Source organism: Macaca mulatta, chromosome 2 (assembly GCF_049350105.2).
Source record: "Macaca mulatta isolate MMU2019108-1 chromosome 2, T2T-MMU8v2.0, whole genome shotgun sequence".
NCBI classification, from domain to species: domain Eukaryota; kingdom Metazoa; phylum Chordata; class Mammalia; order Primates; family Cercopithecidae; genus Macaca; species Macaca mulatta.
In genome coordinates, this window is record NC_133407.1 from 104,400,764 (window position 1) to 105,421,817 (window position 1,021,054).

The window sequence follows — 1,021,054 nt, forward strand, 5'->3', positions numbered from 1 at the left end:
TGAGTGCTAACACTGTTCATGTAGAAATGGAGTGAGTGTCCAGCTCAAGGGGAGTAGTAGTCCCTGTCACAAGTGCTGTTAGTTCTCTCTCCATGTTCTCTCTCCACTCACAGTCCCCTTAAGGCCAGCAACTTCTTAATGCAAGAAGGGCTCAAGCGATCGTCTTGCCTCAGGCTCTCAAAGTACTGGGATTATAGGTGTGAGCCACTGTGCCTGGCACAAACTATTGATTGACTGACTGGGGTCTTTGTCCTTCAGACCACAGCTTCCCCATCTGTCTACCTGTGACTTCTCTGACCTCAGGGCTGTGTTTGGCCTGTGCTTGGGGCAGGCCAGGGTGCCAGGAAGTTAACACCTGCTTAGTCCATTTGTGTCGCTATAAAGGAATACCTGAGCCTGAGTAATATACAAAGAAAAAAAGTTCATTCAGCTCACCGTTCTGCAGGCTGTACAAGAAGCATGCTGCCGGCATCTACTTCTGGTGAGGGCTTCAGGCTATTTCCACATATGGTGGAAGGCAAAGGGGAGCCGTCATGTGCAGAGATCACATGCTGAGAGAGGGAGAGAGACAGAGAGAGAGAAAGAAGAAGAAGAAGGAGGAGGAGGAGGAAGGGAAGAGGGAGAAGAGGGGGGAGGAGGGAGGAGAAGGAGGTGGAGGAGGAGAAGAGGTGAAGGAGGAGGAGGAAGAGGAGGGAGGGAGGAGGAGGGAGGAAGGAGGAGGCTCTTTAACAACCAGCTCTCACTCCTGGGAGAATGGCCCCAAGTCATTCATGAGGGATCTACCTCCATGACCCAAACACTTCCCACCAGTCCCCACCTCCTACGCTGGGGATCAAATTTTAACATAAGACTTGGCAGAGCCAGACAAACCATATTCAAATCATAACAACACCCTTGGAGCAGCTTCGACCAATAGACAGATGGCAGTTGGGAACTAACTACCCAGCCTCGTTCTCCTTCACTGGGGCTGCTCTATGGCATGCTCTTCAGGGTCTCCCAGAATTCCCTGGGAGGGAGCCCCAGTTGCCCATGGTGATAACCTACTCATTTACCACTCTGCATCAGTTTTTCTCCCCTACCTACCGTACTGGTATCTCCTGAGATCACCTCCCAGATAAATCCTTTTTTTCCTGGTAAAACAAGAATTTATTTTGACACACAAAATAAATAAACCTAAATATATAATTGTGGTTTTCTGGTTTGTTTTTTACAATATTTACTTATTTATTTTTATAATTTTAACTTTTATTTTAGATTCGGGGGTACATGTGCATGCAGGTTTGTTACCTGGGTATATCGCATGATGCTGAAGTTTGAGGTACAATTGATCTCATTACCCAGGTATTAAGTATAGGACCCAATAGTTTTTCAACCTTTGCCTCCTTCCCTCCTCCCTCTAGTAGCCCCCAGTATTTATTTTTCCTATCTGTATGTCCATGAGTACCCATTGTTTAGCTCCTACTTAAAAGCAAGAATATGTGGTATTTGGTTTTCAGTTCCTGCCTTAATTCACTTGGAATAATGGTCTCCAGCTGCATCCATGCTGCTGCAAAGGACATGATTTTGTTCCTTTATACGGCTGCATAGTATACCATGGTATGTATGTACCACATTGTCTTTATCCAATCCACTATTGATGGGCACCTGGGTTGATTCCATGTCTTTGTGATTGTGAATAGTTCTGTGATTAATATGCAAATGCATGTGCCTTCTTAATAGAGAAATTTATCTTCTTTTGGATGAATACCCACTAATGGGATTGCTGAAGTGAATAGTAGCTCTGATTTATGTTCTTTGAGAAATCTTCAAACTGCTTTCCCCAGTGGCTGAACTAATTTATATTCCCACCAACAGTGTTTAAGCATACCCTTTTCTCCGCACCCTCACCAGTATTCATTGGTTTTGACTTTTTAATAATAGCCATTCTGACTGCTGTGAGATGATATTTCATTGTGGTTATGATTTGCATCTTTCTGATGATTAGTAATGTTGAGCATTTTTTCATATGTTTGTTAGCTATTTATATGTCTTCTTTGGAGAATTGTCTGTTTATGTCTTTTCGCCATTTTTTAATGGAGTTCTTTGTTTTTGCTGTCAATTGTTTAAGTTCCTTGTAGATTCTGGATATTAGCCCTTTGTTGGATGCATAGTTTGTGACTGTTTTCTCCCATTTTGTAGGTTTCCATTTACTCTGTGGATAGTTCCTTTTGCTATGCAGAAGCTCTTTATTTATGTCCCATTTGTTAATTCTGTTTTTGTTGCAATTGTTTTGAGGACTTAATCATAAATTCTTTTCCAAGGCTGGTGTCAAAAATGGTGTTTCCTAGGTTTTCCTCTAGGATTATTACAGTTTGAGGTCTACATTTAAATATTTAGTTCATCTTGAGTTAATTTTGGTATATGGTGAAAGGTAAGTGCCCAGTTTTATTCTTTCGCATTTGGCTAGAGAGCTATCACAGCACAATTTGTTGAATAGGGAGTTCTTTCCCCATTGCTTATTTTTGTTGGCTTTGTTGAAGATCAGTTGACTGTAGGTGTGTGGCTTTATTTTTGAGTTCTCTATTCTGTTCCATTGGTCTATGTGTCTGTTTTTGTACCAGTACCATGCTGTTTTGGTTACTGTGGCCTTACAATATAGTTTGAAGTCAGGTAACGTGATGCCTCTGGCTTTGTTCTTTTTGCTTAGGTTTGCTTTGGCTCTTTGGGCTCTTTTTTTTTTTTTTTTTATTCCATATGAATTTCAGGATTTTTTTTTTTCTAGTTCTGTGAAGAATGATGTTGGTATCTTGATAGGAACAGCACTGAATCTGCAGATTGCTTTGGGCAGTATGGTCATTTTAGCAATAATGATTCTTCTAATCCAGGAGCATGGAATGTTTTTACATTTGTTTGTATCATCTATGATTTCTTTCAGCAGTGTTTTGTAGTTTTCCTTGTAGAGATCTTTCACTTTCTTGATTAGATGTATTCCTAGATAACTTTTTTTATGGCTATTGTAAATGGGATTGTGTTCTGGCTTTGACTCTCACCTTGAATGTTATTGGTATATAGAAATGTTACTAGTTTTTGTACATTGATTTTGTATCCTGAAACTTTACTAAATTCATTTATCAGTTCCAGGAGCCTTTTGGCAGAGTCTTTAGGGTTTTCTAGATAGAGAATCATATCACCAGTGAAGAGAGATAGTTTGACTTCTTCCTTTCCTACTTGGAAGCCTTTTTTTCCTTTCTCTTTCCTGATTGCTCTGGCAGGGACTTCCAGTATTATGCTGAATACGAGTAGTGAGAGTGGCCATCGTTATCTTATTCCAGTTTTTGAGGGGAATGCTTTTCGTTTTCACCCTTTCAGTATCAATCCTTGTCTCAGATTCTGTTGCTGGGGATCCCAGCCTAAGGCAGTCCCATTGTTTCTGGAGATCAGGTTCAACTCTGTGCACTGTGTTCATATTGTTCCCAGGAGGGGACTGTCATAGTCTGAGTCTTGCAGCCAAGTCAGAGGGCTTAAAACTGGATACGCCAGCGACGTTTAACTTAGGGGAGAGTTTGAAGAGGTGGGCGAGTTGTCTTCAGATGCTTGGAACATCCCTCAATAAAAAGAGGATGTATTTTCTCTACTCCAGAATGTAGTAGCATTGATATGAACCTTACACAGTAATAATGAGTGATCCCACCAAGGTATTGGCTTCTTTTTTTAAAAACTTTAATTTTAGGTTCAAGGGTACATGTGCAGGTTTGTTATATAGGTAAATTGTGTGTCACAGAGGTTTGGTGTACACATTATTTTACTATCTAGGTAATAAGCATAGACTCTGATAGATAGTTTTCCTATCGTCTCCCTCCTCCCATCCCCTATCCTCAAGTTGGCTCCATTGTCTCTTGTTCCCTTCTCTGTGTCCATGTATACTCAATGTTTAGCTCCCACTTATAAGTGAGAACGTGCAGTATTTGTTTTTCTGTTCGTGTGCAGCTATTGGCTTCTTTAGGTTGGGGTTGAGTTTCAGTCAACTTGCCATCCTCAGTAACCAGCATAGTGGCTGTCAAAAAGCAAAGAATGGTAGGAGGCATTTGGGGGTTCCTGACCAGCATTTATTCCCACCTTCTCTTATCAATGGTGTTCTCATTTTCCTTTAGAGAATTTACCCCTCTTTCATTTCAAGTCTTCTTTTCTTTAAACTTTTATTTTAGGCTCAAGGGTACATGTGCAGGTTTGTTATATAGGTAAATTGTGTGTCACAGAGATTTGGTGTACACATTATTTTACCACCCAGGTAATAAGCATAAAATCTGACAGATAGTTTTCCCATCCTCTCCCTCCTCCCGCCCCCCTACCCTCAAGTTGGCTCCTCAAGCTGTCTCTTGTTCCCTTCTCTGTCTCCATAGCCCATCTCTCTGATTGCAGTTATTGGTTCAGAGATGGGCACATGACCCAGTGTGAGCCAATAAGAGAAAGTCTTAGGCGATGTGAGAGGCGCTAGCAACAGAGTTGCTTAGTTCTCCTGGAGGATGAGGTAAGAGGCCTGGTCTGCAGCAGCCATTTTGCTCACAACCTCATTGAACCAGGAGGGCCAGGAGAGCTCAAAGATGAGTGGAAAAACAACATGGAGGCCAGGCGCGGTGCGCGGTGGCTCACGCCTGTAATCCCAGAACTTTAGGAGGCCGAGGCGGGTGGATCGTCTGAGCTCAGCAGTTCTCTGGCCGACATGACGAAACCCCATTTCTACTAAAAATACTAAAAATGGTGGCGTGTGCCTGTAGTCCCAGCTACTCGGGAGGCTGAGGCAAGAGAATTGCTTGAACCCAGGAGGCAGAGGTTGTAGTGAGCCGAGATCACACCACTGCTCTCCAGCCTGGGTGGCAGAGTGAGACTCCATCTCAAAAACTAAAACTAAAAATAAACAAAAATTTAAAAAAACGTGGAAGACAGAGTGGAAGGAGAGCACCACCTGGTCTTTTGTGGAATTTTTGAACTCTGGAACAAGCCTCACTTGAAGCCATTTTTTTCCTAGTAATACCTTTTATAGGGTAAGTCAATTTGAGTGGGTTTTCTGTCACTTGTAATATTATGTCATAACTAAATCTATGCTCAACACAGGTTTGCTGGTGAATACATTGTATAAAAATGGAGCAGATTTCAGGTAGGTATAAAGAAGGGTTTGTTAAAACTCAGAGCTCTGAAATACAGTACAGAATGCCCTCTGAGGTAATACATTTTATATTTCCAAAGGAAGAAGCACAGGCTGCATCACCATCCTGTCAGGGGTGCTGAAGAAGGAATCCCTGTGGGTGGGAGATGGGTCTGTATGAATAGGAAATAGAACCTTTCCCACTTTTAACATTCTGTCATCATATAAATCTAGCAAGACTCTACAGAAGACAGAAAGCCAGAAAGGATATCTTTAAGAGGAACCACAGTTTGAAGGTGCTAGTATAATATAAAATTATGACTGGAAGTGATTTGGGGCCTAGCTGTTCCCTGTTACTCTACATTCTTGGAATATCCTGGCAGGAGATGGTAGGGTGGAGAATTCTGAGTGTGAACTAGGTGGAATGACAAGGTAGCATCAGAGCTGGGTGACAAGGGGGCCCCATAGTTCCTACAGATAAGCAGGACTCTGCAGAACTGCTGGTCACCGGGGACAAACCCCATTTGAAGGTTTGACTGTAGCTCAAGGACCCAGTCAACCCTTAGATTGCTGGTGGGGGTGTGCAGTAGGCTTTAGAGGGGTCCTGTTCTTACTCTGGCACTTGTGTGAAGAGAAGGGTTTGCCCTAGGGAGTTTGATCACACATTCAAGGGCATATGAAAGAGTAGGCATCCTAAAAACTTGTTGATTTTTTTTCCCTTTCTTTTCAACTAGTTTCTGAATGTATAAATAACTGATAGTGGAATTAGTTGGTTCTTTTTTATTTTGTGGGGGCTTACCAGCTTGCAGCTCTTTACGTGCACACCTGTATGATGCTAAGCCTACAGCCAAGGGCTTAGGAACTCTGGAATCTGCCAGATCCAGGTTTATGTCCAGGCTCTGCCACTAGCCTCCTGTGTGGTTCAGCCACTAGCCTCCTGTGTGGTTATAGGAATCATATTTATCTCTCAGAGCATCACTTTTCTCATCCATTAAATGAGACTCATTGCATGCACCTCACAGAGCCACTGTTAAGATAAAACACAAAAATTATGCAAAAATCTTGGCATACCCTGAGTGCTCAAATAGTGAGAAGCATAAAATGCTTATGTAGGATCTTCAAGTAATTTAAAAAATGTATAACCTGTATAGGGCAAACAAAATGGGAGCCAGGGTTCAGTGTTGTGTGTTCCGCTGGATTGCTGTATTTGCTTTGAAGTCTAGAGGGTGGCCTGTGCTCTCCAAATGCCAAGGCCACATAGCCTCTGTCCCTGCTCTCTGTCCCTTTAGTCTCCATCCATTCTCTCAGACGTCGCAAGGCAAAGACACTGCATAGGCAGGGACATATCTGTCCATGTGTCAACAGCTGATGACATGCTTTGAAAACCATCAAGGGCAAGAGGAATGAGAACAGGCAGTGAGATCAAAGTTTCTGAAACTCCCTCCTCCTCCATGTGCAGACATTCTGGCTCTTTGGAGGCTGAAAGTCAACCTGCTTAAATGCAGTTCATTTCAATTGAATGTTCTAAATGTGAGTCCATGTCAAGCACTAAGCCAGTTCTTTGGGAATTTTTTTTTTTTTTTTATGCCTACTATGGGCTTTGCACAGTTTGGTGTTTCAAATACATTGTCTCATGACAACCTTATGATTTAGAAATTATCCTCTTCACTGTAGAGAAAAAAAGTGCACAAGAGTGGTGTAGCCTTTTACCCATGGTTAACTAACTAGTTTCTGACAAAGCTGGGTTTCAAACCCGAGTCCTTGTTGGCTTCATGCTGCCACTCTTTTCTGGGACACAAACAAGATAAGTGTAAACATTGAAGCATTGCAGTGGTGCTGTGGAGGAAAGAAAGGGAAGTGTCTTTTCCAGCAATTCTCACGCTTCACTGTACACATGGATCACCTGGGGGTCCTGTTAGACTATGGTTCTGAGCGTCTAGACTCTGCCTTCCTAAGAAGTGGCTAGGTGATACCCAGGCTGCTCCTCTGTCTGCCGCAGCTGGAAAAGCAAGGTTCTAGTTATTGATCTCAGACAAGGCCCTCTCAGCCTTTTGTGAAGAGATATTTGATCAAAATGGTGACAAGAAAAGGGTGTGGCTGGTCAGTGTGAATTCATCACTGCTCTTGGCAAAATGATTCCCCTGCTTAGTTACTTCCTGTGAGATCAGAAGAGTGGTACCCAGAGACACACAGTGATGTTGTGATGCCACAGGCATGGGGCATCCAGTAGCATCTTGCTATGATGCAACTCAGGATAGCACCAGATTCAAGACAAGTCAGGTACGCCTCTGTGCCAACTGAATGAGGTAATTTACTGCTGGAAGTCCTAAGGAGCCAAGGATGTGTGGTGGATGCTGATGGTGCCCTACCCAGATCTTCTTCACCAAGGGGTGCCCATCCCCAGCTGCGATGAATGTTGACTAGAGTGCTCACAGCTGACCTGTGCTGAATAAGGCAGTTCAAAGTGTTGGCCTCAGCTAAACGAGAGCTTCCTCTTTCCTCGCTACCCTCCCTACCCACTTAGAGGCAACCTGTAGACAATGATTGCTCTTGGCCTCTAGAAGGGACCAGTCTAAAAGGGTGCAGTTCATGCTCCAGGGCTCCCCATGGCATAGGCTCAAGCAGGCTTAGCAGGACCATTTCTTTGCTTAGTGTATTCTCCCTGCCCCATCTTGTTTTCCTTGTTCTCTTTCTCCGGAGAGCACACCCTCAGTAAACTGCATGCACTTGAATCCCTGTCTCAGGCTCTGCCTCTAGGTTACCTCACCTAAGACAGACTTTCACACAAGTGGCTACTGCTAGGCACCAGGTGCCCTTTGAGCCCTCACAAAGGTAGCTTCTTATCTTAATTTCCCAGGTGAACAAACCGAGGCTTAGGGAGACTTCCCTGGCTAAGTACTCACAGCTGAGAAGTTGTTGGGCCAGGAATGGCATGTGCCCATGCACCCTTCTGCTCAACCGCTTGCCAGAGCCTCTTCACACTCACCTTCACCCTCACATGATGCTGAGGCACATGCCTGAGATTTGCCTTGCAGTGAGACTTGGGTATGAGGAAGAGGTGGAGGTGGGCTTCTCTGCGACCCTGCTCTTGGGCAACCCACACAGGTAAAGTTCTGTGTGCTCAAAGAAAGCCCAAGGCAGAGGACCATGACTATACTCAAACCGATTCTTACACTCAGAGCCGATTCCTTCGAAAGTGTGTGTTTTTAACTTTTATCCAGGTTCCTTTACCCACATTAAATGTTCTCCCCTCTAGTTTTTCCCTGGGCACGTCCTTGCCAGAGTGAATCAGGTCAGGGTTTTTGCTCCATGCTCTAAAGAAAAGTAGAACACTTGGGTGGAACAAGAGACAGGGTCCACAGACACATCTTTGGATGTGTAGCTGCTCACGGTGCCCAAGAACTTTGAGGCCACTGTCCAGTTTGTTCATCTGTGATCGCTGTACACATTTTACAGAGAGTGCTCAGGTCCCTTCATGGTTCTCATGAGGTCAAGATTCCTTGATTTCAGACAGGGGGAGTGGGCTTAGGCTGTGGTAGGAGTGATTCAGTGTAGTAAACATAGCAGAAACACAGGCCCCAGACCCCACGTGAAAGGGAACAGAGACCTTAGCCTAGGAGAGCATCCTATGTCTGAGCTGAAGGGGTTTAAGGAGAGGGGTGGAGAGACTAGAGGTGAGTGATTTGAGAGGCCTAGTGCCCAGCATCAAGATTCCAAAAACAGGATCTTGGCAGGGCTGATGCCAGTTTCCCAGTCTAGATTCCCCCATCAGGGCCCATCCCAGGGACCTAGCTCCTCAGCTAGAAGAGCTGTCAGCGTTGGGGTTTCTTTAGTGAAACCCATAGACTCCAAGCCCTGGCCTTATGGCCGCTTCATTTTCAGTTGCTTATGCTCCCCTGTCCCGTGGCATCCTGCCCTGGGTGGTGGCTTTTCTCAGATGCCAGTGACACAGATGGTTCCCACAGGCTTGCCTGCTCGTCTTCCATTTTCACATCTTAGTGGAGAAATGGTGGGAGACTTCAAGAACAGGACATGCAGAGCTCACCCCAGTTAATATGGTTTATATTGAAAAGGCAGGCAATAACAAATGCTGGTGAGGATGTGGAGAAAAGGGAACCCTGGTGCACTGTTGGTGGGAATGTAAATTAGTACACCCACTGTGGAGAACAGTTTGGAGGTTCCTAAACAAACTAAAAATAGAGCTACCATATGATCCAGCAATCCCACTGCTGGGTATATTCCTGAAAGAAAGGAAATCAGTATAGTGAAGAGATACCTGTACTCCCGTATTTGTTGAGCACTGTTCACAATAAGCAAGATTTGGAAGCAACCTAAGTGTCCATCAACAGAAGAATGAATAAAGAAAATATCATAACTATACACAATGGAGTGCTATTCAGCCATAAGAAAGAATGAGATCTTGTCATTTGCGACAACATGGATGGAACTGGAGGTCATTGTGTTAAGTGAAATAAGCCAGACACAGAAAGACAAACATTGCATATTCTCACTTATTTGCAGGATTTATTAATAAAAATCAAAACAATCAAACTCATGGACATAGAGAATAGAAGGATGGTTACTACAGCCTGGGAAGGGTAATGGGGTACTGTGAAGGGGAGGGGGAATGGTAAATGAGTACAAAAACATTAGTTAGAAATAATGAATAAGACCTAGTATTTTGTAGTACAACCGGGTGACTATAGTCAATAGTAAATTGTAATATGGAGTACGTTTGGAGTACTCAGAGTATACTCCGGAATATAATTGGATTATAACACAAAAGATAAATATTTGAGGGAATGGATACCCCATTTTCCATGATGTAATTATTATGCATTGCATGCCTGTTTCAAAGCATTTTATGTACCCCATAAATACATACAAATATTATGTACCCACAAAAATTAAAAAATTTAAAAACAGTAACTTGCAAAGAGGAAATATATTTCTATCTTCATGTGACTGCTGGAATTAAGAAGAAGGAAAAGAAGAAAGAGTCATTGTCCACTTAATTTAATGATAAGGATACAAGACGATGAGGCAACTACCAAGTTTACCAGGGGAAAATATGTAAACAGACCTTAGGCAAATAATCAGTCAGCAAGCATATATCAAAACTTACATGCCTAGACATATATCACCAATTCCTTTCTTTAAATTGTGATTAAATATACGATTTTAACCATTTTTAAGTGTGCAGTTCTGTGACATTAAGTATAATCACATAGTTGGGCAACCATCATCAACATCCACCTCCCAGAACGTTTTGATCTTCCCAACTGAAACTCTGTGCCCATTAAACACATATTCCACTTGTATAAGGTACCTAGAGAACTCAAATTCATCAATTCCTTTTAAGCAGATGCCACTTTTTACATTTCAGTTCTTACACACTAGGGAAATGAGCACAGGATTGATGTTTGATTTGTTCATTCATTCATTCATTCATTCATTCAAGTTAGCATGCCTAAGTGTGAATAACAGAATTGCTTTCTGTTGCTTGATATGAACTAAAACGAGACAGGAAAAACAGAAAAACGCCTCAGTAACTTCTGAGCTACATTTTTCACAGGACTGTTGGAGAGTTGACAACAAGGAGAAAGGATGTATTTTTGAAAGGATAAAGCCCCCTTATTATAGTATTGCACAAAATTCCTGCTGCTACAGTTTCCTTCAGGAAAACTCCAGGCGCGGCCAGTACCGTATAAAACAATGAAGACATTCTGAAACTGTGTTTTCAAAGCCATGAACAAACTTCAGGAGTGCAAGAAATGTCACCATAGAAGTCTGGGGAGATGGGGGCATCCTGGAGACCACCCTGATTCAGCTTTTATCTGCTCTATTGTTTGATGGCACGCACTGCCTCCACCCAAGTGTGGAAGGGGGAGCCCGGCAAAGGGAAGCATCCCATTTTGCTAGACACTCCTTAAACTCCCAATGGCTGTTTGATGCCATCGGACTGAAAGTGTCAGTCAGGAGTGTATGTGACATTTTTCCATCTATGTGCATGAAGCAGGGAAGCCCATGTCGATCCTTTAGTGTTTTCTCAAGGAAGATGGAGCTCCATGGTACCGGCTTGTTTAAGGTCTAGGGCAGGGTTTCCCAACCTTTGCACCACTGACATTTCAGGCCAGATAATTCTTTGTCGTAGGCAGCTGTTGTCTGCATTGGTGCCTTATAGGATGTTTAGCAGCATGCCTGGCCTCTACCCACTAGATGCTAGTAGCATCCCTGATGAAGTTGTGGTTGTGACGACCAAAGAAGCTTCCAATCATTACCAATTATCTCCTGGGGGTGAGATTGTAAGATTTACAAAAAAATTTTAAAAACAGTTAAAAGCCTAGTTAAATTCAAATTTTAGTCAAGCAAAATAATTCTTTTTAACTCTAAGTATGTCCTATTGTAGTATTTGGGACATACTTATACTGAAAAATTATTCATTGTCTATCTGAAAATCAAACTGAACAGAGTGTCTTCTATTTTATCTGGCAACCCTACCTGAGGGTCAAAATCGCTTGCAGTTGAGAACCACTGATCTAGGGCAACCAACTGTCCCAGTTTGCCAAGGACTTTGCTAGTTTTAGCATTAAAAGTCCAGCATCCTGGGAAACTCCTCAGTCTCAGGCATGCTGGGATGATTGGCCACCCTGGAAGATCTATCCTCAATCGTTTGTGCTGGTGTCAGCTTTCATAGCATAGAATCATAGCAGCCCTTGGGAGATGCTGGTGTATTCAATGGATGGAGAAGCTTCATTGCAAAATTGACAAGTACTGCTCTTTAGTGTGAACTACTAAATGGCCCTATTTTTGCTTGATTGTTGATTCACAAACACAACCAAAACATTACCAATAACGGCTGAAGTCAGTCTTCAAAAAGTCCTATTGATTTTCATGGCCTCAGAGTAGATTATTCTTCCCAGAAAAAAAAATCCATATCCCAGATACATTATTCTAAATAATCCAATACCCAAAGCTAATGGGACTTCTCCACCAGCTTGTAAGACTATAACTACACTTTGGTTTTCTTATAAATCCTCAAGATGGATTTTTTTGTTGGATGTTGCCTTAATTCAGAATTGTATTGACTGGTCTCCCCTTGTTCAGGGCTGTTACTAGGCAACATAATTTCTTTTTTCTGTTATGTTATGTTGGGTAAGATAGCAAAGTGAGGTAGGGGGTGAATGGCGGTGGTACTGTAGAAGATTCTTCTGTGCCAATTTATCTGTTGCTACCCATAGTATTACTCAGTGCAGCCCAGACCACAAGCCTCACTCTTGACAGTAATTTTTAACAGAACTCTATACTTCAGGCAATACAGAAAGGAAATCCATCTTTGGTTCCTTTAGTCACCTTACAACTCTGTTAGTTGACGGTACATGGAGGTAAAAACAAAGTGTTCTCCAAGAATTTGGAAGTGAGGCCATTTTCCAATAATTAAACTGAAAAAGTTCACACACGTGGCTGTGACTAGTTTGGTAAATGTTCTACATAAGTCTGGAACACTCCATAATTCCCATCAAGGCATCTGGGAAGGCTCTGAGAGGCAGGATGCAATGTGACCACAGTGGTATGCTGGAGCCTGCCGGTACCAGCTCTCAAGAGCCATTGATTGTGTGCATCTCTTCCTGCTGGTAGCTTGAAATAGTCTTGGAGGGAGTATTCATACCATGGAACTTGACTTTGCGAATGTTACAAATTAGGGCTTCCCCCAGCCCCCCAGAGAGCCATTTGTTAAACACTTGCTAGTACACCACTGAATTAAATGTGAACATAATGAACACCTAGAGGACTGACCAGTTGACTTACACCATGACTGAAGAAGAACTTTAGGAACAGCCTGGAGCATTTAAATGGGAGCCCCAAGACTCCAAAACTGGCCATTCTCTTACCAGTACCTAGCCAGGAAGAGAAGGACTAGCCCTTCAAGACACATGCCTCCATCCTGGTGTCAAGAATATCCTGTCTGTTAATATCAGGCCCCCTTGGGGACCTTCTGAATATAACTTGGCTTCTTGGCTTCACAGATTTTGAATTCATAATGTTTCCCAGTTCAATTTCTCATTATAAATTAACAGATTGGCATTCCAGGCTTACAAATATACATTGGGAGCACAAATATGCTCCAGTGTAGTAGTTACATGCCCAGGGTTGGAAGGAGACAGACATCCTGGGTTTGAACCCCAGCTCTGCCACTTTCTGGCTGTGTTGGAGCATGTGACTTAACGTCTCTATGTCCTCACCTTTGTTCTTTCTGCTGATTAAGACCCAACTTAGCTTTCTCCATCTCCCACGAAGATTTTACGTACTCTAGCACACACTCATCACGCCCTTCTGTAAACCACTTATTTTGTTTTATTTATAGTCTTGTCTCCACCAACTAAATTTTATGATGCTTGACAACTAGAATGTTTTATATGACTCTTTTATTCTCAGAAAGACCTGTCCCTATGCTGACCATGTAGTAGGTGCCTTATACAGGCTCATTAATAAGTTAGCTAATTAATATAGGATGCTTCAGTTAAAGTACAAGGTATGTTTCACACTAACCCATTAAAAGTAGCCAGCTGCTCCCCTCCCCTAAATGCCGAGTGCACACCCTTCCCTTATTTCTCACCTTAGTGGATATTCCAGTGTCAAAAATGTGGCCCCAGATAGGATCCTTCTGGCTGCAAGGAACAGAGAGTTCCAAATCAAACTGACTTCAACAATGAGCAAGCACAGAGATATTATAATTTGAAGGCAGGTAGAGATCAGCTGCCAGGCAGTGCTGTCCTTAGGGATCCAGGAACCATCCCTCTTGCCATTCAGGCATACTTGATGCTGGCCTCTCTGAGGGATGATAGCAGGATGACACCTCAGCACCAGGCTCTCATGGCAAAGTCCACAGGGAGAAAAGGCACTCTCTCTCTGAGTTCCTTCTTCACAGAACATAAACTTTTCCCAGACTGCCCCCCAACCAACACACACACACACACACACACACACTCTGCAGGTTTTTCCTCATCTCATTGGCCAAGAGTGGATAACATGCCCTTTATTTAACCAATTCCTGTCAAGGAAAATAGGAATTACATGTTCTGCTTAGACCACATGGGGTGGGATGAGATGCACATGGGTGCATCTCAAGGGCCCCCATAGGGTGTCCGCTCAGCCTGTTCATTTGGCCTTTCTATAAGCACAACCCCATCCTTCTGGCTCCACTCACCTGCTCCATCTACACTGCCTAAGAAGCTAACGTTTACATGACAGAAAATTAACTTTCTGTTCCCTCTAAGGGCCCATAGTTGCCTCATGTTCCATTTCCTTCTGAAGGAGTAGGCAAAGATTTGGGCAGAAATCTAGCCAATTCATGACCTCAGACTACGGTGTATGTAGATGGTAACTTCAACCTTGGGATGTCATTGGCCAGGAGTGGATAACGTTCCATTCCCCAATGGAAATTTCCATCTGATATGCAATGCAAAACTCCTATGTTGGCATCCCATCTTTCAGATAATAGTTAATAAGAACGTGTTATCAATGTCAGAGCTTGCTTACATATGCTCCAGGAGCACATAAGAAGGGAGAAAGAGATAAAAGAATTCATAGTTGTGTGATGCCAAATGACAGGATTTTTCCACACAGCTGGTAAAAGATAACTGCAGTCTCATAATCTCTTGTTTGTCAGTTGGGCTTCAAAACGTGGCATCCAGACCCAATTGCTGTCAAAAACATTTGCTATTCAGGAACTTCAGAAAGGGAAAGAATACAAATATTCTGCAATCAAAATTATGCAGGTGCCATTTTCCTCCTCTTCCCACCTCTTGAGAGCCATCATCCCAAAGTGAAGATGGAGAAATACCTAACCTTTTTTTTCCTGCATCATATTTGTAATAGTGGCAACCATTTTCTTCACACACACTATGTCCCTGAGGCCTTTACACGTTTATCTCATTCAATTTCTATCACAGCTTTGTGAAGTTGGCATTAAAAATAATTTTAAAACCATCCATTAAGTGAAGATGAGATGCCAACCTGAGCTTGATCCAAGGTCATTTCACATATTGTCTTACTTTATCCTCATAGTAAGCCTAAAAGGTGGGTTATTATTGCTCCTTACTTTACAGATGAGGAAACTGAGACCCAGAGTAATTAAGTATCTTGATTTAGCTCACTAGGCTGTAAATGGCAGAGCTGGAACCTGAATGCATGGCGATGTGGCTCAGAAGTCTACCTTTTCACTCTACCAGTGTCACCCAAATATCTTATCTTTATTTACCCAAAGTCTCCTCTTTACTCTGAACCCTGTGAAATCCCCAAAGTAACAGGCTGTGGATGGGTCATGCAGGCTGGCACTTTCTGGAGCAATAAATGAGCAGAAGCTTAGCAAATTGGGCTTCAAGCCTTCACTGGAACCAGTTAAATGTCCATGTATACATGAGGTTCTGTCTCCTTGCTTGTGAGCCTTTCCCATTATTGGATGAATCATTTATCTCACTGGAGCAAGGAGGAGGTTTGCCTCTCCTAAGTTGTTAAGAATCAGTTGGAAGTCTGCCCTTAACCCTGGAGCCCAAGTCAGAGAGAAGCCCTAGAACAAGAGTCTGCAAATACAGCCCACGGGCCCAATTCAGCCTACAGCCTGTTTTTGTGTGGCTTGCCAGGTAAAAATAGGTTTTGCATTTTTTAATGAATGGACAAAACCAGAAAAAAAAATGTGACACATGAAAATTATATAAAATTCGATTTCAGCATCCATAAATAAAGTTGTAGTGGAATACAGCCATAAGCATTCTTTACATATTGTCTGTGACCATTTCTTGCTATACCACAGGGGAGCTGAGCAGTTACAACAGAGACAGTAGTACCCCTATAATATTTAGCAGCAAAAAGTTTGACAACTCCTGCCCTAGAAATGCTCTGAGCATCACTTATCCACCCAACAGGACCCACCCCCGCCCCCACAGCAGGACACTTGTAGTATTTCCAGTCCCACACAGAGCCCAAGAAAGCGATTCACAATCAAGCTGAGTCCACTGCTGTGCCTGCCATTTTTCCCTTGCCTACTCTAGCCTTATTCAAGGATGTTTTTTGCTGCAGTCTCTAAGGGCTATAAAGAAGCACCTCCCTACTGCCTTCAGGGTCCACTGCAGTTGCAGACCCCCACTCCCATTGCCAAGGGCACAGCTGCCACTAGCATCATCACTGCAGTCCCCCACCAGAATGACCCCCTTCACCAAACACCTTGCCCTTTTTCCCCAGACCCAGCCCCCTCACTAGCCCCAAATGATCCCACTACCAAACATATTGCCCCTTCAGGTTCTGCTGGCTCATGTGGGCACAACCGTCAAAATGAGAAGACTGGCATACTTTTCCTTCTTCTGATAAAGAAATGCAAAAATTCCTTTGCATTTTAGTGAAAAATAAAACTGTAGTAGATGCTGTCAGTACCCTATTAGTATTGCTTGGATGTTACCATTACAGTATGTAACAATCAACTTCAAACCCCAGTGTATGCATCTCTGTGCCTGAGGCTTTTGCCCCCAGGAAGCAGGCCCAAGTGCCAGGGCATTGTCATTGCAGCTCCCAGCAGTCCTCAACCCATGAGTCTCAGGAGAGGGTGTATAAATACCTCAGCTCCCTCACCTGGCACCTTAGGAAGATAACTCTGAAGTGTGTTCTGTGCTGTTTCGCAGGATTTCCCCAAAGGATTAAGCTCCAGTCATCCCCTGGCTCTGTTCTCCTCTTCCCAACTACTGTTCTCCTCATCTCCCAGAACCCTCATCTCAGGGTGTGCTTCCTGGAAGAATACAAATGAAAACTTCCAGTTAAATCTAACCCTGCCTCCCTATTCTGCATCAGGCATGGGTCATCTATGAGGAGACTGGAAAAATCTGGAGGGCAAACACTGAGTGTGCTCCAAGCATCCCCACCTGCCTATTCCACATGGAAGAGCCAGGCACATGATTGGCCATTCATGCGATTTGGCACCTTTTCTTTCTTCTTGTCCCCAGAATCACACTCCCAGTAGAGGTAGGACTAAAAGCTGAACAAGATGACCTCTCATTTGTAGTTCAGGCTGCAGACTTCCCTTTAATTACCTAAGGAGCCTCATTGTCACATGAATAATAGAAGCTGCTCTTTTATGAACAAAAACACAAGAAGATGGGGAGGTTCAGGGATGGGGCAAAGGGAAGAGGGGAAAGAAGAAAAGGGAAAGACAAAGACTCAGATTTATTATCTAGAAAATATTCCAGTCTTTCTGAAAGGGTTTCAGCTATCTAGGGGAGATGCTGAATTAATGGGTATGGATTAGAGGGAGCAATTTTTTCTTTTTTCTTTTTTTTTTTTTTTTTGATGAAATGGATGTCAATATGACTCTCCTTAAGTTCTGACTCTGTAATTATACTAAAGGATCCAGTGATATTTAACTCAGGCTATTGCTGCCCCTGGCTCCCTGCATCCTCAAGCTTTAGATAACAATAGCCACTCATGGTCACTTCTTCCAGGCCCTAACCCTCCCTGGGTTAATTCTAATACAGACCTAAATTCCTCATCCAAAATCTTGGGGCCAGGTATGTTTCAGAATTCAGAAAATATTTTAGAAAGGCAGTTTGATGCACACACCACCTCATACATTAACACCCCAGTGAGCTCTGGGACACCTCGTAATCAATGACATTAATATTTCTCCAGCAGCATGTATGCATATTCACACCAAATGAGATCAATAAAGGCAACAGATAGCCTCCACTTAGTGCAGGTCAGATACTTCTGGAAAATGAAATTAACCCAGTTAGATTTTGCTACTATGCAGATTATAACCAACTTTGGGCTTTCAGAGCTTTTAGATATTGAGATTATAGACACAGGATTCTGGACTGATAAAGGCATATTTTCACAGCAATATATTAACATTTGAAAGGAAAGTGAATTCTGGGTTTCACCTGGGTGAGACCTCACCAGTTCCCATTTGTGAAAGCCAAGATGGGGCCAGGGCAGGTCCCAGTCCCTCAGTGCCTGAGCTGGACAAAAGGTCTGTGACCAGTTATGTTATTATAGAACCAAGAGGGAGGGGTTGCCTTGTGAAGCCATGAACTGCTGAAACCCAAGCAGTCAGTGGGAGCGGCAACAAGGAGATGGCCAAGGCCGTCCTCAAGAAACCATATCAAGTGTTGCAACTTGGGGACAGGTATGAGGCCAGAATAGTCAAGACTTGTTATGGGAACAAGGCAGGAGTGGGAAGACTTGGGACTGGCCTGTGCACTGGGAGCAGGTCAGCCAGCTTGGATAGATAAGCCCCAGCTAGACTGGACTTGCCTCTGGAAGCCTCTGGTGGAAAGATGCATTCATTGCCTGTATGCAAATGCTCTGGTCCTCCCCCATGTGAAAGGATTAGGTCATCAGATTAGCTGAGGGCAGGCCTGGCCTCCAGGGCAATGGAAAGAGCAGTTTCTTCTGCCTGAACTGTTCTTAGTGGCAGATCCGGAAAGTATGTCTTTGCACATGGTGCAATCTTTTATCCATCAATTATTAAAAGGCAAGTGACTTTGCTCTGAAGCTATTTTCTTTTCCCAGCAGGGTATAATTCAGAAGATGGACAACTTGAGTTTGACTGTTTCACATGCAGATTTCAAACCTTAGTTCTCAAATCCTTGTTCAGGATCCTGGGAAGCAGAGCACAGCAGGGCAGGCCTCTAAAATGGATCAGAGATACTGGCAAGGCTGGCAATCAGGTGGGGCCATGTCCCCTGGCCATCCCCAAACATGGGGGCTGAGAATCTCCTGGCAAAAGAACTTGGACAGTATCAAGAATCAGAGCTTTGACACATAAACAAGGCATGTTTTGTGAGCTGAAGGTAATTCTCATGAGAGTGTTACCCACAGAGCCTGGAGAAGCACCAGGCACATGCGATAGTCACACAAATAATAGCACCAAACACACACATATAGCCTTATTGGGGGCAGGTACTTTTCTAGGTGTTTTACATAAATTAACTCAGTTAGTGGTAACTACTTCATGAGAAAGTGTAGTGTATGTTTTGCGTGCTGTATCATGGCCCCTCGTCCCACTCTTGACTTCGGTCCAGCTGCAAGGAGGAGCTTCTTCCTTGGACAGTATCACTTAGGCATGTGCCCATGGCTTGCTCCTCTCTGCCTTAAAGACTCGCTAAAGCTGCAGAAATCATCTCAGCCCTCTAAAGGTCAGGGTGGGTAACCCCCAACCTCCCACTCCCTGTCCCAAGGCAACTATCTATCAAGGGGGCTAGGAGCTGTGGATAAACGCTCTTGCCTCCCTTCCTTCAGGAGGACAATCCTGGGAGGCTTCTGTGTGCTTCTCAGATGTGCCAATGCACTTGGGCTCCCACTGCCAGCAGCAGTAACCAGTAGCACACCCTCAGGTTACTGTTTTCCTCCTTCCCTGCTCAATCTTCCTGCTCCCTCACTCCTGCTTCCTGGGATCACCTCCCAAATAAAAAGCCTGCAACCAAGCCCTTGTCTCAAGTCCGCTTGCCCGAAGACCCAAACCAAGACAATGAAATATCATTGTTCCTATCCCTGTTTTACAGATAATTGGTGCATAATGAATATTTGATGTTGACCAAATGAATTAATGAATGTGAGATCAGAGTGGGAGGAGAATGATTTGAGTCAGTTATGAAAAAGGAAGGCAAGGTCCTTAAAGGGGAGGAGAAGAGGAAGGATATCACAACCAGCAGTTTTCTGCCCCTGGGCCTGAAGGGTGCTGCTGACATCACTATGCTGATAATCTATGTGGGCCCTAGGACAAAAATGGGTTTAGCTGCTGGAAACAACCAAATTTGGTGTCCCTTTGAAATCTGTAACCTTACTATAGGTGTCTCACAGAGGGGAGCTGAGGGAAGTGAATCCTCCTGTCCCCTGACAGGGCTCAGTAAAGCTCCTTGACGGCCAAGAACATCTGTGACTGGGCTGCAGAGATTGACTCCTGAAGGCCTCTCCTGGGCATGGCCAGTGACCCTGGAGGATCTCAGGTTTGGCTGGCAGTTGTGTCAAACAGGGCAAACTGTGCAGCACAGGTGACTCAGTCTGGGAGAGGGCCAAGGGAGATCTCCATTGTGGCCAAGGGCAGCTACGGGAGAGTGCCCGCCCACCAGTGTTCACACTGGAGTTTCTCAGCCTGGACAGCAGTCCCCACAGTGGGCCTGGGCTAGGCAGAGGAAGGTGACAGCACGGTGGCCTCCAATAACCTGGTCTGACACATGTTCACGCAAGCCATCTTGAAGACTCCTAGAAATACCTTGAGATGGGATTTTTAAAAGACTGGAGTTCATGTGGCATAATTGGAATGACGAGCCCTAGGACAGGTGGTTATAATGCTTTAACTTAAAGAAATACACCTAGAGTTCCTCACTGGCCCTCAATCATGAAAATGTGACCACAGTCTCAGAAGACAGACCGCCTACACCAGAACCTCAGCTCAGCCACCTACTAGGTATGTGCCACAGTCATGTCTACAGTCCAGTTGTCTCCTTTGGAAAATGCGTATAGTATTAGTAATTGCCTGGGAGATTTGTCGGAAGGATTAAATGAGATACTACTTTCAGAATAGTTAGCACGGAGAGTAATCACTCAATACCTGTTAGAGAACATTGCCATCAGTACCCTGACACTGCCCCCAGCTTCTCAATTCTCAACTAAGGCAATGATAATGAATATTTATCATTTTATTTGGCCACCCAATATTTGAACTCCTTTTTCATTTGAGAAGTTCCCACTTCATGAGTCTTCATTGTCTTCAGTGGCTGCTTCCCATTGTAGATGCCAAAAATGCAGAAACTGGCTTTCCCAGAAGTCTTTGCAGCCAGGCACAGGCTGTGCACAGGATCCATCCACCACGTGCCACCCTGGGTTTTGACACCGGAGCTAGACACAGGAAGGGTGGAGTTCTTTCTCTGTCTACTGCAAGTTCAAGCTTGTGCACAGAGGTGACCGTGATGCCAATGGTAGTGCCCAACATTCAGTGGCTAAAGCAGTAGAAGTTTCTCCAGACTCCTTCCACCATGTGATTCTCAGTGCTGCTCCAGGCTGCTTATTCTCCAGCCCCACTGTCGGCGTTCCTACTGATTCTCCAGCCACCCAGTGTTCTTTCCATCAAACTCTCTTCTGCTTCAGTCAGCCAGAGTTGGCTGATGCCTGTAACTAAAAATCATGACTGGTACAGCTACATTGCAATGTAACTGAGTCACAGCCTGCAGCTTACAATGCTTCTACCTATGAGGGTCTCTCTTCAGTGTGAGAGAATGGTACCAAACTCTGCCAGAGTACCCAGAAGGGGCCAAGTGTTTGACAGAGCTAGAAGGAGGCAGGTGTTGATGGCCCCAGATGAGAAACCCAGAGCTCTGGGCCCTCTTCCTGACTTAGTAAGATCCAGCTCTTTTTCTGAGGTTTCCTGAACATGTCCAGCTCTGCCATCCTCAAAGAAATTAGGTTAAACTAGAAAAGAAGGCACCAAAAAACTCCACACAGCAACCTGCAAAGATATGTGTAGAAGAGGCAGATATAGATGTGTAGACTCACTTATGTTCACACTCTGGGCTTTTGTTGTAAAGCAGCTTTGGAGAAAACTGCCTACTCCTCTCTTCAACCCTCTCCTTCCTGCCCATTGCATACTGAGTTATCTGCAGTACAGCCTGGTGGGCTCCCAATGCACATGTCCAGCACTCCAATTTATTTCTACCCCAGGGATCGTTCTACTTCCTGTCCCCCTCTCCCTCCCTCTCCTTCTGAGCTCTTCTATAGGCAATGAAGTGAGAGTGTGCAAAAGTGTAGAATTAGGCAGATTGGGTCCCTCACATAGCAAGTTATCTGTCAGCCTCAACTTATTCATCTGTAAAATGGAACCAATGATCCCTATTTTGCAAAGTTGGTAATGAGATGACCATTCTATTACTCTAAAAGACACCCCATAAATGTTGATCCTTTTCCTTTCTTGACTCTGATCCTGGTAGCCCAGCGCTCAAGGCTCCCAGTATCCAGGGTCATGTTTGGCAGCAGCCCAGGAAGGGTCAGCACTTGTAGGTAAGAGAGGAGGAAGGGAGGAGCCAATGGACCAGTGAGGATGCCAGGAATGAGAAATGATTGAGCTGTTTAACAGCAGAGGATGATTCTCCCAGGGTTGGGGGAAAGGTCCCTGGGCCGCACCTGTCATAAAGCATCAGGAAACCATCAGTCCTCATCAAAGTAGTCAATTCCTCAGTCTCTGAGTGTTTAAATCATAAACACGATCAATACTGAACTCTGAATGTTGCACCAGCCCTTCATCCAGAGGCTCCTGGGGGAAACACAAATAAAACAGGTTACCAGCCAAATCCTGCAGAGCCAGTCAATTCCTGCTGACCCATTCCTGGAGGAGTCCAGCTGCATTCTGGACATCCGGGGCCAAAATTATGCACCCATTAGTGACATCTCCATTTCTGTGGTAATTTTGCATAACAAGATAACAGAATCCAACCAGAGCCATGTGACTCCAGGCAAAAGTAGAACTAGATTTTCACATTTCTTAGGTCAGATTCCTCAGAGGCAGAGCCTGCCAGCTCCCTACAGGTGCTGATAACCTCGATATTTCTAAGATGCATCATAGTTTGTGAAGGTTTGGGCACACTATCTCATCTAAATCTTGCAAATTCATTCTGTGAATTGGGCAGAGCAAGGGTGCTTTTCCTCATTTGGAAAAGTAGAAAACGAGGCCAAGAGAGAGTAGCACCCAGCTGGAACTGTCCAGGCTGGGACTCCAGCCTCCATCTCAGTCAAGACTCCAGGATCAGGTCTCTCCATTTACCTTGCAAATAGTCGATATTTAAATTTTCCACTAATGGAACTGTTAAATACTCCTGTTCTTTCTGACACCTTGCACATGGAATTACCAAAGTTTTCAGCCTATTTGCTTATCAGTCCCACCACCTAGACTTATATTTTATCTTGCTCGTCTTCATAGCTCCAGTGTCTAGCTTAATCCCACTTTCCCAATGTATTCCATTACCTAGAAACAATGGTGTGTGCAGTTGGAGAATGAGCAAAGACAGACCCTGCATGCCCTTGAAGTCCAGGCAAAGGGAATAACAATCCTATACACTGGAGATACACTGTCATGGGCAGGACTATAGCTTAATCCTACCTGCATTATATTACCTGTGTTGGTCTGTATGGGAGATGGCAGAAAGGAGGTTCCTGCCACTGTTTCAAAATATCACATCTTGAACATGAGAGTTTTCGCTGAGGAAATTTTATTATTGCGGAAGAACTTTGAAGGGCAGAGGTTAGATCCAGAGCTCCTTAGCCTAGAATTCAAGACCTTCCATAAATGGTCACCACCCCCATCCCCTCTAGCTTTGTTTACCCTCCTTCTTGTTGTGTATCTCAGTCATTTCAAGTTACTTACAATTCCTGAAAAGGTAATGGTAATTCCAGACACCACACTTCTGCCCATGCTAATTTCTCTGCCTGCAATGCCTTCCATTCTCATCTCCTTGGGAAACTCCTATTCAGTGTTAGTATCTGGGGCAAATTCTAGGTCTCTTCCTACCACTTCCTTCACTCTTTGAGGGGCTATAATGAGGTTGGGTCAGGTTTGAGGACCTTGATTGAGACATGGGGTCTAGAGGTAGAGCTTTTGGTGTCATCAAGGAAGGTCAAAGCTCTAAGCCTTCTAGAAGCCCAGTGGCCAAAAGGGACCAGCAGAGGTCAAACCGGAGATTGTTTAGCACAGAAAGAAAATGAAACAGAGGCTTAAGCAAAGTGTCTGTGGAAGTTAGACAGAAGACAAATATACAGGTAACTCATGTCCCCTCAGTCCTTTTTCTCTCGAATGGGAGCTGGATTTTTCCTGGGAGTTTGTGATATTTCTATCACTGCCTCTCTCTGCTTTTCCTTCATAATCCTCTGGGTCTGCTTCAACATGGTGCTCTTCAGGAAATATCTGGAGCATTTGAGTTAGGACAATAGTCACCACTGAAGCTAGGAGCCTCCCAAAATTTAAACAGAAATGTTTGAGGATTGAAAAGAATGGATAAGGCCTCTGGATCCTTCTCTTTATAAAAAGCTCTCCTTTCCTTATCACCTTAGAAACAATGGGATGGACTATAGTAGGATCAAAGAGAGAGAATAAAATCTCAGAAGGACAAAGTCTGAACTTGGGGTTTTTCCTCTCTCTGCTAATGCATGGACTTTCATTAAATCCAGAATTAAGATAGCCATTTAAATAGCATAAGAAGAGGGTAAATGCTGTCAGTGGACATGGCCCATGAGAAATACCCCTCCTTATCTACCAAGCTGTTTCGACAACCAATGATGCTGTTGAGTCCTCTATTCTAGTTTCCACCCTCAGGCTGCACTGACAGCCTTACCTACAGGTGGTCATATGGGGAATCCATTTGGCTTTCTGTCACAAACCCCATATCCACTAGAAATCGATCACTTCTGGCCTTGCTGAATCACTTTTCCTGATGCTACATAAATGGCTTTAGGTGTTGGTAATCAATCATAGAAAACCAAAAACATCACTGCAACATTTCAGATCATCTAGATTGAAAAACAACAGTCTGTTACTCATCTGTGCCCTAACAAGTATTAGAAACTTCTCGACAAAACTTGGTAGAATGCAGGGAGGCAGATATGTATTAAGCATGTATTGTATGCCAGACATCATCTATTTTATTTTAGTTAGTCCTCCAGTAATGTGCTGAGATAAATGTCATTATTTTCCCTTTGTTGAGATGAGAAAACTGAAGTCAAGGAAGGCTAAATGATTTTTGCAGATTCTTTGGTAAGAGATCGTCACATTTTAGGTATTTTTTTGTTTTGTTTTGTTTTGAGATGGAGTCTCACTCTGTTGCCCAGGCTGGAATGCCATGATGTGATCTTGGCTCACTGCAACCTCCGCCTCCCAGGTTCAAGTGATTCTCCTGCCTCAGCCTCCCAAGTAGCTTGAATTACAGCCACATGCCACCACGCACCACGCCCGGCTAATTTTTGTATTTTTAGTAGAGACAGGGTTTCACCATTGCCCACCCAAGATGGTCACATTTTAAAGTCAGATTTGCCGGATTCTTGAATGAGCCATTGAATCTACTGAGTATCTCAGTGTCCCCAGAATTCTCCAGGACATCCCTGGGAGACTGAAGGCATAGTCAGGCAGAGAAGAAAAAGTGGTACAAGGAGGAATGAGGCAAAGGAGAAGTCAGGGAAAGAACAGGAGAAAACAGAGGACCTCATGGTATTGTGTGGAACTGTGACCAAAATGGTTATTGCAAGCATTTCTCTTGTAATGTTCTGGAGTATCACCTAGCTGCTAAGGGAGACTCAAACTAAGGTGCTGAATGCTCATGGGAAGAAAAATGTCAAGGGTAAGACCCTGCTGTGTTCAACTCTTTGTGCTGTAGTAGGGATGGAATCGTATCTCAGATAGCAGTTCCCCATCCAATGCCTTTCCCCCACAACACACAGAACGGTCAATGGGGGGGACGATAGCCAGAGAGAAACATGCAGGGATTCAGGAGGCTAATAATTTGTCACACCTTCAAACCAATATTCTTTCAATATTAGTTCAATATTTATGTAGAGGAGATGAATACTAAGTGGAGGAAGAACAGAGCTTCCCTCTTTTCTTTAAACCTGTTGCTGAAATGTAACTTACACATGGAAAATTACACATATCATGAGTACTCAGTGACTTTCCACAAACTGAACACACATTGTTACCAGCACCGAGACTTTTAAAAATAATGATAACATTACCAGCATTCCAGAATCCCCCCTCATGTTCCCTTCTTGCCTCCTTCCAAGGATAACCACTATCTTGACATCAAACGGCAGAGATTAACTTTGCCAGTTTTTGTTCTTTTTATGGGTGAAATGATATAGCTTGTTCTTTTTTCTGTCTGACTTCTTTTGCTTGTCATAGAGTGAGATTCATGCACATCGTTATGTGTAGTTGAAGATTGTTCATTCTCTTTGCTGATTGTATTCCAGGATGTAAATATACCACAATCTATTTACCCATCCTACTGGTGTTGTGCACTTGGAAAGTTTCCAGTTCTTGCTACTATGAATAGGGCCGCTATGGGCAATCTAGAAATATCTTTTGGTGAACATATGTAGACATTTCTGTCAGAGAGATAGATATAGACATAGACATAGATAGAAATAGAGAGAGACAAATTGTTTGATCATAGGGAAGACACATGTTTATCATTAGTAGATGCTGCCAAACAGCTGCCCAAAGTGACTGTACTTGGTTACACTCCATCAGCATATCGAAGAGTATTAGTTGCTCTGTATCCTCACCAACAACTGGTGTTTTCTGGGGTTTTTATTTGTTTTTTCACATGCCTTTTAGCAGGTTCACTACTCCTACCCCTGCATCCCTGAACCACTTACGTATGGTTTGCCTTCTAGGAATTAATTCTAGGAACTGCAGTTTTCTTCATTGTGTTACATTTTAGTGGTGCTTTGGTACCCAGCACTCTTTGTATACTGGCATTCTGGGCCAGTGCTCCCAATGGGCCATCCCTGCCTTACCCAGCTCTAGGAAACAAACTCATAGATGTAGCCATATTATGTTCCCATTGGGCTAGTTTCAATTCCCTCCTTTCCTCTGCCTCTCAAGAAAGCACATTAGTGTAAGTGAGTAGGAGTAGGGTTATCATGGGAATTACCATAAATCTGTCCTATTTTTTTAGTAAAGCATTTGCAAGCTTCAGCCCCTTAATAATTACTACTAATAAACTTCTTGGTCATACCTCACTGACAGCACAGGTTTGTCAACACCCGGCCATGTGATCCTGAATAATTTCATTCCCTCAGCAACACCCTCAGATCTGGACAAGTAAGTGGGGTCCTTGCTCCAATCCCTGTGCCTTAGCACCACCTCCACCATCCCCCCACTCCCAGTCCCCTAAGTGTTTCCAGCCCCCAACCTCTATTTTAGAATGCCTTCCTCAAGGCATTCCTAAGCACACTTCAGTGTTTGGAACCAGCCAGGGCCAGCATTACTATTTGAGTGGTGTATCCTGAGCATGGACCAGAGCCATGTGAGCCCCAGTCCCCATTTCTCCTTTTTGGACTGCTCTGTCACCCTCTATTCCATGGATAAGGTTGCCCTGCTATGCTGAGGAGCTCCAGGACTTGTGTTTATGGAATGGTCATAGGGCCACCTGATGCACAGACTGTTCCACTGACTGGTGTGGTATTTCTTTCAAGAAATTTTGGCCAGGCATGGTGGCTCCTGACAGTAATCCCAGAACTTTGGGAGCCCAAGATGGGAGGATTGCTTGAGGTCAAGAGTTCAAGACCAGCCTGGGAAACATGGAGGGACACCGTCTCTACAAAATAAATGCAAAAATCAGCTGGGCGTGATGGTGTGCACCTGTAGTTCCAGCTACTCAGGAAGCTGAGGTGGGAGGATCACTGGGATCCAGGATTTCAAGGTTTCAGTGAGCTATGATTTGTGCCACTGCACTCCAGCCTGAGTGACAGAGCCAGACTCTGTCTCTAAAAAATAAAAATAATAAATAAAATGATAATTTTTTAAAAAAAGAAGATATCTCACAAGATTGGGCTGCCAGATGGTGCTGATATTGCTGATCTGAAGTGACGCTCACTCACATCAGACACAAGACAATGTCAGGGCTCTGGGCCACCAGTAATTCAACACCAGCTCTTGACTTTCAACCTATGCATGGGTTGGCCCATCCACATGCCTATGCCCCTTTGTTGGTTCTCACCCAGTCGTGTTCTGACTACGTTGCTGCCTTCCATCTGTGACATCCAAGGGCAGTAGGAAATTTTACTCTGTACCCCCTAGTTTGGACACCCAGAGCACTCACCATGCCTTCTCTTCAGGCTCTGCTCCTTTTCAGGCCAGGCCTCCAGAGTTGGCTGCACCTATCTTCTCCAACGGCTTTCAAGACTGTTGTTCCACAAAGCCAATGGCCTATTGGATCACCATCCTTCCTTCCCATCAATGTATGTGCTGATACCATGTTCTCTCAGGTCAGTCTTGAGCCACCATGCTTGAGCCTGAGCCTATCTACTGGTGTGAGAGGAAAGGGTGCAGTCAATATTCAAAGCAATAACAGTTCAGGAATATATTGATTACAGCCTAGAGTTCAAGAGAAGACAGGGTTGGAAGACATGTTGCATGTTGTACTACAAAATTCTAAACAGTAAATTTAACATGACCAGAACACACAGCCTCATTCATAGTTTCCAGCATACTCTGGATAAGACTTGCACTTGTAGTTGTGATGGTTAATTTTATGTGCCAACTCAACTAGGCTATAGACCTCAGTTATTCCATTGAACACAAATCTAGGCATTGCAGATGTGCTTAGCATCTACAGGCAGTTGACTTTATGTAAAGGAGATTAGCCTTGATAGTCTGGGTGGGCCTCATCCAATCAATTAAAAGGCCAAAGAACAGAGCTGAGGCTTTACTGAAGAAGAGGAAATTCTGCCTGTGGACAGCAGCTTTAGCTCATGTCCAGAAGTTCCAGGCTGCCCTTCCTGGCAGCCTCCCCTGTGGATTTAAGACTTGCCTAGCCATAGCCAGCCTCCACAATCATGTAAGCCAATTCTTTGCAACAAATCTCATAATATATATACATATCCTACTGGTTCTGTGTCTCTGGTTGGCCCTGACTGATATAGCAGTTATCATCAGTGATGCACAGTAGCAACCTTTGAGAGAGTCCCTGGAAGCCATTGTTCACAAGAGGCATAGTACATGATGCAGTGTCATGAGTAATGATAAAGCCAGCATTAAATACATGGCATTAGGGAAGTGCAGAGGCAAGAAAATCTATTTTGTTTCAGCACAAAGAGATTCCAAAGACCCATGGTATTATGAGTGATGTTACCTTCTTCTCACAGTGGGAGATATGAAATTAACCAGGAATGGTGAATTTCACAATAAAAAACATGAAGGGATGCTTCCTAGACCTACAAAGGGGGAGACAGTGCATGGATACCACAAAAAAATTTCACGTGCACTGATAGGACAATAAACAAATGCTTAAGTACCTCTTCTCTACTCATTACTCTAAATCTTTACTGATAAATCACCATGCCTTAGATGGGACCTTGAATTTTCTAATAAATTTAATATCTAATGGTCTATGTGGACAGGGACCCTGCAAAAAATATTTGCCCAGGGCTCACACACCCTAAGAGTGATCATGCTGTATCTGTTTCCCCATTGGCAATGAAAAATTTGACTGGTTCTTCTTCAGAGTTCCTTCCACCTCTAATATTCTGCTTCTTTCGCTAAGGAATGCAAAGCACCTTTCATCTAGACCTAGAACAAATTTCAGCCCAAAACAAATGGGTGTTTTTACTTGTTTTAAAGTAAATTCTCCCTTCACTTATTCACTCAGAGCCTCTTGCTCCATTCAGAGAGGACTTCACTGCTCCATGCTCAGACCAAGAGCATCCTTCTTGGGACATCTCCCACCTAGACTCTCATGACAGGTATATAGCCCAGGTTGAGTGTAGGTTGGGTCAGAATAGCAGGCTCACATCTTCATGTCTTCATACAAAGACATTCAGCCAGGAGGACTTGCAGGTAAATTATGACCAGCCCTCTTATGATTGCAGAACAGAGTCACATTGCCTAAGCCTGACCTTAAGGCAGTGTAACTGCTGCTGCAGGTATTTCTATACATAGTACTTTGACCCTTCTCTGGCCCACACACTTGTGCATGGATGGATATGTAGTGAAAGGACTGTTGGCCTGGGAGCCAGGTCCTCCAATACCGGCTCTCCTCTTAATTAGCTCTGTGAAACTAGGAAAGCTCCTTTTCTCTCTGGACTCAGTTTCTTCGTCTATAACATGGGTGAGGTGGACTAAGACATTAAAGTTGCTTTCAGCCCTTACATGCTGCATTCTCTTTTAATATGTAAAAGAAATTTGAAAGGAAAGTGCAAGGCGTAATGTAGCACCACTTATATCCTTACTGCTCAGGGTGAATGTATATATGTGTATGTGTGTACTCTTTTAACTTGTATAGATAATATATTTATTCTCCTTTTTAGAAAATGAAGAAATCAAATCAAACATCAATACCTAGGGGACTCTAGGCAGTAGACACTGGCACCTGGCAAGATAAAGTCATCAACACCTAGAAGGACACGTGGGTCAGGAGTTCCCAGATGACAGCCCTTGATCCTGATTGGTTCACAGGAATGAATGGTTTGGCCAACAACGATATTTAAAGGATGAATGTTGATGTCTTTCAATGGAGCATGTCTATGGGGCCTGTTCCATTAGAGCACACCTCTCCCCAACTTCCTATTCACCGCTTCACTCACGTTTACATATCCCACAAGACCACAAAAGGCATTTGATTTTGTGAATATAAATTTATTATGCCTGCCTGAGAACAGAAGTAATAAGAATGTTTTCTACCTTTTCATTTTACCTCCACTGTAGCTCCCAAGAGATATTACATGGGCAAGAAGGGCACAAAGAAGTTTATACTTCCTCCTGTAGATTAATTGTATCCCAATATAACACAAGAAGGACATGGGCTTGAAATGAACAGACTTGGGCCCAGATTCCAGCTCCATCATTTGCTTCTTTATCCAGAGCCTCCAATTCATTTGACTTCCAGAGTTTCTGCAGTGATCAGCAAAACCATCTGGCACAGGGGAGCACAGAGCGGGAACTCAATAAATGCTAATTCCTTCTCTCATCCTGTTGCAGAGTCAGCCCGAACCTCTCTCCAATATCTTCTCCAGGGAAAAGGTCCCTTGGGCTCACCCAGGCTGGGCTGTGGTGTGCAATTCTTCATTAAGAGATATGAAGAGCACAGAAATGGAAAAGCTGGAATAAAGGAACGCAGAGTGGGGCTGCCTCTTTCGTTCCTTTTGCAGTCACACACAAGCATGATGGTGGGGAACAGCACCAGCAACATGTCAAAGATGACAGCAGCACTGGTCAGATGCAAATTGCCCTTCGAAAAATGCCTAAGGCAGCACAGCTTTTGGCAGCCTTTTTTTTTTTTTTTTTCTAATCAAGGCAAAGATTTCTCTTAAAAAGCACATAGTAAAGGAAGCCAAAGGAATGTTAGTGCCTGTCTCTAGAAGCCACATTTATCTATTTTTAGTCCCCAGTAAAGCCCAGTACACTGTAATCAGTATAATAACATACTGTCTTTCATAAAGACAGATGACACAGTTGACCTCCAGTCCCCATCTGGACACAGGACGTGTGCTGTGGGTTGTTTTGTCAGCTGTGGGCTTGAATTATTTGTCTATACCCTCTCATCTAGTTTGGATCAGAACTAGGCATTTGCAGGAAGACTAGAAAAGAGGAGTGTGGGGTCAACTGGACCTCTGAAGAAAGAATTGGTAGATGTGGAGTCTAAAGGCATCATGGGTGGCATTAGTGTGGAATGTCGCTCAAGCCACTTACTTCTGTAAAGATCTGCTGGCCCCTTACACTTTGTGGAATAAAATCTTCACTGTGATCTTTTTCACCCAAGTTGGGAACTCAATGCAGTCTTCCTGCGGGACCACTTCCTAGTCTTGGGACATCAAATATATACTCTCAATCTCCTCGAACACAATAAAACTGCATTCTCTCCATGTAGGAAGCCATGAACACTGCATATTGCACACGGGACCTAAAGACATAGGAGGAAGAAACAGCATCAGGTTGTCTCACATGGTGAAGCTTTCAGAATACCCTCCCTTACAGACAGCACTGTCCATCCACCTGCAACCTTCTATTCCTACTCCCTACGGCAATCTTAACCATCTCTCTGGCTTCAGTCTGCTCTTCTCCCAATCTAGACTGAGTTCATCCCACTAGATGACCTAAGCTTTTCAATATTACATGTAAATGTTATGGTTCTTTTGGTCCCTGCCTACTCTTGAGTCATTGGTCTCCAAACCTCAATGTCATTCTGCTAATCCTGGGAAAAGTACAAAGAAATCTCTTACCAAGCCTCATTTTCCTCACTTGTAATGTACAGATGATTTCTTAGTTCCCTTCCAGTTTGAAATCCTAGTCCCAAGAATGGCTTTTCCAACTGTGAGCAACCTGATATAAGCCTATCATCATTGGATATAATTGGGCTATATACATACAGGTAGAAACAGGTATAAATATACACATAAGACTCATCTTTTATACAAGCCATCACAGCCTACAATTGTATGTAAAGATCTTAGTCATTTATATTGCAGCATTCAACCTTCACAATAAACTTAATAAAGGCAAGGGCAGGTATTACCACTCAAATCCAGATCTTCTGACTTTAGGGCCAGGGCTCTCTTTGTGACCCCACACTGTATCCCAGGTAAGCAGAGGCACTGGGAGCTTATATGCCTCAGAGAGAGTGGGTAATGGAACATTCTCCGCTCTGAGTCTCTGAGCTGGTATAATGCTATAGTTAAGATCAGGCCCTGCATCAGACTGAGCTAAATTGGAATCATAGCTCTGCCATTGAGTAGCTGTGTACTGCTGAGCAAACTATTCAACTTCTCTGAGCCTCAAGTTAGCATTCTGTAAAATGAGGGAATTAATAATATCACAGTGGAGTTATGAGGATTTAATGAGGTAGTCCATGGAAGTGCTTAACACAGATCTAGCACATAGTGCCCCCAAAATAATAATAATTATTTAGATTAATATTGTATATCAACTTGCATTGATTCCCAAAGTATTTCCTGCCCTGTCTGTTCAGAATAGTTTTAATTTTTAAAATCCAGGAGCAATACACTACTCCTCGTGGAGAACTTGAATCCAAGGTGAGATTAGATGAGCAGGTTCAGAAAGGATGTTCGAGAAACTTGATGGCAGAAAAGGTGCCACTTGTAGAACTCTGTGGTCTTTCAGATTGTTGTAATGCCAGTGATTCATTATAGCCACACAGAGCAAATCATTTGTTAATAAACAGAGCGTGTCACAAGGAATGCGAACAGGTCTCTTTAAAGGAGCACCAATCCCATATAAGCCAAAAGTAAGAATAAATAATAGCAAGAAACTTGACATGCAACACAGGACATATTTCCTGCATGGGGCCTGCTCGGAACACTTAAAGGCCCATCTGGAGACAGCACCAGGCAGAAGCGGGGCCTGCAGCCAGATCAAGCCAAGCCACCTTTCACGCTGAGACCTCGACTCTTCTGGAGTTACAAAGTTCAAGGTGAATCCTCTTCCACATCCCAGATAACCAGCTGCCACTCAGGCATTCCTGATAAAAGCTCTTCCAGGCTTAGATTGAATAAAGTATTAGGGAGATAACGAAAAAGTACCCAGGGTCAAATACAATGGAATCCACTTCTCAAACCAGTCCATGACTGTTGAGTGTGCAGTTCCTATATTCTCTAGGAATCCTCTCTCAGATACATCTGGTACTTCCACATCGGTTTCATCTTTTAGGTGTACATGGAACAGTGGAGGTTTAAGTATCTTAGTAGGAAATCTAAGGAGATACAGAATAGAACAAAGTGAAGTGCTCTGGTCCAGACCTGGGGATCCTGGGTTCTGGCTCTGCCTCTGGCTTGTGCAGTATCTGACCCATGGCTTGCAGTTCTGATGGAGGCTGACTCTCCACCTGTGAATATGCTCAGTGGAAATGAAAGCTTCCAAGTTGGAGAGGGCAAGAAGACTCTTAAGACTTTCATGCCCTGAGGTTCTATTTCCCTTCCTTTCTCTGATGCTCAGTTTCTTAATCTGTAAAGCATGGAGCCTAAGCAGGCCTCTCCAGACCATGCATGATATGCTACAGGTCTTCTCGAATCCAAGGGGTCATCAGACATGCTCTTTCTTCAGTCTAGCTCTGGCCTTAAGCCAATTCTTGCCCACCTTTTAAAAAATGTGCCTGTGTCACTGACTACCCTGATGTTCAGCTGTAGAGTTGGAAGTAGGATCTGTCTATAGAAGCATCCTCAGTGGAAGGCATTTACCACATGACATATAGATTAACTCTGGGAAGACATGCTTAGCGCCAATGATACGTTTAGTCTTTCCTGGGCAGAACCTGACAAATCTAACCATTTCTGAAGCAGGACCTTACACTCAGGGTGACCCACTGGTTTATCATCCAAATAGAGATACTTCTGAGAGTGACGCGGTTGCTATTAATAAATACACCAGAACCACAGGACTGTCCCAGGTAACCTAGGACATAAGGTCTTCATACTTAAACATATCAATGGAGGAGAGTCTATGATAATTTCATTGTTAGCCCAAGACAAGAACAGATGCCCCAGTGTGGGCATGCACGGGGTCAGATTTGGTTATTACATAGACCTGAAGACACTGCTGGCATTGAGCTGGCGGGCATCAGGGATGCTAAATGTCCTGCCATGTACAAAATAATCCCAAAATACAACAGAGAATTATCCGGCTCAAAATGGCCAAAATTTCTCTACTGAAAAATACTGATATGGTGGGATAATAATAATTGTAAACAATGATATAAAACTCAGGATGACAACTTCAAATGCCTTCAAGGCCAGTCAGGAATTGAAAGATCTATGCCCCTTCTTGAGGAGTTTAAATTTAAGTCTTTAAAACAATGCCAAACAATTTCCATCCATATGCACTAAATTTGGCTTTTGGCCTCCAAATTGTGGCCTTCCAATAGACATTTACTGATCCGAAATGATGTTTATGTTATATTAAGTAAAAAAGAAAAGCTACAGCATAATCCCATTTTTTTTTTTGTGTGTGTGTGTGTGTGTATGCATTCTCTCTTCATACATATGTATGGAGGGAGAAATTCCTATATGTATGTATGTACATATGTGTATGTACACAAAAATTCTGGAAGAATATAGAATGAAATTTAGCATGACAAAAAGAGTAGATGACCCAAAGTATAGGTGTTTTCCCCTTTAAAGTTTTCTACAGCCATGGAGAAATATGAACATTTTTAGCAGCTATTGGCAACTACTTAGGATGAAGGCCCCCTGGGAATAGTCTATGAAAAGAAACAGCAGCCACAACTCTAGGGTCTGTGCCTGTGATTGTCATCACATCCCAAATGATTTTTCCTAACCCTCAATCAGACTTCTGATGGGCATAAATCCACACCCCTGGGCTCAGCCTGTTGACCCACAGGAATTACAGCAATGTTGAAGGGTGGGGTGCATACTGGTGGGGAATGGGAGGGAACTGGTTGCAAATGAGCAAACCATTCTCCACTCGCATGTTATTCTGTGAGGGAAATACGTGCCCAGGCCACCAATGCAATCATTTCTGGGCTCGAAAACAGGAAGAAATTCACTAAACACTACATCGCTGACACAAAGAGTAGAGAAGGTTTGCCAAGAGTACAGTCCTGTCTTGACCTGGACATCAGCATTAAAGGCAGGACCCACTGCCAAGCTCATGATTTCCGAAGCAAAGGGGCAGCCACTTGCCCTAGGCCTCCTCTGATGGCTCTCAGAAAACCTTAACCTGAGCCTGTAGCTGACAAGGGGTCACTGGGACTGTTTTCCCATTTATGTGGAAGGAGATGCCTTTTCTAAGCCCCTCAACCTCCGTGATTTCCCCCACTCTCATAACAATCCTGTAATGAGCTGGGCCCCTTCCATGTACTAACTCATTTAATCCTAACAATAACCCTATGAGGCAAGCATTACTGTCCCCATTTTACTGATGAAGGAACAGAGACTCAGGGAGGTTAAGTCTCACAGCTAGTCAGTGTCAGGTTTCAAGTCTAGACTTGTCCGTGCCACAGTCTTTAACTTCCTGTTTTCACCCACCACTGCACACCTTCAAAGAGCGGCAGACAGAGCTGAGGTAGGTCCTTCGTGGGCAATGTAACCTTTTGCAGCTGGCGCTACTTGAGGATAATGTCCAAAGACATGAGGGGCTCTGGAACTGGGCCTTTGGAGACAGGACGTGGACTGAACATCCAATGGATCTGCTGTGCCACTGACCCAGAAATCAGGCAGAAATTTCCTCAATAATGCCTGATAAAATTAAATTTGAAGAGCAATGGCAGTGAGAATTGAATGTGGAGAAAGTGATCACTTTCTTTTTTCTTTTTTCTTTTTTTTTTAAACAGAGTTTTGCTTTTGTTGCCCAGGTTGGAGTACAGTGGTATGATCTCAGCTCACTGCAACCTCTGCCTCATGGGTTCAAGCAATTCTCCTGCCTCAGCCTCCAGAGTAGCTGGGATTATAGGTGTGCACCACCACACCCGGTTAATTTGGTGTTTTTAGTAGAGATGGGGTTTCACCATGTTGACCAGGCTGTTCTCAAACTCCTGACCTCAAGTGATTCTCACCCACCTTGGCCTCCCAAAGTGCTGGGATTGCCAGTGCGAGCCACTGCACCCGGCTGGAAGTCATTACTTTCTCTGAGTCTCAGATCCCACTCAACTTTGTGAAATCACATATTACTTATCTATTGCTGTGTAACAAACAACCCCAAAACTAAGCAATCAAAACCCACCACCATTCACTCAATTCATGATTCTGTGTATTGGCAATCTGGGCTGGGCTCAGCTGGGTAGCCCTCTGCTCTCGGCTAGGCTCCCTCGTGTGCCTGCAGGTCAGTTGTCGGTTGACTTTGCTGATATTCACTGTGCTGTCTCACATTTCTCAGGCCTGCCCTGGACAGCTGGGCTGACTTGGCTCTGGTTTACTTCATCTCTCATCATCTAGCAGGCCAGCCTCGGTTTGTTCACATGACTACAGGTTTTGAAGAAAAGTTCACAAAGGCTTCTTGAGGCTTAGACTCAGAATTGACATTGACACTTCTGCCACTGCCTATTGGCTAAAACAAGTCATAAGGCCAACCTGGATTCAAGGAGTAGGGGAATAGACTTCACCTCCTGCTGAGAGGAACTGCAAAGTCATATTGCAAAGAGGCATACTTACAGAGGGGAATAATGGTGGTCTTTTTACAAATAACTGTTATTTATTGGCTTGACATAAGTGTAACTGGTAACCACTTCATGCTTTTCCAAGATGGTCCTCACTACTGCCCTTTCCTATTCAATGCAGATTGTCCTGAAGGAACTTAACGAGGTGGATGCTGACACCCAGTCCCCACCCCATCTCCACCCAATTTCCTGCATATTGTACCCAATAGTCTTCTTCAATTCTTCTAGAAACTATAGCCCAAAAAGATAGCCCCCCTATACACACACTCAATTAGGGTGAGAGAGCCCATTGCCTCACCTTTAGGGGACCTCATCCCAGCTGGATCCCCACCTATTTCTCTACACACTCATTATTTTTTAAAAAAGCATTTATGAGTACCTTTCACCTATCACATATAGAATATGCCTATATAAGGAAAAAACCAGATCTGTTTCTGCCCTCATGGAAGTTACAGACTATTTCTCTAGGGAGAATAGACACAAGTATTATCTTCATTTCACAAATGACACGAGGCCCACCATCACAGAGATGATACGGGACATGACCTGAACTCATGCGGGTTCCCTTCATAGCCCATGTGCCTATTAACCACCATACTTCATAGCAACAGCAGGACCAGCCTTTGTGGGGTAGTTGGGTAAAGGCCAAATCATGAGAGACTAAGGAATATTTGGGAGGTAAGGAGCAGAACTACAGGAATGTCCCTGCACAGTGACAAAGTGTGGGAGATGCAGAGAGAAGGGAAACAGGCAGAGCTCTTCCCACTGCAGACTTGCTCAGAGGGCTACAGAGAAAGTGGAAGCCCATTCCCTGCAGCTGAAACTTGGGCTCACACGGAGGCCTCAACAGGGTCCTGAGAATTGGACATGGTTCCCTTCCTCCTTCCAAAGTCATTCTCTTAGCATTCAAAGTAGTCTTCGAGGGAAATCTTACTGCTTTCCCCAAGTGCCAGGCAATACCAGCTTCTTCAAGACAATAAGGAGGTATGTGTTGGCTCTCTGGAAGTGTTCACCCAATAAGCCAATTTATATTCATTGTGATTCAGCAATTATTTACTGCATTCCCACGGGTGTAGCGCCAGCTGGAGTCAAACTTGGTAATTGTTTCCCACCTTATCCTCAGCAATTACATTCCAGCTGATGGTATGTACACCGATATAAATTGTTCACCAATAAACACGTCTCTTAAGAGCCTTATTTTTCTTATGGAACCTTCATGAAATAATCATACAGATTCATCATGCCATATTCTGCCCATAGACTTTATAGGGGATCCCCCATTAACTTTAATGGGGAAGGTTGTTAGGTGTCTTTTCCCCTTCCCTTGGCATAGATCAAAGTTAGCGCATGGCCAATAAAACACACATTTTTCAAAAGATCTCCTGGGTCGTTCCTGCCCACCTCCTCAGTGACTTCAAGAGTGTCTTCTCTTCTTTCATTTTGCCTTCTCCGCAGTAGATCAACTTCTGCTATAGGCCCAAACTTTGTCCTCAGCCCCTACTTCCCAGTACGTACTGACCTCATGCTGGGAAAATCTTCCTGCCTTAAAACTCCAGTATTCTTTCTCTCCTTCACCCAATGTCTTCCTACTCACTGTTGCCAGTATAAATCTGTCTCCACCTTTCCCACCTAAAATCATGGCCTTCTGTGGGTGCTTCCAGCTACTGGATGCCCATTTTCCTTTGGTTTTCTTCCATTTCGTACTCACCAAAAATTTCTGATCCTGCAGGCTTTTGTCATCAGTTGGAATATGTCACTTTCAACATTCTGATTTTCTGCTGATTGGTTGGTTTGTTTTGGAATTGGCTTTTGTATTAGTGAGAGGAAAGATTAAGCCACTGTAATAAAAAGACTCCCAAAAAGCTTTGACTTCAAAAAGCTTGTATTTTCTCTCTGACGTAACAGTCCTGAGTGGGTGAGCAGATTTGCTCCACGTGGTCATCCCAGAACCTCAGTTCCCTCCACCTCACAGCTCCACAGTCCTCGGCTGTATGATCAAAGCCAAGTTAGAGGCACATCTAGCACCTGTGTTTGAGCTGATGGAGTAAGGAAAGAGGAATTCCAGAAAAATGGCTTTCCTTTCATGTGACAATCACCTGGAATGGACACTTCCACTCACCTCCCCTTGGCTCATGCTTGGTCCCAGAGATGCAGCTAGCTGCCTCATGCCCGGTGCAGACTCTACTATGCATGGGAAAGGGAGAGACTGGGGTTCTGCAGACAGCTAGCACTTTCCCCACAGCTGCATTTGGTTAGCTTCTTCAAACCAAACTGCTCGGAGTCAAACAGGGTGAAAAGAAAGTCTTTGCTCACAATAAGGTTTCTGTAGAAGAATGAAGTATAAGCCAAACACTGCCACCATGCCACAAATTTTCCTAAACTGAAAACACTTTCTTCAAAGTTAATATAGGGGCTGCACATGGTGGCTCATACCTGTAATCCCAGCACTTTGAGAGGGTGAGGTTGGAGAATCACTTGAGCCCTGGAGTTTGACGCTGCAGTGATTTCTGATTGTGCCACTGCACTCCAGCCTGGGTGACAGAGCAATACCCTATCTCTAAATGTATGTGTATATGTATATACGTATAAATGGAAAAGCCTTCACAAAAAGGCATCATCCTTGCCTTCTTTCTGACACACAATCTATCTGATCCATCAGTAAATACTGAGGGTTCTTCCTTGACTATGTATTCAGAATTCATTTCTTACCACATCCACCACCAATCCAAGTCACCATCGATTCTGTTCTGGATTATTTTAATAGCTTTCTAATGATTGAAATTCTGCCTTCCTACCGTTCTATTCCCAACACAGCAGCCAGAGTGATCCCTTTAAAACATAAATCAGAATCTTTTACTTCTCAACTCAAAATTCTTCAATGGCTTCCATCTCAAATCAGGAGGAAAAGCTAGAATACTTACAATGACCTACAAGTGCTAATCTGATCATATCACCTACCAGTCCCCTCCCCTCGTTGCCTCCCATCTCACCTCTTACCCATTTTTTCCTGCATCCTACTGTCTCCAAATCTGCTTCAGTGGCCTCTTTGCTGGTTCTAAAACATGTCAACCACATCCTGCCTCAGGACCTTGCACCAGCTTTTCCCTCTGCCCTCACCCAGACTCCCAGATGGTTCCCTCCCTCACTTCCTGCAGGTCTCTCCCCAGTGTCACCTTCTTGCTCAGATTTTCCCTGACTGACCCACACAAAATAGCAATCCCATATCCAATTATATGCTTGCAAATATTTAAGAACCAGCTGTCCCTGAATGGTAGCATTTTTGTGTGGGATCTAAATACTCCCACTGTGGCCAGTTTCAAGCGACCAAGGTCATTGAACATGAAGCCGGGAAGAGAGGCATACAATTTTCAAGAGCTGATGCAAGCCAACTGCAGCACATCATTTCCCACACCTCCCCAGCATTCTCTGTTCCTTTATCCCATGTTCGTGTTTGTCTCCTTAGCACCTATCACTGCCTGGCTTATACATTCACTTACTTGCTTGTTAATAGTATGTGTCTTCCTGTACAATGAGAGCTGGACAAGGCAGAGCCTGTATCTTCACTGCCATATCTCTACCATTCAGAATATCTTAGGCATTCGGTAACATTTGTTGAAATGAATGAATGAAATGGTAAGGAACATAGACAACTCCCACAAGAGAAAACACATTATAATCAAATGTATGGGAAAAGTTTCTGCACCACTTATACTAATTGTCTAAATCAGTGCCTACCAGTGGGAGAGAAAGCCATGCTGTCTAGAGAGCGTGGAACAGTAATTCCTTAATTGAAACAACTGGACAAGTTGACTAGATTTAAAATGTGCTACATTGAAAGAAGCTGGAAGAAAATCAAATCTGGCAGGGTCCAGGGGAAGGCAGGGGGATTCTAGTTGGGTTTAAGAATCAATGAAAATAAGCAGGACGCAGTGGTTCATGCCTGTAATCTCAACACTTTTGGAGGCCAAGGCAGGCAGATTGTTTGAGGCCAGGAGTTTGAGACCAGTGTGAGCAACATGGCGAAACCTGGTCTCTAAAAAAAAAAAAAAAAAATTAGCTGGGCATGGTGGCGACTGCCTGTAGTCCCAGCCCCAGCTATTGTGGCAGGGAGCTGTGGGGCGCAGGCAGAGCTGAGGCAAGAAAATTGCTTGAGCACAGGAAGTCAGAGCCGTGATTGTGCCACTGCACTCCAGCCTGGGTGACAGAGCAAGACCCTATCTCAAAAAACAAACAAACAAACAAACACCACAGTGAAAATATATTATTCAGATTCAGGATTAAGTTAGTGTTTATGAGGGTGTCCTAGAAAGTTAAGACCAGCAGATGACAGTGAACTGGTAGGTCTTTCTGGCCTAAAGAGTCAGACAGAGGGGAGATACTAATAATTCAAGAAACACAATGGAAGCAGAGGTAGAGTACTATGTTTCAGCTAAAAAGTTAATAATACACATTTTGATGGCAATGGCCAATGTGAGACAAATTGAGAAGGAAATGGTACCATCATACATAGCTGGTAACATGGTATGTGCATTTGGTTTGATCCCTTTGGAAAGTAGTGTGTTAAGAAGAATACAGATGTTCATACTTTCAACCAGTAAGCCAAAGGAAGAATTTAATAGAAGAAATTGACTATAAACACAAACGTTCATACAGCGGTCAGTAGCACGGCCCAAAATAGGAAATAATCCAAATGTGCATTAGTAGGGAATGATTAAATAAATGATGGCATAGTAACTCAATGGAATACACGTCATGAGATCCTAAAAAATAATTACAAAAACCATAGCAATGCCAATGATGCTGTCGAGTGGAAATCCAGACTACGAATTATAGACTATAGATTGCAAATCTTTAGACCTATATTCACAACATGGCCAAGCTAAAGGAGAATATGCAAAAAGAATAGTGTTGGTGAGAAGGGGATTATTTTCTAAACTGACTTTGTTTAATTATTAAAGTTTTAATGTTCAGCCTTTCATAGCAGAAAATTATTTTTACACAAAAATGGAGGGGAAGACTGAGGAATGAAGGGAAGACATCCTTCTCTTGAGGGTGCTCAACTACTAATGTCCCAGGAAGTCCCCCATCGCTGGGATTGCTGAAGAACATGGAGAGACAGGCCTTCTCCTTACAGAGCATCAGGCAGCTTGGCCATGGTGAACAGGTGATCCACCCTACATACCCAGAATGGGACAGAAAATCACAGGGACACTGGGCTTGGGGTCCTCTTAGGGTTTCAGTGGTCGCCACATGAATAACTTGAGACAATGAAATTCATGAGGACACTTCCTGCCTTCCAGGCTAAAAGCTAAGCAGCAGCACTAGGCTCCAAAGCCAGGGCAAGGAAGAACCAGCCTTCCTTGGTTAGCAGCTAAGGAATCTTCTGTCCCTGGAGCTTCTGCTGCCAGAAGCTTGGGGCTTTTAGCAACTATTGAATTGGTTCCTGAGACTGCCAGTACTTTACTCAGAACAACCAGAGTGCAAGAGCAAGAGGGGAATGCTTTCTTCCTTCCACAACATGTCTTTTTTAATAGCTCACTTTTCCAAACTCCTCCACACCCTATGATGAGAGCCATATCACCTCAAAGAGACAATACTTGTACAGGTCAGATCTGACTCTAGGCAAAACTACATTTAAAGTCCTCCATAAAAATAGTTGTCAGCCCTAGCCTGAATCTTATCCACAGAAAAACACTCTCCAACCTTTTGCAGTTCTGCCCATTTGGGAGGCAAAGCTGCGTCCCACAGCTCAACCCTTCTGAAAGTTCTACTAATTTCATCCCTTTCTACATGGCTGCAGTTTTAACATTCTCTTCCTTTTCTTCCTGTCGGCTGACACAGAAAGCAGCGGCACCTCGGAATTATCACCATCACCACCATCGCACTTACTGAGCCTTCATTTATACCCACAACCTGATAAACTGTTTTCATCCCTTAATTTTACAACAATTCTATGTAGTAGATACTGTTATTATCCTCATTTTATAGATGAGGAAACTGAGACAGAACAAAACTAAGGAACCTGCCTAAGGCCACAGGATAAGTGGCAGAATCCAGATTTGAACTATTGCAGTTTGATTCCAGAACCCATCCCTCTCCACTATGTCCCCTGCTCCCCTCCACAGAATTATTGACACTAAAGAAGAGAGGCACAACAATCACAACAGAAATGTTTCCAAAATTCAATTTGCTTTCTAAACGATTTCTGACTTGCTGGGAATTTACTTTAATATAACCATCAATTCACACTGATGACCTAACTTAGGGAAGGTAGAAAGCTTTCAACAATAGCCCAAACCAACAAATGTTTCCTCAAAAACGAGCCTCAAATCTAGATCTGTGCACTGGGAAGAAAGGCATGGTTCTCAAACTACAAAACAAGTTTGATGAAATCTTGTGATACTTCTAGGCCTAAGTAACTCTGCCATGGGCTTGCAGATTTTTTAGACTTTTCTTGTTGATTTAGACACAGCATTGTCTAACGTACTGACTTAGGAATCCTTTCCATATGTTAATAGGATTTGACTCAAGAACTGAAAGGAAAGCAAATAGAGATGGGTGTGAGAGATAAAGATGAGAGAAGGGACAGAACACAAAGAAAGGAGCACCTTCCCTACCTGCAAAAAACAGATGAGCACAGGTGGTCTGAATGAGGGCAGAGAACCTATAGGGGGCAGGGAAGCAAACTTCCAAAGTCCGGAGAGCTGCTGAGTGACCAGGCAGCAAGAGGCCCAGAATTACCGGCAGCAACCGCCCCCACTTTAGGGCCTCCCTAAGATACCATAGTTGAATTGGGGTGCTTAATGGAGGCCGGTGTCCTGCCGTTCAGCAGATGGAAGGGGCATGTAAAATTACAAGAGCAAGACACCAACTTCACTATCACCGCAACTTCATTTATACCTACAGCCTGATAAGGAAGGAAGAAGACCCTGTCCTAGTCCTAAAAAACAAAGCTAATCACAAAGCTTCCTGTTCAAAAACTTCCACAATACCCCAATACTCCTGTAGGTTACTACAGGATAAAGCCCTGACCCCTCCACCTGGCACATGAGGCTGCCTTCCTCTCCAGCCTCAGCTCTCAAGATTATAAGCTTCTGGAGCACAGTCGTCCCTGTTCTTTCCTAAATATGAGGAAGAAACACCAATACGCCACGCCATTGCTGACCTCCGCACCTGTGCCCACACTGCACAGGGAAGATGTGAGCCTTCCCTTTCCCTACCCCTAATACTTATTTTGCAAGGCTTTGCTATACTTCTCTTGCCTTTTACCCTCTTTACTTATCCTTTCCATTGGGAAAGGATACATTACTCGTCCTTTCCTCTGGACTCCAAAGGGCAGTGTTTCCTCTGGGCTCCTTCCCTCTGGGCTCCAAAGTGCAGTGTTCAGCCTTGTTTAAACACCCACTGCATGACGTAATGGTTGGTTATCATACCTGTCTCCCTTACTCTGCTGTGAGCAGCCAGCAGACAACCACACCTCATTCATCTTTATCTCTCACGCCCATTCCTATCAGCTTTCCCTGAGGCTCTTGAGTCATATCCTATTAATATATGGAGAAGATTCTTAAGTCAGTTGGCTATGTAACAGTGTGTCTAAGTCAACAAGTGAAATCTTTAGAAATCCACCTGGTGGTAGATATTTTTGGAAGTGAAGGCCCAGAATGTGGTGTGCTAGATGACACAAGTACAGATGATCCGAGAAATTAACCTGCATAATGTGCCTGGAGTGAAGTGGACATTCAATGAATGTTGGTCAAAACCACATTTTCCATTGGCCTTGGCTTCTCATGTGCCTATAGATAACACTGGGTTTGCACTTGGCACCTCTCCCCAGAAAGACTATACCTGTAAGAATTTCCCTAAATCATTCAGAGGAAACCCCCTTTTAGCATTAAAACCTAGTTTTTTTATCCGAGAAACTGGGAGAATTGAAAAATATTACCTGGCCAGTATGTCCCCCATCACCATGTCCCCATCCTTGCCTGGGCTACTGATTCCCTTCTGCATTCCCTCATTCCCTGGTTCCCTCTCTTTCTCCTCTCTCCAATCCCACCAGCTTCTGTATTCAGAAAGGCCAGCCTCAGGCCCGCTCCTCCTCACCTTCCTCTGTCACAGTTATTTACTAGCCTGTTTGGTTCAACTTCCCTGTCCACATGATAAAGGATAGTGTCCACAGCACCAGCAGTTTCCACGATGCAGGTCACATTACTGAGTCACCTGTCAGTATGTCATCAAGCACACCGAATTCTGAGCACTCACTTCCAAAAGTGTCACTAGCTGTTCTGATTTCTAAAAGTCTCCTCCTGTAGATTTATTGTGGGGTAGATACAGGACTTCCTGGCCTTCCAGCTTAAGAATCTTTTCCATATTTTAACAGGATTTGACATAGAAACCTCAAGAAAAGAGATAGGAATTTGCCTTTTCAGCCTACCCCCAAAAGATTTTTTTCTCTTAATTTGTCCCTGGAAATCAGCCAGAAACTCCTAGGGCAGCATGCTTCAGAAGAGCTGCTCCCTTGGCTTCTAGGGAATGCAGTAGGATTGCTAGAGAACCAGGGCTAGGGGCCCAGGACTAGATTTCCTCCTGCAGGAAAACAGCTTGGGTCTGCTCTGTCAGGCCCGGGAAGCCCTCCAGTACAACTCAGACTCAGGTACAACTCCACAGGCTCTGCCTCCTTCCTGGAACAAGTTCCAACGCGTGGCAGGGGCAAGGTTGTGGCAGAAACAGGGCTTTCATCCTTACCTGGTCTGGCTGCAGGACATAATTCCTCTAGAGAAACAGCAGCATGCCAAGAGCCTGGCCCAGACCCTGAGCTTGGCCCAGGGCCTCAGAACACTCTGCCTACAGCCCCCAAAGCCACTGTTACTGGCCCCAGAACTATACTGCCTCCTAGGGTTCCTGGAATCAGCTGGGCTTCCTGTGGGCATCTGCAGTTCGAGTAGACCCTCCAAGATCTGGTCTGGTCCTTGGAGTGAGAGACAGAGCCTAAGGAGATTTCCTTATCAGTTCTCCAGTGTCCAGTTCTCTAGCACTGTCCAGTTCTATACCTGGATCTATTCTAATTTCTAAGAAGCCAATTGCTCCTCCTTGGAATGCTCCTAGAATAAAACCTCGCTGCAGCCTAGTACTTCGGTGTGGGAAGCAAGTTAGCTCTCTGCTGCACCCCAGGACCCACCAAGGCACAAAGTTGTGTGCCATACCCAGCTTCCCCTGAAGAACCCCAGAGCCACCTGACTGACAGAGTGGTGGCTGAGGAAAATGGGGTGAATGGTAGTATGTGTCAGTCAGATGGGCTAAGAAGTCACAGGGTAAGGCAATCAGAGACAGCCAGGACATTTCAGAAGCAAGATAGCCCAGCAGTGGACCAGCAAGCCTGGAGTCAGGAGCTAAGCCCCAGCTCTCAATCAGCTTTGGCAGCCAGACAACAGTATCTGGGGGCACAGAAAGGGGCAGGCAAGATCAAGGGCAAGGCAGAGCCACACTGGAAGATCTGGGGCACAAGCAGGGGTCCCTCAGCAGCAGGAATGAAAGAGTGGCCAGAGTAGAGCCTGGGGCTCAGGAGAAGCTTCTTAATTCCCTTTAGACTGAGAACAGAATTGTCCTGGACACCTCCTGGGTCTATGAGAATGTAACAAAGAGCCCCCATCCATGAAGAGAAAAGGGCTTCATGTGACTCCAGCTGACAGAGGGGAGAATCAGACCTGCAGAGAAAGAATGACACTCTTTCCTGGGCCCATCTAAAGCCCTTGACCTGAACTAGCCATGAAGGGATCGAGTTATCCAGGAAGCCTGCATAGAGAGAGGTCTTTTCATCCTCAGGAAGAACAGCACCTAGGAAACCCTTCTTGCCACCTGGTCTTTTAAGGGGTAAAAGTACCGGAGACTCTCAGAATTGTGGGGCAAATACCACCCCAAATATGAAATTATTCAAACTGGGATGATACAAGAAAAAGGCTCTCTTGTTTTTAAGATCATAGAACTTCTACACCCAAATGAACTCTGTCACCCAAAAGCTTATCACCAGGGTGTAAGATGTGTGTGGCTTTCCAGAGCAATGCTTTTGGGCAAAAAGCATTTTGGGGCATCCTGGGAATTTAATCGGAAATATATTAATCCCATATATCAGTTTAAAGAGAGTTGACTTTTTTATTGTGTTGAGCAAAAGTAAGTAATGCTTTTGGGCGAAAGCATTACTCTGTAAACCCATATACATCTTACACCCTGATGATGCCATTCCTGGAGATGTTTTGAGACGCCTCCTATGGAGGCCTTCAGAGACCATTTACAAGGCTCCAGAGAACCAGCAGCAGCATCATAAAACCACACCTTGCTTCTGGCCAAGAATGATATTATTATCCACTATATTAGTCAGGAGCAGGACCAGAAAGCCAAACCAAACCAGGTTTCCCATGTCTTTTTCTAAAAGTTTTATAGCTTTACAGTTTACAACTGAGTTTATGATCCATTTTGAGTTAATTTTTATATAAGGTGTGAGACTTAAAGTTATGGTTAATTTGATTAATTATTATTATTTTGCCTATGAATGTCCAGTTGCTCCAGTATTATTTTTTTAAAAGCCTATCTATACTCCATTAAATCGTTTTTATGCCTTGTCAAAAATCAGTTTGCCATATTTGTGTGGGTCCATTTCTGGGTCCTATGTTCTGTTCCACTGATATGGTTTGTTCCACTATTACTATGTCGTCTTGATTAGTGTAGCTATATAGTAAGTCTTATAACTGGATTCTACACAAAATTTATTTGAGGAAATAGAAGTCTTGAATTGGATTCCTCCCACTTTATTCTTCTTTTTCAAAATTATTTTAACTATTTTAGTTCCTTTGCCTTTTCATACACATTTTAGAATAATCTGTATCTACAAAAAAAATCCTGGGATTTTAATAGGAAATCTATTAAACCCCTATATCAGTTTAAGGAAAATTGACAATTTTATTGTGTTGAGTCTTCCGATTCCTGACTGTGGTATGTCTCTCTATTTAGTTAGATTTTATTTGATTTATTTCATTAGTGTTTTGTGGTCTTCAGCATGTAAGTGTTGCATACTTCATTAGCTTTACCTAGTCTGGTATGTTTTTGTTAAACTTATATTTAAGTATTTCACTTTTTTCTGAGCAATTACTAATGGTATTGTACTTTTAATTTCAATGGTCACATGTTTATTGCTAGTGTATAAAAAAATACGATCAATTTTTGTGTATTTATTCTGTATCCTGTGGCCTCAATAAACTTACTTTTTAGTTGTAGGAGGTTTTCTTTTTTTGTATTTTCCTGGGAATGTCATTTGCAAGTAGGAACCATTTCATTTTTTCCTTTTCTACCTGAATGCCTTTTATTGCCTCTTCTTGTTTTATTTTACTGGCTAGAAATTCCAACACAATGTGGAATTAGAGTGGTGAAAGCAGACATACTTACCTTCTTCCTAAATTTAGGGGTAAAACATTCAGTCCATTAGTAAGTATTAGGTTAATTGTGGGGATGTTGTAGGTTCTGTTTCTTGAGTTGAGGAGGTTTCTTCTATTGCTACTTTTAATTTCAAAAAAATTAAAACAGAGGTTTCCTCTATTGCTACTTTTAATTTCAGAAAAGTTTTCTGAGTTGTTTTTAATCATAAATGGATATTAAATTTTGTCAAATGTTTTTTCTGCATTAATTGATATGATTGTGTGATTTACTTCTTTAGCTTACTAATGTGATGATTATATGGAACGATTTTTGAATATTGAATCATCCTTGCATCCTTGGAATAAACTTTATTTTATTCTGGTATAAAATTTTTCTTATATATCACTAAATTCTGTTTGCTAATAACTTGCTAAGGATTTTGCATTTATACTCATGAGATATATTGATCAGTAGTTTTCTTTTTTTAGTAAAGTCTTTGATTTTGGTATCAGGATAATACTAGCCTCATGAATCAGGAAGTATTCTCTCCTCTCCTATTTTCTGGAAGAAATTTGTGTAAAATTGCTTTAAATATTTGGTAGCTTTCTCCGGTGAAAACATCTGGACCTAGAGATTTCTTTTTTGAGAGTTTTTAAATTATGAATCAAATTTTCTTAAGACTTAAAAGGCTGTTCAAATTGGCCTTTTCTCCTAATGTTAAGTGAGTTGTGATAGTTTGTGTTTGTAAAGAGAGGTTCATTTCCTCTAAGTTGTCAAATGTTTGTGTGTAAAGTTACTTATAGTATTCCCTTATTATTTTTTTATATCCTCAGGATCTGTAGTGATATTCCCTGTTTCATTCCTGATATTGTCATTTGTGTCTCCTCTCTTTCTTTTTTGTCAATTTTGCTAGAGGTGTATCAATTTTATTGATTTTTTTCAAAGGATTATCTCTTTGTTTTATTCATTTTTTCTATTGTTTTAAATTTTATTGATTTCTGCTCTATCATTATTATTTTCTTCCTGCAGCTTGCTTTGAGTTTATTTTGCTCTTCTTCTTCTAGGTTCTTGAGATGGGAGCTACATTATTGATTTGAGACTTCTCCTCTTTTCAAATGTATTCATTTAGTGCTGGAAATTTCCTTTTCAGCACTGTTTCAGCTATGTCCCACCATGTTGGTATGTTGTATTTTCATTTTCATTCAGTTCAATGCATTTTTTTTATTTCCCCCTGAGACTTTCTCTTTAACCCATAGGTAATTTAGAAGTGCATTGTTTAGTTTCCTGGTACTTGGAGATTTCTTGGTTATCTTTCTGTTTGCTGATTGCCAGTTTGATTTCAGTGTGGTCAGTGAATACACTCTTTCTGATTTCAGTTCCTTGACATTTGTGGAGGTTTGCTCCAACGGCCCAGGATGGAGTCCATCTTGGTCTGTGTTCCAAGTGCACTTGAAAAGAATGTGTATTCTGCTGTCCAGGTGAAGTGTTCTGTAAATGTCTATTACACCCTACGGGTTGATTATGTTGGCATCTATTGATTGCCTTTTTCATTCAGTTGATATTGTCCTGGTTCTTGGTATTACAGGTGATTTTCTATTGAAACCTGGACTCTTTCTTTCTGTAAGTCTCTATCTCTTATCTAAATCTTCTGTTTTCCCGGGGAGGAAGTTCTCATTACTGTCTGATGGGGGTGAAAGTCCCAGCTCCCTATTTGGCCTTCTCTGACACCACCCTGATGGGCCGTTGAAATGCCTCACTACAGTCTCAAGAAGGTGGAAATCTATGCTCCCCATTCAGCCTTTGCTTGCGTGAGTTGGGATGGGGAGACACGTTTTCTGTGGTGGCTGGAGTAAAGGAGTTATTATCTAAAAATGTGCTGTGTTGATAGTCCGCTTTCTTCCTGGTCGTTTAGCTGAAGAGATGGGGCTTTTGTTGGGGTTTTTTAAAATTTGTACCCATTGGTGTTTCTGGGTTGCCAGCTTCTTCAGCTCGGAGTTCGGTATATATGAGACAAAAAGAACATCCAGAGAACTCACCAACAAATCATTCGTTGGGTCCAGAGGTCTCTAGCTGATCTGCCTGCTTTTCCCCATCTTTCAGAGTCTTCTTGTGTTTGTTTCATATATGCTGTCCAGAGTTTTTACTTTGCTTAGTGGGAGAAAAAGTAAAAGTATTTCTACTGCATCTTTCCAGAGGCAGAAGTCTACTGGAACACCTCATTCATTTTGTCTTTTTTCTATGCATTTTAAAACACTTGAGAACTTTCTGTATATACAATTCTGCTTCTTAAAAACCTACCCTTATAAACATGATTTTAAGGGTTACAGAATATTCTATTACATTGATATCATATAATTTCTTAGCCATTTTCTTCTTAATCATTTGATTTGTTTCCAATATTTAATTGTGTAGTTCTTTAGCCCTTCTCTTATGAACATGTGGCTTGTTTCCAAGGGTCTACCAATGTAAGTATCACTATAATTAACATCTTTGTGCATAAAATTTTATTTCCTTACTTGGGAGTTATTTTTTCAGTATAAATTCCTGTAAATTGAGTTACTAAGTTAAAAGGTAAGGGCATTTATTGCACATTGTATATTTTTAAGGGATGGTTTGGACTGTGTCTAAGAGAAACATTAATGGAAACTTGCCTATAGTATTTGGATTCAAAGGGGCCCAAATTCCCTCACTCCCATTTCACTTTGGGATTGAGAACATCACCAGCCTAACTTAAATAGATGTGACTGCCATAGTCCTTCTGCAGGAGTCCTTTACCAACATGAAGTCAGGAATTAGTTATTAGTGTTTGTCTTAGCATGTTACCGCCAAGGAATGAGCAGCAAATCTTTTGTTACCCCACTACCATGTTTCTTATCTTCACTGTGGTGTATATTCTAGCAATAAATCGTGTTCAAGTATTTATATGTGCTATGGTTAAAGTTCTTATACCTTCCATCAGTCACTGAAAAATAAGGACTATATCTGTGCTGTTCAAATCAGTAGCCACTAGCCACATGCAGCTAAATTTAAATGAATTAAAATTAAAATTTTGAGTTCTTATTTGCACTCCCCAGGCTTCAAGTGCTCAATAGCCACATGTGCCTAGTGGCTAGTGTGTTGGACAGTGTGTGGTTCTATTGGATAGTGCTGCTGAAACAATTCCTCTTTGGCCTCACCTGTCACAGAGAACCTGTGTTTCATAATTACCTTTCCACAACTCAGTTCAGATTTGAAGTGAAGTGCATCCTCCTGCTCATTGAAGACACAAACAGCACCCCACCTGAGGAGGCTGACAGTGACTAGAATCATGTACAGTCACTGAGGACTCACCAGGCACCAGGCACCCCCCTAAACACATCTACCTCCCAACAACTCCCAGGCATGGGTGCTACTTTACACATAATGAGAAATTCTGGGAAGAAAATTCTTCCATTCAATCTAAGTAATTTCTTGGGAAGGAAAGCTTTAATATGCTGCTCAGGAGACGGGATGAGCCTCTGAGATGGTGCCCAAGGAATAACATGCACTCATCAGATTGCTCTATAATCATTTAATTTTCTGAGGTGGGGCAGAGGATAGCAAAAGGTATCTATCAGGGGAATGGAAGCATGAAGCACGTGTGGAGTTCCCCAGTCTCTCTGAAAAGCCTCATGTGATGTAGGAAGGACCCTTGGTTGCTTTTCTCCACACAGACCTACAGGCAGCCGGGCAAGGAAAAAGGAGAGGCATGCGGACTGGTGTCTCCAACTGGAGAGTCAGAAAAACATCAGTTCAATATTGGATTCTATCTCTCACTGGCTGTGAGAGCTCATTCAAGCCTCAGTATTCCAACCTGCAGTGTGGGGAGAATACCACACAACATGGACGCTTGCCCGAGGCCTGAATTGAAGGAGAGAGACAAAGGCTTCATCAATGCTGCCTCCCAAGTCAACTCTGGGCTGCGTGCCCCTGTGACCAGACTGAGACAGGTGGCACTTTCACTCCACGGTCAACTGATACACAGCTACACAGCATTAAGGAGGGGCTTACCTGTGCTCCCTGAGAAGGAAAGGGTGGGCTCCCCTAGCCTAGGGCTGGTGGCTCACCCTGGGCTCCTGGGAGAGGATACAGGTTAAGGTCAGACAGCGCTGTGGGTCCTCCCAGGATCTTGCTGCCAGACCCTCAGAGTGGAGGAGATGATGGAAACTCGTGGCTCTGTGAACTGCTCGATGCTGCCAGGAAGGAGCAAGGTGTAGCATCTTTGCAATTCTGTATGCAGCAGAGTGGGAGCTCCAGCACTCCTTGAGATATTGAGCTTTAAACCTGTCACAGTAAATAGTCAGGAATTAATACACCAACTCCTTGGCTCTGGCAGTGCAATTTGCCATCTAAATTGTTACCTTCACCAGAACGGTGCATAAACAAAGTCAGCAGGTTGCAGGGACTTTTCAGCAGACATGGCGAAACTTGTTCTTCCCTAAAAAGAGAGAGGGAGGAGTAGGGAAAGGGAGTGGGCATGTCACGCATCCCTGTGGTGGGCCAAGCAGGGACCCGGTGCTTAGCAGGCACTGCCTCTTTTATCTTTACAACCCCCTGTGAGGGAGGAATTATCATTCTCATCCTGCCAGTGAGAAAAATGAAGGTCAGAGTCATCTGCCCAAGGTCACAAAGCTGGTAAGTCAAAGAGCCACCCTCAGCCTCAATGGCTGTGACCCAAGATTCATGCTACACTCTGAATCAGCTCTTCAAACAGATCCAGGGGAGAGGAGGCAATATATAGCACGCCAGCTGTTCAGCAGTGAAGTGGAACAGTGGACGGAGCTCTGCGCAGACCCCAAGGACCTTCCTTTTACCCTTTCTGCACACCCTGCCACCAACTGCTGTGTTGCTTCACTTCTAACAGCCACATGTGCCTCTCCCTTAAGAGGACTGACTGTCTAAGGGCTACTGCAGCACTCTGCCCACATGAGCAAAAACCTAGAAGTGCCTGGAGGCCCTTGAACAAAGAATGACTGTTTGGGGATTATGAAAGCGCAGCTCCACTGCCTGCAGTCAGGACACACTCTGAGGTGTGACACTTTCTAGAGCACCCTGTGGGACCAGGTAGAGGCTGGGACTCTGCCTAGGATCACCTCGTGACGTTTCCCACTCTGCCCTGCTTCCCCATCCCTTCGGTTGCTTCTGGATGCACCTCCTTAATAAACCAGTTTCGCATGGATGCCTGTCTCAGGGTCTGCTTCTGGTAAACCTACCCTAAGACAGAGTATTTCCTTACTGAAGGGAACCAATTAGTATATGGGACAGGGTTAACTTAATAACCCAGGCTTCTTCTTCTTCATTAATAAGTTTCTTGAGTCCCGTACTTCTGTTTCAGCATCCATCAAAGTGCTAGCAAATGGATCTCTAACCTACTGATAAAACAGAAATAGTTTTGGAGGTATAATGGGTCAAATTTTGAACCAAAATTCCAAAAGTAGGTATTTAAATCCTCTTCCAGAAAAGTGTTTGTTCTCTACAAAGATATCTTAATATGACTGGCATGATGCATTTAACCAGCTTACGGCACAAACCAGTCATATTCCTTCTATTTTTTAATCACTCAAGTCCTACCTTATCTGGAAATAAAATTCCTCCTTTGGCCTTTCTCTAACCCCATCTCCCAATATTCCTGGGCCTTACTCAGACTTAGGAGGTCAATCCTGCTTCCAAATGCCTGGTAGAGTGAAAACACGAATCTGCTCAGCTCCCACTTCTATTATGGTTTCTGTGGCTGCCACATCGTGTCACCATTAAAAATGGGTTCTGCGGCTGGGTGCAGTGGCTCACACTTGTAATCCCAGCACTTTAGTAGGCCAAGGCAAGAGATTTGCTTGGAGCCAAGAGTTCAAGACCAGCCTGGGCAACATAGTGAGACCCTGTCTCTACAAAAATAAAGAAAAACAAATAGCCAGGCATGGTAGCACACACCTGTATTCCTAGCTACTCAGGAAACTGAGGCAGGAGGATCCCTTGAGCCCAGGAGTGTGAAGCTGCAGTGAGCTATGATCACAGTATTATACTATAGCCTGGATGACTAAGACCCTACCTCTAATAAAAAAAGAAAGAAAAAGAAGAAAGAAAGGAAAGAAGGAAGGAAGGAAGGAAGGAAGAAAGGAAGGAAGGAAGGGAGGGAGGGAGGGAGGGAGGGAGCGAGGGAGGGAGGAAGGAAGGAGAGAAAGAAGAAAGAAAGAAGAAAGAAAGAGAAGAAAGAGAAAGAAAGAAAGAAAGAAAGAAAGAAAGAAAGAAAGAAAGAAAGAAAGAAAGAAAGAGAGTGAGTGAGAGAAAGAAAGAAAGAAAGAAAGAAAGAAAGAAAGAAAGAAAGAAAGAAAGAGAGAGAGGGAGGGAGGGAGGAAGGAAGGAAGGAAGGAGAGAAAGAAGAAAGAAAAGAAAGAAAGAAAGAGAGAGAGAAAGAAAGAAAAAGAAAAAGAAAGAAAGAAAGAGAGAGAGAGAGAGGGAGGGAGGAAGGAAGGAAGGAAGGAAGGAAGGAAGGAAGGAAGGAAGGAAGGAAGGAAGGAAGGAAGGAAGAAAGGAAGGAAGGAGAAAGAAAGAGAACAGGTCCTTCAGACTTGCATGAATGCTCCTCCTCTAGGGTCAGAGCCACAGTGCCCAGCTGGAGCCCAACTCCAGGAGCGCTGTACTAATACAGTCACATGACTGCAGGATACAACCAATGTCATATGCAGCTGGTCCAGCTGTGTGCCGAGACCTTACCTGTACAGGCCTCTACACAGTCTGTATTGCCCCAGCTTGGGATCCAGGGTTGCAGTTCTTTTGATTGACATCCACATGCTCAGCCAGTTCCATACGCATAGCTGGAAGACCATCCAGCCACAGCTCTCCTCCCTACCTTGACCCTAGCCCTTGCCCCACTCCCTGTACCCCCACACACCAGCCTCTAGTCCCCGCTGGTGAGCCTGGGTCACCAGCCCAGGCCTCCTACCTCCCTGGTGTGTTCACCTTTGGGCTTCTTGGCGTCCTCCGGCCAGGGAACCTCAGTCAGGATAGTCCAGTGTGCCAGAGAGGTCCTAATGCCTCAGAACATCAACAGGGGTACCCTACCAGCCACATCACCTCCACCCTCCTCTATTCTTCACTCACTCAACTTCCATCTTCCTCCCTCCCATCCCAGGAAGCCTAATGATATGGGCTGAATAGCGTCCCTGTAAAATTCACATGCTTAAGTCCTAACCCCAGTGCCTCAGAGTGTGACCCTGCTTGGAGATATGACCTTCAAGAAGGTAATTCAGGTAAAATTAGGTCATATGGGTAGGCCCTAATCCAATAGGACTGGTTCCCTTATAAGAAAAGGAGATTAGGACATAGACACGCAGAGAGGCAAGATCGTGTGAAGACACAGGGAGATGAGGATGGCCTCTGCAAGCCAAGGAAAAAGACCTCAGAGGAAACCAACCCTGCTGGCACCCTGATGTTGACCTTGTAGCCTCCATAACTGTGAAAAAAATAATTTCTATGGTTTTAGCCACACAGTCTGTGGTACTTTGGTATGACATCCTGGCAAACTAATACAAAGCCCCTTGCAAACTTCCCCACCATCCCTCCTTCCAGCTCTGCCTCCCAGGGGATATTAGGAAGAGTCAGCTTTGTTCAGGCACAACAGGTGTCCTCCCTTCCCTGAGGGCAGTGGTGGCCTTCTCATCTTACATTTTAATGACAAAAAGGAGCCATTCTCATTTCCAAGGTAACTTCCTACATCCCCCGGCCAGAGAAGACACTGTTGGCTTCTTCTACTACAAGTTTCACCATAATTGAACCCCCCCAGCTACCCGCACTGCAACCCCACTGACTCCCAAATTCAGCTCTGTGAGCTTTTATTCTTGCCTTGCACTGTAAGCAAACGTTGGTCCTCCCAATGCTATGGCATGGTAATGACACCACTTAATTCTCTATTTCACTTTCTAGAATTGGTGAGGGAATATACAGAATGTTATTTTTCAAAAAATTTTAGCTGCCTGGAAGGAAGTCACTGCTCTCATACATAGAAAAGTAACAAGAATATTATCTCCCTCACGTGCAGAGCTACCTTGAGTGCCTAAGGGACTTCCCCAGAGAGATCCAAAGCAACACTGGGTCCCTGAGATGGGAGTCACTGCTAATTTGATTCCCTGGGTCACATAGAAATGGAAGGAGGTGGCATAGGGAGGGGGAGGCTGGTATTTTCTCTCTGCTCACAGGACTGCTGTACACTTTACATTTCCCAAAGGCCATAATTATTTCCCGGAGAAGAAATTCAAATGACCCAGAAGTTAATTCAGTGAGATTGGCCCAGAAAGTATTTACCTAAAAGGCAGTTTTGTCGAAAAGAACGTCACAACATAGTCAGGGCTTGCTCTCATTGCCTGAAAAATGCAGGGGCCAGATCCAAGGCTGAAGCCTAATAATTAGAGAGGACAGGAGGTTCTGGAGTTTGGAAGGCAGAGACAGGAAGGGAGAGTCAGAGAGAGGGAGGCAGAGTGTGAAGGCAGGAGGGAAGGAGAATGAATGAGAGAAACAGAGAGAGATTGTCTTGCCAGCCACTCAACACAATGACCAGCTCAGGGGCTGTCCATGATGCTCCTGGATCCTAGAAGTTCCCTCTGCAAGGAAAAAAGTAGGAAAGCAGAGAAGCTTATCTTTGGTTGCCTCCATCTCCCTTTTCATGCTCATCACTGACCAGCTAGAACCATGCTTCTCTTCCTCCAAGGCCCCAGGTTCTCCTCCCACCATGACTGAGCAGCAGCTTCACATTATCCCCTACTGTTATCCCTCGTCCAAACACTAATTCCCTTAGTATAATACAAAGAGCTCAGCTTTGAGTCAGGAGGGCACTTGCTGGTGGAATTAATTCACACAGATACTGTGTGTCCAGCACCAGGCTCAGGATTAGACACGAACTGATTACATTGCCATTGAACAAATAAGAAAATGGAGTGGCAGGTGCTCTACAGAAGTGTGAAGATCTCAGCACAAGGCATTCCACTGGACATAATAAAAGCAAATACTCATTAAGCAGTTACTACGTGCGAGGAACTGTGCTAAGGCCTTTGCTGGAAATTATTTCATTAAATTCATGTTTAAAAAAAACAGTAAGTATAATTATTATCTCCATGCTATAGATAAGAAAATTAGGAAAAAAGCCAGGACTTGAACCCAGGTTTTAATCACCTGTCATTAATCACCACATTACTAGGCTTCTTTGTGCAGGAAAATGTTGCAACAGATTGTCAAGGTTCTTTTCTCCACCCTCTAATCCCTGTCCAAGGAACAACCCCAGGCAGCTACCAACCAATTGACCTTCAACCCCTGAACTCATGATAGGTCTTTAAGACAGCCAGAGTTGAGTTACGTGGGGTTAGAAAGGGTGTGCTTATGGAGAGTGGCTCTGTTGTTTGTGTAGCTATGGCATGGTTTGCACTATTGGGGAAGGGGCTTTATCTGCTTCATAACCATGACCTCTACCCACCCTGCTCTCTTCCCTGATTGGATGAGGTCGAAAGAAGCTACTGAGAAGTTCTTGTGTCTTTGGGCTCTGGCAGCCTGCAGGAGACCTGCGTTCTTCCCAGCTCCCCAAATGCAGGGTTGGCCCCCACCTGGGGAGGACTGCAATGTTTCAGCAAAGCCTGCTTGGGAGGTAAGTCTGTCTAATCAGAAGTTTGGTATTTTGATATCCACAGTTGCCACATAGCTAACCTTCATTCTCCACCATCAGCTTTGCTGGTGAGGATGCTGATTTTCCATTGTCAATCTAGAGGCTTTCTAGTTCTGCCTCAATGATTCAGAATCCAGGCGGAGAAGAGACATGCTATACACTGGACTCTCTCAAATTCCAACAACAGAAGTTGTTTCATACAGAGCAAGAATGGTGAATGGGCTGAGGAGAACTAAGGGAGCCCTAAAAGAGTTAGACTAGTTCTAGGTGCAAATGTCAGTACATAGTCCAGCCAATGAGAGTTCAGTGACTCAAGATTAAAAAAAAAAAAAAAAAAAAAAAAAACAGGCAAGGCAGTGGCTTACACCTATAATCCCAGTGTTGGGAGGCTGAGGCAGGAGGATTGCTTGAGCCCAAGAGTTAGAGACCTCCCTGAGCAATATAGCAAGACTCCATCTCAACAACAAAACTAGCCAGATATGGTGGCACACACCTGTAGTCCCAGCCATTCAGAAGTCTGAGACAGAAGGATAGCGTGAGCCCAGAAGTTCAAGGCTATAGTGAGCTATGATCACACCACTGCACTTCAGCCTGGGGACAGAGTGAGACCATGTCACCAAATAAACAATAAAAATAAATTAAAAAGCTCATTCTACTGTGCTATTACTTGAGGCACATATTTCTATGCATGCAAACGTATATATAAGTGTTTATCCAAATAGGTACCTATGTCAGGTGGGTAGGCATATAGAAATTGTGAATTTAGTTTCATTTCTTTTCATTTCTTAGGATTTAGAGTCTATTTATGTGATATTTGGAGGATCCTGCTTCCATGGACTGACATTCTTGCAAGTCCAAGCACAGAGCTCACTCTGCCAGCATCTTCTCCAGTTCTACCCCTCCTATGAGAACCCTAAGAGTTAGGGACCACACAGGACAGAAGATCAACCCTCTTTGTGATCCTGGGTATGCCACTCATCACATTCAGCCTGTTTCCTCCTCTGGAAAAGAAAAACAGCAGGACGTCCCTTGCAAGGTATTTTTGAGGACTGATTGATAAGTGCAAACAATTTCTGAATGTTTAGAGTCTTAGTTTGAAGGAATAATACTTAAGTGGAGCTAAAGATAGAGAGAAAAAGACCAATGAGAGAAAAGAGGCTAGAGACCCTGTGGGGATTTAGTGGATTTAGTGCTGCTTGGAGGAAAGTCCCTGGGCAAAACAAGATTAACTTCTACAATCTTCTCCAGATTCTGAGAATGCACCAGATCATGGAGCCTAAGACCAATGTCTTGGTATTTGGCCTGCACCTTGCCACACAATCATGCATTAAAAGCATAGCTCAAGGGTCAAGCGGACCCCATGGTTTCCTGTGTGTCAGTCTGGCCTTCCCAGTCAGAACATAAGCTCCTTGTCTCACACAGGGCGTCTCTTGTGTGCTCCGCAGCCCTGGGTACAGAACAGACACTCAGTAAATATTTGCAGATTGTCTGCTGGGAACGAGGCCTGACTTCTTCCAGCTGCATCACAGACCTTCTGCCACCTCTGGGACCCATGGCTGCCTTTCAGACCTCAGTGATACAGACGAAATGTGATTTCTACCAACTGTGGATAAAATAACCGTTTCCTTATACTCCAAGGGGAGAAAAAGCCAAGGTAGAGTCCCGGAAGGCCGTGGCGTCCACTGCAACAGGGCCCATGTGAATATCACAGACCTTCCACTTCTGTGACATAGGGAAAGGTCAGGTGAAAGCTGACTTTTCTGGCTGGCTGGGGCATTATCAGGGCAGTGCAGCAGGGCCCATAGGAGAAAAAAATGGATGGGAGGACAGGAAGTCACCAAAGAGCCCTGTGTTCTGCAGTGGTGTGGCGCTCTGACCACGCCCAGCCGTCCAGCAGCTCCAGCGAGGAAACAACTTCCTTTTGTGGTCTGACCCTGGCTGGCCGCCAGGGCTTCAACAAGAGCCTTGTGATGTGCACTTTTGAAATGTGTTGGTGGTGCGGAATGGCATGTCTAACTCGTGTTTAATGTCCTTCAGCGTTTACGTCTCTTTCCCACGCCCACTGACGCAGACTGGCTGCATGTGGGGAGCCGGGGTGGCCAGCCAACCCAGTGCCTGACCGTGTGGCCGGGCACTTGGGACATGCTTCCTTTTCCCCTAAACCTGGCCTTTGTCAGGCCAAGGGTACGGCTCCCTGAGAGGACAAAGAGAAGGAAAAAGGAAGCCTAACTGATACTCGCTGCCACACAGGCGTTATGTTGTATTTAATCTTCACGACAATTTTGTGGGGTGTTATGGCCTTCCTTTTACAGGTGGGGAAACTGAGGTTCAGAGAGGTTAAATCTTTTTCTCAGGGTAAACACAATTAGAGCATGGGGAGCAGGGACTCCACCCTAGCCTATCTCCTAGAAATGATCAGACTCTTTCCAGACACCACAACTCCTCTCTTAAGACCCCAGGGTCACTCTCCTTGGGGTCAGAGGCAGCCGCACTCCATGTTTCTATTGCCTGCATCCATATCACAGATCAGAGTTTGAGAAGGGCCAGAATCAGCCAGGTCGGCTCTCTCCATGCCCATACTTTGCTTTAAAGGCTTTTCACTTGATTTGGGTTGTTCATTCTCAAAGTGTGTCCGTCAAAGTGCAAAAGTTACTGTGCTTATTCTTTTTCCCACTGTTTTCTTGTTTTTCTGTTGTTTGTTACCTAAGGTAGCTCCTGCCGATCTCTGTGTATTAGGCAATTCGTGCATTGCTATAAAGAAATACCTGAGACTGGCTAATTTATAAAGAAAAGAGCTTTAATAGACTCACAGTTCTGCAGGCTGTCCAGGAAAGCATGGCAGCGTCTGCTTCTGAGAAGGCTTTTACTCATGGCAGAAGGCGAAGCAAGAGCAGGCACATCACATGGTGAGAGCAGGAGCAAGAGAGAGAGAGTGGTGGGGGAGAAGTCCCACATACTTTTAAACAACCAGATCTCACAAGAGCTCACCCACTATTGTAAAGACTACACCAAGCCGTGAGAGATCCACCCCCGTGACCCAAACACCTCCCGCCAGTCCCACCTCCAGCACTGGGGATTACAACTCAACATGAGATTTGGGTGGGGACAAATATCCAAACTACATCACTGTGGAAACACCAGCAAGTTGTCTGAGTGGTCTCTAGGAAACCCAGACCCCAACCAATGGATGATAAATATCCCCTCATTTGTGAAGTGCTAACATCGTGGTGTCACAGCCCTTCACATCCCCTCCACTCACATGGTCTGGGAGGAGCTGCTCCAACCACATAGCTCCTGTCTTGGGCTAGTACCCTCAGGAGATTAGAGTTTGAGGGCACGTTGTTTATTCGGGAGGTAATCCCAGGAAATTCCAATCAGACAGTAAGGAAAGTGAGACGGGGAAGGAAAGGACAGTACAGGGGGTGCTCCTGATCAGGACACCTCTGTGCACAACTGGGCTCAGTCCCATGACGGCTCTCTGGGAAACTGGACAGGACATGCCCCAGAGTTGTGCCATCCAAGGGACAAGAAAGCTGGGGCATTTGTACACCAGTCATTGGTTTTGGGCTGCTCCCAGGTCAAAGTCCCTAGGCAGAGAGAGACATGTGGCTGCACACTTGTGGTGGCTCGTACCTATAATCATAACAATTTTGGAGGCCAAAGCAGGAGGATCACTTGAGGCCAGGAGATCGAGACCAACCTGGGCAGCATAATGAGACCTCATCACTATAAAAATAATTAAAAATGAAAAACTTAGCATGGCATGGTGGCCTACTCCTGTAGTCCTAGCTACTTGGAAGGCTGAGATGGGAGGATGGATTGGGCCCAGGAGTACAAGGTTACAGTGAGTTATGATCACACCACTGCTCTCCAGTCTGAGTGAGACCCTGTCTCTTAAAAAAGAGATTGCATGCTTGAGGTCAGCAGGTATACGGAAATAAAAGGTGCCATGGGAGACGGGCAGCTGCCAAGAGCACAGCAGGAGCCTCCATGGTGGTGCCATACAGGCTACCAGGAATGCAAGACAAAGTTCTTGCCCTCTTCTCCTCCTCCTCCTTGTTGGTTTAAATGTGGAAGATGCTACATCGAGGGCTGTAGGCTGCCTTGTCTGCCTGCATGCACACTTTCTCAGGGATCTCAAACCAGGGAAGAAGCCATTAGGGGACCCTATCCAGACTGGGGGAGTCTGAGGAGATAAAGATGGGGCACTTGGACTTGTAATCACTCAAAGGCAAACCTTCCAGAGAGCAGAAGAGGACTGACCTAGAGATCCCTTGATGCACCTAGCACATCCACTAAGTGACCATTTGTCAAGCTGAAAGACTGCAGTGAAAGCCTGCAACAATTGTAAGATTTCTAAACTTTTCCCAGGAGTTGTCCGCTAGAAGCAAAGATGACCGCAAAACAAAATCAAGCATGGCTCCTCTTATAAACACGGGGTGGGGTTGGGGCACAGGAAGAAGGAATTATTTGCAGCCTGTGGGAGGGGTGAAGGGGTGCTGTGCCCAATTCCTTTATTATCCAGCAAGGAAACTACTGCCTCCTTTTCCTCCCATCGGCGATCCTCCTCCTTCCTTCTGTTTCTGTTTGTCTGGATTCCCTCTGCTTATCCCTGTGGGCTTCTTATCCCCATCTGGTCTCTCTCTCCTCCTCCCCACTCCCCAACCTCCTCTTTTTGTGTCTCCCGGGGCCACTGGGTCGCAAAGGTGCCACATCATTATCTCCTGTCTCACTGCTCTCTCTTCATTCTCTCTCCACCTCTCCCCCGCCTTTCCCTGAGCTCCCAAAGGCTCCTTCCTCATCCCTTTTTAGAGACTTGTGTGTGCCTCCGTGAAGGGTTTGGAGTTCCAGCAATAAGAGATGCATAAATAATTAGTGGGAGGGAATCAGGCATATGTGTCCCAGTGGCATGTTGCCTGTGTAGGTTGCAAATGGAGGCCTGGCAGCCTCATCCAGTGCCAAGAACTGCTCTGAGCATCAGTCACCAGCAGCCTTCCATTCAACTGCCTCCTTTTAGCCATGATCAACATTTCAAAAGGGAACGCACAAGGCCTACAGTAGGTTCCTATAATTCACCCAAGGGTTGAGACTGCCGCTGGGAGACAAGCTGCATTCTTCTCTCTGAGTGAGCTATTTTTAAGAATGCTCCCCCCTCGTTTCCAGTTCCCATTTCAGCCCAAGCACTGAATTAGATTCTTTCTTCATTTTATAGGCTCCCCCTCTCTGTTATTATATAAAACCATTTCAGCCCTTAAGGAGTTGGCATCTGACATCCAGAGCTTCTGAATCCCCAGAACAGAGAAGAGAAGGAATAAACAGAAGGGAGGGAAAGAAATGTTCTGTTTCCGCTTCAGCAGCATGAATTGTCAGAGAGTTAAATAGCAACAAAGTATTTGGTGTTAATCTTTAATATTCCCAGGAACTTGTCACCTCCTCCTTCAATCCCAGAGCTGCCATTCTCCAAGTGATTCTGGTGCCTCTCACAAGCTATCACACCTTCTATTATGCTCTTTAAAAAGTACCCACCAGAGGGGAGTTCTTAGTGATTGGACTGAAAAAAAAATGTGAAGCTGCTCCTTGTTATTTACAAGGAAATGACTGTAAAGGGGTGAGCCATGGATTCCTTCTCCATCAGTCTTGCCTTTGTTAAGCAGACCCTGCCTGAGCTCAACTTCTGATGTGATCTTTCCCTTCCTCAGGCTCCAGAGTCAAGGGTGGTATTTGACAAATATCAAGGGAAGAAGGCAGCCTGAGAAAGTGGAAATGGAGAGGGGTTGGGTGGCAGCCACCATAGCTGACTCTGCCTCCATTGACAGCAGCTCATTTCCCCTTAGGTGAGGTAAGCCAGTGGCTTACCTTGTCATGCAAATGGCAAGATGCTTCCTTAATGTACACCGTGCATATGTCATCTTAATGTGGATTCCCCCATAGGCAGATCCTGAAGCCAGCATTTCAGTGGGGGTAGTTTATTTGAGGAGATCCTAGGACCACCTGTAGAGGAATCAGAAGTGAGACAGGAGGGAAGGAGCCAATAAGGGTGTGTTGTCAAGCAATGCTGTGGGCAACTGGAACTTAATCCCTCTGGCGAACTCTGGGAGTCAGTACAGAACACACCTCAGAGTTATTACACAAGAAGGGTGAAAGAGCTGGAATTTTGTCTACCAACTCCTGCTAACCCTTGGTGGAGGACTACCAACTCCTGCTAACCCTTGGTGGAGGACTACTGGTAGGAGGGCGTGAACTCTCTGGCTGTTTGGGCTTGTGCACACTGTCTGTGGAGAATGCTTCCAGCAAACAGATGCAAGCACTGGCTGTTGAAAGTACATTGCGATGGTAAGCTAGAGGGGATATGAACATGGCACACACAGCAAACATCAATGATCTATATCATCTGTGTTTGGGGGTTATAGCTTCAAAATAATGGGCAGGAATCTAAATTTGGCATATAAACACTGTCCTCACTACACCAAACCTCTTATCCCTGAGTATCTCTTGAGTTTCCAGGTACCAAGCCACATAAGGTCTAGAAGTCTTTGCCACAACACCATAGCGGTCAGGGACTTTACAGAGGAAGGGTTTCTCCTGTTTGTAGAAAGAGGTTCCTGGATCAAAGTTCTTATCCTCACCACAGATTGCAGGACTTCATGAGGCTGAGCATTCCTTTCTCCCTTCTTCTGGAAGCTGTGGGCTTAGAGTGTGCCTAAGCAAAGCAAGGCAGGAAAGAGGAAGAAGATGAGTTACTCTGTCCCTGCCTGTTCACCTCCGCCATCAGCCTCTTCCCAAAAGATGGATCTTCTGTAGAAACTGTGATTATTATATAATGTGTCTACTGACACTCTCTCCCTCCTGGCTCCATGAGGACCAGGACTGGGTCTTTTCCAGAACTGGACCGTCAGGTGGTAGATACTCAGTAAGCTCTTCTTAAATCAATGAGTGTCATCATTGCCCAACTTAGAACCTCCTTTGGCTCCCCATCACCTATAGGATCAAGTACAAACATCTTGATATGACATTCAAGGCTTTTTCCAATTTTCTACCCATTATCTCCCACCCAAGTCTCATGCCTTGTCGTTCCTCTACGTGGAGCTAGTGACCATTTGTCCAAAATGTCACCTTTTTCCATTCCTTTAAGCATTGCATGTGCTATTAGGTTGATGCAAAAGTAGTTGTGGTTTTTGCCATTACTTTCAAACATAAGAACGGCAATTACTTTTGCACCAACCTAATCTTTCCTCTGCCCGGAATACTCTTCTCCCTTTCTTTTGTCTGAAAGGCTATGTACTCTTGAAAATCCACCTCAATTGGCCCCTCCTCTGTGAAGTTACTGCCCCCGCACCAAATCCTCCAAGAGGCTTAAGATGATCAACAGGCAGACCTAGCGTGTGTTTGGGGCACTAGCAAACACAGACAACCAGCAACACTTTTTTAAAACTTTTGATATTAAGGCAACTAAGCAGCCAATATGGAGAATACTGATAACTAGTTTGGCCTTCCTTGTACATTTTACAATTTAGAGTATTTTTGTTTCATTTTAACTTACCAAGCTTAGAGAAAAAAGCATCATAAACCTTTGGGAGCTTAGAGCCTCTAGATTTTATTATTGCTCTACTTCCAGGGACTAGAATCATTTATTAATTCATTCATTCACTCGTTCAGCACATTACACCAGGCATCATGCAAGACCCAGGGCCTGGGAGATGCAGACATGCATATGCCCCAGGCCCTGCCCTTGAGGCCACACATTCTGGAGGAAGTGACCAGCACATTATAGATCATTAAGACACTGTGTGGTTTCTGACCATTTGAGAGGCCTGCTCTAGCAAAATAAATAATGATAGTAATGGATTATAGCCAAGTGTCCACCCTGATATAAATAAATAATTTAATAAATCAATAAATAACAGAAAAGGAATAGCTCTTCCTTACAGAATTCTAATTAATAGGTGTATGAAGAATAATAGAAATAGAAAATCAGCATTTGAGCTGGGCGCAGTGGCTCATTCCCGTAATCCCAGCACTTTGGGAGGCTGAAGTGGGAGGATCACTTAAACCCAGGAGTTTGAGACTAGCCAGTCAACATGGTGAGACCCTCATCTCTACAGAAAAAAAAAATTTTTAATTAGTCAGGTATGGTGGCACACACCTGTGGTCCCAGCTACTGAGTAGGCTGAGGTGGGAGGATCGCCTTAGCCCAGGCAGTCAAGGCTGCAGTGAGCTATGACTGTACCGTTGCACTCCAGCCTGGGCAACAGAACAAAACTCTGTTTCCAAAACAAAAAAGAAAGAAAGAAAATCACCATTTGGCAATCACTACACTAAGCGTTGTAGGCAATAATGTGAAGCTAATGCTAAATTTAGTGGACAAACGCATGCTGAGAACAGGATATTTACATAATCTTAAATTATCTCCCCACAAGGCAGCTATGAATTACAAAGGGAATAATAGTAACTTTATAGTGAGGAGACCTGACAGACACCACCAAGCCATCAAAGTTAGGATCACTGGCGATAAAACATGCTGACATTACACCTTTCAAACCCATATTAAGAGACATTCTACAAAATGGCAGGCTAACATTTTTTTTTTTTTTTTTTTTTTTTTGAGATGGGGTCTCACTCTGTCGCCCAGGCTGGAGTGCAGTGGTGCAATCTCGGCTCACTGCCACCTCTGCCTCCCAGATTCAAGTGATTCCTGTGTCTCAGCCTTGTGAGTAACTGAGACTATAGGCCCGTACCACCACATCTGGCTAATTTTTGTATTTTTAGTAGAGATGAGGTTTCACCATGTTGGCCAGTCTGGTCTTGAACTCTGGCCTCCCAAAGTGCTGGGATCACAGGCGTGAGCCACTGCACCCAGTCTGGCTAACATTTTTCAAAGGCACCATGGACAAAAGGCAAGGAAAGACTGAGGAACTTTCCCAGATTAAAGGAGACTCAGGAGACACAACAACTAAATGTAATGAGGGATCCTGAATTGAGTCCTGGACGACCAGAAAAAAAGAACATTAGTGGGACAATTGGCAAAATATGAATAAAGTCTGTAGATTGGCTAATAAGGTGTTACAATGTTAACCAATGTTAATTTATTGTGTTACAATGTTACAATGTTAACCAATGTTCATTTATTGTGTTAATTTATGTTAACCAATGTTAATTTATTGTGTTACAATGTTACAGTGTTAACCAATGTTAACCAATGTTAATTTATTGTATTACAATGTTACAGTGTTAACCAATGTTAACCAATGTTAATTTATTGGTTAATTTATTGGTTAACCAATGTTTATTGGTTTTTATCATTGTACCATGGTTATACAAGATGTTAACATTAAGGGAAGTTGAGTGAATAGTACACAAGAATTCTGTGTATGGTTTCAGCAACTTTTTTGGAAATCTGAAATTATTTCAAAATAATAAGTCAAAAATATTGGCAGGGGGGAATGCCTGCACTGTTTCCTCACCTTAATTATCAAAGCATCTAGGGGACAGTTTTGGAATGTTTGTTTCATTTCTTTCTGTTCCTTCCAGGCTGTAAGCCTCTCCATGGACAGCCTAGTTCACTTTGGGATCCCTGTGGTGCTGATGTATAGGAATTTTCATATAATTTGCTCCCCCAACACCCACCCCTTGCATTATGAGGACCATCACTTGGAAGTGAAAAGGGAGCCTATGGAGAAAATTCTGGACTTAGAGAATAGTGCTGCTTGAATATCACCACACCTTTTATAAAAAGAAAGGGCAGTACAGAGATAGCATGATAGACAGATTATTTGCAAAACTGGGCACAATTCCCCCACCTTTTCCTAATCCATGTCCCTTTGCAATGTACCTTTCCAGATCCCTTTATCCCTTCCCCTGGAATCTGTGTTGGACTTGTACACACGTTGACCAACAGGCAGAAGAAGTGATACTGAACCAGTTTTGAGCCTGCTCATTCTCTTTGAACCCTATCCACCCACCTAGTGCAAAAACCTGGGCTAGCTGCTAGAAGATAAGAGGTCACATGATGCAAAGACAAGCCAACAGCCAGCCAACCATGTGAAAGAAATGATATTTGTTGAATGAGCTTGCTAACTGACCACAGGCTCGTGAGTGAGTCCAAACAAGACCAGAAGATCCACTTGGCTGAGCCCAGCCCAAACTGCTGACTCACAACATCACACGCTAAATAATTGGTTGTTGTTTTAAACCACAAAGTCTTGGCATTGTCTGTTACACAGCAATGGATGACTGACATAGGTAGCAAGACTCTTGTAGCTCTATATCCTATATCTCCTGTAGTTCTAAGCTCAGAAACTAATGCTAATTACCCTCTTTTTGCCTCAAATAGACAAATACAAAGACATAGATCCTTGTTTTAAAAAAAGGAAAGCTACAACCAAAATAATCCCAGAGCAGTCTCTCCTCCTAAAAGAGAGAATTTGGACCACTCCTCCCCAAAAGAAAGGAAACCCATGCAAAGTAGTCACACTTGATAAGGAAACAAAACACAGGCAAGGCCAGCTGGGCAACTCCTCAGTAAAAAGATATTTAACATCAGAGGTCTCCTAGGCTAATGGAGGCAGAATGGAAGACTAGTGGGAGAAAGTGACTGAATAATCTCCCTGCACAAATCTTGTCCACACCTTCTCCCTGAGGGATAGCCAGCAGTCTCCTGAGGCTTGAGTTGCAGGGCAGAAGCTGCACTAGGCTGCAGAAAGCCCAGAGGAATCAAACAGGCTGGGCTGAGGTCAGCACACAAAAGTACATCCCAAAAGACTGCCAGAGAGAGAAAGACAGGAGGGGGATGTGTGTGACCACAGTACTAGAAGGGTGAGACAGGAGGGTATATGAGGGCTACAGGGGACACCAGCCATAGGATCCCTTGTGCTTGAGCTAGAGGCCTCCCAGAGGCTAGTAACAAGATGGGCAAAACTCCCAGGAGATGAGATTACTAGCTAACATTCCAGGTAAGCCCCCAGCAAGAGTTGCTTATTTGATTCTTGAGGGCTTCACAGTCCATTCCCATGTGCTTAGGGCCCTCATGGCAGAGCTCAAGGACAAGGCTGAAGGAACTAGGTGAGCACACTACAGAGAAGGATTTATATCTCTGAATGGTGTTGGGTGTCTGTTGTCATAGAATTGGTGGCTATTGCATGCTTTATCTGTTTCCACAAAAGACAGGCTCAGTCACTGCTTCAAGGTACATGCCCAACACCTGCTTGGATGCTATGAGAGACAAGCTCAGTATTTATTCTGTTCTGTCTCCTTGGTCAGGATTCAGCACTGGTCACTGACTGGAATATCCTGTCTTTACTTGCCTGGGGACATAGGTACACTCCGTAAGGTGACAGCTTGTTGTATTCTCACAAAATACCTTCTTGCCCTGGTCACAAAGGAAATGGCCTCTTGTGCCCCTTCCCCAGCTCTGACCCCTCAGCATGAGGACCCTGCTTTTTCCAGGAATTGGCTATCATCTGGCCACTGAGATGAGAAACACACAACACAGCTACACAGATCGCAAGAAAACAATACTCATCAAATATCAGACTGTTCCAATATTTGAACTAAGGAGTCACTTATGGTATGTTCTGCACTGGGAGGAAGAAGCAGGAACAAAGGGAATGAGTTAGGAACAAAATAGTCCAAAGAAATATGGTAGTTGAGATTTCTTATTAGGTGGGCAGTCAACAGACCACACAGGGAGAGGCGCTCATTGACACAGGTCATCTCAGCAGACAGGAATCACCCAACCACATCCCTCACCTGGGACTCCCTCCTGCCCCCTCTCAGCCCTCTTCGGTGCCATCAGCCAAGCTCCCCAGAACGCTGCATGCTACACTTGGCTGGAAGCTAAACTTGGGTCTATTCCAGCTCTGTTTAGCTCTTTCTCTGTATTTCCCCCTCAAGATGTAAGACAGCTATTAAAATAAACAGCAGGGCTCTCAGCCATACATGCTGTTTGTTAATTCTTATGATTAACCCTGAAGGGGCCAATACAGAATAACCTCATACTTAATTATTTACTGATGGTCTCTGCTCCCAAGCCTGAGCTGTCCTGCTCCTTGAGGCCACTGTGAAGGGTTTAATGTGAGCTGGAAAGTCAAGAGCCACAGTCCCTGGGAGCTCCATCTGCCTTCAGGGGCTTGCCAATGGACAGGTGGGCATAGGGGTGCCATGGTTGATACCTGACAGAAGGTGAAGATTTTCTGGGGTGAATCAAATGTGTGCCAAGCATCATCATCACTTGGAATAAGGCCCTTCTGTATATGGTCCAGGCTTCATATGTCCACGGAACAAGCTGTCACCTGCACCTCCCCACATGAGGTCATGTCCTGGCTTTGATCAGAAATACCCATGCAGTACGCCCAAACCTGAAACTCGCTTGCTTCTACAGGGATGGAGCAGGCTTTTTCCATGGAGCTAGAGCTTCTTCAAAGCCACTATTTATAATGCAAATCCCCCCAGAGAAGCTTAGAGGCATCACCTAGTAATTTGGTCAGACATGGGTCCCCAAAAAGGAGACCTTGAGACAAGGATTCAAATGCAAGTCATTTATATTGGAATAAAGAAGAGTGAGGAAGTTACACAAGAAAGGGGGGTATTTTTATACCAACTCCCACAGTCTTTGGTTGAGGGTGAGCAGGGGAACGGGGGAAGAAAGGAGAAGTGTTAATTCCCTGGCATATCCAGCCTCTCACTTGGATAGCTCAAATGGGCTTCAGTGGTCAGAGGAAGCCTTTGGGAAAAGCAGTGCAGGCTGTGGCAGCTGGAAATCAGGCTAGCATGCTCTGGAGTGGTGAGGGCCAGGGGTACTATGGAAAAAGATTAAGTAACAAATAGACCTCCTAGGAATTAAAAACCTGATAGCCAAAATTTTAAATTCAGTAAAAGGGTTGGAAGAAATGAAAACAAAAAGGCCAAGAAATAGATAATAGAAGAGTAAGGATTTAAAAAAAAATTAAGTAGTTTGTGGTGCCATATAAACTTTTTTTTGCCGTGACTCATAGCAATAAATGCATCTCCTATTGCATTGCAACCCACTACACATAAATACTCACACACAATTCTAACACTTGTTATATGATATGCTGTGTTAGTTTTCACTAGAAAAACAGAACCAATAGGATATATGTAGATACGTGAGGGGATTTATTGTCAGAAATGGCTCACCCAACTATGGAGGCTGAGAAGTTCCATTATATCCCATGTACAAGTTGGAGAACCTAGAAAGCTGATGGTATAATTCAGTCCAAGTCCAAAGACCTGAGAATAGAGGGAGCTAATGGTGTAACTTCCAGTCCAAAGCCAAAGATCTGACAACTAGAGGGGTAGCTGGGAGTGGGGGAAGAACACTGGTGTAAGTCCTGGAGTCCAAGGCCTGAGAAGCAGGAGCTCTGATGTCTGAGGGAAGGAAAAGATGGATGTGCCAGCTTAAGAAGAGTGAGAATTTTCCCTTCATTCACCTTTTTGTTCTTTCAGGGCCCTCAATAGATTGGATGATGCTTGTCCATATTGGTGAGGACAGACTGAGTCAAAGGTTAATCTCTTCCAGAAACACCCTCACAGACATACCCAAAAATAACATTTTACTATCTGGACATCCTTCAGCTCATTCAGGTTGACACACAAAATGAACCATCACAAATGCAGAAAATAAAATTTTCTATTTTATTCTATTTCATTTTTTAAAAGTGCTCATTACAACCGACTAAACTGATGTTTTGACTTTCAAATGAGGCACAACCTGACATGTGAACTCTGGTCTAAAAGATGCAACATCTAACTATTTGGAGCTTCAGGAGGAAAAAAGAGAGGGAAAGAAATTAACAAAAAAAAAAATACAACAAAATTTCTAAAAATTAGAGGACTCATGTCTCCTACTGAAAGATTCCACTGTGGACCTCAGAGAATAAATTGGAAAAGATTCATATTAAGGCACTTTATCATCAAATATCAGGACATCAGTGATAAAGAGAGCCTTAAACATTTTCAGAAAGAGGCAGTGGCTCACGCCTATAATCCCAGCACTTTGGGAGGCCAAAGCAGGTAGATCACCTGAAGTCAGGAGTTCGAGACCAGCCTGGTCAACATGGTGAAACCCTATTTCTACTAAAAGTACAAAAATTAGCTAGGCATGGTGGCAGGAACCTGTAATCCCAGCTACTCAGGAGGCTGAGGCAGGAGAATCACTTGAACCCAGGAGGCAGAGGTTGCAGTGAGCCGAGATCATGCCATTATACTCCAACCTGGGTGACAAAAGCGAGACTCCATCTCAAAAAAAAAAAAAAATCCAGGAAGAACAACAACAAAAAAGTCACATACAAAGAATACAAAGATGCAAAGAATTACATCAGACATCTCAGCAGCAATTATGAATGCTAGAAAGCAATGGAGCTACACCTCAATTCTAAGGCAAAATTAATTTCAAACTGACATTCTAAATCTAGACAAACTCTCAATTGAGTATGAGGACAGATTAAAGAGAGTTCACAAACAATGACTCAAAAATTTTACCGCTTATGCATCCTTTTTCAGGAAGCTACTGGTGGATATGTTTTAGCAAATAAAAACATAAACTTAGAAACAGATGAGACAGTGATTAAAAATGTCAGGAAAATACATCTGTACCAGTCCTAGAAAGAAGCCAGAGCAGATGAGGATAGGAAGAAGCCAACATCAATCTGAAAGTCTCTGGGCAGGGAGCTGATTGATTATTTGATATAGTTGAGAGAAATATTAATTTAAAATGGACAAATATATAGAAGTACTGGGCATGAGTTGGGGATGGAGAAAATGCCTTGGAAACAGAAAACTTAGCAATGGAAAAAATGGAATACTTTTTCAAGATTAGGCCGTAATTATACTACACTACTTGATTCAGCAATAAGCAATATTTTTAGGCTTAGAAATATAAACACAGATTTGATTAACCAAAAGTTGTGATGTAACTATATTGAGATTGATGGGGAATCACAGCATCAGTGGTGTTAGGATGCTAATTTAAGAGAAGTTAATAAATTGCATACAAATTGACATATTAAGAAATAGCATAAAATAACAATAAATACACATATGAAAAAGAAAAGCCACAGAAAAGCAGAAAATATTTTTGCTGAATATACATCTTTCATTATGTAAAACTCTTATTAATCAATCTGTTTCTCCCCTCCTGCCCCACGCCTAGATAAACATTGAACAGATTCTTAAGACTACTCATCTAAAGGACTGACAAGACTCACTGATTATCACATTCTGCTTTGGCCAATAAAGGCTAGTTCTGCCCGAAAAGAGAGGGCTGGATTGTAAATAATGATTATAAAGAATTGCGGTTTATTATTGCAGGGAAACTAGACTTTTGTCCGTTCCCCAAATTGCTGTCCCTAACCACCTCATCCCTGGTGCTCCTTGGACTGCCCTCACCTCCTTAGATGTTCCATGGCAGTCCTGGACCCGGAGGGGTCTCGGGGAGCACCTCCACCATTGGGAGCATATCTCCAAAACCAGAGAGACACTGACGCTTTTGTCAAAACTGACTAAAGGAAAAAAATCTCCCTTAAAGTTATTTAAAAGACAAACATGATATTCTTATCCCTGGGAAAATACAAATAATTTTTACAGGCAGACAGCAGTCTCTGTCTGCGATTTTATTATGTGATAAGACAAGAGGCTTTCCTGAATGAAATGAGACAAACTCTGTGTAAGCAAAGAGGCCCTTAAATTTGTGTCTTTCTTTCCCCAGGTATTCAGGTTTCCAACAGGACACCAGGGTAACAAAGGAATGCTGAGTCAGGCAAGCCCCCAGGGGCATGATTCAGCCTCCCCCAGCTCTGACCTGATGAGCAGAGAAGCCCTGGAGTCCATTCCACAGGCTTCCACAAGTTTCCGGGCAGAGTTAAGAGCATATGTATTGCTCTGAAACGTTTCATTCCTCAGGGTGAGAGCCGGAGAAGTTGTACCACAGGGTGGGCACTCACAGCAGGAAAGGTTGATCAAAAGTAGCTTCGTAGCAACCTGAGTCAACAAAGGGCAATGTGCATTCAGAAAGGCATAAAGCTGAAATGAAATTCCCTCCGTCTCCCCAGTTTGGAAATATTACCTCTATCACCTGGTTTTTCCTTTCCTTTTGCTTGGCTGAATTTCAGAACTAAAGTAAAATATGCCTGTGCCTCATCCAATTATTACTGTTAATCATGCTGCTGCTACAACGTGTAATAATACTTCGTATGATTATATTGCTGTACAAATCCCTCTCATGCACATGAATTCACTGGACCCTTAAAACTACCGAGTGAAGTCGGCAGGGCATTTTACAGAAAAATGAGGCACAGAAAAATGAAAGCCTCTCCTGAGAACACCCAGCCAATAATGATTAAAGGAGAGGCCGTGTTATTTCTGCCCAGCCTTTTCCCACAAAGGGAATGAAGTTGATAATAGTAAATGTATATAACAAAACAGTGCAACACACGACAAAATAGGAAAAAGTAGAAATTACGATAGGACATATGGGTTGGGGGGAAAAATTTTTCAGTGGCTTCCTCTGGCCACTAAAGCCCATTCGAGTATATATGGGCTGGAGGAAAAAGTTCCCAAGAAAGTCCTGCACAATTGCTACAATTGAAGACATCCTGGAAGTCTAAGCAAAAATAGGAAACAAGGACCAGGCACGGCGGCTCACACCTGTGATCCCAGCACTTTGGGAGGTCGAGGCAGGTGGATCAGTTGAGGCCAGGAGTTTTGAGACCAACCTGGCCAATATGGAGAAACCCTGTCTCTACTAAAAATACAAAAATTAGCCAGGCATGGTGGTGCACGCCTGTTGTCCCAACTACTCAGGAGGCTGAGGCACGAGAATCACTTGAACCCAGGAGGCAGGGGTTGCAGTGAGCCGAGATCACACCATTACATTCCAGCCTGGGCAACAGAGCAAGACTTTGTCTCAAAAAAAAAAAAAAAAAGGAAACAAAATTAATAACATAGTTCTAGTTATAAATGGTGAGCCCAAGCCAAAATCCAGCATTATAGAAAAAAAACTACCATTGAAAAGACAGGTCCATTTCTCATCCCAAGAAGCATTCTATTTAAATCGGCCTCATTAGGAAACACCTGGGTCCACCAGCTACTAATTCACACTCAGAAATGCACAATCATGTCACTGGTTTGACACAGGGTCTGGGAAAGATTTCAAGCCTCAAAAACAAGATTTCCTTGAGTCTCAAGAAAATAAGATGCATCTTCCACATGGAGTAAGTGCTGCCTATTACCTCAACCTGCTAGACAATAAGTTCCAAAGTCTTAGAGAAGAGTCTAAACCTTATGTTCTCTGGATTACAGTGTCGATCAAGAATTCATCCTCACACCCTGATTGTGTCACTTTGATATCTCAAAGACTCAGGCTCCCCAACTGCAGATACGAAATTATTTCTCCAACCAGTATTCCTAAAACAAGCCAAAAAGGAAACAGTTGTGCAGTTTTAGATGTATCTGGGAAGATCCTCACCGGATATAGTTGGTATATGCTGTTTATGTCTTTTCAGCATCCTTTCTTTTTCTTTATTAATAGAACTGTTTTCCTTTTGGTGTCCTGATGGCTCAAAATACCCCACCACCCCGTCTGCCCAAAACAACTGAGACCATTGAGATTCTTCTGGAAATTATAATTTTGAATGTGGAGACACAGAGCTGAGACAACTGATGGAAGGATCCCAAAGAAGATAGCTCACAAGGTTTTAACTAAGATTCTCATGGCTCCCCTGATTTCCAAAGCCTGGTTGGTCAACTTTTTTTTTATAATACTATCAATTATTCAATATCTTTCCAATAAATTCCTTTTTTAACTAAATTAACAAATGTCAGTTTCTGTTGCTTATTGTCAAAGAATGCTAACAGATACCTACAGAAAGGGGGTAGATGAAGAGGCAAACCTTTTTTGACGTCTCTTATGGGTCAGTGTAGTATAACCAAACCACAGGCGCTTATCAGAGGCACTGGGAGAGCTTCTAAACAATTCCTATAGCATTTAGGAAAAGCTGCCCTGGCAATGCCAGTGCCCATATATGATTAAGAATCCTTCCTCCAGAGGATGAGACAAACTTGAGCTGTAACCCTTGACGTACCCCCATGTGACACACCCATAAAGTGAATGTGGTGACAGAAGATGGTTTCTAATTTCCCTTAAAGAGACAAAAAGAAAGCGGAGGTGATTCTAGAGAACTCCCCACTTAAAGTAAGAAACCACTCTTCATCCCAGTAAATTGTGGCCATGAGGAAAAGAAAGCCTAAACTTGCCAGCCCTTCCAGCTTTCCAAGAGAAGTCAGAATCTTCCAGCTTTCCAAGAGAAGTTCAATTTGCCATAAACAGAAGGTGATCATAATAAAAGTACTTACAAGTAAAACAAAATAGGGTTATTAAATTCCATCCGGAAATGCTGCCTGCTTCAGACCTCGAGCCTGAGGCCTGTCACCTCTTTACTGCAAGAAGAGATTAGAAAGAGGGAGTAAAACACATCATTTTCAGACCAAGACTCTTCTTTGTTACAAGCAGTAAGAGCATTGAAAAAGAAATAACTTTATCATGATGTGATTCTGCGTTATTCAATGCTGGATCCATGGACCTCATGTGCAACTGTCCACCACCTTGGGCACTCTGGGGCCTTTAAACCTCCCTTCATGCCCAAGCTGGATTCCTCACTCACTGGTGAGATTTCTCTGCCTGCTTATCACACAGCCAACCAGGAGGACCTTTGTATGCCATCCAGCCTGGAAAATCACCCTGAGCCAGCATTTTCTGCATCATCTCTCACTCTCTACATCCTTATTTTTTCTGTTTTCTTCCTTCCCTTCTGGATCCTTCCACACACCCCACACGAGGTCCAGTATCTTCCTATCATCCTTTGCCTAAAAGGAGATAGGAGAGAAACAAAATTCCCAGCCAGGACTTCAGGGCCCAGGGTGCCATCACCTCCTCATAGAACATATGTGCTGTTCAAGGGACTGAGGTCACACAGCACATGATCAGCCGAGCCCATGTGCATGAACTCATTCATTCATTCATTCATTTAATATACATTGAGCACATCAATTATATCCTCAAGATTGGAGACAGAGCAGTGAAAAAACCCTGCCCTCCATAAACAGAAAAAAAAGAATGTGAGATATTGTCTGGCAGTGAGAAGTGCTATGATATAACACCAAGCAGGTCTGGAAATGGAGAGTGCCAGGGGTAGTATCTTGGACAGGGTGGTGAGAAACGCCTCTCTGAGAAGGTAATATTTGAGCACAGACTGGAATAAAATGTGCCATGCGGATATCTAGTGGAAAGAATATTCCACATAGAAGGTAAAGAACTCCAAGGAAGGAGGACACTTGGTGTATTTGAAAAGCAGCAAGAAGGCTGGTATGGCTGGAGCAGAATAAGTGAGGGGATGAGGCTTTGGAGATGAAGACGGGGAGGTAGTAAGGAATGAGATCATAAAAGCCAGATCGCAGGCAATCAAAAACTAAGAAGCTGTTGAGCAGCAAAGTGGCATGATCAGGACTTTGAGGAAAATCAGAAACCATTTTCTGTGCCCCTGCTTAGTGCTATTTATAGAAGTCCCTACTGACTCCTTTTCTACCATGGCCACTGAGAAGAGCAGCTCAGGTTGTGCACTTCTCAACACCAGGTCATGAAGACTGTGGTATGAATTCTGCCCCTCGAGTTGTAAAATGTGATGGCTACATTACATCTCCTCCCTGGAGGTTCATTTAGGCCCTAATCTCATCATGGTGTCTATGAAGAAAACCAAGGACTTCTGATTCAAATCCTCCAAAGGACATAGCCTCATACTCGTCACTGGGTTGATGACAAAGTTAATCCAGGGACTGAGCTGCACTTTAATGAAGAAGCTGAGGTGATGAAGAGGCTCATTCTGATCTACAAATACCCTTATCCAGCATATGTTTCCAAAGACCTGGATTTCAGAAGCCAGAGGAGAAGGACATGAGCCAGTGCCACCCCTACCAATGACAAATCTGTGACAAGTTTGGCAGTGACTTTGGACCAGGCACAGCAGCAATGAGACCCCATCCATCCTCCCATCATATCCAGGCCTCCTGTATGTGTCTTGCTACTAACAGGTAGGGAAGGGTAAAGAGGGACCCCTTATGGTCCAAACCATTTCCTTTCCTTACGTGTTACCGTCTTGGTTAAACACATGCACACACACACAAACTGGGGATTAGTCAGGGTCAACTGAGGCACATATCAGCCCAGGATTCATCTTCCTTGTGTCCCAAAAACCTCATGGTGGACCCCTCTCATACCCATTTCTTCCATCCCATGTGCCTGCCTTTTCTAATCACATCTTTTTAACATAGATTTAGGGAGTACAAGTGCAGTTTTGTTACATGGATATATTGTGTACTGGTTAAGTGTAGGCTTTTAGTATAACCTTCACCTGAATAGTGTACATCTTTCAAACAGCAGTTCAAAATTTATCTCCTTTTGCATCACCCTAGTACAGAGAGATGGCAGCTTGAGCAGGTGGTTTGTCTGGATTGATTGCCTGGCACAGCAAGCAACACCTGGTTTTGTGGGGAGGGGATTATTTGTTACCACATCACTGGGATTTGGGTCTGAGATTGTTATAAAGTAGGTAGCATCTCACACAGAAAGCTAATAAAGCTCTTGAATGGGGAAGTGTCATTTTCACAAACCCATATTTAGCAGGCAAGCAGCCAATCAGACAAACTAGCTAATTAGCTGAGCTGTGGAAGGAGCAACATAAAAACATCTTACTGAGAAAGCGAGCAGAGAAAAAAATCATGGGAGGAGAACAACCCTCACTCCCCAGTTCTTTCTGCAGGGGGAACACAGTAGACCAAGAGCCATCCTATCTGCAAGTCACCATAGCTGGCAACTTTTCTGCTACCCTTCACTTATGCAGAGTTGTTCTCAGAATATTCTTAGTATAGCTGGGCAGGTGTGCACATCTCGGCTCAATCTTATGCCTTCTGAGAGAGAAGTCTTCAGGTCAGATCCTGTTTTAGGTATTTATTACTAAGAAACAAACTACTATGGTCTGAATGTTTGTATTGCCTCAAAATTCATGTGTTGAAATCCTAAGCCTTAAGGTGATGGTGTTAGGAAGTGGGGCTGCTGGGGAGGTGATCAGGTCATAAGGATGGCACCCTCATGAATGGGATTAGTGTCCTTCTAAAATAGGCCCAGGGGAGCTCATTCTATCCTTCCACCATGTAAGAACAGTGAGAAGACAGTTTCTATGAACAGAAGAAAACTCTCACCAGAATCAAATCTACTGGCATCTTGATCTTGAACTTCCCAGGCTCCAGAACTGTGAGATATCAATTTCTGTTGTCAGAAGCCTATGGTGTTTTTTTTTTTTTGTTTTTTGTTTTTTTGTTTTTTTGTGCCCCAAACAGACTAAGACACAAACCACCCCAAAACTTAGTGGCTTAAAGCAATTTATTATGGTCTTTTATGATTCTGTGAGTTACTAGGCTCTGATGGATAGATCTCAGTGGCATCTATCATATGGTTATAGTCAGATGGAAACTGGGGCTGAAGTCATTTGAAGGCTCCACTGGGCTGGACGTCTCTCTCAGTTCAGGCTGTTGAATGAAGATTGGGTGCTTAAATAATAGAAATGTATTTCTCACAGTTCTGGAGGCTGGGAAGTCCAAGATCAAGGTGCCAAATGACTCAGTTTACGATGAGGTTTGCAGACAGCCGTCTTCTGATTGTATCCCCACATGGTGGGGAGAGAGAGGAAGCAAGCTTTCTCCTGCATCTCCTGAGGGCACTAATCTCATCATAAGGGCTCCACTCTCAAGACCTAAATCCCTCCAAAAACCCTCATCTCTAAATACTTTCATATTGACGATTAGAATTTCAAAATACTGATATTGAAAGGACACAAATATTGAGTTCATAACAACATCCAAGATGTTTCACTGGCATGGCTGGCAGTAAATGGTGGCTGCAGGTTGGGAGCACAGCTGGGGCTCTTGATGGGGGAGCTACAAGCATCCTCTCCATGTGCCTTGGGATTTTCACCACCTGGAGGCTGAGTTCCAAAAAACAGCATCCTGTGAACCCCAGGTAGAAGCTCCTGGGCATTTATAATCTCTCCTTAGAAGATCTCAGAACATCACTCTGCTGTATTCTACTAGTTAAGCAAGTCACTAAGCTCAGCCCAGGTTCAAGGGAGGGAAATTAGAATCCTCCTCTTAATGTGAGGAACAACATACACGTACAGGGAAGGAAGGAATCAATGGAGGCCACTTTGAGAGACCACACACTTCCCCGGAATCAGGCCTGGAGATGATAATTCACATGCAGGTGATTTATGTAGAAAGCACCTCCAGGAGAAATTGGGTAAGAAAATAGAGGAAGCAGGTCAATAAATAGGAAGAAGTCAAGCAAGAGAGCGAGTCCAGACAAAGTTCCAGTCTCAACCTGAATCCAGAGATGAGCTCTGGCATGTAAACTATGCCTTAGTGTTTGGCCCAACTTGAGGCAAGGGAACTGAGACTTCATTCCAACACCTGTCTGTGATTGACATGTGGCCATAAGGAGAGATCTGGAATGTGTAAACACCCACGCACTTCCCAATCTCCACATGTGGGCAAAGTGGCTCCAGTAGCCAAGGGCAGTCCTCTGAAATGAGTCACCTGTGCTGCTCTGAAAAGTAAAGGACACAGGCTGGGTGCGGTGGCTCACCTGCGATCCCAGCACTTTGGGAGGGCGAGGCGGCTTCCCGAAAGGTCAAGAGATCGAGACCATCCTGGCTAACACGGTGAAACCCCGTCTCTACTAAAAATACAAAAAAAATTAGCCAGGCATGGTGGTGGGCGCCTGTAGTCCCAGCTACTCAGGAGGCTGAGGCAGGAGAATGGTGTGAACCCGGGAGGCGGAGCTTGCAGTGAGCCGAGATCACACCACTGCACTCCAGCCTGGGCAACAGAGCGAGACTCCGTCTCAAAAAAAAAAAAAAAAGAAAGAAAGAAAAGAAAAGAAAAGAAAAGAAAAGAAAAGAAAAGAAAAGAAAAGAAAAGAAAAGGACACACAGTTGGGGAAGGGGGTGCATGGAAATGTAGAAGGGACCCAAACGGATCTACACAGAAAAGCAACTATGTCTACTACAGCTGGCTTGGATGGTTTGGGGAACAGATGGGGAAGTGAGGATTTGTCAATAGCATATTCTCCTGCATTATTTCATTTCCCCCTCTCAGGCACTCCACAAGGTGGGTCCTGGAAACCCACACTAGGAAACATTATGTAGCTTACCCACAGAGAAGGATCTGAGCTCAGAACCATATGGTTCTGAAGTCCACACTCCTTCCTTAAACTACAGTACAGTCACAGAAGACTAGGAAACTCCAGCTAAATACTGCCTCTCACCACAAATCGTGCTTAGGAGGGCCTTTGAGCATGAAAGACTGGGTTTTCCTCCAATATCTCACAAAACCACACCCACAGAATGCTCTGCACTGTTGTGGAAGAAATGGCAAAGTTCTCTACCATTTAAGTCATGTTAGTCTCAGGAGAGATGCTGAGAACTTTGTTCTCCATTTAAAGTAGTGGTTCTTAATGTGGGTGTTGGGTGAGGTTGCCTTCCCAGGGGTATTTAGAAAAGTGTGGAGACATTTTTGGTTGTCACAAGGGACAGGGGAGCGTTGCTACTGGCATCTAGTGAATGAAGCCCAGGAATGCTGCTAAACATTCTATGAGGCACAGGACGGATCTCACAACAGAGAATTCTACCACCCAAAATGTCAATAGTGCTGAGCTTGAGAAACCTAGACTTAAAGGAATGAGTCTGTGGCCAAGTTACACATTCAAGGGAGTGGAGGGGAAAGGAGCAGCAGCTCTGCCTACTTTCATGTGACCCAAAGTCTAATTAATTTTGGAAAGTTGGTTTTTATCCCCAGGAAGTACAACTAGCCTTTTCTTTCTATTTTTGCATGTAGTGGTTGGAGTAGCTGAGTCGTTGTACATTCTAGAATTCCTACAACCCACTGACTTACGACATTCGTATGCCAGAGAAGATAATCCGGCCACCTTCTCAAGGGGAGAGTACAGCAATACTAGGTGACACTTAGCAGCTTTAAAATGAGAAAATGGGTAGCAAGCTGTGCTCCCATAATGCTCTGTGTTCTCCATATTCTAGTCTGTGACTCCCTAAACATCGAAGCTGCTTAACATAAGAGGATGACAGTAATGTGTCTCAGCACTCAGAAATGTGTATGTTCACCTGTGGGTGAATTATGGCCATAATTGCACATGACCAATCATATTAAACCTACTTAAATATCCAAACAAGGGTGTTCTTTCAAAGTAGTCACCTTGGAAGGCTATACACTTGTTTATAACAAATCTTCCATGGCTCACAATATATTCATACTTCATCCTTTGGAATTTCCTTCCAGTTCGGCTTAGAACAACAAAAGAAAAAAAAAAAAACCCTCAGCATCATATACTTATTTATGATCCAAAACAGTATTTCTCACTTTGAAAAACTACTCAAATTTGCCAGACTTATCTCTGAACAAATCTGGGTCATTTCTAGACATCAAATACACTCTCAAAGAACCAAAGTTTACAGATACTTATCTTCAGAACCCAGCTTTATAATGGATTTAGGTTACAGTTTAGAATAAGATTATGGCCAAGGTTAAAGAAAGAATTGAAATATTCAGTGTTGAATTCCATCTTAAGCTATGTTCACACGAGTGACATTAGCCATGCTTTGGTTAACCTTGGTGTTACATGGATATTTTCATTTTGATACCACTTCTGTTCCTGGTATTGAGTTCTAAGTGTAGCATGCCCTGCGCTGGGCAATGGAGATATAAAAAATAAAATAAAACAGGCTGGGCGCAGTGGTTCATACCTGTAATCCCAGCACTTTGGGAGGCCGAGGCGGGCACATTGCCTGAGAGAAGGAGTTCAAGACCAGCCTGGCCAACATGGTGAAACCCCATCCCTACTAAAAATACAAAAAAATTAGCCAGGCATGGTGGCGGGCACCTGTAATCCCAGCTACTTGGGAGACTGAGGCAGGAGAATTGCTTGAACTGGGTAGGCAGAGGTTGCAGTGAGCAGAGATTACGCCATTGCACTCCAGCCTGGGCAACAAGAGTGAAACTCTGTCTCAAAAAACTGAAAAAAAAGATAAATAAATAAACAAATAAATAAAACAGTCCTTGCCTGAAGGCACATTGATCTGGTGAAAGAGGCATATATATGGGCAGATGATTACAATCAGAGGTGATATGCAAAATATTTCACCATCAATAGACCACAGGCCCAGCTGGCCAGCCAGTCAGACAGATTTGGAGCTAAAGAAATTAACCCTTTAGTTGCTGGATTATGGGACTATCCAGAGGTCCCCGGGAGAGGCTGAGGGCTGGCATGGGAGTAGAGTGTGGGATTCTCAGTTCTGTGTTTGAGCAACTGGGGCACATGAGTAGAATGCCAACATTGGTACAAAGCAGGGTGGGAAGTGTCTGGCAGAGGTTTGTCTCACTGAAGGGGTTATTAATTGTGCAGATGCTCGGATACCATCACATCCCACCTGCAATTTCAGCCGCAGCCAGGGCGGACATTTCCACAAGCTTGGACACCCTCCAGCTCACGGTGTCCTCCCTCAAGCTCTATAGTCTCTCCACTTTCTGCCCTAGAGCTACCAACCCAGCCCAGCCCAGCCCAAAAGTGACGGTGCCAATACTTCTGGGGCAGCCCTCTGCCAGTGGGAGCAGGGGCGGGGGCAAGGAGGAGAGGTGCTAGAAAGACACTCTGGCCTCCTCTCTCAGTGGTCACTCCAGGGAGGCCTTCTCGCCTTCTCTGCAGCCCCAGGAGACCCAAGTTCCTGTCACCACAGCCATGATCTCTACAAAGCACCCGCACACCAGCTTTTCCCCTTCTCTACCCTACTCTCTCTGCCCCTCACTCCTGTTTCCAGAAATCACTTCCTGATTCTTTATCTAAAGCTTGGGTCTCGGAGGAAACCAAATCAAGACAAAAGGAATCAGTGAAGGCACCACCGGGAGACAAGGTACAAGCTTTATCATTACCAAAAACCAAAAGAATCCCAGTTTCTTTTGAATTGGCCTGGTCAGTCATTAAGGCTTTTGAAAATATAAGGCCCAGCTCCTCTCCAACACCTCCCCCATTTGGACTAACTAGTATTGATTTCCCTAAACTTGTGTCAGCCTCGAGGGAGCCATGCATCATGCCCAAGGGAAAGAAAAGGCAAGCAAGCGGAGTTTGCAAATCTGATCTAGCTTCCTTAGCTCTGCTTCAAGTTGGTTTGGGATGGAAGTGATTGTAACAGCCTGCTAATGGAATCAAGTTGCCCCACTGTTCCTTTTGGCTTCTCAAAATCAAGAATGGAAAAGAAGTTGTCAATAAACAACAGGGGTCTGCCTCCATTTCCCAGTTCTGCACCAAAGAAGGGAAAGGGTATGACCTGTCCTCAAGTAAACATGGCCTGATCAGCATTCTGAAGTATGACCAATTAGATTAGTGCAATGCTGGGAAAGCTCCACCAGGAAGGCATGTAAGTAGGTGAGAAACTATACCATGAGCACCTTTCTCATCTTAGACGTCTACATTCCCATGCTATTTTGCTTTCATTAGCCATCAGGCTCCATAGCCAGGTCTATTGTCAGTCAAACCTACACTGTCTGTCTCTGGGTAGAAAATCCATAGATTATCAGGGACACCTCTTTCTCCATTCTTGTGGTTCCCATTCAGATACCTTTACCCTAAAAGCAATGCCTCTTTTTTTATAACTCCCAGAAATATCTGAAACAGGTCAAGAAAGGCCGCTTATTTAACTTCAAAGTTCACTACCTGACAATTTGTCCCCATTCTGTATCCCAACTACATCATCCATCATCTCTCATCAGAGAAGGTTATACAAGGAACTCAGCCCAAATCCAGAAAAACAAAAATAAAATTAAGACTCCCCCACCATTATAAAGTTTCCACACAAAAATTACAGTTTTTGGAGAATATAAAAGTTCCAGCCATGCAATCAGTCTTCCATTGTTGCCACAGAGAAAGTAAAATCCTGAAATCAAATCCCTCTCACTTTGCTGCTTAAAGAAATCGATGTTGCAAAATGTCCTTTCCACATTTTTTTCGGTTGTGCAGAATGAAAAAAATGTGGAAAGGACACTTTGCAACATCGATTTCAATCTGAAGATGGCTCTTAGGAATCTGGGGGGAATCTTGGTTTCTTCTTCAATAGTTACAACATGGACTGGCTTGTTGAGACTGGTATGGCTCTTCTGATGTCTTTCAGGAGAGATTTATCCAATGCTAAATCTCCCATGGGTGCCACTGCCTGAAGTTTTAAATTAACAGGCCACGTAAGAGTATCTCAGTTTCAGTCACACACCATGAAACAACCTCTGTCACTCCAGTCACTCCAAAGGCTTATCAGGTAAACACTGCTTTCTTTATTCCCAGAAGTGAGGGAGGAAAAAAAGCACAGCTTTAATCATATTACTTCTACTCAAAACCTGCAATGGCTCTCCATTGCTTAAAGAATAAAATATTATTAAATCTTTCTCCTAGCATTCAAGGATTTCCAGGATCTGGCCAACACTTAATTCTCCACCTCTGCATGCTATTCATACCATTCTGCTTATCTCCCATGCCCTCTCTTTCCTTCCCATTGCCTCTCTAGACTCAATTCACTGAAATTCAGTCCAGGTGCCACCTTTTCCAGGAGGCTTCCCTGGCCATCTACACACGGTGGTTTCTCCCCCTATGCCACCCCACCCATCCCTGAACTCAGGTACCACAACCTGTGCTGCTCACATGCCACTGACCACATAAACGGTCTTGTCTCTGGGCTCCCTAGTAGCAAAAAGCAAAATCATATCCTACGTGGCCTTAGCAAGAGCCCTGCGCAAAAACGTATGCTCCTACCTTGGGAGGGAATTGATTTTGGCAGTCGGAAAGTCTCCCTCTACAAGGATTCAACCTTATGTTAGCCAAGGTTTGGTTGTAAAGAACAAAATCTATTCTAGCCAGGCTAGGCAAGAACAAATTATTACAGGGTATTTAGCACTTATAGGATCACGGGAAGCACTCAACAAACAAGCTGAGCTTTTTAAAATGACTTCCAAAGTCACAGGAATAACTGAGCCACCAAAAGAGCTGCTGCCTCTCCCACAGTCAGGGGGCCACTGTGGATACAGAACCACAACCAGGAGACCATCATATCCACATCATTGAAAGCATGCACCAGCTACATTCGGCCTCTAACATCCTCAGAGATAGTGGCTGGACCCTGGGACGAATATGACTGGCTCCACAAGAGTGCCTGGCAACAGAAAGAGCAGATGGTAGGCATCTGCTCACTTCAGCTTCCCCACACTCACATATGTGCTCCTGAAAGGCCAAATCTAAATTCTCTCCAGAACTCAACCTGCAAGGGAGTCTGGAAAATGTATTTGTTGGCTTTCTAGTCTCTGCAAGAAGGGAAGACACTAGAAGAATGGAATGGCTGTTGAGAGTCAGCCCATCATGTCTACCACAAACTTGCAGGTGTGTTAACCTTGCCTGTCATCTTCACCTCAAACTAACATATATTTGAATTGTCTGTGTTGCCTGATATTTTAGAATTTATTCTGGTGACCACCATTCACCACAACTCTGTGAATGCTTCAGTATACACTAACGACAAAATTCTTAGACTCCCAGTATTTGCCAAGATTGTTTTTATTATAATGTTATTTTAAAAATGTAGAAACATAAAAATAACTATAAAAATCTCATGGTTACAAAATCTTTTTTAAAATACTATAAAAATTAATTTGCAAATTAAACACAAGCTAAACTCTAAAAAGGATGAAAGTCAAACAACTGGCTTTAGGATGATTAATGATGTTGTTTTGCTCACAGTTAATCACCAATGTTGGACGTAAAAGCAGGAAAATTTATTTGCACGTTTTACATTTCACATGTTAATGGATGGATTTTTTAAATTTTGAGTAAGGTGGCCCATTGTTTTAGTCACTGTCAGTATCATTGTCATTATTTTTTTCTTTTTAACAGTGAACTCATTTTTTAGCCACTGATTTTAATGGGCTAATCAATTTAATGGTGCACTCCAAAATAGAGTGCTGAAAATTTTAAAGCACCATGTAATTAAAACTTCTTCAGTGCACAATTACTAATACCTTTATTGTTAATGAAGTATGGAAGTTTGGTTTGCACAAAGTAGTGGTTCGTGCAGCATAGCACTGCTGTGATGGGGGTTCTAACTGCCACAGTGCACGCTTGGTAGAGTTCCATATGACTATCCTACCATGCGCAGAGTGATGACTCAGTCCTCTCACTTCCTTTCTCCATACAAACTACTGGAAATCATTTGTTCCTATGAGTTCATTTGAGCTTTACCTGACACCAACATGCTCATAAACATAAACACAAATAGGAATAATACATGATTAGAACAGTTCCTATGATAAAAGAAACATCCCCCCACTCCGAAATCGACAAGAACATGTCAGTAAATGCAATAGGAGGAAAAATGTGCAAAGAATGTGAACAGGCAATTCAAAGAAGTGGAGGTAGAATCAAGCATGAGAATTGATGCTCACACTGGCACAATTAATTCAATCACTAATTAAAGTAATTATAAGATATCATTTTATGGGCATAAAATTGGCAAATTAAAAAGTCAAATAGAACCATATCTTGATTATAATGAGCAAGCATTTGGGGAAAAAGGAATCTTTGTGCCCCAATGGTGAGAGAGAAGGCTGGGTGCAGCACTACCAGTAGAAACCTACCATCGCTTAGTGAAATTAAGTATGCCTATACCCTACGGCCCAGAAATCCCATTCTGGATATATACCCAAGAAGAGCTCACACTCACATCCATGAAGAAACATATGTGAGGATGTTTTGGCAACTCTTTTTGTTTGTTTGTTTTGGAAAGCAGGGATTTTGTGGTAACTGAGGCATCCAGCATTAGGAGAATGGATTAAAAAAATGTGGTGCTGACCCACTAAGGAACACACGAAGTGAATGGAAGTAATGAATTAGAGGTTCATAGAGCAACACAGATACATATTTTAAAGTACTAAGTAGATTACAAAAGTTAGAATGGGATCTCTATTACAATATCATATTAAAAATGAAAATACTTGCATATGCAAATATCGTGCATTTTTCAAAGATATATACCTATTACAAGACACATACCAAACACATCAGAACGTACTTGTAGAGAAAAGGGATATGGGAATGCACATAAAGAATAAGACAAGAAAACATAAAACATAAAAAGGAAATGAAACAAAATAAAACAAAAACTGTCCCTGCCTGAACTTACAACAATAACAGAGGAATATGATGGACTCTGGTTTCTCTAGAGATCCAAAAAAGAAAAAACAGGAAGATTCAGTGTATAGACATGTAATGTTATCTTGAAAGCAGAATCAATGGGATGTCATAATTTGATTGGATGTGGAGATAAGATAAAGAGAGGCATTAAAAAAATAAACTCTAGCATTCTAGTAATAAAGTGATTTGCTAAGATTAACTTTATGGAAAAAGGGAATGTTGGAGAAGAGTTATATTAGAAGAGGGAGGAAATGAAAATTAAGAGTTCAGTTTTATTGAAGGCCTAAGAGTCATCCTGCTAGAACTGTGGAGTTGAATTTGGATAGGATCTCAGAAGAGAGGTCCGGGCTGGTTTCTCACTTAATTAACAGGCTAAGTTGCAATAATGTAACAAAGAAGCTCCAAATACAGATGCTTAATGAAGTAGAATTTTACTGTGGTATGACTCTGCTCTGTGAGATAATTCAGGGACCCAGGCTCATGCCATCATTTTCCTCCACCATCCTCAGAGTGTGTCCTCATCGGAAATGGCAAAGTTAAGTTACTGCCTTGTCTGTGTCCCAGCCTGTGGGGAAGAAAGAGAGAAAAGTCCAAGGCAAGTGGTTTGTTTTTAAGCTGGAGATCAGCCAAAAGTTGCACCCACTGCTTTTGCTAACATCCCATTGGCTCAAACTTGGCGAACCCTCAAAGCTGGTCACACCTAGTCACAAGGGAGGTGGGAAACGTAGGTCTAGCTGGAAAGCCCAGGTTCTGGACACAGCTCCATTCATAAGAAAGAAGAGGAGAATAGATCTGAGGAGATAACTAGCAGTCTGCCTAAACCGGCAATTAGAGTCATGAACATGCAAGTGAAACTAAAAACCAAGGATGCAGATAAAATAGTGTAAGATGACGGCATAGATAATTAAGAAAACAGAGATGACACCAAGCCCTAAGGCACTCCTGTATTTAATGATGAGTGAGCAGAGCCCAAAAAGTAGACTGAAAACTAATTAAGATGTGTAAGGGAAACCAGCAAAGCGTTGTGTTGCCATCAAAAAATGCCCCCAAGAAGCAACCCTTCCCCAGTGAGAAACAGGAAAGCATAAATAAATACCCCAACTTCCTCCCCACACTCAGGGACTATCTCTCAAGAATCAGCAGTGGGCCTAACATGGTGCCTCACGCTTGTAATCCCAACACTTTGAGAGGCTGAGGCAGGAGGGTTGCTTGAGGCGGGGAGTCTGAGAATAGCCTGAGCAACATAGCAAGACCCCATCTCTAAAAAATAAAAAATAAAGTCTTTAAATTACCTGGGCATGGTGGCACACATCTGTAGTCCTAGCTACTCAGGGGGCAGAGGAGGGAGGATTGCTTGAACCTAGGAGTTCATGAGGCTTCAGTGAGCTATGATTGAGCCACTGCACTCCAGCCTGGGCAACAGAGTGAGACCCTGACTCAAAAAAAAAAAAAAAAGAAGAAGAATCCCCAGTGAACTGAGCCTCAGTTGCCCACAGAGGTGATCTGCTTGTTAATTCACCCTGGACTGGCTTCCTTCCTTCCCCTGTCTTACTTTCCTAAATCCCCATGTGCTTCCTGAGATCTGCTTTAGGGGAACCCCAAACTAAAAGAAGGCCTCAAAATGCACTCTGCAAGTGTTATTGTGACTGTGTTCGTATGACTCCACACTTTTGTTCAGAGCAGGCTAAGGCTGGAGCCTTCCCTCAGGGCCCCAGTCACAGACCAAGGGATTTATTACAAAACTCAGAAGACTATGTCTCCAGGTCACATCATCCCACAATCCTGCCGGCTCTGGCTATGACAGATCAGACTGCACTCTAAATTTAATGCTCCATTGAGCTACAACAACAACAACCAAAAGCAAAAAAAAAAAAGACCTCACCAGACACTCTACTCCCGAGCAAATAAATAACATCTGTGTCTCTGATGGTGAGGTTGGGAGATGTTTTATTTTCACACATTTGCACTGCACCTTCACAAGCCGAGCCCATGAATCCTCTGTCTTTATCTAGACACTATATTAAATGGGAATTAAACTGAGTGATAGTAATAGCTTCTCGCAAGAAGCTCAGAGGGAGAAAGCAGTTGGCAGAGCAGCCCACCAGGGAAGAAGGCAGTTCTCCCAGGAACCCTGGGGATAGCACTTCTGGTTCTTGATGCAAATCCTGCTCAGCACCTACTTGCCTTTATGGTTCCTTAGGAACAGCCAGCCACACAAGGAATGTGACCTTTGACTCATCCCTCCCTCCAGCGTGTGAAGGAAGCGCTGAAACAACATGATTTTGAGAAAAAAATGCTGCTTTGCAGTTGAACTTTAGTGCTTTAATATTGCTGCATTTCTAGAAGTGTAAAAGTGTGGCTTAACATTTGAAGTCTGTATCCGTGTTCTAGGACATGTTTTCCCCCACATATGAAACTGTAGGTGGCTCACACAACTAGGGCATAGAATGGGAAGGGACGAGGTGTGGAAAACAAAACAGGGAGACATTAGTGGCCAGATAAGGAAGTCCTTGTGAGTTACGTTAATACCTTTAAGAGGATGAAGAAGCCACTGAAGGGATTTAAAATAGTGAGTGACATATCAGCTTTATATTGTAGAAAGATCATTTGATTGCAACGTGGAAAATGTTGGAAAGGGTGGAGAGGAAAAATAGGGGTAGGAAGAACAGGTAGAAAGCTATTCCAAGCAAGAGATAACTAAGGGGGTAGTAGTGGGAATGGAAAGATAAGGGTGGGTTCGAGAGAGATGTAGGCAACATTAATGATCAATGACTGACTGGGTAGGGCATGGTGAGGGGGAAAAAGAAGCATCAAGGTTGAGACCCAGGTCTTGCTTGGTCAACTGAGTAGAAGATGGATAAGTCACTAAGATATGCAAAAGAGATGGAGAAAAGGAAGTTTAGCTGGGGACAAGGGTGCTGCTTTGTGCCTACTGGCAGTCAGAAACTTGTAAAATTAATTAGTAAAATGTTTATAAAGGAGTTAGCCTTTCTAACCATAAAACCACGACCCTCAGGCCTGGGAGAGACTTCAGGGAGAATCCAGGCCAATATCTTCATGTCATCTGTGCAAGGCCTTGGGAGGGGAGCACATTTCCACCCACAGAGAGGAGCCAGGTTGTGGAGGGAATCGTCTGAACCAGGGTTCTAGAAAGTTTATCCTAACAGTGGTGTGCTGGATGGACTCAGGAAAAAGGCTGAAGAAAGGGACCTGAGGAAAAAGGGAATTTGAGGCTGCAACAAGAATGACGTTTTCTTTTAAGCTTTGAGAGTCAGACAAACCAGAGACCCAATCCCTAACTGTATGGCCTTCAGCTGGTCAAATTACCACGTATTGTAAATAGAGAGACCTGAACATCTATCCCGGGGCTAAGACTGCATCTCAGTGCCTGGTGCACAGTGGGTACTTCATAAACATTTGTTTCTTTGTGTCTTCCTCAAACTCTGCCTTCCAATGACCTTCTTACTGCAACTGCAACATCAACTTCATTTTCCCAACTCTTTTTTTTGGGGGGGGGTGGGGGGACAGAGTCTTGCTCCCTTGCCAGGCTAGAGTACTGTGGTGCGATCTTGGCTCACTGTAACCTCCAACTCCCCAGTTCAAGCGATTCTCCTGCCTCGGCCTCCCAAGTAGCTGGGATTACAGGCATCCGCCACCACGCCCGGCTAATTTTTGTATTTTTAGTAGAGATGAGATTTCACCATGTTGGTCAGGATGGTCTCGAACTCCTGACCTCATGATCCACCTACCTTGGCCTCCCAAAGTGCTGGGATTACAGGTGTGAGCCACCGTGCAGGCCTTTTTTTTTTTTTTTTTTTTTTTTTTTTTTTAGACAGAGTCTCACTCTGTTGCGCAGGCTGGAGTACAGTGGCGCAATCTCAGCTCACTGCAACCTCTGCCTCCCTGGTTCAAGCGATTCTGCCACTTCAGCCTCCTGGGTAGCTGGGACTACAGGTGCACACCACCACGACCAGCTAATTTACGTATTTTTTTTTAGTAGAGCAGGCACACACGACCATGCCCAGCTAATTTATGTATTTTTTTAGTAGAGATGGGATTTCACCATATTGGCCAGGCTGGTGTCGAACTCTTGACCACCTGCCTCGGCCTCCCAAAGTGCTGGGATTACAGGCGTGAGCCACCGTGCCCGGCCCCATTTCCCCAACTCTTTAAACCCACCCAGTTCAATTCCCAGTTCAGCTACTCAGAACTCTTCCTAACTCCTTTACTTTCCTCCATGGGGCTGGGTCCATCCACAAAGTATATGAATATAAGTGGCTGAGGATGGGGACTTGATTGTCTCACTGGACGTTTTGGCCCGACGTGTAGAAGCCTGTAAGGTTCTGCTTCCCATCCCATTTTTAAGAGAATACACTTGCTCAGATCTGTTAGAAAGACTCCTCTCATGTATTAATTATGCCCCCACTAATTACACAGAAGGGTTCTAGCAGCATTATTGAAAGGGATGGGCACAGAGCAACCAAGGAAAGGAGTGCTGAGCCCCACTGTTGTCTCACGCTTGAGTCCTGTCTGCATTTCGGAAAAGACTTTGACAGCTTTTGTCTTCATGCTGTACACACAAAGCGCGGAATTTTACAGCCCCTGATCTGATGGTGGGCTAGCTGGAGCTGCATGTGTGATGGGGCTGGAGGTGAAGGGGAATAAAAGAGGAACCTTTATACTCCCTAATCCTAGAACTCCCTCAGTGACACGATGCACCATCTATTTAATAACAGGCTTCAAAAAGAGCAAGGGAAATGAACACTCCCATACTCAATGCCCACTTCCCATTTCAGAAACATTAAAATGCAGAACAGGAAGGTATATGTGAAAATTGAGGAAATGTGGTATCTGTTTTGCAAGCACAAAAGGAACGGGAAAGCTAGAGGGTATGGAGGCCCAGAGACTGGGCCCAAACCAAGCTCCCACTCTGCCTGCTTCCCTCTCTTAGGAGTCCCCTCCGTCTGAACTCAGCAGCCCCTTGCACCTCAGAGACCCAGAGCCATCCAGGGACAATCCACCCGCCCCACCTCATGGTATTGGCAACTGCTGCTCAGTCCCTCAGGCAGAGGCAATGGTTCCCATCTGCAGCCCTGGATGAGATACTCCTTGGGAAGAGTAAATCTGTAAAAACTATATGTGGCCCGAAAATATGTGGTGTTTATTTACAGGGCGGTGCTGGTGAATAGCTCGTTTATCCTGAGAAAAGAATGGGCCAACTGAGTGGCTTCAGGGTTTTAGAAACAACCTAGTGGAATCTTTTAATATGATTAATAATATTTTTAATAATCTAAATAGCGCATGTTGGTTATAGAAAAGTCAGAAAAATCAAAATTAAAAACTCATACATAAATCTGTGCTTGTCACAAAGGCACCTGTACAAGGATGTTCATTGCAATATTCTTTGAGATAGCAAATAAACAGAAATTACTTAAAAGCCCAACAATGTGGAAAGGGTTAAGTAAATTAAAGTATACTCTTGCAGCACAGAAAGAGTTAACAATAAAGTATCATGAGGCCGGGCGCAGTGGCTCACGCCTGTAATCCCAACACTTTGGGAGGCCGAGGTGGGCGGATCACGAGGTCAGGAGATCGAGACCATCCTGGCTAACATTGTGAAACCCCGTCTCTACTAAAAATGCAAAACATTAGCCGGGCGTGGCATCGTGAGCCTGTAGTCCCAGCTACTCGGGAGGCTGAGACATGAGAATGGCGTGAACCCGGGGGGCGGAGCTTGCAGTAAGCCAAGATGGCGCCACTGCACTGCAGACTGGATGACTGAGTGAGACTCCGTCTCAAAAAAAAAAAAAAATCATGAAAAACACAGACACAGGAACAGACATGGTATGATTCCATGAATAAAAAATTACTTTTTTTTTTTTTTTTTTTGAGACAGAGTCTCCCTCTGTTGCCCAGGCTGGAGTGCAGTGGCACAATCTCGGCTCACTGCAACCTCCGCCTCCCAGGCTCAAGCCATTCTCCTGCCTCAGCCTCCCAAGTAGCTGGGATTACAGGCACCCGCCACCACGCCTGGCTAATTTTTGTATTTTTAGTAGAGACTAGGTTTCACCATGTTGGCCAGGCTGGTCTTGAACTCCTAACCTCAGGTGATCCACCTGCCTTGGCCTCCCAAAGTGTTGGGATTACAGGTGTGAGCCACCTTACCCAGCCAAAAAATTACTTTTAAAGTTTGCATTTACAACCATAGAAAAGGGTCTGCAAAGAAATATACTAAATTGCTGTGTGTTGCCTCCAAGGAGGGAGTTGAGAGAGGGAAGTGGGGTAGCACCCTTTGTTTTAGCTTATATAGATCTGAATTCTTTGAAATTTTTGACGAGTATTACTTTTCAAACTTAGCATAAGGAAAATGCAGAAATCCACATTAGCATTAAATAAATAAAAGCCACTTACAAGACTAACTCCTGAAAATAAGCCTAGTTGAAGTGTACCCTTCCAGGTTTCATAATGCAAATACGATTGTATTCATAGCTTACATTTGTTTCTAAATAACATATCGGGCACATCTTTCCAAGTCAATAAGCAAACATTATGTTTTCAAGGACTACTTCCAATTTTATTGTATGGATACACTATATTTATTTAAAGAATCTCTTGTTGGTAGACATTTAGATTGTTTTTGGTTTTGTTTTTGTTTTCAAACAAAAATGATGCTGTGGTGAACATTCTTATTGCTAGATTTTTGCATGTAAAGATTTTGGGTGAAAGGGTATATGCATTATAAGATTCTTAATAAATATTGTCAAATTGCTCTCTAGAGAGGTTGACTGCCCCTTATCTACAAAACTCTGAAAACTAAAAATGCTTTCCTAAGTTTAGTATCTAAACTCACGTGATAGCAAACCCTGACCTGAATAAACACGAGGCTATTTACAGTCTTTGTTTATCCCACTTAATTTGAATATTTGTACATTTCACTGCAGACATATAAATGTATTTGATCATGAGGTATTGCCCTCGTTTCTGCAGGGAGTGTTACATAATATACAACTTACACATCACATTGCTTTTCTAAAATCTGAAAAATTCTAAATTCCAAGGGGCAAAACCTGTCAACAGGAGCATGACACTGATGCCTAGACCCATGGCCTGTAAGCTGCCCCAGGTATGCGGAGGCTGATGGCTATGTCTGTCTCATAGAGGCAGCCTTTGAAGCAGAGGCCAGCCTCTGGCTGCTATGTGTAGATCTCCCTCTTCAGCCCAGCCCCTGAGCATGTCACTGAATCTCCCACCGGCTGGGCCAAAGCATTGAGAACACAATCGTGGGGGCTGCCATCAGAGATGCTTCTCAGTGAGTGTGGCTTTGGCCTATGGGAGAGATATCTGAATCCTGATAAAGCCTCTCTCTCAGACCCTAGAAGAACAATTGCAGCCACTTGTGGATAACAGCAGCCAAAAAAAAAGAGTCTTGATGCAGAGTCTTCAAGAGGGTATCTGAGATCACCCATGTCCTCAAACAAACAGTGCTTCAGTTGAGGTATCTGAATGCCCAAGACCAATTAAGCAGGGAAGTGGGTCAAAGAGATTCACAGCTAATATTTCTACACATAGTACATCTCAGTGGCTCCTAATGTGAGTTACTGTTTGGTTTTGAATATCAATAAATTATTTAAATTCTTCTTATATTATTATTTTGAGACAGAGTCTTGCTTTGTCACTCAGGCTGGAGTGCAGTGGCGCCATCTCGGCTCACTGTAACCTCCGCCTCCCAGGTTCAAGCTACTTTCCTGCCTCAGCCTCCCAAGTAGCTGGGACTATAGGCATGTGCCACCACGCCGGGCTAATTTTTGTATTTTTAGTAGAGATGGGTTTTCGCCACGTTAGCCAGACTGGTCTGAACTCCTGACCTCAGGTGATCCAGCCGCCTCAGCCTCCCAAAGTGATGGGATTACAGGCATGGGCCATGGCGCCCAGCCTGAATTTTCTGTACCTAACTTTTCTCATCTGTAGAGCAGGAATTATTATTAAGGTCAAAAGTGATCATACATGTAAAATAAATCACATAAAATAATGCTTGGTATCTGGTAAGTACTTAATAAATGTATGCTATTATTGTTGTTTTTGTTTTATTATTATTTGGGGTGGTTACTTATATCAGATGAAAAATAGGTCTTTAATCATGAGCCTGGATAGTTTATTATAGAAAATAGTAGGGAAAAGAACAATAAAGAATTGTCATTGTCAAGGCTCAAGCTCTAATTGCTAGACCAAAGGGAATCTGTAATTTTTTTCTGGTTAAAAAATGTAAGAAGATATAGTGTAAGAACGTAAGAAGATATAAAAGAAGAGGTGAAGTCTCAAGACAACAAAAAAAGGAACACACAACAACTAGGGGGAGTGCAGGGAAACTCTCTAGAATATGGGTGGCTGGGCAGGTGAGCCCTTGACCTGCAGAGGCAGCCCTGCCTGCAGCTCTCAGGGTGTGCAGGGAAAAGGGGAACTGGCAGTATAAAACAAGCCATTAGAGGGCAAGCTGCTGAGAAAAGGGGGTCCAGGTCAGGCAAGGCAGGTCCATCCTTTTGTTTGTCACTGCCATTGGTGAGATGAGCAGATTAAAAAAAAAAAAAAAAAGTTTGAAAAAAGAATTCCTCTCCAGAATTGTAAACATTAAAGGCATTTTTTAAGAACTCCAAAAACTGAAAAGGATTAAAAGAAGGCAGGGATTTAAGACATCTCTATTTTGAGCTAGAATAGTGTCCAGCACATGAAGTGTGTTTCCAAGAGAATATGTAGGCGGTGTGTGTCTGTCTGTGTGTAGGGTCAGGAGGGGTGGGAGGGGGTGGGCAGTGGGGAGTTAGAATAGATTCAGTGCCCAGGGCATTAACGAAGTGTCACTAGTCACCATAATTTTTGTCTCTCCATGGCCAACCCTGAGCTCCACCCAGAATTTGCCTATGTTGGGAAGGCCAGGCAGAAAGGCAGAGGTGTCCCCCACTTCAGAGAGAAGCAGTCAGACTGGAATAGCAAGGTGGGGAAGGGAAGAGGGGGCAGTAGTGAGTATGGACCAGGAGGGATGCGAGGGCTGTCCAATCGACAAGCACCCACTTGATCAGTTTCAGCTGTTCACTCTCCACTCCCAGTAGCTGGTCTGGGCACTGTGCAGACATCCTTGCCATCCATCCACGTTCCACAAAGTGGGCAGAGAAGACCCGTCGGAGGCCCACTTACCATTTTTAAGAGCTGCAGGACTTGACTTCTTGCTTCACAAATGCCAGTTATGCCTACTCTGGGTAAAATAGGTTAAAAAACATAATACTACAAGGAGGGGGCACAAATTCTGAAAAGTACCAAAAGTGACTTCAAGTCACCAATTTTAGGGAATAAAAGACCTCTTGGAGTTAATAGCATATCATCAGAGTTGTCAAGAACTATTTCAGGATAAAAAATCCCTTCAGGAACTTTCTTAGGGATAAGTCCAAGCTGGAATTCAAAAGTAATATGGTAAAAGGAAAGGAGACACACAACATGACTACTTATTTTCTGTGAGTACATGTGTACGTATGTGTACATGCATACATAAATATCAAAGAGCTAGGGGGAGCAGAGTGAGTATTTGCTGAACATTACTCCAGTCTGATTTACACAACACAAAGAGAAAAAGAACTGGGACCAACTATACCGAAAATATCAATAATGGAATTTTGTGCATGGTGCAACTGTAAGGAATCATTTTCTCTTCTGAACAATTCTCTAGTTTTGAAATTTTCAGGGCTTATGGTTTTGGTTTTGGTTTTTAAAGGATATGTTAGGTCTCAATGTCCTGCCTCTTAGGAGGCTTCTTGACTCTCCCTGTGCCCACTTTGTCCCTAGCCACCTCACGTGAGGGTACATACGAGGAGACATAACAGTTAATCCCTAAAAAAGTCCTGCTTCACCTTTCTCCCACTCTGCTCACAAGACAAAACCGAATTTTTCCATGGTAACCTGCAGCCTCCTCTGTTAGACACAGCAGCTTAACAGAAACAACTTCCAAACAGCAGCTTCTAAGTGGCAGCTTCACGGCCTTCTCCTCTTCATATATAAGACTTGAGGAAAAAAGGCTGAGAAGAGCACACCAAATTGTTAGCTATGGTCATCTGGGTGGTGACAGCAAACGTAGTTGTTCTCATTTTTCTTTATACTCTTGTTATAATCTGAATTTTAAAAATAATAACATTTGCTAGTTATATAGCCATATAAAAATAAACGATTTTTTTTTTTAAGGGAGAAAAAAGTTAAACTTCATTGCCTCTCTATGCCCTCAGGTTAGCATTCAATTTCTGAATGGCTTACAAGGCTTCCCAAGATCTTGTGTCTATTTAGTGATATTTTAAATATTTGGTTGAGATATATGCACCTGCTGTTTTTCTTAGTTAAAATGGTCAGTTATTGGCAAGTTTATATGGCTGAGCCTACCGAGGACTTCATCCTCACCCATGTGCTACTCCTTTGACCTGGAAAACATTTTCTCACCACCCCAGCTTTTCTCTACCTCCCACCCATTCCTTCCTTCTTCACTTCTTCCCTTTCTTTAAGTCGTCCAGTCTCTGTGCCATGTCTTCCAAGCAGCCTTAACTGACCCCTCAATACTGGATTAGAGACCCCTCCTATGGGCTTTCCAAACATTCTATCCATTCACTCATTCATTCACTTAACAAATAATTATTAAACAAGAAGCGCATGCCAGCATTAATCTAGGCAATAGAGACACGGTAATGAAAAGGGCAAAGTCATCTAACCTCTAGGTATAACATAATTTGTTTGGGGTTTTATTTCTATTTATTTATTTATTTTATTTTTTGTTTTAGAGCCAGGATCTTGCCATGTTGCCCAGGCTAGTCTTGAACTCCTAGCCTCAAGTAATCCTCCCACCTCACTCTCCCAAAGTGCTGGAATTATAGGTGTGAGCCACCATGCCTGGCCCGGGTTCTTATTTCTAATTTCCTCTGCTAAACTGTGAATTCCTATAGGTCAAGCTCCATGTCTCACACACCGTTAAACAGTCACAACTCAACGTACCCAGCACACAGTATTCACATGCTCATTGAATAAAAAATAAATGGGCCGGGCGCGGTGGCTCACGCCTGTAATCCCAACACTTTGGGAGTCTGAGGCAGGCGGATCACCTGAGGTCGGGAGTTCAAGACCAGCCTGACCAACATGGAGAAATCCCATCTCTACTAAAAAATAGAAAATTAGCCAGGCCTGGTGGTGCACAGCTGTAATTCCAGCTATTCGGGAGGCTGAGGCAGGAGAATCACTTGAACCTGGGAGGCGGAGTTTGCAGTGAGCCGAGATCCTGCCATTGCACTCCAACCTGAGCAACAAGAGCGAAACTCCATCTCAGATAAATAAACAAACAAACACACAAATAAATAAATAAATGCCTCCATTTCATCAAAGTATTATCTAACTTATTTTTCTTCTGTTACTTTTTTTTTTTTTTTTTTTTTGAGGTTATTGCTCACAATTTATCTTCTAACAGAAGGGAACAGCTGATAAAAGAAGCCCTCCTTTGTTCTACATTTCCTGCCCAGGTCGCTCAAGTTCTGTTTGCTTTGACTGCCTCTGGAGTGCTTGCTGGGTGAGGTCAGGGAAGGGAAGGAGAAAACCCGCCCGCCTGTAGCTGGAGTCACAGGAAACCAACTGCAAGGTTCCCGCTGTGTAAGGGGGTTGGGGGGATGGGCAGAGCAGCAGGATGAGTGATCAGCCTGGACAAACCTCAATCTGAGAAGAAATGTATATTTAAAGCCTATACTCAGCCTCAGGACCTGCCCAGAAAAACAGCCTACATATATATATATATATATATATATATATATATATATATATATATAGTCAGGTCACACAATTCTACCACTGGACAGAGGAGAAAACCAAGAAACCAAGCAGAGTCAGCACTTGCCAAGATAAAAGAGCCAAGTAACAGCATAACTGAACCTCAAACCCTAGCTTGCTACCCCAGAGTCCTTGCTTTTTCCTAGAGAGGCAGAGCTGGGAAAGTCTACAACCCATGACTGTTGGCTTCCACTCAACTTTGGGTGATTAATCCACCCACATTATTTACTGAGCACCTATTATGTTCTAGCACCTGTCTGGGTAGGCGGTAGTGGGGGAGACAAATTCCCACACTTGAAAAATCCCCAGAATGAGAGTGATATGATTTGTGGCATCCATAAAGTTGTGCAACTCACCTGAGTGAATCAGAGTCTAAAGCACTGGAAGCCTCTGTGGGAGGAAGTGGCCTCTTCAGCCTGCCCCTCCCAGAGGCACAGGCTCTGCTCCTGAAGTCCTGCCTCTTGAGATGGAAGCTTTTACTTGTCCTAAGCAGGCAGGAGTCCTGAGAACCAGGCCATTACAAGAAGGAAAGGAAGTACTCCTTGACTGAACACCTATGATGAGCTAGGCCCTGTACTAAAACCTATACACTACGTGCTTTGATCCTCAAAACCATTTTCTACAGATTAAGAGACTGAGGCTTCAAAGAGAGGATTGTGAGAACTGATTTCTAGGGCCTCTGCTGCAAAGCGCCCTCAACCCTGTATTGCTTACTTATATTCGGGGATCCGAAACCACACTTTCCACAGCAACTGGTCAATGAACACTTATAGTTTGTCCATATTGGACAGCACAGATTTTACAGAATATTTCCATCATCACAGACAGGTTCTATTAAACAACACTGAACTAAACCATGAGAGTTGGTAGCTCATAAAAGCACTTTCCACCACCCTGTATTTTTAATCCACCTTCCACTCTCACTTTCTCCAAAAGTGGCCATGCAGTAGGGGATGTTGTAGGTGCTCAAAAAATATTTCCTGAATGGATAAGGAAGATGTGGTCCGAAGATAAGAAGGAGGTGGAAGGAAGCAGAGTTGGAAGTGGGCCTGATTTATTCAAGAAATGTTCAGTAGCTGATTGAGAGCTTGGGCAGACCAAGAAGTCCTTTCTCTGATGTCACCGAACCCCACCCATGAAAACACAGAAATGAATGGTGACATAATTTATGGGAGCAATAAAAGTCATACCTACCCATTACCTCTTCAAATGACTCATGTCTGTATGTGTTCACAGTGAACGTTTTAAACAGACCAGAACAGTGGTTAGTGCCCATGAGGACAAGTGTCTTTTTAAAATAAATTTTTTTGGCCTACTCAAGTCAGAACTTGAGAACTTGGATTCCGGAGTTCCTGTAACCCATTTCCTTTATGGTTCAAGTGGGAAAACTGAGGCCCCTTCCCAGTGACTGGCCCACGGTCACACAGCCAGTTGGAAGCAGTATTGTTCTCCAGCCCACTTGCCACCTAGAATACAGACTAGAATGAGAGCAGATGATCTTTGTCAGAGTGGATGGACCAAGAAATGGGAAGCTTGGGTGCCCAGAGAGCCAAGGGTGAGATCAAGATAATGAGGAAACCAGGAACAAAATAAAACAATAGGTTGGGAACAACCTCAAAGCAATAGAGTCAATCAGGGGTACATTAAGAAGGGGGAAGATACTGTGGTCTGAATATTTGTGTCCTTCCGATATTTATATGTTGAAACCTAATGACCAAGGTAATGGTATTAGGAAGTGGGGCCTTTGGGAGGTGGTTAGTTCACAAGGACAGAGCCTTCAGGAATGAGATCAGTGCCTTTATGAAAGAGGCCTCAGAAAGCTAGCTAGCCTCTTCCACCATGTGAGAACACAACAAAAAGCCACCACCTATGAACCAGCAAGCAGGCCCTCATCAGACACCAAATTTGCCAGCACCTTGATCTTGGGCTTCCCAGCCTCCAGAACTGTGAAGAACAGCTTTTTGTTGTTTGTAAGTCACCTGGTTTATGGTATTTTGTTATAGCAGCCCAAATACACTCAGACAAAAGACAATTAGAAAAAAAAAAGTCTAGTCTGGCAGCAAGAGTTGGCAAGGATGATGAAAATGAGCACTCCTGTACACTACTGGTGGGACTGTGCATTGGTAGGACCCTCAGAGGGCAATTTAGCTGGTAGAATTCAAAATGTGCGTCGCTGTGACCCAGCAATCCCATTACTTCTTAGGAGAAATGCTTGCACACTTGTACACAGAGACGTGTACAGGGCTATTCATTGCAGCTTTGCCTGTGATCACGAGAAACTAAAAACAACTCAAGTGTCCAGTCATGGGGATGGATACATAAAATACATTATACCCACAAAATGGAATACTATGATGTAATGCAACAGAGTGTAAAGGATCCATCTAGGGCCACCACAGTACATATCTTTCTATGAATTAAAATAAGATGATCCCCTCTGGGTGAACCAATTCCAGAAAGGCATCCCTTCCTCCAGGCTAATCTAGTGGAGATGGGCAGAGTTCCAGGCTTCCTCATACCCTCCTGGCTGTGCGACCAGACCAGTGCCTCTGAGTCCAGTCCCACCAACCCGAATGACCACGTCAAATGGAAAAACAAGTTGTGGAACAGTATGTAAAACAGGATGTCTTTAATACATTTAAGTACATATTCTTTATGTTTTCTCTAAGGATAGCAACTCATAACATGCATGTTAATGAGTAGGAAAAGAACTGGAGGAATACACATCTTCCCTGCAATAGGTGTTACCTCTGGGGATGTCAGTGGGTAACAACTCTTGGTCAAAGAGGCCTTTAACTTGATCAGATGTGTTTTGATTTAACTTCTCACAAGAAGAATGTACTTTCCTATAATTTGTATGATTAAAGTTAAATTTTAAACTAAAAACTAAAGAATGGAAAGGTGGGCTTTGGGGACAGAAGGAGAAATTTATGCCATCCTAGGTGACACCCACCATCACTGCCACCACTGCCAGCACCAGATTTAAAGGCATGCTGCTACATGGGCCAAAATTTCACACAAGTCCATTCTGACCTCAATTCTGGGATGAGGTGGAGTGGAAAGTGACAGGGACCTCAGATTAGATGAACAAACCTTTTAGAAATCAGAGAGAAGAAGGCTTGCTGAGACCATATCTCTTCTAGGCACATCTGCTGGCAACCTTGATGACTTTAGCCCCAAGAATCCCAGCTTTGTCCCCAAGGCTGGAAAACAACAGAGAAAATAGGAAGAAGGGGATAGAGCCTCCCCACATCCATTTACTCCTGGAAAGCACTTGCAAGGAGCACCTCTATGCCCAATAGAAAGTGCTGAAAAAGTCAACACACCAACTGAAGCAAGATCAAAGGAAGCACCCAGTGACTTTTGGGGGCTTTATCACAGTGAATAGAGGGTGAGGGAAGTTGACTAGTCTTGAAATTGTCTTTTAATGGTTTGATTTCACGGTCCTCTTGTTACTTAAGTACCATTCATCTTCCTCCAAATCTCCACCAGGAGTTTCATATGACTTGGCAGCTCAATTTCCTCTCAGCCTACTGGATAAGACAAAAGGTCCACCGGTCACTTATCTAGGGAAAGCACATTGTGAGCCATTAGGGTCTCAGCATCCCTCTCTTTTCAAGATATACAGCCCCCACGAGAATGGATTTATATCTCAAAACACTTGCTACTCTTGTCATCTTCATTCAGAAGCAACCCTTGTATTGATTGTTCATGCTTTGGATACTGTTTAATTATCTGTCAGAACAATTGGCCACTTAGTCAAGAAGATTTCACTGAATGACAATGATGTTTGACTTGAATGTGTAACTCCAAAGGAACAATAGTCCTATATCTATTTCCCCATTTCCTGCACATATCTTCTTTCCTTTTGCTTAGACCACCCACTGTCATGCCCACCCACCACAGCCATAATGTGCCGCCAGGGGGCATTTCTCTGTTGTACACTCTCTCCCAGGGTTCTCAGTAGCACGTCCCAAGGCCTACTCCACATGGAGAGAGGTTGGCTCCCATGGCAGGGGTGCTATTTCTCTTCCAATGACTCAAAGAGGATAAAACTGGAATAAAAGGGCAGCATACAGAATGTTTAAAAAAAAAAAAAAAAAAAAAAAAACAAACTAAAAGATTAAATCAGCATCTAGAAACTACACCTGTGGAAGGAAGAAACTCTGGCTCCAGACTGATCCTCCATATGCCCATCAGCATAATCTTGCTATTATTAAACACCATGTATAGACATATCTCACAATGGACTGCAGGCTGGCCAATAGTTTTAGCTCTTGATTCAATCTCTCCATCTCCCCTCACTTGCCTGATACAGTCGAGCCCTCTGTCTTTGTTCATGTTGCTGCTGTTTTTTGGACCATGACTGTCTTAGATGCTTCTCCCCAAAGTAGACATGAGTCAAGGATTCCAGATGCAATTGTTTGGGAGGTGATCTCAGGAAACACTGCTAGGGAAGTGGGGAGGTAAGATGTGGAAAGGAAGGGAAAAGGAGGAAGTCAGTAAAGAATGTGTTATCAAGCATGTAATGACTATGGGAGAGCAAGGCCCAAGCTCCTTGGATACCTCAGAATTCACCTCTAAGTTGTTCCACTTGAGGGGCAAAGAAATCAGGGCATTTATCCTCCAACTCCTACCCACCATTGACTGAGGGCTCCTCCCAGGACTTTACCTCTTCAGCCCTTGCTGCCTGCCCAGCTCACTTTAGAAAGCAAACCTCAGGCTGACAGTCATATGTGCATGCAGTAGGCAGCTGTGAAATGTCCTGGATGGTGAGCCCAACAGATATGGGCAGTAACTCCACAGTAACTGCTGCAACTCTTCATTTCCTTTTTGCTTTGACAAACTCTTGTTTATCTTTTAAGATCCATGTGAAATTCAACCTCCTCTGAGATGTCACCTCCTTCCACACTCCCTCCCCACAAGGAAGAATTAATAGCTTCCTCCTCCAAGCTCTATTAACACTATGCTCACACTTCAATTAAACCAGCAGCTATGTTTTGTTCCACTTTGTTTGACTGTTCTTCTTCCCAAACAAATTGCACAATGAGTATGGAGACCAAGTCTAAGCCATCTAGGTATTTTAGCACATTCACCCAGCCTTCTAATTTGTATTTATGGAACATCTACTCTTTGATAAACATTGTTCCAGGTACAGAGAATACAGAAGTAAAAAATATATATACACACTAAGTCCCTGCTTTTTTTATTTTAACAGTTGTGTGTGTGTGTCTGTGTGTGTGTAGATAACAAATAAAAACAAATGAGTGTAAGTTGTGAGTGGTAAAAAACACAATGAAGAAAAATAGAGCCCGGTATGGAATAGTAACTAAGTATGAGTGGTTTAATCTTTTACATGGGATGCCAGGGGAAGACCTCTCTGATGAAACTGCATTAGAATGTAGATGTTGGATAAAATGAAGGGGTGATCCATAAGAATATTTAAGGGAAGAGAAATCTCGGCAAAAAGAATCATATGTGCAAAGGCCCTGTGTTGAAAGCATGAGGGTGTGCTCTGAAAATAGTAGGAAACACATAGCCCATGCCAAGCTCATGGCTGATTTAATCATGCATTGACTGTAAGATTCACCCACAAGTCCCTTATTTGGCTAAGCTGTCTCTCATCCTATGCACTTCTCTATCATTGCACTTACATATGATACTATAATTAAACGTGCAAAGATATAGGGACTGTGTCTTCTGATCCTTTTTGTGTCCCTGGTGCCAAACTCAGTACCCGTTCTGTTGTAGGTGCTCAAAAATTGTTCCTTAAACTTAAGCCCTTATTATTCCCCATATAAAACTTGGCAAAATAGAGATCAAGTCACAGAAAGGGTCCATTTGAAGTGCACACACATGCTACAGAGCATCTCTGCTTGCAAATTAAGATGAACACAGATGCTGGAAAATAGCTTCAGAATTCTTAAAGGCAGTGGCCATTCTTGGCTGAAACTAGGACTCTTTTGAGAGTTACAGCCCTAAAACGTGTAGCCCTTTCTTTCAGGGGCATTGAATTGTCTCTGGTGGCTGAACACATTTTACAGTCTGATCAGAGTGGATTTTGTGTGCTAAAAACAAGGATGTATTACAACTTTCATGAATGAACACAACCTGCAGTCCTCCAGAAACCCCCAATGTTCAGTCTCTTCCTAGAGCAGAGGGAGTAGCTGCTCAGAACTGACTCAGAGGTGGGCCTGAGTGATTGTGTTTTAAGGTGGTAACAGATGACAGCCTGTTCCAGAAAAAAATGTCATGAGCCTTCACATTAGTAAGGACGTTTAGGGTTGCAAGGACAATAGTGTTTTGTCTATCCAGCACGCTCTGCCCTTCCTTTAGGAAATTATACCTTTCCTACTCCAAACATATGATTGGAGGGAGGGAAGAGCTGGCAATCACAGCTCCCTTGGTTACAGCATCAGTGGTCCCATGAGGTAAGTAGTCTTACTATCCCCATTTTATGAGGGAATAACCTGAGGTTCAGCAAGATGAAGTTTCTGCCCAAATTCACTAAGCTAGAAAGTAATAGGGCCAGTGGCCAAACCCGGTTCTTTGTGATTCCAAGGTTCCTGCACTTCATTGGAAATGATAGGAAACAGGGCAGCAATAGGGCAGAGGGTATACGGACAGGAACTGGAAGCTGACATCAAGGCAACATGGTGCTAGTAAGCTCAGGCCCCAGAGCTCAGGCCAGAGTCAAGGTAAAGGATCTGAGCATGTCCATACTGAAACTAGATTTAGTAACCAGCTAAAGAACAGGATTCAGAAATCCAAGTGGACTTTCAATGGTTAAAATTTCTCATAAAGACACTACCCTGGGGTCGGAGGTTAAGGTGTTATCTATAAAGGCAAAGAGCAGTTCCAGCAAGGTTGGGAACATTTGGAGAGAGATGGGAATGCATTCTCCTTTCCCAAGAAACCTGGAGTCAGAGCATGTCCCAAGTCTGCAGAGACTTGCTTTGCATCTGGGAGGTGACTGGGGACAACCCACAGGGCCCCATTTAAAGAGAATCTTCACATGCCAATTCTAACAGGCTCACCCTGGAAGTACTACCAATTTAAAGTCACCCTTGACCTATAATTTGAATAGCTTCAGAGAGCAGCCAAACCAGGGGGTATTGCCAAGCCTATCAGTGATGACCCTGTATCAACATAGAATCTCAAGGGGCAGAAGGCAGAGTGGGGCCTCTCAGAGGCAGGGCCCTGTATTGGTCAGGAATCATCCAATTGTAAGTGACAGACTCAATTCAAGCTAGCTTCGGCAAAAGAGGCAAATTTTACCATACAAGAACCACATCACAGGCAGGCAAGGTCACCTAGAACGAGGGACTCAACAGCAGCTCATTATCCCTTCTCTTCTCATGTCCTTGCTTTCTGCTAAGAGGCCTCATTTCCTTTCTTGAAGCTGAAATCATGTTTCCCAGAAGCTCTGGACACATATTCTCTCAACTTCGTCATCCGGGAAAGAAAGCTCCAATTAGATATATCTCAGAAAAGGCCCTGATTTGCCCATTTCAAGACCAGTCACTGTTGCCAGGGAGGGAGGCACTATGATTGGTCCTATCAGGTCAAGGATGTGGGGCATCAGGAATGGTAGCCTTTACTGGAACTTCATAGAGCTGTAGGTGTCAGGTGGAGGGCGGGCAGTTCCCCAAAGAGAATGGGAGGATAGCAAGGACATGACTCCACAGGAACTGCTGAGACATGGTCAGCTACACCAGTAGTATCTACTTCAGCTCCAGGACATTTTGCCCTCCTCAGTCCAACCCCATTCCTCCCTGGTGAGAACAAAGGGAGGGAAGGGAGTCCTCAGCCTATTCATTGCAAGAAATAAAGCAGTTAGAGAGTCTGGGCTCTTTCCTAGGTGAATGGGAAAAGGGAGATGGTCTTTGCTATGGAGAAAAGGAACAGAAACAAGACTAATACTTAGTGTTTATTGGGCTCTCATCCTGAAACCCTACATGGAGCAGCTCTAATCCACACAGCAATGTCAATAGTAGTGTCCCATCTTGCAGAGGAGGAAAAAGAGGTTGAGTTCACAAAAGTCATTGCCATGGATCACACAGGGAATAAATGGGGAAAGCTGGTGAATTGAGCCTGCGTTTTCACATTGGTGGCACTTCACAGGTGAGGGTACTTCTTCCAGCCTACAGAGTCTCTCTCCAATAACATTTGCACACTGGCCTGAAGTAAGGTACATGCCCTGAGGGTGAACGTCTTATTTGGCATTTTTCAGGCTTCTCCTCCTACCCACCTGTAGATAACTGTGTAGACTGCCATAGTCTGTCTGACACCCAAACCCATCAGGAGAAATGACCTGAGCCATTGACTAATGAAATCTTCCATCATGACTTTTGGTATAGAGGTGGCAAAACACTTTACAAATCATTGTAACAGGATGTTGACCAGGCCCTACATGAAGATGAAGTAGTGCCAATAATCCCCACATTCTAAAAAGATGACAGGGCTTATTAAGAGGCAGCAGAAATGATCACTCTATAATCGATCACCAGCCCCACCCCTGGACAATACTTAAAGGAAAGCACTGGGAGAAAAAAGGAAGTGGAAATCAGTGGAGAGAGCTACGTGGCTTTATGAGGAGTACAGGGTCTCTGGAGAAAATAAATCTCTTGCCTCCCCACAAAGGATGGAAAGAGAGGGGTGCTTTCTTCTCTTCACTCCAATGGGGAACAGGGTCAGGAAAGTAACATGTAAAGATTGGGGATGTCAACAAGAAGACTTCATCGCTTTCCTAGGTTCTCTAATGCTGGCAACAGGTGGAGAGAAACATGTTCAGAGAATGCTTGGGAGAATGTGTAAATGTCTCCTGAAGGTGAGGAGCACATGTGAACAGCCTCATCTTGCCTGGGGTAGGAAGCTTAGAAGAGACTCAGATGAAGAGTGCCTAGTGAAAAGAAGAAGCGGCACCTCCACCCCAGAAGAAGGAGTGTGAAGGTTAGGAGAGGGAGCAGGAACCACCATTCCCTAAACCAACAGAGGAGATGCTCCTTCAGAAAGGACAGCAGGGACCTGAACTTCTGGTCTGGTTGATAAGAGAAGGGCCACCCCTGAAGAGTCTTCAGCAATGGAAATGGAAAGAAACTGAGCACTATCCCCAAGGAAACCACATCCACTGTCTACACAGAGACAGCCACATCAGAAAAGACCTCAAGCTTCAGATAGCACCAGGTTAAACCAGAGAGAAATCAAGGCCACTGAACCACATGAGAGTCATGTAAGTTGACCCCTGCTTCTCATCTCTCTCTACTTCCCCAGTGTAGGCAAACTAGAGACAGAAGAGGGAGGAAGAAGAAGGGACAGGGAAGCGCAGGCTCTCCCTTCATCCAGTCCTTTGAGCCACAAGTCTAGACAGCAATAGCAACGAATAAGCCATGACATTGCTTAGAGGATTGGTGTTTTTACCAGGACCTGCCTGTGTTTAATCATCAGAAGTGGCCAGAAAGTTATAGAATCTGTCAAGATAATGTAAAGGTTGAGAAAGGCAGACACCACAGTGCACAGCAATGAGTGGGAAAAAAAGTCTCATGTTGGTATCTCTATTGCACTGAGTATTTCCAATGAGTCACTTACCGTTTGGATTCTCTCAATTGACCTATTTTCCCTAATCCTCTTGAGCCATTCAGAGTTCATTTTTATGTGTCCTTTTACGGATGAGAAACAAGACCAGAGCCTTCCTTCTCTTTGCTTTGCCTGTATCTTCTTGACTCATTATTTTGCAAAGCAGACAGGCTTTCTCTGGGTGGCTGAAAACAAGGCCACCACCCTCTCTAACTTCAAATTCTTCCTGATCCATCCCCCAGGTGCAGGGCCCGTCTCCAACTCCAGCTGAAAAAAAAAAATCTCTCAGGGAAAGATTTGATTGGCCTTGCTTGAGTCACATTCCCCCACCAAGGGGTCAGTCTCATGACTGGCACACAGCCCCTTACCATGTGTTTGGAGTTAGGACAAAAGAGGTGCAATGCCCCCAGAACAACGGTGGGCAGCGCTAGAACAGACAAAATACTACAGATGGCCCACATGATACTAACATGCATTTTAAGCACAGTTTTCATTCTGCTGACATCTTGGAATTCTTGTTTATCTACATGGTTTTAAAAGACAGTTTAAATCATGTAGGTCTTATAAAAGCTTCTTTTAACAGAATCAAGTGATGATGAAAGAGAATAAAAGTGATTGATTACAGTTTCCATATTTTAGGTTTCTCTTCCCTAAAAGTTATAAAGGCCCTTTTATAAAAAAAACCTCTCTTTGGCCATCCTTTTTTTTCCCCTCAGGCAACAAAAAGATTAAAAAGTCATGTGGCTAGTGTCTACTGTTTGGACAGCACAGATTATAGTGCATTTCTCTCATTCCAGAAATTTCTGTTGGACGGCACCGATGTGGATGCTTAACAGAGGCCAAAAGCACAAGCAGAACGAGCCAAGAACACGTCGGCGATCAGACGGCGATCAGAGCAATGCATGTACAGAACAAGGAAGGAGCAAACGCCAGAGGGCAAGGTGAGTCAGCAGAGACCAGGGTTCCTAGGGGAATGGCTGGGGGACAAATGTGGTTCCAGGGTTGGGGATGACACCTTAGTTCTCACTGTGCTGGCTCCTTCTCTTCATGCGGGAACCAAAGCCCTTACTGCTAGTTACTAGAAGAGCCCAAGCCAGTGTCAAAACTAGCACTTGTGGACTGGGCACAGTAGCTCATCCCTATAATTCCAGCACTTTGGGTGGCCAAGGCGGGAGGATTGCTTGAGGACAGGCATTCAAGACCAGCTTGGGCAACACAGGGAGACACTGTCTCCCTGTGTCTCCTGCTTACTAGAAGGAAGGTCAGTGGAAGGAGGTAAGCAGGTACAGCTGCCTGGAGTGTGGCACATAGCATAAGGGCAAGAATAGATCTGTTCTGCGCAAGAATAGATTCCTTGCCCAGGGAGAGACCTGACATTTTGGGGTCCAGACTTGTCAGGAATGAAGCAGAAATAAAGAAAACAAAGTAACTTAAGCTATCCTTTCTGGAAAATCTTAACCTCTTTTTCTCTCTAATCCTGCTGATCAAAATGAAGCCAAGAAAATAAAGGTCTAGAAGGAGTTGGGTGGAACATCCAGCCCAGAATATTCCTTTTTATAGATGTACCAGAATTCAAACATTCCCCCATGTGAGGCACTTTTAGGATGTCCTAGTTATCTTTGCTTACCTAGTCCCTGACAGTGTCTGGCACAGAGTTGGTGTTCAGAAAATGTTGTTGAATAAATTAATTAATCCCCTTTCAGTTATATAAGGAAACAGTAGTTGCCCAGGAAAACATTCATCTATTAAATGTGGGTATGAAGGGAATAATGGATATTAAGGTATATCATTTAGGGCAGTGGCTGCTACAACACATCACAAGTGCTGGTTTGGTTTTACTTTTAGAGACAGTCTCTCTCTGTCGGCCAGGATGGAAAGCAGTGACATCATAATTCACTGTACCTTGTACTCCTGGGCTCAAGTGATACTCCCTCAACCTCCTGAGTAGCTAAAAATAGAGGGGCACACCACCATGCTTGGCTCAATTTTTTTTTTTTTTTAAGAGAGACAATGTGTCCCTATGTTGCCCAGGCTGGTCTTGAACTCCTGGCCTTGAGCAATCTCCCTGTCTTAGCCTCTCAAAGCGCTGAAATTACAGGGATGAGCTGCTGTGCCCAGCCCACAAGTACTGGTTCTGACACTGGCTTGGGCTCTTCCAGTAACTAGCTGTATTCCTTGTGCCTCAGTTTCCTTATCTGTGAAATGGGGGTATTGCATTTGATGTGCTCCATGGCCCTGTCCAGCTCTCAAATTCTCTGCAGAGTGACACCTGACCATTCCTTCTTTGACCTAGAACACAGGCTTTCCCCGCATCCCCACCAAAAGCGTATTAAAGAGATTTCTGCTGTCTTTTTGGTGGGGATAAAGGAGTTTACTAAGGGGGGACAGGTATTAACCCTTCCCCCATCAAATGTGAGTTTGGGAGTGTCCCCAGTCCGTCTGGCGCCATCTTACCTGCGCTTTAAATTGTAAAACTATTCATGATTATGTACCTGTCTGTCTGAAACCACAGGGCTGGGGAGAAATCCTCCCTAACCTCAGCAGAAAGCTGGAAGCCAGCTTGTGTGATTGATTTCTGAAAGCAGAGAGAAGAATGTGCAGCTCTGAGAAAAGGTTAATGCAGGAGATCATAAAATTGCAGACAAGAAATTTAAATAAAAAAAAAAATAAAAAGGCCAAGGAAACAGGCACCTTCAGGCAGGTAAGCCAAAAAAAAAAAAAAAAAAACAAAAAAAGACAGGAAATAACATGTAAAACTACCTACAGACTCTGTACTTTATGCATTTCTCACTACTTATGTGCCTCTGGTTTGAGAAAAACAAAGCTAGTGAGTTCAATATCATTATCTTTACTTTACAGAGAGAAAACTGGCCAGGAGAAGTTCTCTGATTAATTTCCGTTACTGAGAGCCTATTAAGTGCCAGGCATAAGTTACACAGCAGTGTATGTGATGGACATGAAACTTACAGCTCACTGACAGTTGTCAGATATTGAAAAACTGATTAGCCAAATAACTATTTAATCATAATGATGTGATATATAAAAGGAAAAGTCTAGGGTACTCACTGGGATGCAGACAAGTAACAGGTGCAACTATGTAACTTGTCGGAGGGGTCAGAGAAGGGCTCTGAGGAAGTAAGCAGGAATCTGAAGGATGGGTGGGAGGTCCCCAGGTGAGGGTGGAGACAGAGTGTGAACACTGTGCATCAGGCAATCTGCTGAAAATCCCCGTGCTAACTGGAGGTCAAATTGTTGCCATTATCTATTTCTCCCTTTTCTCCTGTGGTTCGAGGCCCAGAAAGCACGGCTAGTTACTGGCAGAGCTCAAACCAGTATCAGCACCAGCGCTTGTGATGTGGTGCTGCAGTGGCCGCTGCCTTAAATGATACATCTTAACGTCCGTCATCCCCTTCGTGCCCACGTTTAATAGATAAATGTTCTCCTGGGCAACTACTGTTTCCTTATATAACTGAAAGGGGATTAATTAATTTATTCAACAACATTTTCTGAATACCAACTCTGTGCCAGACACTGTCAGGGACTAGGTAAGCAAAGATAACTAGGACATCCTAAAAGTGCCTCACATGGGGGAATGTTTGAATTCTGGTACATCTATAAAAAGGAATATTCTGGACTGGATGTTCCACCCAACTCCTTCCAGACCTTTATTTTCTTGGCTTCATCCTGATCGAAAAATTTATAAAGAGAGAGAGGAAAAGAAAAAAAATCAACAACCAGTATTGGTCCCAGCCAAATGGAGATCCACAGTCAATGGCCTCAGGAAAATCCTCCACCCACAGCCCCAGCTGTGCTGGGGCCACTGTTACTGCCCTTGTAGAATCTGGGTTTTCTTCCTAGCCCTTAGTTGATTTGCAATTATACATTTATTTTTGTGATTGTTAGATTAATGCCTGTCTTCTGCATTAAGCACAAGGTACGGGAGAGAAGGGACCAGTCCTGCTTTTGGTCTCCACTGCATCCTCAGCACCTAGTCCAGGACTAGGACAGAGAATAGGCCCAATAACCGTTTGTTGAGTGAGTATATGAATGAAGGTGACAAGTGAGAGAAATCTCATAACTGAAGAAAAACAGAGAAATAGTTAATAACAAGAACAACTTGACCACCAGTTAGTACAGGGATTCTTAGTATATTTCCTGACACATGGTGTTTGCGCTCTTAAGTGGCAGTTATTATTTAAGATAATTTTAAATAACCTGAAACTAGAAAAATAGCTGAAGCTTTCCTTCTAACCCTGTAATGATTATCCCTGTTTTGGGGTGACAGAAATGACGCAACTTGCCTATAGCCACAGCACTGGAACTCTCAGCCTGATGCATGTCCTAATAACCGTTATACCTTGACAAGAGTCACATAGTCAAAGAAGAGCCTGCCTTCTTCCTCCCTTTCTCCACAGCATCCCACCTATCATGAGCTCTTATCACCAAACTTTGAAAATCTCTGTAACACCTTCTCAGTTTTTTGTCTGTACCACCTAGACAATCACTTGCTTAATATTTTTCTTTAAACCAACCCAATGGGTTACTTTGAAAAGTTCAATAGAAAAAACAGTATCGCTTTTTCTTAAATATTGGAGAACTGCAATAAACACGATGAAAACAAAAACACCTTGACTAAATTCAGATATTAATGTTTGAGAAAGGATCTTGGCCTGAGAGCTGCTCTCTGCGTTAAATCAGAAGACATACTAAAGGAACTTCTTTACACAGAAGGAAAGGCTCTGAGATGGAAGGAAGGAAGTACAGGAGGAAAAGCAGCACATCTAAAAGGGTAAATATAAAAATTGTTCCCTGTTGAAAGCAAAGAATAACAATAATTTTTGTGTGTGTGTGTGTGTGTATAAAATAGATGACCACAGGACCAAAAGGGCAAGAGCAGAATAAATACATTTAAATTGTAAGGGTCTTGCATTGTTCAGGTTGTAATAAAAGTACTAATTGGAAGTAGACTGCAATAAGTTAAGGATGTATTTTATAATTTCTAGGGTACACAACCACTAGAATGATAGCACAATGCACAACAGAAATACTAACGCAAGAGTTAAAGTGGGCAGGGAAAAAAGGAATTAGCAAAGATGTGTTAATAAGGTCAAAAAGAAAAGATGCCAGTACAAACCCAAGACTTCAGTAGGTCTGAATGAAGCTTGGAAAGAAAATAAACTTCGTGCTTTTGATTCAATATTTTCTAATGCTGCACCCGTGACCCATCTGAAATTCACCTCCTCTTACCCTCAGTAAGTGGATACAGGCTTTGAAGCCTGGTTCACCCAGTGGGTATGGCGAGGAGGCCATTCATTATTAGGACTGGTGCTTGGAATCAAATGTTCATATCCTCCTCACTTTTCCCATGGGACAAATGTCACAGCAGAATTGGACTCTGCATAAGGAACCAGATACCACTTCTAACCAGAGGCCTTCCTTCAAACCAGTGGTCATCACTGGGGATGATTTGTCCACCTAGGGGCATTTGACAATGTCTGGAGACATTTTTGGTTGTCATAACTTGGGGGAGGGGGTCCGCTACTGGCATCTAGATGCCAGGGATACTGCTTAACATCCTACAATATGCAGGACAGCCCCAAACAACAAAGAAGTATGTGGCCCCAAATGCCAATAGTGCCAAGGATGAGAAACTCTGCTTTAGGGCATAACTAATCACAACACCAAACCGAAGTCTTGATTGGAAGCTAAGGGGAAGAGAGTTGGCAACATGAATGCACCTGTCCTGAATTCCCTACTGGTAGAAAAATGTTCAGCCCCACTTTCCTGCACTGGAATCAGATGCTTCATTAACACTGAGACTCTTCTTAGAGAGTGTGGTGACATTCTAGAACACAGAAAAAGCCATGGTTTCACAAAGCTAAGATCCTGGAAATTAGGTAAAGGCTTCTTCTGACATCAAACTCCAGAGATAGAACATTGTGGGAAGAGAATAATACAATGGAGAGATGCTGTTTTGACATGACACGTACACAAGGCTTATGTTGAGTAAATGAGCAGCCTCCTTAAATATAGAAGAGCCCATGGTCAATCTTGTGCCTCAAGCCGTTTCTCAGGGAGGCCTGAGTCACTTTGCCCATCTTACTTTACTTGGTTGTACAAAACACAGCCTGGTGTATTTCTCTCTTTTCTTAGCATCTGTGTATCTCACCAGGCACAGTTGTCACCCTTGCTTCCTCTTTTGCCACAGTGGAGGCTCCTGGAGCCAATGTGCTTTCTCCATAGTAGCGCCAAGCCTCAGGGCATGTTGCCCTCTTGTCTCCTGCTGACAACTGGGGCTCTGCAGAGACTCAGAGGCAAGAAAGCAATGCTCCCTGGAGGCCTCCTGCTCCCTTGAAGGCATCCCCAGGGATTCAGGACAGGCGAAGATTTCTCTCAAGGGCAAAGACTTTACTGCACTCCAGGCTTCCCTCCCACATGATGGTGCCACGTGCAGGGGAGGGGAAGAAGGAGAGAGTGGGGCAGCCATACGCAAGGCCTGGGAAGCAGGAAGGGAGGGCTAACACTCCTCTAAGAACACTAGTCTCCCCAGCTTCTGGCACTGCACAGAATCTCCCTATGGATTCTTCTTGAAGTTCTCCAAAAGCATCAGCTCTTGGAGGTGCAGCCTAGACCCCCAAGAATCCCCAGGATGGGTGGCGCACATCCATGCTGGGATCTGATTTGTTACTCAGATGAGTTAATGTCAGAGCTGTTTCTGTGTTCATGGTAAATTTTCTTTCCCTGGGTGGCCCATCTACAGCTGGTGCTAACCACCATGGTGCAGACCTCATCTACGTCCAACTGTTCACCAAACTCAGTCAATTCTATTCAAATTTCACTTATTTCCCTTCTCATCATTTCTCCCTCTTCATCTCTGTTGCCCTGTCTTGGTCTAGGAGGGTCATCTCTTACGCAAATGACTAATGAGTCTCTCTCACCTTCTGCCTTCTGTCTTTATTGCCCTATACAGACACCAGTAGAGGAGTATATACCCTCTTCCCTTGTGATTTTTCAGAAATATAATTCTGATCATCCTCCTGCTTAAAACCTTTGGAATACTTACCCTGACTTCCAGAAACTTCAAATTCCTTAGGGCTGGGCAGAAGTTCCTATTGGAATCCAGCCCTTCCTTTTCTCTTGAGCTCATCTCCGGCCAGTCAAACCCCCAGGGAGAGTGGTGGTAATTATATGAGTCAATCATAGACAGAAAGCAAAACCTTCTGGCCCTATGGCTTTGTTCATTTTAAAGGCCATCCAGGCTGAGGCAGCCATTCACACCAGGGAGGCCAGTCTGAGTTGAAAGCATGGCTCCTGACTCTGAGGGACAATAGCATCTGCTGCTGGCCCCAAACCCTAGTTTATACCCTCTGCACTCCTCAAGAGTCCATCTTTCAGGATTCTAGCCCCCTGTCAGGCTTATTTCTATCTCCTCCAGCCACATCTGAGTAATGGGGTAATGTCTGACATTCCCTGAGCTCCTACTGCACATTCCAGACACTGTGCTAAGCCCTTCACCTGTCCTGTCTTGTTTAACCTTCACAGCAGTATACGAGGCAGTATAATTATTGTGCCCATTTTGCAGATGACCAAACTGAGACCCAGAGGTCAAGTAACTTGAAGATCACACAGCCAGGAAACGGCAGAGTTGGGATTTCTAATCACAGGCATATCCTAATGTATTGGTCATACATTTCCCAGGTTGAGATGGGGGTACTGAAGCCGCTTCAAAGTTTGGAATGGGGAGGGCACTTTACAGCATGTTACTTATTCTTCTGTGTATATTTTCAGCACATGTTAGCAGCTACCAGTTTGCTATCTCTTTTGAAAAGATACTTTTGCCTTCTTTGAGGACTTCTCATACTGTTTAATAGAAAGGATTCAGAAGTGTCTTAGTGGTAAATTGCAACTTGCCCTACCATTCCTGTAAGAGTCCTGGAAAGCTTGGCCGGATTTGGGGAGAAAGAAGGAAACTCTACTTGTTCACCCTCATCTCAGAGGATGCAGGCAGGGACTCTCAGTTCAGAAAGTGACCTTCCAAAGGCCCAGAAAGGACTGAGTTGCATTGTGAGTTTAAAATAATTGCTAGGGCTCCCCTGGAGACTGGAGGGGGAGTTCTAGCATCTCAGAGACAGTAACTTAGTTATGTGTGCTCTGTTTCCCCTCCAATGTGAAGAAAGCTTCAACACCTCCTACAGAAGAGGGGCCGTGAGACCACAGCCCAAAGGAGCCTGGACAGGGAGGGTCTCAGCCGGGGTTGCATAAGAGGAGTGGCATTACACTTAAAGACCTCAACTTGGGAACACAGAGGAGCTTTCCCAGAGGCAGCTGAATGCTTAAAAAGCGAATCTCTCGGGCTGCCCTGCTTGTCTCTGCAGCTGTTCTTCATCTATTTTGTTTGGGTTTAAAGGTCAGTGAAAATGCACAGCACAGGGTTATTTAGGACCTTCCTCAGAGGACGCGGATGCCTTTTTCAGTGGCCACACGGAATTCAACATGTGTTACTCTCCCCTCCTTTTGCAATATGGGGGAGCTGTGTCTGAGGACTGGCGCTGTCAGGAGGTGAACCTGGCTGGTGGGGGACTGAACTGCATTCCTGGCATTCAGGAGAATACCTCTCCCTCAAGATTTATGGGCTTCGTTTTATGTTTAAATGGTTTCTGTCAAAATTCCAAGAGGCTTTAGTGACTCATGGGAAGCAAGGAAAGGGGAAGAATACTCCAGGTCGTAGAAACAGCACCGACAAAGGCTGTTGATAAGTGAACACACACTTGTGCAGCGAATGTTTACTGAGCATCTACCACACATCTTTGACTGATTGCCAGATAAAAGGGTTTGGGGCCACAGAACTCTGACAGACTCTCTTAAGGCTGTTGCAATCCCTGGCCTCTCAGGGGGAGTAAAGGCCTTCTGTCATTTCTTCCAACCGGGATTGGAGAGCAGCATCTTAGAGGAGCCCAGTTCATACCAACCCCTTCCCAACCAGCAGAGGAGCTTCAGAAAATGGAGCTCAGAAGCCGATCCAAGATGGAAATACAGAGACAAGGAACTGCTCTTTGCTCTTTTTTTAATTCTAAATCTGTCATGCCCTTGAGTCCCTGGCAGAGTCACACCCCATCTAGACATGATTTGGGCCGTGCTGGTGTCTGCACAAACTCACCCCCCTGAGACCAAGGCATGCTCCCCACAGGCCACCTAGAGCCTCTTGCAAAACACCAGGAAGCCCATCTTGTCCGCCGCAGCCTCTTAGCCCATTTTTACCATCTACACTCCAGCCTCTCCTTTGAAATAAATGTATTCAATGCGAAGGTACAAAATGGATGAAACTGTTGCTTTTAAATGCTGATTTCATGCCCCTCCCAAAGGCACTCTTTTGTTCTGTTTAATTTTTACATCAGATTGGTGATAAACTCTAGGGTGGATTCATCAAAGGAAACTGATCATTACCAACTAGTACATTTTATTTTGTTCATTATTTTGTTAACATCTGATTCTGAAAAATACTCTTTATAAATGGGCTGGAAGTTGGCATAAAAATTATTAGCAATAACAAGATGTTTTTGCATAGAAATGGGTTTCTTACCTGCCAGCTGCAGTTAAGTATGTGGGACTTGCTTTGTGGCAGCCAGCAATATCCAGCAAGCTCCATTCCACCTGCCTCCAGGTTAAAAAAAAAAGAAAAAAAAGTTGTGTTAGAACCCAAGAGTGGGGCTGTGTTTTCCTCTGCAGAAAGGTACCCATCTTGTTCCAGCTGGGATTCCTGGTGGGTGGAAAATAGATTACCAGGAAAGTGGAGTCAGAGAGTGAGCCTAGAATAGCACTAAAAAGGGCATCAAGGGGTCGGTGTCCTAAGGATTGGTTGGAGTGAAACACTGGGAGATCCCATAATTGCTAAGAATAGCAGAAAGTATGTGCCCCGGTTGATTCACTCCACATTCATGAACGTGCACAGTCCTCAGTAGAATTCAATGTGTATAAGCAGTGGGTATTGGTTATTTCTGGATGCCGCCCAACATCTTCCCATCTTTGGGGAAGTTCCATGGTTTATGATGCATCCCCATGGTAGAAGCTGGAATCGCTCCTGCCCATCCACTCTCGCTGCTAAGATATAGGCAGGGGACTTAGGATCTACTGATCTGATATACTCACTTGAGGCTTTGACTGGGAAACTAACACCATGAAGTTGGTGCCACAGGGAATTCATTCTGCTGAACATAGCAGCAGATTATTCTAAGAAGCATCCAAGCCCTAGACTCAGGGGAATAAACACAATATTTGTGCCCAGGGGTGTATTCCTGGAAGCAGATCTGTGATGAAATCTGGCCACTGTTCTTGGTCACTACGCTTTCATGTGTGTACCTCTGGCCTTCTCAGAGATTCTGTGAATTATCTAATATTCTTGAACAAATTCCTTTTCCACTTAAACTGCCTGGAATGAGTTCCTGAGGTTTGCAACTGGGAACCCAGACTGTGATCATAGCTTTATGTAAGCTGCAAGTGACAGAAGCCCAAAGGAAATTTGGTGAGTTTTGTAAGCAAAAAAATCCAGTAGGAGTATTCGTGGTTTCAGGTATGGTTAAATCCAGGGGCCAGGATTGACTATATAATTTGCAGGCCCCAATACAAAATGTAAGTGTTGGGTACCTTTTCAAAAATCATTACGAATTTCAAGATAACAATATAAAAGCATTAAACCAAGTACAGGGCCCTTCTAAGTTCAGACCCTTATGTGACTGCACATGTTGCATGCCCATAAATCTAGCCCTGCTGGGGGCTCAAGCAAAGTCACCAAGACTTCACTGTCTTTCTCTCTCTACCTCTTGGCTCTGCTTTTTTCCTGTGTTGACTTCATTCCCAATCAAGTTTTCTCCATATGGTGTTCCCAAGCAGCTCCAAGCTTTAAGTGCAACAGAAAGAGTGGGGGCCCCTTTCCTATAATTTCCAAAAAATAATCCCAGAAGTTGGTCTTATTGGTCAAGCCTGGACCACATACCTCTCACAGAAGGTAGAGTCATCCCCACTGGAGCCATGTGACTTTAGAGTAGAGGAGGGGTAACGCAGTGAACTGTACTAGCAAAAAGCAGAATAGATGGTGGGCAGGCAAAAGCAACAGAGGTGACCACTGTACAAGGTACACCTGCTCTTAAGATGCTTATAAATTAATAGGAAATATGATCTCATAAGAAAATGTAACAGAGAGAGTTAACGTTTATTAACATGTGTTCCACTCATTTCCGGTCTCCCTTCAATTAGGTTAGGACCTGTGCAAGTTCTGGATTGCAAATCAACATAGTTAAGAACTAGTGCCTCTCCTCCATCTTTCTCCTTCTTGTAGGCTACATGTTCCAGAAGCATAGTTAAAAGATAGGGGAAGGTGCTCAATAGGCATTGCATTATATGTAAACAAGAAATAAATCCTTTTGTAATAAACCATTGATATTTCTGACTTTGATTATTATGGCAGCAAAGCATACTTTATTTTAATATAGTACAGTTGAGAAGACAGAAAATAAGACTTTCTTGACTCTTTGTGCCCTCTAACTCTATGTGCTTGCAGCCTAAAGGAGAACCATGGGTTGTTATGTTCAGAAAATGTCTTATGGTAGATGACACTGAACCAAGGTCCTGAAATATAGATAGTATTTGAATAAACAGGGAATAGGGTCATCCTAAGTAGAGATTTGCATGAATAAGTGGTACCCCATGAGCCCCAACACTTATGATGTTACCCTAAGTTTGATTCTTTCATTGATTTAACATGTTGTAAACTGCAGGTTTATCCATGTCTCCACTGGGATGTCCAGGGGCAGGAAAATGTGTGCAGATAACCTCTCCATGCTATTAACCGTCTAGTACATTACTCCAAAGAGTATAGCCTTCAGCTGGACTGGGAAAAAGTAAGATATAGCCAAAAGTGCACTTCCATCTCAGGTCTATGAGGTAGCATCCCCCAAAGGCCAGTCCCAGATGTTGACTGTCATAAAGAGTTTGGAAATCAATTCAGCTCTTTCTTCTGCATATTGGCGTATAAAGGGCTTTGAGAATCTTACAGCTAAGTAACCTAGTTAACTTGGTCCATGTGTTTTCCATTTGACCATCGTACCTATTTTTCCCATAACATCGTCAAGGGATGGTCATAGACACTGCTGCACTGTTGCTACACCATTTTATACACCTGACCTATCTGTTACACAAAGTGTGTGTTGTAAATTTTATAATGAACGTTATAAAATGGCTACGAGTGATAAGTTCCTGGAGTTCAGACCTATTAGTCACTACAAAGCCAGAAAGACAGTTATAGTTAATACTCAGCTAATCTCCTGTTCACAGTGAGCTCAGTCTCAAAGAAGAGAGATACAGTTTTGTTGTAGTCAAAACTCAGCTAATTTCCTGGTCATAGTGAACTCAATCTCAAAGAAAGAGAAGGAAAGAGGAGAGGAGGAGATCTGTGTGTCCATTTGGAATGCTCTTTGCTGCAAGTAGCAGGAACAACAAGAAAAAGACTAACTTATCTTAAACAAATAAAAAACATTTCTTCTCCCATAATAAATCTCAGGGGCAGTGCTTCTGAATTTCCCTTGATCTCCCCCTTGTTGCCATAATACAGCTGCCCAGGTTCCAGACCTCACGTTTGTGTTCAAGGCAGGAGAAAGGGGCAAAGGCATGATACCGACTTTCTCGGTCCCTTTAATCAAGAAAGTAAAAGCTTTTTCGGCTGTCCCCAGCAAATAGTTTCTTCCATCTCACTGGTCCCTGCCACAGCTGAAGGGCAGCTGGAAAAGTGAGTTTGGCCCATCTCAGAGTAGGTGAGGGAGGGAGGAAGGAATCCATCTAAGGTTAGTCAGCAGTGTCTGCCTCATTCTGCTTCCAAGTGTAACCAGAAAGACTCAAAATCTGCACCTTGATATTTTCTTATTTCTGTATGTTAAGATGTAGCTGATACTGCCTTTGTTTTATCTTATTGAAGTGAAACAAACATGGAGAAAAGTACATATATTATAATGTATAGCTTGCTGAATTTTCACAAGGTAAACACACCCGTGAAACAGCACCCAGTTTAAGAAACAGGACATTCCAAGCTCCAAACTTCCCCAGAAGGCCCCTCACATACTCCTCTAGGAGGCAGCCACCTTTATTACTTTCATAGCATAGAGCAGTTTCATCCTTTGTTCACTCTGCAGTTTTGAGTGATAGAGGTTTGGCAACTTCTATTGTGTTTTAGGTGTGTTTTATATCAGTATGGCAATTTTAGATGGTAGATGTTAAAAGGACATGTGTGAAATGTGAGAAATATTGTGGGCTAGATCCTAAAACACCAAATGATCTGCCTGGTCAGTACCATTGCAAATGAGAAATAATTCATCTGTACATTCACATTTGTACTAACCATGTGCCCCCAGGTGTTGGGGAAAACCATTAACTATTGTTAAACAAATAAATCCCTGATGCCACTCATCCTGGAGAGCATTACACAGTTGCCCATGCAAGAAGCAGCTCAACTGCAAATCAACTTCTACCTGTACCTCTATGAGGGGCTCGCAGTAGGAACTGTCATTTATTTTCCGCATCCTGAAATCTTTCTCCATCGGTAGTGTCTCAGACCTCTCATTGTTTCTGTTTTTCCTGCTCTAGAAAGTAATTGTCCCTCTGTATAAAGGGCCCTTGGAATCCCCAAAGTGAATTTTATTCAAGCTATGTATACTATATTTCATTTCAGAGAGAACATATGTTCTAAATTTGGTAAATCAATGAAACTTCAACCAGTTGAAAACTGATGATCATATAAATCACTGACAACCATGTACATTTTTTTAAGTAGAAGAAAACTATAGTAACTATGTACTTATTGGGTGCTTTTTATGTGTTAGATGCTGGATTAAGTGTATTATATTTATTATTTCATTTAATTCTCACAACTACTCAATGAGGTAGAGGCTTTCCTCATCTTACAGATAAGGAAGGAGAGGTTCAGAGAGGTTTGTGAATTGCCCAAGTTCTCACAGCTAATGAGTGTTGAAGGGCAAAACAGAACCTAAGCTGTCTGACTTAGGAAGGCACACTGACATGCTCAGCTGGTAAGAAACCTTACACTGGCTCTGACCATGCAAAGGCCATGAAGTACAAGAGGATATTTTCTGAAGCCAAAACAGTTAGGGTCTCCTAGGGCAGTGGCAGACTCGGTGAAAAGAGTGAGAGGCCAGGAGGATGCTCAGGGGCCTTACCTGGGGCCCAGCTTAGAGTTCGAGTAAGAGTAAATCTTCCTTGAAACCCACACTTTCACACCCGTGCATACAGCAGCCTGAATGGGGGAGGGACGGGGCGGAGTCACTTTCCTTGGGGAGGTAGGACTCAGCCGGAGTCTCCTACCCCTACTCTGGTCAAAGCTGCCCTGGAGCCACAAGCCCAGCCTGAGGAGCTGGGTTTCATAAAGGCCTTTAAGGAAATACAGGAAAAATGACAAATCCTAGCTGATCCCTTACCTGCCCAAGCATTCCAGTGCTCCAGAGAGAAAGGCCTGTCCAGATCCCCACAGCCAGCTGAGATGCACAGACCAGCTGTCCAGGCAGGAATCCTGATCACACTCAACACACTGATTGGCCAGATATGTTGAGTGTGGTCTTAGGTCGAGTTCTCTAAAAGCAGACTCTGAGATAAAGATTGGTGTTCAGATGATTTATAAAGGAAGTGCTACCAGGAAGATCTGTAAGGAAACAGGGGAGGCAAGACAGGAAAGGAGAAGCAGCCAAGCAAGGCTGTGGTCAGAGTCTCTTGCGGGGTGACTTCAGCCTGATCCTACAGGGAGCTCTGGAGTATGAGTTACGCCTCAGGGTTGTCTGGACCCGAGACAAGGGAGATGGCATTTCATCTCTCCCCATCTGCACGCCTTGGTCATCGACTAAGGACCACTCTGCATGTGGGTGGGCACATAATTTCCAGGCACTGCTAGCTCTTCGTGCATGTGGACAAAGTGGGTTCCAATAGACCAAGGATAATCTTCTAAAAAAGAACTGAGGACCAGGCATGATGGCACACATCTCTAGCTCCTCTAGTCTAGTCCCAGGCTGAGGCAGGAACATTACTTGAGTCTAGGAGTTTGAGGTCATGTAATGCATTCATTTCAAAACAGAGAATCTAATTTTTAGATGTGCAACAGATAGGCTAACACTAATTTTTTAAAGTTAGGTAAATAGAACCTCAGAAACACCTGTTATTGAGTAGCCACCGTATTCCAGCCTGGACAACAGAGCGAGATCTCATCTCTAATAATTAATTAATTAAAAGAGACTGAAATAAAAGAATGCACACACTGGCTTATGGAGGTGAACACCAAAGTGGGGAAGGGGTCACAGAATGGTACGGGTGATCTAAGATGTAGGCAGGACACACCCTGCATTCAGCTGCAGCATCCCTCAGAAAATGCTGAAGTATGATGTTCCACTGGGAATGTTCACATGTGATCACTCTAGCCAGTAAATCAGGAAGCACCTGGTGATGGGGAGGTAGTGACGATAAGATAATATGTATTTCTGAGGTTCTATTTACCTAACTTTTAAAAATTAGTGTTAGCCTATCTGTTGCACATCTAAAAATTAGATTCCCTGTTTTGAAATGAATGCATTACATAATAGTGTTTATAAGAACTGTATGAGCTTCTGAGTCTGTCACAGGAACAAACTTTGCACAAATTCTGCTCATATCTTTTGACACTTGTACTTAGTCACAGGTGGCCATGTACTGCTCTTGAGAGATGCATATCCCTCAGATTCATTAAGGATTGGATCCTAGAAAAATAGGATTAATTGTTAACAATAAAATATATGAATAAATTTCATAACAGCTTTATTGAGGTATAATTCACATACCATATAATTTCCCCACTTAAAGTGTACAATTCAATGGTTTTTAATATATTCACAAAGTTTTGCAATGATTCCCACAATCAATTTTACAATATTTCCATCACTCCAAAAAGAAACCTCATACCCACTGACAGTCATTCCTCATTTTCCCCTAAATCCCCAGCCCAAAGCAAAAAGTAGATAGGGCTGGGAGACAATCCCTCTTGCTCCTCATTTCTGGAACCATCCAGAAAGCCTTATGGAAAAGAACAGCTCTGGAAAGTCCCCCATTCTTCACATTTGCTTGACAGAGTCACAACTTTGGAGTGCCTTTGTGATTGCCAGGCTCAGTGACTGGCAAATCAAGAGAAAGAAAGAAAGGGAAAGCCTGTGTCAATTCAATACAGCCGAGCTAATGAATCTGGTCCCTTGTCCCAGACTAAGAGAAATGTGAGCATTTGCATGCCCTGCTATGTGGAGAGCAGCAGCCGCCTCTGGCACATGAGGCAGGGGTGAGGCCTGGTTTCTTCCTGAACACCAAGGGGATGATATCAGGCCACTCCGTCCAGAGGGCTTGATCCCCAAATTCAGACTCAGGGGAAACAGGGCACTCCTTACACAGGAAGCTGGCAGTGCTGGGCGGTACTGGTTGAACCAAGTTACAAATTTCCGTAAAAGCCTCCTTACCTTTTGGGAGAAGAAAAACGAAAGGAGCACCCAAGCCTATTAGAAAATCCTTTGGAAATATAAATTGACAATACCACTAAGGGGTTTATACGTGACCAAACATTTTTCATCTTTCCAACTGAGGAAAGAAGTCCAGAAAAAGTTCCCCATGAGACTCAAGGTTATTAAGTCAATTTAATGTAATAACCTATGCATAATTTTGCTGTATAAATATCTTCGCTAGAGTGTAGCACCACTGGGTTGGATGCATTAGGTAAATACTTATTTGAAGACCTTTTCCACTGAAATATAAGAATAAGGCAGTGAAAAGAATACGTATTCTGAACATCACATCGGCCCCATTAGGAGGGCTCTGTGATCACATTATTATGTGCTTTGTCTTCAGAGACTTCCCCGTCTTTTTCACCCATAAGCAGAAAAAGTCCTCTCCATGCTCATTATCAGGCTTGCGGAGCCCATTCTCTCTGATGTGCCTCCCTCCCTCACTTTGGAGCTCCACTTCCTTGAGATCTGTCATTGTCACCTTTATTATAATGGTCCTTACAATCCCACAGCTAGTGACACCCAGGGGAGGAGTATTCTGATGAGGAAGGTGGGGGTGCCCGAGAGATGTCTGCGATGGAAGTTTCCACAGAGGCTACACTGAAAACTTGCAGAGAGAATGGAGAACTGACAGGGATATGGGCATTAGGCCACCCAGTTTTACTCCTCTGGTCTCATGCAAGAAAAAGTAAGGCCTTTGAAAGTATTTGGAAAAGTCGAACTTACAGTTTATTCCATTTGCAAAAGGCAGGAATATTTTCTTCCCAGGTAATGCAAGCAGAGGCTGGTGCACACAGAGGCAGTTGAGTAAACAGGTAGAGGTAGCAAGCTTTCTTTCTTTTCTTTCTTTCTTTCTTTTTTTTTTTTTTTTTTTTTTGGAGACAGAATTTTGTTCTTGTTGCCCAGGCTGGAGTGCAATGGTGCGATCTAGGCTCACTGCAACCTCCGCCTCCTGGCTTCAAGCAATTCTCCTGCCTCAGCCCCCAGAGTAGCTGGGATTACAGGCATGCACCACCACGCCCAACTAATTTTGTATTTTTAGTAGAGACAGGGTTTCACCACGTTGGTCAGGCTGTTCTCGAACTCCTGACCTCAGGTGATCAACCCATCTCAGCCTCCCAAAGTGCTGGGATTACAGGTGTAAGCATGCTTTCTTTCTCTCACATGTGGGCAAAAGGAGCTTAAAACACCCATGCAAGGAAAGAATTATGGCTGGTTTATTTGTCTCATGTTCAGTAGGGCCTCTGAGTCAATGATAAGACAGTATCAAGCAGGACAATAGAATATGATGGGCTTCTTTCCTTCTTTCTAAGAAGAAACTATGTGTCTGTGAATGCTACTCAACTAGAAAAAAAGTCAAAGATCAGTGAGTATGATTCACCCATATTTGGGGGTAGAATCCGCCCGAGATAGCATTAAAAGGTATCAGAGGCACAAAAACAGTATTTTTAAAAACCACATCTAAGGGATGGCCAAACAGGCAGCAATAAATCAGAAAAGGTTTAATCCTTTCAGTTTGTCTGCTTTGGCCAAAACGACTGAATTTAATCAAGTTCATGCGCACATGTGATTTGTGCAACAGTTTATGATACTCTAGAGATGAATAAAAGTCATGGTTGTCTATCTATCTATCATCTATTTGTATTTTCTATCATCTATCTAAATATCTATTGGTATTTTTTCTCACTAAGAGTAAACAACTATCAATTTAAACTGTACATAGCAGTGTGATAAGTTGCAAAAGCCAGATTTTAAAAACCATTAGGGCCCTCTCAATCTTTTTCATTGGTTTTTGGGCTTGCATTAAAAACATGCTGGCTGGACATGGTGGCTCATGCTTGAAATTCCAGCATTTTGGGAGGCCAAGGCAAAATAATTGCTTAAGCCTAGGAGTTCAAGACCAGCCTGGGCAACATGGCAAGATCCTGCCTCTACAAAAAATAAAATAAATAAATAAACAGGCGTGGTGGCATGCTCCTGTGGTCCCAGCTGCTTGGGAGATTGAGGCAGGAGGATTGCTTGAGCCCAGGAGGTCAAGCTATGTTTGTGCCACTGCACTCCAGCCTGGGCAACGGAGCAACACTCTGTCTCAGAAAAAAAAAAGAAGCAACAGCAGCTGCAACTGCAATTTTAGGAGAGATTGGATCCAATACCGTATGAAAATGGCACACAAATTGCCCTGCCATTTTGTGCAGAATGAAAGAAAAAATGAAGAGCTATGGGAAAGGAAGAAAACGTACACTTTCAGGAAAGATAAGATAAAGACTCACAAAATAAAAAGATACAGAAGAGGCTATTCCAGATAGAGAGATGCTATAGCAGGAAATCCTTCTGCTAATAAGGGTAGTAAAGGCCAGGTCAAGAGGAAAGCCAAGAGACTCATAATCATTTACAAGAGGAAATAGATTCAGGCAGTGAAATACAACATCTTGCTCAAAGTATTCCAAGGGCAGTCTTCACAGTAGTGGGTGATTCTGGGAGAGATTATAGAGCAAAAGAAAAAGAAAATCACAATGAAGATAAAAGTTGGTGACCATCTTCTAAGATAAGTTTCAAATAGATTAAAGATATAAATGTAAAAATAAAAATTAAGTGTTATTAGAAAATATGGAATTATTCTTCTGAAACTTGGAATAAGAAAAGCATTTCTAACTATAACTCAAAATACAGAAGACACAAAAGAAAAGATTGATTAATTTGCCTAGGTAAAAATAAAATCTCCTGAAAAGCAAAAAGAAAAAAGGAGAAAAAGGATGAGGAAGAGGAAGAGAAGAAAGAAGAGGAGGAGGAGATCAAAAAAACCCCATAAAAACGCCATAAACAAAAACAAACAACAAACTGAAAAAATATTTGTATCACAAAGACTGAATCTTCCTACTATAGAGATTTTGTAGAAATTGAAGAGATCAGTAGGCAAAATATATACCCATCAGTTTACAGAAATAGAAAGAACAATATTCAGATGCATGAAAATATGCTCAACCTCATCCAAAAGAGAAATGCACAAATTACACTGAGATGTCATCTATAAAATTCCAAAAGTTTGATGACAAACTAATTAGACTAGGTTCTCCCAAGTATTTTAATCTAAATAGTTAATATGGGAGATGATTTTAGGAAACCCCAGCAGGGAAGTGAGGAGGGGAGAGAGAGAGAGGAGTCCAGAAGGATGTGTTATCAGGATGTGTTACATTTAACACTATGGAGACCTGGAGCTCAGATGGGGAACTCTGGGATACAGTGTAGAACACACTTTAGTGTTACCCTCTCTAGGAATGAGAAAGCAGGGGTCTTTAGTCTTTATCCATCTACTCCCCTATCATTGCTTGATGGCTGCTTGTGGAAAATTAACTCTCAGGCTCTTCTGCCCTATCCCCACACTCACATACAGGTCAAACCTGCTTCCTAAAGCCACAAAAATAAACAAAATGCCCTGGGACAGAGGGTTGCAGCTGTAATACAGAGATGACTTGTCTAGAGGGTGTGGGTGGGGCATAGCCATATCTTCCACACACCCTCCAGTGATGAAACTGCCAGAGAATAGGCATTCTCATACGTTGCTGGTGAGAATGGAAATTGTTACAGAACTGATGATCACTGGGAGTGCCTATTAGATATTGGCAATTTGACAATGTCATACTGATTCTTCCCTCTTGGTGCATGTATTTTTTGACTCAGCAGTCCCACTTCTGGGAATTGATCCTACAGCTAAGATTTGCACATGTAGCAAATGACACATGTGCAAAATCATTATGCAGCATTGTTTGTAATGACAAATGCTTAGAAACAATCTAATGTCCATCAATGGGGAGAGGCTAAATAAATTAAGGTACCAAGGAATGCTATGCAGTTATAAAAACAATGAGGCAGCACTCTGAATACTGATGTGGCAAGATTTCCAAGATATGGTAAGTGACGAAAATGAAGTGCAAGAAAATTATACTATCTTTCATATTTTAAAAAGAGAGGGAAAGTAATACAAATTCATATTTTCATAGAGAAGTGGACAGGATACAGAAGAAATTAATAATGGCATTAATGTAAGAGTGGTGGTGGTGGTGGGAAGTGGTGGACAGGATGAAATTATATATAGAAATATATATTTCTGAATAAATACCTGGAGGATTTTCCAAAGCAAGGACCAGGTTGCCACTTCATGGAGCTGGTGCCTTACGGTCTTTCCACAAACCCATATCTGAGTGTAAAAACAGAACGTTGAGCACGTAGAGTGGTTTAGAAATTATTTTAATAATAAAATGGATGTTCTATAAGAACGTGATATTCAGTTCTCCTGAAGACCATGGAAATTTTTATTTCTAGTGGCTGGAGATGGATATTATAGCTAAATAAAATAATTTTACTACAAAACATATATGTTACAAAAAGAAAAAGGGGAAGGCTATATAACCCAATCAAGCTGAGCTAATGAATCTGGCCTGGTATACCAGTCCAAGAGAGATACACACACAGACACACACACACACGTGAATGCATTATTTAATTTGAAAATTAAATTTAGAAATACTGATGGATATCTGGTGGCATGGCATTATGGGCACTTTTTCACTCTATCACATACATTTTTATTTATTGGAATGCTTTACATGACGCATGTATTACTTTGAAATCTGGAAAAATAGTAGAGGTATAATGACTAAATACAAACTAGGGAGACAGACAATAGTAGAAAATAAAACAGAAGGTTTATCAAACCAGGTGTTGAGTTGCAAGGAATAGAAATGACTCTGACTAATTAAAGCAGAAAAGAAATTGATTGGAAGGATATTGGATAGTTCAAAGAATCACCAGAAAGGGTAGAAGCAATGGGCTTGAAATGCAAGCAGCAACCCAATGGGGCTAGGGAGCAATAACTACAGAACCATCTTATGAGTTACCATTGTACCCACTTGCCCTGGTTGCCTCTGAATCCTTTAGGGGAACAGGATGTCAGACCAGAAGTGTCAACTGAGGCACCAAAATACAATGGTTTTAGATGTCGGAATGAAATGTAAGGTAGATTACCAGGCAGAAAGGTCAAAGCAAATGACCCGGAACTGGGAACAGTGAGCACATTAAAGGCATGTGAGACTAAGATTGGGGAACAATCCTTGAAGAGAAACTTAGAAGGGCTTAGTGGAGTCCCACCATGCTCAAGGGAGAGGGAGTCAGAAGGTTTTGTAGGGGAGCTGCTGATGAACCCATAAAAATGCACACCTTTAGACACTGGCTGGACCCAAAGAGCAAAAGCCAGTTTATGACCGTAACCAGTCTGTTTAGAAATGTTGCATTCCTCTTACCTTTCCACATGGCCCCAACCCCAAAGGGAATCAAAATTGCTGCCAGCCGGTGGGGAGGAGGTGATGGTGAGAGGAAGAAGACAGCTCACCCTCTTCACAGCCCTAGCTGGCAGAGGGAGAATTTTTACCGTTGACTAAAGATAAAAGTGTGGATTAATATACTGGGACTGTGTTTTGCAACTCAGTAACCATAGAACTTATTTGTGACAAAATAAGGGAAAGTCACTCAGAAACACTCTCATGAAGGAGGCTTAAGGGAGTGGACAAAAATAAAGTTGCTTTCAAGATTACCCATCACAATTTCAGTAAAGTGACAGCCACATAGAAACCGAATATTATTGATGCAGTCACTGAAATAATTAAAGCTGCCTCAGCTTCTTTATGTCACCTGTACCAAAGTCCCAAACAGAACCACCTGATTGGGGGAGGGGGGACTTCATGCTCCAGCTACCATGGCTCATGTGGCCCACAATACTCTACCTGGGGAACTCCCCAAGCTTAGGAAAAGGGTTCAGGTGAGCAGGCAAAAACTGATCCATGTGCACTATAATGCGAGGCTTCGCGTTCACTTCTGATGGGTACTGTACTCTGCTAAATGCAGGGCACAGGGGTGTATGGGAGACAGAAGAGAGGACTTCAAGAAGGGTAACACAGACCCTGCTCTCAATGAAGCAGCATTTCCCTACACTCCAACATAAAAGTATTTCACTTTTATCTAGAACTGTAGAGCTCAAACAACTCTTTCATGTCTATTTCATTTGCTCTTGAACACAATGCAGTGAGATAACTCTCCAGTGGCACATGGGGTGACAGGCACATAGTTGGTATTCAGTAAATATTTGTTGAATGAACGAACAAGTAAAGGAATGAATGGGCGAGGAATAATTAAATCCAGTGAAGTACATGCTTTACAGTTGGTCAGCAGAGTTCAGTACTGTCCAGCGGAACTTACAGTGATATTATTTGTCTGTGCTGTGCAACATAGTAGCTGCATATGGCTACTGAGTGCTCAAAATGTGGAGTTTAATTTAATTTAACTTATATTTTAATAGCTACATGTGGCTAATGGCTATTGAACTGAACAGTACAGGTCCAGAGTTCAAATCCCAGCTCTGTGTTTATTTAGCTTATAACTTGAGCAAACTTTGTAATTTCTCTAAGTCTCAGTTTTCAAAATGTAAAACGGGGAAAAGAATGTTTCCCTACCTCACTAGTTGTGATGGTTAAAAGAGGCCTTATATATGAAGAGTGAAGTTCACTGGGTCATGAAGGGCAAAGCTCTTACCTGGTGGTAGGTCACTAAATGGAAGCCACCAATGGGATTATTGTGACTCACTAGCACTGCTGTTACTACTACTACAGCAGTGACGCCAAGATGCAGAGAGAAGCTAAAGAGCCTGTTCAGATCACACGGCTAATGCACATCAGAACGGGATTTGCATCTTCTGTATTCATTAAAGCAGTGGGTTTCTAACTATCAAGTTAAACAAGGCTCCAAGACCCCATTACAATCCCTAAGCAGTGTTCATGCACTGAAAAATGAGTCTTCCACATTTGTTTGCAAATAGTATTCAAATTCAGATGCCACTGAAATTAATAAAACATATATTTGTTTAAAATCAACACTGAATTTGTAGCTTTTTGTCATTATATAGATTCTCAACAAACAGCTGTTAAAAGTACAACCATTATTGAGGTCCTTAGAATCCTCCGACATTGAAAAGGCATACTTCCCTCTCTGTTAATTACTCCTTGTTAAAATAGTGTGTGTGTATGTGTATATCAAGAGAAAATGGTGATGCAAGAAACTCCACGAACCTGTATATACTTTAGGAACACGTGCTAGAAAAATGAATGGCAGTTTTTACCAAAGGGAGTTTATTGAAAGTCAGTTAATAGGAAAGATCAAGGTGTAATTCCCTAAAGGATTCTTCAATAATCAGTTACTATAATAAATCAAGCTCTGGGTTTAGTTTTTAAAAAATGAATTGCACAAATTTGGAATAGGTAAAATAATGCTTTAAAGCTAATTATGGGAAAGATTTGAGAGTTTTAGAACAGTGGTCCTGAATGGTGTGACTATAACCTAGAAGGCACACGAGGATCCACTGAAATGAGGAAATAATGACTATAACCACTATATTTATTTTTTATTTTAAAAAAAGAAATCAAGCTTCACTGATATTTAATATATGTAATTGGCATCTGTACATATATATAATTTTAGTAAATATGTGTCTGGGGGTGCACATACAAAATTATTTTACTAAGAAGACAGTACAATTAAAAATCTTTAGAAATGCTTGTGTCAGAAGATAAGCAGCTCATAACCTGCAGTATGATGTGATTATTTAAAACAAGACAAAATTTGAATTATCTCTGTTCTATTAGTTAGCTTTCCTATGTAACAAACCACCCCAAAACAAATTGGCTTACAACAACTACCCTTTTTTAAATCATTCAGAATCGGCACAATGTCACTTGTACTGACAATCCACGAATAAGGGTTCTGAAAGGTAAGTCATATGAGGAAGGGTTGAAAGAACTGGGATAGGTTTGTATGAAAAGAGAACATTAATTTTAAAGAAAAAGGAATATGTGTGTTAGACATGTACTATCTTTATTTCTTACAGCTTAGTTTCTAATACAATTTATAGTGGACAGAAAAATATCTTGAATGGACAACCCCTTGAAGCAACAGAAATTAAAGTACATTTTTCTTTTCCCAAAATGATTTTATAATTAAAGAACTATATGATTTCAGCGAGTTCCATTTGGTAGAATGACACTGTCAGCTGACATGAAAATTACTAGAAATTCCCAGTGGAGATGTATATATTTCATACTTGTCCACTTTCCTCATTTTTATCAAGGAATTGGCTATTTCTGCCCCTTCTTTTTAAAAGAAAATCACTATGACCTTTGCTTCTTTTTCTTTTTCCCCCTAACTCAAATTCTACAATTGTCAATTCAAAACATAAACAGATTTGAAAACAGATTATGAAGAAAAAGCTTTAGTACAAACAAAAGAAAGATGGAGTAAAATGCATGTCCATCGCTGCATGAGAAATGGTGTGACAAACATGCGGTACCTCTCCACAGAGAATGGTAGTGACTAAGAGCTTTGCCTGTCCAACTAAAAAGAGGATGTGAAATAAAATATATTTTAAAGAAAATCCACGTAAATGCAGTGTCCCTTCTGGGTATAGCTGGAACAGTGTTCTGTTTGAATACTTTTATACCTTCGCTTAGAACTAAAATTCCTCCAAAGTTATACCAAAATGCTGTTAAAATATATGCATTGTATAAGCAACAACTGTATTATAAGATTTAGCATTACATTTTAAGATCATCTAATATAATAAAATTTAACAACCAATAACTTTTAAAATTTGGCCATGATAAAATTTATTTCTTTTGCTTTTTAACAAACAAAAAATTAAGACTGCAATACAAACAAAAATGTCATTTCTTTGGGCAGCATTATTAGGAGAAAAATCAGAAATCACTACATCCTTACCCTAAGAATTTTTTAGACAAGTAGTTAAAAAAAAAAAATTCAATCTGTATGTTCTTCTACTTTTCTAGGTCCAAAGTTATTTTTTGCTGAATGGTACAAAATAGAAAATGGACATTTGCTTCTGGCACTGTGACCTTCTCTAGGCCCTGCCCATGTTACTCTGATACAACATATTTCTGGCACACACTTGTGATACAACCAGCAACCACTCTCCTTAAACACTCAACTTGACAGCAGGTGAAACGGAAGAGAAAATTTTCTTTTGCATCAATAAAGAGTGCTACACTATAAACACACTTTCTTCTTTGATAAGATAGATGATTTTAAAAAATTATTAATTCAGTTAGGTAATTGCTCAACACTTATTTTTTTCCAGCTATACACATGGAAACATGTAATTTTTGTTCTGAAACCAACGAAGCTCATAAATATTATAAACTACTTATATTTTTAAAAATGAAATCTATAGCTTATCCATATGTTTTCCAACTAAGACACAGTATAAAACCTCTATGTTTTAAAATGCCATGGTCTCCATATATACCCACACATACAAATACACATCGATGTAACTCCACACTTACCTATTGATGACTTAACCTTTTAGCATGGATTGGTGAGGGGCAGGGGGAAAAGAACTGGGGAGAATTTTTTTTCAATAGGTATATTTACTAAACAGGACATTTTACTCAGTATTTTGTTTTAGTGTGTGGGGGGAATCATAATTGTATTTAGACTTTATATGGCAAGGGTTACTCAGTTCACAGCAGAAGCACCTGCAGCAAATTAATTTGTTGTAGCACATTAATTATCTCATAGCTTCTACTTAGGCTGCAGCTGTTGCTATTATGTTAATAATATTTTTTATTACCACTGTATACAACAGGTTATGGCAATAATAGAAATATCTTTCTCTCTCTTTTTTTGGCTTCTCCCCCCTCCCGTTGTTTCCATTTTTCTATGTCAGAAGGGGAGAATGAAAGAAATTTAGGCAAATTAAGCCCCAAAGCGCACTATAATTTTCTATTTCTGAACTGATTTGTAAGAGAATGGGTAACTGAAATTAGCAAAGAATCACCCCACACAAAGATGGCGCGTGCAGAATTTGTGAAAGCGAAAAAGAAGACGAAGGAGAAGCAAAGAGGGACGGAATACTGCAGTGCTAGGGTGGTGAGTGTTTGGATGGGGGCGGGGAAAATGCTGCAGTTTTCATGAAATAATAAGGTGGGGGAAAAAAAGGCATACAAAGAGTAGGTTTTTCATTGTTTGTAAAATATAAACACAGATGAATTCTGTCTTTGGTTTGTTCATGCTTTTCACTCTGCACAGCAGGGATGTTCTTAAGAAGTTGCCCTCTGCGAAATTTCACTAAATGGGAACCGTGGACCCTGCATGATGGGATTATAATCACACCAGCCACTCCTTTTACATAATTTTTTGTTTAAGATCCAGTAAGACTCCCTGTTTTTAATACATATAAAGCAATAGACATGTATATGTCGATAAACTGAGGGTTTGCGTCCCTATTGCCTAGTGCAAGCTAAAACAAAAAACCGGTGATATCACATCTACAAATCTCAATGGATTCAAAAACAATATGAAAATTTTTAGCTGACAAGAACATGTCTGCTGCCTGCAGTCCCTGCAATAGCTCACCATGTTGCCTACTAACCAAAAGATCAAAAATTATCGATTTCATGGCGCTGCGAGGTCTGGAAAGAAAAGCTACTTTAAAATTTGCATTGTTTAAGAAATGACTTAAAAGAAAAGAATCATTTTTTTCTGAACACGTTGGAAGGTGAAAATGGCTTGTTTTAATCTTATCCATGATTTACTATAATTCTATTATTTTCAGCAGCTGGAGTCCAGAAATGATTTTTTTCGATGAATTTAGGATTTTGCCGCAGTATACATCTGCAGTCCCAGAATCCTCCGGTAAGTTAATCCTTCTTGCGATGGGAAACGCCTTTAACCTTCTTGTGAATGAAATATCTGCAACCATTTTGAAATTTTTAATAGTGGGTGTGTGTGTGTGTGCACGTGCGTGTGTTGCGGGTGTGTGTCTCCAAAGCATGATTTCTTAGAAATGCAGCGGTACTTGTGTGAGTTCTTAGAAACATTGAGAAACATATATACCTTTATGTTCTTTGAATATCATGGATGATGACTCCATTGCTTCTCCTTCATACTTTGTATGGTAGCCATTAAAATGTACTTCCTTAGTATGGGAAACCAATGAAGGCCTCGAGAACACATAACTTCAAGCATGTAGGGTGTTCCTGACATAACTGAAGTGACCAGGCCATAGCAACCACCATGGCCATTGCCTCCCGCCACCTTCACCGCCCCTCCCTCGCTCTGCAGTATACATCAGCTGCAAGCTTTCCACAGTGGCTTTCCGCCGAACTTGCCCAGTGGGTTCCTAGATTACTTCTGTGTGCGAGAATAGCCAACCATGTAGTCTGACAAGAGGTATTTACAACTACTTAGCCTGTTCAGCTGGAAAGAAATCAAAAGATAACACCGAACCCCGAGATGATGTATTACAAATCAAAAGTCCCAATCCATAAATAGCCCACTTGATGAACTGCTAAATGAAAAGCTGATCCTGATTGTTGTCCAGTGTTTTTACATTGTCCTAAGAAATATTTTTAACAAGCCTTCTTGGAGAGTTGGGATTGTTTTTAAATGCATGGAATATTATTCTTACCTTTCTGCTGGAAGAGGAGCCTTCCGAGGGGATTCGGATGTAGAGTCCAAGGGAGACCACACCCTAGTTTCACAGCTTGTTTTCTACCGTTTCTGCTTCTTTTTAAATAGGGTTAACAGATACAATTTTACATTAATTTAAGAGCCTTAATCACATGGAGCCAGTCATCCATTTCCCTCTCTCTAAGGGAAGCTCATTGTCCTAGGTGCTCAATAAATGTTTAATTAATGGATTTGATAGAGTTAAGTAAAAGTGAACGAACCTTCTTTACAATGCTGGCATATTTCTGTGATTTATATTTCTGTCTGAAGTGTGAAATAATCTGGGCTTTTTTTTTTCTCTTAAAGGTAATCAAAAGCCTCTGTTTTAGGGAAGGGATGCCTTACATTCAGGTTCGATCTACCACTGCTTTATATGCCAGTGGCCTGATAGCGTGAAAAGAAATACCTTCTCTTTTAAACTAGCTGGAGACACTTTTGATTTCTAAGAACACAGCCTAAAAATTAGAACAACTTGTCTGTCGCCATTTTATAAAATTAATTTATGTCAAACCCAGGGTGACTGGCTCTAGAAGGAAAAGGCATAAAACAGATAACCAACTGTTTTTATGAAATGTATTGTCCAAAGTCAATTTAAAAAAATTATTTTACAAAATTACTTATTTTACCAAACTCAGGTATTTTGATAATGTATTTTTCTTTGATTTAATGATAGTGTTTGTCTTCATTACATAGAAGTTATTCATCTCCTATTTTTGATGAGACAACTAGAACAATTTCTGCTTTATGAAACATGCAAATAAAAATTAGGAGCTATGTTAAATTTAACTTGCTTTAATGCTAGTCAACCAGTAATTCTTCAGTACACTTAATATGATGGGAAAAACAGCAAGCTGCGCTGTTGCAAATTTTACATTTTCTTTAATAATATGTATTTGTTTACGGTGCCAATTGGGATTAAAAATCATAATTCTAAATTTAAAGTATTTAAATTATAGAAAAATGATTCCATTATTTTGATAATGGAACAGAGAAATACAAATACAGAAATGTTTTTATCCTTTAGATCTTCTAATGGTGCAGATATTTCTTAACCAATTTCAAGAGTGCCTTATTCAACAACAAAAAAGCTGCACATAGAAAAAGCAAACATGTTTAAAAAAAAAGGCCCTGTAAAAGTGGTTAATTTGTCGTCTGATTTTTAATATATGACTTTAATCAACTGCATATTCCTTAATTCTCCAAATGACCATTAAAATTAGGAATCAGTACCTAAAAACGCCATTTATACTTTTGAGTTTGTATTAGAAACATGGCTTTGATGAAATGCCTTTTTCGGTTCCTTTTTTTTTTTGAATTGTGACCACAACCAATAGCTATACTTAATTCTACAGAATTAGTAGGAAAGATACAAATGAGAAGGTCTTTCTAGACAATGGATCTCATTGAACATCATCTTACTGTGTACACTTTTTCCACTGCAGTGGCCCACATGTGCTATGGTGACAGACAGCAGTTGGCATTACCACTTACATAGTAAAATATCTTTAAGACAAAAATAAGTTATTTAAAGAATATGCTGGCCCTGAAACATGAGCTATGCTTAAACTACACATCCCACCTCCATGAGTGAATGAATAAATGGGTTTTCTGCCTGCATCTATGTATTAAGACCTATTGTTTGCTTGTATTAATTGTAGTCCTGGGATAAAAGCATAGAGGTAACTTTCACTGTTGCTTTTTGTACTCTCTCCAATGTTTTGGAGGAAAAATAAGCACAAACAATAGGCTAGAGAAAGTGAATCGATCATAATTGTTGCAGCTTTGACAAGCGTCTATTTTGCTGGATTACAATGGGAAACATTTTTCAGTTTATTGAAATGAATTACAAAATGCTTTTAAATAGAAAATTAGTTTAAAAAATTAGAGGCTGCCTAATCGATAGCTTTCTCTATAAACATACTTGTATTTCTCAAATAAGTAATACCGTAAAAATCTTTTTCTTCAAAGAAAAATCCCCACAAATAAATCTATTGATACCTAGTGACAAGTGGAACCAGATAAAAATGGAATCTATAAGAATTAACCTAATTGACAGCGCTCTGGAGCTAATCCATTTCCATTAGTTATTTGTTCACAGTAGGTACTCATAAGGACTTGTTGAATTGAGGGCTTGGCGCCCATTCTACGAAGAGTTTACAGCCTTCGTGAGTGGGGATAGAAGGCGGCTCGGCCCGCTTATTCAGGTTGAAATTTAAGCTGAACAGCCTGCTGAGAGGTGGGATCCACCATCCGGGCAGTGGGGGGCTTTGGGGGTGCTGTGAGACTGGTCTGCGACCCAGGTCCAGCAGCGAGTGTGCGGCACAGACCGCAAGGTCGGCGAAGCCCCCTAACCCGCGCCCGGTCAGAGAGCCCGCAGGCCGGCGACCGGGCAGCGGCGGCACCCGGCAGCGCCCAAAGCCGGGCGGGCGCTGACCCCGAGCCCCTACCGCCGCCCTGGCCCCGAACTTCCGCCCTCCCAGGACCTGTCCCGTCCACCCCGCGCGGTCCCCGAAGACTAGGGCCGAGGTGCCACCTTCCGCAGGCCGCGGGAAAGGCGCGCAGAGTCCTGCAGCTGCTCTCCCGGTTCGGGAAACGCGGGGGGCGGGGGTGACGGGCTTGGGACAGGGGAGGATACCGGGGCCACGTTCCCCAACCCAGGCCGCGGGGGCCCGGCCTCCCCGACGCAGACCACGGCGCCCTCAAGAGTTGCCCTCAGGTCCCGCGCTGCGGGCAACCGCCAGCCGTCACCGCGGGGAGCGTCCGTAGCGTGCCCCAGCACCCCGCCCCGGCCCGGGGCGCTCAGACGGCGGCTGACTGCTGGGCGGCGCGGGGACTACTTTCCACCGCCCTGTCGCGCCCCGCCCCTTGTCCTCGCGCGGCGGAACGCTCCGCGCTCCGCGCTGCGTCGGCGGCGGCAGGATACGGCAGCTTTTGGGCGACTTATAAGAGCTCCTTGTGCGGCGCCATTTTAAGCCTCTTGGTCTGTGGCAGCCGTGTTGGCCCGGCCCCGAGAGCGGAGAGCGAGGGGAGGCGGAGACGGAGGAAGGTCCGAGGAGCAGCTTCAGTCCTCGCCGAGCCGCCACCGCAGGTCGAGGACGGTCGGACTCCCGCGACGGGAGGAGCCTGTTCCCCTGAGGTGCTTGGGCGCTCCTTTCCTTATCCTTCCGGGGCTGCTCCAGCTTCCTCTCGGAGCCAAACTTCGTCGCAGGCGCGCGGTCCGGGCGGCGGGCTGGGAGCCGGGCTGGGCGCAGCCGGGAGGCCTGGGGTTGGGAGTGGGGGGCTCAGGTAGGGGACGGTGGGGGCGGGCCGCGCCCGGGGCGCGGAGGGTGGCGGCCGGGCCCGGGTTCCGGTCGTGCTGCCTCTCGGGGGCCCCGGGGGCATCGCTTGCGGGGAGGGGGTGCCGCGGGGGCGCGTCCAGGAGCCCGGATGGCCGGCGGGGTGGGGGTGGGGGTCTGTGGTTTCCGTCCGGGGCTCTGGCCTTGGCCGAGTTTCGGGGAGGGACCCTGTGCCTTGGGATGCGCCGGGGCCGGGGTGGGGGGCGGGGTGGGGACGGGGGGCTCCGCCTTCTCAGCTCCTGCGGCGAGTTGGGGTTCGGGCGCTGAGGCAGGGACGCCACCCTAGGTCCCATCAGTCCTGGGGATCGGACCAGTGGACTTTCTCTTAAGATTTCTTCTTTCGTTCTTAAGAATAGAAGTGTTATTATTTTTTTTAATACCCTAGCTATGTGAGTTTGAATCGAAGCAACTTGAAACGTTAGAGTAACTAAACTCTTAGTGCAGCCGGTGCGATGCGTCAGTAGGGTGTGCACATGAAAAATCCATGTCTTGCACCTATATTTTAGTGTACTGTGCAGGTGAGTGAAAACAGTGGATAATGTACTGAGAGTCTTATGGATTTATGGTAGTGGGCATGAGACCCTGGTGAAATAAGAGGGTGGAGGAAGGCGAAGGTGATGGCTTACTGTTTTTTACCAAGTGAACTGCAGGATTCAGCCTCTGACTCAGAACGCTTCGAGAATTTTGTTCGTAGAAATAATTTAAATTTATTCAAAATTTAGTTTGATGGCAGCTAAAATTGGGTTTTAGAGGATGTTGTTTTTTCAGCGGAGTGAATTTTCCCTTCGCTCCAAAACTGGCCAAATGGAATTCAAGCACTGCAACTTCTTTGAGTGTTTTGTCTGGAGAGAGGACTTTGAACCGAGACTTTTCGAAGTTAAGTTCCTATAGCCTGCTTCTGAATCTGCCAAGCTTGAAAGCTTTGGCAGTTGGGTGTAGTTGTTGCCTTACGTTCTCTTCCCTTTTGGAGGGAGCATTGTCTCATACTTTGTATCTTCCAGACATCTGTGGTCTTCCCCCGTCCCCGGCCCCCCACCCCTCGAGTTTGTGAGTGGTGAATGAAGAGAGACTAGGCTGCTGGTATGCAGAGGTCGGCAAAAGGAAATCGAGGAGTGGTTTTAGTGAAATGGGAGCTTTGTATCTTGAATAATGGTGGCTTAGGCTAGACATCAACTTAAAGAGACGGCAGCATTTCCTTTCATAAAGTCTAGGCTAATGTTTTTCAGATCGCTAAGTTGTAGTTTGTCTGGAATTTAGGTAGCCATTTCAGTATTTGTCACATGGTGAACGAACATTCAGTACCTTCAGATGTCTTCGTATTGACTTGTATTCATCCTAAGAAATATTAAATATAGCCTCAAGTGTTATTTATGTTGTACCGCTGGTTTATCTCCTGCTTAAATTATTAACATACATTTCTACTTTGGAGGCTTTTCGTTTGAACTGAGGCTGTGCGACATTTATTTTACTTTTATATTTAGATCTTTGAAAATCTCTGATTAAAAAAAAAGTACCCTTCAGGGTTTGAGGATGTGCTTTCACACCAGACAAAATGTGGCTAATTTGCGCCCAATATTCATTACTTTGACCTAACCTTTGTTCTGAAGGCCATGTACAAGGACAAGGCCCTGAGATTATTGCAACAGTAACTTGAAAAACTTTCAGAAGTCTATTCTGTAGGATTAAAGGAATACTGAGACTATTCAAGTTTGAAGTCCTGGGGGTGGGGAAAAGTAAAAACCTGTGCTAGAAAGCTTAGTATAGCATGTAACTTTAGAGTCCTGTGGAGTCCTGAGTCTCCCACAGACCAGAACAGTCATTTAAAAGTTTTCGGGAAAAACCGACTTAAAAAAAAAAAAAAAAGGTGGCTAATAAAAAAATGAAGCATTTAACAGTGTTCAGGTTTCAGAGTATTGAAGAGGGTTTTTTTTAAACTGTTATCTGATTATTTCCTTTACTAACATGATATAGAAAAGTGTATTTCCAATATTAAAATTTATCAGACTGAGCTTACTGTTCCCGTTGATGACTGGAATAAAAATTGGCATAAGTGAAGGTCTGTATGCTTGTTTTCATAACACCACCACCAAGATAGAAAACGAGGAGACAAGTTTCTTCAAGGGTATTTTGAAATGTGTTAGCAAAACTCTTGCAGATACTCTTTTTTGTTATAGGATGAGGTGGGGAGAGGCGCATGCTAAGTATTGTTGAAACTAGGGATGTAGAGAATTAAAAGTTTGATATAATTATTTTGTAGTTATAAGTAGCAGTGAAATGAAATCTCCTGCAGTAGACTATGTAAGTATATTTAGCCAAATGAAACTTCAGTGTTATTAAAATGAAATAATACATCTGTCCTGTTATAAGATTATTTTTATTTCTCTTGTGGTTTCCTAGTTGCTGATAATCAATAATTGTAGATGAGTAGGTGGTAAGTTTTAAGTTTGTACTTTGAGCTTAGTCGGAAGCATGCTTGACTGCCAACCCAGGACACAAAGGATGAAGGCTTTTAGAACTGGACAAACTTCTAACAAAAGGTATTTGCAACTCTTTTGTAGTGTGTCATGTTGATTTGTGACATTGTTTTTGAAAATACTGTGTTGACTTAGTTTTGTTGTAGCCCTCTTTTTATTGAAACTGTGGTATCTATTGTTGAAACTGCTTGAGAACATTTTTATACCGTAAAAGTGAATAGTAAACATAGCCCAGGAGCTGCTTCTGGTTTGTCCATCGTATGTAGCCATTGCCTCCTTGTACCCTCATTGAGAAGATACTGATTTGCAGATTCAGTTGTCCTTCTTTAACAGACTATGTAATATTGCAGTTGTGATTGTGATAGGTAAGTGGGCCAATCGGTTAAAATAAATACATACTTCTCAGGTTTCACAAAAGGAATATAATATGATTTGTGTTGATTGAAATGAGTAGGAGTTAACTCCTATAGTTTTTCATCACTTAAACTCGGGGAAAGTTCTTTATTTCCTCTGTTTACTTAAGAATGCTGCTTTTGTGTTTCATGCAAGACTGAGCTTGACTCAGTTTGAAACCTAGGCTCATCTGTTGAGGCCTGAACCCTGCTGTCCTTGAGGTATGCATATAATTTGCTTCCTCCCTAAGGAAAAAGAAGCTCTTGAAAGATAAAGTCAATCACATTAGGAACCCGTTTTTAGGGTTTAGCCACTTTTTTTTTTTTTTTTTTTTTAACTTAGAGGCATCTCTTCTGTTAAGAGACATTCCCCAGTCTCAAAGTTTCCCTCAACTTTGTGAGTAGTGTTCGAGCATGTTTTCATTGCATGCTTGGGTCATGTTGAGTGCCCTCCAGTGGATATAGTATAATGCTTGTGATTTTTTTTTTTTTTTTAATTCCAAACAAGTTTATGTGGAATATATTTATGAATAGTTCTGATGAGGGAGAATCACCTAAGAAACCTTTGATTTTTGAAATCATATTACTGCTAATTAAAATACAGGCTTGAGAAAATGTCTTCTCAGCCAATATTTGCAGTAAAAAAGTTGGGAGGTTTTTTGAGGTCACTTTGAATAGGCAGTTCTGCTTAAATATATCGTAATGATAAACCAGAATCTCATTATAGTACTTTAGGAAGTAAAAGATCATGATGTTTAGCTATATTGATGAATTACAGCAACTGAAATTCTCAGAAAAAAATAATGAAGATGTGAATTGTCAGTTTATCTAAAATCAGTCACAGAGTAAAACATAAGTGCTCAACTTGATTATATTAGGAAATAGAAATGGAGGCAATTGAGCCAGTGTATGTGACCTAAAATATAATGCCCTTAGTTACCATAGGGTTGGTTTCATTTGTACGTAGTGGTGGGCCATGTTGAATTGTAAGTGTTTTGCCCTTTGAATTTTTTCTTAAAGAGCTTTCTCTAGGCTCCTATGTTAAAGTTCATGGTTTTTCTGTTAGTAATATTATTCTCTGAAAATCCATGTTTCAAATCAATCTAATTAGCAACAGGAATGAAGCTTATTCTAAATTGGCTTTTGGAAGTTACACGGTCAGCATATGGAAATATTTCAGGGTTTAGATTAAAAAAAATTTTTTTTTCAGAATATGTTGCTGGAATGAAAATGTTAACATAGGGAGGGAAAATGACAGTTATCAATGATTGCTTTACTTTGCCTATGGAATTCAGTGTCATTTTGTGGAAACTGGTATATGTTTTTTTTTTTTTTTTTACTACTTAAGAAATGTATTATTGCTATATTTAGGGTTTTTTTTAAGGCAAGAATGCTTCAAGTGCTTTATGTGAATGATTATTTCAGGGTGGATTAAATATTCCTCCGTCAGGGACAATACTTGTAAATTAGTGATTTCCAAGTTGGTGCTTAGTATTTCCAACATTTGCTGTCTGTAAGCTTCTGTTCTGATTTTTCAAGAGTTTTCTAAGAAAATGAGAGTAGGCTTCAAAGGTCTTTGAAAAATTATGTACATACAACTTACTGAAAAAAATGGCTACTGGGGACTTAATTTTTCTCCTGAAATGGGTTACTTGCCTTCATTAATGTAGCATACTACAATTTGATGTTCAAGATACGTTACTAAGAATAAGATCGTTTTCACAAGCCTTATATAGGATTGGTCTTACTACATTATAGTGGGAATGGCTACTCAAATGTCTCCAGGGCCAGTTAGGTATTGGGTAAATGGGACCATGTGGACTATTACAAATTGAAGTGCACATGAAGCAGCCAGTCATAAGCAGCTCCAGCCATTGTGTGGGAATACAGTTTATGTTGCCAGATCATCTGATTTCTTTCCCCTAAGTGGGAAATCCAGATAAATGTACATCTCTTGATTTTCAAGTGTCAGTGAACAAAATTCATATTTTAAGATGCTGTATTCAGCACAAATTAAATACACTTATTTGCTGAATACTGCCTGTTTGTCCCTCTGCGGTAGTCCCGTTTGAAGTACAATGTTTTCATGATGATGATTCTGTGAAATAACTGGTTCTGTGAATGTACATAATTGAGCAGATAACATTGTTAAATTATTAGGTTTGTATTTATTTGGGCACTTGGGAAATGCCTTGTGTGACTTGATTATAGATTAGGAACTTAAAAGCAGGATTCATATTATTGACTTATTTTTGAAAACTGGGAAACCAACATTTTTAAAGTTAGGAGTTAAGATGGCCAGGTTCAAGGAAAAGGGGGAGAAGTAACTTTCTCATTACTCGGCCATCTTAAATAGAGTTCTTTAAGTGTATTTTTAAGAGGTCTCAAAACTTAACGTGAAGGCACTTAAAATGCTGGACAAATTCTGTGTATACAACTCACATCAGCCCTAAATTTTACTGGTCTTTAAATCATGTCCTTTTTACCAGAAGTTTGCATTTCTAAGCTAAATTATTACTGTTAGACTACATCCAAAACTTAAAAAACAGTTTAGGTAATTAAAAATTAATTGAATATGTTTTACTTAAATTAATGCCTTATGGCTTTTTGGTCAGTTTATGTAGGCAGTTAAATCGATGTTGGTTAAATCTTTTGCTACTAACAAGGTATTTCCAGAATTTGAGAAGTGGGGTAGCCGGGCGCGGTGACTCACGCCTGTAATCGCAGCAGTTTGGGTGGCTAGGGAGGGTGGATCACCTGAGGTCAGAAGCCCGAGATCAGCCTGGCCGACGTGGTGAAACCCTGTGTCTACTGAAAATACAAAAATTAGCAGGGCATGGTGGCAGGTGCCTGTGATCCCAGCTACTTGGAAGGCTGAAGCATGAGAATTGCTTGAACCGGGGAAGCAGAGGTTGCAGTGAGATGAGATCACACCACTGCACTCCAGCCGGGTCAACAGAGCGAGACTCTGTCTCAAGAAAGAAAAGTGGGGTGTTTAGTCTTCAAACTCCGTGTTTAAGTGACTGGACTGAAAATGTAAATCATAGGCCGGCGTTGGTTTAGAAAGTATCTGAAAATAATGCTATAGTCTGCAATTATTTTTATTACGATATGATGGTGTAAAATACAAGCAGATCAGTGGACCTTTTATGAAACATTAATCCTAGAGGCGTCTCACCCCTGGTCTATCCCACAATCTCCATGAGACTCTTCGTAGAACCACTGTAAAGTTTCTTTTGTAATATCCCAGAAGTTTCCTACCTCTGGTATCTTTTGAGCTTGTTCAAAATGCTTCTCCCCCTCCCCCGCCCTATGATGGTTTGAAGAGTGTGAACATCTGAATGATGCTGGGGTGAAACTGCTTCATAACACTTCCATTTTCTCCCCTATTTATTTCCATCTTTTAATTTTTTCACTAATATCCCCACGGTTTTACCGTGTTTTAGTAATTCACATATTGCTGGACTAATTCTTTTTAACTGACTTGTAACAGATATGTTAAACCGTTTAAAACTTGGGGGGTATTTTTAACCTACTTTAATTTCAAGTTAGTGTACATGGCATATAAACCTTATGATTAATGCTGGTAGCTGAGTTGGAAGCCAAAGATGTACAAAAAATCTGAAGGGTTTGGTTTAGTTTGATAAACCTCTCTTACAGCGTTTTGTAATAGTAGCAATATATATATGTGCATATATATAGCATACCTTATTGGACGTCCATATAAAAATGTGTAAGAAGTTAAATTTACTGCAGAATGTCTTGGGAGTGCAATTTGAAGATGATCTTAAGTGGTGATAGTAATTTGCTACACTGAGGGATAGTTGTTGCAAACTGCTCCCAATTTTCCTTTACTGTGAAGTAAACGAAACAGCTGTAATAGGGATTACTTACTGTACTCTCTCTTTCTTTTTTAAGTATAATTAAGTGGTTTTGGGGTAAGGGTGTAGGGAGTGAGTGTCTTTGAAGTTTGGCATACACTAGATGAATGCCACATGTATAAGGGAGGAACAACGGATTCTTGGAAATATTTTTCAATCCAAGTAACTTTGGAGGCTTCCAAGTGGAGTTCAATTCCCCTGTGTAGGAAAGTGCTGAGGTAGACCCTTAAATTCCTTTCTGAGCCGTTGAATGTCCTCAAACTTCGCTTATACTTTATAGTTCCTTTAGATACAAAAGTTACAAACTAAATTCTATTTAGGAAACATAATACGCTGACATAGCGCTTTAAATAGATTATGAATTTAGTGTATCAATTTGCTGGCATTTTGCTGAATTTTGTTGTTTAGTTTTCAAGCCCAAGTATTTTGTTACTTTGTATATTGTAGTTGTCCTGCATTGATCACTGTTTCCTGCTTTAATTGTGCTGTCATTTTTCCTGGTTCCTGATTCAGAGTGCCAACCATTCTGTTCCCCATAGAATAAGAAATAAGAGGCTAGAAAGTTTAGAGATGAGATATCTAGGAATGCCTGAAGATCAAGGGTCACCCTTGAGGCAGAGTAATTATGGTTAAAATGGTATTGCTGATAAGTGGATGCTGGGAAATATTAAAATTTGATTTTTTAGAAGAATACTTATTTCTCATGCTTGAAGAGCGCCCTTACTATATGCTAAAGGGCCTCAGGTTTTTCCTTATTGCCATTATGCTGCAGATTCTATTACGTTTGTCTGGAAAGATCTAAGACAGAAGGGCCGTTTAATACCTTCCCTTTTCTCCTCAACTTCCCCTGTCTTCCCCATCAGGAGCTAAATAGGAACCCCTTCACCTTGTTACCATCAAACTTCATCAATGGTCTGTCTTTACAATGAAGGAAGTAGTACTGCATACTGGTCAGAGGCCAATCCTGAGGCATGCCTTTTCAAGGACTTGTTACTTTAGTTACACTGGCCCTTCTGTGTTAACTCTTATCCCCCAGACTCTAATCCTGTTGCTTTTTTTGGTCCCCATCTCCCACCTTTCATCATCTGAAATCCATTCATTTTAACTTCTGGAATTCAGTCGTTAGAAAATCCTTTATATTCTCAATCTGTTGTGAATGTTCGTTTCTTATTTCAGCTGTAACCTAGCCTTCTCTGCAAGAATGCTACTTCCCTTACAGCTCTCTCAAGTGATGATTTTTTCCCTTCTTGCACACCTTGTAACACTGAACTAAGGGGTGTGTGGACTAAATGTCTGCTTTTTTCCCTCATTGTCACTTCTTGACCTTTCTTTTCCAAAACTTCAAGCTTTGACTTTCATGTGATCAAATTATACCACCCATTGCCCGTCTTTATTTCAAGCACCTGCAGACCTTGCTGGGTCATTCACATCCTTCCTTGATCACTTTATTAGCTCTTGGCTCATTGTTACTCTCTCTCATTTCTGTCATAATTCTTGATGACATCACTATCCATGTAGAGCAATACTGGTAAAGATGTGGTCTCGTAACTGTTACCTGTATGAATTAAGATAAGGAGTTATGCCAGAATGTAAGTCACCTGTGTCACTAAGTTTACTGTTTAGTTTAGCTTACTTTTTTTTGTAGCAAGATTTTGATGAAGGAAGCAGTATGTTGATTTACAGTCTGGTACAAACTTTGATATAGAAGATGCTTCCAATATCCTGGTCTCTTAGTTCCTTGATTTCTTCTCCTCCAGTAATCTTACTTTCTATCCTAAGTCAACTACACATTCCCATTGTCATATTCTAGACTACTCTGTCTTTTATCAGTAACTGTGCTCTCTTCCCCCAATCTCATTTCAGGCATCCCACTTTCTAATTCCTCTAGTAAATATGTCAACTCCAACAGCCCATCAGTCCCATTGGGACCTACAGTTTATCTATCCAAGCTTTTCCCTGTTCCTCACCCTCACTTCTATACAGCTGAAGTTTCATACTGAATTATAATCACTTTCTTGTATACACGTTCAACAGTCTTGTCCCTCCCTGGCTTCATGCCCAGTGGTCTCTTGTATCTATGACCATGTCTTTTACCTTCTCCTCTGTCACTGGAAGAACTGTAGCCTTCCAATATAAGGCCACCCAGTTCATTTGCACACCAGATTCCATCCCCTCTTGCTCTCAAGAATATTACTGTAGCATCTCTCGTTTCTTGTATCAGTGGTTTTTTCTACCCTACTGGCTCTTTCCATGAGCAAACATGCTATTATCCCATTATAAAAAAATTTTTTTTTTCTCTCCATCTCTCCTTTTACTCTCCACCTCAGTCTCTGTTTCTCTTTCCAGCAAAATCACCTTGAAAAATTGCTTTATGCACTCCCTTTTTCTTTTGAACCCCTACCAGTGACCACCACGTTATAAATTTGTAGTTGTCATCTCACTTAATCTGTTAGTATTTGGCACCATTGCTGCAGTTGCTTGAAATGCCTTTTCATTGGTTTCCAGGCCACCATGTCTGTTAGCAGGTTTTCAGACCTCTTATTTCACTGGCATTTCCGTCTTTGTTTTTTCTGGTATCTTTCTGATCTCTGTTGGAGTGGCTGAAGGTTTAGTCCTTGAATCTCTCCTTTTTTGTTGTGCATATTTACTCCAGTCTCATAGCTTTATACAGATGGTATTTACATCTGTTGCTAATGATTTACAAATTGATATCCTTAAACTGATATCCAGCTACTTTTTGGTCAGCATTTTGGATGTCTAGGAAGCGTCTCAAACTTAGTATGTCTAAAACTGACCTCCCGGTTTTCCCCAAAGCTGCAGTCTTTTCTGAAATGCAATTCTGTCTTTCCAGTTACCTAGCTTAAAACCTTGCAGTTCTTGACTCATCTTTCTCTCATACCCCATATCTAAATTCTCTCTGCAAACCTTGTCTGTTCTCCCTTCAAAATAAAGTCATATGTCATTTTATGATGGGGCTACATTCTGAGAAATGCGTCATTAGGAGATAATCATGGTTGTGTGAACATCAGAGTATACATAGACAAACCTAGATGGTATAGCCTACTCACATCTAGGCTATATGGTGTGGCCAATTACTGTAATGAATACTTTAGGTAATTGTAACATAAAGGTAAGTATTTTTATGTAAACATATCGAAACATAGAAAAAAGTACAGTAAAAATATGGTATCAAAAATAAAAAATGGTACACCTGTATAAGGCGTTTATGATGAATGGAGCTTGCAGGACTAGACATTGGTCTGGGTGAGTCAGCAAGTGACGAGTGAGGGAATGTGAAAGAGCTAGGACATTACTGTACACTACTGTAGACTTTATAAACACTGTACACTTGGGCTATACTACATTTTTTTAAAGATTTTAAAAGACTTTTTTCAATAATAAACCTTAAATTACTGTCACTTTTTTACTGTGTGAATTCTTAATTTTTTAAACGTTTTGACTCTTGTAATAACACTTAGCTTAAAACACAATTGTACAACTGTACAAAAAATTTTCTTTATATCTTTATAAACTTTTTTCTATTTTTAAAAATTTTTACCTTTTAGCTTTTTTGTTAAAAAACTCAGACATGAACACATTAGCCTAGACCTACAGAGGATCGGGATCATCAGTATCACTGTATTTCACCTCTACATCTTGGCCTTCTGGAATGTCTTCAGAGGCAGTAAACATAAATGGTACTGCCACCTCCCATGATAACAGTGCCTTCTGGAATACCTCTTGAAGGACCAACCTGTGGCTGTTTTATAGTTAACTTTTTTTTTTTTTTTTTAAAGAAGTAACAGAAGGAATGCACTCTAAAATAATGATAAAAAGTATAGTAAGTACATAAACCTGTAACAGTCATTATCATTATCAAGTCTTGCATACTGGACATAACTGTATATGCTATACTTTTTTTTTTTTTTTTTTTTTTGAGATGGCATCTCACTCTGTCACCCAGGCTGGAGTACAGTGGCGCTATCATAGCGCACTGTAACCTCAGACTCCTGGGCTCAAGTAATCTTCCTACCTCAGCCTCCTGGGTAGCTGGGACTACACCAGGCACCCCACCATGCCTGGCTAGTTAAAAAAAATTTTTTTTGTAGAGACAGGGTCTCACTCTGTTGCCAGGGCTGGCCTTGAATTCCTGGCATCAAGTAATCCTCCCACTTTGGCCTCCCAAAGTGCTAGGATTATAGGCATGAGCCACCATGTCTGGCCCACTGTACTTTTATACAACTGAAGCACAGTAAACCTACTGTGGGTTCGTTTACACCAGCGTCACCACAAACACCATGAGTAGAGCATTGTGCTGCAATATTATGATAGCTACAATATCACTAGGTGATAGGAATTTTTCAGCTCCATTATAATCTTATGAGACCACTGTTGTATGTGCAGTTCATCATCAACTGAAATGTCCTTATGAGATGCATGTCTGCATATCAGAAATCTTAATCATTTTTCACTGAAGCCATGTCATGCCATGCCATCTTTTGCCTATATTATTATTATTCAGCTTTTATTTTAGATTCAGGGTGTACATATGCAGGTTTGTTACAAGGGTATGTTGTATGATGCTGAAGTTTGGGGTACGGTTGAACCAGTCACCCAGGTAGTGAGCATAGTACTCAATAGATAACTTTCTACCATTACTCCTCCATCCCTCCCTGTTTTTGTCCCTGTCTATTGTATCTTTATGTCCGTGTGTACCAAATGTTTAGCTCACTCTTGTAAGTGAGAACATGTGGCATTTGATTTTCTGTTCCTGTGTTAATTTGCTTACAATAGTCTCCAGTTGCATCCACATTGCTACAAAGGACATGATTTTGTTCTTTTTTACAGGCTGCATCATATTCCATGGTGTATAGGTACTACATTTTTCTTTATCCAGTCTACCGTTCATGGGCATTTGGGTTGATTCTCTCTTTGCTATTATGAATGGCTTTTGCCTATATCATTGGAAAGGCCTTCTAACTGGTGTCCCTGCTTACACCTTTTTCTCCCTTAAATGTGTTTTCGACGTGGTCACCAGAGTAACCCTTTTTATAACGATAAACCATGTAACATTTTTGTTCAGAAACTTCTAGGGGCTTACCATTTCATTCAGTAAAAGCTCAAGCTCCTGTATACTCACATCCTTCATCACCTATTACTTTTCTCCTCTCACTCTTCAGCCTTTTTGTTTTTCTTCAAACTGATGAAGCCTTCATGGCTGATGTCAGATATTTTATCCATTGAGATCTTCCTTGTTGACTCAGTTGCACTTGGTCATATTATTTTCATTTATTTGGTATATCTAATCATAGTCTGAAAGTTTGTCTACTTATTTTTCCCCCTTTGAGGGTCCTTGCCCTGTTTTTATATCCCTGATAGCTGGACAGTATCTGGAACTTACAGGTGTTCAGTAAAGTTTTGTTGAATAAATATTCTGGAATCACCCAACCGTTTTTTTTCCCTCCAGTTATTTTTCTTCTCCCTTTCACTGCCTGAAAGATGTCCTTTGTATATGGTTCCACTTATCACTGTCATCCCAGTTTGTGATATACTGTTCTAATATATTATTATTAATACATTTCCAATGAACTTGCTCTTGCTGTGAGTTCACCACTGGACCTACATGTTGGCCGATCAAATGGATACTTTATAATTTTAGTCTTGATGGACTTCTGCATTTGGCACATTTCTTACCTCTAGCACAGCACTGTCCAGTAATCCACACTTCCTGGGACAGTAGAAATGTTCAGTGTCTGTGCTGTTGAGTTGGTAGCAACTAGCTACATGTGCCTGTTAAACACTTGAAATGTGGCTGTGTGGCTAGTGGCTATTGTATTGGAGAGTGGAGTTTTAGAAACTGCTGTTTTTCTTACATGGCACTAGATTTAGTATTACAATCTAATTGTGCAAGCCCGATAGGTAGGAGTCATCTTTATTCCTCTTAATTTTTCTCATCTACTATATGCAGTTCATCACATCAACAGAACCTGCTGTTTTTACCTCCTAAATATTTCTTTAGTCTAACTACTTCTTGTCCCTAGTGCCACCACCATCTATCAGCTGGAATATTGCTATAGCTGCCTTGCAGGTTTCCCTTCTTTCCTGTTCCCTTCTAGTTTTTTGAATTACAGTTAGCATGAGCTTTTAAAAACTCAAATAAGATTGCATTATTCACCTGCTTAAAACCTTTCATGACTTTCAGTGTCACATAGAATAGAAAACACTTTTCTTACCAAAGGCTAGAGAGCTGTATGTGATCTGGCTATTTTTAATGTTTCATTGCACTCACCTTTTCCTTTATAATCAAACTACTCTGATCTCAAGGGTTCTTGAAAGATGATCATGTTCTTTAATGACTTTGGGTTTTTGCTTGTTATATTCTATTTCTAGAATGTTTCTTCCCTGTTCCTTACATGCTGGCTCTTTTGCATCCTTCTTCAGGTCTCAGCTTACATGTTACCTTCAAGAAGCCTTTGACCACGCTAAGTGGGACCTTCCTTCCACTTCTGCTGTGTAATCCCATTCCCTTCTCCCACTTGTTAATTAGTTACATGCTTTTTTGTAATTGTTTATTTGGTTGTCTGTCTCCCTCCAAAGAATGCAGGGACCATGTCTGCATTCTGCAGTAATCACTACTGCACACCCAGAATCTATTACAGATCCTGGCATGTAGCTGATGCATAAATATTTGTTGAATGAAAGGCTATACATTGTATTTATGCTATTGGTAATGCTATGACCTGAAACTAAAAGGAGTTGTAGGAAAGATTTCTTATGGAACAAAAATATCCCTTTTGATTAATATCACAATCTCGTAAATTGAGAAAACAAAAAAATATATACCAGTGGAGCACTCATGTATAGTTTGAGGTTATGACTCATTTATTGGTGTATTTTTGGACTCACAATAGAACAAAGATTAGGGAATATTCCTTAAAGCTCTGTATTGAAATAATGAAAAGCAGTCACATTTTGATAATAGAAGCTTCCTAGCTTACTCTTTCTGCAGTCTTCTTTTCCTATAAGAGAGCCTCATAATTATGAGGCTTATTACTAGAGTAAGGCAGTCAAAGGCAGCAAAATGTCTTTCTGTTTTAAAGAATAACATAAACTTGACATGTATGGTGGGGGACAGAAGGTTTCAAAAGTTTAAGAATCTGTGTTGTGTTAACGAATAGATGCTTCTCAAGCAGCTTATGCTAGGGTTACTCTGTTTAGTCAGGGTTTTTTCTTCTTTAACTTGGGTTCATTTCCTAATGTCACACATGAAGTTTGGATCATATGGTTTGACTTTAGCTATAGTCCTTAGCTATGGGGAGCAGCATCAGTGACCTGTGACACATAAATTAAAAATACAATGCCAGGGCCCTTCCCCAGCCCCTCTGATAGAGAACCTCTTGGTCATCTGTATTTTTAGATGTTTCAGGTTAGTCTGATTAACACCCTTGGTTAAGAACCATTGGGAGGATCTGGTTGCGAGTTTAAGGGGACCTTCAAACCTGTAGGTCTTTATAGTTTCAAAAAAAAAAAAAAGATTTTAAAAATCATGCAAATGTTGTGGCTGAATTCTGGTTTAGCACATACTGCTTTTAATGGCCTGAAATGTTTTTCCCAAATAAATTGTCTTGTTATAGCTTTCATGTGTGATTTGGTCCAGTTTCTTGTTTTTGAAGATACTTATGGGGAAAAAAACTTTGTAATTTCTCTTAGTAACATATTAACCCACTTAAAACCCTTTCTGTTATAGGTCTTCACATTTAGGCTTAATGTGCTTAATTAAAATGTAAAAACACATCTGCCTTTGTTCTCTGTGAAAGTATTTAATAAATAAATGAGGGATTGGCAAAGTACTGCCCGCCATCTGTTTTTATATGGCCTACGACCTAAGAATTGTTTTTAGATTGCTTAAAAAAAAAAACCCAAAAGGATAATATTTTGTGCCGTGAAAATTACATGAAATTCAAATTTCAGTTTCTGTGAATGAAGTTTTAATGGAACACAGCCATCCATGCTCATAAGTGTGCATATTATCTGGCTGTTTTCACTGCAATAGCAGAGTTGAGTAGTTGTGACAAAGAGTTTATGGCCCACAAAACCTAAAATACTTACTTCCTGATGCTTTACAGAAAAAGTTTCCTGAGTGTTGTTCTGGCTATACATTATTCATAAATGAATCTTTCGTGGTTCTGAAGGCATTTAAGAAATCTCTTAGGTTATAAATTGGCCTGGTGCGGTGGCTCACATCTGTAATCCCAGCACTTTGGGAGGCCGAGGCGGGTGGATCACGAGGTCAGGAGTTCAAGATCAGCCTGGCCAAGATGGTGAAACCCCATCTCTACTAAAAATACACAAAAAAAATTAGCTGGGTGTGGTGGTGGTGGGCCTACAATCCCAGCTACTCGGGAGGTTGAGGCAGAGAATTGCTTAAACCCGCGAGGTGGAGGATGCAGTGAGGCAAGATCGCGCCACCACGCTCCAGCCTGAGCGACAGAGTGAAACTCCATCTCAAAAAAAGAAAAAAAAAAGAAAAAGCTCTTAGGTTATAAATAAGTGTTGTAAGCTCTCCAAGCCTCCATATTACATTTTGTGTGTTCTTCTGTTCACTTTTTGAGCATTTTATTTTTTATTAGCACATTCCATTCATTAAGTATTTAAGAGCTTAATATATGCCAAAGCACTTTAGAAACAGTGAGAAACTGTTTCTAAATGTACAGTCTCAGCCCTCACAGCGTTCACTTCATTGGGCTCTTTAAAATTTCTTTTTTTAAAAGGTCAACGTGCTGGTATAGTAAGGAAGGGAAAGTCTTACAACAAGTGGAGTAGAGGAAGGTTATCATTATGGGATATAATTTGGAGGTCATTGAGTACCTGCCATTAATTCTGCCTGTAGTCTGAATGTAGAGATCAACATCTAGAAACTTTTTTGAAATAAAATCTTCAATTTCTTTGGCATATCTAGTACTGTCTAGCTAGGCATATAGTCAAAGTTTGGTGTATATTTCAAATATTAACAGTTTTTTTGGGGCTGTAGTCACTGTTGAAAGGATATAGTTCTTTACTATTACATGTGATATCTGTATATAAAATTGGCTAATCCCTGTCTTTCATTTATCTGCAACACTGACTGTTACCAGTTGTCTCTAACTTTGGTATGGGGGTGGCAATATGATGAGATTGAAAGGGTACATGACTGAGCCACAGGCAGACCTGGATTTGAATTTTAACTGAACGGTTTATTAGCTAGTCTTACATAAATACTGCTAAGCAGTTTTCTTGTGATAATTTGAGGAATGATGTCTTCTTTATGAGATTCAATGAGATAACATATTAGGCTCAGAACTGAAGTTGCTAGGAATTTAATTATGCTACCTTGTTAAGTATGTCAAAGGCAGAATTCAGTGTTTAGCTGATATCACAAGGCAGTAAGTATCCTAAAATTATGCTGTAAAAGATATAAAGATGCTGTAAGTGACTCAGAAACCTGGTGACTTTGTAATGCAGTTAATTCTTAGAATACTGCCACTTTAACAGAATAGGAGCTAGGAATGGACAAATATTTATTAAATTACTAAAATAGAAAATTTATTGATACATGTAAAGTGACATTTGCCTAAATATGGAAAAATTTGCAGTACTATTTCTTTGCTTTAGAAAACATTGGTTATCACTTTTTTTATTTTTAGCAATTTGTTTTTGCCTTGAGGCAAGATGGTTGACTGAGTAGTTGCCACATTTCTTTTTGTACAAAGTCCATTTCATAGGCCCACCTAGCTTTTATGCTTAGAAAATTTCCTTAACGTTATATTTAAGTATTTGGCTAACCTATATAGGGTTCAATTATACAGGCTAACCTTCTCGGACAAATATTTCTAATAATTAATATATTTGGTTCTGCAAAGGTATACAATCATATATGTAAAAAAGATGCCTTGCATACTTGATATATGTTACTTTTTTTTAGTGTATACCTTTTTCATTCTCTTTAATGACTGTATGGTATTCCACCACCCCCGTCCCCTCACTTGGACAACTGCAGTAACCTAAATGGTCTTTCTACTTTGCTGTTGCCCCTTAACTATCTTTTTTCCCCTTTATAGCTGCTGGAGTCAATTTTAGCAAGTCTAAATCATACATCACATTGCTTCACTGGCTTCCCAGTACACTTTGGATTTTATTTTACATCCTTACTGATCTGATTCTCATCTCTGTCTCTTCATGGTTCCCTGCCTTCTAGTTACACTGGTGACCTTTCGATACCTTTACCACATTAAGCTCATTCCTTCCTTTTCACTTGTTCTCTGCCTGGAGTGTTCTGCCCCATCTTTACATGGCCAGCTGCTGCTCCTCTGATGAAATGTCTCTTCCTCACAGGCCTTCCCTGACCACCCACTAGAGTAGCATACCTTCTACCTTATAAACTTGTTTATTAGCATTTCTCACTCTAAATTTTTTTTTTAATTGCTTAACTCCCTAACAGTAGAATATAAGCTTCACTGTATTTATGACCTTGACTCTCTTATTACTGTAATACCAGTAACATAAAGGGTGTTTAAAATTTGTTCAGTGGGTGAATATATATTCCATTTAATTGATAAATTATTATTTATTCCATCTCCTGTGGATGGACATTTGAATAATTTCATCTTTTTCTCTATGAATGCTTCACTTGGCATGCTTCTGACAGTATTGCCACAGAATACATTTCTGTTACAGAAGTTGAATTTTTAAGTCAAAGGGTAGTTACACTTATGTTTAATGGATAGTGCCAGCTTACTATCAAAAGTTTCTGCTAGTTTCACCATATCCTTATTAGCAGTAGATACTAATCAATCTTTTCAATCTTTGCCAATCTGAGAAGCAAAAAGTAAATGGGTTTAAATATCCTTTGTATATATTCATTGCTCACTTTATGTTTTTCCTTTGCAATGTTGTTTCTTGCTCTTTCCCTGCAGTATAATTCTTTCTTCTTTTTGACTTGTTCCCAGTTTTTCGTGTACTGTGGATATTAGCCTTTATGTTACACATGTTCTAGTATGTCATTTTTTGAATTACTTCAAACGTGGTGATTTGTTGCTCAAATTTTAAAAACTACATACACACACAAATTATCTCATGTTTCCCTTTTTGGTTTCAGTTTCAACTCATGCTTAATCAGTTCATCGATTGGGCATGGTTTTAGTCTTAATATATACCCATATTTTATCTCATTGTTCTATTTTTTACATGTAAATATTTGGTGAATATAGGTTTAATTTTAATGTAAAATAAGGATGAAAAAATGATAGTTGGAATTACAAGCCCATTTCTCCTAATACTTTTAATCAAGTAATCCACTAATTGAAATATTACCTTCTTCATTTATGAAATTGCCACATTATATCTGGGTGTTTTTCTGCCTACTACAGTCTCTTACCCATTTATTTCCTAATAATACAATACTTGAAATTGCTGTGGTTGTTGATTTATAATGTTATCTTAGTGATAACATTTATAAATGTGATGTAACTGGTTCCTTCTTATAGTTCTTCTTAAATCAAGAACAAGACATATCTTCCCATTTACTGTTGTATGTATCTCATTTTACTGTTATGAATGAAATCTCTGTCCTATTTGTGTATAGGAAAATAGTTTTAGTATGTAATTGTGGCCACTTTTATTAAAAATTCAGTTCAACTAAGAGTTGTTTTCTGTTCAGCCTTATCAGACTATAAAATCCACATAAAAGGGGTATAAAAATGTCTCAGGACACTGGGCTCAGATGATTCTCCCACCTCAGCCTCCCAAGTAGCTGGGACTACAGGGGCATGTGCCACCACACCCAGCCATTTTTAAAATAAGTTTTAAAAATACAATTAGTATTTTTAGTAGAGACAGGGTTTCACCATGTTGCCCAGGCTGGTCTTGAACTCCTGGACTCAAGCAATCCACCCGCCTTGGCCTCCCAAAGTGTTGAGATTACAGGTGTGAGCCACCACACCTGGCCGAATTGCAGCCGTCTTTAATACTTTTTTCCATCCTGTTCCCTTTGCTGCTCCCAGGCCTGCTGTATTGATAGCCCACTATAAAGAAGCTAGTGTATATTCTTTGCATACTTTTACTTCATAAACTATATGAAGCATTGTTTTGTTTTTTAACTTAATTGGTATAAAATTATATTTTGGAAATTCAGTATGTTCTGTGAAAATTACTTAGAAAATGTGCCTGTGAGGTAAAGCCTATTCAGGATGTATCTTAAAGGAGATAGCTGTGCTTTAACATATTAGTCTTTTTGGCTACTTATGTTAATGTAAGTTGGAGAAAAACAATCTGCTTTCTGTGATAATTTGTTCTTGGAGATGGAGTGAAAGATTGTTTTAAAACATTGTCTTTTTTTTCCTCCCTGGAGTACCAGTACTATTTATTTTAGGATGTTACCGATCAAAGATGCTGTGTGGAGTTACTCATTGGTGACACTAACAATAAATCACACCTGCAAAGGATGTTACCATAATCTAATGATTTTAAACAGGAAAATTATATTCTAAGACATCCAGTTGGCCTAAATGTGCTATATCAATGACTATTCAAGGGGCTTTTTATGTATAATATATACAAGTACTTCACAAAAATATAAAAGGATGGCAGTGACATCAAAAATCTGGCAAGCCAAAAGGCTACATTATACGTAGCAAATAAATAAGCATATAACTTATCGGAATTTAAAACCTTGTGGGATGGGTGGGTGATGGTATATATGTTAGATGTGTGAACGTATCTATTAAAAGTTGTGTCAGATAACAGCTGATGCTGACAAGCCCTTGGTAAGATGGCAGCATGTTCAGTACGTTCTGTGAAAATTATGTCAGTTTATGATCTGTCAGTATTTTGGAGCTATGCATGAAAGGACTTAAAATTCTTACCCTTTAACTCAGTAATACTATTTCTAGAACTTCTGGTGATATAGGAAATTAAGAGAATTATTTATATGCAAGGTGTTTATTGCGGCATTGTTGGAATAATGACAAAATAGGGAAGAACAAGCTAAGAATGGAGGAGGTAGTTTATAGTATAGACATACAATACAATCCAGATGATAATATTTTATAATAGTCTTCACAAGGGATTTTATATTTTTAAAAATACGTAGCAGTGAGTTTAATATCATTCCAAATATACCAAAATGTCATCATTTACTGTGTGGTGGAGTCATGATGGAGATGATAAATATAAATACTAATTTATACTAGGCATATATTACTTTATGGCTGAGGAAGGAAGACAGTTGTGAAGAAAAGAAGATCTCATTCTGGAAACATACTAATTTTTCCCAGCTATAAAGAGATTCCATTTCTGTTTTTTTTCCATTTACCTTGTTTCCTACCTGAGAAGATTCCATACTTCTAATAGCCATTTGTGTACCTATTTAAAGACAGTACCAAAGGCATACATTTTAGTGTTTGGAGGACGAAGGGTCGTTTGATGTTTCATGCTTATTGACCATTCTAGGATGACAAGACACCTCGAGAACACACACATACAGGCACACACACACACCCCAAAGAAAGCTGTGAAAGAAGAAAGCAGAAAGGAACCTGGAGTGGGTTGTAACTTAAAATGTTAGTGTTGCGTGAAATGTGCTAAAACAGGAAGAGTTGAGGAAACTGCATACATTTTCTAGATGGCAAAGTATTACTGGTGACAGTTAATGAAAATGCATATGCATGTGTTTTTAGATTTGCAGATTTTACTATGAACTTTTAAAAAATCCCTGAAGAGATATCAAAAGTTTATCTTGCTTATGAAATAAAGTAGCACTTTCTAACTTTAAAACAGGGAATAATTCTTTGGATCTTGATTATTGGAAAAGTGAACTATGAATTGCTAGTATAAAACTGTGATTTTAAAATATATCTGCTTTATATTTTTATGTAGCAGATTTACCCGTAGTTAATAATACTCAAACTTCCTGAAAACTAAGGTAATTAAGATAATTCTGTCCTGATGGGAAAATGAAAAATAACTTTAGTGTGAAATCTATTGTATATTATTTGTGGCAAGACTTCTCCCCTTGACTTTGACTGGAGACATTTATAGGGTTAAAATCAGAAATAGCATGGTGAATTTTGAAGTATCCTTTATAAAGTTTGTAGTTGGAAAGAGTATTATGTTCATATTGCCAAAAAAAGATGCATGGATGCATTAGACTGGATGGAAGATACATGAGAAGTTGGCCAGCTCCCCCTTTGTCAAAACATCACTTGGTGGTGATAAAGCTGTCAGAAAACACAGCATTCTAATGTAGTCTGTAGTTTAATGATAACCTGTGTCTTGAAACATTTAGTGTAGTACTTATACAAACCTAGATGGCATAGTGTACTGCATGCCTAGCCTATATGGTATAGCCTGTTGCTCCTAGGTGTAAAGCTGTATAGCATGTTACTGTAGGCAGTTGAAACAGTGGTATTTGTGTATCCTTTTTTTTTTTTTTCTTTCTTCTTTTAAGAGACAGGGTCTTACTCTGTTGCCCAGACTGGATGCGGTGGTGTGATCATAGCTCACTATAACCTTGAACTCTGATCCTCCTTGCCTCAGCCTCCCCAGTGGCTAGGACTATAGGCACATACTACCACACCTGGCTAATTTTTTAAATATTTTTGTAGAGATGGAATTTTGCTGTGCTGTCCAGGCTGGTCTTGGAACTCTTGTGCTACAGCAATCCACCCGCCTCCCGGAGTGTTAGAATTACAAGCCGCTTCTCCTGGCTTGTTTACCTAAACATAGAAAAGATCCAGTAAAAATACAGAATTATAATCTTATGGGGCCACTGTAGCGTATGTAGTCCATCTTGACTGAAATGTCATTATGCAGTGCATGATTGTACTTCATAATTTTTAAGCACTCCTCCCTCTTGATTGGTATTTAGTGGATTTTGTCATTTTTGTTTCTTCATAATTCTTTCTGAAATGCTTACTAGTTGGACCTTTGATCTCCTGAATTGATCGTGATTTCTTCTTTTGTATTTTTTGTCTTTGTCATTTATTTGTACTCTAGGAAGTTTTCTCAGTTTTAGTTTCTATTCAACTTTTTGTTTTTATTTTTTCTCTCCAGTCTTTTATGGAGATACTAAATTGAAGTGTTCTGTTTCTCTTTCCACCCTACCCCTAGTTTTAAATTTTATCTCAGTTTCTATGGAGTCAGTTTTTTTGTTGCTTTAAAAAAAATGTTCCTGAAGTGATTGGTAAGTTTTGGCTAATTGGGAGCACTAGAATTGGGCCCTTAATGGTTGGCAGGGTGTGGTGGAGGAGAGCCAGCCCTTAGCCCGTAAGGCTCAGGCCAGAAACAGAAAGAGGAAGGCTTACCTTTTCCTTTCTGGAGCAGTGTTCTGCCCTAGTTCTTGCTGGGCAGTCTATTTGATTTCTTTAGTGATTAATGCTCAGTTTTTTGGCATATTTGGATCTGCCTCCAGAGCAGGTACAAGGTGAGTGAGTCTATGCTGTTACCTAATTAGATCCCCATTTCTATCCTTCGTTTTTACTTCTCTAACTGCCGATAGATTTTTACCCTCCTTCACCTCATAGGGTTGCGGTGAAGAGCAAGATGAATTTTTATTTATGTTGCATAAATTTTAAAAGCTAAAAAATATATATGTAATGTTGGGAAGTCCTAGTGTACAAATGGCTATTGTAAATTTGGAACATGAACATGCTTTTTTCCATTATAAAAATGAAATCGTTATAAATTGCGGTAAAGTTACTAGGTCAGCCCATACAGAGTTTACCCAGTAATATGCGTAAATGTTTTGCCTTTGCATCAACAACAAAGAAAAACAGTACTATAAAAAAGATGTTCCTGGAAGCCGGATGTATCAAAGCACTTCTTAAATAGCTATATAGTCTATAGACATGACCAGTTGGTTTCTGAGTCTGTTGACATTGGCCAAAGGAGAAGCTCAGTGTAGAACATGTTTTGAGTCTCCTTTTGCAGAAATACGTGGAGGCTGGAGTGGGGAACCAATTTTTCAGAAAGGTGGTGAAGTAGTTAAATAGCCACTCTTTTAAAGACAGTCAAAAGGTAGAAACTAAGGCCAGGCATTGGCTCACATCTGAGATAGGAAAATCACTTGAACCTGGAAGGCGGAGGTTGCAGTGAGCTGAGAGTGCACCTCTGCACTCCAGCCTGGTTTGGCAATAGACCGAAACTCTTGTCTCAAAAAAAAGAAAACATAGTTCACACTTAAATATTTAATCCATATTTTTCCATACCCAATATGTTATTTATAGTTCCAGATGAACTTGTTTGGGACAGATTTTGTAATAAAGGAAATTTTGTTATTAGAAATACCTAGAGGCCATGAACTGTTCAAATTTGCAGGTAGTTCCCTGTGTGATGCAGTGTTTTTTTCTGAATATTGCACAATAAAGGCAAAATACAGACATAAATGAGATGCTAAGATTTGTATATATTAATTTTTAAAATATTGATCAAAATAATATGTATCCATATTGATATTTGTATTTATAATAAATCATTGCTATAAATTTGAACTTAGAAAAATTTTACTAATGAAGGTGCTTTTTGTGTTGCAAACTTTCATTTGAAAAGTAATTTTTCTTTGTACTAAAAAATCTAAAATTCACTATTCTAGTCACCAAAATTTGCTCTATGAAAAATAATTTTTGATGGCACTGTATTATATCAGAAAACAACTAACTTGTTAATGAAAATGTGGAGTTTTTAAAATCCCACTGTACCTCTGTTATCCAAAGGGGATCTGTGAATTTTTCCGTGAAAGGTTAAAAACACGAGAGACCTTTTGGAATTCAGAGAGCAGCTGATTTTTGAATAGTGTTTTCCCCTCCCTGGCTTTTATTATTACAACTCTTTGCTTTCTCATCACCATCCTGATTATCTGTAATTTATATTTCTACTATTAATAAAAAGATGTATTTGGTAAGGAGGAGTTTTCACTGAAGTTCAGCAGTGATGGAGCTGTGGTTGAGGTGTCTGGAGGAGACCATGAGGTCTTGTGTTTCACCAAATAACCTGGTAAAAGAGGATATGGGGTTTTTTTTTGTGGGTGTAATAGTGACATTTAACAGACATCCCAGTGACTTAGGAGTATTAATCAAGCTAAATTTAAATCCTAATGACTTTTGATTAACTTTTTTTAGGGTATTTGAAGTATACCATACAACTGTTTTGAAAATCCAGCGTGGACAATGGCTACTCAAGGTTTGTGTCATAAATCTTTAGTTACTGAATTGGGGCTCTGCTTCGTTGCCATTAAGCCAGTCTGGCTGAGATTCCCCTGCTTTCCTCTCTCCCTGCTTACTTGTCAGGCTACCTTTTGCTCCATTTTCTGCTCACTCCTCCTAATGGCTTGGTGAAATAGCAAACAAGCCACCAGCAGGAATCTAGTCTGGATGACTGCTTCTGGAGCCTGGATGCAGTACCATTCTTCCACTGATTCAGTGAGTAACTGTTAGGTGGTCCCCTAAGGGATTAGGTATTTCATCACTGAGCTAACCCTGGCTATCATTCTGCTTTTCTTGGCTGTCTTTCAGATTTGACTTTATTTCTAAAAATATTTCAATGGGTCATATCACAGATTCTTTTTTTTTTTTTAATTGAAGTAACATTTCCAATCTACTAATGCTAATACTATTTCATATTTATAGCTGATTTGATGGAGTTGGACATGGCCATGGAACCAGACAGAAAAGCGGCTGTTAGTCACTGGCAGCAACAGTCTTACCTGGACTCTGGAATCCATTCTGGTGCCACTACCACAGCTCCTTCTCTGAGTGGTAAAGGCAATCCTGAGGAAGAGGATGTGGATACCTCCCAAGTCCTGTATGAGTGGGAACAGGGATTTTCTCAGTCCTTCACTCAAGAACAAGTAGCTGGTAAGAGTATTTTTCATTGCCTTACTGAAAGTCAGAATGCAGTTTTGAGAACTAAAAAGTTAGTATATAATAGTTGAAATAAAATGTTGTGGTGAAGAAAAGGGAGTAATAGCAATGTCACTTTTACCATTTAGGATAGCAAATACTTAGGTAAATGCTGAACTGTGGATAGTGAGTGTTGATTAACCTTTTCCAGATATTGATGGACAGTATGCAATGACTCGAGCTCAGAGGGTACGAGCTGCTATGTTCCCTGAGACATTAGATGAGGGCATGCAGATCCCATCTACACAGTTTGATGCTGCTCATCCCACTAATGTCCAGCGTTTGGCTGAACCATCACAGATGCTGAAACATGCAGTTGTAAACTTGATTAACTATCAAGATGATGCAGAACTTGCCACACGTGCAATCCCTGAACTGACAAAACTGCTAAATGATGAGGACCAGGTGAGCAATGACATGGCTAGCTTTTTAGTCTGCTTTGAAGTAAATGCTCAAGGGGAGTAGGTTCAGAATGTCTACCCACTACCAGGACTTGAAAACTAATGATGTTTCTGATTCTTGTATTATAGGTGGTGGTTAATAAGGCTGCAGTTATGGTCCATCAGCTTTCTAAAAAGGAAGCTTCCAGACACGCTATCATGCGTTCTCCTCAGATGGTGTCTGCTATTGTACGTACCATGCAGAATACAAATGATGTAGAAACAGCTCGTTGTACCGCTGGGACCTTGCATAACCTTTCCCATCATCGGGAGGGCTTGTTGGCCATCTTTAAGTCTGGAGGCATTCCTGCCCTGGTGAAAATGCTTGGGTAAGAAAACATTGTCAGAATGCTTGAAGCTAAAAAGTAGAAGAGTATAGTCACAATATTTCTGATGAGGCTTTTTTCTTCTTCCCAGTTCACCAGTGGATTCTGTGTTGTTTTATGCCATTACAACTCTCCACAACCTTTTATTACATCAAGAAGGAGCTAAAATGGCAGTGCGTTTAGCTGGCGGGCTACAGAAAATGGTTGCCTTGCTCAACAAAACAAACGTTAAATTCTTGGCTATTACGACAGACTGCCTTCAAATTTTAGCATATGGCAACCAAGAAAGCAAGGTAAGAGAATTCTTCTTTATGTGGTTTTCATGGAGCATCGGACACTTCCAGTGTCATGTCATTCCATGCAGTGTTCCTAACCTTTTTGGCACCAGGGATCAGTTTCGTGGAAAACAGTTTTTCCATGAATGGGTTGTGGGAATGGTTTCTGGATGACACTGTTCCACCTCAGATAGTCAGGCATTAGATTCTCATAGGGAGCGTGCAGCCTAGATCCCTCGCATGTGCAGTCCACACTAGGGTTTCCGCTCCTATGAGGTTCTCATGCTGCAGTTGATCTGACAGGAGGTAGAGCTCAAGCCAGGTAATGCTCGCTCACCTGCCACTTACCTCCTGCTGTGCAGCCCAGTTCATTTCTGTTCTTTTAAATTTTTGAGTTTCCATATGTAAAGCACTATGCAAAGTAATAGGGATATCATAGGCAAGCTTCTCTTCACACTTTTGTAATTAGGTGGGATGTAGATGTTGGGAATAATAACCTAATATTTAATTCATGTAGTGGGAAGAAGTGGGGGCTATGAGAGCACATTACACAAGTGAAACAGACTCTTTATGAGGGTTCAAGGAGGTACCTCTTGGAGGAAGTGATAGTTGAGTTCAGTGTTCAAGGATGAGAAGGGATTCACTAGGTGAAGGTTAGGTGAGAAACAGCATCTTTGAAACGAAGGAAGGAGATGGAAAGTTTTGGGAATTTAAGAAATACTAACAGTAAAGAGGAAGAAAGGTTTGAGGTGAGGCTATTGAGATAGACTCAGCAGATCTCATAGGGCTTTGTACAGCATGTTTAAAAGCACAATGGGAAATTTCAGCAGAAGCATGAAATGATGAAATTTGTTTTTAGAAAATTGGGGCAGTGTTGAAAGGGAAGATACACAGGGGATGAAAGGACAAGAGTGAATGATCATTTTATGGTATCTCTTTTTAAGGTGGATATAATTAGGAAAATTAAAGGGCCAAGTGATAAGGAGTTTTAAGTGCCAGTTCTGGTTCAAATTTTCAGTGAATCAGTTTTGATATAACTTTCATCTTAGGGCATTAATCTTGCCTGCCAACATGGTTTCTAAATTTTTTTCTTCTGCTATGATCAGTATGGGAAGAAGGAAATTGGGCCAAAACTGATACATTCTTGGGAGGACTGGGATGTCTGAATTTGAGTGGAATGCTTTAAAAGGACAAGTTGGATAGGGCCCCAGTATGGGGGTCAGAGTGATGGGGTCCAGGGATACATTTAGGTCCAATGACAAGCTGGCTGAAATTCTTGTATAATAAAATATGTTGGTAATATGGCTCTTCTCAGACATGTGATCAAGATTCCATGACTAACAAGATATGTATATATCTTTCTAGCTGATCATACTGGCTAGTGGTGGACCCCAAGCTTTAGTAAATATAATGAGGACCTATACTTATGAGAAACTACTGTGGACCACAAGCAGAGTGCTGAAGGTGCTATCCGTCTGCTCTAGTAATAAGCCAGCTATTGTAGAAGCTGGTAAGTATATGTATCTATTCTGAGTCTTGTGTACAGCATCTGCAGTTCTAATTAGATTACTTTTCTTAGGAAAAGGTGGTAGAACTTTAACGACTGAAAATAGATGGTCCTATTCAATTTGCAGCCAAGATTACATTCAAGTACCTGTCATCTGGATTGTAGCTAAATATTTAAGGCTAGTTTAGATAGAGTTCTTATTATCCATCAATGATGGCATATATTTTGCTTAATAAAATTTGTTTGTAATTTCAGTTTTGAGTAAACCTAAGATTTGCTAACAGACCTGTGAATTTATAGGAGAAATGACAAATTCTAATACAGTACAGTTTTATGTAATAAAGTGATTGCTTTATTAGTAGATGCTCATGAGCAGTGTTTTTTGTTTTGTTTTAACTTTTAGGTACAGGGTAATGTGCAGGCTTGTTATATAGGTAAATTGCATGTCACAGGGGTTTGGTGTGCAGATTATTTTGTCACTCAGGCAGTAAGTATTGTACTCAATAGGTACTTTTTCAGTTCTTTACCTCCCACCCTTAAGTAGGCCCCAGTGTCTGTTGTTCCCTTCTTTATGCCCAGGGGTACTCAGTGTTTACCTCCCACTTATAAGTGAGAACATGTGGTATTTGGTCTTCTGTTCCTGTGTTAGTTTGCTTAGGATAATGGCCTCCAGCTCCATCCGTGTTGCTGTGGAAGACATCTTGGTCTTTTTTTTATGGCTGCACAGTATTCCATAGTATATATGTACCACATTTTCTTTATCCAGTCTACCATTGATGGGCATTTAGGTTAATTCCGTATCTTTGCTATTGTGAATAATGCTGCAGTGAACATATGCGTGCATGTGTCTTTATGGTAGAAGATTTCTTTTTCTTTGGGCATATACCTAATAATAGGATTGCTGGGTTGAATGGTAATTGTATCTTGAGTTTTTTGAGAAATCACCAAATTGCTTTCCACAATGGCTGAACTAATTTACTTTCCCACCAGCAGGGTATAAGCATTCTCTTTTCTAAGCAACCTCACCAGCATCTGTCATTTTTTTACTTTTTATTAGTAGCCATTCTGACTGGTGTGAGATGGTATCTCATTGTGGTTTTGATTTGCATTTCTCTAATGATCAGTGATGTTGAGCTTTTCTTCATATGATTCTTGGCCACTTGTAGGTCTTCTTTTGAAAAGTGTTCATGTCCTTTGCCCACTTTTAATGGAGTTGTTTGTTTTTTGCTTGTTAATTTAAGTTTATTGTAAAGTCTGGATATTAGACTTTTGTCAGATGCATAGTTTGCCAATACTTTCTCCCATTCTGTAGGTTGTCTGTTTACTCTGTTGATTTCTTTTGCTGTGCAGAAGCTCTTTATACTGTCCCATTTGTCAGTTTTTGTTTTTGTTGCAGTTTCTCTTGGCATCTTCGTCATGAAATCTTTGACAGGTCTTATGTCCTGAATGGTATTTCTTAGGTTATCTTGGCAGAGTTTTTACAGTTTTAAGTTTTATATTTAAGTCTTTAATCCATTTTGAGTTGATTTTTATACATCATGTAAGGATGGGGTGCAGTTTCGATCTTGGATGTGGCTAGCGAGTTATCTCAGCACCATTTATTGAATAGGGAGTCATTTCCCCATTGCTTGTTTTTGTTGACTTCTTAGGTGTGCAGCCTTATTTGTGAGCTCACTATTCTGTTCTATTGGTCGGTGTGTCTGTTTTTATACCAGTACCATGCTGTGACTGTAACCTTGTATTAACAGTATAGCTTGAAGTTAGGTAAAGTGATTCCTCCAGTTTTGTTCTTATTGCCTAGGATTGCCTTGGCTATTCAGGCTCTTTTTTGGGTTCATGTGAATTTTTAAATATATATATATTTTTAATTCTGTGAAGAATGCCATTGGTAGTTTGATAGGAATAGCACTGAATCTGTGAATTGCTTTGGGCAGTATGGCCATTTTAACAATATTGATTCTTCCTATCCATGAAATAGAATGTCTTTTCATTTGTTGGTGTCATCTCTGATTTCTTTGAGCAGAGTTTTGTAATTCTTATTGTAGAGATCTTTCACCTCCCTGGTTAGCTGTATTCCTAGGTATTTTATTCTTTTTGTGGCTTTTGTAAATGGGATTGCAATCTTGATTTGGCTTGTAGCTTGGATGTTGTTAGTGTATAGAAATGTTTCTGACTTCTGTACATTGATTTTTATATCCTGAAACTTTGCTGAAGTTTATTGGATCAAGGAGCTTTTGGGCAGAAATTATGGGGTTTTCTAGGTATAGAATCATATTGTTTGCAAACAGACTTCCTATTTGTATGCATTTTCTTTCTCTTGCCTGATTATGACCAGTGTTTTGCCCTGATATTCTGTATTCTCAGTGAATAGATATCATCTAAGTATGAGAAACAATTTTTTTCTATTCTGAGTATTTTTAAGGAGGCAACTTGTATGTGGTACTTTGTATCTTGTGTATGTTGGCAATTGGGGAAAAGAATAGATGGTTTGTACTAGGGCCTCTTGGAGTGTGTGTGTGTCATGAAAATACTCTTTAGCTACCTAGCATTTTTTCTCCTTTCAGTAACCCGCCTAACAACATTTACCCGGAATTTCAAAGCAAGCTTCAAATCAGTATTGAAAGAGGGAAAAATATAAAGGCATTTAATGGAAGGAAATGTTGGGAGTAAAGTATAGGGCTGGCAACACTTATTTTTCCCACTTATTGAGAGTAATTTTACCTGGGATTTTATGAGAGAGAAAGACATTATGATTGCTCCAGGTAACTGCTGGCAGTGGAGCCATAGGCTTGGGGATAGACAAATGTGGCTGAGTTCATACAGAATGAGGGGATGTAAATTCTGTCAGCTGTTCCAGCAGTAACCTGTAATGTAGGCTAAAAATACAGATTTTGAGATTTATTTAGTCAGAATCCCTGGAGTGTTAATTTTTATATCAAGATCTCATAGTGTTTATTTGAAGTGACAGGGAGGTCTGTAGATAGCTGGACTTGTATGGGACCGGAAGCCTAGGAATTTTTTCTTCCAGGTTATTCTTATATTCATTTGTTTATTCTGAACATAGCATCTAATGTATTTTAAGAAATGGAATAGGCACATGGTATACATTGGGTAACACAACAGTGCTTGTTTTTATAGTCTTGTGAAGGTGACAAAAGTATTTAAAAATATGTGATCATAAATTAGAATGAGTGTTATGGGAGAAGTGAACAGCAAATAGTGATAAGAATTAATGGGGAGGGGAATTGTCTAATTAGATGAGAGGGAAAGGGTCTCCTTGAAAAGGGGATAAGTGGGACTGCAGGATGAGAAGGAACCTTTCTCTTGTCTGTATGAGAAGTGAGGGTTAAATGTTTTCCAGGTAGAGAAAAGGAACACCATGTGCTGTGTCTTTAGAACCAGGGGTATCCAGTCTTTTGGCTCCCCTGGGCCACATTGGAAGAAGAGTAATTGTCTTGGACTACACACCAAATACACTAATGATAGCTGATGAGCTAAAACAAACAAACAAAAAATTGCAAAAGAATCTCATAATGTTTTAAGAAAGTTTACGAATTTGTGTTGGGCTACATTCAGAGCTGTCCTGGGCCACGTGGCCCATGGGCTGCAGGTTGGACAAGCTTGCCTTAGAAGGAAAGAGATTGTGGAGATCCAGGTGCTGAAGAGAAGGTCTGTGTAAACAGAACTTAGTAAGTAATGAGGTGGATGGCCTGGTATGAGGTTGAGGTTAGGTAAGCAGAGCCATAACATGCAGGACTTTCTAGGTTCCTATAAGATGTTTACTACTCATGGAGTTTATTCATGCTTTATTCCAGCTTTGGAGCCATAGATACAGAATACTTGGTCAGTTTGGAAGGCTAGGTGGGATCCAAATTCTAAACGGTTTCTCGGGGTTATACTAAAGTATTGTCTGCTATCTTAAAAGGATGCCGAGACACTTTTGATGGTTGTTGATCAATAGCAAAGCATCACAGTGGTGTGTTTAAAATATTAATAATAGCATTGTTTAGATTAACAGTTTGAATGACCAAAAGGTAGAAGACCAGACTGCTGAGATGTTATAGGCTTTTAGGAATCAAATAGTTTGGTTTTAGAACTAAATAGCTAAGGGCAAATGTCTGAGATGTCTGAAAGAATCACAGAATGTAATAATATAGGAGCTAAGGGAGCAACCAAAAATGGTTTGTGGAGGGGACAGTATTGGTACCATGAAGATAAATGGAACCCTCAGAAGGCATCCTTAATTTTTGAACATAATAATTTAAGAAGCTGACTTAGGCCGGGCGTGGTGGCTCACGCCTGTAATCCCAGCACTTTGGGAGGCTGAGGCAGGTGGATCACCAGGTCAGATCGAGGCATCCTGGCTAACACGGTGAAACCTCGTCTCTACTAAAAATACAAAAAATTAGCCATTTAGCCAGGCATGGTGGTGGGCGCCTGTAGTCCCAGCTACTGGGGAGGCTGAGGCAGGAGAAGGAGAATGGCATGAACCCGGGAGGCGGAGCTTGCAGTGAGCCAAGATCGCGCCACTGCACTCCAGCCTAAGCGACACCATCTCAAAAAAAAAAAAAAAAAAAAACGAAGCTGACTTAAAGTGACTAAAAGGTCAGTAGGTAGCTGGAAATGTAAGGTACTAGAGAATGCAAGAGAGACAGGCTAGAGATTTGGAAGTTTCCCTTTTAGTATATAGGGGTAAGGGCAGCAGGGAACGGGAGATAGAGATGCCACAGAGTCATCTGCATGGGACTTTTTTTACCCTAGAACTGCTGAAACAGAATGTGTGTGTTTTAAAGTCTCTGTAGGCCATTCTGATGGACATCTGGGGTTAAAATCCATTCTCAGAGTTAATAGTTATGTAAAGGGAGGGAATGAAGTCTTAATGAGGGGAAAGAAGGTAGTCATTTCACAAATACTGAGCATCCTGAGTATCAATCTTATGCAGATCCTTCTATTAGTAGCTGGAGCTACTATGAAAAAGGAACCCAATAGAGGTGATCTTTGTCTTGTAGGGAAAGTGGACTAACTTATACTATGAAGGAGAAGTGCAGGGTACCGTAAGAATTACAGCAAATAGACTTCATCTGAGGAAATAAAACAGACCTAAAAGATGAAGGAGACAAGGAAAAGTATCTCTTACTGCATTTAGAAGTGGTTTAAGTTGAAGATGGAGGGGTGAAGTTAATCTAGTATGTGGGCATTGGGTTTCCATTTATACTCCTTTGCCAGAGTAAATGTCCCCCATTTAAGGGTCCTAAAGGATTGGAAGGTCGTGAACCTTGGAACACATGTATTGCAGTCAGTGAACTGTATAAAGTCCCTGGCAGTAAAGTGTTTTCATGCCGACTTTCTGGATTGTTCTTACCCCAGAAATTTACCTAGCTTCTTTAGGTCTTTAGTCAGATGTCACCTTCACAGTGAGGTGACCTAATTACTTAAAATTGCAGCCCCACTCCATTGTTTTTCTCCATAGCCCTTTAATATCATCTGACCTACTGTATGGTTTTAGTTTATTGTATATTTGTTGTCTGCCTCTTCCAACTAGATCATAAGTTCTGAGGGTAGGAACTTTTGAATATTTTTGCTCACTGGTCTATCTCCAGCTCAGAACAGGACCTGATAGTGAATAAATATTTTTGAAATGATTGAATGGATGAAAAGAAATTAATAAGAATATTACCGCTGGGCGTGGTGGCTCTCATGCCTGTAATCTCAGCGCTTTGGGAGGCCAAGGCAGGCGGATCACAAGGTCAGGTGATCGAGACCATCCTGGCTAACATGGTGAAACCCTGTCTCTACTAAAAAATATAAAAAATTAGCCGGGTGCCTGTAGTCCCAGTTGCTCGGGAGGCTGAGGCAGGAGAATGGCATGAACCCGGGAGGCAGAGGTTGCAGGGAGCCGAGATTGTGCCACTGCACTCCAGCCTGGGCGACAGAGCGAGACTCCGTCTCAAAAAAAAATATATTACCTAAGGGGGATAGTGGAGATAACAAAGACTTCTTCGGCTTAGGAAAGGAACAGTAGCTATTTGACAATTTGTCACTAGCGATGTGAACTGGCAAAACGAGGGAAACTGAGCAACATTCTAGAAAATGAGAGGAAAACAAATACTTAGGTAAAAGGAAGTAAACTCTGGAAATAAAGAAGGACACCTTCTAAGACTAGAAAATATATTTAGGATTGATAGCAACTTCTAGCTAATGACTAGGGTCTTACATCCTTTTTAATTTTCTAGGTGGAATGCAAGCTTTAGGACTTCACCTGACAGATCCAAGTCAACGTCTTGTTCAGAACTGTCTTTGGACTCTCAGGAATCTTTCAGATGCTGCAACTAAACAGGTAAATTCTGAGTAAATTGACGCCATGGGAATAGAGTCAAGATGAGTATGTGCTTGTACTGACCATTTGTTTTTATCTTCATAGGAAGGGATGGAAGGTCTCCTTGGGACTCTTGTTCAGCTTCTGGGTTCAGATGATATAAATGTGGTCACCTGTGCAGCTGGAATTCTTTCTAACCTCACTTGCAATAATTATAAGAATAAGATGATGGTCTGCCAAGTGGGTGGTATAGAGGCTCTTGTGCGTACTGTCCTTCGGGCTGGTGACAGGGAAGACATCACTGAGCCTGCCATCTGTGCTCTTCGTCATCTGACCAGCCGACACCAAGAAGCAGAGATGGCCCAGAATGCAGTTCGCCTTCACTATGGACTACCAGTTGTGGTTAAGCTCTTACACCCACCATCCCACTGGCCTCTGATAAAGGTAAATTGTCAAAGTAGAATTTACCTTTGTTGCAGAATTGAAAATGAAGCATCTCTAGCCGTTGGATGGCTAAGCATAGTGATCAATAAATAGGAATTGTATTCCTTAGTAAGTAGGAAGTATGGCTGCGATAGGGGTAGGATTCTGAAATGTTTGTGTAGTCAGAACTACTTTTAGTTGTTCCCAATAGATTTATTGTGGTGGGAATTTTAGGCTAAGAAAATGATTGTGTTGAGTTGTATGCCAATTCTTCCTTCTGTTTTTCAGGCTACTGTTGGATTGATTCGAAATCTTGCCCTTTGTCCAGCAAATCATGCACCTTTGCGTGAGCAGGGTGCCATTCCACGACTAGTTCAGTTGCTTGTTCGTGCACATCAGGATACCCAGCGCCGTACGTCCATGGGTGGGACACAGCAGCAATTTGTGGTGGGTAAATTCTTATAGTGATACCTGGCTGTCTAAAAGGAATGCATAGATCCAAAGATCTGAACTTCTTTGGTCATTTGTTCTCCCCGTCCCTTTTCCTGAAGAGCTGATGACAAAATATGACTGCAGAGAAGATAAGGCATAGTGTGGCCCCAGTGATATTTCCTTGGACACGTCCTTCACATGGTCAGTCTTACAAAGGTTGGGTTAGGCATTTCATGTAGTGTTCTCATTTAATTTACACAAAGGCCCACTTAGGAAGAGGTAGAGTCATAATTTGAGACCAAATCTGTGTAATTTCAGAGCTTCTTACCCTTGCCTCATCATAAATTTTGACAATAAATATTTAGCAGTCCATTTTATTATCTTTTCTGTGAGTTAAACTTTTTTCATGGACCTAAGAATATAGTATAGACATACTTCAAAAATAAGTAGTAGCATTTCTGTACTCTTAACCACAATAGTCTCAACCTGAAGCTTTGATACAAAGTTTGAGTCTTAAAAGTAGCTTCATTAAAAGTATAGTCTGAAGATACTTCTGATTTCTCAGACTTTAAGACCTTATTTAATTAGGTTAGTTTAGAAAACAAAGATGGAGCCTACCAGAACAGATTTTAGGAATCTCATTTTGCTGGTTGCTTTGTGTATGTACTCATACTGGGGCTTTGGCTTGCTTCATTTATTACTGTTGGTATTGGCCCATCTCCATGAGGTGACTTAATAGAATGTTGAGGGAATCTTTTATTTTAAATCTCTTTTCTAGGAAAAAAGGAGTTTTTGTATCCTTGCAAGAATCAAATTATTTATAAAAGCTGCTAAATGTAGCAGAATCATAACCCCTTTTAAAACTCAAATCCAGAAACAGGAGAAACAGATGGTACTTAAATATTGCAAAAGCTAACTTCTCCTATACATGAGACTGTCAGCTGAATAGTCTTGGAAGAGTGAGGAGTGGATTTTTCTGCTGGCAACTCAGTTAGTTTTAGCAGTTGGTGCTAAAACTTGGCAAAGTTTTCACCAAATACATGGAAGATGTACAAAAATAGAGGGGGCATGTAAAGGAAAAACGTTGACATAGTCTGAGCATTACTTTCTCATCTTCTCTTTTTATATACCTTTTACTCAGAATGATTGGTGCCCTTACTGTAGGAAAGTTGTCTTCGGGATTCAGTGCTATGTGGAAGCTCTGTTGCACTGTGTATGGGGAAGGGGTGCTGCCTTGAATTAGTGCTGCCAGGAGGCCTCTTTTCAGTGACATTCAAGTTAATGGAATCCTCCTTCATTCCCAAACGAATTGCAAGTTATGGGGAACTTCGGGTATATAATGTAAATAATTATAGTCTAATAATTATTCCTCAGAATGCAAAGCCTTTCAAGTTCAGAAACTTTACAGAGGAGAATGCCCTATTTGTTAACCATGTTTCTTTTGGCAGGAGGGGGTCCGCATGGAAGAAATAGTTGAAGGTTGTACTGGAGCCCTTCACATCCTAGCTCGGGATGTTCACAACCGAATTGTAATCAGAGGACTAAATACCATTCCATTGTTTGTGCAGGTATGTTGTTTTTAAGTGTTCTAGGTTTTATGTCCCTAAAATTTCCAGATTGTAATGACTAATAAAATTTCAGAAAATTAGGGACCATAATAGGGGCACCAATATTTAATTTTATGAAAATTCCCTTCAGTTTTTTGGTCAGTAGGAGAAATATTGAGACTCGAGAAGAGGGAGGAGATTTCACATTTCACTTTTACGGGTGCCTAGTTTTAGAGGGGAGAGCTGACCTGGGCTGCCAGAGGCGGGACATAGGCCCCCAACCAATTCTGGATTTTCCAAATCTTAGGTCAGTTAGAGTTGCCTCTGAAGAAAGGGTTTATAGCTAAAAAGTATTCTGGAAATCCAATGCTCTAGGGTATTAAACACCCTAGGACATAAAATTCAGAGAATATTATTTACTACAGTGTGAATGCCTCTTGCACTCTGAATTCGGAATGTTTGCACCACAGTGGGGGGCTTGTCATGTTTTAGCTTTAGATTTAATTAGGTTTTGTTTGTGTTTTCTCCCTAGCTGCTTTATTCTCCCATTGAAAACATCCAAAGAGTAGCTGCAGGGGTCCTCTGTGAACTTGCTCAGGACAAGGAAGCTGCAGAAGCGATTGAAGCTGAGGGAGCCACAGCTCCTCTGACAGAGTTACTTCACTCTAGGAATGAAGGTGTGGGTAAGTAAAAAGGAACCAAAGCCTTTAGCAGATGTGTACATTGAAGTCTCAGTTTTTCCTCAAGGGCCTTTTTTTCCTTGTCTCTTAGCGACGTATGCAGCTGCTGTTTTGTTCCGAATGTCTGAGGACAAGCCACAAGATTACAAGAAACGGCTTTCAGTTGAGCTGACCAGCTCTCTCTTCAGAACGGAGCCAATGGCTTGGAATGAGGTAGGGAAATGTGAGCAGTTATTTATCTGGTAGTTTCCTAGAGTGGATAAGGCAGCTTGTTCTTCTCTCAAAACACTTAGTATACATTCATTTGCATTGATGTTTCCCTGGCTTGAGTATTTCTTCTTTATGCTGTCCAGCAACTGCCCTAAGGAAGAACTATAACACAAACTTTAAAGCGCCTGTTCAGAATCATTACAAATAAGTTGTGCTATTTAAAATTATAATTCATAAGGGAGAAAGATGAAAAATGTTACCAGATTAAAGATGATTTTTCAAAAGGATGTAAGGAAAGAGGCAGTGTTAAACACTGTTAGAGGACAGTTTGTCAGTAGTTTTTACTAAACTTTAATAAAACTTTTCTATTTGACTTTCTGCTATGAATTTGTCTTCAGTATTTGTCCTCAGTACAGGTGTCCTTTGAAACATTGTTTCTAATAAAACTAGAACCACCCTGGAAGTTTATTTTATCCACTCTGTAGTGATCACTGATGGTACACAGTCATAACAGTGGATTATATTTGTTGAGCGAATGGAAAGAGAGATTATTAGGTTTAAAACGATGCAGCTCTTGAGGCCAGGAGTTCAAGATCAGCCTGGGCAACATAGTGAAACCCCATCTCTACAAAAAAAATTTAAAAATTAGCTGGGCATGGGGATGGATGCCTATAGTCCTAGCTACTGGGGAGGCTGGGACAGGAGGATTGCTTGAACCCAGGAGTTAACAGACTGCACTCAGCAACAGAGCCAGACTCCAACTCAAAAAAAAAATAAATAAATAAAGGAGAGCAAATTACCAGTGAGTGGTGTGTTACTTGGGTTTTTAATAGGCATCTTATTAACATGTTCCAACTTGAGCCCTTAACTTTCTCCACCTACCCCCTTCCACAAACCTGTTTTGACTGTCTTCTCTGTCTTGATGTCAGCTTTGTCTGTCCAGCTGCTCAGGCTAAAACTTTTCTTTCATACAACACATCCTGTCAGCAGCTCCTGTTTGGGGGTAGGCATTTTGCCTGTTTTTTTTTTTTTTAACTGCTATATCTCTAGCACGTAGAACAGTGCCTGGCAGCACATAGTTGGTGCTTAATATGTATTTGTTGAAAGATCAAGTCAGTGAGTATTTTTAATGTGAGGTGCAAAGAGAAAAAAATGTATCTTTGAGGGGTGGAGTTTTGAAGAACTTCCATTTTCTAAGTATTTGTGTAATGTTGGAGTTACTTGTTTCCTTTGTAATCTGAAAGTATGCTTTAAAAAAATTAGTGTACTTTTAAGTTGAGAATTTTCATTTTGCTTTTTATTCTTTCTTGCCTTGTGCCTGTTTATCTAGACTGCGGATCTTGGACTTGATATTGGTGCCCAGGGAGAACCCCTTGGATATCGCCAGGATGGTATGCGTCTCATATTTCTCGATTAACTCCAGATCAAGCTAAAGTTCTAAAACTTGATCAGAAGAGCTGGTTTGCTCATCTGGGAAACTAGTGTTGGCAGAAAAGTAATGGCTTCAATTAAAAGCAGTTCTTAAATTCCAGTCAGCAACAGTATCTTTAACGGAGCACAGGGAATTCAGAGCCACACAATGAATAGCAATAGGATTACACCACCAACAAATACATGCTACTACTAGGCCTCTGCAGTGTAGGATGTTACAGTTTACCTGGCTTTTTATTCTCTTTTTGGCCAGAGGACTCATAATACCTTTTGTCTACAAGCTACCCAAGGAAGACAGGAAAACTCCTGTCTCTAGGCTCAGATCTGGGGTGGGTTTTTACATAGTTGCATTATCAGGGTTTTCTTGAAAAGCGAATTCACATCTGGGTAATGAACATAGAGGATGGGGTAGACCAGTAACAGTTACAACTGTCTTACATTTATAACCTCATCTGCTTCTACCTAATTATGAAACCACTAAAGCGCAGATTCTTACTGTGACAAATAACATGTCAACCCTAAGATAAAATATGTTGAGGTTTCATTGAAATAGTGCCTTAACTTTCCTTAGTACTTTTGTTGGTGTCACTTGGACTTTTTGTCAAGATAGATTACACCTGCCAGACCTCATTATTGTCTTAATCCTCCTTCCCATGAGTTCTCATTGCCTAGGTGGTCACACAGTAGATTCCTGCTTCTCCTTCTTGGGAACCCCAAGTCTGACAGGGGTAAATGCAGTGTGTTCAGGGTTAGACTAATGATGTGACTAGGCCCTGCTGGTGTGCCTCTCTGATGGAAACAGACGTTATTTGTGTAGTCTCATGGGTGGTCTGGCACTGAGTAATTACTTGGCTAAAAAAAGCTAGAAGTTGAAGAGGCTAGAAAGCATTGTTTTCTGACAAGTTTGCTGCTGAACTTTGGATGCCCTAACCTCAGTGTTAATGTCTATGTCTGTTTCTCTCCTCTCTCTTTTGCCTTCCTTCTTGCCTATTTTGTTCATACCCTGACTCTTCTAGATCCTAGCTATCGTTCTTTTCACTCTGGTGGATATGGCCAGGATGCCTTGGGTATGGACCCCATGATGGAACATGAGATGGGTGGCCACCACCCTGGTGCTGACTATCCAGTTGATGGGCTGCCAGATCTGGGACATGCCCAGGACCTCATGGATGGGCTGCCTCCAGGTGATAGCAATCAGCTGGCCTGGTTTGATACTGACCTGTAAATCATCCTTTAGGTAAGAAGTTTTAAAAAGCCAGTTTGGGTAAAATACTTTTACTCTGCCTACAGAATTTCAGAAAGACTTGGTTGGTAGGGTGGGAGTGATTTAGGCTATTTGTAAATCTGCCACAAAAACAGGTATATACTTTGAAAGGAGATGTCTTGGAACATCGGAATGTTCTCAGATTTCTGGTTGTTATGTGATCATGTGTGGAAGTTATTAACTTTAATGTTTTTTGCCACAGCTTTTGCAACTTAATACTCAAATGAGTAACATTTGCTGTTTTAAACATTAATAGCAGCCTTTCTCTCTTTATACAGCTGTATTGTCTGAACTTGCATTGTGATTGGCCTGTAGAGTTGCTGAGAGGGCTCGAGGGGTGGGCTGGTATCTCAGAAAGTGCCTGACACACTAACCAAGCTGAGTTTCCTATGGGAACAATTGAAGTAAACTTTTTGTTCTGGTCCTTTTTGGTCGAGGAGTAACAATACAAATGGATTTTGGGAGTGACTCAAGAAGTGAAGAATGCACAAGAATGGATCACAAGATGGAATTTATCAAACCCTAGCCTTGCTTGTTAAATTTTTTTTTTTTTTAATATCTGTAATGGTACTGACTTTGCTTGCTTTGAAGTAGCTCTTTAATTTTTTTTTTTTTTTTTTTTTTGCAGTAACTGTTAGTTTAAGTCTCTCGTAGTGTTAAGTTATAGTGAATACTGCTACAGCAATTTCTAATTTTTAAGAATTGAGTAATGGTGTAGAACACTAATTCATAATCACTCTAATAATTGTAATCTGAATAAAGTGTAACATTGTGTAGCCTTTTTGTATAAAATAGACAAATAGAAAATGGTCCAATTAGTTTCCTTTTTAATATGCTTAAAATAAGCAGGTGGATCTATTTCATGTTTTTGATCAAAAACTTTATTTGGGATATGTATGGGTAGGGTAAATCAGTAAGAGGTGTTATTTGGAACCTTGTTTTGGACAGTTTACCAGTTGCCTTTTATCCCAAAGTTGTTGTAACCTGCTGTGATACAATGCTTCAAGAGAAAATGCGGTTATAAAAAATGGTTCAGAATTAAACTTTTAATTCATTCGATTGTGTCACTCTTTTTTTTTCTTGTCATTAAATGGTGAGGGTGGTAAGTTTATCCAACTCAACTTTATACTGAGGAAGATACATAGTGAAGTAATTTGTTATAGCGATAGAGAGGCCCTTCTCTAGATGCAATTTGCCAAGTTTCTTCAGCATTTGGCCCTGGGTTACATTGCACCCCCAAAAACGTGTTTCAGCCTTGCACATTGTGATTAGTTCTGGGCTTTTGTGGGAGAAAGCCAAGCAGACTGTCTATCATCTATCTCTCTCTACCCCAATCTCCCCGATGGTTTGATTCCATTAAGGTAATGAAATATTAACTACCTGGATTTGGATTTGAATCACCTTCACACAAGTGTGACTCATTGGGAGAGGGGAATTCCTTCAACTCTACTTTGAACTAATAATTAAATAGGTTTAAGTGATGATGTTTATCTGAACATAATCAGAACCAGAATGAGCCTTCCACACTATCTATCTGCCAGATGATCCTATCAGTCATCCTGGTGGTAGGTCTTACAAGCTTAGTTCATCTCTTCAGGTAGACCTGTTAAGACTTGTTTTGGTCTTCTTATAAAAAGTGAAAGTGTTTTGTCTTTAGGGAGAGCTGTTTCTGATTTACTGTTTTTATTTTGATTGATTGATAGTGACTATTATGAGAAAAACATACATTCAGTTCTTTTTCATGAAAAATCAGCTTCATCTGGGGAGGCCTTTTTGTGAATGCCCTTGCTTTGCAAAAATAAATTCTTCATTGTGGTCTAAAATGTAATTAGGGTTTGAAAAGAAACATTCACATAGCTGATGAGGTGGTAGGTCTCAGGTTCTGTCTCATGTGTGATAAACCAAACCAGCCAGTATTTCAAGAAGCCTAGGGCTATTGGTAGGTTAACACTGTGAAGATCTTCAGTGAATTCAGCTTTCAACATAAAGAGCCACCGCAGGGTGTTTCATTTACAGAACTTTTTAAAACCAGAAAACGTTTTCAGAGCTTTGCTAATTCATTGTATTTTTGAAGTTTAAAAACTTCTTTTAATGTGGAGAGTTAATCCAGTTCAGCAAGGTGGTTCTGGAAATACCAAGGGTGAATAATAGCCAAGACGCTTAGGAAAAATAGGAGTATTTGCTCTAGCAGCTGTCAAGGCCTAACTAATATAAAGCTAAAGTTAACCCTGTTACAGGAATAGGGATAGAATAACAGGCATTTGAAGACTCTTCAGAGACAGCGTTGGAGATCAGTGTTGGAGGAGAGGGACTTTTTCATAAAGGTGTGAAACAGCCATTGGAATAAAAAATATAGAAAAACATCCATGACCCAACAAAATATCAAGATTTTAAATAAAGGCAGTATTACTGATTGTTTCTTTTGCCTCAAGCATCAGTAAGGCTTGGTGGGCCACAATGTTGACATCCTATCCTGGATGCCCATGTGTCCAACAATCTCTGTTCACACAAGAGACACTGGAGTGAAAAACTACAGCTTCGGTGATGTGGGTATCAGTATAGTATGCATATACTTCACATAATACTGAACAAAAGTCACAGATGCATGCTTTAGAACTCCATTGATCTTCATTGATTCAAAAAAGGGACAAGCTATTTTAAGGAAAATTTCCGCGGATGGAGCAACGAGATGATTAGTTGACTAGAAATCAGAATAATGGTTACCTGGAGAGGGAGGTGCACAGGATGCTGGCAAGGTGCCTAACCTTTCCTGTAAATGGTGGTGAAGAAAGTGAGGTCAGGTTTTCAATACCAGAAATAGTGGTGGGGAGGAAAAGGCCTAAATGAAATGCTGCCCACTTGCATTTTTGGGTACAGGAGGTGAAAATGACAAAGTGAACATGGCCGTTGAGAATAGGAGGGCTTTCCAGTGTAAGTTTTCTTTTTTCAGTTGTACTGTAGTTAATGAGACAGCCTTGAGAGTTAAGACATTTGATTCCATTGCAGCAACCACCATTGAGCCAAAAGAAGGAAGCTTTTCTATGTTGGGGCAGATCTTACAGACATGAAGCTTTGAAATCTGATGATCTGAATCCTTAATAATGAAAGATCTTAAGATAAATACACTCTAACTCTTGGTTGCTATAATAAAAAGATGTGAATTGTGCTGTTTTGTTTGTTTATAAAGCAAAGAATGCTAAATTGATCTGCAGTTCTATTAAGTGAGAACCTGCCTTGCCTTGCCTTAAGCAGATCACCCACTGAAGTGAAATTATGATATCACGGCCTCCTGTGTGGAATTTTGTATAGTATCCATTCTACCACTTGAGACTCCAGTAAACGTAGAAGGAGGTGACAAGTTTCAGAGTTCAGGTTGTGGGGGAAGGTCATAACAGGTATAGGGGTATGCAGGAAGGCAAAGGAGAAACTCCACCCCTATGTATTTCCAAGGTAGGTTTGGGCATGAATGGGGAAAGGTCCGTGTGTCCATAAATGTTATTTCCATGTTAGGTACGACTGAGAGCCACTCTGTGACAAAGCAGTTCTACTCAGAATTATTTGAGGTATACTCCCAAGTATGTACAAGGAATTCATTGCAGCGCTATCAGAGATAGCAACCCAAATAGCTATCAAAAGGGAACCTAACTAGTTAAGCAAATTTCGATGCATCTATTTGGTGGACCACTGCAGTCAAAAGGGGGAAAAACGGCACATAAAGCTGTGTTTTGGTATAAAATGGTCTTCAAAATACATTATTAGGAGAAAAAGCAAGGAGCAGAGTTGACAGCTGCTCACGTATGGGTAAAAAGGTGGGTGCAGAATCTGTGAAGACATGCATAGACCATCCCTGGATGCACACAAAGACCCTGGTGACAGTGGGCACCTTGTAGGAGGAGATAGGGAGAGGACTAACAGTGTGAGGGAGAGACTCTGCTGTCTATCTTTTGGGTGTTTTCACCAGGCTTCATTGGTGCCAGGCTTCTGGATTGGATGTTACCATTCAAATGTAATCATCAAAACAATGCATTTGTCCACCGCCTCAACATCAAGCCTCTGATGGGAGAGGCCAGAGGCTGGACTTTTAAGGGCCAGTTTAAAGCTCCTCATTCTAGGCCCAGCTTCTTGCTCCCACACACCACTTCTCAACCGCACTGAAGCCTGAGGCCAAGACTGCCTAGCTTTGCCTAGTCTCCCCCAACCCCACTCCAGACAGCTCTCCCAGGAGGCCAAGCCTCTTGTAGCTTTCTTGTAGCCATACCACTTGCTACCGTAGCCCCTGTATGTATAAGATTATATTCCACATTGCATTTTTCTGTTGCCAGGGGAAAGAAAAAGGGCATCTTGCTTCAGGTGGAGACAGGAGAGACCTGGTGAGGGAGATCACCTTGTACAAGAGCCTTAGCTACCAGAGCCCCCATTTTCTCAACTATAACACAGGGATGATGGCTGCCCTGTGTTCACAGAACCGACCTGAGAACCTCATTAGCTAACAGGAGAAACTTGAAAAGATAAACTGCAAAGAACCATAAGAGTAAATTCTGTTGCTGCATTCCACTGACTCAGGTGCCACGAGTGATTATCAGCACCTTTCAAGGCACCTGTGACCACAGTTACCCCAAACGGTGCTTCCCAGAGGGACAGCTTAATGGGGATGCACACTCGGCCTAAGTTAAGGCAAGGTCTTGGAACTTTGGGCCTGCTGTTAGTGGAGGGGGAGGAATAGTCCTGTGTGCAGCCACTCACCTGAGCCGCCTCTGTGCCCTATTGCTTGTCACCTCCTTTGCCTCTCACCTCTGTGACTTCAGTGACACCATTCATCCCTGAAGACAGCCAGTGGATTGTAGCTAAATGGCAAATAGCTGACGCTTGGGGATGGAGGGAAGGAGAGGGCTAGGAGGGGTGGGCCCCTTGCCACTGCCAGAATCCTAAGAGCTGAGGGGCCAGCTCTGCTCTCAGAATGGAGCCACTTAGGCATGCCAAATACTAAGGTACAGGCCTGGGGAGGGCAGGGAAGGGTTACTACTACAAGCTGCCCTCTGCCCAACCAGGCTGCTCATATCCCCTACCTCTGAAGTCAAAGGGACCTAGGCTGCTGCTTTCCATAGGCACCTTTCTTCCAGGACACAGCCTCACCAGGGTACAAGGCTTGGCATGGACTAACTTTAGTGACCCGGCACGTTTGGCAGGGCAGTGAGCTCTGCTTGGGACCATCATCTCCTTGTCCTTGCTGATCCAGATAAGCTTTTCCCCAGATAGGCAACACTGGGGCCCAGGGCCAGGAGTGGTCCACTGAACAAAATGGCTCTGGAATAGTAAGAGTTTCCTCTTCTCTGTTAAACAGCAAAGGCTCCTCCTTGCTCAAGTGAAAAGGGGAAAGAAGGAAGAAGAATCTTCCATTGCTCTGAAATACCTTGAGAGGACTCCAGACCCAGAACCCCACGGGCGTTCCCCCACCTAAGAACTAAAGGGAGATGGCAAAGAAAACAAACCTGAGCCTGTTCCTGTATCCAGCAGGCAAAGCCACTGGAGCTGAGAACCAAGCCTCTGGCTGCTCCATCAAGTACTCCCCACTCACTCCCAGAAATGCAGGCAAAACCAGCCAGGCCAGGGCCACATGGGCACACACAGCTGGAGATGAGCACACCGCCCAGGAGGACTTAAATAGTGAAGCCTCCCCACCATGGGCAATAAGTAGGCTATGCGAGGTCAAATGAAGCTGCCTGTTCCTGGGTCATGCTCTTAGGGGGCACACTCTCATATCCCAATTAGTCACAGCCTAAGCTTTGTGTACCCCATTAGGGGATGAACACAGGGTATGGAGCCAGAGTCCTGGGTTCAGCCAAGCTGTGGGGCCTTGGGCAAGTGAAAACGGCTCCTCTGAGTCTGTCTTCTCATCAATGAAATGAAACTAAGGCGGCTTGCTTTGCAGGTTGTGGTGGGGATTACATAAGGTAATTGACATTCCCTTTGATGCAGTTGTGCAGAGAACTGTTTTCATTGTAAAGCAGTGAAACCATATCTGAACTATAACACAGGGATGATGTCTGCCCTGTGTTCACAGAACTGACCCGAGAACCTCATTAAGTAATGAGGTGCTGATGAGGATGCTTCTGGCTGGGCTGCAATGAAATGCTTTACAATGAAAACAACAGTTCTGTGCACAAGTGCATCAAAGGTAATGTCAAATGGAAACTGTCAAACTACCCAGATTACTGTGTCAGAGGGGCTGTTGATGACAGCATGACCAGCTTCCTGAGATGCAGTAGATGGGGCCAACTGTGGGCCAACATGGCCACTGCCTGGGACAGAATCCATCTGGGCAGTGTTAGAAGGCAAATCCCCTAAGCAGCAGCACCAGAGCACTGGAGCTGGGAAAAGGCTTGGCAGCCACTGATTCAGTGTAGCCTTTTCATTTTGCAGATGGGGAAAATGAGGCCCCAGAAAGGTCAAGGCATTACCTCAACTTACCCATCTGGTCGGAGCTGCCCAGGGCCCACCCCTACCTACCCAGTCCAGATTCAGGAGTAAGCCTGCCCAGTACAGCAGTCCCAACATACTTCCACAGTATCCACCAAATATTGCCATGGGCTTGACTGACTCTTACATAGGAGGTTCTAAGGCATACGTGAGAGGGAACATGAGGCAGATACGGGATCAAGTGGCAGAAGTTGGGGGAAATGATTCGACCCTGATGCCATCATCCCATCTAGATGGGAAAACCTTCAAGGAAGCCAGTGTTCTTGAGCATTTTGCATTCCTTTAGGCAAACTTTTCACTATCTGTGCTGGTCAGTGAGTCTTACCTAGTCCTCCCCAGGATTCTTGGAATCAGTTTGCTCCTGAAATGAACAAAAGCCAGGCATGTAAAAGGGGAGAAGACAAGAGGCTCAGAGATTAGCTTCCAAAGGCTTGCTCTGGAGCTGTGGCTGGGAGAGCATTCCTGCCTGGTCCGCCCTTCCGCTCTTCCCTGAGGAGAGGAGAGATGCTCACAGATGCTGGCAGGCTGAGGACTGTGCTTCGCATCCACTGCTTTACTAGCACAGGCAGTGCTAACCTTAGCCCACCTGGCCCACACAGAGAGGGAAAGGACATTCCTGAGAACAGCTAACAACCCTGGGCTTCCCAGATGCATTCCACAGGAACCGAGGAAGTCCATTCTGAGTCAGTTTTCTAGGCCCTGGGGTTAGTGAGCACTTGGGCCACCAGGTTCTGCGTTCAGGTGACTTTATTAGGTCCAAATACAGCTGTGAGGGGATGTGGCAAAGATGTCTGGGAGCTGACCTTGCTTGTGCATCCGAGGGCTGGGGTCACAGGGTAGGCTTGTGCGAAGCACTTTCTTGCCTAGTGTCCAACAGCTTGGAGGATTTCCAGGGCCAAGGGAGCCACCATGCTGTCAGCAAATGAACTGTAAGAAAAACCAAAGTAGGTACACTTAATAGGCATCTTTAAGGTAAAATGCAAGGGGCCAGTCTCTTTTATACCCGACTATCTGATGGACCAGCTGCAGCATCCTCTTGGAAAGAGCTATTTCTGAGCTCCCAGCCCCAGCCACCAGTCACTATCTGAGCCACCTCTGCCAGAAACACTGCCACTGAGCTGTAGGCAGCCAGACTCTACCAGGCCTGGGGCCCTCAGTGGGCCTGCCCGGCTCCTGCCTGGAGCTGACTCATGTGTCCCAGACCCACTCCACACACTGACCCTCCCTGCTCCATTGCCCTTTCCAGCCAATCAGCCAGGAGCTTTCTTACTCTTAGAGGTGTGAATGTGCAATTAAGAGCTTAAAATGGGAACTTTGTTACTGGAGCCAATTGTTTGAGACACATTTAAACCTATGTTTAACAACTGTTAGCAAAGAAAAGACTGAAACCAGTGACCCTTGAAGTGTAAAATTAGCTCGTGGCACACTCTTGACTGCACAGAAATAGAGCTGGTACCAAATAAATGGGTGGGGGCGCTGCATGAAAGATGTGGGTGGCAGTGGGATGGGGCTGTGACCAGGAGACCGTGCCATGCATTCCTGCTCTGCGCATCAAAGCCCCTGTGTGACAGAAGGAATGCGTTTGAACTTGGCCCGCCCCTGGCTGACTCTAGGCTAGACTGGTGGGGCCATGCTGCCCACCCGCACACAGCAGGCCCAGTGAGGCTGGAAAGCACAGAAACGACTGGCAGAGCAGCATCGGAACTGAGAATGCCATCCATTCGTTCTTGGTTGACAAGAAAACCCTTTCTGGTTAGACCATCTGAGCAAAGTCCAAACGAGAACTGTGCAGGAGCAACTTCCCTGCCCAACACAAGATTTGTCTGGTGTAGACGTTTGAGATGCTGGAGTGCTGGGTGTGGGTACAGGACAGACCACCAGCCTCATGGACCACTGAACCTTGTTTTATCACATTTGGTCCAAATTTGGGTCCAGCATGAGGATGTGCTATTTTTGGCTAAAAGGCAGTTGTAGGTCCCTACTATGAGGAGTCCCATAGCGCAGGTGCCTAGAGCGAAGGGGCTCTCCAGAGCTGTCTGTCAAACTCCACTCCTCTGTGGCTTTCTCTGTGCCCTCAGCATAAATCTGTGTAGCTGGCTTCATAATGGCATTTTGCACAAGGTCAGGATCCGATGGCATGTGCTCCTCAAAACGGTCTTACAAGAGGCTTATAGGCCAGTCCAGGGAGTCACTGTTCACACCTTACATGGCAGGGGCTCAGCAAGGTGTGAAGGGGCTTCTTGCAGCAAAGTCAGTCTCTCCTGCCCCTCACCTCACAGAAAACCATGAATAAGAACTTACTTCTATGGTTTATGCTGAAGACAAAAGGGGTAGGGTTAGGCTAAAAAGGATGGTGTCCTCCCCTCTCACCTATCCAGGATTAAATGCAAAAGGCTGATTGGAATTGAACCTTCTCTGCAAATTCACCTTCTTAGCAATGCTTCAGCCACTTATTTTTCTTCAGATTAGTAACAAACCCAAAGCACACCAGGAAGCAGACTTCATAGAAACATGTAGTTCTAAAAACAGAATCTACCAGGAAATGGCAGACAGCATTCCAGGTCCAGTGAAGGTCAGGCACCCCACAGGAGGCGGGTCCTTCTCCCCACGGTGGGGACATGCTCCACTGAGCATCAGCGTCTCTGTGGGGCTGGCTGGGATGCCGGCTCCTTCTGCTTCTACAGCATGTAACGTGCTCCTGGGTGATAGGCCTATCCCCTGTCTGTGGAACTCACTGCTAGGATGTTCTAGACACACTGACTGTACAGCCAAGGACTGGGAGGCTGGCCTAACCCCATGCTGTCAGCTTCTGGGTGTCAAATACGCAGTTGTATGTGGTCCCTCGGAACTTCTGGCTGAGGAAGGTAGCCTGGTGCGGCAGAGCAGACTAAGCTGTCACGTTTGCCCCAGCCCTGCCTGGGCCTTGAGTCCTCCACAAGGTGGTGATGAGGATGCCTCTGCCTGGGCTGCTGATGGGGGCACGTGTGCACAGGCCAGGGGCTGCCTTTCTCATGAGGTTCCTTATATCTCCCACTTGGTCATCCACTCAACCTCCGTGGGTGCGTCAAGGTGGGAATATTGTTTCCCCTGGCATGACTAAGACTTTCTCTCCCCCTGTGGATTCCTGTGCCCCCACCTTCCCCACCATAACTGGGGATTCCCGGTGGGTGGAGTGGTAGAGCTTCCCCTCCCACAGTGGGAAGGATCTCAGTGGACAGTGATGGGCTGGAAGGTGGTGGTCCCTGGTGTGGAGGGAGATGAGCGGGGGGAGTGAAGAAAGGAATGGCTGAGAGTGTGTGCTGATCCGGAGCAGACTCTGCTGATCCTCCCGGCCCCACTTACCTACTCCTGGGGGCCAGCTGCTCCAGAGCCTGCAGGAGGCTGCCCGCATTCTTGAGGCTCTCCAAGTGCTTCTCATTGGAGGTGATCTGCAAGGGCAGGAGGGAGAAGACAGTGGTCAGCTGACCCATCCTGATTCATGCCCTGTTAGATGGGCACCCTGAGTATCAGGCCTGCATGGTGCTGTGGCTGCCTAAGGCACTGGGGAGGGTGTCCCCTGGGCTTGTCTGTAACCCCCATGCCTAACCTCCCCCCCAGAGTACTGCTGACCAAGGGGAAAGAGGCAGGACACTGGTGGTCCTTGGGGGAGGGACAAGGCAGTCCGCTGGGGCAGGAGACGGCCAGTTCAGGGCAGGATGCCTCCTGCAGCTCTCTCAGGAGGGTTTGTGTCTGGGAACCTGAACTTTCCAATTAAAGCAAAACTACGTTTTCTGTGCTGGGATTCAGGAGGCCTGGCTAGCAACTAGAAATCTGTTTTTGGGGCTCTGAGCCCAACATGATCTCTTTCATATGGACAGAAGGATGCCAAGAAGGTGCCTGGGGACCTGGGAGAGAGGCATTAATAACTAAACCCCAGGAAGTGTGCCCATGCTAATCGCCACAGTCCTGTGAGAAAAACACTTGGGCGTGCCTGACTCTGTAGCACCTATTTGCAGAATCATAAACTCTCAGGGCTAGAATAGGCTCAGGTGGGGATTTATCCAGCTCTGGCACCCAGAGACCTTACAATTCAGTCCCTCTATAAAATGAGTCCATGTCCTGAAAGACAGAGAAGAGAAGGCTTTGATTCTACTATTAGACTTGCTTCTCTTAATTTACCATCGCCTCCTATTGTTATCTTTGTTAGTTTAAAATTTCTTGTAATAAACACTTGTATGGCACTTTACATTTCAGAAAGCTGTTTCCTATATGTTTTCTCATTTAATCTTCTCAACAGCCTACCTTACAAGGTAAGTATATATCATGTTTTATTTATGAGGTAACCAAGTGCTACAGGAGTCCACATGGAGCCAGATTCCCCACCATGAGGTTGGAACCAGGATGGCTTCAGCTGACTTTGATCACAGCAACCAAGGCTGGATTATTGTCTCCTTAGTTAAGAGGCTCAACATTTTTTAACCAATCACTCATGATAGGTCACAGGGGTAACTCAACATTAACATGAACTCTGAATTACATACGAATGCATTTGCACCTCCACTGAGATCCTCTCCCACTTCCTGAGTATGCCAGAGAACAGCTGGCAGTTCAACTGCATCAGGTGTGATTTCTGCAAAGATTTGCAACTCGGAAGAGCTGCGTGTCAATTTGTTCTGAAACTGCATCCAACTTGATGTGTTCAAAAGACTATTGCTTAAAAATGTCAGCTGTAGTTCAATTATGTCTGAAGTATGCATAAACTTACACTGAAGGTACACTCAACATCAGGGTCTTCAGTGAGGATTCCCACCTCATTTTTCTCAGAACTGCATCAAACAGGTCAGCTGACTACATCCAGACTCACTGCCCCTGAGCAGCCCTGCCATGAGATGGTGTGCAGAGGCTGTGCTCCCAGGAAATCACCCACAAGTTGCAAATAAATCAGAAGACGACTTTCGTCCACAAGGCTGGTTAGAAGGTGCAAATAGAAATCTACAGTGACAGTTATGTGATCAAAGGAAGATACCAAAATAGTATCATGTGTAGCTGACATAAACGTAGACATAAACAAAGCCAATTGAAAACTATGTGGTTTGGCCATTTACGTGATTCTTATTAATAACATCAGCTGTTGTTCTGTATATAAGGATGAGTTAATTCAAAAATAAAAATTTTAAATTATATCAATCAGAGGTTCCAGTTCTGAGTAAGACAGAGAAAACACATGACACTCTTTCTCTCCCTTTGGATGCAAATCCACAGCGCAGCTATTGGAGAACACTGAAAAGCAAACAGCAACAGGTAAATAGGAGACAACACTGAATTCAAAGCACCACTGAACTGGCAGTGAGTTTACCACTTCTTTCTCAGCCTGGATGCAACAAACCCAAACCCCAAAAGCAGTAGGAGAAATTCAGCTTGAGAAGGGAAATCCCCCAAACCCTAGAGAGTAGATGAAACCCCCTCAAGATTGTTTTGCTCTTTTTTCTCCCTCCTCTTGTGTCCCAGGCCATTCTGTGATGGCAGCAGTGGTAGTGGGGACAGAGGTGGCAGCAACAGTAGCCAGCAAGAGGAGCCTGAAGCCAGAACTCTATTCTTTCTCTGTTCTCCTAGTGTTTGGCCTGGATGTTGCATAATCATGGAACTAGGCAGTTTTAGGCCAGACAGAAAATGGGAAACCCAGGGAACCAGAAAGTACTGGGGAGAGAATGAATCAAGAAGAGCTTAGTAAAGTTACTCCATAAAACTGTTTATGAACTCCTGGCCTCACGCCCAACCTGTGTATGCATGGAACCGATCCCAATAGCATGCCACAGAATTGAAGAACTGAGGTAACAAATATATCCCTGCTCACATCCCAGACTGACCCCTGGGGAGCGACCCACCAGATAGATGCACACAGCACTGCAAAACCTGTGAAACTAATATGACACTGAAATTACAATTCCAACCTGCAGCCTGAACCTAATCAGAATGATTGCTTGCTAAAACAAAAATATCAATATTCTCTGTAGTATTTAACAAGACAGGGTCTTACAATGCAATATTTTAAATGACCAGGATACAATTCAGAATTACTTGGCAAAAGCAACCATAAAATCTCAGCTGACATGAAAAAAAACAATCAACAGAGGACAATAAATAAAATGACACATGTTGGAATTATCTGACAAAGACTTCAAAGTGCTATTATAAAAATGCTAAAAACAATCACTAACACTCTTGAAACAAGTATTACAATAGAATGTATCAGTAAAAAAGGAGAGTATATCAAAGAAGAATCAAATGAGAATTTTCTAACTAAAAACAATAACCAAAAATTTAAAGTCCTCACTGGATGGACTCAATAGCAGAATGGAGACAATAAAAGGAATGAGTCAGTGAACCTGAAGATAGATCAATAGAAATTATCCAATCTCAGCAGCAGAGATTGAAAAAAAAAAAAGATTGAGAACACAAATGAATAGCACCTCAGGGACCTATGAGACAATAACAAAAGGTTTGTGTCATTGGAGTTCCACAATGAGAGGACAGAGAATAAATGAATGAAAAAGTATTTGAAGAAATCATAACTAAAACTATTCCAAAATGTGCTGAAAGAAATAAATCTACAGATTCAAGAAACAATATATCCCAAACAAGGTTAAACCTGAAGAAATCCATATCCAAACTCATCAGAATCAAACTTGCTGATGGATGTTGCATATGGGCAGGAAAAAAAATGATGTATTACCTATAGGGTAAAAATAACTTGAATTATTGTGAATTTCTCATCTGAAGCTACTGAGGCCAGAAGATTTTAAGATGCTAAATGAAATGAACTACCAAACTAGAGTTACATACCTAGAAGATACCATTCAGAAATGATATCATGGTTTCAAAATATTATTTAGAAATGAAGGTGAAATAAACATATTCTCAGATGAATGAAAACTAATAGAAGCAGAGCGGCTATAAAAAATTTACTCCCTCTTCAGAGAGAAAGCAAATAATACCAGAAGGAAACCTGGAACATCAGGAATGAAGGAAGAGCAACAAAAATGGTAAATACAACAGGATGTTATCTTTCTTTAAAAGCTGTTTAATAGTAGAAAACAAAGAATACATATAATATTGTATTGATGGGGTTTTCAATGTATGTAGATGTAACATATAAGACAGCTGGAACATAAGATGGGGGAGAGCAAAGGAACCTATATGGTAGTAAGGCTTTTATGTTCCATTTGAAGTGGTAAAATATTGTCATAAGTTGATTCTGAAAGGTTAAGTATTTTATAACTCCAAAAGCAACAACTTAAAAAATTATACAAAGAGATGTGGTTAAAAAAAAAAAAAAAAAACCCACAATAGATAAATTAAAATTTAATATTTAAAATGTTCAAATAGCTTAAAAGAAAGCAGGAAAAGGAAGAGTGACGAAATAAAAACACTGGACCTAATCAGAAATCAAATGAAAAGGCAAACTAAATTGTAACATACCAAGAATTACATTAAATGTAAATGATCTCAATGCAGCAAGTAAGAAATCTCCTGAATGATTTTTAGAAATGGCCCAACCCTACATTGTCTGTAAGAATGTTAATTCAAATATAATGAGATAGTGGTTTAAAGTAAGAGGATGAAAAAAGATATATCATGCAGACATAAATCAAAAGAAAGCTAGAGTGGCTATAGTAATGTCAGGCAAAGTAGACTTCGGAGCAAAGAAAATTAGCAGGGATATATTTTGATTAAAGGGTTTTGTAACCAAGAAGACATAACAATAAATGTGTATACATCTAACAGTAGAAATTATACATACAGACAGCAAAAACTGATACAACTGAAAAGGAAAACAGATAAATCCACAATCGTAGTTGGAGATTTCAAAATTCCTCTCATGGTAAGAAATAGGATGAGTAGACAAAAATCAGCAAGGATGTAGAAGAACTGAGGAAGCCATCAACCACATGGATCCTATTGACATTTGTAGATCACTGACCCCATCAACAACAGTATTCACATATATTGCAAGAATCCAGGAATATTTACCAATGTATACAGTATTCTGTGTCATAAAATGTATCTTAACACATTAAAAAAATTGAAACCATATATAATATATTCTCTGACCTTATGGAACTAAACTAGCAATTAATAACCAAGGTAACAGGAATATTTCCAATCACTTGGCATTAAACAGCACTCTCCTAAATAATCCAGGGGTTAGAGAGGACATTCCAAGAAAAATTAGAAAATAATCTTAGCTGAATGAAAATGACCTTGATACAACATGTCAACATCTGGAAGGGGGCTGAAGCAATGCTTAGAGGGAAATCTGTAGTACTAAATACTTATTTTAGGAAAGAAGAAATGTCCCAAATCAATAATTTAAGCTTCTACATCAAGAAACTAGGAAAAAAGGGCTGGGCATGGTGGCTCATGCCTGTAATCTCAGCAATTTGGGAGGCTGAGGAGGGTGGATAACTTGAGGTCAAGAGATAGAGATCAGCCTGGCCAACATGGTGAAACCCTGTCTCTACTAAAAATACAAAAGTTAGCCAGGCTGGTGGAGGGTGCTTGTAATCCCAGCTACTCAGGAGGTTGAGGCAGGAGAATTGCTTGAACCCAGGAGGTGCAGGTTATAGTGAGTTGAGATCCGGCCACTGCTCTCCAGCCTGGGCGACAGAGTGAGACTCCGTCTCAAAAAAAAAAAAAAAAAAAAAAAAAAAAAAAAAAAAAACTGAGAAGAAAACAAGAGCAAAAATCAAGAGGAATGTGGTAAATGTATGCCCTAAAATGTCAATACTTACATTAAATGTAGATTTACTAAATGCTCCAAGTAAAAGATTTCAAGCTGTATATAAACAAAATAAAATATATCTCATATATAGAATTATATACATCTACAATATGTAAATTATAGCTACACACACACACGTATTTATATATAGTACTTATAAGAAATATATTTTAAATATAAGGGCACCAAGGCCGGGCATGGTGGCTCATGCCTGTAATCCCAGCGCTTTGGGAGGTCAAGGCAGGTGGATCACTTGAGGTCAGGAGTTCGAGACCAGCCTTGCTAATGTGGTGAAACCCCGTTTCTACTAAAAGTCAAAAAAATTAGCTAGGTATGGTGGCACAAGCCTGTAATCCCAGCTACTTGGGAGGCTGAGGCAGGAGAATCACTTGAACCCGGGAGGTGGAGGTTGCAGTGAGCTGAGATCACACCATTGCACTCCAGCTTGGGCAACAAGAATGAAACTCCATCTCAAAAAAAATGAAAAAAAAAAAAAAAGGGCACCAAACAGTTGAAGGTTAAAGGATGAAAAAGATATGACATGCTAACAGTAACCCAAGAAAGTTGGCACAGCTAATACCAGATAAAGTAGACTTTAAGGCTATAATCATAACTAGAGGTAAGGAGGGACATTTCGTATTTATAAGAAAATAATTGGCCAGGAAGATACAGCAACTCTAAATTTGTATGCTCCTAATCACAGCCTCAAAATACATAAAACAAACAAAAAAGACAGAATCAAAGTGAGAAGTAGATAAATCCACAATCATGGTGACACACTTTTCAATCTCTTGCAGCAATGTGCATACAGAAACCAGAGGGGACACAGAGGTTCTATACAACAAGAGTAACAGAATTGACCTAATTGACATATACTTAAAAATCATCTAAAAACTGCAGAATATATATTCTTTTCAAGTGCATATGGAAAATTTCCAAAATATACCATCTGCTGGGTCTTAAGGCAAGTCCTGACAAATTTCAAAGGTATAAATCTGATAAAATGTATCAGGATCTGTATGATTAAAAACTAAAATGCTGATGAAAGAAAATAAATAAATGGATACACTATATTCAAGGATTGGAAGGCTCACTATAATAAAAATGTCTTCCAAAATATAGGTTTAATGACATTCCTATCAAAATCTCAGCAGGAATCTTTGTAATATAGAATAGCTGAGTCTATTGCTTCTTGGCCTTTTGGCTAAGATCAAGTGAAGAATAACTGACTCTAAATTTGCATGGAAAGGCAAAGGAGCCAGAATAGCTAAAAAAATTTTGAAAAAGCAGAATAAAGTTTAGGCATCATGCTACCCAACTTTAAAAGGCACTACACAATTCCAGCAACCATGACAGTGTGGTATGTGCAGAAGGTCAGACACACAGATAATGCAATAGACAAGAGAGCCCAGAAATAGAACTATACAGATATTGTTAAAATTTTGACAAATGTGCAAAGTTAATTCAAGAAGGGAAGAATAGTGTTTTGAACAAGCAATGCTAGAACAAATGGATGCGCATATGCATAAACATCAATCTAGACACATATTTTACATCTTACATAAAATGCAATTTTAAATGGCTGATGGATCTAAATATAAAATGTAAAAACTATGTAACTTCTAGAAGACAATATAGAAGAAATTCTGTGACCTTGGGTTTGGTGATGAGTTTTTAACATAAAAACATAATCCCTTAAAAAATTATAAATTGGACTTTGTCAATATTAAAAACTTTACTTTTTGAAAACATAAGAGAATGAAAAGATAAGCCACAGACTTGAAGAAAATATTTGCAACTTACATATCTGATAAAGAACTTATATCAAGAACATAAAAGTAACTCTTTAAAAATATATATATATATTTTTTTTTTAGAAAGAGGGTCTCACTCTGTTGCCCAGGCTGGAGTGCGGTGGTGTGATCATAGCTTGCTGTAACCTCATACTCCTGGGCTCAAGCAATCTTCTTGCCTTGGCCTCTCAGTTCTCACCTTGGCTGGGATTACAGATGTAGGCCACCATGACCAGCCAAAAAGAACTCTTCAAATTCAGTAATAAGAGAACGACCAGCCTAGTTTTTAAAATGGGTAGAAAATCTGAATAGACACATCAGCCAAGAAGATATATGGGTGGCAAATAAGAAAAGATAACTCAACATTGTCACTAGGGAAATGCATATTAAAACTGCAGTGCAATACCATTGCATACCTATTAGAATGGTTAAAATTCACAAAACTGACAATAACAATGTTGGTAGGGATGCAGAATAACAGCAATTCTCATTTATTGCGGATGTGAATGCAAAATGGAACAGTGCTTTGGAAGACAATTTGGCAGTTCCTTATAAAACTAAACATACAGGCCATGCACAGTGGCTAATATCTGTAATCCCAACACTTAGGGAGGCTAAGGCAGGTGAATCACTTGAGCCCAGGAGTTCAGGACCAGCCCCAGCAACATAGTGAGACCTTGTCTCTGCAAATAAATAAATAAATAAATAAATAAATAAATAAATAAATAGCTGGGTGTGGTGGTGCACACCTGTGGTCCCAGCTACTTGGGAGGCTGAAGTAGGAGTATCGCTTGAGCCTGGGAGGTCAAGGCTTCAGTGAGCCACGATCAAGCTGCTGCACTCCAGCCTGGATGACAGGGTGAGATCATGTCTCAAAAAAAACAACAAAAACAAAACATTAAACATAGTCCTACCATAGTCCTGGCCAAACAATTGCACTCTTGGATATTTACCCGAGTGAACTGAAAACTTCTGTCCACACAAAAACCTGTATTCAAAATCCTTCACACTTTTATTCATAATCACTAAAATGTAGATGCAACCAAGCTGTCCTTCAACAGTGAAATGGAAAAACAAGGAAGCCGTGCATGCGTCACTTGGAATGCAATCAGACTTACAGAGTCTGATTTGATTTTTAGAATGAGATATTAGTAAAAATAAGTCTGAGTACTTTTTGAAAAAATAAGAGTTTGAATTTACCTTGCTAAGTTATCATATACCATGATACCAAACCATTTTCTATAGCTGGTAATGCCCATGATATGAGGATTTCAAGGGGCTCTGAAATGAATGATCCTTGGGAGTGGACTGTTTCGGTCTCCCAGAGTTGAGTGTCCTCTTAGGCCACTGAAGGTTATAAATTAAGATGGGAACCAGCCCTCTTTCAGAAGCATTAGATTCCACCGTATCTGCTGGACTATGTGGCCTTTAACCTTCTATTTTCTCAGTACTTTTATTTTCCTCAAAAACCAAATTATGGGTCCACTCAAAAGTCATCCCACCTACTCCTCTTTTGAGCTACTTAGGCAGAGAATGTTCTGTGCAAACTGAAACCCACAAAGAAATCTCTTCTCCATTTTGAAGGAAGTAGGAGTAAAAATGACCCCTGTCTACTGTGATGCTGAATTCATGACTAAGAGACTATTGGTGAACTTATCCTGGCTTTGATTACAGACGTCAAGAGAGAGTACTGCAGTGACACTAAGAAAATAATGCAAGAGAACACCAGCGAAGAGTGTAGGCACAACACCTTCTTCCCGAAGTTAACATTTTCATTACTGGCAGTCAGTTAGCCAACACAGGCTAACTCAATTTTATTTTGCAATAATGTACTATAGCAGAGGTTCCTGGACCTGTGAGTCCATGAGTGGATTTCAATATTTCAAAACATCAAATGGCAGGCATCCATTTCCTACAAACAAAGTCATGCCTGCCTCACATTTCTCTGCTTTACGATGAAAATATATCAGCCAAGCCTGGAGCGCCAGCCATTATCTCATGCTGCTAAGACATCTGCCTGGTAGCTAAATGGCAAAAATCAATCAAAATGGAAACATGAATTATACTAAATACATAAAGTTCACCTGGTAGACAGGTAATGAATGCTCAAAACATGGGGTCTTTAAAGGAAAAATCATAAAATAATTGGGAATTTGAGCTTAGAATTAAGATAAACTTGGAAAGGCCGGGCGCAGTGGCTCACGCCTGTAATCCCAGCTCTCAGGGAGGCAGAGGTGGGAGGATAGCTTGAGCCCAGGAGTTCGAAACCTGCCTGGGTAATATAGCGAGACCCTGTTCTCCACAAAAAAAGGAAAAAAAAAAAAAAAAAAGACAAAAAAAAAGATAAACTTGGAAAGACAATTCCTCTACATCTGTTGATTATATATATGCATATATATAGATATATATACACACATATATATAAACTCAGATAACAGACTTGGGATAAACACATAATTTTCTGCAAACTCTGCTATGGTCACTTTAACATGGCACTGTGTCAATCCAGCATTCACCCAAACATTGAAAGGAGATGTTAGTGTCCTACAGAATCATCTTCAAATTCCCCACTAGGCTCATGAATTATAAGGTAGTGGTTTTATACACCACACCCTGCAGTACAGAGTTTGGCTTGGCTCTTCTCCGGATTTCAGCTTCCCCAAATGCAAACTAGCAAGTGGAGCCATCCTATGCCCCCTGAGAATGGCAGAACCCTAAAGTTGGCAGCCTCTTCAGTTTGCAGGAGAGGATGTGAGAACAGAGAAAACAATGGCTTGCCCAAGGCCAAGTGGCCATTGAGGGACAAATCCAAGCCTGGTGCCTATACTGCTCAACTAAGGCCTTAAAAAACATGCAAACCAGAACTTACTTCTATTTTCTATCACCGTGGCACATTAGGAATTTATGCTGACAAATATGACTCACAGCATCCTCCTCCTCCTAAAGCTCGTAAAATGCCCCAGTGCGGCCTTCTGTGTTTGCAAATGTTTTTTGGTGTGGAGAGATGTGTGGCTGTAACTGAGTAAGGTATGGGCAGGCTGTGGTACTTTGCTTATGAGTGTGCAATAATATATGTCTGTATCTGTAGTGATCTTGAATGTGTGTGGCAAAAGGAAGTCCAGTTAACTTTTGCTTTCTAATCATGAGTTCCTCTCAACAGGCCCAGGCAACACTGACAGACTAGAAAAAAAAATATCAGGAGATGAAGCTGACACAGTGAGAGCGGCCCAGGTGCTTCTTGGTGCTTGTTATTACAGACACACACTTCACACAGGGGAGGATTATTTTAATTCTGTGGCCTTCAGATCTCATAAATACAAGTAAAAACAAGCAGGTAACTATGACAACTTTACTTCAGAGAGTCTAAGTTTCAAAAACAAACCTATCCATCCAGCCCCTTCATTTTGTTCTCTTAATGTATACTTTGTCTTCTCTTCAGCTGGGGTTTTCATGCTACTTCAAAGTCATTTCTCCCAACTGCACATGGAGACAGGCCATCCCCTTGCCACCTGACGCCAGGAAGGAATCTGGAGGAGAACCTCTCGTCGGCATGATGCAATCTGGCAGGCCCGCCTTCACTTTCTACCTGGTGTTGCAGTGTGCATTCTGGGTCCTTCCAGAAACATCCTGAGCTGCTGCCAGGGTCTCACCTTTCATATTCAGATTAAAGCAAGTCTATATTAACACATCCTGCTCTGCATCCAGGCCCATATGCTCATCACATCTTTCATGGGATGCTGAGTGCATCTGAGACTGAATGGAGGAATTTTCATGCATGGCCTCCAGCTGCCTCACAGCATCTGTGCCTTCCTTGGAGTCCATTTAGAAACTTTATGTACCTCAGCAAAAGCAAGTGAGGCCCATTCTGTCCATGATTAGTAAGGAGGGGATGATCTGAAAGAGATCTAGAGGTGTCCCTAAGGATTCCCGTCAGTGGATCTGCTGATCACCAAGGGTAAGGGGGTGACAGTTGGAGCTCAAGGGAAGAGGCAGGGTCTTACAGAAGAGGTAGGCCCAGTCACAAAGGCTTGCTCTCCTAGATTTGACCCAGGTCCTCATGAATGCAAGTTCTCTGGAGGGTGACAGAGCTATTGCACTAAATACCTGGAACAGTATTGGAGCATAAGCAGCACCATGTTTCTGTCCAGGAGGACCACTTTGTGAGGCAGTCTTTCACCCTCTGCATGAAGCACAGCTTTGCTTTAGCTCACTGGGAGGCCCCAAGCGTACTGAGGCCTGAGGAAGTGGTGGCATTTGGAATACAGTGATTCCTCAAGGTGAAGGAAGCTGGGAGAGGAGAGGAAGAAAACGGCAGATGACCTCTTGTTCAAGGGCAGAGATAAGTCTCCACGTGGTGTACTCCAGACAAACTGGGTAGGAGAGGGGAGTGAGTGCACAAGGCATGAGTAGATGTGTGGGGGCAAAGTCAACAAAACCCAGATTTCAGGTAGAAACTGTTGGATTCACTTTTACCTATAGGATTAAATAAGTAAAAAGCCTTGCAGTAAAAATGGCTTGGGATTTGTGTCAAGAAAGGAAACTAACATTCCTGAGCACCTACTATATTCAGGAATAGAGTTAACTGCTTTCAAACATACTATTTTCTTTTTGGCAACTTGAAAAACAAGTATTAACTGTGTTCACTTTACAGATGAGGAAATGAAGGCTAGGAGGGCTCGTGTGACTTGCCCAAGGTCAGCCAGCCAGGAAGCAGCGGCACTGAGATTTAACCCAGTCCCCCCACCTTCAAGATCCACACTCTTCCCAGGAGACCATGGTATCTTCACATCTGCCACTAAGTACCTGGCCCAGTTGTTGGCTGACTGGCTGATTAATAAAAGTAAGCAACTGACTAAGCCGTGTTTCTAGCCCTACTGCCTACATGCTATGTGATCTTGTATAAATGGTTTGCACTCTGCACTGCTCTGCCGGCCACCTCTTGTAAATTGCATAGCACCCTTTGCTCCCCTAGTCATTGCTGTTCATCCTCATCATTTCCAGGCAAAGCAGGAACTGCAGAATCTCTCTCCCAGATGGAACTGGAAGTTGCTGCTCTTGACCAAAGGAGTCTGTGGATCCTGTGTACTGTCCAGTAAGCTGTTCCTGATATGGAGAACACCATATTTTTCGCAACTTCTTTCAGGCTTGGCTACCAGAGGCTTTGCACATCTCTCCTGGCACTCTTAGATGGAGGTCCACCTTTGCTGGTGATGAGAAGTGAATCAATAGTTTGCTGGGTAGCCCACTGTGGGCCATTATCTCATGTTCTCTTCACGGTGACCCTATGAAGAAGGTCTTCATGATCACACATTAGAGACAGGGTGAGGCAGTGATCAGTAGTAGAGCTGGGATGGAGGCCCAGATTGGGCCGGCTCTCTCCTGCAGCCCACCCCATTGCTACTCTGCCTTCCCTCCATTGCTTCCTGCCCCAGTCACCATGTTGCCCTTTGCCTCCTCCCATGAAAGGTCTGGCTGTAGGAGCACCTGGCCAGAGACAGGGCCGGTGTCCAACTGGGGAAGCCGGGAGTTGACATTTCCATGAGTAGTGAGGAGGCTGACATTCTGCCATGGGGGTAACTAGTCCCAGCTTTCAGGGGCCCAGGTCCCCAAGGAAATAGCTTGGCCTGTATTTAAGACAGAAGCCTCTCAAGCTGGGGTCAAAGTAAGGAACACTGCTCTTTTCCACTGATATTTCCAGATTTGGAGATGCAGCGTGCAAAGGAGGATGATGGTAAGCTAGCATTTGAATTATCAAAGGGCACACTTTGGTGAGAACAAAGCAGTGCTGAAGGACTTTCTTCTTTCTCTTGACCTTTATTTCCTCCTCCTGGGGTCTGTATGTTCCCTTAACCTAGCCTGACACCTCCATTAACCTCTCTCGCCCAAACACCTCTCTGTACCTGTGGGCACCTGCTAAATCTAGAGGTTACAGAAATCACATGCGGAGGATTTGAATGTTTTTCTTTTTCACCCCATAAGACATGATTATTTTCTAAAAGAAAATTATCCATAGCTACCTCCTCCTTCATTTTAGGCCAGCCAGTTCTCTCAGTTCTCTGCAGGGCAGTAAAAATGCCCTTATTGCTTAGAAACTGTTCATAATTGCATCAGTTTCTGGCCATTAAGTCCCATAAGTCTAAAATGTTGAATATAATATAGCTGCTTTGGGAAGTCGTTTAGGCCTGATCCAACGAACTAACTACAACAGTCAGTCCCAAAATAAGTCAGGAAACAAACAGTTTTAATTGGCAAAAAATTATGATGTGGACTTTTTGTAGATATAAAAATAAACAGGAGGTTGGCCCAAAGTATGTTCTGGTGAAATACAGGATCAGGACATACCATTTTGCCCAGGAGGACCCAAACCAAGCACTTAGGAAAGCATGAGAGCATAGATTTTCAAGGCACTGGCATGAGGATGTCAACTATGGATGTGGCTGGAATTATTTCCTCACAAGAAAAAATACTTAGGGTGGTCACTAAAGTGGGAGAGCTTGGGTCACAAGAAGTGAGGAATAGCGTGAGTATATATCATGCAAACCTAATCCAAGCAAATACTAGCTAGTCCTTAGGAATACTATATGGGGTCATAGTGAGCTGTGTATTTGACAACAGAGTCACTGATTTTGTGTTGTGAGGGTGTTTGTGTGATAGGGAGGGCTCTGGGGTGGGAGAGGGGATGGAGATAAGAGGAGCTTAACAGGGCCTGTTTCCAGTCCCTTCTCTGAACCTCCCACTGGATGAAGGAGAGCAAAGTAGAGCAATGTCAAGTCAACTTGGCTAAAAAAGCCCGCAGCCGCCTTCTTTCCCCAGTTCCTCACTCTACAAGGTAAGGACACTATCAGCCACTAAACCACCCTGCAGTGATTCAGCCACTATACATAGGGACAATCAGGAAAGTTCCCGTAATATAAAGTAAAAAAACACACAGTATAAAAACATGCATGGACCATGACTGCAAGGATATGCAATAAATATCGTACATCCTGACTTTGAGACCTCCAGTGTCATAAGAAAGTGCCACCAAATCCTCACACCCAAGGCCCTCAGTCTAGTCAAAGGTGGGCAGAAAAGCAATCACAATCACACATGAGATGTGTACACATTAAAAGCTCTTTTGGCAACTGTAAAGGATCCTTCAAACATTAGCATGATTCTGTGGTCAATAAGACAGTGTGTATTGAGCACCTACTATGTGTTGGACTCTGTTTAGATTCTGGAGAAATAGCAGGGGGTGGCGGCTGTCAAGTCAGAGCTTCCACCTTGAGAAACACAATTAAAAAGTAAACAAATACAATAATTTGAGATGCTGATAGGTGTCATGGAGAAAGTAAAACAGGGGAGAGAAGAACAATGGTATGAGGTTGTTCAGGACAGTCTCCCTGAGGAGTTGACACGCAAGCCAAGGGTAGAATGATGAGAAAGAACCAGCCATGAGATTATTTGAGGGACTTATATTGTAAAAAGAGGTGATAGCAGCAACCATGAAGGCCTGGGGTAGGAACAGGCAGGGTAGAGATTTTTTAAAGGCTGCAGAAGCAGGGACGAGCTGGAAGCCGGAAGCCAGTTAGGAGGGACTTTGGGAATGGTCCAGGTGAGAGGCAACAGGATGAAGCACAACATCCAGGAACTCACATGCCAACACCAGATCCCTAACCACGCTGACACAGTGCCTCCTCCCCTGCTTTCCAATGATCCTTCAATTGAGCAGAGGTAAGATGCCGCATGGCCCTTTGTCCTCAGTGGCAGAGGCAGTGCCTTGGTGGAGGTGTGAGCCAGCAGGTGGCTGTTGGGGTGGGCATGCCAAAGAAGCCACGCATTGAAGACCCTCTCTTGTAGGGCTAAATGCTGAAACAGTCCCATTCTGAGTGAACAGGAGAAGAGTCTGCCTCACCCACCATATGGAAACAGAACCCTTGAGATTCCTATCAGAAATAAAGTAACTCAAGCACTCTTCAAAGAAGGGGAGAAAGAGTTTCCATTTGAACATGGGCAACATGATTACATATTCTCAGATTTGGAAGGAGATGGATTAATTGACAATTATAAGCAATCTCTTCAACATTATATTAGATGAGCATTTTATTTTTTGGTAAGTTTTAATACATGGTGAAATTTTTACCACTGTGCGTGAAGTCTTCAGCCTCCCTTTGAAACTCATGTTACAACTGGAGGAAAAAGGCAGTCAGTTATGGCCAGCTGTAATTTCTGCCCTTAGTAACATGCTCTACCGAGAAAAACCACCTCTGCCGCAGTGAGTCCACAGTGCGGAAGGGAGCCTTGTGACAGGGCGCAGGGCTGGGGCCTAAGACCTAATCCCCACAGGCCCTCAGAGAAACCACCATAAAGAACTCCAGAGGCATCAAGTTGGGATTTATAAGGCAGGACAGAAGGACTCCGTGACTTTGGGACACAAGAGGTCCAGGTGGCCAGACCTGGAGAGTGGAGGCTGGGCCAGCACTGCAGCATCCTCAGCCTGGGCTGGGCACCGAGCCTCAGTCACGAGGGCAGGTGAGGGACCATCTCAGATCCATGGCCACGGGGGGCCACGGCCAGCCAAAGCGTGAACCCGAGGTGGCCAGCTCTGAGAATGATCTGCATGCTTCTTAGGACTCAGGGCAGCCACGTTCCGGAGATACACCGTCATCTCGGGCCCCTGCTGAGCATGAGTCACAGCCAGGCGGAGTGCGGCGGGGCACCCACTGGAAACGACTGGTAGGGCCACGCGAGCTCACTCATTTGCTCTGCCCTCCAAACTTCACCTCATACTTCTGTGGCTCTCTCATGAAACATAAGGGGCTGCCGCAATTCCTTCAAATCGATAAAATTGGGAGGAAAATAAAAGGGAAAGGAAAATTAAAGCACACTTGGTTTACATTATTAAAGCCGTCAGGCACCAATTAATCAAAATTTAGGCCTGATATTGACTACTGGACAGCTGCAAATTCCCATATGGTGGCTGTTATTTTTGTTGAGGGACTTGATCAAATACCGACTCCATTTGGAATCATTTTATGATGACCGTTTTGAGAAAATGAACAGCCCCATTGAAAGATCTCACCCTTCCCTCCCTAAGGCAGGCCACAGCTTTCAGGACAGTTTTTGCGAAGCCTTTGAGAGTCTGGCTGCAGAAGAAGGGAAGGGAATCGTGAAGTCTGTGGGTTTTTACCCCCAAGAGACAGGTCTACTGTCAGCTGACCTAAAAGCATCCATTCTGCACAGCCTGGTGGTGACAAGTAGCTATGCGTGTGGTAGGGGCTTGGAAGACTCCCAGGAGGCATCTGCTGGCCCACACTCCCCCTGCTCTGGGCGAATCAGAGGACCACACAGGACCCAGCAGAACGTGTATGCACAGGAAATCACTTCCTGGCTAAGTGTCAAATAGGCCTTGAGATAAAATTAACTGAAGCAAGGTCTCCCAGGCCTCCAAGGGCAACATCAAAGAGCCCGGATATTCCTCTCTAAAAGGCTTTGACAGGCTGAGCAGACCAACCTCCCCAGGCCTCTGCTCTTTATACTTGTGGACAGGCCCAGCTGGGGCAGTGGCTGGTGCAGGTGGCAGGCCAGGGTTGGGATCCTGGACTCAAAGGAGTTGTGACCACCACGTAGCCATCACTCCTTCTGGGCAACCCTGGGCACTTGAACAGGAGCAGCAGAACTTTGGTCCAACTGAGTCTCTAATGGGTGAAGCTGATTCTAGAAAAGCCTCAGGCTGGCTGCAGACTCTGTCTGCTTACACATTTTTTGCAGAGTAGAGAAGGATGCATGAAGAGAGGCCTCACAGAGTCAAGGCCCCAGAGCACTGAGACCACGGAGACCAAGAGAGACTCCCTCCCAGTCCAGGTGAGCTACCACGGGGGAATTCTCACGCACAGGCTGTGTGGCTGCAAATAGGCTGGACTTTGTCATTGTTTCTTTGCACTTTTCTTGATGGCTCATAATACAAGGTTAGGTCTCTTGGAAGCCTAAAAATATTATCCAAAAAGGCTGTTTTCAGTGGATTAGAGTATAAATAGCATACAAGTGCTTCATGAACCCCAGTTCAAATTCAAAGGTATTCTTAGAAGGTTTTCATTGAATAAAGGCAGGAAAATAAATTGAGACCAAGGAAATGATTTCAACAGAAGGGTGAAGGGGGAGCTCCTATTCTTCCTTCCCACTGAAGTGCTTCTTCCAAACAGCCTCGTTTACTTCCACGGTCCCTTAAAACCACTTTGCTAGGAGTAGACTTACGTGGAGCAAAGGCAATGCTAATGGAGGGTGCGGCTGCCTCTGTGGCTTCTAAGTGGAAAATATAACCCTCTTGCCAGCTACCTCATGTGCCAGGTGTGTGTGTGAGTAAATCTGTGTTTCTATGAGGGTGGAGGGGGGGTAGGTTAAGGCTTTTTTTATTTTTAATTTTTTTTGCTTTTATTATTATTTTTTTTAATTTTAAAGTTCCGGGATACATGTGCAGTACATGCAGGTTCGTTACATAGGTATACATGTGCCATGGTGGTCTGATGCAGCTATTGACCCATCTTCTAAGCTCCCTCCCCTTCCCCCACACCCTGCAACAGGCCCGGGTGTGTGTTGTTCCCCTCTCTGTGTCCATGTGTTCTCATTGTTCAACTCCCACTTTTAAGTGAGAATATGTGGTGCTTGGTTTTCTGTTCCTGTGTTAGTGTGCTGAGGATGTGGCTTCCAGCTTCATCCATGTCCCTGCAAAGGACATGATCTCATTCCTTTTTATGGCTGCAGAGTACTCCATGGCCTAGATGTACCACATTTTCTTTATCCAGTCTATCACTGGTGGGCATTTGGGTTGCTTCCAAGTCTTTGCTATTGTAAACTGTGCTGCAATAAACATACGTGTGCATGTGTCTTTATAGCAGAATGATTTATATTTCTTTGGGTATATATCTCATAATGGGATTGCTGGATCAAATGATATTTCTGGTTCTAGATCCTTTAAAACTTATCTTAGACAGACTCATTTGCCCTGAAATAGAGGACATGATGGATGCTAAAAAGGCAAAAGTTCTAAATGCCTTACCACTATAAATTCTGCATGACTCTTAGAGCCTAATTTGACATCAGCCACAGTGAAAAGTCCTTTACATGCACTCCGCCTGTCCACACCAGATCAATGAGTCCTGCTGCTACTCTCGTTTACAGATGAGGAAACTGCCACCTCAGGAGGCAAAGTGACTAGCCATGGTCTTCCTGACTTTGAATCCTTGATCTCAACCACCAAAGGACACTGAGAAAGAATGAAGGAGTCAGCAGTTGTAGCTGAGATGTCTACCAGATTGACAGAGCCCATGAAATAGGAGTCCAACTGTTGCTGTGTTTGATTCAGTGGCTTCATGGCACAGCTGACTATTTCACATTCGTGTTCCTCAACTAGGGGTGATTTTGACCCCCAGGAGATATTTGGCAATGTCTGGAAACACTTTTGGTGGTCACAACTGGGGATAAGGGGAGGTGGACTGGCATGTAATGGGTAGAGCCAGAAATGCGGCTATACACTCCATATTGCACAGGACAGTCCCCATGATAAAGAATTATCTGACTCACAACGTCAATAGTGCTGAGGTTGAGAAACCCTAGGCTAGACCATCAGATCCATGCTGAGTCAGACTGTGTTGCCTTCTCATGTTACACCAGGATGTCTTTCTTTGGAAGGTTACTAACCACCCTCCCCACTGGACTACAAACCCTTCTTTTCCTCTCTCCTGAGGTTGGAGTCTTGGACCAGCCTTTCTTCCAACACATAATACTCTTACTTCTGCAGTACTTGGATCAGTGGCTGTCACTTGGTTTATCCTGTCCCAGGGTGAACCTGTGCTTCAAGGTCCTTCTGGGCTGCCCAACGCAGAGAGATTCTGGCAGACTACCCTTAAATGCCTCACACTCGGCCGGGCATGGTGGCTTACACATGTAATCCCAGCACTTTGGGAGGCCGAGGCAGGCAGATCATTTGTGGTCGGGAGTTTGAGACCAGTCTGGCCAACATGACAAAACCCCATCTCTGCTAAAAATACAAAAATTAGCTGGGCATGGTGGTGTGCACCTGTAGTTCCAGCTACTCGGGAGGCTGAGGCAGGAGAATTGCTTGAACCCGGGAGGCGGAGGCTGCAGTGAGCTGAGATTGCACCACTGCACTTCAGCCTGAGTGGCAGAGCAAGACTTCGTCTCCAAAAAAATAAATAAATAAAAATAAAAAAGCCCCACACTCCACCATCTTCCCAGAAAGTAAAGACACAGCTCTTCAGATGAAGGCTTTCCACACGGCTGCTACAGGACCAGCAAGGAGCAGCCTTCAGATGCAGCTCCCAATGGTCAGCCCTCAGCTGCTCCCTGGACCAAGTGCTCACTGGCCACACTGACCCAACCAACTCAGAAGACAGACTGCTGTCTAACTGCCTAACTGGCACACACTTGTCGCCAGGTAGTTCTTTTCCCTATATGACCCACTTGAGTGAGAATTTGAAACAAGCTTTATTACACACCTCTGCAATTAGCTCCGCATGAGTTTTAGAACATATCAGGATTCTGACAAAAAGATGTGTGATGAGCAGGACTATTTTGTATTTAGGGTATAAATCACTCACAAGTATCCCCTGTAAATGGATAATTCCATCCATCCCCACTAACTTCACTACTAATTTCAATGCAAATCCACAAAGGAATAAGGTTCCCAGCTGGTAGGAATGTGACACATCACTCAGCATGTCCTTTTACAGGAAATCCTAGAAGCAGAGACCTGGCCTAGGGTAGATAAATGAGTTTCAGGAATTGATGGTCCCGTATAATAGCACAGTCTTCCAACATCTGGATGGGGTGGCAGAATGCAGCATGATCCAAAGGCTCCCTTAATTGAGGATATTAGGAGGCTACAGTCCATTTCACCCCATTACAAAATGGTGTCATGAGTCAGATGCTACTATGATGAGATACTTTGGTTCATGATAACGAAACATGAGTTAAGCTCATAAGGATTCTAAAGTTGTTTTAATGAAATACAATGTATAAAGATGCAAATTTATGAAAAGCAAATTATTATATAGATTATCTACATAAGAGAAGGACCTTCATAGCATCCCTATAAACAGTACAATCTCAATAGTACAAACTTAAAGTTATCCAAATTGTAAACATTTGGTTTTACCATTTCTTATAAAGTTAAATTACCTAATAAAGAGAAGTGTACAATAAAGTAGTTGCACATGACTAATTAAAGAGGTGCTGGGGGAAATCCTTAACTCTTTGGAGACTCATCTTTTTGCTACCCTTAGCACTCTGTGATGACTGTACCTCTGGTTTGAAGGTGCCATGAAAATACTATCATCAGTATGAACTGATACGTGTGAAAATTATAAATTAGACTGTTTTCTATATAAGTTGGAATATATATGTATCATATTAGGATAAATACATGCACACACAACACAAACAGACATATACAGCCTAAGATAAGGATGAGCAAAGTTGTTAAAATTGGAGGTCATGATATTACTCAGAGAAGAAAAGCAATCTGTCATATGAAATAAAAACTACCTGCTCAAACACGAGGCCCAGAGTCCAGAGAAAAGAGGTGGTGATGTGTCACAGTCAGGTGGGGGAGGATACAAACCCCTAACCAGGAGAGTCTGAGTGCTGGGGCTGGACAGTCACGCTAAGTACTCAATTCATCATTCCCAACCCAGCTGGGGAGCTGTGACCTTGAAGCAAGTCCCTGACTGGCTTCATGTATGTCCACAACTGTCCACTCTTCTCCCCATGGGCCCCAAAAGTTGTCTTGCACATTTGTGGGATCTTGGTCCTTAGAGTCAGGAAGCAGAAACAAATATCTTAAGCCCTTTTCCTGTTTTCTCCATCCCTTTTTTAGTTTTTGTTGTTTTTCTCTGAGTATACAAGCAACAGGGAAGGAATTACCATTTTAAAGTTCAACCTTCTGGATCCAAGGTAGCCTCAGAGGCACATCCTATTAGTAAATGGTAATGGTAAGAGCTAACAAGTATTGAGTGCTTACTGTATGCCAGGTACAGTTCTGGAAATTTAGAAATGAATTAGCTCATTTAAGCTTCTGTTAAATACTACTAATGTCCTCATTTTATATGAGGAGATTGTAGCAGAAAGGTTAAGTTTCTAAAGAAATTATTAAAAACCTTACATGGAGTAATTAAAATTCAAATCCCATAAAATGACAAAGTCTGAGAGTAGAGTACATTTTTTTACTTCTATTTATTCATTCGTTCACTGGCAAAAATTATTACAATAACTTTTTTCCTAAATATAACCATCTTTCTAAACTATTTCTTTAAAGATATACTATTTATATTGTATATTGTTTTTACCTAGTTGTTGCAGGGCTTGTAAAACTGTGTTTTCTATATTTTTCTATGTCCTTTTTCTATGTCTTTCTCACATTCTACTCTGTGTTAAGATACTAATTTTTAACAGGTTTACTGAAGTTTAACTGACATAAACTATACAATTTGCTAAGTTTGAATATACGTATACAATTGTGAAACCAACACCACATCAAGCCAGTGAATATATCCACCATTCCTCATGCCCATTTGTAATCCTTCCCTTCTTCTCCCCACACCCAGCTCCACCTTGTAGGTACCCACTGATTCCCTTTCTGTCGTCATATGCTACTTTGCATATCCTAAAACTTTATATAAATGGAATTATACCAATATATATTCTTCTTTGGCTTCTTTCATAAACCTAATTATTTTGAGATTTATCCACATTATAGCATGTATCAATAATTCTTTTTTTTTTTTTTTTGAGACAAAGTTTCACTCTGTCGTGCAGGCTGGAGTATAGTGGCATGATCTTAGCTCACTGCAACCTCTACCTCCTGGATTCAAGCAATTCTTGTGCCTCAGCCTTCCTCTGAGTAGCTAGGATTACAGGCGCTTGCCACCACACTCAGCTAAGTTTTGTATTTTAGTAGAGACGGGGTTTCACCATGTTGGCCAGGCAGGTCTCAAACTCCTGACCTCAGGTGATCTACCTGCCCCGGCCTCCCAAAGTGCTGGGATTACAGGCATGAGCCACTGGGTCTGGCCTACTTCATTCATTTTTATTGCTGAGTAGTACTCTATTGTATGGATACCTCACAGTTTGTTTGTCTGATCACCTACTGATTGACATATGGATTGTTTCCAGATTTGGGCTATTACAAATAAGGCTACTATGAACCCTCATGGTTTATATTGAGAACATCATGGCTATGTAGTTACCATTTCTGATGCTTCTCATTCCTTTGTGCAGATCCAGATTTTTTATTTTTTACTTTTTTATTTTACTTTTTGAGATGAAGTCTCCCTTTGTTGCCCAGGCTGGAGTGCAGTGGCATGATCTCGGCTCACTGCAACCTCTGCCTCCCAGGTTCAAGTGATTCTTGTGCCTAAGCCTCCGAAGTAGCTGGAATTGCAGGCATGCGCCACGACACCCAGCTAACTTTTGTATTTTTAGTAGAGATGGGGTTTCGCCATGTTGGCCAGGCTGGTCTCGAACAACTGATCTCAAGTGATCCACCCGCCTTGGCCTCCCAAAGTGCTGGGATTACAGGCATAAGCCACTGTGCCTGGCCCCAGATTTTAATTTGGTATCATTTTCCTTCTGCCTGAAGGGCTTTTTGTAGTACCAGTCTGCTGGTAATAAATTATTTTACCTTTTGTATACCTGAAGCTGTCTTTTGTTGCGAAATTTTGTTTTGCTGGAAATAGAATTCTAGGTTGACAGTTCTTTTTTTCCTTTCAATAAAGACGGTGCTTCCTTGTATTCTCACTTGCATTGTTTATAAGAATGTGCCATTAATGCTTTCCTCCTCTGCATGTAATGCTTCCTTTTCCTCTGGCTGCTTTAAAGATTTTCTCTTTACTACTGGTTTTATGCAATTTGATTGTGATATGCCTTGGTGTATTTTTCTTTATGTCTAGTGCTTGAGGTTCATTGAGTATATTGGATCTATGGGTTTATAGTTTTCATGAAATTTAGAAAAATTTCAAGCATTATTCCTTCAAATACATTTGCTACTCTCTTCTATCCTCCCTTTCCCATTGACTCCAATCACACGTTAGGCCACTTAAAGTTATCCAACAGTTATCTTTATTTATTTCTGTGTTTCATTTTGGATAGCTTCTATATGTTCAAACTTAGTAATTTTTCTTCTGCAATGTCTAATCTACTGTTAATGCCATCCCATGTATTTTTCCTCAGATATTATAGTTTTCATTTCTAAAAGTTTTCCTTAGGTCTTTTTTCATATCTTCCATGTCTCTGGCTAAAATTTTTGAACATATGGAATAGAGTTGTAACTTTTAATATCCTTGCCTGCCCATTCTAATGTCTGTGTCACTTCTGGATTGGCTTTGATAGACTGTATTTTTCTGCCTCTTTGCGTGTCTTATAATCTTTGATTATAAAATTATAAAAGTTTATAACATAAAATTTACCTTGTTGGGTACTTGCTATTTTTGTATTCCTAAAAATATTATTGACCTTTGCTTTGAAATACAACTGATTATTAGATTTTTTTTTTTTGAGGTCTTGCTTTTCTGATTTGCTAGGCAAGTCTGAAGTAGTGCTCAATCTAGGGCAAATTATTTCCCTTGTTGAGACAAGACCCTTCTGTGTATTCTACCCTATGCCCCAGGAACTATAAGGTTTTCTAGTTTGCCTGGTGGGAATGGGCATTATTCCTGGCCCTGTACCAGCATGGGGCATTGTTCCCTTTAATCCCTTTGGATGGCTCTTTTCCTGACCTCACATACAGGTGCTGATCAGTACTGCTGAAATACTCAAGGAAAACCATTCATACATTTCCAGGGTTCCTCTCCAGTACTGTGTACTATTGTACACCAGTTGTCTTGGTCCCTCTGGACTCAGCTCTGTCTCCTGAACTTGGAATTGATTGGGCCCTACCTCAGTTCCTCTCTCTTATAGTTTAGATATGATTTGTTTGGTCTCATCAAATCTCATGTTGAAATTTGATCGTTAGAGTGGGGGTATGGGGAGGTGGGCCTAGCGGGAGGTGTTTGGGTAATGAATGGAGTGGATCGCTCATGAATGGCTTGGGGCTATTCTAGCAGTAGTGAGTTCTTGCTTTTGCAAGACTAAATTAGTTCTCACCAGAATAGACTGGTTCCTGTGAAAGTGGGTTGTTATAAAGCCCCTCAGATTTCCCTCTCTTCACATATGTCTGCTTCCTCCTTGACCTTCTATACCATGTTGTGATGCAGCACAAAAGCCCTCACCAGAAGCCAGGCCATGTCCTTGAACTATCTTAGCCTGCAAAACCGTGGGCCAAAAAAACCTCTTTTCTTTATAAATTACCCAGTCTCAGATATTTTTTCTTACAGTAACACAAAACAAACTAAGACACCCTCCATATGCTGTGGCCTGTAAACTCTCAAGGCAGTAAGCTGAGGCAATCATAGGACTCACCTGTTTTGTGGGCCATCTCTCAGAGGTCACTATCTTTCACAGCCTGGTGTCCAGTGTCTCGAAAGCCATTGTTTTATGTATTTTTTTCCTTTTCTTTTGGCTGTTTCAAGGCAGGAGGGTAAATCTGGGCCCTATGACTCCATCTTGACCACATACAGAAATTCTCATGTATTAATTTGTGATGTGTACATGTCCAAAATGTATCTAACCATTTCTCTGTTGTTGGATACCTGCGATATTTCCAGGTTTCATTTTTGTGCATGTGCATTGGTTTGCCATATATTTTAAGGCTGCAGAGTAGCACAGACAGCCACTAATAATTGTTCCCTAATAATTCTGTGTGGGAACGTCTGAGAGGTTTGTGCTGTGCGCTGCCCACTTAATTGGCTCTGATATACATCATTTCAGTCACAGTGGTAATGTTTTCTCTCAAAAAACACAAATTCATCAACTTTTGAAAAAGGTCCAGGGACCGACTCATGGACTTAAAGATGAGTGGCAACTACAGAACCTTAAATTATTCATAAGACTATTTTGTCACAGATGTAGCCCAATTATTGTAGGCCTTGGCCTAGAATACATGGCTATAACTATATTGAACCAGAATAAAATTTTGGTGGGCTTGATTTACCAGTTCCCTTAGATTTCTGATACGCCAAACAACCAAAGCAGTCAATTCTACTCTATGGAGCTGTGTTCCAATTTGATATTGCTCCAATTTGCTGGCATTTCTCTGAGTCTCATATATCTCATGGACTCAAGTACCAAGGCCTTCTATTTATATGGTGGCAGGGAACATAAAAGGTTATGAGAAAAGATGCCGCCATGACAGCTACCCAACTCTGCTAAGCCTTTGGATGCAGTGCACTGTGTACTAATGACTCTATGTGGGAATGCCTGAGACATCTGTGCTCTACACTGCCCACTAAACTGGCTCAGAGGCTAACATTCCAATGGGGCCAAAGTACAGTGAACTGGGTTGTCCCACAATCCTCATGAGAAAGACACAGGCAATCTTGCACAGCCTGTGGTGCTTGGCAAACACCCTAGAAGAAGTGACTTATCTATTACTTCCCATAAAGAATGTTAGGACAGTGACAAAGCAGAGTTACTCATGTGTCATTGCTACTTGGGCTTTGGGGATCCTCTGGGTCAGTGATTCATTGCTATAGAGGAGGCCCAGAAGTTCTCTTTACCTTCTGCCAAGTTAGAAACAATTTGCTGGTTGCAAAGAACAGTTCTACAGCCCTTTGTTAAGGGTTACAGTAGAGCATTGGTATGGGTTTTGCTTTTGAAAGTATTTGTCTTATTTGACCTGATATTTAGGTGATTTTGAGCAAACCATTAAGTACACAGAAACAAAACATTAGATCAAAAGATCAAACTTAAAAAGAATGCCTACAAGATCAAAGCCTCTGTTCATCCTCTCTTCCTGCAGGAGTGTCTAGCAGAGGGAGAAAACATTTCTTTTGAGAAATACCCTTTTCAAAGAAAGATTAGAATCTGGCTTTAAGAGAATGGCCAAAGGGTGGGGAGAGAGGGGGTGGGAAGAAATCAGTAATGGCATTCAGAGCAAACTTTTTCAGCTACCAGTCCTGACAAGTTGGCATATCCGTCAGATGTCTGAATGCTCATGACAGAACAGTCCAGCTGCTGGTGAACTTACTTAGAATCTTTCTAACATTTCCAGAGTTCAAGGGACACCCTCTGCCCAAGAAATGTGCAGCTCTGCCATTCCCTCCAACTAAGATTGACCCAGCTGCTGCTGCCATCAGCCTCCCAGGCAGAACAGGTGGTTAATGATCTATCCTCATTGGGCATGGGCTTTCTCTATGGCTGTATTAAAGAAGGAATATCAACACAGAATGGGACATCCATGATGCAGAAAGGATGAAGAATTAGCTCCTTTGCCAGCTAATTCCAGGATTCCACAATGACAGAATAGGTAACAGACATGACTACTGCTGATCCCCAGGAGTATGGCTTAGCATCTCAGAAGAGAAAATGAGTTAGAGAATATGTGTCTATGAACATCAGACATCTGCCAAGAAATGGCTCATCTCAAACTGTGATGGTTTCAATGCACTGACTAGTTAGTTCTTTCATTCTCCTATAGTTATCTGATGATAGTAAATATGGAACACATTTGGTACCCTTACCCCAACTCCAATTTAACAAAAGACTCCTTTATTCAGAGCTCTGAGGAATCTCTGTCTTCTGGTTACCTTTCGAGACCTTCGAGCTTCCCTCCAGGGCAAACCTTTCACTTCAGATCTTGAAAATCTGTGTTCTCAATGTGTCCCATGACTCAAAGTTTTGGGCTCTTCCTTATTCCTTGGACCAGCCAGGTGAAAGCTCCAGCCCTTGCACCCTTCACTTGGCTAGGAGGGGAGGTCAGAGGATAAAAACAGGTGATAGAAAAAGAATAAAAGCTCAAGACAGATTGACTGAAAGGAAAACCTCAGAGCTCAAATAGCTCTTTGTCTTCAGTCTTTTTAACCAAAGTATATGACAGGAATGTAATACATAAAAATCACATTCTGCAAGGAAACAACTAATTATGAACAGAACAAAAAAGGAAACAAGAAATTGGGAAAATAGTTGTAACATTGATCACAAAGGGCTTGGGTGTTTTCCTAGTAAAGAACTCCTGCAAATCAGTAAGTGTAAGGTCAACCCAAAGAAACTGGGCAAAACATGAAAAGACAGTGAACTACATGAAAGACATTCACCTGACTTTTAGATAGGAATTTGTGCTTAATTTCACAGTAACATACAAATTAAAACAATGCAAGATTAACCAAGAAAAGAAGACAGAAAATCCCAATAACCTCACTAAGAAACAAAATGGGAGATATTACAACTGACACAACTGAAATACAAAAGGCTACTGTGAACACCTTTACACACATAAACTAGAAAACCTAGAAGAGACGGATAAATTCCTGGAAAAATACAACCCTCCTAAATCAGGAAGAACTAGATACCCTGAAAAGACCAATAACCAGCAGCGAGACTGAAATGGTAATTTAAAAATTACCACCAAAAAATGTCCAGGACCAGATGGATTCACAGCAGACTTCTACCAGACATTCAAAGAAGAATTGGTACCAATCCTTTTGACACTATTCCACAAGATAGCAAAAGAAGGAACCCTCTCTAATTCATTCTATGAAGCCAGCATCACCCTAATACCAAAACCAGGAAAGGACATAACCAAAAAAGAAAATTACAGACCAATATCCCTGATAAACATAAATGCTAAAATCCTTAACAAAATACTAGATAACTGAATCCAACAACATATCAAAAAGATAATCCACCATGATCAAGTGGGTTTCATATTAGGGATGGAGGGAGGTTTAACATATGCAAGTCAATAAATGTCAAATACCACATAACAGAATTAAAAACAAAAATCACATGATCATCTCAATAGATGCAGAAAAAGCATTTAACAAAATGCAGCATCCCTTTATGATTAAAACTCAGCAAAATCGGCATAAAAGGGACATACCTCAATGTAATAAAAGCCATCTATGACAAGCCCACAGGTAACATAATACTGAATGGGGAAAAGTTGAAAGCATTTCCTCTGAGAACTGGAACAAGGCAAGGACGCCCACTCTCACCACTCCTCTTCAACATAGTACTGAAATAAAGGGCATCCAAATTGGTAAACAGGAAGTCAAACTGTCACTGTTTGCTGACGATATGATCATTTACCTCAAAAACCCTAGGGGTTTTTGCTTCCAAGATGGCCAAATAGAACAGCTCCGCTCTGCAGCTCCCAGCGAGATTGATGCAGAAGATGGCTGATTTCTCCATTTCCAACTGAGGTACCTGGTTCATCTCACTGGGACTGGTTGGACAGTGGGTGCAGCCCATGGAGAGTGAGCCAAAGCAGGGCAGGGTGCTGCCTCACCTGGGAAGCGCAAGGGGTCGGGGGATTTTCCTTTCCTACCCAAGGGAAGCCGTAACAGTCTGCGCCTGGAAAAACGGGACACTCTCGCCCAAATACTATGCTTTTCCCACAGTTTTAGCAACCAGCAGACCAGGAGCTTCCCTCCCGTGCCTGGCTCGGTGGGTCCCATGCCCACAGAGCCTAGCACACTGCTAGTGCAGCAGTCTGAGATCTACCTTGAGGCTGCAGCCCTGTGGGGGAGGGGCGTTCGTCATTGCTGAGGCTTGAGTAGGTAAACAAAGGGGCCAGGAAGTGTGAACTGGGTGGAGCCCACCACAGCTCAGCAAGACCTACTGCCTCTATAGATTCCACCTCTGTGGGCAGGGCATAGCTGAACAAAAGGCAGCAGACAACTTCTGTAGACTTAAATGTCCCTGTCTGACAGCTCTGAAGAGAACAGTGCTTCTCCCAGCACAGCGTTCGAGCTCTGAGAATGGAGAGACTGCCTCCTCAAGTGGGTCCCTGACCCCTGTGTAGCCTCACTGGGAGACACCTCCCAGTAGGGGCCGACAGACACCTCACACAGGCGGGTGCCCCTCTGGGACGAAGTTTCCATAGAAGGATCAAGTGGCAATATTTACTGTTCTGCAGCCTCCACTGGTGATACCCAGGCAAACAGGATCTGGTGTAGACCTCCAACAAACCCCAACAGACCTGCAGCTGAGGGGCCTGACTGTTAGAAGGAAAACTAACCAACGGAAAAAAATAGCATCAACATCAACAAAAAGGACATCCACACCAAAACCCCATCTGTAGGTCATCAACCTCAAAAACCACAGATAGATAAAACCACAAAGATAGGGAGAAACCAGAGCAGAAAAACTGAAAATTCCAAAAACCAGAGCACCTCTTCTCATCCAAAGGATGGCAGCCCCTTGCCAGCAGTGGAAAAAAACTGGATAGAGAATGAGTTTGACGAGTTGACAGAAGTAGGCTTCAGAAGGTTGGTAATAACAAACTTCTCCGAGCTAAAGGAGCATGTTCTAACCCATTGCAAGGAAGCTAAAAACCTTGAAAAAAGGTTAGATGAATGGCTAACTGGAATAAACAGCGTAGAGAAGAACATAAATGACCTGATGGAGCTGAAAACCACGACATAAGAACTTCATGATGCATGCATGAGTTTCAATAGCCAATTTGATCAAGTGGAAGAAAGGATATCAGTGATTGAAGATCAAATTAATGAAATAAAGCATGAAGAAAAGATTAGAGAAAAAAAACTAAAAAAAAAAAAAAAAAAAAAAAATGAACAAAGCCTCCAAGAAATATGGGACTATGTGAAAAGACCAAATTTACATTTGATTGATGTACCTGAAAGTGATGGGGAGAATTGGAATCAAGTTAGAAAACACTTTTCAGGATATTATCCAGTAGAATTTCCCCAACCTAGCAAGGCAGGCCAACATTCAAATTCAGGAAATACAGAGAACACCACAAAGATACTCCTCAAGAAGAGCAACCCCAAGACACATAATCGTCAGATTCACCAAGGTTGAAATGAAGGAAAAAATGTTAAGCGCAGCCAGAGAGAAAGGTCGGGTTACCCACAAAGGGAAGCCCATCAGACTAGTAATGGATCTCTTGGCAGAAACCCTATAAGCCAGAAGAGAGTGGGGGCCAATATTCAACATTCTTAAAGAAAAGAATTTTCAATCCAGAAATTCATATCCAGCCAAACTAAGCTTCATAAGTGAAGGAGAAATAAAATCCTTTAGAGACAAGCAAATGCTGAGACGTTCTATCACCACCAGGCTACACATAACAATGTTAACCTTAAATGTAAATGGCTAAATGCCCCAATTAAAAGACACAGACTGGCAAATAGGATAAAGAATCAAGACACATCAGTGTGCTTTATTCAGGAGACCCATCTCACGTGCAGAGACATACATAGGCTCAAAATAAAGGGATGGAAGAAGATCTACCAAGCAAATGGAAAGCAAAAAAAAGCAGGGGTTGCAATCCTAGTCTCTGATAAAACAGACTTTAAACCAATAAAGATCAAGAGACAAAGAAAGGCATTGCATAATGGTAAAAGGATCAATGCAACAAGAAGAGCTAACTATCCTAAATGTATATGCACCCAATACAGAAGCACCCAGATTCATAAAGCAAGTCCTTAGAGATCTACAAAGAGACTTAGACTCCCACACAACGATAATGGGAGACTTTAATACCACACTGTCAATATTAGACAGATCAATGAGACAGAAGGTTAACAAGGATATCCAGGAGTTGAACTCAGCTCTGCACCAAGTGGACGTAATAGACATCTACAGAACTCTCCACCACAAATCAACAGAATATACACTCTTCTCAGCACCACATCACACTTATTCTAAAACTGACCACATAATTGGAAGTAAAGCACTCCTCAGCAAATGTACAAGAACAGAAATTACAATAAACTGTCTCTCAGACCACAGTGCAATCAAATTAGAACTCAAGATTAAGAAACTCACTCAAAACCACACAACTACATGGAAACTGAACAACCTACTCCCAAATGACTACTGGGTACGTAACGAAATGAAGGCAGAAATAAAGATGTTCTTTGAAACCAATGAGAACAAAGCCACAAAGTACCAGAATCTCACGGACACATTTAAAGCAGTGTGTAGAGGGAAATTTATAGCACTGAATGTCCACAAGAGAAAGCAGGAGAAATCTAAAATTGACACCCTAACATCACAATTAAAAGAACTAGAGAAGCAAGAGCACACAAATTCAAAAGCTAGCAGGAGGCAAGAAATAACTAAGATCAGAGCAGAACTGAAGGAGATAGAGACACAAAGAACCCTTCAAAAAATCAATGAATCCAGGAGCTGTTTTTTTGAAAAGATCAACAAAATAGACAGACTGCTAGCAAGACTAATAAAGAAGAAAAGAGAGAAAAATCAAATAGATGCAATAAAAAATGATAAAGGGGATATCACCACCGATCCCACAGAAATACAAACTACCATCAGAGAATACATAAACACCTCTATGCAAATAAACTAAAAATTCTAGAAGAAATGGATAAATTCCTGAACACATACACCCTCCCAAGACTAAACCAGGAAGAAGTTGAATCCCTGAACAGACCAATAACAGGTTCTGAAATTGAGGCAATAATAGCCTACCAAACAAAACAAGTCCAGGACCAGATGGATTCACAGCCAAATTCTACCAGTGGTATAGAGAGGAGCCGGTACCATTCCTTCTGAAACTATTCCAATCAATAGAAAAAGAGGGAATCCTCCCTAACTCATTTTATGAGGCCAGCATCTTCCTGATACCAAAGCCTGGCAGAGACACAACAAAAAAAGAAAAATTTGGACCAATATCCCCGATGAACATCAGAAAGCTTATCCACCACGATCAATTCGACTTCATCCCTGGGATGCAAGGCTGGTTCAACATATGCAAATCAATAAACGTAGTCCATCACATAAACAGAACCAACAAGAAAAACCACATGATTATCTTAATAGATGCAGAAAAGCCCTTTGACAAAATTCAACAGCCTTCATGCTAAAAACTCTCAGTAAACTAGGTAGTGATGGAACATATCTCAAAATAGTAAGAGCTATTTATGACAAACCCACAGCCAATATCATACTGAATGGGCAAAAACTGGAAGCATTCCCTTTGAAAACTGGCACAAGACAAGGATGCCCTCTCTCCCCACTCCTATTCAATATAGTGTTGAAAGTTCTGGCCAGGGCAATCAGGCAAGAGAAAGAAATAAAGGGTATTCAATTAGGAAAAGAGGAAGTCAAATTGTCCTGTTTGCAGATGACATGATTGTATATTTAGAAAACCCCATCACCTCAACCCAAAATCTCCTTAAGCTGATAAGCAACTTCAGCAGTCTCAGGATACAAAATCTATGTGCAAAAATCACAAGCATTCCTATACACCAATAACAGACAAACAGACAGCCAAATCATGAGTGAACTCCCATTCACAATTGCTACAAATAGAACAAAATACCTAGGAATACAACTTACAAGGGATGTCAAGGACCTCTTCAAGGAAAACTACAAACCACTGCTCAACAAAATAAAAGAGGACACAAACAAATGAAAGAACATTCCATCTTCATGGATAGGAAGAATCAATATTGTGAAAATGGCCATACTGCCCAAGGTAATTTCTAGATTCAATGTCATCCCCATCAAGCTAACAATGACTTTCACAAAATTGGAAAAAACTACTTTAAAGTTCATATGGAACCAAAAAAGAGCCCGCATTGCCAAGATACTCCTAGGTAAAAAGCACAAAGCTGGAGGCATCACACTACCTGATTTCAAAATACACTACAAGGCTACAGTAACCAAAACAGCATGGTACTGGTATCAAAACAGAGATATAAACCACTGGAACAGAACAGAGCCCTCAGAAATACCACCACACATCTACAACCATCTGATCTTTGACAAACCTGACAGAAACAAGAAATGGGGAAAGGATTCCCTATTTAATAAATGGTGCTGGGAAAACTAGCTAGTCATATGTAGAAAGCTGAAACTGGATCCCTTCCTTACACCTTATACAAAAATTAACTCAAGATGGATTAAAGACTTAAATGTAAGAACTAAAACCATAAAAACCCTTGAAGAAAACCTAGGCAATACCTTTCAGAACATAGGCATGGGCAAAGATTTCATGACTAAAACACCAAAAGCAATGGCAACAAAAGCCAAAATTGACAAATGCTGTCTAATTAAAGAGCTTCTGCACAGCAAAAGAAACTATCCTCAGAGTGAACGGGCATCCTACAGAATGCGAGAAAATTTTTGCAATCTATCTATCTGACAAAGGGCTAATATCCAGAATCTACAAAGAACTTAAATTTACAAGAAAAAACCAACAACCCCATCAAAAAGTGGGCAAAGGATATGAACAGACACTTCTCAAAAGAAGACATTTATGCAGCCAGCAGACACATGAAAAATGCTCATTATCACTGGTCATCAGAGAAATGCGAATCAAAACCACAATGAAATACCATCTCATGCCAGTTAGAATGGTGATCATTAAAAAGTCAGGAAGCAACCGATGCTGGAGAGGATGTGGAGAAATAGGAGTGCTTTTACACTGTTGATGGGAGTGTAAATTAATCAACCATTGTGGAAGACAGCGTGGTGATTCCTCAAGGATCTAGAACTAGAAATACCCAGCTATCCCATTACTGGGTATATACCCAAAGGATTATAAATCATGCTACTATAAAGACACATGCACACATATGTTTATTGCCTCAATATTCACAATAGAAAAGACTTGGAACCAACCCAAATGTCCATCAGTGATAGACTGGATTAAGAAAATGTGGTACATATACATCATGGAATATTATGCAGCCATAAAAAAGGATGAGTTCATGTCCTTTGTAGGGACATGGATGAAGTTGGAAACCATCACTCTCAACAAACTATCACAAGGACAAAACCAAATACCGCATGTTCTCACTCATAGGTGGGAACTGAACAATGAGAACACATGGACACAGGGCAAGGAACATCACAACCAGGGCCTGTTGTGGGGTAGGGGGCTTGACGAAGGATAGCATTAGGAGAAATACCTAATTTAAATGACAAGTTGATGGGTGCAGCGAACCAACATGGCACATGTATACCTATGTAACAAACCTACACGTTGTGCACATGTACCCTAGAACAAACAAACAAACAAAACAAACCCTAAAGACTCATCCAGAAAGTTCCCTGAACCGATAAAAAAAAAAAATTTAGCAAAGTTTCTGGATATAAGAAATACAAAAATCATTAGCTCTTCTATACACCAACAGTGACCAAGCGGAGAATCAAAACAAGAACTCAATCCCTTTTACAATAGCGGCAAAAACAAAACAAAACAAAACAAAACAACAAAAAACAAACCTTAAGAATATACCTAACCAAGGAGCCAAAAAGACCTCTAAAAGGAAAACTACAAAACACTGCTGAAAGAAATCACAGATAACACAAACAAATGGAAACACATCCCATGGTCATGGATGGTGAGAATCCATCCATATGTCAATTTCACAATATTGTGAAAATGACCATACTGCCAAAAGCAAGCTACAAATTCAATGCAATTCTCATCAAAATACCACCATAATTCTTCACAAAATTAGAAAAAACAATTCTAAAATTCATATGGAAACAAACAAGAGCCCGCATAGACAAAGCAAGATTAAGCAAGAAGAACAAATCTGGAAGCATCACACTATCTGATTTCACACTATCCTATAAGGCCATAGTCACCAAAACAGCATGGTACTGGCATAAAAATAGACACATAGACCAATGGAACAGAATAGAGAACCCAGAAATAAACCCAATTACTTGCAGCCAACTGATCTTCAACAAAGCAAACAAAAACATAAAGAGGAGAAAGGATACCCTTTTCAACAAATGGTGCTGGGATTACTGGCTAGCTGCAGGTAAGAGAATGAAACTGGGTCCTCATCTCTCATCTTATATAAAAATCAACTCAAGATAGATTAAGAACTTAAACCTAAGACCTGACACTATAAAAATTCTAGAAGATAACATTAGAAAAAACCCTTTTAGACATTGACTTAGGCAAGGATTTCATGACCAAGAACCCAAAAGCAAATCCAGTAAGAGCAAAGATAAGTAGCTGGGACTTAACTAAACTAAAGAGCTTTTGAATGGCAAAAGGAATGGTGTGCAGAGTAAACAGAAAATTCAGAGTGGGAGAAAATCTTCAAAACCTATACATCTGATAAAGGACCAAATATCCAGAATCTACAACATGCTCAAACAAATCAGTAGGAAAAAAAGAAACAATCCCATAAAAAGTGGGCTAAGGACATGAGTAGACAATTCTCAAAAGAAGATACACAAATGGCCAACAAACATGAAAAAAAAGTTCAACATCACTAATGATCAGGGAAACGCAAATGAAAACCACAATGCAATACCACCTTACTCCTGCAAGAATGGCCATAATCAAAAAATCAAAAAACAGTAGATGTTGGCATAGATGGAGTGATCAGGCATTTCTACCCTGCTAGTGGGAATGTAAACTAGCAGAGCCACTACGGAAAACAATGTGGAGATTCCTTAAAGAACTAAAAGTAGAACTACCATTTGATCCAGCAATCCCTACTACTGGGTATCTACCTAGAGGGAAAGAAGTCATTATATGAAAAAGATACTTGCACATGCATGTTTATAGAAGCACAATTTGCAACTGCAAAATCGTGGAACCAACCCAAATGCCCATCAATCAATGAGTGGACAAAGAAACTGTGGTGTGTGTATGTATGTGTATGTATGTGTGTGTATATATATATATATATATATATATATATATATGATGGAATACTACTCAGCCATAAAAAGGAATGAATTAATGGCATTTGCAGCGACCTGGATGAGACTGGAGACTATTATTCTAAGTGAAGAAACTCAGGAAGGGAAAACCAAACACTGTATATTCTCACTGATACATGGGAGCTAAGCTATGAGGACACAAAGGCATAAGAATGATACAATGGACTTTGGGGACTTGGGGAGAAGGGTGAAGAGGGAGGCGAGTGATAAAAGACTACAAATAGGGTGCGGTGTATACTGCGAGTGATGAGTGCACCAAACTCTCACAAGTCACCACAAAAGAACTTACTAATGTAACTAAATACCACCTGTACCCCAATAACCTATGGAAAAACTAAAAACAAAACAATGGCAAAATACCACTCTTACCTAGTTGATGAGCAAAGATAAAACAACTGAGGAGGATGTGGGAAAGAAAACAAGTTGCAATATGCATAGTAGCTGCTATTTGTGTGAAGCGGGGAGGAGAATGAATAACTTTCTCGCATATGCATTAAGCATCTCTAGGGTAGTATACAAGAAAAGATAATAAAGGCTATCTCTAGGGAGGAGAATTTGGTGGCTAGAGACAGGATCGGATGAGATAGTGTTTATTTTATATTTTTTTATTGATTGAAATTTGAACCAGAGAGTGCCTTAAAACTTTCATCAATATCTAGAGAAAGAATATCTTTTGGGGACCTCATTTTGATGCACATGCTAATAGGCCAGGCTGAATGAGGGGCTCTTTGTATCTTCAGAAATTGATATATAACAATTTCCTTTAATATTATTATGGTGCTTTCTGGTTAGTTTACGAACGTCTTTCATACATTACCTTCTTGAATCTTTGTAATCATCCTCTGAGATGGGCATTGTTTTAATCTCTATTTTTCAGAGGGAGTGAATGGGGCTGAGAGAGACAGCTATTTTTGGCCAGAGAGTAAAGTTCCAGAGCCAGGATTTGGCATTAAGTTAACCTGGTAGCTCCATGAGTTTGCATTTTTAGATATGCCCAGCCTAGGACGGATGTGACAAGCCCACCATATGCCATGGGGGAAAGCAGATGAGGGAGTGGAAGCAGCTGGAAGGCTGCGGCTAGGACAACCAGCAGACGGTGCCCGAGAACTGTCCAGGAGGCCTTCAGGAGGAGGAGGCAGGGCACATGATAAACATAGAAAGAAAAGCTTCTCTGGGGCCCAGCCAACACCCTAAACTGCAGGCACAGCCATGACTAGAGAAAAAGGGAGGTTGGTGCTGGGTGAAGACCCCAGGTTTACCCTCAGGAGTGGCACTGGAACACAGACTTTGGGCATGGCTTCCTGCCGAAACCATAGGGCACCTTCCTTCTAGTCCATGCTCAGACCTTCCCATACTTGGGGCCTCCTCTCTCCATGCACCATTCCTCCCTGCCTCTTGCTGTCAAGGTCACTCTGTAAAACCTTCAGCCTAGGAGAGACAGTTGTCCAGGAAGCAGAGGTTAAACCGTTCTCAAGGGATGTCTGTCATCTGAACTCAACTGCACTTATAGGGACCAGAAGACTACAAGACCTAGAAATTTAGACCATGTCTTTTTGGTGCCATGGTTATATGTTGTAATGTACTGTTCATGCAAACCACCCACCGATTTGACAGAGAGGTGATGCAGAAGGCTGTGAAAGATGCCTGTCAGCAATCCTGGCACATCAAACAGCCTGGCAATAACCCTAGGAGCTTATGGCAGAAACTGGTGAAAATCTCAATGGAAAATGGCAAGATCAGGGTAGGAACTTAATTTTGGGGACAATAAAAAGGTGAGCTAAGAGCAGAGATGGAGAGAGTTACTGGGCAGGCAAGGGGTTCATATAGGCTAAGTGAGTAAAGGAGTTAGGGACTTTTTTCTTCTAAGAAGGAAGAAGAAAGAAACTTTCTGTTTAACTTAGTGGAAGGAAGGAAAATAGGGCTGAGTGTGATATAATTTCCTGCTGGCTCAAGAACTGAAATGATATGAAGAGAAAAAACAACGCAGCTTCCTCTGTTTTCTGCCCCTGGGGTATGGATTTGGCTGTGAATGGAATACGATGCTTATCTTTATATTGATTTTTCTTGGTCCAAAATTCAGAAACAAAATAAGGTCAAATAGGGCCCCCATGGGGTGAAATTTGGTTGTGTAACTTTGCTTTGCAAAGAACAGGACACAGAGTTATGACTGATGGAGGATACATTCTAGTCTCCTTTCACCCCTGGGGCATTAAAACCCTCCGGGAATTTGAGCACTCTTCAAATAGAGACCTGATTTCCCAGCTAGAGATTTGGGTCTCATGGAAGCTGAGATTTCCTTTCAACCAAATACTCACAGTGAGAACTTCACACCCTCCTAGCATGATACTAACATTTGCCAGAGCCCAACACAGGAATGAGAGTCACTATGGAAAGGACCGCACTGAGGCCGAAGTCAGGTTTGTTCATAAACATTTAGCCCAGTTAGTCTTACAGTTCACCAAGGTTATACATGGGGACATTTGAGGACAGGGCGGGCATGGCCTGTTTTCATAAATTAGGTTGAAACTTCTTTGGATCTTGATCCCATGAGCCTGGGTAAATATAATCTGATTGGGTTAAATGTCTTTAGAGTTTCTTTCAGGCTGCTTGAGTCTGAGACAAGTATGAAAAGACACAAAAAGAACACAATGATTTATTTGGTGAGGATGAGAATTACACTAAAATTCAGTTCAAGTCTAGCTATTCTCTGTATATAGTTTTGTGGAAAACCAAGACTAATTTCACAAACAAAAAATTTGAAACACAACAAGTAGTAGACATCTCTGTGACCATTAAAAAAACCCATCTCCCCACTTACCCTTCCTCACAGAAGTCCGATTTTAAGCATCCACTCCTCCTCCACACGGCTCGCTCCCAGGAAGATGAGCCCCACTGAGCACCAGGGCAGTTTCTGACCAGTCTGAGCTAATCCCAGTCAAGTGATTCTCAGGAAGGCACTAACCCTAATCTGGTCAAAGATACTTTAGGAAGTCTGCTGGTGCCTTCTGGACAAGATCTCTTTCTCTAAGCCTTAGGCAGGTTGTCTCAGAGAGCCCTTGGAGGTTACATCTTGGTCTGACTCTTGGTATAATATGTGGAATTGCTGAAAACATCCTGCTATAGTCCAAAAGAGCAGGACACACGAAGAGGATGAAAATTCAAGAAAGAGAAGCCAGGCAGGCTTTGAAACCCCCTGTACCACTGGATTCTTCTAGGAAATACAATTTATATTTACTCACTGCTCAAACCAATGTGACTTGGTGTTTTTGTTATTTGCTGACAATATAACTAGTAACGAATACATAACCCTAAGAATACTTTGAGGGACCTTATACTCCCAGTGTATCAGCACTTGGTGCTCTAGAGAAAGGCCCACTCAAGGACCTGCCCAGTGGCTGTGTAGAGGAAAAACCCTCCTTGAAGTAATTCTTTGAATAGCCAAGGTTTCCAACCTAGTCTAGAAACGTGATGGTCAAAGATGGTACATCTTTGGGTCTCAATCTGTTCAGGTTCAAAGTGGAGCAGGCACGCAGCAGGCCCCACCTCTGTCTGTCGGGGCTCCCCAGTATGGAGCACACAGTGGGCGTGGAAGAGCTCTCTGTCAGAGCACCGTGGGGAGCGGCAGAGCAGCCGGCGACTCCCATGGCTGTCTGCCTTTTTCCCTATTCTTTTTCTATTACAGCTGTGCCTCCTATACATTTTTAAATTTTTAGTTAACCTATTTGAATTAGTTTGTTTTGTTTGTTTTTTATGCTACTGTTATGGCAATTATAAACCACATGCTAAAAATGTTCTTAATTTTGGAATAACATACCATCATGAGAGTGTACTGTACATTTTTAAATTATAGCTATCACTTACTGAGTTTACTGGCTCAGGTGTTGGCAGGAGAGGATGCGGTGCACTGAAAGCACTGGAACACATGATTAAATCTCCAAGGGTGACTCTGTCTACTCTAAATTCTCCATCAGATTTTACAATCAACTGCACCCACTAACGATGATGAATACTGTCACACAGTTCTCTCAGAAATAGAGCATTATTGAAAATATCCACAAAATACAAGGTGGATTTAATATGATTTTGGTGCCTGATAACAAATATTTGACGTTAACAAATGGCCAAGGCTGAGGTGACCTTTCACACAATAAAAGCCTGGGCAGTATCTTAGGACACCCCACAGAACCCTGGGTTGAAGGTGGCCACAGAGCCCATGGTAGACAAAGTGGGAGGAATCTCAGGGCCTTTTCATCCAACCTGTCCTCATTGCACAGAGGACACTTAGTGCTTAGCACTAGAGGGGAGAAGCCCAAGGAAGGCAGCAAGTCAGTCTAATACCAGAAACTGACCCTAACCCTGCATCTTCTTATTAGGTGAACTTAATATTTATTTATTTATTTATGACGGAGTTTTGTTCTTGTTGCCCAGGCTGGAGCGCAATGGCATGATCTCAGCTCACTATAACCACCTCCTGTGTTCAAGAGATTCTACTGTCTCAGCCTCCCAAGTACCTGGGATTACAGGCATGTGCCACCACGCCTGGCTAATTTTGTATTTTTAGGAGAGACAGGGTTCCTCCATGTTGATCAGCCTGTTCTCGAACTCCTGACGTCAGGGGATCTGCCTGCCTCGGCCTCCCAAAGTGCTGGGATTACAGGCGTAAGCCACCATGCCCAGCCCAACTTTATTTTGCTATAAGACTGAGTAAGCTTTCTGTCATAAGATATCACAGGGATGATAATGATGGTGATGACAATGATGCCGCCAGCTAAGTTTACAGAAAGTTTGCTATAAACCAGGCACTTCATGTATATTTATAATCATGCAACAAGTAGATGCAGAAAGTATTATTATTACCTCCCTTTAACAGATGGGGAAATTGAGACACAGGTTAAAAGTCACTTCCACCAACTGGAAAGTAGGAGGAGCTGGGATTTGAACGCTCAGTCTGGCTTCAAAGCCCCTGCTCTTACTCTTTAGGTTATACTGCTTCTCTACTAGGCTTCCATCATCTTCTACTGGCTTCCACCCCTCAATGATCCCTTTTTGGCTCTGTGGTGGTCTGAGTGACTAGCGGCTAGGAGGCAACATTATAAAGTATGTGCCAGGTGTTGACCAGAATTATTTGAACTCCTCTAGGTCATGTGCTTCCTGTGGGAAAGAACTGTGGTACACATATGCTCATAAGCTGAAGATCATCTCTTGATACTCAGGACTGTTCTCACCCTTCTACGTTCCTGCCTGTATGCCGGAATCCTGAAAACTATAATTCCCTGACTCCTATGCCAGCAGTTTCCATTACATTCTGCTGGTGAAATTAATCACATGTCATTTGGAAGGCAGGCAAAGAGAAGCTGTTATTCACTGGAGACAACACAGGCAGTTGCCTGGTAATTAGTAAATGGCTGGTGTGAGGTTTGCTAATGGCTTCTAGGCCTCCTCCTGAGAATTCAGTGGCACAGGCAAATGGGATTTTTTTTTTTTTTTTTTTTTTTTGGTTTGCAGTGATCCTTGCAAGTCCTGACTCCTTGAAAACTTGCAGAAGCTTCTGATTTTCACTCTCTTCAACCTTTCAATCTCCTGTCTTCAATTCCCTCTTGACTGGAATACCTAGAATGACTTCTGTTTTCTTCACTAGACATTGCCTGATATAAAATGTATACAGGGTTATAGTGCTTTTAGTAATTGGAGAGAGAGGGAAAGAGAGAGATAAGTAAAAGAGGAAAGAAAGAGAAAGAAAGAAAGAAAGAAAGAGAGAGAGAAAGGAAGGAAGAGAAAAGAGTGAGCAAGCAAGTGGGAGGGAGGGAAGGAGGAAGGAAGGAAGGAGAAAAGGAAAGAAAAAGAAAAGAAAAGAAAGAGAAGGAAGGTGAAAGAAAAAGGGAAGGAAGGAAGGAAGGAAAGGGAAGGGAGGGGGAGGATGGAAAGGGGGGAGGGGATGGGAGGGGAGGGGGAGGTGAAGGAGAGGAGGAAAGAGGAAGAAAGGAAAGAAAAGGAAAGAAAGAAGGGAAGGAGGGAGGGAAGGAGGGAGGGAAGGAGGGAGGGAAAGAGGAAGGAAGGAAAAAAGAAAGGCAGGGAGAGATGGAGGGAGGGAGGGAGAAAAGAAATATAGCCTAATGTATCCCAAGAGAAGAATGGATAAGCAAACTATGTTATAATCATGTAATAGAACACTACTCAGCAGTTAAAATAAACTAATCTACATGAGTAAACATTGTTAAGCCTCGAAAATATGAAGGGACATGATGGGGCTCCTGGGGTGCTGCAATGCTGTTTGTCAACCTGGGTGCTGCTGGTTGCACAGCTGTATTTTGCTTATGAACATTCATCATGTGGTCACTTGTGATTTTCTCTAGGTATATTATTTATCAAAAAGTTTACAAAGACATAAGAACAACAATGGCAACAACAATAACTACTTCTAAGTGGAAGGCGGAGATTAAATAATTTGTAAAGACAAGTCTTTCAACTCACAGCAACGCTTTGAGAAAGGTATTGTTTTTCCCACTTAACAGAGGCTCAGAAGGATCAAATGACTTGCCAACAATCCCCTGGACTCTTGTTCAAGCCTCTGGGTCCAGTACCTCAGCTTGTAACCATTGCCCTCTACTGAGGGTGGATCACCTGAGGTCAGGAGTTCGAGATCAGACGGGCCAACATGGCAAAACCCAGTCTCTACTAAAAATACAAAAAATTAGCCGGGTGTGGTGGTAGGCATCTGTAATTCCAGCTATTTGGGAGGCTGAGGCAGGGAGAACTGCTTGAACCAGGGAGGTACAGGTTTCAGTAAGCTGAGATCATGCCACTGCATTCCAGCCTGAGTGACAGAGGGAGGCTGTCTCAAAAAAAAAAAAAAAAAAGAAAACAAAAGAAAAAGAAAAAAAGACCAGATGTGGTGGCTCACACCTGTAATCCCAGCACTTTGGGAGGCCAAGGTGGGTGGATCACAAGGTCAGGAGTTTAAGACCAGCCTGGCCAAGATGGCAAACACTGTCTCTACTAAAAATATAAAAATTAGCTGGGTGTGGTGGTGAATGCCTGTAATTCCAGCTACTCGGGAGGCTGAGGCAGGAGAAGTGCTTGAACCTGGGTGGCAGAGGCTGCAGTGAACCAAGATTGCACCACTGTACTCCAGCCTGGGCAACAGAGCAAGACTCCGCCTCAAAAAAAAAAAAATCAGTCAGGTGTAGTGGTGCGTGTCTGTAGCCCCAGTCACTTGGGAGGCTGAGGCAGGAGGATTGCTTGAACTCAGGAGGTGGAGGTTTTGGTGAGTTAGGATGATGTCACTGCACTCCAGACAGAGAGAGGGTCCATCTAAAAAAGAATAGGACTGGTAACCTAAAGAATATAAATAAGGCAGAAATGAATAAAAATAAGACAAGGAAGGTTATCATTTAGATAACCAAGCCAGGAAAAAACTTAAGATTCACAGAAAAACAATGATGGGATTATCAGAAGAAAATAAAAATATGCACACAAACATACATACAAATAAAACGTGAAAAACAAAGCTGGCAGGATTCCATGGAAAGTCAAGGTCTCAGGAGAATGAGATTAAAGTCAGGAAGTGGCAAAGAGAGAAGAATATCATGCTAGTGAAGGTCAGTCCTCCACTCACTCCATAACCCAGTGTTGGGCCAGTCACAGACCTTGAGATATATATGATACAACATTACTCTCAAAGACTTACCATCAAATGGAGAACTAAATTCCCATACAACATGTTACAGGCTATAACATCATAGAGGAATCTCTGAAAGTCATCTAGTGTTAGGAGCCTGAGCTTTGTAGTCTGATACCCTGGGTTCAAATCCTATCTCCACTGTTTCCTGGCAAGATTATTCTCAGCAACATGCAAACTAAACTATTTTTGCCTTGTTTCCTCAATGGTAAAATAATAGTAGCTCACAGAGCTGCTGTGAGGAGTAAATGAGTTAACAATTACACTTGAAACAATGTCTGGCATATAGTAACATATTATCTATTCTTAGCTATTATTCTATAAAGTGCTATGGAGACCTATGGAAATACTAATTTCATCTGCAGTAGGTGCGGAAGGCTTCATGGCAAAGGTGACATTTCATCTTGTGTCTTGAAGGATTAGAGGCAGTTTGAAAGGTGGAGAGAAAGCAAAATGACTCTCAGTAAAGAGAACAGTGTGAACCAACATATGAAGGTGTGGAAGAGTGTGTGAAGTCGGGGCCCAGCCCGGAGGGTGGATGTCACTGGTAAAGTTTGCAATGTAGGGTGCTAAGAGATGAGTGGAGAGATGCTACAGTCTGAGTGTGTCCTCCCAAATACGTGTTGGACAGAATTCTCAGTGCAATAGTGTTAGGAGATGGGGCCTAATGGTAGGCAATGTTTAGGTCATGAGGGCTTTGCCTTCATGAATGGTTTAGTGCTGCTATAAAAAGAGCCTGCAGGAGTGGGTTTGCTCTCTTCTGCCAGGTGGAGACAAAATATTCCTCCCCTCTGGAGGATGCAGCATTCAAGGTGCCATCTTGGAAGCACAGACTGGACTCTCACCAGACAATGAACCTGCTCGTGCCTTGTTCTTGGACTTCCCAGTCTACAGAATTATGATAAATTAATTTGTTATTTATAAATTACCTAGTTTGTGATATTGTTATAGAAACAAATGGACTAAAACAACAGATCATTTGAGACCAGGTGTGACAGGCTTTGTGTACCATGTTAAAGAGTTTGCACTTTTGTTAGTAGGAAAGAATCATGAGTTTTTCTGAAAAAGAAAGTAATCGTATACGTTTTATAAAGATAATGTGACTTCTGGTCAATATGGCTGGCAGTAGTGATATGAAAAGTCCCCCTTTTGTCCAAACACACTGAACCAAAACATAAAACAAATTAGGAGCAAGCCAAAAATGGCCTCTCTCGCCACTCCTTTTCAACATTGTACTAAAAAGTATTAGCTAATGCAATAACAAGAAAAGATCTATATGAGAAAAACTACAAAAATGTGATGAATGAAAAAAAAAAGCCTAAATAAATGGAGAGACATTCCATGTTCTCACTGGATAGGGACACTCAATACCGTCAAGACATCAGCTCTTGTCAACTTGATCTATAGATTCAATGCCATTGCAATCAAAATCCGAGGAGGTTATTTTGTGAATGTTGACAAACTGACTCTAAAAGTTATATGCAGAGATAAAAGACCCAGAATAGCCAATGCAGTATTGAAGAAGAACAAAGTTGGAGGACCGACACTTTCCAACTTCAAGATGTACTAAAAAGTGACAGTAATCAAGACAGTGCGGTACTGGTGAAGGAACAAATAGATCAACGGAATAGAATAGAGAGCCCAGAAACAGACCCACATAAATATAGTCAACTGATCTTTGACAAACAGCAAAGGCAAAACAATGGAGCAAACATAGTTTTTTCAACAAATAGTGTTGGAACAACTGGATATCCACATGTAAAACACGAATGCAGACACAGATGTTTTACTCTCACAAAAATCAACTCAAAATGGATCACAGACCTAAATGTAAAACACAAAACTATAAAACTCCTAAAAGATAACATACGAAAAAAAAAATGTAGATGACCTTGGGTATGACAATGACTTTTCAGATACAACACCAAAGGCATGATCCATGAAAGAAATAATTGATAAGCCGGATTTTGTTAAAATTTAAAACTTCTGCCACAGACTGGGAGAAAATACTTGCAAAAGACATATCTGATAGACTGTTATAAAAAAATACAAGATTTCCTAAAACTGAACAATAAGAACACAGTTGATTAAAAAAAAATTAGCCAAAGACCTTAACAGACACCTCACCAAGGAAGACATATAGATGGCAAATAAGCACACAAAAAGATGCTCCACATCATTTGACATCAAGAAATGTAAATTAAAACAATGAGATACCACTACACACCCTTCAGAATGGCCCAGATCTGGAATACTGACACACCAAACGCTAGCAAGGATGCAGAGCAACAGGAACTCTCACTCATTGCTGGTGAGAATGCAAAATGATCCATCCACTTTGAAAGACGAAGTACGCCCTTACCATACTATCTAGCACTTGTGCTCTCTGGTATTTACTCAAAGTGAAAACTTACGTCTACACAAAAGCTTACCCCACAGAGGTTTATAGTAGCTTTACTCAAAATTGCCAAAATTCGGAAGCAAGCAACGTAGGTGCCATTCAGTAGATGAATGAATAAATAAACTGTGGTATACCCAGACAATGAATTATTACTCAGCGCTCAAAAGAAAGGAGCTATCAAGCCATGAAAAGTGTATGCAATGTACTTTGTAATTTGTCAGTGTAGGTTCACTGTGACAAATACACTGTCTGGTGGGGGATGTTGACAGTGGGGAATGCTGTGCATGTGTAGGGGCAGAAAGTATATGGGAAATCTCTGTACTTTTCTCTGAATTTTTCTGTGAACATAAAACTCCTCTAAAAAATTCAGTTTCTAATTTAAAAAAAAGAAATACATAACTCGGTTTGAAAGAAATAAAAAGGGCTCCTGGAAGGTACTGAAAAGAAGAGTTGGAAGTAGAAAACCTCTGGGGACCTTGGCCAGGGTGTTCACCCAGGGGCAGGTTTTAGCATCAGCATGGTGGGTGCTCGAGGCCACAGGCCCACCAGAGCTGAGTTTCCTGGCTGAGGCCGGGGTCAGGAAGATCTGTCCTGTCTGCAGAACAGGCAAGAAAACTCTGCTCACCAGGTGGCAACTCTGTAGAGAGGCTGCCATGGGTGGAAAAAGAATTATTCCTGAGACATCAGAGCCCTTTGGTGGGAGGTGACATTTAAGATAAGGCCTAAAGGAGAAAGGGAGGCAGCCACACCAGGGGAAGAGCAAATAAGCACAGGGAACTCCAGGCAGAAGCGCTCTAAGATAACAAAGGTACTCATGGCTGGGAGCTGATGAGTGAGGTGAGGGGGTCAATGGCAGACTGCAGAGGGTCTTGAGTCCAGAGGACATCCAGTGGAGTAAGAACAAACAGAACGAGGCCACTGAAGGGAGGGTGGGAGGGAGGGAAGAAGAAACAAGTGAACCTGGAGAGGAAGGGGAGCGGGATGAAAGAAGGCAGAAGTGACAGACGGCAGGAAGAAGAAAGGGGTGGAGGAGGAAGAATCATGTTGAGGAAATGGAAATCAAACACAGGGGTGAGATCTAATCCCATGTTTTCCTGTGCAGGAGCTCATCACACTTTTGCCTTCCACAAATTGAGCCTGAAACGGTAAGAGGGGCTGTGTTGTGCTGCTATGGTACTTGTCCACTGCTGGGAATGTGCTCTCTTTGCTTCACTGAAGCTCATCCATCCTTTAGGGGGCCAATTTCTCTCCCTCCTGCTGCCTGCATGAGCGCCTGCTGTGCATCAGCATCATGGAGGTCCACATCTATTTGCTGTGTATGGGCTTTGTGACCCTGGACTCCTTCTGAAACCCTAGCCCCTGCTTCTCTGCGATCACTGAGCGGGGTTGGAGGGACATGTCTTCTTCCTGCCACAAACGCTTGGAAAGTGGAACACAGGGCATGCCTCAGCCTTCTGAGTTTGAGACTGATGTTCCATGTGAGGATCCCATGAAGCATTCCAACATACTGCACTGGCAAAACAGAGGACAAACTGATGCTGATGCTGAGCCCACTTCAAAGGAGTGGCAGAACCTTTTTTCCTTACCACATGTCTGTCACAAGAGGTCTCAGCCCTGTTATCCTGGAGAGACACCTATAACCACCATGAAACACACAGATTTCCAGGTGCCTCCAGATCCAGCAAATCAGTGTCCTTCTGGAGTTAGGAGCCAATCCTGTTTTTAAAGTCCCATAGATTAAGAGCCACTGAATTCAACTGAGGCCAAAGCAAAATGAATACAATTAGCTGATTTGTTTCCTCCAACACCTGAGATGCTTTCTGATGGCCCACTGCTGATTTCAAAAGTGAACTGCCTTGCCAGACACAAACACTGTGTCCCCATAAGAGGCTGAGGATGGTAAGGCTGTCGGAAGTTTTTGGGTGGGTTAATGCACTATCACACTGCAGAAGAACATAAACATCAGCCCACTGTATCCAAGGTCACAAAGGATGATGCTTTCCTGGCAATGTTACACAAACACTTTAGCACTTATAGGTCAGAGACCTAACAAGTCAATAAGTCCTTAGTCAACAACTAACCAGGCAGCACTTTGCCTCACTGGTTTACAGTAGATAAAAATTGCCCATCATCACTCAGGATATTCCCTCTATCATCTGATTCTGCCAAGAAATGGAAAAATCAGATACCCAAATAATATCATATACCATATACAGAAAATAATATCCAGCTCAAAATGCAATAGATGGAAAATAGTATTTGGCTTATAAGTCTAACACATAAACTCAAACCAGAAGCCTACTGAAATACTTTTAAAAACTGGCTTTTGGTTTTTCTGTTGGATGAACTATTTCAGTTTTTCTGTCAATATGAAGAGATAACATTAGGATGCAAAGGACAAACACATTAGCTTTTTCTAAGAGTTTAAAGATAAAGAGTTTAGGGATCACTGTTCAATTTCAAACTGGTCAGTCTCCAAAAGTCAGTCCCCCAAAACTTCAACACTATTCCACTATTGCCTCTGTCTAATGTTTTCCTGTCGTTAAACTAATATTTTAACTGGAATTTGTGCTATTTGGAAACATTTAAATCTTCCTATTATTGTTTTTTCTCCCTTAAATCAAAAAGAAAATAAGATTCTGACCTAGCTGCAAGAAATACAGATCTCAGCTACCATAATCATGCCCTCTGTTGTTGAAGAGTATTAAGTCACTTAACAACTACACTCTCCAAACTGTGTATGAGGAAAGTGATAACCCTGGGAAGGTTGTGAACTTTCATGCATATTAGGGGATCCTCAAGTCATAGAGAGTCAAACAGAAGAGATACTCAAAATCTTTAAGAAGCTGGTATGGCATTGGGCTGAGCAGTCAGGATGGGCACCATGACCAACCCAAAGGGATACACACTGGCGTGTACTGGTTGAATCTCAGATGTGGGGTAAAGAATCAGATTTGCAATACCTGAGCTCTTTAAAGGGTCATTGAAGGTGAAAAGGAAACTTGACAATTCAGTGAGTCAGAACGACAAATCAGTGAGTTAGGGTTAGCCGGTGAATGCTTGAAGAAATGGCTGCAATTATTCTCCTCCCAGCATCCACGCCTCTGACAATGTGACACTGCAGCTTCCCCATCAAGACCTAGAGTCTATTTCCCATCCTTGAATCTGGGCTGGCCTTGTGATGTGTTGGCCAACAGGATGTGATGGAAGTGATGTTGTGCAGATCCAAGCCTAGAACTCAAGAGGCTTTCCACACTTCAGTTCTCTCCTTTGGGTCTCTCACTATAAGAACAAGCCTGGGCTATCCTGCTGGTGAACGAGAGGCCACATGGGGCAGAACTGGCCCAGTAGTCTCAGGTAAGATCCCAGATATGTGAGACAGGCCAGCTGAGATCAGCAGTGCCACCTGCCCGACCAGCAGCTGACCAAGGATGCATGAGGGAGCGCAGCATTCAACCCCTAACCCTAACTCACTGGACTGTCAACTTTCCTTATAACCTGCAATGATTCTTTAAAGATTCAGCTATTCCAATGCTCACGCTTTATCCCAGGGCTAGGATTCAACCAATACAATCCCATCAAGACAAGCAAAAGGTTTTGTGGCAGTGCCCAGCTTAAATGGCTGACCTGCAGAATGATGAGCTATGTACGTGGCTCTTGTTTTAAGTCAGTAAATTTCAGGGTGATTTGTTAATGCCGCAATATTTAACTGAAAGAGTTGGGGGTCTCCTAAAAATTCAGATGAAGAGATTCTTATGTTCTATGATCCTTCTGCTAAGGAGGAATAACTTAGAATCCCAGTGAGCACATTATTTTTGTTACTTTACTTCTAACCATCACAGCTTATGTATTTTTCCACATTGCCAATTTGTATTTATTATAATAATCACTAATAGCTATAAAATATTCCACTGAAGGAATATAGTAGAGTTTACCTAACCATGCTCATGTTGGTAGACTTTTAGATTGCTTCCAATTTCTGAGAAGTATAAATAAGCTTATACATCTAACATATTCCATGTTTTGGATGATTTCTTTATGAGAGATTCTTAGGAGCAGAATGACCAAGTCAAGGTTATTAACAGCAATATGGCTCTTGAAATAGGCCATTAGATATTTTCTACAGGGACTGAACCAATTTTCACCAACACCAGCAGAAGAAGAGCACCAGTTTCATCACACACTTGCCAGCACTAGATTTATTTTTAGGAGGTACAAATTTAGTAGATGAAAAGTAGAAAAATGAGAGCATTGGTTATATTTCTTTGAATGGATAAGATCCTGGAGCAACCATTTAGCTCTCTGATTTATATATCACTGAATAAATGAGGCTGGTATACAATTTTGAAATTGCAAAGAACTAAGGAAGAGGTCAATGCTACTCAGAAACTTAATACTGGAACATTTACAGCAGCTCTAAATTGTGGAAACTGGTCGGTATTTGCTTTTCTAAAACAAGTTTTAGAGGAAGAACTCTCAGGTGAATATGTGTAAGTTTCCTCTAAATGTATGTTTATAAGGAGCAGTATTAAACATAATCATATTGAAGGGATAACAATAACTCGAAAGCAAATAAACTCTACAGGATTTTGTCTTAAGTTTTCACTGGTTTATGTATTAAAATTATTCTATAGTTGCTAAACAATACCCAAACAATATGACCACACCTGTGTGAACCTTTATCTTAATCAAGGCCTACAATACACGCACAAAGTCACTGCACAGCCTGGTGAGGCTCCTGTACCCTCCTATAGCACCCCCAGATGGTTGTACAAAAGCACCACACAGATCCCAGTTATGAGAACGCTCTGGGGACACCCTCCTAGCCATGATACAAGTGATTTGTGGCTCACAGCAGTTAAAGCACTGAAGTTTACAAAAGAGTTAATTTTCTCTTCTCTTTTATGATTAAATGTTGATCATTTTACAGAATACATGTATATGTTTGGTATCTTGCTGGTCTAGAATGACCAAGACCTAAAGTCACAGCAGGGAAGTAGCTGAATGCAGATTGAGAAGGAGGTTCGTAAAAGACAGTTAGGTGTGACTGAATTCCTCAGGTTCAGGGACTTGTCCAAGGCCTTGCAGCTCATGTGGATGGAGCAGGACTAGGCTCAGAAAGGGTCAAAAGGAGGCTGCTGTATTTCACTACAAAATGAAAAGGCGTGATTTCTGAATCATTTATTGCCTGGGGATCATCCACACTGCCTGCTGCCTTCATTAGTCAAGTCTGAGAGCATAGCGAGATGGGGAAAAATCAATACCCTGCAGGGATGGTGCTGTTGATGCAGAGAATATTATACTAACTAGGTTTTTCCCTCTTAACCAGCTGGCATTTTACTTCATTTAAAAAAGAAATGCTATTCAATCTTTTAAGATTAGGGGAAATGTGCATTTCACTATAACGACAGAATAGAATGGACGGAATCTTCCCAGGACCCAAGATACCTTCTAATTAGCTCTAAGTTATACACTAGGAACTGATATAACACGTGAGCACTAACTTATTTAATGGTATATAGTCAGCTGGAAAGATTTCACACCAATCCTAATTTATTTAACTTTCAACCAGACAATAGCTTAAGCACTGGGTAGAAGGGTTGACCATTATTTTCTACAGAGACCGGCTTTCTGGTGTGCTATGTTTAGAGTATTACAAAGGCATACATCTGAGTAAATGCATTTACTTTAAAGAATTTTAAGTATCTTTATTTTAAATATCTATTAATGCAAATGAAGAAACATGAAAAAACCATAAAATCAACAGGTTGAATTGCCATTTAATGCACATTGCCAGATATGTCATCACTAAAGTATCTCACAATCAAGGTATTCAAGAAAAATAAGTCAGTTATTACTCTTGGGAAGGGACATTCTATTTCTAAGAGTTATTTGATGTTGACTACCTAAAGTAAAACTAACGTTTAAGGTTCTAAAACAATCTTGGCTTTCTGATTAATAAATATATTTATATCAATAAATTTAACATTTTCTACTTAGTAACAGAGGCCCAGGCCTAACTGATACTGAATGGTAAGAGTCAGAACAAGAATATGGGGAAATTACGATTATGCGAAGCACCTGAATGAGGGAGGTAAGCATTTCCCACACTCTCACGGAAAGCTACTTACATAAAAGCACTGTGAAGAATGTTTGGCAAACAAAGAATTGAACAGATATACTGAAAGATGTTGGCTATTAGTTTGAAATGTGCTTAACTTTTCTATCAAAGATAAATTTAAATTTCCTAACTTATTATTGAGTAGAAACAACCATTTGAATCAAGACTTAAGGGAATGGTTTAAGCAAGTTAGCAAGCAGGGCTTTTCGTATGTCTGGAAACCAGGAATAAGAGGGGAAAGGGATGCCAGCAGCCCTGCTTTTAAGTGCCGGCGGGAGAAAGAATACAGAAGAATGGATGGTTGATGGGAATGAGGAGTGACAGATTATTCTCTGAATAATCAAATCTGTGCTCTAAAGAGGCAATTTCATGAAAACTCAGCATGTTGTAATGGGCCATTTATTTAACTATCTGCAAAGTTCTTGAAATATTTACAATATTGCCCAGATGTGGCACAGCTTTATTTACTTTCCAATTACACCAAAAAGTTCAGATTCTAACTTGCAAAACACTGCTTATTTTAAGTGAACAATTTTAAAATAGTAATAATAAAAAGCTCTGATTCCAAATTAAAAATCCACAATGAATGTCTGTTGGGGGACTATGGATAACTGAAAGCATTTCAGTGATCTATGTTAGCAAACTATCTATCGTTGGCTCTATATATGTCAAATTTGAGATAAACATGTTTATTTCAATGTTCAGAAATCAAAATGATCTACTCTGACTAATTCAATGTGGGGGAATTTTATAATATTAAAGAATAAGTAAAATCTTTCTAAAATATAGAATAGACTAAAACAGACTATAGACAAAGACTGGAAGACAGAACTGTGCATTTATGCCAGAAGGAACAAAATACCACATTCAAAAGTCATGAAATGTCAAGCATTCAAATATAAATGAGCAAATGTTATAACTTTTTTAAAGTCATTTTTAAAAATTATAGCACTGCCTCTGATAATAATTATTTGCCTTTTAACTGATTTTGACTCACGCTTTTCTCAGAGTATGGACAAGAAGATTTTCCTATTTTTGAATAACACTTCAAGAACTTCAAACTCAGGAGCCTACACTGGGATATTTTACTCTGTCTAACGTAAGATTAAAATGTTGAAGCTATCATAACAAGAAGTAAAACTCTAGGGAGGCTATTAACAATTTAGTATTTCTAGTTCACGCTAGAGTATTAATGCCACTTCCCAAAGAAAGAGTGGTATTCATTAAAATTAAGATCTTGTGACTGCACACCACATTTATATTAGAGCACGTTAAGAATAACATGCAGCTGTCTCTGTGAATTCAGTGAGGTTAGTGAGGTCTCAGCTTGAGTTTTCCCTATTTCTTTGCATTGGTAAAATACAGACAACCAACTTTTGTATTCACAAATGGAAGTGAGTTTCTGCAGCCATGTCCAGCAGTGTCCTCTGAAATAAGGGGTTTCCTGCACCAGGGAGTAGTGATGATCTTCAAGATCACAGCTGTAAATGCACTTTTTCTGCACTGTGGTTTCCTTCTGACATGCTCAAGTCTGTAATTCAGGGTCACCTTGGGTAGCATGCCCTGGGAATACACCTATGCTGGGAGGTAAGTTGTGCCGGGGGGAAGAGCAGCCTGCAGTAGTATCTGGGATTGAATTTGGGGGCAGTATGGGCGCAAGAGGTTGGCAGAGGGGGCAACCAAAAGGTGTTCAGAGCTCCCCAAGGATTCTTAGAAATATTTGGGAGGGGGCTGGATACATGCCAAGTAGGTGCTATCACTACTGTATTTGGATGCTAAAGAAACAGACAACAGGGCAGGCACGATGGCTCACGCCTGTAATCCCAGCACTTTGGGAGGCCGAGGTGGGCAGATCACTTGAGATCAGGAGTTCGAGACCAGCCATGGTCAACATAGTGAAACCCCATCTCTACTAAAAATACAGAAAATTAGCCAGATGTGGTGGTGGGCACCTGTAATCCCAGCTACTCGGAAGGCTGAGGCAGGAAAATCACTTGAGCCCAGGAGACGGAGGTTGCAATGAGCTGAGATGGAGCCATTACACTCCAGCCTGGACAATAACAGCGAAGCTCTGTCTCAAAAACAAACAAACAAACAGAAAAAAGAAACAGACAACATTTGAAGACTGGAAAATGTGGGGCAACTCAATATGATATGTAAAAGAGTGAAAAATCTGCCTAGTGTATAAGCCATTGAGTATCTCCAAGACAAACATTTAAGAGAAGGCAGTGTAAAAAGAGTCTACGCAGGGACATGTTGACTTAGGAGAAACACAGAAACTGTTAAAACATTGATAAGTGTAACACCTAGGTTCTTAGTTTTTAGATCTCTGCAAGCTGCAGAAATCAACCCTAGTTCATTCAGCAGAGGAAGCCTGGGGGCTCATGATTCTGAACGGGGCTGGAAAACTTGAAGCTAAGCTGCCAGGTGCAAAGCCCATAACCAATCACCACTACTGCTGCAAGACACTCCAGCTGGCACTAGGCCATGAGTAGGAAGGCAGTGATCCTGCAACTATGACTGGCAACAGCCCTGTTTCTGCTCCATAATGCCAGGAAGTCAATCTGGCAAACTAGGATCCTGTCGCTTCTCCAGAGAGTGAACTCATCAACTCTTGCTTCTATTGTCACTAGCTCCTGTGTCAAAGTGTGGAATGAGACAGTCTGAAAGGGAGAGCTGAGACCTCCTGCATTTGGCCCAGCTGCAGGGTAGGGAGGAATAGTGAGAACACAGTATTATCACCAGAGGCTGTCTTTGTTTCCTGCCAAGCATTATGAGGTCGGTAACATTCTCCTAATATAGAGAAGGGTGCACATACTGGGCCACCAAAATGACACATGCTCTGCAGAAAAAAGTTACTATCTGGTTACGTTGCTTAAATGGTGGAGAGAAAAACGAGAAAAGAGACGTGAATAGGAATGAGGACAGAAGCCAGAGCTTGATGGAGATAAAAATAAATGGGTTGCTAACTTGGAAGGTGATTCAAAACTGGAATAGGAGAGTGAGTGAAGGCGCAGAAGCAGAAAAATACTGGGAAAACTCCGCACCCATGCGGCCACTCAGCCTGATTCCACAAGCCACCCGTGGGAATTCATCTCTGTGCTTTGACAGCAGAAAAAGGGCCATGCCTGGAGGAGAAAGATTTAGACCCTAGGGAGGGAAGCTCCAGCCCTTCGTGAAGGTAGGTGCTTTTCTCTTTTAAACTAAGTATGTTAATATTTTTCCTGATGATAAAGATGCATTGTGAGAGACTTCCATTTCAATAATATAACATTAGAGATTGGATAGACTAAAATTTCTCACACTACAAATGTCCTGATAAAATAGAGCCTACATCTCCTTACAAATAAAGCTAAATTAGGCTGGGTGTAATAGCTCATACCTGTAATCCAAGCACTTTAGGAGCAAAGACAGGAGGATTCCATGAGCTCAGGAGTTTGAGACCAGCATGAGCAATACAGTGAGACCCCATCTCTATAAATACGTTCAAAAAATTCAGCTGGGTGTGGTTGCAAGAGCCTGCAGTCCCAGCCACTTGGGAAGCTGATTCAGGAGGATTGCTTGAGCCTAGGAGTTTGAGGTTACAGTGAGCTATGATTGTACCACTGCACTCTAGCCTGGGTGACACAGCAAAACCCCATTCATTCACTCATAACATACATATATACACACACAGTGCTAAAGTGGTAAGGAAATAGGAAAATCTTCAGTGGGAAAACACACAGAAAAAATTAAAACCTGGAGCTGTTGTGGCTGCCTCAGAACATGCCCATTTTGCTAACCAAAAGCTTGAGTTTCCATCGCATTTAAGGGCAGATACAAGAAGAAACGTGAAAACAACACATTCATGCCCTCAGGAACAGAGTAGAGATTATTCCCGCACTGACACAGGGACAGCCGAGGAAGCTTGACTTGCAGGGCCTGAGCACTGAGTCCAAGCTAAATGTCCCTGAAATCAGTAACTATGGTTTGGCTTATATATGGTTTGGTTTACAACTACAGTAGGTCCAGAAAACGTAGTGAAAACACACACGTGCATTTACATGTACACACAGGAGTGTGTCTCTGAGGGTAATACCCTGAGGGTACCTGGAAGAATAAAAAATAAAACAGCGCATGAGGGACAAACCCTCAACACAGCCTGTGCAGCATCCCTACGGACAAAAAGATAACTCTGAAGATAAGCATCTCACAGACTCAAATTACAAACACAAGGGACTTCATGTAACCAAATTATTGAATAAAAACTATAAAAAAAGAATGACTCAGTTGATTACAGGTCTAGAAGAAGGAATCAGAAAAGGAATGATCAGGACATAGATACTGGAAACAGATACTGGAAATAATTGAAAGAAAACTGCATTTAAATACAAAAATTGAAAAAATGTGGTTGCTGAAATTAAAAATTCAAAGACTGGGTTAAGCAGTAGTTAAGCAATAGAGGAAGAGAGAACAAATAAGTTGGAAAATAGATAGAGGTTGAATATTCCTAATCCAAAATCCAAAACCCAAAATGCTCCAAAATCTGAAACTTTTTGAATGCTGACATGATGTTCAAAGGAAATGCTCATTGGAGCATCTCAGATTTCTAGATTAGACATGCTCAAGCCTTACATATATGCAAATATTCTGAATCTAAAACACTTCCGGTCATTTTGGATAAGGGATACGCAACCTGTATGAAGAAGCCATTCAGAACACAAAATAGCTAAAGTGAAGGAGGGTAGAATTATAGAATCCAACATTCATTGAATAAAAGCTTAAGAAACAGCAGTTTATTGCTTTCATAACTTTCATACTTTCTAGAAAACTATCAGTTTTATTGTATGAAAATTATTTTCTAAATAAAATGTCTGAAAGTTATTTTTAAAGTATGAAAGTTGAAAGAAAGCTTACAACTATAAAGCATGAAAGTTATTGATTAATAACTTACACTTTCTAGAAAATTATCAGCTAATACCTCTTAAATATTGCTGCAGGAAGCAATATTTTGCTACAGGAATATTTTGCTACAGGAATATTGCTGCAGGGAGCAACATTTTCTAGATGTTTCATGAAACATCTAGAAACACTATTGTGAAACTGTAGAACAACAAAGATAAAGGGAATATATATGTTTTAAGAGATGGGGTCTCACTATGTTGCCCAGGCTGGAGTGCATTGGTTATTCACAGGTGTGATCATTGCATACTACAATCCCAAATTCCTGGGGTTGAGCAATCCTCCTGCCTCAGCCCTCCCAGTAACTGAGACTGCAGGGACAAGACATTGTGCCTAGCTATGAGATTTTAAAATCAGAGAAAAAAGACTGATTACCTATAAAAAATGACAATTAGACAAAGTAGACTTTTTGACATTTACAATAGAATGGCAGAAGATAGTGGGGCAATGTTCTAAAAGTACTGAAAGACCATTATAGGAAGACTAAATGTTTTAGAACAATTACTTTAGAATATTATAATTTTAGTTATACAATTATGCCAAAAGTCGGTTAAAATAAAGATACTTTTCTAAAAAAACAGGTTTTATCAGTAAAAACCCTTAATGAAAAAATTACCAAATGAGGTATTTTAGAAAGAACAGATTTGAATCCAGAAGGAAAGAAAAAGCTGCACTAAAAAATAATGAATTTTGGTAAATACATGGGTAAATCTAACTAATGCTTTTTAGGAAAAAAATAATAAACATGATACATTTTAGAGGTATATTTACAAATGGGTTTAAGACACTAGATGACAATAACATATAGGCTGGAAAGGGGTAAACAGGACTGAAGGATTTAAAGTAATTGCATTGTTTGGGAGAAGGCTAGAAACCTTAATGAACTTTAGTGCTTTTCAAACCACTGTTGTGAAGGCCCCCAGCTTTTCTTCCAGTCCCTCATGAACTGATCTTTTCTAAAACATACTACAATGAATCACTAGGAAAATGATCATATCCTTAGATACACTGGCAACATCAAATGGATCAAATGTTTCTAAATGCTTCTTCACAATCTCTATACTTCCATATTGTGAATTAATACACAACAGTCCTTAGACTGGTGCCAATCTGTGGGCCACTCTTTGTGCCACATTGTTTTTAAACTTTGTTAAATCAATTATACCAGATACGTTTTTAAGATAATTTCCAAATAAAAGAAACAGACTACCTTTCAAATCAATAGAAGAGGAAAAAAAGGTATATATTTGTTTACCTTATAATCAATTTACTAGAAGGTGGGAGGGTGGGGGAAGGCAGGGTGTGGGGAAAATTAGAAAAATATAGCAAATAAACAACACAAAATAAAACGGAAGAAAAAACTAAATATGATCACAATAAATACAAATAGGATAAACTGACCGAATAAAAAACAGAGATTGTCAGAGCACATAAAAACAACAACAAAATCTAACTTAATGCTATTTACCTGAAATGTATCAAAAGCATAAAAACAGAGAAAGGCTGAAAGTAAGAGGATGGAAAATGAAATAAGTGTAGGGCGAGGTGTGGGCAGTGGCTCACGCCTGTAATCCCAGCACTTTGGGAGGCCGAGGTGGGCAAATGGCTTGAGCCCAGGAGTCGGAGACCAGCATGGGCAACATGGCAAAACTCTGTCTCTACAAAAAATTAAAAAATTAGCCATGTGTGGTGACATGTGCCTGTAATCCCAGCTACTTGGTAGGCTGAGGTGGGAGGATCACTTGAACCTGGGAAGTTGAGGGTGCAGTGAGCCATAATCATGCCACTGCACTCCAGCCTGGGCAACAAAGGGAGACCTTGACTCAAAAAAAAAAAAAAAAAAAAAAAAAAAGATGAAGGAAGGAAGGAAGGAAGGGAGGGAAGAACAAACAAAGTTGTGATGGTTAATTTTATGTGACAACTTGGCTAACCCATAGTACCCAGGTATTTTATCAAATGTTATTCTAGATGTTCAACAAAATAATTAACAAACTCAATTTAATGAACATTGTAATGGTTAATATTGAGTGTCAACTTGATTGGATTGAAGGATGCAAAGTACTGATTAAAGGTGTGTCTCTGAGGATGTTGCCAAAGGAGATTAACATTTGAGTCAGTGGGCTGGGAAAGGCAGACCCACCCTTAATCTGGGTAGGCACCATGTAATCAGCTATGAGCACAGCTAGAGTGTAAAGCAGGCACAAAAGCATGAAAAGACTAGACTGCTCTAGCCTTCCAGCCTACATCTTTCTCCCATGCTGGATGCTTCCTGCCCTCGAACATCGGACTCCAAGTTCTTCAGCTCTGGGACTCAGACAGGCTCTCTTTGCTCCTCAGCTTGCAGACGGCCTACTGTGGGACCTTGTAATTGTGAGAGTTAATACTTAATAACTATTTTGTTTTATTTTATTTCATATTTTTGAGACTGAGTCTCACTCTGTTGTGCAGTGGTGCAATCTCGGCTCACTGCAACCTCCACCTCCCAGGTTTAAGCAATTCTCCTGCCTCAGCCTCTCAAGTAGCTGGGACTACAGGTACGTGCTGCCACACCTGGCTAATTTTTTGAACTTTTAGTAGAGATAGGGTTCACCATGTTAGTCAGGATGGTCTTGATCTCTTGACCTTGTGATCTGCCTGCCTTGGCCTCTCAAAGTCCTGGGATTACAGGTGTGAGCCACCGCGCCTGGCCAAACTCTTCTTTACATATATATCTATCCTATTAGTTCTGTCCCTCTAGAGAACCCTAATACAGACATATATAGAGCATTATACCAATTAGTGGAGGACATATTTCTTCTAACACACACATTGATTATTTGTTTATTTATTTATTTATTTAGCAGTGGGTTCTTACTCTGTTGCTCAGGCTAAAGTGTAGTGGCATGACTACAGCTCACCACAGACTCAAACTCCTGGGCTCCAGCTATCCTCCTGCCTCAGTTTCTTGAGTAGCTGAGATTACAGATGTGAGCCACCATGCTGGGCTGAATATTTATAAAAAATTATCACATACCAGGCCATAAAGCAAGTTTCTTTCTTTTTTTTTTTTGAGACAGAGTCTTGCTTTGTCACCCAGGCTGAAGTGTAGTGGCGCGATCTCTGCTTACTGCAAGCTCCGCCTCCAGGGTTCACACCATTCTCCTGCCTCAGCCTCCCAAGTAGCTGGGACTACAGGTGCCCACCACCACGCCCGGCTAATTTTTTTGTATTTTTATAGTAGAGATGGGGTTTCACCGTATTAGCTAGGATGGTCTTGATCTTCTGACCTCGTGATCCACCCACCTCGGCCTCCCAAAGTGCTGGGATTACAGGCTTGAGTCACTGCGCCCAGCACAAAATTTTTTAAGAATCAGAATCCATTACAGCTAATGTTCTCTGGCAACAATGCAGCTCGATTAGAAGTCAATAACAACAAGCAACCTACAGGTTTTGATATCTAAAATTACATTTTAAAATAACTCATAATTCAAACAAAAAAATTAGAACTGATAATTAAAACACTATATATCAAAACTTGTGGGCCAGGCCTGGTGTCTCAGGTCTATAATCCTAGCACTTTAGGAGTCCAAGGCCGGGGGATGCCTAATGCCAGGAGTTAGAGACCAGTCTGGGCAACATAGGGGGACCTCATCTCCACAGAAACACACACACACACACACACACACACACACACACACACACACACACACACACACAGTAGCACACCTGTAGTCCCAGCTACTTAAGAGGCTGAGGTGGAGGGATTACTTGAGCCCAGGGATTTGAGGTTACAGTGAGCTATGATCATACCACTGCACTCCAGCCTGGGCAACAGAGTGAGACCCTGTCTCAAAAACAAAAACTAATCAACCAAACAAAAAAACCTGTGGAATGCAGTGTAAGTGGCCCCAGGAGGGTTATTTGTAGCCCTAAGTGCTTATATTAGAAAAGAAGAAAGGCTGAAAAGTAATGAGCTCATCATACAAACAAATAAATTAGAAATAGAAAAGCAGAATAAATGCAAAGAAAACAGAAGAAAGGAAATAACTACTGAGCAAAGAGTAATGAAACAGAAACAAACACATGCCTAAAAGTTAACAAAGGCAAGGTTTGAGAAGACAAACCTTTGGAAAGGTTTCTCCAGTGAAAAACAGAAAAGACACAAAACACCATGAGGAATGAAAAGAGGGGAATAAATAGAGACCCAGCAGAGATGAAAAGTAGGAAGGCATTTAGTGGTGATGTGTTTTTCCATGGGCAAGTTATTTAGGGTTGTTGTGAAAATTAAACTAGTTAATGTATGTAATGCACTTAAATCAGTCCATGGCAATAAAAAGTAATAAATTTAGTGTTTACTAAATGTTAGCTCTTATTCCTATTGCTGGTGCTTATTTGTTCCTCTGCTTTTTCTTAGACAGTGGGACTATTAACATTCTCAAAGAACAGCTTTTGGTGTGGATCTTCTTCTCATTTTTCCGTTGTTTTCTATTTCATTAATTTCTGCTCTTATATTTAGCATTTTATTCCACTGTCCTCTTTGGGTTTATTCTATTATTCTTTTACAAGCTTCTTTAGTTGAACATTCAACACATTTATTTTCAACGTTCCTTGTTTTTAAAATTCATCTTTAATGATAAAAATTTATCTCTAGCTAAAGTACTAAAGTGCTGCTTTAGTTAAACCATATAATTTTATTTCTTCAGTTCTATAGTGGTTTTAAAACATACCTGGAAGTTCCTTTATACTCCTGCCATCAAAAATTGAATTTAATTTCCCTCATTTTGAATACAGACCGGGCTTAGGGACTGACCTTGAACAGACACAAGGTATGACGTCTGAAGTTGAGTGACTTCTGAAGCTAGGACATAAAAGGTGACACAGCTTCTGCAGGGCTCTAGAGCTCGTGAGATGGCTTTCCTTACAACCTAGCCACTGCGTCCTAGGGAAGCCCAGGCTACATGAGCAGTCATGCACCAGGGTTCCAGCTTGTGCCAGCAAGTGTTGACTGCCACCTAAGAGTGAGCCTTCAGATGACTCCAACCCCCTAGTCTTTGAGATGTGCCAGCTGATGCCCTGTGGAGCAGAGGAGCACAGACAAGCCGACTTCACTGAGCCCAACCCAAACTACAGATCTGTCAGCAAGATAAATGTTACCTTTTTAGACCACTAGGTTTATTTTAAACATTTTTAAAATTTTTATATATTTAGAGAGTATAAATGTAGATTTCTTACGTGCATATATTGTGTAGTGGTAAAGTCTGGGCTTTTAGTGTAGCTATCACCTGAACAGTAAACACTATACCCAACTGGTCATTTTTCAACCTTCAATCCCTCCTTTCCACCCACCCACCTTTTGGAGTCTCCAATGTCTATTATCCCCCTCTGTATATCCATGTGTACCCATTGTTTAGCTCCCACTTAGGAGTTTGAACATATGATATTTGACTTTCTGTTTGAGTTATTTCACTAAGGATAGTGTAGGCCACTAAGTTTTAGCATGTTTTGTTCTGTGGCAATCTAAAACCAGAACAGTTCTAAATATTTTCTATTTTAGGATTATCAGATTACCTTAATGGCATAAGAATATGTATATTCTGTAGTTTCCAAACAAACAATGGTAGTGGTAATAGTAGTGATGGGGGTGGTATATTTTATTATTCATTTTTAATTTAATTTAACTGTGGTTAGAAATACGGTCTGAGTACATAATTTATTTGAAATTTGTTTAAAAATTTGGTGATGGTCTATAAGTGTAATTGTTTTAAGTGTCCTTCTAAAGAATATATCTTCATTTGGTGCAGTGTGTGTGTGTGTGTGTGTGAAACCACTGATCTAAGGGAGATTATAGATGGGTCTTTATTAGATAAGTGGCTTTCAAACTTTTTGGTCTTAGACCCTTTATATTCTTAAAATTGAGGACCTCAAGGGATTTTGTTTAGGCAGGGTGTATTTATCAGTATTTACTATATTGAAAATTAAAACCAAGACATTTAAAATTACTTATATATTCATTTAAAATAACAATAAAACCATGCAAATTAGCATATGTCTTTTTAATGTATTTTCTAAAACAAGAAAAACTGGGAACAAGAGTGACATTGTTTTACATTTTTGCAAACTCTTTAATGTCTGTCTTACTAGAAAACAGATTCTCATATCTGCTTCTACATTCGATCTGCTGGGATATATTGTTTTGGATGAAGTTTTCTAAAATTCTAAAATTTAGAATTCTCATTTTGGCTTGAAAACTCAAATTTATGGCAACAAGTGCTGTCAGCTGTTTTCCTTGAAGTCACAGACTTTGTTCATTTCTGAGAAAATGCCTGCCAGATACTCAAGCCTAATCATAGTTTGCCTGTCAGTAGTTACTCTTTTGAGTAAAATAGTGTTCCAGGTTTCTGGAATGGTGGCGTGAGGAGCTACAAAGGCCCATTCCCAGAGAAACAAGCATAATTTGTAGAAATTATTTAAAAACCAACCATTTAATGCGTCTGAAATTGTCTTAAGTGCATACAGCAAATGAAGAAATATTTATTCAAGAAAATCTACTAAAACTCAGTAAGAACAGTTGTTAGTCTGTGGCATTTCAACCACAGGCCTCTACATCCCTCTGCCTTCCCCGCTCGGCACTACAGAAACTCTGTTCTAGGCTGGTGTAGCCAAGAACACAGGGCTTAGTCTCCCATCAGTTCCCAGTGGTGGGGAAAAGATCCAAATAAACATTTCCCCAAAGAAGATGTACAAGTGGCCAATAAGCACATGAAAAGATAGATGCTTAATATTATTAGCCATCAGGACAATGCACATCAAACCACAATGAGATGCCACTTCCCACCCATTGGATGGCCACAACCAAAAAGACAAACAGTAGCAAATGTTGGAGATGATAAGGAGATCGAGAAATCAGAACTCTCATACATAGCTGGTGGAACTATAAATGGTCAGCTACTTTAGGAAAGAGTCTGGGAGTTCCCCAAATGATTAAACAGAGTTACCGAATGACCCAGGAATTCCACTCACCGGTATGAACACAAAAAAATGAAAACATATGTGTACACAAAACATGTATACAAATGTTTATGGAAGCATTATTATAACAGCAAAAGGGGGAAAAGCCCAAATGACCATCAACTGATAAATGAATAAACAAAATGTGAGCTATGTCCATACAATCGAATATTATTTGGCAAAAAAAGAGGCGCCGACACATGCTACAAAATAGATAAAATCTGAAAGCATTATACTAAGTGAAAGAGGTCAGACAAAAGAGGCTGACTTTTGGGGTGATAAAAATGTTGAAAAACTGCGGTGATGGCTGCACAACTGCTAATACACTAAAAACCACTGAGTTGTACATTTTAAATGGGTGACTTGCATGATATGTGAATTATGTCTAAATAAAGCTGTTATTTTTTTTTAAAATGGAGAATGAAATCATATCCTTTACAGCAAAATGGATGAAGCTGGAGGCCATAATCCTAAGCAAATTAATACAGGAAGAGAAAATCAAATACCGCATGTTCGCACTTATAAGTGAGAGTTAAACACCGAGCACACATGGGCATAAAGATGGGAACAAAAGACACTGTGGATTACTAGAAGGGGGAGACAGGGAGCAGTGTGGGTTGAAAAACTACCTGCTATGATGCTCACTACCTGGGTGCAATATACTCACCATGTGACAAACCTGCACATGTACCCTCTGTATCTAAAATCAAACTTGAAATTTTAAAAATGGATATATTATTTTCCCTCTTCTCAACTACGGTGCAACTCCATGAAAGCAGCATCTTTTTAGTTGGCTCACCACCATATATGTTGGCATCTAGAACAGTGTCTGGCATATAACAGGCACTGAAATCTTTATTAAGTAAATGAGTTAACATCTTCAAATATTTCCCTCTAGACTTTTGCTCTTTGTTCATATATTTTCTATGCAATTTTAATTTAATATTAGGTATTTTCTAAAAACATTAAGACTCTCCTTATACATACTATTTAATGATTGGAAGTTTTGATGTAAAATAGGCAATTACATGTATTTTTTCAGCAATTCAAACTCATTTTTTCTGGTTTTGAAACATTGTCATTTTACTTTTTTCTTTTAGTCTGTGCACATAATAGATTATTGATAATATTATTGATAATGATTATTGATAACGATAAATGATCTAACACAAGGATGGGTTAAACTTCTATGAAAGAAGAGGAGATGACCCAGGCCAGTTCCAGATGCATGTTCCTCTACCCTCCCACCCATTTACCAAAATGCAACAATCATTTTTCTCTTGGGCAAATAATACATCCCTCTGAACAACAACAAATCACTGATTTTCTTAGAATAATAACTCAAGATAAATAGCTGATGCTGAACAGAATTACAATTTGGAAGGAAAAAATTACCAAAATATTCCAGAAGGTGATTTATCCTGTAGCCCAGTGCTATCCAAACCACAAACCAAGGCTCTGTCGCCACCAGAATACCTTCAAGTGATTACAGACATGAAAGATATACTTTCTGGGCCTGAGGTTGGGAAAGTTGCTGCCAATTCTTCTCCTTTTATATCTTCTTACTGTTAAATCACAAGTGCTGCAGGGTATTAGTCACTTGACCTTCCTCCTCCCTATGGTGCCATTTCATTGACCCTTTAAACTAATCGCTGTATCTAGCACTGTTGTCCCAGGGGTTAAGGTAAATTATTAATGAGTTTAAAGACAAAAGTTGCTCTCAACTCTGTATCTTACCTCTTGAGAAAATCCTAATGGGGGAAATTATAGTCAAAAAATAAGATAGAAAAGAATGACTTTCTTCAGTTCTTCCATTCCATGAATGTTGTGAGAAATAAATAGTAATAGATGGGATTTTATCTAGCATAGAGAGTTAAGAAGATATTTTTTAAAATTAGAGTCTCAAAAAAAATTTCAGTTTGTATGACAAGTTTGATATTTTAACTTTAAGAAGTCCACATTGGTTTGAACTGGGTTGTTAGGTTTGTTTTTAAAAACAATTTTTTGCATATTTTAGTAAAAACGTATAATTAGATTTAGTTTTCAATACTGCGCTTTACCAAGGGTCTTAGCAAACGGCACATGAGGAGATTATATCCCACACCTGGCCGGGAGGGTCCCACGCCCACAGAGCCTCCCTCATTGCTAGCACAGCAGTCTGCGATCTAACTGCAAGGCAGCATCGAGGCTGGGGGAGGGGCGTCTGCCATTGCTGAGGCTTAAGTAGGTAAATAAACCTGCTGGGAAGCTCGAACTGGGTGGAGCCCACAGCAGCTCAAGGAGGTCTGCCTGTCTCTGTAGACTCCACCTCTGGGGACAGGGCACAGCTAAACAAAAAGCAGCAGAACCCTCTGCAGATGCAAACGACCCTGTCTGACAGCTTTGAAGAGAGCAGTGGATCTCCCAACATGGAGGGTGAGATCTGAGAAGGGACAGACTGCCTGCTCAAGTGGGTCCCTGACCCCTGAGTAGCCTAACTGGGAGACATCCCCCACTAGGTGCAGACCGACACCCCACACCTCACACGGCAGGGTACACCCCTGAGACGAAGCTTCCAAAGCAAGAATCAGACAGGTACACTCGCTGTTCAGAAATATTCTATCTTCTGCAGCCTCTGCTGCTGATACCCAGGCAAACAGGGTCTGGAGTGGACCTCAAGCAATCTCCAACAGACCTACAGCTGAGGGTCCTGACTGTTAGAAGGAAAACTAACAGGAAGGACACCCACACCAAAACCCCATCAGTACATCACCATCATCAAAGACCAAAGGCAGATAAAACCACAAAGATAGGGAAAAAGCAGGGTAGAAAAGCTGGAAATTCAAAAAATAAGAGCGCATCTCCCCCTCCAAAGCAACGCAGCTCATCGCCAGCAACGGATCAAAGGTGGACGGAGAATGACTTTGACGAGTTGAGAGAAGAAGGCTTCAGTCCATCAAACTTCTCAGAGCTAAAGGAGGAATTACGTAGCCAGTGCAAAGAAAATAAAAATCTTGAAAAAAGAATGGAAGAATGGATAACTAGAATAATCAATGCAGAGAAGGCCATAAACGAACTGACAGAGATAAAAACCATGACATGAGAAATACGTGACAAATGCACAAGCTTCAGTAACCGACTAGATTTGGTTTTATATTCAGTAAGTAGGTATAGTTGTACCTAGTTTTTGGTTCAAAACTTTAGTTTTCTTAAGTATACTTAACACTTAATTAGTACTGAGAGTCAAAACAAAGATTTGGAAGAAATGCCACACAAAAAAGGTCTGTGTTTTGCACTGCACCTGCCATTATCCTAAAATATTTTAATGAGAATCTTCTCTATAGTTAGAATACTATGCAGAGTGCTGGTACAAAGAAATATCTAGTGCTTGTGGTGTGTCCTGAGGGAAATCCTGATGAGCAGGGTGAGCCAGCTACCTGAGTCATCCTGGAGTGACAGCAGCAGGCGATCAGCAGTGTGTGGTCTGTGAGGTCAGAGCAAATCTAGAAAAACAACTACGATGTGGTTGATCGATATTCTGTATCCATGCAAAGAAAATAGCTGTATTTGGAATGAAGAGGACTTAATCAGTGACGCCTCTTTATAAAACCTGTAAAAGATGACAGATCCATCCAGAAACTCAAATCTATTTCCAGTGCATGTTAATTTGGTTTTAAAAACAACTATGGTATGGAAGAATCAGTAACACTGATTCTATTATGGTAGATTTGGGAAAATAAAAGATTGGGTCTGAAAAGATATAATTAGCTGTAAAACAGGTCTATGAAAATGAGTTTAGGATTTATTGCATGACTTCTAGAAATAGGGTCTTTATTTTACTTACATGTAATATTAAAGGTAGTGCAAGACATTTAAATGGCAGTGTAGAGGCTATGACAACCTTTGGAATGGACTTGCAAGCTGCATTATTCTGCCAGGTGCACCTGGGCATCTTTGTGTTGGGATACTACGAACTAGTACAATGAAGTGCTTGTGATTTGAACTCTTCAACTTATATACTCTTCAATTTACACACAAGATGGTCTCCATCTCAAGAGCTGTTAGGATGCCTTGTTTCTACTGAGTTCTCAATGGCTCAAAAAGGCTAAAAGCACTCTTCATATGTCCATGATTACCTGATTATCATAGTTCATCAATAATTAGCCAAGTGTTTAGGTACTGTCAATTTCAAGAGTCCAGATCAAAAGGGAGAACCTACAGCCCTCTGACTCTGAAAATCTAGGTTTTATTAAATAAGAGGAAGCCTTCACATTAATTGTATTACTGTACTAGACACATCTTGGTACATGGTCAAAGCAGGATGCCATCATGTCCAATCTGCCAAAGCAAAGGCTATCATATCACCATATTCATTTTTTCAACATCTAACATTTATTTGGTGTTTACCATGTGCCTGATACTTTTCTAAATACTTTGTATGTATTAATGTCATGTAATCCTCATAAGAACTACATGAGATAGGTATTACTATTGTGTCCAATTTATAGATCTGGATAATGGAGATTCAAAGAGGTTAAATAACTCTCCCAGAAACATTAAATGAATAAATGGTGGAGCCAGAGTCAGTGAATTAATAAATGGAGAGCCCAAGCCTTCTATTGGGTTATTGACAACAGCCCAATCACTATTCCACCAGCAGTAAAATCAACCGCCATTGATTCCATAGTTTCTTCACGTACAAAACTTTCTCATAACTTAAACCTCAGTAGTGATATAAATATGTTATATTTTAAATATGTTTAAGGGTTTAAACAATAATAAACTTGTGTTTTCTTCAAATTATGGAATATGCTACACATGATTGGAGAATCTGCTGCCTGAATTCTGATTCTAGCTCTGCTGTTTACTGACTATGTGACTTAAAGAAAACTCTTCTAGTGGCTTTGAGCTTCTGTTTCCCCAACTATGAAAGCATAGATTTCTCAGGAGGATGAAGGGTTGGGTATATATGAAGTACTCACCTCTTCCTGGGCACTCAACAAAGGGTAGCCATTATAATTATGAGATAATCTAGGGGAAAGTCCTGTGTAAACCATGCTCTATAACGCAGGGATGTCACTATTACTACCTTGATGGTGATGACAAATGTGATAATACAAGTCAACTGTTACAAGATCATAACCCATTTTTCAATAACAAGGAGAGTGGTTGAATCCCGGGGAGCCTAATAAGTCTAGAATAAATTCCTCCAGTTTTCAGGGGGCTGAGGAAGCCACTGAACTTGCCCAGCCCAAGAACCTAGGCTGGCCACAGGGAACATCTTCTTCCTGCCACTGTCCTGTACAAGCATCCTTCTCAATTTTGAATGTTCTTCTCAAGTGATCCTGAGAGTCCTATCCTTTAAATAAGCCATCTAGGGCTTGGTGCGGTGGCTCACGCCTGTAATTCTAGCACTTTGGGAGTCTGAGGCAGGTGGATTACTTGAGGTCAGCAATTCGAGACCAGCCTGGCCAACATGGTGAAACCCCATCTCTGCTAAAAATACAAAAATTAGCTGGGCATGGTGGTGTGCACTTGTAATCCCAGCTACTCAGAAGGCTGAGGCAGGAGAACCACTTGAACCCGGGAGGTAGAGGTTGCAGTGACCCGAGATCGTACCACTGCACTCCAGCCTGGGTGACAGAGGGACACTGTCTCAAAATAATAAAATAAAATAAAAATAAATAAGCCATGTAGGCTGCTCTGGAACAAGTTTTAAGATGTAGTAATTTAATGCAATGATATCTCACTGCCTTTTTTGTTTTGTTTTGTTTTGTTAAGCCTGGAAACTGTCCATGGATCTTAATTGCCAGGCCTCTCTGGTTCTGGTTCTTACTTTTTCCCTTTATAATGCAGCAAACTTGCACCCTGGGAAGGTGCTTCCTTCCAAGATCTCACATTTCTATTAAAGACCTCAGGGGGCTCCTTTAAAAGAAGACGAGGGGTGTTAATTAGGGTGGCAATAGCCTCAAAAAACCCTTTTCTAGTCCTCAGAAGAATCAGTGCCTGTTGGAAACTCAGCATTAGTGTGAAAAAGAGAGAGAGATATAAAATATTCAACAACTTTTCCGTGTAGAAACCTTGCTTCGCACAACCCTACTGCAATGACTACAGTACCCAGTGGCTGGGTTGTTGTTGTAGGTAAATATTCCACTGCATTCCCTTTGCTCAAAGTTCCTTACTTGTGTTGTTGTGGATGGTGTCCTTTAAAGTGATATATCTGCTATGATTGTGTTACAGTACGTAGTCAGACATGAGCAGGGCAGGAGACTCCCCCACCACCCAGGAATGTGAGGCGACCATCAGGTGATGGTCAGGCAGTTAACTGTCTCTCTAAAACAGTAACTGTTCTCAGCCAGAGCCAGGGAAAGACAGTCAGTCTCCCAATAGATAAAACCTGAAACTAGTGATCAGAAGCTTCCTGATACGATCTCAGGAGTTGGGCGAGTGGGCTCAAGCATGCGCACAAAGAGACAAAATGGTGGAGTTTAACGAGTGTATGACCTTTCTCTAGAACACTTGACTGGCAAGGGAAAAACGCCTCAAGTGAGCATGCGTACCACTTTAGTAAATATCTGCGCATGCAGCCCCTTCCAAGTGCTGGCAGGCCACTGTGCATGCGGATAGCCCACCCCAAGGGAAGAATCAGGGGAGAAGAGATGCGGACCTCCAAAGTATGCCAACCTATAAGACCTCAAGTCAAACCACACGCTTGAATCTCTCAAGTCATCCTCTTGGCCCTCTTCCAATGTACTTTACTTCCTTTCATTCCTGCTCTAAAGCTTTTATTTTATTTATTTTGAGAGAGTCTCACTCTGTCACCTAGGCTGGAGTGCAGTGGCGCAATCGCGGCCCATTGAAACCTCCACCTCCTAGGTTCAAGCAGTTCTTGTGCCTCAGCCTCCTGAGTAGGTGGGATGACAAGTGCGCACCACCACGCCCTGCTCCTTTTTGTGATTTTAGTAGAGATGGGGTTTTGCCATGTTGGCCAGGCTGGTCTGGAACTCCTGGCCTCAAGCAATCCACCTGCCTCAGCCTCCCAAAGTGCTGGGATTACAGGCATGTGCCACAGTGCCTGGCCTCTAAAACTTTTTAATAAACTTTCACTCCTGCTCTAAAACTTGCCTCAGTCTCTCCCTCTGCCTTATACCCCTCAGACAAATTCTTCTGAGGAGGCAAGAATTGAGGTTGCTGCAGACCTGTATGGATTCGCTGCTGCTAACCATTTGACCCACATAAGATAATATCTCTCAAAGTACTAACTGCAGACCACCTGCACTGCATAAAAAGCAGATTACTAGTCCCACCCTAACCTAATGAACCAGAATCTCACCAGGGATCAAGAATCTACATTTCTTCAAAGCTCCCTGGTAAAACCCACAAACACTAATGCTTGAGAGCATATGGAATAAGAAATATGAATGCTTACTTCTTTCCAAGTTATTTAATGCTCAGCAGATATTGGTTGCTAGACTACATCTCAAACATATTAAACTATATCCAAGATTTTTGCTTCGCTCAAACAAAACCAGAAATAAATGTGTGCCAAAGATTTACAGGATGACATTTCAAAAATTATGGTGAGAACAAGGCATATTGTAGAAGGTTATCTTTATGACTAGGGATTAGGGAAAGTCTTAAGCAAGGCTCCATGAGTATATGTAATAGCCGTCTGTGTGTGTGTGTGTGTGTGTGTGTGTGTGTGTGTACCTTTTTTTTTTTTTTTTTGAGATGGAGTTTCGCTCTTGTTGCCCAGGCTGGAGTTCAGTGGCGCAATCTCGGCTCACTGCAACCTCCGCCTCCTGGGTTCAAGCGATTCTGCTGCCTCAGCCTCCCGAGTAGCTGGGATTACAAGCATGTGCCACCATGCCCGGCTAATTTTGTATTTTTAGTAGAGATGAGGTTTCTCCATATTGGTCAGGCTGGTCTTGAACTCCCGACCTCAGGTGATCTGCCTGCCTCGGCCTCCCAAAGTGCTGGGATTACAGGCGTGAGCCACCGTGCCTGGCCATAATTTTAAACTCCTTTCATGTTGCCATACACACATGTCAGATGCGTATTCAAGGACATATATTAAATTCATTAGAGTGGGGGTGGGGGGATGGGAGTAAATATTGAAGAGGGAGGAAAAAAATTAAATCCCGACCCCATCCTGAACAACAATCACACACACACACACACACACCCGCCCCAAAAAAAAAAAAAACACACAGAGGCATGGTACTTCTGTCTAGTAAGAAAAACTTTAAATTTAGCTATACAACAGAGAAATGACCATTTTTGCTAATTAGGGTTTATACTATTGATTAAAGGTCTTCATTGGTCTCAGCACTACTACACCATAGACAGCAAATTCTCCACCAGCTGGCCAGGAGCTGATCCAGGAAACCTACACCCATGCACGAAGCTTTGCCTTCGGTCCCCCACCCCCCTCCCAGTGTCCTGTCCAAATCTCACTCCCACAAGCACTTGCAGATGGAGTAGAAAGCAGACATAGTGTAAGGGGGTTGCATTAAGGGGGTTTTTATTGAGTCAACAAAATGTAACAAGCAAAAACTGCAATTCAGAAGCACCAAGGCATAGAGAGACTTTAGGATTAAAAAAAAAAAAAAAAAAAAGAAAAATAAATAGATTTGAAATGTTTCCCCTTTTTTGTAAATGGCAAAGGTCAGTTACTTCCCTGGATTCTTAAACTGAGAAGGCAGCGAAGCTTGCACCTGGTTATCTTGAGCTTTTTCATGATCCAGCAGCATTTCTGTTATTTCACTTTAAGGGATTATGACTGTCACTGCAGGCACAGCCCAGCAGGAAGCCAGGTCAGCCCAAGCTCAGGGTTCTGAGGTCACAGTTACTTCAGTTGGAGCCTTAGCATCAAGAAGGCAGCCCATTCTCTTCCTTTCAATTCACTGAGCAGGTTCTGAGACTCTGGTGTGCCCAGCCTGTGCTCAGGACCCAAAGGGACATAGAGAAGATGTAGGCCTTGCTCCTAGGAAGGAGACATCCAGTTGTGTCACTATACACCTACTGTGCAAAGGCCATTAATCAGTTGTCTGCAAATAAGAAAGCTAAACTAACTGAGGGGGACCGTTGAACACCTGCTTCCTTTATGAGATCTTTTATCCAATTCACTGCATTTGCTGAGTGTCTACTCTGTGCATACAGTTATACAAATGTCTGTGTACTCTGTGTACACAAAGGCCTATATACTCTATGCACAGAGCTATACAAAGGCACAGAGCTATACAAAGGATCCATGCCTTATTTTGCCAGGAAAAGAAAATATGAAAAGTTAGTAAAAGCTCAAGAATCAGATAAAACTACCATCAGGTAGAGAGGATTCACTGCCAATTAGAGAAGCAAGCACTTAGAGTGCAGAGAAGGGGAGGGGGCTAGCTCAGCTATTCAGAAGGTAGGTGGAAGTGGCCATGGGCCATGAAGGATGGAGGGGGTTTGGGGAAACAAGTGGAAAGCATGATGGGGGAACAATATAAACAAAAGCAAAGGTTTGAGTGGAAGGTCACCTTCTCTCTCTGGGCCTCCACCTGCCAGCATTTTTCTCTCCTTTCATCAAAGGCAATACAATGGCATCTTCCTCCTTCATCTTATACATTGTGATCTTAGGAAAGTCTCCATTGGTTTTCTTGTTTTCCAACCACTGCCTCATGATAAACTATGCACATTTCACTCTTGAGTGGAGGCAGTATATGAAAACATTAAGTTGGAAAAACATAGGCACCACGAGAGTAAAAACAAATGACCGTCTTTCCAAAGAAGGTAACTACCCAGCCAAATGAGATCATCTACACCAGCAGGGAGATAGGGGGAACCAGTAGGGCTTGTTATGGTGGTGAGAATGTTCCCGATTCTTCACCAGTGTAACCTGCAATTTTCTGATGCTTTAAATGATATGTTTTTCATTAAAAGTACAGCTTGACATCACATGCTCAGTCTCTAGTGACTAAAAGATGGGTATAATGGCAATATTCTCCCAGAAATTATAGAGATAACCACCCCTTTTCAAAAAAAAAATGACAATATGAGAGTTTGTTCACTCAGAAAAGAAACCCAGGAGGTGGGGGTATGTGGGGAGCTTGAAAAATGAAAATGAGCTATAAGTAAACTTGAGACAGAAAAAACTTTTTAAAACCTAAATACAAATACTTCATTTGTTTCCTAAAAGAAAGATCAGAGTTGAACTCCAGTTATCAAAAGGAAATCAGATTTCATGCTATTATGTGATAAACACATACTTTTGATGCAAATACTTACCCATTCAGTAAATTCTAGAATATATGTTATTGTTTTGGTGAAAATGGTTTCAAAGAGACTAAAATTGCATGTGAGGAGAAAAGTTTGTGACACTGAAGAGGGTGTTTTTTAATAAAAGGATGGATTTTATTTTATATGAAATATATATAATAGGCAGGGTGCAGTGGCTCATGCCTGTAATCCCAGCACTTTGGGAGGCCGAGGTGGGCAGACTGCCTGAGGTCAGGAGTTCGTGAAAAGTCTGGCCAACATGGTGAAACCCTGTCTCTACTAAAAATACAAAAAAAATTAGCCAGGCGTGGTGGCGTGAGCCTGTAATCCTAGCTACTCAGGAGGCTGAGGCAGGGGAATTGCTTGAACCAGGGAGGTGGAGGTTGCAGTGAGCTGAGATTGCGCCACTGCACTCCAGCCTGGGTGACAGAGCGAGACTCCATCTCAAAATAAATAAATAATATAATAGATATATAGATAGAAATAAATTATATGTATATGAATGCATGTATAAACAAATAGATATGTAATGAATTTTATGTATAAAATAAAATCAGGTCTTTATCATATCCCAGGAAAAATCACTCTACACAATGTTTGGGCTCCTGAACGTCCACTGGCTGGGACCACTGGATTTAGCACAGCATGAGCATAGACGGGGGGACTCCCCAAGAACAGACTGCTGTGATCTTTCTCATTCTCTCTGCAGGCAGCAAATTTACAGCATTCCAATCACGAGTAGTACCATTGTACCTCACAAATCAATACAGACAACTCTTCAAATTCGATTCTTAAATACAAGTTTGCAGCTAATTCCTGCAAGAATTTCATTATTAACTGAAGTGCAATTTAGAATCTTTGCTTGAAATACCTGCCCGCTACAATTCCCAGTTCTCTTTAACTAGATTACCCTACATATATTGAAAAATGTATTAATCTTAAGTTAAAGAGTTATATTTACATGCATATATATACACACACACATACATACAAGAAAACATACATAGAATAATAATATATGTTACCTCCTCTGTTAACAAAGAGTAAAAAGAAAAGTAACAGGTGAAAGGCAGACTTCAGGCAAAAGAAGCTGACAGTCAATAGGGTAGAAGTCTGGGGATTTCTGAATAAAAGAAAAAAGGTTACATGAAATGTATTTTTTGGCAGTCATGTGTAAAGTACATTTTGCATAGTTTTAAGCTGTTTCTAATGATTTCTTCCTCACTCTGACTCACTTTACCTGAATTGGTGAGGACAGATGGTTTGACTATTTCAAGGCCATTGAGAAATGGTCTTCTTTGACAGTGCATGACACTTTCAGAGGGACACAGTAAAAGACACCGAAGACAGGGACACCCATGGGTCAGACTAGCAATCAGACGGACCCCCGACTCAGCAGCCAGATTCCCTTCTCATCCCATTAAGAGCTGGACTTTTAGGACACTGTGGCAATGTTTCATGTGAGGGCTCTCAACTAAATGCAATCTCTTGGTCAACTGGTTTAGGAATAACTATATAAAACAGGTCAGTATCTGGTAACATTGCATTTACATGCTAGGCTCTCTGCCCTACTGTTTCCAAGTTTTCATAAGGTAGATCAGCATAGAATTTTTGCTCTGGGGCTATTTACTTCATTTCTTTTGGTGAAATGGTTTTTGTTTTTGTTTTTGTTTTTTAAAGAGGGTTGGAAATAAATCCCTGGCTTCTGGGAGGGGGAAAAAAGGATGATCTAGAACCTTCTCCATTTACCCTCACATCCTGAGCATTCTATTGGCAGAAGGTGTCTTGTTAGAGGAAGTCCACAGGGCACTTTCAGGAGCAAATTACACCAAATCCCTGGCCTTTTAATTTACCTTATTATATCAAATGCACTTTTAAATCATGCCAAGAAATTGCCTCCATGGTCATTTATGATTTGTCTCTCTCATTTTTTTCCTATAGAGTCTCTACTTCCTCTTGTGTCCTCTTGTCCGTACTCTGGCATCTGGTCACTGGCTACCCACCTTCTCTGTAGTTTCCAGATCCCACACACTTCCAGGACCCACTAAGGGAAGCTGCTTCTGAATTCCTGATTATTAACATAATTAACACCTTTTAATTCTAGAATAGGCCAGCAGTCACCTTTCAACTGCAGCAATTATGGAAATAAGACAGCCAGATGTGTAGTAATTTCATAATAACTATACACCTATGAAGCACCAGAGGAAACTGCAGGTTTCAGACCTGCTTAAGTATGCAGTGATGCTAATTAGGATAAGTTGTATTTATGCGGCGCCATCCTGCCCCAGCAACCCAAACTATAATAGCATCAAGGCATACAATTAACAGTCACATATAAAGAGGTACAACATTCAGAAGACAAGAGGAACCTTTTCAGAAAGGAACACAAGCAGAGGGAAAGCTTAAGACATGTCGGTATTTATTTTCTTGTGGAACAGGCTGTTCCAGTGAGTCAGAGGTGAGACGGCACAAAAATGAAACTCAAACATCTCCCTTCTTCAAGTCGTTTGGAAAGAGGGACTATACTACTGACACAGATGCAGACTGACACAGATGAAGACAGAAGTCAGAGCCTGAGACTGGGAAAAATGGTGGGTATGCCAGATGTCAGACCCCTGCAGGATGCAAAATGATCTGGAGAGTGGAACAGCCAGCCCTAAAAAGATGTAACTGAATGGGATAAATGCAGAGTACAGTGAAAGACAAAAAACCTACTCCTATTCAACATTATGGGGAGTTCTCAGCAGCATGTGCAAAAAGACAATGTCTGGGCACTGTGAGTCCACAGAGTGATATGGCTTCTAGAGATGGCCCTGTGACCCTAGCACCATCAATAGAAAAACCATGTTAGGATTAGCAAGAGGGCCAACTAGCTCTGTTTCCTATTGTCAGACCACAGATGGAGAATCATGTTCACGTCTGACCAATGCATTTTCAGAGGGACGCTGACAAACCAGACAGCAGACAAAAGAGACCAGAGGAGTGGAGAGTGTAGAAACCAGGATGAGAAAAGAACCAGTTCAGAGGAGAAGTGAGAGAGGCAAGAGCAGAGAGAGATGACTGCAACATACTGAGAGTTTCTAGAGTTGTATTAATTCTACGTGATGCCAGTGAGCAAAATTAGATTTCGCTGGTAGAAGTTACAGTGAGAAATTGCAGGCTTCGTAGAAGGCAATATATGTAAATCCAATATAAAGTCTTGAAAGGTGCTGAGCTTCCTGATACGAGATTTGTTTAAATAGAAAGTGGGCAATCCCTTACAGTTTTTGGGATTGAACTGATCTCCCAGGCAGAAGTAAGGGTGAGGCTGGCTCTGGGATTTAGCCAAGGAGAGAAAGTCCCACAGAGTGGGGTGGACACGTGGTGCTGAACAACCAGAAATCCACAGCCATGTTCTTATGTGGGTTCAGACATATGATATTCTTTGGTTCCTTATTCCTTTATTTGGTTTTTTGCTTTTACATTTTTGACTAAATTAACAAACAATAAAATTGATTTTGTTTATAGTTCTATGAATTTTAACATGTTAATCTCATGTTCACCACTGCAATCAAGATAAAAAAACTTTCCATCACTGAAAAAATTCCTTTGTGCTGCTCCTTCTCCCAGACCCTAGTAACCACTGATATCTTCTCTGTCTCCATGGTTTTGTCATGTCGAGAATGTCCTATAAATTCCATTTGAATTACTTAGTATGTAAGCTTTTGATACTGGCTTGTTTCAGTCAGTATAATGCTCTTGAGATTCATTCAAGTTGCTGCAATATATCAATACTTCACATTCTTAAACAGAGTATGATGGGGAACATCAACTGGCTACTCTCTCTGCTTTTTCAGGTTTTCCAAATTTGGCTCAATCTGGGGAGCAGTGACTTCAGTTTAGAGATTATTATAGCATCCACTGCCTCTAGTGATCTCTTTCTTTGTACTGGTGTTGAATTTTACAGGAACTTTAATTCTAGATAAAAAATGCATGCTCATTGAAAAAGGCCAAATGCTTTCAGTTCAATACTTATATACATGGATAAGAGAATAAAAATTTCCCTTTACAACTTACACCATTAATGGTTTGACAACAATTCCTCATAGACTCTTCTGAACTTACTTTATCATGTTTGAAATAAATTTATAAAAAATTGAATCTCACCATAGTTGTATAACCCAATATCATAAACATCTTTTCCTATCAATACATCTAGCTCTACTTCATTGTTTTTAAGAACTGCACAGTATTCCATTATAAAAATGGACCAAAATTTACATAATAGATATCCCATGGACGAACATTTAGATTGTTTCCAAGTTTTCACTAGTACAATGTAACAATAAATACCTTTCTTTATATATCTTAGAGGTTTTAAATCATTTGAATGAAAAAATAAAGCTCTTCATAAGAAAGGGTATTTATTAGAAGAGCATACTAGATTTGAAAAATGGTATTTAGGAAATAAAAACACAAAAACATATGAGATTACTGACCCAAATTAAAATTCCCTAACTTGTACTAACACGAAGATGTTTCAGATTAATATCACATGAATTGACCTTATTCCATAGGCCTAGTGGTTCCCCTCTACACAGTGAAACTTGTTTCTCCCCTGAAGGAAAGAGCTGCTTCCTGCCACAGATTTCATAATCCTGCTGTTGTTGAGCTTTCTGCACTCAGTGGACTGCAGTCAATGCCAGAGATATTAGAATTTGCCAGCACAAGGATGCGCCCTGTCTCTCCAAACCCCTCACTCCTATTTCCTCCTTGTTTCATTCAACCAGCTTCTATCTGCTTATCTCCTCTCCCAAGCTTCTGGGGTCTCACAATACTTTCCTAAGGAAATTAACCCTATGCTGACTGCCTTTTCCAAGTTTTACAAATTATCTGACAATCTGAGCACTTCTGGACATTTTCCAAGGCTGTCCTCTACTCACATCCTATCCCAATTCCTCAGGCAATGCTTACCTAGACATTTCTTATAGGCAAAACCAAAATTAGGTTATGGCTAACTACTCTCCCACTTTTCTGCAAACCTATTTGGGAATGAGGATTCAGGGACACCAAGGGAGCATGGAAATGCAGTTACAAATGCAGTTACGAAAGCCATCAATGATGCTGTAAGAAGCTGTACATCATCCTGGTGAGGGTTGACTGGGTAGTCAGAGGGTCAGAGTCAAGTCATAGGCTGAGAAGCCATGTTTACCCCTAAGTCATCTAAAAATATCCGAAGAATCCTTTGTCCCCAGCACTTTGTGGTTTAAAAGACCTTTTATTACAGTAACACTTAGGCCTCATAGTAGTTCCAGGCAGCAGAGCTAAGGCTCTGAGAATAGTCTAGCCAAGGCCATGGCAGTAGTCTGAGGTTCTGGGTTTTTACAATGTCATGCTGTCATGCTGGTTACAGAGGTCAGCAGAGGTCAGAGAGAAGCAAGGTGAAGAGGTCAAAGGAAGGTGGAAGAGGCCAGGAGAAGTGGCCAATCTCTGCCAGTCTCTACTGGGTGTCATGTGAGATCTGTAGCTTAGCAGGTTCCCAAGACTAAAGGGTCTGCTTATTTAACACATACACACCTCCTGAAAACACCAAAGCAGCTTCAAGGCCACTGCTCTTGAGCTGTTACTAAATTCCCTAGTGAACTCTTTTAGGCACAGCAGCCACTTGGGTGAAAGAAGGGAGTTACCCGCAAGCCGACTTGGATATCTGTTAGCACTAGGTCTGGCGGGCCAGCATTCATTAGGGTTCAAGATCTAGTTAGTCTGACTTGTACCAAGCAGATGTCCAGCTGGGGGCAGGGAGCACTTTGGGCCCACAACTGAGGAAATGGCACAGCAGGGATGCATGTAAGAGACATTAAGAGAGCAGAAATACTGGGCCAAGTCAATTCACACTGGGTGTGTACTCTAAGGTTCTCGACAGCTAATCTACTCCAATTATCTAAAGCAAATGGAGTGTTCTTGGGATAATAATGTGCGTAATTATAGAATAAAACCTGACTGTTTAATATTAATTCCTTGCCTTTAGATCCTTGGTAAAAAGTGAACACAGAAGAAAAATGTCCAAGGTTTTTCCAACGCTCTTTATTTCCTGTCCAATCTCCAATCTCAGGATACCAAAAGTGTCACAATGTCATTTAGGATTCCTCAGTTTTTCATTTTATTCTATATTTATTTACACATTTTCTTAAGTATTTTACAGATTCAAGGTAGAAATAAACCTTTTTTGTGATCCTCTTCCCTCACCACTCACCACCCACCACCATCTTTGCCAAATTCACAGAATCTCTAAAGTTGTTCTGAGACAAACTTCTTAGCACTTAAGTTTTATTCATCTGGATTGTTTAATGAGTGTTCCCTGAAAATTCAATTAATCTCTGTTTAACTGGCTGTCAATTACTTCTGATTCTTCCTTGGTGTCTTATAAACAGCAGGTGATCAATGGATGTTTGTTAATATGGATTAAGTAAATATAAGATCAGAAGGAAATATACCAAAATTTAATAATTTATCTGGGACTATGGTATGATTTTTCTTTTCACCTATCTTCCAAAGGTTTCTATATGCTAAAATAAATAGTTTTTAAAATAAAATGTGAAATTATATAGGTTGTAGAAATACAAGTCATAATTAAATGAAGATCTTGGGATGTCCAGTCTTAAAAGTTCATGACTCTTTCCTTAGTACCCATTGGAAATCTGAGTGTGGCCACTGTGTAGAGTGCAGGATAGGGCTGTTTGCTCTAATAAGCAGAGATTCTCCAGTCAAGAGAAAAAAAGAAAATACAAACCAACAAACCTATGTTTCCATTTCAAAGCTTATCTATTCCAAAAGCACCAATTACAAAGCAGATCTGGGGCTACAATAACATTTGTGAATTCCAATCACACATTCAAATAACTTTAGGAAAGTTCTGGAAAATAGTCAACTCCAAGCATGAATCAACTTGATTTCATCATGGTTATGACACTTTGTGCTACAAAAGGATGGTATTTTCAGCTTCCCACCTTCCCAATGGCAGTCTTGATGGGAAGCCAGAAATCTTAACTGCTCAATGGGTTAAGTCTGTACTGCTTTGCTTGGATGAGCAGATGGCGTGGCAGGCAATGGAAAAGTCACTTGAGATCTTTTATTTAAGAAGGTGAGTACTTATCTTTAAAATCTTTAGACAACTTTAACCAACATTTAAAGAATCTCATTTTTTTGTAATAATTTCCACTTTTATTTTAGATTCAGGGGGTATATGTGCAGGTTTGTTATGTGAACATATTGTGTGATGCTGAGTTTTGGGGTATGATTGATCCTGTCACCCAGGTAGTGAGCACAGTACCCAGTGGTTAGTTTTCTTTTCTTTTCTTTTTTTTTTTTTTTTTTTTTTGAGACGGAGTCTCGCTCTCACCCAGGCTGGAGTGCAGCGGCGCGATCTCGGCTCACTGCAAGCTCCGCCTCCTGGGTTCACGCCATTCTCCTGCCTCAGCCTCCCGAGTAGCTGGGACCACAGGCACCCGCCACCACGCCCGGCTAATTTTTTGTATTTTTAGTAGAGATAGGCTGGTCTCGATCTTCTGACCTTGTGATCCGCCCACCTCTGCCTCCCAAAGTGCTGGGATTACAGGCGTGAGCCACTGCGCCCGGCCCAGTGGTTAGTTTTCAACCCTCTTCCCTGACTCCCTTCCTTCCTCCTCTGGTAGTCCTCCATGTCTATTGTTGCCATCTTTATGTTCATGAGTACCCAATGTTTTGTTCCCACTTATAGGTGAGAACATAGGGTATTTGGTGTTCTGTTTCTGCATTTAACCGACTTTTAAAAATATTTTCTAGTCATCTCATCTGAAACAAAGAACAAATGTTTTTCCAACAAAGCTTTCCACATAGATGATCTAGAGGATGGGATAATACACTTATGGTAACTTATGCAAAGCCATGAAAAACCCCAACAACATGAGAAAGAATCTTTCTTGAAGGTTCCATCTGTATCAGAAGCAGAATAAACTGAGGATTTCATCTATAGGTATTTCAGAGTAAGCACTGAATTGGATCCTGTGGACAAATGTGGCCTAGACAGTTTCAAAATGAAAACCAATGGCCAGTGGGACCGTGGAAGTTAATGTTATGACAGCAAAGCCCAACTTGGCTACCACGCGCAGCCTCAACATGCCTGTCCTCACAAAGAGGACCTGGTGCTTGGCAGTCACTGCTCATTTCTATCTGTGATTGGGATACCTTTTACATTCCTTTCAACAGTAAATTGCTGAAAAATTAGTTCTGAGAAGTTGGATACAAATCAGATTTGGGGGATTTCTACTGGGCATTGGCTTGGGGAAAGAGAACCAAAATTAGCAGATGTTTCTCACCCACCCTGGCCAGCATTACTCTTTCTTTGTCTTGGTGTCTGGTACTTTTTTAGTTCTGAAATCTTGCACTTCTTACCTAAGGGTAAGCAAGGGTAGTGCCATCTTGTGACAAGTTTCATTTTTCTTAGTCTAAAACATTTCTTTTATTCTTTTGTGATCTAGGCAAGAGTTGAACAGAGCTGTTTTACTTTTCACCTGCTTGCTATGCAGGATATATAGACAGGGTTGGGATGCTGGCTGTTCAGGATGGAAATAGTAGAAAATAAACCAATTTGGAAGCACATCAGAATCGGGGGGAACATTAAGAATTCAGAATCCTAAACACCATGATTCAGTGATTCAGGTGGTCTGGACTGTGGCTCAACTGACTCCAAAGCAGCTGGGGCCATGGATTGGTACTGGGGAACTATTAATCTAGGTGAAATAGTGCCAAGTTAATAAAGCTTCCAGACTTGGTTTTCTCATTTTAATAAAGCATCTTATTTATTGTAAGATGTCAAGATTTTGAGAGGAGAATAAAAGTTCACAGGACAGGATAACTAAGAAACACACACAGACTCACATACACACACACACACACACACACACACACACACACACACCGGCAAAACTGAAGGTAGGACAAGGTCACGTTTGCAGAATTGCTTCTTCCCGAATTATTTATTATGATATATGGTTGCTGTGGTGATGGGAAGAGGGATGAACATGGAGGGCTTGTGACAGGGGCTGCAAACTGGCAGGGCTTAACCTATAGAAACCTTGTTGAAATTATCTCTGTGAATTGGGTTGAGAGGCTGCCTCATCTACTTTCCATCAGAGGCCGTTGCATCTCTTCAGGTTCTATTAGTCACTCGTGTTGGTTGTTTCTATCATCCTGAGGGGATCCCAAGCCTCTGCTACAAAGAGAGAATGTCCCACCCGATATCCTAGGATCCTTCCAGCTCTAAATTTATGAACCTACATGATGACTCTGGAGGATTTTTTTATGGGCTATTTTTCTGCACAGGGCTTGTGGGAAAAAAATTGGTACACACACTTTAAAGCATGCCCATAAATATATATAAAAAGTGAGCCACAGGAAGCGACACTCTGGTGTGGCCTGTGCAGGTACTCCTCTCTGCTGGAGCCTGCTGCGTCTCCTCCTCCACTTCCAGGGCTCTCCAAATGGGGCAGCGGGAAGTCCACTTGTGAGGCGACATACCATTAAAACAAAGAGTTTTAGGTCTTTGAAGTGTACTGCCTAAAGAAACATGTCTGAGATGCATATTTTAATACATGAAAACATATTTGAACATTTGTGGAAAAGAATTAACCACAAATAGCAAAGTAAGTTTCATGTTTAATTAACTTCTGTTTTAATTAATCCTTTGAAGAAGTAGAGATAAGGAAAACTCAAAGAGGGAAGGAAGAAGTGAACAGGGTAGAAGCTGCCCCCAATGTCATAGCTAGAGGGGAAGGGACTGCCAAAATGATGGCCCATTTACCAGGGATGATAATTTAAGGCAGGATGAAAACATATGGAGTTGAGGATGAAAGAGAGAAAGATCAACAAAAGTAAACTGCTATTTACACAAATAAGAAAAACAAAACTTTGACAATTCTACACTAATTTTTTAAAGGTGTTTTTAGTAATGACACACAATTCCTTCTTTATAATAGTGTTCTTTGCAAGACAAGTAGAATGGATAATTAAGTCATGAACCAATAGTATTAAGTATCCTCATTAACAGTGAAGGTTTAAATTAGCTTAATTTAAATGAGGCACTGAGCACAGGTCATTTAATGCTGGTTAACTTCACAGTAAAGATGATCTGCTCCTTGTAAAGAATCACATTTCATGGCCTGGAATTTAAAGACTGATGACAGAAATCATCAGCAGCTTAGAATCTCTATTTTCATGTATTTAATAAGTTCCTAACTATTTACGTAAGAATAACTCCATCTTCATATTATCATCAAGTTTAATGGGGTTGGAAATTGGTAAAATATATCTTGGTGGTAACTTATGTTTCTTGGGAACACACTAAGAAATGGAGAAATAGTGAGATAAAGACTTTTTCCCCTTGTAAAAACATCACAATCACTGATGACACAAGATATAAAAAAATTATGGCCTGTGATGTGTGTAAACAGCTATTTTGTTGAAGAACACTGCCTGATGCTAACCTATCCCATGGAAATTGGTAACTACAAAACAGCTGTGTCCTAGAGGCATAAAAAATTTATAGGAGTTAGATGTCAGCAGCATGAGAGCAAAAAAAAAAAAAAAATGTTCTTGGTTTCTGAATATCACGAAAATTCTCATCTCAAATTATTTATTATTTTAGATATTTAAAAGTATATACCCCAAGCCTCTAAGGGAATATGTAAAGGTGGAAAGGAATACATCAACATGAGGTAACCCAAATACAAATGCTCTACATTCTTTTAAAGAAATAGTTAACCTGTGAAAAACAAGAAAAACTGTGCCACAGCCACAAGCCTGTCCTAGACAAAGGCTTTCTGAAAAGTATAGGGATATACAGAGGAAGGAAGGAAGGAAGGAAGGAAGGAAGAAGCTATGACAGCTGAATGCATATGTGATCTTTGCCATGAAGAACTGTGGTAAGCCTGTCCTTGACCTAAACTTACTCCACTCTGGAGACCAGGCTAGGCCAGGAGGGTAAGTGAGAAAATGAGGGCTTAACTCACCATCCCCAGCAACATGTCTGGACTCCCCAACAGGACCCCAGTTCTGCTACCAGGAAAACCATCACAACAATGAAACTATCTCTGGAGAAAAACACTTTCTGTACAAATCAATTAGCAGGAGCTCTGGGAAAATAACATGCAGCAAAGTGTCCTCTATAATCAGTTTAAAGCTTATAAGGAAATGTATCCGCAAATGATGGAGGGAGAACTTCAAGCTCCCTCTGAAACACTCTTCAATGTTACTGGGGTCCAGATTAGGGAAGAAAAAGTGTGTCAGAGGAAGGTCCTATGGACTTCTATTCTGTGTCACTTCTTCTGGACAAGCACAGAAGTCTACTTCTCCTCACCGACTCCCAGGGAGGAGTCAACACACACCTTATGGCATAAGGTGAGTACTTGCTGGTACAGGCAGGCCTGGGGCTGATTCAAAGGCGCAGAAGGAGAAACAACATCTGAAACTCTTATTTTACCCCAAAGCTCATGCCCACCTCCTTTACAAATGCCCGTGGTGTGTGTCTTTGGCCATACCACTAACTCCCTTGGGTAGGTCTCCAGCATTTCCACCCACAAAGCCTGGGATTGGATGATACCTGGAAGGACTGGGTCTCCTGGGCAGTCTGGAAGACTGGCGGTTCAAGTGAATGCTCGCTGTGTATCTGGAGCATATGGGATGCACTGATCAGGAAGCTGTGTGATTATAGCCCATTGTCAGTAACATGGAGGAGCCTAGCCAATCTGGAACCCAGCTCTTTCATCTGTAAAACCAGGGGGATATACTGCAGCTGTGAACCATTCTAAGGATGCTGATGACACTAACTTGATATGAGAAATGCTGTGCAGGTCACATTTTCTCAAATGTCATCTTACTGGATTGTCCCAAAAATACCTCTACTTGGGTCTTAGCTCCATTTTCTAGATGGGGAAACTGAAGCTCAGAAAGAATACATGCCACATCGTGAATCAACAGCAAATTCAGGTCTCAGATTCAGGTCTTATGATTTGAGGTCCTATGTTCTTCAAATTATGATGATTCCATTTTATATTGAATTTTATATTTCTGGCTACAAAGTATTACTTTATAATATATATTATATTTATATAAAAATAATAAGTTTGATAATTTTGGTAAATTAAAATTGACATTGATTTGAAAGACTCCCTGTATGAGGTTGGGATGAGAGAGGAGTGCAGGAATAAGAACTGTCATCTCTGTCATTGCTGCTGTCTGGAAGGACCTGTGTAAGGGCGAGGCCTCCTCACCTCCTCTGTTCTGAGGGGTGAGGATGAAGGGAGGGGGATGACTGGCCGCTGACGGGCCCACCAACACCAACTACATGTGCTAGGATAGGGAAGACAGGAAAAACACATGCATGTGCGGACGTGTATGCACATACACACATACATGTGCACACAAATGCAAGCACATGCATGCACATATACCAAATTCTGAGACTTGGGGCCCACCAACTAAAATTTCACAGAACTTTAGAATTTATTATGCACCCTTCACACAATATGCTGAGGCACTGCTGTCCTCGTTTCATAAGATGGAATTTTCAAAGCCTTTTAGCAGCAGAACCTCAACCACAGACAGAAAATCCAAATTTGATTCCTCTCCCACTGCATGGGCCCTAAATTCAGCCCTCTAGGTTTCCTGTCCTAATAGGAATCCCGGAATCTCAGGCTGCTCTAGGTATGGCAGCCCTTGAAGTTCTGCATCAGGGGATAGGCTGGTATCCACAGACAGACGGACACTGAAAGCCTTTCTGTCTAGCCTCGTCTCTGAAAACCAGAGGGAAAGATGATGAGAGCTAATCAAGTTCCCATGGCCTCATATCCTCTCTTCTCTCAAAAGCAGAGAGTTTTCTCAAATGGAACAAAGCAATTTCTTTGCCAAGAAAGCTTTTATGTTCACCTTCAAAATAGCATTTCTGCTTTGCAAAGAAAGCCTTTCGGAGGAACAACTTCTTTGAAAGGAAATAAATAAGAAGAGAGAAAGTGCCCGCAGCTCCAATTTTTCTCCAATAGGATTGTAGTGCTTTGACATAAGAGTACCTGGCAGCTGGAATTCCAGCTTCCCATTCCCCTCTGTGAAACAGGCATGAGGAGGCTGCTGAAGATGGGGCAGGACAGCCCCTGGAGACTATCTCTTCTGTGTGATCGAGCCCTCGACATTCTAACTAAGAAAAGGGAGAAACCACTGCAGCAGTCCCAAGCTTTATACAGGAATTCTCAGATGCTGGAGCAAACAAACATTAATTTCTGAATTAGGTGCGTTCCTTAGCCAGCCTTACCCATGAGTGGCTCTCTTAATCTGAACACTTTCCTCAGAAGCCTTTCTACAAATTTCCTCTATTGTTAACCCCTCTGCTTTAAAATTCCTAATATGAGGTGATGGAATAAAAGCCATTATTTTAAAAATCCCATTTGCCTGGACATAATTTATCAGGAAGCTCTCCAGTCGCTAGTTAGAGTCCAGGGAAAAGATCCAGTGAACTTTGGAGGGTACAGCAGTGTGTTAGCTAGGGTTCTTCAGAGAAAACTAGTAGGATAATGTGCACATATATATGTATGTGTGTGTGTGTATAATATATATATATCGTATAATATATAAAAAACATATATCTAATTATATATTATATTATATATGATATATATGAGATATACATATCAGATGTTACAGATTCCAGTAAGATCCTGAAGGCCTGAGAACCAGGAATGCCAAGGGCAGAAGATCAAGGGCAGACTGTTATCCCAGCACAAGCAGTCAGGTAAAGAGAGTGAATCCTCCCTTCTTCCACCTTTTTGTTCTATTCAGGCCCTCAATGGATTTTTGAGGCCCACCTGCTCTGGGGAGGGCCACTTGCTTTACTCAGTCTACCAATTCAATGCTCATCTCTTCCAGAAACACCCTTACACATACGCCCAGAAATCATGTTTAATCAGCTATCTGGGCATCTCCCAGCCCTGTCAGGTTGACACATAATTTAGCTACCACAAGCAGAAAGATGGGGCATGCAGCTGTGGGCAGGTGCCAGGGTGAGGCTCTAGTGGACATTGCCAGGGCTTTCCCCAATCCCCTGGGTCTTTTTTCTGTTCTTCACCCCTGTCCATGGGCCTGCACCAGCAGCTTGTGGCAGGACTGTGCTCGGTCTACCGGTTGCTCTGTCTGCACTCCCAGAGAGCTGCCACTACCTGGGGATTTACATCCCACACAATGGCCCTTGCCAATGACTGACTTGAGTGTCATGTGAAAAGCCCAGGACCCTGGCCTCAAGTGGTACAAATTCTAAGGATGAATCCAGCACTCCCTGTGGAATCAGGATGAAGCCACCATTAGCATATCCCTGCTGGGCTCCCACTGTGCTCAGTTTCCTCCCTTCCCCTGCTTCTCCCACCCCATTACAGGTTTCTCCTGGGAGCACTTCCTCAATATACAACTTACTCCCAAATCCTCATCTCAGAGTTGGCTTGTGAAGGACCGTAAGACAGAGTTCCTCGCTGGTGAGGGCCAGGTGGAACGGGGCTTTTCTGATGAGGCAGGAACAAAGCAATCTCATCTGCTTTTCAATTTTTTGCTTTGGGCCACTCTTATACAGTAAAGGTGGGAATTATATTTTAGAATTTCGAATTCTCCATGCAGCTAGAGGAAAAACATCCCTTTCTAGAGACAGCAGCTTTGCTTACCAGCATATTTAATCATATTCATAGCCCAAGACCCATCTATTACTGTTGCCTCACACTGTGGGCAGTAGGTATGGTAATGTCTGCTGTTTTCCTCAACAGTGATTAATATTATTTGCATAAATTTGTAGAGGCGCTTATTACAAAGAAATAAAGTATCCACCTAAGCACTGCATGAAAATCAGCATAATATTAACCAAAAGAGGAAATTAAAAAGGAAAATGTCACCAGAAATTTTAGCTTATCAATCTTCATTCTTCCCCTTTAACACTGTTTCCACTGCTGCTTATATCACATTTGCATAATTAAATTGCTGGAAGCATGTGTTTTAATTTGGATGGAAAGTATATATTATTTCTACTGTGTAAAAATTATTTGATGTTTGATTGGGTTTTTAATGCTCACTCTTCAAATTACTGAAGAGAGCAAAATAGTTTTATTTTTGTCCTTTTTTCCCCCAACCTATTTGACCAAGAGGTGTTCAGATATTGTTAGAAGGTAACAAGTACAAAATTAAGGCCAAACTAATGCAAATACAGGCCTCTAGGAGAGAAGGTGGGAAGCGGGAGGGAGGTGCCCAGGCAAGGTTATCCATGGTTCTGGGGTCTTGTTTTGGCTTTGCCATGCATTGGCTATGTGACCTTGGGTGGGGGTCATTTCTCTTTTGCATGCATTCATTTGTTCATTTGAGAAACATCTGCTCACGTCTACTCTGGGTCAAAAAGGAATTAACTAGATCAGCACTGTCTAATATAGTAGTTACTAGTCACATGTAGCTATTTAAATTTAAGTAAAAATTGATAAAAATTAAAATCCAGTTCCTCAACAGTATGAGACACATCTGGAGTGCTCAATAGCCATTTATGGCCAGGAGCTACTATAATGGACAGGACAGATATGTACATTTTCATCATTGTAGAAAGTTCTGGACAGTACTGAACTGGATGGTCTCTAAAGGTTCTTTCATCTGATGTGCTATGATTTGAAATGATGTGAAAATAAGCCCAGGTTCATAATGGTAACCACTCTCAGTGTTAAGCTGAAGTTTCTGTCACTTTATAAACATTCTCTGACATTCTGTGGGAATCTTACATGGAAATGGATGGGGTTGGGGTGGACACACAGGGGATAAAGGAACGAAGTGTCCGGCTGAAGAGACAAACATATGTACAAACAGGACGTCTGAGGATGGGGGTAAGAGAATGATTCCTAAGCTGGATATACAGCCATCTTCCTCAAATTTCCAAATGGAAGTCCAGCTGTGTGCCATCTCACAGCTGGGAGCATCTCAGGCCAGTGACATAACTGGTATTCCACCTTGATTAAGAGGCTACAATGTTCTCCAATGTGTGAGTTCATAATTGTCCACTAAGCACTGCAGCTATACCATCAAGATGTTAAGACTCTTGCTGTTCATGTTTCAGAATAAACAGCAAGGGAGGAACACACAGATTGATTTACCTTATATAGCCAGGCCCTGTGATGGTATGATAGTTTATATTATTCTCCAACAAATATTCACTTTGGCTTGACCATGTGACTTTTTACTTCAGGGTGGATAAAGATACTTCCTACCTCCTTGATTTTACACTTGACCATGAGACTTGATGTAGCTAATGGGATGTTAGCAGATACAGTGGCAGCAGAGGCTTGGAGTGTATTCGAAGGGTTGGGTTTGGACTTTTGTGCTTCCGCTGCAGCTTTGAAAAGATCTTGCCCTGACTGGCCCACTGGTCTTGAATGATGGAGTAGTGCTAAATCCAACCTGTGGGCTTGTAGGATGCAGCCAACCTATAAAGGTAAAGACCAAGGAAAAAGAACAAGAGAAATGAAGGGCTGGGGGCTGCAGCCTGTAATCAAGAAACCAGGGCAAGTGGCTTGATGGCAGCCACATTTGGTCCTACAGGCTCCAAATCAGAAGGCCCTGCTAAACATCCCCACAGAGACCCCATTCCTACAGCTTACTTTCCTATGAAGGGTGATATTCACCCCTCAGAGAAGCAAGACAAATAGTCAGATGAATGGCAACAGAATTTAGAATTTCTAATATTAAGAAATGAAATGCAACATGAAGCATCTATAAAATGGTCTCATGAAGTCAAAAAGGAGCTTCCTGAACTACTTATAAACAAATTTTACTGTATGAAAAGCCAACGCAGCACATTTCAGCAGATGAATCAATTGAACTGATTTGGGGATGAAAAAATTTTAAATATAGTTTATAATAAGATGCATATAGGTTATGATTTTGGGTGAAAAAATTTTAAATATAGTTTATGATAAAAAGTGGAATAAACAGCCATAATGGTTTAATAAGTTTCCCTCACTCCTTTTAAGTTCTTGGCTGGTGTTGAGTACAGAAGCATATGGGGAGAGTAAATTAATGAGCTGAGGGTTTGGAATTAAACTACTCTATGAGTTTTCATGCATAGCAACAGGAAAACACACCCAGTCACATCAGAAACGCACAGCCATGAGCCACTGCACATTTTCTGGAGAGAGATCAGAATGGAGAGGAAACGGGCTGCCTGGGAGGCTAACAGACTTGCACTACAATCTAAGGCTTCCATCTCGACACTGAGCCCAAAGTTTCTAATCTATTTTTCTTGTCTATGTTACAATCAAAGCTGATTTAGAGGCCTTTCATAATTAGGGTGTTGCTACTGTTATTAGAACTAAAGTCATATAGGAAATACACAAGCAGCTACTGCCTAAATAGACCAATAACGAGTTCTGAAATTGAGGCTGTAATAAATAGCCTGCCAACCACAAAAAGCCCAGGACCAGACAGATTTACAGCTGAATTCTACCAGATGCAAAAGGAAGAGGTGGTACTATTTCTACTGAAACTATTCCAAAAAATTGAAAAGGACAGACTCCTCCCTAACTCATTCTATGAGGCCAGCATCATCCTGATGCCAAAACCTGGCAGAGAGACACAACACAAAAAGAAAACTTTAGGACAATATCCCTGATGAACATTGATGTAAAAATCCTCAATAAAATACTGGCAAACCAAACCCAGCAGCACATCAAACAGCTTATCCACCACGATCAAGTTGGCTTTATCCCCAGGAAGCAAGGTTGGTTCAACATATGCAAATTAATAAATGTGATTCATCACATAAACAGAACTAAAGACAAAAACCACATGATTATCTCAACAGATGCAGAAAAAACCTTTGATTAAATTAAACATCCCTTCATGTTAACAACTCCCAATAAACTAAGTATTGAAGGAACATACCTCAAAATAATAGAAATCACATATGACAAACCCGCAGCCAATATCATACTGAATGGGCAAAAGCTGAAACCATTCCCTCAAAAACCAGCACAAGATAAGGATGCCCTCTCTCACCACTCCTATTCAAGATAGTATTGGAAGTTTTGGCCAGGGCAATCAGGCAAGAGAAGAAAATAAACAGTATTCAAATAGGAAGAGAGAAAGTCAAACTATCTTTGTTCACAGAAGACATGATCCTATATCTAGAAAATGCCATCGTCTCAGCCCAAAAACGTCTTTTTTTTTTTTTTTTCTTTTTTTTTTTTTGAGATGGAATCTTGCTCTGTCGCCCAGGCTGGAGTGCAGTGGCACAATCTTGGCTCACTGCAACCTCTGCCTCCTGGGTTCCAGTGATTCTCCTGCCTCAGTCTCCTGAGTAGCTGAGATTACAGGTGCACACCACCACGCCTGGCTAATTTTTGTATTTTTAGTAGAGACAGGGTTTCGCCATGTTGGCCAGGCTGGTCTTGAACTCCTGACCTCAGGCAATCCGCCCGCCTCAGCCTCCCAAAGTGCTGGGATTACAGATGTGAGCCACCATGCCTGGCCAAATGATACTCCCAAAAACCTTCTTAAGTTGATAAGCAACTTCAGCAAAATCTCCAGATACAAAATCAATGTACAAAAATCGCTAGTATTCCTATACACCAACAACAGGCAAGCCAAGAGCCAAATCATGAGTAAACTCCCATTCACAATGCTACAAAAAGAATAAAATACCCAGGAATACAGCTAACAAGGGAAGTGAAGAACCTCTTCAAGGAGAACTAAAAACCACTGCTCAAATAAATCAATGAGGACATGAACGAATGAAGAAGCATTCCATGCTCAAGTATAGGAAGAATCAATGTTGTGAAAATGGCCATACTCAATGCAATTTCCATTAAATTACCAATGACATTCTTCACAGAATTAGAAGTAACTATTTTAAAATTCAAATGGGACCAAAAAGAACCCAAATAGCCAAGACAATACTAAACCAAAAGAACAAAGCTAGAGGCATCATGCTACCTGACTTCAAACTACACTACAAGGCTGCAGTAACAAAAACAGTGTGGTACTGGTACAAGAACAGATATAGACCAATGGAACAGAATAGAGAACTCAGAAATACGACCACACACCTACAACCATTTGATCTTTGACAAATCTGACAAAAACAAGCAGTGGGGAAAGGATTTCCTATTTAATAAATGGTGCTGGGAGAACTGGCTAGCTACATATGCAGAAAATTAAAACTGGACCTTTTCCTTACACCATATACAAAAATTAACTCAAGATGGATTAAAGACTTAAATGTAAAACCCAAAACTATAAAAACCTTAGAAGAAAATCTAGGCAATACTATGTGGACATAGGCATGGGCAAAGATTTCATCATGAAAACACCAAAAGCAATTGCAACAAAAGCAAAAATTGCCTGGGTGTAGTGGCTCACACCTGTAATCCCAGCACTTTGGAAGGCTGAGGGGGGCAGATCACTTGAGGTCAGGAGTTCGAGACCAGCCTGGCCAAAATGGTGAAACTGTGTCTCTACTAAAAGTACAAAAAATTAGGCAGGTATGGTGGCACACACCTGCAGTCGCAGCTGAGGCATGAGAAATGCTTAAACCTGGGGGGTGAAGGTTGTAGTGAGCCGAGATCATGATATTGCAGTCCATCCTGGGTAACAGAGCAAGACTCTATCTCAAAAAAAAAAAAAAAAAAAATTGATAAATGGGATCTAATTAAAAAGCTTCTGTACAATAAAAGAAACTATAATCAGAGTAAACTGACAACCTACAGAATGGGAAAAATTTTTTTCAATCTATCCATCTGACAAAGGGCTAATATCCAGAGTCTACAAGGAATTTAAGTTTACAAGAAAAAAAACAACTGCATTAAAAAGTGGGCAAAGGACAAGAACAGACACTTTTCAAAAGAACACATACATGCAGCCAAAGAATATGGAAAAAAAAGCCCAACATCATTGATCATTAGAGAAATACAAATCAAAACCACGAGACACCATCTCATGCCAGTCAGAATGGCTATTATTAAAAAGTCAAAAAATAACAGATGCTGATGAGATTGCAGAGAAAAAGGAACACTTTGACACTGTTGGTGGGAGTGTAATTTAGTTCAACCATTGTGGATGACAGCATGGCAATTCCTCAAAGACCTAGAGGCAGAAATACCATTTGACCCAGCAATCCCATTACTGGATATATACCCAAAGGAATATAAATATTCTGTTATAAAGATACATGCATGTGTATGTTCATTGCAGCATATTCATAATAGCAAAGACATGGAATTAACCTAAATATTCATCAATGATAGACTGGATAAAGAAAATGTGGTACATATAAACAATGGAATACTATGCAGCCATAAAAAAGAATGAGATCATGTCCTTTGCAAGGACATGGATGGAGTTGGAAGCCATTATCCTCAGAAAACTAATGCAGGAAGAGAAAACTAAACACCGCATGTTCTTTCTTATAAGTGGGAGCCAAATTATGAGAACATATAGACACATAGTGGGGAACCACACACAGTGGGGCCTGTTAGAGGTTGTGGGTGGGGAGAAGGACAGCATCAGGAAGAATAGCTAATGGATGCTGGGCTTAATACCTTGGTGACAAGATGATCCATTCAGCAAACCACCATGGCACATGTTTACCTATGTAAAAAAACCTATACACCCTGCACATGTACACATGAAAATACAAGTTGAAGAAAAGTAAAATCAATTTAAAGACATACATAATGAAGTCATGAATGCTACAATGGGAGTATCACAGACATTATCTGCCCCCAGTGGGTAAAGGCTATAAACCAAGACTTGCATACAGAGCAGGAATTTGTAGGGGGGAGGTGAGGACAGGGGGTGGTGTTGGGAGATAACGCTGTTTTAGGCAGAGGGAAGAGGCAAAAGGTACAGCCAAGCAGGAAGACTGATAGGGGCAGAACAAGTGGGTGCAGAGTATAAGGACAGGATGCGTGAGAGGCAACAACAGAGAGACAAGCAGAAGTCAAGAAGGACTTCATCAGCCACACTCAAGACTCCCGGCTTCATCTGAGAGCAGGCGGAACCCACTGGTTGGGCTTTAAGCGAGGCAGTACGGAGCTTTCATGAGGTACTCAGTAAACGTTGACTGAGCGGTTCACCTGGTGCACTGAGAATGTGGCAAACGCTCTATGGGGCTGTCTTTTCTTCTCACCTCTTCCACGACCCACCACTCATGCTGCATCACATTGCAACATTCAGGACTTAATTTTACCTGCTTTTTGGCAGTTCCTATTGTCTCCTTGTATTTGTCTCACAAGGAACCCTAGGTTTTCTCTTCAATAATATCAATGCTATCCTTTTTGGCATACTGCCGTTCTTGCTTTCCCTTCTCTGCAGAAAGTGAGCTCGGCACTGGCTCAGTGCTCCCACCAGTGCCCAGACTGGAATGCCTGGAGGGCAAGAGGTAAGTCAGACCAAGGCAGGTATGAGGAGGAAGTGACAGAGGGAGGGAGGCTGAAAGGGGTATGGAGAAAGAATTCTGCCATTTAATTCTTTTAGACTTAGTTTAGTATTTTCAAGTTTTTGGTTTATGTTCATTTTCATTGGGAACTACTTTTCATAATAATTGCACAATCAATAAGACATACATTTGTGTGCTGTGGAACATAAGTCTGAAGTAAAAGTAATTGGAAAAGAAGACAGCAGAGATATTCTATCTTTGAGCTCTCTTTTTCTGAAATAATTCCTTTAAAAATCACTTTCCAAGTATTCTTAAGTATAAAGCATTTAACAAGACAAGAGTATGAGTCAGTCATTTGGATTTGAGTCAGTCACATATAGACTCAGTGCTTTTGCTGATGAGCTTCAAACTTTTCTAATGGCTTAAAAATAATCTACAATACATGGAGTCATTACTCAGGATTTATCTTCAAAGAACTCCAATTACAGAAGTTAGTCACTGGAATCCCCCTTTTTAGACACAGGAACAAATATTCTAGAAAAAAAAACCCCACATAGGATTCACAAGTAAAGATTTATACCTTTTTCTGAATAAAGCAGGCACTAAATAAAAGTGCCGTCACTGCAGCTCTAGCTGAGTTCAAAGGCGCATTGCAGCAGCTTTAAAGTTTATTCCAATAATCAACTCAGTCCAAAGTTAGGCATGTGCTAACTAGACTTGTCATGTGTATATTGCTTTTAAGTCTTTAGCATGCAAAATGTCTCTTCATTTTTGGAAAAAACTCATAAAATAAAGAATTCTTATGTTGGAAATTAAGTTCATAGTCTAAAAAGCAAAACCAGACAGGCTACAGCATTCCAGCAAGTAAACAAGACAGATGTTTTGTGTTCCAGCTCTCAAAAATCATGAGAGAGTCAAGATTCTCCCAGATTAGGTTCAGATTTGTCTTGCCAACTTCATTTCTTCCTCCTCTTCCCTTTCATGCATGCAACACCCTATCTAACACTTCCTTTCCACTCTTATATATATATGGTTCTCCCTTTCCTGCCTCCATACTTATGCTCACGTGGTTCCTCACATCTGGAATGCTCTTCCTGCCACATCTGCATGACCAAATCATGCACACGTTTGCAAACCCATGTCGGATACCACTTTCTCTAAGAAACTCACCAGAGTGTCTCCAGACAAGAGGAGTCTCTCCTTCTGTGCATGGGCTACTTCTTATCCCACATCATGTCATCTACTCTGGGCCCACTGAGGGCAGGGTATCCCTTAATATTGCATGAGCAATAAGGTATTAGGAAGATATAAGCAGGTAGATTTCCTGATTTAATAAGCTTAAGCTTAAAAAGTACATGGACCACTGGGCACATGGCTCATGCCTGTAATCCCAGCACCTTGGGAGCCTGAGGCAGGTGGATCACCTGAGGTCAGGTGTTCGAGACCATCCTGGCCAATATGGTGAAACCCCCATCTCTACTAAAAATACAAAAATTAGGCAGGTATGGTGGCATGCATCTGTAGTCCCAGGGGCTTGGGAGGCTGAGGCAGGAGAATCGCTTGAACCTGGGGGGTGGAGGTTGCAGTGAACTGAGATTGCGCCATTGCACTCCAGCCTAGGCAAAAAAGTAAGACTCTTGTCTCCAAAACAAAACAAAAAAAAACTACATGGACCAAGAGGTGGCAAAAAGAAGAATAAGATTTCAAATGTGAAAGGATGAAGTTTTCACAGAGGTGTAGCATTCACCTCCAGCAAATACAATTCAGCATTTCTGGGTGTCTAGGACAAGGTGTACTAGAGAACGGGGTAAAGGCTGTCATTTAGTGTGTGCCCACCAAGGGCAGAGTTTGTGCAAGGGCTTTATTGACACTGATTTCTTTCTCAAAACAATGCTAGAATGTCCCTATGATTATCCTGGCTTTACAGAGGAGGGATGGGGGCCAGAGAGGATGAGTGAGCTCAGAGAGGCTCAAACAGCTAAAAATTCTTCTGCCTCCAAAGTCCCACACGCTTTATGCTGCCTAAGAACTTTCCAAGAGAGATAAATAAAACCGAGTACATACACTAAACCCCAGTAAACGTGAGTAAATGTAAGACTTCTTTGAGTACAGTTAGTTTTATAGCAGGGAAAATCAAAAGAGGTTGACAGAAGTCCTTTATATCTGCATAACGCATCATCCTCCAAGGAACTTCCATATTTATGAATTTATAGACATATCAGATTTGACATAATCTGATTTAGTAAAAAATGAACAAACAGGGTTTGGCTGCACCTCGCCAGAGTGGGTCAGGATCCTTAGTTCTTAGCCTTCTGGGAGACTCAGAAAGCCCAGAGACTCCAGAGAAGTGAATGTCTTCTGTAATGTCACTTAGAACCAGGTCTCCAAGGGACCCAAGGAACCAAAGCATCCTTATAAAGCTGTGGGTTAAGTGGTTTATTCTTCCCCAAGTCAGCCTCTGAGACACTGGTTCAAACAGAAATGGGTTAGGTGAAGCCCTCCAGTCTGAAGTGATGCATTCTGAGCACACCTGGAAGACCAGAGGATCTCTAGGCTTGGGTCATACTAAAGGTCACATAAGGTAGAAGGCTGAACGCCTACTGAATTCACCATATGCCCCCATTCCCAGTTTATCATTCATAGTGCTGACTTTTCTCACATCACCAATAATCCATCTATCCTTCCATTCATATCTCGTATAACTCCTGGAAGGCAGTCATAGACTCCTGTGATTTGACCAGTAATAGACTCTTGTGATTCAGCATTTCCTGAATAACACATGCTCAGAAACAGCAGGTTTCTAGGGACATCCTTAAGGAAATCTGACAACCTAGGTTGGTTCAGGAGAGCTGGCCTCTAGGTCCATTTGACTTGGAATGACATAAGCCAAACTTCTCTACCCGCTAGTCCTATGCCTGAGTCTTCCTCAGGGACCAGCATAAAACTATTCCATGCACCAATACTCAACATTTTACGGGCAGACACATGGCAGGCACCTTTAGGAGTACAAATGGTAGCAGAACTGCTACTAGTAGTCATAATAAAAAACAGTTTCTAAATCATTGTCCCTCTTGTAGAACTGAACTCTAGAAAAGGCAAAGTAGGGCAAAAATAGTGTCTTTTCCACCCTCAGTCCATTTGTCAAATATAAACATAAAATTCTGATTTCCCCTTGGGGTTCTTGCCACACATACAAGGCATGTAAGTTCCTCTTTGGAGGGGTCTTGCTATATGAAATGCAGAATCCAAGGTATTTTATTCCTACTTTCAATGAAATAACTTAATTTTTATATAGATAATTTTTCCCCTGTAAAGGAAATATCACCATAGCACCACTATGAAGGCCGCACACATCTTTCTGAAAAATAAGATGAAGATTATTTTGTCCATCTTGCCATTATTAATACAAATATAAATTCTCTGTGCTATTTCATTGGCATATTTTCCAGACTCAGAGTATATATTCTATAATTTAATACTACATTATGAAAAATGTGATTTGTGAAACTCATTTATTCACAAACAGACCTTTCCATATTTTATGTAAACTTGCTATTCGTTATATTTAACATTCTCATATTTAACCTAAGAAGATAATAAAAGTGTAAATTGAAAAAATAGTCTTATAAAATCCTAACTTAACTGTCTCTGTCTTCTCAGCAGAGGGGCAGCATGTTCTTGATCTTTTGCTTTTGCTTTTGTTCTTGTTGCATTTTGAGTCATGAGCCTTTTTAAGAGTAGGACAAAAGTTATGGATCCCTTCTCCAGAAAAACATACACAAATAGAAACACAAGGTTTTCATATAACTAATTTTATTTCATTGGAAGTTTATTACCTTAACATAAACAGAAATAATCTTTATAAAGAATATCTTTTGCTATCTTTTTAATGTTTATTATGCATGTAAACCAAAAAGTAATGCTGCTTTAAAAAAACTACAATTTGAGGGCTTGCCTTAGAAGATGAAATTGTGGTTTACTGTTTGACAGCCAGGGGTGTGTGGGTGTGTTTTAATAATAACCAAAGCTACTTGTATCCAGCAACTCCAGAATCATCTAGACTTTGCAGTGAATTCACGGTTTACTCTTAACTGTCTTTCATAAGCGTCACTGTGTTTGGCAAGGTCTGACTCACTGGGGCTGCCTCTGTCAGCAGAGAAGAGATACAGAAATCCAAGTATATGTCCTAACACAGGCACAGGAGTAGCCTTCATAGGAGTCAGCTGGTGTTGCCAGAAACGTGCAGATTTCTTTTTGGAGAGAAATTAACATGGCTTTGTTCTTCTGGAGACCAACCTTCAGGTTCTCTTCTTCCAGCACAGGGAAGTTCACAAGAAAACTGCTTCCACCAACCTCTTCTAGAATGAAAGTACAGGATGTCACAGAAGCATCAATAAAAGGGACTATAGGACCTTGTAATAAAAGATTTCCCTCATTCATGTGGCAGAAATTGAAACAAAACCTCTAAGCATGTCAGGTGATAAACTTCTCCCTGGCAGATTGCTCTGAGAATGGCTTTCCTTTCCACTCCACACTGGAGGACGTAGGACGGAAGATAAGTTAAGTCTTGTAAGAGCCGTTCTCTGGAAAGCCAGCAAACTTCTGGGTAGCACAGAACTTTACATTCCGCAGTATGACTTGATATATCCCTGAACAAGCTGGTGATTCAAGACCTTGGTTCTCCTCAAAGGCAACTCACCACAGAGGGAAATACGACTTCTGTGGGATTGGTAGTGGATGGTTGGGTGTCAGAGCGTGTGAGACAGACATTAATGGTGCTTCCTTCTTCACAAAAAGTTAAACCAGGAGCTCTTTGATGGACCTGATGGACACAACCCATAGGCTGGTTTCTGAGGAATACACCAGGAATTTTACAAAAATGCTGCAGAAGGAAAGTGGCATAATGGCCAGTATCTCCAGAGTACATTTTGAAATACTGAAAATGAGAACCTCCAGGGATTCCACAGTGGTTGGTATTTGAGAGGGCACTGCTTCATCCTTTCTCTTCTCATTCAAGCTACAAATTGTAGCACTCCACCCCTGGCCTCTCCAGAATGCTCTAAGAGTCTCACTGGCTGCTTAAAGATGAGGCTTTCCCCTTGGGACGAATCCAAGTTTCTGCCTTTCCAAATGGAGCCATCTTCTCACAGAGAAGATCCATATGCCTGGTGAGTCTCCAAGCGAGATGGGAAGAAGGTGCTCCTTTTCCCATCTTGTCTGCTGTGTCCAGCATCAGACACCCAAGGGACTACTATGGTCATCCTATCCACAGGGTGGAAGATCTGACCGTCCCCCCTGTCTAGGTCACCTGCCTCTAGGACTGCATTCTCAACAGGGTGATACTGCTTCCCCAGTGGTGAAAACTGGTTCAGCAAGTGAGACTAAAGCTTACATATTACAATGGTTTGTGCCAAAGGACAATATACAAACAGACACAGTCTATATTAAAATTGCCTAGAGAGAGGTAGTCAGGGAAAATAAGTCAAAAAAGGTTCCTTAGGGTGCATGTGAAAAAAAGGTTGAGCACCACTGCTATAATGTATTTGAAGGAGGGACTTGGAGTGTCTCCACCCTGTTCCTATGCTATCTGGCCATGGCCTCGTGCTCTTCACTTGGCTGCAGGCTTCCTCTGACTTGGCTCCTGGTTACCAGCTGGACTAGAGGATGACGGGTGCCCCTTCCTGCTCCTCCATAAATGCTACAACCATCATCGTAGCTACAGAGGAATGGTGAGGGCCACATACTCCTACACTGCCCTTGACAAGAGTGCCCATGGCTTTCCCTTTATCCTTAAGGCACCACTGACTAGTACTTATCACAGAATTTACTGATAGCATCAGAAGGGATTTGCAATTCATAAAAGAAAACTTAAATCTCTGCATCAAGTTCTGATGTTCTAATGGAGGAATTAGCCATATCCCACTGCTGGGGGCCTCCTGTCAACCCACTGCTCTCCTTGTTCCCTTCATATTGCTGGGACCCCTCTCTTTCAGCTATGAGCTGCTTCTCCTCATGCTCTCAGTCCTGTCCCACGATCAGAACTCTGGTCACCAAGAAGCAGCCAAAAATAGCAAACACCATACTAACTTCTCCTCCCAGGACAGTCACCTTTTGATTTGCCCAGCAGAGCAGCTTAGATCCTCTTTGCTTAACTTCCTCCCTTGGACTATGTTACCAGCCTCATCTCTGCAGAGCTCAAAGTCCAAACAGGAGAGTGCTTGGCTTGCAGGAAGGCAGATGATTCAGAGGGCCTAACTAGGTTCTAGTTAACAGGGAAGCATGAACCTTCAAGGTCAAACAAGGCCAATTCACAAAAAAGCAGGGCACATGCATTTTTAAATCTTAAGCAAAAGAGAGCAGTACCATTTTCCACCCAACTGGGTGTCAGAACAGTATCCATGGACCTGAGAATCTGCCTCTTGCTTTCGCCTCCCCAGCTTTTACTCTACTGGACTTGCTTTCAAGGCCAGCTGTATGTGGCAGCCTTCCTTTCTGGACTTGGGAAATCTAAGAAACAATTTGACTTTGACCTATTCCAGGATACTGTCTCCTGCCTACTATGTAGAAATGTTAAGCTTGGTACCCATTGCTCCTGGGTCTCCCCATCTTAGAACCTTCTCTGGAATTCAGATTTCCACAGACTCTTAGAACAAGCAGGACCTGGTTCCACTAAGCATTGACCTACCTTACTGACTACAGACCAGATTAATCTCTATTCAGAGGGCCTGTGATACAGATGCAAATTTGTATTAACATATTTTAACAATCTGGAGCAGTAGAATGTTAACATAAAGCCAATAATGACTAAAGTAGGTTGGGTGTGGTGGCTCATGCCTGTAATTTCAGCATTTTGGGAAGGAAAGGGGAGAGGATTTCTTGAGCCCCGGAGTTCAAGACCAGCCTGGGCAACACAGAGAGAGCCCATTTCTACAAAAATTTTTTTAAAAATTAGCTGAGTGTGGTAGCTCATGTCTGTATTCCCAGCTCCTTGGTAGGATGAGGCAAGAGGATCACTTGAGCCCAGGGGTTCAGGGCTACAGTCAGCTATGATTATGCCACTGCACTCCAGCCTGGGTAATGGAGCAAGACCCTTTCTCTAATAATAATAGCAATAATAATTACAATTACAATTACTATTACTACTACTACTACTACTACTACTACTACTACTACTACTGGTACTACTGCTGCTGCTGCTGCTGCTGCTGCTGCTGCAAAACAAAGAAAGGTTGCTTTACAACTTTCCTGGTCTTACTTCTATAGGGTACACCTACTATACTAGTTAAAATAATGCTAGATGAAGTAACAGATACCTCCCCATCCCTTCCTTCACCCAAATCTCAATGACTAAACACCTTGGAAGTTTATTTCTTGTTTCTTCTCATAGACAATTCAATGCAAATTACAAAGGTGGCCTACTACCTGGTGCCTCAGAGACCCATGCTCCTTCCATTATGGGGCTCCACTGTCCCATGAGGATCCCAGAGCCCTCTGCATGCAGCTGGCAAATAGGCAGAGAGAGGGCTGAGAAGGCACCACTGCCTGCCAAGGAAACTCAACCCAGAAGTCACACATATGCCCTCACACATCATTAGTGGAACCTGAATGCAAGGGAGGCTGGGATGTGCAGTCCAGTGTGAGCCACGTAAGAGGATGACCATCCTTGGTTCATTGTTGGCCGCTCTGTCACTCCCTGCCTTCTCCCCTCAGTTCACAGTGGCTGAGCAGGGGCCATGCTGATATCATGAACTCATGGGGAGGGGCCTTACGAGACCATGGAGTCCAATCTGCTTTTATTGAAGTCTTGAATAACGTGGCAGGGGCTTCTTTCCCAAGTGTCACTGCTCATAATTTCCATAGATTGTATCCACTATAAATCAAGCCTCTCTGGCTGTCTCAGAGATTTCCGTGGAACCTGGTTTTCAAACAGGCTAACTCATTTATGGACACGGTTGCAGAGAGTTCTCATTAAATTACAAACATTGTATGACAACAATGTAAGGTAACACATCTCTTACCTGTTAGACTGGGGATTCTTTGAGGTAAGGACACAGTAGAGAACTCTTTATTATACTTTCTGCTCTTAAGCTGGGGACAAGCAGAAGTTTGACAGTTACAAAAGGGTCCTGGAAGATCAGGAAATGAGGTCCCACTCTGAGATGGGGCAATCAAACTCTGCTAGGTTCAGGCATGCCCACTAAAGCTGTGTTTACAAGATTATAACTTGTTTTTACAAATCTGTATTCATTACAGACACATGTAATTGCAGACGAGCACTTCTGTGCAGTCTTCTCCAAGCTGAACACTTGACCTCTGTTTTATTACAGAAATCTAGAATGGCTTGCTGACCTCACCTCTACCTGTGGATACCCCTCCCTCTAGCAATGGCTATCTTTCCCTTTTCTGAATATGTGCCTCAAAGCGCTGTGAGGTTCCTGTTCATCATTTCTAAAGGGGTTGCTCTCAGCTCTCTACCACATTGGAAAGAAGCTAGAAAACTCCTGTTTGCCAGGAAAATAACTGTGCTAAGGGTAAAGACACTACCTTTTCAAGAGTGTTTGTCTATTAAGGAGTGCTTGTACCCAAAGAAAGATCTCTAGTGGTAAAATTGTAGAAACTAATGATGACTTTCAGTGAAGACCCAAAAGACAGAGATGCTTTGAGGTGGAATGGCACGCCCATACTCTTCAATTACCTTAGAATGGTAGCTTTCCGTCCACCCACATCTAAAGAGATACAATCCTGGGTTGAATCTCAGCCTCCAAACTAAAAAATACTACTGGGCTTGTCAAAAGCCCTACAAAACCTAACTTCTACTTACAGATCAATTATCGTACCCACCTTGAAGACTCGGTGATCTTTTCAAAGAGTAATTCCCTGTATGGACACATTCTTAATAGAGATTTTGGGACAGAAAGTCTTCAGGGCAGTATTCATAATCAACTTTCTTATTGTAAGAGAGCTGACTGTCAAGATTGTTGCTTGAAAAAATATTTTAGAAGGTCTCAAATCAAACTGTATAATCAGCACTCATGTTTTATGCAAATTAGAAGACATATTCTTATACTGCATCATAGGAACTAATCATCCTAGCACATCACTCAGAGAAAGCATCTGCCAACTGAAATTTAGAGCGATAATTCACAGTCCATGGAATAGTGCATCACCACAGATTAGGCTTGTTATAAATTTATAATGATTTCATATAAAAACATTACATTTTAATAGTTTGAAGAAATGACAGGGTAGGGCTGGTATAAATATTTAACTAGCACTGTCTCATATTTTACACTTTGTTTATTTCATTACTGGATATGCTAAAGTGGAAGAGCTAGCTTAAAAATGTCGTCAAATTCAAAACAGAAAACTTGAGAACAAATACTCTACGCAAACCATTTTTCTAGCCTGAAGGATATCCCATAGCCTCTTTCAGATAAGCACCTGGATATCTAACTATCACAAAATTATAACTTCTTTAAATTGTTTATCATTCTGACCTTGGTGAGATGAAATAGGTCATAACCCATGTAATTAAATTTGTTTCCGTATTTGAGGCCACCCCAGAGAAGCCCTGGCCCCTGTGTTCTCCATGCCAACTACTCTTTGGCTCTTCTGTGACTTCACGTGCTTTTCTATAAAGGAAAGAGGATCACTCAAAACATGTTGAGTCCTATTAATATGAGATTGAGATGTGGCAGTCCTTGGGATACGCCAGACACATAGACGAGACCTGAAGCTGCCTTGCAGGAGTACATTTGATTTGTCACTGTCAGGTGTACATCATCTCTTGCTCTTTCTCTTGATAGTCTCTCCTGACTCTAAATTCTCAGTGACTGTTCTTCTCTAATACAATCACTCACAGAGGTCTGAGGATACGGTGGCATCCCAAATCATAGTACAGTATGATTCCCTTTTCCTTTTTTTTTTTTTTTTGAGAAGGAGTCTCACTCTGTCGTCCAGGCTGGAGTGCAGTGGCCGGATCTCAGCTCACTGCAAGCTCCACCTCCCGGATTCACGCCATTCTCCAGCCTCAGCCTCCCGAGTAGCTGGGACTACAGGCGCCCACCACCTCGCCCGGCTAGTTTTTTTTTGTATTTTTTAGTAGAGACGGGGTTTCACCGTGTTAGCCAGGATGGTCATGACTCCCTTTTCTGAGATATGTTTCTTTTTAACATTTTCACTCATTGCTGTAATGCTTTGCTTTCTCTAAAGGTTATATGTTACCTGTACAATCAGAAAATTAAAATAAAGATTTAGTTTTGCTAAGAAAATGGATGTTCTTCTGGTTAGGATGTTTCACAAGGAAGACAGAATCAGAGTGGAAGTTGAAACCAGACAAAGCCCATCAGGGCCAGGTGTCTGGAGAGCAGCTTCAAGGAAGGGAGCAGGAGTGAAGGGAAGAGGGAAGCCTGAGAAGTGGGGTGCAAGGCAGAATGAGGCCTAGCAGTTCAGGCAGCAGGTTGAAAACACCTGCTCCCCACACCTGCCCGTGACATAGGTGAAATAGAGAGGTTCAGGTCCATGCTCTGAGGAAGGCAAAAGGTGTCATAGTGAGTCACAAGCAAGAATTTGGGGTGTGGAATCTAGACTCTAAGCCCCTTCCACTTTTCAGGCATCTTCTGCAACCATTGGAGGGTGTTGGACCCCAGAGTAAAGCAGATGTTTTATTTGGAGATTAAAGGAAATAATCACCCTAGAAACTTGGAATATGTGAGGACATTTGGGTAAACATTTGATCTTTACACTAATCTATGAAGCAGATGTTATAATCTCCAGTTTTTGATAAAGAAAATAAATACTTAAGGAAGTTAAGTAACTTATCCCAGGGTTCCCAGTGTAGAGTGGAGACTTCAACCTAGACTCGACATGAAAATCTTGCCTCCTCATGAAAGATATCGTAGGGAGAATAAGTGACAGCCCAAGTCAGCAGCCTCGATCCAACTGTGAGGGTGTGTCCATGGCATGTGGGGTAGAATGCTCCCCGGAGTGCTGGGCTGGCAGGAACACCCCACAGCCTCAGAGTGGGTGGGAGCCAGAAGAAGCAATTATAGATTGCATGTGGTCTGCTTCCTGCGGTGTCAGTTTCTGAGACTGGGACACCAGGATCTCACAGCTAAACAGGGTGCAGCTGAGAGATCCCTGACATTGGAGACTGTCATCTGTGTTTGCTCATTGCCATTTGTCCCATGCCCAATGCAGAGCCTAGCACAGAGTAGGGCTCAGAACATGTTTGTCGAACACATTCATAAAATGGTAACAGCTCAGGCATAGGTATAGGTCTGCTGCTTGCCAATCTGATGCTGTCCCCTCCTGCTTATGCTGTACCTCCAAAAGGAGACATGTAGATTTGATGTAAGCTCACTTAATTCAACCTACTGTGACAGGAGTCACGGAGGATCCAAAGATGAATAAAAATATTACAACTAACACTTAGCATCTACCATGTGCTGGGCACTGCTCTAACTGCTTTTACAGAAATAACTCATCTAGTCCTCACAATAGCCTCATGTATAAAAAGAGAAAACTATTAGAAGCCCATTCTACAGATGAAGAAATTGGAGGCACAGACAGGTTAAGTAACCTATCTAAGGTCAGAGTGCTAGTAAGTGCTGGAGGCAGGTTCAAACTTGGCAACTTTGGCTCCAGAACGTGTGCTGTTCACCATTACACCAAACTGCCTCTCATGTGATCTCTAGCTATAGGGCACTGGAGGGCAAACACACCACAATGGAGTGGGCTCCACAGAACAGACTGTGGCTCAAGCCCATTCCAGGGAGGAACAGGTACATAGTTTACAAAATCTATACTCATTTATTTAAACAAACCATATCCCTAGTCCAATTATAGGTGCTAGGTATACAGCAGTGAGGATAAGAATGTACGAATTCATTATCTATGTAGTGCCTGTATATCAGAGGGGCAGATAAACAAAGAAAATAAACAAGCAAATAGGCAACACACAGTAAGAAAAGACAATAAGTGTAAAGGGGATAAAGAAAGCTAAATCAGGAGGCAGAGGATGCAGAGGCAGAGAAAGGGGTGCCTGTTCCTGCAGGCTGGTCAGGGAAGGCCTCTCTGACAGGGTGACATATGAGTAAAGACCTGAAGGAAGGAAATGAGGAAGCTACGTAGTTATGTGGAAGCATCTTCCAGAAAGAGAGCAGAGCACATAAAAAGGCCTGGGGGTACAAGTATACTTGGCGTGTCTCAGAAACAGCAAGTGCATCACGATTGGAGTGAGCAGGAAGAAAAGGTGCCAGAGGGGAGGTGAGATGTGTAGGTAGTGGAGGCTGACTGCAAGGGCCTCGAAGATGAGGTAGAACTGGATTTTACTCCGAGATGGAGAGCCAGTCCGCGGCTTGCGTGCCATAAACTTACTTAGGTTTTAAGAGGATGGCTCTGGCTGCTGTGTTGAGAATGAACTGGGATGGGGGTGAGGGGCAATGGTGGAAGCAGGAAGACAATAAGCCATGTATGGGGTGACGGATCGGGTGGGAGCAGTGGAGGTGGTAAAAATGATCAGATTCTTCACATACGTTGAAAGTAGGGCCAACAAAATGGGTTGGTAAATGGGGTGGAGTGTGAGAGAGGGAAGAGTTAGAGATGACTTGTTCCCTCACTCCCTTCAGTCCTCTGCTCAGAGTTCACCCTACTGAAGAAGCATGACTTGCTGATGCAAGGTCTGACTTGGGAAACTTGAAGCTGTCATGACTAAGGCGAACAGGAGTGAGGGAGAAGCAGGCCTGGGGAGGCCATGAGAAGCCCGAGGTGCCAATGAGCCAAGTGGGTGAAGATGTGGAGCATGCGGCTAACTCTGTCAGACTTGAGTTCAGGCTCTGGGTGGGCTGAAGGTACAAATACAGAGGCCTAAGTGTAGAGATGATAGAAAAAGCTAGAAATTGGATGAGCTCCCCTAGGGAGCAAACTCAGATGGAGAGGAGTAGCAGTCTTAGAACCCAATCTTCAGGCAGGCACTGCAACGTTTAGAGACACCAGCCACGGAGACTGAGATGAATGGTCAGTGTAACGGGAGAAGCAAGAGAGTAGGGTGTCCCAGAAACCAAGGGAGAGAGTGTTCCTGAAGGAGGAGTCACCAACTGTGCCAAAGGCCAAGTCAGCCAAGGACTAATAACTGATCATTCGTTAGTCACCAGCAAAAGTAGCAGGTATAGATGCTCAGCTAGCTGGAGACAGTGAGTCTAGACAACTCTCCCAAGGAGTTTTGTTAGCGAGGCAGCTAGGGAAATGGGGGCAGAGTTAGACAGGTATGTGGATCTGGAGAGGCTTTTATTTTCTTTTTTAAAGATGGGTGATATCCATATACAAAAATCAACTCAAGATGGATTAGAGACTTAAATGTAAAACCCCAAACTATAAAAACCCTAGAAGAACATCTAGGCAATACCATTCAGGACATAGGCATGGGTGAAGATTTCATGATGAAAATGCCAAAAGCATTTGCAACAAAAGCAAAAATTGACAAATAAGTTATAATTAAACAAAGAGCTTCTGCAGAGCAAAAGAAACTATCATTAGCGTCAATAGACAACTTACAGAATGGGAGAAAATGTTTTCAATCTATCCATCTGACAAAGGTCTAATACCCAACATCTACAAGGAACTTAAATATTTATAAGAAAAAAGCAACCCCATTAAAAAGTAGGCAAAGGATATGAATAGACACTTCTCAAAAGAAGGCACATATGCAGCCAACAAACATGAAAAAAAGCTCAACATCACTGATCATTAGAGAAATGCAAATCAAAACCACAATGAGATACTATCTCATGCCAGTCAGAATGGCTATTATTAAAAAGTCAAAAAACAACAACGCTGGTGAGGTTGTAGAGAAAAAGGAATGCTTTTATACTGTTGGTGAGAGTGGAAATTAGTTCAACCCATTGTGGAAGACAGTGTGGCAATTCCTCAAAGACCCAGAGGCAGAAATACCATTTGACCCAGCAATCCTATTAGTGGGTATATACCTAAAGGAATAGAAATCATTCTGTTACAAAGATACATGCACATGTATGTTCACTGCAACACCATTCACAACAGCAAAGACACTAACTCAACTTAAATTGCCTATCAATGATAGACTGGATAAAGAGAATATATACCATGTAATACTATGCAGCCATCAAAAGGACTGAGATCATGTCCTTTGCAGGGACATGGATGGAGCTGGAAGCCATGATCCTCAGCAAACTAATGCAGGAACAGAAAACCAAATACCACATGTTCTCACTTATAAGTAGGAGGCTGAACGATGAGAACACATGTACACACGAAGGGGAACAACACACATTGGGGCCTGTCAGAGGCTGAGGGATGGAAGGAGGGAGTGCATCAGACAGAACAGCTAGAGGATGCTGGGCTTAATACCTAGGTGATGGGATGATCTGCGCTGCAGACCACCATGGCACACGTTTACTTATGTAACAAACCTGCACATCTGGCACATGTACCCCTGAACTTAAAAGTTGGAAATCAAAAAAAAAAAAAAAAAAAAAAGGAAGGAAAAAAAAGATGGGTGATATATCAGCATATCATATTCTGATGGGAAAGACCCAGGAAGGGGAGCTTTGATAATGCAGGAGAGAGAAAGGGGAGATCTACTATGGGATGTCCTTGAGCAAGCGGGAAAAGCTAGATCTGGTGCAGAAGCTGAGGGCTCAGCCTCAGGGAGGAGTCAGCTCCTCCAGTAAGAGGGAACAGCAGCCTTGTGGCACAGGTGCAGGCAGCTGGCAGATATCGGGGAGAGAATCTGAGGTGTTCTCTTCTTATCTCTTCTGTTTTCTCAGTGACATATGAAGGTCATCAGCTGAGAGAGAAGATGATGGGCTTAAAAATCTTTTATAAGATTTTAAATAGAAAATGGTAAAGTTAGATCTGATTGAGAAAACTCCAATTTGGTAAGATAAAAGCCAGGAAAAAATACATAAAATTAACAAAAAAATATGAATTCCTTACCCTATTGTTTGAAAAGTGCTCTTGGACACAAATTCATCTTTTCCTAGGATCAGGCCTGATAGCGGGCCATTCTCTGGGGAGGCAGCTGACTAAATCCAGAACTTGCTGGACATACAAATGAAACTGTTTAGAACTTTGAAAGCTATACGGTTAAAAGTACATCATTATTTGGAGATGATTTTATATCACAAACTACTATGAGATAAGTTTTCATATCCTGATGTGATGGACTAGAATCTTTTTTTAAAGCAGCATTTTATTGGGTGGTGGTTACACAAGTCTTTATTATTTTGTTTTCTGCACATGTTTGCATGAGTGTGAAATATTCATAACAATAAAATGCAGCATCTTACTCTAATTTTGATATGATGAATCTTCATTCAGTGTAAGTAAAGTCTTTAAAGATAGACTAGAATTTTGGTATTGTTTCTAGGGAAGTCAGCTATTTTTGTATCTATGTCATTATGAAGTAAGAGCTTCAGCAGGCTTGTAAAACAAGATAATTGAGGCTTTACTTGATGTTCTACTGTTTATAATATCATGTGGGTCACTGTATTTTCAGAAAGGCATTCTAAACAGTTGAACAAAGATTAATTTGTGCAGGGAAGAGTTTTGCTGATAAAGCTTATCTTACTGCACTCTGCTTCCTGAGAGTATCATTGGTCAAATACCTCGATTAACCAGAAGAGCCCACTTTTCAGTTGTGTCAGACAGCACAGGGTTAACTATCGTAAGACAGTCGAGTCTAGCAAGTTTATTTCAGGTGTGAAAAACTACAGGCACAGACTTGTGGCTTAAAGACACAAAAAATGCAACCCCTCCAGTGTACTGACTGGAGCGTTCATCAAGTTACTAGGTATGACAATGCTGTATTATTCTGGAATTTTTTTGAGAAAAGACAATTTTAACAGAAAAGGTAGAATTCATATTTGTGACTGAAATAGAGACTGACATATTGAAGCAATTGATAAAGCAGAGATTGGTTAGAACATTCGAATCAGCAACACAGTCCTAAAAATAGATCCCTAGAGGATTTTGCCAACTCTTCCTTATCTAGCGTATGATACCTAGTATCATATACAGTATACATGTATCATATACAGCATATACTATGATGATGATGGTTAAACTGTTAAGCTAAAATATCTAGGTTCAAATCCTGGCTCCACCACTTACTCATCCAGCCTCTTATGCCTCAGATTTTTTCAACTCTAAAATGGGGTTAGTAATATCTCCTCTCATTAGGTTGTTCCAATATTATCCACATCAATGACTCAGTCAGTGGTCAGCCTAGAGGCAGTAAACACTCAATACATGGGTGAATTTTACATCATTATTAAGACAAAGGTCAAACAGTAACTTTGAAGAAAACTGTTTCCCAGTCGATAGAGTCATCTGATTAACAATTGTTGACAATAACCAGAACATCCCTGGGAGAAGCACTTAGCAACAGAGAACATTCCAGCTTCACAACAGCTTAGGAGCTCAGGAGATCCAGGCACCAAGAGAGCAGAGCCCTGATCTGGCTGCACTGTTCCTGGTAAGTTTCTGTGCAGTGATGCAGTCTCCAGTGTCATTTGCTGCAGCTGAAGCCTTGCCAGCAGGCTGGCTATTCTCCAGTCTTTGTAATGGTAATGGAGGCAGGAGACCTGCAACTTTGCAGTGGACTCTCTGAGCCACACTGCCTGTCCCTACAATGCCCCAGGGTCACTGAAGAGACAATACCAGAGGCTCCAGCTCTCAGTGGCCACACAATTAAGCCTAACAAGGCATAAGGAGCTCCCCGGGGGGCACATAGAGATGCCCGCAGTAATTGGCAATGGTCCTCTGGTTCCCCAGGGGCTGAGGATTATCTGTTGGCAGCAGGGAAGGGTCAAGACTTTGAGGGAGGCCAGATGGGATCACCTATCTTCATGCATAAGTCATGAGCAGCTCTGTTGACTGCTCTGTGCTCTCCTGAATTAGACACAGCAAGGCGGATGCCTGGTTTGGTGAATCAGGAAACAGAGGCTTCCTCTGTGCTGGGAGGCTCTGGCCCAGGATAGCTTCCTACATCTCTCTGTGGCTCCAATAAAGCTGACTTCACAGCTCTGGTTCTTGCTGAGGCAAGCAATAAAAATGTGTGCATTATGCAGTGTACATTCTAGTTCACCCAACACTGAACCCCTCTGCAGAAGGTGTGTACCACTGACAGGAAGGGTGTGCATGATCAAACAGAAATGGACCTTCACTGAAGAAACAGGATGAAAGCTTGTAATATAGTAGGGATAGTCCACACATTTAAGACGACAACTGCCATTACCAAAGTATATACCTGTGGGCATGGCCATGCATGTATGCATTTGTCTTTTCTTGATGGCTTTCTCTGTGCCAAGCACTATGACAAACATTTTGAATATCTATCTGCTGTAATCTTCATAAAAGGGCCCTATCAGGTAAATTACCATTCAGTTTTGAGATGTTAAGTGATGTGTCCAAGGAAGGGGCAGAGTGAAGATGTGAACCCTCCATCCAAATTCTTTTTTTCTGTAGATACAGGGTCTCACTCTGTTGCCCAGGCTGGAGTGCAGTGGTGTGATCTCAGCTCACTGCAGCCTTGACCTCCCCAGTTCAAGCTATCCTCCCACTTTCAGTCTCCTGCGTAGCTAGGACTACAGGCATGTGCCACCACCCTCAGCTAATTTAAAAATATATATTTTTTGTAGAGACAAGGTCTCAATATGTTGCCTAGGCTAGTCTTGAGCTCTTGGGTTCAAGTGATCTTCCTACTTTGGCCTCCCAAAGCGCTGGGATTACAGGTGTGAGCTGCTGCACCCGGCCCAAGCCTCTTCTCTTAATCCAGTCACTGGTGATTAACTATCTGGAAGGGCTCACTCAATACTTCCCACTCTACCTTATGCCCATTTGCTGACCTTTGCTCCTGAACTGATTGATCAGCAACAACATTGGCCCACTTGCCTTCCACCAGGCCCTGTGCTGGGCCCCTTGCATGTTACTACATTATTAAGGCATCAGTATATAAATATTATCATTCTAACAGATAAGAAAACTCTTGTACTGTTTTGGCTAGCCTGTTCCACAGGTTTATTAAATCAGTATTTTTTTCCTGGTATTTCTCTTCTACTGCTGCTCAAAGTCTGTCCATTTGTGAATTCTTTACTAGATAAACGAGACTTTAGAGGCAACAGACCATAAACATATGCCAATGCTGAATGTTATCATTATCATTTAATAAAGAAAAATTAAAGAAATAGAAAGATTTTTCCCAAGTGGATGTTAGCAGGTCTTCTAGAAATAAACACACACACACAAATTGGAGGTCCAGTCCTCTTTCCAGCAAACATAACTGAAAGTATATGGAACTAGAGACAGACTAGATTTGGAAAAGTGAAACCCTCAGATGCAAATCTTTTTTACAGTTTCAATAATCACCCTTCTAGATTGTTCAGGAGCAATCTCTAGAGCAGCATTTCTAAAAAGATATGCATATGAATCATCTGGGGGATCTCATTAAAATGCAGATACTGATTCTGCAGGCAAGGGGTGGGGCCTGAGATTCTGAATTTCAAATAGGCTCCCAAGTAACGAGTTGGCTGCAAATTTTGAATAGCAAGGGGCTAGAGGTCCTGTCATCTCCATCACAAAAACTATCCCAGAGATGGCAGTATTTCAGCATTTTTACTATACTCAGGATTTTGAATCCAGAAGTTCTTTTTGCCAGATAAGCTCAATATCTGGTGTGGAAAATCTGGCTGTCTTACCAGGGCATGCCATGAATGAGTGTTTCTTCACATCACAGTAAACAGTAACACTTGCCTCATTTAAGAAAAAGAAGGGGATAAACAAAATTTGACAATATTTGGTAACCTTCACCATCTTGAAGTTTGATGAAATTTTAATGAAGCAAATTCAAAATAGTCTCAAATAACTAGCAGATATTGTTCATGTCCTAATGTTTTGCAATTCTGTGGGCAAAAACTATTATGTATCTGGAAAATAAGACAACTAATTTTTTTGCTGCAGCCAGAAGATTAATATAACATAGGAATAAAAATGATGATAATGACAACAGCAATTAATAGTTTCAAGCACTTGTGTTCCAGGCACATGCTAAGCACTTTGCTTACACTATATCTCATTTAATCCTTGTAACAATCTTATGGTAGAAATATCATTATGTCTAGTTTTTATGATAGAAAACTGAGACTCACTGAAGATAGGTTACTTGCCCAATTATTTACCAAGTAAAACAGAGACTTGAACCCAAGGCTGCCTAACCCCCAAGCCCCTGCTCTTCACCATTACGTTAAATGAGTGTTTTCATTGCAAATACTGAAGCAGCACCTTGTGAGAATTAAATTAAAGATGAATTAAATTTCATCTACCCCAATGGAAAGACAACTATATCATAAGGCCATATCAAATAAACTACAGGTTTTAAAAAAATAAACTTAAGATTATTGATTTTCTTGATTAAAGACATAAATCAAGTTGGTTAAAATCAAATACTCCAGATTGTAAAGTTAATTGTTCAAAAACCATTTGGACAGATTCACTATCTTCCTCAACAAAGGGTGATCTGTTAATTACACGTACTGAAAGGCTGCACAGGTTAAATGTTCCAATCCAGAAAGACAGGACAGTCTCACAAACCAGGCTAATAATGTCACCATTTCAAAAGCTGGGGATGTCCTCAAAGCAAACAGCAAGTAGCACTCCAGGTGTCCATTCAGCTCCCGGTAGCAGAAAGCCCTGGGCAACACAGAAAGAATCCCAGCCAAATGGCCTCCTGGCTTCACCATAGGGGCAATTCACTTCTTGAGTTCCTCTAAACACTTACTTCAGTGGGAAACCAAGGCAAACACATTTGTAGTGGTTCTCACCAAAGAGGGACAACCACTTAGGTGAAACATGAGGGAAAGTAGGTAAGATGGTCTTTAATTTATATATTATGATATTGGAAATATAATTCCCTAGAAAATACATACTTCTGAGAGTAACAGCATACATTTTATGTTTTAACAGTACAATTTTATTTATTTGATCTAAGTAAATATGTAATAATATCCAGTTCAATTGATTCTACAAATGAAATGCCCCAAACACCTGTCTTTGGAAAATATGGCTACACACACACACCCACACACACACTTTATCTATATACCTATTGTGTATATATACACACATATACACTTATTGTGTGCAGATATACTTATTATATATCTGTATATGTCTACAATTTTCTATACCACTGTATATTATACTATTGTGGATATACACATGAATATATACAATATGCAAATTGCCCTCATGTGGACAATATGGGGGAAATGTCCATACGCCACAGTTAAGTCTTCTTTCTGTCCCTTTTCTCTATGCCGGGAGGGTATTCAATTTCAGTAGATCACCAGACCTGTGGTGCTAATATACATTTCCCACAAAGGGCTTTTGAATTTGTTGGATCTACCTGCCACAGTTCTTAACATTTCTTTTACTCTGTGCTCAGAGAGAACTCTTCAAGGTACTCTTGTAAGTAAGTCACTTGACTTTTGTCAGAGTGTACTGTTATTCAATCCCTCTACCGGGATTTAAAATCTGAAAGTCATATTTTATGGAAATCTTTCAAGTTGTCATGTTTGTACAAATTAGATATTTTTAAAGACTTGTTTCTTACATTATCTTTGTTTTTCCCATGACTATTGGCCTTTGGGATCCCCTGTGGCCACTCTTTGGCTATGGACTTCCTCAAATGCCCAGCAATTCTTCCTTGTCTGTTCATGTTCATAAATGAAGGTCTATGAGTACTGGCAGCCTGATGAGATATCTCAGTAATTTTTAAGATCTCGCTTTGATTTACTTGGGGATCTCCTCCTAAGTAGATGCTGCTGAAAGCTGAAAGCTGTAGGCAGCCTCACCCTGGAGTTAGTGAGAAATGGATGAGAAAAGAATAAAGATACTGATTCAGAGGAGGAACAGTGATGGAAGGTTAAGAGTCTTCTTTGGCGGAGGGTGATGGCTCTGGGGGACCAGGACAATCCAGTCCAGAATTCACTTACTCTTGTGCCACCCACAGGGCACCTTGGGGAATATCCTGTGGTGAGCAGCACCATGGCTGGAGCTGGGGCCCACACTTCGCTCTGCCTCAAAACCCCTGTCCATGAGTCTGGAATTCCTCCAGGACTTTTCCATAAGCCTGTTTCCTGCTTATGGTGGTATGTGGTCTTCTCAATCCTGAACACTCTGTCAAAACAGCTCTGTCTTCTAGAAATTTCTCAAATTAAGGCCGGGCGCGGTGGCTCAAGCCTGTAATCCCAGCACTTTGGGAGGCCGAGACGGGCGGATCACAAGGTCAGGAGATCGAGACCATCCTGGCGAACACGGTGAAACCCCGTCTCTACTAAAAATACATAAAAAACTAGCCGAGCGGGGTGGCAGGCGCCTGTAGTCCCAGCTACTCGGGAGGCTGAGGCAGGAGAATGGCGTGAACCCGGGAGGCGGAGCTTGCAATGAGCTGAGATCCGGCCACTGCACTCCAGCCTGGGCGACAGAGCGAGCCTCTGTCTCAAAAAAAAAAAAAAAAAAAAAAAAAAGAAATTTCTCAAATTAGGCATCTATTATTGATACCTTGCCCTGTTTACAGTGAGATTGTGCATTTTTACTTATTTTCATACTTATTTTGATTACTCCAATGGAATTTTGTGGGAGCCAGCAAAATAAACACATGAACTTTTCACCATTATAATTTATAATCCTAATTCATTTAGAAATATGTTAATATATGTATATGTTTATATGTATGAATGTATATACATATGCATACATATATGTCATGTGTGTGACAAGAAAACAACCAAAATATTGTAACTACGTTAATCTATGCATTATACGTTTAAGGAAGACATTATTTTCTTCTTTGTGCTCATGTATTTTCCAAGTTATCAACCATCACTATATACTCCATTTTGTGTTGTGATTTTTTTTTTTTTTTTTTGAGACAGAGTCTCACTCAGTCGCCCAGGCTGGAGTGCAGTGGCGCGCGATCTCGGCTCACTGCAAGCTCTGCCTCCTGGGTTCACACCATTCTCCTGCCTCAGCCTTCCAAATAGCTGGGACTACGCGCACCCACCACTACACCTGGCTAATTTTTTTGTATGTTTTTAGTAGAGACGGGGTTTCACTGTGTTGGCCAGGGTGATCTCAATCTCCTGACCTCATGATGCACCCGCCCCAGCCTCCCAAAGTGTTGGGATTACAGGCGTGAGCCACCGCGCCCGGCCTGTGTTGTGATTTTTTCAAATAACAAATTCACATACCGTAAAATTCATCATTTTAAAGTATACAAACTCAGTGCTTTCTAGTATATTCACAAAACGTGCAACCATCACCACAATCGATTTTAGAACACCTTCATCATTCCCAAAATAAACTCATGCTCATTAGCAGTCACACCCATTCCCCTCTCTCTCTAGCCTCTAGCAACCACAATCTTTCTGTAGATTTGTAGATTCCACATATCACTAATCTATGTGTCTATTCTGGGTATTTTACTTAAATGTAATCACACATCATGTGGTGCTTTGTGTCTGACTTATTTAACTCAGCATAATGTTTCCAAGGTCCATCCATGTTGTAGCATGTATCAGTACTTCATTCCTTTTCATGGCTGAATAATACTCTATTTTATGGTACACCACATTTTATTTATTCATTCATCAATTGAATTACATTTGGGTTGTCTCTACTTTTTGGCTATTATGAACAATGTTGTTATGAAATTCATGTATAAACTGTATTGCTTTTGTAATTAAAAAAAATACTGCTTAAAAAATTACAAAAACATTTTTTCAAAAATAGTACATCAAACTTTTCATTCATTTATACCTGCTTTGCTCCTACCTAGAGCATACGGTTTTCTTACACTCTTAAAATCTACCTAATACCTGCAAATAACTGGGTAGAATTAATTAAATAAGAATAAACAGACATTCTTGCATAAATTGGTGGTCAATGAATACAACTAATAAAATTTGAAAATTTTCTTTTCAAAATGATGAGAGTACTCTAATGTATGTTAACAACTGCTATGGCATTTACAACTATTATTTCAGAAGTGGGCCTTCCTTTTAAGAATATCATCTTAGAAGCCCTGCACGGTGGCCCCCACCTGTACCAGCACTTTGGGAAGCCGAGGCAGACAGCTTGCTTGAATCCAGGAGTTCGAGACCTGGAGTCAGCATGGCAAAACCTTGACTCCACTAAAAATACAAGAAATTAGCAGGGTATGGTGGCACATGCTTGTGGTACCAGCTACTCAGGAGGCTGAGGTGGGAGGATCACCGGAGCTTGGGAGGTCAAGGCTGCGGTGAGCTGAGATTGCACCACTGCACTCTAATCTGGGCAAATGGAGTGAGACCCTGTCTTTAAAAAAAAAAAAGAAAAAGAAAAAGGGCCAGGTGTGGTGGCTCATGCCTGTAATCCCAGCACTTCGGGAAGCCAAGGAGGGTGGATCACCTGAGGTCAGGAGATCAAGACCATCCTGGCCAACATGGTGAAAACCCGTCTCTACTAAAAAAAATACAAAAATTAGCTGGGCATGGTGACGGCCGCCGGTAAGCCTAGCTACTCGGGAGGCTGAGGCACGAGAATCCCTCAAACCCGGGAAGCAGCGGTTGCAGTGAGCCAAGACCACGCTGCTGCACTCCAGCCTGGGTGACAGAGTGAGACAAAGTCTCAAAAAAAAAAAAAAATCATTTTGAAATATATTTTACTCTGTCACATACAACAGTCAGAAAACAATACTTTGTGTACTGAATTAAAACCTGTCCAGGCCACAAAAAAAGAAAAAAAAAATCTATTTTGCCACCCACTCATAGAGTGCAACCTTTAGAAAGGGATTATTTCCATTGCATTTTCATCAGAGACTGGCAAAGAAAAGTATATCATGTTATTACAGAGCCTGGAAATGTAATGACTTCCAGGTTGCTAAGCAACACCACAACGTTAAAGGCCCCGGTATCTGTGATCTCCAGAGACACTCTCAAATTTCATTAAAACCTGCTCATAACCATTACACAAAAGATCCATGTGGAGTTTATAAACAGGCTTAGTTTCTTGACATGACAATGAAGGAATTAAAAAAAAAAAAACAAGCAAGTAGCATCAAAACTTTTGTGGAACTTAAAACCAAATATTTTGGAGATGCAATTAATGAAATCCATAATGTTTCTAGAAGTGTTTCATAGAAAGAAACCAAGGACTATCACTTCATGGTAAATAAGTGTTTAGTGGGGATTACCAGGCAAGATGGCCAAATAGGAGCAGCTCTGGTCTGCAGCTCCCAGCAAGACCAACACAGAAGGTGGGTGATTTCTACATTTCCAACTGAGGTACCCAGCTCATCTCACTGGGACTGGTTAGACAGTGGGTACAGCCCACAGAGCGTGAGCCAAAGCAGGGTGGGGCATTGGCTCACACGAGAAGTGCAAGGGGTCGGGGAACTTCCTACCCTAGCCAAGGGAAGCCATGAGGGACTATGCCATGAGGGATGGAGCTATTCGGCCCAGATACTACGCTTTTCCCACGGTCTTTGCAACTTGCAGATGAGGAAATTCCCTCAGGTGCCTACAGCACAAAAGCCCTGGGTTTCATGCGCAAAACTGAGCAGCCAAGCTAGCTGTAGGAGGTTTTTTCCAAACCCCAGTGGTGCCTGGAATGCCAGCAAGACAGAACTGTTCACTACCCTGAAAAGGGGGCTGAAGCCAGGGAGCCAAGTGGTCTTGCTCAGTGGATCCCACCCCCATGGAGCCCAGCAAGCTAAGATCCACTGGCTTGAAATTCTCACTGACAGCACAGGAGTCTGAAGTGGATCCTGGATGCTTGAGCTTGGTGGGGGGAGGGGCATCCACTATTACTGAGGCTTTAGTAGGTGGTTTTCCCCTCACAGTGTAAACAAAGCCGCCTGGAAGTTTGAACTGGGTGGAGCCAGAGCCCACTGCAGCTTGGCAAGGCTGCTGTGGCCAGACTGCCTCTCTAGATTCCTCCACTCTGGGCAGGGCATCTCTGAAAGAAAGGCAGCAGCTCCAGTCAGGGTATTATAGATCAAACTCCCATCTCCCTGGGACAGAGCAACTCGGGGAAGGGGCAGCTGTGGGTACAGCTTCAGCAGACTTAAACATTCCTGCTTGCCGGCTCTGAAGAGAGCAGCAGTTCTCCAAAGAGAGCAGCGGTTCTCCCAGCACAGTGCTCAAGCTCTGCTAATGGACGGTCTGCCTCCTCAAGTGGGTCCCTTACCCCCATGCCTCCTGACAGGGAGATACCTCATGGCAGGAGTCAACAGACACCTCACATAGGAGAGCTCCGGCTGACATATGGCAGGTGCCCCTCTGGGAAAAAGTTTCCAGAGCAAGGAGCAGGCAGCAATCTTTGCTGTTCTGCAGCCTCTGCTAGTGATACCCAGGCAAACAGGGTCTGAAGTGAACCCCCAGCAAACTCCTGCAGACGAGCAGAAGAAGGGCCTGTTAAAAGAAAAACTAACAAACAGAAAGCAATAGCATCAACATCAACAAAAAGGATGACCACGCAAACACTCCATCTGAGGGTAACCAATAGCAAAGACCACAGGTAAATAAATCCACAAAGATGAGGAAAAATCAGTGCAAAAAGGATGAAAATTCCAAAAACCAGAATGCCTCTTCTCCAAATGATCACAACTCCTCGACAGTGAGAAAACAAAACTGGATGGAGAATGAGTTTGACGAATTGACAGAAGTAGGCTTCGGAAGGTGGGTAATAATAAACTCCTCCGAGCTAAAGAGCATCTTCTAACCCAATGCAAGGAAGGTGAGAACCTTGATAAAAGGTTGCAGGAATTGCTAACTAAAATAACCAGTTGAGAGAAGAACGTAAATGACCTGATGGAGCTGAAAAACACAGTACAAGAACTTCATGAAGCATACACAAGCATCAATAGCCAAATCAATCAAGCAGAAGAAAGGATATCAGAGATTGAAGATCAACTTAATGAAAAATAAAGCATGAAGACAAGATTAGAAAAAAAAATGAAAAGGAACAAACAAAGCCTCCAAGAAATATGGGACTATGTGAAAAGACCAAACCTACATTTGATTGGTGTACATGAAAGCGATGGAAAGAATGGAACCAAGTTGGAAAACACACTTCAGAATATTATCCAGGAGAACTTCCCCAAAGTAGCAAGACAGGACAACATTCAAATTCAGGAAATTCAAAGAACACTACAAAGATACTTCTCAAGAAGAGCAACCCCAAGAAACACAATAGTCAAATTCACCAAGGTTAAAATGAAGGAAAAAATGTTAAGGGGAGCCAGAGAGAAAGGCTGGGTTACCCACAAAAGGAAGCCCATCAGACTAACAGCGGATATCTCTGCAGAAACCTTACAAGCCAGAAAAGAGTGGGGGCCAATATTCAACATTTTCTTTTTTTTTTTTTTGAGATGGAGTCTCGCTCTGTCGCCCAGGCTGGAGTGCAGTGGCCGGATCTCAGCTCACTGCAAGCTCCGCCTCCCGGGTTTATGCCATTCTCCTGCCTCAGCCTCCCGAGCAGCTGGGACTATAGGTGCCTGCCACCTCGCCCGGCTAGTTTTTTGTATTTTTTAGTAGAGACAGGTTTCACCGGGTTAGCCAGGATGGTCTCGATCTCCTGACCTCGTGATCTGCCCGTCTCGGCCTCCCAAAGTGCTGGGATTATAGGCTTGAGCCACCACGCTCGGCCCAACATTCTTAAAGAAAAGAATTTTCAACCCAGAATTTCATATCCAGTCAAACTAAGCTTCACAAGTGAAGGAGAAATAAAACCCTTTACAGACAAGCAAATGCTGAGGGATTTTGACACCACCAGGCCTGCCTTATAAGAGCTCCTGAAGGAAGCACTAAATATGGAAAGGAAAAACCAGTACTAGCCACTGCAGAAACAAACCAAAATGTAAAGACTACTGACACTATGAAGAAACTTCATCAACTAATGGGCAAAATAATGAGCTAGCATCATAACGACAGGATCAAATTCACACATAAAAATATTAACCTTAAATGTGAACAGGCTAAATGCCCCAATTAAAAGGTGCAGACTGGCAAATTGCATAAAGAGTCAAGACCCATCCGTGTGCTGTATTCTGGAGACCCATCTCATATGCAAAGACACTCATAGGCTCAAAATAAAGGGATGAAGGAAGATTTACCAAGCAAATGGAGAGCAAACAAAAGCAGGGGTTGCAATCCTAGTCTCTGAATAAACAGACTTTAAACCAACAAACATCAAAAAAGACAAAGAAGGGCATTACATAATAGTAAAGGGATCAACACAACAAGAAGAGCTAACTATCCTAAATATATATGCACCCAACACAGGAGCACCCAGATTCATAAAGCAAGTTCTTAGAGACCTATAAGGAGACTTAGATTCCCACACAATAACAGTGGGAGACTTTAACACCCCACTGTCAATATTAGACAGATCAATGAAACAGAAAATTGATAAGGATATTCAGGACTTGAATTCAGCTAGGGACCAAGTGGATCTAATACACATCTACAGAACTTGCCACCGCAAATCAACAGAATACACATTCTTCTCAGCACCACATAGCACTTATTCTAAAATTGACCACATAATTGGAAGTAAAACACTCCTCAGCACATGCAAAAGAATGGAAATCAAGACAAACAGTCTTTCAGACCACAGTGCAATCAAATTAGAACTCAGGATTAAAGAAACTCACTCAAAACCGCACAGCTACATGGAAACTGAACAACATACTACTCAATGACTACTGGGTAAACAGCAAATTTAAGGCAGAAATAAAGAAGTTCTTTGAAACCAATGAGAAGAGAGATACAATGTACCAGAATATCTGGGACACTCCTAAAGCAGTGTTTAGAGGGAAATTAATAGCAATAAATGTCCACAGGAGAAAGCGGGAAAGATCTAAAATCAACAACCTAACATCACAATTAAAAGAAATGGAGAAGCAAGAGCAAACACATTCAAAAGCTAGCGGAAGGCAAGAAATAACTAAGATCAAAGCAAAACTGAAAAAATAGAGACACAAAAAACCTTTCAAAAAATCCATGAATCCAGGAGCTGGTTTTCTAAAAGGATTAACAAAATAGACTGCTAGCCAGACTAATAAAGAAGAAAAGAGAGAAGAATCAAATAGACACAATAAAAAATGACAAAGGGGGTATCACCACGGATCCCACAGAAATACAAACTACCATCAGAGAATACTATAAACACCTCTACGCAAATAAACTAGAAAATCTAGAAGAAATGGATAAATTCCTGGACACACACACCCTCCCAAGACTAAACCAAGAAGAAGTTGAATCCCTGAATAGACCAATAACAAGTTCTGAAATTGAGGCAGTAATTAATAGCCTTCCAAGCAAAAAAAAAAAAGCCCAGGACCAGACAGATTCACAGCTGAATTCTACCAGAGGTGCAAAGAGGAGCTGGTATTACTCCTTCTGAAACTATTCTAAACAATAGAAAAACAGGGACTCCTCCCTACCTCATTTTAAGAGGCCAGCATCATCCTGATACCAAAACCTGGTAGAGACACAACAAAAAAAGAAAATTTCAGGCCAATATCCCTGATGAACATCAATGTGAAAATCCTCAATATAATACTGGCAAATGGAATCCAGCAGCACATCAAAAAGCTTATCCACCATGATCAAGTTGGCTTAATCCCTGGGATGCAAGCCTGCTTCAACATATGCAAGTCAATAAATGTAATCCAAAACATAAAAAGAACCCATGACAAAAACCACATGATTATCTCAATAGAGGCAGAAAAGGCCTTTGACAAAATTCAACACCACTTCACGCTAAAAACACTCAATAAACTAGGTATTGACGGAACATAACTGAAAACAATAAGAGCTATTTATGACAAACCCACAGCCAATATCATACTGAATGGGCAAAAGCTGGAAACATTCCCTTTGAAAACCGGCACAAGACAAGGATACCCTCTCTTACCACTCCTATTCAACATAATATTGGAAGTTCTGAGCAGGTTAATCAGGCAAGAGAAAGAAATAAAGGGTATTCAAATGGGAAGAGAGGAAGTCAAATTATCTCTGTTTGCACATGACATGACTGTATATTTAGAAAACCCCATCGTCTCAGCCCAAAATCTCCTTAAGCTGATAAGCAACTTCAGCAAAGTCTCAGGATACAAAATCAATGTGCAAAAATCACAAGCATTCTTATACACCAGTAATAGACAAACAGAGAGCCAAATCATGAGCAAACTCCCATTCACAACAGCTATAAAGAGAATAAAATACCTAGGAATCCAACTTACAAGGGATGGGAAGGATCTCTTCAAGGAGAACTACAAACCACTGCTCAAGGAAGTAAGAGAGGACACAAACAAATGGAAAAACATTCCATGGTCATGGATAAGAAGAATCAATATTGTGAAAACGGCCATACTGCCCAAAGTAATTTATAGATTCAATGCGATTCCCATCAAGCTACCATTAACTTTCTTCACAGAATTAGAAAAAACTACTTTAAAAGTCTTATGGAACCAAAAAAGAATCTGTATAGCCAAGACAATCCTAAGCAAAAAGAACAAAGCTGGAGGCATCACACTACCGACTTCAAACTATACAAGGCTACAGTAACCAAAACAGCACGATACTGGTACCAAAACAGATATATACACCAATGGAATAGAACAGAGGCCACAGAACTAACACCACACATCTACAACCATCTGATCTTTGACAAATCTGACAAAAACAAGAAATGGGCAAAGGATTCCCTATTTAATAAATGGTGCTGGGAAAACTGGCTAGCCATCATATGCAGAAAACTGAAACTGTACCCTTTCCCTACACATTATACAAAAATTAACTCATGATGAATTAAATATTTAAATGTGAGACCTAAACCCATAAAAACCCTAGAAGAAAACCTAGCCAATACCGTTCAGGACATAGGCATGGGCAAAGACTTCATGAGTAAAACATGAAAAGCAATAGCAACAAAAGCCAAAATTGACAAATGGGATCTAATTAAACTAAAGAGCTACTGCATTGGCAAAGAAACTAGCATCAGAGTGAACAGGCAGCCTACAGAATGGGAGAAAATTTTTGCAATCTATCCATCTGATAAAGGGCTGATATCCAGAATCTACAAGGAACTTAAACAAATTTACAAGAAAAAAACAAACAACCGTATCAAAAAATGGGCGAAGGATATGAACAGACACTTTTCAAATGAAGACATCTATGTGGCCAACAAACATGTGAAAAAAAGCTCATCATCTCTGGTCATTAGAGAAATGCAAATTAAAACCACAATGAGATACCATCATGTGCCAGTTAGAATGGCGATCATTAAAAAGTCAGAAAACAACAGATGCTGGAGAAGATGTGGAGAAATAGGAAATAGAAATAGAAATAGGAAATAAAAATAGGAAATTTTTACACTGTTGATGGGAGTGTAAATTAGTTCAACCATTGTGGAAGACAGTGTGGTAATTCCTCAAGGATCTGGAACTAGAAATACCATTTGACCCAGCAATCCCTTTACTGGGTATATACCCAAAGGATCATAAATCATTCTACTATAAAGACACATGCACACATATGTTTATTGTTTATTGCACCACTATTCACAATAGCAAAGACTTGGAACCAACCCAAATGCCCATCAATGATAGACTGGATAAAGAAAATGTGGCACATTTACACCATGGAATACTACATAGCCATAAAAAGAATGAGTTCAAGTCCTTTGCGGGGACATGAATGAAGCTGGAAACCATCATTCTCAGCAAACTAACGCAGGAACAGAAAACCAAACACCACATGTTCTCACTCATAAGTGGGAGTTGAACAATGAGAGCATACGGGCACAGGGAGGGGAATACCACACACCAGGGCCTGTGGAGGGATGGGAGGCAAGGGGAGGGCTGGCATTAGGAGAAATACCTAATGTAGATGACGAGTTGATGGGTACAACAAACCACCATGGCACATGTATACCTATGTAATAAACCTGCACATTCTGTACATGTATCCCAGAACTTAAAGTATTTATTTTTTAAAAAAAGTGAAACAAGAAAAAAAAAGTGTTCAGTATCCTAAAAAATATATGTACTGTATGGAACTCTGAAACTTTCTTTGAAGAATGGATAAAAATGTTATATGTATACATTGGAAATGGAAGCAGAATAATTTGAAATGAGAGACCTAATCATTACTTGCTTCAAGGAGGGTCATGATAGCAGCATGCTTTCAACTGAAAAAGGAAATCAAGATGCCATGAGAAATAATTCTCAGGAACACTTTCAAAACATTTCCTTTAACAATGGTGTTGGAAAAGACTAATCCCTGAAACAGAAAACGTTAAACAAGCCTCAATAACAATTTCATGGCCATCACTGGGATACCAGTCTAGAAAGTCTGGCACAATTGTCTAAAATGCCAATGAGACCTGATCTGTGACATATGTGTGGGGCACCAACCCTTGCCCAGCCATCTCCTAAATGTTCTGAGCAGAAATACTGGAAGGAGACCATGTGGTTTAGCTCAACCTTACTCATCACCACTAGAAGCCAAAAATATTTTTAAAAAATCAAAGTAAGTGAGCACTGACACAGATCAAAAAGGTCATTTGCTATGATACTTGATTTTAAAGGCAAATTCTTAAATAGAAACTATGTATGCATGTGGGATCATAGGTTTGCTATGCTAAATGGGTAGTGAGAGTGGCAGAGGATACATATTACATATTTATTTTCAATTCCTTAGTTCCCAGGAAGTCTGATTGATTAGGGAAACTCAAGTCTTTAGGGGCATAAACAAGTGCACTGATAAATTGATGAGTAGTTGGCTCTCACGTGGTCACATACTAAAGTGAAGAAGTTAAAATCTTGCAAAAGATGTGAGATTTCATAAAATCAGTGCCAGTGATGATAGAAGAATTACACCAAAGTCTTTGATGAGTGAGGGTCTGACAGATAAACATAAAACTAGATGATTAACAGTTGGAGAAGAGAAAAATCTCTTCAAGGGTGAAAACAAGACAATTCAAAAGACAGGCAATTCAAAACAATGCTAGTTTGAACAGCAAGGGAAAACTGAGGAAGATCTTACATAGTTTTACAATAAGAGACTCATTTTTATGATGGGGCTGGAAAGGTTAAGTATGAAGAATGTTATAACATGCCATTATGCAATTTTGATAATGTAAAAGATGATATACAAGGAAGTTTAGAATCACTGGTAAAGCCCCAAGTGATGGAGCAAAAAGATCCATCTATAGGCCTTCTTACCATACCCTCAGAGTAAGACTGCATCTCTGCTGATTCCCAGGGGCAGGGACATAGGGAACACAGGCCTTCTGGGTGGGGGTCACCTCTGTCCTGGCTGGAGTCAGGAGTTGTCCCAGAACTATTCAGGCTCCAGCAAGGCTCACTCACAGCCTCACCCATCCAGTTGGCCTGGGACAGTCAAGGCCAATCTCATTCCTCATTGTGTCCAAGTTTATGTAGATCGCCATGTAAAGCCCAGGCCCCCCAGGTCAGCCTTATTCCCCTGGGCTCTCATCTCTATGAGGCTCTGTATATTCTATACTCTGATTCTCATCTTCACCCCTCCTCTCGAATCCCTTCTACTCACTGTGCCTTTTGGACAGAGGCACCAGCAAGACCTCCTTTATCCTCAGTCTCTTCCTAGGATGCGCCTTTCACTTTTTTTGCTGTAACTGAAACTGGGCTTTTCCCTCGTGATAGGCTCCTCTTACATGTGTCTTTCATACTCCTGAGCTGCTGGGCCCGGAGAAACCTCCTTGGTTCTCACAGAAGCTTCCTGGTCATTCTCCACCCCTCCTCCATGCATCCCCTGCCCCTCTTCCCCCAGCTTTAAATCTTATGTCACCAGAGAACACCTTCTACTCTTACCTGTGGCAGTTATCTGTGGATTATCAGGTCGCTCACACTCCCATTCCCCAGCTCACTGTCAGTGTCTTCAACACCACCCTTATCAAGTGCTTGGTCATTTCAAAGTCCACAGAGAGGGTCCTTCCAAAACTACTCATTTCTTTGGCTTTCCCTCCAGTGATCTTGTCACTGGATTCTCCACACTTGATTCACTCCCCTTGTTTTAACCTATACCTGGTCATTACCATTAACTGGCAACCTCCGGAATCTACATTCAAGCATTCCACATTCCGATACCATTCTGTTCAAGTCCAGACCTCCCTCTGTTGGAATTCCAGGCCTGAAGAGCCAACTGTCAGCTTGCCATTTCCAGATGGATGTCCAACAGGCATCTTAAATGTAAAATGTTCAACTGAGCTCCTGGTTTTCTCTCTGCCCTCAAATCAGCTCCTTCTGCAGTTTTAGCCATCTCAGTTTTGTCTTAGGCCAAAATTGGAATCATCTTTCAGTATTTCTTTCCTAGTCTCCAACTAATATGTCAGCAAATTCTATTGGTTCTGCTTTCAAGATATATCCAAAATATAACCACTTTTTACTCCCTCCAAGTCATGATCAGGACTCTCCCGATATAGCAGCCTCCTGACATATATCTCTTATCCTTCACCCTCTTCGATGACTACTCTCAATGCAGCAGCCAGACTGTCTATCCCTTCAGCTCGAAACCCTCCAAAGGCTTCCACTTCACTGAGGATAAAGGCCAGTGTTTACAAGGGTTTACAGGGCCTTTGTAACCTCTTTCCTCCACGACACCCTTCCCTGTTGTCTCCCTCACATCCTATGTGTCTCCTTCTTGCTCAGTTTGCTCTGGACACAGGGGCTTCCTTACAGTCCCTAGAACATACGAGGGATATACCTGCCTTGTGGCCTTAGCACTTGCTATTCCCCTGCTCCAAACACTCCCTGGCTGCTTTCTCTACTTCTTTCAGTCTTTACTCAGATGTCATCTCAGGGAGGCCTTCCCTAGTCACATTATCTAAAAGCTGCAAATAGCCTGCTGTCTTTCCTATTTTCCTTTCTCTCTTTATTTTTCTTCTTAGTGCTTTCCCTACGTAAAATACGACATAGTTTACTTCATAAATGTGGCTATCATGTCACTCTCTTAGCAAGCTCCATTAGAGCAGGGTTTTCTGTCTGTCTTGTTCCCTGCTGTATCCCCAACATTGAGAACCGTGGGTGCCACAGAGCAGTCACTCAATATTTACTTGTTGAGTGAGTGGTCACTCTGTCTTACTGAGGACTTTTTCTGTGTGGTACTGAAAAATGCTGAATAACTCATTAGAATGACTTCATAACATTGTTAAAAGACAAATCAAATTCACTTTGATAAATGTTAGTTTCATATTTTGAGATTAAATCCCAATGAAACCTTTTGTCATTATGTACCGTAATTGTTAGATTGCCAGTTTAAATGAATCTACATTAAGTGGTTAGTTTTCCATTATCACTTATTCTGGAACAAAAAGGAACTCCTGTGTTATCAAATAATATACCTAAACCTTGGAGTAGTTCTGTTGACTGAATTCAAGATACTAGTTTACAAAAAAACAAGAGTCATACTTTACATGATATGATTCAATTCAACTCATCTCACAGCTTGAACTTAAAATATTCTCTTGGACACATATTGTAATTATCAACTATTCTCCTTATATTTTTCTGTGATTATTTAAAACCTGATACCAAACTCTGGTTATTTGCTTTATATATAGTGTATCTACCTAGAAACAGTCTTGCTAAGGAAAGAGATATATCCCTACGAACATAATGTGGATATTAGTTATTGTTTATTTCAATTGATGGAATTCATTTCTTACAATTAATATATATTAAAGAAAAATTGTATTTATTTAAAAAACGAAATTTAAAAACATTTAGTGTAGGTATTCATAACAGAAGGTCCCTCAAAAAATTGTCATTGCTGTTTACAACCACAAGGCGGTATTTTTCTTTTTCTTTTTTTTTTCTTTTCTGAGACAGAGTTTCACTGTTGTCGCCCAGGCTGGAGCGCAATGGCGCAATCTCGGGTCACTGCAACCTCCACCTCCTTGGTTCAAGCGATTCTCCTGCCTCAGCCTCCTGAGTAGCTAGGATTACAGGCGCCTGACACCACGCCTGGCTAATTTTTATATTTTAAGCGGAGACAGGTTTTCACCATGTTGGCCAGGTTGGTCTCGAACTCCTGACCTCAGGTGATCCACCTTCCTCGGTCTCCCAAAATGCTGGGATTACAGGCGTGACCCACCATGCCTGGCCTGGAAGTATTTTTCAAACATGTTCATTCTAATACTTAACTTGCTTTAAATGCTCATTGTTCTGAGACTGGTTTTGTTAAGGGCATGACATTAAAGACATCCCAAATTACCAAAGGAATCTGTAGCATTCTGCACAGCAAAAGCTGCACAGTGAAGTTGATGATGGTCAAAATGATTACTATGCATCAGGAAAACACTGTAGGAATTTACAATTACTATTATTTGAACCAGATAATAATTCCCTTTAAATGGAAATATTCAGGGGTTGAATAAATAAATGGTCCCTCACAGTGAGCTTTCTTTTGTGTTTCTCCCACCACTTCCCTTGGTTCTCAGGAGGCTGCAGAGCGCAAAGCACCAGGGACTCTTAGCTTTTTACTTACAGCTTATAGTGGGTAGATTCTCAATGAATTAATATCATAGAAGGAAGCAGTATTCCCGGCAACTCTTCTCCCTTTTTGAGAGTTATTATATCTGTTACCAAGAAAAATAGATTGGTCCTTTCCACATTTTAAATATTTCCCCTCAGGCATTAAAATTAACCATTTTGCTCCATAAATATTATCAAATTTTTATAGTTTTTACCCTTTACTTTAAAAAGTCAATGTGGGAAATAGGAATATTCACACGGTTCCAATGTATCTCTCCAAGCACGCCTTAGTGATTGCAAGGGAAACACACACCTGCATAGTGGAGACATGTGGCAGGTGCCCTCTTAACCAAGCAATTAAACTTAGCATCACTAAAAGTGGAGATGACTGACATCACATGCTTCTCAATATGATACAGTATAAGGGGCCACTATCAACGGGACATTGTGACGCAAAATATCATGAGGAAACAATCATTCTACTTGCAGAGTATGGGATATTCCATAAGACAAGTGACTTAGGCTTTTCAAAAAGTCAATTTCATAAGGAAAAAAAAGAAAAATTCTTCTAGATTAAAAGAGACAAGGAAACAATAATAAATTCAGTATGTGAGCCTTGGTTGGAATGTGGCTTAAAAACAAAAGACTATAATAGTCATTTTTTGACAACTAATAATACTAGCATTTTGGGAGGCTGAGGCAGGCAATCACTTGAGCCCAGTTCAAGACCAGCCTGGACAACATAGTGAAACCCTATTTCTGTTTTTCTGAGATCAGATGAGATTGGGTGCATTCAGGGTGGTATGGCTGTAGAGCCTGTCTCTCTCTATATATATTTTTTTCAAGACAGAGTCTCACTCTGTCGCCCAGGCTGGAGTGCAGTGGCGTGATCTCGGCTCACTGCAACCTCTGCCTCCTAGGTTCAAGCAATTCTCCTGCCTCAGCCTCCTGAGCAGCTGGGAGTACAGGCATCCACCATCACGCCTGGCTACTTTTTGTATTTTCAGTAGAGATTGGGTTTCACCATGTTAGCCAGGTTGGTCTTGAACTCCCGATCTCAGGTGATCTGCCCACCTCAGCCTCCCAAAGTGCTGGGATTACAGGTGTTAGCCACTGCACCCAGCCTTTATCTTTAAAAAAAGAAAATTAGCTGGGCACAGTGGTGCATGCCTGTAGTCCCAGCTACTTGGAAGGCTGAGGTGAGATAATCAACTGAGCCCCTGAGGTCAAGGCTGTAGTCCCCATGAGGGCACCACTGCATTCCTGCCTGAACAACAGAGTGAGACCTTGTCTCAAAAAAAAAAAAAAAAAAAGGATTAAGTAGATATTAATGATATGAAATTGTTAATTTTATTAGTTGTGATAATGGTATTATGGTTAGAGACCAAGTTCCATGATGTCTTCACTTTCACATGATTTAGAAAACACATACACACAACAGAAATATGGTAAAATGATAATTCTTAATTCTTGATTACACAGGTGCTCATCCTATGACTCTCATCTTTTCTTGGATTTTGAGACTTTTTATAATAAAAAGAAGAGTAAAAGTATCACCAATGGCAATAGAAATCTGAAAGAGCAGAAGACGCTATAGAGAGAGCAGGGAAAAAATTTTATGTGCTAGGATTACAGGAAGGGAGTAGGGGACCTGAATCTCTTGAGAAAAGATATCATAACAGAAGGAAAATTATGCTGCACAGGGGCTACAAATGACAGATTGGAAAAAAAAATAGGAAGGGAAGGCAACTAGCCTGGGCAACAGAGTGAAATTATGTCTCTAAAATTAAAAAGAAAATTCATATCACAACTTGGTACACACAGCCACATGTGCAAACAGATGCAGAAAACGGGAAAAAAAAGTTTCACAAAGCAATATCCTATGAACAACACATTAAGATTTGTTATTCTGTTCTATTTCATTTTTATTTAAATAACAAATGCTGCATTGTGAAACTTTAAATTGCTTTCAGTGGATCATGATGTGTAGTTGGAAAAACACAAATCTCAATCAACTTGCTTGCTTTGTCAGTAGTGAAACTTAGAGAGGTTGTGTCTTGTCTATGGCAGTAAAAGTGGTTGACTGAAGAGCTGAGATTGGAACTCAGGGCTATGGGCTCCTAGGCCACATTCTGTCTATTCCACTAAGCTGACTTTCACATTGTTTTATCTTTAAAACACACATGAAACTTTTCAACCTCCTTAACTGACAATATTTTCCAAATCTCGACCCTGGATGCTTATTATTATCCTTTATACCATTTCTGGGAAGAAATATACTGTATTCAGCCATTCAGGTCATAAACTTCATGAGAGCAGAGGGGTTGCCTGTCTTGTTCTTCATGTATTATACCTTCAGCCCTTCCATGTTTGGCTCATAACAGATGCTCAATATACTACTGCTGAACGAATTAATGACTCCACTCTTGTGGATTTAGCTATTATCTCAATATTGATAACTCTTATATACATATTCCTTTTTTTTACAACTAGAATCTAATTTTGCATTTCATTTTGTGGCCTTTCATATTCATCCACCCTAATTTTCAAACACCAGATCACTTTTTCAAGGTGTTATTTGTTATTTTTAACTGAACATGTGTAAAATTAAACTTACCATATTAAATGGGTTTTTCGCTACCTCTACTGAAGGTACTAATTATATTCCAGGTATTTGGATTAGGAATTCCCATGAAGTGGGGTCCACAGACTCCAGTTTTCTCAAAAGTCAGGCAGGAAACAAACGTTTGAATCACTTGAATATAAGAACAGAGGGAGAATTGGAACCACAGCCAAACCAGAGAACCCAGAACCACCTAAAACTTTTGTTGACCCTTTGTGTTCAATTTGTGGTCCACGAATCTAGAGCCACACTTAGCTCACATTCCCCTGCCTCAGAGACCTATACTCAATCAGACCTGGTTGATTTTTTCCTATTCAATGCCTCTTGCAATGGTTCTAGATCATACATCCTTATATGGAATCAAACTGCAGATACTAGGAGGAGAACCCAAGTGAGGAGGAAAGTAGAGAGCTGATGTGTGGGGAAATGAGACATGTTCAGATGGATCTTAAGGAAGCTTTCTCTGTCACATCCTGTGACATGTGATCTTGTCGATACCTATGGGAAAGATCTATATATTTCCTCAACGCTCTGGAGGTGGACTATCATTTTATCATAGTAACACTGAGGTCTGAGTCCTGAGAAGGACTGGCTATAAATGACTCTGTTCCACTAGCCATTTTCTGAATCTGCCTTGCTCAAAATCTCAGGAATATCTCTTCAGGGAATTACGTAAAAATTTTAGGCACTATATTTCTTTTTCTTTAATAGACTTTTTTAAAAATTGGCAAATTATTAGTGTACATATTCATGAGGTACACAGTGATGTTTCAATACATATAATGTATAGTGGTCAGATCAAGGTAATTAGGATATCTATCATTTAAAACATTTATCATTTCTTTGCGTTGAAAATGTTCAGTATCTTTCTCTAGCTCTTTGAAACTGTGTTTTATTATTAACTATAGTCATCCTACAATGGTATAGAGTGCTAGGACTTATTCCTCTTATTTAGCTGTAATTTTGTATCCTTTAACAAATCTCTCCCTATCCTTCCTCCCATCCCCCTTCCCTTCCCTTCCCAGCCTCTAGAATCCTCTGTTTTACTTTTTACTTCTATGAGAGCAACTTTTTTTAGCTTCCACATATGAGTGAAAACATGCGGTGTTTATCTTTCTGTGCCTGGCTTATTTCATTTAACATAATATCATCCAGTGCCATCCATGTTTCTTTTCTTTGTTGGAAAGATACAACAAAATCATTCAAAGAGTTCCCAAATTAACTTGCAAACCCTATGGCAATCAGTGGCAGAGAATGCCTCTCCAGTGGAACTGCAAATGGGTGTGTATGGATTCAATAAAAGATCTCTTTCAGAAACGCTTAAGAGCATCCTCTCAGGGTTTTAGGAAATCTTCTAAAAAACCAGATTTCATAAAATTGATTAAATTTACGTTTAACTCATTTGGGTGCATAGTGTTTCTCTTAGAAATTTTACTGGTTTTACATCAATCCCCATTCTTTTCTCCTTTAAGAATACAAGTCAAGAATAGAAGGTCTTAACCACAAGAAAAATAGGAGGGAGAGAGGTATAATTTCACCTTTTTATTATATCTCAAGGAATATTTCTTTACTTTTCTAGGAGAAACAGTGCCTCTTCTGATTCTAAATTCTACAGCCCAACCTGGCGCTAAAATATTAAAAGAATGGCTGCAGAACTCCTAGTTTTCTCATCTGGTCTCTTTAAAAATGTAATGACTCTGTACATAAAGAAATGCTATATTACACTCATTTTCAGCAACATAACATGCGTGTTCTCATGTGGAATGAGAGGGGCCGGTGACCTATATGAGAATTCAGAAGGAAAATGATAGTGAGCACAGCAAGACTTTCTGAAGACCACAGGATAAAGATTCTTCATGGAACAGGTATTTGTAACAAATCCTTAATACTATTCATCTTTAGAGAGTTATTGCAAATCACACTCCTTCCACCTCTGCTGCACCAGGTAGATGGGTGAGAAGGCAACAGGGAGTTAGTAACATCAGCATATTATAGTCACCCTCCCATGGACTATTTTTCTGCTTTCAGAGAGTAGTTGATAGCATATATTTAAGCCAATTTTAGGCACAGAACAAATCTGTGGTGGTTCGTGTGTAGTCAATATTTTGAGGGTTGGAGTAAGCTAGCTTTAATTAAGAGACAAGTAGCTAATCTACAATCATTGCCCTGGGAAAACTCCCACTGATATCCAGTTTAAGGGAAAGGTAAACTTGGGAGACACTTGAAGGATTTCCATCACATTTTTAAAGCTAAAGCAGAAAGTATAATTATAAAACCTCCCAACTTCCTCTTAAATTACAGCAGATAATTAAATCGTTAGGTTTCTTCAACATTCTCCGGATGTTCTAAATACAGACTAAATAAGAAAGAGCACCCTAGAGGCAAAACACATCCCATCTCTATTAGCAGAAATTAAACATTCTATTTCTTTAATTTGTTAGTGAAAATTATAGTTTTAGAAAGTGACTGTCACAAGATTGGGACTTTAAACAGAAAAGTCAAGAATCCAGGACCCTTGCTGTGATTCACAGGGAGGGATCTGCCACATGATTCCCCAATATGATTCTCTAACAACCATGGTTTACCAGTCACTGACATGCTCATTACCTGTAAATTATGGAGTCAAACGTATCTTGGGCTTGCCCTCTGAATCCATCCAGACTCGCTCAGCTTTGGGCACAGGAGGCCACTCTTCCATCAGGGTTTTAAAAGAGATGACCCCATCAGCTTAGAATACTCTTCTTTTTAGATGTGCTCCTGGTGGGAGTGGGTACTTAATGAATATCCTCTGACTAGGTCCTCAGGGAACTTGTCTTTTCCTCCCCAACTTCTTATGGTCAAGAAAACGCATTTGTCAGGCCTCCTTAATCCAATTACTGGCACCAGGTAATAAATCTAGAATGGCTCTGTATCTCTACGGAATCTGATTCTTCTGCTCCAGTGAGCCGAGCCTGAGAGTTGGGTCTCCCCAAAGTCACAGGAAATTTTTGCATGTGTTCCTTATATCACTCAAGTTCCTGTCCTCTATCCATATGCATATCCAATCTCATGCAGTCTTCAGAAACTTGGCAGGGCTACTGTGGAGAAGACTGAAGCTTCAGACTATGGGATAACTAAATGTATTTTATGGTCCTTCTCAGTCTGACCTAGGTGTGTCTACAAAGTACTAACACGAGCTCCCAATATGGACTGAAGACCAAAAATGAACTGCCAATAACAAAAACGCTGTATTTTATGAACATTCCTTATTCAGCTCAGTAAATGCTAAATACCTATTCTGTGACAGCTACTATGGTAAAGTTTTATTCCACAGTAAGGAAAACTAATTCAATTAAGATGCTGCCAGCAGCCTTTTCTTTCAGAGACCAGAATTTCTTAATTCCATCAACAATGTCTAAACTCTAAATTCTCCTAAAGTTAATGTTCAGTGAAGCTCTGGCTTTTCCTGGCCCATTCTTATGTCTTCCCAATCTGGCTCCATGGATTTCTGGGTCTTTGCTCAGGATGTGCTTCTTCCTGCTCAGTGTGTAGAATACCAACACATTCTTCCATACGCAGTTTAAACATCATGTCTTGCCAACTTCCTCCCCAGAATGATTGTTCCTGTGGAACTTTCTTGGCTCCTCCAGTGTAGCACTGATTGGATCCTGTTTTGTAATGAAGCTGGTTGCTTCTATGTCTCTCTGGCTAGAGATCCCTGAGGGCAGGGAGCAGCAAGATCGTGTCTGTTTCAATATCTCCAGTGCAGTGCTTTGCACACAGTCATAACTCTATCCATTACTTGTTTTTCTATGAATAAAAGAATGAATCTCTCAGGTGCTGTCTGGATCAAAGTTCAGTCAAATTCTGCCTGACAAATGCCTGAGGAATTCAGATCAGTCCTTGGCAAAGCAGCAGCCTGGGGCCAGCTACTTCGAAGGAGAATGGGCTGGGGCAATCCAACCTGGGCTTGATACCAGCTCTATCATTCCCTAGTTGGTGGCCTTGGGAACATTACTTAAGCTCCTTAAGCCTTAAGTTATAACCTATAAAATGGGAATGATCTGGGAACAATCACTGGAGCTGTTCTCCAGGGATGCTGTCAAGATTAAAGGAGATTAATCCACCAAAAATCCTAACACAGAGACTACCACACAGTAGTAACCAACAACTGATGAACATCTTTTACATGTCAGACACCATAACATTCTGAAGATACAACAAATAACAAGACCGACCACATTACCACCCGGGAACAAGGGTAATGTAAAGATAAGAACAGAAAGTAAGCCAACAATTATAAAGCAATGGCTGCCAGAGAATTAAAAACAGAGAACAGAAGGACAAAGAGGAAGGAGGACTAAATCAGTGCAGAAGTATGAGACAGGTGGTATCACACTCCTCTTTGGGTAACCTGCTGCTATTTCTCTTCAAATGTACTAACCTCAGTACAGATGGGGTTTCTTCCCAATAAACCCATTATAATGTAAGTCAAAAATGCATTTAGTATACCTAACCTGCCAAACGTCATGGCCCAGCGTACCTTAAATGTGCTCAGAACACTTACATTAGCCTGCAATTGAGCAAAATCATCTAATACAAAGCCTATTTTGTAACACAGTATTGAGTATCTCATGTAATTTATTGAAGACCATATTGAAAGTAAAAAATAGAACAGTTGTATGGGTACCTGAAATACAGTTTCTGCTAAATGAGCATCAGTTTTGCACCAATGCAAAGTTGAGAAATCCTAATTTGAACCATGGTAAACTGGAGACCATCTGTATTCCATTTAATTAGAACTGAGCTTCAGGATGGGCAAGTTCAAGGCCATAGCTGAGCTGACTGGGGCCCCTAGAATCTCTGATTATATGTTTTATATGACTTGACCCAACATTGACTTACCCAGGGTAAATCAGAAGGTTTTCAGAAGATTTTGAGGCATTTATCACAGATGGCAGGCCTGCAAACATTATGGGCATTCTTGAAAAACTAAAGTAGAGACATCAAAGAGTTAGAGTGACCTTCACAGGTACCCTCCAGAAGAGGGTAGAAAACAGTATCTTGGGACTGTCCAGGCTATTTCTGTTATTGTTGCTAAGCAAACAAACAGTTGTTTTAATCCCAATCCAGAACGTTTTTGCATCTTACTTCCTAAATACCACACAGAAAGGCTCCATAGTTCTTTGGAGAAATGCCTGATTCCAAGGCTGGAGTAGTAATACAATATGAGACTGGAATGTCACATTATGATTGAAAGCACTCCAGAAAAAAAAAAAAAAAAAAAAAGAAGAAGAAGAAGAAGAAGAAGATGGAGAATGTCAAAAGACATAGCAGACATCCGAAAGCCATTTCCATTAGCCAAATCTGGGGCAGCCGTGGATTGTAACCCACTGAAAAATCCATGAGCCAATTCTGATAATAACAGAGATAAGTTTTAAAAAATCAATAAATGGGACAGAAAAGGTGGAACAACACAAATGTCCATCAATAGATCATATATTTTTAAAATGTGGTATACACATAACAATGGATTATTAGCCCTAAAAAGGGAGGAAATTCTAGCATGTGCTACATCATGAATAAACCTTGAAGCCACTACAATAAGTGAAACAAGCCAGACATAAAAGGACAAATATTGTATAATTCCACTTGTACGAGGTACCTAGAGTAGTCAAATTCATAGAAACAAAGTAGAATGGTGGTTACCAGGCACTGGGAGAAGGAGGAGTGGGAAGTTATTGTTTAATAGGCACAGAGTTTCAGTTTGGGAAGATGAAAAAGTTGTGGAGATGGATAATAGTGATGGTTGCACAACAATATGAATATGCTTAATGCCACTGAACCACATACTTAAAAATAATTCAAGTGATAAATGTTATGCTATATACATTTTACCACAATAAAAAGAAAATAGATGAGCAGCACCAGGATCAACTTCTGTTTTTGCATACAAAGGTAAAAATCACTTGGATTCAACTTTTCTTCCACAAAGCAAAATCTACCTGGCCCTATGAGGAAGGTCAGATATTATAAAGAAGCCATTTTAAATAATAAAGCAAACTAAAAGACGGTAGAATCTGTTTATTTCGAACAAGTTGGAGTCTTATTAATTAATCTGTATGATTAATTTGATCAGTGTTTTAGTAAATAACATAACTTACTTCCATAATATCTGCAATTCTAAAATCTAGAGAGCTCTGAAAATCTGAATCTTTTTTCATAAGTTCAAAACACATATTTCATATTGTTCAAAAACACATATGGTAGCAAAACCTGACCTGAACTCACAAGAGCCCATGTTTGGTCTTAATTTACCTCTGCCTGGTGTAAATATTCATACATTTTGCCACAGAAATATTACTGTGCTTATGGTGGCATTGCCTGAGTGCCTCCTATGGGCATCATATAATATACAGTATAAGTACCATGCCAAAAAGATGTGAAAATTCTAAGTTTCAAAAAAAAAAAAATCTGGTCCTGAATTTCAAAGAGACTATAGATCCCTACAAAATTTAACCATATCAGATATCAGACCAATATTTTCCAAGTTTTTGACATTTTCTACCAAATTCACACTTTTGCCATATCTACAGATCACTTGTATTATTATATTCTCTAGTACTTGTCTTCAGATTGACTCACCTTTTTTCTTTAAATAATTTTTTAAAGAAACATCTCCACTGTAAAAGATGAGAGCTTGAGAGGCCTGCTCTGTTAAAAGGGAAATTCTGAAGGATTAGAGAGGTGTTAAAGACACAACAACAAACCGAGGCTTTTGCCTTGAATAACCAGAAAGACCAATAGAAAATGGAAATGAAATAACTGCCTCACTACGTGATTCCACATCATCTAGTGCTAGGCTGGTGCACTGTCTCCAAAACCTACTCTCCTCAGAAGTATTCATCCCACACTTGGGGAACTGGACTAGACCATCATAATCCTGCAACTCAGGTAATGACTCTGCTGAGATTAGTAAGTCTTGTTTTGGGGTTGAGGGGAGTCACATCCACACAGCAGCACAATACAGCAGTGAGGGAGTCAATCTCGTTATCTCCCTTCTAATTCTGTCACCCATCACCTGTCATGCAGGTTCAGCTGGGTCACTCGCAACTGTCTACTTATCAAATTGGTGCAAGTCATTTTAAGTACAACTCTCTGGAACATCCACAGCTTCCACCTGCCAAAGGACACCTCAAGGTACTAGGATCTAGAAGTGAACACGGACTGACAAACCAGAAGATGACAAGTGAACAGAACCCCCATCCTTTATTAACTTCAACACTAGCTACTGTAAATAGTGGCCTTCAAAATCAGCAGAGAAGATTTACTGTAGAAAGAGAATAGGTTTTCAAAACTACTTTCAAATAGACCTCAGCTATATATGCATTTTTAAATAAAATAAGTGAAGCAGAAGGGAAAGTTTTTCCTTACAGTGGAATGCTGGGAATTATAAATGCTGGGGATGAGAAAACATCCATTTTGCAACTACTACAAAATAATAATAACTAACTACACATTGATTAAAACAAGTGATCAAAGTTAACACCACCAGTAAGGGGCAAACAGCCACCAAGAGCCTCTGGATGTGATAGATTGAGAAGGACCAATTTACTTCTAGAGTACTCACAAATCGAATCGTGAATACACATCAAACAGACCCAAACTCAGGGAGATGCTACAAAATACCTGGTCTACACAGGTGGCCAAATGTACCCTCCGACCAGGCCAGACAACAAAAGCTGGTGAAGACGCTGCTGCCATGCACAAGGTGGGCCCAGGAGAGGGCAGTTGGTGGCCAGGTGGGAAGAAAAGCAGAGACACTTCTAAGGAGAGGCTGGTAACTGAAGACCCCTCAGACGCACAGCCTCAACAGAGATGTAGAATGCCTGGGCTCTAGTCAGTTGCAGTGAGCCAAGATCATGCCACTGCACTCCAGCCTGGGCAACAGAGCTAGGCTCTGTCTCAAAAAATAAAAAATAAAAATAAATACATGAAAGGAGAATAGGACTGCATGCTCACTCAAGCCCCTTCCAGCGCTTTGTTCCAGGGGGAGGAGGCCACGCTGACCCCCAAGGCCTCTGAGGGAGGAAAAAAAACCAACAAAACCTGGCCTATAATCTTCAAAAATATCATGAAAGACAAAGACTGAAAGACTATTCCAGATTAAAGACACATGTCTACCAAAATACATAATCCTGGACTGTATCCTATACCAGAAAAAAGCTATGAAAGTTACTGAGACAGCTGACCCAACTAGAATATGGACAGAAGACTGGTAAAGGAATTTTATCAGTGTTAAATTTCCTGATTTTGATTACTTAAGTAACAGAATATCAATTTTATTTTAGGAAATACATACTTAGATGTTAAGAGGTGCGAGGCACAATGTCTCTAACTTACTCCCAAATGGTTCAGAAAAAATATGTATATATGCAGATGAACAGTATATGACAAATGTCAACAACAGGTGATTAAGAAGAAAGGTGACCGGAGTTCTTTACCACTCTTGCAAATTTTCTGGAAATCTGAAATTAGGTACAAGAAATGGCTATTCACTGCCCTTGTGGCTGCCAGCAAAGCCACCCAGTGTCCCCAGTGTCTATGTAAACTCACCATTCTTCTGAGAATCCTTAACAGAAGCTTCTGTTCCTTTGGGTCCTCCTTGGATGTCAGCAAATGAGCAAAAATTTCCACATTTTCAGGAGAGAGGCTGTCTGGGTTTTCCCCTCCGTACAGCTGAACCAGTATAGACAGGCACTTGGATGAAATGTCGAAAATCTCAGGATCTTCATTAGGAAGCTGAAAATTAACAAATAAGACCATTTAAATTTTGTTGAAGATGGTATTAGTACTCAAAAAAACACAGTAAAATTTGGCTTGATGGTGGTGTCAGCCTGAGTAGTCTGCTGAATACTTTTTACTTTTCTTTTCTTTCTTTTCTTTTCTTTCTTTTTTCTTTCTTTTTTTTTTTTTGAGACAGGGTCTCACTCTGTTGCCCAGGCTAGAGTGCAGTGGTATGGTATGATCACACCTCACTCTAGCCTCAACCTCCTGGGCTCAAGTGATCCTCCCGCCTCAGTCTCCTGAGTAGCTGGGAACAAAAGCACACACCACCATCTTGCCCAGCTCATTTTTTTTTTTTTTTTTTTTTTTTGGGTAGAGATATAGCCTCCCTATGTTGCCCAGGCTAGTTTTGAACTCCTGGGTTCAAGGAATTCTCCTTCCTTAGACTCCCAGAGTGCTGGGATTTCAGGCATGAGCCACTGAGCCCAGCCTAAATACTTTTTAAAATACATCTTTTTCAAAGTGTATATAGTTGCTCAAACAAAACTAACAGCACAAAATCAGAAGGTCATATATTCTTCTTTTTAAAAAAGTTTATTATTTTATTTTTATTGGCACATAATTATACATTTTTATGGGGTACAGTGTGAGGTTTCAATACACATATACAATGTATAATAAATTATGGTAATTAACATATCCTTTACCTCATATATATATCCTTTATTTGTGGTGAGAACATTCAAAATCCTCTCTTCCAGCTATTTTGAAATATACATTACATTATTATTAACTATAGTGCAGTGAAACGCTAGACCCGAACTCCTATTTAATTGTAACTGTACCCATTGACCCGCTTCATAGTAACTCTATATTTAACCTTTTGAAGAACTGCCAGACTGTTTTCCAAAGCTGCCACTTGTACCAGCAATGTATGAAAATTCCATTTTCACTAACCCTTGTTATTTTCTGTCTTTTTAGTTAGAGTTATCCTAGTAGGTCTGGAGGGGTAACTCATTGTGGTTTTCCGACGTACTTCCCTGACGGCTAATGATGAGGGGTACCTTTTCATGTGCTGATTGGCCATTTGTGTATCTTCAGAGAAATGTCTGTGCAGACCCTTTGCCCGTTTTAAAAATAGGTCATTTGTCTTTATACAGTTGAGTTCTAAGAGTTCTTTATATATTTTAAATACAAGTTCCTTAACAAATATATAATTTAAAAGTTTGTTTTCCTTTCTGCAAGTTGTCTTTTCACTTTCTTGATATTGTCCGTTGAAGTAAAAAATATTTTTAATTTTGAAAACTCTAACAACAGTTTTTTTAATACTTGGGTATATGTATGATTTCAGTGACATATATCTAAGAATGTTTTCTTTTATTTTTGTTTTTTTGGGAGACAGCATCTCTCTCTGTCACCCAGGCTGGAGTGCAGTAGTACAAACATAGCTTACTGCAGCCTCAACCTCGTGGCTTCAAGCAATCCTCCCACCTCAGCCTCCTGAGTAGCTGGGACCACAGTGGTACACTGTCATACCTGGCTAATTTTTAAATTTTGTGTAGAGACAGGTCTCACCATGTTGCCAAGGCTAGTCTTGAACTCCTGGGCTCAAGCAATCCTCCTGCCTTGTCTTCCCCAAAGTGCTGAGAGTACAGGCAAGAGCCACCACACCCAATCATGCCCAAGTTTTCTTCTAAGAGCTTTATAGCTTTAGCTTTTTACATTGAGGTCTTTGATGCCTTTTGAGTTAATTTTTATATATGGTGTAAGTAGAGGTCCAATTTTATTCTTTTGCATGTGAATTAAACTTTTATTTTGAGATATTTGTAGGTTCACATGCAGTTGTAAGAACCAATACAGAGAGATTCCATATATACTTCACCCAGTTTCCCCAGTGGAAACTTCTTGTATAATAACTATGGCACAGTATCACAGCTTGGACATTAGCCATCAACCTTATTCTGATTTTACTAATTTTACATGTGTGTGCATATGTGTGTTTGTACACACTGTATTTAGCTCTGTGCAACTTAACCACACGTGTAGATTTGGTGACAACCACCACCACGACCACCAAGATAAAGAAGAGTTCCATCACAAGGATTCCATTATAGTAAGAGCCCACTCTCACTCTCCTCCATCCTGAACCACTGGTGACCACAAACTGGTTTGCCATTTTGTCATTTCAAGTATGTTACATAAATGGAATCACACTGTATACATGGTTTTCTTCACTCAGCATAATTTCTTTAAAATCCATCCAAGTTTTTGTGTAACAATAGTTCATTTCTTTTTGAGTACTATTCCATGACATAGATGTACCATAGTTTAACTAACTCACCCATAAAGAAAATGTGAGTTGTTCCCAATTTGGAGCTATTCCAAATAAAACTACTGTGAACATTTGCACAAGTTTTTGTGTGAACATCAGCTTTCATTCCTCTGGGATAAATGCCCAAGAGTACAATGGCTGGGTTGTATGGGAGATTCATATTTAGTTCTTTAAGAAACTGTTAAACTGTTTTCTAAGGCAGCTGTAGCGTTTTACCATTTTACATTCCTAGCATCAATGTACAAAAGATCCAGTTTCTCAGCATCTCCACTAGCACTTAGCGTTTTTTTGTTTTGTTTTGTTTTTTGCCACTCTGATAAACAGGTGGTGGTATCTTGTTGTAGTTTAAATTCACATTTCCCTAATGGCAACTGATAGTGAACATCTTATCACCTATTCATGACTTTTGCCCTTTGTTAACTGGATGTTTGATTCTTTATTCTTGATATTTGAAAGTTCTTTAAATATTCTAGATACGCCTTTCTTAGATATATGGTTTTGCAAATATTTTCTCCCAGTCTGTAGCTTGCCTTTTCATCCATTTTACTGAGTCTTTTGAAGAGAAAAAAAGTTAATTTTGATGAAGTCCAATTACTGGTTTTAGTTCTTAGCAATTGTGCTTGTGGTGGCAAGTACAAAAAACTCTGCCAAAACACATGTCATGAAGACTTTCTGCTATATTTTTTTCTAAAGGTTTTATAGTTTTATATTTTACATTTAATTCACTTAATTTTGGGTTAATTTTTATATAAAACATGAGGTTTAGGTAAAGGATTTTATTGTTGTTTAGTTTTGCCACTGGGTATCCAATTGCTCCAGCACCATTCTTGAAAAGGCTATTGTTGTCCTATGGTATTGCATGTTTAATGAACTGGCAACAAGAGAAAGTTGGTCTAAGAAAGGCAGAAGAACTTTGTCTTATAAGAATTAGAACCAAGGGGCTCCATAATCATCTGACATCAGTTCCATGTTGTATCTATGATGGTTAGAAATGTACATGACAGGAACTCTAGGAATCTTATGGATTCTTCTTTTAGGGTCTCTGGTCAACCATGGCCACAATGTGACACTTAATGCTGGGTTATTCTGTTTTAGGCAGTCTTCTGCATAGGTTCCTCTGTGTGTGCATGGTAACTTTTCAAATCTTGGATCCTTGATGATCCTCAATACTTCCGCCCCAATTTCTCAATTTCAGCCATTATACTATCAGTTATACAAGGGATACAATTGGCATACAGACTGTCCATCACTGACTGCACTAAGTCCAGTTTGGCTTTAATGGAAAAGTTGGTATTGACAAGGATGTGGTAACGTGGGCCCAGCTGTGTGATATATTGGAAAAATAAGCGGAATGGTGTTGAGAAACTTCTCCTTTAGCACACTTTTTAGGTTTTAATCAATCTTTTCTTTAAGCCTTTGATCTGAGACTAAGCATTCACTTCATGATTGCATACTTCCTTGTTTTCTTTTGCTTCTCCATGGTCACGTCATATTCGTGTTTCTTCTGGAATCTATTAATTGTTAGTATACAGAAATGCAATTGATTTTTTACTGAGGTATAATTGATATACAAAAACTTGCACATATTTAATGTATACATTTTGATGAATTTTGTTTATTGATCTTGTATCCTGAAACCTTGTTGAACTCACTTATTAATTCTAGGAGTCTTTTTGAAGATTCTTCGGCATTTTCTACATAGATAATTGTGTCACCTGTAAATACAGATAGGTTTATTTCTTCCTTTCCAATGGGTATTCCTTTTCTTTCTTTCCGTACCCTACTACACTGGCTAGAACCTCCACAAAGACGTTAAATGAGATTAGTGTGAGTAGACACTCTTGCCTTGTACCCAATCTTAGGGAGAAAGGATTTAGTAATTCACTATTAAGTATCATGCTAGCTGTAAATTTTTCATAGATGCCCTTTACCAGGTTGAGAAGATTCCCCCTCTAATCCTAGTTTGATAACTTTTTACCATGAATAAATGCTGGTGGTTTTGTCAATTACTTTTTCTGTATCAATCCATATGATCATGTAATATTTAATATTTAACCTGTTTATATGGTAAAATACATTAATTGATGTTTCAATGTTGAACAAGCCTTGCACATCTGGAATAACTCCTGCTCTGCTCATTCTCTTTATACATTGATGTATTTGATTTGTTAATATTTTGCTGAGGAGTTTTATATCTAAGTTTACAAGAGATACTGATTGTAAGTCTTTTTTGGAGAGGACTTTCTTTGTCTTAGTTTAGTATCAGGGTAATATCACCCCTATAAAATGAGTTGGGAAATGTCCCCTCTTCTATTTATGTCTGTAATCCCAGCACTTTGGGAGGCCAAGGCGGGCAGATCATCTGAGGTCACGAGTTGGAGACCAGCCTGACCAACATGGAGAAACCCCATCTCTACTGAAAATACAAAATTAGCTGGGCGTGGTGGCACATGCCTGTAATCCCAGCTACTCGGGAGGCTGAGGCGGGAGAATCAAATGAACTTGGGAGGCAGAGGTTGTGGTGAGCCGAGATCATGCCACTGCACTCCAGCCTGGGCAACAAGAGTGAAAACTCAGTCTCAAAAAAGAGAAAGAAATTATATAAAATTGATACTTAATTCTTCTTTAACTATTTGGTAAAATTTTCCAGCGAAATCATCTGGGCCCAGAGATTGCTTTTTTAGGAGTATTAAATTATAAATTCAATTTCTTTAATGATTATAGGACTATTCAAGTGTTCATGTTGGTTGAGTTCCAGTAGTTTTGGAAGAATTGGCTCATTTCTTCCAAGTTACAGAATTTATGAACATAAAATTGTTCACAGCTTTCCCTTATTATTCTTTAAATGGCTGATATACACTGATATCTCTTATTTCATCCCTTATATTGATAATTTCTGTCCTCTCTCTTCTTTGTCAGTTGGATAGAGGTTTTTCAATTTTACTGATTTTTTTTCAGGGTCAGCTTTTTGTTTCATTGATTTCTCTGTATTGTTTTCCTGTTTTCAATCTCATTGATTTCTGGTTTGATCTTTATAATTCCTTCCCTTTAGCTTGTTTTGAGTTAGCTTTGCTATTCTTCCAGTTTATGGAGGTGAGAACTTAGATTATTGATTTAAAATCTTTCCCTTTTTCACCTTTTGTCTATAAGCTTTTGGTTTTTTCTCTCAGGACTGCTTTTAGCTGTAGTCTACATATTTGGATGTTTTCATTTTCATTCAGTTCTATGCATTTAAAAAGCTTCTTGTGTGACTTCCTCTTGGACCCATGAGTTATTAGTGTGTTTACTTTTTAAACGTTGGAAATTTTCCTATTGTCCTTCTCTTATTGATTTCTAGTTTGATTCCATTGTTATCAGAGAACAATGCTCTGTACTATTTCAATTCCTTTAATATTTCTTGAAATTTCTTTTATGACCTAGGATACAGTCTATTAGTGGTGAGTGTTCCATGGGCACTGGAAAAAAATGTGCATTCTGTTGTTGTGTGAAGTGCTCTCTATATATCAGTTATATTCTGTTGGTTGAGTGTATTGTTCAATTTTTCTATATTCTTGATTTGTCTAGTTGTTCTATTAATTCGTAAGTGGGAAAGCCCCAACTATCATTGTTAATTTGTCTATTTATCTTTTTAGCCCTATCATTTTTTTTTTTTTTTTGTATTTCATGTATTTTGAGGTCTTGTGGTTTGGAATGAATACATTTAAATTAGTTATGTCATTTCAGTGGCTAGATCTTTTAATCATGAGGTAATGTCCCTTTCTGCCTCTGGTAATTTTCCCTGAAGTTGACTTTATCTGATTTTAATATAACCACTCCTGCTTTTAAAAATACTTTCATGATATACATTTTTCTTCCTTTTACTTTCACCTGCCTATATCATTATATTTGAGGTTTCTTGTAGACAGCATGCTGTTGGATCATGTTTTGTTACTCTGCTATGGTTTGAATGTGTTCCCCAAAAAGCATATGTAGGAAATTTAATCCCCAGTGCAACAGTGTTGGGAGGTGGAACCTTTAAGAGGTGAGTAAGCCATGAGGGTTCCACCCTCATAAATGGATTAATTCTGCCACAAAGGGAGTAGAATCATTATCACAGGATTAGGTTCCTTATAAAAGGACAAGTTTGGGCTCCCTGCTGCGTATGTGCATGTGCTCATGCTCTCTCTCTTGCCCTCTTTGCACTTCCTTCATGTGATGCCTTCTGGCATATTATGACACAGCAAGAAGGCCCTTGACAGATGCCAGCCACCTGATTCAGACTTCCAAGCCTTCAGAACTGTGACTCAATACATTTCTGTTCATTATAAATTGCTTAGCCTCTGGTATTATGTTATAGCAGCACAAAATGGACTAAGAACTCTAATCATCTATATTTTTAAAAAATGATTTCAACTTTTATTTTAGATTCGGGGGTAGATGTGCAGGTTTGTTACCTGGGTATACTGCATGATGCCAAGGTTTGGGGTATAATTGATTCCGTCACCCAGGTACTGAGTATAGTATTCAATAGTTTTCCAACCTTTGCCACCCTCTCTTTCTCCCCCATCTAGCAGTCCCCAGTGTCTATTTTTGCCATCTTTATATCCATGAATACCCAGTGGTTAGCTCCAACTTGTAAGTGAGAACATGAGGCATTTGGTTTTTGTCTCTGTGTTAATTGACTTAGGATAATGGCCTCCAACTCCATCCATGTTGCTGCAAAGGACATAATTTCATTCTTTTTTATGGATGTATAGTATTTTATGCTGTATATGTATCACATTTTCTTTATCCAATCCACTGGTGATGGGCACCTATGTTGATTCCATGTCTTTGCTATTGTGAATAGTGCTGCAATGAACGTACAAGTGCATGTGTCTTTTTGGTAGAACAATTTGTTTTCTTTTGGATATGTATCCAGTAATGGGATTGCTGAGTCAAATGGTAATTCTGCTTTAAGTTGAGAATTCTCCAAATGGCTTTCCATAATGGCTGAACTAATTTACATTACCACCAACAGTGTATAAGCATCCTCTTCTCTCCACAGTCTCACCAGCGTCTGTTTTTTTAACTTTTTAATAACAGCTATTCTGAATGGTGTGAGATGGTATCTCATTGTGGTGTTGATTTGCATTTCTCTGATGACTCATTATGTGGAGCACTTTTTCATATGCTTGCTGGCCGCTTGTATGTCTTGTTTTAAGGAATGTCTGTTCAAGTCTTCTGTCCATTTTTTAATGAGTTTTTTTGTTATGTTTTGTTTTTTGCTTTTTCAATTGTTTAAGTTCTTTATAGATTCTGGATATTAGACCTTCATCAGATACATAGCACGCAAATATTTTCTCTCATTCTCTAGGTTGTCTGTTTCTTTTGCTGTACAGAAGCTCTTTAGTTTAATTAGGTCCTGTTCGTCAATTTTTTTGTGTGTTGCAATTGCTTTTGAGGATGTAGTCCCAAATTATTTTCCAGGGCCTATGTCCAGAGGGGTGTTTCCTAGGTTTTCTTGTAGGATTCTTACAGTTTGAGGTCCTACATTTAAATCTTTCATCCATTTTCAGTTAATTTTTGTATATGGTGAAAGATAGGGGTCAAGTTTCATTCTTTTGCCTATGGCTAGCCAGCTATTCCAGCACCGTTTATTAAATAGGGAATCCTTTTCCTGTTGCTTATTTTTGTTGACTTTGTTGAAGATCAGGTGGCTGTAGGTGTGCAGCTTTATTTCTGGGTTCTGTATTCTGTTTCATTGGTCTATGTGTCTGTTTCTCTAACAGTACCATGCTGTTTTGGTTACTGCAACACTATAGTATAGTTTGAAGTTGGTTAATGTGATACTTCCAGCTTTGTTCTTTTTGCTTAGAATTGCTTTAACTATTTGAGCTCTTTTTGGTTCCATACAAACTTTAGAATGGCTTTTTCTAGTTCTGTGAAAAATGTCGGTAGCTTGATAGGAATAGCATTGAATCTGAAAATTGCTTCGGCAGTTATCTCTGTCCTATAATTGGTGCATTTAGACCATTTACATTTAAGGTAAATACTGGGGGACTAGGGCTTAAGTCTAATATGCAATTTTATTATTTGTCTTCTGTTTCCTGTTTCTCATTCTGCTCATTCTCTTTTTTCTACCTTCCTGTGGGTTACTTGAACATTCTATTTTTCCAGTCATGATGATTAAATTTATTTTACTCCCTGATTTATTATTCGTTTCCCAGGGCTGCCATAGCAAAGTACCACTAACTGGGTGTCATACACAATAGAAATTTACTGTCAAGTAGTCCTGGATGATAGAAGTCTGAAATCAATCTTCCTCAGAAACCCATAGGTGAATCCTTCTTTGCTTCTTCCTAGCTTCTAGTAATTTACTGGCAATTTTTGGTATTCCCTAGCTTGCAGTTACATAATTTCAATAATCTTCCCTCATCATTTCATGGTGTTCTTGTGTGCCTGTGTCTTTACCTGGCCATATTCTTATAAGAACACCAGTCTTATAAGACTGGATTTGGGGCCTACCCTTCTCAACACTGGATTTGGGGCCTACCCTTCTCAACTCTGCCTTTATCTCAACTAGTTACATCTGGAATGACACCAGTTCCAAATAAGGTCACATTCTGAGTTACTGGGAGCTACAACTTCAAAATTATCGTGTGTGTGTGTGTGTGTGGAGGGCACAATTCAACCCATTACACTTCCTATCATCTTTGCTTCTTCTGTGTTCAGCTGTTTTCTTTATTTCCTTGGTCTTTCTGCATCTTGCTGTAGGCTTTCCCAAATGTCTTGTGGTCTTTGGTTTTCTATTTTATGACTGGAAGATTGGGTAGATTATTACAGGCAGCTGGCTTGAACTTCCTATTTGTCTATACCTGTTTCTTTAAGGAATTTCCCCTTTTGCCCACCCCATTTGCATTCTGTGTTTCCCTCAAACTCCCCAATGCTTCTCCCCTAGGCCAACCCCCATGTTAGAAATCACCTCAGATAGACAGTTCACCCTCTCTACAGCGCAGTCACACAAAGCAGAGCAACGTGTATTAGGGGAGGGGTCTGATTGGCCTGTTTTGAATGTTAACCTTCAATTAGGCTGGTAGATGCCTAGGGCCTCTACCAATGTTCTACCTCACTCTGAGGTTATAGATCTTCTGCAGCTGTTCCTACTTTCTGCTTAGTTTTATCCTGTATACATTCTGGGTGATAGGTTTCGCCACCATTTCAATTCAGTTCCATCTGCTTTCTATCATCTAGTAATTGCACAACATTTCGTTTCCATTAACAAAACTTTTTCTGTTCTCCCAGCCCTGTAAGATACATTTAATCCTTCCCTATTTTCAAGAATTTAGATACTTGGTGAGATTGAAACCAGCTTTTATTTCAATTTATTCTAATACGTCTTTATTTTTTAGTTCAAATAACTGGAGGATGTTTATCATAATATTTTAAATGGCAGTTTATTTCCTGGATCCTTGTAGATCTGAAAATGTCTTTTTTTTTGTTTTGTTTTGCTAAAAAAAACAAATATTGTGCAGATATAACATCTTTCTATTTTCCCTGGCACAACAGGGAAGGGTACACCCAACTGCCTGAAACAACAAACTAGCATACAAATGCATGAAGCAATGGTTCTTAAGACAGTAGACATAAGATAATGAAGAACAGTGGTCCCTAAGAGATGGGACACAAATAGGGTGAGAGGTCTCCTGTGGTCCCAGATTAGAGACTTGAGAGAGTTTCCAGGCCTCTGTAAAGGAAGGACAACAGAGGTGGATCCAAGTGGATTCCTTAAGTTGAGGAGACAGAGCAAAAAGTCCTGCAAGACCAAAGCAGCTAGAGTTGATAGGACAAAGTAACAGAGACAACAAATCAGGCCGAGGCTCATTCAGGAAGAAACAGATAACCTGGATAGCACATTTTCCATTAGAGAAAATAAATTTATGGCTAAAAACCATCCTACAAAAGAACAAAAACAACAACAACAACAAACATACTCAAGAGCCAGATGACTTTACTGGTGAATTCTACCAAACATTTAAGGAAAAAGTAATACAAATTCTACCATCTTCCACAAAACTAAGAAAAAGGGAACACTTCTGAACTCATTCTCTGAGGTCAATACTACCTTGATACCCAAACCAGACAAAGATATTACAAAAAACAACAACAATAACAACAAAAACCCACTATAGGCCAATATCCCTTAAGAATATACATGCCAAAACCCTCAACAAAATAGTAGCAAACCAAATCAGCAATATGTGAAAAGTATTATAGACCATTACCAAGTGGGATTTATCCTAGGAATTCAAAATTAGTTTAACATGTGAAAATCTATCAACGTTCTGTGCAACAGCAATAGAATAAAGAACAAAAACTACATGACCCTCTCAAGAGTCACACAAGAAGCATTTCACAGAATTAACTATTAAAAACATTCAACAAATTAGGAACAGAAGGTAACTGTCTTAACTGATAAAGGACATCTACGAAAAACTTATTGCTAACGTACTTACTGGTAAAAGAGTAAACTCCCTTCCCCTAAGATCATGAACAAAGAGAGATGTCCACTCTTCCCATATTCATCATTATAATGGAGGCTCTAGCTAGAAAAATAAAAAGCACTGAAAAAGAAGTAAAACTCTACTTGCAAAAGATATAATCTTATACATAGAAAATCCTAAGGAACCCTTTAAAGAACTTTTAGGACAAATAAACAAGTTCATCAAGGTTGCAGGGTATGAGATCGATATATAAAAATCAATTGTATTTCCATACACTAACAATTAATAACCTAAAGTTGAAATTAAGAAAATAATTTCATTTATAATAGCGTTAAAACAAATGGCATATTTACGAATAAAGGCAGCAAAAAATATAATATATACTGAAAAGTACAAAACATTGTAAAAACATTTTTAAAAATTAGGCTAGGTGCAGTGGCTCACTCCTGTAATCTCAGCACTTTGGGAGGCCAAGGAGGGCAGATCACGAGATCAGGAGATCGAGACCATCCTGGCTAACACGGTGAAACCCCGTCTCTACTAAAAATACAAAAAATTAGCTGGGCGTGGTGGCAGGCGCCTGTAGTCCTAGCTACTCAGGAGGCTGTGGCAGGAGAATGGCGTGAACCCAGGAGGCGGAGCTTGCAGTGAGCCAAGATCGTGCCACTGCACTCCAGCCTGGGTGACAGAGTAAGACTCCATCTAAAAAAAAAAAAAAAAAAAAAAATTAAAGACAGTCTACATAAATGAGAAAATTTTCCATGTTCATGGATCAGAAGACTGAACACTGTTAAGATGGCAACACTCAAAATTGATCTATAGATTCAAAGCATTCTCTATCAAAATTATAGTTTCCTTGTTTGGCAGAAATTGTTAAGTTGATAGTAAAATTCATATGGAAATGCCAGGAACCAAGAATAGCCAAAACAACATTACAAAGGAAGAGCATGGTTGGAGGATTCCTACTTCCTAATTTTAAAATTTACTACAAAGCAACAGTAATCCAACAAATGTGGTACTGGCATAAGATAGATCTAGAGACCAATGAAATAGAATTAGGAACCCAGACAAACCTTTACATATACGTCAATTAGTTTTAACAATGGTGCCAAGACAATTCAATAGGGGGAAAATAGTATTCTCTACAAATGGTGCTGAGACAACTGGACATATAAAAAAATGAAACTGGACCCCACACCACACCATATATAAAAATTAACTTAAGATGGACCAAAACTTAATTAAGAGCTAAATGTGGCTGGGTGCTCTAGTCCCAGCACTTTGGGAGGCAAAGGCAGGTGGATTGCTTGAGCCCAGGAGTTTGACAACAGCCTGGGGAATGCAGCGAAACCCCATCTCTACAAAAAATACAAAAATTAGCCAGACATGGTGGCACACACTTATAGTCCCAACTTCTCAGGAGGCTGAGGTGAGAGGATGGATTGAGTCCAGGAGGTGGAGGCTGCAGTGAATGGAGATCACGCCACTGCACTCCAGACTGGGTAACAGAGTAAGACTCCATCTCATAAATAAATAAATAAATAAATGTATAAAACATATAGATAACACAGGAGCAAGTCTTGTGAACTTACGTTAGACAACAGTTTCTTATGTATGATGCAAATAGCACAAGCAACAAAAGGAAAAAAGAGATAAACTAGACTTCATCAAAATCTAAAACTGATTTGCTATAAAGGATATAACCAAGAAAGTAAAAAGACAGCCCACAAGAGAAATATTTTATAAATCTGATACCTAATAAGGGACTTGTATAGACATGATATATAATATTTCTTACAACTCACTAATTTAAAAAATGATCTGATTTTTTAAAGAGCAAAAGATTTTAACAGATATTTCTCCAAAGAAGGTATGAAAATAGACAAGAAGAACAGGAAAAGATGCTCAATATCATTAGCCATCAAGAAAATGCAAATTAACGGCCGGCCACAGTGGCTCGCACTTGTAATCCCAGCACTCTGGGAGGCCGAGGCAGGCAGATCACCTGAGGTCAGGAGTTTGAGACCAGCCTGGTCAACATGGTGAAACCTTATCTCTACTAAAAATACAAAAATTAGCCGGGCATGGTGGCATGCACCTGTAGTCCCAGCTACTTGGGAGGCTGAGTCAGAAGAATTGTTTGAACCCGGGAGGTGGAGGTTGCAGTGAGCAGAGATCACGCCACTATACTCCAGCCTGGGTGACAGAGTGAGACCCGGTCTCAAAAAAAAAAAGAAAAGAAAAGAAAAGAAAACGCAAATTAAAACCACCATGAGATATCACTTCATACTCCATAGAAGGACTACAATCAAAAACACAGACAGTATCAAGCAGTTGGTCAGTATGTGGAGAACTGAAACCCTCATATACTGCTAGTGGAAATGTTAATGGTGCAGGCACTCTGGAAAACAGTCTGGCAGTTCCTTTAAAGGTTAGACATAGATTTACCATATGACCCAGATCCCAGGTATATACTGAACAAAAGAAAGTCTATGTTTACATAGCAATTTGTACGCAAATGTTCGTAGCAATGTTATTCATAATAGCCAAAAAGTGAAAACAACTGAAATGTCCATCAACTGATGAATGGATACACAAATGCAATACACCTATTTACAATGTGAACTAGGGGTGGAAGGGAACTTCTTGTAAACCAAAAACAAAATCCTAAGGTCCCCCAAACATCTGAATAGTCTTCTCCTCAGCCAGGGCACTCTATAACTGAACCTGAAAGACTGGTTCAGGGAAGTGGGGGGTCTAGACATGCCTTATTATACCCTCCAGCATTAACATCAACACATACCTTTGGTCTGATAAGAAACATTTACAATCTATTCTGTGAAGTCTGCTACTTGGAGGCTTTATCTGCATGATAAAACTTTGTTCTCCACAACCTCTTATCATAACCCAGACATTCCTTTTTTTTTTTTTTCATTTTGAGACAGAGTCTCACTCTGTCGCCCAGGCTGGAGTGCAGTGGCGCTATCTCGGCTCACTGCAACCTCTGCCTCCCGGGTTCAAGCAATTCTCCTGCCTCAGCCTCCCGAGTAGCTGGGATTACAGAGATTACAGGTGCCACTGCGCCCACCTAATTTTTGTATTTTTAGTAGAGACAGGGTTTCACCATGTTGGCCAGGCTGGTCTCAAACTTCTGACCTCAGGTGATCCACCTGCCTCGGCCTCCCCAAGTGCTGTGATTACAGGCATGAGCCACCATGCCTGGCAAACTTTCTATTGATAATAACTCTTTCAACCAATTGCCAATCAGAAAAATTTTAGATCTAGCTATAACTTGGAAGCCTCCTCCACTCCCCTTTTCGTGGACATTCCTCAACCTGATAAAGGTTGTGTAGGAGACTGAATGCTTTCCCCTGAAATTACAAAGACAGACAGCATGTCTCCTCTCACCGCTGTTTGGAAAATTCTGGCCAATGCAATCAGCACACCCCCTACCTGAAGCTCCACCAGATGCATCCAGATTGGAAAAGTAGTAGTACAGTAACTTTACTTGAGTAAGTCTGATCCTGTATGTAGAAAATCAGATGTAATTAACAGACAAGGTACCAGAGTCCATGAGTGAGTTTAACAAAGTTGCAGGATTCAAGAAAAACACACGAAATCAATTGTGATTTTCATCCAAGTAGCAATCAGAAATTGAAATTAAAACAATACCAGTATAATACCGTCAAAAAATTGGAAATGCTTAGGGATAAATCTGACATAGGATGAAGGATATATATATATATGAAAAATACAAAATATTGCTGAAAGTAAAAAGGATTTAAATAAATGGAAAGCTATATCGTGTTCATTAGTCAGATAACTTGATATTGTTCCCAATATTTTCCCCAAATTACTTTATAGATTTAACACAATCTCAATACCAAATCTCACAAGTTTTTTCTGTCAAACCTAACTTTATTGCAAGCATTCTTATTAGCCACCTCAAATGCTTTATTTGGAGAGATGATATATAAAAGAATACACACATACAACTTGGAAATACTTCATAGTAAACTTACATTTGAATTTTAAAACCTGTTCTACAACAATTTAAAATCACAGTTGTGTTGTATTTACTTCCCGTTATCCAATCTACACAATATAATGCATTTCAAAATCTTTCACATTTTATATTCTATTTTAAAAATAATGCCTGGTACAGTGCTTTGTCAAAAAGTATATGAAAATATTTATTTTCAGAGAAGATATTAACTAGCCAAGAAAGAAAAAAAATAATCACTTAATTCTACTTTTTTATACTACCAAAAAGCACTTGAAGAAGAGACTCGTCCATTTTGTTAGGACATCTTTAACAAAAGACTTCCCATTAGGCCATTAATACTGTTCGCTTCACTTTCATGTATCACTCCTGCCCAAACTCAGTTGAAGAGGCAGCAGAAAATATCATTAAGCTGATGAATGGTGGTATTTCCAGATGACAGAGCTCAAGGAAACACTATTTGCCCAGGGCCTTGACACTGTCCCCTTTCTCTTCAGAAGGATACTTGGTCTCCTTCGATCCCAGGTACACCATATTTTTAAATGTGGGAATTTAGAAGGCAGAAAACCTGCCACCATTTTTTTTTTTTACTAATTTAGTTTTAAGTTTACATATCACAAAATAGAGTACCAGGGTGTTAAAAAAGAAACGTAAAAACAAGTTGAAAATCACAGATAGGTAAGCTCAACCTTGCCTTCTGGGCCTCCTGTACTGCCCTAATTAACTTTCCTAAGGCTCTTTCCACGTATATTATGAACAGACAGTTTCATGTCAATAACAAAAGAAGTGGAAAGCATCACTCATTTAAAAAGTCATAACCATCAATACAGGAGATTTAAACAATTCTACTGAAGCAACCAAGTTTCAGAAACCACAGAGGATAAATGTGTTAACAGTGAATGCGAGGATGCTGAGTTCTGTGGAAAAGCTCTGGCCTGATCATGTCTTTTCTGCTCTCCCTACTTTAGACATTCAGGTGGATTCTGCCACCACTGGATGAGTGACATGGGTTTGAGACAGCCACCCAAGAAGTAACCAACGCTCTACTATGCTCCATTGTGCTCCTAAAATCCATTTTCCCCATCTCACCAGCACCCACCTCTGCCCCTTGCACATTAAGCCTAAACACTGGCCTTCCCTCACTCCTCTAAACTTACCAGGCATGGTGCCACTCAGGGTATTTGCATCTGCAATCTCCTCTGCCTGGGTGTTCACTGTCTATTTTCAGAAGGGTGCCTCCACATAAACATGACTCAGTTGAAAGGTCACCTCCTAAGAGAGTTCTTCCCTGGCCTCCTAATATAAAGATCCTCATCTTATTCCCACTCTGCCTCTCCCACCACCTAAGCCATTCTGCAATGCAGGAGCACCTCTTCCTTTTCACTATTCAGACCACTCGTCACTCCTAGAAATGACCACGTCCATTCATTTGTCTTAGCCCTTGGAAGCTGACTCTCCGCCTGTCTTGTGTACCTGGCAGACCGCAGCCAGCAAATAATGTGCCAAATTAAGCGTGCCGACGAAAACACCCCAATGGCAAGTGATCCAGAGCCAAAGAATCGTGAGAAAAGAAATACCCTCAAGTAATGCAAATAATGTGAATTTTTATATGTCAAACATTATTGTTCCAAAGACTTTCATAAAGTAACTCCCCTCTAGGAAAAAATGTGGCTTTATGATCTTTATAAAATCACACTGAAAAGTCACACATTTCTCTGAAAATGACCATTCTGATACTGCAGTAACAATAGGAACACTGTGTTAAATAAACACATAAATAAAAGGATGTGGGTCTAGGACAAGAGCTTCAAGACCTGACAGAGAAGATGTAAACTAGTAGGCCCTGGGACAAATTTGTCACCACAGACTTGTTTTACTTGGTCTGGCATATTTTAAAGATTTAATATCGGTTTCCAACATTTAAAAATTGGAATATTTCACATAAAAACTCATATTTCCTATATTTTTTCTGTAAAATCAGAAGTGACCACCACAGGTCCTCATTACTTTGTGGCAAGCGCTGAGCAGAGCTTAGCCTGGCAGGGACTCTCCTAGGTCCCCGCCCTCCCAATTTCTTCATACCTAGAATGACGCCCTCATGTAACAAAAGGCCTCTTTCAAGTGTTTGATTTTTCATCTGCTGTACCCCTCAAAACAAAACTATTTGCTTCTAGTGGCTCTTCCCTTTGAATACTTTACAACAGAAAAATGATCAAATTTCCAGAGTGACACAGGTAATACTTAGTGATACTACAGAGGTTTACTATAGTGCTGGAAGAAAAAAGAAAAGGAGAAAAGAGATCCACAATAAAATTCTTAGGAAACAGAGCCTAGTAAGGAACTAGGGATGCCTGTGGGAAAGAAAGGGCTGCAACACAGGGCCTGAAATGCCCCATGTGAAACAGGGAAACACGTGACTAATGTACCTACTTTAATTACCCAGGAGGAAAAGGAGGGAGAAAGGGGGACCCAAATTTGTCCAAACGAGACAGCATTTGGGCATGAAAGAGACTAGAGTTAGAATAAGGAATTAAAGCTCTTGCTTAGCTGAAAGTGCACTAAAATGTACATGTGATAGGAACATTACTAAAAGGACGCCATGGCTACAGTCCTTGAGGAGCACCAGGTGAAGACATGGAATGCATTAGAGCTAACAGGAGGCTGCTGGGGGCCAAGGCGCGACCACCTGGAAACCCAGTCTCTTCTGCCTCTATGCACATGAGAGACAGTCAAGAGTGAAGGGTACGTTGAGGCACTGAAGCATTCTGTTCTGCACAGCACTTGTTCCAGGAGAAACTCCAGAGGCATCAGACTTAGATGTGATTCTGGAAGGGAGAAAAAGCTTTCTACTAGTAACTGAGCTAAGATAAGGATGTTAGGGGTCTAGTAAGGAGAGATCATCAGTGAAACTGTCAGGGAAGAGAGCCTGGTAAAGGAATGCGAATATGTCTAGAAGCTCAGGAAAGACAAGGTGACAAAACATAGCTGAAACACCTGAAGGAGGGAGGAAAATGTGACTCAGGTAGCTTCCTGAGGAGAGGTATGGGGTTAGAGGAGGCTGTGACTAGGTATGAAGAGCTCACAAAAGGCCAGGGTTAGCCTAGTGTAGGGGAAAACACGTCTCTGAGCAGTAAGGCTCTCCCTGGGAGAGCTCCAAGAAGGCAGATAACTGACTGTACTTAATGCAGACAGGCTGACTCTGCAAACCCTGGGTGCCTGTTACTTGTTGAGGTACACAGAGGCTTCTCCCATCTAGGCAGCAGGAAGGACAGAAAAGGCAGGTGAGCACACATGCAGTTCTTTTAAGAGCTGATACCAGAAGTGACATACACACATCACTTCTGTTCGCTTCTCACTGGCTTGACTTTGGTCAGTCATATAGTCATGTCAAGGCAAAAGGGAGGCTGGGAAATGTAGTTTTTATTCTGGCTGTTGAAAGAGTTAAAAACATACTAACTACTCTGGTATATTGTCTACTATTTAAGTTAAAGCCATTTAAAAAACAGCAGGTGCAAAAAGATCACTCTGACTTTCGTGCTGTTTTTCAAAAGCAAGAGATGAAATTCCCATGCGAAAGATAACACATTCTTATCGTTAAGGATGAGCAAGTTGAGGCTAAGGGAATTCTGTTCTAACAAGCCTTGTTAAAGTAACCCTTACCTTCCTAGTTACTTCGACACCCAATAATCTACCTTAGTCGATGCTCCTTTGCCTCATCACATTTTCACAACTACAAGTTGACTCTTGAACAACACAGGGTTAGGAGCACTAACCCTGTGCTCCTAACACAGTCCAAAATCTGCATATAACTTTTGACTTCCCCCAAACTTAACTACTAATAGCCTACTGCTGATTGGAGGCCTTACTGATAACATAAACAGTCAATTTACACATAGACTAGTACTGCATGTATCTTATACATTCATGACATACTTTTTTTCTTAATGGGGTGGGTATTTCTAGGCTACACAGTTTGTAAGTTTTTTTCAAACTGTCACAAATCTGCAAAAAGTTTGTAAAAGTCCACATATAAGTGGACCTGCACAGTTCACACCCGTGTTGTTCAAGGGTCAACTATACTACTCTTTGTCCAGTTCAGTATGTAAGTGACTTCTTTAACTATTTCTTCTGGTCTTCATTTCCTAATCTAGTCTTCATTTCCTTATGAGAACTCCTATGCCATGTAAAAACCTATTCTAAAGAAATGTGTATGCTTTTAATCTATCTCATGTCAATTTAATTCTTGGGACCACTCAGGACCCTAAGAGCATGGAGGTAGAGTTTTGCAGTCCCTACAGTACTTATAGGAGAATGGATATTGATGGAGAACTTGAAGTTTCTGACAAATGCACCTACTACAAGTCAGGCATTGTCCTGATGCTAAAGGAACAGGTGGACCACACAGGTGAAGCCCCTCCCTCGTGGAGCTCTCACTCTAGAGGGGCTGGCAGACAGTGCATGAATGGCCACATTATAAAATGTCAGGCCATTTTACATAGAGTTGTTAGAAAAGGGTTCTTTGAGAAGTGTTCTTTGGACAGACAGCTGATGCAAGTGAGGGAAGGAGCCATGTGAATGTTGGAGGAAACAGCCTTAAGAGGTTAGAACACCAAGTTCAAAAGTCCTGTGGCATTACTTTAGAATGCATCAAAAAGTAAGGTGGATTGATAGATAAATGGATACATGATGAAATAAATGTAGAAAACTATTAAACAATGCAGGTGGCAATTATATATGTGCTTACTGTAAGCTGGTCAGTCTGAAATTCTTTCAGCTTTTCTGTTTGAAAACTTTCATAATAAAAATGTTAGGGAGAAAAACAGCCCCGTTGACAGCAGTGTGCTTGGTGTTTCTGAGGACCAGCAGGGAGGCAGCGTGACTCACTGAATGTGCAGAGAGAGGCTAGAAAACGAAGTCAGAGAGGAGAGTAGGATAACATGGAGCCTGCAAAAAGGTCAATCAGATCACCATCCTATGGCTCACACCACCACTGGCTCAGACACTCTCATGGAGGTATTATTTAGGCAACAGATTTATAAGAATGGAATTCAGGGGGCAGGTCATGGCTAAAGATACAAATTTGGAAATCCTCAAAGCACAGACACCAGGGAAAGCAAGCAGCTGAATGACATCACCTGTGGTTAGAGGTGGTAACACCGCCCTGCAGTGGTGGCGGTGGAGCTTGGAAAGTTTCTCCTTAGGGAAACCTCACCATCACTTCTACCACCGGCACTCTGCAGAAAATCAGGACTACTTTACTGTGGGGTACTGTCTGATTTCTGCTCAGCTTCAACTTTGCTGGAGAAAAGTGCTGGCATCACTGTGAAGGCACAGGGGCACGTGCTGGGCTGCTTGGTCTCTGGCATGCAATAACTGAGGAAGGGCGTAAGAGGGATGAAATGGCAGAGATGTTCCTTATAGACTTCTGAAAATGCCGCTTTCCATCTCCTCCTGAGGCCAGGGGTGCTGTGGGGTTTCTGTGGGAAAGCCACTGCCCACCGCCACTGTGACCCCTCACAGGGTGTTTTGGCACTGGGCTTCCTCCGCCCTGTGCCAAAGGCTTCCATATGCCTCCTGTCTCCCAGAAGTAGGTTGAAATCTTAATCTGCCACTGACTTCCTTTTCCGCTTTCCCTTCATTAATGTCAGTTTATTCCTTTTTGAGTTCCTCTATTTTTCTCTAAAGAGGTCCTGTGAGAGACAGGAGATAAATGTAAGGGAAAAAAAGAGTAACAAAACGAGGGCTTTCTGCTCAAAATTTTCTTGGTTAGTCTCTCATATTTATTTTGTAGGATAATTTTTACTACACTTAAAAAAAAGGTTGGTGAGATTATAATTACTTTAATTTCTATTTTAATTTTGGAAGAATTCATATTTTTAATGGTAGTCTTCCCACCATGTACCTGGCACATCTGTGATTTCATTTACATCATATTTTACATCTTCAAATTTTTCCTATAGTTACCATGTACAAGTAATTATGACTTGTATTTTCTTGTTATCTTTATTTTTGGCCATTTTATAGGACGATTTCACACTTTTATGAAAGGGATTTTCCCCCGTTTCCAGTTCTTTCTTTCTTTCCTTTCTTTCTTTCTTTTTCTTTATTTCTTTTTCTTCGTATTTTTTTTTTGAGATGGAGTCTCACTCTGTCGCCCAGGCTGGAGTGCAGTGGCACAATCTCGGCTCACTGCAACCTCCACTTCCTGGGTTCATGCGATTCTCCTGCCTTGGCCTCCCAAGCAACTGGACTACACAGGCACCCTCCACCATGCCTGGCTAATTTTTATATTTTTAGTAGAGATATCACTTCACCATGTTGGCCAAGCTAGTCTCAAACTCCCGACCTCAGGTGATCCGCCTGCCTCGGCCTCCCAAAATGCTGGGATTACAGGTGTAAGCCACCGTGCCCGGCCTGGTTTTTTCAATTTAATGTCAGTATTTAAAAAAAAAAAAAAAAATCCGGCCAGATGTGGTGGCTTGCACCCATAATCTCAACACTTTGTGAAGCTGAGGCAGGCAAATCACTTGAGGTAAGGAGTTTGAGACCGGTCTGGCCAACAAGGCGAGAGTCTGTCTCTACTAAAGATACAAAAATTAGTTGGGCGTGGTGGTGCATGGCTGTAGTCCCAGCTACTCAAGAGGCTGAGGCAGAAGAATCGCTTGAACCTGGGAGGCAGAGTTTGCAGTGAGCTGAGACCACGCCACTGCACTCCAGCTTGGGAAACAAATAAGTGAGACTTCGTCTCAAAAAAAAGAAAGAAAGAAAAGAAAGGCTATTAATTTCTGTGTATTATATAATGCCTGCTTACTAAAATTTGCTGTTTAGGACCAATGAATTTTTTGTTGTAATTTCTTTTTTCTAGGTATAAAAATCTTATTAACTGCAAATAATGATTTCAGACTGCAGATTTATTTCTCTCATCTTACAGCATTACCTATATCATACCACCCCCACACTCCCCATCACTGTTGACTAGTAATGGCATTCTTCTTTTGCAATTTTAATGAAAATGCGTTTAGATTTTCCTTATTTAAAATGTTTACTATTGACTTTAAGAAAATAACCTTCAACATGTTTGGGAGATTCACGCTATCTTAAACGGAGTTCTAAAAAACGAAGAATTGCTAGCTGAATTTTAGCATCAATAATTATAATCATGTTTTTGTTCGCCTTCAATTTCTTAAAATATTAGATGATGTTTTTCTAGTGCTTGAACTATTCCTGAATTCCAGAATCAAATCCTATTTGGTTATATTAAGTAACGTACTGCTGGATTTAATTTGCTTTTTTCGGGGGAAGGAATTTTCTTGCCTATATTCCTAAATGAAAGTTACCTTCAATTGTTCTGTGCTGTTTTAAAGTAGGTTATGATATGAGACTTATTATAGCTTCATGAAAATGAACCAGGGAGCTTTAACTCTCTCTACACTCCAAATCATTTAGATAGCATAGGACTTGTCTACTTCTTGAAAATTTTGAATGCACATATAAAACCTTCTAAGCTTGACAACATTCTATTTAAAGATCTTGTAGATGCAAAATATCAGATCACCATGATCCACTTGCTTGTTGTTTGTTTTTTCATATTAGAAGTTTTTTTTTTCTTTTGGTAAGAACTAATAGAATTCCGGTATTTACCCTTTAAACTGGCAGCCCTTCTAACTGCTTGTGAGAGAAATCTTAGCAGAATAATAAAGAGAAAAATGTTTCCTCTTTCCCTGCAGCTACGGAAAAGCAGATTCTATTCTCTGTCATAAATAGTCCTTGAAAGTGTTATTTCTAATAAAGAAGTCTTGTAAGATACCTAGAAGGCAGAAAGGGTGATCATGTCCTGTGAAATCAACATTTATCTTTTAAAACATAAGAAATTCTGATTGGTTGTCTTACCTAACAATGTTTGCTTTGGTGATACGTAGAGTCTCATCTTTGAATTGCTACAGGCTATAAATACTTGCAAGGTTTCTTTGTTGGATCTTTTCTTTTCTACCTGCTTGTGGTGAAATTACACCTTGCAGATTCCTATTCCTATTTAAATAGAGGTTGAGATGCTTAAATCATTAGATGATCACATTTTAAGAACTCTGAAGTTTGATATTTTTATCTATTCTGATGTCAATTTTGATAATTTATAGTTTTCTGTAAAATCATCTACTTCTCTATATTTCCACATTTAATGCCTTAATGTTATACATATTCATATGCCTGTATTTCCTTTCTCTTTCTTACCGCTATAGCCACGGTCCAAGTTGAAAGTTTGTGATATGTCATTTTTACCTATCAAATGGACAAAAAATTTTTAAGACTCAGGAAATGCAGTGCTGCTGAAGATGTAGTAAAGCAGGTACATTTATACACTGTTTAATTAGAATATAAACTGTTAGAATCTTTTGAGAAGTTATATGGTAATTAGTACTTATAAAATAAAAACGTGTTTATACCTAACGATCTCACTTCTGGAGTTTATCTAATCAAAGGAAATTCAGAAGTGTCACACAAAGATGTGTTTTGTGCTACATTTGTAATAGAAAATAACTAGAAACAATCTGAATGGCCATCCATCAGAAGACATTTGAATCAAATAAACCATTGTACATTCACACTATAAAATACCATGCTATTAAAAAGAATGAGATTGACATGTAAAATAAATAAAAATAAAAGCAAGTTAAAAATATGTATACTATCTTGTTTATGGTCCTATTTTTAGAAATGAAAGTGGAAACCAAAGAAAGATCACTGAGATAAGTGCTTGTGACAGTAAGCAGGGAAAAGGATGCAAGGACACATGCCAAATGTAAACAGGGGTCACACTGGGGGTGGAGTCATGACAGAGGAAGACTTCAGTTTAATTACTTCTACGTTGCTTGAATTGTTATAACATATTTATGGTAGGTTTTCTAATTCAAATGTCTGATATAAATGTCTTTCCTACCACTAAAATTTAAAAAAGGGAAAATTTGCTAGGCACCCTGTGTAATCACCCTCATTTAGTGGTCAAATCCAAGACTTGCTACAACTAATGGAAAAGATGGGAAGGGCTCAGGCTGCCTTTAACAACTCTAATAATAGAGCATCATGGTTTCTATGACCATCAAATGAGGAATAAAGAAACTTGAAAATTTGGCTTTTTGGTTATAAGATTCAAAAGTGTCTTGTGGAGGAGGGGCCAAGATGGTCGAATAGGAACAGCTGCAGTTGGAGGCTCCCACCAAGAAGAATGTAAACAGCAAGTGAACCCTGTACCAGCAACTGAGGTATACAGCTTCTCTCACTGGGACTGACTAGGCGGTTGTCTTGACCCATGGGGAGTGAGGAAAAGTGAGGTGGTACAACAGCACACCTGGGAGCCACACAGGGCAAGGGAGCTCCCATCCCCAGCTAGAGAGGCAGTGAGTGATCATGCTACCCTGCCCAGGAAACCACACTTTTTCCATGGATCTATGCGACCCACAGATCCTGTCATGAGCCCACGCCACCAGGGCCTTGGTTCCCAAGCACAGAGTTGTGCAGATTCTCAGTGGCCACTTGGTTGGAGACAACCTAAGATTACACAGTTCTTGGGGGAAGGGGTGGTCATCACCACTGTGACTGACTGTTGTCTCCGACAACTGAACTGCCTACGTATTTTATTCACTTTGAAGTAATTGTGAATGGGAGTTCACTCATGATTTGGCTGTCTGTCTGTCTGTTATTGGTATATAGGAATGCTTGTGATTTTTGCACATTGATTTTGTATCCTGAGACTTTGCTGAAGTTGCTTATCAGCTTAAGGAGATTTTGGGCTGAGACAATGGGGTTTTCTAAACATACAATCATGTCATCTGCAAAGAGGGACAATTTGACTTCCTCTTTTCCTAATGAATACCCTTTATTTATTTCTCCTGCCTGATTGCCCTGGCCAGAACTTCCAACACTATGTTGAATAGGAGTGGTGAGAGAGGGCATCCCTATCTTGTGCCAGTTTTCAAAGAGAATGCTTCCAGTTTTTGCCCATTCAGTATGATATTGGCTGTGGGTCTGTCACATACAGCTCTTATTATTTTGAGATACATCCCATCAATACCGAATTTATTGAGAGTTTTTAGCATGAAGGGCTGCTGAATTTTGTCAAAGGACTTTTCTGCATCTATTGAGATAATCATGTGGTTTTTGTCTTTGGTTCTGTTTATATGCTGGATTACGTTTATTGATTTGTATAGGTTGAACCAGTCTTGCATCCCAGGGATTAAGCCCACTTGATCATGGTGGATAAGCTTTTTGATGTGCTGCTGGATTCGGTTTGCCAGTATTTTATTGAGGATTTTTGCATTGATATTCATCAGGGATACTGGTCTAAAATTATCTTTTTTGTAGTGTCTATGCCAGGCTGGTATCAGGATGATGTTCGCCTCATAAAATGAGTTAGGGAGGATTCCTTCTTTTTCTATTGACTGGAATAGTTTCAGAAGGAATGGTACCAGCTCCTCCTTGTACCTCTGGTAGAATTCGGCTGTGAATCCGTCTGGTCCTGGACTTTTTTTGGTTGGTAGGCTATTAATTATTGCCTCAATTTCAGAGCCTGCTTTGGTCTATTCAGCGATTCAACTTCTTCCTGGTTTAGTCTTGGGAGGGTGTATGTGTATGTGTCCAGGAATTTATCCATTTCTTCTAGATTTTCTAGTTTATTTGCATAGAGGTGTTTATAGTATTCTCTGATGATAGTTTGTACTTCTGTAGGGTCAGAGGTGATATCCCCTTTATCATTTTTTATTGCATCTATTTGATTCTTCTCTCTTTTTTTCTTTATTAGTCTTGCTAGTGGTCTATCAATTTTGTTGATCTTTTCAAGAAACCAGCTCCTGGACTCATTGATGTTTTTGAAGGGTTTTTTGTGTCTCTAGCTCCTTTGGTTCCGCTCTGATCTTAGTTATTTCTTACCTTCTGCTAGCGTTTGAATGTGTTTGCTCTTGCTTCTCTAGTTCTTTAATTGTGATGTTAGGGTGTCAATTTTAGATCTTTCCTGCTTTCTCTACTCATCTAACAAAGGGCTAATATCCAGAATCTACAAAGAACTCAAACAAATTTACAAAAAAAAACCCAAACAATCCCATCAAAAAGTGGGTGAAGGATATGAACAGACGCTTCTCAAAAGAAGACATTTATGCAACCAACAGACATATGAAAAAATGCTTATCATCACTGGCCATCAGAGAAATGCAAATCAAAATCACATCAGTTAGAATGGCGATCATTAAAAAGTCAGGAAACAACAGGTGCTGGAGAGGATGTGGAGAAATAGGAACACTTTTACACTGTTGGTGGGATTGTAAACTAGTTCAACCATTGTGGAAGACACTGTGGTGATTCCTCAAGGATCTTGAACTGGAAATACCATTTGACCCAGCCATCCCAGTACTGGGTATATACCCAAAGGATTATAAATCATGCTGCTATAAAGACACATGCACATGTATGTTTATTGCAGCACTATTCACAATAGCAAAGACTTGGAACCAACACAAATGTCCATCAATGATAGACTGGATTAAGAAAATGTGGCACATATACACCACGGAATACTATGCAGCCATAAAAAAGGATGAGTTCATGTCCTTTGTAGGGACATGAATGAAACTGGAAACCATCATTCTCAGTAAACTATCGCAAGAACAAAAAACCAAACACTGCATATTCTCACTCATAGGTCGGAATTGAACAATGAAAACACTTGGACACAGGGAGGGGCACATCACACACCGGGGCCTGTTGTGGGGTGGGGGTCGTGGGGAGGGATAGCATTAGGAGATATAACTAATGTAAATCACGAGTTAATGGGTGCAGCACACCAACATGGCACATGTATACATATGTAACAAACCTGCACATTGTGCACATGTACCTTAGAACTTAAAGTATAATTAAAAAAAAAAAAAAAAGAAATGTGACTAGTACAAAATGAGATGTACTGTAAATATTAAGTACACAATGGATTTTTTTTTTTTGGAACAAAGTCTTGCTCAGTCACCCAGGCTGGAGTGTAGCAACATGATCTAGGCTCACTGTAGCCTCAATTTCCGAGGCTCAAGCCATCCATCTCAGCCTCCTGAGTAACTGGGACTACAGGTACATACCACCACACATAGCTAATTTTTTTTTTTTTTTTGAGACAAAGTTTCACTGTGTTACCCAGTCTGCTCTCAAACTCCTAGACTCAAGCAATCCTCCCATCTCAACCTCTCAGAGTGCTGGGATTACAGGTGTGAGCCACCATGCCCAGCCCACACTGGATTTTAAGGACTTAGTATGAAAGAATGTCAATGATCTCATTAAAATGTTTTATATTGATTTCATGTTGAAATAATAATACTTTGGCTATATTAAGTCAAATAAAAATATTACTAAAATAAAAAAGGAAAACAAATAGAAAGCAATAACTACAGCATCAACAGGAAACTCTCCAAAAAAACCCCATCCAAAGGTCAGCAGCCTCAAAGATCATAGCTAGATAATCTCACAAAGATAAGAATTATCCAAAAAAAAAATGCTGAAAACTGAAAAAAACAGTGTCCCTTCTCCTCCAAATGATCACAATACCTCTCCAGCAAGGGCAGAGAACTGGGCAGAGGCTGGGATGGCAGAATTGACAGAAGTAAGCTTCAAAGGTGGGTAATAATGAACTTCACTGAACTAAAGGAGCATGTTGTAACCCAATGCAAAGAAGGTAAGAATCATGATAAAACATTACAGGAGCTGTTAACCAGAAAAACCAGTTTACAGAGGAACATAAATGAACTGATGGAGCTGAAAAACACAAGAACTTCACAATGAAACCACAAGTATCAATAACCAAATAGACCAAGCAGAGGAAAGAATTTCAGAGCTTGAAGACTACCTTACTGAAATAAGACAGGCAGACAAGATTAGAGAAAAAATAAAAAAAAGGAATGAAAAAAAACCTCTGAGAACTATGGAATTATGTAAAAAGACCAAACCTATTACTGATTGGGGTACCTGAAAAGAGACAGGGAGAATGGAACCAAGTTGGAAAACATACTTCCAGATATCATCCAGGAGAACTTCCCCCAACCTAGCCAGATAGGCCAACATTCAAATCCGGGAAATGCAGAGAACCCCAGTAAGATATTCCATGAGATCAACCCCAAGACACATAATCATCAGATTCTCCAAAGTTGAAATGAAGAAAAAAATATTAAGGGCAGGCAGAAAGTCTAGGTCACCTACAAAGGGAAGCCCATCAGACTAATGGCATAACCTCTCAGCAGAAACCCTAAAAGCCAGAAGAGATTGGGGGCCAGTATTCAACATAATTCCCAAAGAAATGAATTTCCAACCCAGAATTTCATATCCGGCCAGACTAAGTTCATAAGGTAAGAAGAAGTAAAATCCTTTTCAGACAAGCAAATGCTGAGGGAATTCATCACCACCAGGCCTGCTGTGCAAGAGCTCCTGAAGGAAGCATTCAATAGGGAAAAGAAAAACCATTCCCAGCCACTGCAAAAACATACTGAAGTACAAAGACCAATGATACTATGAAGCAACTACATTAACAAGTCTGCAAAATAACCAGCTAGCATCATGATGACAGGATCAAATTCACACATAACAGTATCAACCTTAAAAATGTAAAATAGGCTAAATGTCCCAATTAAAATGGCAAGCTGGATAGAGTCAAGATCCATCAGTGTGCTGTATTCAAGAGACCCATCTCACATACAAAGACACACGTAGGCTCAAAATAAAGCGATGGAGGAAAATTTACCAAGCAAATGGTAAGCAGAAAAAATCAAGGGTTGCAATCCTAGTTTGTGACAAAACAGACTTTAAACCAACAAAGATTAAAAAAGACAAAGAAGGGCATTACGTAATAGTAAAGGGGTCAATTCAACAAGAAGAGCTAACTATCCTAAATATATATGCAACCAATACAGGAGAACCCAGATTCATAAAACAAGTTCTTAGAGACCTACAGTGAGACTTAGACTCCCACACAATAATAGTAGGAGACGTTACCCCACTGTCAGTACCACACAGATTGAGACAGAAAATTAACAAGGATATTCAGGACTTGAATTCAGCTCTGAATCAAATGGATTCGATAAATATCTACATAATCCTCCCCAATAAACAACAGAATATATAGTCTTCTTAGTGCCAAATGGCACTTACTCTAAAATTGATCATATAATATGAAGTAAAACACTCCTCAGCAAGTGCAAAAGAACTGAAATTACACCAATCTCTCAGACCACAGTGCAATCAAATTAGAACTTATGATTCAGAAACTCACTCAAAACCCACAACTACATAGAAATTAAACAATCTGCTCCTGAATGACTCTTGGGTGAATAATAAAAATTAAGACAGAAAACAATAAGTTCTTTCAAACCAATGAGAACAAAGAGACAATGCATCAGAATCTCTGGGATGCAGTTAAAGCAGTGTTGAGAGGAAAATTTACAGCACTAAATGCCCATGTCAAAAAACCAGAGAGATCTCAAATCAATACTCTGACATCACAATTATAAAAACTAGAGAATCTAGAGCAAACAAACCCCAAAACTAGTGGAAGACAAGAAATAACCAAGATCAGAGTGGAACTGAAGGAGATAGAGACACAAAAAACCCTTCAAAAAAATCAATGAATCCAGGAGCTGGTTTTTTGAAAAAATTAGTAGATAGACCACCAGCTAGATAAATAAAGAAGAAAATAGAGAAGAATCAAATAGACACAATAAAAAAAGGATAAAGGGGATGTCACCATGGACACCACGAAATATAACCAATCATCAAACAATACTATAAACACCTCTCTTCAAATAAACTAGAGAATCTAGAAGAAATGGATAAATTCCTGGATGCATACATCCTCCCAAGACTGAACCAGGAAGAAACTGAATCCCTGAGTAGACCAATAACAAGTTCTGAAATTGAGGCAGTAATAAATAGCCTAGCAAAGAAAAAAACACCAGGACCAGATGGATTTACAGCTGAATTCTACCAGAGGTACAAAGAGAAGCTAGTACCATTTCTTCCAAACAATTGAAAAGAAGGGACTTCTCCCTAACTCATTTTATGAGGCCAGCATCATCTTGATACCAAAACCTGGCAGAGATACAACAACAATAAAAAAAAAAAGCTTCAGGCCAATATCCCTGATAAACATCGATGCAAAAATCCTCAACAAAATACTGGCAAACCAAATCTAGCAGCACATCAAAAAGCTTATGCACTATAATCAAGTTGGCTTCAAAGATCCCTGGGATGTAAGGCTGGTTCCACATATGTAAATCAATAAACATCATTCATCACAGAAATAAAACTAAAGACAAAAACCACATGATTATCTCAACGGATGCAGAAAAGTCCTTTGATAAAATTCAACATCCCTCCATGCTAAAAACGCTCAATAAATCAGGTATTGTTGGAACATATCTCAAAATAATATGAGCCATTTATGACAAACCCACAGTCAACATCATACTAAATGGGCAAAAGCTGGAAGCATTCCCCTTAAAAACTGGCACAAGACAAGGATGCCCTCTCTCACCACTCCTATTCAACATAGTACTAGAGGTTCTGGCCAGGGCAATCAAGCAAGAGAAATAAAGGGTATTAAAATAGGAAGATAGGAAGTCAAACTGTCTCTGTTTACAGATGACATAATCCTATATCTAGAAAATTCCATCGTCTCAGCCCAAAAGTTTAAGCTGATAAGCAACTTCAGCAGAGCTTCAGGACACAAAAATCAATATGCAAAAATCACAAGCTTCCTATACACAAGCAACAGGCAAGTAGAGAGCCAAATCATGAATGAACTCTCATTCACAATTGTTACAAAGAGAATACAATACCTAGGAATACAGTTAACAAGGGAAGTGAAGGATCTCTTCAAGGAGAACTACAAACCACTGCTCAAGGAAATCAGAGAGGACATAAACAGATGGAAAAACATACCATGCTCATGGATACGAAGACTCAATATTGTGAAAATGGCTATACTGCACAAAGTAATTTACAGATTAAATGCTACTCCCATTAAACTACCACTGACATTGTTCGCAGAATTAGAAAAAAACTACTTTAAAAATCATATAAAACCAAAAAAAAAGAGCCTATATAGCCGAGATAATCCTAAGCAAAAGGAGTAAAGCCGGAAGCATCACGCTACCTGACTTCAAACAATACTACAAGGCTACAGTCACCAAAACAGCATGGTACTGTTACAAAAACAGATACATTGACCAATGTAATAGAATAGAGATCTCAGAAATAAGACCACACCTCTACAACCATCTGATCTTTGACAAACCTGACAAAAACAAGCAATAGGGAAAGAATTATCTACGTAATAAATGGTGCTAGGAAAACTGGCTAGTCATATGGAGAAAACTGAAACTGGACTGCTTCCTTACAATATATACAAAAATCAACTGAAGATAGATTAAAGACTTACATGTAAAATCCAAAACGATACAAAACCTAGGCAATACCATTCAGGACACAGTCATGGGCAAAGATTTTATGACAAAAACGTCAAAAGTTATTGCAACAAAGGAAAATTGACAAATGGGATCTAATTAAACTAAAGAGCTTCTGCACAGCAAAAGAAACTCTCATCAGGGTGAAGAGACAACCTACAGAATGGGAGAAAAATTTTTCAATCTATCCATCAGACAAAGGTCTAATTTTCAGAATCTACAAGGAACTTAAATTTACAAGAAAAAAAAAATCTCATTAAAAAGTGGGCAAAAGACATGAACAGACACTTCTCAAAAGAAGACATATATGCAGCCAACAAACATGAAAAAAAGGTCAACATCACTGATCATTAGAGAAATGGAAATCAAAACCACAGTGAGTTACCATCTCATGCCAGTCAGAATGGCAATTATTAAAAAGTTAAAAAACAACAGATGCTGGAGAGGCTGTAGAGAAAGAGGAATGCTTTTACACTATTGGTGGGAATGTAAATTAGTTCAACCATTGTGGAAGATGGCTTGATGATTCCTTAAAAACCTAGAATCAGAAATAACATTTGACCCATCAATCCTATTACTGGGTATATACTCAGAGGAATATAAATCATTCTGTTATAAAGATACATGCACATGTGTATTCACTGCAGCACTATTCACAATAGCAAAGACATGAAATCAACACAAATGCCCATCAGTGAGACTGGATAAAGAAAATGTGGTACATATACATACTACACAGCCATAAAAAGGAATGAGATCATGTCCTTTGCAGGGACATGGATGGAGCTGGAAGCCATTATCCTCAGCAAACTATTGCAGGAACGAAAAACCAAACACTGCATGTTCTCACTTATAAGTGGGATCTGAACAATGAGAACACATGGATAATGGGAGAGTAACAACATATGCTAGGGCCTGTTGGGGGCGGGGGGCAGCACGTGGGGAGGCAGAGCATCAGGATAAATAGCCAATGCATGCTGGTTGGGTTTAATACCTAGGTGATGGGTTGATAGGTACAGCAAACCACCATGGCCAGGTCACTTACAAAGGGAAGTCCATCAGACTAATGGCATAACCTCTCAGCAGAAACCCTACAACATTTACCTGTTAACAAACCTGCTCATCCCACACATGTATCCCAGATGTAAAATTAAATTAAATTAAAATTCTTTTTAAAAAGTTTATTACAGAATTATATGGCCTAGAAGTCTGTTAAAATTGCTATTTACTAAATCCAATATATTGAAAAATACATGAAATCCTCTTCATACTAAATTCCTTTCTGAAGAGCTCATACTTAAATAATATAAGATTAAGGTAAAGAATACATACTAAATGAAAACGAATAGGAGATAATACATTTATTCTTTAAAAGGGTTTTTCCATTAAAATAATATATACTTTCTAATAAAACTGCAAGGGTAATAAAATAAAAACTACCACTTCCTAACAGTAGAAACTTAAACTAGGCAATTTTTACAACTGAAAGAAGAAAATTCTCTATATAAAATGGCTTAGACATAGTTAAGCCTTTATTATCTAGGCATTTAGCATAAGTTCCGTAAGGTAAAGTTTCAGCTTTATAAACTAATGGTTCATTTATTCAGAGACTGATCCAAAACTAAATTGGAATGGGTTTGTCTACGGTTTTACGCTATAGAACTTGGTTGCCCCAAAGTGCCTTTACTGTGAGCTCTGCTTCGTGTGCCTTCATGATCTGCAAGGCGCCACAGGAGACTCAATCACTGGAGCTGAAGTGGCAGTTTTTGCACCAATAGAGCTGTTAGGGCAGCTAATTTTAGAGCTACAATGAAATTGTTGGAAATACCCCTGGGTACATTATTTCAGCACATTAATGAGGCTGTTCATGAAGAGTTTATTACAATAAGAGATAGATGTTTATTAGATCAGTAATATGATTATAGAACATGCTGCATGGGAAAGGCCTCTGGGAGCCATAGGCAGGATAATTTTGCAGGCATCAAACAAAACAAAAAAGCCAAACATCATTATCAAAACTGCTACATTTACTGTATCACAGTTATGGGTAAATATCCACACTATTAAATATCCACATTATTTTCCTTTCAAAAATGATGCATAGGTATGCTTTCTGAGCTTACATGCGATGAGGTTTGGGGGTGGGGGTGGCAAAAATGAAACAAATCAAACTCAGAATTTACCGTTCATCTTAAATAAGGCCCACTTCTAAAGACACCTAGGAATTGCATATTGTTGACTGTAGCCATAATAGTCTTTCGCTATATGTTATTGTACTACTGAGCAATAAAGATAACAGGCTGGGCACGGTAGCGCATGCCGGTAATCCTAGCACTTTGGGAGGCCAAGGCAGGCGGATCACGAGGTCAAGAGATGAAGACCATCCTGGCCAACATGGTGAAACTTCGACTCTACTGAAAATACAAAAATTAGCTGGGCGTGGTGAGGCACGCCTGTAATCCCAACTACTTAGTAAGCTGAGGCAGGAGAATCGCTTGAACCTGGGAGGCAGAGGTTGCAGTGAACCAAGATCGGGCCACTGCACTCCGGCCTGGCAACACAGCAAGACTCAGTCACCAAAAAAAAAAAAAAAAAAAAAAAAAAGAAAGAAAGATAATAATACCACTACCAATAACAAGACAACAAAGCAATAAAAGCAAACATCCTGGGTTGGGGGTGTTTATCACATGGCAAGTGCTGTGCTAAGAGTTCTTCATGCATTAATCTTTTAGCCTTCTCAACAATCCTGTGAGGTGTTATAATTCCCTCCCCCCCCCTCCTTTTTTCATGTGGAAACAGAGGCTTACTAACTTGCACATGTCATTCATCTGTTAATCAGTAAAGCCTACTCAACCACAGTTAAACAAATGGGTGTTCAGAGGTGACCCAACTGAATAAGAAATGCCCCATATTTCCTGCCAAACAGCCTCATATTGAATGTCAAATTAATTAGATAACGCTGCTTCATTTTCAGTTTTTAAAGATGTGACTATTTTTTTCTTTGTTTTTGTTTTTTGAGATGGAGTCTCGCTCCGTCGCCCAGGCTGGAGTGGAGTGGCGCAACCTTGGCTCACTACAAGCTCCGCCTCCCGAGTTCACGCCATTCTCCTGCCTCAGCCTCCCAAGTATCTGGGACTACAGGTGCCTGCCACCACGCCCGGCTAATTTTTATGTATTGTTTAGTAGAGACGCGGTTTCACTGTGTTAGCCAGGATGGTCTCTATCTCCTGACCTCTCCACCTCGGCCTCCCAAAGGACTATTTCTTTTTTTTAGTGTTGTTACTTGTAAATGCACAGTTGCATGCCATTATGCGATTATCCCTGTTGACAAGGCAACAGCGGCTTCTACAGTTTACAAATGTAGTATACACACATTGGAAGAGGCTGAGATACCAAAGACCAGTAATGACAAGGTAAAATGCAATCAGTATGACCTTGAAATAGAGACTTTAAAGAAATACAAGCATAAACAATTATGTTACCCATTAGCACCTCAATTTTAAATGGAGTTTTCTTCATCACCCTCCACAAAAACGACAAAGTATGTCTTTAGTCTGTTTCTCTGGGATTAACCAATGAAGAAAAGATATATTTCCAGGGGAAAACCAGTCCTGAAAATGCTGCTTTCTCTGGAGGATCACATAATGTAAAAACAAGGCTCTTCTATGTAATCCTTGGGGATGATACCAGAACAACTTTCCCACCTGGAAGCCACTACTAACCCTCTCTTCTGTGGTATAAAATAATCACTATCAATCATCTCCTTTTGTTTAGTTTTATTAGGAAGCAGCACATTAGGTCAAGGAAATGATATTTTCATAGAAGATGCTTTGTTATTTCCCAGGACATACACTACTCCCAATTACTTAATGATTATAGTGCAGAGAATGAATATAACCAATCACATTCAGCCAAAGAAACGATAATTTCTAAGATACACAGATGCCACTCCACTTATTTAACAACTGTGTGGCAAAGGATAACTAGAACCAATGGAACAAAATCTTATCAGTACTTGATGCTTGAAATCTTTTACCAATATACCACTACATAGATGTCTACCTATTCCTTACAATAAAATAATCCTGAACAAATCAAATAAATGTAAAAAATAAAACCATGGAAGTAGTAGAAGAAAATGTGGGTGACTGTATTTATAACCCTGGAGTGGAAAGACATTTTAAAACACAAAACTCAAAAATCTTAAAGATACCGATAAATTTGATTGAACAGAACTATCTTTATAGTGAAAATACCTATAAAAATTAAAAATGCAAGGAGAAACCAAAAAAGTATATTTGTTGTGAAAAAAAGGATGTTTATTAATATACAAAGAGTTCTTACAAATTAATAAAAGAGGTAAATTAAGTAGAAAAACATGAGAAAGGATTACACTAAAGCTTCAGTAATTGTGTAAAAAGACACACAAATGACTAACCTACAAATAATGCTAAACTTCATAAATCATGAAAGAAATGCAAAACATCAAAGACCTATCAGGTTTCATGTATCAGAATGGCAAAATGATGCAATTTCAGAAAACTCAGTATCAGCAAGGAGAAACAGGCAATCTCTTCTTTTGGTGAGAATGAAAACTGGTCCTCTAGCTTTTGAGGAGGGCAGTTTGGCTATCTATATCAAAGCTAAAAATTCACAACCTTTTACCTAGCAATTCTATTTCTAGAAATTTGTCCTATAATTATATAAGCACAAGTAAACATAGTATATTGAACAAAAATTTTCAGTGCAGCTCTCTTTGTCAGAAAAATGTACCCCCTCGACATACACACACCTAGAAGCTTAAACATCCATTAACGGGAAATCTTACTAATTTGATTACGTATGTTCATACAGTACTACAGTCATCCAAAATAGTTACACAGATTGAGCATCTCTAATCCTAAAATCCAAAACCCCAAATGCTCCAAAATCCCAAACTTTTTGAGTGTCAATATGATACCACAAAGGGAAAATTCCACACCTGAATGTGACAGGTCACAATCAAAACACAGACACACAATACAAAGATTATAAGTATCCCTGAAGGAAAAATAAAGTTATCTTCATGCTATATGTACAAGTTGTATATGAAACATAAATGAATTTTGTGTTTAGACTTGGTTCCCTTCCCTAAGATACTTCATTATTTACGGGTAAATATTCCAAAATTCAAAACACTTCTTGTCCCGAGCATTTTGAATAAGGAATACTCAACCTGTATTTATATGTACTGATATGGAAATTTTGTTAAAATATATTGAGAAATGGGAGAGAAAGCAAGTTGCAGACGCACATGTATACTATGATTTCATTGTATTAAAGGGGCATATATACATTTATTTATACATACACATATACATATAATTGTAAAAGAAAACACTATTTGTTGTGACTCTGGATAAGAGAGGAAGATATTTACTTTTCATTTATTAACTCTTCCAAAGAGTTTGAATTATTTTTTCTGGGCATATATAATTATTAGTTTTAAAAGGACACTAACACATAGAACCTATTTGTCAAACATCCAAAATATTTGGAGAAAAAAATATAAGATACTGTCAATCATGCAGGTACATTTAAAACTCAGAAGGGGGCAAATCTTCCCATAATCAGGATGACAAATTCATTTTTCATTTATACTTTTTGGTATTTATGTGAAAAGTCCCAGCATAGAAATAAATTTTTTATTATTGTTTTACGTTACAGTATGTTTGCCTAGTGTTAATGGTAAATGTGTTTTAGTTTGAATTGACTTTTTAAAATAACCTACAGAAAAAAGTTTAGTTCTTAGTCAATTTATTTTTCCCTCGGTGATAAATTAAGGGAAACTGATCACTAGGTTAAACACCGAATTTTCTGTACTTGCAGCGTTTCTGCATGACGAATTTTGTAATTATCTTAGCCTCCACATTCCAAACACCTTTGTGGTTTCATTCACATGAAATGTGAGTTTCCTTTTTTTTGCCTTAACTGAATCTTTAATTATGAGCTAAACCATAATTATTAAAAAAAAAGTTATTAATTGAAAAATTTATTCTTCAAAATTCACACTGACAAACTCAAAGATAGAAATAGCTTAAGCAAACAATTTATACTTAAGTTTACTTCTCTGTAAAGTGGGTGGTTATCTGCTGCATATGAACGCATTCAGTCCAACCAGGCATGCTCCTGATGGTACAAGCATCTGAAGAAATGAGTCTCACCTCTCAAGTCTTCAGTAATATTGTTCTCAAAGATGCTTTAAGCCCAGGACAAACAGAACTGTGGGAACCTAACTACTAATGATCACAGGGGGTCCAATCAAAATGAAAATTAAAATACCTAATAGAAGATACATAAGTTAATGATCCAAAATAACTATATATCTGTTTCTAGGAAGGATGGCTAATGAGATCAAATCAATCAAGGCTGACTGGTTTTACCAGATAATATAGGTGTGGCCCAAAATAACTCAAATTGTTAAATAAGGTTCTATGTGAGAATAAATAGTAACTTTGAACTAAGTGTGCATACAACTACTTTTGGACCCAAGTGATACTTTAATAGTAGAAAAATGGAAAATGCATGTAACCAACTACCTTAAAAAGACAAACAGCCTGGGCGCAGTGGCTCATGCCTGTAATCCTAGCACTTTGGGAGGCTGAGGCAGGTGGATCACAAGAGGTTAGGAGTTCAAGACCAGCCTGACCAACATGGTAAAACCCCCTCTCTACCAAAAATATAAAAATTAGCTTGGCGTGGTGGTGGGTGCCTGTAATCCCAGCTACTCAGGAGGCTGAGGCAGGAGAATCGCTTGAACTCCAGGAGGCAGAGGTTGCAGTGAGCCAAGATTGCACCATTGTACTCTAGCCTGGGCAGCCTGGGCAACAGAGTGAGACTCCGTCTCATTCATTCATAAATAAATAAATAAATAAATAAATAAATAAATAAATAAAATAAAATAAAGAATACAGACAGTCCCCAACTTACGATGGTTTTACTTAAGGTTTTTTGACTTTATGATGGTGGGAAAGTGATACGCATTCAGTGAAAACAGTACTTTGGGTACCTATACAACCACTGTCTTTTACACTTTCAGTATAGTTGTCAATAAATTGCAAGAGATGCTCAACACTTAATTATAAAATAGCTTTGTATTAATATAATTTTGACCAACTAGTGGCTAATTTAAGTGTTCAGAGCACATTTAAGGAAAGCAAGGCTAAGCTATGATGTTTGGTAGGTTAGGGGTATTAAATGTGTTTTCAACTTACAATACCTTCAACTTATGACAGGTTTACCCAAGGCATAACCACATTGCAAGTTGAGGAGCATCTGTATTTTTGGTTGATGCTCTTTAGAAACGCTATACTATATTCTAGTACATAGTTTTATTTGAAACTGAAACCAGGCATTTTTCATTATCTGTTACTATATATTCAATTTTTCATTATCTCTTGGGTGACTTTTTAAATGATTGAGTTTGAAGGGGTCAGTAGTGCTCTTCTAGTCCAACCACAGTCTTGTAGGCAGAAAATTATCATTTTAACTCCCCACATATTTCAAATGAACAGGATGAAAAAGGAGCCTTTATGCACTGTGTCAATCAGCTGTACTGGGTTATTGGACAGAAATATGTTAGGGGCCAACTGCCCAAAATGTCCTGACTCCTTGGGAAGTGGGACCAGGCAGCCATGTTCTTTCATAGTAATTTGGAAGCAGAGTCAAGGGCTGCTGCTGTTGTCAAAAATCAAGGCCCCCATGTCCTCTGCAGCAGAGGTGCACAATCCAGCTCCCTCAGGAAGGGCATCAAGAATTAATTAAGATTAGCAAATGTCACAAGTAATACTTATGAAAAAAATCTCATCTGCTTTCTTGTAAAAGAAAGTGCTATTCTTATCATTTCATGGATATAGCACAAAGTATCAAGACATGAACTTACTGAGTCTGGAAGTGTTAAAGCAATAAACCTAAATTCAAGATAAAGTTTTATGCTCTACTAAGTCATATCTAGCTGCTTATTTTGGATGCAAGAAAATAGCACTACAGATAGTCAATTTATTGCCACAGGAAAGCCAACCAAACTATACTTAGTCTCCACTCAACAGAACAGTATTCTGATCTTTTCTGGCAGAATTAAAGAGTGAACTCTGATGATAACAGCTACTATGAGAAACTCGGAGTTGCAGAGCTGGTGAATATTTATGAAGTTTTCTTACTATACTGGCCCCTTGCAGGGAGGATGGACGGGATGTGTACTTTTGAATGATCTAAGAAGCTTGGAGTTTATCTATCACACTTGACTCTAGGATTTCAAATCCTATATTAAGAGAAAATGATAAAGTATACTAGGAAAAATGCTCAAGATTCTGAAGCTAAAATCACAATTTAGTTATTTATCTCCATCTCGTAGGGAAAATGTTGGGTATCTCTAGTGTGGAAACAGCTGGCAGCGAGCTTCCACCTTGCTCTACTTTTGTGTCTTACACACTATACTCTGGGTAGAGCAAGAGCATATCTTGGTCCCCAGAGATGCAGAGTGAGAGATGCCTCTGAGATCAGGTCCCTTGAGTAAAAGTTTCCAAGGCTGAGGCTGCATGGCACTTGCCCTGCTCCACCTCATGAACACTAAAGACCTTTCTATTTTATCACTCACACCCCAAACTAAAATAAAAGTGATCTGAATGTCATCACTGACTTGCCAGAAATGCATGCACATGAGCAGGTTAACTCGCCTAAGAAAGTAACCCAAGGCTAAGACTTTCATTTTTTAATTCTAATTAAAAGAATTTCAAGTAGCATCATAGAAAGACTTTTTGAAGGGATATAAGGGAGAGATTCTGTTTACACGTCCTTTTGGTCCTTTTAGAGCACCTGAAAATTAGAACATGGAGGAAGAGAAGGCCAGTGAGAAGGGTAACAGAAAATCATGTGCAAAAATGACTTGGTGCTCTGGGGATGGGCAATTGGTGGGAGGAGCTGTGCCTCAACTCAGGAGAGATGAAAGTCAGGACCATAGTTCATTTGTTTACTATTTTCAGAATGAAAATAACTTTATCGTATTCTGGTTTTTAAAAATACATGTTTATTGTAAAAAACAACAACAAAAAAAGCAGGGTCAGGGCAAGGACAGCAAAGAAAGGCATTTTTTAAAATAAAAAAATTATCCAGAAATACACTAGTAAGCCCTTGCTGTTTCTCCAGCCTCAGTTCTTTTTGTACATTTTATATACACATATACAAAGTGTGATATAAATCAGACCATATAATTGTTTTCGTAACCAGATTGTGGCACTTAGTACATCTTATTCATGGATCCAACAATTATTTATTGAGAGCTTGCTATGGTGAGCACTTTAAAATGTGCCAGGGGTAAAGTTGGCAATTATACAAGCACGTGACCTTCCAGTCAAGAAGGTGCGTGAGTTCAAAATGTACACCCCTGCCCCATAGTAACTATAATAATGGAAGCTTTAAAAAATACAGATAGCTGTCCCTGTGGGTCAGCAGTGGAACAAATATACACAGCAGCTTGAAGTTCAAAAATAGTCAGAAATAGCTACCAAGAAATAGGATCTTCAGGATCACTGAGACTAGCATTTTGAGACCAGCCTGGGCAAGACCTCATCTCTACAAAAATTAAAACAAAACAACAAAAAACAAACAAACAAACTTGGCCAGGCATGATGGTGCGTGCATGTAGTCCCAGCCACTTGGGAGACTGAGGTGAGGGGATCGCTTGAGCCCGGCAGTTCGAGGCTCCCATGAGCTATGATCATGCCACCACTGCTCTCTAGCCTGGGCAATGGAGTGAGACCCCGTCTCAAGAAAAGAAGAAGAAAAACCTTCCAGGGGCACATTTATTTGTAAACCATTCCAGAGGATAGAAAGGAGATGTAAAGCTCCCTAATTCATTCCATACGGTTAGCATAATCTTTATAGCAAGCTGCACAAATAAAACACGAGGAAAATTAAAAAAAAAAAAAAGGAAAAATAAATAGGATCTTCAATGTAATTGGACTATCAGTCCAGGTGTGGCAAGACAAAAGCCAGCCAGAGAGTGTGAAATGGGAGTTGGGGTTCCTGTGAACAAAAGGAGACGGAAGAAGCTTTTCCAGCTGTGGGCCTCCTGCTAATAAATGAAGCTATTCTATTGTTGAAACAGCAGCCACAGAACCTGGGCCAAATTCACTGAAGGCTCAGTATCTGGATTTGTGATATACCAAATAATAGTTTGAGATATAAATTTGGGCCTTGCATTTGTTTCTGGATTTGGGGACCCAGGGCAAGGTAACTACAGTACCACTAGATAGGAAGCAGCTAGTTTAGAGAAAAGAAACAAGAGCATCACAAAACACAAATACCTTCCACTCTTGATGAACTTGGATAGGAAGTTAGACTGAAATGGAGAAAGAGAACCACCAAACAAAATGACCGCTAGGTGAATTCACCCAGAAAGAAATAAAAATAATAAAGCATCCAAAAAATGACTTATTTTTAAAAGCTTTCTTGAGTCACAACTGACATGCAATAAAGTATAAAGTGTACAACAATCAAGACAGTGAATATAACCATCACTACTATAATTTTATTTTCACTAATACCTCACTATTTTGATTACAGTAGCTTCATAGTAAGTTTTGAAATCAGAGTGTTAGCCCTTCAACTTTATTCTTTTTCAAAGTTGTTTTGACTATTCTAAGGTCCTTTATATTTCATGTAAATTTTAAAACTAGCTGATTAATCTTTACAAAAAAAAGTCTGCTGGGATTTTGACTGGGACTACATTGAGTTTACACATCAATTTTGGGAGAACTAGCATCTTAACAATATTGAGCCTTCCCGCTCCTGAACCAGGTATATCTCTTCACATATGTAGAAGTCCTTTAAGTTCTCTAAGCAATGTTTTGTGGTGTCCATACCTTTTGTTAGATTTATCCCTAATATTTCATATTTTTATGCTATTGCAAAAAGCATTACTTTTTATTTCAATTTCAAATTGTCCATTGCCAGAAATAAAATAGATTTTTTGCATATTGATTTTGTTTACTGCAATGTGGACAGACTTATTATTTCTAGTAGCTTTTTGTTGATTCCACTGGATTTTCAACACAGACATCATGTCATCTATGGATAAAGACAGTTGTACTATTTCTTTTCCAATCTGGATGACTTTTACTTATTTTTCTTGCTTGATCACACTGGCCAGGACCTCTAATACAATGGCAAAGGGAAGCAGTGAAAGCGAACATCTGTTTGCATTTCAGATCTTAGGTAGAAAGCATTAAGGCTTCCACCATTAAATATAATGCTAACTGTAGATTTCTCATAAATGAGCTTTATCAGGTTTTAGCAGAAATAAATGTTAGATTTTTACCAAGTACATTTCTGTCTCTATTGAAACAATTTAATAGTTTTCCTTTCTTAGCTTGCTAATGTAGTGTATTACTTGATTGATTTTTAAACGTTAAACCAACCCTGCATTACTGAGATAAATCCCACTTGGCCATGGTATATTCATTCTTTTAATACATGGTTAGAGTCAATTTGCTAAAATTTTGTTTAAATTTTTGCATCTATGATCATACAGGAAATTGGTAGTTTTCTTTTCTTGTAATGTCTTTCTTTGGTTTCTGGTATCAGGGTAATGCTAACCTCTAGAATGAGTTGGGAAACAGAACTTCTTCAATTTTCTGGGAAAGATTTTGTAAATTTTATATTATTTCTGAAATATTTCACTGAATTTACCACTGAAGCTATCTGGGACTGGAGGCTTCCTTATGGAAACATTTTAAACTAAAAATTTAATTTATTTAATAGACACAGGGTTATTCAGGTTGTTTTTTTCTTGAGTGAGTTTGATAGTTTGTACCTTTCAAGAAAGTTTTCCATTTCATCTAAGTTCTTTCATTGATTGGCATAAAGCTATTTATAATATTCCCTTATTCCTTTTAATATCTGTAGAATTTTTAGAGATGTCTTTCCATATTCTTCTCTCATTCCTGATACAGGCAATTAGTGTCTTCTTTTTTCCCTGATCAGTATGGCAATGGGTTTTATCAATTTTGTTGACTATCTCAAAGAATTGGGTTTTGATTTTACTTATGTTCTCTACTGTTTTCCTAGTTCCTTATCTTTGATTTGATTTCTGTCATCTTTATTATTCCCTTTCTTCTACTTACATTGAGTTTAATTTGCTCTTCTTTTTCTAGTCTTTTAAGGTAGAAACTAAGGTAATTGATTTGAGACCTTTCCCAAACCTTTCTAAAAGGGGAGTCATGTGCTATAAATCTCCCTCCCGCTAAACACTGTTTCAGGAGCATCCCACAAATTCTGATATGTAGTGCTTTCATTCATTCAGTTCGAAATACTCTTTTTGATTTTTAATTTGACCCATGACTCTTTAGAGAGTGTGTTAGTTTCAAATATTTGGGGATCTTCCAAGTATCTTTTTAAAATTGGCTTTTAATTCCATTATGGTGAGTTCTATATATTTATCAATTTATAATTTCTATATATTACAAAATATATACTTGCATATTTATAAATTGATATATACTTTATGTGACTTGAATACTCTAAAGTTTGAGGCTTTTATCATGTAAAATATGGTATATCTTGGTAAAATGTTCAGCGTGCACTTCCAATAATGTATTTCCTTCTTTTGTTGGGTGCTCTGTGAATGTCAATCAAGTCAAGTTAGGTGGTAGTGTTGCTCAAGTCTACCGTTTCCTTGCTGACGCTGACTTTCTTTCATCTCTTCTATCAATTATTAAGAAACGGGCACTGAAATCTTTTATTTACACTGCATATTCGTCTTTTTACCCCTGTGCTTCTAACAGTTGTTTTGCTTCATGTGGTTCGTTTGGCACTGTTAGGTCTATTTGATTGACTATCGTATCATTAGAACATGACCTTCTTTATCTCTGGCAATAGCTTTGCTCTGAAATCTACTTTGTCTAATATTTTAAAATAGCCACTCCAGCTTTCTTTTGATTAGTGTTACCATGGTGCGTCTTCTTCCATTCTTTTACCTTTAACCTATGTGTGTCTTTATAGCTAAGATATGCTTCTTGTAGGCAGTATACAGTTGGGTCTTGCTTTTTTACCCCCAAAATGAGGGAAAATGGGGGGACAAAGCCCCAAAGTGGACTCTTAGCTGATGGGAAAGGGCTATCACTGATTTATTAGAGGGAGGGTATTAGGGAGCTAGGACAGAACAGAGGAGGTAGAAATTTAATGTCATTGTTTATGCTAAGGAAAAATGAGTAACATAAGATAGAAATGGGGACTTAAAATGTTTTGTGATTATAAAAGTGGTAAAATTTTAAAGGTAGCTTAAAGAAAATCTGAAATATACAGGTGATTTAAAGAAGAAAATAGAAATCACATGTAGTTCTACCACCCCGAGTAAACCACTGCAAGCATTTCAGTATGTTTGTCCTATATTATACAGAAGTAGTCCTTGCTTTACATGGTATTAAAGGACCATAAAAACAACCATGCAAAGTTAAAACATGCAAAATAATCTTAATAATGAATGCAGAAATTAGGATTGCTCCGTGATCTTTAAAGTTTCTTTTCAAAACATTTAAATCCTTATTATTATTATTACTTTTAGAGACAGAGTCTCTGTCACCCAGGCTGGAGTGTAGTGGGGTCACCACAGCTCACTGTGGCTCAAGTGATCCTCTCACCTCAGCCTCCCAAAGCACTGGGACTACAGACATGTACCCCTGCACCTGGTCCTTACTGTTGATTATAAACGTGTACTTACACGTCGGGAAATAAACAACAGTAGACTTAATATTTATTTAGTACTCTTTAATGTGAAACATTAAAAACACAGAGAATTAAAGCATCTTATTTTTTTGTAAAACACTTGTCAAGAGTAGTTTGAATAGTGCTTGTCTTCTTCTCATCATATAATTTATGATATAGAAACAGCACACTTTCCATGACTTGGTGAACTGTCATCCTGCTTTCTAATATGGGTCAACTCTTGACATTTTATCCTTTGTACTTTCAGTGTCATGGATATTTCCCAGGGCTCCTTTAATGTGAAGTTTTTTGCTTGCATCACTTCCTCTGGGACATCTTCATCCTTTTCATCTAAACCACCTTTGTCATTGATGCAGATAAGTTCATTCTCACCAAGTTTCTCTGGCTACATCCCCAGAGCTTCTCAAATGGTAGTAGTTTCAATAATCCTACAGTCAGCTATTTCTTCTGTAACTCCACTTACATTCCTTTCAAATTTCACTTCCCACATTATCATTTTTAGTTTCTTTGCCGCACCTTCATCTTTGCTGGACAATTCCAATTCCTTCTTTCAATTATCAATTTTTGTAAAATGCTACACAGATTTATCACTAGGGGACCAAGAGGCAACCCAACTACATGCTTTGCTGTCTGTGCATAAAATAAATAATGGATGCAGAGTAAGTAAATGCTGACAGACTTTGAATAAATGACATGACTGGTCACTAATGGTGATGTGCAACTGTTATTTACATAGTGATTTCTTGACTGAAGAGCTAATGGCAAAGTTTATACTTTCATGTATTTACTTCCAGTTAACATACCATGGTAACTAAACTTTGGACCATGTTGTTAAGAGGACTGATGTTATTAATATTCAACTGAAATTTGTGCATATCAGAACCATGCAAAGACTGTCTCTTTGCTCTGTGTACATATATTGTGATGTATTTTATAAAATGAACCTAATTTTAAATATATATTTTAAATACATATATTTTTTCAATTATATACACATTTTTAAATACACTTTTAACTAGCATGTTAAGTGATATATTCTAATATTTTATTTAACTTATGTTACAAATATTTTCCCATATGATTAAATATGCTTAGGAAACATGATATTGTGAGTAGCACAGAATCTACCCTAAGAATGGGATTTAATTAATTTCCAATTGAACAACATATAGATTAACAAAGTTTTCAGTACTAAAAATAATGCTGTAAAGTATATCTGTTTATACAAATAATTCTGTACTTCTGATTATTTCCTATGCATACATTTCTATAAGTGGAATGACTACATTAAAATGTATAAGTAATCTTAAGGTTTTTGATACAGACCAATTAACATTTTCATTTACCAATATATAGTCCCACAGCTAGCTTCCAACTTTGAAGATTGGAAAAGTAAAAACTTGCATTTCGTTTCTTCTCACTTAATTTTCCCTTATTAACTAATGAACTTATATGTGTTTGGTGAAATTAACATTGGGCATTTGTATTTTTGCTGTTGTGAATTACCTGCCTAATTCCTTTGACCACTTTTCTCCTGGGGGTATCTATTTCTAAATGATTTAAGTGACTTCATATATATATATACGTGTGTGTGTGTGTGTGTGTGTATAGTCATATCCTTACAGATACTATGTCTCATAATTAATTTGTTATAAGTTGTGGAACTCCAAAACTATCAGTTATTACCACTCTGCCCAATTCTCACATAAGTGAGATGTATAAATATAATGTTATACTAAAATTCTGACGTGTTTTTACCTGGTTCTAATATTTAACCTTCAGATTTGGTTATTAGAGTCTAATTATTAAGACTCATTTTCCTCATTGATGCACATAAAAACTCAACCATTAATTATGCAAAAGTATTCTTATCCTACATTTAAAAATCAAGGCAAGAAAATAAAACGGCCAGGCACAGTGGCTCATGCCTATAATCCCATCACTTTGAAAGACCAAGGCGGATGGATCACAAGGTCAGGAGTTCGAGACCAACCTGGCCAGTAAGGTGAAACCCTGTCTCTACTTAAAAAAAGTACAAAAAAAAATTAGCTGGGCATGGTGGCATGTGCCTGTAATCCCAGCTACTCAGGAGGCTGAGGAAGGAGAATTGCTTGAACCCGGGAGGCGGGGGGTGCAATGAGCCAAGATGGCGCCACTGCACTCCAGCTTGGGTGACAGAGTGAGACTTCGTTTCAAAAAAAAAAGAAAAGAAAAGAAAAGAAAAGAAAATACACCTTTAAAAACCTTTTAATTAGCTAAACTTCGCTTTTGGCATGACCCACGTTTCACAGTTCCACATTCAATTCTTCCTTCCACCCCTCTAGCTCCCATCTCTTGCCTATCTGTCTGTCCCATTGCCCTAGTCTTGTCCTTTCAGCGAAATGTATTCATATTAAAGCATTACTTCTTGAAAGAGAGCTTGAAAAGAAGACAGGAGAATGCTGGAGTATGGATCATCATGGGTGAGAATGAGTTTCTGGAGGAGCTGCTTTCTGGAATGCCTCATATCCCACCACATAAATGCATGTTTTTCTACTCAACCTAGAGCAGGCAGCTTTGGCCAATAACAAAATGCCATTAAAAAACATGTTGCTACATGACAGTCACTCAAGACAAAGGCATAAAATGTAATGGGAGAAAGCTGATCTGCAGTTCCAGAGCCTTTCTTCCCTAAAGCTAGACAAATCTAAACATTGAATGTCAGGGCCCTGGGGACTTTCCTGTTAGAAAAGGGTAATGAAGCTGTGGCATCTATTTTGACTGCTCAGAGGCTTCTGTGCTCACCAATGCTGCTGGGATTCTAGGGCTAGGTTTTTATGCATTGCAGTGGCTATAAGTATAGCAATTTTCCAGAAATACATGGGTCCCTGGTTAAAATCATTTGCCCTTTTGTATCCTTTCTTGTCAATCAAAGATAGGGTTTCGGTTGCTTCAGAAATACAGGCTGCCCAATGAATGTCAGGGCAAACCCTGCTAAGAAGAGGGCAACTTCTAGAGAGAAGTCTAAATGATGCAATTTTAAAGCGAGCGAGGCAAGCCGGTGAGCCATCACCACCACCTCCTCTTACTAGAGACCAGGCAGGATAGCAAGAGTGCTGTGGACAAATTCTCTGAATAAATTTGTATTTGAATCTATGTCTTATCAGACTTAGTCTGTCGTCAGTTACAATGAGAAGATATATTACATTTGCTAGCTCTTTACTTCCTTTCCTACACAGATATAATTAAATCCCTTCTCTGTAACAGGCCCCAAAGTGAAGCAAACAGATATGGCTCCTGCCTTCCTAGGGTTTACAGTTTAGTGGGAGGGACAGAGACACAAACAAGTGTTTTTAGTACCAGGTAACAGGAAGTGTTAGGACAAGGAGGCTGGGGATGCTATGGGAGCTGGGGTCTGAGGCAAGCTAACCCAGTTTTCATGGGTGTGAGCAGCTTCCTAAAATAAGTGACACTGAAGCCAAGACCTCAAAGTCAAGGAAAAGTCAGCAAAATGAAAGGAGAATGAGCTAAGGGAAATCAAGGCATGTTTAAAGAACTGAAAAGAGCTGGTACACAGAACATAGAATATGACAAGGAAAACCTAGAGAAAGTGATAGAAGCATAAGAAAGGGTCCAATTATCTATGATTTTGTAAGCCTGTTCAGAAGTTGGAGTTTATTAAGTCGATGAGTGACAGGATGAGTTTTGCATTTTGGAAAGAACACTATGCCTGTACAATGGAGAAGACAGTAGAGGGAGCAAGAACAGGCAGAGAATCCAGGTGGAAGGCTCCTGTGGTCCCGTAAGGGCAGGAGGATGGTGGTGGCCTTCATGATAGTGCTCATGGCAATAAGGAGAAAATGGCAGTCTGTAACTTGTGATGTGTTTGGGTGGCAGAACTGCCAGGGCTTGATGAGATGGGGCAGTACGGTGAAGGAAACGACAAGAATGATGCCTACCATTCTTGGCTTGGGCAATTGAGTGGAAATTAGTTTCATGTGCTGACAGACAAAGCACAAAAGGAGGAACAGTTTTATTTTTATTATTTTATTTTCTCAAGACGGAGTCTCGCTCTGTCACCCAGGCTGGAGTGCAATGGCACCATTTCGGCTCACTGCAACCTCTGTCTCCTGGTTTCAAGCAATTTTCCTGCCTCAGTCTCCCAAGTAATTGGGATTACAGGCACGTGCCACCATGCTCGGTTAATTTTTATATTTTTAGTAGAGACAGGGTTTCACCATATTGGCCAGACTGGTCTCAAACTCCTGACCTCAAATGATCTGCCCACCTCAACCTCCCAAAGTGCTGGGATTACAGCTGTGAGCCACCGTGCCTGGCCCCAAGTTTTATTTTAAAAAATATTTTAGAGACCAGGTCTCACTACGTTGCCCAGGCTGGTCTTCAACTCCTGGGCTCAAGTGATCCTCCTGCCTTGGCCTTCTAAAGTGGAACAGTTTTGAGGAGGTACTTATTATGAGTTTGTTGAATTCAACCCTGTTGAATCTGAGGTACTTATGGTATATCCACTGGAAATGTCCAGAAGGCAGATGGGCAGTGGCTACTCAGAAAGAGGGGTATCACCTTTAAATGGAGTACTGACTCCTTAGAGGAGCTGCTTAGTACAGAACTAATAAAATCCCCAATCTCTTGGGTTTGACTTCCAAAACGACTACTACTACCCCTGGGCTCCATCACCGTAAACCGTAATCACCATAAAGCATTATCTGTATTTCATGCCACTGACCATGAGGTCAGCAGGAAAGAGAAGGAGAACAGGCAAGTACAAGTCCACCACCATTTGAAAAGAAAAATCTGCTCATATACTTTGTGAAAGGAAGAAATTTAGTAATAAAAATGGAAAACAGAAGTGGACTTTTCCTACATTGTGTTTTATTTTTAATTTATTTTTATGTTAATTTACCTATTTTTAAAACTGGCACAGTGATCTCAGAAACATGAATTGATAAGAATCATTAGATGTTCAGGTGACAGCTTGGTCTCCCAGTTACCTAGCATAGCCACGCTGATACCAGGTGAGGACTGGGTCCTAAATGGACTGTCGAGGAACATCTTTTCAGTGGCCAAAAAAGGCACACATGATTCAGGTGAAATAAACAGAATGATATAAATTAGTCTAAATACTGGCACCTTTGATATATAATAAAGAATATTTTTAAAATAATACCTCCTGTAAATTTGGAAATATCTATTTTAATTGAGGGACAAGCAGGCTGTAGCATAATTTCTTATCATAATTAACTATCTAATTTAAACACTTATCTAGAATATATAGTTTGGCTTCTCATTTTCTTTTTTCCAGTAATAAAACACTTTGGTCAAACAATAACCGTGCTTTATCTTTCCTTCAGGAGACACAGTCAACTTATTATATCCTATATTAGCCATATCTTATACTATGGTTACCAACTGAGGGTTTGAAGTTCCCCCTGAAATTGTGAACTGCGTGCAGAACGCTGCATATAAGCAAGTCTAGGCATTTTTATGGTAAGATAATCAAGAATAATCAGATTGTCAAAACAGACTTAGAATCACCGTCTTATATAAACATTTCACTATGGCTCTCCTACAGTGTATATTATAAATACAGGTCATAAATTATAGGTTGACAGGTTTCATATTCTCTTAAGGATAAGTAGGTTTACTTTCATAGGACCATATCTGGAAAAAAACCTCAAAAGCTAACAAGTTCATTCTGTTGCCTTTAGGCCAAATGCTTCCAAAATTATCCAAGTCAGATGAAAACTGAAAGTATGTTTATTTTTCCCTATGGGAAAGCAATTCCAGCACCTCATTCTGTAACCTATTACATTTTTTAACAACCACTGTAAAATTTATCTTTGGTCTGTATGTGCTCTAGTTTAGGTCCTCAATAGCCTTATTACTATTTTTCTTCACTTTATACACAGCTATAAATGTGTGTTAATCTTGCCCAGAGAAGACATATGGCAGTGTTCTTGTCACAGGCCATTTTTAAACCTAATGGTTCCAATGATAAATGTGTATATATTGTACACAATGCAGCCCACACTCATTAGGCATACGTCTAGTCAATACACTAGAACCTAACTATGATCAAGTTACAAGTGACAGGAGTTCAGTGTCACAAAGAGCTGGGAAAAACCTCTCAGAGGACAATTTTATTCCTTGGGTAATCACCTGCCCTGAACACTGGGTGGCATCACCATCGGGCTGCAGGGCTCTAAGCAGGACAGCGAAAGCTGCAGCTCCAGTAGAACTCCAGGAGAAAGGCGGGAAGACCTCAAAGCAGTGGGTAGTATTCAAGGAAACTGGACCCTCTGCTTTTATATATGTAAATATTTAAGGTAAGAAACCAGAGGACGATCTGGAAAAAAAACAGGGAACAAGAGGGGGCCTTTGGGAGGAACTTCCAAACACAAGGGAGGATGTCTGTAAAGAAGGTTCCAAGAATCATCTTATAAAGAATCCTAAACTGAGCAGAGGGGTAGCATCAGAGGTTTGCTGGGTGAGAGAGACAAAAGGAGCACTTTATGAGGGCGGAAGAGACTATTCCAACAAATCACAGCAAGCAGAGGATAAGGTTAAAAATCAGATATAATATGTGATCAAAGGGGAAATTTTCGAGAAATGACACTTGATCATTTCTCCCAGGTATCATCTCATTTAATCCTCAGGCTCAGAGACAAAGAGTGCCCCATCCAAGATCACACAGCTGGGCAGCAGCAGAGCCAGACATTCACTCTTGGATTTCTGACTCAAAATCCACAGCTCCTGGTAACCTCTGGCCAGAATCGTACAATATTCCAATTCAAGTAATTAGGGGATAGTACCACGTACAAAAAAAGTGCTATATGAATATCAGGAACTATACAGACCAATAAATTGTCATATTCCTAATATAAGGTTGAATCAAATGAAACTGCTACTTTTGTAGGCCCCAAATGGTCGGATATTGGCAATTTTATGTGATTCAATGTAATATCAAGGAATTAAAAATAAAAAGGGAAGGTGTCAGCCTCAATATAGAGCCCAAGGTGGTACCCTCTTGTGTTTAAATTTTATAAAAAGCAGAAGAAGAATAGTGAGAGAAGAATACATAAAGCATGCTAATAAATATTTAAATGCAAAATCCTCAAATACCAACAAAAACCTTCACATTTTATGTTCTATACTCACCTTCCTCCCTGATTACTGGAATTCCGAAAGTCAGCCTTCTGGGGAACCTTCTGATTTTGAACTTGGTAGATACATACTGCCCTATTTAACAGACCTCTGTGGCCTACAGAGAGCCACCTATCTGTTCCAAGTTCCGGGTTCTCTGCTCTTCATCTACTTCAGAACCTCCAGAAAGCTCCCCAGGCAGCACCTAGGCCACTCCAGGGTAGATAATTAAGTCTGCATTTCAAGTTTCAACTACTGCTCCATCCAGGGATTCTTCATTATGGCCTACAGTATTTGGGTTGTTAGATTATCTGGAATAGACACCTGTTCAACAAACAATTCTGAAAGAGGCCGATTCCTCCAGGAGAGGAGATGGGAGTATCTACTCTCTTTCTACTGAGAGTTAAATCCAATCACTCAAACCCAGCAATTAAACAGTGTCATCAGGGCAGCTGTTACAAGGAATATAAGCAAACCCAGGTTCATCAGAGCCATTCTGTGTTGGTGTTCCTCGTATTTTGAAGACATAATCATTTCTATTTCCTAATTAACTCTGCTAATTAGATATAACTACATAAAATAGAAGTGTAAAATATTTTGTGCTTCCTAAACAAAAATGCTTTGTGAAGTCTACAAGCATTTTTGTCCATTTATGTGTTTGTCACAAATGGACAAAAAGGCCATCATCCTTGGGATAAAAAGGCAAAAAGTAGCCTCCATTCAGAACATCTTAAACTATGAAAAATGCATCTGGAAATGACTCCACGTTTGAGCTAGGAATATCTTCCATTCATGAAGACCTCCAAAACCTAAAAACTGCCAAAACAGAATGGCTTTTGAATCAAAACATTGTATTTCAGTGAGACTATTCCCGAATATGGAATAAAGTTAAGAGTTTAACGTGTTTGCAGTTAATCCAGAGGCCAAGGAAAATGGTGGTAGGGAAAATGTAGACATTGAGTTCAGACACCAAGCTCTCTTGTATTTTTATCCTTTCTAACCTTTAGGGTACTTATTGGGAAGGTAAAGATGGGCCTATGTCATAAGGAAAGAAGGGCTAAATAAGATCAAAGGTAAAGCACTAATAGAATCTAGCTCATTGTCAACACTGGTTAACAGTGGTGAAATTGTGTATTTTTAAAATTTTTTAAAATTTAATTTAATTTAATTTAATTTTTTTTTGAGACAGGGTCTCACTGTTTCACTCTTTTGCCCAGGCTACAGTGCAGTGGTGTCATCATTGCTGGCTGTGGCCTCACACTCCTGGGCTCAAGCAATCCTCAAGCCTCAGCCTCCCAAGTAGCTAGAACTACAGGTGTGCACCACCACACCTGGCCAAATTTTAAACATTTTTATAGAGACGGAGTCCTGCTATGTTGCCTAGGCTAGTCTCAAATACCAGGACCCAGTTGATTCTCCCATCTCGACCTCCCAAAGTGCCAAGATTACAGGCATAAGCCATCACACCTGGCCTGTATCAATTTTTATATAGCTATATTTGTTGAGCATATACTATATGCCAGGTACTGTTCATTTAATCCTCAAAATAATTTCATGATCTCATTAGCATTACTAACTTCATTTTATAGATGAAGAAACTGTGGCATCAATAAATTAAGTAACAAATATTGTTACCTAATATTTGTCCAAAGTCACACAGCTGGTAAGTGGCAGAGCTAAGCTGAGCCCATGCCCATGAACTCTGCATGCAATACTGTCTTGCATTATTACTGTTATTGTTCACTCCACTTTATTTCTCATATTTCATCTTCCATGTCGTTTCTAACTTACAATTCCATGGAACATGGATATCATAGAAAAATTCCATTTAAGAAAGGGCAACTAGATGTTCTTAACTAGAAAGATGATAAAATTAGGCTGGGCGTGGTGGCTCACACCTGTAATCCCAGCACTTTGGGAGACCAAGGCGGGCAGATCACTTGAAATCAGGAATTTGAGACCGGCCTGGACAACATGGTGAAACCCCGTCTCTACTAAAAATACAAAAATTAGCCAGGCATGGTGGTGGGTGCCTGTAATCCCAGCTGCTTGGGAGACTGAGGCAGGAGAATTGCTTGAACCTGGTAGGTGGAGGTTGCAGTGAGCTGAGATCATGCCACCTCACTCCAGCCTGGGCAAGAGAGCGAGACTTTGTCTCAAAAAAAAAAAAAAAAATGAAAAAAAATTTTTAAAGATGATAGAATTGGCAAAAATATAAAGTTAAAATTAATTAGGAACAATAATTTGATTTTAAAAGACTGGGAAGTTTTGTAGGCAGTGAAATTATATGTTTAAAACAGTTCTTTAAATTTTTTATTTTTTGAGATGGAGTCTTGCTTTTTCACCCAGGCTGGAGTGAAGTGGCATCATTTTGGCTCACTGCAACCTCTGCCTCCCAGTTTCAAGTGATTCTCCTGTCTCAGTCTCCCGAGTAGCTGGAATTACAGGTGTGCACCACCACGCTGGACTCATTTTTTTTTATTTTTAGTAGAGACGGGGTTTCACCATATTGGCCAGGTTGGACCGACTCAAATGATTCACTCACCTCGGTTTCCCAAAGTGCTAGGCTAAAACTGTTTAATACGTCCAAACTCTGAATTTCTGTTGAGCTCTTTTTGTATATTCAATGGTCTTGTATAGTCTTACCTGTTTTTATTTAATTTTGCTTATCTCATTCCATTTCTATTGAGATTGAGGGGGTGTGCCCTAGGTCTGTGTCTGTGCTTTTGCATTTCTGGGGGAGTCCTGCATGCCAAGTCAAACTCTAAAATATCTTTTTGAAAAGAAATTGATTCCCATAGCAATTTCTTCTTTCTTCTTAGAATTCATTTGTTGAATTTTTTACCTCACATTCATTAAGAAAGTAATTAGATTTGAGATTTTTGAGATTTTGCCTTACCTAAACATCTATTTAAATAAATAAGCCACCTGGTTTTAAAATAAAGTAGAGATTTAGTTTTCCAGGCCAAATAATCTTCTGAAAGTTCTTTTGGCTCTAGTTTTGAAGGGAATGAAAATAACACAGAAACTCAAGGGATCATGAAATTCAAATACAATTACTTCAACTTCAGTAATGCTCCAAAAGACATACGGGTGAGCTCTTACCAGCGGAACGAGCAGGCTCATCAGGTCTGTCAAAGGTTTGCCGAGCAGCAGCAGGTCTTCTGCAGCCTGAGTGTCCTCTCCTGAGCCAGACTTCTGGGCCTGGAACAGGGAGAAGAGAAATGAAAGACAGTCTCGGTGATTAGTCAGCTTGGCTAAAGGAAACAGGACCACTCTGTCTGGCAGACACAAGGGGCTGGGGAAGCATTCTACCTCGGTTCCCAAGGATGGAATAGATGGAGGCCCCAGAAGAGATACTATGCTTTGTTATGACACAAGGAGTGTAGCTATTGCCACTGCCACCAGCTCAGGCTACAGAGGCTGACCTCTGTACAGCACATAGATAAAGCAATTACAATGGTTGCTGCTGCTCAAGGAATAATGGTGATGTCCCATACATTGCAGTGGGGAAGGACTTAATCTTTTTTTTTTTTTTTTTTTTTAGATGGAATCTCGCTCTGTCACCCAGGCTGCAGTGCAGTGGCACGGTCTCAGCTCACTGCAACCCCTGCCTCCTGGGTTCAAGCGATTCTCCTGACTCAGCCTCCCAAGTAGCTAAGATTACAGGCTCTTTCTACCATGCCTCGCTAGTTTTTGTATTTTTAGTAGAGACGGGGTTTTGTCATGTTGGCCAGGCTGGTCTCTAACTCCTGACTTTACATGATCCACCCATCACAGCCTCCCAAAATGCTGGCATTACAGATGTGAACTACCGCGCGCAGCCAAAAGTGCTTTATCTTAACCATCCTGAGACCAGGTGCTGAAGAAAACTGAACTTTAGAGAAGCTGGGTCGTTTGTCTAACATCTCACAGACAATGGATGACAAAGCCAGAGGACCAAACCCAGGCTGACTCCAAGTCACAAATGCTAATCTCCTCTGAGCATATTTATGCACATTATGATACATACCAAGTGCATTCTGCTGTGCTTTCCTTCTCTATATTGCATACATATGCTCAAATAACATCTGGAATATTTGTCCAACATATCACTGCATGAATAGGCTTCAAATACAGGTCTACATTCCTGTGAATGTGTAGACTTAAATGGCAATGAAAATAAACGAGTGAGTGGTTTTTACATTGTGTGTCTTCTCCCAGGGGTTTTATAGAATTGTCTAGTTCCAAAGGAGACTTCTATCACAGAGATGAATAATTTTATATTGAAAAATGGTACGGATTATTTTTTGCATTTGCTATAATACGTATACACTCTTCCTCTCTGTTTTCACCTTTACTCAGAAGAAACAAAACCACTTTTCAATAATGACCTTTGCCAGAGCCTACAGAGCAGGCCAGAGGCTGCCCTGCCTTGAGTCATTAACCTGGACTCCAGGGCCCTTCTCATAAATGCCTCGTTTCCTTCTGCACTTCTGGCCTATGGACGGAATTTCAGTTGCCTGTTTTCTTTGGTTCAGAAGAACTTGACTGAAAATCGGACACCTGTCTTTTAACAACCTGCACATCTCAACAGGTGAGGAGAACAAGGGTCATCATTAGCTTGGAGCTTGCCTCTCACTTCCCTGACTGACTTTATCAGAAGCGGAGAATTTCCTTTCAGGAAACAAATGTGCAGCACTATCCAAGAGGCCCGAACCTTTCCGAATCTTGGCCGTTGATCCCTTGCCCTCTGAAACATTATCTGACATGGAATATTACCACATTACCCCTTAGAGCAGATTGATTTCCTCCTGGGAGAGATAAGGCAGTCTTGCAAATCAGCAATGAGGCAGCAGTGAGGGGTCTGGTGCCTCCTTTCCAAACACATACAAGCAAGCAAATGGGGCCACAGCACAAGAAACACTGTGGGACTTTTTCCACCAGGACGTCCCAGTCCTCCAGATCCTCCAAGATCTACATAGTCATACGTCATAGTCGCCAAGAAACATCGATCCAGCCTACCGGTATTCATGTGGCCACCTCCTTGCAAAGTTGCCAAGAGTTCCAGAAGAAAGAGAATGCTACAGCTTTGCACAACAGAGAGGTGGCACAAAAGAAAGACATTAGAAATTCCACTCTCCCCACAAGAGTACTGGCCCACAAAGGAAGCTCTGTGCAACAAAAGGACATCTGCCTGGATGCAGCCATAAACACTGAAGCCCCCAGAATCAAATGCAAAGGCCTAGGCCCGTCTTGTCTCTCAGCCTCTCTCCAATTCCACAACATCACACTCCCTCATGTCGGCCTCCCAACTCCTGGATTTCCCACCCTTTGTGTGCATCCTGTACAGGGCCGGTGTCCCTGTCACCACATCGTGACTGTCTGTTCCATCCAGGTCCTCTGATTTTGCCTCTGGTCCCACTGACCCCTTTCCAGAACTCACTCCCTTTTGTCATTGCTGTGTGTGAACTTACCCCACTCCTAGCAATCCCCTAGCTGTTATAGCCCAGGCAAGAGAGGAAGCTAGCCTGGGCGAGGGTGGTAGCAACAGGGTTTGAGAGAGGCAATTGGATGGGTTGGATATGTATGGTAAAATCTACATGATTTGGTGACAGATTAGATGTGGGATATAAAAAAGAGGGAAATTTCAAGAATGCCTCCCAGGTTTCTGGTTTGCATGGCAGGGTGAGTGGGGCAGGGCTTGCTGGCAGGGAAATGGATTTGGGGGGTAGATCTTGAGTTTGGCTTTGGTCTATGGGGAATTCTAGTGGTCATATTGAGCAAGCTGCTAGGTATATGAATATTGACTTCAAAGAAGAACTTTAGGTAGAAGTATACATTTAGTAGCCTTAAACATATCAAACTGAAGAAGTGGACATTCCTTTGAAACTTGTCATCCTTTTAGTTAAACTGTGAGATCCTAGAGGGTGGGGACTGAATCATATTCACCTTTGCATCGCGAACGTGCAACATGACGGTGTTTGGGGAGCACAGTGAGTGTCAAATTGATCCGAGCCACACCACTGACAGTTATGCTCCACTGTGTGCTAAAACCTGCTGGAGATATAAGACAGGAACTGGGCTGGGTGTGGTGGCTCATGCTTGCAATTCCAGCACTTTGGGAGGCCAAGGCGGGTGGCCTGTCAATTTCTGAGTCATATTTAACATTAAATAGCAATACAGCATTACCTAAAATGAGATAACAGAAGACAGCTTCCCAGCATCAAAAAAAAAAAAAAGGCCATGTATAATACAATTCTCTTACATCTAGCATTGCTACACGGATCTAGCACACAGAAGTAGATAATCAATAGAGGTCTGCTAAATATACACAGAGGTAAGGCATCTATAAAGAACAAGAGACAGTTAATTCCTCAAGTAGTTCCTGTCTTATTTTATTTATTTTTTTGAGATGGAGTCCTGCTCTGTCGTCCAGGCTGGAGTGCAGTGGCACAATCTCGGCTTACTGCAACCTCTGCCCCCTGGGTTCAAGCAATTCTCGTGCCTCAGTCTCCCACATAGCTGGGATTACGGGTCCCCACCAGCACACCGGGCTAATGTTTGCATTTTTAGTAGAGATGGGGTTTCACCATATTGGCCAGGCTGTTCTCAAACTTCGGACCTCATGATCTGCCTGCCTCAGACTCCCACAGTGCTGGGATTACAGGTGTCAGCCATCACGCCCAGCCTTTATTTTTATTTTTTGAGATGGAGTCTCGCTCTGTCACCCAGGCTGGAGTGCAGTGGCATGATCTCAGTTCACTGAAATCTCCGCCTCCCAGGTTCATCAAGTGATTCTCCTGCTTCAGTCTCCCGAGTAGCTAGGACTACAGGTGTATGCCACCACGCTTGGCTAATTTATTTTTTTATTTTTTTATTTTTAGTAGAGACGAGGTTTCACCATGTTGGCTGGGCTAGTCTTGAACTCCTGACCTCATGTGATCTGCCCACCTGGGCCTCTCCCAAAGGGCTGGAATTATAAGCATGAGTCACCATGCCCAACCCAGTTCCTGTCTTTATATCTCCAGCAGGTTTTAGCACACAGTGGAGCATAACTATCAATGGTGTGGCTCCGATCAATTCAATTCAACACTTACTGTGCTCCCGAAATACCATCACGTTGCACGTCCGCAATGCAAAGATGAATATGATTCAGTCCCTATTCTCTAGGATCTCATGGTTTAACTACAAAGATGACAAGTTCCAAATAACTGTGCTAAGGCAGAATATGAAAACTGCTATAATAGAGGTAGAAATAAAGTTTGGGTGAAGGAGGGAAGTAGGATAATGTCACAACTGACTTCATCACTTGGATGGTGGGGACGGGGTCTACTAGGAGTCATATGGAGTGTAGATATTTCACATGTGGAAATTTCATGAGGAAAGGCACAGGAGTGACAAAGCACAGCATCCATTTACAAGATGGCAGTGCAACTAACTGTCTGGTTGGGGTATGGGGAGCATGGAGGTCAGGCAGATGGGCTGGGAAGGTACCCTGGGGCTCGATTGTATAAGCCTTTGAATGTCTTGGCAAGGAGTTGGAAAGTTATAGATAATGAGGTGTCACTGAAGTTTTCAAAGGAAGGGAGAAACTATCAGGACTATGAGCTATGACAGAAAAATCTCACCCGCATTCAACAACCAGGCAGAGGGTAGCTCATGGTGAAGGCCAACAAGGGGAAGGCCATGAAGGAATCAGATTGGATAATTATAAGAGATGCTAAAAATAGACAGCCCCCAAAATAGCCCCCAATCACGGATAGCCTTTATGTGTATGTGAGAATAAGAAAGACTCAGTAGCCACGTTACGGTCTTTCAACAATACTGATGTATCTGCAAATCAACAGCAGTTTAATGGTCCTACTATCAGGAGGATGATGTAAAAAGCTTCCCCATACCACCTCAGAAAGGATCAACAAGGCCCAGAATGGAAAGTCAGGTGACCTGAATTAGAATAATAAATATTTGTCTTCCCTAGAAAAGCCCTCCCTAATCTCAAAATTGGGCTTGGTCCCCTGCCTCATTATTCATTCTGCAGCATGTAATACCTTTCAATGGCTGCATTTTCACACTTGCAATAAGATGAAGACTTGCTTCATTATTTGTATGTTGACAGTCTTCTCTATTAACCTGTAAACTTCCTGAGAGCTAACACCCTTTCTCCCTAGATTCCCGCTGAAATTACAGGTGCCTAGCCCTATGCTAGGCTCATAAGTACAAAATAACTCATAAGCCTGCTAGGAGTTAGTCTGTAAATATGAACTGAGTGCTCTTCCATGCACCAGGATGTAGAAATGAGAAAGTCATGGCCCACAGGAGGCCCCCTGTAAACAAGAAAGGAAGAACCTTTCTTCTTGTTGCTGTTCATGATACAGTAACCACTTATTGGTCACCTTCACTGGGCCAGGTATATGTATGCCACTTTACATCTATATATAATTACATATATTTTATTCTCCCATTGAAGTCTCACAACCACCCAGCAGAGTGGTGATCACACCTACCTTCCAGATGAGGAACCTGATACTCAGGTGCAGTAACTTGCCCGAGGTCATACAGGTGGTGGTATGTCTGGGATTTGAATCTAAGGCATTCCAACCTGCATGACCCACATGTCCCCACCACACCAGTGAGTCTCAGGCACTTTGTCTCTGTCTCCATAATCTTTCACACATAACATTCAGAGGTGAACAGGGACCAGTTCTAAATCACGGGGAAGGTAGTGGGTAGGGACTGAACTTCTGATGGAGATTCTGACACATGCCTGCCTTTGCTCCCCCATACACATACTTGCATCATACCACTCTCCTCCCTGGAAAAATGCTTTTGTGAATCTAAGCATCATTATAATTTTAAACACTGGCCTCTCTCAATTCTTCTACTTTAAAGAAGCTCCTATTAGAAGTAGACATAGGTTTCAAGTGCAGAAGAATCTCCAGTGTGAGAAGTATGTCTATAAATGGAAGGGGTGACTTAGGGTTTTGGAAAGTACTTATGGCTCAGTGTTTCAAGGCAGATATGTCTTTGATTCACATTCCATTTCTTTTCTCAACTCTTTCACCTAATTCAGCCTCAAGGACGACTCCTCCTTCATATTGACACCAGGTGTCATGGAGATCAAAGTCAGTGGTCAAGGCCAAAAGCAATACATGGCAGATATTATGAGGGATGATTTAGAAAGATGATAGCAGTAAAATGTACAGTGGTGTTGAAGACTATGAAAACAATAAAAAGCAGTGATCTACTGGGAAACTAGCAAATTGGAAATAGAAAATTCAAAAATATTTTGTATTAAGGAGTTTCCTTTTAAAACATCCCTGCATATCTACCTAATCGCTTATAGTAAACAACAGAATTTCTATTGTTCTGAAGATTTTTAACTTCTGATCCTTTTTTTTTCGTCTATAATTTACAAGAAAATATTTTACAGATTATCATCAAAATATCCTGTAAGAGTAACTATCAACTACATCTCAAAGAATTACAAAAAACTACCACTATGGAAACTGAAATAAGAAACCATATTCTCTGAAGAGAAACTTACTAGAACAGAGAGGAAAAGATAGGAGAAATACACAATTAGGGATTATTTAAGTATGTAACAATTATTTACTGTTAATTTGGAGTTCTTATAAATGAGCTAATAAAAGCAGCTAGGTAATTCAAAGGCCATGGCTTTTTAATTAATCTACTGGCTTTACAGTTTGGGTTAAATACTTAGTAACTAATAATATTTGTTGAGGGGATCTTGGATTTATTAAATCACATTAGACAAGCTAAATACTTGACCAGCTTAACTGTGGATAAAAGATACCATTTATCATAATGATGAATAACAGAGGCTATCCTGGGGTCTAGGGATTCATCCTTGGCTCTGCTACTGTGACTTTGGCAAGGTATCAAAACAGTTTGGTTTCAACTTTAGCTTCTGCGTCTATCCAAGCTTGTATGCTACCATTTGATATACATCTTTTGCAATTGTATCAGGATTTTAAATGTAACAATAAATTCACATTGGCCCTGTCACTTGATCTAAATATCAGCTGACTCCATTGGTTAGAGCATTAAATAAAACAGAAATAGGAAAGTACTCTATAAAACCACATCTCCTTCCTGCCTTACAGTATGATGCTAAGTAAATACAGGTTACAGTTTATGGCTAATTGGCTTTTTCCATAGCCACTGAATACACCTCTATTCCTCAAAACCATCTCACAAGTCCATGGTATCAGTCAGAAGGGAAAGCAAGTTGAGCTTATGAGTTACATATGTATATATATGTGTCTACAAACACACATATGCATGTGTATGTACACAAACCCTCAATCCATTATTCCTAGAAAGTTGACCTATCCTGCTAAGGGGGAACTGGAGAGCCACCTCAGTACATGAAAGGCTGCAAACTACTTGGCCAAAATAGGATTGTGCCTAAGGCTAAATGCTCTCCTTGGTCAGGAGTGGTTTCCCAGCTAATGCTTGCTAAGTCTTTGCTTAGTAGTAGGCCTCTCCTTCTTTCCCTGAAGATTTTGATCAAATTCTCTGTTCTTGACATTGGTCACCCAAAGATGACTCTTCGGAAGACACTCTCTATAGAATGACACGTTCTTTTAAATAAGTAAAGACACAATAGAGGAAGATAAGAAAGAAGAGAATGAAAGGGAAGCATGAAATGGAGTAGGGCTGCTCAAGACACAGGAAAACAGATCCTCTACCTGCAAAGCCAGCCGTACGATACCGGAGGTATAGGTCAGCATACTGTGCAAAATATCAAGCAGGGAAAAGAGCAGTGCAGCTGCCATTTCATTGTTGTTTTTACTATCCACATCCAAGCACAGTGTGGCAGTTTCAGTGAGCAGGTTACAGATGTGACTGACAAGTCCTGAGGGCAAAAAAGGAAAAGAAAAAAACCTCATCATTAAGTACACAAATGTGTCATATGAACCAAAAAGAGAGGCATTCTGGCTCGATGTTGCATAAACCCTACGCAATACTTAAACTGTACTCTTATCAGATTCACTAAGGAAAGTTGTTTAAAATGCAGGTTTCCAGGCCTCACTCCCAGAGAGTCTGCTAAGGAGTCAGGGATGGGGCTTAGGAAAATACTTGTTAAAGAAGTTCCCCAAGTGATTTTGATGCAAAGGTTCCAATCCACAGCTTGAGAAACACCATCCTACACAGGCAGGCTTCACAGGGTCTGAGGACTCCCTGACACTGAAGGAAAGCAACTGTCCCCAGATTCTTGTTTGAAGGCAGTTTTCTTTAGTGCATGATCAAGGGCCACAGTGGACCCAGTGGTCTGGTCTGTCTAGCAACTGGGTGGTTTCAATAATGCAGTCCAAAAATGTAAGATTAATTATAAGAAATTTGAAATTTAGAAATTACCAGGCGCCATCCCTTTGTCTCTGCAAACCTCATATTAACAGTGTGGTTGCTCTTTACTGATGTTTAGTTTGATACAGTCTGTTACAATAAATACATTTTCACATTTTGGGGTGTTATTGTTTACATTTAAATTGACAGTTTTATTCTATTATATAGTGTTACCCTTTGAATTCACAAAAATGAAATACAACAAAAGTGAAAATACAACATGAAATAATGTTATAAACCTAAATGATGAATGAGAAATTTGGGACTAGTAGAGCATAAATTCAGATGTTCTTAAAAAAAAAAAAGTGAACATTCTAAGATAAATATTTTACACACACAGATGGGGGAAAAGCATGGCAAGGAAGTTTGATGTGTATTAAAAGCTATATTTTATTGGACCTGCAATCTACTTGTCCCTAATCCAGATGATCAACTGAATGGAAACTCAACTAAGCATAGCCATATAAGTTTTGGCATCTCTTCCATACAGTGCACCTTGTCACTTCCAGCAAAACAATAGTCTTCCTGACAAATGCAAAATTATCACAAAATTATCAGATTACAAAAGTGAACTAATTTTGTCACTAAAGGCAGTGACATAGAATGATAGACGCATCATTCAAAGTTATACTTCCTGTGGCAAAAAAAAAAAAAAAAAAAGGTATAAGTCTCACACAACTGCTAAGACGCTTATAAAAACAAAAACAAAACTGAGTTTCAAGGCTGAAAATAAACACACTTGAAAGTAGAATGAATTACTGTCAGAATTTCCTTATCAAATGACAAGGTCTGATAACCCATATCATCAATGATACATACTGCAGAAAAGCAATTATTACAGCATGTGCACTGCACCAGCAGACATTCCCCTTAGAGTTACAATGCATCATCCATGTATAGGCCATGAATCAGCACTTGGCATCTGTGAGCTGTAGACAGACTAGCAGGGCTTGAAAACACAGTATTTGGTAAATATACACTGCAAGAGAACAGGTTTTTCATTTGGGAGTTCCTGATGACTTTGTGACATGTTACATAGACGGTCAAAGGTAAAAGGGGTGAGTACTGGTGGAGTCCAGCTCTGTGAGCCACAAAGAAGGATACGGTTCTTTAGGAGGCAGAGGTGGGCCCCAGAGCACCCATCTATATACTGCTTACTTCAGAGTAAACAGCAAGTGGGCATCAATGTTCTTCTTGATCTTCATTCAGTCTTCAAGGAAGGAGTGCAAAGAATGAATGCAATCAAATGCCTGCTGGGACAGAAAGTATTTCCAGTCTACTGTGTAAAAAAGAGGCAACAAATGCCAAGCTCTGATTTTACACACTGAAGTCATCAGCTCCCAAGGGAAGGTTCTCAGATAAGATTAGAAATGAAGTATGAGATAAAAATATTTCTTCACAACAGTGATAACGCCAGCAAAACCCATTAATATGATTTTAAGAAGCTGATCTCAGGCATATTTTCAGTGTTCTTCATAGCCAGAACTTTCACTTCAGGGTCAAAATGCATGTTTTTCATGTTTAAATTTTTTATTATGAAAACAAAGTCATGAGACAGTTCAGCAAAATGAACCTTCATCACCCTTTTCAACAATATCAATATTGTGTCTATTTTATCTGTCTTTTCAAAAGCATTTTAAAGCAAATACCAGAAAAAATCTTATTTCTCCTGTAAATACTTCTGTATACTATAACAGATAAAGACTTGTTTTTAACTATAATACCATTGCCACTTATAAAAGTAATGTATTTTTAATATACTCCTCAACTGTCTCTAAACTATCTTTTACAATTAGTTTCTATGAATCAGGATGCAAAGCAGCTCCACAAATTCCATTTGGTCATGGACCTTAAGTCTCCTTTAATGTCTAAAAGTCCTTCCTCTACTTACAATTTTTTATGCCACTTATTTGTCAGATAAATTAGAACAGTTTTCTTGTAGATTTTCTCATGGAATTGTTCCTATATCCCTACATGTCCTGTAAATTGGTAATTGCACCTAGAGACTTGATTTAATTCAGGTTCAATTCCTATGGCAATAATACCTGGGGCTGGGTTCTTTGGATTTCCTGTTGCATCTTATTCGGAAAGATACACCATTTGTCTTAGTGATGCTAAAACTGATCCATGGATTCAAGGGTTCTTATTTTGAAAAGGAAAGGCAAGATAAATGTTTATTCTTTCCTGTCATTTGCCACTTTCAGAACAATGATTTTGGAGTGTTAGCAACTACAAAAGATAAACAAGGTGTGAAGTGGGAAAGGTAGAGGAAGACAGAAACTACAAAAAGTTACTAATGCATTCATTTTGCAGCATTATTGTGAATATACTGAATTTTCAAATAATATATATTATGGGTTTTAATTGATTTCAGTCACTATTCATTTGTATGCTCAATATGTTCTACCTTTGGCTATGAAAAGCTCTTTGAAAGTATCCTTGCTTCTGCTATAATAATGTGCCCTGAGTTCATATTATAGAATTCCTGCCTCTGACTGCGCATTAGATGCTTCTACAAGGAGCCCTGGTTTCGTTCAATGATAATTTGTACTTAGAGACCATGGTCTGAGCACTCGGGGTGTTCATTGCTACTGAGTCACTGATTCAGTAAACAGAGATAGGAAGTATCTATCTCTTTAAGAAAAAAGAGTTCATGCAGATATTTCTAATGCCAGAGTCCAGACACAGACCCACAATTACATGGTCAAATGAATTTCAACAAGGAATTCTTCAGAAAAAAATCCTTTTCAACAAAAGGGTAAGGAAAAGCTAAGTATCCAAACGGGGGGAAAAAGAGAGATCCTTGACCATTACCTTACACAATATACAAAACCTAATTTCAGATGAATGATAGATCTAAACATACAAGCTAAAATTATAAAGGCTCTAGGAGAAAATGTAAGAGAAGATTTTGCAGCTAGGGGATAGGCAAGATTTCTGAGGATCCCAAAATACCCGGTCTTTAAAAAATTGATAAATTAGATACAGACTGGCAAATTGGATAAAGAGTCAAGACCCATCAGTTTGCTGTATTCAGGAGATCCATCTCACATGCAGAGACACACATAGGCTCAAAATAAAGGGATGGAGGAAGATCTACCAAGCAAATGGAAAGCAAAAAAAAAGCAGTGGTTGCAATCCTAGTCTCTGATAAAACACACTTTAAACCATTAAAGATCAAAAGACACAAAGAAGGCCATTACATAAAGGTAAAGGGATTAATTCAACAGGAAGAGCTAACGATCCTAAATATATATGCACCCAGTACAAGAGCACCCAGATTCATAAAGCAAGTCCTTAGAGACTTACAAAGAGACTTAGACTCCCATAAAATAATAATGGGAGACTTGAACACCCCACTATCAACATTAGACAGATCAACGAGACAGAAAGTTAACAAGGATATCCAGGAATTGAACTCAATTCTGCACCAAGCGGACCTAAGAGACATCTACAGAACTCTCCACCCCAAATCAACAGAATATACATTCTTCTCAGCACCACATCACACTTATTCCAAAATTGACCACATAGTTGGAAGTAAAGCACTTCTCAGTAAATGTAAAAGAACAGAAATTATAACAAACTATCTGTCAGACCACAGTACAATCAAACTAGAACTCAGGACTAAGAAAACTCAATCAAAACCACTCAACTACATGGAAACTGAACAATCTGCTCCTGAATGACTACTGGGTACATAACGAAATGAAGGCAGAAATAAAGATGTTCTTTGAAACCAATGAGAACAAAGATACAACATACCAGAATCTCTGGGACACATTTAAAGCAGTGTGTAGAGAGAAATTTATAGCACTGAATGCCCACAAGACAAAGCAGGAGAGATCTAAAATTGACACCCTAACATCACAATTAAAAGAACTAGAGAAGCAAGAGCAAACACATTCAAAAGCTAGCAGAAGGCAAGAAATAACTAAGATCAGAACAGAGCTGAAGGAGATACAGACACAAAAAACCCTCCAAAAAGTCAGTGAAACCAGGAGCTGGTTTTTTGAAAAGATCAACAAAATTGATAGACTGCTAGGAAGACTAATAAAGAAGAAGAGAGAGAAGAATCAAATCGACGCAATTAAAAATGATAAAGGGGATATCACCACCGACCCCACAGAAATACAAACTGCCATCAGAGAATACTATAAACACCTCTACGCAAATAAACTAGAAAACCTAGAAGAAATGGATAATTTCCTGGACATTTACACTCTCCCAAGATTAAACCAGGAAAAAGTTGAATCCCTGAATAAACCAATAATAGGCTCTGAAATTCAGGCAATAATTAATAGCCTACCAACCAAAAAAAGTCCAGGACCAGATGGATTCACAGCTGAATTCTACCAGAGGTACAAGGAGGAGCTGGTACCATTCCTTCTGAAACTATTCCAATCAATAGAAAAAGAGGGAATCCTCCCTAACTCATTTCATGAGGCCAACATCATCCTGACACCAAAGCCTGGCAGAGACACAACAAAAAAAGAGAATTTTAGATGAATATTCCTGATGAACATCGATGCAAAAATCCTCAATAAAATACTGGCAAACCGAATCCAGAAGCACATCAAAAACTTATCCACCATGATCAAGTGGGCTTCATCCCTAGGATGTAAGGCTGGTTCAACACACGTAAATAAATAAATGTAATCCAGCATATAAACAGAATCAAAGACAAGAACCACATGATTAACTCAATAGATGCAGAAAAGGCCTTTGACAAAATTCAACAGCCCTTCATGCTAAAAACTCTCAATAAATTCGGTGCTGATGGAATGTATCTCAAAATAATAAGAGCTATTTATGACAAACCCACAGCCAATATCATACTGAATGGGCAAAAACTGGAAGCATTCCCTTTGAAAACTGGCACAAGACAGGGGATGCCCTCTCTCATCACTCCTATTCAACATAGTGTTGGAAGTTCTGGCTAGGGCAATCAGGCAAGAGAAAGAAATCAAGGGTATTCATTAGGAAAAGAAGAAATCAAATTGTCCCTGTTTGCAGATGACATGATTGTGTATTTAGAAAACCCCATCGTCTCAGCCCAAAATCTCCTTAAGCTGATAAGCAACTTCAGCAAAGTCTCAGGATACAAAATTAATGTGCAAAAATCACAAGCATTCTTATACACCAGTAACAGACAAACAGAGCCAAATCATGAATGAACTCCCATTCACAATTGCTTCAAAGAGAATACAATACCTAGGAATCCAACTTACAAGGGATGTAAAGGACTTCTTCAAGGAGAACTACAAACCACTGCTCAGTGAAATCAAAGAGGACACAAACAAATGGAAGAACATACCATGCTCATGGATAGGAAGAATCAATATTGTGGAAATGGCCATACTGCCCAAGGTAATTTATAGATTCAATGCCATCCCCATTAAGCTACCAATGACTTTCTTCACAGAATTAGAAAAAAACTGCTTTAAAATTCATATGGAACCAAAAAAGACCCCACATTGCCAAGGCAATCCTAAGTGAAAAGAACAAAGCTGGAGGCATCACGCTACCTGACTTCAAACTATACTACAAGGCTGCAGTAACCAAAACAGCATGGTACTGGTACCAAAACAGAGATATAGACCCATGGAACAAAACAGAGTCCTCAGAAATAATACCACACATCTACAGCCATCTAATCTTTGACAAACCTGACAAAAACAAGAAATGGGGAAAGGATTTCCTATTTAATAAATGGTGCTGGGAAAATTGGCTAGCCATAAGTAGAAAGCTGAAACTGGATCCTTTCCTTACTCCTTATACGAAAATTAATTCAAGATGGATTAGAGACTTAAATGTTAGACTTGATACCACAAAAACCCTAGAAGAAAACCTAGGTAATAACATTCAGGACATAGGCATGGGCAAAGACTTCATGTCTAAAACACCAAAAGCAACAGCAACAAAAGCCAAAATTCACAAATGGGATCTAATTAAACTAAAGAGCTTCTGCACAGCAAAAGAAACTACCATCAGAGTGAACAGGCAACCTACAGAATGAGAAAAAATTTTTGCAATCTACTCATCTGACCAAGGGCTAATATCCAGAACCTACAAAGAACTCAAACAAATTTACAAGAAAAAAACAAACAACCCCATCAAAAAGTGGGCAAAGGATATGAACAGACATTTCTCAAAAGAAGACATTCATACAGCCAACAGACACATGAAAAAATGCTCATCATCACTGGCCATCAGAGAAATGCAAATCAAAACCACAATGAGATAACCATCTCACACCAGCTAGAATGGCGATCATTAAAAAGTCAGGAAACAACAGGTGCTGGAGAGGATGTGGAGAAACAGGAACACTTTTACACTGTTGGTGGGACTGTAAACCAGTTCAACCATTGTGGAAAATAGTATGGCGATTCCTCAAGGATCTAGAACTAGAAATACCATTTGACCCAGCCATCCCGTTACTGGGTATATACCCAAAGGATTATAAATTATGCTGCTATAAAGACACATGCACACGTATGTTTATTGCAGCATTATTCACAATAGCAAAGACTTGGAATCAACCCAAATGTCCATCAGTGACAGACTGGATTAAGAAAATTGGCACGTATACACCATGGAATACTATGCAGCCATAAAAAAGGATGAGTTCGTGTCCTTTGTAAGGACATGGATGATGCACCTGGAAACCATCATTCTCAGCAAACTATCACAAGAACAGAAAACCAAACATCACATGTTCTCACTCATAGGTGGGAATTGAACAATGAGATCACTTGGACACGGGAAGGGGAACATCACACACCGGGGCCAAATGTGGGGAGTGGCGAGGGAGGAGGGATGGCATTGGGAGTTATACCTGATGTAAATGACGAGTTGATGGATGCTGACAAGTTAATATGTGCAGCACACCAACATGGCACATGTATACATATGTAACAAACCTGCACATTGTACACATGTACCCTAGAACTTAAAGTATAATAAAAATTTTAAAAAATTGATAAATTAGACTTCATTAAAAATTAAAGCTTTCACAAATCAAAAGGTAGTATTAAAAAATAAATAAGGAAGCCAAAGAACAGGAGAAAACATTCTTCTCTCTCTTTCTCCACGTGTATATATGTATGTGTATATATATGTATGTGTGTGTGTATGTGTATGTCTGTGTCCAAAAACCTGTATCCAGAATATACAAACAATTCCCACAACTCGATAAAAGTACAAATAATGCAAGTTTTAAAAATGGGTAAAATATGTGAAGAGCCAGTTCCCAAAAGGTATAATAGTCAATAAGTACATGAAAAGTGTTCAATATCACTATCATCAGAGAAACGCAAATTAAAATCACAATGGGATATCACCACACATAGATATAAATAATTAAAATCTAAAAAACTAACACAAAATGTTAGTAATGATGTGCAGCAACCAGGGCTCACATATATTACTGATGAAAAAACAGTTGGCATTTTTATTTTAAATAAATTTAAATATACATTTATCATATTATCCAGAAATCCTACTCCAAGGTATTTATCCAAGTAAAATGAACACATATGTCCACATAAAGATTCATTAGAGCTTTATTCAAAACAGCCCCAAACTACAGTGGGGCACTGTGGCTTACACCTGTAATCCCAGCACTTTGGGAGGCCAAGGTGGGCAGATCACTTGAGGCAGGATTTCGAGACCAGCCTGGCCAACATGGTGAAACCCCATCTCTACCAAAAGTACAAAAAATTAGCTGGGTGTGGTGGCACATGCCTATAATCCCAGCGACTCGGGAGGCTGAGGCAGGAGAATCGTTTGAACCCAGGAGGCAGAGGCTCTAGTGAGCTGAGATTGCGCCACTGCACTCCAGCCTGGGTGACAGAGTGCGACTCTGTCACAAACAAACAAAAAAAGCCCCAAGCTAGAAATAGCCCAGGTGTTCATCAACAGGAGACTAAACAAATTAAGATATAATCATACGATAGAATATCACTCAGCAGCTAAAAAAATCAAACACTGAACTTTACAAGAACATAGATGAATCTCAAAAAAAAAAAAAATGCTGAGAGACAGATTCCAAAAAGTAAAGAATTCTATGAAATAAGTTGTATGAACACATTTATTTAAGGTTCTAAAGAAAACTTGACTCTCTTGATTGGGGTCAGAACAGAAGTTATTTCTAGGAGAGGGGAAGATGGAACTTTCTAGGGTGATAGAAATGTTCTATATATTGATGGGTTATTGGTTATAGCAGTGCATACATTTTTCAAAACTAAATATAAGATTCGTACCTTTTACTGCATATATACTTAAATTCAAAAATGCAGGGCTAAGAAAAAACAGGTTGGGACAAACTAGAGAAATGCTTCAGGAAGATAAATGAAGCAGTATGTGCTGTCTTCACTGGGTTAATAAAATTTACTGAGCACTTGCTCTGTTCCTGGCACTATACTCTCACTAGAAGAAATGGGGAAGTGAGTTTCTGGGTAATTTTAAGTTAACTTTTAAGATATGCTGAGTTTGATATAACAAAGGGGCATTCAAAGTGCCAATGTTCAAAGGAGATTAAGCCCTAAAAACTAGGTAACAGTTAAAACTAAAAGACAACAACAACAAAAAGAAGCAAAAGATGATCAGAGAGAACAGAAAATTCCCCAAAGGAGAGTCAAATTTAGAGAGAAACAGAGTCAAAGACTGAGGGTTGAGTAAGTCCCAAACAGGGGCAAGGATTTACAGAGGAAATGAAGGCAAAGGTGCTAATATAATAGAGTAGAAATCATGACAATGTAAAGTAATGGATACCAAGGAATAACTAGAATTAAAAAGAAAATGGGTGTCAAGAATGTCTAGTTGGATGTCGGCAAAGTAGAAGAATAGGAAGTCTTAGGTTTCCCCATGTTCCACAGAAAGTTCTATCAGCAACTATCCAAAGATATGAACACTTTGGTGAAATCCTCCAAAACTGGGAATAAGCCTGAGTCACCTGGGTGGTTTATGGACCTTTTCCACATGAAAAGGTAAGATAAAGGGTCTTATTTTGACTATACCACCCTTCCTCCTCCCAGAGGTTACCATAGTGCCACCAAGAGAGGATTCTCCAGGGACTGGGGTTTCTACAGAGGGAAAAGAGAACCAGAGATGGACAACCGTCTTCTCTAGCATCCTGTAGCACTTTCCAGAAAGCCCACTCCTATCCTCATGGAGAAAACAGGGGAAAATGCTACCACTAGACCAACTGGGATTAGGTAGAAACAAAGCAGGTGTAGTACAAAGCAACCAGGACATAGATATGGTGTTAGCTTTGTGTACCTGTCAGCAGCAGTGCCCAATCAGTGGTACCAGCTAATAGCCCATCCAACTTGAAAAGCTCAGCTAGTCACTCCAGAAGTGATCAAAAGTTCTACCCAGCTTAAATTCCTACACAGTTAGCCTCCAGGACCAGCCTCATACCTTGCCCCAAAGCCTCACATCCAGGGAGCAAGACAATCATCACAGCAAATTTCTACAAAGAGCAGAGGCTCTATCTGACACACCCAGGAGTTTAAACAGCACTCAGTCAAGCTTTGAAGCTCACCTCAAGAGCCTGCCTAGACAGAGAGACAAACATCAACTGTGCATTTTTAATAAGCATAGCAGATGCTCCCAGCCATTCCAATCAGCATCCTGATCTCAGTCCCCTCTCAGGCAACCCTGTTCAACTATGAACTCAAATAGTAAAACTATCTGGCCAGAGAATATACTCCTGTGGCCCGGCTCAATGATGGACCAACTGTATTGCCAGAGATCAACCAGTGGTCTCACCGGATAGAACAGCCCAGCCAGCTGCCTCATCAAAATTGAGAGCAAAGGCAGCAGCCCAGCCATCTAGAGAGCCCAAAACAAGCTCTTCCTTTCCTGCCCATGGCTATTAAAGGTGGCCCATCTACAATAAAAGCTAAACGAAAGAGTGAAGGTCTATCCCTGCCAAAAAAGAAAAACACCTTAAAAGCCTAAAAAGAAGGCTATCTCCTCAACTGCACAAACACCAATGCAAGAACACAAGAATTACAAAGAATCAGGAAATCATGATATCTCCAAAAGAAACTAACAAAGCTGCAAGAACAGACCCTAAAGAAACGGTCAAATTTTATAAACAGAAATACTAGAGACAATACTGAACTGAAAAATGCAAACAGGAAGCTTCAACATCAGGCTCCTTTACACTGAAGAATCAGTGAACTTGAAGATAGAACATCTGAAATTATCCAATCAGAGCTGCAAATAAATAAATATATAAGAGTGACAAAAGCCTATAAGGATTATGGAATACCATGAAGAGACCTAAGAAGAATTCAAGAAAAAATAAAAAAGAAAGAAAGAAAACCAGAAAGCATTTTTAAAGGAACTAATGGCTGAAAACCTCTTTTAATTTAGGGATAGATGCCAACATTCAGGTAGAGGAAGCACAGAGGTCTTCAATCACAGTAAACCAAAAGAAGAGTTCACCAGGACACATAATCAAATTATGAAAAATCAAAGATGAAGAAAATATGCTGAGAGCAACAAGAAACACATTACATCCAAGGGAGTCCCAATACAATGTCAGTAGTAGATTTCTTTACAGAATTCCTGCAGGGCAGGAAAGAGTGGGATGATATATTCAAAGGGCTGAAGGAAAAAATGCTGCCAAACAAGAATACTTTACCCTACAAAATTGTCTTTCCAAAATGAAAAAGGAAAACTTTCCCAAACAAATGCTAAGGGAATTCATCACCACTAGGCCTGCCTTACATGACTGGCTAAAGGGAGTTCTTTAAGTTAGAACAAAAAACCACTAATAACATAAAACACACAAAATCACAAAACTCAATGGTATAAGTAATATAAAGCCATATTCAGGATACTTTAGAACTCTAATGGTGAAATGTAAAGCAGTTTTACTCCTAGTATGAGGGTTCCAAGGAAAAAAACTAATAATAATAACTATAGCTAAAATAAACTGTTAAAAAATGCATATTACAAAATGATGTAAATTCTGATATCAAAAACATAAAATGAAGGGGAATAAAATTGTAAAGCTGTATACAAAGTTAAGTTAGCAGCTTGAAACAGACTGTTATAAGATGTTCTATGTAAGTCTCATGGTAATCACAAAATAAAAATGTATAGTAGCCACACAAAACAAAAATAGAAAAGAGTCAAAGCCTATCACTATAGAAAACCATCAAACTGCAAAGGAAGACAAGAGAGGAAGAAAGAAACAAAACAACCATAAAATAATAAAACAACAGAAGTCTGCTTTTTTCTGTGGCACCTCGGAGGTGTTTAGCTGCTTCAAGATGAAGCTGAACATCTCCTTCCCAGCCACTGGCTGCCAGAAACTCATTGAAGTGGACGATGAACGCAAACTTTGTACTTTTTATGAGAAGCGTATGGCCACAGAAGTTGCTGCTGACGCTCTGGGTAAAGAGTGGAAGGGTTATGTGGTCTGAATCAGTGGTAGGAACAACAAACAAGATTTCCCCATGAAGCAGGGTGTCTTGACCCATGGCCATGTCCGCCTGCTACTGAGTAAGGGGCATTTCTGTTACAGACCAAGGAGAACGGGAGAAAGAAAGAGAAAATCAGTTCATGGTTGCATGGTGGATGCCAATCTGAGTGTTCTCAACTTGGTTATTGTAAAAAAAAAATTAAAAAAAAGGAGAGAAGGATATTTCTGGAGTGACTGATACTACAGTGCCTCACCGCCTGTGCCCCAAAAGAGCTAGCAGAATCCACAAACTTTTCTATCTCTCTAAAGAAGATGATGTCCGCCAGTATGTTGTAAGAAAGCCCTTAAACAAAGAAGGTAAGAAACCTAGGACCAAAGCACCCAAGATTCAGCGTCTTGTTACTCCACATGTCCTGCAGCACAAACAGCGGTGTATTGCTCTGAAGAAGCAGCGTACTAAGAAAAACAAGGAAGAGGTTGCAGAATATGCTAACTTTTGGCCAAGAGAATGAAGGAGGCTAAGGAGAAGCGCCAGGAACAAACTGCAAAGAGACGCAGACTTTCCTGTCTGTGAGCTTCTACTTCTAAGTCTGAATCCAGTCAGAAATAAGATTTTTTGAGTAACAAATAAATAAGATCAGACTCAGAAAAAAAAAAAAAAAAACAGAAGTCCTTACCTATCAATAATCACCTTGAATGTAAACGGATTAAATTCTCCAACAAAAAGACCACAAAACTAGACCTAACTATAAGCCACCTACAAGATACTCACCTCACTTTTAAGGACACACACAAACTGAAAGTGAAGGAATGGAAAAAGATATTCCATGCAAAGGGAAATGAAAAGAGGGCAGGGATTCTTCTATTTATATTAAACAAAACAGACTTTAAACCAAAACTACAGAAAGAAACAAAGAAAGATGTTATATAATGATAAAAGGGTCAATTCAACAAGAGTATATAACAACTGTAAATATATATGCACCCAACATCAGAGCACCTAAATTGTATAAAGCAAATACTAAAGGATCTAAATGGAGAGATAGACTACAATGCAAGAATAGTATGAGACTTACCCCACTTATAGCAATGGACAAATCATCCAGACAGAAATTAATAAGAAAACACTGGACTTGAACAACACTTTAGACCAATGAACTAACAGACATATGCAGAACAAACATCCAACAGCAACAAAACATACAATCTTCTCAAGCACACATGGAACATTCTTCAGGATAGATTACACATGAGGACAAGTCTTGACATGTCTTCACGAGTATTCACAAATTTAAGAAGACTGAAATAATAACATGTACCTTTACCAACTAGAATGGTATTAAACTAAAATCCAACAACAGGAGTAATTTTGGAAAACTGACAAATACATGAAAAACAACACGTTCCTGAACAACCAATGAGTTAATAAAGAAATTAAAAGGGAATTTTTTAAAAAATTGAGACAAATGAAAATGGAGATACAAAGTTCTAAAACTTATGGGATACAGCAAAAACAGTTCTGAGAAAAAAAGTTTATTGGATTAGTGCCTACATCAAAAGAGAAAGGTCTCAAATAAACAACTTAATGTTGTGCCTCTAAAAAAAAAAAAAACACACTAAGCTCAATTTTAGCAGAAAAATAAAAAATATCAGAGCAGAAAACAGAGAAATAGAACTAGAAAAGCAATACTAAAATAAACTGAAACTTGTATTTTTGAAAAAATAAAAATTGAGAAACCTTTAAGGAAAAAAAGAGATGACTCAAACAAATAAAATCAGAAATAAAAGAGAAGACATTAAACAGAAATACAAAAATCCATAAGAGACTATTGTGAACAATTAAATGCCAAAAAAATTGAATAACTGAGAAGAAAGCATGTATTCCTAAACACATATAACCTATTAAGACTAAATCATAAAGAAAAAGAAAACCTGGGCCAGGCAGTATGGCTCATGCCTGTAATCCCAGGACTTTGGGAGGCCAAGGCAGGCAGATCACCCGAGGTCAGGAGTTCAAGACCAGCCTGGCCAATATGGTGAAACCCCATTTCTAATAAAAATACAAAAATTAGCCAGGTGTGGTGGTACATGCCTGTAATGCCAGCTACTCAGGAGGCTGAGGCAAGAGAATCACTTGAACCCAGGAGGCAGAGTTTGCAGTGAGCAGAGATCACATCACAGCACTCCAGCCTGGGTGACAGAGTGAGACTCTGTCAAAAAAAAAAAAAGAAGAAGAAATAGTAAATCTGAACAGATCAACAAGGAGATTGAATAAATAGTAAAAAGTCTTCTGTCAAAGAAAAGTCCAGGACCTAATGGTTTCACTGTTGAATTCTACCAGACTTTTAAAGAAAAACTAATACCAATCCTTCACAAACTCTTCCAAAAAATCAAAGGGGAAATAATACTTCCAAATTCTTTTTATGAGCCCAGCATTACCCTCATACCAAAGCCAGACAAGGATATCACAAGAATAGAAAACTACAGGCCAATGTCTTTGATAAATACAGATGTAAAAATACTCAATAAAATGCTAATAAACTTCATTCACTATGATCAAATGAGATTTATCTCCGGCATGCAAGGATGGTCCAACATATGCAAATCAATAACATATCACATAATGAAGGAAAAAAATTATATAATCAATATATGCATAGAAATAATTTGACAAAATTCAACATACTTTCATGATTTAAAAACTCTCAACAAATCAATGTACCTCAACATAATAAAGGACATAGATGATAAGCACAGCTAACATTATATTTAATGATGAAAAAATAAAACATTTTCCTCTAATATCCGGAAGAACACAAGGATGCCCACTCTTGCCACTTATATTGAACACAGTATTAGAAGACTTTACCAGAGTAATTCGGCAAGAGATAAAAAGAAAAGGCATTCATAAAGGAAGAAGTGGAATTGTTGCTGTTTATCAACAATATGATCTTGTATATGGAAAACCCTAAAGATTCTACCATATAAAACTGCTAGAACTAGTAAATACAGGCTGGGCACACTGGCGCAAGTCTGTAATCCCAGCACTTTGGGAGGCTGAGGCAGGAGGTTCACTTGCAGTCAGGAGTTCAAGACCAGCCTGGTCAACATGGTGAAACCCCGTTTCTAATAAAAATACAAAAATTAGCCAGGTGTGGTGGCACACACCTGTAATCCCAGCTATACAGGAGGCTGAGGTGGGAGAATTGCTTGAACCTGGTAGGCGGAGGTTGCAGTGAGCCAAGATTGCACCACTGCACTCCAGGCTAGGCAACAGAGGGAGATTCTGTCCAAAAAAAAAAAAAAAAGAAGAAGAAGGAGGAGGAGGAGAAGGAGGGGAAAAAGAAGAGAAGAGGAAGTAATAAATACAGTTAAGTTGCAGGATACAATATCAACACACAAAAATCAGTAGCGTTTCTATACACTAACAACAAACTTTCTGGAAAATAAAAAAAAAGTCATTTACAATAGTTGTAAAAAAAATACTTGGGAATAAATTTAAGATGGTGAAAGAATTGTACCCTGAAAACTATAGAAAATTAAAAAGAAAAAGAAAAGAAATTAACAAAGACTTGGATAAATGGAAAGATATCCCATGTTCATGAATTGGAGGAATTAATATTGTTAAAATGTCTGTTCTGCCTAAAGCAATCTACAGATTCAATGCAGCAATCTCTAATAAAATTTCAATAGCATTTTTCATAAAAATAGGCAAAACAATTGTAAAATTCAAATGGTACCACAAAATAAATTCATATGGAGCCCCCAAATGGCCAAGGCAATATTGAAAAAAAAAAAGAACAAAGCTAGAGACGTCACACTTCCTGATTTCAAACTATACTGCAAAGCTATAGTAACTTAAAAAGCATGGTACTGGCATAAAAATAGACACACTGGTCAGTAGAACAGAATAGAGAGCCCAGAAACTAAACATTTGTACCAGCTGACTTTTGACAAAGGTATCAAGAACATATAATAGGGAAAGGACTGTCTCTTTAGTATGTGGTGCTGCATAAATCAGACATCCATATGTAGAAGAATAAAACTGGACTCTTATCCTCATCCTATATATAAAAATCAGTTCAAAACTACATGACACTAGTCTGGGCAATAACTTTTTAGATTTGACCTCAAAAGTGCAGGCAACAAAAGCAAAAATAGAGTTACATCAAAATATAAAGTTTCTGCACAACACAGGGAAAAAACAACAGAGTGAAGAGATAAGCTACAGACTGATAGAAAATATGTGCAAGCCATACATCTGATAAGGGGTTAATATACAAAATACATATGGAACTCAACAGCACTACAGAAGAACAGTTTAATTTAAAAATGAACAAGGAACTTGAATAGACATTTCTCAAAAGAAGACATACAAATGGCCAACAGATACATGAAAAGATGCTCATCACCAGGGAAATAAAAATTAAAACCACAATGAGATATCACCTTACATCTATCAGAATGATTATTATAAAAAGAAAAGCAAAGAAAGAAAAGAAAAGAAGAGAAACCTTGGCAAGAATGTGGAGGAAAGGGAACTCCTGTACACTACTGGTGAAATGTAAATTAGTATGACTATTATGAAAAGCATATGGAGGCTCCTTAAAAAAATTAAAAACAGAATTACCACATGATCCAGAAATCCCACTTCTGGGTATTTACCCATAAGATTTGAAATCAACACACTGAAGAGATATATGCACTCTCATGTCCATTGAAGCACTATTCACAGTAGCCAAGTTATAGAATCAATCTAGGTGTCCATCAGCAGATAAAAGGATAAAGAAAATATGGTACATACACATAATGGAATTTTATTCAACCTTAAAAAAGAAAAAAATTCTGTCATTTGTGACAGCATGGATGGACTTAGAAAGCATTATGCTATGTCAAATAAACCAGACAGAGGAAGACAAATACCGCATGTTCTCATATACATAGCATCTAAAACAATAAAATACAAAGAAGCAGAGAGTAGAATGGTGGTTACCAGAGACTGAGAAGATGGGCAGAATGGGGAGATGATAGTCAAAAAGGTACAAAATCTCAATTAGACAGAAGAAATAAGATTTTTTTCTTTGACATATAATGCACAGCATGGTGAATATAGTAAATAATAATGTATACTTCAAAATCACTAAGAGTATACATTTCAAATATTCTCACCACAAAAAAATAGGTATTTGAGATGATGAACATTTTAACTAGCTTGATTTAATTATTCCACATTATATTCATAAATTACAATATCACTTTGTACCCCATAAATATACAACTATAATTTGTCAGTTTACAATTTAAAAAATTAAAATTAAAAAAAGAATGTTAAACTGAGATAATTCAAAACCTGAGAAAAGTTCACTAATTTGGCAATTTCCAGGCCACTGATAACTATCATTAGTAAAATTTGCTAGGTACTGTGGACTGAAGTCAGACTTCAAGTTACCAGATCTTCCATGTTGCATTTTCCCACATACCATGTAAGTGGTGACATATTTGCTCCCCTACTGTTTCAGAATTTGCCCAAAGAAGAAGTTAGGAAATAGGAAGGGAGGAGAGAAGGAGGGAAGAAAAGAGGAAGGGAAGGAGGGAGGAGGGAGGAAATGAAAGAGGGAAAGAGGGAGGGAGGCATGGGAGGGCAAGAGAGGAGGAGGGAAGAAGGAAGGAAGGGAGGGAGTGAAAGAAGGAGGGAGGGAGGGCAGGCAAGAAGGCTTAAACCTGGGTTTGCATAGGGCTGACACTACCAGTGGTCCATAGTTCCTAAGGGTATGAAGAGAGAGGAAGCAAATGCTGTTAGTCTCCCACCTTACCTAGTGGACTACTAATGTTGGTGAAGTTCTGTAAACAGGCTAATACATGATGCATTTTACTAAGTGAAGAAATAAATCTAAAAAGAAGCAAAGCAAGTCAAGGTAGAAACTTTTGGTACGGAGGGGAGAAAAATTAACACTCCCCTATCTCCCTACTTTTATTCTTCTCCACATATGAGCCATGATCAAGACAAGATATTCCATCTCCAAAGAGGTAGAGTGAAGTTTAAAGATATTGCCAAGTCTGTGTTCTCCAGAGTAAGACTTTCCAAGAGATCAAAATGTCAGTGGAGATGGATGTGTGGCTCTTTCTGTCTTCATCTTCCACTAAGAAGGCTGGTGACAATATGGCATAGCCAGAGGCCTGACCCCTGGGAAACACTAAGCCATTCCTTTTTTTTTTTTTTTTTTCCTCTTTCTTTTCTCTCTCCTCTCTTTCATCTAGAGCCAGTCTACCTGTGGCTTAGATCAGCTCTGCTTTAGACTACTGGGCAAATACATAGCTCTTCATTTATTTATTTATTTATTTATTTATGACTCTTGCCTCTTCTACTGGTTGTAGCTGATACACATCTACTTGAAAGGGTGAGGGAAGCTTTCTTACATGAAAGTATTAACATCCAAGACTGAAGTTTAAACACTGAGGTAAATATACAGGGAAAGCCAAAGCCACCTTTGTCTCCAGACTAGCAGGTAGGTATAGGAAATAGAGAAATGTATACCTCTGCATAATGAAAAGGGCTTCTGTGCTTTGCATGTCTGTTATCTCTCTCAGAGATGCTGTTGGGATGCATCTGGGATAGTATGCTAGTACTTCCCAGTCCTCTGGTCAAATGCTACCACAATAATTTCTTAATATTCCATCCCAACATCTCTAAAAGAAGCCAACATTCATTAATTCAAAGAACCCAAGAATTATTTTGCATTAATTATAACCAACTCCTAAAAAATCCAAGACTTATTTTGTATTAATTATAAGCAAATCCCTAAAGGAGTCTCTCCATAAGTTATTTTTTTCAAGTGTTTAATGTTCTGAGAATATTAATATACATGAACGGTTCCCAACTCCAATCATTGTGTTCTTATTATTAGTTTTTCACAATGTATTAGAGAGCTAATATAAGAATATACTTTGAATTTCCAAGCTTTAGAAAGTGCTTTATATCTTATTTTTAATGATTTGAAAACACAGCACTCTAAATCAAAGGTAACTTTCCTACACAGAGGCTTTCTTCTGGCTAATTTTATATTTACATCATGCAAATATGTGGTCACTTGCACTAGGGTTCGTTAAAATCAACCTAAACACACAATCTTGAAAAGAAGTATGAAAGCATTTGTGAAATTCAATGTGGGGACATAATTTGTTCCCGAACTGATCAATGCTTAACCACTAAAATCAGAAGTCACATTAAATCAGTTAAGTTAAAAAGTCTGTTTTTAAACTGAAGAACTTGGAGGGTGAAAGTGGCAATGCCTGTCTTGGACATACTGACAGGTTATAAATGTAAGTGTCTGTGAACTGTGGGATTCTGAGCCATGGAGCACCCAAGGGCATGCAGCCTCTTCTGGCCAACGGTTAACAAGCAGCCCCTCACATACAGCATGGTCCCACATGACAATATGACCAAACATCTATGAGATTAAACATTTCTGAACCATCTCAGTGTAAGATTTGCCTCTGCTATTTTAGCCCTGCCAAGCACGGGTCTAACACGCTCACTAGGTTGGCATAAGTGCTACATACAAGACCACATAGGTGTCTACATTGTTCTTGTCACCAGGCCAATACCTTTCAAACCAAGCTCTGATCCTCCTCCTGCATTTGTTCTCCCAATTCTGCAGTCCCTTTGGCCAGGAGCTTTGGGTTTGGCTTCTTTACCTGAAATCCTCACCCTCATCCGTGGGTCCAAGATCCAGGGTCCATGGGAGTTTAGCCTTCCCTAGTCAGGGGAAGGACATCAAACACGTTTAGCTCAATGAGTACGATGAGCTAATTCACAATTCTGGGCTTTGCTGAAGTAAAGTACCCCATCAAACTCTATAATCTGAAAGAACTTGATGAATCACATGCTGAGACTTCTCAAATAAGGCAGAAGCTAATGTTTCAACAAAATGTTTTCTTTCAAAAATCTGGAGAGTCTCTGTATTCAGTATATTCCTTTTGAATTACTTTCCTAAGAAAACTTAGTATATGAGAGTATCTTAAACCAGCCCAGCTCCCTTCTGAGCCCACAATGGTCTCAGGATCCTCCTTTGATTAGCAAAGATCATTGTGTTGAATTATTCCAAGCATATAATTTATTCTGGTAGCCTGTCCCAAGGGGCTGCCATGCCCTTTTCTGGTTTAGGCGGAAATCCTGAATTTTTGCAGCATGGCCAAAAAGAAGTCCAAGTTACATACTTGAGAGTGAAAAGTTTCAGACAGGATGAACTCAATTGTAAAATTCCTGAAAGGAGAAGTTTAACACTTAAGGGATTTCTGCACTGAAGATAACACTCATTTTGACTACTCAGAGATAGCTCTAGTGGCTTAGGATTAATTTAAGCAAATATGGCTGGAAGGATTTTTGTGAGAATACAGAAAGTAGGAGTGGCTGGTAATTTCATACTCAAAACTTAAGATACAATGTTATTTATGACTAATTCAAAAACTAAATTCTATTATTAACTCAAAGTTACATAAACTTACTTTCCAATTATGTCCAGGTAATAAGATGGTTAAGGAATGATTGATCATATATTCCAATGCCCAGGAAAGTGCTAGGAAGAGAGAGTAGGGTGGAGATGCAGAGAAGAAAATCCTCTTGGGGTGGGGGTGATCTCTCATCAGCAACACAGCCTGGGGTCTATCCCCAAAAGCCTCAAAGCTTTATCAATTCAATTCCAACTTTAATTCAGCACTTGCTGAATTATAAGAGATTTTTGCAAGCTGGGCAATGAACTGGAGCACATCCTGTAGAGCCCTACACCTCGGAAAATCTTCAGCCATTCTCCTTTTTCTTCCCCTGTCATCTGCTTCTGAGATGGTAAGTAAACATTGAGGAGAAAATCAGCATCACTCTTTCATTCACTGGTTCATTCGCAATACACTAAGCATTTATAATGTAAATTTTACAATGCCGGACTGAAGGAATTACAAAAAAACATAACGAATAGTCCCTTCCCTTCACAGACCACATCAATATATTGGAACATGAACTGGATCACAGGATAAAGCACCAGTTGGTGCTGTTGGTCAAAGATGATGATCAACAGGAAGGCAGGGAAAGCTCTTGTGGGGAAGGAAGGACTTGAAGTGGACTTTGCAGGCCATCCGGATTTAGACAGATAGAATGGAGGAAGAAAGGCAAAATAGGCTTGGTCAGTAAACAATGAGAAAGACTCGCAGTTGGGATTTGAACATGCTGTATTTACGCAATTGTGGGAAGGCTAGGAGCCAGGGCCTATGAAAAACAGCAGTGAGAGGCAGGGCTGAAGAGTAGAGAGATGTGGCGTGCAGATTCCTAAGACTCCTAAAGGACAGGAGACCCTAGATTTTAACCTGTAGGCAATGCAATGTGGCAACAATTTCTCCCATTGCTTTCTTATTATAAAAGCAATATATATTCATTATAGACAAATTCCTATTTTTCATTTTTTCTTATCATACTCTGTAAAAATTCAAATAATACTAATGTGTATATTTGTATATAAAAGTATCTAACAGACAATGAAAAGTTCAAGGGCATCCCATCTCCTCAAAATGTACCAAATGTAAAAGTTTGCTATAGATTCTAAGTATATGAGATATTTGTAAATACAGATATATTACACATGGGATATATTCTATAGCTTACTTTTTTTTCATTGAAGAAGACAGTTGACCCCTGAACAACATGGGTTTGAACTACATCCACTTGAATGCAGATTTTCTTCTGCCTCTGCCCCTCCTGAGACAGCAAAACCAACCTCTCCTCTTCCCTGTCCTCCTCAGTCTACTCAATGTGAAAATAAAAATGAAGGCCTTTACCGTGATACACTTCTACTTAACGAATATATCTTTTCTTCCTTATGATTTTCTTAATAATATTTTTCTCTAATATTGTATTAGAGAGTTTTATTTATTGTATTCTTTAGTTTTTGTATTCTCTAGTTTTATTGTAAGAATATAGTGTATGTATTAGTCCATTCTCACACTGCTAATAAAGACATACCCAAGACTGGGTAATTTATAAAGGAAAGAGGTTTAATTCACTCTAGTTCTACAGGGCCGGGGAGGCCTCAGGAAGCGTTCAATCATGGTGGAAGGGGAAGCAAACATGTCCTTCTTCACATGGCAGCAGCAAGGAGAAGTGCAGAGTGAAGGGGGTAAGGCCTCTTATAAAGCCATCAGATCTCATGAGAACTGACTATCGTGAGAACAGTCTGGAAATAACTGCCCCCATGATTCAATTACCTTCCACCAGGTCCCTCTCACGACATGTGGGGATTATGGGAGCTACAGTTCAAGATGAGATGTGGGTAGGAACACAGCCAAACCGTATCAGTGTATAATACATAAAACATACAAAATGTATGTTAATAAACAGATTTACTTTATCAGTAAGGCTTCCAGTCAACAGTAGGCTATTAGTAGTTAGGTTTTTGGGTGGTCAAAAGTTACATGGAGGCTTTTTACCATGTTGGGGGCTGGCACACCTAACCCCCATGTTGTTCAGGGGTCAGCTATGTATAAGAGATATATTACCACATTTTAAACATATAACTCATTGTTTTAATTTAAACTGCAGTGTCCTGTTGTAAAAATACAAACCCTTAATATTATTAACAATGCCTAGGCAGAGAAACAGTGAAGTTCAGGTGTCGGAGGTGTTTGAACCAGACTGACTCCGTCTTGAATAGGGTAAGATAAGGCTGAAATCTACTGGGCTGCATTCCCAGCAACTTAGGCATCCTTAGCCTCTAGATCTTTACGGTTAAGGGAACAGATTAGTAACATTTACTAAACAGACCTAGACCCAGGAATGTCCTGATATCCCAATGTCTTGAGAACAAAAGAATTCCTAATTTTGCTTTAAAGATAATATTGATTTTTGCAAAATACAGTAATTAAGAAAATTAATCCTTTATCACAAACCCTTGTAGTAGAGCACATGATCCTATGATTTTGTTGTTGTTGTTATGCTATATATAAACAAGCATTGTACCTAGGGTGTGTGTGTTCCTCCGCTTTCTTTTGGGAATGTCCTACTCTGTCTATGGAGTAGCTATTATTTCGCTACTTTACTTAATAAATTTGTTTTCACTTGGCATTGTGGACTCATCCTGAATTCTTTTTTGCGTGAGATCCAAGAACCCTCTTTTGGGGGCTGGATCAGGACCCCTTTCCAGTAACACAGGTACCATCCAGTTACTGTGCAGCAGCCAGCCTGCACAAGGGCACTGGCTCCCAGGCCACAGCCAGCTGTTTCCTTCCCTTGGCACTTCAGAAAAGGGGCAAGGAGAGAGAAAATGGCATCCTTTTGAGAAACATATTTTAACATTTGAAAACTGGGAGTGGCAGTGATGGTGTCTTATTTCAAGGACAGGGGAGCCAGAAGCTGGGTTACAACAATATAAAAAAGAAAGCTATGGCCAGAGAGGAGAAACCTGGGGGCAAGGGGCTTCAGGGGTCAAGTTTAGGCCCTCAGTTCCAGATGTACCTGGGATATAAAAATAGTTCTTGCCTAAATGAAGACAGTCTCCTTTTCACTTGGCTATGGTGAGTTAAGTTTCTAATATGAGCAGATGAGAGTCCTAAGCAACACAATGACTGGAAGTTGTTTTGTTTTTTAAATCTTCTAGATTAGCAGTCTCCAGTTGTCAAAATTCAAGTTACTTTCTTGACCCCATACATTTTCCCTCCCTTTTCCCTTTCTTTCAATCTGTCTGTTCAGAGTCAGAAGTCTTACAGCAGTCCCGGTTACCTTCCTCTCTCTGCAGAGAAGTACTTTCAATTCCTTTTTTAAAAAAATTTAGTTCACAGAGAGCTTTACATAGTTTATTCTGTTGTTCAGATTTTTTAATTTTTTAATTTTTGTGGGTACATAATAGGTGTAAGGTGTATATATTTATAAGTTACATGAGATATTTTGGTACAGGCATCTGATGTGTAATAATCACATCAGGGTAAATGGTGTAGCCATCACCTCAAGCATTTATCCTCTGTGTTACAACTAATCTAATTATATTCTTAGTTATTTTTAAATATACAGTTAAATTAGTATTGACTATAGTCACCCTGTTGTGCTAGCAAATACCAGATCTTATTCATTTCTTCTCTTTTTTTGTACCTGTTAACCATCCCCACTTTAGCCCTACCTCCCACTACCCTTCCCAGTCTCTGGGAATAAGATCATTCCACCATATCTCCATGATTTCAATTGTTTTAATTTTTAGCCCCCACAAATAAGTGAGAACATGTGAAGTTTCACTTATTTTACTTATTTTATTTACCTCCATCTCTTTAAATAACACATTTGCTCTGCTGCTTCCAGATTTTTTGAGTTTTAAGCATTATCTACTGACTTCCTACCATGGAATATGAAGACAGAGCTCTCTTTCCGCATCCCCACCTCATATGCAAACTGTTTCCACCCCCACACCCCCATTTGGTTATCTCTTACTTTTGCTCAGATTGATATTCAGTGATTACATTGCGGTGATTGTATGAACACTATTCCCAAGTAAATAATGTAGAATATAATAATTATCCTTTCCTGGGAAACTTTCTGTTTTCCCTGGAATTAATAGTTTCGAAGACTCAATTCTCACTTAAATGATGTTTTGAGAATCTGGAAAGCTGAATAATGCTCCCCCACCCCACCCAAAGACATCCACATCCTAATCCCTGGACCCTGTGAATATAATCTTACATGGCAAAAGGGACTTCGCAAATGTGATTAAGCTAAGAATCTCGAGGTGGGGGATTTTCCTGTAACATCCAAGTGTGCCCATTATAATCACAAGGATCCTCATCAAAGGGAGGCAGGCGACCAGGCTGAATACTAGGAAACGTATGATACAAGCAAGAAGTTGAAGTGATGCAAGGAAGGGACCAGGAGCCAAAGAATGCAGGGGGCCTCTGAGGCTATTCAGCTTGGTTTTTCAAGGCAAGGAAACAGAAGCCCCCAGAAGGAATGATGTCCCGACAATACCTTGACTTTGGACTTCTGACCTGCAGAAGCTTGTGGCTTTTCTACTATGTCAAAAGGAAACTAATATGAGGAGGGAGCAAACGTAATTTCTTTAGCCTGGTCCATTGTCTTTACCAAGAAGTTTTCAGCCACTGTTCCTAGTAATGAGATGCACTGCTGAGTCTGCATCAGGTGATGGACCAGGAACCTACAGAACCCAATGTGATATTGATAATATCAATAAACATAGGGTGTCTCCAATATTTACCAAATAAATTTATCAAATAAATTTTGGAGACACCCTATATTTAGTACATTGTTTTGTGGGAAAAATTTCATAAATCGGCACATTTTTGCTCTGTCAAAATGGGATGAAAACTATATTGTTTAAATTATAACAGAGAAAACCCCCTGGACTGGGCGCCTGGACACGTACATCCTGGTCTCAGCACTATTACACCTGAGTGACTTTTTTTTGAGACGGAGTCTCGCTCTGTCGCCCAGGCTGGAGTGCAGTGGCGCAATCTCGGCTCTTTGCAAGCTCCGCCTCTCAGGTTCAAGCCATTCTCCTGCCTCAGCCTCCCGAGTAGCTGGGACTACAGGGGCCCGCCACCACGCCCGGCTAATTTTTTGTATTTTTAGTAGAGACGGGGTTTCACCGTCTTAGCCAGGATGGTCTCCATCTCCTGACCTTGTGATCCGCCCGCCTCGGACTCCCAAAGTGCTGGAATTACAGGCATGAGCCACCGCGCCCAGCCTGAGTGACCTTTTTACACAGCCTTAATTTCCTCATTTGAAAATGGAGAACGAGCACCATGTGGTATCTGAGGTTTCTTTCAGCTGATACTTTATGAGTCACATTGTGGTAAATGAATATTATTTATCTCTAAACCTGTTAACACTCTACATAAAATTATTTCCATAAATTTTCAGTAAAGATGTATGATAACAAACTGTAACTATCATTTATAAGTCAATATTTTAAAACTAAAAATCAGACATTGGAATAACCTAGTGTAAAGGAAAGGTAGTAACAGCAAATACCTCCATGGTTCTTTCCATGTGCCAGGTACTATTCTAAGTGCTTTACCATAGCTAATGCATATCCCCTCAACAACTCCATTTCACAGATGATGAAACTGAGACTCAGGAGGTTAGGTAACTTTCCCAATGGTCTGTGCTATTACCGATTTTGCAAGCCTGCTTTCCTGTAACTAAAATGACAGAAAAGGGGAAAAGGAAGAAAATAAGATCGTCTAGCAAGTTTAAAGTGTGACTGCAACAAACAAAACCCAACAAGACCCAGATGTGTTTAAAAAGGTGTAATTGGGAACAGAAAAGCATAAGAAAGGAAAGGGCGAATGCTTCCCATGGCAAGTTGAATCTCTCCCCCAACTACAGAAATATAAAAGGCTGAAAAATAAATAAAGAAGAAGAGACAGAAAATTGTTATGGCAGCAAGAAATTCTACCTTGAAAATAAATCTGCTTTGTTAAAATCTTATTTTGCAGAAGTTATTTTAACATTTGTATACAGCAGGGTGTCTATTATCCCATGACAATCTTTTACATCAGTGGCATCTTTCTGCAATAGTTAATTAACAGCTGCCACTCAGAGTGAGTCCATTCTAGCTGATGTTGCAGGAGGTGCAGAGCAGTATTCGATATTCAACACCAGTGCTGTCAAGTAAATGACAACAATCAGCAGGGAGTGCATTTCATTTTCAGGTTTCTGGTGGAGAAAAAAAATATTAAGATGAATTGATATGCAGCTTTTACATATCAAATCTCTAAAAAAATTGAAGTCACACTGAAATCAATTCAAGTTATAAGGGGACTTCTAAATGCTCACTTAAATATGAATGTAAAAAATGAAGCTGGCAGAAATAGCCATAAAGGAAAATAAATAAGGAAACATGGCTAAAGGCAAAAGAACATAATATTCCTTCTTTATCTCCTTGCACTTCATCTCCAGATGGCTCTAAACGTATCTGACCTTTTGGAAACTGCCGTTCCTTAGTTTGCTGGACACTTCACTCTTCTGGGTTTCCTCCCTGAATATTCCTTTCCAGTTTCCTGGAGCTTTTTTCCCTTTACCCCACAATAAAGCAAGTGCACTTATCTCATAAATATCTGTTTTCCTATTAGGCCATAAATTCCACAGGGGCAGGAATATAAAGGGCTAAAAAATAGGTGCTGGAGAGGATGTGGAGAAATAGGAACACTTTTACACTGTTGGTGGGACGGTAAACCAGTTCAACCATTGTGGAAAACAGTGTGGCGATTCCTCAAGGATCTAGAACTAGAAACACCATTTGACCCAGCCATCCCATTACTGGGTATATACCCAAAGGATTATAAATCATGCTGCTATAAAGACATATGCACATGTATGTTTATAACAGCACTATTCACAATAGCAAAGACTTGGAATCAACCCAAATGTCCATCAGTGACAGACTGGATTAATAAAATGTGGCACATATACACCATAGAATACTATGCAGCCATAAAAAATGATGAGTTCGTGTCCTTTGTAGCGATATGGGTGCAGCTGGAAACCATCATTCTCAGCAAACTGTCGCAAGAACAGAAAACCAAACACCGCATGTTCTCACTCATAGGTGGGAACTGAACAATGAGATCACTTGGACACAGGAAGGGGAACATCACACACCAGGGCCTGTTGTGGGGAGGGGGTGGGGGGAGGGATGGCATTAGGAGATATATCTAATGTAAATGACGAGTTAATGGGTACAGCACACCAACATGGCACATGTATACATATGTAACAAACCTGTACATTGTGCACATGTACCCTAGAACTTAAAGTATAATAAAAATAAATAAAAATTTTTAAAAAGGCTAAAAAATAATTGCAGTAATTGGGTTATTTATTACGACATCACCTAGCCTTGCACAGCCCCTGGCTCATAGTAGGTATTCAAGAAACATATGCGGAATAACTGACATTATAACATGAGCAAAGAAGGCTTCATTCTAGAAATTTGTTGCCTGTGAGTCATTAGAAAACCCATTAATGAACATTAAAGTGTGCAGAAATAAACAAAGGTCACCCAAATGAGAACAAGCAGAGGCTACTCAGAGCTTGTTATGGCAAGAGAGTTGACCATCATTTACATTTGACGGAGACTCAAAGGCAGGCAAGGGAGTGGGAGAGTTTTATCATGAAAAGACTGAAAGGTGTCAGGTATGCACTGAATGGATGTTGTTGGCATGGAGAGGAAGCATGGAGGTAGGTGGCCTAACTAGAAGTGGGGCAACTTGTGCTATTGGTTTGGGGAGCATTTTTGTCTTTCTATAATTGGTCCTGAGTTGGAAGTATGGGCAAAAATCAGAGAAGCTAGTAGTTATTGACCAAGTACTGACCAATTTGGGCCAATTTCTGCAGAGGTTGTGGTTTGGCCTTCTGCACTAATTGCTGCAGAAGTTGTGTATCAGTGTTCTATTTTCATATATGATCTGGCCATTGATCATTTGCATACACAATCTCAAGGGAAACACTAGAAGCATATCCATTAAATTCAGGAAACGAGGATACCTACTCTCCCAATTTTTACTCAGATTTGGTAAGGTAATCTAGCCAAAGCAATAAAGAAAGGAAATAAGCTGACAATACCAAAAACAAATAGCTAAAAGTATCGTCAATTATAGATAATGTGATTGAGAACCCAGGAGAAATGAAAAGAAATTCTTACTAATCAGTATGAAAAGTTTCCTTTAATATCAACAATATCCAGAAAAAATAAATAACTTAAAAATCTCTTCATAACTAAACTACAACTTAAGCTATTTCTTAGGAATCAATTTGATCAGAAATGTGAGACCTATGTAAAGAATAATACAACACATTATGTAAAGATATAAAAGAAAAACTGAATAAACGGAAAGGTACAAGACCTTCAATTAAAAATATCTGTGAAGATAAAATCCAAATTGGCATATAATTAATACTGGTGATCAAAATCTTATTGAGATTTTTGAGGAACATAACAAAGTTATGTTTTAAAGTTCATTTGAAAAGATAAATGCATAAGAACAATGGGATATTTGTGTAAAAAGAGAATTAAGTACTTGCCCTATCAAATATCAAAATATGTTCCAATACTATAATAATTAAAATATTCTGATTCAAATACAGGAATTAAGAGCTATACCAATGGGACAAAACAGAGAGTCTAGATGTAGATAATAGGAATTTGGTGTATGGATATATGAATTCTTGCATAAACAGGGGTTTCAAATTCTATGAGGAGTAAGTAATTATGGCATAACTGCCTAATCATTAACAAAATTAAGGCTAAATTTCTATACTTCATATCATTCATAAAAACAAATCCCAGCCAGAATAAGGCTCTAAATATAAAAACAATCTCTCAGGTGGTAAAGGTTATCAGATGGCATAACAGAAAACATTGATACGTCTGACAATAAAAAAGTTTCTAATTGCTACATGACAAAAGACTCAATAAAGTTAACATATATTTTTAACAAAAGTTATATAACATGTGTAAATATCCCTAATATAAAAATTCTTTTGCTAGTGATTCTTACAAATCACTAAGAAAAAGACAAATACCCCAGTTACTCATGAGCAAAGAATAAGGGACAGCTATTTACCAAAGAAATACAAATGATCAATGATTCTATGAAGAGTGCTCAGCCTAACAAAGATGACTACTTGGAAGGGGAAGGAAATAAGGAGATTGGAAACCATTACAAAAGATGAAGTAGAACTACATGCAAGGTATAGAATTACATCTATGACATAAAATATGGACGACCAAGTTAGAGAACAATACATAGAGAATAATACAATTTTAGTTTCTAGCATATATATTATAGATATTTGAGAGTAACTTTTTAATTGAATATTTCCTATTTTTCAAGCATTGCGATTTTTTACATACAGTATGTTTACACACGTTATCTCATCATTTACGGCCTCTCAGTTATTATTCCCATCACTCTGCAGAGGAGAAAGTGGAAACCATCCAGAGAGTTGGAAATGAGGCATGAACCCAGACAAGCCAACTCCAGACCTGGATTCTTCCTCATTACCTAGTTGTGCTTGGTAAGCTGTACACACACACATAACCCAGATCATCTCTGAGAATGAGTTCACTTTTAACTTCATACGTTTCTGCATTAGTTGAATTTTTATCATGAATATGCATTACTTTTGTGATTGGAAAAGATACAGATATTTAACATCTTGCAAAGAAAAAGAAGAAGGATTGACAGTACTTCAAGCATTTTAAATTGTGGCCTGAAACTTACCAATTTGCTAACAGTGAGTAAGGCTTCTATACAGGGTTCAGTTTCTACCTCTGTAACACCAAGTGAAACTCTTGCTACATTCTGACACTTTTATAAGGTTTGTTCCACTTTGAAGAAAGTTTCAAGTGTCTTAGCTATGAGAAAGCTTGATACCGAGAAAAGTGCCACTTGGCCACTTGTGGGAAATTAAAGTGCTGGCTTTGCTGGCCTAAATGGGATGACTTTGGCACAGGGGCATGATGTGAAAATCAAGGATATAAAAAACAGAGCTGAGAAAATGACACATTCCAGCCATCCTTTCTGCAGGTCTCGGAGTAAGAGGGACTCCTTCCTTCTCAGGAGCCCCTCTTGGTGAGCACCCCTCCCGCTGAGACTCTGTCTCAGCCCCTTCTGCCTCCTCCAAACCCCCATCCCCTGACCCTCAGTTTATCCACTTTCATGTAAGTTTCCTTCAACTCTCCCTTTCATCCCTCTTTTCTCAAATATGCCAATTTCTCAATTCCTAAGGAAAGCTTCAACCAGTGCTCCCTGAAAATGCCATCCTATCCTTCTTTTACTGACAACATAGGCATGTTTTCTATTTTTCTCATTAGAGTCATGATTAGAATTTTCAGAAGATACTTTACTGACAAACACTTCAGCATAAGATCATCTATTCTCTGCACTGGCTTATTTCTCACTGCCCTGCTGGGTTTCCAGTTCCTCATCACTAGCTGACTTGTAATAGAATTCTTTATCAGGTAGAGTGGGATGGTAATGAGGTCCTCAGAAGACTGAAAGTATTCACTAGAGGGCAGGGTGTGACCTAACTCATGCTTTCATTCTCTTGCTTGGCCCCGTGCCTCACGATCCTCAAGTAAGGAAGCCAAATCCTACTAACAGTGCAATGAGTCAAAGAGCAACACCCTCCCCCACCCTGGCACAATCTTTTCTCCTCATGACCCCCACCTCGGTAGGATTAGACGCTTTCTCCCTAAGCTTCATCTGTCCAGGCACTATCTGCAAAGTCCTTTCCTGTATAGGAAATGCAGCTAACTTTGCAATTTTTTCAAGGAAGTCAGCACTAACACACTCTAACATCTAGTAAATACGAGTTCTCCTGTGGACTCAAATCATCCCACTCCAGGAAAACTGCCCCTCAGATGTCACCTCCTACCAGACTTGGCTAGTCAAACTCTAGTTACTAGATTTTATACATTATAAAGCCTAAAACATTACTGTTAATACATACAGGGTATGGCTAGGATTATTCTCACATAGGAATTCTTTCCCAACTATATTTACCTGAATCAGAGGACAGGACTCCCAAACTGACATCTTTAGGAATAGTCAAAAGGCATGATGACCTTTTCTGTCCCTATGATTTGAAAACTTGGTGGCAATGATATCTTCACTCACTCAACCCATAGCTGTTGCTCAGTCCTGACTGTGCCCCTTTTGCTGTGTCTCGGAAATGATTCCATATGTTACAGTTCCTTTCCTGTTCCAGTTCTGATGTTTATCACTACATATGTAACTGGTTTAGCTTTCCAACAGTTCTCTCTGCCTCTGATCTCCATCACACGATTGGGGCAGCCAAATCATGCTTAACATCATTGACGTAATGTTCCTCCACTGACAAGGGGGCCTGAGCACCATGCTATCACTTATCTGACCCAGTCTGAGTCCAGCCCAGCACTCAAGTCCCTCCACACTCCAGCTTCAGCACAGACCCACACTTCCAGCCAGAATGTATGTTCATAGCTGACTGTGGTCTCATCATTCACTCCTGCCTCTGTGCTCTGTTCCCACTGCTCTTTTCAGCTGAAGTGGTCTTGCTTTCTTATATTACCTACAGTCTCTGCTTCCTTCAAGGTACACATTGCTCCACTCACTATTTTCTTCTTTGAGTGCTTCTGTTCATACCATTCATTTTTGCAATATCGTCACATACTTCTTTTTATCCTTTAGCATAAAATGTTTTTCCCCAACTAGACTGCAAGCTCCTCAAAGAATGGAACTCTAATAGAAGGCAAAACACATTTTAAAAATATTGAACATACATTTGAACTAAGCAAGGTGCTTCTTGAGAGTTTTCTACAATGTCTACCATGGTTTGGGAATATTAAAGGTATTCACTGAATACTTTTTGAATGAATCAATCAACAAGTAAATTAACTGGGAGAAGAGAGACTATAATATAAGACTACTGGTGCTTAAGGACATGGACTACATCTTCTGAATCATTATACCCAGAAACCCTCTCAGTAGCTGATACCAATCAATGCTCAATAAATGTCTGTGTAACGAAAACAGACAAAGATGGAACAGTATTTAGGTGCAAGTCACAAAAATCACCGAATTTGTTGCAAAAAGAAAAAAAAAGCTGTGAAAGAGAGTAATAACCATAAAATATGGAATAGAAGATCCCATTTACAATAGCAAGGAAAAGATGAAATCACTGAGAATACATTTAACAAGAACTGTCCAAGGTCTACGTGAAGAGATACTTAAAACACTATTGAGGGACACAGAGGCAGGCAGACTTAAACAAATAAAGAGCCATACCATATTTTTGAATAGGAAAGCTCAATTTCTAAAACATGTCAATTCTTCCTAAATTAATCTATTAATTCAAAGTAACACCATAAAATAAGTAGTTAACATGTTTTTCAATCTGTAGAAACTAATTACAAAGTTGTTTTGGAAAAAATAAAATAGTAAGAAAACTGCCAAAGAAGGTAAAGTAACTGGAAGCAAAAGCGACCACGACCAATATCTAAATATTTAGCACTGGCACATAAGTGGACAAATGACAGGGAAAAAGAAGCCTAAAATCTACACAAAAATATATAGAAATTAAGTACAAAAATATGGCATTTCAGATCAGTGGAGAAAAGATGAAATATTCAGTTAACAGCATCAGTACCACTGAGTAGCCACAAAATAAATCCTACTCCCACAACTTACAACACAATACATTCCAGGTGGCCCAATGATTTAATAATCAAACTGAATCCATAACATTAATAGGAAAAAAGAGAACTTTTAAAACTTTGAGTTGAGAAAGCATCCATAATACAACACAAAAGCCAGAAGCCATAAAAGAGTTATAAGTCATACTTAATAAAACATCATATTTCTGTAGTAAAATACAACATTAACAAAATCAAAAGTCAAACAATAAAGTAGTAAACATTTGTAAAACATATCAAACTTGTAAACATATCAAAAAGAGAAAAAGAGGATAATTTCACGTATTTGTAAAATATACTGACAAACCAATAAGAAAACACTAAAAAGAGTAGAATGAACAAAGAGAAGGAAATATAAATCACTCTTAAATAAATGAATAAATGCTCATCATAAGTAAACTTCAAATTAAAAACACAATGAGGAAGACTGATATACAATTATGGTACAACTAGTACCAAACTAGTCCTATCATAAATGTTGAGCCTAGACAAAATACACGAGGCAACTGTTTTTCAAATGTTAGACAAAAAGCAATATAAGACTCTGACTCCTGGGAGAGGAAAAACACAATGAATGAGCCCCATAACCACCCCGGTATTTTGTCTGGAGGAATTTTCTAGACTAAGGTACACGGTGACAGGGTCCAAGTACAGGGTGGTATCTTACTTTGCTGAAGAGAAGTAAGAGCTTAGAGTTAGAGTTTGCTGAGGAAGCTAGAGTTTTCCTGGGAGAGTAATGAAGAAAGTGGAGCTGCTCAGAAAGGACATCAGAAATCTGCATTATGCTGCCCTAAAGTCTTCAGCTTTAGCATGAAACTCTAGGAAGCATGATAGAGAACAGCCACCTGCAAGCTATGAGTTGAATAGAGATACTTAAGATTGCACAGATCTGGCAGTCAAGGAGTTCTGACAATCCAGAGAGAAAAGATCTCGCTAAACACTCTAGGTATTCAACTGAGATCTAAGAAAAGCAACACCTTACTAATAGACTCACGATTAGAGAAACTAAAATTAAGCCTTGAATAAATCTAGCTGAAGCACCAGTAAATTAAGTAAAACCCAGAAAAACACTCAACCTTCTCTAAAGGAAGACAACAAAATTCAGATTCACAATACAGCCTCCAGAACTGCCACCATGCAATCAAAAATTATTATGCATGCAAAGAAGCAGGGAAATGTAACCCATAACCAAGAAAATATATTAAATAGAAAGAGACACTAAGATGACACAGGTTTTAAAGCAGCTAATGATAATATGTTGAAAGACATAAAAAGAAAATATGGTTATAATGAATTAACAGATCAGAACTCTTTAGGAAATAAAAAACATAAACCAAACGGAAATTTTGAAATGAAAACATACATTATCTGAAATGAAGCATTCACTTGTTAGGATGAAGAAGAGCAGACTAGAATAGCAGGAGAAAAGGTCAGTAAACCTGAAGATAGATCTATAGAAATTGCACAACTTGAAGAAGAAAGAAAAAAAGATTTGATTTTTTTAAAAAATAGAGATTTAATCTGCTGAACGACACCAAACAGACTAATACATATAATATACATATATCTATATACATAATAATTGGGGCTCCATAGGAAAAAGAAAGAATGGGAGAAATAATATTTTTAAGATAATAGCTCATAGTTTGCCAAATTTGGCAAAAACAAAATGTATACTTGCAAATTCAGGGAGCTCAGAAAACCCCAAACAGGAAAATTATAAATATGACCACACCTAGGCAAGTTAAAAGTCAATTTTCTGAAAACCAAATATACTGTACCAGAAATAAATAAGGGCATTCCAGATTGATGATATAAGGGTCAAGTCATCAAGAACACCTAACAATCTTAAATATAAGGGCACTCAGTGACAGAGCTTCAAAATACATAAAGCAGCTGAGTGCAGTAGTACACGTCTGTAGACTCAGCTACTCAAGAGGCTGAGGTGGAGGACTGCTTGAGGTCAGGAGTTCAAGACTGTAGTGTGCTATAATCATGCCTATAAATAGCCACTGCACTTCAGCCTGGGCAACATAGACTCCATCTCTAAAAAAATAATAATATGTAACAACTGATATAACTAATTAGATAGAAAAAAACCCATCATAACTGGACATTTTAACGCTTCTCTCTCAGTGACAGAAACATTGAAAAAAAAGCATATAGAAAATCAGCTATAGAAAATCTGAACAGCATTTTCAAATATCTTGATGTCAATAATTTTTATAGACTCCTATAGCTACAATTCCAGAATACACACTCTTTCCAAGTATACATGAAATCTTCTCTAAGAGAAACTACATGCCAGGTCAAAATAATAAGTTTAGGAATTTTCAAAAAACTGAAATTTTTGAGTGTGTTCATTCAACATAACTGTAAATAAATTAGAAATCAATAACAATAAAGTATCTAGAAAATCCCCAAATGTTTGGAAATTAAGGAACATGCTTCTAAAACACTCATGGGTCAAAGAAAAAAAATCGCAAGGGAAATTAGAAAATATTTCAAAATGAATGATAATGAAAACACAATAGAGCTTAAAAAGAGTTGTGTAGCTTAAATACTGGAAATGAAGAAAGTTTTAAAACCAATTCTATAAATTCTCACCTTAGGAATCCAGGGAAAAAGAACCAATTAAACTCAAAGTAAATAGAAGAAATGAATTAATAAAGTTAAGAACAGAAATCAATGAAATAGAACACAGACAGAGAATTTCTTTTAAAGATTAATATAACTGATAAAATTCCTAGCAAAATTGAAGGAAAAGAAAAAAACACGTATTAAAATACAATATAATACTATTCTTCAATAAAGAGGAACTTTTAAAATACTGATATGCTACAAATGGACAAACCTCAAAAATGCTGTGGTAAGTGAAAAAAAGCCAGAGGCAAACAACTATTATATTATTCCACTTAAATGAAATGTCTAGAAAAGACAAATCTATAGAGAACAAACAAGAACCACAGGTCCACTTCATTCGTTCATTCCCTTGCCAATATTTTTATTGAGCTAGGAACTCTAGAACATTGGTTTTCGAAAGTTTTTTAATTGATGGAAACTCTTTTGCTAGAAAAAGCTCATGGAGAACCCCAATAGACAACAGAGCTTCTTTAGCTCTGCTGAAATGAGTGCGGCTGAGTGCAGTAGTACACGTCTGTACACGTCTGTAGAAGAAAAGAGTGTCTTTCTTGCTTTTGATCTCCCCTGGGCAATCAAGAGTTGACTATATTGAACAGAAAAGTATGTATTAAATATTTGCAAAACCTCCAAAATACGATAGAATCCCAATATCTCCTGGCAAAGTGGCAGCTTCTTTCCTATGTGTAGAGTGTTGAGGGCAGAGCACCTTGGGCAAATTTTTATTGATCGGCACAAAATATGTGGCGAGCTCATAGCCTGGGTATAACCCACTGCAACATGAAAAGGATGGGAGATTAAACCTTCAATTCTACATAAATTAGTTAAAGATTTTTTTGTCCAATTTTACTTTTGACTTTAACTGGCAAATAAATTAATGTAGTAAAATTTGAATTAATGTGTCAATTACACAAAGGCCTGCCAACTTTAAGTTGAACAAAATGGAACATCCCCGCAGCAAAAAGATAACATGCATATGGCACATTGGGGTTAAAAATGAGGTTGTATGTGGCTAGAAACTTTCTGCATAAAAGTCCTTCTTTAATATAAGAGTTTTGATTAGTGACATTTAATAGTGTCTAGGTTTGAATGATGAATTATATTCACCTTAGTTATAAAACAATTCAGACTTTCTACTTCTTGAATAAAGTTTGCTTAAGCTATATTTTTCTAAGTTTCTTCATTTTTCTATGTTTTCAAATTTACTGACATAATATTTCCAGAGTATTCCTTTATTCTTTCTCCAGTCACTGCTCTAGCAGTATTACTTTCTCTTTTTCATTCTTAATACTGTTTATTTGTACCTTCTCTCCTTTTTCTCTTAAGGTTTTCTTGAGTTTTTTCCATTTTATCAGTCATTTCAAAGATCTATCAGTTGGCTTTGTGGATCTTCCCAACTGTATTAATGAACTTTCAGCTTCATTAATTTCTGCTTTTTTATTATTTTCTTCCTTCTACTTCCTTCAGGTTTTTTTTTCTCCTCTTTCTAGCTTACTAAATTGCAAGGCTAGCTCATTAAATTTCATCTTATCTTGTTTTTCTTCCTACTGAAATCATTTAAGGCATTGGTTCTCAACAGCTGAAAACCCTGATATTTAAAAACTATCAATGTCAGGATCCCACTATATAAAAAATCTTTATTTCATTGGTCTAAAGTGGGGCCAGGATAGGAGTGCTTAAGTTAGTTTTTGCTTTCTGTGATGATGAAAGGGAGGAGGGGTAGAGAGGGCAAGGAGAGGCCCACCTGATTAGTGGTAGGCAACCCTTCTTCAGAAGTCAGAGCAGCAGAGAGTCCTCAAATCCCCGGTAGCCTTCTGGCCCAATCCCCTGGATCAAAGCCAAGTTGGGAATTCCCAGAAATGCTGGTGGCTATCCCAGAGACACAGCAACCTCATTTATACATTCACTGGATCCCAAAGAGGCCAAGAGATGGTACCAAGCAAAGCCAGTTCTGGAATGATTTGGAGATTACAGTTGAACCCTGCAATCTCCAAACCCTGGAACTCCGGGCCAGCAGAGAGCGTAGGTTCAAGCCGGTCATCTCATTAACAGTTCTGACCATAACAACCCCTCATTTTATGCATCTGTACTTTTTACTCCCCTTACTATGTGTGACGGCAAATTTTTATTATAAATGTGATCTTGTATGATTTCTGGGTTTTCGTGGATTTTTTACATGTCTTTATTTTTGTTTCTCCAGTAGGCCTTCATTGTTTTTGTGTTCTCCAGTAATTTGAAAGGTTTATACATTGCTTTAAGGTCTACAGTTACTAACTGGCTAATTAGCACAGCTCAACATCAATAGACCTCAGGGCGATACAAATTAAGACCATAATGAGATACTACTACACAGCCACTAGGATGGTTAAAATTAAGTAGATTGACAATTCATAAGTGTTGGTGAGAATGCCAAACAACTGGACTTCACACACCACTGGTGAGAATGTCAAATGGCACAGCCAGTTTGGAAAAACAGGCAGTTTTTAAAAAATTAATGTTTAGGCCAGGTGTGGTGGTTCACACCTGTAATCCCATCACTTTGGGAGGCCGAGATGGGCAGCTCATGAGGTCAGGAGATCAAGACCATCTTGGCTAACACGGTGAAACCCCGTCTCTACTAAAAATACAAAAAAACATTATCCGGGCATGGTGGCAGGCACCTGTGGTCCCAGCTACTTGGGAGGCTGAGGCAGGAGAATGGCGTGAACCCAGGAGGCGGAGCTTGCAGTGAGCTGAGGTTGCACCACTGCACTCCAGCCTGGGTGACCAAGCAAGACTCCATCTCAAAAAAAAAAAAAAAAAATTAATGTTTAAAATTGACAAACAAAAATTGTATCTATTTATAAGGTACAATATTTTTATGCTTTGATACATGTATATATTATGGAATGATTAAATCAAGCTAATTCACATAACCATCACCTCACATACATTTTTATGGCCAGAATAATTACAATCTACTCTCTCGGCAACTTTCAAGTATACAATGCATTATTGTTAACAATAGTCACCATGCTATACAACAGATCTTTGAACTTACTCCTTCTGTCTCACTGAAACTTTGTGTCTTTTGCCTAATATGTCCTCAATTATCCCAATTCCTGCACCTCACCCCTCCCCACTCCAAACCCTGCCAACCACCATAATACCTGGTAACCATCATTCTCCTCTTTGCTTCTATGAGTTTGACTTTTCTGGATTACATATGTAAGTGAGATCATGTGGTATTTCTCTTTCTGTGCCTGTCTTACTTCACTTAGCAGAGTGTCCTGCAGCTTCATCCATGTTGCTACAAATGATAGGATTTCCTTCTTTTTAAAAGCTGAATAGTATTCCACTGTGTACATATTCCATATTTTCTTTATTCATTCATCCATTGATGGACATTTAAATTGATTCTATATCCTAGCTACTGTGAATAATGCTGGAATAAATATGGGAATGCAGATGTATCTTTTGGCATATGAATGTCATTTCCATTGGATATATTTCCAGAAGTAGAATTGCTGGATAATATGGTAATTCAATTTTTAAATTTTTAAGGAACCACTATACTGTTTTCCACAATGGTTGTATTAATTTACATTTCCACTAACAGTGTATAAGCGTTCTCTTTTTTCTACATCTTTGTCAGCACTTATCTTTTATCTTTTAAATAATAGAGAAAGACAGTTTCTTGTAAAGTTAAAAACACATTTACCATATAAGCCAGCAATCTCACCTCTAAGTATTTGCTCAAGAATAATGAAAACAGATGTAAACACAAAGACCTATATGTGAGTGTTCACATTATCTTTATTCACAACAACAATATATAGAAACAACTCAAAAATGTCCACCAGCTGGGAAATCAATAAACAAAATGAAATATAGTCATACAATGGAATACTATTCAAAAGAAAAATACTATTGATACATGTGACAACATGAATGAATCTCAAAAGCATTTTGCATTGTGAAAGAAGGCAGACACAAATGTTTACATATTGTATGATTCCATTTATATAACATTTTTTTCTAAAGGCAAAACTATGTAGGCATAAAAAAATTAGTGGTTCCCAGGAAGTGGGAGGGGGTAAGGGAATTCACTTCAAGGGACACAAGGAAACTGAGATGATAAAAATGTTTCACATCTTGATGATGGTGGTGGCTTCACAAGTATATACTCAGCAAATTAGTGCATTTTATTGTTTAAATTATCTCAACAGACCTGGTTAAACGTACAACTATCCATTAATTGCTGTTGAAAAAAGATGCAATAGCCTTTGACACAGCAATACAACTATTGATAAACTAGTCTAAGGGGGAAAAATGCACTTTAGACTGGATTATCAATAATTACAGAAATTCAAAAAGGTACTGGAATGGTAACCAATCCTCTGGTTGACAAGGAGGTCAGAGAACATATAGCCCCACACAAATGCAAAAAAGAATGCTCCATATCTAAAGGACTAAGTTAGAATTATGAGTAGATGTCAATTAACTTGAACCTCAGTCTTCTAGAAGAAAGTAAGGCTTTTCTCGGCAAACCAACATTTAATTTCAAAACTCTCACAAGAAACCTAGTTACTGCACCAAAACTATCTCAGCAAGCTGGACATCACTTAAGGGCTAACTGGTGACCAGAAGGGCTGTCAGTGGAAGTGTCATGGCTACAAAGAGTGCAAAGACAAACAACAAACTCAACAAGAGACCAAGACTTAGTTGTTGACAAACTCAGGATGTGTAAAACACTTCATGTATTATTTATACAAATAAGCATGACACCAGTTTTTCCTTTATGCTATGGGCACACTACGACCTAAAGTTGACCTAGGAAACAGAAGAAGACAGAGATTTCAGTCTGCAGATGCCAGCTGTGAGCTCTAGCTCTGCAGGGTACCCCACCTTCTTCCAGAACTCCTCACTAACATGGAGAAATCAGATTAAAAGAGTCTAAAGGTCCTGTACACTCTAAATTTCTCTGAGGAAAATTCCTGCTAATGTCAAAGGATATCTAAATTTTTTAGAAATCACTTACGTAGATCAGAATATTGAAAAATATTAAAAACACTGTTCTGAACTGGCTGAAAAACTAAATAATGATGTCCTTTTATATCTTTTCAGATTATACTTAACTTAAAAGTAGAACACATACGTAATAAGCATTTAGTATGTTTTGTCTTTTAAAAAAAGAAGAAATCTGACGATTAACACCTGAAATTTCAATGTCCTAAAATGATATAAAACAATACTCTCTCTTTCTGAAAAAATCTGGATCTTACTCACGTATGTAAATATATTTTAATAGTAAGCAGTTACCTTGAAAAGAGCTAGAACTAGAAATGTTTAACTCTAGAACTTCAACATTTGGAACCAGTCATTTCAATCAATGCTTTGATTTTAGAAATAGAAAAGGCCATCTTGGTTGAATCAAAATACACAAAAACAAAGCAAACAAAACAAAAACAACAAAATCTCCCCATAGAAAGAGAGAAATATTAGAAACTTTTCTTTTGGGTCATTTGATTTCGAATTAAGACTCAAGTATTGAGTTGGTCAGGTAGAGAACGCTTGTCCCTACACATTGGCATGACTCTCCCTCCCTTCCTTCACTTCTCTGCTCAGATATCATCATAAAAAGAGAGGACTTCCCCAATTACCTTGCCTACAACAACCCTCACCTCCCATGTCCTATCTGCTAACTGTTTGTGTCAACATCTGACATACTTTTACCACACAGGTTATTTGCTGTCTCCCTCTCCCAAAACATAAGATAGAGGCCTTTGTTTGTTTTATACATTATTGTGACCAGACCCTAGAATAACAGCTGGAATTAGTTCTCAACAAATATTTAAATAAATGAATATGTGAATGACTAAGGAAATGGAAATAAAAGCCATTTCTGTTATTTTGGACTATAATATGACTTAGGCTTGCAGACTGACATATGCAAATATGGAAGTGTAGAGCATAATTTTGAATTTCATTTTCCATCAATGTCTGTTTACCTACTGATTATACATGACAAGCTACAAAGGGAGAAAAATCATTATTAGATCCCAACCTATCATCTATAACAACCTAAATGCAACTAATCATATGTTTAATTTTATATAATAGCTTTCAGACAGGAAAAAAATCTATAGGCACAATGTCATAAAAAATCTCCAGTGAATTTTGTACTATACCTAAACATATCCACATCAATATATAGTTACACTTAGATCTATAAACTGTAAACATACATTTAGAAATAACATTTCATTTACAGGTAGATCATTTTCAATCTAATGAAGAGTCGTAATTTAAAATTCACTAGAGTTATTGCTTTTTATGCATAAACACACACATTGTCCCCTAAAGGGAAAGAAACAAGCATATTCTCAATGATATCTATACACCAATATTAACTCTCAATGTAGCTAAACGAGCATAATATTATCCCCATTTTAGAGATGAGGAAGTAGTTCAGACATGTGCCTCGGCTGGGTGTGCACGGTCACACTGCTATTATGCAGTAGTGTCAAATAATCCAATCTGAATCTAAGGTACACATATACCAATGGTAAGCTACTATCTGCATATATAAACAGACATTTTCAGAAAACTTTTTACTGATGTGTAGTAGATACAGGAAAAGTGTATATAAGTGTGTAACTAGATGAATTTTCACAAACTGGACAGGCCCACATAAACACCCTGTAGCTCAAAAGCAAGAACATTGCCAACACCCAGAATCCTCGTGCTCCTTCCAGACATTATCCCCTTCCCCGAAAATCATTACTGCCCTGACTGCTAACATCAAAGATTAATTTGCTGCCTGGTTTTGTACGATATATAACCAGAAGCAGATATGAGATCCATCCATACTGCATTAACAGTAGTCGTAATTCATTCATTCTATTATAAATACTATCCTATGAACATCCTAATTTTCAATATGTTTTGTTCATTAGATTTATTCCTAAGTATTTTTATGAATGCTACTATAAATTAAATCATCTTTAAATTTTTTACTAATTTATAATTGGTAGAAACCAAGTCAATTTTTTTATATCAATTGTATAGCAATTAATTTTTTTATATTGACCTTGTGCTTGGGGACCTAGCTAAACTGCTTATTAATTTTAATAGTTCATTGATTCTTTTTAATTTTCTAGGTTCACAATCATGTCATCTGAAAATAAGGGTAGTTTCATTTCTTTCTTTCTACTTTTAATGCATCTATTTCTTTTTCTTAACTTATTGTCCTGGCTAGGACCTCCAATACAACATTTAATAAAAGTGGTCATGGTGGACATCTTTGTCTTGTTCCCAATTTCAGGGTGAAATTTTCAATCTTCTATTAAATATGATATTTGCTTTAGTTTCTTGGTAATCTTATTTATCAAACTAAGGTAATTCCCTTTTAATCTTAGTAAACCAAAAGTTTTAAATTATAAATATGTGTTTGTCAAATGCATTTTCTGTAGTGCTGTTCTTTTAATTGTGTATATAGCAAGAAAAACTAAACTAGAAATGTCTGTTTCACATAAATAGTACTTATATTAATGTAATCATCTTAAACAGATCACAAAGTACATTAACACTTTTTATTAATCTACATTACAGCTTCTTTATTCTACTCTGCTAGCACTCAGATAAATTAGTATGGATGGATAAAGCCAGATGAGAAAACCCTAAGGCCCCAGTACACAGAGGCATAAACCAAAGAGAAGGTGCACCAGGCTATTGCATCTATCTTTCAATCCATCTTTTGGTCCTGGAGACAGTTATTCAAGTGGTCTAATCAAGCTGAAAGGATGGTTAGACAGATTTTCTAAGTGTAGAAATATAGGAATATACACTGGAGGAAGAATAGCAGAAGTTGACAATAATTCATCTAAAATTATTTTCCAAGTTTTGAGCCACACAGTAGAAGCTGTGTAGAAATCCTGGATTGTAGTCATTTTCTTTTTTTTTTTTTTGGGAGACGGAGTCTCGCTCTGTCGCCCAGGCTGGAGTGCAGTGGCCGGATCTCAGCTCACTGCAAGCTCCGCCTCCCGGGTTCATGCCATTCTCCGGCCTCAGCCTCCCGAGTAGCTGGGACTACAGGCACCCACCACCTCGCCCAGCTAATTTTCTTGCCGTTACTGCTGCTGCTGCTGCTTCACTTCCTTTTTGGAGTCTTCTAAGATTTTTCCTTACTTTTCTACAAATTTAACATCAACTTCTCTGCTTATTTTCCTTCTCTGCTCTACATTCCTGATTTTCAACCATCAGTCCTTCACTAAAGAATCACTTTCTTGTCCTCTACTTCTTAAGCAAGTGTTTTGTTATTTTAGACCACAGTTCTCCAAAGCAATACACTGGAGTGTGATTATATATATATATATATATATGAACATGTTTTATAATTATTTTTACCAAAAAGGTAATAACTGAAATTGGTCTTTTCACTGAACACATGCACCCTCCTGCCTAGCAGAATGCGCACTGGCGGGTATCCAGGAGAAAGAGTAGGGGCGGCATGACTCAGGACAGCCAGAGTGAACATCCCATGAGTTTCTGTAAAATTTCAGTATATTGCACATATATATATACACGTACATATGTATATATTTGCCATAAAGCAGTTCATGTACACCTGGTTAAATGGATGTGCCAATTATATTATCTAGTTTCAACTAAATTAACAATAAAAAGGTAGACAAGTACCTTACAGATTCCAGCCCCCAAAAAAAAAAAAATAGAATTATAGATAATGCAAATAACCAGGAGCAAAAAAAAAAAAAAAAAAAAGTCGGTGTGATTCTGCTCCCCAGCTTCCTCAGTCACATTATAATGTTAAAAAAAAATGCCAAGTTAAATACATTTGAAAAACCAGCTAAAAATATTGAAATTATGAAAACTATTACTGTTAAATGAATCTTACTATGTATTTTGCTTGATATTTTAGCAAGAAATACTAGGAAGCCATCACAATTAGCAAGAAAATTTAAAACTAAGTACCCACAAGAGAAAATTAAAATTCTTTATTTCATATGACTCAGTTCAGTACTTCTCAACATTTAAGAAACTAAATGACAAATATTCAGAAGCCCCTGTGAGATTTCATATTTTACAGTAAAAGTCAGAAAACCACAAACCACTGGGGAAAACACTTTTCTCCCCACAGTAAAAACAGCTGAATATATTAAAACCACCACCAAAAAAAAAAATGAAATTTTAATTTTATCAACAAAAGTAACACTGTCAATTTTAGACATATTGCAGAAAAGTTGAAGTAGTAAATGTTAGAACAAATACATCGTGGAGGTTGAATCCCAGTACAGTTATTTCAAAACTGACTCCACTCATGATCCAGATTCTGTTCCTATGAAGAAATATTCAAAAACAAGGTGGCAGGACCAGCTTGCAGCTCCCGCTAGAACAGACGGAAGAGCGTGTGGAGATACGTCATGAACATTTGCTCCAAGAACTACCAGGAAGGCTGAGAGTATCCAGAGACCCTTTGAAGGAACTGGATTGCCACTGCAGGCTTCCTGAGATGCCAAAAACACTGTGAGTTGGCTTGCTTTCTCAGCAGGGAGGCTGGTGGTCCAGGGCAAGTTCTCAGCACTGGTCACTGGCTCCTCTACTAGACTCAGTGCTGTTGGGGGAGCACAGTAGGATTGAGACCGGCCTTTAGGACTGCAGGCTGCATGGGAGTAGGGAGAGGCCTATGACTGCCAGCTTTCTCCCACTTCCCTGGTGACCTGTGTGACTCAGCAGATGCAGCCATAATCCTCTGTAAACAGAACTCCACTGGACTGGGAACCACACCCCCATCCCTCACAGTGGCCACAGCAAGCCCTGCCCAAGGAGAGTCTGAGCTCAGACATGCCTATACCTGCCCCAACCTGGTAGTCTTTCTCTGCCCACCCTGGTTGCTGAAAACAAAGGACATAATCTCTTGAGAGCTCTATGGCCCTGTCCACCACCTGAGAAACCTGAATACTTAACCTGGTGACCCTAAGGCAAATTTGCATCCTCCCTATAGTACCACAGGTAATGCACTTTTGAAAGTGCCACCTCCTGGCTGGAGGTCAACCAACACAAAACCAGTACACTAAACAAAAATACAACCAAGGACCCAAGGACCAAGGCCCACTTCACTCCCCTGCTACCTCCACCAGAACAGGTGCTGGTATTCACAGCCAAAAGACCTAAAGATGGATCACATCACAGGACTCTTTGCAGAGACTCCTCAGTAGCAGTCCTGAGCCCAGTAGCTCTGCTGGGTGGCTAGACCCAGAATAGCAAAAACAATCACCACAGGTTGGCTCTCAGGAAACCCTATCCCTAGGGGAAGGGGGAGAACACCATATCAAGAAAGCACCCTGTGGGACAAAAGAATCTGAACAGCAGCCCTTGAGTCTCAGATCTTCCCTCTGACATAGTCTACCCAAAAGAGAAGGAACCAGAAAAACAATTCTGGTAATATGACAAAACAAGGTAGATTAACACCCCCAAAAGATCACCAGCTCACCAGCAATGGATCCAAACCAAGATCAAATCTCTGAATAGTCAGAAAAAGATTTCAGAAGGTTAATTATTAAGCTAATCAAGGGGGCACCAGAGAAAGGTGAACTCCAAATTAAAGAAATCAAAAACACGATAAAGGGTATGAAAGGAGAAATCTCCAGTGAAATAGATAGCATAAATAAAAAACCATCACAACTTCTGGAAATCAAGGACACACTTAGAGAAATGCAAAATGCACTGGAAAGTCTCAGCAATAGAATCAAACAAGCAGAAGAAAGAATTTCAGAGCTCAAAAACAAGGCTTTCAAATTAATCCAATGCATCAAAGACAAAGAAAAAAGAATTTTTAAAAAATGAACATAGTCTCCAAGAAGTTTGAGACTCTGTTAAGCATCTAAATCTAAGAATAATTGGTGTTCCCGAGGAAGAAGAGACATGTAAAAGTTTGGAAAACACATTTAAGAGAATAGTCGAGGAAAATTTCCCCAGCCTTGCTAGAGATCTAGGCATCCAAATAAAAGAAGCTCAAAGAACAGTGGGTAAACTCATCACAGATAGATCATCACCTTGGCACATAGTCTTCAGGTGATCTAAAGTCAGGACAAAGAAAAGAATCTTAACAGCTGTGAGGCAAAAGCATCAGGAAACCCACGAAGGAAAAACTATTACAGTAACAACAGATTTCTCAACAGAAACCCTACAAGCTAGACAGGATTGCGGTCCTATTTTTAGCTTCCTTAAACAAAATAATTATCAGCCAATAATTTTGTATCTGGTGAAACTAAGCTTCATAAATGAAGGAAAGACACAGTCTTTTCCAGACAAACAAATGCTGAGAGAACTTTGGCACTACCAAGCCGGCATGAGAACTGCTAAAAGGAGCTCTAAATCAAAACAAATCCTTGAAATACACCAAAATAGAACCTCTTTAATGCATAAATTTCACAGGATCTATATAACAATAACAATGAAAAAAAAAAACAAGGTATTCAGGCAACAAATAGCAAGATGAATAGAATAGTACCTCACATCTCAATATTAATGTTGAATGTGAAATGGCCTAAAGGCACCACTTAAAAGACACAGAATGACAGAATGAATAAAAATTCACCAAACAAATTTCTGCTGTCTTCAGGAGACTTACCTAACACATAAGAACTCACATAAACTTCAGATAAATAGGTAGAAAAAGATATTCCATGCAAATGGACACCAAAAGTGAGCAGGAGTAGCTATTCTTATATCAGACAAAACAAATGTTAAAGCAATAGAAGTTTAAAAAGACAAAGAGGGACATTACATAATGATGAGGACTAGTACAACAGGAAAATACCACAATCCTAAATATGTACACACCTAATACTGAAACTCCCAAATTTATAAAACAATTACTGCTAGTCCTAAGAAATGAGACAGATGCCAACACAATAACAGTGGGGGATTTTAATACTCTACTAACAGTGCTAGACAGATCGTCAAGACAGAAGGTCAACAAAGAAGCAATGGACTTAAACTACACCCTAGAAAAAATGGACGTACAAGACATTTACAGAACATTCTACCCAACTCCTGTAGAATATACATTCTATTCATCAGTATATGGAACATTCTCCAAGATGGGCCATATGATAAAGCACAAAATAAGTCTCAGTAAATTGTAAAAAATTGAAATTATATCTGGTATTCTCTCAGGCCACAGTGGAATAAAATTGGAAATCAACACCAAAAGGAACCCTCAAAACCATGCAAATACATGGTCATTAAATAACCTGCTCCTGAATGATCATTGGGTTAACAATGAAATCAAGATGGAAATTTAAAAATTCTTCGAACTGAAAAATAGTGACACAAGCTATCAAAACCTCTGGGATACAGTAAAAGTGGTGCTAAGAGGAAAGTTCATAGCATTAAATGCCTACATCAAAAAGTCTGTAAGAGCAGAAACAGACATTCTAAGGTCACACCTCATGAAACTGGAGAAACAAGAACAATTCAAACCAAAACCCAGCAGAAGAAAAGAAATAACAAAGATCAGAGCAAAACTAAACGAAATTGAAACAAACAAAAAATACAAAAGAGAAAAGAAACAAAAAGCTGGTTCTTTGAAAAGATAAATAAAATTGACAGACCATTAGCGAGATTAACCAAGAAAAGAAGAGAGAAAATCTAAATAAGCTCAACTAGAAATGAAACGGGATATATTTCTACTGATACCACAGAAACACAAAAGATTATTCAAGGCTACTATGAGCACCTTTGGGCACATAAACTAGAAACCTAGAGGAGATGGATAAGTTCCTGGAAATATAAAACCCTCCAACATTAAACCAGTAAGATACAGAAACTCTGAACAGAGAAAAGCAAACAATGAGATTGAAATGATAATTTAAATTGCCAACAACAAAAAAAGGTCCAGCAGCAGACAGATTCACAGCTGAATTCTACCAGACATTCAAAGAAGAACTGGTACCAACCCTAGTGACACTATTCCATAGAATAAAGAGGAAATCTCCCCTAAATCATTCTATAAAGCCAGTATCACCCTAATACCAAAATAGGAAAGGACATAACAAAAAAAGAAAACTACAGGCCAATATCCCTGATGAATATAGATACAAAAACCCTCAACAAAATACCCAATCCAACAGCATATCAAAAAGATAATCCACCATGATCAAGTGGGTTTCATACCAGGGACACAGATGGTTTAACATACCTGAGTCAATAAATGTGATACACCACATAAACAGAAAAAGAAAAATCAGACTATCATTTCAATAGATGCAGAAAAAGCATATGACGAAATCCAGCACACTTTATGATTAAAACCCTCAGCAAAACTGGCATAGAAGGGACATACCTTAAGGTAATAAAAGTCATCTATGAAAAACCCACAGCCGACATTACACTGAACAGGGAAAAGTTGAAAGCATTCCCCCTGAGAACTGGAACAAGACAAGGATCCTCACTTTCATCACTTCTATTCCACATAGTAGAAGTTCTAGCCAGAGCAATCAGACAAGAGAAAGAAAGAAAGGACATCCACATTGGCAAAGAAAAAGTCGAAGTGTTGCTGTTTGCTGATGATATGATCATATACCCACCACAAAGACTCATCCAAAAAACTCCTGGAACAGTTAAATGAATTCAGCAAAGTTGCAGGATATAAAATTAATGTACACTAATCAGTAATTCTGCTATATATCTATAGCGACCAAGCTGAGAATCAAATCAAGAATTCAACCCTTTTTACAATAGCTGTAAAAAATTAAATAAAATACTTAGGAATATACTTTACCAAGGAGGTGAAAGACCTCTACAAGGAAAACTACAAAACACTACTGAAAGAAATAATAGACAACACAAGCAAGTGGAAACATATCCCATGTTCATGAATGGGTAGAATCAATATTGAGAAAATGACCATACTGCCAAAAGCAATCTATAAATTCAATGTAATTCCCACAGAAATACCACAATCACTCTTCACAGAACTAGAAAAAAACACTCCTAAAATTCATGTGGAACCAAATAAAGAACTGCATAGCCAAAGCAAGACTAAGCAAAAAGAACAAATCTGGAGGTATCATATTACCCAACTTCAAACTATACTATAAGGTAATAGTCACCAAAACAGCATGGTACTAGTATAAAAATCGGGACATAGACCAATAAAATATAATAGAGAACCCAGAAATAAAGCCAAATACTTACTGTTAGTAACTTACTAATCAGCTACCTGATTTTTGACAAAGCAAACAAAAAACATAAAATGGGGAAAGGACACCCTATTCAACAAATGATGCTGGGATCATTGGCAAGCCACATGTAGAAGAATGAAACTGAAATCTCATCTCTCATCTTATATAAAAATGAACCAAAGATGGATCAAAGACTTAAATCTAAGGCCTGAAACCATAAAGATTCTAGAAGATAACATCAGAAAAACTCTTCTAGACATTGGCTTAGGCAAAGACTTCATAACCAACAACCCAAAAGCAAATGCAACAAAAACAAAGATAAACAGGTAGGACTTAATTAAACTAAAAAGCTTCTGCACAGCAATAAAAATAATCAGCAGAGTTGGCCAGGTGCAGTGGCTCACGCCTGTAATCCCAGCACTTTGGGAGGCCAAAGAGGGCAGATCACGAGGTCAAGAGATCGAGACCATTCTGGCAACAATGGTGAAGCCCCATCTCTACTAGAAATACAAAAGTTAGTTGGGCGTGGTGGCACATGCCTGTAGTCCCAGCTACTTGGGAGGCTGAGGCAAGAGAATCATTTTAACCCAGGAGGTGGAGGCTGCAGTGAGCCAAGATCCCACCACTGCACTCCAGCCTGGCAACAGAGCAAGAGTCCATCAAAAGAAAAAAAAAAAAAAAAAAAGGGAACAAAATAATGACATTCACAGCAACCTGGATAGAATTGAAGTCTATTATTCTAAGTAAAGTAACTCAGGAGTGGAAAATCAAACATTATATGTTGTGACTCATAATTGGGAGTTAAGCTATGAGGATGCAAAGGCATAAAAATGATACAATGAACTCTGGAGACTCAGGGGAAAAGGTGGGAGGGAGCTGAGGGATAAAAGACTACACACTGGGTACAGTGCACACTGGTTGGGTGATGGATGCATCACAATCTCAAAAATCACCACTAAAGAATGTATTCATGTTACCAAGCACCACTTGTTCCCTAAAAACCTATTGAAATAAAATAAATATTAAGATAAAAAAGAATGCCCTTTTCACAAAACTGGGTTCCAACTGTTTGCTTCAAGAAGTGAAAATTTCTCTTGCATTTCAACTGTAAATTTATCCTGAACTAGATATCTAATAAAATTATTTTTAATAGATTGTTTAAAAAAACTGAAAAGGAAACCATTTTGGAGGAAGAGGTAGATTTTGCCTTGAAAGAGGCACCCTACCAGTTTTAATGATCAAGAACCACATAGAGAACTGAGCCCAGTTAAAGAGTTAATAAAATAAACAGCCTTTTGGGGGGAACAACTTAAAGATTTTAAGATAAAAGTAATAATCTTACTTTTACATAAAATGCAGAGACAGATTTTCTTTTTTCAGGACCAGGTCAAACAAAAGACCTGGAGGGGCTGTGGGAAGCAAAGGACCACAGAGTTCTGAATGCCCACCCTGCTGGGAATAGGATCATGCTTGATCCAAATGACTTCAGGCCCAGCAAAGGACTCAGTTCTGATGAGACCACAGCAATTTCCTGGGTGAATTCCAAGCCACTTCATTAACAAATCAAAGCTTCATGATAGCAACGATATGAAATCGACCTAGGTGTCCATCAGTGAATAAATGGATAAAGAAAATGTGGCATATACACATAATGAAATAATGGCCATAAAAACAATGAAATCATGTCTCTTGCAGCAATGTGAATGAAAGTGGAAGCCATTATCCCGAGTGAAACAAGCCAGGCACAGAAAGACAAACACTGCATGTTCTTACTCATAAGTGGGAGCCAGAAAATGTGCTCATGTGGACGTAGAGAGTGGGATGAGAGATAATGGAGACTCAGAAGGGTGAGGGGGTGGGAGAGAGGATGAGAAATTGGTTAATGGGTGCAATGTATGTTATTCTATTGATGGATAACTTAAAAGCCCTTACTTGACCACTATACAATCTATGCATGTTTACCCCCAAAATTTGTACAAATAAAAAAAAAGAAATATTCAAATAATTATCTTTTCTGTGAGTCGTTAAAGAACAGATATGCTGGCTATGCATGGTGGCTCATGCTTGTCATCCCAGCATGTTGGGAGGCTGAGGGGGGTGGATCACTTGAGGTCAGGAGTTTTTGTGACCAGCCTGGCCAACTTGATGAAACCCTGTCTCTACTAAAAATAAAAAAATTAGCTGTGTATGGTTGCGTACACTTGTAATCCGACCTACTTGGGAGGCTAAGGCGGGAGAATGGCTTGAACTCAGGAGGTGGAGGTGGCAGTGAGCTGAGATCGCACCACTGCCCTCCAGTCTGGGCAACAGAGCAAGCAGCCATCTCAAAAAAAGAAGAAAAAGAAAAGATATGCTGAAGAAATAAACTGTGATATAAACAGATACAGACAGATATGCTAAAGAGACAAACTGTCATATATTCATATAATAGAATACTATATAGTAATTAAAAAAAAACACACACTGATAAAAACGACAATGTGGATGACTCACAGAAAATGCACTGTGAAAACAGCCAGACATATTAAGTAGAGGTATTAGTCTGTTCTCACACTGCTATAAAAAATTGCCCAAGACTGGGTAATTTATGAAGAAAAGAGGTTTAACTGACTCACAGTTCTGCATGTGAGTCACCGCTGGGGAGGCCTCAAAAAACTTCTAATCATGACAGAAGGGGAAACACGTCCTTCTTCACATGGTGGCAGGATAGAGAAGGAGTGCCAGCAGGGGAAATGCCAGATGCTTATAAAAATGTCAGATCTCATGAGACTCACTCATTTTCAGAAGAACAGCAGGAGGGAAAGTGCTCCCATGATCCAATTACTTCCACCTAGTCCCACCCTTGATATGTGGAGATTATTACAATTCAAGGTGAGATTTGGGTGAAGACAGAGACAAATCATATCAGTAGACATACTTTCTAATTCCTTTTATATGACATTCAAGAACAGGCAAAACTAATCAAGGGTGATAGAAATCAGAAGATCGATGAGCACTGTCTGGGAAGGGACTTGAAGTACCTTTCTAGTGTACTAGAAATTTTCTTTAAATCTATGTGTTGTTTTTACATGTGTATACATCTATATAAATTAATTAAGTTGTATGCTTAAAATTAATGTACTGTACTGCACGCATGTTAAACCTCAATAAAAAGTAAATAAAATATAACAAAAAGATTGAAAACAATTTTCACACCTATTTAAACATTTTCTAAGTGAAACTCAATTGGTCATGAATCTATTAGAAATACAACATGTTCTGATTCGTTAGTAAGGATAGGCAACAATTCTGAGAAAATGAAATTTTACTAGACAAATTATTTTTTAAAACCCTTTGTGTAACTGGTGTACTGATTTGAAAATAAGTAAGTATTAATTTGGGAAACAGAGTCAATAGTGTACTTTCTGCACTCACTTCTATGTATTGTTTATGAAGTTTACTTTTTAGCTATTAAAACTAAGTAGCAAAATAAACAAAACTTGAAGAAAATAAAAACAAAGTCACAGACTAGGATAAAATATTTGGAAAACATATCTGATAAAGGACCTGTATCCACTATAGTACTCCACAATGGAGTACTATTCAGCCATAAAAAAGAATGAGATCCAGTCATTTGCAACAACATGGATGGAACTGAACATCATTAGGTTACGTGAAATAAGCCAGGCACAGAAAGGTAAACATCACATGTACTCACTTATTTGTGTGATCTAAAAATCAGAACAATTGAACTCATGAACACATAGAGTAAAAGGATGATTACCAGAGGCTAGGAAGGGCAGTGAGGGGTAGGGGTGGGGGAAGGTGGAGATGGTTAATGAGTACCAAAAAGCAGAATAAATAAGACCTACTATTTGATAGCACAACAGGGTGACTATAGTCAATAATAATTGTTTATTTTTAAATAACTTAAAGTGTGTAATTGGATTGTTTATAACTGAAAGGATAAACACTTGATGGAATGAATACCCCTTCTCCATGTTGTGCTTATTTCACACCACATGCCTGTATCAAATCATCTCATGTACCCCATAAATATATACACCTACTACGTACCCATAAACAATTTTTTTAAAGGACCTGTATCCGAAGTATACAAAGAACTCTTGAAGCTCAAAAATAAGAAAACAAACCACTCAATTAAAAATGGGCAAAAGATCTGAACAGATACCATGTCAAAGAAGATATATAGATGGCAAACTAGCACAGGAAAGGATACTCAATATTATACGTCATTAGGGAATTACAAATTAAAAGAATGAGATACCACCATACACCCATCAGAATGACTAAAATCCAACACACTGATAATATCAAATGCTGGCAAAAATGTGGAGCAATCGTGCTATGATTTGAATCTATCCATCCCTCCCCCAGCACAATTCATATATTGGAACCTAAGACCCAAGTAATAGTATTAAAAGGCAGGGCCTTTAAGAGGTGATTAAGTCGGAGTTCTGCCCTCATACACAGGATCAGGACCCTTATTAAAGGACTTGAGAGAACTAAGGTGGGCCCTTCTGTTTCCTTCTGCCATTGGGAGGACACAGGAAGAGGCACCATCTTGGAAGCAGAGAGCAGCCCTCATCAGATACCAAATCTGCCAGTGCCTTGACCTTGAATTTCTCGGCCTCCAAAACTGTGAGAAGATAAATTTCTGTTCTTTATAAATTACTGTCTCAGCTATTTTGTTATAGCAGCAGGAACAGTCTCTAAAATATATATAGAGAGATATATAGGTAGACATACATCTATATATTTTTTTAAAGAAAGAATACCTAATGGTGCCGTGGCTAAGCACTCACTGTTCTGAAGAGAAAGGGAGGTAATTCAGCCCTCACGTCCCTGCCTCTCAGGGCCATCTCAGCCACTTTCTAGCCGGGGATCCTGGGCAAGTTTCTGCACCTCACCGGCCTAGTTTTTATTATCTGTACAGAGAGGGTTTTGAACAAATTATTTAGGTTGGTGCAAAGGTAATTGTGTAATTAAAAGCAATGGCAAAAACTGCAATTATACTTGCACCAACTTAGTATTAAGAATACTCCCATTCTAAATATTCTATGACTCAAAAAAGATTTGTTGAATGAAATTTAAGGGAACAACCCAAATCAGATTATGTCTAACAGGAAAGGAAATCTTCTGGGTATAATACAGAGTAAAGCTGTTAGGAGGCAGGAGAAGACAAACTATCATATCCAGAAATAATTATGGTGGAAACTGTTAACAGAAGGGGAGGTAAATGGCCTATAATTTATTCACCTATTTATAGCTAGTAACTGGGAGACACCTAGAGAAGAAGACTGGATCAAATCCAGCGTTTGGGGTTTATATAGACTAAAGATCACTTTATTGTTTGCCAATCACTCATCTATATATCTGTAAGTAGAAAGAGTTGATACCTTACATTTCATTTAAAATGTTAATGCTGGATCACTGCTCTTTGGGGACTCATTTTTAAGTGTGCAAAATTCTGCAGGCTTTAACAATAAGATGCACATAAAGACATTTGAAATCTAAGTGATCTCTTGACATTTGACTAAAAGTCAAAGCAGTGGACCACAAGACAAATAGAACACTTCACCCATGAAGGTTGACTATTAGCTTTGTTTCATGATCTGTAAATGAGTTATTAAATGCCTCTATAAAGTTTTATTACTGTTTTAATCCCACTAATAACTGTCCTCACTTTAAATGTCCTACTGTTTGCTGAATACGGCAGTAATGTGCTTCAATAATGCTGCCCGACATTAGATTTTTTTCTCTCTAAAACAAAGGATATAAAAGAGAATGCGTTAGAGATACTATGCAGTACTGGTTCTATCAGTTAAGGGAAAAAAGAGCGAGCCAGATGTTAGCTGTCTGTCTTTGTATGGGTATAACCTGCTTGATTCCACATTTCCATCTTTAGTTCCTGAGTGTCAGCAGCCTAGACATAAGGGAATAAAAGTGAATGTATGTTTCAGCACATTATGAAAGCACTTACAGAGAAAACAATTTACATCTTAATAGCTTTCTTTCATTACATTAACTTCTCTGCTTTTCATCTTGGAGACTGCAGGAATGTTCACAAACATTGGCAAATGTGAGAAAGAATCACAGAATCTTGGAGCTAGAAGGGGCTCTAGAGGCCATAAGCCTGCCTCCCATCCGTGCTGGAATTGCTTCTCTGTTCAGTCTCCCTTTGAGGCTGCTGGGGCACTCACAGTACAGACCATTCACTCACTACGTCCAGAAGCTGGCCTCTACAAAATTCAATCTTCAACTTGTTAGAATGGTCTTTCTTATGTTGAATACAAAGTGGCTGCCCTAGAACTTTCACTAGGATTCGGGGTCCTGCCTTTCGGAGCTTGTCACAGCAAGCACCTCCTCTGTGCCTCACAGGAGAGGCAGACACATATCTGAAGACATCCCTTGGAACTCTGACTAGTCACCCCACCTACAAGCCAAACATCCTAGCATCTTCCACTACTCTTCAGAAGGAGTGGTTCCTACTTGCCTCACTACCATGGGTGCCAAATGATAAGCAGTCTCTAATTTCATTTGCAATATTTCTTTTAAAATGTTCCACTAATAATTAAACTCAACCTTCTTCCTCATACAGAAGAGACATTTGATGTACCACAGTTGGGACACCATACAGTTGTCTCTCCTGAAACACAGTGTGGTAGGGAATTTGAATTTGAAGCACACAGGAACGTGTAGGGAAAACAGGGGCAGGAGAATCAAGGTCAATTAATGAAAGCCTTAAACATCAGACACAGAGCACACACGAATAAAAGAAACACTGTGTACATTTTATTCATTTTGCATTAGCAAAATGGAAACATTAATATATCTTTTACCTGACTCAAGTTTGAGAGGAACTTTTCAGGGTCTTCGGACCCTACAGTTTCAAGGAGTTGCCTCTAAATTGAATTACTATTTTGTAAGTTGCATATATATCAACTTAAATTTGGTCTTTGTAGCCAAAATAGCTGGCTGTTCACAAAATATTCATGCACTTCTTTCCAAACTGTGGAATAATTACTGGGAAATGTTGCTCAATCAAGCACTAAATTACCAAAAGTCTCTGCAAGGCTACCTCTCACCAGTGGAATGTGAACAAAAGACACGTGTCATTTTCAGCTGGGGTTCATTTTTAACTGTGGTAAAATATACATGCCATAAAAAATGTACCATTTTAACTATCGTTTAAGTATATAATTCAGTGGCATTAAGTACATTCACAGTGTTGTGTAACCCTCACCACTATCTCCAGAACATTTTCATCATCTCACACAGAAATCTCTGTACCCATTAAACTGTAACTCCCCATATTCTCCCTCCCCCCAGCCCCTGGTAACCCCTGTTCTACTTTCAGTCTCTATGAATTTGATTTTTCTAGGTACCATACACAAGTAGAATCATAACAATATTTGTTCTTCTGTGTTTGGCTTCTTTCAGTTAATGTAATGTTTTCGAGGCTCTTCGATATTTTCTATCTCAATTTCTTTTTATGGCTGAATAATATTTCACTGTATGCATATACCACATTTGGCTTATCTTTTCATCTGCTGATGGAGACATGAGTTGTTTTCATCTTTCAGCTATTATGAATAATGCTGCAATGCATATTTGTGCATATTTGTATATGTGTTTGAGTCCCTGTTTTTAATTCTTTGGGGAATATTATAAGAGAACTGCTGAATTATATGTAATTCCTCATTTAACATTCTGAGGAACCACCATAAAATTTTCTACAGTGGCGGAACCATTTTACACTTCTACCAGCAATGTGCAAGGATTCCAATTTCTCCACATCCTCACCAACATGCTATTTTCCATTGTTTCAATAATAGCTATACTATACACTAGGTGAAGTGGTATCTCATTGTGGTTTTGATTTGCATTTCCCTAGTCACTAAAGATACTGAGTATCTTTTCAATGCTTAGCAGCCATTTGTATATTGTCTTTGGAGAAATGTCTACTCAAGATCTTTGTCCATTTCTGAACTGGGTTATTTTTCTTTTGTTGAGTTGTAGGAATTCTTTATATATTCAGGATATTAATTCCTGATCAGATATCTGATTTGCAAATATTTCTTCTAGCTAGGATTATTAAGCAGCTGTGCCTTTTCCACTATTTTAATCTTCTGCCTGATGTAGATGATTCTAACACCCTAGGGAATAAGGGAGCCATGAAATGGAAGAAGCCAGGTACCACATGAAAGAAAAACACCCACTGACCAGGAGTGCCGCACATTCTACCGTTACACTACTGATAAACCAACTTTTGTGCTGATACGCTGAAATTTTAGTTTCTTTTTTCTACCAGCTAGCATTACCCAACCTAACAGAGTCCTTTGTCAATAGGTTTCCAGTCCTTCTGATAGTATGATCTGGGAGGTCATGATTTCCATCTCCCAGATCTCATCTTCATTAATATCTCATATATGGTCTCAGGCCTTCACTGATTAGACCTTCTTTTTTTTCAACTTTCAAAAACACAGCATCATCATTTTGTCTAGAGAGATATATGTAGTTCTCAAATTCTTCAATTCCGCTTTTTGAAAATCAGGTATTTCCCACCCTAAAACTCTTAGGCACCTCTGTTTCTTTGTAACAATGGCTCTAAAATCCTATTTGTGGATTTTTCAGTACTCTGCATAAGAATCTATTTGGGTTGGTAAAGTTGAACTCTATTTAAAACAGGTGATATGGTCTTGAAATCTAATCACTATCTTCGATTTCCCTTCAATCATTCTCAAGATCTGCTTATATGGTCCCATGTGAAGATCACCCAGCTATTTTTAGTATTTACTTTTAAATACACTAATTCAGTTATTATACATGACAGAGTTACATGCAATTATCATTTAATCTTCAACACAAACATATAAAATAGGAATCAATATCCCTGGGGAGATTAAGACCCAAAGGATCTCACCAAATAAGTTGTACGTTCTAGATTCAGACGCAGCTATTTCAATTGCCATGCCATGTTACTTTCTTTCATTCACATGCTAACTTGCCAAATTTTCCTAAATAGACTAATATCTTCTTGGAAGACAACTTCAAAAAAGGATCTTTCTGTTGCTCTTTGTGGTTTTTATAAGAGGCACAATTCATTGTATGCTATTCTCTGATACTATCATAAATTTATACATAGTGTTATATGTCCCTCCTTGCTATTTTACACGTTTTAAATCTAACATACTGGTTAAATGTCTTTCTTTCTTTTTTTTTGTTTTTTTGTTTTTGCAGACAGAGTCTCACTCTGAGACACCCAGGCACAGTCTCAGCTCACTGCAGCCCCCGCCTTCTGGGGTTCAATTAATTCTCCTACCTCGGCCTCCCAAGTAGCTGGGATTACAGGCACATGACACCACACTCAGCTACTTTTTGTGTTTTTAGAAGATACGGGGTTTCACCATGTTGGCCAGGCTGGTCTCAAACTCCTGACCTCAGGTGATCCACCGGTCTCAGCCTCCCAAAGTGCTGGGATTACAGGCATGAGCCACCGCATGCCTGGCCAAATGTCGTCTTCTTTTACATTTAAAAAAACACCTTTTCTGATCATTGATAATATGGCTTTGATATTTCAGAATATTTTAGACATCAAGAAACCTAGGCAAACACTAGGCAAAAAGCTTTTGGGATGAGGATTAATAACACAGAGGCCATTCTATCTCAACGAAATATTAAAGAAAAATGGAAAGTTCTCGTTATTAACATCTTATTCTCCATATTTCAAAACTAAGGTCAGATGATATGACAGAACTGAAAATGAAACAACTGCTTGAAAGTTTTTAGGTCACAAAATTGGTCCATTAAGTCCAAATTATGGTCTCAGTCTCTGCCAGTGATTTTCATTGTGTTCCAAAGCAAAAGGATCTGCCCCAGGGAACTCAGCCAGCTGAGTCCCGAGAGTATGCCATTATCACGAGAGGAACTGGGTAAGAACTGGTGAAAAATCAATCAGCAGATCAAGGGTTTTTTTGTTTGTATGTTTTGTTTTGTTTTGTTTTTTCAGACAGAGTCTTGCTCTGTTGCCCAGGCTGGAGTGCAGCGGCACGATCTTGGCTCACTGCAACCTCCACCTCCCAGGTTCAAGCGATTCTCCTGCCTCAGCCTCTTGAGTAGCTGGGACTCCAGGCATTCGCCACCACGCCCACCTAATTTTTGTATTTTTAGTAGAGACGGAGTTTCACCATGTTGGCCAGGCTAGTCACGAACTCCTGGCCTCAGGTGATCCACCTGCCTCGGCCTCCCAAAGTGCTGGGATTACAGGTGTGAGCCACCGTGCCCAGCCCCAGATCAAGTTTTATTCATTTTGGTGGCCCTAAAAGAATCCAGCACATAATGTCTTAGTAGACTATAGATTATATGTAAGACATAATGTCTTACACATATTAGGTTCTCAATAAAGATACATGGAGAGAAGGAAGGTATCACTACTAATAAGGTCAAAAGTGGGACAACACATATGGTACAGGGCATCTGGGACTGAGACTGTGGGCAGAGGGCATTTCTTCTAGAATCTAGAGATGGATGGTGGTAATGGTTGCACAACAATGTGAATGCACTTAATGTCACAGAATTGTAGCATTAAAATGGTTAAAAAGGTAAATTTTATATTTTATTACAATAAAAAATAAATACTTGTATAATACATTTTTATGGATTTTTTAAAAAAAAATCACATGAGATATCACTTCACACCACTAGAATGGCCACAGTTAAAAAGACAGATAATAAGTTTAGGAGAAGGTATGGAGAAACTGGAGTCCGTACACATTGCTGGTGGGAATGTAAAATGATGCATCCACTTCAAAAAACAGTATGGCAATTCTTAAAAAAAATTAATCATAAAGTTACCATATGATCTAGCAATTCCACTCCTAGGTATATATCTAAGACAAATAAAAACATATCAACAAAAAAACTTGTATATGAATGTTTCTAACAGCATTATTCACAACAGCCAAAAAGCAGAAACAACCTATATTCTATCAACTAATGAATGAACAAAATATAGTATATTCATATAATAAAAAAAATTCTGTAATCAAATGAAATGAAGTACCAATACATGCTACAATTTGGATGAACCCTGAAAATGTTATACAAACTGAAAGAAGCTAGCCAAAAAACCCCATGCTGCATGATTCTTTTTATATGACATGTCCAGAATACGCAAATCTATAATGACAAAGTAGCTTAGTGGTTGTCTAGGCAGAGGGGAATTAGGAGGATGCAGTGAGTGACTGCTACAAGCAGAGTTTCTTTTTGAGGCGACAAAAATGTTCTAAAATTTATTGTGTCATGAATATACTAAAAACCACCAAATTATACACTCTAAATGCATGAACTGTGTGGTATGTGACGTACATCTCACTATAGCTATTTTTAAAATTAAAGCAGTGGCTGTACGGTAGTGAAAGTGCAGAAATGAGTGATGTCATTTACTAAACTAGTCTCCCCTTTCGTACTCCTCCATCTTCTTTCTCCCACCTCTTATTCCTTTGAATGGACTTTCAAAGAGAGGCACAATAGTGACCCTGGAAACAAGTCAATGGCCAACTAGGAGTTCAAAAGAAAGTACAGAGGAAACCAGTCAGTACCATAATCCTTAAAATTGGCTGTCCTTGTTCTCCTCCAGTCTTTCCTCAATTCCACAGTACTCAGGATTAGAGCTGTATTTAAAATTGTCACCAAGTACAGAGTCCTTTGGCCTGAAGTCGGGCAGAGTCAGGAACACACCTAAGAAAGGGCAGCCGGGCACGGTGGCTCACGCCTGTAATCCCAGCATTTTGGGAGGCCGAGGTGGGCAAATCACAGGTCAGGAGATCGAGACCATCATAGCCAACACAGGGAAACCCCGTCTCTACTAAAATACAAAAAAATTAGCCAGGTGTGGTGGCGCATGCCTATAGCCCAAGCTCCTCGGAGGCTGAGGCAGGGGAATCGCTTGAATCCAGGAGGTGGACGTTGCAGTGAACCAAGACCGCGCCACTGCACTCCAGTCTGGTGACAGAGCAAGACTCAAAAAAAAAAAAAAAAAAAAAACCAAAAAACCAAGGAAGAGGGGTTAAGCCTGTGATAAAGATGGTTAGCCAAACTAGGTGAAAGATGAGACTTGAGAGCATTGCTGGAAGCTATAACAGGGTCCAAATAAATATTTCAGTTCCTAAAATATCTTTTTCTATTCTCTGCTGTGATCCAGTCCATACGACTATCCAACTGGGGGAATCTTTGTAACTAAGCAGATGAAAGATACGTGAGAGGCATCAACTCTCTCATATTTCTCACAGAGCACCTCAGTAAGGCTAAAATCCTCATGCATGGTGAGAAGGGGAAGCAGGACAGCAAGGAACACTATGACGATTAATGTCTAGCATTACCTGTTCCTAAAGAGTCTAAAACAAGTTTGAATTTCTTAACTGAATAGCAAGAAAAAAATTATTTGGATGCACATGCTCAATGTCTTCTGCTTCTCTTCCTGATCCACTCTCCACCCAACAGCTGACCTGTATGGATGGCATCAATGGACTCTCCTGTCTTCTGGTCCAGGCACAGGGAGCCATTGGCAGGAAATCAAAGGTCAGGACAAGAGTGAGGCCCGGTCCCCCTCCCAAAGGGCATAGTTCCTGTAAAACAGCCCTTTCCAGGCAGCTTTCACTCCAAATTCCATCATCGTTCCCTTACTGTGTCTTGCACATGACTAACTTTTTCTGCATGAGCATCAAATACTCCTTTCCCTGTCCTTGATGGTTAATATTGTCATTGGAATATGTTATTTTGTATCTGTATTTCCTAGGATACAATGTGCCCTTTTTATCTGCATTTATTTATGGAACATTTGCTTTTCTATTTTTAATTCTTTCATCTGTCTGGTTTCCTTTCACCTCTTCTGTAAAAACACTAATCATGCTTATGTTGTAGCTCCTTTGTCAATGACATCTCTCCATCATTGTCTCTATGCACATTTTAAATCACCGTTTCATTTCCTGTCATTTTGTGTGACTACCTAAAGCCTATCTGCCACCTCCCTGAGGACGCTTTCAGTTGTGCTTATTTGGTCTTTTGCAGCTTCTAGTGTGGCTCTCATCTCAGTGATCTATAATGTTCAGTGTTATTAACATTCCCTGCTTCCATGTCTTTCTAAGTGCCCCAGTTTGTTCCTCATCTCCTTCTCTGTCTCACACCTCCTTCGTGCTCCTGAACCTCTCATTGAACTCTTTTTTTCTAGAGTGAGTGTGTTTGCATCTCTTACAGGCTATGTATGATTCTTCTTTTTCTCTTGTATTATTTGTCCTTTCTCTGCCTTTTGTATAAGTTTCCTCCCTCCAGTTTTTATGTACAGGTTCCTTCCTGATTGTTACTCATCTTTGAAAAAGAACAGGCACCAGCTGAAGAAGTGTGGAGAGGGACAGAGCCAGAGGTGTGCATAGAATGAGATGGAGCCTCCGTTTGCGCCTGTTATTTCAACACTCAAGAGACCCATGTGGCCACAGCTAAGCCAATTCAGCCATAAGGTCCTGTCTAGTTCTGCCTAATGTGCTTCCTAAGATCACTTTCTTCTGCTTAAAAGCAAGATCAGAGATGACAGAAATGGTCCGTCGGCATGGACTCTCCTGCAGCACTCAACCTCGCCTGGCTTCCCCAATGCCCTTGCAATTCTGAAGAGTTACCACCATAGGGACATGACTGCCTGGCTGCCCTGTATCTCATTACTCTCACCAAAGACTTTTTAGATACATGTTTCAGGACTGCAGCACTTGTTTGAGGGGTGGAGGGGAGATATATACCTTGCTCGAAATCTACAGAAGCATATACTGCCCGTATTTCTAGAGAATTCACAATATTTGGCCAGTATCCTTTGAAGGCTTTGGCTCGGAGTGTTGCAGGGTTTTTAAAAAATATCCTTGAAGATGGCTGCACCCATCAACTCGTCATTTACATCAGATGGAATTATGTTTCTGTTGTTTTATGCAGGCTTGAGCATACGAGAGGAAAATAAAAGTGACACTTTTTTTTCTATTACTTTAACCAGAAACATTTGAGAAAGTCTAAAAATCAAATCTTCACTTCATCTACCAAGGAGTTATTGTTTACCAAAGAAGCTACCAAATAGTGGTAAAAATAATAGCTATTATTTGTTAGAGTCCATTACATCAAGTGCTTTACATATATTATCTCATTTAAATCTTACCAACTTTGTAAAGACTTAAGCTCTATTTTTATCAACAAGGAAACCAACTTCACAGCCCTTCTGTGAGGACAGAAGAGAAAAACGTGCACGGCTTTGCACGTAATGCCACACACACACGACAAGTTCTACAGCTCGTTTCTCCGTCACACCTCAAGAGGGTTCGGCCGCTTGAGATTAAGAAGCAAATGCACAGAGCTGCCCAAGTACAAAGTATTACTGGGGGAAACAAGGGTAGAAATTCTGAGAATGTGAAAAATGTCACTAATACAGTAACTAATATTTCTGTGACGCTTACTATGTGTGGGACACTGGTCCAAATGCTTTATCCACGTCAACTTATTTAGCTTTCATCACAACTCTAAGACAATGGTGAGTGGGTATACTATTATTACCCTCATCATATGGGAGAAAACTGAGGGACAGACACAATAAATCCCCAGTATAGGGCTACACCGGTGGCATATGCCAGAGCCAGGATTTTCAAAGCATGGAAGTCTGGCTCCAGACCTTTGGTATCAACCACAATGTAATGTCATCCACCTAATTCTTTAATACTAAACTCAGGTACAAACAGCTTTGGCTATTTAATAGCACCTTCCTATCTACTATTTCATTGTATCCTCACAATAATACCTTTGCACGAGCATAAAAAAATTTTCAAATGCTAAATTTATTTATTGCAGATTTGTTATACTCTTCCAACTTGGATAACCACACTTTTCTTTTAGCACACTTACATAATTAGGATTTCTAATAGCTTTTAAAGAACATATTTTATAATACCATAGTTTTGTGATATAGTTAGAACAGAATAGTTTTATAATATTTCCTTAAAGAAGATGAAAAGATAAAGTTTGACCCTGGAAGGCCATCAGAAAAGATAAAGTTTGACCCTCGAGAATTATAAATGTATGACACAGCTATGTGGTTAACCACATGTAGGACAATTATCCACTACAGAACTCGGACTAAGAAAACAGATTATTTGAGTATGTATGAGATTCCATGTAGCCGATGGAATTTCAAATCTCTACATTTTTTGTTTTATGAAAGAAAAATTCAAATAGTATACTCTGTCATGGAGTAGGACACAGAAATAACCAGATAAGACAGGAGACTGGCCACTACCTCTAGGCAGACTCACCCTCAAGAAGCACAAACTGACAGACAATTCAAGTTGGAAATCACTTTTTACTCCTACACTGAAATATTCTCCCAATTCCTGCCTTCTCAAGTCAATATATTTTATGGTTTTCTGTTAGAACCTAAATCTAATCATATACTTGAATTTATCAATAGAAATGTATTGAAACAGACATTTATATATAAGGAATTCATTTTATAGCCTACTTGTTAGAGAATGTTTCAGTAACTATAGCATCTTTTCAGAAGGGGATCTCAAAAGTCTCAAAAAATTTATTTACCTGCCAAGTACCTAGATGAGTCAAGTATTATTGTGGCTACTTTACAAGCAGGAAACCAAGTAAATGAAAAGTATTGGCTTTTCCAGTGATTCAATAAGCACAGTAAATTGTTGGTGAGCATTAATATGAACATTAAGACCAGAGATGAAAGATATACTTTGTAGCAATATAAGCCAAAAGAAAACCTTGCCTCCTATTACATGATTCCACTAAGGATCTCATGATTCCATTCAGAGATAACACTGTCATGTATATATCGAGTTCAATAAAGGATTTTCCAGTTACCCAGTTTTGTCTCATTCTTACCTGCAGCATTGAAAAATAAAACTGCAATCTGTTGTTGTCCAAGAAAGAAGGCATATCCTTACATAACTATTGGGTACTGGGTTTAATACCTGGGTGATGAAATAACATGTACAACAAACCCCCGTGACGCATGTCTACCTATGTAACAAACCTTCACATGCACCTCCAAATCTAAAATAAAAGTTAAAAAAAAAAAGATTCCTTGTTGTTGCCAAGCTTTAACTCAACTTTATCTTTAAGTATTAGCTTAGCAGAGAAGAGTTCCCAAAGCATCTTGAGAGAAAGGAAGAGCCAACTTGGCATACACTTTATACCATTCTTAAATAAAGTTTGGTAACATTACCTTAATGAGTAACTTCATGTCAAATTCAAGCAATGCCCATTTTGTATAATTAAAGTTCAATATTTTGGGGGGAGCATTCTTCCTTATATTCACACATTTCCATGATTCATTAACATAAGAAAAATTTCTAAAAGTTGGAGCAAAGCTACTAAATTAAATTTATTCTTCAGTATCATTAGAATTTGCTTCAGAGTCAAACCTTCATGTAGACATGTTTAAATACTCTGAAGCAAATAGGGGCAATTTGTTAATGCAAAGTTTTAGCAATATCAAGGTAGTAAGAAACAAGGCAAGTTCAAACACCTGATGAAAATAAGCCTGTTATCTGAACATATAAGAGCTTCTTGAGTATTGATTTGTTGTTGCTGTTGAGGCAAGGGTCTCACTCTGCCAACTAGGATGGAGTGCAGTGGCACAATCTCAGCTCACTGCAACCTCTGCCTCCCAGGTCCAAGCAATTCTTGTGCCTCAGTCTCCCATGTAGCTGGGACTACAGGTGTGCACCACCCCGCCTGGCTTTATTTTATTTTTCCATATTTTTAGTAGAGGCAGGGTTTCGCCATATTGGTCAGGCTGGTCTCGAACTCCTGGCCTCAAGCAATCCACCTGCCTCAGCCTCCCAAAGTGCTGGGACTGTAGGCATGAGCCACCATGCCCAGCCAGGTACTGATATTTTAAGTTAGATTATTTTTGCCTTTTCTATTAACATTGAAATGTATACATTAATGTGAAGTGAAAGAAGCCAGACACAAAGGCCAGGTATTATATGACGCCACGTATATAAAATATCCTAAATAGGCAAATCCATAGAGATTAGTGGTTGCCAGCAACTGGGAAAGGAGTGGATGAAGAGTGCCTGGTAAGGGGGTACATGGGTTTTTTTGCAGAGATGAAAATATTCTGGAATTACATAGTGAAAATAGTTGCACAGCCTTGTGAATATACTAAAAAATACACTGAATTATGTACTTTCAAACTGATGGATTTTATGGTATGTGAAGTATATCTCAATAACAAACTATAAGTTAAACAAATGAAATTTCACTAAATACAGAAGTATAAAATATTTTCTCATGAAATATGTTTTTTTCTAGAATTACCTTAAAAAACTTAAAACTATGAACCCTTAAAATCACCACAACTCTAAGGAAGGAGGACACAGAAACTGCTATTAAAACACATTCAAAAAGATAGGTTTCTGAAAACTGAGGTGAAATGTCTGGGACCATCAAGGAAATTAAGTCAAGGCAGTCAGGGAGCAGCACTGGGCCCTTACGTCATGAAAGACTAAAATGATTATTTTGGTGGCATTGACTATGGCCACTGAGTGCATTTAAGGATTAGTAGGACTTCATCTAGAACCAAACAGAACTGTACTAGAACCCAACTTTATTGGTCCATTGGAGCTACCCCACCTAAACTGCCCTAATGCTGGCAATTTGTTAATGTAATGTCACAGCCCAGCCTACAGCTGAGTTCTCTGCCAACCTACAGACAAGAGTCAATATAACAGATAATTTTTGCTTCATTTCACTGAGTTACAGTGGTTTGTAATTCAACAACAGCTGACACAACTTGAAAAACAACTAGAATAACTGAATACATTCTCCTCAATAATGAAGTAAAATGAATTTTTATTTATTTATTTTTTTGGAGACGGAGTCTTGCTTTGTTGCCAGGCTGGAGTGCAGTGGCATGATCTCAGCTCACTGCAACCTCCACTTCCTGGGTTCAAGTGATTCTTCTGCCTCAGCCTCCCAAGGAGATGGGACTACAGGTGCACGCCACCAAGCCCAGCTAGTTTTTGTATTTTTAGTAGAGACGGGATTTCACCACGTTGGCCAGGATGGTCTCGATCTCTTGACCTTGTGATCCACCCACCTCAGCCTCCCAAAGTGCTGGGATTACAGGCATGAGCCACCACGCCCAGCTCATTAAATGCTGGGAAGAGCAGTAAGAAAAATCAGCAGAACTTGCTGATGTGGTAGGGGTACACAGGTTCATTTTTGTCAAAACCTATTTGAAAGCATTAAAATCATTTGGGAACTTGTGACTGTCTACCTATCTCTCTACCTTGGTTGGCTAACTTGTATAGATTAGACCAGTGGTTTGGGAAACCAATTCAGCGGAGTGCCTAGAAGCTTCCCAGGTGAAGCTATAATCATAATCTAGGTTAGAAAACCATTGCAGTAGACTCAACTCCCACCAGACTGGAATCTCTTGTATTCTGTCGTCTTGAGAAATTACTGTGTGAATCTATCTGCAACCACACAGTCTACAGGCTGTCCCGCTGATATGCCAGGTGTGCTCCCACCCTGAGCTTTTGCACTTGCTGTTCTCTTCCCCTGGGTATCTGCATGGTTTGCTGCTTCACTGTCTCAAGCTTTTATTTAACAATCACCTTCACCATGAGGCTACCCAGTGTAGGACTTCAACCCCTACTCCCATCCAGATACATCATATCCCCTTTCTTCATTTTATTTCTCAGTATTTATTAACTAACATCTAGCATCATCTAACAAACTTATCATCTATTAATTTTGTTTGTTGCTTATTTTTTCCACTAAAACATAAGCTCCACGAAGGCAGGGATTTTTGTCAGTTTTATTCATTGCTGTACTCTTTGCACATAGAACAATGCCTACCATACAAATATCTGCTCAATGACTTAATGAACTAGATCTGGGATAAAGTTTTACTGGAACACAGTCACACATTCATTTATATATTGTCTACAGCTGTTTTTGTGCTACAAGAGTGGATTTAAACAGTTGTACCAGAGACTATATGACCCATAAAGCTTAAAATATTTCTTGTCAAGACTTTTACAGAAGAAAATTTGCCAATCCCTGAACTAGATGCACCAATCAGAATGTCATGTAGAGTTCCAATTCCAAATGTTTAAGGAACTGTGGTAGATTAAAGATGGCCACATATTCTTTGCGGTTTCTATCATTAAGAGCTGGAGTCTCTTTCTCCACCTCTTGAACCAAGGCGGCTTAGTGATTTCCCTCAACCAATAAAATGTGATGAAAGTAACATGAGATTTCCAAGTCTAGGCAGTAAGAGGCCTTGCAGCTTCCACTCAAGCTGTCTTCAAATACTGCCACCATGTTTACAAGCCTGAGCCAGCCTCCTTGAGTATAAGAGATCATGTGGAGAGACAGGTCCACCCCGCACACTGAGGCTCCAAGCTTGTGAGCAAGCCCAGCTGACACTGCAGAGCCCGGACCATGCTGCCAAAGCACACAACAGCAAGCAAGTAAGTGTTATTTTAAGTCGCTTAGCTTTGGATGGTTTATTGCATAGAAGTTATTTGACACAGTAAGGCTTATTATGATTTTTAGATTAAATCCTTAATTTTCCCTTTTTCCTTCACGCACCTCCATACTACTTTGGGAGCAGCAGCCTCAATCTCAAATTATTTATTTACATGTAAGGTCCCTGTTACTTCAGTTAAATCACAATTTAATAACTAAATTTTATAAATATGTTGACATGTGAAGATTTGAGAGTAGTTAGGGAAGTGTTTGAATTAGTTATTGAACAGAGGTTGGCAAGCCATGGCCTGTGGGTAGCCACCTAATTCTGTAAATAAAATTTTATCAACACCAGTTATGGCCATTCTTTCACGGATTCTCTATGGTTCATTTTCATGCTATGTTGGCCAAATTAAGTAACAGCAACAAGGCAATATGGCCCACAGGCCTTAATTATTTACTATCTGGTCTTCTGCGGGAAAAGTTTGCCAACCCCTGCTGTACAAAGTTATTTTGAATGTTATTCTTAAAAGTAAAGAAATATAAGAGAGCTATAAAGTACACTTTCTTTATTCTTAAAGACCAAACAATCCTTATAGTGATTTTCTGGTCCTTGAGTAAATACCAACTTAGACAGTTTAATAAAAAATCTAATAAGAAATGAGTAGTTTGATTTCTCACACTCCATAAACCAATGGAGACAAACATAACTTCTTTAAATGCTTCTTTAGAGGTGCCACAGTTTTTTGGTGCTGCAGTGTATCATGTAAATCCATTATTCTGACAGTGCTGCTGGTAAAACCGAAGCTGGAATTAATATCCATTATTGAAAGGTCATTGCACACGGATGAGCCAGCAGCCAGTTTAAAACTGTTAATAATGGATATTTTTCAAATATAAACAAAAGGTCTTACTTTGTTTTATAATTCTCTAAATGTTTCCTTTAAAAGAGAAAATGTTTAAGCAAAAAATAAAAAACAAAAAACTAAACTACATAATACATTACATTCTGATAACATCAGTAAATATACTTAACAGTATTTCTACAGTTTGTGGCATGTCAACAGACACGAACTGAGGCAACAGACACTGAACTGAGGTCCTTACTGATATTACCTACCATACTTCATTGACTCTTAAGATGCCCTTCATCAGAAGGAACATAATTATTTTACATACTGCTAAGAAAGAAAGTGTGCTAATTACAGTATGTTGCATACTTTATCACTTAGAACTACAGCTTACACTCAATGCAAGTGCTCTTTGAGACTCATACGGTTTTTCTCATATACTGCCAATAAATGAGAAAAGTTGACACAGTAAGGTTTATTATAAATTTCAGATCAAATCCTTGGAGATATTTATAATATATATTATATTTATAATATATATTATATTTATAATGTATATTATATTTATTATATATTATATTATATTTATAATGTATATTATATAGTTATAATGTATATTATAGAGTATATTTATAATGTATTATATAGTATATAATGTATATATTATATATAAAATATATATGGCAATATGTGAGAAAAAACATATCAAACTATGTGTGTGTGTGTATATATATACACATATATATACACATACATATATACACACACATAAAGGGAAAACATAAGTAAAGTTAATTGATTAAGTTATTCTAAAAAGCTCTTCCCATTTGGAGCCTGCCTCTTATTTTTCAGTTAAGATTTAGCAATGCTTGCCTTTTTCCACATCCTTTGTTTCATGAGGAGTATTGGTGCATAAGAGCACTGCTAAAACATAGTCTCCTGAGGTCTCTGGGTTTTCTTCCAGGGTGTTCACACCCATTCTGTATGGTTCAACATGTATGTTCTAGCAGCAATAATTATGTCACGACTACTACACGGAGACCAGTGGCTGATGCACTGATTTCAGAAATTCCACAACATGAAGAAAAATAATGTGTACCTCAGAATTCAGACTTATAACAACCTACCACTAACTCTTGGTGTGGGCTGAGGATGAAAGTCAGTTTGACAGTGACTAACACAATGCAGTGAAGCACTTAAAGCAGAGAACAATCATTTCTACTTCTTTATGTACATTATAATAGCATCAGTATTAGAAATAGTACTGTATGTTTGAAATAGGGAATTTAATACTGTATGAAATGCAATAAATACACAAACCCATGATTGAGGCAGAATTGATCAAAAGCAAAGATTTACAGTAGACTTCATTCAGACCACATACACTCAACACCCACACAGTGGCAGGTGATCTGAGACTCCTCATGTGGCCATACTTCATGAATCTACATACACTCTGGGTTTACAAACACACATAACATCTTTAACCAATTTTGGAAAAATAAGCTCACACACTTAGCAGCCAGACCTGGGTGGTCATTTCTATAGAATGGACTCTAGACAGTTCAAGCCACGTGGGCCTCCCCTCTGCTCTATAATCCACCAGCTGGGGCCAGGATAGAGTTTCTGACCTAAATGCACTCCTGCCTAGGAAGCCCCATACCCTTCTTTGCCCCACCAGATTCACATTCTGAACACCCTCCTCGACCTTAAGACCATCTGGGCTCATCACGTGTCTCTACTCATGCTGCAGCAAGAAGCTCAGGATTCTTAGGTCATCCCCCTCTTCTGCAGTCTAAAAAGCAAGAGGACTTGCACATCTCTTTCAGATGCCACATCCCACCCACTCCAGCTCCTGAACCCTTCTACTGTGACTTTTGGAGCTCATAGCTATCAGCAAAATCCCTCAGATTGTCAACCGCTTTTCTATATGTTCCTCTTACCTTCCCACTCTATCTGAAACTGTGTCTCTTAGGGCTTTGTATCCTCTGCAGGATACAAAGTGATGAGTGATGAGTATTTCTCCATGAGAAGTGATAAGTATTTCTTCTCACATTCTGCTTTCATTGCTGGGCCCTGGTGACGTTGCCTTGTTTCACAATTCTGTTACTAGACTAAAAATTGACAAACATTTTCTTAAAAGGCAATATAGTAATTATAGCTGACCCTTGAAAAATGCAGGGGTGTTAAAGATGCCAACTGCCCTCCACACACCCCAGTCAAAAATCCCCTTACAACTTTTGACTCCCTCAAAACTTTACTACTAATATACTATTGTTGACTGGGAACCCTACTGATAACATAAATAGTTAACACATTGTGGGTTGATTTTGCATGTATTATGTATTATTAACTGTATTCTTACAACAAAGTAAGTTAGAGAAAAGAAAATGTTATCAAGAATATCACAAGGAAGAGAAAATACATTTACTGTTAAGTGTAAGTGGATCATCATAAAGGTCTTCATCCTCCACGCAGGATGAGGAGGAAGAAGAGGAGGAAGAAGAGGAGGAAGAAGAGGAGGAAGAAGAGGAGGAAGAAGAGGAGGAAGAAGAGGAGGGCTTGGTCTCTCTGTCTCGGGGTGGCAGAGGCTGACAAGGTGGAAGAAGTGGAAGGGCAAACAGGAGAGGCAGGCACACTCAGTGTAACTACATAAATACCTCATGATTTGTCTTGACTTTCTGCTTTTTCATTTCTCTAAAAATGTTTCTAAACAGTACCAATCCTTCTTCCACCATTTGCTTTAGTTTCAGTGCCCACATAAAAATAAATCCATGCTGTAAAAGCAGTCAAAAGCAGTCTTGAGTAACTGGAACCCTTCTGTCAGTTTGTTTAACGTCAATTTGTTTTCGGACACTGCTTCTACATCATCTTCCTCGTCATCTGCCAATGGTTCAGAAGCACTCATCTCCATCAAGATGTCTTCTTTAAATTTCTCTGGTGTGGTGTCTATTAGCTCTTGAATTTTTCTAAGATTCATATCTTGAAACCCTTCACCTCCAATCTTTTTTTTTTTTTTTTTTTGCCATATCCACAATCTCATGATTTCCTTGATTGCTCTGCTATAAATCCCATGAAATCATGCACATCTGGACAGTTTTTTCCAGCAGGAATTTATTGTTTTATGTTTGATAGCTTTTATGGCTTTTTCTACAACAGTGGCATCTTCAATGGTGTAATCCTCTCATACTTTCATGATATCCTCCGTATCAGCGTTCTTCCACAGAAAAACCATTTTCTTTCCATTTTCTTCGAAAATATTGACATTTTAAAAGTCTTTTATTGAGTAAAAAGCCTGTAATGAGTCCTAAAAAGTCCTATGATCCATGATCTAGAGGCTGAATTACAGGCACTGCATTTGGGGGCAAATAGACCATGCTGATACCTTTGGTGCTTAACTCATGGGGTTCTGGGTAGCCAGGACCATTGTTCAATACCAAAAGAATTGTAAAAGGCAGTCCCTTAAATGTAAGGTATTTACCATTTCCAGAAATAAAGCGTCAATGGGATCAATCCAGAAAAAGTGTTCTCATTGTCCAGGCATTCTTGTTGTATAACCGAAAGACTGGCAGCTAGTGTTTTTTCCCTTCAAGGCTTAGGTGTTAGCAGTTTTATAAATAAGCCAAGTCGTAATCATAAAAGTAACAACATTTGCACAAAACAGTGGAGTTAGCCTATCCCTTCCTGCCTTAAATTCTAGCACTCACTTCTCTGCCTTACTAATAAAGAATGTCCTTTGTGGCATTTTTTTTTTTTCCAAAATAGGGCATTTTCACCCGCATTAAAAACCTGTTCAGGCAGATATGCTTTCTCATCAATGATTTTCTTAATAGTGCCTGGGAACTCATCTGCTGCCTCTTGGTCAGCAGTTCCTTCTCCTCTTTGTTACACTGACATTTTCAAAGCCAAACCTCTTTCTAAAAGTATCAAACCATCCTTTGCTGGCATTAAATTCTCCAGCTTTAGATCCTTCATCTTTTTTTTTTTTTTTTTTTTGCTTTAATCTGTCATATAATTACTTTGCTTTTTCAATAATCATATTAGAGTCTACAGATACACCTTTCTTATAGTAATCTTACACCAACATAAAAGCTGCATTTTCAATGTGAGATTAAAGACTACATCACAAAAATTTTCATGCTTGCTGGCGTAGCGACAGTAGCAGTGTCATGAATTTCCCTTTTGGTTTTTTTTCTACAATGGTCCTTACATTGGATTCATTTATCTTGAAATGGCAGGTAACAGCAGCAAACTTCAATCTACAATACATATCAAACAATTCAACTTTTTTGTTATAATGTCATGACTTTTCTCTGCTTGTTGGAAGCACTTTTAGCATAACTAGTGGCATTTCATATGGGTCCCATGGTGCTATTTAAGGCTTACAATATTACACTGAACACAATGAAAAATATACAAGAACATTGAGATCACTTTTTACCATGATATGCAACTTACTCAAGACAGAACTGCTCATGGGGAGATGATTAACATCACAAGGTATTTTAAATAGATCTCACAACACTTCAGCCCACCACAATTGCAACAGGAGGTAGCTACAAAATTATTATAGTAGTAAAGTAAGTATCACAGTTAATTTTACGCAGTTGTGATTTAATACTGCATTTTTACATTTGTTTATATTTCTCCCTATAAATGTCCTTTGTGGCATTTATGGAGAAAATGATGCTATGTATGGTCTATAAGCATGTGTATGCATGAGTTTTGATAAATTTCAACTTTTTATTTTATCTATTTAATTTTATTTTATACATTTTATTTAAGATAGATACAAATTTTAGATTTGTATATATTTTATGGTAGTCAATGATAAAATAGACTAGTATGGACATAGATTTTATGCATTCATGACATATCTTTTCCTTAGTTTTTTTTGTTGTTTTTGTTTGTTTGTTTGTTTTTTTAGCAATTCTAGGCTATGTGGTTTGTCTGCAAGTTTTTACAAATTCTCATAAATCTCCTAAAATTCATCTGACATATTTAGAGAAACAAATCCACATATAAGTGGAATCATGCAGTTCAAACCATGTTGTTCAAGGGTCAACTGTATTTTAGGCTTTGTGTGCCATGCAGTCTTCATCTCAACTACTTATTACTGCCATTACAGCATAAAACCAGCCATTATCAATACACAAATGAGTAGACTTGTCTATGTTCCAAGAAAACTGTATTTGTAAAAAGAAGTAGCCGACAGCAGGCTACATTTACTGAATCTCAGATCACTACTCTGTACCATCTACTTGCTCTCCCCAAGTTGCCATGATCCTCAGATTATGAAATCTCTCCACCTTATTTTCTGAAGCTCACTGTTACCCTACTACTCTCTAACACTACCACTACCATAATCATTTGTGTGGTGGTAGTGTTACTTCACTCCATAAAACCTTCACTCCATAAAACCTAGAATGTGTCCAGGTTTGTGAAAACTTAAGCATATACAGCTCAGGAACAGGGATGGACCACAGGAAATAAAATTATGATTATTAAACTGCCCCTGTGTAAACAAGGACCCTGACACTTAGGCTTCATTGGCTTCATGGTAAATCCACCTGTAGTACTTCAGAACTCTGACTCTCACCACTGAACACAAAATTTCAGTAGCTACTTACATCATATTACAGATAAATCCTTCCATGCCTCTCAACTGCTTAAGCTCCTGTCCTCTGGGACTTTTGTCATCCATCCCACCTCAGTCACACAATCCCATGCTTTCATAAGCCAGGAGATGCAAACCTCTGCCATCTCAATTTTAGGCATCTGACTCCTCATCCACTATCTCAGTCAGTCAATAGGGCTACTAAGAATCTTAAAGGCATTGTTCCACAGTATCCCAGTTGTCAGCCAAAGTTAGAGGAGAATATTTTGAAGATATTTAAGGGTAGGATTTTTGTTTAATAGAATGAAAATCAGTAATTTACAGAAAACAATGTTTTTTATTTATTATTATTATACTTTAAGTTCTAGGGTACAAGTGCAGAATGTGTAGGTTTGTTACTTGCCATGGTGGTTTGCTGCACCCATCAACCTGTCATCTACATTAGGTATTTCTCCTAATGCTATTCTTCCCCTATCCCCTTATCCCCCTATCCCCCGACATGCCCCAGTGTGTGATGTTCCCCTCCCTGTGTCCATGCGTTTTCATTGTTCAACTCCCACTTAATGAGTGAGAACACGTGGTGTTTGGTTTTCTGTTCTTGTGTTCGTTTGCAGAGAATGATGGTGTCCAGTTTAGTCCATGTCCCTCCAAAGGACATGAATTCATCCTTTTTTATGGTTGCACAGTATTCTATGGTGTGTATGTGCCACATTTTCTTTATCCAGTCTATCACTGATGGGCATTTGGGTTGATTCAAAGTCTATACTATTGTGGATAGTGCCACAATAAACATACATGTGCATGTGGCTTTATAGAAGAATGATTTATAATCCTTTGGGTATATACAGAGTAATGGGATAGCTGGGTCAAATGGTATTTCCAGTTCTAGATCCCTGAGAAATCGCCACACTGTCTTCCATAATGGTTGAACTAGTTTACACTCCCAGCAACAGTGTAAAAAAGTTGCTATTTCTCCACATCCTCTCTAGCATCTGCTGTTTCCTGACATTTTAATGATCACCATTATAACTGGTGTGAGATGGTATCTCTTGGTGGTTTTGATTTGCATTTCTCTAATGACCAGTAATGATGAGGGTTTTTTCCACATGTTTGTTGGCTGCATAAATGTCTTCTTTTGAGAAGTGCCTGTTCCTATCATTTGCCCATTTTTTTGATGGGGTTGTTTTTTTCTCGTAAATTTGCTAAGTTCTTTGTAGATTCTGGATATTATCCCTTTGTCAGATGGATAGAGTGCAAAAATTTTCTCCCATTCTGTAGGTTGCCTGTTCACTCTGAGGATGGTTTCTTTTGCTGTGTGCAGAAGCTCTTTAGTATGATTAGATCCCATTTGTCAATTTTGGCTTTTGTTGCCATTGCTTTTGGTGTTTTAGTCATGAAGTCTTTGCCCATGCCTATGTCCTGAATGGTATTGAACAGGTTTTCTTCTAGGGTTTTTATGGATTTAGGTCTTACATTAAAGTCTTCAATCCATCTTGAATAAATTTTTGTATAAGGTGTAAGGAAGGGATCCAGTTTCAGTTTTCTGCATATGGTTAGCCAGTTTTCCCAACATTATTTATTCAGTAGGGAATCCTTTCCCTATTGTTTGTTTTTGTCAGGTTTGTCAAAGATCAGATGGTTGTAGATGTGTGGTGTTATTTATTTGGCCTCTGTTCTGTTCCATTGGTCTATATATCTGTTTTGATACTAACACCATGCTGTTTTTCTTATTGTAGCCTTGTAGTATACTTTGAAGACAGGTAGCATGATGCCTCCAGCTTTGTCCTTTTTATTTAGGATTGTCTTGGCTATGTGGGCTCTTTTTTGGTTGCATATGAACTCTAAAGTAGTTTTTTTCCAATTTTGTGAAAAAAGTCAGTGGCAGCTTGATGGGGATAGCATTGAATTTATAAATTACTTTGGGCAGTATGGCCATTTTCATGATATTGATTCTTCCTATCCATGAGGATGGAATGATTTTCCATTTGTTTGTATCCTCTCTTACCTCCTTCAGCAGTGGTTTGTAGTCCTCCTTGATGAGGACCTTCACATCCCTTGTAAGCTGGATTCCTAAGTATTTTATTCTCTTTGTAGCATGTACAGGAGTTCACTTATGATTTTGGCTCTCTGTTATTGATGTATAGGAATGCTTGTAATTTTTGCACATGGATTTTGTATTCTGAGACTTTGCTGAAGTTGCTTATCAGCTTAAGGAGACTTTGGGCTGAGACGATGGGGTTTTCTAAATATACCATCATGTCATCTGCAAACAGAGACAGTTTGACTTCCTCTTTTCCTATTTGAATACCCTTTCTCTCTTTCTCTTGCCTGACTGCCCTGGCCAGAACTTCCAATATTATGTTGAATAGCAGTGGTGAGAGAGGGCATCCTTGTCTTGTGCCGGTTTTCAAAGGGAATGCTTCCAGTTTTTGCCCATTCAGTATGATATTGGCTGTGGGTTTGTCATAAATAGCTTTTACTATTTTGAGATACGTTCCTTCGATACTTAGTTTATTGACAGTTTTTAACATGATGGGCTGTTGAATCTTCTCAAAGGCCTTTTCTGCCTCTATTGAGATAATCATGTGGTTTTTGACATTGGTTCTGTTTATATGATGGATTACGTTTATTGATTTGTGTATGTTGAACCAGCCTTGCATCCCAGGGATGAAGCCAACTTGATCATGTTGGATAAGCTTTTTGATGTGCTGCTGGATTTGGTTTGCCAGGATTTTATTGAGGATTTTTGCATCGATGTTCACCTCTGGCCTGAAATTTTCTTCTTCTGTTGTGTCTCTGCCAAGCTTTGGTATCAGGATGATGTTGGCCTCATAAAATGAGTTAGGGAGGATTCTCTCTTTTTCTATTGTTTGGAATAATTTCAGAAGGAATGGTACCAGCTCCTCTTTATACCTCTCTGGTAGAATTCAGCTATGAATCCATCCAGTCCTGGACTTTTTTTGGTTGGTAGGCTATTAACTACTGCCTCAATTTCAGAACTTGTTATTGGTCTATTCTGGGATTTGACTTCTTCCTGGTTTAGACTTGGGAGGTTGTATGTTTCCTAGAATTTATTCATTTCTTCTAGATTTTCTAGTTTATTTGCATAGAGGTATTTATAGTATTCTCTGTTGGTAGGAAAGCAAAGTTTTTAACTGAATTGTATCATCAGATGCACCTCCAGCTTGACAGGGACAATTCTTTTCAGAACGCAAAGAGGTCTCAAGGTTCCCCAATCTTCTATGACAGCAATAAAGCTGAGAAATCTACTCAACTACAATTATGAGCCATTCTTATGTAAAAGGAAGATTCAGAGAACATAAAGAACAGCCACAGAGAAGCATTCCCAAGGAGCAGAATTTTGCCCAAAGCAAATACTATTTTTCCCCTAGAACAAAGAGAACTTGCCCATCAAGTTTTTTTTTTTTTTTTTAATTTATTTATTATTATTATACTTTAAGTTGTAGGGTACATGTGCATAACGTGCAGGTTTGTTACATATGTATACTTGTGCCATGTTGCTGTGCTGCACCCATCAACTCGTCATTTACATCAGGTATAACTCCCAATGCAATCCCTCCCCCCTCCCCCCTCCCTATGATAGGCCCCGGTGTGTGATGTTCCCCTTCCTGAGTCCGAGTGATCTCATTGTTCAGTTCCCACCTATGAGTGAGAACATGCGGTGTTTGGTTTTCTGTTCTTGTGATAGTTTGCTAAGAATGATGGATTCCAGCTGCATCCAAGTCCCTACAAAGGACTCAAACTCATCCTTTTTTATGGCTGCATAGTATTCCATGGTGTATATGTGCCACATTTTCTTAATCCAATCTGTCACTGATGGACATTTGGGTTGATTCCAAGTCTTTGCTATTGTGAATAGTGCTGCAATAAACATACGTGTGCATGTGTCTTTATAGCAGCATAATTTATAATCCTTTGGGTATATACCCAGTAATGGGATGGCTGGGTCATATGGTACATCTAGTTCTAGATCCTTGAGGAATCGCCATACTGTTTTCCATAATGGTTGAACTAGTTTACAATCCCACCAACAGTGTAAAAGTGTTCCTATTTCTCCACATCCTCTCCAGCACCTGTTGTTTCCTGACTTTTTAATGATTGCCATTCTAACTGGTGTGAGATGGTATCTCATTGTGGTTTTGATTTGCATTTCTCTGATGGCCAGTGATGATGAGCATTTTTTCATGTGTCTGTTGGCTGTATGAATGTCTTCTTTTGAGAAATGTCTGTTCATATCCTTTGCCCACTTTTTGATGGGGTTGTTTGTTTTTTTCTTGTAAATTTGTTTGAGTTCTTTGTAGGTTCTGGATATTAGCCCTTTGTCAGATGAGTAGATTGCAAAAATTTTCTCCCATTCTGTAGGTTGCCTGTTCACTCTGATGGTAGTTTCTTTTGCTGTGCAGAAGCTCTTTAATTTAATGAGATCCCATTTGTCAATTTTGGCTTTTGCTGCCGTTGCTTTTGTTGTTTTAGACATGAAGTCTTTGCCCATGCCTATGTCCTGAATGGTACTACCTAGGTTTTCCTCTAGGATTTTTATGGTATTAGGTCTAACATTTAAGTCTCTAATCCATCTTGAATTAATTTTCGTATAAAGAGTAAGGAAAGGATCCAGTTTCAGCTTTCTACTTATGGCTAGCCAATTTTCCCAGCACCATTTATTAAATAGGGAATCCTTTCCCCATTTCTTGTTTCTCTCAGGTTTGTCAAAGATCAAATGGCTGTAGATGTGTGGTATTATTTCTGAGGACTCTGTTCTGTTCCATTGGTCTATATCTCTGTTTTGGTACCAGTACCATGCTGTTTTGGTTACTGTAGCCTTGTAGTATAGTTTGAAGTCAGGTAGCGTGATGCCTCCAGCTTTGTTCTTTTGACTTAGGATTGTCTTGGAGATGCGGGCTGTTTTTTGGTTCCATATGAACTTTAAAGCAGTTTTTTCCAATTCTGTGAAGAAACTCATTGGTAGCTTGATGGGGATGGCATTGAATCTATAAATTACCTTGGGCAGTATGGCCATTTTCACGATATTGATTCTTCCTATCCATGAGCATGGTATGTTCTTCCATTTGTTTGTGTCCTCTTTGATTTCACTGAGCAGTGGTTTGTAGTTCTCCTTGAAGAGGTCCTTTACCTCCCTTGTAAGTTGGATTCCTAGGTATTTTATTCTCTTTGAAGCAATTGTGAATGGAAGTTCATTCCTGATTTGGCTCTCTGTTTGTCTGTTACTGGTGTATAAGAATGCTTGTGATTTTTGCACATTAATTTTGTATCCTGAGACTTTGCTGAAGTTGCTTATCAGCTTAAGGAGATTTTGGGCTGAGACAATGGGGTTTTCTAAATATACAATCATGTCATCTGCAAACAGGGACAATTTGACTTCTTCTTTTCCTAACTCAATACCCTTGATTTCTTTCTCTTGCCTGATTGCCCTAGCCAGAACTTCCAACACTATGTTGAATAGGAGTGGTGAGAGAGGGCATCCCTGTCTTGTGCCAGTTTTCAAAGGGAATTTTTCCAGTTTTTGCCCATTCAGTATGATATTGGCTGTGGGTTTGTCATAAATAGCTCTTATTATTTTGAGGTACGTTCCATCAATACCGAATTTATTGAGCGTTTTTAGCATGAAGGGCTGTTGAATTTTGTCAAAAGCCTTTTCTGCATCTATTGAGATAATCATGTGGTTCTTGTCTTTGGTTCTGTTTATATGCTGGATTATGTTTATTGATTTGCGAATGTTGAACCAGCCTTGCATCCCAGGGATGAAGCCCACTTGATCATGGTGGATAAGCTTTTTGATGTGTTGCTGAATCCGGTTTGCCAGTATTTTATTGAGGATTTTTGCATCGATGTTCATCAGGGATATTGGTCTAAAATTCTCTTTTTTTGTTGTGTCTCTGCCAGGCTTTGGTATCAGGATGATGTTGGCCTCATAAAATGAGTTAGGGAGGATTCCCTCTTTTTCTATTGATTGGAATAGTTTCAGAAGGAATGGTACCAACTCCTCTTTGTACCTCTGGTAGAATTCAGCTGTGAATCCATCTGGTCCTGGACTTTTTTTGGTTGGTAGGCTATTAATTGTTGCCTCAATTTCAGAGCCTGCTATTGGTCTATTCAGGGATTCAACTTCTTCCTGGTTTAGTCTTGGAAGAGTGTAAGTGTCCAGGAAATTATCCATTTCTTCTAGATTTTCCAGTTTATTTGCGTAGAGGTGTTTATAGTATTCTCTGATGGTAGTTTGTATTTCTGTGGGGTCGGTGGTGATATCCCCTTGATCATTTTTAATTGCATCGATTTGATTCTTCTCTCTTTTCTTCTTTATTAGTCTGGCTAGTGGTCTGTCAGTTTTGTTGATCTTTTCAAAAAACCAACTCCTGGATTCATTGATTTTTTGGAGGGTTTTTTGTGTCTCTATCTCCTTCAGTTCTGCTCTGATCTTAGTTATTTCTTGCCTTCTGCTAGCTTTCGAATGTGTTTGCTCTTGCTTCTCTAGTTCTTTTAATTGCGATGTTAGAGTGTCAATTTTAGATCTTTCCTGCTTTCTCTTGTGGGCATTTAGTGCTATAAATTTCCCTCTACACACTGCTTTAAATGTGTCCCAGAGATTCTGGTATGTTGTATCTTTGTTCTCATTGGTTTCAAAGAACATCTTTATTTCTGCCTTCATTTCGTTATGTACCCAGTAGTCATTCAGGAGCAGGTTGTTCAGTTTCCATGTAGTTGAGCGGTTTTGATTGAGTTTCTTAGTCCTGAGTTCTAGTTTGATTGCACTGTGGTCTGAGAGACAGTTTGTTATAATTTCTGTTCTTGTACATTTGCTGAGGAGTGCTTTACTTCCAATTACGTGGTCAATTTTGGAGTAAGTATGATGTGGTGCTGAGAAGAATGTATATTCTGTTGATTTGGGGTGGAGAGTTCTATAGATGTCTATTAGGTCTGCTTGCTGCAGAGATGAGTTCAATTCCTGGATATCCTTGTTAACTTTCTGTCTCGTTGATCTGTCTAATGTTGACAGTGGAGTGTTGAAGTCTCCCATTATTATTGTATGGGAGTCTGAGTCTCTTTGTAAGTCTCTAAGGACTTGCTTTATGAATCTGGGTGCTCCTGTATTGGGTGCATATATATTTAGGATAGTTAGCTCTTCCTGTTGAATTGATCCCTTTACCATTATGTAATGGCCTTCTTTGTCTCTTTTGATCTTTGATGGTTTAAAGTCTGTTTTATCAGAGACTAGTATTGCAACCCCTGCTTTTTTTTGTTCTCCATTTGCTTGGTAAATCTTCCTCCATCCCTTTATTTTGAGCCTATGTATGTCTCTGCGTGTGAGATGGGTCTCCTGAATACAGCAGACTGATGGGTCTTGACTCTTTATCCAGTTTGCCAGTCTGTGTCTTTTAATTGGAGCATTTAGTCCATTTACATTTAAGGTTAAGATTGTTATGTGTGAACTTGATCCTGCCATTATATTAACTGGTTATTTTGCTCATTAGTTGATGCAGTTTCTTCCTAGCCTCAATGGTCTTTACATTTTGGCATGTTTTTGCAATGGCTGGTACCGGTTGTTCCTTTCCATGTTTAGTGCTTCCTTCAGGATCTCTTGTAAAGCAGGCCTAGTGGTGACAAAATCTCTAAGCATTTGCTTATCTGTAAAGGATTTTATTTCTCCTTCACTTATGAAACTTAGTTTGGCTGGATATGAAATTCTGGGTTTAAAATTCTTTTCTTTAAGAATGTTGAATATTGGCCCCCACTCTCTTCTGGCTTGGAGAGTTTCTGCTGAGAGATCTGCTGTTAGTCTGATGGGCTTCCCTTTGTGGGTAACCCAACCTTTCTCTCTGGCTGCCCTTAAGATTTTTTCCTTCATTTCAACTTTGGTGAATCTGGCAATTATGTGTCTTGGAGTTGCTCTTCTCGAGGAGTATCTTTGTGGCGTTCTCTGTATTTCCTGGATTTGAATGTTGGCCTGCCCTACTAGGTTGGGGAAGTTCTCCTGGATGATATCCTGAAGAGTGTTTTCCAACTTGGTTCCATTTTCCCCCTCACTTTCAGGCACCCCAATCAGACGTAGATTTGGTCTTTTTACATAATCCCATACTTCTTGCAGGCTTTGTTCGTTTCTTTTTCTTCTTTTTTCTTTTGGTTTCTCTTCTCGCTTCATTTCATTCATTTGATCCTCAATCGCTGATACTCTTTCTTCCAGTTGATCGAGTCGGTTACTGAAGCTTGTGCATTTGTCACGTATTTCTCGTGTCATGGTTTTCATCTCTTTCATTTCGTTTAGGACCTTCTCTGCATTAATTACTCTAGCCATCAATTCTTCCACTTTTTTTTCAAGATTTTTAGTTTCTTTGCGCTGGGTACGTAATTCCTCCTTTAGCTCTGAGAAATTTGATGGACTGAAGCCTTCTTCTCTCATCTCGTCAAAGTCATTCTCCGTCCAGCTTTGATCCGTTGCTGGCGATGAGCTGCGCTCCTTTGCCGGGGGAGATGCGCTCTTATTTTTTGAATTTCCAGCTTTTCTGCCCTGCTTTTTCCCCATCTTTGTGGTTTTATCTGCCTCTGGTCTTTGATGATGGTGATGTACTGATGGGGTTTTGGTGTAGGTGTCCTTCCTGTTTGATAGTTTTCCTTCTAACAGTCAGGACCCTCAGCTGTAGGTCTGTTGGAGATTGCTTGAGGTCCACTCCAGACCCTGTTTGCCTGGGTATCAGCAGCAGAGGCTGCAGAAGATGGAATATTTCTGAACAGCGAGTGTACCTGTCTGATTCTTGCTTTGGAAGCTTCCTCTCAGGGGTGTACTCCTCCCTGTGAGGTGTGGGGTGTCAGACTGCCCCTAGTGGGGGATGTCTCCCAGTTAGGCTACTCAGGGGTCAGGGACCCGCTTGAGCAGGGAGTCTGTCCCTTCTCAGATCTCAACCTCCGTGTTGGGAGATCCACTGCTCTCTTCAAAGCTGTCAGACAGAGTCGTTTGCGTCTGTGCAGAGGTGTCTGTGTGTCTTAGTTTACTGTGCCCTGTCCCCAGAGGTGGAGTCTACAGAGACAGGCAGGTTTCCTTGAGCTGCTGTGAGCTCCACCCAGTTCGAGCTTCCCAGCAGCTTTGTTTACCTACTTAAGCCTCAGCAATGGCGGGCGCCCCTCCCCCAGCCTCGCTGTTGCCTTGCCGGTAGATCACAGACTGCTGCGCTAGCAATGAGGGAGGCTCCGTGGGTGTGGGACCCTCCCGGCTAGGTGTGGGATATGATCTCCTGGTGTGCCTGTTTCCTAAAGCGCAGTATTGGGGTGGGAGTTACCCGATTTTCCAGGTGTTGTGTGTCTCAGTTCCCCTGGCTAGGAAAAGGGACTCCCTTCCCCCTTGCGCTTCCCAGGTGAGGCAATGCCTCACCCTGCTTCAGCTCTCGCTGGTCGGGCTGCAGCAGCTGACCAGCTCCGATCGTCCGGCACTCCCCAGTGAGATGAACCCAGTACCTCAGTTGAAAATGCAGAAATCACCGGTCTTCTGTGTCGCTGGCGCTGGGAGTTGGAGACTGGAGCTGCTCCTATTCGGCCATCTTGCTCCGCCCCTCGCCCATCAAGTTTTTAACACTGCCATGCATCAGTGACTGCTAGGTGACTTCTGTTTTTCTACTTTTTAAATGAAAGTGTCTATGGTGGTGCTTCCTTCTGTGTCCCACATTATAATATGAGAATGTGAGAGAGCAGATGATTTGTGTCCTTAGTTCATGTCATCAAGATTGAAAGGAACAATATTCAAGGAGCTGCACCTGAGGATATGTACGCAAGGAGTCTCATGTATATCTAGATTTAATTTAGATAACCAGATCCTTGATTAGGAAGCCTGAAACTAACCTTGTAAGAAGATGAGATCTGGGGGACTATTAGAACAATGTTGCATTGTATGTGGAAAAGAACACACTGTAGTACCTGATCTCCAAAGATAGTCCCTGAGTTATCTTCTTATATTTAATGAACTATGTCTGCTTGTAGTCACATCCTTTGTGGGATATTTTTAATTACTAATCCAATCTCTTTGTTATAAGTCTCTTCATTTTTTCTATTTCTTCTTCAGTCAGTTTTAACAGTTTGTCTTTCTAGAAATTTCATCTAAGTTATCCAATTTATTGGCATACATTTTTTCAGAGTATGCCCTTATAATCCTTTTTATCTTTATGAGGTCAAAAGTGATGACCTATTTTCAAATTAGCTGTCTCTTTTTTCTGCCAGTTCAAATCTATCCTTGACCCCCTTTAGTGAATTGTTTGTTTCAGTTATTCTACTGTTCAACTTCTGAATTTCCATTTGGTTCATTTTGATAATTTCTGTCTCTCTATATCCTCTATTTGATGTGATATCATTTTCACACTCTTCCTTTAATTCTTTAGACATAGTTTCCTGCAGTTCTTTGCATATACTTACAATAATTGATTTAAAATCTGCCTAGTAAATCCAACATATTGGTCCTTTCAGAAACAGTTTGCCTTGCTTTCTTCCTGTGTATAGGCCATATTTTCCTAGTTTGGCTTTTTGACATGCTTTGTGATTTTTTGTTGAAAACTGAACACCTTGGATGATATAATGTGTCAACACTGGAAATCAGACCCTCCCACTGAGGATATTTTGTTATTGCTATTTTATTGTTGTTTGTTCAGTGACACTTTTGTGCTAATATTGTAAAGTCTATATTCTCTGTGCAGTGTGGCCACAGAATGGTCCATTCATTTAGCTCAATGGTCAGCTAACAACTGTCCAAACATTTCCTTAAATGCCTTAAATCAGTAGGTATTCCACCCTTTGTCAAGGGGCTATGTATATGTGTTGGAGCATGCCTCCAACATTTAGGCAATTTACAGTTCTGCACAGGGCCTCAGCATCAGCCAGAAGAGAGAGACTGGGTCCCCTTCAGGTCTTTCTTGGTCATATGTATAGCCCTATGCACACACACACAGCCTTTTGTATTCCTCAGGAATACATTAGGAGTTTTGCAAAGTCTCCAGTGGATATTTCCTTCCCTAGAACTTCTTTTAAGTTTCTTGACAAACTCTTCTTTGCTACAGATGGTCTCTCAACTTCAAGCAGCTATGATGTTTAAAAATTGTCAATGATTGTTTGCTATAAATGCCAGTACTATTGACTTTTCCCTCAGATGAGCTCCAAGTCAGGTCAAACAGTGACAATGACCTATGAGTAGGGTTTTTCCAGGGAAGTATGAGACAGGTCAAATTGTGGCAATGCTCTGCTAGTGAAATTTTTAGGGCGGGGTTCCAAATACAAGTGGCCCATTCCAGAAGCTTCAAGTCTGCTTGACCTCTACGGTGTTGTTGAAGTTGCTAATCTTCAAGGCTACCGTGCAGGTATGAAAGAGAGGATGGTGTCAGACTAAGTTACACTGCCACCAACTCACTGTTCTTACTGAGATTCATCAGTTTTTCTTGAATAAACACTCCTTGTATTGTTGCAAGCCTGTGGTAACTTGGTAATTTACAGAATTCTGAATGTTAACTTTCACAATTTACTCACTATTTTTGTTGGTTTTTGGTTTTATTGTGGGGCAGATTTGTGGAGGTCCTCAATCCACCTTTCTGGGAACCTTCCTAGTCCGTTTTATTTTAGGTAATAAAAAAAATTACAGAGTAACAAAAAAAAGGTATTCTTTCATAATTAACCATACTCGCATTCTCTCTTGGGCACTTCATTTCTTACTGTAAATTTGAGTTTCAGTTTTCATCTGGTATCTCTTCCTTTTAGCCTGAAAAACTTAATTTAGCATTTCTTGTAAAGCAGGCCTGCAGTGACAAATTTTCTTAGCTGTAATTTATCTCAAATGTCCTTATTTCACCTTCATTTTAAAAGATATTTTCTGGAGATATAAAAATATAGATTGGCAACTTTTTATTCTTCTGGTACTTTAAAGATGGTTTTCTGCTTCCCTGGCCTCCATTGTTTCTGTCAAGGGTCAGCCACCATTTGTATTATTCATTACCCTTTATGTAATATGTAATTTTTCTGTGAATATTTCAAGATTATATCTCCAATTTTTAGGAGTTTGACTATCATGTGCTTAGGTGAATTTTGTTTATTTGCTTTTTAATCTTCCAAGGGTTTTATGACCTTTCTAAACCTGTAGACAAATATGCTATACCAACTTTGTGAAGATCTTGGCCATTACTTCTTTAAATTCTTCTTCTGCCCCATTCTCTCTCTTCTGTTTCTGGGATTCCAAAGTACACATATATTAGAATGCTGGAAATTGTCCCATAGGCTTTTTCAATTTTTTAAATATTTTCTTTCTCTGTCCTTCACATGGGAAAATTTCTATTAATCTTCTATGGCTTTTAATCTGCTGAAAAGCCCAGCCAAGGAATTTTTTCGTTTTAAATATTGAACTTTTCAGTTTAAGATTTTTATATGGTTCTTCTTTATAGATTCATTACTCTGATGAGATCTTCTACCTCTTCACTTATAATCTTTACTTTTTGGCTTTGAATATATTTGTAATAGTCTTTTCAAAATTCTGGCCTGTTAATTCCAACATCTGGGTGATCTTGGGTTTTGTTTCAGCTGATATTTCATTATTATTATGGGTCACATTCTTCAAATTATTTCTGTATCCCGTAAGTTTTGGTTTATGCTAGTCACGGTGAATAATATGTTGTGGGGAATCTGGATTACGTCACCTTCATTTTAGTGGTACTGATTTTTGTTCTGGCAGGCAGTTAAATTCTTGGTAGCTCTTTTGACCCCAAAATGCTTAGCTTTATTCTATTAGGACAGATCTATACTGATTTAATCCTTAGACCAAGAGGACTTAGCCCTTACTTTAGGACATGACCCATATTCTAAAGCAGGTCTATAGTAGCCCTTAATTTCAGGCTAGTTTAGCTTTACTCAGGTGCATAGCAAGGACTGCCACTGTCGTGAGGCTGGGGTTCTAACATCTTTCATTACTGCTCATCATTGTGTCAGTTCAGCCCTCAGCTTTGCAACATGTACCCCACGTCTGCGAGGTCTAACATAATCTTGCTCTGTGCAGGTATAGCCCAGCCCTCACCAAAAACCTGTGGAAAACTCCGATGTAGGTTTCTGGGCCCTATTCCTCTATGAAACTCACTCCTGTCTTATACTCTGCCCTGTTAATCCTCACTAGCTCACATCCCCAAACGCTGGTCTTTTCCTTCCCACCTCAACAATAACTCTATTTCTACTTAGATTCTACTTCCTTCCCTAGGCCAAAAAAAAAAAAAGCCAGAGTGAACACAAGGTTCACCTCATGTGTTTCACTGCTCTCAAGGACCACAGCCCTGTTCTGTCTGTTAAAAGATGTTTTCCTGCTCTTCTGGCCTCTGTTGATTTTGACACGAGGTCAGCTATCATTTGTATTGCTTGCCCTCCTTGATATAACTAGTAGTTTTTCTATGAATACTTTCAAAACTTGATTTCCAGTTCTCAGGTTGCTTGAAAACAGTTGCTTCACATACTTTGTTGAGTTTTACTGTCACTGATAGTGGGAGGTCATGTTACTACCAGTCACTGTCACAAGAGAAAGCCAATATGCACCTTTTCGGGAGCACATTATAAATCATGAAAATTGAACACAGAGTAGGTTCAAGGTAACATCAATAAATTTTAAAAAGTAGAAATGGTACTCCTAACATTTGCTGATCATGATGCAGTAAAACTAGAAATATCTGGGAGGCTTTCAAGATGGCTGACTAAAGGCACACATGTACTCCACAAGGAAGGACCAAAACAGTAAGGAGATAAGCATGTGTTGATTAGAGCATCTAAGAGAGCACTCGAATTCAGCAGGGAAGGGACAGGGAACACCTGAGGCACAGAAAGAGAGAAAAGTGAAGCAGCCATTGCTGCCAATCCAGGATCAACTTGGAGCCCAGAGAGGCTCCCCAGTGTAGGGAAAGGCTAAGAGATCCCAGTGGTCCACATTCCCACTGTGGACCCTTGCAAACCCTAGCCATGGGAGAGTCCCTTCACTCTTACAGGCCCTGAGACTAGTAGAGTGAGCTAATTGGAGTCTGGACAATGGCACTGCTCTAGACAGGGACTTAATACTGGGTCCCACACATTCTCCCAAGACCCGAGCAGTGGCAGAATGGCATTCTGAGCACCCAGCTCCCACCATACTGCATTCTGCCCTGGGGACCAACAGCCCCTAAATCTCTACATCCCTGGAGTCCTGCTGACATCCCTCAGTATCCACCCAGAGGGATGCAGCAATGCAATGCCAGCTGGAACCATAACATGGCCAGTTTTCAGCACTCTAGCCCATGCAGTGTCCTACACCATGAAAACAAGCATTGCAGCAGGGGAGGCTGCTCCTGGGACAAAGGGAGCTGAAACATGCACTCCCCAGAGACAGAGTTGCCTGCCTGCCACCTGGGGATGCTGCCACCAACAGCAACCCTGTACCTACTCCTACTCCCACAGTAACACGGCTACTGTGTACTTTAAATTGTCTTCAGGGGGCCTAGGGACCAGCCCTCTAGAATACCAACCCAGGGCTTGAGGATAGGCTTATCTTGCCCACTGCTGCTGCCACATGAGCACACCACACAGAAACCTGGGGAATGCCCTGCTCCACCCGCCACAGCCTGTGCCCATGTGCACCATTAGAAAGTCTGAGGAAGGCCCTGCTTCACCTGCTGTCGCCTCTCTAGGTGTCCGAGCACACCTCCCAAGGGCCTGGGGATCATCTCAGCCTGTCTGTTGCCCCAAGCACACATACACATCAGGAGGCCTGACACAGGACCCAACCCACCCCAATCCCCAGTGCCCATGCATTCTGCCCGGAGGCCTGCTGACTGGCCCACTCCATCTATCACCCTGAGCAAGCACATATATCACCAGAAACCCTGACAAAAGACAAAGCCTACCTGCCACCAGCACCCAAACACACTGTCTCAGGACCTGGGGATTATCCTGCCCTATCCACCCACGCATGCCACATGGGGTCTTGGAGACCGGCATGTGCAGAATGTCATTACCACTGCTAGCATCAGCATATGCCACACGGAAGCCAAACAGTTGGCTTACCATCCCAATGCCATTGCAGATGCCATGCACACTACCCAGAGGAAAAATGACCCACCCACCCTCCCTGCCCACTACTGCCACTGCCAGGACCTGAGCAAGCCATCTTTAGGACCATAAATTAACCCACCTACAGTCATTAATACTGGTGCCCACCTATACCATCCAGGGACCCAAAGAGAGGCACCCTCAGGTCACTGCCACCACCACCACCACTGGGGCCCGAATACCAGCCTGGCTAGCATCTCCATCACCCAGCAAAATATCACCATTGCCTCCATTAACAACCACATCCTAAGCCACAGAGGAAATCACAGATACCACTGATGCTGACTGCAGCCAAAGAAATAATACAGATACTATACTACTGCATGAACCCAGAATCAAAGCTGAAGTGTCCTACTCAACCAACACTACAGATACATCTAAACATAAAAAGTCTTCCCCTAAGAAATTCAATCTGAAAAATAGGAAGAAGTGCCTGTTACACAAGATGCACAGATACCAACATAAGGACACAAGGAAAATGAAAAGGCAAAAAAACATGACACCACCAGAGGAACGCAATAGTTCTCTAGAAACAGATCCCAACAAAAAAGAAATCAAAGTTATTTGTAAAAAAGAATTCAAACTAATGATATTAAAGAGGCTCAGTGAAATACAAGAGGATACAGATGAACAAAACAAATCAGAAAAACAACTCATGCTATCAATGAGAAATTTCAACAAAGAGATAGCTGTCATTAAGGAGGACCAAATAGAAAATCTGGAACTGAAGAATTAAATGAATGGAATAAAAATTAAATCAAGAAATTCAATAACAGACTATATAAAGAAGAAGACAGAATTTTAGAAATTGAAGAAAGGTCTTGAAATAACCCAGTCAGGTAAAAAAATAATGAAAATTAAAACTTAAAAAAAATGAAAAGAGTTTCTCTGATATAGCAGACACCATAAAGAGAGTAAATATTCAAATTTTGGGTGTTCCAGAAGTAGAAGAGATAGGCAACGGCATAGAAAACCTATGTAATAAAATAATAGCTGAAAAATTCCCAAGTCTTGCAAGATCTTTAGATTCCAGAAACAGGAAGCTCAAATATCCCCAATCAGATACAACCCAAAAAGGTCTTTTCTAAGGTACATTATAGTCAAACTGTCAAAAGTCAAAGAAAAACAGAGAATTCTAAAAATAGAAAGAAAAAAAGTGTCAAGTCACATATAAGGATATGACCATCAGCCTAACAGCATTTCTCAGAAGAAAGTCTACAGTCAGGAGACAACTGGATGATATATTTGAAGTGCAAAAACAAAAAAAAAAAGAAGAGAAAACAACAACAAAAACCCTGTGAGCTAAGAATACTATGCCCAGCAAATCTATCCTTCAAAATGTAAGATAAATAAAATCTTTAGCAGACAAACACAAACTAAGAGCTCATCACCACTAGGCCAATCACAAAAATAAAAATAAACAATAAAAATAACTGCTTACAGGAATCCTACATATGAAAGGGAGTGGACAATATTTACCATCACATGAGTATAAAACTTACTGTTAGAACAAACACAAAAATGAGAAGCAGAAAAAACTCAAATGTGAGTAAAACATAAAGCCTAAGTAGTTATTAACTTCAATAAACAATAAAAGACAAAGAAACAAAAGATATGCAAAACAATCAGAAAATAAACAACAAAATGACTGAAATAAATCCTTACCTATCAATAATAACCTTGAATATAAATGGATTAAACTCCCCACTTAAAAGGTATAGACTAGCCAAATGAATTTTAAAAACCATGAACCGGGGGTGGAGCAAGATGGCCGAATAGGAACAGCTCCAGTCTCCAACTCCCAGCGTGAGCGACACAGAAGACCGGCGATTTCTGCATTTTCAACTGAGGTACTGGGTTCATCTCACTGGGGAGTGCCGGACGATCGGAGCTGGTCAGCTGCTGCAGCCCGACCAGCGAGAGCTGAAGCAGGGCGAGGCATTGCCTCACCTGGGAAGCGCAAGGGGGAAGGGAATCCCTTTTCCTAGCCAGGGGAACTGAGACACACAACACCTGGAAAATCAGGTAACTCCCACCCCAATACTGCGCTTTAAGCAAACAGGCACACCAGGAGATCATATCCCACACCTAGCCGGGAGGGTCCCACACCCACGGAGCCTCCCTCATTGCTAGCACAGCAGTCTGTGATCTACCGGCAAGGCAGCAGCGAGGCTGGGGGAGGGGCGCCTGCCATTGCTGAGGCTTAAGTAGGTAAACAGAGCTGCTGGGAAGCTCGAACTGGGTGGAGCTCACAGCAGCTCAAGGAAACCTGCCTGTCTCTGTAGACTCCACCTCTGGAGACAGGGCACAGTAAACAATAACAAACGCAGCCGAAACCTCTGCAGATGCAAACGACTCTGTCTGACAGCTTTGAAGAGAGCAGTGAATCTCCCAACACGGAGGTTGAGATCTGAGAAGAGACACACTCCCTGCTCAAGTGGGTCCCTGACCCCTGAGTAGCCTAACTGGGAGACATCCCCCACTAGGGGCAGTCTGACACCCCACACCTCACAGGGTGGAGTACACCCCTGAGAGGAAGCTTCCAAAGCAAGAATCAGACAGGTACACTCGCTGTTCAGAAATATTCTATCTTCTGCAGCCTCTGCTGCTGATACCCAGGCAAACAGCGTCTGGAGTGGACCTCAAGCAATCTCCAACAGACCTACAGCTGAGGGTCCTGACTGTTAGAAGGAAAACTATCAAACAGGAGGGACACCTACACCAAAACCCCATCAGTACATCACCATCATCAAAGACCACAGGCAGATAAAACCACAAAGATGGGGAAAAAGCAGGGCAGAAAAGCTGGAAATTCAAAAAATAAGAGCGCATCTCCCCCGGCAAAGGAGCGCAGCTCATCGCCAGCAACGGATCAAAGCTGGACGGAGAATGACTTTGACGAGATGAGAGAAGAAGGCTTCAGTCCATCAAATTTCTCAGAGCTAAAGGAGGAATTACGTACCCAGCGCAAAGAAACTAAAAATCTTGAAAAAAAAGTGGAAGAATTGATGGCTAGAGTAATTAATGCAGAGAAGGTCCTAAACGAAATGAAAGAGATGAAAACCATGACACGAGAAATACGTGACAAATGCACAAGCTTCAGTAACCGACTCGATCAACTGGAAGAAAGAGTATCAGCGATTGAGGATCAAATGAATGAAATGAAGCGAGAAGAGAAACCAAAAGAAAAAAGAAGAAAAAGAAACGAACAAAGCCTGCAAGAAGTATGGGATTATGTAAAAAGACCAAATCTACGTCTGATTGGGGTGCCTGAAAGTGAGGGGGAAAATGGAACCAAGTTGGAAAACACTCTTCAGGATATCATCCAGGAGAACTTCCCCAACCTAGTAGGGCAGGCCAACATTCAAATCCAGGAAATACAGAGAACGCCACAAAGATACTCCTCGAGAAGAGCAACTCCAAGACACATAATTGCCAGATTCACCAAAGTTGAAATGAAGGAAAAAATCTTAAGGGCAGCCAGAGAGAAAGGTCGGGTTACCCACAAAGGGAAGCCCATCAGACTAACAGCAGATCTCTCGGCAGAAACTCTCCAAGCCAGAAGAGAGTGGGGGCCAATATTCAACATTCTTAAAGAAAAGAATTTTAAACCCAGAATTTCATATCCAGCCAAACTAAGTTTCATAAGTGAAGGAGAAATAAAATCCTTTACAGATAAGCAAATGCTTAGAGATTTTGTCACCACTAGGCCTGCCTTACAAGAGACCCTGAAGGAAGCACTAAACATGGAAAGGAACAACCGGTACCAGCCATTGCAAAAACATGCCAAAATGTAAAGGCCATTGAGGCTAGGAAGAAACTGCATCAACTAACGAGCAAAATAACCAGTTAATATCATAATGGCAGGATCAAGTTCACACATAACAATCTTAACCTTAAATGTAAATGGACTAAATGCTCCAATTAAAAGACACAGACTGGCAAACTGGATAAAGAGTCAAGACCCATCAGTCTGCTGTATTCAGGAGACCCATCTCACACGCAGAGACATACATAGGCTCAAAATAAAGGGATGGAGGAAGATTTACCAAGCAAATGGAGAACAAAACAAAGCGGGGGTTGCAATACTAGTCTCTGATAAAACAGACTTTAAACCATCAAAGATCAAAAGAGACAAAGAAGGCCATTACATAATGGTAAAGGGATCAATTCAACAGGAAGAGCTAACTATCCTAAATATATATGCACCCAATACAGGAGCACCCAGATTCATAAAGCAAGTCCTTAGAGACTTACAAAGAGACTCAGACTCCCATACAATAATAATGGGAGACTTCAACACTCCACTGTCAACATTAGACAGATCAACGAGACAGAAAGTTAACAAGGATATCCAGGAATTGAACTCATCTCTGCAGCAAGCAGACCTAATAGACATCTATAGAACTCTCCACCCCAAATCAACAGAATATACATTCTTCTCAGCACCACATCGTACTTACTCAAAAATCGACCACGTAATTGGAAGTAAAGCACTCCTTAGCAAATGTACAAGAACAGAAATTATAACAAACTGTCTCTCAGACCACAGTGCAATCAAACTAGAACTCAGGACTAAGAAACTCAATCAAAACCGCTCAACTACATGGAAACTGAACAACCTGCTCCTGAATGACTACTGGGTACATAACGAAATGAAGGCAGAAATAAAGATGTTCTTTGAAACCAATGAGAACAAAGATACAACATACCAGAATCTCTGGGACACATTTAAAGCAGTGTGTAGAGGGAAATTTATAGCACTAAATGCCCACAAGAGAAAGCAGGAAAGATCTAAAATTGACACTCTAACATCGCAATTAAAAGAACTAGAGAAGCAAGAGCAAACACATTCGAAAGCTAGCAGAAGGCAAGAAATAACTAAGATCAGAGCAGAACTGAAGGAGATAGAGACACAAAAAACTCTCCAAAAAATCAATGAATCCAGGAGTTGGTTTTTTGAAAAGATCAACAAAATTGACAGACCACTAGCCAGACTAATAAAGAAGAAAAGAGAGAAGAATCAAATCGACGCAATTAAAAATGATAAAGGGGATATCACCACCGACCCCACAGAAATACAAACTACCATCAGAGAATACTATAAACACCTCTACGCAAATAAACTGGAAAATCTAGAAGAAATGGATAATTTCCTGGGCACTTACACTCTTCCAAGACTAAACCAGGAAGAAGTTGAATCCCTGAATAGACCAATAGCAGGCTCTGAAATTGAGGCAATAATTAATAGCCTACCAACCAAAAAAAGTCCAGGACCAGATGGATTCACAGCTGAATTCTACCAGAGGTACAAGGAGGAGTTGGTACCATTCCTTCTGAAACTATTCCAATCAATAGAAAAAGAGGGAATCCTCTCTAACTCATTTTATGAGGCCAACATCATCCTGATACCAAAGCCTGGCAGAGACACAACAAAAAAAGAGAATTTTAGACCAATATCCCTGATGAACATCGATGCAAAAATCCTCAATAAAATACTGGCAAACCGGATTCAGCAACACATCAAAAAGCTTATCCACCATGATCAAGTGGGCTTCATCCCTGGGATGCAAGGCTGGTTCAACATTCGCAAATCAATAAACATAATCCAGCATATAAACAGAACCAAAGACAAGAACCACATGATTATCTCAATAGATGCAGAAAAGGCTTTTGACAAAATTCAACAGCCCTTCATGCTAAAAACGCTCAATAAATTCGGTATTGATGGAACGTACCTCAAAATAATAAGAGCTATTTATGACAAACCCACAGCCAATATCATACTGAATGGGCAAAAACTGGAAAAATTCCCTTTGAAAACTGGCACAAGACAGGGATGCCCTCTCTCACCACTCCTATTCAACATAGTGTTGGAAGTTCTGGCTAGGGCAATCAGGCAAGAGAAAGAAATCAAGGGTATTGAGTTAGGAAAAGAAGAAGTCAAATTGTCCCTGTTTGCAGATGACATGATTGTATATTTAGAAAACCCCATTGTCTCAGCCCAAAATCTCCTTAAGCTGATAAGAAACTTCAGCAAAGTCTCAGGATACAAAATTAATGTGCAAAAATCACAAGCATTCTTATACACCAGTAACAGACAAACAGAGAGCCAAATCAGGAATGAACTTCCATTCACAATTGCTTCAAAGAGAACAAAATACCTAGGAATCCAACTTCCAAGGGATGTAAAGGACTTCTTCAAGGAGAACTACAAACCACTGCTCAGTGAAATAAAAGAGGACACAAACAAATGGAAGAACATTCCATGCTCATGGATAGGAAGAATCAATATCGTGAAAATGGCCATACTGCCCAAGGTAATTTATAGATTCAATGCCACCCCCATCAAGCTACCAATGAGTTTCTTCACAGAATTGGAAAAAACTGCTTTAAAGTTCATATGGAACCAAAAAACAGCCCGCATCTCCAAGACAATCCTAAGTCAAAAGAACAAAGCTGGAGGCATCACGCTACCTGACTTCAAACTATACTACAAGGCTACAGTAACCCAAACAGCATGGTACTGGTACCAAAACAGAGATATAGACCAATGGAACAGAACAGAGTCCTCAGAAATAATACCACACATCTACAGCCATCTGATCTTTGACAAACCTGAGAGAAACAAGAAATGGGGAAAGGATTCCCTATTTAATAAATGGTGCTGGGAAAATTGGCTAGCCTTAAGTAGAAAGCTGAAACTGGATCCTTTCCTTACTCCTTATACGAAAATTAATTCAAGACGGATTAGAGACTTAAATGTTAGACCTAATACCATAAAAATCCTAAAGGAAAACCTAGGTAGTACCATTCAGGACATAGGCATGGGCAAAGACTTCATGTCTAAAACACCAAAAGCAACAGCAGCAAAAGCCAAAATTGACAAATGGGATCTCATTAAACTAAAGAGCTTCTGCACAGCAAAAGAAACTACCATCAGAGTGAACAGGCAACCTACAGAATGGGAGAAAATTTTTGCAATCTACTCATCTGACAAAGGGCTAATATCCAGAACCTACAAAGAACTCAAACAAATTTATAAGAAAAAAACAAACAACCCCATCAAAAAGTGGACAAAGGATATGAACAGACATTTCTCAAAAGAAGACATTCTTACAGCCAACAGACACATGAAAAAATGCTCATCATCACTGGCCATCAGAGAAATGCAAATCAAAACCACAATGAGATACCATCTCACACCAGTTAGAATGGCGATCATTAAAAAGTCAGGAAACAACAGGTGCTGGAGAGGATGTGGAGAAAGAGGAACACTTTTACACTGTTGGTGGGATTGTAAACTAGTTCAACCATTATGGAAAACAGTATGGCGATTCCTCAAGGATCTAGAACTAGATGTACCATATGACCCAGCCATCCCATTACTGGGTATATACCCAAAGGATTATAAATTATGCTGCTATAAAGACACATGCACACGTATGTTTATTGCAGCACTATTCACAATAGCAAAGACTTGGAATCAACCCAAATGTCCATCAGTGACAGATTGGATTAAGAAAATGTGGCACATATACACCATGGAATACTATGCAGCCATCAAAAAGGATGAGTTTGCGTCCTTTGTAGGGACATGGATGCAGCTGGAAACCATCATTCTTAGCAAACTATCGCAAGAACAGAAAACCAAACACCGCATGTTCTCACTCATAGGTGGGAACTGAACAATGAGATCACTTGGACTCAGGAAGGGGAACATCACACACCGGGGCCTATCATGGGGAGGGGGGAGGGGGGAGGGATTGCATTGGGAGTTATACCTGATGTAAATGACGAGTTGATGGGTGCAGCACAGCAACATGGCACAAGTATACATATGTAACAAACCTGCACGTTATGTACATGTACCCTACAACTTAAAGTATAACAATAATAAATAAATTTAAAAAAATAAAAAATAAAAAAATAAAAAACCAAAAAAAAAAATAAAAATAAAAATAAAAATAAAAACCATGAACCATCTTGCTGTCTACAAGAAATGTATTTCACCTCTAAACATACCTATAAATGAAAAGTAAAGGTATGGAAAAAGATACCCCTTGTGAACAAAAGCCAAAAGCAAGCAAAAGTAGCTACATTTATATAAGATAAAACAGACCTTCAGTCAAAAACACTAAAAAGAAACAACACCATTACATAATGATAAAAGGATCATTTCAGCAAGCAGATATAACAATTCCAAATATATACATACCCAATGCCACAGAACCCAGATATATAAAGTAAATATTAGATCTAAGGGTAGAGATATTAATAGATGTTAATACAATAGTTGGGGATTTTGACATATCACTCTCATTATTATACAGATCATCCAGACAGAAAAATCAACAACAAAACACTAGATTTAAACTGTATTTTAGATAAAATGGACCTAACATACATTTGCAGAACATTTAATCCAAAAACTGCAGAATATACATTCTTCTCATCAGCACATAAAACATTCTCCAGGATAGACAATGTTAGGCCACAAAATAAGTCTCAACGAATTTTTAAAAATCAAAATCATATCAAGTATCTTCTCAGAGCATAATGGAGCAAAACTAGAAGTCAATACCAAAAAGAATGTTGGAAACTATACAAATACATGGAAATCAATATGCTCCTGAATGACCACAGTTTAGTGAAGAAATCAGGAAACAAACAAACAAAAAAGCAAACAAAAGTTACTGAAACAAATGATAATTGAAATACAACATACCAAAACGTATGGGATACAACAAAAGCAGTGCTAAGAGGAAAGTTTATAGCAATTACACATCTACATTAAAAAGTAGAAAGATTTCACATAAACAATCTAACAACACACCTAAAGTAACTAGAAAAGCAAGAACAAACCAAAACTAAAATTAGTAACAGGAAATAATAAAGATCATATTAGAACTAAAAAGAAAAAGAGACAAAAAAGTATAAAGGATCAACAAAAGGAAAAGTTTGTGTTTTTTTAAAAAAATAAAATCAAAAAACCACTAGCAACACTAAACAAGAAAAAAGGAAGAAGATCCAAATAAACAAAATCAGAAATGAAAAAGGAAACATTACAACTGTTGCTCTAGAAATACAAAAGATCAGAGACGATTATGAGCAGCTATACACTAACAACCTGGAAAACCTAGAGAAAATAGACAAATTCCTAGACATAGACAACTACGAAGATTGAATCAGGAAAAATAGAAAACCTGAATAGACCAATAATGAGTAATGAGATTAAATCAACAATAATAAATCTTCCCGCAAAGAAAAGACCAGGACCAGATCACTTCACTGCCCAATTCTACCAAACTTTCAAAGAAGAATTAACATCAATTCTCCACCAAATATTGTAAAGAAATAAAAAGAAGATAATTCTCCCTAACTTATTCTACAACGCCAGCATTCCCCTGATACCAAATCCAGATAAGAACACAACTACAAAAAAACTCTACAGGCCAATAGCCCTGATGAACATAGACACAAAAATCTTCAACAAAACACTAGCAAACAGAATCCAACAGAACATCAAAAAGATAATGCACTGTGACCAAGCGGGATTCATCCCAGGGATGCATGGATGGTTCAACATATGCAGATCAATAAATGTGATACAACATCTCACAGAATGAAGGATAAAAACCATGTGATCATCTCAAACAATGCAGAAAAGGTATTAACACGGTTCAATATCTCTTCATGATAAAAACTCTCAACAAACTAGGCACTAAAGGAACATACTTCAATATGTAATAACAAAGGCCAAATATGACAAACCAACAGCTAACATCATGCCATACGGTGGAAAGCTGAAAGCCTCTCCTTTAAGAACTGGAACAAAAAAGGATGCCCACTTTCACCACTCCTGTTCAACATATTATTGGAAATCCTAGCCAGAGCAATCAGACAAGAGAAAGAAATAAAAAGCATCCAAATGGGAAAAGAGGAAGTCAAATTGTCCCTCTTTGCTCATGATATAATCTTATATCTAAAAATAACTAATCATTCCACCAAAAAAACTCTTGGATCTGATAAATTTAGTAAAGTTGTAGAACACAAAATTCACTATATAAAAATCAGTAGTGTTCCTATACACTAATAATAAATCAGCTGAGGAAAACAAATCAAAAAGGCAAACCCACTTACAACAGCTAAAAAAAAAACCCTAGAAATAAATTTAACCAAGGAGGTAAAATACCTCTAAAAGGAAAACTTCAAAACACTAAGAAACTGAGGAGGACAAAAATAAATGGAAAAACATCCTATGCTTATGGGTTAGAAGAATTAATAATGTTAAAATGATCATACTGCCAAAAGCTATATTCACAGTCATAGCAATTCCTATCAAAGTACTGATGCCATTTTTTACAGAAATAGAAAAAAATCCTTTAAATTCATATGGAACCAAAAAAGAACCCAAATAGCCAAAGCAATTCTGAGGGAAAAGAAAAACAGCAACAACAACAACAACAGAAAAGGCTGGAGGCATCATACTACCTGACTTCAAAATACATTACAAGGCTATGGTAACCAAAACAACATGGTATTGGTATAAAATCAGACATATAGACCAATGGAGCAGAATGGAGATCCCAGATGTAAGTTCATGTATTCACAGCCAAACTGATTTTCAACAATGATGCCAAGAACATACATTGGAGATAGGATGCCTTCAATAAACGGTGCTAGGAAAATTGGATATTTACATGCAGAAGAATAAAACTCAACTCTTATCTCTCACCATATACAAAAATCAACTCAAGATAGGTCAAAGACTTAACCATAAGATCAGAAACCATAATATTGCTAGAAAAAAATATAGAGAGATAATTCTTCAGGACATCAGTCTAGGCAAATATTTTATGACTAAGACATCAGAAGCATAGGCAACAAAAACAAAAACAGACAAATGCAACTATATTAAACTTAAAAGCTTCTGCACAGCAAAGGAAACAATCTATAGACTGAACAGACAACTTTTTGAAGGGGAGAAAATATTTTCAAACTATTCATCTGACAAGTAACTAATATCCAAAATATAAAAGGAACTCAACTCAACAGAACAATAGTAATTCCATTAAAACATAGGCAAAGAATTGGAATAGACACTTCTCAAAAGAAGACATAAAAACTGCCAACAGGTATATGACAAAATGCTTAACATCACTAATTATTAGGAAAATGCAAATCAAACCCACAATGAGATACTATCTTTTTACTCTAGTTAGAATGGCTATTACCAAAAGGACAAAAAACAACAGATGCTGGAGAGGATGCAAAGAAGAGGAAACTCTTATACACCATTGGCAGGAATGTCAATTAACACAGCCATTATGAAAAATGAGGAGATTTCTTTTTTTGTGTGTGAATACATAGTAGGTATATATATTTATAGGGTACATAAGATATTTTGATATAGGCATGCAATGCATAATAAACACATCAGAGTAAATGGGGCATCCATCCCATCAAGCATTTATCCTTTGTGTTACAGAAAATCCAATTATACTCTTTTAATTATTTTTAAATATACAATTAAATTATTTTTTATTACAGCCACACTGTTGTGCTAGCAAATACTAGGTCTTATTCATTCTAACTATCTTATTGGTAACCATTAGCCATCCCCACTTCCCCCACCACCACAACCCACTATCATTCCCAGACTCTGGTAACCTTCATTCTACTAGCTATCTCCATAAGTTCAATTGTTTTAATTCTTTGCTCCCTCAAATAACTGAGAACATGTGAAGTTTGTCTTCCCATTCCTAGCTCATTTCACTTAAAATAATAACCTCCAGTTCCATGGAAGTACCACTTGATCCAGCAATCCCACTACTGGGTATCTATCCAAAGGAAAAGAAATCAAAGGGATACCTGCACCTCTTTGTTTACTGCAGCACTATTCACAATAGCCAAGACATGGAATCAATCAAATAGTATTCCATCCATGTATAGATATCACATTCAGTCTACAGATGAATGGATAAAGATAATATGATATCTTTACATGATGGAATACTATTCAGCTGTAAAAGAGAATGAAATCATATCATTTGCAGCAACATGGATGCAGGTGGAGGTCATCATGTTAAGTGAAATCAGCCAGGCACAGAAAGACAAGTATCACGTGTTCTCATTCATATGTGCAATCTAAAAAAGTTGATCTCATGTAGGTAGAAAGTGGGATGATAGTTACCAGAGGCTGGGAAGGGTAAGTGTTGGTGGGCAGGGGTATACAGAGACGTAGACTGATGGGTACAAACATATATCTAGATGGAAGGAATAAGTTCTAGTAGTTGACATCACCATAGGGTGCCTACAGTTAACAATATATTGTGTATTTCAAAGTAGGTAAAAGAGAAGAATTGAAATGTTCCCAGCACAAAGAAATGGGGTGATGAATATCCTAAATACCCTGATTGGATCATTACACATTCTATGTATGTATCAAAATATCACAGGTACCCTATAAATGTGTACAAATATTATGCATCAATAAAAATAAATTTTAATAGTAGAAATAAAATTAATAAAACAAAAAACCCTTTTCACCATAAAAATGCCTTCATTTCAAGGCAACTCTAGACTCAGTGAGAGAATATACACCAAAACTGAAATATATATGGAAAAGAAAAATGATCAAAGCACTACAGATTAGAATTTCCGAGTAAGGTATAAATAGGGTAATACTTGAAAATTCATGCATCAGAGTTAAGTATCATACCCAAGAACCAAGAAAAAGAAGGACAAAACAAACTCATGAAACACAAAGGATTAAATAGGTAAAAACAGAAATTGACTTTTGAAAAAAGTAACATTAAGAAGTAAATCCTAAAACTGATTTGAAAAAAATACAAAAACACACATTCTAATAAAACCATGATTATAACTATTTGATAAAAATGCAAAAGTACAAATTTTTGCAAACTATGCATCTGACAAAGGCCTAATGTCCAGCATCTATAAGGAACTTATACAAATGTAAAAAAAAAAAAAAAAAAAAAAAAAAAAAAAAAAGCAACCCCATTAAAAAGTAGGCAAAGGACATGAACAGGCACTTTCAAAGGAAAACATACATGCAACCAACAAACACGGAAAAAGCTCATCACTGATCATTAGAGAACTGCAAATCAAAGCACAATGAAATACTATCTAACACCAGTCAGAATAGCTATTACTAAAAAGTCAAAAAATAAGAGATGCTAGCAAGGTTGTGGAGAAAAAGGAGCACTTATACTAGTGGGAGTGTAAATGAATTCAGCCATTGTGGAAGACTGTGGTGATTCCTCAAAGGCTCAAATATAGACATGCCATTCGACCCAGCAATCCCATTATTGGGTATACAACCAAAGGAATATAAATCATTCTATTATAAAGACACATGCACACATGTGTTCACTGCAGCACTATTAACAATAGCTAAGACATGGAATTAACCTAAATACCTATCAATGATAGACTGGATAAAGAAAACATGGTACATCATGGAATGTTATGCAGCCATCAAAACAAAAAACAAAACAAAAACAAGATCATATCCTTTGCAGGGGGACATGGATGGAGCTGGAGGCTATTATCCTTAGCAAACTAACACAGGAACAGAAAACCAAATACTGTGTATTCTTATAAGTAGGAGCTAAAAAGATGAGAATACTTGGACATATAGAGGAAAACAACACATCCTGGGCCTTTCAGAGGGGGGAGGGTGGGAAGAGAAAGAGGATCAGGAAAAATAACTAATGAGTACTAGGCTTAATAGCTGACTGATGAAATAATCTGTACAATAAACTCTCATGAAACAGTTTTATTATCTACATAACAAACCTCCACTTGTATCCCTAAACTTAAGTTTTTTAAAAATACAAATACATTATATGAGAAATGATAATGGTGCAGTAACTTCTGAAATGTAGGAAAATAAAAGATTTAAAAGAATTAGTTTTGTTCAACTCTGTGAAAATAGAATTGAAAGTGTGTAGGAAATAAAAATTTTCCAGGAAAATATAATTTACTGGAGCTGATTCTAAGAGACGGAAAATTTTTTTAAAGTTTCATTATTACTACAGAAATAGAGAAAATCATCACAGAGCTATCACTACTATCATACCGCAAAAAGAGAGCACCAGCCAGATGACTTCAAGAAGAAACTCTACCAAACTTTTTTTTTTGAAACGGAGTCTCGCTCTATCACCCAGGCTGGAGTGCAGTGGCACAATCCCAGCTCACTGCAACTTCCACCTCCCGGGTTCAAGCAATTTTCCTGACTCAGCCTCCCAAGTAGCTAGGACTACAGACACATACCACCATGCCCGACTAATTTTTGTATTTTTAACAGAGGCAGGGTTTCACTGTGTTAGCCAGGATGGTCTCCATCTGCTGACCTCGTGATCTGCCCACCTCAGCCTCCCAAAGTGCTGGGATTACAGGCATGACCCACCGCGACCAGCCCAAACTTTTAAGGAGTAGATAATTCCAATAATACATCAACTTTCCAGAAATACAGAAAGAGGAAAAAAAACATTTTTTAATGAAGCAATATAGCATTAATATTGAAATCTGGGCGAAGAATATTTTTCTCCCATCAAAAATGAACAAACAAAATCACAAACCAATCACACCAATGAATGGCAATGAAAAATCCTAAATAAAATATTTGCAAGGAACTAAAGTAGCACAATTAAAGAACTGTGTATCATAAGTGTGGTTACTGACTCAAACACTAGGATAGGTTCAATGTTAGGTAACCGATTAAATATAATCCATTATATAAATAGATTCAAGGAAAAATCATTTGATCATTTCCATAGAGGCCAAAAAAGCATTTGATAAAAGTCATTATTCCCGATTACAAAAGAAACAAAAATGAAATTAAAATAGAAGAGTACATCCTTAACCAGAAAAAAAGATCCTCAGACAAATCCAACACATCTTCTACCCCACTCTCTTTGAATCTTGTAATTAGACCAGAGGGGAAAAGTAGCATCATAAAAATTGGAAAGAAAATCATCATTATTTGCAATTATTATATGACTGGAAAACTAAGAAAATCACCTAAAAACTATTACTATAAAAATAATAAAAGAATCAATTTAGTTACAAAATTGCATATACAGAAATCAAAAACTTTCAAACATATTTAAAACAACAAACTGCAGCCAGGCATGGTGGCTCACACCTGTAATACCAACCAGTGCTTTAGAAGGCTGAGGTGGAAAGATCACTTGAAGCCAGGAGTTTGAGACCACCGTGGTTAACATAGCAAGACCCTGTCTCCATCAAAAAAAAGAAAAAAAATTAGCCAGGCATGGTGGCACATGCCTGTTGTCCTAGTTACTTGGGAGGCTGAAGCGGGAGGATCACTTGAGGCCAGTTCAAGGCTGCAATAAGCTCTGATTGTGCTACTGCACTCCAGCCTGGGTAACACATTGAGACCCTGTCTCTAAAATAAAGTAAAATAAAATAAAATAATTTAAAAATAAATTGGAATATATAATGGCAGAAAAGTCCTCATTTCTATTGAATGCAAAAAAAAAAAATGCAACACTTAGGAAGACATAAACTTAACAAGAAATGCACAAGACCTATATAAAGAAAACTACAAAAAATCTCTGAGGAACATAAAAGTGCCTTGAACAAATGGGGAAGGAAAACATGCTCTTAGGTCCAAAGACAAGCAATCTCATGTGCTCTTGTGGAAATTTAAATTGCCACATCACTTAGAGCAACTTGTCATTATCTACAAAAATTACATACGTATATATCCTTTGATCTAACAATTCCAATTCCAGGAATTTCTCCTATAAATATCCTGCTCCTGTGTGAAGGGATACATGTATAAAGCTATTCATTGTAGAACTAACTGTCTGTAACAGCAAAATATTGCAAACAACACATATCTACCACTGAAGCCCTGGTTAAATAAACTATGCTACATCCATAAAACAGAATAGCACGTTGCTGTGTAAAAGAATAAAGAGCTCTATATACCAAAGCCCCACAACTGTTGGCAATATTTATCACAGGGGGTAAGTGCATATTTTTCTTAGGGGAGGAAAGAAATATTACCAGCATTGAAATATAATGACCACATAGAAACAGAATTCTAGGCCGTGAGCGCTGGCTCACGCCTATAGTCCCAGCACTTTGGGAGGCCCAGGTGGCAGATCACCTGAGGTCAGGAGTTCAATGCCAGCCTGGCCAACATAATGAAACACCATCTGTACTAAAAATACAAAAATTAGCCAGGCATGGTGGTGGGTGCCTGTAATCCCCGCTACTTGGGAGGCTGAGGCAGGAGAATTGCTGGACCCTGCGAGGTGGAAGTTGCCCTGGGCCGAGATGGCACCACGGCACTCCAGCCTGAGCAACAGAGTGAGACTGTCCTAAAAAAAAAAAAAGAAACAGAACTCTAAATTCTTGGGTGGGCAGGGGGAAACTAGAACTGTGAGTTGGAAATTTTATTCAGTGACAGATTTTCTCCCAAGTCTTATTCCTGTGAAAAATTCCAGTTGATAGCTTCTATTTTATTAACATAAGAGAGAACATATACAGTCATGCACTGCATAATGATGCTTCGGTCAACAGTAGACTGCCTAAATGATGGTGGCCCCATAAAATTACAATAAAGCTGAAAATTTCCTGTCACCTAGTGACATCTTGATGATCCTGATCCTATTTAGGTGAAGGTTAATTTGCGTGATTTTGTTGTAGTTTTTAACACAAAAGTTAAAAAAGTAAAAAAAAAATTAATTAAATTTAAATACAGAAAAAAGCAGCCAGGTGCAGTGGCTCACACTTATAATCCCAGCAGCATTTTGGGAGGCCATGGGTGGCAGATCACTTAAGCCCAAGAGTTCAAGACCAGCCTAAGCAAGATGATGAAACCCTGTCTCTACAAAATAATAATAATAATAACAATAATAAATAAATTAACTAACTAATTAGCTGGGCATGGTGGCATGCACCTGTAGTCTCAGCTGCTAGAGAGGCTGAGGTAGCCTCCTACCTGAGCCCAGGGAGTTCAGGCTGCAGTGAGCCGTGATCGCCTAACTGCACTCCAGCCAGGGCAACAGAGTGGGACTCTGTCTCAAAAAAACAAAACAATAAAAACAACAACAACAAAACAAAGCTTATAGAATAAGGACATAAAGCTATACCATGTCCTTGTGTTCCAAGCTAAGTGTTATTACAAAAGAGTCAACAAGTAGAAAAGGTTTTTTAAGTTATGAAGTTTAAAAGTTATAGTAAGCTAATTTCCTATGGAACAAAGAAAAAACTTTTTAAAATGTACTTTAGATTCTAGGGTACATGTGCACAACATGCAGGGTTGATACCTAGGTATACATGTGCCATGCTGGTTTGTTGCACCCATCGACTCGTCACTTACATTAGGTATTTCTCTTAATACCATCCCTCCCCCAGCTCCCCACCCCCCAACATGCCCCAGTGCATGATGTTCCCCACCCTGTGTCCAGGTGTTCTCATTGTTCAATTCCCACCTATGAGTGAGAACATGTGGGGTTTGGTTTTCTGTTCTTGTGATAGTTTGCTAAGAATAATGGTTTCCAGCTTCATCCATGTCCCTGCAAAAGACATGAACTCATCCCTTTTTATGGCTGCACAGTATTCCATGGTGTATATGTGCCACATTTTCTTAATCCAGTCTATCATTGATGGACATTTAGGTTGGTTCCAAGTCTTTGCTATTGTGAATAATGCCGCAATAAACATACGTGTGCATGTGTCTTTATAGCAGCATGATTTATAATCCTTTGGGTATATACCCAGTAATGGGATCACTGGGTCAAATGGTATTTCTAGTTCTAGATCCTTGAGGCATTGCCACACTGTCTTCCACAATGGTTGAACTAATTTACACTCCCACCAACAGTGTAAAAGCGTTCCTATTTCTCAACATCCTCTCCAGCACCTGTTGTTTGCTGATTTTTAAATGATCACCATTCTAACTTGTATGAGATGGTACCTTATTGTGGTTTTGATTTGCATTTCTCTGATGGCCAGTGATGATGAGCATTTTTTTCATGTGTTGTTGGCTGCATAAATGTCTTCTTTTGAGAAGTGTCTGTTCATATTCTTTGCCCACTTTTTGATGGGGTTGTTTTATTTCTTGTAAATTTGTTTAACTTCTTTTGTGGATTCTGGATATTAGCCCTTTGTCAGATGGGTAGATTGCAAAGATTTTCTCCCATTCTGTACTTGCCTATTCACTCTGATGGTAGTTTCTTTTGCAGAAGCTCTTTAGTTTAATTAGATCCCATTTGTCTATCCTGGCTTTTGTTGCCATTGCTTTTGGTGTTTTAATCATGAAGTCTTTGCCCATGCCTATGTCCTGAATGGTATTGCCTAGGTTTTCTTCTAGGGTTTTTATGGGTTTAGGTCTAACATTTAAGACTTTAATCCATCTTGAATTAGTTTTTCTATAAAGTGTAAGGAAGGGATCCAGTTTCAGCTTTCTACATATGGCTAGCCAGTTTTCCCAGCACCATTTATTAAATAGGAAACCCTTTCCCCATTGCTTTTGTCAGGTTTGTCAAAGATCAGATGGTTGTAGATGTGTGGTATTATTTCTGAAGCCTCTGTTCTGTTCCATTGGTCTATATATCTGTTTTGGTGCCAGTATCATGCTGTTTTGGTTACTGTAGCCTTGTAGTATAATTTGAAGTCAGGTAGCGTGATGCCTCCAGCTTTGTTCTTTTTGCTTTGGATTATTTTGGCAATGCGGGCTCTTTTTTGATTCCGTATGAACTTTAAAGTAGTTTTCTCCAATTTTGTGGAAGAAAGACATTGGTAGTTTGATGGGGATGGCACTGAATCTATAAATTACCTTGGATAGTAGGGCCATTTTCACAATATTGATTCTTCCTATCCATGAGCATGGAATGCTTTTCCCTTTGTGTCCTCTTTTATTTCGTTGAACAGTGGTTTGTAGTTCTCCTTGAAGAGGTCCTTCACATCCCTTGTAAGTTGGATTCCTAGGTATTTTATTCTTTTTGTAGCAACTGTGAATGGGAGTTCACTCATGATTTGGCTCTCTGTTTGTCTGTTACTGCTGTATAAGAATGCTTGTGATTTTTGTACATTGATTTTGTATCCTGAGACTTTGCTGAAGTTGTTTATCAGGTTAAGGAGATTTTGGACTGAGACAACGGGGTTTTCTAAATATACAATCATGTCATCTACAAACAGGGATGATTTGATTTCCTCTTTTCCTAATGAATACCCTTTATTTCTTTCTCTTGCCTGATTGCCCTGGCTGGAACTTCAAACACTATGTTGAATAGGAGTGGTGAGAGCGGGCATCCTTGTCTTGTGCCGGTTTTCAAAGAGAATGCTTCCAGTTTTTGCCCATTCAATATGATATTGGCTGTGGGTTTGTCATAAATAGCTCTTATTATTTTGAGATACATTCCTTCAATATCTAGTTTATTGAGTTTTTAGCATAAACGTCTGTTCAATCTTGTCGAAGGCCTTTTCTGTATCTATTGAGATAATCATGTGGTTTTTGTCATTGGTTCTATTTATGTGATGGATTACGCTTATTGATTTGCGTATGCTGAACCAGCCTTGTATCCCAGGGATGAAGCCCACTTGATCATGGTAGATAAGCTTTTTGATGTGCTGCTGGATTTGGTTTGCCAGGATTTTATTGAGGATTTTTACATCAATGTTCACCTTTGGCCTGAAATTTTCTTTTTCTGTTGTGTCTCTGCCAAGTTTTGGTATCAGGATGATGCTGGCCTCATAAAATGAGTTAGGGAGAATTCCCTCTTTTTATTGATTGGAATAGTTTCAGAAGGAATGTTACCGGCTCCTCTTTGTACCTCTCTGGTAGAATTCAGCTGTGAATTCATCTTGCCCTGGACTTTTTTTGGTTGGTAGGCTACTAATTATTGCCTCCATTTCAGAGCCTGGTATTGTTATATTCAGAGATTCAACTTCTTCCTGGTTTAGTCTTGGAAGGGTGTAGTGTCCATGAATTTATCCATTTCTTCTAGATTTTCTAGCTTATTTGCATAGAGGTGTTTATAGTATTCTCTGACGGTAGCTTGTGTTTCTGTGGGTTCAGTGGTGATATCCCCCTTTATCATTTTTATTGTGTCTATTTGATTATTCTCTCTTTTCTTCTATATTAATCTTGCTAGTTGTCTATTAAGTTGTTGATCTTTTCAAAAAACCAGCTCCTGGATTCATTCGTTTTTTGAAGTGTTTTGTGTTTCTCTATCTCTTTCAGTTCTGCTCTGCTCTTAGTTATTTCTTGCCTTCTGCTAGTTTTTGAATGTCTTTGCTCTTGCTTCTCTAGTGCTTTTAAGTGTGATGTTAGGGTGTTGATTTTAGATCTTTCCTGCTTTCTGTTGTAGGTATTTAGTGCTATAAACTTTCCTTTAAACACTGCTTTAAATGTGTCCCAGAGATTCTGGTACGTTGTGTCTTTCTTCTCACTGGTTTCAAAGAACATCTTTATGTCTGCCTCATTTGTTATTTACCCAGTAGTCATTCAGGAGCAGGTTGTTCAATTTCAACGTAGTTGAGCAGTTCTGAGTGAGTTTCTTAATCCTGAGTTCTAGTTTGATTGCACTGTGGTCTAAGAGACAGTTTGTTGTGATTTCTGTTCTTTTACATTTGCTGAGGAGTGCTTTACTTCCAATTATATGGTCAGTTTTAGAATAAGTGTGATGTAGTGCTGAGGAGAATGTATATTCTGTTGATTTGGGGTGGAGAGTTCTGTAGATGTCTATTAGGTCTGCTTGGTGCAGAGCTGAGTTCAAGTCCTGTATACCCTTGTATATAAAGTCTCCCATTATTGTGTGGGAGTCTAAGTCTCTTTGTAGGTCTCTAAGGACTTGCTTTATGAATCTGGGTGATCCTGTATTGGACGCATATATATTTACGATGGTTAGCTCTTCTTGTTGAATTGATCCCTTTGCCATTATGTAATGGCCTTGTCTCTTTTTATCTTTGTTGGTTTAAAGTCTGTTTCATCAGAGAGTAGGATTGCAATCCCTGCTTTTTTTTGCTTTTCATTTGCTTGGTAGATTTTCCTCCATCCCTTTTTTTTTGAGCCTATGTGTGTCTCTGCATGTGAGATGGGTCTCCTGAATACAGCACACTGACGGGTCTTGATTCTTTATCCAATTTGCCAGTCTGTGTCTTTTAATTGGAGCATTTAGCCCATTTACATTTAAGGTTAATATTGTGATGTGTGAATTTGATCCTGTCATTATTATGTTAGCTGGTTATTTTGCCCATTACTTGATGCAGTTTCTTCATGGCATCGATGGTCTTTACAATTTGGCATGTTTTTGCAGTGGTTGGTACTAGTTGTTTGTTTCCATGTTTAGTGCTTCCTTCAGCAGCTCTTGTTGTAAGGCAGGCCTGGTGGTCACAAAATCTCTCAGCATTTGTTTGTCTGTAAAGGATTTTATTTCTTCTTCACTTATAAAACTTAGTTTAGCCGTATATGAAATTCTGGGTTGAAAATTCTTTTCTTTAAGAAGGTTGAATACTGGCTCCCACTCTCTTCTGGCTTGTAGGGTTTCTGCCAAAAGATCTGCTGTTAGTTTTATGGGCTTCTCTTTGTGGGTAACCCGACCTTTCTCTCTGGCTGCCCTTAACATTTTTTCCTTCATTTCAACATTGGTGAATCTGACAATTATGTGTCTTGGGGTTGTTCTTCTAGAGGAGTATCTTTGTGGTGTTCTCTGTATTTCCTGAATTTGAAATGTTGGCCTGCCTTGCTAGGTTGGGGAAGTTCTCCTGGATAATATCCTGAAGAGTGTTTTCCAACTTGGTTCCATTCTCCCCATCACTTTTAGGTACACCAATCAAACGTAGATTTGGTCTTTTCCCATAGTCCCATATTTCTTGGAGGCTTTGTTCATTTCTTTTTACTCTTTTTTCTCTAAACTTGTCTTCTCACTTTATTTCATTAATTTGACCTTCAATCACTAATCCCCTTTCTTCCACTTGATTGAATTGGTTATTGAAGTTCGTGCATGCGTCACGAAGTTCTCGTGCCATGGTTTTCAGCTCCATCAGGTCATTTAAGGTCTTCTCTACACTGCTTATTCTAGTTAGCCATTCGTCTAACATTTTTTCAAGGTTTTTAGCTTCCTTGCAATGAGTTAGAACATGCTCCTTTAGCTCAGAGAAGTTTATTATTACCGAGTTTTTGAAGCCTACTTCAGTCAACTCATCAAAGTCATTCTCCATACAGCTTTGTTCTGTTGCTGGAGAGGAGCTGTGATCTTTTGGAGGAGAAGAGGCACTCTGGCTTTTAGAATTTTCAGCTTTTCTGCTCTGGTTTCTCCCCATCTTTGTGGTTTTATCTACTTTGTGTTTTTGATGTTGGTGACCTACAGATGGGGTTGTGGTATAGATGTCCTTTTTGTTGATCTTGATGCTATTCCTTTCTGTTTGTTAGTTTTCCTTCTTACAGTCAGGTCCCTCAGCTGCAGGTCTGCTGGAGTTTGCTGGAGGTCCACTCCAGACCCTGTTTGCCTGGGTATCAACAGCAGAGGCTGCAGAACAGCAAATGTTGTAGAACAGCAAATATTTCTGCCTGATCCTTCCTCTGGAAGCTTCATCCCAGAGGGGCACCCGCCTGTATGAGGTGTCTGTCAGTCCCTACTGGGAGGTGTCTCCCAGTTAGGCTACACGGGGTTCAGGGACCCACTTGAGGAGGCAGTCTGTCTGTTCTCAGAGTTCAAACACCGTGCTGGGAGAACCATTGCTCTCTTCGGAGCTGTCAGACAGGGATGTTTCTTTCTTTTTTTTTTTTTTTTTTTGAGATGGAGTCTCACTCTTGTCCCCCAGGCTGGAGTGTAGTGGTGCAATCCTGGCTCACTGCAATCTCCACCTCCCCACTTCAAGTGATTCTCTTGCCTCAGCCTCCCAAGTAGCTGGGACTACAGTCGCCCGTCACCACACCTGGCTAATTTTTGTATGTTTAGTAGAGATGGGGTTTCACCAAGTTGGCCTGGCTGGCCTCAAACTTCTGACCTCAGGTGATCTGCCAGCCTTGGCCTCCCAGAGTTCTGGGATTACAAGCATGAGCCACTGCACTCAGTCAGAAAAGTTTTTTTTTTTTTTTTTTTTTTTTTTTAATAAATCGAGTGTAGCCTAAGTGTACAGGGTTTATAAAGTCTACAGTAGTGTACAGCAACATCCTAGGCCTTCACATTCACTCACCACCCAAACACAGACTCCCTCAGGGCAACTTTCAGTCCCGCAAGCTTCATCCATAGTAAGTGCCCTATACAGGTGTATCATGTTTTATCTTGTATATCATATGTTTACCACATCTCTTCTATGTTTAAATACACAATACTTATATGTTTAAATACACAAATACTTACACCTCTGTGTTACGAGTGACTACAGTATTCACTACATGTTTGTAGCCCAGGGACAACAGGCCATACATACCATACAGCCTACGTGTATAGTAGGCTATGCCATCTAGATTTGTGTAAGTACATGCTATGGTGTTCACACAATGATAAAACTGCCTAATGATGTATATCGCAGAACACACTGCTATAGTTATGCAATGCATGACTGTACATGATTTTTAGAATTGTAACAGTACAGACGTGCATAAGATATAAAGTAAACCACTGTCAACACACCTAGTCTCATTTTCCAAGGTGCTTTTGGTCATATCTGTTTTTATTTTGATTGGCAGTCTTACTGTTCAAATGTTTGTACCCTCCAAATCTCATGCTGACCTTTAATCCCCATTATAATGGCATTAAGAGGATGGGAAATCCAACTATGGTATTTGAGAGGTGAGAACTCTGAGAAGTAGTTAAGATTAGATGAGATCATTAGGATGGGATATTAGTCACTTCATAAGAGGAGGAAAAGAAACCTGAGCTAGCAAGCTCAGCTCCTTCACCCTGTGATGCCCTACACTGCCTTTGGACTCTGCAAAGAGTCTCCAATAGCAAGATGGCCCTCACCACATGCAGCCCCTCAATCTTGGACTTCTCAGCATCCAGAACTGTACAAAATATATTTCTTTTTATTTTAAATTACTCAGTCTCAGTTATTCCGTTATAGCAACAGAAAACAGATGAATACAGACAGCAATCAGTCTAAATACTATGAGTACACTTCTATTTCTTGGTTTGTCATCTTTAAGCAGTGCCTATTGACTTTATGCCATTAAGAGAATGAATTATCTTAGAGAAACCATCCCACACTTCCAAATTTTGCCAGTGATATTACTTAAAAATTCTTATCTATTTTGACTCATCAACTTTAAATGGTACTTCTAGACTCCACGCTAAGATGAAAAAATGTACAAATAGGCAAAACTCAATCAGAGAGTAATTCTATGAAGCATTTACCTTGTTCATAAAGTAGTTTCATATTCGAATCTTTGCAGGCAACTAGATTGTTGAGTAACGCAATCACACTTTGCGTGGTATTACCCAGAATGCTCTCCTGATGTTCCTGCAATAGATCATAATTCCCAACATAACCATACAGAAATACAATTACATCATCATAAAGACAAATGAGCAAATGATCTCCATTGCTTCATTCTTTGCACAAGGTTAAATGATAGCCTTTTTGCACTTTAATGAAGCACATCCTTCTGTGTTAAGACAAATCCCATCAGTGAGCTAAGTGAGCTGGGAGGGAAGGTAAATCACTCAGACACCAGTGCTGCAGTACGGACTCCCCTGCCCATGAGCTGAGAGACAACACATGGTCCTCCATGCTTTAGGTGGGTGACAAAGGAATTCAAATATGTAGAACTCAGAAGACCATGCCTGAAGATGAATTTGAGATCACAAAAGAGAACTACTTCAAGCATATATTTCTGCAGTTTCAACATTATGCTGGTACTGATATTTTCCCACTTTAGTACATTTGATCTGATTTATTATATTACTGCTTCAGTGCAATAAGCTACATTTGAACCTAAAAGAGTGAATTGTGAATTTTGCTTTCCTCAACACTTAGCATCATACAGGAGGGAGTAACTTAGGTCCTAAAGAGAATGGAAAATGAGTTATTCTTTAGTCTTAATTTCTCATTTTAAAGGCAGAATCATTTCTTTGTAATTTTTAAAGGGTCTTACAAACAACTTGCTTTGCTTTTGTTCCCTTTTTCATTGCTGTGAATATTTTTTTAAATTAAGCAATTAACACAGATTATAACTGAAATTATTAAATTTCATATAATTCAAAACTAAAGAGGCAGTCTTTGCAGTCTGGAACTAGGATGAGGCAAGAGAGACACACAGGGTGCAAAATGTAAGGTAGTACTCCTCACTCTCAGGGTCCTATAAGTACCTACTGAGAGTGAGGACTCCCAGGAGTCTAGCTTGCCCCGCTCTAAGTCCTGTGCCCATTCACCATGACTATTCTGCCAACAACTAATCCAACTCTGAAAAGCAACAAGCATATTAATTAGTAGGCTTAATCTAGACCTTTTCATATTCACTTTCTCCACCCCTCACCCACAGAGAAACATATGGTTTGCTGTGGGGTTGTTTTTTAACGTATAGCTATTTTGTGCCAGGCACTATAGTAGGCACTTGAGGTATGCTAGTGAACAAAGTCCCCTATCCTCACGTAAATAGACAACAAAAAGCATAATAAATAAGTGAACTGTATAATGTATTAGAAGATAGCAGAGTACCCTGGCAAAAAAGAAAAAGGCAGAGCAGGGAAGCGAAGTTGAGAGGGCAGCAGTGGGGCTGCACATGATTTGAAATTGGGTGGTCAGGGTAAGACTCATTGAGAAGGTGTCATTTAACAGAATTTTTTTTTTTTTAATTTTTTGAGATGAAATCTTGCTCTGTCGCCAGGCTGGAGTGCAGTGGTGTGATCTCGGCTCACTGAACCTCCACCTCCCGGGTTCAAGCGAGTCTCCTGCCTCAGCCTCCCGAGTAGCTGGGACTACAGGTGTGTGCCATCATGCCCAGCTAATTTGTGTTTTTGTTTTTGTTTTTGTTTTTTGTATTTTTAGTAGAGACAGGGTTTGACTGTGTTGGCCAGGATGGTCTCGATCTCTTGACCTCATGATCCATCCACCTCAGCCTCCCAAAGTGCTCGGATTACAGGCGTAAGCCACCGTGCCTGGCATTTAACAGAAATTTTATTTTACTTTTTAAATGCTGAAGCCTCTTGGTATCTCTTAATTCATTTTAATAAGCTTTTCTTTTTCAATAACTTAAGCTTTATAGAAGAGTTTCAAAGATAGTACAGAGAGCTTCCATATACCCATCACCCAGTTTTCCCTCATGTTAACATCTTACCCTAAACATGTTATATTCATCAAAACTAAGAAATTTACAGATATTAATAACTCAGCTACAGACTATTCAAGTGGCACCAGTTTTCCACTGATGGCCTTTTCTCTTCCGGAATCCAATCAAGGATCCTTATTTTATATTCAGGATTATTTATTTTTGCAACAAATACTAAGTGCCAACTATTCTAGGTAGTTGGCTTGTATCAGTGAACAAAACAGAAGAAAAGCCCTGCCCTTATGGTGTTTACCTTGTACCACGAGGAGAAGACAATAAATAACATAACAAACAACTACAAGATATGTTAGAAGGTGAGATACGCTATGAGAGAAAATAGGGAACAGGACAAGTTGGCTTGGAGTGCTGCAGGGGAAGCTGCAATGCTAGAGCAAGCAAAGCATAGCTCCTTCAGAAAATGACATCTGAGCAAAGATTTGAAGACGTAGACACGTGTTTATTCTCTTAATATACTTCTAGACTCTGTCAGCTAAGTTTCTTTAGGATTGTTGCATCTATGTTCATAAGTGATACTGACTGATGAGTGACACCCTCTTCTGATTTTAGTATCAATCTCATGCTAACCTTGTCCATCCATTTTATTCCAAAAATATTTATTGTGCATCTAATATGTGTTTCTAGGAGATCTGGTAGAACTCACTCATACAAGCAACTAGCCTCCATACATTTCTACCAGTTGTGTGGAAAAACACACATAAATTCAAAGTGCTTTTTCTCTTCTCTCACTCAGTAATAATCAACACAGGAGACTTCTGTGACCAAATGCGTGGGGATTTTCCCCACACATGAAGCAAACAATCGATTCTGCAGCTGACACAAGCTGAGTGTTCTCTGATTCAACTCCACACCATCTACCTGGAAATAGTATCAGACCCCATAGGGTGAGGGCTCAGTCCCACAAGGCTACGCCCTCCTCCCTTATTCTGACAGTCATCGCAAGTCTGGGGCTCTAGAACTTCTGACCCACCAGCATCAAGTTGGGGTTCCCGTGATTCGCTCTTTGGGTTCAATTAATTTACTAGAGCAGCTCACAGAATTCAGGAAAACACATTTACCATTTTACTATAAAGGATATTAAAGACATGGATGGAGAGATGCATAGTGCAAGGTATGGGAGAAGAGCTGTGGAGCTTCTGTGTCTTCCCTGGGCACACCACCCTCCAGCAACCTGTACATATTCAGCTATGTGGAAGTTCTCTGAACTTTGGGGTTCTGTTATAGGTCCTTTGGGGTTTTTATGGAAGCTCTGTTACATAGGCAAGACTGATTATATCACTGGCCATAAATGATCAACCTAACCTCAGCCCCTCTCGCCTCCCCAGAGGTTGGGGATTGCGACTGAAAGTTTTCAGCCCTCTAATGTTGCCTTGGTCTTTCAGGTGACAAGCCACCATCCTGAAGCTATCGTAGGGGATGCCAGCCATCAACTCATTAGCATACAAAATGACAGCACCTGAAGACAGAGTTTCTAAGGATTTTAGGAGTTATACGCTAGGAAACAGGGGAGAAGATCAAATATATACTTCACGATATCATACCAGTAAAACTTAAAAAGAAACGGAAAAACAAAACACTTCTACTCAGGCATCTACAACATCTTGAACCAATGTGGTTATTTCTATTTCCCTAGAAAACCATCTACAACATCTAGATTTTCAAACATGTTGTAATAAAATCCTACAAAGCATTCTATTACACCTTCACAAAACTTCCCTGGACCCTATTTATGATGCCTTTTACACGGCGTCCTCTCTCTTGTTGATCAGACTCACCAAAGCTTTATCTATAGATGATATCAGACTTTTCAACAAACCAGCTTTCCATTTTAATGACTACCCTACTTTTTTTTGAGTTAGTCATTACGAATGACTAACAAATTTCCCACTTATCTCTCCTAGGTATACGGTAGAATGGCATTTCCCTGCCTGCTTGGAAAATGACACTAGTGATAAAAATGATACTTGCTTTGGTCAATTAAACTCACACGGGCAGAAGCATTAAGAGCCAGTGACAGCTTCATCATTCTGTCTTTTCCTCTGCCCCATGATCTTCTAGATGGTGAGGCTTCTAATGGCCTGGGTATCAGAGAGAGAACATGAAGCAGAGAATCCAGGAATCTCTTGATTGGACAGGTGGTATCCAAGGCTTACAAAAATACCCACACTGAACCTGGCTCTGAAACTGCTTTCTCAGCAGATTTGTACCTCCCACTGATGAGAGCCACTTGATTTCATATAGGTTTTGCCATGTATGCCATTGTTTAACACAAGACAAAGTGTTTGCTTTCCAAATACTGATGACTAGAAATTTTGAACTTCAGAAACACACGCTTAAGAGCACTTTTGCAGTGAATGTTAATGTTTGAATGTTTCACTGACACCAGCTTAAGAAGATTAATGTGGAAGCGATGGTCTGCCACCAATTTCATCTAATTATTCTTACAGTTGGTTGGAAGGAAAGGGTGATTAATAAGCACCAAGATGACACTACATGTTACTCGTGATAAAATAACTAACGATACATAGAAAACCTGTTCTTGTGAAGAAAGTGAAGCTAATAAATCTTTTATTTTTGGTCCCATTTGGTAAAATGACACATAATGCTCCTTGTTGAAAGACTCATCTATCAGCAAATATAGGTCAGTCTTACCAGAAATAAAACTATTGTTTCTTTGAGATATACATTTTTGTAACTAAATGCACATTTCCTACAATACCCTTGGCAATAACTTTGCTCATTCTGAAGCCAATACCTCAGCTTTTCCTGTACTCATGAGTGAGTGCCACTTTTTGATATAGGTACTTCCTTCAGTACAAAAGCTAACTCACCCTAGATGCTAAGAACACAGAATCAGATCCCAGTCAATCAGGTCCTGGGGCCCCCTTCCTGCAGGTCCCAGAGTCACTGCAGAATAAAGGCCTCTGCCTGCCCCACTACTCAATCTGCAGAGGGGTATAAAACTAAGGTACACTCTATCAAACTTCTCCACTAACATTATTACTAGGAGTACTTAGGGAAAAAAATATCTGATGCACAGAATAAAAAAAGAGATGAATAATCCCATAACCAGCCTGGAGGAAACGGTTCCACTTCTGTTCTAGACGTTATTAAAAAACACTGTTTTCTTTATTATCTTTGTTGGTTTATAAACTATCCATAGATCATAAACTTTGCTCAGAATAAAGTAAGGGCTTTATAAAAATTATATTACAGAATTATCTTTACTTGCTCTTCCCTCTTATAGGTATATATGCCTTCTTACATAGTGCAGTGGAGGGAGACCGTGAGAGCACAGTAATTGCTTCTGCTCAAGCTGATGACACAGTTCTCTAGGTGAACTAAGAGAGCTGCTGCTCTGGTCTAGAGCATCATTTCCCCAGAAAGAATGCTAAACCCATGCAAAGGGCAGTTGAGAAGGTGTAAATGTGAATTAAGCATACTTCTATTAACTTGTATCAAACTGTGCTATTTCATTTATCTTAGCAACTTTAATAAGGTTTTTTTCTTGTTCGCAATCATATTAGCTTACAGGGGTAAACTGTGCATTGAAAAACATTACATTTGCCTCTTAAAGTCAGAGGAGAGGAATATATGAAAAGAGAAAACTTGAGAGTGAACATGTGGGGCTCAACTTCTTCTTGGGTATAACTGGAAGATTGGTGGAAAGAGACAAGGGCGCGCATGTTTCGTTCAAAGACCATAGGTCAGAGTTGGAGGGGAGGGATGATTCTGACTAAAGACTATTTCATCATTAGATGCTCCTCTGGGAGAGCCTCTCCCACTCCTCCAAATTTAAGACTGAATCCCAGGGTAAAAGAGCAATACAGGAAATTAGGTAAAATCTTGATATATATATTTTTTCAATCCTCACAGCTCATTAATAAAGCAAGGAGTCTATACTTTTGGTGCCCTGATACATGCAAGGAGAGATGAAAGCAGGTGAAGACCTGCAACAAGGCTTTTGGGACAGGGTCAGGGGCCCAGTTACAAGCAGAGTTGCCACATGGGCCCGAGCTGGGCCAAGACAGCACTGATAATGTATTGAGAACTTACTATGTGCCATGTCCGGTACTCCACTTCACCTACATCATCTCATTCAACCCTTACAAAAACATGGAAGGGGCTATCGTCCTACTGTTTTTATCACTAAGAATGGAATGTTAGTGAAGTCAAGTGTAACTTGCCAAACTCTTCATTGGTGAAGCTGGGATTTGGTCTATGGGATGGCAGAAGCCTTGCCCCTAATCACCATGAAGCATTGCCTAGTGATCAGAGGAGGGCAGAGTGCCAGGGCCACCCAGGCCGTTCAGCACACTCCAGGTTAACCAACACCACCTGTGGACCCACAGTGTTACCTGGGAGAAACTGAAAGAAGTCTAGAGTGGGGTGAAAATCTGAGAAACACTAATCTGGGGCTGTAATGGTGATGCTTATCCTCCCTTTCATTCCACAACGTTCCCTGTCCCCTCCCCCCACCACTGCGATCTTCTGGCTTCATAAGCGCCCTCAATGTTTTTCACTACACTGTAAGATGTATAACCCACACGCCTGTAATCCCAGCACTTTGGGAGGCCAAGGCGGGCGGATCACAAGGTCAGGAGATTGAAACTACCCTGGCTAACATGGTGAAACCCCGTCTCTACTAAAAGTACAAAAAAAGAAATCAGCCGGGCATGGTGGTAGGTGCCCGTAGTCCCAGTCACTCGGGACGCTAAGGCAGGAGAATGTCATGAACCCAGGAGGTGGAGCTTGCAGTGGGCCGAGATCGCGCCACTGCACTCCAGCCTGGGCGACAGAGCAAGATTCTATCTCAAAAAAAAAAAAAAAGTATAACCCAAGAAGCATGATGTGGGTATTAGGCAATTACAGGAAAGGAAAGAATGAGCACAAAATAAAAATACATACTAGGGCCACTATCAATAGTCACATTATTCAGACACTTGTGTTCACACTGACTGCTGGGGGAAAAAGGAAGTGACTCGCAGAAGATGGCATCGTTGAGAGCCCACAAAAGGCAATCCCACTACACTTTAACATTATGACGAAAATATTCAACTCCTTCATCCGTAATCCATAAGCCCAGCTGAGCTAATTTATGTGCCTAATACCAGTGTATGGACATTTAATAAACAAAACACTTGAGGGCTCTAATAAAACATAGCATTTGCCAGTAGAGATAATTAGAATTAAAGCAGCAAAATTCTAGTGTTTGGCAACGTAGATGAAACAACTTCATTAAAATGTACAGTTTCAGCAAATGAAAGGCAGGAGAGCACTGGGCCCTGAAGAATCAGCCTTCTCAAAACTAATTGCTTCAGTGCTTAAAGAGGACAGCTCTGAAATACCAAGGACACAGCAAGGAAACACTAGTAAAAAATGACCAGCCTTTCCAAAGCAGTTTCACTGTAGACAGGGCATTCTACTTTACTCTGGTATTTGACAATGTAAATGCCACTGAAAGACTTCAGATGTCTGAATTAAAAGTTTGGTGAGGATCTAAATAGTCAAGGTAGAAAATACCTTTAACAACTAAAAGTAACAGTGAACCATGGTCACTCTCTTTTGCCTTTGGTTCAGGCCAGAATTTAACAATGAATTAACAGCTAATTAAAGGACCACAACTAATCGTAGGGATGAGAAACCACAGAGAGAATGAAGAGCAAAGCACACACGTGTTGTGCACACAGCATCTACAATCTCTTAGAAACACATATGACATCCTATTCAACACATGCTTAAACTACATTTCAGAAAACAAATTTGCTGTTGCTCTAGAGAACAGCAGTCTATCGTGTACTCCATGTACAATGGCACCAAAGTGCTGTGCCAGGATGTACTGGTGCATCCAGTCACTTTCTGTCACAAACATTCTCACACCTGGCTAGATTCCTAGAGCTCTGAGACCCAAGCTCAGAAAAGTCTTCAGAGTATTCAAGTGAAATAAATATGTTTGAGGGCAAGAGGACACATTTCCATATTACTGATGACTTTTCACAAGGCTGTGTCACAGGCAGCTTAAACCAGACATGGTGAAACCCCATCTCTACTAATACAAAATTAGCCAGGTGTGGTGGCGCATGCCTATAATCCCAGCTACTTGGGAGGCTGAGGCAAGAGAACTGCTTGAACTCAAAAGGCAGAGGTTGCAGTGAGCTGAGATTGAGCCATTGCACTGTAGCCTGGGAAACAAGAGCGAAACTCCGTCTCAAAAACAAACAAACAAAAACAAAAACAAACAAACTCAATGGAATCTAAATTGAGTTCATCTCCCTTTGCTTTCACATTTTCCTTTCTTTTCCTCTTTCTATTGGAGGTCCCACAGCTTGCCCAGTCATCAGCCACAAACCTTAGAATCATCGGGACTACGGCCTCCCTAGTGTCTCCCTCATCTAGTCAGCCACAAAGTCCCCTCGAATCTCCCTTGAGCCCCTCTTGCATCTATCCTCTGCTCTCCATTCCCATTTACCTGCTTAACATCACGCAATTGGCATCCTTAGCAGGGACCACAGTCTCCTAATGGGTGTCTCAACTTCCAGCCTCACTTCCATTACTGCTACCAGACTCCTCTTTTTTTTTTTTTTTTTTTTTTTTGAGACAGAGTCTTGCTCTGTCTCTCAGGCTGGAGTGCAGTGGCGCGATCTCGGCTCACTGCAAGCTCCGCCTCCTGGGTTCACGCCATTCTCCTGCCTCAGTCTCTCGAGTAGCTGCGACTACAGGCGCATGCCACCACACCCGGCTAATTTTATATATATATATATATATATATATATATATATATATATATATATATATATATTTTTTTTTTTTTTTTTTTAGTAAAGACGGGGCTTCACCGTGTTAGCCAGGATGATCTCGATCTCCTGACCTCGTGATCTGCCCGCGTCGGCCTCCGACAGTGTTGGGATTACAGGTGTGAGCCACTGTGCCCGGCCCCAGACTCGTCTTTCTAAAGTGGCAGAGACTCTATCTCCAGCTGTGGGGCTTAAATCTGGAAGGCTGTAGGCCAACACAGGGAATATTGGCTTACAGTAGGCCCAAGGTCATTGCTACCACAGTCCAGTTTCTGTCCACAGCCCTGGTTGGATTTAAAGCCCTGAAAGGAGGGGAGGCCACAAAACTCGTGGGACAGCAGATGCAGGGATGTTGTTACTCCCGTGCTTTCAATCCAGCATTATGATGTGGGAAACATTCTTACGAGTTTTTGAACCAAATACGGACCCCTAGGGCTAAGAAACAGGAAAGGGAACAAGTTGAGTTAAACTGAAAGGGCACAAGCCAATTTAAAATTAATTCAGTCTTTTACCTCATAAATAATGTACGTGGATTTCTTAGGCAGAAAGACCAGGATTTAGGGGTCCATGGGGGGAATGCTTGGGGTAGGGTGAAGGTGCTGGGGTAACTGCCCATGGGCATTTGCTCTGCTAGTTGTGCATCAGGTAAACAGCCCCTCTGCCAAGGTGGTCAGGGCTTCTAGGGGTTGAGCAGGCTCTGACAGGGGCTGAGGAGGCAGAGGAAGAACACTGAAGCCTGCTTTTCTCCCCTCGGTAGCCAAAAATGTATGGTGCTGTCGCCCCAGGAGTCTGGAGATATAGAGTTAAGCCCCTTTTTTTATGTGGGGCATCATCATTTGAAGGCTTCCTCCACCTTTCTGATCAAAGACATGAGAGAAGGCAATTTAAAATTATTTTTAAATTTGACTGACAGATACTGTAGAGGCCCTCTAGCAGCAGCAAATACAAGTTATGATTAGCGATACATTCCAGCTAGCACAGAAGGGAGTATTTGGATCAACTAGTACCATTTGCCAATCAGCATGCTGAGCTTGTCTTTAGAATTCCAGTCCTCATTCAACACCAATGGCAGTGCGTTGTGAATGCCCTTCTGGCAGGTTAATTGTGTCACTTGGCCTTCCTAGCCCTACCCTTTCATGTTATTTAGGCTTCTAGCAGGAAGCTTCCATCCTCTTGGTTCTCAATGCGGCCATATGCCTCAAGGCAGGAGCAGTGGGCCAGAGCCAATGCTGCTCAGGCAGGAGAACCCTGGCAGTGGAGCCAAAGGGAAGCTGCCAGGACCAGCTCCCTAGGGATGGACTGTGCCCCTTTTATGTATCTGCCTGTAGTGTTGAAAGAGAGGCCAATCTGCCACACAACACAATATCTGAGCTAATGACCAGCCCAAAGTAGGGAGGACAAATGAAGAACTAGAACACATCCAGACATATGACTCCTTTAGTCTTCTCCTCACATCCCTGCCACTGTTCAAAAGTAAAAATAGCAATGAAAATAGCAATAACAAAGTCCTAGCAAACTAAGGTCACTCTTAAAAATGCAGGCCAGATGTTGTTTCCTGAAGCTGGTGTCTGTGGGGAAGGCTGCCTTGGGTTGAAGACTGTTTTCCTCACTTTCTGTGCCTGCCTGCCATCACTGTGGCCATCAAGTATACAGTGACTGTCTTAATTACTTGTTAATCCCATCCCTCACCCAATGCTGAGTGTCTTGAGGGCAGGACTGGGACTTTTTTTTTTTTTTTTTTTGAGATGGAGTCTCGCTCTGTCGCCCAGGCTGGAGTACAGGGGCTGGATCTCGGCTCACTGCAAGCTCTGCCTCCCGGGTTTACGCCATTCTCCTGCCTCAGCCTCCCGAGTAGCTGGGACTACAGGCGCCCGCCACCTCGCCCAGCTAGTTTTTTTTGTATTTTTTAGTAGAGACGGGGTTTCATCGTGTTAGCCAGGATGGTCTTGATCTTCTGACCTCGTCATCCACCCGTCTCGGCCTCCCAAAGTGCAGGGACTACAGGCTTGAGCCACCATGCCCGGCCAGGACTGGGACTTTTAATCGGGTCCCCAGTGCCTACGTGCAGTCCCTGGTACACAGTGGTCTCTGAAAAATTAATGAAAAAACAGTCCTGCTCAAAGTTGCTTGGGTAAATACAGCTAGAGAAGGCACAGACAGTGTGAGAGCCTCCTTCAAGAAATTAACTAGTCAGTGACTAGAAACTGCCTTCAGTTAAGCAACTGATAAACATTTATTGAGCACCTAAAATTTGCTAAGTAATGGTGTGAAGTAGAACTACAAAAGGATAAAAAAGGCCTTTCCCAAAATGCTTTCAATCAATTTATATTCACTTTTGAATAATGTTTGCAAAAAGTGATAAATTCATATTTTTTTACTTTAAGTAAAATACACAAAAATCTCTCACTTGCATGCTAAACCCTGGTCAATCACTCATGAAGCATTTGCATTGGCATGGAAACACATTTTCATGAAACAATTTTAATAGGATTCTCTGCAAAAGATAACTGCTTACAAGGTGTCCCATCCTAAAGAAAGAAAATGTCAAGCGAAAATGAATGGAAAGATTAATTACACACAATTATCACAAGGCAATTTTCAATTTGAAATTCAATTGTCTTTTTCTGTGGGAGTGCACAAATTTTTCCTAATAGGAGTTTACCAAGTGTTGGTACTCACAGTCCAGTTTCGAAGAGGTACTAGTAAATCCTGCAGGAAAAAATATTTCAGTGGGAATTGACTAGAAGTTTATTTAAAGCCAAAGTTTTAAAGAATGTAAAAGTGTAGTGTGGTATAGCAGAAAAAAAACTGGGCCGAGTCCAGTTCTAAGCCTTGGCCTGCCTCAAACCAGCTGGAAAGCCTAAAGCAAAGCAAGAAAATAAGCTACTAGACCTTGGAAGAATCTTACAGACCTTTGTAGTTCAATCCTTTAATTTTTTAATTTTTAATTTTTTTGAATACATAAGAGGTGTATATATTTATGGAACATATGAGACGTTTTGATACAGGCATGCAATGCATAATAATCACATCAGGGGAAATGGGGGTATCCACCACCTCAAGTATTTATCCTTTGTGTCACAAATAATCCAATTATACTTTTTTTTTAAATGTACAATTATTATTGACTATATTCACCCTGTTATCAAATACTAAGTCTTATCCATTCTTGCCCCCACCCATTAACCATCCCCACCTCCCCTCCAACCTCCCACTACCCTTCCCAGTCTCTGGTAACCACCCTTCTATTCTCTAGCTCCAAGAGCTCAATTGTTTTTCAATCCTTTAATTTTAAAGACAAAGCAATTGAATCTCTGAAAGGAATATAAAGAGGAGGGTCAGGACTTAAAAGTGCATCTTCCTTTCCTATTACCTCACAATTATTTACCAAAAAATCACATCAGGGCTTATAGAGTCAAAGGTGTAATTTTATACTTGATCTCAGTCAAAAGGCCAAGAGGAGATTCAAGGATATAACTTTAAACAGATACAATGTTTGCCCACACTGGAGTAACACTGTATAAACACTGCTCCCTGGAGCTGCATATTTGGTTGCCCTTAACACCTGTGGTAGGTCAGCTCTTACTCCTGAACAGCAAGTGATGAATAGACTATTCTGGAGCAAATGGGAATACCCCAACATAATGCATGCTGACCCTCAGGCCAGCAGCACTTTTTGTATCTAATAGAATTTTTCAGTTTTTGCAGCAGAAGGCTATCTCTAAAGAGGTGATAGTCATCTTACAGTCAGGGTTGAAATTTTAGGCCAAGAGCACCGTTTTCCAATAGAATATTCTAAGCAGGTAACTTAGAACTGCAAGCATGTACATTTATGATATGCTTAAAAATCAGCAGCAAAAGGCAACCTGGATCTTTGTCACTCACCCTGGAATTTGCAGAACTTGGTATTTTATGCATGATCACACTTCTGTTCCCAATTTCCATAACTGAAGGCAATCAGCTTTCCTTTTCTTAGACTCTACTTAGAAAATAACCATTATATTTGTTTACTCACTTTGGAACATTCAATAAGCTCATTTTTGGCACATAATGACACACGCTATACCATCTTGAAGAATTAATGGTTGCAACAGGATAAAATGATTCCAGGAATATTTCACCTCTCAAATAATCTTTTGTGTCTTTACTGGCATATTTTTATTAACTAGAATTAGAAGAAACTCTAGATACAAGCATAAAGTGAGCAGTATTAATGTAGGTCAATAAATTAATAAATGTGGGTCCAAAATGTTGTGCTAAACAATCACAGGAAATGTCGATTAAGGAGTCCTGTGGTGAGAAAAGGTTTGGAAGAAGGGATTAATAAACCCACAGACCCTACACATAAGTAGGGTATGTGCTGGACAAGCAGGAATAATAAGGAAATTCTAGAAGTCAAGAGACTGGCCAACTTGATCAAGGGAGAAAGTGACCATATATTGGCCAGTCTCCATTTCCAAAGTCCAGAAGGGCACTCTTGAGAGCTTAAATTAATTTCTTCAGTCAAGCTAGGTTGAGAGTTTCCCTAAGGGCCTTGAGACATCAGGTGCAACCCAACCTTCCTCTTCAGTATCTATTCTGGGACAAATACTTATGGGGTTCTTGGCTATACGCTGAGTGTTTAAGACCCATCTGAGAAGTACTATTTGTCATGTCCACTGTTTCTGCATCAAAGCACCAGCCCTACAAGTCCACAAGAGGCCCCCTGAACAATGGAATGAGGAAATGGGAAAAAGGGAAATGGAAGGCTTGGTGTTTTCGTATTTTTAACTGCTGTATCCCAATAAATGAGCTTCAGCTTTAAGGGTTTGTATGAAAAAGTGGCTTGATTAAATTTTCCTCATGAAAATCAAAGAGAAAACCAGAAATCAAAATGAGCGCTAAGAATGAAGGGACAGAGGAAGCGTGTAAGTGAGAAAGGCTAGGGAGAAAGGGAGGATGGAAAGGAAGGAAGAAGGAACAGATGGCTTTACCCATGAAGAAAACTGAGTCCAATGAGGCTAAGCTCAGAATATAACCCCAGTTCCACAGATGCTAGCTCCAAAGGCCTCCCCATCACAAGGCAGCTATTCACTTCAATCTGGAACTGGCATTTTTTGCTAAGAGTGAGTCGCAAGACCTGCTGACCCACGTGTTGGAGAGAAGTGCACAGACAGGGTAGCTCTGTCGCTGCACTTGAGTTTTCCTGGCATTACCCACAGACATGGAGCAGAAAAGCAAGTGCAGTCTTTCCCTTTCACTCTCTCTAACTCCAGGCACTTCAAGTTGTTTCTCGACTCACGGAGCACATGTGTGAGGACTGCTTTCTTGTTGCCATACTCCCACCTGGCCACCCACTGAGAGTACACAGAGTAACGGTGTCACAGCCTCTTTTGCATGTGAATTTCGATGAGCTGCTAATGACTAGATGTGCCATCCCCTCAGGCTGACTGGCTGGTACAAAATCCTGCTGGTGTGCATGACAATGGGTAAGCAGCTGTCACAAGTTTGTATTTATAGGGGTAGAGCACAGAGCAGGTGCTGGTCTTTAGGAGACGTCCCTGAGCTTCAGGAATATCCATATACCATTGTGCACCATTCCGATTTCATTATTAGACAATCTTATTAGATAATCTTAGAATCTTGTCTCTAGGGGCACAGATAACAAGTTAAACCAATTTTTATTTTTTTAAAAAAAAACCTGTTTGGAAGGCACAAGAAATCATCTATATATAGAAGTTAGGATAGTTTCACTTCCCCATACTATGTAGTTCAACACAACGTAGGCTCTACTACACCAGGGCTAGGGACACTCCCAAAGAGAAAAATGCCAACAGCAACTACTGTGAACCACGGCATCCAAATCATTGTCACCAGACCCATTAGGACAGAAAAAGAGGTAAAACTTTAGGTAGGTGGAAACATGGTGTTTAAAACCACACAGGTGAAAAGCCCCATCCTTACAGCAACTGAGAGCACCCAGTTGCATCACTGTGCATCAGCTGCCTCATCCAGGTGCCTGGCTGGGAGCCCAACCCGGAAGCAAGCAGCAGGGCAGGGCACTGCAGCTTCCAGATGCGCACATGGATGCCGAGAGAAAAGTGATCTTCTGAGGACTCAAGCTAACCTCCAAGGCCCTTTTCTGCCCTAACATTCTTTGATGCTAAACCCAATGCTCTGTTTTTCCAAATTACTCCCAGGAAAGACCACACAGGCAGAATATTTGAATCAAAGGTTAAATAATGTCAAATTTTAACAATTTCTAAGCTTTATGACTACATTCAAACAAAACAGTTCTGCACAATGTCCATTTTATTTGTGGATTAAGGCAAAGATCATTCAAATACAAGTTTTAGCACAAGACTGACATCCCCCATTCACCCTTTCCCAGAATATACACTCATCAATCCAAGAAAAATATAAAATTGTAACATATAGCAAGAAAAAAAAATTCTCAGAAGCATACCTTTCTTCAGTCCCGAAGGAATCTTATATACCAGAATCTAGCTAAGTTACCATAAAGTCCAACTTCATCACACAAATATTGGCCAGGGTAGGTGGGTGGGGAGGCAGGCAGAGAGTACGTTTACCTTCTCAATCATAGGGTTTTGCCACATAGAATGGAAAAAACAGAGGACCCATTTAGACACAATGAATGGATTATAGCTAAGCTCCAACATAAAAATAACAAGAGGTTTTAATGAGAATTTGTACACATTTAAAACACAAACATATATAAACACAGATCTACAATAAACCCTTTACAAAATAATATGTAAACAATTTGTTGGTTTTTCATCATTTTTAGTCTTCCCTGCTAACGTGTTTGTATCACAGAAAATGGACTATTTTGAAAAAAGTTTAAAAAATAATCTCGGCCGTGTGCGGTGGCTCAAGCCTGTAATCCCAGCACTTTGGGAGGCCGAGACAGGTGGATCACGAGGTCAGGAGATGAGACCATCCTGGCTAACACGGTGAAACCCCGTCTCTACTAAAAAATATAAAAAACTAGCCGGGCAAGGTGGTGGGCGCCTATAGTCCCAGCTACTCAGAAGGCTGAGGCAGGAGAATGGCGTGAACCCGGGAGGCAGAGCTTGCAGTGAGCTGAGATCCGGCCACTGCACTCCAGCCTGGGCGACAGAGCGAGACTCCATCTCAAAAAAAATAAATAAATAATCTCCACTGCACACAATTGAACGTCATTTCTTTGACAATCTATATGAAGAACAGGCTAGGCCAAGTCCACCCCAGGTCCTTACACCAGTCCCAAATCTACACCCAGACATGAGCCATTTGGGAGTTCCCATCCAGGGCATGATAGGTCAGACAAACACAACAGGCTAAGGAGTGGTGCCATGTGCTAATCAAGGCATACCAGGAGAGAGGCCAGAGTGAGCTGAGAGGTTTTAGGAAGGAGATGCAAATGATCTGGGCCAGAAGAACCAGCAGACTCAGAGAGGTCATGAACTTGGAGAGGAGCACAGGCTGTGGCTGCACAGATGAGATCAGACAAAGGTCTTGCAGTTGAGTGAAATGGGAAGTGACAAAGGTACACTGAGGCTGATTACTCTGAGCACCTGGCTAGAACTTTTGCAATAAACACCTAATCTTAGTGATAGGGTTTAGCTGTGTCCCCACCCAAATCTCATCATGAATTGTAGCGCCCATGGGAGGGACCCAGTGGGAGATAACTGAATCATGGGAGTAATTTCCCCCATACTGTTTTCATGGTAGTGAATACTCATAAGATCTGATGGTTTTATAAGTGGAAACCCCTTTCGTTTGGTCCTCTGATTCTCTCTTGTCTGCTGTCATGTAAGACGTGCCTTTCGCCTTCTGCCATGATTGTGAAGCCTCCCCAGCCATGTGGAACTGTGAGTTCATTAAACCTCTTTTTCTTTATAAATTACCCAGTCTTGGGTATGTGTTTATCAGCAATGTGAAAATGGACTAATACACTTGGTTAATAAGTACCTAGGATATTAATTTCTTTTGAATTCAGAGGGATTAAAAACAAACTAGAAATACGCTGTCATTATAAATCAGATATATCACCTATATTATGTCTGCAGAGAGCAGACAGAAGCAGAGGTGCATCAGCCTCACGATCAGTCCCATAGAGCCTATGCTGCTGCTTCCTGGAGCTCTTCAACTCATCTCTGAGGAGGCCTTCATCACCTTGCTTTCTGCTTTCACATGGCCCTGTGGGCCTCTGTGCATTGACTTCAGACTGAACCAAAATAACGAGGCTCTACCTCTCTGGTTGGAAAGGCCAGAACCCTCTCCCTAGTTACATCAAACCAGGGGGAAGTATTTTCTGGAAGTTTTTAAAGCGTGTGGATTCTTAACTACTCCTATTTCTCAAGTGCTACAAAACATAAAAGGTTAGTACTACTACTGATTCTGTTATTGTCTACAAATGTGATTTAGCTGTATCTAATGCTTGAAGGCAAAGGGATAACTAGATGCATTCTTAAGAACCCTCAGAGCCTCTGCACTTTAGAGACATTCATCAATAAGTCTTACTTTTGTTTTCAACTTTAGAATCAAACTTCTTTTTTGTGAAAGCTCTTAGATAATGATATTTATGGCTTTCAGGAGATGGGGTGGGAGAGGGAATACATGAAATTCTGAATGTGAGGCATTGATATCAAACAGCAGAAATGAAAAAACATAGAACTATTAGCTATTTTTGTTTTTTAATGGAACTCACAGGCTTCTATATGCTCCCCAGAAATGCCTCAGAGCTGCAGTGTGGCAGGAAGCCTAAATGACGTCTCAGAAAAGATAATGGAGCTTTAATGATGGAAATAGTAAGAAAATTAAATCTAATCATGTTCCATTAAACATACTCTTAGCTCCCATTTTTACTAAATTATTTTATTATGAGTTTGCCTCTGTCTATTGAAATAACCTTTTACGGCAATTTGATTTGCAAGCATAAATAAGTCTCATTTATTTTCCATTATGAATCTCTGTGGGATTAATAAGAAGAGATGGATCATCTAAAATTTTACCCATTCTGCAATCGGGAAGTAACCATTCAGAGAGATAAATTCTTTGTTTTATATTTATATTTGTGAGGAAAGCATTATACCATAATTATAGTCTCATTTAACAGTAACATATCACCTGCCAGGGAGATGATGCTAGATCAGGAAGCTCCTTTTATACCAGCCTCTTGAAAGGGCAGCCAGAATCATGCACACCTTAGGTGCGGATCTGTCCTATGCTCCCAGTTACCTCACCTCCTCAGGCCGTGGCCTCCTCATGCTCATCCTACACTCCCACTCTTCGATGGACTTTTACCATGTTTGGAGTGCTTTGTTATAATTGACCAGAACTGCTCGACTGTTTGCTTCTAACAGAATGCTCTTGCAAAGCCATCTAGATGTGGATCCTAGGTATGGCATGGTGAATTGTAAACAATCATGCAATCTGTCAAAAGGCACACAGGGATGCAGCAGAGGAAGAGAGAAATGGCTGCAGCTCTGGTCTTTGCAGAGAACAGAAGCACCTGTCATATATGCAGATGGTGTTTTAAAGAATCTTTCCAAAACCTATTTGCTTCCAAAAAGTGTCATGATGAGAGAGCTATGAAGTCTAACTGAAATCACAATTCACTAATTAAATGGTTCTCTGGGCCAAATCTTGATTGAGGCTATTAGAAACTAGAGGACTTAATGAGGAAAACCTCTAATTTAAAAAGAATGGTATCAATGGGAGAAGAGATTGGGAGATTATACAAAGACCAGACATGAATCCAACCCTGTCTTCTAACTTTGTATTAAGATCTAAAGAGAGATAAATATTATAAAGGATAAATTAATGAATCTATTCTGAACTATGGATCATAACATTTAGTGAAGATATAATAACTTTATTCTTTTGAGATGGTCTCACTCTGTCACCCAAGCTGGAGTGCGGTGGTATGAGCTCAGCTCTGTGCAACCTCCACCTCCCAGGCTCAAGTGACCCTCCCGCTTCAGCCTCCTGAGTAGCTGGTACCACAGATGCATGCCACCATGCTCAGCTAATTAATTATTTACTTATTTAGTAGAGATGAGGTCTCACTATATTGCCCAGGCTGGTCTTCAGCCCCTGGACTGAAGTGATCCTCCTTCCTTGATCTCCCAAAGTGCTGGGATTACAGACAGGAGCCACCATGCCCGGCCAAGAAATAACTATTAATATGTACATACCAAACAACACAGCAATAATTTTCATAAACCAGGAGATATGGGAAGAAATATGCAAAAAACATACTAATAATAGGGTACTTTATTTACTTCCCTCAATCTAAGGCAGATGAAGGGGAAAAATTAGTAAAGATAAGATTTGAACAACATACTCAATAAGATATATATATAATGTCAAATTCTAACTCATATAAACAGAATAACCAAGAACAATCTTCAAGTACACACAGGGAACTTATTAAAATTAACAATAGCTAACAATAACCACTCTGAAAAAGAAATTAAGAAAACATTTCCATTTACAATAGCATCAAAAAGAATAAAATATTTAGAAATAACCCTAACCAACAAGGCAAAAGACTTGTACGCTAAAAACTATAAAACACTGCCAAAAGAAATCAAAGATACAAAGCAATGGGAAGACATCCTGTGTTCATAGATCAAAACATGCAATATTGTTCAAATGTCCACACTACTCAAAGTGATCTACCAGATTGAATGCAATCTCTATAAAAATTCGAATGGCACATTTTTGTAGAAATAGAAAAAAAGTCCTAAAATTCATATGGATTCTCAAAAGACCTAAAAAAGCCAAAATAATCTTGAAAAAGATGTACAAACTTCTCCAAGTTTTCTCACACTCGCTGATATCAAAACATACTACAAAACAACAGTAATCAAGACAGTACAGAACTAGCATAAATACAGACATACAAACCAATGGAACAAAACAGAGAGCCCAGAAATAAACCTGTGCATATATGGTCACACAATCTTTGACAAGTTGCCAAGCTTACACAATAGGAAAATGAGACATTCTTTTCAACAAATGGCTGGAGAAAACTAGATGTCCACATGCAAACAAATGAAGTTGAACTTTTACCTTATACCACATACAAAAATAAACTAAAAATGGATTAAAGACATAAATGTAAGCTCTAAAACTATAACACTTCTAGAAGAAAACATAGGGGAAAGCTTCCAGACATTGGATTTGGCAATGATTTCTGTTATATGACACCAAAAACACAAGCAACAAAATAAAAAAACAGATAAATGAGACCACATCAAATTTTAAAACTTCTATTCATCAAACGAAACAACCAACAGAGAGAAAAGACAACCTATGAAATGAGAGAAAATTTGTGCAAATCGTACATCTGATGAGGGGTTACTATCTGCACTGTATAAAAAACTCCTATATTTCAATAACAACAAAAAAATTAAAAATAGGCAAAGGACTTCAATAGACCATTCTCTAAAGATGAAATACAAATTGCCAACAAGCAGATGAAAAGATGCTCAGCATCACTAATTATAAGAGAAACGCAAATCAAAACCACAATGAGATATCAACTCATACCTATTAGGATGGCCACTATACATTTAAAAAAAAAAAATGGTGAGGACAGGCAGAAACTGTAACCCCTGTACACTGTTAGTGGGAATCTAAAATGGTGTAACCATTATGGAAAACAGTATGGAGGTTACTCGAAACATTTAAAGTAAAATTATCATTTGATCTAGCAATCACACTTCTGGGTATATATCCAAAAGAATTCAAAACAGGATCTCAATGAGATAATTGCCCATTCATGTTCACTTCTGCATTATTCACAGTAGCTAAGATATGGAATCAACTTGAGTGTCCATCAATGAATGGATAGGGAAAATATGTTCTATATGCACATTGAAATACTATTCTCTTTAAAAAAGAAGGAAGTGCTGTTATTTGCAACAACATGGATGAATCTCAAGGATATTATGCTAAGTGAAATAAGCCAGTCACAAAAAGAAAAATACTGTATGATTCCATTCCATGACGTCAAGTAGTCAAAATCCTAGAAGCAGAAAGTAGACAGGTGACTGCAAAGAGATTAAGGGAGGGAAGAGGGTCGAAAACAATGTTTAATGGAAACACAGTTTCAGTTTTACAAGACGAAACAAGTTCTAGAGATTCATTGTACGACAATGTGAATATACTTAATGTTAATAAACTTTACATTTAAAAATGGTTAAAATGGTAAATTTAATGTTATGTGGTTTTTGCCACAATAGAAAGCTACTAAGAAAAAAAGTGGTCACAGAATATGTTAAATGACTTATGAGAACGTAGTCTGTGAGAAGTACTGCAGGAAAAACTATTTTTGTTTCTTCAATATCAGAAAGAAAGAAAAAGAAGGAAAAGATGAAAAGAACTTTAAAAATGTACTATCAATGTGAACTTATTCAAATAAACTGTAAAAAATCATTTAAAAGACAATTGAAAATTTGAACATTGACTGGATATTTGATAGTATTAATAAATTATTAATTCTTAGGGGAAAAAAAACACGACACCACCAGCCATTTATTATCTTAGTTTCTGTAGGTCAGAATTTCAGGCAGGCTCAACTGGGTTCTTCACTTAGGGTCTCACAATACTAAAATCAAAGTGTCAGCTATAGGCAACACTCTTACCCAGAGACTCCATGGAAGAATCCTCTTCTGAGTTCATCCAGATTGCTAACAGAATTCAGTTTCTTGTGGCTGTAAGACTGAAGTGCCTGTTCTCTCACTGGCTGCTGGATGAAAACCACTCTCAACTCCTAAAAGCCACTCTCAGGTCCTTGCTCCATGGATCCTTCCATTCCAAACAGAATTCTCTGGCATTCACTCCTTTCATATTTTGAGTATCTCTGATTTCCTATTCTGCAACCATCTGAAGAAACTACTTTTCTATGAAAAGCTCATGTCACGAGGTTAGGCCCACGTGCATAATCTCCCTATCCTAAGGTCAACTGATTAGTAATTTAATTAAGTCTGTAAACTCCCTTTTGGCATGTAGTGGGGATAGAGCTCCTGGGGGACATATTAGAATTCTGACAGCCACACTGATAAAATGCATTGAGGTTGAATTTGACTCCATGTAGATATATAGCTTTGAAATCCCGAGAAAGAGCTATTACCTTATAGGTAATCAGAAAAAAGCTGTGAAATATTTATTCGGTACCTTAGTTCCCTCAATTCCCAGTAGCCTTTATCTACTGGATTATAACTAGATAAAGTCACCTGAAGGCAAAGGCTAAATATTACCTATCTTGGTAGTCCTAGCCCCTACGACCTGGCACAATACCAGTGCTTAGTAATATTACTTTATGAATTGAAAACTGAAAACACCACGATGCTCTTGTAAGTGTTGTTCATGTCACAGATAAAAACTTTAAAATTAAATCCTTTAATATCAGTTAATTAGCACTTATAATTTTAGTATTTAATACAATTTCCTCCAGTTTTTCAGCTGAAGACAATTGAAAAGTGATCTTTTGTTATTTTCTTTATAACAGATGACAATATATGATGAACAAACGATTAAAATGATTAGTTTAAATACAGCTTCAGTCAGGAGCACTAATGAGATCTGCCAAACTACACAAAGGAACTAGAAGTTCTTTTATCTAGAAGATTGCTGCTGAAATCAGGCTTTGGCCAGATCTAAGGACATCTGGGCAGACAGGCTTCAGGACGCCAGAGAAAGGTGCCACAATAGAACTGCAAACAAAAGAAGCAGGTGGTGAGGAAAAAACACACACAATGGCCTACACTAAAGGAGCAAAAAGCAGGAGAAATATACATACATAGAACATCTGACTGACAGTACATTTTATTTAACACATGATCCTTTGTAAAATGCAATTAAAATATACTTTTGGAACCTAAAAATATATACTTGCATACAAACTTGCCTATATAACTTGATTTTTCAAAATTACATTCAATTCACAGATAAAACGATTATGCTTTGATTTTTCAAATTTTCACAGAAAAATTATGACAAAAATCATAGTGTTTGAAGCTAAAAGAAACTGTGGGACTGAGTTCCCCACTCTGAACTGTTATCTGTGGGCAAGCTGAGGATCTGAGAAGAACAGGCAACCAAAGAGTGGCAAGAGACACCCAGGTGTCCTGTCTGCTACCATTCTAGCCTGGCTGTACATCACACAACCTCTGCATCTACCAAACAGCAGGGCAAGTGCACAGACCCATTCTAATAACAAGACTTTATTCTCTAATGCATAAAGCATATTTTACAATGTGATTTATACCAGTAAACACAAATTATAATAATCTATGTTGATATATGAAATTTTAAAACACAAAAATTTAAGGTTACAGTTGATATATAGGGCATCCAGTCATTTAAATAAATTTAGGTATGACAGTCATATATTTTAAGCCATGGTAATAAAGAAAATATAAAATCAATGAAGTACTGAGTTCAGTATTTTTTAAGATGGTCCTAAGATCTCAATCGCTATTTCCATTTAGCAAGTTCTCATTGAGCAGTATGTGTCCAGTGCCAGCTAGTGTTGTTGATGTTCAGCCGCATGGTCCCTGCCTTGTGTTATTAACATTCTGGAAGGAGAATGAGACACGTCATAAAATGGATATTCTTGGACTTCACCTTCCAACCATGAGGGATTAAGAGGATCTGCAACTACCCTACCTCTGTCAAACACTAGAAAATTAGACAAATATTAAAAAAAAAAAAAAAAGAAAGAAAAAACTTAGCACAGGACTATGATCTCTAAAAGAGAAAAAAATAAGTGAGGCGAACCTACCATTGACCAGGTGTTCTACTATGCGTCAGTTTTCAAACAGAGGCATAGTGAGCAGGAACCTATACAGAATCCAGCAATCTAGATAAGTTAAGGAGAAAGGAAATAGAGTTTGGAGATGCTAGCATTTAGGTAGTAGAATTCCAGAGAGAAGAAAGTTACAAAGAGAAAAAAACTTGGGAAATCTGTACAAAGGTCCCAGTGGATTTTTGAAATCAATCTGCATATGCACAGGAAAAAACACCACAGGCCAGGCCAAAAAAAAAAAAAAAAAAAAAAATCCTAAGAAATGAGTTACTAGGTAAGAGTAAGAGAAACAATTCCCAGAGCTCACACAAGGCCAGGGAATCACTGCAGTTCTCACCAGCCAGACCACAGAGGCCACGTTGAATATATAGTGATTTTCGTAAAACTAATTCAGAATGGCAATGCCTTATTAACAGAACAGTCTTACTCCTAAAATAAAGGAACTTCTAAATATGCCTTTAAAGAGCTTTAAAGCAAACCCCTAAAAAGTTAAAATAATCTAAAAGTAACTTTATTGCCTACCAGAAAAAAAACCAACACTCTTTAGAAAAATCGACATGACAGACTCAATGCAAAATTTACAATGTCAGAAATGAAATATTGCTAGACAAAAGAAGAAATGCAAAAATAGGACTCATAAAAAGAAAAATCAGCCAAAAATATCAAGACCCAGAAATGACAGAAATAGTCCAAGTTCAAACAAAAAAGCTAAAATTTCTATTGTAAAGACACACGATAAGCTCAAGAGTGTAGAGAAAAATGAATATAATGGGATAAAGAGATGTTTCAAACAACCAAATGCAAGTTTTTTGTTTTTGGTTTTGAGATGGAGTCTCACTCTGTTGCCCAGGCTGGAATGAGGTGGGCACGAACTCGGCTCACTGCAAGCTCTGCCTCCTGGATTCATACCATTCTCCTGCCTCAGCCTCCCGAGTAGCTGGGACTACAGGCGCCCACCGCCACGCCCGGCTAATTTTTTGTATTTTTAGTAGAGATGGGGTTTCACCATGTTAGCCAGGATGGTCTCGATCTCCTGACCTCGTGATCTACCCACCTCGGCCTCCCAAAGTGCTGAGATTACAGCCATGAGCCACCGCACCCAGCCCCCAAATGCAAGTTTTAAAAATAAAAAAGAAGGGCCTGGCGCAGTGGCTCACACCTGTAATCCCAGCACTTAGGGAGGGTGAGGCAGGTGGATCACCTGAGGCCAGGAGTTCAAGAGCAGCCTGACCAATATGGTAAAACCCTGTCTCTACTAAAAATACCAAAAAAAAAAAAAAAAAAGCCAGGCATGGTGGCATGCGCCTGTAGTCCCAGCAACTCGGTTGGCTGAGACAGGAGAGTTGTTTAAACCTGGGAAGTGGAGGCTGCAGTGAGCCAAGATCACGCCACCACACTCCAGCCTGGGCAACAGAGAGAGAGGGACTCTGTCTCAAACAAACAAACAAAAAAACCAAATACATCTAAAATACTAATTTCACTACATTGCATTACCAACAAATTAGACATAACAGACAAAAAGGCCAGTGAACTTGAAAACCTAGCAATAGAATATATCCACAACTAAGTACAGAAAAAAAAAAAACTCTGAAAAACAAAATAAACAGAGGCTCACTGTCTTATGGGATCATATCAAGTAGCCTAACATACATGTAATTGGAGGATAAAACAGGATAAGAGGAAAGGGGACAAAAAGCTTTTTGAAGAAATAATAGTTGAAGAATTTTTTATTTGAGGAAAATCATAATTCCACAGATTCGAGAGCTCAATAAACCACAGATGGATAAACAGTCACACACCCTCCACACACCGAGACTAATCATAATCAGATTGCTGACAACCAGAAACAAAAGGAAAATCTTAAAAGCAAAGGGAAAAAAAGATATTAGATAGAAAAGAACAAATATAAAAATGACAGCAGACTTACTAGTAACTGTGCAAGCCAGAAGACGCTGAAAAGCATCTTTGAAATATTAAAAGACAAACTAATGAACGAAAAATTGTACTCAGTGAATTTATCTTTCAAAGATGAAGGTGAAAAAAAAAACTTTTTCGGCAAACAAAAGTGGGAAGAATTATTTGCCAGTATTCCTGCATGGTAAAAAAAAAGAAGTGGAGGGTAGGGAAAGTTTTTCAAATTTTTTTTAAAAGATAAAGATGAAAGTTGAATAGAGTCTAAATGAGATGATCAATCTTTTGGCTTCCCTGGGCCACACTGGAAGAATTGTCTTGGGCCACAAATAAAATACACTACTGATAACTGATGAGCAAAAACAAAAAAATAAAATTAAAAAATCCCATGTATAAATCTCATAATGTTTTAAGAAAGTTTACGAATTTGTGTTGGGGGCCACATTCAAAGCTGTCCTGGGCCACAGGTTGGACAAGCTGGATGTAGACAAAGGAATGAAGGTCTCCTAAGACAGTTAATATGAGTAAATATTTTTTAAACTTATTTTTACATTTACATTTCTTTAAAATAATTGGATAAGGTTAAAAATGATGTATGATTAGATTCATAACACATGTATAAGTAGAATGTGTTATGTGGCAACATATATTTGGCCATAAGAATAAAGATAATTGTTCTATTTCGGCAGCCCCCATGTTGCACAGTTTATGTGAGACTATTAAAACAGCCATACCAGCTGAAACCGTGCAAAGCCATCTCACTAATAATTAATAGATAAAAAATTACAATTGCTCCGTAATCTTTAAAATTTGTTGTCAAGGGACACTGGAGGATCATGACGGATGGCAGGCAGGACTAGACGGCAGCTCCCACTTGGATGGACACAGCAGCATGTGGAGTCCCGCATTGGGAACTTTTGCTCCAGAACTACCGCAGGAATAAATCAGGAGAGCCGAGAGAAGCCACAGACCCACTGAAGGAAGCAGATTGCTCCTGCAGGACCCGGGAGACACCCCAAATACTGTGAGTGCCCAAACTGTGGAAGTGGGAAGCGGGGATCATCCGTCCCTGAACACACAACCTCACTGGGGAACCTGAAGGTCTAAATCACAGACGATTCTGACTTTTACCTGGAACTGAGTCAATTTAGGGAGCTGAGTGAAATACACGTGTAGAGGAAGCAGCGGGAAAAGCCCTGTGGGCTCTCTGGGTTTCCTGGAAAACCATTTCTGCCTTGCCTCACAGGGGTCCTTGGGGCAGGCTGCCTGAAGTACTGGGAAAAGGCCACAGGGAGAAAGGGTGGGAAAGGGGTGAGGGATTCAAGACTACAAATTGGGTGCAGTGTATACTGCTCGGGTGATGGGTGCACCAAAATCTCACAAATCACAACTAAAGGACTTACTCATGTAACCAAACACTACCTGTTCCTCAATAACCTATGGAAATAAAAAAAAAAATTTTAAAATAACAATAAAAATAAAATTTGTTATCAAAACATTAAAAACTTATCAGTTATAAATATATAGAGAAGTAAAAAATAGCAAACCTAACACCATAGTACACTGTAATTTAAAACAAACATTGAGAATTAACATGTTTTATTTCTCTGCAAAACACTTATGAAGAGTAGTTAAAACGGTGTTAACCTTCTCTTTATCATATCACTTATGATACAAAGTATCTTATCTATGTTTTCGGGAATCGTCATACTCCTAACATTTTATCCTTTGTGCTTTCAATGTTTTGAAATATCTGTGTGAGTTCTCTTAATGTCGATTTTTTTTAACTGATGTCACTTCCTCTAGGACATCCTCATGCTTTTTGTCACAACCACTTTCCTCACTAATGTCAACAAGTTCACCTTCACCAAGTTCCTCCGGCTGTATACATAGGAATTCTAGAAAGCAGCAGGTCACCATTACCACAATCAGCTATTTCTTCCCTAACTCCCCTTATATTTAATTCAAATTTCATTTCTAGTATTATTATATTTTGTTTCTTTGTTGAACTTTTACTTTTGTTGGCCAGTCTCTCAACTATCCATTTTTGTAAAAGGTCATGTGAGTTTATCACTGAGAGACAAGGAGAAAACACAACTACTCACTTTGCTATCTAAACAAGAGCTGATGCAAAGTGACAAATCACTGAAAGACTTTGAAAGAAGTGATGTGATAGGTCACTAATCATGATGTGCATCTCTTATTTAGTGATTTGTTGACTGAAGATCTACCAGGAAAGTTTGTACATTATGCAGTTACTCACCATATACCCTACACACAGACACGCATCCAGAAACACAATGAAATCTGTAACAGAAATCTGAACCATGTTGCAGGGGAACTGGAGTTATTTAACCAAACCACGGTTACTGAAATTCATGGATGCTGGAACCATGCAAAGAGATGACTGGCTATAGTTGATAGTTATATCTACATCAGTAACTACAGAGAGAGAGATACACAGAAATATATACACTAAAATAAATGCTAACTATGAATATCTCTCAGCACAGAGTCATAGCTAATTTCTATTTTCTTCTTCAGGCTTTTCTTTATATTTTAGTTTTTATACAATGATGATCTAAATGTACCACTTGTGTAAAAAGAAAAATGGCCTGGCTGGGCACAGTGGCTCACTTCTGTAATTCCAGCACTTTGAGGGGCCTGAGGACGGCAGATCACTTGAGCTCAGGAGCTCAGACCAGCCTGGGCAACATGGTGAAACCCTGTCTCTACAAAAAACAAAACAAAACAAAACAAAAAAAACCCAAAAACTTAGCCAGGTGTCACAGCATGCATCTGTAGTCCCAGCTATTGGGGTTGGGGGAGGGGGGTCTGAGGTGGGAAGATGGCTTGAGCCTGGGAGGTGGAGGTTGAAGTGAGCTGAGGCAGCACCACTGCACTCCAGCCTGGGTGATGGAGCCAGACTGTGTCAAAAGGGAGAAAAGAGAGAGAGGGGAGGAAAAGAGAAGGAGAAGGAAGGCAGGTGGGCAAGCAGAGTTATTTTTAAAAGACAGTAAATTTTATAAGTTATTTCTTAGATGTTATTTCCTGGCATAGAACATATCATTTTAAATTCATGTAAACAATCAGAAAATCAAAATATGCATAGTTGCTTACTTATACACACAAGAAACAGGAAGGGCTCTGTGGGCTGGGCACAGCAGTTCATGTCTATAATCTCAGCACTTTGGGAGGCCAAGATAGGACAATGACTTGAGGACAGGAGTTTGAGGCCAGCCTAAGCAACACAGTGAGACTCCCATCTCTATAAAAACATTTTTTTAATTAGCTGGGCATGGTGGCACGTGCCTACAATTCCAGCTACTTAGGAGGTAGGAGGATCTCAAGCCCAGGAGTTCAAGGCAGCAGTGAGCTATGATCACAACACTGAAGTTCAGCCTGGATGACAGAATGAGACTCTATCTAACATAACATAACATAACATAACATAACATAACATAACATAACATATAAAATAAAATGCCACTATGGCTGAAGAATACAGGTGAAGGGGTGAATGGTATGAGATGGGGTGGAAGAGAGATGCGAGGGACAGAAGTGGTGCTTTATATCCCCAGTTATAGAGATATGGATTTTCAATTGGATGTTAAGCCATTGTAGGTTTTAAGTTGAAGAAGAATATATAATTTCCATTTGTAAGAAAATCAAATATAGCAAATCTAGCTAAATGGAACGCAAATAGCAGGGGAAATGAAAGGAGAAGCAGGGAGATGAGTCAGGCACAGAGCAGTGCAGCTGAGACAGGGTGGTGGCTTGGACTACGGTGAGAGTAATGGAGATGGAGAAAAGGAGACAAACTGAGCTATGCTTAGGTAAAGAAGAAAGGCTGATCCCAGTCTGTATTATAAGGCTAGGGAGAGATATATGTCACTGAGACAGGAAAAAACTGTGGAAGGAGCAGTTTTGGTATATGAGAGGAAGGGCAATGAGTACAGGATCAAAAGATCTATTTGGCTATCTAAAGTTTAAGACATTTTTAACTGAAAATAATTTAAAGGGGCTCTACAGATGTGCAGGCCAGCTTCAGAAGACCCGCAAGGGGTGGTAAAGCACCCAGAGACCAGCCAGTAAGCCCCTTAGGCCTGAAGTGACTTGACCTCCTCCTCCTCCTGCCTGCTGATCCTGCCGGGGTCAACTTCTGGCAGCACCCAACTAGAAGCCAGCAAGCTACAGAGCGCAGGTAAGATAGCTGGTTGGCCAGCCTCTTGGGGCACTGAGCAGGGTAAAAGGTACCTAGTAATCCTACAAAAGGAGGCTAATGAAGAATTACTAATAAAAGAATATTTGAAGCTACCAGCATAGATGGATTTACTTATGGGAAACTGTGTAGGTAAAAAAGAAAAGGTGTTCCAAGACAGAGCTTTGGGGTCCTCTGAACCTTCGTGGTCAGATACAGCTTGAGGAGTCAGCAAAGGAGAATAAGAAGCTGTACTAGGGAGGTGGGAGGGAAACTGGAGGGTGTAGTGCCACAGAAGTCAACACAGAAGAATGTCTCAGCAAGTGAGGGTGTTCATTTTATTAAGAACTGTTTTCAGGCCAAGGAAGTAATAACAGAGAGGTGATTATGGGATTTGCCAATGTGATAGTCATTGGTGACATTAAAAAGAGCAATCTCAGTAAAGAAGAGAAACTAAAAAACCTACTAAGTAGCTGAGGGAATAACAAGGCAAAGAAAAGACAGCGTCCAAGACAACTCTTTCAAGAAATTTAGCTGTGAGGGTGATCAGAGAAACGAAGGAATAGCTGCAAAAGGGATGTGAAGTTAAGAGTATCCCTACTATTTCCTAACAAGATCGAAAAAGAGAGTCAGAGCACCTGAAAAAATGCTCATCATCACTGGTCATCAGAGAAATGCAAATCAAAACCACAATGAAATACCATCTCACACCAGTTAGAATGGTGATCATTACAAAGTCAGGAAACAACAGGCGCTGAAGAGCATATGGTGAAATAGGAACACTTCTACACTGTTGGTGGGACTGTAAACTAGTTCAACCATTGTGGAAGACAGTGTGGCGATTCCTCAAGGATCTTGAACTGGAAATACCATTTGACCCAGCCATCCCAGTACTGAGTATATACCCAAAGGATTATAAATCATGCTACTATAAAGACACATGCACACGTATGTTTACTGCAGCACTATTCACAATAGCAAAGATTTGGAACCAACCCAAATGTCCATCAATGATAGACTGGATTACGAAAATGTGGCACATATACACCATGGAATACTATGCAGCCATAAAAAAGGATGAGTTCACGTCCTTTGTAGGGACATGGATGAAGCTGGAAACCATCATTCTCAGCAAACTGTCACAAGGACAAAAAAACAAACACTGCATGTTCTCACTCATAGGTGGGAATTGAACAATGAGAGCACTTGGACATAGGAAGGGGAACATCACACACTGGGGCCTGTTGTGGGGTGGGGGGAGAGGGGAGGGATAGCATTAGGAGATATACCTAATGTAAATGACAAGTTAATGGATGCAGCACACCAACATGGCACATGTATACATATGTAACAAACCTGTACATTGTGTATATGTACCCTAGAACTTAAAGTAAAATAAAAAATAAAATAAAAAGAGAGTCAGAGAAGTTAACAGCAGCAGAAGACCTCACAAAGGCAAAAAGGAATGGGCCCAGGGCACAACTAGATGATTTGGTTTGGCTTTGATAGAAGCAGGGAGAGTCTAGTCATTACATCAGGGGGATGACAAAAAAGAAAGATGGGAGTGTCAGTATACTTGCCTGCAGGTTGACAGGTTTGGTGTTGAAATGGAACACTTCATGTCTCAAAAAACCTTAAGGCAGCTGCACATTGGGGGCATTTGTTTTAGAGGGTGGAAATCATACACATAAAGCAGCATGAATTTCCAGCTGAGATATAGTCAAGTTATTTAAAGAGAAACCAGTTAGTATAATTGTGTATTTTTCTCCAGGAGATTTTAATTTTTCAGGTGCTGTTGAAGAATAGGAGAGTTAGGAGTTGGGCTTAATAAAAGCTGTTGCTCTGACAGATGAGTAAGATACAGGGAAGGGCACAAGGGAATTCGGGTGTTTTCAAGGGCTTGAGATGGGCAAAATCATGGAATCTAAGCTAAGAAAGGGAAGAGAAGACATAAAGAGTTGGGAAGATAGTGAGAATGGCTGGGTCAATGGTCTGGACGTTTCTGTGAGGGTAAAGAATTCCTGAGAGAATTGTCATGGGTGAGCTGGAAGGACAGGAGGTGGCATTCGGAGTGAGATGTGTGAAATCAAGGTCATAAAGGTAGTTCAATTATGACAGATCACAAGGTCAGAGATGTGTCCATGGAATGTGTGCATGAGGTGTGTGTAGGCGGATGGAATAAAACATTAAAAGCAAGACAGTTAAGGTACTGAGTGGCCGAAGTGCGGGATGGACCATCCATATGAAAACGAAAGTCACCAAGAAAGATGACAGACGTCATTACAGAAAGGAAGAAATTCAGCCTGATTCTAGTGCAAGGTTTCTCAGTGTCAGCACTATTGACATCGTGGGCTGGATAATTGTTTTGGGGGTTGCTGAGTGCATTGTACACTATTTAGTAGTATCCCTGACTTCTTTTTTTTTTTTAAACTTAACACTTAGCACTTTGCCACATTTAATTTGCTATGGTAAAGGTTTTATTTTTTTATTTTTATTATACTTTAAGTTCTAAGGTACATGTGCATAACGTGCAGGTTTGTTACATATGTATACTTGTGCCATGTTGCTGTGTTGCACCCATCAACTCGTCAGCACCCATCAACTCATCATTTACATCAGGTATAACTCCCAATGCAATCCCTCTCCCCTCCCGCCTCCCCATAATAGGCCCCGGTGTGCGATGTTCCCCTTGACTTCTACACTCTAGATATAGGCGCCATCCCACCCCAGGTCTCTCTGTTGCAGCTCCCTTGGGTTGGGGTTGGTGGTCAGGATGGAGAACAGGCCACCCCTCCTGCACACTCCCCTCTCAGGAGACATAAGTAAAGTCCTGTGAGGGCCCCTGTTTTCACACAGCATTGAGGTGACTGGGAGGGGTAGTCTCCTCACTCTGGTGGAGCATAATGGAAAAATCTCAAAGTAAGTCCTTATGTGTCAACCATAGACCATCCAAAGCTAACTCTTACTTGCTGTCTTGAAGCTGGACCCTGCCAAAGGATTCTCCAGGAAACAACATGGCTCAAAGAACTTCCTTTTTCTGTGTGGACCAAGGGAGATACATTGGTGGCTTTTTTCCCTTTAGGCTCAAAACCTGCAGGGCCTTGCACAGATCAAGACATGGCAAATTTTACAGCTGTCTTTTATCTCTTAAGTGAAAGTTAGCTCCGTAACATAATTCCTCTCTCCACCTCCGCATGGCCCATCCCAGGTTGAATTCTTTAAGCAGATAGTCCAGGCACCTGCAGAATCAGGTCCCTGGTGAAACAAACAGTAAGTTCCACAGAGGACCACCTTGTGCTGTCTTCTGAGTTCACTGCCTAGGCCACGGAGAGTGAGTACTGATTGGCCACATAAGAAAAGCCATCAGGGAATAAGAGATTTCTGGGCACAATGAGACAGCGCTGCCCACAGGTTAATCGTTTCTCTTTGATTACTGCCCCAAGAAGGCACTGGATAATTCTTAAGGAAGACAAAAAAGAGATATGCTTCTCAAAACACAAACCTAGAGATTTTTTGGGAGGGGACAGCCCTTCGTAGTCGAGGCGAAGTCTACTTCAATTTGCAATCTGCAGTGCAACACGTGGAGAAAAGCGAAAAAACGAAACCAAACGCCTAAGCACAGCAGGTGCACTGGATTCTCTTAACACGCATTTCCCTAAAGTAAAACCAAAAATAACGTTCTCATAAAACTCATCTCTAAGCACATCTTTCAGTACTGGCAGATCCTGAGTTCCCAAAGGGCTCAAGCTAATAAGCCTCAAGCGTTCTAAGGCCCCTTGGGGATGAGTGGACCTACTGAACATTACAAGAATCCCCAACATGCAAAACTGATCAGAGATGTCCTGGTCCCACATGACCAGTTCCTCACTCCCTCCCAATCAGCCACCAGAGGGAGAGTTAGAGAGACCTACCCTTACTTCAGCCTGCCATGCCCAGTCATCTACCTAAACAGCTTTACAGCGCTGCTTACTTTGCAAACTAAACCCTCTAAAATATTAATTGTTTAAAAGTAGCTCAACTGGAGCTATAAAAAAAGCTATCAAACATCAATGAAATAAAATATAAATCCAGTGTTTCAAAAGATATGGAGCATCTCAGGAGACCCAACAGATAGAGAAACATATGTAAGCAATCTCTCAGAGCATGCGAGTAATATATTTCAAAGGAAACTCTGTCATGGAGAGCAAAATCAATCATTTTTACAATGAAACCTAGAAAATGTCACAGTTATATGGCACAGCAGGAATTCTTCACACGTGAATCATGTGGGAACAGCACTAGAAAAAAATCATAAATTTTAATATAAGAAACATCATCAAATATATGTGGCTATTTTTATGGCCCACAGAATACACATCAACACCCCCACATATACACCCCCCCACCCCATACACACACACCATGTTCACATTTAATCTCAGTCTGTGCTTCTACAAAGACTGCTGTATATTGTTTTTCATGATTACTTATAAGGTAGGCTTACTATAGAAAAAACAGTAAGTGGTATTATGTAAGTGTATTATTGCTGTAACAAATTACCACAAACTTTGTGGCTTAAAATAACATAAATTGACTATCTTACAGTTCTAGATGTCAGAGGTCCAACAGCGTTCACTGGAACAGAAATCAAGGTGTCCACCGAGCTGCACTTCTTTCTGGAGGCTCCAGGGGAATTTCTGTTTTATTGCCTTTTCTAGTCTTTAGGGGCCTCCTGCATTCCTTTGCCTGTGGCACCCTTCCAACATCAAAGCTAGCAATGGCCACTTGAGTCTTTCACACAGTGCATCATGTCACTCTGACACCTCCTTTTTCCATCTCCTTCTTCCACATTTGAAGAAGCCTTGTGACTGTATTGGGCTGTGGGATGAGGATAATCTAAGGTTTAGGTCAGCTGATTACAACGAGGATAATCTAATGTTTAGGTCAGCTGATTAGGATGAGGACAATTAATGTTTAGGTCAGCTGGTTAGAATGAGGATACGCTAATGTTTAGATCAGCTGATTAGGATAAGGCTAATCTAGTGTTTAGGTCAGCTGATTAACAACCTTAACTCTATCTGCAACATTAATTCCCACATGCCATGTAACCTAACATATTCACAGGTTTCAGGGATTAGGGCATGGACGTCTTGGAGGGTGGGAGCAGTATTCTGCCTGCCAAAGGTACAAACTTTGAAAACCACATCGCAGAAGAGAATGTACATAAACACAAAAAACTGCTCAGAAAAGGCGTTTTGTTTGGTTTTTTAGACGGAGTCTCGCTCTGTCGCCCAGGCTAGAGTTCAGTGGCGTGATCTGGGCTCACTGCAAGCTCCGCCTCCTGAGTGCAAACAATTCTCCCACCTCAGCCTCCTGAACAGCTGGGGTTACAGGCGCATGCACCACCATGCCCAGCTAATTTTTGTATTTTTAGTAGAGACAGGGTTTCGCCATGCTGGCCAGGCTGGTCTCAAACTCCTGGCCTCAAGTGATTTGCCTGCCATGGCCTCCCAAAGTGATGGGATTACAGGTGTGGTGAGCCATTGTGCCTGGCAGTAAAGGCATTTTCAAAATGAGAAAGTTAATGAATCATAGCTATTGCTTAATATCTACAAAACAAGCATTATCTGCTAACATTACCCTTATGTTTCAAAATGTGTTCCTCACACATATGACTCTTAGGTAGATCTTTCTAAATTCCAATCTAATGACCAAATCCTTGCTTAATAGCTTTCCAAGGCTCATCAGAGGACATGAGAGAAAGTCCAAAGTCCTTAGCACGGACTAAAAGCTTATCACAGTCTGGACCCAGTCTACATTCCATCCACCCATCCACCACCACTCCTCTTTACCTACTCACTCCCTCATGCAGGTATTTACTGAGTGTCTAATATTGCCAGTCAGTGATCTATGTGCAGGTGGTGACTAAACATGACATAGTTCCTGCTGTATGAAGTCAGGAATCTACTGGTGGGCTTTAATCAACTAATCACACAAAACAAACGTACAAATGCAAACTGTGACAACTGTTCTAAAGAAGTATGGGTTGCACCTGTGGCAAAGAACTCTGACCTGGTCAGGAGAGTCTTGAGAAGGGGAACCAACGGCAGTTAACTCTGATAGGAGAATAGAAAAAGTATTTTCCAAGCAAAGAAAGGACAGATGTATACATACTTGGGGGAAAGCAACATGGCAAGTGTACACTGTAGCTTCTGAACAGCATTGTCCATTCTGCAAATTGCAACACTTCATGCTCAACAGAGTGTCCTCTCTCTCCTGGATGGGTGTTCAGATTACCCCACATCAGAGAGGTGGCACCACCGTGTCTCTGCAATAACTTACACCATACTGGATTATAACTGTGGATTTACATCTGCCTCCACAGTAAACCGTGAGCTCACCAAAGCCAAGTCCTGTGCTCATTCTTTCCTCTAACTCCGGAAGTGGCAATGAACCAGCTGACTGAATTTAGCAATGATTGCCACAAGTCACACAGAAAACTTCCACATAACACTTCCCACTTCCTTCTCTCCCTAGCACACTCCCAAGGAAATAGAGGTAGCTCTAGTTGAGAAGACAAAAATAGATGCCTATTTTACACAAGAAAAATTGATAAAGGGATAGGCACTTGAATCAAGAGATCAGGAAAAGAACAAAACCCTTATTTAAAAAAGGAATAAGATGTTTTATAAAACAATGTAATAGACTAAAATCAGTAGAACTGATAACTATTCAAGAGCTAGTTCTTTAGGAGAAAAAAACCCATTAAGTTAAATAAAACACCAAGCTATCTTAACACAAACAAAATGGGAAAAGTCACAAGTTATCAAATTAGGAAGAAGACAGTGTAAATAATATTAAAAAAATATTTTTTATATAATGCTACTCAAATAACAAAGCGATAGTATTCTAGAAAAAAACTCAAATTTCCAAAATAAGAAAAATCACTTTAAGACACAATAGGGAAGAACTTTTAAAAGTTGTCAGAGAATAAATGGGGGAGGGAAGGCGAATCTCCTGTAGGGAAAAATTCCAAATAATTTATGTAGATACTCGGCCCCCAAGGAGGTAGACCTTCATTTCCTATTCTTCAAGTGTCAGAAGTACTTAGAAACTTGCTTCCAAAGGGTAAGTAGAAAAATTGTAGGTTGGAGGGCGAGAGGGAAACAGTGGACTAACTTTACAGTAGAGAAACCTGAAAAACCTCAGTCACAGAATCAAGGTTCACATCAATGACAGGCCATGCTAACTGTATGTACCCTCAATATGATGTGATAAGAGTGATACCTCGCCTCTTTGGTTTTCCTCCCCCAAACCCATAATGCTTATCTTATCATGACAAAAAAATATAAAGAACACACTTTAATTCAGAGATATTCTTCAAAGCACCAGTGCAACTCAAACCCACTAAGGTCATCCAAAAGAAAGAAAGTCTGAGGAACTGCCACATATCAGAGGAGATTAAGGAGATATGATGACTAAGTGTAATGTGGTATTCTGGATGGGTCTTGGAAAACAAAACAAACTACTATAAAAAAATTAGTGAAATCTGGGCTGGACATGGTGGCTTACACCTACAATCCTAGCACTTTGGGAGGTCAAGGCAGGAGGATCTCTTGAGGTCAGGAGTTCAATAGCAGCCCGGGCAACATAGTGAGACCCTATCTCTACAAAAAGTAAAATAAAATTAGCCAGGCATGGTGGTGTGTGCCTACAATCCCAGCCACTAAAGAGGCTGAGGTGGTAGGATCACTTGAGCCCAGGAATTTGAGATTACAGTGAGTTATGATCATGCTGCACCTAAAGCCTAGATGACAGAGCAAGACTCTGTCTCAAGGGAAGGGAAGGGAAAAAGGAAGGGAAGGGAAAGGAAAAGGGAAGTGGGAAGGGAAAAAGGAAGGGAAGGAGGAAGGGAAGGCAGAAGGGAAGGGGAAAGGAAGGAGAAAGAAAAGAGAAGAAGAGAAAAGAAAAGAGAAGAGAAAAGAGAAAGAGGAAGAAAGAAAACTAGTGAAAACTGAATAAAGTACTGAATCCTTAGTCACGATAAACATACCATTGAAATGTAAGAATTTAACAATGAAGAAACTAGGTAAGGACATACAGGAACTCACTATACTACCTTTACAACCTTTCTGTGCATCTACAACTATACTAAAATAAAAAGTTACATAAAAAATTTTAATAGCAGTCCAAGGACTATAATCTCCTAAAAATGAACCATAATCATAGTTTCAGAGCTGAATTTTTAAAGGAAATTTCTGTTGAGGCAGATAAGGTTTCTATACTTTATTTAAACTGGTAAAATGATGAAACTAGTAGACTGTAACTTACATATTTCTAATATGATACGGAGAGGACTAACAAATCTATACAAAAACAAACCCTCAAAAACGCTACAAATAAAAATGAAGTTCTAAAAAGTGTTCACGTAATCTACAGGAAAACAGGAAACAAAATGCAAAAGAGAAAAACAAACTAAAATAAAATGGCAGGCTTAATATGCAGAACATTAAAAATTAGATTAAATATGAAAGGTCTAAATACACACTAAAGAGACAGGTTTGTGGAAAAGATTAAGAAAACAAATGACCAAACTACGTGTTGTCCACAAGAAACTCACTTAAAATATAATAAAGGTAGGGTGAGCATGCAAAAGGAGATACCATGCAAACATTAATTAAAAGAAAGCAGGCCTGGCTATATCGATATCAGAAAAAATAAACTTCAGAGGAAAGAAATTAACAGGAACCTACAGAAACACTATGTAATGATAAAATGATAATAAAATTATCATTTTGATTCCATTCACCAAGAAGACATAATTCTAAATATGTATGAAACAAGCAACAAAGGTGTAAAACACTGAAGTACAAACTGGGAGAGAGACAAGAAAGGAGAAACAAGTAACTCCACAATTATAGTTGAAGACTCCAACACTCCTCTTTCCTCAACTGACAGAATAACCTGAAAGAAAATTGGCAAAGATACAGAAGAACTCAACAGCATCATCAAGCAACAGGATCTAATCAACTTTTATACTATACCCCAATGAATACTAGTAGAATACACATTTTTTTCAGGCATCCATAGAACATAATGATAAAACAAACCTCAACAAATCACACAAATTGAGATATGCAGACACATTGTACCAATTCAGATTTTCTGGTATTGATATTATACTATAGTTTATAAGATATAACCACTGGAAGAGGCTGGGTGAAGTACAGGGGACTTCTCTGTCCTATATGTGAAAGTATAAGTATTTTAAAATAAAAAATTTAAGAAAGCATAAGCAGATGATACAACTACAGGCCAATTTCATTTACAACTTTTTAAAAATCCTTTAAAATGTGCCTATTAAATCCAGCACTACATTAAAAATAATACTTCCCTATACTATAACTATTCAAATAGATACGTATTGAGTGACTACCTAATACCTAATATAACTGTGTGCTAGATGATAGATGAAGCTAAAGAGACAGGCACAGCCATTTATTCTCATGGGACTACTTTAGATGAAGTGGAGAAGAAAGGCCTCTATGAAAATGGAAGGTTGAGAAACAGCCATGTAAAGAGACAGGAGAAAAACGTGCTGAGGAGAGGTAATTGTAAAAGCAAAGGTCCTCAGGTAGGAAAAAAGTAGGCCTCTGCATAGCCTATTTAGTAAACTAAGAGGTCAATGTGGTAAAAGCATAATCAGGAAGGGAAAGAGAGAGATGACATGAGGCGAGAGGGGCAACTATGGTCAAATCATGGAGGGTGTTGCAGGAGTGGGACTTTATGATACATGTAATTGAAAGTCACTAAAAATAAAAGTATGCTGATGTAAGCTTCTTACGTAAGACATGAAGTGGTATAAAGTACATTCCTGTATTACTTGAGAATATGTAGTTCTGACATAGATGAAAAAACAGAATATAGGAGGCTTATGTGTCACATATAGATAGAGCATATGTGTGTTAAACAGAATTAGAAATGAATGAAAGGACCAAAAGATACATAACATTCATGAGTCATCAAACATACGTGAAATATCTGGGCCCTACATATTCACAATATACCAAACATACAGGAAGCCCCAAATAGGAGCATATATGAAGTTTTAATGAAGATGCCTATTGATGACATCTATTCAGGCCCTGTGTGTTCTTTGCCTGAGAAACACCAATAAAATTCATGGATGTTCAGCAAGTCCACTGTCAAACTACAGTCAGGGCCAACTCTACATGTCTCTGTGTCTGTCTTCTACAGCAAACGTGTTTTTGACACAGGATACCTTCCATCCGTGGACTGACTTTCTCAAATTTCATGTCTGAAGAAAGCTGATGCAGCAGAGAGGGGATCAATATAAACATATTATTTCCCAGGATGTATGCAGCGTGTACTTCACCCTGTTTGCATCTTACCTAAAATGTACTCACTTGCCCTACCCCTTGCTTCTCACTGTGTGTACTTAATTGATTTAATAAATCATGTGATGTGAGCTGTTAAAAGTTGATCTGTGATCCTTTATGTTCAATGAGCTCTCGGCGACTTTGTCCAGTAGTCTACATGGAGGTGACTATTACATCAACATAATTACTTACATGACAGTAAGTAGACTTGAATAAATTAGAAGTGCATATATATTGTAAACTATACCAACCATTTAAACAAGAAAATACTCAACTGAACCAAAAGAAAGCAGAAAAAGACAAAAAAAAAAAAAAACAGAAGGTACAATAGAAAACTAGTAGCAAGATTTAAATATAACAGTATCAAAAATTGAATTAAATAAAAATGTTCTAAACCCCTTTAAAAATTAATATTATTAGATTGAAAAAAAGGCAAGGCCCAACTACATCTATCTTCAAGAAAACAATTTTGAATATAAAGGCATAGATAGGTCAAGAGTTAAGGAGTGGAAAAAAATATGTATCACTAACACTAACCAAAAACAGCTGCAGTGGTGATATTAACATCACATAAAATAAATTTCAGGACAAAGAGTACTACCAGGGAGAAAGGGGGTTATCTCATAATGATAAAGAGGTCGATTCATCAAGATGACATAAAATCCTGAATTTAATTTTTACATGGAATAACAGAGCTTCAAAACAGAAAACAAAACTGATCCAAGAGTGGAAATAGTCAAAGCCACATTTACACTACGAGACTCTATAGACCCTGTCACCCCTCTCTCAATGAGTGACAGAAAAGTAGATAGAAAACCAGGTAAAGATAAAGATGACTTGAACAACAATGACAACCTATTTACCTAATTGACATTCATAGAACATTCCAACGGCAGCAGAATACACATTCTTTACATGTATAAAAAGAATATTTACCAAAATAGACCATATACTCGACCATAAAACAAGTCTGAAGGAATTGTATATGCAAATAATGCAAACTATATTCTCTAACTACAAAGTAATTACATTTAAATCAATAAAAAATATATCTGACAGTTCCCCAAATACTGGGAAACTAGGTAACACTTCAAAATAACCCATGAACCAAAGATAAAATCACAAAGAAAATTTGAAATTATGTTGAACTAAGTGAAACTGAAGAGACAATACATCAAAATTTATGAGACGAAACTAAGGCAGTGCTTAGGGGGAAAGTTTAGCACTAAATGTTTATATTTGAAAAAACACAGAAGTCTCAAGCCAATCACATAAGCTTCTACATTAAAAAAAAAAAAAGTCAGAATAGGAGCAAAAAATGAAACCCAAAGGAAACAAAAGGACAAAACAAAGAGTAAAATTAATGAAATCGAAAACAAAAAGAAGAAATCAATAAAACCAAAGGCAAATGACAAGATTTCATTCTTTTTATAGCTGAATAGTAGTCCATTGTGTATACATGCCACATTTGCTTTATCCATTTATCTATTTAGGTTGCATATCTTGGCTATTGTGAACAGAGTTGCAATAAACATAGGGATGCAAGCATCCCTTCAATAAACTGATTTCCTTTCCTTTGGATAAATCCCAGCAGTGGGATTCCCGGATCATATAGCAGCTCTATTTTTAGTTCTTTAAGAAATCTTCATACCATTTTGCATAATGGCTGTACTAATTTATATCCCCACCAACCATGTATAAGAATTCCCTTTTCTCTGTATCCTTGTCAGCACTTGTTTTTTATTTATTTATTTATTTATTTATTTTTGGTCATTTTGATAATAGCCATTCTAACAGGAGTGAGATATCTCATCACACTTTTGATTTGGATTTCCACAATGATTAGTGATGTGGAGTATTTTTCATATACTTGGCCATTTGTATATCTTCTTTTGAGAAATGAGTATTCAAAGCCTTTGCTCTTTTTATTATTATTACAATTTAGTTCTAGGGTACATGGACACAACGTGCAGGTTTGTTACAATGTATACATGTGCCGTATTGGTTTGCTGCACCTATTAACTCGTCATTTACATTAGGTATTTCTCCTAATCCTCTCCCTCCCTCATCCCCCCACCCCACGACAGGCTCCGGTGTGTGATGTTCCCGGCCTTGTCTCCAAGTGTTCTCATTGTTCAATTCCCACCTATGAGTGAGAACATGTGGTGTTTGCTTTTCTGTCCTTGCAATAGTTTGCTCAGAATGATAGTTTCCAGCTTCATCCATGTCGCTATAAAGGACATGAACTAATCCCTTTTTATGGCTGCACAGTATTCCACAGTGTATATGCGTCACATTTTCTTAATCCAGTCTATCATTGATGGACATTTGGGTTGATTCCAAGTCTTTGCTATTGTAAATAGTGCTGCAATAAACATACGTGTGCATGTGTCTTTATAGTAGCATGATTTATAATCCTTTGGGTATATACAGAATAATGGGATAGCTGGGTCAAATGGTATTTCTAGTTCTAGATCCCTGAGGAATCGCCACACTGTCCTCCACAATAGTTGAACTAGTTTACAGTCCCACCAACAGTGTAAAAACGTTCCTATTTCTCCACATCCTCTCCAGCATCTGTTGTTTCCTGACTTTTTAAAGATCGTCATTCTAACTGGTGTGAGATGGTGTCTCATTGTGGTTTTGATTTGCATTTCTCTGATGACCAGTGATGATGAGCATTTTTTCATGTGTCTGTTGGCCGCATATGTCTTCTTTTGAAAAGTGTCTGTTCATATCCTTTGCCCACTTTTTGATGGGGTTGTTTGATCTTTTTATTTATTTATTTATTTATTTATTTGGTAAATTTGTTTAAATTCTTTGTAGATTCTGGATATTATTAGCCCTCTGTCAGATGGATAGATTACAAAACTTTTCTCCCACTCTGTAGGCTGCCTTTCACTCTGATGGTAGCTTCTTTTGCTGTGCAGAAGCTCTTCAGTTTAATTAGATCCCATTTGTCAATTTTGGCTTTTGTTGACATTGGTTTTGGTCACAAGCATTCTTATACACCAATAACAGACAAACAGACAGACAAATCATGAATGAACTCCCATTCACAACTGCTACAAAGAGAATAAAATACCTAGGAATCCAACTTACAAGGGATGTCAAGGACCTCTTCAAGGAGAACTACAAACCACTGCTCAGTGAAATAAAAGAGGACACAAACAAGTGGAAGAACACTCCATGCTCATGGATAAGAAGAATCAATATCATGAAAAATGGCCATACTGTCCAAGGTAATTTATAGATTCAATGTCATCCCCATCAAGCTACCAATGACTTTCTTCACAGAATTGAAGAAAACTACTTTAAAGTTCATATGGAACCAACAAAGAACCTGCATAGCCAAGACAATCCTAAGCAAAAAGAACAAAGCTAGAGGCATCATGCTGCCTGACTTCAAACTATATTACAAAGCTACAGTAACCAAAACAGCATGGTACTGGTACCAAAACAGAGATATAGATCAATGGAACAGAACAGAGGCTTCAGAAATAACACCACACATCTACAACCATCTGATCTTTGACAAACCTGACAAAAGCAACGGGGAAAGGGTTTCCTATTTAATAAATGGTGCTGGGAAAACTGGCTAGCCATATGTAGAAGGCTGAAACTGGATCCCTTCCTTACATCTTATACAAAAATTAATTCAAGCTGGATTAAAGACTTAAATGTTAGACCTAAAACCATAAAAACCCTAGAAGAAAACCTAGGCAATACCATTCAGGACATAGGCATAGGCAAGGACTTCATGCCTTTGCCCATTTTTTAATTGGATTATTTATTTCCTTGCTGTTAAACTGTTTGAGTTCCTAGTATATTCTGGACATTAGTCCCTTGCTGGATGAATAGTTTGCAAATATTTTCTCCCATTTTACAGATTGGCTCTTTGTCCTGTTTATTGTTTCTTTTGCTGTACAGAAGTTTTTTTAACTTGATATATATATAGTCCCATTTGTCTACTTTTGCTTTTGTAGTTGCACTCATAAAATCTTCGCCTAGATCAATGTCCTGAAACATTTCTCTTAAGTTTTCTTCTGGTAGTTTTACATTTTGAGGTCTTACATTTAAGTCTTTAATCCATTTTGAGTTATTTTTTGTACATGGTGAGATACTAGGGTCCCAAGTCACCATAATGATGGATTAAATCAGTAAACACTGTTGCAATATTAGCTTGATGATAGTTAAAAGGAGATGTAGGGGAAGAGATAAGTTGTATTTGTACCCATTCCTTACAACAAAATTATTTTGGAGCAAAGATTTGCAAATTAATTATGAAGCCATAAATGTATAGAATAAAAGAAGAATATTTTATAACCTTTTGAAGGAGAAGAAGTCCTTCCTAAGTATGCTAGGAAACACATAAGCTTTGAGCAAAAACACTGATAAATTTAATTCTCATAATGAAAAGTAAACAGGTGAAAATACAAACAATTGACAATTTAAAAGACTAACAATATTCAATTGTGCTAAGGGTGTGGCAAAGCAGGCTGTATACCACTGTTACAAAGTTATCATCCTTTGAAGTGTAACATTAAAATATAAAGGACGCATATACTTCATGTAACAATTCAACTTTCAAAAATTTATCCTATAGAAACTCACATAGGTAGACAAAGGTATGACAAAGATATCCTGTTCATTTTTTCCACATATTATAAAGTTGGGGAGAAATTTGGAACATCCATCAGTGGAGACTGGCTAAACAAATTATACTAAATACAATAAATATTACATAGTCATTAAATAGAATAAAAAATACCCATGGGCATACACATGGGCATAGACATGTCTGCATGCACACGTATGCACATGCACACTCTACCACTGCTGCTATGGACATTATAAAGTAAGACAGATACAAACTAATATTCAGTATGGTCCCATTTTTGACAAAAGACATACAATACATGGATGAAAAATAATGAGGAGAACATTCACTAGCTATAAGTCATGAAATTATGGGAGACCACCACATGCTATGTTAGACATTTCTGTGTTATTTAAACCCTTTACGAGCATGTAGTGTTTTTGTTATAAAAAAAAAAAAAGATAAACCTAAAATTTCTATGTAATAACTTGCCCTTACTGACTTTGTATGTCTTTTTCCAATTTGGTATCTCTAATAAATCCAAAATGCAATTTCACCTGCTAGAACTATTTTTAAAGCTCTACTTTTCCCATAAATCTGTAAACTGATTTAGTACATCAGATTTCCTGGGTCCGTCTGAAAATCCTTTGCAGCTCTGGGTAAGCACATAAATTCTTCTTTTTCTTGCCCATCCAAAAAAACAAATGTGAAGAGCATCAAAAGCAAATGCTACTGGATGTTTGCTGCTTTATTTAATCAAAACTAGTAACGCTTTGCTGACATTTCTACTTTCTTAAAAAGTGGATAATCTCATTTGTTTCTGTTCACGAATAAACTTTATAGGGTCCTGTGATACTGAGTAATTTTGAGAAAAAGTAACATTCATTGGTGTCATATTGAGAATGAGTAATCACTGATTTCACAGTAGGCTTTTCCAGTAATTCTTTGCATTTACCATCAGTCATTTTACTTTGTTTCATCTATCAAAGAACTCCAAATACAAATGTTTTGGGAGTAGTGTGATTGAGCAATGCCTGACCACAGTAAGCCTTTTATTTTTTAACACAAGCCTAAAACCAAAGTTGGCCAATGTAACTGAGAGTTAGGTTATTCAGAGTTAGGGAAGAAGTTCAGTGCTATTACTTGCCATGGCCAGATTTCAGGGGAGCCACATCCACTGCCTTTTGTGAGTTCATCACACTGAAGAACACTGGCCCTTCTTACTATTTCATTTTCCAGTTCCTGAATCAATTAGAAGTAAAAACAAAAACTACAAAAGCTTCTGATCTTGGGAAGTACATTGTTCAACATCTTATCACTTATCTACTTCTCTCCTGTGTTTTTTAACTACACTCTCCTTTAGAGAGAAGGAAGAATGTATATGTACTATTTCCTCAAAGTGAGCAGAACGTAGAGCAGAACTAGAAACAAGAATGATGATGATAAAACTCAAGATTCTACTGGCTTGAAAGAAGTTACATGCAACACATTCTTAATATGTAACCTGTACCTGGTCACAGATATACTAAGCTCTATTTTAGCTTTTTTTTCATTGGGTACAATATGTGGTTTTTATCTCAATAAAATTTCTCTTTATTTGACTGATTATGCAGAAACTAGTAATGCTTTATTTAGCCCACATTTACTAATATGTTTATTGTACTTAGTTCAGCCCATTTATTCAGGTAATGTGGAGCTGATCAGATTAAAGTTATTGTTCAGTTGTCATATGAGCAACTTCACTTCATTCAATGCAGTATCAATAGATTGTATCCCAGCCCAAGAAAGTTATTTTGCAAACATGTATTTATGACATAAGTCACCAAGAAGGGATTTATACAAATCCATTTTCATTCCCAAAAGAAACACCTCACATATACTTTAATGGCGGTCTATGTTAGCAGTGTATAAAGTCACCTTTGTATACAACAAAAATTTGTTAGATGGCTCCATTCTTCAATCTTGAAAAGCCCTGAATGGGTATAGATGTAGATTTATCAACTGCATTCAACAGGTGTTAATTGTATCAATTTAAAAGTATCTTCCTAAGTCAAGCATTTTGAAATTTTAATCAAATCTTGTTCTCTGTCCAAGCACAGTGGCTTATGTCTATAATCCCAACACTTTGGGAGACCAAGGTGGGAGGTCGGCTTGAGGTCAGGAATTTAAGACCAGTCTGGTGAACACAGCAAGACCTCATCGCTACAAACGCTAAAAAAAAAAATTAGCCAGGCACAGTGGCACACCCCTGCAATCCCAGCTACTTGGGAAGCTGAGGCGGGAGGATCACTTGAGCCTAGGAGTTTGAGGCTGCAATAAGCTATGATCGTGCCACTGTACTCCAGCCTGAGTGACAGAGTGAGACCTCATCTCGAAAAAAAAAAAATAGTGAAGACAATAAAATTCAATTTTTTTTTTTTTTGAAACAGAGTCTTGCTCTGTCACCTCAGCTGGAATGCAGTGGCGTGATCTCGCCTCTCTGCAACCTCTGCCCCCGGGGTTCAAGCAATTCTCTGCCTCAGCCTCCCCAGTAGCTGAGATTATAGGCACGCACCACCAGGCCTGGCTAATTTTTTTTTTTTTATACAGATGGGGTTTTGCCTGTCAGCCAGACTGGTCTCAAACTCCTGACCTCAAGTGACCCACCTGCCTCAGCCTCCCAAAGTGCTGGAATTACACCGTGCCCAGCCAATACGCATATTTTTTTAATCTTATTTTCTATTTTATTATAGAAATATTCACTCATGTGCATAGCAAAATTTTGTTAATAGTATATTTAACATAAGCATGAGATTCTTCAAATAAGAAACTTCTCTTTTTAACGTACTCTAAGAACCAACATATATTTGTTGAGTTACAAGTAGAGTGGAGCAAATCTTATAAGCCTGATGAATGCCCAGGACTGAAAACATTCCTTAAATGTAATGTGACTGTCTGTCTAGATGGCATTGGTGTCTCAATGATTATTTTGGGCCTCAAGGGTCCATAAAGAGACTCTTTTCTAAAAATACAGTTGACTTGAAAGATTTACTGAAGCTTGCTTCAATTGCTACCCTTGAGAATTGTTAAAACAATATAATTGTCAAACTAGTGTATTGCTAATCCAATTTTTATTGTTAACATTTGCCACTGAAATTGCTCTTTAATTGTTTGTTTTGAAATAGACACATAAAATATCATGACAGCAATATTTTGGCCTATATTGGAAAATCTGCCACGAATATTTTTTTCCAATAAAACAGAGGTTACCTATATTACTTGGCATTAAAATGATTTACTGAAGTAGGCCAAAACATAAACCACTGAAATAAATTGAAGAAAGATTAGAGTTATAGCAAACTCCAAAGGCTGATACATCCAAATTCACACTTAAGGCACATTTAAAAGCAATTTAAACTCTTTTGAAAAAGCGGAGAGAAAATATAAGTCCTCCACAGCAATTCTGCACTCAAAAGCCAAGACAATGGACTCTTCTGACGGCTCACATTTTTCAGGAACCCACATTTATTAAGCAAGTGCGGACTGCCTTAGTGCGGTAGACCGTGAAGACTGTATATACTATAATACGAATGCATTCAGCTTAATCCAGCGTGTGCTGCCTGAGCCTCCACTCCCTGTCCAGCACAGCTGCCTTGTGTTGCCAGCGAAAATGCAGGGGTCTCACCCAGATGGGCTCTGCTTGGGGAACAACACCCAGCTCCCACAACAGCATTTTTTTGTAAGCCATCAGCTACCTGGCTTTCTCCACTGTTTGTCCTGCCAAATACCAGGAAAGCTGAAGCTAGAGCTCAGCATTAAAAACATTCTGCCCACTCTCCGCCTTGAATGTGATGTTAGAACTCCTGGGACATCAGATCGGACATCTGAGACCTGTTCTGTATCTTATGTTCCCGTCCCCACAGTCCCTTTGACTGATCTCAAAAACCTCACTGATGAAAACTTGCAGAAACTCCCAGAATCTAGTTTCCGCCCTTTCAATCTTCTAGTGACTGAAGGAGCATGGACACTCAAGTTTCCAGTGCATGCCCATGACTCAAGCCTGATTCCTGCTGAGTCCCAAACCTGTAGCCAATCAGCCTGCCTCCTCATTGCACACGCCTCCTAAAGCACAGGGGTTCTAGACATTTGTTTCTTCAAGTAGAGGATACTATATGATTTTAAAGAGCATAAATTATTTGCAAAGCCAAACAAACAAGAAATAACCACAGTATAAAGCCCTGTAGGATTTCATCCCAAACTACCCTTTACCCTCATTTCCTACCATTTCTCCAGGGTCCATGCTCCCTATACTTGGGCACATCTAAGAACAGTCAGCCCTGCCTATCCATGGGTTCCACATCCGTGCACCTGACCAACCACAGATCAAAAATATTCAGAAAAAAAAAATTAAAAACAACAATACAAGAAAAAGTAACACAAATTTTAAAATATAGTGTAACAACTATTTCCACAGCATTTACATTGCATTAGGTATTATAGGTAATCCAGAGATGATTTAAAGTATACAGAAGGATATGCAAAGGACTTGAGGATCTGTAGATTTTAGTATAAGGGTGGTTTCTAGAATCAATCCCACGAGGATACTGAGAGTCAAGTATACTCAGCATTGAGTACACTGACCTAGCCTTGCCATTCCCCAAGTTGAAGTCCCTCCTCTTTCCCTCAGAATACGTCCTCCTCTTCCCTGAAGGCCCTGTTCAAAGGTTACTCCTTCTGTGAGATTCCCCCACTTCTCTCATAGGTGGTCACTCCCTTCCCCGGGGTGCATAGCTTTCCACGCCTACCTTCGTTAACAGCTCCTATAACGCTCCTACCTGATCATGCATGTACACATCACTCTCTCCCTGCAGCGTGAACTTAGAGGGCCTACCCATTAGCCCTCCAGACAGGAAGCAGCACTGTGCCTTCTCAGTAGGTAGTGACAACTGGAGATAATTTTTATTTTTTTTCCAAAATAATAAAAATTAATTTCAATTGGTTATCTATTTAACCAGTTTGAATCCATACTTGGAGCTCGTAGTTTGCCACACAATTCCAGAAATGTCTGTTCTTCCTAAGATTTCCACTTGGCTATTTTGTACAGATAGAATGTCAAATTCAGAATTGCAGTTCCTCCACCTCATTTGCTTGCATAACTACAGGAAAAAACAGAGAAGCTGCCTGCAATTCCTGCCCATCAGAAAAGACAGGCTCACTTTCTTAATGGAAGACATCTAGGAGAGAAGCATATCATAGGAGAAACTCTAGAAAGGAAGAAGGAAGTTACAAAGCTCATAAGCAGGTTTTAAGTACATCAGACAGAAGCTGAAAATCAGGGATGGGCTAAGAGTAAAGAAAAAAGTCCATCAGGAGGTCACAGAAGACTACCAGCTAAAAGAATTAAATGCTGTTTCGCTGTTTTCTTAATGGGTTGCCAGAAGGCATAAGTAGCAGCCAAGCATGCAGGGCCCCACACAATCTTCTCATTATGCCTTCTTCTGATTAAATCACTGCAAAGAAGCTGCCATACATATGCTAGACACCACCAAGGCACTCAAACTTAGAAACCAAACCAAATTGAAATATATACTATGTTTCCTTGAAACTAGAAATCCATCAGTTCTAAGATGCACCATTATTTTATCAAGCACTAAGAAAGAAAAATGCTGCCAATTAAACTATGACATGGTTTCTTATTACTTAGAATTTTTATCTTCTTTTTATGAAAGAGCTCTTTTAGAGTTATTCAGACATAGATTTTTATAATATATCACTTTTAGGCATTTATAAAAAGGAAAATAAAACTGAAATAAATTGGTTAAGGCAATGACAACCAGGTCACCTGGCTGAAAGCAACTGTAAAACACCATTGATTTGGATAGTATATCTCAGCTTCAGAAATGTTAAAATCTGGGGGAAAAAAAATGTGCATCACAGAATCAAGAAAATACTGTATTATATCTAGCTTGGTGACAACAATTTTAAAAGGACAAGTAATAGTTCACAGCATAACTGCTACAAAGACATTTCATCGATTGAAAAATGTATTTCTACACAGAAAAAAGTTGAGATTATTCAACTCAAAAAAGACAAAAGTAGAATAGGAATTTAATAATGTTCTTCAAGGACATCAAACTCCTGCCTCATAAAGCAGTGATTTCCAACACTTTTCTCTTTACTTTTTAGCAGCAAGATCTCTTTTTCAGATAATGTCCTACAAGAAATCTGAGCATGGAACTATTCTGGTTAGAGAAAGAGCACCATCCCTGACATGCCTGCAAGACCACAGGGCTCAGGACTGGCTAAAATGGTGATCTGGAGGGTAGATGGCACCTTCTACCCATTCCCTATGACAGCTACACCACAATGACAAGGTTCAAATTGTGGCATTAATCAATTATTTAAACATTTATTATGGTTTGTAAAATACAAAACACTTGTTGGGTGCTCAGTACACAGAGATTAATCAAGTACGAAGGGGTTCTGGTAAACTACCAAAAGGAATTTTTTTTTTCTTTTTTTTTTTTTTAGAGACGGAGTCTCGCTCTGCCACCCAGGCTGGAGTGCAGTGGCGGGATCTCAGCTCACTGCAAGCTCCGCCTCCCGGGTTTACGCCATTCTCCTGCCTCAGCCTCCCAAGTAGCTGGGACTACAGGCGCCCACCACACCAAAAGAAATTTTTTATGTTGAGATTTTAGACCTTGAGATGATTGCCAAAGGATAAGGTAACAACTTTCTGTCAGCCACAAAAGGAGTTATATTGATCTAACAGGTTAGAAGCCCTCCTGCCACAGCAAGAGGATGACTCATGTAGACTCATTAAGGCCCATTCTAGCTCCAGGATGTCTATAAAATGAGTCTCTTTCCAAATGCATTCAAATGTGGCTGAGTTCGGACAGCCTTGGCTCTTGCCCCATACCCAACCATGTGGCCAAACTTAGCAGTTTGCTAGACCACTGTCCTCCAAAACAAATCCAACTCCATAACAAATTGGCAAATAATGTGTATCTGACTGAAGGTAGAAAAATACACATATCCATATCACTGGTGAAACTTTAACATCTCCATTAGAGAGCTCTTGATCGCCACATTTCTTCATCTGCCTCTTCTCTATCCTTTCTCTAAAATCCCTTTTTACAATTCTAAGCAACTCAGTCCAGGCACTAACTTTACATGTTCCACTCATCAAGGCAGCTGTCATCTTGTCACCTGAACGTGCTCTGGGAATAGTACCCATTCCCATTTCTACTCCCCATCCAATGCAAATAGCTCAGCAAATCCACTCAGCTCTTCTGAAAATCTGTAGCTAAGAAAAATAAACTTTTCACCATACGGACATGACAGAACACAAATGATTTATAGAATACTATTTTAAGATGATTAAAGAAAGTTTATTTCCCATTTGTATGGTTATCAGACTATCAGAACTAATGCTCCCCCACTGATGACCAAGGTAAGTTAGGCTGATCTGGCTGGGGAAGTGCCCCCTCTGTTGTGCCTTGTGCTGTTACTGAGCGAGGGAGGTAAAGTACTTAGGAGAAAAGGATAATACACCCAGGCACAAGAGAACCTTTCTTTGGCAATGGGCACTTGCTTGCAAGAACCAACTCAATTTTCAACCTAATTCACAGGTTTGCATTTGGCATAATTAGAGATTTATCAGAGACAAAGAAAGTTGGCCCTGCATCCCATTTTATTCTCTACACATAGGAAACACAGAGGAAAGATTTTCTTTAACAGATGGTTTTAAATTAAACTGTATTCTGTGAACAGAAAAATGGTGTATGGAAGCTAAGCTATTCTAAGTTCTGAAGAAGACAACTTTCTGACCACAGGCATAAAACTGCTTATCTGGTACCCAGTAACTGCAAAGTCAGAGGGTTTCATACTGAGCACCAGAAAATTCATATTGAAGTGTAGCAATAATTATTCTTCCCTCTCTATACAAACCAACCTCAGATAAAGTAATCTATGTCAGAAAATATACATTGTGTAATACAACAGAGCTAAAATGTAAAAGATTTGTGGAAAGAGGGCAGTCATTAACCAGTATCACTACATTAATTTCAGAGCTTGACATTCCTTTATAGATAAGGAAGCTGAAGTCCAGTGAGGTTAAGTGTGATGATGATGGACATACAATGCTTCAGGGCAGAGTCAGGGTTAGCAACACAGTCATACAACGTGGTTAAAATCTTTACAATTTCAAAATTTCATTTGAATTTCAAATGCACATTTCCATTCTTACCAGAGTTACTTCAAAAATGAGTGGGATCAGTTTGCTTTCTTCCACAAGTCTGTTAAAAAAAAAGATAAAAAGATAGGTACACATTAGACAATTCATATTTACACTGATGGCCTGATATAAAGCACTGCAGCCCCCATGTTTTATTGCTAAAATTCCATGACTAAGAAAAAGTATGATTAAACATTCATTTCTAAGACACAACTATAGCTATTAAACAAGAAATATGAGGCTTTTTTGCAAGTGACTGCTAGCTTAGCCTTATTGATGTGTAGCAAGTAAAATCTCAAATAGACTGGTATTTTTAATGTAAGAATTAAAATTCACAATTATTATAAAGACTATCAAAATAGGTAATATCATCCGAAATAATGTAACCAACCCTCTCTGCACTGTTAAATCATAAAATGACACACTGTAATTCTTTATATGTGCCTCATTAGCTGTCTTCTCAGCATTAACGAATTAATGTATGATGAATTTTAATGATCTTTAATTTTAAAAAAATTAGACACCAATCACCTGGTAGACACTAGGCACTTTCCCTCATCAAATCTAGTTATCAATTGACATCAATTGTAATAGAAGAATTTTTTCATAAAAGAGAAAACAGCCTTGATAAAACCTAAATCATTCAAAAGTCACAGTTTTGATTAAGAACAGTATTTGTGACATCCAGGGAGGGGCCAAGATGGCCGAATAGAAACAGTTTTGGTCTGCAGCTCCTAGGGAGATCAACACAGAAGGCGGGTGATTTCTGCATTTCCAACTGAGGTACCCAGTTCATCTCACTGGGCCTGGTTAGGCAGCGGGTCCAACCCACAGAGGGGTAGCAGAAGCAGGGTGGGGCGTCGCCTCACCAGGGAAGTGCAAGGGGCTGGGGACCTCCCTCCCCCCAGCCAAGGAAAGCCGTGAGGAACTGTGCTACCCCGCCGGGTTACTATACTACGCTTTTCCCACAGTTTTTGCAATCTGCAGAACAGGAGATTCTGTGTGTGCCTACACCACCAGGGTCCTGGGTGTCAAGAACAAAACTGGGCGGCTGTTTGGGCATTCACCAAGCTAGAGGTAGTGACAGGAGTTTTTTTTCATACCCCAGCAGCGCCTGGAACCTCATCTAGACAGAACCGAGGGGGCTGAAGCCAGGGAGTCAAGTGGTCTCGCTCGGCGGGTCCTACTCTCAGGGAGCCCGGCAAGCTAAGAACCACTGGCTTGAAATTCTCACTGCCAGCACAGCAGTCTGAAGTCGACCTGGGGCGACTGAGCTTGGTGGGGGTAGGGACCTCTGCCATTACTGAGACTAGTAGGTGGTTTTTCCCTGATAGTGCTAAGGAGGCTGGGCAGGGCAAAGCAGCTGTAGCCAGACTGCTTGTCCAGATTCCTCCTCACTGGGAAGGGCATCTCTGTAGGAAAGGTAACAGCCCAACTCAGGGGCTTACAGACAAAACCCCAATCTCCCTGGGACAGACCACCTGGGGGAAGGGGCGGCTGTGGATACAGATTCAGCAGATTTAATTGTTCCTGCCTGCCAGCTCTGAAGAGAACAGCTAATGATCTTGACAAGAGGGACTCTCCCAGCACAGAGCACCAGCTCTGCTAAGGGACAGGCTGCCTTCTCATGTGGGTCCCTGACCCCCGAGCCTCCTGACTGGGAGAAACCTCCAAACAGGGGTCGACAGACACCTCATACAGGAGAGCGCTGGCTAGCATCAGGCCAGTGCCCCTCTGGGACAAAGCTTCCTGAGGAAGAAGCAGGCAGCAATCTTTGCTGTTCTGCGCCTCCACTGGTGATACCCAGACAAACAGGGTCTGGGGTGGACCTCCAGCAAACTGCAGTAGACCTGCAGAAGAGGGGCCTGATTGTTTGAAGAAAAAGTAACAAACAGAAAACAACAACATCAACATCAACATAAAAAACCCCCACACAAAAACCCCATCCAAAGGTCATCAAAGATCAAAGGTAGATAAATCCATGAAGATGAGGAAAAGCCAGCACAAAAACGCTGAAAATTCCAAAATCCAGAATGCCACTTCTCTTTCAGATGATTGCAACTCCTCTCCAGCAAAGGCACAAAACTGGATGGAGAATAAGTTTGACAAATTGACAGAAGTAGGCTTCAGAAGGCAGGTAACAACAAACTCCTCTGAGCTAAAGCAGCATGTTCTAACCCAATGCAAGGAAGTTAAGAACCTTAATAAAAGGTTACAGGATCTGCTTACTAGAACAATCAGTTTAAAGAGAAACATAAATGACCTGATGGAGCTGAAAAACACAGCACGAGAACTTTGAGAAGCATACACAACTATCAATAGCCAAATCGATCAAGTGGAAGAAAGGATATCAGAGATTGAAGATCAACTTACTGAAATAAGGCATGAAGACAAGATTAGAGAAAAAAAGAAGGAAAAGGAATGAACAAAGCCTCCAAGAAATATGGGACTATGTGAAAAGACCAAACCTATGATTGATTGGTGTACCTGAAAGTGATAGGGAGAAGGGAACAAAGTTAAAAAACATATTTCAGGATATTATCCAGGAGAACTTCCCCAACCTAGCAAGATAGGCCAACATTCAAATTCAGGAACATGACTAAGATACTCCTCAAGAAGAAACTCCAAGAAACATAATTGTCAGATACTCCAAGGTTGAAATGAAGGAAAAAAATGTTAAGGGCAGCCAGAGAGAAAGGTCAGGTATCTACAAAGGGAAGCCCATCAGACTAACAGCGGATCTCTCTGCAGAAACCCTATAAGTCACAAGAGCGTGGGGGCCAATATTCAGCATTCTTAAAGAAAAGAATTTTCAACCCAGAATTTCTTATCCAGCCAAACTAAGTTCCATACGTGAAAGAGAAATAAAATCCTTTCCAGACAAGCAAATGCTGAGGGATTTTGTCACTAACAGGCCTGCTTTACAAGAGCTCCTGAAGGAAGTACTAAATATGGAAAGGAAAAACTGGTACCAGCCATGGCAAAAACATACCAAAATATAAAGACTAATGACACTATGTAGAAATTGCATCAACTAATGCGCAAAATAACCAGCTAGCATCATGATGACAGGATCAAATTCACACAGAACAATATTAACCTTAAATGTAAAAGGGCTAAATTCTCCAATTAAAAAACACTGACTGGCAAATTAGATAAAGAGTCAAGACCCACTGGGCTGCTGTATTCAGGAGAACCATCTCACATGCAAAGACACACATAGGCTCAAAATAAAGGGATGGAGAAATATTTACCAAGCAAATGGAAAGAAAAAAAAAAGCAAGGGTTGCAATCCTAGTCTCTGACAAAATAGACTTTAAACCAACAGAGATCAAAAAAGACAAAGAAGGGCATTACATAATGGTAAAGGGATCAATGCAAGAAGAAGACCTACCTATCCTAAATATATACACACCCAATACAGTAGCACCCAGATTCATAAAACAAGTTCTTAGAGACCTACAAAGAGACGCAGACCCCCAACAATAATAGTGGGAGATTCTAACAAGCCACTGTCAATATTAGACAGACGAACAAGACAAAAAATTAACAAGAATATTCAGGACTTGAACTCAGCTCTGGACCAAGTGGACCTAATAGACATCTATAGAACTCTCCACCACAAATCAACAGACTATACATTCTTCTCAGTGCCACATAGCATGTATTCTAAAATTGACCACATAATTAGGAGTAAACACTCCTCAGCAAATGCGAAAGAATGGGTATCATAACAAACAGTATCTCAGACCACAGTGCAATCGAATTAGAAATCAGGATTGAGAAATTTACTCAAAACCACACAACTACATCGAAACTGAACAACCTGCTCCTGAATGACTACTAGGTAAATAACGAAATGAAGGCAGAATAAAGTTATTTGAAACCAATGAAAACAAAGACATGATGTACCAGAATCTCTCGGACACAGCTAAAGCAGTGCTTAGAGGGAAATGTATAGCACTAAATGCCCACAGGAGAAAACGGGTAAGATCTAAAATCGACACCCTAACATCATAATTAAAAAGAACTAGAGAAGCATGAGCAAACAAATTCAAAAGCTAGGAGAAGACAAGAAATAACTAAGATCAGAGCAGAACTGAAGGAGATGGAGACACGAAAAACCCTTCAAAATAATCAATGAATCCAGGAGCTGGTTTTTAGAAAAGATTAACAAAACAGATGGAACACTAGCTAGACAAAGAGAAAAGATAGAAGAATCAAATAGACACAATAAAAAATGATAAAAGGGATATCACCACTGATCCCACAGAAATATAAACTACCATCGGAGAATACTACAAAAACCTCTATGCAAATAAACAAGAAAATCTAGAAAAAATGGATAAATTCCTGCACACATACACCCTCCCAAGACTAAACCATGAAGAACTCGAATCCCCGAATAGACCAATAAGAAGATTTGAAATTGAGGGAGTAATTAATAACCTACCAACCAAAAAAAGCCCAGGACCAGACAAATTCACAGTCGAATTCTACCAAATGGAGCTGCTACCATTGCTTCTGGAACTATTCCAAACAATAGAAAAAGAAGGACTCCTCCCTAACTCATTTTATGAGGCCAGCATCATCCTGATACCAAAACCTGCCAGAGATACAACAAAAACAACAAAAAAAATTTCAGGCCAATATCCCAGATGAACATCAATGTGAAAATCCTTAATAAAATACTGGCAAACTGAATCCAGCAGCACATCAAAAAACTTATCTACCACAATCAAGTTGGTTTCATCCTTGGGATGCAAGGCTGGTTCAACATACGCAAATAAATAAATGTAATCCATCATGTAAACATAACAAATGACAAAACCACATGATTATCTCAATAGATGCAGAAAAGGCCTTCAGTAAGATTCAACATCCCTTCATGCTAAAAACTCTCAATAAACTAGGTATTGACGAAACATATCTCAAAATAATAAGCGCTATTTATGACAAATCTATAGCCAATATCATATGGAATGGGCAAAAGCTGGAAGCATTCCCTCTGAAAACTGACACAAGACAAGGATGCCCTCTCTCACCACTCCTATTCAACATAGTATTGGAGTTCTGGCCAGGGCAATCAGGCAAGAGAAAGAAATAAAGGGTATTCAAATAGGAAGAGAGGAAGTCAAATTGTCTCTGTTTGCAGATGACATTTTTATATATCTAGAAAACCCCATCGTCTCAGCCCAAAAATTCCTTAAGCTGATAGCAACTTCAGCAAAGTCTCAGGATACAAAATTAATGTGCAAAAATCACAAGCATTCCTATACACCAACAATAAACAAGCAAAGAGTCAAATCATGAGTGAACTCCCATTCAAAATTGCCACAAAGAGAATAAAATACTTAGAAATACAACTTACAAGGGATGTGAAGGACCTCTTCAAAGAGAACTACAAACCACTGATCAAGGAAATAACAGAGGACACAAACAAATGGAAAATCATTCCATGCTCATGGATAGGAAGAATCAATATTGTGAAAATGGCCATACCGCCCAAAGTAACTTATAGATTCAATACTATTCCTATCAAGCTACCATTGACTTTCTTCGTGGAATTAGAAAACTATTTTAAATTTCATATGGAACCAAAAAAGAGCCTGTATAGCCAAGACAATCCTAAGCAAAAAGAACAAAGCTGGAGGCATCATGCTATCTGACTTCAAACTATACTAAAAGACTACAGTAACCAAAACAGCACGGTGCTGGTACCAAACAGATATATAGACCAATGGAACAGAACAGAGACCTCAGAAATAACATCACACATCTACGACCATCTGATCTTCAACAAACCTGACAAAAACAAAAATGGGAAAAGTGTTCTCTATTTAATAAATGGTGCTGGGAAAACTGGTTAGCCACATGCAGAAAACTGAAACTGAACCCCTTCCTTACACTTTATACAAAAATTAACTCGAGATGAACTAAATAGTTAAATGTAAAACCCAAAACCATAAAAACCCTAGAAGAAAATCTAGGCAATACCATTCAGGACATAAGTATGGACAAAGACTTAATGACTAAAACACCAGAAGCAATGGCAACAAAAGCCAAAATTGACAAATGGGATCTAATCAAACAAAAGAGCTCTGCACAGCAAAAGAAACTACCCTCAGAGTAAAAAGGCAACCAACAGAATAGGATAAAGTTTTTGCAATTTTTCTATCTGAAAGAGGTCTAACAGCCAGAATCTACAAGGAACCTAAACAAATTTACAAGAAAAAAACAAACAACCCCATCAGAAATAGGCGAAGGATATGAACAGACCCTTCTCAAAAGAAGATATTTATGTGGCCAACAAACATATGAACAAGAGCCATCATCACTGGTCATTAGAGAAATGCAAATCAAAATTGCAATGAGATACCATCTCAAGCCAGTTAGAATGGTAATTATTAAAAAGTCAGGAAACAACAGATACTGGCAAGGCTGTGGAGAAATAGGAACATTTTTACACTGTTGGTGGGACTGTAAATTAGTTCAACCACTCAGAAAGACAGTGTGGCAATTCCTCAAGGATCCGGAACCAGAAATACCATTTGACCCATTTGGGTATATACCCAAATGATTATAAATAATTCTGCTATAAAGACACATGCACCCATATGTGTTTATTGCAGCACTATTTACACTAGTAAAGACTTGGAATCAACCCAAATGCCCATCAATGATAAACTGGATAAAGAAAATGTGGCACATGTACACCATGGAATGCTATGCAGCCAGGAAAAGTATGAGTTCATGTCCTTTGCAGGGACATGGATGAATCTGGAAACCATCATTCTCAGCAAACTAACACAGGAACAGAAAACCAAATGCTGCATGTTCTCACTCATAAATGGGAGTTAAACAATGAGAACACAAGGACACTGGGAGGGGAACATCACACATCAGGGCCTGTCGGGGAGTGGAGGGAAAGGGGAGGGAGAACATTAGGACAAATACCTAATGCATATGGAGCTTAAAACCTAGATGATAGGTTGATAGGTGCAGCAAACCACCATGGTGCATGTATACCTATGTAACAAACCTGCACATTCTGCACATGTACCGCCAAACTTAAATTAAAATAAAAAAAGAACAATATTTGAATCTCTAAATACTCTTTTAGTCCAGGGTTCAGCAAACATTTTTTCTATAATAGTCCAAATAGTTAATAGTCCAAATATTTCAGGCTTTGCAGGCCACACGGTCTCTATAACAACTACTCAACTCTGTCATCATAAAGTAAAAGCAGCCATAAAGAATATGGAAAGAAATAAACATGGGTATATTCCAATAAAACTTTATTTATAAACAACAGGCAGTGGGCCATGTTTAGGGGAAAGCTATAGTTTGCAGGTTTCTGCTTCAGTCCAAAAAATAAAATAAAATCATATTCCTTTCTACTATTTTACTAGAATTTTGTGTGATAAATTACAGAGCTTAAGACAAACATGTTGCATATGTTGTAGGTACGTGCAGTTTGTCTATTTTACAGAAAACACCAGATATTTAATAGTATGATTACATGCTCATGGATAGAAAGGGAATTTTAACATCTGGCCTCCCAGGAGTTTGTCTATGATAATACATTGATAAAAGAAAAGCCTATGAGACTAACCAAAAAAGATCACAGTGTTTACATATATTTGTGAAGGGAAAATGAATACAGAGATTTACCAAAGACTGAAGCACTTATAAAGTCTACCTTGATCTAGCAACAATAAATGTGATTACTATTCATTGCAGCATTATCCACAATAGCCAAGATATGGAAACAACCTAAATGCCCATCAGTGGATGAATAGAAAAAAATGCAGCATATGTACACAATGGAATACTCGTTGGCCTTAAAGAAACAAGAAACTCTCATTTGTGACAATATGGATGAATTATCCTAAGTGAAACAAGCCAAGCACAGAAAAACAAATACTACATGATCTCACTTATATGTGGACTCTAAAAAAGTCAAACTCAGAAAAGTAGAGGGTAGAATGGTGGTTACCAGAGTGGGAAGGTGTGGACGAGAAAAGGAGAGATATAATCAAAGGGTACAAAGATAAGTTAGACAGGAGGAATAAGTTAGTTAATAATAGTGTAGTATGTATTTCAAAATTACTACAAGAGTAGCTTTTAAGTGTTCCCACCACAAAAATATGATAAGTACGTAAAGTGATGGACATGTTAATTAGCCTGATTTACTCATTCCACAATGTACATACATATCATAACATTACACTCTATGCCATAAATACACAATTATAATTGTCAGTTAAAAATAAAATATAATTTTAAATAAATAATGTTGATAAATTTTAAAGATAAATAAACGTGATCAGTTCTGTAGTTTCAATGAAAAAAGTTTTGGTGACAAATGTTAAGTTCATTCATATTTTCTCTCTTTCCTGGGCAATTGAATGAAGGCCCAGATGTGAGGCTGAGGCTCCTTACATCATGCCTAGGTAGGACAGGAAACGCACAGACTCAAAACCACAAACAACTTCAGGCCCAGCACATTCAGTCTTCTGCCTTGGTTTCCTTAAATTTGTCTTCTTAAATTTTTATGATATATACCATTATTAGGCCTGGGCTAAAATAGCCAAGCACATACATCTCAGAGTTGCCCTGGCAATCAAGGCCAATGAAGTCAGAAGAAATAAACGCCACGACTTCTCCAATGGTACCTGGAAGATCCAGAGCATCACTCACAACACCGGACCTTTGATGGTAGTATTTTAAACTATATTCTACTAAGGCATAACCATGCAAAACTATCTTAATTCCTTCTTAAGAATTGCAGCTAGTTCTTCTCCAGGTCTCTGCATAATGCGCAGGCTGGCCTGGATTACCTCTTAAGTCTCTTTGACTATAAATGCTAACATTCCATTCTCACATTCTTCTGAATACAATACACCATAACAATTTTTGTTCTTTGATTTGACTAATTATGTAGCTCTAAACATAATTTAGAGCTACATAAATTATTCCTGAGTAAATAAAAAGAGAATTCAAGCTAAGTAATTTTTTAGTTAAAAAAAAATCTGTATTGTTTTCTATAACTTATGAACTCACCTCAAATGTAATTTCAACAGACGTATGTTAAAGCAAGTAAGGAAGAAGGGTGGCTGCAAACATTTACAATTCTCTAAGGCAAAATTTTTCTAAATTGTGAGAAGTGATCAATAAGTGAACAATAAGATTAGTTTACTGGTTATTGACTAGCATGTTTTTAATTAAAAATAATAAAGAATATCCAAGGGCATTGCACATAGTATTGTTCTGTAATGTATTGAGTGGTAGTATAAAATGCTTTTCTTTTTTTTTAACCATGAATTGAATAACTTTTGATAAAACATCTGATATCCACAGATTTAAGGAGATTGATTTACAGACAATATTCATTTCTCCTTCAGTGTGTCCTTAAAATGTGATTTTAAAAAAATCAGTCTCCTTACTTTAAGCATCTCCTCTCACACAAGCATAGGTCCAATTGGTGGAGACAGTGGTCGAACCCCAGCACGCTCTGAGTCATAGCACCATCTACTCAGCACACCCTTCATTTGATGCAGACTTTGGAGAGCAACTCCAGTGCTCAGCCTCACAAGGGAAAGGAGGATGAGGCTTACCACTACTAAAAGTTGATGTTGTTGATTTCTAGAGAATTATCAGACAGCAAGTATTCAATAATCATAGCAGATCTTAGAAAATAATGATGCAGGGATATTGGTCTAAATTTCTCTTTTTTTGTTGTATCTCTGTCAGGCTTTGGTATCAGGATGATGTTGGCCTCGTAAATGAGTTAGGGAGGATTCCCTCTTTTGTATTGATTGGAATAGTTTCAGAAGGAATGGTGCCAACTCCTCCTTATACCTCTGGTAGAATTCGGCTGTGAATCCGTCTGGTCCTGCACTTTTTTTGGTTGGTAGGCTATTAATTATTGCCTCAATTTTAGACCTATATTGCTGATGAACATCGATGCACAAATCTCAATAAAATACTCGCAAACCGAATCCAGCAGCACATCAAAAAGCTTATCCACCATGATCAAGAGGGCTTCATCCCTGGGATGCAAGGTTGGTTCAATGTACGCAAATCAATAAATGTAATCCAGCATATAAACAGAACCAAAGACAAAAACCACATGATTATCTCAATAGATGCAGAAAAGGCCTTTGACAAAATTCAACAGCCCTTCATGCTAAAAACTCTCAATAAATTCGGTACTGAGGAATGTACCTCAAAATAGTAAGAGCTATTTATGACAAACCCACAGCCAATATCATACTGAATGGGCAAAAACTGGAAGCATTCCCTTTGAAAACTGGCACAAGACAGGGATGCCCTCTCTCACCACTCCTATTCAACATAGTGTTGGAAGTTCTGGCTAGGGCAATCAGGCAAGAGAAAGAAATCAAGGGTATTCAGTTAGGAAAAGAAGTCAAATTGTCCCTGTTTGCAGATGACATGATTGTATATTTAGAAAACCCCACTGTCTCAGCCCAAAATCTCCTTAAGCTGATAAGAAACTTCAGCAAAGTCTCAGGATACAAAATCAATGTGCAAAAATCACAAGCATTCTTATACACCAGTAACAGACAAACAGAGAGCCAAATCATGAATGAACTCCCATTCACAACAGCTTCAAAGAGAATAAAATACCTACGAATCCAACTTACAAGGGATGTCAAGGACCTCTTCAAGGAGAACTACAAACCACTGCTCAGTGAAACAAGAGAGGACACAAACAAATGGAAAAACATACCATGCTCATGGATAGGAAGAATCAATATCGTGAAAATGGCCATACTGCCCAAGGTTATTTATAGATTCAATGCCATCCCCATTAAGCTACCAATGAGTTTCTTCACAGAATTGGAAAAAAACTGCTTTAAAGTTCATATGGAACTAAAAAAGACCCCCATTGCCAAGACAATCCTAAGCCCAAAGAACAAAGCTGGAGACATCACGCTACCTGACTTCAAACTATACTACAAGGCTACAGTAACCAAAACAGTATGGTACTGGTACCAAAACAGAAATATAGACCAATGGAACAGAACAGAGTCCTCAGAAATAATACTACACATCTACAGCCATCTGATCTTTGACAAACCTGAGAGAAACAAGAAATGGGGAAAGGATTCCCTATTTAATAAATGGTGCTGGGAAAATTGGCTAGCCATAAGTAGAAAGCTGAAACTGGATCCTTTCCTTACTCCTTATACGAAAATTAATTCAAGATGGATTAGAGACTTAAATGTTAGACCTAAAACCATAAAAACGCTAGAAGAAAACCTAGGTAATACCATTCAGGACATAGGCATGGGCAAGGACTTCATGTCTAAAACACCAAAAGCAATAGCAACAAAAGCCAAAATTGACAAATGGCATCTTATTAAACTAAAGAGCTTCTGCACAGCAAAAGAAACTACCATCAGAGTGAACAGGCAACCTACAGAATGAGAGAAAATTTTTGCAATGTACTCATTTGACAAAGGGCTAATATCCACAACCTATAAAGAACTCAATCAAATTTACAAGAAAAAACCCCATCAAAAAGTGGGCAAAGGATATAAACAGACACTTCTCAAAAGAAGACATTCATACAGCCAACAGACACATGAAAAAATGCTCATCATCACTGGCCATCAGAGAAATGCAAATCAAAACCACAATGAGATACCATCTCACACCAGTTAGAATGGCAATCATTAAAAAAATCAGGAAACAACAGGTGCTGGAGAGGATGTGGAGAAATAGGAACACTTTTACACTGTTGGAGGGACTGTAAACTAGTTCAACCATTGTGGAAAACAGTGTGGCGATTCTTCAAGGATCTAGAACTAGAAATACCATTTGACCCAGCCATCCCATTACTGGGGATATACCCAAAGGATTATAAGTCATGTTGCTATAAAGACACATGCACACGTATGTTTATTGCGACACTATTCACAATAGCAAAGACTTGGAATCAACCCAAATGTCCATCAATAACAGACTGGATTAAGAAAATGTGGCACATATACACCATGGAATACTATGCAGCCATAAAAAAGGATGAGTTCGTGTCCTTTGTAGGGACATGGATGCAGCTGGAAACCATCATTCTCAGCAAACTGTCGCAAGAACAGAAAACCAAATACCGCATGTTCTCACTCGTAGGTGGGAATTGAACAATGAGATCACTTGGACACAGGAAGGGGAGCATCACACACCGGGTCCTATTGTGGGGAGTGGGTAGGGGGAAGAGATAGCATTAGGAGATACACCTAATGTAAATGACGAGTTAACGGGTGCAGCACACCAACATGGCACATATATACATATGTAACAAACCTGCACATTGTGCACATGTACCCTAGAACTTAAAGTATAATAAATAAATTTTAAAAAAAGAAAAGAATGATGCAAAATGCTCTTTTACTATTGGGCTCTGTTGTGGTTGGCCACCATGACTTAAATCATCTGTATCATTTTACTACGTGAGCTTGTTATATCCTAAATCTGAAAAGAATGAATTGTCTGTAATTTACGGACAGCCTGAAAGACAAGAAGTGAAGAGATTTACCTAAATTTTTTTAAGCCAAAACCAAACAAAATGAAGATCTTTTTGAAATGATCCCTGATCTTCAAAGGATTGTGAACATATTAACTCTGTTACAGTATACTTTTCTTCCTTTACTTTAGCCAGCTAAGCACACTGTATTTAAGTAACTCCAGATGAGCAAACTGAAATATACTTCACTTCCCAAATGCAGTTTCCAGGACCACTTTACCCTGGGGTTGGTTGGTTTGTTTCCCCTTTAATGGTGCCATTTAATGACAGATTTCATGTGGTTAAAGAGTCTCCCTTACAAAGTTTGGGTTCAGAAATGATTTTGTATATCTGTGGTTTATATTATTAACAAAGGAGGCAGTGTTTCAATTACCAAGTTTGGAATAAACTTATAAAAACTTTTAGAATACATTATTTCACATTCTAACTCCCTCCTGTGCCTAAATGCTACCCTTAATGTTGGAAAAATGTTTTTTAATTTATTTATTAATGTTCGATAGTCCAAGTGTCAATACACAGTATTTTTAAATGTCATGTATTTAAGTACTACTTAAATAAACTATGTATTTAAATTATGATAATTATTTAGTTGAGATTCATCTATGGAAGCTACAAGCACAAAGTGATCTTAAGATGATTTTGTCACAAAAGATGCTGTGATTATTAAATAATTAAAATGCATATTTTAAAGAATGAGTCAATAATTTTCACGTAAGAAAGTACACTTGCTTTTCTTTTTTTCTTTTTTTTTTTTTTTTTTTTTTTTGAGATGGAGCCTCGCTCTGTTGCCCAGGCTGGAGTGCAGTGGCACAATCTCAGCTCACCGCAAGTTCCGCCTCCTGGGTTCACGCCATTCTCCTGCCCCAGTCTCCCGAGTCGCTGGGACTACAGGCGCCCGCCACCATGCCCGGCTAATTTTTTTTTGTACTTTTAGTAGAGACAGGGTTTCACCGTGTTAGCCAGGATGGTCTCAATCTCCTGACCTCATGATCCACCCGCCTTGGCCTCCCAAAGTGCTGGGATTACAGGCGTGAGCCACCACGCCCTGCCGAAAGTACACTTGCTTTTGAGGTAAAGTCATAGCAGTGGCCTATGGAATATAGTGGCCTTGGTCTTTCTCTATTTATTGGCACAGCTGTATTTCATGTGATTGAAAACAAAGGCTAAGTATAAAGTAAATCTGATAATATTTAGATATAAATTAATAGCTGCAATTTCGGAAAAGTAGGAATAAGGAGATTAACTTCATTTATATTCAGAGAGATAAAGAAGTAGGTTGAGCTAAATCTCATACCATTATTAACATTTTCCAACTTTCCTTTAAAATTTCAAACTTCTGCCTCAAGGCCATGTAGGGATGAACCAAGAATAAAATTAGGAGGAATGAAGTCCTCCTGTCCTACCCCACCTTAGTCCTATTTCTTCAGAGAGCAGAGGAACCAGGAGAAGGGAGAGGTCAAGAAGGGAAAGAATCTCTGCCTGTTCTGAGCTCAGTTTTGCAGGACAAAGAAATCAGCTCCCTCAAGAGTGACAGGACAGGTCCAAGGAGATCACTGGGTTGGTCCATGAAGCTGCCCTGTCTTAGGTTCACTTACTTGCCTGCAGCTTTTATCTACTCATAAAGAGTAGACAAGACACATGAAGCAAGACATATGACGCAAGAGGCGTTAAGTCCAGATCCACTGTCTCTTGAGCCCCCCATCCAGCAAGGACACACTGTCATCTCCAAAGGGCTTCTCCATCTCCATCCACCTTCTCTGCCTTTCCAGCATCCACCTTGTCATACAGTTCTTACTTAGCATAGAGACTTGATTTTCTGGAAACTACCTCTGTATTTAATTTATGATTAACATTACTGAGCTCTTGGCATGGGCTAATCTTATAAACTCAAAGTCCATGCCCTCAAACTCAGAGTCAAGCAGGTTAACAGATATACAAACAAATATGAAAGTGGAATTAACTTCTATCACAGATATGCATGTATGCACAGGATGTAAGGGAACAAACATGAAGAAACCCTAGCTAGCCCAAACTGGTAAGAGGAGGCATTCGTGAGCCTTCAAAGATAGTAGGAATTGGCCAGTTATGATGCGGGGAGGGGCAGGCGTGATAGAGGAGGGTAAGGAGGACTACCAGGAGAGCAATGTAAAAGGTCAGTGTGACAACAGATGGAACAGAATGATGCAGCCTTGAATATCATGCTAAGAAATGCTAAGAAGTTTGGGTTTTACCCCAAAGGTTATGAGTAACCTCTGAGGATTTTAAGCAAAACGACACCACAAGATTTGCTGTGCAAACTCCAATCTGATTGTAACAGGAAAAATAAACTGGAAGAAGAGCAGTCTAGAATATTGCTATTTAAAGTGTGGTTTGCAGACCAAAGATAGCCTACAAACTCTCACAAGTCTATGATAAGATAACTACAGAAATCTGAAAGATAGTTTACGTCTCTTTTCTCTAATGATAAAAAGTTTGAAGTTTGTGACAGTTTTAAAATGTAGCCCCACCAAAATATGAAAAACAGGATATTTGTACAGTACCTCCCCATAAGATATTTATAGTATCTGAGAAACCTAGCAGACACCACCAAGGGAACAAATTTCACATCGCACTAATAAGACATGTGGCCATGGTATACACTCCGATATGATGCACTGAGGAGGGGACAGCATCGCTTCCATGTTATTCTTACCAAAAATGCATGACCTCAATCTAATCACGGAAAAACATTAGACAAACTTAAATTGAGGAGCATCTTACAAAGTAACTACCCAGTACACAAAAATGTATTATGGTTACGAAAGACAAGAAAAGGCTGAGGAACTGTTCCAGACAAGGAAACTTGAAAAACAAATGTCATATGGGATCCTAGATTAAATCCTGAACCAGAAAAAGTATATTAGTTGGAAAATGGGCGAAATTGGAATATGATCTACAGTTCAGTTAACGGTATATCAACGTTAATTTCCTGATTTTGATAACTGATAATCATTCTATGGCTATGTAACATGTTAACATTAGTGAAAGCTGGTTGAAGGGCACATGGAAATTCTTTCTACTACTTTGACTCTGTAAGGTTAAAATTATTTCAAAATTTAAAAGTTTTTAAAAATGACTTCGGATTTATTTGACTCTTCTATCAGAAGAAGGATTTGTGTCTTCTTCCTGTGAGTCTGGGCAAGTTTAGGATTGCTTTGACCAAGAGAGTAGCATAGAAGTGACACTGTGATTTCTGCCTATATTGTGTGTGTCTTTTTTGAATTTCATCTTTATAATGTTTTATAAAAATATTCTAGTGACCTTTTACTGCATAACTAGCTACTCGAAACTTAGTGGCATAAAGCAATAACCATTTTATGAAGTTCATGGATTCTGTGGGTCATGAATTTTGGCAGGACACAGTGGGGATGACTTCTCCTTGTTCCATGATGTTTGCAGCCTCAGCTGGGAAGACACGAAGGCTGTGGGGGATGGGAACAGCTGGGGGTTGTGATCACCTGAAGGTTTCCTCTCTCACATTTCTGGCACCTGGGCTGGGATGATTCAAGGAAAGTTCAGTTAATTCTGTTGACTGGAGCATCTATCTATAGCTGTACTCTCCATGCAGCTTGGCCTCTCTTTGCATGATAGCTGGGTGCCAAGAGGAAGCATCCAAGGAGCAGGCATTCCAAGAGAACCAGATGGCTTTTCTAACCTAGCTTTGGAGGTCACAACATCGCTTCCACTGTGTTCTAAGTGGGCATGTGCAAGTTATGAAGGCAGTCCAGATTCAAATGGAGTGCAACTAGACTCCATCTCTTGATGGACTATGGCATAGCTACAATACAGAAGGGCATGTGGGATGGGAAATATTATTACAGACATCTTTGTAAAATATGATCTACCACAGTATGAGTCTGCAACAAATAGAAAATTTTAAACCTGCTTCTTTGGCCAGGTGTGGTGGCACATGCCTATAATCCCAGCTCTTTGGGAGGCCAAGGTGGGCAGATCACTTGAGCACTAAGAGTTTGAGACTAGCCTGGGCAACATGGAGAAAGCCGGTCTCTACAAAAAATATATAAAAATTAGCCAGGCATAGTGGTGTGTGCCTGTAATTCCAGCTACTCAGGAGGCTGAGGTAGAAGGATCACCTGAGCCCTGGGAGGTCAAAGTTGCAGTAAGTCAGTAAGTTGTGATAATGCCACTGCTCAATGTCTCAAATAAATAAATAACTGCTTCCTCACCAGTCTGAGTAGCAATAGCCTACATAACCAGAGAGACCAGTTAATAGGCCACTATAGCAATCCAAGGGGGACACCACTGGAGCCTTGTATTAGCTTTCTATTGCTGCCTAACGAATTTCCACAAACATAGCAACTTAAAGCAACACCCATTTATTACTTCAATGTCCTATAGGTCAGAAGTCCAGCTCAGCATGGCTGGTTAACCATCTCAGGATATCACAAAGCTGGAATCAGTGTGTCAGCTGGGCTTAGTTCCAGTCTGGAGGCTGGAGGTGGAGGGGATACATTTTCAAACTCATTCTTATGGTTGGCAGAATTCAGTTCCTTGCAGTTGTAGGGCTGACGTCTTCATTTCCTTGCTGCTGCCAGCTAGGGATCTCTCTCAGCTCCTAGAGCCACACATATCCCTTACTATGTGGCCCTCTCCTTCTCTAAACCAGCAAGTGAGGATCTCCTCCACGTCAAATCCTTCTCAAGCTTCAAATCTCTTGGACTTCTCTGTCTCTGACCTCTAGACCACATTTAAAGGGCTCATATGATTGGTCAGGCCCACCCAGATAATCTCCATATTTTAAGGTCAATTAATTTTCGACCTTAATTACATCTGCAATATCCCTCTTAACAGCACTAAATTAGTGTTTAATTGACTGGAAGGTGCCATAGATACACCAGTGGCTGGAAATCTCCAAGGCCATCTTGCAGTTCTGCTTACCAGAGCCTGAACTTGCCCCTGATCTCAGTTCCCTTACCCCTGCGCCTCCTTTCTTAAAAGTAATTCATATTTGGTTCTCTGAATAAGCTGCTTCTGGCCTACTTGTGTACCAACCAAAATAGAAGCTGGGCTTTGTTTAGCTTTCCAACAATGCTGGTTAGGAGGTTTAGATTTCATATTTGCTCAGCAACCGACTGAGCACTAGACTACAAGCAAAGCTTTTTTGTTTACATAATTTACCAGTCTAGTGGACCAAGGACAGTCATTTTAAATTAAAAATCTCTAACATCAAGCTGAATTTCAAATTTTTGGATCAGTGAATCAACTTCAAAAAGAAACAGTTTCATAATGTTTAGCTATGGTATGATATTATGTCTACCCTGAAAGCAATAACATTTGTGACATTTCTCCTTGAAACGTTTGCCCTTGCCTGCAATTCTTGCTAATTCTGCAGACAACTGGCAGAAGTCTTACCGTTAAGGTACATATACAGGGAGTTATTTTTCACACAAAAAAGGGGAGGGCAGGGTTGAGATTTCAGCAGCATTACTACAGATAAATTTTAGAACTGGTCATTTTACAAAGATCTACAGCATCCTCCTTATGCACAGGCATTACACTTTTTCCCTAAGGAAGTTTATACTCCAGTAGGCACAAAACATATATAAAAATAACTTAATCCAAGTTATAAGACTGACTGCTTAATTTACTGAGAAAGTCTTAGAATTAAGTTAGAATATGAAGCTATACCAGAATATCCCTCTGACTTAGGGAAATCATCCATTGCCTAACAGCACTGAAAATATGGATTTTAGCAAGAGAATTTTGGTTATGTTAAAAGTAAATATTTTCCAATAGAATGGAGATTTTAGGAAATAGAATAATTTTATGTTGCATTAACAACTTTGTAAAATGCTTTTACGCCTATTACTTCAATAGATGTCCAATACAGCCCTGTAATATTCCACACCTGTTGAACAAAATAAGGCCACAGAGTGTTTCGATCACAGAAAGTACAAAAGGAGAAATGGGAAAGCTGCAGTCATTGTATGGATCTCCATACAATGTGCAGGCCTCTTTTATGAAGCACCTCTGACTCTTCCAACCCTGGATGCTATGATGTGGTTGCAAGTCCTGTTTCGTCCAGGGCTTTACAGAAATTGTCCCTACATCATGGTCCCTAATGCTCCTGCTACCCAGCTGAGGGCTTTGGCCTCTCACTCCCACATTCTGTCCAGTGCCTTCCATTCTGCCTGGGTCCTGAGCCTTCACTCTCTCTCTGAACCTCGTCGCTCTGCAGCTGGCCACCTTTCTCTAGTGATTCTTTGAATCCTTGGCATTCTCCCCAAGACATGATTCTGTATTCAGAATCCCACAGCTTCACAGGTTGAAACCACATGTAAGAGGCATGCTCATTCTTGCATCAGAGCCGGACGAGGAGTGAACAGGAAGAGGCAATATCAGTAAGAGAAAGAATTGGCAGTGGCGGAGACCAAAGGCAAGTCCCTAAGAGGACCACGAGATTGTACCAGCATTTCTTTTCTCCTACAGATACGAACCCAATAATAAAAAAAAAGAAATTCCATATGAGATATTTTTAAATTATTTTCCATTTAATGAACACACTTACTTCCTAAAGTCATTTTTTTGGTCCAGATAACTTAATGAAATACAAGAGATTTTTTGTTTTGGAATCTACCTGAAATCAAGCTAAGATTTCTCTCTTTTCATTCACTTGATGAATATTTGCTTGGTGTCTTTTATGTGCCATGCACTGGGCTAAATGAGAGCTGCAGCAAGTATTAAAAATGCTGGGATAGATACATAAAGATAAACATCTATAAAGGTACAGAAGAGACAACAGAATAACCTTTTCTATCTGAAGGGCATTGCGAAGGCTTGAAATTGCAACCAGTCATGACAATAGTAGCAAACATGGATTGCCCAGTTCCTATGTGGAACACACGGTAACAAATGCTGTGTATCTGCTAATTCATTGGATTCTAACAAAAAAAACCTCATAGTTAGACATTACTGTCTTTCTACTTCAGATGAGAAATTAAGGCAGAAAGAAGTTAAGTAAATCAGTTAAGTGGCAAGTAGAGGGGCTGAGATATAAACTTAGGCAGCTTAGATCAGAGTCCACATTCTACAGGGTAGGTACAGCCTGAGGTTCAGGAAAGGAGCAGGTTTCTGATAGCAGGTGGAGGAAAGTACAGGAGGGAAGGCTGGACAGATATAGATGAAGTATGTCCTGGGCAAAGGGAATAGCATGACAGCCAAAAACAGGATGGTTCATTAAAGGCAGTGAAAGATTTAAGTGAAAGAGCAAGTTTATTACACAAGTGGAAGAGGCAAAAAGAAGGTAGCAAAAGATCCAGCTAGAAGAACAAGCCATGGCGGATCACAGAAGATCATGTTAGTCATGCTGAGTTGCTTGAACATTATCCTCCAGGTCAGGGCTGGCAAACTACAGCCTGTAGGCCAACTCTGCCAGCCACCCCTATCTGTATGGTCCACAAACCAAGAACAGTTGGCTTTTCAATGGTTGAATCAATCGAGAGAAGAATATTTCATGATATATGAAAACTGTATGAAATTCAACTTTCAGTTTCCATTAGTAAAATTGTTTTTGGAACACAACCCTGTGTATTCATTTACATACTGTCTATATTTGCTTTTATGCTATAATGGCAGAGTTAAGTAGCTGTAACAGAGACCATATGGCCTGCAAAACCTAAAATCTTTACTATCTGGCCATTTACAGAAAAGGTTTGCTGAACCTTGCTCTAGGTGGCTGGGTGCCATTAAGGGTAGGATTAGGTAAAGCAATGTCATTACCAGATTTATATTTTTTGCAAGATTATTCAGGCAACAAAAAGGAGAATGAACTGAAAACAAAAAAGGACTGGGAACAAGATCAGTTAGCAGATTATGACTAATCTCAAGGTGATCAAAGCAGGAATCCATAGGAAAAGGCAAGGATGAGGGTTATTAATGAAGTCATATCAATAGGACTTGACAGTCTACTGAATGCAGGAGGGGAGAGAGAGAGATCTAGAATGACTCCAGGTACTTGATTTGTCCTACCAGGAGGCCACCACCATGACCACCACCCAGAGCAATAAACATCACACCACGCAATGGCATTTATTGGAGCTCCCTGTGCAGTGATGCACGGTGCTTAGTGCTTTACCTCTCACTTGATCCTTACTGTGAGGTAGTAAAAATTAACCCCATTCTTCAATAGAGAGAACCAGCACTGAACCTTACCCAGATGGTCTGAAATCTCCCAGCAAAATTGGTGTTCCAATGCCAGAGTGACTAGCAACCCTGTCCTAACAGGAAATGAAAGGGAGCTGGGATGTGGGTGTTTACAGTGTGCCTTTCACGGGATCCTTCTTTTACCTGGTGGATGGCCTAGTGCCTAATTGTCTGACCCATGACAAGGGATCCTTCACACGGGGAACTTGCTTATACTGGCAGATGTCCTTGTGGCTCTTGCCTGACCCACGTCCGGTTTATGATTGCCTGGCCATTACTCTGGCTCTGAAAGCCTGACATTGTGTTCTCCCAGGCATCCTGGGGAAACCTCTGCCTGGACCATCCCCTAGTTCTTCATCTGGAAGGTACAAACTCAATATACCACCACAATAGGAAACAAGATCAAAGAGTTTTATTTACAAATCCTGGGCATAAAGAGCGTAATGAATCAGGAGGGCAGCCCTCCATCCCTGGGTCACATGAGGCAGGAATGACATCAGGCAGAGAAAAAGAAAAATGCATGGCAAGTAGCAGCATACGTAAGAGAATAGGGTGTGAGTCACTTCAAGTTAACAGGCAAATGTCTGCACGGTCCTTTAGAGGAAGCAGCAAGAAAGTGGGAGCCCACTCTGCTGGGCAGGAGAGACGCCTCCTGGTTCTCATCTCAGACCACCGGCTTGAGCGATTTGGGTATGGTGTAGAAATGCAACCGAGTCAAGGGTGACTGAGCCTTGATTTCTGTACAAAAAGTAAAATTTATGTTGAACATGGATGTCAAGGCAACATAAAATCACAAGAACTCACTACACCAAGGTAACACAGCTAATTTGTTTCAGAGTTTATAACCTTAACTGCTGCAATGTACAGAGGAGAAAGGCATGGTTGGAAAAGAAGAGCAAAGTTGGAAAATAAGAATAAGAAGAAAACTGAGGGAGGAATCTCAGGGCGTATCAACAATTAACGAGTTGGTAGGAAAAATAAAACCTGGTGATCTAAAGAACATCAATGAAGGTGAAACAAAATGGGTCAAAAAGAATGAGTTGACACTGTACTCATTCTCCTTGCTGTTTAGATTTTAGGTTCAGTACCAGTTCCTATAAATGACATGTTTATTGCATATACTGAGTAACTTTAGTATCCACAAGCCTATTTTAGGAACTATTTCTAAGATCAATCATGATACTAAAGTTACTAAGAAGCAAAAATAGAGAGATGATCAACTTGAAACCATTGAAAAGGTTATCTTGTTGGCCATGAAAACCATAAGATGGATTACGGATTGTCATTCATGTTAATGTTTCATAAGAACCACCAGTCTGTGTTTGTGTGTGCACTTAACAAATCTATAGTTTTGTCCTGATTATAAAAAATAATTAAGAATTATAATTTTACAACTGTACATATTTATGTAAATATATAGAAGCATAAATATATTTTATTAATGTTACATTTAGAAAAAACAGAAAAGTATTACAAATAAAATATAATCCCACTATTCTAAACAAATCAATGAATTTCGATATGTTACTTGTCTTTTTTCTACTCATATAGGACACAGGATCAACCTAATCTCTAAAATAGTAACTACCATTTAGTGAGCGTGTACTGTGTTACACTGTGCTATGTGCTTGGACATCCACGCTTCAATTAATGTCTAACAACTCTATGAGGTTAAGCCCATTTTACAGAGGAAGACACTGAGCCATAGGTTGGTGAAGCAATTTGCTCACAGTCACTCAAACAGTAAGTAATGGATCTGAGATTAGAACTGATATCTACCAAAGAGCCTGTTAGATATATTACATCAGGATAGAGGGTGGGAGAAAACATTTTCCCATGTCATTAAATATTCATTAAAAATATATTAGTTCTTTTAGATACATGGTTTTCCAACCTATAATTTATTTAACTAGTCCTCCCTTGGTAGTCCCATTTTTCATTTTGTACTCCTAGACATTAGAAAACAAACTAAACCTCGTGGGGCTTAGAAATCACTTCAAATGGGTTCCAGTCCTCACTCAATTCTCTACCTTTGTATTCTTGGACAAAGTACATAAACTCTGAGTGTTACTTTCGTTGTATGTAATATCATTGCCTACTTCACTTGGTGACAGTGAGGAGGAAATAAGGTTGTGCCTGTGAAGCACCCAACACTATCTGGTCCATAAAAAGCTCTCTCTGTAAACAGCTACTAGGCTGAGTGTGGTGGCACATGCCTGTTATCTCAGCACTTTGGGAGGCTGAGGTAGGTGTGGGTGGATTACTTAAGTCCAGGAGTTCAAGACCAGCCTGGGCAACATGGCAAAACCTCATCTATACAAAAAATACAAATATTAGCTGGTACAGTGTCACACAACTGAAGTCACAGCTACTTGGGAGGCTGAGGCAAGAAGATCACTTGAGGCTGGGAGGTTGAGGCTGCAGCAAGCCATGATCATGCCACTGCACTCTAGCCTAGTCGACAGAGCAAGACTCTGTCTCAAAAGAAAAAGAAGGGAAGGGGAAGGGGAAGGGGAAAGGGAAGGGATAGTAGCTGTCTTTACTATTTTTATTGTTGTTGTTTTAAATAATGTTTTAATGGGCATTCTTTTTTATGGGCATTCTTGTATATGAACATTTGCGAATATCTTTTACTATTTTCTTAAGATATATTTCTAACAGTGGAATCAAAGGTGTTTAATGTATACCGACAGTGTGCTCATCACAAAGGACATATTAATCTGAACCTTTATTAATCTTAATTTTAAAATGTATATATTGTGTACAACATGTCAACATGTTTGGAAATACATATACATCATGGAATGGCTAAATCTAGCTCATTAATATATACATTATCTTCTTGTGGTGAGAATACTTAAAATCTACTCTCACCAATTTTCAAAAATATAACACATTGCTATTAACTATAGTCACCAGGTTGTACATTATATCCTATCTAACTGAAATTTTTTAGCTTTTGACCAGCATCTCCCCAACCTCTACTTCCTTCCCTCACCACTCAGTAACCACCACTCTCCTCTCTACTCCTGAGTCAAAATTTTTACATTCCATATATAAGTGAGACCATGCAGTATTTGCCTTTCTGTGCCTCATTTACTTGACTTAACATAACATCCTCCAGGTCCATCCATGTTGCCACAAATGACAGGATTCCTTTGTTTCTTAAAGGCTGAATAGTATTCTATTGTATATATCTACCACATTTTCTTCATTCATCTATTGACAGACATAGGTTGATTCTATATTTTGGCTATTGTGAATAATGCTGCAATGAACATGGGAATGTAATATCTCTTCGAGATAGTGATTTCAATCCCTTTAGATAAATATTCAGTAGTGGGATTGTGGGAACACATGGCAGCTATAGTTTTATTTTTTGAGGAACCTCTATACTGTTTTCCATAAAGGCTGTATCAATTTCCATTCCCATCAAAAATGTATAAGAGTTCCCTTTTCTCCAGACCTTCTCCAATCCGTTTTATCTTTTATTTTTTGGATCACAGCCATTCTAACAGGTGTGAAGTGATTGTTTACTGTGGTTTTAATCTGCATTTCCCTGATGATTACTGATAGTGAGCATTTCTTCATATATCTGTTTATTATTTGCATATCTTCTTTTGAGAAACGTCCATTCAGATCCTTTGCCCATTTTATCATTGGGCTGTTTTCTTACTATTGAGTTGTTTGAGTTCCTTATATATGTTGGATATTAACCCCTTATCCGATGTATGGTTTACAAATACTTTCTCCCATTCTGTAAGTTGTCTCTTCACTCTACCGTTTCCTTGGCTGTGCAGAAGTTTTCTAGGTTGATAGAATCCCATTTGTCCATTTTTGCTTTTTGTTGCCTTTGCTTTGAGTTCAAAGATATACCAATTTAAAAGGCAAACAGTGGTATATGAAAGTACGTATTTCACTAGACTCTCAATAAGTGATATTTAAAAACTCTACCAATTTGGTTTTTTTACTAGACTCTCAATAAGTGATATTTAAAAACTCTATCAATTTGTTTTTTTTAAGTATGTTATCTTAATGAAATTTTCTTTATTATTAATGAGAGTGACTCTTTTTCATGTTTATTGTTAGGAACAGCCTTTTCATGTCCTTTGTCCATTTTCCCTTTGGGCCTACTCTGTGTTAGAATTTCAAGAGATCTAATAAAACCTGTCCCTAAAAACTGACCCATTTGTTTACCCTGTAAACAATTGAGTTGAGCAGAATTTGTGACTCCAAGCAGAGAGAAGAAATGCACACCACAAAACGGTGTATCCTGAAGATACAAAGTGTCTCCGAGGCACTGACATCACTGAAGAACCATGACTTCACCTCCTGGGTTTTTTTTCCTATGTAATATGCTATGGCAAAGAATGCTAAGTGATACCACATGTTTGAGATGGTAACAAAAATGTACCAGGCAAGTCAGAGAACATTATTTGAAACTCAGACCACTGTTTAGTCTGGCAGCTCTTGTGCTCTTTAATTATATGGCTAAAGCCACATCTGTATAGCAAACACTGTAATATATTCTGGCCAATAACTGTCATCACATAAAATCAGAAGACTCTTGATATGGAAGAAGATTTGCTATTGAGACATGACAGATGAACTGAGAGTCCATGTTTTATGCCTCATGTTACATTCCTTTTAGTCGGGCTTCACTTTGTTCTACTTAGTAGACTGCCAGTGGCAGGCGTATGCAATATATTCATGATAATATATGACTTTATTAAGAGAGGATAACAACAGAAAGAATTCACAGCACAAGTACTTTGTTAATTCTAAAATGGTAAATGACCTTGGCAAATTACCAAAAGAAAGTGTAAATATTAAAGCAGAACCATGATGCCAAAACAGGTCAAATATGAATAGTATCAAGGAATTGACTCTCATACTTCAGAAGGTACACTGATCACATCAGGAGATTTTGTGTAGCTATTATTTCTACAATTAGGATATCATCAGCTGATGGTTTTACTGGCTGCAAAAATCAAGTAAAAAACAGTTCCTGAATTGGCTATATGATACACAGAGAGACCCAATAACCACATAAACAAAAAATACAAGGACACCATAGAAACTCTTCGTTGCAAGACAATGTTTCTTATTGCCACTGTCTTCAGTGCTGCATATTTTAACATCATCAGAAGCAAAATAAATTTGTTTTACAAGTTCAAAATAACTGAAAGACATTAACTGATGAAGCAAAAATCAAAGAAGCCAAAAAGAAAAGTTGTAAACTCTCATCAAGCAAAAAATAAACAAATGGCTGGGTGCGGTGTCTCACGCCTATAAGTAATGCCAGCACTTTGGGAGGCCAAGGCAGATGGATCGCCTGAGGTCAAGTGTTCGAGATCAGCCTGGATAACATGGTGAAACCCCATCTCTACTAAAAATACAAAAATTAGCCGGGTCTGGTGGTGCACGCCTGTAACCCCAGCTACTCGGGAGGCTGAGATAGGAGAATCACTTAAACCCGGGAGGCAGAGGTTGCAGTGAGCCAAGATTGCACCACCGCACTCCAGCCCGGGTGACAGAGCTAGACGTCATCTAAATAAATAAATACATGTATCTGTCAAAGTATATACTGCCCACCATTAATATTCTGGTCTAAGGCAATTGCCACTTTTATACATTATTTAATAAACCAGTAAAATTAAGATGTTAATCTGACATTTTTTCAAAAAATAAGTAATTTGAAGAATATTTCCTTTAAATCCTGAAGATAATGATACCCGTGATGGCTGGGTAAAGAAACAGAAAACTGTTTATTATGGTAAAGGATAAAGTAGATTGCTTTGAGGTCAGACCTATGTGTGTATAAGAAACTAAGCATACACTGAAGGATATCAATGATTGGATGGCTGATGGCCCATAAAAGCTTGTGACGGTTTGTGTTTTACCAGTGTTACCATAATCATCATCATCTCATGGGCAATGATGTCCTCATCCTAGCAAATACAAAAGGGAAGTCCCATTTCTATTGGCACACAGGCCACTTACAGCTCTCACCTCCCCCATTGGACCAGTTAGGAAAGCTGGCTATGCACTCATACATACAAAACTGTAGAAACTCCTTGGAAAGGTAGCTCTATACGACTGAGTCATTTCTTTAAAATGACTGGTGAATTGAGAAGACTGCCACTGCCTGATTGGAGCCTAGCTCTGGATTTCACATCACAATCTGAGAGCCCAGGCAAGACCTCCTGCAATAAAATAATTACGGTATTTGAGTGCTACTGTTTTCAGAATGCTTTCATGCCATCTCCAAAATGTAGAACGGTATCTGGTTTTTGCCTAGTGGCCCAGGAAACCTAAGGCTCTTCCTAGGGAAGAACTTAGGAGATGACCAGAGACCTGTGGGCTGCATCCACTGCCCACCCCACCAGAGTTCTGTCAAGCTTCAACAGGAAACACATGGAGGAAACACTGCCCCAAATTGTGCCTCAAAATCCTTCAGTCTGAACAAACAATGAGCAGGTAATAAAATATGGCCAAAGGCATAGTGTACCTGAGACTTAATCAACATTCTAGATACATATGTAGCAAGGAAACTGGAAGACACACACTTTAAGCAGAAGTTCAAGAAGAAAATGGAAGAATGATCCAACAATATATACAACTCTTAAATCATAAAAACCACTGTCCATAAAGCCTGGAAGACCCAGGCTAAAATTCACCTCTAGGAAGAGTTCCAAAGCAGGCTGAGACACTCAAACAGGTGAGTCCTTCTGTCCAATGTGAAAGTGGTAAATTAAGTAGTAAATTCTGAACATGTTTAAATGATTTATGAGAGGAAATGTAACATATTTTCCCCAACAAGAATAATTATTTCCTAATAATTGTTTAAAAGGCAAGTATAAGAAAAGGAGCTCATCAAAATGACAATTAATACCTAACTTTTATTTTTTTTTTTTTTTGAGACGGAGTTTCATTCTTGTTGCCCAGGCTGGAGTACAATGATGTGATTGCCTCCCGGGTTCAAGTGATTCTCGTGCCTAAGCCTCCCGAGTAGCTGAGATTACAGGCACATGCCACCATGCCCAGCTAATTTTGTATGTTACTAGAGATGGGGTTTCTTCATGTTGGTCAGGCTGGTCTCGAACTCCTGACCTCAGGTGATCTGCCTGCCTAGGTCTCCCAAAGTGCCAGGATTATAGGCGTGAGCCACTGCGCCCAGCCAATGTCTAACAGTTTTTACTGTTTGTGTTAAAGTAAGAAACAAAGGATGGTACCAAATGACTACAGCTCCAAATAGAATTATGTAAACAGTAACAAGGCATTAGGACAGTGCTAGTCATTGTTGTTACGAATATTCTAAAAACAGCAATATGTAATATAGTTTCCAATTACCCAAATAAGAATTCAATACCTTGTCCACCCAACTGATAGACCTCATCAATTGCAAACTGGTTTCTTAGCCTCCTCATCAATTGCAAACTGTTTTCTTAGCCTACCCTCAATCACCTAGTCAGCACCATTTCAAAAATCTCACTTTTAAGCATCTCAAAGCCAAAACACAGCTTCTTAACTTCCCAGCTCAATTACACCTCTCCACTTGTGACACTTTTCTTCTCCTTTAGGGAATGTTGGAGGAGGAGGGTAGAAATCCACAAGAGGGTAAGAACATCAATCTAGCAGGTCACCACTTGCCCTCCGACATCACCAGTTTTACCCTTTCCAGGAGAGAAAGCATAAGAAAACTTGCAGTAAAAAGCCAGAAGTAGGCTAGGCATGATGGCTCACACCTGTAATCTCAGCAATTTGGGAGGCCAAGGCAGGCAGATCGTTTGAGCCCAGAAGACCAGCCTGGGCAACATGGTGAAACCCCATGTCTACTGAAAATACAAAAATTAGCCTGACATGGTGGCACAGGCCTGTAATCCCAGCTACTTGGGGGCTGAGGCAGGAGGGTTGTTTGAGCCTGGGATGCAGAGTTTGCAGTGAGCCGAGATTGCACCACTGCACTCCAGCCTGGATGACAGAGTGAGACCCTGTATCAAAAAAAAAAAAAAAAAAAGTCACAAGTCAATCTCCTTCACAGCTACTCAACTTTGCCACTGTGATGCAAACACAGGCACGGACGATACATAAAAGAATAGGTATGGCTGTGATGGCAGCAGCAGCCCATCTGGAGCAGCCTCTCCAAAGATGCCAGCTGTAGCAGGGGAGGCTCGGCCAAGGATGCACACTCTGTGGGGCTGGCAAGAGGCAGGAACAGGCAGGAGCCCCGCCCTCTACTGAGTCAGCAGGGCAGGGTACCTGTGCTCCCGGCTGCAGCTGCAGCCACCCAGTCACAGCTCTGGACCCTGGCATCCCTGTGTTCTCCAGGCCTGGAAAATCCCTGCACCCTCTGCCACCCCCAACCTCAGAAGTGCCTCTCCTGCTCCCTGGCCTCTCCCTGCTCCTGGCACCTGCTCTGGCTGTGGCCGAGCCTGGGCACTGTCGCAACCCAGCTGGGGGTATGCGTGCTCAGGGTGGTGCAGACACACCAGCCCCCTGCCGCCCCGGCCCCCTCCAGACTTTGGGTGCCAGTGAGCACGGGAGGAAGGCTGGGTGGGGTGTTGAGGGTGGCTTGGCACAGGCCTGCAGGTGCCCCACAGCACAAACAGCCTGGGCCACCATGGATGGCATTTTGATGGCAAAAGGCAGACAGGTTCCTGGGCAGAAGAGGAAGGATTCCCGGTGAAACTCCACCTTCAAGCCAGGGATAGCCTGAAGCCTGGGGACAAGGCTGCCAGTTCCAGGTAGAGTCCATGGCCCAGACTGAGAACTTATGGTGCCTTTTCCACTCACGGACCAATGAGCATGCACTTCCTTCTCAGCCCATGAAAACCCCAGACTCAGCCAGACTCAGACAGACATTGGGACTACCAGCTGAGGGAAGGTGTTACCCACTTCGGGTATCCTCGACTTGTCAGGACAACCTGCCTGTGGAGAGGAGCTACCCACTTTGGGTCTCCTGGGAGCTCTTCTGTCACTCAGTGAAGCTCCTCTACATCTTGCTCAGTATACAGTTGTCCACATTCCTCATTCGTCCTGGATGCAGCACAAGAACTCAGGACCCACCAAATGCCAGGACTGAAAGAGCTATAACACAAACAGGGCTGAAACACACCTCCTGTTTGCCATGTTGCAGGAGACAAGAAGGAGAGAAGAGCTCCCATCAAGGATCCCAGACCCAGACCTAGGGGCTTCCCAAGCCAGGGCTGTGATACCCTCTTTGGGGTCCTGTGGTTGCCAGCACCTCCAAGCTTCTGGATGCTACCATGTTGCCTGGTGCCCAGAGTGGAGGCTGCTTGTGGTATGCCTGGTCCAGCCATAGCCTTGCACAGAGCTGGCACCTGTGCTGGCACCTGGAGTTGTCCGCCCTGCCACAGCCGGCACACCTGACTGTGCACGGTGGCCAGATCCCACGCTCGCTCACACACCCCATGCCACTATGTGCCTGGCTGGCCCTTGGCAGGCATGGGATCCAGGCTGATAACATAAGCTGAGCGCAGCCTGTTGGGCCGAGTGGGCAGAACGAGCCCAGCAGGCCAGAACAAAACTCGGGCAAAGGCACCAGCAGCCACAGAGATTTCCGGCTGCAAAAGCAACACCCCAAGGATCCTGTGACAGCTGTGTTCCAATAATATTTTATTTACAAAAGCAGGTGGTGGTCTGGATCTGGCCAGGAAAGTCCAAATTTATCAGCCCCCTGCACTAGATTGTTCTCATTAACATAGAGACAACACTAAAATATTCATCATCTTAAAAACAAATGAAAAATCTCCTTTGACCCCCGTATCTCCTTCTAGCTCTCTATTTTCAGCTCTCCCCTTTGTAGCAGAACTCCTTTAGAGTTATTGATGTTCCCTGTCTCCACTTCTTTATCTCCTCCTCAATCCACTCCACTAGGCTTTTGCCCCACACAGCACTGAAAATTATCCTTAAAGAAGTTACACCTTCTGATGCCAAAATAATGGTAATCCTCTGTCCTTATCATACTGACCCTCTCAGCAGCCCTGGATATTGTTATTCTCTCCTTCTGAAAGTCCCTGAAAATTGGAGGCTTGCTTTTAAATACTGCAGCTAGCACTAGCACAGCCAATTAGCTCCCTCACCTCAATCCTACATTTCACCTTCCCAAAGAGAGGCTGCCTCTGTCCACCCTCTCAAAAACAGCCCACTCCACCTCACAGAACTCTCCATTCTCTTTATATGCTTCAATATTCTCCACGGCACTTGTAACTAGTGGAAGGTATGTTTGTTTAAGTTGATTTCCTTGTTTATTGTCTATTGTATACCTCCATTCGATCATAAGCTCCATCTAACACCAGGACATTGTTTGTTTTGCCCACCTCAGTGAATATAACTAGTTGTGAAGTGACTCAACGAATGAATGAATGAATGAATGAATGAATGAATGACAACTCTTTTGCAGGCAGAAAAAATGCCAACCTGATTCTGTTCTGAAGTTCCATAATTCTATGATATAAATAGACTATAAGACCTCAAGAGACAGAAAAGTAAAAAGGAATTTTCCTGTGGGCAACTAAGGAAATACTTTGGGGGAAAGTGTTAGGTAGCATTCCATTAACAATGATGATCGCTAGATTTCTATTTAAATACAGGAGGAAGGAACTGTGAATTAGTGTTGACTGTAGCCCCCAAAATACCCAGGCAGTTCTGACCAAAGACCAACTAACTGCTAGCTTCCAACACAAGCATGCACTGGGTGACTCATGTGACCTGGGCGCCATGTGACCAAAGAGACATCACCGGGGAGAGCTCTCTGCCAGGCTCTGGTTACCCTGCCTTGAGAAAAGCTATCACGGAACCCACGAAAGCCAGAGAAGAATAACTACAATGAGCAAGCCCCCAGCCTACAGGGCTGCTATGAAAATAAGGATTCAAAAGATTAAGTTGTCCCTGACGGCAAATATGAACAGTCTCAATGGACCCAACTGAGCCTCATACAATAGAGATGGGCAATGAAATGTTTACTGAATTATCGTGAAACAAGGGGAAACCTCTATGATGGGAAGCAAGATAATGGAAGAAAATAAGCAGAAATATTTACCACCTAGAGCAGCAAAACTCACATAAGTTTTTTATATCCTGAAAATACAAATAACATCAAAACAAGCTTAGATCAATTACTATTGATCTTCCTTATGAATAAGTAAGAAAAACAGAATACCTGGGACAAAACTCCTAAGAATTCAGGTCGGTGTTTTTCTACAATCCTATCAGAAAAAGAATACTGGAGTAGACGGAGATAATTAACACTTATTTCATCAGTGCTTAGTAAAGGCTTGGGTTTGTTTCTGGAGGAGATACAGTGATGAGTTATATCATAATTAACATAAAAAGGAGAGATATCAACCCTATCAGTGTGGTTTAAGTCATAAACCAGAACAGGGCTCAAAACCTAGGACAGTGGGAGAAGGAAGAGGCTAAACTGAACGAGGATATAGACTCAAACTACAAATCAAACAGTTCCAAGAGCAACACAGTAATGAAAAGCAAAAAGAGGTGGGGGTCAGAACCTCATGATGATAGCAGGGGGAAACAGGAGAATCATGCTTTTGTTTTTATCCACATGACACTAAGAATGACTGTGTTGAGAAATTGGACTGTTCTTATAAGTGTGACACAGGAAACCTAAAACACTTTGACTTTAAGTTCTTTGTGATATTCATTTGGATTTTTAAAAGAAGAAAGGGACTCTGCTGAGTAGTACAAAGCACCATGAATAAACCAGGAGATGTGAACCTAAAATTTGATCTTGCTTCAAATTGATTGTGGGCCTTAGGACACACAAATTATTGCTGGAGCCTCATTTTCCTGATGTATAAAATGAAGACATTGGCACAGTATACTAACAATATCTTTTTACTCTGTATTTTTGATGCTTTGATATCCTGGGGTCTTACTAACCTAGAGGGAATGCCTGTCCCAGGCCTAGCTAATTCCTACAGACAGCAAAGAACTAGCCTTTGAGCATGTCTTTCTAATGCAAACCGACCAATCCTTAGCTCATAGCCATAACCATCTCCGTTATTGAGCTCTTAACACTGTAGGCCAATATTCCTCTGCCCTGATAACTCCAGGGTCAGGTACTAGACACCCAGGGACAGCCCCTACACTCCAGAGCCCCATTGAAATCATTCAAACTAGCCAATCCTAAGGCTGCTTACCCTGTCTTGCCTGTTCCTTCCCATGAAAACCACAGTAAAAGTTCTTGTCCACATTTTCCTCTGCCCCCTGACTGGCCCTGGTTCTTCCTCACATGGCACTCAGTGGCATGGTATGCCCTTGCTCTTGGATCTTTTAGTAACAAACTATTTTTTCAATGGCAATTGTCTCCTCATCTATTGGCCTCGCCATACCTGAATAATAAAATCCACATTTTAAAAGACCCAGATGATCTCCAAAGTTCCATCTAGCTCTAAAATTCCAATATTCTGTGTTCACATGAATAAAGACCAAAAATTTCTATTCCTTTAAAGCAAGAATCAGCAAACATTTTCTGAAAAGTGTCCAGAAGTAAATATTTTAGGCTTTGCCAGACACAGAATCTGTGTCACATTCATCTCTGTAAGTTTTACAACCTTTTAAAAATGTAAACACCACTCCTACCTCACAGGCCTCACACAAAAACAGGCTGCAAGCCAGTTGGCCATATGGGTCACAGTTTGCCAGTCTCCACTTTAGATGACAAGGGAAAGTTTACAGACCTTAGGAAGTCTTGCAAAACATAAAAAGCTTTACTGAATCCATAGTCAGATTTAAAACCACTCTGCAATGCACAATGGGGAATCACTATTTATAAATGTATACAATAAACCTAAGTTGTTTCCTTATAAATCTCACACCAAAAAACCATCCACTTCTGACCCAGAAATAACTGTTAAGAATTCATGTGACCGTAAACTCACATCTGTGCTAAAAGAAAACAGTGAGAAAATATCACCGTGTTGAAATAACTATCCTGGCCGGAGTCCAACAGACACAAACTCAACAGGTTCACAAATCAAGAAATCCATTGCAAGGACAACGTGTATCTATTCTAAATATACTTATAAATTGTGGATTTCTCTAGAACCAGACAAGACAACACAAAACAAACATATCCAACTATCAACATTTCCTTTAGAATGAGAGGTGCTATTTTACTAACAGCTTTCAAAGATAGTTAACAACCACTGACAGCTGAATCAAGAAAAAGGATTTCCATAGGAAAAACAAAATGCTAAACTTTTCAACAGTAAAGTAAAATTTTATGCTCAAAACTGTTAAACACCAATAATACATGCTGGGTAAGTATATAGCATTATAATCCTGAAATCAAGCAGAGAGAAAGGGGGTCTTTTAAAAGCTTTTGAATCAAGAGACTGATAAAAGGAGCGAAAACTCAAAATTTGCTCAGTGTTTTAAATATTTTATGCTTGTGTTATCCCCTGAAATTCTACTTTGACGAAAAGCATGAATGTGCACCCAATTTGAACAAATGGCTGAGAGCACTGGAACACGAGCTATAATCACAAAAAGAAGAAAGGGCAAGTTAAAAACAGGTGCTCAAGAGCTCAGTTCCCACTAGAGAAACCTTGTATTTTAATCTGCAGAGTACCAGTGAAGAATAACGAGAAACCACGTATGAGTGACCCTAAAACAGAAACAGGAGTCTTACAGACTCAGAGACTGACTTGAGTCTCATTATGAGGCTTTTCAATATACACAGGTCACTTGAGAAGCATCAAATTATTTCTGAAGAAATCAGTTCATTCTAATAAAGTTTGTGGGATGCAGTGGCTCACACCTGTAATCCCAGCACTTTGGGAGGCTGATGCGGGAGGATTACTTGAGCCTAGGAGTTTGAGACCAGCCTGGGCAACATAGCAAGATGCCATCTCTATTTAAAAAAAAAAAATTTGTTAAAATTATCTAGGTGTAGCGGCATGCCCCTGTGGTCCCAGCTACTCAGGAAGCTAAGGTAGAAGGACTGCTTGGGGTTTGGAGTTCAAGGCTGCAGTAAGTGGTGACCACATCAGTGCTCTATACCCTGGGCAACATTAGAATGAATTTATTACATAGTTACATGGTTATTTCACATATTGAGACTTCATCAAAGGAAATATTTTAGCTGTATAAATTCAGCTAATTGAGGGTAAAAAACTTAAATGGCTTATTTTAACAACATTTTAACAAATATCTCAAACATCTCTGATGATTTGGGCTTTTACTTTTACCAGACTACAAAATTTGAATTAAAATATGTAAGAATATGGCAATGCCTAACTTTATTAAGGCATATAATAAATTGAAAGGCAAACTGAAGTGGAAGCTATTTTGTGACTGGAGTATCCTCAATGGCTTGCACAACCGCTTTGCAAAGTCAATTCAAAAAGACTGTCCTGCCCATGCAAGTTTTTTCTGCCACTGAAAAACTTTTCCCCCTAATTTTTTGTAGGGTGCTGGAGCTCTGGTTTGAATCAATACCACTAGACATTTCTACCTTCTGTCAAAGGGATTACCTCTTTTAGGAATATTCATATTAATATTTCTTCCCCTAAGAATAATGAAAGGATGAAGAAAGGAAAGGAGGGGGAAGAGGGAACACTTATATGGCATTTTCTATGGACTAGGGGGTCCACAGAAATATTAATATTTATTACTCTTATTTTCCAGGGGAAGGGAATTTAGGTACAGACAAATGAAGCAACTTGGCCAAAATCACACAGCTAGTTGGGTTAAATTCCTTTAGATGCCATCATCATCAAAAGACATGGCATTAAAAAATCATTACATGTATTAAAATCATTACATTGTTTAATAAAAGCCTATTTATAAATCTAAGCACCGTCATTAAATACTAAGCACCCTTAGAGTAAGAACATATTTATTTTTGTCATCATTCAGTAGTTGCTGATTAAGATGTTTGATAAATTAATGAAAGAAGGAACAAATGAAACAAAAACTGATGAGAGAAGTAAGCTGAAGACTGGTGACTATATGGCCAGAAGTACTTTTCACTCAACACTATACCATTGATTCACTGTGAATTTCATTTAAGAGATCCCTAAAATTTCATTCTGATGAACGGGACTTTTACGAATCTTGTCATAAAACAAATAGCTCTAACAAGCAAACTAAAATAACAACAATTCTTAGACACAGAATGTAAACAATTTTTTTTTTTTTTTTGCAATTCAGGAAAACCGCTAAATTTTGCTCCAAAAGAACTGGAAGAAGTTAAAATGTAATTTGTTTGCTGAGGAAGATTTGCTGAAAGCTCATTATCTCTTAATGGAAACAAGATACTGGAGTGTTGCTTTCTCTGAGAGGAATGATTTTGGTGCAACCTACTGTAAAATTAAGGAGAGAATAGGGCAGTGCTCAGGGGAGTTAACACTTCCCTCCCAATAAAACTGCACCAACATGGCAAACAACTTACCTTTCTGCTATACACTCAATAATAAACTAGATCCACCAGGGAAGTACTTTTTTTTTTTTTTAAATCCTGGTCATGTACAATGCAGATTTGATTATGCTCGTCCCTCACTTAAAGGGGAACAATAAATTCCCAATGGTAATATGACTAAGCTTTAACGACTTCCATCAACTAAGAATTCTATAAAATAAGAATAAACACATAAAAATCATAATGCTGTCGGATGCGGTGGCTCATGCCTGTAATCTCAGCACTTTGGGAGGCCAAGGGGGGCAGATCATGAGGTCAGGAGATTGAGACCATCTGGCTAACACGGTGAAAGTCCATCTCTACTAAAAATACAAAAAATTAGCCAGGCATGGTGGCAAATGCCTGTAGTCCCAGCTACTCAGGAGGCTGAAGCAAGAGAATGGCGTGAACCTAGGAGGTAGAGGTTGCAGTGAGGCAAGACTGTGCCACTGCACCCCAGCCTGGGCAACAGAACGAGACTCTGTCTCAAAAAAAAAAATCACAATGCTCCACTTGATACAGGATGGTTTAATGTTCCAATAGTTATTATATGGTACTCTAAACTCATAATACATACAAACAAAATTAAAACACATATATTTCAAAGAACATGATGCTGTTGGATACAATTAATAAGCAAGTTAAATTTGTAACAAATTGTTCATGGTTATTTTTACATATTTGGAAATCTATCTGCACAAACAATTAAGGCACTCTACACTTGATGTACATCTGTAGCTGACCATTTTGCCTCAAAACCACTGACACCCTGTAATCCCAGCACTTTAGGAGGCTGACGTAGGTGGATCATGAGGTCAGGAGTTCAAGACCAGCCTCGCCAAGATGGTAAAACCTCATCTCTACTAAAAATACAAAAATTAGCCGGGTGTGGTGGCGGATGCCTGTAATCCCAGTTACTCGGGAGGCAGAGGCAGAGAATTACTTGAACCTGGGAAGTGGAGGTTGCAGTGAGCTGAGATCGCACCACTGCACCGCAGCCTGGGTGACAAAGCGAGACTCCGTTTCATTAAAAAAAAAAAAAAAAAAAAACCACTACTGATACCAAATAACTGGGAAGGATCTCTAAGGTTAATGACTGCCATTTTAGGCACTTGCCAAAATCAGGGGTGACATTCCCTAACACAAAGACTAATTTTTTTGGTTACAGTAAGCATATAAACGGAGCATTCATAGAAATTCACCATATATTAGGCCAAAGCAAATAATAAGACAGAAATAGAACAAAAAATATTACCTGATCACAATGCAATAAAACTAGAAATTAATATCAAAGACTTAATCGTCACAATAAGGGAATGGCAAAGATCACATATACACTAATTTGATAAAGGTTTTGAATTAATAGGCACTTGTACACAGACGGTGGAGAGAAAACTGGCACAACTTAGATTGGGGAAAATTTGGCAACATCTCTCAAAATTACAAATACTTAGACCAGTGGTTCTCAAACTTGTTTGTACATTTAACAGCTGGGGAGCGTCTAATTACTGATGCCAGTGTCTAGCCCTAGAGATTGTGATTTAATTGGCCTAGGGTATGGCCTGGACTTCAAATTTTTTAGAAGCTCCCCAAGTGATACTAATGTATAGCCAAGTTTGGAAATCGCTTGCTTAAATCTCTTTTGATAAGCAATTCCATGTCTCATTTATGGTACACATATATTCACACACATGATCAATGTCCTATTTCATTAACTGTAGCTTTGTTTTATAATACTAAAAGATTAGGAAAGAACAAATATTCACCTAAAGGAGACTTGTTAAATCAATATGTAATATTGATAAAATGAAACACTATGTATCTGTTTAAAAGAGTGGCACAGATAGTATATGAATTACATTTCAATAAAACTGTTAATTTTTAAAAGAGGTCCAGAAATGATATAGACAGCATGCTACTGTCTATGTGAAAAACAGTACACACATACACACACACACACACACACACACACACACACACAAACTGGCGGCAGTGGTTCTCTCTGGAGGAAGGATTGCTTTTCTTTGTATACCCTTTCAAATACTGAAGTTCCGAACATGTTATGTATTAACTCTGAAAAATAAATTTTTTAAATTAAAATGAAATATAAAATCAATGTGGTCATGTTCCCCAAGCAAACAGAATTTTTATGAGGTAACATTCAAAGGCGCACAAGCGAACGTTTTGGAATGATAGAAACCCTCTTTATCTTAATTGTGATGGTGGTTTACATAATTGTGTACCTTCTTCAAAACTCATAGAACTATATACCTCAAATGAGTGATTTTAATCCATGTAAATTATATTTCAATAAACCTGTTTGTTTGTTTATTTATTTACTTAAAGCTTACATGACAGCCGGGGCCTCTTGAACAATGCTGATAGAAATGTAAATTGGTACAACCCACCTGGGAAACTCCTTTATGGTACAGTGTATCCGTTGGATCTGGATTACCACAAGCCCCCAGACCCAGCATTTTTACCCCTGCATAGGAATATTCATAGCTGCACTCTTCATGACAGCAAAAATATGGAACAATCCAGACTTTGTTAAAAGTAAAATGGATTGGGTGACTGTGGTGTATTTGTGCAATGGAAAGCCAAGAGAAGATGATTTGATTTGAAAAGTAGCATTGCCCAGACCAAGGAACCGTTGGCAAAGGGCATAAGAAGAAAAAGATACATACGCATTCCTTGACCATATGAAGGGGCAGTCATTCTCACTCATAAGAGAAATACATGTTAAAATTACTCTGAAATAACTCATTTCACCTGTCACAATGGCAACATTGCAAAGTTTAATGAGTTTTGATGGCAAGACTTGTAAAGAAGTAAGCATCCTCAGATATGTCCTTTGGAGGTGTAAAATGGTAAACCCAAGGGAAAAAAATTTGGCCATATAAAAAAAAGTTCAATGTATTTCTCCTTCGATACTCAATACATTTATAGGAAGTATCCAATAAGATATACATTCATGCATACAAAATTACACATTTATGAAAGTATTCATTATTTGCAATTACACAAGATTAGAAACAAGTCTATCCATTAGACACTAGAAAAGTTATATCCATGCAATGGAAGATCTTACCACTGTAAAACACAATGTAGAAGCTCTCTATGTATTGATACAGAAGCAAATCTAGAGGATAGACAGTTAAGTGAAAAAAATCAAAGGGCAGAAAAACATACATAACATGCTAGTTGTGTATAAAAGAAAGAAAAGAGGCCAAGTGTGGCAGCGAACGTCTGTAATTCCAGCAGTCTGGGAGGCCGAGGCAGGTGGATCACCTGAGGTTGGGAGTTTGAGACCAGCCTGACCAACGTGGAGAAACCCTGTCTCTACTAAAAAATACAAAACAAATTAGCCGGGTGTGGCGACTCATGCCTGTAATCCCAGCTACTCGGGAGGCTGAGGCAGGAGGATAGCTTGAACCCAGGAGGCATATACACAGGTATATACACATATGTGTGTGTATACTCATATATATATACTCATATACATACATAGAGATAGGCAGGCAGGCAGGCAGAGAGAGAGAGAGAGAGAGAGAGAGAGACAGACAGACAGACAGACAGACAGACAGAATTTAAGTAGCCAGAAAAAATTCAGGAGGACATACACCAAAATAGTAACAATTACTACCCCTAAGGGAGAAACCTGTGAGGCAGAGGGTGTGGGGGATGGAGAAGCCAAGAAGATCTCTTGATTTTATTGTTAGAATTTAAGGCAAAAACAGTATATTCAAATATTACTTGTTCGATCAAAACAAAAAAATACAAAAACTATTCCACTAAAGTCTGCTTGTAAACTTTTTTTAAAAACTAGAGTAAATGGACTTCTAAACCTAGTCTCTAATCACTTTTAAGATAAAAAGATTCTATAGAGGCCAAAGAACTGCTTCTACTTCTCTATGGTTTTTCTCCTCAATATGAGGAAATTAAGCTGAATAGAGTTGGCAAGAAGGAAAAGGAGTCTAGAAAACTTGACACGTGAATAAGCCAAAGTTACAGTTAAAAAAGTAATTGCAATCTGTTCAATCTAATGAAAGGATAAAATTAGGATACAGTATTAGCACATGATGTCAAAAGTCCAGACAAGAAATAACTATCTGAATTTTTATGCAACTTCTAATACAGATTCAGTCTTTAGAATTAAATTTCTTCTTCAGGAATGGAGAATGATCCCTTCTGAGTGATGAATTTGGAAGGCTCATTGCTCAGGCTCTCTAAAAGGCTATAGAAACAGTGAAGCAAACACTTTGCTTCCAATTGGCAAAGATAAAAAGGGTATTAGTTTAGTGCTCCCCAGATTATTTTGCAACATGGCTCAGAGAACAGAGGGTAGTATTTACATGGCATCCTTTGGAAATGGATAAGGGAAGGTAATAGGCTCGAGAACTACTACAGCCCCAGCATAACCCAAACCCAAAAGACCAAGAGCAACTTGTCTCCTGTGACTCAGTCACAGCAAATCTACGTGTCCTGACACACCCACTGGGATGAGTGTTTTGGATATGAGCACTTTCTAATAACAGCCTTTCTTGTTTGCTAGTAACAACAGTCATAGTGGCTCATAATAATGCAGTACTTTCTGTGACTGGACACCAGACCAGAGGAAATCAAGATGGTAGGGGCTATGTGATTTAGTTCTTTGTTAAAGACCAACTGGTAGCTCTGGAGATGCACTGTACCTACAGATGGTATTCAAATCCCAAAAGGTCCTCAGACACCACCTGTACAAGAAAAGTAGTTTTCTTGTTTGAAAGCAAAAAGAACCTCTTCCTTTCTCCTTTCTTTCCCTTCTGTGGACCTCTCAGACAAACTATTCTTCACAAAGCTAAAAACATCCCAGCAACTAGTTCTAAAGAAATTTGGCATCATCATATTCAATACCATCAATAAAGATAAAAGCTCTCTACCACTTAAGAAAAAAAAATATATATATACACACACACACAGACACACATATATATATATATCAGCCAGGTGGGGTGGCTCATGCCTGTAATTCCAGCACTTTGGGAGGCCAGGGTGGGTGGATCACCTGAGGTCAGGAGTTCAAGACCAGCCTGGCCAACACGGTGAAACCCCATCTCTACTAAAAACACAAAAATTAGCTGGGCATGGTGGCGGGTGCCTGTAATCCCAGCTACTCAGGAGGCTGAGGCAGAAGAATCGCTTGAACCCAGGAGGCGGGGGTTGCAGTGAGCTGAGATGGCGCCACTGCACTCCAGCCTGGGTGACATAGAGTACGACTCCGTCTCAAAAAAAAAAAAGCATGTCAACTAAATAAAATGGTAGCAAATAATAGTCGATAAATACTATTGAGATTTAATAAACTGCTCAGTACAAAATGAGGCACCAATTTTAAAGTACATATATTGTTTTATCTCTTAAGAGAAGTTACCATTTTAAAGCAGCATGCATTCCACAGTATGCCGACTCTAATAAGAACTAAAACTTCTACGAGAGTCAAAACAGCATAAATGACAGATATTACAATCCATGAAACATTAAAAAAATGACAATTTTGACAACTCAAACATTAGTCTTTTGGAATCTCATCTTTAATAACATTTTCAGAACACATAAAATTCATTTTATAGGTGAGACACAAGAAAAAGAAATTTGAACTTCCAGTACCTTGTGAAAGTTGGGTTGTGTTCAGTCAACGCAACTAGCAGTTTCAGAGCATAGGCTGGTACCGGGTCAGGTTCTACAAGAATGTGCTCATACCTGAAATGATAAAGATATTTAAAAAGTATTCAGTAGGAAAAATTCTGTCCAACCTCGAATTCTATATCCAGCAAAACTATCAATTTAGCTTGAGACAGAAAGATATTTTACATACTAATAAAGATTTAAGTAATTTACCTCTCATGTGCCCCTTCTCAGAAAGTTACTGGCAAATATGCTCTATTGAAATAAGAGAATAAACCAAATATAGAAAGACAAAAGAAAAAACAACTCAGTAGTTGTTCTCACTTAAATGCTACTCTGGACAATAGAAATAATATACCATAAGGTACAAACATCTGAAACATATACAGACACTGAAATAAATGTATGAGTTATAGGACCTACACAGGTTACTTAACCTCATGAAGTCTGAAACAACTTCACTCTCCAATGCTGATAATGATACTCACTTACTTCAAAAAATATTGCTGTTGGGAAGATTCAGTGAAATAATCCATGTAAAACAATTAGTATTGAGCTGGGCATATAGTAAGAGATCAATAAACACTAGGCGTTTGTGTTAAAGGTCTTCAAGAACATCTTCACATTCAGAGACTCGTTAGAGAATTCACAGGACTCAGCATGGCTAAGATGTAGCACAGCAGCATTGTAAGGCCATCTCTGAATCACATGGGAAAGGATGCACGCAGAGGACTACAGGATGTCATGTGCCAGTTTCCTTATGTCCTCTGTCTTCCATGAGGGGTCACACACAGCACACTCTTCCCCCAGCAACGAAAATGCAGCACATGTGTGTGATGTTTCTGCCCAAGGAAGTCTACTGAGTACTCAATGGCCAAAGTTTTTATGAGGGGCTGGTCATGTAGGCAACCTCTATCTAAAATGTATGAAAATTCCAGATTCCCAGAAGGAAAGCAGCTGTGTTCAGCATAAACCAGACTGTCTGCTCAAACAGTTGAGGCACAGTGAGCTACCCTTATCAGCTAAGTGTTAATTGGGTGTACTCTGACAGTCAAGTTCCTAGATGTCTAGCCAATGACAATATTTTGTTTACAAAATTTTTTTTTTTAAATCCTACATTAAATGTATTACCAAAGAGGATAAAACTCAAAATGTTTTCATCAAAATTTCCACAACAAGTTCTCCCAAGATTGTTTTCCCATGTGATTTGCTAGGCAGAGGCTGATTTATGTACTTCATCTTACCTGTTCGAGGTTTACTCTCCCGTATGCAGCACTGTGTAGATGCTCAATAAACGAGCATCAAATGAATAAACAAACAAACTAACTGATTTTATTATTTAATTCTTTGGAATAGCCAACAACTAAAAAGGGAGAAAAATATCTCTAAAATTCCTAACTGGATATTTTAAAAATCTATGATATAAAACAGATGCCTTTCATCTAGAGAATAGGGCCCCATGCTTACTCAGAGCTTATTTACTGTCATTTTGGAAATCACTGTATAACAAGCCTAATTATATAGCCTGTAAGCCCACAACCATTAAAAAGGAGCTAAGTAAAGAGAAGAGAGGGACTATTACAGGAAGGCAACCAATGAATTATAAGAAGTAGGACTTGAAAGCATAAGAAAAACAAAAGAAATCAATCCCAAGAACCCCAAGCAAAGAATAGCCTGTGGAGCATTTAATACAGAGTAAGAAGTTGCTCAAATTCAAATGGGACCTGAAGCCCACTACACACCACAATGTCCAAAACTGGAGTAATGAGTCAAGGCAATGTTAAATGGAATGCAGTGTTCTGTTTAAGAAGTCAGGAAATATCATATTTTAGAAAATTTGCTTAAATTTTAAAATTATAGTAGTTAAAGGATTTGCCCATGTATAAAATATATAGTATAATCAAGTGTGAGTAATTTCAAGAATGAAAAAAATCAACATTAGGAAATCAGTTAATATATTTTATCATATAAATAAAACAAATACCAAGCAAGCATCTTTAGGGATAATAAAAATGTCTGATAAAATTTAACATCTACTTCAAATTTTGTTTAAAAAAAGACACAACTTAGCATACTAGAGAGAGATCATTAGTTCCTTTACAAATTCTTATGAAATAAAAGGTTCTTGCCATCTTGAGTAAAGAGTATGTAAGAACATTCTCAAAGTATAATAATTTGCTAGAAGGACTCACAAAACTCTTAAAACTTGTTACACTCCCAACTATGGTTTATTACAGTGAAAGGATGCAGATTAAAATCAGCAAAGAGAAGAGGCGCATAGGGCACAGACAAGGAGAGACCAGGACAAGCTTCCAGCTGTCATCTCCCAGTAGAGTTGTACAGTGTTTACTCCTCCCAGTAGCAATGTGTGCAACATTGGTGAAGTACTATCAACCAGAGAAGCTCACCTGAGCCTTGGTGTCCAGGGCTTTTACTGGAGGTTGGTCATGTAGGCATGGATCACTTGTGGAATTGACCTTAGTGTCCCAGTCTCTAGCTCCTCCAGAGGTCAAGCTGATGTGTTGTAGCCCAAGGCCCCCATCATAACTCACAATGTTACTGCCATAAATTATCAGGCGAGGCTCAAGGTCTCATGAATTCAAAGGTACTCTTACCAGGGAGGATATTCCAAGGCCAGGAAGTTATCTCCCAGGCGGCAGTCAAGGATCAGTTTCTCTAGAATGTGCAAAGTTTGAACACCCTACACATGATGAGTTAACCCTTTATGGCATACATCCCTAAGAAGGAAACTGAGAGGCACTGTCATTTAAGTCAGAAATAAAATAACAATCCTCTTCCACTGCTTACCAGTATTTGGAAATTGTCTGGCCAGGCAGATTGAAGTGACAGTGAGAAACTTCTGATGAGTCCTTCATGTACCCTGGATAACCAGCTCTCCTTGTTCCCACTCCAAGACATACTTGAATCACAGAAGGAAGGAGCCACAAGCCTGTGAATTTTTATAAAGCTTCCCAAGTAATTGTCTTATTCACGTGCTTGTGTGGAAATCACAAGAGGAAATATGGACAACAACTACTTAGAAATACAACAGAAAAAAACATTCTCAACAGGGCTGGAAAATATATCTTAAAATAGACTTGAAACATATAGAATCCAAATGTAAAAAGAAAACATTGGCTAGGGATGGTGGCTCACACCTGTAATCCCAGCACTTTGGGAGGCCAAGTGGGAGAATTACAGGAGACCAGGAGTTAGAGACCAGCCTGGGCAACATAGTAAGACCCTGTCTATAAAAAAAGAAAAAGATTATTTTTAATTAATCGGGTGCAATGGCACACACCTATAGTACTAGCTACTCAGGAGGCTGAGGCGAGAGGATTGCTTGAGCCCAGGCATTTAAGGCTGCAGTGAGCTATGATGGTACTAGTACACTCCAGCCTAGGTGACAGAGCAAGACCCTGTCTCTTAAAAAAAAAAAAAGAGAGAGAGAGAGAGAGACAAAGAAAACACACTGCTGAAACATTACTGGCTGAAATCAAAGTGTCTTGAGGTTGTTTGAGGTTATCTAACCTTGAAACAGGAGGGAAAAATAAAGCTTGCACTAGCTTGCGTGTAAGAATTTTCCCAAAGAATATTGCTCTGTTTCCCTCCGGTTGGAAAAAATGATGGGCAAAATTCATATTGGGCACGTTTAGAATATAAATACTGAATATATTTTAGTTTAATCAAATGATAGGCTTGTAATGGTCAGCAAGATCAAGCCAAAAGTAGGCTGTGATTTATTAAGCTCATCTTTGAAAAAGCAGCTAGTAATTGAGTTTTGCACTCCTTTGAATGCAACTTAGCAGAAAAAAATATATAGTGATGAGCCCTGACTCTTGAAATGGCCTCAGAGAAGACTGACTAGTGAAGAGCTGGCCCATTTTGATGGACTAGGGGCTGGAGAGGAATACTCCAAGTGCCCTGAGGCTGGCCAGAGATTAAGATCACTGTTGACAGTGCCCTGTCCAGACGGTGCCCTGGAACCTCACACTTCTTTCTCTAGGATCTTCTCTAACCAAGATGTCTTTGCTAGAGACCAAAACAGGAAAGATGCAGGCAAGAAAGACCATTCATACTAAATTCAGATCCATTCCAAAGAAGAGAAAATCCCTTTTAAAAATCACATATTCGGGACCTAAGGCAAGAAGCTAAAGATGAGATAGTCCCCAACTCTTAATTCTTCATTACCAATCCTATAATTAGTAAATCCCTATCTTGTCAAGTGCCTGGTATAGACAGTGCCCAATTAGGTCAGCTGGGAGAAAACTGAAACTGGTATATAAACAACTCTGGATTATCATGAGAAAATATTCTGAGGGATGTGACCAAACAATTGGTCAAGCGGAGAAGTGTCTCCAATTTTGTTGAGGGGAGGGAAAAGGAACTGTATAATAAAGAAGTCCATTCTGCAGGGATTAAGTCAGAGACTCAAATTTTCATCTCAATAAAGTGTGCTCTGAGAATGTGAAGGAGTGATTCCAGAATATTCAAGAAATTTCAGGGTTTGAGGAATGTTCCTACAATGAGGAAGATTCTGCTACATGAAAGGCTAGAATACATTATACAACCACAATAATTATTACATATAGGGTGGAATAAAGAATATACACATACAGTTATGTGCCACATAATGACATTTTTGGTCAACGACAGATGGCATATACAACAGTGGTCATATAAAAAATTTTTTCTGTATCTTTTCTGTTTGGATACATAAATTCTTACCATTGTATTACAGTTAGCAGCAGTATTCAGTGCAGTAATAGGCTGCATAGGTTTGCAGCCTGGGAGTAAAAGGCTATACCATAGAGCCTAGGGGTGTAGTAGGCTGTGCCACCTAGGTTTGTATAAGGTAAACTCCATGATGTCTTCACAATGATAACACTGCCTAATGATGCACCATTTCTCGGAAGGTACTCCCACATGGCGCACGACTATAAATCAAAAGAAAAGAAAGGTAACACCTAGCACTGGATAGGAAAGAGTAAATTTAGAAAGGGAGTTAGACTGGTTAGACCATATCTCAAGAAAATATATCTCTAATAAATTAACATTTTAAGGAAAAAATTTTGACTTTATTAGAATACTAAAAATGAGTAAATATTTACATATTGTTGGGCAAGAAGGCCTCTTTAGCATAACAAATGTAAAATGAATGAGAAAAATACTTATAACCTTAAAGTTTTTTTTTTTAAGATGGAGTCTCACTCTGTCCCCCAGGCTGGAGTGCAGTGGCTCTATCTCAGCTCACCGCAAGCTCCATCTCCTGGGTTCACGCCATTCTCCTTCCTCAGCCTTACGAGTAGCTGGGACTACAGGCACCCGCCACCATGCCCGGCTAATTTTTTGTATTTTTAGTAGAGACGGGGTTTCATCGTGTTAGCCAGGATGGTCTTGATCTCCTGACCTCATAATTCACCCATTTCAGCCTCCCAAAGTGCTGGGATTACAGGTGTGAGCCACCGTGCCCGGCCACCTTGAAGTTCTTAATTTAAATATTTCTCAATGGCAAAACCACCATAAACAAACCAAATGAGGAAAAGATAACTTGCAGAATGTGGGTAAAACAAAAAAGTTAATATTCTTACTATATAAAGAGCTACTGCAAATCAATAAACAAACCACAGAAAAATGGACACAATTCACAAAGAAGGAAATAAATGGCCAAGAAGCATGGGGAAGAAATGGTCTACGTCATCGACATCTGGAGGAATGCAAATTAGAGCTAACAAGGGCACAATAAAATGGGCAGTTTCATAAAGGGAAGCTGGTAATATAAACTGTTGATCCTGTTTAAAAAAATTGGCAGAATGTTTTAAATACCTTTAAAATGCATATAATTTTGAGGGTCGGGAGGAGAGACAGGGTCTTCCTTTGTTGCCCAGGCTGGAGTACGTTAGTAAGATCATGGCTCATTGCAGCCTCAACCTTCCAGGATCAAAGGATCCCCCAACCTCAGCCCAGGTCCCTCCCTACTCCCACCCCAAAGTATCTGAGATCACAGGCTCATGCAACCTAATTGTTTTATTTCTTGTAGAGACAAAGTCTCACTATGTTGCCCAGGCTGGTCTCAAACTCTTAGGCTCTAAGGATCCTCCCGCCTTGGCCTCCCAAAGTGCCGGGTCTACAGGAGTGAGCCACTATGCCTGGCCAAAATGTATATGAATTTTAACACAGAAATTCTATCCCTAGAGACTCTACAAAAGGAAACAAGGATGTGTCCAAGGATGTAGCCATAAAAAATGGTTTTTGCAGCATTATATATAATGTATAATACTGGGGAACTCCTAGATATTCAGTGATTGGGAATTGTTCAAATGATTTTTAGTACATCTACAAATGTAGGTATAGATAATTTTATAAGACAGCCAATAATATAGTGTTATATAAATGTAGATACAGTCACAGACATAGATAATAACAATACAATGTCGAGGAATAGTGGGGACAGACAGGTTCCAAACAGAGAATTTCAGAAAATGCTAAGTAAATCTCACCAGGAATGAAGAAACCATAGAATGAAGCAGGAAGATACTAACTTAAAATGGCAGGCAAGAAGCAAAACGTTGAGAGTTTTGAATAGTTGGGTAAATGCTGTTAATGTGTTCTACAATCTTTAGGTTAAAATGTTTCTAAGCAAGGGAAGGAATTGAGAAAGGTAATGTGTTAAAATACAAATCTAATAGAATGCGACATGGATCTGAGGCTTAAGTTTACAGAGATGTGTGTGGAAAGAGATATTCTGGGTTTAGGTAAATAGCAGGCTGCCAAACAGCAAGGATATTGAGGTAAAATCTAACTTTTGAGAAGGTTAAGTACATTCCTCTAGACTGCTACAAGAAAGGGGTAGATGGCTGATTCTTCTTAGCATTTCTGCACAGTGTCTTTCAAAATGTGAACTAGGTGACATCTTTAGTCCGCTTCAAAACTTTATAAAATAAAATTAGGTATAAATCAAACAATAGTTAACTTCAGGACTTCCCAGTCTTGTGAGTTTTATGTGATTGAGCTCTGTGTGATTCTCTGGTGTTTTGCATGGATACATAGATAAAAGTATATCAATAGTTAAATGGATACATAAATGAATAGTAAAATGGACAGTCAGGTGGGAAAACCTATATATACTCATATATATAGGTATGTATATATGTATATACATACACGTGTATGTATATATACATATACACACTTTTTTAAGTAAAAGAAACGTAGGTACTTCAAAATAAATGTTAAATATAATTGTACATAGTAAGCTCTACTCTCTTCTGGGTTGTCTCTTCAATTAGATCAACAGCAAATTTTCATTATGAAAGCCTAAAATAGATAGAAGAAATCACTTAAATAACACTCAAGATTTACAAAACATATGCGAAGAACTGAAGTAGTAGAATTATCCTGACTATCCTGATTGAGAAGGAGCAAATAATATTTATCTTTATGCTCTATTACCTACCGTTGACTCCCAAACTATCCCAATTTACATTTCGGTAGTTAGTAACCCAAAGAGGGAGATTACTGTACCTAAATGTGCCAATTTAGGCACAGACTGAAAACATTATACAATGATTAAGTAAAAGAAATAAGGTAGAATATGATGATGCTTTTGATGAAAATTATCTGAAGTTAAATTTTTATCTACAAAAGATTTATCAAAGGTGAAAAACACCCCTTACTCACAGATTGGAAGAATTAACATCATTAAAATGACCATACTGCCCAAAGCAATCTACAGATACAATGAAATCTCTATAAAAATACCAAAGTCATTTTTTACAGAAATAGAAAAATAATCTAAAAATTCATATGCAATGACAAAAACAAAAAAGGCCAGAATAGCCAAAGCAATGCTGAGCAAAAAGAATAAATCTAGAAGCATCACACTACCTGACTTCAAAACATATTATAAGGCTATAGTAACTAAAACAGCATGGTATTGGTATAAAAATAGACACACAGATCAATGGAACAGAATAGAGAACTAAGAAGCAAATCAACACATTTGTAGCCAATTAATCTTCAACAAAGCCATCAACAACACACACTGAGGAAAGGACACTCTCTTCAATAAATGGTACTGAGAAAACTGGAAAACCATATCCAGAAGAATGAAACGGGACCTGTCTCTCATCATATATAATCACAATAGATTAAAGACATAAAACCTGAAACTATAAAACTGCTAAAAGAAAACATAGGGAAAACTCTTCAGGACATCGGTCTAGGGAGAGATTTTATAGCTAAGACATCAAAAGCACAAGCAACAAAAACAAAAACAGACAAATGGGACTATATTAAACTTAAAAGCTTCTACACAGCACAATAAAGTCAACAGAGTTTGTTGTTGACTTTATTCAAAAAATAAGAGACAATCTGTTTACTGTGAGAAAATATTTGCAAACTACACAACCAAGAGGGGAACTAATATCCAGAATATATAAGGAACTCAACTCAGCAGTAAAAAACCAATAATAATAATAATAATAATAATAATAATCCCATTTAAAAGTGAGCAAAGGACATAAATATTTCTCAAAAGAAGACATAAAAATGGCCAACAGGTACATGAAAAAATGCTCAACATCACATCAACAGGGAAATGCAAGTGAAAACCACAATGAGATATCACCTTATACTGATTAAAATGGCTACTATGAAAAAGATGAAAAATAAGAGATATTGGCAAGAATGCTGAGAAAGGGGAATTCTTATGCATTGTTGTGAGAATGTAATATAGCCATTATGAAAAACAGTATGGAGACTTCCCAAAAAACTTAAAATAGAACTACCACATGATCCAGCAATCCCACTGTTAGGTATTTATCCAAAGGAAAAGAGATCAGTATATCAAAGAAACACATGCATTCCCATGTTTCTTGTAGCACTATTCACAATAGAAAAGATCAGGAATCAACCTAGTGTCCATCAACGAATGTGAGATACATACTCAACGGAATACTCTTCAACCACAAAAAAGAATGAAATCATGTCATTTGCAGCAATATGGATGAAATGGAGAAATGGAGGTCATTACATTAAGTGAAATAAGCCAGGCAGAGACAGACAAATACCACATTCTCTTATATGTGGGAGCCAAAAAAGTTTATCTCACAGAGTTAGAGGGTGGAATGATACATTCCAGACACTAGGGAGAATGTATAGGCAGAGTGGGGAATGAAGAAAAGGTGGTTAATGGGTACAAACATACAGTTAACTAGAAGGAATAGCTCTACTCTTTGATAGAGAAGTAGAGTAACTGTAGTTAACAACAATGTATTCTACTTTTAAAATAGCTAAAAGAGAGGACTTGAAATATACTGATGCATAGAAATACTAAACACTTGGGTAATAAGATACCCCAAATACTCTTGACTTAATCATTACACATTCCATGCATGTAACAAAATTTCACATGTGCCCATAAATATGTACAAATATAATATATCCAAAATTTTTATGTTTTAAGACAGGGTCTCATTCTGTCACCAAGGCTGGAATACAGTGGCACGATCACAGTTCCCTGCAGCCTTGACTTTCCTGAGCTTAAGTGATCCTCCTACCTCAGCCTCCCAAGTAGCTAGGACTATAGGCACACAGCACCATGCCCAGCTAATTTTTTCTAATTTTTTGTAGAGACAGTCTCACTATGTTCCCCAGGCTGGTGTCGAACTCCTGGCCTCAAGCAATCTGCCTGCCTCAGCCTATCAAAGTGCTGGGATTACATGTGTGAGCCACCATACCCAGACAAAACTTTCTTTTTTTAATTAAAAAAAAATTAAGTAAAGAACAAAAATAAAATACTCCTTTCTATTGTGATTCCTATCAAAGGTGGTCAAGTTCATACCTATTTTAACATAGAATGCTTATAGCTAAGGGAGACAAAGAAGCAATACAGAAGCATCCCAGTGTCCTTTGAGCCACAAACAGAGAAATCAGGTAGTCAAACTCAAGACTTTTGCTGGACATTATTCATAAGGCAACTAAACAACCCTACAGTGTGTTGCCACTGATAGATAAATTTCAGTTCCTAAAAGGAAATGCCATTCTAATTTGTAAGGAATATATTCCTTTCTCAGATTCTAAAAAACAAAGCCTTAATAATTTATGAAGTTATTATGGCCCTGATAATTTTACAGGTCACAAGAGAATTACAAAAAAAGAAGGGCTGTACTCATTTTCCCCAGGAGAGAAATGTTCAATGTCATACTGTTATAAAATATTGTAAGCACATTTATATCAGCATGATCTCTTTTCAATACAAACACTCAAAGCTAAAAATATATATATATAAAACTAAAATGTATGTTGGCAAAATGGTTCCAGTCTACCAAAGGCAAATCGCACAGCATATTTTTCCCACAGCTTGCAACATCACTTAAGCCTTTTCTGACTTTGCTATCTAAAACAGCCAGCCCCTCCCTCATTCCCCTTACCAAGACACACACTCTCCCCTTACAATGTTTCATATTTTTCTTTATAGTACTCACAATTAGCTAAAGTCATCCCACATATTTATTTCTTTATTGCTTTGTCTTGACCACAGGAATGTAAGCTCACTGAGGGGCAGGAATTTAACCATTGCATCCCCAGTGCCTAGCACATGGAAGTCACTTAATATGTATTTATGGAATGAATTAATTTAAAAAAGAAAAAAAAGAGGCAGTGAGGAAGACTGGAAGGATCTTGAACTGCATATGCACAATCACACGATGTAGTACTAATACAAATTAGATTTACATTCATAAGAGTATGAAAATTTCCACCTCCCCAATAATAAGCAATGGTGTTTCCTGAGTGAAAAATCTAGTCCCATTTACAGATAAATACTAAAAGAGAAATGTCCTCACCTTATGTAACACATCTCAGAAAAAAATGTCCAAATAGTCAGCATAAGACTACTTTCAATACTGACATTTCATTGATAATAACTTTGATATTAAACTTCTGAGAGGTGCTGATTTTAATTAATAAGGTCAATTTGGGCTTAAGTTCCATTAAACACTGCCTCTTCTCTTCTGCATAAACCTTTAAAATTAAATCTTGTCTCTCAGCTGAATAAAAATCATGGTGATTTTTTGAGTATATGTGGTATCTTTTCTCCCAGAAGAGAAGCAAATCTTTGCTTATTAATCACACAGATAACTGAGTTATGACACTGGCATTCCAACTATCTTGAAAAAAGGAAGAAGTGAGTGCATACACACCAAGTTATAGGCAAGGTCAAGATTCACATCCAAACAAGAACCACAAGATAAAGATTATCATGGCCAGTATCACCAACTTAGTTAGTACAGAGTTTCCTCAAGCTGGTGGCAAAATATGAAGTCAGACAGAGTCAAAGCATGACAAGGATTTGACACATCATTTTCAGCTTGAAGATGGAGGGATTCTGTAAGAAGAAATGCAGGTACCTTAAGGCACATAAGGCAGCACAGATATGGGTACTGTAATCCTATAAATGCACCATGGGTTGAGTAATTGCCCCCCAAAAAAGTATGTCTAAGTAATAACACCCAAAAAACACATCAATGTGACCTTATTTAGAAAAAGGGTTTCTGGCAGCCGGGCATGGTGGTTCACGCCTGTAATCCCAGCACTTTGGGAGGCTGAGGCAGGCTGATCACAAGGTCAAGAGATCGAGACCATCCTGGCCAACATGGTGAAACCCCGTATCTACTAAAAATACAAAAACTAGCTGGGTGTGGTGGCACACACCTGTAGTCTCAGCTACTCGGGAGGCTGAGGCAGGAGAATCGCTTGAACCCGGGAAGTGGAGGTTGCAGTGAGCCGAGATCGCTCCACTGCACTCCAGTCTGGTGACAGAGCACAACTCCATCTCAAAAACAAAAAAAAAGAAAAAGAAAGAGGTTTCTGAAGATGTAGTTAAGAAACTCAAGATGAGATCATCCTGGGTTAGGCTGGGCATGGTGGTTCACACCTATAATCCCAGCACTTTGCAAGGCAGAGGCGGGCAGATCACTTGAGGTCAGGCGTTGGAGACCAGCCTGGCCAACATGGGGCAACTCCATCTCTACTAAAAATATAAAAATTAGCTGGGTGTGGTAGTACATGCCTGTAGTCCCAGGTACTCAGGAGGCTGAGGCAGGAGAATCTCTTGAACCGGGGAGGCAGAGGTTGCAGTGAGCCGGGATTGCACCACTGCACTCCAGCCTGGGTGACAGAGGGAGACTCCATCTCAAACAAAACAAAACAAACAAACAACAAAGAAAAAGATCATCCTGGATTTAGGATGGGCGCTAAATCTAAATCCAGTGATGGCATACCCATAAGAGAAAGGCAGAGGAAAAACTGAGACAGAGACACAAGGGAGAAAGCCGTATGAAAGCAGAAGCACAAATTGGAGTGATACCACCACAAACCAAATATCACTTGCAGACATCAGAGGCACAGAACGGATTCTCCCTCAGGGCCACCTGAAGGAACCAACGCCACCAACGCCTTGATTTCAGACTTCTGGCTTCCTGAACTGTTAAAGAATGAATTCCTACTGTTTTAAGATAGTTGGTGTGTATAAATTGTTACAGGAGCACTAAGAAACTAATACAAACACAAGAAACTAAATTCTGTCAACAATCTAAATGAGCCTGGAAACAGATTTCTCTCCAGAGCCTCTAGACTCAGCCCAGGGGATGCCTTGATTTCAGTTATGTGAGAACCTGAGCAGAGAACCCAGGGACACTGTGGCAGACTTCTCACCTACGGAGCTGTGACCTAATAAATGGGCATTGATTTAAGCCACCAAGTTTGTGGTAATTCATTATGTATCAACAGAAAACTAACCAGACATTTACAGTTAAATTTTCTTGTATTATATTAATACTTAGAATCTAAAGTTATATAAAAGTTTTGATGGTAAGTATCCTTTTCTTGACCTTAGTGAAAATGTCCTTAATTAAAAGGTATTTCTAAAATTGTGATAAAAGGAGCACTAGAGTTCAGAAAGATATAAATGGGTAGGTCATGGGAAATACTGTCCTAAAGGCACAGAGTGTTGAGAAACCCTGAGCTTTAGAAAATATGAATTGTAAAACTCAAAAGCAAAGCACAGTTTCAGAAACAACACATGCTCCCTCCAGATTTACTAACATTATATAGGCCCAAAGTTTAATAAAGGTGGCTTCAATATAAACTTAATATTTCAGCAAACATTTTTACATACATGACTTACAAACTTCTTCAGTTAAAAAAAAAAAACAACTTCTGAAATTCTTGGAACTGTCAGAGACTAAGCTCTGTAAAAAGGCAGAGGCTATCCCTATCTTGGTCATTAATATTTCCAACAATTAGAAACATGCCTGTGAAATAAGATACATTTAGTATTAGGTGAGTAAATGAACTGATGAAGAGAGAAAACATTGTCTCTCCAGCTTATTTCACCTGACTCTCAATGTGCAGGTTTCTGCTGGAAACAAGCTAGACTGCTTCCTCCTCTTCCATAGCTTTGCTTATCCCCCTCCTGCCTGGGGTGCCTGGCCCCTCGCCACTTTTTTTTGTTGTTGTTTTGAGACAGGGTCTCACTCTATTGCCCAGGCTGGAGTGGTAGAATCACGGTCACTGTACCCTCGACACCCCTGGGCTCAGGTGATTCTCCCACCTCACCCTCCTGAGTAGCTGGGACTACAGGCGTGCACCACCACGCCTGGATAATTTTTGTATTTTTTTTTCTAGAGATGGGGTTTCACTATGTTGCCCAGGCTAGTCTCAAACTCCTGGTCTCAGGTGATCCATCCACCTTGGCCTCCCAAAGTGCTGGGATTACAGGAGTGAGCTGGTGCGCCCAGCAGCCCCATCTGTTTTCTATCCAGTAATACTCAGGTTTCAAAGTCTAACTCAAATACTATCTCCTTATAAATGGTATTATAATCCACATGTGATAGGCACTAAACAAATACTTTAAAGTTCATTCTTTTTGTTTTGTTTTGTTTTTGTTTTTTGAGACGGAGTCTTGCTCTGTCACCCAGGCTGGAGTGCAGTGGCGCGATCTTGGCTCACTGCAAGCTCCGCCTCCCGGGTTCAGGCCATTCTCCTGCTTCAGCCTCCCAAGTAGCTGGGACTAGATGCACCTGCCACCACGACCAGTTAATTTTTTATATCTTTAGTAGAGATGGGGTTTCACCAAGTTAGCCAAGATGGTCTCGATCTCCTGACCTCGTGATCTGCCAGCCTCAGCCTCCCAAAGTGCTGGGATTACAGGCAAGAGTCACCGCGCTCGGCCCCTAAAGTTCATTGTTTAGAAAGTAAAGCATGCACATGAGAAAGGATAATGATTCTTTGATATTAATTCATCAATTTAAATAGTACGCAGTTCATTCATGGTATTATGATAGACGTTGTGATGGTTAACTTTATTTGTCAAGTTACTCAATAAGTAGGGTACCCAGACATTTGGTCAAACATTTTTCTGGGTATGGCCATGATGGTGTTCCTGGATGAGATTAACGTTTGAATCGGTACACTGAGGGAAGCATGTGGTCCTCCCTAACATGGGTGAATCTCATCCAGTCAAAGACCTGAACAGAGCAAAAAGGCTAAGAGGAAACTCCTCCTGCCTGACTGCCTTGAACTGGGACACAGGTCTTCTTTGCCTTTTAACTGGAACAGAAACATTGGCTCTTCTTCAGTCTTTAGCCTGCCAGCTTTCAGACAGCAACTACACCACCACAGGATCTCCTGGGTCTCCAGCTTGTCAAACGCAGATCTTGGGACTTCTCAACCTCTGTAATCATGCGAGCCGATTTCTTAAAATAAATCTTTATTTCACACACACACACACACACACACACACACACACACACACAGCTCCTACTGGCTCTGTTTCCCTGGAGAGCCCTCATACAGATATTTATTCTTACAACTGAGCTTTTGTTCATATTACACAGCAGCTCTGATAAGCACCTGGAACATGGGTATTATATGGTACTTAACAAGATTAAATTATTGTTCTTCCTGAGCATTTTTCCAGAAGTATTAGAAAAGACATCCACCCTTTCTCTAGGATTACCCTCTCTGCCAGGAACCATTTACCTACCAAGTGGATGAGAATAGGAGCCTATATGAGAACAAAGCAGAGTAGATGTAGGCAGAGCAAAAAGATGGCGAGAAAGACACAAAAACGGAGTAGCACAGACAGAAATCAAGCCCCTAAATCCAGCTGTATCCACAAGTCTTTGACTTCTCAGTCATGTGAGCAAATAAATTATTTTATAAGTTAATTTGAATTGGGTGTTACTGTTTGCAAATAAAGTCTTGAATAATACAATACTTCCCTGTGCAAACTGGAGAGCCTACCATACATGTGCATGAAAAGGCTGTCACAGTGGCTTTATCAAAAGTATTGTTTAAGGTCAAGGGAAAGCTAAAACTTTAACAAAATAAAATGTATCAACACCAATATGTCTACTTGCCAAATTGAAGTGGGTGCTACATAGTTCCCATGGACTCTAGTAACTTAATTCATAAGCTATTATATTTGTATACTCAATGGAGAGCATGAATTTTCCATTATTAATATTTCTAAACTTATAACTACCAAGAGTTATCTTCAAAGATGAAACTCCTTGCCAAGGTTCTAGTTTTCCAGAGTTAAGGAGGTTAAATGAATGTGTTACTTACATTTCATTTTTAAAAATTTTAACATTACATCTACTGAGCCCTTACTATATATGCCAGGAACGCACAAAAAGCATTATATATTTTAACGGCCAATTCATTTCTATGAAGTATGTACCATTACTATTATTGCCCTATTACAATCTTCAAAGATTAATGAGATTAAAATAATGAGCCTAATAATAACAGTCATGGTGCTAAACACTTGTCAAGAGGATACTATTTGCCACACACTGTACTAAGTGTTTCAAAAGAAGCATCCTATTTAATCTTTACGATTACCTTCTAAGGTAGGTACTATTATCCCTGTTCTACAGATGAGAAAACTAAGGCTTAGAGACTGAAATGCAGACCCAAGGCTTATTTATACACCACAACCGAATCAGTCTGAAAGGTTTGAAAACATTCCGCATCGCATCCAAATAAATTGCATACCATTATCTGAAGTGCATTTCAAGTTGTGTAATAAAAGCTTGAACTCATCTACATTTTTAATGCTCTTGAACTGCCATGCGGTTTACATTTACATTTTCCTCTTTAATTCCTCATCTCTGGAAAAAGTAAAGACTCACACTAAAGGAAATATTTATTCCAGCTCAATGAGTAACACAAGATCACTGATTTAGAGTTAGCACTTTTTATTTCACAAACTGTTCCAAAACTGGGCAGACTTCAGACATACAGAAATGTGGTTTCAGATTAACAGAGCTTTAAAAAAGCTATTAGTAAACTAAAAAGCTATTAGTGAAGTCCTGTTGGAGTAAATCTGATCCCTACTGTGTGGAGGAGACATCTCAGTCCTGAAAATGCCTCTCTACAAGTTTTTACATAGCAGATATTCAAAGCACGTATTTTCTTTTTGTTTTTGTTTTTTTCTTAAGAGACAGAGCCTTGCTATGCTGCCCAAGCTGGCCTCAAACTCCTGAGCTCAGGCAATCTTCCAGTCTCAGCTCCCCAAATACCTGGGACTACAGGCACGAGCCACTGAACCCAGCTCTCAAGACACATCCTTTAAATATCATATTTTGTACAAAAACTACATTTAAGGCATTTTCTTGTCAGAAAGATGCATATAACTATATATGAACACTTTTAGAAGCATAAAATACACCAGAAACATTAATCCCATTAAAGAAGGGTATAATCTTTAATTAAATTCACATAAGTGTAGATCACAGACATACACTCACATATAACAAACATAACTGAAAAGTTACTTATTGATACTTTATCACTGAGCAAACTCCACATGACAAAGTTTCAAATAATTGTCTTACTTTGGGCATCAAAAGTACTCTTACAGTACATATTAATTATCAGAGCTGTCTCTGAAACCAACTGCAGAAGTGTAAAAAGGAAAAAAGAAACAAGAGGCTGGCCTAGAAATCAAGCCATTACAGATCAAGCTCCAGTCAATCAAGACAGGCTCCCCCAGACAGTGGAAGGGTCGACATAGAACACCCACACACTTACTATGAGGTACCATCCTCAACCAACTGGAGTAGTTGAGTGCTTCATCTATAGCAACTGGCAATTTCAGTTATTTGGGTTTTCTTTAATGTGAACCTAATATTATATGAGAGAGTTCAAACTCTTAACATTGGCCAAAATCAGAATGTAGTTACATCTGGTTTGTTTATTATGATTTTTTTTTTTTAAATGAGAACAGCAGGTCTCAAGAAGTTGAAACAGTCGAGGGAAGCATTAAGTTAGGCTGTCATTCTTATAAACCTGCCAAACCGACCCAGACTGTGGTCGAGGCCCTGAAGAAAGCCATGATCAGGCAGGCATATTAATGCATGATATACAATCTAGCATTCGTTTAATTTCACAAAATCTTCTTTAATATCGACATATGGCATATACTTTTTGGAACTAGCTTTGATAAAATTGACAGTGTCCCCTCAACTATAAGGTGAGATTTTGGGGTTTCGCATGTTTGCATTAGGTGCTCTCAGTAGTCATCCTGCTGTGTGTTTGCTCTATGAGCAATGGAGTAAAAGAATACAAAACCCCTTTCTCTTGATGAATACTCATTACCTGTTCTGCCACCTCCACCCAACCCCTGAGAAAGTCCTGCTCAGAACTAAACCTAAGTTCTATTCCAAGAGTTTGGAGAAAGGCATTACCTATATCTCTATTATTTCTGAGTAGAGCCAGAAGTCTCAATTTCATGTTCCAGTAGTCTTGTAATATTGATTTCAATCATAACCCTCACCCCTTGAGCCATGAACACCTTTAAATCTGCATAACTTCAAAATCATGCTTCTGGCAGAAAACAGATTAAGCTTTAAATGGATGTCTTCGAAGATGAACTGAGATTCTTCTGGGTCTTCTGCAGTCTAACAGTTCCTGCATCTGTCTCTAAACTTTTTTTACAATGAGTACACAAGCATATGTGTATAAATATAAGGACATCAAGACCCCAACCCCATCACTGAACCTCGTTTGACAGAAGCTTCCTGGGTAGCCTACACTTCCCTGCATGAATACAACTGCATGATACTTACTGGGGAAGTAAGACATCTCGAATGAGAGCCAGATGATTGCTGTCAGAATCGACACTGGCCTTCTCCTTGCCATCCCCAAACTCCTGGTTCACGAGTAGAGATGTGGTTTCTGAGAGCAACCGCAAGCTAAAGAGTCTCCACTCCACTTGAAAGAAAAAAAAATGCCAAGAATGTGACTCCATAGAGATAGAATGAAAACAGAATGTGTAGCTAATGGAATTCTTGCTGGTGTCATCACACTTACCATTTTGGCTTTGAACCAAGGACACCAAGGGTGGCAGGATATAATCAACAACCTAAAAGGAAACATGTAAAAGACTTAGTTCAAATCTCTATGAACACAAAACTGATATCAACCACTATCCATATTTTTTCCACAGACAGAATCCCTAATCAAAGGAGTGAAAAAAACAATGGCTAAGTTTATTCTGGATTTCAACTCTCCATGACATTTAATAAACCACCAAGCTCATTTAACTCTAAAAAAGTCCTCAGGTCAAAATGGCATTATGAAAATCAAAACAGTAATTTCTCAAAACCTTCAGGGTCTATGAAAGGAACTTAGAATATAATGCAAAATCTAGTCGGCACAGGTTGGCATTAAACCATCAGATTAGTTATGTATAAGCTGGTGATCATTACTTCAAGCTTAACCTAAACAACAATCAAAATGTTGGGGAAAAAAGAGACACATAGTCCCCACGTTTTATCAAATACATCAAATAACTATGACAAGTTGGTCTTGGTTATTTTTAGAAATAGACCCCAAAGATGTAAATCCACTAGACAAACCACCTCTGTGAGTTACCAGTTGTATCAGAGAACAATCAATATGGTTTAAAACTTAACCCCAAAAGACAAGTATTTTCCTCCAAAATACCAAAAAAGAAAGAATCCCTACGCTCATCTAATGATGAAAACTACTGTTTCATTTGATGAACTATTTTACTGACAACAAACAAAATTCCCATTGTTTGTGTACTTGTTCTCTCTATACTGATAAAAGAGCAGGAGAATCTGTGCACCGCCAAATGACATCTTGCTCTCCATACCAACAAAACAATGCCCTGCAGAGGCAAGAATCTCCATACGTGATTGGTGGCCCACTAGTATTAACCTGTTCTATTTCCACTTGACATAGGAAATTTCTATGTGATAGTATATCTCAATATTTTTACAAGGACCCTAAGAACCAGGGGTGTTTAGTTCACCCTCTTCCACTAAGTGATGTCACATCACATCACTCAAAGCACAGATATCATGCTTCACCAAGGTATTTTGAGAACTCTAAACTTATAGTTATGTCTAAAGAAAAAACTATGCAAAGGAAAGAAATATATGCTGCTATCAATACTACCAACATGATCAACAGCTATCTTAAAGGTTGAATAGTGTATATCACGAGAGGAGTAAGACTGAAACAAATGATCTAAGTGCCCAACTCAAGAAATTTAAAAACAATTAAATGGTCAAAAAAGCAAGCTTGGCCGGGCGCGGTGGCTCAAGCCTGTAATCCCAGCACTTTGGGAGGCCGAGACGGGCGGATCACGAGGTCAGGAGATCGAGACCATCCTGGTGAACACAGTGAAACCCCGTCTCTACTAAAACTACAAAAAACTAGCCGGGCGAGGTGGCGGGCGCCTGTAGTCCCAGCTACTCGGGAGGCTGAGGCAGGAGAATGGCGTGAACCCGGGAGGCAGAGCTTGCAGTGAGCTGAGATCAGGCCACTGCACTCCAGCCTGGGCGACAGAGCGAGACTCCGTCTCAAAAAAAAAAAAAAAAAGCAAGCTTGTCAGAAGATGAATACAGAAAAATCAACAGTATTTATGAGACAGAGTAGGAATGAGGCTTGGTTCCAGCTCAACCCTACTAGAGCATTCTTTCATACATTCCCAGTGATCACAAAACCCACACCACTACCTCATTGATGCCATACCCGCTAACCCCAAGGCTTTAGTCATGCTATATTGTTCCACTGAGCTCTCAAAATGTTTAACCATGCCTTTTACTTAAAGAATTCCAGGAACTGGCCTTAGGAGATCCAAACTATCAAACCAAGTTGTGGAGTGTCCCACCTCAGGAAGGAATGGCAGCCTTGATGCTCCTGGCCAGACCGCCAGGTGGCCCATTACTCAAGATGACCATTGTAACCACATACACTGCCCTACACACCCTACTCATCATGTGCTTTGCCCAGTCCAGCACGCATACCCTACCCCTCGTATCAATTTCCATGCTTTGCCTAATACAAAATCCCAACCAGCTCTTTTCAGAGAGTCAGTCAGGGAATTATCTTTCTCTCTCTCTCTCATGCTGCTTCCCTCATCGCTGGACATAAGCTCCAATGAAGCCTTGTCTGGGAGAACTCTGTCGGCCTTATGTCCTATTGCATTAAGAGCCCAAGAACTCATGGTCAGTAACATATTCATTCAGGGCTTATCTGGGATCACCAGACATGGGGAACTTTTTTCTCCTCTGTGGAGGGAGGCTTGTGAGCCAGCAGGACAGCGGGACGTGACCCCTTCGTGGCTGACAGGAAGTCACCTGAAGTTTTGATTCAGTGCTGCTATGACTGGTGAGTTCTTCCTCCAGCCTCCCTGAGATTCCTCACAACCCACCCCAGACAATGCTTTCCCTTCCCTCCTGGTCTTCTATTTGTTGTGTCTTTCTTTTTCTTTCTTCTTCCTTTCTCCTTCCCTTCCTTCACTTTTCATTAACTTCATTGTTTCAGCCTAAATAGACACCCGTGTGGCACTGATTCAGCCTCAGTAGACACCCACGTGGCACTGGTTCAACCTCAACAGACACCCATGCAGCACAGGCCAAAACGGTCATTCAGTTCAGCTGGTAGGAAACTCTGTCTGGCACTGGGCTCTGTAATTTTCTTTAAGTACGTTCCCTCCCTTTGCCACGCCTTGTGGGAAAGGGAAGGCTGTGGACTTTGTCATCTGTCTGTTCAAGCCTGCAACAAACCCTGGGTGCTATCTTTGTGAAGAGAGGACTGACAGCACATGGGTCCTGAGTTTGTGTCACTCCCGTCCTGATCCATTTTTCCTTCTTGTGTGTTTCATTTGACATCTGATTCCCCCATGCAGACTGTCGGGTGGCATCTTGCAAAGATAAGAGGCTTTCCTTCGGTTCCTCCATAAAATGGACAAAAGATGACTTTCTCTTGTAATGCAGCTTGGCCCCCACAGCTATGCTTCAGTGAGCAGAGTCAACAAAAGCTGCTTTGCTCTTCCAGAAGCTACACAGAAAGGGAACCCAGAAACCTGGCATGCCAGCAAAAGGTTAAGGATTTCTTACCAGCCAGGCTTCTGGCCTGCTTCTCTGTGCAAACCAGTTGAGTGAAATGGTAAAGATAATTGCTTGTCTCAAGGCCTATGACTCCTATAAGCCTGCTGTTTGGCAGACTCGTCAGTTACAAACATTGCTGCAGGTCCTTGAAACAAAAACTGGATGAGGTTTCCCTTTCATTTTATTTTCTGTCTTTGGGAGCTTGACCTTATGACCATGGGGGGTTCCTTTTCTTGCTATCTAGCATCCAGAAGGTGGGAATTCCGAGGCTTATGTCAGGTAGCCAGTCTGAAAGAACCTGGAGTCTGAGACACAAGCACAAATTCTTTGTCCCAAATGTGTCAAAAGCCCTTGGAGATGAGTTCTGTCTTAAAAGGTCCCACCCCAAGGGGCTTTTGTCATCTTTTGCTATCTTAAATCTATTTCAGACAGTAAATTCTTAGAGACCATGGAGATGCCTCCTCTACCCCCTCTCTAGAAATACCACTTGCTTATATTATAAAAACCTGAAAAATTACCATCTGAGCTTTAAAGCGTTTTAGGATTGAGTCGCTATTGAAACTAAGTACATCATTAAAGGAAAAGCACTTTTCTCATTCTCAACAATTTTTAAAAGGTTTAAATTAAAAAGAAGGATGCATAAGAATGTCATGGCTAGCCTTACAAATTATCTTGAGCAGGTGAAATTCCTTGCAAGCTTGAAAATGGCTACTCGAGTTTCCTTCTGGGAAGACCAATGACAACAGCCTCATGCTGTAGTTCAGTGGCTAAGGCTGTGCCTTTTCACAATGGCTGCCTGGGTTCAATACCTGGCATAGAGAATGAGTCCTTTCTGGTTTTATATTTGTGTGACCTCTGCCATTTATTATTTTCCCCTCCATGAACAACTTCTGACTTCCTGTCTTGAATTTTCCTTTCTCTGAGCTACCTTTGAGGTGATTCTAAATCTTATAAAAACTGCTTGCCCTAAAAGGTTAGGCAAGGACAATAACTTGTTCAACAGGAAGTAGCTTCCGAAGATGAGATCTTCGGCCCTTTCTCCTTAAGCATAAAGAAGGTGAAATTTCTCAGCAGGGAATGAGACAGCAGGAATGGGGCTTGGCTTCAGCTCACCCTCACCAGAGCATTCTTTAATACATTCCCACTGATCACAAAACCCACACTGCTACCTCACTGATGTCTTACCCACTAATCCCAAGGCTTTAGTCATACTCTGTTGTTCTTCTATGCTCCCATAAAGTTTAACCATGCCTTTTACTTAAGGAATTCCAAGAACTGGCCTTAGGAGATCCAAAATAAACCAAAGTTGTAGAGTGTTCCACCTCAGGAAGGAATGACAGCCTTGTTGTCATTGGCCAGACCACCAGGTGGCCCATTTCTCAAGATAAACATCATAAGCAGTTGTGCTGACCTATATACCCTACCCTTTACGTTCTTTGCCCAGCCTAGGCTGCATACCCTACCCTATTTATTAATTCCTATGTCTTGCCTAATAAAAATTTCCAGCCAGCTCTTCAAAGAGTTTGTCTGGGAATTCTCTCTCATGATACTTCCTTTATGCCCAGGCATAAGCTCCAATGAAGCCTTGTATGAGAAAACTCTTTTGGCCTCATGTCAATTTCTATTGCACTGAGAGCCCAAGGACCATGGTCAGTAACATTTATATGTACCTACAACAACCAACTGAATAACATAATTCAAAAAAATTCCATTTACAACAGGAATATTGTGATCTTAGCAAGAATATATATATGGATATAAATGTATGTGTGCATATATGTGTGTGTATATGCATATGAATATATTTACAGGTACTATAGTCGTTGATGGACTTCTGGGTTCTAGACCAACATGTAAAGAGTTTGGAAATCATCACAAGCAACCATACAACAAAGAAAAAGCTAAACAAACTAAAAATCAACAACTTTTCTTAGATAGGTCAAAGAATTAAAGTCATAGGGAAACCACCATCCTCAAAACTGGAGGGACAAGCAAATTCAGAAAATCACAGCTTACCAGGAGTAGGAACCACCGCTGGAGACAGCAACCACAACAACAACATAAAGGGTGATTGACTGAAACTGTTGGAGATTGAGCATGGACTAGTCTGAGAGATTAAAAACTCTCGAAGGCCCAGCCTTAGGAGAGCCCCCATGCTTCTGCAAGTGTTACCGTCAGGAACTCCCCACCAACTTTTCAGGGTGAACTTGGAGAAAAAATCTCCTGGTACTTCAGTAGGGGAAGGAGAAATTTAACCATTTTGAAATATGCCCAGAGCATTGTTTAACAAAGGTCTGGACTCAGGGAAGCTATTTTACAACAGCCTAACTTAATGGGGTTTTAGCAGAACTTAGCTCCCCAGGGCAATGGAAACGCCCAACTCCAGGCCCCTCTAGCCTTCTTGTCTCACCTACAGTGGGAGGTTGGGGGCGCTGAAAAGCACTTGTGAAGGTCACAGCCTAGGTACTCAGGCTCACTAAAAGAGTAAGACCTAATCACAGAACTATACAATACATCCCTTCCCCCAACACCTTACCACAGCATCAACACGGCTTCAGCATAGTAACACAGACTTACAACTGACACAGGTGGTATTTAAGACAGAGTTCTTAGGGAAACCCAAAGACAACAGGAGAGAAAACAACTCGGTTACTAGAGGCAATTTTAGTCTCTGAAACCTACAACTACCACAAACAACCAACACAGCCTACCTCCTGGCCTTTTATAAACATAAAACTTCACACTAAAGGTCCATTTACCTAAGTTCAGTTCGCCTGACACATCATGCTGGAATGAAATTTCAAAGTGCTAAGAGAAAAAAGCCACCAACCTACAATTCTGTATACAATGAAATTATCCCTCAAAATTGAAAGAGAAATGAAGACTTTCTCACAGACAAAAATTGAAGAAATTTTTCACCAGCAGACTTGCCTTGTAAGAAGTATTTAAAGAAATTCTTCAGAGATAAGGAAAATTATAGGTCAGCAACGCACATCTATATAAAGAAAGCAAGAACGTTAGAGAAGTGAATAAATGAAGGTAAAATGCAGTATTTAATAAGAAGACTCAGAGAGGCCAATTCTCTGAAAATTAATCTATAATTCCAACACAAAAAAAAAATCTAACAAGGTTTTCAGGAACTCCTCATATTGACTCTGTAATATACATGGAAAGCAGATCAAGAAGAACAGAAAACTGGCTAGGTGCAGTAGCTCACGCCTGGAAGCAACTTGGGGAGGCTGAGTTGGGCAAATCACTTGAGGTCGGGAGTTTGAGACCAGCCTGGACAACATGATGAAACCTTATCTCTACTGAAAATGCAAAACTTAGCCAGGCATGGTGGCAAGCGCCTGTAATCCCATCTACTCGGGAGGCTGAGGGGCAAGAATCACTTGAACCTGGGAGGCGGAGGTTACAATGAGCTGAGATTGTGCCACTGCACTCCAGACTGGGCGACAGAGCAAGATTCCATCTTAACAACAACAAAAAGAATAAAAGAAAACTTCCAAGAAAGTTTGGGAAAAGGATGCCTAACTCTAACACGTTTCCACATTTACTATGATGGAAATAAAATGCTATAAGCACAGGGCTAGATATGATCAATGGAACAGAATAGAGACTCTAGAAACAGACATATATGGGAACTCTCTATATGAGAGAGTTATTCAGAGTAGGACCTGAATCTGGCTCACTACATTCTCAAAGATGGTATAGCCAAGCATAGTGGCTCACACCTGTAGACTCAGCTACTTAGGAGGCCGAGGTGGGAGAATCGCTTGAGCTCAGGAGTTTGAGAACAGCCTGAGCAACATAGAACCCCACCCCTAAAAAATGAATAAACACACAAACAAACAAATAGATGGTTTATCTAAGGCCCTTACTAAGAATATATGAGCAAATCAAATAGCTAGAAAGTTTTCTTGGGGCCACTTTTTACATCACTGCTATAACTCTATTCATACTATTTTTTAGTATAAAGAAGGCATTTTTTAAAAGATTTGAACTTACAAAAGTATTTGTTTATGGTACAGAATGTCAATTTCTTTAGAACAAAACAAAACCTAATTTGCTTTTGTATCCTAGTTATCAGCTGAGGTCACCCTAAACTTTGAGTTTCAAATAAAACCATCAGCCTTGTGTGCTATTAGGCAATTTAGTGTCCTTTCCAAGATTTCTGGGAATTTGCAGAGGCTTATTTACTTTCCCATGATTCACTGCCAACTCTGAGTTTCTACCTCACTTATCTGCTTTTTACCTTCTCCTGCCTGCTATTTGCTTCTGGGAGACTGAATATACTGGTGGGAGCCAGACTATATATGACAATATATGACAATAGAACTCTAACCCACAACCTCTACAGGAACCAGTAGGGAAGCCAACACCACAACCTCCGTAGCAATTAGACTGGGATGGTTAGGATTTAGTCAATGACTGTCAGCTTCAGTACTTTTTGTACTCTTCCAACTTAGGGCCGACTAGAGAAAGCCAAAAATGTTCCCCGAACCAACCACACAGGATGTCCTGCTTCTAATGAGCCTACTTCCAGTTTTCCCTGCCAATAGCCTCCAGTCAGGGCACACCTGAAGTCTTCCCTCTCCCACTCCCCTCCTTGCCTTTAAGTCTCTGCCAAATGCTAGTGATGTTGGCCAACTTCTTTGCTATAGCAACTCTGAAAAAACAGTCTGTTTTTTCTCATTTGGTTGATCTTTGTTGATTTCTACCCACCAGTGTAAGTCATAGAACATAGCCCTTTTTAATAATTACATTTAGAAGACTCACAAATTCTTGGTATGTATACCAGACTTTATTGAGAGTCTGGAGTAATGGAGGGTTTATAGCAGCAACACCAACAATTTAAAATTGAAATATATCTGTTTTTAATCATCTTCAATCACTTGCAACTTTAACTTTTCTCACAGGCCTTCTTCCTTCACAAGCTCTGGGCTCCTGTCCTGCTGCCTAACTTTTTGGCTTCTAGGCAGCCCTCCTCGTTGTTTCTGCCTCCTTTCCTCTTTTCTTAACTCTCCCACCAACCAATACATTTTTATTTCTTATGCAGACAAATTTTAGCTATTCTGCTACCCCCATCCCCTTTCTTCATGCAGGGTTCTAGGCCACTCCCCAATCTTGCCTACAAAAGAAACAGAAACTCAATACAGACCATCCATGGCCTCATAGCTATAGAAAGGCCAGGCATGTGTTTCCAGGTAACAGCTGTGCTGTCTTCAACCAGACCACCTTTCCAGGACAGAGCACCTATATGCAAAAGGGAGGTTCTTCCCTCATAATCCAAGCTCATAGTGTTACAGCAGGTAGTCAGGCAGACATGAGCAGGGCAGGAGAGGGCCCCTGACCCCAACCAGGAACATCAGGCGACATCAGGTAATAGGCGGTTGTTAACTGTCTAAAATTACTGGTCACAGTCAGTGCTAGGCAAAGGCAGTCTCCCTAGAGAGAAACACCTGAAACTGGTGATCAGAAGCTTCCTGATAAGATCTAAGGAGTTAGGTGACTGGGCTCAAGCATGTGCACTAAGAGGCAAAATGGCAGAGTTTAACTGGTATATGACCTTCTGGGAACATTCTAGCGGTAAGGGAAGAACAGCCTCAAGTGAGCATGTGTACAACTCCAGTAAACACAGCACACATGTAGCCCCTCTCAAGTTCTGGAGGCCACTGCACATGTGGACAACCCACCCCAAGGGAAGCATCAGGGGAGAAGAGATGCAGACCCTGGAAGCATGCCAACGTATAAAACCCCAAGTCCAAGGTCAAACCACAAACTTGAATCTCTCAAGTTGCCCACTTGGCCCTCTTCCAAGTATACTTTACTTCCTTTTGTTCCTGCTATAAAACTTTTAAATAAACTTTCACTCCTGCTCTAAAACTTGCCTTGAGTCTGCCTATGCCCATGAGTCGAATTCCTTCTTCTGAGGAGGCAAGAACTGAAACTGTTGCAGACCCATAGGGATTTGCCACCACCAACAATACCTCCCCCAAAGATGGGAAATTCTCTCTTCCAAATATCCTTTTAAACAGTATTATCTATTTATTCATTTCCTTTAACATCCATTGATTTTTAACTAAAGTTAAATTGTCTTAGGACCTGAGAAATTTCAAACCCGGTAACACATCAACACAAAGAATGAGTTAATATTACACTTATTGATTAATCATGTTACATACAGGATGTTTGGAGAGCGCAGTCTGACACATGATGAACCGCAATCTGCATTTTGAGAAGTCAAATTAAAATTGTTCACTTTAATGACAACCCAACACCAAACAGCAACAATGCAGCAAGACAATAAAGAACAACAACAAAAAAAGGACAAAGCCCTAAAAATTATCTTTATCAAGTCACTTCTAATTCATAGTGAGAAAACCATGACAACAAAATCTGACACAGTATATGACAGCAAACATGTTCTAAACCTTTGAACGGGCATGGCTTTGCTCACTGGTATGGGGTCACCTTATTAAAAAGAGACTGAATCACTGAGACAATAGACAATGAGTACCTTTTTGCTGCTGTGGAGTTCGATAATATGCTCACCAATGTTCTGCCCTTCCAGAATCTTCCACAGAATTTATACATATACATATTTATATATACTACTATATGCTGCATATTTAATGACATATGTAATATATATTTAATGGTATTAAAATAAATGCCATTGCACCCTAATCAAGCTCCTCTGTACCAGCGATCTCTATTATAAAATTCCATCACTCATTATTTATTTTAGTGTAGGGATAATACACTTATATGGAATAATCCAAGGAATTTTAATAATTAATACTAGTAATATTGATTTCTTAAAGACATTCACTCGTGCTAAAGTTCATTTGACAACATGTTCTGAAAGCAAAGACCTACTGAACTTTTTGAAAATGGAAATTCCCAAGTCTGGTGACTTTTATTTCTTTGCTCAAAAACTAAGACCCCCACCCATTTTTTTAAAAATGTGTGAATATATGTGCACATTAGCTTCTCTGTATATCAGTTTCTCTGCATGTTAATGATTCTCAATGACATGTCCCAGATGAAATGAATGTCTATGACTTAGGAATGCTAAGACAGCTCTGGGACAATAGTACATGCTAAACAATAGTAAACGCATTTGAAATTCATAAATAACACTTGCATCACTAAACCTTATTTTACTTGTTCTTAAAGTTATTGTTGCCCAAGATGATGCTTTGTTTAAATCTTCTTTCCAATATTAAATAGCTATAAAAATGTTAAGGAATTCCCACGGTTATGTTAGGTTGGTAACACACTATTGGGAAGACTGTGTCGAAACAGGCATTCTCATACATTGCTGGTGAGACAGAAAAATGGTAAAAGCCTACATAAGGGATTCTGGCAGTATCTAACAAAAGCACAAGTGCATTTACTCTTTGATCCCAAAATCACCCTTCTAGTGATTAAACGGGTAAATCACAATTTACCCCGAAGATACACCTACAACAATACGAAACTAAATATGAACAAGGTTATTTATTGCTTATAATTACAAATATTAAGCAACTACCTAGTGGGCCAAACATTGGTGGAATACTAAACTTGTTTTAATAAAGAGTGAGAAAAATCTCTAAGAACTGATACGGAGTAATTTCTAATACTCATTATTAAAGGAAAAGGCAAAATGCAAAAGAACGTATATAGTATGTTATTTACGGTATAAGAAGGAAAAATAAGAAAACATATACTCTCTTTACAGAAAGAAATATTAAAAGGACAAATCAGAAAACAATGAAGTTGTTTATCTACAAGGGTAAGGAGAGTATGATGGAATGGCAACGGAGTAGAAGGGATATATATTTCAGGGAAGGGAGTGGCACTGCTCTGAATATATCTTTTTCCATAGTTTTGACTTTTTTGGAAGCACATCCATGTTCTACATATTTTAAAAATAAAAGCAACAAAAGAGGAAGGAGAAAAAGAAAACCTAAAATTGAAAGCGAACAGAGACAAATCAACCATACTTCAAAATAATATTATAACCACACCAAAAGTGGGGAAGGGAGCTAATCCAAGTACCTTATGAACACAGTATTGACTATATACTCCCAGTGTTGCTTGGAGATGAGAAGAGATTGGGAAGGCAAGGAATTCAGCAAACAAAACGTGACCTCATTTGGTTTGTTTTGGTATTGGTTTCAGTGAAGCAATTCCATAACAATTTTAAATGTATTACAGGATTAAGCAAACAAGAAAATGTGCTGATGATGCTGAAGCCAAAACTTCTACAAAGGGACACACAAATATAAAACAGGCAAAGGCAAGAAAGAACTGTGTAGGAGACTGGATACAAAGATAGCATGGTGAACTCATGATTTCAAATATATATGTGTGTACATATAGGCATGTGTATGTAAGTACGTATAGCTGTCCCTCAGTATCCACAGGGGACTGGCTCCAGGGAGAGAACAATGTGTCAACACGTAATTGAGTAGGAGCATCGTAGGGGCTGTTATGGAAGGAGGTATAGAAAGCTATGGACCCCAGAGCAGGGAGGGACATACTCTGTTGGGTGGGTAGAGGGGAGTCTCACACAAATTACTTTTGAACAGGGCTTAGAGAGAAAAGGAGGAGGAGATAGGGCAGACAATCTGACTTGGTGGGTAAGTTTAGGTTCACACAAGGAATGCTGAGTATAGTTGGTCCTCAGTATCTGAGACAGATTGGTTCCAGGATCCCTTTCCCTATACCAAAATCCAGGAATCCTTAAGTCCTTTATATAAAATGGCATTAGTATTTGCATATAAACTACACACAACCTCCCATATACCTTCAGTCATCTCTAGGTGACTTATAATATCTAATGCAACGTAAGTGCCAGCTAATAGTTGTTATACTCTATTTTTTAAATTTGTATTATTTTTTATTGTTGTATTATCACTTTTCATTTTTTTTCAAATATGTTTTATCTGCTGTTGGTTGAATCCAAGGATGTGGAACCTGTGAATATGGAGGGCCAAACCATCTGTGACTATATGGTATGTATGTGTGTTCATATGCATATGTGTTAGTCTACTCAGGCTGCTATAACAAATGCCTTAGACTGGCTAATTTAATAATAGAAATGTGTTTCTCACAGTTTAGCAGGCTGGGAAGTCCAAGATCATGGTGCCAGCAGGTTCAATGTCTGGTGAGGGCTGCTTCCAAGAGGGCATCCTTTAGCTGTGTCTTCACATGGCAGAAGTAGTACAAAGGCCAAAACAACTCCCTCAAGTTCTTTTAAAGGACACAAATTCCATTCATGAAAGGGGAACCCTCATGATCTAATCATCTTCTGAAGGCCCCACCTCTTAATACTATGACATTGGGGATTAAGTTTCAATATATGAAGTTTGAGGACACATTCAGACCATCACAATGCATATACATGCATATATTTCCTAACTGCTTCTTGGAAGGGCTAGAAGCTAAGATGTCCCAGAAGAGAAGAGCACACTTAGTGCCCCATCTTGGTCTCTAATGCCATTTCCCAGTAAAGAAAACCAGGGCTCCTCAGAGAAATGACTAATTTCATAGCCAGGGAAGAGTAGTAACAAACTGAGGAAAAAATATTTTGTTGTAACATAAAATAAGGCAGCATTCAAAAAAGAATAGGGTATGTCACAAAGACACTAGAAAGAAGCCAACTTGAAAGGGCTTGCACTAGCCAAATCTGGAAAATATCAGGACCAAAATAATATAGTAATGAAGTCATTGATAAAAATAGGAATCTGTGGTAGACTGAATGATGCCTCCCCAAAGACAGCCATGTCCTGATTTCCAGAACCTTCAAATTTGTTATTTACATAGCAAAAAGGAACTTGCAGATGAGGTTAAGTTAAGGACTCTGAGAGGAGACAGTATCTTGGATTATTCAGGCGGGTCCAATATAACAATAAGGGTCCTTAAAGGGTGACAGGATGGTCAGAGTCAGAGAAGATGTAACAATAAACGCAGAGGTTAGAGAGAGATTTGAAGATGCTGCTCTGATGGCTTTGAAGATGGAAGAAGGGGCCACAAGCCTAAGAATCCAGGTGGCCTCGAGAAGCTGGAAAAGTCAAGGAAGCAGACCCTTCCCTTAGAGTCTCTGGAAGGAACACAGCCAGGCTGACACCTTCATTGTAGCCCTAAAATTCATTTCAAGCTTCTGACTCTCCAGAACTGTAAGATAACAAATTTGTGTTGTTTTAAACCAGTAAATTTGTGGTGATTTGTTACAGCAGCAATAGAAAACTAATACAGAATATGAATCCACACCAATAAAAGATAGGTAGAGATGCTTATTCACATCAGTTAACTTTAAATATATATATACACAGTCATGCATGGCATAATGACGCTTTGGTCAGCAACAGAGCACATGTATGATGACGGTCCCATAAGATTATAATGGAGCTGAAAAATTCCTATTGCTTACTGACAACGTCTTGAAGATCCTGATCTTGTGTAATCCTAGACTAATAGTGTGTGTTTTTGTCTTCATTTTTAATAAAAAAGGTTAGAAAGGAAAAAAATTTTAATTAAAAATTTCAAAAATAGAAAAAAACTTATCAAATATTTTTGTACAACAGAACAATGTGTGTTTTAAAATCAGTGTTATTACAAAAGAGTCAAAAAGTTTTTAGAAGTTTATAAAGTAAAAATGTGATAGTAAGATACAAAGAATTTGATACTGAAGAAAGAAAAATACATTTTTTTTCTACAGGCATGCACCACTATGCCCAGTTAATTGTTTTTTTAAATTTTTTGTAGGTATATAGTCTCACTATGTTGCCCAGGTTGGTCTTTGAACTCCTGGCCTCAAGTGGTTTGCCTGCCTCAGTCTCCCAAAGTGCTAAGATTACAGGTGAAGGTGTGAGCCTCTGTGCCCGACCAAAAAATATTTTTTAATAAATTTAGTGTAGCTTAACTGAACAGTGTTGATAATGTCTGCAGTAGTGTATAGTAATGTCCTAGGCCTTCAGATTCACTCACTACTCACTACTGACTCACCCAAAGCAACTCTAGTCCTGCAAGCTCCATTCATAGTAAGCATCCTATAAAAGTGTAACATTTATCTTTATATGGTATTTTCACCACATCTTTTCCTGGTATACTTACCATTTGTTACAATTACCTACAATATTCAGTACAGTAACATGCTGTACAGGTTTGTAGTCTAGGTGTGTAATGGGCTACACCACTCAGGTTGGTGTAAGTACATTCTATGATGTTTGCACAACAAAAAAAATCACCAAATAAGGCATTTTTCAGCATGCATCTCCATCTTTAAGCAAGGCGTGACTATATATACAAGTTGAGCATTCCTAATCCAAAAATCTAAAATCTGAAATGCTCTAAAATTTGAAACATTTTTTTCTCTTTTTTAGAAATGGGGTTATGGCTACATTGCCCAAGCTGGCCTTGAACTCCTAGGCTCAAGTTATTCTCCCACCTCAGCCTCCCAAGTAGCTGCGACTACAGGAGCTCACCACCATGCCCAGCTTGAAACTTTTTGAGCACCAACATGACACTCGGAGGCAATGCTCATTAGAGTATTTCAGATTTTCAGATTAGGGATGTTCAACCAATAAGGATAATGCAAATATTCCAAAAATGTAAATATTTGAAAATCCCCAAAACATCCAAAATCTAAAGCACTTCTGGTCCCAGGTGTTTCAGATAAGGGATAATCAACCTGTATATAGGCTTACCTTTACCAAGTTCTAAACCTTTTTTCATATTTATGTAAATTTTTAATTCACAAATAAGATATATACATAAAGATGTACTTATCCTAAGTATACAGTTCAGATAATTTTCACAACATGAACATACTCATGTAAGTAGCACCTAGATGAAGGTACCGGACATTATGAAGACCCCTTTGTCACCTACCAGTCACCACCCAAGGGTCACCACTATCATGACTTGGAATAGTTTTGTCTATTCTTAATTTTTTTGCAAGTGGAATCATGGTATTTTGTATTTGTTAACTTTAGCTCAACATTTAATTTGTAAGATTTATCCATGTCGTTAAGTGTAACTGAAGGTCATTTGTTTTCTCTGTGGAAGAGCATTCCATCATTTGACTATACCATAATGTAGTCATCCACAGACTGTTGATGGGAATTCAGATGGTTTCCAGTTTGGAGCTATGAGCATTCTTAGCTCATTTTTATTGAATATATATTTAGAAGTAAAATTGCTGAGTCACAGTATATGCATATGTTCAGCTTTAGTAGCTACTGCCCAACAGTGTTTCAGAGTAGTTGTACCAACGTACACTCTGAGTATAGTGTTTCTGGGTTCCATGTGCTCTACATCACCACCAACACTAAGTATTAACTCAAATAACTGGTTTAAAGCTAGATTATTCATTATTTATTAGCCTCCAGCCTCTCTCTGAAAAATTTGCAAAAGGATAGGTTTTTCATTAAAAAGTATTAAGGCTTAGCTTACTTTCTAAAGTTAAATAGAAATATATTTTAATCAAATTATATATATTGCAGCCAGAACTTTCTAATAAAGAAGTCATCTTTATTTTCCCTTTGCTATTAATAATATTTTCCAAAACCACCACGAGAGGGGAACAAATTCTCTGTACCAAACAAATCATGTGGCTTTCTCACTGTCCTATAGGCCAGATTGATGATTTCAACTCTGAGGAGCTAAATGGTCTAAAACTCTGGGAAAAAATCTGAATTAAGTGCTTGTGCTCAGCAAGAATCAAATGCATTTAGCCACTTCCATACAATATAGTATTGATCAGCAGCCTTGAATTTCATGTGTGCTAACATTTCAAACAACAGTATGCTCCCTGGGGTGTTGGATCTTCATCTTCATGTATTCTAGTCATGCTCAAAAAGAGGTAATTAGAAAATTTCTCATGAGTTATAGCATTAAAAAATATTTTTATGAAGCCAGTAAGTTGCAATAATACCTCTTCTATCATAATAGATGCTGTAGTTACAATAATTAGTATGCTTGCATTTCATGATTAGAAAATAAACTAATTTCTATTTAAATGTAAACTAGATATTTATAAATACTGGATCTTAACAAATTAGCCATAAAGTTACTGCTCATTAGGCAAAAGAATTAATAAGCAACATCTCAGCAAGTCATATCTTATCTGATGACTTGGAATTCATTGCTATGACAATGACCATGACAAACAGGTTCCTAGTTATGGTGGGTACTGTTACGTGGATTAACATTCTTACAGAAAACAATGAAAACTGCCAGATAAAATATAAAGACCCTAAACCCTAAGCTCTGAAAACAGGGGGAGCTTTCAGACTAGTTTCTGAATGAAAACCTGAGGCAGAGAGTTGAGACCATGAGAGCATGGAGCTGACTGCCCAGGAGGCACTTAGCAACAACACAAACACAGGTATCAGTGGGACCCCTGCACTCAGATCCTCCTAGCATACAGAGTTTTATGAGTCACCTTACACAGAAATGGACACCTGCAGAGAGGAGATTATATTCTCAAAGTAAGGAAAAACTAGATTCATTCACCAACCCCTCCACACACATTCACACTCCTGAAAATTGAGGAGGCTGCCCTGGGAAGGTATGATCTCAGACCTATATTGTCAGGGATTTGCACACTGGGTACAAATGATGCTGATCTGAGGTACTGTCCCAACTGGCAGAGCCCTTAGGTGCCTGGCAGAAGGAAACATGTTATGGAGGAAGGAACATCCACACTTGATTTCAGGGAATGCCCTCTAATGGATTTCAGGAACAATGACCAACAAGGATAAACAATACTCAGGCCTCCAAGAAAACAGGAAGATTTGGGCATGAACAAGATATAACAGACACCACAGACAAAAGATGACTTTCATTGTCTTCTGATATGAAAGACTGAATAACAAACATGAATAAATAAGTCACACACTAGAAAATACAGGGAACAGGACATTATAAAAAGCAATACAGATTTGGAAAAAAAAAAAAAAAAAAAAGACAAGCAGAATTTCTAGCAATGATAGACTTCTACAAATGAAAAATAACCAAAATTAGAAACTCAACTGCTATATGTGGCAGCAGAAGGGGCATAGTAGAAGACAGGAAAAAAAAAAGAAATAAAATTACTCAGAATATTAACTCTAAAAAAGAAAAAGCTGGAATACACAAAAAGTAAGAATTAGAAAGTACAGTGAGAAAGTTTAATGAGTATGTGATCTGAATTGCTGAAGGAGATAGAACGAGAGAGAGAATAAGCAGAGATAATGGCAGAAAGTTTTCCAGACTGATGAAAAAGGAAATCCACAGATTCAAGAAGCACAGAGAATCCTCAAAAGAATAAGTAAAAAAAGAAATTTATATTTAGTTACATCATAGTGAATCTACAGAAAACCAAATCTACACCACCTCCCCGCAAAACGTTTTAGAAGGGCCGAAGGAACAAAAAGAGAGATTTCCTTCCAAGGAAAAACTTGAGATTAATCACCAACCTATCAATAGCAACAATTCAGAACGTAAGATAATGAAATAATATCTGTGCAGTGCTGAAAAATAATACCAAAAACAACTACCAAACTGAAATTTAATACTCAGCAAAACATCACTCAAGGAAGAATGACTTTATCAGATAGTTTGCCACCGGCACACGTAAGCTAAAGGAAACTATAAAGGATGTACTCCAGTCAGAAATAAGTGAAGACAGGAGTGAAAACTAAGAAGAAAAGAAGCATAAAAAAGTAGTAAATACGTGAATAAAGGTAAATGAACATTAACTATATTAAAGTAGTGATGATAAAGTCTGGTGGATATTTAAAAGAGAGAAACAAAACAAGACAGACTTGAAAATCCCAGACAACAATAATATATATATCATGAGGGGACTAAGTGGAGTTAAGTAGGCTAAGGTCTGTACATTACTAATAGAAAAGAAAGTTTATTTTTAAGTTTAGCTTTTAATACATTAATATGTATGATGTAAATTTTAAAGTAACCAGTAAAAGAATAGGAGGAGAATATATAAATACCAACCTTATATAGGGAAAAAACAAAATGAAAAATAAAATGTCAATAAAACAAGAGAGTAGAAGTAGGTAAGAAGAAAATAATGTATGACAAAGTTTGAAAGAATATAGTAGAATGAATCCAAACAGACCAACAATTACAGTGTGTAAATGGAGTACATTCTGTAGTTAGAAGTAAAAAATTGGCCAAATTAATTTTTTAATTTTTTAAATATTTATTTATTTATTTTGAGACCCAGTCTCGCTCTGTCGTCCAGGCTGGAGTGCAGTGGTGTGAGCTCAGCTCACTGCAACCTCCGCCTCCCAGATTCAAGCGATCCTCCTGCCTCAGTCTGCAGACTAGCTGGGATTACAGGTACATGCCACCACATCCAGCCAATTTTCGCATTTTTAGTAGAGATAGGGTTTCATTACATTGGCCAGGCTGGTCTTGAACTCCCAACCTCATGTGATCTGCCTTCCTCAGCCTCCCAAAGTGCTGGGATTACAGGCATGAGTCACCACGCCTGGCCTGGACAAATTAATTTAAAAATATTATATGATGTTTATATTACATAGCTCTAAAACATAAAAATAGATGTTTGAAGGAAAAGAATGAAAAAATATATAGAAGGCAAATATTAATGAAAAGAAAGTTTGCATGATTATGTTAGAATGGGACAAAGAGTAAGACAAAAAACATTCCTACACATAAAGAGGGCCACTTCACAACGATACAAGGCTGACTTCATAAGACGACATAAGTTGAAATTTGCATACACCTAATAACATGGCCTCAAAATACACAAAACAAAAATTGTCAGAACTACCAGAAGAAATAAATTCATAATAGTTATAGGAGATTTATACACATCTCTTTCAGTAATTTATAGAAAAAGCAGGCCAGGCCGGGCGCGGTGGCTCAAGCCTGTAATCCCAGCACTTTGGGAGGCCGAGACGGGCGGATCACGAGGTCAGGAGATCGAGACCATCCTGGCTAACACGGTGAAACCCCGTCTCTACTAAAAAATACAAAAAACTAGCCGGGCGAGGTGGCGGGCGCCTGTAGTCCCAGCTACTCGGGAGGCTGAGGCAGGAGAATGGCGTAAATCCGGGAGGCGGAGCTTGCAGTGATCTCAGATCCGGCCACTGCACTCCAGCCAGGACGACAGAGCCAGACTCCGTCTCAAAAAAAAAAAAAAAAAAGAAAAAGCAGGCCAAAATTAGTAAGTTGTTTTTTTGTTTTTTTTTTTTTTGAGACAGAGTCTCGCTTTGTCACCAGCCTGGAGTGCAGTGGCGCAATCTCGGCTCACTGCAACCTCCGCCTCCCAGGTTCAAGCGATTCTTCTGCCTCAGCCTCCTGAGTAGCTGGGACTACAGGCATGCACCACCATGCCCAGCTAATTTTTGTATTTTTAGTAGAGATGTGGTTTCACCATGTTGGCCAGGATGGTCTTGACCTCCTGACCTCAAGTGATCTGCCCGCCTCAGCCTCCCAAAATACTGGGATTATAGGCATAAGCCAGCACACCCAGCCAAGGATAAGATCTGAATAACTAATAAACTTACTTGATGATCATATATTGAATACTGCACAGAACAGTTGCAAAATATGTATTTTTTTCAAACATACAGAGTATCTATAAAAAATAACCTCATAATGGGCTATAAACCAAGACTTTATGAATTTCAACATATTAAAGTCACCCAGACTACATTCTCTAACTTCAAAGCAGTTAAACTAGAAATCAGTATACAAAGATAAATATAATGTATCCATTTGACATTTAAATACATATATATTAATAATCCATGAGTCAATGAAGATGAATATAAAATATTTTAACTAAAAGATTAAAATTATATATACCAAAACTTGTGGGATGATGCTAAAGCAGTAATTAAACATAATCTGAAATGCATAAATTAGAAAAGAAATATGAAAAATTAACAAGCTAAATATTTACCCCAAAAAGTTAGAAAAAGAATACAAAATAGACCCAAAGAAAAAGGAAATAAGAATAATTACAACAATCAAAGAACAAAGAAACAGAAGCAATTAGCAAAATGAAACAATGACATTCTAAACCATGTTTTATAAATTCAAATTTCTAAATCTGTCTATAATAAAAACCCAAAGTAGAACTGAGCTAATTCCAAGATGTTAGAAGCCACAGACTACAGTATTTAAGTGAAGGATTTAATGCACACACACACACACACACAACAAGTTAACTATGTTTTGAAGGGTGCGGACAGAGGGTGGAGAAATATGTGAGGAAACAAACTGAAGAATTCAGTTCTACAATGGTATCTATGTGACCATGAAGGTGTCAAAATTAACTTTTTCTTTACTTTATAATATCTTTTTTAAGTATAGTTTTGATTTCTAACATTACTTTTATTCATCGTCATTACAGGCAATTCACAACTCATGATTGACTACTATCTAAAATTTTGCCTACAGGGTTAGTTGTTGGAAAATGTGAAAAATATTTTCACATCAAACTCTTTGCTGGGTTATGCTTCGGATGCCCACATAATCTGTTATCTAAAAGCAGTCACCATTGCTTGGGTCAAATGCTAAATGGGACAGAACACTGGAAACAGGCATGAGCTGGGGTGTAAGAAACACATCCTCCCTATACGAAATCACCAGTGCTTCAGTGAGAGGGGCAGGGGTAGGAGATGGGAAAGTTAAGGAGGGAAGGATGGAACCATGTGCCTGTTCCACAGCAGCTTCTAGGGAAAGCCACTGCCGGGCAAAACCTGATACTGCTCCTTGTACCATAAGCTAGTTGTCTTCTTAACTGGCTCCTCTTCTGGGGGCCTTTCTGCAGAAAGAAAGGGAGGGAGGATTTCCTCCTCCTAAAGTCAACATGCAGCTCACCTAAGGATCCTTCAAAGGCACAGTTTCTCAAATGGGAGCAATTTTGCCACCCAGAAGACATATGTCAATGTGTAGAGACAATTTTTGTTGTCATAACTGAAGGGAGATGGAGTGAGGCTACCGGCATCTCCTGAGTAGAGGCCAGGGTTTCTGCTAAACATCCCAGAATGCACAGGACAGCCACATAACAAAGAATTGTCCCTCCCAAAATGCCTTTAGTGCCAAGGTTGAGAAACCTTGCTCTGAAGGTTTGTACTACCAGTTAAAACAAATAATCAGGCAAGAAGAAAGTAAGCTGAGGGATAGCTGTGGACCAAGAAGGAAAGAGAATAATAAAGAAAAATGCCAAGAAAGTCAACAAAGGGAAGGGATTTCCTATGTTCATCCTGCCAAGGTAGGGGCGTTCTGAATGGTTATTTCATGTGAGGAACACATATGAGCCAAGCACCCTAAACGAGGTCTCTTTATATACAGAATTACCAAGTAAATTTAAAAGGAGCTTTTTTGAAAAGCTGTCAGAACTGACCGTGCAGCGATAGTCTTTCAGTAAAATAGGATACTGTATTATTGCTTCAAAAGCTGACAACGTGATCTTGATAAATTCTTCTGATGCTGTCAGTCCTAGAAATACAGTTAATTATTATAGGTGTTTACTTACATGTTCTAAATCACAGTATCAAAGTACCTCAAACAAAGACATAAAAATGTTCCATGGTCTGCTCACCTATGGCTCCATCTATGTTCGTTTCTCCTGAGTCTATAGATTTAATATGACTCTGAAAAAAATAAAATTTTTAATAGTTTCAAAGTAACTCTGAAATAAAATATAGGTAGTTTACATTTTGCCCAAAACTGTATCTATTGTTCTTAATAACTCAGACAGTATTTTTAATACTCTACACATATTATAAATACTATTATAGTTATAAAAGTATATTAAATAATATACATAAATTATAAACTATAATCTGTGTGTGTGTGTGTGTGTGTGTGTGTGTGTGACAGCGTTTTGCTCTTGTTGCCCAGGCTGGAGAGCAATGGTGCAATCTCAGCTCACCCAAACCTCTGCCTTCCAGGTTCAAGCAATTCTCCCGCCTCAGCCTCCCGAGTAGCTGGGATTAGAGGCATAAGCCACCACACCTGGCTAATTTTGTATTTTTAGTAGAGACGGGGTTTCTCCAAGTTGGTCACGCTGGTCTCAAACTCCCGACCTCAGGTGATCCACCTGCCTCGGCCTCCCAAAGAATCATTTTTAAATATACAAATCACTATCAACGAGATTTAATGTTGGAATAAAGTCAATGTTAATATAAGCACTTGCAAAAGTGAGAATAATACAACTGATATATAACTATGTCCATTAATACGCCACAATTACTCGCTCGCCATATCAGAAGTGAGTTAGAATGGCACCTAACCAGGGAAAACAGTCATCTCAAAGGAAGGTCAATCAAGCCTTAGCTACCCTGAGTACAAACTTTGTCAAAACAGCAGTTTCGCTCTCAAGGCCTGTCTTCAAATTTCACCCCTGTTTTGAGTTCCTCCTAGATACTTCTTACTCCAACCCCCTTATCTGTGCTCCCATGCACCATGCTAGTGCCTCCTTTGCAGGATGACTCCCATTGCTGTTTGAGAGGAAGGCCTTAGTAGCTCGGCTGTGAGCTCTCTGAGGCCTCAGTTCCCTGGATGAATGAGCTTCCCAGTCTCTGGCTGAATGCTCTGGACAGAAAAGGTACTCCATGACAATGAAACAATCACTGCCATGCTAGGCAGAGCACCCATGTTACTGACTGCAAGAACACTGCAACAGAGTTCTTGCCCCTAGGAAACAAAATAATACGTACATATTATTTTATATGTGGTAACAAATAGCAAATAAAATATAAGATGACCTTGAAACTAAAAAGCAACTAAGTATAAAAAATTAGCCCACAGTAGAAATTGGTCTATTATGCTCAAGTGGTATGTGTCAAAAATATCTAATATAGGCCAGGTGCAGTGGCTCACGCCTGTAATCCCAGCACTTTGGAAGGCCAAGGCAGGCAGATTACTTGAGGTCAGGAATTCGAGACCAGCCTGGCCAACATGGTGAAACCCCATCTCAATTAAAAATACAAAAATTAGCCGGGCATGGTGGCACATGCCTGTAATCCCAGCTACTTGGGAGGTTGAGGCAGTAGAATGGCTTGAGCCTGGGAGGCGGAGGTTGCAGTCAGCCAAGATCATGCCACCGCACTCCAGCCAGGCCAACAGAGCAAGACTCTGTCTCCCAAAAAAAAAAAAGAAATCTAATATAATAGAATCTATGTAACATATACAAAAGAACATAGGTATACATTTTGCATTACAAAGAAAACCCTTAAACCCACTACTCAAGTTAAGAACTAAGACATTCCCAATTGGTTGCATAAACTCCCCATCACATCTGCCTACCTAACTTCCAGAGGTAACCACTATCATGTATTTATCATTTTCTTGGATTTCTTAAAATAGTTTTAACACATATACACGTGTCCCTAAATAGTATATTGCTTATTTTTGAGTCTTACTGAAATTTTACCAAACTATATATAGTTCATACAAACAGGATAGTAGCCATTAAAATGTTAGAAAACGTAAGACCTGAAACTGCAAAACAACTAGGGAGAAATAAAGGGGTAAACCTCCATGACATTGGTCTGGGCAATAATTTTTTTAGATCGAATCCAAAAACACAAGCAACAAAAGCAAAAACAGACAAATAGGATTACATCAACATAAAAAGCTTCTGCACAGTCAAGGAAACAGCAGAGTGAAGAGACAACTTATGGAATGGGAAAAAATATTTGTAAACCACGTATCTATAAGGGGTGAATATCCAAAATACATAAGGAACTCAACTCAACAGTAAGAAAACAGATAACCCAATGTTTTCAAATGGTCAGGCCAGGTGAAGTAGCTAAGACCTGTAACCCCAGCACTGTGAGAGGCCAAGGCAGGAGGATAATCTGAGGCCAGGAGTTTGAGACGAGCTTGGGCAACATAGCAAGACCGTCTCTACAGAAAAATAAAAAATTAGCCAGGCGTGGTGGCATGAACCTGTAGCCTTAGCTACTCGGAGGCTGAGGTGGAGGATCACTTGAGCCCAGGAGATCAAGGATGCAGTGGGCTATGATGGTATCCCTGCACTCCAGCCTGGGTGACAAGGCAAGACCTTGTCTCAAAGAAAAAAAAAAAAAAAAAAAAGTCAAAGGATTGAATAGACATTACTCGAAAGAAAATATACAAATGATCAATAGGTACATGGAAAAAATGATCAGTATCACTAACCAGGGAAAGGAAAATTAAAACTATAATGAGATATCACTTCACATCTATAAGAATGGCTATTATCAAAAAGATAAAAGATAACAAGGACTGGTGAGGATGTATAGGAAAGGGAACTCTTGCACACTGTTGATGGGAATATAAACTAGTAGAGCCATTATGAAAAATATTATGAAGATTCTTCAAAAAATTTAAAAATATAAGTACCACATGATTAAAAAATCCAACTACTGAAATAAATACATACATACATACATACACATACATATATACATATATTTCCAAAGGAAATAAAATCAGTATGTTGAAGAAATATCTGCACTCCCATGTTCACTGCAGCTTTCTTCACAATAGCCAAGATACAGAATCAACTCAACTGTCCATCAACAGATGAATGGATTTTTTAAATGTGGCAAATATACATAATGGAATTTTTTTAGAAAGGAAATCCTGTCATTTGCAGCAACATGGATAAACCTAGAGGACATTATGTTAAGTGAAATGAGCCAGGCACAGAAAGACAAACATCATGTGGTCTCACTTACAGGTGGGAATTAAAAAAGTTGAACTCAGAAGTAGAGAAGAGATGGTGGTTACCAGGGACTGGGGGTAGGGTGAAGACATTGGTCAAAGGATACAAAATTTTGATTATATAGAAGGAATAAGGTATCGAGATCTAATGTACATGGTGAGTACCATTAATAAAAATGTAGTCTTAAAAATTGGTAATAGTAGATTTCAGGTTTTCTCACCACAAAAACAAATATGTGAGGTAATAGATATGTTTATTAGCTCAATTTAGCCATTTCACAATGTATACATATTTCAGAACAATCTGCTGTACACAATAAATGTATACAATTCTTATTCATCAATTTAAAATTAAATTTTAAAATGTTTTTAAAAAGAATGTTTTAAAGTTATGGGAAAATATTTAAATGCAACTTAAGTTTTCTAAAGGATTTGGAATACGAATCTATGGATACAGAAGGTCTCAACCATATGTATTTGTATATGTCACATATATGTTATAGATACATAAATGTTTCTACAATACAAATGCATCTATATGAATGGAAAACCTAAGAAAACAACAATATGTTAACAATGGTTGTCTCCTAGTGTAGAGTTACAGATAATTTTATTTTCTTCAAATTTCACTACACTTGTCTACATTTTCTTTAATAAGCATGAATTATAATTTAAATAAATAAGCATAAATTACCTTTAAAATAAGAAAAACACCTTAAAGACATTTATTGTCTAGGTTATAAAGAAATCAGAAAGCCTAAAAAATGCAAGCCCTTTAAAAGGTGAAAACAGAGGATATCTTCAATTCTTTTTTTGGTCTACAATTAAACAAAATGGACCTTAAATTGGAGTTTTGTTTTGTTTTGTTTTTTGTTTTTTTGGAGACGGAGTCTTGCTCTGTCACTAGGCTGGAGTGCAGTGGCGTGATCTCGGCTCACTGCAACCCCTGCCTCCCGGGTTCAAGCGATTCGTCTGCCTCAGCCTTCCGAGAAGCTGGGACTATAGGCACATGCCACCAGCTAACTTTTGTATTTTTAGTAGAGATGGGGTTTCACCCACTTTTGTATTTTTAGTAGAGATGGGTTTTCACCATGTTGGCCAGGATGGTCTCAATCTCATGACTGAGCCCGCCCCTGGCCTCCCAAAGTGCTAGGATTACAGGCGTGAGCCACCATGCCCAGCTGAGTTAATTTTTAAAAGCAGCAATGTATGCTTTTCATGATAATTTTGTTAAAATCACTTCACATAATTCCAAAATGGGCACATAACTTTTATCGAATAAAATACAAATTTGATGTTGAATAAAAAAACTCACAGAGAGAAACCTTTTGACTTCAACAAAACTATGTAAATATCTATGGATTACTAAGTAAAGAAAGAAGACACAGAGCAGAGTATGTAACAACAATCCCTTCTGTGCAATTCTCTTAAAAATATACACATAATACACAAATGCTAGTGATGTGAACAATAATTTTTGAGGAAGAGATCACAGGAAAGGACAAGCATTGTTTCCTTTGGGAACCTGGGAAGGCAAGCTTCACTGCCTTTTCTGCCTTTCTCTTCCCTTACGATTTTCTAACCACTCGCATGTACTGGCTTTTTCGTGTGTGTGTGTGTGTGTGTGTGTGTGTGTGTGTGTGTGTATGAATGTATATATATATGAATATATATGAATGTATATATAAATAAAGCTTGTCTAAATGCTGAAATTGTTTATTAAGTAATTATTTAATATGAAGAATTATGGGCTTCTTTTAACTTATTTCCTACCTTATACTTCCCCTATTTAATTTTTTTTTAATTCCTACTAAATATTTCATTCATTTACCAGTTTCAATATCCTTTGATATATTTCTTCCTTCTCATTCTCAGTGTAATAGGGAGTAACGAGGTGAGAGTGAGAACGGAGTAGGAGGCATTGGAGATTCAAAGAGAAGGAAAGATATAAATAGCCATCAGCTGATGTGAATTTTAAGAGAGACCTGTTATTTGCACTATTTCCCCTCTACCTGCTCCCCCAGCCATATTTAGCCACTCAAAGCAGGGTTAGGGTAGGTAGAAACTTAAATTTAACTAGCACTAAGATTTGCCAGAGAGCCGGACATGGTGGCTCACACCTGTAATCCCAGCACTTTGGGAGGTCGAGGCAGGCAGATCACTTGAGGTCAGGAGCTCAAGACCAGCCTGGCCAACAGGGTGAAACCCCATCTCTACAAAAAATACAAAAATCAGCCATGAGTGGTGGCGCACGCCTGTAATCCCAGCTACTTGGGAGGCTGAGGATTGAGAATTGCTGGAACCCACAAAACAGAGGTTGCAGTCAGCCAAGATCACTCCACAGCACCAGCCTGGGAGACAGAGGTAGACTCTGTCTCAAAAAAAAAAAAAAAAAAAAAAAAAAAAAGATTGTGACTAATGCTGGACCAGGCACTCTAGGTGGAATAAAGAGAAAGTGAAAAAGCAGAGCCCTGGCAGGGCAGGATGGTGAGTGGAAAGCAGGTAGGAACAATTAAGTCTCAAAGAAGCTGAAGGGCTGTGGGAGTTGGGGAGGAGAGGAAATGAGCTGAAAATCACGGGTGGTGGACCAACAAGGGGATGCTGACAGTAAGGTCAAGTGTTTGACCATGGGAGCAGGCAGCTGATGGGAAGACAGACAAGGTCTTGAGGAGAGAAGCAGCCAGGGAGCCGCAAGGCTGAGGCACTGGAAGGATCCTCCAGAGGGATATCAAATTCCCCACCAATAATGCAGGAGTGGCAAGGAAAGGCTCATGGTGAGCCAAGTGCTAAAGGAACGCTGAGGAACGAGAGCCAATGACCCAGAAATCTGCAGATGACCACAACACAGGGGGTGACACAATATCTTTTCATGGCGCAAACTTCAAAAGATGGGAGTTTCAGCAAGGGCGCAAAAAAGACCACCCATCCTGAGCTAGGTCCGCTGGCTAGAGGGTGTGGAGCAATATGTGCCAGTGCTCTCAGTATCATTCAGTGATCCCCAACAGGGGCTGCAAAAAAGCTCCTACAGCAAACTGGGATACAAATTCATGATATGTTAAAAGAAAAAAGACAAGAATATCTAGGTGGCAACAAATAAGTAAATATATACTATCATATTGTCAAAAATACAAGAGTGCACTATCTCTGGCTTTTCTGCAGCTGAAGCCAATATCCATCAATAAATCAGCATTCCTTTACATAAAAATCTACAGAGGGCAGTAAGTATAATCTTTCAGTTATTTTTTGCAGAAAATTATAACCACCACAAGCCATCATACTTTTATAAACTAATGAGGCCAGAACTTAAACACAACAAAGTCTGCTTCCTCTGCTCATTAATCAAATGCATTTTCAAAAGGACATAAGAAATACAGTGAATGTTAGGTTAATACACATCATTAGCTCTTGAAAATATTTCCTTAATCTACTACTTCCTGCTTCCCAGCCCAATTCAATGGAGGCCCAAAAGAAGCATGGTATTCACCACAGAACTTCCCCAGAGACTAGACTGCTGAAACCTGGAGAGGGAGCTGAATAAGACGACAGGCTGCTTCTGCCAATAAGAAGTGAAAATAGCAATTATCAGCTGGGTAGTTCTCTTTTTCCAGGAGTCTTTCAAAGCTTGATAATAGTTTAAAATTACTCTGCTGAATTGTTTCCAAATGCTAGTCTCTTTAAAATGTAAGACGACCAAAACTTCATTTTCCATGGGGGAAAAAATGTACAAAAAAGCAATTCTTGTATTTATGCCTCCATATATAAGAAGTATCCTGAATTTTTGTACCAAAAAAAAAAAAGTCTGTAGGTCAAATATGCAAACCATGCCCTGGTGTCATTATAATACTGAAGTCAATGAGAAGCACAGTTCCAATACCCCCTTCTCCAGTCTGCTCCTTAAGAACCCCTCTAATGCATAGAGATCACACCAACCCTGGCTGCTATCTCCACACCCACCCCAAGGCAGGTCAGCAGCTCCTGAAGAGGGGAAGCCACAAAGTTCTTGGCTTGCTGCCACTGGATACAGCTTCTAAAAGTGGACTAAGCTTGAATACCTCAATTAAGTCATATCTTTAAAATATAAAAGGACAATATCCCTGCCATAAGACAATAGCTACTCCATGAGATACATTTTGAGAAATACTGAAAATAATATTTATCTCCAGATGTACCAGTAAGTCTTTCAAAACACAATGCTGGGAGAGGTGGCTCATGCCTATAATCCCAGCACTTTGGGAGGCCAAGGTGGGTGGATCACTTGAGTCCAGGAGTTCAACACCAGCTCAGGCAAGATGGTGAAACCTCATCTCTTCAAAAAATTTTTAAAAATTAACCAGGCATGGTGGCACACACCTGTAGTTCCAGCTACATCTGAGGCTGAGGAGGGAGGATTGCTTGAGCCTGGGAGGCAGAGGTTGCAGTGAGCCTGATTGTGCCACTGCACTCAGCCTGAGACAGAGAAAGACCCTGTCTCAAAAAAAGAAAAAATGTGAAAAAACAAAAAAAAAAAATTCCACAATGCTAAGTATGTAAATATGAATGGACTACTTCCCTATGTCACCAGAACCAAAGAAGCACTATGCTCTGGACAATTTCACATAATCGTTCTGTGGACTGGGCTGCAGAACGTTCATAAATGTGCATCCCCACCACTATCACGAAAAATAAAATAAAATAAAATTAAAAAGCCCTCTCAAATAGTTTAGAAAGGCTTTGCCTAAAAAAAATTTAAAAATTATTTTAAAGTAGAAAACTCAAAGGGTTTTAATATGCTAATTTGCAATGTAAATTTCTAAGGGTCTGTAGAAGAATGTTGGATGAGTAGACTAGACCTTATAGCATCAGTAAGGCACTGTAACTCGAGTAACATTTTTGCTATCTTCTGGAAAAATTATGAATTAATTCACAGAAGCAACATTCAATTCTCAACAGTTCACAATAACGTGCACAAGAACTATATGGATAACTAAAACCAGGTCCTGAATTTTAGTCAGTAATTCTCTCCCTTTACTAGTATTCCATCAGTGCCATCAACACTGAGTATACAAAAGGTGACCACACAGTTAAGGCCAACCAACGAACGCAATAAGAAAAATAATTCAAGAATTCTGGGACTGGCCATGATTCAAACTAGGAAAATAGACTGAAGAGAGGCAAAAGACTTTCATTTTATTTCCCTAAACTTCCTCTAATTGGGTGAGACTATCAAGAAAAAACTGCTAAATTTTTTTAATATCTTCATGATCTCTAAACCAGCCAAGTTATTTTCCATTTCCTAAAAGTGCCTGTATTGAAAAGACCCAACAGAATACCCATAGAAAAGTCTTTATGGACACACTCAGTGTGGCCTCCTCCCTTGTCTCTGAACACAGAATTACAAGGAGCAGATGAGTTCTCCCCAGTATACATAGAATTTCTGAAAGTCCATAAAGACTTTTCTGTTGGCCGGGCGCGGTGGCTCAAGCCTGTAATCCCAGCACTTTGGGAGGCCGAGACGGGCGGATCACGAGGTCAGGAGATCGAGACCATCCTGGCTAACACAATGAAACCCCGTCTCTACTAAAAATACAAAAAAATTAGCCGGGCGAGGTGGCGGGCGCCTGTAGTCCCAGCTACTCGGGAGGCTGAGGCAGGAGAATGGCATAAACCCGGGAGGCAGAGCTTGCAGTGAGCCGAGATAGTGCCACTGCACTCCAGCCTGGGCAACAGAGCGAGACTCCGTCTCAAAAAAAAAAAAAAAAAAAAGACTTTTCTGTTGGAAAATCTTGGTAGTTCCTTAAAAACCTAAAGCATACTCAGTTAATGTAGGCAGAAGAAAATACTACACATAAAAAAAAAAGAGAGAGGGAGAAAGAACACAAGACAACTATACCTATCCCAAACAAACACTGTGCCAAAATAATCCAAGGTGGGTTACCATGACAAAATTACTAATTTCAGGCATCAATGTGCCAGTGCAATGGAATTGTAAATGAAAAAATCATAGTCATGCTAAAATGATGCCTATGTTACACTTAAAAACAGGTAAACAGATGGTGGTAAATAAAAATTCTCATAATTTGCAAATTCATAAATGTGGTAACAAAATTATAGACTTTCTGGAATTCAAGATTCAAAGTACTCAAATGATAAAAATTTGAAATTGAGCTCAAAAGGACCTTTACTGCATTGTTTCCTAAAAATCAGCAACCGCCACTCAACATTTATATTTATAAACATCATACTTCACCCTATAATGAACTTTCTAGAAAACCATATTCTCACTCGTGTGTGGCACTCTTTTTTAAAATAAAATTCCAAACTAACAATAAAATTGAGATGCTGACCTCATTTTAACTAGTTACCTCTATGGCATTTTGAAAATCTCTGTTCAGCTTATTATTAATATCAAAGTCAGACTGGAAAAGCTCTGTGACAAATGTTTTAGTTTTCCCTCTGTATGACTCACTCATTTTATCAACCATATATACTGTAACTACTACTGGCAAGGGAAAAAGATAACATAATTCACGAGCTAAACAAAAAGACAATTTTTGTGAGCAAAAACAGAAGTGAACAATAATACAATGATTTTTCATTTCTACTTGTATCCTCAAAATTAAAGAAAAAGCTAAACTGAGCTTAACATAGAGAAATACCATCATAAGAAGAGACACTGTAGGGGCTGGGGCAGAAGAATCACTTGAACCCAGGAGGCGGAGGTTGCAGTGAGCCAAGATCGCACCACTGCACTCCAGCCTGGGCAACAGAGTGAGACTCTGTCTCAAAAAAAAAAAAAAAAAAAAAAAGAGACACTGCACATGATTGGACAATATAAGCTGAAGTAGAGAGTAATGATAATATATTCCCAGCATTCCATTTTCACCAGTTTTATTATATTTTTTTCATGACGTTTAATACCAAAATCTATAAAAGTGTTTCTGTTTCTGTGGGCATATTTACCCTATTTGGGCTGTCTCTGAACAAACTACATTATCAGGAGAGAATGTGTTTTCTCCAAATGTCAAATTTTATTACAGTCAACAGATAAAAATATTAAAAGGTCACTTCCCTAGAGACAAATAAATACCAATAGGATTTTTAAATTACCTCATTCTGACACCAAATTCCACAAACAGTAGAGGCAGCCACAATTTTATTAGAAACAAGGAAAATTTAGTGTTACTCACAAGAATAGTTCCGTAGCTGAAAAGAAACTCTTCTGTCACAACTTGAGGTCGAAATACCTGTGCGATGAGAGTTTCTACAGATTAAATTCTGGAAGATATGTACAATTTTAGCTCAATTTAAAAAAAGAAAATGTTTTGAGTTGAGGATTCTCAGCTCCAGTTTACAAAGAAAAGAGGCATATTTATATCCTTTTCCTCCTCAATACGATAGTACCTGTGAAGTTACAAGGTGAAGCACTATAGGCATCAGGGGGAGACACATCTTCAGCTGTTTCACTTGAACTGTTGACGGGTGTTTACGTCCAGAAACATTAGCCAAGGCGTTAAGAATGTCACCTGTGAAGCACAGCACGGAGCACACGTGGAGGTTAAAAACCACAAAACTTAGAACACAAGACAACTATACCTACCCCAAACAAACACTGTGCCAAAATAATCCAAGGTGGGTTACCATGACAAAATTACTAATTTCAGGCATCAATGTGCCAGTGCAATGGAATTGTAAATAAAAAAATTTGTTAGAAATTGTTCTATTAGAAACAAGGTCATTGCTGGTCATTGCTTGAAAACCCATGGGACTTCTAAGATAATTAATCTCCAAATAAAATAAGCAGATATACTTATTCATAAGTACTGAAATTACAGCAGACACTTATGGCCTCTGGGGACAGAATGTGATATTCTGCAAAGACACTATAAATAAACTTAACATCTCATTTGGAAATGAAAAATAAAATTTAATAAATTATAATAGAGTAACAGTTTTAGAATTTTTTTTTTGTATTTTTGAAATTTCAATCATGAGCATGCGTTACTTTTGCAAACAACAAAAAATATTTAAAATAATAAGTGGGCCAAGCACAGTGGCTCATGCCTGTAATCCCAGCACTTTGGGAGGCCGAGGAGGGCGGATCACAAGGTCAGGAGACCAAGACCATCCTGGCCAACATGGTGAAACCACATCTATACTAAAAATACAAAAATTAGCTGGGCGTGGTGGTGCACGCCTGTAGTCCCAGCTACTTGGGAGGCTGAGGCAGGAGAATCACTTGAATCCGGGAGGCGGAGGTTGCAGTGAACTGAGATGGCGCCACTGCACTCCAGCCTGGTGACAGAGCTAGACTCCGTCTCCAAAAAATAAATAAATAAATAAATAAATAATAATAATGTGAACGAATTACAGAACACGATTTACAACTTTTAAAAAAGAGAATAGGTTGGAGGTAAAAAGAGGTAAATTCCCAAAACTTCTCATTGGATGATAAATCTAACAATAAATAAAACTTGCTTTGTGGACATCAGAATCTTATTGTCATATCCTAAAACAGAACAAGTCCGGTAATAAAGAATTTAGCTACCAACTGACCAAATTAAAGCCTTCAGGTTGGAGGTAAAAAAGCTTACAATCTGAAATAAATTTTGAGAGGCTCTATTTTCAGTCATCAACAGGCAAAAATAATCTCCTAAAGTATCAGTAAGGGGCAAAAAGTTGCTGTCAGTCAGCCTTGAAGATATTTTCATTACTCTGATTTAATATTCTGAATTCCTGAATCTAAGTACCCTCTACTATAATAGCTTGGATCAAATTTAACATTCTAAACATTTCTGGTTTATAGCTACATCTGCTGGAAAAGCATGGAATGGGATTTAAGCTACATGTACATGCTCCCTAGGTTATTTTAATTTCTGCAAATAACAATGAAATAAGGTATTTCTTTAGCTGTAATAAACATCCTTTGCAGTCATTATTAGATGATTTATCTTAAGATAAATTTTTCACACCAAAGAAAGTTTCAAACTTTAAACTTTAAACGAATATCAAAATTATTTAACATTACATTTTAATATTTAAAATTAAAATCCATGCATTTTTATTCTCACTTATTGTGGGAGTTAAAAAATGATTATATGGCAGTAGAAAATGAAAAGATAAATAATACAGGTTGAGAAGGGTGAGTGGGTGTGGAGGGATGAGGAAGAAAAGTGGGTGAAAGGGTATGAACATACAGTAAAATAGAAGAAATAAATTCAATGTTTGATAGCAGAGCAAAGTGACTATAGTTAACAAAAATGTATTGTAGGTGGGTGATCAACACCCTAAATACCCTGGCATGATCACTATGCATTTTATACATATAACAAAATTTCTCATATACCCAATAAACTTGTACAAATAAAAGAAAATCTTGTTTCAGCAAGGGAAAAAAATAAAATCTAAGCATTTTTGAAGTTTTTTTTTTTAACAATAAATAAATTCGTGCTCTAATTTCAAGAGACAATTCTTTTCCTCTGATTTAGGCAAAAAAGAAAAGTTACCCCCAAATACTAGCATAAGTCCAATTTTAAGGATTAAACCACTTTTCTTTTGTATATTTTCTAAAATCACCAGTTTCCCTCAGATCACATCTTAATGTGACATTGTCTCATCATGCCTCATCACGTCATTGATGCAAAATAATTACAGAAATAGATAAAGGAAATTTAAATCTTGAAACTACATATTCGTGAAAAATTGTCTTTGCATTTGCCCTTCAAGAACAGACAAGTAAGAATAAAAAAGAACTGATGCCTAAAAGCCAAGTCTTAGAAAGGTAAGCAGGAACGGGGCCTGAGGACGAGACTCCAATTTACCCAGGATTCGTGGCAGCTCCTGCACGATGTGACGGATGAGAAGATCCAGACATTTGGACAGGTATTCATTGCCACTTTGCTGCTCCTTGCCTGGAGTGGTCTTTCTGCTGTCTCTCTCGATGTACATCACCAGTCTACATACAGGAAAGTGCAAAGATTACCTCTCATGATAAAACACTTGATAGCATCGGTCCGAAAATGCCGCCAAGGCAAGTGTTTCCAGAGGGCATCCTCCCAATCACATTGACGTTTAGATTTGTAGCAACTTGTCAGGCACAATTTTTGCCTCAGAAAACTCAAAACATTTATGGAGAAAGAAAACAAAGCAACTTCAAATCTCTCTGCTAATGTCCTGATTTCATTTGCCTTGGCCAATGGAAACAAACAATATTCACCAGGTGATAAATGAAAGACAAAGAGATGTCTGGACAGAAGAGGGCTTTTTATGTTTCAAAGGTTCAAAGTAAAGCCACAAGTTAACTGCACATTTGTTTATCATTAGTATTCAATTTGCTTGGGACCCTAGATAATTCATATGAATTTCAATTCTCTCAGTAAATTGTGTACAGAAATCCAAAGAAAATGTTTCATTTTAACACTGGGTTATACAGATGACAGACAATATCTAAATATCTGGCTTTTACATGTCTCTTTATCTACTAGTTTTATGATACCTGCCTTTTAAAGCTAACTTATTTCTTCTTCAAACTACTGGCATTCTTTAAACATTCATTTCTGAACCAACCACTTCAACCCAGAACCAGGGAGTCTACTGGACCATCACCTTAGACATTTAAGGTGTTACTACAAACTTTTAGGGCCTCTCCACATTTTCTCCCCTTTGCTGGACCTGCTAGTCATTTTCTCAAGTTCCCAATCCCCACAACCCCCTACAGCGCAGCAAGTCCACTGATTTCACCATGCGAAAGGCCCTGTAAGGCAATCTCCCTGGTTACCACCATCCATCTATCCATTTCTGTTATTCTCACCCATCCACCCAACTTTTACTTCTCAGGAAGAACTTCCAACCAATCTCCATTGTAAATTGGAGTTTTATATATAATACACACATACACATAAGATGTATTGAAATCTTGATACTTAGCATTTATGTGGCTCTCTCAATAGATTTATTCATGCATTTGTGTTTCCATGTATTACTATTTGGACCTCATCACGTGAGGATGAACCCAAATCAGGAAGTTAGCCTTGATTCTGTATCAGTCAGTTAGCATCTTCTGTTCTAGTCACCAATTACATGGCTACAGTCATAATTACTGTTTGATCTACTTGTTCCTCAGTCGCCTTCAATCCGGCTTTCTCCGTCGTCACTATCTCTAAGGTCACATGACATCAAATCCAATGGGCCTTCATCTGCCTTCACCTATACAAGTCAACAGCATTCAACACTGTTGCCACTCCTGCTGTTCCTCTACCATAACATCATCCTTTATTAGCTTTCTTCTCCAGTTTCTCTGGTTGTTCCTTCTCTGTCTTTTGCTGGTTCATGCTCTTAAATGCTGAAGTCTGTCAAGACTGAGTTCTAGGCCCACAACTATCCTCTTTCTACCTGTTTAACCCAGACTATTTCATTCCTACCAATGATTTAAATTACCACTTATCTATACAGATATCTTCCAATTACACATCTGCAGCTCAAACCTGATCTCTAAGTTACATACCAATATATTCAACTGCTGACTTGACATCTGATTTTATCTGTCTTAAAGGGACTTCAAACTCTATATATCCAAAATAAAAATCATCATCTCACCAAACCTGGTTGTCTTCCAGAGGACAATATCCCACTGTATAGTATCACTCTCTACCTTATTAAATAAACCAGAAAACTAGGAGAGTCATCCTTAACACCTCCTTTTCTCTCACTTCCCATATTAAGTCAATCATTGAATATTCTTCCAACTCTTTCACTTCTCTACTCCAAACCAATAGCAAGCTACCATACTTCCTTCTCCTGGACTATTACAATAGCCTTCTAGCTAACTAGTCCATCTGCTTCTACTCTGCCACTCTAATCCTTGCACACTCTACATCTAAACTAATCTTGTCCATCAGGTCACTCCCCTATTTAAAATCCTTCCATGGCATCTCATTGCTCTTCACATAGGAGTTCTTAAAACTCCCTATCATGACCTTCATGGCCTGACCCCCAATTACCTCTCCAGTTTCGTCTTGCTTTCTCTCCCTCCTGTCACACTGGGTTCTCTGTCTCTTAAATACAGTACCTCCCCATGCAACAAGCTACTGCCTCTGCCTAGATGGCTCTTCTCTTCCCCCTTTGCCAATAAATTCATATGCATGTTTCATAACTCACTGTAATCTCCAATGACTTCCTTAAATTAAAGCCCTCTATGGTACTGTCTCATAGCATGGAAGGATTACCCAACTGTAATTTTATAGTATATTTTTAATTATTTGATAATGTTTGTCATCCCAGTAAACTTAAAAATACCTAAGGGCAAGGACTATATCTGATTCTTCTCACCACACCCTTCCACTTCTGTGCACAGTTCTTAACTCTAATTTAGTGTTCAATACATATTAGCTGAATAGGTAAATATTGTTGTTGAAACTGCCATAAAGTTCTATCTAGTTCTCTACAGCAATTCCTTCTCATTATTCCCAAGGCCCATTTCTTAATTCTGCTATTTAATGTGTGTTTGCTTAAAATTTATACCGCATATAAAAAGTTAAAAAAAATAAAAAACTTCCACCTAGAAAAAAATACCAGAAGCAAAAAGACCAACTGGAGAAAAATATTTCCATTTCATATCACAAAATGTTAATATTATATGTGTACACACACACATATGCCCGCAGATAATAATTAGAAAAAGACTAACAAAAGAAGAGGAACAAATGAACAAGGACTAGGAAAAGGCAGTACACATAGAAGAAAATATAAATGGTTCAAGAAAAAGACATTCCGTTTCACTCCTAATAAAATAAATATACATAAAATGACATCTATTTTTACCTCATGGGGGCAAAACTCAGAAAATCTGACAAGACTGCCATCAAGACTCTGAAGATACTGACACTCCCGTACATTGCTGCTGGAAATGTAATCGAGTATAAATACCAGGCAGAGTGAGCTGCCAATAATTTGAAAATTAATAATCTAGTAATTTCATCTCTAGGAACAAAGTATTCTATAGATATACTGGTACACATATGATACGACACATACACAGTTTGCTATTTATAACGTAAAAAAATTGGGGTGGGAAGTATTTAGCAAAAGGGGACTAGTTAAATAAAATATGGTACATAATTAGAATGCGGCTGTCAAAAAGAAGCAGCTCTTTATACACTATATGAAAAAGCTACAATATATGTTTCTAAGAAAATAAGCAAAGTTCAAAATAAGGAACTTTTGCTTATAAAGGGAGGGAAATAATCCATATTCATATTTGCTTAGATTTTTTAAAAATCCAGAGCGATAAATAAGCTAATAAGGATGCTTAATTTTGCATGGTGGTAATCTAGGGTAATGAAGTATGGATGAGAAATTTTTTGATTTTGTTTTTGTTTTTGTTTTTGAACCATGAGTATGCATTACCTACTCAAAGTTTTTAATGTATGTATGTACGTGTGTGTGTATGTGTGTATATATATACACACACATATATATACACATATATACACATATATACACACACACATATATATACACACACACACACATACATATACACATATATATACACACACTTTTTTTTTTTTTTTGGAGACGGAATCTCACTCTGTTGCCCATGCTGGAGTGCATGCAGTGGCACAATCTTGGCTCACTGCAACCTCTGCCACACAGGTTCAAGTGATTCTCCTGCCTCAGCCTCCAGAGTAGCTGAGATTACACGCATCTGCCACCACACACAGCTAATTTTTGTATTTTTAGTAGAGGCTAGGTTTCACCATCTTGGCCAGGCTGATCTTCAACTCCTAACCTTGTGATCCACCCGCCTCAGCCTCCCAAAGTGCTGGGATTACAGGTGTGAGCCACCATGCTCAGTCAGTGTTTTTAAATATTAAGTAATATTGTTGTCCCGCAGAGCCTTTTTAAAACATGTTTTAGGAGATATAATGTTCAATTTCCCAGGATGCCCTACCAAATAATAAATGATGAATGCAAGGCAAACAGACAGCCCAATTTGTAAGATTTATGCTTTCTCACAGTGTCAAGTGTCAGGCTGACTTTACAAAAGAAGTAAACCAACAGTACTCCAGCAGTACCCCAAAACTTAATTGTGGTTTGTGTCCATTATGATTCCTAGATTCTTTCTTTCAGCAGAGTCAAATCTTTTACCTTGACAATATTGAAACAGAGATGTCAGCCAAATCTGGAAGCAATTCTCACCTGTTGTACTTTCTGACAGTGTGATCTTGTACAAATTAAACTCTTACAAACTTCAGTTTTCTAATTTAAAAAATGGGACAATGCCTGCCTTATGACTGCTGTGAGGATGTAAATGAATTGGTAAATACTCAAGAAACAGTAGCTACTATTATCAACACCACCAAATCTGGGATACTGCTTTCTTGAGTACACAAGTCTTAAGAGAAAATCCCCAGAAAAGGCTAACACTCTGCTTTCCATCCCATTCTCTGAATCGCGAATCACCATGCTCAAAAGTCCTCCCCGACTTCCTCTGCATTTTGAAGAACTGCCTCAACTTATTAAAATGAAAGAGAGGCAGGGCACGGTGGCTCATGCCTGCAATCCCAGCACTTTGGGAGGCCATGGCAGGCAGATCACCTGAGGTCGGGAGTTCAAGACCAGGCTGACCAAAATGGAGAAACCCCATCTCTACCAAAAAAGTACAAAAATTAGCTGGGTGTGGTGGTGCATGTCTGTAATCCCAGTTACTCGGGAGGCTGAAGCAGGAGAATCTCTAGAACCTGGGAGGCAGAGGTTGCAGTGAGCCGAGATCACGCCATTGCACCCCACCCTGAGCAATCAGAGTGAAACTTCGTCTCAAAATATAAATAAAATAAAATAAAATAGAGCCTGACATCTCTTCAGAGATGAGACAGAATTTGATGCCATTAAAATGGTTCTACTCCTTTTGATATAGGAAGAATAGAAACATTTTCTTTAAGGAAATAGTTTTGTCTTCATTAAACATGTGGAATATATAACCATTTATTTACCCATCATCCTACTAAAAGACATGCCGGGTGCTTTCAGCTTTTCTTCTCAAAAAGCAATGCTTGAGAAACACTGTTGCATCTGTCTCCTGGTACACGTGTGCATATAGGAATGGAAACGCAAATATGCAACTTCAGGACACTGCCAAACTGGTTTCCAAAGTGGCTGTCCCAATTTATTCCCACCAGTAGCGTATGTGTTCCCTCTAAGTTACAACCTCACCAATACCTACTGACATCAGATTTAATTTCTACTCATCTATTTATGGAGTCTAAAGTGGTACCTTTAGTCTTAATTTGAATTTTCATAACTATTAATGACATTGAGAATTTCTGAGGAAAATGAGGAAATATGAACAGTAAGTGCCTGAAAATGCCTGTTTCTGAAATGCCTGTTCAGGTCTTTTGCTCATTCTCCCATTGGGTTGTTGATCTTTTGTTACTGATTTGGAGACATTAATTATACGGTCTGGATCTTTTATCTTCTTCCTCTTTGTCCCCTTCTTTATCCTCTTTCTTCCTTCTTCTTGTTTCTCCTCCTCCCCTTGTCTTTCACAGTGAAGTCCTCAGTCCACTGGAAAGTGATTGATCATGTGGGTTGAGGTGGGAATCTAATTCCATTGCTTTTCCAAGTGGACGAGCACTTCTCAGGTACTATGTGTTGAAAAGGTACTTCTAAAACCAACAGTGAGGAAAGAGGGGTAAAAGATCAAATATTGGGCAAAATCTGATTAAAAAGCAGTTTGAACCTTAAATTATCTCCTCTGGCCAATATATGTAGGTAACTGCCACTAGGCTTGCACCCTGGCAAAAGTCTGAACATTTATTCTCTAGAGAAAATAAAAACCATCTAGACTGAGAAATAGCAGACCAAGTTGAAGACAGGACTACCAAACTGCAAACAGGGAGACTAGGTGAATTTATGCACAGTAAATACTGAAACTTCAGCTCCCTTAGCCCAGTGGACTCCTGAGACTCTGATAGCCCAGTCATTTCCTTCCAAGCATGTGACTGGAACACTCTGAATGTGCTCTTCTTTGGCAAAACTAAATAGCCCAAGAGAAATAGCCAGAGACATTCATGCTAAAGTTCACATTAAAAACGCCTGTACAGATGATCTTAGTGTAAAGCTCAAAATCAAAATTCACCGACACACTGAGAACTTCTAAAATAGGCTGTCATTCCTTCAACTCCTAATCATAAGGAGATCAAACATTACCAATAGCTGAAAGCCTGGCTTGTCTGCTCTACATTGATGCCTGCTGGTATTCATCCACATTCTTTTTCGTTGCTGTGTAGTGTTCCAGTATGTGAATATACCGTAATTTACTTACCCATTTTGTTGTGGATGAACATTTGGGCTATTTCAACTAATGAACAGGGCTAAGCATCACTTATGCTGGATGTATGTAAACATTTCTATTGGATATATCTGTATCCTTGGAAGAAAAATTGCTGGGTCACAAAGCATGCCTCGATTCAGTTTCATACACACTGATGATCAGTTTTCTAAAGTCATCATTATATCAATTTATACTCCAACAGGTACATATAAGAATTCCAGTTTTTTGGCCGGGTGCGGTAGTTCATGCCTGTAATCCCAGCATTTTGGGAGGCCGAGGCAGGCAGATCTCAAGGTCAGGAGATAGAGACCATCGTGGCTACCATGATGAAACCCCGTCTCTACTGAAAATACAAAAAATTAGCTGGGCGTGGTGGCGGGTGCCTATAGTCCCAGCTACTCAGAAGGCTGAGGCAGGAGAATGGTGTGAACCCGGGAGGTGGAGCTTGCAAAAAAAAAAAATTCCAGTTTTTCTACATCCTTGCCAAAACCGTACGTTATCAGGCTTTTTAATCACAGCCATTCTAGTGGGTATATGTTGGTAACTCATTGTGATTAAACTAAATTTTCCTGATGACTAGTCAGGTTAAGCATCTTTTCAGGTGTTAACTGGCCATCTGGAGATAACCAGTTTTGTAAAGAGTTTGTGCAAGTCTTATGCTCATTTTTCTATTGCGTTATCTGTCCTCTTTTCCTTGATGAAGTAAGTCTGTACATATTTCTGTTAAGAGACCACTATTGATTATACATGTCGATTATATATGTCTCTTACTCTATGGCTTATCTTTTTACTCTTTTAATGTCTTTGAATGAACCATAATTTTAAGGTAGCCTAATTTCATCAATATTTTCCTTTCTGACAATGCTTCTGTGTTTTGTTAAAAAAAATTCAGTCTACACAAAAGTCATGAAGATATTTTCATATGCTATCTACCAGAAGCTCTACTGCTTTACCTTTAGGAATTTAAACAGAAAATCATAAAATCTATCTGTATTGATCTTTGGTACAGCGCAGTACAGCTTAGGAGTAGAGTTTTTATTTCTTTCCTATATTGATATCCAAATTATCTATTACCATTTATTATAAAACCCACTGTTGTCTCATTGTTTTCCTCTGTACCTCTCCTACTCTTCTTCATGTCTTCTATACTTTTGTCTCTCTATACTGACTTCAGACTTCTCCCAGATAGTATTTCTCTGCTTTGTAGAGTCTAATCTGTTAACCAAATCCACTGAGTTCTTACTTTTAATTATTGTATTTTTCAGTTCTAGAATATCCATTTGGGTTTTTTTTAATAGTTCCAGTTCTCCACTGAAATCCTTAATCTTTCAAATTCCTGGACTATATTAATCACAGTTACTTTAAAGTCTGTATCTGATAACTCCATTGCCTGTATTCCCTATGGATACTGTCTCTCTTGTTGATTTTATCGCTTTTATTCATATCATCTTGTCTCCTGTAGGCCTGATTACTTTCTATTGAGTATTAGACTCTATACCTGAAAACTAGGGAGATATTCTGAGGCCTAGGGTTACGGTTAGACTTCTCCAGACAGGATTTGCATTTCCTTCTGGAAGGCAGCTAAAACACCAAACAATCTAGATCATCTTAATCCAGAGACTGAGATGATTCAAAAATGAGCTTCTCTCCTTGTTTTGGGAAATCCTCTATATCAATAACAGCTACCCCAGAAACAGAAAACAGAGAAAATAGAAATGTTTCTCTTCTGGCAGTCAGGGAATCCAAATGAAATCCTCCAAATTTACAGAGTATAATAAAAGCAAATTCACACTTGTCTATAAGGAATCAATTTTTCTCTAAAGTTTAAATTATCCATTATAAAATTTGATAATGTGTTGCTTAACTACCATGGTTTGAAATATCTTTCACTTAAGGCAAAAACTATTCAAATCATTTTCAAACACTAGTACAGACAGTTAATACATAAGAAAATATCCATTACATCTGCTGGGGGAAATAAAAGACTAATGGGATCCATAACAGTTTAAAACTAACTCTAGAATGATGCTCCATTTCTTCATGTTCTCCCCAATGCCTCCCCATTACAAGATGTGTTTTCATGGCTACAGTAGAATAAATTGACTTTACTGACAAGAGAACATTATTTTCTAAAAGAATTCACATTCTATAAAGGAGATAAAATGTGGAAACATTTGAGCATAGTGTCCACAAATACTTCACAGGCGTTCTACAAAAGGCAGCAAATGATATTTCTCAGTGTTCTACAAGGGCGTATCAAGTTAAAAAGATAACACGCTGAAAAGAAATCCAAATAAACAAGATCAGATCAATTCTTCTTTGTGTCCCTTACTATCTTTTTTTTTTTTTTTTTTTTTTTTTTGAGATAGAGTCTCACTCCATTGCCCAGGCTGGAATGCGTCGGCATGATCTCAGCTCACTGCAACCTCTGCCTCCTGGGTTCAAGTGATTCTCCTGGATCACCTTGTAGCTGTGATTACAAGTGTGTGCCACCATGCCAGGCTAATTTTTGTATTTTTGTTTTATTTGTTTCATTTAATTTTGGTATTTTTAATAGAAATGGGGTTTCACCATGTTGGCCAGGCTGATCTCGAACTCCTGACCTAAAATGATCTGCCCACTTCTGCCTCTCAAAGTTCTGGGATTACAGGCATGAGCCACTGCACCCAGCCAACTATCTTTAACAGTATTATTTCTCCCCAGGACATACCCATTTCCCAAACTACTGTCACTCCAACCCCTGCATTTCTCTCCATTTATCTCTCTGATTCATTCCCTCTAATCTGACCACAATTTTCTTGCTCGCATCACCACAGGAATCCTATGCTCATTGCACATACATCTACCTTTAGGTAACTCTGATCAGCCTTCTATTAAGACCTCCTGCTATACCTCCGTGATTCTGAGGCCAAACTCAGCAAATCCTATACCTAATATCTATACCAGTACAATGTCTACAGCAAAATGAGTTCAATGAGTACAAGGAAGATGACATCAGTTTATTCATTCAATAAACATTTACCATGTCTACTATGTGCTAAGTATTTTTCTAGTTGATGTAGATACAACCCATGGAGTGTATATTCAAGTGCAGTGAAACAGACAGCAAATAAGCAACCAGAAAATAGCTTAGGTGGTGACACATACTATGGAGAAAATTAAAGAAGAGTAAGAAAACTAGTCACTTGCCAGAGAAAACCTCTCGACAGGATGTCATTGAAGCGGAGACCACAAGCGGTAAAGCAAGCAAGCAATGCGAACAAAACATTCCAAATAATTGTTAAGCCACATGCAACATCCCAAAGGCAAACACATGCTTGCTGTGCACTTCTGTAGCTATAGCACAGTGTAAGAAAAGATCAGAAAGGTACCCAGGCTCCAAACCATGTAAGGGATTGTATGCCAATGTAAGAAGCTTGCATTTTACTCTCAAGGAGAAAGAGTGGCATGATCTGATATGTGGCTAAAAAAAATAGCATTCTGGGTACTGTGAGTAAGATAGACTGTGGAAATGTAAGAAGGAAGACCAGTTGAGAAGCAACTGTAACTGTTCAAATGAGAAGTCATGGTGGCTTTGGTTAGTGTGGTAGTGAAGAAATGGTGTGAACTGATGAGATTATGGATATCTTTTCATAGTACAAATAATTAGATTTGCTGTTGATTGGATATGAGATGTAAAAAAGAGAAGTCAAGAATAATGCTATGCAACTAAGCAATTGGAATAACAGAGCCACCATTTACTAATATAGGTAAAGACTGCTAGAATAGCAAGTCTGGAGCAGAAAAATCATTATCAGACATTAAAGTTTCAGTAGCACATGGAGAGTTGGTATACGAGTGTGAGTTCATAGAAAAGGTTTGGGTTGATGACATTAATCTGAGAGCAGGCCATGGATGGATGGTATTTAAGGCAATTGTCTTGGTCAATCTGTGTTGCTATAAAGCAATGCATAGGGTTGGGTAATTTATAAAGAAAACAATGTGCATTTGGCTCATGATTCTGATGTCTGTAAAAGTTCGAGATTCGGCAGGTGCATCTAGCGGGATCCCAGGTTGCTTCCACTCATGGTGGAAGGCAAAGGGGTGCCAGGGTGTGCAGCGATCACATGGAAAGAGAGGAAGCAAGAGAGGGGGCAGGTACAAGGCTCTTTTTAACAACCAGCTCTGGTGAGAACTAACAGAGCAAGGATAGCCCCAAGCCATTTATAAGGGATCCATCCTCCTGACCCAGACACCTGCTATAAGCACCACCTCCAACACTGCAGATCAAATTTGGAGGTCTGAGGGACAAATATCAAAACTCTAGAAGCCATCAGATTAAAGGAGATCACCTGGGGAGTGAATGTCCAAGGACTGAGTCATGGAACTACTACAAAGGCTGAGATGATGAGAGAGGAAACTAAGGAAGAGTGACTAGTGAAGGGTGGAGAAAACCCAAAAAAACTGCCCTGGGTGTCAAGTAAGAAAGCACTTCAAGAAGGAAGACAGTAGACTTCTAGTTTCTGGTAAATGTGAATTAGGTTATTCAGACAAACATTCCTATTATAAATAAAACAAAAATGAAAAAAAAAAATATATATATATATATATATCCACAGCATATATGTATACACATATATAATGTATATCCACTTGATATATAATCACAGCAAACTATATGGTTTATAAACCAACACACAATGCCTACAATGACTGTCTGATGTTAAATAAGAACTTGTAGTTTTACACTGATGTCACCATCTTGGCCTTCAGTCTCATGAGTATCAGGCCTGATACTCATGATCCCAACTCCCACAAAAAAAAGACCAAAACAGTGATTAAATAACTCCATTTTGACTAGAGTATCTGAAGGAGAACACTGAAGTACAGCAGGGGAGTGGCAGAGACACCGTGGAACATGAAGACTCAGGATGGCTGTATTGAGAAGGAATCCAAATACCCTGCTCTCTGCCACCCTGTCTCCCCAGTTGGGATCAACTCAGAATCATGAGGAAACTCCCCCTACAAGAAAAAGGTAAAGCAAGGAGCCCCCAGTAGCTCCTACTAATGTCATGAAAACCTGCAGTTTTTGTTGCTGAAGAATCTTGCACTCCTCATGGACCAATTGCAGTTCAGGAAGCTACCAGGAGTTCACATGGCTGCACTGTGTCAGAGAAGAAGCCAACATTGTGCCCTATTTTCCCCCTGACCCAAGCTGCTACTGCATAATGCCATCTTCACACTGGAGCCACTGCTAGAGTGTGTCCTTCCCCAGGACCCAACAGCCACTGTATCTCCCCACCCCAAAGGCTCCACCATACTCAACAGTCCTGCAGCCCCTTGGAGCAAACAGGCCTGCCAACCTGCTCCCAAAGGAACAATGCCTGATCTACCATTCATCAAGTTCCATTCCCTCTTGGCATGGCACGAGAGACAGCTTGTTACTTCCAACTCTGGAGGTGGGGAGCAGCTGAGCTGCCAGTCAACCAGCCCTGCACTGCCTTGGTGTAGTGCATGAGACAGCCTGCCACCCTGCCCTCAGGGAAGCAGCCCAAGCCACTGAGGTACTCACAGGCATTGTTAATACTGACTATAGCTGAAACAACTGCACAAAGAAAGACTACACTACTGCACCTACCCAACACCAACGCCAACAAACCCAACACAACCAACGTCATAAGACAGATTTTCAAAATTATATTAAGTATCTTTTCTGACTATAATGAAATAAAACTAAAAATTAATAACAGGAGAAACTCTGCAAGCTATACAAATACATGGAAATTAAACAATATACTTTTGGACAACAGAAGGGTCAAGGAAGAATTTTTTTTAATTTAAAAATTCTCTGATACAAATAAAAATAGAAACACAATGTACTAAAACCTGTGGGATACAACAAAAGCACTTCTAAGAGGGCAGTTTATAGCAATAAATGCTCACATCAAAAAATAAGAAAAATCTCAAACAACCTAACATTATACACCAAGGAACTAGAAAAACTACAACAAACTAAACCCAACATTAGTAGAAGGAAAGAAGTAACATAAGTCAGAGCAGAAATCAATGAAATGGAGACTTTTTAAAAGTACAAAAGGTCAGCAAAATAGAGTTGGTTCTTTGAAAATATAACAAACCTTTAGGTAGACTAAGAAAAAAAGAGAGAACATTCAAATAAATTCAGAGATAAAAAGCAGATATTACAATGGATGTCACAGACTAAAAAGAATCATAAGACTATTATGAACAACTATACACCAAAAAGTTGAAAAATCTATCAAAAATGGACAAATGCCTCGACACATACAGTCTATCAAAATTGAATCATGAAGAAATAAAAAGTCTGGCCAGGCGTGGTGGTTCACGCCTGTAATCCCAGCACTTCGGGAGGCCGAGGCGGGTGGATCACGAGGTCAGGAGATCGAGATCATCCTGGCTAACACGGTGAAACCCCGTCTCTACTAAAAATACAAAAAAATTAGACAGGCGTGGTGGCGGGTGCCTGTAGTCCCAGCTACTTGGGAGGCTGAGGCAAGAGAATGGCGTGAACCCGGGAGGCGGAGCTTGCAGCGAGCCAAGATAGTGCCAATGCACTCCAGCCTGGGCGACAGAGCGAGACTCCATCTCAAAAAAAAAAGAAGAAAAAGTCTGAAGAGACCAATAATGAGTAATAAGTAATAAGAATGAATCAATAATAAAGTCTGCCATCAAAGAAAAGCCTACAGCCTTATGGCTTCACTGCTGAATACTATCAAACATTTAAAGAACTAACACTAATCCTTTTCAAAGTACTCCAAAAATTGAGGACGAGTAGGTCTTCCAAATTCATTCTACAAGACCAGTATCACCATAATATGAAAACCAGAGAAGGAAACTACAGGCCAATATCCCTGATGAAAAATCATTCACCATAATCAGGTATATATAATTCATCCCAGGGATGCGAGGACGGTTCAACATATGCAAATCAATAAATGTGATCCATCACATTAACAAAATTGAGAACAAAAACCATATGATTTCAATGCATGCAGGGAAAAAACCTGATAAAAGTCAACATCCTTCAAAATAAAAACTCTCAACAAATTAGATATAGAAGGAAGGTTTGTACCTCAACACAATAATGGCCATATATGACAAACCCACAGCTAACATAATACATAAATAGGAAAAAAAATAAATGGAAAGCTTTTCCTCTAAATTTAGAACAAATCAAGGATACCCACTTTCACCACTTTTATTCAACATAGGCAAGAGAAAGAAAGGGCATCCAAACTGAAAAAAAAAAAATTTAAAAAGGGGGGAGTTCAATTGTCACTGCTTGCAAATGGTATAATCTTGAAGCCAGAGAAAATCCTAAAGACTCCACCAAAAAACTCTTACAAATAGTAAGTGAATTCAGTAAAGCATTTCTATATGTCAATAGCAAACTATCTGAAAAAAATCAAGAAAGCAATACCATTTATAAGAGCTATAAAACAATTTTTTGTTAATATGTTTAGTCAAGGAGGTGAAAGCCCTCTACAAGAAAAACTATGTAACAGTGATGAAAGAAATTAAAGAGGACACAAGTAAATGGAAAGATACTCCATGTTCATGGATTAGAAAAAGTGACATTGTTAAAACATCTATAGTACCTGAAGTGATCTACAGATTAAATGCAATCTTATCAAATTACCAATGACATTCCTCACAGAAACAGAAAAAAAATTCTAAAATTTGCATATAACTACTAAAGACCCCAAATAGCCAAATCAATTTTGAAAAAAAAAAAAAAGAACAAAAGCTGGTGGCATCAGACTACCAGACTTAAAAACGCACTACAAAGATTTAATAACCAAAACAGTATGGAACTAGCATAAAAACAGACACACAGACCAATGACACAGAACGGAGAACACAAAAGTAAATTCATACAATTACAGTCAGCTGATTTTCAACAAAGATACCAAGAACACACTTCGGGAGATGGCAGTCTCTTCAATAAACGAAGCTGGGAAAACAGGATATCCACATGCAGAAGAGTGTTCTAGACCCCCTCACTCTCACCATACACAAAAATGAAGTCAAAATGGACTTAAATTCAAGATCTGAAACTAGGAAACTGCTAGAAGAACACAGAGGGAAAGTGCTTCATTGGTCTGGTCCATGATTTTTTGGATAGGAACTCAAAAGTGCAGGCAACAAAAGTGAAAACAGACAAATGAGACTGCATCAAACTAAAAAGCTTCTGCACAACAAAGGAAACAAGAGCGAACAGACAGCCTACGGAATGGGAGAAAATATTCACAATCCATGCATCTGATAAGAGGTTAATATACAGAATATATAAAGAATTCAATTCAATAGCAAAAAAAAAAAAAATCTGCTAAGAAATGGTCAAATGAGTAAACATTTCTCAAAAGACATACAAATGACCAACAGGTATATTTTAAAATGCTCAACAACATCACCAATCATCAGGGAAATGCAAACTAAAACCGCAATGAGGTATCACCTCACCCCAGGTAGAGTGGCTATTAACAATAATAACAATGACAAATACTGGCATAGATGTGAAGAAAGGGGAATTTTTATACAATGTTAGAGGGAATGTAAATTAGTACGGCCATTATGAAAAACAGTATGGGGGTCCTCAAAAATTAAAAATAGAACTACCATATAATCAAGCAATCCTACTATTGGGTATTTATCCAAAGAAAAATAATTCAGTATATTAACGGCATACTTGCACTCCCATGTTTACTGCAGCACTGTTCACAATAAGCAAAGATATGGAATCAACCTAAGTGTCCATCAATGAATGGATAAAGAAAATATGGTAAGTATACACAATAATAATATTCAACCATAAAAAGAATGAAATCTTGTCATTTGCAACAACATGAATATAACTGGAGGACATTATGTTAAGTGAAATAAGCCAAGCACAGAAAGACAAATACTGCATGATCTCGCTCAGATGTGGAATCTCAAAAAGCTGATCTCATAGAAATAGAGAACAGAATATTGGTTACCACATTCTGGGGAGGCTAAGTGGGTGGGGAGGGGGAGGACAGGGAAAGCTTGTACAAAATTACAGTTTGATAGGGAAAATAAGTTCTCATGTTCTATTGCACAGTAGGGTGACTATTACAAAATTGTATATTTCAGTATCTCAAAATAACCAGAAGAGAGGATTTTTTAATGTTCTCACCATAAGAAAATAATAAACATTTGCAGTGACATGCTATATACCCTAATTTAATCATTACACAATGTATACATATATCTAAACATCACAGTGTACCCCATAAATATGTACAATTATTATGTGTCAAGTAAAAATAAAATAAAAAGAAGAACTCTTGGTTTAGATAAAATTTACAGTGACTGCATCACACACAAGCAGAAAAGGTGTCGTCTCTGAAACCATTTAAATGGAAGAGGAGATGATCTAGTCTGGAATACTGTGTCAGATGATGCAGGAGAAACTCAAGGAACTGATGTTCAACATGCTGTGGTGACACTTCAATAAAGCAGTTTAAAAAGAGGTGTTGAATACATTTATTTTACAAAATGCAAGAATGCAATCTTCCAAACCAGTACATTATCTTATATATACACTTATAAATAAATACATGTAACTACAATAATAAATTAAATATTTACAAAAAACAGGTCAACAGTCATCTATTTCATCAAATTCATTTAAACATTTATATAATTACCATGTTTTCCCCCTAAAAATATTTCTTTCTTAGATATTCCATTGAAAAATTAGGCTTTCATATAATCAAGATTGCCTTCAATTCAACTAAACACAAGATGTTTGCTTTTTTTTTTCTTTTTTTTTTTTTTTTTTTTTTTTGAGACAGAGTCTCACCCTGTCGCCCAGGCTGGAGTACAGTGGCACAATCTCGGCTCATTGTAACCTCCACCTCCCGGGTTCAAGCAATTCTCCTGCTTCAGTCTCCCAAGTAGCTGGGATTACAGACACCCGCCACCACGCCCAGCTAATTTTTTTGTATTTTTAGTAGAGACGAGGTTTCACCATGTTGGTCAGGCTGGTCTCGAACTCCTGACCTCAGGTGACCCACCTGCCTTGGCCTCCCAAAGTGCTTAGGATTACAGGCATAAGCCACTGTGCCCAGCTAGATGTTTTTATCAAATAGTTCCAGCTTTTGTGTGGAAAACGTATTATTGGGGTGGGGGGAGCTGAACGACTAGAAGCAGGAAGATCAGTTAGGAGACCAGTGTCACAGCAAAGAAGAGATGCTATTGCCTTGGGTGGGGCAGGCTAGATGGAGTAGATAAGCAGGGGACCATCTTTTTGGAGGAAGAGCCAATATGACTTGTTTATTAATTGAATGAATAAGAAAAAAATATGGATTACTCAGACGTCTGGGTTTGAGTAACTAGATAGAGTGTTACTGAATGTATTTGACTATTACTGAGTAACTGGATCAAGTGCTACTGAATGTTTTTGACTCTCAGTCTGGGAGATGGGATGGAGTTAGAAAGCATATTTGATTTGTATATGTTAAATTTAAAACTCCTCTTGTGTATGCAATTGAATATGTTAAGATAATATAAGCCTGGAGTGGAGAAAAGTTCATCTAAGTGCATATCAGCACATAGGTAGTGTTTGAAGCCACGGGATTAGATGAAATCACCTAAGGACAGGGATGAAAGAGAAAAAAAAGAAGGCTCAGTACATGAAACAGAAAAGCAGAAACCAACAAAGAAGAGACTGAGGTGGGAAGAAAGCAAGGAGTGTACATTAAGCCCCTATTATGAGCCCTAAAACTACATAGATAAACTCCAGTTTAAATTCCCAAGTTGCATTGAAGCATTTTACTTCCCTTTTTCACAAAGTCCCACTGGAAAGTCACATTAGCCCTAAAAACAGGAAATTGTACCATTCACAGTCCTTCAAAAACTTCTTAACGGTGATGGTACAGATTAAATGGATTGAGAGAGGGCCCAGGAACATGTAAATGAAAACGCTGACCGGAGAGGAGGCAGAACCTCAGCAGCACCTCAAGCCTTAAATGGCAAGGGAACAAGACAAGTTTTGGCTTTAGGGCTGATGGGACGACATGAGGTTTCTCAACCCTGTGAACAAAAGAATTGGGTGCCAGAAAACCTGGCACAAAGGTCGAACTAACTACAAAGAGAGGGATCGCAGGGAGACTGAAGGAAGGAAATTGTTTAAAGGAAAGAAATGATTTGATGAAAGTGGCGTTTGGGGAATATTAATCTGATAGCGGATAAGCTAATGAATGCGAAAAGGAAGACAAGCAGGTAATTAGGAGTTACAAGTGCACAGGTGAAAAGAAGAAACAGAAACACAAGAGAAAAGAACTGATTGCCTGGAAATGGTATGAGAAGACAAGATTCCAGTAGTATATTGTGGATAGAATGGTCCATTTATATTGTGTAAAGTCAGTTATATAGGTTTTAAAAATAAAGAATTTGCACTCCTTGCTTTAACTTAATTCAGGCTTCTCCTTAAAGATGCCATTATCCCAATGCCCCTGAGTCACCCTTATTCCCTTCGAGTTCTACCGAGCTCTATGTGCTCATCAGTGAATTACTCCACTGCCTGTGTCTACTTCAGATATTCTCATGTGCAGTATACTACTGGAATAACATGTGAATCGTAGATATCCATCCATTTGAATTCATTCTGGACAATATCACAACTGGTTCCTTGCTGAGGCCATATGCTATTTACAGAGACTCAAAACACTACAGTTTTCTCCTTGCTTCACTCCACTCTAAGTCCATTTTTATCTGTTTAGTGCACATCCTTTAATTTATAACCGTTGTTCTCCCCCATGCAGAAACAATTTGTACTATAAACATGGAATGAATTTTTCCTCTCTTCCATCTCCCTGCCAGAATCCTCAGCAAACTCATCATCCAATTCAATGCCTCTGTTTGTAATTAAAGCTATTGTCTCTCAGCTTATGATGGCCAGAAGATAAATAAGTTTGGGCCCAAATTCAAATTACAGTGACCCCAGCACATCTATAGACCTACTCTGTAATTATTCTTCACTTCCTAAATATATAACTGGAATAGACAACTTAGCAACTAGCAGAACCCATACATTGGCTATCTGATCTGTGGAGGTAGGCTAGTATGGTAAGAAGAGACAAATGAAAGTCTGGAACATCCCCTCTCTAATAAGCCATATCAACATAAAACCAAATCATAAAAATTAGTATCAAGAGCAAAAAAAATATGTAGGGGTGATAATATCTATCATACCCATTTAAACTATTTGTTCAACAGAACAGATTATACTAGAAAAAAATTAAACATAAATAGTCTATTTAGCCTATGCAACATCTTGGAATATGACTGTAGTGGATCTTGAAGAATGACAGCAGATCATCCAAAATGCAAACATGTGACTCCAACTGCAGATGCAATTTAAGATGTAATATTTCTACTGGAGCAAATCATCATAGCCCCGGCATCTTGGGTGCTATTGACTTGGCAAAGGGTTTTTTTCTCCGTGTCAATTTGGAAGAACCACCAGAATGTGTTTGCTGTTGCTCATCAGGGCAAACAGTTCATGTTCACTGCCTTGCCTCAAAGCCACGCTAGCTCTGCTACCCTTAGCCTTAAAACACTCTGCAAAGATCTGGGACATCTTGACATCTCACCAAATGTCCCATTTGTACACTATTTTGATGACATTAAGCTGGTTGGACCTGAGGAAATATCAGCAGCGAGTACTTTTTACTTGGCTTAGTAAGATACATGAGAGAGCAATAAACTCCACAAAAATTCAGGGGGCTACCACTTCAGTGAGGTTTCCGCAGCTCAGTGGTCTACAGCAGGCTGGGACATCCCTCCAGGTCAAAAACAAGTTACTGCACCTTCTATTGAATGTAACTAAAAAAAGAGGCGCAATGCTTGGTTTTTTGTGAATTAAAAGGTAATACATACCACCGTTGAATGTGTGCCTCTCATTTTCTGAAGAATTCACAAACTTACTAGTTTTTGAATGGAGTTGAAGTAAGTAAAGCTCTGCAGCAATTCTACAAGCTGCTCGGCCACTCAGGTCTTAGGACCTAGCATATCTAGTACCACTTGAGCCCCTACAACAAATGGAGCCCCAGGGAAGCATCAATAAGTGAATCACAACACACATCTGTGCAGCTTAAGAGAAAAGTCACTTTCTCACATGTGGATTACTATTCTCCTTTTGAGAGAAAGCTCCTGAGAGAGAATGAACATTACGATTGAAACCAAATGATCACGTGATCTGAGTTACTTATCATTAACCTGGCTCACCAAGCCACTAGGTTAAGTATGCAAAGCAGTAAACCATCATCAAATGAGTCAATCAATATAATAGACTGAGCTTCTACATGTCAAAAAACACAGTAGTAAATTGCATGAACAGTGGCTTAGATTCCTTCAACACATACTCCTCTGTGTTGCCTTCTCTTACTTAATCCTAATTAAGAATTGTTTATGACCAGCTAACTGGCAAAGAAAAGCACTGAATCTGGTTAGTGAATGGTTCAGTACAATATGCTGACACCAAATGAAAGTGGACTGCTGCATGACAAGCCTAATCAGAAGTGTCCCTGGAAAGAACATCCTCCCAGTGAGCAGAGCTTCAAAGAATACATTGTGTTACACCCTATGTTTAAACTGAGATGCAACTCAGATATATGCTGATTCATGGCCACTGGGGCTAACAGCTTAGTAGGATGGTCAGGAACTCAGAAAACTGAGGAATTTGAAAACTGGTGACAAGTTGTTCTGAGAAAGAAGTATATGGGTAGACTTCTCAGAATTAGCACATACATGTTCACTATTAGGCATCTACTTCAGAGGAGGCTTTCAATAATCAAGTGGACGAGATGACATGTTCTCCAAATGGCAACAAACACTCCTTCCCCAGCCACTCAGGGCTTGCTTAATGGGCCTGTGTACAAGGGAGCAAAGTGGCAAAGATGAAGGCTCTGCAAGGGCTCAGCAAAAGTAATGTTCCTCGTAACATATTAATCTGCATTTCACTGATTACTAATGATGCTGAATATCTATTCATCTCATTATGAATCTCTTTATAATACACAGATTAACTGTTATATATGATGCAAAATTTTACAGCTTTTGTTAGCATACAAATTTTATTTATGATTTCTGGAGGATATAAAAGTTTCTAATTTATATGTAGCCAAACTATCAGTATTTCCTTTTATGGTTTATTTCATTGCTCTTCTACTCAGAAAAGCTTTCTTTGCCCATATTTAAACATATTCTCTTCCAGCTGTTTATGGTTTCTTTTTGGTATATAATTCTTCAATCCATCTGGAATTGGCTTTTGTACGGTGTAAGTAGAGAAAATAATTTTTCTCCACACAGTTAACCAATTATCCAGAGTACATATTTCTTTAAAAAATACTTCTTTTAAAATCAAAGCAGTTTTTTCTTTTTTTTAATTTCACTGATTGCCACATTATTAGCAATATTATGGGGAAGGAAAAAAAAAAAAACTCTAGGAAAACCTGATCCATCAGGAGCCACTGACATTTCAGGCTCACGGCAAACCTATACAATCAACTTACAAGACTATTCATCCTCTAAAAGGATTATCATGTTGAGAGATGCATAAGGCCCTATTTTATCGCCTGTCATAGTAATATGAGTATGAAGCTATTCGGAGAAATAGGTGGACATTTGTGAGCCATCATATCATTTTTATCTGATCTTGACAGCTCAATTTCACCACCTGTCTCATGCTAGATAGATCTCAGAGCTGACATCATAGAAAATGTGCTCAAATGTAAAATGTAATCCATAAAAGGCCAATGGTGATGATGGCATGCAGAAAAACATATTTGCATAATGGAGCAAAGGTCATCCTGGGCTACGAATATGAGGCTTCCATTCTCAGGCAGACGGGCAGCACTGTGATTTGTTAAGGGCTCCAGCTGCTAGTGCAGTTTCAAGGGACAAGTAAGGAAGGGAGAACAATTTTCTGTATAAACTCATCACAGAGAATTTTAACATCTCTCTAGCCTGAAGGCTGGCTCTCTTTTGCATACCTTTATATTCAACCTTGCATTTTATATGCACATGAATACAATACCTGGGCTGCAAAGCACAAAGGAACAGCTACTATTTTCCGTAGTCTGCACCAGCTGCCTATTCATTTCTGACAATAATTTATATTACTACATTTAATCTAAAAGTCTAAAAAGATGTGAATTTTCACTTCCTCAAGGATCCCCTTAATCCCTTCTTAACTAACTAGTACCCATTGCTAACATTTCCTTTAGTTTTTCTTCATTTTATATATACATATATATGTTTAATTATAGGAGTGAAATATGCTTATTATAACAGCCTAAAAATACAAATGAGTAAAGATAAATAATCTCCCCATCACATCCTCCTCAGATAACCAATTTGGTATTGTTCTTTCATATCCATTTTTTTAAATTATTATTTTTTTGAGATAGAGTCTCACTCTGTTTCCCAGGCTGGAGTGCAGTGGCGCAACCTTGGCTCACTGTGAGCTCCGCCTCCCGGGTTCACGCCATTCTCCTGCCTCAGCCTCTCGAGTAGCTGGGACTACAGGCGTCCGCCACCACGCCCGGCTAATTTTTTGTATTTTTAGTACAGACAGCGTTTCACCATGTTAGCCAGGATGGTCTCAATCTCCTGACCTCGTGATCCGCCCGCCTCGGCCTCCCAAAGTGCTGGGATTACAGGTGTGAGCCACCGTGCCCAGTCCCATATCCATTTTTTAATGAAACTGTATACAAATACATGCAAATAGAAGTTTTGCCATTTTGCTTTACAAACGTAACTTCATAATTAACATATAACTCTGCCCTTGCCTTTTTTCACTTATCTATATACAATGAACATCCTTCCAAGTTAATCAAATGAATCATTTATATCATAGCTATACCATTATTTACTGAAGCATTTCAATACCAATGGATATTAACTATATTTCGAGTTATTATACCACTTAGAAATAATGCTGCATTGAATAACCTCAAGCATATATCCTGAACAATTCACACTTTTATTTCTAGTGGCTAAATCAGATGCAAGCCTGTTAAAATCAAAGCAATGTATATTGTTAATAGTCATAGATGTTTCCAAATCACTTAAATCACTTTTTAAAAGGCTGCAGCAACTCACATTTCCTCACGCAGTATTTAAAAATCACTGTGAAAAGTAGCTCTGCTAACTACTATACCACCAACTCTAAAAGCGACTTTGGATTTCCAGTTCTGCCAAGATGGAGTAGGATCAAAACAAGTACAGGAAGACTCTGAAAGGTAGAAAGAAGGTGGACTGGCTACAGAATGAAGGACTTGAGGAATAACATAGCAGTAAGTCTCCTTCCCTTCTTTATTGCCTCTCATGTATCCCAACAGGGTGCTAGACAAGCCTGCAGCCCAGAACTGCCCCCTAAAAAAAGCTCTAAGAAAAGCCTGTTTTCCCTGGCCAAAGGACCAATGAAAAAAGATGGCCTAACAACAGAAATTCTTTCTGGCAATACCTGTCCTACTCTGGCGACACACCAACAGAAAATCACATACAACCTTTTCCTTCCCAGTCCTCCACAGTTTTAGTGGGACCCTGGGAATTTGATCTTCTACCTTAACCCACCCCCAGGGAAGGCCCACTTCAATTCCCCAACTGAGAAGTACAGGCAAAGCAGAATAGGGAGCTAATATTCCATCCCCCGCCAAGTGGAAGCGGTCAACAGTTACCCAATTCCCGTAAAGGGGTAGTGCCTAGAAGACTCAGTAGAGAGCTGATCGTCCATTCCCTGCCCAACAGAAGCAGGCCATTCTTTAATTTCCCTGCTGTGACAGTATTAAGGTGTCTGCTTGGGAAGCTATCTTCCATTCCCAACCAGCAGAAGCAGACAGTGATCTGATTCCCCTACAAAATTAGTGTCAGTGAGGTGCAGCAACCAGCAACAAAACCTACACTCAGCAACAATAAGACTTAATGACACAGAGCAAGTTGAGGATTCAAGACCTAGGCAAAATGTCCAGGATGTGATCTGAAATCACTCATAAAAATGAGTGGAAAATCGCATGAATCAAAAAAGACCATCAACACATACTATAGTAGTATGAATCAGATGCTAGAATGATCTAACAAAGATTTCAAAGCAGCTATCTTAAAAACTTTTCCAAAAGCATTGTAAATTCTCTTAAAACTAATGAAATTGTTTAAAATCTCAGATGAGGAAAAAGGTTATAAAAAAGAACCAATGTACAATATAGAACTGAAAAAAATACAATAACTGAAATGAAAACCTCACTGGATAAGCTCAATAGCAGAGTGTAGACAGAGAACAGAATCAGTGGACATGAGTACAAATAAATTAAACTTATGAAATCTGAAAAACAGAGAAAATAGACAAAAGAAAAAAATAGAGTCTCAGGGATCAGTAGGAGAATAACAAAATACCTTATATTCATATCATCAAAGTCCCAAAAAGGGGAAGAGAGAGAAAATGGAACTGAACAAGTATTCAAAGAAATCATGGCTGAAAAATATCCAAATCCAGCAGAAGACATAAATCTATATATTCAAGAAGGTGATCAGACTCCAAATAGGATTAAACCAAATAATCCACACCAAAGATATATCACAATTAAACTTCTAAATCCTAAAGGCAAAGAAAATATCTTCAAAATAGAGAAAAAACACATTACTTATAAAGGAATACTAACGGAAATAACAGATTTGAAACCATGATATGAAACCATGATATGAAACCATAGGGGACAGAAGAAAGTAGAAAAATTTTAAAGATTGAAAAGAAAAAAAAACTGTCAACTACAAGTTCTAAATACAGTAATCTTCAGGCATAAAGTGGGAATAAGATTTCTCAAAGAAAAAGTAACCATTTTTTTTCAACAGCAAACATACCCTTAAAAAAATGTCTAAAGAAAGTTCTCTAATCCTAAAGAAGTGATAATAGAAGGCTAAGAATATAAAAAAAGAAGAACATCAGAATGGGTAAATTAGAGGTAGATGTAACAGTCTAATTTACTTCTAATAAATTTCTTAAATATTTGATGATTAAAAGCAAAAAATATAACACCATCTGATAAACTGCTCAATGCATGCAGAGAGAACTTCCTTAAGACAATCTTTTTTTCTTTTTTTGAGAGGTAATCTTGCTTGTTGCCCAGGCTGGAGTGCAGTGGCACAATCTTGGCTCACTGCAACCTCCACCTCCCAGGTTCAAGCAACTCTCCTGCCTCAGTCTCCCAAGTAGCTGGGACTACAGGCGCCCACAACCATGCATAGCTAATCTTTGTATTTTTAGTAGAGAAGGGGTTTCACCATGTTGGCCAGGCACCGTGTCTGGCCAAGACAATTATATTTTAAAAGCAGGGATAGTAAAGGGAAAGTATGGAAAATAAAAGGAAACTAAGAGGCTATTATAAGTTATGTATGTATATTGCAACAACTAGAGCAACCACTAAGGAAACTATGCAAGGTGATATACTCAACAGTGCTATAAATAAATAAAAGAATCCCAAATGTTCAGATAACCCAAAGGAAGCTAAGTAAAGAGAAACAAAATAAAGAATAAAATGTCAGACTTAAACCTTGACATAACAGTAATCACCTTAAATGTAAATGTAAATGTAAATGTAAATGGTCCAAATATACCAACTAAAAGGCAGAAACGGCAGAGGTGATACAAAATTATGACCCAACAATGTGCTGTCTATAAGAAACTTGCCTTATATGCAATGATATAGATAAGTTTAAAGTAAAAAAAAAATGAAAGCAAGTATAAAATGCAAACATTAATTTAAAATAAAGGCAGGAGTGGCTGTATCAATAGCAAATGAAGTAAACTTCAGAGAAAAGCATTAGAAACAAAGATGGACTTACATAATGATAAAAGCATGTGTACACAAGAAAACATAATACCCTAAGTAAGTATGCAGCAAACAATGAGGCCTCCAAATACAGGAAGCAAAAATTGTTAGAGCTGAAAAGAGAAACAGACAAAGCCACAATTATAACTGCAGACTCCAACACCCTACTTTCAGAAATTGATAGAAATACTAGAAAGAAAAACAGTAAGAATAGAGAATATCTAAACAACACAATGAAAGAAATCTAATTGACATATAAAGAACATCCCCACCAAAAAGAAGCAGAATGTACATGCTTTTCAAGCACCCTGTACCATTCACCAAAATAGAGCATACATTAAACTACAAGACAAACCTCAACAAATTTAAAAGGACTGAAATCACAGAAAGTGTGTTCTCTGACCATAATAAAATCAAGTTATATATCAATAACATAATGACAACAGAAAAACCTCTAAATATGTGGAAATTAAACAAGACATCTCTAAATAATACATGGATCAATGAGGAAGTTTCAAAGGAAATTAAAAAGATACATTAAACAACATAATTTTTTTAAAAAAATATCCGAATCTATGCAAATGCTATAAAAGCATTTGAGAAAGAGAGTTATAGGACTAAATGCTACATGAGACCTTTTACAAAGAGAAAAGGTTTCAAATCAATAATCTGTTTCTGCTTTCAGAAAGCAGAAAAAGAGCAAAACAAAGCAAGCAGAAGGAAAATATAATAAAAATCAGAGAATGAACTGAAAACAGAAAAATGATAGAGAAAACAAAAAGCTGGTCACAAAAAAAACCATGATAATTAATAAATCTCTAGCAAAACTGATAAAAATAAAAACAGAAGAGGTACACATCATCTATATCAGGAATGAAAAGGGATATCACTACAAATACTTCAGTAGTAAAAAGATAAAATGGAATACTAGAAAAAAGTATATTTAATAACACAATAATTTAGAAAAAATGGACTAATTTCTCAAAACCCATAAACTACCAAAACTCAACCTAGTAAAATGTTAAAATATGCACGGTCTTGCAATTTAAAGAAATTGAATTTGTAATTTAAAAGTTCCTGAAGATAAATCTGCAGGCCCCAATGGATTCGCTAGAGAATTCCACAAAAAATTTAAAGAAAAATTAACAAATTTCATACAGTCTCTTCCAGAAAACAGAAACAGAGGGCATACATCACAATTCATTTTATGAGGCTAGTATTATAGTAATACTAAGAGGAAAGAAGGGAAGGAGGGAGAAAGCAAGCAAGCAAACTATAACCTAGTATCTCTCATGAACTTAAAAGTAAAAATCCTCAACAAAATATTAGCAAATCAAAACCAGCAAAATATAAAAGAATTAACACACTGTGACCACATGAGATTACTCTAGGTATGCAATTGCTGCAGAATTTGAAAAACAATTAATGTAATATAGTATAGAAACAGCTAAAAAAATCACATTGTTATATTAATTGATAGAGAAAAAGCATTTGACAAAATCCAACACCCATTCATGATGAGAGAAAAAAAGCTCTAAGAAAATTGGAGATAAAGAATAAGAATGGGGGCCGGACGCGGTGGCTCAAGCCTGTAATCCCAGCAATTTGGGACGCCGAGACGGGTGGATCACGAGGTCAGGAGATCGAGACCATCCTGGCTAACACGGTGAAACCTTGTCTCTACTAAAAAATACCAAAAAAAACTAGCCGGGCGAGGTGGCGGGCGCCTGTAGTCCCAGCTACTCGGGAGGCTGAGGCAGGAGAATGGCGTGGACCCGGGAGGCGGAGCTTGCAGTGAGCTGAGATCCGGCCACTGCACTCCAGCCTGGGCTACAGAGCGAGACTCCGTCTCAAAAAAAAAAAAGAAAGAATAAGAATGAGAGTGACCTTCCTCCACTGATAAAGAATATCTACAAAAAATCTAGAGTAACTTCATACTTAACATGGAGGCCTAAAACTGTCTTCCCTACAAAGCCAGAAACAAGGCAAGAACATCTGCTCTCACCACTCTTATTCAACATAGTACTGGAAATTCTAAATACTATAATAAGGCAATAAAAATAAAGGGCACACAAACAAGAGAGAAAAAAATAAAACTGTCCGCATTTACAGATGACATGATTGGCTATATAGAAAATCTCCTGGAATCAGAAAGAAAAGAAAGAGGAAGGAAGGGAGGGAGGAAGGGAGGGAGGAAGGGAGGGAGGGAGGGAGGAAGGGAGGGAGGGAGGAAGGGAGGGGAAGGAAGGAGGGAGGGAGGGAGGGAGGGAGGGAGGGAGGGAGGAAGGGAGGGGAAGGAAGGAGGGAGGGAGGGAAGGAACGAGAAAAAAAAACCTAGAACTGATAAGTGAGTTTAGTAAGGTTGTAGAACATAAAATCAACAAACACATCAATTAAATGTGGAAACTGAAATTAATGATGCAATACCATTTACAATTGCTCCCCTCCAAAAAGAAATACTACGTATGTACTTAACAAAACATGCTGAAATTATAGAATGCTAATGAAAGAAGGTTAAAAAAAAAAAAAAAAACTAAATAAATAGAGACACCACATTCAAGGATCAGCAGACCATAGAGTAAATATATCAACTATCCTTGTATTGATGCATTAGTTTAATGATAGCCCAGTAAGGTTTTGGCAAATATAAACAAGCTCATTTCAAAGCTTATATGGAAAAGCATATAGGTCCCAGAACAGCTAAAACAATCTTGACAAAGAAGAATAAAAAGAGGAGATCACTCTGTCCAATATTAAGCCTTATGATGATCAAGTAATCTTAATTACAGTAATCAAGACAATGTTGTATTGATAAAGGGACAGACACACAGATCAATTGAAAAGTTTAGAGAACCCAGAAGCAGCCCCATACAAATACGCCCAAATGATGTCTGACGATGTACAAAAGCAATTTAATGCAGGAAAGATAGCCCTTTTAACAAATAACACCAGAGCAATTAAATATCCACAGGCAAAAACCAAAACCAAAACCAAAAGAAAACCTCTAACTAAGCTTTACACTTTATATGGAAATTAACTCAAAATGGATCACAAACTTAAATGTAAAGCGTATAATCATAAAAAATATTTTTTAAAACATGGGAGAAAATCTTTGGGATCTAGACAGAGTTCTTACTCTTGACATCAAAAATACAAACCACTAAAGGAAAAATTGATAAAGTGAACCCATTAAAATTCAAAACTTTGGTTCTGTAAAATATCCTGTTAAGATAAGATGACAAGTTACACATGAAGAGAAAAATTTGCAAACCATATATCTAACAGTGGACTCATATCTAAAATATATAAAGAACTCTTGAAATTCCATCTTTGGCCAGTAGAGGCTCCTTCACATTGGCTCCTGCATTCCTTTTAACATGACCTTAGAAGTCTCTGATGAATTCCTCGCTTTCAGGACTGACATGCCCCAGCCTCAATTTGTTCATTTCTGGTCTAAATGCAAAGCTGTGCCAGGGACTTGGAACCTATTTATACAAGAGACCATGATTTGAGTAGAAAATGGTATTTAGGAATTAAAACTTGAATTCAGTGTTATAAACTGAATTCTGTTCCCTCCAAAATTCATATGCTGAAGCCCTAACCCTCAATGTGACTATATTTGAAGATGTATGTGTTTGGAGATAGGGCTGTATTTGGAGATGTAAGGGGGTAATTAAGGATAAATGAGGTCACGCTGGGGGGGCACCTGATCCAGCAGCAATGGTGTACTTAAAGGGGAAAAGACACCATGAGTGCGCAAACACAAAGCAAAGGCCATGTGAGGACACAGGAAGAAGGCAGCCCTCTATGTAAGCCAAGAAGAAAGACCTCACCAGAAACCAAACCTGCTGGCACTTTGATCTTGGATCTGTAGCTGATGAAACTGTGAGAAAATAAATGTATGTGGTTTAAGTTGCCCAATCTGTGGTACTGTTATGACAGCCTGAGCAAACTAACACAAGTAGATAAAACTATGAAATATATAATTTCTTTAAAAAGACAGAAAAATAAATGAGTTTATGCTAACACTTTAGAGTCAAATTAAAGATGAGATAATTTTACTTATATTTTTATAATTGTACATTTTACACTGATAATATTGGTTATTACTGGAATTAGCATAATTATTAGTTTTCTCTTACCATATATATAGAGACTATATACACACACACACACACACACAAACACACACACCATAGAGACATATATATACCATATATAGAGAGGTCACATACATACACACACATAGACACACACCATATATAGAGACCATATATATACACACACACCAAAGAGAGCATATATATATACACACACACAGACACACACACACCATCTATATATATGTAATAGTTTCAAATGGCAATACATATATGAACACTGACAACAAGAACACTGAATGCAGTCTAAGGTTTCTTAATGGGATTTTGGTCACTAAAATATATTACGATAGAAATATTCTGCCATAATACCGTGATTTAAAAGCACTCGCTTTAAATCTCTCTTCCCTGGGGAATCATACCACAAACTTGACACACAGATTGTTTTCAATTTTTCAAGGCCACTTTATTTTTCTCATTTTTATTTTTAACATTATATAAAACATTTACATGCTTCTTAAGTCTAGACCATAAAGCAGGTACATTCAGAGAAGCATAGCTCATTCCTGCCCCTGCACCTTCCTTATTCTCTTCCTAATCCTGTAAATTGTCACTCTTGTAATTTATTTAACTTTCCATTCTGTCTTTTGTAAAATATTAGTAAAGGCACATATATTCTCTGTTTTTACCCTCTTTCTTAGACAAAAGGTATTAACAGTATGCTACGAATACTATTCTACATCTGACTTTCATCAGGATAATAATGTCTTGTAGATGATCCATGGCTGTGTACAGACATCTTCCTTGTGCCTTTCCACAGCTGTGTAGCCCTCCATTCTGGGGATGGTGGTGGTTGGCAGAATGCTAAAGATCCCCCTGCCCCCAAAGCCCCACCATCCTGGCTATTCAAATACTAATCTGGATACTTCAGCTGGTACCCAACTTACAGTGATTCAACTTGCAATTTTATGATATGTCAGTTTGAGAAGGTGCAAAACCATATTCAGTAGAAACCATACATGGAATACTCATACAACTATTCTGCTTTTACTTTCAGGGTGGTATTCAATAAATTACATGAGATATTTTACACTTTATTATAAAAAAAAAGGCTTTGTGGGCAGTTTGCGGTGGCTCACACCTGTAATCCCAGCACTTTAGGAGGCCAAGGCAGGTGGATCACTTGAGGTCAAGAGTTCAAGACCAGCCTGGCCAACATGGTGAAACCCCATCCCTACTAAAAATACAAAAATTAGTCAGGCATGGCAGCGCGCATCTGTAATCCCAGCTACTCAGGAGGCTGAGGCAGGAGAATCACTTGAACCTGGGAGGCAGAGACTGCAGTGAGCCGAGATCACACCACTGTACTCCAGCCTGCACGACAAAGTGAGACTCCATATCGAAAAAATAAAAAATAAATAGGCTTTGCATTAGATGATTTTGCCCAACTACAGGCCAATATAAGTGTTCTGTGCACATTTAAGGTAGGCTGGGCTAAGCTATGATGTTCAGTAGATTAGATGTATTGCATTTTTGACATGATATTTTCAACTTATGATGGATTTATTGAAATGCAACCCCCACTGTAAATCAAGGAGCATCTGTATTGGGAAGTGAGTTTGAAGACATAATTAAAGTCCCAATTCCATTAATCTTAAGATATATAGATTATCTGAGTGAGCCTAAGCTAATCAAGTGAGACATTTAAAATTCATTTTATCTGATTGATGGCAGAGGAGGGAAGTCAAAGATGTTCGAAGTATGAGGGGGATGAGTCTCTGCTTTTCAAGGCATGAGAAGCAATCTTGCTGGCCACCAAGAGAAAGTAAACAGGTATGCAGTAAATGTCAATGAAGAAGAAGGACAGATTCCTGAAGCTAAGAGTGAACCGCAGCCAAACACCAGCAAGAAAGTGAGGATGTCAGTCCAAAGACTGCAAGAACATGAATTCTGCCAAGAATCAATGAGCCTGGAAGAGGACTCCGAGCCTCAACTGAGAATCTCAGCACCAGCCAACACCTTGACATCAAGTATGTGAGATGTGGGCAGAGGATCACTCAAGCCCAAGAGTTCAAGACCAGCCTGGACAACACAGTGAGACCCTGTCTCTATCAAAATATTTTAAAAATTATCTGGGCATGATGGCATACACCTGTAGTTCCAGCTACTCTGGAAGCTGAAGTGAGAGGATCGCTTGGGCCTGGTGTGCGGCTCAAGGCTGCAGTGAGCTGTGATTACACCACTGTACTCCAGCCTGGGCAACAGAGTAAGACTCTGTCTCCAAAAATACACATGGAAATTTGTTGTCTTGTTTGTTATATAGGTAGGTATATCATAGCCCCAATTTTGCCTCTTGACCTACAAAGCCTACTTTCTCACTGTTAACAGGAAAAAAAAAAAAAAAATGCCAACCCCTAAGCAATACCAGACTCTGCTCAGTACTCCAGAACAAGTAAAAACCTGGATCTAGAAACACACATTAAATCAAATTGTCAGGGCTCCTCTGGGCTTCAACATAGCACAGATCAGATGGTTCAGAAGGTGTTAATCAGAAAGCATCAGAACATGAAGCGAACTTGAGGAGCATCTAGAACAGCTCCTCCTTTTAGAGGAAAGAGTTACAAGCCCGGAGAAAGACCTGTCCTTCCTAGGACCAGTCTATAAACTCTCATCCCCTTCCCTGCTCCTCCTTCTGAGCCTTCAGCTACTTATTCCAGAATCTCACAATAAGGAAAATTACAACCAAACCACTGGTCTAATATTGACTCACAAAGGTACAAACCAGAACCATCTCAACACCCTACTTTGGACTGTTCTCAGATCTAGGGCTGTGTTAGCCCATTCTCACACTGCTGTGAAGAAATATCTGAGACTTGATAATTTATAAAGGAAAGAGGTTTAATTGATTCACATTGCTGGGGAGGCCTCAGGAAACTTACAATGATGGCAGAGGGTAAAGGAAAAACAGGCACCTTCTTTACAGCCGGCAGGATGTAGTGAGTGCCAGCATGGGAAATGCCAGATGCTTATAAAACCATCAGATGTGGTGAGACTCACTCATTATCACAAGAACAGAATGGGGGAAACCACTCCCATGATCCAATTACCCCCACTTGGTCCCACTCCTGACACATGAGGATTATAGGGATTATAATTCAAGGTGAGATTTGGGTGGGGACAGAGAGCCAAACCATATCAAGGACACACAAGGCATTTCTCATCCCACCATAGTTTCAGAGGTCTTCTCTGGGTCCTCAGTACTTCCAAGCTGAGATTACAAGTGAAATATTAAACCCCTGGAAAAACCCTTAAAAAAATATACCAGATACACAGAGACCAAGAAACACCCTGCAACTACTAATACAACAGGCACTAAATTGAAGTTATTGATGAAACCATCAGAGAAAATCTTACCTTGCTTGGCAACTGAGCAGCAACATCTCACGGTTATAAATCAAAATATATAGAAGAACCAGGAAGGCTTTTGCTCTAATGTATGTTGAGGGGCTGTCGAGTAAACGGATAACTGTGGAGACAAAGTCCTGTGGAAGACATTTAAAAATTTTTTTTGAGAGAACATAACAAAATAGGGCAGTCTCAATTCTCAGAGTAAACAGACTATAATAATCAAGCAGATGGCAGAAAGTAAAATAATATCAACTACTGTTTTCGCATTCTCAATTTGTGCTAGATCCCATAACTAAATTTTAATACTATCTCATTTAAATCTGAAAATTAGTCATAAAAAGTTGATAATATTGTCCCCGCTTTAAAGAGAAAAAATGAGTATTGAAAAGTTAAGCAATTTACCCAAATTCAGAGTTGGATAAAATCCAGGCCAACTGAATGACAAAGCCTGCCTGTTAACTACTCAATCACACAACTGGAAATGTGGCAGCAAATAATACAACTGTCAGTCACAACTGCATGTAGATATAAATCTCCAAGAAGAGCTGCATATAGAGAGATCATATCTCTAGTCTACACATCCGAGGGCTTAACAGACATAAAGATAATACTCAATACATGACACAAAGAAACGTATACTCATATAACACTCTTTAATTAAAGGTATAATTCAACACAAAGGACTAAGTATTGACAAGGAATAGTGCTACTTTCCCTTTTAGAAGACAGACTATAAATAATTTCTATAAATATGCAAACAGAACACAGACACACACGCACATACATGGTTAATGAATGTAAGTAGTCAGAAATATAGAATCATAATATCAGCAAGATGGCTACAGAGAACAGGAATATATAAGTTCCCAAGAGAGCTTAAGAGGTGCCAGCACCTAACAGTAACACTGTGTGTCCAAGACAGATTTAAGAAGCTCAATTTTTTTTTTTTTTTTTTGCCACACTCCAATCCTTTTCTATTTGGTGCTATGTTTCCAGGTAGGAATAATTTACATAGTCATGTATATGCCATGTAAATTCTATGCTACTTAAGGATAAAAACATATCTAAGCATCAGTCTCACCTAGCTCCTGAACCGAATTATCAAAGCCAAAGTATTTATCTCAGGTAAAAAACAAATCAATGCAGTCATCCTTGAGTAGAAGATCTGTTTTCTACCTTTGCAGCAACTAGACAGTAGAAAATCCATCCCCAGAGTCCATTCCTGATTCTAATTTATACTCTATGGTCTAAGGACCACAATCACAAGTCCGTTTCCTCTGTCAACACAACCCCCAACATATACATACATAATTCCAAAGCCATTCAAATTTCCAGCAATTATAGACTGAAAAACTCTTCCAGATTATAAGAGATTAAAAAGACATGATAACTGACTGCAATTCAAGATCTGGAAGTTCTGTAAGGTCTGTAGATTAGCTAACAACACTGAATCAATGTTAATTTCCTGATTTTGAAATTCACAGCTTGTTTCAGTGAAGTAATTAGAATTAGAAAAGCATCACGTCCATAAACTTCTCAAGTGGGTCAGAAAACACACACACACTCACACATCCGTGCACACAAAGTGAAAGCGATAAAGACAGAGAAAGATAAATTATAAAGTAAACATAGTAAAATGTTAACATTTGGTGAATGTAGGCAAAGGATCTATTGCAATCATTTACACTGTATGTCCAAAATCAAACTCAGTGCCTGAGGACCAATATACTAGCCAAACTCAGAAGTCTCAGTACTATCCTTGACCCTTCTTCTTTCCTTTCTTTCATGCCCAATTAACCCCAAGCTCTGTGAAAATGACACCCCTAATATGGCTGTCTTATTTCTATGCACCATTATATCTTTCCTGAATTACTACAACAGGCTTTATTTAATTTTCCTTTATTCCATCTACTCTACAAATTTTAGCCACAGTGGACCCTCTATTAAAAGCAAATGTAACTCACCTATAAAATATTCTCAATAGTTACACAACCATTAAAAAGAAGCTAAAACTCATTATGACATATGAGGCTCTTCATGGTCTGGCTTTTCATTATCTTTCCAAAATCATGTATCATACCATCAACTCCACTGAATACCCTCAACATTCACAATGAGGAAATTAAAAAAAAGGAAGATGAGAATATTGAACAAAGGAAAGTGGCAAAGAGAATTTCAGGATTATTCCAAGGTGACAGCCTTCACCAGACAGAAGGCAGCCTACCTGTACAGAAGCTGGTCCAAGGCCCCCAGAGAGAACTCAGGAGAAGAAACCGACAGACTATCTGAAGCACCTGAATGTAATTTGAAACACAAAGTGATGTAAACAAAGAAAGGTTCACTAGATATTGATCTACACAAAATTAACAGACCGAGTACATATGCATGTTGGAGCCTGTCTCATGTCTTACTTCAAAATAAACACCAAACAAATCTAAGATTTAAAAAATAAACACAAAATGATTCAAAGATCTAGAAGAGGCCACGGGAGGTAGGCATACAAACATATATACATACATACATACATACATATTTCAATCTCAGACTGGGGAAAATGTTCGTAAATAATTTATTAGAAAGAATAAAATAAGTGTGAGAAATGTAAATAAAAAATGTTAAATGCCACATAGAAATGAAACGCTATAAAGAAAAAAACCACATGAATTAGAGAAAATATTTGCAGCACATTTTTTTAATAAAGGTGATTTTCTTGATATATAAATATCAATAACTAAGAAAAGAACTAAAGGACTAAGAAAGTAAGAGTACTAGAAACAACTGAAACCTCTGATCTCTTCCATGTGGAATATCACATCAACCAAGGATAATTTAAGGTATTTCAAAAAATACAGAACATAGGAGGCAAGTTTCATATAAAGCTATCCATATAAACCTATTTCATATAAAGACAACAAAAAATGAAAACAAAAAACATTTCAGCTGATAAAAACTCTTTTTTTTTTTTTAGAGACGGAGTCTCACTCTGTTGCCCAGGTTGGAGTGCAGTGGCGCAGTCTTGGCTCACTGCAACCTCCACTTCCCGGGTTCAAGCGATTCTCCTGCCTCAGCCTCCTGAGTGGCTGGGACTACAGGTGTGTGCCACCATGTCCAGTTAATTTTTTGTATTTTTAGTAGAGAAGGATTTTCACCGTGTTAGCCAGGATGGTCTCGATCTCCTGACCACATGATCTGCCTGCCTTGGCCTCCCAAAGTGCTGGAATTACAGGCGTGAGCCACCGTGTCCAGCCAAAACTCTGATTTTACCTGCTATGGTCTGAATGTTTTTTCCTGCCCCCATTCGTATATTAAACTTAATCCCCAATGTAACAGTGTTAAAACGTGGAGCCTTTGGGAGGTAATTAGGTCATAAGGACTACACCCTCATGAATGAAGTTAGCACCCTTATAAAAGAGACCTGAGTTTATTTACCCCTTCCAACATGTAAGGAAACAAAGAAGACACTATCTATGACAAATGGGCCCACACTAGACACCAAATCTGCTAGTGCCTTGATCTTGGACTCCCCAGCCTCCAGAACGGTGAGCAATACATTTCCATTATTTATAAATTACCCGGTCTAAGGTACCTTGTTACAGCAGCCCAAACATACTAAGATACCACTCAACCAAAACAAAAAACAAAACAAAATAAAATTGAGGGAGAGGTAAACTGTACTGTACCAGCTCAATTTGAAGGAACTATCATTAAATAAGCATTTATAGACATCAAAAAGGTCCAAGTCACTTAGTTATAGAAGACAAGGAGGTATAGACAGTATACCTTAGGAACACAGATGCAAAAACTCCTCAACAAAATATAAGCACGTTGATCCAGTATATATTAAAGGAATAAAACATGATGACCAAGTGAGGTTTATCCCAGGAATCCAAAGCTGATTCAACATTTGAAAAACAATAAGTGTAATTCATCATAATTAATTGATGAAACAAGAAATATCACATAACAATGAATTACTAATAAAAAAATTTATAAAATTCAACATCCATTCATGATAAAAACTCTCAGCAACCTAGGAATAAAAGAGACCTCCTCAATGTGAAAAAAGGCAAGTAGAAAAAAAACCTACAGTTAACATCATAATGATGAAAGACTAGGTGTTTCCCCAGAAACTGAGAAGAAAGCAAAGATGTCCACTCTCATCACCCATGATTCAGTATTTTACTGAAAGCTGTAGCCAGCATAAGAAGAAAAATAAATAAAAGACATTTAGATTTCAATGAAAGAAATATTTGCAGATGACATGATTACCTATGTAGAAAATCCCAAGGAATTTACAAAAGCTTCTATAACTTATGAGTTTAGCAAGATCTGGTATATTTCAATATACCAATAATGAACAACTGGAAAATAAATCCTTTTTAAAGTACCACTTTTCTTTTTTTTTTTTTTTTTTTTTTTTGAGACTGAGTCTGGCTCTGTCGCCCAGGCTGGAGTGCAGTGGCCGGATCTCAGCTCACTGCAAGCTCTGCCTCCCGAGTTTACGCCATTCTCCTGCCTCAGCCTCCGGAGTAGCTGGGACTACAGGCGCCCGCCACCTCGCCCGGCTAGTTTTTTGTATTTTTTAGTAGAGACGGGGTTTCACCGTGTTAGCCAGGATGGTCTCGATCTCCTGACCTTGTGATCTGCCCGTCTCAGCCTCCCAAAGTGCTGGGATTACAGGCTTGAGCCACCGTGCCCGGCTAAAGTACCACTTTTCAATAGCTCCAACCACAACAACAACAAAGAAGTATTGCTTTCACCCTAACAAAACATCTACAGAATCTGTACATTAAAAATTCTAAAATCGTGATGAAAGAAAACTTTTCAAACCTATAAATAATGAAAAGACATTCCATGTTCATGTAGTAAGACTCAAGTTAGTCATCAATTCTCCCCAAATTTACCTATAGACTTAATGCAACTTCAGTCAAAATGCCAACAGGGTATTTTGTGGCTATAAACTGAGTTTAAAATTTCTATGGAAAGGTAAAATAAAAACTAGAATATGCAAAACAATTTTGGGAGGATATGCAAGAATCGTACAATAATTTTAAGACATACAAAAAACTATGGTAATCAAAACAATGTAGTATTGACAAAATGATAGACACATAGAACAAGGAAACAAACTAGAGTTTAGAAATATAGTCCATCAGTTTACGATAAAGGTGTAAAGGCAACATTGGAAAAAGGCTAATCATATGACCAAATGATGCTGGAACAACTGAACATCCACAAGCAAAAATGTTAACTTAAACTCATTCCTCACTCCACATGCAGAAATTAACCCAAAATGTATTATACAACTGAATATAAGTCAACTTCATCAAAACGAAAATTTCTCCCGTGAAGGACCCTGTAAGAAAAGACATGCCACATACTCAGAGAAAATATTTGTACCCAGAATATATAAAGAACTCTCCAAACTCAAAATTAAGAAAAAAAATGTTAATGAACAAAATATTTAAACAGACGTTTCACCAAAGAAAATATGTATCTGTCGAATAGATGCAAGGATGCTCAATATAATAATCATTACAGTAGTGCAAATTAAAATCATACTGAGATACAACAATGAACTTATTAGAATGACTAACATGAAAAATGGTGAGTATGTAAAGCAACTGAAGTTTTTCAAACATTGCTAGTGGGAATGCAGAAATGGTACAGGAATCCTGGAAAACAGTTTGGCAATTTCATTAAAATGTTCAATATATACCTATCATATATGCCTCAACCATCCTACTTCTAAGTATTCTAATGAAATAAAAACTTAAGTTCACAGAAAATCTTGTACAAAAAAATTGATAGCAATATTTAGTTATAATACAGATTGAGTATCCCAAATCCAAAAATCTAAAATCTGTAATGCTCCCAAATCCAAAACTTTTTGAGTACTGATAAAATGCAAGTGGAAAATTCCACACATAAGTACTTAACACAAACTTTGTTTCATGCACTGAAAATATTTAAAATATTGTATGAAATTACCTTGGCCTTATTTTATACAAGGTGTGTATGAAACACAAATAAATTTTGTGCTTAGACTTGGGTCCCATCCCCAAGATATCTCATTATGTATATACAAATATTACAAGACCCAAAAACACTGAAATCTGAAACACTTCTGGTCTCAAGCATTTTGGATAAGGGATATTTAACCTGCAGTCAAAAACCGAAAACAGTTCACATGTCCTTCGGTGTGTACATGAATAAATAAACTGTGGTACATCCACATAATGAAACAGTACTCAGCCTTAATGCACTACTGAGACATGCAGTGACATGGATGAATCTTAACTGCACTGTATTAACTGAAAGAAACCAGCTGCAAAGATTATATGCAATGTGATTCCATTTATATGACATTCTGGAAAAGATAAAGCTATAGGGGCAGGAAGACATCAGTGATTGCCAGGGACTGGGATGGAGGGTGGTTTGCCTAAGAAAAATGCAGCACACGGTCATTCTTTGGGAAACTGGAATTGTTCTGCATCTTTCTGGTGGTGGTAACAAGAGTCTATGCATATATTAAACCTCATAGAACTGAGTCCCCACAAAGGTAAATTTCATTGAAAGTAAATTTCATTACACATAAATTTTAAAATTAAAAAATGATACATATTATACATAAAATATAAACTGTTACTTATAAGTTATATATTATAGTACATATATGTATATATTATAGTACATATATGCATATATTATATGTATATACATATACTGGATTTATTATACATATAATATATGTACATATTATATATTATATACCATTCACAATGTATAACAGCAATAATTACAGTAATGAGTGTTATGCCTTAAATAGTATAGCAACCACCTTTGTAAAGTGAAAACTACACAGGATATAAGAAGCAATAAAATATTTTATCATACTACTGTCAGTCTGAGACTCAAAAGAACAAAAATAAGTGAGGATATAGAAGACCTAAATAACATAAACAATAGGTTAGATATTATGGGTAGATATCAAATTTTATATTCAAATAATGGAACACATATCTTTTTCTTAACATAAAATGATCCTTTAAATTGATCATATAACAGATCATGAAAAAATATTAATATACTCCACAAAGTAAAAATAATTTTTATGATTACAATGCAATAAAACTAGAAATTAGGCTGGCATGGTGGCTTACATCTGTAATCCCAGCACTTTTGGATACTGAGGCAGGAGAATTGCTTGAGCTCAGGAGTTCCAGACCAGCCTGCACAACATAGCAAGACCTCTTCTCTACTTAAAAATAATAATAGTAATAATTAGCCAGGCATGATGGCACATGCCTGTAGTCCTAGCTACTTAGAAGGCGGAGGTGGATGGATTGCTTGAGCCCAGGAGATCGAGGCTACAGTGAGCTATGATCACATCACTGCACTCCAGCCTCGACAACAGAGTGAGACCTTGTCTCAGGGAAACAAACAAACAAAACTAGAAATTAATTAAAACATAAATAATCCAAAAGGCCCTTCTACCTGCAAATTTTTTAAACTCTGTGTTAAACAAACCTTAAGAGAAAATACAAACCAAAATTGCAGAACTTAAAAATACTAGGTCTTATTCATTCTAGCTAACTATATTTTTGGGCCCATTAACCACCCCCACTCTCCTTTCCACTACTCTTCTCAGTTCCTCGTAACCATCATTCTATTCTTTATTTCCATGAGTTCAACTGCTTTTTTTAGCTCTATCTACCCCCAAGTATTTAAAATGGTTTTTTAATTTATAAAAATAATAAAATAAATAAATAAAATAAAAGCTAACAGTAAAAACACTATTGTATTAGCCTGTTCTCACACTGCTATTAAGATACTACCTGAGACTGGGTAATACATAAAGGAAAGAGGTTTGATTAACCCACAGTTCCACATGGTAGGGGAGGCCTCAGGAAACTTACAGTGATGGTAGAAGTTGAAAGAGAAGCAAAGCATGTCTTACATGGTGACAGGAGAGAGAGCAAGAGAGCCAGGAAGTGTCGCTTTTTTTTTGTTTTGTTTTTTGTTTTTTGAGACAGAGTCTCGCTCTGTCCCCCAGGTTGGAGTGCAGTGGCACGATATAGGCTCACTGCAAGCTCCGCCTCCCAAGTTCACGCCATTCTCCTGCCTCAGCCTCCAGAGCAGCTGGGACTACAGGCGCCCGCCATCACATCTGGCGAACTTTTTTTTGTATTTTTAGTAGAGACGGGGTTTCACCGTGTCAGCCAGGATGGTCTGGATCTGCTGACCTTGTGATCCACCCGCCTCGGCCTCCCAGAGTGCTGGGATTACAGGCGTGAGCACCTGCACACATAATTACTACGGAGTCTTCAATCTTTATGGTTATCTAGTTACTTTACTAGGCATCTCAAAAAGAAAAAGCATCAATTGTATTTTTACCATGTTTGTAATTACTATAATTACAGTTTAACTTTGGAAATCTCATTGATAAATAGCAACAAAAATACAAACCATACCAAAAAAAAAAGTAGATCAGGCATGGTGGTTCACACCTGTAATCCAAGCACTTTGGGAGGCCAAAGCAGGAGGATTGTTCAAGACTATCCTGGGCAACACAGCAAGACCCTGTCTCTACAAAGAAAACAAAAAACTTAAAAGAGAAATGTAGGACTTAGACACAGAAAACTACCGATTTTTACTGAGTGATAATAGGGCACTTGAATAAATGGAGTGGCAGTATAATATGCTGGCAAATAATTTGAGCTTTGGAATCAGGAAGACCTGACTTCAAATGCCACATTTCTTAACAAAATAACCACTATGATTCAGTTTCTTCAACTGTAAAATAAAGTGGAGAGAATTACAATAACATTTCTCATAGTCGTGATGTAATGACTTAGGCTTTTGTCCAAATACATAATAAAAATATCATAAAGCATAAATCTGTGAGAAGTATTCATTTATGAAAACTGTTGTGGAAAAGACAATACAAAGGGGAAAACAAACAAAAGTATATTTAAGACTCTAGAAAAGATAAAGGACAGACTATTCATTAAATGATATCCTTACTTTATTTCTTATACTAGAAAGACTCCAAATTAAAAATTTAAGTAAGGAGTGGAGGAAGCAATCTTATAATACTATACATCTTTCAAAATGAATATATTACCTTGGAAAATGTATTGCAAAGAATCCCTATCTTTATTATAAATAACGTTTATCAATTAAAAAGTATGTATGAACACTCCAATAAAACAACAAAATGATATGAACAAGAAACAACTGATAAAAGGACTCTACCACCAATAAGCAAATTAAAACATGGTTGTCATCACTAGTAGTCAAAGACATACAAAATTTATAAGAATAAGAATCCATTTAAGCCGGGCGCAGTGGCTCATGCCTGTAATGCCAGCACTTTGGGAGGCCGAGGCGGGTGGATCACAAGGTCAGGAGTCCAAGACCAGCCTGGCCAAGATGGTGAAACCCCATCTCTACTAGAAATACAAAAATTAGCTGGGTGTGGTCGCAGGAGCCTGTAATCCCAGTTATTCGACAGGCTGAGGCAGAGAATTGCTTGAACCCGGGAGGCAGAGGTTACAGTGAGCCGAAATCACACCACTGCACTCCAGCCTGGGCGTCAGAACGAGACTCCGTCTCAAAAAAAAAAAAATCCTTTTAAAAATACGAAAGTATGATGAAGGAAGGAAAAATATCTACTATATGCTTACTCTGAGTCAGGCACTGTGGTAGCTGATTTAAATATATTATTTCAATTACTCCTTTAAGGAAGATATTATTGGATTTATTTTATAGATGAGGAAACAGAAGCCTCAGGGAACCAAAACATTTTTGACACCTTCCCCTCCTGGGGAGTCTTTTACCTTATACCAATCCCACAACTAGCAAGGCTTCTTCTAGGAAAAAGCACAACCAGATTACACAGGTATCCACAGAATATGACTAAGTAAAAATGTGAGTTTATGCATTGATAAAAGACAGGGGAGGTAAATATCGATGATGTCAAAGCTGGTTAGGCTTTTGTTGTTTTCTCTTTACATTTTCTTAATCTTAATGGTGTTTTAAGAGCTCGTTTGGAGGTTCTAGCAAGGGAGCGCAGCTACCTGTACACCCTTGACCAAAGTATGGTGCTCCTCAATCAAGGAAGGATCTGATCAATCACAGGGCTTTGGCTGGAACACACATGGAGCCATGAGGGAGGAAGGGGACACCTGCCTAGCCAGTCAGATCAGCTGAATGAACCCTGGTGATCAATGAGGCAACAGATGTCACAGCCAGATTGCCCTCACATCCCTTACTGGTGTTTTGAAAACTGAAAGAACTACTGGAAGCTTTTGTATAGGTCCAAGCTAAGATGTAAACACAGTGTGCTTGGCTAACTGTGAAATATGTTCATTTCCATACTAACATTGTTTCAATGGTTTAAAAAAAGGATTTGTCATCATACATACATTATTTTCTTATACTCATTAGCATGTGGATATCGATATTATTAATACTGTAAATTATTGTTTAGTGAATGATTTAAAGATATACTTTTTGTCTGGATAAGTAAAATACAGTTGTTTAAAAAGTTGAAGCATGTTAATTTTCTTCACAAAAATGTATTCATGTAAGTTATAAAAACTCTGCAAAATATAGAAAATTAGAGACAAAAGAAAAATCATCCATTTCTTACATGATCCAGAGACAGACACTGAATTTAACTGAATTTGATTTTTATTACATATTAAAATACTTTTTGCTTTTTTAATTAAAAAATCTACAATGTTTATAAAAATAGCCATCTGCTCCCCACACTTCTACTTCCCAATTTTTGTTCACCAAGTGTAATTAATCAGAATTTAGCTATTTTTCTTTTCTAATTATACCTCTGTTTCTTTCCTGCTCCTTGCCTCTCAAATATACATTTCTCCTCTCTCAGTTATCCAACAGTTATATTACAAGTCAATATGTATATTCCATATGTATGACTGTGCAAATAATATTCATAATTGAGCCATGCAAAAAAAAAAAAGAATTCACTTTATTGCAAAGTAGAGTAGCAAAGATAAAAATGGATAGCAGCCAGTGTTGGAATGGTCATAGGTAAACAGATAAATCTTACAAACGGCTAGTAGGGAAGTGAGATGTTGTTTCTCAAAAGCCTTAAAAATGTTATTTTCTTCTGATACACCTGTCACGTCTCAAGAAACTTATCTCAAAGTGATGAACAAATGAGCTTATGTACAAGAATACTCACAGTAGCACTGTTTATTGCAGGAGTCCCCAACCCCCAGACCACAGACCAATACTGGTTTGTGGCCTGTTAGAAACCCGGCTGCACAGCAGAAGGTGAGCAGTAGGCAAGCTAGCATTACCACTTGAGCTCCACCTCCTGTCAGAGCAGTGGAGCCATCAGATTCTCATAGAAGCGTGAACCCTATTGTGAACTGCACATGCAAGGGATCTAGGTAGCACACTCCTTATGAGAATGTAATGCCTGATGATCTTCTGAGTTGGAACAGTTTCATCCCAAAACCACCTCCCCAGCTCTGGTCTGCTGGAAAAAAATTGCCTTTCACGAAATTGGTCCCTGGTGCCAAAAAGGGTGGAGACCACTGGTTTATAAGACAAACATGAAACTATTTTAACATCTAAAAACAAGAGATTTGTTAGGTAAATCATAATTGTAGTAAATACTCCGTCTACACAATATCTGGACTAACCTGCTTCTTTCATGACAAACACTAACGAAGTACATGGGGAAAGGAAAAGTGGTAGAAGTGATGCTACATTACCTCCAAGGCTAGGTCTGACATGGTCATGTAGATTCTACCTGGTACTCTTGAAACACTCACTCTTGGAACTCAGCCACCACGCTGTGAGGAAGCCCAAGCAGCCTGTAGAGGCCCACATACAGTGCAACTGAGGCTCCCAACCTACAGCCTCAGCTGAGTTCTCAGCAAACAGCTTGTACCAACTTGCCAGTCACATGAATGCACCATCTGGAAAGGATATTCTCCAGTCCCACCCCAGCTAACACAGCCTTGCTCAAATTACAGAATTTGTGAGCAAAATAACCTACTGTCCTTGTCTAAATCATAACATTTTGGGTGGTTTGTTACACAGCAATAGAAAAATAAAATATAACTTAAGTATACAAAGAAAGAAAAAAAGTTTCCAGGCACAAAAAAGTTTCAAACAGCAATAGACATAATTTGAAAACACAGAAATAACCAATAAGTGATAGTGAGGTCTGTTACTGTATTCCTTCTTGATATACAGATCCTTTTCAACTTACAATAAGGTTACATCCCAATAAACTCACTGTAAATCAAAAAAATCATAAGCTGAGCAATTATAGATTAGGGACCATCTGCAGTGTTATTCAGCTATACTAATAATCTTGCAAAACTAAAATAATATGCTTATGATTTGGAGTGAAACAAGCTAGACAAACTATTACAAACATCAAAAATAAAAGAAATTACATAACTTTATTTGTAACACAATAACTCTCGGTCCTTTGAGAAGCTGCAGCACAATTTTAGATCTAAGCCTAAGAACATCTTCCGTCCTAAATAAATTATCATTTAGTCATTTCAGAAAGACTGAATGAACAGTAATGACTTTGACTCCCTACAACCAGTTGCCTAGGATTCTATATTTAATCTTAAGCAATGTGTACCACACCTCTAGAACAGTTTTAATCTTACAACACTTGAGGAGGGAAGATTACAGGCTGCAGGCAAAGACTTAGTGCCAAAGATGAATAATCAAAACTACCTTTAGAGAACCAAAACTGACCTCAGGTCACTTCAGCTAGCAATCCACTATATATTCAGCTTTGATGGAAATTCACCTTGTCATATAGCTCAACATACCCAAATATTACAGTGGAGAAAAAGAGCAGAAGCCATTTAGTTCTATAACCCAAATCACAGCACAACAAGGTTATGTCCAGCATTCACAGCCAGAAGCAAATGGTATTCAGCAGTGATTTCAGAGTGGACATTTCTATTCTAACTTAAAGATGGTATAATGAAATATTCAGAATGATAGGAATCTCTCTGAAATATATAAAGCTTTCACCACAACCAAAAATATTTCACCATCAAAATTAAGCATAATAGTAAAATATTCCTCTAGTACACATCATAAAGGCAAATATGAGATGATAACGAGGTAGAGAACTTCAAAATTATCTCTTACAAATCTCAAGGGGTAAAATTGATCTGCTTCAACTGTCACAGCTAAAAATCAATATGTATGGCCTGGCCATCAACTGATAACAGCCTCAAAGAAAAACAATGAGAAATCATGTAGATAACTACACTGACACTATTTTCCTATTTAATATTGATGGAAACAAACAAGGTACTGATTAAATCTAAAATTATTTTTGGATTACAATCTTCCTTTAAAAAGTTTAGCCAAGTATCTAAGTAAAACGTCTTTCAGAGAACACATATTTATTAATACAGACTAAAAGTATCACAATATACACCCATAATCTGATTCATATGTATAGATTAATTTCATATTTTAAATGCTTGATTAAAAAGTGAGCAGGCTTATCCGAATTTTTCAAAATTTTACATGCATTAAATTTCACAGTGATCTTCCATGGTGCTTCCAAATTATACAGAGATCTGCAGCTTCAGGCTTATTATTAATCACTGTTGTGTTACAGGTTTGTATCAAAACACAAAATATGAACCACTCAGCCCTCAGTCCTTCAAGCTTTCCATGTTGACTGGGGAATTTTTCTACAGGGCAGTAACCACTTGTTACTCTTTCACATCCATAAAATAATCTTCCTAATGCTACAGAGTATAGGATTACTACCAAAAAATGTGTGACGTATATACTGATTTTATAGAAAGATACTTTTTTGTTTTGTTTTGTTTGAGACAGAGTCTCATGCTGTCGCCCAGGCTGGAGTGCAGTGGAGCAATCTTGGCTGACTGCAACCTCCAGCCTCCCGGGTGCAAGTGATCTTCCTGCCTCACCCTCCCAAGTGGCTGCAACCACAAGCATGCACTACCACGCCAGGCTAATTTTTTTGTATTTTTAGTAGAGGCAGGGTCACGCCATGTTGGCCAGGTTGGTCTTGAACTCCTGGCCTCAAGTGATCCACCCACCTCAGCCTCTCAAAGTGCTGGGATTACAGGCATGAGCCACCACGCCTAGCCAGAATGATACTTTCTGAATCATAAGTAAATAGGGTAAAGGAGAGAGCCTAGTAGACTTTTACATGAGGAATATTACGTTACTTTTGAAAGGTGAATTTCTAAAGAAGTATTTTTTTTTTTTTTTAGTTAACTTCAGATTCTCCACAAACAAAACAACTATGGCTACAGTCATCCACGAAGACCTGTAGATTGAAAGATGACAACAAGTTTGTAAATATTAAGAGAGAACTAAAATTTTTCTTATATTTGAAACACCAAATACTCCAGCTAATAATACGGCTTACTATAATAATAGCTCACTCCATCGAGTAGTAAGTTTCCCTACTCCCTTACATGCCTAAATCACATTCTATCTTTGTCAATTATAAAATACCACATAATAATCTGTCAGAATATTTCCATTAAAATATGTGGTAAAGTTCAAAGTTAGTTTAATAATCCATACCGTTTTCAATGAGAGACGGAGTTCCTAAAATTCAGTGTTTTCTGGAACTTTCTGTAAAGTTTCAGAAGGGATGAAATAAGAAAGAATACATTGTCACAGTGTTTTTATATTCAAATACATTTCTAAAGAACAAAAGGAACCATAGAATTACAAATGATGACAAAACTCAGGAAATGTAAATTAATGATTTGTACATTCTATCATTACTAATATTATTAGTAAACACCAAAAAAGCACATAAGAATTTTTGAAATAAGAACTCTCCCTCATTTCCCACAACAACAAAAAATCATGAATATCTGTGAGATGTTACAGTGCTTTTCCTTTCCAATCATACTGCATGTGAGTAAAAGCTACCCATGTGGTAGGAAGACTATAATACCTAATACCATCACTGCCACTACGACACACACAAATCCCTCAAAGAGAAAATGACTGAAACTTCCCCAGAGGTCACTGAAAAATTCACAAGTGAAGCAAAGAAAAATGTAAAACATTATAGCAACTCAAGTACATATATAATACCAATCCTTTCATTTAAATTATGGAACACTTCAAAGATACAATAAAGTAGGGTGATTTTTTAAAATCCATTTAACTTTATCAAATCTTCATATTTGAAACTTGTAAGCCCAAATCCTTTTTAAGAAACAGTGAATTAGAGAGACACAACTGAAGCCTACCTCTCTCCAATCCTACTGCCCTCCCTCTATCCTCAGAAGCAAGCATGCTGACTCTGGTGGGTTACCACCACAGACATTTTTACTACATAACCATGTATCCATAAGAAATATAAAGATTTATATTTTTAAACAATTGTATTATACTTATCTGGACAAAAAGTGTATCCTTAAACCATTCACTAAACAAAATAATTTACAGTATTAATAATATCCATATCCACATGCTAATGAATATAAGAAAATAATATATGTATGGTGACAACTCCTTTTTTTTTTTTTTTTTAATGGTGATGGGATCTTGCTCTGTCACCCAGGCTGGAGGTGCAGTGGTGCCATCTGGGCTCACTGCAACCTCCTCCTCCCAGGTTTAAGTGATTCTCCTGCCTCAGCCTACTGAGTAGCTGGAATTACAGGCACGCACCACCACACCCAGCTAATTTTTGTATTTTTAGTAGAGATGGGGTTCCATCATGCTGGCCAGGCTGGTCTTGAACTCCTGACCTCAGGTGATTCACCCACCTCAGCCTCCCAAAGTGCTGGGATTACAGACGTAAGCCACTGCACTCAGATGACAACTCCTTTTTATTGAAACATTAACACAACATAAATATGGAAATGAACTACTCACGTAGTTATTATATTGCCCATATCCTTCTGCAGCTTGCCTTTTTTCACTCAAAGTTTTCTTTATGAGATTTATCCATGTTATTCTTTTCAATCTAGTTTGTTCATTTTTAATTGCTGTATAATATTCCACCACATGGATATGAGTTTAATTATGCAATCTCTTGTTGGTTAACTTTTACATTCTGCATCACCTTATGTTACTGCAAACACTACTGTGATAAACAATTTTTCCAAATTTCTTTGTATTTTTGTATTTTTTGGCTCAGGTATGTGCATCTTCAACTTCATTAGAGATTATAAAATTGCACTCCACTTTACCTAGGTGAGTTTCCACTGGCCCATATCTCTGCCAGCAATTCTGTCAGACTTACAAGTTCGCCAAACTGAAGATTATAGGATAGTCATTTTAACTTTCATTTTATCCATTAGTTTCTAGTTCAAGTATCTTTTCCCAAGTTTACTGACCATTCCAATTTCTTTTTCTATAAAGTAACTCTTCACCTCCTATGCCCATTTTGTCTTAACTTTTCCTTTTCATTATTAGGCTATTTTTCATATCCTGTATACTAATCATTAAGAAAAGTTTCCCTACAAGATCACAAAGACAGTTATGTAAATTTTCTTTTAATTTTTTTTCAAGTTTTTCTTTTCATATTTAGTCTTATAATGTCAGAAAAAAAAGATCTAACACTCAAATGTCAATAAAAAACCAGTTGAATAAAAATGTGGTACAGTCACACTACAAAGTGCTAATTTTAAAAAAGATGAAGAACATTTCTATAAACAGATATGAAATTAACTCTTAGATAAGTTTAAAAAGGTACAAAATGGGCTGGATGCAGTGGCTCACACCTGTAATTCCCAACACTCTGGAAACACTTTGGGAGGCTGAGGCAGGTGGATCACCTGAACCCAAGAGCTCGATATCAGCCTGGGCAGCATGGCAAAACCCGGTCTCTACCGAAAATACAAAAAAATAGCCAGGTGTGGTGGCACACACCTGTGGTCCCAGCTACCCTGGAGGCTGAGGTGGGAAGACAGCTTGAGCCCAGGAGGCAGAGGTTTCAGTGAGCCAAGATCACACCACTGTACTCCAGCCTTGGTGACAGAGTTAGACCCCACCCCAGGTCAAAAATAAATAAAGTGCACAATGGTGTATGCTATTTTTTATCTTTATATTAAAAATATAAAGATATATTAAAATATAATTGTATATAAAAATATAAAACATTATATTAAAAATATAAAAGATATGCTATCTTTTAAATTTCAGGGAGAAAATACGCAGCACCCACCAAAGGCCTTTTTAGAGTCAACAAAGCACACAGATTCAAAAGACTACCCAAGATCACATTATCTGTCAGTTTGTTCAGGAACCTGAGCTTGCCAGCAGGGCTACAACTGATGCTCTTCTCCTGTGGGAGTCCTTGCAGCAGCCTGGAAAGCACAGCTCAGGTGCATTAAGAAGAGAGCCACGCTTGGTAGGCATGGGAGCCACCTTGGCTTAGGAACTTCCAACCACACAAACACCAAGTTACCTTGTAACAACTCCATAGCCATAGCTTCCAGAGTTTCCATAGAGACCAGAGTCACTGCACCCACCTAAGGGAGCCCGAAAGCTGTGACTTCCTACCAAGTATTATCATTCTCCCAGCTTAGATGCAATTTACCAATCAGGGACCATTTTTACCACAAGCAGTCCCGCTTGATAATACAAATAACAGGTTGGTCTTCTCGGGTTCACAGAGACACAGAGTTCTCTGTTAACTGAAATTCAAATTCCCATACAGAAGGGGGAAAGGTTTTGTTAACCCTTTATCCATCAATAAGCAGAGATATAAAGAAAGAGAGGTAAACACAGAGAAAGAGAAGATAGAGGCAGAGAGATTTATAGATAGAAAAATATGTATTTATACAAATACATATTTAAAAATACATTTTTCTCTCTATATATATGGACAGAGAAAGTGAGAGACAGGATAGAGAGACAGAGAGAAGATGAGACATATTTACCAATATTTGCAAACAGATACCTGATTGAAATAGATAACCTAGAAAAAATCATTTATGAGAAAGTCAAGAAAACGTGAACTCTGCAGTGAAACCCTGTCTCTACTAAAAATACAAAAAATTAGCCAGGCGTGGTGATGGGCGCCTGTAGTCCCAGCTACTTGGGAGGCTGAGGCAGGAGAACGGCGTGAACCCAGGCACTCCAGCCTGGGCGACAGAGAGAGACTCCATCTCAAAAAAAAAAAAAAAAAAAAAAAAGTGAACTCTGACTGGATTTGTGGCTATTTTGAGAACGTATTAATTTTTTCGTCTTTAATGACATTGTGAATATATTTATTTTTTTAATTCCTTGTCTTCTACAGATACATATAAGGTAATTACAAAATGATATGATGTATAGATTTTGCTTCAAAATAATTCAGAGGAAGAACCAATGTATATAAATGAAGTGGGAATATAAATGAAACAAAACTGGCTATGGCCAGGTGCAGTGGCTCACGCCTGTAATCTCAGCACTTTGAGAGGCTGAGGTGGGTGAATCACCTGAAGTCAGGAGTTCAAGACCAGCCGGGCCAACATGGTGAAACCCCAGCTCTACTAAAAATACAAAATTTAGCCAGGCGTGGTGCCGGGCACCTGTAATCCCAGCTACTCGGGAGGCTGAGACAGGACAATCGCTTGAACCCAGGAAGTGGAGATTGCAGTGAACCAAGATCATGCCGCTGCACTCCAGCCAAAGCAAAACTCCACCAAAAAAAAAAAAAACTGACCGTGAATAAAAAATTGTTGATGATGTGTATATGTAGGGCAATTATATTATTTTTCTCAACTTCTTTTAGGTTTGAAACTTTTTACTGAACACATGCACACGTCCCTTGACTACTGGGGCTGCCTCCCCATTATTCTCACGGTAGCCCTTCTGATTTTCACTTCATCTTCATTCTTAGCGATTCTGAATTTTTTCTTTTTTTGGCAAGTTCAAGTATGTCTTTGCAAGGACTATCTGGCATGTCTATTTTATGAGAGAGGGTTTGCAGAGTATCTACTCAGCCATATTATCAGAAACGGAAATATTTTCCAGATTCTGTTCTTGTCCTGTTTAGATTTTTTAAGTTCCAAGAACAGTCACCTTCTACCAGACACTCTGATGTAAGAAGACAAAGCATATTTTGTAAGTGGCATGATTTCTGCACTCAAATTTAGAACAGGGACACAGCTTTCAAGAACCCAAAAATAACTTACTGTGACTCACCAAATTTAAAAAGATGGATATTAGTAAAAAAAGAAAACCTTAATTTACTATGTGACCTCTAAGTATCTCAGCTGAAAATTTTAAAGATAGAAAGGTAAATCAAAAGATATAGAGACTGTAATCATGCACTTAATGAAGTGTTAAATCAAAATATTTTTGGCATATGTGCAAGAGTTTAATTTTATCACATTTTTTACTGGCACTATAGCTATTTGCAAGTACATACAAAACTACAGTGTTATGGTAGAGAGATCAATTCAACAAGGAGAGCTAACCATCCTAATGGTTCATGCATCCAATACAGGAGCACCCAGATTCATAAAGCAAGTCCTGAGAGACCTAAAAAGAGACTCAGATTCCCGCACAATAATAATGAGAGACTTTAACACCCCACTGTCAACATTAGACAGATCAACGAGACAGAAAGTTAACAAGGATATCCAGGAATTGAACTCAGCTCTGCATCAAGCGGACCTAATAGACATCTACAGAACTCTCCACCCCAAATCAACAGAATATACATTCTTCTCAGCACCACATCACACTTATTCCAAAATTGACCACATAGTTGGAAGTAAAGCACTCCTCAGTAAATGTAAAAGAACAGAAATTATAACAAACTGTCTCTCAGACCACAGTGCAATCAAACTAGAACTCAGGATTAAGAAACTCACTCAAAACCGCTCAACTACATGGAAACTGAACAACCTGCTCCTAAATGACTACTCGGTACATAACGAAATAAAGGCAGAAATAAGATGTTCTTTGAAACCAATGAGAACAAAGACACAACACACCAGAATCTCAGGGACACATTTAAAGCAGTGTGTAGAGGGAAATGTACAGCACGAAATGCCCACAAGAGAAAGCAGGAGAGATCTAAAATTGACAGCCTAACATCACAATTAAAAGAACTAGAGAAGCAAGAGCAAACACATTGAAAAGCTAGCAGAAGGCAAGAAATGACTAACATCAGAGAAGAACTGAAGGAGATAGAGACACAAAAAACCCTTCAAAAATCAATGAATCCAGGAGCTGATTTTTTGAAAAGATCAACAAAATTCATAGACTGCAAGCAAGACTAATAAAGAAGAAAAGAGAGAAGAATCAAACAAGACGCAATAAAAAATGACAAAGGGGATATCACCACCAATCCCACAGAAATACAAACTACCATCAGAGAATACTATAAACACCTCTACGCAGATAAACTAGAAAATCTAGAAGAAATGGATAAATTCCTGGACACATACACCCTCCCAAGACTAAACCAGGAAGAAGTTGAATCCCTGAATAGACCAATAACAGCTTCTGAAATTGAGGCAATAATTAATAGCCTAGCAACCAAAACAGTCCAGGACCAGATGGATTCACAGCTGAATTCTACCAGAGGTACAATGAGGAGCTGGTTCCATTCCTTCTGAAACTATTCCAATCAACAGAAAAAGAGGGAATCCTCCCTAACTCATTTTACGAGGTCAGCATCATCCTGATACCAAAGCGTGGCAAAGACATAACAAAAAAAGAGAATTTTAGACCAATATCCCTGATGAACATCAATGCAAAAATCCTCAGTGAAATACTGGCAAACCGAATCCAGCAGCACATCAAAAAGCTTATCTGCCACAATCAAGTTGGCTTCATCCCTGGGATGCAAGGCTGGTTCAACATATGCAAATCAATAAATATAATCCATCATACAAACAGAACCAAAGACAAAAACCACATGATTATCTCAATAGAAGCAGAAAAGGCCTTTGACAAAATTCAACAGCCCTTCAAGCTAAAAACTCTCAATAAACTAGGCATTGATGGGATGTATCTCAAAATAATAAGAGCTATTTATGACAAACCCACAGCCAATATCATACTGAATGGGCAAAAACTGGAAGCATTCCCTTTGAAAACTGGCATAAGACAGGGATGCCCTTTCTCACCGCTCCGATTCAACATAGAGCTGGAAGTTCTGGCCAGGGCAATCAGGCAAGAGAAAGAAATAAAGTATATTCAATTAGGAAAAGAGGAAGTCAAATTGTCCCTGTTTGCAGATGACATTATTGTATGTTTGGAAAACCCCATCGTCTCAATCCAAAATCTCCTTAAGCTGATAAACTACTTCAGCAAAGTCTCAGGATACAAAATCAATGTACAAAAATCACAAGCATTCCTATACACCAATAACAGACAGACGGACAGCCAAATCATGAGTGAACTCCCAATTACAACTGCTTCAAAGAGAATAAAATACCTAGGAATCCAACTTACAAGGGATGTCAAGGACCTCTTCAAGGAGAACTACAAACCACTGCTCAGCGAAATAAAAGAAGATACAAACAAATGGAAGAACATTCCATGCCCATGGATAGGAACAATCAATATTGTGAAAATGGCCATACTGCCCAAAGTAATGTGTAGATTCAATGCCATCCACATCAAGCTACCAATGACTTTCTTCACAGAATTGGAAAAAACTACTTTAAAGTTCATATGGAACCAAAAAAGAGCCCACATTGCCAAGATAATCCTAAGCCAAAAGAACAAAGCTGGAGGCATCACGCTACCTGACTTCAAACTATACTACAAGGCTACAGTAACCAAAGCAGCATGGTACTGGTACCAAAACAGAGATATAGACCAATGGAACAGAATAGGGCCCTCGGAAGTAATACCACACATCTACAACCATCTGATCTTCGACAAACATGACAAAAACAAGAAATAGGAAAAGGATTCCCTATTTAATAAATGGTGCTGGGAAAACTGGCTAGCCATAAGTAGAAAGTTGAAACTGGAGCCCTTCCCTACACCTTATACAAAAATAAATTCAAGATGGATTAAAGACTTAAATGGTAGACCTAAACCCATAAAAACTGTAGAAGAAAACCTAGCCAATACCATTCAAGCCATAGGCATGGGCAAGGACTTCATGACTAAAACACCAAAAGCAATGGCAACAAAAGCCAAAATTGACAAATGGGATCTAATTAAACTAAAGAGCTTCTGCACAGCAACAGAAACTACCATCAGTGTGACCAGGCAACCTACAGAATGAGAGAAAATTTTTACAATCTACCCATCTGACAAAGGGCTAATATCCAGAATCTACAAAGAACTTAAACAAATTTACAAGAAAAAATCAAACAACCCCATCAAAAAGTGGGCAAAGGATTTATGCAGCCAACAGACACATGAAAAAATGCTCATCATCAATGGTCATCAGAGAAATGCAAATCAAAACCACAATGAGATACCATCTCACACCAGTTAGAATGGCGATCACTACAAAGTCAGGAAACAACAGGTGCTGGAGAGGATGTGGAGAAATAGGAACACTTTTACACTGTTGGTGGCACTGTAGACTAGTTCAACCATCGTGGAGGACAGTGTGGCGATTCCTCAAGGATCTAGAACTAGAAATACCATTTGACCCAGCCATCCCATTACTGGGTATATACCCAAAGGATTATAAATCATGCTACTATAAAGACACATGCACACGTATGCTTATTGTGGCACTATTCACAATAGCAAAGACTTGGAACCAACCCAAATGTCCATCAATGATAGACTAGATTAAGAAAATGTGGCACACATAAACCATGGAATACCATGCCGCCATAAAAAAGGATGAGTTCATGGACTTTGTAGGGACATGGATGAAGCTGGAAACCATCATTCTCAGCAAACTATCACAAGGACAAAAAACCAAACACCGCATGTTCTCACTCATAGATGGGTATTGAACAAGGAAAACGCGTGGCCACAGGGTGGGGAACATCATATACTGGGGCCTGCCGGGGAGTGGGGGGAGGGGGGAAGGATAGCATTAGGAGATATACCTAATGTAAATGACGAGTTAAGGGGTGCAGCACACAACATGGCACATGTATACATATGTAACAAACCTGCATGTTTACACATGTACCCTAGAACTTAAAGTAAAATAATAAAAAGAAAAAAAAACTACCATGTTACAGCCTGGCGCAGTGGCTCACGCCTGTAATCCCAGCACTTTGGGAGGCCGAGGCAGGCGGATCACAAGGTCAGGAGATCGAGACCATCCTGGCTAACACGGTGAAACCCCGTCTCTACTAAAAATACAAAAACAAAAAATTAGCCTGGCGTGGTGGCAGGTGCCTGTAGTCCCAGCTACTTGGGAGGCTGAGGCAGGAGAATGGCATAAACCCAGGAGGTGGAGCTTGCAGTGAGCCAAGATTGCGCCACTGCACTCCACGCTGGGCGACAGAGCAAGACTCCATCTCAAAAAAAAAAAAAACTTTTTAAGAAATGAGGCTAATCCAGCAACTTTATTTAAAAGTTTATCTTAAGGGAATAATTAAGGATGTCCATACAAAAGGATTTAGCCATGAGAATGTTCTCCCTGGCAAATCAATAGAAATTATTAAATGTACAAAAGGGAACTGTTGGAATAAATTGTAATATCTTCATATGATCGTATATCGTAACCTTTTAAAATGATATTGAATAGTTGCATAAATTGACTTAAACACACATTCGTAACACATCACTGAATAGGAGAAATATGTGCCAGCAAAGAACATAGAGTCGGTCCAATTTCTACAAAAAAAAAAGACTCTAATAGCATGAGAGCAGGGAAGGGGGAAATATGTCAACGTATACATGTGTATATGTATATATATGCATAGCAAGTATGAACTTGAAAGGATATATATCAAATTTTTTACAGTGATTACCTCAGAGAGATAAATGTTTAACTTTGGTCTTTGGTGTTCTGTATTCCACATATTCTGAATTTTCTTTTTTTATTTAAATAGAGATGGAATCTTAGCCAGGAGCAGTGGCTCACACCTGTAATCCCAGCACTTTGGGAGGCTGAGGAGGGCAGACTGCTTGAGGCCAGGAGTTCAAGACCAGTCTGGCCAACATGGCAAAACTCTGTCTCTATTAAAAATACAAAACTTAGCCAGATGCAGTGGCTCATGCCTATAACCCCAGCTGCTTGGGGGGCTGAGATATGAGAATTGCTTGAACCAGGAGGCGGAGGTTGCAGTGAGTTGAGATCATGCCACTGCACTCCAGCCTAGGCAACAGACCAAGACTGTCTCAAAAAAAAAAAAAAGAGAGAGAGAGAGAGAGAGAGAGAGAGAGATGGGGTCTCACCATGTTGTCCAGGCAGGCCTTGAACTCCTAGGTCCATGCAATCCTCCAGTCACAGCCTCCCAAGTAATTGGGGCTGCAGGTGCATACCACTGTGCCCAGCTTGAATTTCTATACTACTCATACGAATCCTAACATTTGTCACTATACAGTCTGATAACAATTAAAGTACATTAGCATTGACTACTTTAAGTTTTTAGATATTATAATTATAGAAAATCGTAATGAGCTCATCCAACATATTTCTCCCCAATAAACATCAGGAAACAACCATGAACTCTCAAACTCCTCCCGCCTTGAAAATGAAATATTTGCAGGAAACATTAACAGCTTGGAAGTACCAGAAAAATGACTACAAAGTAAACTAGAAAAATAAAAGAGTTTGGAGTACAAGGATTAGTAAATAAACTCATACCTAACCTACAAGGTTCTTTCTTCTACTTGATCAGGTCTTCCAGAAGCTTCTTGGTCAGTCATTCAAGCATCTCAATTATAAAAAGGTAATCAATTCCCTATATCTAGCAGTGATTCAAGAATCATATATAAAGTACCATCTGCCAATAGTTCAAAAAGTTTCCTATTGGCCAGGCATGGTGGCTCACGCCTATAATCCCAGCACTTTGGGAGGCCGAGGCAGGTAGATCATCTGAGGTTGGGAGTTCGAGACCAGCCTGACCAACAGAGAGAAACCCCATCTCTACTAAAAACACAAAATCAGCTGGGCATGGTGGTGCATGCCTTTAATCCCAGCTACTCAGGAGTCTGAGGCAGGAGAATTGCTTGAACCCGGGAGGCGGAGGTTGCGATGAGCCAAGATCGCTCCATTGCACTCCAGCCTGGAAATCAAGTGAAACTCCATCTCAAAAAAAAAAAAAAAGTTTCCTATTAAGTGTTTAGGGGAAAAAAATGGAAAAAGGTGGTTTGTCACTTTGATTTTTAATCAAAAGTCCCCTCTCATTCTGGTTATGACTGTTCACTTTTTACATCACAGTGTATGGAACTAACACTTGTTTTGGATAAAGGAACCTTCTTCTATTAAGCACATCCATGGGCAAGCAAATCATTTTAAAGATGATGACACAAAATAAATCAAGCGCTCATGATGCAAATGGCTACTCATCCAAATAGCTGCTAAATAATAACCATCTAAGGACACTGACACCCAAGTAGCTAACGCAGATGACAGTGTGAACTGAACAAGTTCCTTCAATACATAAATATCCACTCAAGAAAATGTGTATGATTCAGAAGAGAATAGACTCTACCACCTAGTTAGTTTAAGATGAAAACCTGGCTACAGTTACAAATTTCAAATGGAGAATCAGAGATTAATTATGAACTACAAATAACTATGAAAACATGAAGTATACTGATAATTAAATAACGTTAAACTCTAGGTTTTATTATAAGAAAATACAGCATGTGGCTTAAATGATTACTGGCTAAATTACAAGTAAATGGTACCCACATAATCAACTTTTCCAGAGAACAATCTAGCAACATTAATGCAGCGCCTTACAAATGTATGTAACACTTGAGGTAATCTATTAGAGGTGAACACAAAGATGTAGATAACAGGGTGTTCATCGTATCATGATGAGTAGCAACCAAAAAACAGGAGCCAAACAGTTCAATAGTGGAGGAAGAGTTAAATTATTGGTGCATCACAAAATAAATCATATAACAAGTTTTTTTAATGTCCCTGAGGAATATTTAATGACACAGTAAAACACCCATGAAAATAGCAAGAAAAATCAATACAATTTTATTTTAACTTGGTAAATGTGTGCATAAAATGCATAGACACAGACAGAAAACTAAAAAGAGATAAACCAACATGTTAACAATAATTATATCTGGGTAGTGAGATTCCAGCTGATTTTGTTTTCTTCTTTAGAGTCTTCTAAGTTTTCTGTAGCAAACAGTAATTTCTTTTATTTAAAAGGAAGGGAATGAACTCTTTTGGAGGCTGGGTTTCCATCGTAAAAGACCATAATATATGAGCATCAATCCCGCTAAAAAACAACACATAGAATTCCTTCTCCCTGTTCAACAGGAAGCAACTTTGTATTTGCTCCTGGGTCTCTCCCTCTTCCACTCATTCTAACCTATCAATAATAAGGCTGGTAAATCTGCACCTCAAACATACATGTACAGACATGTATAGACAAAGACACTCACTTTTCTTTAAGTAACATGAAGACAATGATCATTGCGCTAAAACCCCTTAGGAAGGCCAATATCATGACCCTACCTGAGCTGGGTCTTCTTCCAGCTGCCCAGATTCTTCCGTGTCCCTTCCTCCCCTGCTGGCTGTGCTCCAACCTTGCTGACCTTCTTTCTCTTCCCACATCTCCCTAAGATCTCTCACACTTCATGAAGGCTGAACCACAAAGTTCTGCCCCTAGATCTTCACATTCCTAGCTCTTTCTTATCATCCAAGGCCAGAATGCACCTTCTCAGAGAGGTCTCCCCTGACTGTTCTCCGTCCCAACCTAGGCTAATAATGTCTGGCTCCACTCTACCTGGACACTGCCCCTAACAGTCACTCTATCACATATCCTGTTCTATGTTCTTCAGCACACTAAAACCATCCCAAATTACTGTGTTTTCTTGTTTATTATCAGCCCCTCCTGTTAGGGCATAAGCACTTATATCTAGCACTTATACATTCCAAGAACTTGACAAAATTACTCAACACACTGTCTCATCTGTGAAAGACCCAGAGCTGAAAATCATTTGGCCCAAAGTAAATGTTCAGGGCTAGGCATGGTGGCTCACACCTGTAATCCCAGCACCTTGGGAGGCTGAAACGGGGGATCGCTTGAATCCAGGAGTTCAAGACCAGCCTGGGCAACATAGTAAGACCCCATGTGTATAAAAAAATACAAAAATGAGCCAGATGTGGCGGTGTACGCCTGTAATCCCAGCCACTGGGGAGGCTGAGGTGGTCACCTGAGTCCAGAAGGCCAAGGCTACAATGAGCCAAGATCACACCACTGTACTCCAGTCTGGACAACCAGAGTGAGACCCTATCTCAAGAAAAAAAAAAAACAAAAAAAAGCAAATGTTCAATATACTGTAATTTTTTTAAATTTTGTTAATATTTTTATTAAAATAGAACCTTGCATTCTAAATAAAAATTCATTGTACATTTTTGAGGGTGTCACAGATACATTTAAAAAACTACAAGATGAGAGAGAAGATGCACTTCTCCCTATTCCTACCACTAAGTACAGCCAAAAACCCTGGACAGTATATAGAAAACAAATATGACAGATACATGGAAAGAAGGCAGAAGACCACCTAGAGACCTTGAAACCTGAGGATCAATACAGCAATGCATTCATTGAGTTGTCTTTTTGCTTCTTATATCCCAGATTGGGTGTTGAAAAATCCAAGAGCCTAGAAACACCAACAGGTATACATACACAAACACACGAGAAAAAACAGCTCTCTCAAACCAAAGGACCAAGAGAGGGGCAGCCTGGCAAGACAGAAAATTTTTAGAAAATAGCTACTCTACTTCAGCCAAGCACCATGGAGAAACCACACCAGCAAAGAGCAAGTAGGGAGCCTAGACTTCCAACCTCATGTGACCATGGCAAGGTGCCCCAACATTATCCCCTGCCAGAGTGGTGTCACAAAAGACCAAGCAAGGAGCTGGGGCTTTCATCCCAACCAAACGATAGAGAGTCTTCCATCATGCTGCACAATGTTTCCCCAGTGATGAGGCATCCGTTCCACTCCACCAGTATCAGTGGAGGCAATAATGAGGATCCTTCCCCCTCAGCAGCCAGTGTAGCATCAGAGGAGTCCTGGTGGAAAGCCTGGCCTCGCACTCTCACCCAGCAGTAATGAGGAGCTCTTCTACCTCCTGAGGTGACAAAAGCAGTCCACTGGGGATCTGTGCTTCCATCCCAACCCAGCAACATCAATGTAGCACCCTTCTTCCCCCTGCCAATTCAGTGTCAGAGGTACTCTAAAACAGAAGATTCAAATAAAATCCACCACCACCCAAAATATTTCTTGTGTATAGAGTTTCAGTTTTGCAGGATAAAAAGGTTCTGGAGCTCTGTTTCACAACAATGTGAATATATTTAATAATACTGAACTGTACACTTAAAAATGGTTAAAATGATAAATTCTGTTATGTGTTATCTACCACAATAAAAACTTTTTTTAATGTACCAATAGTAATCAAAAGTAAAAGACCGCTTATCATTCCATGCAATTGCTCATTTCCTTAAGACATGTGGAATAGTGTTATATATGATTAATAATTAAAATTATATTAATATACAACCTATTTTACTGCTTTTGTGAAATACTATATTTGAAACTCAATCAATCCATGCCTGTGCTGAGGGTAAAACACACACACACACACACACACACACACACACACACACACACCCCCACCCACCCACACAAATTCTTCTAAAACTCTCAGCCTTTCTAACCATGGATTACATGGTAAAATTATTCAAGTATTACTTTTTCTGATATAATGATAAGAACATTTAATGAGTGAAAATTTAATAGCAAAAACGAGACACATAGATTTGTTAGAAAAAAATACTTTCTCTGAGGCACAAATTTCTTAGCAGAATCTAAATCAGAATAATTAAAGACAAGAAGTGGTTTACCTCTATTTGGACTTCCACAGATCAAGTTTACTATGTAAATCTGAGGGTTACTCATAATAGTTACTGAAATTTTAAGTTTTATCATAAAAACCAAAATGTGTTTCATTTAAAGCAGAAGAACCATGGTAAACAGTGTATTTAAGTGGTTCCATTCCACACTTCTAAGCAGTGTTACCTTCACACGTTTTGCAAAACTCTGAATTGAAAGGTACACCTCTCTACCTCTTATAGAAAAAAAGACCTGTAATCTCAGCACTTTGGGAGGCCAAGGCAGGCTGATCACAAGGTCAGGAGATCAAGACCATCCTGGCTAACACGGTGAAACCCCATCTCTATTAAATATACAAAAACAAAAAATTAGCCAGGCTTGGTGGCGAGCGCCTGTGGTCCCAGCTACTTGGGAGGCTGAGGCAGAAGAATGGCGTGAACCCAGGAGGCAGAACTTGCAGTGAGCCGAGATTGCGCCACACTGCACTCCAGCCTGGGCAACAGAGCGAGACTTCACCTCAAAAAAAAAAAAAAAAGAAAAAAGAATGACTGGTTGAAATAATGCTGCACACTACATTCTCCTCATGAGAATTCACAATCACAATACACATTAGCAAATTAAAAACTGGGAAAAATTGTACAACTGAAAATATTTCTAAGTTACACTCATTGCTTTCCAAATTTATATATAGCCAGACCTACTTTATTTTTTACCTGTTAACACATCATCAAACACTAATATTCTCAGGCAGAACTTCTCAAACCATAAAGTTCAAACAAATCACCTAGAGATCTCACTAAAATGTAGATTCTGATTCAGCAGGTCTGCATGGGGCCTAAGAGTCTACATTTCCAACATGCTTCTAGGTGATGTCAACGCTGCTGGTCCAGGGATCACCCTTTAGCAATGAGCTAGAGAAGACACTTCGAGAAACGCTACTAGAGAGACCTGTTTATCACTATACAGTTCGGTGATATGAATTTAATACTTACAAACTCTACTGTATATACAATAAAGGCATATAAAGGACTAGAAGAGGATAGGTTAAAAACAGAATGGGGGCTCTATAATTTTGACTGGCAGGGTATTACAAGGAAAGGAATAAAAATAGGACAGCGTAAGCAGAAAACTATAAAGGGACTCCTCCCCCTAAAAAAGGCAAAGGATATGGGAGAAAGAGATGGAAGCTGGAGTTGGTGAGGCATAAGAAATGCCAGTACATAGGAAGCACTGAGACATTTTCTAGTTTAACATTACCAAAATGGGACAAGCAGACAGAAGCCACTTAAAGAATTTCTATTTTAATCACTAAAAGGCTCTTATAACATGTTCGGATGAACACTCTGTGGTACAAAGGTTTGGCAAAGTTCAAAAAGGCCTCTTGGGATGAAAAATGAATTCTACAAACACGACATCACTTGCAGAACCACTAAAATTGCAGAAGAAAACAACAATTTTTAATGTAGAGTAACAGGTAAAACCTAAGTCAAACCTTTTCTTGGATTAGTCTTTGAAGATGAATCCCACAGGACAACATGGCAGTGAATAAGGTCAACATGTACTGCTGAACTTTGCAGATGGCAGAGGCCAGGGAGTTTATTACTGAGTTCAGTCCCACCTTTTCAATAACATTCTGGAAGGCAGTAGGAGAATGGCGAGTGATTCTACACAAGGCCTACAAAGACAAGAGAACAGATCTGTCAGGCAACTCCAAGTGCATCAATCATTCCCCTGAAAGGTAACACAGGCTTCTGTGTCAAGGAGTAGAAGGTGCTTACTTGGCTCTCTTATTACATATTTTGGCACAAGAAAGTTGGAAATTTTCAACAAACTTAAAAATAAAACAATCTGGCTGCCAATAAAAGCTAAAGTTGTTTTAAAACACTAGAGACTACTGTAGCAATAACCATTAAATTGATAAATCCATAAACCTATATAGAAAAATTTCCCTTTAATTAATAAAACACATTATCAAATACCTTCAGATAATGAACTAAGTGCTGAAAAACAGTGGTAAAAGTGAATATCTGGCATTTATTGTTTACAATGTGAGGAACACTATCTGTAAATATCTGAAGATTATTTAATTCTTCTAACAAATATGAGAAAGGTAGTTTATTATCTTCATTTTATAGATGATAAAACTAAAGCATACAGTAGTTAAGTAACTTGCTGAGAGGCATATAGCTAGTAAGTAGCAAAGCAGGGAATTAAACTGATGTAATCAGACCCCAGACTGTTCCTAAATTGCTCTCAGACTATTAGACATGAAACTTAAAATCAGCTAACAGAATGTATTAAGTATTGGAATAGAAGTGGGCTCAATTAATTGTGCTTGGAAAGGAAGAAAAAGTCAATAAAAGGTATATAAATAAGATGACGCTGAGCCAGTTTTTGAAGGGTAGATGGGAAATAGGTGAACAAGTGAGTTAAAAAGAAATTCAAGCTTGAGAGAACAGAACAAGTATTCACATGGAGACATAAACATGTAAGGTGTCTGATGCAATTAGAACATTTATCAAGTGCAGAAAAAGAAGTACACAGTAGGAAAGAAGAAAACCTTATGATCTATCTAGAAAAGCAGGTTGGAGCCAGAGTTGGTCAACAAAGCTAGGAACTTAAAAATGTATGCCATAAGGAAAGGGAAGGTCTTGAAAGGTTTTAAGGAAAAGAAAGACATGATGATATTCCGTGTGTACATGAGAGACTCCAAAGAGAGAAATAAGCTTAAGCTAGGAATAGTTTTATAAAAACACTCATTATAATATCATATAAGCTCTCTCTCCCTGATTTATATTTTAAACAGATTTATAACCTTGATTAATAACAAAAAGATCAAATATAAAACAAACAAATAATGATGTCAAAAGGAGGGACAGGAGGGAGGGAGATATAAAAAAGATACAAGACTTTGAAAACTATTTCCATTTTCTTAATCATCTTAGAAAAAAATTAAAAACCTTTTTCTCTCCAAGAATAAATTTCCTTTAAATGTCATTCAGTAGAGACGGGGTTTCACCGTGTTAGCCAGGATGGTCTCAATCTCCTGACCTCAGATGATCTGCCCACCTCAGCCTCCCAAAGTACTGGGATTACAGGTGTGAGCCACTGCATCCAGCTCCAATCTTTATGAAAATGCCAAGATGACTTTATTATAGCCAGAAAGGAAAAGGTAAATATAACTCACGACAAGGAAGGACTTTTTTCCAGATGCTTCCTCTTGAGGGCAGGACTGAGAGGTGGGAGGTAGGAATGGGGCCACAAAGAACCTTCGATCTTTCACGTTTATACCATTCAAATTTTTCCAGTAAATGCATATTACTTTATAGTAATATTTAAAGTTGCACTCCAATGCCAATGACTATATTAGATACTTTTTAACTTGTATTGAAATAAACATTTATGGGAGATTTTTTAATTAATAACGTATACATTTACTGCCATTTCTGAAATAAACAAGTAAATATATACACTGAAAAAATGAGCATTTGTAGAGCACGAACTATATACTTCTCCCTAAAAACAAGTCCCTTTCCTTGTGGAACTATCATATGAAACACCTATAAAATTCTACAAACACCTATAGAATTAATAATCACTGACTCCATTTCAAACATATACCAGGGATTTTTATTCATTTAGAGATATCCATATCAGAATGACATGCAATCAAATAATTAAACTCTGCTTTGGGCATTTTTCAAATAACTTTTCAGTGTGTCCTCTTTCTTTCAAAAAAGCTACAGATGGGTAAATTAGATATGGTTTAGAAAATACGAAACTAGGGTTCTTCAAATCTAAACTCCAAATTGCATGAGTTTTGGTAGAAAAGTATTAATAGTAGTAATATCTGAAAAAAGGAATATTAAAAATGAATTCACTTTATTTTTTTATCTGTGTTCATGTAACACAATAGAAAAATGAATTCCATTCTAAAAATCTGGTTATAATTTTAAAATTTTGAGAGGTAGGGGTGTGTGTATGTGTGTGTGTATAAAAAGCATTCTTTAATTAAAAAATAAAAATTGTGAAAGTTTTAAAAATGAATCTAAAATTGCTGTTTATGAAATCAAAACAGTATTGTTTAATTATTTTCCTAATCCAAGTATTTTTTTTAAAAAAGATCATTTGAAGTGATGTCGCTAAAGATCAGAATTTTTCTAGCAAATTAGGATTCTCTCAGCAATGACTTCAACACAGCAAAACAATAAGTCTCATTAGCACTATAACAATTCTTGGAGGAGCTGGCACTGCAAAACCGACTTTCCACTGATATAAAATCCCTACCCAGTTATGATGGGGAAATGTCTTAATAAAAGATTTTCCCAGACTACTTCTGGACAAATGGAATGGGTCTTCTTCAGAATGCCGTGCAACAGCCTAACAGACTTTCCGTTTTGAAAAGCTCATGCAGAAAATACTCTAATTCACTTCTAAATATCAAACTCGGTTGAAGGCTTCTGAGCAACTGAGAAGATGCACAGAGCCTTACCAGCACACTAGTACTTGTATTTTCTGAATCAAAAAAAAAGAAATCAAATCAAATCTGATCTTCAGTGATGTGATTTTTAAACATTTACTTATTAAAATAGAGTCTGGTCGGGCACAGAGGCTCATGCCTGCAATTCCAGAACTCAGGGAGACTGAGGCAGGCAGATCACAAGGTCAGGAGTTCGAGGCCAGCCTGGCCAACAAGGTGAAACCCCATCTCTACTAAAAATACAAAAATTAGCCTAGCCTGCTAGCGGGTGCCTGTAATCCCAATTACTCGGGAGGCTGACACAGGAGAATTACTTGAAACCGGAAGGTGGAAGTTGCAATGAGCCAAGATCATGCCACTGCACTCTAGCCTAGGCAACAAGAGTAAAACTCCATCTCAAGAAAAAAAAAAGACTCTGAGATTATATTTTTAAATTGGAAAAAAATTGTTCCAGTTCAAAATTCACTTCAAAATTTACTTCGAAAAGAACATTTAGTGTTACCTCCAGAATTTGAATTTTCTTAGTCTGTTCAATAAAAGCAGTTTCCAAGAAACACACTCACTCAAAATTGAAGGCTGCATATCTGTTAGAAACATATGAGCAGAATCGCCAAGGAAGAAAACGTTTAAGAACCATTTTTTTTTGGTATTTCAAATGATTTTTTGATGTCATATGAAATTACCCTGGGAGGTTTTTCAAACTACACACACTCTTATCTGACCCCTGAGAGATCTTAAGATATATCAGAATAGGGGCAGGGGGTGGACAGAGAAGAGGAAGTAGTCAATGTTGCTTGAAAAGCTCCCCTCCAACCCCAGTGAGAACCACTATCCTGCATACTTCTTCACTTTTTGACACCTTTTCATCTCAGCACTTCAGTAATTATGATTACTTTAGCTACCTCTCTCATAGGAGCCACTGTACTCAATCCAACTCTACAGGTTTCTCTGGTTCTCACTATGGTCCCTATAGAGATTTTCCCTATAATCCCAACAAGTCTAAGAATCACTTTTATCTATTCAACACATTCCCCAAGTCAGGTCCACTCCTTCCAACTACCAATACCTACCAATGCTGCCACTCCTGAGTGGAAAGGACAAGTTAGTTATATTTTACTCTAAGCCACACTGGTGTATTTTAAGAGCTGCAAGGACTAGGGCAGTGGTTCTTAAATATCAGCAGGCAAAATCACCTGGAAGCATGTTGAAATAGAGATTACTGGCCTCTCCCCACGGGGGACTCTTGTTCAGTAAGTCTGAGTTTGGGCCCAATAAACAACACTTCTATCAAGTTCCCAGGAAATGTTAATGTTGCTGGTGTGGAGAGAACACACTGGTGTAGAACAATCTATGGAGCCAAGAGATTGTTAGGAGAAATAGGTCAGAAAATCACTGACAGGCAGGAAATCCAGATGGTTACAAGTGGAACAACGTGTACAGGTTGCTCCCTCAGCACTAAGCCATGCTATACTCCACCTGCTCATTCATTCATCTGATTAGCAGATATCTACTCAGCACCTACCACGTGCCCAGAAAAGGAACAACAGGACTTCTGTCTTCCTAGAACTTACACTAATGAAAAAAACTGTGCATGAGGCCAGATGCGGTGGCTCACGCCTGTAATTCCAGCACTTTGGGAGGCAGAGGCAGGTGGATCACATGGTCAGGAGTTCGAAACCACCCTGACCAACATGGTGAAACCCTGTCTCTACTAAAAATACAAAAATCAGCCAAGCATGGTGGTGCACACCTGTAATCTGAGCTACTCAGGAGGCTGAGTCAGGAGAATTGCTTGAATCCAGGAGGCAGAGGTTGCAGTAAGCTGAGATCACACCACTGCACTCCAGCCTGGGTGACAGAGCGAGACTCTGTCTCCAAAAAAAAAAAAAAAAAAAAAAACACTGTGTATAAATACATTAAATAAATAAAGCTGTGTTCATTAGAGGGGACAGAGCAGAGTCAGGGAGGTCCTAATTGAGGAGGTGACACTTAAGGTGAGATCTGAAATAAGGAACTGGCGATGTAAAAACCAGCAGAGAACATCCAAGCAAAGGAAACAGCAAGGGGGGAAGGTCTTGAGGCAGAAAAATGCTTGGAAATCCTAGGAAATGTCTGAAGGTAAGTTTGGAGACAGAGTGAGGGAGGGAATGAGTGTTACGAGATGGAACCGAAGAGGTAGGCAAGCACTAAATCATGCAAGATATTGAAGATCATGTTAAGAATTCTGACCTGTATCACCAAATGTATCCTCCAAGACATGCTCCTGAGAGGTAAATAGCAAAAAAAAGACCTTAAGAAGGAGATTCAGCTCTGTAAGCCATTCCAGAGAGGAGGCAGTTGTCATTCCTTGCCAGGAATGTGTGTGAATTATCTTCCAAATGCATATTCTCAGTTCCTATATCCTCAGTCTTTAATAAATCCTCATGTAAATCTGTTAACCATGCAGGTGCAATTTTTTTTCTTAAGATTATGATGTTAGAGTAACTGTATAACGATCTCATGCCGTTCCCCACCTGCCTTTTATTATTAGCAGGAATTTTATGGCCAATTCCTCTTTGTCTCCCAGTAAAGAGGGGAGTTTAATCTTATTAACCTCTGCCCTCTATTCACATGTAGGGCAGGATGCTCCCTCTTAATCTTTGCGAGAAAAATCTTAACTTGCTATCAACAGGCCTGGTATCAAACAGAAAGAGATAAATAAAACACAGTCTTAGATTTCAAGGAGTTTAACATGTATGACATTATAATAAAATAAACGTAACTAATTTACTAAGCAAAATTGCTGCTTTTAACATTAATATTACCTTAAAGCAGTCATCAATTTTCAACTTCTACCTAGTACTATGAATAAAGTATTATTAACCCTTCCAAAAAATTGAAAGCTTTGAAAAGTTTAAGCATGTAAGAAGAGGAGATATGATTTTATGAAGTTCATTTTGTGTGGAGAATCAAGTTGGTGGAGCCTAAAACTGGACTTCGGAAGACCATTTAGAAAGCTACTCCAGGTGAGAGATGGTCGTGGCCTGGATTATGGAAGTAGCCATACAGCTGCAGAGAGATGTGGGCAGATCTGAGAGATGCTGATGAGTTAGAATCATAGGACAGGTTGACCAGCTGGTTGTAAACAATAAAGTGGAAGAACTTAAGGGAAAGGAAAGTATCAAAGAGGACTTCTAGCCCTTTGCTTTCTTAATACTCCTTCCTAATCTTCCCACCCAGTATCCATATGGCAGTCTGAGAAAGGAGGTCAACAAGGGAAAAGAGCGTGCTGAGCTGAGGAGTGCCCAAGGAAGCAGAGTGGTAGCAGCAAGGAAGGGTGGGGTAACATGGAGGAGGCCTCCAGTGTGGAGTCAATGGGAATTGGCTACACTAAGGGGAACAAATGAACTGAATGAACAAATCAGTAAGTATACTGAGAATAATGAGAACCCAGTTTCTCTCTGAGAAGAGATTTACAAACACAGAAAGAAGGAAGACTAGACCAGGCGTGGTGGCTCACGCCTGTAATCCCAGCACTTTGGGAGGTCAAGGTGGGCAGATCACGAGGTCAGGAGTTTGAGACCAGCCTGGCCAACATGGTGAAACGGCCTCTATACTAAAACTACAAAAAAATTAGCTGGATGTGGTGATGCGCACTTGTAATCCCAGCTATTCAGGAAGCAGGGTCAGGAGAATCATTTGAACCCAGGAGGTGGAGGTTGCAGTGAGCCGAGATCGCGCAATTGCACTCCAGCCTGGGCAACAGAGCAAGACTCCGTTTTGAGAAAAAAAAAAAGAAAGAGGGAAGACTAGAAAGAATTCTGAGGTATTAAAATTAAAATATAAATTCATGAGGTTTTTTCCAAATGTGTACATTGACAGACATTTTTAAAATATAAATGTGTATGCATGGGTACATATATTTTATCCAGCTTTGAATACTGAGAAGCAACAATGACACTCCCCAGGGAATGAACACAAAGAGCACCCAGATCTTCGTTTTGAAACACTTAGGATTTCTTGGAGAAATGACTGATTCCAAGGCTGGCACAGGAAGAGCACAAAAGGAGCCCAGAACGGTACGTAGTATCAGGAGTTAAGGAAGTGCTCAGTGACAGAAATAAGTCCAAGGACACAGAAGTCATCTTGAAAGGATCCCATTGGCCAAATCTGGGATGATTAGAGCACCCAAATAATAAGCAGTAGCAGTAATAGTATCACATTACAACCCATTGAATAAAATCTATATCCACGAGTCCATGCTGATATAAATATGTATATGCACGTTGAAGAAGGGAAAGTGCTTCCTCAAAATAGAATTCCAACTTATATATAAGACTATCAAAATCATTTGCATAGCTAATGATCAATGCAAAAAAAATGGTGTTTACATTTTTAAAGGGTTACTGAAAGCAAAAGAATATGCAACAGAGACTGTTTATGACCTGCAAAACCCAAAATATTTATTATCTGGTCCTTTACAGAAAATATTTGCCAACCTCTGATGTAAAGAGAATGATGCAAAAGGATAATCATCACATAGCAACCACCACAGAGGTATCTGGTACAGTTAACAGTCATCAATGGATGCTATGGAGGTTTACTGAGGAAACACAGACAGACCCAAGCTGGGCCTCACCCCACAAAATAAAAGCTGTGCACTCTAAAAATTGTAAATGACATGAAAAACACAAAGACTGAAGAACTCTGTCAGACTGGAGGAGACTAAAGAGCTATGAAAACAAAATACAGCCGGGTGCAGTGGCTCACGCCTGTAATCCCAGCACTTTGGGAGGCTGAGGCGGGTGGATCACCTGAGGTCAGGAGTTCAAGACCGGCCTGGCCATCATGGTGAAGCCCCGTCTCTACTAATAATACAAAAATTAGCCGGGTATGGTGGCAGGTGTCTGTAATCCCAGCTACTCGGGAGGCTGAGGCACAGGAATCGCTTGAACCCAGGAGGCAGAGGTTGTAGTGAGCCAAGATCACACCACTGCACTCCAGCCTGGGCAACAAGAGCAAAACTCTATCTCAAAAAAAAAAGAAAGAAAGAAAGAAAAGAAAATACAATCCATGCTACTGAACAGGATCTTGGCACAGAAAAGAAAAAGGAGACACTATTGGGACAACTGGCAAAATTTCAATTAAAAATTAATGATTCAGATAAATGCTAAGTGCAAGTCATAAGAAGCCCAAGATAAAAGAGTCAAACTTGATGCATCAGATGAAAAAAGGAAGGACTAGAAGGTATGAGACTTTGGTGGGAACAACTGAAAAAACCTTTGCCAAGAAAAGAAACCATGCTGAGTATAAAGATGAAAATCTTTATAATGTAATCTTTATAACGTAAGCCCAATTAAACCAAGACAGATTTTTCTAAAGGCTCAGGATTAAAATGAATGTCTTAAAATATTATTCAAAGGCGCCTCAAGAAAGTTCACTGGTATACTTTGTAACTCTTTCTATTTACCTGTAATAATAATAATAATAATTATTATTATTATTATTATTATTATTATTATTTTTAGACGGAGTCTCGCTCTGTCACCCAGGCTGGAGTGCAGTTGCCAGATCTCAGCTCACTGCAAGCTCCGCCTCCCGGGTTCATGCCATTCTCCTGCCTCAGCCTCCCGAGTAGCTGGGACTACAGGCGCCCGCCACCTCACCCAGCTAGTTTTTTGTATTTTTTAGTAGAGATGGGGTTTCACCGTGTTAGCCAGGATGGTCTCGATCTCCTGACCTCGGGATCCGCCCATCTCGGCCTCCCAAAGTGCTGGGATTACAGGCTTGAGCCACCGCGCCCGGCCGCATACCTGTAATTATTAATACCATAATTAGTTGCGGGTTTTTGTAATTTTGAAAACATGTGGCTCCTGAAACAGACGTGTGTATAATCAATGCTATATATCCTTTCTTAATGGTAATCAGGAGCAGGATTTATATCCATTGATCTTCAAGATTATACAGGTAACATAACTGAAAATTTTCCATAAATACCCACAGGATTTAGCAACACAAAAGTTACTAGTCACCTTAGCAAGATTAGCTTCAGTGGTATTTTTTGGACAGCACCAGACTGGGCTAAAAGGGTAACGTGGGCCAGAAAGGAACAACAGTCTGCAGCAATAACTCTTTAAAGAGGTATGGCTAGGAGTGGGGGGATATGCAGCCAAGATTGTGTGTGTTGTGGGGGCGGCGGGGGTGGTGAATTAAAAAACACTGAAATGCTGACTAGAAGGATCTAGTAGGAAGGAAAGATTTGAGATTCAGGAAAGGGCAAAAATAACCATTTGAGTGAGGTTCCCAAGAAGGGACCAGGAAGAAGATTTGGAGAAACATGAAGAGGTTTGTCTCTGACAAGAGAAGGAACAGCTTGTCAATGGTACCAGGAAGGACAGAATTGAGAGACGACAGATGTGCAGGTAAATAAGTCTACTTATATGGCAGAAGGCAGTTGGGATAGTTCCCATCAGATGCCTTCACTTTTCCCTGGGCAGCAAGGGGAAAGTCATGAGTGAGGATGTGTGATGAAATTGAAGGGTTGAGGGTATAAGGAAAGAAGACAAAGTAAGAAATTGCCCACAGAGAGTAGTGCAAGAGTGAGCTGAACTAGAGAAATACAACAAGGATGCCACATAGCATTTGAGAGCCCAGACAAGACTGCTAACTCAAAGGGGTATTTAAATAAATCATAGGAGAGAGGGTTATATTTGTTCAGTAGACTATTAAATTGATACAAGTGCGTTAACACATCTTTATACATAATTATCCTTTATACCAAGTTATTATAACCACATGAGTAAAGTAGTAGGCAACCAATCAAAACACAAAAACAGCAAAATCACAGATGCTTGAACATTAAAATGAATTCATCTGAACCACATGATAAACTCATTTGACACAAAATCTGAATGGGGATGCTAACAGGGAAAAGTCAGGGAACACTAAAAATATAACAAACCAAACACTGTACCCTATATACTGCCACAGTTTTCTACTATCGCCTCTAAATTGTTTTTGAGGCTGGGTGCGGTAGCTCATCCCTGTAATTCCAGCACTTTGGGAGGCCAGGACAGGCAGATCGCTTGAGGCCAGGAGTTCAAGACCAGCCTGGGCAACATGACAAGACCCCCACCTCTACAAAAATACAAAAAATTAAGCCAGGCCTGATGGTGCATGCCTGTAGTCCCAGCTACTTGGGAGGTTGAGGCAGTAGAACTGCTTGAACCCAGGAGGTGAAGGTTGCAGTGAGCCGAGATCACACCACTGCACGCCAGCCTGGACGACAGATGGACACTCTGTCTCAAAATAAATAAATTTATTAATTAGTTTTTGAAACCATAATACCATAGTCCTAACAAGGTTTTACTGAAATTCTCTCACAGTCTCAAAGTTTTCCAGCTCCAAGTTTTCAAAATTCTCTTTTAGAAGAAAATCAAGTGATTTCTCTCAATATTACTCTGAGATTTCAGTTTCCTACCTATTCAATTAAATTTATTCTTATTCTAATATTTTCTTCAAGCTTGCTGTTTAAAGATACCCAGATATATCCCCAAAAGATGCTTCATCTTACCGATACTGCTGTTATCCTAAGAGAATCGGCAGTGGAGTGTCTGAATAGGTACCATAAAATGGGTCCGATTTCTCCTGTAATAAAGCCCTGGGCCTGAGCAGAAAAGGTGGTACAGACATTTTCAATAATTTTTGCTGCCATGTGATTCACAACACGCTCTTCCTAGAAAGGATACAGATCAAGGAGATTAAAATAATATTAATTAGTGTGAGAAATAAATATATGTCATTTCTTTATAACCATTGCAAATAATGTTATGATACCAAGACAGCATCATCTGCCTCTGGATGTGTTAGGCACCTTGGGAGGAATGATAACTCTTTCAGGTCATTATGAAACTATTACAAATAATCATTTGATTATTCACTAGCAAGCTATCATAACATAGCCCTCCATATATTTTAATAAAACAAAGAATTATGAAACATATTTCACACGAAGGTTGCAGTGAGCTGTGATCACACCACTACACACCACTGCTGAAACAACCTGGAAATACCTTTCTTAAGACTCTCCTTGATGTCCCTTATTTAGGCAATCTTTCCACACTGGCTGATTGATGGACAGGTTATTCCTAGGACTGGATGACTTCTGAGATGTGACCAAATTAATCCTAGAGTAAAAGCCATTCTGGATGGTCCTAATGCTGCCAAAAAGCCTCAAAAAGATTCAGCTGTTTTCAGGTAATATAAATGAGTCCAAGGAAAAGCCCAGAAGTACTTACAGAAATTTTAAAAACTTCAGCACCCCATGATATAAAATTCACCGTGACTAACATCTAATTAAACATTGCCAAGCATGCAAAGAAGCCAAAAAATATGATTCATAATTCAATCAGTAGAAATGACTGATAGACTTAATAGAAAGGTATTAAACGGCTACAATAAATGTAGTCCAAATACTCAAGAAGGAAGAGGAAAGCAAAAATATAAGGAGATAAAAAAAATACATAAAAATGACCCGAATCAAAAGTCTAGAGATAAATAATGCAATGTCTTATATTAAAAATACACTGAATGGGATTAACAGATCAGACACTACAGACTAAATGGTTAGTGAACATGAAGATATAGCTATTAGCAATAAAAATCTATCCAAAATAAACACAGAAAGAAATTAGACTTGAAAAAAAAAAAAAAGAGCAACAGTGAACTGTGGAACACCTTCAAAAGACATCATAAATGTGTAGTTGGAAAAATGCTTGAAATATTGTCTGAGAATTTTTCAAATTCATGAAAACTGGTAATTCCAGGTCTCAGAAGCTCAACGAGCCCTATGCAGAAGAAACAAAGAAAAATGACACCAAGGTACATCATAATCAGACTGCTTTAAAAAAAGGGAGGCAATAAAGAGAAAACCTTTTGGACAGGAGCAGTGTCTTATGCCTGTAATCCCAGCGCTTTGGGAGGCCAAGATGGGAGAATCGCTTGAGGCCAAGAGTTCAAGACCAGCATGGGCAACATAGCAAGACCTTTTCTCTACAAAAAGTTTTAAAAATTAGCCAGGCATGGTAGTACATGCCTATATTCCCAGTCACCTGGGGGGCTGAGGTGGGAGGATCACTTGAGCATGGGAGTTGGAGGTTGCAGTAAGCTGTGATCACACCGCTGCACTCCAGACGGAGAAACAAAGCAAGACCCTGTCTCAAAAAGAAAAAGAAAAAGAAAAGAAAACTTTACAAGCAGCTAGAGTAAAAAGTCATATTCCATAGAGAGGAACAATGATAAGGCTGACAGGGGATTCTCATCAGAAACAATACAAATCAAAAGACAATAAAGCAATAAGTACCACAAGAAAAAAAAAGGTAACTGTCAACCTACAAATTTAGGCACAAAAATAACTTCTTTCAAAAACAAAGGTCAAATGAATACTCTTCTGACATACAAAAGTTGAGAAAATTCATCACCAGCAGAACTGCACTACAAAAATATTAAAGGAAATTATTCCGGTAGAAAAAAAAAATGACGAGAAGAAAATTAAATCTATACAAAAGAACAAAGAATAAAAAAAGTAAATGTGTGAATAAATATAATAGATTGTTTTCCTTAATTTTTTAGCCTATTTTAAACCTAAGCTGCTGCTGTTGTTTTTCTTTTTGAGACAGGGTCTCACTCTGTCACCCAGACTGAAGTATAGTGGCAGGATCACAGCTCACTGCAGTCTCAATTTCCCAACTCAAGCAATCTTCCCACCTCAGCCTCCCAAGCAGCTGGGACAATAGGCATGTGTCACCATGCCCAGCTAATTTTTTTTAATTTTTAATAGAGATGAGGTCTCACTATGTTGCCCAGGCTGATCTTGAACTCCTGGTCTCAAGGAATCTTCGTGCCTTGGCCTCCCAGAGTGCTGAGATTACAAGCATGAGCTACTATGCCTAGTCAAACATAGTTGTTTAAAGCAGAAACAACAGAAATGTATTGTGAGCTTCATAACATATGTAGACATAAAATGTATGACAATAGTAGGAAGGCTAGAAGGAGAATACTAGATTATTCTGGGGTAAGGTTCTTAGGAATTTGCATATCATTATATATATCATATAAATAAGGTTCTGATACAAAGTTCTAATATACATGAGGTTCATATATAAGGATTTGTATATCAGTACTTGAAGGTCAACTGTAATAAATTTGAGTTATACACTGTTAAAAAAAGATGTATAGGCCAGGCACAGTGGCTCACGCTTGTAATCCCAGCACTTTGGGAGGCCAAAGTGGGGGTGGATCACAAGGTCAGGAGTTCAAGACCAGCCTGTCCAATATGGTGAAACCCCATCTCTACTGAAAATACAAAAATTAGCTGGGCATGGTGGTGCGTGCCTGTAATCCCAGCTACTCAGGAAGCTGATGCAAGAGAATTGCTTGAACCAGGACCCAGGAGGCAGAGGTTGCAGTGAGCCGAGATTGCACCACTACACTCCAGCCTGGGCGATACAGCCAGATCTTGCTCAAAAAAAAAAAAAAAAAATTATAACACACATACATTAAATATGAGCATTTTATATAAATGACACCGTAATTAAAATAAAAAATACATTACAGATTACATAATGCCATATTTGTTTAACAAGATAAATGCATATGCAAAGGAAGGGCAAAGAAAGGTATATAATACTCTGTTAATGATGATTATAATAGGTATGGATTGCGGGGAGAAGGAGCCCACTAATTCAACTTTAGATATTTTTACATTGTTTGGTTTGTTACAATATGCATGTATTGCTTTTTCAATCCAAATTTATGTATTTTTCATATAAAAACATTTAAAAATGAGCAGAAGATATTGAGTAATGTCTAAGTTCAAGCCGTAGTTTTTGCATTTTGCTAGTTATATATCCTTGAGTATTTCTCTTTGCCCTAGCTTCATCATCTACAAAATGAAGAAAACAAAACACAAGCAGTTTGAGAATTAATGAGACAGCATACACGAAGACTCAATCTAGAGCACGAAAAGTAGTAAATTCTCAATAAATGTTAGCTTTTATTCCCATTATTATTAATGCCATATAGTACAAACTACCAGATTGCTAGGAAAGAAATCTTAAATATCCTTCAATTTCTCAAACTTCAACACATTTTTCATTTCTCAGAATGAGTATCTGACAAAACTCTTCCTTCCCATTCCCATTTCCTTCAATGCAGCCAGAATAAATTAACCTAACACTTCTAGCCTCTCTCTGTTCCTTTATTCACTCTACTTGGGGAAATAAAATGTGACATCCATTTGACAAATTTGAAGAGAAAAAACTGGATATTCCTAAGTGCTCAGCTCGACTCTTCCCCCTCCCCGCTTGGGGACAGGCCCACCCACGCAGAGTTGTCGCATATCTCCTAGTTGTAAGCCCTAACTGGACGAGTACCCCACTTGGAGGCTGCTGCTGTGTCTGGGGAATGCTAAGCTTCCTTAATGTGGGGTTCAATATGAGGAAGCCTATTTGCCCACAGAGATAAGCTGTATCCTCTATCCTAGTTCTCACTACATACAAATGTTGATATTTTGCCCCATATGCCTTGCTCTTTGTCTTATTTCTCATGAAGTTCTAAAATCTTTTTCTTGAATATAGGGGGGAAATGAGCTATTTATAGAAGGCCTCTCAAATACACGTGCTTTACAACACAATTGTCAGTCAATTCCTAGGACTCATTCCTAGTACTAGAAAACTACAACTATTTTAGCAGCCGGGTTGGAAAAGGGTCATGTGTCATCCCAGTGCTCTGTAAACTCAGTGAGGTTGTCAGGCCAATTCGACCTGCTCCTACCTGAAATAAGTGACCCTAGTCCATCTTCAATCCCCTGTGGGATACCACACAAGCAAATAAGACTAGTGGGTACTTTCTGCTTAACTCACTCTTTGGGAAGGATAACTGAGCTAATGCCTATTGCTTAAATCAAAGACCTGTTTCTTCACATCATTAAAATAAAAGCTAAGATTATTTTTTAAATAACTAGGCTTATTAATGAAGAGCTGTACTATGTTTTTAATGGTGTTAAATAGATTTAATACACTGTAGGCAGTCTTAACAAAAAAGTTTTCTGCCAATATAATTTTGGTCTACTTAGGCAGGCCCTTAGCCTTGCCTCTCATTTTTCTTGTTTACCTTGTTGGACAAATGCCGTCAGGGCAAACACCAGTTTAAGCATTCTGGGTGCCTCTCAGGGTTCTTGTCTACACAGTTGCTGGCTTAAGAACTTGGTGCTACGGACCAGGTACGGTAGCTCACGCCTGTAAACCCAGTACTTTGGGAGGCTGAGGCAGGCAGATCACGAGGTCAGGAGTTTGAGACCAGCCTGACCAACACAGTGAAACCCCGTCTCTACAAAAAATACAAAAATTAGCCAGGCGTGGTGGTGCTTGCCTGTAATCACAGCTACTCAGGATGCTGAGGCAGGAGAATCGCTTGAACCCAAGAGGTGGAGGTTGCAGTTAGCCAAGATCACGCCACTGCACTCCAGCCTGACTGGAGTGAGACTCTGTCTCAAAAAAAAAAAAGAATTTGGTGCTACTTTATAGATGTTTTTAAGGGTTTATTATTTGTTTTTTTTTTTTTATATCCAGTATTTTTAGTTGCTTTCAGAGGGATAGGGTTGTCCAGGTATCTTGCCGACTATACTGCAAGAAATGAAAATCCTATATTCTTGGTTCAATGAATTACTAAAACAATAAAATAAGTCAAAAAAAAAAAAGATTCCAGGTACTTTGAAGGAAAGATCAATCCACAAATGTGAAACAACCAATGTCAGTATTTCAGATGTTAATTTTGGTGCTGTTTATTGGAAAAGACTCAGATTATATTTGTGTGTGGTGCTATGTTTACTTCTATTTTTGATTTTAAAGGTAAATATAATCAGTTTCCGCATATCACTGAGTCAAAGCGTGTCTTCTCTCGCCTGCTCTGTAGTGTCACCTCTGTCATATGAATTGACATGTCTCTTTCTAGGTTCTATTTGGTTCTGTTGGCCTACTTATCTCTGTGCCACACTATCTAAATTAATAGTCTTTACTTTTAATATATATTTTCAATATATGCAATGTTTTGCCCTACCAATATAATCTTTTTTCAATAATGTATTTTGGCCCTTTTTCACTTGCATGTAATTTCTAAAATCAACTTTAGTTTATCTATTGGGATGCTGACTGAGAATACATCTATAAATTTGAGGAAGATTAATTGATATTAGTATACAACAGAAAACATAGTCAATGAAAACACTAACAGTAAGAGACAGACACATTTAATTTTGAAAACACTGGAATAAGATGACAGCTGACCGAAGTTCCTTTGAATTCTTGATCACATTCAGCTAATGTGTTTATTACTTAAGTTAGCTCTCCACTATAGGTCCAATTCTTTATAGTTAACATTTATGAAACTATATTTATATATCACATGCTGGCCAGGTATAGGAAAGACACTGCCCTGTCTTCATTTATTGGGAAAGAGAAATGGCTTTTTATCCCTAGTTCTGTACTCCAGCTTTTTATTGTTTTGTAACTTCATTTGCTTTATTTCTTACTTGTGTCATTATTAAATCATTTAAGGCTATGAACTTTCCTTTCAATCTAGTGTCAGCAATAGCCCATTAGTTTTGACATGCAGTGTTTCCATTATTGTTACTATATAGACAGTCCCAAGTTTTGTTTTAAAATTTTCCTTCATCTAAGGTTGTTTATGAGATGGTTTAAAACTTTCCAGGTGGGTGGGATTTTATTGCCTTTACTCCCCTTTGTTGAAATAAAGTTGTATTACCTAACAGTCAAGAATGTGGTCTGTTCTATTTCTCTCTTTCTTTAACGTTGTGGCAATGGCCAGGAGTGGTGGCTCACACCTGTAATCCCAGCACTTTGGGAGGCCAATGCAGGAGGATCGCTTGAGCTTAGGAGTTCAAGACAAGCCTGGGCAACTTAAGGAGACCCAACCTCTATTTTTAAAAATTTAAGACAAAAATAAAGTTGTGGTTATATGTAAGATAAACAGATATAAAATTGACCTAAAATTTCACCTCAATAGTGTATAGTTTTGTGGCATCAGTCCATTCAAACTGTTGGGCTAGCTCTCATTTTTACATCTATCGAAATGCTAATTGGCTTATTTCCTTTTTTCCCCCCTCACATTCAAAAGTTAGTAATGTACCTTACTGAGCATGGGCCATTATTTTATTTTATTTTATTTTATTTTATTTTATTTTATTTATTTACTTGAGACAGGGTTTGCTGTTGCCCAGGCTGGAAAGCAATAGTGTGCATAGCTCACCATAGCCTCGTACTCCTGGGCTCAACCAATCCTTCTGCCTCAACCTCCAGAGCAGCTGGGACTACAGGCGTGCACCACTACACTGGGCTAATTTTAATTTTTTTTTTTTTTGTAGCGATGGAGCCTCACTATGTTGCCCGGGCTGGTCCCAAACTCTTAGCCTCAAGTGATCCTCCCACCTAGCCCTCCCATAGTGCTGGGATTATAGGTATAAGCCACCGCACCTGGGCTTTAGTTATTTTTAAATTTTATTTTTAGAGATGGAGTCTCACCCCGTTACCCAGGCTGGAATGCAGTAGTACACTCATAGCTCACTACAGCCTCAAACTCCTGGGCTCAAATGATTCTACTAAGTAGGTAGGACTATAGGTGTACACCCAGCTAATATTTTTAATTTTTTAGAGATGGAGTTTCATTCAAGGATCACTTGAGCCCAGCGATCCTCCTGCCTTAGCTTCTGAAATCGCTGGGATTACAGGTGTGATTGAGCCATGGCGCCTGGCCAAACATGGGCTATAGATTCTGGTTATTACTCTTTTCCTTTTCCTTCTAATCCTTGTATTGGAAAGAAAACAGTATGGAAATTTTATTTCTTCATTTTATTGACATGTAGATCTCTGCATAGAAGGCAATTTTAGTTTTAAATTATAAATGTTTTGTTCATTATTCACAGAAAACTAGATTTGCCATGGGATATTCATAAATGTTGCATGAATGAAGGGTTTTCTAGTCAAATAAGTTGGAACACATTGGGTTAAACAAACTTGGACAGTTTTCTTTCTGGTAATTTTTAGAGTTCTAAATTATGATTCTACTCAAGAGGATATTGTATGCAGCATTTTCAAAGCTACCTCATCCTGTGTCATGTTGCGGTTACGCTTTGGGAGAGGAAGCTATAATCTTATACTGAGACTGTAATGAATGTATTAAAGTAATTTTCAGTAGCTTTCTATTTTAGAGTTACCCGAGAAATTATGACAGCCTTTTCCAAACAGGCCAACCTGCTTTGTGAACATGATTTCCATAATTTTAACAATGGGGAGGCCAGGCACGGTGGCTCATACCTGTAATTCCTTCCAGCACTTTGGGAAGCCAGGGCAGAAGGATCACTTAAGCCAGTAGTTCAATACAAGCCTGGGCAACATGGCAAAACCCCATCTCTACAAAAAAATACAAACATTAGCCAGGCACGGTGGCACACACCTGTAGTCTCAGCTACTCAGAGGCTGAGGTGGGAAAATTACTTCAGCCCAGGAGGTCTAGGCTGCAATGAACGGTGATCACACCACTGCACTCCAGCCTGGGTGACAGTGCAAGACCCTGTTTCAAAAACAAACAAAACAAAACAAAACAAAACAACGCAAACAAGGGTGAGATAGATGTTCGATCTTTTTGTCCTCGTTACAGATGTAAATGCTCAGATGGAAAGAGGGAAGTATTTAGAGTGAAAAACTTTCGGTGGAACACACCCAAAAATAGGAAGATCAGGTATAACTGTTCAAAAAAAAGAGTAGGGCAGTATAGAAGAAAAGGCATCCATGATAATATGGAATAATGATTTCAGAGCTGGTGCTGGGGTTTCAGAGATCTTGAGCTGGGAATTAAAAGATGGGAATTTCAGTCTCGGATGTGCCACTCCTTAGAGGTTTCATATTGACTAAACTTTGGGGGTTCCACTTGGTGGTGTTTGCTATTAAAAAAAAAATGTGCCAATGATCTTCCATGTGTTTCTGAGTTGAGTCCCACCCCTGAGTCTGAAGACTTACCCTTCCATTGCTTTGCCCTTCAAGTTTGTGCCCATTAGCAAAAAGAACTTTTCTCCTTGGGATCACTGCTGTGTTGATTTCAGAAATATCTGGCATTGAATTTAAATACTATATCTTTCATATGTATGTACAATAGGGAGGCTGAGAAAGTTGTCTTTTTTTTTAAGGTGTTCATTTTTGGGGGACAGGTAGCAGTCTACTCTACAATCTACACAGAAGCTGGAAATAGCCCCTAGAGAATTTCCACATGTCTAGAGAAGATTAATTTATACATTTGTATCTAATCAACATTTTTTAGCTCACATAATAGTCTGTATAATTATGGGTACTGAACCGACACCTGGCATATGCTGTATTTAAAAATGTGAGGTTCAATGAGAACACATGGACACAGGAAGGGGAACAATGCATACTGGGGCCTGTCAGGGCAGGCGGGGGAGGAGCATTAGGAAAAATAGCTAATGCATGCTGGGTTTAATACTTAGGTGATGGGTTGATAGGTGTACCAAACCACCAAGGCAGGCATTTACCTATGTAACAATCCTGCACATGTACCCTAGAACTTAAAACAAAATTATAAAAATAAAAATAAAAATTTGAAATTCAGAACATAAACTGTTGGTTTTATTATTCATATTTTCTTAATTCAGAAATTATTTTCTGAACTATAGTTTATTAGATAATTTTGATGTAAAATTTTCTAAGAGGAAATTTAATTTTTACTTTTTAATTAGGGCTCTTTGTTCTTCTTTTTAAGAAAGTCAGTGACAAATAATTTATATATTTAATTAAAAGAGACTGGATTTGAATTTTTAAAAAGTACTAGAAATGTTAGCCATTATATACGTTATCTTTGAAATGTTTTAGACACTAATTACCTAAACAAGGAGCAAATAGGTTAAATTTCTTGGATTTTAAGAAGCGTTAAAATGTACAGTTACATTTTCTGGTTTTTTAAATTGTTACGGTCTAAATTTATTTATTCTTCCTAATGAAGAAATCTGTATGTGCCATCAATATCAGGTTCTTTGTGGGCACTCACAATTCCCCTTCCCTTTTATGCAGTGAAGGTGGGCAACGTGTGTGTGGAACAGAAATGATGTCATTTTCTTTCTTTTGAATATCACTATGAATCTGATAATTCAAAGATTTCTAACTTTCTGAATGCCATTATTAGTTGGATTCACAATGGCTTACCAGGTACAGAGTTGCCCAGCGTGTCTTGGAGTGAACTATTAAGAGTGGTATGAGGGAAGCGATTCTCAGCCAGTGCTGAGCAGTGTAGACCACTGCCAAAGAGGTGATGGGGTAAGCAGCACACACAATGTGGCATTTTCACTGCAAAGGGGAGGTTTGTGCTGCCTCTCCTCCTGTGGCAGGTCTACTCACAGGGGAGGCTCTAAAGGTTGTCTTTGCTGGGTTCGGCATGTGAGAACTGATGAAATATCTGTATATAGTATCTTTCATGGATTTATATTGGTTGGATTTCTGTGTAAATTTTCATATGCCTTTGACTGCTTTACCCCATACAAGCTTTGTATGCTTAACAAAATCTATAACTTTTCTGTCACTTTCTCATTTAGTATCTGCCTTTCTGGCTTTTTACTTTATCTTTTTATTATTGTTTTTAGTTTAATGAGATTATGGTTAGAGAGAAAGATATATGAATATTCCACTTCTTCGGAATTCGTTGAGATTTTCCTTATGGCTCAGTACATATATACTTGGGGGGGCAGTGAATTTTGTCACTTTGGAGAGAGATGTTTTTTCTATACATTAGGTCAAGCTTGTTAATTTTCTAGACAGATGTAGATCTTCTCTATGCTGATTGTTTTTTGTCTGTTCTATCAGGTACTGAGATATGTGTTTAAATTGCCCTCTTAGGGTTGCAATTTTGTCATATTTTGCTTTCATGTATTTTGACTGCTAGTTATTAGATACATTAAAATTTTAGATTGCCTTTTCCCTTGGTTTATTATAATTTTCATCATTATTTTGTGACCTTAAAAAATCTCCCATATTGCTTTTTACCCAAAGCCTATTTTATCTGATAATCATATAGCTAACCACACTTCTTTGGGTTAAGTACATATGACATGTGCATCTTTTTTCATTCTCTTTCAGTCTTTCTATAAATTTATGTTTTAGACGTCTTTTCATACTGTTTATTTTCTAATTCCGGTTTTGTTTTTGTTTTTGTTTTTGTTTTGAGATGGAGTCTTGTTCTGTTGCCCAGGCTGGAGTGTAGTGGTGTGATCTCAACTCACTGCAACCTCTGCCTCCCAGGTTCAAGCGATTCTCCTGCCTCAGTCTCCTGAGTAGCTGGGATTACAGACATGCACCACCATGCCCAGCTAATATTTGTATTTTTAGCAGAGACAGGGTTTCACCATGTTGGTCAGGCTGACCTCGTGATCCACCCACCTCGGCCTCCCAAAGTGCTGGGATTACAGGCATGAGCCACCACGCCTGCCCTAATTCTGTTTTATAGTCGTCTTCTCTTAACTATTTAGTCCATTTACATTTATTGTGATTGTTGGCATAGTTTCATTTATAACTTCCATCATATTTTGTGCTATTTGTTCCATCTGTTTTGCATTTATGTCTTCTTTTTTGTTTCTTTTTTTCCTAATTCTTTTCATATTCGTGGTTATTCTATTGTTCTTGAAATATATATTTTATGTGAATACATTTGTGAGTTGACAACACTTTATTAACAAATATACTATTTCACTTTTTTTACTACAGTTGTTGCTGCTAAGAAATTAGCTGTCAGAGCAACTGTGGCTTCTTGAAGGAAATATTCTGTAAATCAAGTGAGGACCTGCTTATGCTTTTAGTTTCTTGTGGGCTTTCCCTCCTGCAACCTGCACTCCCAGCTGCAAATACATCCTCAATGCCCTCCTCAGATCAGTGAGATAGCAGGGAGATGGGGGAGTTATTATTCACATCTTTTATACTTAGTTGTAGGCACTGGGGGCTCCTACCTTAAATTGGGTCTGGATAGGGGATTCTTCACTTGACTATTTTTATTTTTAAAAACCAAACTGGACCTACACATAGCACCATGCACCAAAGATAATTACAAATAGATTAAAGCTCTAAGTGGGAAAAGAAAAAATAAGACTTTTAGAACAAAATGTAATAGACTCTCTTAATGATGTTGGAGGAGGGAAGCATTTCGTAAGATACAAAAAGCACAAATCATAAAGGAATAGATAAACTGAGCTACACAGAGCATGGTGGCATGCATGACTATAATTCCAGCTACCTGGGAGGCTGAGACAGGAGGACTGCTTGAGTCCAGGAGTTCAAGACCAGCCTGGGCAACACAGAAAGATTGTATGCGTATACACACATACATACACACACACACACAGAGTCTATATACATATTATATATAAAGTGGCTACATTAAAATTAAGAACTTCTGCCTATCAATAGACACTGTAAAGAAAATGAATAAATGCACATGCACGTGGATACACATATACTCACACACACATATTACAGCAAAGCAAATAGGACAAAATGTTTACTGTTTAATCTAGGTGATGGAAACAAAGGTGATTATTACAGCTTCCTTTCCTTTTCTAATGCTTGAAACATTTTATAATAATAGGTTGTAGAGGGTACAGAGTTCCTAAAAAGCAATAGGAAAAAAACAAGTTTAAGACTTGACAAGCACTTTTCAAAACAGGAAGCCCAAAAAACAAGGTAAATAGAAAAGGATGGTCATCCTCATTAGTAATCAGGGAAATACATGTTAAAACTACTATAAGAAACAATGGCTGGGCACAGTGGCTGGCGTCTGTAATCCCAACTCTCTGGGAAGCCAAGGGAGGTGGATCCCTAGAGCCTATGAGTTACAGACCAACCTGGGCGACATGGTGAAACTCTTGTCTCTACAAATACAAAAATTAGCCGAGCATAGTAGTATGCATGTGTAGTCCCAGCTACTCGGGAGGCTGAGGCAGGAGGATTACTTGATCCCAGAGGCGGAGGCTGCAGGGAGCCAGGGTGACAGTGAGATCCTGTCTCAAAAAAATAAAAATAAACCACTTAATGCCCACCAGATTGACAAAAATTTAAAGTTCACCTCTGTCAAATGTTTGGGAAGATACGGGTTAATGAGTACTTCCATACCCTGCAGGTGGGGTACAAATTGATACACACACATGCATGCACACACATGCACACAGAGTCCAGAAATAAGTAGACCGGCAGAACCAAATAGAGCCCAGAAAGAGACATGCCAATTGATGTGACAGAGGTGACACTGCAGAGCAGGGGAGAGAAGACAGACTTTCACTCAGTGATGTGGGGAAACTGTGTGTGTGTGTGTGTGTGTGCGTGTGTGTGTGTGTGTGTGTACTCACGCACGTGCACTGAGGCATATTTCAACAACATCTACACAGTGGTCCAAATGAGCTATAGTTTACACAATCAGCATGTAAACTAACCTAGCTTTAAAAGCAAAGGAATTAAGTCTCAAAAGAATATGGCGCCATTCCATTTATATAGAGTTCAGCATTAAGAACCGATCTATTTACTGTTTAGCTAAATAATATTTCATGGTGTATATACGCCACATTTTCCGTATCCATTCATTCACTGATGGACACTTAGGTTGATTCCATATCTTAGCTAAGAGATTAATAACCAGAATATGTGGATAAAGAAAATGTAGTACATATACATTATAAAAAACTATGCAGCCATAAAAAATTATAAAATCATGTTCTTTGCAACAACATGGATGCAGCTGGAAGCCATTATCCTAAACAGATTAAAGCAGGTACAGAAAACCAAATACCATGTGTTCTCACTTATAAGTGGGACTAACATTGGGTATAAGTGGACAGAAAGAAGAAAACGACAGACACTGGAGATTTCTAGAGGGGAGAGGGTGGACAGAGAATAAGGGCTGAAAAACTACCTACTGGATACTAGGCTCACTACCTGGGTGACAGGATCGTCATAACCCCAAACCACAGCATCACGCAATATACCCATATAGCAAACCTGCACATGTACCCCCTAAATCTAACATAACAGTGGAAATTTTTTAAAAAATAACCAGATATATAAGGACTTCAACTCAATAGCAAAAATCAAACAAACAAACCAACAAACAACCCAATTTGAAAATGGACAAATGATCTGAAAAGACACTTCTCAAAAGAAGACATAAAAATTGCTAGCAGGTACATAACCAAAGTCTCAACAACGCTAATCATCAGGGAAATGCAAATCAAAACCACAATAAGATACCATCTCACTCCAATTAAAATGGCGGTTATCAAAAAGACAACAGATGCTGGCAAGGATGTGAAGAAAGGACAACTCTTCTACACTGTTGGTGAGAATGTAAATTAGTACAGCCATTATAGAAAACAGTATGGAGTTTCCTCAAAAAAAAAAAATAAAAGTAGAGCTACCATATGATCCAGCAGTCCCACTGCTGGGTATATATGCTAAAGAAAGAAAACCAGTATATCAAAGAGACAACTGCACTCTTGTACTCCCATCCTTATCACAGCACTATTCACAATAATGACTTTTACACTGTCAACAGGATCCCTAGAAGTCTTCTCTCTCCCTTGAGTTCCTATATTTTGTTCTTTTGCATTCATGTGTTTGACATATTCCACTTTATGTTTTTATTTTCGCTCCCACAATAGGTGAGGTCTGTGTGTGAACAGGAATTTTTTCATCCGTGTGCCTCTAAGTGCACCTACCTTGAAGCTTTCAATGCTAAACCCAAACATGTCTTTTGATGATAGCTGAGAATGACTTTAATTTTTATATCATTGACAAAGTACAATTGTTAATATACATCATATCCCATAACAACAAATGACTAGGTATTCAAACTTACAGACTGGGAAGAGCTCAAACTTTTCTTCTGGATCACTAGGGGAAAACCTTGGGGAGTTTTTCTACACTTAGAACACGATTCTGTTACCATATAAAGTAGGAAGCAATGAACTCAAAAGAAAGATGTTTATCCTGATAAATCTTTTTCATTCCTGAAGGAATGTTTTCACCCTATGGCTTTGCCTTGGGTGAAACAATGTCAAATGATTTAATGCAAACAGAAAATGCCAGCCTTTTAGGTTGGTTACTAAATCCTTTACATAGTTACACGTGGGAGCTACATATAGATGAGTTGGTTTGTTGGCCAGCTGGCTGGCTTTCAGCCATTAACAATTGCTTAAGAAATGATGTGAATAAACTGAAAAATCACATCACATAATAAATACTACTTAATATTAAAATCAATGGATATTAGAAGCTTCCCTGTTTCTAAACCTCAAAATGGCGATCTGACATGATAATCACGGGTTGTCTCGGGCTCACAGAAAATTCTCTGCACACACCTACCTTACTAAACTGGTGTATCAATAACTTTAAGGGGGGGGGGGGAGGGTCATTAAGAATATGCTATTGAATGCTAGTTACATTGTTTATATAAGCTATCATTCCTTTAAAAAGCAAGACATTTGAACAAGTGAATGAGAAAGCTAGATCATTTTTACACTTGCTCCACTGTAGGTCACTTGCTCATGGTGGGTTGTCAGGATTATTTAAATTCAGGAGCAATACTTAGTTGACAAGCTCCTGCACCGCTGCAGGCTACAATCCTCATACAGTGCCTGAAGGGTTATTACAATTGCCAGCATCTACAGAGGACAACAAAGGAGACTTACCCCTTCCCGAAGGCACCTCATTAGCACTGTGTATGCAGCCAAGGGAACAGCCCAGCACTCTCTAGGGTTCTTTTTTTTTCCTTCCTAAAATGAAGTGGGAAAAAAAAAGGCAGTGAAGCTAACAGCACAAAAGATATTAACCCATTCAAGCAAATGGCACAGCTCCAAGTACACAAACTATCTAAAACCTAATAATCTATTTAAAGTATTACTTACTACCTGACGATAATGACTAGATCAAGAATCTTTTACTGCATTGTATATACAAGGTATTTATTCTATTTCTCACTGCATTATCTATGATATGGGTAAGATCCCCTCAATAGAAGCTAGATTTAAAAACTTGAGAAATGACAATATGATCCAATATGATCTGACAGATACATCAATCTAATGATAATTGTAGATGATAATACAGATACAACTATCTTAAAAGTATTACATTATCTGGAATGATTTGAAAGCATAGAAAACACAAGTTTGAGTAATATCTTAGGATAATTCACAAGCACAAGTAAAAGGTAGTATGTTACTCAGTAAGAAAAGGAGCTAAATAAAACAAGCAAATGAGCGGGTACACTGATTTTAATGACATGAGCAACAATTCTCTCCCAGAAGATTAACCAAATTAGTGTAATAACCTCAAGCACACTCCTGCAGCCTATCAAATACAATCAGAAAATAAATCAGGTACCACACAGAAAGATGAAAAAAATTAATTTTTAAAGCAGAAAAAGTTAGGTTCTACTTACAGAACATACTCAAGATTGTCCAAATGACAGAACTAGTACGTTATTAACTTACTTCAGCTACTATGAAAAACAGTTTGGAGAGAGCTCAAATAACTAAAACTAGAACTACTATTTGAACCAGTAATCTCATTACTGGTTATATACCCAAAGGAAAATACATCATTCCACCAAAAACACACACACACACTTATATGTTCGTCGTAGCACTATTCACAAGAGCAAAAACATGGAATCAACTTAGGTGCCCATCAACAGTGAACTGGATAAAGAAAATGTAGTATATATCTACCATGAAATACTACTGCAGCAACATGGATGCAGCTGGAGGCCATTATCTTAAGCTAATTGAAGCAAGAACAGAAAATTAAATACCATGTGTTCTCACTTGTGAGAACTAAACATGGTGTACACATAGAAGATAGGAACAAAAGACACTAGGGACTACTGTAAGTGGGGAGGGTGGGATAGGAGTAAGGGCTGAAAAACTGCATATTGACTACTATGTTCACTACCTGGGAGGCAGGATCAGTCATACCCCAAACCTCAGCATCATGCAATCTATTCATGTAACAAACCTACACATGTACCCCGTGAATCTAAAATAAAGTTGAAATTTTAAAAAAGAATTAGTACATTACTAATCCAAAAGGATTTTATACCCATGAGAAGAATCATGACCCATTAAAACCATACCCTTACTTGATTATAGAATTCCACATATGGTTATACCCTGGACATTATGATCAGGAGCTGCTCCAACTCAAAAATCACTAATTCACACTAAATTTAACTTGCAAACACAACTTTCTTTCCTTCCCTTATTCTTCCCTTATTTAAAATGCCTACCACAACTCTTAACATCAGTGGACTCTGTGCCCTCTCCCCTGGCCCCTCTTCTTTCCCTCAACAGATCACCTACTTCACTCCCAGCCACTTAGAATCCCTGGCCCATCATTTAATCACTCCTGCCCCAAATCTGAACTATCGGTCTCTTTAGTTGTCCCTTTACTCTTGTTTGGGAAACCTCAACCTCTGCGAAAGCCAGCCGCTTGTTTTCTCTAAGTCTGCTCTCAGGCAACTGGGCCCTTAGAGAAGGTGGCACCACAGAGCACAGAGTCCATTACTTACTTGGGATCAGCATCCTCAGGGGACCTTCAACATCAATCTCCAGCCATACTATTTCTCTTATCACCACCCTCCCTGAAAAGGCTATTTTAAACCTATGACCCTCCCACCACTTCCCCTACTTTCCTCCGACACACATAAAAAGAATGGAAGTTCTGAGAAAGGAAAGGCAAACTTTCCTCCACATAAAGCCATCTGCTACTTCTGCCCAATGGTTATGATAGGACAGGTTCCTCCATTCATCTCCCTCCACTTGGGCTCAGGATCCCATTCCCATCCTGCCCTCCTCAGGGTCATTAGCTAATGGACTATCCCTTATTGCTCCTAAATTTTCAACATCTTATCCCCTCTGGATCTTTCCTGTTTCCACCTGAATAGGGTCACTCATTTTGAAAACAAGACCTTCCTCATCCCTTGGCCCCTTTTCACAACTATCCTCACTTTACACTGACTTTCTCAGTTTCCTCACCTTCCACTATCGCCTCAACCCACTCCAATATGACTTCTTCTATCTCCCTCATTCCAGGAAAAATAAATAAATATATAAAAAGCTCTTGTTGAGTTACCAGTGACTTTCATGTCATTAAATCCAACAGATCCCTCTTAGGCCTTTAAATTGGGCCTTAAACTACATTCAGTCCTGACTTTCCCTTTCCTGAAATACCCACTTCTCTCTCCTAGTTTTGCTCCTGCGTTGCTTACTCTCATCCAGGCTCTCAGAATCTTGTCTTCAGTCTCCATTACTCTCCACATTTAAACCAGAATTATCTTTTTGGCATGCAAATCAGCTGACATAATTACTCTTCTTAAAACTCTTTAATGAGTTCCCCTTGCTCTTCGGATCAAGACCAAGACATCGGACTGGCGAGGAGCCCTTCATGATCATGTCCCTGCCAGTCTCTCCAACCCTGCCTCCTTCCTCACTTCTCTCCTGTCCCACTGGCCTTGGTGCAGTTCATGCATGAAAAAAGCACCTACTGTGCACCAGAAACTCCTCTTAATAATGGCCGTAAACCATAAAGAGGCAGATACATTTTCTTCCTTAATATTAAGTGCTCAGGGGAAGACTGAGATTTTTTTGTTTCATTTTGTTTTTGTTTTTTTCCGGTTTTTTGTTTGTTTCATTTTGTTTTTGATATGAAGTTTCGTTCTTGTTGCCCAGGCTGGAGTGCAGTGGCATGATCTCAGCTCATCACAACCTCTGCCTCCTAGGTTCAAGTGATTCTCCTGCCTCAACCTCCCAAGCTGCTGGAATTACAAGCCTGAGCCACCATGCCCGGCTAATTTTTTGTAGTTTTAGTAGAGACAGGGTTTCGCCATGTTGGCTAGGCTGGTCTCGAACTCCTGACCTCAGGTGATCTACCCACCTCAGCCTCCCAAAGTGCTGGGATTACAGGCATGAGCCACCATGCCCGGCCGAGATTTTTTTTTTTTAAAGAAGTAAACAAAATAAGTAAGTCAAGATAATGACAAGTGCTATAAAGAAAAACAGCAGAGTAAGAGGTTGCAGAAAGACTGTAGACAGGCTGGCTCCATCTCAGATCACTCATAGCCAGGGAAAGGTTTTCTGAAGGGATTTTTGAGCAGAGAGAAAATACAAACAACTCAGAAGAAAATATTACAAGCAGAAGGAACAGCAAATGTCAATATGGTGAGGCAGAAGCATGGCATAGTGGGTTTAAAGAACTGTGGGGAGGTCAGTATAGCTGGAAGGAGTGAGTAGGAAGGTAGTGAGGAATTAGGTCAGATAGATTCTGAAGAGCCAGCCCATGAGGGCCTAGAAGGTAATGAGAGAGACTTTGGCTGTGACTATGAGCAAGGCAAGAAGAAAGAAATTATGCAATAAAACAAAAAAGACAAAATAAGAATACCTGAACTCAGGGTGACAGGTATCCTTGACAAAAGCAAGAAAAATACATAAACTGAAAAGGTGTTGCCTTATAATATCCTCTACAGAATAAGGTCTGGTCTTCTGTCCGTAAGCCTTAGGGTGTTACTAGAGAGCCAACAAGACTTAGGTTGGTATATTATATATACTATATATAATCACTTCAGCTCAGTCCCAACAGATCAGCACTGACCTGAGATTTTTAAGGTTTATTATAGTCAAAGTGACAATTCCACAAAGCCCTCATGTCCTGAAAAGTTATTTATTTTTGTAGATTCAGGGACTTAACTTCCTTTTCCAGTTTGCTATCAGGAGATGTAGTTAAATTTCATAGCCACATTATCATCCCTTTATTCAAATAGCCTAGCTTGTATTCAATTAAAGTATATACCAAGAGCTAGGAGTGGTAGCTAACACCTGTAATCTCCACACTTTGGGAGACTGAGGCAGGCAGATCACTTGAGGTCAGGAGTTCGAGACCAGCCTGGCCAATGTAGCAAAATCCCGTTTCTACTAAAAATACAAAAATTAGCTGGGTGTGGTGGTACACACTTAGAGTCCAAGCTACTCAGGAGGCTGAAACAGGAGAATCGCTTGAACCCAGGAGGTGGAGGTTGCAATGAGCCAAGATCGTGTCACTGCACTCCAGCCTGGGTAAGAGAATGAGACCCCATCCTAAAAAAAAAAAGTATATGCCAAGAAAAATTATACTCTAGATCTACTTTTAGATCTAGTAGGAACATGATTCTGTATGATTCTATCTGCATAAAATTCTAGAAAATGCAAACAAGTCTATATAAAGAAAGCAAAACTTTATATAGTATGTATGGAGTATGGAGACAGGAAGGGATTAAAAAGGATGCTAAGGAAACTTTTGGAGGTGATAGATAGGTTCATTTTTTGTGTGTAGTGATGATTTCATAGGTGTATACATAAATAAACATTTATCAAATTGTGATCTTTAAATATGTGTTTATTTTATACCAATTATATCTCAAGCAGGGGGCAGGGAGGAAAAACTATAGGACCAAAAAAAGAAGAATTAGACTAGACTCTCATTATTGGTAAGATAGCAGACCAGGTACCTGATTACTCTTCTAATGAAAGCAACTGGTTTTATTTTGACATCCTTAAAATGCATCAAAGATCTGACAAGATAATAAAGAATAATTAAGCCAAAAAACAGACAATTGAAAGCATGGGATAAACTGAGCACTTAAGTTTTATTTTCTCTGGGGGCATACAAAACTTTGTAAGTTTGAGCCTTGATGTCAAGACCTTGAGGGTCCAAAATAGTGGTAAAGTAGAAATAAATTCTCCAGCCCTATCCCCAAAGAACTGCAAGGAAAAGTACCTTTCACAAAACTTGGCACATAATGTACATCGCACAGGGAATGTTCTCTTATTTATTTATTTATTTATTCATTTATTTATTTGACAGGATCTTGCTCTGACACCCAGACTGGAGTGCAGTGGCACAATCATGGCTGACTGCAGCCTCAACCTCCTAGGCTAAAGCAATCTTCCCACCTCAGCCTCCCAAGTAGCTGGAACTACAGGTGCACACCACTACACACAGCTAATTTTTGCAAGTTTTTTAGACAAGGTTTCACATGTTGACCAGGGTGGTCTCAAACTCCTAGGCTCAAGAGATCCTCCTGTCCCAGCCTCCAAAAGTGCTGGGATGGAAATGTTCTATTACATGAAAAGAAGAGGAAGCACGGAGCTACAAGTACTGATTGAGAAATATACCTATGTTAATTATTAAGAAATAGCTCCAGTGTACGTATCTCCATATAAGAGTCTTTTTTTTTAATGGCTAGTATCATCGCTTACCAAAGTATCTTGACCTTGATGGAGCTTATGTTGAAAAATAAAGTTTACATTCTCGTTATGTATACATACATATATATACACATATATTTGTGTGTGCATGTGTATATATATACACATATATTTTTTTTAATTTTAGGTTCCAGGATACATGTGCAGGACATGCAGATTACATAGGTATACATGTGCCAGAGTGGTTTGCTGTACCTATCAACCCATCATCTAGGTTTTAGGCCCCACATGCATTAGGTATTTGTCCTAATGCTCTCCCTCCCCTTGCTCCCCATCCCCTGACAGGCCCTGGTGTGTGTTGTTCCCCTCCCTGTGTCTATGTGTTCTCATTGTTCAACTTCCATTTATGAGTGAGAACATGCAGTGTTGGGTTTTCTGTTCCTGTGTTAGTTTGCTGAGGATGATGGCTTCCAGATTCATCCATGGCCCTGCAAAGGATATGAGCTCATTCTTTTTTACTGCTGCATAGAATTCCATGGTGTATGTGTGCCACACTTTCTTTATCCAGTCTATCACTGATGGGCATTTGGGTTGGTTCCATGTCTCTGCTATTGTAAATAGTGCTGCAATAAACATAGGTGTGCATGTGTCTTTATAGTAGAACGATGTATATTCCTTTGGGTGTATACCCAGTAATGGGATTGCTGGGCCAAATCGTATTTCTGGTTCTAGATCCCTGAGGAATCATCCTCCACAATGGTTGAACCAATCTACAGTCCCACCAACAGTCCAAAAGTGTTCTTATTTCTCCACAGCCTCACCAGCATTTTTGTTTCTTGACTTTTTAATAATTGCCATTCTGACTGGTATGAGATGGTATCTCATTGTGGTTTTGATTTGCATTTCTCTAATGATCAGGGATGATGAGCTTTTTTTCATATGTTTGTTGGCTGCACAGATGTCTTATTTTGAGAAGTGTCTGTTCATATCCTTTGCCCACTTTTTGATGGGTTGTTTGCTTTTTTCTTGTAAATTTGTTTAAGTTACTTGTAGATTCTGGATATTAGACCTTTGTCAGATGGGTAGATTGCAAAAATTGTCTCCCATTCTGTAGGTTGTCTGTTCACTCTAATGCTAGTTTATTTTGCCATGCAGAAGCTCTTTAGTTTAATTAGATTCCATTTGTCAATTTTGGCTTTTGTTGCCATTGCTTTTGGTGTTTTTGTCATGAAGTCTTTGCCCATGCCTATGTCCTAAATGGTACTGTCTAAGTCTTCTTCTAGGGTTTTTATGGTTTTGGGCTTTACATTTAAGTCTTTAACCATCTTGAGTTAATTTTTATATAAGGTGTAAGGAATGGGTCCAGTTTCAGTTCTCTGCATATGGCTGGCCAGTTTTTCCAGCACCATTTATCAAATAGGGAACCTTTTCCCCATAGCTTGTTTTTGTCAGGTTTGTTGAAAATCAGATGGTTGTAGATGTGTGGGTTATTTCTGAGGTCTCTGTTCTGTTTCATTGGGCTATATGTCTGTTTTGTACCAGTACCATGCTGTTTTGGTTACTGCAGCCTTGCAGTCAAGTAGTGTGATGCTTTCAGCTTTGTTCTTTTTGCTTAGGATTGTCTTGGCTATACAGGCTCTCTTTGGTTCCACATGAAATTTAAAGTAGTTTTTTCTAATTCTGTGAAGAATGTCAATAGTAGTTTGATGGGAATAGCATTGAATCTATAAATTACTTTGGGCAGTATGGCTATTTTCATGATACTGATTCTTCCTATCCATGAAGATACAATGTTTTTCCATTTGTTTGTGTTCTCTCTTATTTCCTTGAGCAATGGTTTGTAGTTCTCCTTGAAGAGGTCCTTCCTGTCCCTTGTTAGCTGTATTCTTAAGTATTGTATTCTCTTTGTAGCAATTGTCAATGGCAGTTCATGCATGATTTGGATCTCTGCTTGTCTATTGTTGATGTATAGGAATGCTTGTGATTTTTGCACGCTGATTTTGTATTCTGAAACTTTGCTGAAATTGCTTATCAGCTTAAGGAGTTTTTGGGCTGAGACGAGGGGGGTTTCTAAATATAGAATCATGTCATCTGCAAACAGAGACAATTTCACTTCCTCTCTTCCTATTTAAATACCCTTTATTTCTTTCTCTTGCCTGATTGCCCTGGCCAGAACTTCCAATACTATGTTGCTCCATGTACTGTTCCTAATAGTGTATAACTATTGAGCGAAAAAAGTGAGTTTCTACCTGTTGCATAAAATGACACAAAATCTACATTTGTATTTGCTCATATGTACAAAATTCACTCTGCAAATATAAGAAATTATATTTGTATTTTATAATATTTATATTAGATTACATATAATTATAATATTTATTGGGGAACTAGACAGATGGGGTACAAAACTAGGAAAAAGATTTCTCCCCATATACCTTTCTTCACTTTCTAGTGTTCTAGGTTCGTGAATATGTTATCCCTTTGAAATACAAAATTACCTGAGAATAAATTCAACCAAAGAAAGATGTACAAAGGCATTCTGTATAGAATAAAAGAATTGTAATAAAATTTGTTAATATGTTAATATATGTAAATACTTTTTGTGCATTGGAGGACTATATAAATATCATAAAGATATAAATACTTTCCCAATCAATACACAGATTCAGTACAATTCCAAATGTGATTTGGAAGACTCAAAATCATAAATATATCAGTTCTCCTCAAATTTATCTGCATAATCAGTGTAGTTTTTAAAAATAGATGATTTGCAGAATTGGACAAGCTGATTCTAAAATTTATTCTGATATGCGAAGGGCCAGGAATAGTCAAGACACTCACAGAAAGAACAAAGAAGACAAATTTGCTGTACCAGCTATCAGTACTAATTATGAAGTTAAATAAGTCAAAATACTGATGTTTTATAACAATCATGGTAACCGCCTTAAAATTATGATTGTTCAGAAAGTCAGTTTAATTTAGATACTAAGGATATTGAAGTTATGTAACAATTGAGCAAGTGCTAGAACCAAAACTCAAGACAGACAATGACAGTCACGTACAGTGGCTCACACCTGTAATCCCAGCACTTTGGGAGGCCAAGGTGGGCGAATCACTTGAGCCCAGGAATTCGAGACCAGCCTAGGCAACATGGCAAAACCCCATCTTCACAAAATATACAAAAAAATTAGCCAGGCACGGAGGTGTACAGATGTAGTCCCAGCTACCCAGGAGGCTGAGGTGGGAGGATGATCTGAGCCCAGGAGGTCGAGGCTGCCGTGAGCCATGATCATGCTACCATACTCCAACCTGGGCAACAGAGTGAGACTATCTCAAAACAAACAAACAAAGAAATACAATGACAGAAGTTCCTTAATTACTTATAACTTAACAGTATTTAAAACTCTCAGAGTATGACATTAAATGACTAATCCATAACTTATCACTATCTATTCCACAATATTCTTTTTTTTTAAACCACATTAATGGAATATTAAATTTTGCCTTGTTGAATTCAGTAGCACTTTCATATTGTAACTTTAGATATAAGAAGTCAAATTCTGCCTTCACAAATGTCCATAGTCATGTTTAAAGCTGTATTTGCACAAAGTTGTGTTTTACTTAAACTGAAATGGAGCTTTCTATGGAAAGAACCAATGGTCTCCTCTTGCCTAAAGGAGTCAAGGATGGCAGCAACCTTGGGAATACCTTACGGACTTCCAGTTCATTGGTTTTAAAATGTGGCCTTCAAATCGCATACATTTCAAAGCAAAAGAGGCACTGGAAGGAAGGGAGGAGGGAGACAGGGTAAGATAGAAAGAGACCGAGAAACACTGAGAAATTCTCTCCCCAAGAGGTAAAATTTATCCTAAGTTCCTTAGGCACGCTCTAAGGGGCAAAGTCAGAAAACTTTTATAGGATATTAATACTTGTCAGCCAGAGTATGTCAGAACATGTCAAACAGCAATAGAGTTAATCAGACAGTCTCACCTGGGTGGCTACAAGATAGATCAGCTCCCCAAGCGTTGGTAAAAGGCACTGTTTTAATTTGCTGTTCCTGAAGTTTTCCCTAATTAATTCAGTTAAGAGAACAATTGCCTGCAAAGAGAAAAAAAGCAAATTATTTCAAGTGTATCTCTCAGTTCTTAAACCTATATGTAAAAAGCAAGATACTCTGTAAAAGTCACCATTTCTAAGAACTATTTCCCAAATTATTTTCAAAATATGGGCCTTATATTCCTGAAAATATAGTAACTCTCCCAGATGAAGCTTAGAAATATATCCAGTAAAATAAACACATATAGCCCTTTTGAGTTTATAATTTTTTTATTTTATTTTACCCAGGCTGGAGTGCAGTGGCGTAATCTTGGTTAACTACAACCTCTGCCTCCCAGGTTCAAGAGATTCTTGTGCCTCAACCTCCCGAGTAGCTGGGATTACAAGTGCATGCCACCAAGTCCAGCTAATTTTTGTATTCTTAGTAAAGACGGGATTTTGCCATGTTGGCCAGGCTGATCTCAAACTCCTGGCCTCAAGTGATCCACCTCCACCTCCCAAAGTGCTGGGATTACAGGAGTGAGCCAGTGCACCTGACTCACTTTTCAGTTTATAAAGCACTTCCAACTGTATCACTAATCCTGAAAGGCAATTAATTGTTGCCCTATCTTTAAAGAGTAAACAGAGGCTGAGAGAGGTTCTGGCAACTGGCCCCAAGCCATCCAGTTCACTTGGACAGCCAAGATATGAAAACGAATTTTACCATGCGAGGTCCCTGGTATGCTCCAGCACACCACAGTTTAAAAAGTTCTTATATTGCATTAAACTTTTACATGATTCCTTAAAACATCAGAGCCTGGGAATGTTATACTAAAGCTGTAATATAATGTACGCTGAAACTCGGCAGCATGTTTTATCAGATCTAGTTAATTTCCTAGGAGTCATGCTAAGAAAATCACATACACTCATTGCCAGAGTTCATACACCACAACACAGATTAATCAAATCATAGTGCAACCATGATAAGGATAGAACAGTTTCAGAATGACACATACAGAATGGCTTCACTCTCAGAAGGAAAAAAAATGTATATAAAATAGTGTGGAAGCACTACTCTCAATGTGACTCAAAGTGTGGTGCACAGACAAGACTATTTCTTACCACTGACAAAGACATTAGTTTAAAAACTGAAAGTGAGTGCTTAAAAACTTCAAAGCAATTTGACAATTCCACAACCTCCAAGCATGCAATCACTGGTCTCATTTTGCAAGTAAGAGTATGAAAAAGTTGGAGATGGAGGTGGGAGAGCTGCACAGTAGTCATGCACCATAGGAGCACTTGTGAATGTGGAATTTAACAGCCTTACTGAGGTATAACTTACACAAAATAAATGAATATATTTAAAGTGTACAATTACACACATTTGGCATATGTATACACCTGTGAAATCATCACTACAATCAAGATAACAAAAGCCCTCCAGTGTTCCCTCCATGTCCTTCTGCAATCCCTCTTTCCTACTCACTTCTTTCCTCTCCTCCCCAGAAAGCCATCAATTTACTTTGTCATTAGCATGTATCTTCTAAATTTTATGTAGATCATATACTATATTAAATCATACACTAGATACTCTTTTTTGTCTGGCTTCTTTCAGCATAATGCATTTGAGATTCATCCATGTTGCTGCATGTATCAATAATTCTTTTTTTTTTTTTTTTTTTTTTTTGAGACAGAGTCTCACTCTGTCACCCAGGCTGGAGTGCAGTGGTACGATCTCAGCTCACTGCAACCTCTGCCTCCTGGGCTCAAGGGATTCTCCTGCCTCAGCCTGAGTAGCTGGGATTACAGGCGCGGACGACCACATCCAGCTGATTTTTGTATTTTTAGGAGATACTGGGTTTCACCATGTTGGCGCAGGTAGTTTCGAACCCCTGACTTCAAGTGATCCACCTGCCTCAGCCTCCCAAAGTGCTGGGATTACAGGTATGAGCCACTGTGCCCAGCCAGTTCATTCCTTTTTATTGCTGAATGGTATTCCATTGTATGGATGTACCAAATGTGTAACTCTTGCCACTCACTGCCTTACACATAATGAATCATCTAGATGAAGTGGGCGAGGGAAAAAATGGAACCATGTAGCTTCACATCAGTCCTTGCAGCAGGTCACTTCTATACACAGGCTTCCTTTTCCTTTGACCTTTGCTGATCATCTACTACACTGAATCATCTGAAATTGCCAGTGTTTAGCAATTTTTTACCTACAAAAACAGCAAATTGTCACCAGCACAGCACTGTAAAAGAGAAAGAAAATGATGAAAGAAACCTTGAAATATCAGAAAGGAAGCAAGAACACAGTAGGCCAAAATATAGGTAAATACAATAGGCATTCCTACTGCTATTAAGTTTTCTAAATTATCTTTGGTCATTGAGCAAAAATTGTAAAAATGTCTAATTTGGTTCTAAAGGCATTTAGAGAATACATTCAAGAGAATTATATAAAAATGAGAGAGGGTAAAGGGATGAAAAGAAGGGTAAGTTTTCTATACTTCACTTGAAGTAGTAAAAACGGTGACACCAGTAGACTGTTATGTATGTAGGCATGTATATAATACACACAGCAATCACTAAAAAGAATCCACACAAAGATATATACTTGAAAACACTATAGCAAAAGTCCAAATGGAGTGGTAAAAAAAAAAAAAAAAAGTTCAGTAAACCACAGGAAGGTGATAAAAAGAAAATGGAAATGAAAAACACTGAGAACAAACAGAAAACAAAAATAAAATTACAGACTTCAGATCAAACACATCAATAATTACACTAAATGGAAGTCAATAAATCAAAAACTTCATACCAATCCTAAATGTGTATCGCTAAACAAAAGAGCTGCCAAATACGTGAAGCAAAAACTGATAGAACTTGCAAGATAAATAGACAAATCCACAATTATAGCTGTGAACTTCAACACCCCCCTCTCATGCACAGAAAGACAAATACTGCATCATCTTACTCATATGTGAAATCCAAAAAAGTGAAATTTATAGACGGGGAAAGTAGAACAGTGGTTACCTGAGGCTGGGGGTGGGGTGGGGAACAGGGAGACGTTGATCAAAGGGTACAAAGCTTCAGTTAGACAGGAGGAATAAGTTTTCAAGATCTACTGCACAGCATGGTGACCATAGTCCATAATTACACGTATTTCACAATTGCTAAAAGAGTAGATTTTACGGCCAGGCACGGTGGTTCATGCCTGTAATCCTAGCACTTTGAGAGGCCAAGATGGGCGGATCACGAGGTCAGGAGTTCAAGACCAGCCTGACCAACATGGCGAAACCCCATCTCTACTAAAAATACAAAAATTAGCCAGGCGTGGTGGCACATGCCTGTAATCCCAGCTACTTAGGAGGCCAAGGCAAGAGAATCGCTTGAACTCGGGAGGCGGAGGTTGCAGTGAGCCAAGACTGCGCCACTGCTCCCCAGCCTGGGCGACAGAGCGAAACTCTGTCTCAAAAAAAAGAAAAGAAAAGTAGATTTTTCATGTTCTCACTTCAAAAAATATGAAATATGTGAAGTAACAGATACCATTCCACAGTCCACAGTATACACATATATCAAAACATCACATTGTACTCAATATATACAATTATTTGCTAATGAAATATTTTTATTTCTAAATTTTAAAAAATGATAAAACAACTATATAGAAAATGAGCAGACATTAGAAGAATAATAAAGGAATACTACGAACAGCTGTATATATATAAATTTTACCATACAGAAAATAAGGACCAACTCCTCAAAAAATACAAACTATCACAACTCACCCAATATGAAACAGATAATTATTTGCAAATGACATGATTGTCAACATAGAAAGACCCAGGGAGTCTAAAGAAAAAAGCTCCCTAGAACTAGTAAGTGAATTCAGCAAGGTCACAGGACACAATGTTAACGTTCAAAAAACAACTGTACTTCCATATATTAGCAATAAACACATTGAAACTGAAATTTAAAACACCATTTACAATCCCCCCCAAAAAACAATACTCAGGTATAAATCTAGCAAAACAGGTACAGGATTTGTATGCTGAAAGTACACAATGCTATTTAAAGAAATTAAAGAACACCTAAATAAATGGAATAATGGACTATGTTCATAGATAGGAAGACTCAACATAGTGGAAAATGTCAATTCTCCCCATATTAATGGACAGATCTAATCAAATTCCTATCAAAATCCTGAAACAATTCTTTATAGATATCAAAATTATTCTAACATTTATATGGAAAGGCAAAAGAATTAGACCAGCCAAAACAATTTTGAAAAAGGAAGAAAATGTGGGCCAGGCATAGTGACTCAGGCCTGTAATACCAACACATTGGGAGGCCAATACGGGAGGATGGCTTGAGCTCAGGTGTTTGAGACCAACCTGAGCAACAAAGCGAGACCCTGTCTCTACAAAAATAATTTTAAAAAAGAATTAGCCAGGCACAGTGGTGCATGCTTAGAGTCCTAACTACTCAAGAGACTAAGGTGGGAGAATTGCTTGAGCCCTGAAGTTCAAGGTTGCAGCGAGCTATGATCAAGCCACTGCACTCCAGCCTGGGCAACCAAGTGAAACACCCATCTAAAAAGAGAAAAGAGAAAAAAATGGTTGCAATTATTCTACCTGGTTTCAAGACTTATATAGCTACAGTAATGAAGACTGTTTGGCATTGATACAGTTTGGAATTGATATAGTTTGGATATTCATCCCCTCCAATTCTCATGTTTAAATCCGATCCCCAGTGTTGGATGTGGGGCCTTGTGGGAGGTGTTTGTATGATGGGGAAGATCCCTCATGAACGGCTTAATGCCATTCCTGTCGGATTGAGTTCTCACTCTTAGTTCTCAGGAGATCTGGCTGTTAAAAAGAATCTGGCACCTCCCTCCTCTCTCTTTCGTCCTCTCCCACCATGTGATGTCTATTCCCCTTCACCTTCTGTCATGAGTGGAAGCAGCCTGAAGCCCTCACCAGAAGCAGATGCTGACACCATGCTTCTATAGCCTGCAGAATTGTGAGCCAAATAAACCTCTTTTCTTTTTAAATTACCCTGCCTCAGGTATTACTTTATAACAAAGCAAAACAGGCTAACACAGGCATTACTGGTGGGGTAGGCACATAGATCAATGGAACCAAACAGAATTCAAAAATAGCTCCACACAAGAATAGCCAAGTGATTTTTTACAAAGGTGCAAAGGCAGTCAACGGAGAAAAGTCAACTTTTTCAATAAATAGTGCTGAAGCAACCAGGCATCCATAGGAAAGCAAAAAGTGAATCTTGACCTAAATGTGGCACTTGACACAAAAAATTAACTCAAAATGGATCATAGTCTTAAATTTAAAACATAAAACTATAAAGCTTCCAGAAGAAAATACAGGATAACGTCTTCAGGTTCTAGTACTAGGTTAAAAAGCACACTTGACACCAAAAGCACAGAGACATTGTACCAAAGAGGATATGCAGCCACCAAATAAGCACATAAAAAGATGTTCAACATTGTTGGCAACTAGGGAAATATAAATTAAAACCAAAATAAGATATCACTACACATTCATCAGAATGGTAAAAATAAAAAATAGTGACAACACCAAAAGCTGCCAAGGATGATGAGAAACAGAATCACTTATACGTTGCTGGTGAGAATGTAAAACAGTACAGTCACTCGGGAAACTCTGGCCGTTTTTCTAAAAAAAAAAAAAAAAAAAAAAAAAAAAAAAAAAAAAACAGCAACTAAATATGCAACTACCACAGGACCCGGCCACTGCACTCCTGAGCATTTATCCAAGAGAAAGGAAGGCTTTTGTCCACACAAACATCTGTAAATGGATGTTTATAGTAGTTTTATTTGTAATTGTCAAAACTGGAAATGACCCAGATATCTTTCAATGGGTAAGTGGTTAAACAAACTGTGATTCAACCATACCACAGAATACTTCACACCAATAAAAATGAACAAACAACTGATACATCCAACAACCTAGATGAATCTCCAGAAAATTATGCCAAATGAAAAAAGTCAACCGCCAACCACAAAAGGTTAGAAACCATATGACTATTTATACAACATTCTCAAAATGACAAAAATATATGAATGGAAAACAGATTGGCTTCAGGGGTAGAGGGCAGCACATGCAGTAGGGTAAGAGGATAGGATCATAAAAAGGGAATATGAGGGACGCTTGCAGTGACGAAACTCTTCTTTTCCTTAACTGTTTCAATGTCAATATTCTGGTTGTAATATTGTACTACACTTTTTTAAAACATTACCATTGGGGAAAACTGGATGAAGTATACACAGGATCTATTATTTCTTACAGAGAGAAACTATTATTATTCTGTATTATTTCTTATATAGTTTTGATATTTGTCCCCTACAAATCTCAAGTTGAAATTTGATCCCCAATGTTGGATCACAACTGGGCATGAATCCAGAATTATCTCAAAATAAAAAGTTTAATTTAAAAAACTGTCAACCTCATATTAAATTCAAAACCCAGATCTGGCTTTCTGCTTTACAAAGTTAGTAGCAGGGATTTACAGCATTTCTCCATTTTATAATCCACTGGTATTTTGTGTCAGCAAGCGTCACTGGAAATTTAAAACATTTTAATGCTACAGTCCCTTAAAGTGATAAAACTGTCTGGACTGCCTCCAGCATAATAGAAATTGCTTTGGAACTCAGTGTCTTGTAAATAGACACACATCATATAATTTATTCCAGTAATGCCACAGCAACCTCACATCTCACTTGCAAAAGTTAACTTTGGATAGCATTAAAAAGTACTCAACAGATAATGGTTCTCCTCAAGGTTATTTGTACAGATTTTCCATTTGTTGCATTAAAATTTAAAGAAATAATAATAAAAAGTAAAATATAAGAATAAGGAAAAAATATGACACAAAAATAACAAATACCAAGGGTAAAAAATGTATCTGTTGACCTAGGTACAATGGCAGTTGAAAATGCCAATACTAAATGAATAAGGTAAAATAGATTTAGTTCTTCAAACTCAGAAGTCCAAGGAACATGTGTATATCATTATTATGCATGTTTTCCTCTAGTCTAAAAATCCTCCTGGACTTCTAACATTAAAATTACTGTTAAAAATCCTAACATTGAGGCCAGGTGTGATGGCTCACACCTGTAATCCCAACACCCTGGGAGGCTGAGGCGGGCAGATCGCCTGAGGTCAGAAGTTCAAAAGCAGCCTGGCCAACCTGGTGAGACCTTGTCTCCACCAAAAATACAAAAATTACCCAGGCATGGTGGCACACACCTGTAGTCCCAGCTACTCGGGAGGCTGAGACCAGAGTATCAATTGAACCTGTGAGGAAGAGGTTGCAGCAAGCCAAGATCATGCCACTGCACTCCAGCCTGAGCAACAGAGCAAGACTTCGTCTCAAAAAAAAAAAAAAAAAAAATTTTACCATTGAAACTAAAAGATAAAAATAGGATATTCAAGTATCATGCTATTATTGTGTGAATTTTTTGAAAACCATACAAGAAGGAAAATGAGTTTTTTGGTCTTATTTCTAATACCATTATGCTTTGAGGCATATCTATATCATCACTGGTTCTATTAACCTAACGGAAACTATTCTTGGGCAGCCACAGGCATGACTGGTTGGCTGAATACTGCAAATAGTAATTTAAGACTGTGCTGCCATTTTCCAAACTACTTCTTTGAAATCAAAACCTATTTTATAACAAATATGACTGGGAGGAGCCAGGCCTTTTTGGCTTTGTCTGAAGTCATCTGACAGATGTGAAAAGGTCAAATGTGCTTCAATCTCATATGCCCTGGACTGCATCTCTTACGTCAAAGACAGGAAGATGATGAATTAGAAAGCTAATTCTAATAAATGTGGAAGTTCTGCAGTTATACAACTAATATTCTGACACTTGCAAAGACATATTTGCTTGCTCTTGACTCTCAAAATATAGTTGTTAAACTTCCATGTTAGTGGATATACATTTAACAGCTACAAAAAGAAACGGAATTAAGCTCCAGATTCAGAATATATCAGGCATTTCCTATTATGGTTAATGTTTTACTAGGTCAAAGGGACATTTTAAAACCCTACTTAACTACTACCAATGGGAGATATAGTAGTAATTACACCAACAACACAATTTTTAAAATAATTCGGTATTCTTCTCTAACCTCTGAAATAAGAGGCATTCCACAATTCCGAATGAAGACGGAATTCTATTTGATACCACTTTGCCCTTTGTTCTAAGTGGTTTCTTAGTACACTACTTTCAACGTCCCAAACATAGCTAGTGCACATAAAATAAGAACACTGTAAACCTCATAATCCCCACTCCTTTTTTAATCCATGTTCTATTTTATTTCTATTAAATCTTAGAATCCTTTGGATGCTGTATATTTTATTAAGCCTTGGCAAGAAAAATCACATCTGTCAGCTTGAAACTTCAAACTCTCGGTTTCACAAGTGTTGGTTAAAAAAGAAAATGGACATACAGAACAGATAAGGAAAGGCCGATAATGCCAGGGGAGACAGATAATGAAACTGAAGAGAATAAAATTCTGTTCTGTAATTAATAACTCTGAAAATGTCCTTGCAAGGTTGTCTATAAGATCTCTTTGGTGACATCTGGACCAAAATCAAAATTTCAACATTATCGCTAATTCTCTGCATAATTGGCTAAATGCATTCAAACTGGCATCTGTAAGTGACATCTAATTCCTAAAGCTAAATCAAGGAGAAGCAAGGACTGCTATCTTGTCACTTCCCTGTTGAGGCCTAAATGTAAACAAACAACCTGTAACTGGTAGATTCCTTCTCTTAAAGATAATGAACTGTCAGGAAAAGCAAGAAAAATGCATAAGTAGATTTCTCATAGTCTTTCACAGTCATTTAAAAAGTTTGCAGATACTAGGTATACAAACTTTATATACTTCTCCGATTTTTTTAATTAGACATCAACAAATGTCAACTACAAAAGAAATCTGCCATTTTTTGGTCACCAGTCATCCAGTCCCTCTTCCTAACACCACTCACCTTCCTTCCGAGGAAATACCTTTCCTGCACTGTGCCTGGTCTGTAGAACAGTAAATCAGACATTCCGCCCTTCAAATACAAAACCTGAAAGGGTCCCTGGCTCTCTTCAGAAACACCTTTCGTCCTACAGTCTGGTACAGTCAAGGGCAGAACCACAGCCTAAGTTTCAGCCAGCAAGGCTCTTGCTCAGGAATCTGAACCTGGAATGGAGTGACACAGAGTGAAGGAATAGCTGAAGTTCACTTTTTCCTTCTAGCAGTATCCCCAAACAGGACTCCAGGGGAGTCCAGGTCCAGAAACCCTCGGGAGCTGCCAGGTCTAGCTGCCAGGAATAGCTGACTATTCCAATCTTCTCTTGGAGCCTTTGACCTTGCTCATTTTCTTCTAATAAATATCCTTTATGCCTAAGTTAGGCAGAATCAACCTTAAAAAGTAATAGATAGTGCTGTCCAGTTTCCCGCCCTTCCTGGACACAAAAACATTTCCCAGCCCCCTTAGAGTCAGGTAGGGCCATGTGACTAGTTCTAGCCAATTAACTGAAAGTGGAAATGATGTATGTACTCCTATGTGCAATTTTCCATACTCTCTTCCTCTGTCTCTTCCTCTGGAAACTCTTAAGGCACTATGCTGGATAGAAGTGCCACATAAGATGAAAGCAGCCTGGAGTGCTGAGGTCAGCTGCCCACAAGAACCAGTTAGGCCTGCAGCAACCCTCTGAGATTTTGATGGTTTTTGTTACCATAACATAAGCTAGCCTATCCTGACTGAGAGATAACCCTAATCATTCAATTCAAAAACATCACTCTAGCTAGAGGTAGTCATGAAGGAGTTCTACTACTTTAAAAGAATTGTTAATAAAACAGTAAACTATTGCATCCATATCTTAGGGTAGAGGAGCATTTGTATAGCAGCTAAGATCTGTACCAACATTTATGTCATGGATCTGACACCAGGGTTGCAAAGCACCAATCACCAGAAAAGCAGCACATGAACCGTAGACTGTATACAACATTCTGGAAAAGTCAACACCATGAAGACGGTAAAAAGGTCAATGACTGCCAGGGGTTAGGGGAAAGGAAAAATAAAAAATAGGCAGAGCACAGGGGATTTGTAGGATAGTGAAAATACTCTGTATTATACTATAATGGTAGATACATGTTTTCATACATTCTTCTCAACCCAAAGAAATGTATAACACCAAGAGCAAAGCACAATGTAAACTATAGACTTTGGGTGACAATAATGTGTCAATGTAGGTTTATTGACTAGAACAAATGCACCGCTTTGGTGCAGGATATTAATAGGAGAGGCTGTACATGTGTGAGGGCAGGGGTATATGAGATGTCTTTGTGCCTTTCTCTCAATTTTGATGTAAACCTAAAACTACTCTTTTAAAAAACTGTTTTCATTTTAAAAAGTATACTGATCAATCTGCCATGCAGACTAAGTCAAGAAATTGGGTCAAATTGCAATAAATCTGTAATTAATCTATAGTTCAAAAGCAGATTACTCAAATAAAATTACTTTTTCCATTTCTGGTAAAGCAGACAAAATCTTCTGAATATTACTCCCACTGAAAGAAACAAAAAATGCTAGATAAAATATCTTTATAAAATGCATACCTAAATTTGTAAGAAATTAAGAAAACCTCAAAGATCAAAAATAGACAGAAAAGAAGAAAACTGACAGAAAAGGGGAAACAGAGAGAAACCAGGACAATAGAGAGATAGAGAACAACAGGGAACAAATAGAGGCAACAGAAAATCAGGATACTTTAACCCCGGGTGGGGGTGAGGGGAGATATGCTAAACTCTTGGTGACCTTGAAATGACCTTCTGAAATGGAACAAGAGACAACCCTCAGCTCCTGCCCATAGTGTAGCATCAAATAGGAGACCATTAATATTAAATTGGTACCTCAAGGATATATGAATAAGAAATGAACCAGCCTGCAAGAGAGGCTGGCAAGAAATGTTGAGACCTTGATACTAAATGAAACAGTGGTGAAAAAAATCTCCCCTGAGAATCAAACCAAGTCTCAAAAGCAGGTGGGCAGCTCACATTCACAATGCCTCACCTGGGAGACCAGAGATTCAAACACCTGGGAGTCTGCTAGGCTGAACAACTGAAACACGGCCTCTAATTAATGAAGTCAAAATGCTACAATTTCCCCAGCATACTCTAGAGCAGTGGTTCTCAAATTTTAGTGTGCATCAGAATCACTGAAGAGTCTGTAAAAACGTAGATCGCAAAACCCCTTCCTTGAGTTTCTCATTTAGCAGATTTGGGGTAAGATCTGAGAATTTGCATTTCTAACAGGTTGCCAAGTAATGCTTATGCTGCTGGTCTAGGAGCATACTTTAAGAATCACTACTGTGGTACTCAATATTGCCTACACATTAGCACCACCCTTGTAGCTTTAAAGACTACAGACACTTCCATCCACCCCCAGAGATACGGATTACATGATATGGGGTACAGCCTGGGCATAAGAACTTATTTAAATGTTAAAATAGAGAGCATAAGACTGACAGAACAGATTCGTCATGGCAATAAGATGCTAAATTATAAACAAGACCTAAGGCCATGCTAGGCAAGGGTTAGACCACACACCCTACACTTAAAGAATAAAAACTATGTTCTAACTGCCACGGGGTTTTTTGTTTTTCTCTAGCAGCTAAATAAGCACTGGCCTCAAGACAAGCACTACTGAAACAACTGCAGCCCAACATCTGACAGCCAGATGACTAACTGACAACCTCCCCTATTCACAAGCCAAAATAACAGTTTTGATTGGACGAGAGACTGATTTCAGTAACTTTCTCCTGATAAGAGGTCACCGACCACGGACTGGTTCTGCCCGGTTTACAGAGGCTATGTACTGAGTGCCTTCCCGTCTTCTGCTTCACCTAGGGCCTAATTGTTATGAACTTAAATGTTAAGTCTCCACCCCAAAGTGAACATGGACTGCATGTAACATGCATGTTTACTTTCTACACATGTGTGTGACCCCTCTCATGAATATTCACAGCTTCTCCTATAACTATTAAACATGTATACTTAGCCAATTCATTTGGCATAAATTCCTATTCCATTCTTCCCTCCCTCGAAGTGCCTGCTTTCAGTTTCTGCCAGAAGCCACACTTTCTAGCCTGTCAGGAGAGCCAACCTGCAGGCTGCAACCCCTTATAAGAAATCAAGCTTTCCTCTTCAAATTTAGGGGCCTTGGGATTCTTCAGTTAACACCAACATGCCGTCAAGGTTGACAACCACTGCCAAAGAGGACAGAATCTAAAAGCTCTGGAAATTGGAAACGCTGGAATGACTCAACAAAGTACAGCCTGCTCAGCCACCCCTTAAACCATCCTCTTACATGACCCTGGGAGACCGTCTTAGTGAACGGGGCACCAGCATCTTTGAAGAGCTCTAAGGTAGCTATCCTTTATAGGCCAGAGATAACAGTGAGAAATCCTAACAATGGAATTTGGTTCTCTGATCACAGTGGAAACCATGAGATTTGGGATTAGTAAAGGCCAGTAGCAGCCCTTACCTGCAGATAAGGTGGGCACAACTGCCACAGTGAGTCAAAGGGCAATGTGGTGACCAGAATATCTGACCCACAAGAATCAATGGTAAACTGACCATCAGGTCTGTCTCCTAAGTTGATACTTGACATTTAATAAGAAAATTTCTAGATTTACTAAGCAGAAACCTGACTCAAGTCCCATAAAGAATTCACAGCTTCTTACCCAGATCCCAGATTTAACCAAAAGAAAAGAAAAAAAAAACTATCGGGATCACTATAGATAACAGTCCATACATCATCTCAGAGACGTATCAGAATCAGCCTCTGAATTCCCCCTTTTAATCTACCCACCAAGCAACTGCATGGCAGTGGCTAAAAGAGGAAGGTGCAAAAAAAAGACCAGCAGTCAGCAGAGGCCTTCCCATTCTGAAACCTACCTATGATGATAACAGTAATAGTGCTCTGTGTCTTCTCACCAATATAGGGTATCTTAACCACGACTCTTAGCAGCTATACTGGAAAGAGAAGCATACCCTTTTTCTAATCTCACAGCTGCCCTCTGGAAACCACACACAAAACCTGATGAACATGGAGGGAGAAACCATTCCAGGCAGAGAAAACCGAGCCAGAGGCATACAATCCAGGTACTGCCACACTGTTGTGGCAGGTCCCCACTTCTGTATCTAATGTAAGCATCTACTGCAGTGTGGATGATACATACATTTATCAAGGGTTATATGACACACATTTTGAAACAGAACCACAACTATACCTCCTATATGAATGTTTTCTTAAGAAGCCAAGTTATACTGTCCTATAATTAAAATTGGGTCTTTTAGATGCTGTAATAATTTAAAAGTTATGGCATAGAGAATTCCAATATTACAATTTTGAGCTTGCTAAATATAACTAGTATTATTTACTTGTTACTATACTATTAAAAGTCATATCTTCAACACTCCCCAAATAGTAGAAATACAAAGGAAGCTCACTTTAAATTGCATTTTTCTGCTTCAGGGATCAGCTCTGATTAGTTGTGTTTTGTGCAGTTCTTTCCATCTCCAATTCGGTTTCCATGTTTCTTTCATATAATAGAAAATTAAATGTGATACTTTGCTGGGTTCCCGAGGATTACTAACTTACACTACATTCGAATATGTTAGTCTCACAACTGCAGCCCTAAAAAATACAGCAAAGGTACATTCATAGCCCAGGTAAAACGAGCACCAAAATTAGTCATAGCAGCAAACACAGAAGCTAAAAATTGTTCTATGAGATGTCAGATAAGAAATTAAATGAATTCCATCATTTTAAGAAATTAGAAAGCATGTCTTTTAAGAATTCTTTGATGTGAGATGTTTAATTTGTATGCAAAAGTGATTCAAATATGGCAATTCCCCAAATGACATGTACTTCAGCATCACAGCTTAATATAAGAAACAAATCCAGAATGTTTCACTTCATTCTACACAAAAATGTGATTATTATTCAACTCTTGCTTTATTATTTTCAACAAATTTGCCTCTCCTACTGTCCAAAAAGTAACAAAAAAAGAAGTCTATTTAGCTGTGAGATACAAGGGTAAATTCACTGAAATTAACAATGTGGAGGATTTAAATGACATGTCTAAGCTCAGGGCTACAAAGAAGCAAGAAATAATCACATACTGTGTCTGATGTAAAATATGGCATCCTATGGCCCCTCCAAATATACAGTGTACAAAACAACTGAGAAAACTACACCAAAGCAGGAATGGGATACAAAGTACTCCACGAGGACACATTAATAAAAAAAAAAATAAACAAATACATAAGCTCAACTTCAGCTTCAAATCCAACAGGATAGTTTTTCCAGAAAAGTATCTAAGAGTTCAAGACCAGCCTCAGCAACATGGTGAAACCCCATTTCTACAAAAAATACAAAAATTAGCCAGGCGTGGTGGCGCACCCCTGGGGTCCCAGCTACTTGGGAGGCTGTGATGGGTAGACTGTTTGAGCCCTGGAGGCAGAAGTTGCAGTGAGCCCAGACTGCACAACTGTACTCCAGCCTGGATGACACAGTGAGACCCTGTAGAAAAACAAAACAAAACAAAACAAGACTAAGCCAATTAGTCTTCTAATTGCTCTTCCTCACTTCTCACAGCTTTTCTTCCTTTCGTTTCCTATTAGACTGGATAAACTAGGTCCTGGGGTAAAAGACTCCAAAACACAGGGCTTTGTGGAAGAGAGTTTGGAAGTGGCCACTCTCCCTCCAAAGAGATCCAACCCCTCTCTTGACTGAAACTCAGCTATCTTCTGGAAAACAGCATAAACTAGGCTGACTAACTTCTTTTACCACGAATTCTCCCGCACAAACCTGGTTTCTGTAGAGCCCTATTCTCTTTCCCTAGAGGGCCAGCTTTCCCCTTCTCTGAGATGATGCTTCATATCATCTCCTCTACTCAAATCCCTTGGGTACTCATTATTCTCTTTCTAATGAATGATATTTCCAATGTAGTGCTGAATTCAGTTTGCTAGTATTTTGTTGAGGATTTCTGCATCAATATTCATCAGAGATACTAACCCGTGGTTTTCTTTTCTTGATATGTCTTTGTCAGATTTTGGTATACGGTAATACTGGCCTCGTAGAGTAATTCTGGAAGTATTCTCTCCTCGTCTTATTTTTTTTATTTTTTTATTTTTTTATTTACTTATTTATTTGAGTAGTTTGAGTAGGATTGGTATTAGTTGGTTCTGCTTTAAATGTCTGGAAGAATTCAGCAGTGAAGCCATCAGGTCCCTGGCTTTTCTTTACTGGGAGACCATTTATTATGATTTTGATCTCGTTGTTTGTTATTAGTCTGTTCAGATTTTGGATTTCTGCATGGTTCAATCTTGGTAGATTGTATGTATCTAGGAATTTGTCCACTTCTTTTAGATTTTCCAATTTATTGGCATATAATTGGCATAGTAGCCACTAATGGCCCTTTAAATTTCTGCAGTATTAGTTGTAATGTGTCCTTTTTCATTTCTGACTTTATTTATTTGGATCTTCTTTTTTTATTAGTCTGGCTAAAGGTTTGTCATTTTGTTTTAACTCTTCGGAAAAACTATTTTTTGTTTCATTGATCTTTCATATTGTTTCTCCATTTCAATTTCATTTATTTCTGCTCTGATCTTTATTATTTCTTTTCTTCTAATTTTAGATTTGGGTTTCCCTTGCTTTTCTAATTCTTTAAGATGTATTACTAGATTGTTCATTTGAAGTTTTTCCTCTTTTTGACATAGGCGCTTATAGCTATAAGATTACCTCTGAGTACTGCTTTTACTGTATCCCATAAGGGTTTTTTTGTTTTGCTTTGTTTTTGGCAGAATCTCACTTTGTCGCCCAGGCCAGAGTACAGTGGAGCGATCTCGGCTTACTGCAAACCTCCACCACCCAGGTTCAAGAAATTCTTGTGCCTCAGTCTCCCAGGGAGCTGGAATTACAGGCACCTGCCACCATGCCTGGCTACTTTTTGTATTTTTAGTAGGGACGGGGTTTCACCATGTTGGCCAGGTGGTCTCGAACTCCTGACCTCAAGTGATTCGCCTGCCTCGGCCTCCCAGAGTGCTGGGATTACAGGCATGAGGCACCATGCCCAGCCTCCCAAAGGTTTTGGTAGGTTGTATTTACATTATCATTTGTTTCCAGAAATTTTTCAATTTTTTTTTTTAAAACCAGGCTGGAGTACAGTGGCATGACCTCAGGTCACTGCAACCTCCACCTCCTGGACTCAAGCGATCCTCCCACCTCAGCCTCCCAAGTAATGGGGACTACAGGGACATGCCACCATGCTTGGCTAATTTTTGTTTTTGTTTTGTTTTGTTTTGTTTTTGTAGAGACAAGGTTTCACCATGCTGCCTAGGATGGTCTGGAACTCCTGGCCTCATGTGACCTACCTCGGTCTCCCAAAGTGTCGGGATTATAGGCATGAGCCACAGTTCCTGGCCCAAATTCCTTTTTTTTTTCCCCATAGAAAGCAGAAAAATAATTTATTCCAAAAAGATGGCAGAAATACTCAATTTATCCTGAAAATACAGTAAGGTGTAATTCTGTTGAGATAGCTCTTCCCTCTGAAAATGCTTTCCTACTGACTGCCCCACTGGAGTCTTATTTGTCTTGCAGCAGTTTCTAAACACTTCATTGATTCTCAAGTGAGAAGGCAGGAGCCATCTTCAAGTGCCAGATTCCAAGAAGAGAGTAACGTATCTCTCAGAAGAAGAGCATCTTGTATCTCAGAAGAGTACGTAATCATTTTGTGGAGTCAGCACAGTTCAGTTTAAGTAGGCACATAATTCATTAAAGTGTTAAAAAGTGAAGGAAAAAACACTACATTGTAGAATAAGACATTTAAATGTGGTGCTAATGTTTGAGGCAACTGATGGCCAAAATGGGCAAGTCAAGAAAGGCAGTCTGGTTTGGAGGTGATTTTGCATCTAGAAGGCATTCTCTCCTCGTGACCTCAAAGACTGAGCACTGTAGAGCACATCTTCTTCCTCAAGGCCAACGATGCTTCAGACACCAGATGGCTTCATTTTTCAACTGTGGTCCACAGAGAGGGTTGAGTTGGGCCAGAACTGAAATCAGCCAAAAGAGACAGCAGAAAACCGGACAGGTCACCAATGTGGTAATGATAACTCCCCAGTAAGGACCCGTAGGGATAAGCCAAGGCACCAAGAAGCCAACGAAGCCCCAGAACATGCTCATCACAGTGAGAGGCACCATGAGGCCATGATACGCCATGGTCACTGCCTGAGCTGCCAGCCTCTGCCCTGCCACCTCATTTCCCAAATTCCTTCTTCTTCTTTGTGTTGTTTTGTTTGTTTTTTGAGACGGAGTCTCACTCTTTCACCCAGGCTGGAGTGCAGTGGCGCAATCTCAGCTCACTGCAACCTCTGACTCCCAGGTTCAAGCAATTCTCCTGCCTCGGCCTCCTGAGTAGCTAGGATTACAGGCGCATGCCACCATGCCCGGCTAATTTTTGTTTGTTTTTTTGTTTGTTTTTTAGTAGAGACAGGATTTCACCATGTCGGTCAGACTGCTCTCGAACTCCTGACCTTGTGATCCACCCACCTTGGCATCCCAAAGTGCTGGGATTACAGGCGTGAGCCACCACTCCTGGCCCCCAAATTCCTTTGTAATTTCTTCACTGACCCACTCTTCAGGAGCATATTGTTTACTTTCCATGTATTTATAAAGTTTCCAAAATTCTTATTAATTTCTAGTTTTACTCCGTAGCTGTCAGAAAAGAGGCTTGATATTATTTCAATTTTTTTAATGCTTTAAGACTTGTTTTGTGATCTAAAATGTGTTCTAACCTTGAGAATAATTCATGTCTGAGAAAAAGAATGTGTATTCTGCAGCTCTTGGACGAAATGTTCTGTAAATATTAGATCCTTTTTGTCTATAATGCAGATTAAGTCTGATGCTTCTTTGTTGATTTCTGTCTGGGAGATCTGTCCAATGCTGAAAATGGCTTTTGAAGTCTCCAGCCATTATTGTATCATGGCCTCTCTCTTTAGCTCTAATAATATTCCCTTTATATATCTAGGTGCTCCAGTGTTGGGTACATACATATTTTACATTGTTATATCACCTTGCTGAACTGACCCCTTTATCATTATGTAGTGACCTTCTTTGGCTCTTCTTGCAGATTCTGTTTTGAAATCTATTTTATCTAATGTAAATATAACTACTCCCACTCTTTTTTGGTTTCCACTGGCATGCAATATTTTTTTCCATCCCTTTATTTTCAGCCTGTGTGTGTCTATATAGGTAAAGTGTGTTTCTTATAGGCAACAATCAATGGGTCTTGTTTTTTCATCGGCCAGTCTCTGTCTTTTGATGGGAAAGTTTAGTCCATTTATATCCAATGTTATTGTTGATAAGTAAGGACTTACTCCTGCCATTTTGTTATTTGTTTTCTGGTTGTTTTGTGATCTTCTCTTCCTTCTTTCTTTCCCATTATTTTAACCTGATAACTTCACACTATTTACAAAAACCAACAAAGAAAAAGAAAAGTAATAAAAACTCTATGCCTTAATTTCATGCCCCTGCTTTTAAACGTTTTGCTGTTTCTATTTATATCTTATTTTATTGACCATCTTGAAAAATTGATGTAATTATTACTTTTGATTGGCTCATATTTTAGTCTTTCTACTTATGGTAGAAGTAGTTTACACACCACAATTACAGTGTTACAATATTCTGTGTTTTTCTGTGTACTTAAAATTACCAGTGAGATTTCTAACTTTAGATGATTATTTCTCATCACTGTCCTTTTCTTTCTGACGGAAGTATTCCCTTTAGCATTTCTTGTAGGACAGGTCTGGTATTAATGAAATCCCTCAGGTTTTGTTTATCTGGGAAAGTCTTTATTTCTCCATCACATTTTAAGGATATTTTCACCAGATATATTCTTCTAGGATAAAAGTTATTTTCCTTCAGTACTTTAAATATGACATGCCACTCTCTCCTGGCCTTTAAGGTTTACACTGAAAAGTGTGCTGCCAGATGTACCGGAGCTCCATTTTATGTTATTTCTTTCTTTTCTCTTGCTGCTTGTAGGATCCTTTCTTTATTCTTGACCTTTGGGAGTTTGATTATTGAATGCTTTGAGGTTGTCTTCTTTGGGTTAAATCTGCTTGGTGTTCTATAACCTTCTCGTACTTGGATACTGACATCTTTCTCTAGGTTCAGGAAATTTTCTGTTATTATCCTTTTGAATAAACTTTTTACCTCTATCTTTCTCTACCTCCTCTTTAAGGCCAATAACATTTAGACTTTCTCTTTTGAGGCTATTTTCTAGATCTTGTAGGCATGCTTCTTGTTTTTCCTTTTTTGCGACAGGGTCTCAGTCTGTCACCCAGGCTGGAATGCAGTGGCATGATCTCAACTCACTGCAACCTCCACCTCCAGGGCTCAAGCAATCCTCCCACCTCAGCTTCCAGAGTAGCTAAGACCACAGGCTCACACCATCAGACCCAGCTAATTTTTGTATTTTTTGTAGAGACAGGATTTCACCATGTTGCCCAGGCTGGTCTCAAACTCCTGAGCTCAAGCAGCCGAGTCTCAGCCTCCCTAAGGGCTGGGATTACAAGTATGATACTGCGCCCAGCCTGTGTATTTTCAATTAGCCAGTCTTCAACCTCACTAAGTCTTTCTTCTGCCTAATAAATTCTGCTATTAAAGGACTCTGATATATTTTTCAGGGTGCCAACTGTATTTTTCAGCTTCAGAATTTCTGCTTGATTCTTTTTAATTATTTCAATCTCTTTGTTAAATTTATCTGATAGAATTCTAAATTACTTGTGTTATCTTTAATTTCTTTGAGTTTCCTCAACATAGCTGTTTTGAATTCTCTCTCTGAAAGGTCATATATCTCTGTTTCTCCAGGATTGGTCCCTCGTGCCTTATTTATAAAGTTCATTGGTGAGGTCATGTTTTCCTGGATGGTGTTGATAGCAGATATTCTTCAGTGTCTGGGCATTGAAGAGTTAGGTATTTATTATAGTCTTCACTGTTTCAGCTTATTTGTAGTCATCCTTCTTGGGAAGGCTTTTCAGATATTTGAAAGGACTTGGGTGTTGTGATCTAAGCTGTATCTGCTTTAGGGGCACCCCATGCCCAACAACACTGTAGTTCTTGCAGACTCATACATGTACTGCCTTGATGGTCTTAGATAAGATCTGGAAGAATTCTCTAGATCACCAGGCATACACTCTTATTCCCTTCCCTTACTTTCTCCCAAACATACAGAGTCAGTCTCTCTGTCTCTTTCTTTCTCCCCCGCTCCCTCTTCCCCCTTCCCCCACGTTTCTTTCTCTCTCTCTCTGTTCTGAGCCACCTAAAGACCTAAAGCTTGGGGTGGAGTGACACAAGCATCCCTGTGGCCACCACCACTGTGACAGCACTGGGTCAGACCTGAACCCAGAGAAGTGCTAGGTCTTACCCAAGGCCTGCTATAACCACTCCCTAGCTACTGCTTATGTTCATTCAAGGCCCTGGGGCTGTACAATCAGATATGGCAAAGCCAGCCAGGCCTGTCCTTCCCTTCAGGGCAGCAAGGTCCCCCAAGTCCCAGGTGGGTCCAGAAGTGCCATCCAGGAGTCAGGGACTAGAGTCAAAAACCTTAGAAGTCTACCTGGTGTGCATACTGCAGCTGAACTGGTACTGAAACTACACAAAGCAGTCCTTCCCTTCCTCCTTCCCCTTTCCAAAGGGAGAGGATCCTCACCGGTAGCCACCACCAGGCAATGAGGACTCCTGCCAGACTACCACTGATGTTCCCTTGAGGCCCAAGATCTCTTAAGTCAGCTTGTCATAAATGCTGCCTGACCTGGGCCTCACCCTTCAGGACAGTGGGCTCCCTGTCTGGCCCAGGAGGTGCAGAAATGCCATCCAAGAGTCAAGTCCTGAAATTGGGGATCCCAAGAGCCCTTTTGGTGCTCTATCCTCTTTGGTCATGCTGGTACCTAAGGTGCAAGACAAAGTCCCCTTTAGTTTTCCCTCTGCTTTTCTCAAGCAGGAAGAGTTTTGCCCCATACACCACAACTGGTCATGTGGTAAGTCTCACCTGAAGCCAGCAAGTCATACAGACTCACCAAGGCCCTCAAAATGTAATATGGGGGTATCACTGCTGGTTATTCAGGGTCCAAAGGCTTTTCAGTTCACAGGTAATGAATGCTGACAGCACTGGGTCCTTTCCCTCAAGGCAACAGGTTCCCTTCCGGCCCAGGTTGTTCTAGAAATACCGTCTGGGAGCCAGGGCTGAAACAGGGGCCTCATGACTTTAACTGGTGCCCTATCTTGCTGTGGCTGGGCTGGTATCCTACGTGCAAGACAAAGTCCTCCCCGCTCTTCCCTCTTGTCTCCTCAAGCAGGAAGGGTCTTTTTTGGAGCCGCGAGCTGTGCAGCCTGGGGTTGGGGGAGGAATGAAGCCAGCACGTCCCAGCTGCCCCAGCTGGCATCTCAGTATGTCTCATGCCCCCTCAGTCTCTTGTCTCTGGGCCTAATTCAGCACTAAGACTCACTTACAAGTTGCAGTCCTTATAGCCTAGACTGCCTTTCAACATTACTTGTACACACAGAGTGCTGCAGCACTCAGTGGTAAGATTTGCAGGAACTCAAGCTCCCACCACTGGGATGAGTGACTCCCCTTTGGCTAAGGCTGGATTACATGCCCTCTCCATGGGCAGGCGTCAGCTGAGTTTGGTCTCGGTTTCCTTTCTGCTCTAACAGGACACCACTGAGTTCAGTGTCTCACAATTGCTATGTTCTCCCTCCCCCGGTGCCCAGAGATGTTCTCCACACCAGGCTGCTGCTAGGGCAGGGATCGGGGAGTGGTACTGGCAATTCAGAAGTGTTTTTTTGGTTTTTTTTTAATGCCTCTTTCAGCGATATGAGGTTAAAACCAGGTACTGAGTGCTCACCCGATTTTTGGTACTATGAGTGCTCACCTGATTTTTGGTTCTTATAAAGGTGCTTTTACCATGTAGATATTTGTTAACTTGGTGTCCTTGCAGGAGGGATGACAGATGGAATCCTCTATTCCACCATCTTGCTCTGCCTCATTATTCTCTTTCTCACGGTGACCCTGCTGTACCCCAGAGTCAGAAGCCACTATATATTAGATAGCTCATTCAAGGCTGGGCATGGTGGCTCACGCCTGTAATCCCAGCACTTTGGGAGGCCAAGGCCAAGCCGATTGTTTGAGTCCAGGAGCTCAAGAAGATAACTCATCATCCAACACCAAATCTTACCCACTTCATTTACATGTATTCATCTTTTCTTCCTGTTACAGTGGATAAAGTGTCCCTTCCTTCTCTGATCTAAGTTCAATTACCCTGGGTCATTCCCTTCCACCCACTTTAAGAATTATCTACCTTCAAACAATTTTAGACATGATTTCCCTAAACTGAGTTGGTCCACACCCATTCAGCCTCATCTACCACCACATGCAAGCTGTATCTACATCATAAGACCTCCACTATGCTGTTATCGTTCATGCTGTGTTGCTTGTGTTGTACCTTCTCATAAAGCTAAGTAGACCTGATGTTGAGTGAATATAATTAAGTATCAATATATATTAATGCAGCAGTCCCCAACCTTTTTGGAACCAGAGATCAGTTTTGTGGAAGACAATTTTTGAATGGACCAGGGTTAGGGGGATGGTTTTGGGATGAAACTGTACTGCCTCAGATCATCAGGCATCAGTTAGATTTTCATACAGTGTGCACAACCTACATCCCTCACATGAGGAGTTCACAGTAGGGTTCACACTCCTATGAGAATGGAATGCCACTGCTGATCTGACAGGAGGCAGAGCTCAGGCAATAATGCTCACTGGCCCGCTGCTCACCTCGTGCTGTGCAGCCCGGTTCCTAACAGGCCATAAACCAGTCCTGGTCCACAGCCCAGTTTGGGGACCCCTGTATTAATATATCTACTGTAATATGCACTTGTATATGTGTTTGTGTGCATTCACAGTATATGTGTGTTGAATTCATCAGTGAAGTCATCTAAGCCTGGAACTGTTATTGTGGGAAGGTTTTTAATAATGTACGAACAGATACAGGGCTCCCAAAATTTTTCTATCAGTTCCAGAAAGTTCTGTTATTCAAGCACTTTTTCCACTTAGGTTGTCAAGTATGAAGTTATTCAGACTATCCCCTTAGTATCCTTTAACATACATTGGATTCATACTGCTATCTCCTAGTCTTGACGTTGGTAATTTGTATTTTCTCTTTATTTTCTTTTGCTCAATCTAGCTAGAGATTTAAGAAATTTATGCAATTTATCAATATGAACTATTGGCTTGGTTTCATCTCTTTTTTTATTCTTTTCTACCTCTGGGAACACATGACATCATAATTTTTTATCTATTGTTACTTATCGAGTTCATTGAGTTCAGCTCTTATTTTTATTATTGCCTTTATTTGAATTGCATTGGGTTTAATTTGCTCTCCTTTTTCTAGCTTCTTAAACTGGAACTTAAAACATTCTTGATTTCTAATATAGTAGCTCCCAAAGTATAGTCCCTAAACCAGCAGCATCAAAAGCCACAAGGGCACTTACTGGAAATGCAAATTATTGTGCCCCACTCAAAATCTATAGAATGAGAAACTTTGGAGGTAGGGTCTGACAATCTGTTTTGTTGTTTTAAGAGGGCAAGGTGTCACCTAGGCTGGAGTGCAGTGATGACATCCTGGCTCACTGCTAATTCCACCTCACAGGTTCAAGTGATTCTCATGCCTCAGCCTCCCAAGTAGCTGGGATTACCAGTGTGTACTACCACGCCCAGATAATTTTTGTACTTTTAGTAGACAGGGTTTCTATTAAACCATCCTTGACTAGGCTGGTCTCAAGCTCCTGGCCTCAAGTGATCTGTCCACCTCAGCCTCCCAAAGTGCTGGGATTACAGGCATGAATCACCACGCCCAGCCTGACAATCTGTGTTTTAACAAACCTTCCGGGCAACTGTGATGCACAGAGTTTTCAGAACTATTGCTCTAATCTGAGGATTTCAGCTATGAATTATTTCACTCTTACCCCAACTTCAGCAGCATCACAAACATGGTGATGCGTTGGGTTCCCCTTATTACTCACTTTTAAATATTTTCTAAAAATTTGTGAGATTTTATTGACCCATGAGTTACAAGTATTTTTCTTAATTTCCCAACATTTGGGGGATTTTCTAGATTTCCTCTTGTTAGACATTTCTAATTTAATTCCAACATGGTCAGAGAACATATTCTAAATACTTTCAATATTTTGTTATAAAGATATGTTTTATGGCCAAGACTGTGGTCTGTTTTAGTGACTATTCAGTGTGCTTTCAAAATAAAGGTATTGTACAATTGTGGGAATTAGCATTCCATAAATGTTAATTATTTCAATATCATTAATATCATTCAAATCTTCCATGTTCTTACATAATTTTTATCTACTTATTTTAAAGATATCCAACAATAATGAATTTGTCATTATCAAGTTCTCCTTTTAGTTCTGTCAATTTTCTTTCATATATTTTAAAGTAGTCTCATTTTACACAGACAAATTAAGGATTGTTAATGCTTCCTAATGAACTGAAATTTTCATTATTATGAACTGTTTTTATCTCTAGTAATACTCCCTTAATTTCTACTGTGTTACTAATATAGCTACTTAAGCTTTCTTGTTACTAGTGTTTCCATGGTATATCTTCTTCTGTTTTTTAAGTCTAACCTCCTATTTAAAGTATGTCTCATATGAACTATATATAGCTAGGTTTTTGTTTTTGTTTTTATTTTGAGATGGAGTCTCACTCTGTCACCCAGGCTGGAGTGCAGTAGTGGGATCTCGGCTCACTGTAACCTAGGCCTCCAGGTTTCAAGCCATTCTCCTGCCTCAGCCTCCCAAGTAGCTGGGATTACAGAGGCATGCACCACCACACCCACCTAATTTTTTTGTATTTTTTTTTAGTAGAGACAGGTTTCACCACGTTGGTCAGGGTGGTCTTGAACTCCTGACCTCAAGTGATCCACCTGCCTTGGCCTCCCAAAGTGCTGGGATTACAGCTGTAAGCCACTGCACCAGCGTAGGTCTTTTTTTTTTTTCCCAACCTAATATAACAATCTCTGCTTTTTGACAGGAATATTTAGGCTACTCATATTTAATCCCAGCTGCTGCTTTCTGCTGGGTTCCGTTTAGCACATGCACAGCTTCAAAGTTAGCCAATGACTGTAGAGGAACTTGTACACATATTTTATGACTCTGCCCTTACTATGATTTTTCCCTACTCATTTTCCACCACCCTATCACTGCAGGGCCAAATTCCAACCTCAGTTCCTTGACCCAGGAAGAAGTCACTTTCTGCCTAAACTCTATTCCCTTGGTGTGAACTTAGCACATCTGCAGAAGGATAAACTAGTTAAACGTCCAGCTCGGCCAGGTCACTTCCCTTCTTTCAAGTAGTGTGTTGCCTCCAGTTTCTGCCTACTTTTGTTTTTATATTCTGTCCAGATGTATTATTATTATTACTGGCAAGATGGTAAGCCCAATACAACTCCTTGACCATTATCAGAACCAGGAGCCCAGGTGTGGTTTTGATGTTAATTTCCCAGTTTGGGAGAAGTGTAAATTCATACCCCAAAACATGAATAAAATTGGAAAAAAAAAACTGCAGTTGAAAAATTATATGGAAGACTTTTTTTCTCCCTCTTTCTAGAGCTGAAGATAAAAATCAAAAACTCCGGCCAGATGCGGTGGCTCACGCCTGTAATCCCAGCACTTCGGGAGGCCAAGGCAGGTGGATCACGAAGTCAGGAGTTCAAGACCAGCCTGGCCGAGATGGTGAAACCCCATCTCTACTAAAAATACAAAATTAGCCAGGCATGGTGTTAGGCGCCTGTAATCCCAGCTACTCGGGAGGCTGAGGCAGAGAACTGCTTGAACCTGGGAGGCAGAAGTTGCAGTGAGCCAAGATCGCGCCACTGCACTCCAGCCTGGGTGACAGGGTGAGACTCTATCTCAAATAAATAAATAAATAAACAGACGTATTTGTTATCTCTCTATGTAGGTAAGTGAGTTGCTTTTTTTTTTTTTTTTTTTTTCCAAATTCCCCATTTTATTAAAAGGATAGCTCTCCAAGGCTCTTAGCTCCATCTAACTGCTTCAGGCAAACCTCAAGCCTCATCTTTTATTCTTAAATTGTATCAAACCTCAAAAGTATTATACAACAGCAATAACCACCATCTCATCTTGTCCCAGACAGCCTTAAAGTGTTACCATTTCAGGATTTTAGTTGTCCCCATTTCTGACTTTTGAAAATTTCCCTCACTTTCTTGTTCATTCATATGTGTATTCCAAAGTCTTTTTGTTACATTTTACCCCACATTTTTAGGTTTGTTTGTTTCGTGTTTGTTTTGTTTTTTGTTTTTGAGATGGAGTCTCACTCTGTCGCCCATGCTGGAGTGCAGTGGCGTGATCTCGGCTCACTGCAACCTCTGCCTCCCAGGTTCAAGCAATTCTCCTGTCTCAGCCTCCCAAGTGGCTGGGATTACAGGCGCCCACCACCACACCCGACTAATTTTTGCATTTTTAGTAGAGACAGGGTTTCACCATATTGGTCAGGCTGGTCTCAAACTCCTGACCTCAGGTGATCCACCCACCTCGGCCTCCCAATGTGCTGGGATTACAGGTGTGAGCCACTGCACCCGCCCTCTAGGTTTGTTTTTGTGTTGCTTTTTTTTTTTTTTTTTTTTTTTGATGTGGGAGGATCACTCATAATTTACAAGATTATCTCAATAGCTAAATTGCTATAATTAGAAGACCACATGTTATTTTAATAAGAATATTTACAAAACCGTAATAAATGCTACATGGAAAAATATAGGGAAAAATAAGTCCATATATATATAACTGATACATCTCAGAAAGTGCTACAAGTGCTGTTTGTTCTTGATAAAAGTTATACATTGAAAATGAGGGCTATGGAAAATAAGGACAATGACAGAACTATGTGCAGTTGTTCTAGTAATGAAAAGCAATACTACTCAAGCTAGGAGAGAGAGAAGAGGAAGTGGTGCAATCGTGCATCTTAACACAGAGCAAGAGCCCAAAGAGGAGCACACAATACCACAGCGTTTGAAATAGATTCATCATACACTATGTTTAGAGTTTCCAAAAGCACACAATTTTCAGAAAGAACTAAGTTAAATAATGCTTCAAATCACCATATAACCACTTTTAACATAAAATTCAATTCTATAACCAATTCAGTAGAAAGCTAAAGAACATACTGTCAATATTCTTAAGTCAGTCACTCTTAAAGAACTGAATCATAAAATGTGATTATCCCACAAAAAAACATGAGGACATAGAACGTAAAATAAATTTTTCAAATTAAATTAGAGGCCAGCATTATTCTAAGTGAAGTAACTCAGGAAGAGAAATCCAAATATCGTATGTTCCCAATTATAAGTGGGAGCTAAGCTATGGGTATGCAAAGGCATACGGAGTGGTATAACGGACACTGGATACTCACAAGTGGGGGAGGGGGAGAGGGATTTTAAAAACTACATATTGAGTACAATGTACACTACCCAGGTGACCAGTGTACTAAAATGTCAGACTTCACCATTATACAACTCATCCATGTAATCAAAAACCACTTGTTTTTCAAAAGCTATTAAAATAAAAAATATATATTAAAAGTAAATTAATTAATTAGAGGTCAGGTACAGTGGCTCATGCCTGTAATCCCAGCACTTTGGAAGGCTGAGGCAGGTGGATTGCTTGTCACCATAAGTTAGAGACCAGCCTGGGAAATAATACCACACACCATCTCTACTAAAAGTAAAAATTAAAAGATTAGCTAGGCATGGTGACATGTACCTGTAGTCCCAGTTACTGCGGAGGCTGAGGTGGGAGGATCAGCTGAGCCCAGGAGTATGAAGTTGCAGTAAGCCATGATCATGTTACTGCACTCCAACCTGGGCAACAGAGCAAGACCCTGCCTCAAAAAACAAAAATTAAATTAGATTAATTTCAAAAACAATAATGGTGATAATAACGTTACACAGCATGATGAACTTAGTGAATTCACAATCTGTTGAGGCCACGTGTGATGGCTCATGCCTGTAATCCCAACACTTTGGGAGGCTGAGGTGGATGGATCACTTGAGCCCAGGAGTTTAGGACCAGCCTGGCACATGGTACACAGTAAGCATTCAATAAAGGTTGGCTAAAATTATTTTTAAAAATTCAAAAAAGACCAGCCTGGTCAACATAGGGAGACTACGTCTCTACAAAAAATAAAAAATATAAAAATAGCTGGCCATGGTGACATGCACCTCTAGTACTAGCTACTTAGGAGGCTGAGGTGGGAAGATGGCTTAAGCCCAAGGTAGTGAGCTATGATTGTGCCACTGCAGTCCAGCCTCAACAACACAATGAAAGTCCATCTCAAAAATAAAAATAGTAATAATCTGTTGAAAATAAAGAGAAAATACAATGTCAATTAATGACAATTAATACAATAACATTTCCTGAACTAAAATTGTATGTTTTATTTTAGAAAAATGTTAAAACAGCAGTTATAATCTACATAAGTTTTAATATTATATTCTTATTGCATACATCACATGAGAGCGAAAGTGGCACTGCAAAGGAAAAGATGTACCTTTACAGTGGAGCTCTCTGGCAGCACTACTTTAATCAAATGATCAAAGTAGGCGCAACTAATAAAACCTGACACTGCATGCTTCCTGATGAGTTGAAATACGAAGTACTCAATATCACCTATTATGTTCTTACCAAAAAAAATGGTTTAACCTGAATCTAATGAAGCTTCCAGACCTAACCTACAGTTTATAGGAAATGTGTGAACTAGAGGAATAAGTTAGCAATACCGAGAAAAAGTATATATGCGTATCTTCTGATGCCATACCAAACTCAGTAACCATTAACGTTAAAATAAAAGAGGAAACTGGTAAATACTTACGTAACATGATTTTATGCCAACACCAAGTATTAAGGAGAATACAGAGCACTGACCATTCTTTTCAGAGGTCAGATCTAGGTACTATTGTTTCTTAAAAAGAGAAAAATTCCCAGTTTATTTATAGCTTTTCAATTCAGAGAAATACCGAGAAAAAGCAAACAGACAAATCTGGAATGTGGAACATTCTACAGGACAAACAGCCTGGACTCTCCAAGAATCAATACAATGTGGCAAGAAAAAATAGAGGAACAATTCTAGAAAAACCATTAGGAAAGAGACTCCTACAGTGAATTATAGAGAGCACCAAGTTGTTTCTTCTAAAGATGCAAAGGTGATTTATTTTTAGGAATTCCATTAATATAATCCACCTATTAATAGAGATAGGAAGAAAAAAAAAATCCTAGAGAACCCAGACTGCATTCTCTAACTACATCTTCTAACAAAAACTAAACAAGATTCCTTATAGAAGTGGTTTCAAAACTAGGGGTTGACTATTCCCGAAACAAGCCTGTGAAAGCTCACTGCCAAGAAGCCAGCAAGCTATCAGAGACAGGAGTAGGCTCGTGTCAAAGGGAGAAAGGAGCAAACTTGAAAGAGCTCCCACTGGATGGAGATGAAACAATGTAAGCATTGAAAAGACTAACAACTGCAAAGGACTAGATGATCTACATACATACATCTGTAAGTTCTTAAGAATATAAAATCAATCTCACTGCACACTTAAGGAGATTTCTAAGGTACCAACTCTTTATTCTGAAAACTGACCTATGAAGAGGAACAATCAAGCATTTATCTTGCCTTGCAAAACAAACCCTATTTTAGAATAACCAAATAGTTGATCAGGGAAAGATCTTCTACAAGAAGACTTCCAACTACAAATAGAAAGGAAATTACAGAATAAGAAAATTATCATTTTGCAACTCTAAAGGATGACTACATGTAAACAATAATCGATTGATGTTAAAACTATGAAATAAAAGAGTGATGAGTTCCTGACTCACAGATGAGGGTATGAAGAAAACAAAGAGTGATGGCAATGTTTATAATAAGGCTGGCAACATCTGACTCTAGTGATCAACTGTAACCCCTCTAATAGAGGCATTTAATGTTTAGTTGTCTCACTTTCTATGAAGCAATAGGAAAAATACAGCACCAACTATGACAAATTCCTATTTCCCCAAGCTATCCCCCCCATAAAAGTACTGAATCAAGGGTCCACATCTAAGCAGCTGTGTGCAAGAAAGGAAAGGCAGGTGATAAAGGACTATGTTAAATAATACCAAAAGGGTGCAATAAAGCTTCTGGTATTCCAATTTGGGCCAAGACAAGGGAAAATTTGTCTGTAACAAATAAATGACACTAAAAAATAAGAGACCAGGAATTAAGAGACTTAAGGGTCACATTATCTAAACAACCCTCCTAACGCTAACTGCCTGACTCCTACCTCTCATGATTATAGCGAGCCAATGCAACAAACCTTCCTCACAAAAGAAACGTTACCTTTCCATAATAATTTTTCTACAAATCACTTTAATTCTGACATTCATGGCTACAGAACTAATTATATTCTATATCCTATTTGAAACTACCCTCATTCCTACCCTAATTATCATCACCAAATGAGGCAACCAAGCAGAACGTCTCAACGCAAGCACATATTTTCTATTCTACACGCTAACCGGCTCTCTACCCCTACTCATTATACTAAACCACACCTACAACAACACAGGTTCATTAAATATTATACTACTAACACTCACAAACCAAAAACTAACAACCACCTGATCTCATGGCTTTACCTGACTAGCATGCATAATAGCCTTTATGACAAAAATACCCCTATATGGTCTACACCTATGGCTCCCTAAAGCTCATGTTGAAGCCCCTATTGCAGGATCAATAGTTCTTGCCGCAGTACTCCTAAAACTAGGTGGCTACGGCATAATACGACTTACTTCCATTCTTAACCCCTTAACAGAATACATAGCCTATCCATTCCTTATGTTATCCCTATGAGGCATAATCATAACAAGCTCAACATGTCTCCGACAAACAGATCTAAAATCACTCATCGCATACTCTTCTGTAAGTCACATAGCTCTAGTAATTGTAGCCTCCCTTATTCAAACCCCCTGAAGCTTCTCTGGCGCAACTACTCTTATAGTTGCCCACGGACTCACCTCCTCCATATATTTCTGCTTAGCTAATTCAAACTATGAGCGTACCCACAGCCGTATCATACTACTATCCCGAGGACTCCAAATCCTACTCCCACTAATAGCCTTTTGATGATTCACAGCAAATCTTACCAATCTTGCCCTACCCCCCACTATTAATCTACTAGGCGAGCTCTTTGTAATCGCAACCTCATTTTCCTGATCCCATATTACCATTATACTAACAGGACTTAACATACTAATCACAGCCCTCTACTCTCTCCACATATTCATTACAATGCAACGAGGAACACTTACACACCACATAATTAACATAAAACCCCCCTTCACACGAGAAAACATATTAATATTTATACACCTCGCCCCAATTATTCTTCTATCCCTCAACCCCAACATCATTCTAGGGTTTACTTCCTGTAAATATAGTTTAATCAAAACATTAGATTGTGAATCTAACTATAGAAGCTTACCACTTCTTATTTACCGAGAAAACTCGCAAGGACTGCTAATCCACGTCTCCGTACTTAAAACTACGGTTTTCTTAACTTTTAAAGGATAACAGCTATCCATTGGCCTTAGGAGCCAAAAATATTGGTGCAACTCCAAATAAAAGTAATAATTATGTACACTCCTATTATAATAACAACCCTTATCTCCCTAACTCTTCCAATTTTTGCCACCCTCATCAACCCCAACAAAAAATGCTCATACCCAAACTATGTAAAAATAACCGTAATATATGCTTTTATTACTAGTCTTCCTTCAACAACTTTATACATCTTCTTAAACCAAGAAACAACCATTTGGAGTTGACATTGGGTAATAACCCAAACATTAAATCTAACATTAAGCTTTAAACTAGATTACTTCTCCATAATATTCATTCCAATCGCACTATTCATTACCTGGTCCATTATAGAATTCTCGCTATGGTACATAAGCTCAGACTCAAACATCAACCAATTCTTCAAATACCTCCTTATTTTCCTCACTGCCATACTAATTCTAGTCACTGCTAATAACCTTTTCCAACTCTTCATCGGCTGAGAAGGCGTAGGAATTATATCTTTCCTCCTAATTAGCTGATGACACGCTCGAACGGATGCCAATACGGCAGCCATCCAAGCAATCCTATACAACCGCATTGGTGACATTGGTCTTATCCTAGCTATAACATGATTTCTCCTACATTACAACTCATGAGACTTTCAACAAATATTAGCCCTAAATTCCAACTTAAACCTCCTTCCACTGACAGGCGTTCTCCTAGCAGCAGCAGGAAAATCAGCTCAATTTGGCCTTCACCCCTGACTACCCTCTGCCATAGAAGGCCCAACTCCGGTCTCAGCTCTACTTCATTCTAGCACCATAGTCGCCAGAGTATTCTTGCTCATTCGCTTCCATCCTTTAATAGAAAACAATACATTAATTCAAAATCTTACATTATGCCTGGGGGCTATTACCACCCTATTTACAGCCATCTGTGCCCTCACACAAAACGACATTAAAAAAATTGTAGCCTTCTCTACCTCAAGCCAACTAGGTCTAATAATAGTCACCATTGGCATTAACCAACCATACCTAGCATTCCTACACATCTGTACTCATGCCTTCTTTAAAGCCATACTTTTTATATGCTCCGGATGCATTATCCACAACCTAAACAACGAACAAGACATTCGAAAAATAGGAGGCCTATTTAAAACAATACCCCTCACTTCAACTTCCCTAATCATTGGCAACCTGGCACTCACAGGAATACCCTTCCTCACAGGCTTCTATTCCAAAGACCTCATTATCGAAACCACAAATACGTCGTATACCAACGCCTGAGCCCTATTTATTACTCTCATCGCTACCTCCCTAACAAGTGCCTACAGTACTCGAACCATTCTCCTCACCCTAACGGGACAACCCCGCTTCCCAACTCTAACAAACATTAACGAAAATAACCCCGCTCTACTAAACCCAATTAAACGCCTCACAATAGGCAGCATAATCACAGGATTTCTTATCACCAATAACATCCCCCCTACTTCGCTCCCTCAGCCAACAATACCCCTCTATTTAAAACTCTCAGCCCTATACGCAACTGCCTTAGGTTTCCTAGCAGCCCTGGACCTCGCCCTTATAACAAACAAACTAAAAGTAAAAAACCCATCACAAATATTTAAATTTTCCAACATACTAGGGTATTTTCCCACCACAATTCACCGTACAATCCCCTATCAAAATCTACTTATAAGTCAAAACTTAGCCCTTCTCCTATTAGACTCAACATGATTAGAAAAATCCATACCCAAAATAATCTCACAAACACACATCACTGCTTCCATAACTGTAACCACCCAAAAAGGCATAATCAAACTCTACTCCCTCTCTTTCCTTATCCCCCTCATCCTAACCCTACTTCTAATGATATAATCTATTGCCCCGAGCAATCTCAATCACAATGTATACACCAACAAATAGCGTTCAACCAGCAACTACTACCAATCAACGCCCGTAATCATATAAGGCACCCGCACCAATAGAATCACCTCGAATTAACCCCGATCCCTCCCCCTCAAAAATCACCCAATCACCCATATCACTAAAACTAACCACTACTACTACCACTTCATCCAAACTTAAGACCCATAAAACTAACACCACTTCCATCATCAATCCTACTAAAAGACCCCCTGGAACCTCAAATCCTGAACCTCATGTCTCAGGATATTCTTCAATAGCCATTGCTATAGTATAACCAAAAACAACTATCATACCCCCCAGATAAACCAAAAACATTATTAAGCCCATATAAGCCCCCCCACAACTTAAAATGATCACACAACCAACTACACCACTAACAATTAACGCTAAACCCCCGTAAATAGGAGAAGGCTTAGAAGAAAAACCCACAAACCCCATAACTAACAATACACTTAATGTAAATAAAATATACGTCATTGCTTCCATATGGACTCCAACCATAACCAATGATATGAAAAACCATCGTTGTACTTCAACTATAAAAGCACCAATGATTTCAATACGCAAATCCAACCCAATCATAAAAATAATCAACCGTTCCCTCATTGATTTACCCACCCCATCTAACCTTTCCATATGGTGAAACTTCGGCTCACTTCTTGCAGGCTGCCTAATTCTACAAATCATTACAGGCCTATTCTTAGCAATACACTACTCACCGGACATCTCCTCTGCTTTCTCCTCAATCGCACATATCACCCGAGATGTAAACTACGGCTGAACCATCCGCTACCTCCACGCTAATGGTGCCTCTATGCTCTTCATTTGTCTTTTCCTACACATGGGTCGAGGCCTCTACTACGGCTCATACCTCCTCCTAGAAACCTGAAACATTGGTATTGTACTCCTTCTTATAACCATAACAACAGCTTTCATAGGCTACGTCCTCCCATGGGGCCAAATATCATTCTGAGGGGCAACGGTAATCACAAATTTACTATCAGCAATCCCATATATCGGAACCAATCTCGTTCAGTGAATCTGAGGTGGATACGCCATTGATAGCCCCATTCTCACACGATTCTTCACCTTACACTTTATCTTACCCTTCATCATCGTCGCCCTCACAACCGTACACTTACTATTCCTACACGAAACAGGATCAAACAACCCCTGCGGAATCTCCTCCAACTCAGATAAAATCGCCTTTCACCCCTACTACACAGTTAAAGACATCCTAGGTCTAGTTCTTCTTCTCTTCATCCTAGCAATACTAGTACTATTCTCACCTAATCTCCTAAACAACCCAGACAACTATATTCCAGCCGACCCACTAAACACCCCTCCACACATTAAGCCAGAATGATATTTCCTATTCGCATACGCAATCCTACGATCTGTCCCCAACAAACTGGGAGGCGTATTAGCACTTTTCCTATCAATCCTCATCCTAGCAGTCATCCCCACACTTCACAAATCCAAACAACAAAGCATAATATTCCACCCACTCAGCCAGTTCCTATTCTGACTCCTAATCACAATCCTATTAACTCTCACCTGAATTGGAAGCGAACCAGTAACCCAACCCCTCATCATTATTGGCCAAATAGCATCCGTAATATACTTTACCACAATTCTAATCCTAATACCACTGGTCTCCCTAATCGAAAACAACCTACTCAAGTGAACTTGCCCTCGTAGTATAAATTAATACACTGGCCTTGTAAACCAGAAATGAAACATCCTTCCTAGGGCAATCAGAAAGAAAGTACCTAACTCCACCACCAACACCAAAGCTGGCATTCTAACTTAAACTACTTTCTGTATTCTTATGTCGTATAAGCCTTACAATGTAACTCTAGCATTACTATGTAATTCGTGCATTACTGCTAGCCAACATGTATAATATTTAGTACTATATATGCTTAACTGTACATAACACATACCATTACACATCAACCCAATATCCTTGAAAAACATGCTTACAAGCAGGAACTCTAATGGACACCTCAACAATAATACATAATACGGCCTTTCCAAAGTTCAACCCACCCCCCCACGAATATCAACTAAACCAGCTCATGCCAGCCGTCCACAGTACATCAAATTGTTCATTGGACATAGCACATATTCATTAAATAATCCTCCTCACCACGGATGCCCCCCCTCACTTAGGAGTCCCTTGCTCACCATCCTCCGTGAAATCAATATCCCGCACAAGAGTGCTACTCTCCTCGCTCCGGGCCCGTAACTCGTGGGGGTAGCTATACTTGAGCTGTATCCGGCATCTGGTTCTTACCTCAGGGCCATAACAACCAAGATCGCCCACACGTTCCCCTTAAATAAGACATCTCGATGGATCACGGGTCTATCACCCTATTAACCAGTCACGGGAGCTCTCCATGCATTTGGTATCTTTTATCTCTGGTCCGCACGCAACCCCATCGCAGAATGCTGACTCCCACCACATCTCGTCCTGAATGCGCCTGTCTTTGATTCCTAGTACGTGCAGTTGTTGATTGCACCTACGTTCAATATTCTAGCCCCACACAAGTTCCAACAAGGTGTTATTTAATTCATGCTTGTAGGACATACCAATAACCAGTTCCGCAACACCACTCCCACCATACCACAAAACCACAATAAAATTTCACCAAACCCCCCGACCGCCATCTCCAACCTTCATCCAAAACCCACTTTTGCCAAACCCCAAAAACAAAAGTCTTAATATGTCCGGTCAGAGCTTGTATTTTCATCTTTTAGGTGTGCACGACTCTAACTGCCATCCCCTCAACTAATAAATATTTACTTCACTAAACACTCTTAACACCAACCCACAACAGGCTTTTTCTCCACAACCCCAAAGAAACTACCCCACAATTATGCTCATACCTCCGTTTATGTAGCTTAAACCCGCCTAAAGCAAGACACTGAAAATGCCTAGATGGGTTTGCACACCCCATAAACAAATAGGCTTGGTCCTGGCCTTTCTATTGGCTCTTGGCAAGATTACACATGCAAGCATCCCCATCCCGGTGAAGACGCCCTATAAATCATCATGACCAAGAGGAGCAAGCATCAAGCATGCATATGCAGCTCAAAATGCTTTGCCTAGCCACACCCCCACGGGAGACAGCAGTGACAAATATTTAGCAATAAACGAAAGTTTAACTAAGCTATGCTATATTAAGGGTTGGTTAATTTCGTGCCAGCCACCGCGGTCACACGATTAACCCTAGCTAATAGAGATCGGTGTAGAGGGTGTTTAAGATCTGACATAATAAAGCTAAACTCCATCTAAACTGTAAAACCCTAGCTGATGTAAAATAAACTACGAAAGTGGCTTTAAAACTTCTGAGCACACAATAGCCAGGACCCAAACTGGGATTAGACACCCCACTATGCTTGGCCCGAAACCTCAATAGTTAAATAACAAAACTACTCGCCAGAATACTACAAGCACCAACAGCTTGAAACTCAAAGGACTTGACGGTGCTTTACATCCCCCTAGAGGAGCCTGTTCCATAATCGATAAACCCCGATCCACCCCATCCTCTCTTGCTCAGCCTATATACCGCCATCTTCAGCAAACCCTGATGAAGGTTACAAAGTGAGCGCAAATGCCCTCCACCGCAAAAACGTTAGGTCAAGGTGTAGCCCATGAGACGGTAAAAAATGGGCTACATTTTCTATCTCAGAAAACTCCACGAAAGCTCTTATGAAATCTAAGAGTCCAAGGAGGATTTAGCAGTAAATTAAGAATAGAGTGCTTAATTGAACCAGGCCATAAAGCGCGCACACACCGCCCGTCACTCCCCTCAAATATACTTAAGGAACATCTTAACTAAACGCCCTAATATTTATATAGAGGGGATAAGTCGTAACACGGTAAGTGTACTGGAAGGTGCACTTGGATAAATCAAGGCATAGCTTAATATAAAGCACCTGGCTTACACCCAGAAAATCTCAATATTATTTGATTGCCTTGAGCTAATACTAGCCCTAAGCATAACCAACACTAATACCAAGCCAACATACACTAAATCATTCACCTACACAAAGTATAGGCGATAGAAATTTTAATCTGGCGCTATAGATACAGTACCGTAAGGGAAAGATAGAAAACCACCCAAGCACAAAATAGCAAGGATTAACTCCTGTACCTTTCGCATAATGGATTAGCTAGAAACAATTTCACAAAGAGAACTACAAGCCAAATTCCCCGAAACCAGACGAGCTACCCAAAAACAGCTAAAAGAGCGCACCCATCTATGTGGCAAAATAGTGGGAAGATTTCTGGGTAGAGGTGACAAGCCTACCGAGCCTGGTGATAGCTGGTTATCCAAGACAGAATCTTAGTTCGACCTTAAGCTTACCTGCAGAACCACCTAATCCCCCTGTAAGCTTAATTGCTAGTCTAAAGAGGGACAGCTCTTTAGACACTAGGAAAAAACCTTACAGAGAGAGTAAAAACCCCAATTACTATAGTTGGCCTAAAGGCAGCCATCAATTAAGAAAGCGTTCAAGCTCAACATCAACTACCCCAAAAATACCAAACACATAACTGAACTCCTCACACCACATTGGATTAATCTATCACCCTATAGAAGCAATAATGCTAGTATAAGTAACATGAATATTTTCTCCACTGCATAAGCCTAAATCAGACCGAAAGCCTCACCGATACTTAACAGCCCGGCATAGCAAGCACAAACAAGCCCATGCTACCTTCACTGTTAACCCAACACAGGCATGCTTTAAGGAAAGATTAAAAAAAGTAAAAGGAACTCGGCAAACTCAAACCCCGCCTGTTTACCAAAAACATCACCTCTAGCATTACTAGTATTAGAGGCACTGCCTGCCCAGTGACACACGTTTAACGGCCGCGGTACCCTGACCGTGCAAAGGTAGCATAATCACTTGTTCTTTAAATAGGGACTCGCATGAATGGCACAACGAGGGTTTAACTGTCTCTTACTTTTAACCAGTGAAATTGACCTGTCCGTGAAGAGACGGACATAAAATAATAAGACAAGAAGACCCTATGGAGCTTTAATTTATTAATGCAATCAAAAACCATATAAACCCACGGACCTTTAAACTACTACACCTGCATTAAAAATTTTGGTTGGGGTGACCTCGGAGCACAACCAAACCTCCGAACAATACATGCTAAGACTACACAAGTCAAAGCGAACTAATATTCACAATTGATCCAATAATTTGATCAACGGAACAAGTTACCCTAGGGATAACAGCGCAATTCTATTCTAGAGTCCATATCGACAATAGAGCTTACGACCTCGATGTTGGATCAGGACATCCTAATGGTGCAGCAGCTATCAAGGGTTCGTTTGTTCAACGATTAAAGTCCTACGTGATCTGAGTTCAGACCGGAGCAATCCAGGTCGGTTTCTATCTATTATATATTTCTCCCTGTACGAAAGGACAAGAGAAATAAGGCCCACTTCATAAAGCGCCTTCATTACATAAATGACCTAATCTCAATTTAGCAAAATATCACATATTCTACCCAAAAACAGGGTTTGTTAAGATGGCAGAGCCCGGTAATTGCATAAAACTTAAAACTTTACAACCAGAGGTTCAACTCCTCTTCTTAACACCATGGCCATGATAAACCTTTTACACTCCTAATTATATCTACATTAGCTGCCATAGCATTCCTCACACTCGTTGAACGAAAGTTACTAGGCTACATACAGCTACGAAAAGGACCCAATATTGTAGGCCCATATGGACTATTACAACCCTTTGCTGATGCAATAAAACTTTTCACTAAAGAACCCCTAAAACCCTCAACATCTACCACTACCCTCTATATTACCGCACCCGCTCTAGCCTTCTTCATTGCTCTTCTCCTATGAACTCCCCTCCCCATACCTAATGCCCTAATCAACTTCAATCTAGGACTCCTATTCATCCTAGCCATATCTAGCCTAATTGTCTACTCCATCCTATGATCAGGATGAGCATCAAATTCAAACTACGCCCTAATTGGAGCCCTACGAGCCGTCGCTCAAACAATTTCATACGAAGTTACCCTCGCCATTATCCTACTATCAGTCCTACTAACAAGTGGCTCAATTAACCTCAATATACTCATTACAACGCAAGAACACCTATGACTTCTCCTACCATCATGACCCTTAGCTATAATATGATTTACTTCCACACTAGCAGAAACAAATCGAACCCCCTTTGATCTCATAGAAGGCGAATCAGAATTAGTATCAGGTGTTAACATTGAATACGCTGCAGGTCCATTCGCCCTATTCTTCATAGCCGAATACATAAACATCATCATAATAAACGCCCTAACAACCACAATTTTCCTAGGCACATTCTACCCCATCCATTCACCAGAACTATTCACAATATGCTTCACCATCAAAACACTCCTCCTAACTTCCTTATTCCTATGAATCCGAGCAGCATACCCCCGATTCCATTACGACCAACTCATACACCTACTATGAAAAAGTTTCCTCCCACTCACACTAGCACTACTCATATGAAACACCTCAATACCCGTCGCAATTTCTAGCATTCCCCCTCAAACCTAGAAATATGTCTGACAAAAGAGTTACTTTGATAGAGTAAATAATAGAGGCCCCAACCCTCTTATTTCTAGGATTATAGGTATCGAACCTACCCCTGAGAATCCAAACTTCTCCGTGCTACCTCATACACTCTATCCTAAAGTAAGGTCAGCTAAACAAGCTATCGGGCCCATACCCCGAAAATGTTGGTCACATCCTTCCCGTACTAATCAACCCACTAGCTCAACTTATCATCTACACCACAATAATCACAGGTACACTCACCACAACACTAAGCTCACACTGATTTCTCGCCTGAGCAGGCCTAGAAATAAACATACTAGCCTTTGTCCCAATTCTAATAAAAAAAACAAATCTCCGCTCTACAGAAGCTGCTACCAAATATTTCCTAATACAATCTACCGCATCTATAATCCTCATAATAGCAATTATCTCTAACAATCTATTATCAGGGTGCTGAACAATAACAAGTTACATTAACCAACTTCCGTCTCTAATAATAACAATCGCTCTTGCCATAAAACTAGGAATAGCCCCCTTTCACTTCTGAGTTCCAGAAGTCACCCAAGGAACACCCCTAACTTCCGGCCTACTCCTCCTTACATGGCAAAAACTAGCCCCCATCTCAATCATATACCAAATTCATCCATCAATCAACATCTACACCCTCCTAACTCTTTCTACCCTATCCATTGTAATGGGCAGTTGAGGAGGTCTTAACCAAACACAATTACGCAAAATCCTAGGATACTCTTCAATCACTCACATGGGCTGAATAATGATAGCACTGGTATACAACCCAACTATTACAATTCTTTATTTAACCATATATATCATCCTAACAACTACCATATTCCTGATCCTTAACCTGAACTCAAGCACCACAACTCTCATACTATCCCGCACCTGAAACAAATCGATCCACCTAGCACCACTAACAGCATCCATCCTCATATCTCTAGGGGGCTTACCCCCTTTCACTGGCTTCCTACCCAAGTGAATTATTATTCAAGAACTCACAATGAACAACAACTTTCTCATTCCCTCTATTATAATTACCATAACTCTACTTAACCTATACTTCTACATACGCCTAATCTACACCATCTCCCTAACACTATTCCCCACATCCAACAACACAAAAATAATATGACAGTTCGAAAATACAAAACCCATACTCCTTATTCCCCCACTCATCATCACCTCTACTCTTTTACTACCAATCTCCCCCCTAATCTCAGCTACCCACTAGAAATTTAGGTTAAATAAGACCAAGAGCCTTCAAAGCCCATAGTAAGTAAAAATACTTAATTTCTGAAACACATAAGGACTGCAAACACCTACTCTGCATCAATTGAACGCAAATCAACTACTTTAATTAAGCTAAGCCCTTACTAGATCAATGGGATTCGAACCCACAAAAATTTAGTTAACAGCTAAACACCCTAATCGACTGGCTTTGATCCACTTCTCCCGCCGCAGGAAAAAAAGGCGGGAGAAGCCCCGGCAGAAACTCTGAAACTGCTCCTTTGAATTTGCAATTCAACATGAAAATCACCTCGGGGCTGGTAAAAGGAGGACTAGACCCCCATCTTTAGGTTTACAGCCTAATACTTACTCAGCCATTTTACCACTTTTTTTCCTTTTTTCCACCCCACTTATGCTCATCAACCGTTGACTCTTTTCAACAAACCATAAAGACATTGGAACTCTATATTTACTATTTGGTGCATGAGCTGGGGTCATAGGTACAGCCCTAAGCCTTCTCATTCGAGCTGAACTAGGTCAACCTGGCAATCTACTAGGTAACGACCATATCTACAACGTTATTGTAACAGCCCATGCATTCATTATAATTTTCTTTACAGTCATACCTATCATAATTGGAGGCTTCGGGAACTGACTAGTGCCCTTAATAATCGGCGCGCCCGACATAGCATTTCCCCGCCTAAATAATATAAGCTTCTGACTCCTCCCCACTTCTTTCCTACTACTAATAGCGTCAACCGTAGTAGAAGCTGGCGCCGGAACAGGTTGGACAGTATACCCCCCTTTAGCAGGAAACTTCTCTCACCCAGGAGCTTCCGTAGATTTAACCATCTTCTCCCTCCACCTAGCAGGTATTTCCTCTATCTTAGGGGCCATCAACTTTATTACCACCATCATCAACATAAAACCCCCTGCAATATCCCAATACCAAACCCCCTTATTTGTCTGATCAATCTTAATCACAGCAATCCTTCTACTCCTCTCTCTACCAGTCTTAGCCGCCGGTATTACTATACTACTAACAGATCGCAACCTCAACACCACTTTCTTCGATCCTGTTGGGGGAGGAGACCCTATCCTATATCAACACCTATTTTGATTCTTTGGTCACCCTGAAGTCTACATCCTCATTCTCCCCGGTTTTGGGATAATTTCCCACATTGTAACTCACTACTCCGGAAAAAAAGAACCGTTTGGGTATATGGGTATAGTTTGAGCCATAATATCAATTGGATTTTTAGGTTTCATTGTATGAGCTCACCATATATTTACAGTTGGCATAGATGTAGATACACGAGCCTATTTCACTTCCGCCACTATAATCATTGCAATCCCTACCGGTGTGAAAGTTTTTAGCTGACTTGCTACACTTCATGGAGGCAATATTAAGTGATCTCCGGCAATACTTTGAGCCCTAGGCTTTATCTTCCTATTTACTGTAGGGGGTTTAACCGGCATTATCTTGGCAAACTCATCCCTAGATATCATACTACACGACACATACTACGTTGTCGCCCATTTTCATTATGTTTTATCAATAGGGGCTGTATTCGCCATTATAGGAGGCTTTATACATTGATTTCCTTTATTCTCAGGCTATACATTAGACCAAACCTGCGCCAAAGCCCATTTTATCATTATATTCGTGGGCGTAAATTTAACCTTCTTTCCACAACACTTCCTTGGCCTGTCCGGAACACCCCGACGCTACTCTGATTACCCCGATGCCTACACTACATGAAATATCCTGTCATCTATAGGCTCCTTCATCTCACTAGTAGCAGTAATCTTAATAATCTACATGATCTGAGAAGCCTTTGCCTCAAAACGTAAAGTACTACTAACCGAACAACCCTTCACTAGTCTAGAATGACTAACTGGCTGTCCTCCACCCTACCATACATTCGAAGAACCAACCTATATTAAACTAAACGAAAAAGGAGAGAGTCGAACCCCCTAGAACTGGTTTCAAGCCAATCTTATAGCCCCTATAACTTTTTCAACAAGATATTAGATAAACCATTTCATAGCTTTGTCAAAGCTAAATTATAGGTCAAACCCTATATATCTTACATGGCTCATCCAGTTCAACTAGGCCTACAAGACGCCACATCCCCTGTTATAGAGGAACTAATCACTTTTCATGACCATGCTTTTATAGCCATATCTTTAATCAGCTTCCTAGTATTATATGCCTTGCTCTCAACACTCACAACAAAACTAACCAATACTAACATCACAAACGCTCAAGAAATAGAAACTATCTGAACCATCTTACCCGCAATTATCTTAATCCTGATTGCCCTCCCATCCCTGTGCATCCTATACTTGACGGATGAAGTCAACGACCCATCCTTCACTATCAAATCAATTGGACACCAGTGATACTGAACCTATGAATATACGGACTATGGGGGCCTAATCTTTAATTCTTACATATTACCCCCACTATTATTAAACCCAGGAGACCTTCGGCTTCTAGAAGTTGACAATCGAGTAGTCCTCCCAATTGAAGCCCCCGTACGTATAATAATCACATCTCAAGATGTCTTGCATTCATGAACTATCCCTACACTAGGCCTAAAAACAGATGCAGTACCTGGACGCTTAAACCAAACTGTATTCACGGCCACACGACCAGGTGTCTATTATGGACAATGCTCAGAAATCTGTGGCGCAAATCATAGCTTCATACCAATCGTCGCAGAACTAATCCCACTAAAAATCTTTGAAATAGGACCTGTATTTACCCTATAAATAACCCTACTTCCTTTTCTCTCCCCTCAGCATTCCCACCCCATAAATCCTCAAAATACTTTACAAGTCCACTGTACAGCTATCCTAGCATTAACCTTTTAAGTTAAAGACTGGGGGACACACCCTCTGCAGTGAAATGCCCCAGTTAGATACATCGACATGATTCACTATTATTATGACGATGCTCCCTACACTATATCTTATCATACAATTAAAACTACTAAACACAAATTACTATCAACCCCCTCTTACAAAAAACTCCAATCTACAAACCCACAATAATCACTGACAACCAAAATGAACGAAAACCTGTTTACCTCATTCTCTTTTTTTTTTTTTTTTTTTTTTGAGACGGGGTCTCGCTCTGTCACCCAGGCTGGAGTGCAGTGGCCGGATCTCAGCTCACTGCAAGCTCCGCCTCCCGGGTTCACGCCATTCTCCTGCCTCAGCCTCCCGAGTAGCTGGGACTACAGGCGCCCGCCACCTCGCCTGGCTAGTTTTTTGTATTTTTTAGTAGAGACGGGGTTTCACCGGGTTAGCCAGGATGGTCTCGATCTCCTGACCTTGTGATCCACCCGTCTCGGCCTCCCAAAGTGCTGGGATTACAGGCTTGAGCCACCGCGCCCGGCCTACCTCATTCTCGACTCCAACAATCCTAAGCCAACCAGCCACAATCCCTATCATCCTATTCCCCACCCTACTAATCCCAACCTCTAAATACCCCATTAACAATCGACTAATTACCATTCAACAAAACCTAACTCAATTTGCCCTAAAACAAATAATAATAATTCACAATGCTAAAGGACAGACCTGATCTTTAATACTAATGTCTCTAATTACCTTTATTACCATAACGAATCTTTTGGGACTTCTACCTCACTCATTTACACCAACCACCCAACTTTCCATAAACCTAGCCATAGCAATTCCCCTATGAGCAGGCACAGTAATCATAGGACTTCGCTTTAAAACCAAAAATTCCCTAGCTCACCTTCTACCACAAGGTACACCCACACCACTTATCCCTATGCTGGTAATAATCGAAACTATTAGTCTACTTATCCAACCAGTAGCCCTAGCCGTACGACTGACCGCAAACATCACAGCTGGCCACCTACTAATGCACCTGATTGGAAACGTTGTACTAGCACTATCAACTATCAGCTTCTTCGCAACCCTGCTAACCTCCATACTCCTAGCACTACTAACCATTCTAGAAATCGCAGTAGCCCTAATCCAAGCCTATGTCTTCACACTCTTAGTTAGCCTCTATCTACATAACAACACCTAATGACTCACCAATCCCATGCCTATCACATAGTTAAACCCAGTCCCTGGCCACTGACAGGAGCTCTGTCAGCTTTCCTGATAACATCCGCTTTAATCATATGGTTCCACTTTTACTCTACCACCCTACTAATACTAGGCCTACTAACCAACATACTAACCTTATATCAATGGTGACGTGACATTGTACGAGAAAGCACATACCAAGGCCACCACACAACATCCGTCCAAAAAAGCCTTCGATACGGAATAACACTATTCATCATCTCAGAACTATTCTTCTTTATCGGCTTTTTCTGAGCATTTTACCACTCAAGTCTCGCCCCAACACCCTGCTTGGGGGGTCATTGACCACCAACAGGCATTATCCCCTTAAACCCCCTAGAAGTACCCCTCCTAAATACCTCTGTACTACTCACGTCTGGGGTTACAATCACCTGAGCTCATCACAGCCTCATAAGCAGTAACCGAAAAAAAACAATCCAAGCTAGGCACCTACTTCACCCTGCTACAAACCTCAGAGTACTTTGAAGCACCTTTTACTATCTCCGATGGTATTTACGGTTCAACATTTTTCGTTGCCACAGGCTTCCACGGACTTCACGTTATTATTGGGTCCACATTCCTTTTTATTTGCCTCATCCGCCAACTACTTTATCACTTCACATCGAACCATCATTTTGGCTGTATGAAACCACCAAGAAATCTGAACACTAACTGGGTATTAGATGATACTCAGAGACTACTGTTGAATGTATTGGGTGTGATAATGAAATCACGGTTATATATTTTTCTAATCCTTGTCTGCTAGAAAAATATATTTACTAGCAAAATGATACTATTTTATTTAAAATACTCCAGCAAGAAAGAGAGAGGGAGAGAAAAAGGGAAAGGGGGAATGAAAGCAGGAGACAAGATGAAACAAGATTAGTCAGTGTTGATTGCTGGAAGGGAATGATGCTACCTCATTATTCTATTCTCTCTACTTCTATATATGTTGAAATTTTCCATAATAAAAAAAAAATTTTTTTTTGAGACAGGGTCTTGCTCTGTTGCACAGGCTGGAGTGCAATAGCATAGTAGCCCAAGCCCACTGCAGCCTCAACCTCCCCGGGTCATGTCTCAGCCTCCTGAGTAGCTGGGATCACAGATGCGCACCACCACGCCAAACTGTTTCTATTTTTCCTAGAGACAGGGTCTCCTTATGTTGGCCAGGCTGGTCTGAAACTCCTAGGCTCAAGTTATCCTCCCATCTCAGCCTCCCAAAGTACGGGGATTACAGCCATGAGTCACCATGCCCAGCTGATAATAAAGAAATTTAATGAATGGGTTAACCTAAAATGTCTATTAACATTCCTTTTGACCAGGAGTGGTGGTTCACGCCTGTCATCCCAGCACTTTGGGAGGCTGAGGCGGGTGGATTATTTGAGATCAAGAGTTCGAGATCAGCCTGGCCAATGTGGTGAAACCCTGTCTCTACTAAAAATACAAAATAAATTAGCTGGGTGTGGTGGTGCATGCCTGTAATCCCAGCTACTCAGGAGGCTGAGGCAGGAGAATCGCTTGAACCTCAGTGACAGAGGTTACAGTGAGCCAAGATCGCGCCACTGAACTCCAGCCTGGGTGGCAGAGTAAGACTCGGTCACAAAAAAAATTCCTTTCAGCTCTAGAATTTGATGGGTCTACATTAAATTTCCTAAAATAGATCCACTGCATGCTTCAGACTAAATATGTTGGCTTAATATCAGAAATATTTTTTAAAATTATTACACATAGAAACCACAATGATTACAGAGTGGTAAATGTGTTATCTAGGAAAATAAGCTTCAGATGGTTATATTTTTCTGTGAAAAAGATACAAATGTCAATAAATGCTTCTAAATGCATAAAGGAGATCATGACTGTTATTTTCTGTAGCTGTTGATGAGAGAATAAGATGAAAGAGATTTAAATTATATTACAGGGATAGTAAAATAGATTTTTGCTCCATTTTCTCTGTCTCTTTGTAACAAATTATACCATCATACTCTTCTGACATTCTTTTAATCATTCATTAAACTCTTCAGCATTGACTGAGTGCCTAAAATACACATTACTTTGCTGGCTCGGCACGGTGGGGTACAAAGATGAGTAACAAAATGAGGTTCTATGCCTTTAAAATGCTTATATGGGCCAGGTGCAGTGGCTCACGCCTGTAATCCCAGCACTTTGGGAAGCCAAGGCAAGTGGATCACTTGAGGCCAGGAGTTCAAGACCAGCCTGGCCAATATGATGAAACCATGTTTCTACTAAAAATACAAAAATTAGAAGGAGTGTGGCGGCATGAACCTGCGGTCCCAGCTACTCGTGAGGCAGAGGCTGAGAATCCCTTGAACCCGGGAGGCAGAGGTTGCAGTGAGCCGAGATCATATCACTACACTACAGCCTGGGCAACAAAGCAAGACTCTGTCTCAAAAAATAAATAAATAAATAAATAAAGTAAAAAATAAAATGCTAATAGGATCTACAACCACAATTTTTCTTGTTCACTAAGAGTAACCCTAATAGAGAACTCAGGATTCGTCTCACACTTGAAATTTTGTTACTGATTATTGAAAAATTATCTACAAGCACCCAATTGTGAGTTATACAGAAACCTGGTCTCAAGAGTTATGAACCAAAGGTTCACTCCACAGGGTTCCCAGATCCCCTAAAATCATGTGCTAAGTGTTGATGGTATTTTTCTGGAGAGACTATAATGGTTTTCATTTATCTTATTCATCTCAAATGGTAAAAAATCACCAGTGGAATGGAGCCACACATCCTGTAGCAGAAACTTAAAAAAAAAAACAAAAAAAAAAAAAAAGAAAAAGATGAAACATGGTACCATGTACTCGCTCAGCTTCCACAGATCCTGCTTCTGGAAACTGAAATATAAATTCTTCAAACTTGCACAATTTTTTTCCTAGTGCTTGAATGACCTCTAGTGGCTACTTAAATTATCACAGCCAACTGCTCACAGCAGGAATTAGGTTCGTGGAACAGTGATTACAATTTTTGCCATTGAAAGTAATGAAATAACTAAAAAGTGTTGAGAAATAACAAAAATTAAGATGGCATCACAAAGGAGCACCTCGCTCAATTTCAAGTTATTATACAAGCTATTATCCAACCAAATGTAGTTCACAATACAGTATGTGTAATTCAAAACAGTTCACCAGATAGTTCAGTATATGCCATTTTTTTAATGAAATAAGTATGATTTTCCCTAAGTTCTTGCATTTCAAACTAATAAAGCATCAGCAAACACCCATGAAGAGAACAGTACTGGAATAAAAGATACAAGAACCTCGGGAGTTAACACCCACCCTTTCCTCTCAGTTGAGGCAGCACCAGGAATACAATGTCAACAAAGTACAACTGGAGTAGGAGAAATACTTTGAGAATAAAAACTGGCCAAAGAACTCAACCCTAGTGAGAACAGGTAACAAATATGGTTCAGGAACTGCTGGGCCAAACTCTCCAAGTGGGAGTGCAGCAGCAGCAACAGCAAGAATGAGGGCATCACATCACCCAGGGTGACCAGCAGGTCCCAGGTTACTTCACATGCCCTCTGCCCAGTCCCTTGAAAATTCCTGCAACAACAAAACACACCATCTTCCAGGCACTGCTACAGGGAGTTCCAAGAATACTGATAGAGTTTTATTCATTTATTTTGAAATATTTGTCAGTATCTATATATACACAAGGCACTGTCTAGGCACTGGGGTGGAGTGTTGAACAAGACAGTTCAAAATCCCTTTTCCAATGGAGCTTATAGTCTAGTGTGGAAAGAGAAATAAATACATAAAATGCCAGGTGGTGATATATAGTATGAAAAAGATAAAGTAATAAAGTAGAACAATGGGGTTTGGAAATCACAGGGTGGCCATACTATTCTTTTCTATAAGTTGGTCATCTCAATGCAGACTAGCTTTTCTTCAAGCACTCAATAGCCATAGTGGCTGGTGGCTACTACACTGGATAGTTCAACAAAACTGAAACTATCATCCATGACTTTTTAGTTCATAATCTTTATCCTCTTTCTTTATGAATCCTAAGAGAATTCATCCAATTGATCTTCAAATTCACTAACTCAGCTTCCTAAAGTATCCATCCTACTTATTACTGCAACTACTGAATAATTTAATTCAACAGTCATATTTTACATATTCAGAGGCTCTTTCTTCACAGCTCCTGAGAAACAAATGCCTGCTCTGATAATGCAGGGATATCTTCTAAAATGCTGGGACTTTGTCTTGGACTTTAAGTTCTCTCCCTTCTCCTACAGCTACTCCATCTCACTGGAGACCTTTTGCTCTGAGCCCTCAGAAGGAACTCCCATTTTTGAGATCCTAAGCCTTCTCATCTTCCTGGTGATACTGCCCTATATGCTCAATCTTTTAGATAAAAATCTACTCGTCACATCTCTGAGAACCAAGCTGGGTACCATTGGTAATTATATAGGTCACAATTCATTTATTTTAGTCCCCCCCGCCCCACCACAAAAAAAGGAAAAATTTAGACTTAGTAGCATTTTACTAGCAGCTCAGAGATCCAACAGTTTGCAGGAAATAGAGATGGAATTGCAAGCAAGGGAAATACAGTGAAATTAAATTAATCTCCACCCAGACACTATAAGGCCAGCTAGGAAACTATCCCAGCAATTGGCTACTGCAGTGAACGGCACAGAGAGGAAATTTTCCAGTTCTTCTTAAGGCTCCAAATACCAATTGGCTACTATAGTGGACAAGACAGAAATTTTTCCAATTCCTCTCAAAGCCCCAAATACCACACAACCCCAGCTTCAACTCTACAAAATCCCCTCTCCTTACCCCTTTACTTCCTTCAGGAGCTCTTGCTGTTGCCCCTAAAAGCCTTGGTTCTTTTCACCTACGCTGACTCTTGAGCCTCTTCCCAGATCAAGTGATAAAACTCCATTACCAATTAAGTGTAACATACATTAACAGAATAGGTAGAAAGTAATCTTTCATATGAGAACACTAAATTCAAGGTGAAAGGCCAGAAGAATTTGAATTTTGAATTGTAAGCTATGCTTTAACTAGGAAATACATTAGTCTATTAGACAGACTACAAGAAAACTAGCAATGAAAAAAGGCTTATTCAAAAACAAATGAAAGAATGATGAGCAGAGTTCACAAGCCTTGTTAACTCTGCTGTGCCATTTTAATGATGGACTACGTTGTAAATGTGCTGCTACGTTTAAGCCTAAACGTCTGTTGAGGTGACAGTTTTAGAACGATTGCCACAATCCCACAGAGAAAAGTCAAGTGAAGATCAGTGAAAGCTGCATGTTCTAAATTACAGAATCAAGAACAGTATTTCTTGTCATTCATCACATTTAAGTAATAAAAGACTTTACCTCAACAACAGGAGTATTTTCCTGGAGCTCAGTTGTGTGCGAAGCCAGTAAACCAATCACCCGAGCAACCTTGGCCCGTCTGTAAATGGAGAGAAAACAGGCTCTGAAGATTCGGGGACCAAGGAAACTAATCCCAGCTAGTTACATTATGCAATGATGAGCATTAGATATAAGACTATAAATTAAAAATTGAATGTGACAGGTCAGGCCCACACTCGTACATGTACACAGCCCAGAGAAACATATACATAGGGAGACACGAACTGTAATGTCCGCTGCAATACTGCAATAGTGACAAAATTTAAACAAGTTGTGGTTTAATAGCAAAAGGAAAATAAGATTTTTTAAAATCTTTAACCAGAAAAGAGCAAAACAGTAATTAATCCTTTTATTGCTGAGTACAGAGGCATTTGGCTAAAGGTCTCTTTTCTACTTGTTAGAAGATCAGTGAGTTTCTATGCAAGTAGTAAATAATATCTGAACAGTAACATATCTGTATGTATTCAGTGTAACAGAAATTTTTACAATCAAAAGTTTTTAAAAATTGTACTATTTGCATAAACACTAGTTTTAATGAGGTGTTCTTTTAGCATCCAGCAGAAAACTGAAGTTGATAAATTACTATTAATAAATCACATTCAGTGTGATTTGAAAAGACATTTCATGCAGAAAAATTAGTTTTGATTAGTTTTTTTCTAATTGAAACAAATAGTGAGTTGAAGAGAACTGCACTCTTATTTAGTGATGTCGGCATGTTGTCTGGGATAATCAGTATGTACCTTAGTCAGCTTTCATTTTTTACCACCTTAAAATAAACCTATGTGGTACCCATGGAGGAAAACAAATCAGACTCAGAAAAGTACTACAGGGAAAATGTCTGCATTATCACAACTCTAACATACAGAAATGATTCTTATAAATTTCAACACTTCTTAAATTGACCATTAAAATATCTTAACATATACAAATTAAAGAAGTCCTGGGCAATTGTAGAATTAGCATCCCACCTCTGAATAAAAAGATTATACTTTAAAAGTAGTCATTTTGAAAAATATCTGTAGGACAATTGGAAAAGCCCTCCTCCCACCTCAACCCCCTAAGGAGCTGGGACTGTAGGCGTGCACCACCACACCCAGCTAAATTTTTTTACTTTTTGTAGAGATGGGGTCTCGCTATGATGCCCAGGCTGGCCTTGAACTCCTGAAAAACAATCCTTCCATCTCAGCCTCCCAAAGTTCTGGGATTGCAGGCTTGAGCCACTGCATCTGTCTATCTCTTTTCAAAGACAAGCTCAAAATACTTATGAAACACTTAACCATTTTTGAATTTATAAAAGTAAATACTGGCGACCAGATTTATTTAACTAAAATAAAAATGTATCAACATGCCAATTATTTTCCCTAATATGACCAAAAACAATTCCTATTAGAACAAGAGAAAACACACTACCTAAAAATCCTATACTTTTAAAACAGAAACTTTAAATCGCTTATGAATAGTCACTTTTTACCAAAATCCTAAATACAAGTATCACATACCCTATATACAACACCCTCACAATACAGGTTCCTTCTCAAAATTCAGGTTTTCTCAGGTCACCACTCCAGGTGCCCCCAGTGACTTGACACTGTACCTCAGAACCAACCCATCTCCATGACAGCATCTAAGGCAGCACTGTCTAACAAACCTTCGTGCCCTGACAGAAGTGTCCCACATCTGCACTGCTCCATACAGTATCCACTAGACATATGACTATCAAGCACATAAAATACGACACATGCAAGTAAGGAACAAAACATTTAATTTTTTTTTTTTTTGGAGACAGGTTCTCACCCTGTCACCCAAGCTAGAGTGCAATGGCACAACCTCCGCTCACTGCAATGCCTCCCAGGCTCAAGCAATCCTCCCAACTCAGCCTCCCAAGTAGCAGGGACTATAGGTGTGCGACGTCACCCCTGCTAATTTTTGTATTTTTAGTAGAAACAGGGTTTCGCCATGTTGTCCAGGATGGTCTTGAACTCCTGAGCTCAAGTGATCTGCCCACCTCAGCCTCCCAAAGTGCTGGGATTACAGGCGTAAGCTATGGAATCTCGCCTTAATTTTTAATGTAAAAATTACCCCCACAGTTGAGGGTGAGGGAGACAGTATCCTGGGGTCATTACTCATCTTTCACGTGCCTGGTCCTGGTTACCTCATACGCAGGACCAATAACAATATGTACCTCATGTTGTTCTAAGAATCAAAGGAGATAATCCATGTGCAGAAAGTACCACTGTATCTGACAATATGTGCTGAATGAGTAAGCTACTATCCATTTTTAATTTAAATAACCCGTATGAAGTTAATGGCTACCACATTAGAGCAAAACTAAACTTCTGTAGTTACTTATTCATTCATTTACTTGTTTATTATCTGTCTCCCCAATCAGCCCAGGAGATCCATGAAGGCAGGGTTGTATCCCCATCGCCACTGTAACACCGAGACAGTCTGTTGAATAAATATATCAACACGAAAAGCAAAATAACTAAACACATTAGTAGGAAAAAAGTGCATAAAAGTATGGCTGTACAAGGCAAACAAAAGGCAAACAGGATTTCCAATGTAAATCTCAGTAGAATTCAAGGCTAAACTCATGAGAAAAAGATTCCCTTTAAACTAAAAACCATCGCCAGGCACGGTGGCTCAGGCCTGTAATCCCAGCACTTTGGGAGGCTGAGGGGGGCAGATCACTTGAGTTCAGTAGTTTGAGACCAGTCTGACCAACATGGAGAAACCCCGTCTCTACTAAAAATACAAAATTAGCCAGGCGTGGTGATGTGTGCCTATAATCCCAGCTACTCGGGAGGCTGAGGCAGGAGAATTGCTTGAACCTGGGAGGCAAAGGTTGCGGTGAGCCAAGATCGTGTCATTGCACACCAGCCTGGGCTACAATAGCAATCTGTCTCAAAATAAAAATAAAAATAAAAATAAAAATAAAATAAAGAACTAAAAAGCGTATGACCTACAGAAGAAATAAAATGTGATTTTTTTTTTTTGAGAGGGAGCCTTGCTCTGTTACCCAGGCTGGAATGTACTGAGTAGCACGATCTCGGCTCACTGCACCCTCTGCTTCCTGGGTTCAAGTCATTCTCCTGCCTCAGCCTCCCCAGTAGCTGGGATTACAGGTGCGCACCACCATGCCCAGCTAATTTTCGTATTTTTAGTAGAGACAGGGTTTCACCATGTTGGCCAGGCTGGTCTTGAACTCCTGACGTCGTGATCCACCCGCCTCAGCCTCCCAAAATGCTGAGATATAGGCATGAGCCACGGCGCCCAGCCTGGTGTGAATCTTTATACACCAAATAACAAAGCATGAAAAGTAAACCCATAGTAGTGGTATACTTCAATTTTTTTCTCTTCCAAGCAGAGAGAGAAGGCAACAATGAATACATTCATCAATACATTCACACATTCGAGCATCCTAAATAAAACTACAAAGTCAAACTAACAGATGTATCTATCAAAGTCTACACCCTACAGAGACTACTCTTACTCAGTGGGAGGCTGTATAGGATGTTGTCTAAGACTCGAATTCAAAGTCTTGGACCTGGCCCTGACCCCACCATTGGGGGCAAGGCAGACAGCACCCTGGGATAATTACTCATCTTTCATGTGCCTGGTAGGCACAACAAGCAGGAAATAATATGTACCTCATGCTGTTCTAAGAATCAGGAGATAATCCACATGTCATGACACAGAAATTACCATTGTGTCATGACAATTTGTGCTGAATGAGCAAGTCACTATTACTACATTATTCTTAATAGTTGACTATATTCATGGCATACATTAAAAATGATTTTATATTAGACCACAAAGATAAATTATTAGAATTCCCTAAAGCAGAAATTATAAAGGACTCATTTTGATGTAGTAAAAGGAGAAAAGTAAAAATAACAAATATAAAACAAAAAGCCTAAACACTTGGGAAGTTAGAAGCACTTCTGCTGCGCACGGTGGCTCACGCCTGTAATCCCAGCACTTTGGGAGGCCGAGGTGGGCAGATCACTTGAGGTCAGAAGTTCGAGGCCAGCCTAGCCAACATGGTGAAACCCCATCTCTCCTAAAAAATACAAAAATTAGCTGGGCGTGGTGGTGGGTGCCTGCAATCCCAGCTACTCGGGAGGCTGAGGCAGGAGAATCGCTTGAACCCGGGAGGTGGAGGTTGCAGTGAGCCGAGATCGTGCCACTGCACTCCAGCCTGGGTGACGGAGTGAGACTCTGTCTCAAAAGAAAAAAAAGCACTTCTATATACCTTATACATCATATTAAAAAATGAAAACTTTGGCCGGGTAAAGTGGCTCACATCTGTAATCTCCAGCACTTTAGGAGGATGAGATGGAAGGATCACTAAGGCCAAGAGTTCAAGACCAGCCTGGCCAACAAAGTGAGACCCTGTCTCTACCAAAAAAAAAAAAAAAGTTTTTAATTTAGCCAGGCATGGTGACATGCACCAGTAGTTCCATTCCAGCCTCAGGGACACAGTGAGATCCTATTTTTTTAGAGTGAGTCTCTGAAAATAATAATAAAATAAATAAATAAGGAAAAGAACAAATAAAAGGGAAAGGGAAAGAAAGTGTCCATAAATCATAATCAGGTAAGTAACACAGTTCTAAACTTATGAGATATTCTCTGTCTTTAATGATTGCAGACTAAACACTTGACACTCACTTTTCTGATCCCTCTACAGTCTCTAAAATACAAGTTCTTTTTATTAAATGATAACTGGAAACAAAAAGGAGGGCTAAAATTGAACTAGAAAGTTTGAGAAAATCTCAGATGACATGCATAGATAGAATTAAGACTGACAGAGAACCAACAAAGAAATCCCCTGTCTAAGAATTATAGGTAGACAGATGTTCCCAAGGAAGCCTCAGGGACTTGGAACAAACTAAGACAGAAAGCAAGAATCAGCCACAGGACAATCATCAGATTATAACTGCACAAGGAACAATTGTGTCCTTGTACAAGAAACAGATGAGTCAATCAGGTCCTGCCTCTTTTCCATCACCCTTCCCTGGTACACAGAATAAACCCTGCAGACCTGGCCTCCTGGGTAAATGTGGAAATTGTTCCTACAGTGAGCAATCCACCTTGGGGTGGGACATAGGTATGGAAGTGGGAAGCAGAGACAGTGGTCTTTGAGATACTGAAACAGGGAAGGGGTTAAGTGAGGAAAGCCAACTCCACTCCAAATAAAAACCTACCCTGGCAATTGCAGAGGCCTCCAGCCTGCCTACCTGATCTTCGGTCAGCTAGAATTCCAAATTAAAGCCAACCAGTCAATAGGCCTCACCTACCCACATACCAACCCTTTATTTAAAGGAGAGGCTATTGGAGAAAGAGACTTAGGCAAGCATAAAGGAAACTCATATTGCCAACTTCTATACCAATCAATTTAATCATTTATTCATAATATAAACTAAGAACCAGAGATCACCAGGCATTTGAGAAATAAACAGCATTAAAAAGCAGGACCAAGGGCACGCCCAAGATGGCCGAATAGGAACAGCTCCAGCCTCCAGCTCCCAGTGTGAGTGACACAGAAGACGGGTGATTTCTGCATTTTCAACTGAGGTACCAGGTTCATCTCACTGGGGAGTGCCGGACAATCAGTGCTGGTCAGCTGCTGCAGCCCGACCAGCGAGAGCTGAAGCAGGGTGAGGCATTGCCTCACCTGGGAAGTGCAAGGGGGAAAGCAATCCCTTTTCCTAGCCAAGGGAAACTGAGACCCACAACACCTGGAAAATTGGGTAACTCCCACCCTAATACTGCACTTTACCAAGGGTCTTAGCAAACGGCACACTAGGAGATTATATTCCATACGCAGCCCTGAGGGTCCCACGCCCACGGAGCCTCCCTCATTGCTAGCACAGCAGTCTGCGATCTAAGTGCAAGGCAGCAGCGAAGCCGGGGGAGGGACACCCGCCATTGCTGAGGCTTAAGTAGGTAAACAAAGCCACCTGGAAGCTCGAATTGGGTGGAGCCCACTGCAGCTCATGGAGGCCGGCCTACCTCTGTAGGCTCCTCCTCTGGGGACAGGGCATAGCTAAACAAAAAGCAGCAGAAACCTCGGCAGAGGTAAATGCCCCTGTCTGATAGCTTTGAAGACAGCAGTGGATCTCCCAGCATGGAGGTTGAGATCTAAGAACGGACAGACTGCCTGCTCAAGTGGGTCCCTGACCCCTGAGTAGCCTAACTGGGAGACATCCTCCACTAGGTGCAGACGGACACCTCACACCTCACACGGTGGGGTACACCCCTGAGACAAAGCTTCCAGAGCAAGAATTAGACAGCAACACTCGCTGTTCAGCAATATTCTATCTTCTGCAGCCTCTGCTGCTGATACCCAGGCAAGCAGGGTCTGGAGTGGACCTCAAGCAAACTCCAACAGACCTACAGCTAAGGGTCCTGACTGTTAGAAGGAAAACTAACAAACAGAAAGGACACCCACACCAAAACCCCATCAGTACGTCACCATCATCAAAGACCAAAGGCAGATAAAACCACAAAGATGGGGAGAAAGCAGGGCAGAAAAGCTGGAAATTCAAAAAATAAGAGCGCATCTCCCCCTCCAAAGGAACGCAGCTCATCGCCAGCAGCGGAACAAAGCTGGATGGAGAATGACTTTGACGAGTTGAGACAAGAAGGCTTCAGTCGGTCAAACTTCTCAGAGTTAAAAGAGGAACTACGTAACCAGTGCAAAGAAACTAAAAACCTTGAAAAAAGAACGGATGAATGGATAACTAGAATAATCAATGCAGAAAAGACCTTAAAAGAACTGATAAGAGATGAAAACCATCACATGAGAAATACGTGACAAGTGCACAAGCTTCAGTAACTGACTCAATCAACTGGAAGAAAGAGTATCAGCGATTGAAGATCATATGAATGAAATGAAGCAAGAAGAGAAGTATGGAGAAAAAAGAGTAAAAAGAAATGAACAAAGCCTCCAAGAAGTATGGGATTACGTGAAAAGACCAAATCTACGTCTGAGTGGTGTACCTGAAAGTGAGGGGGAAAAAGGAACCAAGTTGGAAAACACTCTACAGGATATCATCCAGGAGAACTTCCCCGACCTAGTAAGGCAGGCCAACATTCAAATTCAGGAAATACAGAGAACGCCACAAAGATACTCCTCGAGAAGAGCAACTCCAAGATATATAATTGTCAGATTCACCAAAGTTGAAATGAAGGAAAAAATGTTAAGGGCAGCCAGAGAGAAAGGTCAGGTTACACACAAAGGGAAGCCCATCAGACTAACAGCAGATCTCTCGGCAGAAACTTTCCAAGCCAGAAGAGAGTGGGAGCCAATATTCAACATTCTTAAAGAAAAGAATTTTCAACCAAGAATTTCATAGTCAGCCAAATTAAGTTTCATAAGTGAAGGAGAAATAAAATCCTTGACAGACAAGCAAATGCTTAGAGATTTTGTCACCACCAGGCCTGCCCTACAAGAGATCCTGAAGGAAGCACTAAACATGGAAAGCAACAACAGGTACTAGCCATTGCAAAAACATGTCAAAATGTAAAGTTCATCGATACTAGGAAGAAACTGCATCAACTAGCGAGCAAAATAACCAGCTAATATCATAATGACAGGATCAAGTTCACATATAACAATATTAACCTTAAATGTAAATGGACTAAATGGTCTAATTAAAAGACACAGACTGGCAAATTGGATAGAGTCAAGACTCATCAGTGTGCTGTATTCAGGAGACCCATCTCACATGCAGAGACACACATAGGCTCAAAATAAAGGGATGGAGGAAGATCTACCAAGCAAATGGAAAACAAAAAAAAGCAGGGGTTGCAATCCTAGTCTCTGATAAAACAGACTTTAAACCATCAAAGATCAAAAGAGACATAGAAGGCCATTACATAATGGTAAAGGGATCAATTCATCAGGAAGAGCTACCTTTCCTACATATATATGCACCCAATACAGGAGCACCCAGATTGACAAAGCAAGTCCTTAGAGACTTACAAAGAGACTTAGACTCCCATACAATAATAATGGGAGACTTTAACAGCCCACTGTCAACATTAGACAGATCAACGAGACAGAAAATCAACAAGGATATCCAGGAATTAAACTCAACTCTGCACCAAGTGGACCTAATAGACATCTACAGAACTCTCCACCCCAAATCAACAGAATATACATTCTTCTCAGCACCACATCGCACTTATTCCAAAACTGACCACATAGTTGGAAGTAAAGCACTCCTCAGCAAATGTAAAAGAACAGAAATTATAACAAACTGTCTCTCAGACCACAGTGCACTCAAACTAGAACTCAGGACTAAGAAAATCAAAACCACTCAACTACATGGAAACTGAATCAGACCAATTGTCCTATAGAACTGATGTTTACGGTCTGTTAAAATAAACATAGAAATTGACCCTCCTAGTCTTAAACCTCGAGAAAGTTACATTTGTCTTATCTGAGTTCCTTTCTTGGGAAACCAACCATCAGGCCTCCCAGATAGTTATCAAGGAACTGAAACTTAACAGATCACCACATCTGGACCATAAGATACCAGACCCCCTCACTCATCACAATTGCCCAATCAACTACCTGCTTCCTGTCAACCAACTCCTCTTCCTCACCCTTCCTAATTCCTGTTTTCCCATACATGGTTACATTCCTTCCCTGCTAAATAAACCCCTGGTTTTAGTCAGTTGAGGAGACAAATTTGAGACTGATCTCCCATCTCCTTAGCTGCAGCACCCAATTGAAGCCTTCTTCCCTAGCAATACTCATTGTCTCTGTGATTGGCTTTCTGTGCTGTAAGCAACAGGACCTAGACCAAACCCCTTGATGTTTCAGTAGCAATATGAGGCACTCACTACAAGCAAATTCACAAAGACAGAATAAGTAGAGTATAGGTTACCAGGACTGGGGAAGGGAAAAGGGAAGTTACTGTTTAATGGGTAAGGAGCTTCTGTTTAAGATGATGAAAAAGTTCTGGAAATGAATAGTGGTGAGGGTTATACAAAAATGAGAATGAACTAAACGCCACTGTACACATAAAAATGGCTAAAATGGTATGTTTTAAATTATGTATAATTTACAATTAACAAATTTTTTTAATTATAGTATTACTGTATGTGAATTATACCTCAAAGTTGACTGGCAAGGATAAAAGGATATACAATTTGATAAATACTCAATGTTGGAAGTTCTAACAAAAGGTATTTTAAACACACCGACTGGGATTATGTATTGATACAATTTTAATTTTTAAGAGTATTTCAGCAATTTTTCAGAAGTCACAAAAATATTTACTGCCTTCTATCGATTTGTTCTAATTCTATGAATCTTCCCTAAAGAGAAAAAGAAAAAGCAGACACAAAGATTTAATCTCAAAAATGTTCATCAAAATGTTGTTTACAACATTATAATACTATCCAAAAATAGTAAACCAAATGATCAGATATTCACAACATATAAAAAGTTTATCTTAAGTATTATGTATTTTATTTTTAAATGTTAATAACATTTAAAATACATAATACATATGTTACAGGGAAAACAAACATAAAATTATATCATGTGATTCTAATTTTTTACATGCAAAACAAAACTAAGGAATAAATATATCTACTTCAATAATAATTATCTCCCAGACTAAGTTAAGGACCCTTTACCATATGCTGTCAAGGTAATATAACCTGAGGTCAGAGAAAACCTCGCTGGAAGTGGCTTTGAATGGAGAAAGAGAATAAAAGAGGATTCCTACCAGACAACTTGTCTACCTCAGTATCATTTTATTCAAATTAAAACTGTTTTACAATCAAACTTTAATTTTTAAAAGTGGGGGAAAAAAACAGTACGTGTGAATTTTGGTATCCAAGCAGATACTAAAACCAATCTCTGGGCTGATACAGAGGGATGACTTACTTGGAAATGATCTGGAATGTCTGTTTTAAAATGTCAGCAGGGGGCACCCCGTTCAAGGATATAACATGTTTTAAATAAAAGTGCTTAAATAAATATCTCAGTGATTCATTTTTAATGAGCATACCATTAGCCTTCTCTAAGTATTAAATACTCAGCCATTACCTAAAAATCCTAGTTTCTATTACCAGATTTTACTTTGGGAGAGTAACATCAGAAGATGTATAGTAAGAATTACCCTTATTATTAAGCATTTTTTAAACTCCTATTGGTTCACCCATATTTCACCAGTATAGAAGAATAATTATTATCATACCACTGCCACAATTCACAAAATTCTTTCACCTCCATTTTTTCATGTGCCTGTCCTAACAATCATGAGATAAGCAAGCTTGATGATAATAACTACAACTTCTACAGCCCCAACCCCATTATAAATGAAATACCCACTAAGAATCAGGCACTGCACAAGGTATCTCATATATTTACCTCATTCAAAGTTGAACAATTACCAAAAATCTATGAAGTAGTTATCCCATCCCAATTTTACAGATGAGGAAACTGAGGCTCAGCAATTAAAAGTACTTGGTCCAGAAAGCAGATCTTTGATCCACACCCAGGTCTGTCTGAATCCTAAACCTATGCCATTTCCTTGTCCCAGCCACACTCCCCAGGAAGCAGAGATAGAGAAAAAGATAATCATTTGGCCAAGTCTTATTGGCAACCAGAACCGAGGGCCTTCTAACACTTGATTTACTATGCTTTTCACCTGGTATGTTGCTTCTATAAAAAGCAAGGACACTTCCTTCCATCAGGAGTTTATAAATCATAATCCCATTAGATTGTAAATAACATCTAGGGAAGCTATGTGCTACAAGAGGGAAAGATAAGGGTGGCCAAGGGAAACTTCGAGAAAGTATAACTAAATTAATACACAGGGATCAGGGTTTAAGTATTTTATAACCAATACTCGAAACAGTAACAGTGAGCCAGGCACAGTGGCTCACATCTGTAATCCTAACACTTTGGGAGTCAGAGATGGGAGAATCACTTGAGTCCAGGAGTTCAAAACCAGCCTGGGCAACATAGTGAGAGACCTTGTTTCTACGAAAATAAAAAAACAATAACAGTTAATAAAGTTTCCAGGAGTACCTTAGATAATCCCAGAATTGTATTTATAATATTAGGAGAAGGGCCATTTTTATTATTCTAAAATTTATAATTGGAATGCCCATAAAAATTGCCTATGAGTAGAGTCATCATTACATCAGAACAATTTAATAATTACTTAGGACTCTGTTTTTGATAAATATGTACGCTGTAACTACTTAATAAAGTCATGAAAAATAATTTTTAAAATATAAATGTTACTTACATATCCCAGTTTGGAGCTATCCGCAAATGCTGGATTAGCAATTGGAACTAGAATAAAAAATTTAAATGTAAAAAAAAGAAAAAATTAAAATGTAAAGTCACAAAACACAGAAAATGACAGCAAAGTTAACAGCCCAGGACTTTATAAAAAGGAAGTTTACATTGTACACCAAAAATGATATTTACTAAATTACAAAGGCACTAGTATATAAGATTAAAATAAAAACTAAGAACAGTACTTTTAGTTTCTCCTACCACTTTATATTCGCTAAATTACTGCCCTTACCTGACAGACACACACCAACTATCAAAAAGAGTAACCTTAATACTATCCTGGAAACAAATGAACTTAAATTTTTTCAAGCCAATTCCCAAATGAGGGACCACTATGGAAAACATCTCCGAACCACTGTAATTCCTTTCTGAGGATGACTTCAAAAACTCTGCCAATCGATGCTCAAACATGAGCCAAAAGAAACAAAAACCAAAAAAACTCTGACAAATTCCCTTGAGCTTACCAATAGACCAAGATAGTCCAAAAAGTAATATTCCCAGGGGAAGAGGAAAAAAAATGTCTTAGAGGATTGATGTCTTCCTTCAATGTTACATCAGAAACCTTGCAGTTTACCAGAGGACCCAGTAAAGGAACCAACACCCCCAACCCATTCCACGTGGGGAGTTCATTCCAGTCACTAATGAGAAGGTAAAAGGTCTTATGACATCACTTTTTTTTTTTTTTTTTTTTTTTTTGAGATGGAGTTTCACTCTTTTTGCCCAGGCTGGAGTTCAGTGGTGCGATCTCAGCTCACTGCAACCTCTGCCTCCCAGGTTCAAGTGATTCTCCTGCCTCAGCCTCCCAAGTAGCTGGGATTACAGGGGTGCACCACCACACCCAGCTAATTTTGTACTTTTAGTAGAGACAGGGTTTTGCCAGGTTGACCAGGCTGGTTTCAAACTCCTGACCTCAGGTGATACACCCACCTTGGCCTCCCAAAGTGCTGGAATTACAGGTATGAGCCACCACGCCCAGCCTGATTTCAGGTATTTTTTTAAAATCTTACAAGTTAACATAAAATGGAAACCTGAGTATTACAAACAAACACAGTTCAAAATCACCATCTACTCTCATCTACTTTAGGATCTAAGGATTAAACAGAGGATAATTTTCATAAACCTAAAATCGTGATAAATCAGTTTTTTCATGGTAGTTAAATCAAACTGATATTTCAGCACTTGTTTGAGTCTCTATAGAAACACAAATTAAAACGCATAAGGCATGTCACAAAGGCCTACCAGGGGGGAATGGAGGAGCCTGGTGGCCACCTCCTGCTGACCAGCCACCACGCACAAATAGCAAAGGAGATTCAGTTTGGCTCGGGAGGCCCCCATGCTCTTCTCAGTGGAGTCAATCTGCGAGCACACTTGTTGCAAAAAGTCATTCCAATCTTGGTCTTTCAGAAATAATAACTTATCCACTGCCATGGAAAGAAAATAATAAAAGTATGTATGATGAGAAAAAGAACTGCTGGAAACATTACATGAGAAATAAACACAGAATTACGACAGCTAAGATGAGGACAAACATTACACTGTCAAAACCAAAAATACTCCAAAGATGACACTACTTTTATTTGTCCTTCCATATTCCTAATCTCTGTATCTATCCATGGAAACTTTTTAACCACTTCAATGGAAAGCTATACTTTCAAAAAAAGCAGATGTCCTAAGCAGAACTGTCCCACAACCTACACCACAACAAAATGCAAACTTCAACACAACTGGAGTAAAAGACAAAAGAGCCTTCGTATAAATAAATCAACTCTCAAATATTGAGAAAAGCACAAATCCTACGGTTCTTAAAAAGTTCCAATAAAATTATTGTAAAAAAATAATGAGAATAACATGATAGCTAAAAATCACCTGAAATCCCTACCTCCAAATCCCTATACAAAAAAATGGCAAAATCTAGGAAATGTGATACCCCCTAAAATTAACATATTTTTGGCTGATCTCTATCTTTAGACAAAATAAATTATAAATATAATTTCCTAAATAACTCAAAGAAGAAAAGGGAAATAGTATTTCCATGTAATAATTCTCTAGGTTTGTGTAAATAGTCCTACTTGGCTCTGAAAGCACTATTAATAATACTTAGCTTCAAAAACATCCTTCTGCACAGTTTCTTTTTTGTTTTTATCAGTAATTAAGTTGATCGATATAAACCCTTAGCTGGTTTATTTAAACCTAAATATATTTTAAATTTACTTCAAATCATAGATTCTACTCTAGCCACAATGAATAATTTTCCCAAAATCAAGTTTAACAGCTTAAAATATAATTTGTTAAACAAAAAAACCAGTTTAAAGTATGTAAAAATTTCTGATGGTCACCCTAAGTAAGACTTTCGTTAGCTCAACAGAAATGTGATAATTATCCCTTAAGTATCTCCACTCCCATACCACCTCCACAGTCATGAACCACCTAGTCCCATTCTCAAATGTCCTGGTCCCTCCAATAGAATCCCAATCCTTCATTGTTGTCCCCAAACCTGTACACCTACACCAGCCATAAATGGTGGAAATTCAACCAGCTCTAAGAAGTAAAGGGAAGAGAAGACCTCCTACCCACTCTACAGGAAAACCAGTCCAGATCTACAGGAACCTCCCTACCCAGAAGAGAACAGGGCAGCCCAGACTCAGCTAAGAAATGTCAACAGATGGCACAAATGAATTAAAGATTGTTTACAATTCGTATAACACTGCCCCAAGAATATAGGCAATTGTCAAGACAAAATAAATTTAGTTATTCACATACAAATATTCTATTTGCAAATAAATTTCATATTTGTATCTGTATACAAATAGTGTACATGTTTGATAAGTCCTTTATGATCCTACCTGAATATGCTGGTAGATGCAATATTTTTGTATCAAATTTAACTGGTGGCTGTTTCATTATCTGTGGTTAAAAAAAAAAAAAAAAAGCTTTTGAGACAATTTTTAAGATGGATATCTATCTCCTTATATGTCCCTTGTGTCAGATAATAAATCAATGAGGACAAAAAAGAATGTGTAAAATTTGTTACCAAAAAGAATAAAAACAATGACTTTTCAGATTAAAAACATACAAATACAGATAATAAGTTATTTTTTTTAAATCATTTCAATTGATATCTGTAATAAAATAAAGCTTCACAGAAAACATTCACCCCATCTTGGCTTACTTTTTAGCTAACTTACCTCTAATTAGAAATTCAGTCATTCAACAAATATCTATTGGGTTCCTGCCAAGGTAAGGCTCTATGCCAAGTGCTAATGGGGATACAAAGATATAAAAGACACAATCCTATTTTCAGAGAGCTGACATCCTAGTTGGGAAGATGAGACAAACACTTGATAAACAACGAAATATTTCACAATTCAAAACATGCAGGACATAACTACAGACAAAACACTGGTCAGAAAGAATTTTTTTGTAAACAGCAGTTTAGAGAATACAGCAAGCACTTTAGTTGATATAGTTAGGACCAGGTTTACAGAAGAGGTAGAAGGTGAGTTGAGGTCTTGAAGGATGGTTAGAACTTTATGGTTATATCAGAGAAGACAGCATTCCAGGAAGCCATAATAGCATGAATTGGAAAGTGTACAACTTATTTGAGAAATGGGAAGAAATCATGTAGTTGGATCCATGAGTTTAGGACAGCCAGATACTTCATCTTGAGAATTTTAATCAAAAATTCAACCATCATTTCCGTACCTAACTTCTGCAACACTTCTATCTGCAATATTTTTAGACCCTTTACTAATTAAGTAATCAGCATTACTGTATTTACTGTAGTAATCTTACTAAAATGCATATTCTCATTCTAATCTCATAATCCAATTTCATAATCTCGTTCTAATCATGAGAAACCCTCAGACAAACCTAAATTAAGGGACGTTCTACAAAACACCCAACCAGTTACTCTTCAAAGTGTCAAGGACTTGAGTCATACGTTTCATAACATGTATTACAAAAAAATACAAAGGCCAGGCACGGTGGCTCACGCCTGTAATCCCAACACTTTGGGAGTCCTATGCAGGTGGATCATGAGGTCAGGAGTTCAAGACCAGCCTGGCCAACATGGTGAAACTTCATCTCTACTAAAACTACAAAAATTAGCCAGGCATGGTGGCAGGTGCCTATAATCCCAGCAACTCAGGAGGCTGAGGCAGGAAAATAGCTTGAACCCGGGTGGCAGAGGTTGCAGTGAGCCGAGATCACGCCACGCCACTGCACTCCAGCCTTGGTGACACAGTGAGACTCCATCTCAAAAAAAAAAAAAAAGACAAAGTGTCAAGGTCACAAAAGACAAGAAAGGTCTGAGAAATTCTGACAAGGCCATGAAAGACTAGGACAGACTATACAAGACTAAGGAGGCATAACAACTAACTGTAAGGTGGGATCCTGGAACAAAAAAAAAAAAAAAAAGAACATTAGAGGCAACTGGTAAAATTCAAATAAGTTTGGTAGTTTAGTTAACAGCACTATACTCATGTTTGGTTTTTTTTTTTTTCCTTTTCTTTTTCAGGAAGAATTAGAAAGGAGCAATCAGGGTATTGCAAGCCCTCATTACACAGAGATATTAATCAAGTATTATGCAACTCCAATTACCACATTCTACTGCCCTCCACAAGGAGGAACAGATAAGGATTATCCCGCCTGACTAACGATATACTAATGTTAATTCCCAGGTTTTGCAACCTATACTAAAGACCTATGAGATGTGAACATTAAGAGCAGCTGGGCAAAAGGTATATAGGAACTCTCAATTATTTTTGAACTTTTTCTCTAAGACTAAAAGTAGTTTAAAATTAAAAGTTAAACACAAAAATTTATATTGATTAAGGCTTCCCAGAAACTATCAGATATGGTTATAAGAGGGAAAAAAAACACAGAATATTGTCTAAAGCAAGCTTGTCCAACCCGCAGCCCATGGGCTGTATGCAGCCCAAGACAGCTTTGAATACGGCCCAACACAAATTCATAAACTTTCTTAAAACATTGTAAGTTTTTTTGCAATTTTTTTTGTTTTTTAGTTCATCAGTTATCATTAGTGTATCATGTGTGGTCCAGGGAAGCCAAAAGATTGGACACCCCTGATAAAGATAACACAAATTGTTCTAGAAAGTCCAATTTGAAAATGCCCCAATGCACACCAAACTTAGCATAATAAAGTTACTCTGCCAGACATACGAACTCACAAAAAGAATTAGCTCCATTATGAAAAATAGCTAAATAATCTATATGAAATGCTGTCTATCTAGAAAATAAAAATGAATCCAAGAACCCTTATGGTCTAAACCACAGTAATGTTCCCAATGAGATAAGAAAAAACAGTCATGAATTAATACATAAAAAGACATTTAAAAAGAAAAAGAAGCAGGAAAATTAAAATAGAGAATAAGTAGTGGAATGTGAGTATGCTGGGGAGCTGGAAGTCAAGACAAAACAGAGGGACTTAGAAATGAATTTGTTTTTTAAAGTAGATACTCATTATCCCCTAGCAATAAAGTATTATATTCCAAAAGACAAGAAGCAAAAAAACTCACACTGGTTTAGAAGTACATTGTGAACTATGATTTCTCAAGCTCCCATAATGTCTCCCCACCGTCTCCCCTGCAGTCTTAACAACCTGTGAGAGGGTAGGGCTTCTGTGTGATATGCCTGCCCAGCCCAGCCTGGTGAGCAGTGCCCTCTGACTGCTTCTGCCTTCAAAATACATCAGAGACTAGAATATTTAGAGTGATTCACATTAGTGCGTATGGAGAAACAAAGGGACCGAGAGCTAAGGTCTGAGGTCAAGAGGCTGGCAACCCCTCCATGGCATGTGGAAGAAAGCAGTGGTGAGAGGCAGAGCTGACTGATTCAAAACAGAGGGGAGAAAACTTAGAACTCCAGTGAAGTGGAAGTGAAGGCAGAGGAAAGGGTTGCAGACAGAGCAGGAGCGGGAAATGCAGACATGCAGCACAAATGAAACAGAAGCAGACAAGAGAAACAGGAAAGATTAGACAGCAAATAATATTCTGAATGAAAATCTCATGCAGATTTCAGAACTCAGTAAAGTCTACAACTCAGTTGTTAGAGTATCTTTCCACACCTTTGGATTGTCGATAATGGGGGTGACAACAAGATCTGAGTCTGTGTAGATAAGCTCTCTCATCTGGGATTCCAGGTCCTGCTGACTCAGGTGTCCAGTTGCAATCTGAAATGAGAACAAAAATTAGACTTTGTTTCTGTGACTAATATAGATCTTTAAAACACAGAACTAATAAGATGCCGAGGAAGACAACACTGTAAAATATCACCTATATCAATGGACTTCAACTGCTATTCAAGACACTTGTAGTCTTATTTGATTTTCACAAAAATCCTAAACTGTAGGCACCATCATTCCCATTTTACAGATAAAAATATAAAACTCTGAGAAAGTAACTGAATTGCTCATGTTACCACTAAGGCTGGCTAGGACTAGAAAAAAGATCTTTACAATTCAATGTTCTAAACTGTGATGAGGCAAATTGGTTTTTCCCTTAACACCATGGCTTTTTTTTTTTTTTTTTTTTTTTGAGATAGAGTCTCACTCTGTCATACAGGCTGGAGTGCAGTGGCACAATCTCGGCTCACTGCAACCTCTGCCTCCTGGGTTCAAGCGATTCTCCTGCTTCAGCCTCCCAAGTAGTGAAATTACTGGTGCATGCCACCACGCCCAGCTAATTTTTATATTTTTAGTAGAGTCGGGGTTTCACCATGTTGGTCAGGCTGGTCTCGAACTCCTGATCTCAGGAGTTCTCAGGAGATCTGCCCACCTTGGCTTCCCAAAGTGCTGGAATTACAGGCGTGAGCCATGTGCCTGACCCACAGCTTTATTTTTCATTCACAGAATGCTAATCAATTTACTTCTGCTTTACAGAATATTCAATGTTAAGTTGAAGCTGTAACATAAAACAATTTTCAAACTTAACTACAGACCTGTTACCTAAGTGTTAAACCTCAATTATTTATTAAGCCTAGTTAGAGTTGATACATAATGAAATGAATCAGCAGACATTCACCATCAGTTATTCCTCTGAGATGGTTCTTTGTGCTCTATTTAAACATAATTTGTATTCCTAGTGTTACACCTCAGTATTTCCCATCAGGAAAAAAAAAAGAGAGGGAGAGAGAGAGAGAGAGAGAATTTATGCTTAAGAACCTTAAAAGAAACAATGACTAGCAAACTAAATAAAATAGAAAAGTAAATCAGTGAAGTAAGGAATAAGGAAAATAAAGTATCCAAAACTGAATGAGGAAGGGGCGTGGATAAAGGAACAGAGGAGTTAGCTAAGAAAGTTCCTGGAAACCCAAGCTGCCCCTTTCAACTCAGACGAAAGACATAAGAAAACACACAAAGAGGCCAGGCGTGGTGTCTCACCCCTGTAATCCCAGCACTTTGGGAGGCCGAGGTGGGCAGATCATGAGGTCAGGAGTTTGAGACCAGCCTGACCAACATGGGAAACACCATCTCTACTAAAAATACAAAGATTAGCCAGGAGTGGTAGCATGCACCTGTACTCCCAGCTACTCAGGGGGCTGAGGCAGGAGAATCGCTTGAACCTGGGAGGCAGAGGTTGCAGTGAGCCGAGATCGCACCACCACACTCCAGCCTAGGTGACAGAGCGAGACTACTTTAAAAAAAAAAAAAAAAACCCACAAAGAATGAAGAGGAAGTTTGTTTAAAACAAGAAAATCTAAGTTTAAAAACACAGACTTTCAATTAAAGAAAAAAAAAAAAAGAAAGAAAGATGGACTTTCATGGCAAAAAGACAGGGATAAACTCACATTGCCAAAAGAAAGATGGACTTCCAAGGCAAAAAGACAGGGGTAAACTTTCATTGCCGCTTGTTAATTATGTGCTCTTTGGGAAGTTAAAGAAAAAAGCTTTGTTTTCTTCATCTATAACAAAGATTAAAACGAACAAGCTTTCAGGTTTGTGAAGAATAAACATAAAGCATTTAAAACAATGCCTGGCACTGCTTGAGAGAAGACAGTGATAGTTTATCAAGACATTTAAATATATACATCATACTTGCTTCAGTGGAGAACGGATAGAGGGGAGCAATGGAGAACTGAGGGGACCAGTTAGCAGGTTACTGCAAAGCCTGGATGGAAAAGATGGTGTCTTGAGCGAGGAAGGTGGCAAAAGGAAAGGAAAGAAGTCAATGATAGAGCAAAGGGCTGGATATCCCTGCTGATTTAACACTGAGGAGGAACCACTAGTAAATTATATTAGTCCGTAAAGCAAGACATCAATATTTGAAAGAGGTGGCCAAATTATCTTTACATATAGATGACATAACTGAACATCCAAAAAGCCAAAATTAATCAATGGGAAAACTATTAGAAATAATGTAAGAATTAGGCCAGGCGTGGTGGCTCACGCCTGTAATCCCAACACTTTAGGAGGTCGAGGTGGGTGGATCACCCGTGGCCAGGAATTCGAGACCAGTCTGGCCAAAATGGTGAAACCTCATCTCTCCTAAAAATACAAAAATTAGCTGGGTTTGGTGGCAGGTGCCTGTGGTCCCAGCTACTCAGGAGGCTGAGGCAGGACAATCACTTGAACCTGGGAGGCAGAGGCTGCAATGAGCCAAGATCATGCCACTGCACTCCAGCCTGGGCAACAGAGCAAGACTCTGTCCTCAAAGGAGAAAAAAAAAAAAAGAACGTAAGATTAGTAAGGTGGACCAATTAAAAACTTGTATGCAAAAATTAATTTCCTATAGGTAAATTGAATGTATGCACAAATGCCAAGTTATAACAAATATCCCACTCACAATAGCAAAAATATATAAAATAAAATGCTCAGGAATAAACTAAATGATCAATAATTGCAATCAGATCATAATCATTAAATGAAAATAATTGTTATAAAATTATACTCCCTTGTTTCAAAATGAACACATATGTATAAAACCAGAAGTAGTAGTATCAAAATGTATGAGATGTATGAGGTTACAGTGAACTACAATCCTACGATCACGCCACTGCACTCCAGCCTGGGCAACAGGCACTCAAAAAAAACAAAAATGTAATCAGTGTTTACTCAGGAATTATATAGTAAATAATTTTTCTATTTTATTTGTCCTTTTTTACATTTTACAAGTTTTCTACAATTATATATGTTTTGTAATTGAATAAAAAGTATCACTTAAAAATTATAAAACATAAGGCCAAGCACAGTGGCTCACAACTGTAATCCCAGCTCTTTGAGAGGCCGAGGCCGGCAGATCACTTGAGTCCAGGAGTTTGAGACCAGCCCGGGCAACATGGGAGAACCTCTACCAAAATTACAAAAAATTAGCCAGGCATGGCGGCGCACACTTGTAGTTGCAGCTACTCAGGAGGCTGAGACAAGAGAATCACCTAAGCCTGAGAAGTTGAGGCTGCAATGAGCCACAATCATGCCACTCCACTCCAGTCTGGGTGATAGGAGTGAGGCCCTGTCTCAAAAATAAATAAATAAATAAATAAATAAATAAATATAGAGATACATATGTAAAATAAACTACCTTAGGTATTCACATTATTGATTATATTTCCTCAACACAATGACTATATACTCTTCTTTATAACCATCTGCCAGAAGAGCTTCAACATCTATCACATTTCAGAATGAATTTTTTAATTTACATTGATTTTCTATTTCACATAACCAAAAAATTAGCACAGTGAGATTTTATTATAATCCATTTATACTAAATTTCAAAGCAGAAATAAGCTTCACATGGTCCAAATACACTTCACATTACATCAAAACCACAGTAAAAACTAAAAGCAATTATATTTGTCAAGCAATAAATAGCATAAAAATAACTTAGAATTAATTCAAAGTAGTTCCGCATTCAACACAACTATGATTGAAAGAAATTAAAGAAGGCCTAAATAAGTACAAATACATCCTGTGTTCGTGGAGGAAAACTTAACATTGTTAAAATGGCAGTACTTCCTAAATTAATCTACACATTCAATGCAACTGTGATTAAAATCCCAGCAGGCTCCTTTGCAGAAACTGACAAGCTGATCTTAAAATTCATATGGAAATGCAAGTGACCCAGAACAGCCAAAACCACCTTAAAAATTTTTTTGGAGGATTCATACTTTCTGATTTCAAAGCTTACTAAACAGCTACAGTAATCAAGAGTGTGCCACTAGTATAAGAACAGATGAATAGATAACAGAATAGAATCCAGAAATAAACCTTTACCTATACAATCAATCGATCTTCAGTAAGAGTTCCAAGACAATTCAATGGGGAAAGAAAAAGCTTTTCAACAGATAGTGCTGAGACAGCTGGATGTTTAGACGAAAAACAATGAAGTATACCCCCCTACTTCATGCCACATGCAAAAATTAACTCAAACGGATAAAATAGCTAAATCTAAGAGATACTAATAAAACTATAAAACTCTTAAGAGAAAACAGGCAGAAACCTTTGTGACCTTGGAGTAGCAATGGTGAAAGATATTACACCAAAAGCACAAGCAGCCAAAAAACACAAACGAAAAAAGATAAATAGGACTATATCAAAATTTAAAACTTTTGTGCTTCAAAGGATACCATCAAGAAAGAAAAAAGACAATCCAGAAAAAGGGAGAAAATTGTTATAACTCCTATCTAGAATATGTAAAAAATTCTTAACAACTAAATAATAAAGAGATAAATAACCCAATTAAAAATAGGTTAAATTTTTGAATAAATGTTTCTCCAAAGAAAATAGACAAATAGCCAATAAACACATAAAAAGATACGCAACATCATTAGCCATCAGGTAAATGCAAATAAAAACCACTAAGACATAGAAATTCACACCTATTAGCCGGCGCGGTGACTCACGCCTGTAATCCAAACACTTTGGGAGGCGAAGACAGGTGGATCATTTGAGGTCAGGAGTTCGAGACTAGTCTGGCCAACATGGTGAAACCTCGTCTCTACAAAATACAAAAATTAGCCAGGTGGGTCGGGCCCAGTAGCTCACGCCCGTAATCATAGCACTTTGGGAGTTTGAGGCAGGCAGATCACAAGGTCAGGAGATCGAGACCATCCTGGCTAACATGGTGAAACCCCATCTCTACTAAAAATACAAAAAATTAGCCATGCATGGTGGCGGGCGCCTGTAGTCCCAGCTACTCGGGAGGCTGAGGCAGGAGAATGGCATGAACCCGGGAGGCGGAGCTTGCAGTTAGCCAAGATTGTACCACTGCACTCTAGCCTGGGCGATAGAGCAAGACTCCATCTCAAAAAAAAAAAAAAAAAAAATTAGCCAGGTGGTAGTGGCGTGTACCCGTAATTCCAGCTACTTGGGAGGCTGAGGCAGAAGAATCGCTTGAGCCTGGGAGACAGAGGTTGCAGTGAGCCAAGATCATGCCACTGCACTCCAGACTGGGCGACAGAGTGAGACCCTGTCTCAATCAATCAATCAATCAATGGAATTTCACACCTGCTAGATGTGAAATAGAATGGCTATCACAAGAAAGACAGGCAATGCAGCACCATTCACAATAGCCAATAGGTGGATGCAACCCAAGAAATCATCAATAGATGAAAAGATAACAAAGCATATTAAATACACACAAGGGAATATTATTCAGCCTTTAAAAAATGAAATTCTGGCACATGCTACAACATGGATGACATTATGCTGAGTGAAATAAGCCAGGCACAAAAGTACAAATACTATATGAGACTACTTTTTTTTTTTTTTTTTTTTTTTTGAGACTGAGTCTTGCTGTCACCAGGCTGGAGTGCAGTGGCACAATCTCAGATCACTGTAACCTCCGCCTCCTGGTTCAAGCAATTCTCCTGCCTCAGGCTCCTGAGTAGCTGGGACTACAGGCACACGCCACCATGTCCAGCTAATTTTTGTATTTTTAGCAGAGACACAGTTTCACCATGTTGGGCAGGATGGCCTTGATCTCTTGACTTTGTGATCCACCTGCCTCAGCCTCCCAAAGTGCTGGGATTACAGGCTTGAGTCACTGAGCCCAGCCTATATGAGACCACTTATGCCAGCGGTCCCCAAATTTTTTGGCATCAGGAACCAGTTTTGCAGAAGACAATTTTTCCACAGACAAGGTTGGGGAGATGATTTTGAGATGATTCAAGTGAATTACATTTATTGTGCACTTTATTTCTATCATTATTACATTGTAATATATAATGAAATAATTATACAACTCACTATAATATAGAATCAGTGGGAGCCCTGAGCTTGTTTTCCCACAACTAGACAGTCCCATCTGTGGGTGATGGGAGACAGTGACAGATCATCAGGCATTAGATTCTCATAAGGAGCATGCAACCTAGATCCCTCGCGTGCACAGTTCACAGCAGGATTCATGCTCCTATGAGAATCTAATGCAACCGCTCATCTGACCGGGGGCAGAGCTCAGACAATAATACAGGTGTAGATTGAGAGCAGCTGTAAATACAGATGATGTGTCACTCACTTGCCCGCCACTCACTTCCTGCTCTGTGGCTTGGTTCCTAAGAGGCCACAGACTAGCAGCAGTCCATGGCCAGGGGGTTGAAGACCCCTGACTTATGCAATGGACCTAGAATAGGCACATTCGTAGAGGCAGAAGGTATAATAGTGGTTACCAGGGGCTAACGGTAATGGGAAATGGGCAGTTATCATTTAATGGGTACAGAGTTTCAATTTGGGATGATTAAAATTTTCTGGAGATAGATGGTAGAAATAGTTGTGCAACAATATGAATGTACTTTTTTTTTTTGAGACGGAGTCTCGCTCTGTCGCCCAGCCCAGGCTGGAATGCAGTGGCGCGATCTCGGCTCACTGCAAGATCCGCCTCCCGGGTTCACGCCATTCTCCTGCCTCAGCCTCCCAAGTAGCTGGGACTACAGGCGCCCACAACTGCGCCCGGCTAATTTTTTGTATTTTTAGTAGAGACGGGGTTTCACCGTGGTCTCGATCTCCTGACCTTGTGATCCGCCCGCCTTGGCCTCCCAAAGTGCTGGGATTACAGGCGTGAGCCACCGCGCCCGGCCAATATGAATGTACTTAATGCCACTTGAACTATATACTTAGAAATGATTTAAAATAGTACATTTTATGTAATGCATTTTTTACCACATTTTTTAAGACAATACCAAATGTTAGTGAGAATGTGTAAAAATTGATAACCTCATACACTGCTGGTTAGAATGTAAAATGGTGCAGATGCTTTGAAAAACAGTTTGACAATTGTTCAAAAAGGCCAGGTGCAGTGGCTCACTCTATAACACCAGCACTTTGGGAGGCTGAGACAGGAGCATCGCTTGAGCTCAGAAGTTTGAGCTTAGGCAAAATAGAGGGACCCTGTCTTTACAAGCAATTTTTTGTAAACTTAGCCAGGTGTGGTGGCATATGCCTGTAGTTCCAGGTACTTGGCAGACTGAGGCAGGACAACCACTGGAGCCAAGGAGGTCCAGACTGCAGTGAGCTATGATTGTACCACTGTACTCCAGCCTGGGTGACAGAGGGAAACATTATCTCAAAAACAAAAAGTTAAACAAGGAGTTAACACATGACACAGCAATTCTACTCCCAAATATTCACCAACTGATGACTGGAAAAAAAAAAAGATGTTGTATACACAACAAATTATTTGACAATAAAAAGGACTCTAGTACTGATGCATGCTACAACTTGGATGAACCTTGAACATATATGTTAAACAGGCCGGGCACGGTGTCTCACGCCTGTAATCCCAGCACTAGGGAAGGCCGAGGCGGGCAGATCATGAGGTCAAGAGATCGAGACCATCCTGATCAACATGGTGAAACTCCGTCTCTACTAAAAATACAAAAATTAACTGGACATGGTGACACACACCTGTAGTCCCAGCTACTGGGTAGGCTAAGGCAGGAGAATTGCTTGAATCCGGTAGGCACAGGTTGCAGTGAGCCGAGGTTGTGCCACTGCACTCCAGCCTGGCGACAGAGCGAGACTCTGGCGACAGAGCGAGACTCCATCTCAAAAAAAAAAAAAAAAAAAAAAACAAAGAAGACATATGCTAAGTGGAAAAAACTAGTAACAAAAGACCACATATTGTTGATTCCATTTATAGAAAATGCACAGAACAAGTAAAATAATAAAGACAAAACGTATACTAGGGGTTGCCTAGTACAAGCATGGAAAAGAACTGGAGAAACATGCGGTGGCAGGGGGCAGTGACTGCTAACGGTAGTTTCTTTGTTGGGTGATGGAAGAATTCTAAAACTGTGGTGATGGTTGCACACCTCTGAAAATGTTACAGGTCCCTGAATTGTACCTTTTTTTTCTTCTTTTAAAGAGGTGGGTCTCACTCTGTCACCCAGGGTGGAGTACAGTGGTGCCGTCATAGCTCACTGCAGCATCAAACTCCAGGGCTCAAGAAACCCTCCCACTTCAGCTTCCCATGTGGCTAGGGCTACAGGTGTGCACCACCAAACCCAGCTCATGTTTTTTATTTTTTGTGAGGACAGGGTCTCGCTATGTTGGCCAGGCTGGTCTCGAACTCCTGGCCTCAAGTGATCCTCCTGCCTCAGCCTCCCAAAGTGCAAGATTTACAATTCACACCCAGCCTGAATTGTTCACCTTAAATAGGTGAATTGTATGGTATGTCAACTGTATCTCAAGGAAAGTCCTACCAAAAAGAACTATGAAGCAACTAACTGGGATACCTCTCTCAGAGTACCTACAAGAAAAATCCATAATGATCAGGAAAGATGACCTTATTGTAAATTTTGTATTTATAAACATAATTCATTTACCAACTTACAATTATTCTTTTGAGCTTCTACATCTTATGTAGAAAGAAAATTTCCCAAGTCTGCTCACCTTGGTCAGAGAAGTCTTCTGTGGTGAACAATGAGTCATATCCTCACCAGGACTTACTTCCACTGCAGTGCTAGTTCTGGGAGTAGGACGAGAACTGAAAAAATACATACCAGTTAACATTATTCAGATTCCAGAAAGTTTATTCTGTTTACTGTTTTCTGGAAGAAAACATGTCTCATGAAAAATGGTAGAGTAATGATGATTCCATATGCTCTCACTAAAAAAGTCTAGATCTAATTTGTGTTTATATAATTTTTATAACTGCTATTAATTTCCTGGCTAATGTATTATTTCTTTTATTTATACTTTCCATGCCATACACAGTATCTTCTTTTTTAACTAGAAACCTTCAAGCATTAATTTTTATAAATGTCTTCCGGTATAGGCAGGATTAACATAAATAAAATAGATCAGATATTCTACAAAGAATGAAAAATATTTGTAGCTGTATATCAGAAAATACTTGAAAAGGAAATTACCCTGGCATCTATTTAAAATAAGTAACAAGGAAGTTACAATCCTTATCTATTTGTAATGATTCCTCCTACACGTATAAATGCCTGCCATACCGTATGGGCCACTGTACTTTTCCTGGATCCACGGTTTTGAGCTTTTCACTTTTTTTTTTTTTTTTTGAGATGGAGTCTTGCTCTGTTGCCCAGGCTGGAGTGCAGTGGCACAATCTCGGCTCACCGCGACCTCCACCTCCCGGGTACAAGCGATTCTCGTGCCTTAGCCTCCCAAGTAGCTGGGATTACAGGCGCCCGCCACTGCACCTGGCTAATCTTTGTATTTTTAGTAGAGACAGGGTTTCACCATCTTGGCCAGGCTGGTCTAGAACTCCTTACCTCACGATCCACCTGCCTCAGCCTCCCAAAATGCAGGGATTACAGGCATGAGCCACCGCACCCGGCCTGAGCTTCTCACATTTTAAGAAATCTTTCCCATCAGATCATTAATATTTTTTAATTATTTCCTTCAGGGTCAAGTGCGGTGGCTCACTCCCGTAATCCCAGCACTTTGGGAGGCTGAGGCACTCAGATCACTTGAGGTCAGGAGTTTGAGACCAGTCTGGCCAATATGGCAAAACCCTGTTTCTACTAAAAATACAAAAATTAGCCAGGCATAGTAGCAGGCACCTGTAATCCCAGCTACTAGGGAGGCTGAGACAGGAGGATCACTTTAACTCAGGAGGCAGAGATTGCAGTGAGCCAAGTTCAAGCCACTGCACTCCAGCCTGGGTGACAAAGTGACACTCCATCTCGGGGAAAAAAAAAAAAAAAGCCCAGCATGGTGGTGTATGCCTGTAGTCCCAACTACTTGGGAGGCTGGGGCAGGAGAATAGCTTAAACAGGGGAGGTGAAGGTTGCAGTGAGCCAAGACCGAACCACTGCACTCCAGCCTGGACAACAGAGCAAGACTCCATCTCAAGGGAAAAAAAAAAAAAATTATCATCTTCAAATTCCCAAGTATCAGGATCCTCAACTCTCATTCACTTATCTGTTGATCCCTTCATTAAACATATACTTACATAGTACATAAAATACGAATACCAGAAATTGTAGGAGGTTCTAAAAAGTTAAATTTAAAGTGTATAAAATGGGCCAGGTGCTGTGGCTCACACCTATAATCTCAGCACTTTGAGAGGCCAAGGCGGGCAGATCACCTGAGCTCAGGAGTTCGAGACCAGCTGGGCAACTTGGGGAAACCCCGTCTCTACTAAAAACACAAAAAAAATTAGCCAAGCATGGTGGTGCATGCCTGTAATCCCAGCCACTTGGGAGGCTGAGGCATGAGAATCGCTTGAACCAGGGAGGCAGAAGCTGCAGTGAGCCGAGATCACGCCACTGCACTCTAGCCTGGGCAACAGAGCAAGAGTCTGTCTCAAAATAAATAAATAAATAAATAAATAAATAAATAAATAATAAAATGTGTAAAATGTATATACATAAACATACATTACATTTAAATATGGGTAAAACATATCAGGAATTTTAATGTATAATTGTAACCCCTATTTCATGAAACAAAACTATTTCTCTACATTACAAAATATTTTAAATACTTTTAATATTTACATAATACTAATTTTTTTTTCTTTTTTTTTTTTTTTTTTTTTTTGAGACGGCGTTGCACTCTTGTTGCCCAGGCTGGAGTGCAATGGTGCAATCTCAGCTCATTGCAACCTCCACCTCCTGGGTTCAAGTGATTCTCTTGCCTCAGCCTCCCAAGTAGCTGGAATTACAGACACCCACCAGCACGCCCGGCTAATTTTTTTTTTCTTTAGTAGAGACAGGGTTTCACCATGTTGGCCAGGCTTGTCTCGATCTCCTGACCTCAGGTAATCTGCCCGCCTCGGCCTCCCAAAGTGCTGGGATTACAGGCATCAGCCACCGAGCCCGGCCCATACTACTAAATTTTTTAATGCATTGGTCCTAATCACTTTAAGATATCACTCTGACTTTAATTATTTCAGTGATTACAAACATTATTTAAGCCTCACATATAGAAAAGTAAAAGAAAGGCTGGGCACAATGGCCCATGCCTGTAATAGCAGCACTCTAGGAGGCCTAGGTGGGTGGATCATCTGAGATCAGGAGTTCGAGACCAGGCTGGCCAACATGGCGAAATCCCGTCTCTACTAAAAATACAAAAATTAGCCAGGCGAGGTGGTGGGCCCCTGTAGTCCCAGCTACTTGGGAGACTGAGACAGGAGAATCACCTGAACCTGGGAGGTGGAGGCTGTAGTGAGCCAAGATCACGCCACTGTACTCTAGCCTGGACAATAGAACAAGACTCCATCTCAAAAAAATAAAATAAAATAAAAATAAAGAATAAAAAAAGGATTTAAAGAAAAACAGAACCTCTTCTTTTCTGTAAGTATTTACCCAAATAGAAAAGATTTTGCCTTCAAAGCATTAACAACAACAACAACAACAAAAACTGGGTGCACTGGCAGGCAGACGGCTCAAGCCCAGGAGTTCGAGATCAGCCTGAGCAACATGGCAAAACACCGTCTCTACAAAAAAATTAGCCAGGCTTGGTGGCACACACCTGTAGTCACAGCTACTCGGGAGGCTGAAGTGGCAAGATCACTTGAATCCAGGAGGCAGAGGTTACAATAAACCAAGATCACGCCACTGCACTCCAGCCTCGGCAACAGAGGGAGATCTTGTCTCAAAAACAAAACAAACCAAACAACCTGGACTTCTGAAATTTTAAGTTCAATTCTATTTTAAGTTAAAGAACAAAATGAAGAGGCATTAATTCTTACAAATGGAAATAATGAGTTGCTTTGGTAAAAAATAAGTTGGTTTGGTTAAAAATTTTCAAAAATCCTATATATAGCAAAATCTACATTTCACTGGCCACCACCTAACTGCAACTTTGAAATTGGAGAGTGAAACTGGAATTTGGCACTAAAATCCCTGTTCTTTATCTCTGTGTAACATGGTTTGCACCAAGATAGCAGACGCTTTAAGAAAATTTAACTTTTGTCTCACATTGATCCCTCTTTTTTCATTTTACCTACCTGAGAAGAAACATGGATTCATTCAACTGACCCTCAAGAGTACTCTTAGGCCGAAACTCAGTTGGATTTTCTGTAGCAGGAAAGTAATATGTTACACAGAAAAGAACAAAAATATCATATGCAAGGCATAACATACACAAAGATTTAAAGGGACATAACATTGAAATTAGGAACTCTCTCAAACATTATAAGTAGCATGAATGTGCTCAAATAAAAGCTTACCTAGTCTGAAAGAGTGACCTAGTGGTTGACCGCTCTTGTGCCCTTTTGCTTGTCTACTCTGAGCATTCTGCAAAAGCTCCTTGGAATCTTGTGGCCCAGAACACTCCATTGTGTTTCTGCTATTATTGGAGAAAACCAACACAATCAAACTTACTTTGGAGTTCTCTATAGTTTTGTGTTAGAAGAAGAGGTTGGAGAAGATAATTAAACTACACATGACATTTAGCAAAGTTACAGAATCTCTTAACTTTATGCCTCCCTCATCCATATAGCCATCAAAGACTGGCAGGAAAGCTATGTCACTGTAGTCCCTCAAGATGCAGGCTAAGGCCAGGCGTGGTGGTGCACACCTGTAATCCCAGCACTTTGGGAGGCTGAGGCAGACGGACCGCTTGAACTCCGAAGTTCGAGATCAGCCTGGGCAACATAGTGAGAACTTGTCTCCTCTTTTTTGTTTTTAACAAATTAAAAAAAAAAAAAAAAAGATCCGGGCTGACAGACCAGGCATGGTGCTTACGCCTATAATCCTAGCACTTTGAGAGGCCATGGCAGGCAAATCACTTGAAGCCAGGAGTTTGAAACCAGCCTGGGCAAAATGGTGAAATCCTGTCTCTACTAAAAATACAATAATTAGCTGAGTGTAGTGGCGCACACCTATAGTCTCAGCTACTCAGGATGCTGAGGTGGGAGGATCATCTGAGCCCAGGGAGGTCAAGGCTGCAATGCGCCATCATTGTACCACTACACTCCTGCCTAGATGACAGAGTGAGACGTTGTCTCAAAAAAAAAAAAAAAAAAAAAATCCAGGCTAGAACTCCATTTTGACATTTTTCTTCCCAATTACCTCATCATGTGGTAAATTACTGCTGCTCTTCAACTTTGGATCTGGGAATAACACATATTACTTTTGCTAACATTTTGTTACCCAAAACAAGTCACATGACCACACCTAACTTAAAGGGGAGAAAAAAGATCCTACCATATACTTGGGAGGTGGGAAGCCAGATGTATTTGGTAACAGAACTAATGATTATCATATTATATCAATGACTAAAGAATAACAACAGAAAATATGCAAAATTAAGAACACAAAAATATCACGAGTAAACTCCTTAAGCAACCCTTAATTAAACAAATGCTGGATTTTCTCCTACTACAAAAGCAGAGAAATTCAGGTCATAGATGTTGTATAATTAGAATAGTAATGGGCTTAAGTGTCCAGTAACTATGTCTTATACACGAAGGTAAGTGTATACTACCTGAGACTGAGATCTTCCATGCTTGATTCCTGATCTGGTCCAGCGAAAGCTTTCTTCCAAAATGAATGCTGCAGTAGCCTTGTCCAAGTTAATCTTTAAAAAACATAAATGTTAAAACTCTACTTTAACATGATTTACCATGAAAAACTCCCAAGACATGTCCCAATTACACATATCGGATTTTACAATTTGTATCTCCTAAAGGTACATATGTACCTTTGAAATTATTTTATATTTTATTATTTCATTTTTGTATGCAATTAACCTCTTTTAGACAGCAAGATAAAAAGAAACAATTCAGAAGCCTTAAATGGTACAGAATGAAACAGTCTGATAAGTAAGGATTAGAAGTTTCAGGGTTCAAATCCCATAGAGTCTGGGTTCTTCAACCAGCGTGGGAAAAAGGGAATTGATAAATAATTTGAAATTCTAAAGTAAATATATCAGATATCTATAATCCTGTCATCCTTTATTTCACAACAGAGGCAAGATTATTTTACTTACCCTGACTGACACATTTAAGTTTTGGAACTATTCTGTTAGAACTTCATTCGGGAATAAATAAGAATATCAGCCCAGGCGCGGTGGTTCACACCTGTAATCCCAGCACTTTGGGAGGCCAAGGTGGGCAGATTGCTTGAGTCCAGGATTTCAAGATCAGCCTGGACAATGTGGCAAAACCCCATCTCTACAAAAAATACAAAATTAGTTGGGTGTGCTGGCCCACACCTATAATCCCAGCTACTTGGGAGGCTGAGGTGGAAGAATCTCTTGAGCCTGGGAAGCAGAGGTTGCAGCGAGCCAAGATCACACCACTGCACTTCAGCCTGGGTGACAGAGTGAGACCCCGTCTCAGGAGGGGGTGCCGGGGCAGAGGAAGAATATCAGCTTCATAATCATATACATTCACACCTTGTTTAGGAATCAAAATAATATTACCTAGCTAGTTCACTTGCATTAAAATGACTTTAGGCTGTATTTAAAACTCAGGCTCATTTTCAAAAGATTGTTTCACTACTAATACAGTATACCTGTAGGCATACTCACCAGAGTGGGAAAATTAAGCCTGACTGAAACTTTAAAACAAAAAAGAAAAGAATTTATAGTTGACTAATCACTCAAAACTTCTGTATTGAATAAAATTACTCCAATCAAAAGTAAAGCACAAATAATAGAATTTGCAACCACATATAATATTCCTTTACACAAAAAGCTCTTATGGTTCACTAAAAGAGAAATAAAAATAGCCAACGAAGTAAAATTTATTTTCACCCATCAAACTGACAAAAATGTAGATCAACAAGGCACACTATAGATGAGTGGGAGGGAAGGAGCTTTCTAACATATTGTTGCTGGGAGTGTAAATCAGCACATGTTCCTAGAATGTAGGAAATGTATCAAACTGTTTAAATGCTCTCAGCCTTTAGCAAGCCATTCCACTTTAAGAAACTCACATGAAAGAGATAATTACCCAAGTAAACCCAAAAACATTTTAAAAAGTCACAAAAGGATATTTACTGTAACAACATATATAATATTACAAATCAAGAGGCATTCTAAACGTTTACTTTTTTATAGGTAATTGTATGTACATTCTACAGCCATTTAAAATGACCAAGCAGCCAGGTACAGTGGCTCACACATGTAATCCCAGCATTTTGGGAGGCCGAGGCAGGTGGAACTGCTTGAGGTCAGGAGTTCGAGACCAGCATGGCCAACATGGTGAAACCCCATTTCGACTAAAAACACAAAAATTAGCTGGGGATGGTGGCACGCACCTGAAATCCCAGTTACTCAGGAGGCTGAGGCATGAGAAACACTTGAACCCAGGAGGTGGAGGATGCAGTGAGCCAAGACTGCATCACTGCACTCCAGCCTGGGTGACAAAGCAAGACTCAGAAATGGAAATGGAAAAATATGCATAATGTACCATGAGAGAAAAAAATAGGTTATGGAGTGGTCCTGTGTAAGCAAGAAAATTATATAGCATAGGGTTATAAATGTAGGGATATGGGCCGGGCGCGGTGGCTCAAGCCTGTAATCCCAGCACTTTGGGAGGCCGAGGCGGGTGGATCACGAGGTCAGGAGATCGAGACTATCCTGGTTAACATGGTGAAACCCCGTCTCTACTAAAAATACAAAAAACTAGCCGGGCGTGGTGGCGGGCGCCTGTAGTCTCAGCTGAGGCTGAGGCGGGAGAATGGCGTGAACCCAGGAGGCGGAGCTTGCATTGAGCCGAGATCATGCCACTGCACTCCAGCCTGGGAGACACAGCGAGACTCCGTCTCAAAAAAAAAAAAATGTAGGGATATGTAGATACACTCTCTTAAGTAAATTAGGTATAGTTACATCCTATCAAAAGATGTCTGAAAAACTATCCACCAAAATAACACTAATGTTGAAAGCATTCTAATGTAAGTAAAGGATGTTTGTCCTACAGCTTATACAAAAATCAGCATTTCCTTCTGCAGTTTTTAAAACATATTTAATAAAAGAGTGGACTCTTATATATGCTACACTAAATTTATTCTCCATTTTATAAACAGAACCCTCCTCCCATCCCTGCATCCCAGTTATCTAGTGACAGAACCAGAGCCAGAAATTAGTTGCCTGGGCCTCTTTCCCACTCTGGTCCACCTCCTAGCCTCCCCTACCCTGTGCCTCAACAATGATTTCTAACACTGCCATCACTGACAGAAAATTCACAAGGTGCCTATTATCCTATCACTTAATATCCCCATTATGACAGGCTTGTCATAAAAACAGGTCACATTAAATATCACTCAGTTAACAGCACCTTAACTTGACAATATCATCCCTAGGTCAATAGTCAAACAGTTTTAGCCTGAAATACAAAATACAAGAAATGGTACTTCTTGGATTCGGGAATTATAAGAAAATTTGTCAACTACTCAACACATGAAAAGAGAAACTGACTTCAAAAATTCCTCATGATTAAAAACACCTGCAAACTGAGAGAAGCACTTTTAATCCGGTCAGACTTCTTTAAAAAATAATAATTTGAATAACAATTTGTATATTAAGAACAGCACCATTTTAGAAGTACATAAAAGGGGGAAAATATTCCACTATTTATTCCCATTAAAATACTGTCCCTTACTCCATTTACAGAACTCAAAAGAAAAAGAAAAAAAAATCGAAATACTGTCCCAACCTTTTTTGAGGATCTCTTTGAAGTAACCCATCAAGCAAATTAATAAAATCTGAAGAAGCTTTAGGACGAGAAGAATCTATAAACAAATTAATTTCCAAGAAAAAATGGTAAGTAGTAAATACATATCAATTTTATTTTTATCTCTTACATCAACATTTAAAGTAATAGTATTTTAAACACATAAATTATTATTAAGAGAACTCTAAATCCATTAACAACAATTATATCCTCCATTTAATGGGGCAGGATGGGGAGGTACAGAACACAAAGATTAAAAACATGTTTTCCTAGATCACAAAAAGGAAATGTAAATCTCAAAAACTAAGTCTTAACAAACCTCTAAGCCTTCTCTTCACTGAACAATCCCAATAAGAATCACCAGCTTAACAAACTCAAACACTTGTCTTCAACTATTTTGGGGGAGTTTTTTGAGATAGAGTCTCGCTCTGTCACCCAGGCTGGAGTGCAGCGGCACGATCATGGTTCACTTCAGCCTCTACCTCTCAGGCTCAAGTGATCCTCTCACTCCAGCCTCCAGAGTAGCTGGGACTACAGGCATGCACCACCACGCCTGACTAATTTTTGTTTATTTTTTGTAGAGATGGGGTCTCACTATGCTGCCTAAGTTAGTCTCAAACTCCTGGGCTCCAGTGATCCACCTGCCTTGGATCTCCTAAAGTGCTGGGATTACAAGTGTGAACCATTAAGCTCAGCTCCAAATTTTTTTTTTTTTTTGAGAAGGAGTTTCACTCTTGTTGCCCAGGCTGGAGTGCAATGGTGTGATCTCGGTTCACTGCAATCTCTGCTTCCCAGGTACATGCGATTCTCCTGTCTCAGCCTCCCAAGTAGCTCGGATTACAGGCATGTGCCACCATGCCTGGCTAATTTTTTTATATTTAGTAGAGACGGGGTTTCACCATGATAGTCAGGCTGGTCATGAACTCGTGACCTCAGGTGATCCACCCACCTCGGCCTCCCAAAGTGCTAGGATTACAGGTGCGTGCCACCATGTCCAGCCCTAATTAACTATTAATTATACCTTATTCTTTGAAGTATTCCTAACTTGAACAACTTTGCATTACAAAGTACTATGATTAGAATATTTGCAATCCCTCTTTTAAGATTTTTAACAGAAATAAGAAGCATTATATTATGACACTGTCCAATACCACTAATCTCATAACGTTTTGTCTTTTTAAATTAGTTATATACCATATCCAGGTCATCAGTCTATGGTTAAAAGTAGTAGTAATGGCCACACATTGTGGCTCATACTTGAAATCCCAGCACTCTGGGAGGCCAAGGCAGGCGGCTCAATCAAGGCCAGGAGTTCAAGACAAGCTAGGCAACATAGCAAGATCCTGTCTCCACAAAAAAATTTAAAAATTAGCCATTCCCAGTGGTGTGCGCCTGCAGTCCCGGCTACTCGGGAGGCTGACTGCACCACTGCACTCCAGCCTGAGTGACACAGCAGAACCCTGTCTCTCAAAAAAAAAAAATAATAATAATAATAAATATATACATATATACACAGCACTAATTTTTGCAGAATCCTGTTTTCATTTATGTGTCTTAAGATAAACTTTAACAATGTATAGCAAAATGTTTTACTGCATTTGTGCCTTCTTTTTTCTTTCCTTAAAAATTATTGCTGATAGATCATTACATTAACCACAATTTATATGATTAAAGTTCCAACACTTTAAAAATACTACAACTGTATCTAATTTTAAAGATTTTTAGGCCGGGTGCAGTGGCTCATGCCTGTAATCCCAGCACTTTGGGAGGCTGAGGTGGGTGGATCATGAGGTGGGTGGATCATGAGGTCGGGAGTTCGAGACCAGCCTGACCAAGATGGTGAAACCCCGTCTCTACTAAAAAACAAAACCAAAAAATTAGCCGGGTGCCGTGGCGGGCACCTGTAATCCCAGCTACTCGGAAGGCTGAGGCAGGAGAATGGCTTGAACCCAGTAGGCAGAGGTTGCAGTGAGCCAAGATCACGCCACTGCACTCCAGCCTGGGCAACAGAGTGAGACTCTGTCTCAAAAATAAATAAATAAATATATATATATAAAATAAAGATTTTTAAAACTCATAAGGGTAGCATTCTGATTGATCAGGATAAGGAAACGGCGGATTTGTTCCAACAGGAGATAGAAATAACCACATGGGATATGACTACAAAGTAAATGATATATACAAAAAGTAACGTCACATGAGTGTTTAAGTTTCTTAAGTCTTTAAGCCATACTTTTTGTGATATAGATGTACAAAATAATTTGTTTTTAAATGAGGGAAATCTATTAGTACTTTGTTCTCTGTTTCAGCATCTTTAAAAAATGTCAAAGGAAATACTAACATTTCTAAAAATATCAACTTGGGATCATTTATAAAAGGTAACTTTGGGGAGTTACGAATCAATAAAAGCAAACTTTGGATAAAGGTACACCTTTAATCAGTGGAAAATGTAAATTAATTCCATTTTTATCATAAGAAATCTTACCTTTTGGAATAGGTGGCAAAGGATCTTCACATAAGATTTTTTCAGTTAATTCTGAAATACTTTCTGAGAAGAATGGAGGTTTTCCTGAAATCACATGAAAACTTGAAAAATTAAAGAAGTCTGCTATCACCAATAATTCTCATCTCCACTACAGATATTTCAAGATTATACAACTTCTAGAAAAAATATACAGGAATAGCTAATGCCTAGTACGTACCAGGCACTGCCTATATAATTTATATTTCTCTTAATTCAAAACGTATTATCATCCTAACAAATACACAAACACACATATGGACCACTACTATGAACCAATGGGTGTATAGGCCATTCAACGCATCTGAATAATACACAGTTGCAAGGCATCTTTACAAAAATTTCTAATCATCACAGTTTTTGAGTTAAGCACATTTCAGCATTCCAGATTATCATGAAAAATTACCTATTTGTCAAGAAGTTTCTAGGAATCTGCATATGCCTAGATACCAAGCAACTCAGCCAAAATCAGTATATATAAAAATTTAATAAGGTCACAGGTTTTTTGCCCAGGCATAGTGGCTCATGCCTATAATCCCAGAGCTTTGGGAGGCCTAAGTAGGCAGATCACTTGAGGTCAGGCATTCAAGACCAGCCTGGTCAACATGGTGAGATCCTGTCTCTACTAAAAATGCAAAACATTGCCTGGCATAGTGGTGGGCACCTGTAAGCCCAGCTACTCAGGAAGCTGAGGCACGAGAATGGCTTGAACCCAAGAGACAGAGGCTGCAGTGAGCTGAGATCGTGTCACTGCACTCCAGACTGGGTGACAGTGCGAGACTGTCTCAAAATTTTTAAAAATCAAGTTTTTTAACATCTTGTAAGTAAAACATCTGCAAACTACAGACTTAACCTGGTTTTATTTTAGTCATATCTGATTTTATACCTATTCAGGAAACAATTACCTGAAAACATTTCATAAAGCAGACAGCCCAAAGACCAGAGGTCACTGGAGATGGAAAAGTCAGCACCCCTCACAACTTCTGGTGCTGTATATATAGGAGATCCTAAAAGCAAAGTATGGAGAACAGCTCTGTTAGGCATTTGTATTGCTGCCAATGCGAACCTACCTAGGAAAGATCTGGTGAGATGAAAAAGGGCAGGAGAAAAACATACGCATGAATAAAACTTCATGTGCACTTCACATTTTTAAGTGTTTTCTAATTTTAAGGTTACATTTTGCAAAGGATGTGTGTGAATATAAAAAGGTGTTTAAAATCTACCTGAGAGGTATGGCACATTCAGCTATATTCTTCTTTTAAATTTCAATTAGAATAGTTCAAGTTAAACCTTAAATGTAACAACCCCAACATCCCACTGGCTTAACAGCAAAGGTTTATCTATCACTAAATATGTCCATAACAAATCTACCAAGAAGCTCTGATCCTCATAGTCACTCAAAGACCCTGGCTGATAGAGGTTCCAACTCCACTCATGCTTCCTCAATTGGAGGCAGGGAGAAAGAATATAGCTAACTGAACACTGGCTCCTAAAATTCCCATCTCAAAGTTACTCACATCACTTCTGCTCACACTTAGTTGGCTTTGACCAGGGGGAGGATGCAATCCTACCATCTATCCAGGAGAATAGGAAATATTTAGTGAAAAGCACTCATGTGTGCCACATATACTTTATACAAAGTTTAATATTACATAGAAATCCCATATTTTAGAGCCAGAAAGTTCCCTTATTCACTGACAAGAGAAATGGAAGCTTTAGAGGGATACTTAACCTCCAGTAAATCACACAGCTAGGCAGTTGCAGAGCACCCACCAAGACCCAGGGTCCTTGTCTCTCCCTGGTGCACAGTCTGTGCATTCCATCTAACAAACTCCCACCTCCCAGTGAGAATCTCTTCCCCAAGAAGTAAGTAACCTCCAATGATTTGGAAACAAAATTCCACTGAGGTAAGCCTTCCAGCAAATCCTATCTCCAGAGCCCATCACAGCCAGATCAGCAGCTTTGTGTGCCCTGATGCGTGACTACAAAGTTCTCCCATGGAGCATTTTTGCTATGCTATCACATTTCGCACACATCGATGGAAGGTATATTTGCCTGCACTAGCTGCTGAGGAAACACAAATAACACCCATGGAATGCCCTTGCACTCTGCCCAACACTTAATACATGTTTAATTAATATTTGTTCAATATGAATGTTTGTCTTCCCATCCTTATTTCCAGTACCTAGAACGTGGGTAAACTAGTCAAATTAAGAAATAAATGTGGATCAGGCTCATACCTGTAATCCCAGCACTTTGGGAGGCTGAGGCAGGCAGATTACTTGAGGCCAGAAGTTCAAGACCAGCCTGACCAACCTGGTGAAACCCCATCTCTACTAAAACTACAAAAATTATCTGGATGTGGTGGAGGGCACCTGTAATCCCAGCTACACGGGAGGCTGAGGCCATTCAAAAATCACTTGAATCTAGCAGGCAAAGGTTGCAGTGAGCCAAGATCATGCCACTGCTCTCCAGCTTGTGTAACAAAGCAAGACTCTGTCTCAAAAAAATAAACAAATGAGGGCCGGGGGCAGTGGCTCACGCCTGTAATCCCAGCACTTTGGAAGGCCGAGGTGGGCGGATCATGAGGTCAGGAGATTGAGTCTTGGCTAACACAGTAAAATCCCGTCTCTACTAAAAAAAAATACAAAAAATTAGCCAGGTGTGGTGGCAGGCACCTGTTGTCCCAGCTACTCGGGAGGCTGAGGCAGGAGAATGGCGTGAAACCAGGAGGCGGAGCTTGCAGTGAGCTGAGATCACGCCACTGCACTCCAGCCTGGGCAACAGAGCGAGACTCCGTCTCAAAAAATAAATAAATAAATGTGGAATTAACAAATCAATGCACTAATGAACAACGGAATTAAAGTCCCTGGGTTCACACTCAAATGGATAGAAAACAAATACACAAAAGAGTATATTATTACATGGTAAGTTAAATGGTTTATGCACAAAATATTATGAAAGTTATAAAAGAAAACACTTAAGTATTCAGTCTGATAAAATCCTGCCATCCAGACAGACAAAGAAGGAAGTCTTTCTCAAGAAAGCTGAAGCCGTCCAGGTGTGGTGGCTCATGCCTGTAATCCCAGCATTTTCGGGGACTGAGGCAGGCAGATCACCTGAAGTCGGGAGTCCAAGACCAGCCTGACCAACAAGGAGAAACCCCGTCTCTACTAAAAACACAAAATTAGGCCGGGCGTGGTGGCTCAAGCCTGTAATCCCAGCACTTTGGGAGGCCGAGATGGGCGGATCACGAGGTCAGGAGATCGAGATCATCCTGGCTAACACAGTGAAACCCCGTCTCTACTAAAAAATACAAAAAAAACACTAGCCGGGAGAGGTGGCGGGCGCCTGTAGTCCCAGCTACTCGGGAGGCTGAGGCAGGAGAATGGCGTAAACCCGGGAGACGGAGCTTGCAGTGAGCTGAGATCCGGCCAATGCACTCCAGCCTGGGTGACAGAGCGAGACTCCGTCTCAAAAAAAAAAAAAAAAACACACACACACACACAAAATTAGCTGGGCATTGTGGTACATGCCTGTAATCCCAGCTACTTGGGAGGCTGAGGCAGGAGAATCACTTGAACCCAGGAGGCAGAGGTTGCAGTGGCTCACCCTTGTAATGCTAGCACTTTGGGAGGCCGAGGCAGGTGAATCACCCAAGGTCAGGAGTTCGAGACCAGCCTGGCCAAGATAGTGAAACCCCGTCTCTATGAAAAATACAAAAAAAATTAGCCAGCCATGGTGCCTGTAACCCCAGCTACTCAGGAGGCTGAGGCAGGAGAACTGTTTGAACCTGGGAGGCAGAGGTTGCATTGAGCCAAGATCACACCATTGCACTCCAGCCTGTAATCCCAGTTACTTGGGAGGCTGAGGCCAGAGAATTGCTTGAATCCGGAGGCAGAGGTTGCGGTGAGCTGACATCACACCACTGCACTCCAGCTTGGGCAACAGATCAAGACTCCATCTCAAAACAAACAAAATAAACAAACAAAAAGAATCCCTGAACCAATGTCGACCACTAGAGTGTTCTCAGGAATAGGCCTCCCTTAGTGTCCCCTCCAAGCTTAGTCACTAGCTAGGTACAGTCATGAGAACTGTGGCCTCAGAGCAAAAGCACTGATGGATTTCTTCAAGTAGTTGGAGGCCTTGGTCAGTTGCACCTGCAACTGAAGGACAGTGAAGCACAATCTTGTGGGCACCACAAGAACAGAGAGGAAATCCTGGACCAGATCGTGGAACTTGAACCCTAACCTGTAGGTAGGGGATTCTAAATTTGAAACTGTTTTCATAAATCAGCCCAGATTTCTAATTTCTCTCAATCAATCAACAAGACTGGGCCAAAATTGAGCCGAGTTCGACATAACCCCCATCAATCCCTCTTAAACTGGGCCACATTATTGATTTATATAACTTTTCTGTCCCTGAATTTGGGAACTATGATCCAGACAACCCCTATCTTTACACAGGAAATTAAAACTCCTAGCACCTATGTGATACTACTCTGAAGGTTACAAAGAAGCAAAGACAGAACTAGAATCCAGATGTCCTTATGAGAAGCTCTTTTCAATATTACTTTTATGCAGCCTAACCAAACTGTTTGCCCTAACATCAGCATCAATGTTAACATGGCTGTACACCACCACTGACCAATCACCAACCCCATCACAGTACCCAACTAGTCAAATATGTCAAAAGGTAGCGTGATTTTTTCATGTGCCTTGTTCACCACCACACTTAGACCGTGAATTCTCCAAGTCTCCAGAAAAACAGAAGTGGTTTTATACTCTATTTTCATCTTAATGCCACAGGGATGTGAAGGTTAACTGCCTGTGAAGTACCTGATCCCCAAAGGTCAGGACTGATTCTGCCCTGCTGGTTACGAAAGTATCCTCTACCCTTGGCCAAACAGACTAACCTGCCCCATCATAGAAATTGTTCTTAGATTAAGTTCAGAAGTACGCATCACTGCTAGAACGTCTGACCTATTTCTCCACAACACAGCTCTCTTCCCCTTACTAAATATGCATTTATACTAAAATATACCATTGACCTTGTTTTCTATAATAAAATTATACACAATAATTCAGAACTTCATATCCTACTAACATAGACCACAATAGTCATTTTCATAGAATACTGATAATTCTATGGAATGCAATTTGAGGACATTAAAAGCCTTCTTCTTGGGCATGAAATCTTACCACATGCAAGCCTGGCCCTGAAAGTATAATTTCCTTTAGTCCTATTTACGGGGCCTATGATTAACCTGCTGCTCCCCATCCTCTTCCCTCATCCCTGGGTCACATGACTACCAAGTCCAAGGATGTCTGCCACCTTCTCGCATCGTGCCCTTTCCTACAACTGCCACCAAACTCAGCTGACAGCACTATGAGTATCACAGAGCTTCAATGGCCCAAAGTCTCAAGTACCTGAACACGGAACCTGAGGAGGAAAGATCTTTAGCACTTCCCCCAAAAGGTATAAGAAACATTACTTCAGACTCCCCCCTCAAGTATAGCAATGTTAACACCCCCAGCCCCATCTCACATGCCAAGAATACACCCTAGAAATTTGCTTCAGGGATGCTGGCAAGATAGCTGAATAGGAACAGCTCCAGTCTGCAGCTCTCAGTGAGATCAATGCAGAAGGCAGGTGATTTATGCATTTCCAACTGAGGTACCCAGTTCATCTCATTAGGACTGGTTGGACAGTGGGTGCAGCCCACAGAGGGCAAGGCGAAGCAGGGTGGGGCGTCGCCTCACCCGGGAAGCGCTAGGGGTCAGGGAACTCCCTCTTCTAGTCAAGGGAAGCTATGAGGGATTGTGCCGTGACGAACAGTGCACTCCGGCCCACATACTGTACTTTTCCAGTGGTCTTCCCAACCCACAGACCAGGAGATTCCCTCTGGTGCCTATGCCACCAGGGCCCTGGGTTTCAAGTACAAAACTGGGTGGCCATTTGGGCAGACACCAACTAGGTGCAGGAGTTTTTTTTTTCATACCCCAGTGATACCTGGAAGGCCAGAGAGACACAGGACCAATCACTCCTCTGAAAAGGGGGCTGAAGCCAGGGAGTCACGTGGTCTGGCTCAGCAGGTCCCACCCCCACAGAGCCCAACAAGCTAAGATCCACTGGCTTGAAATTCTCACTGCCAGCGCAGCAGTCTGAAGTCGACCTGCGATGCTCGAGCTTGGTGCAGGGAAGGGCATCCACATTGCTGAGGCTTAAGTAGGCAGTTTTACCCTCACAGTGTAAACAAAGCCACATGGAAGTTCGAACTAGGTGGAGTCCGCTGTGGCCGGACTGCCTCTCTAGATTCCTCCTCTTTGGGCAGTGCATCTGCAGCAGCCCCAATCAGATGCATATACATAAAACTCCCATCTCCCTGGGACAGAGCACCTGGGGCAAGGGGAGGTTGTGGGAGCAGGCTCAGTAGACTTAAACGCCCCTGTCTAATGGCTCTGAAGAAAGCAGCGGATCTCCCAGCACAGCGTTCAAGCTCTGCTAAAGGTCAGACTGCCTCCTCAAGTGGGTCCCTGACCCTTGTGTCTCCTAATTGGGAGATACTTCCCAGTAGGGGCCCGCAGACACCTCATACAGGAGAGCTCCAGCTAGCATCTGGCAGGTGCCCCTCCAGGATGAAACTCCCAGAGGAAGGAACAGGCAGCAATCTTTGCTGTTCTGCAGCCTCTGCTGGTGATACCCAGGCAAACAGGGTCTGGAGTGGACCTCCAGCAAACTCCAGCAGACCTGAAGCAGAGGGGCCTGACAGTTAGAAGGAAAACTAACAAACAGAAAGGAATAGCATCAATATCAACAAAAAGGATGTCCACTCAGAGACCCCATCCAAAAGTCACCAACATCAAACACCAAAGGTAGATAAAAGGTAGATAGATAAAGATGGAGAGAAACCAGGGCAAAAAGGCTGAAAATTCCAAAAACCAGAACGCCTCTTCTCCTCCAAAGGATCACAACTCCTCACCAGCAAGGGAACAAAACTGGATAGAGAATGAGTTTGACAAATGGACAGAAGTAGGCTACAGAAGGTGGGTAATAACAAACTCCTCCAAGCTAAAGGAGCATGTTCTAACCTAATGCAAGGAAGATAAGAACCTTGAAAAAAGGTTAGAGGAATTGCTAACTAAAATAACCAGTTTAGAGAAGAACATAAATGACCTGATGGAGCTGAAAAACACAGTACAAGAACTTCGTGAAGCACACACAAGTATCAATAGCCGAATCGATCAAGTGAAAGAAAGGATATCAGAAATTGAAGATCAACTTAATGAAATAAAGTGAAAAGACAAGGTTAGAGAAAAAAAGAGTGAAAAGGAACAAAGCATCCAAGAAATATGGGACTATGTGAAAGACCAAATCTACGTTTGATTGATGTACCTGAAAGTGACGGAGAGAATGGAACCAAGTTGGAAAACACAGGAGATACTATCCAGGAGAACTTCCCCAACCTAGTAAGACAGGCAAACACTCAAATTCAGGAAATACAGAGAACACTACAAATATACTCCTCAAGAAGAGCAACCCCAAGACACATAATTGTCAGATTCACCAAGGTTAAAATGATGGAAAAGGCCGGGCGCGGTGGCTCAAGCCTGTAGTCCCAGAACTTTGGGAGGCCGAGGCAGGTGGATCACAAGGTTAGGAGATTAAGACCATCCTGGCTAACACGGTGAAACCCCATCTCTACTAAAAATACAAAAAATTAGCCGGGCATGGTGGCAGGTGCCTGTAGTCCCAGCTACTCTGGAGGCTAAGGCAGGAGAATGGCGTGAACCCAGGAGGCGAAGCTTACAGTGAGCCGAGATCGCGCCACTGCACTCCAGCCTGGGCGACAGAGCAAGACTCCGTCTCAAAGAAAAAAAAAAAAAAAGATGGAAAAAATGTTAAGAGCAGCCAGAGAGAAACATTGGGTTACCCATGAAGGGAAGCTCATTGACTAACAGCGGATCTCTCAGAAGAAACCCCACAAGCCAGAAGAGAGTGAGGGCAAATATTCAACATTCTTAAAGAAAAGAATTTTCAACCCAGAATTTCATATCCAGCCAAACTAAGCTTCACAAGCAAAGGAGAAATAAAATCCTTTACAGACAAATAAATGCTGAGAGATCTTCTCACAACCAGGCCTGCCTTACAAGAGCTCCTGAAGGAAGAACTAAACATGGAAAGGAAAAACTGGTACCAGCCACTGCAAAAACATACCAAATTGTAAAGACCATCGACCCTATTAATAAACTGCACCAACTAATGGGCAAAATAACCAGCTAGCATCATAATGACAGGATCAAATTCACACATAACAATATTAACCTTAAATGTAAACAAGCTAAATGCCCCAATTAAAAAGACACAGACTTACAAATTGAATAAAGAGTCAAGACCTATCAGTGTGCTATATTCAGAAGATCCATCTCACATGCAGAGACACACATAAGCTCAAAATAAAGGGATGGAGGAATATTTACCATGCAAATGGAAAGCGAAAAAAAAAAAAGCAGGGGTTGCAATCCTGGTCTCTGATAAAACAGACTTTAAACCAACAAAGATCAAAAGAGACAAAGAGGGCCATTACATAATTGTAAAGGGATCAATGCAACAAGAAGAGCTGACTCTCCTAAATATATATGCACCCAATATAGGAGTATCCAGATTCATAAAGCAAGTTCTTAGAGACCTACAAAGAGACGTAGACTCCCACACAATAATAATGGGAGACTTTAACACCCTATTGTCAATATTAGATCAACAAGACAGAAAATTACAAGGATATTCAGGACTTGAACTCAGCTCCAAGGGGACCTAATAGACACCTATAGAACTCTCCACCCCAAATCAACAGAATATACGTTCTTCTCAGCACCACATCACACTTACTCTAAAATCAACCAGATAATTGGAAGTAAAACACTCCTCAACAAATGCAAAAGAATGGAAATCATAACAAACAGTCTCTCAGACCACAGTGCAATAAATTAGAACTCAGGATTAAGAGACTCACTTAAAACCACACAACTACATGGAAACTGAATAACCTGCTCCTGAATGACTACTGGGTACATAACGAAATGAAGGCAGAAATAAAGAACTTCTTTGAAATCAATGAGAACAAAGACACAATGTACCAGAATCTCTGGGACACATTTAACGCTGTGTCTAGAGGAAAATTTACTGCACTAAATGCCCACAAGAGAAAGTAGGAAAGATCTAAAATTGACACCCTAACATCACAATTAAAAGAACTAGAGAAGAACAAACAAATTCAAAACCTAGCAGAAGACAGGAAATAACTAATTTCAGAGCAGAACTGAAGGAGATAAAGACACAAAAAACCCTTCAAAAAAAAAAAATCAATGAATCTAGGAGCTGTTTTCTTTTTAAATGATCAACAAAATAGATCATTAGCAAAACTAATAAAGAAGAAAAGAGAAAAGAAACAAATAGATGCAATAAAAAATGATAAAGGAGATATTACCACTGATCCCACAGAAATACAAACTACCATCAGAGAATACTATGAACACCTCTACACCAATAAACTAGAAAATCTAGAAGAAATGGATAAATTCCTGGACATATACACGCTCCCACATCTAAACCAGGAAGAAGTCGAATCATTGAATAGACCAACAACAAGTTCTGAAATTGAGGCAGTAATTAATAGCCTACCAATCAAAAAAAGTCCAGGACCAGATGGATTCACAGCCGAATCCTACCAGAGGTACAAAGAAGGGCTGATAACATTCCTTCTGAAACTATTCCAAACAACAGAAAAAGAGGGAATCCTCCCTAACTCATCTTATGAGGCCAGCATCATCCTGATACCAAAGCCTGGCAGAGATACACCAACAACAACAAAAAAAAATTTCTGGCCAATATCCCTGATAAACATCAATGCGAAAATCCTTAATAAAATACTGGCAAACCGAATCCAGCAGCACATCAAAAAGCTTATCCATCATGATCAAGTCAGCTTTATCCCTGGGATGCAGGGCTGGTTCAACATACACAAATCAATAAACGTAATCCATCACATAAACAAAACCAATGACAAAAACCACATGATTATCTCAATAGATGCAGAAAAGGTCTTCGACAAAATTCAACAGCCCTTCATGCTAAAAACTCTCAATAAACTAGGTATCGATGGAATGTATCTCAAAATAATAAGAGTTATTTATGACAAACCCACAGCCAATATCATACTGAATGGACAAAAACGGGAAGCATTCTCTTTGAAATCCGGCACAAGACAAGGATGCCCTCTCTCACCACTCCTATTCAATGTAGTATCTGAAGCTCTGGCCAGGGCAATCAGGCAAGAGAAAGAAATAAAGGTATTCAAATAGGTAGAGAGGAAGTCAAATTGTCTCTGTTTGCAGATGACATGATGGTATATTTAGAAAATTCCATCGTCTCAGCCCAAAACCTCCTAAAGCTGATAAGCAACTTCAGCAAAGTCTCAGGATACAAAATCAATGTGCAAAAATCACAAGCATTCCTATACCAATAATAAATAAACGGAGAGCCAAATTATGAGTGAACTCCCATTCACAATTGCTACAAAGAGAATAAAATACCTTGGAATATAACTTACAAGGGATGTGAAGGACCTCTTCAAGGAGAACTACAAATCTCTGCTCAAGGAAATAAGAGAGGACACAAACAACTGGAAAAACATTCCATCCTCATGGATAGGAAGAATCAATATCATGAAAATGGCCATATTGTCCAAAGTAATTTATAGATTCAGAGCTATCCCCACCAAGCTACCATTGACTTTCTTCACAGAATTGGAAAAAACTACTTTAAATTTCATATGGAAACAAAAAAGAGTCCACATAGCCAAGAAAATCCTAAGCAAAAAGAACAAAACTGGAGACATCACACTACCTAACCTCAAACTATACTACAAGGCCACAGTAACCAAAACAGCATGGTACTGATACAAAAACAGATCAATGGAACAGAACAGAGACCTCAAAATAGATATCTACAACCGTCTGATCTTTGACAAACCTGACAAAAACAATCAACGGGGAAAGGATTCCCTATTTAATAAATAGTGTTGGGAAAACTGGCTAGCCATATGCAGAAAAATGAAACTGGACCCCTTCCTTTTACCTTATACAAAAATTAACTCAAGATGGATTAAAGACTTAAATGTAAGACCTAAAACCATAAAAACTCTAGAAGAAAACCTAGGCAATACCATTCAGGATACAGGCATGGGCAAAGACTTCATGACAAAAACACCAAAAGTAATGGCAGCAAAAGTCAAAATTGACAAATGGGATCTAATTAAACGAAAGAGCTTCTGCACAGCAAAATAAACTAGCATCAGAATGAACAGGCAACCTACAGAATGGTAGAAAATGTCTGCAATCTACCCATCTGACAAAGATCTAATATCCAGAATCTACAAAAAACTTAAATTTACAAAAAAGCAAATAACCCCATCAAAAAGTGGGCAAAGGATATGAACAGACATTTCTCTAAAGAAGACATTTATGCAGCCAACAAACATATGAAAAAAAACTCAACATCACTGATCATTAGAGAAATGCAAATCAAAACCACAATGAGATACCATCTCACACCAGTCAGAATGGCAATTATTAAAAAGTCAAGAAACAAAAATGCTGGCAAGGCTGTAGAGAAATAGAATGGTTTTGGACTGTTGGTGGGAATGTAGATTGATTCAACCATTGTGGAGGACAATTCCTCAGGGATCTAGAACCAGAAATACCATTTGACCCAGCAATCCCATTACTGGGTATACACCCAAAGGAATATAAATCATTCTACTATAAAGACACATGCACACGTATGTTTATTGCAGCACTATTCACAATAGCAAAGACGTGGAACCAACCCAAATGCCCATCAATGATAGACTGGATAAAGAAAATGTGGCACATATACACGATGGAATACTATGCAGCCATAAAAAAGGATGAGTTCATGTCCTTTGCAGGGACATGGATGAAGCTGGAAACCATCATTCTCAGCAAACTAACACAAGAACAGAAAACCAAACACTCTCATTCGTAAGTGGGAGTTGAACAATGAGAACACATGGACACAGGGAGGGGAACATCACACACCGGGGCCTGTCAGGGGGTGGGGGGGGCTAAAGGAGGGATAGTATTAGGAGAAATACCTAATGTAGATGACGGCTTGATGGGTGCAGCAAACCACCATGGCGTGTGTATACTTATGTAACAAACCTGCACATTCTGCACATGTATCCCAGAACTTAAATTTAAAAAAAAAAAAAAGAAAGAAATATGTTTCAACTACGGAATATCATTCACTCAACTAATTTCTATCGAACCACTAATGTTCCAGGCACCATTCCCCTCCTATGTGCTAATGAGTGCTTAGTAAAACATAAAGCTGAGGACAAAATGCAGGCTTTGTTAAGGTTCCCCAGGCCTTACAGAGTAGATCCACATTGAATACTTTAGGCCATGGATAAAGCCATTCCTATGTCCAGACTATGTCTGCTGGTCATTACCATTTTCAATATGTCATGTGAGTGGCAAAACAAAAGACTGACATTGTCTCCTAAATACAAGACTTGCATGGTCCACAACGAGAGTTACGATCTTTAAGTATTCCAGGTCCACATACCTTTGACTCTACTTTTCATGCTTTTCTTCAGGACATTTTCCCCGCTATCACCTCCTCCTTCCTCTGCTGCCACCAAAGCAAAGAACTCTTCCAAATTTTCACCTTCCACTTTTGCCAAGCAAAAGTTGCTAAACTTCAGTGTGCCAGGCCCTTCCAAGAGTATCTATGAAGATCAAATAAATGTTTTCAGAAGAAAAATCAACTTAATTTGTACATATATCAGTACCTCTTATAATTGCACTAAAGAACTTTTGAGCATTGCTATTCTTTCTCCATCAGAACTCAGAAAAATAAATGCTTATAATTTTTTTAAAAAGCTAAAGAAAAATAAATCCAACTTTTTAATAATCAAATACAAAATTAAATTGTTCATTCTCAGATCTATATAATGAACTCATCATATAACCAAAGTGGAAAACTTCAGGTTTGGGGAAAGATAAACAATGATGAAAATAAAACAATCTGCACTTGCCAAGCCTCAGTGTCAGCTCTAACAGGATTTGAAAACCCAGCTGCCTGAGGTGTTGTTTATTCAAGTGAGGAAGCATAATGTAGAGTTAAGATTAAAGTTGAAGATCTGGATTTTACACCCAGGTCCACCATTTACTTGCTGTCTGACCTTGAAGAACATATTTAACCTTTCTAATCCCCAATCTCTTCACCTATAAAATGGGAAAAATAATACCAAACTCTTCAGACTATTGTAAGGATTAATCGAAGTTATACAAGTAAAGGGTTTGTAACAGTCGCTGGCATGTGACAAATGCTCAAGTCTGCTAATATAATTTGTGATTAGAATCTATGGATTGCTGAAAACATGCCAGGAACTACTGTTCTGTTACTTTTACCATTTCCTCTATTAAAAGTATTTCTAGATAGGTACAATGGGTCAGGTGGCTTTGTGGTTTTTCAAGGCTATGTAGGGTCAAGTGCAGTGGCTCACACCTGTAATCCCAGCACTTTGGAAGGCTGAGGCGGGCAGATCACTTGGGGCCACGAGTTCGAGACCAGCCTGGCCAACATGGTGAAACCCCATCTCTACTCAAAATACAAAAATTAGCTGCGCATGGTGGCGGGCGCCTATAATCCCAGCTACTCAGGAGGCTGAGGCATGAGAATCACTTCAACCTGGGAAGCGGAGGTTGCAGTGAGCCAAGGTTGTGCCACTGCACTCCATTCTGCATGACAGCGAGACCCTGTCTCAAAAATATAAAATTAAAATAAAGGCAATGTGAAGTTAACTCTTAACTTCTAGTCACAAATACATACTAAGGATGTCTGCTGGTCTACAATAGTGGCTTGTAAACTTATGTGAGCATCAGAATCCCCTGGAAGACTTGTTAAAGCACAGACTACCAGTCACTACCCCCAGAGTTTCTGCTTCAACAGGTCTGGGATGGGGCCCATTTCTACCAAGTGCCAGGTCAACCTAATGCTGCTGGTCCAGAGGACCACTAGCAGGGATCAGCAAATTTTTTTGTGGTCGGTAAAGAGCCAGCTAATAAATATTGTAGACTTTATGAGCCATACAGTCTTTTATACTTCAATGTCATTTCATTTCAATGGAATCTCATACTTCAATTCTGTTGTTGCACAACGGTAGCCACTGACATTACATAAACCAAAGGTCGTGGCTGTGTTCCAGTGAAAGTGTACTTACAAAAATAGGAATCCTGCCTAACCTTTGCTAACCCCTGTTCTAGAACACAGGTTTGGGTTACAAAGCAGCCTGAGTTTTTCAGATCATAACAGCTGATAATAAATCTCATTAAACAACTCCCGTATAGATATCAGCAAACTACAGTCTCTGGGACAAACCCTGGCCACTGCCTTGTACAGCTATGAACCAAGAGTGTCAGATTTAAAAAAAAAAAAAAAAACCATCTGAAAACTGCCACACCAAAAAAAGTAAGTAAAAAAAGGGGTGGTGGGGATTTGGCCAGGCATGGTAGCTCACACCTGTAATCCCAGCACTTTGGGAAGCCAAGGCAGTAGGATCACCTGAGGTCAGGAGTTTGAGACCAGCCTGGCCAACACAGTGAAACCCTGTCTCTACTAAAAATACAAAAATTTGCCACACGCCTGCCGTCCCAGCTACTCGGGAGACCGAGGCAGGAGAATCACTTGAACCCAGGATGCAGAGTTTGCAGTGAGTTGAGATCACACCACTGCACTCCCGCCTGGACAACAGAGTGAAACTGTGTCTCAAAAAAATAAAAATAAAATAATTTTTTAAATGTGGTTTTTATATTTCTAAATGGTTAGGGAAAAAATCAAAATAATATTTCTAGACATGTAACAATGAATTACATGAAATTCAAATTTTCATATCCACAAATGAAGTTATTGAAATGCAGCCACAGCCAGGTGTTTACAAATTAATCTACAGCTGCTTTCAGCACTACAATGACAGTTGAGTAGCTGCAGACTTGAGGCACATATGTGAATATTTCAAACAAGAACTATTATTCATTATACAGGACTTTATGGAGTTTTCTTTTTTAGGTTTAATTATCTTCTCATACAGATGGCCTGTAAAAATAAAATTCTTAAATGAAATAGTCAGCTTTTTATTTCCTTGGCATATATTAAAGAAAAAGTAAAAACTCAGACCAGTAATATGTACAATTCCTCAGGGTATGTACTTATAAAGACAATAATTGACGTCACCGTGAGTACACTACTTACCAAAAAGTATCCTAGAAACTTAACCTAAATATAATAGGTAATCCTCACAAATATCTTGAAAAATCTATCTCCATGTGACAAAGAAACTGAGGCAAAGAGAAGCAGGGTAACGTGTCCGGGTTCACACAGCTTCTAAGTGTTAGTGTTGATTGCAACTCAGAAACCAAGTAGGTTTCATGACTCTACTATACTGGACATTTAGTTGTGGATAATTAATTTTACCAAAAAGAAAATATTTGATCCATAATATCAGGAATCATACATATATAGCCAAGAATGCCACTATCAACTAAAACAATGGTTCATAAATGTGTACGATGACTTAAGAGCTAAGAGGGCCTTATCTTACAGACATATTGGGTTCAACATTTACAATGTAGGTTAGTAGAATTAAGTGATTACTCAAAGAGCTCTGAAAAGGAGACTTCACATTCAAAAAGCAACTTATACAGGTAGCTAAAATACAGTACCATATATTTCCTCTCATTATTTCTTTTTTTTTTCTGAAATGGAATCTCGCTGGAATCCCAGGCTGGAATGCAGTGGTGTGACCTCAGCTCACTGCAACCTGCACCTCCCGGGTTCAAGCAATTCTCCTGCCTCAGCCTCTCAAATAGTTGGGACTACAGGAGTGTGCCATCACGCCCAGCTAATTTTTGTTTTTTTTGTTTTTTGTTTTTTTTTTTAGTTGAGATGGGGTTTCACCATCTTGGCCAGGATAGTCTCGATCTCTTGACCTCGTGATCCACCCACCTCAGCCTCCCAATGTGCTGGGATTACAGGCAAGAGACACCACGCCCAGCCTTTTGTGTTTTTAGAAGAGATGAGGTTTCGCTATGTTGGCCAGGCTGGTCTCGAACTTCTGACCTCAAGTGATCTGCCCGCCTCGGCCTCCCAAAGTGTTGGGATTACAGGCATGAGCCACCTGTGCCCTGCGTCCTTTTATTTTAAAAAAAGATTAACTAAAATTTCAAGATGTTCTATACCAAAATGTTATCTAAAAATAAAAACATCTTTGCGAAAGCACTCTAAATTGAGACAGAAGCAGTTAGAAAATAAAAAACTTTCATGAATTACCTTCCCAGGAGAAATGTCACAAAAGAGAATGCCAAGTTTATGAAGATGATGTAATCCAGTAACCAGGTGAATCCCAAATTCTCTCACAACATCTTCTGGGAGGTTTTCATCTTGAGCAATAACTGTTTTTAAGGAACCACCTGCAAGAAGTTGATTAAAATCACCCATTTTGACCCCCTACCATCACAGAGTACCCGAGACGTTCCATGCTGACAGATACGAACATTGAAAAATGATCAAGACAGTAAACCCTGACAGTCTGGTCGAGGAACACACATGTGAGTGAATACAGTGGCCCAAGCGCTGCAACAGAAGTCTATGCCCAAGCACCAGAGACAGATTCAGGAAAGTGCCTGCTCCCTCTGGATGAATGGTGAGAGGCAAGCAGGTAAGATGAAAGGATAATAACCCTAACAGCTGCAAATACTAATGGTAAATACCCCAAAACTGTGCACTTAAATCATATTATACTCTCGTTTACTGTTGTGCTGTCAAGTCACATTCTGCAAAGTACTGCATGGCAAAAAAGACTATGCCTTTCCTTAACAGATAATCACAACCCTTAGCATGTGCCATTAATGAAATAAAAGGCCAAAGTCAGGCACATTGAGAATCCCATTGCTATATTCTTCCAAGGTCCCAGTTACTCCTCTACCATCTAAGTGCCAGAAACAAATTTTTTTTTTAAGGGTCAAGATTACAACAGCCAATCCATCAACAGATGAATGGATAAAGAAAATATGGTACATATATACAAGGGAGTACTATTCAGCCATAAAAGAGAGATTTTGTCATCTGCAACAACATGGTTGGAACTGTAGGTCATTATGTTAAGTAAAATAAGCCAGACACAGAAAGACAAACATTGCATGTCCTCACTCATTTGTGGGAGCTGAAAATTAAAACAATTGAAATCATGGAGATAGAGAACAGAAGAATGGCTACCAAAGGTTGGGAAGAGTAGTGGGGAGGTGGCGGGGAGTGGGGATGGTTAATGGGTAAAAATAAATAGTAAGAATGAATAAGAACTAGTACTTGATAATACAACAGGTAGCTAAAGTCAATAATAATTGAACTGTACATTTTAAAATAACTAAAAGAATATAATTGGATTGTAACACAAAGGATAAATGCTTGAGGAAATGGACACCCCATTTACCCTGATGTGCTTATTACACACTGCATGCCTGTACCAACTATGTCATGTTCCCCATAAATATTAATATACATACCTACTATATACCTACACAAATGGAAAATTAATACAACAGCCAAATTCAGAAAACGTAAAGTCTCTGCTGGCATTGGAAAGTTGAGTATGAATTACTATGATGAAGGGAAGAGGTATTTGGGGTTTTATTTTGTTTTGGTGGGTGAGGGGCCGTTACAGACGTAGGCATGTTTTACAGTTAGGATACTACATCTGGTCAGCTGAAGCAAAAAACTAATTCTAGGACTATCTCTTGATAACTTTGTCAATGTGTACATCTATGGAAGTAATTCAACCATAATTCTGTCCTATTGATTCAGAAAAATAAAATCAAGTAAGTTATTAATCCAAATTACTTAAGTTTTGTAAATTCTGTGTCAATATGATAAGTTAGATTCACAAAGCTAGTAATAATTATATCAATATTCAATTATCCTTTATTGTTACTCAATGTATAAACAGAAGTACACTAACAGTAGTACTTCATAGTAGTTAATAGTAGTACTTAGTAGTGGTTATTACATTTTTTCCCTGTTAAACTCTTAAAATTTTGAAACTAAAAGCCCAGATAATATGTATTTAGTCACCTTTCTCCCTGTATATAGTCCTAGAAAGCTGTATGAAGGAATGGCTATAATTTGTTATCTCTAATTATTTGTTGGTTCATCTTTGTACTTTTTCACATTGCTTAAAATTTTAGGAGGTACAGTATGCTTTTCACAAAAACAAAAAGATACTTTATAAATGTATTAGCTAATTAATAGTTAGTCAACTTAAAATGTTCGTTTTTATTCCTTGGGAAAATATTTTTGATAAATTAATCACCACTTTAAAACATTTCTAAATTTTTATGTATGTAATGTAATAATACACCAAAGTAAACCCAACCCAGAATTGAATTTACATAATTCTTTTTCCCAAACATCTTTGCTCTTCACCCTTCCCTAATATCCACAGAGCAATAGATTTTCAAGTTAACATAGTAAATAACATCAAAAGTAACAAAACTTACAGCATGTTTTTTTTCAATACTATATTCATAGCACTTTTTACATACTCTTTCTTACCTGTGCAGAGTTCCACCACTAGCCAGAGGTGATTGCTGGTTTCATACCATTCATGAAAAGTTACAATATTCTTGTGTTTAATTTCATGGGTGAGACGGACCTATAAAAACACAGAGCATTCACTCTAAAAAGAAATACCTAAAACTCTTACAACCACTGAGAAAAACCTAAATATACAATTGGTAAGTGGATAAGAAAATGGTGACATTTATTTGGTGGAATTCGATACAGATATTAGAAATCATGATTATGAAGGCTAGTCACACAGAAAAACACTACCTTAAAAATAAACTTTTTTGGCCATGCACGGTGACTCACACCTCTAACAATCCCGGCACTTTGGGAGACAGAAGTGGGCGGATGACTTGAAGTCAGGAGTTCAAGAGCAGCCTGACCAACATGGTGAAACCCCGTCTCTACTAAAAATACAAAAATCAGTTGGGTATGACGGCACACGCCGTTCAGTAGCCTGAAATTCAAGCTACTTGGAGACTAAGGCAGGAAAATTGCTTGAACTCAGAGGCAGAAGTTGCTGTGTGCTGAGATGGTGCCACTGCACTCCAGCCTGGGTGACAGAGCAAGACTCCATTTCTAAATAAATAAATAAATAAATTTTTTAAAACTTGTGTAATACTCTTTTGCATGTCTCTGTAAATATAAATTTGCAAAAGAATTATTTATAGAAAAATGACCAGAAGATATTCACCAACATAGCTACTGTTATTAGTGAAACTGCTGGTGTTTTTTAATTCTACTTTTCTCTCATTTTCACTCTTTTTTTTTTTTTTTTTTGAGACGGAGTCTCGCTCTGTTGCCCAGGCTGGAGTGCAGTGGCCGGATCTCGGCTCACTGCAAGCTCCGCCTCCCGGGTTCACGCCATTCTCCTGCCTCAGCCTCCCGAGTAGCTGGGACTACAGGCGCCCGCCACCTCGCCCGGCTAGTTTTTTGTATTTTTTAGTAGAGATGGGGTTTCACCGTGTTAGCCAGGATGGTCTCGATCTCCTGACCTCGTGATCCACCCATCTCGGCCTCCCAAAGTGCTGGGATTACAGGCTTGAGCCACCACGCCCGGCCCTCTCATTTTCTATTGGCTATACTAATACACACTACTTTCATAGCCAAGAAAGAAAAAATAATTTTAAAGGGAAAAAATTTCTCCTAAGTAAACATAACCTACCTACTCAATAATACAATAGTTAACTAAGTTGTATTATCAACTGACAAAATATTGTCAACATTAAAATGTATACTTAATTTTAATACATAGAGGAATGAGTGTTATAATGTTAATTGAGAAGGGCAAAAAAACAAAATTATACCACGACTAAACCATTAAAGAACAAACTCAGAAACTAGAAGGAAACAAACCAAGACATGAGCAATGATTATCTTCTTTTTTTTTTTTTTTTTTTTTTTGAAGGAGTCTTACTCTGTCATCCAGGCTGGAGTACAGTGGTGCAATCTCGGCTCACTGCAACCTCTGCCTCCCGGGTTCAAGCAATTCTCTGCCTCAGCCTCCCAAGTAGCTGGGATTACAGGTACACACCACCATGCCCAGCCAATTTTTGTACTTTTAGTAGAGATGGGGTTTCACCATGTTGGTCAGGCTGGTCATGAACTCCTGACCTCAAGTGATGCACCTGCCTTGGCCTCCCACAGTGCTGGGATTACAGGTGTGAGCCACTGTGCCCGGTTAAGCAATGATTATCTTTAGGTGATAGGACAATTGCCCTTTTTTCTTCTATTCATTTTTCCCTATTGTCCAAGTTTCTACAGTGAAGTTGTATTTTTTTTTTTAATTTTTAAAAGAACTCTCAGGATTCTACAATCTACTTTTAAAAATATTCCTGGTCTGGACACCCCACACTTCACACGGTGGAGTACACCCCTGAGAGGAAGCTTCCAAAGCAAGAATCAGACAGGTACACTCGTTGTTCACCAGTATTCTATCTTCTGCAGCCTCTGCTGCTGACACCCAGGCAAACAGGGTCTGGAGTGGACCTCAAGCAATCTCCAACAGACCTACAGCTGAGGGTCCTGATTGTTAGAAGGAAAACTAACAAAGAGGAAGGACAGCCACACCAAAACCCCATCAGTACATCACCATCATCAAAGACCAGAGGCAGACAAAACCACAAAGATAGGGAAAAAGCAGGGCAGAAAAGCTGGAAATTCAAAAAATAAGAGTGCATCGCCCCCTCCAAAGGAACGCAGCTCATCGCCAGCAACGGATCAAAGCTGCACGGAGAATGACTTTGACGAGATGAGAAAAGAAGGCTTCAGTCCATCAAACTTCTCAGAGCTAAAGAAGGAATTACGAACCCAGCGCAAAGAAACTAAAAATCTTGAAAAAAGAGTGGAAGAATTGATAACCAGAATAATTAATGCAGAGAAGGCCATAAACGAACGGGCAGAGATGAAAACCATGACATGAGAAATACATGACAAATGCACAAGCTTCAGTAACCGACTCGATCAACTGGAAGAAAGAGTATCAGCGATTGAGGATCAAATGAATGAAATGAAGCGAGAAGAGAAATCTAAAGAAAAAAGAAGAAAAAGGAATGAACAAAGCCTCCAAGAAGTATGGGATTATGTAAAAAGACCAAATCTACGTCTGATTGGGGTGCCTGAAAGTGAGGGGGAAAATGGAACCAAGTTGGAAAATACTCTTCAGGATATCATCCAGGAGAACTTCCCCAACCTAGTAGGGCTGCCCAACATTCAAATTCAGGAAATACAGAGAACGCCACAAAGATACTCCTCGAGACGAGCAACTCCAAGACACATAATTGCCAGATTCACCAAAGTTGAAATGAAGGAAAAAATCTTAAGGGCAGCCAGAGAGAAAGGTCGGGTTACACACAAAGGGAAGCCCATCAGACTAACAGCAGATCTCTTGGCAGAAACTCTACAAGCCAGAAGAGAGTGGGGGCCAATATTCAGCATTCTTAAAGAAAAGAATTTTAAACCCAGAATGTCATATCCAGCCAAACTAAGTTTCATAAGTGAAGGAGAAATAAAATCCTTTACAGACAAGCAAATGCTTAGAGATTTTGTCACCACCAGGCCTGCCTTACAAGAGGCCCTGAAGGAAGCACTAAACATGGAAAGGAACAACCGGTACCAGCCATTGCAAAAACATGCCAAAATGTAAAAACCATCGAGGCTAGGAAGAAACTGCATCAACTAACAAGCAAAATAACCAGTTAATATCATAATGGCAGGATCAAGTTCACACATAACAATATTAACCTTAAATGTAAATGGACTAAATGCTCCAATTAAAAGACACAGACTGGAAACTGGATAAAGAGTCAAGACCCATCAGTCTGCTGTATTCAGGAGACCCATCTCACATGCAGAGACACACATAGGCTCAAAATAAAGGGATGGAGGAAGATCTACCAAGCCAATGGAAAACAAAAAAAAGCAGGGGTTGCAATACTAGTCTCTGATAAAACAGACTTTAAACCATCAAAGATCAAAAGAGACATAGAAGGCCATTACATAATGGTAAAGGGATCAATTCAACAGGAAGAGCTAACTATCCTAAATATATATGCACCCAATACAGGAGCACCCAGATTCATAAAGCAAGTCCTTAGAGACTTACAAAGAGACTTAGACTCCCATACAATAATAATGGGAGACTTCAACACCCCACTGTCAACATTAGACAGATCTATGAGACAGAAAGTTAACAAGGATATCCAGGAATTGAACTCATCTCTGCAGCAAGCAGACCTAATAGACATCTACAGAACTCTCCACCCCAAATCAACAGAATATACATTCTTCTCAGCACCACATCGCACTTATTCCAAAATTGACCACATAATTGGAAGTAAAGCACTCCTCGGCAAATGTACAAGAACAGAAATTATAACAAACTGTCTCTCAGACCACAGTGCAATCAAACTAGAACTCAGGACTAAGAAACTCAATCAAAACTGCTCAACTACATGGAAACTGAATAACCTGCTCCTGAATGACTACTGGGTACATAACGAAATGAAGGCAGAAATAAAGATGTTCTTTGACACCAATGAGAACAAAGATACAACATACCAGAATCTCTGGGACACAATTAAAGCAGTGTGTAGAGGGAAATTTATAGCACTAAATGCCCACAAGAGAAAGCTGGAAAGATCTAAAATTGACACTCTAACATCACAATTAAAAGAACTAGAGAAGCAAGAGCAAACACAGTCAAAAGCTAGCAGAAGGCAAGAAATAACTAAGATCAGAGCAGAACTGAAGGAGATAGAGACACAAAAAACTCTCCAAAAAATCAATGAATCCAGGAGTTGGTTTTTTGAAAAGATCAACAAAATTGATGGACCGCTAGCAAGACTAATAAAGAAGAAAAGAGAGAAGAATCAAATAGACGCAATAAAAAATGATAAAGGGGATATCACCACCGACCCCACAGAAATACAAACTACCATCAGAGAATACTATAAACACCTCTACGCAAATAAACTAGAAAATCTAGAAGAAATGGATAATTTCCTGGACACTTACACTCTCCCAAGACTAAACCAGGAAGAAGCTGAATCCCTGAATAGACCAATAGCAGGCTCTGAAATTGAGGCAATAATTAATAGCCTACCAACGAGAAAAAGTCCAGGACCAGATGGATTCACAGCTGAATTCTTCCAGAGGTACAAGGAGGAGCTGGTACCATTCCTTCTGAAACTATTCCAATCAATACAAAAAGAGGGAATCCTCCCTAACTCATTTCATGAGGCCAACATCATCCTGATACCAAAGCCTGGCAGAGACACAACAAAAAAAGAGAATTTTAGACCAATATCCCTGATGAACATCGACGCAAAAATCCTCAATAAAATACTGGCAAACCAGATCCAGCAGCACATCAAAAAGCTTATCCACCATGATCAAGTAGGCTTCATCCCTGGGATGCAAGGCTGGTTCAACATACGCAAATCAATAAACGTAATCCAGCATATAAACAGAACCAAAGACAAGAACCACATGATTATCTCAACAGATGCAGAAAAGGCCTTTGACAAAATTCAACAGCCCTTCATGCTAAAAACTTGCAATAAATTCGGTATTGATGGAACGTATCTCAAAATCATAAGAGCTATTTATGACAAACCCACAGCCAATATCATACTGAATGGGCAAAATCTGGAAAAATTCTCTTTGAAAACTGGCACAAGACAGGGATGCCCTCTCTCACCACTCCTATTCAACATAGTGTTGGAAGTTCTGGCTAGGGCAATCAGGCAAGAGAAAGAAATAAAGGGTATTCAGTTAGGAAAAGAAGAAGTCAAATTGTCCCTGTTTGCAGATGACATGATTGTTTATTTAGAAAACCCCATTGTCTCAGCCCAAAATCTCCTTAAGCTGATAAGAAACTTCAGCAAAGTCTCAGGATACAAAATTAATGTGCAAAAATCACAAGCATTCTTATACACCAGTAACAGACAAACAGAGAGCCATTTCATGAATGAACTTCCATTCACAATTGCTTCAAAGAGAATAAAATACCTAGGAATCCAACTTACAAGGGATGTCAAGGACCTCTTCAAGGAGAACTACAAACCACTGCTCAGTGAAATAAAAGAGGACATAAACAAATGGAAGAACATACCATGCTCATGGATAGGAAGAATCAATATCGTGAAAATGGCCATACTGCCCAAGGTAATTTATAGATTCAATGCCATCCCCATCAAGCTACCAATGACTTTCTTCACAGAATTGGAAAAAACTACTTTAAAGTTCATATGGAACCAAAAAATAGCCCGCATCTCCAAGACAATCCTAAGTCAAAAGAACAAAGCTGGAGGCATCACGCTACCTGACTTCAAACTATACTACAAGGCTACAGTAACCAAAACAGCATGGTACTGGTACCAAAACAGAGATATAGACCAATGGAACAGAACAGAGTCCTCAGAAATAATACCACACATCTACAGCCATCTGATCTTTGATAAACCTGAGAAAAACAAGAACTGGGGAAAGGATTCCCTATTTAATAAATGGTGCTGGGAAAATTGGCTAGCCATAAGTAGAAAGCTGAAACTGGATCCTTTCCTTACTCCTTATACGAAAATTAATTCAAGATGGATTAGAGACTTAAATGTTAGACCTAATACCATAAAAACCCTAGAAGAAAACCTAGGTAATACCATTCAGGACATAGGCATGGGCAAGGACTTCATGTCTAAAACACCAAAAGCAACGGCAGCAAAAGCCAAAATTGACAAATGGGATCTCATTAAACTAAAGAGCTTCTGCACAGCAAAAGAAACTACCATCAGAGTGAAAAGGCAACCTACAGAATGGGAGAAAATTTTTGCAATCTACTCATCAGACAAAGGGCTAATATCCAGAACCTACAAAGAACTCAAACAAATTTACAAGAAAAAAAACAAACAACCCCATCAAAAAGTGGGCAAAGGATATGAACAGACAGTTCTCAAAAGAGGACATTCATACAGCCAACAGACACATGAAAAAATGCTCATCATCACTGCCCATCAGAGAAATGCAAATCAAAACCACAATGAGATACCATCTCACACCAGTTAGAATGGCAGTCATTAAAAAGTCAGGAAACAACAGGTGCTGGAGAGGATGTGGAGAAACAGGAACACTTTTACACTGTTGGTGGGATTGTAAACTAGTTCAACCATTATGGAAAACAGTATGGCGATTCCTCAAGGATCTAGAACTAGATGTACCATATGACCCAGCCATCCCATTCCTGGGGATATACCCAAAGGATTATAAATCATGCTGCTATAAAGACACATGCACACGTATGGTTATTGCAGCACTATTCACAATAGCAAAGACTTGGAATCAACCCAAATGTCCATCAGTGACAGACTGGATTAAGAAAATGTGGCACATATACACCATGGAATACTATGCAGCCATAAAAAAGGATGGGTTTGTGTCCTTTGTAGGGACATGGATGCAACTGGAAACCATCATTCTTAGCAAACTATCGCAAGAACAGAAAACCAAACACCGCATGTTCTCACTCATAGGTGGGAACTGAACGATGAGATCACTTGGACTTGGGAAGGGGAACATCACACACCGGGGCCTATCACGGGGAGGGGGGAGGGGGGAGGGATTGCATTGGGAGTTATACCTGATGTAAATGACGAGTTGATGGGTGCTGACGAGTTGATGGGTGCAGCACACCAACATGGCACAAGTATACATATGTAACAAACCTGCACATTATGCACATGTACCCTAGAACTTAAAGTATAATAAAAATATATATATATATTCCTGGTCTGGCCAGGTGTGGTGGTTCATGCCTGTAATTCCAGCACTTTGGGAGGCCAAGGCGGGCAGATCACAAGGTCAGGAGATTGAGACCATCCTGGCTAACATGGTGAAACCCTGTCTCTACTAAAAATAAAAAAATTAGCCTGGCATGGTGGCAGGCACATGCAGTCCCGCTCCTCAGGAGGCTGAAGCAGGAGAATGGCGTGAACCCGGGAGGCAGAGCTTGCAGTGAGCCAAGATTGTGCCACTGCACCCCAGTCTGGGCAACAGAGCAAGACTCTGTCTCAAAAAAAAAAAAGCAATTCCTGGTCAATGGCAGTGGCTCATGCCTGTAATCCCAACACTTTAGGAGGCCAAGGCAGGAGGATCACTTGAGCCAGGGGTCCCCAATTCCTGGGCCGTGGACCAGTCCAGGTCCATGGCCTGTTAGGAACCAGGCCAGACAGCAGCAGGTGAACAGTCAGCAAGCAAGCATTACTTCTTGAGCTTGCCTCCTGTCAGATCAGTAGCAGCATTAGATTCTCACAGACGTGCAAACGCTATTGTGAACTGCGCATGGGAGGGATCCAGGCTGCCCACTCCTTATGAGAATCTAATGCCTGATGATCTGAGGTGGAACAGTTTCATCCCGAAACAATCCCCACCCCATGAAAAAACTGTCTTCCACAAAACCAGTCCCTGGTGTCAAAAAAAAAGTTGGGGACCAGTGCCACAGTTTTATATATATAAACATATATATAAACATAGAAATTGACCCTTCTAGTCTTAAAGCTTGAAACTTACATCTGTTTTATTTGAACTGCTTCCTCAGGAAAGGACCCCCCCCAAACCTCTCAAAAAGTATCAAGGAACTGAAGCTCACCAGATCACCATACCCAGACATGAGGCGCCAGGCCCCTGATTCATCATGATTGCTTCCTTTCACCTCCAAAGGTCTGTTTTCTCACACACATTGCTATGTTTCTTTCCTGTTATATGAACCCCTAATTTTAGTCAGTCAAGGAGATTGGTTTTTGAGACTGAGCTCCCATCTCCTTGGCAGCAGCACCTGATTAAAGCCTTCTTCCCTGGCAATAGGTGTCATCTCAGTGATTGGTTTTCTGTGTGGAAAACAGCAGGACCTAGACCAAACCCCTGGTGTTTCAGTAACAGTTTTAACACAAGCCTGAGCAATATAGCAAGACCTCATCTCCACTAAAAATTTTTTTTTAATTAGCCAGGCATGGTGATGCATACCTGTAGTCCCAGCTACTCAGGACACTGAGGCAGGATAGCTGGAGCCCAGGAGTTCAAGGCTGCAGTGAACTGTGTTGCACCACTGCACTCCAGCCTGGGCAAGACAGCAAGACCCCAACTCCAAAAAAAAAAAAAAAAAAGAAACATTCTTATTTTCTGTTCGATAAGTATTTAAAAAAAAAAAAAAAAAGAAACATCCTAGATGAATCCTAGTGTCATCAATTCACCCTATTGTAAAAGGTATCTTTACAATAAGCACACTGATCTTAAAAATGTACATTTCTGTCAGATCATAAGAATACTCGTGCATAAAAAACAAATAATAAACATGCAAAAGCCTATCTGTTAAAAAATACTAAGTTGTTCTGGAGGTTTTGCTTTCTCCTTTTAAAATTCCACTAAATACGAAAAAAAAAATGTGTGCATTACTAGCAAACCATCAAGATCCAAAATTGCTGACAACTAACAAAGTGCTTTCAATCCTGTCCTTTTTTTTTTTTTTTTTTTTTTTTTGAAACAAGGTCTCACTCTATACCCAGGCTGGAGCACAGTGGCACAATCATGGCTCACTGTAGCCTTCATCTATTGGGCTCAAGGGATCTTCCTCCTCCCTCAGCCTCCAGAGTAGTGGGGACCATAGTTGCACCACTACATTCGGTTGACTTTTTTGATTTTTTGCATACACAAGGTCTCACTTTGTTGCCCCAGTTGGTCTTGAACTCCTGGATTCAACCAATCCTCCCACCTCAGCCTCCCAGAGTGCTGGGATTACAGGTATGAGTCACTGTGCTCAGCTTTAAAAAATAAATAAATAAATAAATAAACTTTTTTTTAAAGTTACATCCAAACTCTACTACCACTTAACACAAACAGATGAGCCCATATATACAGCGCTCCCCATTTTAAAAATGAAACACTCTGTGAACAACTAGGTGGGCTCATACCGTAGCACAATTAGAGGAAAATGGATCCACATAACTTAGAAGACAGAGGAGTTAAAAAACAGAAAGCAGAGTGACCAAGAGAAAATTTAAGGAGCAACTTGCAAGAAACTACAAAACTAAAATGAAAAACTTAGCCAGGCATGGTGGCACATGCTTGTGGTCCCAGCTACTAGAGAGGCTGAGGCAGGAGGATCCCTTGAGCCCGGAAGTCAAGGCACAGTGAGCCGTGATCACATCACTGCACCCAGCCTGAGTGACAGAGAAAGAAAGAAGAAAGGAGAAAGGAAGGAAGAAAGGAAGGAAGGAAGGAAGGAAGGAAGGAAGGAAGGGAGGGAGGGAGGGAGGGAGGGAGGGAGGGAGGGAGGGAGGGAGGGAAAGAAACTGCAAAACTAATAAGGCCACCAAAGAATAAGGAAGACCACCTGGTGTCCATGTTTAAGGACTCCCACTGATTCAGGCACAGGAAGGGGGAGGTCCTGATGAAAAATAAAGGGGACATGGCAATTACAACAGAATCACCAACAGAATCTGGGCCCCAGCACTTCCTTCCAGCACTCCTCATCATTCAACATACGCCCCATGCCCACTCTTCTAAATGCTGGACCAAACTGCCTCTCAAAGTCTTGCCCTCCACCTTCACCTCAACCACCTATCTATCCATGGTTACTCCACAGACCTACAGTGTTCAATGTGGGAGCGATGTGCCACACAGGGCTACTCAGAACTCAAAAAGTGGCTTGTCTGAACTGGGATGTGCTACAGATGTGAAATACACACAGTATTCTGAAGACTTCATACCAAAAAATAATAAACAGTATCTCAATAATAGTTTTTACCGGCCAGGTGCAGTGGCTCACGACTGTAAACCCAACACTTTGGGAGGCCGAGGCGGGCAGATCACTTGAGGTCAGGAGTTTGAGACCAGCCTGGCCAACATGGTGAAATCCTATCTCTACAAAAAATACAAAAATTAGGCGGGCATGGTGGTACATGTCTGAAGTTCCAGGAACTTAGGAGGCTGAGGCAGGAGAATCACTTGAACCCAGAAGGCAGAGGTTGCAGAAAGCCTAGATCGCACCACTGCACTCCAGCCTGGGTGGGAGAGCAAGACTTCATCTCAAATAAATAAAAAAATAAATAGTATTTACCAATTATATGTTGAAATGATCGTACATTGTGTACACTGGTTTTAGAAATATATTACCAAAGTTAGGCTGGGCGCGATGGCTCACGCCTGTAATCCCAGCACTTTGGGAGGCTGAGGTGGGTGGATCACAAGGTCAGGAGATCAAGACCATCCTGGCTAACACAGTGAAACTCCATCTCTACTAAAAATACAAAAAATTAGCCGGGCGTGGTGGCGGGCGCCTATAGTCCCAGCTACTCAGGAGGCTGAGGCAGGAGAATGGCGTGAACCCGGGAGGCGGAGCTTGCAGTGAGCCGAGATGATACCGCTGCAAGACTCTGTGAAAGAAAGAAAAGAAAAGAAAAGAAAAGAAAAGAAAAGAAAAGAAAAGAAAAGAAAGAAAGACATTACCAAAGTTAATTTCACCCATTTGTTTTTCATTTTTCAATGTGGCTACTAAAAAATTCAAAATTAGATTTGTGGCCCCCATTATATTTTTATTAGATGGTGTTGCTAGACTTTTACTAAAAACTGCATTACCAACAAAATCTCTTTCACACATCCTAGCCTGTGACAATATACACACACTTTCCAGCTTGCTCCCATGAGCATTCCAATTCTGGTTAAACTCAACCAACCCTCCACATACTCTGCAGCTACTCAAGCAGGTAAAGCAGAAGCTCCTCAAGCATGTAAAGCAGAAACAAACGGTGCTGCCTGATTTACTTTAAATGTATGATCACAAATCTCAAATGGCCCAAGACAATCTGCTCTTCAAGTGACCATTCACACCTCTTCTTTCCTCTCCTTCCTACCTCCTAACTGATGACTTTGCTTATTTCAGGGAAGGTAGAACCAAACAGAAGAAAACTTTCTCAGGCTCCTGGCGTGGAATCTACCAACTTGCATCTTGTACCATACCCTGCCTCCCCTCAGTTACCCATGCTCCTTCCAAAAGTCAAAGCCTCCCCTTGTATATATGATCCCAACCCCCCTCAAACTTCACTTATATTACTTTCTGCTCTCCACATTATGCTGAGTATTTTTCCATTGCTAATAGACCATTTCCATCAGCATACAAACATGTTGCAATTATTATCTTTACGGAAAAGCTGCTAGTTGCTTACCTAAATCTTTAATAACAGAATTCCTATATGACAAAAACAGCCTTGTGCCTGTCCAGAAAAAGATTTCTCCCACTCCTGCCCAGACAGGGGACACCAACAAGATGTTAACAGGGTCAGTAGCTCAGGTTTCCTGGAAAACACTTAATGGGGTTTATTCAAGGTAACCCCGTGGCACCTCCTTTCTTCCCCTTCCTCCCTGGAAAGCTGACATGGTAACTAAAGCGACATGGCCATCCAGCAACTGTGAAATGGCCTTGCACATAAGCCAAGTTAAATAAGGATAGGAGAGAAGAATGACAGGGAATTGATGACATGGTAGAATCAGTTTGCAAGTGCAGTTTCCTTTACATGAGAGAAAATAAACCACCTGTTTTAATACATGTAATTTCACAGGAGGATGAGGCAGGAGAATTGCCTGAACCCAGGAGGTGGAGGTTGCAGTGAGCTGAAAGCATGCCACTATACTCCAGTCTGGATGACAGAGTGAGATCCTGTCTCAAAAAAAAAAGGAAAAAAAAAAAAAAAAACATGTCATTTCAGATCTCAGGAGTCAGAGGTAACTCCTGATAACTCTTTCCATCTCAACCTCCTGTCTCCATCCAGTTATCATCCCATTTCTCTGCTCCTTGATACAGCAAAACTCCTTAAGGATGGCCTCTACCTTCAGTCCCTCTTTTTATAAGAAGTGTACTTATTTATTTTTGTAGAGATAGGGTCTTGCTATGTTGCCCCGGCTGGTCTCAAACTCCTGGCCTCAAGCAATCCTCCCACCTCAGCCTCCCAAAACACCAGGATTACAGGAACGAGCCACTAAGCCCAGCTCGCTCCCCCGTAAACATATTCTAATTCCAGCTTTCATCCCCACCACTTTCTGAAACCACTCTCTTCAAGGTTATCAGTGGCCTCTCCATTGCCAAATCCTCAGTTCTCACCTTATTAGCAGCATCTCACACAAGTGGTTTACCTCATCACCGTATACTACTGTCTTTATTTGACCTCTATAACATCCCATGATTTGGCCAATATTTTTAGTTACAGAGAACAGAATCTATTCTGGCTAACAAAAGGACTTATAAGGGGCCTAGATAATTCCAGAATTAATGATGGAAAGTTCCTGAAACAGAATCTAGGCTCAATTTCTGGAAAGAGTTCCCAAACCACACCATAAAACTGAGCCACCAGAGGAGCTCCTATCTCCATCAGAACATTAAGGAATCAAGACTCTGCCATCACAGCTATCACAGCTGTCAGCACCAAAGTGCTGCCTCTGCCACCAGTAGGAAGCCACCACATCCAAACCATACTGCCTCTGCCTCAAGATGTGCTGGCAAATGGATGCCTTGGGGCCTTTACCACTTACATCAGTTTGGAATCCAAGTGTCCTTCTACTGCATCTAATTAATTTAATCACAATCCCACCTAGAACTCTGGCTGCAAAGAGTCAGGGAATTGCAGTTTGTAGCTCCCCAGAGCCTGCAGAACAGGAGAACATGCCAGAATGGGTGATAAGCAAACCAATCCACAGTTACCCACACTCTCCAGCTCCCCTCCTCTCTCACTGGATGCTCCCTTTCACTCTCCTTTGCTGGGTCCTCCTTCTCCTTACACTTGCTAAATGTTACAGTGAAGGTCCTGAGTCCTCTTCTATCTTCCCTCACATTGGCCTAATGTCTTATGCTGATGACATATAATTTTGACACATAAAGATACACAGCATTTCCATCCCTCCAGAAAGTACTTTGTGCCCATTTCCAGATGTCTTCCTTAAATTTACATCTCCACCCTGATCAACCCCCTAAACTGCAGACGCAAATACCCAATGTCTTCCAATGGGCACCCAAAATTAAAATGCCCGAATCCACTGTTTTCCTAGTCTTTTTTCCCTCAGTGTTATCACCATCCTTCCAGTCATGTAGGCCAAAACCCTAGGATAATCATTGACTTCTCTTTCACACCTCACACCCAATCCATGACCAAAAACAATCATCTGTACTCTACACATGTATTCAGACTCTTCATTCATAGAAAGTCAAAACCAGCAAAATTAATCAGTGGAGTTAGAAGTCAAGATCATGATTACCCTTGGGTGGGAAGAAAGAGACTGGCGGGGGCAGGAAGGGCATCTAAAATACTGCTCATGTTATTTCTTGATTATGTGCTGGTTTCACTGGTGTATTTGTTTTATGAAAATTTAAGCATACAATTATGCTTTCCTGTATGTATATACTTCAGTAAAAAGATTCACTCAAAATGGAATACATTTTAGTAATAAAGGAATAACTATAATACTTGCAGTAACACAGGTGAATCTCAATAACATCTTAAGGAAAAGAAGTGTGACACAAAAAAGTACACACCACAGGAACCCATTTACTTGAGGTTCAAGAATAGGCAAAATAATCTACAATGATAGAAGTAAGAACAGTGCTGGGGGCAGTGTTGAAGATGACATCTGGAGAGGTCAGGAAGCACTTTCTGGAGGAATAGACAGACTATTTCTTGATTTGGATGTTACATGACTTGCATACATTTGTTAAAAGTCATTGAACTATACACTACACTATTCAGGTGTGCCTAAGACCTCAAAGATCCCAGAATTACACTAATGCCTGTACTAGATATTCCTCATTCTCTTGGAATCCAGTACATTTCCCAATAGTACTTGTTCTACTTGGAAAGGCATCAGTTTACCATGGTAGCGAAATTTTCCCTGTGGTTGTGCTATCCACCCTTATGGCCAGCATTTGTAGTGTGTGTCACAAGTTGTATTCTCATGGTGAGATAGTTTCTCTGCTGTGATCAGGTTTCCCTGTTGCAGTCAAAGGAACAAGTGATTTAATCGGGATAAGTTTTACAGAAGATGGTGGCATTTGTTCTGGATCCTGATAAGCCTAAAAAGTATCACAAAGCTTCTTGTCTGAAAATTTCTCCCACAGTGGCCCTACTGCAGTCTTTGAAAATTCCCTATTATCCATTCCCCTGAATTAAGCCTTTGACAGATTCCAAAATGCTATCAAAATGTGATCACAGAAGGGGATGATACTTCAAGGAAAATGAATTTGTTACATTAGCTAGACACATCATCCAGCAGGGTCCTAAAATGAAGGAACAAGAGACAGGTAAATTATGACACCTGAAAGTGTGGTTATGAAAAGGTCCAAAGCAAGGGAAAGTACTGAGGAGGACTGTCAACGTGACAACTGAGAACAGCCAGTGGGAAGCATGATGGTAAATGCTATATGGAGAAGAGGAGAAAAAAGGCCATGAAGTCAAACTCTTCATTACATGTAATTTTTTTCTTGGCCTACCCTGCTGGCCTCCTCAACTGGAGAAGGGGCATAGGTACCATGATCCGACAGATCTGAACCAACTGTAGATCAGGATAATACTGACATCATAGGCAATTGTGAGAAGTGAATGCACCCCGCATAGTGGCTGGAACATATTAGATATACTCAATAAATGGTAGCATATGATGAACTTCTGCAAAGGAAAAGAGTAGAAATGCTTCTGCAAGGTATGGGACACAGGAGTTTCCAAGAGCTAAGACCCCTAAAAAGCAGCGACTTGGACAACCATTTGAATGGAGTGTTCATACATGCCTTGATTCCTCTATCTCACCTATCTAGCTGAGCTACTATCTAGCTCAGAAGTACAGGATCTGCCTCTGACCGATCATTTCGCCCTCTAACACAGCAGACACTCAACAATACGCTTTTGTTGTTGAAGTGAGTGAATGGATCTTGGGAAAGAGAGAGGTTTCCCCAGCCTCTATAAATCAGGAATAAGGCAGACAGAAAACAGTGGCCTTTCTATATCCATTAAAACTCTTGCACATGCTGAAACTGCCCTCATCCTTCTTTCCCACACATGACCCCACGTCCCTCTTCTCAACTCTCTTCCAGTTCTGGGTATTTCCCTCTCCATCTACACATTCTCTATGTATTTCTTGTTCCAGTGGTAACTATGACATAACAGACATCATGAAAGAATATTTAAGCCGGGCACAGTGGCTCCCACCTATCATCCCAGCATTCAGGAGGCTGAGGTGGGCAGATCACTTGAGGTCAGGAGTTTGATGGCAGCCTGACCAACATAGTGAAACCCCGTTTCTAATAAAAATACAAAGATTCACTGGGCATGGTAGTGTGCACCTGTAATCCCAGCTACTCAGGAGGCTGGGGCAGGAGAATCGCTTGCACAGGGGAGGCAGAGGTTGCAGTGAGCCAAGATCACACCACTGCACTCCAGCCTGGACGACAGAGTCTGGACTCTGTCTCAAAAAAAAAAAGAAAGAGTGTTTATTAAGTGGCAGGCACTATACTAAATATCCTACTATCTTAGTGAAAGCTAGATATGTCAACAAAATACAAGCAAATTGAATTCAGCAGTATATTAAAAGGATTATGCACTGTAACCAAGTGGGTTTATTCCTGGAAAACAAAGATGGTCGAACATATGAAAATGGAATATACCACATTATGAAGGGGGGAAAAAAGTATGATCATCTCAATTAATACAGAAAATGCACTTGGCAAAATTCAACAACCTTTAAAAAAAAAAAAAAAAAAAAAAAAAAAAACTCCACAAGCTAGAATAGAAGGAAACTATCTCAACATAATAAAAGTCATATATGAAAAAGCCAAAGTAAACAACATAGTCAATGGTGAAAGAGTAAAGCTTTTCCTCTAACATAAAGAAGTAGGCAAGAATGTCTGCTTTCTCCACTTCTAGTCAAAATGGTATAAAAAGTCCTAGCCAGAGCAATTACACAAGAAAAAAAAAAAGGCATCCAAATTGGAAAGGAAAAAGTAAAATCAACTCTGTTTGCAGACGGTATGATTGATTTTATATGTAAAAAACCCTAAGGCCAGGTGTGGCGGCTCATGCCTGTAATCCCAGCACTTTGGGAGGCCGAGGCGGGCAAATCACCTGAGGTCAGGAGTTCGAGAGCAGCCTGGCCAACACAGTGAAATCCCATCTCTACTAAAAATACAAAAAAATTAGCCAGGCATGGTGGCAGGCACCTGAAATCGCAGCTACTTGGGAGGCTGAGGCAGGAGAATCGTTTGAACCTGGGAGGCAGAGGTTGCAGTGTGCCAAGATCACGCCACTGAACTCCTGCCTGGGTGACAGACTGAGACTTTGTCTCAAAAAAAAAAAAAAAAAAAAAAAAAAAAACCCTGAAGTTTCCATAAAATAAACTGTCAAAACAAAAACAAATTTTGCAAAGTAAAATACAAAGTCCAGGTCCAACACTCAAAAGATTAGCGGAATTTCTCTTTTTTTTTTTTTTTTTTTTGAGACGGCGTTTCACTCTTGTTGCCCAGGCTGGAGCACAATGGCATGATCTCAGCTCACTGCAACCTCTGCCTTCCAGGTTCACACGATTCTCCTGCCTCAGCCTTCCAAGTAGCTGAGATTACAGATGCCCACCACCATACCCAGCTAATTTTTGTATTTTTAGTAGAGACGGGGTCTCACCTTGTTGGCCAGGCTGGTCTCAAACTCCTGACCTCAGGTGATCTGCCCCCCTCGGCTTCCCAAAGTGATGGGATTACAGGCATGAGCCACCACATCTGCCTTTTTTTTTGAGACAGTGTCTCTGTCGCCCAGGCGAGAGTGCAGTGGCATGATCGCGACTCACTGCAACCTCCACCTCCAGGTCTGAAGCAATCCTCCTGTCTCAGTCTCCCAAGTAGGTGAGACTACAGGCACATACCACAATGCCTGGCTAATTTTTCTATTTTTTCTAGAGACAAGGTTTCACCATGTTGCCCAGGCTGGTCCTGAACTTCTGGGCTCAAGTGATCTACCCACCTTGATCTCTCAAAGTGGCGGGATTATAGGCAGGAGCCACCACACCTGGCACAGTCTGATGAGGTTTGATTGATGCAGGTACTGGCAAAACTCTCTTTATTTATTTATTTATTTTTTATTTATTTATTTTATTTTTTTTTTGGAGACAGGGTCTCAGTCCGTCACTCAGGTTGGAGTGCAGTGGCACAATCATGGCTCACTGTGACCCCTGCCACCCAGGCTCAAGCAATCCTCCCACTTCAGCTTCCCAAGTAGCTGGGACCTCAGGTGCATGCCACCATCCCCGGCTAATTTTTGAGACGGAGTCTCGCCCTGTTGCCCAGGCTGGAGTGCAGTGGTGCAATCTTGGCTCACTGCAACCCCCACCTCCTGAGTTCAAGTGATTCTCCTGCCTCAGCCTCACAAGTAGCTGCGACTACAGACATGTGCCACCACGCCCGGCTGATTTTTTTGTATTTTTAATAGAGACAGGGTTTCACCATGTTGGCCAGGCTGGTCTTGAACTCCTGGCCTCAAGTGATCCGCCCACCTCGGCCTCCAAAAGTGCTGGACTTACAGGTGGGACCCACCGCGCCTGGCCCACTCCTGGCTAATTTTTGTATCTTTTGCAGAGACACATTTTCACCATGTTGCCTAGGCTGGTCTGGAACTCCTGAGCTCAAGCAATCCACCTGCCTCAGTCTCTCAAAATGCTAGGATTACAGATGTGAGCCACCATGCCCAGGGGGAATTTCTATACATTAACAAATGTACAATCGAAAAAGGAAATTAAGAAAACAACTCCATTTATAATAGCAGCAAAAAGAATAAGACACATAGGAATTAACCAAACAGGTAGAAAGGCTTACACAACAAAAACTATAAAACACTTCTGAAAGAAAATTTTAAAAGACATAAATAGGCCGGGCGTGGTGGCTCACGCCTGTAATCCCAGCACTTTGGGAGGCTGAGGCGGGCGGATCATGAGGTCAGGAGATTGAGACCATCCTGGCTAACACGGTGAAACCCCGTCTCTACTAAAAATACAAAAAATTGGCTGGGCGTGGTGGCGGGCACTTGTAGTCCCAGCTTCTCGGGAGGCTGAGGCAGGAGAATGACGTGAATCCGGGAGGCGGAGCTTGCAGTAAGCCGAGACTGTGCCGCTGCATTGCAGCCTATGGGATAGAGGGAGACTCCATCTCAAAAAAAAAAAAAAAAAAAAGACATAAATAAGTGGGAAAATATCACGTGTTTATGAATTAGAAGGCAATATTCAGATATTAATAATTGACATTCAAATACTACCCAAAATCAATCTACCCAAAGCAATCTATGCATTCAATGCAATTCTTATCAAAATCCCAACAACTTTTTTTGTGGCACTAGAAAAAATCTATTCAAAAATTAATATAGAATCTCAAGGTATGTCAAATGGCCAAAACAATCTTAAAAGAAAAAAAAAAACAAAGCTGGAGAACACACACTTCCTGATTCCAAAACGTACTACAAAGCTACAATAATAAAAACAGTATAGTACTGGCATAAACACGGACATATAGACCAACAGTATAGAATAAGAAGCCCAGAAATAAACCCTCACACACATGGTCAAATGACTTTCAACAAGTATTCCAAAACTATTCAATGGAGAAAGCGCAGTCTTTTCAACAAATGGTACCCGGAAAACTGGATATCCACACGTAAAAGAGAGAAGTTGGACCTTTACTGTTGTGGCCTGAATGTGTCCCTCTAAAATTCACATTGAAACCTAATGCCCATTGTGGTGGTATATTAGGAGGTGGAACCTTTAGGAGATGATTAGGTCATGAGGGCTCTGCCCTCATAAATAAAATTAGTGCCCTTAGAATAGAACCTTAAGGGGGCCTGTTTTCCTCTTCTGCCATGTGGGAACACATAGAAGGCACCATCTTTGAGAAAGAGAGCAAGCCCTTACCAGACACCAAAACTGCTGGCACCTTAATCCTGGACTTCCCAGTCCCAAGAACTGAATAAATTTCTGTTATTTAAAAGCTATCCAGTCCAAGGTATTTTGTTTTAGCAGGCCAAACAAACTGAGACATTTACGGAACACCACATACAAAACTTAACTCAAAATGAGTCAAATATCACTGAGGTAAAAATACGTAACTCTCAGAACAACAAATAGGACAAAAGCTTCATGACACTGGGCTTGGCAATGATTTTTGGATATTTGGATAAGACATCAAAGACACAGATAACAAAAAAAAGACAAATGTGACTGCAAAAATTTTAAACTTTAGTACAACAAAAGGCACTATCAACAAAGTGAAAAGGCAACTTATGGAATAAGAAAATATATTTGCATATCATATATCTGATAACAGATTAATATCTAGAATATATAGAGAAGTCATAAAACTTAGCAAGAAAATAAACAACCAGATTAGAGAATGGGCAAAGGACTTGTGGAAATGGACAAAAAGAATAGACATTTCTCCAAAGAAGATATAAAATTGTCAACAAGCACATGAAAAGATGCTGCTGAGCATCACTAGTCATTAGGGAAATGCAAATCACAACAATAATGAGATACCACCTCACACCCATTAGGATGGTTACTGTCAAAAAAAGAAAAAAAAGTACTGAGAAGGATGCAGAGAAACTGAACCCTTGTACACTGATGGGCTGGAAGGTAACGATGGCAGAGCTGCTGAGGAAAACAGTATGGCAAGTCTTCAAATAATTAAAAATAGAATTACCATAGCACCAGCAATTCCACTTCTGAGTATACACACAAAAGAAAGAAAGATATCAAAAAGATATTTGTATCCACATTTCATAGCACCATTGTTCACAATAATTAAAACATGGAAGCAACTTGTGTCCACTGTTACATAAATAGATAAGCAAAATGAACTTCATATATGTACAATGAAATATGATTCAGCCTTAAAAAGGAGGAAATTCTGACACATGCTTCAACGTGGATAAACCTTGAGGACATTACACTAAGTGAAATAAGTCAGACACAAAAAAGAAAAATGCTGTATGATACCATTTACATAGAGTAGTCAAAACCACAGAAACAAAAAGTAGAATGATAGTTGCCAAAAGCTGGAGAAGGAGAAATGAAGAATTACAGTTTAATGGGTACAGAGCTTCAGTTTTACAAGATGAAAAGAGTTACGGGGATAGATGGAGGTGATAGTTGCACAGCAATATGAATGTACTTATTATCCCTAAACTGTACAATTAAAAATCACTAAGGTACAAACTTTGTTATATTGTATTTTACCAATATATTGGTAAAAATAATACCAATTATTATTTTATTTATATATGTCATGTATATAACATATAACATATTATAATATATAAATAAAATAATATAGATTATATATTATAACATAAATATTTATGTTATATATTATATATATTTATATAGATTATATATAAATATATATAGATTTTTTTTTTTTTTGAGATGGAGTCTAACTCTGTCGCCCAGGTTGGAGTGCAATGGCGTGATCTCGGCTCACTGCAACCTCCACCTCCCGGGTTCAAGCAATTCTCCTGCCTCAGCTTCCTGAGTAGCTGGAATTACAGGCGCGTACTACCACGCCCGGCTAATTTTTGTATTTTTAGTAGAAACGGGGTTTCACCATGTTGGTCAGGTTGGTATTGAACTACTGACCTCGTGATCCGCCCGCCTCGGCCTCTCAAAGTGTGGCCACCGCGCCCAGCCCACAATATTTTTTTTTAAGTTAGGTATGGTCCAAGAAGCCTAGGCTATAAAGTGACACTAGGCTATAAAGTGACACAGCTATTTCCAACCCAAGTCACTCTCACCCAGTGTCCTTCCTTGACAGTAAATTGCAGACGTAGGGGGGAACCTGCTTGTTTCCTAAATACACCAAATTCAAAAAGTAAATTACCTAATATACAATATCGTTTCCAGGCTGGGCTCATTGGCTCCTGCCTGAAATCCCAACACTTTGGGAGGCTGAGGCAGGCAGATTACTTGAGCTCAGGAGTTCAAGACCAGCCTGGGCAACATAGCCAAACCCCGACTCTATGAAAAATACAAAAAATTAGCCAGGTGTGGTGGTATGTGCCTGTAGTCCCAGATACTCTGGAGGCTGAGGTGGGAGGATCATTTGAGCCCAGGAGATCGAGGCTGCAGTAAGCCCAGTGCACTCCAGTCTGGGCAACAGAGTCAGACAGACCCTGTTTCTAAGGGAAGGAAAAAAAAAAAAAAAAGAGTATAGTTTCCCTGATTTATACCCCCCACCAAAAAAAACAAAAAAGAAAATTAAGTTAGTCATTACTTGGATATGTTTATTACTCATTATTCAGGACTGGTGGCCCTGAATAGATAGAAGGTCACCCATTCCGGACTGAAAATGTGGTGTTTGATATATCAAATTTAATGACTACTGTGAAAATGCTATCCCCTTCTACCCATCATAGCTATTTCCCCATGCCAATGTAAATACACTGACTTACCCAGTTGGTTATTTCAGGCCTTTTGCACTTATCAGTACAAAGAATGGCTACAAAATTGATTGTTCCCTTCCGTCGCCCTTTATAGACAACAGTCTTGCTTCCTCTTCCAATCTCCTCATACAGAATAAAGTTTTCCATCTCTGGGCCGATTTCTCACATACAGTAGAATAATAGCATCTCTAGCTCCTAAAAAGTAAACAAAAATGACATTGATAAATGCAAGCTAGTTGCATAATAATTACGCTAGGATAATTAGCCCAGGATATTTTATGTGTAAAAAAATCTAGCAATTCGACAAATTCAGAAAATTCACCTACAAATGTTAAATACTAGTGCTAATGTTTTTGCAGGATGAACGAAGCTACGGAGCAAATAAATAAAATTTCACAGCTGGCGCAGTGGCTCACGCCTGTAATCCCAGCACTTTGGGAGGCCGCGGCAGGGGGATCCCCTGAGGTCAGTTCGAGACCAGCCTGGCCAACATGGTGAAACCTTGTCTCTACTAAAAACACAAAACTTGGCCAGGCGTGGTGATGCGCGCCTGTAATCCCAGCTACGCGGGAGGCTGAGGCAGGAGAATCGCTTGAACCCAGGACTGCACTCCAACCACGCCTAAGTAACAAAAGGACCACAGGCTATTCCCTTTGCAAAAAAAAAAAAAAAAAAAAAAAATTCACAAACCAATATTCAAGTTCCCATCAACAAGATCTTTTTAAAACACAGTGGCCGCCCATGCCTCTAGGGTGAGTAGATTTCCCGACATTCCATGCGGCCGGCCCTTCCGCCACGGCCACCATTGGAGAGCGGCAGCCATGGCTCTGAGCTACCCTGTGGCCGTGGGCCTCGATGAGGGCTACAGGGTGACCAAAAATGGGAGCAAGCCTAGCCCAGCCACCGCCAAAGTGGGCAACAGACTAAGCACACCAAGTTTGTGTGGGACATCATCCCAAAGGTATATGGCTTTGCTCCCTACGAGCCGGCGTGCCATGGAGTTGCTCAAGGTCTCCAAGGCCAAATGGCCCTCAAGTTCATCAAGAAAAGAGTGGGGGACACATCCGCACCAAGATGAATAGATAAGAGCTAAGCAACGTCCTGCCCGCCAAGAGGAAAGTGGCCGCCAAGAAGGACTGAGGCCCCCTACCCTCTGTCAATAAAACCTTCACAGAAAAAAAAAAAAAAAATGTGAAAATAACAGCTATTTCGAACAAGAGTAACAAAATCCAGGTATGAATTAGATTTTACCCAACATCTCGTATCTTACTTTCTCAGTTACAATGGAAACCTGGTACAATGGAAAACAACATCTGCACAATGGGATAATATGTGAGGCAGAATAGGGTCTAGAGGCAGGGAACCTAAGGCTGTTTCACACTGACTTCTTATAACAAAATTGAAAGGAAAACCCTAACTTTCCACGCCTAAGTAACAAAAGGACCACAGGCTATTCCCTTTGCAAACCCCCTACCTTTTCTAGGCAGCAGATGGGAAATTAACTGATCGCAACCAATCAGAGTGATTGGGGCGGAGTCTTGGTTTGCAACTTTGTAACTTCACCTTAGCATCTAACTGGCTGCAGAGAATGGAATCAATGAATGAAATGTAATCAATGAAATTGGCTGATGGCAACCAATCAGACCGATTGCAGGCCACCACTGATTTACGGGAGGTGAGCATGAAAAGGCCAATGGGAAACTTCTAGGGAGTATTTGGACTGGGTATCCGTATCCCGGACTTCCAGTGCTGCTCAGGCAGGTCCCACACTGTGGAGTGTACTTTCCTTTTTAATAAATCCCTGTTTTCATTCTTTTGTTGCTTCATTCTTTCTTTGCTTTGCTGGGCATTTTGTTCAATTCTTTGTTCAAAACGCCAAGAACCTGGACAACCTGCAGTCAAGACCCTCTGCCAGTCTTGACTGGTATGCCCCACCTAAACCTTATAAATTATGAGAAGCAAAAGAGAAAACAAGTGAAAATACAGTATAAACAAATATGGAATGATAAGTCCATGTAATCCCTAGAGGCCGAAGGAGTCAATCCAAATACCATTAATACTACTGGCTCGTAGGCCAAATTGGGCATGCTGCCTACTTTTGTAAATAAAGTTTAATTGGAACATAGCCACACCCATTCATTTATATATTGCTTATGGCTGCTTTCAAACTGCTATATATTGCCTATGACAGAGTTGAGTGGTTGTGACAGAGACTCTACAGCCTGCACAAGCCCTAAAATATTTACTATTTGTCTCTTCATTAAAAAAAAGTTTGCCAACCCCTGCTCTAAATCAAGATGTTTGTTGTCGTTGGTTTAACCAAGGACTTCAACCTTCACCTAAGGTATAAGAAGTTAAATGAGTTCGTTTTCTTGGCCAACATAACCCTTTAATTTTCATAAGTAAATAAGGACTTGATGTAATCGCTTATCAGACATCTTATTTAGAATTTCAGTTAAAGTGGAATTAGAGTATTAAACAATATATGAGAAGTTAATCTAAGTAACTCATTAAAATCATTCTTTCAGTCTGAATACAGTGGCTCACGCCTGTAATCCCAGCACTTTGGGAGGCTGAGGTGAGCTGATCACCTGAGGTCAGGAGTTTGAGACCAGCCTGACCAACATGGCAAAACCCTATCTCTACTAAAAATATAAAAATTAGCCAGGCATGGTGGCACACGCTTGTAATCCCAGCTACTCAGGAGGCTGAGGTAGGAGAATCGCTTGAACCCAGGAGGCAGAGGTGGCAGTGAGCTGAGATGGTGCCACTGCACTCCAGCCTGGAAGACAGAGCACCACTCAAAAAAAACAAATCCATCTTTCATAACCTGGCATCTCTTTGGAAAGATATGTTAGACTATATTAAACTTTCCAGAAACTCACAATATATCTACATATCAAAACAGCACATTGGCCAGGCACGGTGGCTTGCACCTATAATCTCACCCCTTTGGGAGGTCAAGGCAGAAGAATTGCTTGAGCCCAGGAGATTGAGGCTGCAGTGAGCCACAATTGCATCATGGTACTCCAGCCTAGGCAACAGAGTGAGACCATGTCTCAGAGAAAAAAAAAAAAGGAAGAAAAAAATGTAAAAAGCACATTGGGCTGAACTCAATGGCTCATGCCTGTAATTCCACCACTTTGGCCAAGGAGGGAGGTTCAGTTGAGGCCAGGAGTTTGAGACCAACCTGGGAAACATGGCGACACATCATCTCTACACAATATTTTAAAATTTTAAAAAATTAGCCAGCAGTGGTAGCCTGTGCATGTAGTCCCAGTTATTTGGGAGGCTAAGGCAGGAGGATAGCTTGAAGAGGCAGAGGATGCAGTGAGCCAAGATCTCACCACTGCACTCCAGCCTGGGCAACAAAGTGAGCCCCTGTCTCAAAAAAAAAAAACTTTGTATACCTCAAATACATACAATTACTGGTAGATCATACCTCAATATGGGTATATTAAAGAATTAAAAGCAGGGTCTCAGAGATATTTGTACCCCACATATTCACAGCTGCATTATTCACAGTAGTTAAAACATGGAAGCAACTTGTGTCCACTGAAACATGGATAAGCAAAATGTAATATATTTTGCTTTTGCAAAAACAAAGTTTTAGAGACTGGTGCACAACAATGTAACTGTTCTTAACCTCTACTAAACTTGTACCCTTAAAAAGGGTTAAGATGGTAAATTTTATGTGTATTTTACCACAATTAAAAATTTTTTAAGACTTCAAAAAATTAATAACAAAACTGGTGAATATATTGGCTGGATGTGGTGGCTCAAGCCTGTAATCCCAGCACTTTAGGAAGTCGAGTCAGGCAGATCACCTGAGGTCACAAGTTCGGGACCCGGCTGGCCAACATGGTGAAACCCCATCTCTACTAAAAATATAAAAAAAAAAAAAATTATCCAGGAATGGTTGCACACACCTGTAATCCCAGCTACTCAAGAGGGTGAGGCAAGAGAATTGCTTGAACCCGGAAGGCGGAGGGAGGTTGCAGTGAACTGAGATTGCACCATTGCACTCCAGCCTGGGCAACAAGAGTGAAACTCTGTCTCAAAAAAAAAAAAAAAAAAAAATTAAGAAAACTCATTTTACAGATCAAAAAAAAATCCAAGATTGTTCTATCCTAGGAGAGGAAAATTTTTTTCTATAAAATGTTAGGGGGAAAAATTTTAGGTTTTACACTTTATGGTTTCTGTCACAGCTACTCACCTTTGCTCTTGAACTAGAAAAGCAACCAGAGACAATAAGCAAATGGATAGATATGGCTGAGTTCCATTAAAACTTTTATTTATGGGCGGGGTGCGATGGCTCACACCTGTAATCCCAGCACTTTGGGAGGCCAAGGCAGGTAGATCACCTGAAGTCAGGAGTTCAAGACTAGCCTGGGCAACATGACGAAACACCATCTCTACTAAAAATAGAAAAATTAGGCCAGGCGCAGTGGCTCACACCTGTAATCACAGCACTTTGGGAGGCTGAGGCGGGTGGATCACCTGAGGTCAGGAGATCAAGACCATCCTGGCTAACACAGTGAAACCCCATCTCTACTAAAAATACAGGAAATTAGCCAGGCATGGTGGCGTGCACCTGCAGTCCCAGCTACTCGGGAGGCTGAGGCAAGGGAATGGCTTGAACTCAGGAGGCGGAGGTTGCAATGAGCCAACTGCACCACTGCACTTCAGCCTGGGTGACAGAGACACCATCTCAAAAAAAAATAATAATAATTAATTAGTTAAAAACAAAAAGGCACTGGTTAGTATCTTTCTTTTCATGACAGTTTCCGTAAGTCCTTTTTATATTCCTCTTCGTTCTAAAACGCATTCATTAAAAAGAATGAAATCCTACCACACCCAGCTAATTTTTTGTGTTTTTGGTAGATATGGGGTCCTGCTATGTTGCCCAGGCTGGTCTAGAACTCTTGGCCTAAAGTGATCCACCTGTCTCGGCCTTCCAAAGTGCTAGGATTATAGGTATGAGCCACCGCGCCTGCCAGTAAGTTATTTTTCAATGTAATCCCAACACTTTTGGAGGTGGAGGCAGGATTGTCTGAGGCCAAGAGTTCAAGACCAGCCTGGGCAACATGATGAGATCCGGACTCTACACAAATACAAAAAGCCTGGCATGGTGGTGCACGCCTGTGAGGCCTCAGCCTCCCAAGTAGCTGGGACTACAGGTGTGTGCCACCAGCAGCTACATGGTATGTATTATAACCAAAATAAGATTAAACTGACAGTATGCTAAGATGGGAAGTTATTAAGACAGAAAAAATATAATCAGAAACATTAAGTGTTCAGAAATTGTCTACATTAGGATATATCAGGATAAGATGATAAAATAAGTTTTCATAAGGTATGTATAACTGAGTTCTTGAAAATGAGGTTTGAGGCTACAGGTGAAAAAATGAAGTACAATCTTGGGTTTTTTTGTGTTTGTTTGTTTGTTTGTTTTAAGGAAGGCTAAGTCTTGAACCCCTGGGCTCAAGCAATCCTCCTGCCTCAGACTCCCAAAATTCTGGAATTACAGGTGCAAGCCACCGCCCAGCCAATCCTGAAATTTTGAATTTGATTTAGGCCAAATTCATTTCCTTAACCTTTACTTTAGTCACATCTGACCATCAAGTCATATCTGGACAATTTCCATCTGAAATTAACAAAACACATTAGCTATAAATCTGCTTAGGGTGGTTTGTTACTTTCAAACATTTCTCCTCTCTAGGGCTTAGTTTCCTTAGAGTAAAATAAGAATTGGATCAGGTGATTTTCTATCTTTTTTTTTTTGGACAGGGTCTCACTCCGTGGCCCAGGCTGGAGTGCAGGAGCAAGATCTAGGCTCACTGCAACCTCCACCTCCAGGGTTCAAATGATTCTCGTGCCTCAGCCTCCAGAGTAGCTACCTCAGCCTCTGGCACGTCACCACACCCAGCTAATTTTTTGTGTTTCTGGTAGATATGGGGTTTCGCTATGTTGCCCAGGCTGGTCTAGAACTCCTGGCCTCAAGTGATCCGCCTGTCCCTGGCTTCCAAAGTGCTAGGATTACAGGTATGAGCCACCGCTCCTGGCACTAAGTTATTTTTCAATAACTTATTAATCGTTGAAATTCCATGACTTTAAGATTCTTTAACTCAGTCCAAAGACGTTCCCCATTACAGACTTCCTAATATTCATTTTTAAATCTGTAACCTCTTAGTTGTAAAATAAAACACAAATACAGAAAACTCCACAAAATATACTTTAATGAATTACGAAAGAGGGACACCCTTCTAATCACCATCTAGGATCAGGAAATAGGACTTTGCCAGCCACATAAGAAGCCCCTCCGTGAGCCTATCTCAATCACCAACCCTCCTGATACCCACAAGTAACCACTCCCTGACTTTCGTAGTCATCACTTCCTTACGTTTCTTCATGGTTTTCTCACCCGAGTATGCTTTCTGAGAAACCACAGTTTAGTCTCTTAACCTATAGTGCTCCTAGGGAAGTCTCTCTTAATTCACAAGTTCACCTAAGCATCTAAGAAGCCAGAAGGCAGAGGTGCAAATGAGGCATTTAAGAGTCAGGGGGCAGGTCCTACATTCAAGGAACGCTGAGAGCGACCAGGTGATAAGAGCGCACAAGTGCCCACCTTCAGCACAATCATGACTCCCGCACCAGAAGCATGAGCATCACCTGGGACTTAATAGAAATGAAAAAGTTATCGGCCCTGCCCCAGATTTACAGAATCATACACTCCGGCGGTAGGGCCTGGCCTTCTGTGTTACTACACGCCCTGGGGTGACTGGGATGCGCTCAAGTGTGCGAACTGCCGGCCAAATCAACCTTCGCCTGAGATGTAACGGATGGCGAGCGCCATGCTAAGCACTCCATAGGTGTTCCTCCTCGCTGCACTTCACAGACTCAATTATCACAGACTCAGGGTCGCTACGTAGTCACTCGCACCCCACTCCCCAGGCAGCTCGCGGCGGGCGAATCGGCGGCTTTCGCGGCCTCGCCACGTCCGTAGGCATCAGTTCGCGAGGCCGGCTGGGAGCCTAGGAAGCGCTGCAGGGCGGTGAAAACGCGGTCCGCTCTGGGGAGTTAAGAGGTGGCGTCCCTAAAGCACCATCTCCCAAGCCGAAAAACACGAGCCCTCTCTCCCCGCTGCACCCAGCTCCTAGAAAAGGCGTCCTGTGTGCCCTTAACTAAAGCCCGGATAAAAACGGGCGGTTTTTCGTTTAACAAGAGCGCAAAGCAGGGCAGTGAAGGGGGCACGGGGTCTACGGCCAGAAGGAGAGAGGGCGGACAGGCGCCCCCACCCTCCCCCCCCCGCCCCCGCAGGCCTGCGCTCTCTTCTGCGACCGCTTAGGCAGACACGAACCCAGACTCGTGGCTACTAAAACCGCCACAGCCACGCACCTGGTAGGTAAGTCAAGAAAAGACTCGAGTCCACTTGGCTGCTCCCGCGGTTGCGCACATCTCGGCCTCTGCCTCAGGACAGGTCCACATTCCCAAGAATAGGGGAGAAAGCAGTGAAGCAAAGCGGAACGCGCGGAAGCGCCGACCAGCCTTACGGAGGCGGAGCCCCTCCAGGTTTGGATTCGTCCATACGGTTTCCAGGGCAGCACACAGAACGCCGGAAGAAGCTCACGAAGCTGACTGGCTGTACAGTTTCCGTTCCTGTTGGCGGGGACCCGGAAGTGAGTGACCACGAGAGCCCCTCCCTCCACCCAAAGGGCTTCACGCCCGGCCTTTGGACGAGCCCACAGGCTAGAGACTGGGAGTAACCACCACCCCTCTATGTTTGGATTTGCTCGGTCCATCTCCATGGCTGCACGCAGAACGCCGGAAAAACGCAAAGCGCTGATTGGCTAAGAGTCTCAGTTCCTATTGGCTAGAGCCTGAAGCCAGTGAGGGACTATTCTTCAATCTTAAGTGGGTGCTGAGGCTGGAGTATGAAGTCCTGGGCTGTCGTCGTTTCTTCTCTTCCCGTCCCCACTGTACTGTTTCCTTCCATTCTCTTCTTTCTGGCGTCTTCTGGGAGCCCAGGTGGACGTGGTGGCATAGTCTGGATAACCAACAGCGGCGCAGAAGCAGGGGTCCCGGAGTCCTCACCATTTAGAAAAGAGAAGGCTGCGAATTACCTTCCTTTTTGGAGATGGAGGAAACAGATGAGACACTCTGATCCCAAGTTGATTGTGTAAACTAAAAATAAAAGTTCCGGCCGGGCGCGGTGGCTCAAGCCTGTAATTCCAGCACTTTGGGAGGCTGAGACGGGCGGATCACGAGGTCAGGAGATCGAGACCATCCTGGCTAACACGGTGAAACCCCGTCTCTGCTAAAAAATACAAAAAACTAGCCGGGCGAGGTGGCGGCGCCTGTAGTCCCAGCTACTCGGGAGGCTGAGGCAGGAGAATGGCGTGAACCCAGGAGGCGGAGCTTGCAGTGAGCTGAGATCCGGCCACTGCACTCCAGCCTGGGCGACAGAGCGAGACTCCGTCTCAAAAAAAAAAAAAAAAAAAAGTTCCAAGCCCCCCTACCAACTGAGTGGACCCCTCCTCTGGGCCAAAGGCATGCCAAAGTTAACCTGAAGAACTAACACAGGCCATGATGGGAAGATGGGGTGGGACAGGCTTCGTTATACCTTCCTCCCTTTGGAATACAGGCACAGCTGACCAGCATTAACATTAATCAGAGACCATAAGACTGACGAAACAGACTTTTTGCAGCAATAAGATACCAACATGGCAGCAAGCCCCGAAAGACATTGAAGTATTTTATCCATATATGTATATATGCACACACACACATATACATATATATTCTTAAATAAAATATATATACATATATACTCATAAATATTTTGAGACGGAGTCTCACTCCGTCACACAGGCTAGAGGGCAGTGGCGCAGTCTCGGCTCACTGCAACCTCCGCCTCCTGGGTTCAAGTGATTCTCCTGCCTCAGCCTCCCAAGTAGCTGGGATTACAGGCGTGTGCGACTACACTGACTAATTTTTAGTAGAGACGGGGTTTCACCCTGTTGGCCAAGCTGGTCTTGAACTCCTGACCTCAGTTGATCCACCCGCCTTGGCCTCCCAAAGTGCTGGGATTACAGGTGTGAACCATTGTGCCCAGTCAAATATATTTCTTTGACGTATTTTGAAATGGCTTTGCAGCGCTATTTCTTCTCGGGGGAAAATCGACATTCTGTGACGAATCCCCTTGTCTTTCCAGGTCTTTTCCCTGATGCTGGAGAGAATTAACTAAGAACCTGACACCTGTTTTAAGTCTGATAAGAAACATTTACGATCTATTCTCTCTGAAACCTGCTACATAGAGGCTTCATCTGCATAACAAGAACCCTGGTCTCTGCAACCTTTTATCTAAACCCAGACACTGCTTTCTGTTGGTTCCAGGTCTTTATATAATAACTCTTTTAACCAATTGCCAATTGTAAGGTATATGGATGTGCTTTGGTCAAGGAATACGCCAAGGTGGATATCCGGGCCAGAGCGACTCAGCGAGTTTAGGATACAGGCGCGTATTCCACTTGTTATATAACTTGTTTACGTAAGTTCATATTTGAATCTGAGCCACTGTTACCTGTTGAAGGTATAACTGCCCTACTGACACTGTGCACAGGGCTGAGTTCAGCACAGCATGACCTGGTTCGTGCACTGGTGCCCAGAGTAATGCTACTAACCCCTCTAAGGGAGAGCGGTTGCCCTTAAGGTGGGCAGAGGGGAGCTGAGCCAGGAACCAGCTTTTGCCCAGAGGGAGAGTTAAGCTGCTGACCCTGACAGACCTGGCTTTGCAGGCCAGGGAGTGCAGCTGCAGGCATGGGGGCAACAGGAGCCACAGAGCCAGAGCAGACAGTCGAGATAAAGCTGGACAGTGTGGGAGGGCTCGTGCGATTAAGCTGCTGATGAGAGAGCTGCTGAATAAAACTACATTTCACTTGCCTACACGCCCCCCACCCCCACTAGTGTTCTTTTAGCTATTCACCCATCCATCCACTACCCTTGGACCTCAGCTGGGGTTGGAACTTGACAATTGGCATAGTCGTGGCATAACACCAATCACGTATTAAATCCACCCTGATGTAGAAGCTCTTTCCAGCTTTCCTGACCCAACCATTACCTTATGTTATGTATTGATTGGTATCTTATTTCTCCGTAAAACATGTGAAACCAAGCTGCAGCTCGGTCACATTAGTTGTCAGGCCTCTGAGCCCGAGCTAAGCCATCATATCCCCTGTGACCTGCATGTATACATCCAGCTAGGCTGAAGCAACTGAAGATCCACAAAGGAAGTGAAAATAGCCTTAACTGATGACATTCCACCATTGTGATTTGTTTCTGCCCCACCCTACCTGATCAATGTACTTTGTAATCTCCCCCACCCTTAAGAAGGTTCTTTGTAATTCTCCCCACACTTGAGAATGTACTTTGTGAGATCCACCCCCTGCCCGCAAATATTGCTCCTAACTCCACTGCCTATCCCAAAACCTATAAGAACTAATGATAATCCCACCACCCTTTGCTGACTCTCTTTTCAGACTCAGCCCGCCTGCACCCAGGTGAAATAAACAGCCTTGTTGCTCACGCAAAGCCTGTTTGGTGATCTCTTCACACGGAGGCGTGAGACATTAGCCACATGTTCTTAGGGCCTCTTGAGACTGCCTCGAGCCATGGTCACTCAGATTTGGCTCAGAATAAATCTCTTTAAATATTTTACAGAGTTTAACTCTTTTTGTCAACTATCACTTAAGGCTTTCAAAGCTCCACACTTGCAAATTTCAACCACCAGACACATTGGAACCTGTACTCCAGCCTCAGTAACACAGCAAAACCCTCTCTCTAAAAAGGAAATATAAAAAGAAATTTTATTTTTTGCTAATTTTACAAGCATTGCTATTATTTAATGCCTCTTTGTATGAAGTAACAAATAAATTTCTTTTCTGCAGCATTTAATGCAATCCTTTGCCTAAAGAAGGAAATTTCTATGTGCTTGAATGATTCTTTTTTTTTTTTTGAGACAGAGTTTCACTCTTGTTGCCCAGGCTGGAGTGCAATGGCGCAATCTCACCTCACCACAACCTCTGCCTCCCGAGTTCAAGCAATTCTCCTGCCTCAGCCTCCTGAGTAGCTGGGATTACAGGAATGCGCCACCACCTCGCCCGGCTAAGTTTATGTACTTTCAGTAGAGACGGAGTTTCTTCATTTTGGTCAGGCTGGTCTGGAACTCCCGACCTCAGGTGATCCGCCCACCTGGGCCTCCCAAAGTGCTGGGATTATAGGCGTAAGCCACCATGCCCGGTCGAGAGATTCTTTATGATCATCCAGAGGTGAGAAAATGAACCAGCTCCCCACTTCAGCATCCTTCAATGCAAAAGTGGTTTGCAAACTTTACCATCAGAATCACCTGGAGCTCTTGTTAAAACGTAGATTTCTGGCCCCACCTATAAAACTTCTGGTTCTGTATCTCAATGGGGCCTAAAATTTTGCATTTCTCTCAAGTTACCAGGTGATGTCAATGTTGCAAGTTGAGCACCACACTTTTCAAACAAACATCTAGAAAAAATGTTCTGATCTCAGGTAAATCACATCTCCTTTTACTTCTAACCCTTCCTGCCTTCTCAAGAATCCCAGTATCCATTATTGTCAGGTGGGTGTATTTAACAGCTTTGGTAGGGAAAACGTTTCCTCATGGACTACTGCCAAATTAATGAAGATTAAAACTTTGAAATTTTTTTTTTTCTGAGTTCTGATAAATAACCTAAAAGTTCATGTCAGAAGCAATATCAGATCCTGGGTCTTCTTAGCCTAAGTTCCTTGGATGCTTCTGTCAGAGGCATGCCAACCAGAGTGACTCCATCTTGAATAGGGGCTGGGTAAAATAAGGGTGAGGCCTTCTGGGCTGCATTCCCAGGTGGTTAGGCATTCTTAGTCATGGGATGAGAGAGGAGGTTGGCACAAGCTACAGGTCAGAAGACCTTGCTGATAAAACAGGTTGCAGTAAAGAAGCCAGCCAAAACTCACCAAAACCAAGATGGTGACAAAAGTGGCCTCTGGTCACCCTCACTGTGCATTATACGCTAATTAAATACATTAGCATGATAAAAGACACTCCCACCAGTGCCATGACAATTTACAAATGCCATGGCAACATCAGGAAGTTACTCTATTTGGTCTAGAAGTGGGAGGTACCCTCAGTTCTGGGAACTGCCCACGCTTTTTGCGGAAAACTTACGAATAATCCACCCGTTGTATAGCATATATCAAGATATAGACTGGGCATGGTGGCTGACGCCTGTAATCCCAGCACTTTGAGAGGCCAAGGTGGGCAGATCACTTGAGATCAGAAGTTTAAGACCAGCCTGGCCAAAATGGTGAAACCCCATCTCGACTAAAAATACAAAAATTAGCCGGGCATGGTGGCATGCACCTGTAATCCCAGCTACTCAGGAGGCTGAGGTGGGAGAATTGCTTGAACCCGGACAGGGTCGGGGGCTGAGGTTGCAGTGAGCCAAGATGGCACCACTGCACTCCATCCTGGGCGACAGAGTGAGACTCTGCCAAAGAAAGGAAGGCAGGAGGGAGGGAGGGAAGGAAGGAAGAAAGGAAGGAAGGGAGGGAGGGAGACATGCAGGCAGGTAGGCAGGTTGGAAGGAAGGAACTATAACAATTATCAGTCCAGCAGCCCAAGCTGCTGCCCTGCCTGTGGAGTAGCCATTCTTTTATTCCTTCACTTTCTTAATGAACTTACTTTCGCTTTCTTGTATGGATTCCCCTCGAATTCTTTCTTGCTTGAGATCCAAGGACCCTCTTTTGGGGTCTGAATCGGGACCCCTTTCTGGTAACACTTCCAGGCAACACATGAACCTACAAAGACAATTAAATTTTTGTATGCATGTGCATTTGTTTCTGGCTAGAGGGTCTGTGGGTTTGGTCAGATTCTCAAAGGTGCCAATGACTCAGAAAAGTTTAAGAACTCCTGCTATAAATAATTTTAAGACAATATCACAAAAGACAAACTAGAGAAAGCATGGACCATTTTAAGACAGTATCACAAAAGACAAACCAGAGAGGCCAGGCGCAGTGGCTCACGCCTGTAATCCCAACACTTTGGGAGGCCGAGGCAGGCGGATCGTGAGGTCAGGAGATGGAGACCATCCTGGCTAACATGGTGAAACCCCATCTCTACTAAAACTACAAAAAATTAGCTGGGCATCGTGGCGAGCGCCTGTAGACCCAGCTCCTCAGGAGGCTGAGGCAGAAGAATGGCGTGAACCCGGGAGGCGGAGCTTGCAGTCAACTGAGATGGCACCACTGCCCTCCAGCCTGGGCGACAGAGTGAGACTCTGTCTCAAAAAAAAAAAAAAGACAAACCAGAGAAAGCATGGACCCTACTCAGTGACCACTACTGGTCCAAAGATTAGACCTTGACAGACATTAGTTCAATTTCAAAAAGTATAAAACAGTTGAGTGCTATTTAGATTCTTAAGTAGGACTGAGAGCTGAAATGCCATGTTTTGAATTGCTTAAATTCCCAACTGCTTTCAGAGTGACCTTTGCTTTCATCTCAGTTTTAGATTTTCATTCTCATTATAATTGGTAAGAGTGGATCTGACATGGAGAATATCAATGTGGAGTTTATTCAGGCAAATTCTTCTTTCCAGAAACAACTAATGTCTCATCTTCCTCACTTCTAGATGATCATGAAGAACCTCTTGCCAGACTCAGTGGCTCACAGCTGTAATCCCAGTACTTTGGGAGGCTGAGGTGAGAGGATCACCTGAGCCTAGAAGATCAAGGCTGCAGTAAGTCATGATCGCACCACTGCCCTCCAGTCTGGATGATAGAGTGTGACTTTGTCTCAAAAAAATTAAAAACAAAAACCTCTTAATTCGAGCACATAGAAACTTCCTTTTTTAAGGCCGGGTGCAGTGGCTCACGCCTGTAATGCCAGCACTTTGTGAAGCCAAGGCAGGCAAATTACCTGAGGACAGAAGTTGAAGATCAACCTGGCCAACATAGTGAAACCCCGTCTCTACTAAAAATACAAAAAGTAGCCAGGAGTGGTGGTGGGTGCTTATAAAACCAGCTACTCAGGAGGCTGAGGCAGGTGAATCTCTTGAACCCAGGAGGCAGAGGTTACAGTGAGCAGAGATTATGCCACTGCACTCCAACCTGGGCAACAGAACAAGACTCTCAAAAAAAAAAAAAAAGAAAAAGAAAGAAACTTTCTTTTTTTTTTTTTTGAGACGGAGTCTCGCTCTGTCACCCAGGCTGGAGTGCATTGGCCGGATCTCAGCTCACTGCAAGCTCCGCCTCCCGGGTTCACGCCATTCTCCTGCCTCAGCCTCCCGAGTAGCTGGGACTACAGGCGCCTGCCACCTCGCCCGGCTAAGTTTTTGTATTTTTAGTAGAGACGGGGTTTCACTGTGTTAGCCAGGATGGTCTCGATCTCCTGACCTCGTGATCCGCCCGCCTCGGCCTCCCAAAGTGCTGGGATTACAGGCTTGAGCCACCGCGCCCGGCCAGAAACTTTCTTTTTTAGGCAAAGCATTGCATTAGATATTGCAGAAGAGAAAAAATATTCATACAAAGAAGTATATGAATAATAATAACAATAATAATGCATGTAAAGTTAGCAAAATATAAAATTCGTTTTTAAATTTCTCTTCTTTTTTTTTTTTTTTTTTTTTTTTGAGACAGAGTCTCCCTCTGTCTCCCAGGCTGGAGTACAGTGGCATGATCTTGGCTCACTGCAACCTCCACCTCCCGTGTTCAAGCGATTATCCTGTCTCAGCCTCCCCAGTAGCTTGAATTATAGGCATCTGCCACCACACCCAGCTAATTTTTGTATTTTTTAGTAGAGACGGGGTTTCACCATGTCAACCAGGCTGGTCTTGAACTCCTGACCTCAGGTGAACTACCTGCCACGGCCTCCCGAAATGCTGGGATTACAGGCATGAGCCATCACACCTGGCCTAAATATCTTTTTTAGAGACAGGGCCTCCCTCTGTTGCCTAGGCTGCAGTGCAGTGGCATGATAATAGCTCACCGTAGCCTCAAACTCCTGGGCTCAAGAGAGTCTCCCATGTCAGCCTCCCTAGTAGCTAGGACTCCAGATGCACACCACCATGCCTGGCTACGCACGCGCGCGCGCGTGTGTGTGTGTGTGTGTGTGTGTGTGTGTAGATGGGGCCTGGGGTCTCGCTATGTTGCCCAACCTGGTCTCAAGCAATCCTACCATCTCAGACTCCCAAAGGGCTAGGATTACAGGCATGAGCCACCACACCCAAAAATGTTTATTATCTGAAGTATGCTTTACCCTCAAGTTCTAAAGGCACCTAAAAAGGAGAAAAAAAATGTTTTATCATGTTTGTTTTTAAATTATTTTATTTCTACAAATTCATGGGGTAAGTGTGAAATTTTGTTACATGCATGTAATTCATAGTGATCAAGTCAGGGTATTTAGAGTGCCCATCACTCAAGTTCCATATCTTTTTGTAAAGTATTGTCACTCTACTCTGCTATCAAACATTGAATTTCTTCCTTCTAACTATATTTTTGTACACTTTAACACACTTTACTTCATTATCCCCTCTCTCCGCACTCACCTTTCCCAGTCTCTGTAATTTATCTTTCACTTCGTACCTCCATGTGATCAATGTTTTTAGCTTCCACATATAAGTAAGAGAATGAAATATTTGTCTTTTTGTGCCTGGCTTATTTCACACAAAATAATGGCCTCCAGTTCCATCCATGTGGCTACAAATGACATTGTTTCATTATAGAAAAAATAAATGAAGGAAAAGGAAAACAAATTAAGAAAATCCACTTGAATACTGGAGAGCAGTTAGAACAAAGAATACTTATTTCGAAGGCTCTGAAGGACTTCACGGGTGCTCAGGGTGGCCCCTAAGACAGACTCTCCACCTCTACTTAGAAAGGAACAAAAATAAGACACTTGGAAAGGCTACAATTGTCCTCATGAAATAATGTAGACTTAAGATTCAAGGTGAAGAACTGAACACGTGAATTTACCGCAAATACTCCTAAAAGCTCACTGCAATGACTGAATTGGGATTGAAACCATAAGGGCACTTAAGAACAAGCAAGGGAACCATCATTAGGTGGAAGTCCTGAAGCATTTTTTGGAACACAGAAAAGTACTTGACTTTAGGCAAACAGAGGATTCATAGCAACTGCACCTCAGCCACTAACATGTTAGTCCTGGAGCACTTATCCTCATCTTGTTAATGAATGAAAAGAATTCCACCTTTAATACCAGCAGATCTCATCACCCAAGGCAAGTTTCTCCTCGTAGTAACATTTACCTTCAAGGTAAAACATGGAAATACTTTCTAAACAATATGAACAAAAGGCTTGGGACAGTGGAGAATGAGTGAAAATCTGCTTTTTGAACCACAAAGCCTTTCCTTAAGCCCCTTTCCTGCAAACATAATGGCAATTAGTCTTCTAATCTTCAATTAAAAAATTGGAATGTTATTTATTGGGAAAGAGATTTGTACAAGAAATACTGACATCTGGCAAAAGAGAGTATTTCCTATTTTTTGTTTTGTTTTGTTTTTTTGAGACAAGGTCTGGCACTATCGACCAGGCTGGAGTACATGGCTTGATCTCGACTGGCTGCAACCTCTGCCTCCTGGGCTCAAGCAATTCTTCCATCTCAGCATCCCAAATAGCTGGGACTACCGGTATATGCCATGATGCCCAGATAATTTTTCTATTTTTTGGAGAGATGGATTTTTGCGTGTTGCCCAGTCTGTTCTTGAACTCATGAGCTCAAGCAATTCACTGGCCTACACCTCCCAAAGTCCTGGGCTTACAGGCTTGAGCCTCCACAGCATCCGGGCCACATTTCCTAATTTAAAAATAAAAACAAACAAACAAGAAAACCAGGACAGGGCACGGCGGCTCATGCCTATAATCCCAGCACTTTGGGAGGCCAAGGCAGGCTGATCACCTGAGATCGGGAGTTCAAGACCAGCCTGACAAACATGGATAAACCCCGTCTCTACAGAAAATACAAAATTAGCCAGGCGTTGTGGCGCATGCCCATAATCTCAGCTACTTGGGAGGCTAAGGCAGGAGAATGGCGTAAACACGAGAGGCAGAGGTTGCAGTGAGCCGAGATCGCACCATTGCACTCCGGCCTGGGCAACAAGAGCGAAACTCCATTTCAAAAAAAAAAAACAAAAAACAGAAACAAAACTATGCTTTTAGATGTCATTTTTTTAAAAAAAATTCACTACCTCATCACCATAAAACGAAGTTTACCAATCAATAAACCCCCCAATGTGCAGCAAACACTGAATGAGCCTTTTAGTGCCTTACTATTACATATGTGAGCACACAGTCAGAAATATCAAGATATGTGGCCGGGCACAGTGGCTCACGTCTGTAATCCCAGCACTTTGGGAGGTGAAGGTGGGCAGGTCACCTGAGGTCAGGAGTTCAAGACCAATCTGGCCAGCATGGTGAAACCCTGTGTCTACTAAAAATGCAAAATTAGCAGGGAGTGATGGCGCATGCCTGTAATCCCAGCTACTCAGGAGGCTGAGGCAGGAGAATCGCTTGAACCCGGGAGGCAGAGGCTGCAGTGAGCCAAGATCTCGCCATTGCACTACAGCCTGGGCAACAAGAGTGAAACTCCATCCCAAGAAAAAATAAAAAAAGAGAAATATCAAGATATTTGAGGAAAGACTCTAACATGAAAGCCATTAAAATAAGCAAACCAATAAATCAGATGACTAAAAAAATCAATGCAGAAAGCAAGTGAAAAACTTTAACAATAATAATTAATATCACCAAAAGCAAGTGAAAAGGTATAGTACCCATAGTTTGCATATTTTTATTTTACTTTTTACCAAATTCTTGTTCACCAGAGCTTGCATTTTATTTTATTTTATTTTATTTTATTTTATTTTATTTTATTTTATTTTAGATGGAGTTTCACTCTTGTTGCCCAGGTGGGAGTGCTCAATCTCGGCTCACCACAACCTCCGCCTCCTGGGTTCAAGCGATTCTCCTGCCTCAGCCTCCCAAATAGCTGGGATTACAAGCGCCCACCACCACACCCAGCTAATTTTTGTATTTTTAGTAGAGACAGGGCTTCACCACGTTGGCCAGGATGTGCTCAAACTCCTGACCTCGCTATCTGCCCGCCTTGGCCTCCCAAAGTGCTGGGATTACAGGTGTGAGCCACTGCACCCGGCCACATTTTATTTTTGATCAAGACATTTAAAAGTCTTTTTTTTTGGCCGGGCGCGGTGGCTCAAGCCTGTAATCCCAGCACTTTGGGAGGCCGAGGCGGGCGGATCACAAGGTCAGGAGATCGAGACCACAGTGAAACCCCGTCTCTACTAAAAATACAAAAAATTAGCCGGGCGCGGTGGCGGGCGCCTGTAGTCCCAGCTACTCAGGAGGCTGAGGCAGGAGAATGGCGGGAACCCGGGAGGCGGAGCTTGCAGTGAGCCGAGATCGCGCCACTGCACTCCAGCCTGGGCAACAGCGTGAGACTCCGTCTCAAAAAAAAAAAAAAAAAAAAAAAAAAAAAGTCTTTTTTTTTTTTTTTAAATTAGCAGTCAAATAGATTTTATTAGCCTATATGTTATTTGGGTTTTGGAATTTATTGAAATTCTCTTTGTGGTCTAACGAATGGCTACTGTTTTTTTAATGTACCACAAAAGTTTGGAAAGAAGACCTATCTTATTTGTTGAGTTCCAAATATCATATGCATATTTTCAAGCTTATTAACCGACATGTACAAATCTTCTAAACCCTCTTTTTATGTGGCATTGTCCTACTTACTCTGTCAGTTCCTGAGAAAGGTGTTTTGAAGTTGCTCATTATGGTTATGAATTTGCCAATTACATGTTGGATTTAGTTTCAAGACAATGAACTTAGAAAAATAACAACAGGCCGGGCGCGGTGGCTCAAGCCTGTAATCCCAGCACTTTGGGAGGCCGAGACGGGCGGATCACGAGGTCGGGAGATCGAGACCATCCTGGCTAACATGGTGAAACCCCGTCTCTACTAAAAAATACAAAAAAAACTAGCCGGGCGAGGTGGCGGGCGCCTGTAATCCCAGCTACTCGGGAGGCTGAGGCAGGAGAATGGCGTGAACCAGGGAGGCGGAGCTTGCAGTGAGCTGAGATCCGGCCACTGCACTCCAGCCCGGGCTACAGAGCAAGACTCCGTCTCAAAAAAAAAAAAAAAAAAAAGAAAAAGAAAAATAACAAAGCTGGACGTGCTCACTCATGCCTATAATCCCAACACTTTGGAAGGCTGAGGTGGCAGATCACTTGAGGTCAGGAGTTAGAGACCAGGCTGGACAACATGCTGAAACAATGTCTCTACTAAAAATATAAAAATTAGCCAAGTGTGATTGCAGGTGCCTGTGATCCCAGCTACTCTGGAGGCTGAGGCATCACTTGAATCCAGGAGGCGGAGGTTGCAGTGAGCTGAGACCATGCCACTGCCCTCCAGCCTAGGCAACAGAGCGAGACTCCATTTCAAAAACAAAAATAGAAAAAAAAGAAAAGAAAAGCAAAAGAGAAAAAGAAAAATAACAACAAAAATGATCACAGTGGAAACAGAAGAAAAGCGTTACTAAAGATAAAAAGCAGAAATTAATGAAAGAGAAGGGAAAAATCCACTAGCCAGGGGCATAAATTTAGAAGGCAGGAGATGGTTTCCATGGTGCTCTTCCAGGTTGTAAAGCTGGCCATGATGTCGTGGGGTCTCGAGTCCTCTTTAGGATATAGTGTGCTCCACTCTCAGATTACCAATTGAGGGAATAGATTATCCTAGAGACAGAAACTGGAGCCTGCGAGCTTCAAGACTGATGCTCCCCTTTACTCTGGGAGACCTGGGAAATAGCATGATAATTCTTCCAGCACTAGTGTATTAGTGAATACACTGGAAGAGCTAGACACCCTCTCCCTCTTGGATGGGAGATTTTCACCCTTATAATAACAACCTAAGAGTCCTTAAAATTTGTGGCCTTCTGGGATGTCTTTTTCCTTTAATAACCATATTAATGACTCTAGCATCCATTGCACATACTTGGCAACTGCAGACTAGACCAGATTTTCTGGGAAATAATATTTTTTGGTCTTTTCTCACAACAAATTCCTTAAGTCTTGCTTCCTTCTCAGCATCTTATCTCTAGTACATGCTAGTCTCATCTGACCCTGCTTCCCCTCACACATTTGACAGTGTAGAAGGGGGCCTTTTTTTCCTCTATTCTTATAAGTTCTGTGACCTGTGACTTTCACTGACAAAAGACAGATTAACAGGAGAAAAGTATACACATTTTATTTGATAATATTCTAAATTTTATGTGCACATGGAGGCCTTTGTAGAAAAGAAAGGAAGACTCAAATAAATGACTAGACCCAGGGGCTTATATATCATTTTAACAAAGAGCAATAAATTGTAGAAACATGAAGAGGCAATGGAAAAAGAGATTTGAGCTAGGGGGCAGTAAATTACAGGAAAGTGACTAGGAAACATATGGGGGAAATTAATGGAAGTTTTTAAATGTTTTTTTAAGATGGAGTCTCTGTTACACAGGCTGGAGTGCAGTGGTGTAATCTGAGCTCCCTGCAACCTCTGCCTCCTGGGTTCAAGCGATTCTCCTGCCTCAGCTTCTTGAGTAGCTGGGCCTGCACGTGTGTGCCACCACACCTGAATAATTTCTGTATTTTTGGTAGAGATAGGGTTTCACCATGTTGACCAGGGTGGTCCTGAACTCCTAGCCTCAAGTGATCAACCCATCTCAGCCCCTCAAAGTGTTGGGATTACAGGTGTGAGCCACTGCACCCAGCCAGATGTATTATTTTTGTAAGGTTTGTTTCTGTAGATTCATGTTCGTGTCAATTCCCCACCTCCGTTGATAAGAATGTTCTCCTTTTCCTGGTGCAGGGGGGTACTTTCTTTTTTTTTTTTTTTTTTTTTTTTTTTGAGACGAAGTCTGGCTCTGTCGCCCAGGCTGGAGTGCAGTGGCCGGATCTCAGCTCACTGCAAGCTCCGCCTCCCAGGTTTACACCATTCTCCTGCCTCAGCCTCCCGAGTAGCTGGGACTACAGGCGCCCGCCACCTCGCCTGGCTAGTTTTTTTGTATTTTTTAGTAGAGACGGGGTTTCACTGTGTTAGCCAGGATGGTCTCGATCTCCTGACCTAGTGATCCGCCCGTCTCGGCCTCCCTAAGTGTTGGGATTACAGGCTTGAGCCACCGTGCCCGGCCAAGGGAGGGTACTTTCTGGCAGGAAATTTATGCCCTCCTTTTAGGTAGAAAGAGGAGATTAGGGAATCCTTCCTGCATCTGCTGTTTCTGTCATCCAAGTATTAACAGGCCTGACCCTGAAATCAGCTGTCTCTCAATTGCCTTCAGTTCAAAATAGTCAATATGTCTAAGTGGCATGGTTTGGGATGGCATGTTCTGATCTTCTTCAATAGTACCTTTAAAAGTACTTTCCTTCTCCTTCTTCATTCCCCAAAGCCCACGTTACTCTGTGACACATACTTTTACTGAACGTGTGGCAATAACAGAGAGAAGTTCCAGCATAGAAAGAAAACAACTTAAAATTGAGTATTAAATATGGTGATGTTAAGGGTGTTAGAAAGCAGGCACTTGCACATTGCTGATGGGAGAGCAATTTGGCAGTATTCATGAAAATGGAAAATGCACATCCCCATTCGATCCAGCAATTCCACTTCTAGGAAGTGGCATGATCTTGGCTCACTGCAACCTCCACCTGCTGGGTTCAAGTGATTCTCCTGCTGCAGCCTCCCAAGTAGTTGGGACTACAAGCACGCATGACCCACATCTGGCTAATTTTTGTATTTTTTAGTAGATATGGGGTTTCACCATGTTAGTCAGGCTTGCCTCCAACTCCTCACCTCAAGTGATCTGCCTGCCTCGGTCTCCCGAAGTGCTGGGATTACAGGTGTAAGCCACTGCGCCCGGCCTGTACATCGTATGATTTAAATGAATATTTTAAAATTATATATATGTGCATACAATTATATGTGCATATACACATATGTAATATATAAAATATCTATAATGTATATATGTGTATATGCACATATACCTATACATTAAAGATATGTAAATGTGTATTTGTATTATACCCATATGAATGCATAATACACATATAAATGCATATATTCTGATTTTCTTCAACAGTTCTTTTAAAAGAACTGTTTGCATATACCTTTGTATATGTATATACATATATATGTATATATACATTTGTATATGTATATACATATATATGTATATATACATGTGAGCGTGATGCCTCACACTCACAGGCAACCTAGGGCTCTGCCTGAAGCTTTCTCTATTTTCCCTTCTCACCTCTTCTACCCCCTCTTTCTTCCTTGTCTTCAGGGAAAAATTTATAAGTCCTACTATGTTATCTGGGGCAGCATTTGAAATCTCTATTAATTACTTCCCTCTAGAGGAAACTGACCTAATCTGTTATCTGCAAACATCATTAAAGAATCTTCCTAAACAAATGTCTCCCATCCCTGATTTTTACCTTTAGCAATTCAAAGAATTTGCAGATTATTATAATTTAAAGTTTTCTCTTACAAATTCAGGTCAAACTATTAGGTCAGCCTCCCTGAACAATCTCCGATAGAACAAGGGAGAGGTGCTCTCTCCTTGTCCAGAATAAAAGCTAGTTTCCTTTCCTCTTTCCTGGTACAGAATTAACACTGAAAAGAATATTCTTATACATCAATCTTGGCAAGCATGTCAGGTTTTTTGTCTGAGGATAAATTCCTATGTGATAGGGTGGTGTCAACAGTTTAATATTTCCCCTGTGACTTTATTTATTTATTTATTTATTTATTTATTTATTTATTTATTATAATTTTTTTTTAGACAGGGCCTTGCTCTGTCACCAGGTTGGAGTGCAGTGGTGCAATCTCGGCTCACTGCGACCTCCACCTCTGGGTTCCAGTGATTCTCCTGCCTCAGGCTCCTAAGTAGCTGGGATTACAGATGCCCACAACCATGCCAGGCTAATTTTTGTATTTTTAGTAGAGACAGGGTTTCACCAAGTTGGCTAGGATGGTCTCTATCTCTTGACCTCATGATCCACCCACCTCAGCCTCCCAAAGTGCTGGGATTACAGGCGTGAGCCACTGTGCCCGGCCCCCTCTGTGGCTTTAAAAACATTATTATTTGTCAGTCACAGTGGCTTGCACCTCTAATCCCAGCACTTTGAGAGGCTGAGGTGGGCAGATCGCTTGAGCTCAGGAGTTGAAGACCAGCCTGAGCAATAGAGTGAAAGCCCATCTCTACCGAAAATACAAAAAATAACCCGGGTGTGTTGGTGCAAGCCTATAGTTGAGTTACTCATGAGGCTGAGGCAGGAGGATGTTGAGCCTGGGAGACAGAGGTTGCAGTGGGCTGAGATTGTGCCACTGCACTCCAGCCTGGGCAACAGAGCAAGACACTGTCTCAAAAAAAAAAAAAAAAGTATTATTAAGCTTAGAAAGACATTTATCATTTGGAGAGTAGATATTTGCATATTTTTCTACTTTCATTCTTTCAATTTTTACATAAAATTATTTAATCCATCTGGAATTTATTTTGGTGAACATTGGGAAATTAGGACATAACTTTATTACCCCTCAGAATACTTTAGCCAATTATCCCAGCACTAAAATTCTCCCTTTCCTCAGGAACTTGTGATGCCTTCCTCATTATAGACCAACTTTTTGATATATGCATTAAGGTCTGTTTCTAGCTTATTAATTTTGCTCCATGGGGCTCTATTTTTGCACTGGTTGGAGGCAGTTCTTAATAATTTTGTTTTAAATTTTTATAACAAGGAAGAAAAATTATCTGCAAAGAATGAGGGACAGAGATGATAATGAAGACATAAAAGGGGGAAATGGTTAAGACAAGACAGTGTAGTGTGTGTAATGAGGAGTCATTTAGAGTTGAATAACTAAGGCACTGAGCTGCTCTAATGGCCTGGCTATGGGTGGAGAAAATCAGGTTATGATTAGAGAAAAAGTCTTCCATCAGTACTCTCTGGAACCCGCATCAATTTAAAAGCAGAATCTGGCTGGGCACAGTGGCTCACGCCTGTAATCCCAGAACTTTGGGAGGCTGAAGTGGGCTGGTCACCTGAGGTCAGCAATTCAAGACCAGCCTTGTCAGCATGGTGAAACCCAGGCTCTACAAAAAAAATTCAAAAATTAGCCGGGCGTGGTGGCGCATGCCTGTAATCCCAGCTACTCGGGAGGCTGAGGCAGGAGAATCATTTGAACTCAGGAGGCAGAGGTCGCAACGAACTGAGATCGCGCCACTGCACTCCGGCCTGAGCGACAGAGCCAGACTCTCTCTCAAAAAAATTAAAAGTAGAATCTAAGGATTCCTATGTATTCTCCATTCCTTTATTCAACAAATATATATTGAGGACCTACTATGTGTTGGACACTATATTATCCTGAATCTAAATCAGTGATCAAAAAGATAGGATCGGGTCATTTGAAAACCATGGTTCGGGTACCAGCAGAGTCTGCAATGGAAGAGTTGACGCCTCAGCTATTGTCAGCAGAGCTCTGCAACTTGATGGAAGGTTTTGATCCCTTGGTTCCCCTGAGGACACCTCAGGAATGCCTGAGGCGGGTCCAGATCGAAGCAGCGCAATGTTCAGATGTTGTGGTAGCACAAATTGACCCAAAGAAGTTGAAAAGGAAGGCCGGGAGCAGTGGCTCATCCCTGTGATCCCAGCACTTTGGGAGGCCAAGGCAGGCAGATCACGAGGTCAGTAGTTCGAGAGCAGCCTGGCTAGCATGATGAAACCCTGTCTCTACCAAAAATACAAAAAATTAGCCTGACATGGTGGTACACACCTGTAATCCCAGATTCTTGGGAGGCTGAGGCAGGAGAATTGCTTGAACCCGGGAGGTGGAGGTTGCAGTGAGGTGAGATCGCACCATTGCACTCCAGCCTGGGCAACAGGAGCAAAACTCCGTCTCAAAAACAGAAAAGAAGTTGAAAAGGAAGCAAAGTGTGAATATTTTTCTTTCAGGATGCCAACCAGCCCCTGAAGGTTATTCCCCCACACTTCAGTGGCAACAGCAACAAGTGGCACTGTTTCCAACTGTTGGACAGAATGTGAACAAACATAGAAGTCACTGGAAATCACAACAGTTGGATAGTAATGTGACAATGCCAAAATCTGAAGATGAAAAAGGCTGGAAGAAATTTTCTCTGGGTGAAAAGTTATGTGCTGATGGGGCTGTTGGACAAGCCACAGTCGAAAGTCCCAGAGTAGATTCTGCACAAGAAAGATGGCTTTATGCTTTATGGACTTGTCTGGAAAAGTCTTTATTATCTCAGGCTCATTCACTGATTTGGCAGCTTGCAAGGTGCTGTGAAGTGAGGCTCTTAGTGGAGAGCAAACATGATGAGAAGGTTCCTGCTTTGAATTTATTAGTCTGCTTGGTTAGCAGGTATCTTGACCAATGTGATTTAGCTGATGAGCTATCTTGATGTAGCTGATCTTTCAGTGATAGAAGATATCTCTCACAAAGGCAGCTTAACTCTGAGGAAATGCAATGCCAATTCAACTACAGATTGCAACACATCTTCAACACTATGTGAGGAGTTCACATCTTACCCTGTGCCGTTCAGGTTGATACTCAGAATATAGGTTGTATTGATTTGAATGTCTGAAATATCAACGAAAAATCACCCCGCAGTTTTTGATGAACAGTTTGAACCGTTTTCTGTAATCAAGCAACTTGCATAGAAATTGTATGATGAAATTTTACATAGGTTCTTGGTCCTGTTTTGTTGTTTATCTACATATATACATATACAATTTTATTGAAAATATGTTTTGGTTACTAAAATTTTGTTTGACTCCTAACAAAAGACAATGGATGGCCTTAGCATCAGAATTAAAATAATCTAGAGTACATGACAAATGCATTCACAGCAAAAAAATTAATCTACTATTTAAAAATATATATATATAGGATCGGCTGGGTGTTGTGGCTCATACCCGTAATCTCAGCACTCTGGGAGGCTGGGCAGGAGGATTGCCCAAGCTCAGGAGTTTGAGACCAGCCTGAGCAACATAGCAAGACCCTGTCCCAAAAATTATAAATAAATAAATAAATAAATAGATAGATAGATAGGATCCACCCTCTTGGAACTTCCTGAAAATAGAGAAACAGTCCTTGGAATAGGATATGTCGTCATTGGGGATATGCATTCTGTTTTCTGTTTTTCTTTTTTTTTTTTTGAGACAGAGTCTCACTCTGTCACCCAGGTTGGAGTGCAGTGGCATGATCTTGGCTCACTGCAAGCTCCGCCTCCCGGGGTTCATGCTATTCTCCTGCCTCAGCCTCTCGAGTAGCTGGGACTACAGGCACCTGCCACCACGCCTGGCTAATTTTTTGTATTTTTTAGTAGTGACGAGGTTTCACCATGTTAGCCAGGATGGCCTCGATCTCCTGACCTCGTGATCCACCCGCCTTGGCCTCCCAAAGTGCTGGGATTACAGGCATGAGCCACCACGCCCAGTCACATTCTGTTTTCTTTTATAATAAAGATAGGCATTCCAAACGTTTCTCAATTTGGGCAGTCAGAACATAAATCTTCTTTTAATAAAATTTTTTTTGTGATGGAGTTTTGCTCTGTCACCCAGACTGGAGTGCAGTAGCAAGGTTTTGGTTCACTGCAACCTCTGCCTCCTGGGTTCAAGCGATTCTCCTGCCTCAGCCTCCAGAGTAGCTGGGATTACAGGTGCTCACCACCACACCCAGCTAATTTTTTCTTTTTTTAGTAAAGATGGGGGATTTCACCATGTTGGCCAGGCTGGTCTCAAATTCCTGGTCTCAAGTAATCTACCCGCCTTGGCCTCCCAAAGTTCTGGGATTACAGGTGTGAGCCACTGTGCCTGGTTGAATCTTCTTATATTTGGACTATTACTCACTGTGTTAGGCCGGTCTTGCATTACTAAAAATAAGTATCTGAGGCTGCATAATATACAAGAAATAGGCTTAATTGCCTTACAGTTCTGCAGGCTGTACAGGAAGCATAGTGCCAGCATCTGCTTCTGGGAAGGCCTCAGGAAGCTTACAAGTGTGGTAAAAGATGAAGGGGGAGCAGGTATCTCACATGGCAGAGCAGGAGCAAGGGAAACAGAGTTGAGGAGGAGGTGCCACATGCTTTTACTAAACCAGATCTCACAAAAACTCACTCACTCATCACCAAGGGAATGGGGCTAAGTTATTCATGAGGGATAGGGCCCCATGATTCAAGCACCTCCCACCAGGCCCCACCTTCAACACTAGGGATTACATTTCTTTTTTTTTTTTTTTTTTTTTTTTCCTGTTTTCTTGTTTTATGTCTCCTAATGGTTAAGCAGGTATTAGATTTTAACATGAGATTTGTTGGGGACACAGATCCAAACCCTATTATTGTCTTAGGTTGAATTGCCTAAAACTAGAACCTGAGAGAAGGATTCTTGTGCATGTGATTTACAGAGGAAGTGTTTTAGGAGGAGGAGAGTAAAGGAAGCAAAATTCAAGCCCAGCTTATAACCAGGGATGGAGTCTTGCTCTGTCGCCCAGGCTGGAGTGCAGTGGTGCAATCTTGGATCACTGCAACCTCTGCCTGCCAGGTTCAAGCGATTCTCCTGCCTCACCCTCCTAAGAGGCTGGGATTAAAAGTGCCTGTCACCATGGCCAGATATTTTTTGTATTTTTAGTAAAGATGGGATTTCACCATGTTTGGCCAGCTGGTCTTGAATTCCTGACCTCAGATGATCAACCCACCTTGGCCTCCCAAAATGCTGGGCTTACACGCACACTCTGTGTCTTTTAATTGGAAAGTTTATTTTATTTTATTTTATTTTATTTATTTATTTTGAGACAGAGTTTTGCTCTTGTTGCCCAGGCTAGAGTGCAACGGCTCAATCTCAGCTTACTGCAACCTCCACCTCCTGGGTTCAAGCGATTTTTCTGCCTCAGCCTCCCGAGTAGCTGGGATTACAGGCGTGTGCCACAACACCCAGCTAATTTTGTATTTTTAGTAGGGATGGGGTTTCTCCATGTTGGTCAGGCTGGTCTCAAACTCCCGACGTCAGGTGATCCACCCACCTTAGTCACCCTGCCCAGCCTGGAAAGTTTAGTTTATTTACATTTAATGTTATTATTGATAAGTAAGGACTTATTCCTGCCATGTTGTTACTTGTTTTCTGATTGTCTTATGGGCTTCTCCTCCTTTTTCCCATCCTTCCTGTCTTCCTTTCAGTGAAGGTGATTTTCTCTGGTGGCATGTTTTAATATCTTCCTTCTCTATATTTTGAGTATCCATTGTATGTTTTTTATATTTCAGTTACCACGAGACTTGCAAATAATATCTTACAACCCATTATTTCAAACTGATGCCAATTTCACACTTATTTCACAAACTAACAAACAAGCAAAAAGAAAACTAATAAAAACTCTACAGTTTAACTTTGTTCTCCTGCTTTTAAACTTTTTGTTGTTTCTATTTATATATTATTGTACTGTCTGTGTCTTAAAAAGTTGTCACCGTTGTTGTTTTTGATCAGTTCATCTTTTTATCTTTCTACTCAAGATGAGTAGTTTACACATCACAGTCACAGTATTATAATATTCTGTGTTTTTCTGTGTACTTACTATTACCAGTAAGTCTTGTCTTCACGTGATTTCTTATTGCTCATAAGCGTTGTTTACTTTCAGATTGAAGAACACCCTTTAGCGGTTTTTTGTAGGACAGGTCTGGTATTGATGTAATCCCTCAATTTTTGTCTTGGAAAGTCTGTCTCTTTCCTTCCTTCCTTCCTTCCTTCCTTCCTTCCTTCCTTCCTTCCTTCCTTTCTTCCTTCCTTCCTTCCTTCCTTCTTTGTTGTTGTTGTTGTGACAGAGTCTTACTCTATGGCCCAGGCTGAAGTGCAGCGGTACAATCTCAGCTCACTGCAACCTCCGCTTCCTGGGTTCAAGCGATTCTCTTGCCTCAGTCTCCGGAGTAGCTGGGACTACAGCTGCGTGCCACCATGCCTGGCTAATCTTTGTATTTTTAGTAGAGATGGAGTTTCACCACGTTGGCCAGGCTGGTCTCGAACTCCTGACCTCAGATGATCTGCCCGCTTCAGCCTCCCAAAGTGCTGGGATTACAGGCATGAGCCACTGCACCTAGCCGGAAAGTCTTTATTTCTTCATCGTATTTGAAGGATAGTTTCACCAGATATGTTATTCTAGGGTAAGAGTTTTTTTCCCTCAGCACTTTAAATATGTTATGCCATTCTCTCCAGGTTTGTAAGGTTTCCACTGAAAAGTCCGCTGTTGGAACTCTATTGTATTATTTGTTTCTTTTCTCTTGCCTTTAGAATCCTTTCTTTATCCTTGACCTTTAGAAGTTTGATTATTAAATGCCTTGAGGTAGTCTTCTTTGGGTTAAATCTGCTTGGTTTTCTATAACCTTCTTGTACTTGGACATTGATATCTTTCATTAGATATGGGAAGTTCTCTGTTATTATCCCTTTAAATAAACTTTCTACCCCTATCTCTTTCTCTACCTTCTCTTTAAGGCAAATAGCCCTTAGAATTGCCCTTTGGAATTTATTTTCTGGATTGTGTAGGCATTCTTCATTCTTTTTTATTCTTTTTTCTTTTGCCTCCTCTGTGTTTTTTTTTTTTTCAATTTTTAAAAAATTAAAAAAATTTTTTAGACCAATTCTCACTCTGTTGCTCAGGCTGGAATGCAGTGGTACAAACATGGCTCACTGCAGCCTTGACCTCCCAGGATCAAGCAATCTTCCTACCTCAGCCTTCTGTGTGGCTGGGACCACAGGTGCACGTCACCACACTCAGCTAATTTTTAAATTTTTTGTAGAGACAGAGTCTCACAACTACTTTGACTGTGTATTTTCAATTAGCCTGTCTTCAGGCTCAGTAGTTCTTTCTTCTGCTTGATGAATTCTGGTATTAAGAGATTCTAATGCATTCTTCAATGTGTCAGTTGCATTTTTTCCATTCCAGAATTTCTGCCTGGCGTGAAATTGAAATTATTTTTAAAAATTATTTCAGTGTCTCTGTTAAGTTTATCTGATGGAATTCTGAATTATTTATCTGTGTTATCTTGAATTTCTTTAAGTTTCCTCAAAACAGCTATTTTGAACTCTCTGTCTGACAGGTCTCATATCTCTGACTCTCTGGGATTTGTCCCTGGTGCCTTACTTAGTTCATTTGGTGAGATCATGTTTTCCTGGATAGTCTTCATTCTTGTGGATGTTCATCAGTGTGTGGGCATTGAAGAGTTAGGTATTTATTGTAATCTTCACAGTCTGGGCTTGTTTGTACCCATCCTTCTTGGGAAGGCTTTCTGGGTATTTGAAGGGAGTTGGGTGTTGTGATCTAAGTTTTTGGTCATTGTCATGGTACCTGCATTAGGAGATATCCCAAACTCCGTAACACTGTGGTTGTTGAAGACTCATAGAGGTACTACCTTGGTGGACTTGGGTAAGATCCAGAAGAATTCTCTGGATTACCAGGTAGAAACTCTTATTTTCCTCCCTTTGTCCTAAACAAACGGAATCTCTCTTTCTGTGCTGAGTTGCCTGGAGCTGAAGGAAGGGTGACACAAGTAACCCTGTAGCCACTACCACTTGGACTGTACTGGGTCAGACCTGAAGCCATCACAGCGCTGGGTCTTGCCCAAGGCCTGGTGTAATCTCTTCCTGGCTATTGCCTATGTTTACTCAAGGCCCTAGGACGCTATAATCAGCATGTGGTGAAGCCAGCCAGTCTTGTGTCCTTCTCATCAGGGTGGGAATTTTCCCCAGAGCCCAGGTGGGTCCAGAGATGTCATCCAGAAGCCAGAGCCTAGAGTCAGGAACCTTGGAAATCTACCTGGTGCTGTATTCTACTGTGTCTGAGCTGGCACTCAAACCACAAGACAAAGTCCTTCCCACTCTTCCCTCCCCTTTCCCTAGGTAGAGGGGTTTTTCTCTGTATCCACCACCACTATAGGCCTGTGGGGAGTATTACCTGGAGATTGCTAATGTTCACTCAGGGCCCTTGCAAGGGCACTTCAGGCAGCTTATGATGAATGCTGCCAGGTCTGGGACTCACCTTTTAGTGAAGTTTTCTCTTCCTTGGCCCAGAGTAGGTCCAGAAATGCAGTCCAAGAGCCCAGACCTGGAATCAGGGTCTCCGAGTACACTCTGGTTGCTCTACCTGACCGTGGCTGAGCTGGTACCTAAGCTGCAAGTCAAAGTCAAAGTCCCCTTTACTCTTCCCTCTGTTGTTCTCAAGCAGAAGGAGTCTCTCTCTGTAGCCACCACAGCTGGGAATGTGCTGGTTCATACCTAATGCCAGCTCGTCTCAGAGTCTCACCCAAGGTCCACAGTGAGTACTTTCTAGTTACTGCTGCTGATTATTCAGACCCTAAGGGCTCTAAGGTCAGAAGGTGATGAATCCTGCCAGGACTGGGTCCTTCCCTTCAAGGCAGCAGGTTCCCTTCTGGCCCAGAATGGGTTTAGATATGTTGTCTGGGAGCTTGAAATGAGAGCCTCATGATGCTGCCTGATGCCCTATGGTACTCGGGCTATGATGGTATCCATGTTGCAAGACAAAGTGGTCTTTACTCTTGCCTTTCCTTTCCTCAAGTGGAAGGAAAGGGTCTCTTTTGGACCCGTGACTGTGCTGTCTGGGGTTAGGGGAGGGGTGACACAAGCACTCTCTTAGCCACAATGGCTGGTGTGTCACTGGGTCATGTGCCCCCACAAGTCCTCTGGCTCTGAGCCCAGCACAGCAGTAGGACTTGCCTAGGAGCTGCAGTCCTAGCGGCCTAGACTGCCTTTCAAGTTTCTTTAGAATACCAGAGCACTTTAGCCCGCAGTGGCAAGGCTTGCTGAAACTCAAGTTCTGACTACAGGAGTGGGCAATTTTCCTCTGGCTAGGGCTTATCTAAATGCTCCCTCCATGATCATCGATTGAGTTCTGCTCAGTGTTGGCAGCATTGAGTTCCACTGCAAAGTCCCGCAATCACTGTGCCCTCCCTCCCCCAAGTGCACAGATTCTTTCTCCATGCCACCTGACAGTTTCTAGGGGATGGAGAGGAATGGCACTGGCAATTCAAGACTGTCTTTCCTATCCTTTTCAGTGCCTCTTTCAATGGTATGAAGTTAAAACCAATTACTGTGATTGGTCAGCTGATTTTTGGTTCTTATAAAGGGGTGTGTGTGTGTGTGTGTGTGTGTGTGTGTGCGTAGATGGTTGTGGAATTTGGTGTTCCTGCAAGGAGAACATTGGTGGAGGCTTCTATTTGGCCATCTTGCTCTGACTCCAGCTTCAATTACACATTTAATTTAAAAAAAACTGTATTTTCCAAAATAATTTAAAATCAGTAAGCAGAGTAGCATATTTAGGAAAGAGCTGGATTCTCCTATCTGCTTCTATATTCACTCTGTTGAGATGACATGTCATGTAGTCTCTGGAAAACTTCACTGTACATTCATGAGAGAATAAGAGTTAAAAGCAAATAATGAGGCTGGGCACAGTGGCTCATACCTGTAAATCTCAGCACTTTGGGAGGCTGAGATGGTAGGATCATTTGAGCCTGGGATTTTGAGACCTGCTTGGACAACACAGCAAGACCCCATCTCTACAAGACATTGTAAATTTTTTACTCAAAGAAAAAGAAAAGCAAATACATCATAGTACTATGAAAATGGTTTTGAGATCATACCGCCCCTGAAAGGATCTCAAACATGGCCAGGGTTCCCTGGGCCACACTTTGAGAGCTATAAATATAGAGAAAGGGCTCCAGAGACTTTGGAGAGGACCTAACTACCTTTAGATAAGTACTAGAAGACTCTTCCTTTATCAGGGTCTTGAAAAATATATTGGGAGAGAGGTGTAAGCATCTCTTAAGTAGGAAATATTAAGTTGGAATGGGCCTTCTCATTTCAATGGGAATGGTGCAATCCCAGGGAGATCTGATCATACAACAGCGAAATCCAGGGAGATCTGATCATATAACTTGTTTTTCACTGTGAAAAACAAGATGCACATTGTTATCATAATAGCAGGGATGGAGAGATAAAAAGAATGTTATCTCCCACAGGGATGTTTAAGAGTGGCTATTTGATCATGTAATTGCTATTACTAAATAGATTTGTAAAAAAAAATCAAGGCCGAGTGCAGTGCCTCACACCTGTAATCCCAGCACTTTGGGAGGCCGGGGTGGGCAGATCACCTGAGGTCTGGAGTCCAAGACCAGACTGGCCAACATGGAGGAACTTCATCTCTACTAAAAATACAAAATTAGCTGAGCCTGGTGGCACATGCCTGTAATCCCAGCTATTTGGGAGGAGAACTGCTTGAACCCGGGAGGTGGAGGTTGCGGTGAGCCAAGATGGCGCCATTGCACTCCAGCCTGGGAAACAAGAGCAAAACTCCATCTCAAAAATAATCAAATTATTAAAACAGATAGTAGTACAATTTGATTTGTATGACCCATCAAAAAAAATCAGGTCTGAAAAACAAAGGCGTAATTTGAGATATTATGATAGAGAATCATGGCTCCTCACCCACATGCCAGACCTAAGACATATCAGAATATAGAGTCCTTGAATGAAAGGAAGGTCCAAATGCTCATGAGAGACATATGGTAATGGCATATACAGAAACTTACTGTGGATCTTCTTCCTAGCATTTCCCAACAAGACTTAAAGCCATAGACCATAGTAACAGTACATCAGGAAAAGGGAAATATTTGGATTGCTAGGGCACTATTGAGCACTACGGGACCCCTGATTAACAGTACTTTCAGGAGTCACATAATCCATGTAATCCATAGATCAGAGCGGAATCTTGGGGTGTTAAGTGATTAATGGGGTTTCCTCCCTGGCTATCTCACAGTAGGCCCAGAAGAACTCCAAACATATTCTAGGATTTTTTTTTTCCCCAGCTCTGAGTGTGATTTGGAATATATACATTCAACAATTCCACAATATGTATTCCTTGACTTGTGAAATGAAGGTTATCATGGTTTAAAGGACTGAGTAAACACTTTTGTAGCTACTCCTAGCCACTGAAATGGCAAACACTATATCCACATGAGATTTCCCACCATCAAAAGTTGAAAGAGGCATGGGTAATAAGAGTGACCTTATGGATTACCATAGGGTTCTTCAATTGGTGACTTAAATGACAGTCACTTTTCTAGAAGTGGTCTTCTTACTGGAGTAAATCAACTTTCCTAGCATCCTATTTCTTTATTTTTTAGTTTTTTGAGACAGGGTCTCTCTCTGTCACCCAGACTGGAGTGCAGTGGCATAATCACGGCTCACTCCAGCCTCAACCTCCTGGGTTCAAGCAATTCTTCTACCTCAGCCTCCTAGTAGCTGGGACTATAAGCATGTGCCACCACACCCAGCTAATTTTTGTATTTTTTGTAGAAATGGGGCTCCCTCATGTTTCCCAGGCTGATCTTAAACTCCTGCACTCATGTGATCCACCTGTCTTGACCTCCCAAAGTGCTGGGATTACAGGCATGAGCCACCACACCAGACCACACATTCCTATTTAATTGGTAAAATTGACCAGGACAAAAGTTCTTGAAAAATGACAATGGATTACCATAAGGCTCATCAGTTGGTGACTTAAATGGCAGTCACTCTGCCAGACATGGTTTTCTTACTGGAGTAAATCAACCTTCCTAGCATCTGATATGTAATTTGTTATTTGGCAAATGTATTTTTCTGTATCTTTGTATGCAAGAACATAGGAGGGCATTTGCTTTTGCCTGACAGCGTAAGTAGTATACTTTTACATTTTGCACAGAGTTATGTCCACTCTGGCTCTGTGCCATAGTTGAGGCCACAGAGACAGTGACCATCTCATCATCCTGCAAAACATCACATGGCTTCACTATATTGAGGCCAGTATGCCGACAGAATCAGGAAAGATGGAAGCTGCAGGTCTCCTAGAGTTCCTGATAATATGCATACTTATTCTCTGAGGGTAGGAAATAAATCCTATAAAATTCAGAAGACTTTTTATCTGGTTGAATTTTCTGACTACCCACCGGTTCATATACATAGGGATATTCCCTTCGAAGCAAAGAAGAAATTGCCACATCTTACATTTCTACCACTAAGAAAAATGGACAATGTTTGGTAGACCTCTTTGTTTTTGTGAAACAACATATACCACATTTGGGTGCTACCCTGAATTTACTAATTGATGTGAAAAGAATGCCAAATTTGGCTGGGTGTGGTGGTTCATGTTTGTAATCCCAGCACTTTGGGAGGCCGAGACAGGTGGATCACTTGAGATTAGGAGTTCAAGACCAGCCTGACCAACATGATGAAACCCCATCTCTACAAAAAATACAAAAAAATTTAGCTGAGCATGGTGGTGGGCACCTGTAATCCCAGATAGTCCAGAGGCTGAGGCAGGAGAATTGCTTGAACCCAGGAGGTGGAGGTTGCAGTGAGCCGAGATTGTGCCACGGCACTCCAGTCTGGGCGACAGAGCGAGACTCCATCTCAAAAAAAAAAAAAAAAAAAGAAAAAAGAAAGAAAGAAAGAAAGCCAGCCAAATGTTTGTAGGTCCCTGAACCAGAGAGATTCTCCTGTTTTTCCAGACTAATGAGCAAACAGCTCTGTGATTTGGTCCACATACTCCAGTGGAGGCTCTGGTAATTAGGTGTCCATATCAGATCCATGTAGATCCTGTGGCCTACCCTGATGGCACTATCACAGGAGTGGCCTCTGTGATTTTGAATGGAGAAGTCTGTCTTCATCAAGTAACTCCCTTTGAGAAACAGTTTTGTTGTTGTTATAATTGTTCTATTTTATTATTCATTATTGTTGTTAATCTCTTACTGTGCCTAATTTATAAAATTAAACTTTTCATAGGTATGTATGTATAGGAAAAAACATAGTATATATGGAGTTCAGTACTATCTGTAGTTTCAAGTATCCCCTGGGGGTCTTGGAACATATTCCTGGTGGATAAGAGGGGGACTACAATACATTGTTATTAACTATTCTTACCATGTTGTACAAAGATCTTTTAACTTATTCCCCCTGCCTAACTGAAATTTTGTATCCTTTGGCTATGTCACCAACCTCCCATTCCAGCACCCCAGCTCCTAGTAACTACCATTCTACTCTCTGCTTCTATATTCAATTTGAGAAACAGTGCTTGCCTTGTTAGAGGGGCCTGGTAGATAACATACTCACCAAGTGCCTTTGGTATATGAGCTGCTTATCATGAACTGAGTTAAAAGAGCCACCAAGCCATAAAGATGGGTGAGCCCAACGTTACCACATCATTAATTGCAGGCCCTACAGGTACTGGTAAGTTGCCAAGCAGGTTGTTTACATTTCCAGCATGCCTACTCTTGATGCACATCCACCCCTTCCTAACCCACAGCTTTTCCCTCATGGGGAGTTCCCTTTGACCACTTGACTAAAGGAAGAAAAATTTAAGCTTGGCTTGTAACTTGCTCTGCAATGTTTCTTGGAAACAACCAGAAGTGTACTGCATTACCATTACAAGCACAGAAGACAAAGAGAAAACCTGGGCAACATGATGAAAACGCGTCTCTACAAAAAATACGAAAAATTAGCCAGGCATGGTAGCCTGCACCTGTAGTCCCAGCTATTCGGGAGGCTGAGGTGGGAGGATCACTTGAGTCCAGGAGGTAGAGGTTGCAGTGAGCTGAGATCAATCACACCAGTGCACTTCAGCCTGGGTGACCCAGTGACATCCTGTCTCAAAAAAAAAAAAAAAAAAAGAGAGAGAGAGAGAGAGAGATGGCCATTGAAGGCTAAAGGAAAGAAAATCCTTCCAGTGAGGGGATTTTGAATAGCAAATCTACTTTCCTGGATGAAGAGAAGGTCTGAGGTTTAGCAGCACGATTCATAGGCAGGGACTAACATCCACAAGAAACGGAAGCCTCTGGGCCATTATTCCTCTCTTGTATTCCTAACCTGAAACAGTCTGTACAGCACTCTCCCACATACCCTTCTGCTGTGTCTCCCTTCGGCCATGCCCTCTGGACTCAGTCTGTCATGAGAGAAATCTACTGGCCATTCACTGAAGACACTGCTTCTCCTACAACTCTCTCATGCCATGGCTATTTTTTCACCTACACCACAAATGATTTTTTTCACTGTTCATCACTCCCTTCTTTTTTTTTTTTTTTTTTTTTTTTTTGAGACGGAGTCTCGCTCTGTCGCCCAGGCTGGAGTGCAGTGGCGCGATCTCGGCTCACTGCAAGCTCCGCCTCCCGGGTTCACGCCATTCTCCTGCCTCAGCCTCCCGAGTAGCTGGGACTACAGGCGCCCACAACCGCGCCCGGCTAATTTTTTGTATTTTTACTAGAGACGGGGTTTCACCGTGGTCTCGATCTCCTGACCTTGTGATCCGCCCGCCTCGGCCTCCCAAAGTGCTGGGATTACAGGCGTGAGCCACCGCGCCCGGCCATCACTCCCTTCTTGTTTTCACCTCCCCATAGCACTAAAATCACTCTCCTCTGTATACTCTAAACTACCCTCCCCTTCTCATTCCTCATTAAACTCATCTGATCAAACACAATGTTGGTTAAACTCAACTCCTCTTCTCCCTTCTGTGCCAACATAGGGGCAGAAGATGGTGGCCGGAGGAAAACACACAGCCCCGCCGACCTAGGCCTGCCTTAGATTTGTAACCCACAGCTCGCAAACGGCTTCTCATGCCTCCACATTTTCTTAAACAATTTACTTTCTTCTGGTCTGAGCTATTTCACAACTTCTCTCCTTTAACCTCTGATAGTCTCATCCCTTCCCCCACTCTCCCCAGGATTACTAAGTCAATCCATTTACATGCATCTGAACACACAAACTGTCTTCCCTCCGATACGGATACGGATACGGATACGGATACGGATACGATGGATGGTCTGCTCCTATTTAAGGGCAACCCCTCCAATTGTTCCCTGGATCCATCCCCTTTCATCTGCATGTGACCTTTGTTCCTCCAATGCCCCTCCTGAATCATCAATGGTTCCTTTGGCATTAACTTGCTGAATCTTAAATTTTTTTTTTTTGCTACATGTAATTTCATAAAAATAAATTAGAAAATTTGATGAAATGGATCTATTTTTAGCAAAATTGAAATTAACAAAATGGACACAAAAATAGATAGGACATCAAAATAAAACAATATCCATAGAAGAAATTGAAAAATTTGTGAAAGATCTCCAGCCCCACAAAAAAGCCGTGTCAAGATAAAAAGCCATGTCAGGGTGAGTTTTGTCAACACAGTTTCATTAATAGTATGTACATTTTCGGTAACTTGTCATAAAAGTCTTCTTATCTTTTGGAGATACACATTGAAATATTTATGTTATTTGTTTATTTTTGGAAGCAAAGTCTCACTCTATTGCCCAGGCTGGAGCACCATGGCATGATCTTGGCTCACTGCAACCTCCCCCTCCCAGGTTCAAGTGATTCTCCTGCCTCAGCCTCCCAAGTAGCTGGGATTATAGGCATGTGCCACAGCGCCTGGCTGCACTGAAATATTTATGAATAAAATGATATGATGTCTGGCATTGAGATTTACTTCGAAACAATTCAAGGGATGAGGGAATTGAGTGAGGATTGAGATAGACTGACTTGCCGGGCGCGGTGGCTCACGCCTGTAATCCCAGCACTTTGGGAGGCCGAGGCGGGCGGATCACGAGGTCAGGAGATCGAGACCATCCTGGCTAACACGGTGAAACCCCGTCTCTACTAAAAAATACAAAAAACTAGCCAGGCGAGGTGGCGGGTGCCTGTAGTCCCAGCTACTCGGGAGGCTGAGGCAGGAGAATGGTGTGAACCCGGGAGGCGGAGCTTGCAGTGAGCTGAGATCCGGCCACTGCACTCCAGCCTGGGCGACAGAGCGAGACTCCGTCTCAAAAAAAAAAAAAGAGATAGACTGACTTTGTGTTGATAGTTCTTGAAGCTAGTGATGAATACATGAGGGCTCCTTATATAATCTGTTTTTGGTTTTTGAGAGAGTCTCACTCTGTCACCCAGGCTAAGAGTGCAGTGGTGTGACCTCCCAGGGTCAGGTGATCCTCCCACCTCAGCCTCTGGGTATCTGGGTAGCTGGGACTACAGGCTATGCTACCAAACCTGGCTAATTTTTTTTTTTTTTGTATTCTTTGTAGCGACGAAGTTTCCCCATGTTGCCTAGGCTGGTCTAGAACTCCTAGATTCAGGTGATTCTCCCACCTTGCCCCCAAAGTGTTGGGATTGTAGATGTGAGCTACTGCACCCAGACTTTTTTTTTTTTTTCCCCGAAAGGGAGTTTCGCTCTTGTTGCCCAGGCTGGAGTGCAATGGGGCGATCTCAGCTCACTACAACCTCTGCCTCCCGGGTGCAGGCGATTCTCCTGCCTCAGCCTCCTAAGTAGCTGGGATTACAGACGCACACCACCACGCCCGGCTAATTTTGTATTTTTAGTAGAGACAGGATTTCTCCATATTGGTCAGGCTGGTCTTGAACTCCCAACCTCAGGTGGTTCACCTGGCTCAGCCTCCCAAAGTGCTGGGATTACAGGTGTGAGCCACCGCATCTGGCCCTTTTTTAAAGAAATTTAGAGAAGAGATCTTGTTACATTGCCCAGGGTAGAGTGCAGTGGCTATTCACAAGCACAATCACAGCGACTACAGCCTGGAACACCTGAGCTCAAGCGATCCTCTTGCTTTAGCCTTCTGAGTAACTGGAACTACAGGCACAGACCACCGTGTCTAGCTATGTAATTATATATAATATATATTTACATTTAATTTAATACAATAATTTATATAATATATAAATTATATTATATATTATATACGAATGCATAAATATATAATGTATAGAAGTATTATATGTAATGTATATATATTAAATATATACATAATATATGTATTATATATAATGTATATATAATATACAAACATATATACACATATATGTGTGTGTTTTTGTGTGTGTGTGTGTGTGTGTGTGTATATATATATATATTTTTTTTTTTTTCTCCTGAGATGGAGGTCTTGGTCTGTTGCCCAGGCTGTAGTGCTAGTGCAGTGGCATGATCTCTGCACTCCTCCAAGCCCCGGGTTAAAGGAATTCTTCTATTCGGTCTCCTGGAGGAGCTGCGACTGTGTGCACCATCATGCCTGGTTAATTTGTTTGTTTGCTCTTTCTTTCTTGCTTGTTTGCTTTCTTGCTTTCTTCTCTTTCTTTTTTCTTCTTTCTTTTTTTTCTTTTTCTTTTTTTTGTAGAGATGGGGGTCTTGCCATGTTGACCAAGTTGTCTTGAACTCCTGGCCTCAAGCAGTCCTCCCACCTCAGCCTCCCAAAGTGCTGGGATTACAGGTGTGAGCCACCATGCTTGACTGTGATTCTGTTTTTAAGTTTGAAATTTTTTTCATAGTAAAAAGCTTTTTAAAAAACTGCCGAATGTATTGGTGGTGTTGTTAATCTTGGAAAATCAAAGGATGAGATAAGGACCCTAGAGATACAAGATCAGGATCATTTCTTTAAAAAGAGGAAGAAGGCTGGGCATGGTGGCTCATGCCTGTTATCCTAGTACTTTGGGAGGTTGAGGCAGGTGGATCCCTTGAGTTCACTAGTTCGAGAGCAGCCTACGCAACATGGGAAAACCCCATCTCTACTAAAAATACAAAAATTAGCCAGGCATGGTGGCACATACCTGCAGTCCCAGCTACTCAGAGGCTGAGGTGGGAGGATACTTTGAGCCCAGGAGGCAGAAGTTGGAGTGAGCTGAGATTGGGCCACTGCACTTTAGCCTGAGCAACAGAGCGAGACTCTATCAATAAAAAAAAAGGAAGAAGGTCAGGCACAGTGGCTCACTCACTTTGGGAATCCAAGGCAGGCGGATCACTTGGGGCCAGGAGTTTAAGACCAGCCCAGCCAACATGATTAAACTCCATCTCTACTAAAAATACAAAAATTGGCCGGGCGCGGTGGCTCAAGCCTGTAATCCCAGCACTTTGGGAGGCCGAGGCGGGCGGATCACGAGGTCAGGAGATCGAGACCATCCTGGCTAACACGGTGAAACCCCGTCTCTACTAAAAATACAAGAAAATTAGCCGGGCGAGGTGGTGGGCGCCTGTAGTCCCAGCTACTCGGGAGGCTGAGGCAGGAGAATGGCGTGAACCCGGGGGGGCGGAGCTTGTAGTGAGCCGAGATCGCGCCACTGCACTCCAGCCTGGGGCACAGAGCAAGACTCTGTCTCAAAAAAAAAAATAATAAAATAAAAAATAAAAATAAAAATACAAAAATTAGCTGGGTGTGGTGGCGCTCATCTTTAGTCTTGGCTATTCGGATGGCTGAGGCACGAGAATCGCTTGAATCCAGGAGGCGTGGCTGCAGTGAGCAGAGATCTCACCATGGCATTCAAGTCTGGGAGACAGAGCAAGACTGTTCCCACACCCCCAACCAAAAGAAAAAAAAAGGAACACAGAGAATCTTTTTGAAAGTATTTTCTGTGACTACATACTTCTCAGGATTTTCCCCAGAATCCATGTTACGGTAGACACCATATGATTAATACAACTTCTTAAGGTTTTCTTCCAGTAAAACAGTTTCTATTTGAATTATTCAGGAACCCAAAGAATCTGGACTGCTAAGAGGGAGAGAAAATAGTGCCCTGCTAGATATAAAACTAAATTCTCACAGGTATATTATTCTGTTTTCAACTATCAGTTCTGTGTGATGGATGTATTTGTCTATTCCTATGACAGAAATAATCCCTTGATTACTGTGACTTTATGTTACATTTTACTTTCTGGTCAGGAGTGGTACCAATTGATTTTTTAAAATAGTCTTAGGTATTCGTATGTATGCATTCTTCCATAGCAGTTTTAGAATACATTGTCATTTCCTAAAATACAATTTCTTTTTCATTTGGTTGGAATTACATAAAATTCACTGATTAATTTGGGGGTAAATGACATATCACAACATCGAGTCTTTCCATCTGGTTAACTTGTAATTACTATCCTCAGGTCTTAGTCAATTCTAATTAAACGTGACAGCCTGATATTAGCTGTGCTTGGGTAGACAGTGGGGCCTCGAAGTGGCATAGATTGAAAAGATGTGCAGAGGCAAGAGACCTGCAATGAGTCATTTAGTGGCCTGGGGCAAGAGGTGACAAGAATAAGGGAATGGATTTTCGGAAAATGTAAACATATTTCAAAATCCTCAGATTTACTGGGGAAAAGGGTGGAATGAACTGCAATCAGGCCTGATGAGGACCCAGGTTGTGTGTGAGCTGACTGAGAAACACAAGAATAGAGATGTTAAGGATACCATGCTTTAGTAATAAAGTCACCTATGCTTTCTTTTTCTTTTTTGCCTTTATTTACTGTGCATTCTTTTGTTATATTTTTGCCCTTCCCACTATTTTCAAATTTCCAAAAATCATGTTCTTTCTCATGTGTTTTTGTCAATTAATTCTACGGAATGGCCAGGTGCAGTGGCTCATGCCTGTAATCCCAGCATTTTGGGAGGCCAAGGCAGGTGGATGACCTAAGGGCAGAAGCTCAAGACCAGCCTGGCCAAGATGGTGAAACCCCGTCTCCACTAAAAATACAAAAAAATTAGCTGAGGATGGTGGCAGACGCCTGTAATCCCAGCTACTTGGGAGGCTGAGGCAGAGAATTGCTTAAGCCTGGGAGGCTGAGGTTGCAGAGAGCCAATATCACGCCACTGTACTCCAGCCCGGGCGACAGAGCAAGACTCGGTCTCAAAAAAAAAAAAAAAAAAATTCGATGGAGCTAGATTTTCTTTCTTAACTCCTCCACCCACCCACTCTGAGAGCCTTCTCTCTCTCTCTCTCTCTCTCTCTTTTAATTTTGAGAAAGGGTCTCACTCTGTCACCCAGAGTGGCTGGAGTGGCATGATCACAGCTCACCTGCAGCCTCTAATGCCTGGGCTCGAGCAATTCTTCCACCTCAGGCTCCTGAGTGGCCGGGACCACAGGCAATTGCCACAACGCCTGGCTCATTTTTGTATTTTTTGTAGAGACGAGGGTCTCACCATGTTGTTTAGGCCGGTCTTGAACTCCTGAGCTCCAGAGATCCATGCACCTCAGCCTGCCAGACTGCTGGGATTACAGGCATGTGCCACAGTGCCCAGTGAAGCCTTCTCTTTCTTTATTTTATTTATTTATTTATTTATTTATTTATTTATTTATTTATCTATTTTTTGAGATGGAGTTTCGGAGTTTCGCTCTGTCACCCAGGCTGGAGTGCAGTGGTGCGATCTCCACTCACTGCAAGCTCCACCTCCTGGGTTCATGCCATTCTCCTGCCTCAACCTCCCAAATAGCTGGGACTACAGGCACCCGCCACCACGCCTGGCTAATTGTTTTGTATTTTTAGTAGAGATGGGGTTTCACTGTGTTAGCCAGGATGGTCTCAATCTCCTGACCTCGTGATCCGCCTGCCTCGGCCTCCCAAAATGCTGGGATTACAGATGTGAGCCACCGCGCCTGGCCTCAAGCCTTCTCTTTCTAAAGGAGAATTTAACCTTTTAATATTTACTGTAACCATTGATAACTCATTGGCTTTATTCTTGTCATATTTCATGTTTTGACTATATTATGCTTTATCAGTTTCTCCTCTATTGATTTAGGTGTCCTATTACGATTTCAGTTAACACCTAACATCTAAAAAAATTATTTTTCTCCATAAAAACTATACACTACACAGGATGAAACCTACATTGATTTATTTATTTAGTTAGTTAGTTACTTAGTTAGTTAGTTAGTTATAGAGGTTCTCGCTCTGTTACCCAGGCTAGAGTTCAGAGGCACAATCATAGCTCACTGTAGCCTTGACCTCCAGGCCTCAATCAATCCTCCCATCTCGGCCTCCCGAGTAGCTGGGACTATAGGTATGCGCCCCCACACCTGGCTAATTTTTGTATTTTTGGTAGAGACAGGGTTTTGCCATGTTGCCCAGGCCGGTCTCAAACTCCTGGCCACAAGTGATCTGTCCGCCTTGGCCTCCCAAAGTGCGGGATTGCAAGCATGAGCCTCCATGCCCGGCTGAAACCTCTCAATTTATTTCGTTTCTCCATCTTCTTCCTTCTCTGATGACTTCCCAGATTTTGTAGAAATAGTATATTTTAACTTTAAATTATATTTACTTTTTATACTTAAATATTTCTTTAGTAACCAATTCATTAAATATCTAAATTATATTACAAATTATTTAAACTATCTTTTTCTGTTAAAAATATTTAACCACTACACTATGAGGAACAAATTGTTTAAACTTTATTTATTTATTTTTTTGAGATGGAGTCTCATTCTGTCACCGAGGCTGGAGTACAATGGCGTGATTGTGGCTCACTGCAACCTCTGCCTCCCAGGTTCAGGTGATTCTCTCACCTCTGCCTCCTGAGCAGCTGGTACTACAGGCACGCACCACCATGCCTGGCTAAGTTTTATGTTTTTAGTAGAGACACAGTTTCACCATGTTGGTCAGGCTGGTCTCAAACCTCTGACCTCAAGTGATCCATCCGCCTTGACCTCCCAAAGTGCTGGGATTATAGGTGTGAGCCACCATGCCTGGCCAAATTATTTAAACTTTAAATCATACTGGTTCCAATGTTTATCACTATTTTTGAAATAAACCTTTTATATTAGAATAATTTTAGATTCACAGAAAAGTTATAAAGATAATACAAATTGTCTCCATATGCCCCACACCCAGTTTCCCCTATTATTAACCTCTTACATTAGTATGGTACATTTATCATAATTAATGAACATATACTGATGCTTGTTATTAATGATAGTCCTCTTTTTGTTCATATTTACTTAGTTGTTAACTGAATGTCCTTTTGCTATTTCAGGATCCCATCCAGGATACCCCATTACATTTAATCATCTTGTCTCTTTGGGTTCTGCCTGTGACAGTCTTTCATACTTTCGTAGTTTCTGATGACCTTTCCATTTCGAGTATTACTGATCAGGTATTTGTAGACTGTCACTTAATTGGGATTTGTCTGATTTTTTTCTCATAATCAGACTGGGGCTATTGGTTTTGGGGAGGAGGAGCATGGAGATAAAGTGCCATTCCCATCACATACTACTAAGGGAACATACTGTCGGCATGACTTGTTACTGTTGAGTCAATTTCGATCACCTCACTGCCTGAGGTAGTGTTTGTCAGCTGTCTCCACTGTGAAGGTACCCTTTTTTTTTTTTTTTTTTTTGAGACAGAGTCTCACTCTGGAGTGCAGTGGCATGATCCCAGCTCACTGCAACCTTTGTCTCCCAGGTTCAAGCGATTCTCTTGTCTTCTGCCTCAGCCTCCCGAGTAGCTGGGACTACAGGCGTGCACCACCACACCTGGCTAATTTTTGTATTTTTAGTAGAGACAGGGTTTTGCGATGTTGTCCAGGCTGGTCTCGAATGCCTGACCTCAGGTGATCTGCCCACCTTGGCCTCCCAAAGTGCTGGGATTATAGGCACGAGCCACAATGCCCAAGCCATTCTGCACTCTTTTGAAGGAAGTCACTAAGCACAGCCCACACAGACAGAGTGGGAGTTATGCCCCATCTGTTGGAAGTGCAGTTCTACATACTTTATTTGGAATTCTTCTGTATGGGAGATTTTTTTCCCCATGTATTTATTCATTTATGTATTTGTGTCAACATGGATTCATGGATATTTATTTTGTACTTTGAGTTATAATCCAATACGACTTTATTTATTTTGTTGCTCAAATTTTTCCAGCTTTAGCCACTGGAAACTTTTTCAGTTGACTCCTGTGCCCCTTTGACATAAACCCCATGATTGTGCGGTTAGTTTTTGTTTCAGTATTTCTTTACTTCCTGGCACTACAAGATACTCCAGGTTCATCTTGCATCACTGTGTTTTGCATGTGGTCTTTTAGCCTCTTTATTTGGACTATTATTATTATTTATTTTTTTTTGAGACAGAGTCTCACTTGGTCACCCAGGCTGGAGTGCAGTGGCACGATCTTGGCTCATTACAACCTCCGTCTCCCGAGTTCAAGTAATTCTCCTGTCTCAGCCTCCTGAGTAGCTGGGACTACAGGCGCATGCCACCACGCCCAGCTAATTTTCATATTTTTAGTAGAGACGGGTTTCACCATGTTGACCAGGATGGTCTCCATCTCTTGACCTTGTGATCTGCCCATCTCAGCCTCCCAAAGTGCTGGGATTACAGGTGTGAGCTACCGTGCCCCGCCCTATTATTATTTTGAGACAGGGTCTCGCACTGTCACCCGGGCTGGAGTGCAGTGGTGCTATCTCGGCTCACTGCAACCTCTGCCTCCCAGGTGCAAGCGATTCTCCTGCCTCAGCCTCCCGAGTAGCTGGGATTACAGGCGCCCGCCTCCACGCCTGGCTTTTTTTTTTTTTTTTTTTTTTTTTTTTGGTATTTTTAGTAGAGACAGGGTTTTACCATGTTGGCCAGGTTGGTCTCAAACTCCTGACCTCATGATTTGCCCACCTGGGCTTCCCAAAGTGCTAGAATTGCAGGCGTGAGCCACCGTGCCAGTCTATTTTTTTTTTTTTTTTAAGATAGAGTTTCCCTCTTGTTGCCCAGGCTGCAGTGCAGTGGTGTGATCTCAACTCATTGCAACCTCAGCCTTCTGGGTTCGAGCGATTCTCCTGCCTCAGCCTCCTGAGTATCTGGGATTACAGGCATGTGCCACCACACCCGGCTAATGTTGTATTTTGTTGTTGTTGTGATTTTAGTAGAGATGGGGTTTCTCCATGGTGGTCAGGCTAGTCTCGAACTCCCGATCTCAGGTGATCCGCTCACCTTGGCCTCCCAAAGTGCTGGGATTACAGGTGTGAGCCACCGCGCCCGGCCTTTTGTTTGTTTTTGAGACAGGGTCTCACTCTGTCACCCAAGCCCGAGTGCAGTGCCACGATCACTACTCACTGCAGCCCTGACCTCCCACCTGCCTAACCCTCCTGAGTAGCTGGGACCACAGGCATGCACCACCATGCCCAGCTAATTTTTTATTATTATTTGTAGAGACAGGGGGTCTCCCTATGTTGCACAGGCAGGCTGGTCTTGAACTCCTGGACTCAAGTGATCCTTCCCCCTTGGCCTCCCAGAGTGTTGGGATTATAGGTGTGAGCCACCACACCTGGCCCCTACTGTGTATTCTTAAGTAAGATTAACGTCTCAAAGCATGATGTAATGTAGGCTGATGCAAGAAAAAAATTAATGTTATATTTTGATAAATATAAAATTGTTAAACATTTAAAAATAAATATATTAAAGAAATAGAAACACGTTGTAAAACTTTCAAAACAGTTGCGATGGGCAGAAAAAGAACCAATAAAATGTGCTGTATCCAACAGAGTTTTGAAATGGAAGGAGGGTGGTAAAGGAAACAATGACTTCATCAAGTTTCTTCAAATTGTGTGTTATTTCTTCTGCTTGCCACTGGGATGTGCAACCTTGAAGGATGCTTTGGACAAGGCTTCTAAATGGAAGCAAACACAAGTTTGAGTTCGTGTCAAGAGAAATACCCACCCTCTCTGCAGCAGTGTCCAAGATGATCAGCCACAGATGTTCCTGCACTTTGGTCTTGGCTTTGTGCTTCTGTTGCAAAAACCACTTTGTGCTTCTGTCGCAAAACCATCCCACGTGGGATGGGGTCGTTTTTGTGTCCTGTTACATTCAGTGATTCAAATAAAATGAAAGGCATAGACACTCCTCGTTAGTATTCCTGAAAGTCCTTCTTTGTCAATTAAACTGACAAGCCTGCTACCTTCCTTTAAGAGACTGCTGATGCTGAGTCCTCAATTTAATTGGTCTATGTGGCATGAGTTTTGGAAGAATAAGTATATTCTTCCTGATACTTTCCCTCAGCTAAGTTAGCTTCATCTTTGCCAAGTTCTTAAAATCTACTTGGAGGTCATTTCTTTGGGGTTTATTTATATCTAAGGCCCAGTCAGAGCAACAGGAATCTATTCATATGTGTCAACTGCATGATTTTGTTAAATGTGTTAAATTCAGTAACACCAGGAGGAAAACATTCTACTAGCTAGTGCTGAGCAGTGCATGGTTGTTACTTTTGTTTTCTTCTCACAGTCCTTGCAGCACAGAAACAGCTGATCCTGCCACTCCTCACCTCATCGCCCAATGTGGCATCATCACAGTGTCTAAGAAGTTTCCTTGGATGATCTGTGCTTTACTTGGACAGTTGCCAACATATAGGCCTTGTGCTAAACTCTGACCAAATGCAAAGTAGCAACCGTAAGAGAAGTGTCTTAGTTTGGGTTCCCCCTAAAGTAGCTCCTGAGATATGCAATTTATCTGGAAGTGATCCCAGGAAACACCGGCAGGGGACAGAGAATTGAGACAGGAAAGGAAGGTAGCTGCTGATGAAGGGTGCTTTATCAAGCAAAAATAACTGGAGCCTAATCACATGAAGGAAGTCTGGGAACCAGCAGAGAATATGCACTGCCCGAAGGGACAAAGGAACAGGGACTTCTGGAAGATCTTCAATTCCCCATAACTTCCAGCCCACTGCATTAAGCAGAGCAGGCTTCAGGAGCCAGAGGATTAGGACAGCATGCTGGCAGCTGGTGCTGGCTCCACTACAGCTGCAAGGCTGTGGGGGATATGGGCAGAGTTCCAGCACTGTCCCCCACAATAGATTTTTCCTACTTCTTATCAAGTAATTATTTCAAATGTCATAACATGGTATGATAATGCTTGTAACTTGCCTGACCATATGTAGTGGCATCTTCTCTTGGTAACAGGCCCTAAACTTTAGTCCCAACAGCCATGACCCAGCTGGGCCAATCATAAAATCTCATGATTCCTAGTGACACGTAAAGTGAGTTAAAACCGTAATCTTGCAATTTGAACTGATAAAGCAGTTTTCATTACAAAACATTTTCAGAATAACATAAAATAAATTGAATAAAAATAGATATTTTGGCCAGGTGCGGTGGCTTACGCCTGTCATTCCAATACTTTGGGAGGCTGAGGCGGGTGGATCACCTGAGGTCAGGAGTTCGAGCCAGACTGACCAACATAGTGAAACCCCATCTCTACTAAAAATACAAAAAATTAGCTGGGTGTGGTGGCAGACGCCTGTAATCCCAGCTGCTCAGGAGGCTGAGGCATGAGAATTGCTTGAACCCGGAGGCAGAAGTTGCAGTGAGCCGAGATTGCGCCACTGCACACCAGCCTGGGCGACAGAGTGAGACTCCATCTCAAAAAAAAAAAAAAAATATATATATATATATACACACACACACACAGTGAGTGTGTGTGTGTGTGTTTGCCCGTGTCTCAGACCCCCTATGGTAGAAAACGCTAGCTGAGTACCAAAATCTATTCTCCCTTTCTCCTTGGTTGCTCAGCTAGACTACATATCCCAGCTTCCCTTCTGGTTAAGTGTGGCCATGTGACTAATACCTCTAGCCATTGAAATCTGAGCAGAAGTGAAGTGTACCCCTGTCAATCCTGGCTCGTCAAACCTCTCACATACACTCTGCCATGCTCTCTCCTTCATCCCCTAATTAGGATGACCATATCAGAGTGGCCTAAGACAGCACAACTGTGATTTACCCAAGTCCTTGAATGAGTACGTGGAACAGAGCTCCTCCTCCAACCTAGGGTCACTCTAGACTGTTATTTGAGTTAAAAACAAACAAACAAACAAACAAAAACAGCCAGGTGCGGTGGCTCACACCTGTAATCCCAACACTTTGGGATGCCGAGACGGGTGGATCACCTGATGTCAGGAGTTCAAGACCAGCCTGGCCAAACTGGTGAAACCCCATCTCTACTAAAAATACAAAAATTAGCTGGGCTTGATGGTGGGTGCCTGTAATCCCAGCTACTCGGGAGGCTGAGGCAGGAGAATCACTTGAACCCTGGAGGCAGAGGTTGCAGTGAGCCAAGATGGCACCATTGCAGTCCAGCCTGGGCAACAGACTGAGACTCTGTCTCAACAAACAAACAAACAAACAAAACTGCTGTGTTGTGGCATGACATTTTAGGTTTTATTTATTTATTTATTTATTTTTTAAGACAGAGTCTTACTCTGTCACCTAAGCCGGAGTGCGGTATCACATGTTGGCTCACTGCAACTTCTGCCTCCCAGCAACCTCTGCCTCTCAGGTTCAAGCAATTCTTATGCTTCAGTCTCCTGAATAACTGGGATTACAGGGACTCACCGCTGCACCTGGCTAATTGTTGTATTTTTAGTGCAGACTGGGTTTCACCATGTTGCCCAGGCTGGTCTTGAGCTCCTGGCCTCAAGTGATCCGCCCGCCTCTTCCTCCCAAAGAGCTGGGATTACAGGCGTGAGCCACTGCGCCTGGCAGGTTTACTCATTTTTTATTTCAGTTTTGTCCACCCTAACAAATATACTCCCTGATGCCCACCCTTGAACTTTCATGGACCCTGGGCTTGGGTCAAGACGGCTCAGGGGAAAACAAAACAAAACATGGAAAGAGAGAGCTAGAAGCATGTTGCTACACTTAAAATATCAGTTACCAAAAACTCAGAAAGGCATACAAATTTGGAAAGATTTAAATAAGAGCAACTAAAGAATTAAAATAGCAGAGGTATTTTTCCATGAGGATAAACTGTGACTAATTCTCTTTAGCTTGGGGCTGAGCATGGTGGCTCATGCCTGTAATCCCAACACTTTGGGAGGCCAAGGTGGGAGGATCCCTTGGGTCCAAGAGTTCAAGACCAGCTTGGACAACATAGTGAGACCCCCGTCTCTACAAAAATTTATTTTAATTAGCCAGATGTGGTGGCACACACCTGTAGTCCCAGTTACTCAGGAGGTTCAAGTGGGAGGACTGCTTGAGTCCAGGTGTTCTAGGTTACAGTGGACTATGATTGTGCTTCTGCATACCAACTTGGATGACAGGGCAAGACCCAGTCTCAAAAAAAAAAAAAAAAAAAGAATAAAGAAAAATACTCTTTAGCTTAGGAAGAAGATTAGATGAGCTCAAAGTCACTAAAAGCCTGAGATTTAGCTGGGGTCAACATATCATAATCAGAAAGTAATATAGGATACTCATTATCCCAAGAATATTATTGTATAACTTGAATACAAATAGGATCTAGCAAGGTTTTGATAGGTGGTCACTTTATAATGTGTTGTGAAAGGGAAGTTAAGGAGGTTCAGGACATATTCTCAAGATCTTTTAACCTTGATATGAGAAATGAGAATTACAACACTCTCCACACCCAACAAAACAATACAATATTAATCAATGAATGTACTCCAAGTCATATGGATCTTTGGTTAGAACCTGAAGGTTTGATCCAATCAACAAATATTTATTGAGCAACTACTATGTTCTAGACATTGTGCTGAGAATACATCTGAAAATAAGACTACCTTGTGAATTAAGAGGGTTTAAGAAAATAAATAATATATTAAAATGTGCTAAATGTTTAAAAAGACAGAGCAGGGTAAGGGGCATTGAGAGTGCCAGGGGAAAATAAGTGGCAGTATTAACGAGATGGTTCAAGGAGGTCTCATTGGTGAGCCACGTGGCTCATGCCTATCATCCCAGCACTTTGGGGGGCCAGAAGGGAGGATCACTTGAGGCCAGGAGTTTCAGACCATCCTAGGCAATATAGCAAGACCCTGTCTCTACAAAAATGAAAATAAAAAATTAGCCAGAACAATGATGCGCACCTATAGTCCCAGCTACTCAGGAGGTTGAGGCGGGAGAATTGCTTGAGTGCAGGAGTTCGAGGCTGCAGAGAGCTATGATCGTCCCACTACATTCCAGCCTGGGTGACAGAGCAAGATCCCTGTTTTAAAAAAACTAAGTCTTATTGAGATAAGGAGAAGAGCCATAAGGATAAGCGGAGGAAGAGCATTCCAGGCAAAGGAAACGGCCAGTGCAAAAGTTCTGAGTGACAGTGTCTCTGGCATGTTCAAGGAACAGTAAAGAGACTATCGTTCCTGTGAAGTTAGTGAGTTGCAGAGAAGAGGAAAATGAAGTCAGTGAGATGAGAGGAGTAGACAGTGTAGGTCTTGTGGGCCATGATAAAGACTTTTTTTTTCTTGAGACAGGGTTTCACTCTGTTGCCCAGGCTGGAGTGCAGTGTAACAAACACGGTTCAATGCAGCCTCAACCTCCTGAGCTCAAGCAGCCTCCTGAGTAGCTGGAATTACAGGTGTGCACCACCACGCCTGGCCCTGTAAAGACTTTTGCTTATATTCTGGGAGGAATGGGGAACAATTGGAGGGTTTTGAACAGAGGAGAGTCACGATGTGACTCACATTTTACAAGATAATTGGCTCCTGTATTGAAAAATGGACTGAGGTAGGGCAGGGGCAGAGTGAACAAGTAAGAATTTAGGAGGTTCTTGCAGGAATGCAGGAGAAATGATGGTGGTTTGGACCAGGATGGAGGCAGTGAAGGTGGTAAGAAGTAAGTTCTGGATTATATTTTGAAGGTAGAACTAACAGGTTTTCCTGATAGATTAGATGTGGGGTGAAAAAAGAAAAGGGAGAAGTCAGAGATAAATATAAGGTTTTTGTCTGGACAATTGAAATCTAGGAAACTGGAATAGTAGAATTTGGTAGAAGTCCAGCAGTTCAGTTTTGGGCATAATAAGGTTGAGATGCCTATTAGGCATCCAAATGCCAGTGTCAAGTAGGAAGTTTGTTTACATGAGTCTGGAGTTCAGGGGAAAAGTCTGGGCTGGAAGTATAAACTTGGAGTTATCTATGTGTAGATGGTGTTTAAAGCCTTGAGATTAGATGAGATCACTAAGGAGTGAGTATAGACTGCAGTTTCCTAGAATCCAAGTATAGAAGGTGTTTCAAGAAGAAAGATGACAACGGTTGTGTCAAATGTGGCTGAGAGGTCAAGTAAAAGGAGAACTGAAAATGGACCCTCAATGTAGCAATGTGGAGGTCAATGGTGACCTTGTAATAGGCTGTCTGGGTGGAGTAGTCTGAGTGTAATGGGTTTCAGGAAAAAATGGACAAGAATTGAGACAATGACAATACGCAACTCTTTCAAATACCTTTGTTATGAAGGATGACAAAAAACAGGGTGGCATCTGGAGGTGGAAGTAAAGTCAAGAGAGTTTTTTTCTTCTATTCAAGATGGAAGAAATATAGGCCAGGCACGGTGGCTCAAGGCTGCAATCCGAGCACTTTGGGAGGCCGAGGCTGGTGGATCACTTGAGGTCGGAAGTTCAATACCAGCCTGGCCAACACAGTGAAACCCCATCTCTACCAAAAAATACAAAAAGTTGCCTGGTGTGGTGGCAGGCACCAACTACTCGGGAGGCTGAGGCAGGCGAACCACTTGAACCCAGGAGGTGGAGGTTGCAGTGTCATGCTGCTACATTCCAGCCTGCATGACAGAGTGAGACTCCGTCTCAAAAAAAAAAAAAAAAAAAAAAAAGACAGAAGAAATAACTATGTTTGTATGCTGGTGAGAATGCCCCAGTAGAGAGGAAAACAATTGATGATGGAGGAGGGAGGGGAGAACAATTGTAATGATATACCCAAGCAGGTGTATTAGTTTCCTAGGGTCACTATAACAGATTGCCACAAATTTGGTGGCTTAAAACAACAAAAACTTACTCTCTCAGAATTCTAGAAGCCAGAAATCTGAACTTGAGATGTTGGCAGAGATGCACTCCCGCTGGGAGCTCTAGGGGAAAATTTGTTTCTTGCCTCTTCTGGCTTTCTGGCAGCTGCTGGCATTCCTTGGCTTGTGGCCGCATCTCTCTCTTTTCTGCCTTCACATAGTCTTCTCCTCTGTGTACCTTCTACTATTCTGTCTGTCTTAAATCTCCTTCTGCTTTTCTCTTATTAAGAGACTGTCATTGGAGTTAGGGCCTCCCCAGGTAACCTAGGATGATCTCATCTCAAGATCATTAACTTAATGACAGGTGTGTTGGCTCACACCTGTAATCTCAGCACTTTGGAGGCTAAGGTGGGCAAGTCACCTGAGGTCAGGAGTTTGAGACTAGACTGGCCAACATGGTGAAACCCCATCTCTACTACTAAAAATACAAAAATTAGCCAGTCATGGTGGTGGGCACCTGTAATTCCAGCTACTCTGGAGGCTGAGGCAGGAGAATCGCTTGAACCTGGGAGGCAGAGGTTGCAGTGAGCCAAGATTGTGCCACTGCATTCCAGCTTGGGTGGCACAGTGAGACTTCATCTCAAAAAAACAACAAAAAGAACTTAATGACATCTGCAAAGTCCCTTTCCCCAAATAAGGCCACATTCATAGGTTCTGGATATTAGGACCTGAAATACATTTTGGGGGACCACCATTCACCCTAATGTAGTAGGTGAGAAGGAATGGGGTCTACTTCACATGGGAGGAGTCAGCTTTTAATGGGAGCAGGGATAATTCATTACTAATTTCAGTAGGGTCAGTAGATGATTTGGTCCCAGTCACAACTAGGTGGGTAGACACAGTGGTAGGAGCTTGTAAAAGTTTTTTTGGGCTGGGCACAGTGGCTCACACCTGTAATCCCAGCACTGTGGGAGGATGAGGAGGGCGGATCACCTGAGGTCGGGAGTTCAAGACCAGCCTGACCAACGTGGAGACACCCTGTCTCTACTGAAAAAACAAACAAAAAAATTAGCTGGGCGTGGTGGCGCATGCCTGTAATCCTAGCTACTCGGGAGGCCGAGGCAGGAGAATCGCTTGAACTTGGGAGGTGGAGGTTGCAGTGAGCTAAGATCACGCCATTGCACTCCAGCCTGGGCAACAGGAGCAAAACTCCGGTAAAACAACAACAACAACAACAAAAACAAGTTCATTTGATTCCTTCTATTTCCTCAGTGAGATGAGAAACAAAGTCATCATCTGATAGTGAAGATGGTGAAGGAGTCGTCAGAACTTGGATATGAAAAGAAAAAATGTGTTGTAGTTTTCATGGAGAGTGGGAGAATGACTGGATTAGAGAATTATTAATTATTCAGCAGCAGTAAAGCTCACCTGAGATTCAAGGTCATAATTTTTTTTTTTTTGAGACAGAGTCTCACTCTGTTGCCCAGGCTAGAGTGCAGTGGTGTGATCTCAGCTCACTACAACCTCCATCTCCTGGGTTCAAGTGATTCTCCTGCCTCAGCTTCCCGAGTAGCTGGGACTACAGGCATGCACCACCAAGCCCAGCTAATTTTTGTATTTTTAGTAGAGACGGGGTTTCACCATGTTGACCAGGCTGGTTTTGAACTCTTGACCTAAAGCAATCCACCTGCCTCGGCCTCCCAAAGTGCTGGGATTATAGGTGTGAGCCACTGCGCCTGGCCTAAAACAGGTAGATTTTATTTGCAATCCAGATTTCTGACTTCTTTTGAAAATCTAGGCGATAAGACAACATTGGGTTTGCATTTAGACATTGGAACAACTGCTAGAGCTCAGAGGTGGCTACCCAATAAAGACAGAGAAGGCTGGGTGCGGTGGCTCTCGCCTGTAATCCCAGCACTTTGGGAGGCCAAGCTGGGCGGATCACGAGGTCAGGAGATGGAGACCATTCTGGCTAACACGGTGAAACTCTGTCTCCATTAAAAATACAAAAAATCACAAGGTCAGGAGATCGAGACCATCCTGGCTAACATGGTGAAACCCCGTCTCTACTAAAAAATACAAAAAGCTAGCCGGGCGAGGTGGCGGGCACCTGTAGTCCCAGCTACTCGGGAGGCTGAGGCAGGAGAATGGCGTGAACCCGGGAGGCGGAGCTTGCAGTGAGCTGAGATCCGGCCACTGCACTCCAGCCCGGGTGACAGAGCGAGACTCCGTCTCAAAAAAAAAAAAAAAAAAAAAAATTAGCCTGTAGTCCCAGCTACTTGGGAGGCTGAGGCAGGAGAATGGTGTGAACCCGGGAGGCAGAGCTTGCAGTGAGCCAAGGTCGCACCACTGCACTCCGGCCTGGGCGACAGAGTGAGACTCCACCTCAAAAAAAAAAAAAAGAGAGAAGATAAGACTTCATGTTGCCTTTTCCCTACCTGCTTCTCCTTACACACTACTGATGCTACCTGCCTGGCCTCTGTAGACATTTGAGCTCTAGGACCCTGAGTGAGGGCATTCCAGTAATTCAGTATGGCTGGAGAAAAGGGTGGTGGAGCAGATGGCTAAAGAGATGGATGAGGGCCAGTGAAGAATACTGTTCCCTGAGTGAAAGTTTGGGCTATACCCCTAAGTCACTAGGGAGTTATTGAAGAGTTTACAGCATAAGAATGATAGTATCTGGTTTATCTAAGGAAGGCAGATGGATTCAAGGCAAAAGACCAGATGCTGTAAAGAAGTTATTGTTATTAATCCATGTTTTTTCTTACGTCTAAAAAAATCGACAAACAATAAGTCTGGTTTATAAACACAAGTCTTCATGTCTTTTTTTTTTTTTTTTTTTTTTTTTTTGAGACAGAGTCTGGCTCTGTCATCCAGGCTGGAGTGTAGTGGTGCGATCTTGGCTCACTGCAACCTCTGCCTCCCAGGCTCAAGCTATCCTCCCATCTCAGCTTCCTGAGTAGCTGAGACTAAAGGTGCATGCCACCATGCCCAACTAATTTTTTTGTATTTTTTATAGAGATGGGGTTTCACTCTGTTGCTCAGGCTGGTCTTGAGCTCCTGAGCTCAAGCAATCCACCTGCCACAGCCTCCCAAAGTGGTGGGATTACAGGCTTGAGCCACCATGCCCAGCCTCTCATGTCTTAATCCTAGAATTCTTTTCCAATGCCAGGCCTCTCCTCTTCATTCTTCCCATTACCCAAGACTGAGGTTGACTCTTTTACTTCGCAGAGACAAAAGCAAAGTGTTTAATCAGTCTTATGGGCCTAGCAGCCTGACTTTTTCAAGAGTTTATGACTGTATATGTTAATTCACTTATCCAAGGGTCAATTTCCTTATCTATAAGCTGCAGATAATAGCTGTCTCATAGAGTTGCTGTGAGAATGAAGGAACTGATGTTACTAAAGCACTTAACACATGGCTGGGTGCAGTGGCTCACACCTTTAATCCTAGCACTTTGGGAGGCCAAGGCAAGAGTATCACCTGAGGTCAGGAGTTCTAGACCAGCCTGGCTAACATGGTGAAACTCCATTTCTACCAAAAATACAAAAAATAGCTGGGCATAGTGGCGCACGCCTGTAGTCCCAGTTACTCAGGAGGCTGAGGCAAGAGGATTGCTTGAACCCTGGAGGCCGAGGTTGCAGTAAGCTGAGATCTTGCCACTGCACTCCAGCCTGGGCAATAGAGTAAGACTCTGTCTCAAAAATAAATGAATAATAAAATAAAAATTTAAAAATACAGCACTTAGCACAGTGCTACTTAGCACAGTGCTTGGTGCAAACTGTGCTCAATAAATGTGAGATTAAAATCTGGCATAAAACATTCTATGCTGGCACGGTGGCTCCCACCTGCAATCCCAGCACTTTGGGAGGCCAAGGTGTAGGATCACATGAGGTCAGGAGTTCAAAACCAGCCTGTGTAACATAGTGAGACATGTGCCCCCCAATCTCTACCAAAAAATAAAAATAAATAAATAACTGGGCTTGGTGGCATGAACCTGTAGTCTCAGCTACCTGGGAGGCTGAGGCACTATGATCGCTTGAGCCCAGGAGTTTGAAGCTGCAGTGAGTGATCACAGCACCACCGCACTCCAGCCTGGGGGCCAGCGCAAGACACCATCTATAAGAAAAAAGAAAAATGGGGGGGCCGGCGCAGTGAGCAAGACACCGTCTCTAAGAAAAAAAAGGTGGGGGGGGGCCGGCGTGGTGGCTCATGCCTGTAATCCCAGCACTTTGGAAGGCTGAGGTGGGCAGATCACTTGAGGCCAGTAGTTCGAGACTAGCCTGGCCAACGTGGTGAGACCCCATCGCTACTAAAAATACAAAAATTAGCTGGATGTGGTGGCATATGCCTGTAATCCCAGCTACTCAGGAGGCTGAGGCAGGAGAATTGCTTGAACCCAGGAGATGGAGGTTGCAGTGAACCAAGATAGCACCAATACACTCCAGCCTGGGCAATAGAGAAATTTTCTATTTTTAGTAGAAACGGGGTTTCACCGTGTTGGCCAGGCTGGTCTTCAACAGAAGTTGAAGTGATCCATCTCAAGTGATCTGCCTGCCTTGGCCTCCCAAAATGCTGGGATTACAGGCATGAGCCACCGCACCCAGACATCATTCTTTCTGTGTCTATTGACTGGGCATCTATGAGTCAGGCACTGTTGTTGGTGTTGGGACTGCAGCAGTGAATAAAGCTGGTGTCAGGTGTCTTTTATATATGTCCCATGTTGTATCTTAGTTCGCTTTTTTTGCTTAGCATCTACTTTTTTTTTTTTTTTTTTTGAGACAGAGTCTTGCTCTGTTGCCCAGGCTGCAGTGCCATGGTTCAGTTATAGGTCACTGCAGTCTTGCGTTCAGGGGTTCATGCAATCCTCCCGCTTCAGCCTCTTGAGTAACTGGAACTACAGGCAAATACCTTCATACCTTCATAGCCAATTTTTAAATTTTTCTTTTGTAGAGATGGGGTCTTGCCATGGTGCCTAGGCTGGCCTTGAACTCCTAGGCTCAAGCAATCCACCCACCTTGGCCTCCCAAAATGCTGAGATTACAGGTGTGAGCCACCACTCCTGGCCTCAGCATCAAGTTGACCAATGGGAGATAGGAACTGGTGGCTAAATATTTCCTCTGTCTTACATTTTGTGCAGTTCCTTAGGCGGCCTCAGTGGGACTAAGCTCCAGTTGTTTACAGAAATTTTTTTTTTGTTTTTTTTTTTTTTTTTTTTTTTTGAGACGGAGTCTGGCTCTGTCGCCCGGGCTGGAGTGCAGTGTCCGGATCTCAGCTCACTGCAAGCTCCGCCTCCCGGGTTTACGCCATTCTCCTGCCTCAGCCTCCCGAGTAGCTGGGACTACAGGCGCCCGCCGCCTCGCCCGGCTAGTTTTTTGTATTTTTTTAGTAGAGACGGGGTTTCACTGTGTTAGCCAGGATGCTCTCGATCTCCTGACCTCGTGATCCGCCCGTCTCGGCCTCCCAAAGTGCTGGGATTACAGGCTTGAGCCACTGCGCCCGGCCTGTTTACAGAAATTTTATATCCTTGGATAGGCTTTCTTTCCTTCCTGTTTCATTCTTTCTGGTCTCAATTTCTTTTTCTACCATATCCTATGGGATCATTTCCCAAAAGAAAGTATCCGCCCATGAGTCCTTCTCCAGTGCTGCTTTTGGGGGGCACCCCAGCTAATATAGCTAGCCTTTTAATTGCTTTTGTTGGGTCACTTTCAACATTTCCACCTTGGGTCCCTGGATGCATTTTGGGTTCCTAATGGATAGGGATCAGATATTCTATTTTGTATTTTCCCACAGTTACTAACGAGGGCCTGGCAAATACAAGTAAACATAGATTAATTTCAATTTGATTCAACGAAAGGAAAGAATACAGTGGCTATCTGTGGCTCAAGGGGAGCCAGTTGCCTCTGTTGCAGCTACTTCTGCCTGATGCTGGATAAAGGGAGGACTTGCCAGGGCAATTACTGTTTTCCTTTGTTGTATCCATCCTGCTTCCCTCCCAGGTTCCTGTTCCACTGACTTCCAGCAGCAGCAGGTCAGCAGCTGCTCCAAGTAGCTCATCAGCTCAGTCAGGCCCAGAAATGGGGCTGTCACTGGGGCCCCGCCTGCCATCTGCTTCCTCCAAGCTGGGAGTAGGAGAGGAAAACTGGTCTCTACTCCTCAGGGGCAGAATCCACATGCCTGTCATCTGGCACTACAGAACAAGTCAGGGACTCCAAAGAATGAATGACTTCAAAATTCTTTACCAGCCTTAACTGAATCTCGTAGATATAGGGAGTGACAGACAGCTGGTAAAGGTGCAAAGAAAGTAGAACATATTTGGCAGACAAGCACTAGTTGCGGGTCTACCGCTAATTTGATGCTCCTGTGGACATGCACGACTTTTCTGCCCACAGTTTCCAGAAAATGAGTAGGTTGGACTAGATGATCTCAAAGAACCCCCAGCTCTAGGATTCTTAAATTACAGAACTGGAAGGAATCTGATCTGTCAGTTATACTTCAAATAGTCTAATTTTTTTTTTTCTTGAAAGCCTTCACTGTTGGTAACAGCACCATGTCTATTCTAGATCCACTATGAGAGCTCCAGCATATCTGCTCTGGCAGGCTCCCAGATGGGCATGCCCATGTACATACAGGTTTTTTTGTAATTAAAAATGATTTCTTTTGTAATTAACAATTGTATTGAGATAATGGTAGATTCACATTCAGTTCTAAGAAATAATATATTTGGGCCGGGCGCGGTGGCTCACACCTGTAATCCCAGCACTTTGGGAGGCTGGGGCAGGTGGATCACCTGAGGTCAGGAGCTTGAGACCAGCCTGACCAACATAGTGAAGCCCCATGCCTACTAAAAATGCAAAAATTAGCCAAGCATGGTGGTGTGTGCCTGTAATCCCAGCTACTCAGGAGGCTGAGGCAGGAGAATTGCCTGAACCTGGGAGGCAGAGGTTGCAGTGAACCGAGATTGCACCATTGCACTCCAGGCTGGGCAACAAGAGCAAAATTCTGTCTTGGGGAAAAAAAAAAAAAAGAATACACACACACACACACACACACACACACACACACACACACACACGGCCTAGTTTCCCCCAATGACATTTGCGAATGCTTAATATGATATCATAACTAGGATACTGACATTGATACAATTTACCTATCTTATTCAGATTTTCCCAGTTTTACTTGTACTCATTTGTGTGTGTGTGTTAAGTTCTAGATAATTTTATCACTGTACTACCATACTCAAGATGTTTAACAGTTCCAAAGTCACAAGGAACCCTTGTGTTGCCCTTTTATATCATACCTGCCTTCTTCCCACCTTACTTCATCCCCTAACTTGATGGATTTTCCAAATCCTTTTATTTGGAAATAAGTTCAAACTTACAGAAATGTTCAAGTACACCCTATATGCAGATTCACTGATAATATGCAGCTTACCTTTATTGCCCACTCAGCTTTATCATTTTTTCCTATCAAGATTTTTTTTCCCCTGAATCATTTGAAGGTAGGCTGCATACATTATGACCTTTACCCTTTTAAGATACTTCAGTGTGTATTTCCTAAGAATTAGATATTCTTGTACATAATTATAGTAGAAGTTATCAACATCGGTACATTTAACATTGATCCAATACTTTAATCTCTTACATGGAGTCTGATTTTGTCAGCTGGAATGTCCGTGATGTATTTCCCCTCCTCTAGCACAGGATGAAGTCTAGGATCAGGCATGGCATTTAGTTGCCCTGACTCTTTTGCACCTTTTTATCTGGAACATTTCCCAAGCTTTCTTTTGATTTTAATGACATTGACAGTTTTGAATAATACAGACCCTTCCTCTTTTTAATAGATGTTCCTCATTCTGGGTTTGTCTGATGTTTCATCATCATGATTCAGGCTATGCATTGTCCCCAGGAATACTGCATAGCTGATGTGGACATGATATCCATCTGCTTCTGGCGATGTACATTTTGATCACCGGGTTAAGATGCTGTCTGCCTGCCTCTTTGTATAGTTACTATTTCCGCTCTTGCTACTAACAGATCTAAACCATCTATGGGGAGACACATCAACCCAGACAAATATCTGTCAGCCAGTAACAGCCCCCTAGAGTAAGCATCCATGGATGATTCTTGCCTGAGCCAATCTTCACTATACACTTGATGATCTCTTCAAGTCGTCTATGCCAGTATGAGAAATCAGCTTTTGTAGGGTTTAGTTTCCTTACACCTTTGGTTCTGGTCTGAGTCTTCTTCAAGTCCTCCCAATGTCCTCTATGACCCCTGGGTAGAAAAGAAGAAGTAGACTCAGTAGCCTCAAATGGAAATGAGATCATGTGGGTTGTTCCCTGTGAAACCGTCCACAAGTGATTTGCATAACAGAATGGCTTGTAAGCTCTTACTTCCCGGATCGGATCGGTTCCTAATGCCCGCTCTGCTGTCCACCACACCCCCGCCTGTCATCCTTTGGTGGCATCTTACTCCAAACGCCAGTTCCATCCCCTCCAGCCTTCTCCCCGTCCCCGGCTCCATCCTCTCTCCATTTAAGCCTAAGGGCAGCTTTGCTAGAAGACAGCACGCCCTGCAGGAACAGAACGCCTGCACTTCCACTGTGTTCACCACAATCAGCGCCCCGGGCCGCGGGGGTCCCATCCTTCCCTTAGACCGACTCTGGAAGGACCCCGAGAAGTGCTAGAAGAAAATAAGCGCTCGAGGAGGGGTGTGATCAGCTTTTCCGGATCCAGGTCTTTACTGGATACTTCTCTGTGCTCCACGGCGTGGGTAAAAGTGCAGGGGCGGCCACGGGCGAGGAAGGCGGGGCGCGGCTCCAGACGACTAGGACGCGGCTCCAGACGACTAGGAATCCTGGAGGGCGGCCCGCAGGTGGCGGCGCGGGGCGGCGGGCGGGGCTGGGAAGGGGGAGGGCTCGGCGCGCGTCGGGCGGTGACGGCAGCGCGGAGGGGAGGTGCGAGCCGCCCGCTCGCCGGGGAGCCATGGCGAGAGGCCGCGCCGCGGCGCCCGCATCAGTGCCCGCGTCCGCAGCAGCGCCCCTGCCAGCCGCCCCGGGGCCCACCCGGCCGCCGCCCCCGCGCGCCCCGAGCCTTTGACGCCCGCGCGCCTCGAGCGAGGCGTCCCCCGGCGCGGGGCCGCGCGCGGGAGAGCCCGAGTGCAGCCTTAGCGTCTCCGAGAGTCTCGAACGCCCCGACGACCCCCGCGTCTCCGAACCCCGGACTCCGAGCCCAGGAGCGCCAGGGCGGCAGGCGGGCAGTAGGAGGCGGCGGCGCCGGAGCGGAACCACCGCGAGTGCCCCCGTGCCGCCCGGCCGGCTGCAGCGGAGGGAACCGGAGCAGCCGGGCGGCCGGGGCCGGGCCGAGAACAACGCGGAGGAAGCCCCCACCGAGGCCCCCGGGGACCGCGCCTGCTGCCGGGTTGCGCTCCGCGCCCCTCTTGCGGGTAAGCCAGGGTTCCGCTCACCCGCGCCCCCTGCGCCTCGGGCCCGGGGGATGGGGAAGGACACGGGTGTTCCGGGAGTGTCCGCTTGAGATAGTGGCGGCGGGAGAGGCCGGGCGCCGGGACCCTGCGGGGACAGCCCTCCTAATGCGCCGGCCGCACCTGCAGGAGGACCTCGGAGCCCGGAAAAGTGCCCCTAGGGCATCGTGTCGGCCACGCCGCGTGGCCTGGATTCCGCGCTCCGGCACTCCGAGGTGACAGTGAGGCGACCTTCAAAGAGCCTGGAGCTGAGCCAGGCCAGAGCGCGGGCAGCACCCCGATTCCCACTCACCCGCAAAACTTGATGAAAATGACATCATCTGAGCGTGTCAGAGAGCAGAAAGATGCCTTTTAGAGCCCTCCTTTGCATCCTCAGAGTTAACAAGTTTACTTTGTCACTTTCTTGACTTGATTTTTAAAGTTCTTTTCTAGTCTCCAAGGTCAACCTCTTGCAGGTAAAAACAGATATAATGAACTGTATCGTTTCTTCTTTTGCAAAGTTGTGTTTTAGGAAAGATGTTAAAAGTTGACCCGCTCTTGAGGCTGACGCTGGGTGCCCCCTCCCCGTTAAGCTTCTCTGTTTTAGAACCCTTGGCTGCACTTGTTCAGACACTGAAATTAGCGTCCGCTTTGACAGCCTTCAAAGTATTCGTCGTTGGACCGCTGATATATATTTTTTCTGATACGCTTCACTATAACTTTATTTGCTTCAAATGTGTAAACGTTGTCAATACTATCTGTGAGTGTGTATTGGGGACTGGTAATCTTTTCTGGAGGGTCTTTTGTTTATCTGGAAGCGCAGTGGAGGTTACCATAGGGAAGCAGTCTAGTTCCAGGGTCCTTTCCAATTTCCAACTACAAGAGCAGCAAAGAGGAAGGTGCTCAGACTGAGCTCTGATTAGCCTTGGAGCCAGTCTGCACTGGGGAGGGTCTCCCCAGATTGAGTGAAGGGACAACGGGCTGGGAGCTTGACTGGTAGGTTTGGAGAGTTGGACCTGGAGTGACAGATGGCGCCTTCCCTTTTGTCTCTCGGTTTGGAATGGTCATACTCGGTTGCTCTTTGATCTTTGACCTCAGCTTTGTCGTAGAGGTTCCCAGGCCAGTGTAGTCTAAGCCAGCTGGAGAGCTGAGCCGGGCCCTGGGGATGCTGAATCGGGTTAAAGCCCTTGTCTCAGGGCTGCGAGTTTGGCAACAGTTGGGTTTCAGCTTGGCCCCAGCACCAGCCGTTTCCTGTTTGATGCCCCAGGGACCAGTTTCCCATCCCCAGCGCTCGGTTGAGGGTGTCTCCACTCTGGCTGTGTTGCTTCTCCTTCTCTTTGGTCTTGGAGTGGGAAACTTGGACTGAAATTCCAACTCCTCTCTCTTTATTGGCTGTGTGACCTTACTTAACCTCTCTGTCCTGCTCTTCCCCTCTCTGGGAGACAACGTTTTAAATGGAAGTGTCTGTCTGTAAAAGTTTGACTGAATAACATGGGAGAGTTTTCAGGTCTCATTCCAACATGATTGGGTTTGTAATTTGGTAACCTTTTTGAGCCCCAACAGGGATAATAAAGCATATAATAGTAATTGTTGTTTTATGGGTTTATTGTGAGGGTTAAATCAGGTAATATAGAAGAGCTTTGGGCCGGGCATGGTGACTCATGCATGTATTCCCAGCACTTTGGGAGGCTGAGGCAGGTGGATCGCTTAAGGTCAGGAGTTCGAGACCAGCCAGGCCAACATGGTGAAACCCCCGTCTCTACTGAAAATACAAAAATTAGCTGGGCATGATGATGGGCACCTGTAATCCCAGCTACTCAGGAGGGTGAGGCAGGAGAATAGCTTGAATCCGGGAGGCAGAGGTTTCATTGAGCCAAGATCGCATCACTGCACTTCAGCCAGGGCGACAGACCAAGACCCTATCTCAAAAACAAAAACAAAAAACGTAAAAATAAAAGGGCTTTCAAAATAATAGAGCACTATTCACATTGAATGGAGTTCTTAAACTTTCACTTTCCAAATTAACAACACCTTAAGTTTTGCTGTCTTAAGTGGACTTTGTTCCTGTCATGCATTCTATTGCATTCTGGTTTTTTTTTTTTTTTTTATTCTTTGAGACGGAGTGTTGCTCTGTCACCCAGGCTAGAGTGCAGTGGTGTGATCTTGGCTCACTGTGGCCTCCACCTCCCCGGTTCAAGCGATTCTCTAGCCTCAGCCTCCCGAGTAGCTGGGATTACAGGCACCTGCCACCACGCCCAGCTAATTTTTGTATTTTTAGTAGAGACGGGGTTTCACCATGTTGGCCAGGCTGGTCTCAAACTCTTGGCCTCGAGGGATCTGCTGGCCATGACCTCCCAAAGTGCTGGGATTACAGGCGCGAGCCACCACTTCTGGTCCCTGTCGTTGCATTCTGAGTCCCTGCCTCTGACCTTGTATATAGTAGGCCTCTGTAATTGTTTGATGATTCTTGAATTAACCATCTGGGTTCCCCATCTTGACTTCGTGCTCCCAAGGTAGAAAACAGACCTTGGGCGGTCTCCTCTTCATCAGCTGTCGGAGTTTTTATAGATGTGATTGTTCTGTTGCACCATATAGCTCATAAGAGAGCCAAGGAGAGTAAGCAGATAGGTGGCCAGTTTTTCTACAAGGGACAGTTCTTTTTTTACCCTTTGGGGCTTAAGTAAGAAAGGCGTTGGAGGGCGAACAGTCATTTAAACTCACTGAGGGTTGCAGATTTTCAGTAAAGCCTTTTGTGCATGCCAGAGTTTAACACTGTATGGTTGGGAAGTTTGATAAACTTGAAAATAAAGTTACCATGAAAAAATGGACTCTGATCACCGGCTGTGGTGGCTCATGCCTGTAATTCTAGCACTTTGGGAGGCCTAGGCAGGTGGATTGCCTGAGCTCAGGAGTTCAAGACCAGCCTGGGCAACACGATGAAGCCCTGTCTCTACTAAAATACAAAAAATTAGCCGGGCATGGCGGCATGTGTCTGTAATCCCAGCTACATGGGAGGCAGAGGCAGGAGAATTGCTCGAACCTGGGAGGTGGAGGTTGCAGTGGGCCGAGATTGCGCCATTGCACTCCAGCCTGGGCGACAGAGTAAGACTCTTGTCTCAAAAACAAAACAACAAAAAAAGAGAAAATGGACTCAGATTTATTTAACTTATCTATATTTGGCATGCACTGTGATTTTTGTAGGGGAAGACAAGAGGATGCTGTTTTTAAAAGATGGAGATAGAACCCAAGGGCTTATGTGGGTTCTTAGGTTTTATTTTATTCTTGGATAGAGATACACTGTTGTTAGACAGATACACTGTTGAATGAATGTGTCTTCTGGCTTCTCACCTCCTTTTCCCCCCTTCTTTTCAAACAAATATTCCCTATTCTGACTTGTCTTCTTAGATGTATCTAAATGGAGGCCACTTGCAGTGTTGAAAAGTGCAGTTTTAGTGAAGAGACAGTAAATAATTACATATGCATAAAACTAGATGTCTCCTGAGTTACTTAGAATACCAATGATGTTTAGCTGCTTAAAGGCTTTGATAGGCATTTTATGAAAGGCTGTGTAGTATTATTCATTATAGTGAGAAATTTATTTAATTATTATTGTTAATAGCGCACCTGAGGTGGAACAGGGTGGAATGGGATGGGAGGGGAGCTCTTGAAATCCTTGTTTGGACTTCTTCTTTTGTTTTCAAAATTTATTATTTTTATTTTACAGTACTGTTCCTTTCAGAGCAGGGCTAACTCATAGGCAGTGTGCTTATAGACAGCCTGTTTGGACTTCCTTAAACTTTTTTTTTTTTTTTTTTAAATAGAGACAGGTTCTTGCTATGTAACAGGTGTGAATCTGGGAATAGCCCTTCCTAGAATGCTGAGGTGGGAGGATCACTTGAGCCCAGGAGTTTGAGACCAGCCTGGGCAACATAGTGAGACCTCATGGTTACAAAAAAAAAAAAAAAAAAAAAGAAAAAGGAAAGAAAAAAAAAAGAAAAAATTAGCCAGGTGTGGTGATGTGCACCTGTAGTTCCAGCTACTAGGGAGGCTGCGGTGGGAGAATCTTGAGCCCAGGAGGTTGAGGCTGCAGTGAGCCATTATTGCACCATTGTACTCTAGCCTAGGTGACAGAGTGAGACCCCACCAAAAAAAAAAAAAAAAACAGCTGTCTGAGTCAAAAAGTGCTCTTAAGGAAAATGTACCTTGTTTTCCCTGAGGTTCTGGGGAGTCCCCAGCATAATCCCAGTTTGGGAATTGTGGAGCTGGATTATTTCTAGGGTCTCTTCTAGTTCCAGGACATTCAGAAGCAGAGGATAATCTATCTAGAGGAAATGGATTTTTGTACTAACATCGACAAGGATGCTCCATCACAGTATAAGTTATCCACATTTGAATGTTAAATAAGACCATGCTGTGGGTACTCAGGTGACTTTAAAAATCTTTTTTTTTTTTCTTTTAAGAAGTAAGTGAAAATAACTGAACTTGTGGACTAAGTGGCTTAACATTTTCTGAAAAGTATCTCTTTAGCATACTATTCAGAGCACTTACTGCATTCCTCCTTAATGACTAGAATTAGTTACTAGATAACATGATTATGTTGATTAAAAGATGTCACTGTCTACTAATTTATGTCAATACAGATGAACTATTAGCAAATCCTATCTTCCATTACATAGATGCAGGTTGATTTATGTCACTTAAAAAAATGCATATTAATGGCTGAGCATGGTGGCTCATGCCTATAATCCCAACACTTTGGGAGGCTGAAGTGGGTGGATCGCGAGGTCAGGAGATCAAGACCATCCTGGTCAACATGGTGAAACCCCATCTCTATTAAAAATACAAAAATTAGCCAGGCATGGTGGCGGACGCCTGTAATCCCAGCTACTCGGGAGGCTGAGGAAGGAGAATCGCTTGAACCTGGGAAGGGGAGGTTGCATTGAGCCAAGATTGCACTACTGCACTCCAGCCTGGCAACAGAGTATTAAAAAAAAAAAGAAAGAAAGAAAGAAAGAAAAAAGCATATTAATTAGAATAGGAATATAGGATCTCACTTTTTTTTGTCTCTCTCCAGGATTACAGGGATAAAACATTTATGCATATGGAGAACCATGGGATTTTAGAAGTTGTCCATCAGTTCCTCTGGTTGTTTTGGTCCAATAAAAAAATTCTTTTATTAGGGATAGAATCTCCGTTTGTTGCCTGGGCTGAAGTGCAGTGGCATGATCATAGCTCACTGTAACCTTGAACTCCTGGACTCAAGCTATCTTTCTGCTTTGGCTTCCCAAGTAGCATGCGTGCTGCCACACCTGGCTGATTTTCTTTTCTTTTCTTAAATTTTTTTGTAAAGATGAGGTCTTGCTATGTTGCCCAGGCTGCCTTAACCTCAAGCGATCTTTCTGCCTGGCCTCCCAAAGTATGGGGATTACAAGCATGAACCACTGTACCTGGCCAGGCAGTTCTTTAACATAAACAACATGTGCTGTGGGTCTGGATTTTTTTAATGCTAACATTCTGTAAGCTCTCAGTTTTTAAGTTTTGCAAAATGTGGAACAGATATGATACAACCTACTCTAGATACACAGCCTCTAGTGTAGGCTGCCTCCTTTTCTTATAGGTTTCTATCAAATAATTTCCAGCTTGAGATTCGAGATGTGACCAAAGATAAAATGTCTCCCTATAATGTTAGAAGTGGTTTGGCCTCACCTGTATTATTGAGTAAGGAATTTGGACCTTGGGGAGCAGGTAAACAATGAGAGCAGAAACTACCCTTGAATTTATGTTTGTCTGAGGTCCATTGGGAAATATTTCTTGAAGAGTGGGGAAGACAAATTCCTTTGACCTCCAGAAGAATTGATTGTCCTCAGTGTGATGAGAAAGTCAGGGAGAGAGTGACTGAAGACAGCTCAGCTGTTCATGGCAAAGGGACTGATGGTCCAGATTCATGGTAGAACCAGGTGGCCCTGTTCTGGCTGGAGAACAGCAGTGGGAAGAGGACAGTGCTCACGAGAGGGAGATCCTGTCTGTCTCGGTTTCTGCCTGACTTTTGGTTGCTGCTGTGTTCTGTGGAACAAATATTTTATATCATGTTGCATTACCATCTAAGGTTGACAAGTTAACTAGAACCTTTAATTTTTTACACATTGAACCTTTAATTATCTTAGCTCCATTAATTTTACTTCCATATACCACTTGTACTGCCAGTAACTCCTCGTAGATAACCACTCTTGTGACCACTATTACCATAGGATGATTGTGCCTGTTTTGGACTTCATGTAAATGGAGTCATATAATGTGTACTTTTGTGTCTGGTCTTGCTCAATGTTTTGTCTGCAATGTTCATCTGTTTGTTGCATGTACTAGTGCTTCATTCCTTTTTAGTGTGGAATAGGATTCCATTTTATGATTATATCATGATTTGTTCATGCATTTATCTGTTGATGGACATTTGGTTTTTTTCCAGTGGGGACTATCATGGATAAAACTGCTATGAACCAAGTATATAAGTACTCGTTTCTCTCGGGGATATGCTCAGGAGTAGATCATTGGGTCATAAGACATATGTTCGGCTTTAATAAAAGTTAAGTTTTCCAAGTGTTCATTCTTCTTTGGATTTGGTATATGAGACTTCCGGAAGAACAAGGATAACTCAGTAAAACAGTATGCTACATCTTGTGATTCTGAATATGGGGCCCCCACAGTAAACTTGATTTGCCTGTTGGACTTCCAGTTAGGGAGTTTGGTAATCTGATATCTTAAGAGATCTAGCAAGACAGTTATAGTATCAAGGAGCAGTTTTTATTTAGTGGGAGATCCAGAGGTGTGGACCTTGCCTGCACTGCAGAATTTCAAACCTGGGAAGAAAATTGGAGGTTTACTTAAACTAACAGGACAGATTCTTGTCATGTTACAAAGTTGGAATTGGCAAGCTTTATACTGGAGAATTAAAAATGCAAAACAAACAAAAAACCAAACCTATGATTCAGGAGTAGCATTATAATGATTTAGAGGAAAGGTGGGGAGGAAGAAAATGAGCAATTTGTTCTGTGTATGACTCACTGGTGCTGTGTCTCTGTTACATTTGGGTGCAGCATTTCCGAGACAATTGGTTTACTGGCTTTCATAGTGGAGAATAAAAGTGTTACCTAGACAGTGAGCATTTCATTTCAACCTTTGCATCTAGAATATGTTTTAAATAAAATGCAGAATACTATGGGAATTGTACAGTTGTACAATTGATTTATGTACCTGAGTGGGATGTAGCTTTGTTTTCATTCATTAGTTAAAAAGTAAAAACCTTCAGATTTAACAGTGTAGATACAATGTAGCACACCATTGATGTGTTTGAAGCCATGTCTTTTTTTTCTGTGTAAGATTGGTGCTTAGGTGTGTGCAACCCAGCGACTCCTGTTTGACAGGCAGCTTTGGAATCATTACCTTATATGATAACTTCATACAGTTATTATTTGTTTGAAATGGAGTCTTGCTCTGTTGCCCAGGCTGAAGTGCAGTGGCACGATCTTGGCTCACTGCAGCCTCCGTATCCCGGATTCAAGCAGTTCTCCTGCCTCAGCCTCCTAAGTAGCTGGGATTACAGGCGTGTGCCACTACACCTGGCTAAGTGTTGTATTTTTAGTAGAGGCGGAGTTTCACCATGTTGGCCAGGCTGTTCTTGAACTCCTGACGTCAGGTTATCCACCCACCTTGGCCTCACAAAGTGCTGGGATTACAGGTGTGAGCCACTGTGCCTGGCCCTCATACAGTTATTAAGAGGATTATGTGAACTTATACATATGTTTGGCTGAGAGGAAGCATTTGTGTTAGCCATAATTATTGTTTTTATCGAACTCCTTATGATCCATTCATCCAAAAATAGTTTGGAACGGGTGTTCTGTGCCACACCTCAAGGGTGGGGTGTGCGCTGGACTTCATCTGTATGACAGTAACAGGAATAGCCCCCATGGCCTAAAGCATTGATGTGAGCTATGGTTTTTGCTCACTTGACAACTACCTTCCCTGCTTTGACTTTGAGGAGAAAGGGTTAATTTTGCAGTGGTCCCAAGGCATTAGAAGAATCCCTTTGGATTTGAATATCAAGACATTCCAAAGATCTCTTGTGGGAGAAACATAGTTTGGTGTTATATATTTGGGAAAACATCTTTCTATTTGAGAAGACAAGCAGATTGTTATTATTACAGCAGCGGATAAAAGGTGTAACAGGCAAATCATTGGCAAAATAGACTAAAATATTGACTGGTGCAGTAGATGTTTTATACTGTATTTGAAAGATAGGAAAGTAGTTAGTCTTGTTAAATTACTGACCGGGTGTAGCAGCTCACGCCTGTAATGCCAGCACTTTGGGAGGCCAGGGTGGGTGGATTGCTTGAGCCCAGGAATTGGAGACCAGCCTGGGCAATATGGTGAAACCCCATCTCTACAAAAAGTACTAAAATTATCTGGGCATGGTGGTGTGCCCCAGTAGTCCCAGCTATCTGGGAAGTTGAAACAGAAGGATCGCTTGAGCCCGGGAGGCAGAGGTTGCAGTGAGCCGTGATTACACCATTGCACTCCAGCCTAGGCAACGGAAGGAGACCCTGTCAAAAAAAAAAAAAAAAGCTTTAGTACAAGATGAATGTTTTCACAACAATTGAGTGTTAACTTGCAAAACTTTTAGCTGGGCTAAGTCTCTTGATGTTATAGTAGAAGTGATACTCATGGAAAGGAATAAAGAAAATAAATATTGCTGGCTGGGTGTGGTGGCTCACGCCTGTAATCCTAGCACTTTGGGAGGCTGAGGTGGGCAGATCACGAGGTCAGGAGATCGAGACCATCCTGACTAACACAGTGAAACCCCGACTCCACTAAAAAGACAAAAAATTAGCCGGGCATGGTGGCGGGCGCCTCTAGTCCCAGCTACTCGGGAGGCTGAGGCAGAAGAATGGGTGAATCCAGGAGGCAGAGCTTGCAGTGGGCCGAGATTGTGCCATTGTACTCCAGCCTGGGCAACAGAGCGAGACTCCATCTCAAAAAAAAAAAAAAAATGTAACAAACCTGCATGTTGTGCACATGTACCCTAGAACTTAAAGTATAATAAAAAATAAATAAATAAATAAAATAAAATAAAAAAATAAAAAGAAAGTATTCCTGGGAGTTTGGCTATCTTATAATCCAGTTTTTGTTCTTTACAGTGTACTGAATTCTCTGTTTGGCAGAAGGCAGCATGGCAGATTGATCATCACAAGCAAGTTTGAGAATTTCCCTCGCAAATTCAAGTTGCATCCACATTTGGTCACTAGGGTGGAAAGGGAAGCAGTTTGTAGATTTTCCAAAGAGAAGACCCATGGCAGGGTTGGGTGGCATTAGGAGTGGCAGCTGGCTTTACCTTGGTAAATGTGTCCTAGACCATGTGATCCTAGGCCTTATCTTACCTCCATGATGACTGAGACCCAAATGGAAGCTCTGGCTGTACTGAAGGTGAGAGAGGGTGGGGGTTAGTGAGTGATAGTGTGGGTGGATGTTTAGGAGGTAAGCCTTGCTTGTTGAAGAGAGAGTGGTAGGGTGAGGGTTAGTGAGTGATAGTGTGGGTGGATGTTTAGGAGGTAAGCCTTGCTTGTTGAAGAGAGAGTGGTAGGGTGAGGGTTAGTGAGTGATAGCGTGGGTATATGTTTAGGAGGTAAGCCTTGCTTGTTGAAGAGAGGGTGGTAGGGTAAGGGGGCGGGCAGAGTGAAGGATAAGGCTGAGGTTCCCGAGTTGGACTACCATTAATCAGTTGTTCCAGTGGTAAGGACTTGGAGGGTCTTGTTTTGAATGTGCAGAGTTTGATGTGCTTGTGAGGTTTGGTTTTTTTTTGAGATGGAATCTCGCTCTGTCACCCAGGCTGGAGTGCAGTGGCACAATCTCAGCTCATTGCAACTTCTGTCTCCCGAGTTCAAGCAATTCTCCTGTCTCAGCCTCCCAAGTATCTGGGGATTACAGGTGACCGCCACCACGCCTGGCTAATTTTTGTATTTTTAGTAGAGATGGGGTTTTACCATGTTGGCCAGGCTGGTCTCGAATTCCTGACCTCAGGTGATTCGCCCACCTTGGCTCCCCAAAGTGCTGGGATTATAGGTGTGAGCCACCGTGACCGGCCACTCCTGAGATTTCTAAGTGGAGATGTTTAGGGCAGTGGGACATCTGGGCCTGACACTTCAAAGAGGGATAGGAGTTTGAGGCAAGGGTTTGGGGACCATTCTTGTGTAGACAGTAGTGATATCCATGTGTTGGAGAACTCACAGAGGGGTAGTGACTAGAGATTGGGAGAAGACCAGAAGTGCTGCGGGAGGGAGTGTTCTTTTGGTGAAGGGTAGGGTTCACAGGGTCACTGTGCTGTGAGAGGCCAAGTGAGATAAAAGCTAAAATGTCTTTTGGGGTTGTTTATACATAGTAGGTATGCAGATATTTCTAGTTGTATCATTTGGTTCTTTTTCAGAAGAGATGCTGGCTTAGCCTTGTAAACATCGCAGTTGTATAAAAGTATTCATGATAGTCCTTAAAATACCGTAATTATCTTCGAAGTTTTGTAATTTTGCTGTGTTTAACTTATGGCAGCAATAGCATTGGTATTTTATTTTATTTTATTTTTATTTATTTATTTTTTATTTATTTATTTATTTTTTTTGAGACGGAGTCTCGCTCTGTCGCCCAAGCTGGAGTGCAGTGGCGCGATCTCGGCTCACTGCAAGCTCCGCCTCCCGGGTTTATGCCATTCTCCTGCCTCAGCCTCCCGAGTAGCTGGGACTACAGGCGCCCGCCACCTCGCCCGGCTAGTTTTTTGTATTTTTTAGTAGAGACGGGGTTTCACCGTGTTAACCAGGATGGTCTCGATCTCCCGACCTCGTGATCCGCCCGTCTCGGCCTCCCAAAGTGCTGGGATTACAGGCTTGAGCCACTGCGCCCGGCCTCAGCATTGGTATTTTAAATCAAAACAGAACACTGTCAAGGGTTACACAACTTATTCATGATACTAACAAGATATAAAGCACCATGTTTTTGTGTGTAACTATTTAACAGCAGATGAAGTTAATGATTGCCCACTTTCAGCTAATCATATGATTGCTATTGCAATAAATACTTGCTAGACAGGGATAGAATCTAGTAATTTGTTAGCTTCAGTACTTCATGCTTGCATACACACCCATGCTATTGTGTTACCAAGCCTGAGTTTTGAAATGTGGCGTTCTTTGTCTTTTTCAGGTGAATAAACCCCATGTGTCTTACTGTAGCCATTTGACTCTTCCTGGCTGTCAGGATGTGTTGCCCTGGACTGAGAGTGAGAGATCCCAGATTTTTCAGCTTCTTTTCCAATTGCTGTGGATACCACATCAGTGCCAACATGAGTCTCCTCTTGTTACTTTCTGCTAGGCTTCCCCTTAGAAGCTGAAATTCTTTCTCTTCTTGATGCTAAGGTGCCGTTTCTTAAAATGCTAGAGAGCTTTTAAAAGTATATTGTGATGGGAATTAGTTTCAAAAGATTATACCAGAGGGGGTTAAAACTTCCCAACCTTGTAAAAACCTCACTTCTTTGTTTACATCCTCCCTACCCCGCTTTCTGCTGTGCTTGGTTTCCTCCTAGCAATATGCCTTGGACAGTCTTCCTGTCAGGCATAACTTCCCAGATCAGGGCTCCTGGAGGCGCCTGTACCTCGGACCTGGCAACGAGGCACGCTGGGGCATGCTGGCCTTTTGTTGTGGTGTAGAAAGTTTTTCATTTGGAATTCCATTTTAAAAATAGATATAGTGTGATTTTTATCTTCTTACACTAATTTTGATAAGTTGTGTATTTTAGGGCTTTATCCACTTTAAGCTGCTCAATTAATTGGCCCAATTGTTACTCTTTCAGTGTCCATAAGATCTGTAGTGATGTCCCCATCTTTTATTTCTGGCATTTGCCTTTCATGTTAAGAATGTGTCTGTTCAAAGGGAGAGGGAAAGGAAAAAAGAAGAATGTGTGTGTTCAAAGGAACTGCTGGAACAGAGTAACTTAGCTCAAGAAAATGGGAGGGGGTGGTTTCTGGAAGGGGAGAATGAACGCAGTGGAGGAAATAAAGCATGAATGTGGGGGAGGGCGGGGGCGAGGACTGCTTCTCTTGCTGGCCGCCTTCTCTCTCTGGAGAAGCTGCTGGAGAAGGAGCAGTCACGTGGGTGGTGAGCTCATTAGGCTGGGGACACCAGCTGTGCTATTATTAGGGCTTTTAAAGTCCGTGGCAGATGTTCTTAGGCGGAGTTCCAGCCTTGTTCACTTCCCACATATGGCATGATACAGTACACAGAAAAAAGAGGGACTCTTTAACGAATAGCTTTTCCATGAAGCACATCACTATTTTTTTCCCGTGAGCTTTTTTCTTTTCTTTCTTCCTGTCTCTGTTTCTCTCTCTGCTGTTTGTTCTTTCTTTCTCTTCTTTCTCCCTTTCTTTCTCCTTCTCCCTCTGTCTCTTTCTTGCTCTCCTCTTTCTATTTTTCTGTATTCTCATTCTCCCTGTCTCTCCCTCCGTCCCTCCCTCCTCCTTTTATCCTTTGAGGCCCTTTTTATTTAATCCTTTGTGGAACTAGAAGAGGACTCAGAGGCACATGAAGAAAGTTTGCCAATTTTAGATTAAAAGTGAGCCTTAGCATTGCATGGAAGGTAGAAGAAATGTGGGCAAGTCTCAGGGTAATCATATACTAGAGATTTTTTTTGACAAGAGCCTGTTCTGAATTGCGTGGTTAGCTTGCTGTCCTCTTCACTCTTCTGGCACAGTGGTTGTTTTTATACAGGACCACTTTTACCCCAGTTGACTGATAAGCTAGCCAGGGCACTGATTATTTTTACATACCAATTTGTGTGTTGTTTGTTTGGCTAATCACTTCTTCTGCAGCTGTTGTCCTGGGTCTCAGTGATCAAGTGATCAAAGAGATCAGTGATCCAGTGATCTATCTTTTTTTTCTTTTTCTTTTCTTTGAGACAGAGTCTAACTGTGTTGCCCAGGCTGGAGTGCAGTGGTGTGATCTCAGCTCACTGCAACCTCTGCCTCCCAAGGTCAAGCGATTCTCCTGCCTCAGCCTCCTGAGTTGCTGGGACTACAGGCACGTGCCACCATGCCCGGCTAATTTTTGTATTTTTAGTAGAGATGGAGTTTCACCATGTTGGCCAGGCTAGTCTCGAACTCCCAACCTCAGGTGATCTGCCTGCCTTGACCTCCCAAAGTGCTGGGATTACAAGTGTGAGCCACCGCTCCTGGCCAGTGATCAACTTTTGTCAGTAAGCTTCCACGTGTAGACCCTCTGTCTCCCCTTGTGTTTATAGTAACCCATGTCTTGGCTTGGAGTTACAGGGTATACTCATTATCAAATTTACTTAAATAACTGCTCTGGTAGACTGACTTTCTACAGGAAATGGGCCCTTATGTGAATATAACCTCAATGTATACTCTTCAATAAAATCTCAGAATGGTGCAACCTTCATTATAGTTGTTTCCTACTGTTTCTTTCAAATTTCTGATATTTTGATATATTTACACTAATTTTATAGCTAAGCCCAAAATTAATTACCTCATCATATTTTTATTTCAAAAATAATGAGATAATATGTGCATACATTTGTGGCATATCTTACTCTAATAATGGCCACAACTGTCAGAAGTACATTTTTAGGAAAGCTTTTATAATCCAGGCATTTTTCTTCAAAATAAAGTAAATATATCTATTTTAGAAAAGTACTTTTGTATTTTAAACATTATTTAGTTGTAGAAAATATTTTTTATAAAACCCCAAACCTAAACTATACAGTGAGGCCAGTATGAGAATAGAGGTACTGATATGGGTAACTAATTATTTATTAATATGTTTATTTCCCTGCAAATTCAGAGACTGGGAAAGAAAACCAGGAACAACCATTTTTCATTTCTCTAATTTTATGTTAAGGGGAATCATCAAGTAGGAAGCCTTTTCTCTCAATGGCAGACTCTGTTGTTGTTTTTTTTCTTTTTGAGATGGGAGTTTTGCTCTCGTTGCCCAGGTTGGAGTGCAGTGGTACGATCTCGGCTCACTGTAACCTCTGCCTCCCGAGTTCAAGCGATTCTCCTGCCTTAGCCTCCTGAGTAGCTGGGATTATAGATGCCTGCTATCACGCCCAGCTGATTTTTTGTATTTTTAGTAGAGACGGGGTTTCATCATGTTGGCCAGGCTGGTCTCGAACTCCTGACCTCAGGTGATCCACCTGCCTCAGCCTCCCAAAGTGCTGGGATTACAGGGGTGAGCCACCGCCCCCGGCCACAGCCTCTGTTCTTACAAACTAGCCGATGCAGGTGCTGGAACACCAGGCGGTGGGCCGCGTGTTTGCATGCTGCTCCCACTCAGTTGCTGAGTGGTTTATGTTTATTCCAGAAATATATGGTTTGCTCTGATTTCACAGGTCTTCAGCAGGTAAGAATCACCTTTGATTAGAGTCAGGGGATTCCTGGCAGAACGGGGAGCTGGAGACCCACTTAGATCAATGATTGCTAAGTGTGAGCTGTGTGGTTTCCCTAGGCCAGGCGTTGAGTTATGACAGGAAATGAGACAGTCCCGGTCTGGGGGCAGACCAAAGATTCCCAATGTAGTAATAGATGTAGGATATGATACCAGGTAGTGACTAGGGGAGAGAATGAGGTGGCAGCAGACATGTCTTTAGGGAGGTTATAGGTGAGCAGAGATTGACTGGGGATTGTGCCATGGGAACATATGGAGGAAAAGCTTCCCAGGCAGAGCAAACAGCAAGTGCAGAGGCCTTGGTGAGAAGGCCAGTGTGGCTGCAGTGCAGGGGCCCCTGGGGAAAGTGGACGGGGATGAAGCCAGGAGATAGTCAGGGGAGGGCTGCATCCACTGGCCTGCTGGCTGCTGTAAGGAGTGTATTTTAATCTGCATATGATTGGGAACTACTGGAGGATTCTGAATATGGAGGAAGCTGCAGGGGAGTGACAAGAATTGATTGATTTTTAGATTATTTATTTATGAGACGGTATATTAGTCTGTTCTCACATGGCTATAAAGAAATACCTGAGATTGGGTAATTTATAAAGAAAAGAGGTTTGATTGGCTCATGGTTCTGCAGGCTGCACAGGAAGCATGATGTTGGCATCTACTTGGCTTCTGGGGAGGCCTCAGGAAACTTACAATCATGGTGGAAGGCAAGGGGGGAGCCAGCACTTCACTTGGCTGGAGCGGGAGGAAGAGAAAAGGTAGAGGTGCTACACACTTTTAAACAGTACCAAGGGGGATGGTGTTAAACCATAAGAAACCACCCCCATGATCCAGTCACCTCCCACCAGGCCCACCTCCAGCATTGGGGATTACAATTCACATGAGATTTGGGCGGGGACAGAGATCCAAAGCATATCACAGTGTCTTGCTGTGTCACTCAGGCTGGCATGCAGTGGTGCAGTCTCAGCTCATGGGAGCATCAACCTCCTGGGCTCAAGTGATCCTCCCACCTCAGCCCTTCCCACAGCTGGGACTGCAGGTGCATGCCACCATGCCTGGCTAATTTTGTTTGGTTTTTGGTAGATATGGGGTCTCACTATGTTGCCCAGGCTAGTCTCGAACTCCTGGGCTCAAGCCATCCTCCCTCCTTGTCTTCCCTAAGTGCTGGGATTACAGGTATGAGCCAATGTGCCCAGCCTGATACACTTTTTTTTTTTTTTTTTTTTTTTTTGAGATAGAGTCTCACTCTGTTGGCCAGGCTGGAGTGCTGTGGTGTGATCTTAGCTCACTGCAACCTCTGCCTCTCTGGTTCAAGTGATTCTCATGTTTCAGCCTCCTTAGTAGCTGGGATTACAGGTGCGCACCACCATGCCTGGCTAATTTTTGTATTTTTAGTAGAGATGAGGTTTTGCCATGTTGGCCAGGCTGGTCTCAAACTCCTGGCCTCAAGTGATCCACCTGCCTCGGCCTCCCAAAGTGCTGTGATTACAGGTGTAAGCCACTGCAACTGGCCCTGATTGATTTTTTAAATGAAACCACAGCTGCTGCGTGGAGAGCCAGAGTATGGGAGGCAGGATTGGAAGCAGGGATGGTAGAGAGGGTTTTCACTGGGATAGGTGGGAAGAGGAGGATGGTAGAAGGTGGCATTTCAAGGGAGTGGAAGGATGTGATGTGCTCTGAGGGATAGAGGGACAGGAGGAGCCAGGGGAGAGAAGAGGCGAGGGTGATGCTGAGATCTCACAGACATCTAAACGGAATTTTTTAAGTCAGAAAACATATACATAATTTTAAAATCCTGGGGTTAAAAATTGTTGTTGGCTGGGTGTGGTGGTTCACACCTATAATCCCAGCACTTTGGGAGGCTGAGACAGGAGGATAGCTTGAGGCCAGAAGTTCCAGACCAGCATGGGCAACATTGGGAGACTGAGGTGGTAGGATCCCTTTTGAGTCCAGGAGCGCAAGGCAGCAGTGAGCTGTGATCTCACCGCTGTACTCCAGCCTGTGAAACAAAGCGAGACCCTGTCTCTAAAAAAAAAAAAAGTGTATATATATGTGTGTATATATATATACACACACACACACATGGCCGGGCGTGGTAACTCACATCTGTAATCCCAACACTTTGGGAGGCCGAGGTGGGTGGATCACTTGAGGTCAGGAGTTCAAGACCAGCCTGCCCAACATGATGAAACCCCATCACTACTAAAAATACAAAGATGGGCCGGGTTTGGTGACGTGTGCCTGTAATCCCAGCTACTTGGGAGGCTGAGGCAGGAGAATTGCTTGAACCTGGGAGATGGAAGTTGCATTAAGCCAAGATTGCACCACTGCACTGCAGCCTGGTGACAGAGGGAGACTCCATCTCAAAAAAAAAAGTATATATATATATGTAACTTGGTCAGGCAGTTAGTAGGGACTGCTTGGGTTAAAGTTTTGCCCTTTAACTAGGTGGAAGCATCTTCATCTCAAGCTAGAAGTAGTGGATGAAGAAGAATGAGAATGTTCTGTTCTTTTGTAGCTGAGAAATTACTTTAATCGGCAGAAGTAAGAAGGCAGACCTCAAACTTCATCCCAAATCAATGAGCATGGTGTAACTATTGAACAGAGTACAAAGAGAAAAAGGAACGATGTGTTCAGAGCACAGTGTCAGTGATACTTAGTGATTGTTAACCTCAGCTATTTGCATTTTTTTTTTTGAGACGGAGTCTTGCTCTGTCACCCAGGTTGGAGTGCAGTGGCGTGATCTCGGCTCACTGCAACCTCCGCCTCCCGGATTCAAGCAGTTCTCCTGCCTCAGCCTCCCAAGTAGGTGGGATTACAGGCGTGTGCCACCATGCCCGGCTAACTTTTTTTGATTTTTAGTAGAGATGGGGTTTCACCATATTGGCCAGGCTGGTCTTGAACTCCTCATCTTGTGATCCGCCCGCCTTGACCTCCCAAAGTGCTGGAATTACAGGCGTGAGCCTCCGGCCTGGCCTTGAATTTTCAAAATTGAAAGTTTTCTGAAGATTCTTGACTGGGCATGGTGGCTCATGCCTATAATCCCAGCACTTCGGGAGGCTGAGGCAGGAGGATAGCTTGATAGCAACATAGCGAGACCCCCATCTCCAAAAAAAATAAAAAGTTAGCCAGGCATGGTGGTGTGCGCCTGTAGTCCTAGCTACTCTGGAGGCTGAGGGAGGAGAATCACTTGAGCCCAGGAGTTTGAGGTTACGGTGAGCCATGATTGTGCTACTGCCTTCCAGCTCAGGGGATAGAGCGAGACCTTGTCTCAAAAAAATAGTTTTCTGAACATTCTTCAGGTGATTTGATAACACTTCCTCAGTGTATGTGTTGTAAAATTTGCTTAGGCTGTGTCTGGATGCAGTGCCTCATTTGAATTTTACTGTTTTAAGAATGATCCTTTTTAGAGTGGGTCTATCTGAGGTGCGTTTCTGGTTTCCTCACGACATGGATAATAACATGTCCCCAGAGTAAAGATCAGAATTTCAGAGACCAGGGAGAGTATAAAAAGATTAAACAGCTGATCTAAGGCTCATCATTATCACTCTTGCTCACCTCAACAATCTGAGATTAGTTCCCTCCCTGCAAAGCTGCTGGCCCTGAGCACAGCATGGATTGGGGAGGGGAGGGAGAAGGGAGGGGGGTGAAGTCTGAATTCTTCCCGTCTTCTGAAAAGTGAGGGGAATAAGCTCCTTCACCCTCAGGCCTGGAGAGACTGAGTCAGGAATACTTAGCAGGTTTCCTTTTTAAGTGTGTGCTAATGCTTCAAGTGGATAAGTGGCTGAGGTTATCAGTAGAGACTCTAGAAGGTGCAGTTCTCTTGGAATCTGAAGTATTTGAGGACAGAAAATCATGCTGCTTTCTGGTGGAGTATGGTAAGAATAATCAACACGGAGAGTAGGGCTTGTTTGGGGGTTACAGTGAGTGAGGCATGCCTGGTTAATGCAGAATTCTCAGGCAGTGGCTGCAAGATTTCTTTCCTTTCCTCTGCGCAGTGCAGTGAGGACTGCCCATTGTCCCGTGTTGTTCGTAGCCAGGCGCGTCTTACCAAGTACTGTGGGAAGCCCCACAATTTTGCTCAAATACACCCAGAGTGGGTCAACCCAGAAAAAAAAAAAAATCTTTGCAACCACGAGCCTCTTCTCAGGCTTTTCCACTATGTCTAATTGACATCCAAATAAATAAATATCACACAAATCAAGAGCCACATGAATACCATTGGCTATCTTGTGTATTAATATTGGCAACAAGACTATTGTCATATCTTGTATTTCCTCAGCATTTCTTTTTGCTCTAAGTCTGTGGCAGCAAACATTTTGTAACCCCATAAAACAAGTGTGGTAGGCTGCTTTTCTCCTTATAATGAAACTTCGTTGTCATTGGAATTAAAACACTGGCTGCTAGGCATAGCGGTGCGTGCCCATACTGAGTAGTAGTGCCAGCTACTCAGAGGCTGAGGTGGGAGGATCTCTTGAGCCTGAGAGTTCAAGGCTGCGATGAGCCATGATTGCGCACTCCAGCGTGGACAACAGAGTGAGACCTACCCCCGAAACAAAACAAACAAACCACTGACTGGCTTGTTTGGAAATATGGGAAGGAATTTTTCCTGTGGAGTTATGATCAAGTCAGCTTTTTTAGAAATATAAATTCTAGGCCAGTGTTTCCTTAACCAATATTTTGATGTGTTTGTTCTAGAAGTATTAGCACATTACATTCCCAGTGCTTTTTAATGGGCTCTGGGTAATTACCGCGGCCTCCCATCTCAGCCAGTACAGTAAGCCATTCAGGAGGACAGCCGGTGCTTATTACCCAGCAGCCTGGCAGTCCCTGACCCCTCCTCCTTGGAAATGGTGTGAGGCGCAATTAGAGAGCTCTGGTGTGGGGATAAGGGATTGCTGGGGCATAAATAATGCAATCTATCCTGTCTCTCTGTGAATGTGGTGGGGCGGAGCGGCTTTGGTGTTTGGAAGCCTGAACCTCAAGTTCTGGATTCAGCATGTTTAAGATCTGTGATCTTGGCATCCTGGGTAATGTAGTGAGACCTCATCTCTACAAAAAAATTTAAAATTAGCCAGGCCTGGTGGCACATGCCTGTGGTCGCAGCTATTGAAGGATTGAGGCAGGAGGATCACTTGACCCCAGGAATTTGAGGCTGCAGTGAGCTGTGACTGGGCCACTGCATTCTAGCCCAAGCAACAGAGCAAGACCCTGTCTCAGTCAATCAGTCAGTCAGTCAATCAATCATCTGTGATTTGGGGCAAGTCTTTAGCCTGTGAGCCACAGTTTTTCCATCTATGGAATAAGACTGTGTAGTATGGTTGTGGGGATTAGATAAGGCGGTATATGTAAAGTTCTGCCTTGCTCTTGCTTGTTGACAGCATATAAGATGCATTTGGTGAAGGAGATCTCTGCGCTTCATTCCTTTGGGACAGGTGGTGTGTTGATATTTTCTCTTTTTCCTCCCTCTACTCCCATACTCTTTGCCTTATTCCTTGAAGACTGGGGGATTTGGCTCAAGATCATCTTCCCCTGACATAGCACTGCATCATTCTGGGTTCCGATGACTCACTCAATGTCTTGATCCATCTCCTGTCCAGTGGTGGCTTCTCCACCGTGCTTCACCCACTGCCCAGGTCACAGCCTGGACTGTGTCATCTCCTGGAGTTACCTGTTCACCTGAAATCCTGAGTACAATCACCTTGTTCTCTGAATGCCAGTCCTCCCATCCCTCTGTACACATTCCTTGCCCCATCCAGGTTCTTGGCTTTTCTCCTACCCTCCATTCTTTCATCAGTGAGCACCCATTGTCCTTCCTTTGTGTAGCTGGCAGGACTCTGCCCCTGCCTTCTGAGAGCTGCTGGAGAAATCACATAGTCACCTACCAATCCAGCATGGTAACCCTGTAAACCAGCATCGGCTGGGTCATAGGGTCCTTTTTTAAAAAATTTGAAACAGAGTCTCACTGTGTCACCCAGGCTGGAGTGCAGTGGCATGATCATGGCTCACTGTAGCCTTGACTTCCCTGGGCTCAGGTGATTCTCCCACCTCAACCTCATGAGTAGCTGGGACCACAGGCATGCACCACTACACCTGTCTAATTTTTGTATTTCTTATAGAGATGAGGTTTCTCCATGTTGTCCCGGCTGGTCTAACTCCTGGGCTCAAGTGATCTGCCTGCGTCAGTCTCCTGAAGGGCTGGGATGATAGACATGAGCCGCTGCATCCGGCTCCTTTTGTGTTTCCTTAGTCTTCTCTCTGCCTTTTGCCATGATTACTGTTCTAGACTTCCCTTGTCTTTCTCAAACACTGTACCTCATGCTTGCCCTTGGCCTTTAGAAGCTGTTCTTAACAGCGTGAGCAGGAGCCACCAGGTGTTGTGCCTCCAGCCCTCATGCCCAGCCCTATAAGGGCTGTTCTTCTGGTCTGCCTCCTGTTAGGTGAAGGAGGGGCCCTCTTCCTACCAGAGCTAGTTTGTGCCACTGACATAGATCCCATCTCACCTCCTCAGGAGCAGTACGTGGTCCATTAGCCCATCTCTGTCTCTTCAGCCTCATCCTGCCTGTGGCCTCCATCTCACCATCCTATAACATGCTCAGTTCTCTACCAGTTTTCTAGACCACATCCCCCGCAGCCATTGCTCTTCCCTCACTTCATTTCTGGTCTCACTAAAGTGTCTTCTTTTTCCTTTCCCTGACCTTCTTGCCATCAGACACCTGAGCCTGTTATTCCAGCACCAATAACCCAGTGAATATGGTGCTAAGTCCATAAAACACCTTCTAGTTCTGGCATTCTTTGACCTTTGACAGCATGGTCTATAATACCCTCATTCTTTCCTTCTTAAAATGCTATTTCCCTTGGCTTCTGGGAAGCTACGCCCTCTTGGCTTTCCTCCTACTTCTCCAACCAGCTCGCCTTAATTTCCTTGTAGACTGCAGGCTCCTTTGCCTACATTCAACCTTTGAATATTGGTGTCCTTAGGGTGTGTCCTGGTGCCTTACCTGGCACACTGCTCCTGGTGATGTTGCCAGGCCAGTGCCTTGGTTGCCATCACTACCCAAATCTTGGTCCAGACCTGTCTCCTGTTCATCCACCTGCCTGCTCATTCCTCACCTCCATTGTAGCCTGTACAAATGCTGCCCGGCTGACCACCACTGCCATTACCTGCTCCCTGCCACCCCCAAAGAAAAGGATCTGCCTGTGAGCAGTGACATGGAGGGCACCGCTGTCCTCAGCTGCTCAGGCAGGAACCAGGACCTTTTCCTGATACTCTCTTTTTGCTTTACCCCTTCTGGTCAGCCACCTCCCAGATCTCCCTGATTGCCCTGTTGGGGTTGGCTACTCTAATGTTTTCTCTACTCTGGTGTTAGGTGACCTTCCTAAAGTGCAAATTGAATCCCATCACTCCCCTGCTTAAAATAGTTCAGGAGCTCCCCGTGGGGCAAAAGAGGCTGCTGCCTCTCCTCCCCTTGCTAAAGCCATTCAGAGCGTTTTCAGTTTTCTAATGGGCCGAGCTTCTCCCTTCTCCAGGACTTTGCTTCTACAGTTACCTCTGCCTATATAGAGAACCGTGACCACCCCCAACCCCCACCTGCTTCTCTGCATAGCCTGTTCTGGCAGCTCCAGCTTGTTCTGGCAGTCTAGGTATTTCCTGCTCACCTTTTAAGTCAGACCTACGGTTGGCGTGGGAAGCCTTCCCTAACCCCAAGGGACCCATCTGTATCAGCAGTTTTGACAGTGCCCTGGCACTGCTGATATTTTGGTCTGCGGCCCCTTGAAAGTAAAGGGCATCTGTGAGAGGCTTCATTTGGACAGTAGGGGACACACAGATGGCTGACCTGGCGTCTGGCACTTGACCCAAAGGGCAGTTCTTGTCTGTGTGTTACAGGGGCCAGAGGTTGTTGAGATCATTGCTCCCAAAAGATTGTAGGTTCCATGAGGGCAGGGATTTTTGTTGGATTCATTTTCTGCTATATTCTTGGCACTAGCAATGCCTCATAGTAGTGCCTCGTACATAGTAGGTACTCAGTAAATATTTGTTGAATGACTAAAAGTGAACTTTTCAATCTTCACTTGGTGGGTTTTCATGATACCCAATGTGTGTTCCTCTTACACCTCTTAGAAGTTGCTCTGTCTTTCTGCCAGGGTAGATAGATGGGCATGGATTTGGAAATGGGGACTGGCTCATTGGAGCAGGCTTTCTCTGCAGCCTTTCTGCTCTTTCCCCACACATTTTTGAACCTCTTGAAATCACAAGCTGTAATCACCAGAGCAGTGTAACAGAATTCCTGGGTCATGAGATAGCCGTGACTGTTCTGACTCATGTCACACAAGGGGAAAATTAGCGTGTTTCTAGTCCTAAGCGTTAGAGACTACCTAGACTTGACTCTGTAACAGTCAGATGCCTTTTAACCTTCTAGGGAGTTTATTTTACTTTTTATTTTCTATCTTTTTGAGACAGAGTCGCTCTGTCGAGGCTGGAGTGCAGTGGTGCAATCATAGCTCACTGTAGCCTCGAACATTGGGGCTCAAGCAGTCCTCCTACCTCAGCTTCCTGAGTAGCTAGGATTACAGGTGCATACCACCACACCTGGCTAATTTTTATTTATTCATTTATTCTATTTTTGTAAATTTTATTATTATTATTATTTTTCTGCTGCTTGAATCAGCCTAATTTTTTATTATTTTGTGTAGAGACGAATCTCGCTATGTTGTCCATGCTGATCTCAGACTCTTAGCCTCTAGCTATCTTCCCACCTTGACCTCCCAAAGCATTGGGATTACAGGCATGAGCCATCATGCTTTGAATTTAACCTGGCCGAGTGCAGTAGATAATGCTGTGGTACCACAGGGCAGAAATGTGCTATTGTTGTAGTGTGATACCATAGAAGCTGCTTTTAGAGTTTTAGGATTCAAGTAACTGATTAGGTAAGGTTCATTATCATTATTTTATTGGACAAATATTCATGGTATGTCGATTTTAGACCCATTTTCTTTAATGATCTTATTCACTGGCTTATGGATTTTGTTTTCGGCCTTCCCTCTTAGTAGACCAGAAGCTGCCAGAGGTCAGGGGCCTCATCTGATGTTTCCTGCAGATATTCAGGACCTAGAGAGGTGCCTGGCAAGTGTTGAGTCAATGGCAGGTAGGGTACCGGGGATGGTGAGCAGGCATGCGATGCATAAACCCTCGTGGAGTTTACAGTCTGGTAGTGTAGACAGACATTAATGCAATTTCGCAAACAAATGTCAAGTTGTAATAGTGACAGTTTCTGTGGTAGAAACTATTGTTCTCAGAGGACTAACATAAGAGCTTTGGCTTAGCCAGGAGTTTGGGAAACCTTGCCAAGGGCTAAAGGAAAGGTGCCCAGGTGCAGGGAGTCTCATGACCCGTGTCTGGAGAGTATGTGTTAGAGGAAACAACTGGAGTGAAATTGGAATCACGTCTTTCTGTCTCTAAGAGCGGATTCAATCAAATGCCTCTCCTTTCTTAATGATGACAACAAACAACATTTAGTGAGTGTTTGTGTGGATGATAGCAGTATAGCGTTCCATCCTTCCAGTGATCCCGGAGTGGAGCCTGGGAAATCCATTAGAGGTCAGGTGGCTGGGTGAGGGGTTTGAGTCCAGATGGCCTCTCCTTCTTCCTGATGTGAATTGTGTGTGGTGTGAGGTGTAAAAGATACCATCCGTCCTAGATTCTTGAGAGGTCATTCAAAGGGATGCTACCCTGAAGCTGCTGGACCGTGTTTAAGTGAAAGACAGGATTGTAACATTGTCAGCCACTTGCCTGGCAGAGATTTGCCTCAGAGAGGTCAGTTGCCTTTTCTAATGCAGGACCTCAAATGGAAAGGGAGGCAGAGGGTCAGAGACCTCTCAGAGGTTTACAGCATGGTGGTGGCTTTACAATCTTTTAAATTCATCTCTTTTCTAGGTGTGGTGCAAGGGTGTTGGGATAGGGTCAGGAATACTGAATTGAATTGAATTTCTCTAGCTCAAAATACCAAGGAGATATTGGTGTTTTTTTGAGGCAGGTTCTCACTCCGTCGTCCAGATTGGAGTATAGTGGTGTGATCACAGCTCACTGTAACCTCAACCTCTGGCTCAAGTGATCCTCCCACCTCAGTTGGGACCACAGGCATGCGCCACAACATCTGGCTAATTATTTTTTAAAATTTTTTGTAGAGGCCGGGCATGGTGGCTCTTGCCTGTAATCACAGCACTTTGGGAGGCTGAGGCGGGTGGATCTCTTGAGGTTAGGAGTTCAAGACCAGCCTGGCCAACATGGTGAAACCCTGTTTCTACTAAAAATACAAAAAAATTAGCTGGGCGTGGTGGCGGGCGCCTGTAATCCCAGCTACTTGGGAGGCTGAGGCAGAATAATTGCTTGAATCTGGGAGGCGGAGCTTGCAGTGAGCTGAGATTGGGCCATTGCACTCCTGCCTGGATGACAGAGTGAGACTTCATCTCAAAAAAAAAAAAAAAAAAAAAAAAATAAAATAAAGGGTTTTTTTAATCTTTTATTTTTTTGTAGAGACAGTCTCCCTAATAAAAAGGGTTTTTTGTTTGTTTGTTTGTTTGTTTTTTTTGTTTTTTTTTGTAGAGACAGTCTCCCTGTGTTGCCCAGGTTGGTCTCAAACTCTTGGGCTCAAGCAATCTTCCTGCCTTGGCCTCCCAAAGTGCTGGGATTGATTTTTTAAAATCAGCTTTGAGATTAATTCATATACCTTACAATTCATCCAATTAGTGATTTTTAATATATCATAGGATTGTGCAACTGTGATCACAGTATTATTTTAGAACATTTTATCCCACATAAAAGATAATCCCATACTCATTAGCAGTGAATAGTCAATCCTCCCTCCCTCTATTCCCCAGCCCTAAGCAATCTCTAATCTATTTTCTGTCCCTGGATATGCCTATTCTGAACATTTCATGTAAATGAAATCATATATCATGTGGTCTTTTGTGTTTGGCTTCTTTCACTTGGCATAGTGTTTTTAAGGGTTACTCTTGTAGCATATAGCATTTCTGTTTATTTCCAAATATTAATCTGTCATATGGATATACCACATTTTATTTTCCACTCATCAGTTAGTTGATAGACGTTTGGGTTGTTTCCACTTATTATTTATTTATTTCTTGATATGATGTCTAGCTCTGTCACCCAGGCTGGAGTGCAATGGCGTGATCTCAGCTAACTGCAACTTCCCCTCGTAGGATCCAGCAATTCTCCTGCCTCAGCCTCCTGAGTAGCTGGGACTGCAGGCGCGCACCAACATGCCCAGCTAATTTTTGTATTTTCAGTAGAGACAGGGTTTTGCCATGTTGGCCAGGCTGGTCTCAAACTCCTGACCTCAAGTGATCCTCCCACCTCGGCCTCCCTAAGTGTTGGGATTACAGGCATGAGCCACCATGCCAGCTGTCAACTTATTATTTATTATCTTATAAATAATGCTGTGAACATTGTGTACAAGTTTTTGTGTGGATGGATGACATGTTTTCATTTTGCTGGAGTATATATCTAGGACTAAATTGTTGGTCATAGAGGGACTGCCAGACTGTTTTCCCATGTGTCTGCACCATTTTACATTTCCACCAGCAGTGTGTTATGGTTTCATTCTCCCTAGATCCTTACCAAATTTGTTATTGTTCATATGTTTGATTATAGGCATCCTAGTGGGTATGAAGTGCTATCTCATTGTGGGTTTGCATTTCGGGATGACTGATGATGTTGAGCATCTTTTGATGTGCTTATCGGCTATTTGTATATCTTTGGAGAAATGTCTATTCAGGTCCTTTGCCTTTTTTTTTTTTTTTTTTGAGTTGTGAGAGTTGTTTATACATTCTGGATACAAGTCCTTTATCAGATACAGGATTTGCATATATTTTCTTCTATGGATTGTCTTTCACTTTTTTGATGGTATCATTTACAGCACAATATTTTTAATTTTAATGAAATCTTATTTATTTTTGGTCACATGTGCTTTTGGTGTCATATCTAAGAAATCATTGCCTACCTTAAGGTCACCAAGAGCTGCTACTATTTATTTATTAATTAATTTGTTAATTATATAACTGCTCCTTGCAGAGCAAGGCATTGTGCCCAGAGTTGGTCTATTAATCTTTTCTAAGAATGTTATAGTTTTAGCTCTTATATTCAGGTTTGTGATCCATTTTGAGTTAATTTTTGTGAGGGAGGAGTCCAGCTTTGTTCTGTGAGGTGAAGGTCCAACTTTATTGTTTTACATTCGGATATCTGATTGTCCTAGTACCATTCGTTGGAAAGACTATTCTTTCCATTTTGAATTGTCTTATTGAAAATCAAATGAGCATAAATGTAAGGGTTTATTTCTGGGCTTTTATTTCTGGGCCCTTGGTTCTAGTTCATTTATCTGTATATCCTATGCCAGTACCACACTGTCTTTTTTTTTTTTTTTTTTTTTGAGATGGAGTCTCACTCTGTCACCCAGGCTAGAGTGTAGTGGCACGATCTCGGCTCACTGCAACTTCCACCTCCCAGGTTCAAGCAATTCTCCTGCCTCAGCCTCCTGGGTAGCTAGGACTACAGGTGAGCACCACGACGCCCGGCTAATTTTTGGGTTTTTAGTAGAGATGGGGTTTCACCATGTTGGCTAGGCCGATCTTGAGCTCCTGACCTCAAGTGATCTGCCCGCCTTGGCCTCCCGAAGTGCTAGGATTACAGGTGTGAGCCACTGCGCCCGGCTACACTGTGTTGATTACTGTAACTGTGCAGTAGGTTTTGAAATTAGACAGTGTGAGTCCTCCAACTTTGTTGTTGTTGTTGTTGTTTTTCCCAAGATTATTTTGGCTATTTTAGTTTCCTTACATTTCCATATGAATTTTAAGACCAGCTAGTTAATTTATGCTAAAAAAACCAAACCAAAACAAAACAAAAAAACCTGCTGGGATTTTCGTAGGAGTTGTGTTGAATCTGTAGATCAATTTCAGGAGTATTGACATCTTAACAGTATTAAGTCTTCCAATACTTGATCATGGGATGTTTTCCCATTTATTTAGACATTTTTTCATTTCTTTCCACATTGATTGTAGTTTTAGGTGTACAAATCTTTTACTTCTTTTTGTTGAATTTATACCTAAGTATTTTATTCTTTTTGATGTTATAAATAGAATAATTTTCTTAATTTCATTTTTGGTATGTTTATTGCTAGTGTATAAAAATGCAGCTGATTTGGTATGTTGATCTTATGTCCTTCAACCTTGCTGAATTTGCGTATTTGTTCTAATAGTTTTTTAGTGGGTTCCTTAGGATTTTCTGTATGTAAGATAATGTCATGTACAAATGGTGATAGCTTTAATTTTTCCTTCTCAATGTGAGGGCCCTTTTTTTCCCCCTAATTGCTCTGGCTAGAACCTCTAGTACAATGTTGGATAGGAGTCGTAATAGTGGATGCCCTCCTGGTCATAGCGGCAAAATATTGAATCTTTCACTGTTAAGTTTGATATTAGTGGTGGGTCTTTGATAGATATACTGTATTGGGTTGAGGAAGTTCCCTTCTATTTCTAGTGGTTTTTTTTTTTTTTTTTTTTTTTTTTTTCCTTTTTGAGACGGAGTCTCACTCTGTCGCCCAGGCTGGAGTTGAGTGGCGCGATCTTGGCTCACTGCAGCCTCCGCCTCCCGGGTTCAAGTGATTCTCCTGCCTTAGCCTCCTGAGTCTGGGATTACAGGCACGTGCCACCACACCCAGCTAATTTTGTATTTTTAGTAGAGACAAGGTTTCTCCCATGTTGGTCAGGCTGGTCTTGAACTCCCAACCTCAGGTGATCCACTCGCGTCGGCCTCCAAAAGTGCTGGGATTACAGGCATGAGCCACTGTGCTTGGGTAATTTTTGTATTTTCAGTAGTGACGGGGTTTTGCCATAGTTGGCCAGGCTGGCCTCAAACTCCTGACTTCAGGTGATCCTCCCGCCTTGGCCTCCCAAAGTGCTGGGATTACAGATGTGAGCCATCGAGCCCGGCCTGTTTCTAGTGTGTTGAATGTTTTTATCATGAAAGGGTGTTGAATTTTGTCAAATCCTTTTTCTGCATCTATTGAGATGGTCATATATGTTGTGTCCTTTATTTTATTAATATGGTATATCATAAATGGTTTTTAGATTATTATTATTGTCTTGAGACAGGGTCTCACTTTGTTGCCCAGGCTGGAGTGCAGTGGTGCAGTCTCAGGTCACTGTGGCCTTTGCCTCCTGGGTTCGAGCGATTCTCATGCCTTAACTTCTAGAGAGTAGCTAAAATTACAGGCACGCACCACCACACCCGGCTAATTTTTGTATTTTTGTAGAGATGGGGTTTCACCATGTTGACCAGGTTGGTCTTGAACTCTTGGTCTCAAGTGATCTCCCCGCCTGGGCCTCCCAAAGTGCTGGGATTACAGATGTGAGCCACTGCACCCAGATAGATTGTTACATTACTTTAAAAAATATTGTTTAAACTTCCATTAACGGAACTTTTTTTCTTTTCAATAACATAGAGACTTCTGAGTAGAAATTTCTTGTGCTTGCAAACTGTTTTCCAGTGAACCCGTGAAAATGATTGCTTCACAGTGTATGCTCCAGGATGGAATACAGTTCTTAATGTGGAGGGTGCACTAGCTCTTCCTCTCTCTGGGACGGGTCATCTATTGTACTCACTATTCTGATTACTTTCTCTAATATTTAAGTAGACCGTGACCTGTCATGGTCTGGACGTGTGGCTAATTATACTTATCTCCTCGTCTCATCTTCAAAAAAGAATGATCTCAGATTCTTATTACCGAAGGGTGTTGGCCTCCTTTGTAAAGAATACTTTGGGAAGGATCCTTCTGTGGAGTTTGATCCTGGGGACTCTGACTTTGGAGTTCTTGCTGATCTTCCTCTCCCTTTAGGGGTAAGGATTAGTATATCTGCAGACATCTCCAAGCTTAAGCTTTGTTGTTGTGGGCTTATGAGCGGCAGCTAAGCAACCATTTCAAGGCACTCAGCTGTCCCATGGGTCTGTCTCTGCTTGTCACTGTCTCCTCTTGCCCTCCTTCTCCCATTGCATTCCCCTTCTTTCTTCCCTTGCCCTCTTACCCGTCTCCTCCTTTCTATCCCCCATTCCTCTTTCTCCTATCCCCTCACCGACTCCCACTACCTCTCGCTGCTTTCCTCATCCTCTTCTTTCCCTCCTCCTTGCCCCTTTGCCTTTTCTCCTCCTAGTCCCCTCCTCCTGACCCCTGCCCTCCCTCTCTGCTTTTGTCTTGGGAATCCTTTGTCCCTGCTCTGACCCCATCTCCTCCACCCCTACCCCCAGCTCTGTGAGCAGACCTCTCCAGCTTCTGATGGATGTTGTCTTTGGCTTTTCGCCTGTGTGTTTTTCCAGCTCCAGACCCTGTGTCTTGTTTTCTCCATGGAGTTGGGGAGTAAAGGGGATCCTGGTTTTCATGGTCCCAGGCAGGCTGTGTCTGCAGCATTTGGCCATTTCTTAGCCAGTCCCTGGCTTTGTTTCTTGGTATGCCCCGTTCTCCCAGTGGCCTGTTAGGATGACAGGATCCACCCCCTCCCCCTGCAACCCCAACTCCCCAGAGGGGGCACAGGTTTGAAAGAGGACCATGCTTTGGTCTCTTAAGAGCACTTGATTACTTGACAGACAGCCTTCTACACCTTATAGTTGGCAGGAGGCCAACTTTTTTTAAAAAATTACTTTTAAATTTATTATAAATAAAACAAAATTATTTCTGTGGTCAAGTTTGCTATTTTGAAAATTGGAACTCATGTGTTTGTCATCTGCTGGTGGGCCCTGGGCCTGGGCAGAAGCCCAGCTTTCAGGTGGCCCAAGGCACTGAATTGTTTGATTTTGGATCTTAAAACTGATTTTGGAATTTTAAACCCATTTTCCGGTTCTGCCTCAGTGCCCAGTCTGTCCTTTTCATCCCTATCTGCTTTTCATTTATTTATTTATTTATTTATTTTTTGAAACAAGGTCTTGCTCTGTCGCCCAGACTGGAGTGCAGTGGCACAATCACAGCTCACTGCAACCTCTGCCTCTCAGACTCAAGCAGTCCTCCCACCTCAACCTCCCTAGTAGCTGGGACCACAGGTGAACACCACCACAGTTGGCTAATTTTTTGTATTCTTGGTAGAGACAGGGTTTCACCATATTACCTGGGCTGGTCTCGAACTCCTGAGCTCAAGAGATCCACCTGCCTCGGCCTCCCAAAGTGCTGGGAATACAGAAGTGAGCCATTGTACCTAGCCCATTTTATTTTCTTGAAGGCCATTTGAATATTAGTTGTGTTAAATGAAAGGAATTTTCTGTGTTTAAGAGGACAACTTTCCTAGAAAGTAGAGTCAACAAACCGGATTTGCAGAGGTTGGGCTCTGGAGCCAGAAGGCTCAAGTTCAAGGCTATCTGTGCCACTTGCCAGCTGTGTGTGGTTGTTTCTTGAGGTCCCTGGTAGAGCCGATGTGGGAGCCTCCTCCATCTGCATGGGGAGAAGGGGAGGTGCTACAGGTTAAATGCTTATTAATAAATGCTCTGTTTGTTATTAAGACGCTTTCATGGCAAAGATCAACCACTGAAACAGCCACGAGTCTGCTGCCAATTTTCTCTATTTTCTTTCCTGTGCTCTGTTTTTTTCACTTTAATTACACGATTTCTCTGGATTTTTATGTTAGCTTAGTTTTGGAAGTTAGAGCTACAAAACCAGTGTACTTAAGAAAATAAACGCTGTACCAGCTGATGTTTGTGTGTTTTTTTAAAGAATTTTTTTTTTTCCTAATCAGGAAATTGGATGTGGCAATTTTGAAATGTGGTGATTAAAATTTTTCAAAGGAGAAATCTATTGTTACCATAAACGTATGCACTTGAGGATGCATTTCATAGTGCATTACTTCTCTACAAACATGTTTTTTTTTTTTTAAACCCTATTTAGAAGCTGGACTTATGCTACTGTTAAAGGAAACCTACTGTGGGAGCTATTTGAGGGTAAAAATTTTGAAGGAAGAATCACATTGTTACTCATTTAAGCCATAAAGCCAGGCCGGGCACGGTGGCTTACGCCTATAATCCCAGCACTTTGGGAGGCTGAGGTGGGCAGATCACCTGAGGTCAGGAGTTTGAGACCAGCCTGGCCAACATGATGAAACCCTGTCTCTACTAAAAATACAAAAATTAGCCAGGCATGGTGGCGCGTGCCTGTAATCCTAGCTATTAGGGAGGCTGAGGCAGGAGAATCTCTTGAACCTGGGAGGCAGAGGTTGCAGTGAGCCCAGATCATGCCACTACACTCTAGCCTGGGCGACAGAGCAAGACTCAGCCTCAAAAAACCCAAAAAACATAAACCCAGTGTGCTCTGTGAGGTGGTGGGTCAGCATGGATCTGATCCTAGGTGGTGGGAAAATACCCTTTGCCTAATGCTAATGCTTAAGGTCTGGCTGCTGAGCGCACCTTGTGCGGGCTTTGGAGAGATGGGAGTAGGTGGCATTTGCTGGACTTGAATTTACACCTGTGGTTGGGACCCAGGACCCAGACTGGCTATTTGGGGACTGGGAGTCCAGTTCTTACCCCCACCAGCAGTTTTTCTGTGATTCTGAGGCAGTGCCGTCTGGCTACCACCCTTAGCAAGACTCTTTCGCCTGGGATGGTTAGATATCAGGTTGCTGTTTTAGTAAATTGGAATACTTTATAACGTGCTTTATTCTCCGAATCAGGGCTATACTCCAGGGCCATTGCTATAATTGCTTATTAGCATATACAGACAGTTTGAAAAATCTGTTTATTTGAGCTTTTTGCTTATGTGGACTTTGGATAATTCAGCGATTCAGTATATTATATAGTGGGAGTCCTTGTGCCTACAGCATCTCTAATCCTGTAAAGAATGACCCTCTTCACCCTACTGCCCTTTGTCTTATGTCAAGCTGGTATCTAAGCCAGTAGTGTGTGTTCTGGGCCAGTGGTCCCTAAAGTGAGGGGCAACCAGATAAAAACTGGAATCTTACATGGGTAGCAGATGACCAAATTTGGAACTGGAAGCTTTGCTTCCTTGATAATCATGGTTTTTGTCTGAGCAATTTTTGCAATTTTGAATCTTTTTGTTGATCTAAATCTTCTGTAGAGCACATTTGGAAAAAACAAAGATCACACATAAGTTTTACACCATTCAGGAACTCCTAAGACACCCTTATAAGGCCATAGCCTGGGAAGGGTGGGAATGGGGCCACGGCAGGGTAGAGTTAGAGGAATGAGGGTTTCTGTGGATTTTGGTGGCCCTTTGGCCATCTTGCCTGGCTGCCTGGGCTTCCCCTCTGGAGGGATTTATTGGTTCATCTAACAAGCCAGAGGATAAATGAGCTGGTGCCTAGAGTTCTTCTGACTTTAGTATCCCCACTGCTGGGAAGATGGAATGAAGAGGATGTCTCCAGAGTGCTTGGAGCCTTTCTGAAGGGAGAAGATTAATCACTATGTTTACCGTTGTCAAGTCTGATGTAGACTAGAAGGCACAGTGTCTGCTAGAATTTATAGTACTTGTTTTAGGTGGAAGAAGTATAAATTTTCCCCCGTAAAACTTACTCCCCATCATAACCCCTAAGTACTAATGGTGCTAATTGAGTAGTTTTCTCTTCCTTTTCAATATGTACATGCTTTTTGTTTATTGATTCTGGATTTCATGAGCTTTGGTATTTATTTCCTGAGTGCCCTGAACTAACTGTATTTTTTTAAAATTAAGATAGCCTCAATTTCGTTTATTTTTAAAGGGGATATGGAAACGAATTAAAATGGAAGATACTCATAGGTATATCTTACCTAATTTAGGGTAACATTTTAATACTTACTATTTAAATTCATTCTTTAAGTTAAATATGGCCAAGGTATTAGCTTGTACTTTTAAAAAGGAAAAGCTGTTCTGCGTAATTATGCACCTGAATTGTCTTCATATGTTTAAAGGAGACAAGAGGAGTATAAATACTCTCACAAAAGCTGGTCTTTTTTTTTTTTTTTTTTAATCTGTCACCCAGGCTGGGGTGCAGTAGCATGATCATAGCTCACTGTAGCCTTGAACTCCTGGGCTCAAGTGCTCCTCCCACCTCAGCCTTCCAAGAAGCTGGGACTATAGGTACACACCACTGTGCCTGGGTGATTTTTTTTTTTTTTTAACTTTTTGTAGAGATGGGGTCTTGCTTTGTTTCCCAGGCTGGTCTTGAACTCTTGGCTTTAAGCCACATTCCTGCCTTAGCCTCCCAGTGTTGGGATTACAGGCATGAGCCACCACATCTGGCCATAAAAGCTGATCTTTAGCAGATCTGAAAGGTAGAAAAATTGACTTATTTAAGATTTACTTTTTCTAATTTCTGTCCCACACTTCTAGGTTTGGCATTCATTGGGTAAAGTCAGGACAAAAGAAGGAAGATGGAAACTCTGGCACTCACAGATGTGAAAAATTAGCCCACAGATAACTATAAACTTTAATGTAAAATAATGACTATTTTTGTGTTCCAACCTATTTTAAAGGTTCCAATTATTTAGGAAAGAGATGAAAGTAGGAAACCATCCCAAATCATACTACCCAGAAATACTTAATGTTGGTAACAGGGAATATCTTGCCAGGGAATCTTCTGTGTGTGTTACATCTGCCTGACTTTACTTTTAAATAATTCCTGTTTATCAAGGCAATCATATGCACGTAGCTTTTTAAAACACTCCCCCTCCCACCTTTTTTTTTTTTTTTTTGGGTAAAATCACATACAGATACAGAAAGCCACACAAAACAGTAATAGGATGGGGAATTATAAGATAAATTCTTGTATAATAAACATCCAGGTCAGAAAGTAGAACTTTGTCAGTTTCCTTAGCAACTCCCCTCTCCCCTCCAAGAGTAATTGCCATCTTTTTATCATAATCTCTAGGCAAAATTTTGCCTGTTCTTAAGAGCTTGATATGTATGTTGTCTTTCTCAATCTGCAGGTCCCTCTCCAGGCCTTTCTTTTCCTTACGTTTTATCTACTGAGAGATAGGCCGTTGGACCTGTAGAGTTTACCATGGGTCTGAAATAACTTTACTTTTGTGCATATTCAAAGTGCACAAAAGTAAAGTTTTGGGATTGCAGGCATGAGCCACCACAGTGCACAAGAGTAATGTCAGCATAGCTCTCAGTTCAATGTATTTCCTGCTAATTCCATGTATGTGGTTTTAAAAAAGTCAAATGCTACTCATTGGTCACTGAAAACCACCGTGGATTCCATTCTGTGTTTCACCTGCTCTGCCTTTAGTCTTGTTCCTGAAAAGTCGTTGGTTACTGTTTCTAACTTGTAGCTTTTTCTTTTTCTTCAGTTACAGTTCTTTTTTTCCTCTCCAGTTTTTTTTTTTTTTTTTTTTTTTTTTTTTTGTAGACAGGGTCTTCTCTGTCACCCAGGCTGCAGTGCAGTGGTGCAATCTCAGCTCACTGCAACCTCCACCCCGGGCTCAAGGGATCCTCCCGTCTCAGCTTCCTGAGTAGCTGGGACCACAGGCGCACACCAGCACACCCCACAACAATTTTTATATTTTTAGTAGAGATGGGGTTTCCCCATGTTGCCCAGGCTGGCCTTGAGCTCATGAGCTCAAAGCAGTCCACTTGCTTCAGCCTCCCAAAGTGCTGGGATTACAGACGTGAGCTACTGCACCTGGCCTGCCTCTGTAGTTCTAAATAATATCCTTGTATATGGGACATTATTATTTTTATTTTTTGAGACAGGGTGTCACTCTGTTCCCCGCTCTGTTGAGCTCACTGCAGTCTCAACCTCGTGGCCTCAAGCAATCCTTCTGCATCAACCTTTTGAATAGCTGGGATTACAGGCACCCACCATCAAGCTCAGGTATTTTGGGGGGTTTTTAGTAGAAACGGAGTTTCACCATGTTGCCCAGGCTGGTCTTGAACTCCTGGACTCAGGTGATCCACTCATCTTGGCCTCGCAGGCCTGAGCCACTGCCCCCAGCAGGGATGTTATTTTTATTCTGCTCTCATGCTTGACTGCTAGTTGGAATGGATGTGGAATTCTAGGTTGAAATAATTTTCCCTCATAGTTCTTTTAACCCCCTTTTGCTGAGAAGTCTTTTACCATCTTGGTTCCTGTTCTTTTTTTATGTCATTCATTTTTATTTCTCTGAAAGCTTTTACAAATATCTAAATTTTGGGGTGCTGAGTGGGCCTTTTAAAATTCATTATGCCAGGCGTTCACTCAGTGGGCCCTTTCCATCTATTTTTAAAAATTAATTTAAAGGGACTTCCCCTTTATCTGCAGCTTTCTCTAAATCCTGGGCCAACGTCTACAGCTTATTTTCTTGCTTTGGCTCTCCTTTCTCCACATGGCCAGCTTAAACAGCTGAGTGGCTGTTCGAGGGCCCACAACCTGAGTAAACTGGCCTTCAAAGGCTCAGAGGAGATGGCTAGCCCTTTGCTTCTTACACTTGAATGAGCCATTATGAGAAAGAAGGGATGGGGAATTCTCAGTGATCTGGGAGACTGAGAGACCTTTATCTTTTAAGACATGAAAGACAATGGAGGTCTGGCTGCTTCACCCCCAGTTCCCAGAATACAGTCCTGGTGGCTATCCAGATGTGTGTGGCTGAGATTTTTTTCCTTCTTAAACTTATTCCCCTTTGAGCCCTATCTTCTCTACTATCTAGTGACGTGACTCATTTGGAAGCCACCCTGTGCCCTTGTGATATGACAGCTTAGCATGTGACCAGCTTTTGAATGATTAAATCTGCAGACTCCATCAGAAACAAGGAGTAATCCGTGAAGTCCAAACTCACAAAGTAGTTAAAGATGATTGTAAATTCAAGAAACGCCACCTGGGCGAGTCTCTAAGGGACATGGCATCAGCCCTGTGCTCAACAGTCCATTGCGTCATATCTTAGGGATTATGTGGCTTGACATTAGTTGCTCTTTCAGTGGTAGCCCTCAGTATAGCCCCCAACCAGTACCATCAGCATCACTGGGAACTTGTCAGAAATGCAAATTCTTGGGCCTTACTTCAGACCTCAGAAACTCAGGCATGGAGGCCCAGCAATCTGTGTTCTAACAAGCCCTTCAGGAGGTTCTGTTGCTCTTTACTGGTTTAGATGATCTTGTAGACTGGTGCAAAAGTCAGTCCTTCTGAGTTTGGGGGTTGCTCCCACATAGCCTGGAAAGGGAACAGTAATCTCATCTGAGGCTTCCTCAGGGAAATAACCCTCCAGCTTAAGGCCCCTTATGCTGTTGTTGAGCGGATTCAGCCTCTGATTTAGGAAAGCAGTCAATTGGAGCAGAAAGCATGATTCAGTCTTGAAGGAAAAAAATAACTTGGGTTACTCTGCGTCATGTGAAGAAGTAACTGGGTCTGTGTGTGGATGCCAGTGATAACAGTTGGCGTGCTAGGGATTTCTTTCTAATCTTTATTCTGTGTGCATGCAGGATGTGCGTTTAACCTAGTTGGGATCCCATTGTATGCATTGTTCTGTATTGCCCCCTCCCCCATTATGAAAGAGTCCCTGACACCACAGTGTTAAGGACTGGGGTGGTAAGGGCCCCAGGATGTCAGTGGCTGTCAGAGGTCCTCAACTCTGAGAAAATTGGTGGCTGAATGCATAGGCCCCGAAGAAGTCATTTTCCCAAGGCATTTGGAGTTGTTGGTGCTACTGGCACATTTTGGACCTCTGTTAAGGGGAAAGACAGGGGGAACTGACTGACTGGGCTACTCCATTGCCATTTAGATTTCCTGACTCTGCAAGCTGGCTGAATGTTGCTTTTTCATGTGCTGCCTGGACTAAAGCTGTCTGATTCTTTCCTCCTGAACAATGGCTGTTTTTATGAGATCTTGCTTCTCCCAGGCAGTGGCCCACACAGTGAAGTCTTTTCTTTCCCATTTGCGTAAGCTAGTGGACCTTATGGACTCTGTCTGGCTGACTTTTCTCTAATGTTTACAGTTCGTGTAGTGTGGTAGCCGAGCTCATTTTTTGTGTGAAGAAAAAGAAAAGGTAGATGATGGACCTCCTCCCCCTCCCTGCCTCCAGCAAAAAAGGCACTCAGTGAGAGAGAAAAGACTGCAGTCCCATTCAGAATCTCCGCTGGGGGATGGCAAAGGGGGGAGGGTAAAAGAGGACCCTTCGGGCAAGTGACTGTTCTGGGGATGGGGTGGGGAGTCACCCCTCTTGGGGGAGCTGGGGATACTTTGTGTAGGGCCCCATTCTGTGGTAATGGGCTTCTTTCCTCCTGGACCCTGGTGAAGGCTGGAGAAATCTGTATTACAGAAGCCACTGCCTCCTCACCCCGCCCCCAGGATCTAGGCCCAGAGGAGTTGGCAAAAGCTGGGTTGGCACCCACACCCAGGGCCTGCCTGAGCCAAGTCCACGCTGCCCCTGCCTGACCTGGGCTGGTCAAGTAGAGTAGGCCTGAACTGCCTGGGTGAAGGAGTATCCCAAGTCCATCATACTGCCTTTCCCCTCCCTCACCAAGGGAAAATGAAACCCCATGCGCCGAGGGGTTACCTTTGATGAATTGACTGCTCATCCCACACAATTGGGACCAAAATCTCTGGCCCTGCAATCAGTCTCCCCTACTCTGATACTTGCTTAAGCTGTGACAAAAGATACTTGGATGCACAGAGGTCTCTTTTGAGTTTAATTGGAATTTCTTTAAACACTCTGGCTCTCTCTGAATCTTCCCTGTTCCCTAAGACCGATATTGTGGAGTCAGTAGATTTAGTGAGCACCTGCTAATGTTACCATTGGGGTGTTGAGGATTCAGGATAGACAGCGACCTGTCCTTATAAAGCAGGTTAACATTTGAGTATGTATCCGTGCATGGGCTCTTGTAGAACTGTGTCCATCTATAGCAGTAATAGCTACCGTTTATTCAGGGCTCCTTGTGTGCTAAGTACTGTGCTAAGCACTTTGTCAACATAATCAATAAATACTTGTGAAGTGAATGTCCTCCTTCAGTCCCCCCCTTTGACTGGAGAGTCAGGCCTGGCTGGTTTCATGGTCCAACCTGCTGTCCTTCCTCATCTGGTGCCCCAGCCCAGTAGGCAAAGGCAAGGAGAGGCAAGTACAGGGTGCACCTCGAGAGCCTTGCAAGCCAGAATCAGGAGATGGGAAGCCGTAGGTGAGTTTACGCAGGAGAATCATAAAGAACTCACCCCAGGTCACCTCACCAGCAAATCAGTTACATAGCCAGACCAAGAACCAAGGACTTCACATTTCTACCTAGCCTGGTGCCTGGAAGAAGCAGCATTCATTCCATTGGAAGACTCAGTTGTTTTCTATAAAAACAGCCTTCTCCTCTTTTACCACCATCATACTTGTTCCCAGCATGGTAGAAATATTTTCATGTTATTTTATATATGGTAGAAATTGTATGTATGGTGAAAAGTGGAAATAACTTTTTTATTCTGTGAAGCAAATGTAACTAATTCAGCAAAAGTTAAATCATTCTCCATTTTACAAACTAACCATTGCCATGATTATCTCTGAACTTTTGTTAATAATACATCAGCTGCGTATGCCCAAAGCTGTAGACTTAAATTTTTTATTTTTATTTTTTTATTTTTATTTATTTTATTTATTTATTTTTTTGAGACGGAGTCTTGGCTCTGTCGCCCAGGCTGGAGTGCAGTGGCCGGATCTCAGCTCACTGCAAGCTCCGCCTCCCGGGTTCACGCCATTCTCCTGTCTCGGAGTGAGATTCTGTCTCAAAAAAAAAAAAAAATCTAGTTTGCTGTAGATCATTTTAAAAATAAAAAATCTAGTTTGCTGTAGATCATTTTAAAAATAAAATCTCACTCCATCACCCAGGCTGGAGTACAGTGGCGCGATCTTGGCTCACTGCAACCTCTGCCTTAGGTTCAGGAAATTCTCCTGTCTCAGCCTCCATAGTAGCTGGATTTACAGGCATGCGCCACCACACGCAGCTAATTTTTGTATTTTTAGTAGAGACAGGGTTTTGCCATGTTGGCCAGCTGGTCTCAAACTCCTGACCTCAAGTGGTCTGTCCTCCTTGGCCTCCCAAAGTTCTGGGATTACAAGGGTGAGCCACTGCACCCAGCCTGAATTTTAACACATGTATAGAGTCATGTAACCACCACAAGGATACAAAATAGTTCTAACACCCCAAAGAAATTGCCATGAAACTCTCTCTCTTTATGAAACTCTCTCCCATAGACTTTAAAAAAAGCTTTGTTAAAATAACAGCTTTATTGAGATATGATTAACATACCATTCAGTTGTCACATCTAAAGTATGGAATTCACTGGTTTTCAGTGTATACAGAGTTGTGCAATATCACCACAGCAAATCTTATTTTATTTTTTGAGATAGGTTCTCCTGCTCTGTTGCCTAAGCTGGAGTGCAGTGGTATGATCATGGCTCACTGCAGCCTTGACCTCCGGGCCCAGGCAATCCTCCCATGTCAGCTTCCTGAGTAGCTGAGATCACAGGTGTGTGCCACCATGCCCTGCTACTTTTCTAATTTTTTGTAAAGATGGATTCTCCTTATGTTACCAAGGCTGATCTTGAACTCCTGGCCTCAAGCAATCCTCCTTCCTCAGCCTGCCAAAGTGCTGAGATTATAGATGTGAGCCACTGTGCCTGGCCATCTACAGTAAATTTTTTTTTTTTTTGAGATGGAATCTTGCTCTGTCACCCAGGCTGGAGTACAGTGGCGCAATCTCGGCTCACTGCAACCTCCGCCTCCCGGGTTCAAGCGATTCTCTTGCCTCAGCCTCCCGAGTAGCTGGGACTACAGGCGCATGCTACTATGCCTGGCTAATTTTTTGTATTTTTAATAGAGACGGGGTTTCACCCTGTTAGCCAGGATGGTCTCGGTCTCCTGACCTCGTGATCTGCCTGCCTTGGCCTCCCAAAGTGCTGGGATTAACAGGCGTGAGCCACCGCGCCTGGCCCATAATAAATTTTAAAACACTTTCCTCATCCCCAAAAGAAACCTTGTATCCATTAGCAGTTACTCCCCATTTCCCCAGTCCTCTAGCCCCAGGCAACTACTAACCTACTTTATGTTTGTATAGACTTTCCTCTTTTGGACATTTGTTATAAATGGAATCATACAATATGGAGTCCTTTGTGACTGACTTTTTTCACTTAGCATAATGTTTTCAGGGTTCACCCATGTTGTAGTAGGTATCAGTACTTCATTCCTTTTTATTGCTGTATAATCCATTGTTATGTATTTTTAATATTTGTTTATTCATTCATTAGTTGGTAAACTTTTGGATTATTTCCACTTTTTGGCTCTTGTGAATAATGTTGCTATGAACATCTGTAGACTTTTTTGTTGTGGACATTTGTTTTCATTTCTTTATTTTGATACCTATGGGACGAATTGATAGATCATGTGGTAACTCTGTTTTTAACATTTTGAGGAATTGCCAGACTGTTTTCTAAAGTGGCTACACTATTTTACATTCCCACCAGCAGTGTGTGAGAGCTCCAGTTTGTCCATGTCCTTACCAATGCTTGTTATTGTCTGTCTTTTTGGTTATGGACATCCTTGTGGGTATGAAGTGGTATCTCATTGTGGTTTTGATTTGCATTTTCCTGATGGTTAATGATATTGAGCATTTCTTCATGTGCTTGTTGACTTTTGAAATTATTATTGAAATAATTCTTGGATAACAGATGTTGAAAATACTTCAACATAAACAGAAATATTTTCTTTTATATAATTGATTTTAAAATTATATTAAGCAAAGTTATTAAATAGATTATTTTACCTTGGAGAATTATTAGAAATTTTGAAATTAAAAGCATTCTTTTGTTCACTCAGAAATCTAGAAAAAAGGTTAAGATTCCCACTTTTTAATATTGTCCCAAGTACAACATGAAAGTATGCATTTTTCATATCTTAACCTTTAAATGTTTGCCATGTTAGGATACAATATTGTGTGCTTGTAAATTTTTGAATTCACAGTCCTTTTTTCTGGCCCTGATTGTAATAATAGACAGTTCTACATCCTTCTTAATAGCTTTTAGCTCAACATTTCTGTTTCCAATATTAGGATTTTAAAAATAAAAATCTTGTGTAAGAGACAAAGCAAAGTACCAAGATTGCCTCAGCTAGAGGAGCCAGTTTTCTGTGGATTTGAACCAACCTGTAACCTGAGCCGTGCACAGCTGCCATGAATAGAACAGGGGCCTGGTGAAGGGCACCTTCTGCCACTTTGGCCGGTTCAGATCCAGCAATCTCCTGGCTGACAGTGATCATGAAGATGGGAACTAGGGCACTGGTGCATTTTAAGGTACAGTAATTAAAGGCACTCTGAATTACTCTTTGCTGTTTAGACCATCTGGGCTGTCCAGTGCTACTTTGGATACCAAGGAAAATGGAATATTCTTATGTAAATACGGATGGACCATGAGCTCCTGGAGGGTTGGAATCCAGTTTTGTGCAATTGTTTTCTCCACAAAGAATCTACTGACAGTAGGTTCATGGTGCTGCTTCTTGAATGAAGGAAGGAAGGAGGGAAGGAATGAATGGTGAATGATGGGAGTAACAGAAATTGATTGCCAGTTCACATCCTTCTCTGCTACACTTTCTTCTTTCCTAATAGAAGCCAGATTTCGTTCCATTCTTAAGCCTCCTTTGCAGCATGCCGGAGTAGGGGTTGAGGAGGTGTCCGGTGGGTATTGATTGGTCCAAGCCAGTCACAGTGGTCCTGTTGCCTCTGCTGTAGTTTTGACTGGGCCGATTGGGATCAGAACAAGTCGACTGCAGTTTCCTGGGGAGGGTTTTGTCATGTTTGCCGGTGATGCTGTATCTGCTGCCCTCATCTTGTGATCTGAGGAGAACCTGCCGGAAGGCGAGCGCTGACCTGCTGCTGTGTGTGGCCAAGCAGAAAGGGAGCGGACCAACTTAGATTCTGGGGTTGGCTCCGTCTCATTTGCATCTTGGGCAGGCCACATGTCTCTCCTCCATCAAGTGTCCTGTAACCTGGAGAACTCACCCTGGTTCACCTGACATGTAGCCCACACCATGTTAATCAGTTTGTGCTTTTATTCTTTTTTTTTTGAGACGGAGTCTCGCTCTGTCGCCCAGGCTGGAGTGCAGTGGCCGGATCTCAGCTCACTGCAAGCTCCGCCTCCCGGGTTCACGCCATTCTCCTGCCTCAGTCTCCCGAGTAGCTGGGACTACAGGCGCCCGCCACCTCGCCCGGCTAGTTTTTTGTATTTTTTTAGTAGAGATGGGGTTTCACCGTGTTAGCCAGGATGGTCTCGATCTCCTGACCTCGTGATCCGCCCGTCTGCTTTTATTCTTAAGTATTTGAAGAAACCAGAAAATACAACCAACTGAAAGGCGTTTTCATTTTAAATGCCTGTAAACCCGAACATGTCATTCAGTGAGCTTCCTTGTAAAGCTGAACTCAAACATCATTTCCTCCTTTACTGCTTCCCAGGTTTGCCCTTCGCCCTTGGTTGGGTTATTTTTACCACCTTTGAGCTCTTCTGGTTTGGCTACTGCTTCTCTTACTGCTCTGCCACAGTGGCCTTTTCGTTGGGAAGTCAGACCTGTGGCCAGCTTTTGGGTAAAATACTCCTTGGAGCCTCCTCATCTTTAAGATATAGATAATACTCTTGTGCCCTGGAAGTTGTGGAGATTGACGAAGATAAGGTTTGTTTGTAAGTATGCTTTTGCCCTTAAATTTCATTTTATCATGTTCATCTTTATTTTGATAACTGAGGACTGAAGGGAACCTTTATTTATTAATTTAATTTAATTTATTTATTTTTTGAGACAGAGTCTCGCTCTTGTTGCCAGGCTGGAGTGCAGTGGTGTGATCTTGGCTCACTGCAACCTCTGCCTCACGGGTTCAAGCAATTCTCCTGCGTCAGCCTCCCTGGTAGCTGGGATTACAGGCTCCCGCCATAACGCTCAGCTTATTTTTTATGTATTTTTGGTAGAGACGAGGTTTCACCACGTTGGCCAGGCTGGTCTCGAACACCTGACCTCAGATGATCTGCCCGCCTCAGCCTCCCAAAGTGCTGGAATTACAGGCAAGAGCCACCACGCCTGGCCTGGAGGGAACCTTTAAAGTCAACCTGTCCTATCTCCTGGCTGATGCAGGGATCTCCCTTTAATGTCCATTGTGGCCTTACCCATTGTTTGGTGGCCCATTTGAATTGTTGCGCTGAACTCCCACCCCCACACACAACAGATCGTAAGATACAGTGTTGCTTTATGTACCTCTAAGAAAGCAAAAAGTGCTACAAAGTAAGCATAATAAGGGACAATTGGCTATAAGACAAAATTCAATTTTAGAGATATTAAAATGTGAAAAACTGTGTATCTTAAGAGATTTACTCTTTACCATCTGCTCTGTGCTGCAATTTTTTAAAAGATAAAGTGCTCATTTACTGAATTTAAAATAAATCCATGTGTGTATGCATGCGTGTATATGTGTACATATGATATAAGTAGGCTTGGACTTCAGGGAACTTTTTTTTTTTTTTTCTTTTGAGACAGGATCTTGTTCTGTTGCCCAGGCTGGAGTGCAGTGGTGTGATTATGGCTTGCTGTAGCCTCAACCTCCCAGGCTCAAGTGACTCTCCCCTTCAGCTTCCTGAGTAGCTGGGACTATAGGCATGCACCACTATGTTTGGCTAATTAAAAATAAATTTTATTAGAGACAAGGCCTCTTTCTGTTGCCCAGGCTGGGACTTCAGGGCCCTGTCAAGTGTGCTTCTGTGTGTATACAGATTTTCAGATTCCCATCCCTGCTGTCCACTCCAGGATAGGACCTGAGTTAACCGTATTTTAGAAAGATAATGACTTGTCTTCATCAGTTATCTTTCTGCTAGTCTTTATGCATTCTAATAAAATTTTCAAAACAGTGGCTGAAAGAGAACTGTGGCCTGTTTCTCCCTGTGCCTATCAGCAGGCCTCAGGTGTTTCCTTTCTCCCTTGTGGACATTTCTGTGCATTTTCCTACAAGAATATATGTGATGGGTCATATATAGTTTTCCTTCATATTTGGCTTCTATTAAAAAAATCATCCAACTCAGAAAGCTTTTTATTTCCTAGAAAAAAATTTAAAAGTGACTGATTTCCGAGTATTTTTATTCCACGGAGAGACAGCCAGCTGTGATGGAGGCTCTTCTAGGCAGCAAGATACAGGGTAACTTAGATTCTTGTGCTGGCTTCACCGCTTGCTTATGGTACTTCAGTTTCCTCCTCTGTGCAATGGGCATAATAACACCTGCTCCTTTGACTTCACAGATCATTTAGGAATGAGTGAGATTATATAAAGTAACATATACTTAGTATGCATAATAATACAATATTTAAAGCATGGAGGACAGTGTTACAGGTACATAGTAATTCTGAAAGTGCTTGTTGATATTAATCACTTCTTTCTTTCCCCCTGCATAAGAAATGTCTTTTCTTTTTAAAAAACATTCTGTTCTTTTCTCGATGATTCCAGAGAACCGTGTCAATAAGACTCATAGGGAAAGCCCATAGAAGGTTTTCAAGAAATCCTGTTAGCAATGAACAACACACACAAAAGCTCCGTCCACATGGAGTTTACATTCTGTTTGGGAGAGAGGGGAAATAAACAAATGAGTATATTGTAGTATATTAGAAGGAATAGCTTCTAAGAAGAAAAATAAAGGAAGGGGATGCCAGGGGGTTGAGGTGTCAGCTAAGATATGAAAAAAGACAGAGACGGCTACTGCACCACGTTGGGCGGGGTGGTGGTGGTGGTGGGTAAGGGCGGGTGGTAAAGGTAGATTACAGGTAGAGGGAATAGCAAATACCAAGACCCACGGGTTCTGAGGAGCAGGGAGGAGAGACGGGGTAGCTTTGAAACTGTGGGACAGGTGAGTAATGTAATGGTAGAGGAGTGCCTCTTTTCCAGGTGTGGTCCCTTAGCAATCTCACTGGTTTTTTATTTTATTTCATTTTATGTTATGTTATGTTATGTTATGTTATGTTATGTTATGTTATTTTTTGAAACGGAGTCTCGCTCTGTCGTTCAGGCTGGAGCGCAGTGGCGCAATCTCGGCTCACTGCAAGCTCCGCCTCCCAGGTTCACGTCACTCTCCTGCCTCAGACTCCCGAGTAGCTGGGACTACAGGTGCCCGCCGCCACACCTGGCTAATTTTTTTGTATTTTTAGTAGAGATGGAGTTTCACCATGTTAGCTAGGATGGTCTCGATCTCCTGACCTCGTGATCCGCCCGCCTTGGCCTCCCAAAGTGCTGGGATTACAGGCGTGAACCACCGCGCCCGGCCTAATCTCACTGGTTTATAGTCTCAGTCTGTCATTGGAATCAAGCCTTAATGTGAATGTTGTCATATTAATATCACACCTGTTTGTCAGGTCATTTTTGGCTGCTTTTTTTTTTTTCCTTCGAGACGGAGTTTTGCTCTTGTTGCCTAGGCTGGAGTGCAGTGGCCTGTTCTCTACACACTGCAACCTCCGCCTCCCGGGTTCAAGCCATTCTCCTGCCTCAGCCTCCTGAGTAGCTGGGATTACAGGCACCCGCCACCACACCCGGCTAATTTTTTTGTATTTTTAGTAGAGACGGAGTTTCGCCATGTTGGCCAGGCTGGTCGCCAACTCCTGACCTCAGGTGATCCGCTCACCTTGGCCTCCCAAAATCCTGGGATTACAGGCATGAGTCACCACGCTTGGCCTGTTTTTTTGTTTGTTTGTTTGTTTTGCAGTCTTTTGGGGATCTCATCAGGTTCATTTAGGGCTAAATAAACTGACCCTCCAAGGTACTTAATGACTTATGCTGAAGGACCCTGTGAAAACCTAAATGGTATGCTTCAGGCCTCGAAGCTGACGTGAAAGTGTGTTTTTAAAAGCCCTTTGTTATGGTATAATTTTAGATTGGTTGAAAAGTTACAAAACATGTGCAAAGAGTTCCCATACACCCTTGACCCAGCTTCCTCTAATGTTAACATCTTATGTAACAATTGACCTTAAGTTTTAAAGAGTGATGGGTATGTGTACATCTGTGCATGCACACATGTACACACACACGCACACCCACACGCACCCCCACGCACACCCCTGCACGCTCACACCCACACATGCACCCAACACACACCCCATGCATATCCCCCACGCACGCACACCCACACATGCACCCCCCCCACACACCCCATACACCCCCACACCCACACACGCACCCCCCAGCACACCCCCACACACACGCCCCCCACACGCCCCCCCACACGCACCCCCTCATACACGCATACCCACACACATACCCACACATGCACACCATCCCACACACACACCCACACACGCATCCCCCCACATGGACACCCACACATGCACCACTGCCCCCCACGCACAGTGCCAGGGAGGCAGCCCTGTTGTCTATCAGCCTTTTTATAGCTCATCATATTTACACCTCCTGGGTACAGAGTGGACTCTGGCCATGGCAAAAGCAGGCAAAGAGCTACTTTGAAGCTGAAGTTCCAAAGCAGGAGATACGGGGAAAATAATCAGCTGCTACAGAGCTCTGAATATCATGTGAACCCAGTGCCACTTGAACTTTATTTAGTAGAAGATTGGCCCAAGATACTTAATATAGAAATCCCAGCCATCACGTGAGAATTCCATTCTATGCAAGTATAAATACGAGAGAATTTGGGAGTGTTCACTCTGGCTTGTGTTATACCAAGTCGTCTCACTTCTTTCCTGTCTAATTTATGGATCAGAACACCAACAATATATACCAGTTTATTAACTAATGAATCAGGAGCAACAAGCCCATCGTCTACTCATCTGCATGGATTTGAACTTTATTCGGTAGTACTTTGCCTTGGAAGTGGTCCAGGTTATTTTGGAAGCGGATATTCAATTCAAATGATGACAGCCATTGGCACTCACTCTGGGGCTCAGGAGGGAAACCACGCCCTTCTAGGCTATTGCTGACGCCATCCCTCTAGAATGCAGCTGTCTTGGGTGGAGGCTCTGGGACAGCTGCTTCTGGCTAAGTCTGCCCAGTTGGGAGAAGGGGACATTGAAATTGCAAGAGCCATGGCTGAGAGAGATCCTGCTCATATGTGTGGCAGGAATCCTGCAGCAGACAAGGTTTTGACAATGGACAAGTCACTCACCTTCTAACATGTCCACTTTCCTGTGGATGAAGTGGAATTTTCCAAAAGCGGGAGTACAATGCTGCCTGTTACTCTTGTGGAACTCTCAATCTCTTGGTGAACTACTGGTATTATAAAGGGGTGCCGTACAAGTGGAGGTGCAAACAAAATGCTTCAGTGCTTTTGATTCCTTTGGCTAAGGATAGATCTTAATTTTGAATGATTTTTTTTCTACTAGGGCCAATTTCAAAAAAAATAAAGTTTGCATCTACATGTTTAAAAATTCCAGTTATACTTTTAGCATTAAAAAATATGCTTGTCTTGGAGACTATTTTTTAACATTTCAGAATCTACAAAACCAGCTTAAATACAGCATGATTATACTGCTATGCCTCTGAAAAACTTTGTATTTGAGTAATGACATCTCTGAGGCTTCTTCATATTAGTGGTTTTTATTTTCCTTTTCACTGACCATGCGTGCTACTTTGTGTGAAATAGGGTTTGTGAAATAGGTTGTGTCAGTGCTATCTGTATGCCTTAAAACAAAGTATTTTGCTGTTGAGAAAAAGGAAAACAATGATAGGTCTTTAGCAAAGACTATTTAGGCTGCTGCTGCCTAATACAATTCTCATCAATGAAGTCTTCACTTGGTTGGAAAATAGTGCCTAACACTCGCTTGTGTCCTGCCTGGTGGGACTTCCCGACAGCCCCCTTGAGCTGTTCTCCAGGCTCTGCACTGCAGCAAAGGCATGTTTGCCTTATGAGGGGATGTGCACTGCACTTTTCACCTGTATTATCTCACTCCCCAGAACCACCTTAGCAGATGGATGACATTATCCCGTTTTTGAGATGTGGAGGACACACTTCAGAAATTTTAAGAAACTCAAACAAGGTCACACTAGTAGTGAGTAGTAAAGTCAGAATTCCAGGCCTGGTTTTCCAGTACCAAATCTAGTGCTTATTCTCCCAGACCACGGGTCAGCAAATTGACTTCTGGGTCAAATCAATCCCACTGCCTGCTGTTATAAATAAAGTTTTATTGGAACACAGCCACACCTATTCATTTCCATATTTTCTGTGACTGCCTTCCTGCTACAACTGCGGAGTAGCAACGGAGACTATATTGCCCTCAAAGTCTGAAATTATTATTTTCTGCTTTACAGGAAAAATTTGCCAAACCCTGCCCTAGGCCATAGCTGAAGGAGCATCCAGGTTATGTCTGTCAGTACATTCCCACCCGCCCTACCCAACCAGGAATGCCTTTGTGATGGAGTTCTTGCTCTTTTGTAAAGGTGTGGCTGGGTGTGGTGGCTTGTGCCTGTAATCCTAGCACTTTGGGAGGCTGAGGCGGGCAAATCACTTGAGATCAGGAGTTTGAGACCAGCCTGGGCAACATGGCAAAACCCTGTCTCTACAACAATTACAAAAACTAGCCAGGTCTGGTGGGACACGTCTGTAACCCCATCTACTTGGGAGGCTGAGGTGGGATGATTAAGCACTTGAGCCTGGGAAGCAGAGGTTGCAGTGAGCTGAGATTATGCCACTGCATTCCAGCCTTGGTGACGGAGTAACACTCTGTCTCAAAAAAAAAAAAAAAAAAAAAGGTGGTGGGAGCCACACAGTGAAAAAGAGCATAGGTGCCGGGGCAGCCCAACTGTGCCTTATTGTCTGCTTTCTGGCCCTGTGGTGGGCTGAAAATTCTTACCATACTCCCATCCAGATGTAGAGTCTGTAACCGTTCCCCTTGAATCTGGGCTGGCCTTGTGACGTATTTTGACCAATAGTTTGTGGTAGAAGTGACACTGTGTAACTTTTAAAATTGAGTCTAAAGAGATCTGTAATTTCTGTCTCATACGTTGAACACCCCTTCTTGGGATCCAGCCACCATATGAGAAGCCGTGGTGGTTGTGTGGAAATTGTATCCACTTGAGAGAGAGGCCCAGCCATCCCTTTCAGAGCACCAGATATGGGAGGGAACCCATTTTACATGTCCGGCCCTCGTTACTATCTGACCTGAGGGAGACCACAAATGCCTTCTGTATTGGGTGGTAATGACACATTACAAAAATGCAAATACTTGCAGCCAGGCACAGTGGCTCACGCCTGTAATCCCAGCACATTTCGAGGCCTAGGTGGGTGGATCCCTTAAGCCCAGGGGTTCAAGACCAGCCTGGGCAACATAGCAAGACCCTGTCTCTACCAAAAATACAAAAATTAGCCAGTCTTACAACCTGGTCTCAAATGAATAAATAAATAGAAGGATACAAATTAAAAAAAAAAAAAACTTAAGAAGAATTCTCTCACAGTCTGATGTCAATGTTGAAAGATTAAGAAATAAAATACATTTTTGACCTTGCTGTCTGAGTTACCCAAATATAATTTCTAAGAACTCTAAAATGTTATCACCTAGAATCTGGGAAGGTACCATGTGATCCTAGACTAATAGCATAGAATGAATGTTGCTTCATTATGAACTTATTATGGAAATATAAGTACATAATAAACACTTCAAGCAGATTATAGAATGTTTCCTAAAATACTGAAGTTAAAATATTTGTGCTAAACTTCCTGGAATGAAAAACTTTTCTCATGATGATTTATGAATTAATTTTACCATAGAATAGTAAGGGTAGATTTTTAGTGGGTTAAGTAGCTATACTTAAAGAAAAAAAAATACAGGCTGGGCATGGTGGCTCACACCTGTAATTCCAGCACTTTGGGAGGCCAAGGCGGGCGGATCACCTGAGGTCCTTGGTCAACATAGTGAAACCCTGTCTCTACTAAAAACGAAAACAAAAACAAAAAAAATTAGCTGAGCGTGGGTGTACACACCTGTAACCCCAGCTACTCAGAAATCTGAGGCACGAGAACTGCTTGAACCTGGGAGGTGGAGGTTGCAGTGAGCTGAGATTGTGCCATTGCACTCCATCCTGGGCCACAGAATGAGATTCCCATCTCAAATAAATAAAATAAGATAAATAAAAATACAGATTGAGTGTTTTTTCCAAAATGCTTGGAATCAGAAGTGTTTTAGATTTCAGATTCTTTTGGAATGTAGAATATTTACATTATACTTGCTGATTGAACATCCCAAGTTTGAAAATCTGAAATCCGATATACTTCAGTGAATATTTCGTTTCAACATCATGCCAGTGCTCAAAAGTTTTTGATTTTGGAGCATTTTGGATTTTGAATTTTCAGATTTGGGGTGCTCAACCTGTGGTTATGTTGGGTAAAGGCTATTCAGTTTGATATTAATCAGACAATATCAAACTGAATAGCCTTTACCTAACATAATTGGGCCACAGAATTGTGGAAGTACTGGAATAGTTTTATTTATTTTTTAAGAAACAGGGTCTCATTTTGTTGCACAGGCTGGAGTGGCGCAATCATGACTCACTGCAGCCTTGACCTCCTGGGCTCAAGCCATCCTCTCACCTCAGCCTCCCAAGTATCTGGTACTATAGGCGTGGGCCACCACACCTGTCTCATTTTTAATTTTTTTATAGAGATCGTGTCCCACTATGTTTCCCAGGTTGGTCTCCAACTCCTAGGCTCAAGTGATCCACTCGCCTCAACCTCCCAAAGTGCTGGGATTATAGGCATGAGCCACCGTACCTGGCTACCTCTTGAATCTTAACTCCATGTTGAGCTTTTAAAGGGTTTTCTTATTCCTTCTGCCAAAAATTCCTTTTCTACCCTTCCAATAGAACAAACCCCTGTTAAAGTTTTAGTTGTGGAGGCTGGACCCAGTGGCTCACGCCTGTGATCCGAGCATTTTGGGAGACTGAGGCAGGCAGATCACTTGAGGCCAGGAGTTCAAGACTGGCCTGGCCAACATGGCAAAACCCTGTCTCTACTAAAATTCCAAAGATTAGCCAGGTGTGGTGGCGCACACCTGTAGTCCCAGCTATTTGGGAGGCTGAGACACGAGAATCTCTTGATTCTGGGAGGCGAAGGTTACAGTGAGCTGAGATCGCGCCACTGCACTCCAGCCTAGGCAATAGAGTGAGACTCTGTCTCAAAAAAAAGAAAAGTTTAAGTTGTGAAGGGTAAGCTCTGAGGTGTGTTAGACCTCCTAAGGCCATGGAGGGATTCACTTGCTCTGAAATGGGATGGTCATGGAGAGGGAGAGAGCCCAGCGTGGGAAGGCTGGGTGTGGACATTGACCCCCCACCCCCACCCCGAGCAGCAAGGTCATGAGCCATGCAGAAGTGGGACCTCCCACCATTGGTGCTCCTGGAGTACTGCCCAGCAAGGACCAGTGAGGAACCAGTATTCCTTAGCTTGGACATGGCTCAGTCCTACCATGCATGCAGTTCCTAGCCTCTGTGTTTCCTCTTTTCATTTCCTATCTTGCTATTACTTTTATGCATTGTGCTTATCACCGCCAACTCACTGTAAGGCCATCTTGCCATCCCATGACATGGTGACTGAAGGCCCAGCTGTCACTATTTATTCATTTGGTGTGTACATGACTGTTTGGACCCGTTTCCTAGTAACGGCCCTGTTAATTTCAATGAGAAAGGCTAATGGAGTGCCTTTTTCAGGGGCTGCGGGGGAGGGATGACATGCTCCCTTTAGCCCCTCTGTGGCTTTGGCCCTTGACCTCGCTATTTCCTGGGGGATTCTTATACAGAGGCTCTTGGCTTCTTCCCTCAATACCACACATTCCTAATTATTTGTGCTACTTCTTGAGTAATCCCGAGGTCTGCTTTGGATTACTTATCAAAAGTGGCTGATAAAATTTGAGCTGTCGTTTCCCAGATGTGTGCGTTAGTGCTTTGTAGAGAATTTCTTCTTTGTAGTCAAGTTGATTGAAGTCTAGAATCTGACTTTTAATTGTGGACCAAGCAAAACTCCCTTGCCTCTCTAGGGATTATTTAGAATTAGTAAAATCAGGTACTTTTTCACACGTGCCTGAAGGAATTATTAACTGAAGGGACTTTTATGTGGTACACTTTGTTCTGAAAATTAGGTATTTAAGGACTTTGTCAATTACGGTTAAGCACTTTTTTTATTAAAAAGAAAAAGATATGTGGCTAAGTGGCTGTGCCCAGGCTGAGATGTTTCTTCTCACTCGATCCTACAGTGAAGTCAAAATATAGTGACAGATTCAGTTTCCATAGCTGCAGAATCTGTTTTCAAAAACACAAGACTGTGATTTCACTGTAGTCCAGTGCACATCGAGAAGCTAATATGGAAATAGAAATGAAACTTTTCAAAATACACGCCTTAAAACAAAAACTTCCAGTTCCCCTTTGGTGCTTAGATGAGAGTTTTTTTTTGCTTTTCAGGCTTTGTAAGTTTTGCGAATTAATTTCAGAAGTTGACGGCAACGTGATCCTGGTGGATTGTCATTCTGTACTGTTAGTCAGGAAGCCCCTCACACACTTTCTTCTAATTTCCTAATATGACAGATGGTTCAGTGAATATCCATTGTGCTTTATAGGTTGGTATGTTTGTAATTGGCCTATTACGTAGTTAATTTTTTTTTTCTTCTTTGGCAATCAGCTTTTTCCATGTGAATTTTCAAAAAATGTATTTATTTATTTAGAAACAGGGTCCTATGGCCGGGGCGCGGTGGGTCAGTCCAGTAATCCCGGCACTTTGGGAGGCTGAGGAGGGCAGATCATCTGAGGTCAGGAGTTCGAGACCAGCCTGGCCAACACGGTGAAACCCCGTCTCTACAAAAGTACAAAAATTAGCCGGGCGTGATGGCGGGTGCCTGTAATGGGAGGCTGAGGCGGAAGAGTCACTTGAATCTGGCAGGTGGAGGTTGCAGTGAGCTGAGATTGTGTCATCGCACTCCAGTCTGGGCAAGAGCGCGAGACTCCATCTAAAAAAAAAAGAAAAAAGAAAGAAGAAACAGAGTCTTACTCTGCCACCCAGGCTGGAGAGCAGCAGTAGTGTGATCATAGCTCACTGCAGCCTTGAACTCCTAGGCTCAAGCAATCCTTCTACTTTAGCCTCCCAAGTAGCTGGGACTACAGGCGTGCCACCATGTCCAGCCAACTTTTTTCTTTTTTAATTTTTTGTAGAGACCGAGTTTCCCTATGTTGCCCAGGCTGGTCTCGATCTCTTGGCCTCAAACGATCCTCCCCCCTTGGCCTCCCGAAGCACTGTGATTACAGGCATGCCACTGCATGTGGTCCGTGTAGTTTGTAGTTAAGAGAAAAGAGTTGGGTTGGTTATTTTCAGTGTCTTGGGGATAAAGGGTGAATCATTAAGTTCATTCTGCACTCATTGAGTTTTACCATGTTTCAGGCACTGAGGACACAACACTGTAGTAAAACAGGTAGAAGTGAGTCTTTAAGGAATGAAATATAATTTGTCACTACTTGAAATTTTCACGTAGTCTGTTTGTAGGACAATACCTATTGAAATAGGGTCTCCATTTCACCAACAAGTTAACCCTTACTGCTTACGGGAAATTACCTCAGCAGTAACTGTAGAGCAGTCATTTATTGAACTTTTACTGTATTCTTAGAGTGCATTTTTCTTTACATTATTGTACTAGATCATTTAATCCTTATAACAGCTTCCCATTTTATAGATGAGAAAACTGAGGGTTGTAAGAGTTAACTGATTTTAAGTTGGCCAGCATCATACAGTGACCTATTTTGACTGCGTCTTTCTGTCCCTACAGGATTTGAACTTATAGTGGAAGTGCTTTAGGAAATGCATTTGTATCTGTGTGGTCATGGTTAGGAAATGTGCTAATGTCGGGCTGTTTAAAAGTTGTGGAGGCCAGGCGTGGTGGCTTATGCCTGTAATCCCAGCACTTTGGAGGCTGAGGTGGGTGCATTACTTGAGCACAGGAGTTTGAACAACATGGTGAGACCCCAACTCTACATACACGCACACACAAAATTAGCTGGGCGTGGTGGTGCAGGCCTATAGTCGCAGCTAGAGGTGGGAGAGGATCGCTTTAGCCTGGGAGGTCAAGGCTGCAGTGAGACTTGATTGTGCCAGTTTACTCCAGCCTGGGTGACACAGCAAGACCCTGTCTCAAAAAAAAAAAAATGTTGTGGGTGGGTCGGATGGTGCAGTGCTGCTAAGCTCACTTAGCTGTCAACAGGGGAGGGCTGGGCTTGTCATGTTGGAGGTCAGACAAGTACCTAATAAGGAGGGTAACTGAGGACTGTTGGGTGTATTTCTCTGGGTGGGGATGGGCTGCCTGTGAAGATGAAATTCTACTGGAAATATTCTTTAATTATATTTGTACATGTCTCACTTTTGTTTAAACAGAGGTACTATATTCTGCACTTTGTTTTGTGACCTGCTGTTTTCCCACTTAATCTATCTCTAGAGCGTCTTTTCTTGGCCACCATGTGATTCTCTGCAGTGTCACTGGAAATGGCGTTGTGAAAAATGTGCAGACATGATATGTGGGAGGACCATGCCTTATTTAATCGAAATCTGTTAGACATTTTCATTTTCCAATTTTTAATGGTTGTATAAATGCTGAGAACAGTTACATCTTTGTACGCAGTTATTATTTTTCTTAGAAAATAACTGAAGAAGTGGAATTGCTTTTTTTTTTGAGGCAGAATTTCGTTCTGTCGCCCAGGCTGGAGTGCAATGGCGTAGTCTCCCCTCACTGCAACCGCTGCCTCCTGGGATCAAGTGATTCTCCAGCCTCAGCCTTGCCAGTAGCTGGGATTACAGGTGCCCGCCACCACATCTGGCTAATTTCTGCATTTTGGTAGAGACAGGGTTTCACCATGTTGGCCAGGCTGGTCTCGAACTCCGGACCTCAAGTGATCTGCCCGCCTTGGCCCCACAAAGGCCGGGATTACAGGTTTGAGCCACCATGCCCAGCCTGGAATTGCTTTTGATGCGTGTTCCTGGGTGTGAGTGAGCTTGTTACCTGTACCCTTGTCAGCAACACAGGTTATCATTATAATTAATGCCAATTTGACAGATAACATGATAGTATCTCATACTTGTTTTATTTTTTCATTTCTTTGATTACTAGTGATATTTTTTTCCTGAAAACTTTTATTACTGAATTTTATTGTTGTTGCTGTTGTTTTGAGACAGGGTTTTGCTCTGCCACCCAGGCAGGAGTGTGGTGGCACCATCATGGCTCACTGCAGCCTTGAACTCCTGGGCTCAAGCAATACTCCCATCTCAGCCTCTCAAGTAGCAGGGACCACAGGTGTGCACCACCATACCTGGCTAATTTTGTTTATTTTTTGTAGAGATGAGGCCTCACTATGTTGCCCAGGCTGGTCTCCAACTCCTGGGCTCAAGCAGTCCTCCTGACTTGGTCTTCCAAAGTATTGGGATTACAGGCATGAGCCACCATGCCCAGCACTGAATTTTCTTTAGTAAAGATACAGGAGGTGTGGCACAGTGGCTCCCGCCTGCTGGTTGTTCTTTTTATGTACCAACTCTTTGTTCTGATGAATTTTAAATCTGTAAGTAAATAAGAATACACTGAAGTACATTGATGTTTATCTTATGTATTTTATTAGCATATTTGCCGGGAGCTATTGTAATCAACAGGCTTGGGTTGAACCAGTTTCACCTGTTGGTTCTTAGTCCTGTGGGCAAATTGCTTCCAGCCCTACTTTCCCCATTGGTGACTTGAGGAGGGTGATGATGTGGGCCCCATGGGCTGCTGTGAGTTTTGGACAAATGACTCCTTGGAGTAATGCACCCAGGCCTGGCTAGGCACACAGTCACTGTGTGGTAAGCAGCAGCCAGTATTGCTCTTTTCCTTGTTGGAGTCATGATTTATTAAAAGCCAAGTTCCTCCGAGGGAGTGAGTGCAGTGAAAGCCAGTACCTAAGGAGGAATCACAAACAGAACTGTTCTGTTCCTCTCCTAACCCATATCCCATATTCCCGGACCTCTTTCTCACTCTAGTTATTTTGTTAACTCTATTCTAGGCTGTGATAGCTTGGCAGCCGCTGTTTTTGGCTGGGTAAGGTTCATTCCTAATCCAGGGGAGGCATGAGGCCCCATGTGCTTGCCTTCCCATAGAGACGCACTCTCGGTGGGGCGTGGTGGCTCATGTCTGTAATCCCAGCACTTTGGGAAACTGAGGCAGGCTGATCACCCAACAGCAAGAGTTTGAGACCAGCCTGGCCAACATGGTGAAACCCCGTCTTTACTAAAAATATAAAAATTAGCTGGTTTTGGTGGTGGGTGCCTGTAATCCCAGCTACGCAGGAGGCTGAGGCAGGAGAATCACTTGATCCTGGGAAATGGAGGTTACAGTGAGCTGAGATCGCACTATTGCACTCTAGTCTGGATGACGAGTGAAATTCTGTCTCAAAAAAAAAAAAAAAAAACAAAAAACAAAAAACAAAAAAAACCCACAAAAAAAGATACCCACTCTCTCTCCCCCTTTTCTTTCTCCCCCAGACACCCTGCCATTCAGAGTGATGACACACACACTGTGGGCTGCAGGCCATCCTGCTTCAGGACATCTACCCCTTCTCAGGCAAAGTTTTCCTCTTCAAAGCAATAGCTTTTCAGCCTGGAGTCTCAGATTTCCAACAAGCCACCCCACAGGGATTTGGGATGAGGTTACCCCTCCTACCATCCTTCCTGGCTTTGGCCAGCCTCCAAAATTCCTCCTGATGTCTTGAGAATGCAGAGAGAACCCTGCTTCAGGTTCTGATTTTCTGATTGGACGTTACAGTGGGGCATGTAATATCCTGCTGGGATGCTTCTCTGAGAACTGCCTCCATCCTGCCGGCTGCCTGTCAGACTGGCCTCGTGCCCCATGGCTGGCAGTATTAAGCATCCAGAGGCCACTATGTACCCAAAACAGCAACCCCGTTGGCCTGGTTTGCTGGAGAAGCCCCTTTGCAGAGCAATGTCCTATGGTTACCATTTCTACACTGGCCTGGGAGTGCTGTCTCTCTCGGGAGTCGACAGCCAAGTTTTGAATGTCTGACTCAGCTTTGTGGGTCTTTCAGGTGGTGCGTCTTCACCGGACCTGGGCCAGCTGGTTTCACGGAACTTGCTTTGTGCTAGAAAGCTCTGCTCGTAAAGGTTCCATTGTAAATGAAAGAGGAGCCCGGCTGTACGAGGCTCTGCAGCTCAGCCTCTTAGCCTGGTTTCCTGTGGCAGGAGAGGGAGCTATTTATGGCATTTTATAAATCTGCTGCCGTCAGCCAGGGAGAGATGCAGACTGTTATGTAAGGCTGTCAGTGTGCAGCTTTTTTTTTTTTTTTTTTCTCTCTCTCTTTTTCTTCCTCATTTTGGGAGATAGGAGTGAGCTTACAGAAGGCAGCGTGGTTTGGGATTTCTTTTCTCTCAGTTGCAGCAGAATCATTTTTGGAAACGGGGATTTGGTCACATGACAGCAGTTTTCATTCATGAGATGTGGATCGATTAAACGGATTTCTCCTTACCTCATAGGTGTTTACTGAGGGCAGTGCATGTGTTGGGGTGTTTGCTTCTGTCCTAAACAAGGTTTAGAGAAGAGAGAGGGCTGGATTCTGGAACTAAACTGGGTCAGAGTTATTTTTCTCCAGTTGCCTTGAGTTGTGGAAATTTTCTTTGCGTGACCGTTGATTTATTATTTGGGGGGATTCACTTTTTCCAGGGCCAGAGAAAGGTTTAGTCTTAAAAGTGGCGTTTATTTTATGTGTATGTGTGTGCATATGTGTATTTGTGTGTTCATGGGCTTGTGTGAAATGAGAGCAAGAGAGGACAGACACGCATGACGGCACGCACGTGCAGCCCTCAGTCCACATACAAGTCTGCCCTGAAGTCATTCGAGCAGAATCTGTGACAGGGACTGCCTGGGCTCCCTAGCTGTTCTGGCCTGTGCTGTTCAGGAGGCCCTGGGGGCTCTCCCAGGAGCTCACAAGAGGCCCTGGCAGTTGTCCTTGACCCTTTGTTATCTCCTTTCCTGTGCCTTTGGTTACCCTGACGCTGCTCCGACTTTCTGACTATAGTTGCTGCTGTCGGCTCATCTAAATCTTTCTCTTTCTATGGGTGGTCACACACACCCTCTTCCAAGATGCTGCTTCCCTTCACAGCATAGTGTAGCAGTAGTTGCAGTTTTTCAGTGATCAGAAATGCTTGCCAGTCCTACATCTACAATTATTTGGGATAAACTTTGATTAAGTCACTTAATCTTTCCCCGAGCCTTTTCCCCAACCCCTGCCTCACAAAAGGGGGATGATTCTACGAAGCTGTAGCATATGATTGTTGTACGGGCAGGAGCCGTGGCCTAGGGCATGTGAAAGCCCATCCTGAGCTGTGTAGCATAAGGGTCCTGTGAGGCTGATAACAGCTTCTTGACAGCCTTGCTTTTTCACCCCCCTGGCACCGTTGCTGTAAACCTGCAACTCATCTCCTCATCTTCCACCTGTTCAACTTTTACATGGTATTTTCCACTGCGCAGCCACTTGTCCAGTTATTTAAGGAGCTGACCCGGACTGATGAGAGTGCCAGAAAGGTCACATGAGGTAGGAGAGTGGTAAGATGAAAGACGGGAGGAACAGACCTCTTGCATGGTTGCCCATCAGCTGCCGCCAACCCAACTTGACCCCGGAGTTCAGACCCCATCTTTAGCCTAGCTAGAGTATGCATATTTCATATATGGACTTCAGCAGTCCCAGCGGGTCTTTGCTTTGAGTTCCTTTGCCCCTGTTACAAGAGGGTTGTTTTAAGAGAGAGTGGACAGATGTAGGAGAATGATCAGTGGTCAAGGATCACATGGAATGTCTGATTCTCCACTGGACCATGAGCTGCTTTAAGAACAGTGTTACTCAGAGCCATCATAGGGCAAGCAGTGTCTTTGGATCCATTCAAAGCTAGGCTCACATCCTAGGCAATGTTTAGTCTCTGTGTTTCCTCTCTTGTAAAAAGTGGGTGCTGATATTACTTTATAGGTTGTGAGCCTTAAACAGGGTCATGCATGTAAATTACCAAGTATAGTGCCAGACCACTGGCTTGTTTTACAATAACAAGAGTGCTGGGGCTGTTGGCACTTTGAAAGAGCACATGTTGGTCTCATCACCTTCTACACAGGCATCAGTTTGATCAAAAAAGGAGCAGTAAAATGGCAAGAAAAAGAATTGCCCTGGCTAGAGAACAGGGAGACTCTAGGGCTGGTTGCAGCTTAGGCAAGCCTCTTCATGAGCAAGCTGGCCACAGATGAGAGCCAAGGTCTTGGAGTGCCCACCCTGATTCCAAGTGACGGTCTGCAAGTTAGTTAGCCTTCCAGGGCGATTGTTCCTCAGATAGAAACGAAGTGTTGAAAACATGCCTTCATTTAATGTTCAGCAGCAAAATGCTTATGATCCCAAGGGTGAGTCTCATACTAGTTTTTTTTTTTCTTTTTCTTTCCAACTTTTATTTTAGGTTCAGGTAGTACATGTGTAAGTTTATTACATGGGTAAATGGCCTGTCACAGGGGATTGGTGTACAGATAATTTCATCAACTAGGTAATTAGCACTGTACCTAACGGAAGAGGTAGTTTTTCAGTCCTCACCCTCCTCCTACCCTCCAGCTTCAAGTAGGCCCCATTGTCTGGTGTCTGTTGTTCCCTTCTTTGTGTCCATGTGTATTCAGTGTTTAACTTCCACTTACAAATCAGAAAATGTGGTATTTGGTTTTCTGTTCCTGCATTAAATCACTTAGGATAATGGCCTTCAGCTCCATCCATGTTGCTGCAAAGGACATTATTTTGTTCTTTTTTTTTTTATGGCTGTATAGTATTCCATGATATATGTCCACATTTTCTTTGTCCAGTCCACCACTGATAGCCATCTAGGTTGATTCCATGTCTTTGCTATAGTTTATTATTATTTTAAAAATTTAAAAAAATTTTTGATTAAGGGATGAGGTCTGGCTGGGCATGGTGGCTCATGCCTATAATCCCAGCTACTCTGGAGGCTGAGATATGAAAATTGCTTAAACATGGGAAGGGGATGTTGCAGGGAGCTGAGATAGCACCACCGCATTCCAGCCTGGGTGACAGAGTTAGACTCAGTCTCAAAAAAAAAAAAAAAAAAAAAAAAAAAAAAGATGAAGTATTGCTATGTTGCCCAGGCTGGTCTTGAGCTCCAGGGCTCCAGTGCTGTTGTGAAGAGTGCTGCGATGAAGATGCATGTGCATATGTGTTTATGGTAGAATGATTTCTGTTCCTTTAGGTATATGCCCAATAATGGGATTATTGGGTTGAATGGTAGTTCTATTTTAAATTCTTCGAGAAATCTCCAGACTGCTTTCCACCGAGGCTGAACTAACTTATAATACAGTTCTGCCAGCAGTGGATAAGCATACTTTTTTCTCCTCAACCTCACCAGCATCTGTTATTTTTTGACTTTTTAATAGCCATTCTGACTGGTGTGAGATGGTGTCTTATTGTGGTTTTGCTTTGCATTTCTCTAATAATGGTTAGTGATGCTGAGCCTTTTTTTCATATCCTTTTTGGCCATGTGTATGTCTTCCTTTGAGAAGTGTCTGTTTGTGGCCTTTGCCCATATTTAAAATTTTATTTTATTTTATTTTTTTTTTTGAAACAGAGTCTTGCTCTGGTGCCCAGGCTGGAGTGCAGTGGCGCGATCTCGGCTCATGGCCACCTCCGCCTCCCTGGTTCAAGCAATTCTCTTGCCTCAGCCTCCCGAGTAGCTGGGATTACAGGTGCCTTGGTTGCCACACCCAGCTAATTTTTTATATTTTTAGTAAAGATAGGGTTTCATGATGTTGGCTAGGCTGGTCTCAAACTCCTGACCTCAGGTGATCCACCCGCCTCGGCCTCCCAAAGTGCTGAGATTACAAGCGTGTGACCGCACCTGGCCTCCTTTGCCCATTTTTAAATGTTTTTGTTTCTTGTAAATTTGTTTAAGTTCCTCATAGATTCAGGATATTAGACTTTTTTTTTTTTGAGATGGAGTTTCCCTCTTGTTTCTCAGGCTGGAGTGCAATGGCGCAATCTTGGCTCATGGCAACGTCTGCCTTCCAGGTTCATGTGATTCTCCTGTCTCAGCCTCCCGAGTAGCTGGGATTACAGGTGCTCACCACCACGCCCAGCTAATTTTTGTATTTTTGGTAGAGATGGGGTTTCACCATGTTGGCCAGGCTGGTCTTGAACTCCTGACCTCAGGGTATCCACCCGTTTCGGCTTCCCAAAGTGCTGGGATTACAGGCGAGAGCCACCAGGCCTGGCCAGATATTAGACTTTTATCAGAGTTATAGTTTGCAAAAATTTTCTCCCATTCTGTGGGTTGTCTGTTTATTGATAGTTTCTTTTGCTGTGCAGAAGCTCTTTAGTTTAATTAGATCCCACTTATTAATTTTTGTTTTTTGTTGTAATTGGTTTTAGAGTCTTTGTCATGAAATCTCTGCCAGGGCTCATGTCTAGAATGACATTTCCTAGGTTTTCTTCTTAAATTTTTAAGTTTTAGGTTTTACATTTTATTCCTTAGTCCATTTTGAGTTGATTTTTATATGTGGCGGAGGGAAGGGGTCTAGTTCCAATCTCCTGTATATGGATAGCCAGTTATCCCAGCACCATTTATTAATAGGGAGTCCTTTCCCTATTGCTTTTTTATTGTCGGCTTTGTGAAAGATCAGATAGTTGTAGATATGTGGCTTTATTTCTGGGCTCTCTAACCTGTTCCATTGGTTTATGTGTTTGCTTTTGTACCAGTACCATGCTGTTTTAGTTACGGTAGCCTTGTAGCTGTACGGTAGCCTGGTTAGCTGTATTCCTAGGTATTTTGTTCTTTTTGTGGCTATTGTGAATGGGATTGAGTTCTTAATTTGGCTCTCAACTTGGACATTATTGGTGTATAGAAATGATACTAATTTTTGTACATTGATTTTGTATCCTGAAACTTTACTGAAGGTATTTGTCAGAACTAGAAGCCTTTGGACAGAGACTGTGGGGTGTTCTAGATATAGAATAATACTATCTGTGAAGAGAGAGAGACTTTGATCCAGTTTCAGACCTACCATCCCAGACCTGGGAGTCACCCACTTTCGTTGTGTCTACTTCTTCCGCAGCTTGACAATCAGGTGATGGCACCACTTTTTGTAGACAAAAGAAATTTCAGAACCTGGCCAGAGGCTGCTGTCAGTAGGTGATGATTGAGGTGGGACTAAATCCAGGCCTGTCTGGTGTGTCAGATCTAAATCTGCCCTTCTGGGGCAAAGGGTTTGGGTGGCTGTGGGGTGACTCTGGTTTGCCTTCCCACTAGGCTGGGGCAACATGGGGGCTCCGGAGGCAGTTTATGCCTTCAGAATCAAAAGCCCCTGTGGGAGGTAAATCTAAACTCATCCCCTCAAGATTTCCACCCACTAGTTATTCAGTCAAGCACGGATCTAGATACTTCTGTAAAGGGACTGTGCTGTGCAGATGGAATTAGGGCTATTAATCACTTGACCTTAAGATAGGGAGATTGTCCTGGATGATCTAAGTGAGCACCGTGTAATCACCTGAGCCCTTAAAAACAGAAAAGGAAGGCAGAAGAGGAGGCTGGAAAGATGGGGCAGAGGTGGGCGCAGTGGCTCACGCCTGTAATCCCAGCACTTTGGGAGGCCGAGGCGGCGGATCATGAGGTCTGGAGATCGAGACCATCCTGGCTAACACAGTGAAACCCCATCTCTACTAAAACTACAAAAAATTAGCTGGGAATGGTAGCGGGTGCTTGTAGTCCTAGCTACTCTGGAGGCTGAGGCAGGAGAATGGTGTGAACCCAGGAGGCGGAGCTTGCAGTGAACGGAGATCAGGCCCCTGCACTCCAGCCTGGGCGACAGAGGGAGATTCCATCTCAAAATAAAAAAAAAAGAAAGAAAGATGAGGCAGAAGGGGAAGTCATGGAAATTCCACGCTTGAAAAGGATTCCATGTGCTGTCGCTGGCTCTGGGATGTGGGAGCCACTTGCAAAATCTGGAGAGAGGCCTCCAGGAGCTCATGGAAAGCATAAGGAACACAGGAACAAAGGCTGGTGCCCAACTGGCGGCCAGCAGGAAACAGGGACTTCAGTCCTACAACCACAAGGAACTGAATTAGACTGGCAGCCTGAATAAGTGTGGATATCAGTTCTTTCCCAGAGCCCCCAGTAATGGACTCACCCCTGTGACACCTTGATTGGAAACTGTTGAGATGCACGATGGATTTCCAATATATGGAACTGTGATCTGATAAATGGGTATTATTTCAAGCCACTCAATTTGTGGTAATTTGTTACGGTAGTAATAGAATACTGACATAATACTGGAGAACAATTAGTCCCTTTTTGAAAACTTTTGCCATACTTGGACCTGCTTGTTTAGAATTGCTGAGTAAAATCCCTTGGTGTATCAGATGCCTCTGCCCAGAAAGAGGAAACCTTGAAAGCTCAGGTACCTGACTGGCCATGGAGGGGATCACCCAGAACTAGCTTCTCCTTGTCACCTTTTAAGCTTCAACCTGGTGCTCTGGTTCTAATTTTCTCCTTACAATCTCTGTGTTTGTCCTGAAGGAAGCTCCTTCTTTTTTTTTTTTTTTTTGAAGTAGAGTCTTGCTGTCTTGACCCAGGCTAGAGTGCAGTGGTGCGGTCTCGGCTGACTGCAACCTCTGCCTTCCGGGTTCAAGCAATTCTCCTGCCTCAACCTCCTAAGTAGCTGGGATTACAGGTGCCTACCACCACGCCTGGCTATTTTTTTTTATATCTTTAGTAGAGACGGGGTTTTGCCATGTTGGTCAGGCTGGTCTCAAACTCCTGACTTCAGGTGATCCGCCCTCCTTGGCCTCCCAAAGTGCTAGGATTACAGGCGTAAGCCACCGTGCCCTGCTGGAAGCTCCTTTTTTTTTTTTTTTAACCTCTCAATTTATTGTTTACAAAGGGCAGCTCTGTCTGCTCGTGATGTCCTATTGGAAGTTACCTGTCTGTCGGTGAGAATGGTTTCACAGTCATTGCAACAGTGAGTGGAGAAGGACTGACCAGGGTGCCCAAATCCTTCTGCAATTTCACCTGCCCTCTTTTGTAGCTCCTGGAGTGGTATAGTTGGAAGGCAGTATGTTGAAGGTCGCTTGATCCCTTCCTTGTCCAGGTGAGGGGTCTGAGGCCCAGGGACAAAACACAGTTTCCTTAATGTCACACAGTTCTTTGAGTTTTAGTTCAGGTTCTGAGTCACAAAAATTACATAGGTTGAGGATAGCGGGGAGAAAATATTAGGAACTTGCACACATGTATTTTGTCAGCAAATCTGAGTTCAGTAGCAAACTGGCATGACGTTGAATAACAGTGTGTTAAGTACTCTTGACAAACGGGGGCATGGAATTGTTGATCATTGAGTTGAGAAGAGTGGGGTAGGGGACCTGGGCCACCCACCCCAAGCTCAGCTTCCATGTATACTTTACCCTGCTTCTTTTCCTGGTACCTCTTTTGCTGAAAAATTGACCAGGTTGCAGAATTTCTCACTCCTCTGCTAAGAAAAATCCTGCCTTCCTGCAGCTCTCTAGGCAGAATTCAGTAAACTAAACAGAGGCGCTTTCATCTCTCAGGGCCATGCCATCCACTCTCACTTTTCTTAGGCCTTGTTTGTTTCCTCTGCCTGAAAGAAGCCTTTTGCCTGATGTGCCAGGGTTTGCTGGAGCCAGAGAACGTCCAGGGCAGTGGATGCTTTGTTCCTGAGCCCCTGTGAAACCTCAGAAATGCCTGTTTACATTAGACTGAAGTTAGGCTGGCACCGTGGGGAAAGGTTGTCACCTTTGCCCTACAAATTCCTGGGTGTCCCCAGAGGGCACAGGCTATGACTCATTCTTCAAGCTAGAAAATGGGTGGAGGCCTTACAGACCAGCTTTTGAGTGGTCTATAAATGACGTCTCCTGATCCTTGAATTGTTGTATCTGGGTCATTTTATGTGTTTGACTGTTAAAGTACTATTTTTTTTGAGATAGGATCTCACTGTGTCACCCAGGCTGGAGTGGAGTGGCACACTCATGGCTCTCTGCAGCCTCAACTTCCCGGGCTCAGGTGATTCTCCCACCTCAGCCTCCCTAGTAGCAGGGACCACAGACACAGGTCACCATTCCTGGTCAATTTTTTGTATTTTTTTGTAGAGACAGGGTTCCACCATGTTGCCCAGGCTGGTCTTGAACTCCTGGGCTCAAGCCATCCACCCGCCTGGGCCTCCCAGAGTGCTAGGATTATGGTGTGAACCACTGGGCCTGGCCCCTGTAAGCCACATTTGATGTGTATTGGTCTGTATTGAGAACGATGAAGTAAGGTTAAACTCAGGACAGCCTAGAGAGCCCATGGGCTGTGGTCTGCATACTTGGAACACTTAGGAGTCCCTCAGGTGGTTTTCATTGATTTCTGTTAGTCCTCAAAGTTAGCAGTGTGAAATTTGGGAGTTTAGACCCTTTGGTTCAGTGTAAATGATAGAACCTGAGCTTTAAAGCTTCAGGGAATCTTCAGAGTCATTTGCACCAAACCCCATCTTTCATTTGTTGTTATTTATTCTGTAAACATTGACTTAGTACCTAATATGTGCCAGCACCAGTCCATGCTTTCAAGGAGCTCACAATTTCTGGGGGGGAGATTGGGCCTGGACACATGGTGGTGGATGGACAATGCATGAAGCTTGTGCCTGAGATAGAGGCTTTCCCCAAAATGTACTCCATGAAACAAATGCCATGTAGATGGGTATGTGGAGAAAGGATCCATGGTAAAGTAGGTTTGGAAATGCTGGCATATGAATACTATAGTAGAACCAAGAAAGGTGCCTGATTCTGAGAATCTGGAAATTATAATGTTAATGACAGTAATTATTTTGAGAATCTAATTTGTACTAGACACAGAGGCAAGTGCCTTATATGGATAAGTGCCTTACATTTTACAGAATTCAGTAGTTTGGATGAGCCATAATTTATAACTGTTTTTCATGAATAGAAATTTAGGTTGTTTTCCAATTGAATTTAATGGGTAAAAGCTTAGTCTTGTCATTTCAAGAGGGGCCTCTCAGGCTTCTGAATAGCTTTGCCAGTTGCTGCACATGTAAAGTTTCTTTGGATTTCGGAACTGTGGCTTGTGTTTTGCCTTTTGAGTCTTGAGTGAGGTGAGCATTTGCTGATGTCTCCAAATTTTTTTTTCAGAAAGTGCTTGTACTTAAAATATTTATTTCGTAGCAGTATGTTTCTGGGTTAAGTGTCTGGCTGCTGTAAGTGGAAACATAGATACTAGGAAGAGAAACAGTAGTGATTTAGGGCTATTGATCATGATTTAGGCCATCTCCCTCATTTTATAGGTAAGTTATAAAAAGCTTGTTATAAAGTTATAAAGGTATATGTAACTTTATAGCATGTTATATATATGTGTTATATGTTATTTATAAACATGTTATATATACCTATATGTTATAAAGGTAAGTTATAAAAAGCTTGTTTATAGGTAAGTTATAAAAAGCTTGTTATAATAAAAAGTTATGAAAGCGAAAGTTATATAAAGCTTGACTGTAAAACCTCTTTAAGAAATCTTTACACATTAGGGCCAGGCCCTGCGGCTCATGCCTGTAATCCCAGCACTTCGGGAGGCTGAGGTGGGTGGATCACTTGAGGCCAAGGGTTTGAGACCAGCCTGGCCAACGTGGTGAAACCCCATCTTCTCTACTAAAAATACAAAAAATTAGCCGGGCGTGGTGGTGCATGCCTGTAGTCACAGCTACTTGGGAGACTGAGGCAGGAGAATTGCTTGAACCTAGGAGGCCGAGGCTTCAGTGAGCTGAGATTGCGCCACTGCACTCCAGCCTGGGAGACAGAGCACAAAACCTGTCTCAAAAAAAAAAAAAAAAAAAAAGAAAAGAAAAGAGAGAGAGAGAGAAATCTTGACATATTAGAGCCTTTGTAAAAACAAAACCAAACCATATTGATTTAAATGAAACTGTCTTAGTTTTCAGAAGAACAATTGTATTTTGCAAAGGGAGAAAGTATTTCAAACTTCTGTGTATGGATCAGAATAGAATATGTCTAAATACAGGTTAAAGAAGGCTTGAACGAGGGTTCAATTTGTTAATGCATTTTAAAACCTTTCCAAGACCACATTCACTATCTATTGTTTTTCTGCCTACCGCATCTTTCTGTGTTGATAAATTAATATGTGCTCTGACACTTCCTCTTCATGACAGCATGGTTGACTTCTTGATAGCTGTCCCATAATTAATGACTCGATCCTCTGCTGTGGCTTGTTAGGTTGTTTGTAGCATTTCACTGTGCCATACATCTCTGACCTATATATACTTGAGCCGGAGAACCACAGTAAATTTTTTCGGGCTGTTCTTCTAAATTTATACTCCTCACCTTACTCCAATAATACATAAGTCTGTAAGTTTCCTAAATCAGTTGTGAACTTGAGCGTCATTATATTTTTTAAGTCTTTGTTGTTGTTTTTTTAAATCACTGTTAAGTTTCCTTAAACTGTGTGTGTGTGTTATGTTTTGGCAGGGGGAGGGAATTTTTATATCCTTAGCCCATTTTTTTTTGAGCTGTGTCTGCTTTAGGTCTGTGAATGAAGTGCATTATTTACATGTTGATTTTAAGTGTTCCTGGTTTAATTTCCCCGCCAGTTTTACTTTACCATGTGTTCCTCACCTTTTGAGTTCTTTATGGTGACCTGTGTTAGTGAGAGCCCATGAGGTGTCATCAGCAGACTCGGAGCCCCTCAGGAACGTCAGGGTCTTTGAGTTTCTAAATATCTGCCAATTGTTTTTGTGTATAACAGTAGCTTAATTGGGTATAAAAGTCTTATGTGACTATCTTTCTCTTAAGTTTCTGAGGAACTGGCCGGGTGCTATGGCTCACACCTGTAATCCTGGCACTTTGGGAGGCCAAGGCAGGTGGATCACTTGAGTCCGTAGTTCCAGACCAGCATGGGCAACATGACGAAACCTCATCTCTACTAAAAATACAAAAATTAGCCGGGTGTGGTGGTGTGTGCCTCTAGTCTCAGCTACAGGCTAAGGTGGGAGGACCACCTGAGCCCAGGAGGTCAAGGCTGCCGTGAGCTGTGATTGTGCCACTGCACGCCAGCCTGGGTGATGGGAATGAGACCCTGTCTTTAAAATAAATAAATAAATAAATAAATAAATTCTGAGGAATTATCCCACTGGTATGGCATGTGGGGATACTTTTTAAATGTTTGTCATATTTTTATCTAAATCTTTGGAATTTAAAATTTGTACTAGATTATATCCAGGAGTTTATTATTAGTTTTTCATTGATTTTGTCTGGGTCTTGGTGTAGAACCTTTTGATTTAAAGGTGTACATCTTCACCTCTAGAAAAGCATTTTAAAGTTGGTGTTTTTATATACTTTACTCTTTTTGTCTTAAGCTTTTTTCGGTTTTTCTGGAACTCTCATCAATATGCCTTTGTATCTTCTTGGTTTAGGGATGACTTCTCAAGCTGATTTTTAGATTCGGTATCTGCATTCACTAACATTTTTATCACTTAATTGAGATAGACATACAAAGAAAGTGTATGAGAGCTGGGCTTGGTGGTATACACCTGTAATCCCGGCTACTTGGGAGGCTCAGGCAGGAGGATCACTTAAACCCAGGAGAACAACCTGGGCAACATAGTAAGACTCCATATTTTTAAAAAAGTGTAAAAATAGCGTATGAATTGTAAAGAGTGCAGCTTGATGGAGTTTCATGCACTGATTGTAGTCTGCAAGTCAGTCTCCAGACCAAGAATCACAACTTGGCCAGCATGGAGCAGCCCCCTTGGGACCCACTGGGGGTGGGTTGTGGCAGCGCCCAGCTTCCCTTAGCTTCAGCCAGTGAAATCCCATCCTGGACCCTTGACCACCATTGGTGACTCTTGGGGGTCTTCTAGTCCACCCTGCTCAGCCCTCTGCTGTCTAGAATGTTCTGGGTTTTGCTTGAGGATTATAGACTTTTCTAGTGAGGCAGCTTATCTGTTCATCTGTGTTTGAGTCACTGACTAGGCGTGACAATCCAGTGTTCTTTTTCTTTTTTTTTCTTCATGCCAATCCAGTTTTATGTACATGTTGTTTTGCAGAAATTCCTAAATAATTTTTTTTTTTTTTTTTTTGAGGCGGAGTCTCGCTCTGTCGCCCAGGCTGGAGTGCAGTGGCGCGATCTCGGCTCACTGCAAGCTCTGCCTCCCGGGTTCCCGCCATTCTCCTGCCTCAGCCTCCCGAGTAGCTGGGACTACAGGCGCCGCCACCACGCCCGGCTAATTTTTTTTGTATTTTTAGTGGAGACGGGGTTTCACCGTGTTAGCCAGGATGGTCTCGATCTCCTGACCTCGTGATCCGCCCGTCTCGGCCTTCCAAAGTGCTGGGATTACAGGCTTGAGCCACCGCGCCCGGCCCAAAATTTTTTTTTCTTTTTGAGACAGAGTCTTGCTCTGTTGCCCAGGCTGGAGTGCAGTGATGTGATCTTGGCTCACTGCAAGCTCTGCCTCCCGGTTTCAAGTGATTCTCCTGCCTCAGCCTTCCAAGTAGCTGGGTTTGCAGGCATGTGCCATGATGACCAGCTACTTTTTGTATTTTTTAGCAGAGATGGGGTTTCATGATGTTTTCCAGGCTGGCCTCAAACTCCTGACCTCAAGTGATCTGCCTGCCTTGGCCTCCCAAAGTGCTGGGATTACAGGTGTGAGCCACCACGCCCAGCCAAAAATCCAAAATTTGAAACACTTCTGTTCCCAAGCATTTCAGATAAGGGATACTCAGCCTGTAATAGGAATTCCTGGTGTATTTTGGTAAATAAACTTGTTGGGAAAAATGTCACAGATTCAGGGCTGTAGTTTTCTCTCAGAACTGACTGTACATGTTGAGTGAAATGTCTATTAACTTTCTCTTTTTGTGTGTATGTGTTTTTTAAACAAACGATAATGCATCATTTATTAGAGCAGTGGTTCTCACACTTTTTTTGTGTGTGGTCTCAGGATACCTCAAAGTTATTGGGCCTCCTAAAGCATTTTTATTTAAATGGTTCTATTGATTCATATGTATTGTGTTAGAAACATAAGATGTAAAACCACAGGGATATGAAAGTTCCGTTAATTAGCTTTCAGAGCAATGGCGTCATCACACATAATGTAGTCTCTGGAAAATTCCACTGTACCTCCACGAAAAAGTGAGAGACCCTCTGAACCAGTCTCAGGAAACTCCAGCAATTCTCAGACCACAATTTGAGATCTCTTGTCCTAAGGAATGTTTTGTAAGTTTCCTTTTTCATTAAGCTCCTGTTTGACATTTTGTGTGTACACATGTGGTGTGTGTGCAGGTGCGCTGGGAGGTGAGGCAGCGGCGCTCCTGAAATGTGTGGGAAGTGGCCTGCATGTAGGTGTGCTGTTGCCGGAACAGAGCAGAGTGTTTAGCAGCCTGTGTCATGTGCCATATTTTCTCAGCAGTTATCTTTAGTCCCAGTCAGATTTTAAATGGGGACGAGTCTATAGTTTTCATCAGATTCTTCTTTTTCATTTCTTTTCTTTCTTTTTTATTTATTCATTTTTTTGAGACAGAGTCTCACTGTGTTGCCCAGGCTGGAACGCAGTGGCGTGATCTCGGCTCACTGCAACC

General features: G+C 40.4%; 3 protein-coding genes, 2 long non-coding RNA genes, 1 other non-coding gene and 5 pseudogenes across 18 annotated transcripts; 7 read left to right on the top strand and 4 right to left on the bottom strand.

Moving 5' to 3' along the window:
* The first annotated feature begins 140,873 nt into the window (after positions 1-140,873).
* CTNNB1 (catenin beta 1) lies at positions 140,874-181,870 on the top strand. 3 transcript variants are annotated; one of them, NM_001257918.1, is given in 16 exon segments: positions 140,874-141,086; positions 165,183-165,243; positions 165,690-165,917; positions 166,114-166,367; positions 166,493-166,731; positions 166,820-167,021; positions 168,369-168,513; positions 174,744-174,847; positions 174,932-175,270; positions 175,538-175,696; positions 177,130-177,249; positions 177,761-177,911; positions 178,000-178,121; positions 179,449-179,509; positions 180,566-180,786; positions 181,092-181,870. In NM_001257918.1, coding segments are annotated over 14 exon segments (2,346 nt in total). In that variant the 5' UTR covers positions 140,874-141,086; positions 165,183-165,230; the 3' UTR covers positions 180,775-180,786; positions 181,092-181,870.
* A 6,152-nt stretch (positions 181,871-188,022) lies between these two features.
* Positions 188,023-894,366, bottom strand: ULK4 (unc-51 like kinase 4). 10 transcript variants are annotated; one of them, XM_028843987.2, is made up of 38 exons: positions 894,281-894,366; positions 893,511-893,560; positions 886,892-887,077; positions 864,882-864,981; positions 862,605-862,744; positions 858,840-859,002; positions 847,097-847,198; positions 846,156-846,239; positions 843,653-843,728; positions 840,478-840,570; positions 839,219-839,337; positions 838,997-839,066; positions 835,465-835,558; positions 826,705-826,809; positions 823,463-823,523; positions 821,859-822,040; positions 820,567-820,613; positions 809,246-809,324; positions 758,189-758,296; positions 748,649-748,732; positions 733,418-733,579; positions 722,878-723,060; positions 692,442-692,569; positions 659,544-659,677; positions 657,127-657,248; positions 656,913-656,969; positions 646,634-646,685; positions 646,436-646,530; positions 625,001-625,052; positions 624,757-624,901; positions 606,599-606,691; positions 564,762-564,810; positions 511,916-512,021; positions 396,288-396,454; positions 388,699-388,797; positions 333,244-333,429; positions 190,633-190,718; positions 188,023-188,217 (listed from the first exon to the last, which is right to left on the bottom strand). In XM_028843987.2, the coding sequence occupies exons 3-38, from the start codon at positions 887,027-887,029 to the stop codon at positions 188,154-188,156; spliced, it is 3,825 nt and encodes a 1,274-aa protein (XP_028699820.2). In that variant the 5' UTR covers positions 887,030-887,077; positions 893,511-893,560; positions 894,281-894,366; the 3' UTR covers positions 188,023-188,153. The 10 variants fall into 10 exon arrangements, 8 of the variants coding, with proteins under 8 accessions (XP_028699820.2, XP_077848344.1, XP_077848345.1 ...); XM_077992218.1 differs by lacking the exon at positions 893,511-893,560 and having other exon boundaries at positions 839,219-839,334; XM_077992219.1 differs by lacking the exon at positions 893,511-893,560 and having other exon boundaries at positions 723,004-723,060.
* On the top strand, positions 201,005-206,688 carry LOC114676331 (uncharacterized). Of its 2 annotated transcripts, XR_013413825.1 has the most exons (4): positions 201,005-201,178; positions 201,284-201,799; positions 202,496-202,684; positions 202,846-206,688. It is a non-coding gene; the product is annotated as an uncharacterized LOC114676331 (long non-coding RNA). The 2 variants fall into 2 exon arrangements; XR_013413826.1 differs by lacking the exons at positions 201,005-201,178; positions 201,284-201,799 and having other exon boundaries at positions 202,142-202,684.
* LOC106996950 (rRNA-processing protein FCF1 homolog pseudogene) lies at positions 336,553-337,475 on the bottom strand (annotated as a pseudogene).
* On the top strand, positions 408,229-409,038 carry LOC716737 (small ribosomal subunit protein eS6 pseudogene; annotated as a pseudogene).
* Positions 775,163-775,636, bottom strand: LOC114676330 (V-type proton ATPase subunit e 1 pseudogene; annotated as a pseudogene).
* LOC144339561 (18S ribosomal RNA) lies at positions 795,396-795,860 on the top strand (annotated as a pseudogene).
* Positions 825,141-825,273, bottom strand: LOC114676576 (U8 small nucleolar RNA). The gene has a single exon (XR_003727627.1). It is a non-coding gene; the product is annotated as a U8 small nucleolar RNA (small nucleolar RNA).
* LOC144339127 (large ribosomal subunit protein eL36 pseudogene) lies at positions 887,623-888,022 on the top strand (annotated as a pseudogene).
* A 17,060-nt stretch (positions 894,367-911,426) lies between the features above and the next one.
* LOC717935 (gem-associated protein 2-like) lies at positions 911,427-912,428 on the top strand. The gene is made up of 2 exons (XM_077994080.1): positions 911,427-911,630; positions 911,940-912,428. Exons 1-2 carry the CDS (start codon positions 911,427-911,429, stop codon positions 912,426-912,428), a joined length of 693 nt encoding a protein of 230 aa, XP_077850206.1.
* Positions 912,429-992,878: 80,450 nt separating this feature from the next.
* Positions 992,879-994,314, top strand: LOC144339128 (uncharacterized). The gene is made up of 2 exons (XR_013413824.1): positions 992,879-993,101; positions 993,946-994,314. It is a non-coding gene; the product is annotated as an uncharacterized LOC144339128 (long non-coding RNA).
* The last annotated feature ends 26,740 nt before the right edge of the window (positions 994,315-1,021,054 follow it).

What these genes read in the sequence shown, in the direction of transcription:
- CTNNB1 (XM_015131255.3), top strand. An exon ending in CACTCAAGAACAAGTAGCTG is followed by an intron (nt 165,918 to 166,113) that starts GTAAGAGTATTT and finishes AACCTTTTCCAG; the next exon opens with ATATTGATGGACAGTATGCA. An exon ending in GCCCTGGTGAAAATGCTTGG is followed by an intron (nt 166,732 to 166,819) that starts GTAAGAAAACAT and finishes TCTTCTTCCCAG; the next exon opens with TTCACCAGTGGATTCTGTGT.
- ULK4 (XM_015131280.3), bottom strand. Translation starts at nt 887,029, where the DNA reads ATGGAAAACTTTATTCTGTATGAGGAGATTGGAAGAGGAAGCAAGACT. An exon ending in GGCCTGAAATAACCAACTGG is followed by an intron (nt 864,982 to 886,891) that starts GTAAGTCAGTGT and finishes GTGTTTTTATAG; the next exon opens with GTCCGTCTCACCCATGAAAT. An exon ending in GAACATAGATGGAGCCATAG is followed by an intron (nt 646,531 to 646,633) that starts GTGAGCAGACCA and finishes CTGTATTTCTAG; the next exon opens with GACTGACAGCATCAGAAGAA.
- LOC717935 (XM_077994080.1), top strand. Translation starts at nt 911,427, where the DNA reads ATGGTTCGGGTACCAGCAGAGTCTGCAATGGAAGAGTTGACGCCTCAG. An exon ending in CAAAGAAGTTGAAAAGGAAG is followed by an intron (nt 911,631 to 911,939) that starts GCCGGGAGCAGT and finishes TTGAAAAGGAAG; the next exon opens with CAAAGTGTGAATATTTTTCT.